This window comes from Bufo bufo, chromosome 1 (assembly GCF_905171765.1).
Source record: "Bufo bufo chromosome 1, aBufBuf1.1, whole genome shotgun sequence".
In the NCBI taxonomy this organism is placed as follows: domain Eukaryota; kingdom Metazoa; phylum Chordata; class Amphibia; order Anura; family Bufonidae; genus Bufo; species Bufo bufo.
In genome coordinates this window covers 295,765,351-296,918,783 of record NC_053389.1, presented here as the reverse complement: position 1 = coordinate 296,918,783, position 1,153,433 = coordinate 295,765,351, and the positions used below count along the sequence as shown (strand labels likewise).

The window sequence follows — 1,153,433 nt, the reverse complement described above, 5'->3', positions numbered from 1 at the left end:
TTCCCCTTATTATTTTAGTCGCTCTCCTCTGTATTTTTGCCAGCTGCAGTGCATCCTTTCTATGGACTGGTGCCCAGAACTGAACTGCATATTCCAGATGAGGCCGCACTAACGCTTTTTAAAGTGGTAATATATATTACATCCCTGCCCCGCGAGTCCATGCCTCATTTAATACATGACAATATCCTGGAGGCCTTAGAAGCAGCTGATTGATATTGTGTGCTGTAATCTACCATCCACAAGGACACCCAAATACTTCTCTATAAGTGACTCTCCCAGTGCTACATCACTTAGGACATATGAAGCACAGAGATTATTACTACCAAGATGCATAATTTTACATTTATCCACATTGAACCTCATTTGCCAAGTTGATGCCCAATCACTCAGAGTGTTCAAGTCAGCTTGTAATTTATCGAAAACTTCCATAGACTGCACAGTACTTACTACACAGCTTAGGCTACTTTCACATTAGCGTTTTTTGCGGATCCATCATGGATCTGCAAAAACGCTTCTGTTACAATAATACAACAGCATGCATCCGTCATGAACGGATCCGGTTGTATTATGTCTTCTATAGCCATGACGAATCCGTCTTGAACACCATTGAAAGTCAATGGGGGACAGATCTCTTTTCTATTGTGCCATATTGTGTCAGAGAAAATGTATTGTGTGTCAGGAGGGATCCTTCTGGCTCTGCACCACATCACGGACAGAAAAACGCTGCTTGCAGCGTTTTTCTGTCCGCGATGGGGACGCAACCAAACAGAACGGAATGCATTTTGGTGCATTCCATTTTGTTCAGTTCAGTTTTGTCCCCATTGACAATGAATTGGGACAAAACTGAAGCGTTTCCTATGACAGATCTCAATAGTGGAATTGAAAACGCTAATGTGAAAGTAGCCATAGAGTCATCTGCAAAAATAGAGATGGTGCTATTAATCCCGTCCTCGATATCATGAATAAATAAATTAAATAATACAGGACCCAGCACTGAACCTTTGGGTACATCACCTATAACTCGGGACCGCTCTGAATAAGAATCATTGACCACAACTCTGTGGACACGGTCCTTCAGCCAGTTTTAAATCCAATTACAAACTATACTTTCCAAGCCAATAGACCTTATTTTACCTATTAAACGTCTATGAGGGACAGCATCAAAAGCCTTTGCAAAATCCAAAAACACTACATCAACAGCCATCCCTCTGTCCAGGCTTCTACTTACCACCTCATAAAAACAAATCAGGTTAGTCTGACAACTTCTGTCCTTGGTAAACCCATGCTGGTTATCACTTATAATATTATTTATAGTCAAATACTCTTGGATATAGTCCCTTAAGAGTCCTTCAAACATTTTTCCCACAACAGAATTTAAACTAACTCGTCGATAATTACCTGTGGAGGACCTCGATTTTTTTTTTTAATATGGGCACCACATTTGCCTTGCGCCAATCACTTGGCACTGTACCAGTACCTAGAGAATCTTTACAAATTATAATCAGGGGCACAGCAATGACTGGTCTCAGCTCTTTAAGCACTCTTGGGTGTAATCCATCTGGACCTGGAGCTTTGTTCACGTTTACCTTTAATCTACAAGGGAAGAACACAGTAGGTGAGGGTAAAAGCTGCTAATTTTGTTGTATGGTGGCAGCACGCTCATTGCAGGTGGTAGGCTTACCTGAAGAGGCAGGTTTTCAAGTTACTTTTGAAGGTTTGGATGTTGGGGGAGAGTCTGATGTGCTGAGATAGTGAGTTCCAGAGTAGGGAAGAGGCACGTGAGAAATCTTGTAGTCGAATGTGTGAAGACCAGATGAGAGGAGAACTGCGGAGGAGGTCCTGTGAGAACAGGAAGTTACGTGTGGGGATGTATCTCGAAAGCAGGTCAGAGATGTAAGGAGGGGACTGGTTGTGAATGGCCTTATATGTAGTTGTCGGTATTTTAAAATGAATTTGCTAGGCAATGGTTAGGCAGTGAAGGGATTGGCAAAGGGGAGTAGCAGAGGAGAAATGAGGGGAGCGGTGGATTCATTGGGCACTGTTTGCACACATAGCTGTGGTTCACCTGATTAAAACAAGGTTTTTCTTTAGTTGATACAAGGCGCTTTTCCTGAGCTATGATACTTTTTCTTAATATGCAAATTAGGCATTTGATGCAATGAGGGCATCACCATTGCTCTTGTTACACCCAACCTCCTCCACTGTCTGTGACTAGCAACTCCCTCACTGCTTAGCCACTGCCTGGCCCTGTCAATCAAAGTAGCAAGGGAGGGGCTGGCCTCAGAAAAGAGTAGAGCTTGGGTGCAACTGTGATGCCCTCATTGCATCAAAGGCCTAATTTGCATACTAAGAAAAAGTACCATAACTTGAGCCTCAGATCAACAAAAGAGAAATAGCATTTTAATTAGGTGAACCATAGCTATGTGTCATTGCAAACAGTTGGATAGGTAGGTCCTGGTGACAGATTCCATTAAACATCTGCCTTTCCCTTTAAGATGTAGCTCAGTGGAGAGCCAGATGAGACAAGGAGAGGGACATCAACCACACAGGTGGGCACAGTGGCTGGCATCCCGTTATACCGTTTGTGGAGGAAACCTCTAAGGAAACATGGATGCTTTAGTGACCTCCCCTAATATAAGATTTACAAGACTAGGACTAATACGGAATATAAAAAAAAACTAAGTCCAAAGAACATTCACTTGTCTCACGTCCCTTATGGGATTAGAAGATGCTGGTCCAAGAATCCTTAACGGACATCAAACAATCATTTGAAGAAGAAATGATGACCTCCATCTAGGTGATGTAAAATCAGAAAAGAAAGTATTCCTCCAACGTGCACCAGTGACGTTCTGACCCACTCAGTGGTCTTTCAATTGAGAAAGACTCTCTGTTGGTCAAAAAGCCACCAGTGTATGTTAGAGAAATTCCATTTTCTATTTAAATTCTTTTCTGATTTTACCACCAATATGGATGCTGTCATTCCTAAATAAATTCTTCATAGTTCTAAAATCATTTTACATCAGGATTTTAATGGAGACCTAATACAGTTAAATAATGGTTAAGATAGTATATGCATCCACATAGCTATACAAGCTAACAAACAAATGAAAGAAAGAGGAGTTGAGAGAGGCTCACAGGTTGCCATTCTAGGGTGAAAGGGATCACGTAAGTGGCACCATAACTCTTACTCCTTACTGACGAGCCGGGGCTGTTTAACATACAGCAGGCCATCAGTTTAAATGAAGACCCAAAGCCAATTAAATTTTTGGATGTTTTCATTTAATAGGCTGCAGTACCTTACTTTAGGTTATAGGTGGCCTTGTATACATAAATCAAGCCTGTATAATAGTAGGAACAACTCTGTATCTCATGCATAGCTGTGAAATATAATTTAAAAATACACAGATTGATATTATATATTGGAATAGTAAAATGTGCCTACGTTCACCAGACAAATTATTCAACTCTTTTAAAATGACAGCACAATGTAGTTTATAGAGAGGATTTCTTTTATTCGTCACAAGGTTGCTATTGTGTTAGTATATACATATTTTTTTATACTGATTGACAGCATTAAGCCCAATGTATTTACACATTCAGTTCTCCAAAGGACCAAACAGATAAGAAGTGGAACTGCGCTATCTATAAAGGACACGTTTCAGCTTCCACACTGTGCTCAATTATCCAAACTGCTACTGCATTCGAGGAACATGTGTAAAAGATTTAATTCTTTGGGAAACGGCTTATTGCTGTGAATGATTTGCCGACTTCAAAAGTGAAAAGAAAAAAATTCTGAAATAATAATTGCTTTACCTCTACAAGTAAGACCAGAAATACTCCATTATATTCCAGAAGAAGGCCTTATATGTTCATTTCTTCATGTATTAAATGTCATGATAAGGAGTCCAATTAACCAAATGTAATTATGGGCCATAGAATTCTTGAGGGGGAAGGGGTGCCAATGACAACCAATATTTTTATTACTATATTGTACAGTATATCTATGCGCTTCTCATTTATGTTATAGCTTCACTATATTGAAACAATGTAATAAACCAGATATTTATCATTAAATTTTTTTGGGGGAATACATAGTTGAAGTCATAAGTGTACAAACATCTCAGCCGCATGTAGGGTGCATTCAAACGACCATATGTATTTTGCGGTCAGCAAAAAATACAGATGACGTCCATGTTGCATCCATATTTTTTTTGTAGACCCATTGTAACAATGCCTATTCTTATCCGCAAAATAGACAAGAATAGGTCATGTTCTATGTTTTTTGTGGGGCTGCAGAACAGACATAAAGATGCGGTCAGCAAATGGTACGCTGTCTGAATATTTTGCCGCCCCATTAAAATTAATGGGTCCCCATCCGTTGTGCAAAAAATGCAGATCAGAGGTGGAGCAAAAATACGGTCGTGTGAATGGGGCCAGTTGTTCACAATTCCTGACATTTAAACCTAGTACACATTTCTTCTCATAGGTCAGTTCACAAGGATCAGTTCTCATAGGATCACTAATATAGTTAAAGAAATTTTAGAAAAATACTACACAAATGTTTAAAAGAGATATAATTTTTTTTTTTTAGCATAAGTAGACTAGTAGAGGGTGTTATTGATAAGATTGTGAATGCATTGAGAAATGAACATCCCAGGTACCAGTGATGTATATCTATTACCAAAGATAGATAAAAATCAGGAGCATTCTGCCAGATGCTCAATTTACAACCTTCAGCATCTATATGTGGTGAAGAACGTGGGTGTTTGAGAGATACTAATGACTTTTTGGATCGTGCAGATAGAATGAGCAGTGAAAATGGGACTTATTCGTGTATGTTAGATGTACAGAGTTTATACATAAATATACCACAAAAAAATAAGAGGTTAAACTCTGTCTGTGAACAGTTGTGTCTCCTGCTCTTGATAATACAATGATATGTTTCCTGATGACACTCCTGGAATATGATATTGTCCAAATATTGGGCAGCATGGTGGCTCAGTGGTTAGCATTGGTTAGCACTGGTGTCTGGCAGTGCTGGGGTCCTAGATTCAAATCTGAAGGACAACATCTCCAAGTAGTGTGTATGTTCTCCTTGTGTTTGCATGGGTTCCTCCCACACTCCACAGACATACTTTGATATTGAATTTAGAATTTACACTGTGAACTCTATTGGGGACAGTGTGATGCTAATGTCTTTAAAGCGCTGCAGTTTATTTGTTGTTTTCATTAAATTGAATGCTCAAAAAATGTTTTGTCTCACTCTCATTTCTTCTTGTTGCATGTTGAAGCTCTACTTGGAACCTTGTTAAGATCCAGCCATGCTAAATATGATTTTATGCCATTTTTCAAGTGGTCTTAAACTTTTGATCAGGACTGTATCTACTTATAATAGACATGGTCCATTTATATTGTTTCAAAATATTGGAACTTACTAAGACAAGATCAAAAATATGGGCCCTCCTATAGAGAATCCCATATTTGCCTTTCGAAAAGGGAAATTCCTTGAAGCGAACCTGTCATCAATGCTGCACATACTAACGGCAGAATAAAGTAGAGACAGGTGAGTTGATTTCAGCGGTCTGTCATTTATAAGTTAAAAGTAAGTGGTTGCCGAGAACCAACATCACAATTATTGCAGACTGGGCCTGGAAAAGAGTCACGGCCACCTGAGAAGAGTCATGGTTATTCATGAATTCTTGCTCTCCTGCCCACCTGCTGATAATTGACATTGTTCTACCTAGTTTTCTCCCTATGTCTCTAGGAGAGAACTGCCAATCATCAGCAGAAGTTTGTGGGTGTGTGAGATGGGGAAACAGCTCTCCTTGTCTGAACACTATTGTGTGATTAAACTAAATGTTCTCGACTGACATTCTGCTGTTTGGTCACAAGATGTGAAGGTGAAGCTAAGTTGCTGTGTTAGCAGAGAGTCTGACGGCATCCAGGTGTGAGAGCAACCCTCAGATACCAGAGCTGCAGCTGAGTGAAGCTGATTGTGTCCAATACCCTGATCCTGTCCAGAGGAAGGAAGATTGCGCCCAGGAACGCTGATGAGAGCAGAGGAACAAAGAAACATACACTGTGGTACTGCATGCTTGTTGGAGAGATGCAGTGGATGCAAAGCAGACCCGGGTCGGTAAGATTGTGCACGCACCTCATCACGTGTTGGCGCCTAGAGACTGAGACCAGGCCTATAGTTAGTTAGTTAGGGTTTCTGTTTGTGTCAGGCCACAAGTGTTACTCCTGTTCAAGGACTTCATAACTTAAAGCGATATTTCACATTGGGAAGCTGATAAAATTCTCACAAACTCAAGCCAGGCTGGCATTTTCTTGCTCAGGAGGAATACTCAGGCACGTGCTACACGACCAGTTATGTGAGGGGGAATACTGTAGATCTGTGTAAGACTGTAAGCTGTTGTGCTGCACCGCAGGCTAGCCCGTACCACACACCAATACAGTGACTCCTGTTCTTTTAGGGTAATAACAGGTAAGGTGTGGCAGTTACATTGTGACCGCCAATAGGTAAATTACTGCATCAATCGCAGAGCGCACAAGGGTCTCAGCCTTTGGGCTGGCTGTATGTAAATTGATTGTATTTTCTCAGCATTTGTGGTTGTGTTTATTGCCACATGTAAGTAAAATTTTGTTTTGGCAAAAGCTGGTGTTGGGGTTTCTTTTCTCGTTCATGACTTCACTGTATCCTGCGGAGCTTACCCCGTTACACAGCTTACAGGTGTAATGTGAAGAAATGTGGAAAAGTTCAAGGGGTATGAATACTTCTTCAAAGCACTGTAACAGTGTTGCATATTAACATAATGCTATGCTAACTATAAATCTACTTTAAACAAGAGGACTAGTGTTGAAAGATACATTTACATCAGAGTTACCAGCCGTCTGTATATTAATGAGCAGTGTGTAGGACAAGAAATAAATTAGGCTATTAATTTTTGCTTGCACCATTTGCCTGATCTCAGGACTCCTAATTCTGAAAGAATATATCTACTTAGAAAAAAGCATAATTCAGCAGCTACTTCCAAAGTTCTTTGACTTCAGAAACAGAAGTCATTATGGAGTCCATCAAACTTTTAACAGGCTTCGGTGCACATTGATTGAAAGATGTGGCTACAATGGACCTTTCACTTCAGTGACTTGACTGAATGAGATACCACTTCAGGATCTTGCTTCTTCCATGTTTTACAACAACAAGAACCAAGATTAGTAGACTCATAGCTGTCAGTATATGCTATGTTGATGGACATGTCTTTGTGTCTGGAGCTAACCAAGTTGACAAGGTCTTATGAAATGTAATAGGACTGACAGATAACTGTGGAACATAGCGATGACGTGCAGTGAAGTATGATGCTTGTTTATATATTTTTTTTAAATAGGCTATGATTTTTAAAGGAGCTCCTGTAAAACAATGTTTAGTATTGTAATGTACAGTATGAAACGTTAGTAGCCACATTTACATATATATAAAAAAAAAATTTTTTTACACAATAAAAGCACAGAGAGCTATGGGGACTGGGTATTGTGATGTGCTAGCGGTGATCTAGCAGCCCAGGTCCTCAGCTCTATACCCAAAATCCAGGTTCCCTTTAAATTTGTCTCATTTAAAAAAATATGTTAATTTCAATAGGTCAGGAAGAGATAAGCAGATGTCAGACACCTTGTGGCACTTTCAAAGACGTAAAACAGCAAATGTTTTTTTTTCTTTTCACATTTTCCAATGAAAATACTTACACACCCAATCCCACTCAGCCCTCTTTGTATACCCAGTATACAGTAATAGTGCTTCTTTGTGCCCCTCACAGTAAAGGTGCCCAACTGCCCACAAATAGTATGGACACTCCTTTAGTGTCTCTCAAACAGTAATGAACCCTCCTCATTGCCCCCACATATTATAATGCCCTTTAAGTGTCCCTGACATAGTATGATACCCCTTTAGTGCTCTCACACAGTATGATTACCCTTTAGGCTGGGTTCAGACCTGAGCGTATTTGATATGCGCGTTTAATGCGCGTTTGTGTCGCACGTTTTTGTCGCACGTTTTTGTCCATAGTCAACGCGCGTATTACGCGCGTTTGTGTGATTAAAGAGGACCTTTCACCGATTCTTACCCTATGAACTAACTATACAGACATGTGGAGCGGCGCCCGGGGATCTCTCTGCACTTACTATTATCCCCGGTCGCCGCTCCGTTCTCCTGCTATGCCCTCCGGTATCTCCGTTCCCTAAGTTATGGTAGGCGGAGTCTGCCCTAGCGCTGGCCAATCGCATTGCAGAGCTCACAGCCTGGGAGAAAATAACCTCCCAGGCTGTGAGCTCTGCGCTGCGATTGGCCAGCGCTAGGGCAGACTCCGCCTACTATAACTTAGGGACTGGTATCTCCGCCTACTATAACTTAGTGAGCGGAGATACCGGAGGGCATAGCAGGAGAACGGAGCGGCGCCCGGGGATAATAGTAAGTGCAGTGAGATCCCCGGGCGCCGCTCTACATATCTGTATAGTAGGTTCATAGGGTAAGAATCGGTGAAAGGTCCTCTTTAACAGCAGTGTCCTATGGCTGCAAACGCGCGACAAAACGCCCCAAAGAAGCTCAAGAACTTTTTTGAGCGTAGGGCGTTTTTCAGCGCGTTCAAACGCGCTGTAAAACGCTCAAGTGAGAGCCAGGGCCATAGGGAAGCATTGGTTTTCATGTGTTGAGCGTTTTACAGCGCGTTTGAACGCGCTGTAAAACGCTCAGGTCTGAACCCAGCCTAACCCTCAGTTCAGACCTGAGCGTTTTACAGCGCGTTCCTACGCGCTGTAAAACGCTCAACAAGGAGAAACCAATGCTTCCCTATGGGAATGGTTCTCACCTGGGCGTTTTACAGCGCGTACGATCGCGCTCTAAAACGCCCGACGCTCAAACAAGTACATGAGCGTTTTTTTGGGCGTTTGTCGCGCGTTCCCGTACATAGACTTTCGGGAACGCGCGACAATGTGTGTTCACTTGTCTCTGTATGCGCGCTTGTAAACGCCCGTACAATCGCGCATACAGAGCGCTCCTTTCAGAACGCTCAGGTGTGAACCCAGCCTTAATGCCTTCTCCATCTGTATTATACTCCCATAGGGCCCAGATACAGTATAATGCCTTCTTAGGCTGGGTTCACACTTGAGCGTTTTACAGCGCGTTCAAACGCGCTGTAAAACGCTCAACACATGAAAACCAATGCTTCCCTATGGCCCTGAACGCGCTGAAAAACGCCCTACGCTCAAACAAGTTCTTGAGCTTCTTTGGGGCGTTTTGATGCGCGTTTGTGGTCATAGGACACTGCAGTCAATCACACAAACGCGCGTCAAACGCGCGTTTACTATTGCAAAAACCGTGCATAAAAACGCGCGACAAAAACGCGCGTTAAACGCGCATATCAAATACGCTCAGGTCTGAACCCAGCCTTAGGCTGGGTTCACACTTGAGCGTTTTACAGCGCGTTCAAATGCGCTGTAAAACGCTCAACACATGAAAACCAATGCTTCCCTATGGCCCTGGTTCTCACTTGAGCGTTTTACAGCGCTTTTGAACGCGCTGAAAAACGCCCTACGCTCAAAAAAGTTCTTGAGCTTCTTTGGGGCGATTTGTCGCGCGTTTGCAGCCATAGGACACTGCTGTTAATCACACAAACGCGCGTAATACGCGCGTTGACTATGGACAAAAACGCGCGACAAAAACGCGCGACACACGTTAAACACGCATATCAAATATGCTCAGGTCTGAACCCAGCCTTAGAGCCTGTCCACTCTGTATTATTCCCCTTTAGTACCCTATTAAGGATTATGTCCTCTTATTTCCCCAAAGGCAGTACGATGCCCCCTTAGTGCCTCCTTCCTCTGTATTATTTCTCTTTAGTTCCCCCCATGCAGTATTATGCTCCCTCCCTTGGGATGGTTGGAAGCAGGAATGTGGGTGTATGTATAGTGGCTCCAAAGCACTGAGCCATAACACTGATAGAAGAGCTTATTAAAGGGTATATTTTGGTGGCAGGGTCTGAATTCAGATGGTCCTCTTGTGATCAAGTAGACCTACTGTTGGTCTGGTAAAGTGGTGGTAGGCATGAGGCTTGCATGTTGAAGCTGCATCAGTAAGTTGGATGCCAGAGTGGGCTCATTCATTGTGGGAGCATCAGTGGTCTGGAGGCCAGAGCGGCTTGTTCATCGCAAAAGAGGTAGTGGGCTGCAGGCTGGATTATCTGATGTTGTGTAATGCCCCAGAGTGGCATTACCACTTCTGCACCCGGCTACTGTCTTTATTGGTTAACCTCATGTCATCATGTGTATTTATGTCAGGTCCTAAACACTGCATATTTATTTCTTGCAACTATTCTTGTTTATGTCATTTACCTGATTCACCAGAAGGTGGCAGCAAGCATGGCAGAGCTACAGTTAGAGAGAATGGAACCCTTCTTTCCATTCTAATTCTCTCTCCAGGGAAGGGAGGGGACTAGTTAGTTAGAGTTAGTCTAGCTTATCCCCTGCTTGGGGAAGGAAGCAAGGGCTGGGCACGTCGTCATTTGATGTGCCCACGCCAAGCTTTGTCTAAGCCAGCTGGAGCACCTTCAGCTTTGCTAGATATGGAGGCCACAGCTTGAAGCCTTTGAAGCCAGAAGGAGTTTTCCCTGGACAAATCTAGAGTCAGACTACTGAGAGAAGTTGCAGCAGACAGCTAAAGCCAAGTTATTCAGTCAACCTGTCAACACATCAGAGCCAGAGAGCACCAGACGTAGTAGAGTTTAGTTTGTTCGCCTGCCAGAGTTAATGCTAAAGCCTTCTGGGAACCAAGACAAAGCCTGAAACTGTTGGAGAAACATTTATTCAAGTAAAGCTGTTATTGAACTTCATCACAAGGTATAGACTCAATTTATTTCTTCAAATCCCTCAATTATTCACCCTATTTGCTCTGCTTCGGATGACAACGCCTGGGATCCAGCGTATCCAGGTAGGAGCACCATGACACGTGCACCAACATTAAGGGACATTATAGGCCACCCTATATCACGCGGCCATTACTACACCTGGGTACCACCAACACCATTTTTTAAAGGGACTCTGTCCCTTTGTTGCTTCACTGCAACTGGCGTCACAAAAAACATTTACTTTAAGGGACCCCTGGCTGTTGTCGGGCATTGCATTTGGGCCAGTGGAGATGGTGTACAATGGGTCATTGTTGAGCTCTTGGGAGAACCGTAAGTTAGTGGTGTCAAAGTAGTATCGCCTAGCAAAGTTTGGAGAATGTCCCTGAAAACTGACATTGAGTTCATCTTGGGAATCTCTGTCACTTAGTGTAGTGGGACTGAGAAATGTCTTAGCCAATAAAATGGACAGATTAAAGAGCTCCATGCAAAGTGTTGCTGAAGGGTATTGTCAACCTTGGGAACAGTCAGTTCAGGGGAGTCTGTTGGAACTGTGTGAAGTGTCAGCCTTGAAGTAGCAAAGGCAGGTGGTGCTAGAATAAAACCTGGAAGAAGCTGGAGGTAAGTCTGAGAGGGGCTATGTGCAATGTTAGCCTTCATAGAGTGGTAGGAATTGGCAATCAGCATTTAGCAGGAGATTGGCTGCTCTGAGGCCTGTGATAGGGCCTGGATGGTTAAGTCCTGTGGTGTAATGGCTTGAACATGGTCAGTTGGTAGTAGGAGTAGTAGGAGTGTTCAGCTGAAAAAAGGCCCTCAAGAATAGGGATGGAGTAGTAGTGACTCCCATTCTTTGTGGGAGAATATTTAACTGTGACAAGTTCTAGAGAATGGTGTGAAAGCAACACTGTTTTGGAGATCTATATGAAGGAAACCTTGTTTTGGAGGTCTATATTAACCCATTCCTGACCGCCTTACATATATATACGTCGGTGGGCGGGACTTTAAATTAAATATGGTGCTCGCTCGCATGTGCCATGTCTCATGTCTGTGACCAGTGGTAACACCGATTGTGGACTTTTAACATATCAGATACCATGGTCAAATGTGACGACTCATCTGGAGGCACAAAAAACCTGGAAGCGGTGTATTCCGAATCCCACCAGCGTAGATCAGTGGAGCCGGAGTTTGTGTGCAGGAGCCCCTGTCCTTGTGGCAGTGCTCCAAAGGAACATAGTGTAAGGCCTCATGCACACGACCGTATTTTTTTGCAGTCCGCAAAACGGGGTTCCGTTTTTCCGTGATCCGTGACCGTTTTTTCGTCCGTGGGTCTTCCTTGATTTTTGGAGGATCCACGGATATGAAAAAAAAGTCGTTTTGGTGTCCGCCTGGCCGTGCAGAGCCAAACGGATCCGTCCTGAATTACAATGCAAGTCAATGGGGACGGATCCGTTTGACGTTGACACAATATGGTGCAATTTCAATATGGTGCGGATCCGTCCCCCATTGACTTTCAATGTAAAGTCAGGAGTTAATATACCATCGGATCGGAGTTTTCTCCAATCCGATGGTATATTTTAACTTGAAGCGTCCCCATCACCATGGGAGCGCCTCTATGTTAGAATATACCGTCGGATTTGAGTTACATCGTGAAACTCAAATCCGACAGTATATTCTAACACAGAGGCGTTCCCATGGTGATGGGGACGCTTCAGGTTAGAATATACTAAAAGAACTGTGTACATGACTGCCCCCTGCTGCCTGGCAGCCCCCCCCCCCCCCGTAGTTAACTCATTGGTGGCCAGTTCCCTAGAGGAACTATAACAAAATTTAAAAAAAGAAAAAAAAAGTTTTAAAAAATATAAAAAAAGAATAAATATAAAAATTCAAATCACCTCCCTTTTACCAAGGGAGGTGTAAAAACCGAAAATGAAAACATTTTGAATTTCCTGGTCGTTAAAGGGGTTGTCTCACTTCAGCAAATGGCATTTATCATGTAGAGAAAGTTAATACAAGACACTTACTAATGTATTGTGATTGTCCATATTGTCTCGTTTGCTGGCTGGATTTATTTTCCCATCACATTATACACTGCTTGTTTCCATGCTTACGACCAACCTGCAATCCATCAGCGGTGGCTGTGCTTGCACGCTATAGGAAAAAGCACCAACCTATTTGCACTCCCAAGGTCCCGGCCACCAGAGAGGCTGGCACTTTTTCCTATAGTGTGCAAGCACAACCACCGGTGATTGATTGCAGGGTGGTTGTAACCATGGAAACAAGCAGTGTATAATGTGATGAAAAAATGAATCCAGCCAGCAAAGGAGGCAATATGGACAATCACAATACATTAGTAAGAGCCTTGTGTTAACTTTCTATACATGATAAATGCCTCTTACTGACGTTACACAACCCCTTTAAGGGGTTAAGACAACACTGATCTGCAGTCTCTGCTAAACTAACACTGATTAGAGTTATAATGGTTGTATTGTGCTTATTAGGCTGTGCTCTCCGTGGCCGTATTGCAGACCATGTTTGAGGATCCGCAATATACGGGCACCGTTCCGTGTGCATTCCAAATCACAGATGCGGACCTATGCACTTCAATGGGTCCGCAAATCCGGATATGGAAACACGGAACGGAACCCTACAGAAGCACTACGGAGTGCTTCCGTGGGGTTTCGTCCTGTAGTTCCATGCCGCAAAAAGATAGAACATGTCCTATCTTTTTGCGGAATGGCTGGATCGCGGACCCATTAAAGTGAATGGGTCCGCGATCCATGATCTGCTGCGGCTGCCCCACGGTGGGGGTTCGTGCATTGCGGCCTGCAATTTGCGGGCCTCAGCACGGCCATGGGGCGCACACGTTCGTGTGCAAGAGGCCTTAGGCCTCCTGCACACGGCCGGTTTTTTTTTCCCGTTTACTGGCCGTTTTTTGCGTTCCGTATACGGTCCGTATACGGTCCGTATACGGAACCATTAATTTCAATGGTTCCGCAAAAAAAACGAAATGTACTCTGTATGCATTCCGTTTCCGTTTTTCCGTTCAGTTTTAACATAGAACATGTCCTATTATTGCCCACAAATCACATTCAGTGGCTCCATTCAAGTCAATGGGTCCGCAAAAAAAACGGAACACATACGGAAATGCATCCGTATGTCTTGCGTTTCCGTTCCGTTTTTTGCTGAACCATCTATTAAAAATGTTATGCCCAGCCCAATTTTAACTATGTAATTACTGTATACTGTATATGCCATACGGAAAAACGGAAACACAACGGAAACAAAAAATGGAACAACGGATCCGTGAAAAACGGACCGCAAAACACTGAAAAAGCCATACGGTCGTGTGCAATAGGCCTTATATTGACAATATCTATTTGTGTTAATTAGCAGAGAAACACTGACCTGTGGTCTCTGTGAAAGTTATGTGGAAAAGAATGCTAAAGTGAAGTTCTAGAACAGGGATCAGCAACCTCTCCAGCTGCTATGAAACTACAACTCCCAGCATGCACACTTGGCTGTTCTTGTAACTCCCACAGAAGTGAAAGGAGAATTCTGGGAGTTGTAGTTTCAGAACAGCTGAAGTGCCGGAGGTTGCTGATCCCCGAGCTAGAGCAATGTACCATTTAGGCCCCATGTATATGACTGTAGTTTTGGTTCGCATTCACTTTAATGGTACTGCAAAAGATGCAGACGGCACACAGTGTGCTGTAAGGATCCATATGTCCATTCTGCGGCTCAGCAGAAAAAAAAACAATGTCCTATTCTTGTCTGTTTTGCGGGACTTGCGGAAGGGAAACTGCGGGATGCACACAGTCGGTAACCGTGTTTTCTCTGTTAAAGGAAACGGTCGTGCACATGAGGCTCTAATGCGTTTGCAACTATCGAGAAACATGCCACTATTGTGTGAAGAATGAAAAAGGAAAATAATATCTTCAACTGTTTTGATCATTTCTTTAGTTGGCATTCTGGTTAGATTAATCTATTCCCTATCCACGGGATACTATTAGATTGGTGGGGACCTTACCACTGGGACCCCCGGTAATTATAAGAACGGGTGCCCAGTACCCTCAAAAATGAATGGATCAACAGGTTGAGCACGTGCACTGATGTTAGAAAATACATGGCCAGAGGATAATACAGAGGGAAAGGAGGGGCGCAATTGTGATCTTTGTAGTGGGATCTCCTCTGCTTATGTGCATTACTGAGTACAAAAATGGTCAGCTTCCAAATAGCATTCTCCATCTGTGGTGGCCTTTCCGGAGCACTCAAAATGATTTTTACTTCTCATCTCCAGAAACTTCTCTTAAAGGACAAAAGTGGTCCGTGTTTTTGTTGCCTTATTCAATACATTACGAAGTTCACATTTTCTAGAGCGAACAAAATTTATTAGAAAGGATATCTTCAATCATCTGTTGATCATCTCAATCCAAATCCCAGAATGAATAATGTAAAAGCTGTAAAAAGACGTTCACATTCAACATTCACCGTTCATGTTCAGACACCGTACAATTCTGTCACATCTGACAAGACATCTTCATTCTCCATAAAAAATGATGCTCTTCAGGTCATTCCTTGTGTTAAAATAGATATTGATTACATTTACTGATGGACTGCACTATCCATGTACATTGACAGCATTCACAGCTGCATTATTGTATGCTGGAAGGCGTGAAGGGTCTCATTTTATGCTGATCTACCTGATAATTGAGTCCACAGAGGCTTTGGAAAGTGGCAACAGGTGTTAATATAGTTTCTTATGTGAATTGTTTGGATTATTTTATTAGACTGATAAATCATTTAGATAGACAGAGAGATAGATACGATGAGAACGCACGTGTCGGGACATTTGTAGGCAGGGATAGTATTAGGGACACTGCAGGGACTAGACAGGCCGTCCCTGACTGTGCACAGATCCTGATCCCTACCTTCTCAAGAACCATCTCAGTTAATCGTGAATAAAAAGGACCGGATACATGTTCATCCTATCTGCAAAGGTCCAGCAATAGTATTTATTTATCACATTTGTGTTATCTTGATTTATTATTGGGGTTCTGTTTTAACTCCTTAAGGACACAGCCTTATTTCACCTTAAAGGGACACTGACAGGCCAAATCAGCATATATAGTTAGATATATCACATTACAGGTCTTATACAGTCTTTTAAAAGCATATAACTATCCCCCCTGTCCACCTTATAAAGAGCGAAATATTAAGTTTTATAACCTGCTTCTGCGGTCAGCAATCTGCCCAAGGGGCGGCGTTTCATGTGAAAAAATGCGCCCAGCCAGCCTTCCCAACTGCCGTTCTTAAGCCCCGCCCAGCTCATCATTATTCACTTCGCTGGGTGGCGGCTAGAACTCTCCCCAGTCCCGATCCTGCGCCTGCGCAATTCAATCCTCCGGGCATCGTTCATGCCCAATCTTCTGCGCCTGCGCCCCGCCGTGCCGTCGGACGCACTATAATTAACCCCTTATATGATGTGAGTGAGCAGCGCTCTGAAGCGCTGCTCTGAACAGTGCATGGCTGAGGCTGCAGCTGCCTCGAAGACGCAGGCTGGTGTGTGTACGCAGGCGCGATCTAACGGCACGGCGGGGCGCAGGCGCAGAAGATTGGGCATGAACGATGCCGGGAGGATTGAATTGCGCAGGCGCAGGATCGGGACTGGGGAGAGTTCTAGCCGCCGCCCAGCGAAGTGAATAATGATGAGCTGGGCGGGGCTTAAGAACGGCAGTTGGGAAGGCTGGCTGGGCGCATTTTCACATGAAACGCCGCCCCTTGGGCAGATTGCTGACCGCAGAAGCAGGTTATAAAACTTTATATTTGGCTCTTTATAAGGTGGACAGGGGGGATAGTTATATGCTTTTAAAAGACTCTATAAGACCTGTAATGTGATATATCTAACTATATATGCTGATTTGGCCTGTCAGTGTCCCTTTAAGGACCAGGCCATTTTTTGCAAATCTGACCAGTGTCACTTTAAGTGGTGATAACTTTAAAACGCTTTCACTTATCCAGGCTTTTTTTCGTCACATAATGTACTTCATGACAGTGGTAAAATGGAGTTAAAATATAAATAAAAATTTTATAAAAAAATACCAAATTTGCAAAAAATTTTGAAAAATTTGCAAATTTCCAAGTTTCAATTTCTCTACTTCTATAATACATAGAAATACCTGCAAAAATAGTTATTACTTTACATTCCCCATATGTCTACTTCATGTTAGGATCATTTTGGGAATTACATTTTATTTTTGGGGGACGTTACAAGGCTTAGAAGTTTAGAAGTAAATCTTGAAATTTCTCAGTTCAGGTCTGAAGTCACTTTATGAGGCTTACATAATAGAAACCACCCAAAAATTACCCCATTCTAGAAACTACACCCCTCAAGGTATTCAAAACTGATTTTACAAACGTTGTTAACCCTTTAGGTGTTCCACAAGAATTAATGGAAAATAGAGATACAATTTCAAAATTTCACTTTTTTGGCAGATTTTCCATTTTAATATTTTTTTTCCAGTTACAAAGCAAGGGTTAACAGCCAAACAAAACTCAATATTTATGGCCCTGATTCTGTAGTTTACAGAAACACCCCATATGTGGTCGTAAACTGCGGTATGGGCACACGGCAGGGCGCAGAAGGAAAGGAATGCCATACGGTTTTTGGAAGGCAGATTTTGCTGGACTGTTTTTTTTTTTATACCATGTCCCATTTGAAGCCCCCCTGATGCACCCCAAGAGTAGAAACTCCAAAAATGTGACCCCATTTTAGAAACCATGGGATAGGGTGGAAGTTTTGTTGGTACTAGTTTAGGGTTCATATGATTTTTGGTTGCTCTATATTACACTTTTTGTGAGGCAAGGTAACAAGAAATAGCTGTTTTGGCACAGTTTTTTTTTTGTTATTTACAACATTCATCTGACCGGTTAGATCATGTGGTATTTTTATAGAGCAGGTTGTCACGGACGCGGTGATACCTAATATGTATCCAATTTTTTTATTTATGTAAATTTGTACACAATGATTTCATTTTTGAAACAAAAAAACAACAGTTTTTTCAGTTTTTGGGCGATTATCTTAGGTAGGGTCTCATTTTTTACGGGATGAGATGACGGTTTGATTGGCACTATTTTGGGGTGATTATGACTTTTTGATCGCTTGCTATTACTCTTTTTGTGATGTAAGATGACAAAAAATAGTTTTTTTTACACCGTTTTTATTTTTATTTTTTTACGGTGTTCATCTGAGGGGTTAGGTTATGTGATAGTTTTATAGAGTAACTTATTACGGACGCGGCGATACCTAATATGTATACTTTTTTTATTTATGTAAGTTTTACACAATGATTTCATTTTTGAAACAAAAAAATCATGTTTTAGTGTTTCCATAGTCTGAGTTCCATAGTTTTTTCAGTTTTTGGGCGATTATCTTAGGTAGGGTAAGATTTTTGCGGGATGAGATGACGGTTTGATTGGCACTATTTTCGGGTGCGTATGACTTTTTGATCGCTTGCTATTACACTTTTTGTGATGTAAGGTGACAAAAAATGGTTTATTTAGCACATTTTATTTTTTATTTTTTACGGTGTTCATCTGAGGGGTTAGGTCATGTGATATTTTTATACAGCCGGTCAATATGGACGCGGCGATACCAAATATGTTTTACACAGTAACAGCTTTTTTAAAACAAAAATGATGTTTTAGTGTCTCCATATTCTGAGCCATATTTTTTTTTATTTTTTGGGCGATACCTAATGTCTTTTTTTTTTTCCTATTTTTTACCAATACCAATTTTTCTTTACTTTATTTGGGGAAAATGAAGTTTTTCTTTATTTTTACTTGAAACTTTACATTTTTGGGTTGGAAAACTTTTTTTTTCACTTTATTTTTTGTCCCACTTCTGTATTGGAATGCATTGGCTGTATGAGTAATACAGTGAGTATTACTCATACAGCTTCCGGCCTGTGAGATCCAGCGATCGTCACCGGAAGGCAGTGCAGATGCCTCAGGAAAGCACCGAACTGCCTTCCATGCCATCGGGTCCCCCCCACAGCCCCATGCGGACCCAATGGCACCATCGCCGCAGCCGCCCGCACAATAAAAAGCCGCAAACCGCAGGTCTGAATTGACATGGGGGGGACCCCCCCGCGCATTTAGCCGAGATGCCTGCTCAATGATTTGAGCAGGCACCAGCTTCCGATCACCGCCCGCCGCGCGGCGGTGATCGGAAATACACAGGGCGTACAGGTATGCCCTGTGTCCTTAAGTACCAGGACATAAGGGCGTACCTGTATGCCCTGTGTCCTGAAGAGGTTAATGTATAAGAATAAAAGGTATATTTTAATAGAGAAGGGAGGTCTAATAGTTGTTGTTAAGATAAAGTGCAATCATTATTCATCATTTTTCATCATAATTCGTCGTAACAATAGTTATTTTCAAATTTCCTAATAAAATATGTTGCAAAAATGCATAAAATCACTTTCCCTACATGTTAACAAAACTATTTAAATGAGATACACTTTAAGCTTGTACTGAACCATACTTAATTTTTAAATTCCCCAATTACAGAACATTTCAAGCCACAACAATATTCAAGCCACAACAATATGGCCCTTCTCACACGGTGGTGTATTACAAGGATATATCACCAATGTCAGATAGATGCAGGTCCCGCCTCTGAGAACTGCACCTATTTCTAGAACGGGGAACCAAAGGGAACGAGGACGCATTGCACAAGCGCAGCCACCCTCCATTCACTTCTATGGGAGTGCTGAAACTGGGTGAATGGAGAGGTGGCCGTGTTTGCTCAGTGTGCTCACTCAGCTCTTTTTGAAACGCCCATTAAAGTGAAAGGAGAGCACACTGCATCTGTGTAATGTGCTCTCCTTCACTTTGTGGGCTCCATTCTAGTGATAGATACAGGTCCGAGAAGTGGACCCGCACCTATGTGACATTGGTAGCATATCCTAGAGATATGCCACCAATGTGTCAGATAGACCAACCTCTTAAACACTTTTCACAGCAGGTTCTCCCCTTGGCTGACAAAAATATGAACAAAATGGGCCTATGGTGTAATAAGTTGTAGACAGTTATTCCTATCTTTTAATATTCTAAATACTAGGGTTCAGGGCTTTTTTTCTCAGAGAAAAGGTGGTGGAACTCAGCCCCCCTCCCCTGGCCACGCCCCTACCCACACCTAGGACCGCCCCCTAAAACCGCCCCTTTAGAGAACAGGGATGCAAGTAAAATTTGGGGGGACTATAAAAGTCCAGCCCAGCAAAGAAACCCCCCAGATGGGGATGGCACTGTTAATGGGGGATCTGGGGATGGCATCCGCAGATCCCCCATCCTATAACAGTGCCATCCACAGACTATAACATCCTATAACAGTGCAATCCACAGACCCCCCCACCCCATAACAGTGCCATCCACAGACCCCCCCACCCCATAACAGTGCCATCCACAGACCCCCCCACCCCATAACAGTGCCATCCACAGACTCCCCTTAACAGTGCCATCCACAGACCCCCCATCCTATAACAGTGCAATCCACAGACCCCCCACCCCATAACAGTGCCATCCACAGACCCCCCCACCCCATAACAGTGCCATCTACAGACCCCCCCTTAACAGTGCAATCCACAGACCCCCCCCACCCCATAACAGTGCCATCCACAGACCCCCCCACCCCATAACAGTGCCATCCACAGAACCCCCCCACCCCATAACAGTGCCATCCACAGACCCCCCCTTAACAGTGCCATCCACAGACCCCCCCACCCCATAACAGTGCCATCCACAGACCCCCCACCCCATAACAGTGCCATCCACAAACCCCCCCCTTAACAGTGCCATCCACAGCCCCCACCCCATAACAGTGCCATCCACAGCCCCCCCCCCTTAACAGTGCCATCCACAGACCCCCCATAACACTGCCATCCACAGACCCCCCCCATTGCCGCTCCAGTACAGTTATAAAATGTGTAAAATTAATAATGATTCTATTCATGAGGCCCCCTCTGTAGTAGAACATTCAATACAGTATATTCCATCCTACTCACAGGGCTGTTATCGTAATCCAGGCCGGCCGGGCAGACGAGCGGCAGCGTCACTGACTGACGTCACGTGCCTCCGCCGCCTGCTTCATTCATAAAGTAGGCCGGGCAGGCACGTGACGTCAGTCAGTCACGCTGCCGCTCGTCTGCCCGGCTGGCCTGCATTACGATAACAGCCCTGTGAGTAGGATGGATATATTGAATGTTCTACTACAGAGGGGGCCTCATGAATAGAATCATTATTAATTTTACACATTCTATAACTGTACTGGAGCTGGGGGCCGGAGCACAGTGAACGCACCGGCCCCCAGCTCTTCCTCCCAGTCCCTCCCCGCTGATACATCGCAGCCTGAGATGCTGGAGCATGGCAGGCTGCGATGTCAAAAGGTGGCGGAACGCCGTTCCGGTGCGTTCCGCCAGAAAAAAAGCCCTGCTAGGGTTGAGCGAACCCAAACTGTAAAGTTCAGGTTCGTACCGAACTTTAGGAGTTTTGGGCCCCGAACACGAACATTTCAGTAAAAGTTCGGGTTCGGGGTTCGGCTATTTTATGGCGCTTTTTGAAAGGCTGCAGAGCAGCCAATCAACAAGCGTTTAACTCTGTGCCCTTAGAAGCCATCACAGCCATGCCTACTAATGGCATGGCTGTGATTGGCCAGTGCAGCATGTGACCCAGCCTCTGTAAGCTGGAGTCACATAGCGCTGCACATCATTCTGCTCTGATTAGTGTAGGGATAGGATGCTGCTGCTGTGAGTGAGAGAATAGGACAGAATCTTTAATCAGAAATGCTTGTTAACTCAGTGATCTACCTAGATTTTGTTTTGTGGGTTTAGTGCAAAATCTTTTTACCCTGCCCTGAGCCCAGTGACCCAGAAAAATAACTTTTATCCATCTGTTAGTTAGGTGGGCGGCGACAGCGGCCATTTTATGCAAGTTCTGTGCAACAGCACAGCATATGTGCATTTGTGACAGTCAAATAGAAGCTTGAAATACTGCAATTATATTCTGGGTTTAAAAAAATCACCCATTTTTGGCAAGACCCTACATCTGTGGCCTTTGCAGCATTTCTCTGTGTGCAATTTAAGCTAGAAATACAGCAATAATTTTCTGGGTTTTAAAAAACAACCTTTTGGGGTAAAATACCCAATTTTGCAGCCCTTGCTGCATCTGTACGTGTGAAATTCAAGCGTTATATACTGCTGTCATATTCTGTTATAAAAATAAAAAATACTTTTTGGGCAAAATACTTAATTTGCGCCTTGTCTGCATCTGTCAGTGTGAGATCCACGCTTTAGATACTGCTATGCTATTCTGGTATTAAAGAAACACCCACTTTGGGCAAAATACTTAATTTGCGGCCTTGTCTGCATCTGTCAGTGTGAAATTCAAACGTTATATACTGCTGTCATATTCTGTTATTAAAAAAAACACCCTTTTTGGGCAAAGTACTTAATATTCCAGCCTTTGCTACATCTCTGATTGTTGAAAACAAGCTTGAAATACTTCAATAATTTTCTGGGTTTTTAAAAACACCCATTTTTGGCAATATCCTCCATCTGGGCCCTCTGCCACCTTAGTCAGTGTGCAATTTAAGCTAGAAATACAGATGTAATTTTCTGGGTTTTAAAAAACACCCTTTTTGGGCAAAATACTAAATTTTACAGCCCTTGCTGCATCTGTACGTGTGAAATTCAAGCGTTATATACTGCTGTCATATTCTGTTATAAAAAAAACTAAATTTGCGGTCTTGTCTGCATCTGTCAGCGTGAGATACAATCTTGAAATACAGCAATAATACTCTGGGTTTAAAAAAACACTCATTTTGGGCAAAGTACTTAATATTGCAGCCCTCACTGCATTTGTGATTGTGAGATACACGCGTTAGATACTGGTGTTCTATTCTGTTATAAAAAAAACACCCATTTTGGGCCAAAATCTTAATTTGCAGCCGTTGCTGCATCTGTCAGTGTGAGATACATGCGTTAGATACTGCTGTTCTATTCTGTTATTAAAAAAACCCCACAAATTTTGGGCCGAAAACTAAATTTGTGGCCTTGTCTGCATCTGTCAGTGTGAGATACACCCTTTAGATATTGTTGTTCTATTCTGCTATTAAAAAAAACACCTATTTTGTAAAAAAATAAATACATTTTGCAGCCTTTGCTGCATCTGTCATTGTGAGATACACCCTTTAGATCAGGAATGCTCAACCTGCGGCCCTCCAGCTGTTGTAAAACTACAATTCCCACCATGCCCTGCTGTAGGCTGATAGCTGTAAGCTCTCCGGGCATGTTGGGAGTTGTAGTTTTACAACAGCTGGAGGGCCGCAGGTTGAGCATTCCTGCTTTAGATACTGTTGTTCTATTATGTTATTAAAAAAACACCCATTTTGGGCAAGATCCTAAATTTGAGAAATATGAGAAGAGCGTCAAATAAGGGACAGAACAGAGAGAGTAGGCAACAGAACCTTCAGCGGTATTTGGTCGGGCCTATGCGGCTCTACAAATGGTGAGGCCAGAACAAGTACAGGCGATAGTAGATTGGGTTGCTGACAGTGCCTCCAGTTCATTTACATTGTCTCCCACCCAGTCTCCTGCTGAAAGATCAGAGTTGGCACCTGCAGCCGATGTCCATCAGTCTTTCACCTCACCCCCTTGCAAATCAGCCAAGCAGTCTGAGCCCCAAGTCATGCAGCAGTCTCTTCTGCTTTTTGATGACTCTGCTAGCAGGGTTCCCAGGGCCATCCACCTAGCCCTACCCCAGAAGTGGAAGAGATTGAGTGCACCGATGCCCAACCACTTATGTTTCAATATGAGTACATAGGAGGACCATCGCAGCACGTCTCGGATGATGACGAAACACAGCTGCCAACTGCTGTGGCTTTTGAAAGTGTGTAGACCGACAAGAAGGGCAGGGGTGAAGACTGAATGGAAAATGATGTGGAGGACGATGAGGTCCTCGACCCCACATGGAATCAAGGTCATGCGAGTGACCTGTGTAGTTCGGAGGAAGAGGCGGTGGTCGCACAGAGCCACCAGCACAGCAGAAGAGGGAGCAGGGTGCAAAAGCGGAGCGGCCGTCCCCTAGACATTACGCCTGCTACTGCCCACCACAGCAAGGGACCAAGCACACCAAAGTCACCTCCAAGGAGTTCCCTGGCGTGGCAGTTCTTCAGAGAGTGTGCTGACGACAAGACACGAGTGTTTTGCACGCTGTGCAATCAGAGCCTGAAGCGAGGCATAAACGTTCTCAACCTGAGCACAACCTGCATGACCAGGCATCTAAGTGCAAAGCACGAGCTGCAGTAAAGTAGACATCTCAAAAACCAAGAAAGGTCTCTGGCTCCTCCTGCTTCCTCTTCTGCTGCAGTCTTGGCCTCTTCATCCACCTCTGGAGTGACAGTGGCACATGCCTCCCCGCAAACAGAGGATCTGCCAGCAACACCACCACCTGGGTCACCAAGCATCTCCACAATGTCCCATGGAAGCGTTCAGCTCTTCATCTCCCAAACACTGGAGTGGAAGAGGAAGTACCCCCCTACCCACCCGCGATCCCTGGCCCTGAATGCCAGCATTTCATAATTACTGTCCTTTGAAATGCTGTCATTCCGTCTGGTGGAGACGGAGAGTTTTAAAAGCCTTATGGCGGTGGCTGTCCCACAGTACGTCGTACCTAGCCACCACTACTTTTCCAGGGGTGCCATCCCTTCCCTGCACAACCAAGTGGGGGACAAAATCAGGTGTAACTACGGATATGTGGACCAGTAAGCACGGTCAGGGAGGTTATATCTCCATAACAGCACACTGGGTAAATGCAGTGGCGCTGGGCCTGAGGCGAATAGCAGTTTGGCGCATGTCCTTCCACCACCAAGGATTGCAGGGCGCTTCAGTTTGCCTCCTGTTGCTTCCTCCTCCTACTCCGCTTCCTCATCCTTTACCAGCTCATCATCCGGTCTCTGTAACATCTTCACCACCAACTTCAGCACAGCCAGGGGTAAACGACAGCAGGCAGTTTTAAAACTTATCTGTTTGGGGGACAAACCCCACACCGCATAGGAGCTGTGGACAGGCCTTGAACAACAGACCGATGAGTGGTTGGTGCCAGTAAGCCTCAAGCCCGGCCTGGTGGTGTGCGATAATGGGCGAAATCTCGTAGCAGCTCTGGGACTAGCCGAATTGATGCACATCCCTTGCCTGGCGCATGTGCTGAATTTTGTGGTGCAGAGGTTCCTTAAAAATTTCCCCGACATGTCAGAGCTGCTGCATAAAGTGCGGGCCGTCTGTGCGCGCTTTTGGCGTTCTCACCCTGCTGCTGCTCGCCTGTCAGTGTAACTTCGACCTTCCCGTTCACCGCCTCATATGCGACGTGCCCACAAGGTGGAACTCCACCTTGCACATGCTGGCCAGACTGTGCAAGCAGCAGCAGGCGATAGTGGAGTTTCAGCTGCAGCGCGCACGGGTGAGTCGCTCTGCGGAACACCACCACTTCACCACCAATGACTGGGCCTCCATGCGAGACCTGTGTTCCTTGTTGCACTGTTTCAAGTACTCCTCCAACATGGCCAGTGCCGATAACGCCGTTCTCAGCGTTACTATCCCACTTCTATGCCTCCTTGAAAAAATGCTGCTGGCAATGATGGAAGAGGATGTGGCACAGGAGGAGGAGGAGGAAGAGGGATCATTTCATAGGGTTTCCGGCCAGTCATTCACAAGTGGCTCCAAGGGTGGGTTCCTGTACCCACAAACGCCAGGTACACAATTGTCCAGCCAGGGCACAGTTCTAGGGGATGACGAGGTGGAGGATGAGATGGAGGAGGAGGAACCGTGTTCACAGCAGGGTGGCACCCAAATTAGCTCATGGCCATTAGTGATGGACGAACATCTGCCGGGACGTTTCGCAAAAGCAATCGCGCGAACACAATCAAATGTTCGCGAACCGCAAGTTCGCTGCGGGTCCCATTCATTTTAATGGCAGGCGAACCTGAAAAACCTTCAGCTCATATTTGCAGCCAAGAAATAATTACCAGAAGTGCACAAATAGTCCCACAACATGGACAGTGACATACCAGATGTATTATTCGAATTTGCGATCTCCATTCATAATTTTTTTCAATGCGAAATATCGGCAATATAATTTTCACATACGCGCATGCGCAAATACACTATACAGTGCCCAAATGCACTATAAAGAAAGTATATTGGTATATAACACCCCGCTTCAATCAGTTTTTTTGGGGGGCGACTGTTATATCACACCAGTAGAAATGATTTGTTCCAATAACGCTTGTCCCTCTATATACCTGCAGTATCGCAGCAGAACCGCACACAACTTCAGGCAAGCACCCGACTGTATAGGGAGGGTGCTTAGGGACTGATGGTCCTCACCATTCCCCCCCCCCCCTTTTCCCCCTAGGGCATTTAGGGAGCTGGCCCCGTCACGTTAATGGTTAAATAGGTGGCAGATTAGGGGGCCATTAAGGGTTAATTCTCTGGGGATCCTCCTTAGACAGGATGGGGGCGGTGCAGAAATCCTGAAGGTTACATATACCCCTCCCCTGTTCCGGTCACTTCCTCTTGCAAGTGGAAGCAAAATTAGAGAGGTATGTCCCCCCCTTTTGCTCTGTCCACTCCAAGTTTCCGCGGGAGATGAGGGCCTTCTGGCAAGTTTTCTTGTGGAGGGCGAGGGTTGGCTGGCTCATTTATGAGCATTATCGGCTCTCCCCTGGCACCCTCCCCCCCTGCTCCTCAGAACTGTCCGGGGAGCTGCCGCACCATGCGAGCAGCCCCTGCAATTAGGCGAAGGGTCGGCGGTCCCTCCCCTCCCCCCCGCTCCTATTCATGGAAATGGGCGGGAGCTGCCGCACCATGCGAGCAGCCCCAGCATTTAGGCGAAGGGCCGGCGGTCCTCCCCCCGCTCCTATTCACAGAAGTGTCCGGCGGTCCGCACGGTGCTCCCCCCATTTCCATTACCCCCCTGATGTTACCTGCGTTCCTCTCTTGAACGGCCTGCGGGTACTCGCAGTGCTGCGCTGTGGCTCCGCCCCTTCCTCTTGTAGCCCCTGCATGGCGCTTGTGTGGCTGGCAAGTCTGATCGGTGTGGTGGGGGCATAGGGAAGTTGTTCAGCCTCAACACCGGAGCATCCCCTAATGCCCCCACACCCCCACACCCCCCTTTTATCCATCCCAGCCTGTACTGTCCCAGATAGTGGGATCCATCCATGTGAGGGCTTTTTTCTGCTGCCCCTGTTCTACCTCCCAATGCCCTCCGGTGCTCTGGGAGCCGGCTGGGCATAATTTGGGGGCCACTCCGCACTCTCCATTCCAAACAGCATGACGGGGTCTCTGCTGCCCCCTAGTGTTCCACATATATAATATTGCCTTTAAAGTTGATTACTGGATTCCCCGTTTATTACTCCCTGCCCTTCTAATACCATGAGGCAATATAGTTCTCAGTTAATGCCTGCTAAGCTACCTCTTTCCCTCCCCTCCAAGCGCGCAGGAACAGGGTCTCTTTGTTTTTTCCTCCTTCTCGCAGGTGGCCAGGAGGCAATGCCGAAGTGGGTCCCGCAAGCGCCAGTCCCGTCGCCGTTCCAGGGTTTCCGGTAGAAGTAGGCACTCCAGTTCCTCCAGGCGGCGCTCACCATCGTCTTCGGATGTAATGTCGGGTGCGTCTGAGGAGTCTGGTCTGATGTTGCAATCAAAAACCGTAAGAGGCAGGTGCCTACCATCCATCCAGGGTTCTCAGCCTGGTCACTGTAGAGGCCTCTTCCGGATGAGGTTCCTGTACCTGCTACTTCGGTGGCGCCATCCCTGACTCCGCTACGCCTGGTGAGTACCAATGCACTGGGGCTTGGGGAGCGAGAGGTTCTTGTATAGAGGTGAAGTCATTACTATGGTACTCCTGGATAACAACCCCCCCCCCCCCCCCCCCAACTCCTATAATCTCCTTTTAGCTTGCTGCTTTATAGCTGCTTGGATCAGGTCACTGCCTCTAATGGGCAGGGTTGTGAGTTCATTATCCCTGTAGAAACTTTTAGTACTACTGTATATCAGCTCATAGATCTAGTACGCTATATACTCCTTCTATAGATGGTATGCTATAGGTTTTATGTTTGTGATATATAGTGTCGCCATATGTTTGTATCGTATTCCCATTTTAGAGATGGGACGCATCCGCGGTGGTGCGTATGGGTAGCTTCATAGTATGGTGTAGTTTAGTCCAGATTTGGTTGTATGGAAGTTTACCAGTTGTTTTACTTGTCATATACGGAAAGTTCAATTCCGAGTATTGTTAATCCACATGATCCGAAGAGTTGGGTTTTTATTTTAGTAGGAGTCTGGTGAGGTACAGCTATATCCATTGGTATAGTGCCCTCCTTGAGTATAGCCACCCCTGGTTCATGCCCAGGAGAGAGGTATATGTTTAAGAAAATAAATAAATAAATAAAATTATCCTAATAATAATAATAATAATAATAATAAATAAATAAATATGTATAAAAAATTACATAAGATGACTTGGTTATTTCACATATTGACGGAGGCCTGTGTTTTAAGAATTTAAAAAATAAATAAATTCATAAATAAATGAAATAAAATATAATAAACATAGGAGAGTATAAGGGAGTGGTATAGTCGGGTGCTTTCCTGTGTAAAGTAGTACTGCCTGTTGTGCTCCTACCTTGGGCACTAGGCCGTGTGTATGTCATACAAAAAAATAAAAATAATAATAATTTAAATTTGTTTTATTTGGCTAATAAAGTAAAAAAATATATATAAATTCAATACTGGCATATATGGCAGGGTTTGTTCATATATACGGGGGCTGGGCGCAGTGAACAAAAAAATATATATATAACTCTTATGTAGTGGTGATCATTCTTGCCTCTAGTATACAAGGTTGGGAGTTTGAATCCTGACAGAAACATTTCAGAAATAGAGATTAAATTTGTATATTTACCATTTATTAAGCTCTGGGCTATGATGCAGAAGCTGTGAGTTCGAATCCCGTCACAAACTTTTAGCTTGGTGGTATTTCAATTGCCTTAATGTCTAGTGTTACAGGAGTTACAGTTCGGTGTGATTCAGTAGGGACAAATCCAAGGGAGTTGTACTTGATGTAAGACTTTATTCTAGTACAGCTGGGTTGGTCGCCAGGAGGGTGGTATTGGGACGCAGAAGTCGCAAGGTTTGTTGCGCAGCTAGGCTGCCCCTAGTTGGGTGGATATTGCAGGATCAGTAGTCGCAGGTATAATCAGATGGTAAGCCAGAAGCGGATAGCCAGGGCCGTTCGTAGACTTTGCTCAGGGTAGAGCCTTAAAAAGATACAAACACAATTCATGAAATTATACTGTAATACTGCTGCCTTTCATTCCCCGTTCAGATCTAGGTTTTGAGGCGGGTCAGACACTCTGACAGGTCCTCTTGACAGGTCTTCACAGGTCGGTATGCTGCCTCTCTATTTTGCATGTATCGTTCCATTGTACGGTAGGCGATACGGCTGTAGTTAGGGAGTATTTACGTTGGAAAGTCATGTCTTGTCTCCTTCAGCCTTCTGTTCTGGCTGATTGATATTTCATCCGGGGTGTTTGTCTCTTCATTCGAGGCCGCACTGGTTGTGGGGTGTTATCTCCGGTTTTTGTACGGGGTAATAGTACTCTTGGGATTGGGGTCCGTCTATACATGACGATCCAGTAAATTTAAAGGGGTGTGTACCTCCCCTCCGCCCGGTTTCGGTTCGGTCTGGCCGGTTAGTTGGGTATTCGGTTATGACTTGCCTATGGTCGGGCTTCAATTCCTTTTCCCACAGCGTGGTTCCCCCTCTGTGGTTTTACTATTTACCTTGGTCTTTCAAAAAAAAAAAAAAAATATATAATCTTTTGGATGAAATATAGGTATTTTGTGGCTAGTTATACGATCCTCTGTGTGTTGCTTTTCGGGCTAATTTTTTCTTTCAGGTTCGTGGAGTTCAGCGGTTTGTTGGTTTGCTTTTCGTATATCTTATGTGCGGTTCGGAGAGAGAACCACAGGCGCGGTGGGCGTTTTTGTTTGTCGAGAGGTGGCAGTCTTTTGGAAAGGGATTCGGAAATTCAGGTGGTCATACCTTCTTCCGGTAGGTGGTTGGTATAGAGTTTCACCAGGGGCCAGGTGATGCTGGTGACCCACGCTGTTCTAATGCCCCTGGTCTATTCCAGAGCTCAGGACCTCATGTGTCCTTCCATATGATCATCCCTGTCTTTTTCAGGAAATTGGCGGTAATCTCCCAGGTGGGTTGTTCTGGGCCATATATGTTAAGGCGTTAGGAATACTATACGAAGGTATAGATAAAGGTGCGGTATTTCGTCACCGTTATCGGAAGTTGCAGCTATATAGTGTAGTGGTTACAGTCCTCTGGATAAAAAAAAAAAAAAGGCATGCTGGTAGCTCAGTGGTAATGATGTTGCCCCATGTCCAGGGTTTCTGTGTTCAAAACCCATGTCAGCCTATAAAAATGTTACATTTACAACGACCCATCTCTTGTAGCTATAGCCTGTACTATTGTTACACTTCAGAAATACATCCAGGCCCCTCTTGAATTTTTGGTGAACCCACCATCACCACCTCCTCAGGCAGAGATTCTCCGTAATCTCATTGCCCTTACCGTAAAGAATCCTCTTCTATGTTTGTGTACAAACCCTCTTTCCTCTATACGCAGGGGATGTCCTCTTGTCACGGTCTCAGTCATGGGGGCAGATTGATGGGAGAGATCTCTGTAATGACCCCTGATATTTATACATGGTATTTAGACCCCCCTCAGTCGTATATTTTTTAAGTGAATAATCCTACTTTTGATCATCTTTCAGGGTACTGTAGTTCCCTCATTCCAGTCATTACTTTAGTTGCCTTCTTCCGAACCCTCTCCAGCTCCGCTATGTCTGCTTGTTCACAGGAAACCAGAACTGTACACAGTCCTCCATTGTGGTCTGACTAGTATTTTTTAAATGGGGTTGGACTATGTTCTCATCACGAGTTTTACCCCCCTCCTTTTTTGATCAACCCCTTTTTCTTATTGTCATTGCTTTTTATTGGGACCTGATGGTGTCTTCCGGTTGTTAGTCAGGACAATTCCTTTTCCGGCCTGTAAAAAAGGTTTTAACAGACTCTGTTCTGCTGGGTGGGGGTTGGAGCCCCGTTGAGAGAATGGGTCTCCTCCGTGGCGGCATTTGAGTACAGCGGAGATATGGTGGAAGCAGATGGCGTACTTGCCCGCTGGGAGTCCAGCGGTGGGCATACCGCTCTGATGATTACGGTTTAACTTGCCCGCTGGGAGTCCAGCTTTTGGCATACTGCTCCGATATTATGGTTTATTAAGGTTTGCCGCTTTAATAAAGAAGCTGTGGCCGATCACCACCCAGCAATAAAGTGACACAGTTGTCGGTGTTGTTTGTTATGGGTCAAGGTTGGGTAAAGGGGCCAAGGGTGAGTAAAAGGTGTTACCCCTTCCCATGTTTCCCTGAATCACCATGTTAAAAGATCATGTGACGTACCATGTGATGACCGGAGTGACGTCATCACAGGTCCTTGAACTATAATTAATGCTCACCACAGGTCCTATTCAGTAAAGGGGACAGAAGCAGATGCCGGGCTACGCGATCAAGTGGACTAAGGTGAGTTAAATGATTTTTTATTTTTTTTTAACCCCTCCAGCGCTGTTTTACTATGCATTCTGTATTCAGAATGCTATTATTTTCCCTTATAACCAAGTTATAAGGGAAAATAATACAATCTACAGAACACCGATCCCAAGCCCGAACTTCTGTGAAGAAGTTCGGGTTTGGGTACCAAACATGTGCGATTTTTCTCACGCGAGTGCAAAACGCATTACAATGTTTTGCACTCGCGCTGAAAAATCGCGGGTGTTCCCGCAACGCACCCACACATTTTCCCGCAACGCCCGTGTGAAAGGGGCCTAAGTGTTCTGCACATCTGGAGCAGCGCTGGAGAAAACGTGTTTCAGGTGTGTGCCAGGGTTGCCGTGTTCTGTGTCGAGGGGGTCAGATTGATATTGGAGCAACTTCATCTAGGGTGGTTTTGAGGGTCTGGTTGTAATGATTGGCAGCCAAGTCTGGACAGGGGAGGGAAGTGATTGGGGTAATAACTAATTGTAGGGTGTTAATAAGTTGCTGGCAGTTAATGGTGTGTAGGTTTAAGTAAGTGTGAAAAGTAGAATTGTCATGAGAAAAGTGAGAGGTCTTTATGGTAAATGAAAGAAGATTGTGGTTAAAAAGTGGGAAGGATAAGTTACTAAAGTTTGAGACTGAGCAATGACGGAAGACGACTAGATCAAGTATATTGCCCTGTTCATGCGTGGCAGGGGAAGTAAGTTGTGATAGGCCAAGAGAGGAGGTTAAAGAAAGAAAGTGAGCGGCTTATGGGGAGATAGGATCATCAATGGGGATATTAAAATCACCCATAATAAGAGTTGGTGATTCAGAAGATAGGAAGTGAGGAAGCCAAGCTGCAAAGTGATCCAGAAATTGGTGGGGGGAGCCTGGGGGACGATAGACAACTGCAACTCTCAGGGGGAATAGATGGAAGAGTCTAATGGTGTGAACCTCAAAAGAGGGGAATGTGAGAGAGGTTACAGGGGGAATGACCTGAAATGTGCAAATCAAGTTTTGGTTCAATTTAATAATAAATATTTAATGAATTTACTAATAAAAATTACATGTTTCCTAAGACAGGAGAGAATCGTCCAGTCTTCTGTTTATTCAACGACAAGGTGTTGCGATGGAGAAAGCATGCCAAGAAAACAATTCCTCTCCACCTGGAGACGAATCCTGTCAAGATTGCTGGAAGTGCGGTATTGGCTGCTCATCGACCAAGATACTTCTGGGGGAAACCTGCCTGGCATGAACAGGCCTCCAGTAGCTACAGACAATGAGAAGACAAAGCTTCAAGATAGCTTGGAGCCCAGAAGAGTCACGAAGTTAGTCAAGATTCAAACCAACCAACCAGGCCCCAGTCTCTTCGTCCAGTGAAAACATCACGAGTTCCCAGTCATCATGGAAATGGAAAGGAGGGCATCCTGTGGTGCACGGAGATGGAGAGGGTCTTTGGATTTCCCCCACACTGTACGGACGTCTCAGAAATGAACCGCTGCTTCTGACAGCAGCTCCTTGGAAGGTCATGGAGCGTCCCGGCCATCCAGCATCTATTCGCCCCGCTGAAGGATTATTTTGAAAGTGTGTAGAAGCCACACAGGGCCCTCACACTGCAGATTTATCATGGAGACAGACAGATTTTACAATATTATATTATTATTTTGTGCTTTAGCAATACTGATGGATTATCGAGCAATTATTTTGTGGGTTATTGTTCTGACGGATCAGAGGAAGGGCAAAATAATCAGTGACGTCAACACAAACTTACTGCTGACACCCTCTCCACTATGTCGGGGGGCTCTACTTGTATAAGCATTTAATAGAACAGGTTCTGTACATCTATGTGGAATCAGCTGACGAGGGTGTAAAAGGAGTGCGCTTCTTCTGGGCGCTAACATCGACCTGTATGGCTGAATTAATACTTGAGTTATTTGATCAGTTTTGGCCCCGTGACTGCTCAAATAAGTGAAGTGCACAGTGATTCTAATAGAGACGCCTGTCATCTGCATGTTATACTGACTGACAGTATTATTTCACTACTGCGTCCGGTAAGAAGAAGGGAGGTGGAGTGTGTATTTATGTCAATAATGCTTGGTGTACCTCCACAGTCATTGCTGAACAATATTGCTTCGCTGATTTAGAACTTATGACACTTAAGTGTAGACCATTCTACTTACCGAGGGAATTCACAGTCGTGTATCTCATCGTAGTCTATATTCCTCCACAAGCTAATATTAAGCTGGCACTGTCCAAATTGCATGACATTACAGTCTGCAAAATATCCATTCAGATGGAGTGTTCATCTTAGGCTACTTTCACACCTGTGTTCTGTGCGGATCCGTCTTGTATCTGCACAGACGGATTGGCACCGATAATACAAACGTTTGTATCTATTCATAACGGATCCGTTTGCATTATTCATTTTAAAAAAAGTCTAAGTCAAAACGGATTTGTCTTGACTGACTTTGAAAATCAATGGGGGATGGATCCGTTTTCAATTGCACCATATTGTGTCAGTGAAAACGGATCCGTCCCCATTGACTTACATTGTAAGTCAGGACGGATCCGTTTGGCTCCGCATCGTAAGGCGGACACCAAAACACTGCAAGCTGCATTTTAGTGTCCGCCTTAAAAGCGGAATACAGGTGCAATGAAGACCAAACGCAGCCAAATTGATGCATTCTGAACGGATCCTTATCCTTTCAGAATGCATTGGGGCTGAACTGATCCATTTTGGGCCGCTTGTGAGAACCCTGAAACGGATCTTACAAGTTGACCCAGAAACGCCAGTGTGAAAGTAGCCTTAACGGGTGATTTTAACCAAGCCAATCTCAAAACTGTGCTCCCCAAATTTTACCAGTTTGTTAAATTCCCAACTAGGGGGAGAAATACATTGGACCGTGTTTAATGCAACATAGCAAATACTTATACAGCATCACCTGTTTTTGGCTCCAGCATACAAACCTCTTATCACCAGAATTAAGCCTACTTTGCATACAATCAGAGTTTGACCTGAAGAAGCCACAATGAGACTACAGGATTGCTTTGAGGACATAGATTGGGATTTGTTTAAACAGGCAGCTACAAAGGAAAATTACACAGACTTAAAGAGGACCTTTCATCGGTCCAAACATTGTAAGATAACTGGCTGTGTAGAGTGGCGCCCCGGGATCTCACTGCACTTACTATTATTCCGGGGCACTGCTCCATTCTCTCGCTATGTTCCCTGCCCCCATCTTGGCAGGTCGGATCACATTTCTTTGTTTTTCACCAGGATTAAGCCTACTTTGCATACAATCAGAGTTTGACCTGAAGAAGCCACAATGAGACTACAGGATTGCTTTGAGGACATAGATTGGGATTTGTTTAAACAGGCAGCTACAAAGGAAAATTACACAGACTTAAAGAGGACCTTTCATCGGTCCAAACATTGTAAGATAACTATCAGGCTGTGTAGAGCGGCGCCCCGGGATCTCACTGCACTTACTATTATTCCGGGGCGCCGCTCCGTTCTCCCGATATGTCCCCCGGTATTTTCGCTGACTTGGTAACACTGGGAGGAGCCTGCCCTTTTTCTCCTGGGCGTTCCTTCTCCCAGGCTGTAGTGCTGTCTAATCACAGTACAGAGCTCACAGCCTGGGAGATAAAAACCTCCCAGGCTGTGAGCTCTGCGCTGCGACTGGACATCGCTACAGCCTGGGAGAAGGAGACGTATATGCCTCCTCTGTCCTGTCCTATATTAAATTTTGCATGGACAATGTCACTGATACCAAAATCATCCGGACCTTCCCAAATAGGAAACCATGGATAAACAGAAATGTCAAAAACCTTTTGAAGGCACTAGACATTGGTTTCCGAAAGGGAGACCCAGAGGAGTACAAAACAGCCAGGTCCAATCTGAAGAGGGGCATTAAGGAGGCAAAGTACTGCTACAAAACAAAAATAGAACATTATTTTACAAGCTCCGTTTCCCGACGCATGTGGCAGGGTATCAAGTCCATTACGAATTATTATACACCTGTTCTATCAACACTGGAAATTGTTTCTCTCTTGATGACCTACTGTAAATATTTTTTTTGCACAATTTGACAAATACAATGAGCTGCCTATCATCTAATTAGCCCAGCAAGAGGCTCCATCATGTTCCCTGATGCTGAGAGCACATGAAGTAGAATGGGCCTTAAGCCACATTAATCCCCACAAAGCAGGTGGCCCTGATGAAGTTCCTGGAAAGGTCCTACAAAGCTGAAAACAGTGTTTACCAGTATATTTAACAGCTCACTAGAGCAGGCCATTGTCCCCGCTTGCATGAAGTCCTCCACAATTGCCCCAATTCCAAACCAGGCAGGGGTGAAGAATTTAAGGGATTATTGCCTGGTGGCTCTCACTCCTATTGTTATGAACTGCTTTGAACAACTTGTCCTCAGGCACATGAAGAGCAAGATCTGCACCTCCATGGACCAATACCAGTTTGCTTACAGAGCACATAGGTCAACTGAGGATGCTGTCTCACTTACCCTTCACACTGCGCTGTCACACCTGGAGCAGAGAGACAGCTATGTGCAGATACTGTATATTGATTACAGCTCTGCCTTTAACACAATCCCTCCCAACAAGTTGGCAACAAAACTGAACAACTTGGGTCTCAGCTCACACCTATGCAACTGGATACTGGACTTTCTTACAAAAAGACATCAAATCGTACGCATGGGCAAGCACTTCTCTTCATCCTTAACACCAAACACTGGGGTACCGCAAGGCTGTGTGTTGAGCCCTCACCTTTACTCCCTCTTCACAAATGACTGTAAACCTATTCACAATACCAATACCATTATAAAATTTGCAGATGACACAACCGTGATAGGCCTGATCTCCAACAATGATGAAACAGCCTATAGGAAAGAGGTTGAGAACCTAGAGAGATGGAGTAAGAACAACAACAACTCAATACCAAGAAAACAAAGGAGCTGATTCTGGATTTTAGAAAGAAGAAACTAAAAGGACACCATGGAAAAGTGGAGATAGTTCACAGTTTCAGATTCTTGGGAGTTCATATTAGTCAGGACCTGTCATGTATAAAAAACACATTTTCTGAAGAAAGCACAACTCCCAAAACAGATGCTAGTCAATTTTTACAGTTGCACCATAGAATCTGTCATCACATACTGCATTACAGTGTGGTACTCCGGCTGCTCTTCTGAGGACAAGAAGACCCTCAAGCGCATCATCAGAATGGCTGGCAGAATCACTGATACTCAGTTACCATCACTGGAGGACATCTTCACTGCTCGCTGCAGCAACAGGGCAAAGATTATCTGCGGGGATCCAACTCACCCCGGCCACATCCTTTTCATTCCCCTACCCTCTGGTAGGCGTCTTAGAGCCCTACATGCCCGCACCATTAGGCTGAATAACAACTTTTATCCCAAAGCAATCAGTCTCCTAAATGCTCAGAGACTATTGCCCCTTCCTAGGATAGAAACTACCACAGATTGAAAGTGACTGCTGCATTTGTGACCCCATGATGATCTCTTGTCTGCAGTGGTGTCTGAATTAGTTTGTATATATATATTCATAAGCACTTCCTACTTTGCTCTTGCTATATATATGCTGTGAACTGTGAATAGTAATGCTTTCTAGTGCAATGTGTTTCTTTTTTTCTATCATAATACTTTAATTTAAATGTCAGTTCTTTGTTCCTCTGTCCATGGCATCTCTGTACTGTGTATTGTGCCTTGTATTCATTATATTGTACAGTGACAATAAAGGCATCTTATCTTATCTTACCCCAGCACACTCCCTATGCATGTTACTGCAAGGCACAGTGTTCTACACCCATATAAAGGCTCTATGCAGCCCGGAAATAGCTGTTTTTTAATGCGATTAATCGCAAATGATTTCGCATCTAAGCTAATTTTTCCGGAAAATTCGGCGAACCGGTATCTCTATTTCTAACCCTGGCTGATACACAAGATTCCATTCCACCTGCAAGGGCTGCTGTTAGGTTCTTATCAGGGTGGCTGTTCCATTGTAGGCAGGGCCCTGTAGTAATAGGAGGGTCGCAGGGCAAGTTTCCCAGCCCTTGTTGAACCATGTAGCTAGCGCCAAGTCTTGCAGTGGGAGTGTGGTTTTCTGGATTTGTTACTTGTGTCCCATCAGTTTTGCTACTGAATAACTGTCCCAGAAAAAATCACTGTGGATCAACTTAACTGAGTAATTGATCAAATGCAAGACCTGCCTCAGCTTGTAACAGGACCTTGCAATTTGTTAACATGCACAGGAAGTTCAGACTCAGGGAACGCTGTTGCTCCCTCTAAACAAGAACCTAAGGTTACTCTCCCTGATAGGTTCTCTGGCAACCGTAAAGAATTTAGCACTTGTAGGGAGATCTGTAAGCTTTATTTTAGGCTTAGTCTGAGATCATTAGGTTCAGAGATTTAGAGGGTAGACATGGATAGTTCTTTCCCTCCTTCTGGGACACCCTCAAGCTTCAGTATGTTCTCTGTCCCCTTACTCTCATCAGCTGTCTTCTATGAGTGCCTTTTTCATGGCATTTGGCCTACCCTGACCATCCTGCAGTCAGTGGCATAACTAGAACTGACTGAGCCCCACAGCGAATTTTTTAATAGGCTTCCACCCAAGCAACCTCCTCCTTCCATGCAACCCTCACTCCTGCAGCTAGTCAAGATAGCTCCTTCAGACCAGGCAAGACAGCCACTCCATCAGTTTCCTAAATGCATATACTGTATGTCATGTTGTTGTATATACTGTCACTGTATATAATGTCATAGTATAATACTGTTGAGGGGGCCCTGACAATATACCTTTCAGTCCTCCACCCAGGTGGGCCCCTTTTGAGTTCGGCCCCATAGTAGCCGCTTCCCCTACTTCTGCTATAGCTATGCCCCTGCTTGCAGTAACAAAGAGCAAAATAATGTCTTTAAGACAGGGTAAACATCTGCCTTACAAATTCAGCACTGAGTTTAGATGGTGGCCCACTGAGTCCACATTGAACAACCCAGACCTCTGCTCTTCATGGAGGCTAATAAGGATGCAATGGTCCATCATCTTCTTGCTACCCTGGAGTCTGCCTTGACTCTGGTAATTTGACTGGATACTAGCCTACGTGACTGTCATTTGAAGCATTCTGCTACCCAACCTTCCTTGCCTAGTTTGGAATACCATCCTGTCCTCCACAGATGACCTTAGCATATGCAAATTAGAATCATGTAATCTGCCCGTGATAAGAGAATCCACTAGATAGAGCATGGACTATGTTTCTGCTTTGAGGATTATGGTTATCAACTCCTCTCCTGTTGCACCGCCGATTCCCCAATCTGGGCTGTGCTCATGTATGGCGTGACTAGTTGAACAGCTGAATATGATGACAGGAGCAGATCTGGTTGAAACATCAACAGAAAAGCCCACAGGCAGTCAAGCAGCCGCATGAGCACAGCTCAGTCTGCAGAGTTAGTGGCATGACATAACATAAAGTAGTGGTCAAATGATCTTTCTTCCACCGGTTGTCCGAAAACTGAAAACCCCTTTTAGTTAGACTTGATGTTCAAATCTGCTTACCACCTAGAATATAATGGACATATTGAAAATGTTAACCAAATGTTGGGACAGATTCTCTTCCTCTAGTCCAGATGCAATACCCCAGAATAGGTTACTTGCAAACTGTTCTTGTTATTTAATGTTATTTGATATGTTGATGCCTTGTAATGTACCGGAATAGTCTTGTATTGATTAGCCAGGGTTAATAATCCTGACTCTGCCCTTTTAGGAAGTTAGATCCAACCCTAGCTCACTTAGTAGTGTGCTAGTGGAGGAAGCAACATGTGCTCCCTCCTCAGTGTACAAGGCCTGGATTCCAGAGAACCATCTCTGAGAGATCCACAGGGAGAAATAGAATCAAGAAGTTCTGGGTCAAGCATTGGAGTCAGTCAGTAAGGTGTTTGCTGTTTAAGGCTGAGACTTTACTGCAGTTTGAGGGACATTGCCAAGACAAGTGTCATTGCCTGTATGGACAGTTAAAATAAAACTAAAATATCTTTATTCATAATATATATATAATGCAAAATCAATGGGCAAGCACCCTCTATTGTGCAAATAGAGACAGGGAAAAGTAGCTGATTGTTGCTAGGTCAGATGAGAAGGACTCTTAAATATATATTATGGAGTGTGTCATATCTGACCAGCAATTAGTCCCCACAAGAAAACAGTTTAGGCATTATAGAGCACACCTGATCATAGGGAGACTTAAAGTACTAATGCCTAAACGTGAGGCACATGCAAGGAGACGATATTGCTGAAGACGATATGGTACAAAGTAGCAAGCAGAAGCTATATGTAATGCACATAGAGGTGCATGTTGCACTGAGTCTCCAATATACAGTTGCAAGAAAAAGTATGTGAATCCTTTAGAATTATATAGATTTCTGCACAAATTGGTCATAAAATGTGATCTGATCTTCATCTAAGTCACAACAATAGACAATCACAGTGTGCTTAAACTAATAACACACAAATAATTAAATGTTACCATGTTTTTATTGAACACAACATGTAAACATTCACAGTGCAGGTGGAAAAAGTATGTGAACCCTTGGATTTAATAACTGGTTGAACCTCGTTTGGCAGCAATAACTTCAACCAAACGTTTCCTGTAGTTGCAGATCAGACATGTACAACGGTCAGGAGTAATTCTTGACCATTCCTCTTTACAGAACTGTTTCAGTTCAGCAATATTCTTGGGATGTCTGGTGTGAATCGCTTTCTTGAGGTCATGCCACAGCATCTCAATCGGGTTGAGGTCAGGACTCTGACTGGGCCACTCCAGAAGGCGTATTTTCTTCTGTTTAAGCCATTCTGTTGTTGATTTACTTCTATGCTTTGGGTCGTTGTCCTGTTGCAACACCCATCTTCTGCTGAGCTTCAGCTGGTGGAAAGATGGCCTTAAGTTCTCCTGCAAAATGTCTTGATAAACTTGGGAATTCATTTTTCCTTCGATGATAGCAATCCATCCAGGCCCTGAAGCAGCAAATCAGCCCCAAATCATGATGCCTCCACCACCATACTTCACAGTTGGGATGAGGTTTTAATGTTGGTGTGCTGTGCCTCTTTTTCTCCACACATAGTGTTGTGTTAAATCACCTGCGGTCTCTTGTGAAAGGGTACACTCCCACAGTATTAAAGATAACACAACAAGAAGAGGAGTGCATAACACACCACTATAAAATGGTAAAAAAGTAAAATTTTATTAATGTATCACTAAAATATGGACATGAACAACAATATATGTCACAAAAAATAAAAAATATTTTATGGACTTAATTTATAATCAATTGTCTTGGTATCAATTATGTTGCACTCGCACTTTCTTTGCACCTTGAATAACAGGTTGTTATGCTATTCTTAACTGATGACAATTCAATTGTTAGTTATGGAAGGGACCTTCATATTAAATGTATAAAGATATCATTGAGATGCATAGATTACTTCTCTGCATCTCACTATTGCTGCGATTCACCGAGGTCACTTGTGCGCATGTCCGCTCTGCCCGTGCGTCCACTTCCGCCCTCTCTCTCTAGTGTAGGTATGGTGACGGCGATCAGCATCATTTTTGCTCGACCGCCCTCTCCGTCATCGGCCTCAGGGGAAGGGCGGAAGTTGTTTGACGTGGCAGGTGCAGATTGGCCATGCGCCGCCATAGTGATGGGACATACCACATGATCCATATTGGGACTTCTGATTGGCAAGCGGCACTTCTTAAACCTGCCCCTCTCCCCCAGCCATTAACTCCTCCTGAGGAAGGGATACTATACGCGAAACGCGCGTCGAGGAGCATCTCCGCCCTGGCACCAGCCCCCTCCTTATACTGGTATGTTGCCCCACTATTTTATGCACCTCTTGGTCGGTAGACTTAATTGTTCAGGGCCTTAGTAGTGTTGCTGTATACTATAGGGGGCACGCTTGTATCTGTCCATTGTATAACCTTTGCCCTGATTGATCATTTTTCAATAGGATATTCCTTCCACTATGCATTGATTATCAGGGTTATACTCATTTCTACATTGGGATAGGGCTGCTAGCAGGGTGGTGCATGACTGTGTTTTGTCCCTGCTTATTTATTTTTTGTGACATATATTGTTGTTCATGTCCATATTTTAGTGATACATTAATAAAATTTGACTTTTTTACCATTCTATAGTGGTGTGTTATGCACTCCTCTTCTTGTTGTGTTATCATACATAGTGTTGTGTGTTTCTTCCAAACAACTAAACTTTGCTTTCATCTGTCCACAGAATATTTTGCCAGTACTGCTGTGGAACATCCAGGTGCTCTTGTGCAAACTGTAAACGTGCAGCAATGTTTTTTTTTGGACAGCAGTGGCTTCCTCTGTGATATCCTCCCATGAAATCCATTCTTGTTTAGTGTTTTACGTATCGTAGATTCGCTAACAGGGATGTTAGCATATGCCAGAGACTTTTGTAAGTCTTTAGCTGACACTCTAGGATTCTTCTTCACCTCATTGAGCAGTCTGCGCTGTGCTCTTGCAGTAATCTTTACAGGACGGCCACTCCTAGGGTCAGTAGCAGCAGTGCTGAACTTTCTCCATTTATAGACAATTTGTCTTACCATGGACTGATGAACAGCAAGGCTTTTGGAGATACTTTTATAACCCTTTCCAGCTTTATGCAAGTCAACAATTCTTAATTGTAGGTCTTCTGAGAGCTCTTTTGTGCGAGGCATCATTCACATCAGGCAATGATTCTTGTGAAAAGCAAACCCAGAACTGGTGTGTGTTTTTTTTATAGGGCAGGGCAGCTGTAACCAACACCTCTAATCTCATCTCATTGATTGGACTCCAGTTGGCTGACACCTCACTCCAATTAGCTCTTGGAGATGTCATTAGTCTAGGGGTTCACATACTTTTTCCACCTGCACTGTGAATGTTTACATGGTGTGTTCAATAAAAACATGGTAACATTTAATTCTTTGTGTGTTATTAGTTTAAGCAGACTGTTATTGTCTATTGTTGTGACTTAGATGAAGATCAGATCACATTTTATGACCAATTTGTGCAGAAATCCATATCATTCCAAAGGGTTCACATACTTTTTCTTGCAACTGTATCTCGTCCCCACATAGACCAAGCAAAGGAAAAAAGTGCTATTTGAGAGGGAAACTATCCTACTCCTGCTCTTTTATTTTAACCGTCCAATTACATGCAGTGACACTTTTGATTTTTTGAGACGGAAACATAGTTATCTGTAGGACCAACAAAATCCTGCAAACAATGATTCTGTATGGGGACAAGCAATGGCATTAGTGATCACTCCTCCCCATACTGTGCAAGAGATGTAAATGTAGCAGTTTCCTTCACTGACGAGCAGGCCACTGTCGGCAAGAAACGCTTCCTTCCCGGCAATCGTCTGCTCAGTTGAGCAATGTAAAGTGGTCTTTAAATGTGGTTCCAGAAATATGTTTATAAAGTATATAAGAGGATGAAGTCCACAGGCACCACAGTCTGTTTAGTCAGTATATCTTTTTCATCACTTCTGAACTTTACTCATTCATAAACACATTCCCACCATCCGCAGTAATCACTCCATAAAGCAAACATGGGGCCTGAATTCCCTGTTAAACAAAAAAAAATTGTATATGTAATAATATTACACCTTAGTAAAACATTCCTGAAACTGTTAGCATTTATACAATGGACTGCGCTGTCCCTGTGTCCCTAAAATGTTTTTTATTTTTTTAAAACATTTCACCAAGACATTAGGATGGAGATAACCAAGCAGAGCAGAACCCTCCCTCACGTATGACTGAAGGATTACCAGAACCTCTGATCACCTTATTATCTGCTTACAATATTAGAGTCTCCTTTGCACAAATAAAGTTTCTGTTTTGCTTTGCGTCTTTACACTTACCATTGTCTCTGATTACATTTTAAATGCTAAAATAGACAGAGCTAAATCAACTGCTACAAATAGTGGACATTTCAGTTGCTATGGTCAAAAGAAATGGATTCTCTAAGCCACAATCTGTTTGGCACTGGATAGACTGGGGTGTTCAAAGGAAATTTGCTGCAGGAACATTCCCTGGTCACAGTTCCCACTAAAGTCATGGATTGGCAGCAGTAGCACTGATGGGATAGTAGCATATCAATATTCAAAGCAATGGTACTGACCAAAGTATGATTTTCAGTTTAAAAAAGTTTTAATGTGCATAGTTGTATGCAGATATATTCAAGGTTAGTAAGGCATAAGGTTATATAAGTACAGTCCCAAATAAACCGGATGTTTCAATCCTTCAGGACCTTTCTCACAACAGTGAATATGTGTGGAGCCAATTTGGACCTCCAGCCTGTCGAGTCCTCATCTGGCATCACATCACTATCACAGAGTATCAACCTCATTTTTATAAACAAAATAGAAGCATAGTCAGAAACAGAGGCAAAGGTCATCAACAAGAGATCGGTGATCATGTGACAGGCCAAAGGTGACACGGGAGCGACCAGAGATTCAGGCAGGAGTAGAACAACAGTTAGCAGATAAACAGTCTGAAAGGTAAGGCTTGCCTGGTTTCCTGACTAGTACACCATATGCTGGCCATTGCACACAAGTCTTGCATTGAACCCATCAAAACACCTAACATCAAAGGCACCCCAGATACCATCAGGCAGGAGCCCCAGAATAAGGCTGTGCCTCTAAGAAAGAAAGGATGCCCTTCCTTTCACTGCATATCCCTAGGGAGCAATGGTGTGAAGACAGCTGCCATGATTAAGTCTGACAGCCAGAGCCACTACCACTGGATTTGATCATCTGTAGATTGTAGCAACACCTTCTATTTTTTCGATTGACATAACCTTTGATTTGCTTGTCCTTCTTTGTGTTTCAATTTCAGTGTTGAGGAGTGTATTTCAATTCTCCATGATGCCCAACCCTGCCACCTCCACTTCTGGCTTGCGTGTTTCCCGCATAGAGAGAATAGGGAGATGACTTACTTGGTCAAATGAACCAGTCAGCCAGCCCCCTTCAGACATAATACAGGCCTCATGCCAACACAGGAAATGCTGTCTTGTGCCAAGCATAAACTAGAAGTCACTGTGGATAATTTAAATATATTAGTTCTATAACATGCTTTTTGTTACATTTTAGAATAATTTGTTTCCCATTGGAACCCCCTTTTAAAGGAGTTTTACCATCCACAGCACATGCCACATCTGGAACCTTTGTAGTGTCCTGGAGCAGTGTTACTTTGAAGTCTAGACGTTTGCAGACATTTGCCTCTGTTTCCCCTATGCAAAGTCATCAACTCCTTAATTTATTTCACTTTAAAGAGTTAATTTGCACTGAATTATATTGTTTAATACCATGTAACTGCATTTTATATATTTGTTGTGATATATATCTTGTTTATTTGCACTGTGTTTGCAAGGCACTGTGTAATGAGTTAATGAATACTGAGAGACTTTCGGGACATTTTAGCTAATAATGAGCAGCTAGTAATTTTCCACAGTTACTATAAGGGTTAATTAAAAGTATGTTTCAGTGGGAAAAAGCTATACTTGTATACAACCAAAACCATACAGACTGACTTTTTGGATGTCTAGTTTAGCTATGTTATTATGTCTGAAGACAATTTTTTATCTAGAAAACTGCTTTGTGATTCACATTAGGTATTATTGATGTTCTAATGCAAGTCTATGAGAGCCGAAAATTGTAACATTGTATTTGCTTGAGTTGTGTTTCTCCACTCCACCCCTCCCACTAGAAGGTTCTAGTTCAGCTGGCAACTGTATATAAGGAGAGTAGTCGCGGCCCCTAGTGTTCTGCAGTAAGGTATCAGTGCTTAGATGAGATTCATGCCAGACTACATGGGTGATCAGAAAAAGATGCTGAAATGGTAATGCTGAACCACAGACCCTGGGTCACCAGCCCTGTGACCAAGGAGCCAGCCAGACTACTGAGCCACAGATCCTGGGCCTCAAGCGTTTTGCCAGGGTACCAGCCTTCACACACAGAGAGACTGACAGCTAGCTCAGGCCTTTCCTTAACGTGAACCTTTCTTCTGCCCTGGAGGAGACTGGAGAAGCCAGTCCAGTGCATTGCTTGTATTGCTTTGCACTTGAGTTCCTCCATTAAAAGACAAAAACATACAATGCGACAACTCACTGCAATATAGAGTACAAAATTGCATAATTACAAGTGCTACACTATAAGTGAGAGATACTTGGCAAATCGTTTTGTACAAAATTATTTGAGCCCGTCTGCCGCACGTCAAGGCGATCTCTGTTAGACGGGTTCCTACACTAAATTCTACCTGTTAGGTGCCATGACGGCTACCATACACTTTAGGGAGTGTAGGTTCCACAGCAGGCCCACTCCACAACACCACCGGCGCCAAATGGCTACCAAGGACTGCAGTGAGAGTCCACAAACTATCTCACTCCTGGTGCCATGGCTTCAGTGAGTGAGGGGGAGCAGGCCTGACTATGTGCTAACACTAATTAAAATCAGCCTATAGGACAGACAGGGTGGTCAGGAGTGCATGACTGAGGAGGCAATATTTGCCAGACTTTGTGGCTACCTGCCTTCTTTGGGTGCTGTGAATAGGGTCCCCACCCGTAATATTGGAAATGCAAAAATCACAGCAGAAGTGTTGTTTATCTTTTTCCGTGAGTTAATTTTTATTGGAAAAGAAGCGGCAACGTATATGCACAAACGTTTTCGGCACTAAAAAGTAATTTTGACAATATTCAGTCCCTATGTACATAATTAACAGTTTACATGTTATATTTGATATCATGTACATTCATTGTAACAAAATTGCCATCTTTTTCTTTTCCTTTATAGATAGAAGACAGTGCGTACCAGTAAATTTACTATGACATTCATATCTGTTAAATAGATTATAAGTAAAGTATTCACAATGTCTTTTGTGACTTTCTCAACTTATCCAGTGACAGCTCAACTTTTAGAATGATTGCACTCAAAAATAACAAGCTATCTGAAGTGTTCTTACATTATATAAAGACTAAGCCAGAAGGAATAATAAATATCTAAAGCTATTATGCCGTCTTACCTATGCCGCCAGAGGTGAGAAAGTAAGTGTAGATGGGAAGATGGAGCGCTTCAGCCGCCATACAGTACATCCGTATCTGTATCTCTGGTGTCCCGGTCCTGCTTTTTGACCTGTTTGCGGCACCGGAAGGACGGCCATCTCTGAAACAGGAAGTGCGGCCGGCGTGCGTTCCAAGAAAGCGGAAGCGAGCGGTGGAATGCAAGATGCGTTCCAAATGACAGGAAGTAGAGGCTATGTGCGCTCCAAAGACCGGAAATGACGCTGGTGAAGCGCACTGGGTAGCAGCTAGTATGAAGAAAACTATTATCTATAACGAAAGTACACAATTATGAAAAAAGGATACCTCCTGCGGCATGGTCCTAATGGATCTATCTAGGGTACCTGTGGGAATGGTGAAAAGTATAGAAATTAATATTTGGAAGAGAATGATAGATGGATAAACTATGGCCATATATAAGTTCTGACAGTGTGATGATTACTGACATGTTGAAATCCATATTTTGCATAAAATTTATAAATATTAGTTAAAAACGCCTGGTCATAAGTATCACAACTGTATTTGACATAGACTTATGATATATCTGAGACCGTTTTAACCAGTTTGGAAATCACATAAACGCATAAAGTTCATATTCTCTGTTCAGTCCTTTGGGAGCCAGGGTTTGTAGAGTATGAATCCAGAATGCCTCCCTGTATTTCAGCATCCTGGATCTGTCTCCCCCTCTTCTCGGGGGTAACACCTGTTCAATTATTTGAAATTTCAAATGTGATATATTATGATGGGCTTGGTCAAAATGATGTGGGAGTGGTAGTAGTAAGTTCTGACGGCGTATTGTGGACTTATGTTGACATATTCTGTCTCTGATTGTTTGTGTAGTTTCGCCTATGTACATTAGTCTGCAAGGGCATTTGATGGAGTACACTACATAGTCTGTCTCGCAAGTGAAGTAACCTTGAATTTAATATGGTTTGCCTGTATGTGGATGGGAAATAATTGAGCCTTTTTGCACATTACTGCATTGTGCGCAATGTAAACACGGAAAAGTACCAGTTTTTTGGGTTTGAAAAAATAATTGTCTTGGGTGTGATCTGGATGGGCCTATGTCTGCTCTGATAAGGAAATCTTTGATGTTTTTAGGTCGACGATTGCACGGGAGAATGCGGTTCCTGAATTTCTCAATATCCGGAAAAGCCTTACGTAGGAGGGGCCAGTGGGACTTAATTATGTTAATCACTTTTTGAGCATTGGGGTGAAACTTATGTACAAAGGCAACACGTTTGTCATTCGTAATGAGTTTGGTTTTCACTTTGGTCGGGGTATGTAGAGTTTGTGGAGGATAACCCCTCTCTCTGAAGCGGTTCTTCATCTTTATTTCCCGTTCCCTCCTAAGTAGGGGGTCAGTGACTATTGCCTGAACTCTTTTGAGCTGTGAGCCCGGCAGTGCTTTTTTGTTGTGGGGGGGGGGGGGGGGGGGAGTGAAAACTGGAAAAATGAAGCAAATTGTTTCTGTCTGTTGGTTTGCGGAAAAGATCGGTTGATAGTTTTCCTAATGAATCCTTGTGTACTCTAGTGTCCAGGAAACTAATGGATGTTTTGTCATAATGCATGGTAAAACGTAATTCGGGATAAATATTATTGAGGAATTGATGGAATTGTGTAAGTGTATCTATGGGTCCTAACCAAATGCAGAAGACATCGTCTATGTATCTTTTCCATAAACGGCTGTGTTGTTTAAAAAGTGAGTTTTGATAGATAAATGACTCCTCTACATCTGCCATGTAGCTGTTTGCGTATGGGGGGGCCACATTGGACCCCATTGCCGTTCCTTGTATCTGCATATAATATGTATCCTGAAAAAGGAAAAAAATTGTTGTGTAGTACAAGAGTTAATAGATCTATGCTGAGTGAAATGATGTCCTTGTCTATGTGGTTGTTCTGGAGTAGTTTCTGTACTGCGGAAATGCCTTTGGAGTGTTGGATTGACGTATACAAACTTGTTACGTCCCAGGTTACTACTAGAGTATCTGGAGAGAGTGTTTCTAAACTGTGTATAATTTGAAGGAAGGCTGTAGTATCCAATAAAAAGAACTTAGTGTTTCTGATCAACGGTGTGAGTAATTTTTCCAAAAATATGGCTAGAGGGGATAGTAGTAAATCTGTTGAGTCCACTATGGGTCGTCCTGGTGGGTTGGTCAGATCTTTGTGAATTTTTGGAAGTACGTAAAACACTGGAGTGATGGGATGAGATTTTGTTAGAAAAGTGACTGTTTTAGTATCAATGATGTTGTCGGTATGGTAGTGTTTTACGGAATCCTGTATTTTTCTGGTAATCTGAGAAGATGGGTTGCTATCTAGCACTTTGTAGACTGTGATGTCTTGGAGTTGACGATGTATTTTAGCAATGTACTTTGTCCTATCCATTACTACTAGTGCACCCCCTTTATCTGCAGGCTTGACTATTATTTGTTTTGTTTTCTGTAAGGTACTGAGTGCTTGTTTTTCCACGTTGCTGATGTTATTTTTATATTTGTACCTCCCTTTTCCGACGTCTTGTTTGAATGTTTCTACTTCTTTGTGCACTAATTCAATAAATGTTTCAATGGCGGAATGTGCCTTTGGAGGTACAAAGCTGCTCTTATTACGTAATCCTAGTTGGGCAATAGAGATTTTTGTAGGAACCTCTTGTGAAATTTGTGGCATAGTTTTTTAGAAATGCAAGTCCAGCTGAAAGGTGTCCAGATGATATGAAGGGCAGAAGGATAACCCTTTCTGCAATAGTTCCAGTTCAGCTGGACTTAATAATTCTGATGAGATGTTGATTACTAAAGAGTGTGTGTTCTTATCTAAGGTTACTACCTGTGATCTGGTGATCCTGGTGGTATTCGGAATCGCAGTGGCTTCTCCGCCTCTATATCCTTGGTTGGTACCTCGGGGTCTACGAAATCCGCGATTCGGTTGTCTTACTTGGTCGTTGCTAGAAGTGGACATCTGTGAATCTCTGGATGATGATCTGTCTCTCATGCGTTGCTTGCCTTCCGACCAGTTGTATACGTTGTTATTTCTATAGTCGTCAGAATCCCGTAGGAATTTCTTCCTTTTGGTGGTTTCGATTTCCTTCCTGGCTGTCATTAAAGTTTTTTAAATTCTTCCGGTGAAGAAATTGCTTGTAGTTGGAGTTCAATGGAATGGATCTTTGTTTGCGTATCTGTTATAGCTGTCTGTAGGTATTTGAGAGTAAGTGTCATTAAGTCAAATGAGCACTTGTTTAGGATTTGCTTGAATCTTATGCAATATTCCTTGTTCTCTCTGAAAAAGGTTGGTTGAATTCTCATCCTCAATCCCCTTGGGATTCGTTGTGTTTTGATGTATTCCGCGAAAGTTACGCTATGAAGTTCATAACTCTGGAGTCTCCTTGATTCTTTTTCAAGGTCTCTGGTCTGGAGGTCCACCACTGGGGTTTGGAGGAACTCATTTGACAGAGTTACTTGGGATAACACCGTGGATATCTCTTCCTCAGTGTACGACAAGGTATTCTCTGTCATGGTGTGGTCTTCAGCAGGAGCCTTCCAAATTGGGAAGAACAACAATATTTGCCAGACTTTGTGGCTACCTGCCTCTTTGGGTGCTGTGACTAGAGTCCCCACCCGTAATATTGGAAATGCAAAAATCATAGCAGAAGTGCTATCTTTTTCCGTGAGTTAATTTTTATTGGAAAAGAAGCGGCAACGTATATGCACAAAAAAGTTATCCTTTTTTCATAATTGTGTACTTTCCTTATAGATAATAGTTTTCTTCATACTAGCTGCTACCCAGTGCGCTTCACCGGCGTCATTTCCGGTCTATGGAGAGCACATAGCCTCTACTTCCTGTCATTTGGAACGCATCTTGCGTTCCACCGCTCGCTTCCGCTTTCTTGGAACGCACGCCGGCCGCACTTCCGGTGCCACAAACAGGTAAAAAAGCGGGACCGGGACACCAGAGATACAGATACGGATGTACTGTATGGCGGCCGGAGCGCTCTATCTTCCCATCTACACTTACTTTCTCACCTCTGGCGGCATAGGTAAGACGGCATAATAGCTTTAGATATTTATTATTCCTTCTGGCTTAGTCTTTATATAATGTAAGAACACTTCAGATAGCTTGTTATTTTTGAGTGCAATCATTCTAAAAGTTGAGCTGTCACTGGATAAGTTGAGAAAGTCACAAAAGATATTGTGGATACTTTCCTTATAATCTATTTAACAGATATGAATGTCATAGTAAATTTACTGGTACGCACTGTCTTCTATCTATAAAGGAAAAGAAAAAGATGGCAATTTTGTTACAATGAATGTACTTGATATCAAATATAACATGTAAACTGTTAATTATGTACATAGGGACTGAATATTGTCAAAATTACTTTTTAGTGCCTGACGAAGGCCTAATAAGGCCGAAAACGTTTGTGCATATACGTTGCCGCTTCGTTTCCAATAAAAATTAACTCACGGAAAAAGATAAACAACACTTCTGCTGTGATTTTTGCATTTCCAATATTACGGGTGGGGACCCTATTCACAGCACCCAAAGAGGCAGGTAGCCACAAAGTCTGGCAAATATTGTTGTTCTTCCCAATTTGGAAGGCTCCTGCTGAAGACCACACCATGACAGAGAATACCTTGTCGTACACTGAGGAAGAGATATCCACGGTGTTATACCAAGTAACTCTGTCAAATGAGTTCCTCCAAACCCCAGTGGTGGACCTCCAGACCAGAGACCTTGAAAAAGAATCAAGGAGACTCCAGAGTTATGAACTTCATAGCGTAACTTTCGTGGAATACATCAAAACACAACGAATCCCAAGGGGATTGAGGATGAGAATTCAACCAACCTTTTTCAGAGAGAACAAGGAATACTGCATAAGATTCGAGCAAATCCTAAACAAGTGCTCATTTGACTTAATGACACTTACTCTCAAATACCTACAGACAGCTATAACAGATACGCAAACAAAGATCCATTCCATTGAACTCCAACTACAAGCAATTTCTTCACCGGAAGAATTTAAAAAGCTTCAAGACAGAATTTCATAAACTTTAATGACAGCCAGGAAGGAAATCGAAACCACCAAAAGGAAGAAATTCCTACGGGATTCTGACGACTATAGAAATAACAACGTATACAACTGGTCGGAAGGCAAGCAACGCATGAGAGACAGATCATCATCCAGAGATTCACAGATGTCCACTTCTAGCAACGACCAAGTAAGACAACCGAATTGCGGATTTCGTAGACCCGAGGTAACAACCAAGGATATAGAGGCGGAGAAGCCACTGCGATTCCGAATACCACCAGGATCACCAGATCACAGGTAGTAACCTTAGATAAGAACACACACTCTTTAGTAATCAACATCTCATCAGAACTATTAAGTCCAGCTGAACTGGAACTATTGCAGAAAGGGTTATCCTTCTGCCCTTCATATCATCTGGACACCTTTCAGCTGGACTTGGACCTGGAACGCTTTTTTAGAAATGTGCGCCTCAAAGCGCATTTCTCAAAAACTATGCCACAAATTTCACAAGAGGTTCCTACAAAAATCTCTATTGCCCAACTAGGATTACGTAATAAGAGCAGCTTTGTACCTCCAAAGGCACATTCCGCCATTGAAACATTTATTGAATTAGTGCACAAAGTAGTAGAAACATTCAAACAAGATGTCCGAAAAGGAAGGTACAAATATAAAAATAACATCAGCAACGTGGAAAGACAAGCACTCAGTACCTTACAGAAAACAAAACAAATAATAGTCAAGCCTGCAGATAAAGGGGGTGCACTAGTAGTAATGGATAGGACAAAGTACATTGCTGAAATACATCGTCAACTCCAAGACATCACAGTCTACAAAGTGCTAGATAGCAACCCATCTTCTCAGATTACCAGAAAAATACAGGATTCCATAAAACACTACCATACCGACAAGATCATTGATACTAAAACAGTCACTTTTCTAACAATCTCATCCCATCACTCCAGTGTTTTACGTACTTCCAAAAATTCACAAAGATCTGACCAACCCACCAGGACGACCCATAGTGGACTCAACAGATTCACTACTATCCCCTCTAGCCATATTTTTGGAAAAATTACTCACACCGTTGATCAGAAACACTAAGTCCTTTTTATTGGATACTACAGCCTTCCTTCAAATTATACACAGTTTAGAAACACTCTCTCCAGATACTCTACTAGTAACCTGGGACGTAACAAGGTTGTATACGTCAATCCAACACTCCAAAGGCATTTCCGCAGTACAGAAACTACTCCAGAACAACCACATAGACAAGGACATCATTTTACTCAGCATAGATCTATTAACTCTTGTACTACACAACAATTTTTTCCTTTTTCAGGATACATATTATATGCAGATACAAGGAACGGCAATGGGGTCCAATGTGGCCCCCCCATACGCAAACAGCTACATGGCAGATGTAGAGGAGTCCTTTATCTATCAAAACTCACTTTTTAAACAACACAGCCGTTTATGGAAAAGATACATAGACGATGTCTTCTGCATTTGGTTAGGACCCATAGATACACTTACACAATTCCATCAATTCCTCAATAATATTTATCCCGAATTACGTTTTACCATGCATTATGACAAAACATCCATTAGTTTCCTGGACACTAGAGTACACAAGGATTCATTAGGAAAACTATCAACCGATCTTTTCCGCAAACCAACAGACAGAAACAATTTGCTTCATTTTTCCAGTTTTCACCCCCCCCCCCCCCCACAACAAAAAAAGCACTGCCGGGCTCACAGCTCAAAAGAGTTCAGGCAATAGTCACTGACCCCCTACTTAGGAGGGAACGGGAAATAGAGATGAAGAACCGCTTCAGAGAGAGGGGTTATCCTCCACAAACTCTACATACCCCGACCAAAGTGAAAACCAAACTCATTACGAATGACAAACGTGTTGCCTTTGTACATAAGTTTCACCCCAATGCTCAAAAAGTGATTAACATAATTAAGTCCCACTGGCCCCTCCTACGTAAGGCTTTTCCGGATATTGAGGAATTCAGGAACCCAATTCTCCCGTGCAATCGTCGACCTAAAAACATCAAAGATTTCCTTATCAGAGCAGACATAGGCCCATCCAGATCACACCCAAGACAATTATTTTTTCAAACCCAAAAAACTGGTACTTTTCCGTGTTTACATTGCGCACAATGCAGTAATGTGCAAAAAGGCTCAATTATTTCCCATCCACATACAGGCAAACCATATAAAATCCAAGGTTACTTCACTTGCGAGACAGACTATTTAGTGTACTCCATCAAATGCCCTTGCAGACTAATGTACATAGGCGAAACTACACAAACAATCAGAGACAGAATATGTCAACATAAGTCCACAATACGCCATCAGAACTTACTACTACCACTCCCACATCATTTTGACCAAGCCCATCATAATATATCACAATTGAAATTTTAAATAATTGAACAGGTGTTACCCCCGAGAAGAGGGGGAGACAGATCCAGGATGCTGAAATACAGGGAGGCATTCTGGATTCATACTCTACAAACCCTGGCTCCCAAAGGACTGAACAGAGAATATGAACTTTATGCGTTTATGTGATTTCCAAACTGGTTAAAACGGTCTCAGATATATCATAAGTCTATGTCAAATACAGTTGTGATACTTATGACCAGGCGTTTTTAACTAATATTTATAAATTTTATGCAAAATATTGATTTCAACATGTCAGTAATCATCACACTGTCAGAACTTATATATGGCCATAGTTTATCCATCTATCATTCTCTTCCAAATATTAATTTCTATACTTTTCACCATTCCCACAGGTACCCTAGATAGATCCATTAGGACTATGCCGCAGGAGGTATCCTTTTTTCATAATTGTGTACTTTCGTTATAGATAATAGTTTTCTTCATACTAGCTGCTACCCAGTGCGCTTCACCAGCGTCATTTCCGGTCTTTGGAGCGCACATAGCCTCTACTTCCTGTCATTTGGAACGCATCTTGCGTTCCACCGCTCGCTTCCGCTTTCTTGGAACGCACGCTGGCCGCACTTCCGGTTTCAGAGACGGCCGTCCTTCCGGTGCCGCAAACAGGTCAAAAAGCGGGACCGGGACACCAGAGATACAGATACGGATGTACTGTATGGCGGCCGGAGCGCTCCATCTTCCCATCTACACTTACTTTCTCACCTCTGGCGGCATAGGTAAGACGGCATAATAGCTTTAGATATTTATTATTCCTTCTGGCTTAGTCTTTATATAATGTAAGAACACTTCAGATAGCTTGTTATTTTTGAGTGCAATCATTCTAAAAGTTGAGCTGTCACTGGATAAGTTGTAAAAGGCACAAAAGACACCGTGGATACTTTCCTTATAATCTATTTAACAGATATAAATGTCATAGTAAATTTACTGGTACGCACGGTCTTCTATCTATAAAGGAAAAGAAAAAGATGGCAATTTTGTTACAATGAATGTACTTTATATCAAATATAACATGTAAACTGTTAATTATGTACATAGGGACTGAATATTGTCAAAATTACTTTTTAGTGCCTGACAAAGGCCTAATAAGGCCGAAAACGTTTGTGCATATACGTTGCCGCTTCTTTTCTAATAAAAATTAACTCACGGAAAAAGATAAACAACACTTCTGCTGTGATTTTTGCATTTCCAATATGACTGAGGAGGCAGCCACACCTCCAGTACAAACTGCAAAGAAAGACAAAAAAGGGGGTCAGTCATCGCTTACCAAACCGCAGGAGCACATTGTTATGGCAGGGAACAACATTAAAAGACAAAAACATACAATGCGACAACTCACTGCAATATAGAGTACAAAATTGCATAATAATTACAAGTGCTACACTATAAGTGAGAGATACTTGGCAAATCGTTTTGTACAAAATTATTTGAGCCCGTCTGCCGCACGTCAAGGCGATCTCTGTTAGACGGGTTCCTACACTAAATTCTACCTGTTAGGTGCCATGACGGCTACCATACACTTCAGGGAGTGTAGGTTCCACAGCAGGCCTACTCCACAACACCACCGGCGCCAAATGGCTACCAAGGACTGCAGTGAGAGTCCACAAACTATCTCACTCCTGGTGCCATGGCTTCAGTGAGTGAGGCGGAGCAGGCCTGACTGAGTTCCTCCAGTAAAGAAGCACACTTTTTAGCTGCAGACCCTGACTCTCTGGACTTATTTCTCATTGGGGTGCACCATGCCTTACCATCTCTTCTGGAGAGCAGCAACATGTGGTGACACCACGACAGTGTCCGAGGGACCCAGCGCAGCATTGGGGCCACCTTAAACCCAGCCACTGCACCTTCACCTAAGGTCTCATGCATGTGACCAAAACACAAATCAGTGAAGAGCGGATAGAGTCCATGTGCATTCTGTTTTTAATCACTCCCATCAATAGAAAAGTCAATTCTCATCTGCAAAATGGACAGGAATAACGCCTGCAGTGGCCCCACTAGAATATATTGGTCAGTGTGCTATCTGTTTTAAAAGCAAATTTCACACTGAAGAAAACTATGGTCATGTGCATGAACACTAATGAAAATGGAAGCTCAGTGGCTGGTAGCCAACTGCACACTAAATCGACAAGTGGTGGTGCAACTCCCTCTTTTGAAGTCTATGGGAATTACAAAAAGAAAGGCACTTGTGCTGTTACATTTTGGGATCTATTTTTTACATACCGGTACAGGTATGGTTTATATGAAGACATAGAAGGAGAGATTTTATTTCCCTGCTTGTAATAGATTTGCAGTTGCACCAATACTTTTTGCTTATATGTGACCTTATTATGTGAATCAGCAAATGCAAAATGATAACTGTTACAGTCTGCCCATGCCAGATAACATAATACCTGCACTGCACATTTTCATGCAGAACATACCACAGCGATATGTAATTATGGGGCATAATTGTTCTAACACATTCTGTATAGCAGCAGGTAATTCCACTATAATTATACATGCTCATGCAAATTACTGCATAGACAGCGTCCCTCATAATTATATCTGTATTGTCTGCTTTCTGTATGCGGAGACGAACAATTAATTCACTATGTAAAGACAATTATTCTACATTCAAACATCTTTTTTACAAGGATTCATCTGAATTAAGATCCTTTTCAAGTTCAATAGCTTTGTTGCCTTTTGACATTTTCATGATTCCTAAAGTAGCAATCGCCTACACCCCCTATTGTAAGCTGAAATACTGATATTTCAAGTAAGCAGAGATGTCAACCTGGGAGAGCCCTCACAGGGTGACACAGCAGGTGGCAGTGGAAGTGGCACTTTGAGGGGTGCAGCTTACATAAGAGTGCATGGAGGTTTATCTACTATTTAACATACAGTAGTAGCAATGACATACCAAGTTCCTTACATAAATACAACACCAGAATCAAGCACAGTACATATATACAGCTCAAGAAACAAGTAGGGTACATATACACTGCTCAAAAAAATAAAGGGAACACTTAAACAACACAATGTAACTCCAAGTCAATCACACTTCTGTGAAATCAAACTGTCCACTTAGGAAGCAACACTGAGTGACAATCAATTTCACATGCTGTTGTGCAAATGGGATAGACAACAGGTGGAAATTATAGTCAATTAGCAAGACACCCCCAATAAAGGAGTGGTTCTGCAGGTGGTGACCACAGACCTCTTCTCAGTTCCTATGCTTCCTGGCTGATGTTTTGGTCACTTTTGAATGCTGGCGGTGCTTTCACTCTAGTGGTAGCATGAGACGGAGTCTACAACCCACACAAGTGGCTCAAGTAGTGCAGCTTATCCAGGATGGCATATCAATGCGAGCTGTGGCAAGAAGGTTTGCTGTGTCTGTCAGCGTAGTGTCCAGAGCATGGAGGGGCTACCAGGAGACAGGCCAGTACATCAGGAGACGTGGAGGAGGCCGTAGGATGGCAACAACCCAGCAGCAGGACCGCTACCTCCGCCTTTGTGCAAGGAGGAACAGGAGGAGCACTGCCAGAGCCCTGCAAAATGACCTCCAGCAGGCCACAAATGTGCATGTGTCTGCTCAAACGGTCAGAAACAGACTCCATGAGGGTGATATGAGGGCCCGACGTCCACAGGTGGGGGTTGTGATTACAGCCCAACACCGTGCAGGACGTTTGGCATTTGCCAGAGAACACCAAGATTGGCAAATTCGCCACTGGCGCCCTGTGCTCTTCACAGATGAAAGCAGGTTTACACTGAGCACATGTGACAGACTTGACAGAGTCTTGAGACGCCGTGGAGAAAATTCTGCTGCCTGCAACATCCTCCAGCATGACCGGTTTGGCATTGGGTCAGTAATCGTATGGGGTGGCATTTCTTTGGAGGGCCGCACAACCCTCCATGTGCTCGCCAGAGGTAGCCTGACTGCCATTAGGTACCGAGATGAGATCCTCAGACCCCTTGTGAGACCATATGCTGGTGCGGTTGGCCCTGGGTTCCTCCTAATGCAAGACAATGCTAGACCTCATGTGGCTGGAGTGTGTCAGCAGTTCCTGCAAGGCGAAGGCATTGATGCTATGGACTGGCCTGCCCGTTCCCCAGACCTGAATCCAATTGAGCACATCTGGGACATCATGTCTCGCTCTATCCACCAACGTCACGTTGCACCACAGACTGTCCAGGAGTTGGCAGATGCTTTAGTCCACGTCTGGGAGGAGATCCCTCAGGAGACCGTCCGCCACCTCATCAGGAGCATGCACAGGCGTTGTAGGGAGGTCATACAGGCACGTGGAGGCCACACACACTACTGAGCCTCATTTTGACTTGTTTTAAGGACATTACATCAAAGTTGGATCAGCCTGTAGTGTGTTTTTCCACTTTAATTTTGAGTGTGACTCCAAATCCAGACCTCCATGGGTTGAAAAATTTGATTTCCATTTTTTAATTTTTGTGTGATTTTGTTGTCAGCACATTCAACTATGTAAAGAACAAAGTATTTCAGAAGAATATTTAATTAATTCAGAACTAGGATGTGTTATTTTTGTGTTCCCTTTATTTTTTTGAGCAGTGTATATAGCACCAGCTCAATACAGATTATCTTTTTATAGTCAGGTCAGCCCTTGCTGCATACATTTATACAGTATGAAGCTACAGTTCCCAGTATGACCTGAACAGTTGTAAAGGTATGCCACCAGACCACCATGTTGACTTCTCCTGGCCATGACTCATCTCAGCAGAGTTTGTCACCCAGATATCTTTAACTTATCAATTTACCAACACATACACATCTTTTATATAATAACACAAACTCCTCTTAGTGCCACACACTGTGCCCTGCAGTCATGAGTAAGGGCTAAATTGTATTCTGCCCGAAACGCGTAGACCTTGCATTCTGTACCTGGATGTTTTTACATTGAATATTGAATAAAGTGCTTTTGGATTACCATCAAGACGGGCAGAACAAATCTCTTTTCTTCACATTATCTTCGCCTGCTCCTAATCCGGGTGAAGGAGCTGTTCCGTGCCTCAGCATTGGAATCCTAGGCAGGTGAGAGCCGCTCATATAACTTTTACCTTTGAATAAAAATACAATATCCAATGTCTGAATACATATATTTTAAAGGTTGCAAGATAATACCTTATTTTACACAAAAAAAAAACTGCTTGAGGCCTCATGCACACGACCATTTTTAGCGCCAATGAAAGTCTATGGGGCTATTCACATGGCCGTTTTTTTAACGGCCAGTGAATAGCGTCCATAAAAAATAGGACATGCTCTATTTTTGGCCGTTTTCACGGTCAGACGGACCCATTGAAATCAATGGGACCATTTTTAACGGCCGATTGACAGGAGTTCACCCATCTAATGGCCGTTAAAAACGGGTACACTTTACCCAAGAGGGGTTAAAAAAAAAATCACCTCATCGACTTGCACGCATTGCAACAGTCTCTTCTCTCTTCATTTAGCAGGACCTGCGATGTGCATGGTGACATAACCACGTGGGAGCGAGCAGTGACGTCATCGCGCACCTTCAGCACGTCCCATTCAGTGAAAAGAGAAGAGACTGCTGCAGCGCGAGCAAGTGGATAAGTGGTGGACTACATTGGGGGCATTATTAAAGCTGGGGGCGGTAAAAAAAAATCATACACTATGGGGGACATTATTTTAGCTGGGTGCCTACCATCCTGTGGGTGTTCTCAGAAGGGTGGGTCTAGAAATAACTGCCAATCAAATTCTTTGAAAAACGGATGCAAAACGGACATTAAAAACGAACACATGGCAAGAAAATAAATGCACACACTGATGCAAAATGGCCATGAAAAACTGACAGTGTCCGTTTTTAGCAGACTTTTCGTGCGCATGTAGACTTAGAAATCTTGTTAAATAACTTCACTTTGTAGCAAAATAAAAACTCTGAAATTACATATAGACAAAAGACAAAATAGTGGTTTATTATGTGCCACCTATCGTGCCTCTTGTTTTGTGCCTCCTATAGTGCCTCTTGCCCTGTGCCCCTGTAGTGCTTTTTTATGTGCCCTTATAGTGTCTCTTGATCTGGGCCCCCTATAGAGCAACCTTGCTCATGGTCCCCTGTATTGCTTCTTGGTCTGTGCGCTTGTATAATAATACTCACCTGTCCCTGGTCCCATGATGTCATCCAGTGCGCCACCTGCAGGCAGTCACAGGTAGCACAATTACATCATTTCGCTCTCTGCATCACAAACAAGCATCAAATGGCAGGGCAGTGAAGCAATGGTTTCCTTGTCCTGCCAACACTGAAGCAGATGTTCAATTACAACCATTTGCAGATACAGATATGTAGATACAACTGAGTGCAGGAGGAACCCAGATGGCTCCCAGGAAAATTAGCATAGAGTAGTGATCTCACCCCACCAATTAGACATGGGTGGTGCTTCAGCGCAGTGCCCCGATCGTGATGCCACTTGGTGGCGATGCCCTAATACCAGCTTCTGGGGTATCCCTCCCTTAAGAGATTTCTACGAAATATGTCCCTCTTATAGAGCTAGTGATTGTGACGTCAGTTGCAGTTAAGCAACGAGGACATGGAGTCCCCTTTGTAGATGGTAGTGTTGGTACCCAAGGTAGGATTGCCAGTGTGGTGTAGAGTGGCCTACAATGTCCCTGTAGATGTTATAAGCACATATCACGGGGCTCCTACCTGGATATCCTTGGATCCCAGATGTGGTTGGACGAAGTAAGTGCAAAAAGGGATGAATAACTTGGATGATGAAGGAAATAGAATAAACGGAGTCCAGACTTTGTATTAACATTGAACAATAGCTTTAATTGGCATAAACTGTAATCCAAACTGTTTCCAGACTTTATCTTGGTCATCAGCAGGTATTGGCTTAACTCTGGCAGGCAAACACTTCTGCAACAATCTCAGCTCTGCTATACTGTAGCTTTCGCAGCGCTATGTTAGCTAGAATAAATAGGAACTTTTCCTCTTCTGCTGGAATTTAGCTTTCAGTAGTCTGTCTCTTACTTTAATCCTAGGAACTCCTTCCTGGCTTCAAGCTTACTTGGCTTGGCTTGTTAGGCAATGCAAGCCCAGGAGGGGACATGCAACCATGTATCACTTTCAGGCAGGACCTGCGGGCCCAGCAGAACAGACAGTGCTCTGCTGGCTGACAAAACCTCTCCCCTAGGAGGGTAGATTAGACTGACTCACTAACACTAAACTCTTTCCTCTCTAGAGAGGGCTGGAAGGACCTAGAGAGTTCCTCTCCAGGAAAAGTATTACTTTGCCAATGTTGCTACCACCTGCTGGTAAACCAGGCAATTGCATGAACATGAACAGTTTCATAGAGATAAATATGCACATTTTTCAGGGATGACACAAAATACATTCTGATTACATAAGTTAGCATATTGGAGACAGTAGCAAGGTGCAAAAGAGTGGTAATGGCACTCTGGGTCATTACATTCCCCCCTTACTTAAGAGTCAAGCCGCCCTCGGCTTGTGCTTAGGGTACAAATAAATATATGTATGTAGAAGCTCTGAAGGGTACCAAATGAATACAAAATGCTGCATGAAAATACTGACATATAAGACGGCTACCGAAAGGTCTCTCTTTGCCCTTGTGAGTAGGGTGTGCGCTTACAGTTTCCCTTTCAGGTATAACCAGAGGACCCCACGATGTACACAAAGCGCTCACTGCTGACTTTACTTTATGTACTGGACCACAAATACCAGAGAAAGCGCGGGGGTGTCTTTACCCTGTAGTCCCACCACTATGCAATGAAACGCCTGCAAACAGAAGGGTGGCTTTATCCTTTATTCCCTTCTAACAACAAGGCTTAATTATGCTTAATGATTCTTCACTTGATGATTATAACAAGCAGCTAAACATTTTCCTAAGCCAGTGCACTAGGACATACACAACCTTGGCTAAACACAAGGTGTAAACTAGGAGGATGAGTCACACTCAAAACTCTCTGATAAAGCTAGGAGGAGGAGCCTTTTCCCCTACCACTCCAATCACATACAATAGCAGTGGGTTACCCTTAACGGTGTTAGATCTGCTTGGCACATAACCACTCGGTTCCTTTAGAGATAAGGACCGTTCGTTTTTTAACTGTACTCAGAGGCAGTCCATAATGAGCAAGGTGATGTTAGAGCTGCTTGGAATGTACCAGACATCCTCAGAGGCAGTCCATAATACTAAGCAAATACTAAGAGTGCTGACCCTCTGGCTAACATTATAAAATGCATAGATAATATAATAAGTACATATTAAAACATATTGCGGCACCTGCAATAGAATGAATACAATAGGCACATTTTTCTTGAACGTTGCTGAAAAGGTAAACGTTAGTGCAAAATATTTAAGGTACATTTTTATTAATAAAATTAAATATTGCAATAATTGATCCAATTGAATAGTGCAATAAAGCATCTAATTCACATTTGAGTCTCTGTGTCACCGCCAGTTCTGTGAGAAGGTCTGGCAGACGTTCCTTTCTACCTCTTGCATGACGTTCTTTGTTTTGTTTTCACTTTGTCATCTCCTTTCCTTCTCCCAGGTGTCACCTATTTAGACTAATTGTCTCCCTTTATATTCCCTCCCATACTGCCTCACTTTGCGGTTTATACTACTTCCTGGATGAGGTGTTAACTGCTGGAAGCTGCTGCTGCTGTTTGCTAAGATAAGTCTTTTTCTTTATTTGTGTTTCCTTGCTGGCTTGATTCTAGGTGACCCTGACTCCGTCCGTATTAAGTGCAGGGAGCCGGTGGTCGTGTCCCCTCACTATTATAGGGTCTTCAGGTGTCACACAGTCTTAGGTACGTGGGCATGCAATCATCTACCATTCAGACCCTTGCATGGGCATAGCAGTCAGGGAGAGCTCTTAGGGTTTTATAGGGCTCACCCATATGCTCCTTAGTTTGGGATCAAGCTAGTCGGATGTTTATTTATAAGTTCCAGCTATCTGCAACATCATCTGTGACATTATAAACCGCCATAACCGTCTTAAGCATGGATCCGGTTTCAGCCTTGATTGACCGCATGCAAGGTCTTTCGCTGGAGGTAGCAGATCTCCGTAAAACTGTGTCTCAGTTTCAGGTGAAAGGTTCTGCTGGCGTTCATGGACTTTGTTCCGAGCCTAAGATCTCGCTTCCGGATACGTTGTCCGGGGGTAGTGAGAATTTTGTTCGCTTTAGAGAGGCTTGCAAACTCCATTTTCGCCTACTTCCCCATTCCTCTGGTGATGAGGAGCAGAGGGTGGGAATCATCATCTCGCTGCTCAGGGATAACGCTCAGTCTTGGGCCTTTTCGCTGCCGGTGGGGGCATGGCCCCTCCGATCGGTGGATGAATTTTTTGTAGCCCTGGGGCAGATATATGATGACCCGGATCGTATTGCTCTGGCTGAATCTAAACTGCGTCTTTTATGCCAGGGTAAACAGTCTGCAGAGATATATTGTTCTGAATTTCGGAGATGGGCAGCTGATACTGGTTGGAATGATGCTGTACTCCGAAGTCAATTTTGCCATGGTCTTTCGGAAAGATTGAAAGATGCATTTGCTTTTCATGAGAGACCAGCCTCGTTAGAGTCTGCCATGTCTCTAGCTGTTCGTATTGACAGGCGTCTTAGAGAGAGAGAGAGGAGACTACTCCTTCCTGTCATATTCAGTCCAAGGACAGTGGGGCTGTCTCATTCAGTCTGCAGGGGTCTCAGTCTCTCTCAATCCCCTCTGAGGAGGAGGCCATGCAGCTGGGATTGCTTGCCTCTGATAGTAGAAGATTCAGCTCTCAGAGGAGGGATTATTTCTGTTGTGGAGGTATAAATCATTTGGCTAATGTTTGCCCCTCTAGGAGATTAATGGAGTTTTCTGAGGGTAATAAAAAAAAAAAAAAAACTCTAAAAACGTTCCATTTGCTATTATTGGCAAAGTTGATGCGGAAATTGAAGGTTTGCCGTTTGCTTGTAGTTCCCGTTTTCTCCTACCTGCCAGGGTGGTGCTAGACAGCAAGAACATTGTTTGTGAGATTTTTGTAGATAGTGGAGCAGCTGTCAATCTCATTGATAATCAATTTGCAATAACGCATGGTTTCCAGGTATGCACTTTGGAAAAGAATATACCTGTTTTTGCTATCGATTCCGCTCCACTTTCTCAAAGATCGTTAAAGGGCATAGTTCATAATATCCGTTTTACTGTGGCTGACGCTCATGTTGAGGATATGTCGTGTTTCGTCCTAAGCGGATTACCTACTCCTCTAGTGTTGGGGCTACCCTGGCTCACTAAACATACCCCCAACATTGATTGGCAAGCAAGGCAAATAAATGGTTGGAGTGAGTTTTGCAGAGAGAATTGCCTCACGGCGTCTCTTTCAGAGGTTTCTACCAAGACTGTACCATCTTTTCTCTCTGAATTTTCGGATGGGTTTTCCGAGAGTGGCGTCCAGGAGTTGCCCCCTCACCGAGAGTACAACTGCCCTATTAATCTCATCCCAGGCGCCAAGCTGCCAAAATTACGATTATACAATCTCTCCCAACCTGAAAGAGTTGCTATGCGTACTTATATCTTTGAGAGCCTGAGAAAGGGACACATCCGACCCTCGAAGTCACCTGTTGCCGCTGGTTTTTTTTTTGTTAAGAAAAAAGATGGTTCTTTAAGACCTTGTCTGGATTTCAGGGAGCTGAACCATATCACAATTCGTGACCCATATCCGCTTCCTCTGATCCCGGACCTGTTTAACCAGATTGTTGGGGCTAAAGTTTTTTCTAAGTTGGATTTAAGAGGGGCATACAACCTAGTCAGGGTCAGGGAAGGGGACGAATGGAAGACGGCCTTCACTACCCCTGAGGGTTATTTCCAGAATTTGTTATGCCCTTTGGTTTGATGAATGCTCCGGCCGTCTTCCAACATTTTGTGAACAGCATTTTTTATCATTTAATGGGGAAATTTGTACTGGTGTATCTAGATGACATTTTGATTTTTTCTCCCAATTTCAAGACTCATCGGGACCACCTACGTCAGGTCTTGCTGATTCTCCGGGAGAATAAATTGTACGCTAAACTGGAAAAATGTGTGTTTGCAGTTCCGGAGATTCAATTTCTTGGTTTTCTTCTCTCCGCTTCTGGTTTTCGCATGCACCCTGAGAAGGTCCGCGCTGTGCTTGATTGGGAGCTTCCTGAGAATCAGAAGGCGCTGATGCGGTTTTTGGGTTTTGCCAGTTATTACAGAAAGTTCATTTTGAATTATTCCTCTGTTGTTAAGCCACTCACTGATATGACTAAAAAGGGGGTAGATTTTTCCTCGTAGTCGGTAGATGCGCTTAAAGCCTTTTCTAGTATCAAAGAGAGTTTTGCTTCCTCTCCCATTTTGGTACAACCTGATGTCTCTCTACCTTTTATTGTTGAGGTGGATGCTTCTGAGGTGGGTGTGGGTGAGGTCTTATCTCAGGGTCCCTCTCCTGCCAAATGGCGACAGTGTGCCTTTTTCTCAAGGAAATTCTCCTCTGCAGAGAGAAATTATGACGTGGGATATAGGGAGTTGTTGGCCATCAAATTAGCTTTTGAGGAATGGCGCCATTGGTTAGAGGGAGCCAGACACCCTATTACCGTGTTTACCGACCATAAGAATCTGGGCTACTTGGAATCGGCCAAGCGTCTGAACCCGAGACAGGCCAGATGGTCTTTGTTCTTTTCAAGGTTTAATTTTGTTGTCACGTTCCGCCCTGGGGTTAAAAATGGGAAGGCGGATGCCCTGTCACGTTGTTTTCCGGGAGGGGGGAACTTTGAAGACCCAGGTCCCATTTTGGCTAAAGGGGTGGTCGTCTCTGCTCTTTATCCTGATTTAGAGGCAGAGGTTCAGGCAGCCCAGGCAGAGGCTCCTGATCTTTGTCCTCCTGGGAGGTTGTTTGTGCTTCTCGCTTTACGACACAAGGTTTTTAAGGAGCATCACGATACGGTCCTTGCTGGACACCCGGGGAGTAGATCCACAGTGGATCTCATTGCTCGGAGATTCTGGTGGCCGGCTCTTCGTAAGACGGTTGAGGGTTTTGTGGCAGCTTGCGAGACCTGCGCTCGTGCCAAGGTCCCTCATTCACGGCCATCGGGTTCTCTCCTCCCGTTACCCATTCCTTCCCGTCCTTGGACGCATCTGTCCATGGACTTCATTATGGACCTGCCTCGATCCCTGGGGAAGACTGTGATTCTGGTGGTAGTGGACCGTTTTAGCAAAATGGCGCATTTCATTCCCTTTCCTGGGTTACCCAATGCTAAGACGTTGGTGCAAGCGTTTGTTGATCACATTGTTAAATTGCATGGCATTCCTTCAGACATCGTTTCTGATAGGGGCACGCAATTTGTTTCCAGATTCTGGAAGGCCTACTGTTCTCGCTTGGGGATTCGGTTGTCGTACTCTTCTGCTTTTCACCCCCAGTCGAATGGTCAGACCGAACGCATCAATCAGAATCGGGAGACATATCTGCACTGTTTTGTGGCGGAGAATCAGGAGGATTGGTATTCTTTTTTGTCCCTTGCTGAGTTTGCTTTAAATAACCGTCGCCAGGAGTCCTCTGATAAGTCACAATTTTTTGGTGCATATGGGTTTCATCCGCAGTTTGGGACATTCTCTGGAGAGGGGTCTTCTGGTTTACCTGATGAGGAGAGATTTTCCTCGTCTTTGTCATTTATTTGGCAAAAGATTCAGGGTAATCTGAAGAGGATGAGTGAAAGATATAAGCATGTGGCGGATAAGAGACGTGTGCCTGGTACGGACCTGAATGTGGGTGATCTGGTGTGGTTGTCTACAAAGAATATCAAACTGAAGGTTCCCTCCTGGAAGTTGGGTCCTAGGTTTATTGGGTCTTACAAGATCTTGTCCGTCATCAATCCCGTTGCCTTCCGTCTTGATCTTCCTCAGACTTGGAAGATCCATAATGTTTTTCACAGGTCCCTATTAAAACCTTATGTCCAACCCACTGTACCCTCCTCTTTGCCTCCTCCTCCGATTTTTGTTGATGGCAATCTTGAATTTCAGGTCTCTAGGATTGTGGATTCTCGCATTATCCGCGATTCTCTCCAGTACCTTGTTCATTGGGAGGGTTATGGTCCTGAGGAGAGGATGTGGGTCCCCGATGACATCTTCTATTTCGGTGATGTCATCGGCGCAGGCGCACTGAGGGAGTTCTGAGGAGGCGAGCCTCCTCATCTCAGAGCGCCTGCGCCGAATGAACACAGGCGCGCGATTTTTGAAATGCCCACAGGGCTGGCCGGAGGAGGAGATCCCGGCTGGCCCTGTCAATCAACACGATGAGGGGGCGGTTTTCTGCAGCTGCTACCAGCAAGTAGCCGCCCTACTTACTGGTAGAGACCTAATTTACATATTATAAAACTTCGTTTTTAGAAGAAACTGCTGAATCAAAGTAAGTAAGACCATTATATTTTCATATATCGCAATATAAGTAATTTAACTAGCCGGGAAAAAAAAAATGACTTTAGTGGGGTGACAGAAGCCCTTTAAGGCCACTCGTCTCATCAGGGCTTTCCATAGGTCTCATCCTGAGAAGGTGGCCTCTGAGTGTCAGGAGTCCACCCGTAGAGGGAGGGGTACTGTCACCGCCAGTTCTGTGAGAAGGTTCTACCTCTTTAATGACGTTCTTTGTTTTGGTTTCACTTTGTCATCTCCTTTCCTTCTCCCAGGTGTCACCTATTTAGACTAATTGTCCTCCTTTATATTCCCTCCCATACTGCCTCACTTTGCAGTTTATACTACTTCCTGGATGAGGTGTTCACTGCTGTAGGCTGCTGCTGCTGTTTGCTAAGATAAGTCTTTTTCTTTATTTGTGTTTCCTTGCTGGCTTGATTCTAGGTGACCCTGACTCCGTCCGTATTAAGTGCAGGGAGCCGGTGGTCGTGTCCCCTCACTATTATAGGGTCTTCAGGTGTCACACAGTCTTAGGTACGTGGGCATGCAATCGTCTACCATTCAGACCCTTGCATGGGCATAGCAGTCAGGGAGAGCTCTTAGGGTTTTATAGGGCTCACCCATATGCTCCTTAGTTTGGGATCAAGCCAGTCGGATGTTTATTTATAAGTTCCAGCTATCTGCAACATCATCCGTGACAGTTTGAGGTAAAGTGCATCAAATGGTAACTTTGAGTGCAACAAAGTCTCCTGAAGATAACAGAGTCCTTTGTAATCGATAGGAATCGATAGGAAAGACTAACAGTCATTTATTTGTAATCCAAAGTAATGGTAATGTCATTTTCAATGCAAAGGAGGAAATAATGGTATTTGTAATCCACATGGGTAGGAAAGTTTTTTGTTATCCACATGGGTATTAAATAGCAACACAGGCCATGAGAACCATTAGCAGAGGCTCCCAGATAACCTGAAAGGGGGGGGGGAAGGAAAATGTGGCACTGTCCAGTGCAACAGGGATTTAACTGATGATGGGGGGGGGGGGGCCTAACAAACATGACCATCAGGGTGAGGGCAAACCTGTAAAAGAAAACATATAAAACAATGCCAACAGGCCCTTACCCGTCAGGAACAGTCCACGATCTCGTCGTCCCATAGAAATCCAGAACCATGCTCCACAGAGAACCAGACCAAGGTTCCCACTCTCCTCACCAGCTTGGGATTATTCGGTCAGGGACGCTCCAACAGTCCTACAACTGACTTACGGTAGTCCCACGTAAAGGCCGTGACACTCTGGGGCACCACTGGGTTAAGGGTGTTGTAGGCCGGAGTCTTGCAGGGCGGCAGGAGTGAAAACTCCAACCACCTCTGCAGCACCTGCCAGCCGCTGGAACGCCCGTGGCCTGCCTGGTGAAGCTAGCCGCACCTGAGAGACGTAGACCTCTTCGGGCTCTTTGGCTTCAGGGTCCTCTCTGCTCCAGAACATGCCCCTGAGGAAGCCGCTGGTGCGCCATCTTGTCTTTACTGGTGTGAACACGGACAGGAAATGAGGGCGGAACTTCAGAGGCGGCGTTTATCCATTCCTATTTCATACAGTGAAGGGGTTCTTTGTAGGCAGGGATAGGTTTTCGCGCTTCCAGAGGGGGCGTTGCTGAACTTCAGCGCCTCTGGGCATAAAGAAGATGCTGCGCCATAGCAAGTAAAAATAGTGGATTAACTCTTTGGGTGACGGCACGCTGCGTTTTGCGCCGGTAGCTCTGCAACAAAATCATTCAAGTCATTTCTGAAGGCATATTTGTAAATCCAATAGGCTAATAAAGTTGGTAGGCACACAATTTTAACGTTACACAGTTCTTATCCTCTTTTAAAGGCACACACTGTTACAGATGGCCTTGCGGTTTGCACGGCGGTTGTTTCGCGATGAAATTTGCGCGTTCACGATTTGCCAAAAATGCGAACATATGGCAATGTCCGCTGACGCCATATTCTTTTGCATTGCGCTGAACTTTCTCATGACACATCCATCAGGTGTGACAACAGCTCAGCCAATTGAGATGTTTCAGCACATGGACACACCCTTACCCTATAAAAGAACTAGATTTGGCAGCCATTTTACATTCTGAGTTTTGCCACTGTAGGGAGAGGTTGCTTTGTGGAGCAGGGACGGGCTGTTAGAGACACCAAACACTAGCTAATAGGGCCACAAAAGTCCTTTTAAAGACTGGCTTAGGTGTGCTATTGATAGATATGATATACTGAGGGGTGTGATATACTTATAATATACTTTCTAACATAGAAAGTAAATTATAGTGCATTTCTATTGTGCAGCAGTTGTGCGATAGACCTGTTTCCCCAAATAAACAGGGTGGTGTGATATAACTGTTGTGTCAAAAAAAATAATCGAGGGGTGCGATATACCTGCTTCCACAAAATAATGATTATGGGGTTCTATATACCTGTTTCTACAAAATATTGATTGTGGCCTGCGATATACCTGCTTACACAAAATACAGATTAAGGGGTTCGATATACCTTTTTCCACCAAATATTGATTGAGGCCTGTGATATACCTGCTTCCACAAAATAATGATTAAGGGGTTTGATATGCCTGCTTCCATAAAATACTGATTGAGGGCTGCGATATACCTGCTTCTACAAAATACTGATTAAGGGGTTCGATATACCTGTTTCCACCAAATATTGATTGAGGCCTGCATTATACCTGCTTCCACAAAATACTGATTAAGGGGTTCAATATACCTGTTTCTACCAAATATAGATTGAGGCCTGCGATACACCTGCTTCCACAAAATACTGATTAAGGGGTTCGATATACCTGCTTCCACAAAATACTCATTGAGGGCTGCGATATACCTGCTTCCACAAAATACTGTCACGGCTGTGTCATTGTCTGGTATTGTGGACCATGACACTTTTGCCGTGAATGCTTGTTGCTGGTGGCAACATGCTGTTTTTGCATGTTTTGACACTTCCCCTATTAGTTGTGTGTCCCTTCCCATCCTGGTGTGCACGGGGTTAAGGTGTGTTTGCTAGGTGTGGTGGGTGTGACCTCAGGCCTCCTTATATGTTGGGGTGGTGGAACCTGAGGTCAGTTTGTTTTGCTTGTCAGTCTGTGTAGGAAATCTGCTCCCTGGCTGAATGTTGTAGTCTGTGTGAGCCACCCTTATTTGTTATATTGTTTCCCTTGCTCTGTCTGTGTGTCCCCTCCGGCGTGTTTCTGTTTTCTCTCTCCCACCTGGTGTATGTTGTTATGGTGTGGGCCATGTTTGGAGGTTATTGTGTTGTGGTGTGTTTCCTCCGAAAGGGGGTTGCTTTCCCGGAGGGGTTTAAGCAAACATCTAGACAGTGCGTTTCTGGTCCATCTTGTCGGCGGCAGGTAAGTTCTGGTAACCTAGGTTGTCTTTTGCCTTTTGTTACTTACCTGTCGTTCGGCTGTGAACCCTGTCTAGTTGGTGGCCAGCTGCTGGGCTTCTGGAGACACCATGCATCCATTGTGTAGGATGAATGGGTGGTCTCTAATCTGTGTTCAGGCTTAGGGCATAGCAGGGATACCTAGGGTTCTAGGTTGGTGAGCATGAGCCCCCTTACCTTCTGAGGCATCTCATGCATTAGGAGTTTAGGGAGATCTTCTGGGTCGCGTTAGGAGGTGACCTGCTCCCTGTTCCCTGCTATCCGGCGTAGCAGCGACTGATATTGTGTGGTGGGGGGTTTCCCCCACTCCCCATCGTGACAAATACTGATTAAGGGGTTCGATATACCTGTTTCCACCAAATATTGATTGAGGCCTGCGATATACCTGCTTCCACAAAATACTGATTAAGGGGTTTGATATACCTGCTTCCACAAAATACTAATTGAGGACTGCGATATACCTGCTTCAACAAAATACTGATTGAAGGGTTCGATATACCCGTTTCCACCAAATATTGATTGAGGGCTGCGATATACCTGCTTCCACAAAAAAATGATTAAGGGGTTCGATATACCTATTTCCACAAAATATTGATTGAGGCCTGTGATATACCTGCTTCCGCAAAATACTGATTGAGAGCTGCGATATACCTGCTTCCATAAAATATTGATTAAGGTGTTCAATATACCTGTTTCTACAAAATATTGATTGAGGCCTGCGATATACCTGATTCCACAAAATACAGATTAAGGGGTTTGATATACCTGTTTCTACCAAATATTGATTGAGGCCTGCGATTTACCTGCTTCCACAAAATACTGAGTGAGGAATTCAAGAGGGGCCTGGATGTATTTCTGGAGCGTAATAATATTACAGGCTATAGCTACTAGAGAGGGGTCGTTGATCCAGGGAGTTAGTCTGATTGCCTGATTGGAGTCGGGAAGGAATTTTTTATTCCCCTAAAGTGGGGAAAATTGGCTTCTACCTCACAGTTTTTTTTTTGCCTTCCTCTGTATCAACTTGCAGGATAACAGGCTGAACTGGATGGACAAATGTCTTTTTTCGGCCTTATGTACTATGTTACTATCTAAGGGGTTCAATATACCAGTTTCTACCAAATATTGATTGAGGGGTGCGATATACCTGCTTCCACAAAATACTGATTAATGGGTTTGATATACCTGTTTCTACCAAATATTGATTGAGGCCTGCGATTTACCTGCTTCCACAAATACTGCTCTTCTCTAGGGACTTAGGCACAGGGTAATTTTGAAAATGACAGGCAGATGAAGAGGCTGGCTGTTCCGCAGGGGTGGTAGGGGTTTGTGCAGGTGCACCAGGTCGGAGCCTAAGTGGGAAGTTAAAGAAGGCGCGTGCGATTACTTCAAAGGGCGCACCAGAGTTAGTTAAGTGGCTCACTAAGCCTTCCGCTTCTGCACCCTCCTCATCCTCTGTATGTGCACACTCCTCACTCTCTGCTGTGTGCACCCCCACATACACCACCACCACCATTGCCCTTCCACTCAAGTTAGAGGAATTATTTTCCAATACATTCCCAGACCTTACCGATGCGTAGCCATTCTTGACATCGGATGAGGAAGAGGAGGTAGCAATGGCAGCCACCCAGCGGTCTGACGACAGTACCCAGATCAGCCCAAGGAGGAAGGTCCCCGCTGTTGCTGCCTACTCAGAGATCTCAAATGTCAGTGGTGGTGAAGGTGACGATTATGACGTGTCGATGGACGTCACGTGGGTGCCCACAAGAGAGGAAGAGGAGGGGAGTTCAGAGGGAGAGATGGAGCAGTAGAGAGGGAGGAGAAGGAGGAGAAGCAGGTAGAGCTCGCAGAGCACAGGAGGCATAAAGCAGACTGCAAATGTATCTGGAGCGAGCCATACACCATGCACGGTCACTTCTGGTGCTCCCAGGACACCGGCACATGGATCCGCAGTTTAGGCTTTTTTTAACGTGTCAGCTGCTGACAATAGTGTTGCCATCTGCAGCCTGTGCTGTCAACGCATAAGTCGCGGTAAGCCCAATATTCACCTAGGGATGACCACCTTAAGAAGGCACCTGGCCTCCCATCACCGAGCCCAGAGGGAGCAACGCCGTCAGAACCCACAAAGTCAGACTCCCGGCGCTCCACGTGCTTTCTCTTCTCCTCCCATTTGTCCTCCACTTCATCTTCCACCGTGCCATTGTCGCGTTCATCTGGCAGAAGGCAGGCTTCCGGGGCCCAAATGTTCGAGCGCAAAAAGTTGATGACGCTGGATAACCCTCTTGCCCAACGGCTGACCGCTGGCTTGTCGGAACTGCTAGCCCGCCAACTACTGCCATTTAAACTGGTGGACTCGGAGGCCTTTAGAAAATTTGTGGCCATTGGCACACCGTAATGGAAGGTCCCCAGAAGGAAATATTTCTCCAAGAAAGGCATCCCAGAGCTATATGGCCACGTTCAGTGGCAAGTAAATATATCTCTGGCACACAGTGTCGGTGCCAAGATCCATCTGACCACAGACATGTGGTCTAGTAAACACGGGCAGGGAAGGTACATAACTTTTACTGCCCACTGGGTAAACATTCTGATGGCCGTCAAGCATGTAACCCGTGGCTCCCGTGTGGATTTGGTGTTATCGCCAAGGATTACATGCAGGCCTGCCTCTTCTTCTCCTCCTCTTACTCCATCCTCCGTCTCCTCCTCGGCTGACTCCTCCTTTTCTACTGCTACCGCCTCTTCCGCTGCACGCCTCAAGCTCCATAGAACCTATTCGACGTCCCAGGTAAGACGTTGCTATGTTGTGCTGCGCCTGTTGTGCCTGGATGCCAAGAGCCACACCGGTCCTGCACTGCTTTCGGCTCTGCGGTCCCAGGCCGATCAGTGGCTAACCCCGCTCAATTTGACAGTTGGTAAAGTGGTGTGCCACAATGGTGCCAATCTGCTGATTGCGCTGAAACAGGGCAAAATGACACACATACTGTGCATGGCACACGTCCTGAACTTAGTCGTGCAGCGATTCGTTGCCAAATACCCTGGGGTCCAGGACATCTTGCGGCAGGCCAGGAAAATCTCTGGCCATTTTAGATCTTATGTAGCCATGGCTCGCCTTGCTGATGTTCAGCGGCGACACCACTTGCCAGTCAGACGTCTGATTTGTGACAGCCTGAAGCGCTGGAACACCACCTTGTATATGCTTGATAGGCTGCTCCAGGAGCAACGTGCCGTTAACGAATATCTGTACGAATTCTGCAGCAGGACAGGTTCTGGGGACCTTGGTTTCTTTTCACCGCACCAGTGGCTGCTCATGCGCGATGCATGCAGACTTCTGCGGCCATTTGATGAGATCACCAAACTGGTCAGTCGCAGCCAGGGCGCCATCAGTGACATCGTACCTTACGCCTTCTTTCTGGAGCATGCATTGCATTGTGTCATTGATCAAGCCGTCGAGGAGCAGGAGCTGGAAGATGAGGAAGTTGCAATGCTGGGTGAATTCCCAGGGGGGGCTACTCCATCTGAGACAAGTCAGCAGGAGTCTGAGGAGTCGTCAGAGGAGGATGGTGGCTGGGGGGAAGAGGAGGAGGAGCAAGAAGGAGGGAGACTTTAAACTTTTTGGGATCCCTGGTGTTGTCCGTGGCTGGGGAGAGGAGACCGAGAACGACATTCTCCTGGGCGATAAGCAGGAGCCATGGCGCTCCACCACTTCCAATTTAGTGCAAATGGGGGCCTCATGCTCCAGTGTTTGACGAGGGACCCCGTATATAAAGCATAAAGGGCAAGTACCAGTACTGGGTGGCAACATACTTAGACCCCTGGTACAAACACAAAATGGCGGACATGTTACCAGCATCACAGAGGGCTGGCAGAATGCAGCATTTCCAGGCCTTGCTGTGAGAGATGCTACATTTTGCTTTTGCGGGCGCTGGCAGAGGAATTTCCCCCCATAGCGAAACAGGTGCGAGTACCAATCCTACCGCACCTGCAAGAAGAGGGTGGTTTGAAGATGTGTTGGTCACTTCGGATATGAGATCATTCTTGCAGCCAACCCATCGACAACTGCCCTCCGAATCCAGCCTCAGGGAATGTCTAGACCGACAGGTGTCCGACTACATCGGGTTAACGGCTGATATGGACGCTCTGAGAAGCGAGGAACCCCTGAACTACTGGATGTGCAGGCTTGACCTGTGGCCAGAACTGGCACAATTTGCCATGGAACTCTTGGCTTGCCCCTCGTCGAGTGTCCTGTCCGAAAGGACGTTCAGCGCAGCAGGGGGGATTGTGACCGAGGGGCGAACTTGCCTAGCTCACGACAGTGTGGACTACCTCACATTTCTAAAAATTAATCATGGATCTCGGAGGAATTCAACACCTATGACGACAATGTGTAATTGAAATTCCTCATGCCAGCCCACACATATCTGCCTCCACCCAGAACAAAGAATGGTCCTTGGCTTATCTATATACAGCCGCATAGAAGGCCTTTTCTGTCAGGTGAATGCCTAATTTTAGGAGCCTGTACTCCAGTGGCCTACAGTAAAAAATCTATTCAGTGACCGCCTAATGTACCTCCAGCCACATTATCACAAGTTCTTTTCTGTCAGGTTAATGCCTAATTTTTGAGGCCTGTACTGGCCGACAGTAAAAATTTTATCCAGTGACCACCAAATGTACCTCCAGCCACATAATCACAAGTTCTTTTCTGTGATGTAAATGCCTAATTTTTGGGGCCTGTACTCCAGTTGCCTACAGTAAAATTTTTATCCAGTGACCGCCTAATGTACCTATAGCCACATCATCACAAGTAATTTTCTGTGAGGTGAATATTTAATTTTTGGGGCTGTACTGGCCTACAGTAAAATTTTGATCTAGTGACTGCCTAATGTACCTCAAGCCACATAATCACAAGTTCTTTTCTGTCAGGTGAATGCCTAATTTTTGGGGCCTGTACTCCCGTGGCCTAAAATAAAAAATTTCTAGGCTCCAGCATGGCACATTTTTGAGAGTTTCCCTTTAAGACGCATAAAAATGGCCCCTGATTAAAATACATATTTTTGGTGGGTATTTTTGCCAATGATCTCCCTCTGGTATGTCACTGTCCATGTTGTGGGACTATTTGTGCACTTCTAGTAAGTATTTGATGGCTGCAAATATGACCCGAAGGTTTTTCAGGTTCGCATGCCATTAAAGTCAATGGGGCCAGCCGCGAACGCGTGGTTCGCGAACATTTGATCGCGAACATGCGTTTGCGAACCGTCCCGGCCGATGTTCATCCATCCTACACACTGTAACTTTGGTAAGGTTTAGGCTAGTATAGCACACAGATGGGTACTGTTCTCATCCAGTTCTTAATGGCACACAGTTTTTAAAGTTGCCTGAATTCTGTTTGTGACACCAATTGAATTGCAGCGCCCCGATCTTGATGCCCCAATCCCAGCATCTGGGGTATCCCTTGCCCCTTAGGAGGTTTCTACGAAATATGTCCCTCTTATAGAGCAAGTGGTCGTGAAGCCAGTTGCAGTTAAGCAACGAGGACATGGAGTCCCCTTTGTAGATGGTAGTGATGGTACCCAGGGTAAGATTGCCAGAGTGGTGTAGAGTAGCCTACAATCTCCCTGTAGATGTTATATGCACGTATCATGGTGCTCCTATCTGGATATCCTTGGATCCCAGACGTGGTTGGACAAAGCAAGTGCAAAAAGTACAGTTTCCAGCACCATGGTTGCCCTAAACAGCTGATCGGTGAGGTTGGCACACATTTAACCGTCAGATGCAACAGCTCCCCCTAGCAGAGATCGGGGGAGCCAGATAGAGTGTGCAGCAGCATGCAACATGGTGCAACAGCATCGGTCCTCCTGAATGATCCAAGGCTGTCACACATAAGTACCTATGGAGCCCCTGCCTGTGTCAGAGCTCCATAGGAACATAGCGTAAGTCTCTTAGACACCAATGCTAATGCATGATGTCTGTGAGAGAAGCAATCTAATGATTGCTTGTTATAGTTCCCTAGGGGAGCTATTATAAAGTGTAAAGAAAAAAATAAATGTTTTTCAAAAATATTAAAACATTTCAAAAATATAAAAATTCACATGACCCTCTTTCTCCAAAATCAAAATAGATAAACAATAAAAAATAAAAAAAACATCATGGGCATCACTACATGTGAAAATGACCATACTATTAAAATATTCACCAATTCGCCAGTTTTAGTTGCTTCACCTCCCAAAAAAAATAGAATAAAAAGTGATCAAAAAGACATACAACCCCCAAAATTATATCAATGAAAAGTACAGACCGCCCCACAAAAAATGAGCACTCACATAACTGCAAAAAAGTTATAGGGGGTCAAAATTGGGCAAATAATAAAAAAAAAAAAGTAAGTTTTTTTTCAATATTAAAACACAAGAAAAACTATATATGTGATATCGCCGTAATTGTACTGACCTGGAGAATGACGCTAACAGGTCAGTTTTACTGCATAGAGAACAGCATTGAACCCATAGAGAACAGCACCGAAATAAAACCCATAAAGCGGATACCGGATACCATCCCATTTGGATCTCCTCCTCCGGCTGGCCCTGTCTGCATTTCAAAAATCGCGTGCCTGTCTTGATTCAGCGCAGGCGCTCTGAGAGAAGGAGGCTCGCCTCCTCAGCACTCCCTCAGTGCGCCTGCGCCGATGACGTCTTCTCTTTCGGTGACGTCATCGGCGCAGGCGCACTGAGGGAGTGCTGAGGAGGCGAGCCTCCTTCTCTCAGAGCACCTGTGCCGAATGAAGACAGGCACGCGATTTTTGAAATGCTGACCGGAAGAGGAGAGCGCTCGCTGGCCCTGTCAATCAACAGGAGGAGGGGGCGGTTTTTTGCGGCTGCTACCAGCAAGTAGACGCCCTACTTGCTGGTAGACAGGTAATTAGCATATTATAAAAGTACGTTTTTTGCCTTATCTACAGAACGAAAATGATTAATAACATAATGTATAGATATATCGCAGTATAGGGATTATAAGTACCCCAAAAAAAAATGTTTAGTGGGGTGACAGAAGCCCTTTAAAGATAATACAAATGGATCCATTCTGAATGGATGCAGATGGTTGTATTATCTGAACGGATCCCTCTGTGCAGATCCATGACGGATCCGCACCAAACGCGAGTGTGAAAGTAGCCTAATACAGGAATCTATTATCATGAGTATAATATAAAATTTTAAAAAAAAATTGTTTTCAGTTTTAGTGTATACTTTCATATAATAATTGTCCTGTTATTAATTACAAATTCTCTAATTTAATTTATTTTTGTCTCATTTTTAATTGTTACTTATTACATATGGCTGTATATTATAGCAGATAACACACTTTGTTTTATTTAATTTCAGTCCATTTTATGCCATAACAAATTGCTAGTGTCTTAGAGTGAATTTATCTTGAAATTGTATGTCAATCTGTGGTACATATGGCGTCCTCTCGTCCCTCCGCTTTGGTTTTACAGCGAAAGTTGTTTTTTAAAGTCATTTGTGATTCTGTTTGTTAAATTGGTGTTTACCTGATGAAAGAGCGGGTGCGGCCACAAAAAACGTTGCAAGAGTTTCAATAAAGACTTTGAACTTACGTCTGTGTGAGCGAGGTAGCCCTGCTGTCAAGTCCCCTTCCTTCTTTTATTATTTGTTTACTTGATCTGGACCATTCCTGGGACTCGGTGGGGACTAGCAGCAGCATCTCAAGATCTAACTTCAGGCCTTCTAGGTTGTTGCATCCTGATTGCAACTGATTCAGGTGAGTGGCCTGTTGGTTGTTTCCCCCCTTCCTATTGTACCTAGAGTACTGTCTATCTCATGCTCGTCCTTACTTTCTTACATGTGGATGGACCATTTCTTGTTTTGGCAGACTTTCCCCCTTCCTCAAAGACCTTACCACAGAAGTGTCCCCTTGGTGTTCACTGGAGTCAGCGGTGCAATCCTTCCATGTTAGTTGGAGCAAGACATTCTCAGTGCCATAATGACAGGGCACACTGTATACATTGTCCTTTTAGCCCCAATGAGCCTATGGGCTCATGCACATGGCCGTTGCCCAGCCGTGGCCAAATTGTGGCCCGCATATGGCGGGCACCGGGTGTGTGCATCCCGCATCACGGATCACGGACCCATTCACTTCAATGGGTCCAAAATCCGGGAGATGCAGAACGGAGGCACGGATCAGAAGCCCACGGAAGCACTACCGAGTGCTTTTTCATGCAGTTTTTGAAGCTAAAATCAGGTGTGGATCACAGGAGGAAAGTATTAAAGGGGTTGTCCGGTCAAGTACCGGGTCCCTTCTGCAAAGCAAAGCCGCTTCTTCCGCTTCGCAGGGAGCCCGGTGACATCACCATCAGCTGCAGGCATTATGCAGAGCGTTCGGAGGGGCGGTTCCTCGGCGGCAACAGATCACGCTAAGCCACGCCCCTCCAGTCCGGTGAAGTCACCGGGCAGGGCGTGTTGTTCACAATGAAGGAGGCAAGTGAACTATGCGGAATATGATTCAAGGGGGGCGGATCTGTGGCAGGAGTCGGAATAACAATGAGGGGCGGAGGCACGGCGGAGATGAGAGTCGTCTGAAAGCACGTGATGCTGCGCTGGGACCCACAGTGCAGAGCGGCAGAAAGTTAGACAAAAATAAACAGAGATGTGAACAGTGCGTGGGGGACCGTCGGAGCCGCGTAGAAATGGCAAAAATACCTTAAAACATATGGGGGGACCTAGAATCACCTGTTAACAGTGAGTACACTTAAAAAAAAAAAAAAAAAATTTGATTCCGGACAACCCCTTTAAGGACCGATACAAATTCTCCACTTTAATCCACTCCTCGTTTTGGCTTCAAAAACTGCATAAAAAAACCTGAACGTCTTTCAGCACCCTCAGGCTACTGGCGTCAAGCTGGAGGGGTTAAAAATAAAAATAAAAAATTTAACTCACCTTAATCCACTTGTTCGCGCAGCCCGGCTTCTCTTCTGTCTTCTTTCTTCAGGACCTGGGTAAAGGACCTGTGATGACGTCACTACGCTCATCACATGGTCATTCACATGATCCATCACCATGGTGATGGATCATGTGACGGGCCATGTGATGAGCGCAGTGACGTCATCAAGGGTCCTTTACCCAGGTTCTGAAGAAAGAAGACAGAAGAGAAGCTGGGCTGCGCGAACAAGTGGATTAAGGTGAGTTAAATTATTTTAAAAAAATTTTAACCCCTCTAGCTCTATTGTACTATGCATTCTGTATTAAGAATGCTATTATTTTCCCTTATAACCATGTTATAAGGGAAAATAATAATGATCGGGTCTCCATCCCGATCGTCTCCTAGCAACCGTGTGTGAAAATCGCACCGCATCCGCACTTGCTTGTGGATGCTTGCGATTTTCACGCAGTCCCATTCACTTCTATGAAGAAACGCACAAAATAGAGCTTGCTGCGATTTTGACGCAACGCACAAGTGACACGTGAAAATCACCGCTCATGTGCACAGCCCCATAGAAATTAATGGGTCCGGATTCAGTGCGGGTGCAATGCGTTCACCTCACGCATTGCACCGGCGCGGAAAACTCGCCCGTGTGAAAGGGGCCTTAAAAGACCTTTCAAGACTGGCACCTGCTACTATAACGTTCCATTCTTTAGTTATGTACTTGCACAGGATAAATCTTGCTTATAAACTGACTCTAATAATGTGTATTTATTTGCTCTTACTTGGCCATGATGTTTTATAGGAAGAACCATCTCATTAAAATGAGTGCAAAACTACCAGACACAATATGTTTCATTTAGGCCTTGTGCACAGTTCACAGTTATTTGATCAGGTATTTCCATCAGTTTTTGTGAGCCAAAAAATGGGTGGAGGCTACACATTGATAAGGTATAATGAAAAGATCTGCACCTGTTCTGTGTTTATGACCCGCACCTGGTTTTGGCTCACAATAACTGATGGAAATAACTGATAAAAAAAACTGACATGTGAACAATCCAGCACAAGCAATTTGGTAATTATCCTTAATTACTCTGGTAAACATGCTTCCTATTTTAATAGAATTTGCATGATAAAAAGCAGAGTCTGTTCTCATTTGCAATAATTCTCAGTATTACTGATAAAGACCTATAATGCACACATATCCATTCTAGATATGTGTCGCCGTATCATATACGGTATTTGTTCAGCTTCAGTTATCTGATAGCTCAGAACAAGCATTTGTAATCGTATAAATGGATACATATTCATGAAGGCAGAAGGCCATCCATTCTGCGTCCTTTTCAGTGCACTTAACTCATCATGATATTTTGAAGTGCTGAATTAATGTAGCTGGGAGCTTTGAACTCTGGTCTGTTTTAGATATAAAACCTGGAAGAGTCTCCTGTAAACGGGCAAACTGGAAGGTCACCAGGGTACATTGTCATAGCGGGTCCTTAGAGTTAATCACCTTGTCCACAAATGTCATAAATTATTCCCAATCATGGTATTCTGCATCTGTAGGGAGACAGGAGTAGTTGGGTGGGCAGTTTTAACTTTCAGTATTTGTTTCCCTGCTCCAGAATTCACAGAATATTAACCCTTTCTTGATGTGACGATTTTCCATTTTTGGTTTTATTCATTTATTTTGCTCCCTCTCTTCCCAGAGCCATAACTTTTTTTTATCTTTCCGTTCACATAGCCGTATGAGGGATAGTTTTTTTGCGGGACAAGTTGTAAATACTAAATTCAAAAATTTAATATTGCATAGGATGTAGTGGGAAGTGGTAAAAAAAATTCCAAATGGTGTGGAACTGGAAAAAAAACACAATTCCGCCAGTTTTATGGATTTTTTTTTTTTTTTACGGCGTTCAATATGCTGTAAAACTGACTTGTGCTCATCATTCTCCAGGTCAGTATGAATATAGTATGTATAGTTTTTCTTGCATTTTAATACATAAAAAAAATTTGGGGAAAAAAAAGTTTTTTCTTTTCTTCGCCATATTCTGACCACCATAACTTTTTTTTTGTTATGTCTATGGAAATGTATGGGGGCTCATTTTTTGCGGGATGCTAATTTTTGATAATACCATTTCAAGGTTTGTATGACTTTTTTATCACTTTTAGGAATTGTAGGAACAAATGAAGAACGGAACCCTTTAAGGGGCATTCCATTTTGCTCCGTCCTAATACATTTCTATTGGAACAAATAACGGTTCAGTTTTGTTCCGTTATGTATTACAGAAAAAAAAAGTCTTGTTAACAGAACTTTTTTTTCCGTCATGGAAAAAACTGAACTGTTATTTGTGCCCATAGAAATGTACTGTATTAGGATGGAGCAAAACAGTATGCCTCTTAACCACCTCCGGACCGCCTAACGCAGATTCGCGTTCCGGAGGTGGCAGCGCTGCGCACAGTCACGCATATACGCGTCATCTCGCGAGACGCGAGATTTCGCTCCAAGCCGGCCCGCGCATGCGCATCGCGGGCCGGCAAAAGTTAAAGAACAAGTTCGTCACCAGCCTGCCAGCAACGATCATTGGCTGGCAGGCTGGCGATTTTTAAAAAATCCAATCACAAGCCATATAACAGATCATATTAGTAAATATGATCTGTTATATGGCTTCTCTGCTCCTGTGCTGGTCCTTTTCGTCGGTTGGATCCAGCACAGGAGCAGACTGAACTGTGAGTAGCACCAACACTACACCTTAGCCCCAGATCACCCCCCTGCACCCCAATTAACCCTTTGATCACCCCTTTGATCGCCCCTGTCAATCACCAGTGAAAGGAAAAAAAGTGATCAGTGTAAACTGTCACTTTTTTTTTTTCACTAGTATTGGCTGTTAGGTTTTAGGGATAGTTTAGGCCCCTTGGTTAGGTAGTTAGCGTCAGTTAGCGCCCACCCCACCGCACCGCAGTCACTTTTATTCGCTGAATAGCGTATCGCTAATCAGCATTTGTACTTTTATAGTATCTGTAAGTGATCAAAACTGATCACGGTCAGATCTATAATAGTATTAGTGTCACTTTAGTTCGCCCTCCACCCAAAACGCAGTGTTTGCCCGATCAGGCCTGATCGGTCGCCCACACGTGCGTTCACCCACGCCCGCCCCACCGCAGTGACAAAAAATATATATTTTTTGATCACTGCACATTCATTTTACACGCACTGCGGCGATAAAAAAATCTGTTTTGATATTTTTTATCAACCGCAGCGGCCTCCGGTACTTCGCTAGCCTCCCCTTTGTAAGACAGGCTTGCTTTTTTTCTTGGGTAGTCTCAGGGAATACCCCTAAATTTAGTAGTCCAAAATGTCAAACAGGGGGTATTCTTCTGAAGAGGCCTACAGGATTCTGACCCAGTCGGATGAGGAGTGGGAACCCTCATCTGACGAATCTAGCGGGTCAGAATATGAACCTGTAGAAAGCAGTGGCTCTCTGACCCAAAGTTCGGACGAGGAGGTGGAGGTCCCTGGCAGCACCAGGCGTACCCGGCCCCATGTCGCTAGACCACAGGTTATGCAGGATCCGCTTCAAGAGCAGCAGAGTGGGGCTGTCGCTGCCGGATCACGTGGTGAGGCATACACCAGCAGCGCAGCCCTCCCTGGACCTAGTACCAGCACTGCCGTACAACATGGTGACGTGGCGAGCACCAGAAGGGCAGTTGAAGCTGGTACGGTGGCACGTGCACTAGTTACCCCGTCGCAGCCACCGCAAAGACAGGCCCGTAGAGCCCCTAGAATCCCTGAGGTGCTGGCAAACCCTGATTGGCAGTCACCAACTTCAGCCGCACCTGTAGTTCCCCCTTTCACCGCCCAGTCTGGAGTTCGGGTTGAGACGGCTCAAATCGGTTCGGCCCTGGGATTTTTTGAGCTGTTCTTGACTGCGGAGCTCTTGGACTTAGTCGTGGCAGAGACCAACCAGTATGCCACACAATTTATATCCGCCAACCCGGGAAGCTTTTATGCCCAGCCTTTCCGGTGGAAACCAGTCCAAGTTTCCGAAATTAAAATTTTTTTGGGCCTTCTCCTCAACATGGGCCTGACAAAAAAGCATGAATTGCGGTCATATTGGTCAACGCACCCGATTCATCACATGCCCATGTTCTCTGCTGCTATGTCCAGGGCACGATTTGAGGCCATCCTCCGTTTCCTGCATTTTAGCGACAACACCACCTCCCGTCCCAGAGGCCACCCAGCTTTTGACCGGCTCCACAAAATTCGGCCCCTTATAGACCATTTCAACCAGAAATTTGCAGATTTGTATACCCCCGAGCAAAACATCTGCGTAGACGAGTCCCTAATACATTTTACCGGGCGCCTTGGCTTCAAACAGTACATCCCAAGCAAGCGTGCCCGGTATGGGGTCAAATTGTATAAGCTCTGTGAAAGGGCCACAGGCTATACCCACAAATTTCGTGTCTATGAGGGAAAAGATCAGACCCTGGAGCCGGTCGGTTGCCCTGACTACCTGGGGAGCAGTGGGAAGACAGTCTGGGACTTGGTGTCACCCTTATTCGGCAAGGGGTACCATCTTTATGTGGACAATTTTTACACAAGTGTGGCCCTCTTTAGGCATTTGTTTCTAGAACGGATTTGCGCCTGTGGCACCGCGCGAACTAGTCGCGTGGGCTTCCCCCAACGGCTTGTAACCACCCGTCTTGCAAGGGGGGAGAGGGCTGCCTTGTGTAACGAAGAACTGCTCGCGGTGAAATGGAGAGACAAGCGTGACGTTTACATGCTCTCCTCCATTCACGCAGACACGACAATCCAAATTGAGCGAGCAACCCGTGTCATTGAAAAGCCCCTCTGTGTCCACGACTATAATGCGCTCATGGGAGGGGTGGACTTCAATGACCAGATGTTGTCTCCGTATTTAGTTTCCCGCAGAACCAGACGCTGGTATAAGAAGGTGTCTGTATATTTAATTCAATTGGCGCTGTACAATAGTTTTGTTCTCTACAGTAAGGCTGGGAGAACACGATCTTTCCTCAAATTCCAGGAAGAGATCATCGAGAACCTCCTTTACCCAGGAGGTTCCGTGGCCCCATCCCCCAGTGTAGTTAGCCGTCTACACGAGCGACATTTCCCCAGTGTCGTTCCTGGTACCTCAACCCAACCGTCACCCCGAAAAATATGTCGTGTCTGTAGCAGGAGTGGAATAAGGCGTGACACCCGCTATTTCTGTCCTGACTGTGCTGACCACCCTGCCCTATGCTATGGAGAGTGTTTCCGGAAGTACCACACACAGGTACACCTAGCATAGGGATTGCATCTCACAGGACAGGCACACAGGGCTATTAGGGCCCTTTTACTCTCAGCTGCTGCAAACCTCTCCTTTCACCTGGGATAAAGTGCATAACGTACTTCGCCACATCTTTGGGCGATTTGCGCTTTGCACATTGTCCCATGGGGAAGGAGAGGTTTGTTCTATAAAGGTAAAAAAAACTAAACAAAAAAAAAATTACCGGTAAGTAAAAAAGTTTAAAAAGTTTAAAAAAGTTAATATGTTCTGTTCTAAAGTTAATAAAGTTATTGCTTTGCGGCCTGGTTTTTTCTTTTTTGTTTTGTTTTTTTTACCTTCCAGGTGGACCAACCGATCGACCAGCTGCAGCACTGATGTGCATTCGGACAGAAGCATTGTGCTGCTGTCAGATTACACGCAAGTCGGTGTATGCGGCGCTGCAAGACGAGATTTCTCCTCTGCAGTAAAAGATATGTTTGCCGAGGCATATGAGCTGAGGAGGTGGCGGTGTTCATATACTTTGGCAAACACTTTGTATATATAAAAAAAAAAATCCCGGCAATGATTTATTCATCCACATCGATTGATGTGAATGGAGAAATCTGGTTTGCCAGGGCATACGAGCTGAAGTGGGTATGGATGTTGGGCGGAGCTCCTATGTCCTGGCAGACGCCTTTCCCCTCCTTTTTCTTTTTTTGGCAGAGATTTTTTCATCCACATTGATCGATGCGAATGAAGAAATCTGTGCCGTTCATTTTTTTCTTTCAGCCCAGAGGCTGAACGGAAAAAAAAAATCTCATTACCCGTATGCTCAATATAAGGAGAATAGCAGAAACTCCTAATGCTGGGCATACATGTAATGATTGCGGAGACCCTCAAATGCCAGGGCAGTACAAACACCCCACAAATAACACCATTTTGGAAAGAAGACACCCCAAGGTATTCGCTGAGGGGCATATTGAGTCCATGAAAGATTGAAATTTTTGTCCCAAGTTAGCGGAAAGGGAGACTTTGTGAGAACAAAATCCAAAAAATCAATTTCCGCTAACTTGTGCCAAAAATTTTTTTTTTCAATGAACTCGCCATGCCCCTCATTGAATACCTTGGGGTGTCTTCTTTCCAAAATGGGGTCACATGTGGGGTATTTATACTGCCCTGGCATTTTAGGGGCCCCAAAGCGTGAGAAGAAGTCTGGTATCCAAATGTCTAAAAATGCCCTCCTAAAAGGAATTTGGGCCCCTTTGCCCACCTAGGCTGCAAAAAAGTGTCACACATGTGGTATCTCCGTATTCAGCAGAAGTTGGGGAATATGTTTTGGGGTGTCATTTTACATATACCCATGCTGGGTGAGATAAATATCTTGGTCAAATGCCAACTTTGTATAAAAAAAATGGGAAAAGTTGTCTTTTGCCAAGATATTTCTCTCACCCAGCATGGGTATATGTAAAATGACACCCCAAAACACATTCCTTACCTTCTCCTGAGTACGGAGATACCAGATGTGTGACACTTTTTTGCAGCCTAGCTGGGCAAAGGGGCACACATTCCAAAGAGCACCTTTCAGATTTCACAGGTCATTTACCTACTTACCAGACATTAGGGCCCCTGGAAAATGCCAGGGCAGTATAACTGCCCCACAAGTGACCCCATTTTGGAAAGAAGACACCCCAAGGTATTCCGTGAGGGGCATGGCAAGTTCCTAGAATTTTTTATTTTTTGTCACAAGTTAGTGGAAAATGATGATTTTTTTTTTTTTTTTTTTTTTTTTCATACAAAGTCTCCTATTCCACTAACTTGTGACAAAAAAAAAAAATTTCCATGAACTTACTATGCCCATCAGCGAATACCTTGGGGTCTCTTCTTTCCAAAATGGGGTCACTTGTGGGGTAGTTATACTGCCCTGGCATTCTAGGGGCCCAAATGTGTGGTAAGGAGTTTGAAATCAAATTCAGTAAAAAATGACCTGTGAAATCCGAAAGGTGCTCTTTGGAATATGGGCCCCTTTGCCCACCTAGGCTGCAAAAAAGTGTCACACATCTGGTATCTCCGTACTCAGGAGAAGGTGGGGAATGTGTTTTGGGGTGTCATTTTATATATACCCATGCTGGGTGAGAGAAATATCTTGGCAAAAGACAACTTTTCCCATTTTTTTATACAAAGTTGTCATTTGACCAAGATATTTATCTCACCCAGCATGGGTATATGTAAAAAGACACCCCAAAACACATTCCTCAACTTCTCCTGAGTACGGCAATACCACATGTGTGACACTTTTTTGCAGCCTAGGTGGGCAAAGGAGCCCATATTCCAAAGAGCACCTTTCGGATTTCACTCGTCATTTTTTACAGAATTTGATTTCAAACTCCTTACCACACATTTGGGCCCCTAGAATGCCAGGGCAGTATAACTACCCCACAAGTGACCCCATTTTGGAAAGAAGAGACCCCAAGGTATTCGCTGATGGGCATAGTGAGTTCATGGAAGTTTTTATTTTTTGTCACAAGTTAGTGAAATATGAGACTTTGTATGAAAAAAAAATCAAAAAAAAAAATCATCATTTTCCACTAACTTGTGACAAAAAATAAAAAATTCTAGGAACTCGCCATGCCCCTCACGGAATAGCTTGGGGTGTCTTCTTTCCAAAATGGGGTCACTTGTGGGGTAGTTATACTGCCCTGGCATTCTAGGGGCCCAAATGTGTGGTAAGGAGTTTGAAATCAAATTCTGTAAAAAATGACGAGTGAAATCCGAAAGGTGCTCTTTGGAATATGGGCCCCTTTGCCCACCTAGGCTGCAAAAAAGTGTCACACATCTGGTATCTCCGTACTCAGGAGAAGGTGGGGAATGTGTTTTGGGGTGTCATTTTATATATACCCATGCTGGGTGAGAGAAATATCTTGGCAAAAGACAACTTTTCCCATTTTTTTATACAAAGTTGTCATTTGACCAAGATATTTATCTCACCCAGCATGGGTATATGTAAAAAGACACCCCAAAACACATTCCTCAACTTCTCCTGAGTACGGGGATACCAGATGTGTGACACTTTTTTGCAGCCTAGGTGGGCAAAGGGGCCCATATTCCAAAGAGCACCTTTCGGATTTCACTCGTCATTTTTTACAGAATTTGATTTCAAACTCCTTACCACACATTTGGGCCCCTAGAATGCCAGGGCAGTATAACTACCCCACAAGTGACCCCATTTTGGAAAGAAGAGACCCCAAGGTATTCGCTGATGGGCATAGTGAGTTCATGGAAGTTTTTATTTTTTGTCACAAGTTAGTGGAATATGAGACTTTGTATGAAAAAAAAAAAAAAAAAAATCATCATTTTCCACTAACTTGTGACAAAAAATAAAAAATTCTAGGAACTCGCCATGCCCCTCACGGAATAGCTTGGGGTGTCTTCTTTCCAAAATGGGGTCACTTGTGGGGTAGTTATACTGCCCTGGAATTCTAGGGGCCCAAATGTGTGGTAAGGAGTTAGAAATCAAATTCTGTAAAAAATGATGAGTGAAATCCGAAAGGTGCTCTTTGGAATATGGGCCCCTTTGCCCACCTAGGCTGCAAAAAAGTGTCACACATCTGGTATCTCCGTACTCAGGAGAAGGTGGGGAATGTGTTTTGGGGTGTCATTTTATATATACCCATGCTGGGTGAGAGAAATATCTTGGCAAAAGACAACTTTCCCCATTTTTTTATACAAAGTTGTCATTTGACCAAGATATTTATCTCACCCAGCATGGGTATATGTAAAAAGACACCCCAAAACACATTCCTCAACTTCTTCTGAGTACGGGGATACCAGATGTGTGACACTTTTTTGCAGCCTAGGTGGGCAAAGGGGCCCATATTCCAAAGAGCACCTTTCGGATTTCACAGGTAATTTTTTACTGAATTTGATTTCAAACTCTTTACCACACATTTGGGCCCCTAGAATGCCAGGGCAGTATAACTACCCCACAAGTGACCCCATTTTGGAAAGAAGAGACCCCAAGGTATTCGCTGATGGGCATAGTGAGTTCATGGAAGTTTTTATTTTTTGTCACAAGTTAGTGGAATATGAGACTTTGTATGAAAAAAAAAAAAAAAAAAATCATCATTTTCCACTAACTTGTGACAAAAAATAAAAAATTCTAGGAACTCGCCATGCCCCTCACGGAATAGCTTGGGGTGTCTTCTTTCCAAAATGGGGTCACTTGTGGGGTAGTTATACTGCCCTGGAATTCTAGGGGCCCAAATGTGTGGTAAGGAGTTAGAAATCAAATTCTGTAAAAAATGATGAGTGAAATCCGAAAGGTGCTCTTTGGAATATGGGCCCCTTTGCCCACCTAGGCTGCAAAAAAGTGTCACACATCTGGTATCTCCGTACTCAGGAGAAGGTGGGGAATGTGTTTTGGGGTGTCATTTTATATATACCCATGCTGGGTGAGAGAAATATCTTGGCAAAAGACAACTTTTCCCATTTTTTTATACAAAGTTGTCATTTGACCAAGATATTTATCTCACCCAGCATGGGTATATGTAAAAAGACACCCAAAACACATTCCTCAACTTCTTCTGAGTACGGGGATACCAGATGTGTGACACTTTTTTGCAGCCTAGGTGGGCAAAGGGGCCCATATTCCAAAGAGCACCTTTCGGATTTCACAGGTAATTTTTTACTGAATTTGATTTCAAACTCTTTACCACACATTTGGGCCCCTAGAATGCCAGGGCAGTATAACTACCCCACAAGTGACCCCATTTTGGAAAGAAGAGACCCCAAGGTATTCGCTGATGGGCATAGTGAGTTCATAGAACTTTTTATTTTTTGTCACAAGTTAGTGGAATATGAGACTTTGTAAGAAAAAAAAAATAAAAAAAAAAAATCATCATTTTCCGCTAACTTGTGACAAAAAATAAAAAGTTCTATGAACTCACTATGCCCATCAGCGAATACCTTAGGGTGTGTACTTTCAGAAATGGGGTCATTTGTGGGGTGTTTGTACTGTCTGGGCATTGTAGAACCTCAGGAAACATGACAGGTGCTCAGAAAGTCAGAGCTGCTTCAAAAAGCGGAAATTCACATTTTTGTACCATAGTTTGTAAACGCTATAACTTTTACCCAAACCATTTTTTTTTTACCCAAACATTTTTTTTTTATCAAAGACATGTAGAACTATAAATTTAGAGCAAAATTTCTATATGGATGTCGTTTTTTTTGCAAAATTTTACAACTGAAAGTGAAAAATGTCATTTTTTTGCAAAAAAAATCGTTTAAATTTCGATTAATAACAAAAAAAGTAAAAATGTCAGCAGCAATGAAATACCACCAAATGAAAGCTCTATTAGTGAGAAGAAAAGGAGGTAAAATTCATTTGGGTGGTAAGTTGCATGACCGAGCAATAAACGGTGAAAGTAGTGTAGGTCAGAAGTGTAAAAAGTGGCCTGGTCTTTCAGGGTGTTTAAGCACTGGGGGCTGAGGTGGTTAAAGGGTTCAGTTTTGCATTCTGTCCTAAAATGCCATTATATTCCGTTATAACCCTGTTATAACGGAACACAATAACAGAATTACTAACGCTGATGCAAACCAGCCCTTATAATAAAGGATCATCATGTTCAAACTTGCAAAGACTTTGCACCCCTTATCACCTACAGTTTAGAGGGATTAGGAAACAAATCATCAATGCACAATTGAGCTTTTGAGTGAGGCAGCAAGATTTCTGTGTTATCACGTCGGGTGCCTTCACACACTGCAGATTTTGTTGCTGAATTTTCCAAACATCCATGTGCCTGCCACCCAATTTAAATGAATGGAACTGATTTTTAGTTGTGTAAAGTTGTGCAACAAAATCCGCAGGGTGTGAAGCAGTCATAAGCAGGGAGAGCCAGCCTCTGAACACCAGCTATTGTATCTGACACCATACATAAAGTCCTGCCGCTGCTTAGCATCTTAGCATCACAACCTTATACGTGCCGCTGCACAGAACATCCCAATGTTGGCTAAAGTCAGGACCTTATGTTGTGGCAGGAAGGCTTGCAGGAACCCCTGGCCTATAAGGCTTGGTCACAACTTTGAATATTGTGACCCCTATAGCTGCACCACTGGAAAAAAATTAATATAATGGTGTAGAGCAGTACAACAGATCGCCCTGTGCAGTAGCCATTACTGGTCCCATACAATGGAGATGATTGCTGCATGTAAATACAGCTCTCATCCCCACTAATGATCAAGAAACTATAGAGGACTTTACAAATCAGATTCATAACAAATTCTTCATCATTTTTCTTTCAAATTCATCCACAATTTTGGCGATTCACTTCAGACAGTATAACTGGGAAGCTCAGCGGCACAACCTCTCATCGTTTGGATAAGGTGTTCACCTCCAGGTCCCACCCTCAGGACCAAAATGAACACGTGAATACCAAAATACCTAATCCTGACTTGTACTTCTCAACAACATTGTCACTTACTTGTTTGGAGAGTTCCTTTGTCTTCATGGCAGTGTTTGGTTAGTAATGCCTCTTGCTTAGGTGTTGCAGCCTCTGGGGCCTTTCAAAAAAGGTGTGTATATGTAATAACAGATCATGTGACACTTAGATTGGTAATTGGTTGCACCAGAGCTTTTTATGGGCTTCCTAACAAAGGGGTTGAATATATACACACATGCCAATTTTTTGTTTTCTATTTCTGAAAAATAGTTTTATTTATATATTTTTCTCATTTCACTTCACCAACTTAGACTATTGTGTTCTGATCCATCACATAAAATTCAGATTAACAAAACATTGAACCTAAGGCTGTAATGTAACAAAATACACAAAAAGTCAAGGGGGTTAATACTTTTGCAAGGCATTGTGTATTAATTTTTGTGTATACTTAGAACCTACAAAAGTCCTAACAAGGCCTTACCAAAAATTAACAAATTTAAAAGTAGTCTTGAATAAAAAAAAACAACCATTTTGTGAACAGCACATATGTACTGTAGATCTATTTATATGGTTGCAGACTGCAAAGAAACAGTGTATGTGGTACAGTGGCGTAGCGTGGGGGGGGCCAGGGGGCGTTGCCCTGGGCTCCAAAATGTAGGGGGCGCCAGGCCTGAAGCCTATGAAGCAGTAGAATAGCGCAGGAGATCGCGATTACATCACCGTGACCTCCTGCGCCAGGTCTTGCGAGGTGAAGTGATGACGCGGCGCAGGAGGGCACGGTGATGTGTTCCTGACTGCCTGTGCCGGGATGCCCGAGCAAAGGCTACAAGAGGCGATGAAGAAAGGTGAGTATTATTTTTTTTTTTTATGTAAGTACTAAGGGCCATACTGGGGGGACTATGGAGGTGGGGGAAAGAATGGGGGCCATTACATATTATACAGAGGGGCCATTATATATTATACAGAGGGGCCATTATATATTATAATTATACAGAGGGGCCATTATATATTATAATTATACAGGGGGGGCATTATATATAATACAGAGGGGCCATTATATATTATAATTATACAGAAGGCCCATTAATAATGGCCCCTCTGTATAATATATATGTCACGGCCTTTGGTGTGTGCCGTGACACTTCCGCCGCGCATGCTGGTTGCCGGTGGCAACTTGTTGATATGCATGTGTGTGTGCTTTCCCTTTAAGGATGTTTCCTTTCCCTGCTTTGGTGTGCACGGGGTTAAGGTGTGCTTGGTAGGTGTGGTGGGTGTGACCTCAGGCCTCCTTATATGTTGGTGTGGTGGAGCCTGAAGGTCAGTTTGATTTTGCTTCAGTCTGTGTAGGAGCTTTGCTCCCTGACTGAATGATTATGTTTGTGTGAGCTATCCCTATTTGTTATTTTGTTTACCTTGCTTTGTCTGTTGTCCCTTCCGGTGTGTTTCTGTCATTCCTCCCCCCACCTGGTGTATGTAGTTATGGTGTGGGTTTTGCTTGGAGGTTTGATTGTGGTATGTGGCACCGGAAGGGGCGTGCTTTCCCGGAGGGGTTTAAGCGAAGACTAGACTGTGGGTTTTCCAGCTTGGAGCCTCCTTTCATCACGGCTGCGGCAGGTAAGTGTTGATAGCATTGTTATGTTGGTGTTACTTACCTGCTGTACTGTTTAGCCCATGGTCTTGCTTCCTGTTTGCTACTGGGCCTCTGGAGACACCATTCATTCATGGTGTAGGATGAATGGGTGGTCTCTGCCCTGTCATCAGGCCTAGGGCATAGCAGGGATAGCAGGGTCCAAGGTTGGTGAGCAGCTATCTGGCGTTGCAGCAACTGTCATTACACGGTGGAGGGTTTTCCCCACTCCCCATCATGACAATATAATGGTCCCCTGCATAATTATTATATATAATGGCCCTTCTGTATAATATACAATGGCGCCCCTGTAGAATTATTATATATAATGGCCCCTCTGTATAATATATAATGGCCCCCCTGTAAAAATATTATATATAATGGCCCCTCTGAATATATAATGGCCCCCCTGTATAAATATTATATATAACGGCCCCTCTGTATAATATATAATGGTCCCCCTGTATAATTATTATATATAATGCCCCCTCTGTATAATATATAATGCCCCCCTGTATAATTATTATATATAATGGCCCCTCTGTATACATTTTTATATATAATGACCCCTCTGTAATATTAGGATATATAATGGCCCCCTCTGTATTATTATTACATACAGTCAGGTCCATAAATATTGGGACACCACCACAATTCTAACATTTTTGGCTCTATACACCACTGCTTTAACTGCAGACTGTCAGCTTTAATTTGAGGGTATTTACATCCAAATCAGGTGAGCGGAGTAGGAATTACAACAGTTTGGATATGTGCCTCCCACTTGTTAAGGGACCAAAAGTAATGGGACAACTGGGTTCTCAGCTGTTCCATGGCCAGGTATGTGTTATTCCCTCATTATCCCAATTACAATGAGCAGATAAAAGGTCCAGAGTTCATTTCAAGTGTGCTATTTGGAATCTGTTGCTGTCAACTCTCAAGATGAGATCCAAAGAGCTGTCACTATCAGTGAAGCAAGCCATCATTAGGCTGAAAAAACAAAACAGACCCATCAGAGAGCTATCAAAAACATTAGGCGTGGCCAAAACAACTGTTTGGAACATTCTTAAAAAGAAGGAACGCACCGGTGAGCTCAGCAACACCAAAAGATCCGGAAGACCACGGAAAACAACTGTGGTGGATGACCGAAGAATTCTTTCCCTGGTGAAGAAAACACCCTTCACAACAGTTGGCCAGATCACGAACACTCTCCAGGAGGTAGGTGTATGTGTGTCAAAGTCAACAATCAAGAGAAGAATTCACCAGAGTGAATACAGAGGGTTCACCACAAGATGTAAATCATTGGTGAGCCTCAAAAACAGGAAGGCCAGATTAGAGTTTGCCAAACGACATCTAAAAAAGCCTTCACAGTTCTGGAACAACATCCTATGGACAGATGAGACCAAGATCAACCTGTACCAGAGTGATGGGAAGAGAAGAGTATGGAGAAGGAAAGGAACTGCTCATGATCTAAGCATACCACCTCATCAGTGAAGCATGGTGGTGGTAGTGCCATGGAGTAGGCATGTATGGCTGCCAATGGAACTGGTTCTCTTGTATTTATTGATGTGGCTGCTGACAAAAGCAGCAGGATGAATTCTGAAGTGTTTCGGGCAATATTATCTGCTCATATTCAGCCAAATGCTTCAGAACTCATTGGACGGCGCTTCACAGTGCAGATGGACAATGACCCAAAGCATACTGCAAAAGCAACCAAAGAGTTTTTTAAGGGAAAGAAGTGGAATGTTATACAATGGCCAAGTCAATCACCTGACCTGAATACGATTGAGCATGCATTTCACTTGCTGAAGACAAAACTGAAGGGAAAATGCCCCAAGAACAAGCAGGAACTGAAGACAGTTGCAGTAGAGGCCTGGCAGAGCATCACCAGGGATGAAACCCAGCGTCTGGTGATGTCTATATGTTCCAGACTTCAGACTGTAATTGAATGCAAAGGATTTGCAACCAAGTATTAAAAAGTGAAAGTTTGATTTATGATTATTATTCTGTCCCATTACTTTTGGTCCCTTAACAAGTGAGAGGCACTTATGCAAACTGTTGTAATTCCTACACCGTTCACCTGATTTGGATGTAAATATGCTCAAATTAAAGCTGGCAGTCTGCAGTTAAAGCACATCTTGTTTGTTTCATTTCAAACCATTGTGGTGGTGTATAGAGCCAAAAATGTTAGAATTGTGTCGATTCCCCAATATTTATGGACCAGACTGTATATTTAATGAGCCCTCTGTATAATTATTATATATAATGACCCCCCCACTATTTTTATAATATATAACGGCCCCCTCTGTATTATTAGGATATATAATGGCCCATAATATACAAACTACAAATTGGCGTGGTATTAAAAAGCAGGAAGTGCTCAACCCCATATGCAGTGGTGTATCTATACCGGGGGAACAGATCCTGCACTTGTGGTCCGCTGCTAATGGCAATCCCCAGCAAAAATGCATACAATGGAGGATGCCTGCAGTGGACCACAAGTACCACAATGGACATCCTTCACAAGATAGCAAATGTGTGGATGTGATAAACAGTATATATAATATAACAAAAACAAAGACAGGTGCACTCTGCGGTCTTACTAAGCCTTCAAACTGGTGTTAAAATTGAGAGATTAGCCAACATGTCCAATGTGAGGACATGTCTGAGCCCGAGCACCGCGCCAAGGTTTCTCAAGTAGCTCGGGACCTAACGCTAAACCTACCTGGGCCGTATGGGCAATACCAGGAGCCAGTGGGCGAATTACAGGAGCGCAAGGTCCGACTCAAAGCAATCTCCCAGTAACCTCCAGCATGTGACCATGCATACAATGGGAGGAGGCAGAGAGCTCTGAGCCCCACCCAAGACTGGCTGATATAGCCCTGGCCTCACACGTGCACCAGAATGCTGCCTGTGGATGGAAATAAAGGCACATTCAGACTAGGAGTTTCTACACCTCCAAAAAATTCTAAACACAAACTACAAATTGGCGTGGTATTAAAAAGCAGGAAGTGCTCAACCCCATATGCAGTGGTGCATCTATACCGGGGGTGCAGATCCTGCACTTGTGGTCCACTGCTAATGGCAATCAGCAGCAAAAATGCATACAATGGAGGATGCCTGCAGCGGACCACAAGTACCACAATGGACATCCTACACAGGATAGCAAATGTGTGGATGTGATAAACCGTATATATAATATAACAAAGACAGGTGCACTCTGCGGTCTTACTAAGCCCTCAAACTGGTGTTAAAATTGAGAGATTAGCCAACATGTCCTACGTGAGGACATGTCTGAGCCCGAGCACCGCGCCAAGGTTTCTCAAGTAGCTCGGGACCTAACGCTAAACCTACCTGGGCCGTATGGGCAATACCAGGAGCCAGTGGGCGAATTACAGGAGCGCAAGGTCCGACTCAAAGCAATCTCCCAGTAACCTCCAGCATGTGACCATGCATACAATGGGAGGAGGCAGAGAGCTCTTAGGTCCAGATAGGTCCCGAGCTACTTGAGAAACCTTGGCGCGGTGCTCGGGCTCAGACATGTCCTCACGTAGGATATGTTGGCTAATCTCTCAATTTTAACACCTGTTTGAGGGCTTAGTAAGACCGCAGAGTGCACCTGTCTTTGTTTTTGTTATATTATATGGCCCATAATATAACCTAATATTACAGAGGGGCCATTATATATTATACAGAGGGGGCCATTATATAATAATAATAATAATAATAACTAATAATAATTAAACTCTGCAGAGATGAGACGCAGCTGAAAGAAAGTGTCATGTCGGTCTTATCTCCGAATGAAGACGTTGAGGAAAGTCTACATCACAGGAGATGTCACAGGATGGATGAGGTATGTGGTGCTGTATTATACTGTATATTTTGTAGTAATGTATGTAATGTCCAAACACATATTTGTTTCACAGTAGGGTTGGGAGGTGGATTGAGAATATGGCCCACCCTGCCGCATCCTGGCCCCAGACTTTAGGTCACACTGTGTGTGTTCACACCCATCTACTACATTATCTGTACTCAGAGAATGATCACTATGTTTTCTGTGGTGTTACATAGGACTAATAGATTAGCTGTAAAAAGGGGTGTGTCCACAGGTTGGGGAGGGCGCAGTGCATGGCTTGCCCACGCTACGCCACTGATGTGGTATGATTCTCATTCTCCTTGTCCTCCATGCTGCTAACCAATGAATGGTAGTAGAGGTAACAGCTAGAATGGAGTATGACTACAGGATCAGATTAAACACAGGGGGCACATTTATCAATCTTGCTTGCTTTAGGCGTATTTGCTTTGCCCGTCTTTCTTTTGCCTACTATTCATTAAAAGTCTCACAACACTTCCTGAATTTGACTAGACATATTGCTATTAGTCTGACCTCTAGTGGTTCATTCTCAGTATGACAGGTTCATATGGAGACTGGTCTAAGTAGGTCAGAAAATAGGTCAGAAAATAGGTGCAAAAGTTCGAAAACTTCTGAATTAGTCTAAAAAAAAATCTAAATAGACAAGAGACCTAAATGCCTTTAAAGCAGGTGCATTTTTTGTAGTAAATAAAAGTACAAAAAAAATGAGACAGTCTAAAACAGCATTTTACGCCTAATGTAAGCAAAATTATTTGTCATAAAAATGGTGTTGGTGGCTGTACAGAAGGAAAGAAGAGCTTGGTATCTTTTATTTCCTTACAAACCAGTCTTGTGGGTAGTTTATGGAACTTTTTCTCATGCTGCTTATTCTGTTACAAGTGGCTAACATAAGAAAGTAAGGGCCATTTTACATAGGTTAGTAGTGAGGACAAGGATTGAGAATGAGAATTCATAGGAATGTTCATTCATAATCATGTCCCACTCATGTAGCTGAATTTACATGCAGCAGTGATCTCTGCTGTATAGGGGATGAATGATCGTTGCCATGAGCATTCATCCCAATACAGCTTTATTGTTTTTGGCAGTACACTGCCGTTTACACTGGACAATGAGCTGCTGACAATATGGCAATCATATTTTGTGCCACATAAACCATTAGATCAGCTGCCAATTGAGAATTTGCCTTTTGTCAGCTGTTTGCTGGCACAATTACAGGGGCCAATCATTGGAAACAAGCGTTCATACAAATGTTTGGTCCTGATCATTGGCCCGATCATTGGCCTATCTGAAAGAGCCTTAAGAAAGTACTTGCAAATGCATGCAATTAAAGGCATGACTAAAGTTACAAAGGTCCTCATGAGTTAAACATTGATATCCTATACTCAGGATAGGCTCTGAATGTTTGAACAGTGGTGGTATGAGCTCTTGGACCAATAAATGCTTTAGTGCCACAACCTTAAAGGGGTTGTGCCACAAAAAAAAACATGCTACCTTTTTCAAAACAGCACCTGGATCTGAATACTTTTCTAATTGCACGTCATTAAAAATTTAGTACAGCCACTGAGTTATTCAATAAAATGTATCTGTATAGCGTCACCTGCTGTTTGTTCATTTTCTTTTTTTTGTCCACTTCGCTGAGGAGGTTGCACATACTCAATTTAAACATGCAGTTTAAATCTCCAACTGTCACTACCTTCTGTTAGAACCTATGTCATTTACAGGGAAAGACCTACACAAGAAAGGACACAACCCATGAGAAAGGAAATGCCCCCTGAGCTGCCAGCCTGAAATAAATCTAGCAGAACAATTGGAGAAATGAATGAGGAGATCTGGATCCATGTGAGGTACAGGGCTGGTTCTAGCTTTTGTAGGGATTTGCTCTGGTAGGCAGGGTAAGCGGACGCAATACAGAAGCAAGACCACGGTTGAAAAGAAAAAGTTCAGTGTTTATTCACACAAAAAGCTAGAAAAGATAAACAATACTTTGCAGGGTCCTGGTGTTAATTCACAAAGCAAGAGTCCACAGAACAAAACATGTCACCTGGCAGTCCACAGCAGGCTTTATGGCGTCTGACTCCCAGCAGGCGGCTCTCATGCGGCTCTCAGCCTTGCAGCATGGCGGGACTCCTCAGCTCCCAAACACAGAGCTTCCACAGCTCCACTATCACCTGGAGTATCATTCCACACCCAGCTGAGCTGCTGGCTGGGTTTTAAATCCCAACCCAAAACCTGGCCTGGAACGTGGGGAACAGCCACCCACCCTGCTCTTTGGCTGCTCCCAATAAGACCCAGCCCGGATCGGCTTTACACCCACACTAAGTAAAAACAGTGTCAGCGAGCACTAGCTGCCGCTGATACACAAAATTACCGGTTCCTATCTCACCGAGGCCAGGAACCTCGTCCTCGGTGACACGTACCTTCCGTCAATGACGGACCCTTGCGCCTTCCTACATACCTCCCCCCTTTGTTCAACCCTGAGGGGGTGAACACACACCAGACAGTGTACTCGGGACAGGACATCCGCGTTTCCTTGTAACCGGCCATCCCTGTGTCCTACTGTAAACTTAAAGTTTTGTAGAGACAAGAACCACCTGGTGACCCGAGCATTCCTCTCCTTGGTCTGGCTCATCCACTTGAGAGGGGAGTGGTCAGTCACCAGACGGAACTTCCTCCCCAACAGATAATAGCGGAGAGACTCAAGTGCCCACTTGATGACCAGGCACTCTCTCTCCACTATACTGTACCGGGTCTCCGCTGGAGTGAGCTTACGGCTGAGGAAGACAACAGGATGCTCCTCCCGGTTGACTTTCTGAGACAGTACCGCACCGAGGCCTACTTCGGAGGCATCGGTCTGTACCACAAATTCCCTCTTGAAGTCGGGTGTCACCAAAACCGGGGACCTACACAAGGCCGACTTCAAAGTGGAGAAAGCCCCTTCCGCCTGGTTATTCCAGCGGACTATCACGGACTTCCACCCCTTTAAGAGCCCTGTCAACGGAGCCGCTAAAGTAGCAAAATGGGGGACAAACCTCATATAATAGCCCACCATTCCCAGGAACGACTTTACTTGTCTAGAGGTGGCAGGTCGGGGCCAATTCTGTATCGCCTCTATTTTGTTTACTTGGGGTTTGATGACTCTGCGCCCAATGACATACCCAAGGTATTTAGTCTCCTCTAACCCTATCACACATTTTTTTGGGGTTAGCTGTTAGTCCCGCCTTTCGAAAGGAGTCCACTACGGCTTGTACTTTGGGCAGGTGACTTTCCCAGTCGGTACTGTGAATGATAATATCGTCCAGGTAAGCCGAGGCGTACCGCCGATGTGGACAAAGTACAATATCAATTAGACGTTGAAAAGTGGCGGGGGCACCATGCAGGCCAAAGGGTAACACCTTATATTGGTACAGCCCCTCTGGTGTGATGAAGGCAGTTTTCTCTTTGGCAGCCTCCATCAAGGGTACCTGCCAGTACCCTTTGGAAAGGTCCAAAACAGAAAAATACCTGGCTTGGCCTAATTTCTCAATTAGTTCATCTACCCGAGGCATGGGATATGCATCGAACTTAGATATTTCGTTTAATTTCCAAAAATCGTTACAAAATCGTAACATCCCATCTGGCTTGGGAATTAGGACTATATATAAGACTATATATCCTATATAAGACTATAGGACTGGCCCACTCACTTTTAGACTCCTCAATGACATCAAGCCGCAACATGAGCTGCACTTCCTCCGAGATGGCTTTTCGCCGAGCCTCGGGTACCCGGTATGGCTTTAACCGGACTTTTGCCTGAGGCTCAGTGACAATGTCATGTTGGATTACAGAAGTGTGTCCAGGGAGGTCTGAGAACACATCCGTGTTCCAACTAACAAACTCCCTGGTTTCCTGAGCCTGTTTAGAGGAGAGGCTGTCAGCATTTTTTATTGTGGCAACTGCTTCCTTTGCATCAGACAGAGGAGCCGGAACCTCTTGTCCTAGAAAACCCGGCCGTGGGCTGTCTTCCGTACAGGTTTCCCTATCCTTCCAAGGTTTTAGTAAATTAACATGGTAAACCGCCTCCCTGGCTGGTGTGCCTTGTAATTTACCTCTCCAATTTTTTCACGTACCTCGTAGGGCCCCTGCCACCAGGCTAGAAACTTTCTGTCACAGTCAGCACCAGAACCAAAACCCAATCACCCGGGTTAAAGATCCGGACCCGAGCCTGTTGATTATAGATCTGACTCTGGGCTCGCTGAGCAGCATCCATATGCTCCCTGACAAGAGGCAAAACGGTCTCTATCCGCTGTTGCATCTTGGTAACATATTCAAGGAGGATTTTATGCGGAGTGGGTTGATGTTTACACGCCTCTTTGGCTACGTCCAACAAGCCACGAGGATGTCTGCCATATAGCAATTCGAAGGGCGAGAACCCACTAGAGGCCTGGGGCACATGAGATAGGGCAGAAGAAGGTCCCAATCCTTTCCATCTTTGGACACCTCCCTTTTTAACATGGTTTTTAGAGTTTTGTTAAACCTTTCAACCAGTCCGCCCGTTTGTGGATGGTTCATGGACGTCCGTAACTGTTTAATACTCAGCAACTTACAGAGTTCCCTCATGAACTTGGACATAAAAGGGGTCCACTGGTCAGTCAGGACCTCTTTAGATAGCCCCACTCTGGAGAACATCTCCATTAGCTCTTGGTGTCCCCTAGCGGACTTCGGTACTGGGTCTACTAGGTCCATAGCAATTCGCTCAAACGCTACCTCGATGATCGGGAGAGGTACCAAGGGACTGCGAAAAATGTGCTAGGGGCTAGTTGCCTGGCAGGTCGGGCAAGACTTACAGAACTCGTCCACCTCTTTAAAGACACTGGGCCAGTAAAACTGTTGTAGTATCCGGTCCTGTGTTTTCTGCATTCCCAGATGACCCCCGAGAACATGCTGGTGGGCTAACTCTAACACGAGTTTGCGATAAGCCTGGGGCACCACCAACTGTTCAATGGATTCACCTTGCAGCTGATTTACCCGATACAACATATCCTAATGAACCACAAAATGGGGGCACACCGACTCTGCCCCTGGTTGTTGTGGTTCACCATCTATTATTAGTACATTTTCCCAGGCTCGGGATAAGGTTGGATCCCGGTGTTGTGCAGTACCAAAATTATCCCCGGAGACATTGAGGTCTGCCAGCTCAGGCCCCGGCAGCAAGTCCTCCATGTCTTCCACCATTACACTTAGCGGGGTTGTTTCCCCCTCTTCCACCGAAGTGGCGGTCACCCCTACTGCTGGCCCTGTGGACTCAGGTTCCCAGGGTTCTGGTCTCCCCCCTGCAGACACCCACTCTGCTAGGGTTACCCCTCTCTCATGGGTGTCAATCACTCTCGTAACCGGCCACAGTGCCGGGAAGCCTGGGAAGTCTCTCCCTATTAAAAGTTCATAGTGTAGGTTGGTTGCGACAGCCACCTCGTAGGTCCACCTGCCGGAAACCGTGGACAGAGACACCATAGCAGTAGGGTAGTCTTTTAAGTCCTCATGTATACACATGACTCCAACCTTACGGCCGGTGTACTCAGCGGAGCGTATCAGGGAAGCCCTTACCAGGGTGACCAGACTCCCTGAGTCCAACAGAGCCTCCGCTGGAGTGTCTCCCACCTCCACCTGGCACAGGTGGTTCAGAGATTCCGGAGCACCCACTGCAAACAGTTTTCTGGCATACAATGATTAAAGGAAGCCATAGCTCGTGTGTAACGGGGCGCCGAAGGCGCACTCGTTCTCCCATCAGCCGCAGACCTGCTGCTTAGCTTCGGGAGCGAGGATCTGTGTTTGGCTTCGTTCCCAGGGCGGCTTTGCTAGCTGGAAGGCTCCCTGCTCCTAGGTCTGCCTTGAGCGCCGATAAGCAATGCGCCGCACAGACCTTTCACTTACCAGTAGGAGGAGCGCCCGGCCGGTCACAGACATCGCAGGTAAGTATAATGCTTCTAAAATTTCTAAGTAACCATGGCAGCCAGGACTGCAATAGCATCTTGGCTGCCATGGTAACCGATCGGAGCCCCAGTGATTAAACTGGGACTCCGATTGGAACTCTCCGCTGCCACCAATGATGGGGGGTCGGTAATTTTAATTAGGGGGGGGGAGAGGGGAGGCCGCACTGGCCACCAATGAGTTAAATACAGGGGAGGGAGGGGGGGCCGCACTGGCCACCAATGAGTTAAATACAGGGGAGGGAGGGGGGCCGCACTGGCCACCAATTAGTTAAATACAGGGGAGGGGGGCCGCACTGGCCACCAATGAGTTAAATACAGGGGAGGGAGGGGGGGGGTCTGGCCCCTGCTGCCTGGCAGCACCTGATCTCTTACAGGGGGCTATGATACGCACAATTAACCCCTCAGGTGTGGCACCTGAGGGGTTAATTGTGCGGATCACAGCCCCCTGTAAGAGATCAGGTGCTGCCAGGCAGCAGGGGGCAGTTATTACACAGTTCTAGGTATATTCTAACTTGAAGCGTCCCCATCACTATGGGAACGCCTCTGTGTTAGAATATACTGTCGGATCTGAGTTTCACGATCTAACTCAAATCCGATGGTATATTCTAACATAGAGGCGTTCCCATGGTGATGGGGACGCTTCAAGTTAAAATATACCATCGGATTGGAGAAAACTCTGATCTGATGGTATATTAATAGGGACTCCTAACTTTACATTGAAAGTCAATGGGGGACGGATCCGTTTGCAATTGCACCATATTGTGTCAACGGATCCGTCCGCATTGTAAGTCTGGACCGATCCGTTTGGCTCCGCACGGCCAGGCAGACAGCCGAACGCTGCAAGCTGCATTCGGGTGTCCGCCTGCTGAGCGGAACAGAGGCCAAACTGAGCCAAACTGATGCATTCTGAGCGGAATGCGTTCGGAGCCGCGTGTGAGAGCCTTCAAACGGAACTCACAAGCGGAACCCCGAACGCAAGTGTGAAAGTAGCCTGAGTTGTGCTAAGGATAGGCACAACTCTATTGAAGATATGAATGGAGTAAAATGAAAACTTTTACCTATACATTTCATTAAAAATAACCCATCATTCTATTTAAAATTGCTTCTGTCTCTGAGTGTTGTTTATTGGCCGCATCCATGGGCCGCGCCTGCGCACTGCATCGTCTGCAATCCTGCGGCCGGCCTGTTCAAGAACTTGTGAACGCGCACGTCTTTATCTGTTTCGGGCCGTCCGAACAGTTCGGGCGAGGCAGCGGAGTGTGCGGACGGACATCGGAGGACCTGGAGAGACTATTTCCTAATGTGTAAGTGTCATTTCTACTCGCCCCACTAAATCCACCAACGATTACTGAAGATGGAGGCACTTGAGGGGGCAGATGGAGGCACTTTTGGGGCTCTATGAGGCATATTTGGGCTTATGGGGGGCTATTTCAGGCTGATGGGGGGCTATTTCAGGCTGATAGGGGGCTATTTGAGGCTGATGGGGGGCTATTTGAGGCATATAGGGGCTGATGGGGGGCAATATTAGGCATATGGGGGCTGTATGAGGCTGATGGGGGCTGTATGAGGCTGATGGGGGCTGATGGAGGCTGTTTGAGGCTTATGGGGGCTATTTGAGGCTGATGGGGGGCTATTTGAGGCATATGGGGGCTGTATGAGGCTGATGGGGGGCTATTTCAGGCTGATGGGGGGCTATTTCAGGCTGATGGGGGCTGATACAGCCCCCATATTTGAGGCATATGGGGGCTGTATGAGGCTGATGGGGGGCTATTTCAGGCTGATGGGGGGCTATTTCAGGCTGATGGGGGGCTATTTCAGGCTGATGGGGGGCTATTTCAGGCAGATGGGGGCTGATGTATGAGGCTTATGGGGGGCTGTATGAGGCTGATGGGGGCTATTTGAGGCTAATGGGGGCTATTTGAGGCTGATGGGGGGCTATTTGAGGCATATAGGGGCTGATGGGGGGCAATATTAGGCATATGGGGGCTGTATGAGGCTGATGGGGGCTGTATGAGGCTGATGGGGGCTGATGGAGGCTGTTTGAGGCTTATGGGGGCTGTTTGAGGCTGATGGGGGGCTATTTGAGGCATATGGGGGCTGTATGAGGCTGATGGGGGGCTGTATGAGGCTGATGGGGGGCTATTTCAGGCTGATGGGGGGCTATTTCAGGCTGATGGGGGCTGATACAGCCCCCATATTTGAGGCATATGGGGGCTGTATGAGGCTGATGGGGGCTGTATGAGGCTGATGGGGGGCTATTTCAGGCTGATGGGGGGCTATTTCAGGCAGATGGGGGCTGATGTATGAGGCTTATGGGGGGCTGTATGAGGCTGATGGGGGGCTATTTGAGGCTGATGGGGGGCTATTTGAGGCTGATGGGGGGCTATTTGAGGCTGATGGGGGGCTGTTTGAGGCTGATGGGGGCTATTTGAGGCATATGGGGGCTGTATGAGGCTTATGGGGGGCTGTATGAGGCTGATGGGGGGCTATTTAAGGCTGATGGGGGGCTATTTGAGGATGATGGGGGGGCTGTTTGAGGCTGATGGGGGCTATTGTTTGAGGCTGATGGGGGGCTATTTGAGGCTGATGGGGGCTGTATGAGGCTGATGGGGGGCTATTTCAGGCTGATGGGGGGCTATTTCAGGCATATGGGGGCTGATGGGGGGCTATTTGAGGCTGATGGGGGGCTATTTCAGGCTGATGGGGGGCTATTTGAGGCTGATGAGGGAATATTTCAGGCATATGGGGCTGATGGGGGGCTATTTGAGGCATTTGGGGGGCAATTTAAGGCATATGGGGGGCTGTATGAGGCCTATGGGGGGCTGTATGAGGCTGATGGGGGCTATTTGAGGCTGATGGGGGCTATTTAAGGCTGATGGGGGGCTATTTAAGGCTGATGGGGGGCTGTTTGAGGCTGATGGGGGGGCTGTTTCAGGCTGATGGGGGCTATTTCAGGCTGATGGGGGCTATTTGAGGCTGCCGGGGGGGGTCTATTTGAGGCTGATGGGGGGCTATTTCAGGCTCATGGGGGGCTATTTGAGGCATATGGGGGCTGTATGAGGCTTATGGGGGGCTGTATGAGGCTGATGGAGGCTATTTGAGGCTGATGGGGGGCTATTTGAGGCTGATGGGGGAGTATTTCAGGCATATGGGGGCTGATCGGGGGCTGTATGAGGCTGATGGGGGGCTATTTGAGGCTGATGGGGAAATATTTGAGGCATATGGGGGCTGATGGGAGGCAATATGAGGCATATGGGGGCTGTATGAGGCATATGGGGGCTGTATGAGACTGATGGGGGGCTGTTCGAGGCATATGGGGGCTGATGGAGGCATATGGGGGCTGATGGATGTAGCAGGGCTGAATATGCTGCTATTCAGCCATAGTTCTAGTGGGGAAGGGAATAGACAGATGTAGCAGAGCTGTATATGTGTCGGGTCAGCATCAATGCTAGGGGAAGAGAGAAACTGATGTAGCAGAGCTGTATATGTTGCGGGCCAGCATCAATGCTAGGGGAAGAGAGAAACTGATGTAGCAGAGCTGTATATGTTGCGGGTCAGCATCAATGCTAGGGGAAGAGAGAAACTGATGTAGCAGGGCTGTATATGTTGCGGGTCAGCATCAATGCTGGTGGAAGAGAGAAACTGATGTAGCAGGGCTGTATATGTTGCGGGTCAGCATCAATGCTAGGGGAAGAGAGAAACTGATGTAGCAGAGCTGTATATGTTGCGGGTCAGCATCAATGCTAGTGGAAGAGAGAAACAGATGTAACAGAGCTGTATATGTTGCGGGTCAGCATCAATGCTGGTGGAAGAGAGAAACAGATGTAGCAGAGCTGTATATGTTGCGGGTCAGCATCAATGCTAGGGGAAGAGAGAAACTGATGTAGCAGTGCTGTATATGTTGCGGGTCAGCATCAATGCTAGGGGAAGAGAGAAACTGATGTAGCAGAGCTGTATATGTTGCGGGTCAGCATCAATGCTGGTGGAAGAGAGAAACTGATGTAGCAGGGCTGTATATGCGGCTGTACTGACACAGTGCTGGTTGAAGAGATAAACAGACAGATGTAGCAGAGCTGTATATGTAACTTTTCAGACCCAATGCTAGCGGGAGAGTAGAATAAAGATGTAGCAGGGCTGTATAGGAAGCCATTCAGCCAAAGTGATGTTAGGGGACTGGAGAAGACACATGTAGCTGAGCTATATATGCATCTATAAAGATACATAGTGTAAGGTTTATACACAACTGGAGTACAGCTGTAATGGAAACAAATCTGCATCAGTGCTGGTGGGTGGGGGTTGGTCATGCTTTTGAGCTAATGTGTAATATGGAATTATAGTTTTTGATGCACAGAATGGGTTTGTAAAAGATCAGACTGAGATTTTGTGTGTAAAACTGCAGAACAGCCACATGTTACTGTACAGTGAGCTCACTTCACATGGCTGTCTGATTCCCCAGCAGGGGGAGGGGCCTCACAGACACTGCAGGCTGCCAGACTGATGAGTCATACTATTCACATGAACTAGCACGCAGGACTCAGCTCTAAGTGTGATGTCATAAGGAGGTGTGGCCGGCCTAAGCCCGTCCAGCCTTAGCTGCAGAAAACCAGGAAGTGAACAGCTAGCTGGCAGCAATTGAGGATGAAGTAGCAAGATGAGAATACCCCTTTAAAGAAAGTGCATAGCCATGTAAACCATGCATTTCGGGGACTAATAGTTCCCCTTCACCTGATAAAGGGGAACTATTAGTCCCCGAAACGCGTTGTTTACATGGCTATGCACTTTCCTTAATAAAAAAAATGAATATCCATGTCGAAGTTTCATGTCCGTTTCCACCAGTGGATTTGCGCCATTGCAGTATCTTTTCTTCTCGACAGGTTTGAATCTAGCCGGTTTGATAAATGACATACAACCGCGTGCAAACCAAAAAATATTTTGGCGTTCACACCAGTCTCACTGCGCTTGCCCGCTCCAAGCCACCAATTCTAGGGCTTTGCTCTGGTAGGCAGGGTGAGTGGACGCAATACAGAGGCAAGACCATGGTTGAAAAGAAAAAGTTCAGTGTTTATTCACACAAAAAGGCAGAAAAGAAAAACAATACTTTGTAGGGTCCTGGTGTTAATTCACACAGCAAGAGTCCTGGTGTTAATTCACACAGCAAGAGTCCACAGAACAAAACATGTCATCTGGCAGTCCACAGCAGGCTTTAGGGCGTCTGACTCCCAGCAGGCGGCTCTCATGCGGCTCTCAGCCTTGCAGCATGGCGGGACTCCTCAGCTCCCAAACACAGAGCTTCCACAGCTACACTATAACATAGTAACATAGTACATAAGGCCGAAAAAAGACATTTGTCCATCCAATTCGGCCTGTGATCCTGCAAGTTGATCCAGAGGAAGGCAAAAAACCCTGTGAGGTAGAAGCCAATTTTCTCCACTTTAGGGGAATAAAAAATTCCTTCCCGACTCCAATCATGCAATCAGAATAACTCCCTGGATCAACGACCCCTCTCTAGTAGCTATAGCCTGTAATATTATTAAGCTCCAGAAATACGTCCAGGCCCCTCTTGAATTCCTTTATTGTACTCACCATCACCACCTCCTCAGGCAGAGAGTTCCATAGTCTCACTGCTCTTACCGTAAAGAATCGTCTTCTATGTTTGTGTACAAACCTTCTTTCCTCCAGACGCAGAGGATGTCCCCTCGTCACAGTCACAGTCCTGGGGATAAATAGCTGATGGGATAGATCTCTGTACTGACCCCTGATATATTTATACATATTAATTATATCTCCCCTCAGTCGTCTTTTTTCTAAAGTGAATAACCCTAATTTTGATAATCTTTCAGGGTACTGTAGTTGCCCCATTCCAGTTATTACTTTAGTTGCCCTCCTCTGAACCTTCTCCAGCTCTGCTATGTCTGCCTTGTTTACAGGAGCCCAGAACTGTACACAGTACTCCATGTGTGGTCTGACTAGCGATTTGTAAAGTGGTAGGACTATGTTCATATCACGGGAATCTATGCCCCTTCTGATGCAACCCATTATCTTGTTGGCCTTGGCAGCAGCTGCCTGACACTGGTTTTTGCTGCTTAGTTTGCTGTTTATTAAAATTCCTAGATCCTTTTCCATGTCAGTGTTACCGAGTGTTTTACCATTTAGTATGTACGGGTGACTTGCATTTTTCCTTCCCATGTGCATAACTTTACATTTATCAGTGTTAAACCTCATCTGCCACTTATCTGCCCAAGCCTCCAATCTATCCAGATCCCTCTGTAGTAGTATACTGTCCTCATCAGTGTAAATTACTTTACACAGTTTAGTGTCATCTGCGAAAATTGATACTTTACTATGCAAGCCTTCTACAAGATCATTAATAAATATATTGAAGAGAATAGGGCCCAATACTGACCCCTGAGGTACTCCACTAGTGACAGTGACCCAATCTGAGTGTGTACCGTTAATAACCACCCTCTGTTTTCTATCACTCAGCCAGTTACTTACCCACATACAGTTGTTTTCTCCCAGTCCGAGCATTCTCATTTTATATACTAACCTTTTATGTGGTACAGTGTCAAATGCTTTGGAGAAGTCCAGATATACGACATCCATTGATTCGCCGCTGTCAAGTCTAGAACTTACCTCCTCATAGAAACTGATTAAATTAGTCTGACATGACCGATCCCTCACGAAGCCATGCTGATATGGCGTTATTTGCTTATTTCCGTTGAGATGCTCTAATATAGCATCTCTCAGAAAACCTTCAAACAGTTTACCCACAACAGATGTTAAACTTACCGGCCTATAGTTTCCAGGCTCTGTTTTTGGCCCCTTTTTGAATATTGGCACCACATATGCCACGTGCCAATCCTGTGGGACATTCCCTGTCAGTATAGAGTCTGCAAATATCAGAAATAAGGGTCTGGCTATGACATTACTTAATTCCTTTAGGATACGGGGGTGTATGTCATCCGGTCCTGGCGATTTGTCTATTTTAATCTTTTTAAGTCGCTGATGTACTTCTTCCTGGGTCAGACAGGACACTTTTAATGGGGAATTTATTTTTGCATTCTGCATGTCATCTGACAATTTATTTTCCTCAGTGAATACATTGGAGAAAAAAATATTTAACAGCTTTGCTTTCTCCTCGTCGCTCTCTGCGACTCCCCCCTCATTACTCTTTAAAGGGCCAACACCTTCAGATTTATACTTTTTAACATTTATATAATTGAAGAACATTTTAGGGTTAGTTTTACTCTCTTTGGCAATTAATCTCTCGGTCTCTAGTTTGGCCGCTTTTATTAGTTTTTTACATGTTCTATTTTTTTCCTTATAGTTTTTCAGTGCTTCCGTGCTACCCTCCTGTTTTAGTGTTTTATATGCTTTCTTTTTGTCATTTATTGCTTTCTTTACAGTTCTATTTATCCACATTGGTTTCTTTTTGTTCCTTAACCTTTTATTACCATACGGTATGTACCTCTCACAATGAGTTTTTAGGATGTTTTTAAAGATATCCCATTTTGTGTCTGTATTTGTGAGGACTTTGTCCCAGTTAGTTTGGCCTATGGCCTCTCTTAGTTGGCTAAATTTAGCTTTTTTGAAGTTTGGTATTTTTGTTCCTCCCTGTAGAAACGCTCTTTTGAATGATAATTGGAAGGTTATTACTTTATGGTCACTATTTCCCAGGTGTCCCCCAACCTGCACGTCTGTTGTTCTTTCAGGTCTATTGGTTAATACTAAGTCCAGTATGGCCGTCCCTCTAGTCGGGTCCTGAACCAGTTGGGAGAGGTAATTGTCTTTGGTTATTGCCACGAACCTGTTTCCCTTATGAGATATACAAGTTTGAGTTTCCCAGTCTATATCTGGGTAGTTGAAGTCCCCCATAATAACCACCTCATTATGATTTGCCGCCTCGTCTATCTCGTTTAGTAGTAGATTTTCTGTGGACTCTGGTATATTAGGTGGTTTATAGTAAACTCCTATTAGTAATTTATTGTTGTTTTTAGCTCCATGTATCTCTACCCACAGTGACTCCACATGTTCATGTCCCTCACTTATATCTTCTCGCACTGTGGGCTTTAGACAGGACTTTATATAAAGGCAGACCCCTCCCCCTCTCCGGTTTTGACGATCCTTTCTAAACAGACTGTAACCTTGTACATTAACCGCTCAGTCATAGCTATCATCCAGCCATGTCTCAGTTATTCCCACTATGTCATAGTCCTCCTCACACATCACTAATTCCAGTTCACCAGTTTTATTAGTCAGGCTTCTGGCATTAGTATACATACATTTGAGAGGTTTATGTATATTTTTTACCCTACACCTTTCCTTCTGAACTGTTCTAGTCCCTCCTTCCATTCCTCCCCCATTCTTATTACCTTGCCCCCGGTCTCTATCTGCACTATCTTCCCCTCCTATAACGTAATTACCCTCCCCCCCAGTCCCTAGTTTAAACACTCCTCCAACCTTCTAGCCATCTTTCTCCCCAGCACAGCTGCCCCTTCCCCATTGAGGTGCAGCCCGTCCCTACGATAGAGCCTGTAGCCGATAGAAAAATCGGCCCAGTTCTCCAGGAACCCAAACCCCTCCTTCCTACACCAGTTCTTGAGCCACTTGGAGGATCATTCCACACCCAGCTGAGCTGCTGGCTGGGTTTTAAATCCCAGCCCAAAACCTGGCGAACAGCCACCCAACCTGCTCTTTGGCTGCTCCCAATAAGAACCAGCCCGGATTGGCTTTACACCCACACTAAGTAAAAACAGTGTCAGCGAGCACTAGCTGTCGCTGACACACAAAATTACAGGTTCCTATCTCACCGAGGCCAGGAATCTCGGTGACACGTACCTTCCGTCAATGACGGACCCTTGCGCCTTCCTACACTTTGTTAGAAATAGATTGTCATGCGCCATATGTCTGATTTTCATTTATGATGGCATAACCCTTTTAACTGTCTATACAGGCACAGCAGCTTTTGCATACAGACAGTACAACTCACTTCTATTACAGGGGTTGTCTTCAGGATAGGTCATTAATATCAGATTGGCGAGGGTCCGACTCCGCCGACGATCAACTGTTTTAAGAGAAGGCACTGCTCATATGAGTGCTGCATTCTCTGCTCTGTTTACCTGCTCACCGCGTGGTGAGTTGGTGTAATTACAATGGGATGTAATTCCCATGGTGTAATTCTATGGGATGTCTCCGTCTGTTTAAGTGAAAATTACAGAGCTGTCCCACAGAAGTGAATGGGGATGCCATACTTGTAATTACACCAACTCACCACACGGTGAGCAGGTAAACATATAAGAGCTTGTTCAGCGCTTGTATGAGAGCTGCCTTCATTTCAAACAGCTGATTAGCGGGGGAGCCGGGAGTCAGACACCCACTGATCTTATATTGATGACCTATCTTGAGGATAGGTCATCAATTGTAAAAATTGGACAACCTCCTTAAGACCTTTAAATAGGATAAACTGCAGTACCAGACAAAGCCAACCATATGGGTGATCCACTGTGTGCCAGTGCAAGCAATGAACAAGAAGCAGGTCCTCACTGAGATCTGATCCTCAGTAATAGACATCCTTGCTTATGTCCCAGAGAAACCTTGTAACCTTGACAATATGGTTGTCTGATTAAGAATAGATCAAGTAATAATCAAGATATCTGATAAGAAACATATATTACCTGTCCTATGGACAGACGACGCTTGTAAGTTTACAATAGTTTTATATTTATATGTTTCTCTCTTAATTGCTTAATTGTAATCAAATTTTGAGTTTTTTGTAGATAGTTTCAGATTCTTAGAAGATAGATCATCTCGGACAGGATATGCTGTTTCTACCCAAACTGATGTTGTCAAGTAAGAACCACTCCCTCCAGCAATGTTAGTGCAGGAGACGGAGCCGAAGACACTCGCTGAGGTTTGTAAGATGGCTAAGGGTAAGACTGCTATCATTAATATAGATTTCAGGTATGCCTTCGTTATCACTCATTATTATGGTCTAATCTGGTGGAGCACAGATTTTGTTTGATCCATGGGTAAGCCCATCAATAATACTGTAAGTGCTTAGTGTGTGAAAGATGTTTGATGCCCTGATGCTACCTGAGGAGGTAAAGGCTAAACTATTACCTGAAGCCTATGGTAAGTAGAAGTCTGAAGTCAAAAGTTTGAGTCTTTTCAGATGCAGGCTACAGAGGCTGAAGGGAAACATCAAAGGAAAAGGGTAGAAGTGATGATTGAGAACGGACTCTGGAAGGTTGGTAACTCTTCCTTAAGAGGGTACTCTACCCAAGAGGATGGATTTAGAACATGGGCAAATCAAGAGAGAATGTGTAATTGGGTTCTGTGGTGGATGGCTCCTGGGTTCAACAATGCTGCCACTAGGTTAGTACAAGGTGAATGATATGTGCTGTAATAATAATAGTAAAACTATGGGAGTTCCAGGAAGGTATATGCCCAGGTCATCTTTCCCATTTCAGAGACTGCAGATTGACTACATTCAGTTAATAAAGATAAAACAGTGTGAATATGTCCTTGTCTGTATCGATATCTTTCCAGGATATTCGGAGACTTGGCCTGTAGCAAAGGCTACAGCTAAAGATATTCACTGAGGTGAGAGTACCTACCCCTGGCGCTCTTCTCCATCCGGTGCATACCTAACCAGAAGATAGGCCTGAATCCTTATGAGACACTTTTTGGGAATGTCCCTAGATTAGGTTTCTATTTTCCACAACAGCTCCAGATGCAGCATAGTTTTTCAAATTATGTTGTCTGCTACACAAATTGATTGCCTAACGTGTATGTTAAGTTCATTCTTTACAACCAGGAGATTGGGTAGTGGTGAAACGAGACGCGTGCGGAAAGTCCTAGAGCCACAGTTTGAGAGTCCTTATCAAGTCCTATTAAACACCGCCACTGCTGTCAAATTGGAAGGAAGGCCTAATTGGATCCACACGTCACATTGCAATCAAGTGCCAGGACTACAAGGGCCATAATGCTTTTACATATCTTATTGCTTGTTTTTTATTGTACAAGGCAGAAAACACAGTTAAATTCCAACAGTATTATTTTATCAAGACAAGCCAGGAACTGAAAGTTTCACTTTTGCAGTATAGTGTACTGTAAGACAGATGACAGCTAGGACACTTGGCTTTGGTCTGATAAGTACATCTGTGTGACAGGAACTGACCCAGTCTATAGTATTTATGCTGTGTTTAGATATGACCATACCAACTGTGGACCATACCAACTGTGGGGATTAGTCCTAAGTGTTAGGGATATAAACCAGTGGAGGCTACTTCTAGAGTCAGTAAAGGTGAAAATTTATTACAAAGAATGACTTTCCTGAAGGGAACACCACCAAACAATTGTAAACATAATGAGTGTAATCCTCTGTTCCTGTCCATTAGAAATCCTATTCAACATGATTGGGGAATATATGTTTTAGGAGCATGGGTAAGTGGCAAAGACCCCCTAGGCAAATTTAGAATATTGATAAGGAAAAAAACTGAAAGCCCAATTTCACCTGTGGCTCCTACATCCCTACCTATATTGGCATTAAATATTTGGCCAATTTAAAGAGGACCTTTCATGCGATTTTATTAAGGGAGATATACAGTTGATATAAAAATTCTACACACCCCTGTTAAAATGTCAGGTTTCTGTTCTGTAAAAAAGACAAAGATAAATCATTTCAGAACTTTTTCCACCTTTAATGTGACCTCTAAACTGTACCACTCAATTGAAAAACAAACTGAAATCTTTTAGGTGGAGGGAAGAAAACAAAAAAAAAATAATAATAATGTGGTTGCATAAGTGTGCACACTCTCTCATAACTGGGGATGTAGCTGAGTTCAGAATTAAGCAATCACATTCAAAATCATGTTAAATAGGAGTCAGCATACATGCCATTATTTAAAGTGCCTCTGATTAACCCCAAATAAAGTTCAGCTGCTCTAGTTGGTCTTTCCTGAAATTTTCTTAGGATACTTTTACACTGGCGTTTTGGTTTCCGTTTGTGAGATCCATTCAGGGATCTCACAAGTGGTCCAAAACGGATCAGTTTTGCCCTTAATGCATTCTGAATGGATAAGGATCCGCTCAGAATGCATCAGTTTGGCTCAGTTTGGCTCCGTTCCGCCTCCATTCCGCTTTGGAGGCGGATACCAAAACTCTGCTTCAGCGTTTTGGTGTCCGTCTGACGAAACTGAGCCAAACGGATCTGTCCTGACACACAATGTAAGTCAATGGGGACGGATCCGTTTTTACTGACACAATATGGCACAATAGAAAACGGATTCGTCCCCCATTGACTGTCAATGGTTTTCAAGACAGATCAGAGGGATCTCATTGTTAAAAGGTATCAGTCAGGAGAAGAGTACAAACAAATTTCCAAGGCATTAGATATACCATGTAACACAGTGAAGACAGTCATCATCAAGTGGAGAAAATATGGCACAACAGTGATATTACCAAGAACTGGATGATCCTCCAAAATTCATGAAAAGACGACAAGCAAACTGGTCTGGGAGGCTACCAAGAGGCCTACAGCAACATTAAAGGAGCTGCAGGAATATCTGGCAAGTACTGGCTGTGTGGTACATGTGACAATCTCCCGTATTCTTCATATGTCTGGGCTATGGGGTAAAGTGGCAAGATAAAAGCCTTTTCTTACGAAGAAAAACATCCAAGCCAGGCTACATTTTGAAAAAAAACATCTGAAGTCTCCCAAAAGCATGTGGGGAAAGGTGTTATGGTCTGATGAAACCAAGGTTGAACTTTTTGGCCATAATTCCAAAAGATATGTTTGGCGCAAAAACCATACTGCACATCACCAAAAGAACACCATACCCACAGTGAAGCATGGTGGTGGCAGCATCATGCTTTGGGGCTGTTTTTCTTCAGCTGGAACTGGGGTCTTAGTTAAGATAGAGGGAATTATGAACAGTTCCAAATACCAGTCAATATTGGCACAAAACCTTCAGGCTTATGCTAAAAAGCTGAACATGAAGAGGAACTTCATCTTTCAGCATGACAACGACCCAAAGCATACATCCAAATCAACAAAGGAATGGCTTCACCAGAAGAAGATTAACGTTTTGGAATGGCCCAGCCAGAGCCCAGACCTGAATCCGATTTAAAATCTGTGGGGTGATCTGAAGAGGGCTGTGCACAGGAGATGCCCTTGCAATCTGACAGATTTGGAGTGTTTTTGCAAAGAAGAGTGGGCAAATCTTGCCAAGTCAAAATGTGCCATGCTGATAGACTCATACCCAAAAAGACTGAGTGCTGTAATAGAATCAAAAGGTGCTTCAACAAAGTATTAGTTTAAGGGTGTGCACACTTATGCAAACATATTATTTTATTTTTATATTTTTTTTCTTCCCTCTACCTAAAAGATTTCAGTTTGTTTTGCAATTGAGTTGTACAGTTTATAGGTCACATTAAAGGTGGAAAAAGTTCTTAAATGATTTATCTTTGTCTCATTTTTTTACATCACAGAAACCTGACATTTTAACAGGGGTGTGTAAACTTTTTATATCCACTGTATACCTGTACTTGCGGGGTACCTCCTGCTGATGCTGCCACCCTGCTTGATTTTTTAAAATATGCCTCCTATGCCCTGCTGTGCCCCACCGGATTTCTCCTGCTCAGTATGCTAATACTGAGCATCGGTGCAATGGGGAGGAGAGGCAGTCTTTCTCCGTGGGCGTCTCCTTCTCCCCTGGCTGTAGCGCATGTCCAATTGGGAGGTTTTTTCTCCCTGGCTGTGATGCTCTGCGCTTGGACAGCCCTACAGCTAGGGGAGAAAAAGACGTCCACGAAGAAAGACTGTGTCTCCTCCTCATTGCACCGATGCTCTGTATTAGCATACTGAGTGGGAGAAATCCGGCGGGGCACAGCGGGGCATAGGAGGCATATTTTAAAAAATCAAGCAGGGTCGCAGCATCAGTACAGGTATACATCTCCCTTAAAAAAAATCACATGAAAGGTCCTTTTTAGAATATGAAGACAAACTAGCCCTAGAAACAGGATTTTATAGAGGTAAGCCCCTTGGTGTTTTCCCTCCCGGATATTGTTCTTGCATAATCCAGCTAAATGAGACTAATAGTGACTCTGACGTTTATCAACCAAAATGATCAAAATGCAGATATCTGGTGGTTATGTGGAGACTTGAAACTCTAACCCAGAATGCAAATAGAATGGATTGGCCAATGTATCCTGATCAAAGTACTGATGCCATTTGTTCTATTTTCACCTCCTGAGTGGGGTCAAGACAGTTAGCAACACAAGGTCCATTCACTACTAAGGAGGTCACTACCTACATCTCACGTATACATTGATGCCATAGGAGTCCCTAGAAGAGTTCCTGATTAATTTAAGGCTAGAAATCAGATAGCTGCAGGATTCAAGTCATTAATTCCTATGAGTAGTATTAATAAAAAAAAGTAGATTAGATTAACATCTCTATTATCGTCAACAGAGATTTGTGAATTACACCTGTGATGCTGTAAAGTGAATAGCGGAACAACTGAGCTCTCCTTCGGTGAAGACTCTACAGAACCGACTGGTTCTCGACAGGATTTTAGCAGAAAAAGGAGGGGTCTAAAAAGATCTTTGGAAGTTCCTGATGCGCCTAAATTCCAAACAACACTGCCCCTGATGGAAGTATCACCAAGGCTTTGAAGGGACTGATGGTTTTATCAAATGAACTGGCGGAATATTCCGGAATTAATAATCATTCACCTCATGGCTAGAGTGGTTTGGGAGATGGTCCAGTGTGCTGGTCAATTTATTAATTACAGTAGTTTAACAATTGGCTTTAATTCCCTGTTTAAGGAAAATTGTTTTAAAAATATTTAATGTTTAAAACGTCCTTGCCCTCGAACATGCCCTATGTATATGCGCTGTGACCCTGTCAAAGACAAGGACTATTAGGAACAATTGTTTGAAGAATGCAATTCCATCCTGAAGCAAATAAAAATGTTGTTGATGGTTGCGGGGCAAATAGGACAAGGTGAAGGCAAACCAAAAGGGAGTTGGGGGACCTGGTGAAAAAATAAGGAAAGTCCGGCTCTTCGTCGTTTAGGGCGTTGGGAAAGTCTTAGTGTTGAGCGAGCATGCTCGGCCGAATACCTGTTCGGATCGAGCATCGCTATGCTCGGCACATGGCTGTACTCGGCCGTGTACCGCATGTGCTCGAGCGCCATGCTCGAGTCTCCTCCCCGCACGTTTTGTGGCTGCTAAGCAGCCAATAAACGTGCAGGTAAGTACTGCTATCACTGTAATTGCCATGTTGGCTAATGGAATTACAGTGATTGGCTGGCCGGAACGCATGATCGGGTGCTATATAGCACCCGATGACGTGGGTTCGGCTCATTGTGAGTCAGGGAGAGCTGCGCTTAGGAAGTGTAGGGAGTGTGATCGCAATATATTCAATAGAAAAATGTTTCAAAGACCCAAAAGTCCTATTAAGTACTTTGCAATACTTTTTCAATAGAGGGTGTCTGCAGTGACTTGTGACATCTGTGCTGCAATACCTTCTGTGTGTCAGGGCCAGATATTGGGAAAAATATAATTTAAAACAATTATATTTTTTCCATAATTTATCCACATTTTTCCTATAAACGGTCGATACAGTGAATTGTCACATCTGTGCTGCAATAGCATCTGTGTGTCAGGGCCAGATATTGGGAAAAATATTACTGACAACAAATATTTTTTTGCAGCATGCACAGGCGTTGTAGGGAGGTCATACAGGCACGTGGAGGCCACACACACTACTGAGCCTCATTTTGACTTGTTTTAAGGACATTACATCAAAGTTAGATCAGCCTGTAGTGTGTTTTTCCACTTTAATTTTGAGTGTGACTCCAAATCCAGACCTCCATGGGTTGAAAAATTTTATTTCCATTTTTTTATTTTTGTGTGATTTTGTTGTCAGCACATTCAACTATGTAAAGAACAAAGTATTTCAGAAGAATATTTAATTAATTCAGATCTAGGATGTGTTATTTTTGTGTTCCCTTTATTTTTTTGAGCAGTGTATTTTCCTTCTTCCATACTTTTACGTACTTTCTCTATTTACTGTGCTTGCTGTGAACTGTGACATCCGTGCCACATCTTGTGTGTCAAGCGTGCATATAACATTTAAAATGAAGAAGGCGAGCATTAAGGGACGGGGAAGTGGTCTCCTCCTCCTCCTATTCCGTCATATCAACATGCATTGCTTATTTGTCACATATAATGCCCTCGCATATATGGCCTTCGAATATAATTTTTTAGAGGGTCCGCTCACCAGCAGGCCCTCACATATAATTTTTTAGAGGGTCCGATCACCAGCTGGCCCTCACATCTAATTTTTTACAGAGTCCGCTCACCAGCAGGCCCTCACATATAGTTGTTTAGAGGGTCCGCTCACCAGCAGGCCCTCACATCTAATTTTTTACAGAGTCCGCTCACCAGCAGGCCCTCACATATAACTTTTTAGAGGGTCCGCTCACCTGCAGGCCCGCAACTCAAATCTTTTACAGGGTCAGTTCACCTGCAGGCCCGCAATGCAATGTGAATGAAGCCTTCCTTTATGTGATATACAGGTTGTATCGGAGTGCCTCTTCCTTGTAATTTTCGGCAGCACTTTGTAAATATACAGGAAAGAATGTTTTTAATAAATTTTTCCTATAAAATCGATATTTTACTTTGGTTTTGTGTGTAAAACCTTAATTAGATTGTGGGCCTGGTGATCAGTTTAAGGCCTTTTAAGCAGCATCAGCAGCAGCATGGTGATAAAAATGAGTGGCAAGGTGACATACTGTGGAGATGGCAGCATGAGGAGGACACATAGTGGCACAATGACAGAGTCTGGATAAAAGACCGAGGCCACAGATTGTTGAGAAAGATGCAGATGGAAACAAATCTGTAGAGCTGTATGACAGTCACCTGCAGATTAATGCAGCCATCAAAATCAAGTTGGGTTTGTCGGTTTCACCTCAGCTCACCAACAGGCCCGCAACTCAAATCTTTTACTGGGTCAGCTCACATGCAGGCCCACACCTAAAATCTTTTACTGGGTCAGCTCACATGCAGGCCCGCACCTAAAATCTTTTACTGGGTCAGCTCACATGCAGGCACGCAACTGAAATCTTTTACTGGGTCAGCTCACATGCAGGCCTGCACCTAAAATCTTTTAAAGGGTCAGCTCACCTGCAGGCCCGCAACTCAAATCTTTTACAGGGTTAGTTCACCTGCAGGCCCGCAACTCAAATGTTTTACTGGGTCAGCTCACATGCAGGCTGGCAACTCATGCTGCCTTGCTTTGAAGTAGTAGCCGTAGCCATTTATCAGGCTCCCTCTCCGAAATCGAACAATGATTCCCCGTTACTGTTGGTGACCATGTTAGGCGCATAAAAGAACATCGAAAGTTGATAGGGAAGATATCCAAATGGATCGTGGACGTCACGGGGACGTGCGATCAAGCAGAAGTTATCTAGAGTCAACAAAGCGGCAGCAGGACCTCTCCTGTATAACGTTTCCTTATCCAAAATACCGCAGTGTAATTTTTTATTACTCATTCCAATAACAGGACATCTTAAGAGTCCTGTATTGTTATTTATCGTCACTACCTCCACGAGTCGGGAGTGTGTGATTTACGCGCCACCAGCTTGCCTTCCTTGGAGGTGGTAGCCGTTTCTCAGGCTCCCTCTTCGGAATCAAACACTGATTCCCCGTTACCAGTAGTTTACAATGGTTTTGAGCTGACAATTACATCAAAAGTTGATAGGCCAGACATTCGAATGCATCATCGCCGTCACGGGGACGTGCCATCGGCCCCAGGTTAACTAGAGTCACCAAAGCGGCAGCAGGCCAGCGCCCATAATGTTTTAGATGGTCAGATCATCAGGCCCTTGCTCCTAATGTTTTTGAGGGTCACCAGCAGGCCATCAATCATAATTTTTAAAGGGTGTGTATGATGCCCTCTTTTATGTGTAACTAAGGGTGTATAGGAGTGCCTCTTCCTTGTAATTTTTGGCAGCACTTGCACTTTATATACAAGTAAATATTCAGGAAAGTTGTTTTCTATCAATTCTTCCTCTAAAATCGATTTTATTTCCTTGCTTTTGTGCATATTATTGTCATTATGTAAAAGTGGCGTACTATCCTCCCCATTCTGTTACAGAACCATTTCGGTGGTGTTACCAACAAATTCTGACATTTTCTTATGAACCAGGCACCCTCCCCTCTTCAGAGCAGGGGGTACCAGGTTTAATGCTCAGGTTCTCCCATTGACTTCCATTATTCTCGGGTACTCGGTCGAGCACCCGAATATCACTATGTGTTCGGCCCAAGCCCCCGAGCACTACAATGCTCGATCAACACTAGAAAGTACCTCACTTTGTTCACCTTGTGTCTATTTCTCGCAAAAAGGAAGGATTTGTGAGAGATAGGTTTTTATATATAATGTGTAAATCCTGTATTACTCATTCTTGACCATTAGAGGGCAGCTAATTAGCTATGTGAGCCACATGAACATTTTCTTTGTTGTAAGATCACTGTAGGGGGGAGGATGGAATGCTAGTTTGCACTTTTAAATGCACCTATAAACTCAGGGTTGAAGTTGGTAAACCACTCCCATCTAGTTAAGGAGCCAATTACCTTTTCTCAAGTACGACCCCTTTTGTCTACCTCATACCTAATATATTAGTGAATGTATCTTTAATAAAGTCTCTCTCTCAGGGCGGATGAGAAGTTCTTTCTATGAAACCAACTTGTTTCCTGGTTTCAGAGTGACAGCTGTATGAGCGCATATACTTAGGCCCCTTTCACACGGGCGAGTATTCTGCGCGGGTGCAATGCGTGAGGTGAACGTATTGCACCCGCACTGAATCCTGACCCATTCATTTCAATGGGGCTGTGAACATGAGCAATTTTTCACGCATCACTTGTGCGTTGTGTGAAAATCGCGGCATGTTCTATATTTTGCGTTTTTCATGCAACGCAGGCCCCATAGAAATGAATAGGGCTGCGTGAAAATCGAATAGCATCTGCAAGCAAGTGCGGATGCGATGCAATTTTCACGGATGGTTGCTAAGGAGACGAGGGATGAGCGACTCAGGATCCCATTTACTTTATTATTTTCCATTATAACATGATAGGATAGGATGCGGGTGCGTTCAGGGAAAATCGTTGCGTTCTTTAGTTTTTCCGCACGAGTGCAATGCATTTTGCACGCGAGTGATAAAAAAACAGAATGTTTGGTAGCCAGACCCGAACCCAGACTTCTTCACTAAAGTTCGGGTTTGGGTTTGGTGTTCTGTAGATTTTATTATTTTCCATTATAACATGGTTATAATGGAAAATAATAGCATTCTTTAATACAGAATGCAAAGTCAAATGTCAATTGAGGGTTAAAAAATTATAAAAACATTAATTACCCCATCCACTTGATCGCGCAGCCGGAATCCTCTTCTTTCAGCAGGACCTGCGCTGACGTCACCGCGCACACCACATGGTGAGCGCGATGATGTCAGCGAAGGTCCTTTTGCAGATCCTTCAAGAAGAACAAAGAAGATGATCCCGGCAGCGCGATCAAGTGGATGGGGTGAGTAATGTTTTTATTATTTTTTAACCCTCAATTGACATTTGACTTTGCATTCTGTATTAAAGAATGCTATTATATTCCATTATAACCATGTTATAATGGAAAATAATAAAATCTACAGAACACCGAACCCAAACCCAAACTTCAGTGAAGAAGTCCGGGTTTGGGTCTGGCTACCAAACATTCAGTTTTTTATCACGCACGTGCAAAACGCATTGCACTCGCGCGGAAAAACTGAAGAACGCAACGATTTTCCCTGAACGCACCCGCATCCTATCCTTCCCTCACCCGCTACGCCCGTGTGAAAGAGGCCTTATACTTCTAGTTGATTTGGCACCACACAAAGAAGATGAAAATCGCTAGAGTGGCGATGACAGCTACCATGGACCATAAGTTATGGTCCGTGGTAGCGGAATCCATAACGCAATTCTTAGATAACTCGAACCTTGTATGCCGAACTTGAACCACAAGTTCGTTCATCCCTACTGATAACCAATCCTAAGGATAAGCCATCAATGTCTATAGCTCTAAAAAAAACTTTAATAGAACCTATGATTTATGACAGGGCGAAGAAGATCAAATTGTGTTGTATCATTGAATTTTAACGCACAACGGAAAATGTGGGAAAGCCATGATGAAACACACATGATGGTTCTGTGATCAGCTCTGTGTGAACGTACCCTCAACATTAACAAAGTTTATTTCTCTATTTTCCCTCGAAGCGTCTGTCATTTGCCAGCTGGCACAAAGAAGTTCTCATTATTCTGAGTATAAAATTGTAATCAGCGGAACACTGATTATCTCTAATTGGTCAGCTGTTTTAAATTGACATTGTATACTCTATGTATTCCTGACTTTGGAGAATAAGTGATAAGCAGATGTTCTACTGATTTTCTGCTGATTGTAAAAAGTTTAGTCATTAAAATTTCACCTGTGTCAAAGCTTTTCTCTTCTTCCTTATGGCAAAAATTGTTCTCTTTTGATACCAAATATGTACCTTATTCTCGTAAAAAATTCCACACAGCAAGATGATTTACAAAACGATCCTCTTTAGGGGTCATTCACACGAACGTATGTGTCTTGTTCCGTGCACTGGGGCCGCAATTTGCGGTCCCCAATGCACGGAGAATGTTTGTGAGGCCTCCGGGATGGATCCAGACCCATTCAACTTGAATGGGTCTGCATCCCTCCGTTCCGCAAAAAGATAGCATATGTCCTATCTTTTTGCGGAACGGAACCCCACAGAAGCACTCCGTAGTGCTTCCGTGGAGTTCCGTTCCATGCTTCCAGTCCGTACCGCTCCACATCTCCGGATTTGCGGACCCATTCAAATAAATGCACACAGAACGGTGTCCGTTTATTGCGGACCTGCATATGCGGTCCACAATACGAAAACGGAACCCATACGTTCGTGTGAATGAGCCCTTAGGGAGAGTTAGGGCTCATGCACACAAACGTATTTTTTGTCCATGTCCGTTCCACTTTTTCTGTGGCCCGTATGCGGAACCATTGATTTCAATGGGGCCGCAAAAAAACTGAAATTAATCTGTGTGCATTCCGTGTCCGTATGTCTGCATGTCCGATCCACAAAAAAAAAAGAGTATGCCCTATTCTTGTCCAAAAACGGATGCAACACAGACGTCATCTGTGTTTTTCGGAATACATATGGTCTTGTGCATGAGCCCTTATGTGTAGAAAATGCGCATGAAATCTGCCCAAATACCATGCATAAATCCACAAGGCATGCACCTCGTCATAAATTAGGCGCATCTATGGCAGTCCTTGCGCCTGGCAAAGAAAAATACAGTAGCATGTAAATGTAAATAAATTTGCGAGTGCCAGAGTCCCAGTCTCGACACAGCCCCAACATTCCCCTGCTTTTGTCTAAGGGCCCTTTCACACTTGCGTTCTTTTCTTCCGGCATAGAGTTCCGTCGTCGGGGCTCTATGCCGGAAGAATCCTGATCAGTTTTATCCTAATGCATTCTGAATGGAGAGAAATCCGTTCAGGATGCATCAGGATGTCTTCAGTTCCGGAACGGAACGTTTTTTGGCCGGAAAAAATACCGCAGCATGCTGCGCTTTTTGCTCCGGCCAAAAATCCTGAACACTTGCCGCAAGGCCGGATCTGGAATTAATGCCCATTGAAAGGCATTAATCCGGATCCGGCCTTAAGCTAAACATCGTTTCGGCGCATTGCCGTATCCGACGTTTAGCTTTTTCTGAATGGTTACCATGGCTGCAAGGACGCTAAAGTCCTGGCAGCCATGGTCAAGTGTAGTGGGGAGCGGGGGAGCAGTATACTTACAGTCCGTGCGGCTCCCCGGGCCCTCCAGAGTGACGTCAGGGCGCCCCACGCGCATGGATGACGTGATCACATGGATCACATCATCCATGCGCATAGGGCGCTCTGACGTCATTCTGGAGCGCCCCGGGAGCCGCACAGACTGTAAGCAGTATAATCCTGGGGCTCCGATCGGTTACCATGGCAGCCAGGACACTGCTGAAGTCCTGGCTGCCATGGTAATCTCTCTGCTGCCGTGTGCACAAAGCAAGGGGCAGCAGGGAGAGTGTAAAGTCCTTTCACCCTAATAGAGCTCTATCAGGGTGAATAGGACAAGGGATTAAAATATCCCAGGTTCTAGCCCCTAAGGGGGAAATAGTTATTAAATAAACTGTAAAAAAAAAAAAAAAAAAGGGAAAGGGAAAGGAAAAAAAAAACAACACATCAAGTATAAATCACCCCCTTTACCAATTTTTTATATAAAATATATAAACTATAAATAAATAAGATATTACATATCGCCACGTCTGAAAAGTCCAAACTATTAAAAAATATCTCCTATGCGGTGAACGTCATAAAAGGAAAAAAATAAAAGAAAAACTACGCGATTCGCTATTTTTTTTAGTCACCTTGTCCCCCCAAAAATTAGGATAGGGCTGTTCGATTATGGGCCGGACGTTCCATAAAATGCGGAATGCACGCAGATTTTTTTGTGCATTTTTTTTTCGTGTGGTATCGAGTATCACAATACTTTTTTATGGTATCGAAACAGAATCAAAATTTTGGTATCGAAACAACCCTAGTAGAATTATACATACCGGTGACACTATAGGGGGCATATAAGTATTGGGGGCACTAGAGGGAGCATTTTAACTACTGGGAGCACTATAGGGGGTATTTAAACTACTACTGAGGGCACTGTAGGGGGAATATACCTGCAGGGGCACTATAGGGGGAATTATAACTACTAGATGTATTAGAGGGGGGTTTTATACCTATTGAGGCTAGTACAGTTGGCATTATAACTACTAGGGATACTATTATAACAACTGGGAGCCCTATAGAGGGCATTATAATCACTGGAGTCACTACAGGGGACCATTATAACTAGTGGGGGCACTACAGGAGGCCATTATAACCACTGGGGCACTACAGTGGCCATTATAATTATTGTGTGCTCTACAGGGTGGCCTTATTACCACTGGAGCACTTTAGGGGGTCTTATTACTACTGCGGGAACCTTAAGTGGCCTTATTACTACTAGTGGCACTTTAAGAGGCCTTATTACTACTAGGGGCACTTTAGGGGGTCTTTTTGAATCCAGAGGGAAAACAAACCAGGCTGGTGTAGTGAGCTACATTTATATTTATATAAGCAGATATATAACGCGAGTTTGACCGCGACGCTGATTGATTGATTGGTTGATTAAGTGTGTGGTTGCGTAAGTGTGTGACTTAAGATTAAGTGACTTTAGATTTAGGGACTTCAGTGGGGGACTGCAATTAGCCAGTTTCTTAGTACTACATTATATTGTATTTTTCGCTTTTGTGGTGTAATCCCCATTTAGTATGTGTTGCACAATTGACAACGCAGTCCAGTGCACATCTTGCATGATGTATGCAGTCCTGGAACAGCCATTCGAGGGTGTATATCTTTGTTCAAGATGTGAGAAAATTACCCGTTTGGAATCGCAAATTGAGTCTCTAAACGGGCAAGTTGCAACACTGAGAGGCATTGACAATTTGCAAAAAAGAGTTTGCTTCTCACCGAGCAAGCACTCTTTGGGGTAGATGAGGGGGAGGGTGACAGAGAGGAGGCTGAGGAAAGTGAGGTAGCTAGCTGGGTAACAGTTAGAAAGCGGGGTAGAGGGAAGAGTGCCAGGGAGGCTAGCCCTGATCTGACACACCCCAACAAGTTTGCACGTTTGGCAGATGAGGGGGATGTCAGTCCAGGGACTGCACTGCTGCAGCTGGACACTTCCTCTGTCAGTCAGGGGAATGTCAGCTCCAGTAAGCAGGGGACCAGGAGAGCAGGGCAGGCCAGACAGGTGCTGGTAGTGGGAGACTCCATTATTAGGGGAACAGATAGGGAAATCTGTCACAAAGACCGTGATCGCCGAACAGTGTGCTGTCTTCCTGGCGCTAGAGTTAGACACATCGCGGATCGGGTTGACATATTACTGGGAGGGGCTGGAGAAGATCCAGCGGTCATGGTCCATATCGGAACCAATGACAAAGTTAGAGGTAGGTGGAGAGTCCTTAAAAATGATTTCAGGGATTTAGGTCAAAAGCTTAGGGCAAGGACCTCAAAGGTAGTATTTTCCGAAATACTACCTGTACCACGGGCCACACAAGAAAGGCAGTGGGAGATTAGGGAGATTAACAAGTGGCTCAAGAACTGGTGTAGGAAGGAGGGGTTTGGGTTCCTGGAGAACTGGGCCGACTTCTCTATCGGCTACAGGCTCTATCGTAGGGATGGGCTGCACCTCAATGGGGAAGGAGATGGCTAGAAGGTTGGAGGAGTGTTTAAACTAGTGTTTAATAATGGGTTTATTTGATCCAGAGCAGTGACATACGGTGATGCAATACAGGAATGCAGTAGCAGAGTAGATGCTGTGATGTGGATGTCTTTCCTGAGGCTAACTGCTGGTCAAAAACTGATGCCTTCACAAGCCGAGATGTGTGTCTCCAGTCACAAAGGAATGCAGCACTGAAAATGGCTACAGGAAGTGACAAGGACCAAGGCTGCTAAAACCACGCCCAGAGAGAAAACTTTATTTAACAAGAACAAAGGCGTGCAGCATACGAATTCCGGCCAGCAGATGAACAATACATTGAAACAACATGGTAAAAGGAGATAATAATACAGTGCAGGAATTAAATTTGAAAAGAACAGCACACTCCCCGTCTGAAATTCACTTTGGGGATTTCACTATGACGAATGTCCATAAAATATAAACAACCTGTAAAAAGAACATGTTAGAATGCAAAACATAGATTAGTCCTGTTTTCAACTTGGAATGGAGAAGATCTGCGAAGCTAGATACAGTCCTGTTCCCCCAGCAGGGACGTTCTCGATGGGTAATATTAAAATGAGTTAGTTGATTGGTCTTGAGAACGTTTTAAGCTCGCCCTTCCTGAAGATCTTTAACTCCACCTTCCGGACCTTGCCATCCTTGCTAGGGAAAACCTTTGAAATTAGTCCGATAGGCCAGTCAATCCTTTCGGTTTGTTGCTCTTTCATCAATACAAGATCTCCTTCCTTCAAGTTTGGTTTGTGGTGTTGCCATTTTCTTCTTCCTTGAAGAATACTGAGGTACTCCTTTCGCCACCTGTTCCAGAAGTAATCTGCTAGGTATTGTACACGTTTCCAGTGTTTTTGGTAGATATTAGCAGGAGTAAATTCTCCACTAGGTATTAGCGTATTCTCAGTTTTTTGGGTAAGTAGAATAGCCGGAGTCAGTATGGCTGGTGTTTCAGGATCCATAGACACTGGCACAAGGGGTCTTGAGTTCATAATGGCTGAAACTTCAGCGAGAAGGGTGACTAGAGTCTCATGTGTGAGTCTAGACGAGTTTACATCCATCAACATAGAATTTAAGATGTTGCGTGAGATGCCAATCATTCTCTCCCAGGAGCCCCCCATGTGGGAACTATGAGGAGGGTTGAAAATCCAGGTGCAACCCTTTTTTCGCCAACTGATCTTGAATGGACTTTATCTGAAAACCGAAGGAGTCAGCCGAGAGATCCCATCTGAGGCCCAAGCTTCTCTGCACAGGTGGACTGTCCAGTCCCAAGTTAATGTCCTTGAATCCTGGTGCATGATTGCCTGATTCGAAGGCCCTCATAACGGCCAGGCTGTTTAAAGCAATTTTGTGTAGTCTAAGTTTAGCTTGGTACAACATACTTTGAGTCCTTTTGAGCAGATCGATAGCCGCTTCTTCAGTCGGTAGTGATTTGAGTCCATCGTCTATGTAGAAGTCCTTTTCTACAAAGTCTCCGGCGTCTTTACCGTACTCGGATTCTCCCTCTAATGCAGTTCGCCAAAGGCCGTAAGTTGCCACGGCAGGTGAAGGGCTGTTTCCAAATACGTGTACCCTCATTCGATATTCCGCCATCTCTGCGTTGGTGTCATTATTCTTGTACCACAGAAACCTGAGGAAATTCCGGTGGTCCTCTCTGACTACGAAACAGTGGAACATCTGTTCAATGTCAGCGGTGATAGCAACGAGCTCTTTTCTGAACCTCATCAGCACTCCAACTAGGTTATTCGTCAGATTAGGACCTGTGAGGAGGAAAACAACCCTAATTTGATTAGGTTTCCGTGGGTGATACACTCCAAATGAAGGCAAGTACCAGCACTCGTCGTTCTTCCCTAAGAATGGAGCTGGTTCTGCATGGTTGTTGTGGAATATTTTGTCGATATCGGCAACGATGTGTTCTCTCATCTCTGGCTTACTGTTTATGGTACGCTGAAGAGAGTTAAATCTAGACAGAGCTTGTTCCCTATTGTTCGGGAGTCTCACCCTGGTAGCTCGGAAGGGTAATGGAGAAACCCAGTGATTGGTTTCGTCTTTAAGGAGCTCATTGTCCATTATCTTGATAAATTCTCTGTCCTCTACTGACAAAGCTACTTTATCATCGTCCTTGCTTGTGTGAAAGACTAATCTTCCCAAGTTGTCAGCAAAGAAGCGAGGAATGTCGTCAGGTGGTTGTATGAGGTCTGGAGGCTTCTCTTTCACCTCATAGTGATGAGGGCAAGGCTTAATGCAAGTTGTGCATCCATCTCCACGCACGTAACGTTTTGAAAGAGAGGATTCTTGGTTGATCCAAGCATACATTTCCTATGACCACCCATCCCAAGTCCAGTCTCTGGGCGTATGGTGCATAGTCGGGACCATTACACTGTTGACGCACTTTGTATACCCTTAGATTGTCTCTGCCAAGCAGGAGTAGAATCTCGGCGTTGTTGTCCATAGGTGGGATAACGTTGGCTAGGTGCCTTAGGTGTGGATGGTGAAATGCAGCTTCCGGGGTAGGAATTTCATCCCTATGGTTAGGTATTTGATCGCATTCGATCAGCGTTGGTAGAGGTATTTCCGTATTTCCACTGAGGGAACAAGCGATGAATCCTTGTGCCCTCCTGCCGCTAGTCTCTATGCGACCCGAGCAGGTGTTTAAGATGTAGGGTTCTGACGGTCCCTTTATTCCAAAGGCTTCAAAGAATTTAGGTCCTGCTAGGGAGCGGTTGCTTTGGTCGTCAATGATGGCATACATTTTTACTGCCTTTTCGGTTAGCCCCTCCGGGTAGACCTTGATTAGGCATATGCGGGCACAACATTTCTCACTCTGGCCCTCCCCACATACGTCCAAGCATGAGCAGGAAACAGCAGTGGCTGTGTTAGCGTGGTTCTGGGGTTCCCCGCCATGACTTTGAGCAGGACTGGTGGTGACAGCAGCAGGTGAATCCCTTGTGAGTGGAGTTGGGTGCATAGCTGAGGCATGTCTTTCACTATGACACTCTTCACACTTGATAATGGATTTACAGTCCTTAGCCATGTGCTCCAATGAAGCGCAGCACCTGAAACATACCCCAAGCTCGGTAAGGACTTTCTTGCGCTCCTGTATGGTTTTGGATCTAAATCCTCTGCATTTGTTCAGTGAGTGTGTTTTTTTATGAATGGGACATTCACGGTTGAAGGCCTTGTCTCCTGATGAAGTAGTGTACTGTTTACCAGTGGGTACTGCAGATGATGGTAGGTTAGTCTTTCTAACATTCACGCTGTTCTTAAAATATCTGTGTTTATGCACAATACCTTCATACCTTGATGATGGTGTCACTGAAGCTGTAGTATTGAACTCCAGGAAGTCGAGGCTGGGGTCATTCCTCATCTGGGACTGTTCATCGATGAACCTACAGAAATGAATAAATGGGGGAAAAGTGACGTCATGCACTCTTTTGTACCTTGAGACTGATGCCGCCCACTTCTCTTGCAGGCTGAATGGTAACTTCACGACAATTGGGTTCACCCCATGGGCTGTATCCAGGTAGCACAGCCCGGACAGACGAGGGTCTCTTTTGGCGAGCTCCAGTTCCATGAGCAAATCACTTAAATCCTGAAGCTTATGGACATCCTTGAGACTGATCTTGGGGACGTTCTGCAGTCTCCTAAATAGTGCCTTCTCTATTGCTTCTGCACTGCCAAAGGTGCGTTCGAGTCTCTGCCAGGCTGCAGCGAGACCTGCTTCTGCTTGTCACACATAGACAGTTCTAAGGCTCTTGATGCGATTTGTGGAGCCTGGGCCCAGCCAGCTGATCAAGAGGTCGAGCTCCTGCTCTGCGGTTAGGTTGAGGTTGGCGATGGCGGCTTTGAAGGTTGCCTTCCAGGCTCTGTAGCTCTCCGCACGGTCATCAAATTTTGAGAGACTGGTGTTAATTAGCTCTCTGCTCACCATAAATAAACCTGGCAAACTCAGACATATCTGATTTCTCACTGCTTGTTGCCATGACAACTTGTGATGCCCCTGGGGCGTATAGGCTGCGTGGTGTGAAAGGGTGAGATGCTTCCGGGTAGAATGATGTTGCTGCAGGGTTGAGCTGTGGTCTAGCCTCTGTAGATTCTGATGACTGCTGCTTGAGCTGTGGAGGTAGGCCAGGAAACACCTGGTAGCCATCTTGCTGTAATAACTGCCCTTGAGAGGGCGCGTCTGGGCGACTGTTATTGAATTGCTCCGGTGCTGTGGTTATCGCTGGCACTGCAGGCAGAGCTGACTTGGAGGTTTCAGTGTTGTTGGCTTGGACAGTACTGCACACTGGGGGTGGTGCAGATAACTGTTTCAGTACATAGTCGCTGGTGCGATCAACTGGATCGTCTATCTCCTCTGGTTTGTAAGCAGACTGAATCAAGGTCTTGGCTCAATGCTTGCTCAAGTAGTCTTACTTTTGCTAATGCAATTTCCTCTTCCCTCTCTGATTCAAGGATCTTTATTCGAGCCTCTGCTTCTGCCCTCTTGGCTTCTGCTTCTGCCCTCTTGGCTTCTGCCTCCGCTTCTGCCCTCGCAAGGACTTCTTTTTCGGTGGAGTGGATTGCTCTGCATTTATGCGGGCCTCTAGTAATCTGTCGCTCAGGGCAGAGCTTCTAGAGCATGATGATCTGTAGGACCGCGAGGAATGTTTGGATGAATGCGATCTGTGTGATCTAGTTTCTTGCAAATGAGAGATGCGGAGTTCCATTTTATCTTTAGCATCCAGCACCATGGCGTCTCTTTGTCTGTCTATTCTGATGGGGCTTCTTCAATATTAGAGTCTTTTAGAAAGGTTATATACCTTGTGGACAGTCTCTTGTATCTTTCATGGGCTGCGTTCAGCCGCCAGACCGCAACTTGTAAACTGGCGGCATCGCCTGAGGAGGACTTAAGTCCTGATTTGAGGGAGGAAACTCGTTAATTTAGCTCTTCCTGGTTGTCACATACTCATCTTTCCTGGTGTGATAGTTTTCCGTGATCTTTATAGTTGGTTTAAGAGAGCGCCTTGGTCGCGTGACTTTGTCTGCTGGAAGTGTGGGTTCTACCTCCAGCTCTTAATAATGATCAGTATCAGGTTGCATTTGCTTTGTTTCATCACTGGGGAACTGTACGAGGTCCTTTTCGGCCATTTTGATTTAAGGTGCGCTGTGTCTTTAAGAAATTAAACTTTTGAATTGGGGGCTGAAAATTGCAGTGTGGCTCAGATGTTTTGAGTGAATTGCGGGGTTTTGGTTTGAGTGAGGCCCCGCGTGTGTGAACCGTTCTTATATCATGCGAGCAAGGGTTAATATAGGATGTAGAAAGTGGCTTGGCGAGTAGTGGAGGACTTCCAGGCGAGAGTATATCTACTGCGGACACGCCGTGCTTCCCCTTAGGCTTATGGGACGTGCACTGTTGCTGGGCAGATTTGCTGGGAGTGGGCCTGTTGCAGGGGAGGTTCCTGAGTGTGGCACTGGGCTCTGAGGGAACCTGTAGCAGGGCATTGGACATTCAGACGGATATTGACTGGGGTACAAGGCTTTAAGGCAGTTTTTGACTGTTCTGTCCCCACATGAAGGCGATTGAAGGTGTAACTGATAATGACTTTGTGACTGTCCTACCTTCGTATCCAAGCAGTGGAGCAGACCGGACCGGCAGATGCTCAGGTTAGATGGATCCAGAGATAGACATGAGGATGCAATCAAACGTGGGTTTATTTGATCCAGAGCAGTGACATACGGTGATACAATACAGGAATGCAGTAGATGCTGTCATGTGGATGTCTTTCCTGAGGCAACTGCTGAGGCAACTGCTGGTCAAAAACTGATGCCTTCACAAGCCGAGGTGTGTGTCTCCAGTCACACAGGAATGCAGCACTGAAAATGGGTACAGGAAGTGACAAGGACCAAGGCTGCTAAAACCACGCCCAGAGAGAAAACTTTATTTAACAAGAACAAAGGCGTGCAGCATACGATTTCCGGCCAGCAGATGGCAGCAGAGAACAATACATTGAAACAACATAGGTAAAACGAGATAATAATGTAGTGCAGGAATTAAATTTGAAAAGAACAGCACACAATCCACCAGATGAGCGGCCGCAGTGGAAAGATGGTATTTAAGACGTTATGAAAGAATAATTTTTAGCTGATGGCATCAAGCAGATAAGAACATTTACAATCAGCCCATGTCACGATCTCAGAGGAGAAATTCGGGATGGGGGTCGGCAGTCCACAGAATCAGCGCAACTGCCGCTCCTATGTCATATAGTATATATAGTAATCAGCCGCACGTGTGCAACTCGGCACCCGTGCAGCATATATACAACATGCACAAATATGATAATAAGGAATCAAAGTGTTGGGAGATCAAATAAAGCAACTATAGTTAAACTGCTCATTTAATCCTGATGGAGACATGGTTTGTAAGCGATAGGTCCACCAGGCCTCATGCTGTAATAAAATGCGGTCCCAGTCTCCACCACGTATAGGTGGATAAACCACCTCAATACATATGACTTTTATGCATTTAGGGTTACCCTGGTGACACTCATGTACGTGTCTGGACACTGCAGTATCTCTGCCATTAGCAATGTCTCCCAGGTGTTCCCCTATACTTCGACGAAACTCCATTTTTGTTTTCCCAATGTATTCCTTTTTACAGTCACAAGTGATCTTATAAATGACCCCCTTCGTCCTGCAATTAATGAAATGCTTAATTGTAAAGGATTTCTTTAGGTTAGTACTGTAAAAGGTTTTACTACATTGGATCGTGTTGTATGCAACACAGCTGCTGCATCTAAAACATCCTTTAGGTTCTCGATCCAACCATGTGCCCTTTTGTGGGGCAGGGGTGTAATGACTTTGGACCAAGAGATCCCGTAAGCTACTACCCTTCATGAAAGTGACTTGTGGATAGTCATGAATGACCTCCCTGATGTCGGGTGAGAACCAAGCCGCGATTTAGGATGGCGCTCCTTTTAAAAGACCGGTGGCCTTCATGGGTAAGTCAGGCTTTTCATCGCCTGTTTATACTAGGCCCCTAGTCAGGGTGGATTGTGGCTATTATCATATGCCACAACACGGCCCCTATCTTGCCTTTTGAGCTGACTTCATATCCAGACTCAGCTCTAACATTATTTGGGAACCAATGGTTTGGGGCCAGCTCATTACGGCCCATACCACGGCTCCCGGATTCCAACTATACTTGTGCTCAGCTCCCCATGTTTCCCCTGATGAGTCCTTCTTCTGAAGGTGAAACGTGCATATAGGGATAGATAGGAGCAGGGCGTACTAGGGCTATTTATTTCAGGGTAAGGTTCCTGCCAGGGTGCTCTGCTGTTAGGCTGCTATATACATTTAGCTATCAGGGCCAGAGCAGTATCAGGGCCAGAGCAGTACCCCCCACTTAGGGCGTAATTAGGGATATCTCCTTTTCCCTGTCTTTTGGTCATTACCACGTCATTGTACCCAGGGATAGCTCTTATTTCCCATCAAGCTTCCTTCCTGGGATCGTGGAGCATTGGAACCTTCTGGGTTGTGGTAGGACAACTGGTTATCCATAGGTGCCGCCGTGCACCAACTTTTTTCCTACTACATGTTCTATGTATTGTGTCATATCATATATTTTTAGGGATATCTTATATTAGCAATATGTATTAAAAGTTACGTTTTAGGCTTTACATACTCCATATGATTGCCTTCTCAGGTTGTTTGGTTAAATAATAGGTGATCTAACTCGTTTTTCATTAATATTCCTTAGTAAACAGTTTGAAGGTTTTCTGAGAGATGCTATGTTAGAGCATCTCAACGGAAATAAGCAAATAACGCCATATCAGCATGGCTTCATGAGGGATCGGTCATGCCAAACTAATTTAATCGGTTTCTATGAGGAGGTAAGTTCTAGACTTGACAGCGGCAAATCAATGGATGTCGTATATCTGGACTTCTCCAAAGCATTTGACACTGTACCACATAAAAGGTTAGTATATAAAATGAGAATGCTCGGACTGGGAGAAAACGTCTGTAAGTGGGTAAGTAACTGGCTGAGGGATAGAAAACAGAGGGTGGTTATTAATGGTACACACTCAGATTGGGTCACTGTCACTAGTGGGGTACCTCAGGGGTCAGAATTGGGCCCTATTCTCTTCAATATATTTATTAATGATCTTGTAGAAGGCTTGCATAGTAAAATATCAATTTTCGCAGATGACACTAAACTGTGTAAAGTAATTAACACTGAAGAGGACAGTATACTACTACAGAGCGATCTGGATAGACTGGAGGCTTGGGCAGATAAGTGGCAGATGAGGTTTAACACTGACAAATGTAAGGTTATGCACATGGGAAGGAATAATGCAGGTCACCCGTACATACCGTACTAAATGGTAAAACACTCGGTAACACTGACATGGAAAAGGATCTAGGAATTTTAATAAACAGCAAATTAAGCTGCAAAAACCAGTGTCAGGCAGCTGCTGCCAAGGCCAATAAGATAATGGGTTGCATCAAAAGGGGCATAGATGCCCGTGATGAGGACATTGTCCTACCACTTTACAAATCATTAGTCAGATCACACATGGAGTACTGTGTACATTTCTGGGCTCCTGTGAACAAGGAAGACATAGCAGAACTGGAGAGGGTCCAGAGGAGGGCAACTAAAGTAATAACTGGAATGGGGCAACTACAGTACCCTGAAAGATTATCAAAATTAGGATTATTCACTTTAGAAAAAAGACAACTGAGGGGAGATCTAACTACTATGTGTAAATATATCAGGGGTCAGTACAGAGATCTCTCCCATCATCTATTTATCCCCAGGACTGTGACGAGGGGACATCCTCTGCGTCTGGAGGAAAGAAGGTTTGTACACAAACATAGAAGAGGATTCTTTACGGTAAGAGCAGTGAGACTATGGAACTCTCTGCCTGAGGAGGTGGTGATGGTGAGTACAATAAAGGAATTCAAGAGGGGCCTGGATGAATTTCTGGAGTGTAATAATAATACAGGCGATATACTGTAGCTACTAGAGAGGGGTCGTTGATCCAGGGAGTTATTCTGATTGCCTGATCGGGAAGGAATTTTTTATTCCCCTAAAGTGAGGAAATCTGGCTTCTACCTCACAGGTTTTTTTTTTTTTTGCCTTCCTCTGGATCAACTTGCAGGATGACAGGCCGAATTGGATGGACAAATCTCTTTTTTCGGCCTTATGTACTATGTTACTATAAGTATTAGGGGCCCTATAGGCAGCACTATAACTACTGAGAGCTCTATAGGGGGCACAATAACTACTGGGGGCTCTACATGGGGGCTTTATTAATACTTCATGCACTTTGGGAGATTTATATCTATATGAGGACAAATTGTATTTTTATAGATACCATCTTAGGGTACATATTGATTAACTTTTTATCAACTTTTTGGGGGAGGTAATAGAAAATAAGCATTTCCAAAATAGTTTTTTGAACTTTAAATTTACAATGTTTACTGAGCAGCATAACTGGTGTGTTGCTTTTATTCTATAGGTCAGTATGATTAGAACAATAAATACTAAATATGTAAAGTTTTTTGTTTTTTTTACTACTTTTGCATAATAATAGCACATCTCTTGCAAAAAAACAAAAAAGGTATTAATTTTTAGTCTACTTTCACACTCTCGTTTTGGCTTTCCAGTTGTAAGATCCGTTCATGGCTCTCACAAGCAGTCCAAAACGGATCAGTTTGAATTCTAATGCATTCTGAATGGAAAAGGATCCGCTCAGAATGCATCAGTTTGCATCAGTTCAGTCTCCATTCTGCTTTGGAGACGGACATCAAAACGCTGCTTGAAGCGTTTTGGTGTCAGTCTGATGAAACTGAGCCAAACGTATCCATTCTGACACACAATGTAAGTCAATGGGGACTTATCCATTTTCACTGACACAATCTGGCACAATAGAAAACGGATCCGTCCTCCATTGACTTTCAATGATGTTCAAGACGAATCCGTCTTGGCTATGTTTAGATAATACAAACGGATCCATTCTGAATGGATGCAGACGGTTGCATTATATGAACGAATCCATCCATGACGGATCCGCACAAAATGCGAGTGTGAAAGCGGCCTTACAACGATGTAGACATACAGTCAGGTCCATAAATATTGGGACATCAACACAATTCTAACATTTTTGGCTCTATACACCACCACAATTGATTTGAAATGAATCGAACAAGATGTGCTTTTATTGCAGACTGCCAGCTTTAATTTGAGGGTATTTACATCCAAATCAGGTGAACGGTGTAGGAATTACATCAGTTTTCATATGTGCCTCCCACTTGTTAAGGGGTCAAAAATAATGGGACAATTGGCTTCTTAGCTGTTCCATGGTCAGGTGTGTGTTATTCCCTCATTATCCCAATTACAGTGAGCAGATAATAGGTCCAGAGTTCATTTCAAGTGTGCTATTTACATTTGGAATCTATTGCTGTCAACTCTCAAGATGAGATCCAAAGAGCTGTCACTATCATTGAAGCAAGCCATAATTAGGCTGAAAAAACAAAAAAACCATCAGATTAGGCGTGGCCAAAACAACTGTTTGGGTTATTCTTGAAAGAAGAAACGCAGCGGTAAGCTCAGCAACACCAAAAGACCTGGAAGACCACGGAAACCAACTGTGGTGGATGACCGAAGAATTCCTTCCCTGGAGAAGAAAACACCCTTCACAACAGTTGGCCAGATCAAGAACACTCTCCAGGAGGTAGGTGTATGTGTGTCAAAGTCAACAATCAAGAGAAGACTTCACCAGAGTGAATACAGAGGGTTCACCACAAGATGTAAACCATTGGTGAGCCTCAAAAACAAGAAGGCCAGATTAGAGTTTGCCAAACGACATCTAAAAAAGCCTTCACAGTTCTGGAACAACATCCTATGGACAGATGAGACCAAGATCAACTTGTACCAGAGTGATGGGAAGAGAAGAGTATGGAGAAGGAAAGGAACTGCTCATGATCCTAAGCATACCACCTCATCAGTGAAGCATGGTGGTGGTAGTGTCATGGCGTGGGCATGTATGGCTACCAATGGAACTGGTTCTGTTGTATTTATTGATGATGTGACTGCTGACAAAAGCAGCAGGATAAATTCTGAAGTGTTTCGGGCAATATTATCTGCTCATATTCAGCCAAATGCTTCAGAACTCATTAGACGGCGCTTCACAGTGCAGATGGACAATGACCCAAAGCATACTGCAAGAGCAACCAAAGAGTTTTTTAAGGGAAAGAAGTGGAATGTTATGCAATGGCCAAGTCAATCACCTGACCTGAATCCGATTGAGCCTGCTTTTTACTTGCTGAAGACAAAACTGAAGGGAAAATGCTCAAGAACAAGCAGGAACTGAAGACAGTTGCAGTAGAGGCCTGGCAGAGCATCACCAGGGATGAAACCCAGCATCTGGTGATGTCTATGCGTTCCAGACTTCAGGCTGTAATTGACTGCAAAGGATTTGCAACCAAGTATTAAAAAGTGAAAGTTTGATTTATGAATATTATTCTGTCCCATTACTTTTGGCCCCTTAACAAGTGGGAAGCACATATGCAAACTGTTGTAATTCCTACACCGTTCACCTGATTTGGATGTAAATACCCTCAAATTAAAGCTGACTGTCTGCAGTTAAAGCACACCTTGTTCATTTCATATCTGTTATGGTGGTGTATAGAGTCAAAAATGTTAGAATTGTGTCAATATCCCAATATTTATGGACCTGACTGGATGTGGGTTTGTTTTTTGCAGAATGAGATGGAGTTTTCATTGGTACTATTTTGGGGTTCTTGGGACTTATTGATTAATGTTTAATATTTTTCTGAGAGAGGAATGTTGAAAAAAAGCTATTCTTTTATGTTTTTGCAGGTTTTATTTATGTTGTTTACCAGGCAGATTAAACATAAAGATAAAACGCTATCTTTATTACATGGGTTGTGACGAATGCAGCGATGCCATATATCATTTTTTTTCCCAATTACTTCTACAAAATAAGATCAATATTATGCTAGCTGTTTTTTTTAATTAACTTTACTAACCTTAAATTATTATTTTTTTAGTCCTACTAGAGAACATTGCTACACTTGTTTGATAACTTTCATAATGCACTGGAATGCCTTTTATAGTAATTCATTATAACCTATTACTGTAAGACTGACAGGCTGTTTATTCATATCTCTTGCTTATATAGCGCTGACATATTCTGCAGCACTTTACAGCCATTGTCATCATTCACTGTCCCCAGTGGGCTCACAATCTAGCTATCTATTAGGCCTCCTGCACACGAACGTGTGCACCCCATGGCCGTGGGGCAGCCGCAGTGGATCGTGGACCCATTCACTTTAATGGGTCCGCGATCCGCCCGTTCCGCAAAAAGATAGGACATGTGCAATGGCCAGGATACGGGTACACCACTTTAATGCAGTGGCCGGGTCAGATGGATAATAGTTTGTAGTTTGTTTGTGACGCCAATTGCAGCATGCGCAGGGTACTATCCCAGGGCCCTTCCAAGGTGTTTTAACGCATGTCCCAAAAAAGGAATGCCAGAGTGGTGTAATGGCCGATAATGTCTCTATAGGGTAGTGGTAATTGTGTCAACAGTATCTCCTACCTGGGTATGGCTGGACTCCTGGCTCACTTGCAATAAATTTGAGTATAGTTATAGTAGGAGTAATGGAGGAATTTTGCAGCAGAAATTATGTCCAGACCTTTAGATGAAGTTCAAACGTTTCTTTACTGAAGATAACTTGTATCCAAGCAGTATACAGCTTTGGTCTCTTGGTCCCAGCAGGTTTTAGCAATGATTGGCAGGGATGAGTGGACAACTCTGGAGGTTGTCTGTAGTTTTCTGCTTTGTTCATCCAGCTGAGCTGCAGGTGCTCAGACTGGGAATATGATCAAGTCTCAGCCGAGACAAGATCCTTGCTGTCTTCCCTATGCAGGGGAACTCCTCACACACACACCCTAAGTCTAACTTCCTTCTCCACCCATTTTGCAGGATGTGGGAACAGCCCACTTCGCTCACAGAGGGGGAGCTAAGCTGGAATAATCCATTCTAGCCTAGACTCACTAAACTAAGACTTGTACTGACCAATGAGTTGCTGGCACCTGCTGGTGAACCTGGAAAATTACAAGAACAATGACATTTTACATGGTTTTATATGCACATTTGTGAAGACATAGTATAAATTGCATCAAATGACAATATAAAAGCTCTTAGAAGATAGTAGCGGGGTAGAGGAGTCTAGTAACACAACTCTGGGGTGTTACATTTCCCCTTACTTTGAATCAAGCAGTCCTCGGCTTGTGCTTTGGATAAGAGAAACAAGCTCTGGGTCCCCCAATTTAATACAAAGTGCTGCATGTTATACACATAAAGGCATATAAAGACAAACATATAACGGCTACCCTGAGGTTCCTGCCCACATGAGTAGGGTGTCCTAATTAACAGTTTCCCTCTCGGTATACCTAGTGAACCAACAGTCTGCAATAATTACTGACTGACTTTGAAGTATATTGGATCCTAATACCAAAGAAAGTCTTTACTCTGCAATCCCACCATGGTGTAATGAAATGCCCACAAATAGAAGGGTGGCTTTATCCTGTATTCCCTTCCCTGCACCAAAGTCAAAATATAAGGCTTATAGCACGATCACTATGGTGACTATGGGTAGCAAAAAGGCTCTAAGGTGGAGGCGCCATACCTTAGGCAAAGGCACAGAAGGGGGAGGTATCAGCTTCTCCATGCGCTTCTAGCAGTTACACGAGGATATATAATAATCCCATGAAACTCCTGGAAGACATACCAGGATGGGGGTTTAATAGTCCCATTACCAATCCTGGCACATATAACAAACAGGAAGGAGGGGTCACTTCTGTAGTTTCTGGACCTGCCTGGGACTTACCACTTGTCCTACCTGGGTACCCAGGATATATGACACCAGATGTAGGCCATTAGTATTAAATGTCCAAAGAGGCAGTCCGTTTAAAGAGAACAGAGCTATTAAGCAAGGTGACACAGAAGTAAGGTGCTACTGATCTGGCTAAAGGCAAAAGTTAAGAGCAATATCACAAAAAGTGCATAAATTCACTTTGCGGCATCTGTAAAAGAGTCCATACAATGGGCATAAGTAATTGAACGTTGCTCAACCTGTAAACATTAAGCAAAATTAGCGCAAGATTAGAGCAGTATAAGTCACAAAGAGCTCAGGTACACATTTGAGTCTTTTCTTTGGGTGCAAGCTTGTAACGTTGCATAACTTGTAACCATGTTGGGGAAAACAGTGCAAAAACATTATGCATTTATCAGTGCAATCAATATTCAATATTACGCTCAAATATGACTTGAGTCCTTTTACTTGAAGTGCTTTCAAAGTTGATATCCTCTGGAAACACACAAAAGTCAATAGTAATCCACGGAAAAAATAGAGTTAATTGTAATCCAATAGAAGGCATATTTGTAATCCAAGGAACAGTATAAAAGATTATAAAACGCATAAAAGAGTAGCAAAAGTGAGAACCATAGTTCCATGAGCCTCTCAAGTAACCTGAGAAAGGGGATAAAACAATGTACAAACTGGGGTATAAAAAGTTATTGAAGATGGGGGGAGTCCTTACAAACCATGTCCATCCTGGTGACGAACAAACGAGGGCAACACACACGGAACAAATGGCCAACAGATCTTCACCCATCAAGTGCCATCCATGTTGTGGCTCCCAGTAATCTTTATTTTTAAACATAAAGAAGGGACTTAGAGAAGGACTTGCAGGTCTTCCTCACTGCTTGAGCTTCCAAAGCTCATCAGGGGGCGCTCCTGTCTTTGGTAACTAAATGTCGCAGCTGTTGTGGTGCGCCACTGCCCTCTTGTAGTGTTTTTTGATAATGGCTGAGCAGTCAGCCTGGTGAATGCTGTGGTGACCTGCTGCAAGCCGAAATCCATAGCCGGTGCAGAGGTGTACAAAACCTTCGCTGAAGGGGTTCTGGAAGGCAAACTGGAGGTGCCTGTGGGAGCTTCCAGGGCAAAATGTACGGTTGCACCCTGGGGTTGAACGTTAGAACAGAACTGTTTATCTGACCCACCCGCAGTGTTGGGGGTGCAGCCAGGTCAGGGATGAGTGGCTCTGGTTCAAGCTGGACTTGCCATCTGGGGATTCTTGCAGGCATCTGACTTTCCCCGCAGCACCTGGTTCTTCCTGCCAGTCCTCTGGGGTTATAGCAGGGGATAGTGGCTTGGCCAAAAAGGTCACTCCTGCAGCAAAGGGGCCTTGAATGGACCACATTGGGGTATATTTAACCTGGTCTCTAACATACAGGTTGTGTCGGGCCTGAGGCAAGTAGTTCCTCTTAACGGAGAGAAGGCCCAAAACAGTTCCTCCCCACTGTGGCTATCTTGGAGGTACCCAACGCCTCTGTCTACTGAGAACCAGAGTACAGTTCCAGTGCGTCTGGTAAGTTTGGGGTACCCGGGGCCGGGGGTCATCCAGGACCTGTTTAACCCACTCTTCTACCGCCGTCTTATACTCCCACTGACTCTGAGCGTGGCAGGTAATCTTGAGGGGGACCTCGGGGTTGAGGTGATTTGGCCTGGGTTCAGTCCGGCTGGGCGGCGGAGTGCGGAGCGGGGCCTCTCTGGGCCTAGCAGAGGTGTTGGAGACCACCGGGCGCTGTGCAGGGGCAGCTACGGGCTGGATCGGGGCCTCAGGGAGTGGGATGGCTACAACCTGTTGTTGCGGCCGGGTGGCCGGTTCCTGTGCCTCCTGCTGGTGCTCGGCGGTGGTCGCGGCTGTCTCTGGAGCTGGGACATTGGTCGCTGGAGATGGGGTACTTGGCGGTGCAGACACTTCCAGTGTCTGGACAACTTGGCAGTCGCGGTCTTCCGCGGGAGCGGGCTTGAGTGCAGCGGCCATTTTGACGAACGTCTGGGCTGCTGGTTCGGCAGCCGCGGTGGGATCCATTGCCTCTGGGATCCGGACTGTAGTATAGATGTCATCTTCCGCGGGAGCAGATTCGAGAACGGCGGCCATCTTTACTTCAGCAGCGGCGGCCGTCTCGACACCAGTCAAGGAAATCAAGCCCTCCAAGGACACTCCGAAAGTGCTGGGGCCTGCTCTCCTCACAAGTTGGGAGACCCAGATGTCCGGTGGGTGAATCGCACACACTGTTTCTCCTTGCACAGACATTTGGTCCCACTTGGGTTGTGGGAGCGCCATCTTCCTCGGCTGCTTAGTCAGGATGAGTGCAGGAAGTGAGGGAGGAGCCCATGGGGAGGAGTCTGTCCCGGCATACATACATACATAATTCCTCTGGGTAGCCATCTTATATGCTTCTGGCATATGTAAAAAAAAAAAAAAAACGGTGAACTCTCATCTTCCTGAAGCCTAGGTAACCTATGATATAGATGGACACTTTTATTCCCACTACTCTGTGATGATAGGAACTGAACTTTGATGGGGTCATAAAACACTTGGAGGCCAATCCCTAGGCTTCACAGTCACTCTGTTGCCATTGGCTGACAGGAGTAAGTCTCCTGCCCATGGGAGAGTTCATAAAAATCTGTGCACAAGGACAGAGGAGAGAGACCCATGGAACATCACCAGACACTTAATTGGACATTGACGGCATATCCCTGTATCAGAAGAACTTTGAGGGTCTCCCCTGATACATACTGAACGGGGTTTGCAAGGATTCGAAAAGGACATATGAACGACCATCTGAAACCCTCCAGAGAAACTAAGTATTCTTTCATCTTTTTCCCTTTCATTTGAACTGTCGTGATTATTTATATTGTTATTATTATTCTGTAGATTTATAGTCATTTTCATTAGAATTGTATGCACTGCTTTTTACCTCTTATTAAAGATTATAAAATCTAAATGGCCAAGTCTTCCATATTCTAAGCTGCTGAACAACGTACCTTGCCTTTGAAGAGACGTTACCAGGTAGTTAGTTAAATTGCATTTAGGAATTGTAGCTGGGGGTGATTGACTGCGGTTGGTCGGTAAGTGATATCCGGTTCATCCACTGATCTGTGTGATAGTGAATGACCCGGATAGTCGGCTCGTGGACCGGGAACCCACGTGGTGGCAGTTACCATAGTGTAGTGGGGGGGGTGTTAGCCGGATGGTAATACCCCGGTCACGTGAGGTCTCTGTGTGTGCGCAGACTCCGTCACAGACCACTACGTCACAGCTGTGGGATCCGGACCGATCGGATCCATAGTTCGTGACATTTTCTGGTGGCAGCTTACGGGATTCTGTATGCTTAGAATATTAGTGCATGAAGTTATGTCTATAACTCTGTACTAAAGGATTGAAAAATTCTGGAAGACGAAGCACAGTGCATTAGTTTTGATAGAATAATAATTCACGACAGTACCCTCCCCTCTCTCTTGTTTTCTGTCCTATCTTTTATTTGGCAATAATGTCCGAATCCGTGAATTATGACGTCATGAGCGTGTCTGATATCACAGCTCTGTGTGAGCACTAAGGCATCCAAGTATATGGGAAAAATAAGACTGTCCTTATCCAGGAGTTATGTGCACGGAGGAGTCAAGAGTCATCCCTGCAGGATTCAGAGAATGGAGGACACTCAGGGGCCCCTGAGCCAAGTGACCCCTTCCAGAATGAGGATGATGAACTGGGAGGAGGACAGCCTGCTGGGGCTTGCAGTCCTCTAGCTGGACATAAATCTGTGGTCTGGACCAACTAATGCTCAGTAACCCGGACTTATATTTTCGGCTGCTGGAGGCACGTCGGGCAGAGCGCAAGGCTGAGCTCGAGGCTGCAGAGCGCAAGGCTGAGCGCAAGGCTGAGCGCGATCTGATGGTCCGAGAGCAGTTTGTCTCCAATTGCCCCACGGATGTGCAAAAATATGTATGTGAGCACAAGCCGAAGAGTGCGCGAGAGGCGGCCGAGCTAGCCGATGAATACGTCGCCATGCCCATCACTCGGGCATTCAAAGACACTCTGTCCCGCCTGGGAGGAACCTCTTCATCTGCTTCTTCCTCCCGGCCAGCTTTGTCGGTTCCTGTCCAGCGACCCTTTCACAGGCCTGCACAAAGACCCGAAGGAGTCAAGCCAGCACCGACAGACGTGCGCAAGTGCTATGCGTGCGGCAAGCCAGGACACCTCAGCCACTCGTGCCCGGAGAAGAAGGCAACACCCCCGGGCAAGCTTGCCCGCAACCCATCATCTGTGCTGTTGGTGAATGGAGCTGCAAGACACACCGCAGACAACCTACAGTCGGTTACTGTGGGCAACCGGTGCACCACAGGCTTCCGCGATACAGGAGCCGAAGTCACACTAGTTCGGCCTGAACTAGTGGATGACGCAGACCTTATTCCCGGCAAAAGCCTCACCATCACGGGAGTTGGGGGGGTGAGCCCTAATGTTCCCCTAGCTCGTGTTTTCCTTGATTGGGGGGCTGGGAGTCTCTGCGGAGATCCCCACAAATGTTTTATTAGGCACTGACCTATGACGATTGGTCTCGTGCTACGTGCCCCCTGGAAGCACACAGGACTCACCCGTCCCTATGGAGGTCCCTGGACATACCGAGGTACTGTGCAAGGATGTTTGCATAACATCAGATAACCTTGGGGATGGACCGTGGGAGGTGGGGTGTGTGGGAGCAGTTCTCCTACGACAGGAGATGTAGAGGGGATGGCGGGTGTATGTACACAGGTAGCGGACATGTGTTTAACTGATTCAAGTTGTGCAAATGTTAAATGTGATGACATTATTGTGCCTGTGTTGCCCGTCACTCGCAGGGCTGCAAAGGCCGCAGCGGAACGCTCCATTGGGGAAGAGCAAGTGGAAGTGTCCCCTTCCACCGGTTCGGACCCCGTGGACTTAACCGCGTCAGAGCCTCAGCCACTGTCCCTGTTCGCCACAGGACAGCTGGCTGGGACTTGTAGTGCCACCTTTGAGCCGGCCCTGCGAGATGACCCTACCTTGGAGCAGCTAAGAGGGTTAGCTGCCAGCCCTCCCACTGAGGGAGACAAATACCGAGTGTGTTGGGACAATGGGAAACTGAATAAGGAGGACATCTCCCACAGTGACAGTAGGGTGGGGCCACTCAAGAGGCAGCTCATTGTACCTGTGCAGTTCAGGGAACAATTACTGCAAGTGGCTCATGAGATCCCCTTAGCTGGTCACTTGGGAATAACCAAAACAAAGTCCCGGGTGATGCAGAATTTTTTCTGGCCTGCATCGGGGCAGATGTCGCCAATTACTGTAGGTCCTGCGACACCTGTCAGCGAGTTGGCAAAGCAGGAGACCGTCACCGAGCTCCATTGAATCCCTTACCGATAATTGATGAACCCTTCAGGAGGGTGGCCGTGGACATCATTGGTCCACTGGCCATCCCCAGCAGTTCGGGTAAACGGTTTATATTAACCCTGGTGGATTACGCGACGCGCTACCCGGAAGCAGTGGCGTTATCCTCCATTAGGGCGGACAAGGTTGCGGACGCCCTGCTGGGGATCTTCACGAGAGTGGGGTTCCCAGCTGAGCTTCTCAGCGACCAAGGACCTCAGTTCATGTCTGAACTAATGCAGGGGCTCTGTAGGAAAATACAGGTGAACCATATCGTAGCCAGCCTTTACCACCCACAAACAAACGGCCTCTGTGAGCGCTTCAACGGGACGTTGAAGCAGATGCTGAAGACGTTCGAGGAGGCGCAAGGGAAGGACTGGGAACGATATCTACCTCACCTGCTATTTGCCTACAGAGAGGTTCCCCAGGAGTCAACCGGGTTTTCGCCCTTCGAACTCCTGTATGGTCGACGAGTAAGAGGTCCCCTAGACCTAATCAGAGAGTCTTGGGAAGGCAAGGTTGCCGGAACGGAAGTCTCTGTAGTAGACTATGTCCTCAGGTTCCGAGACAAAATGGAGTCGCTTGTAGGTCTGGTACAGGAGAATATGGTGCAGGCCCAAAGCAAACAGAAGCAGTGGTATAACCGCACTGCCCGAGAGAGAATCTGCCAGGAGGGGCAGAAGGTCTATGTCCTGCTGCCGATGCGGCAAAACAAACTGCAAGCTGCATGGGAAGGGCCGTACCCCATTGTCAAACGTCTGAGTAAGATAAATTATGTGGTGGGCCTTGGAGAGGGAGGTAGGAGACAGAAGACGTTTCACGTCAACATGCTCAAGGAGCATCACGAGAGAACGCCACATGTTATGCCGGTTTGCAGCCTGCTAGCTGACACTCGAGAGTTGGAGGTGGACTTAACCCTCAACTCTCGTCCCAGCAGAGATCTCAGCTCTTAGAAGTGTTGACGGCTCACCGTGACACTTTTACAGGGAAACCCGGAAGAACACACACCTTGCAGTCCATCATGTGGACACAGGTACACATGCTCCCACAAAGCAGTCCGCCTACCGCGTCTCAATGGAGGTCCAGGCAGACTTCAGGAGGGAGATCGAGGAGATGAAGCAGCTCGGGGTCATTCAGAAATCCCACAGTGCTTGGGCCTCACCGGTGGTTCTGGTTCCGAAGAAAGATCAGACAACCAGGTTCTGTGTGGATTATCGGAAACTGAATGCCATCACAACCTCGGATGCTTACCCCATGCCCAGGATTGATGAACTGTTAGATAAGTTGGCAGGAGCCAGCTACCTGACAATCATGGACCTGAGCAGGGGGTATTGGCAGATTCCCCTGACCTCGGAGGCTCAGGAGAAGTCGGCCTTCATCACCCCTTTCGGCTTATACGAATTTACTGTAATGCCGTTTGGGATGAAGAATGCGCCAGCCACCTTTCAAAGGCTTGTGAATGACTTGCTGGAAGGACTAGAAGAATGTGCTGTCGCCTATTTAGACGACATTGCCGTGTATAGCCCCACGTGGAAGGAGCACCTGGTGCACCTGTCGCAAGTACTGGACAAACTTGCTGCGGCTGGACTAACTGTTAAGCCTAGCAAGTGCCAGCTGGGCATGAATGAGGTCACTTACATAGGCCATAGAGTAGGAGGAGGCACACTGAGGCCTGAAATAGAGAAGGTGGAAGCCATTACGAGATGGCCCACACCTCTCACCAAGAAACAGGTCATGTCTTTCTTGGGAACGGCCGGGTACTATAGAAAGTTCATCCCGAACTATAGCGCCCTGGCCAAGCCTCTGACAGACTTGACCAAGAAGAAGCTGCCCAGGATGGTGTCATGGACGTCGGAATGCGAGCAAGGCTTCCAGGCCCTGAAGGATGCACTAGCCAGTTCTCCTGTGCTTCAGGTCCCAGATTTCACTCGGAAGTTTGTGGTCCACACGGATGCTTCAGCCTTTGGTCTGGGTGCAGTCCTGAGTCAGGTGAACCAGGCCGGGGAGGAGCATCCTGTACTATACCTGAGCCGTAAGTTACTGGCCAGGGAGACCAGCTACTCCACAATAGAGAAGGAGTGTTTAGCTATTGTGTGGTCCCTGCAAAAGCTACAACACTACCTGTATGGACGCAGTTTCACAGTGATCACCGTTCACAATCCCCTCAGCTGGTTGGCACGTCTCGCAGGAGACAATGCGAAACTGCTGAGATGGAGCCTGATTTTGCAGCAGTACAACTTCACCGTGCAGCACAGAAAAGGTAGTTTACATGGAAATGCCGACGGGTTGTCGCGGCAGGGAGAATCGGCCGGAGACGGCTGGATTGCTGTGGAATAGGCTTGTGGCCATTTCCCCAGGCAATCTTTTAAAAGAGGGAGGTGTCCCGGCATACATACATACATAATTCCTCTGGGTAGCCATCTTATATGCTTCTGGCATATGTAAAAAAAACAAAAAAAAAAACTGTGAACTCTTATCTTCCTGAAGCCTGGGTCACCTATGATATAGATGGACACTTTTATTACCACTACTCTGTGAGGCCGGCTATAAAAGGTCATAAAGGCTATACCAGGCCCAGCTCATTCTGTCCTATAAGATAAAGATCAGCTCGCTGTCAAGCCTGGCTGGAGCGTGACGTCATTAATTTCCAGGTCTGGTTTGAGGAGAGCTAATAGCCCTTAATTAGCTCTGGGCATAAAACCAGTCCACTTTCATATTTAATTTATGAATCAACTTATGCCCTTTCTGACACCAGATCCAGGCTCTACAGAATATTGTGGTTAATTGGGTATCAAATATGACCAGAGGATGTGATTCTGTAGCTCACCTATGGGTGGTAGAAGAACTACAGGTCCCAGCATTACCGTGTGTGGTCTCATTCTGTATGTAAATAAATAAGGATCGCAAATATGTATTCTGTATAAAAATATGCCGATGTATCAGGGAGATACAGGCTTAAGTATAATCCTCATTGTAGGAACTGAACTTTGATGGGGTCATAAAACACTTGGAGGCCAATCCCTAGGCTTCACAGTCACTCTGTTGCCATTGGCTGACAGGAGTAAGTCTCCTGCCCATGGGAGAGTTCATAAAAATCTGTGCACAAGGACAGAGGAGAGAGACCCATGGAACATCACCAGACACTTAATTGGACATTGACGGCATATCCCTGTATCAGAAGAACTTTGAGGGTCTCCCCTGATACATACTGAACGGGGTTTGCAAGGATTCAAAAAGGACATAAGAACGACCATCTGAAACCCTCCAGAGAAACTAAGTATTCTTTCATCTTTTTCCCTTTCATTTGAACTGTCGTGATTATTTATATTGTTATTATTATTCTGTAGATTTATAGTCATTTTCATTAGATTTGTATGCACTGCTTTTTACCTCTTATTAAAGATTATAAAATCTAAATGGCCAAGTCTTCCATGTTCTAAGCTGCTGAACAACGTACCTTGCCTTTGAAGAGACGTTACCAGGTAGTTAGTTAAATTGCATTTAGGAATTGTAGCTGGGGGTGATTGACTGCGGTTGGTCAGTAAGTGATATCCGGTTCATCCACTGATCTGTGTGATAGTGAATGACCCGGATAGTCGGCTCGTGGATCGGGAACCCACGTGGTGGCAGTTACCAAAGTGTAGTGGGGGGGTGTTAGCCGGATGGTAATACCCCGGTCACGTGAGGTCTCTGTGTGTGCGCAGACTCCGTCACAGACCACTACGTCACAGCTGTGGGATCCGGACCGATCGGATCCATAGTTCGTGACAGAGTCTTCACTCCCTTGGCTCACATTGCAAAGTACTTGGTGGGCAGGCTTTAGTTTTCACGCTTCTAGGAGGGCGTAGTCATCATTTTCTTGTGTTTTCCCGCTTCCAAAGGGCATGAAGAAGCGGCGCCATTACAGAAATATAGCGAATAAACCCTTGGAGTGCTGGTGCGCACGGTTTAGCGCTGTCTGGCACCGCAATAAAAGCAATAAAGTCAGTTTTCAGGGTTTAAAGTTCCTAGGCCTTGTAGAAATGGTAGACACACAATCTGATCCTGTTGTAGCAGGGATAGGCACACAATCCGATCCTGTTCGTGACGCCACTTATGCAATGGCCAAAATACGGGTACGCTGACGCCACTTTAATGCAGTGGCCGGGTCAGGTGGATTTAGTCTGTAGTTTGTTCGGGACGCCAATTGCAGCATGGGCAGTGTACTAGACCACGGCCCTTCCAAGGTGTTATAACGCACGTCCCAGATTAGTAAAGCCAGAGTGGTGTAATGGCCTATAATGTCTCTATAGGATAGCGGTAATTGTGTCAACGGTGTCTCCTACCTGGGTATGGCTGGATTCCTGGCTCACTTGCAATAATTTTGAGTGTAGTTATAGTAGGAGTAATGGAGGAACGGGGTAGAGGAGTGTAGTAACACAACTCTGGGGTGTTACACATGTTCTATCTTTTTGAAGAACAGAAGTACGGGACGAAACCCCACAAAACTCTGTAGTGCTTCCGTGGGTTTCCGTTCCGTGCTTCCGCTCTGCATCTCTGGATTTGCGGACCCATTGAATTGAATGGGTCCGCATCCGTGATGCGGAATGCCCATGGAACGGCGCCCGGGTATTGCGGATCCGCAAAGGAGGTTCGCAATATGGCAACGGGCAGCACACGTTCGTGTGCAGGAGGCCTTAGGTTGACCCTGTAGCACTGCCTAATAGGCATACAGTCACAGCAGACGTTTGTTAGGCTCCAGCTGCCATAGTAGTGGATCAGTACTCTACGATTGCATTAGCTGAGAGCCCAGTGTGGACAGATGGAGCCCCCTCCTTTTGTCGAAATACCTTGATGCTGTAGTCGCTATTGACCACAGAAGCTAGGAGGTTAAAAAGCTAGGATCAGAGTTATCTCTGTTCTTGGCCGTTACAGCAGGAGCACAGCTTCAGTCAGGCTCCAGCAGTGTTTGTGAGGCCTGATATTAGCCCAGCCTACAGGGGTGGGGCTTATACCGATTGTATAAATGAGACTTTTATACTGATGACCTATTCTCTACATAGTTACATAGTTAATACGGATGAAAAAAGACATAAGTCCATCAAGTTCAACCAAAGGATAGGTGGGGACGCGAACCCCAGAAGGAAGTGAGACTCAGATTTCTACACATTTTCATAAGCATTAATGTTGTTTACTTTTAAGAATTCATCTAAACCCTTTTTAAAACTGTCACTTCAATGAATGTGACCGATGCATTTGCTATATTCCCTGTTGTTGTATATGGGCCTGAGACAGAGACTTCCATTTGTCCATCTGGGGAGGAATGGGTTGTCTCTGGTCCTAAACTTATTCCAGGGCCTTATTGGGAAATCAGGGCCTAGGTATACTGCATATGAATATTCCTACCTTCAAAGTCTATTCATATTGATAGGTATTTAGGGCCCGGATCAGGGTTGTCTAGGAGGTGACCTGTTACTTCCCTAATTTCCAGGCCCAGTTACTGTTCCCTTCCCTCCTGTGTTCAGTGTGGAGTTTCCCCCCCATACTGATCGTGACACAAGGTAAGTCAATGGGGACTGATCAGTTTTCCCTGACACAATAGAAAACAAATCCGTCCCCTATTGACTTTTAATGGTGTTCAATGATCCGTCATTGCTACGTTAAAGATAATACAACCGGATCGGTTCATAATAGATGCAGGCGGTTTTATTATTGGGACGAAAGTGTGTTTGCTACGCTGGTGTGAAAGTAGCCTTACCTATTGTATCTGTGCTCCATGCCAGAGCTTACTTCCTGCATGAGTCTTGTACTGTTGTTAGGGCTTGCATGGGCATGTCTCTCCTCCCTTGTGAGGCAGCATGTACACGCCCTCTATATCCCCAGCCTATGGCTGGATTGCAGGAGGTATTTAAAGGTGCTTCCTGCCCCAGGAAGGTGCCTGAGCAATCTTGGTCACTAGCTTGTCTAGTTCCTAGTATGAAGGTGTTATTGGAGTTTCTGCTTTTCCATGTGCCAGACCCTGCTTTTGGATTTAACGGATTTTGCTCCTCTGACCTTGGACTTCGTTTACGGACTTTGCTTGATCGCTGCCTGCCCTGACTTCCTAACCACGTCCTTCCCCTCGGTGCTTGCAGCGGTATCTCTGACCCCCTGATCAGCTGCCACTGATTCTGGGACTGCTCTGGAGTGGCACCTAGCAACTACAAGTGGTGTACCCACAATAGCGGCAGACCACGCAGCTGCTATGGGGCCCGTGAAGGTGAGGCGGAGTGGATGGAAGGCCCGCGCCTCTAATTACACTAACACAGCTGCTGTGGCTCCACTATCACTTCTCCCTATCTGGGGCTTCGACGGGACCTGCTTCCCCTGTGCTCAGGGCCCCCTTCCCCTTACATACTTTATCAATCTTCCTGCCGGCTCCTGTAGTGACAGACAGTTCCCAGCCAGCCTATGCCAGTGCGCTTTCCTCTGTCTATCTGCAGGGCGTTGGACTGGCTAATCAGAATTTAGCAGCGTTAATAGCCTGCTGCTGATTGGCTAGCCTAGCTCAGTAGACAGAGACAGGACTGAGCAGACGGGATGCTGGACTTGTCTTCCACCATGCTGCCTGCCCGGCTCAGTGAATTATAACCATCCGGAGTCTAACTCCAATCCCCAGAGACTGGTAATGTCTCCAGGGAGCGTGCCCTGCACAGCTACATACAAAGTAAGTGCTGTGAAGCTGTCCACTGTCAAAAGTAAAAAATAAATAAAAAGTTAATGGGGAAGGGGGGGGGTGCTAGTGTGAGGGGGGTAGCAGTAAGCACAGTTCGAGGGGAGGGGGGCCCACTGTCCTCTACATCTAAATCTTATAACATAGAGAACAGTGTGCCTCAAGCACTCCCCCCCCATGAACGCTGCTTGCTGTTGATGCTTATATAGACGACAATGCCCCAGCAGCCCCCCCCTTCCCAATAAAATCTGTCACATTAGCATTAAGAACAGTTCATGGAGGGGGGGTTCTGTGCTGAGTGGGCACAAGCAGGAGGAATGATGCTATGCGAGCTCCTGCCCTGCACTCCTTCAGCTCTGCTCGCATATAAATCGCTCTTCCTGCCTGTGCCCACTGTGCCAGGCTTTAGCAGACGAGCAGGGACAGTGATGTGTGCTCTACATCGCTAGCTGCAGCCCTATGGAAATCTGTACTTTTGTACACCACTGTCATATCACCGTTGTACGGTTTATTTAAGTGCTATAGGCACTTGAATTTCAGGTGTCTGTTTCTCATACAAAAAAAACATCTTAGAAAAAGTCATCTTAAGGCACTTATAATTGGTTCTAATAATTCTTATTAAATTTACGTGTACTTTAAGTTAGGGAAGTCCAACCTGCGTTCCTACAGCTCTTGCGTGATGGAAGTTGTCGTTTTGCAGTAGCTGGATGGCTGCAGGTTGGACATCCCTGCTTTAAAGGACTATTCAGGTTCTTTCAAGTTATTCCCTATCCACGAGAATGGAGGCCCTGTACCCCTGAAATGAACGGAGGGGCCAGTCGCACATGTGCGCAGCTGTTCCATCCATTTCTATGGGAATTCCGGAGATATCTGAGCAGTGTACACATCCAGTGGATAGGGAATAGTTTGAGACGAGAATACCCCTTTAAGGCCTCTTTCACACGGACGATGTGAGGGCCGGACAAAAAGCGGGTGCGTTGCGGGAAAATGCCAGATTTTTCAGCGCGAGTGCAAAGCATTTTAATGCGTTTTGCATGCGGGTGAGAAAAATCGTCATGTTTGGTACCCAAACCCGAACTTCTCCACAGAAGTTCGGGTTTGGGTTAGGTGTTGTGTAGATTTTATTATTTTCCCTTATAACATGGTTATAAGGGAAAATAATAGCATTCGTAATACAGAATGCTAAGTAAATTAGTCTTTGAGGACCTGGGAGGAAAAGGACCTTTGGTGACTTCACTGCGCTAATCACATGGTCCGTCACCATGGTGACGGACCATGTGATGAGTGCAGTGACGTCACCAAAGGTCCCTTTCCTCCCAGGTCCTCAAAGAAGAGGAAAGAAGACAAGCCGGGCTGCGTGAACAAGTGGATGAGGTGAGTTTATATATTTACTTTTTAACCCCTCTATCCCTAATTTACTTAGCATTCTGTATTAAGAATGCTATTATTTTCCCTTATAACCATGTTATAAGGGAAAATAATAAAGATCGGGTCCCATTCCCGATCGTCTCCTAGCAACCATGCGTGAAAATTGCACCGCATCCGCACTTGCTTGCGGATGATTGCGATTTTCACGCAGCCCCATTCACTTCTATGGGGCCTGCGTTGTGAAAAATATAGAGCTTGCTGCGATTTTCATGCAACGCACAAGTGATGCGTGAAAATCACCACTCATTTGCACAGTCCCATTGGAGTGAATGGGTCCGCATTCAGTGCGGGTGCAATACGTTCACCTCACGCATTGCACCCGAGCGGAATTCTCGCCCGTGTGAAAGGGGCCTAAGGCTTTATATGGTCAGTAGTAGGCTACATACGCATGGAACCATGTCTACTTAAATATACGTTCATAATTTCCATAACAAAAACTTACGGAAAAATTGTATTTTTTAGTTACTTTTTTAGTTATTTATTCCTAACGGTTTAATTAGTAGTATAATGGCCCTGGGTGGGTAGTGGGCTCGATTAAGGGAGCCCAATTCAGATTTTTGCTATGGGGCCCAATGATTTTTATGTACGCCCCTGGTAACTACCCTAACGGCCCAAACCTATCCTCACCATCAGAGGCTTTAGTGAAGACCAGGTAGTTGCTTAGTCACGTTCTGGCAGAACAGCCTGTCAAATTTCACCGGATCGGACATTGCCCGATTCCACCATTCACCGCCAGATCCCTATAGGCTATAATGGGGTTCGGACAGACTAAGTATGTTGCATGCCGGAACAGGCTACTGGAACAGCCTAACAGATGTCCGACCTCAACTGTGAACGTAACCTAAAAAATAATATGCAGAAGCAACCTTACGGCGCCTATGGCTATCGTATGTTCTTCATACGTCTATATGTTCACAAAACATGATGTTACACTTGGCGAGGCTGCTTGGGAGAAAAACTGCCATTGCAAAACCACCGCAAAATGGGCTGACTGCCTCTGCATTGCAAAGATTGAAAGCTGCAAGTAACACCTGCAACACACATTGACACCCTACAGATGGAAAACCCACAGCGCAAGTCAGTTCACAGCACCTTCGCACACAGCAGAATTTGTTGCAGAAAATGAGTTCTGTTCATCGGCCTGGGATTGTTGTGGCGGGAAGCACATGGATCTTTGCAAGCCCTATTCAGATGAATCAAACGGATTTTCTGAAGAACTTGCTCCGTGTGAAGGCACCTTAATACACTGCATTTACACCATGTGTGAACCTGGCCTTAAAGAGCACCTCTCTGCAGGATCAACTCTATGAACCATGCATAATGCCTGGTATGTTTGATCTTGTGGATTAAAATGATAACAGTTTTGTGAAAATCGGTAGTGGTGTTCCCGAGAAAAAAGACTTTGATTCCTTATGCAAATTAGGGCTTCAGTAAAGAGCACAGCCAGCATTGGAAAGCTGAGGTGCACTGTGAGGGTTAGGCAACACCCCTTGGTGCACTGAAGCTCCTTAAACAATTTTAATCAACAGGATCAGGCTCCTTAACCCCTTGATGACCAGCGCAGTACATGTACAGCGGAAGTCATCACATTAAATATGGCACCCGCTCGTAAGCGCAGACAGAACCATAGCTGCCGAATTGCACAGACATTTAACCTCTCATTAGCCACAGTAAAAGGTGGTGAAAATGTGGAAGCCGCACGCTCCTGCTCTGGTCAAAGCTTCCCCAGGCTGAGATCAGGTAAGCTGTTACCTTGGAGTTATAGACTGGAACTTGCTTTGACGCCCATCACTGGTATATTCCAATACAATCCAGCAGGTGGCAGCACTGCATTGGGCTATACTGAATTCTGTATTTTGTAATGATAATTTCACATCACCTTTTCCCCAGCATTAAAATAAAAATAAACAATAAAAAAAAAAATCATAGGCATCACCGCATCTAAAGACGCCTATACTAAAAATATTTACCCCATACAGCAAATAGTGTAACGGGAAAAAATGTTAAATGGCCAAATCGCCATTCTTTCTTCACTTCATCTCCGCCCAAAAAATTTAACAAAAAGTGATCAAAAAGACATACACACTCCATGGTATCAATGGGAAGTACTGATCGGGCTGCTAGAAATGAGCCCTCACACAGCTCCATAGATCCGAAGTCGATTCGTTTAAACACTTCATTTTAATGCTGCATGGCAGGGGTGCACAACCCATGGGCTGCATGCGGCCCTCAGAGCCAAGGTTTGCTGTCCTGCTGGGCAGAAATATAGCTGATCGTGCAATAAGCTGTGTTTGTGCCCAGCGCGCAGCACGACGCAGCATAGCAGTTCCTGCTCCTGCACTTTAGCAGGACAGGTCCTCAACTGTCAGTGACAGCGCGGAGCAGAGGAGAAGGCGTCTTGGGGGCAGAGGAGCCCCCCCATTTATATTTCTTCCTTTTTTTATTCACTTCTGATCTTAATAAAAAAATAAAAAAAACATGAAGTGTGAATGTGCCCTAAGGTCACGTGCACACATTGTGGAATACGTGCAGTTTTTCCGTGTGGATTCCCTTGCAGAAAAACAGAAACCGCAGCGTAGTACAGTACCAGGAAAGTGTATGAGATTACACTAATTTTTTCAGTGCGGAAATTGAACTGCATTGTGGTTTTCAAAGGGTTTCTACCACTAGAAATACTGTTATGTAGCTGACTGACATTAGCAATGCACTAATGCCTGCATCGCATCGCTGCCAAGGAGGTAAGTATAAGTGTTTATTTTTTTTTGTGTACAATACTGGTGGCTACTGGCACATAATGGGGGTCTCTGGCTACTGGCACATAATGGGGGTCTCTGGCCACTGGCACATAATGGGGGTCTCTTGCAAGTTATGGGGGACACTGAGGGCATCTACTGGGGCATTTTATACTGGTACATTATGGGGGGCACTAGGAGGAAGGGGGGAGAGGAGCACTATGGAGGCATTTACTGGGGGGCACTATATAGGGGTATTTTATACTGGCACATTATGGGGGCACTATGGGGACATTAGCTCAACTGGGGGCATTACAAGGGGGTATTTTTTGCACTGTCACACTATAAGGAGAAATATTTCTACTGGGGGGCATTATGGTGGGCTTTATTACTCCCCCATGATATGACCCCCTAGAAGCAGCACCAGCCTCTCCCTGCTCTGCTATCCCTCTGCCCCTTCTCCAAATCCTTATTATGAAATCTTTTTCATTAGGATAAAACACAACATCAGCTCTGCCGAGCCCCCGGCCAAGTGTTGAAGTGGTGTCCGAGATCCCCAAGGGCCAAGCCAAGCAATTGTAAGTTTTCATGTGAAAACACAATTTACAGTATACCTCTACACTGTGTAGTCTGTTCTATAAGCACCATTGTTTTGTGGCGGCGGACAGAAAATAATCTGGAAGTGCCCCTCCCGAGACCAGGCTCTGGATCCGCCACTGCACAGCTCATGCGTTATTATTCTTTTTGATAATGAATATGCCCCTCCCCTTCATTACATTCTCAGAAACAAGCAGAGCATGGATGTCAATAAAATTATGCCCCCCCCCCCCCCCTGGAAAAATGTCTGCGGACGCCCATGCAATGATGTTGCTACACAACACACGACGACTGCTATGTGACAGTTGCAAAAAATCCACACTTGACGGTTTTTGTGTCACAGGTTGCCAGTTGCATGTGGCTTTTACTCCATTGACTTTAATGTAAGTTGAGCGTGCCACATGACTTGCCTACAACTCGCTAACAAGTCTCACATTTATTCTTGTTGCGCGACTTTTTGGGCGACTTGCTGCCTAGTGACACGTCACCTCGTAGCCCCATCATTAAAATTATTCTCATATGGAAAACTGAAAAGAATGGTGCATGCTGCGAGTTCCTGGAGTGTGAATTGCACCCTGTACATTCGTGGGTGCACATTGGGGAACATTTACCAACGTCACTGTGCCAGTTTTTGGTGCAAAAAAAAGTTGCAAGACCCCATTTTTACATTGTCAGTGGCGAGAGAGTAGTGGGAACGGGACATCGGCCCCAGCAAATTTACTAACATATGCGCCTGGAGACAAGTCTAAAAGAGGAGTAAAGACGACTCCAGTCAGGGGCTGGCTCAGATTTGACTCCAGAAGCATGGACTGTCGGAGGTGCGCCTTGTCATAAATTAGACTCTTCTGGGGTCAGTTCTCAAAATTTTTAACAGCTCCGTTAGAAAATGAAAGGTAGAAGTTAATTGGTTGTTATGGGCAACTAAGCCAGTTCTACTTTACACCAGTTTGATAAATCACCCCATTCTTTCAGCAGTGCAGGGGCAATCATTGAATGCAATGTCATATTCTGTTCTTAATTTACAAATTAAGACCAATAATAGCCTTATTTTTACATTTGTCTTTTTTTGTGCATTATTTTAAGACATAACTTTTATTGTCTGCTATATAAAACAATAAACCAATTTTGTTATTAAGAATATCAGTGTTGTTGCATTCTGTGTCGGATTATGTTTAAATACATGAGCATGTTGCTTTCACATTACTCTATGATTTAGAGCAGGGGTCTCCAAACCCCGGCCCGCGGGCCACATCCGGCCCGATTGTGCGTTCGATCCGGCCCGCCCGCAGCTGGCAGGTTGCAGGAACCAAATCCGCACAACCGCCCATGCTGTCACGCTTGTGTTGTGTGTTCGATTCCGCGCCCGCCCGCAGCTGACAGGTTGCAGGAACGAAAGCCGCACAACCGCCCATGCTGTCACGCTGTGCTTTTTGATTGGCTGCTGGGACCGCCGATGTCCCGGCAACCAGTGACGTCACAGGTGCGGCACCTCCCCTCTTCCCGCCCGCTGTTTGAAATAACAAATCCACGTGTGTAGCAGCGGGCGGGAGTCGGGACTCAGGAGTCCAAGAAGAAAAAAAAAAGAAGAGGAGCAGAAGCCGGCTACAGCGGAGGCAAGTGTTGCACAACGCTGATGGGGACACAATGGGGAACGCTGACATTGCTGTGCTGCGCTGATGGGGACACAAGCTGCTGAGGACACATACTGATGGGGATATTGCTGTGCTGCTGGGGACACTGCTGATGGGGACTTTGCTGTGCTGATGGGGACATTGCTGTTCTGATGGGGACACCGTTGATGAGGACACGGGTGTCCCCATCAATGGTGTCCCCATCAGCACAGCAATGTCCCCATCAGAGGTGTCCCCATCAGCGATGATGGGCACACTGCTGATGGGGACAATTCTGTTCTGATGGGGACATTGCTGGGGACACCGCTGTTTGGCACACTGCTGATGGGGACATGGGTGTCCACATCAATGGTGTCCCCATCAGGATAGCAATGTCCCCATCAGCGGTAACCCCATAATCGATGTCCCCATCAGCACAGCAATGTCCCCATCAGAGGTGTCCCCATCAGCGGTGATGGGGACACATGCTGCTGGGGACACCGCTGACAGGGACATTGCTGTGCTGATGGGGATGTTGCGGTGGACACTGCTGATGGGGACATTGCTGTTCTGATGGGACATTGCTGGGGACACCGCTGATGGGGACATGGGTATCCCCATCAGCGGTGACCCATCATCGGTTTCCACATCAGCACAGCGGCGTCCCCATCAGCAATGATGGGGACGCTGCTAATGTGGAAACTGCTGATGTGAACATTGCTGTGCTGATGGGGACATTGCTGAGGACACCGCTGATTGGCACACTGCTGATGGGGACAAAGGTGTCCCCATCAATGGTGTCCCCATCAGTACAGCAATGTCCCCATCAGCGTCCCCATTCTGATGGGGACATTGCTGTTCTGATGGGGACACCACTGATAGGGACACGGGTGTCCCCATCAACCGCGTCCCCAAAGGCAGTGTCCCCATCAGTGGTGTCCCCATCAGCTGCTAATGGGGACTCCGCTGATGGGGACATTGCTGTTCTGATGGGGACATCATTAATGGGGACATTGCTGTGCTGATGCTGACATTGCTGTTCTGATGGGGACATTGCTGTGCTGATGGGGACACCGCTGATGGGGACATTGCTGTGCTGATGGGGACATTGCTGTGCTGATGGGGACATTGCTGTGCTGATGCTGACATTGCTGTGCTGATGCTGACATTGCTGTGCTGATGCTGACATTGCTGTGCTGATGGGGACATTGCTGTGCTGATGGGGACATTGCTGTGCTGATGGGGACATTGCTGTGCTGATGGGGACATTGCTGTGCTGATGGGGACATTGTTGTGCTGATGCTGACATTGCTGTGCTGATGGGGACATTGCTGTGCTGATGGGGACATTGCTGTGCTGATGGGGACATTGTTGTGCTGATGCTGACATTGCTGTGCTGATGCTGACATTGCTGTGCTGATGCGGACATTGCTGTGCTGATGGGGACATTGCTGTGCTGATGGGGACATTGCTGTGCTGATGGGGACATTGCTGTGCTGATGGGGACATTGCTGTGCTGATGCTGACATTGCTGTGCTGATGCTGACATTGCTGTGCTGATGCTGACATTGCTGTGCTGATGGGGACATTGCTGTGCTGATGGGGACATTGCTGTGCTGATGGGGACATTGCTGTGCTGATGGGGACATTGCTGTGCTGATGGGGACATTGTTGTGCTGATGCTGACATTGCTGTGCTGATGCTGACATTGCTGTGCTGATGGGGACATTGCTGTGCTGATGGGGACATTGCTGTGCTGATGGGGACATTGCTGTGCTGATGGGGACATTGTTGTGCTGATGCTGACATTGCTGTGCTGATGCTGACATTGCTGTGCTGATGGGGACATTGCTGTGCTGATGGGGACATTGCTGTGCTGATGGGGACATTGTTGTGCTGATGCTGACATTGCTGTGCTGATGCTGACATTGCTGTGCTGATGCTGACATTGCTGTGCTGATGCTGACATTTCTATGCTGATGGGGACATTGCTGTGCTGATGGGGACATTGCTGTGCTGATGGGGACATTGCTGTGCTGATGGGGACATTGCTGTGCTGATGGGGACATTGCTGTGCTGATGGGGACATTTTTGTGCTGATGGGGACACCGCTGATAGGGACATGGGTGTCTTTGCGTTGTTTTGCTAAAGTTTTTTCTCTTTTGTTCTCAGTCATATCATGCTGATTACAAAAACGATCCATGTAAAATATATACATTTAATTTAATACATAACTGATTTTTTTTTCCGGCCCCCGAATACTTGTAAAATCTTCAATGTGGCCCTCCTGTTGAAAAGTTTGGAGACCCCTTTTGTACAGACAGCTGGTCCCTGCGCGCTGGTTCCAGCTCTCTCTTATTCCGCTGTTAATTTCTACTATTCTACTCTATCTATCTTTCCTAGATTGCAACTCAACTGCCCAAGGGGCAGTGTTTGAGTGATTTTAGGCAGTGATATTCTTAATGACAAAATTGGTTTATTGTTTTATATAGCAGACAATAAAAGATGTCTTAAAATAATGCACAAAAAAGACAAATGTAAAAATAAGGCGATTATTGGTCTAAATGACTACTTGTAAATAAATTGTAAAAAAGCCTATACATTCGCCTAGGGTCCTTGAATCGCAAGGAAAATATTCTGTTCTCATCATAATTTTAACCAATTAAAGTTGCATGCGACTAACATTAGTAGAGATATGTCACACTGTGATCTACCGTTATTACAAATTCTGATAAATGTGACTAGTCGCAGAGCTGTATCTTTAAAAATATATACATGGAGGAGGTGAGACGTTGTCCCTTGATTATATTGGGGGTCATTTACCAAGACCAGCTTTTTACAGTCTTTTACTCCCTTTTTGGCTTTGGATGAAGCTGGAAGATGGAAGAGGAAGATGTGCCTAATTTACAGGGGTGGACTGGGAACTTGAAGTGTCCCTGGAAAAAAAAATTGTGGCCCCATTTTGTAGGCAGGTCCAAATTAACAGATGGCAGGGCAACACAAGTAGGCGGGGTCAACAATACCATAGTGCAAAATACTATCCCAGCAGAACCAAATAAAACAGTGCTGCACAATATACTGCCCCAAAAGCTGGACCTCTGTGTTGGCCATCAATAGCTACCATCGTCTGTCCTCCTCCTCCTTCAGTTGTCTATGGAGCAGGGGGCTTAGGAGGTGAGGTGAGGGCCAGAGCAGCTGAATTCAGGAGGTCATGTGCGGTCTCTGGCTGGGTATATGAGTACCTACCTGATTCTCACAGCGTTAATTACTTTTGAGACCTCATTATGTACCCGGTCAGTGGCAGAGAGGAGGACTTGCGTTGCCCCCTGGTTTATCGGCCCACCAGTAAATTTCCCTGTAGGGTCTATGGCCAATCTGCCCCTGCTAATTTATGACCAGACGTGTACCTCTTCATAAATTAGGCACACCTTCAGCAGTCTGTGCGCCTAGTGGAAAAACTATTCCAGCCCATGGATGGAGTAGTTTTTTGTCAACATTTATGTCTGTTTCCAGGCGTAAAGGTTGGTAACTTTGTTGGATTCTAAGTCCTGGGCCCCCTGTATGCCCCTACCACACCCTGGACACTCCAATATGTCGAACGCGGGGCACATTTATCAAGTAAAATAAGACTGGTGTATTTGAAATGCCTGTCTTTAAATTGCCTCAAATTTATGATCCTTTAATAATCAGCTTAAAGTGGTTATACATATCCCCTCCCCCCTCTTTCTCTATACACATATCATTTCATGCTCTGATTATCTCCCTTGCCCTGCGCTGAATCGATGATCCGGTGAAGCACCGAGCTCTCTATGGGGAAAGCTAGATGGAGGCTTCCGCCTAGCAGTAAGCCCGGTGACATCACAGGCACTAATGGGTGGGCTTTAGCGCTGCCCTAGCCTGTAAAATGGCTAGGGCAGAGCTAAAGCCTGCCCATTAGAGCCTGTGACGTCACCGGGAACACTGCTAGGCGGAGGCCTCCATCTAGCAGTGTAATAATATAAACAAAAGTGCCCTTGCCCTGCGCGATGTCAGGGAGGCTGGAGGGGTGAAAATGGGGATATGTCCGGGTTCAGCTCTGAACCCGGACAACCCCTTTAACCACCTCAGCCCCCAGTGCTTAAACACCCTGAAAGACCAGGCCACTTTTTACACTTCTGACCTACACTACTTTCACCGTTTATTGCTCGGTCATGCAACTTACCACCCAAATGAATTTTACCTCCTTTTCTTCTCACTAATAGAGCTTTCATTTGGTGGTATTTCATTGCTGCTGACATTTTTACTTTTTTTGTTATTAATTGAAATTTAACGATTTTTTTTGCAAAAAAATGACATTTTTCACTTTCAGTTGTAAAATTTTGCAAAAAAAACTACATCCATATATAAATTTTGCTCTAAATTTTTTGTTCTACATGTCTTTGATAAAAAAAAAATGTTTGGGTAAAAAAAAAATGGTTTGGGTAAAAGTTATAGCGTTTACAAACTATGGTACAAAAATGTGAATTTCCGCTTTTTGAAGCAGCTCTGACTTTCTGAGCACCTGTCATGTTTCCTGAGGTTCTACAATGGCCAGACAGTACAAACACCCCACAAATGACCCCATTTCGGAAAGTACACAGTCAAGGTATTCGCTGATGGGCATAGTGAGTTCATAGAACTTTTTATTTTTTGTCACAAGTTAGCGGAAAATGATGATTTTTTTTTTTTTTTTTTTTTTCTTACAAAGTCTCATATTCCACTAACTTGTGACAAAAAATAAAAACTTCTATGAACTCACTATGCCCATCACGAAATACCTTGGGGTCTCTTCTTTCCAAAATGGGGTCACTTGTGGGGTAGTTATACTGCCCTGGCATTCTAGGGGCCCAAATGTGTGGTAAGGAGTTTGAAATCAAATTCTGTAAAAAATGACGAGTGAAATCCGAAAGGTGCTCTTAGGAATATGGGCCCCTTTGCCCACCTAGGCTGCAAAAAAGTGTCACACATCTGGTATCTCTGTATTCAGGAGAAGTTGAGGAATGTGTTTTGGGGTGTCATTTTACATATACCGATGCTGGGTGAGATAAATATCTTGGTCAAATGCCAACTTTGTATAAAAAAATGGGAAAAGTTGTCTTTTGCCAAGATATTTCTCTCACCCAGCATGGGTATATGTAAAATGACACCCCAAAACACATTCCCCAACTTCTCCTGAGTACGGAGATACCAGATGTGTGACACTTTTTTGCAGCCTAGGTGGGCAAAGGGGCCCATATTCCAAAGAGCACCTTTCGGATTTCACAGGTCATTTTTTACAGAATTTGATTTCAAACTCCTTACCACACATTTGGGCCCCTAGAATGCCAGGGCAGTATAACTACCCCACACGTGACCCCATTTTGGAAAGAAGACACCCCAAGGTATTCCGTGAGGGGCATGGCAAGTTCCTAGAATTTTTTATTTTTTGTCACAAGTTAGTGGAAAATGCTGATTTTTCTTTTTTTTTTCTTTTTCATACAAAGTCTCATATTCCACTAACTTGTGACAAAAAATAAAAACTTCCATGAACTAACTATGCCCATCAGCGAATACCTTAGGGGCTCTTCTTTCCAAAATGTGGTCACTTGTGGGGTAGTTATACTGCCCTGGCATTCTAGGGGCCCAAATGTGTGGTAAGGAGTTTGAAATCAAATTCTGTAAAAAATGACCTGTGAAATCCGAAAGGTGCTCTTTGGAATATGGGCCCCTTTTCCCACCTAGGCTGCAAAAAAGTGTCGCACATCTGGTATCTCCGTACTCGGGAGAAGTTGAGGAATGTGTTTTGGGGTGTCTTTTTACATATACCCATGCTGGGTGAGATAAATATCTTGGTCAAATGCCAACTTTGTATAAAAAAATGGGAAAAGTTGTCTTTTGCCAAGATATTTCTCTCACCCAGCATGGGTATATGTAAAATGACACCCCAAAACACATTCCCCAACTTCTCCTGAGTACGGAGATACCAGATATGTGACACTTTTTTGCAGCCTAGGTGGGCAAAGGGGCCCATATTCCAAAGAGCACCTTTCGGATTTCACTGGTCATTTTTTACAGAACTTGATTTCAAACTCCTTACCACATATTTGGGCCCCTAGAATGCCAGGGCAGTATAACTACCCCACAAGTGACCCCATTTTGGAAAGAAGAGACCCCAAGGTATTCGCTGATGGGCATAGTGAGTTCATAGAAGTTTTTATTTTTTGTCACAAGTTAGTGGAATATGAGACTTTGTATGAAAAAAAAAAAAAAAAAAAAAAAAAAAAAAATCAGCATTTTCCACTAACTTGTGACAAAAAATAAAAATTTCTAGGAACTCGCCATGCCCCTCACGGAATACCTTGGGGTGTCTTCTTTCCAAAATGGGGTCACTTGTGGGGTAGTTATACTGCCCTGGCATTTTCCAGGGGCCCTAATGTGTGGTAAGTAGGTAAATGACCTGTGAAATCCTAAAGGTGCTCTTTGGAATATGGGCCCCTTTGCCCACCTAGGCTGCAAAAAAGTGTCACACATCTGGTATCCCCGTACTCAGGAGAAGGTGGGGAATGTGTTTTGGGGTGTCATTTTACATATACCCATGCTGGGTGAGAGAAATATCTTGGCAAAAGACAACTTTTCCCATTTTTTTATACAAAGTTGGCATTTGACCAAGATATTTCTCTCACCCAGCATGGGTATATGTAAAATTACACCCCAAAACACATTCCCCAACTTCTCCTGAGTACGGAGATACCAGATGTGTGACACTTTTTTGCAGCCTAGATGCGAAAAGGTGCCCAAAGTCCTTTTAGGAGGGCATTTTTAGACATTTGGATACCAGACTTCTTCTCACGCTTTGGGGCCCCTAGAATGCCAGGGCAGTATAAATACCCCACATGTGACCCCATTTTGGAAAGAAGACACCCCAAGGTATTCAATGAGGGGCATGGCGAGTTCATAGAATTTTTTTTTTTTTGGCACAAGTTAGCGGAAATTGATATTTTTAATTTTTTTCTCACAAAGTCTCCCGTTCCGCTAACTTGGGACAAAAATTTCAATCTTTCATGGACTCAATATGCCCCTCACGGAATACCTGGGGGTGTCTTCTTTCCGAAATAGGGTCACATGTGGGGTATTTATACTGCCCTGGTATTCTAGGGGCCCTAAAGCGTGAGAAGAAGTCTGGAATATAAATGTCTAAAAAAATTTACGCATTTGGATTCCGTGAGGGGTATGGTGAGTTCATGTGAGATTTTATTTTTTGACACAAGTTAGTGGAATATGAGACTTTGTAAGAAAAAAAATAATAATTCCGCTAACTTGGGCCAAAAAAATGTCTGAATGGAGCCTTACAGGGGGGTGATCAATGACAGGGGGGGTGATCAATGACAGGGGGGGTGATCAATGACAGGGGGGGTGATCAATGACAGGGGGGGTGATCAATGACAGGGGGGGTGATCAGGGAGTCTATATGGGGTGATAACCACAGTCATTGATCACGCCCCTGTAAGGCTTCATTCAAACGTCCGTATGCGTTTTGCGGATCCGATCCATCTATCAGTGCATCCGTAAAAATCATGCGGACATCTGAATGGAGCTTTACAGGGGGGTAATCAATGACAGGGGGGTGATCAATGACAGGGGGGTGATCAGGGAGTCTATATGGGGTGATAACCACAGTCATTGATCATGCCCCTGTAAGGCTTCATTCAGACGTCCGGATGCGTTTTGCGGATCCGATCCATCTATCAGTGCATCCGTAAAAATCATGCGGACATCTGAATGGAGCTTTACAGGGGGGTAATCAATGACAGGGGGGGTGATCAATGACAGGGGGGTGATCAATGACAGGGGTGTAATCAATGACAGGGGGGTGATCAGGGAGTCTATATGGGGTGATAACCACAGTCATTGATCACACCCCTGTAAGGCTTCATTCAGACGTCCGGATGCGTTTTGCGGATCCGATCCATCTATCAGTGGATCCGTAAAAATCATGCGGACGTCTGAATGGAGCTTTACAGGGGGGTAATCAATGACAGGGGTGTAATCAATGACAGGGGGGTGATCAGGGAGTCTATATGGGGTGATAACCACAGTCATTGATCATGCCCCTGTAAGGTTTCATTCAGACGTCCGGATGCGTTTTGCGGATCCGATCCATCTATCAGTGCATCCGTAAAAATCATGCGGACATCTGAATGGAGCTTTACAGGGGGGTAATCAATGACAGGGGGGTGATCAGGGAGTCTATATGGGGTGATAACCACAGTCATTGATCATGCCCCTGTAAGGCTTCATTCAGACGTCCGGATGCGTTTTGCGGATCCGATCCATCTATCAGTGGATCCGTAAAAATCATGCGGACATCTGAATGGAGCTTTACAGGGGGTTAATCAATGACAGGGGTGTAATCAATGACAGGGGGGTGATCAGGGAGTCTATATGGGGTGATAACCACAGTCATTGATCATGCCCCTGTAAGGCTTCATTCAGACGTCCGGATGCGTTTTGCGGATCCGATCCATCTATCAGTGCATCCGTAAAAATCATGCGGACATCTGAATGGAGCTTTACAGGGGGGTAATCAATGACAGGGGGGTGATCAGGGAGTCTATATGGGGTGATAACCACAGTCATTGATCATGCCCCTGTAAGGCTTCATTCAGACGTCCGGATGCTTTTTTGCGGATCCGATCCATCTATCAGTGGATCCGTAAAAATCATGCGGACGTCTGAATGGAGCTTTACAGGGGGGTAATCAATGACAGGGGTGTAATCAATGACAGGGGGGTGATCAGGGAGTCTATATGGGGTGATAACCACAGTCATTGATCATGCCCCTGTAAGGTTTCATTCAGACGTCCGGATGCGTTTTGCGGATCCGATCCATCTATCAGTGCATCCGTAAAAATCATGCGGACATCTGAATGGAGCTTTACAGGGGGGTAATCAATGACAGGGGGGTGATCAGGGAGTCTATATGGGGTGATAACCACAGTCATTGATCATGCCCCTGTAAGGCTTCATTCAGACGTCCGGATGCGTTTTGCGGATCCGATCCATCTATCAGTGAATCCGTAAAAATCATGCGGACGTCTTATGGAGCTTTACAGGGGGTTGATCAATGACAGGGGGGTAATCAATGACAGGGGGGTGATCAGGGAGTCTATATGGGGTGATCAGGGGTGATCAGGGGCTAATAAGGGGTTAATAAGTGACGGGGGGGGGGGGTGTAGTGTAGTGTAGTGGTGCTTGGTGGGACTTTACTGAGCTACCTGTGTCCTCTGGTGGTCGATCCAAACAAAGGGGACCACCAGAGGACCAGGTAGCAGGTATATTAGACGCTGTTATCAAAACAGCGTCTAATATACCTGTTAGGGGTTAAAAAAAACACATCTCCAGCCTGCCAGCGAACGATCGCCGCTGGCAGGCTGGAGATCAACTCTCTTACCTTCCGTTCCTGTGAGCGCGCGCGCCTGTGTGCGCGCGTTCACAGGAAATCTCGCGTCTCGCGAGATGACGCATATATGCGTGACTGTGCGCAGGGCTGCCACCTCCGGAACGCGATCCTGCGTTAGGCGGTCCGGAGGTGGTTAAAGGCAACCTGTCAACGGGATTTTGTGTATAGAGCTGAGGACATGGGTTGCTGGATGGCCGCTAGCACATCTGCAATATCCAGTCCCCATAGCTCTCTGTGCTTTTATTGTGTAAAAAAAAACGATGTTATACATATGCAAATGAACCTTAGATGAGTCCTGTCCCTGAGATGAGTCAAGCGTGAAGGAGCCCAGCACCGCCCCGCATACTCAGAATCTCCTCCTTGCTCCCCGACGTCAAAAAGCTAGAGCGCCGTAATCTCGCGTTGCACGAGCTAGCGCATGCGCAGTTTGTTCCCTGAGGCTGATGCCAGCACAGGGAAGGAACACTATGACAACACTGCGCATGCGAATAGCGAGATTACGGCGCTCTAGCTTTCTGACGTCGGGGAGCAAGGAGGAGATTCTGAGTATGCGGGGCGGTGCTGGGCTCCTTCACGCTGGACTCATCTCAGGGACAGGACTCATCTAAGGTTCATTTGCATATGTATCAAATCGTTTTTTTTACACAATAAAAGCACACAGAGCTATGGGGACTGGATATTGCAGATGTGCTAGCGGCCATCTAGCAACCCATGACCTCAGCTCTATACACAAAATCCGGTGAGAGGTTCCCTTTAACCGCCTCCGGACCGCCTAACGCAGGATCGCGTTCCGGAGGCGGCAGCCCTGCGCAGAGTCATGCATATATGCGTCATCTCGCGAGACGCGAGATTTCCTGTGAACGCGCGCACACAGGCGCGTGCGTTCACAGGATCGGAAGGAGGACACAGGCAGCTCAGTAATATGTAGCACCAAACACCACTACACTACACCCCCCCTGTCACTTATTAACCCCTGATCACCCCTGATCACCCCATATAGACTCCCTGATCACCCCCCTGTCATTGATCACCCACCTGTCATTGATCACCCCCTTGTAAGGCTCCATTCAGACGTCCGTATGGTTTTTACGGATCCACTGATACATGGATCGGATCCGCAAAACACATACGGACGTCTGAATGGAGCCTTACAGGGGGGTGATCAATGACAGGGGGTGATCACCCATTTAGACTCCCTGATCACCCCCCTGTCATTGATCACCCCCCTGTCATTGATCACTCCCCTGTAAGGCTCCATTCAGACGTCCGTATGTTTTTTACGGATCCACGGATACATGGATCGGATCCGCAAAACACATACAGACGTCTGAATGGAGCCTTACAGGGGGGTGATCACCCCATATAGACTCCCTGATCACCCCCCTGTCATTGATCACCCCCCTGTCATTGATCTACCCCTGTAAGGCTGCATTCAGATGTCCGTATGTTTTTTACGGATCCACGGATACATGGATCGGATCCGCAAAACACATACGGACATCTGAATGGAGCCTTATAGGGGGGTGATCAATGACAGGGGGGTGATCACCCCATATAGACTCCCTGATCACCCCCCTGTCATTGATCACCCCCCTGTAAGGCTGCATTCAGATGTCCGTATGTTTTTTACGGATCCACAGATACATGGATCGGATCCGCAAAACACATACGGACGTCTGAAAGGAGCCTTATAGGGGGGTGATCAATGACAGGGGGGTGATCACCCCATATAGACGGAATCCAAATGCGTAAAAAAAAATTGACATTTATATTCCAGACTTCTTCTCACGCTTTAGGGCCCCTAGAATGCCAGGGCAGTATAAATACCCCACATGTGACCCCATTTCGGAAAGAAGACACCCCAAGGTATTCCGTGAGGGGCATATTGAGTCAATGAAAGATTGAAATTTTTGTCCCAAGTTAGCGGAAAGGGAGACTTTGTGAAAAAAAATAAAAAAATCAATTTCCGCTAACTTGTGCCAAAAAAAAAAAATTCTATGAACTCGCCATGCCCCTCATTGAATACCTTGGGGTGTCTTCTTTCCAAAATGGGGTCACATGTGGGGTATTTATACTGCCCTGGCATTTTAGGGGCCCTAAAGCGTGAGAAGAAGTCTGGGATCCAAATGTCTAAAAATGCCCTCATAAAAGGAATGTGGGCCCCTTTGCGCATCTAGGCTGCAAAAAAGTGTCACACATCTGGTATTGCCGTACTCAGGAGAAGTTGGGCAATGTGTTTTACGGTGTCATTTTACATATACCCATGCTGGGTGAGATAAATATCTTGGTCAAATGCCAACTTTGTATAAAAAATGGGAAAAGTTGTCTTTTGCCGAGATATTTAACTCACCCAGCATGAGTATATGTAAAAAGACACCCCAAAACACATTGCCCAACTTCTCCTGAATACGGCGATACCACATGTGTGACACTTTTTTGCAGCCTAGGTGGGCAAAGGGGCCCACATTCCAAAGAGCACCTTTCGGATTTCACCGGCCTTTTTTTACAGATTTTGATTTCAAACCACTTCTCACGCATTCGGCCCCTAAAATGCCAGGGCAGTATAACTACCCTACAAGTGACCCCATTTTGGAAAGAAGACACCCCAAGGTATTTCGTGATGGGCATAGTGAGTTCATGGAGGTTTTTATTTTTTGTCACAAGTTAGTGGAATATGAGACTTTGTAAGGAAAAAATAAATTTTAAAATAATCATCATTTTCCGCTAACTTGTGACAAAAAATATAAAATTCTAGGAACTCGCCATGCCCCTCACGGAATACCTTGGGGTGTCTTCTTTCCAAAATGGGGTCACTTGTGGGGTAGTTATACTTCCCTGGCATTCTGGATTTCACAGGTCATTTACCTACTTACCACACATTAGGGCCCCTAGAATGCCAGGGCAGTATAACTACCCCACAAGTGACCCCATTTTGGAAAGAAGACACCCCAAGGTATTCCGTGAGGGGCATGGCGAGTTCCTAGATTTTTTTATTTTTTGTCACAAGTTAGCGGAAAATGATGTTTTGTTTTTTTTTCTTACAAAGTCTCATATTCTACTAACTTGTGACAAAAAATAAAAACCTCCAAGAACTCACTATGCTCATCACGAAATACCTGGGGGTGTCTTCTTTCCAAAATGGGGTCACTTGTGGGGTAGTTATACTGCCCTGGAATTTTAGGGGCCCCAATGCGTGAGAAGTGGTTTGAAATCAAAATCTGTAAAAAATGGCCGGTGAAATCTGAAAGGTGCTCTTTGGAATGTGGGCCCCTTTGCCCACCTAGGCTGCAAAAAGTGTCACACATCTGGTATCACCGTACTCAGGAGAAGTTGGGCAATGTGTTTTGGGGTGTCTTTTTACATATACCCATGCTGGGTGAGAGAAATATCTTGGCAAAAGACAACTTTTTTGCAGCCTAGGTGGGCAAAAAATAAAAAATTCTAGGAACTCGCCATGCCTCTCACGGAATACCTTGGGGTGTCTTCTTTCCAAAATGGGGTCACTTGTGGGGTAGTTATACTGCCCTGGCATTCTAGGGGCCCTAATGTGGGGTAAGTAGTTTGAAATCAAAATGTGTAAAAAATGACCTGTGAAATCCTAAAGGTGCTCTTTGGAATGTGGGCCCCTTTGCCCACCTAGGCTGCAAAAAAGTGTCACACATGTGGTATTGCCGTATTCAGGAGAAGTTGGGCAATGTGTTTTGGGGTGTCATTTTACATATACCCATGCTGGGTGAGATAAATATCTTGGTCAAATGCCAACTTTGTATAAAAAAATGGGAAAAGTTGTCTTTTGCCAAGATATTTCTCTCACCCAGCATGGGTATATGTAAAATGACACCCCAAAAAACATTGCCAACTTCTCCTGAGTATGGCAATACCACATGTGTGACACTTTTTTGCAGCCTAGGTGGGCAAAGGGGCCCACATTCCAAAGAGCACCTTTCGGATTTCACCGGCCATTTTTTACAGATTTTGATTTCAAACTACTTTGCACGCATTTGGGCTTCTAAAATGCCAGGGCAGTATAACTACCCCACAAGTGACCCCATTTTGGAAAGAAGACACCCCAAGGTATTTTGTGATGGGTATAGTGAGTTCATGGAAGTTTTTATTTTTTGTCACAAGTTAGTGGAATATGAGACTTTGTAAGAAAAAAAATTAAAATCATCATTTTCCGCTAACTTTTGACAAAAAATAAAAAGTTCTATGAACTCACTATGCCCATCAGCGAATACCTTAGGGTGTCTACTTTCCGAAATGGGGTCATTTGTGGGGTTTTTCTACTGTCTGGGCATTGTAGAACCTCAGGAATCATGACAGGTGCTCAGAAAGTCAGAGCTGCTTCAAAAAGCGGAAATTCACATTTTTGTACCATAGTTTGTAAACGCTATAACTTTTACCCAAACCATTTTTTATTTTTACCCAAACATTTTTTTTTAATCAAAGACATGTAGAACAATAAATTTAGAGAAAAATTTATATATGGATGTCGTTTTTTTTGCAAAATTTTACAACTGAAAGTGAAAAATTTAATTTTTTTGCAAAAAAATCGTTAAATTTCGATTAATAACAAAAAAAGTAAAAATGTCAGCAGCAATGAAATACCACCAAATGAAAGCTCTATTAGTGAGAAGAAAAGGAGGTAAAATTCATTTGGGTGGTGAAACGGTGAAAGTAGTGTAGGTCAGAAGTGTAAAAAGTGGTCTGGTCATTAAGGGTGTTTAAGCTAGGGGGGCTGAAGTGGTTAATCATGTTTGGTTTAAGTCTGACCTCTAGTGGTTGTTTTCTTGTAAGACAGGTTCATTATTCACTAAGACTTGTCTCATTGCTTTGCACATAAAAAAAATTGAGCAAATGACCAGAAAAAAAGTTCCACTCCCCAAAACAGGCGCAGACACTATAGTAAATGTGCCAAAGTGAGACAAAATATCGGTACACTAGTGTCACAAATGTCGTGTGACATTTCAAAGCCAAAAACCAGTATAAAAATGTTTGTAAATGACCCACCCAGTCACTTGAATGGGTCTGCAATCCTGAAGATATGGAGCAGAAGGTCACGTTAGCACCATGGAGCGCTTCTGTGGCATTTTGGTCTGTGCCACCGCATTGGGGGTCGGGGGAGATGGAGCTTGTTAGCAGCAGCCCCTGTCCTCCTGTGTGACAGGAGGCTGCTACTTAGTAATTTCTATGGAGCCCCTGCCTGTAGCAGGGCTTCACAGAAATACAGTAAAATCCTCATAGACCTCAATGCTAATGCATTGGAGTCTAGGAGAAAAGCAATTCAATTATTGCATATTATAGTTCACTATGGGAACTATAAAAAGAAGTGTAAGAAAAATTCAAATCACCCCCCTTCCCCCCCACTAAAAAAAAATAAAAAATAAAACATCATTGGTATCCTGACGTAAAAAAATTCCTGTACTATTAAAATATTAAAGAGGTTATCCAAGAGCTATAATGACCCCCCCATATGCCCATGCCCCTCACCCAGATTGTACTTACCTCACACCCCGCTTCTTATGCCTCCGCTACATCTAACCATCCCGTGGAACAAAACATCCCGCAATGCTAGGGAGACTTGTCCCGTCATGGCCTGCTTTTGGCTTCCTCCCATATGTTTTCATCTGCGCGACAGGGACATGCACCGGCGGCTGTGCCTGAATCAGAAGCGATGCAAGTGACGGGGAGTGAGGTAAGTACAATCTATGTGAGGGGCCTGGGCATATAGGGGGCACTATAGCTCTTGGATAACCCCTTTAATCCCATATGTAAAATGGCAAAACAGACAAAAAAGTCAAAAAATTAAAGTGATCAAAAAGTCGTACACGCCCCAAAATGGTATTACCGAAAAGTACAGATTGCCCAGCAAAAAATGAGTGTTCACATAGCTCTGTAATGGTCTGTGGGACCATAAATCCCTTTAGGGGTCCCTAACTAATGTTTAAAATCTTATCTTTATTGTTTCACTTCAAAAAAACATACAAGAAATATGGGGAGAAAAAATAACACAATTAAAATTTTCAGTTTTGCTACTGGTTGCTGACTACAACCAATAATCGCATAATAATGTCTGTGGAGTGCGGAGTGCATGGGGATGTTTATTCCGTATATAGTCGTGATATATTCACTTTTATTCTGTGAGGGTCACAGGTTAGTGTATTCCATCCAACTCGTCCTTTAACCACCTCAGCCCCTATAGCTTAAACACCCTTAATGACCAGGCCACTTTTTACACTTCTGACCTACAGTACTTTCACCGTTTATTGCTCGGTCATGCAACTTACAACCCAAATGAATTTTACCTCCTTTTCTTCTCACTAATAGAGCTTTCATTTGGTGGTATTTCATTGCTGCTGACATTTTTACTTTTTTTGTTATTAATCGAAATTTAACGATTTTTTTTAAAAAAAATGACATTTTTCACTTTCAGGTGTAAAATTTTGCAAAAAAAACGACATCCATATATAAATTTTTCTCTAAATTTATTGTTCTACATGTCTTTGATAAAAAAAAAATGTTTGGGTAAAAAAAAAATGGTTTGGGTAAAAGTTATAGCGTTTACAAACTATGGTACAAAAATGTGAATTTCCGCTTTTTGAAGCAGCTCTGACTTTCTGAGCACCTGTCATGTTTCCTGAGGTTCTACAATGGCCAGACAGTACAAACACCCCACAAATGACCCCATTTCGGGAAAGTAGACACCCTAATGTATTCGCTGATGGGCATAGTGAGTTCATAGAACTCACTATGCCCATCAGCGAATACGTTGTGGTGTCTTCTTTTCAAAATGGGGTCAGTTGTGGGGTAGTTATACTGCCCTGGCTTTCTAGGGGCCCAAATGTGTGGTAAGTAGTTTGAAATCAAAATGTGTAAAAAATGGCCGGTGAAATCCGAAAGGTGCTCTTTGGAATGTGGGCCCCTTTGCCCACCTAGGCTGCAAAAAAGTGTCACACATGTGGTATCTCCGTACTCAGGAGAAGTTGGGCAATGTGTTTTGAGGTGTCATTTTACATATACCCATGCTGGGTGAGATAAATATCTTGGTCAAATGCCAACTTTGTATAAAAAAATGGGAAAAGTTGTCTTTTGCCAAGATATTTCTCTCACCCAGCATGGGTATATGTAAAATGACACCCCAAAACACATTGCCCAACTTCTCCTGAGTACGGAGATACCACATGTGTGACACTTTTTTGCAGCCTAGGTGGGCAAAGGGGCCCACATTCCAAAGAGCACCTTTCGGATTTCACCGGCCATTTTTTACAGATTTTGATTTCAAACTACTTACCACATATTTGGGCCCCTAGAATGCCAGGGCAGTATAACTACCCCTCAAGTGACCCCATTTTGGAAAGAAGATACCCCAAGGTATTCCGTGAGGGGCATGGCGAGTTCCTAGAATTTTAGATTTTTTGTCACAAGTTAGCGGAAAATGATGATTTTTTTATTTATTTTTTTTCTTACAAAGTCTCATATTCCACTAACTTGTGACAAAAAATAAAAACTTCCATGAACTCACTATGCCCATCAGCGAATACCTTGGGGTGTCTTCTTTCCAAAATGGGGTCACTTGTGGGGTAGTTATACTGCCCTGGGATTCTAGGGGCCCTAATGTGTGGTAAGTAGTTTGAAATCAAAATCTGTAAAAAATGGCCGGTGAAATCCGAAAGGTGCTCTTTGGAATGTGGGCCCCTTTGCCCACCTAGGCTGCAAAAAAGTGTCACACATCTGGTATCCCCGTACTCAGGAGAAGTTGGGCAATGTGTTTTGGGGTGTCATTTTACATATACCCATGCTGGGTGAGATAAATATCTCGGTCAAATGCCAACTTTGTATAAAAAAATGGGAAAAGTTGTCTTTTGCCAAGATATTTCTCTCACCCAGCATGGGTATATGTAAAAAGACACCCCAAAACACATTGCCCAACTTCTCCTGAGTACGGGGATACCAGATGTGTGACACTTTTTTGCAGCCTAGGTGGGCAAAGGGGCCCACATTCCAAAGAGCACCTTTCGGATTTCACCGGCCATTTTTTACAGATTTTGATTTCAAACCACTTCTCACGCATTCGGCCCCTAAAATGCCAGGGCAGTATAACTACCCTACAAGTGACCCCATTTTGGAAAGAAGACACCCCAAGGTATTTCGTGATGGGCATAGTGAGTTCATGGAGGTTTTTATTTTTTGTCACAAGTTAGTGGAATATGAGACTTTGTAAGGAAAAAATAAATTTTAAAATAATCATCATTTTCCGCTAACTTGTGACAAAAAATATAAAATTCTAGGAACTCGCCATGCCCCTCACGGAATACCTTGGGGTGTCTTCTTTCCAAAATGGGGTCACTTGTGGGGTAGTTATACTTCCCTGGCATTCTAGGGGCCCTAATGTGTGGTAAGTAGGTAAATGACCTGTGAAATCCGAAAGGTGCTCTTTGGAATGTGGGCCCCTTTGCCCACCTAGGCTGCAAAAAAGTGTCACACATGTGGTATTGCCGTATTCAGGAGAAGTTGGGCAATATGTTTTGGGGTGTCTTTTTACATATGCTCATGCTGGGTGAGTTAAATATCTCGGCAAAAGATAACTTTTCCCATTTTTTATACAAAGTTGACATTTGACCAAGATATTTATCTCACCCAGCATGGGTATATGTAAAATGACAACCCAAAACACATTGCCCAACTTCTCCTGAGTACGGCGATACCAGTTGTGTGACACTTTTTTGCAGCCTAGATGCGCATTCCTTTTATGAGGGCATTTTCAGACATTTGGATCCCAGACTTCTTCTCACGCTTTAGGGCCCCTAGAATGCCAGGGCAGTATAAATACCCCACATGTGACCCCATTTTGGAAAGAAGACACCCCAAGGTATTCAATGAGGGGCATGGCGAGTTCATTGAAATTTTTTTTTTTTGGCACAAGTTAGCGGAAATTGATATATTTTTTTTCTCACAAATTCTCCCTTTCCGCTAACTTGGGACAAAAATTTCAATCTTTCATGGACTCAATATGCCCCTCACGGAATACCTTGGGGTGTCTTCTTTCCGAAATGGGGTCACATGTGGGGTATTTATACTGCCCTGGCATTCTAGGGGCCCTAAAGCGTGAGAAGAAGTCTGGAATATAAATGTCTAAAAAATTTTACGCATTTGGATTCCGTGAGGGGTATGGTAGTTCATGTGAGATTTTATTTTTTGACACAAATTAGTGGAATATGAGACTTTGTAAGAAAAAAAAAAAAAATTTCCGCTAACTTGGGCCAAAAAAATGTCTGAATGGAGCCTTACAGGGGGGTGATCAATGACAGGGGGGGTGATCAATGACAGGGGGGTGATCAGGGAGTCTATATGGGGTGATCACCCCCCTGTCATTGATCACCCCCCTGTAAGGCTCCATTCAGACATCCGTATGTGTTTTGCGGATCCGATCCATGTATCAGTGGATCCATAAAAATCATACGGACATCTGAATGCAGCCTTACAGGGGGGTGATCAATGACAGGGGGGTGATCAATGACAGGGGGGTGATCAGGGAGTCTATATGGGGTGATTACCCCCCTGTAAGGCTCCATTCAGATGTCCGTATGTGTTTTGCGGATCCGATCCATGTATCAGTGGATCCGTAAAAATCATACGGACATCTGAATGCAGCCTTACAGGGGGGTGATCAATGACAGGGGGGTGATCAATGACAGGGGGGTGATCAGGGAGTCTATATGGGGTGATCCCCACCCTGTAAGGCTCCATTCAGATGTCCGTATGTGTTTTGCGGATCCGATCCATGTATCAGTGGATCCGTAAAAATCATACGGACATCTGAATGTAGCCTTACAGGGGGGTGATCAATGACAGGGGGGTGATCAATGACAGGGGGGTGATCAATGACAGGGGGGTGATCAGGGAGTCTATATGGGGTGATCAGCCCCCTGTAAGGCTCCATTCAGACGTCCATATGCGTTTTGCGATCCGATCCATGTATCAGTGGATCCGTAAAAATCATACGGATATCTGAATGGAGCCTTACAGGGGGGTGATCAATGACAGGGGGGTGATCAATGACTGGGGGGTGATCAGGGAGTCTATATGGGGTGATCAGGGGTTCATAAGGGGTTAATAAGTGACAGGGGGGGTGTAGTGTAGTGGTGTTTGGTGCTACTTTACTGAGCTACCTGTGTCCTCTGGTGGTCGATCCAAACAAAAGGGACCACCAGAGGACCAGGTAGCAGGTATATTAGACGCTGTTATCAAAACAGCGTCTAATATACCTGTTAGGGGTTCAAAAAATCACATCTCCAGCCTGCCAGCGAACGATCGCCGCTGGCAGGCTGGAGATCCACTCTCTTACCTTCCGATCCTGTGAACGCGCGCGCCTGTGTGCGCGCGTTCACAGGAAATCTCGCGTCTCGCGAGATGATGTGTAGATGCGTGACTGTGCGCAGGGCTGCCGCCTCGGAACGCGATCCTGCGTTAGGCGGTCCGGAGGCGGTTAATTAGTATAAACACAGTATAAACACAGGTGTTGTAATTTCATTTGTGCACTATGGCGTATCCTAGTCTCAGAGTCACAATTCCATAGTAATTGTGTCAAAAATGCAGAGAGCTTCCACTGACTAGCCCCTATGCTGAGGGTAACAATTTTGTTGACAGTGTTGCCACCCCTTAGGGCTGACACTATTGTAGCAATCTGCAGATAGACACACTTTGCTTATGTGGTTATACTGTTATCTCCATTTGTATTTATGGAGGTCAGTATAACGCCACTCTGTATCCAATCCCTTATTGTATGCGGCTCTGTCTCACTATGCTGTTGTTGGAGCACTAGAGGTCAGTGTAACACCACTCTGTATTTGATCCCTCACTGTATTCAACTGTAACTCCCCACGCTACTCATAAAACATCCACTAGATTTTTCTCACTTGCTCTGTAACTGTCTAAAATGAATCGCACTATACCACCCCTCCCGACATGTTTCGCCACATGCTGCGGCTTCGTCAGGGGATGTGGGGTATGAATAGGCGCGCGCGCTCGTAAAGACCTCCCTTTATATTTATCTACGTCCCTCCCTCCTGTCTCTCCCAGCCAATCACTGACCGTTCACTTCGGTCAGTGCATATGTCCACTGACGTACATCCTCTGATCAGTGCATGTGTCACATCCTGTGCGCTCTCTTTGGATTGCATTTTTGATACAATTACTATGGAATTGTGACTCTGTGACTAGGATACGCCATAGTGCACAAATGAAATTACAACACCTGTGTTTATACTAATTAAAGGACGAGTTGGATGGAATACACTAACCTGTGACCCTCACAGAATAAAAGTGAATATATCACGACTATATACGGAATAAACATCCCCATGCACTCCGCACTCCACAGACATTAATATGCGATTATTGGTTGTAGTCAGCAACCAGTAGCAATAATAATTATCTCACATTTTACTGTTAACTGAAAATTTTAATTGTGTTCTTTTTTCTCCCCATATTTCTTGTATGTTTTTTTGAAGTGAAACAATAAAGATAAGATTTTAAACATTAGTTAGGGACCCCTAAAGGGATTTATGGTCCCACAGACCATTACAGTATAATTAAACAATATCCCGAGGGTCTCTAAAAGGGACCTTGTGAATAACGTCACATAGCTCTGCATACATAAATACAAAAAAGTTAGAGGTCAGAATATGGAGACTAAAATATAAAAATGTATTTTTTTTCATTTTATTTTTTTTCCCCAGTATAAAAACGCAATAAATATTATACATATGTGGCATTTCCGGATTCGTACTGGCCTGGAGAATAAAAGTAACTGGTCAGTTTTAGGATATTGGGAAGGCCGTAAAAAGAAACCCCAAAAAAACTGTTCTGGAATTGTGTTTTTTTCCAATTTCACCCCATTTATAATTTTTCCCCCGCTTCCCACCACATTGTATGCAACCGTCAATAGTGCTATTTGAAAGGGCATCTTGTCCTGCAGAAAACAAGACTTCATACAAGCAAAACTAAAACTAAAAAACAGAAAATTGCTTGGTCATGAAAGGGTTAAAGTCCAACCTGCACCAAACAATGAAGTTCTGATGTAATATACAGGTGGGAAAAATACAGACACTTTAGTAAGGAGCAATTTAGTAATGCACATTTATGCATTTATTTCGCAGGTCAAAAAGAGGGACATTTAAGGATCAAAGAGGGACTTGGGTCAAAAAAGAGGGACACTTGGGAGGCATGGGACTCCTTTTTATGATCCACTGTAAGGGATATGTGGCGTACTGCACCTTTAAGGCAGGGGATTCCCGGCAGTGCGGGTTGGCTGTGAGAGAAGCATCTGGCCGCGTGCCATCAGAGCCTGCCTTCTGCATGACTACGCCTGTTTATCTAAGTGTAAGTTTCGGTCACGTGACTTCAAAGAAGAGGCTGCCCAGAGCTACAGTGGATATAAAAAGTCTACCCCTGTTAAAATGTCAGGTTTCTGTGATGTAAAAAAAAAATGAGACAAAGATAAATCATTTCAGAACTTTTTCCACCTTTAATGTGACCTATAAACTGTACAACTCAATTGAAAAACAAACTGAAATCTTTTAGGTAGAGGGAAGAAAAAATATAAAAATTAAATAATATGGTTGCATAAGTGTGCACACCCTTAAACTAATACTTTGTTGAAGCACCTTTTGATTTTATTACAGCACTCAGTCTTTATGGGTAAGGATCTATCAGAATGAAACATTTTGACTTGGCAACATTTGCCCACTATTCTTTGCAAAAACACTCCAAATCTGTCAGATTACAAGGGCATCTCCTGTGCACAGCCCTCTTCAGATCACCCCACAGATTTTCAATCGGATTCAGGTCTGGGCTCTGGCTGGGCCATTCCAAAACTTTAATCTTCTTCTGGCGAAGCCATTCCTTTGTTGATTTGGATGTATACTTTGGGTTCTTGTCATACTGAAAGATGAAGTTCCTCTTCATGTTCAGCTTTCTAGCAGAAGCCTGAAGGTTTTGTGCCAATATTGACTGGTGTTTGGAACTGTTCATAATTCCCTCTAGCTTAACTAAGGCCCCAGTTCCAGCTGAAGTAAAACAGCCCCAAAGCATGATGCTGCCACCACCATGATTCAATGTGTGTATGGTGTTCTTTTGGTGATGTGCAGTGTTGTTTTTGCGCCAAACATATCTTTTGGAATTATAGCCAAAAAGTTCAACCTTGGTTTCATCAGACCATAACACCTTTTCCCACATGCTTTTGGGAGACTTCAGATGTGTTTCTGAAAAATGTAGCCTGGCTTGGATGTTTTTCTTTTGTAAGAAAAGGCTTTCGTCTTGCCACTCTACCCCATAGCCCAGACATATGAAGAATACGGGAGATTGTTGTCACATGTACCACACAGCCAGTACTTGCCAGATATTCCTGCAGCTCCTTTAAAGTTGCTGTAGGCCTTTTGGTAGCCTCCCAGACCAGTTTTCGTCTCGTCTTTTCATCAATTTTGGAGGGACGTCCAGTTCTTGGTAATGTCACTGTTGTGCCATATTTTCTCCACTTGATGATGACTGTGTTCACTGTGTTCCATGGTATATCTAATGCCTTGCAAATTCTTTTGTACCCTTCTGCTGACTGATACCTTTTAACAATGAGATCCCGCTGATGTTTTGGAAGCTCTCTGTGGACCATGGCTTTTGCTGTGGGATGCGACTAAGAAAATTACAGGAAAGACCAACTAGAGCAGCTGAACTTTATTTGGGGTTAATCAGAGGCACTTTATATGATGGCAGGTGTATGCTGACTCCTATTTAACATGATTTTGAATGTGATTGCTTAATTCTGAACACAGCTACATCCCCAGTTATAAGAGGGTCATATCACATGGTCCAATCACATGGTCCATCACCACGGTGATGGATCATGTGATTGGACCATGTGATATGACGTCACCACAGGTCCTTTAGCCAGCAGCTCATGATTAAAGAAGTAAGAAGAGACCGGCAGCTACGTGATCAAGAGGAGAAGGTGAGTTAATTATTTTTTATTTTTTAACCCTCAATTGACCACCTACTAAGCATTCTGTATTAAAGAATGCTATTATTTTCCCTTATAACCATGTTATAAGGGAAAATAATACAGTGAATAGACTGTCATCTTAGCAACCATGTGTGAAAATCGCACTGCATCCGCACTTGATTGCATATGGGGGGCACTATGTACTTCTATGGGGCCTGCGTTGCGTGATAAACGCACAATATAGAGCATGCTGCGATTTTCACGCAATGCATAAGTGATGCGTGAAAATCACAGCTCATGTGCACAGCCCCATAGAAATGAATGGGTCCAGATTCAGTGCGGGTCGGGTGCAATGTGTTCACCTTCCGCATTGCACCCACGGGGAAATCTCGCCCGTGTGAACTCAGCCTAAAAGATTTCAGTTTGTTTTTCAATTGAGTTGTACAGTTTATAGGTCACATTAAAGGTGGAAAAAGTTCTCAAATGATTTATCTTTGTCAAATTTTTTTACATCACAGAAACTGGTGAAGGCGAAAAGATTTTGCCGATTTTGGAAAGTTTTGCCACGTGCATTGCAAATCTGTGAAAAAAAGTGAAAATATTATCCACTTTATTTCTAACGTAATTAAAATGCTTTGAATTTTCCACTCCCAAATCTGGACGTAAAACCTGCAGCGCATCCGCTCTGTGTGAACGTAGCCTGACGTTTCTGAGCACTGGAGAGCGTCTAACGCTAGGCTTGATTTAGTAAGCGATGCGGCACAGTTATTAAGAGCTCTGGACGTCTTTGCACCGGTATCTGGAATCCGCGCCGGCTTTTAGATTTCAGGTATTTGGGTGGGTTCACATCACTTTTTTGCCATCCGTTTAAAGTATACGCTGGGAAAAAAAGGATACAAAAGCGTAGCACACCACACTTTTCCATCCTGCAGAGTCCAGTAAAAAAAAAAGTACACGTTAACATACGTTAATTTTTACGTACGTTTATTTTTTACAGTGGAACTCTATGGTATTCGTTAACGTATATATATTTTTTGTACACGTTAAACGTATAGCAAAAAAATAATGTGAACCCAGCCTTACTGGCATAAGTAACGATAAATGTCAGGCCGCACATATATACATCCCGCCCACAAGTTCCAAGTGTGTCGGGAAAGAGTTTCACACTTTTGCGTAAAGCAAGTCGTTTGCGATTTTTGGCAAAAAATTAATTTTGCCACAGGGGTATGATAAATCACCCCCACTGAATTATATACATTAGTCACCAATTTGAAAACTGGGGGGGGTCAAATACCGGCCTCGTCATAAATTAGGCGCACCTCTGGCAGTCCGTGCGCCTGGAGTGAAAACTACGCCAGCACCTGACTGGTGTTTTTACTCCTCCTGTTTCCAGGCGAAAATATTAGTACTTTTGCCAGGGTCGATGCTCTGGCTCAGCTCCCGCCACATCCCCAGCGCTCCCAAGTGGCGAGAACAGCGTAAAAACAAAACTAAATTTTGTTAAAAGTTGCAAAGCGGGTCTTGCGACTTTTTTAATGCCAAAAACATACAATAGGTTTCTTAATAGATGACCTACCACAGGGGCTTTTTGTTCATTTATATTGCGCTCGCTAGTGATGGACGAACATCTGCCCGGACGGTTCGTGAACGCGATCAAATGTTCGCGGCGGGTCCCATTCATTTTAATGGCAGGCGAATCTGAAAAACCTTCAGCTCCTATTTGCAGCCAAGAAATAATTACTAGAAGTGCACAAATAGTCCCACAACATGGACAGTGACATACCAGATGTATTATTCGAATTTGCGATCTCCATTTATAATTTTTTTAAATGCGAAATATCGGCAATATAATTTTCGCGTACACGCATGCGCAAATGCACTATACAGTACCCAAATGCACTATAAAGTATATTGGTATATAACACCCTGCTTCAATCCTTTTTTGGGGGGGGGGCGACTGGTATATCACACCAGTAGAAATTATTTGTTCCAATAACGCTTATCCCTCTATATACCTGCAGTATCGCAGCAGAACCACACACAACTGCCGCACAATACAAATGCACTATAATATACTTTCTAACATAGAAAGTATATTATAACATTGTACAAGGAAGGCAATCCATTAAAATATACATAAAGATAAAACGTAACCTTTAATAATGTTACTATGAGGGTCCATTCACACGTCCGTAAGTGTTTTGCGGATCCGAAAAACAAAGACACAGGGAATATGCATTCCGCAATTTGCAAACCGCACATCGCCGGCACTATAATAGAAAATGCCTGGGGGCGTGGCTTGGCCGTCCGGCAAGATGGCTGTGTAAGTGAGGAGCTCCGCTGCCCAGACGCCACATACGAGCCATATAAGCACGGTGTCCGGGTCCCATGGGGAAATCGCTACCCACCAGAAGAGCTAGAGGAAGCCCGGCACCCCATCTGAAGACCCAGGACATCGCAATCTTCCTGGACCGTCGCGCTGCTGTTCCTGCTGCTCTGGGAGGCTTGAGGCGCGAAACGGGAGCCATCACAGCAGAAGGAGGAAGTGAACCTCTCCTGCCACAGCGCGCTTCCAGCAGTGCCTCCGTACAAGTGAGTGGCTCTCCTCTGTCTCCGCTAGCAGAGGAGTTCACATATAAGCCGAGGGAGCAGAGGGGGACATTGGGGGCGGTGAGACAGCTGCAGGAAGCTGATTACAGCACTACTATGCCGCCTAAAATGGCGCCGAAGTGCATTAACCCCTCGGCCACTCCATCACAGCGCAGGAGGGACTGGGCAGACAGTTCTGAGGACCCTGACCACAATCAGGGTAAGGAGAAAAGTGGGGGAGAAGATATGCCCTGGGACTCACAGTCTGACATCATGGATGAGGTGGAAGATGGCGCTCTGCAATTGTCACAGGCTTCTGCCTCCCTAAGGCAGTCGCTGCAACATCTCCCTACTAAAGAGGACTTTAATAGCAGAAGTTAGGGACACGTTTAAAGCTGAAATATCATCCCTACGCCAGGATTTTCAACAAGTTACAGCCAGGGTGGATTCTCTGGAAATTGAGCATGACACTACGCGCAAATACATTGCTCATCTCCAATCTACTGTTGTGAAGTGCACCCAAGTGGTCCGAGATAACACTAGACACTTGGAAGACCTGGATAATAGAGGTCGCAGACATAATATTAGGGTGCGGGGTTTGCCTGAATCGGACTCTGAGGAGAACCTACATGAAGTTTTAAATGGGCTATTTAACTCTATTTTAGAGGCTCCGTCCACCCATGTCATCAAGATGGACCGTGCTCATAGGGCCCTGCGACCCAAAAATATGACAGCACAGCCCCGAGATGTCATTTGCCGTATCACAGATTTCCAGGTGAAAGAAGCCATAATGGCTAAAGCCCGGGCATTAAGGGTTATTGACTTCAAGGGGGTGCAAGTGCAACTATATCAAGACCTATCATGGCTTACCCTGCAAAAAAGGCGCCATCTCCAGCCTCTACTACTGTCCATGAGGCTGAAGAAAATTCCCTACCGTTGGGGATACCCATTCGCACTTATCGCTAATAAAAATGGGAAGGCCGTATCTATGCGTGCTCACGCGGACTTACCCCCCTTTTGTGCAACCTTGGGGGTCTCGGAACCTCCTATTGAGGATTGGGAGGTCCCCGACCCGATGCTGGCACCCTCCCCAATCTGGAGCCAGGTGAAAAGCAAGAACCGCAGGTCCCAACCGAGAGAAGATTCCAGGGGACTAAATATGAGAGATGAAATGACCTGATCTGCTGGGTCTAGAGCTATATATTGATGCTCGCTTCTTACAGTTTATACCGCTATGATGGGCGGCAGATGTTCCTCATATGTTTTTAGTGCTTAATTCTAGAAAAAACGTATTATAGGGCTTTTAAGGAGCTCAACTATTATGCATATTGTTCAAACAATGTTTGGTTATCTATATCGGGTGTGCTCTACCATGTCACCACAGGGGGGATTGATCCTACTTGCCCTCTTCCTTTCCTCGGCTCTCTATAGTGTTGGGGAGAAGAGATTGGGCTATATTATATGTCCTATGCTTTTTATGATTGCCCCCATCTGGACATCACAGTCCAATGTTTGGATATTTCCTGTTCATTTTGTCTTTATGTATTCGTCCTTTGTGTTCCCTTATACCCTCTTGTGTCACATATCATGTTACCTGTTTACTATATCTGATGATATCGATGATGTTTTTTTTCAGATTTTCTACTGGAAAATTCGGGATGCGATCTCCTGGGGGAATGATGCTTATTGCCAAAATAGCAAGTATATGGCGCAGCAAATTTTTAGGCCATGATCAAGTGTATGTCCTTGAACGTCAAGGGCTTGAACTCCAATGTTAAAAGGAGACTGGCCTTGACGGAATGTCGTGCCCAGAGAGCGGATGTAGTCTTCCTCCAGGAGACGCACTTCGATAACACAGGGTCATTTAAGTTTGCTAAAGGACTTTTCCCGAGAGCTTACTCGGCCTCTAGTGGGCAGAAAAAAGCCGGAGTGGCGATTCTTCTGTCTGCTAATTGTCCGCTTCAAGTGACTGACCAGATCTCTGACCCTCAGGGGCGTTATATAATTGTACAGGCCACCCTACATGGCACTCCTTTTGTGTTATGTAATCTTTATGCCCCAAATGCTAAGCAGATTCCTTTTCTCACCAAGGTGCTCACTAGAGTATCTCATTTGTTACCAGCAGCACTCATTGTGGGGGGTGACTTTAATGTCTCTTTTTCTGAAACATTTGACAGGCAGACACTGACAGGGAAACCCCCTTCTAGAGATCCGGCTAAGCTTTCGCGTCTTTTCAGGCGCCTAGTGAGACGATTTGGGTTATTTGACCTATGGCGAGTGAACTACCCCACATCCAAAACATATGCGTTCTATTCCCATCCGCATAGTAGGCACTCTCGCATTGATTACTTTTTGGGTAATGTTCCCACAATGCGTTTAATGGTAGATGCGGATATAGGAACTATCTCATGGTCAGACCATGCGCCAATTTTTTTAAAATTAAGTACTAAACACCCGGTAACTAAGATCTGTCACTGGCGGTTAAATGAAAGCCTACTTACTAACCCAGTATCTAGGCAGGAATTACAAGAGGGCCTATCGGAATATTTTAGTATAAACCAGCAGTCAGTTTCCTCGGTGACCACTCTATGGGAGGCACATAAAGCTGTCTTTAGGGGTAGCTGCATAGCCATTGGGTCCAAATTAAATAAAGACAGGAATATGCAATATTGCTCTATCAGGAAAGATTTAGACGACCTGGAGGGTCAACTGGGATCCCGTAGTTCCGGTCATCTTCTGAGGCATATAGTTATGTTGAGAGCTAAGCTGAGAGACTTGGCACTGGTAAAGACAGACAAGTTACTCTTATACTCCAGGCAGCGTTACTATGCCTGGGGTAATAAGTCACATACACTTTTGGCGAAACAATTACGGGACTCCACTTTAGTTAATACTCCAACGGCGTTGAGACAGGCTGATGGCACTATCACTTATGATCCAAATAAAATTATGTCTATCTTCCAGAAATATTATGAGAATTTATATTCCCTTCCTCTTCAGGTGGCAAGGGATCCTGTACAACAACATGACCAGTTCTCTGCTTTTCTTAAAAAGTGTAGGTTACCTAAATAGTCCAGCGATCTAGCGGCTACACTTAACACTCAAATTACTGCAGAAGAAATAGCCGGTGATCAATAGTCTGCCAAACCGTAAGTCACCGGGACCGGATGGTCTACTGTACCTTTATTATAAGACATATATAGACACTCTGCTTCCCCACATGGTTAGGGTTTTTGGTTCCTTCCTGGAGGGCTCCCCTATACCTGACACGATGCTGCAGTCTTTTATTACCCTTATACTTAAACCAGACAAAGATCATATGGACTGTGCGAATTATCATCCTATAGCCCTCCTTAATTCAGACTTGAAGATATTTACAAAGATCTTGGCGAACAGACTCGTCAGCTTGCTTCCAAGTCTGATTCACAAAGACCAGGTTGGTTTTGTGTTGCATCGCCAAGGTGGTGAGAACACAAGGAGAACTATAGATCTGATAGATGTTCTTAATAGAAAGAAACAACAAGCATTGGTTTTAGGCCTTGATGCGGAAAAGGCATTTGATCGCCTGAGTTGGCCTTTTATGTTTTCTGCGCTGAGATGTTTTGGTATAGGGGGGCCCTTCTTGAACGCTATTCGAGCCCTCTACACTCGCCCTACTGCCTTTGTGAAAATGACTCATGCCCAGTCGAAGCTGATACCCATCCACAATGGCACGAGGTAGGGTTGCCCATTGTCCCCATTGTTGTTCGTACTATGCATAGAGCCGCTGGCATGGCTAATACGGGCTCACCCGGACATTCAAGGGGTGGAAGTAAATAGAGTGGCTTTTAAATTGTCACTCTTTGCCGATGACATTCTTCTGACGCTTACAAATTTACATATCTCACTGCCGAATTTATTTCAGGTCATAGAAGAATACGGTAAGCTATCTGGGTACAAGGTCAATAAGTCTAAGACAGAGGCACTGCCTATTAATCTCCCTTCGGAAATATTGAGTAATTTAAAAAGTAATTACCATTTCAGATGGAATGATACCGCCCTTAAGTATTTAGGAGTGAAATTAACAAAAACATATGGTAACCTGTATACTCACAATTTTGTTCCGCTTTTTCAGGAACTTAATGCACTTATGACTAAGTAGATGCCCCTGCCTATCTCTTTTTTAGGGCGTATAGCAGCGGTCAAAATGACCATATTACCTAAGTTACTATACGTGATGGAGACTATTCCGGTCCTGATACCTAAAAAAGACCTAAGAGCGTTGCAATCTTCTATCCTTAGGTTTGTCTGGAATGGGAAGAGACATAGAATTGCATGTAGCACTCTCACTGCCCTTAAAACATAAGGTGGTCTGGGGCTTCCTGACATTACGAAATACTACTGGGCGACGCATTTACGTCGTATCCCGGCATGGTCCTCACTTCAGGCATTCTCTAGATGGATGGAGATTGAGAAGCTATAGCTAGCCCCTATTCACCCCAATGCCCTCTTGTGGTCGTCTTTACCGGAGGACTGTTCTGCTCAACTGCTGGGCCCTATGTTACATACATTTAACATTTGGAAATGTTGTAAGCGGAAATTTCCGTTAGCCTCAGATAAGCCCTCCTTGACCTCATTTTTATTTAATCCTGTGTTTCCAGCGGGACTGCAGGGTTCGTCTTTTAAGCCATGGTTTTCTAATAAGCTATTTAGATTTGCTGATATAGTGGAATATAGGACTCTGGAGATCATATCTTTTGACTTGCTCAAGGAGAGATATAGTCTGCCTGAGTCCTCTAGGTGGCAGCATTTGCAAATAAAACACCTGCTTAGTTCTATGTTTCAAGGCACGAAGGTATCTACTCCAACACAGTTTGAAAGACTATGTAAACTTTCGATCTCTACTAAGGGTCTTATATCGGATATTTACGTCCTCCTCTCAACTCCAGAATCACCTCAGGTCTTACGACATGCATATATGTCCAAATGGGAGAGATACCTTGAAAAAGACATCTCGCCAAGTGAATGGCAGCTTATTTGGCGTAGGGTCGCAATGTCATCCACTTGTGTGACCTTTAGGGAAAATTCGGATAAGATATTAATGTTTTGGTACCATACACCCCAGATGCTTAAACATCTGAACCCCACTGTTTCTGGTAATTGTTAGGGGTGTGATTCTGGTCAAGGGTCTTTGTTCCATATTTTTTGGGACTGCCCAGTTATTTTTCCATTGTGGAAGGAAGTCCAACACCTTTTATTGCAGATTTTTAATATTACCTTCTCACTGGATCCATACATGTTTTTATTGAACATGCCTCCAACGATACTAAAGAAGCCAGTGCTTTATTTGGTACTCTATGTTCTGTCGGCGGCAAAACGCCTTATTGCTAAGTTCTGGAAGAGGCGGGACATACCTACTAAATTAGAGCTGTTTAATAGTATTGCAGAGGTCAGAAGGATGGAGTACTTGACAGCAGTTACTAATAACGCAGTAGATAAGTTTAATACGGTCTGGCAGCCTTGGGATATTTTCTTTGATGTGAGCGACTAGGACCCCCTTCCTCTTTTCTTTTGTCTCTCCTCTCGTGTCTTGTCTTGTCTCTTTATTGTTTTCTCATACTATTCAATATCATAACAGAGTATGCGACTCATTTTCCCGGTTCTCGGGATTTCTCAGGATAAGATGTTATTTGCCTGGGTTTGATTTGAGCTGCATTTTTGATGCTGTATCTTAATGTCATTCCTGTTGTTCTCTCATTTGGAATGTCTGCTTGTCTAATGATCACATGAGAAATTGTACATGTATACTTTTATTATTGTACCTTTTTTCAATAAAAAAGACAATTAAACAAAAAAAAAAGAAAATGCCTAATCTTGTCTGCAATTGTGGACAAGAATAGGACATGTTCTATTTTTTTGTGGAAACGGAAGCACGGATGCGGAAGTGCGGAACGGATGCGGACCCATTTTGCGGACGTGTGAATGGAAAAGATATCCCTCAAAATGAAAATAAATTAAATTATTAAAGTTAGGCAAAAAGCATAGATGTGGTAGGAAATAACAAGTGCTCAGCGGCACTAAATCAGGTGCTCAGCAGCACCAAATCAGAAACCATATGTCCTACCACAATCGGGGGGGGGTTCCAGTGCACATCCATGAATCCCGGAGGGAAAGCAGAAAACATCTATCCCTGGGCTAGATGATGATGTGGTATTGAAGGCCAGGGTGGGCAAAGAACTGTCCCTGATATTGCCCTACAGGGGGGGTTCCAAACGGAACGGATGTTGTCGGTTGTATTAAATCAAACTGAAGCATTTTTCTCTGCCGGATCCCAAAATCCAAAAGCAAATAATGTATGTGAAAGTAGTCTTAAAGGCTATGTACACCTTTGGGGGCAATTTTTTATTTATTATTGCATTGTACTCATTTTGAGCTAAAAATATGATTTTAAATTGGTCTTTATTAAAAATATGGCGTCCTTTTTTCTGTACAGAGCTGACATGCTATAGTAGCACCCTTTGGATTTTCTGTCTTTTCTGTCAGACTAGTAGCTGACGGACTCCTTATCTCTGACATTATAAACACTCATTATAGCTTAATCCTTATCTTATCTTATAAGAATGTGGCTCAAATAAGTGCTTATGACCTCTTAGTAGTTTAGAGATAAGGTTTATCAGGGGACCAGCACAAAGTAAAAGTGAAAGTACCAGTCACACAGCTAGGATGACAGTTAACCTTTTGTGACAGAACAGCTCAATATTTTTAATAAAGGCCAACTGAAAAAATGATTTGTAGCCAAAAATGAGTAACATGCAATCATAAAAAAAAATTGCCTTCGAACGTGTACATAGCCTTTAAATGTTCAGCAGAGCGTCCAGTATTCCGTGGGTCCCCCCTTCCCCTGCTTGTGAATAAGGAATAAAATACCCCCTTTACTTGTATCAACTAAGGAGAGTCAGCAGATTCTGTCGGGAATCTGAGCCAAAATCCTTCCAGAATCCTAAACATTTGAACATGGTCTTAGGCTCTGTTTAAGATGTATACAGTCAGGTCCATAAATATTGGGACATCGACACAATTCTATCATTTTTGGCTCTATATACCACCACAATGGATTTGAAATGAAACAAACAAGATGTGCTTTAACTACAGACCGTCAGCTTTAATTTGAGGGTATTTACATACAAATCAGGTGAACGGTGTAGGAATTACAACAGTTTGCATATGTGCCTCCCACTTGTTAAGGGACCAAAAGTAATGGGACAATTGGCTTCTCAGCTGTTCCATGGCCAGGTGTGTGTTATTCCCTCATTATCCCAATTACAATGAGTAGATAAAAGGTCCAGAGTTCATTTCAAGTGTTCTATTTGCATTTGGAATCTGCTGGCTGAAAAAAACAAAACAAACCCATCAGAGAGATAGCAAAAACATTAGGTGTGGCCAAAACAACAGTTTCGAACATTCTTAAAAAGAAGGAACGCACAGGTGAGCTCAGCAACACCAAAAGACCCGGAAGACCGCGGAAATCAACTGTGGTGGATGATCAAAGAATTCTTTCCCTGGTGAAGAAAACACCCTTCACAACAGTTGGCCAGATCAAGAACACTCTCCAGGAGGTAGGTGTATGTGTGTCAAAGTCAACAATCAAGAGAAGACTTCACCAGAGTGAATACAGAGGGTTCACCACAAGATGTAAACCATTGGTGAGCCTCAAAAACAGGAAGGCCAGATTAGAGTTTGCCAAACAACATCTAAAAAAGCCTTCACAGTTCTGGAACAACATCCTATGGACAGATGAGACCAAGATCAACTTGTACCAGAGTGATGGGAAGAGAAGAGTATGGAGAAGGAAAGGAACTGCTCATGATCCTAAGCATACCACCTCATCAGTGAAGCGTGGTGGTAGTGTCATGGCGTGGGCATGTATGGCTGCCAATGGAAATGGTTCTCTTGTATTTTTTGATGATGTGACTGCTGACAAAAGGAGCAGGATGAATTCTGAAGTGTTTCGGGCAATATTATCTGCTCATATTCAGCCAAATGCTTCAGAACTCATTGGACGGCGCTTCACAGTGTAGATGGACAAAGACCCAAAGCATACTGCAAAAGAAACCAAAGAGTTTTTTAAGGGAAAGAAGTGGAATCACCTGACCTGAATCCGATTGAGCATGCATTTCACTTGCTGAAGACAAAACTGAAGGGAAAATGCCCCCAAAACAAGCAGGAACTGAAGACAGTTGCAGTAGAGACCTGGCAGAGTATCACCAGGGATGAAACCAAGCGTCTGGTGATGTCTATGCGTTCCAGACTTCAGGCTGTAATTGACTGCAAAGGATTTGCAACCAAGTATTAAAAAGTGAAAGTTTGATTTATGATTATTATTATTATGTCCCATTACTTTTGGTCCCTTAACAAGTGGGAGGCACATATGCAAACTGTTGTAATTCCTACACTGTTCACCTGATTGGGATGTAAATACCCTTAAATTAAAGCTGACTGTCTGCAGTTAAAGCACATCTTGTTCGTTTCATTTCAAATCCATTGTGGTGGTGTATAGAGCCAAAAATGTTAGAATTGTGTCGATGTCCCAATATTTATGTACCCGACTGTATATGCTGGTAAAACCAGCTAAGCAAGCTCCCAAATGCAAAACCAGCTCCGATATACAGTTAAATAACATAACATTGACATTGATTCCCATTGCATGAGCGTAACTATAGCCATAGCACGGGGTCACCAACCTTTTGTGTAAGGAGTGCCAATAAAAAGAAAAAATCAAAGGCTGAAGAGCTCAATGTGCTGTGCAATAGAGGAAAGTCATGTAAAAATCAGTAATTAGTTTAATGTACCATTCAGTGTGACCCTTCATACGAGGTGACTTTGAGCTGGACACAGGCCTCAGAGTGCTGCGTAGGGCTGTTTCGATACCAAAATTTTGTTTCGATTTCGATACCATAAAAAGTATTGCGATACTCGATACCATTCGATACCACGCAAAAAAAATTAAACACCAAAAAAGCAGCGTGCATTCCGCATTTTATGGAACGTCCGGCCCATAATTGAACAGTCAGATCCTATTTTTTGGGGGGACAAGGTGTCAAAAAAATGGCAAATTGCGCGGTTTTTATTTTTATTTTTACCTGTTACGGCGTTCACTGCTATTATATTTTAATAGTTCGCACTTTTTTGGGAGTGGCGATATGTAATATGTTTATTTATTGTTTATATATTTTATATGTAAAATTGGGAAAGGGGGTGATTTAAACTTAATATTTTGGGGTTTGTTTTTTTTAACTTTATTTTTACTTTTTATTTAATAACTATTAGGGGCTAGAACCTGGGATCTTTTCATCCCTTGTCCTGATCACCCTAATAGAGCTCTATTAGGGTGAATAGGACTTCACTCTGTCCCTGTTGCTCTGTGCATAGTACACACAGCAGCAGGGAGATTACCATGGCAGCCAGGGCTTCAATAGCATCCTGGCTGTTATAGTAACCGATCGGAGCACCAGGATTACACTGCTGGGGCTCCAATCAGAAGCTACCACTGCCCCACCAATGAATGAAGAGGAGGGGACCCTGTGGCCACTGCCACTAATGATTATAATACTGGGCGGGCGCACTGCGCCACCAATGTTTTCAGTACTGGGGGAAGGGGGGGGGGCGCACTGCGCCACCAATGAAGATAAGTAGCCTTTAAATACAAATACAGGACCTCTATGACAGGGCGCTGCGATCCGCACCTGAGGGGTTAACTGCCGCGGATCGCAGCTCCCTGTCACAGAGGTCGGGTGCCGGGTATGTGATTCTGCCGCTGGCACCCGCCGCTTATATTTGTATTAATGGGTGAGTTATCATCATTGTTAGCACAATGGCCACATCCCCTCCTCCGCCCCTCTCTCTTCTTATTGGCAGCAGCGGCACAGGGGGGATAAGGAGAGAGACTCCTTCTCCTCTGTGCTGCTGAGGAGAACATGGCGCACGCTGACAGTAGCGTGCACCATGTTCTCTGATACTAGGCTGCGCAGTAGCGCAGCCTAGTATCGGTAAATGTCAAATTCCAGTAACGAATCAATACCGATACAAAAGTATCGATTGAGTATCAATAATTCGATACCCACTACAACACTAGTCTGAAGTAGGCCTAACGGGCAGAAGATGGCGTCCAAACACATGAGAAGGGACTGTGTATTTTTTCTTGGCATGCTTCAAGTGATGTGTGAAGCATGTCACTACTCCTCCGAATTTGCCTGACAGACCAAGATATGGGGGACCCCCAACTAACTATACAGTTACTGACAGTGGTGGGGGGCGGCAGTGTATAGTTGGTGGGGCTCCTCCATATACTGGTGCCCTATACACTGGTCACCCCCCACAGTAATAACAACCACAGCTCACTCTCCATGCACCAATCATATCCATATCTCAACCCCCCTCCCCACAGAGTAATTACATTCAGGCTCACTATCCACAGGGGTCATAAATCTTGCTCCCATTGTCCCCTTCCCTCCCAAAAATAGTAAAAAAGCTTGTTCCCTATCTTCGACCACCCACAGAAATCACATGCTGGCTCACCATCCTCCCCCATCCCCCAAAGTTGTCAGAAGGTTGCTCCCCATCATCCCTCCAATAATCACATGTAGGCTCACTATCCCCCACTCTAAAATTAGTCACAGTGCTCCACAGTGCATGACCGTAGTGTTTTGCAGATCTAAGGACCGCACATGGCCGGCACTATTATAGAAAATGCCTATTCTTGCCCTCCATTTTGGACAAGAATAGGACATGCTCTCTTTTTTTGCAGGGCTGGGGAATGGGTAGCACAGTCTGGTGGCTGGCATGGAGGGCAGTGTGATGGCTGAGCCTAGCAGTTGCACCCTGGGTTCTTTCAGCAAAATATGTCCTGCGTAACATCTCAAGAGTTTGTGTATATGGAGCTCATGAAGCAGATTTGGGGGGTTGATGTACAATTGACTCCACTGCATTGTATCTTTCACTACATTCCTTAGGACACCAAAGGGGAAATAACTCAATCCACACACATCAAGGGCACTTACTTATTTTTATTAGTAGTAAAAAAAACAATATTAAGACATTGAATATACCCTACCATCCCTACACTGGAAGAAGCTGTGGGTATAATGAAACATGTTCTTTACATGGATAGGCTGGACGCAGAAAATAATAAAGAGAAGTCTACGAAGCCCTTTTTCTGCAAGTGGAGGGAGTTTATTAGCCATGCTCTGTCTCCTGTTGAAATCCAAGAGGTAATGAAGCCATTGCGCCACACTAAGTGGTACCTGGAAGAACAGATAAAGGGGACATTAGAAAAACTAGGAGTAGAGAACGAGTGTGTGAGTCTATAGTAACAGGTTATGAATATGAGGTGTTACCTGACTGTAAACAGATAAATAGACCAACCAGATATATTTGCGCAGACATCTTTGATGGAGAGTTTGTTCTTGACCGAAAGTTTGGTTCACAGTTGGGGGAATCAGTTGTTGGTGGGAGGAGGGGGGGGGGGGGGGGGGGGGGGGCGAGGAAATGAAAAATGGGAAATATGCCTGTTCTATGATCAAAGTGACACTTTAATGTAAATGTACTTGAGATGACATCTATATTCACTATGTGTAACCAACGGCTCTGTATGCTGCTTATTGGTATTTTCCCTGAATAAAAGTATATAAAAAAATAAAATAAAAGATTTTGTGTATAATGTGATGTGAAATCGGAATCAAGCCAGCAAAGGAGGCAATATGGACAATCACAATACATTAGTAAGTGCCTTGTATTAACATGTCTACATGATAAATGCCATTGCTGAAGTGACAGGACTCCTGTAAGGGAAATTCCAAGGCAAGCTAGAAAGTGCTGGGAGGGCTGTAGATGAGAAACGAAACCGAAAGTTAAGTGAGTAAGATAAAAGGCTTGCAGACGTAGCTAGTACCGGAGAGACCGCTGAACTCAGTCAGTGATAGCTTTTCACAGGTCTTACAAGGGCTGCAGGTTTATCCTTCTCCAGACCGTCTATAGGAGACCACGACATCTGCAGGAGCGCTTTGGAGGTAATCACATGGTTTAGATTTATTTCTGCTTGATTTTGATGTTCATTAGAGTTTTAGAAACAGTATATGTTCTGAAGTATTTTATTAGTACAGCAGATATGAGGCCGTATCTTAGGGCTACTTTGTATGATTATTTGGAACTCCAAGTATCATTTTGCTATGGCATTTCATTTTTGTCATAGCATCCAAAAGTAGCCGAGTACAGCGCTCGGCTATCTCTGAAAGTCCCATAGAAATTGAATGGAGCATCAGACATAATAGACCGCTGCACCATTCAAACAGGGCACAAGGGAGTCCCATTTTTGTGATTATTGGGGGTCCAACCAATGGCGGTTTATAATATGGGCAGTTTGCGTAGCCGCCAAGGTCCTAAGTCTCCCAGGGAGTACTTTGCTACCCAAACAACTTACCATCTTATAGGTGTTGGCCACTTTCTGGCTACTTCTGTTCAATGTGTATGTAGATTATGACACTATTAATATAGACTTTGTTGATATTCTGTGCCATTTGCTATATTTCATAAGCCATGTCCGCACAGAGGTCCTGTCCATAAATCATCTATTGTACTGCATTGAAACAGAGATCAGAACTTTAAAAGTTGAAGTCCTTTTGTGGGGCTAAAATAAAAAGTTAAAAAAGAAAATAAGAAAGTTTAATAAAATTATTTTTCAAGTTTAAAAAAAAATAAAGCCCCTTCCCCAAGCCATCTACCATTGTAAAAAATAGAAAAATATCACATAATCTACCCCGTCAGGTGAATGAAGAAATAAAAACTATAAGGCCTTGTGATAAATACCACACCTCGTGCCCGCTTGACGTCAACTACGTCGAGCTCACGAGACGTGGTATGGTCACGGGTCTACCAAAAACGTGAAGTTACGCCCTCCAGTGGAGCACGTAAGGTCAGGTTGGTATAGCTTACACACACCTCCTGTCCACGCGGGCACAGAGAGGCAACAAGCTGAGAGAGCCTTTTCACTGCCGCAGTGAAACAGCGACTCCTCAGCCTGGGTATCTGCCACCAGCTTCTCGTTTAATATAAGCCCGGTCCGCTAACGGGATTATATAGGGTCAGAAACAAACCCGCGGTAGTTTATAACTAGGCCAAAACATGGACGTGGGGATTCGTGATCGAGATACAAGATAGCACAAGATTAAATTATAGATTTAATCGCCGTATGGGCACACTAGATTAAACACAATATACACAGACAATATATACAGTGGTCTGAGGTTACAGATTACAGGTTATATGGTTACAACAGGGTTAAGCAGTGTAAAAGTCAGTTACCGGGTAAGATCAAAGTTCCTTTTGGTTGGGAGATGTTCTTTGCTGGAGTCCACATGAAGGGCCGTGATCTCAGCTATTTCCTGGGTCCCTCTAAACACATTTGTAGGATGTGACCCCTCTTCAGAGAAAGACACGCCTACTTGCTAGCACCAGACTTTTAACCTGTAGCCAGCCCCTCCCCTCCCGGCCTCAGGGAGGGGTCCACTCCGCCTCTTCTGGGCTGGCAGCAAATGACCCACAAAACCCTTTAGGGTTCATAGCTCCAGACCAGAGGGTCATAGGGAGATGGTTCTGGGACCAATGGACCTGCCTGGGTTCCGGCTACAAGTAGAGCCCAAACCTGGTACCGTTATGTGGTTTCTATGGGGAGATACGGATATCTCCCTACCCTGACCTTGTCCCATTAACCAAAGACCATGGGAACGTACCTCGTGGCCACCGGGACACAAATATGTATCCGGTTTGCGCCTGCGATGGCCAGGCGGTTCATAATTCCTTATGAAAGGTAGGTGCCAACATGTCTGGGAGGTCTCATTGATCCAGGGCAAGGGCGGATACCCCCTGCTGGGGGTTTTCCTGCAGGATTCAGTTGGCTCCAAACTGGTGGAGGTGAGGTGTGACCTTCTCCTTGAATCCTGGACCTCCCTGGGGGGGCTTTCTTCCTTGCCATCTGACACTCAGATGGCTGGGGGGTGGAAACTAATTTTGCATGTACACTGAACATGCCAAGAGGTGCATCGGAGGACAATCAGGCCTGGGGCTTTGAAGCAGGGCCCTCCTGTGGAGTTCACTACCTCCACTATCTGTCAGCAAATGGGGGTGTGAGGACATGGCTGACAGAAATATTAATCCATATTCCTCACAGGCCTCTTTCACACGGGCGAGTTTTCTGCGCGGGTGCAATGCGTGAGGTGAACGCATTGCACCCGCACTGAATACGGACCCATTCATTTCTATGGGGCTGTGCACATGAGCGGTGATTTTCACTCATCACTTGTAGGTTGCGTGAAAATCGCAGCATGCTCTATAGTGTGCGTTTTTCAGGCCCCATAGAAGTAAATAGGGCTGCGTGAAAATCGCAAGCATCCGCAAGCAAGTGAAAATGCGGTGCGATTTTCACGCATGGTTGCTAAGGAGACGATCGGGATGGGGACACGATCTTTATTATTTTGCCTTATAACATGGTTATAAGGGAAAATAATAGCATTCTTAATACAGAATGCTTAGTAAAATGTCCATTGAGGGGTTAAAAAATAATAAACATATTTAACTCACTCCATCCACTTGGTCGCGTAGCGGATCTCCTCTTCTTTCTTCAGGACCTGGGTAAAGGACCTTTGATGACGTCACTGCGCTCAATAGACATTTTACTAAGCATTCTGTATTAAGAATGCTATTATTTTCCCTTATAACCATGTTATAAGGGAAAATAATAAAATCTACAGAACACCTAACCCAAACCCGAACTTCTGTGAAGTCCGGGTACCAAACATGCCGATTTTTCTCACGCGCGTGCAAAACGCATTAAAACGCTTTGCACTCGTGCTGAAAAATCGCGCATTTTCCCACAACGCACCCGCATCCTGTCCGGCCCTCACACGCGACGCCCGTGTGAAAGAGGCCTAACATAACAAAACCCAAAAAGCAATGGCAGAATTGCTATCTTTTCTTTACCCTGCTTCCCAAAAAAAGAAATAAAAACTTATCAAAAATTAATATGTACCCCAAAATAGAACCAATGATAATGGCAACTCAACCCACAAAAAATAAGTCCCCACACAGCTCCATCGAGAGAAAAATTAAAAACATATGCTTGTCAGAAAATAGCTGTACTGGTACCTCAGAGGCTGTTTGAAAGGAATCTATCGAAATCTGAGCTGCAAAAGCCAAAAGGTAGTATTTCCCTTCTGAACCCTGCAGCATACCCAGACAGCAGTTTCCGTCCACATTTATGACATTTTCCTACCCAGTAGAACCCTCCTTACAATTTAAGGCATGGTGTGTCTCAGATGTCACAAGCTGGGCACAACACATTGGGCAGTGAAATGGCATATATGTGGAAAACTTGGAATTTTAATTGCTGTTTAATTACTGCAAAATACATGTGGTATCAAAATGTTTACTCCACCCCCTGATAAATCACCTGAGGGTGGTACTTTTCAGAATTTAGTCACTTACTGAGGATTTCCACTATACGGGTCCCTCAGGGTTTCTGCAAACCTGATGTAGCACCTGAAAACTATTCCAGCAAAATCCGTACTCCAAAAGCCTCATGACACTCCTTTCCTTCTTAGCCCTGCCATGCACCTGTACAGAAGCTGACGTTCTCATTTATGGCATATCTGTAGCCAGTAAAATGTGCCTATGAATTCAAGTAGTGGGGTGTGAGTCTCAGATGGCACCAGCTGGGCACAACGTATTGGGTACTGAAATGCTATATCTGTGGAAAAATGTCAATTTTTATTTTCCACAGTCTGCAACACATTAATTTCTGCAAAATACCTTAAGAGGGATGCAGTTGCCAAAATAGGGTCACTTCTCAGGGGTTCCATGTATTATTTCACCCCAGAACCTCTACAGTTGTCAGCATAAGCTGTGAAATTTACATTGGGCCTCAGATTGCTCTTATACTCCTGAGCTTCGTACGTTCAGGCAAAAGATTAGGGCAACATGTACAGTAGGGTGTTTATAAAACCAGGAAACACAGCATAAAACATATTGGGCACTGAATTGGCATATCTGTGTAAAAATTGCAATTTCACTTTTCACCATCTGCTGTGCATGAAAGGGGTTGTCCAGGTTCACAGCTGAACCCTGACATATCCTCCTTTTCACCCTTTCAGCCCCTCTGAGGTGAGCATCGGAGCATTTCATGCTCCAATGCTCTCTCTTGCCCTGGCTGTATAGCGCAGGGCAAGGGCTGTTTTGTTTACAGTTTACCCTGCTAAGCGGAGGCTTCCGCCTAGCAGTATTGCCGGTGACGTCACCGACACTAATGGGCGGGCTTTAGCGCTGAACTAGACTGTTTTAGAGATCACTGCATCTAGCAGAGACCTGGTCCGTCACCGGATCTAATGAAAAAGCCCATACCCCGGGCGATATAGCGCATGGCAAGGGAGAGCATCGGAGCATGAAATGCTCCAATGTTCATCTCCGAGCGGCCGGAGGGGTGAAAAGGAGGATATTTCCGGGTTCAGCTCTGAACCTGGACATCCCCTTTAAACCCTTCCTTCCCAGCATCGTACATGTATGGCGCAGGGCAGATCTTTAAAGATGGCATCTACTCGTGAGCGTAGCTGGTGGCTGTTGTTTTAAACATTTAACCCCTCAGATGTACCTGGGAGCGCAAAAAAACAGAAGCACAAGCTGTAGTGTGTGCGTCAGCTTCAGTCCTTCTGAATGATCCGAGGTTGCCACACATAGGTTCCTATGGAGACCCTAAAAAATATAAAAATTAAAATCACCCCCTTTTCCCCAAAAATAAATCACGGGCATTGCAGCGTGCAAAAATGCTCACATTTTTAAAGGGGTTTTCTGAAATTTTGATACTGATGACCTATCTTCAGGATAGGTCATCAGCATCTGATCAGTGGGGGTTCGATCAGCTGTTTGAGAAGGCATAAAAATGCTATACAATGTACTGTGCTGGGCCTGGTAAGCACAAAGAAAGCTGCGGAGCTCACAGGAACGTGGCTGCCTTCTCAAAACAGCTGATCGTCGGGGGTCCTGGGTGTCATACCCCCACCGATCAGATACTGATGACCTATCCTGAGGATAGCAAATGAAGAGAGGAAGCGGCAGCATCTCCGGTGAATCCTTTATTCGGACGGACTTTACAGAAAGTGTGCCATAAAAGTAAGCAACAACGTTTCGGCTGTATCCCAGCCTTGTCAAGCCTGGAATACAGCTGAAACGTTGCTGCTTAATTTTATGGCACACTTTCTGTAAAGTCCGTCCGAATAAAGGATTCAACGGAGATGCTGCCGCTTCCTCTCTTCATTTGCTATATGGTTGACTGCTGAGGATCTGCGGTAGTGGTTTGGCTTTTGCATTACCGGGGTGGCCGTTTGCATCCGTGGGTGCTGCTCTACAAACACTTCTGTTTACTATCCTGAGGATAGGTCAAACTCATCAGTATCAAAATCTCGGGAAATCTCTTTAAAATAAAAAAATATTTATCCCATACGGCAAATAGCAAAACAGAAAAAAAGTCTAAATGACCAATTTGCATTTTTTTTTCTTTGTCGCTTTACTACTCACAAAAAATTGTATAAAAAGTTATCAAAAAGTCATACCCAACCCAAAATAGTATCAATGAAAAGTACAGGTCACCCCGCAAAAAGGAGCCCTCACAAAAAGGAGCTTCATGAACATAACTACAAAAAGTTATAGGGGTCAAAATATGGAGATTAAAAGGAAAAACTGTTTTTTTTTCAAGGTTTTTATTTTTTTTCAGTGTTAAAAAACAATACAAACTTGTTATCATCGTAATCGTACTGACCTGAAGACAGTGGCGTACCTCCAATAGAGGCAGACCACGCAGCTGCTGTGGGGCCCGTGAGGAAAAGTGGCCCACAGTGGAGGATAGGCCCCACCCCCTAATTACACTCATTACGTCCAGCTCCATTATAGTATCCCTACCATCAGTGGAGAAAACTAAAGGACTTGTGATGATGTCATCACAGGTCCTGTACATCTAGTAAAGGAACTGCACAAAGAATGGTGTAGTTCTTAGGTTAGCTAGGAGCATCTGCTGGGACCTGTGATGACATAATCTTCAGCATCACAGGTCCTGTACATCTAGTAAAGGAACTGCACAGAGCATGGTGGGGCTAAGAATGGGGTATGGGGGCCCAATTTAGATTCTTGCTATGGGGCCCAGTGTCTTCTATGTATGCCCCTGCCTGGAGAATGAAAGTAACAGATCAGTTTTAACCACATACTGTAGGGAACGCTGTAAAAACAAAACCCATAAGAGCTCACGCACACGAACGTATTTTATTTCCGTTTCCGTTCCATTTTTTTACAGGTCCGTATGAGGAACCATTCACTTCAATGGGTCCGCAAAAAAAAAAACGGAAATTATTCCATGTGCATTTCGTTTCCATATGTCCGCATGTCCATTCCACAAAAAAATAAAACATGTCCTATTCTTGCCTGTTTTGCGGACAAGGACAGGCATTGTTAAAATGGATCCGCAAAAATAAAATAAATGCAATACGGATGTCATCAGGTTTTTTTTGTGGATCCGTGTTTTGCAGACCACAAAATACATACGGTCATGTGCATGAGCCCTAAGGCAAAATGCGGATCCAGAAAAAATACAGATGACGTCTGTGTGACATCTGCGTTTTTTGCGGATCCAATTGTAACAAGCCTATTCTTGTCCACAAAACGGACAAAAATAGGATATACTCTATATTTTTAGCAAGGCTACGGAACGGACATACGGATGCGGACAGCACACGTTTTGCTGTCCGCATTTTTTGCGGACTCATTAAAATGAATCCAATCCGCAAAAAAAAAACGGAACGGACACGGAAACAATATACATTCGTGTGAATGTAGCCTAAACCTGTGGTGGAGTTGTTTTTTTCCAATTCCACCCCATTTGAAATTTTTTTCCAGCTTCCTACTACATATGGGCCATTAGAGTGTACAACTTGTTCCGCAAAAAACAGGCCCTCATACAGCTACGTGAACGGAAAATAAAAAAAAACTCTGGAGGTGAAAGGGTTAATTTTTGTGTAGCAAGTGTGGGGTTAAAATGCTCAGCAGCAGTTTGCCCATACAGCACTTTATGACTACAAAGGGGGCACTGGTACATGGATTTGCAGGGGCACCAAGTCTGTCTGAATTATCAGTCTATGGCCAGGTAGTATCTGCTCTTTATTCCTCAACAGGGGTGCTTAGTATTGGGCACTATGGCACATTCCACCTTAGTAATTGCACAGTAGTAAACCAGTGTTAGTAAATGAGCCCGCTGTTCGGTTTTCTGCAGGTCATGATTAATCTAGCTGATAATAAATGTAAACTTTGTACTATAGATTCCACAAAACGCGCTGCCTCGGATGGTTTACTTTCTTTAGAAGATGAAGTGTTGGAATTGTGGCCATGAACCTCCTAAAGAAAAGGCCAGGTTCTGCAGTATGTGTAAAAAATCCATGCGACCACCGGCCCCTATCAGTACAGCAATCCAAGGTAAAACGCACTGTTTTTTTAGATTATTAATATTTAATTAAGGGTGCGTTCACTTGACATGGTCAAATTGGGGTTTCAGCAATGTGTAGATAAAAATCTGGATTTTGCCTCAATTTTGTTTAAGAACACAATTTGATCACAGAGTGTGAACACACCCTGATGTTATTGTGTCCTCGCTGGCTTGTAAAATGTAAAAAAAAAAACAACCTCCTTTTGTTACTTGCTAGGTGTTGTTTTTTTGTCCAAAGGCAATAACTTAAGTCACATTGTTTACACATGATTGAAGCACAACTTTCAGTTGTGGCCTTAGGCTGGTTTCATACGGGCGTTGCGGGAAAATGTGCGGGTGCGTTGCGGGAACACCCGCGATTTTTCCGCGCAAGTGCAAAGCATTGTAATGCGTTTTGCTCTCGCGTGAGAAAAATCACGCATGTTTGGTACCCAAATCCGAACTTCTTCACAGAAGTTCGGGCTTGGGTTAGGTGTTGTGTAGATGTTATTATTTTCCCTTATAACATGGTTATAAGGGAAAATAATAGCATTCTTAATACAGAATGCTTAGTAGGTGATCAATTGAGGGTTAAAAAAAATAAAAAAATTAACTCACCTTCTCCTCTTGTTCGCGTAGTTCCCGGTCTCTTCTTTACTTCTTTCATGATGAGCTGTGGGCTAAAGGACCTTTGGTGACGTCAGATCACATGCTCCAATCACATGGAGTTACAAAGAAGTTGCTGTGGGAGGGGGGGCTGTTCAAACATTTTCTGTGGTCCCGGTCATTTCTAGTTACGTCACTGCGATCGTTCATCCCTATAGGGCCCGTTTATCCCTATAGGGCAATAATTGGGAACTATCTTTCATACCAACACTCATTGGCCAGTGTAAATGGACCTTTACCTCTAAGTATGAGAAGTTGTTACAAGCTCTATGTGTTGAAGCATGTTTTCAGAAAAAAATTAAATGCTTCAAAAGTGTCTCAAAATTAAAATACAAATTGCAGTATTTTCCACTTTAAAGAGCACCTTTTCTGTAGAATATGCCAATATAATTAGACTTTTCGGTATTAAAGTTTAAAAAAACTTTTACTGGACTTGCTTAGATGTCCTACATTTCTGTGGCTCCATGCTTAGACAGCAGCATTGTACTGCCTGAGTATGCGCTACAGGTACTGATTGACTGACTGAGGCTTTCTTTCACCCCCAGTCAGTCTCTAGAGCCGGCTGACATGTCACTCTCTGACTGGCTGAAGGTGAAGGCTGCCACTCAGCTCACCTTAAAGGGGTTGTCTGCTTTTTTCTATTGATGACCTTTACTCGGGATGCGTCGTCCATATCAGATCGGCGGGGTTGATCAGCTGTTTGAAAGACCCCAGCGTCCGTACGAGCCCTGTCTTTTCTTCATTGTTTACCTGCTCCCTGTCAACACTGCAGCAGAGCGCAGGTGTAATTACAACTATAGCGTCCCATTTACTTCAATAGGACTGCTTCTTCTAGTCGAGGAAAGAGCCGTCCCATAGAAGGGAATGGGACGCTGTTTGTAATTACACCTGCTCACCGCTGCGATGCCGACGGCGAGCAGGTAAACAGGTGAATAGGAGGCAGTACTCATATGAGGGCTTCTTTCTCCTCATACAGCTAATCAGGAGGGGGTGCCGGGAGTTGGACCCCCGCCAATCTGATATTGAGGACCTGTCCCGAGGATAGGTCATCAATATAAATAAAGTGGACAACCCCTTTAGGGTCTATCCCTTTCTCTTGCCAGACATCTTTATTGGTAGAGGGGGCATGGCCTAATGACAGCGATACAGATGAATATAGAGAGATGAGCACTTCCACAATGGAAGCGCTCATCTAGCCCTGCTGCCGGTAAGAAGGGGCCCCCTCCTGCTCTGGGCCCCTGTGCAACCGAACTAGCTCATGCGGTATGTCCACCCCTGATCTTGGGAGTCGTAGTTTACCACAGCTGGAGTGCCGGAGGTTAGCCGTCACAGGCCTAGGAAGTTGTCCTATTTGGGGTTAAGCAAGTGGTCACCCTAGTCCCTCTTCTAGGCTGGGAAGCAGGATGCGTATATGCTGTCTATATCTATGGATTTGAAAGGTTGTGTTTCCATTAGCCCTATTAACAGTGACGGATTTTTTTTGGGATATTGCAACTAATAGCTTGTTCCTGGCACCTCTTTGATTGAAACTGACATCTGAACTTTGCCACGCTTGGATGAGTCTTTGCAGTTATGGATTACAGTCCTGTGTGCCTCTTAGGCCTCTTTCACACGGGCGTTGCGGGAAAAGGTGCGGGTCCGTTGCGGGAACATGCACGATTTTTCCGCGCGAGTGCAAAACATTGTAATGCGTTTTGCACTCGTGTGAGAAAAATCGGCATGTTTTTATTTCACTTGCTCGCGCAGCCCGGCTTCTCTTCTGTCTTCTTTTTTGCTGTGTGCAGGAAAAGGACCTGTGGTGACGTCACTCCGGTCATTCACATGATCCATCACCATGGTAAAAGATCATGTGACGGACCATGTGATGACCGGAGTGACGTCACCACAGGTCCTTTTCCTGCACACAGTAAAAAAGAAGACAGAAAAGAAGCCGGGCTGCGCGAGCAAGTGGATTAAGGTGAGTTAAATTTAATTTTATTTTTTTAACCCCTCCAGCGCTATTGTACTATGCATTCTGTATTAAGAATGCTATTATTTTCCCTTATAACCATGTTATAAGGGAAAATAATACAATTTACCCAGCACCTAACCCAAACCCGAACTTCTGTAAAGTACCAAACATGCCGATTTTTCTCACACGAGTGCAAAACGCATTACAATGTTTTGCACTCGCGTGGAAAAATCGCGCATTTTCCCGCAACGCACCCGCACCTTTTCCCGCAAAGCCCGTGTGAAAGAGGCCTAAGAGGCACACAGGACTGTAATCCATAACTGCAAAGACTCACCCAAGCGTGGCAAAGTTCAGATGTCAGTTTCAATCAAAGAGGTGCCAGGAACAAGCTATTAGTAGCAATATCCCAAAAAAATTCCATTCAGCTTTTTCAGACAGTCTCAGTCACTGTTAATAGGGCTAATGGAAACACCACCTTTCAAATCCATAGATATAGACAGCATATACGCATCCTGCTTCCCAGCCTAGAAGAGGGACTAGGGTGACCACTTGCTTAACCCCAAATAGGACAACATCCTAGGCCTGTGACGGCTAACCTCCGGCACTCCAGCTGTGGTAAACTACGACTCCCAAGGGGTGGACATACCGCATGAGCTAGTTCGGTTGCACAGGGGCCCAGAGCAGGAGGGGGTCCCTTCTTACCGGCAGCAGGGCTAGATGAGCGCTTCCATTGTGGAAGTGCTCATCTCTCTATATTCATCTGTTTGAAATCTCTTTTTATTAGACAAACAAAGATCATCAATTAGTATATAATACAATATAGTGTGTGTCACATCTCAATCAAATCTAGGCATAAATCATCAAAGGCATTGCCTAACAATACAGGCTAGGATGGGACAACCACTCATATAGGGCTAAGCTGTCCTTCAGGTGATTGATCTTACAACACAAATGTAAATAACATCAGTTACATACCAATAAGGGGGTAACAGCCCCAACAGTGTGTCAACCCAGGGTACAATCTGCATCCCGCTCAGGAACAGGAATGAAGCTAAGACTGCTCATATTATCTAAGACATGGTACGAACAGACTTTGACTGGATATCTCCAGAGGTGGTCTCAAGGAAGGGTCGGGGGAGGGTGGGGAAGAGGAGATGAAGGGTTCTACACATTCGTTAGAGGAAGTAGCTACCATCCCACATTCCTAATCAGATTCCCACTGCCGAGAGTTGAGAAGGCTTGCTCTATAGTTTAACCAGGGTTGCCAGAGCTGCAAAAATCTATCTCTGCTGTGATACGTCCAACCTATCAATTCCTCCATTTGGCACATCTGGTGAACCCTGTCCCGCCACATATCTAATGTTGGTGGATCAACTGATCTCCACTTTACTGGGATTAAGAGTTTTGCGGCCATAAGCAGGTGCGTGGCCAGATTATTTTTCCCCGGGCGAAAATCTGGGGTGGGTAACCAGAGTAGAACCAGCAGAGCTGAGAGCCTCAGGGTCGTTGCGCAGATCTTGTTCATAGCGCATTCAACATCTGCCCAGAAAGATCGGATGGCAGGACAGAACCACCAGATGTGAGACAGGGAACCATTGGCGGCCGCACACCTCCAGCAAAGATCAGTGGGGAGCAGCTTTATTTTAAAAAGGTACTCAGGAGTTCTGTACCATCGTAACGCTATCTTAACAGAGTTTTCTTGAATTTTTATGCATTTGGAGAAACCGTGCGAGGATTTTTGGATCCACTTACTGTCAGTGTCAAACTCAAGGTGGAGTTCTCTTTCCCACTCAGCAACCCATGGCGGCAAGTTAGAGTCTCCCCCACTGAGGATCTGTCTATAAATGAGGGTGGTACATTTATGGGGCAGGCTTGGCAATAAAACGTAATTCTCTAACCACGTCGGGTCAGGTAATGGGATGAACTTAGAGGTCATAAACTGCCTACAGATATTCTCAAAGTCATTCCTTTGAATGAAGTCCTTACCAGGAGCTGGATCACCTGAGAGGGCAGTATAGAAGCCGAAAGAGGCCTGGATCCCTTTAATATCTCCTAATTTGTGACGTGACAATGATAGCCAAATGCCCGATGGAGATTTAATTTGTGGGAACATTAGTGTGGGAATAACTGAAATAGGAGCCAAGGGAGAAATCTTGTCCTGAGTAGAGGTTAATACCATTGATTTGTGGCAGACATGAAGCATCCCTCTGGTAAGTTCGCTTTCTACTTTAGTCCCTTCTCCTGCCCTCTCAGGTATCCACAGCCTGTGAAACGATTCCTTGCCCAACAGGGCCAATTCTAAGTCTACATGCATACAGTGAATCTCTTGTCTGGTCAATCTAAGCCACCTTTCTAAACTACAGGGAGTGCAGAATTATTAGGCAAGTTGTATTTTTGAGGATTAATTTTATTATTGAACAACAACCATGTTCTCAATGAACCCAAAAAACTCATTAATATCAAAGCTAAATATTTTTGGAAGTAGTTTTTAGTTTGTTTTTAGTTTTAGCTATTTTAGGGGGATATCTGTGTGCGCAGGTGACTATTACTGTGCATAATTATTAGGCAACTTAACAAAAAACAAATATATACCCATTTAAATTATTTATTTTTACTAGTGAAACCAATATAACATCTCAACATTCACAAATATACATTTCTGACATTCAAAAACAAAACAAAAACCAATATAGCCACCTTTCTTTGCAAGGACACTCAAAAGCCTGCCATCCATGGATTCTGTCAGTGTTTTGATCTGTTCACCATCAACATTGCGTGCAGCAGCAACCACAGCCTCCCAGACACTGTTCAGAGAGGTGTACTGTTTTCCCTCCTTGTAAATCTCACATTTGATGATGGACCACAGGTTCTCAATGGGGTTCAGATCAGGTGAACAAGGAAGCCATGTCATTAGATTTTCTTCTTTTATACCCTTTCTTGCCAGCCACGCTGTGGAGTACTTGGACGCGTGTGATGGAGCATTGTCCTGCATGAAAATCATGTTTTTCTTGAAGGATGCAGACTTCTTCCTGTACCACTGCTTGAAGAAGGTGTCTTCCAGAAACTGGCAGTAGGACTGGGAGTTGAGCTTGACTCCATCCTCAACCCGAAAAGGCCCCACAAGCTCATCTTTGATGATACCAGCCCAAACCAGTACTCCACCTCCACCTTGCTGGCGTCTGAGTCGGACTGGAGCTCTCTGCCCTTTACCAATCCAGCCATGGGCCCATCCATCTGGCCCATCAAGACTCACTCTCATTTCATCAGTCCATAAAACCTTAGAAAAATCAGTCTTGAGATATTTCTTGGCCCAGTCTTGACGTTTCAGCTTGTGCGTCTTGTTCAGTGGTGGTCGTCTTTCAGCCTTTCTTACCTTGGCCATGTCTCTGAGTATTGCACACCTTGTGCTTTTGGGCACTCCAGTGATGTTGCAGCTCTGAAATATGGCCAAACTGGTGGCAAGTGGCATCTTGGCAGCTGCACGCTTGACTTTTCTCAGTTCATGGGCAGTTATTTTGCGCCTTGGTTTTTCCACACACTTCTTGCGACCCTGTTGACTATTTTGAATGAAACGCTTGATTGTTCGATGATCACGCTTCAGAAGCTTTGCAATTTTAAGAGTGCTGCATCCCTCTGCAAGATATCTCACTATTTTTGACTTTTCTGAGCCTGTCAAGTCCTTCTTTTGACCCATTTTGCCAAAGGAAAGGAAGTTGCCTACTAATTATGCACATCTGATATAGGGTGTTGATGTCATTAGACCACACCCCTTCTCATTACAGAGATGCACATCACCTAATATGCTTAATTGGTAGTAGGCTTTCGAGCCTATACAGCTTGGAGTAAGACAACATGCATAAAGAGGATGATGTGGTCAAAATACTCATTTGCCTAATAATTCTGCACACAGTGTAATGGCCTGTATGTAGGTCGATAAGTCCGGAAGGGAAATACCCCCATGTTTCTTCCTTCGGGAAAGAAGACGAAAGGACATTCTAGGGCGACCCTTATCCCATAAATATCTGCTCATGATGGATTGCAGTTTATTAATGAAACTAACTGGGACTAAAATGGGAAGGGCTCTTAAGGTGTACATTACCAGCTGCAGAATGTAAGTGTTGAGGACATTTTTTCTACCTAGCCAGGTAAGAAAAGGAGAGCCGCTCTTTGAGAGAATGGAAGTGACTTTGGATAGTAGCGGGGGGAAATTAAGACTAAACAGCAATTTGGGGTCCATCGGGATCAACACCCCCAAATATTTTATTGCTTGTATAGGCCATTTGAATGGTGTGAGGGCCTTAACCTTAGTACGTACGGCAGCCGGAAGGGAAATGCCCAAGGCCTCCGACTTATCAAAATTTATCTTAAAGTTTGATATGATCCCAAAAGATTCGAATACCTGCATAACCTCCGGCAGAGCCTCTTTAGGGTTTTTCATCAAGAGCAGTAAATCGTCCACGAAGGCAGCCATCTTGTGGGTGTAGCTACCTAATTTCACCCCTTTGATCATGGGGGATTGGCGAAACTTAAGTAGAAGCGTCTCTAGGGTGAGTACAAATAAGGTGGGGGACAATGGACATCACTGACGGGTACCATTATTAATTTGGAAGGCGTTCGATAGGGTGCCGTTGACCAGTACTCTCGCAGATGGTGCAGAGTACAAAGTGTAGATAGCTCTAATGAAGTCTTCGGGAAAGCCAAAGGCATTTAGTACTTTACTCATATAGGCCCAGCTGACCCTATCGAACGCCTTATCCACGTCTGTGCCTAAGAGCACAAGAGGGGACTTAGATTTGATGGCGTGGGTGATCGCATGTATCACTCTACTGATATTATGCCTGCCCTCTCTGCCTGCAACAAACCCTACTTGTTCTTCACCCACCCAGCCCAGAAAGCAACCTCGATATCCTACTATTAAGCAATTTAGCCCACCATTTCAGATCAGTATTCAGCAGCGAAATCGGCCTGTAACTTCCACAGGCCTCTTTATCCTTTCCTTCTTTATGGATAATTGTTATGTGTGCCTCCTGGGCTTGAGGGGTCAAAGAACCACCCATGAGGAGGAGGTTACATACTTCAACAAAATGGGGGATTAAAATGTCTTTGTACTTTTTGTAATAGGAGATTGGAAACCCATCAGGCCCGGGACTCTTGCCAGAAGGAATAGATACTAGAACCTTGTCTACCTCTTCTATTGTCAACGGCTGAAGCAGCTGGTGCATGTCATCCGCGGATAGTCTCGGGAAATTGATGGAGCTAAGAAACTCCGATGTGCGTTCATTGATTTGCTGTCTGGTGAGGGGTACTGGGAGGTTATACAAGGTCGAATAGAAGGAGCAAAACTCCTGAGCTATCGCTGGGGTATTAATAAGTCGGGGGCCCGAGGCTGATTTGATGGCTTGAATAAAGGACTTGTTCCTTTGGCCCTTAATAAGGTTGGAGACTAGTTTGGAGCCCCTATTCCCGTGAAGGTATTGTTTAAAACGCAAGGTCCTCCGTGCCCTAGCCGCTCGGATGTTCAAAAGGTCAGTGACCTTATGCCTCAAACACCGAAGTGACACCAAGACCTCATCTGTTCTTGTTTTCTTGTGAAGAATTTCAAGTGTGGAGATCTGCTGAAGGAGGGAGTCTAACTGTTTCTGTCTACGTCTCTTGGCACTAGAGCCTAGGCTGATAAGTTCCCCTCTGACCACAACCTTATGTGCCTCCCAGAGTGTTGTGCCATTAGCGAGATCCCCAGCATTCTCTTGAAAGTAGTTTAAGACATTGCTCAACGGCCTTCCTATGAGGTTCCTCTTCCAGGAGCGTCTCATTTAACCTCCAGACCCAGGATCTCGGAGGTAGGGCGTGGATTCTCACCCCCACACTCACCGGCGCATGGTCAGAAACGACTATGTTCCCTATTCTGGCCTCAGTAACCGAGGACAGCAGGTGGTTAGCAAAGAAAATATAATCCAGACGCTGATATGAATTATGCGTCCGTGAGTGGAAAGTGTAATCTTTTTCCTCAGGATGGAGGAGGCGCCAGACATCCGAGACCCCTAAGTCCCTGAGGGTGATAAGTAGAGTTGAGCGAACACCTGGATGTTCGGGTTCGAGAAGTTCGGCCGAACTTCCCGGAAATGTTCGGGTTCGGGATCCGAACCCGACCCGAACTTTGTCCCGAACCCGAACCCCATTGAAGTCAATGGGGACCCGAACTTTTGGGCACTAAAAAGGCTGTAAAACAGCCCAGGAAAGAGCTAGAGGGCTGCAAAAGGCAGCAACATGTAGGTAAATCCCCTGCAAACAAATGTGGATAGGGAAATGAATTAAAATAAAAATAAAAAAAATAAAAATTAACCAATATCAATTGGACATAGGTCCCATAGCAGAGAATCTGGCTTCACGTCAGCAGAGAATCAGTCTCTTCATGCCATAGCAAAGAATCTGGCTTCATGTCAGCAGAGAATCAGTCTCTTCATGCCATAGCAGAGAATCTGGCTTCATGTCAGCACAGAATCAGTCTTCATGTCATAGCAGAGAATCAGGCTTCACATCACCCACCACTGGAACAGGCCACTGTCACACATTTAGGCCCCGGCACCCAGACAGAGGAGAGAGGTCCCGTAACAGAGAATCTGGCCTTATGTCAGCACAGAATCTGTCTTCATGTCATAGCAGAGAATCAGGCTTCACGTCACCCACCACTGGAACAGGCCACTGTCACACATTTAGGCCCCGGCACCCAGGCAGAGGAGAGAGGTCCCGTAACAGAGAATCTGGCCTTATGTCAGCACAGAATCAGTCTTCATGTCATAGCAGAGAATCAGGCTTCACGTCACCCACCACTGGAACAGGCCACTGTCACACATTTAGGCGGAGAAGAAGAGAAAAAAAAGGAGGGGGGGTTAATCTCTATTCTTCCCAAGGGAAGTTTTGAGAGTTTCCAGCGGGGCGCCAGAGGAAGGATTTGAAAACTGTGTTTGTATTTGCCAAGGGCAAAGAGATGTTATATATTTCAGTATTTTTGATATTGGAGGGATATTAGGCAGCCAGGGGTAAACAAACCATCAGGGGAGGTCCCCTAATGGAGAGGATATAGGCACAGAAGGTAGAGCAAAACGTTTTTTACCCCTATGCACGGCGCCACCATCCCTTGGATCAGCAATATATACAGAAGATAAAAGCAATTTGTTTTATCAGATAAATTCTGAGTTTTTTTGTGTGTTTAAAATACAAATATCACTGGCATATATATTCTCATCGGTTCAGGTAGTGGTTATGATGTCATGTAAAATATATATTAGATATACTATATATATTAAAAATGCTGTATATATTAAAAACAATTTTCACACACTTCACCCAGGAGGTACCGGATGGGATAATCACAAAACACCCACCGGATCACCTCCTGCGCCTGGGTCGCCTATAAGATCCCACGGAATGACAGCAGTCCAGTCGAGCTTCTTGTCAATCGACTTTTATTCAAACCAGAGGGTAGGGTGAAGGTATCTTGCTCTACGCGTTTCGGGATATACAGGACCCCTTCATCAGGAGCATATGACATCATACATCTTTTGGGGGGTATAAATACACAAACTGTTTGTGGAAATTTCTGGTGCGTTCCAGGGTGAACCGCAAACCGGAAGTCACTTTAGAACCAGAATAGACATAGAAAATATATATGAAGAGAATATTCTAAATCGATAATTAACAAAATAAAATAAAAAACAACGAGAGGCCTGGTCATAGGGTCCTAGCAATCTTAACAAAACAAAAATAAAGATATATAGATATAAGAAAAGAGTTTCCCTATATATCGCCCGAATCGAGTCCTTTTGTATAAGGAGATCGTCACTTCCGGTGCGTTCCATGCTGGAACGCACACCGGAAGTGACGTTCCGATATCAGCCAATAGCTAAGATCCAGTACGGCTTGTGCCTAGTGTAACACAAATCGGAAGTGACGCCAAGGTCCCTGTACGGACGGCAAGACAAATTTCATGCTAAAATAACCAAAAACTGCATTCTACTACTACTAAAATTGCATTGTATTTTATTGCCTATATGTTGCGATCTGCATAGAACAATATGTGCATATATGAGAAGATGCCGCTCCCGGTTCGTTCCATGCTGGAACGCAAACCGGAAGTGACGTTTTCCAGCGCTTTTTGGCGCTCTTTTCCACAAACAGTTTGTGTATTTATACCCCCCAAAAGATGTATGATGTCATATGCTCCTGATGAAGGGGTCCTGTATACCCCGAAACGCGTAGAGCAAGATACCTTCACCCTACCCTGTGGTTTGAATAAAAGTCGATTGACAAGAAGCTCGACTGGACTGCTGTTATTCCGTGGGATCTTATAGGTGACCCAGGCGCAGGAGGTGATCCGGTGGGTGTTTTGTGATTATCCCATCCGGTACCTCCTGGGTGAAGTGAGTGAAAATTGTTTTTAATATATACAGCATTTTTAATATATATAGTATATCTAATATATATTTTACATGACATCATAACCACTACCTGAACCGATGAGAATATATATGCCAGTGACTTGTAATTTGTATTTTAAACACACAAAAAAACTCTGAATTTATCTGATAAAACAAATTGCTTTTATCTTCTGTATATATTGCTGATCCAAGGGATGGTGGCGCCGTGCATAGGGGTAAAAAACGTTTTGTTTTACCTTCTGTGCCTATACACATTTAGGCCCCGGCACCCAGACAGAGGAGAGGTTCATTCAACTTTGGGTTGCCCCGCAATATAATGGTAAAAAGAAATTAAAAATAGTATTGAATGAGGAAGTGCCCTGGAGTAGAATAATATATTGTTAAGGGGAGGTAGTTAATATCTAATCTGCACAAGGGATGGACAGGTCCTGTGGGATCCATGCCTGGTTCATTTTTATGAACGTCAGCTTGTCCACATTGGCTGTAGACAGGCGGCTGCGTTTGTCTGTAATGACGCCCCCTGCCGTGCTGAATACACGTTCAGACAAAACGCTGGCCGCCGGGCAGGCCAGCACCTCCAAGGCATAAAAGGCTAGCTCTGGCCACGTGGACAATTTGGAGACCTAGAAGTTGAATGGGGCCGAACCATCAGTCAGTACGTGGAGGGGTGTGCACAGGTACTGTTCCACCATGTTAGTGAAATGTTGCCTCCTGCTAACACGTTCCGTATCAGGTGGTGGTGCACTTAGCTGTGGCGTGTTGACAAAACTTTTCCACATCTCTGCCATGCTAACCCTGCCCTCAGAGGAGCTGGGCGTGACACAGCTGCGTTGGCGACCTCTTGCTCCTCCTCTGCCTTCGCCTTGGGCTTCCACTGGTTCCCCTGTGACATTTGGGAATGCTCTCAGTAGCGCGTCTACCAATGTGCGCTTGTACTCGCGCATCTTCCTATCACGCTCCAGTGTAGGAAGTAAGGTGGGCACATTGTCTTTGTACCGGGGATCCAGCAGGGTGGCAACCCAGTAGTCCGCACACGTTAAAATGTGGGCAACTCTGCTGTCGTTGCGCAGGCACTGCAGCATGTAGTCGCTCATGTGTGCCAGGCTGCCCAGAGGTAAGGACAAGCTGTCCTCTGTGGGAGGCGTATCGTCATCATCCTGTGTTTCCCCCCAGCCACGCACCAGTGATGGGCCCGAGCTGCTTTGGGTGCCACCCCGCTGTGAACATGCTTCATCCTCATCCTCCTCCACCTCCTCCTCATCCTCGTCCTCCTCGTCCTCCAGTAGTGGGCCCTGTCTGGCCACATTTGTACCTGGCCTCTGGTGTTGCAAAAAACCTCCCTCTGAGTCACTTCGAAGAGACTGGCCTGAAAGTGCTAAAAATGACCCCTCTTCCTCCTCTTCCTCCTGGGCCACCTCCTCTTCCATCATCGCCCTAAGTGTTTTCTCAAGGAGACATAGAAGTGGTATTGTAACGCTGATAACGGCGTCATCGCCACTGGCCATGTTGGTGGAGTACTCGAAACAGCGCAACAGGGCACACAGGTCTCGCATGGAGGCCCGGTCATTGGTGGTGAAGTGGGTCTGATCCGCAGTGCGACTGACCCGTGCGTGCTGCAGCTGAAACTCCACTATGGCCTGTTGCTGCTCGCACAGTCTGTCCAGCATATGCAAGGTGGAGTTCCACCTGGTGGGCACGTCGCATATGAGGCGGTGAGCGGGAAGGCCGAAGTTACGCTGTAGCGCAGACAGGCGAGCAGCGGCAGGGTGTGAACGCCGGAAGCGCGAACAGACGGCCCGCACTTTATGCAGCAGCTCTGACATGTCGGGGTAGTTGCGAATGAACTTCTGCACCACCAAATTCAGCACATGCGCCAGGCAAGGGATGTGCGTCAAACCGCCTAGTCCCAGAGCTGCAACGAGATTTTGCCCATTATCGCACACCACCAGGCCGGGCTTGAGGCTCACCGGCAGCAACCACTCGTCGGTCTGTTGTTCTATACCCCGCCACAACTCCTGTGCGGTGTGGGGCCTGTCCCCCAAACATATGAGTTTCAGAATGGCCTGCTGACGTTTACCCCGTGCTGTGCTGAAGTTGGTGGTGAAGGTGTGTGGCTGACTGGATGAGCAGGTGGAAGAAGAGGAGGAGGAAGCTGAGTAGGAGGAGGAGGAGACAGAAGGCAAAGAATGTTGCCCTGCGATCCTTGGCGGCGGAAGGACGTGCGCCAAACAGCTCTCCGCCTGGGGCCCAGCCGCCACAACATTTACCCAGTGTGCAGTTAGGGAGATATAGCGTCCCTGGCCTTGCTTACTGGTCCACGTATCTGTGGTTAGGTGGACCTTGCCACAGATGGCGTTGCGCAGTGCACACTTGATTTTATCGGACACTTGTTTGTGCAGGGAAGGCACGGCTCTCTTGGAGAAGTAGTGGCGGCTGGGAACAACATACTGTGGGACAGCAAGTGACATGAGCTGTTTGAAGCTGTGTGTGTCCACCAGCCTAAATGACAGCATTTCATAGGCCAGTAGTTTAGAAATGCTGGCATTCAGGGCCAGGGATCGAGGGTGGCTAGGTGAGAATTTACGCTTTCTCTCAAATGTTTGTGAGATGGAGAGCTGAACGCTGCCGTGTGACATGGTTGAGATGCTTGGTGACGCAGGTGGTGGTGTTGGTGGTACATCCCATGTTTGCTGGGCGGCAGGTGCCAACGTTCCTCCAGAGGCGGAGGAAGAGGCCGAGGCGGCGGCAGCAGCAGCAGAAGAGGCCGAGGCGGCAGCAGCAGAAGAGGTAGCAGGGGGAGCCTGAGTGACTTCCTTGTTTTTAAGGTGTTTACTCCACTGCAGTTCATGCTTTGCATGCAGGTGCCTGGTCATGCAGGTTGTGCTAAGGTTCAGAACGTTAATGCCTCGCTTCAGGCTCTGATGGCACAGCGTGCAAACCACTCGGGTCTTGTCGTCAGCACATTGTTTGAAGAAGTGCCATGCCAGGGAACTCCTTGAAGCTGCCTTTGGGGTGCTCGGTCCCAGATGGCGGCGGTCAGTAGCAGGCGGAGTCTCTTGGCGGCGGGTGTTCTGATTTTGCCCACTGCTCCCTCTTTTGCTACGCTGTTGGCTCGGTCTCACCACTGCCTCTTCCTCCGAACTGTGAAAGTCAGTGGCACGACCTTCATTCCATGTGGGGTCTAGGACCTCATCGTCCCCTGCATCGTCTTCCACCCAGTCTTGATCCCTGACCTCCTGTTCAGTCTGCACACTGCAGAAAGACGCAGCAGTTGGCACCTGTGTTTCGTCATCATCAGAGACGTGCTGAGGTGGTATTCCCATGTCCTCATCATCAGGAAAAATAAGCTGTTGTGCGTTAGTGCATTCTATCTCTTCCACCCCTGGCGAAGGGCTAGGTGGATGCCCTTGGGAAACCCTGGCAGCAGAGTCTTCAAACAGCATAAGAGACTGCTGCATAACTTGAGGCTCAGACTGTTTCCCTGATATGCATGGGGGTGATGTGACAGACCGATGGGCTTGGTTTTCATGCGCCATCTGTGCGCTTTCTGCAGAAGACTGGGTGGGAGATAATGTGAACGTGCTGGATCCACTGTCGGCCACCCAATTGACTAATGCCTGTACCTGCTCAGGCCTTACCATCCTTAGAACGGCATTGGGCCCCACCAAATATCGCTGTAAATTCTGCTGGCTACTGGGACCTGAGGTAGTTGGTTCACTAGGACGTGTGGCTGTGGCAGAACGGCCATGTCCTCTCCCAGCACCAGAGGGTCCACTAACACCACCACGACCATGTTCACGTCCGCGTCCGCGTCCCTTATTAGATGTTTTCCTCATTGTTCCTGTTCACCACAATTTTGAGAATGGCAAATTTGGGAATGCTTTTTCAACCCAGAACAAAAAGTCTGCTTTTACGGTCACTACAAATAACTTGACCAGCTAAAACTGTGCAGATTTGGTTGAATAGAGATGTGAGACCTGTTTTTTTTTGCGCTGTGTGACAGTTATAGGTTTAATCACAGAATGACACTTCTATCAGTACGCTAGCGTGTGTCTTAGGTTTTTCTGAATGACACTATCATTACCTTCAATGTATGATTTTCTTTTTGGGATAGATTTCAAGTAGGCCTCAAATACCACAAACTAGTTATTTTCAGAATGGCAAATTTGGGAATGCTTTTTCAACCCAGAACAAAAAGTCTGCTTTTACGGTCACTACAAATAACTTGACCAGCTAAAACTGTGCAGATTTGGTTGAATAGAGATGTGAGACCTGTTTTTTTTGCGCTGTGTGACAGTTATAGGTTTAATCACAGAATGACACTTCTATCAGCACGCTAGCGTGTGTCTTAGGTTTTTCTGAATGACACTATCAATACCTTCAATGTAAGATTTTCTTTTTGGGATAGATTTCAAGTAGGCCTCAAATACCACAAACTAGTTATTTTCAGAATGGCAAATTTGGGAATGCTTTTTCAACCCAGAACAAAAAGTCTGCTTTTACGGTCACTACAAATAACTTGACCAGCTAAAACTGTACAGATTTGGTTGAATAGAGATGTGAGACCTGTTTTTTTTTGCGCTGTGTGACAGTTATAGGTTTAATCACAGAATGACACTTCTATCAGCACGCTAGCGTGTGTCTTAGGTTTTTCTGAATGACACTATCAATACCTTCAATGTAAGATTTTCTTTTTGGGATAGATTTCAAGTAGGCCTCAAATACCACAAACTAGTTATTTTCAGAATGGCAAATTTGGGAATGCTTTTTCAACCCAGAACAAAAAGTCTGCTTTTACGGTCACTACAAATAAATTGACCAGCTAAAACTGTGCAGATTTGGTTGAATAGAGATGTGAGACCTGTTTTTTTTTGCGCTGTGTGACAGTTATAGGTTTAATCACAGAATGACACTTCTATCAGCACGCTAGCGTGTGTCTTAGGTTTTTCTGAATGACACTATCAATACCTTCAATGTAAGATTTTCTTTTTGGGATAGATTTCAAGTAGGCCTCAAATACCACAAACTAGTTATTTTCAGAATGGCAAATTTGGGAATGCTTTTTCAACCCAGAACAAAAAGTCTGCTTTTACGGTCACTACAAATAACTTGACCAGCTAAAACTGTGCAGATTTGGTTGAATAGAAATGTCAGGTCTATTTTTTAGGCGCTGGGTGACAGGCTCAACTTGCCCCTGATGTAATATATGGCCAAAAAATAACCACACTGTTGATGGTTAAATGCACTTGTGTGACACAGGCTCAGCCTGCACCAGATGTAGTATATGGCCAAAAAATAATCAGACTGTTGATGGTTAAATGCACTTGGGTGACACAGGCTCAGCCTGCACCAGATGTAGTATATGGCCAAAAAATAATCAGACTGTTGATGGTTAAATGCACTTGGGTGACACAGGCTCAGCCTGCAGCTGATGTAGGATATAGCACAAAATAACCACACTATCGATGGTTAAATACACTTGGGTGACACAGGCTCAGCCTGCAGCTGATGTAGTATATGGCCAAAAAATAATCAGACTGTTGATGGTTAAATGCACTTGGGTGACACAGGCTCAGCCTGCAGCTGATGTAGGATATAGCACAAAATAACCACACTATCGATGGTTAAATACACTTCGGTGACACAGGCTCAGCCTGCAGCTGATGTAGTATATGGCCAAAAAATAACCAGACTGCTGATGGTTAAATGCACTTCGGTGACACAGGCTCAGCCTGCAGCTGATGTAGGATATAGCACAAAATAACCACACTATCGATGGTTAAATACACTTGGTGATAGCTCGTGCTGGCGCACCACAAGTCACAAAATGGCCGCCGATCACCCCAGAAAAAAAGTGATCTAAAAACGCTCTGGGCAGCCTAAAAAAAGTGAGCAAGTCAATAATAGCACTTCAATGATCCACAGCTGCAGATCGATCACAGAATGAAGTCTTTTGGAGGAGTTAATCTGCCTAATCTCGCCCTAACGTCGCAGCTGCAACCTCTCCCTATACTGATCATAGCAGAGTGACGTGCGGCGCTACGTGACTCCAGCTTAAATAGAGGCTGGGTCACATGGTGCACTGGCCAATCACAGCCATGCCAATAGTAGGCATGGCTGTGATGGCCTCTTGGGCCAAGTAGTATGACGCTTGTTGATTGGCTGCTTTGCAGCCTTTCAAAAAGCGCCAAGAAAGCGCCGAACACCGAACCCGAACCTGGACTTTTACGAAAATGTTCGGGTTCGGGTCCGTGTCACGGACACCCCAAAATTCGATACTATACAGTTCGGGTTCGCTCATCCCTAGTGATAAGCAGTCTCCTCAGCTGTCTCCTAGAAGTAGGGCGACCTGTAGAGGTCGAGTCTGTGGAAGGGTCAAGTGTGAGGTTAAGGTCTCCCCCCATGATGAGGTATCCCTCCTTAAATGTTTTTAGGGTCTTCAAAGTGTGGAGCAGCCAATTGAACTGCCCACTGTTTGGAGCATACAGGTTCACCAGTGTAAACATAGTGTTTGCTACTTTACCTTTCAAAAATAGGAAGCGCCCATCAGGGTCAGCTAGTTTGGACGCCAAAGTAAAAAGAAAATTTTGTCCTAGGGCTATGGAAACTCCTCTGGCTGCTGAGGAATAGGAGGCATGATACCATACAGGAAAATGTTTGTTTACGGTTTTGGGTATGTGTAAGTGTCTAAAATGGGTCTCCTGCAAAAGCACTAAGTCAGCTCCCTCCTTTCGGAGCAAATGATAAATTTGACTCCTTTTCTGCGGAGTGTTCATACCATTCACATTAAAAGACAGTACTTTCAAGTCAGACATGTTAATAATGGGTGGTCCTGAGCAGATAGGCTAGAAGGCCAGGCGAGGGGGAGACACGGGGCAACAAATAAAACACGAAATATGAACATGACAGCTGATGAAGGTATTGAAGGCAGATACTGTATAGGTAATATCTACCTAGGGGGTCACAGACCCCGACAGGGGGGAATTAGTGTGTAAACACCCAAGAACCAGGTCCCACACACTAAGCCCAACGCAGGGAAACAGACCGTAGACATATGAAAGGCTATGTAGAGCAGGAGCGTGGTATATGAAACAAGCTCTCTGAAATACTGCATAGTGTCACCGCCGCAAGCGCAAATAAGACCAGGGTGACTGGACCCCATATGCGATCAACAAAAAGCGGTCAGGCGGCGCACACTATACTAAAGATAGCGGTCTGGTGATAAAACAAAAAATAGAGCAAGGGGGGAAGGAAAAGAAAGCAAAAAAGGAAGGGGGGGATGGAAAAGGGAGGAAAAAGCAAGTGGGGCTAAAATCAACAGCATGGAGATCAAGGAAATTAGACTAATATAACACACAAAGGGGGCAATGGAGGGGTAGTTAGGCAGGAGACATAGAACCTGAATCCTGCAAGGCTGAGACGCAGCAGCCGCTGCAATCCCAATGGCGGTGGGCCCCGGAGTCCCGAATCAGATAGATCTCAGAAAACTCCTGTGAGAAGCAAATTAGGGGATCCTTTTCTTCGGAAATCTCTTCTTTTGCGTAAAGCGCCAACCCTCCGTCTGCGGCAAACTTGGAAGGTCCGTTATCGGGTTGCAAGGAAGCCATGATTGAATGTCCAGGGCTTCTGATCCCAAGTCCTCCGGGAGTCTCGCCGTGTGCTGTTTTCCTCTTATGGAGGTGCTAAGGCCGAAAGGAAACAGCCATCTGACCGGTAATTTCTTATCTCTCAACAGCGTGGTTAATGGGCGCAGGTTCCTGCGCTTGGCTAACATGCTCGCCGCCAGGTCTTGAAACAAAAGCACCTTTTGGCCATCCAGGGAGACATCACCCTTCTCCCTAGCCGCTCTCAGAACGGCTGCAGTGTCCAAAAAGTTCATGAGGGCACAGACAACGTCTCTGGGCGGTTCACCCGCAGCCGGTTTGGGCCTAAGAGCTCTATGAGCTCTCTCAATGACAATGGCGGCGGCCTGCTCTTCACCTATTAGGGAGGCAAACAGACAGCGTACAGTATCGGTCAGGTCCTCCGCTTGTACCGTCTCAGGTATTCCTCTCAGGCGGAAGTTTTTTCTCCGTCCCCTATTTTCCTGGTCCTCCAGGTTCAGGAAAGCTGTGTTAATCATCTTGGACATAGCCGTCAGGTGATTTTCACGCAGCCCCATTCACTTCTATGGGGACTGCGTTGCGTCAAAAACGCACAATATAGAGCATGCTGCGATTTTCATGCAACGCATAAGTGATGCGTGAAAATCACAGCTCATGTGCACAGCCCCATAGAAATGAATGGGTCAGGATTCAGTGCGGGTGGAATGCGTTCACCTCACGCATTGCACCCGCGCGGAATACTCGCCCGTGTGAAAGGGGCCTTATTTACTAATGTACTGCTTGTATATAATGTTTGATGTGCAGTGATTTATATTATATGAGGTATATCTTAACTGTTTTATATATAATGCACTCTCTACAGAGGATACAAACAAGAATTCGATACTTCTGTCTGAGATTGAAATGGAGCCTGGGAAAGAACTGGTATTAGATGAAAGCAAAATACCTGCCTGTATCGAGCCAGCAAGTATAGCTGAGCGTGAGCCTCCATCACTGGGAGACACTGGTCCACCAAGCAAGAAAAGGAAGGTGAGTAACTTTATTTAGTATTTAACCACTCAAGGACCACAGGTTTATACCCCCCTAGTGACCAGGCCCTTTTTTTACAAATCGGCCCTTCACAACTTTAACGGTTTATTGCTCGGTCATGCAACATGGCACCCAAATGAATTTTACCTCCTTTTCTTCCCACAAATACAGCTTTCTTTTGGTGGTATTTGATTGCTGCTGAGATTTTTCGTTTTTCTGATATTAATCAAAATAGACCGCAATTTTCTCAAAAAAAGTGTATTTTTATCTTTCTCTGGTTAAATTGTTCAAATATAATTACATTTCTATACAAGTTTGTGTCGGAATTTATTGTGCTACATGTCTTTGATAAAAAAAAATCCAAGTGTATATTTATTGGGTTGCGCAAAAGTTATAGCGTTTACAAACTATGGTACAAAAATGTGAATTTCCGCATTTTGAAGCAGCTCCGACTTTCTGAGCACCTGTCATGTTTCTTGAGGTGCTAAAATGCCAGAATAGTATAAATACCCCCCAAATTACCCCATTTTAGAAAGAAGACACCCCAAAGTATTCCGTGAGGGGCATGGCGAGTTCATAGAAGATTTTTTTTTTTGGCACAAGTTAGCAGAAATTGATTTTAATTTTTTTTTCTTACAAAGTCTCATATTCCACTAACTTGTGACAAAAAATAAAATTTACATGAACTCGCCATGCCCCTCACTGAATACCTTGGGGTGTCTTCTTTCCAAAATGGGGTCACTTGTGGGGTATTTATACTGCCCTGCCATTTTAGGGGGCCCTAAAGCGTGAGAAGTAGTTTGGAATTCAAATGGGTAAAAATGCCCTGTGAAATCCTAAAGGTACTCATTGGAATTTGGGCCCCTTTGTGCACCTAGGCTGCAAAAAAGTGTCACATATGTGGCATCGTCGTACTCAGAAGAAGTAGAGCAATGTGTTTTGGCATGTATTTTTACATATACCCATACTGTGTGTGAGAAATATTTCTGTAAATGACAACTTAAAAAAAAAATATATATACAAAGTTGTCAATTTACAGAGATATTTCTCTCACCTGGCATGGGTATATGTAAAAATACACACCAAAACACATTGCCCTACTTCTTCTGAGTACGGCAATACCACATGTGTGACACTTTTTTGCAGCTTAGGTGCACAAAGGGGCCCAAATTTCAATGAGTACCTTTAGGATTTCACAGGGCATTTTTTACGCATTTGAATTCCAAACTACTTCTCACGCTTTAGGGCCCCTAAAATGCCAGGGCAGTATAAATACCACACAAGTGACCCCATTTTGGAAAGAAGACACCCCAAGGTATTCTGTGAGGGGCATGGCGAGTTCATGTAAAAAAAAAAAATTTGTCACAAGTTTGTGGAATATGAGACTTTGTAAGAAAAAAAAAAAAAAATCATTTTCCGCTAATTTGTGCCAAAACAAAAAAATCTATGAACTCGCCATGCCCCTCACGGGTCACTTGTGGGGTATTTATACTGCCCTGGCATTTTAGGGGCCCTAAAGCGTGAGAAGTAGTTTGGAATCCAAAGGCTGCAAAAAAGTGTCACATGTGGTATCGCCGTACTCAGAAGAAGTAGGGCAATGTGTTTTGGGGTGTATTTTTACATATACCCATGCTGGGTGAGAAATATCTCTGTAAATTGACAACTTTGTATAAAAAAAAATTAAAAAGTTGTCATTTACAGAGATATTTCTCACACACAGGATGGGTATGTGTGAAAAGACACCCCAAAACACATTGCCCTACTTCTCCCGAGTACGGCGATACCACATGTGTGACACTTTTTTGCAGCCTAGGTGCGCAAAGGGGCCCAAATTCCAATGAGTACCTTTTAGGAGGGCATTTTTAGACATTTGGATTCCAGACTTCTTCTCACGCTTTTGGGCCTTTAAAATGCCAGGGCAGTATAAATACAGAACAAATATTGGTAGAAGGACGTTAAAAGGGAGCAAAAATAATAATAAGTTTATTAGTGCTTTAATGGGGATAGGGGTGAAAACCTACAATAATCATAGGACATAGAATCAAAACCGTCTATCCAGATTGTACAACCTATTAATGTATTGGCAGGGATCCTCCCAACTATGGTGTGTTGGAGGCCCACTGATCTCTTCCTGGAATTTTAGGAAGGATCCCGTTCTCCCAGCCTTACTGTAGAGAACAAAACTCCTGAATTAAATAAAGACACCTTCTTATACCAGCGTCTGGTGCGGCGGGACACTAAATAGGGAGCCAACATCTGGTCATTGAAGTCCACCCCTCCCATGTGAAGGTTAGTCGTGGACAGAGGGGTTTCTCAATGACTCCAGTTGCCCTTTAAATTTGGACAGTCGTGTCTACGTGAATGGTGGACAGAAGGTAAACGTCCCTCTTGTCCCTCCACTTCACCGCGAGCAGTTCTTGGTCACACAAGGCAGCCCTCTCCCCCCGTGCAAGTCGGGTATTAACGAGCCATTGGGGTAAGCCCCGGCGACTAGGTCACGCGGTGCCACAGCATTGAATTCCGACTATATGTAAGTGCCGAAAGAGGGCCACGCTTGTGTAAAAATTGTCCATGTATAAGTGGTACCCCTTGTGGAGTAAGGGTGACACCAAGTCCCAGACAATCTTGCCACTGCTCCCCAGGTAGTCAGGGCATCCGACCGGCTCCAGTTTTGAGTCTTTTCCCTCATAGACCCTAAAACGATGTATAGCCTGTGGCCCTTTCACAGAGCTTATACAGTTTGACCCCATACCGGGCGCGCTTGCTGGGGATGTACTGTTTGATGCCAAGGCGCACGGTAAAATGTACAAGGGACTCGTCTATGCAAATGTTCTGATTGGGGGTATACACATCTGCAAACCTGGATGACAAACGGTCTATGAGGGCCGAATTTTGTGGAGCCGGTCATAAGCAGGGTGGCCTCTTGGATGACAGGTTTTATTGTCAGTAAACTGCATAAAGCGCATGATGCCCTCAAAACGTGCCCTGGACATAGCAGCAGAGAACATGGGCATGTAATGTATTGGGTCTTTAGACCAATAGGACCGCAATTCATTTTTTTTTTAGTTAGACCCATGCTGAGGATAAGGCCCAAAAATATTTTAAATTCGGAGACTGTGACTGGTTTCACCGGAAAGGCTGGGCATAGTTGGGATTGGCGGTTATATACTGTGTGGCGTATCGGTTGGTTTCTGCCACAACAAAGTCAGAGATCCACGGTGAAGAACAGCTAAAAAAACTCAAGGGCTGATCCTAAATGAGCTGTCTCCACGCGAACTCCAGACTGGGCGGTGAAAGGGAGCAATACGGGTGCAGCGGAAGCAGGGGATTGCCAATTTGGGTTTGCCAGCACCTCTGGGAGACTAAGGGCTCTATGGGCCTGTGAACGTGGTGGCTGCGACGGGGGAGTTACTGCACGTGCCACCGTAACAGCTTGAACTGTCCTTCTGGTGTTCGCCTCTTGACCAGGGAATACAGCAGTGCTGGTAGAAGGTCCAGAATGTGCTGCTCTGCTGGTGTATGCCGCACCATAAAAAAGATCAGCGCTAGCACCACTCTGCTGCAAATGAGGCTCTTCATGTGGGGTATGCAGAACACTGACATGGGGTCGGGTACGCCTGACCATAGCAGGGACCTCAACATCGTCATCTTCACTAGCGGTTAGAGTGCCACTGCTGTCTACAGGTTCATATTCTGAACCACTGGATTCAGCGGGTGAGGCGTCCCCATCGCTTTTATCCATCACGGCCAGAATCCTGTAGGCCTCTTCAGCGGAATACCCCTTTGACATTTTGGGCTAACTAAATTTAGGGGGTATTCGTCTGAGACTACCCAGGAAAAAGAGCACACCTGCCTAGTAAAAAGGAGTGCTTGCGAAGTAAAGCTGCGATGGCTAATAAAGATCCAGAAAGCTCATAAGTGATCTTTATAGCGCCACAGCGATTTTACAGTGTTTCAGGCCTGATCGGGGGAACACTGCGTTTTTTGTAGAGCCTAAGGTGACCCTAATGTACTGATATAGATCTGATTGCGATCAGTCTTGATCACTTACAGATACTATATAGTACTAGTGCTGATTAGCGACAGTGATGACGCTAATCAGCGACTAATCAGTGACTGCGGTGCGGTGGGCTGGGCGCTAACTACCTAACAAGTAGCTAAGTAACTGCCGGTGATAAGGGACGCTTACAGGGGGGTGATCAATGACAGGGGGGTGATCAGGGATTATATATGGGGTGATCAGGGGTTAATAAGTGACAGGGGGGGGGGTGTAATGTGTGTGTGTGGTGTTTGGTGCTACTTACAGAGCTGCCTGTGTCCTCTGGTGGTCGATCCAAGCAAAAGGGACCACCAGAGGAGCAGGTAGCAGGTATTTCAGACGCTATTTACAAAATAGCGTCTGATATACCTATTTGGTTGGTTATTTTAAAAATCTACAGCCTGCCAGCCAATGATCAGCACTGGCAGGCTGTAGTTCAACTTGTTTACTGTGCAATCCTGTGAACGCGCGCTCCTGTGAGCGCGCGTTCACAGGAAATCTCAGGTCTCACTAGATGACGCCAATAGGCGTTGCTGAGACCTGAGAGCGCTGCCGCCCGGACGCCTATCGGCGTTACAGTGGCGGCAAGCGGTTAAAATTGGGCTGTTGTATATAGAAACCACATTAGTGCTGATCACTGTATACACCAGGAGTGCACAACCTTTTTTGGTCTGGGGGCCGCATTGTCACATCGCACTACTTCAAGGGGCCGCAAAAAAAAAAGTTCATCAGCGCTCGTTTGCATCAGCCTATTACACAGCCTAATGCAAAGTGACTGGGGAGGAATGATCACTACCACAGTTATTCCTCCCTCATTCACCTCTATCGATTATTGGCAGCACATTCCTGATTACACAGGGAGATGTACTGACCAGAATTGTACATCTTTCATCCTGATAAAATATGCAAATCAGCCGACAAACGAGTGATTCCTTGTTTATCAGCGGCAAGATTCTACCGGCCAGATATCAGGAATGAGCGTTCCTATGAACACTTGTTCCCAGTAATTGTCCTGAATATCGTGCTGTGTAACAGGGGCTTAGAGATTTCTGGGTAAAAAATTATTTTTAACACGTTTCTGCAGCATGGGCCTGAAACAGAAGATTCATTCTTTCCTGCTCCCGCAGGTTACATCCGGCTGGCTATTGGCATAGTCACTTGTACCTCTCCAGCCAATGACTGGCTTCAGTGGTGATGTGGCCACAAGCAGCGTTTCACCGCTGTAGCCAGTCATTTGCTGGGGAGGTGCTCCAAGACAGGAGGATGGAGACAGCAAGAGATAACCGGAGCAGGAAAGTAGGAATCTTCTGTTTCAGGGACTATGCTGCAGGAACTTGTTAAAAATAATTTTAGCTGGGAAACCCCTTTAAATGGCGACGTTTCCTTCCTGCCTCCTATTCACAAATAACTTTCACACTTGCGTTCGGAGCGGATCCGTCTGGTGTCTGCACAGACGGATCCGCTCCTATAATGCAAACTCTTGCATCCGTTCAGAACGGATCCGTCTGCATAACTGTTTTTTTCAGATCAGATTTTTCACTTCGTGAAAACTCAGATCCGACAGTATATTCTAACAGAGGCGTTCCCATAGTGATGGGGACGCTTAGAGTTAGAATATACTAAAATAACTGTGTACATGACTGCCCCCTGCTGCCTGGCAGCACCAAATCTCTTACAGGGGGCTGTGATCCGCACAATTAACCCCTCAGTTGTCGCACCTGAGGGGTTAATTGTGCGTATCATAGCCCCCTGTAAGAGATCAGGTGCTGCCAGGCAGGAGGGGGCAGACCCCCCCTCCCTCCCCAGTTTTGTGGCCAGTGCGGCCCCCCCTCCCTCCCCAGTATTATATTCATTGGTGGCCAGTGCGGCCCCCCTCCCTCCCCAGTATTATATTCATTGGTGGCCAGTGCGGCCCCCCCTCCCTCCCCAGTATTATATTCATTGGTGGCCAGTGCGGCCCCCCCTCCCTCCCCAGTATTATATTCATTGGTGGCCAGTGCGGCCCCCCCTCCCTCCCTCCCTCCCCAGTATTATATTCATTGGTGGCCAGTGCGGCCTCCCCTTCCCCCCCTAATTAAAATCAACCCCCATCATTGGTGGCAGCGGAGAGTTCCGATCAGAGTCCCAGTTTAATCGCTGGGGCTCCGATCGAATCCCATGGCAGCCAAGACGCTACTGCAGTCCTGGCTGCCCTGGTTACTTAGCAATTGTAGAAGCATTATACTTACCTGCGATGTCTGTGACCGGCTGGGCGCTCCTCCTACTGGTAAGTGACAGGTCTGTGCTATAAGCAATGCGCCGCACAGACCTTTCACTTACCAGTAGGAGGAGCGCCCGGCCGGTCACAGACATCGCAGGTAAGTATAATGCTTCTACAATTGCTAAGTAACCGTGGCAGCCAGGACTGCAGTAGCGTCTTGGCTGCCATGGTAACTGATCGGAGCCCCAGCGATTAAACTGGGACTCCGATCGGAACTCTCCGCTGCCACCAATGATGGGTGGGTGATTTTAATTAGGGGGAGGGAGGGGGGCCACATTGGCCACCAATGAATATAATACTGGGGAGGGAGGGAGGGGGGCCGCACTGGCCATAGATGAATTTCAAACTGGGGAGGGAGGGGGGTCTGGCCTCTGCTGCCTGGCAGCACCTGATCTCTTACAGGGGGCTATGATACGCACAATTAACCCCTCAGGTGCGGCACCTGAGGGGTTAATTGTGCGGATCACAGCCCCCTGTAAGAGATCAGGTGCTGCCAGGCAGCAGGGGGCAGTTATTACACAGTTCTCAGTATATTCTAACTGGAAGTGTCCCCATCACTATGGGAACGCCTCTGTGTTAGAATATACTGTCGGATCTGAGTTTCACGATCTAACTCAAATCCGATGATATATTCTAACAGAGGCATTCCCATTGTGATGGGGACGCTTCAAGTTAAAATATACCATCAGATAAAGACTCCTGACTTTACATTGAAAGTCAATGAGGGACGGATCCGTTTGCAATTGCACCATATTGTGTCAACGTCAAACGGATCCGTCCCCATTGACTTGCATTGTAAGTCACGACGGATCCGTTTGGCTCCGCACGGCAAGGCGGACACCCGAACGCTGCAAGCTGCGTTCGGGTGTCCGCCTCCTGAGCGGAACGGAGGCCAAACGGTGCCATACTGATGCATTCTGAGCGGATCTGCATCCACTCAGAATGCATTGGGGCTGTACGGATCCGTTCAGGGCCGCTTGTGAGAGCCTTCAAACGGAACTCACAAGCGGAACCCCGAACGCAAGTGTGAAAGTAGCCTAAGCGCTTTCGTTCACTGCAGAGAACTGTGCTCACTGGTTCTTACCACCTTCTGCACCCACAGATATACTGTAGGGGCCCTGCAATAACCAGTAAGCATTTTCCCTGAAGGCTCACGCACACGGCCATTGTTTTAGTCCATGTCTGAGCTCCATGTGCTGTCCACATCCATTACTCCGTTCTGCAAAATGCAGAACACACATGGCTGGTGTCCTGCGGACCAAAAGAAAAGGTTCAGTCATGTGTATGAGGCCTTACTAGCCTGGGAAAGCACTTATTGGTTAACCCTTTAATGACCAGTCACTTTTGTGATTTAGCGCACGTGGTTCACACACTTGTAAATAACTTTTGCAGCTTTTTATTACATAACAGGGCTTTTTATTTAGGGGGAAACTGTACACAAGCTATAGCTCATTATTTAAATATGAAAATTATTATAATTAGTTCCCTATATGTGTTGGATCATTTTATTATACAAGATGTATAGTTTCACATGAATAATTGTAATGGTTTTGGTTGGTGTGGACGTTTTTTTCTTTTATGTATTTTACTATTTATTCTTTTTTTTAACTTATTTTTGTTTTATTATATTTCTGCTACAAAAAGACCTTTGGGGGACACTGACTTTTATTTTGCACATTTTCCTTTTTTTCCTTTTATTTGTATTTTATTTATTTAGTATTTTTTAATTTTATATAATCATTTTATTATTTATTTTAAATCCATATTTTTGCCACATAATATGACAGTGAACTATTTTATTTTGCACTTTTTTTCCTTTTTATACTTTTCTTTTACTTGTATTTTATTTATTAATTAATTTTACATCTTTTTGCTATAATTTTCTTTTCTTTTTTTAAGATATTTTTGCAGCACTTTTAAAGACCTCTGCACTTTTTTTTCCTTTTTATTTTTTTTATTGCGTTTTTTTATTTTTTTTTATTTTTAATATATATACTTGCCAAATAATTTGCCACCATAAGGTCCATCAAAGATCTTTGGGGACACATTTTTTTTGCTCTATTCCACAGTAACTGGAGCATCCAAAGGAGCCCCAGTTACAGGGAAAACCAGCCTCCTGGCGAGGCTTTGTACAAGGCAGAGCTGGTGAGGCTCTGCAGTCCTCTGCTCTTGACACCCGGCGATCATGTGATCACCGAGTCTAAACTGCACAGCGCGCTGCTCACCTGTGTGAGAAGAAGGCAGAAGCGCTGATACAATGCTTCTGCCTTCTTCTCGGCTTCCCCGCTGTCTCTGACAGCCGGGGACCCGTCCTGCTACAGTGCAGGAGCTGTAATCCTGCAATTGTGCGGTTCCGGGCAGAAACACAGCTGATCGCACGATCAGCTGTGTTTCTGCCCAGCAGGATGGAGGCCGCAAACCATGGCACTGGGAGCCGCATGCGGCCCACAGGGTGCAGGTTGTGCACCCCTGGTAATTACTTTACTATTGGAAAACTTTGTCACTTTTCTAACATTTAAAAATGTTTGGTCCAAAAGCTTACAGTCTACACAGTGCTTATTGATTTGCATTCATACTTTGTTGGTTAAAGAAACAGTTCTAGGAAATACTCCTAGAACTATGGTTTTTACACACAGTTTTTAATACTGCGCTTTTCACCACCAAAAAAATGCAGAATACAAATTGATGGCAAAATTCTGATGACCAGCCATTCACACTCCTAAACAGGAGAGGTTTGATGCTCAGTAATACAGTTGCACACCAATATGGTTTCTACGAGGTGCTAGTCTCATAACCCAACTGTTTTAATCTACACATTACATACATGCAGTACATCCTGAATGTCTTCGGACCCTTTAACATTTTTTCACATTTTGTGGCCTTGTGCTAAAATAAAAAATCAAGTTTATCCCCATCATTCTGCACTCAATGCCCCATAATGACAAAATGAAAACAGAAAACAATCTGCCAATTTATTGAAAAGGAAAAAACTAAAATATTGCATTGAAAAGTATTCAGACCCTTTAGTCAGTACTTAGTTGGAGCATGTTTTGGAAGTGATTACAGCCTCCAGTCTTCTTGGGTATGATGCCACAAGGTTTGCACATTTAGACTTGGGGATTTTATGCCATTCTTCTCTGCAGATCCTTCCCAGCTCTGTCAGGTTGGATGGGGACTGACAGACAGCCATCTTCAGGTCTCTTCAGATATGTTCAATTGAGTTTCAGTCAGGGCTGAGGCACTCAAGGACATTTACAGAGTTGTCCCTAAGCCACACCTCTGTTGTCTTGGCTGTGTGCCTGGGATCATTGTCTTGTTGGCAGGTGAACCTTCGGTCCAGTTTGAGGTCCAGAGCACATGGGATCAGGTTTTCATTAAGAATATGATTGTACTTTGTTCTATTCAGCTTTCCCTCAACCCTAACCAGCCTCCTTGTCCCAGCTGAAAAAATACTACTACAGCATGATGCTCCAACCACCATTCTTCATTGAACAGATGGTATTGGACTGTGCCTAGTTTCCTCCAAGCATGATGCTTAGAATTGAGGTAAAAAAAAGTTTAATCCTCATTTCATCAAACCATTGAATCTTGTTTCTCATAATCAGAGTCTTTAGGTGCTTTTCCTGAGCATCCAGAGTGACCATTGGGTTCTCAGTCATCTCTCTTACCAAAGCCCTTTCCCCAATTACTTAGTTTGGTGCGGTGGCCAGCTCTAGAAAATCTTCTATCTTTTAAACAGGTTTTCTGCGATTTTTTTTACTGATGACCTATCCTGTGGATAGGTCATCAGTATCTAATCGGTGGAGGTCCTACACCCAGGACCCCTGCCAATCAGCTGTTGGAGAAGGCATCGGTGCTCCTGTGAGCGCTGCAGCCTTCTCACAGCTCACCAAGCACAGTGCCGTAGATAGTATAGTGGCTGTGCTTGGTATCACAGCTCAGTTCCATTCACTTGAATGGGGCTGAGCTGCTCCTAGGCCACGTGACACATGAATGTGTCATCACGCGGCCTAGGAAAAGCAGAGAAGCCTGTGGCACTCACAGGAGCACCGCTGCCTCGGTGTCAGACAGGGTTGCCACCTTTTCTTCAAGCCAAACCCGAACACGGGTGGAACGCATCGGGACCGGAAGTTGCGTTCCACAGGCCGGAAGTGGGTCCAGCTGTGGAGCGCAAGCTGTAACTGAGGAACGGCGCCGCCCTGCGCTAGCATCACAGCTGATCGTCCCTACATAACATAAAGTTTTTTCTGGTGATGACAGATTCAGAAACCCGTTTAAACACTGTTACACTTCAAATGTTTTATATACCTTTTTAGAAGTGACTACTAGGACAGGACTTGGTCACAGAGGTTGAAAAACACTGCTGCCCTGTCTGCAGGCAGGCCACAGTGGGTACTGGGCTGTCTGGGCACTTGGGCAGGCACTGGCAGGCTGCTGGACTGGAGAATGATTTCTCCCACAGAGCTCCCTGCCTCTCTCTCTGATGTCACTTCCTGTTCCTGACTTCCTCGTATCAGAGAGAAGGAGGGAGGGACTGGGAGGCAGGGGAGGAGCAAGGGAGACTCTCAACTCTGAAGACAGCGCTCTGAGGCTGCGCTGGCGCCGCCCTGCGTTAGGCAGCTGCTAGCATCACTAGAGGGACTCGGGGAGCGCTCAGCTGATCACCCGGCCGTGGCCTGCCGCTGCCGCAGTGACAGCTGCTTATCGGCGTCTCGGACGTCCACAGTGCTCATCGCCCGCCGAGGCTCACCCTAACGCTTGCCGCTGCTCACCACCAGTGCCCAGCTGTCAGGTGAGACGGAGTCTCTGCAGTTTGAATGAATCCTGTGCCCGGGTCTAAGAAAGGCTTGTACCCGGGCACAGGATTACAAACCCGGACTGTCCGGGTCAATCCCGTACGGGTGGCAACCCTAGTGTCAGACCCTAAATGATCAGATACTGATGACCTATTCAGAGGATAGGTCATCAGTAAAAAAAGAAATCTTGGAAAATCCCTTGTAAGGGGTTTTCATGGAATTAAATATTGATGATGTATTCTCAGAGTAGGTCATGGCACTTATTTATTGATTATTCTCCCCTTCATTCACACTGTTATCAGTATGACCGCTTAGTAATGAGCAAAGTGTAACTATAATTTGCCAGTGTAAATAGGCCTTTAATGTTGCAAGTTTTTTTTTTTTTTATAAATTTGAAAAGGAAGGAAATTAGGAAATGGTGTTGAAAAGCGTCATTGGTGAAGAATTAAAGGAGTCCTTCATGACTGAGATATTGATGACTTATCCTTAGGATTGGTAATCAATTTAGAATTGGTGGGGGTCTGACTCCCAACGCCCCAGGTCAATCAGCTGTTTTGGAGTAGTTCTGGCTGAGGAAACAGGTACTGAAACTGCATACTGTAGCTCTGTCTACTGTTCAGTGTCCAGCGTTAGTTACTGCAGCGCTGTACCCAAAGCAGACATCTCCTCTTTTTTAAGCTTCTTAATAAAACAATAGATTTGACACCTGGGAAATAATGTCAGAAAGCAAAGTTAAAGGTTCATGGCCATCTTTACATTCCAATTATTGAGATAGGGGTGAGCCCCATCTCCTGTGGATATACCATAAATATCGAGTTGGTAATACCTCTTCGAGACACAAGACTTTTAAAAATCCCTTGCATCGGTTGCATTTGTTCAGATATCTTGAAATACAGTATAAGGCCTCATGCACACGGCCGTGTTCCGCGTCCGAGAGCGGTCCGTGGTAACCCGGCCGGGATTCCTTCTGACAGCAGGAGCGCACGGTGTCATTGGTTGCTATGACGCCGTGCGCTTTATGCCGCCGCTGCTGTACAGTGCATGAGGCCTAACTGTATTTTTGTACAGGAAAAAAACAAGAAGAAAAACGGAATGTCGGATCAAACTGAATTTACGTCTCTTCCTGCAACAATGAATGAAAGCCGAGACACTGATAGTCATAATGATGAAGATGAGTGTAAGAGCCTTGAGGTGTCTACTGAAAACAACACTTCTTTATCTACATCAGCAAAAGTCATTTCAGATAACAATGTCATGTCTGAATTTCACTCTGGTAACTCTGCCATGTTAGTCTACTTTCACACTGCCGTTTTGGTTTCTGTTTGTAAGATCCGTTCATGGCTCTCACAAGCGGTCCAAAACGGATCAGTTTTGCTCTAATGCATTCTGAATGGATAAGGATCCGCTCAGAATGCATCAGTTTGGCTCCGTTCCGCCTCCGTTCCGCTTTGGAGGCAGACACCAAAATGCTGCTTGCAGCGTTTTGGTGTCAGTCTGACGAAACTGAGCCAAACGGATCCGTTCTGACACACAATGTAAGTCAATGGGGACGGATCCGTTTTCACTGACACGATATGGCACAATGTAAAACGGATCCGTCCTCCATTGACTTTCAATGGTGTTCAAGACTGATCAGTTTTGACAATGTTAAAGATAATACAAACGGATCCGTTCTGAACGGATGCATGCGGTTATATTATCGGTGCGTATGAATGAAGGAGGGAATCCAGCTTCCAAACAACGTATATATTCTTTATTGAAAAGTGCTGAAATCCAGACATGTACATCAGGTCTACGCGTTTCAGATCACAAAATACCGATCCTTACTCATGACAACAAAGCAATGTGAGACACTGGCCTTAAATAAGGGGCAGGTCAAACATGTCAGGTGGACATAATCAGACACAGCTCCACCTCTGAGACATAAAAAACACATGTGCTAAAAGAAAGAGACTTCAAGAAACAATGTATCAGGGTCAATAGTGCAGGATGAAATCATGCCTGTGGTTAAAGGGAACCTGTCACCGGGATTTTGTGTATAGAGCTGAGGACATGGGTTGCTAGATGGCCGCTAGCACATCCGCAATACCCAGTCCCCATAGCTCTGTGTGCCTTCATTGTGTAAAAAAAAAGATTTGATACATATGCAAATTAACCTTAGAAGAGTCCTGTATATGAGATAAGTCAGGGACAGGACTCATCTCAGGTTAATTTGCATATGTATCAAATCGGTTATTTTACACAATAAAAGCACACAGAGCTATGGGGACTGGGTATTGGGGATGTGCTAGCGGCCATCTAGCAACCCATGTCCTCAGCTCCTATACACAAAATCCTGGTGACAGGTTCCCTTTAAAGGGATTCTGTCATGAGATTTGAGCCCTATAAGCTAAACATATGGCCAGGTCCATACTAATAACATGAATCCTAAACTGCCCTTATTAAACCTGCTTGTGGCTCTATTAGCCCAAAAAACTGGTTTTTATAAGCTGTCACTCACCTACCTAAGGTGCCTAAGGGGTTTTACGTTAACCCAGGGTGCCCGCCCGCATCCCTCGCTGTCTGGTGCCAGGCACCACCTTCCTCACCTCAGCCCCGCCTCCGCAATCCTCTCGTCCCTCTGCTAGATCCGGCGCCTGCGCACTAGGCTCAGCCTGATGCGCCGCGGACTCCTGGCAGCGGCTTCGTTGAGCGAAGTGCGTATGCGCATCAGGCCGGCGCATGCGCACTTCGCTCAACGAAGCCGCTGCCAGGAGTCCGTGACGCATCAGGCTGAGCCTAGTGCGCAGGCGCCGGATCTAGCAGAGGGACGGGAGGATTGCGGAGGCAGGGCTGAGGTGAGGAAGGCGGCGCTGGGCACCAGACGGCGAGGGGTGCGGGCGGGCACCCTGGGTTAACGTAAAACCCCTTGGGTACACAGGTATTCATAGGTAAAAATCCAATAAGATTCTCTATTTAAAAGAACTCTCCTATGGTCACTTCCACGCTTAGGCCTCATGCACACGACCGTTGTGTGCACCCGTGGCCGTTGTGCCGTTTTCCGTTTTTTTTCGCGGACCCATTGACTTTCAATGGGTCCGTGGAAAAATCGGAAAATGCACCGTTTGGCAGCCGCATCCGTGAGCCGTGTTTCCTGGCCGTGAAAAAAATATGACCTGTCCTATTTTTTTCACGGCCAACGGTTCACGGACCCATTCAAGTCAATGGGTCCGTGAAAGAACACGGATGCACACAAGATTGGCATCCGTGTCCGTGATCCGTGGCCGTAGGTTAGTTTTTATACAGACGGATCCGAAGATCCGTCTGCATAAAAGCTTTTTCAAAGCTGAGTTTTCACTTCGTGAAAACTCAGAACCGACAGTATATTCTAACACAGAAGCGTTCCCATGGTGATGGGGACGCTTCTAGTTAGAATACACTACAAACTGTGTAAAAGACTGCCCCCTGCTGCCTGGCAGCACCCGATCTCTTACAGGGGGCCGTGATCAGCACAATTAACCCCTTCAGGTGCGGCACCTGAAAGGGTTAATTGTACTATCATATCCCCCTGTAAAAGATCAGGGCTGCCAGGCAGCAGGGGGCAGACCTCCCCCCCTCCCCAGTTTGAATATCATTGATGGCCAGTGCGGCCTCCCCCCCCCCCCCCCTCTATTGTAATAATTCGTTGGTGGCTAGTGCGGCCCCCCCCCCTCCCTCTATTGTAATAATTCGTTGGTGGCACAGTGTGCGCCCCCCATCGGCCCCCCCTCCCTCTATAGCATTAGCAACATTGGTGGCCAGTGTGCGGCCTCCCATCTCCCCCCCCCCCCATCATTGGTGGCAGCGGAGTTCCGATCGGAGTCCCAGTTTAATCGCTGGGGCTCCGATCGGTAACCATGGCAACCGGGACGCTACTACAGTCCTGGTTGCCATGGTTACTTAGCAATAGTACAATAGTAGAAGATTCATACTTACCTGCTGCTGGCTGCTGCTGCGATGTTCGTGTCCGGCCGGGAGCTCCACCTACTGGTAAGTGACAGGGTCTGTGCGGCGCATTGCTAAATGAACTGTCACTTACCAGTAGGAGGAGCTCCCGGCCGGACACGAACATCGAGCTCACAGGTAAGTATGAATCTTTAACTATTGTACTATTGCTAGTAACCCGCTGCCACCAATGATCGGGGGGGGGGGGGGGGGGGGGGGGGGAGATGGGAGGCCGCACACTGGCCACCAATGTTGTTAATGCTATAGAGGGAGGGGGGGCCGCACACTGGCCACCAATGTTGTTAATGCTATAGAGGGAGGGGGGGCCGATGGGGGGCGCACACTGTGCCACCAACGATTTATTACAATAGAGGGAGGAAGGGGGGGGGGCGGGGGGGCGCACACTGTGCCACCAACGATTTATTACAATAGAGGGAGGAAGGGCGGGGGGGCGCACACTGTGCCACCAACGATTTATTACAATAGAGGGAGGAAGGGGGGGGGGGCGGGGGGGCGCACACTGTGCCACCAACGATTTATTACAATAGAGGGAGGAAGGGCGGGGGGGCGCACACTGTGCCACCAACGATTTATTACAATAGAGGGAGGAAGGGGGGGGGGCCGCACTGGCCACCAATGATATTCAAACTGGGGATGGGGGGGTCTGCCCCCTGCTGCCAGGCAGCCCTGATCTCTTACAGGGGGATATGATAGTACAATTAACCCCTTCAGGTGCGGCACTTGAGGGGTTAATTGTGCTGATCACGGCCCCCTGTAAGAGATCGGATGCTGCTAGGCAGCAGGGGGCAGTCATGTACACAGTTTGTAGTATATTCTAACTAGAAGCGTCCCCATCACCATGGGAACGCCTCTGTGTTAGAATATACTGTCGGAAATGAGGTTTCACGATCTAACTCATATCCGACAGTATATTCTAACATAGAGGCGTTCCCATGGTGATGGGGACGCTTCAAGTTAAAATATACCATCGGATTGGAGAAAACTCCCATCCTATGGTATATTAACTCCTGACTTTACATTGAAAGTCAATGGGGACGGATCCGTTTGAAATGGCACCATATTGTGTCAACGTCAAACGGATCCGTCCCCATTGACTTGCATTGTAATTCAGGACGGATCCGTTTGGCTCCGCACGGCCAGGCGGACACCAAAACGACTTTTTTTTCATGTCCGTGGATCCTCCAAAAATCAAGGAAGACCCACGGACGAAAAAACGGTCACGGATCACGGACCTACGGACCCTGTTTTTTCGGACCGTGAAAAAAAACGTTCGTGTGCATGAGGCCTTAGGATACTTAACTCGTTCAATCCCTTGAACAACGAGGCCACTTGTATCACCTGCATGACAAGCCGCAAAATGTGAACTGACTGCAGAAACATTTCTGGTCAGCGCATGAGGAATGTCCGAAATATGCCTGCGAATAAGTGTTTTAAGGCTATTGGAAGTACATCCTATATATTGTAGGAGGCATGTCGTGCAGGTGATACAGTACACCACAAAGTTGGTATTGCAGTTAATGTACTGTTTAAGGCCTAGTTCACACGAACGTTTTTTTGTGTTCGGGCCGTTTTTTTGTGTTCCGTATACGGTCCGTATACGGATCCATTCATTTCAATGGTTCCGCAAAAAAAACGGAATGTGTTCCGTATGCATTCCGTTTCCGTATTTCAGTTTTTCCGTTCCGTTGAAAGATAGAGCTTGTCCTATATTTGGCCGTAAATCACGGGTCGTGGCTCCATTCAAGTCAATGGGTCCGCAAAAAAAAACGGAACACATACGGAAATGCATCCGTATGTCTTCCGTTTCCGTTCCGTTTCCGTTCCGTTTTTTCTGAACCATCTATTGAAAATGTTATGGCCAGCCCAATTTTTTCTATGTAATTACTGTATACTGTACATGGCTTACAGAAAACTGGAACGGAAAAACGGAAAGGAAACGGAAACACAACGGGACTCAAAAACGGAACAACAGATCCGTGAAAAACGGACCGCAAAAAACAATAAAAGCCATACGGTCGTGTGAACTAGGCCTTAAAGGAAATTTTAAATGCGGGCACCGCATCTGCACTTGTTGCAATCACTTGCAAACGGGCCAAACTGTCACTTCTGCGTCCAAACAATAGTTTTTTCCTCTTAGGCCCCTTTCACACGAGCGAGTATTCCGCGCGGATGCGATGCGGGAGGTGAACGCATTGCACCCGCACTGAATACTGACCCATTCATTTCTATGGGGCTGTGCACACGAGCGGTGATTTTCACGCATCACTTGTGTGTTGCGTGAAAATCGCAGCATGCTCCTCTTTGTGCGTTTTTCACGCAACGCAGGCCCCATAGAAGTGAATGGGGTTGCGTGAAAATCGCAAGCATCCGCAAGCAAGTGCGGATGCGGTGCGATTTTCACGCATGGTTGCTAGGTGACAGTCTATAAACTGTATTATTTTCCCTTATAACATGGTTATAAGGGAAAATAATAGCATTCTGAATACAGAATGCATAGTAGGTGATCAATTGAGGGTTAAAAAAAATAAAAAAATTAACTCACCTTCTCCTCTTGTTCGCGTAGCTCCCGGTCTCCTTTACTTCTCAAAAGATGAACTATCGGCTAAAGAACCTTTGGTGACGTCAGATCACATGCTCCAATCACATGGTACATCACCGTGGTGATGGACCATGTGATTGGAGCATGTGATCTGACGTCACCACAGGTCCTAGCCGATAGTTCATCTTTTGAGAAGTAAAGAATAGACCGGGAGCTACGCCTAGTTCACGCCTAGTTCACACGACCGTATGGCTTTTATTGTTTTTTGCGGTCCATTTTTCACGGATCCGTTGTTCCGTTTTTGAGTTCCGTTGTGTTTCCGTTTCCTTTCCGTTTTTCCGTTCCGTTTTTCCGTATGCCATGTACAGTATACAGTAATTACATAGAAAAAATTGGGCTGGCCATAACATTTTCAATAGATGGTTCCGAAAAAACGGAACGGAAACGGAAGACATACGGATGCATTTCCGTATGTGTTCCGTTTTTTTTGCGGACCCATTGACTTGAATGGAGCCACGACCCGTGATTTACGGCCAAATATAGGACAAGCTCTATCTTTCAACGGAACGGAAAAACGGAAATGGAATGCATACGGAACACATTCCGTTTTTTTGCGGAACCATTGAAATGAATGGATCCGTATACGGACCGTATACGAAACACAAAAAAACCGCCCGTACACTCGCAAAAAAAACGTTCGTGTGAACTAGGCCTAAAGCGTAGCCAGTTCTGTTGCTTTTGGGGGTCATCCAAAAACAGACTAGGACTGACACGTTGGCCCAAAGTGCAGGACGAAGCGGTGGTTAAACATGAACACGTTATGTTTAAGCAAAAAATGTACGACATCACATATGAAATCTTGAAATTCCATGCTGAAATCAGCATAATTGTTCAAGAACCATCGCAAAGAGATGGCTGAAGCGTGGGGAATGACAGTATACAAGAATGTAACATCCGCAGTGATCCAGAAATATTCAGGCCTCCAAGAAAATTTATAAAAATACTGAACAGTTCTGGTGTCTAAAATGAAACCCGGAATAGTCTGGACCAGTGGTTGTAGCAAGCTGTCAACCCACGCAGACAGCCGCTCCGTGAAGGATCCAATTCCGCCCACAATGGGCCGCATGGATGGAGGGAAGCCCGCCTTGTGGATCTTTGGTAAAGAGTGGAATATTGGAATAATAGGATGTAAAACATATATGAAATCAGCTTGTCTTTGATCCATAAAACCACTCTTCACTCCCAAGGACAACAGAGAAAGCAAGTCACTTTGAAACTGGGGGGTTGGGCTCATGTGACATCTCCAGATATGTGTCCGAATCTCCTAACATTAGGAGATTTCGGGACGCATATATGGAGCGGCCCCTTTATCCGCCTGTTTAATAATGACATCATTCATGTTCTCAAGCTCTTTTAGAGTCGTTCTTTCCGCAGTGGTTAAATTACAATTGGTATGGAACCCAGCCACTGCCTGACATGTATCCCTAAGTACAAATAAGTCTCGCTCCACTGATTCCTGAAAGTGGTCAAGAGCCAGAGAGTGGGACTGTACGGGATAGAAATCACGGTTGTGAGTGACAAAATTATGAGAAAAATCATGAATAGGCAAAGAATTAGAGACATCGCGACATTCTTGAAGATGAGAAATGTGAGCAAGTTCCTGGAAGGACAATGGCATGTCATTAGAGATGGTCATCACAGGAGAAGTAGGAACAGGAACGGAACTGGTGGGAGCAGATTCTTCTGCGTATGTATGGGCAAAATGTTTCTTCAAGGTGAGGTCCCGAGCCAATTTATTAACGTCCAGTATGGTTTTGTAGATATCAAAGTGGCATGTTGGTGAAATGGATAATCCTTTAGATAAAGCTTCAATCCGTGCCTCCATTGCAACCTGGGACCAGGTGAGCCTCGGCTACTGCCTTTTCTGGATTTACTATTATCGGTGCAGATCCAGCTGTGCAGATCCATGACGGATCCGCACCAAACGGCAGTGTGAAAGTAGCCTTAGTTGAAAAGACAGTTTCAGAGGTAAAGGATTCTAACCTAATAACCAAAGAAATACAAGGATCAATGGAAACAAAAGATTATGAACTTCTACTGTGTAACAAGATGGAATATTCAGAGGACAAAGATGAAAATGAAGAGCCCAACAACAAGGAACTGATTCATAATGTGACCAAATCTACTGGCAACCAAGTGATATCAGATGATAGAACTACAATAGAAAAACTGAAGAAAAATGAAAGTGGCAACAAGAAAAAAACCAAATAATAAGATAACCACAGCGGAGGCGGAAAATTTGACTAATAGCCATAGTGTGGCACCAAGTGATGGTACCACAAGCAATGAAAGCTCCAGTAATAAGGACAAGGTCACTGATCAGGTCAGCGGACAGATGTCTAAACATCTGAATACTGGACCTGATAAAAAAAGGGATGATGTGAGCATGAGCTTAGACTCTGAAAGTAAGAACAAGGTCATCAATCAGAATGATGGAGAGAGATACACCATATCAAGTGAATCCAAGTCCAGACTGACATATACACGTATAAAGGAAATTTCCAAAGACAACAGTAATTCTGACCATCAAGGTATGGATGCAAACGATCCAAATACAGTAATAGTTCTAACAAAATGTCTGTTGTGGCACAAGAACCTGATAAACAAGGTAAAAAAGAAAATCAAAAAGGAAAAGTGACACATGGCACCAGTGCCAATGACAGTTATGAAGATGGCACGAATGAAAATGCTCCTAAAAATGCTTCAAGAAAAAACAAAGAACACAAGAGGGCAGGATAATAAAAATGATGGTGATCGTGAAAGAGATATAAATGAGCCAAAAACAAATCAACCAAATAAAAAAAGACATTGATGATAAGAAAAATGAGGATACTAAGAAAGTAGCAAAATGAAAGAAGGAAAAAACAAGAAAGGTGGAAATAAAGCACAGGAAAAACAAGAGTCGAAAAACTCTGAGGTAGGTTTCTATATTATAATGTGTGAATAATATTTGTTGTAGGGTATGTATTCCATGATATACCACCTTTACTTCACTTGTAACCTGCTTGTTTTCCAGCAAGTGAAGCCAATCACTTTTTCCCATACACAGATGGATCCAGAAGTATTTGGACAGGGAGCCAATTTTCATAATTTAGCCTCTGTTTATGAGATGTGGCTGCCCCCATGGATATTTGACATCTCTCTTTCTATACTGTGTATAGGATGAAAGCTACCAATCAAGAGTGGGTGTCAGAGAGAGCCGGGAGCTCTTAAAAAGCATCTGTACACAGGATCAATTCTACTAAACCAGGCATAATGCCTGGTAGGGTTGAACCTGCTGAGTTAAACATACCTCATTTATATTCCCATTGGGCAATAGAGCTCCTCCATTCTTCACTTAGACCACTCCCCCATCCCCTTTTTTACATTATTTAATTCTCATTTATGACAGATTGAGGAGATAAAAGGTTTTGAGTTGATTCCAAGCTTTGCATTTGCTAGCTTAACATTTGTCCAGAGTTGCCTCAATGCAGGTGAATGAGGCCATCATTAGGTTGAAACAAACACAGTAGAAACCTGACAGAGAGATAGCAGAAACTTTAGGCCAAATCACTCTCCCTGGAAACGAATGGATATATGCAACATGATGCAAGGCTAGTTACTGCATTGTGATGAACATATCTGTTATGAAGATCTCATGTGCACTGCTTACGGTTCCCACACGATTGATCAGCTATTACACAGCCAGGCTCCCAATGTAACTGCTGGAATCAGAACTAGCTTTGATCTCAGCAAGACACAAGATATTTCAAGACACAAGACTGTAGCTGGCCAGCTAAAACCTGTCCTAGGTTGCTAATATAGCTTATGTATTTATACAGCTAGACAAGCCAATAACCTTAATACAGTTCCTATGTTCATATGTTAGAGACAAAAGAAGAGTTATTTAAAGTGACTTTTGGATGTCATATAACTGTTATATACACTGCTCAAAAAAATAAAGGGAACACAAAAATAACACATCCTAGATCTGAGTTAAAGAGGACCTTTCACCTGTATAAACTATGGTAACTGAGTATGCTGACATGTAGAGCGGCGCCCGGGGATCTCACTGCACTTACTATTATCCCTGGGCGCCGCTCCGTTCTCCCGTTATAGGCTCCGGTACCTTTGCTTCTTAAGTTATAGTAGGCGGGTCTTCCCTTGTCCTGTGGGCGTCTCCTTCTCCTAGGCTGCAGCGCTGGCCAATCGCAGCGCACAGCTCACAGCCTGGGAGGTTTTTTTCTCCCAGGCTGTGAGCTGTGCGCTGCGATTGGCCAGCGCTGCAGCCTAGGAGAAGGAGACGCCCACAGGACAAGGGAAGACCCGCCTACTATAACTTAAGAAGCAAAGGTACCGGAGCCTATAACAGGAGAACGAAGCGGCGCCCGGGGATAATAGTAAGTGCAGTGAGATCCCCGGGCGCCGCTCTATATGGCAGCATACTCGGTTACCATAGTTTATACAGGTGAAAGGTCCTCTTTAATTAAATATTCTTCTGAAATACTTTGTTCTTTACATAGTTGAATGTGCTGACAACAAAATCACACAAAAATAAAAAAATGGAAATCAAATTTTTCAACCCATAGAGGTCTGGATTTGGAGTCACACTCAAAATTAAAGTGGAAAAACACACTACAGGCTGATCCAACTTTGATGTAATGTCCTTAAAGCAAGTCAAAATGAGGCTCAGTAGTGTGTGTGGCCTCCACGTGCCTGTATGACCTCCCTACAACGCCTGTGCATGCTCCTGATGAGGTGGCGGACGGTCTCCTGAGGGATCTCCTCTCAGACCTGGACTAAAGCATCTGCCAACTCCTGGACAGTCTGCGGTGCAACGTGACGTTGGTGGATAGAGCGAGACATGATGTCCCAGATGTGCTCAATTGGATTCAGGTCTGGGGAACGGGCGGGCCAGTCCATAGCATCAATGCCTTCATCTTGCAGGAACTGCTGACACACTCCAGCCACATGAGGTCTAGCATTGTCTTGCATTAGGAGGAACCCAGGGCCAACCGCACCAGCATATGGTCTCACAAGGGGTCTGAGGATCTCATCTCGGTACCTAATGGCAGTCAGGCTACCTCTGGCGAGCACATGGAGGGCTGTGCGGCCCTCCAAAGAAATGCCACCCCACACCATTACTGACCCAATGCCAAACCGGTCATGCTGGAGTATGTTGCAGGCAGCAGAACGTTCTCCACGGCGTCTCCAGACTCTGTCACGTCTGTCACATGTGCTCAGTGTGAACCTGCTTTCATCTGAAGAGCACAGGGCGCCAGTGGCGAATTTGCCAATCTTGGTGTTCTCTGGCAAATGCCAAACGTCCTGCACGGTGTTGGGCTGTAAGCACAACCCTTACCTGTGGACGTCGGGCCCTCATATCACCCTCATGGAGTCTGTTTCTGACCGTTTGAGCAGACACATGCACATTTGTGGCCTGCTGGAGGTCATTTTGCAGGGCTCTGGCAGTGCTCCTCCTGTTCCTCCTTGCACAAAGGCGGAGGTAGCGGTCCTGCTGCTGGGTTGTTGCCCTCCTATGGCCTCCTCCACGTCTCCTGATGTACTGGCCTGTCTCCTGGTAGCGACTCCATGCTCTGGACACTACGCTGACAGACACAGCAAACCTTCTTGCCACAGCTCGCATTGATGTGCCATCCTGGATAAGCTGCACTACCTGAGCCACTTGTGTGGGTTGTAGACTCCGTCTCATGCTACCACTAGAGTGAAAGCACCGCCAGCATTCAAAAGTGACCAAAACATCAGCCAGGAAGCATAGGAACTGAGAAGTGGTCTGTGGTCACCACTTGCAGAACCACTCCTTTATTGGGGGTGTCTTGCTAATTGCCTATAATTTCCACCTGTTGTCTATCCCATTTGCACAACAGCATGTGAAATTGATTGTCACTCAGTATGGCTTCCTAAGTGGACAGTTTGATTTCACAGAAGTGTGATTGACTTTAGTTACATTGTGTTGTTTAAGTGTTCCCTTTATTTTTTTGAGCAGTGTATATTGTGTTCACAGAAGCAGAAAAGATAATATGCCTTTAAGATTTATTATATGGATGTGAGGTAAGCTCACATCCAGCAGAAACAACAGAAAGCATATAGTTAAACTGTTGTTGCTGGGCAGGAGTCTAGACCAATAACAGCCAGCCTCGCACATAGCAGGAGTCTTGGCCAATCACAGCCAGCCTCACGCACAGCCTGTGTGGGAAATTCCCTAGCAGGAGCTGCTAGAAATTATTATTTACCAGAGAGAGAAGCTGAACAGACGTTCATTACACTAAGAGCTGTGTTTTATGGAAGCAGAGAGGCCAAAATAGGTATTTAAAACAGTTATATAATGTTCCTACTGTTAATATAGTGATTAGAACTGTATACTGAACCAGTTATATGTGTGTTTACTTACAGTTCCACCAATTGCAAATACCATACAATTGCAAACTACAAAGTTCACAATTAAATTTCCATATTGCAATCCAAATTACATACAACCATACCAGATCATACTCAACCAATCTGCAAATAGTTACTGCTAACTGCATATTGCAAATAGCAACCAAATTCAGCAAGTGAACTATTAGTTAGACCTCATATATACCTTTCAGAGAGATCATAAAGTGCTTACCGTATTTTTTGCCCTATAAGACGCACCAGCCCATAAGACGCACCTAGGTTTTTGAGGAGGAAAATAAAAAAATATATATTTTTAACCAAAAGGTGTGCTTTTGGTGGGTTTGAACTAATGGCGGTCTGTGCATGACACTATTATGGGGGATCTGTGGATAATGCACTGTTATGGGGTAGGGGATTTGTGGATGGCACTGTTATGGGGGGGATCTGTGGATGGCACTGTTATGTGGGGGATCTGTGGATGGCACTGTTATGTGGGGGAGCTGTGGATGGCATTATGATGGGGGGATCTGTGGATGGCATTATGATGGTGGGGGGGATCTGTGGATGGCATACTGATGGTGGAGGGGATCTGTGGATGGCATTATGATGGTGGGGGGGATCTGTGGATGGCATTATGATGGGGGGGATCTGTGGATGGCACTGTTATGGGGTGGCGGATCTGTGGATGACACTGCTATATGTGTCATCCACAGATCCCCCCATAACAGTCCCATCCACAGATCCCCCCATCATAATGCCATCCACAGATCCCCCCCATCATACTGCCATCCACAGACCCCCCCCATCATTATCCCATTCACAGATTCCTAGGGAGGGACTGTAGTAGGCGGGGAGAGCGGCGGGGCAGTGCAGGCACTGCACTTTGGCCCCGCAGCTCAGTATGTACTGTATTATACGTAGTGTTAATCATCAGATCTAAACTGAATAATGATGCGCTCCCCCTGCTCCCCATGTGCTTACCGGTACACATGTCACACTCCTGTAGTAAGCACTAGCAGGCAGGCCGGGCGGCCATGACTCACTGAGGTCACGTGCCTGCTCCGCCTACTTCATTCATAAAGTAGGCGGAGCAGGCACGTGACCTCCATGAGTTACGGCCGCCCGGCCTGCCAGCTAGCTGCTAATGCTTACTACAGGAGCGTGACATGTACCGGTAAGTACGGTACACATGGGGAGCAGGGGGAGTGCATCATTATTCAGTTTAGATCTGATGATTAACACTACATATAATACAGTACATACTGAGCTGCGGGGCCAGAGTACAGTGCCTGCACTGCCCGCCGCTCTCCCCGCCTACTACAGCCCCTCCTCCATCCTCACTAATACATCGCAGTCTGCGATGCTGCAGCATCGCAGACTGCGATGTAAATTGCCAGCATTCGCCCCATAAGACGCAGGGGCACTTTCCCCCCACTTTTGGGGGTGAAAAATACGGTAAATAACTTAAAGTGAGAGTACAGATACTCAAGAGAGAAATATATCCACCATTTTATATTGAATGACAAGATTGAACAGTTGAACCACCATCTTATGCATGCTGCCATTTTGTGATATCTTTTCAACACGTCTTACGGAGGCAACAGTGTTATATATGAAGAAAAGTTGAAGTTAATAAAGAAGTTATTTCAAGCATTTGGTGTACTTTTTAAACCTACTGTTTCCATAGAATGGTGCTAGAGGAATTACAGAGTAAGGCCTCATGCACACGGCCGTTGTTTTGGCAGCTCGTATGCGGACGCATTCACTTCAATGGGGCCGCAAAAGATGCGGACAGCACTCTGTGTGCTTTCCGCATCCGTTGCACCGTTCCGTGGCCCCGCAAAAAAAAAATATAGCATGTCTTATTTTTGGCCGTTTTGCGGACAAGAATAGGCATTTCTACAATGGGCCACCCGTTCCGTTCCGCAAATTGCGGAAGGCACACGGACGGCTTCCGTTTTTTGCGGATAGGATGCGGACCCATTTTAATGGGTCCGCTAAAAACACGGACAGCACACGGTGTGCTGTCTGCATCAGTATGTCCGTTCCATTGCCCCGCAAAAAAAAATTTGTGCATGTCCTATTTTTTTCTAGTTTGCGGACAAGGATAGGCATTATTACAATGAATCCGCAAAACAGATCAGCAAAAAAAAACGGATACCATACGGAATGTCATCCATTTTTTTTTGTTGCAAATCCGCAATTTGCGGACTGCAAAACACATACGGTTGTTTGCATGTAGCCTAAGGCTACATGCACACGATCGTGCTGTTTTTGTGCGGTCCGCAAACCGCGGATTCGCAAAAAACGGAAGCCGTCCGTGTGCCTTCCGCAATTTGAGGAACGGAACGGGCGGCCCATTGTAGAAATGCCTATTCTTGTCCACAAAACGGCCAAGAATAGGACATGCTATATTTTTTTTGCGGGGACACGGAACGGTGCAACAGATGCGGACAGCACACGGAGTGCTGTACGCATCTTTTGCGGCCCCACTGAAGTGAATGGGTCCGCACACGAGCCACAAAAAATGCGGCTCTGATGCGGACCACAAAAACGGTCGTGTGCATGAGGCTTAATAGACAGTTTGGTTAGACTAAAAGTCAGAGATAAAAAAATTATTCTAATGCCACAGCGTAAAAGGCACTTCATAGTCCTGCCACAAAGACTTTTAAAAATCCCATAGATGCCATGTTCTATATGGACCGCAGCATCTGAATGGTTGAGAGATAGGGGAGCCTGCCTCTGTCTATCCATTGTCACCCTGTGACGTGATTGTGGGGTACCAATGTGATACAATGGCAGCCAGCATACTAACCTAGCACCTGTATCTATTTTTTAAAATCATTAAAATATACATATTCTGTTCTGCTGCAATCATAATGACCCATAGAATAAAAAGTGTTTATTATTTATAGAACATTGGTAAAAAAAAAATGGAGGATTTGTCTTTTCTTTTAACCCCCCCACCAAAAATTTTTTTAAATGAGTCTATAATTTATATATGCCCCAAAATGGCAACAACTTGTCCCAGAAAAAAACACGGAAACCTAGAATGTGTCGGCAGATAAGAACCATTTGGCCCATCTAGTCTGCCCAATATACTGAATACTATGAATAGCCCTTGGCCCTATCTTATATGAAGGATGGCCTTATGCATATCCCATGCATGCTTAAACTCCTTCACTGTATTTGCAGCTACCACTTCTGCAGGAAGGCTATTCCATGCATCCACTACTCTCTCAGTAAAGTAATACCGTCACAACCTTAAAGCTTGTAAAAGAGCGGGATCTTGACATAGGGGCCACTTAATATGGTGGATTTTGTGATCTCTGTAATGGGAAACACCCTTTTGCTTGTTTTTCCTTCCTTTAAGGGATATCTGGCTTTCACTGTGTTGAAGACCCATAACTGGGGCTCCACAATTATTTTGCATATTACTGTTTCCCAGGGAGCTTTGCACTTTGGATTGCTGTGTCGAGACTCTTAAATGAGGCTCCACAGTGTTTTCTGTAGCTGGTCTCCCTAAGATCAGCCATTGTTTTGTTTGAGTAGTCTCCAAGGCATTGTTCCCGGTTAGCCAGAATCCTACCTACTCCACACTGATGAGGGGCAACACCCCGAAACAGCTGTCTGTGGATAGATAACTGGCTTAAGTCTTCCCCGTCACATCCTTAAAGCTTGTAAAAGAGCGGGATCTTGACATAGCGGCCACTTAATATGGTGGATTTGGTGATCTCTGTAATAGGGACACCCCTTTGCTCGTTTTTCCTTCCTTTAAAGGGATTCTGTCATCAGAATTTAGGCCTATAACCTAAACATATGGCGAGGTCCCTACTAATACACAGAATCCTAAAGTGACCTTATCAAATGCGCCTGTGGCTCTATAATCATATAAAACAGGTTTATATAACATGTCACTCACGTCAAAATGTGTCAAAGGGGACGTCTCACGATGCAGGGTGCCCGGCTGCAGCCATCTCCTTTCGGTGCCCAGCGCCGCCTTCTGAATTGAAATCTCCACCCTCCCTTCAATTAGAGCCGCCTATCTCAGTTCATCTTTCACTCCTGGCAGCGGCCTCGTTATGCGAAGTGCGCATGCGTCGGCCGGCGCACTTCGCTAGAACCTGCCTTGTCCCCCCGATTACAGGCTTTCTACTGGTAATGCCTACTGGTAATGCCTCTCCCTATACACCCAAGCATTCTGCTAGCATTTCCTGCTACTCTGACATTGTCTGTCTACCTTTAAGTCTTCTGAAATAATGACCCCTAAATCCCTTTCCTCAGATACTGAAGTTAGGACTGCATCACTGATTTTATATTCTGCTCTTGGGTTTTTACGCCCCAGGTGCATTATCTTGCACTTATCAACATTAAATTTTAGTTGCCAGATTTCTGACCATTCCTCTAGTTTTCCTAAATCCATTTCCATTTGGTGTATCCCTCCAGGAACATCAACCATGATACAAACCTTTATGTCATCAGCAAAAAGACACACCTTACCATCAAGGCCTGCTGCCATTTCGCTGATAAAGATATTAAACAATATGGGTCCCAGAACAGATCCCTGAGGCACCCCACTGGTAACAAGACCTTGGTCTGAATATACTCCATTGGCTACAACCCTCTGTTGTCTGTCCCTCAGCCACTGCCTAATCCATTCAACAATATGGGAGTCATTGGCAGTTTATTAATAAGCCTTCTATGTAAGACAGTATCAAAAGCCTTACTAAAGACTAGATAAGCGATGTCTACTGCACCTCCGCCATCTATTATTTTAGTCCCCCAATCAAAAAAAATCAATAAAATTAGTTTGACATAATCTCCCTAATCTCCCATGATCTCATGATGTTTTTAATCTTTCAATCCATGGGATTTTAGATGTTCCACAATCCTATCCTTAAGTATGTTTTCCATTAATTTCCCCACTATTGATGTCAGGCTTACTGGCCTATAGTTGCCCGATTCTTCTCTACTACCTTTCTTGTGAATGGGCACAACATTTGCTAATTTCCAATCTTTTGGGACGACTCCTGTTACCAGTGATTGGTTAAATAAATCTGTTAATGGTTTTGCTAGTACACCACTAAGCTCTTTTAATAGCTTTGGGTGTATCCCATCAGGCCCCTGTGACTTATTTGTATTAATTTTAGACAGCTGACTTAGAACTTCTTCCTCTGTAAAGACACATGCATCAAAAGATTCACTAGTCTTCCTCCCTAACTGAGGTATTCATTGAGGCAGTCAGCTAGTTCTTTATCTTCTTTCATATATCTTCCTTCTTTAAGTTTTTAACTTGGTAATTCCTTGTTTTAATTTCCTTTTTTCATTTATGCATCTGAAAAATGTTGTCACGGATGGTGTTGCATAAAGCTGGAACTTATAAATAAACATCCGACTGGCTTGATCCCAAACTAAGGAGCAAATGGGTGAGCCCTATAAAACCCCTAGAGCTCTTCCTGACTGCTATGCCCATGCAAAGGTCTTAATGGTAGACGGATGCATGCCCTCGTACCTTATACTATGGGACACCTGAAAACCCTACAATAGTGAGGGGACACGACCACCGGCTCCCTGCACTTAATACGGACGGAGTCAGGGTCACCTACAATCAAGCCAGCAAGAAAACACAAATAAAGGAAACAGACTTATCTGAGGAATCAGGAGAAGCAGCATCCAGCAGTGAACACAATCAAGGAAGAAGTATAAACCGCAAAGTGAGGCAGTATGGGAGGGAATATAAAGGGAGACAATCAGTGCAAATAGGTGACAGCTGGGAGAAGGAAAGGAGATTAGAAAGTGAAACCAAAACAAAGAACATCACACAACAGGTAGAGAAGAACATCTGCCAGAACTTCTCACAGAGCTGGCGGTGACAAATGTCTTATACCTTTTTTCATTGACTGAGCTAATTTCTCTTCTGTCTGTGCTTTAGAAGCTCTTATAACTTGCTTGGCCTCTCTCTGTCTAATCTTAAAAATGTTCCTGTCATCCTCTTTTTATTTATTTTTTTATAATTACTAAATGCTATCTTTTTGTTTTTAATGATTTTGGCCACTTCTGCTGAGTACCACAGTGGTCTCTTCCTTTTTTTGCTTTTACTGACAAGCCTAATGCAATTATCTGTTGCCTTCAATAGTGCCACTTTTAAGTAGTCCCATTTCTCCTGGACTCAATTGAAACTGTTCCAGTCTGATAGGGACTCGTATACCACTAATCTAATTTTAGAAAAGTCAGTTTTTCTAAACTCTAAAACTTTTGTTTTTGTGTGTTGTGACTCAGTCACTGTACTTATTGTAAACCACACTGACTGGTGATTACTAGATCCCAAGCTTTCCCCTACAGTAATATCAGATACCAAATTCCCATTTGTGAATACTAAATCTAAAATGGCCTTCTTCCGGGTTGGCTCCTCAACTACTTGCTGTAGAGATAATCCCAGTAGGGAATTTAGAATATCTGTACTCCTGGCAGAACTAGCAATTTTGGTTTTCCAGTTTAGATCAGGAAGATTAGTCTCCCATAATGATAACTTCCCCTTTCAATGTCATTTTAGCCATTTCATCAAGTAGTAGATCATCTAATTATTTGACTTGGCCAGGTGGTCTGTATATCACACCTACACGAGTTACCTTATGATTATCAAGCTGCAACGTAATCCAAACTGACTCTAAATTGGTCTTGCTAACTTGTATTAGATTTTATGCTATCTTTCACATACAGGGCCACCCCTCCCCCTTTCTTGCCTTCTCTGTCTTTCCTATATAGATAGAACCCTGGTATTGTTATATCCCAGTCATTACTCTCATTGAAATGGCAAATAACAATTGCAGAACTCCTGTTTTTTTTGCATTCCCTCCCAAAAATAAAAATTTATTCAAGTTTGGAATTAGGGTAATAAAGTTATATGAACTTCGAAATGGTACCATTGAAGAATACAACTCATCCCACAGAAAACAAGCCCTCATACAACTACATCGATGAAAAAGTTTAACTTCTTGGTCTTGAAATGCTACAATGAAATTAAAAAATAAAATGATTTACTTCTTTGCCACCCCTCACATAATAGTACATCAGAGGGATGTGAGAGGTCTATGGAGCAGGGCCATCAGCCAGCATCTTGCTGCAATGACTGGGATCAGAGATAACTGTGATCCTGGTTATTTAACCCCTCAGATGCCATGGTCAATAGTGACCACAGTATCCGAGCGGTTAGAAAGAGAGGACTCACAGTGAAACTGCCTCTTTCAATAAGACGGCCTGGAGCCTTGTGAAGGCTCCCAGGCCTGTCAAAGTGAGCTGCCTCAAAGTCTTTAGAAGATCGCATATTCAAGTCTCCTAAAGGGACTAAAAAGTACAGCAAATAAAAATGTCAAAATAAACAATAAAAAAAGTTAAAAATATACACATTGCAGCATTCGAAAATGTCCAAACTATTAATCCTTTCTACCCCGGAGGTTTTTTCATTTTTGCGTTTCCAGACCCGTAGTGTTTGTATTTTTCCGTTCACATAACCGTATTAGGGCTTGTTTTTTGTGGGACAAGTTGTACTTTCCAATGTCGCCATTTAATATTGCATATGATATAGTGGGAAGCAGAAAAGAAAATTCCAAATGGGTGTAATTGGAAAAAAAGCAATTCTCCCACAGTTTTACAGTTTTTTTTATTTACAGTGTTTGATATGCGATAAAACTGACCAGTTACAGCACTTTCATTCTCCAGGTCAGTACCAATCTGGTGATAGCTTATATGTGTCGTTTTTCTTGCGTTTTGATACTGATAAAATAATAAAACATTTAAAAAAAAATCTGTTTTATTTTTTTGTTGCCATATTCTGACCCCTATAACTTTTTTGTAGTAATGTGTTATGGAGCTGTGTGAGGGCTCATTTTTTGTGAAGCGATCTGTACTTTTCATTGATACTATTCTGGGTTGTGTACGACTTTTTTTTATCATATTTTAATACATTTTTTTGTGGGAATTGAAGCGACCCAAAACTGTGAATCAGCCATTTTGATGTTTTTTTTCCATTTAATTGTTTGCCATATGGGGAAAATATTTTTATAGTATGGGTGTTTTCCTACGTTGAGATACCGATAATTGTGTTTTTTTACTATTTTTATTTTGGGGAAAGGGGGTGATTTAGAATTTTAAGATTTTTTTTTTTACACTTTTTGATAATTCCCATAAGCATTAGATTGCTATTCTGATAGACTACAATGCATTAGCAATGGAGTCTATGAGAAATTTACTAGTTTCCTATGAAGCCCTTGTCTGTACCAGGGCTCTATAGGAAACACTATGCTGCAGCCTCTTGTCATTCTCAATGACAGGGGCTGCCGCATACATGCTCCGGCTCCTTCGATCGCCGCCAGGGGGACATGGAGCACACACTGTTTTCACACGCTCGGATGCCGTGGTCAGGATTAACCACGGCATCCAAAGGGTTAAATGTCTGTGGGTGTCTGCTGTATGAAACAGCAGGCACCCTGCAGCTAAGACGTCCGCTCCGGAGCGGGCGCCATCTTTAAACACCTGACCAGTGCCATACTAGTACTGCACTGGTCAGGAAGGGGTTAAAATATTCAAATGGTTTTCTGGCACAGTGTACGCTGTAACGGAAAAAAATATATATATAATTTGCCATATTTGGTCACCTTTTCCTTAAAGTGATCCAAAGTACCCAAAATGGTACCAATAACAACTACAGATCTCCCTGCAAAAAACAAGCCTTCAAACAGCTATGTAGACAAAAAGATAAAAAGTTGTCAGAATGTGGTGATGCAAATAAATTATTTTTTGTTTTTTCAAAGGCTTTTATATGTACATACCTCTGTGCAGCACACATACATAGTAAAGCTATTCCATACATAGCACCGCAGAAGTATATAGTGCTTATATATGATATACAGTGCTTACACACATACATGCACACATGTATACACATAACACAGATATATACACATTACACACAGATGCATACTGATACATATTCATACACATTACACATACAAGCCTACAGTATACACACACATGTATACGCATTACACAAATAACACATACATATAACAGCCAGTAAGAATCTCTGGCTGTTGTAACTTAAATGGGCAGGAGAATGACATGGAAGCCAGCACCCCTCTCCGCATTTCTACCTCACTGCACCTTGGGGAAGTGCCACTCCGCCAACTAATTACGCCTCTGCCCAGGGACTGAAAATTATGTTAACATATGTGTAGATGCATATCTCATTTTCATAAACTTGCCATCTTTAGGATAGGGCTAGCTAAAGACTTTGGTTGCATAATAGCTGTGATAGCAGGAGTGATTTGCTCTGCATGAATGAAGACTCCGCCAATAGTTTTTTCATGCTGTAAAAAAAGGTGTTCTTTTTCTCCTGCCCACTGAAATCAGCTTAATGTGAAATGTGTAACTTAACAATATTTTAGTTTTTATTGGGGAAAAATATGATATTTGATATGTTACATCTGCACATTATGAATATGCAGGAAACAGAGGATTATTGTCCAATGTACTGATATTCATAGTTTTGTTTTTTTAGCTTTTGTTTCTAAAAAAAGTAATAATAGATGCACCTCTCCTTACAAATAGAGTTGAGCGGACACTTGGATGTTCGGGTTCAACGGGTTCGGCCGAACTTCAGAAAAAAGTTTGAGTTCGGGACCCGAACTTGAACCGAACTTGACCCCGAACCCGAACCCCATTGAAGTCAATGGGAACCCGAACTTTTGAGGACTAAAATGGCTGTAATAATGTAATGGAAAGGGCTAGAGGGCTGCAAATGGCGTCAAAATGTGGTTAAGAGCATGGCAAGTGCTCTGCAAACAAATGTGGATAGGGAAATAACATAAAATATGTAAAAATAAAATAATAATCTTGATCTAGGAGGACCAGGTCCATATGGAGAAGGAGGCTGAGGAGGCGGTGGATGTGGCGGTGTAGGTGGAAGTGGTGGTGGAGGAGGAGGAGGTAGCCTACACTGCTTTTTGGTTTAAAATTTATTTTAATTTTTTTAAATTAGATACACCCCAAAACATTGGGAAATATAACCCTCCAGTCGTGCTAAACACACGTTTAGACAATACACCGGCTGCAGGGCCGGCCAGCACCTCCAAGGTCGTAAAGGGCAAGCTCAGGCCATGTGCCCAATTTGGAGACCCAGAAGTTGCAGGGGCTGACCCCTGTCAGTTAGTTTGTGTAGGCGTGTGCATACTTACTGTCCCACCCACCATGTCGCACGTCCCCGTGATGTTCACGATCCAATTTGATATCTGCTCTATCAACTTTCGATATTCTTTTATGCGCCTACCATGGCGAATATGGGTGGCGGGGAATCAGGGTTCCAGGCCGGAGAGGGAGCGTGAGAAAAAAAGACCACATTTAAGGGAGATAAATTTATTAAAAAAATTTGGGATCAAGAAGAAATATGGGAAAAGATATTGAGGTGCAAATGTGGGACAAATTACAGAAGCTTAAATGTGGGCCAAAAGAGTCAAGCGGAATTGTGAGAAAAGCTATTGAGGCGCAAATGTTGGCCAAAAGAGTATGGCGGAAATGTGGGACAAAGTATTAAAGCTTAAATGTGGTACAACTTGCTTAAGTTTAAGCATTGAATCAAAGGAGGTGGCGCGCATCAATTAAAGAAGCATTTCAGAAATTTTATTCCCTGTCACCTATGCAGAGCAGGGGTTTATTCACGTCTAAAATTGTATAATGTCAACCCAAGAATGTAACAGAAAAATTACAGAAATTAATTAACCTGTCTACTTGGTAGAGCAGGAGTCTATGCAGGGTCGTCTTTAATATTGATTGGACCCTGGGCAAAAATTTACTTGGGCCCCCTGGATCCCGCCTTCATACACCTTAGCAGGCAATCACACCCTCCACCACAACACACACAAAAAAAATCCACACATCTGGTAGAGTACAGTGACTGACTGTAAATACTTCCAGTTCTGAAGGCTCCAGCGGCTCAGGATCAGTGCTCTAGGCAGCTGGGCTCAGGCTGGAAGCGGGCACCACTCTGCAGGAAGGAGACCAGGGCTCGGCTCACCCTAGCGTTACAGTGCACCCCAGCACCCCACAGTATGCAGTATAGCACCCTATTGTATACAGCACCACACAGTATGCAGTATAGCACCCCACACTATACAGTACCCCACAGTATATAGTACAGTCGTGGCCAAAAGTTTTGAGAATTACACAAATATTAGTTTTCACAAAGTTTGCTGCTAAACTGCTTTTAGATCTTTGTTTCAGTTGTTTCTGTGATGTAGTGAAATATAATTCCACACACTTCATATGTTTCAAAGGCTTTTATCGACAATTACATGACATTTATGCAAAGAGACAGTATTTGCAGTGTTGGCCCTTCTTTTTCAGGACCTCTGCAATTCTACTGGGCATGCTCTCAATCAACTTCTGGGCCAATTCCTGACTGATAGCAACCCATTCTTTCATAATCACTTATTGGAGTTTGTCAGAATTAGTGGGTTTTTGTTTGTCCACCCGCCTCTTGAGGATTGACCACAAGTTCTCAATGGGATTAAGATCTGGGGAGTTTCCAGGCCATGGACCCAAAATGTCAACGTTTTGGTCCCCGAGCCACTTAGGCCTCTTTCACACTTGCGTTGTCCGGATCCGGCGTGTACTCCACTTGCCGGAATTACATGCCGGATCCGGAAAAACGCAAGTGAACTGAAAGCATTTGAAGACGGATCAGTCTTCAAAATGCTTTCAGTGTTACTATGGCACCCAGGACGCTATTAAAGTCCTGGTTGCCATAGTAGGAGCGGGGAGCGAGGGAGCGGTATACTTACAGTCCGTGCGGCTCCCCGGGCACTCCAGAATGACGTCAGAGCGCCCCATGCGCATGGATGACGTGCCATGCGATTACGTGATCCATGCGCTTGGGGCGCCCTGACGTCACTCTGAAGCGCCCCGGGAGCCGAACGGACGGTAAGTATGCTGCTCCCCCGCTCCCCGCTACACTTTACCATGGCTGCCAGGACTTTAGCGTCCCGGCAGCCCTGGTAACCATTCAGAAAAAGCTAAACGTCGGATCCGGCAATGCGCCGAAACGACGTTTAGCTTATCAATGCCTTTCAATGGGCATTAATTCCGGATCCGGCCTTGCGGTAAGTCTTCAGGATTTTTGGCCGGAGCAAAAAGCGCAGCATGCTGCGGTATTTTCTCCGGCCAAAAAACGTTCCAGTCCGGAACTGAAGACATCCTGATGCATCCTGAACGGATTTCTCTCCATTCAGAATGCATTAGGATAAAACTGATCAGGATTCTTCCGGCATAGAGCCCCGACGACGGAACTCTATGCCGGAAGAAAAGAACGCAGGTGTGAAAGAGCCCTTAGTTATCACATTTGCCTTATGGCACGGTGCTCCATCGTGCTGGAAAATGCATTGTTCTTCACCAAACTGTTGTTGGATTGTTGGAAGAAGTTGCTGTTGGAGGGTGTTTTGGTACCATTCTTTATTCATGGCTGTGTTTTTAGGCAAAATTGTGAGTGAGCCCACTCCCTTGGATGAGAAGCAACCCCACACATGAATGGTCTCAGGATGCTTTACTGTTGGCATGACACAGGACTGATGGTAGCGCTCACCTTTTCTTCTCCGGGCAAGCCTTTTTCCTAATGCTCCAAACAATTGGAAAGAGGCTTCATCGGAGAATATGACTTTGCCCCAGTCCTCAGCAGTCCATTCACAATATCTTCTGCAGAAGATCAATCTGTCCCTGATGTTTTTTTTGGAGAGAAGTGGCTTCATTGCTGCCCTTCTTGACACCAGGCCATCTTCCAAAAGTCTTCGTCTCACTGTGCGTGCAGATGCGCTCACACCTGCCTGCTGCCATTCCTGAGCAAGCTCTGCACTGGTGGCACTCCGATCCTGCAGCTGAATCATCTTTAGGAGACGATCCTGGCGCTTGCTGGACTTTCTTGGACGCCCTGAAGCCTTCTTAATAAGAATTGAACCTCTTTCCTTGAAGTTCTTGATGATCCTATACATTGTTGATTGAGGTGCAATCTTAGTAGCCACAATATCCTTGCCTGTGAAGCCATTTTTATGCAACACAATGATGGCTGCACACGTTTCTTTGCAGGTCACCATGGTTAACAATGGAAGAACAATGATTTCAAGCATCACCCTCCTTTTAACATGTCAAGTCTGCCATTTTAACCCAATCAGCCTGACATAATGATCTCCAGCCTTGTGCTCGTCAACATTCTCACCTGAGTTAACAAGACGATTACTGAAATGATCTCAGCAGTCAGCAGGTCCTTTAATGGCAGCAATGGAATGCAGTGGAAAGGTTTTTTGTGATTAAGTTAATTTTCATGGCAAAGAAGGACTATGCAATTCATCTGATCACTCTTCATAACATTCTGGAGTATATGCAAATTGCTATTATAAAAACTTAAGCAGCAACTTTTCCAATTTCCAATATTTATGTAATTCTCAAAACTTTTGGCCACGACTGTAGAGTAGTATAGCAGCCCACAGTCCACAACACCTCACAGTATACAGTAGAGCAGTATAGCACATCACCGTATACAGCACCCCAAACTATACACGATACAGCACCCCACACTATACAGTCCCCCACAGTATACAGTACAGCAGTATAGCACTCCAAAATATACAGCACCCACAGTATACAGCCCCCCACAGTATACAGTACAGCAGTATAGCACTCCACAATATACAGCACCCACAGTATAAAGTATACAGGCCCCAACACTATACAGCACCCCACTATACAGTAGTTTACAGTATATTAGCATAACAGCCCCTGTCAACTTTTTCTGATGTAATCTTCACAAAAAAAGCTCCACAGTTAAGGCAAACTTCTACAGCAACACTCTTAGTAGAAAGGACCTTGATGACCTCATAGCCATGTGACCAGTAATATTGCTAGGTTACCGGTCACATGGTGATGATGTCATCTAAGGTCCTAGAGAATCACAGCTCTCACAGTACGCTGCCTGGAGTGCCGGCAGGCATGGCAGCACCCCCTGTGTAGCTGACAACCTGACACCCGGGGCAGTGGCTAGCAGGGCTCAAGAGGCAGCTGCCTTGGGCCCCCCAGGAGCAACTGGACCCGGGAGAGCTGGCCCTTTTGCCCCTTGTTAAAGACGGCTCTGGGTCTATGACAGAAAACAATGGTTTATTGTCACCCAAAAATGTAAAATAAAAATTATTGAAATTTATTAAGCTGTCAACTAGGTAGAGGAGGGGTATATTACACCCAAAAATTGGTGAATTTGACCCTGAAATGTAACTGACAAATGTTGTTGTTTTTTTTTACCGGTCTACTAGGTATAGCAGTGGAACTTCACACCAAAAAATTGCTGAATTTCACTATAAAATGTAACTGACAATTTTATTTTTTTGTTAACCGGCCTACTAGGTATAGCAGTGGTACATCACACCCAAAAATTAGTGAATTTCACCATAAAATGTAAGAGACAATTTTTTTTTATTGTTTAACCCGTCTACTAGGTATAGCAGTGGTACTTCACACCCAAAAATTGTTGAATTTCAACTGAAAATGTAACTGACAAATATATTTTTTTTGTTAACCGGCCTACTAGGTATAGCAGTGGTACTATAAAACAAAATATGCAATGCAACAGCTTTCTGCAAACTAAATAAAGTACAAAAATGCATAATAATTGCTAGTGCTATACTTATAAATTAGAGATGCTTGGCAAATCATTTTGTACAAAATTATTTGAGCCCGTCTGCCGCATGTCAAGGCGATCTCTGTAAGACGGGTCCTAACACTAAATTCTACCTGTTATGTGCCATGACGGCTACCATACAATTCATGGAGTGTAGAGAGTCTCTAATTTATAAGTATAGCACTAGCAATTACTATGCATTTTTGTACTTTATTTGGTTTGCAGAGAGCTGTTGCATTGCATGTTTTGTTTTACAGTGTTGTTATCAGCCATAGCAACGTGCCCCTGCGCATTGGGATGTGCTGACTGACCCCCTTTTTCTTTGCAGTTAGCAGTGGTAATATACACCCAAAAATTGGTGAATTTCACCAGAAAATGTTAATGACAATTTATTTTCTTTTTTTTAACCGGCCTACTATGTATAGCAGTGGTACTATACACCCAAAAATTTGTTAATTTCACCCAAAAATGTTAATGACAATTTTATTTTTATTTTTTAACCGACCTGCTAGGTAGAGCAGTGGTACTATACACCCAAAAATTGGTGAATTCCACCAGAAAATGTAAATGACAAAGTAGTGAAATGATATAAAATAAAACACGTACAGAAAATAAATAAATGGATTTATGAGGTGGAGTTCCATATGGAGTAGGAGTTTAAGAAGGCGGTGGACATAGCGGAGTAGGTGGAAGCGGCAGTGGAGGAGGACGAGATAGCCAACACAGGTTTTTGGTTTTAATTTAATTTTGTAAAATTAGGGTACACTCCAAAAGAGTGTGAAATATCCAAAATACAAACATGAGCAATTGCGCTGCAGTATAACAATGGCTGCTTAGCTACAGACAAGTCCTGAGGTATCCATGCCTGGTTTATTTTAATAAACGTGAGCTTGTCCACATTGGCTGTGGACAGGCGGCTGCGCTTGTCTGGGATGACGCCCCCTGCCGTGCTAAACGCACGTTCAGATAATACACTGGCTGCAGGGCAGGCCAGCACCTCCAAGGCGTAAAGGGCAAGCTCAGGCCATCTGCCCAATTTGGAGACCCAGAAGTTGAAGGGGGCAGACCCGTCATTCAGTACGTGTAGGCGTGTGCACACATACTGCTCCACCATGTTGGTGAAATGCTGCCTCCTGCTAAGACGTTTCATATCAGCTGGTTGTGCTGGTTGTTGTGGCGTGCTGACATAGCTTTTCCACATTTCGGCCATGCAATCCCTGCCTTCTGAGGTGCTGGCGGTGCCCCAGCTGCGTTGGCGACCTCTTCCTCTGCCTTCGAGTTGTACTTCCACTGTGCCCCAACTGTCAGGTGGGAATGCCACCAGCAGCGCGTCTACCAGCGTGCGCTTGTACTCGCACATCTTACGATCACGTTCCAGTGAGGGATTTAAGGATGGTACGTTGTCCTTGTAACGGGAATCCAGCAGCGTGGCCACCCAGTAATCAGTACAAGTTAGAATGTGGGCAACTCGGCGGTCGTGGCGGAGACACTGCAGCATGTAATCGCTCATGTGTGCCAGGCTGCCCAGAGGCAACGAAAAGCTGTCCTCAGTGAGAGGTGTATCGTCTGTGTCCTCTGTATTCCCCCATCCATGCACCAGTGATGGCCATGAGCTGGTCTGGGTGCCACCCTGCTGTGAACATGGTTCCTCCTCCTCCTCCACCTCCTCATCCTCCAGAACTGTTCCCTGGCTGGAAAATTGTGTACCTTGGGTTTGTGGGTGCAGGAACCCACCCTCAGAGCCACTTGGGAATGACTGGCCGGAAACCCAACGAAATGATCCCTCTTCCTCCTCCTGTGCCACATACTCTTCCATCATCGCCAGGAGCGTTTTTTCAAGGAGGCATAGAAGTGGGATAGTAACGCTGAGAACGGCGTTATCGGCACTGGCCATGTTGGTGGAGTACTCGAAACAGCGCAACAAGAAACACAGGTCTCGCATGGAGGCCCAGTCATTGGTGGTGAAGTGGTGCTGTTCCGCCGAGCGACTCACCCGTGCGTGCTGCAGCTGAAACTCCACTATCGCCTGCTGTTGCTCGCACATTCTGGCCAGCATGTGCAAGGTGGAGTTCCACCTTGTGGGCACGTCGCATATGAGGCGGTGAGCGGGAAGGCCGAAATTACGCTGCAGCTCTGACAGGCGAGCAGCAGCAGGGTGAGAACGCCTAAAGCGCGCACAGACGGCCCGCACTTTATGCAGCAGCTCTGACATGTCGGGGTAATTTTTAAGGAATCTCTGCACCACCAAATTCAGCACATGCGCCAGGCAAGGGATGCGCGTCAAAAAGTCTAGTCCCAGAGCTGCTACGAGATTTCGGCCATTATCGCACACCACCAGGCCGGGCTTGAGGCTGACTGGCACAAACCACTCATCGGTCTGTTGTTCAAGGCCCATCCACATCTCCTGCGCGGTGTGTGATTTGTCCGCTAAACAGAAGTTTTAAAACTGCCTGCTGTCATTTACCCCTGGCTGTGCTGAAGTTGGTGGTGAAGGTGGTACGCTGACCGGATGAGGAGCTGGTAGAGGATGAGGAAGCAGAGTAGGAGGAGGAAGCAACAGGAGACAAACTGAAGCACCCTGCAATCCTCGGTGGTGGAAGGACATGCGCCAATCCGCTATCCGCCTCAGGCCCAACCGCCACTGCATTTACCCAGAGTGCTGTTATGGAGATATAACGGCCCTGACCGTGCATACTGGTGCACCTTGCCACAGATGGCGTTGCGCAGTGCACACCTGATTTTGTCCCCTACTTGGTTGTGCAGGGAAGGGATGGCTCGCCTTTAAAAGTAGTGGCAGCTGGGACAGCTACCGCCATAAGGCCTTTAAAACTATCCGTTTCCACCAGACAGAATGCCAGCATTTCAAATGCCAGTAATTTAGAAATGCTGGTATTCAGGGCTAGGGATCGCGGGTGGGTAGGGGGGTACTTCCTCTTCCTCTCCAGCGTTTGGGATATGGAGAGCTGAACGTTTGCGTGGGACATTGTGGAGATGCTTGGTGACCCAGGTGTTGGTGTTGCTGGCAGATCCTCTGTTTGCGGGGTGCCAGGTGGCACTGTCACTCCAGAGGTGGATGAAGAGGCCACGACTGCAGCAGAAGAGGAAGCAGGAGGAGCCAGAGACCTTTCTTGTTTTTTGAGGTGTCTACTCCACTGCAGCTCGTTCTTTGCACTTAAATGCCTGGTCATGCAGGTTGTGCTCAGGTTGAGAACGTTTATGCCTCGCTTCAGGCTCTGAATGCACAGCGTGCAAACCACTCGTGTCTTGTCGTCAGCACATTGTCTAAAGAACTGCCACACCAGGGAACTCCTTGGAGCTGGCTTTGGTGTGCTCGGTCCCTTGCTGCGGTGGGCAGTAGGAGGCGTACTGTCTAGAGGACGGCCGCTCCGCTTTTGCACCCTGCTCCCTCTTCTGCTGTGCTGGTGGCTCTGTGCGACCACCGCCTCTTCCTCCGAACTACATAGGTCACTCGCATGACCTTGATTCCATGTGGGGTCGAGGACCTCATCGTCCTCCACATCATCTTCCACCCAGTCTTCACCCCTGCCTTCCTTGTCGGTCTGCACACTTTCGAAAGCCCCAGCAGTTGACACCTGTGTTTCGTCATCATCCGAGACGTGCTGCGATGGTCCTCCCATGTACTCATCTTGAAAGATAAGTGGTTGGGCATCGGTGCTCTCAATCTGAGTCATCAAAAAGCAAAAGAGACTGGTGCATGACTTGGGGCTCAGACTGCTTGGCTGATTTGCAAGGGGGTGAGGTGAAACACTGATGGACATCGGCTGCAGGTGCCAACTGTGGTCTTTCAGCAGGACACTGGGTGGGAGACAATGTGAAGGAACTGGATCCACTGTCAGCAACCAAATCTACTATCGCCTGTACTTGTTCAGGCCTCACCATTCGTAGAGCAGCATTAGGCCTGACCAAATACCGCTGTAGGTTTTATCGCCTACTCGCACCTGAGGTAGGGGTTCCACTTGTGCCTGTAGCTGGTACAGATCGACCACGTCCTCTCCCTGCAACAGGAGCTCCACCAGCAGCACCACGACCTGGGCCACGTCCCTTATTTGACGCTCTCCTCATATTTTTTTTAAATTTAGGATCTTGCCCTAAATGGGTGTTTAATTAATAGTAGAATAGAACGACAGTATGTAAAGGGTGTATCTCACACGGCCTGAAACAGACTAGGCCTCAATAAAAGTTTTTTTTTGCCCAAAATGGCTGTATTTCAAATGCCTAATTCAAACCCCTGTATGTAGAGGAAGTATCTCACAGGGCCTGAACCAGTGTAGGCCAGCAGTAAATATATCTTTGCACAAAATGGCTGTATTTCAAATGGCTGTATTTCAAATGCCTAATTCAAACCCCTGTATGTAGAGGAAGTATCTCACAGGGCCTGAACCAGTGTAGACCTGCAGTAAATATATCTTTGCACAAAATGGCTGTATTTCAAATGCTTAATTCAAACCCCTGTATGTAGAGGTAGTATCTCAGAGGGCCTGAACCTCTGTAGGCCTAAAGTAAATATATCTTTACACAAAATGGCTGTATTTCAAATGGCTGTATTTCAAATGCCTGATTCAAACCCCTGTATGTAGGGGGGTATCGCACACGGTCTGAACCACTGTAGGCCTGAAGTAAATATATCTTTGCACAAAAAGGATGTATTTCAAATGACTGTATTTCAAATGCCTAATTCAAACCCCTGTATGTATAGTGGGGATCACAAACGCCATGAATCAGTGTAGGCCTGAAGTAAATATATCTTTGCACAAAAAGGCGGTATTTCAAATGGCTGTATTTCAAATGCCTGATTCAAACCCCTGTATGTAGGGGGGTATCTCACACGGTCTGAACCAGTGTAGGCCTGAAGTAAATATATCTTTGCACAAAAAAGATGTATTTCAAGTGACTGTATTTTAAATGGCTAATTCAAACCCCTGTATGTAGAGGTAGTGTCTCAGAGGGCCTGAACCTCTGTAGGCCTGAAGTAAATATATCTTTGCACAAAATGGCGGTATTTAAAATGGCTGTATTTCAAATGCCTAATTTAAACCCCTGTATGTAGAGGTAGAATCTCAGAGGGCCTGAACCTCTGTAAGCCTGAAGTAAATATATCTTTACACAAAATGGCTGTATTTCAAATGCCTGATTCAAACCCCTGTATGTAGGGGGGTATCTCACACGGTCTGAACCAGTGTAGGCCTGAAGTAAATATATCTTTGCACAAAAAGGCTGTATTTCGAATGGCTGTATTTCAAATGCCTAATTCAAACCCCTGTATGTAGAGGTGGTATCTCACAGGGCCTGAACCTCTGTACGCCTGAATTCAATATTGGTGAACCAAATGGCGGTATTTAAAATCTCTGAATGTAACCCAAATGTATTAAGGGTGTATCTCACAATGACATCTGCATCAAAGGCTGCCAACTAAATTTTTGGAGCCCAAACGACTGTTTGTTTAACAACTGAATTTGACAGCAATATATGAGCCTGTAATTTCACACGTGCTGATGCTGCAAGGCCTGAAAATAGTGTTTTTTGTCAAATAAGTGTGTTTTTCAAACCCCAGAAAATGATGGGTGTATTTCTACCTTAAATTGCACACTGACTAATCCAGATGTTGTAGTTTGCCCCCAAATAATTGTGATTTGCAATGTCCCAAAAGCTCAGATGCAGTGCTGGTGCACTGAGCATGCATAAAATGGCCGCCGCCACCCACCTAACTAACAGAATTCTAAAAGTTAGTATTTTTGGTCAATGAGCTCAGGGCAGGGTAAAACGATAGTGCCCTGCACCCACACAACTATTTGTTTGTAGATCGCTGAGTTAGATTCTCTCCTATGCTCTCCCTGAAATCACAAGTCCAGCAGCAACCTCTCCCTACACTTGTAACAGCAGAGTGACGTGCAGTGCTATGTGACTCCAGCTTATATAGAGGCTGGGTCACATGCTGCTCTGGCCAATCACAGCCATGCCATTAGTAGGCATGGCTGTGATGGCCTCTTGGGGCAAGTAGTATGATGCTTGTTGATTGGCTGGTTAGTGATTGGCAAGATAGTGGCTGGTTGAGAGGTTGGCCTTAACACTGACGTGTGTGAGGGTATGCATGTTTCCACATACATTGAACGTGAATCACATGGTGTATTGTATCCTGGATGAGTGATGTTATAATCAAACCGTTCCAGACATAGTCGTGTGGTGTGTGTGAGTGCCGTCTTTTGAAAGTAGGACGACTCTAGCAAAGTCTTTAGTGTGGAGCACTGGTTGTATCATAGACCAGACAATTATTGCCCAGTACAGTCAGTGTGGTTGATACAATATCGCCCCTCCAGCCAACAATCAGCTGACACAGCTGCATTGGTCAGTAACAATCTCAGAGGTTCACTCGCGGCACACCTGTGTCTATAAGTAGATTAGACTGTGTCCTGTTGTCCTGCTTGCAGTCTATTAGCAGCACTTTGCTAGCAAGCCAGGAATTTAGTCCAGACCTGTAACTGTGCAGAGGGTTATTCCTCAGTCCCTTTCTGCACTCTTCAAGTCATGTTGCCTGATGGTCACAGATTGTGACATATAGGTTTTTGCCCTCTTTTTAAACAGACTACAATAAAGTTTTGTTTTTTTTCTTTTAAGACGTTCATCAGGCTGTGATAATATATGGCAATAATATTACCTTAAAATAGACTTTAGGGGAGATTTATCAAACTGGTGTAACGGAAAACTGGCTTAGTTGCCCCTAGCAACCAATTAGAGGAGCTCTGAAAAATTAAAGGTGGAATCTGAGTGGTTGCTATGAGCAATTAGCCAGTTTTCCTTTACACCCGTTTTGATATAGCTCCCCCTTTGTATTTGAGTTCTTCTTTATTGGTAAGTTCGATATACAATATGTCCAAATGTGGGTCTTGTCTAGCAGTACAAGCCAGCATTTTTCTTTGGTGTAGGTCCCCACCGATCAGCTACCGATGGCCTATCCTGAGAATAGGCCTTTCGTTAAATAAGGCTGGGCAACTCCTTTAACCTCTTCCCAACCTATGACGTACTACTACGTCATGGGAACCACTGCGTTCCCGCAATATGACGTAATAGCAGGGGCCTGGCAGTCTGTGGTAGCAGGGCCCCTGCTGTATCTGCCGGCATCGCTGTAAAAGCCGATGCCGGTGGATTAACCCCTTCTATGCCGCGGTCCGCGCTGACCGCGACATAGAAGGGGTTTGTGTCGGGTAAGTGATCGCATCGAGTCCGCGCGCTGCTGTGGGGGGGACTCGATGTGTCACAAGGCAGCCCGATGCCATGCAGAGGCTGCCCAATGCCTTGCATGGCAACGGAAACTGCCTTCCACGGGTGCCGAGGAGATCCAGCCTCAGGCTGGGTCTCCTAGGCAACCTGTTTGTGTACTACTCACTGTAGTACACGATCAGTCAATGTATTACAATACAGATGTATTGTAATGCATTGCAGAGGGGTTCAGACCCCCAAAAGTGAACATCATAAATAAAGAAAAAAAATGTGTTTTTAATAAAATTAATAAAGTAGTAAAATTAATAAAGTAAAAAAGAAACAAAACGCCCCTTTCCCCTTATTTTATAATAAAAACAGAAAAAAAAAAAAATCCCACACATAGTAAGTATTGCCGCGTCCGTAATGACCAGCTCTATAAATATATCACATGATCCACCCTGTCTGATAAACACCATAAAAAAAATAAAAAAACGGTGTAAAATAAAAAGCCATTTTGGTCACCTTACATCACAAAAAGTGCAACACCAAGCGATCAAAAAGGCGTATGTCCCACAAAATGGTATCAATAAAGCTGTCACCTCAAAAAATTAGCTCCTAACTTAGACAATCGCTTAAAAAATAAATAAACTATAGCTCTCAGAACATGGAGACACTAAAACAATTTTTTTTTGTTTCAAAAATACTATTATTGTGCTAAAGTGAAATACATAAAAAATACATACATATTAGGTTTCGCTATGTCCGTAACAACCAGCTCTATAAAAATATCATATGACCTAACCCCTCAGGTGAACACCGTAATTATTTTTTTTTAAGTGTAAAAAAAAGACATTTTTGTCACATTGCATCACAAAAATTGGAACAGCAAGTGATCAAAAAGGTGTATGCCCCCTAAAATAGTACCAATCAGACCGTCACCTCATCCCGCAGAAAAATGAGACCTTACCTAAGAGAATCGGTCAAAAAATAAAAAAGCTATCACTCTCAGACTATGGATACACTAAAATATCATTATTTCGGTTTCAAAAATGCTATTATTGTGTAAAACCTAAATAAATAAGAAAAAGTAGACATATTAGGTATTGCCACATCCATAACGATCTGCTCTATAAAAAAGTCACATGACCTAGTCCCGCTGTAAAAATAAAAACGATGCCAATGCATCCATTTTTTCGTTAGCTTGCCTCACAAAAAACATAATATAGAGCAATTAAAAATCATATGTACCCCAAAATAGTACCAATAAAACTAGCACCTTATCCCGTAGTTTCAAAAATGTGGTCACTTTTTTGAGTTTCTACTGTAGGGGTGCATCAGGGGGGCTTCAAATGGGACATGGCATCTAAAAACCAGTTCAGCTAAATCTGCCTTCCAAAACCCATATGGCATTCTTTTCCTACTGCGCCCTGTCGTGTGCCTGTACAGCAGTTTACGATCACATGTGGGGTGTTTCTGCAAACTGCAGAATCAGGGTAATAAATATTGAGTTTTATTTGGCTGTTAACCCTTGCTTTGCTACTGGAAAAAATGGATTCAAATGTAAAATCTGCCAAAAAAGTGAAATTCTGAAATTTCATCTCCATTATCCATTAATTCTTGTGGAACACCTAAAGGGTTAACAAAGTTTGTAAAATCTAATTTGTATACCTTGAGGGGTGTAGTTTCTAAAATGGGGTCATTTTTGGGTGGTTTGGGTGGTTAATGTAAGCCTCACAAAGTGACTTTAGACCTGAACTGGTCCTTTAAAAGTGGGTTTTGGAAATTGTTACGAAAAATTTCAAGATTTGCTTCCAAACTTCTAAGCCTTCTAGCGTCCCAAAAAATTAAATGTTATTTTCAAAATGATCCAAACATGAAGTAGACATATGGGGAATGTAAAGTAATTACTATTTATGGAGGTATTACTATCTATTATAAAAGTAGAGAAATTGAAATTAGCAAATTTGCTAATTTTTTCAAATTTTTGGTAAATTTGGTATTTTTTTATGAATAAAAATGATTATTTTTTACTCATTTTTACCACTGTCATGAAGTACGATGTGACTAGAAAACAATCTTAAGTAAAAGTGTTTTAAAGTTATTACCACATAAAGTGACACAAAAAATGGCCTGGGCAGGAAGGTGAAAACAGGCTCGGGGGTTGAAGGGGTTAATGCCTTATTCACATCAGTGTTTTGGTCAGTGATTTCCATCAGTGATTGTGAGCCAAAACCAGGATTGGAGCCTCCAGAGACCTAAGGTATAAGGGAAAGATCTGCACCTGTTCTGTGTTTAGAGCCGCACCTGGTTTTGGCTCAAAAACAGTGACTAAATAAGGCCCCCTGCACACGAACGTGTGCACTCCGTGGTCATGCTGCGGCCCGCAAAATGCGTGCCGCAATGCACGAACACATTCAATGGGGCAGCCGCAGAGAATCGCGGACCCATTGACCTGAATGGGTCCGCGACCCGGCTGTTCCGTAAAAAGATAGGACATGTTCTATCTTTTGCGGAACGGAAGTAAGGGACGAAATCCCACGGAAGCACTCTGTAGTGCTTCCGTAGGGTTCCGTTCCGTGCTTCCGTTCCGCACCATTCCGCATCTCCGGATTTGCGGACCCATTCAAGTGAATGGGTCCGCATCCGTAATGCGGAATGCCCACGGAACGGCACCCGTGTATTGCGGATCCGCAAATGCGGTCCACAATACGGCAACGGGAAGCACACATTCGTGTGCAGGGGGCCTAACTGAAGTGTGAATGAGGATTAAGAAGTAGTAGCTATCTTTCTCCATCTCTGGTGTATTTTTGTTTTTGTTAGATGTGTCATTGGACTCAAAGGGTTGTGATTATTTATACCTTTTGAGATAAGTTTAGAATGATTTTTGTGAGAGGTAGAAATTACATAGTTCTGTTTTTCCAATTCCTGTAGCGGAAGTCAGTGGAAAAACCAGAGAACCAACAAAATGAAGATGGAATAAAGGCGTCAAGTTCTTCAACTAATGAAGTTCCGAATACATCTGCATCTGCAATGTAAGTTAAATGCTTTGTGGAATGATAGTATACTGCTTCTTAACTTAATGTTTAAGATTTTTCTTCTCATATATTACATTTATTCAAGTGAAGTGCCCATTGTGTATGAATGAGCAAAAAAGTAGAACGTATTCACATTTGTAGTCGACAAAGCAAAATGCTGAACACAGCAAATGAGTATTATCATTCCACTTATTAAAGAGGTGTACCCCTACCCTCCCTGTTACTTGATTGGACGGTGTCACAGCATGTAGGTACACGCTTCCATCTTGTAACGCACAGTTTTCAAATTATTAAGAAAATTGCTAGGAAGACTTTCAGAGGATAATCCAGTGTAGAGTTCTTCTTTTCCCCTACCTGAGTACCTTTACTCTACAAGAACAGTGGATGGGACCTTTGTGCGCAAACATAACTAGTGTTGAGTTAACTTCAGTTTTGTAAGTTCAGGTTCAGGTATGTGCTGAATTTCGATATGGATTCCATTACCACGGACCATAACGGAGTTCCATGATGGAATCCCTTTAGAGGCATTCTGTTATGCATTCTGTCATGGAATTGCGTTATAGTTCGTGGTAATGGAATCCATAACGCAATTCAGCACATACCTGAACCCGAACTTACAAAACTGAAGTTCGCTCAACACTAATTATAACCCTTTTACACAGGTATGTGTATGCTGTCCCCACATTTCCCCACACCTTCCAGTCTCATTTTCTGATTCAGGAAGGTTTCTTACAGTCCCTCCCTGCAAAACTCAAATTTTTAGAACTGGCTGCCATCCTTTTTTTCAGCCTCTTGCTGTTGTGCATGAGGTCTTTATTCCAGCCTGGATGGTAGAGGGTGCTGTCATTATCTCCTGGCACCTGGTCTATCTGCTTGAGTCTTATTTGTTATATATGATAAAGCGATGGCATATCGCAGGGATAGTCCATAATTTTCTGATCATTGGGAGCAAACCTTTGGAACTCCCATTGGTCCTGAGAATGAAGGGTCTACAACTCATGCATCGCAGACATAAGTCTGAAGCATACAGTACAGACCAAAAGTTTGGACACACCTTCTCATTCAAAGAGTTTTCTTTATTTTCATGACTATGAAGGCATCAAAACTATGAATTAACACATGTGGAATTATATACATAACAAACAAGTGTGAAAAAACTGAAAATATGTCATATTCTAGGTTCTTCAAAGTAGCCACCTTTTGCTTTGATTACTGCTTTGCACACTCTTGGCAGTCTCTTGATGAGCTTCAAGAGGTAGTCCCCTGAAATGGTCTTCGAACAGTCTTGAAGGAGTTCCCAGAGATGCTTAGCACTTGTTGGCCCTTTTGCCTTCACTCTGCGGTCCAGCTCACCCCAAACCATCTCGATTGGGTTCAGGTCCGGTGACTGTGGAGGCCAGGTCATCTGGCGCAGCACCCCATCACTCTCCTTCATGGTCAAATAGTCCTTACTTTCAAAGTTTTCCCAATTTTTCGGCTGACTGACTGACCTTCATTTCTTAAAGTAATGATGGCCACTTGTTTTTCTTTACTTAGCTGCTTTTTTCTTGCCATAATACAAATTCTAACAGTCTATTCAGTAGGACTATCAGCTGTGTATCCACCTGACTTCTCCTCAATGCCACTGATGGTCCCAACCCCATTTATAAGGCAAGAAATCCCACTTATTAAACCTGACAGGGGACACCTGTGAAGTGAAAACCATTTCAGGGGACTACCTCTTTGGAGCTCATCAAGAGAATGCCAAGAGTGTGCAAAGCAGTAATCAAAGCAAAAGGTGGCTACTTTGAAGAACCTAGAATATGACATATTTTCAGTTGTTTCACACTTGTTTGTTATGTATATAATTCCACATGTGTTAATTCATAGTTTTGATGCTTTCATAGTCATGAAAATAAAGAAAACTCTTTGAATGAGAAGGTGTGTCCAAACTTTTGGTCTGTACTGTATATGCCTAATTGTTAGCACTGGTGCCTTGCATCGAAGGGGTTCCCTCAGACACTCTAACAACATACTAAAAGGGAACTTAGATTATGAGCTCCACTGGGGACAGACTGATGATAATGTCTGCAATGCGCTGCAGAATATAGTAGCGTTATATAAGTGCATAAAATAAATGGAACCCCCAGATGACAGCATTCAAGGAAAATCTTCAATACTTTATTCCCCAAAAAAATCAACATGGTTACAATCTGGTATAACTTGCTGACCTGTTTTGATCAAACATGATCTTAGTCATAGCATATTAAATAGTGCATTCCATTGATTAGAGAATCTATTAGGGCTGAAACGATTACTCGATTGAATCAAGTAATTGGACACAAAAAAATCCTTGATGCAAATTTTTTGCATCAAGGATTCATTTGTGTCATGTGACCACGGAGCAGGAGTGAAGCGCTTGCTATTACTCAATGCTCTGTGGTCACCCGCCGGCCTGTACCGCGCTGCACTGTATCCTGACACATCGTCAGGTTATAGTGCACGTAAGGGCGCACTATGACCTGACGCTGTGTGACGTCAGGACGGCAGTGCAGCACGCAGAGAAGAAGATGGAGGAGCTGTGGAGTGGCGCCCCTATGGAAAAGGTAAGTACTAGCGCTGGGGACATGGCTAGGAGGGGGAGATGGTGGCATTGGGGGGCAGCTGGTAGCACCTGGGGGGGCAGCTGGTAGCACTTGGGGGGAAGCTGGTGGCACTGAGTAGGAAGCTGATGGGACTGGGGGAAGCCTGATGGCACTGGGGGGGCAGCTGATGGCACTGAGAAGGCAGCTGATGGCACTGAGGGGGGAACCTGATGGCATTGGGAAGCAGCTGATGGCACGGGGGGGGGCTGATGAATTTTTATAAAGAAAAACGTTCTTTTAATTCGTTTTTTGTTATTAGAGTACTCGATTAATCGTTGGATTAATCGATAGAATACTTGATTACAAGAATAGTCGATAGCTGCAGCCCTAGAATCAATATAAATTCAGTTAGAAAACACATTATCTGGATGCTGTTAACAGTAATTCTAGTATCCCTCATCTACATCTAAACATTTTTTCCGAATACCATAAATCCTAAGTAAATTTCTTTAAATGTACAGGCTTTTAGAGGCACACACTAGAGTTAATTCCATAAAAGAAAGCACTTGGGACAAAAAGCATTTTGGATATTTGCATTAGGTACACAATATCTATTGGGTCTCAAGTATAGACATGACCTGGTATATTATTAATAATATATGTGATATTTGACATCCATTCAGATCTACCTATGTGCATGTATACTATGTTTGTTTTTATTATTAGCATTTTCTATTTGTGTATTGTGCAGGCATGCTCAGACTGTGAATACTCCACATTGATTAATTAGGTAATGGGATGTATATTTAAAGGGCATCTGCATGTATACTTGGCAGCTGAAGGCATCTGTGTTGGTCCCATGTTCATATGTTCCCACATTGCTGAGAATAATTATGTTTTATTATATGGAATGAGCCTCTAGAAGCAACGAGGGCATTGTCATTACACCTAGAGTCTCTGCTCTCCCTGCAACTGCCGCACCCTCTGCACTTATTTTCCACTCCAAATGCAGTTTTTGTAGGAAAAAAGAATTAAAATCATATATACGAAAATTTCTACATGCATTGGACATTTATCAGCCCTTGATGATAATGTTGACAGACAAAGTAAAAAACAAAGTCAAAAACATGTATTTACACCATACATTCTAAAACTATTAGCTATATCTCAGGCTGTATAGCACCTAGAGGTTTAAGCCAAGGTTGAGAATCTAAACTTTAAAGCAAGACTGGATTGTGGTCCTAGCCAACATAAAGCAAAATGTGTGAGATCTGCAGGTATTACTTAGATTCTTATATTTAAAATATGACCTGGCTGATATCTTAAGATGCTATACAGCCTGAAGTATTCCAGCAGGGCAGTGTGGGGGGTGGCAGTGGGAGAATTGCTGACAGTCTTCAGGGACAGCAGGAGAGGAATAGATCCTATGTGCCTATGTATGAAGGGGTAAGGCAGGATTCACTTTGGTATTTTTATTTCTGTAGTTCTGCTCCATTATAGGAGCAGAACAACAAAAATAATGGAAGCAGCGTTTCCATGAAATTATGGAAATTAATGCCCACCCTATGGACTCCATTAACTTTAATGAGATCTGGAAAAAAACACAGCATATACTATTTTGACCCATATTTTTGACAGTATCTGCAATGGAGGTTGCTGACTAAGCCTCCTATGCAGATGTGAACTGCTAATCAATCCCCATCAATCAGAGAGCATACTTTTTCACGGATCGTCACATATGGGAGTGAGTGCACCTAATTAGGCTGTCTATTGATGCTCTCATATTTCTTACAGTTGGAAAAGGTTTCCATTAGTCAGAAAATACATTTTCTCTCAGTGTCGCCGTAGACCTTAGTTTTCATTTAGTTTTACAAAACAACCAGTATGCCAAACCTGGGCAAGCTGGGCTCCTACACAGGTTGCATTGTACAGGGGACATCACTGGAATAGGTGGAGGGGTGGATTTTTCCAGGCCTTGTGGTTATTTGCTTTTCCATAAGAGCGCATTCAGTTACTCCTGTTCACACTTGATGCCTTTGCATCAATTTTGGCTGCATTTCATTAAAAATGACAGGAAAAATTTTTTATAAAAAAAAAAAAAAAAGTTTACAGAATGGCTGTCCTTCTTTGTACAATCATTACCGTGAAGGAATAGTTATGTTTGGGCTTCCCTAATTTTGTTTCAGGTATATTATTCTCTGTTTCAGATAGATGCCTAACATTCAGAAGCAGGTCTCCCTTCTGTGGAATCCACCAGCACTGCTGCGACATCCTTCTTTTACTTCCCACTATATTCAGCTCTGGAGCTCATAGAACAGACAAGGAGGGGGAAATCACACTAAGGGCTCATGCACACGAACGTATATTCTTTCCGTCCGTTCCGTTTTTTTTCCCGGACCGTATACGGAACTATTCATTTCAAGGAGTCTGCAAAAAAAATGGAAGTTACTCCGTGTGCATTCCGTTTCCGTATGTCCGTATTTCCGTTCTGCAAAAAAATGGAACATGTCCTATTATTGTCCGCATTACGGACAAGGATAGTACTGTTCTATCAGGGGCTAGCTGTTCCGGTCCGCAAAATACGGAATGCACACGGATGTCATCCGTATTTTTTGAAGATCCATTTTTTGTGGCCCGCAAAATACATACGGTCGTATGCATGAGCCCTTAGGCCTCTTGCACACGACCGTATGACTATTTCTGTATTTTGCGTTCCGTTTTTCACAGATCCATTGTTCCGTTTTTTTGTTTCAGTGGTGTTTCTGTTTAGTTTTTCCGTTCCGTTTTTCCGTTTGTGATCTGTTTTTTGCGGATTGCGAGCGGCAACAGAAGCATACAATAATGTTTCAACAGTAAGTACATAAAAAAATTGAGCTGGGCATAAAATTTTGCCCCTTTGCCCCTCTAATTTAAAACTGTGTCCTCTTGTGGTAGTTTTTCTTCTTTTAAATATGCTCTCCTCCTTTACCGAGTTGATTCCCTTTATGTATTTAAAAGTTTCTATCATATCCCCTCTGTCTCTTCTTTCTTCCAAGCTATACATATTAAGGTCCTTTAACCTTTCCTGGTAAGTTTTATCCTGCAATCCATGTACTAGTTTAGTAGCTCTTCTCTGAACTCTTTCTAGAGTATCTATATCCTTCTGGAGATATGGCCTCCAGTACTGCGCACAATACTCCAAGTGAGGTCTCACCAGTGTTCTGTACAGCGGCATAAGCACTTCACTCTTTCTACTGCTTATACCTCTCCCTATACATCCAAGCATTCTGCTGGCATTTCGTGCTGCTCTATTACATTGTCTTCCCACCTTTAAGTCTTCTGAAATAATTACTCCTAAATCCCTTTCCTCAGATACTGAGGTCAGGACTGTGTCAAATATTCTATATTCTGCCCTTGGGTTTTTACGCCCCAGGTGCATTATCTTGCACTTATCCACATTAAATTTCAGTTGCCAGAGTTCTGACCATTCTTCTAGTTTTCCTAAATCCTTTTCCATTTGGCGTTTCCCTCCAGGAACATCAACCCTGTTACATATCTTTGTGTCATCAGCAAAAAGACAAACCTTACCATCGAGGCCTTTTGCAATATCACTTATGAAGATATTAAACAAAATTGGTCCCAGTACAGATCCCTGTGGAACCCCACTGGTAACATGACCTTGTTTTGAATGTTCTCCATTGACTACAACCCTCTGTCGTCTGTCACTCAGCCACTGCCTAATCCACTCAACAATATGGGAGTCCATGCTCAATGACTGCAGTTTATTGATAAGTCTTCTATGTGGAACAGTGTCAAAAGCCTTACTAAAATCTAGATATGCGATGTCTACTGCACCTCCACCGTCTATTATTTTAGTCACCCAGTCAAAAAAATCTATAAGATTTGTTTGACATGATCTCCCTGAAGTAAACCCATGTTGTTTTTCATCTTGCAATCCATGGGATTTTAGATGTTCCACAATCCTATGCTTTAATAGGGTTTCCATTAATTTGCCTACTATTGATGTCAGACTCACTGGTCTATAGTTGCTCGATTCCTCCCTACTACCTTTCTTGTAAATGGGCACGACATTTGCCAATTTCCAATCTTCCAGGACGACTCCTGTTACTAATGATTAGTTAAATAAATCTGTTAACGGTTTTGCCAGCTCACCACTAAGCTCTTTTAATAATTTTGGGTGTATATCTTCAGGCCCCTGTGACTTATTTGTCTTCACCTTAGACAGCAAACTTAGAACATCTTCCTCTGTAAAGATACATGCATCAAACGATTTATTAGTCATCCTTTCTAGTGGAGGTCCTTCTCCTTTTTCTTTTGTAAAAACTGAACAGAAGTATTCATTAAGGCAGTCGGCTAGCCCTTTATTCTCTTCTACATACCTTCCGTCCTTTGTTTTTAATTTAGTTATTCCTTGTTTTAATTTCCTTTTTCCATTTATATATCTGAAGAATGTCTTATCCCCTTTTTTCATAGACTGAGCTAGTTTTTCTTCTGCCTGCGCTTTAGAAGTTCTTATAACTTGCTTGGCCTCTCTCTGCCTAATCTTGTAGATTTCCTTATCTTCATTGCTCTGGGTTTTTTTTATAATTACAAAATGCTAGCTTTTTATTTTTAATGATTTGGGCCACTTCTGCTGAGTACCACAGTGGTCTCTTCCTTTTTTTGCTTTTACTGACAAGTCTAATGCAATTTTCTGTTGCCTTCAATAATGCACCTTTTAAGTAGTCCCATTTCTCCTGGACTCCATGTAATCCGTTCCAGTCTGATAAGGACTCATTTATGACTAATTTCATTTTTGAAAAGTCTGTTTTTCTAAAATCTAAAACTTTTGTTTTTGTGTGGTGGGACTCTTTCACAGTTCTTATATTAAACCACACTGACTGGTGATCACTAGATCCCAAGGTTTCGCCTACAATGACATCATATACCGAATCCCCATTTGTGAATACCAAATCCAAAATGGCCTCCCTCCGGGTTGGCTCCACAACCACTTGTTGTAGAGATAACCCCAGTAGGGAATTTAGAATATCTGTACTCCTGGTAGAACTTGCTATTTTGGTTTTCCAAGTTATATCTGGAAGATTGAAATCTCCCATAATGATAACTTCTCCTTTCATTGTCATTTTAGCTATTTCTTCAACTAGTAGATCATCTAGTTCTTTAACTTGACCAGGTGGTCTATATATCACACCTACACGAGTTACTGCATGGTTAGCAAACTGCAACGTAACCCAAACTGACTCTATGTTGGCCTCACCAACTTGTATTAGGTTAGATTCACATACAGGACCACTCCTCCTCCTTTCTTGCCTTCTCTGTCTCTTCAGTATAAAGAGTACCCTGGTATGGTTATGTCCCAGTCATTTCTTTCATTAAACCATGTCTCCGTAACAGCCACTAAATCTACATTCTCAGATGCCATTATTGACCCAAGTTCATTGATTTTTTTACCTAAACTGCGAGCATTTGTAGACAGGACTCTGAGCTTATCATTTCTTAACCTCTGTGCTTCTGACCTGTTCTGGCATTGTTTCGGGGGGCAATTGGACTCTTTTATTTTCACTCTTTTGCCCCCCCTTCCTAGTTTAAATACTCTTTCGCAAATTCTTGGAGTCGTTCACTAAGTACATTTGTTCCTTTGAGAGAAAGATGCAAACCATCTTTTTTGTACAGTTCCTTTCCATTCCAAGTAGAGCTATCATGAGAAACAAAGCCAAATCCTTGCTCTTGACACCATTTACCAAGCCATATGTTGAACTCCTTTATGCGCCTCTGCCTATCATTCTGAACATTATGCACAGGCAGAACTTCAGAAAATGAAATGGTGGATGCAAAATCCTGTACGTCATTACCAAGTGTGATAAAAGATTTTTTCACCTCTGACACTTCATTGCAAGCCAGGTCATTTGTCCCTAGATGGACAAGAACATCCACGTCCCCTTCCTGCTTTGCTTGCTTAACAATATTAATAATACGTCTTCTATCTCTTCTAGCAGTAGCCCCAGGGAGACATCTCACAAAACCATTTTCTTTAAGCTCCACACTTCTTATGATTGAATCACCCAGCAACAGCTGCTTCCTTTGAGACTTCACTTTATCTTTTTTGTTGCATACATTAGACATAGGAGTCGATGGTTTCTCACCCTCTGTGCTTGAGTCTATATCCATGTTGTCCTTACAGACAACTGAGAGTGCTGCAAATGAATTATGGAGAACCACCGACTGTGGGACATGTCTTCTTTCCACCACTCTAAGACTTCCAGAACCTACAGTAACCCATCTGCCATTTCTGGGGGTCCTCTGTGGCAGTGGCATTGCAGCAGTCCTAGCTGGAGTTTGTTTAACAGATAATTTAAATATTTCAGATTTCAAAAATGCAATTTCCTGCTGCAGTAAGGAGAACTGTCTACAGATCTGACAGCATCCGAATCTCCAAAGAGTGGAACATGAAATAAATGCACAACAATTCCTGCACTGAACCAAGTCTGCCATATATTTTTGAAAAACATATTGGCTCTTTATTAAGTTGTATGTATTTGGGGCAAATCACGCTATTTTGAATAAGGCTGTGCTGGAAATCCCTACAAAGCCAGTGGCCAAGAGCATCACTGTGCATGAAAACCAGAGCTGTAACTCCTTTAGGCCTCTTTCACACGACCGTATGGCTTTTTCAGTGTTTTGCGGGCAGTTTTTCCGGATCCGTTGTTCCGTTTTTTGTTTCCGTTGTGTTTCCGTTTCGGTTCCATTTTTCCGTTCCGTTTTTCCATATGGCCTATACAGTATACAGTAATTACATAGAAAAAATTGGGCTGGGCATAACATTTTCAATAGATGGTTCCGCAAAAAACGGAACGGATAAGGAAGACATACGGATGCATTTCCGTATGTGTTCCGTTTTCTTTGCGGACCCATTGACTTGAATGTAGCCACGGACCGTGATTTGCGGACAAGAATAGGACGAGACCCAAAATCTAGCGGAACGGAATTGCGGACATACGGAAACGGAATGCTCACGGAGTACATTCCGGTTTTTTTGCGGACCTATTGAAATGAATGTTTCCGTATACGGAACGCAAAAAATGTTCGCGTTAACGCCCTTACTCTGAGATGTGGTAGGATTCCCAGGTGGCTGACCCCAACTGATGGTAAAGAGATGGCAATACCAGTGAAAATGTCTGTTTCTGTCAGCATTATACCTAAACCACATGAATCATTTTAGTAGCATGATGAAAACAAGAGCAGACATAGCCCATATAAACCAATCAAATTTTTTTGATTGTAAAATATCATTTTTCACTAAACTGTGTAAAGTAATTAACACAGAAGAGGACAGTATACTGCTACAGATGGATCTGGATAGATTGGAGGCTTGGGCAGAGAAGTGGCAGATAAGGTTTAACACTGACAAATGTAAGGTTATGCACATGGGAAGGAATAATGCAAGTCACCCGTCCATACTAAATGATAAAACACTGGGTAAGGCCTCATGCACACGACCGTATTTTGTTTCAATGTCCGATCCGTTTTTTTTTTGCGGATAGGATGTGGACCCATTGATTTCAATGGGTCCGCAAAAAACGCGGACAGCACACCGTGTATGTCTATGTCCGTTCCATTGCTCCGCAAAAAAAATAGTGCATGTCCTATTTTTTTCTAGTTTGCGGACAAGGATAGGCATTATTACAATGGATCAGCAAAAAAAACAGATCCGCAAAAAAAACGGATGCCATATGGAACGTCATCCGTTTTTTTTGCAGATCCGCAATTTGCAGATCGCAAAACACATACAGTCGTGTGCATGTAGCCTAACACTGACATAGAAAAAGACCTAGGAATTTTAGTGACCAGCAAACTAAGGCTATATGCACACGACCGTATGTGTTTTGCGGTCCGCAAATTGCGAATCCACAAAAAAAGGATCACATTCCATATGGCATCCATTTTTTTGCGGATCCATTGTAATAATGCCTGTCCTTGTCCGCAAACTAGAAAAAAAATAGGACATGCACTATTTTTTTTGCGGGCGACGGAACGGACATACTGATAGGGACAGTACACTGTGTGCTGTCCGCGTTTTTTTGCGGACCTATTGAAATGAATGGGTCCGCATCCTATCCGTAAAAAAAAAACGGAACGGACACGGAAACAAACAACGTTCGTGTGCATGTAGCCTAAGCTGCAGAAACCAGTGTCAGGCAGCTGCTGCCAAGTCCAATAACATAATGGGTTGCATCAAAAGGGGCATAGATGCAGGTGATGAGTACGTAGTCCTACCACTTTACAAATCACTAGTCTGACCACACATGGAGTACTGTGTACAGTTCTGGGCTCCTGTAAACAAGGCAGACATAGCAGAGCTGGAGAGGGTTCAGAGGATAAAGTAATAACTGGAATGGGTGGACTATAATACGCAGAAAGATTATTAACATTAGGGTTATTAACTTTAGAAAAAAGACGACTAAGGGGAGATCTAATTACTATGCATAAATATATCAGGGGTCAGTACAGAGATCTCTCCCATCATCTATTTATCCCCAGGACTGTGACGAGGGGACATCCTCTGCGTCTGGAGGAAAGAAGGTTTGTACACAAACATAGAAGAGGATTCTTTACGGTAAGAGCAGTGAGACTATGGAACTCTCTGCCTGAGGAGGTGGTGATGGTGAGTTCACTAAAATAGTTCAAGAGGGCCCTGGATGTATTTCTGGAGTGTAATAATATTACAGGCTATAGCTACTAGAGAGGGGTCGTTGATCCAGGGAGTTATTCTGATTGCCTGATTGGAGTCGGGAAGGAATTTTTTTTCCCCCTAAAGTGAAGAAAATTGGCTTCCACCTCATGTTTTTTTTTGCCTTCCTCTGGATCAACTTGCAGGATAACAGGCCGAACTGGATGGACAAATGTCTTTTTTCAGCCTTATAAACTATGTTACTATGTTTAATTCTTTACTGTGCTAGTTTTCATACATGATGCAGTATGTTCCAATGGAAATGTTCTGTTTCAATAAAACCAGTGTACATTTTTCATGTGGTTATTTATTTTCTCTGCAGGGATCAGGATCTTGAAATATGCTTTCATGTTATTATATCTAAGGAATTTGGCCTCAAAGTGAATGAAGATAAAGTCATAGTTAAAGCAGAAAATATTACAGGATATGAAAATTGGAAAAGTGTTGTTTGTGAAATGCATTATACAAAGTAAGTTACATAGGTTATGCTTCCAGTAATATTGTGGATTAACTCCTTTGCATTACGTTTCACAGAGCAGGATAGATGAAGATTGTGTTCTTATTTATCCTCTTGCACACTGGACCTTCACAAACAGTATGTACTGTACACCTAAAAATTAGTGAATTTCACGAGAAAATGTAACTGACAAAGTAGTAAAGTGATATAAAATAAAATCCGTACAAATAAAAAAAAAAAAAAGATTTATGAGGTGGAGTTCCATATGGAGTAGGAGTTTGAGGAGGCGGTGGACGTAACAGTGTAGGTGGAAGCGGTGGTGGAGGAGGACGAGGTAGCCAACAAAGGTTTTTGGTTTTAATAATTTTTTTTTAAATTAGGGTGCACTCTAAAAGAGTATGAAATATCCAAAATACAAGAATGAGCAATCGCGCTGCAGTATAACAATGGCTGGTTAGTGCTGTTATACATGTCTAATCTGCACAAGTCCTGAGGGATCCATGCCTAGTTCATTTTAATGAACGTGAGCTTGTCCACATTGGCTGTGGACAGGCGGCTGCGCTTGTCTGTGATGACGCCCCCTGCCATGCTAAACACACGCTCAGATAATACACTGGCTGCAGGGCAGGCCAGCACCTCCAAGGCGTAAAGGGCAAGCTCGGGCCATGTGCCCAATTTGGAGACCCAGAAGTTGAAGGGGGCAGACCCGTCATTCAGTATGTGTAGGCGTGTGCACACATACTGCTCCACAGGGACGTGCACAGACATTTTGAAGGGCAGGGGCTTAAAAAAAAAAAAAAGGGCACTTGACAAAAATCGAAAAAGTGTTTGTACCACAAAGCTTAGTTGCTTTCTAAAAGTCTTTCCTTGTTCTCCATAAATGTATAGATACAGTAATAATGCATATTCCTTTATTTTTTGTCAATTCTTTTTATTTTATTTTTTGTATATGCAAAAAGAAAAAGGTACATACAGATATGAAATCACAATGTGCAGTCCAATACAATTGAGGCGACTCAGAGTATGCAAATATCACGGTCCAATATCGGCAGAAAAGAACAGCCTGAAAGTTCACAGAATATCGGTATCGGCAATAAAAAAAATCAATAGCGGTCGATCCCTATTGCAAACATCAAATACACATTCTTAGTGCCCCCGGTAGATGACCCCCATTACTGCTCTCCCCCTTTCCCATAGTACCAAGCAATGCAAGCATAGCGTGTCCCAGTATAAAATGCCATTGTACAGAACCCCCCATATAACATATACCCCTATTTTGTGGCCTCAGTAGATGCCCCTATATAGTGCCAGTGCCATAGTGGCAGTGGCAGGCAGCACAAGTAGCCAAAAAGCAGGGGTGCTGGCCTGCTGGGCCATAAAGGCATGATTGTAAACTGAAGCATGGGTGTGCTGGGCAGTGGGTGGGTTTTGCAGGCAGGTAGAGCATCTCCTCTCCTATACACCCTCCCCCCTCCCTGTTTTTTCCCGCCAGCCGCCACTAATGGCCTACTACCTCCATGACAGTGAGTGTGGCAGGCTCAGTCAGCAGGCCAGGCAGCAGCACAGTAGCCAGAGCACAGAGCGGGGGGCGATCACAGACAGACACATCACACTCACACACTCACACAGACAGTGACTCAGACCGACAGACAAGACAAACACAAGACAACAACCCAGTCACTCAGCACAAGCAAGCACACACAGGAGGAATTAAACTGAGTGAGCAGGGCAGGGCCGCAGGGCAGTGGTATGTCATCAATCATTTTATTTTTCTTCACTCACCCACACTTGAATCCGGATTCCTGACGGGATGGGCGGGCGGTGAGGCTCTGAGGCGGCTTGTCAGCAGGGGCAGGACGGGCGGGAGCACACACAGCCAGGCAGCTCTTCTTCTCTGCTCAGAAGACTGCCTGTGCGCGCCGCCCGTACCACGTGACTTGCCGGCGGGTCTGGTCTTGATAATTAACAAAGATTAATGCGCAGCGCACGTGACAGTGAGTGCCAGCATCTGCTCATTATGAAAAAAAAAAAAAGTTCCAATAAAATAAAATTTCTGTAAGAGCGGAGGGCATTTAAGGGGCCGGTGATGAAAAGGGCAGGGGCTCAAGCCCCCTTTCATCCCTATGTGTGCACGTCCCTGCTGCTCCACCATGTTGGAGAAATGCTGCCTCCTGCTAAGACGTTTCATATCAGCTGGTGGTGCTGGTTGTTGTGGCGTGCTGACAAAGCTTTTCCACATTTTGGCCATGCTAACCCTGCCTTCTGAGGTGCTGGCGGTGCCCCAGCTGCGTTGGCGACCTCTTCCTCGTCCTCTGCCTTCGCCTTGTGCTTCCACTGTGCCCCCACTGTCAGGTGGGAATGCCACCAGCAGCGCGTCTACCAGCGTGCGTTGTACTCGCGCATCTTACGATCACGCTCCAGTGAAGGAATTAAGGATGGTAGTTGTCCTTGTAACGGGGATCCAGCAGCGTGGCCACCCAATAATCAGCACAAGTTAGAATGTGGGCAACTCGGAGGTCGTGGCGGAGACACTGCAGCATGTAATCGCTCATGTGTGCCAGGCTGCCCAGAGGCAACGAAAAAGCTGTCCTCTGTGGGAGGTGTATCGTCTGTGTCCTCTGTATCCCCCCATCCACGCACCAGTGATGGCCATGAGCTGGTCTGGGCGCCACCCTGCTGTGAACATGGTTCCTCCTTCTCCATCTCCTCCTCCTCATCCTACACCTCGTCATCCTCCAAAACTGTGCCCTGGCTGGACAATTGTGTACCTTGGGTTTGTTGGTGCAGGAACCCACCCTCTGAGCCACTTGGGAATGACTGGCCGGAAACCCTACAAAATTATCCCTCTTCCTCCTCCTCCTGTGCCACATTTTCTTCCATTATCACCAGCAGCGTTTTTTCAAGGAGGCATAGAAGTGGGATAGTAACGCTGAGAACGGCGTTATCTGCACTGGCCATGTTGGTGGAGTACTCGAAACAGCGCAACAAGGAACACAGGTCTCGCATGGAGGCCCAGTCATTGGTGGTGAAGTGGTGCTGTTCCGCCGAGTGACTCACCCGTGCGTGCTGCAGCTGAAACTCTACTATCGCCTGCTGCTGCTCGCACAGTCTGGCCAGCATGTGCAAGGTGGAGTTCCACCTTGTGGGCACGTCGCATATGAGGCGGTGAGCGGGAAGGCCGAAGTTACGCTGCAGCGCTGACAGGCGAGCAGCAGCAGGGTGATAACGCCGAAAGCGCGCACAGACAGCCCGCACTTTATGCAGCAGCTCTGACATATCGGGGTAATTTTTAAGGAATCTCTGTGTAAGACCGTGTACCGGGGAGGGACCCCCAGGATACAGCGAAGTCATGGAATAAGGAAAGCGACACGGACACCAGCTCCTGATGCAAAAACAGTAACTTTACTGAACAGTAGTATTAACAGAAATAACAATAACACTAGTTACAGAGAGTATATATATATATATATATATATATACAGTACAGACCAAAAGTTTGGACACACCTTCTCATTCAAAGAGTTTTCTTTATTTTCATGACTATGAAGGCATCAAAACTATGAATTAACACATGTGGAATTATATACATAACAAACAAGTGTGAAACAACTGAAAATGTCATATTCTAGGTTCTTCAAAGTAGCCACCTTTTGCTTTGATTACTGCTTTGCACACTCTTGGCATTCTCTTGATGAGCTTCAAGAGGTAGTCCCCTGAAATAGTTTTCACTTCACAGGTGTGCCCTGTCAGGTTTAATAAGTGGGATTTCTTGCCTTATAAATGGGGTTGGGACCATCAGTTGCGTTGAGGAGAAGTCAGGTGGATACACAGCTGATAGTCGTACTGAATAGACTGTTAGAATTTGTATTATGGCAAATAAAAAGAAGCTAAGTAAAGAAAAACGAGTGGCCATCATTACTTTAAGAAATGAAGGTCAGTCAGTCAGCCGAAAAATTGGGAAAACGTTGAAAGTAAGGGCTATTTGACCATGAAGGAGAGTGATGGGCTGCTGCGCCAGATGACCTGGCCTCCACAGTCACCGGACCTGAACCCAATCGAGATGGTTTGGGGTGAGCTAGACCGCAGAGTGAAGGCAAAAGTGCTAAGCATCTCTGGGAACTCCTTCAAGACTGTTGGAAGACCATTTCAGGTGACTACCTCTTGAAGCTCATCAAGAGAATGCCAAGAGTGTGCAAAGCAAAAGGTGGCTACTTTGAAGAACCTAGAATATGACATATTTTCAGTTGTTTCACACTTGTTTGTTATGTATATAATTCCACATGTGTTAATTCATAGTTTTGATGCCTTCATAGTCATGAAAATAAAGAAAACTCTTTGAATGAGAAGGTGTGTCCAAACTTTTGGTCTGTACTGTATATATATATATATATATATATATATCAAACGAATGATGAGGCAGCACTTCCAGTATAGAGTGAACGGGTGAGGACCCCAAACTTTATTCAAGCGACGTTTCGGCCTGCTCAATGAGGCCTTTCTCAAGCTACATAACAGTGCATAAGACAAGGTATATATACCCACAGTTCAATACAAAACAATTACAATCTGTCGTTAGGCGTGTCTCCAATCTAGTCACATGATCATTAACCCTATCTTCACATGACATATGTGTATCATAAACATTCTCATATTGAGAGCATACAAAAATTACATAAGTGATCATAGAGTGTCAAAATAGCATGTAGAACATTACATTACTGTGCCTCCATTACATTTAAAGGGACTCTGTCACCACTTTCTAACCCCCCCTTTTAAAAGTATTGTTATCTCCATGGCGCCCCTGTGATTACAAAGGTGTTGTTAGAAGATAAATTCGCCGTCTCCTTTTGATAAAAAGAGCTTTTATCTAACCTGTCAATCTTCTTGATAAGGTGCCCAGGGCGTTTCTGTTGGTCTCAAGCTGCCGCCCGCCGCCGCCGCCGTTGGTGCCCAGCTCCTCCCCTGATGCTTTCAGCGCCGCCTGAATGTAATGAAATACGCCTCCGGCTCTCGCTGGCTGGCTGCAGTGCTCGTCTGATGAGGAGGTTGAGCGAAGTGCGCGCATGCGCACTTCGCTCAATGAGGCTGATTGTAAATGTCTGCACGGGCGCATCAAGCACAGGCCTGTGCGCACGCGCGGGATCTTTGAAAAGGAGGAGGGGGCACTGAGCGAGAGCCGGAGGCGTATTTCATTACATTCAGGTGGCGCTGAAAGCATCAGGGGAGGAGCTGGGCACCAACGGCGGCGGCGGCGGGCGGCAGCTTGAGACCAACAGAAACGCCCTGGGCACCTTATCAAGAAGATTGACAGGTTAGATAAAAGCTCTTTTTATCAAAAGGAGACGGCGAATTTATCTTCTAACAACACCTTTGTAATCACAGGGGCGCCATGGAGATAACAATACTTTTAAAAGGGGGGGTTAGAAAGTGGTGACAGAGTCCCTTTAAATAGAATCTATCTATTCAATACGTGATTACACATAATAAACACTGTGCAGAAAGTGTTGAGTGCATGGGGGGTTAAAAACATCTGTTATTGGTACAGCTGTACCTTATCAGAAGTTAAAAACAGCAGGACGGAGCTCACCACACTTAGACACTTGAAACCGGCCAGCATTGGCGTCCCCTCGTCGACAATGCGCATGCGCCGAGCCAGACGTCACTGGCCACGCCCCCGACACAGCCGCGCTCACACGTGACCGCTCCATGGACCGCAGCGTATCCATTGGAGCGCACCGTAAGAGAAACAGCTGTGAGGGAAGGGAGGCCAGAACATGTGACTCAGTGTCAGACGCACCGCACACGGGGGTGTGTTCAAGTAACCATGGTGATGTAAACAATAAGGAGACCTGCGGACATACGCTCTGACACCAGACAGTATAACTGTGCACACGATCCAAATAACATTGTGCCAACAGGTGCATAGAACTGGCCCAATGGGAAGGCAATTAAACTATAATGGCACCTACAGAGCGATTGATTAATCGACACTGGCTATCACTAATACACTTTGTGTGTTTGTGATTATGATAGAATACACCTCCCCTCTACCTACACCTATAGCACTGATGTGTGTATAACTCCACCAGCTCACAATATGTGGCAAGTGAAATCACACACATCATCTATACAGATTAAACAACTGTCATCCATCTATGAACATAGTGTGCATCATGCTACCAATCCAGGTCATCAGTCGCAATCCTGCAAGTCTCCACACAACGGTCACTCTCATGTTCAAGTATTCAAGGTCAATAGGCGGCTCAATCCAGTACATAGACAAAGGCTCATCACGTTCATCCAAAGTCATCTAGAATAAGTGAAATATGCATCAATATACATTGATTATCTTCTCAGAAGCATTAGCACTGTTAAATATCTCATACACCAGACAGAGTGGTCAAAGACCCCCACGTCGGCGAGCACTGCACACATCACCCACATAGTTCCCATCTACATTCCGCATTAAGGCCACCAGGCTTCAATGCCTGTAGCCTATGTATCCACATGATCTCACGTTGTTTAAGTAATCTTTCCCTGTTTCCTCCCCGTTTAAGTGGGGGAATGTGATCTATCACCCTAAATTTGAGATCCTTCTCTCCGTGCCCCGCCTCAACAAAGTGCTTAGGCACAGGTAGATCTCTCCTTTTTGGACGAATCGAGTATCTGTGATAGTTCATTCTAGTCTTGACCTCACAAATGGTCTCCCTACATAAAGGAGATTACAGGGGCAAGACAGAAGATAGATCACGAATGAACTGTCACAGGTTAGAAAATGTCGTATTTCAAATTGCGTCTACAATGTCGGGTGTGTGAATTTCTCCCCTTTTAGCATGTAACTACAATTAACGCAACTTAAACACGGGTAGCATCCGTATTGCCTGCGGCCAATATAGGTCTGAACTGGGGCCTTATATATATCACATATATATAAAATACAATAAAAACAACATGTCACATTCCTTTCTCTTGCCCCCAAATGACACTGTTCACGTGCCCTGAATACTCCCAGCCTGGACGCTGGAGTGGCCTTGGAGTGTAGCAACAACGAAGTGTCCAGAATACCCTATACCCCAGGCTCAGAGTCACGTGTAGTGTACGGGGACTGTAATGCCCGTCCCTACAAAAGGGTCACTTGTGTGCTGTCGTTCCCCCCTTATTTATGGGGAAGTTGGTATAAGTCATCTTTATAAACTGTAATGCTATGTATTTCCCTGTTACTGTGAAACTTGCATGTACAGGCCTGCTAGGGGTGTCATTCCAGCTCTGAGTCACTAGAGGGAGCTAGAGAGCCCTAGGTTATATAAGGCCCAGTCAGGGAAGGGAAAGTCAGTCTAAGGTTGAGAGTCTAGAGTCTAGAGTTGTAGTTGGAGTCTAGACAATGTCTGAGTCAAGTCCAGGCCTGAAGCCTGCAGACCAGGAGAGGGTATTGCAGTCCCTGTAACCGGGTTCCAGATTCAAAGAGAAGGTTCCCCTCCTGAGTTCACCTATGCAGAAGCAGGAACACCTCAATTAAAGAGCCTGAGGAAGCTGAGAGAGAGACAGAGGCAAAGCTCAGAAAAGCAAGAGGTACTCAAGACAACAGAGGAGGTACTTGATAAAGATAAAACCAAGGATATACGCCAGAGCTAGGGTATTGGGCCTTGGAGAAGAGTTTCTATGTTCCAGGATCAGTCAGGAATAGAGTGCAAGCTGCCTGTACTGCAAGTCCTGTGTTTAACACTCTGAAGTCACCTTGCTATATATATATTGCCTGCATCAAATGTACTGCAACCAACTGTCTGCAAAGGAACTGCGCTTCCATCTATGTCCATGCATGATGACTACTAAAGTTTGAGTACTGTTTTAACATCACGTGGTTCCTCAGTTATTCCTGCTATCAGCAAACGGCGTGCCACCGTTTAATTGGCACTGGCGTCACGAACATTACTTATCATCACCTGCCCTTGCAGAGAGTCAGCTGTCTCAGGTTAGTGTCTATTGCACTACAACACCCAGGAACATTTCTAAACCTAACTTGAGTACGCTGCACATCTCTTTTGGCGTCCACGAACAGGATACGCACGCTTTCTAGTGCAAGAAGCGTGAACTTTGTGCCTTATACAGTTGCCCTGTGACCAAAGTGACATATTGCCTGTTTTATTAAAGTGGACTTTGTGGACTGAAAAACATACCCAAAGTGTGCCAAAAATCTCCAAAAAGCGCTGTACAGTGTTGCGCTATCAAGAGGAAAGAAATCGCCACACCGGAGTGTGGTTTTGTGAACTTTTCATCATCCTGCTTGCTGTCAGTGAATAGACAGTGTTTCTACTAAAGATGACCGCTGAGACTACTGAAATAGCTGCTGCGTCATCTTCATCCCGAAAAAGCGGGAAAAATTGGCGCCTTTTTGAGGAAATAGCGGGAAGGAGTTCAAGGTCAGGCGCCACTGCTTATCTGGACATTTGCATGTCTGCCAGCATGGACTCCGCCTTCCCCATACTGGAATACCTGGGGGGCGGCCTCCCAGTGCAATGGGAGGAGCTGGCTGATCTTATTGGCGCCACCCTATCGCTCTCCAGAGAAGGATCGAGCATGTTGGAGAGTGAGCACCGCTTTGCTGCAACGTCCACGCCTGAAATACCAAAGATGACTGATACCGGTGTAGAGCCAGAGGACGCTCCACCGGCCTACTCTCCGGGACCGGAGAAACCCGCCTGCCCGCCACGGGAGAAAGAACCGGAGCCCTGCTATGGCTCCTGGAGAGACTTCTTTCAGCCCTCTTTCAAGTGGTCTTCACTAATGGCAGAGATCCGGGAGGCCGCTATAAAGCGGAATACAAAGACCAAAATCTATTATGAGGAACTGACCAAGACTATCCATGAACGACACACCAACACCCAACCCCGCCTGGAAAGGAGAAAGGGGTTGGTGGTGTCCTTTGACAAAGCCCGTGGCTACGGGTTCATACAAGATTACCTGACTGGCAGAGACCTATATGTTAACAGAAGATCTGTCAAGAGAGACTACCTCCCTTCCTTTCAGCACAGCCTCCGCGAGGGAGAGGAAGTGGAGTTCACCCCTGCCGAGAGCCTGAGAGGCCCTTATGCAACTGCTGTGACCCGTCCCAAGCGAGAACCTGAGGACTGGGAGGCAGAAGAAGAAGACTACTCTGGCTGCGAGCGGGAACCGGAACGCTCTCCAGAGCCGGCCCATCACGCCTTCCAGGAGCGGAGCTCCTTCTTTGGGCCTAATGTCTTCTGGCAGCCAACCGTGTTGGAAAAATGGGTGAGCCCCTATCCTTCCCCCGAGCTGCCTCGTCGGGAGAAGACCATACAAGATATGGAAAACTTAAAAGGACTTCGCAATACCTTTGAGAACATCCGGAGGGGTCGGAGACCCGATGCATCACCAGAACCTGCAGAGGCCGAGTCCGCGCCATCGTTGACTGTACCTGCGCCGGCGGCGCCAGCAGATGACAGCGACTCTGACACGGAGAGCATCGGTGAACAGATTGTCCGGCTGGAGGAGAAGTTGCGGGAGCTGCGCAAGATCGCGACCGCCAGGATCCAGACGCCGCCAAAGAAGGACGAGGTAAGGGTGCCTGTCACCACCCGTAAACCACCGTCTGCTAATGTTGCTCCGTCAAGGCCCCAAGGAAGACCCGTTATTCCTGTGAGTTGCTACACCGAGCCCACCGGACCGCTTGCGGCGGCGGTACCAACTGTCTTACATCCCACAATTATCATGCCGGGACCAGTACGGTCCACCCAAGGGTTTACCCCTAGGCCCATGGGGCCAATACCTATTAGGGGCCCCTTTACCTTGCAGCTGCCCCCTAACACCGTTATGTGGGCCCATCCTCCTGTAGAGGACTACTACAGGCCGTATTTGCCAGCAGAGCCGGGTAATGATGACATACCCCTGTGAATCAGCCTGCTAGGCCTTTGATTTATTTCACCAAAGAATGATGTTATTAACCCTTCCAGGACAGGAGTCCTATGTTTCCTGGTCGTTTGTTGCTGCTGCCAGTTCATCCACGGCTCAGTGGTAGGTGTTAACCACTGAAATCACAAGGTCAACAAAGCCAAGTTTGTTTCCAGGATCTCCTGCCTGCTTTTGCTATCCCACGCCAAGTTGTGCCTGTTCCTTTGTTGCACCTTTTACCTTAACCCCCTTTTCAGGTTGATCAGGGGTATTACAGCACTTGTTTTATATTGTGCAACTTGATACTAAGGAACTGTGCCCGGAGACAGACTCAAAAGAACCTGAGCCTCTGAGATTCTTACTCTTTTTAAAGGAAATGTGCCCAGAGATGGACTCCACCGCACGAGAGCCTCTGTGATTTAATAGGAAAATAACCTGGGTACGGACTCATGTTTGTTCTTTGAGCCTCCAAGAACTTTTATACTGTTTTATCTATTTTGCCGTTCTATTATAGACTTATTCATTGTCATGGACTATCCTGGTTATAATGTTATGCTGTGCCAGGTCAGCGCCCCAGTTCCATTCACTATCCTGAGAAGAAGAGAACGACGCCCCTTGTCACCACCCTTCACCTTGGCCAATTGGACCTGATATGAATGTAAATGCAGATGAATTACATATATGTATGCCTGCATGTCTCTTTTTCTGTTTCAGGTAGAGATTCCAGTTGGGCGAGCCCTGATGGAGTACGAGGTCGTACTCAGCTTAAAGCAGTGGGGTATGTAGTGTACGGGGACTGTAATGCCCGTCCCTACAAAAGGGTCACTTGTGTGCTGTCGTTCCCCCCTTATTTATGGGGAAGTTGGTATAAGTCATCTTTATAAACTGTAATGCTATGTATTTCCCTGTTACTGTGAAACTTGCATGTACAGGCCTGCTAGGGGTGTCATTCCAGCTCTGAGTCACTAGAGGGAGCTAGAGAGCCCTAGGTTATATAAGGCCCAGTCAGGGAAGGGAAAGTCAGTCTAAGGTTGAGAGTCTAGAGTCTAGAGTTGTAGTTGGAGACTAGACAATGTCTGAGTCAAGTCCAGGCCTGAAGCCTGCAGACCAGGAGAGGGTATTGCAGTCCCTGTAACCGGGTTCCAGATTCAAAGAGAAGGTTCCCCTCCTGAGTTCACCTATGCAGAAGCAGGAACACCTCAATTAAAGAGCCTGAGGAAGCTGAGAGAGAGACAGAGGCAAAGCTCAGAAAAGCAAGAGGTACTCAAGACAACAGAGGAGGTACTTGATAAAGATAAAACCAAGGATATACGCCAGAGCTAGGGTATTGGGCCTTGGAGAAGAGTTTCTATGTTCCAGGATCAGTCAGGAATAGAGTGCAAGCTGCCTGTACTGCAAGTCCTGTGTTTAACACTCTGAAGTCACCTTGCTATATATATATTGCCTGCATCAAATGTACTGCAACCAACTGTCTGCAAAGGAACTGCGCTTCCATCTATGTCCATGCATGATGACTACTAAAGTTTGAGTACTGTTTTAACATCACGTGGTTCCTCAGTTATTCCTGCTATCAGCAAACGGCGTGCCACCGTTTAATTGGCACTGGCGTCACGAACATTACTTATCATCACCTGCCCTTGCAGAGAGTCAGCTGTCTCAGGTTAGTGTCTATTGCACTACAACACCCAGGAACATTTCTAAACCTAACTTGAGTACGCTGCACACGGTACCAGCCCAAATGAAAAACCGTACCCAAAGCGGCGTACACAGCAGAGCCCGCAAGTCGATACTGTGCTACAGGGTAATGGACCTGACCGCTGGCGCACACGGCAGAGCCTGCAAGTCAATAACCGTGCCGCTAAGTCACTGACCTGGGTATGTCCTATGTTTACTGGTTGCTCCAGACAGACAGCAAGTCCCTGCCACAACATGTGACCCTGCAGAACCTGTACTCTTACCCTCTGTTCCAATCAGCTTCCAGACGCCGATACTCATTCATGCAAACAGAATCCGGATCTACACGGTTCTCTCATGCAGCTCACAAAATGGCGGACTAATTCTTCTCCAACAGTTCCACGGCTCTTCCAGCCTTCCAGGACCCAGATCTTCTCTCTCTCTCTCTCTCTGTCTCTGTCTGTCTCTCTCTCTGTCTCTCTGTCTCTCTCTCTCTCAGCGCTGACCCTGGCCTGGTCCTTATCCGATGGGGACTTACACGAACTCGCAGGTCCTTCCATCCACCATGAGGCCTCACAGGGTCTGTAACCACATTCCACAGTCCAACTGACCTTCCGGGAACCGATCCTTTCTCCCTTGGCAACATCTGCATTGCTGACAGGCATCAGTCACTTCTGACAGTCACTTTGACCGCTCCAAGTCTCACAGACCTGAGTATGGCACTGGATCTTGTATTCAGCCTTTGCACAAGCATGTCTCCTCATGCCACCATTTCCTGCTTAGTCTGGCACACAGCAGCATGAGTCATCATCTGTTTTGCATATCTAGATCCGGCAGTATCTTCGCTGTGTGGGGAAACAGCAGCCTCTTGTGGCAGAAAAACAGAATGACAGTCTCAGAAACAGCATTCAAGAATCAGTGGCTGTTTCTCCATCTTACATCTGCACCAACAAATTCAGCACATGCGCCAGGCAAGGGATGCGCGTCAAACTGGCTAGTCCCAGAGCTGCTACGAGATTTCGCCCATTATCGCAAACCACCAGGCCGGGCTTGAGGCTGACTGGCAAAAACCACTCATCGGTCGTTGTTCAAGGCCCGTCCACAGCTCCTGTGCGGTGTGGGGTTTGTCCCCAAAATCAGATAAGTTTTAAAACTGCCTGCTGTCGTTTACCCCTGGCTGTGCTGAAGTTTGTGGTAAAGGTGTTACGCTGACCGGATGAGGAGCTGGTAGAGGAGGAGAAAGCAGAGGAGGAGAAAGCAGAGTAGGAGGAGGAAGCAATAGGAGGCAAACTGAAGCGCCCTGCAATCCTTGGTAGTGGAAGGACATGCGCCAAACTGCTATCCGCCTCAGGCCCAGCCGCCACTGCATTTACCCAGTGTGCTGTTATGGAGATATAACGTCCTGGCCGTGCTTACTGGTCCACGTATCCGTAGTCAGGTGCACCTTGCCACAGATGGCGTTGCGCAGTGCACACCTGATTATGTCCCCTACTTGGTTGTGCAGGGAAGGAATGGCTCGCCTTGAAAAGTAGTGGCGGCTGGGCACGACGTACTGTGGGACAGCCAACGCCATAAGGCCTTTAAAACTATCCATCTCCACCAGACGGAATGACAGCATTTCAAAAGCCAGTAATTTAGAAATGATGGCTTTCAGGGCTAGGGATCGTGGGTGGGCAGGGGGGTACTTCCTCTTCCTCTCCAGCGTTTGGGAAATGGAGAGCTGAACGCTTCCATGGGACATTGTGGAGATGCTTGGTGACCCAGGTGTTGGTGTTGCTGGCAGATCCTCTGTTTGCGGGGAGGCAAGTGGCACTGTCACTCCAGAGATGGATGAAGAGGCTGAGACTGCAGCAGAAGAGGAAGCAGGAAAAGCCAGATACCTTTCTTGGTTTTTGAGGTGTCTACTCCACTGCAGCTCGTGATTTGCACTTAACTGCCTGGTCATGCAGGTTGTGCTTAGGTTGAGAACGTTTATGCCTCGCTTCAGGCTCAGATTGCACAGCGTGCAAACCACTCGTGTCTTGTCTAAAGAACTACCACGCCAGGGAACTCCTTGGAGCTGGCTTTGGTGTGCTCGGTCCCTTGCTGCGGTGGGCAGTAGCAGGCGTACTGTCTAGGGGACGGCCGCTCTGCTTTTGCACCCTGCTCCCTCTTCTGCTGTGCTGGTGGCTTTGTGTGACCACCGCCTCTTCCTCTGAACTACATAGGTCACTAGCATGAACTTGATTCCATGTGGGGTCGAGGACCTCATCCTCCTCCACATCATCTTCCACCCAGTCTTCACCCCTGCCTTCATCATCCAACGATGGTCCTCCCATGTACTCATCTTGAAACATAAGTGGTTGGGCATCGGTGCATTCAATCTCTTTCACTTCTCTGGCAGGGCTAGGTGAATGCCCTGGGAAACCCTGCTAACAGAGTCATCAAAAAGCAGAAGAGACTGCTTGGCTGATTTACAAGGGGGTGAGGTGAAAGACTGATGGACATCGGCTGCAGGTGCCAACTGTGGTCTTTCAGCAGGAGACTGGGTGGGAGACAATGTGAAGGAACTGGATCCACTGTCAGCAACCCAATCTACTATCGACTGTACTTGTTCAGGCCTCACCATTCGTAGAGCAGCATTAGGCGCGACCAAATACCGCTGCAGGTTTTGTCGCCTACTCTCACCTGAGGAAGGGGTTCCACTTGTGCGTGTAGCTGGCACAGATTGACCACGTCCTCTCGCTGCAACAGGAGCTCCACCAGCAGCACCATGACCTGGGCCACGTCCCTTCTTTGACGCTCTCCTCATATTTTTCTAATTAAGGATCTTGCCCTAAATGGGTGTTTAATTAATAGTAGAATAGAACGACAGTATGTAAAGGGTGTATCTCACACGGCCTGAACCAGACTAGGCCTCAATTAAATATTTCTTTGCCCAAAATGGCTGTATTTCAAATGGCTGTATTTCAAATGCCTGAATCAAACCCCTATATGTAGAATAGGTATCTCACAGGGCCTGAACCAGTGTAGGCCTGCAGTAAATATATCTTTGACCAAAATGGCTGTATTTAAAATACCTGTATTTCAAATGGCGGTATTTCAAATGCCTGAATCAAACCCTTGTATGTAGAAGGTGTATCTCACATGGTCTGAATCAGTGAAGGCCTGACTTAAATATTTCTTTGCCCAAAATGGCTGTATTTCAAATGCCTGTATCAAACCCTTGCATGTAGAGGGTGTATCTCACACGGCCTGAACCAGACTAGGCCTCAAATAAATATTTCTTTGCCCAAAATGGCTGTATTTCAAATGGCTGTATTTCAAATGCCTGAATCAAACCCCTGTATGTAGAATGGGTATCTCATAGGCCTGAACCAGTGTAGGCCTGCAGTAAATAAATCTTTGCCCAAAATGGCTGTATTTCAAATACCTGTATTTCGAATGGCGGTATTTCAAATGCCTGAATCAAACCCTTGTATGTAGAAGGTGTATCTCACACGGTCTGAATCAGTGAAGGCCTGACTTAAATATTTCTTTGCCCAAAATGGCTGTATTTCAAATGCCTGAATCAAACCCTTGTCAGTAGAGGGTGTATCTCACACGGCCTGAACATGTGTAAGCCTGAATTAAATATTTCTTTAAACAAAATGGCTGAATTTCAAATGACTGAATCAAACCCCTGTATGTAGAGGGTGTATCTCACACGGCCTGAACCAGTGTAGGCCTGAATTAAATATTTCTTTGCCCAAAATGGCTATATTTCAAATGCCTGAATCAAACCCCTGTATGTAGAGGGTGTATCTCACACGGCCTGAACCAGTGTAGGCTTGAATTCAATATTGGTGAACCAAATGGCTGTATTTCAAATGCGTGAATCAAACCCCTGTATGTAGAGGTTGTAACTCACACGGTCTGAACCAGTGTAGAACTGAATTAAATATTTCTTTGCCAAAAATGGCTGTATTTCAAATGGCTCTATTTCAAATGCCTGTATGAAACCCCTGTATGTAGAGGGTGTATCTCACACTGTCTGAACCAGTGTAGGACTGAATTCAATATTGGTGCACCAAATGGCTGTATTTCAAATGCCTATATCAAACCCCTGTATGTAGAGGGTGTATCTCACACTGTCTGAACCAGTGTAGGCCTGAATTAAAGATTTCTTTGCCCAAAATGGCTGTATTTCAAATGGCTGAATAAAACCCCTGTATGTAGAGGGTGTATCTCACACAGTCTGAACCAGTGTAGGCCTGAATTAAATATTTCTTTGCCCAAAATGGCTGTATTTCAAAAGCCTGAATCAAACCCCCGTATGTAGAGGGTGTATCTCACACGGCCTGAACCAGTGTAGGCCTGAATTAAAGAGTTATTTTCACAAAATGGCTGTATTTCAAATGCCTGAATCAAATCCCTGTATGTAGAGGGTGTATCTCACAAAACCTGAACCAGTGTAGGCCTGAAATAAATATTTATTTTTACAAAAAGGCTGTATTTCAAATGCCTGAATCAAATCCCTGTATGTAGAGGGTGTATCTCACACGGCCTGGACCAGTGTAGGCCTGAATTCAATATTGGTGCACCAAATGGCTGTATTTCAAATGCCTGAATCAAACCCCTGTATGTAGACGGTGTATCTCACATGGTCTGAACCAGTGTAGGCTTAAATTAAATATTTATTTGCCCAAAATGGCTGTATTTCAAATGGCTGTATTTCAAATACCTGAATCAAACCCCTGTATGTAGAGTGTGTATCTCACACGGTCTGAACCAGTGTAGGCCTATATTAAATATTTCTTTGCCCAAAATGGCTGTATTTCAAATGGCTGTATTTCAAATGCTTGAATCAAAGCCCTGTATGTAGAGGGTGTATCTCACACTGTCTGAACCAGTGTACGCCTGAATTAAAGATTGGTGCACCAAATGGCTGTATTTCAAATGCCTGAATCAAACCCCTGTATGTAGAGGGTGTATCTCACACTGTCTGAACCAGTGTACGCCTGAATTAAATATTTCTTTGCCCAAAATGGCTGTATTTTAAATACATGTATTTCATATGGCTGTATTTCAAATGCCTGAATCAAACCCCTGTATGTAGAGGGTGTATCTCACACGGCATGAACCGGTGTAGGCCTGAATTAAAGATTTCTTTACACAAAAATGGCTGTATTTCAAATGCCTGAATCAAACCCCTGTATGTAGAGGGTGTATCTCACACGGCCTGAACCAGTGTAGGCCTGAATTAAATATTTATTTTTACAAAAAGGCTGTATTTCAAATGCCTGAATCAAATCCCTGTATGAAGAGGGTGTATTTTACACGGCCTGAACCAGTGTAGGCCTGAATTCAATATTGGTGCACCAAATGGCTGTATTTCAAATGCCTGAATCAAACACCTATATGTAGACGGTGTATCTCACATGGTCTGAACCAGTGTAGGCTTAAATTAAATATTTATTTGCCCAAAATGGCTGTATTTCAAATGGCTGTATTTCAAATACCTGAATCAAACCCCTGTATGTAGAGGGTGTATCTCACACTGTCTAAACCAGTGTAGGCCTGAATTCAATATTGGTGAACCAAATGGCTGTATTTCAAATGCCTGAATCAAACCCCTGTATGTAGAGGGTGTATCTCACACGGTCTGAAACATTGTTGGCCTAAATTAAATATTTCTTTGCCCAAAATGGCTGTATTTCAAATGGCTGTATTTCAAATGCTTGAATCAAACCCCTGTATGTAGAGGGTGTATCTCACACTGTCTCAACCAGTGTAGGCCTGAATTAAAGATTGGTGCACCAAATGGCTGTATTTCAAATGCCTGAATCAAACCCCTGTATGTAAAGGGTGTATCTCACACTGTCTGAACCAGTGTACGCCTGAATTAAATATTTCTTTGCCCAAAATGGCTGTATTTTTAATACCTGTATTTCATATGGCTGTATTTCAAATGCCTGAATCAAACCCCTGTATGTAGAGGGTGTATCTCACACGGCCTGAACCAGTGTAGGCCTGAATTAAAGATTTCTTTGCACCAAATGGCTGTATTTCAAATGCCTGAATCAAACCCCTGTATATAGAGGGTGTATCTCACACTGTCTGAACCAGTGTAGGCCTGAATTCAATATTGGTGAACCTAATGGCTGTATTTCAAATGCCTGAATCAAACCTCTGTATGTAGAGGGTGTATCTCATACTGTCTGAACCAGTGTAGGCCTGTATTAAATATTTATTTGCCCAAATGGCTGTATTATAAATGTCTGAATTTCAAATGTCTGAATCAAACCTCTGTATATAGAGGGTGTATCTCACACTGTCTGAACCGGTGTAGGCCTGAATTCAATATTGGTGCACCAAATGGCTGTATTTCAAATGCCTGAATTAAACCCCTGTATGTAGAGGGTGTATCTCACACGGCCTGAACCAGTTTAGGCCTGAATTAAAGATTTATTTGCCCAAAATGGCTGTATTTTAAATGCCTGAATCAAACCCCTGTATGTAGAGGGTGTATCTCACACGGCCTGAACCAGTGTAGGCCCTAATTAAAGATTACTTTGAACAAAATTGCTGTATTTTAAATGCCTGAATCAAACCCCTGTATGTAGAGGGTGTATCTCACACTGTCTGTTCCAGTGTAGGACTAAATTCAATATTTGTTCACCAAATGGCTGTATTTCAAATGCCTGAATTAAACCCCTGTATGTAGAGGGTGTATCTCACATGGTATGAACCAGTGTAGGCCTGAATTAAAGATTTCTTATCACAAAATCATTGTATTTCAAATGCCTGAATCAAACCCCTTTATGTAGAGGGTGTATCTCACATGGCCTGAACCAGTGTAGGCCTGAATTCAATATTGGTGCACCAAATGGCTGTATTTCAAATGCCTGAATCAAACCCCTATATGTAGAGGGTGTATCTCACACGGCCTGAACCAATGTATGCCTGAATTAAAGATTTTTTTGCCCAAAATGGCTGTATTTCAAAAGCCTGAATCAAACTCCTGTATGTAGAGGGTGTATCTACCACGGCCGGAACCAGTGTAAGCCTAATTTCAATATTGGTGCACCAAATGGCTGTATTTCAAATGCCTGAATTAAACCCCTGTATGTAGAGGGTGTATCTCACACGGTATGAACCAGTGTAGGCCTGAATTAAATATTTCTTTGCCCAAAATGGCTGTATTTCAAATGGCTGTATTTCAAATGCCTGAATCAATCCTCTGTATGTAGAGGGTGTATCTCACACGGCCTGAACCAGTGTTGGCCTGAATTAAAGATTTCTTTCACAAAATGGCAGTATTTCAAATGCCTGAATCAAACCCCTGTATGTAGAGGTTGTATCTCACACGGTCTGAACCAGTGAAGACCTGAATTAAATTTTTCTTTGCCCAAAATGGCTGTATTTTAAATACCTGAATCAAACCCCTGTATGTAGAGGGTGTATCTCACACGGTCTGAACCAGTGTAGGCCTGAATTAAATATTTCATTGCCCAAAATGGCTGTATTTCAAATTACTCTATTTCAAATGCCTGAATCAAACCCCTGTATGTAGAGGGTGTATCTCACAGTGTCTGAACCAGTGTAGGCCTGAATTCAATATTGGTGTACCAAATGGCTGTATTTCAAATTCCTGAATCAAACCCCTGTATGTAGAGGTTGTATCTCACACGGTATGAACCAGTGTAGGCCTGAATTAAAGATTTCTTTGCCCAAAATGGCTGAATTTCAAATGCCTGAATCAAACCCCTGTATGTAGAGGGTGTATCTCACACGGCCTGAACCAGTGTAGGCCTAAATTAAAGTTTTCTTTTCACAAAATAGCTGTGTTTCAAATGCCTAAATCAAACCCCGGTATGTAGAGCGTGTATCTCACATGCCTGAACCAGTGTAGGCCTGAATTCAATATTGGTGCACCAAATGGCTGTATTTCAAATGCCTGAATCAAACCCCTGAATGTAGACGGTGTATCTCACATGGTCTGAACCAGTGTAGGCTTAAATTTAATATTTATTTGCCAAAAATGGCTGTATTTCAAATGGCTGTATTTCAAATACCTGAATCAAACCCCTGTATGTAGAGGGTGTATCTCACACTGTCTAAACCAGTGTAGGCCTGAATTCAATATTGGTAAACCAAATGGCTGTATTTCAAATGCCTGAATCAAACCCCTGTATGTAGAGGGTGTATCTCACACGGTCTGAACCAGTGTATGCCTAAATTAAATATTTCTTTGCCCAAAATGGCTGTATTTCAAATGGCTGTATTTCAAATGCTTGAATCAAACCCCTGTATGTAGAGGGTGTATCTCACACTGTCTCAACCAGTGTAGGCCTGAATTAAAGATTGGTGCACCAAATGGCTGTATTTCAAATGCCTGAATCAAACCCCTGTATGTAGAGGGTGTATCTCACACTGTCTGAACCAGTGTAGGCCTGAATTAAATATTTCTTTGCCCAAAATGGCTGTATTTTAAATACCTGTATTTCATATGGCTGTATTTCAAATGCCTGAATCAAACCCCTGTATGTAGAGGGTGTATCTCACACGGCCTGAACCAGTGTAGGCCTGAATTAAAGATTTCTTTACACAAAATGGCTGTATTTCAAATGCCTGAATCAAACCCCTGTATGTAGAGGGTGTATCTAACATGGTATGAACCAGTGTACGCCTGAATTAAATATTTCTTTGCCCAAAATGGCTGTATTTTAAATACCTGTATTTCATATGGCTGTATTTCAAATGCCTGAATCAAACCCCTGTATGTAGAGGGTGTATCTCACACGGCCTGAACCAGTGTAGGCCTGAATTAAAGATTTCTTTGCACCAAATGGCTGTATTTCAAATGCCTGAATCAAACCCCTGTATATAGAGGGTGTATCTCACACTGTCTGAACCAGTGTAGGCCTGAATTCAATATTGGTGAACCTAATGGCTGTATTTCAAATGCCTGAATCAAACCTCTGTATGTAGAGGGTGTATCTCATACTGTCTGAACCAGTGTAGGCATGTATTAAATATTTATTTGCCCAAATTGCTGTATTATAAATGTCTGAATTTCAAATGTCTGAATCAAACCTCTGTATATAGAGGGTGTATCTCACACTGTCTGAACCGGTGTAGGCCTGAATTCAATATTGGTGCACCAAATGGCTGTATTTCAAATGCCTGAATTAAACCCCTGTATGTAGAGGGTGTATCTCACACGGCCTGAACCAGTTTAGGCCTGAATTAAAGATTTATTTGCCCAAAATGGCTGTATTTTAAATGCCTGAATCAAACCCCTGTATGTAGAGGGTGTATCTCACACGGCCTGAACCAGTGTAGGCCCTAATTAAAGATTACTTTGAACAAAATTGCTGTATTTTAAATGCCTGAATCAAACCCCTGTATGTAGAGGGTGTATCTCACACTGTCTGTTCCAGTGTAGGCCTAAATTCAATATTTGTTCACCAAATGGCTGTATTTCAAATGCCTGAATTAAACCCCTGTATGTAGAGGGTGTATCTCACACGGTATGAACCAGTGTAGGCCTGAATTAAAGATTTCTTATCACACAATCATTGTATTTCAAATGCCTGAATCAAACCCCTTTATGTAGAGGGTGTATCTCACATGGCCTGAACCAGTGTAGGCCTGAATTCAATATTGGTGCACCAAATGGCTGTATTTCAAATGCCTGAATCAAACCCCTATATGTAGAGGGTGTATCTCACACGGCCTGAACCAATGTATGCCTGAATTAAAGATTTTTTTGCCCAAAATGGCTGTATTTCAAAAGCCTGAATCAAACTCCTGTATGTAGAGGGTGTATCTCACACGGCCTGAACCAGTGTAAGCCTAATTTCAATATTGGTGCACCAAATGGCTGTATTTCAAATGCCTGAATTAAACCCCTGTATGTAGAGGGTGTATCTCACACGGTATGAACCAGTGTAGGCCTGAATTAAATATTTCTTTGCCCAAAATGGCTGTATTTCAAATGGCTGTATTTCAAATGCCTGAATCAATCCTCTGTATGTAGAGGGTGTATCTCACACGGCCTGAACCAGTGTTGGCCTGAATTAAAGATTTCTTTCACAAAATGGCAGTATTTCAAATGCCTGAATCAAACCCCTGTATGTAGAGGGTGTATCTCACACGGCCTGAACCAGTGTAGGCCTGAATTAAATTTTTCTTTGCCCAAAATGGCTGTATTTTAAATACCTGAATCAAACCCCTGTATTTAGAGGGTGTATCTCACACGGTCTGAACCAGTGTAGACCTGAATTAAATATTTATTTGCCCAAGATGGCTGTATTTCAAATGGCTGTATTTCAAATACCTGAATCAAACCCCTGTATGTAGAGGTTGTATCTCTTACGGTCTGAACCAGTGTAGACCTGAATTAAATTTTTCTTTGCCCAAAATGGCTGTATTTTAAATACCTGAATCAAACCCCTGTATTTAGAGGGTGTATCTCACACAGTCTGAACCAGTGTAGGCCTGAAGTAAATATTTCATTGCCCAAAATGGCTGTATTTCAAATGGCTCTATTTCAAATGCCTGAATCAAACCCCTGTATGTAGAGGGTGTATCTCACAGTGTCTGAACCAGTGTAGGCCTGAATTCAATATTGGTGTACCAAATGGCTGTATTTCAAATGCCTGAATCAAACCCCTGTATGTAGAGGTTGTATCTCACAAGGTATAAACCAGTGTAGGCCTGAATTAAAGATTTCTTTGCCCAAAATGGCTGAATTTCAAATGCCTGAATCAAACCCTTGTATGTAGAGGGTGTATCTCACACGGCCTGAACCAGTGTAGGCCTGAATTAAAGTTTTCTTTTTTACAAAATAGCTGTGTTTCAAATGCCTAAATCAAACCCCTGTATGTAGAGCGTGTATCTCACACGGCCTGAACCAGTGTTGGCCTGAATTAAAGTTTTCTTTGCCCAAAATGGCTGTATTTCAAAAGCCTGAATCAAACCCCTGTATGTAGAGGGTGTATCTCACACGGCCTGAACCAGTGTAGGCCTGAAATAAATATTTATTTTTACAAAAAGGCTGTATTTCAAATGCCTGAATCAAATCCCTGTATGTAGAGGGTGTATCTCACATGGCCTGAACCAGTGTAGGCCTGAATTTAATATTGGTGCACCAAATGGCTGTATTTCATATGCCTGAATCAAACCCCTGTATGTAGAGGGTGTATCTCGCATAGTCTAAACCAGTGTAGGCTTAAATTAAATATTTATTTGCCCAAGATGGCTGTATTTCAAATGGCTGTATTTCAAATACCTGAATCAAACCCCTGTATGTAGAGGTTGTATCTCTTACGGTCTGAACCAGTGTAGACCTGAATTAAATTTTTCTTTGCCCAAAATGGCTGTATTTTAAATACATGAATCAAACCCCTGTATGTAGAGGGTGTATCTCACACGGTCTGAACCAGTGTAGGCCTGAATTAAATATTTCATTGCCCAAAATGGCTGTATTTCAAATGGCTCTATTTCAAATGTCTGAATCAAACCCCTGTATGTTGAGGGTGTATCTCACAGTGTCTGAACCAGTGTAGGCCTGAATTCAATATTGGTGTACCAAATGGCTGTATTTCAAATGCCTGAATCAAACCCCTGTATGTAGAGGTTGTATCTCACACGGTATGAACCAGTGTAGGCCTGAATTAAAGATTTCTTTGCCCAAAATGGCTGAATTTCAAATGCCTGAATCAAACCCCTGTATGTAGAGGGTGTATCTCACACGGCCTGAACCAGTGTAGGCCTGAATTAAAGTTTTCTTTTCACAAAATAACTGTGTTTCAAATGCCTAAATCAAACCCCTGTATGTAGAGCGTGTATCTCTCACGGCCTGAACCAGTGTTGGCCTGAATTAAAGATTTCTTTGCCCAAAATGGCTGTATTTCAAAAGCCTGAATCAAACCCCTGTATGTAGAGGGTGTATCTCACACGGCCTGAACCAGTGTAGGCCTGAAATAAATATTTATTTTTACAAAAAGGCTGTATTTCAAATGCCTGAATCAAATCCCTGTATGTAGAGGGTGTATCTCACACTGACTCAACCAGTGTAGGCCTGAATTAAAGATTGGTGCACCAAATGGCTGTATTTCAAATGCCTGAATCAAACCCCTATATGTAGAGGGTGTATCTCACACTGTCTGAACCAGTGTACGCCTGAATTAAATATTTCTTTGCCCAAAATGGCTGTATTTTAAATACATGTATTTCATATGGCTGTATTTCAAATGCCTGAATCAAACCCCTGTATGTAGCGGGTGTATCTCACACGGCCTGAACCAGTGTAGGCCTGAATTAAAGATTTCTTTACACAAAAATGGCTGTATTTCAAATGCCTGAATCAAACCCCTGTATGTAGAGGGTGTATCTCACACGGCCTGAACCAGTGTAGGCCTGAATTAAATATTTATTTTTACAAAAAGGCTGTATTTCAAATGCCTGAATCAAATCCCTGTATGTAGAGGGTGTATTTTACACGGCCTGAACCAGTGTAGGCCTGAATTCAATATTGGTGCACCAAATGGCTGTATTTCAAATGCCTGAATCAAACCCCTGTACGTAAACGGTGTATCTCACATGGTTTGAACCAGTGTAGGCTTAAATTAAATATTTATTTGCCCAAAATGGCTGTATTTCAAATGGCTGTATTTCAAATACCTGAATCAAACCCCTGTATGTAGAGGGTGTATCTCACACAATCTGAACCAGTGTAGGCCTATATTAAATATTTATTTGCCCAAAATGGCTGTATTTCAAATGGCTGTATTTCAAATACCTGAATCAAACCCCTGTATGTAGAGGGTGTATCTCACACGGTCTGAACCAGTGTAGGCCTATATTAAATATTTCTTTGCCCAAAATGGCTGTATTTCAAATGGCTGTATTTCAAATGCTTGAATCAAACCCCTGTATGTAGAGGGTGTATCTCACACTGTCTCAACCAGTGTAGGCCTGAATTAAAGATTGGTGCACCAAATGGCTGTATTTCAAATGCCTGAATCAAACCCCTGTATGTAGAGGGTGTATCTCACACTGTCTGAACCAGTGTACGCCTGAATTAAATATTTCTTTGCCCAAAATGGCTGTTTAAATACATGTATTTCATATGGCTGTATTTCAAATGCCTGAATCAAACCCCTATATGTAGAGGGTGTATCTCACACGGCCTGAACCAGTGTAGGCCTGAATTAAAGATTTCTTTACACAAAAATGGCTGTATTTCAAATGCCTGAATCAAACCCCTGTATGTAGAGGGTGTATCTCACACGGCCTGAACCAGTGTAGGCCTGAATTAAATATTTATTTTTACAAAAAGGCTGTATTTCAAATGCCTGAATCAAATCCCTGTATGTAGAGGGTGTATTTTACACGGCCTGAACCAGTGTAGGCCTGAATTCAATATTGGTGCACCAAATGGCTGTATTTCAAATGCCTGAATCAAAAACCCTGTATGTAGACGGTGTATCTCACATGGTCTGAACCAGTGTAGGCTTAAATTAAATATTTATTTGCCCAAAATGGCTGTATTTCAAATGGCTGTATTTCAAATACCTGAATCAAACCCCTGTATGTAGAGGGTGAATCTCACACTGTCTAAACCAGTGTAGGCCTGAATTCAATATTGGCGAACCAAATGGCTGTATTTCAAATGCCTGAATCAAACCCCTGTATGTAGAGGGTGTATCTCACACGGTCTGAACCAGTGTAGGCCTAAATTAAATATTTCTTTGCCCAAAATGGCTGTATTTCAAATGGCTGTATTTCAAATGCTTGAATCAAACCCCTGTATGTAGAGGGTGTATCTCACACTGTCTCAACCAGTGTAGGCCTGAATTAAAGATTGGTGCACCAAATGGCTGTATTTCAAATGCCTGAATCAAACCCCTGTATGTAAAGGGTGTATCTCACACTGTCTGAACCAGTGTACGCTTGAATTAAATATTTCTTTGCCCAAAATGGCTGTATTTTAAATACCTGTATTTCATATGGCTGTATTTCAAATGCCTGAATCAAACACCTGTATGTAGAGGGTATATCTTACATGGCCTGAACCAGTGTAAGCCTGAATTAAAGATTTCTTTGCACCAAATGGCTGTATTTCAAATGCCTGAATCAAACCCCTGTATATAGAGGGTGTATCTCACACTGTCTGAACCAGTGTAGGCCTGAATTCAATATTGGTGAACCTAATGGCTGTATTTCAAATGCCTGAATCAAACCTCTGTATGTAAAGGGTGTATCTCATACTGTCTGAACCAGTGTAGGCCTGTATTAAATATTTATTTGCCCTAATGGCTGTATTTCAAATGTCTGAATTTCAAATGTCTGAATCAAACCTCTGTATATAGAGGGTGTATCTCACACTGTCTGAACCGGTGTAGGCCTGAATTCAATATTGGTGCACCAAATGGCTGTATTTCAAATGCCTGAATTAAACCCCTGTATGTAGAGGGTGTATCTCACACGGCCTGAACCAGTGTAGGCCTGAATTAAAGATTTATTTGCCCAAAATGGCTGTATTTTAAATGCCTGAATCAAACCCCTGTATGTAGAGGGTGTATCTCACACGGCCTGAACCAGTGTAGGCCCTAATTAAAGATTACTTTGAACAAAATTGCTGTATTTTAAATGCCTGAATCAAACCCCTGTATGTAGAGGGTGTATCTCACACTGTCTTTACCAGTGTAGGCCTAAATTCAATATTTGTTCACCAAATGGCTGTATTTCAAATGCCTGAATTAAACCCCTGTATGTAGAGGGTGTATCTCACACGGTGTGAACAAGTGTAGGCCTGAATTAAAGATTTCTTATCACAAAATCATTGTATTTCAAATGCCTGAATCAAACCCCTTTATGTAGAGGGTGTATCTCACATGGCCTGAACCAGTGTAGGCCTGAATTCAATATTGGTGCACCAAATGGCTGTATTTCAAATGCCTGAATCAAACCCCTATATGTAGAGGGTGTATCTCACACGGCCTGAACCAATGTATGCCTGAATTAAAGATTTTTTGGCCCAAAATGGCTGTATTTCAAAAGCCTGAATCAAACTCCTGTATGTAGAGGGTGTATCTACCACGGCCGGAACCAGTGTAAGCCTAATTTCAATATTGGTGCACCAAATGGCTGTATTTCAAATGCCTGAATTAAACCCCTGTATGTAGAGGGTGTATCTCACACGGTATGAACCAGTGTAGGCCTGAATTAAATATTTCTTTGCCCAAAATGGCTGTATTTCAAATGGCTGTATTTCAAATGCCTGAATCAATCCTCTGTATGTAGAGGGTGTATCTCACACGGCCTGAACCAGTGTTGGCCTGAATTAAAGATTTCTTTGCCCAAAATGGCTGTATTTTAAAAACCTGAATCAAATCCCTGTATGTAGAGGGTGTATCTCACATGTTCTGAACCAGTGTAGGCCTGAATTAAATATTTCATTGCCCAAAATGGCTGTATTTCAAATGGCTCTATTTCAAATGCCTGAATCAAACCCCTGTATGTAGAGGGTGTATCTCACACGGTCTGAACCAGTGTAGGCCTGAATTCAATATTGGTGTACCAAATGGCTGTATTTCAAATTCCTGAATCAAACCCCTGTATGTAGAGGTTGTATCTCACACGGTATGAACCAGTGTAGGCCTGAATTAAAGATTTCTTTGCCCAAAATGGCTGAATTTCAAATGCCTGAATCAAACCCCTGTATGTAGAGGGTGTATCTCACACGGCATGAACCAGTGTAGGCCTGAATTAAAGTTTTCTTTTCACAAAATAGCTGTGTTTCAAATGCCTAAATCAAACCCCGGTATGTAGAGCGTGTATCTCACACGGCCTGAACCAGTGTAGGCCTGAATTCAATATTGGTGCACCAAATGGCTGTATTTCAAATGCCTGAATCAAACCCCTGAATGTAGACGGTGTATCTCACATGGTCTGAACCAGTGTAGGCTTAAATTAAATATTTATTTTCCCAAAATGGCTGTATTTCAAATGGCTGTATTTCAAATACCTGAATCAAACCCCTGTATGTAGAGGGTGTATCTCACACTGTCTAAACCAGTGTAGGCCTGAATTCAATATTGGTAAACCAAATGGCTGTATTTCAAATGCCTGAATCAAACCCCTGTATGTAGAGGGTGTATCTCACACGGTCTGAACCAGTGTATGCCTAAATTAAATATTTCTTTGCCCAAAATGGCTGTATTTCAAATGGCTGTATTTCAAATGCTTGAATCAAACCCCTGTATGTAGAGGGTGTATCTCACACTGTCTCAACCAGGGTAGGCCTGAATTAAAGATTGGTGCACCAAATGGCTGTATTTCAAATGCCTGAATCAAACCCCTGTATGTAGAGGGTGTATCTAACATGGTATGAACCAGTGTATGCCTATATTAAATATTTATTTGCCCAAAATGGCTGTATTTCAAATGGCTGTATTTCAAATACCTGAATCAAACCCCTGTATGTAGAGGGTGTATCTCACACGGTCTGAACCAGTGTAGGCCTATATTAAATATTTCTTTGCCCAAAATGGCTGTATTTCAAATGGCTGTATTTCAAATGCTTGAATCAAACCCCTGTATGTAGAGGGTGTATCTCACACTGACTCAACCAGTGTAGGCCTGAATTAAAGATTGGTGCACCAAATGGCTGTATTTCAAATGCCTGAATCAAACCCCTGTATGTAGAGGGTGTATCTCACACTGTCTGAACCAGTGTACGCCTGAATTAAATATTTCTTTGCCCAAAATGGCTGTATTTTAAATACATGTATTTCATATGGCAGTATTTCAAATGCCTGAATCAAACCCCTGTATGTAGAGGGTGTATCTCACACGGCCTGAACCAGTGTAGGCCTGAATTAAAGATTTCTTTACACAAAAATGGCTGTATTTCAAATGCCTGAATCAAACCCCTGTATGTAGAGGGTGTATCTCACACGGCCTGAACCAGTGTAGGCCTGAATTAAATATTTATTTTTACAAAAAGGCTGTATTTTAAATGCCTGAATCAAATCCCTGTATGTAGAGGGTGTATTTTACACGGCCTGAACCAGTGTAGGCCTGAATTCAATATTGGTGCACCAAATGGCTGTATTTCAAATGCCTGAATCAAACCCCTGTATGTAGACGGTGTATCTCACATGGTCTGAACCAGTGTAGGCTTAAATTAAATATTTATTTGCCCAAAATGGCTGTATTTCAAATGGCTGTATTTCAAATACCTGAATCAAACCCCTGTATGTAGAGGGTGAATCTCACACTGTCTAAACCAGTGTAGGCCTGAATTCAATATTGGTGAACCAAATGGCTGTATTTCAAATGCCTGAATCAAACCCCTGTATGTAGAGGGTGTATCTCACACGGTCTGAACCAGTGTAGGCCTAAATTAAATATTTCTTTGCCCAAAATGGCTGTATTTCAAATGGCTGTATTTCAAATGCTTGAATCAAACCCCTGTATGTAGAGGGTGTATCTCACACTGTCTCAACCAGTGTAGGCCTGAATTAAAGATTGGTGCACCAAATGGCTGTATTTCAAATGCCTGAATCAAACCCCTGTATGTAAAGGGTGTATCTCACACTGTCTGAACCAGTGTACACCTGAATTAAATATTTCTTTGACCAAAATGGCTGTATTTTAAATACCTGTATTTCATATGGCTGTATTTCAAATGCCTGAATCAAACACCTGTATGTAGAGGGTGTATCTCACACGGCCTGAACCAGTGTAGGCCTGAATTAAAGATTTCTTTGCACCAAATGGCTGTATTTCAAATGCCTGAATCAAACCCCTGTATATAGAGGGTGTATCTCACACTGTCTGAACCAGTGTAGGCCTGAATTCAATATTGGTGAACCTAATGGCTGTATTTCAAATGCCTGAATCAAACCTCTGTATGTAGAGGGTGTATCTCATACTGTCTGAACCAGTGTAGGCATGTATTAAATATTTATTTGCCCAAATTGCTGTATTATAAATGTCTCAATTTCAAATGTCTGAATCAAACCTCTGTATATAGAGGGTGTATCTCACACTGTCTGAACCGGTGTAGGCCTGAATTCAATATTGGTGCACCAAATGGCTGTATTTCAAATGCCTGAATTAAACCCCTGTATGTAGAGGGTGTATCTCACACGGCCTGAACCAGTTTAGGCCTGAATTAAAGATTTATTTGCCCAAAATGGCTGTATTTTAAATGCCTGAATCAAACCCCTGTATGTAGAGGGTGTATCTCACACGGCCTGAACCAGTGTAGGCCCTAATTAAAGATTACTTTGAACAAAATTGCTGTATTTTAAATGCCTGAATCAAACCCCTGTATGTAGAGGGTGTATCTCACACTGTCTGTTCCAGTGTAGGCCTAAATTCAATATTTGTTCACCAAATGGCTGTATTTCAAATGCCTGAATTAAACCCCTGTATGTAGAGGGTGTATCTCACACGGTATGAACCAGTGTAGGCCTGAATTAAAGATTTCTTATCACACAATCATTGTATTTCAAATGCCTGAATCAAACCCCTTTATGTAGAGGGTGTATCTCACATGGCCTGAACCAGTGTAGGCCTGAATTCAATATTGGTGCACCAAATGGCTGTATTTCAAATGCCTGAATCAAACCCCTATATGTAGAGGGTGTATCTCACACGGCCTGAACCAATGTATGCCTGAATTAAAGATTTTTTTGCCCAAAATGGCTGTATTTCAAAAGCCTGAATCAAACTCCTGTATGTAGAGGGTGTATCTCACACGGCCTGAACCAGTGTAAGCCTAATTTCAATATTGGTGCACCAAATGGCTGTATTTCAAATGCCTGAATTAAACCCCTGTATGTAGAGGGTGTATCTCACACGGTATGAACCAGTGTAGGCCTGAATTAAATATTTCTTTGCCCAAAATGGCTGTATTTCAAATGGCTGTATTTCAAATGCCTGAATCAATCCTCTGTATGTAGAGGGTGTATCTCACACGGCCTGAACCAGTGTTGGCCTGAATTAAAGATTTCTTTCACAAAATGGCAGTATTTCAAATGCCTGAATCAAACCCCTGTATGTAGAGGGTGTATCTCACACGGCCTGAACCAGTGTAGGCCTGAATTAAATTTTTCTTTGCCCAAAATGGCTGTATTTTAAATACCTGAATCAAACCCCTGTATTTAGAGGGTGTATCTCACACGGTCTGAACCAGTGTAGACCTGAATTAAATATTTATTTGCCCAAGATGGCTGTATTTCAAATGGCTGTATTTCAAATACCTGAATCAAACCCCTGTATGTAGAGGTTGTATCTCTTACGGTCTGAACCAGTGTAGACCTGAATTAAATTTTTCTTTGCCCAAAATGGCTGTATTTTAAATACCTGAATCAAACCCCTGTATTTAGAGGGTGTATCTCACACAGTCTGAACCAGTGTAGGCCTGAAGTAAATATTTCATTGCCCAAAATGGCTGTATTTCAAATGGCTCTATTTCAAATGCCTGAATCAAACCCCTGTATGTAGAGGGTGTATCTCACAGTGTCTGAACCAGTGTAGGCCTGAATTCAATATTGGTGTACCAAATGGCTGTATTTCAAATGCCTGAATCAAACCCCTGTATGTAGAGGTTGTATCTCACAAGGTATGAACCAGTGTAGGCCTGAATTAAAGATTTCTTTGCCCAAAATGGCTGAATTTCAAATGCCTGAATCAAACCCTTGTATGTAGAGGGTGTATCTCACACGGCCTGAACCAGTGTAGGCCTGAATTAAAGTTTTCTTTTTTACAAAATAGCTGTGTTTCAAATGCCTAAATCAAACCCCTGTATGTAGAGCGTGTATCTCACACGGCCTGAACCAGTGTTGGCCTGAATTAAAGTTTTCTTTGCCCAAAATGGCTGTATTTCAAAAGCCTGAATCAAACCCCTGTATGTAGAGGGTGTATCTCACACGGCCTGAACCAGTGTAGGCCTGAAATAAATATTTATTTTTACAAAAAGGCTGTATTTCAAATGCCTGAATCAAATCCCTGTATGTAGAGGGTGTATCTCACATGGCCTGAACCAGTGTAGGCATGAATTTAATATTGGTGCACCAAATGGCTGTATTTCATATGCCTGAATCAAACCCCTGTATGTAGAGGGTGTATCTCGCATAGTCTAAACCAGTGTAGGCTTAAATTAAATATTTATTTGCCCAAGATGGCTGTATTTCAAATGGCTGTATTTCAAATACCTGAATCAAACCCCTGTATGTAGAGGTTGTATCTCTTACGGTCTGAACCAGTGTAGACCTGAATTAAATTTTTCTTTGCCCAAAATGGCTGTATTTTAAATACATGAATCAAACCCCTGTATGTAGAGGGTGTATCTCACACGGCCTGAACCAGTGTAGGCCTGAATTAAAGTTTTCTTTTCACAAAATAACTGTGTTTCAAATGCCTAAATCAAACCCCTGTATGTAGAGCGTGTATCTCTCACGGCCTGAACCAGTGTTGGCCTGAATTAAAGATTTCTTTGCCCAAAATGGCTGTATTTCAAAAGCCTGAATCAAACCCCTGTATGTAGAGGGTGTATCTCACACGGCCTGAACCAGTGTAGGCCTGAAATAAATATTTATTTTTACAAAAAGGCTGTATTTCAAATGCCTGAATCAAATCCCTGTATGTAGAGGGTGTATCTCACACGGCCTGGACCAGTGTAGGCCTGAATTCAATATTGGTGCACCAAATGGCTGTATTTCAAATGCCTGAATCAAACCCCTGTATGTAGAGGGTGTATCTCACACTGTCTTTACCAGTGTAGGCCTAAATTCTATATTTGTTCACCAAATGGCTGTATTTCAAATGCCTGAATTAAACCCCTGTATGTAGAGGGTGTATCTCACACGGTGTGAACAAGTGTAGGCCTGAATTAAAGATTTCTTATCACAAAATCATTGTATTTCAAATGCCTGAATCAAACCCCTTTATGTAGAGGGTGTATCTCACATGGCCTGAACCAGTGTAGGCCTGAATTCAATATTGGTGCACCAAATGGCTGTATTTCAAATGCCTGAATCAAACCCCTATATGTAGAGGGTGTATCTCACACGGCCTGAACCAATGTATGCCTGAATTAAAGATTTTTTGGCCCAAAATGGCTGTATTTCAAAAGCCTGAATCAAACTCCTGTATGTAGAGGGTGTATCTACCACGGCCGGAACCAGTGTAAGCCTAATTTCAATATTGGTGCACCAAATGGCTGTATTTCAAATGCCTGAATTAAACCCCTGTATGTAGAGGGTGTATCTCACACGGTATGAACCAGTGTAGGCCTGAATTAAATATTTCTTTGCCCAAAATGGCTGTATTTCAAATGGCTGTATTTCAAATGCCTGAATCAATCCTCTGTATGTAGAGGGTGTATCTCACACGGCCTGAACCAGTGTTGGCCTGAATTAAAGATTTCTTTGCCCAAAATGGCTGTATTTTAAAAACCTGAATCAAACCCCTGTATGTAGAGGGTGTATCTCACACGGTCTGAACCAGTGTAGGCCTGAATTAAATATTTCATTGCCCAAAATGGCTGTATTTCAAATGGCTCTATTTCAAATGCCTGAATCAAACCCCTGTATGTAGAGGGTGTATCTCACACGGTCTGAACCAGTGTAGGCCTGAATTCAATATTGGTGTACCAAATGGCTGTATTTCAAATTCCTGAATCAAACCCCTGTATGTAGAGGTTGTATCTCACACGGTATGAACCAGTGTAGGCCTGAATTAAAGATTTCTTTGCCCAAAATGGCTGAATTTCAAATGCCTGAATCAAACCCCTGTATGTAGAGGGTGTATCTCACACGGCATGAACCAGTGTAGGCCTGAATTAAAGTTTTCTTTTCACAAAATAGCTGTGTTTCAAATGCCTAAATCAAACCCCGGTATGTAGAGCGTGTATCTCACACGGCCTGAACCAGTGTAGGCCTGAATTCAATATTGGTGCACCAAATGGCTGTATTTCAAATGCCTGAATCAAACCCCTGAATGTAGACGGTGTATCTCACATGGTCTGAACCAGTGTAGGCTTAAATTAAATATTTATTTTCCCAAAATGGCTGTATTTCAAATGGCTGTATTTCAAATACCTGAATCAAACCCCTGTATGTAGAGGGTGTATCTCACACTGTCTAAACCAGTGTAGGCCTGAATTCAATATTGGTAAACCAAATGGCTGTATTTCAAATGCCTGAATCAAACCCCTGTATGTAGAGGGTGTATCTCACACGGTCTGAACCAGTGTATGCCTAAATTAAATATTTCTTTGCCCAAAATGGCTGTATTTCAAATGGCTGTATTTCAAATGCTTGAATCAAACCCCTGTATGTAGAGGGTGTATCTCACACTGTCTCAACCAGGGTAGGCCTGAATTAAAGATTGGTGCACCAAATGGCTGTATTTCAAATGCCTGAATCAAACCCCTGTATGTAGAGGGTGTATCTAACATGGTATGAACCAGTGTATGCCTATATTAAATATTTATTTGCCCAAAATGGCTGTATTTCAAATGGCTGTATTTCAAATACCTGAATCAAACCCCTGTATGTAGAGGGTGTATCTCACACGGTCTGAACCAGTGTAGGCCTATATTAAATATTTCTTTGCCCAAAATGGCTGTATTTCAAATGGCTGTATTTCAAATGCTTGAATCAAACCCCTGTATGTAGAGGGTGTATCTCACACTGACTCAACCAGTGTAGGCCTGAATTAAAGATTGGTGCACCAAATGGCTGTATTTCAAATGCCTGAATCAAACCCCTGTATGTAGAGGGTGTATCTCACACTGTCTGAACCAGTGTACGCCTGAATTAAATATTTCTTTGCCCAAAATGGCTGTATTTTAAATACATGTATTTCATATGGCAGTATTTCAAATGCCTGAATCAAACCCCTGTATGTAGAGGGTGTATCTCACACGGCCTGAACCAGTGTAGGCCTGAATTAAAGATTTCTTTACACAAAAATGGCTGTATTTCAAATGCCTGAATCAAACCCCTGTATGTAGAGGGTGTATCTCACACGGCCTGAACCAGTGTAGGCCTGAATTAAATATTTATTTTTACAAAAAGGCTGTATTTTAAATGCCTGAATCAAATCCCTGTATGTAGAGGGTGTATTTTACACGGCCTGAACCAGTGTAGGCCTGAATTCAATATTGGTGCACCAAATGGCTGTATTTCAAATGCCTGAATCAAACCCCTGTATGTAGACGGTGTATCTCACATGGTCTGAACCAGTGTAGGCTTAAATTAAATATTTATTTGCCCAAAATGGCTGTATTTCAAATGGCTGTATTTCAAATACCTGAATCAAACCCCTGTATGTAGAGGGTGAATCTCACACTGTCTAAACCAGTGTAGGCCTGAATTCAATATTGGTGAACCAAATGGCTGTATTTCAAATGCCTGAATCAAACCCCTGTATGTAGAGGGTGTATCTCACACGGTCTGAACCAGTGTAGGCCTAAATTAAATATTTCTTTGCCCAAAATGGCTGTATTTCAAATGGCTGTATTTCAAATGCTTGAATCAAACCCCTGTATGTAGAGGGTGTATCTCACACTGTCTCAACCAGTGTAGGCCTGAATTAAAGATTGGTGCACCAAATGGCTGTATTTCAAATGCCTGAATCAAACCCCTGTATGTAAAGGGTGTATCTCACACTGTCTGAACCAGTGTACACCTGAATTAAATATTTCTTTGACCAAAATGGCTGTATTTTAAATACCTGTATTTCATATGGCTGTATTTCAAATGCCTGAATCAAACACCTGTATGTAGAGGGTGTATCTCACACGGCCTGAACCAGTGTAGGCCTGAATTAAAGATTTCTTTGCACCAAATGGCTGTATTTCAAATGCCTGAATCAAACCCCTGTATATAGAGGGTGTATCTCACACTGTCTGAACCAGTGTAGGCCTGAATTCAATATTGGTGAACCTAATGGCTGTATTTCAAATGCCTGAATCAAACCTCTGTATGTAGAGGGTGTATCTCATACTGTCTGAACCAGTGTAGGCATGTATTAAATATTTATTTGCCCAAATTGCTGTATTATAAATGTCTCAATTTCAAATGTCTGAATCAAACCTCTGTATATAGAGGGTGTATCTCACACTGTCTGAACCGGTGTAGGCCTGAATTCAATATTGGTGCACCAAATGGCTGTATTTCAAATGCCTGAATTAAACCCCTGTATGTAGAGGGTGTATCTCACACGGCCTGAACCAGTTTAGGCCTGAATTAAAGATTTATTTGCCCAAAATGGCTGTATTTTAAATGCCTGAATCAAACCCCTGTATGTAGAGGGTGTATCTCACACGGCCTGAACCAGTGTAGGCCCTAATTAAAGATTACTTTGAACAAAATTGCTGTATTTTAAATGCCTGAATCAAACCCCTGTATGTAGAGGGTGTATCTCACACTGTCTGTTCCAGTGTAGGCCTAAATTCAATATTTGTTCACCAAATGGCTGTATTTCAAATGCCTGAATTAAACCCCTGTATGTAGAGGGTGTATCTCACACGGTATGAACCAGTGTAGGCCTGAATTAAAGATTTCTTATCACACAATCATTGTATTTCAAATGCCTGAATCAAACCCCTTTATGTAGAGGGTGTATCTCACATGGCCTGAACCAGTGTAGGCCTGAATTCAATATTGGTGCACCAAATGGCTGTATTTCAAATGCCTGAATCAAACCCCTATATGTAGAGGGTGTATCTCACACGGCCTGAACCAATGTATGCCTGAATTAAAGATTTTTTTGCCCAAAATGGCTGTATTTCAAAAGCCTGAATCAAACTCCTGTATGTAGAGGGTGTATCTCACACGGCCTGAACCAGTGTAAGCCTAATTTCAATATTGGTGCACCAAATGGCTGTATTTCAAATGCCTGAATTAAACCCCTGTATGTAGAGGGTGTATCTCACACGGTATGAACCAGTGTAGGCCTGAATTAAATATTTCTTTGCCCAAAATGGCTGTATTTCAAATGGCTGTATTTCAAATGCCTGAATCAATCCTCTGTATGTAGAGGGTGTATCTCACACGGCCTGAACCAGTGTTGGCCTGAATTAAAGATTTCTTTCACAAAATGGCAGTATTTCAAATGCCTGAATCAAACCCCTGTATGTAGAGGGTGTATCTCACACGGCCTGAACCAGTGTAGGCCTGAATTAAATTTTTCTTTGCCCAAAATGGCTGTATTTTAAATACCTGAATCAAACCCCTGTATTTAGAGGGTGTATCTCACACGGTCTGAACCAGTGTAGACCTGAATTAAATATTTATTTGCCCAAGATGGCTGTATTTCAAATGGCTGTATTTCAAATACCTGAATCAAACCCCTGTATGTAGAGGTTGTATCTCTTACGGTCTGAACCAGTGTAGACCTGAATTAAATTTTTCTTTGCCCAAAATGGCTGTATTTTAAATACCTGAATCAAACCCCTGTATTTAGAGGGTGTATCTCACACAGTCTGAACCAGTGTAGGCCTGAAGTAAATATTTCATTGCCCAAAATGGCTGTATTTCAAATGGCTCTATTTCAAATGCCTGAATCAAACCCCTGTATGTAGAGGGTGTATCTCACAGTGTCTGAACCAGTGTAGGCCTGAATTCAATATTGGTGTACCAAATGGCTGTATTTCAAATGCCTGAATCAAACCCCTGTATGTAGAGGTTGTATCTCACAAGGTATGAACCAGTGTAGGCCTGAATTAAAGATTTCTTTGCCCAAAATGGCTGAATTTCAAATGCCTGAATCAAACCCTTGTATGTAGAGGGTGTATCTCACACGGCCTGAACCAGTGTAGGCCTGAATTAAAGTTTTCTTTTTTACAAAATAGCTGTGTTTCAAATGCCTAAATCAAACCCCTGTATGTAGAGCGTGTATCTCACACGGCCTGAACCAGTGTTGGCCTGAATTAAAGTTTTCTTTGCCCAAAATGGCTGTATTTCAAAAGCCTGAATCAAACCCCTGTATGTAGAGGGTGTATCTCACACGGCCTGAACCAGTGTAGGCCTGAAATAAATATTTATTTTTACAAAAAGGCTGTATTTCAAATGCCTGAATCAAATCCCTGTATGTAGAGGGTGTATCTCACATGGCCTGAACCAGTGTAGGCATGAATTTAATATTGGTGCACCAAATGGCTGTATTTCATATGCCTGAATCAAACCCCTGTATGTAGAGGGTGTATCTCGCATAGTCTAAACCAGTGTAGGCTTAAATTAAATATTTATTTGCCCAAGATGGCTGTATTTCAAATGGCTGTATTTCAAATACCTGAATCAAACCCCTGTATGTAGAGGTTGTATCTCTTACGGTCTGAACCAGTGTAGACCTGAATTAAATTTTTCTTTGCCCAAAATGGCTGTATTTTAAATACATGAATCAAACCCCTGTATGTAGAGGGTGTATCTCACACGGCCTGAACCAGTGTAGGCCTGAATTAAAGTTTTCTTTTCACAAAATAACTGTGTTTCAAATGCCTAAATCAAACCCCTGTATGTAGAGCGTGTATCTCTCACGGCCTGAACCAGTGTTGGCCTGAATTAAAGATTTCTTTGCCCAAAATGGCTGTATTTCAAAAGCCTGAATCAAACCCCTGTATGTAGAGGGTGTATCTCACACGGCCTGAACCAGTGTAGGCCTGAAATAAATATTTATTTTTACAAAAAGGCTGTATTTCAAATGCCTGAATCAAATCCCTGTATGTAGAGGGTGTATCTCACACGGCCTGGACCAGTGTAGGCCTGAATTCAATATTGGTGCACCAAATGGCTGTATTTCAAATGCCTGAATCAAACCCCTGTATGTAGACGGTGTATCTCACATGGTCTGAACCAGTGTAGGCTTAAATTAAATATTTATTTGCCCAAAATGGCTGTATTTCAAATGGCTGTATTTCAAATACCTGAATCATACCCCTGTATGTAGAGGGTGTATCTCACACGGTCTGAACCAGTGTAGGCCTATATAAAATATTTCTTTGCCCAAAATGGCTGTATTTCAAATGGCTGTATTTCAAATGCTTGAATCAAACCCCTGTATGTAGAGGGTGTATCTCACACTGTCTCAACCAGTGTAGGCCTGAATTAAAGATTGGTGCACCAAATGGCTGTATTTCAAATGCCTGAATCAAACCCCTATATGTAGAGGGTGTATCTCACACTGTCTGAACCAGTGTACGCCTGAATTAAATATTTCTTTGCCCAAAATGGCTGTATTTTAAATACATGTATTTCATATGGCTGTATTTCAAATGCCTGAATCAAACCCCTGTATGTAGCGGGTGTATCTCACACGGCCTAAACCAGTGTAGGCCTGAATTAAAGATTTCTTTACACAAAAATGGCTGTATTTCAAATGCCTGAATCAAACCCCTGTATGTAGAGGGTGTATCTCACACGGCCTGAACCAGTGTAGGCCTGAATTAAATATTTATTTTTACAAAAAGGCTGTATTTCAAATGCCTGAATCAAATCCCTGTATGTAGAGGGTGTATTTTACACGGCCTGAACCAGTGTAGGCCTGAATTCAATATTGGTGCACCAAATGGCTGTATTTCAAATGCCTGAATCAAACCCCTGTATGTAGACGGTGTATCTCACATGGTTTGAACCAGTGTAGGCTTAAAATAAATATTTATTTGCCCAAAATGGCTGTATTTCAAATGGCTGTATTTCAAATACCTGAATCAAACCCCTGTATGTAGAGGGTGTATCTCACACGGTCTGAACCAGTGTAGGCCTATATTAAATATTTATTTGCCCAAAATGGCTGTATTTCAAATGGCTGTATTTCAAATACCTGAATCAAACCCCTGTATGTAGAGGGTGTATCTCACACGGTCTGAACCAGTGTAGGCCTATATTAAATATTTCTTTGCCCAAAATGGCTGTATTTCAAATGGCTGTATTTCAAATGCTTGAATAAAACCCCTGTATGTAGAGGGTGTATCTCACACTGTCTCAACCAGTGTAGGCCTGAATTAAAGATTGGTGCACCAAATGGCTGTATTTCAAATGCCTGAATCAAACCCCTGTATGTAGAGGGTGTATCTCACACTGTCTGAACCAGTGTACGCCTGAATTAAATATTTCTTTGCCCAAAATGGCTGTATTTCAAATGGCTGTATTTCAAATGCTTGAATCAAACCCCTGTATGTAGAGGGTGTATCTCACACTGTCTCAACCAGTGTAGGCCTGAATTAAAGATTGGTGCACCAAATGGCTGTATTTCAAATGCCTGAATCAAACCCCTGTATGTAAAGGGTGTATCTCACACTGTCTGAACCAGTGTACGCTTGAATTAAATATTTCTTTGCCCAAAATGGCTGTATTTTAAATACCTGTATTTCATATGGCTGTATTTCAAATGCCTGAATCAAACACCTGTATGTAGAGGGTATATCTTACATGGCCTGAACCAGTGTAAGCCTGAATTAAAGATTTCTTTGCACCAAATGGCTGTATTTCAAATGCCTGAATCAAACCCCTGTATATAGAGGGTGTATCTCACACTGTCTGAACCAGTGTAGGCCTGAATTCAATATTGGTGAACCTAATGGCTGTATTTCAAATGCCTGAATCAAACCTCTGTATGTAAAGGGTGTATCTCATACTGTCTGAACCAGTGTAGGCCTGTATTAAATATTTATTTGCCCTAATGGCTGTATTTCAAATGTCTGAATTTCAAATGTCTGAATCAAACCTCTGTATATAGAGGGTGTATCTCACACTGTCTGAACCGGTGTAGGCCTGAATTCAATATTGGTGCACCAAATGGCTGTATTTCAAATGCCTGAATTAAACCTCTGTATGTAGAGGGTGTATCTCACACGGCCTGAACCAGTGTAGGCCTGAATTAAAGATTTATTTGCACAAAATGGCTGTATTTTAAATGCCCGAATCAAACCCCTGTATGTAGAGGGTGTATCTCACACGGCCTGAACCAGTGTAGGCCCTAATTAAAGATTACTTTGAACAAAATTGCTGTATTTTAAATGCCTGAATCAAACCCCTGTATGTAGAGGGTGTATCTCACACTGTCTTTACCAGTGTAGGCCTAAATTCAATATTTGTTCACCAAATGGCTGTATTTCAAATGCCTGAATTAAACCCCTGTATGTAGAGGGTGTATCTCACACGGTGTGAACAAGTGTAGGCCTGAATTAAAGATTTCTTATCACAAAATCATTGTATTTCAAATGCCTGAATCAAACCCCTTTATGTAGAGGGTGTATCTCACATGGCCTGAACCAGTGTAGGCCTGAATTCAATATTGGTGCACCAAATGGCTGTATTTCAAATGCCTGAATCAAACCCCTATATGTAGAGGGTGTATCTCACACGGCCTGAACCAATGTATGCCTGAATTAAAGATTTTTTGGCCCAAAATGGCTGTATTTCAAAAGCCTGAATCAAACTCCTGTATGTAGAGGGTGTATCTACCACGGCCGGAACCAGTGTAAGCCTAATTTCAATATTGGTGCACCAAATGGCTGTATTTCAAATGCCTGAATTAAACCCCTGTATGTAGAGGGTGTATCTCACACGGTATGAACCAGTGTAGGCCTGAATTAAATATTTCTTTGCCCAAAATGGCTGTATTTCAAATGGCTGTATTTCAAATGCCTGAATCAATCCTCTGTATGTAGAGGGTGTATCTCACACGGCCTGAACCAGTGTTGGCCTGAATTAAAGATTTCTTTGCCCAAAATGGCTGTATTTTAAAAACCTGAATCAAACCCCTGTATGTAGAGGGTGTATCTCACACGGTCTGAACCAGTGTAGGCCTGAATTAAATATTTCATTGCCCAAAATGGCTGTATTTCAAATGGCTCTATTTCAAATGCCTGAATCAAACCCCTGTATGTAGAGGGTGTATCTCACACGGTCTGAACCAGTGTAGGCCTGAATTCAATATTGGTGTACCAAATGGCTGTATTTCAAATTCCTGAATCAAACCCCTGTATGTAGAGGTTGTATCTCACACGGTATGAACCAGTGTAGGCCTGAATTAAAGATTTCTTTGCCCAAAATGGCTGAATTTCAAATGCCTGAATCAAACCCCTGTATGTAGAGGGTGTATCTCACACGGCATGAACCAGTGTAGGCCTGAATTAAAGTTTTCTTTTCACAAAATAGCTGTGTTTCAAATGCCTAAATCAAACCCCGGTATGTAGAGCGTGTATCTCACACGGCCTGAACCAGTGTAGGCCTGAATTCAATATTGGTGCACCAAATGGCTGTATTTCAAATGCCTGAATCAAACCCCTGAATGTAGACGGTGTATCTCACATGGTCTGAACCAGTGTAGGCTTAAATTAAATATTTATTTTCCCAAAATGGCTGTATTTCAAATGGCTGTATTTCAAATACCTGAATCAAACCCCTGTATGTAGAGGGTGTATCTCACACTGTCTAAACCAGTGTAGGCCTGAATTCAATATTGGTAAACCAAATGGCTGTATTTCAAATGCCTGAATCAAACCCCTGTATGTAGAGGGTGTATCTCACACGGTCTGAACCAGTGTATGCCTAAATTAAATATTTCTTTGCCCAAAATGGCTGTATTTCAAATGGCTGTATTTCAAATGCTTGAATCAAACCCCTGTATGTAGAGGGTGTATCTCACACTGTCTCAACCAGTGTAGGCCTGAATTAAAGATTGGTGCACCAAATGGCTGTATTTCAAATGCCTGAATCAAACCCCTGTATGTAGAGGGTGTATCTAACATGGTATGAACCAGTGTAGGCCTATATTAAATATTTATTTGCCCAAAATGGCTGTATTTCAAATGGCTGTATTTCAAATACCTGAATCAAACCCCTGTATGTAGAGGGTGTATCTCACACGGTCTGAACCAGTGTAGGCCTATATTAAATATTTCTTTGCCCAAAATGGCTGTATTTCAAATGGCTGTATTTCAAATGCTTGAATCAAACCCCTGTATGTAGAGGGTGTATCTCACACTGACTCAACCAGTGTAGGCCTGAATTAAAGATTGGTGCACCAAATGGCTGTATTTCAAATGCCTGAATCAAACCCCTGTATGTAGAGGGTGTATCTCACACTGTCTGAACCAGTGTACGCCTGAATTAAATATTTCTTTGCCCAAAATGGCTGTATTTTAAATACATGTATTTCATATGGCAGTATTTCAAATGCCTGAATCAAACCCCTGTATGTAGAGGGTGTATCTCACACGGCCTGAACCAGTGTAGGCCTGAATTAAAGATTTCTTTACACAAAAATGGCTGTATTTCAAATGCCTGAATCAAACCCCTGTATGTAGAGGGTGTATCTCACACGGCCTGAACCAGTGTAGGCCTGAATTAAATATTTATTTTTACAAAAAGGCTGTATTTTAAATGCCTGAATCAAATCCCTGTATGTAGAGGGTGTATTTTACACGGCCTGAACCAGTGTAGGCCTGAATTCAATATTGGTGCACCAAATGGCTGTATTTCAAATGCCTGAATCAAACCCCTGTATGTAGACGGTGTATCTCACATGGTCTGAACCAGTGTAGGCTTAAATTAAATATTTATTTGCCCAAAATGGCTGTATTTCAAATGGCTGTATTTCAAATACCTGAATCAAACCCCTGTATGTAGAGGGTGAATCTCACACTGTCTAAACCAGTGTAGGCCTGAATTCAATATTGGTGAACCAAATGGCTGTATTTCAAATGCCTGAATCAAACCCCTGTATGTAGAGGGTGTATCTCACACGGTCTGAACCAGTGTAGGCCTAAATTAAATATTTCTTTGCCCAAAATGGCTGTATTTCAAATGGCTGTATTTCAAATGCTTGAATCAAACCCCTGTATGTAGAGGGTGTATCTCACACTGTCTCAACCAGTGTAGGCCTGAATTAAAGATTGGTGCACCAAATGGCTGTATTTCAAATGCCTGAATCAAACCCCTGTATGTAAAGGGTGTATCTCACACTGTCTGAACCAGTGTACACCTGAATTAAATATTTCTTTGACCAAAATGGCTGTATTTTAAATACCTGTATTTCATATGGCTGTATTTCAAATGCCTGAATCAAACACCTGTATGTAGAGGGTGTATCTCACACGGCCTGAACCAGTGTAAGCCTGAATTAAAGATTTCTTTGCACCAAATGGCTGTATTTCAAATGCCTGAATCAAACCCCTGTATATAGAGGGTGTATCTCACACTGTCTGAACCAGTGTAGGCCTGAATTCAATATTGGTGAACCTAATGGCTGTATTTCAAATGCCTGAATCAAACCTCTGTATGTAGAGGGTGTATCTCATACTGTCTGAACCAGTGTAGGCCTGTATTAAATATTTATTTGCCCAAATGGCTGTATTTCAAATGTCTGAATTTCAAATGTCTGAATCAAACCTCTGTATATAGAGGGTGTATCTCACACTGTCTGAACCGGTGTAGGCCTGAATTCAATATTGGTGCACCAAATGGCTGTATTTCAAATGCCTGAATTAAACCCCTGTATGTAGAGGGTGTATCTCACACGGCCTGAACCAGTGTAGGCCTGAATTAAAGATTTATTTGCCCAAAATGGCTGTATTTTAAATGCCTGAATCAAACCCCTGTATGTAGAGGGTGTATCTCACACGGCCTGAACCAGTGTAGGCCCTAATTAAAGATTACTTTGAACAAAATTGCTGTATTTTAAATGCCTGAATCAAACCCCTGTATGTAGAGGGTGTATCTCACACTGTCTTTACCAGTGTAGGCCTAAATTCAATATTTGTTCACCAAATGGCTGTATTTCAAATGCCTGAATTAAACCCCTGTATGTAGAGGGTGTATCTCACACGGTATGAACAAGTGTAGGCCTGAATTAAAGATTTCTTATCACAAAATCATTGTATTTCAAATGCCTGAATCAAACCCCTTTATGTAGAGGGTGTATCTCACATGGCCTGAACCAGTGTAGGCCTGAATTCAATATTGGTGCACCAAATGGCTGTATTTCAAATGCCTGAATCAAACCCCTATATGTAGAGGGTGTATCTCACACGGCCTGAACCAATGTATGCCTGAATTAAAGATTTTTTTGCCCAAAATGGCTGTATTTCAAAAGCCTGAATCAAACTCCTGTATGTAGAGGGTGTATCTACCACGGCCGGAACCAGTGTAAGCCTAATTTCAATATTGGTGCACCAAATGGCTGTATTTCAAATGCCTGAATTAAACCCCTGTATGTAGAGGGTGTATCTCACACGGTATGAACCAGTGTAGGCCTGAATTAAATATTTCTTTGCCCAAAATGGCTGTATTTCAAATGGCTGTATTTCAAATGCCTGAATCAATCCTCTGTATGTAGAGGGTGTATCTCACACGGCCTGAACCAGTGTTGGCCTGAATTAAAGATTTCTTTGCCCAAAATGGCTGTATTTTAAAAACCTGAATCAAACCCCTGTATGTAGAGGGTGTATCTCACACGGTCTGAACCAGTGTAGGCCTGAATTAAATATTTCATTGCCCAAAATGGCTGTATTTCAAATGGCTCTATTTCAAATGCCTGAATCAAACCCCTGTATGTAGAGGGTGTATCTCACAGTGTCTGAACCAGTGTAGGCCTGAATTCAATATTGGTGTACCAAATGGCTGTATTTCAAATTCCTGAATCAAACCCCTGTATGTAGAGGTTGTATCTCACACGGTATGAACCAGTGTAGGCCTGAATTAAAGATTTCTTTGCCCAAAATGGCTGAATTTCAAATGCCTGAATCAAACCCCTGTATGTAGAGGGTGTATCTCACACGGCCTGAACCAGTGTAGGCCTGAATTAAAGTTTTCTTTTCACAAAATAGCTGTGTTTCAAATGCCTAAATCAAACCCCGGTATGTAGAGCGTGTAACTCACACGGCCTGAACCAGTGTAGGCCTGAATTCAATATTGGTGCACCAAATGGCTGTATTTTAAATGCCTGAATCAAACCCCTGAATGTAGACGGTGTATCTCACATGGTCTGAACCAGTGTAGGCTTAAATTAAATATTTATTTGCCCAAAATGGCTGTATTTCAAATGGCTGTATTTCAAATACCTGAATCAAACCCCTGTATGTAGAGGGTGTATCTCACACTGTCTAAACCAGTGTAGGCCTGAATTCAATATTGGTAAACCAAATGGCTGTATTTCAAATGCCTGAATCAAACCCCTGTATGTAGAGGGTGTATCTCACACGGTCTGAACCAGTGTATGCCTAAATTAAATATTTCTTTGCCCAAAATGGCTGTATTTCAAATGGCTGTATTTCAAATGCTTGAATCAAACCCCTGTATGTAGAGGGTGTATCTCACACTGTCTCAACCAGTGTAGGCCTGAATTAAAGATTGGTGCACCAAATGGCTGTATTTCAAATGCCTGAATCAAACCCCTGTATGTAGAGGGTGTATCTAACATGGTATGAACCAGTGTAGGCCTGAATTAAATATTTTTTTGCACAAAATGGCTGTATTTCAAATGGCTGTATTTCAAATGCCTGAATCAAACCTCTGTATGTAGAGGGTGTATCTCACACGGTCTGAACCAGTGTAGGCCTGAATTAAATATTTCTTTGCCCAAAATGGCTGTATTTCAAATGGCTGTATTCCAAATGCCTGAATCAAACCCCTGTATTTAGAGTTTGTATCTCACATGGCCTGAACCAGTGTAGGCCGGAATTAAAGATTACTCTTCACAAAATAGCTGTATTTCAAATGGCTGTATTTCAAATGCCTGAATCAAACCCCTGTATGTAGAGGGTGTATCTGACACAGCCTGAATCAGTGTAGGCCTGAATTAAATATTTCTTTGCACAAAATGGCTGTATTTCAAAATCTTTAATTGCGGCCTAGTCTGGATCTGTACGTGTGAGATACAACCTTTACATACTGTCATTCTTTTCTGCTATTAATTAAACACCCATTTAGGGCAAGATCCTAAACTTGAGAAATATGAGGAGAGCGTCAAATAAGGGACGTGGGCCAGGTCGTTGTGCTGCTGGTGGAGCTCCTGTTGCAGGGAGAGGACGTGGTCGATCTGTGCCAGCTACACGCACAAGTGAAGCCCCGTCCTCAGGTGCGAGTAGGCGACAGAACCTGCAGCGGTATTTGGTCGGGCCTAATGTGGCTCTACGAATGGTGAGGCCAGAACAAGTACAGGCGAAAGTAGATTGGGTTGCTGACAGTGCTTCCAGTTCCTTCACATTGTCTCCCACCCAGTCTCTTGCTGAAAGATCAGAATTGGCACCTGCAGCCGATCTCCATCAGTCTTTCACCTCACCCCCTTGCAAATCAGCCAAGCAGTCTGAGCCCCAAGTCATGCAGCAGTCTCTACTGCTTTTTGATGACTCTGTTAGCAGGGTTTCCCAGGGCCATCCACCTAGCCCTGCTCCAGAAGTGGAAGAGATGGAGTGCATCGATGCCCAACCACTTATGTTTCAAGATGAGTACATGGGAGGACCATCGCAGCACGTCTTGGATGATGACGAAACACAGGTGCCAACTGCTGGGGCTTTCAAAAGTGCAGACTGACAAGGAGGGAAGGGGTGAAGACTGGGTGGAAGATGATGTGGAGGACGATGAGGTCCTCGACCCCACATGGAATCACGGTCATGCGAGTGACCTATGTAGTTCGGAGGAAGAGGCGGTGGTCGCACAGAGGCACCAGCACAGCAGAAGAGGGAGCAGGGTGCAAAAGCGGAAGGGCGGCCGTCCCCTAGACAGTACGCCTGCTACTGCCCACCGCAGCAAGGGACCGTGCACACCAAAGCCAACTCCAAGGAGTTTCCTGGCGTGGCAGTTCTTCAGACAATGTGCTGACGACAAGACACAAGTGGTTTGCACGCTGTGCAATCAGAGCCTGAAGCGAGGCATAAACGTTCTCAACCTGACCACAACCTGCATGACCAGGCATTTAAAGAGGACCTTTCACTAGAATAAAACATCTAAACTAACTATACAGACATGGAGAGCAGCGCCCAGGGATCTCCCTGCACTTACTGTTATACCTGGGCGCCGCTCTGTTCTCCCGTTATAGCCTCCGGTATCTTCATAGTTAGGCACCACCCAGGGGAACCTGCCGGGGTCTCCTTCTCCCATGTTGTAGCGCTGGCCAATCGCAGCGCTCAGCTCATAGCCTGAGAGAAAAAAAAGCCTCTCAGGCTATGAGCTGAGCGCTGCGATTGGCCAGCGCTACAGCATGGGAGAATGAGACGCCGGCAGGTTCCCCTGGGTGGTGCCTAACTATGAAGATACCGGAGGCTATAACGGGAGAACGGAGCGGCACCCGGGGATAACAGTAAGTGCAGGGAGATCCCTGGGCGCCGCTCTCCATGTCTGTATAGTTAGTTTAGATGTTTTATTCTAGTGAAAGGTCCTCTTTAAGTGCAAAGCACGAGCTGCAGTGGAGTAGACACCTCAAAAACCAAGAAATGTCTCTGGCTCCTCCTGCTTCCTCTTCTGCTGCAGTCTCGGCCTCTTCATCCACTTCTGGAGTGACAGTGCCACCTGCTACTTCGCAAACAGAGGATCTGCCAGCAACACCACCAACCGGGTTGCCAAGCATCTCCACAATGTCCCACGGAAGCGTTCAGCTCTCCTTCTCCCAAATACTGGAGAGGAAGAGAAAGTACCCACCTACCCACCCACGATCCCTGGCCCGGAATGCCACCATTTCTAAATTACTGGCCTTTGAAATGCTGTCATTCCGTCTGGTGGAGATGGACAGCTTTAAAAGCCTTATGGCGGTGGCTGTCCCAAAGTACGTCGTGCCCAGCCGCCACTACTTTTCCAGGCGAGCCATCGCTTCCCTGCACAACCAAGTGGGGGACAAAATCAGGTGTGCACTGCGCAACGCCATCTGTGGCAAGGTGCACCTCACTACGGATACGTGGACCAGTAAGCACGGTCAGGGACGTTATATCTCCATAACAACACACTGGGTAAATGCAGTGGCGGCTGGACCTGAGGCGGATAGCAGTTTGATGCATGTCCATCCACCACCGAGGATTGCAGGGCGCTTCAGTTTGCCTCCTGTTGCTTCCTCCTCCTATTCCGCTTCTTCATTCTATACCGGCTTCTCATCCGGTCAGCGTAACACCTTCACCACAAACTTCAGCACAGCCAGGGGTAAACGACAGCAGGCAGTTTTAAAACTTATCTGTTTGGGGGACATTCAATATTGGTGTACCAAATGGCTGTATTTCAAATTCCTGAATCAAACCCCTGTATGTAGAGGTTGTATCTCAAACGGTATGAACCACTGTAGTCCTGAATTAAAGATTTTTTTGCCCAAAATGGCTGAATTTCAAATGCCTGAATCAAACCCCTGTATGTAGAGGGTGTATCTCACACGGCCTGAACCAGTGTCGGCCTGAATTAAAGTTTTCTTTTCACAAAATAGCTGTGTTTCAAATGCCTAAATCAAACCCCTGTATGTAGAGCGTGTATCTCACACGGCCTGAACCAGTGTTGGCCTGAATTAAATATTTCTTTGCCCAAAATGGCTGTATTTCAAAAGCCTAAATCAAACCCCTGTATGTAGAGGGTGTATCTCACACGGCCTGAACCAGTGTAGGCCTGAATTCTATATTGGTGCACCAAATGGCTGTATTTCAAATGCCTAAATCAAACCGCTGTATGTAGACGGTATATCTCACATGGTCTGAACCAGTGTAGGCTTAAATTAAATATTTATTTGCCCAAAATGGCTGTATTTCAAATGGCTGTATTTCAAATACCTGAATCAAACCCCTGTATGTAGAGGGTGTATCTCACACTGTCTAAACCAGTGTAGGCCTGAATTCAATATTGGTGAACCAAATGGCTGTATTTCAAATGCCTGAATCAAACCCCTGTATGTAGAGGGTGTATCTCACAATGTCTGAACCAGTGTAGGCCTGAATTAAATATTTCTTTGCCCAAAATGGCTGTATTTTAAATACCTGTATTTCATATGGCTGTATTTCAAATGCCTGAATCAAACCCCTGTATGTAGAGGGCGTATATCACACGGCCTGAACCAGTGTAGGCCTGAATTAAAGATTTCTTTACACAAAATGGCTGTATTTCAAATGCCTGAATCAAACCCCTGTATGTAGAGGGTGTATCTCACACGGCCTGAACCAGTGTAGGCCCGAATTAAATATTTATTTTTAAAAAAAGGCTGTATTTCAAATGCCTGAATCAAATCCCTGTATGTAGAGGGTATATCTCACACGGCCTGAACCAGTGTAGGCCTGAATTCAATATTGGTGCACCAAATGGCTGTATTTCAAATGCCTGAATCAAACCCCTGTATGTAGACGGTGTATCTCACATGGTCTGAACCAGTGTAGGCTTAAATTAAATATTTATTTGCCCAAAATGGCTGTATTTCGAATGGCTGTATTTCAAATACCTGAATCAAACCCCTGTATGTAGAGGGTGTATCTCACACGGTCTGAACCAGTGTAGGCATATATTAAATATTTCTTTGCCCAAAATGGTTGTATTTCAAATGGCTGTATTTCAAATGCTTGAATCAAACCACTGTATGTAGAGGGTGTATCCCACACTGTCTCAACCAGTGTAGGCCTGAATTAAAGATTGGTGCACCAAATGGCTGTATTTCAAATGCCTGAATTAAACCCCTGTATGTAGAGGGTGTATCTCACACTGTCTGAACCAGTGTACGCCTGAATTAAATATTTCTTTGCCCAAAATGGCTGTATTTTAAATACCTGTATTTCATATGGCTGTAGTTCAAATGCCTGAATCAAACCCCTGTATGTAGAGGGTGTATCTCACATGGCCTGAACCAGTGTAGGCCTGAATTAAAGATTTCTTTACACAAAAATGGCTGTATTTCAAATGCCTGAATCAAACCCCTGTATGTAGAGGGTGTATCTCACACGGCCTGAACCAGTGTAGGCCTGAATTAAATATTTATTTTTACAAAAAGGCTGTATTTCAAATGCCTGAATCAAATCCCTGTATGTAGAGGGTGTATCTCACACGGGCTGAACCAGTGTAGGCCTAAATTCAATATTGGTGCACCAAATGGATGTATTTCAAATGCCTGAATCAAACCCCTGTATGTAGACGGTGTATCTCACATGGTCTGAACCAGTGTAGGCCTAAATAAATTATTTCTTTGCCCAAAATGGCTGTATTTCAAATGCTTGAATCAAACCCCTGTATGTAGAGGGTGTATCTCACACTGTCTCAACCAGTGTAGGCCTGAATTAAAGATTGGTGCACCAAATGGCTGTATTTCAAATGCCTGAATCAAACCCCTGTATGTAGAGGGTGTATCTCACACTGTCTGAACCAGTGTACGCCTGAATTAAATATTTATTTGCCCAAAATGGCTGTATTTTAAATGGCTGTATTTCAAATACCTGAATAAAACCCCTGTATGTAGAGGGTGTATCTCACACGGTCTGAACCAGTGTAGGCCTATATTAAATATTTATTTGCCCAAAATGGCTGTATTTCAAATGGCTGTATTTCAAATACCTGAATCAAACCCCTGTATGTAGAGGGTGTATCTCACACGGTCTGAACCAGTGTAGGCCTATATTAAATATTTCTTTGCCCAAAATGGCTGTATTTCAAATGGCTGTATTTCAAATGCTTGAATCAAACCCCTGTATGTAGAGGGTGTATCTCACACTGTCTCAACCAGTGTAGGCCTGAATTAAAGATTGGTGCACCAAATGGCTGTATTTCAAATGCATGAATCAAACCCCTGTATGTAGAGGGTGTATCTCACACTGTCTGAACCAGTGTACGCCTGAATTAAATATTTCTTTGCCCAAAATGGCTGTATTTTAAATACATGTATTTCATATGGCAGTATTTCAAATGCCTGAATCAAACCCCTGTATGTAGAGGGTGTATCTCACACGACCTGAACCAGTGTAGGCCTGAATTAAAGATTTCTTTACACAAAAATGGCTGTATTTCAAATGCCTGAATCAAACCCCTGTATGTAGAGGGTGTATCTCACACGGCCTGAACCAGTGTAGGCCTGAATTAAATATTTATTTTTACAAAAAGGCTGTATTTTAAATGCCTGAATCAAATCCCTGTATGTAGAGGGTGTATTTTACACGGCCTGAACCAGTGTAGGCCTGAATTCAATATTGGTGCACCAAATGGCTGTATTTCAAATGCCTGAATCAAACCACTGTATGTAGACGGTGTATCTCACATGGTCTGAACCAGTGTAGGCTTAAATTAAATATTTATTTGCCCAAAATGGCTGTATTTCAAATGGCTGTATTTCAAATACCTGAATCAAACCCCTGTATGTAGAGGGTGAATCTCACACTGTCTAAACCAGTGTAGGCCTGAATTCAATATTGGTGAACCAAATGGCTGTATTTCAAATGCCTGAATCAAACCCCTGTATGTAGAGGGTGTATCTCACACGGTCTGAACCAGTGTAGGCCTAAATTAAATATTTCTTTGCCCAAAATGGCTGTATTTTAAATGGCTGTATTTCAAATGCTTGAATCAAACCCCTGTATGTAGAGGGTGTATCTCACACTGTCTCAACCAGTGTAGGCCTGAATTAAAGATTGGTGCACCAAATGGCTGTATTTCAAATGCCTGAATCAAACCCCTGTATGTAAAGGGTGTATCTCACACTGTCTGAACCAGTGTACACCTGAATTAAATATTTCTTTGCCCAAAATGGCTGTATTTTAAATACCTGTATTTCATATGGCTGTATTTCAAATGCCTGAATCAAACACCTGTATGTAGAGGGTGTATCTCACACGGCCTGAACCAGTGTAAGCCTGAATTAAAGATTTCTTTGCACCAAATGGCTGTATTTCAAATGCCTGAATCAAACCCCTGTATATAGAGGGTGTATCTCACACTGTCTGAACCAGTGTAGGCCTGAATTCAATATTGGTGAACCTAATGGCTGTATTTCAAATGCCTGAATCAAACCTCTGTATGTAGAGGGTGTATCTCATACTGTCTGAACCAGTGTAGGCCTGTATTAAATATTTATTTGCCCAAATGGCTGTATTTCAAATGTCTGAATTTCAAATGTCTGAATCAAACCTCTGTATATAGAGGGTGTATCTCACTATTCTGAATCGGCTGCAAAGGCTATGAATGTGGTTTTCAGTAGCACATGGAGCTCATTGCCCTGAAGAGATTATTCATCCCAAATCACCTTTCCAGATAGCTTACTCAGTCACAACTCACATGAAAGAAGATCTGGCGATGTTTATTCGTCGTATGATCCGTAGAATGCAAGTTACAACAGGTAAAAGAACGATTCTTCCATGCAGGTATAGAGAATAGACACAGGTCAGATGAATTACAGCAATAAAATGGCTGATACAGCAAAGAGGGGGAGGAGACTGAGCAGCATGCAAACTAAGGAATGCCACAAGAGACAAACTAGATAGGCATTAAAGAGACAGTACATAATAAAAATAATATCATGTAACATGACACTCCCCGCCTGAAATCTTTAGATTTCAAAGTCTATTACACATATAAAGATAAGTCCAACTTGAACCTGTAGGGGAAGAAACGTTAAAGGTAAAACTGGTGTGTAAACCATAGATACGAGATACCCGCAAACACAAGAAGGTATGCAGTAAATGAACAATGAAACATGACGTCCAAAAAACAGATGGCTTGAGTCCTGCGGTCTAACGTTTGTAATCGTGGGACTTCAACAGTAGCACAATCAATAGTGATAGTGATATTCTCCCCGCCATAACAGGTATAGCCGGAACTCCTGGCTAAGTCACTCACTTGGGAGAAGAAGCACCAATTCCGTGATTGGTCGTGAGAAAGTCCGAGCAGAACCTCCTTTGAAAACAATGGGCAATGTGTATCAAATAAGCAACGGTCCTAACAGCTGATGACCAGGTTGAGAAACGTTCAAAACGATGCGACTTTAGTTTTTGTTCTGAACTCGCAGAGGTACACAGTGTGGTGTACATAGACCTGATTTCTTTATCATCGTCAGGATGTACCAGTTCATAGGTAGTGTCCGTGGAAATTGAGTAGGAGTTTTCAGAAAGAAATCTTGGAGGCGACAGCCACAAGCAGTCGAGGAGAGCTACTGGAGATATAGCTCTTGTCCCACAATCGGCAGGATTAAGGTCAGTGGGAATATGGTGCCATTGCTTTGGCAAGGAGAACCTTCTGATACGTTCTACTCTATTGCTGACGTACACGTAAAATTGTTTAGTTTGGTTGTAAATGTAACCAAGCACTATCTTGCTGTCTGTGTATTGCATTGTTTATGGTATCGTTGCAAAGAGACGTGGGAAGATATGGTGCAGCAAGGGCATTCAGCTGAATTGTTGGGTGAAGGTCTGGAACAGTACTGTTAGCAGGAGGCTGGCGACTTGCTTGCGGATTAGTATGCCGTTTTGTGACATATGCGGGATCAGCATGACAGTCGGGAGCTGCACTGGGGTGGGTTTGCATGTAGGAAGTGGCTGGAACGGCTTTTACCTGATGATGTGGTGAAGTCCTTGCGTTGCCGTGAAACGTGGAGGTAATTGAGTGTTTACTGCTGTGGTTTAGAACATAGTTCTTAGTGCGTTCGAAAGGATCTTCTACATCTGCCTTGACGCTGACCCTTTCGCTAGCATTTTCATCTGCACCGATAGCTTGTTCCAAAACCTTTAGTTTTGCTGCAGCTGCCTCGTAGTTGCTCTGTTCCTTTAAAGCTTCAATTGCTGCCCTTTGACGTGCCGTTTGAGCTTCTATTGCTGCCTTTTGATGCGCTGCCTCGGCTTCCATTACTGCAACCTCGACCTCCATGTCTGCTCTCTTTTTTGCATATGCGGCCCGTACCTTGATAGCCTCTGCTTCGGCGCGGGCATTCATTAGCTGTTCACTAAGCGTTGAGTGCCTTGAACTTCGGGATCTAGAGGAACCTTTAGAACGTCTGGTGGATACAGATTTGTGAGATACAGTGTCCCGTGGCAGCATTAATTTTGCTTCTGCCTTTGCTTTAGTTCGCTGGATAAAGCTTTCTCTTTCCTCATTAAGAAGCTGGGCATTGTTAAGTTGCTCTAAGGACTCCTCAGTGTTGATGCTTTGCAGAATAGTTTTATATTTGTTGCTTGTAGTCTGGTACAGTTCGTATGAAGCAGAGAGATGCTTTATGGCGCCCTCTAGTTGCAGTACCTCATGGTTGGGACATGAAATCACATCAATGTGGGTGAGGATTTTATCCCAAATCTGCTTCAAACTGGTTGCTAGTTCAGTTCTCATGGATTCATAGTTCTCTTTAACCTTCCAAGTGGGTTTCACAGAGCGTTTGGTCAATGCAGTGAACTCTGGGTCCTCATCCTGACTTTCTCTGTGTGAAGCATGCTGTGGTGTTTCATCACACACTGAGCCCTTTCCACTCATGATGGCCTGCAGTACACAGGCTTGACTGTAGCAGTGAAGAGTGTCTGTATACTGTGAGGAGCTGTAACAAGCTGTGCTGGGGTTGTATGCAGAATTCTCATGCAATACACACAGTTACACTTCACTATGATCTGTCCTGTGACGCAGTTATCTCTGTGCAGGCTGCTGGATACGTTCTTTTACTATTCTGAATCGGCTGCAAAGGCTATGAATGTGGTTTTCAGTAGCACATGGAGCTCATTGCCCTGAAGAGATTATTCATCCCAAATCACCTTTCCAGATAGCTTACTCAGTCACAACTCACATGAAAGAAGATCTGGCGATGTTTATTCGTCGTATGATCCGTAGAATGCAAGTTACAACAGGTAAAAGAACGATTCTTCCATGCAGGTATAGAGAATAGACACAGGTCAGATGAATTACAGCAATAAAATGGCTGATACAGCAAAGAGGGGGAGGAGACTGAGCAGCATGCAAACTAAGGAATGCCACAAGAGACAAACTAGATAGGCATTAAAGAGACAGTACATAATAAAAATAATATCATGTAACATGACACTCACACTGTCTGAACCGGTGTAGGCCTGAATTCAATATTGGTGCACCAAATGGCTGTATTTCAAATGCCTGAATTAAACCCCTGTATGTAGAGGGTGTATCTCACACGGCCTGAACCAGTGTAGGCCTGAATTAAAGATTTATTTGCCCAAAATGGCTGTATTTTAAATGCCTGAATCAAACCCCTGTATGTAGAGGGTGTATCTCACACGGCCTGAACCAGTGTAGGCCCTAATTAAAGATTACTTTGAACAAAATTGCTGTATTTTAAATGCCTGAATCAAACCCCTGTATGTAGAGGGTGTATCTCACACTGTCTTTACCAGTGTAGGCCTAAATTCAATATTTGTTCACCAAATGGCTGTATTTCAAATGCCTGAATTAAACCCCTGTATGTAGAGGGTGTATCTCACACGGTATGAACAAGTGTAGGCCTGAATTAAAGATTTCTTATCACAAAATCATTGTATTTCAAATGCCTGAATCAAACCCCTTTATGTAGAGGGTGTATCTCACATGGCCTGAACCAGTGTAGGCCTGAATTCAATATTGGTGCACCAAATGGCTGTATTTCAAATGCCTGAATCAAACCCCTATATGTAGAGGGTGTATCTCACACGGCCTGAACCAATGTATGCCTGAATTAAAGATTTTTTTGCCCAAAATGGCTGTATTTCAAAAGCCTGAATCAAACTCCTGTATGTAGAGGGTGTATCTACCACGGCCGGAACCAGTGTAAGCCTAATTTCAATATTGGTGCACCAAATGGCTGTATTTCAAATGCCTGAATTAAACCCCTGTATGTAGAGGGTGTATCTCACACGGTATGAACCAGTGTAGGCCTGAATTAAATATTTCTTTGCCCAAAATGGCTGTATTTCAAATGGCTGTATTTCAAATGCCTGAATCAATCCTCTGTATGTAGAGGGTGTATCTCACACGGCCTGAACCAGTGTTGGCCTGAATTAAAGATTTCTTTGCCCAAAATGGCTGTATTTTAAAAACCTGAATCAAACCCCTGTATGTAGAGGGTGTATCTCACACGGTCTGAACCAGTGTAGGCCTGAATTAAATATTTCATTGCCCAAAATGGCTGTATTTCAAATGGCTCTATTTCAAATGCCTGAATCAAACCCCTGTATGTAGAGGGTGTATCTCACAGTGTCTGAACCAGTGTAGGCCTGAATTCAATATTGGTGTACCAAATGGCTGTATTTCAAATTCCTGAATCAAACCCCTGTATGTAGAGGTTGTATCTCACACGGTATGAACCAGTGTAGGCCTGAATTAAAGATTTCTTTGCCCAAAATGGCTGAATTTCAAATGCCTGAATCAAACCCCTGTATGTAGAGGGTGTATCTCACACGGCCTGAACCAGTGTAGGCCTGAATTAAAGTTTTCTTTTCACAAAATAGCTGTGTTTCAAATGCCTAAATCAAACCCCGGTATGTAGAGCGTGTATCTCACACGGCCTGAACCAGTGTAGGCCTGAATTCAATATTGGTGCACCAAATGGCTGTATTTTAAATGCCTGAATCAAACCCCTGAATGTAGACGGTGTATCTCACATGGTCTGAACCAGTGTAGGCTTAAATTAAATATTTATTTGCCCAAAATGGCTGTATTTCAAATGGCTGTATTTCAAATACCTGAATCAAACCCCTGTATGTAGAGGGTGTATCTCACACTGTCTAAACCAGTGTAGGCCTGAATTCAATATTGGTAAACCAAATGGCTGTATTTCAAATGCCTGAATCAAACCCCTGTATGTAGAGGGTGTATCTCACACGGTCTGAACCAGTGTATGCCTAAATTAAATATTTCTTTGCCCAAAATGGCTGTATTTCAAATGGCTGTATTTCAAATGCTTGAATCAAACCCCTGTATGTAGAGGGTGTATCTCACACTGTCTCAACCAGTGTAGGCCTGAATTAAAGATTGGTGCACCAAATGGCTGTATTTCAAATGCCTGAATCAAACCCCTGTATGTAGAGGGTGTATCTAACATGGTATGAACCAGTGTAGGCCTGAATTAAATATTTTTTTGCACAAAATGGCTGTATTTCAAATGGCTGTATTTCAAATGCCTGAATCAAACCTCTGTATGTAGAGGGTGTATCTCACACGGTCTGAACCAGTGTAGGCCTGAATTAAATATTTCTTTGCCCAAAATGGCTGTATTTCAAATGGCTGTATTCCAAATGCCTGAATCAAACCCCTGTATTTAGAGTTTGTATCTCACATGGCCTGAACCAGTGTAGGCCGGAATTAAAGATTACTCTTCACAAAATAGCTGTATTTCAAATGGCTGTATTTCAAATGCCTGAATCAAACCCCTGTATGTAGAGGGTGTATCTGACACAGCCTGAATCAGTGTAGGCCTGAATTAAATATTTCTTTGCACAAAATGGCTGTATTTCAAAATCTTTAATTGCGGCCTAGTCTGGATCTGTACGTGTGAGATACAACCTTTACATACTGTCATTCTTTTCTGCTATTAATTAAACACCCATTTAGGGCAAGATCCTAAACTTGAGAAATATGAGGAGAGCGTCAAATAAGGGACGTGGGCCAGGTCGTTGTGCTGCTGGTGGAGCTCCTGTTGCAGGGAGAGGACGTGGTCGATCTGTGCCAGCTACACGCACAAGTGAAGCCCCGTCCTCAGGTGCGAGTAGGCGACAGAACCTGCAGCGGTATTTGGTCGGGCCTAATGTGGCTCTACGAATGGTGAGGCCAGAACAAGTACAGGCGAAAGTAGATTGGGTTGCTGACAGTGCTTCCAGTTCCTTCACATTGTCTCCCACCCAGTCTCTTGCTGAAAGATCAGAATTGGCACCTGCAGCCGATCTCCATCAGTCTTTCACCTCACCCCCTTGCAAATCAGCCAAGCAGTCTGAGCCCCAAGTCATGCAGCAGTCTCTACTGCTTTTTGATGACTCTGTTAGCAGGGTTTCCCAGGGCCATCCACCTAGCCCTGCTCCAGAAGTGGAAGAGATGGAGTGCATCGATGCCCAACCACTTATGTTTCAAGATGAGTACATGGGAGGACCATCGCAGCACGTCTTGGATGATGACGAAACACAGGTGCCAACTGCTGGGGCTTTCAAAAGTGCAGACTGACAAGGAGGGAAGGGGTGAAGACTGGGTGGAAGATGATGTGGAGGACGATGAGGTCCTCGACCCCACATGGAATCACGGTCATGCGAGTGACCTATGTAGTTCGGAGGAAGAGGCGGTGGTCGCACAGAGGCACCAGCACAGCAGAAGAGGGAGCAGGGTGCAAAAGCGGAAGGGCGGCCGTCCCCTAGACAGTACGCCTGCTACTGCCCACCGCAGCAAGGGACCGTGCACACCAAAGCCAACTCCAAGGAGTTTCCTGGCGTGGCAGTTCTTCAGACAATGTGCTGACGACAAGACACAAGTGGTTTGCACGCTGTGCAATCAGAGCCTGAAGCGAGGCATAAACGTTCTCAACCTGACCACAACCTGCATGACCAGGCATTTAAAGAGGACCTTTCACTAGAATAAAACATCTAAACTAACTATACAGACATGGAGAGCAGCGCCCAGGGATCTCCCTGCACTTACTGTTATACCTGGGCGCCGCTCTGTTCTCCCGTTATAGCCTCCGGTATCTTCATAGTTAGGCACCACCCAGGGGAACCTGCCGGGGTCTCCTTCTCCCATGTTGTAGCGCTGGCCAATCGCAGCGCTCAGCTCATAGCCTGAGAGAAAAAAAAGCCTCTCAGGCTATGAGCTGAGCGCTGCGATTGGCCAGCGCTACAGCATGGGAGAATGAGACGCCGGCAGGTTCCCCTGGGTGGTGCCTAACTATGAAGATACCGGAGGCTATAACGGGAGAACGGAGCGGCACCCGGGGATAACAGTAAGTGCAGGGAGATCCCTGGGCGCCGCTCTCCATGTCTGTATAGTTAGTTTAGATGTTTTATTCTAGTGAAAGGTCCTCTTTAAGTGCAAAGCACGAGCTGCAGTGGAGTAGACACCTCAAAAACCAAGAAATGTCTCTGGCTCCTCCTGCTTCCTCTTCTGCTGCAGTCTCGGCCTCTTCATCCACTTCTGGAGTGACAGTGCCACCTGCTACTTCGCAAACAGAGGATCTGCCAGCAACACCACCAACCGGGTTGCCAAGCATCTCCACAATGTCCCACGGAAGCGTTCAGCTCTCCTTCTCCCAAATACTGGAGAGGAAGAGAAAGTACCCACCTACCCACCCACGATCCCTGGCCCGGAATGCCACCATTTCTAAATTACTGGCCTTTGAAATGCTGTCATTCCGTCTGGTGGAGATGGACAGCTTTAAAAGCCTTATGGCGGTGGCTGTCCCAAAGTACGTCGTGCCCAGCCGCCACTACTTTTCCAGGCGAGCCATCGCTTCCCTGCACAACCAAGTGGGGGACAAAATCAGGTGTGCACTGCGCAACGCCATCTGTGGCAAGGTGCACCTCACTACGGATACGTGGACCAGTAAGCACGGTCAGGGACGTTATATCTCCATAACAACACACTGGGTAAATGCAGTGGCGGCTGGACCTGAGGCGGATAGCAGTTTGATGCATGTCCATCCACCACCGAGGATTGCAGGGCGCTTCAGTTTGCCTCCTGTTGCTTCCTCCTCCTATTCCGCTTCTTCATTCTATACCGGCTTCTCATCCGGTCAGCGTAACACCTTCACCACAAACTTCAGCACAGCCAGGGGTAAACGACAGCAGGCAGTTTTAAAACTTATCTGTTTGGGGGACATTCAATATTGGTGTACCAAATGGCTGTATTTCAAATTCCTGAATCAAACCCCTGTATGTAGAGGTTGTATCTCAAACGGTATGAACCACTGTAGTCCTGAATTAAAGATTTTTTTGCCCAAAATGGCTGAATTTCAAATGCCTGAATCAAACCCCTGTATGTAGAGGGTGTATCTCACACGGCCTGAACCAGTGTAGGCCTGAATTAAAGTTTTCTTTTCACAAAATAGCTGTGTTTCAAATGCCTAAATCAAACCCCTGTATGTAGAGCGTGTATCTCACACGGCCTGAACCAGTGTTGGCCTGAATTAAATATTTCTTTGCCCAAAATGGCTGTATTTCAAAAGCCTAAATCAAACCCCTGTATGTAGAGGGTGTATCTCACACGGCCTGAACCAGTGTAGGCCTGAATTCTATATTGGTGCACCAAATGGCTGTATTTCAAATGCCTAAATCAAACCCCTGTATGTAGACGGTGTATCTCACATGGTCTGAACCAGTGTAGGCTTAAATTAAATATTTATTTGCCCAAAATGGCTGTATTTCAAATGGCTGTATTTCAAATACCTGAATCAAACCCCTGTATGTAGAGGGTGTATCTCACACTGTCTAAACCAGTGTAGGCCTGAATTCAATATTGGTGAACCAAATGGCTGTATTTCAAATGCCTGAATCAAACCCCTGTATGTAGAGGGTGTATCTCACACTGTCTGAACCAGTGTAGGCCTGAATTAAATATTTCTTTGCCCAAAATGGCTGTATTTTAAATACCTGTATTTCATATGGCTGTATTTCAAATGCCTGAATCAAACCCCTGTATGTAGAGGGCGTATATCACACGGCCTGAACCAGTGTAGGCCTGAATTAAAGATTTCTTTACACAAAATGGCTGTATTTCAAATGCCTGAATCAAACCCCTGTATGTAGAGGGTGTATCTCACACGGCCTGAACCAGTGTAGGCCCGAATTAAATATTTATTTTTAAAAAAAGGCTGTATTTCAAATGCCTGAATCAAATCCCTGTATGTAGAGGGTATATCTCACACGGCCTGAACCAGTGTAGGCCTGAATTCAATATTGGTGCACCAAATGGCTGTATTTCAAATGCCTGAATCAAACCCCTGTATGTAGACAGTGTATCTCACATGGTCTGAACCAGTGTAGGCTTAAATTAAATATTTATTTGCCCAAAATGGCTGTATTTCGAATGGCTGTATTTCAAATACCTGAATCAAACCCCTGTATGTAGAGGGTGTATCTCACACGGCCTGAACCAGTGTAGGCCCGAATTAAATATTTATTTTTAAAAAAAGGCTGTATTTCAAATGCCTGAATCAAATCCCTGTATGTAGAGGGTATATCTCACACGGCCTGAACCAGTGTAGGCCTGAATTCAATATTGGTGCACCAAATGGCTGTATTTCAAATGCCTGAATCAAACCCCTGTATGTAGACAGTGTATCTCACATGGTCTGAACCAGTGTAGGCTTAAATTAAATATTTATTTGCCCAAAATGGCTGTATTTCGAATGGCTGTATTTCAAATACCTGAATCAAACCCCTGTATGTAGAGGGTGTATCCCACACTGTCTCAACCAGTGTAGGCCTGAATTAAAGATTGGTGCACCAAATGGCTGTATTTCAAATGCCTGAATTAAATTCCTGTATGTAGAGGGTGTATCTCACACTGTCTGAACCAGTGTACGCCTGAATTAAATATTTCTTTGCCCAAAATGGCTGTATTTTAAATACCTGTATTTCATATGGCTGTAGTTCAAATGCCTGAATCAAACCCCTGTATGTAGAGGGTGTATCTCACATGGCCTGAACCAGTGTAGGCCTGAATTAAAGATTTCTTTACACAAAAATGGCTGTATTTCAAATGCCTGAATCAAACCCCTGTATGTAGAGGGTGTATCTCACACGGCCTGAACCAGTGTAGGCCTGAATTAAATATTTATTTTTACAAAAAGGCTGTATTTCAAATGCCTGAATCAAATCCCTGTATGTAGAGGGTGTATCTCACACGGGCTGAACCAGTGTAGGCCTAAATTCAATATTGGTGCACCAAATGGCTGTATTTCAAATGCCTGAATCAAACCCCTGTATGTAGACGGTGTATCTCACATGGTCTGAACCAGTGTAGGCCTAAATTAAATATTTCTTTGCCCAAAATGGCTGTATTTCAAATGGCTGTATTTCAAATGCTTGAATCAAACCCCTGTATGTAGAGGGTGTATCTCACACTGTCTCAACCAGTGTAGGCCTGAATTAAAGATTGGTGCACCAAATGGCTGTATTTCAAATGCCTGAATCAAACCCCTGTATGTAGAGGGTGTATCTCACACTGTCTGAACCAGTGTACGCCTGAATTAAATATTTATTTGCCCAAAATGGCTGTATTTTAAATACCTATATTTCATATGGCTATATTTCAAATGCCTGAATCATACCCCTGTATGTAGAGGGTGTATCTCACACGGCCTGAACAAGTGTAGGCCTGAATTAAAGATTTCTTTACACAAAAATGGCTGTATTACAAATGCCTGAATCAAACCCATGTATGTAGAGGGTGTATCTCACACGGCCTGAACCAGTGTAGGCCTGAATTAAATATTTATTTTTACAAAAAGGCTGTATTTCAAATGCCTGAATCAAATCCCTGTTTGTAGACGGTGTATCTCACATGGTCTGAACCAGTATAGGCTTAAATTAAATATTTATTTGCCCAAAATGGCTGTATTTCAAATGGCTGTATTTCAAATACCTGAATCAAACCCCTGTATGTAGAGGGTGTATCTCACACTATCTAAACCAGTGTAGGCCTGAATTCAATATTGTGGAACCAAATGGCTGTATTTCAAATGCCTGAATCAAACCCCTTTATGTAGAGGGTGTATCTCACACGGTCTGAACCAGTGTAGGCCTAAATTAAATATTTCTTTGCCCAAAATGGCTGTATTTCAAATGGCTGTATTTCAAATGCTTGAATCAAACTCCTGTATGTAGAGGGTGTATCTCACACTGTCTCAACCAGTGTAGGCCTGAATTAAAGATTGGTGCACCAAATGGCTGTATTTCAAATGCCTGAATCAAACCCCTGTATGTAGAGGGTGTATCTCACACTGTCTAAACCAGTGTACGCCTGAATTAAATATTTCTTTGCCCAAAATGGCTGTATTTTAAATACCTGTATTTCATATGGCTGTATTTCAAATGCCTGAATCAAACCCCTGTATGTTTGAGGGTGTATCTAACATGGTCTGAACCAGTGTAGGCCTGAATTAAAGATTTCTTTGCACCATATGGCTGTATTTCAAATGCCTGAATCAAACCCCTGTATACAGAGGGTGTATCTCACACTGTCTGAACCAGTGTAGGCCTGAATTCAATATTGGTGAACCAAATGGCTGTATTTCAAATGCCTGAATCAAACCTCTGTATGTAGAGGGTGTATCTCACACGGTCTGAACCAGTGTAGGCCTGAATTAAATATTTCTTTGCCCAAAATGGCTGTATTTCAAATGGCTGTATTTCAAATGCCTGAATCAAACCCCTGTATTTAGAGTGTGTATCTCACACGCCCTGAACCAGTGTTGGCCTGAATTAAAGATTTCTTTCACAAAATGGCAGTATTTAAAATGCCTGAATCAAACCCCTGTATGTAGAGGGTGTATCTCACATGGTATGAACCAGTGTAGGCTTAAATTTAATATTGGTGCACCAAATGGCTTTTTTCACATGCATAAATCTAACCCCTGTATATAGATGGTGTATCTCACACTGTGTGAACCAGTGTAGGCCTGAATTCAATATTGGTGAACCTAATGGCTGTATTTCAAATGCCTGAATCAAACCTCTGTATGTAGAGGGTGTATCTCATACTGTCTGAACCAGTGTAGGCCTGTATTAAATATTTATTTGCCCAAATGGCTGTATTTCAAATGGCTGAATTTCTAATGTCTGAATCAAACCTCTGTATATAGAGGGTGTATCTCACACTGTCTGAACCGGTGTAGGCCTGAATTCAATATTGGTGCACCAAATGGCTGTATTTCAAATGCCTGAATTAAACCCCTGTATGTAGAGGGTGTATCTCACACGGCCTGAACCAGTGTAGGCCTGAATTAAAGATTTATTTGCCCAAAATGGCTGTATTTTAAATGCCTGAATCAAATCCCTGTATGTAGAGGGTGTATCTCACACGGCCTGAACCAGTGTAGGCCCTAATTAAAGATTACTTTGAACAAAATTGCTGTATTTTAAATGCCTGAATCAAACCCCTGTATGTAGAGGGTGTATCTCACACTGTCTGTACCAGTGTAGGCCTAAATTCAATCTTTGTTCACCAAATGGCTGTATTTCAAATGCCTGAATTAAACCCCTGTATGTAGAGGGTGTATCTCACACGGTATGAACCATTGTAGGCCTGAATTAAAGATTTCTTATCACAAAATCATTGTATTTCATATGCCTGAATCAAACCCCTTTATGTAGAGGGTGTATCTCACATGGCCTGAACCAGTGTAGGCCTGAATTCAATATTGGTGCACCAAATGGCTGTATTTCAAATGCCTGAATCAAACCCCTATATGTAGAGGGTGTATCTCACACGGCCTGAACCAATGTATGCCTGAATTAAAGATTTTTTTGCCCAAAATGGCTGTATTTCGAAAGCCTGAATCAAACTCCTGTATGTAGAGGGTGTATCTCACACGGCCGGAATCAGTGTAAGCCTAATTTCAATATTGGTGCACCAAATGGCTGTATTTCAAATGCCTGAATTAAACTCCTGTATGTAGAGGGTGTATCTCACACGGTCTGAACCAGTGTAGGCCTGAATTAAATATTTCTTTGCCCAAAATGGCTGTATTTCAAATGGCTGTATTTCAAATGCCTGAATCAATCCTCTGTATGTAGAGGGTGTATCTCACACGGCCTGAACCAGTGTTGGCCTGAATTAAAGATTTCTTTCACAAAATGGCAGTATTTCAAATGCCTGAATCAAACCCCTGTATGTAGAGGTTGTATCTCACACGGTCTGAACCAGTGTAGACCTGAATTAAATTTTTCTTTGCCCAAAATGGCTGTATTTTAAATACCTGAATCAAACCCCTGTATGTAGAGGGTGTATCTCACACGGTCTGAACCAGTGTAGGCCTGAATTAAATATTTCATTGCCCAAAATGGCTGTATTTCAAATGGTTCTATTTCAAATGCCTGAATCAAACCCCTGTATGTAGAGGGTGTATCTCACAGTGTCTGAACCAGTGTAGGCCTGAATTCAATATTGGTGTACCAAATGGCTGTATTTCAAATTCCTGAATCAAACCCCTGTATGTAGAGGTTGTATCTCACACGGCCTGAACCAGTGTAGGCCTGAATTCAATATTGGTGCATGTTAAGGGGGCATATTAATCATCAATATTTATGCAAATATCGATAATTAATATTCATAAATGGGAGGAGCCGTCTATTGATGACTCCGCCCATTTATACCTAAATAAACATAAAACACTACTGATTACCTCTGATTGCCTATACACTACACTGAACTACACTACGTGCGACTTACTATCACTATACTACGGCGGCGACTAGTAAAAACACCATACACTGTATTATGAACAATAAGGAATATTTATTACACAATACAATTATACAAGTCTAACAATATGCTATATCTATATATATTCATAGATCAATGGATATGAATATATATACATACAGAAGTACACACCGCAGTATAGAAATGGTACTACAATAAACACAATACAAGCCTAACTACTCTACACAGCACAATCCCAAATTCCACCCCACACACTATCTATATAATACAATAATACATTCGTATCCACACAAATATCAGTAACACACCCGCCTGACTAATCACTGTCCCTATGGGGTACAAGGAGTTAAACACAATGGTGGCTATGCAGGGGTTATTACCTGCAGGCCAAGGGACACAGGGTTATGAGTTAACAGGACAGTGGTAGCAGGGATCAGGCATTGAAGAGGTTAATGGTCAGGACTCTGCAGGGACAGGGCAATGCAGAGGTTAATGTTCTGCAGGGATTTATTCACCCACTATATGTAGTCTAATATTTGCTTATAATTATATATATCTATATCAATGGAATAGATATATATATTTATAGCAGCACACAACAATATAAGTAACAATACACTATTTCAGTACTAACTACACTAACACATTCCCCAGTCCTCCCCAACATCTACCTACAATTGTACTAAACAGGGGATATGAGGGATCTACAATCCTGGGGGAACACAGGGGATATATGATTATAGGGGGACTCAGGGCAGGAGAGGTTAAGGGTAACCAAGGGTTACACAGCAGGGAGTGGGGGTAATCAGGGGTACTAATAGGGCCACAGGATCAGGGGTACAACAGGGGATACAATAAGGCAAGGGTTTGGGGGATCACAGGATCAGGGGTACAAACAAGGATACAATAAGGCAAGGGTTTGGGGGATCAGGGTGTCCAGTAACACGGAATCAGGGCCCAGGGTACACATCAGGGAAATATAGGGGTTACAGGACCAGGGGTGATACTTAGGCCTTATCCAGGTGGTCATCATGGAGCTCCACTCTCCCATGCGTCTCTGAATCTAGTCTGGTTGCAAGAGAGGGCACCTCTGTCCGGTTCGGGGTTTTATAGCCCAAAAGCAACCCCCTCCTCCTTCCTCAGGCATGTGACATCATAGTGTGCCTTAGTCCCCCCTCCTAGTCCCAAAAATGCTGGGAGTAATGGGCATGGCCATGGGGCAGAGGTGTGGAAAAACAGGTCCCCCTTTGATGTCTCTGATTAGAAGGTCCCCTCACAACGGTGCCACAGAGTCTGATTGCTTTGGGCCTGAACAAAAGGGGACTAGATGCTAATCAGCTGTTATCCTACAGGCTATCAGCACAAGTTTTTCTCTAAACAACTCTGTTGATAACAGTTGGAATTGCATATATGCATATATATATCCACAGATGCTTGGGGGCTCATCTATAAACACATACAAAACCGGGGGTACGAATGGGCAGCAATAAGCCCACATACATACTGTCATGCTGACATAAGTGTATATACATAGACACGTGTGCAAATACATACACACATATCTATATATACACACACCCTCGCATATATCTGGGGCATCACATACAGGGGACATATATAAGGGGGCACATATATATACTAATATAAGGGGGATTATAAGGGGGCACAGCTTCCAGGGACCACATATTTCCCACAGGGGCCACCATGAGCCCCTGGGGATCACCATGGGCATCACCCCATGATGCGGTGGTTAATGTATGCATATATATACCATACATGCTCGCACGTGTTTGCAGGCATGCATGGATATATATGCACACGTCTCAACCGTTCCTCAACAGTGCACCAAATGTCTGTATTTCAAATGCCTGAATCAAACCCCTGTATGTAGACGGTGTATCTCACATGGTCTGAACCAGTGTAGGCTTAAATTAAATATTTATTTGCCCAAAATGGCTGTATTTTAAATGGCTGTATTTCAAATACCTGAATCAAACCCCTGTATGTAGAGGGTGTATCTCACACTGTCTAAACCAGTGTAGGCCTGAATTTAATATTGGTAAACCAAATGGCTGTATTTCAAATGCCTGAATCAAACCCCTGTATGTAGAGGGTGTATCTCACACGGTCTGAACCAGTGTAGGCCTAAATTAAATATTTCTTTGCCCAAAATGGCTGTATTTCAAATGGCTGTATTTCAAATGTTTGAATCAAACCCCTGTATGTAGAGGGTGTATCTCACACTGTCTCAACCAGTGTAGGCCTGAATTAAAGATTGGTGCACCAAATGGCTGTATTTCAAATGCCTGAATCAAACCCCTGTATGTAGAGGGTGTATCTCACACTGTCTGAACCAGTGTAGGCCTGAATTAAATATTTCTTTGCCCAAAATGGCTGTATTTTAAATACCTGTATTTCATATGGCTGTATTTCAAATGCCTGAATCAAACCCCTGTATGTAGAGGGTGTATCTCACACAGCCTGAACCAGTGTAGGCCTGAATTAAAGATTTCTTTACACAAAATGGCTGTATTTCAAATGCCTGAATCAAACCCCTGTATGTAGAGGGTGTATCTAACATGGTATGAACCAGTGTAGGCCTGAATTAAATATTTATTTGCACAAAATGGCTGTATTTCAAATGGCTGTATTTCAAATGCCTGAATCAAACCTCTGTATGTAGAGGGTGTATCTCACACGGTCTGAACCAGTGTAGGCCTGAATTAAATATTTCTTTGCCCAAAATGGCTGTATTTCAAATGGCTGTATTTCAAATGCCTGAATCAAACCCCTGTATTTAGAGTGTGTATCTCACATGGCCTGAACCAGTGTAGGCCTGAATTAAAGATTACTCTTCACAAAATAGCTGTATTTCAAATGGCTGTATTTCAAATGCCTGAATCAAACCCCTGTATGTAGAGGGTGTATCGGACACAGCCTGAATCAGTGTAGGCCTGAATTAAATATTTCTTTGCACAAAATGGCTGTATTACAAAATCTTTAATTGCGGCCTAGTCTGGATCTGTACGTGTGAGATACACCCTTTACATACTGTCATTCTTTTCTGCTATTAATTAAACACCCATTTAGGGCAAGATCCAAATAAGGGACGTGGGCCAGGTCGTTGTGCTGCTGGTGGAGCTCCTGTTGCAGGAAGAGGACGTGGTCGATCTGTGCCAGCTACACGCACAAGTGAAGCCCCGTCCTCAGGTGCGAGTATGCGACAGAACCTGCAGCGGTATTTGGTCGGGCCTAATGCGGCTCTACGAATGGTGAGGCCAGAACAAGTACAGGCGAAAGTAGATTGGGTTGCTGACAGTGCTTCCAGTTCCTTCACATTGTCTCCCACCCAGTCTCTTGCTGAAAGATCAGAATTGGCACCTGCAGCCGATCTCCATCAGTCTTTCACCTCACCCCCTTGCAAATCAGCCAAGCAGTCTGAGCCCCAAGTCATGCAGCAGTCTCTACTGCTTTTTGATGACTCTGTTAGCAGGGTTTCCCAGGGCCATCCACCTAGCCCTGCTCCAGAAGTGGAAGAGATTGAGTGCATCGATGCCCAACCACTTATGTTTCAAGATGAGTACATGGGAGGACCATCGCAGCACGTCTTGGATGATGACGAAACACAGGTGCCAACTGCTGGGGCTTTCGAAAGTACAGACTGACAAGGAGGGAAGGGGTGAAGACTGGGTGGAAGATGATTTTTGGGTGTATAGTATCACTGCTATACCTAGTAGACAGAAAAATCACTAATTTGTCTGTTACATTTTCAGGTGAAATTCACCAATATTTTGGTGTAATATACCTCTCCTCTACTTAGTTGACAGCTTAATAATTTTCACAAATTTTTCGTTTACATCTTCCGGGGACATTAAACAATTTTTTTATGTCATAGACCCCTGCTCTACCAAGTAGACAGGTTAATACATTTCACTAATTTTTCTGTTACATTCTTAGGTTGACATTTTACAATTTTGGACATGAATAAACCCCTGCTCTGCATAGGTGCATTTCAGAAATTCTTCTTTAATATATGCGCGCCACCTCCTTTCATTCAATGCTTAACCCTTTAAGGACACATGACGTACCGGTACGTCATGTTTCCCGAGTCCTTAAGGACACATGACGTACCGGTACGTCATGTGTTGTTCCGATCACCACCGTCCGTACGGACCGCTGTATGGAAGAGCAGATGTTAACAGTCAGGGAGCTCCCTCCCTCTCCCATCGGGGGGCTGCTGTGCCTTTGTAGCCCCCAGACAGGATGGGGTCACAGAGGGAGGGAGCCCCCCTCCTTCCCCTTCCCCGTCTGCTCAGTTGTGGCAGACGGGGAAGGTTCCCATGGCAACAGGCCGCCTTCTCAGGCATCCTGCTGTCCATGGTGCTGAACAGATCTGAGCTAAAGGCATAGATCTGTTCAGACAAAGTGTAAGTAAAATACAGTACAATACACTATATAGTGTACTGTACTGTATTATACAGACATCAGACCCACTGGATCTTCAAGAACCAAGTGGGTCTGGGTCAAAAAAAAGTGAAAAAAAAGTGAAAAAAGTAAAGAGAAAAAAAAAAACACATTTATCACTGAATAAAAAAAACAAACACTACACATATTAGGTATCGCCGCGCCCGTAACGACCTGATCTAGAAAACAGTCATGTTACTTTCCCCGCACGGTGAACGCCATAAAAATAAAAAAATAAAAACCATGAGGAAATTGAAATTTTGCCCACCTTACTTCCCCAAAAAGGTAATAAGAATGATCAAAAAAGTCGCATGTACGCCAAAATAGTACCAATCAAACCGTCATCTCATCCTGCAAAAATCATACCCTACCCAAGATAATCGCCCAAAAACTGAAAAAACTATGGCTCTCTATGGAAACTATGGCTGACTATGGAAACACTAAAACATTATTTTTTTTGTTTCAAAAATGAAATCATTGTGTAAAACTTACATAAATAAAAAAAATTGTATACATATTAGGTATCGCCGCGTCAGTATCGACCGGCTCTATAAAAATATCACATGACCTAACCTCTCAGGTGACCACTGTAAAAAATAAAATAAAAACAGTGTAAAAAAAGCCATTTTTTGTCATCTTACGTCACAAAAAGTGTAATAGCAAGCGATCAAAAAGTCATATGCACCTTAAAATAGTGCCAATCAAACCGTCATCTCATCCCACAAAAAATGAGACCCTACCTAAGATAATCGCCCAAAAACTGAAAAAACTATGGCTCTCAGAATATGGAGACACTAAAACATGATTTTTTTTGTTTCGAAAATGAAATCATTGAGTAAAAAAAATTGTCTACATATTAGATATCGCCGCGTCCGTGACAACCAGCTCTATAAAAATACCACATGATCTAACCTGTCAGATGAATTTTGTAAATAACAAAAAAAAAAAACTGTGCCAAAAAAGCTATTTCTTGTTACCTTGCCACACAAAAAGTGTAATATAGAGCAACCAAAAATCATATGTACCCTAAACTAATACCAAGAAAACTGCCCATCTATCCCGTAGTTTCTAAAATGGGGTCAATTTTTTGGAGTTTCTACTCTAGGGGTGCATCAAGGGGGCTTCAAATGGGACATGGTGTCAAAAAAACCAGTCCAGCAAAATCTGCCTTCCAAAAACCGTATGGCATTCCTTTCCTTCTGTGCCCTGCCGTGTGCCTACACAGTAGTTTACGACCACATATGGGGTGTTTCTGTAAACTACAGAATCAGGGCCATAATTATTGAGTTTTGTTTGGCTGTTAACCCTTGCTTTGTAACTGGAAAAAAAATATTAAAATGGAAAATCTGCCCAAAAAGTTAAATTTTGAAATTGTATCTCTATTTTCCATTAAATCTTGTGCAACACCTAAAGGGTTAACAAAGTTTGTAAAATCAGTTTTGAATACCTTAAGGGGTGTAGTTTCTTAGATTGGGTCACTTTTATGGAGTTTCTACTCTAGGGGTGCATCAAATGGGACATGGTGTCAAAAAAAACAGTCCAGCAAAATCTGCCTTCCAAAAACCATACGGCGCACCTTTCCCTCTATGCCCTACTGTGTGCCCGTATAGTAGTTTACCGCAACATATGGGGTGTTTCTGCAAACTACAGAATCAGGGCAATAAATATAGCATTTTGTTTGGCTGTTAACCCTTGCTTTATTACTGGAAAAAATTGATTAAAATGGAAAATTTGCCAAAAAATCTAAATTCTGAAATGTTATCACCATTTGCCATTAACTCTTGTGGAACACCTAAAGGGTTAACGACGTTTGTAAAATCAGTTTTGAATACCTTGAGGGGTGTAGTTTCTAGAATGGGGTCATTTTGGGTGGTATCTATTATGTAAGCCTCACAAAGTGACTTTAGACCTGAACTGGTCCCTAAAAAGTGGGTTTTTGAAAATTTCTGAAAAATTTCAAGATTTTCTTCTAAACTTCTAAGCATTGTAACATCTTCCAAAAATAAAATATCATTCCCAAATTGATCCAAACATGAAGTAGACATATGGGGAATGTAAAGTAATAACTATTTTTGTAGGTATTACTATGTATTATAGAAGTAGAGAAATTGAAACTTGGAAATTTGCAATTTTTTGGTAAATTTAGTATTTTGTAATAAATAAAAATTATTATTTTTTACTTCATTTTACCAGTGTCATGAAGTACAATATGTGACGAAAAAACAATCTCAGAATGGCCTAGATAAGTCAAAGTGTTTTAAAGCTATCACCACTTAAAGTGACACTGGTCAGATTTGCAAAAAATGGCCTGGTCCTTAACCACCTCCCGTCCGCCCATAGGATATAAACATCCGGGAGGTGGATCTCTATTTCTGAATGGACGTTCCAGAACGTCCGTTCAGAAACTGCAGCTGCACGCTAATCGTGCAGCTGCTGATCGGGTTGTCCGCTGTCAGTGACAGCAGGGCAACCCAGAGAGAAGGCAGGGACAGTGCCCAGGTGTCCCTGCCTTCTGGATCGCTGCATACACAGCGCTCACCGAGCGCTGTGTATACAGAGCAGGAAGCGATATGCGCTTCCTCTTCCGGCCCGGCAGTCATGTGACCGCCGGGACCAGAGAGTGCAGGAGCTGTGTGAGGTCTTTCAGAGACCTCGATCAGCCCTGCACTGAGGCTGTACAGCACAGTATTATGCTGTACAGCCTCTCTGGGGGCTGCATTTCTCCTGTAACTGGGGCTACTATGTCAGCCCCAGTTACAGGAGAAATCAACAGTGAAAAAAAAAGAAAAAGTGAAGTAAATGTCCCCCAGAGGTCTTGTATGACCTTATGGTGGACGAAAAGTGTAAAATAAAAAATTAAAAATAAAGTGTTGAAAAAATAAAATAAAAAAAAGGTTTCACATGTAAAAAAAAAAATTCCCCAAGTAAGGAATAAAAAAAAAATGTTAAAAATAGAAAAAATATTATAAAATAGACATATTTGGTATTGCCGCGTCCATAAAAACCAGCTCTATAAAATATCACATGACCTAACCCCTCGCGTGAACACCGTAAAAAAAAAAAAAAACGGTGTCAAAACGAGCAATTTTTGTCACCTTACATCACAAAAAGTGCAACACCAAGTGATCAAAAATGCGTATGTCCCACAAAAGGGTACCAATAAAACCATCACCTCATCCCGCAAAAAATGAGCCCCTACATAAGAAAATCTCTCAAAAAATAAAAAAACTATAGCTCTTAGAACATGGAGACACTAAAACATCATTTTTTTGGTTTAAAAAATGCTATTATTGTGTTAAAGTGAAACAAATAAAAAAAGTATACATATTAGGTATTGCCGCGTCCGTAAAAATCAGCTCTATAAAAATATCACATGACCTAACCCCTTGGCTGAACACCGTAAAAAAAAAAAAAAACTGTGTCAAAACAAGCAATTTTTGTCACCTTACATCACAAAAAGTGCAACACCAAGTGATCAAAAACGCGTATGTCCCACAAAATTGTACCAATAAAACCGTCACCTCATCCCGCAAAAAATGAGCCCCTACATAAGAAAATCTCTCAAAAAATAAAAAAAACTATAGCTATCAGAAAATGGACACATAAAAACATAATTTTTTTTTTCAAAAATGCTATTATTGTGTAAAACTTTAATAAATAAGAAAAAGTATACATATTAGGTATCGCCACGTCCGTAACAATCTGCTCTATAAAAATGTCACTTGACTGAACCCCTCAGGTGAACGCTGTAAAAATAAATAAAAAGAAACTGTGCTAAAACAACCAATTTTTTGGTCACCTTGCTTGATCAAAAAATCATATGTACCGAAAAATAGTAGCAATTAAACTGGCACCTTATCCCCTAGTTTCCAAAATGGGATCACTTCTTGGGAGTTTCTACTGTAAGGGTGCATCAGGGGGCTTCAAATGGGACATGGCATCTAAAAACCATGTGGAGTTCCTTTTCTTCTGCGCCCTGCCGTGTGCCCATACAGCAGTTTATGACCACATGTGGGGTGTTTCTGTAAACTGCAGAATCTGGGTAATAAATATTAAGTTTTGTTTGGCTGTTAACCATGGATTTGTTAAAGAAAAAATTGGAATAAAATGGAAAATCTGCCAATAAAGTGAAATTTAAAAATTTGATCTCTTGTGGAACGCCTAAAGGGTTAACAAAGTTTGTAAAATCGGTTTTAAGTAACTTGAGGGGTGTAGTTTCTTCAATGGGGTCATTTATGGGGGTATCCACTATGTAGGCCCCACAAAGTGACTTCAGAATTGAACTGGTCCTTAAAAAGTGGGTTTTGGCAATTTTCTTAAAAATTTGAAGAATTGCTTCTAAACTTCTAAGCCTTCTAACGTCCTAAAAAAAATAAAATGACATTTCCAAAATGATGCCAACATAAAGTAGACATATGGGGAACGTTAAGTAATAAATATTTTATGAGGTATCACTTTCTGTTTTAAAAGCAGAGAAATTGAAATTTAGAAAATTGCAAATTTTTCAAAATTTTTGGTAAATTTGGGATTTTTTCATAAATAAAGGTGAAATATATTGACTCAAATTTATGACTATCATGAAGTACAATGTGTCACGAGAAAACAATCTCTGAATGACTTGGATAAGTAAAGGCGTTCCAAAGTTATTACCACATAAAGTGAGATATGTCAGTTTTGCAAAATTAGGCCTGGTCAGGAAGGGGGCAAATGGCCCAGATGGCAAGTAGTTAAGGTGAAATAAGGCTGTGTCCTTAAGGGGTTAAACTTTAACAAGTTGTCCCACATTTGCACTTCAATAATTTGTCCCACATTTGCACTTCAATAATTGTTCCCACATTTGCGCTTTAACAATTTGTCCCACATGTGCGCTTTAATAATTTGTCCCACATTTGCGCTTCAATAATTTGTCCCACATTTGCACTTCAATAATTTGTTCCACATTTGCGCTTCAATAACTTTTCCCATATTTACGCTCGATGAAAAAAAAAATGTAATCCATTTATCTCCCTTGGATGTGGTCTCTCTTTCTCGCGCTCCCTCTCCGGCGTGGAACCCTGATTCGCCGATAACCGTGATCAACATGGTAGGCTCAGAAAAGAGCATCGAAAGTTGATAGAGAAGATATCCAAATGGATCGTGGACGTCACTGGGGCATGCGATCAGGCAGAAGTTATCTAGAGTCAACAAAGCGGCAGCAGGGCCTCTTCTGGCTAATGTTTCCAAATCCAAAATACCAGAGTGACAGTCCCTATAATTTTGTATTAATCATTCCAATAACAGGGCATCTTTAGAGTACTGTATTGTTATTTATCGTCACTACCTCCCCGAGTCGGGAGTGGGTAATTGCTGCGCCCCCCCCCCGCCATCCTTTCCTTCAATTCTTCCTATTTATAAGCTTCTCCCACATTTTTGCTCGATCAAAATTTAATTTCATGTATTGATCTCCCTTAGATGTGGTCTCTCTTTCTCACGCTCCCTCTCCGGGGTGGAACCCTCATTCGCCGCTAACCGTGATCAACATGGTAGGCGCAGAAAAGAACATCGAAAGTTGATAGAGCAGATATCCAATTGGATTGTGAACATCACGGGGACGTGCGACATGGTGGGGCAGTATGTTTGCACACGCCTACACGAACTGACTGATGGGTCTGCCCCCTTCAACTTCTGGGTCTCCAAATTGGGCACATGGCCTGAGCTTTCCCTTTACGCCTTGGAGGTGCTGGCCTGCCCTGCAGCCAGTGTATTGTCTGAACGTGTGTTTAGCACGACTGGAGGGGCGTTATCACAGGTTATATTTCCCAATGTTTTGTGGTGTACCCGAATTTAAAAAAATAAAAATAAATGTAATACCAAAAAGCAGTGTAGGCTACCTCCGCCAGCGCCACTTCCACCTACACCGCCACACCCAGCGCCTCCTCAACCTCCTACTCCATATGGACCTCATCCTCTTAGATCAAGATGATTTGTTTACATTTTTATGTATTTTATGTTATTTGAAGTCATTTCCCTATCCACTTTTGTTTGCAGAGCACTTTCCATGCTCTTAAACACATTTTGCTGGCATTTGCAGCCCTCTAGCCCTTTTCATGACATTTTAGTGCTCAAAAGTTCGGGTCCCCATTGACTTCAATGGGGTTCTGGTTCGGGGTCAAGTTCGGGTCCCGAACTCAAACTTTTTTGTGAAGTTCAGCCGAACCCGAACATGCAGGTCTCCGCTCAACTCTATTTGTTATGTCATTTTTAGTGTACAGTGAATGTCGTAAAAACAAAATAAAAAAATCTTGGGGTAACTGCCATATACCTCATACGGTTGTGTGAACAAAAATTATGTATCTTGGAAAGCAGGGAAGGAAACCTAAAAGGAAAAAACAATAATAGGCTGTGTCCGGGCCAGGCTCACGATATATTGTGCCGTTTCATGTTTTAGTTTTTAAAATAGTTAAGTAAAAAATTTGCACTGTGAGCTTAGCCTAAAAGGGTTATCATGAGCAGTCATTTAGCAGTTTTTGGTATGTTATCCGTAAATTGAAAAGAAATTAAAAATGTAAACAGGATTGTTATAGAAATGTTATACAACCCTAAAATATGATTTGTTTATTTTGTTTTTATTTTAGGGAGCTCAAGGACTTTGGATTCTTGTATGAAGGATGCACTCATGTTTCCAAGAACAATCTGAACAAAAACATCCAGTACAAGTATGTTGTTTTACAGAGTAATGGACGTGAAGAATATGAGTACATTTACGGTGAAACGACAGACAAATTGCCCATTATCAACCGCTGCCTGTTCATGCCTTCAAACTATATCATTAAAGGAGGTGAGATTACTATAACTCAAAGGTCTTCTTTATGTTTTCATTAACTTTACTATCAAGACATTGAAATCTCACCTTATAGGACAGTGTCTGTTTTGTTGTTTTAATAACAATGACCTGTCCTTAGGATAGGTCATCAGTATCATATTGGTTGGGCTCTGAAAGGATCGCTTCCTTCTCTAAGACCACCTTGGTTTGAGTCTCACTCTGGATCCAGGGAGAGATATTTCTCAGTGTTGCATACAAATGACACGCACAAGAAGGTAGCTGAGAAATACTCTGGTTTATTGCACCTGAAGCATCGTCTTTCATAGACAGTTAAGACATATGTGGCTAAATTAGAACAAAAGACTCCATACCCTCCCCTATCATAAAAACAGGAATGTGGCTGTACACATTAGGACACAGATACGCAACTTATCTAGACAAGATAGATGCTGATTCATGCAAAAATGGAGAATCACAGTTTCCCTTCAATCCCCTCTTAGAACCATTAAATTATATGACATGGTTCTTTCTCAGCTTTTCTTTTTTTTTCTCTATACTTAGCAAGGTACTGCTGGTATCCTTCGAGGGAGTGTTCATCAGCGGTGTGGTCTGTGCTTTTAGAGGAGGGCATAAATGTTGATCAATGAAAAAATGACATGTTATTAACTCCTTTGGACAGTATTATGCGGAAACATGGTATAACACAGAGGACTATACCCCCTATGGTTATGAATTTAACTAAAATTACAATCCCGAGTTGTACTAAAGCTTGCTTCCAGTTAGTGACTGTGGCAAAACCAACCTCGCCACTGGGTTTTGGAGAGGCCTGTTTACCAGCCTCTTGCCTCAGGATTATGGCCCATACTAACTTTAAAGGAGAAGACAGACCGGCCGCACAGCTTAAATCTGTCTTTGGAATTGTATTTTGTTATGTGAGGGTACCCAGATAGCTAATTTTATTGTATTCGTGTATTCTGAGTGCCATTCACCTAATGATATGCACTCAGACTTGAGCTATCTTGGGATATGTTAAATGTCTGTGTTTGCTGTGGGGGTGTGACATTGTGTGTTTGGGTGATGATTTCTGTCCTGTTGTCTCCACATGTGTATTGGCGATTTCCCTTTGTCCTGAGAGATAATTGAATTCCTCCTCGGGTGTCTCCAGGGCAGAGAGGAGGAAACCATGATGCATTGTGGGGATGTTTTGTGTCTGTGTATCCTGAGTTGCTACGTATCTGTCCTGTGTCACAGTCTTCCTTCTGGTCCCCTAGGGGCGTGTCCACCAGATGGGGACCTGCATAAATACTGGCGGGTAGCCCTCAATAAAGTGTTCCTGTTTTACCCTTTATCATGTTGAGGCTGATGTTTGGGTAACTGATCGACGCTGGGGATTGCTATACGCTGAAGATTTTCTATACTCCCCTGGCTATAACTACTAGCTCTTGTAAGAGCTGTTCCTGCTCTCTGGACTTAGGAGAGGTTGACCCACTGGAGCCTGGAGCCTTGTCGTAGGTCCAGGGTGGGTAGGAGATGGTGAGACCTCAACCAAGCTTCGGCGGTTCGTGGGGTCTGAAGTGTGTACGGTGTCAAGTGGAGTGCTTGGAGTCCTCAGAAAGCACTAGGAGCATCTATCAACGGAGGTACCCGGTCGGGGTGCCAGGAGATCCGTTACAGTGACCCACCCGAAATATTGGTCCCAGGGATTTGAAATACCTGAATTTCTTTTCAGTTCCACCGATAGGTCTTCTAGTTTTTGTATTGCAATAGTGACTTTTCCATCGGGACCTGTGTTATTAGGTATGAAGGTGCAACATGAAGCGGGATCTGTGAGTACTTTACACACTCCTCCCTTTTCAGCAAGCATCATGTCTAATACCATTCTATTCTGGAAAGTCATAATAGAGTCTGCCTGTATTTGTTCTGCTACCCCCTGGAGGGCGTCTCTGGTATAGTTCACAAATCTCTGGTCATAATAGATGTAGTTAATCCAATCTACATTTTTGTTGATAGTGATCATTGGGATTATGGACTCGAAACCCGTTGCTACTTGATCCCTGGCCTTGAACTCATCTGGAACCCCTCTTGGGACCCCTATTGTGTCAATATACACATGTGGATCAAAGCTACCCTTTGGAAGGGAGCGACAGGTGCGTGTGTGGATATAAGTGGGTTCCATTTCTACCTCAGTGAAGATATGGAGGTTCATGATTGCTTTGGTGAGGGCACATTCTCCTTTCCAGGTTCCTTCTAACCTCGACCTAATTTTCCCATCTCCACATATTCGGCATATGTCCCCTAATGAGTGTACCTGTTGTTGGGTTTTATTAGTATTTATTTTGCTATAAGTATGACAGTATCCTTTACTAAAATTTCCCAAAAATCTTCCTGATTTGTCTCCCTTATAGCATGTGTAATTCCCTGGATATACGTGTATACCCTCTTCAGCCCTTGTGATCTTTGTAAGGATAGGGTACTTTGCTTTCCAGTGTTCCAAAAGCTCCAGCTGTGAAGTGTTGTTAGTAAAGAGCTCCAGAAAACATTTCTCTACATTAGTAGGGAGGTTTAATGGTACAGTCCCCAAGTGTGGTTTTGCTGCTCCGCAAATATAACAGTTTGATCTGTTCACAGATGCAGCGCTATACTTCATCCACTCTAGCCACAGATTAGTATCAGAGAACCCAGCCTCCATTGCTAGAGTATCCTTGTATGTGGGGTCTGCTACAGCCATCATGTCACTGAAGGTTTGTGTGTGAGGTTTCAAAATGTTAAAAGTTTCCTTTGGCTCTCCCATTCGGCCGACCCATACATATCTTTTATATATATAGGAGTCAGACGGGTATTGCCATTGCTTCGGAACCACCAACCCAAAATATACTTGCCCTCATCCATTTTGGAGGGGCTCTCAATATTCAAAACTAGAGGTAACCCTGTGCCCTTGGGTTTTGTCAGAGTCATTCTTTTCAGTAAAGACCTTCCCTTTGCATCCTTTCTGTCTAGTGCACTTTGTGGTCTATAGCCCCAATTTTCTCCAGTATTCCATCCCACAGATCCCCAATTTTTACAATTCTCCCCCCAGTAATCATCAGAAACACATAAAAATCCTTCTCCATATCCTGGATAGTACCAGTCTCTACTGGCTTCCACAAACCCAGTTTGCCATTGCTACTTTTCTTGATCCTTGGGACACCCTTTTATTTGGCAAAAGGTGAATTTATAGGTGGCAACCTGGGTGTCAGTGGAATTATACCAGAGGGTGTACCGATCGTCTTTTTTTTTGGTAATAGCTACTTCAGCATAATTGCCTGCAAGGAAAGTCAGTATAGTCAGTACTGCTCGTTGCTACCTCCTTTTCTTGGTCCCTTTTTCCGAGGTCAGGGCTGTCTGCCCCGTTAGTACCTCAGTATGAGCTTCTGGAGCGTGCTGGTATAGTTTGACTCTCGTAGCGTGTATCCAGGTCTAGCTACCTTCTGTCAGGATTGCTGTTCTGGTCACTGCTACAATCGTGGTGGGTGGTCCAAACGCGAAGTCGCCTGGTGCTTTTCCTTTCTTAAGGGTCTTAATCATCACCTTATCACTGGGTCTATAAGGGTGAGTAGCATCCTGTGGAAGAGAAGGAGACTTACAAGCAACTTTTTCCTCTATTTTATTCAAAGTGGTAATCAGCTGTCTGACGTACTCATCCCTGATGAGGTCAAGATCCCCTTCCTGAGTTATTAGGGGTTGTTTTATCCATGGGGTGGGAAAAGGCCTCCCCATTAGGATTTCAAACGGGGACATTCCTAGTTTCTTGTTAGGGGTCATTCTGATTTCAGCAAGTATTATTGGTAATACCTGTTTCCACCTTTCAAAGGTTCCTGAGGTAGCTTTCCTCAATTTGTCTTTTATTGTCCTATTCATTCTTTCCACAATGCCTGAGCTTTGTGGGTGGTAGGGAATATGAAATCTCCATTCTATTCTCAAACTCTTAACTAAATCCTTATTTACTCTAGATGTGAAAGCTGGTCCCTGATCAGATTCTATTCTCAATGGGAATCCCCAACGTGGGATGATCTCATAGGTGAGTATCTTGGCAACTGTCCTTGCGTCCTCTGCCTTGGTAGGGTATACTTCTGGCCACCTTGAGAACATGTCCACTACTACGAGTGCATACTCCTGTTTACCTTTTGTTCTAGGGATGTGTGGGAATTCTACCTGCAGGTGTGTGAAAGGTGTGGTGGGGTAGTCTAGATGTTGGTGTGTCACGTGTACATTGTTATTTGGATTATTCCTCAGACATGTAATGCATCTTTTCACATAATCCTTGACCATTTCGTCAGCATTGGTAATGTAAAAATTTTGCTTCAGTAGTGTGCACGTGGTTTGTATGCTGTTGTGTCCTACACCATGAAAGTGTGCAATAAAAAGGGGTGCACTGTGACGGGGAATGCATGGTCTCCCCTCTTTGCAGAGTAATCCGGATTTCGGATTCTTCTGTAATACTGGATAACACCAATCCTCCAACTCTGCCAGCGGAGCAGAGCTTTGGAGGTCCACTACCATCTGTGTCTCCTCAAGGGAAGGTGGTGCTAGGAGGGACAGTTGGAGGGTGTCTGGAGTCTGGAGGGCCGCATTCTTTGCTTCTGTATCTGCAAGTGCGTTACCTTTGGAAACATGATCCTTGCCCCCAGTGTGTGCCTTGCAATGTACTATGGCCAATTCTGAAGGTAGTTGGATGGCCTCAATCAATTCAGTGATTAGTTGTGAGTGTGAGATATGCTTGCCATCTGCTGCTGTGTATCCTCTTCGTTGCCAGATGACCCCATACTACCCCCTGGGCGTATCTACTGTCCGCGTATATTGTGACAGGTCTATCTTTGTGTAATTGGCAGGCACGGGTAAGGGCAATCAGTTCTGCTGCTTGTGCGGACTGATAGGGGATGGGTTTTGCCTCCAGTACAATATCAGGTAGCATGACAATGGCATAACCTGCATGAAAGGTATTGTCATTAGGTCTGCTGCAAGATCCATCAACAAAAACTTCAGGTGGTACGGATGAGAGATCTAACCTAGGTGAGGTCTCCTAAGTAATGAGTAAGTGCAGTCATGAGGTTCGGGTAATTTATCTTGTTCACTTTTGAGACCTAGGAGAGCGTTGAGAATGGGCGCGGGGCCTGCAGTCTGGGCTGCATAATGTATTTCAAGTGAAGGATTACTGAGAAGCAGGATCTCATATCCTGATAATCGCTGAGCAGTCATGTGTTGGGTGTGTACGCCTTTGAGGAGGCCCAAAACATCATGAGTTGTGTGTAATACGGTGTGGTGACCAAGGGTCAGAGTGGTGGCCATTTTTACAACCATTGCACATGCTGCCAGTGACCGAAGGCATACCGGCATTCCTTGTACGGTGACAGGCATCACCTTTGAGAAAAAAGCACATGGGCGCAGCTTACCTCCGTGGTACTGGGTCAGAACCCCCGCCATGGTTTTACAGTTGTCTCGTGCAAACACATGAAATGACAGTTTGTAGTCAGGGAGGCCTAGACCAGGACTTGACATTAAAGAACATTTCAAGTAATCAAATGCATTCAACATTTCAGTGGACCATCTTACAAGATCTGAACATTTCAGAATGTGTGGTTTGCCTAAGAATATTGTCATAGTAGGAGCAGTCAGGGATCCATTGTCTGCAGTAACCAATCATACCAAGGAAGGATAGCAGTTCCTTCTTGGTCTGCGGGGTGACCAGGCCCGCTACAGACTGGATTCTTCCTGGACTGATTCTCCTTTCCCCCTGTGTGAGGACAAAGTCCAAATATTCAACTTGCTTTTCACACCATTGCATTTTCTTTAGTGACACTTTGTGCCCACATAACAACAACCATTGTAGTAAAGACAATCCATCTGCTCTGTTGGCCTCCTCTGACATACTACATAGTAACAAATCATCCACGTATTGCAGGAGGACGGAACCTTGGGGAGGGTGCCATGGTTTTAAAGTGGCTTGGAGGACAATGCTGTACACAACAGGTGAATCAGCATACCCCTGGGGCATTCTGCACCAGGTCAACTGCCTCCCCTCAAAGGAAAAAGCAAAAAAGTAGTCTGGTCTGCTTGTCAACAGGAATGGAGAAGAAGGCATTTTTCAGGTCAATCACACTAAAAAAGGCAGCGTCTGCAGGTATGAATGAGAGGAGCTGTGTTATGTCTGGTACTATTGGTGCAATAGGTACAATGAGGTTATTAATGGCCCTAAGGTCCTGCACAAACCTGACAGTTCCATCTGTTTTGGCCACGGGGTTAATGGAGGTGCAGTATGGGGATACTGTCTCATTTAATATGCTCTTTTTTAGGAACTGTTCCACCATTGTTTTAATACCTTCCAGTTTCTCTTTGGACAACGGGTATTGTTTCTGATAGACTGGGGCTGCTCCTATCTTTAGAGTAGCCCGATATGGCGTACAGTCAATGAAACCAGTATTATAGTCACCTTGTGACCAGAGTTGTGGGTCTAACCGTGTCAATTCTGTGGGCGTGTTTGTAAGGCTCAACAAGAAATGAGATTTGGTGATTGGTATCATATCTGACCGGACGTGTAAGCCCTTCTGCGAGGCGAATACCTTGAGACGAAGTTTGCAAAACAAGTCACGTCCCAGAAGGCTCACAGGGCAGTCAGGTATAATGTGGAAAGCATGTTCAGTGATATAATCTCCATCTGGTGTTTGTAATGGTAAAGGATCTGTTTGGTAGGTTTTAGTGAGTATCCCATTTAGAGATCCCTTGTAGAGATCCCTACACAGATCACTTGTGGTAGCACCGCTATCTACCATAAACCCAACTTTTCGGCCCCCCACTCTCAGGACAATTATGGGTGATTCTTTCCAATGGTTCGTGAATCGTGATCTGTGTAAAAGTGGGAATACCGTCCTCCGGGCAACATCAATATTGCTGTTGTCGGTTCCAATCAATGGGGAACCTGGGCCCTTGAGGGCCTTGACTCTGGGTCTGGTTGGTTTGATTCTGTGGTGTTGGTTGGGACGGCCCTTGGGGCGATTTTACCCTTCTAGGATATGGGCATTGACGAGCCCAGTGCCCTTCCTGTCAACAATTATAGCAACTGTTTCTATCATTCCTGGGGGGGTTACCCTGTTGTTGGGGCTGATTTTGTTGTGGAGGCCTATTCTGTGTTTTCTGCCACTGTGAGGAATTATTCTGCCTTCTATTTGTGTTTCTCGCTCCCTGAAAATTATGTGTAGTGATTTTCTTTACTTCAAAACACCCTGCTGCTTCCTTTTCATATAGATGTCTCTCAAAGTCTGAAATGTTATCTGATGTCCAAGTGGAGATATTTTGTTTGACTGTGAGAATGAGACCGGGGAGGAGATTGTTGATAAACATAGAAATGAGCAAACTGTCATTGTTTACCAATTGGAGGCTGGCCTCTTGGCTCCAGCAGTCCTTGAACCTCTTCCAAAAATCAGGCACAGTCTCATTGACCTTTTGTTTGCATGCTACGGCTATCGGGAGGGATGATCTTTGTTTAAAAACCTCCAACATGTGTTGACTTAGTTCAGTCCACATTGCCTCTCTTCCTGCCTCTGTAATGAGGGCAGAAGTAGGGGCAGTGGCATTTTTTTGAATGTCATTTATAGCAGGTACTTTTGTCCAATCCCACTCTGAGTGTGTACCTATTATGCCATCTATAATCAGTTTCATATTCTCCTGCGTATAGTTTCTTCCCTTGCATGCTCTTTTTAAGTACATCAGCTTCCCTTGTGGCGCTATGTTGGGTTTAGGACAATGCTTAGCTATCCTGTTAATGTCTTCTACTTCTATGGGCTTTTTCATTAATTGATCACCTATAGTCATGAAAGGGAAGTGACTTGTTGTTGCTTCTTCCCTTTTCACCTCTTTCCCGCTCCTAAGGATTATAGGACCAAGATATATGGTTGATCCTGTAGCCCCTTCTCCTTCATCATTTAAGTGTGCATCGGGAAGAGTGGCACTGAGGGGGTTAACATAGTTGCTCTGGTCGGGTGCCAGAGTTGCTAAGGGTGACGTGGCTTGACCAGACGGCGGTCTCACCGTCGCCAGGGGGGAATGGAGGATTTAGAGGTGCTCTGACTTTACTTATTACATGATGGGCAGCCATAACTTCTATATCTTCTTCATTAAAGGATGGATACATCTTAGACTTTGGGTGGTTATCCCTGACATTTGGGGCTGTGGCCGCATGATAGGGCAGTGGTGGAAGGGGGGGTTCTTGGGGGTCTCCCTGTTTCCTGAGATACTGTTCTAATTTATATTTCTTTGTTTCATCAGGGAAACGTTTAGGTCTTTTAACACTCTTTCCCTTCCTGTCATACCAATGTGGGGCTATCCCTATCCATTGTTCTCCTCCCTTTTGCATGTATGACATATTCCACTGTGGATCGGGGTCAAAATATGGCCAGGTATCCTTATCGCCTAGGCACAATCCCTTAACCATATCCATATGAAATGGGCTATTATCCCCGTCCCTAGGAAATGGGCTACAGCTCTCCATGAACTCTGTCCACCCGGCTATATTGTTCACCCAAGGGTTTATCAGGTAGTAATTTGTGGGACTGACTCGGGCAACATATTCTTTACAGGTCTCTCCTACATTAGGAGGTGGATATTCAGCTTTAGAATTGCCGCCAGGCACGCCACCCATACTTCTTAATTCAGCAAAAACACAACACAACAATGAATCACTGTGATTTACTTACATACACTTACCACCCGGACAGTATCTTAACACAAACAGATATTCTTAGTGCTCTATAATATCTTATCTTCTAAAAGAGGGTCAACCCAAGGTAGGTCAAGTCTCCCTGAGACTATTTTATCCTTAGTACCCCTGGCACTATGTAATTTGTTGACAATTACTAACACAATGATCTCCCTGAGACCCCGTGACGTGTCCCTGACACGCGTAAGACTTATGGATCGAGACGTGGCCAGTGCCCTCGGTTCGGAAGATAGACAAACTGGTGTATATTCTTACCGGACACAAGGATGACCCTCTCGATCCCGGACCGATCCCCCAGCTGAAAGGATCGCTTCCTTCTCTAAGACCACCTTGGTTTGAGTTTCACTCTGGATCAGGAAGAGATATTTCTCAGTGTTGCATACAAATGACACGCACAAGAAGTTAGCTGAGAAATACTCTGGTTTATTGCACCTGAAGCATCGCCTTTCATAGACAGTTAAGACATACGTGGCTAAATTAGAACAGAAGACTCCATACCCTCCCCTATCATAAAAACAGGAATATGGCTGTACACATTAGGACACAGGTACATAACTTATCTAGACAAGATAGATGCTAAATTGATTCATGCAAAAATGGAGAATCACAGTTTCCCTTCAGGCTCTAACTCTTTGCACTCATATTAGGCTACTTTCACACTTGCGTTAGGAGCGGATCCGTCTGGTGTCTGTACAGACGGATCCGCTCCTATAATGCAAACGCTTGCAACCGTTCAGAACGGATCCGTCTGCATAACTGTTTTTTTTTTCAGATCTGATTTTTCACTTCGTGAAAATTTAGATCCGACAGTATATTCTAACACAGAGGCGTTCCCATGATGATGGGGACCCTGCAAGTTAGAATATACTAAAAGAACTGTGTACATGACTGCCCCCTGCTGCCTGGCAGGTGCTTCCAGGCAGCAGGGGGCAGACCCTCCCCCGTTCCCTGTATTTAACTCATTGGTGGCCAGTGCGGCCGCCCCCCCCTGCCTGGCAGCACTTACCTGCGATGTCTGTGACCTGCGATGTGACCTGCGATGTCTGTGACGTCTCTGTTGGACTAAATAATAAAAACACTATATGGCCCAATGTATGCCAAAAACTCTATACTGTATATACTTTAACTCTTTCACTACCGGAGGTTTTTTTGTTTTTGCATTTCATTTTTCTTCCCTATCTTCCTTGAAACATAACTTTTTAATATTTCCATTCACATAGCTGTATGGGAGCTTTTTTTTTGAGGGACAAGTTGTACTTTCTAATTCCACCATTAATTATGGCATAAAATGTAGTGGGAAGTGGTAAAAAAAATTCCAAATGGGGTGGAATTGGGAAAAAAACACAATTCCTCCACCCTTTTACGGGTTTTGTTTCCACAGCGTTTGTGGCAAAACTGGCCCATGCACTTCATTCTCTGTGTCAGTACGATTACAACTATACCCCATATGAATAGTTTTTTTATGTCTATAAAGTGTAAAAATAAATGAAAACTTTAAAAAACTAATTTTCTTTTACATCACCATATTCTGACCCGTATAACTTTTTTATACTTATGTCTACTGAGTTATATAGGGGCTATTTTTTGCGGGACAATCCGTAGATTTTTTTTTATACCATTTTCGAGTGTGTGTGACTTTTTGATCACATTTTATAAAAAATTTTGGGGTAACAGAAGCAATGAAAAAATGGCAAAGCGGACATTTTGACAGTTTTTTACATTACGCCATTCGTCGTATTGGAAATTATATATATTTTTTCATTTATTAGTACGGGCGTTTTCGGTCGCGGTGATACCCATGATGTTTATATTTATTGTTATTTAGGTATTTATTTATTTTATTATACGGAAAGGGGGGCGATGTAAACTTTTATGTTTTTTTATTTTTTTTTATATATTTGTTAACGTATTTCCTGCACTATAATATGCTCTGTACCATAAGATGCACCTCAGGTTTAGACACCAAAAAATGTCTTCTTATTAAAGGGGTTCTCGGGGCTTTTAATATTGATGACCTATCTTCGGGTCACTTGGCACTCCTGCTGAACAGCTGTATGAAGAGAAGGTGCATGTGTCTCTCTTCCTGCTCACTGCAGCTTTGCCTTAAACATAGCAGAAGCGAGCAGGAAGACAGATGGGAGACGGCACGTGCACACCGCCGTAGATTTCTGGCTTTATTTGCACAAAAAAAAAACGGTGTAAATGAAAATTAATTTGTCTCGTCTGCTGGCCACATCCCTTTCCCACCCTTGCCATGTCCACTTCTGGAAAATTGGGTAGGGCGACCTAAAAAGAGGCACGTATTTAAAAGCCACTTTCTGGTACAAGAGAGATGATAAATGTTAAGCGTTTAATGTCTTTTTTACTTGCTGTTTTGTGGCTTTTGTATTTTATGAAATATTGTAACTGCATTTTCTTCATTTGCCTCCTAAAAACAGAATTAAAAGTTGATTAAAAAAATTGTATGTACCCAAGAAACTATGCAAATTTCAGTATTGTTGTATTCTAAAAAGTCTTAGAATAAAGTTAACATGATGAGTTGATGACCATAAAAATAAATCCCAAAGAACAATGGCTCAGCCATTTACTAGTTGCATGGTAAATTGTCTCAGCCTGTGATTGGCAGAGCGCAATTTCCTATGTGTCAAGATGGGACCAGGAAGTAGAGGTGAATAAAAAGTTGCAGACCAGTAAAGTTCTTTTGGCATTCAAGTGAGCAATAATTCTATACTCACGACCATTTGTGGAAACCTTCCAGCAATATCTCCTTCCCAACCATGCACAGGAGGGGAGTATGGCATCTTTTATTTTATCTTCAACTCCCTCTGAGCCCTTTGCCAAAAATGTTTCCCTGTTTGAGAATTTGTCACTAAGGGATTATGCACTAAGGGGAAATGCACTTACTGTGTCTGATTTATGCACCAACTATGAATTCAGGAGTACAATAAAAGTCTCTTCCCATTACCTTAATTGCATTGGTACACAAATATTGTTGAGCAATTTCTCCTTCATCCCGCCCCTTGGAATCTATCAGTAGGAATTAAAACCATATGTCCTCTACAGGATTTATTCATGACTGTTTTGTTTGAAAACATATAAAAAAGGGCAAGTTTGTCTCCTGTTTACTTTAAAGCGGTTATCCAGGAATTGATAATGCTGACATGTCCATAGGATAGGTCATTACCGCACCAGCAGGGGTCCGAGTCCCAATCAGCTGTTTCAGGGAGCCACTGCACTCACTGGAGCTCTAGTGAGTGCATAGGGCTCCCGGCAGCTTTCCAAGCATAGCGCCGAACGTTGTATAGTGGTAGTACTTGGTATTGCAACTCAGCCCTATTGACTTGAATGGGACTGAGCTGCAACTAGGCCATGTGACCGATGTGCGGTGATGTCACATGGCATAGGAAGCAGCAGCAGGGCTCATGGAGCGCAGGCCTCTTCTAACAGCTGGTCTGCATGGGTCTTGTGTGTCGACTCCTCGCTGATCTAATATTGGTGACATATCCTGAGGATAACCCTTTTAATCATTCATTTCTAGATTTAAGGCTTTTTTTAAAGGGAACCTGTCACCGGGATTTTGTGTATAGAGCTGAGGACATGGGTTGCTAGATCGCCGCTAGCACATCCGCAATATCCAGTCCCCATAGCTCTGTGTGCTTTAATTGTGTCAAAAAAACTATTTGATCCATATGCAAATTAACCTGAGATGAGTCCTGTACGCGAGATGAGTCAGGGACAGGACTCATCTCAGGTTAATTTGCATATGTATCAAATCGTTTTTTTCACACAATAAAAGCACACAGAGCTATGAGGACTGGATATTGCGGATGTGCTAGCGGCCATCTAGCAACCCATGTCCTCAGCTCTATACCCAAAATCCCGGTGACAGGTTCCCTTTAAGTAATGTTTGTGAAAACTGCCAATTTTGCAAGGACCGTCTGACGATCTGTTGCTCGTAGGGTTGTCCAGACTCCCTGTTGGCACATGTCAGTGGGAAAGAAGAATAGGGCAAGTTAAATTTTAACACCAAATCCTTTTGTTCAAAAGGCAGAGAAGTCATTGCCAGAGGTGTCTGTCAGCAGCTTAAACGGGTTGTCCAAGTTGTGGAAAAAAACATAAACACTTTAAATCTGATCTTTCTGCAATATATACGTAAGATAAGCAAGTTTTAGGGGAAAAAAATTATATTTACTCATTTCCCTAGTTCTTTTCTGGCCCTTTGTCGATATGCATTTGCAGAGCTTGGGGGAGGGGGGGGGGGTGTATCAACAATCTGAATAATATTGCTGCCCTGTCTGCAGTCTGACTGCTGCGATACTCATGTTGTATGTGTGGGACCAGCTGTACAGTACAATGACATTGCTGATACACACAGGATCTTCCCCCTACCTGTTCTTGTGCAATGCTCTGCAGACACTTCTTCACAGCCAGTACAAGAGCTCAGAGGAGAGAACTTGTCAGCTCTGTGTTGGAGGGAGGATCCTGTGCACAGGATCCTATCTTCAGTGCTTGGAGAAGAGAAAACCCTGCAGCTGCACAGTACCTGAGTTAGAGCCTCCAATCCTGAGTGTGTGCTGCTGAAGAATCCAGTGGGAGGGAAGACACAGGTTCTCAGCCAGCAGATCAGGCAGTGCAGGGGGCGTCGCTTGTCGCTCCAACCAGCCCAGCCTTCACAGTGATGTTCCGTGCACAGAGGCAGACCTGCTCCCTCCTGCCCCCTCAGGGTTGTGGACAGAACGTTATCAGAGCAGAAAAGAAGCTGACATCACAGGTCATGAGACTCTCAGGGCCACTGTAAATGAAGTAAGTGAATTGAAAACTCCCTACATTTATATTTGCTTAGTTAGAACCATAGAAAGAACACAACAATATCTTGGACAACCCCTTTAATCTCATCTCACTATTTATTTGACAGCTATTTAAGGTATATGCCTACATTTGGTGTTCCTTTAAAGAGAACCTTTCATCACTACATGCAGGAAACATATTATAGAGCAGAAGGAGCTGAGCAGATAGTTTTATGGGAGAAGATTCATAAAAACTTCAGATGTTTCTGAGCTCAATTCAGACGCCATATTATCAGTGACTGAAAGCATTCTCTGTGCAAATGTGTATACAAAGTTCTAAGATAACTCCTGTGTACAACTGAAACCATCTTTTCTGTTACTCCATATTGTCTTGCAGCAGCGCAGTTATTATGTTCCATGGCAAAGTTTACAACTTTAAGTTTGAAACTGGCTTCATATTTCTTTCTTCTTGCTGGTAGAGCCATGATCTTGGATCTTGACTGTTAGCCATTTGTATACTGTACTGTATGTACTGGTGCTGTACTGTATGAACCGGTACAGATACTGGTGCTGTACTGTATCTACAGACACTGGTGCTGTACTGTATTCACCACCACATGTATCTGCTCCCCAGATAGACACTGTTTTTTCACCACAGATAAGATGCACACCAAACTTCATTAGAGATCCGCCGTTCCAAAATTAGAATTGGCTGAAGTGCAGATGCTCCTGCTTCCCCCTGCCTTCACTCAGAATCACCAATCCAACCCAGTATACAACAACCAGCCAATCACGGCAAGCAATGTACCGGTATTTTCTGTGCACACTGCATACAAAGCCTGCTTGGATTGGGTGGGTCAGCTCTCCCTGCCTGCCCAGCCCTCCCTCTCTTAAAGACAATCTGAGCGGTAGTACGCAATGTGATACTGCCGGCATGAGAAAACCACTGAGAGCAGGGAGAGGGGGCTGCTTCAGGAGCGGATGGCCGGGATGCAGCGCACGGTGGCTCAGCTAGCCTTCAGTCCGGCTAGGAAGTAAGTTTCAGCACGCCGTATACCGGCATATAAGACGACACCCAGCGTATAAGACGACCCCCGACTTTTGAGAAGATTTCCATGTGTTAAAAAGTAGTCTTATACGCAGGAAAATACAGTATTTGCTCAGCTCCTCATGCTCTATAAGATGCTGCCTGCTGATTGCACTGCATTTCATGGTGGCAGGTCCTCTTTAACCACCTCCGGACCGCTGTACGCACAGACGCGTCCTGGAGGTGGTTGTTTCATTCCGAGTGGACGCGCCGGCGCGTCCTCTCGCGAGACGCGAGATTTCGGTCTCAGCCGGCCCGCGCATGCGCATCGCGGGCCGGCAAAAGTTCGAGGAGAATTGCATCAGCAACCTGCCAGCCAATGATCGTCGCTGGCAGGTTGCTGATTTTTAAAAAATCGAATCACAAGCCAGATAACAGATCATATTAGTAAATATGATCTGTTATATGGCTTCTCTGCTCCTGTGCTGGTCCTTTTCGTCGGTTGGATCCAGCACAGGAGCAGACTGAACTGTGAGTACACCAAACACTACACCTTAGCCCCAGATCACCCCCCTGCACCCCAATTAACCCTTTGATCACCCCTTTGATCGCCCCTGTCAATCACTAGTGAAAGGAAAAAAAGTGATCAGTGTAAACTGTCACTTTTTTTTTTTCACTGGTATTGACTGATAGGTTTTAGGGATAGTTTAGGCCCCTTGGTCAGGTAGTTAGCGTCAGTTAGCGCCCACCCCACCGCACCGCAGTCACTTTTATTCGCTGATTAGCGTATCGCTAATCAGCATTTGTACTTTTATAGTATCTGTAAGTGATCAAAACTGATCACGGTCAGATCTATAATAGTATTAGTGTCACTTTAGTTCGCCCTCCACCCAAAACGCAGTGTTTGCCCGATCAGGCCTGATCGGTCGCCCACACGTGCGTTCACCCACACCCGCCCCACCGCAGTGACAAAAAATTATTATTTTTTGATCACTGCACATTCACTTTACACGCACTGCGGCGATAAAAAAATCAGTTTTGATATTTTTTATCAACCGCAGCGGCCTCCGGTACTTTGCTAGCCTCCCCTTTGTAAGACAGGTTTGCTTTTTTTCTTGGGTAGTCTCAGGGAATACCCCTAAATTTAGTAGTCCAAAATGTCAAACAGGGGGTATTCTTCTGAAGAGGCCTACAGGATTCTGACCCAGTCGGATGAGGAGTGGGAACCCTCATCTGACGAATCTAGCGGGTCAGAATATGAACCTGTGGAAAGCAGTGGCTCTCTGACCCAAAGTTCGGACGAGGAGGTGGAGGTCCCTGGCAGCACCAGGCGTACCCGGCCCCGTGTCGCTAGACCACAGGTTACGCAGGATCCGCTTCAAGAGCAGCAGAGTGGGGCTGTCGCTGCCGGATCACGTGGTGAGGCATACACCAGCAGCGCAGCCCTTCCTGGACCTAGTACCAGCACTGCCGTACAACATGGTGAAGTAGCGAGCACCAGAAGGGCAGTTGAAGCTGGTACGGTGGCACGTGCAGTAGTTACCCCGTCGCAGCCACCTCGCAGACAGGCCCGTAGACCCCCTAGAGTCCCTGAGGTGCTGGCAAACACTGATTGGCAGTCACCAACTTCAGCCGCACCTGTAGTTCCCCCTTTCACCGCCCAGTCTGGAGTTCGGGTTGAGACGGCTCAAATCGGTTCGGCCCTGGGATTTTTTGAGCTGTTCTTGACTGCGGAGCTCTTGGACTTAGTCGTGGCAGAGACCAACCAGTATGCCACACAATTTATAACCGCAAACCCGGAAAGCTATTATGCCCAGCCTTTCCGGTGGAAACCAGTCCAAGTTTCCGAACTTAAAATTTTTCTGGGCCTTCTCCTCAACATGGGCCTGACAAAAAAACATGAATTGCGGTCATATTGGTCCACGAACCCAATTCATCACATGCCCATGTTCTCTGCTGCTATGTCCAGGACACGATTTGAGACCATCCTGCGTTTTCTGCATTTTAGCGACAACACCACCTCCCGTCCCAGAGGCCACCCAGCTTTTGACCGGCTCCACAAAATTCGGCCCCTCATAGACCATTTCAACCAGAAATTTGCAGATTTGTATACCCCTGAGCAAAACATCTGCGTAGACGAGTCCCTAATACATTTTACCGGGCGCCTTGGCTTCAAACAATACATCCCAAGCAAGCGTGCCCGGTATAGGGTCAAATTGTATAAGCTCTGTGAAAGGGCCACAGGCTATACCCACAAATTTCGGATCTATGAGGGAAAAGATCAGACCCTGGAGCCGGTCGGTTGCCCTGACTACCTGGGGAGCAGTGGGAAGACAGTCTGGGACTTGGTGTCACCCTTATTCGGCAAGGGGTACCATCTTTATGTGGACAATTTTTACACAAGTGTGGCCCTCTTTAGGCATTTGTTTCTAGAACGGATTTGCGCCTGTGGCACCGCGCGAACTAGTCGCGTGGGCTTCCCCCAACGGCTTGTAACCACCCGTCTTGCAAGGGGGGAGAGGGCTGCCTTGTGTAACGAAGAACTGCTCGCGGTGAAATGGAGAGACAAGCGTGACGTTTACATGCTCTCCTCCATTCACGCAGACACGACAATCCAAATTGAAAGGGCAACCCGTGTCATTGAAAAGCCCCTCTCAGTCCACGACTATAATGCGCTCATGGGAGGGGTGGACTTCAATGACCAGATGTTGGCTCCCTATTTAGTTTCCCGCAGAACCAGACGCTGGTATAAGAAGGTGTCTGTATATTTAATTCAATTGGCGCTGTACAATAGTTTTGTTCTCTACAGTAAGGCTGGGAGAACAGGATCCTTCCTCAAATTCCAGGAAGAGATCATCGCGAACCTCCTTTACCCAGGAGGTTCCGTGGCCCCATCCACCAGTGTAGTTAGCCGTCTACACGAGCGACATTTCCCCAGTGTCGTTGCTGGTACCTCAACCCAACCGCCACCCCGAAAAAAAATGTCGTGTCTGTAGCAGGAGTGGAATAAGGCGTGACACCCGCTATTTCTGTCCTGACTGCCCTGACCACCCTGCCCTATGCTTAGGTGAGTGTTTCCGGAAGTACCACACACAGGTACACCTAGCATAGGGATTGCATCTCACAGGACAGGCACACAGGGCTATTAGGGCCCTTTTACTCACAGCTGCTGCAAACCTCTCCTTTCACCTGGGATAAAGTGCATAACGTACTTCGCCACATCTTTGGGCGATTTGCGCTTTGCACATTGTCCCATGGGGAAGGAGAGGTTTGTTCTATAAAGGTAAAAAAAACTAAACAAAAAAAAAATTACCGGTAAGTAAAAAAGTTTAAAAAGTTTAAAAAAAGTTAATATGTTCTGTTCTAAAGTTAATAAAGTTATTGCTTTGCGGCCTGGTTTTTTCTTTTTTGTTTTGTTTTTTTTACCTTCCAGGTGGACCAACCGATCGACTAGCTGCAGCACTGATGTGCATTCGGACAGAAGCATTGCGCTGCTGTCAGATTACACGCAAGTCGGTGTATGCGGCGCTGCAAGACGAGATTTCTCCTCTGCAGTAAAAGATATGTTTGCCGAGGCATATGAGCTGAGGAGGTGGCGGTGTTCATATACTTTGGCAAACACTTTGTATATATAAAAAAAAAATCCCGGCAATGATTTATTCATCCACATCGATTGATGTGAATGGAGAAATCGGGTTTGCCAGGGCATACGAGCTGAAGTGGGTATGGATGTTGGGCGGAGCTCCTATGTCCTGGCAGACGCCTTTCCCCTCCTTTTTCTTTTTTTGGCAGAGATTTTTTCATCCACATTGATCGATGCGAATGAAGAAATCTGTGCCGTTCATTTTTTTCTTTCAGCCCAGAGGCTGAACGGAAAAAAAAAATCTCATTACCTGTATGCTCAATATAAGGAGAATAGCAGAAACTCCTAATGCTGGGCATACATGTAATGATTGCGGAGACCCTCAAATGCCAGGGCAGTACAAACACCCCACAAATGACCCCATTTTGGAAAGAAGACACCCCAAGGTATTCGCTGAGGGGCATATTGAGTCCATGAAAGATTGAAATTTTTGTCCCAAGTTAGCGGAAAGGGAAACTTTGTGAGAACAAAATCGAAAAAAAATCAATTTCCGCTAACTTGTGCCAAATTTTTTTTTTTTCTATGAACTCGCCATGCCCCTCATTGAATACCTTGGGGTGTCTTCTTTCCAAAATGGGGTCACATGTGGGGTATTTATACTGCCCTGGCATTTTAGGGGCCCCAAAGTGTGAGAAGAAGTCTGATATCCAAATGTCTAAAAATGCCCTCCTAAAAGGAATTTGGGCACCTTTGCCCACCTAGGCTGCAAAAAAGTGTCACACATCTGGTATCTCTGTATTCAGGAGAAGTTGAGGAATGTGTTTTGGTGTGTCTTTTTACATATACCCATGCTGGGTGAGATAAATATCTTGGTCAAATGCCAACTTTGTATAAAAAAAATGGGAAAAGTTGTCTTTTGCCAAGATATTTCTCTCACCCAGCATGGGTATATGTAAAATGACACCACAAAACACATTCCCAACCTTCTCCCGAGTACGGAGATACCAGATGTGTGACACTTTTTTGCAGCCTAGGTGGGCAAAGGGGCCCATATTCCAAAGAGCACCTTTCGGATTTCACAGGTCATTTACCTACTTACCACACATTAGGGCCCCTGGAAAATGCCAGGGCAGTATAACTACCCCACAAGTGACCCCATTTTGGAAAGAAGACACCCCAAGGTATTCCGTGAGGGGCATGGCAAGTTCCTAGAATTTTTTATTTTTTGTCAGAAGTTAGTGGAAAATGATGATTTTTTTTTTTTTTTTTTTTTTCATACAAAGTCTCATATTCCACTAACTTGTGACAAAAAATAAAAACTTCCATGAACTCACTATGCCCATCAGCGAATACATTGGGGTCTCTTCTTTCCAAAATGGGGTCACTTGTGGGGTAGTTATACTGCCCTGGCATTCTAGGGGCCCAAATGTGTGGTAAGGAGTTTGAAATCAAATTCAGTAAAAAATGACCTGTGAAATCCGAAAGGTGCTCTTTGGAATATGGGCCCCTTTGCCCACCTAGGCTGCAAAAAAGTGTCACACATCTGGTATCTCCGTACTCAGGAGAAGGTGGGGAATGTGTTTTGGGGTGTCATTTTACATATACCCATGCTGGGTGAGAGAAATATCTTGGCAAAAGACAACTTTTCCCATTTTTTTATACAAAGTTGGCATTTGACCAAGATATTTATCTCACCCAGCATGGGTATATGTAAAAAGACACCCCAAAACACATTCCTCAACTTCTCCTGAATACAGAGATACCAGATGTGTGACACTTTTTTGCAGCCTAGGTGGGCAAAGGGGCCCATATTCCAAAGAGCACCTTTCGGATTTCACAGGTCATTTTTTACTGAATTTGATTTCAAACTCCTTACCACACATTTGGGCCCCTAGAATGCCAGGGCAGTATAACTACCCCACAAGTGACCCCATTTTGGAAAGAAGAGACCCCAAGGTATTCGCTGATGGGCATAGTGAGTTCATGGAAGTTTTTATTTTTTGTCACAAGTTAGTGGAATATGAGACTTTGTATGAGAAAAAAAAAAAAAAAAAAAAAATCATAATTTTCCACTAACTTGTGACAAAAAATAAAAAATTCTAGGAACTCGCCATGCCCCTCACGGAATACCTTGGGGTGTCTTCTTTCCAAAATGGGGTCACTTGTGGGGTAGTTATACTGCCCTGGCATTCTAGGGGCCCAAATGTGTGGTAAGGAGTTTGAAATCAAATTCAGTAAAAAATGACCTGTGAAATCCGAAAGGTGCTCTTTGGAATATGGGCCCCTTTGCCCACCTAGGCTGCAAAAAAGTGTCACACATCTGGTATCTCCGTACTCAGGAGAAGGTGGGGAATGTGTTTTGGGTTGTCATTTTACATATACCCATGCTGGGTGAGAGAAATATCTTGGCAAAAGACAACTTTGTATAAAAAAATGGGAAAAGTTGTCTTTTGCCAGGATATTTCTCTCACCCAGCATGGGTATATGTAAAATGACACCACAAAACACATTCCCAACCTTCTCCCGAGTACGGAGATACCAGATGTGTGACACTTTTTTGCAGCCTAGGTGGGCAAAGGGGCCCATATTCCAAAGAGCACCTTTCGGATTTCACAGGTCATTTACCTACTTACCACACATTAGGGCCCCTGGAAAATGCCAGGGCAGTATAACTACCCCACAAGTGACCCCATTTTGGAAAGAAGACACCCCAAGGTATTCCGTGAGGGGCATGGCAAGTTCCTAGAATTTTTTATTTTTTGTCACAAGTTAGTGGAAAATGATGATTTTTTATTTTTTTATTTTTTTCATACAAAGTCTCATATTCCACTAACTTGTGACAAAAAATAAAAACTTCCATGAACTCACTATGCCCATCAGCGAATACATTGGGGTCTCTTCTTTCCAAAATGGGGTCACTTGTGGGGTAGTTATACTGCCCTGGCATTCTAGGGGCCCAAATGTGTGGTAAGGAGTTTGAAATCAAATTCAGTAAAAAATGACCTGTGAAATCCGAAAGGTGCTCTTTGGAATATGGGCCCCTTTGCCCACCTAGGCTGCAAAAAAGTGTCACACATCTGGTATCTCCGTACTCAGGAGAAGGTGGGGAATGTGTTTTGGGGTGTCATTTTACATATACCCATGCTGGGTGAGAGAAATATCTTGGCAAAAGACAACTTTTCCCATTTTTTTATACAAAGTTGGCATTTGACCAAGATATTTATCTCACCCAGCATGGGTATATGTAAAAAGACACCCCAAAACACATTCCTCAACTTCTCCTGAATACAGAGATACCAGATGTGTGACACTTTTTTGCAGCCTAGGTGGGCAAAGGGGCCCATATTCCAAAGAGCACCTTTCGGATTTCACAGGTCATTTTTTACTGAATTTGATTTCAAACTCCTTACCACACATTTGGGCCCCTAGAATGCCAGGGCAGTATAACTACCCCACAAGTGACCCCATTTTGGAAAGAAGAGACCCCAAGGTATTCGCTGATGGGCATAGTGAGTTCATGGAAGTTTTTATTTTTTGTCACAAGTTAGTGGAATATGAGACTTTGTATGAGAAAAAAAAAAAAAAAAAAAAATTCATAATTTTCCACTAACTTGTGACAAAAAATAAAAAATTCTAGGAACTCGCCATGCCCCTCACGGAATACCTTGGGGTGTCTTCTTTCCAAAATGGGGTCACTTGTGGGGTAGTTATACTGCCCTGGCATTCTAGGGGCCCAAATGTGTGGTAAGGAGTTTGAAATCAAATTCAGTAAAAAATGACCTGTGAAATCCGAAAGGTGCTCTTTGGAATATGGGCCCCTTTGCCCACCTAGGCTGCAAAAAAGTGTCACACATCTGGTATCTCCGTACTCAGGAGAAGGTGGGGAATGTGTTTTGGGTTGTCATTTTACATATACCCATGCTGGGTGAGAGAAATATCTTGGCAAAAGACAACTTTGTATAAAAAAATGGGAAAAGTTGTCTTTTGCCAGGATATTTCTCTCACCCAGCATGGGTATATGTAAAATGACACCACAAAACACATTCCCAACCTTCTCCCGAGTACGGAGATACCAGATGTGTGACACTTTTTTGCAGCCTAGGTGGGCAAAGGGGCCCATATTCCAAAGAGCACCTTTCGGATTTCACAGGTCATTTACCTACTTACCACACATTAGGGCCCCTGGAAAATGCCAGGGCAGTATAACTACCCCACAAGTGACCCCATTTTTGAAAGAAGACACCCCAAGGTATTCCGTGAGGGGCATGGCAAGTTCCTAGAATTTTTTATTTTTTGTCACAAGTTAGTGGAAAATGATGATTTTTTATTTTTTTATTTTTTTCATACAAAGTCTCATATTCCACTAACTTGTGACAAAAAATAAAAACTTCCATGAACTCACTATGCCCATCAGCGAATACATTGGGGTCTCTTCTTTCCAAAATGGGGTCACTTGTGGGGTAGTTATACTGCCCTGGCATTCTAGGGGCCCAAATGTGTGGTAAGGAGTTTGAAATCAAATTCAGTAAAAAATGACCTGTGAAATCCGAAAGGTGCTCTTTGGAATATGGGCCCCTTTGCCCACCTAGGCTGCAAAAAAGTGTCACACATCTGGTATCTCCGTACTCAGGAGAAGGTGGGGAATGTGTTTTGGGGTGTCATTTTACATATACCCATGCTGGGTGAGAGAAATATCTTGGCAAAAGACAACTTTTCCCATTTTTTTATACAAAGTTGGCATTTGACCAAGATATTTATCTCACCCAGCATGGGTATATGTAAAAAGACACCCCAAAACACATTCCTCAACTTCTCCTGAATACAGAGATACCAGATGTGTGACACTTTTTTGCAGCCTAGGTGGGCAAAGGGGCCCATATTCCAAAGAGCACCTTTCGGATTTCACAGGTCATTTTTTACTGAATTTGATTTCAAACTCCTTACCACACATTTGGGCCCCTAGAATGCCAGGGCAGTATAACTACCCCACAAGTGACCCCATTTTGGAAAGAAGAGACCCCAAGGTATTCGCTGATGGGCATAGTGAGTTCATGGAAGTTTTTATTTTTTGTCACAAGTTAGTGGAATATGAGACTTTGTATGAGAAAAAAAAAAAAAAATCATAATTTTCCACTAACTTGTGACAAAAAATAAAAAATTCTAGGAACTCACTATGCCCATCAGCGAATACCTTAGGGTGTGTACTTTCCGAAATGGGGTCATTTGTGGGGTGTTTGTACTGTCTGGGCATTGTAGAACCTCAGGAAACATGACAGGTGCTCAGAAAGTCAGAGCTGCTTCAAAAAGCGGAAATTCACATTTTTGTACCATAGTTTGTAAACGCTATAACTTTTACCCAAACCATTTTTTTTTTACCCAAACATTTTTTTTTTATCAAAGACATGTAGAACAATAAATTTAGAGCAAAATTTATATATGGATGTCGTTTTTTTTGCAAAATTTTACAACTGAAAGTGAAAAATGTAATTTTTTTGCAAAAAAATCGTTAAATTTCGATTAATAACAAAAAAAGTAAAAATGTCAGCAGCAATGAAATACCACCAAATGAAAGCTTTATTAGTGAGAAGAAAAGGAGGTAAAATTCATTTGGGTGGTAAGTTGCATGACCGAGCAATAAACGGTGAACGTAGTGTAGGTCAGAAGTGTAAAAAGTGGCCTGGTCTTTCAGGGTGTTTAAGCACTGGGGGCTGAGGTGGTTAAAGGAACACATAGGAAACTTTAGTTTTGTGCGTAGTTTTCCTTTAGGTGTCTCAGCGGACATTGTTTAATGCAATAACAGTATTCTTTGTCCTTCTTAGAGTGGCATCAGTATGATGACGTGTGCCTTAAAAAGAATGAAGGTTTTCTGAAATCTCTGAAGAAATCTTTGGAAAATGTGTGGAAAAGTGAATATAAATCCATCTATGAAAAGAAAATGAAGGCGGGTGAAATCATGCTCAGCAGCATTTACACTATTCTGGAGACCTGCGATGAGATCAATTTGTCTGGCTTTTTTCAACAACTGCAGCAGTTTTATTATGTGGCGGCACGTTTTACTGTGGATAAAATAGTAGACTGGCATTCCCAGAAATATGACAAAGAAAAGGTATTTATAGTAGTCATTGATTGAACTATTAAACCTATTTGTGGCACATAAATAGTACACAGAAACAAACCAAAATATATAAAAGATATCTTCCAGTTTTATGTAAACAAAGCTTCCCTATCATTGCATGAAAATAATTATCACACACCATAGAATGATCTATATGTAGTGGCAGTAATACTTATTATTTTGGGTATCTTTCTTCTCTTCTGCTGTTGGTAATTGTATTGTATATAGCATGGTAGGGTTGATGACACTGACAAAAATGATACCTGGTGGTGGAGAAAAATGAACTTTTACAAATATACAAATGAAGTATTTGAGCACCAGGAGGCGGGATTATGCGTTTCTATACACGGGTGCGCAGGCGCAGGATCTCAGTGTTAGACAAGAGGGTCTAGCACTGTCAATCTAAAGGCAGGGGGTGTGAACTACAGCAGAGGGAGCACCATGGGTGTTGCTGGAGCGGTGCTCGAGCCACATAAGCTCGTCTCCTGGTGCTCAAATACTTCGTAGAGGTTTCGTTTTTGTTAGTGTCATCAACGCTATTAGGCTATACGCCTGGAAGGGTAAGGTTGATCCGGGTGACTGCTTTACTGCTCTAAACCATGTCAGATATTACCATTAAAGGAACCTGTCACCATAAAAATGCGAAGTAGGGCTACTTTCACACCTCCAGTGTAAAATCCCGGCATGTCTATTCCGGCAGAGAATCGGCCGGACACAAAACGCATCATGCAGAGTTTTGTGTCCGGCTGGTTCTCCGCTTGTCTGCTGGAATGCATACGTATCTCCACCGTATCACATTATGTGGTGTGAACATAGCCTAATCTGCATCCAGCATGTTATAGAACAGGAGGAGCTGAGCAGATTGATAGATAGTTTTGTGGGAAAAGACTTAGTAACATTAGTATTAGTATTTCATGCATTTAAATTCTTCGTTATTTTGGGTTTTGAAGTCAAGGAGACGGCCCTATCAGTGATTGACAACTGTGTGTGCACAGTCATAGAGGGAAGGCTGTCAATTACTGATAGGACCGCCTCCTTGACTTCACAGCCCAGAATGAGCAGAGTTATAAATGGATAAATTACAAGTTATACTAAATATTTTCCCATAAAACTCTATATCAATCTGCTCAGCTCCTCCTGCTTTATAACATGCTGCCTCCAGCTCAGATACCATGTTCAATGCGACAGGTTCCCTTTAACCCTTGAACACTCTGGGTTAACTCCCTAAACAACTGTAGACTACTGTCACGGCGGGGAGTGGGGAAAACCCACCCCCACCGTGCAACGGCTGAGGCTGCAATGTCAGATAGCAGGGAACAGGGAGCAGGTCACCTCCTAATGTAACCCTGAGCTCTCCCTAGACTCCTAGGTCATGAGCCACCTCAGAAGGTAAGGGGGCTCATGCTCACCAACCTAGGACCCTGCTATCCCTGCTATGCCCTAGGCCTGATGACAGGGCAGAGACCACCCATTCATCCTTCACCACGGATGAATGGTGTCTCCAGAGGCCCATTAGCAGACAGGATGCAAGACCATGGGATAAACAGTACGGCAGGTAAGTTACACAGCAACCTAACAATGCTATCCACACTTACCTGCCGCAGCCGAGATGGACGGAGGCTCCAGGCTGGGAAAACCACAGTCTTGCCTTCGCTTAACCTCTCCGGGAAAGCACGCCCCTTCCGGAGCCGTAACACAACCACAATCAAACCTCCAAGCAAAACCCACACCATAATTACATACACCAGGTGGGGGGAGGAATGACAAAAACACACCGGAGGGGACAACAGACACAGCAAAGGAAATAGAATAATAAATAAGGGTGACTCACACAGACATAATCACAAACAGCCCAGGAGCAGAGCTCCACACCAAGCTGACAACCAAGATCAAACTGACCTTCAGGGTCCACCACACCAACATATAAGGAGGCCTGAGGTCACACCCACCACACGTACCAGACACACCTTAACCCCGTGCATACCAAAATGGGGAAACACCACATCCAAGGAAAAGTGCCTCACATGCAAACCACGTTGCCAAAGGCATCCGCATGTGAAGACACAGAGTCACGACCTAACAACGGGTCGTGACAACTACCACAGATATTGGCTATTGACCTATAAATCACTCTAGACATCCAGTAATTGTACCAGGAACATCATCCCTAACCTCAGAATTATCATATATATATATATATATAAACATGTGACGTAGTGTATAAAAAGTTGACAAAGTGAGTTTCGGAAATGTTTCCATCATAAGCGGCAAGGTAACCAGGGTTTCTTAGTATTTTACAGTCTGCATTCAAATACCCTCCATTCTGTTGACAACTATTAGGTTAGGTTTTCATGTAATGGCAAACAAGTCTGTTGTGGACCTGTGGCAACATCCACGTTTTACAAGCAGATTTTCCGAGATTTCACCCTAGACATAGCAATGCACAGTGAAAATCGGCAAAAAATGTTTCACTTTCTGGATTTAAAATGTTTCCCGCATGTCAGTTTCCATGTGGATTTTCCAAAGAGCGTGAATGGTATTTAAAAAAAAATCATGTAAACATACCCTTAAAGGCATTCTCCGAGATATATATTATAAAAATGGCTGGACATTTATCAGATTAATAAAGAAAAATGTTATACTTACTGTCCTGAATCCTCTCCATCCCAACGCTGCCAATCTCTTCTCCCTGCCACTGCAGCCATGGCATAATGGTTTAACTGAAGTTGTGACATGCCCCTATACCGCATGTGACTGCTGCAGCCAATCACTAGCGTTACACAGCATACAGTGGTTACATGTTTTATATGGCCACGTCACTGCTGCAGTCAGAACAACATCCGCTCTGGATGGAACAGCGACCCTTGAATGCATTTTATATTAAATCTTTTTGATTCACATTTTGAAAAATAAGGAAAAATCGGTATCCTGGACAACCCCTTTTAATAGTAGTTGTACACACACTCTTTCCCTTTTGAGACACAGACTCTAATAAGGCCTTCACAGTTGCCATGGCCTGAATTTATATTTGAATTTTTTTTATGATATTTGTTATATTGCAGAAGATTTGGGAGCAAAAAAGACATGGTTTTTAGTGTTGAGCGAGCATGGAGTCAGAAGACTCACACTGCTGCGGACTCATGTGAGTCCACGGCTTAGGAGTCCCTGCTCTGACTCCATATATAGCTATATCCATATATGGAGTCAGTGCTTGGGGTCACCCAGTGTATTTAAATCTAATAGCCTGTATTTCAAAAGTTTCTGCTTGGATTCGAACCAATGACCTTCTGCATCGCAGCATGTTCTATATTCAGCGTTTTTCACACAACGCAGGCCCCATAGAAATGGGGCTGCGTGAAAATAGAATAGCATCCGCGAGCAGGTGCGGATGCAATGAGATTTTCACGCATGGTTGCTAGGAGATGATGTTGTTAAATTTATAAAAGTCAATTTACAGTATTTTTTTCCCTTAGACCATGGTTATAAAGGAAAATAATAGCATTCTTAATACAGAATGCTTACTAAAATGTTGCTTGAGGGGTTAAAAAAAATAAATAAAATTTACTTCCCTCATCCTCTTGTTTGCGCAGCCGGCATCGTCTTCTTTCTTCATCTTTAAAGACCTGCAAAAGGATCTTTGATGTAATCGCGCTTACCACGTGGTGAGCGCGGTGACGTCAGCGCATGTCCTGCTTAATTAAGGTAGAAGGATCTTCTATCTTCATTCAGCAGGACCTGCACTGACATCATCGCGCTCACCACGTGGTAAGCATGGTGACGTCAGCGCATGTCCTGCTTAATTAAGATAGAAGGATCTTCTATCTTCATTCAGCAGGACCTGCACTGACATCATCGCGCTCACCACGTGGTGAGCGCGATTACATCAAAGATCCTTTTGCAGGTCCTGAAAGATGAAGAAAGAAGACGATGCCGGCTGCACGAACAAGAGGATGAGGTGAGTACATTTTTTTACATTTTTTTTTAACCCCTCAAGCAACATTTTAGTAAGCATTCTGTATTAAGAATGCTATTATTTTCCTTTATAACCATGTTATAAGGGAAAATAATAAAATGAATAGAACACCTAACCCAAATCTGAACTTCAGTGAAGAAGTCTGGGTTCGGGTCTGGGTACCACATTCAGTTTTTTCTCACGCACGTGCAAAACGCATAGCAAAACTGAACACGCAACGCATTCGAAGCAAATCCGGGACGCCCGTGTAAAAGAGGCCTAATGGTTTTCAGTTCCCCGGAAAATGATTGGGTTGACTTCAATAATATGAGTATCTATCTGTCTTTACTATAGGCCCACTCTCACCAACTAAAGGCCATGGAGAGAATGCAGCTCCATATTGGAGCTCCAAATGAATTGGACTTATATACAGTAGCTCTGATACCTTTATTCTCCTTCATTACTTTAATAATTGTATTGGAAATTATGAATAAAAGGCTGTTTTAATGTGATGATACTAATAATGATTTTTACCCCATAGGTGAATTACTTGATGATGACGTTGCTCAATAAGATCTGTGACCCTTTCATTAATACAAATAAGCAGCAGGAAAGTAATGTGAGGCTGAACAGATTAATTGCAGGATTAATTTGCCTCTGGATTGCCCGTGGTTATGGCATTCATGGTAGTAAAGAGCATTTAACAAACATCTGCTGTATTCTCTGCTTGGATGAAATGCCACGAGAAAAGTTAATCGATGAGCTTAAGAATGCAAAGACTCTCTTCGGAAACTTTCCAGGGTAGGTTTTCTCACTTCTTGAATGGTTTGGTTATAAATGAGTGCTGTTTTTATTCCTATGTAGAAGTCCATAATGATGAGAGATTACTACAAAGCCAGATACTGAAACATATTCTGTTTTCTAATCAGTTTTTTGGTGATTGTAGGTCTTTATTTTATTTGATAGGACAGCCATCTTTCCGGAGCCACAGCTCTGCTCTGTTAACAGCAGTTAAAGGGGTTGTCCACTTTCTGGCTATTGTTGATCAATGTGTTTGTGAGATGATTATATGATACTTACTAATATAGTCCCAGTTAAAATTCTGCACCACTTTCTATATTTCATGAGGTATACTCCCTTGTTTTCAAATTCTTTCATGCTGTCCACACAGAGGTCCTGTCCATAAAATGGCTGCTGATGGAGGGTCATGTGACCAGGCAAATCACCTCCATGTGATGTATCTTCCATTCAAACACTCTGCACCTGCACTAAACTTCTAACAGAACAAGTAGAGATGGCAGGTGCAGTGTGCTTGAATGGAGGAGGCATTGCACGGAGGTGATTTGCCTTGTCAAATGACCCTCCATCAGCAGCCATCTTATAGACAGGAGCTCTGTGTGGACAGCATAAAAGACTTTGTAAGCAAGGGGCATACCTCATGAAATATAGAAAATGGTACAGGATTTCAATAGAGGCTTTATTAGTAAGTGTCATATAATCATCTCACAAACACATTGGTCAACTGTAACCAGAAAGTGGCCAACCCCTTTAAATGTATCCTTTACATTAGCCACATAGGGCATAGGGCACAACAGACAGGAGATGTTCTGTGGGAGAGTTTTCAAGACATGTTCTGTGACCTGTATAGAGGTCATTGTGCAGGGAGGGAGTAGATAAGTTGTGACCGTCACCTATTGTAATTGTGGATTCTGTGATACCTAGGTAATACTAATCCTATAATGATAATGAGATTATGGCTGCTGAAAAGTGATCTCTACAGAACAAAAAGTGATCAGTGTAAAATAAAATGCATTATGTTGTAATGTAAATAGCTATATGGTAAATGAGAAAAGAAAAACAATAGGATTGGAAATAAGTGATGTTTTTTTGTCAACCACTACTGCTGTTCAGAGAAAACATATGGTACGACCAATTGGCGTGGTCATGTAACAGCTGCGCCGTGGCTCTGCTGCAGTTGAGTACTTCATTCCCTTAATAGCCATGCGGTATTGAAGGTAAGCAGCCATTAACAATACAGACCCACTGAGGCTGGGTTCACACCTGAGCGTATTGGGTATGCGCATTTTATAGGCATTTTTATCAGGCGTTTTTGAGGCGTATTTTGGGGCATTTTGTATTTAGGAAACGCTCGTAATACGCGCGTTTGTGTGATTGACAACAGAGGCATTCAATGAAAAACTGTCTGTGGATGACGCTGTTATGTGGGGGATCTGTGGAGGACACTGTTATGGGGATCTGTGGAGGACAGTGTTATGGGGGATCTGTGGAGGACAGTGTTATGGGGGATCTGTGGAGGACAGTGTTATGGGGGATCTGTGGAGGACACTTATGGGGACCTGTGGATGACGCTGTTATGGGGTGGATCTGTGGATGGCACTGTTATAGGGAATGTGTGCTATGACACATAGGGCCATGAGGGGGGCCAGCATAAGACACACATATAGCATCTTATGCTGGTCCCCCTCATGGCCCTATGTGTCCCCTCATGTGTCCTAAACTGCGCACATAACTGGCTTTGTGTGTAAAGTATTTTACTACTGTCTGAATCAAGCTCTCTCCTATTGATAAAATGGCCAGCCTCTGTACTCACTTTCACTATGAATGCACTGCAGCGAGCGACAGCAAGCCGGCCGGCGCGTGACTGACGTCATTTAGTAACGCTCCTCCCACTTAATTCAGGAAGCAGGAGCAGGTGATAGGATCCAACTTGTCTTTACTTAGTGGTTTGCAGCTTTGATCCATACAGTTACAGCAATAGTCTAGGGTCCCAGCAGGTATTGGCAATATGTGGCAGGAATTTATATCTATTCTGCTTCTTGTACATACGCCTAGTAGAATCTGGCAGGTATCTATCTTCTGCTCTGTCTTTAGTTTGCTTAGTTTGGGTCTGACTAGCTGAAGAGGTATTTAGCTTCTCTTTGTCTTTGTATCTGTACTTACAGGACTGCTCGCAGCGTATGGTGTTGTCTTCCTGGAGATCTATAGTTCTGTAGATGGCTGCTTTCTTTGTCCACCAGCTGAGTTAGGTGACTCTGGCTGGGAAGGGTGATCTTGGGCCTCAGCCGAGGCTTGGATCCTAGGTTGGGATCCCTGTTTCTGGGAGCTCCTACTAACACAGCCTTTCCCAGCAGGGGGGCTGGTTACTCTGACTAGAACTTTCCTTCCTCCCCCTGAAGTAGGATGTGGGAACATTCCACTCCTCCTCAGAAAGAGGGGGGGGGGGGGGGTAGCCTGGAATGAACTATTCCAGTCTAGGTATACTAACTGGCTTGGGTCTGCTACATACTGCTGCCACCTGCTGGTGTACATTGCAATTACAGCAAATACATAATACAGGCCTAGCAAATACATATAATGGCAATGCACAGTTATATCACACAAGATGGAAATACACATGTACACCTAACATTATGAAGCAGGATGAAAGAAGTTTACTGACATACTTCAGGATTTTACACATGGCCACTAGAAAGTGGATCTGTGCTTCTGGCTCTCTTCTCAGTCCTGGGACTGCTGCTGATAGGTGTCAGATTCCCATCTATCTAATATTGATGATCTTTCCTAAAGGCTTTCTCCTATAGTCTGCAAGCACGGCCACGGCTGCTGGATTGCAGGGTGGTCATAACCATGGAAACTAGCAGTGTATAATGTGATGGAAAAATGAATCCAGCCAGCAAAGTAAGCAATATGGACAATCACAATACATTAATAGTGGCTTGTATTAACTTTCTCTACATAAACAAATGCTATTTGCTGAAGTGAGACAACCCCTTTAAGCATAGGTGACCAGTCCAGTAACCTGGAAAACACTTTAGCTATTAGATTTATGTATTTGATAACCTTCCCTTTTTCCTGTATGTGTGCCAATGTTTGATACCTTCACTTTCATTGTGTTGCAGAACATATCAAGCTTTGAAGCAGCTATGCCAGCAATGTATTGAGGAAAATGTAGAACACTGGGTATGGGTCTTACCAGTTCTCCATACGTTTTCTCATGTATCCAACACAGAGTCTTCAATGCCAATTCAAGAAGATGTATGGGCAGGTCTTGGAGGCCTAGCCTATTCTAAAAGGTAATAGTGATCATTTTTAATAATCTTTCTTGTGTAATATACCTTACAGAAGGCCCCTTTACACTACCCGATATTCTGGCAGATTATCTCTAACGAGCGTTCGTATAAGCGATAATCGACCTGTTTAAAGGTGCCGCCGATTACCTGATGAACAAGCAAAATGCTTTTTCATCGGGTAATAGATCTTTGGTGTAGTCACCTAAATTATCTTTTGTGGGCAGCAGATGATTCTGTATGGGGATGAGTGATGGCATTAGTGACCGCTCTTGCCCATACTGTTGAGGGGATCACCACAGGTAAAAGCAGTAGTGATGAGCGGCAGGGGCCATATTCGAATTTGCAATATTTCGCTAATATTTTGTAGAATATTCGTCATATATTTGAGAATTCGCTATTATTTTCTTGATTGCGAAAATCGGCAGTGTAATATTCGTGTAATGCGCGCGCAATACAGGCGTGGGTCACTATAGCTATATTTTTCAACCTGCTAGAAGTTTCCTGAAACTAGAGAAAATAGTTGGCACGGCAGAACATTACAATAGCTTTATAGGCAGATAGAGTGCTCCAATATATTCGCGATTGCGAAAATCGGCACTTATGATGCGAATATTTTGGCGCAATACATGCAACTTCACATTTTAACAGGTCTGACTACATATTACTGATTGGTGCACTAAGTATTGCTGTGAACTTGTGACATCACAGCACTATGTATGTAGCATGTATGTATGGACAGCAGAACCTATCAGCTACACTATATCACTATCTAACCTACACTGACTGTCTCCCACTAACTATCTGTATTATATATATATATATAAGCTAACTAACTAACTAACTATCTATCTAATGTAATGACACAGGAAAGCACAGAGCACAGCAATAACACTGCTGTCTCTCTCAGAACTGCAAAATACTGCATACAAGGGCTGCTGGGGAGGTTCTTATATAGTAAGGGGTAGGCAACTTTCCTATTGGTTGCTAGGGATGTTGCTAAGCTCAGACAAAGACATTGCAGCCTTCTCATTGGCCCAGAAGCAAGAACGGAGGTTATTGATGAAAAAAAAATCTAGAATATTCAAAATTACAATATATATCACTATATTCTAAATATTCACGAATTCTCGAAGTGCCGATATTCGCGATTAATATTTGCTATTCGAATATTCGCGCCCAAAACTAAAATGCAGCGGTCACTAACGAGCAGGAGATTATCGGGAAGGAATGCCTCCTTCCTGACAATCATCTGCATCATCGAGCAGTGTAAAGGGGCTTTAGATGTACATTAAAATTCGTTTGTCTATTCATTGAACCTACATACTAAATGAAATTCCCCAGTAGGCATTTCTTACTAAAAAGTTGCAGTGATATGATATCATCTTCACTGTGAATCTAGGTGCCTTTTGCCTAGTGATAGGGAAGGGTTCTGTTATCAGGAAGGTCTCACTTCTAAGGGGTGCATTTATGTTAATAAGTATATATCACTGAATTTGATGTCTATTAATTTGTCACCTAAATGTCTGTTAATACACTTAAAGGCTATGTACACCTTTGGGGTCAATTTTTTGGATGATTGCATTGTACTAATTTTGAGCTAAAAATATATTTTTTAAATTGGTCTTTATAAAAAAATTGGCGTCCTTTTTTCTGTACAGAGCTGACATGCTTATTTTTGGCTAAAAATCATATTTTCCATTGGCCTTTATTAAAAATATTGAGCTGTTCAGTCACAAAGGGTTAACTATTTTTCTAACTGTGTGACTGGCACTTTCACTTTCACTTTGGTCATCTAATTACCCTTATTTCTAAGGCTACTTTCACATTCGCGTTTGGTGCGGATCCGTCATGGATCTGCACAAAAGCATCCGTTCAGATAATACAACCGCATGCATCCGTTCAGAACGGATCTGTTTGTATTATCTTTAACATAGCCAAAACTGATCCATCTTGAACACCATTGAAAGTCAATGGAGGACGGATCCGTTTTCTATTGTGCCATATTGTGTCAGTGAAAATGGATCCGTCCCCATTGACTTACATTGTGTGTCAGGACGGATCCGTTTGGCTCAGTTTCGTCAAACGGACACCAAAACGCTGCAAGCAGCGTTTTGGTGTCCACCTCCAAAGCGGAATGGTGACTGATCGGAGCCAAACTGATGCATTCTGAGCGGATCCTTATCCATTCAGAATGCATTAGAGCAAAACTGATCCGTTTTGGACCGCTTGTGAGATCCCTGAACGGATCTCACAAACAGAAACCAAAACGCCATTGTGAAAGTAGCCTAAACTGCTAAGAGGTCATAAACACTTATTTAAGCCACATTCTTATCAGTAAGATAAGGATTGAGCTATAATGAGTGTTTATGATGTGAGAGACTACAGATAAGTCCATCTGCTCCTCAGATGACGGAAAGGACAAAATATCCACAGGCAGCTAGTAGAGCATGTCGGCTCTGTACAGAAAAAAAGGATTCCATATAGTTAAAAAAGACCAATTGAAAAAAAGATTTTTATCTCAAAATAAGGTGTACATAGGCTTTAAAGGGTTTTTCCAATCTTTTTAATTGGGGGCATATCGCAAGGATATGCCCCCAATGTCTGATAGGTGCGAGTGCCACCTCTGGAACCCGCACCTATACTTAGAACAGAGCCTGCAAAGTCCCGTACGGCGCACTGTGCATGTGAGGCTGCCCTCTATTCATTCGTATGGGAGTGCCAAAAATAGCTGAGCATTGGCTCATCTGTTTCCGTCAGCTCCATAGAAGTGAATGGAGTGGCCGCACTTGCACAATGTGCTTCCCATTCATTTCAATGGGACTGCCGAAAACAGGGGTCTGATGGCTTCCCCCCCTTCTGACCAAGTGGCTGCCGGGTCAGACAGAGGCCAGGACAGAGGTCCCCGGGGACTGATGGAGGACAAGGCAGTCTCGACTATTCTGGCCATGTCCAGTCAGGGATTTCAGGTGGCGTTAGCGACAAATGCCAGCCTAAGAGCTCTCAAGGAGCAGGCGGCACAGCCTCCCTCGGACTCAGACCGCAAGCGTGTGGTCTGGGACCAAGGATGGCTGTACTGGCTCGTGGTCCATCAGGGCTCACCGAAGGCGTGGCCTAGGGACCGGCAGTTAGTAGAACTGACAGGGGACGTGGCAGTCTCGTCTATTCTAGTCATGTCCTGTCAGGGATTTCAGGTGGCGTTAGTGGCTAACGCCAGCCTGAAAGCTCTCAAGGTGCAGGCGGCACAGCCTCCCTCAGACTCAGACCTCGAGTGGGTGGTCTGGGACCAAGAACAGCTGTGCCTGGTCACAGTCCAGCAGGGCTCACCGGAGGCGTGGCCTACGGACCGACAATTAGTGGTAATTCGTTTGGGATGGAGTTGTTGCGGGTTGCACATGGAATTCCGATGGTCAGAATTCTGCTAAGAAAGAGGCCTGGGCGGGGGATGTAGCCACACCTGGGGTGTTGGTTATTGAGTGTGTCATGCACTTCCAGGACAAGATGCAGGCCTTGTTGCGGTTGATGCACGACAATATGGTGCAGGCACAGGCCGACCAGAAGCGAGGGTACAACCAAAAAGCTTGTGAGAGGACCCACCAGGTGGGTCGGAATGCATGGGTACTTGTCCCGGTACCTCAAGAGAAGCTTCAGACAGCCTGAGAAGGCCCGTACCTCGTGCACCAGTGGCTCAATGCCAGGACGTACCTGGTCCACTGGGATGCCGTTCGGCATGGAGTATGCCCCTGCCACTTTTAAGTGGATGGTCAACAAGCTGCTTAAGAGACTCGAAGGGTACGCGGCCGCGTACCTGGAGGTCATTGCCGTCTTCGGTCCCACATGGGAGGATCCCCGAGAGCATCTGGCGTAGGTGCTTCGGCAGATCCGCCAGGTAGGCTTGACCATTACGCCAGAAAGGTGCCAGCCTGGCATAAGTGAGGGGCAATGGTTAGGCGGGGAAGCCTTGGAGTCCGGGAAAGTGGGTGCCAGCGCATCATGGCTCACCCTAATGGCCAAGAACCAGGTGATGTCCTTCCTGGGCACTGCCGGGTACTATCGGAGGTTTGCGCTCCACTATAGTAGCCTGGTGAGGCCCCTGACGGACCGCACCAGGAAGAAGCTGCCCTCCACAGTCGATTGGACAAACGATTGTGAGACGGCCTTCCAGGTGCTGAAGGCCACCCTTTCCAGCTTACCGGTATACAGGCAGCCGACTTCACGCGGCCGTTTATAGCACTGACCGACGCCAGTTTCTCCTCGGTGCCATGCTCAGTCAGGTCGACTCTATGGGTCAGAAATGAATGGGAGGTGGCTAGTATGATCTAATTCCAGCCATTTGCTGTCAGCTAGCAGAAGAAGCAGGGGTCCTGGCTTTTAAAACAAACCATATGTTTGGAGTTCACACCCCACTCAGCCACCCTGGTAACTCAACCTCTCTGGCAGGATGAATGCCAGTGGGGAAGGGAGACTGAGTTAGTCATCAGAATAAAAGAATCCATCCGACATCATGGAACCGGGGGTTCATAAGGAATTATGAATTGCCCGTCCATCCCAGCATAAACCAGTTACATATCTGCGACCCTAGGACCAAGACGGACATGCCCCTGGTCGCCGCTTGGGGGTCGGGTGCCAGAAAGGGGAGAAACAGAGACCTCCCAGTAGGAACCTAATAACAGCGCTATGTTTGGTCTCCACTTGTAGCCAGAACCCAGCCGGAAACGGTGTTGCCAGAATCATCTCCTCGTGATCTTCCGGTGAGGAGCTATGATCCATAATGGGTTTTTGGAGTCTGAGTTGCCTCACCGGACAAAGGAGAAATGAGGTCTTCCCGGGGGGGGGGGGGGGGGGAGTTGCCGACTACAGGTGAAAAGGCCCATGATGCAGGCCCGAGGCCAGTGTCTTTCTCTGAAGGGGGCCATATCGTGTAATGTTTTTGGGAGACCTGGAACTGCTGACATCACTGCCCCCATGTGACTACGGCTAAGGACTATAGCAACCAAGAATTCATCATCATAACCCAAAGGACTACTCATCCACCCAGTAAATTACTTTTGCTCTGTTTAACCCTGTTTGTACCACGTCATCTGTATTTGCACATCCGACCATTGTATATCTTCTGTGTGTATATAGTGTTATATCTAGTGCACTCTTAAGGCAATTAAATATATAATTTAATCTTGCGCTGTTCTTGTATCTCGATCACGATTCCCCACATCCATGTTTTGGCCTAGTTATATGCTACTTAGGGTTGGTTCCTGACCCGATATAATCCCGCTAGCGGACCGGGCTTATATCTAACAAGAACCTGGTGGAAGTCTATCGGGCTGACAGGGCGCTGTTTCACTGGAGCAGTGAAAAGGCCCTCTTAACTTGTCAGGATTGTGAGCGAGTGTGGAGTTATGTCAGAGGTAGCGTGGATCACCCTTCTCTCACTTCCCGGTCCTCCCTGTGCCTGCGTGGACAGGAGGTGTCTGTGTAAGCTGTGCCAAGCTGACCTTCCGTACTCCCAGGGAAGGCGTAACCAGTGACAAACCGTACCGCGTGAGCTCGATGTAGTTGACGTCAGGCGGGCTGCGAGGTGCGGTATTCGTCACCGTGGCCCATGAAAAAGTAGCTGCCTCCAGAGACAGTATGACAAGATGATTGAGCACGTGGATTTCTTTTTATTTTATTTTTTATTACCACAAGTCAAAAATGCTAAAAGTAGTTTCCGTTCACGTCTATGCATCCTTGGGCACGTCGGATTATCTTGGCTGATACTGCTTGCAGCTCTTCAACAGTGATGCTGCAGTAGATAAAATGTCCTTCTTTTTCCAACAAGATGGGGCAACATGCCACATCTCATGGACCTCACTGGCACAGGTTCATGAACTTTTTACAGAAGAGCGAACTGTGAGCAAGGAGTTATGGCCACCACATTCCCCAGACTTGTCCACATGTGATTTTTATCTGTGGGGAAATTTAAAAGTGTACACTAACAATCCACATCCCCTGGATGAACTCAAGGAAAACATTTCAAACACTATCCGCAGCATCACGAGCAGTATCAGCTAACATAATCTGATGTGCCCAAAGATGCATAGACGTGAATGAGGACCACTTTCAGCATCTTTTGTGACTTGTTGGTAATTAAAAAAAATAAAAAAATCCACTTGCTCGTTCATCTTGTCATACTATCACTGGAGGCGGACTACTTTTATCACGGGCCACCCTCTAGATTAAAAATTCTAGATAAGTGAAAGCTCCACGGCCATAAAGTGGCCTTGTAAAGTCATTGATATGAGGTTATGCTACAAAGATGTGCTTGTAGGTTTCAGATGATGCCACATGTCCATATTAATCCTCTAAGTTTGGAAGATGCTGATCTTGATTGAAATAAATTATGGGTACCCAAAAAAGCATCCCCTTACAACAGAAACCTTGTATTCAAGATGTCCAGAACTCAGGTTTCACAAGTTCATCAGGGATTTTCAGAGACATAGTAACATGGAGTGTTTAGTTATTGCTGTTACCTTGTCCCATGACACCTATCATATATCCTAGGACTGGTTTACAAAGCAAATTCAATCATCCTGATAAGGCAGCTCAATAAGAACATCATTTGAAGGATTGGTTGATGATTTGGAGGGTATCTAGATGTAAGACTAGATCTTGATGTAACAATTTAAAGATAAAGTCTAATATGTATATGCAAACAACCAATTTCCATCCAAAACAGCTATTTTTTGTTATCTTGCCTCACAAAAAGTGTAATATAGAGCAACCAAAAATCATATGTACCCTCTAGGGTTGCTTCAGGGGGTCTTCAAACATGACATGGCAACTTAAAATTATCCCAGTCAAATCTTCTCTTTAATTCTTGTGGAACACCTAAAGTTTTAACAAAGTCTCTAAAATCAGTTTTGAATACCTTGAGGAGTGTAGTTTCCAAAATGGGGTCACTTTTTTGGAGTTTTTACTCTAGGGGTGCATCAGGGGGGCTTCAAATGTGACATGGTAACTTAAAATTATCCCAGTAAAATCTGCCCTCCAAAAACCATATGGCATTCCTTTCCTTCTGCGCCCTGCCATGCACCCATACAGCAGTTTACAACCACAAATGGGGTGTTTCTGTAAACTACAGAATCAGGGTAATAAGTATTGAGTTTTGTTTGGCTGTTAACCCTTGCTTTGTTACTGGAAAAAATTTATTAAAATGGAAAATCTGCCAAAAAAGTGAAATTCAGAAATTTCATCTACATTTTCCTTTAAAGGGAGTCTTTCATGCCGATTGACCCTATTAACATATTAACACACTTATGTCCACGGCATCCCCCCTATTAAAACTGTTCTTACAGTTAGTTCCCTGCTAGCATCGTTCGTCCAAAAAACACTTTTATTCCGTATGCAAATGAGGCTGTGAAGGTGCCCAGGGGCGGCCTTACAACGGCCGGTGCCCAGGCCCCTGGGTCATTTTCATACCAATTCACTCCCCCTCCTCCGCTTCTGCCCGCCGCGTCTGCCCGCCCTTGGTCTCTTCCCCATCTTTCCTCCTACTGTCCGTAATCCCGCGCATGCGCCGTTGACCGCGATATCGGCGCGTGCGCATTGAATGACCACAGTCTGGCCGGGGCATCACAGTTTACCATGCGCATGCGCCGGCCCCTGCCTAACTTACGTTCTTGCCGTGATCACAGCATCACGGCAAGAATGTAAGTTAGGCCCGGGCCGGCGCATGCGCACAGTAAACTGTGATGCCCCGGCCAGACTGTGGTCATTCAATGCGCACGCGCTGATATCGCGGTCATCGGCGCATGCGCAGGATTACGGACAGTAGGAGGAAAGATAGAGAAGAGACCAAGGTCGGGCAGACGCGGCAGATGGGCGGGCAGAAGCGGAGGAGGGGGAGTGAATTGGTATGAAAATGACATTGTAAGGCCGCCCCTGGGCACCTTTACAGCCTCATTTGCATACGGAATAAAAGTGTTTTTTGGACGAACGATGCTAGCAGGGAACTAACGGTAAGAACAGTTTTAATAGGGGGGATACCGTGGACATAAGTGTGTTAATATGTTAATAGGGTCAATCGGCGTGAAAGACTCCCTTTAATTCTTGTGGAACACCTAAAGAGTTAACAAAGTTTGTAAAATCAGTTTTAAATACCTTGAGGGGTGTAGTTTATAAAATGGGGCCATTTATGGGTGGTTTATATTATGTAAGCCTCAAAGTGACTTCAGACCTGAACTGGTCCTTAAAAAGTGGGTTTTGTAAATTTTCGGAAAAATGTCAAGATTTGCTTCTAAACTTCTAAGCCTTTTAACGTCCTCAAAAAATAAAATGGCATTCACAAAATGATCCAAACATAAAGTAGGTATATGGGAAATGTAAAGTAATAACTATTATATGAGGTATCACTATCTGTTTTAAAAGCAGAGAATTGAATTTTGGAAAGTTGCAAATTTTTCCAATTTTTTGGTAAATGTGGGATTTAAAAAAAAAAATTAAAAATTAAAAATATTGACTGAAATTTACCACTGACATGAAGTACAATGTGTCACGAGAAAACAATCTCAGAATGGCTTGGATAAGTAAAAAGTGTTCCAAAGTTATCACCACATAAAATGACACATGTCAAATATCTAGAAAACTGCCTGGTCCTTAAGGTAAAAAATGGCAGGGTCCTGAAGGGGTTAAATACAGATTTTGAAATAGAAAATAAAAAATATCAACAATTCTTTAAAAATACTTTAAAGATAAATGTGATTTAAACAATAGGTCATTTTATGATGACATATTCCCTTTGAATAATAATTTTGAGGATTTACACACAGGATATCTGTGGTTGGATTGCTTGAATTGCTCTGAATTGTAACAAGAAACAGGGGAGTGCTGTATTGAATTTTAGGTCTTCTAGGAGACTACCAATCATGGGCTAGCCCTAAGTTAAGCACCAGTTTGGAGCAACTATGACTAAAATATACATTTTTTTTTCTTTATTAAGTTCCTGGGATGTTTTTGGAAAGATGGTTAAAAAAAAGTATTTACTTCAGTCACACCCAATGGTGATCCAATCATGGCTTTGTTTGATATCAGTCAACGAGATGGTGAAATTTTTAGATGAACTTCCAGTACCAATTGTGGCTGTTCTTAAAGCCTGTTACTTCAAAATTCCTGTTGTTGAATATTATCAACTTGAGGTTAGTAGACCGTTCAGTATTATGTTTTTACTATTCAGTATAATGTAATATTTTAGAGGGGTTATTACAGTATCATCTATTTTGAAATGGGTAAGGTGTGCTTAAAGGGGTTGTCCCATTTGGGACATTGATGGCATATCGCTATTATATGCCATCAGTGTCAAATAATTGTGGGTTCCACCTCTGGGACCCACTCCTATTTTCACAACAGGGTCCCTGAAGTGAGGGAGAGTGTTTGTGCCGCCAACCTCCATTCACCATTATGGAAGTTCCAAAAACAGCCAGCGCTGGGACAAGCCTGGCCACCTCTCCATTCACTGCTATGGGACTTCTGAAAATAGCTGGAGATAGGTGTGGGTCCCACCTCTGGGACACGCTCCTATCTAACATGATGGCATATCCTAGCGATATGCCATGAATATCCCAGATGGGACAACCCCTTTAACTGCATATATCGATTTGGTTAGGCTCTGTTCACACTAGCTAATGCTACGACTGTATTTTTGGTCCATGTCCACGACCCATTAATTTTTATTGGGTCTGCAAAAAATGCAGACAGCACACAGATGTCATCCATGTGCTATCCTCATACATATGGCCGTTCTGCAGATTATAGAACATATCCTATTCTTGTCACTTTTGAGTGTGAAAATTGTGGAATGCACATGGCCATTATTTGTGTTTTGCAATGACACAGTTTGTGGACTGCAAAATAGATATGGTTGTGTGTATGAAGCCTTACATACACAACACTTACCGTAATCACTGTGTGAATGAGATTTTCTACAAATGTCTTATATACCATAAAATACTTTGTGGTTCGATTCCTAGTAATGAAAACTACCACTGCACCTGGACCTGACATGGAACCAAATGGTCCTCTATCCAGTACCGGACCCATACCAAAGACTTCTACAGGATCCGGTAAGACCGTTCAGTTATACATTCTGAAGCATTAACACCTGTTACCAATAGGGTGAAAGATTCACTACCAGCATGGGGTGCCTTTTTCAGAATAATGTTCTGTCTCTATATATGTGGTGTTTTATTGCATACCTAGTAAAAGTTAAGCTTTGTTCCCCCACCACATTGTACAGTTGTCCTTCTCAGCTAGAAATTGGATACTGGAAGCTGCCCCCAGTCAGGCATTTTCCCTGCAGGACAAATTTTGTATTGCATGGTGGCCATTCAATTGCAGGTGGGCTTGAGTGAGAGAAGTCGCAAACAGGGGCACTGTGTCGTGACACCCAGGTACACTCCCAACTAGAAATATGCCTTCACAATGTGGAGGGGGAACAAAGCTTAACTTTTACTAGGTATACAATAAAACACCACATATATAGAGGCAGAACATTATTCTTAAAAAGGCACCCCATGCTGGTAGTGAATCTTTCACCCTATTGGTAACAGGTGTTAATGCTTCAGAATGTATAACTGAACGGTCTTACCGGATCCTGTAGAAGTCTTTGGTATGGGTCCGGTACTGGATAGAGGACCATTTGGTTCCATGTCAGGTCCAGGTGCAGTGGTAGTATTGATTGAACTGGGAGGATTCTATCCCTAGTATAACCCTAAAATGAGGGAGGGAGACAACTATTAAACCATACCTATACAGAGCACCCGCCCTGAAAAGGGTGACCCCGTCCGGATACCTGCCCCTATAAACGACAAATTACCCAAATGTAGTCCCTGATGCTCACTCCCGACATGACACGTTTCTGTCCAATTGACTCATCAGGGGAAAAAAGTCAGAGACTGAAACGTTGGTTATGAACCAAATATGATATCTTGGAAATTGCAAAGAATGGCGCCTCCTCAGTAACTGAGAGTGGCATGTCCCTTAATGATGCATACCTTCCAGTGGGATCGGGTGTGCAGGAAAATAGAAAATGCCTCTTAGGTTCTGGGGGTTCGCTTACCAGCAACAAGAAGTCATTAGTTGTGGCATTTAAATGCCTGCTTGAGGGCGCCTCCCAAATGGGTCTGCCTCCTCTGGCCACACCGCAGATGTGATGTCACACGCATGTCCTGTGATCATGTGAGACAGAACAACCAATGAAAGGTAGAGTGAGAATGCGCACGTGATGCAGTGTATCCAGGATACCAGGAGGCGTCCTGGATACCTGTGTGACGCGACTGACACTGCCCGTCAGTAACTACAAATCCTGCATCAGAGGAATAGGAAAAATGAGGCTTGATTGACTGTTAAATCTACCAGGCCACAGGAGCCTCTGCCTGTTGTAACATAATTAGCAAAAGACCTCGAACCATTTGGAGAGTCTAAAGGACATGATATAAAACATTAGATGAGTACAGTTGCTCTATCAATGAAAATTGCCCTAAAGGTGACATAGTGGGAAGTAATCCCCCCTCCCCCACCCCACACACACACTAATTGCGTACACATAACAATTAAACCAATAAAATGAAAACTGCCCAAGTAGGGGGCAGATACCCTGTAATGTATGTTGGTGTAATTTACACCATAATGAATTAAAATAAGCTTTGAATGGAGTATAGAATTGCTGGGGCAGGGGAATAATGGAGGTTGACACTTTTATAAATGTGATTACAAGAGGATAGTTATTACCAAGAAAAGCCTCGTTCCTTTCAGTACTGCTCCTATAATGTTTTGGTCTAAGGCTATCTTTAGCCCCAGACCAAGCATCATAAATAGGTGCTATAAGGCCTCATGCTCACGACTGTAAAAAACAGATCCGTAAAAAATACGCATGACTCCGTGTGCATTCCGTATTTTGCGCAACTATTTTGCGGAACTGGGAAAGCTGGGTAATAACTCAGTGATAAAATCTGACACTGTGAAAGCTGGGTAATAACTCGCGATCTACACTGAATTATTGCCCAGCTTTTCTAGTGTCAGATATTATCACTGACTTACTACATAATATTCGCTATATTGCTATATATTTGTTTTTTAGAATATTACGAATATTCTAAAAAACAAATATATAGCAATATAGCGAATATAATATAATAATTATGTAGTAAGTCAGTAATAATATCTGACACTGGAAAAGCTGGGTAATAACTCAGTGTAGATCGTGAGTTATTACCCAGCTTTCCCAGTGTCAGATATCATCCTAGAGTGTAGATCGTGAATATTCTAATCGTGAATTTTCCATGCAAAAGGCTACACTAATAAGCTTGCCATAAGACTCAGTCTAATATTCTTGTCAGAAGACTATGAAACCAAAAGATGGCGCTATTAAGGTATGAACAGCGCCCTCTATTGGTTTCATAGTCTTCTGACAAGAATATTTGTCTTGTCATAAGTCTGTGAAACCAATAAAGGGCGCTGTTCATAATTCAATAGCACCCTCTATTGGTTTCATAGTCTTCTGACAAGAATGTTTGTCTTGTCATAAGACTGTGAAACCAATAGAGGGCGCTGTTCATAACTCAATGGTGCCATCTATTGTTTTTCATAAACAAGGCAGATTCTGCTCATTTGCATGTCTTTCCCATATGCCCATGTTTATGCAAATTTGTTTTTACATGACAAAACTGTATACAAAGGTTATTAAATATTATGTTAGGACAATCGGAAAACTTTTTGTCACCCTAATGATATTGATCTAGGTGTGCAGGTCCACCCAAGCCATCCAACAGATGCAAAATAACTTTGAGGTTTACTGGTTCTCAGTCAGATGAGAGCTGGTTTGGAATATCTCATAGTGCACAAGACTGCCATTGTAAGATATGCTGGCTGTTATCTGTCTCATGGATAGGTGGATGGCTTGTACATACCTGGCTTTTGTTATATAGCCTTTGTGTGGTTGTTTATTGTATGTCGTACATAATAGGAGTCTAAAATGCATCCAGCTATCCTCTTAATGCTGTTGCCAAACCTTTTTGATGGGGTTTCCATCAATTTCTAACTTTTTTATGAACCAGACACCCTCTTCTCTTCCGAGCAAGGGGTGTCTGGGGTTCTCCCATTGACTTCCATTGTATTAAATTGTATTCGAGCACCCGAATTAAGGCTACTTTCACACTTGCATTTGGGGTTCCGCTTGTGAGCTCCGTTTGAAGGCTCTCACAAGCGGCCCCGAACGCATCCGTCCAGCCCCAATGCATTCTGAGTGGATGTGGATCCGCTCAGAATGCATCAGGATGGCTCTGCTTGGCCTCTGTTCCGCTCAGCAGGCGGACATCCAAACGCAGCTTGCAGCGTTCGGGTGTCCGCCTGGCCGTGCGGAGACAAACGGATCCGTCCAGACTTACAATGTAAGTCAATGGGGACGGATCCGTTTGAAGTTGACACAATATGGTGCAATTTCAAACGGATCCGTCCCCCATTGACTTTCAATGTAAAGTCTGGACGGATCCGTCTGAATAACTTTCACACTTAGAATTTTTTCTGAACTATAATGCAGACGGATCCGTTCTGAACGGATCCCAACGTCTGCATTATAGGAGCGGATCCGTCAGTGCAGACACCAGACGGATCCGCTCTGAATGCAAGTGTGAAAGTAGCCTTATTCGGCCGAGCACTCGGATCTGCCGAGCATATCGATGCTCGAGCTGAACAGCAGTTCGGCCGAGCATGCTCGCTCATTACTAACTGTATAATTTCTATGATTGTAACATTCTTGGTTGGATCATAGAAATGGTTACTTTATATCTAAGAAAGGTATTAGACGAGATAAATAATTTTGAGACCTAGTGGCATATAAGAAAATTTTACTTCTTATTTGTGTTTTTCTTTCAGGAAGTTAAAGATGTTTTGAAAAAAATACTACAAATTATGAAAGAACAAGTAAAGTAAGTAGATTCCATTTGACATTACCCCTTTCGCTGCCAGGAATGTTCGGATATGTTGCACCTCTTGTAGCCTGGACAATTTTCACAGTTTTGACATGCTCAAATAAAACCTATATTCCAAAATAAAAACAAATCATGCTAACCACCGTATTTTATGAAAGTAGAAACCTGGCACAGAATGCCACTCAGCACTTTATACAGACTTCATGCAACTTTGCGTCAAAGTGTCATTTTTTAAAAATATAAATTGCATAAAAGTTGATATTAGTGGGTAAAAGTGTGACCCAAGCAGAAAGTTTCAAACTTGAAAGAAAAAGGCAGCTCTCACCTGCTCCTCTTGTTATAAGCGCGGATTTCAGCCTGGACACGGCTGTCTTGAAAATGAAGAGAAGTATGGGATCCAGCTTTTTATAACAAAGGATTCTTTATTCCAAGCGGTAACAAATTCCAACAACAAATGCAAGATAGTCAGTCTACGCGTTTTGGACCCTTGTATTTAGGTCCTTACTCATTACACATATAACTAACATTAGCCATTTCCTATATACCCCCATTCCACCAATCCCTGAGGATTACGGTATCACATGATCGGAGTACAAAACTAATTTAAATCTGAACACATAATTCTCATAAATAAAAATTCCAAAAAATACATAATTAAAACATACAAGAAAAACCTTTTCACTTTATACAGCAAAAATCGTCAGTGATATTGCAAAATCAGGTCATGCCTTTTATTTAAGCCTGTGGGAAACAAGTTCCCAACTCAAACATCCAGAAAGCTTCTCTGTTGAGAAGCTTTCTCCTATGATCTCCACCCCTTATAGGCGCCGTAACCCTTTCAATTCCTTGTACCGCTAATGCTGATGTATCGCCTTTATGGACTAACGCAAAATGTAAACTGACTGCTGAAACATTACGAGTCTTATAATGTGGTACATCTTAAATGTGTTTGCGTATTCTAGTTTTTATTTGACTTGTGGTACAACTTACATATTGAAGCAAACACTCTTCACATGTAATGAGGTAAATGGAAAATTCTGTATTGCAGTTGAGGTATGTCTTGATCTCATAACTTTTGCCATTTGCCGTGGATTTAAAATTCTTATTCACCTTCATGTGGTGTAAGGGCTTACACTCTCAGGCAGGGCGGCGATAACAGATTCTCGTGCAGACCACAGGATTAAAGTCCAAACGTTGCTTTATTCTTTTATAACACTCCGGCAATACAGGCAAAACCAGTTATAACTCACTGGGTAAGGTGAAGTTCCAGCACCACAAAACATAAACCAAACCAAAATAAACACCTGCCCATCTGGGCTCTGGCTAATACAGTGAAGGTCCTAGCTCACCTATTGAACACAGGTCACACTGAGAATTTGGCTTCTCTAGCCAGCAGGGCAGCCAGTTTCCCAGACTTTCTCCAGGCATTACTCTCCCCAGACTGACAGCCTGGACTGTGCTTTATTTCCCCTTAACAATCCCAGCTGGCTTCAGCTGGTGATCCCTCAGGCTAGGGGAAAACCTGCCCTGCATTGGGGTGGACTGGGGAGGTCCCTCTACCAAGCCTACCTTCTGCCAGTCCAATAAAATCCAGCCCATAAACTTAACAAAACTGTCTCAGCAACCTACACATTGCTGAGACCATTTTAACCTTCTGGGTTTTATTTACCTCGCCCAGTTGAGGAAGCTGGGTGGGATATACACCCCTTCCAGGACTTTACCATACACTTTTCTGTTCACCTTACTACATATCCCCCCCCCCCTCTTCTCCAGACCGAAGGTCTGCATATTTTTAGCCAACAAACAGTGTATACTGGACAAAGCATCTGCGTTCCCCTGTAATTTCCCTGGCCTATGTTCAACCTTGAAATTAAAATTTTGCAGGGAGGGAAACCACCTGGTCACTCTTGCGTTTTTCTCCCTGTTTTGTTTCATCCAAGTTAAAGGAGCGTGATCTGTTACCAACAGAAATTTCCTACCCAGCAGGTAATATTTAAAGGGATTCTGTCACCAAGTTTTAGGCTATAGAGATACGGACATGCACGGCTAGATCGCCGCTAGCATGTCCGCAATATACCTGTCCTATAGGGCTGTGTGATTTTATTTCCTTTAAAAAAGGATTTTAGAGATATGTAATTTAGTCTTGTAGGTGCCCAAGGGGCTATACGAACCTTCCTGGTGCCCAGCCACGCCCGCCTGTGAAGGAGCCCTGCACCGCCTATGTCCTCTGAATCTCCTCCTTTCATCACCGATAGATTGCCGTAATCTCGCGATGCGCGAGCTCGCGCATGCACAGTGCCGGTATAGTGTTCCTTCCCTGTGCTGGCATCAGCCTCAGGGAAAGAACTGCGAGCTTGCGCATCGCGAGATTACGGCAATCTATCGTTGATGAAAGGAGGAGATTCGGAGGACATAGGCGGTGCTGGGCTCCTTCACAGGCGGGCATGGCTGGGCACCAGGAAGGTTCGTATAGCCCCTTGGGCACCTACAAGACTAAATTACATATCTCTAAAATGCTTTTTTAAAGGAAATAAAATCACACAGCCCTATAGGACAGGTATATTGCGGACATGCTAGCGGCGATCTAGCCGTGCATGTCCGCATCTCTATAGCCCAAAACTTGGTGACAGAATCCCTTTAAGTGACTCCAGACGCCATTTAATGGCCAGACATTCTCCACTATGGCATAATTTTTCTCTGCCGGGGTCAACTTCCTACTTGGGTACCTCAATGGGTGCTCCTCCCCATTTATCACTTGTGACAGGACCACTCCCAAGCCTGTCTCAGATGCATCAGTCTGTACCAGAAACTATTTTCCGCAATCCGGGGAAATGAGCACTGGCTGTTGAAAGAGAGCGGACTTTAGGCTTTGAAAGGCCTTTTCTGCCTCTGGGGTCCACTTCACCATTACTGACTTGGGGCCTTTCGTTATGTCAGTCAAGTGTGCTGCCATCGAGGCAAAATTCGGTATGAAGCGGCGGTAGTACCCTGTTATGCCAAGGAAGGCCCTGACTTGTTTTTTTTGTTAAGGGCCTAGGCCAGTCTTGTATCGCCTCTACTTTATTGATCTGGTTTAACCAGCCCTTTACCAATAATGTAGCCCAGATATTTTGCTTCCTCTAGACCCACTGCATATTTCTCAGGGTTTATGGTTAGGTCAGCCTCACTAATCGTGTCTATAATGGCCTGTACCTTCCAGAGGTGACTTCTCCAATCAGATGAAAAAATGAGCACATCATCAAGGTAAGCAGCAGCATAGTCACGGTATGGCCTCAAGATTAGGTCCATCAACGTCTGAGATGTAGCAGGGGCTCCATGTAACCCAAACGGCATCACCGTGTACTGGAACAGCCCCTCTGCAGTGGAGAATGCCGTCTTTTCTTTTGCATCATCTGATAATGGTATCTGCCAATACCCTTTTGTAAGGTCCAGGGTCGTGATATTCCTTGCTTTCCCAAGCCTCTCAATTAGTTAATCTACTCTGGGCATGGGGTACGCATCGAATTTTGACACCTCATTTAGCTTCCGGAAATCCTTACAAAATCTCCAAGTCCCATTGGGCTTCGGGATTAAGACAATAAGGCTTGACCACTCACTGGTAGATTCCTGACCTCAGAGGATACCGCTTTTCTGCATGCTTCTGGTATCCTGTAGGGCTTTACTGTGGGGCTCAGTTCTCATGGAATGTTTTATCAGGTGGGTACGGCCTGGTAGGTCAGAAAACCTTACTCTATTTTTCTGTAGAAACTCCTTTACTTCTTGTTTCTGGGGTACTGACAGTGCCCCACTATTTTTTACCGGAGGAATTGGTGGTGACACCTCCTTAATCACGGTCTGTGCGGCCACCAATGACTCCCAATCTTTCCATGGCTTGAACAGATTTACATGGTAAATCTGGAAGGGTCTTCTCCTTCCTGGTTGGTGCACCTTATAGTTCACCTCGCCCACTTTTTTCACAACCTCGTAGGGACACTGCCACTTTGCCAGAAACTTACTTTCTACAGTGGGAACTAGAATCAGGACCCTGTCCCCGGTATTAAAGTCCCTTACCTTGGCAGACCTGTTATAGATTCTGCTTTGAGCCTCCTCAACTCTTTGCAGATGTTCTTTAACAATGGGCATCACGGTCGCTATCCTGTCTTGCATGTCAGCCACATGTTCGATGACGCTCTTATAGGGAGTAGCCTCAGCCTCCCAGGTTTCTTTAGCTACATTGAGTAAACCCCTTGAGTGACGGCCATATAGTAACTCAAATGGCGAGAACCCTGTAGACGCCTGAGGCACCTCCCTAATAAAGAACATAAGGTATGGTAGGAGGCAGTCCCAGTCCCGACCATCCTTTTCTACCACTTTTTTAAACCTCTGTTTCAGGGTCTTGTTAAACCTCTCAACCAACCCATCTGTCTGGGGGTTATACAACGAGGTACGTATCTGGGTGATTTTGAACAACTTGCATAACTCTTTCATGACCTTCAACATAAAGGGGTTACCCTGGTCCGTGAGAATTTCCTTTAGGGATCCCTGTGCGGGAGAACATGAAAAATAATTCCCGGGCAATATTTTTGGACGCCATGTCTCGTAAGGGTACCGCTTCCAGGTATCGTGTGGCATAGTCCAACACAACCAAGATATACTGGTGTCCCCTAGCCGACTTGACAATGGGACCCACCAAGTACATGGCAATTCTTTCAAAAGGTACCTCAATGATGGGAAGAGGCACTAAGGGACTCCCGAAATGTGAGGTCGGGGCACTTATCTGGCAGGTGGGGCAGGACTCTCAGTATAATTCCACTTCCTTGTACACCTTAGGCCATAAAAATCGTTGTAGTACCCTCTCCTGTGTTTTGCTAACACCCAAATGATCCCCAAGTACGTGGTTATGTGCGAGATCTACAGGGTGGGCCATTTATATGGATACACCTTAATAAAATGGGAATGGTTGGTGATATTAACTTCCTGTTTGTGGCACATTAGTATACGTGAGGGGGGAAACTTTTCAAGATGGGTGGTGACCATGGCGGCCATTATGAAGTCGGCCATTTTGAATCCAACTTTTGTTTTTTCAATAGGAAGAGGGTCATTTGACACATCAAACTTATTGGAAATTTCACAAGAAAAACAATGGTGTGCTTGGTTTTAACGTAACTTTATTCTTTCATGAGTTATTTACAAGTTTCTGACCACTTACAAAATGTGTTCAATGTGCTGCCCATTGTGTTGGATTGTCAATGCAACCCTTTTCTCCCACTCTTCACACACTGATAGCAACACCGCAGGAGAAATGCTAGCACAGGCTTCCAGTATCCGTAGTTTCAGGTGCTGCACATCTCGTATCATCTGAAGGCAATCGTCAATGCTGTGAAGATACGAGATGTGCAGTACCTGAAACTACGGATACTGGATGCCTGTGCTAGCATTTCTCCTGCGGTGTTGCTATCAGTGTGTGAAGAGTGGGAGAAGAGGGTTGCATTGACAATCCAACACAATGGGCAGCACATTGAACACATTTTATAAGTGGTCAGAAACTTGTAAATAACTCATGAAAGAATAAAGTTACGTTGAAACCAAGAACACCATTGTTTTTCTTGTGAAATTCCCAATATGTTTGATGTGTCACATGACCCTCTTCCTATTGAAAAAACAAAAGTTGGATTCAAAATGGCCGACTTCAAAATGGCCGCCATGGTCACCACCCATCTTGAAAAGTTTCCCCCCTCACATATACTAATGTGCCACAAACAGGAAGTTAATATCACCAACCATTCCCATTTTATTAAGGTGTATCCATATAAATGGCCCACCCTGTAGTACCATACGTCTATAGGGTTTTGGCACCAGAAGCTGCTTCACAATTTCATTGTTGCATTTGTTAACTCGATGCAGCAGATTTCTATTCATGGCAAAATGCAGAAATTTCTGGTCAGCTTCTGGTACCTGTGGTACACCATCTATCACAGTAACATTTCCGTGAGCACTCATGAGAGTGGGCTCTCTCAATTGCTCTGTACCAAAGTTACCCCGAGACACCCCTAAGTCCAACACATTTTCCCCAGTTGGGGAAGCTTCATCTTCGCCAGCTAACACCTGCAATGGAAAAGTGTCATTATCAGGTACATCACATATCCCCACATTTTCACCAGACATTTCAGTTAACATGACATCTTCATTTTTCACCTTATCAGCACCATTGTATTCAATGGTCTCTTCCTTTAAACCATTGGATTCAATGGGACACTCATAGCAATGATTATTTAAAGGAGAAGGCACAGATTCTGCAGGAGTATTTTTCTTCTCCCACAACTTCCAAAACAAGGGGAAGTCCCGGGCCAATATCATATCATGCATAAGTCTTTTTATGACCCCAACTTCATAGGATACAGTCCCAGCCGGAGTCTCCAGCTTAACGCAAGCCACCGGGTATGATTTTGCATCCCCATGGATGCACAGTACATTTACTCTTTTGTCCGGCACATAATTCCCAGCCACGAAGAGGGCATGTACTAAGGTGACCAGACTACCGGAGTCCAACAAAGCTCTGACGGAGCAGTCATTTATCACCAAGGTACACATCTGCGGCTCAGTCTCTAGTCCTGGGGAGGCCGCACACACTGGCACCGCATTCAGCGACTGTCTCCGGCTACCTGCACACTCCATGGGCTCTGAGGGCAATAGGCAACAATGTGTTCCCACTCACGGCACCTCCAGCACTGGGGCGCCCCAGGTCTCCTAGGTGAGAAGACCTCTCCGGGTCCAAACTGCCCAGGAAAGTCAGACTTATGCCCACGCCCAACCACTAGAGCCTTACTCCCTCTTGCACCCTTCCACACACCCCCAACAGCCGGAACTCTCTTACCCACGGATGACACAGATCGGGTACTCCGGGGAGGTGTTGGTGTGGCAGGGACATCACGGAGGTAGTCCTCAGTCGCCAGGAACCTTTCCTCCAAGTTTACGAGCTGATCCGCAGTTTTGGGGTCTCTATGTCTGACCCACCGTTGCAACTCTGCCGGGAGGGCTCTGAAGTAGTGATCCACCACTTTCTCCACGATCTGGTCTGGTGTAGAAGACTCAGGTTCCAGCCACTTCCGTACAAGATGGAGGAGGTCAAACATCTGGGATCGGGCCGGCTTGTCCATGGTATAGCTCCACGTGTGTACCCTCCAGGCACAAACAGCTGGTGTGACGCCCAAACGAGCCAGGATCTCCATTTTTAATTTGGCATAGTCCCGGACATCCTGCTCCCTGAGGTCATAGTAGGCCTTTTGTGGTTCGCCGGACAAAAAGGGCGCAAGGACCTCTGCCCACTCTGCTACTGGCAGCCTTTCTCTCTCCGCCACCCTCTCAAATACGGTCAAGTAGGCCTTAATATCATCACCGGGTGTCAGTTTTTGCAAGGCCCGCTGCACAGCCCTCCTCACATTCAAAGTCTCTAGGGGGCTTACCTCCACATACGGGGTTGGAGCTACAACAGTCTCTCTCAATACCGCAATGTGCTCTAGCAGTAAACTATTTGTTTCCTGCTGCTGTGCCATGGCCTGTTGTTGTGCATTAGCCTTCAAAAACATCTTTATTATTTTCTCCATGGTATCCGATGAACTTTGTAACGCTGCAGCAGCTTTCACCCAGGACATTAAATCATCAACTATCACACCGTTGCCCTTATCAACCTGCTATTGCCCGCATTCTCCACCAATTGCAAGGGCTTACACTCTCAGGCAGGGTGGCGATGACAGATTCTCGTGCAGACCACAGGGTTAAAGTCCAAACGTTGCTTTATTCTTTTATAACACTTCGGCAATACAGGCAAACCCAGTTATAACTCACTGGGTAAGGTGAAGTTCCAGCACCACAAAACATAAACCAAACCAAAATAAACACCTGCCCATCTGGGCTCTGGCTAATACAGTGAAGGTCCTAGCTCACCTATTGAACACTGGTCACACAGAGAATTCGGCTTCTCTAGCAAGCAGGGCAGCCATCTTCCCAGACTTCCTCCAGGCATTACTCTCCCCAGATTGACAGCCTGGACTGTGCTTTATTTCCCCTTAACGATCCCAGCTGGCTTCAGCTGGGGATCCCTCAGGCTAGGGGAAAACCTGCCCCGGAATGGGGTGGACTGGGGAGGTCCCTTCTACCAAGCCTACCTTCTTCCAGTCCAATAAAATACAGCCCATAAACTTAACAAACCTGTCTCAGCAACCTACACATTGCCAAGACCATTTTAACCTTCTGGATCTTATTTACCTCACCCAGTTGAGGAAGCTGGGTGGGATATACACCCCTTCCAGGACTTTACCATACACTTTTCTGTTCACCTTACCACAGTGGTCACAGCATATCCACCTGCCGTGGCCACATTTGTAGCTGCCGTTGCAGGAGAGCCACACTGGTTTAGTTACAGAAATTTCTTGGAATAGACTTAGACTAATCATGTTTCCCAATGTCGGGGCTCTACATGCCACACTCCTAATTTCACTTGTTGCCAGATTAGTCCATTCCTTGTCATAACTTAGTACTAGGAAATGATTTTTTACTATTTTGCAAATTTGCCTATATTCATTACTGTACTTAGTAATGAACATAATCGCATTTTCTTTGGACATTTTTATATTGTTCTTACCCTTTGTATTAGATTTCTTTGGAAAAACAAAAAGTTTTTCTGTCCATTGACAATGCCAGATTCCTAGAATAAGTAGTTAACTGTGGGGCATATAATCTATGTTCCAACCTTTTGCCTACATTAACTGCTTCTTGAATAAACGTTTCCATGTCAGAACAATTACGCCTGGCAAGTATCATTTCCCTTTGGAGATATTGCGGACCACATGGGGAGGATGGCACGAAGTTGCAAAAAGTGTTGTATTACCCGCTGTATCTTTTCTGAAAGTAGAAGTACAAACCCTAGATTTTACATTATCACCCCTCAAACACAAATCCAAAATATTAATTAGCAGTGTGTCATAATGGAGATTAAAAGAAATGGTTTCCAGACACTGATTTAAATATGCAGAGAACAACGGTATGGCCGCCACATCGCCCAACCAAACAATAAGCAGGTGATCGATGTAGCGACCATACCATCGAATACTCTCAAAATAAGGGTGTGTATCGATGAAAAGGAAGCTCATCTCCCACCATGCCATAAAAAAATTGTCTATGGAGGGAGAGAACCTAGCCCCCATCTACACACCCGATACCTGCAAATAAAATGTATTATTAAACATAAAAAAATTATGTTTGAGGAGGAAATCCACCACTATTCCCATGTATTCCTGGAGTTCCAAAGTATAATCGCTATAAGTTTTTAAAAACCATTGCAAAGCCACTATCGCAAGGTTATGCAGTATATTGGTATATAAAGACACAACGTCAGCCGTAATCCAAGTGTATTTATCACACCACTTGAAATTAGCAAAAGTTTGCAAGACTGACCTGGTGTCATTAAGGTATCCAGGAATCAACGGGACAAGAGGTTGGAGGAGAATCGATCCATTCGGATAATCTCTCAGAGAACGATCTGATCCCTGCTATAATAGGTCTCATTGGCGGCGGAAAAGTGCCTTTTATGTACTTTCGGCAACTAATGAAATATGGAGATGACGGGACACTCAACATAAATATAATCTACTTGTTTTTTGCTTAATATTCCCAATTCTAGGCCCTTGGATAGGATCTGGAACATTTTAGTTTGGAACAAGGGGAGAGATTTGTCGCTCAATGGAGAGTAGATAGTAGTCTCATCTAACATATTCTGGACCTTTGTCTTGTAGACATAACTGTCCATCACTACAACCGCTCCCCCCTTGTCCGCCTCTTTAACTACCAGATCCTGCCTTCTCAATAATTCTTATAAAGCCCTGAATTCATTCAGAGACATATTTTTCTTCGATCTGTTGGTGTATATTGGGACTTTTTCATCATGTTTAGTGCCTGATTTTATTTGATCATATAACAAACAAAGATCCTTTTCTACCAAATCCTGGAAGCGAACCAGAGCAGGAGAACTAGACTGTAAAGAATAAAAATCCCTATTAGACGTTTTGAAATTCCTAGAGCTATTAGTCAGTACTAGATTCTCCTGCTCTGTTCGCATTTCCTGCAAATAACATATATGAGCCATCTCTTTAAAGTTCATATGGCTGCTTAAGATTTCATTCATGTCCGTAACTCTAGTGTCCAGACTGGAGACAGAGAGATTGAACTCACTACTTTGTGCTATAAAATCACAAACCGTATCTTTCTCCTTTTGGAAGTGTCTCTTTAAGGTTATATTACGTGCCAACCGATTAACATCCAAAATTGTTTGGTATAAATCGAAGTGGTGGGTAGGTGAAAAGGACAGTCCTTTTTTAAGAACAATCATCTGATCTTGTGACAGTATAGTAGATAATAAATTAATTACTTGTAAATCTTCTACTCCTTCTTGTAACGTGACGGGTACTACACCTACTAATAAACCTTCAGCATGTGCACAGCTCATGCATACCAATTAGGCCTAAATGTACATATCTTCATATAACCAAGCTGGAATTTTTTTTTTAAGTAACACAATCTATAAAATACAGGTATTTGAACTCCTTTAAAAGTAAGTGAGTGCACCCTCGAAACCTATATATTTCCCGAAAGCAGAAAATGTGATGGTTGCAGTTGCCTTCACGAACTGTTGACAACCATATCTACCTTTATGTAAATTTGTGCCAAATGGAAATATTTTAAAAATGAAATGCCTCAGATGAAACATTTTCCCCTTAAACTCACATACAAGCAGAAATTTACCTATAAAAATAATGTAAATGTAATATATACCACAACAAGAGCTAATGCCAATCGCAGTAATTAAAGCCTTTTAGATGCCGTGATCAAGTGAAATCATGGCATCTAAAGGGTGAAAAACCAGCTCTGCGGCCAATGATGATGCCGGTAATTGAATTCAATGCCCTAGGTCTTGCTGAAGAGACTAAGGGCTCTTTCACACGGGCGTCGCGTGTGAGTGCCGGATAGGATGTGGGTGCGTCGCGGGAAAATTGTGCGATTTTGTATGCGATTGCGTTGCGTTCTTCAGTTTTTTCCGCGCAAGTGCAATGCATTTTGCACGCACGTGAGAAAAAACTGAATGTGGTACCCACACCTGAACCCGAACTTCTTCACTGAAGTTCGGGTTTGGGTTAGGTATTCTGTAGATTTTTATATTTTCCCTTATAACATGGTTATAAGGGAAAATAATAGCATTCTTAATACAGAATGCTTAGTAAAATGTAGATTGAGGTGTTAAAAAATAAAAAAAATTAACTTACCTGTTCCACTTGATTGCGCAACCGGCATCGTCTTCTTGCTTCTTCTTTCAGGACCTGCAAAAGGACCTTTGGTGAAGTAATCTTCTATCTTTATTCAGAAGGACCTGCGCTGACGTCACTGCGCTCACCACGTGGTGAGCGCGGTGACGTCAGCGCAGGTCCTGCCGAATGAAGATAGAAGATTTCTATCTTCATTCAGCAGGACCTGTGCTGACGTCACCGCGCTCACCACGTGATGAGTGCGATTATGTCACCAAAGGTCCTTTTGCAGGTCCTGAAAGAAGAAGCAAGAAGAGGATGCCAGCTGCGCGATCAATTAATCAATAATTTATTTATATTTTTTTTAACACCTCAATCTACATTTTACTAAGCATTCTGTATTAAGAATGCTATTATTTTCCCTTATAACCATGTTATAAGGGAAAATAATACAGGGAATACACTTTAATGAGGTCCTGGGTTGCTTTCATCCCTATCATCTCCTAGCAACCATGCGTGAAAATCGCACCGCATACGCACTTGCTTGCGGATGCTTGCGATTTTCAGGGATACCCATTCATTTCTATGGGACCTGCGTTGCATGAAAAACGCAGAATATCGAACCTGCTGCGATTTTCGCACAACGCACAAATGATGCGTGAAAATCTCCGCTCATGTACACAGCCCCATTGAAGTGAATGGGTCCGGATTCAGTGCGGGTGTAATGCGTTCACCTCACGCATTGCACCCGCGTGGAATTCTCGCCCAAGTGAAAGGGTCCTAAGGGCATTGAAGCTGCAATTCTTATTTTGGCCAGCAGATGGCAGGACAACATAAGAAATTAGCAATTTGAACATTTAAATAGAAATAAAAAATCCATGAATGTTCAGAATTAAAAACAAACAATTGGATTTTGTAGGCTCAAATATGAGCTTCAAAATCATAACAAAAGTAAAAAAAAAAACATTTAAAAATTATATATAAAAAGAAAATGTCTAAATCTCTCCATATAATAAAAAATAAATAAATACATAAATAAATAACAAAAAATGTAAACATCATGGGTATCACCGTGACCAAAAAGGCCAGTACTATTAAAATATAAAAATGTTTTTCCAATATTCAATGTTTAAATTTATTTTTACACTAAGATATAAAAAAAAAACTATAAATATGTGGCATCGTTGTAATCGTACTGACCCAGGGAATGAAGGGCATGGATCAGTTTTGCCGCAAATGGAATAGCTTTATTTCCAATTTCAACCCATTTGGAATTTTCTTCCCATTTCCCACTACATTGTATGCCATAATAAATAGTGGCATTAGAAAGTACAACTTGTCCCGCAAAAAATAAGCCCTCAAACAGTTATGTGAACGAAAAAATAAAAAAGTTATGGCTTAAGGAAGATGGGGAAGAAAAATGAAAACGCAAAAAACAAAAAAAACCTCCGGTATCCTAGGGGTTAAAGTAGCTAGCAGTGTGTTTCTAATGATCATTTTCTTCCTGCAGTCAGATGCGGTAAAAGCATGAAAACTTTATTTTATCCCCTGCACACGCTATTTTCCAGTCATGCTTGAAGTCAAGGGGGCAGCGGCCTCCTTGCTTCAAGTCAAGGTAACCGCACCCCCTTCCCTCCCCCTTCGCCTGTGACTGACAGCACTTATGCACTAGAGTTTGGCCGCTGCCCCCTTGACTTCAAGCATGATTGGGAAATAGCGCATGCAGGGGATAAAATAAAGTTTTTCATGCTTTTAATGCATCTGACTGCAGGAAGATAATGATCGTTAGAAACACACTGCTGGCTACTTTAACCCCTTAAGGACCCATGACGTACCGGACCAGAGAAGTACATGTACGTCATGGTGATCGGGCAGGTGTAGGAGCTGAGCCCGCCCGATCAGCAGCAGGGGTCTGGCAGTCACTGATAGCTGGACCCCTGCTGCATGCGCCGGCAACGGTGAAATCACCGATGCCGGCGCATTAACCCCTGCACAGCCGCGGTCAGCGCTGACCACAGCACGTGTGATGTCCATGCAGGGAGAAAGCAGCCATCGGGTCCCCGTGCTGCTGTGACAGGACCCGATGGCATGGAAGGCAGCACGATGCCTTTCTTAGGCATTGTGGCTGCCTTCTGGGAGAGCCTGTGAGATCCAGCCCCCTGAATCTCACAGGCAGGAAGGCTGTAAATGTAGACACTTACAGCCAATGCATGACAATACAGAAGTATTGTCATGCATTGTAAAGGGGATCAGACCCCCAAAAGTAGAAGTCCCAGAGTGGGACAAAAAATATAGTGAAAAATAAAGTAAAAAAAAACAACATTTTCCATAATAAAAAATAAAGTTTCAAGTAAAAATAAATAAAAATAATTATTATTTTTTTAAATGGGAAAAAAAAAGAAGAAAAGTACACATGTTAGGTATTGACGCGTCCGTATCGACCGGCTCTAGAAAACTATCACATGACCTAACCCCTCAGGTGAAAAGCGTCAAAAAAATTAAATAAAAACTGTGCTAAATAAACAATTTTTTGGTCACCCTACATTACTAAAATTGCTACACCAAGCGATCAAAAAGGTGTATACCCCCCAAAATAGTACCAATCTAATCGTCACCTCATCCCGCAAAAAATTAGCCCCTACCTAAGACAATCGCCCAAAAAATAAAAAAAACTATGGCTCAGAATGTGGAGACACTAAAACATATTTTTTTTGTTAAAAAAAATGCTGATATTGTGTAAAACTTAAGTAAATAAAAAAAGTATACGTATTGGGTATTGCTGCGTCCATAACAACCTTCTCTATAAAAATACCACATGACCTAACCCCTTAGGTGACCACTGTAAAAAAAATTTAATAAAAAACCATTTTTTGTCACCTTACATCACAAAAAGTGGAATAGCAAGCGATCAAAAAGTCATATGCACCCCAAAATAGTGCCAATCAAACAGTCATTTCATCCCGCAAAAATGATATCCTACCTAAGACAGTCACCCAAAAACTGAAAAAACTATGGCTCTCAGACTATGGAGACACTAAAACATGATTTTTTTTTTTGTTTCAAAAATGATATTATTGTGTAAAACTTGCATAAATAAAAAAAAGTTTACATATTAGGTATCGCAGCGCCCGTAATAACCTGCTCTATAAAAATATAACATGAACTAATCCCTAAGGCGAATACCGTAAAAACAATTAAATAAAAACTGTGTCACCTTACATCACAAAAAGTTATGTTTCTTAAAGTGTAACTGTCATAAATTTTTTCTAACCTGTCAGATGAATGTTGTAAATAACAAAAAATAAAAACGGTGCCAAAACAGCTATTTCTTGTTACCTTGCCTCAAAAAAAGTGTAATATAGAGCAACCAAAAATCATATGTACCCTAAAATAGTACAAACAAAACTGCCACCTTATCCCGTAGTTACCAAAATGGGGCCACTTTTTTGGAGTTTCTACTCTAGGGGTGCATCAGGGGGGCTTCAAATGGGACATGTCAAAAAATCAGTCCAGAAAAATCTGCCTTCCAAAAACCATATGGACGACAGAATCAGGGCCATAAATATTGAGTTTTGTTTGGCTGTTAACCCTTGCTTTGTAACTGGAAAAAATGGATTAAAATGGAAAATCTGCCAAAAAAGTTAAATTCTGAAATTTCATCTCTATTTTCCATTAATTATTGTGGAACACCTAAAGGGTTAACAAAGTTTGTAAAATCAGTTTTGTATACCTTGAGGGGTGTAGTTTCTAAAATGGGGTAATTTTTTGGTGGTTTCTAATATGTAAGCCTTACAAAGTGACTTCAGACCTGAACTGGTCCTTAAAAAGTAGGTAAACTTGTAAGCCTTCTAACGTCCCCAAAAAATAAAATGGCATTCACAAAATTATCCAAACATGTAGTAGACAAATGGGAAATGTAAAGTAATAATTTTTTTGGGAGGTATTACTATTAGGGTTGAGCGAACCCGAACTGTAAAGTTCGGGTTCATACTGAACTTTAGGATTTTTGGACCCGGGACCCGAACATTTCAGTAAAAGTTCAGGTTCGGTGTTTGGCTATTTTATTGCGCTTTTTGAAAGGCTGCAGAGCAGCCAATCAACAAGCGTTTAACTCTGTGCCCTTAGAATCCATCACAGCCATGCCTACTAATGGCATGGCTGTGATTGGCCAGTGCAGCATGTGACCCAGCCTCTACTCTGATTAGTGTAGGGATAGGATGCTGCTGCTCTGAGGGAGAGAATAGGACAGAATCTTTAATCAGAAGTGCTTGATAACTCAGCGATCTACCTAGATTTCGTTTTGTAGGTGCAGTGCACAATCTTTTTACCCTGCCCTGAGCCCAGTGACCAAGAAAAATAACTTTTATCCGTCTGTTAGTTAGGTGGGCAACGGCGGCCATTTTATGCAAGTTCTGTGCAACAGCATAGCATATGTGCATTTGTGACAGTCAAATAGAAGCTTGAACTACTGCATTTATATTCTGGGTTTAAAAAAAATCACCCATTTTTGGCAAGACCCTGGCAAAATCTGTGGCCTTTGCAGCATTAGTCAGTGTGCAATTTAAGCTAGAAATACAGCAATAATTTTCTGGGTTTTAAAAAACATTTGCGGCCTTGTCTGCATCTGTCAGTGTGAGATACACGCTTTAGATACTGCTGTGCTATTCTGGTATTAAAAAAACACCCATTTTGGGCAAAGTACTTAATATTGCAGCCTTTGCTGCATCTGTGATTGTTAAAGGGTTTCTACCACTTCGTTTTCACATAATTAGCTTTCAGACACTAGCGATCCGCTAGTGTCTGCTCTACCAAACAATCCTAATATAATAGCTTTTTGTGCATCCGTTTCGCTAAAAAAACAAACTTATATTGATATGCTAATGAGCCTCTAGGTGCTATGCGGGCGTCTTTTCAGCACCTAGAGGCTCGGTCTACCTTCACAAAATGCCGCCCAGCGTGTCCCTCCAGCCCGCCCATCTCCTCCGGAATGCGATCCTCCCTGTGAGCCAGCGGACGAATTCTCGCGCATGCGCCGTGTGCGTCTGTATTCGGCGCATGCGCAGTGAATGTCTGACCGCTCCCTGCTCAGACATCTCCACTGCGCCTGCGCCGATGACGTCATAGTGCTCCGAGGAACAGGCGCAGTGGAGATGTCTGTGCAGAAAGCGGTCAGACATTAACTGCGGTCAGACATTAACTGCCTGCGTCGAAGACAGACGCGCAGGGCGCATGCGCAAGAATTCGTCCGCTGGCTCACAGGGAAGATCGCATTCCGGAGGAGATGGGCGGGCTGGAGGGACGCGCTGGGCGGCATTTTGTGAAGGTAGACCGAGCCTCTAGGTGCTGAAAAGACGCCCGCATAGCACCTAGATGCTCATTAGCATATCAATATAAGTTAGTTTTTTAGCGAAACGGCTGCACAAAAAGCTATTATATTAGGATTGTTTGGTAGAGCAGACACTAGCGGATCGCTAGTGTCTGAAAGCTAATTATGTGAAAACGAAGTGGTAGAAACCCTTTAAAAGCAAGCTTGAAATACTTCAGTAATTTTCTGGGTTTTAAAAAACACCCATTTTTGGCAATACCCTCCATCTGGGCCCTCTGCCGCTTTAGTCAGTGTGTAATTTAAGCTAGAAATACAGCAATAATTTTCTGGGTTTTAAAAAAACACCCTTTTTGGGCAAAATACTCAATTTTACATTCCTTGCTGCATCTGTACGTGTGAAATTTAAGCATTATATACTGCTGTCATATTCTGTTATTTAAAAAAAAAACACCCTTTTTGGGCAAAATACTTAATTTGCGGCCTTGTCTGCAACTGTCAGTGTGAGATAGACGCTTTAGATACTGTTGTTCAATTCTGCTATTGAAAAAAATCCTATTTTGGCCAAAAAACATAATTTTGCAGCCTTTGTTGCATCTGTCATTGTGAGATACACCCTTTAGATACTGTTGTTCTATTCTGTTATTAAAAAAACACACATTTTGGGAAAGATCCTAAATTTGAGAAATATGAGAGCGTCAAATAAGGGACATGGTCCCGGTCGTGGTGCTGCTGGTGGAGCTCCTGTTGCAGGGAGAGGACGTGGTCGTTCTGTGCTAGCTACACACACTAGTGAAACACCTTCCTCTGGTGCGAGTAGGCGACAGAACCTTCAGCGGTATTTGGTCGGGCCTAATGCGGCTCTACGAATGGTGAGGCCAGAACAAGTACAGGCGATAGTAGATTGGGTTGCTGACAGTGCCTCCAGTTCCTTTACATTGTCTCCCACCCAGTCTCCTGCTGAAAGATCAGAGTGGGCACCTGCAGCCGATGTCTATCAGTCTTTCACCTCACCCCCTTGCAAATCAGCCAAGCAGTCTGAGCCCCAAGTCATGCAGCAGTCTCTTCTGCTTTTTGATGACTCTGCTAGCAGGGTTTCCCAGGGCCATCCACCTAGCCCTGCCCCAGAAGTGGAAGAGATTGAGTGCACCGATGCCCAACCACTTATGTTTCAAGATGAGTACATGGGAGGACCACCGCAGCATGTCTCGGATCATGACGAAACACAGGTGCCAACTGCTTTGGCTTTCAAAAGTGTGCAGACCGACAAGGAGGGCAGGGGTGAAGACTGGGTGGAAGATGATGTGGAGGACGATGAGGTCCTCAACCCCACATGGAATCAAGGTCATGTGAGTTACCTGTGTAGTTCGGAGGAAGAGGCCGTGGTCGCACAGAGCCACCAGCACAGCAGAAGAGGGAGCAGGGTGAAAATGTGGAGGCCGTCCCCTTGACAGTACGCCTGCTTCTGCCCACCGCAGCAAGGGACCGAGCACACCAAAGCCAGCTCCAAGGAGTTCCCTGGTGTGGCAATTCTTCAGACAATGTGCTGAGGACAAGACACGAGTGGTTTGCATGCTGTGCAATCAGAGCCTGAAGCGAGGCATAAACGTTCTCAACCTGAGCACAACCTGCATGACCAGGCATCTAAGTGCAAAGCACGACCTGCAGTGGAGTATACACCTCAAAAACCAAGAAAGGTCTCTGCTTCATCTTCTGCTGCAGTCTCTGCCTCTTCATCCACCTTTGGAGTGACAGTGGCACCTGCCACTCCGCAAACAGAGGATCTCCCAGCAACACCACCACCTGGTGTCACGACCGCTATCCCAGCAGCAGTCGTGTCGCACCAGACGGAGGGGAAGGGGGACCCTTATCTACGGATGGGAAATAGAATGGCCACCGCTGACTAACCCTACGCTGGCACCTGTCTGCCCTGATACCCTAGACGGGGTGTGAACCCGTGCGGCGAGCAGGATGCCTAAACCTTCAGTCACCCTAACAAGACTAGACTGGGGAAAGGCCGATGGGAGCACTAGTCACCATCACTCACGTCTAGGAGAACAACAGGGGAAGACAGCAACAAACAAACAATCTATAGCAGAGATAGACTTATCCAGTCACGAGCAGAGAAGGCGATCCCAATCACGACAGTCCACGCCGGACAAGAGCTCCACAGCAATACCGTCAAACGATCTCCTTCAAAGATCAGAATAGCACTGGAAGTAAGGACTATATCTGGCAATGACTGCAAGTGAAACTGAAACTAATATAGTAGCTGGGAGTGGCAGACAGGACTCACCTGAGAAGGATGCCTACAAACTCCCAGTCAGGACAAAAAGGTTCACAAGGCAAAACCCGGATGACATACCCTGAACCACGGAGCAAACTCACAAGCTATCGCGAGTAGCAAGTCGCTGCGACCTTCTCCTCCCAGACCTGTCTGGATCAGTCACAGTCGTGACAGTACCCCCCTTTCTACGAGGGGCCCCCGGACCCTCAAGACCAGGCCTCTCCGGATGGGAGCTATGAAAAGCCCGAATGAGTCTGTTCACTTTTATCTCTGATGCTGGAACCTACATTCTCTCTTCGGAACCATAACCTCTCCAGTGCACCAGGTACTGAAGAGAGCGGCAAACATATCGTGAATCAACAATTTTTTCTACCTGAAACTCAAGACTGCCATCAACAACCACCGGTGGAGGCGGTAGTGGCAATGGTTCAGGAGGTTCTACATATCTCTTAAGCAGAGATCTGTGGAAGACATTATGGATCCTTAGAGTCTGAGGTAGATCCAGACGAAAAGCCACCTGGTTAATGATCTTAATAACCCTATAAGGACCAATAAATCTCGGACCTAATTTCCACGAGGGAACCTTCAACTTGATATTTCTGGTAGACAACCACACCAAGTCATTCACCCCAAGGTCCGGACCTTCAGAGCGCTTGCTATCAGCCACACGTTTGTATCTACCACCAATTCTCTTCAAACTTTCTAGCACACTCTGCCACACTGAAGAAAGTGAAGACGCAAATCGCTCCTCCTCGGGAATCCCAGACGGCCCCCCCTCACTAAACGTACAAAACTGAGGATGGAAACCATACGCACCAAAAAATGGTGACTTATCGGTGGATTCTTGACGACGATTATTAATGGCAAACTCGGCTAACGGTAAATAAGATGACCATTCCTCCTGATTTTCGGAAAGAAAGCATCTCAAATATGTCTCTAGGTTTTGATTGGTACGTTCAGTCTGACCGTTGGACTGTGGATGGAAAGATGAAGAAAATGACAGATGAACCCCTAAACGAGAACAAAAAGCTTTCCAAAATTTAGAAACAAATTGGGTACCACGATCCGAAACAATATCGGAAGGGACCCCGTGAAGCTTCACGATGTGGTCAATAAAAACCTGAGCCAGTGTGTTAGCATTAGGCAATGCGGCTGTCACGGGGTTCCGAAGGTGCACTCGGTCCCCCATTGCCCGCTTAGCTTTTGGAATGAGGTTCTGTGTTTGACCTCATTCCCAGGGCGGCTTTACTAGCTGGGTGGCTCCCTGCTCCTAGTCTGCCTTGAGCGCCGAGCTGATCACTCGGTGCTCGACTGGTTGGTCTGTCGGTCATGTGACGCTGGCCACGTCACATGACCCTCACTCCCCACTATAAATACAGGCAGCCTGCTGGCTACAGGTTGCCTGTTAATTTCTAGGTTCCTGGCTATTTGTTGGACTGCTGAATACTTACCTGATCCTGTTCCCTGACCATCCTTTTGCCTGCTCCTCCTGTACTGCGCTTCCGTCCTGGTATTGTGACCTCGGCTCCCACCTGACTACTCTCTTAGGACTCCTCTTGTACTTCTCTGCTCTCCTGGTATTTATGACCCCGACTTCTCCTGACAATTCTCTGCTTGCTCCATTTGTACTTTGCAGCTTTCCTGGTATTGACTCGGTCCGTTCACGTCCCGTTGTTTGTCTGTCTGTCATCCCTGCACTTACTCCAAGTTAGGGATTGCCGTCCAGTTGTCCCCTGTCATTAGGACTCGCGAGGCAAGTAGGCAGGGCCAGGGGTAAGGGTGGAGCGCAGTGGTCACTTCCCTCCCCCCTGTGTGTGTGTGTACGCAACCGTTACAGCGGCAAGAGCAATAAAGTGCACCATTTTACTGAACCTGTCAACAACTACAAGAATAACAGTCTTCCCCGCTGATACTGGTAGATCCGTAATGAAATCCATTGATAGGTGCGTCCAAGGCCTGTTGGGGATGGCCAGAGGTAAAAGACGCCCTGCCGGACAAGTATGATCTACCATAGAACGAGCACAGGTAGCACATGCAGACACAAAATTCAACACCTCCTGGCGCCACTTAGGCCACCAGAACTGACGAGACACTAATTCAGAGGTTGCCCTACTACCTGGGTGTCCTGCCAGTGTGGAGTTATGGTGTTCTTTTAGTATCTCCAGGCGTAAATTTTCTGGCACAAACAGTTTACCCGAGGGGCAGGAGGCCGGGGCGTCCCCCTGAGCTTCCAACACCCTCCCCTCCAAACCTGAGTGTAATGCAGAGACCACCACTCCCTTTTGCAAAATGGTCTCTGGTACATCAACATCACCCCCTCCAGGAAAACTTAGGGACAATGCATCCGCCTTAGAATTTTTTGCCCCCGGGCGATAGGTTATTACAAAATTAAACCTAGTAAAAAATAACGACCACCAAGCCTGTCTAGGGGTGAGACGTTTAGCAGACTCCAGATATAATAAGTTTTTGTGATCAGTAATCACTGTGACGGGATGAACCGCCCCCTCCAAAAAATGACGCCACTCCTCAAAGGCCAACTTAATAGCCAGAAGTTTCCTGTTGCCAATATCATAGTTCCTTTCTGCAGTAGACAATTTCTTCGAAAAGAAAGCACACGGACGCCATTCACCAGGGGACGGGCCCTGAGATAGTACCGCTCCCACCCCCACCTCTAATGCGTCAACCTCTACGATAAAAGGAAGCGAGACATCTGGCTGTATGAGAATAGGGGCCGAGGTGAATCTCTCCTTCAGAGATGTAAAGGCAGTTTTGGCTGCATGTGACCATTTGGAAAAATCGGATCCCTTTCGGGTCATGTCCGTCAGTGGTTTGACCACCAAGGAATAGTTCTTTATAAACTTTCTATAAAAATTGGCAAACCCCAGGAAGTGTTGCAATGCCTTCAGGTTCTCAGGCAGATCCCAGTCCATAATCGCCCGGACTTTCGCTGGATCGATGCGGAAACCTGAATCTGACAACACATACCCCAGAAATGGCAGTTCTTTTACGGCGAACACACATTTCTCTAATTTAGCAAACAATTTGTTGGCCCTTAATATCTGCAGCACTTGTCTCACATGGATCTTATGTGTATCCAGATCCGGGGAATAGACCAGGATGTCATCAAGATATATCACAACAAATCTCCCGATAAGGTGACTAAAAATATCGTTGACAAAATGTTGGAACACTGCAGGCGCATTAGTAAGACCAAATGGCATGACCAGATTTTCATAATGCCCTTCCGGAGTATTAAAAGCCGTTTTCCACTCATCCCCCTCTTTGATGCGAACCAGGTTATAGGCTCCTCTGAGATCCATTTTGGAGAACCATTTAGCACCAGCAACCTGATTAAAGAGGTCGGGAATGAGAGGAAGAGGATAGGGATCTCGGATAGTTATCCGGTTTAATTCCCGGAAATCCAGGCAAGGACGCAGGCCCCCATCTTTCTTTTTAACGAAAAAGAACTCTGCAGCCACGGGTGAAGAAGAGGGTCTGATGTGTCCCTTAGCCAAACTCTCCGAAATATAATCTTGCATAGCCTTCCTCTCCGGGCCGGAAAGATTGTATAATCGGGTTTTAGGTAGTTTTGCCCCAGGTAATAGATTAATCGGGCAATCATATGGATGATGAGGTGGTAACCCCTGACAACCCTTCTCAGAGAACACATCCATAAAATCTGACAGAAAGGCAGGTAAAGATGTTATAGAGTGTAGAGCACCTACTACTCAAGCAGTTGTCCTTACAATGTTCACTCCACTCCACAATCTCCCCGGCCTGCCAATCCACCACTGGATTGTGAGTCACCAGCCAGGGAAGCCCCAATACCATAGGAGCCGGAAGACCGTCCAGGACATAACAAGAGATATGCTCTTTATGGAGGTCCCCTACCTGCAGATGGATATTATGGATGATCTGAGTTAACTCTCTCTGAGTAAGAGGGGAGGAGTCGATGGCAAAAACAGGAATAGTTCTGCGTACCGGTTCCGGAGTAAAACCCAGAACCTGAGCAAACCGTGAATCCACCAAACTGACCCCCGCCCCACTGTCCAAAAAGCCAGAACAGATCTCAGTCTTATTGCCCGCCTCAACGGTAGCGGACAACAAAAACTGAGACATGCGTATGGAGGAGTCGAATACACCCAGACTGTTATCCTCCGCACAATCTGGGGACTCTAGTTTTCCGGCGGCTCCTTTGTTTGGGGTCTCTTGGGTTCTGAGGGACAAACCTTTACAAAATGACCCCTCCCCCCACAACGAAAACAAACCTCTGACCTACGGCGGAACTTAGGAGGATTCACCCGTCTAGTGGCGCCCCCTATTTGCATTGGTTCGACTGTTTCATAACAAATCGATCCCTGACCTATAGAGGCCTCCGTAAAATTTAATAGTCTCTCCCTGAGTCGTCTGTCGATTCTTATGGACAGAGACATAGCAGCCTCAAGAGACCCAGGGACCTCGTATACCGCCAGCGCGTCTTTTAATTTTTCAGACAACCCCTGGCAGAACTGACTCCTAAGGGCCGAGTCGTTCCATAATGTCTCAGTTGTCCACCTACGGAATTCGGAACAATATAGTTCAGCAGACCGGTTCTCTTGCCGAAGTCTACGTAGCTTAGACTCAACCAGTGAGACCCTGTCCGGGTCATCATATACGAGACCCAGGGCTTCAAAAAACTCCTCCACTGATCGTAAGGCCGGAGAGTCTGATGGTAGGGAGAAAGCCCAAGCCTGCGGATCTCCTTGCATTAGAGAAATTACAATGCCCACCTGTTGTTCCTCACCGCCGGAGGATCTAGGGCGTAACCTGAAGAACAATTTGCAAGCTTCTCTGAAGGTTACAAATTGGTCTCTCCCTCCTGAGAACCTATCAGGTAAAGCAACTTTTGGCTCAGGAGTACCTTGGTTTCCCGTAGCAACGGTGGAACCCAAGGATTGCTGCTGCTTCTGCAGCACTGTTGCTTTTAATCCTGCCACTTCAAGGGATAACCCCTGTAATTGTTTCGCCAAAACTGTAACCGGATCCATAGTGGAACAGAAAAATACAAAGCAAAACAGCAAGCAAAAAAAAGAAATGTCACTTTTTTCTTTTTTTTCTTTTAAAAGGCCAGATATACTGTCACGACCGCTATCCCAGCAGCAGTCGTGTCGCACCAGACGGAGGGGAAGGGGGACCCTTATCTACGGATGGGAAATAGAATGGCCACCCCTGACTAACCCTAAGCTGGCACCTGTCTGCCCTGATACCCTAGACGGGGTGTAAACGAGTGCGGCGAGCAGGATGCCTAAACCCTCAGTCACCCTAACAAGACTAGACTGGGGAAAGGCCGATGGGAGCACTAGTCACCATCACTCACGTCTAGGAGAACAACAGGGGAAGACAGCAACGCGACCTTCTCCTCCCAGACCTGTCTGGATCAGTCACAGTCGTGACACCTGGGTCACCAAGCATTTCCACAATGTCCAACTGAAGCGTTCAGCTCTCCATCTCCCAAACACTGGAGTGAAAGAGAAAGTACCCTCCTACCCACCCGCGATCCCTAGCCCTGAATGCCAGCATTTCAAAATTACTGTCCTTTAAAATGCTGGAGAGTTTTAAAAGCCTTATGGCAGTGGCTGTCCCACAGTACGTCGTGCCCAGCCACCACTACTTTTCCAGGTGTGCCACCCCTTCCCTGCACAACCAAGTGGGGGACAAAATCAGGTGTGCACTTCGCAACGTCATCTGTGGCAAGGTCCACCTAACTACGGATACGTGGACCAGTAAGCACGGTCAGGGATGTTATATCTCCATAACAGCACACTGGGTAAATGCAGTGGTGGCTGGGCCTGAGGCGGATAGCAGTTTGGCGCATGTCCTTCCACCACCGAGGATTGCAGGGCGCTTCAGTTTGCCTCCTGTTGTTTCCTCCTCCTACTCCGCTTCCTCATTCTCTACCGGCACCTCATCCGGTCAGCGTAACACCTTCACCACCAACTTCAGCACAGCCAGGGGTAAACGACAGCAGGCAGTTTTAAAACTCATCTGTTTGGGGGAAAAACCCCACACCACACAGGAGCTGTGGACAGGCCTTGAACAACAGACCGATGAGTGGTTGGTGCCAGTGAGCCTCAAGCCCAGCCTGGTGGTGTGCGATAATGGGCGAAATCTCGTAGCAGCTCTGGGACTAGCCGGTTTGACGCACATCCCTTGCCTGGCGCATGTGCTGAATTTGGTGGTGCCGAGGTGCAAATTACCCCGATATGTCAGAGCTTCTGCATAAAGTGCGGGCCGTCTGTGAACGCTTTCGGCGTTCTCACCCTGCAGCTGCTCGCCTGTCAGTGCTGCAGCGTAACTTCAATTTTCCCGCTCACCGCCTTATATGCGACGTGCCCACAAGGTGGAACTCCACCTTGCACATGCCAGACTGTGCGCGCAGCAGCAGGCGATAGTGGAGTCTCAGCTGCAGCACGCACGGGTGATTCGCTCTGCGTAACAACACCACTTCACCACCAATGACTGGGCCTCCATGCGAGACCTGTGTTCCTTGTTGCGCTGTTTCGAGTACTCCACCAACATGGCCAGTGCCAATAACGCCGTTCTCATCGTTACTATCCCACTTCTATGCCTCCTTAAAAAAATGCTGCTGGCGATGATGTAGGAGGATGTGGCACAGGAGGAGGAGGAGGAAGAGGGATCATTTCATAGGGTTTTCGGCCAGTCATTCACAAGTGGCTCTAAGGGTGGGTTCCTGCACCCACAAACGCCAGGTACACAATTGTCCAGCCAGGGCACAGTTCTGGAGGATGACAAGGTGGAGGAGGAGGAGGAGATGGAGGAGAAGGAACTGTATTCACAGCAGGGTGGCACCCAAACCAGCTCATGGCCATCACTGGTGCGTGGGTGGGGGGATACAGAGGACACAGACGATACACCTCCCACAGAGGACAGCTTTTCGTTGCCTCTGGGCAGCCTGGCACACATGAGCGATTACATGCTGCAGTGTCTCCGCAAAGACCGCCGAGTTGCCCACATTCTAACTTGTGCTGATTACTGGGTGGCCACGCTGCTGAATCCCCGTTACAAGGACAACATACCGTCCTTAATTCCGTCACTGGAGCGTGATCGTAAGATGCGCGAGTACAAGCGCCCGCTGGTAGACGCACTGCTGGTGGCATTCCCACCTGACAGCGGGGTCACAGTGGAAGCGAAGGCAGAGGAGGAAGAAAAGGTCGCCAACACAGCTGGGGCACCACCAGCACCTCAGAAGGCAGTGTTAGCATTGCCGAAATGTGGAAAAGCTTTGTCAGCATGCCACAACTACCAGCACCACCAGCTGATATGGAATGTCTTAGCAGGAGGCAGCATTTCACCAACATGGTGGAGCAGTATGTGTGCACACGTCTACACATACTGAATGACAGGTCTGCCTACTTCAAATTCTGGGTCTCCAAATTGGGCACATGGCCTTAGCTTGCCCTGTACGCCTTGGCGGTGCTGGCCTGCCCTGCAGCCAGTGTATTGTCTGAACGTGTGTTTAGCACAGCAGGGGGCGTAATCACAGACAAGCGCAGCCGCCTGTCCACAGCCAATGTGGACAAGCTCACGTTCATTAAAGTGAACCAGGCATGGATCCCACAGGACTTGTCCGTACCTTGTGCAGAATAGACATGTATACCGGCCTTAACCAGCCATTGTTATACTACAGCGCAATTGGTCATTGTTGTATTTTGGATATTTCACACTCTTTTGGAGTGTACCCTAATTTAAAAAATAAATAAATAAATAATTAAAACCAAAAACCAGTGTTGGCTACCTCGTCCTCCTCCACCACCGCTTCCACCTACACCACTACGTCCACTGCCTCCTCAAACTCCTGCTCCAGATGGACCTCCACCTCATAAATAAAAAAAAATTAATTTTATTTGTACGTATTTTATTTTATGTCATTTCACTCATTTGTCTGTTACATTTTCTGGTGAAATTCACCAATTGTTGGGTGTGATATACCACTGCTATACCTAGTAGACAGGTAAAAAAAATCATTAATTTGTCTGTTACATATTCGGGTGAAATTCACCAATTTTTGGGTGTGATATACCCCTGCTCTAACTAGTAGACAGGTAACATTTCACTAATTTTTCTGTTACATTCTTGGGTGACATTTGACCATTTTTGCCGTGATTAAACCCCTGCTCTGCATAGGTGATAGGGACATAAATAAAAAAAAAATCGCCTGTTACAAGGTGACATTTTACCAATTTTGCCGTATACAAAACCCGGCTCTGCATAGGGGACAGGGAATTCAATTTCAAAAATTCTTCTTTAATTGATGCACGCCCCCTCCTTTCATTCAATGCTTAAACTTTAACAACTTGTCCCACATTTGCGCTTCAATAATTTGTCCTACTTTTCCGCTCGATCATATTTAATTTTAAAAATGTAACCTCCCTTGGATGTGGTCTCTCTTTCTGACGCTCCCTCTCCAGCGTGGAACCCTGATTCGCCGATAACCGTGATCAACATGGTAGGCTCAGAAAAGAACATCGAAAGTTAATAGAGAAGATATCCAAATGGATCGTGGACGTCATGGTGACGTGCGATCAGGCAGAAGTTATCTAGAGTCAACAAAGCGGCAGCAGGACCTCTGTTTCCAAATCCGAAATACCCCAGTGACATTCCCTATAATTTTTTATTGATCATTCCAATAACAGGGCATCTTAAGAGTCCTGTATTGTTATTTATCGTCACTACCTCCCCAAGTCGGGAGTGGGTAATTGCCGCACACCCCCTCCTTTCCATCGATTCTTCAGTTTTAATAAGTTTTCCCACATTTCCGCTCGATCACAATTAAATTTCATCCATTGATCTCCCTTGGATGTGGTTTCTCTTTTTTCACGCTCCCTCTCCGGCGTGGAACCCTGATTCGCCGCTAACCGTGATCAACATGGTATGCGCAGAAAAGAACATCGAAAGTTGATAGAGCAGATATCCAATTGTATCGTGAACATCACGGGGACGTGCGACATGGTGGGGCTGCACAAACTGACTGATGGGTCTGGCCCTGCAACTTCTGGGTCTCCAAATTGGGCACATGGCCTGAGCTTGCCCTTTACGCCTTGGAGGTGCTGGCCTTCCCTGCAGCCAGTGTATTGTGAACGTGTGTTTAGCACGACTGGAGGGGGTTACCACAGTTTATATTTCCCAATGTTTTGGGGTGTACCCTAATTTAAAAAAATAATAAAAACTTTAAACCAAAAAGCAGTGTAGGCTACCTCCTCCTCCACCGCCGTTCTCACCTACACCGCCACATCCACTGCCTCCTCAACCTCCTACTCCATATGGACCTCGTCCTCCTAGATCAAGATTATTATTTTTACGTATTTTATGTTATTTAAAGTCATTTCCCTATCCACATTTGTTTGCAGAGCACTTGCCATGCTCTTAACCACATTTTGATGCCATTTGCAGCCCTCTAGCCCTTTCCATGACATTTTTAGAGCCATTTTAGTGCTCAAAAGTTTGGGTCCCCATTGACTTTAATGGGGTTCGGGTTCAAGTTCGAGTCCCGAACTCAAACTTTTTTGTGAAGTTCGGCCGAATCCGTCGAACCTGAACATCCAGGTGTCCGATCAACTCTAATTACTATCTATTAATCTATCTAAAGTAGAGAAATAGAAATTTGGAAATTTTTCCAAATTTTTGGTAAATTTGGTCTTTTTTTTATAAATAACAATATATTTTTTTGACTCAATTTTAACACTGTCATGAAGTGCAATATGTGATGAGAATAAAAATCTCAGAATGGCCTGGATAAGTTAAAGCATTTTAAAGTTATAACCACATGAAGTGACACATGTCAGATTTGCAAAAAATGGCCTGGTCCTTAAGGCGAAACATGAAAGGGTCCTTAAGGGGTTAAGGTACTGCTTGCGGTTTAGGATGGTTCCCTTTAACAACACTGAAATAGAAGCCATGGAATTTAGCTGTAATCCACATGTTAAAAATATATAATATATACAGCAAACAGCTGTCATGTTACCAAAATCTACATTTTCAGAGAATGTACAGGATACTTTGGAAAAAGCATCTGTTAATCACTGCACACAACAGCCTTCATGCAACTTTGCAACAAGCAGGGATTATTAATTGGACAAAAATTTTAATTTGAGACAAAAATGCATAACCCCTACAGAGTCCTTATGCACATAATATTTTGCAAAAACTGTAATATTTGAGGAGTTCATACATGTCACAAATGTCTAAACTTAATGATGCATGTGTTGCATAAATTGCAATAATGCAGCAACCAACTTCTGCATGCAAGAAAATTATTAGTAGTATATAATAATATCCTGTGGATAGGGGACGACTTCAAACAACCGGAATACCCCTTTAAAGCGTCATAACTCCAGTTCTGATGAACTGTTGGCGAGCCAGGTGTTGCATCCATTATATGGGCACAAAAAGTCCCCTATATAACACCCCTCTAAAAAGTTGCTGAATACAGTTTTTTTCTTTAAACTGGGTACCGTATTTTTTGCCCCCATAACACATAAGACGCATTTTTTTCTCCCAAAGTGTGTCTTATGGGGCGAATACTAATGAGCGCTTCCATTATGGAAGCGCTCATTAGTACCGGAGGAGCTGGAAGCAGTAAAGGCTCTGTACTCACCGCTTCCTGGTCCTCTGCTTACGGCTGTGCTGTGGCTGCGCACAGCATAAGGGCGCTCTGTGACCTCACGCTGTGCGCGTCTGGTCACAGCACATCCGCAGCAAGAATAAGACAGAGCGCACTTGAGGTGAGGAGCGTCCAGAGCAGTAGAGGTAAGTGGATTTTTTTATTTAATTTGCTCTGAGGCTGGGGGCTGACATGAGGCCGATGGCTGGGGGCGGACATGAGGCCGGTGGCTGGGGGCGGACATGAGGCCGATGGCTGGGGGCGGACATGAGGCCGATGGCTGGGGGCGGACATGAGGCCGATGGCTGGGGGCAGACATGAGGCTGATGGCTGGGGGCTGATATATGGCTGGGGCTGCTCTGAGGTATGGGGGATGCTGATCTGAGGTCTGAATGGGGAAGGGGTCTTATTTATATTGGGGCTATTAGCTGAGGTCTTATTGGGGGTCATTCACATTGGGGTCTGAGCTGAGGTCTGATTGTGGGTCTGATCTGAGGTCGTATTGGGGTCCTAATAACATTGGGAGTCTTATCTGAGGTCTGATTGAGAGTCTTATTAACATTGGGGGTCTGATTGGGGCTGTGAGCTGAGGTCTGATTAACATTGGCGGTCTGATTGCTGGTCTGATCTGAGGTTTAATGAAAAATATTTTTTTCTTATTGTCCTCCTCTAAAACCTTGGTGCATCTTATGGGCCGGTGCGTCTTATAGGGCGAAAAATACTGTAAATAAAAATGGTAGTTTATGGCAGGAGTCAGGGGGCGAAAATTATTTTCTGACTCATGAAAATCTTTTACATCTGTCAGAAGATAGTTTTTCCCCTCCTGTGATAATCATCGCTATTACTGCAGCTGTAACTCAGTAGAGAACTGATCTGTACTGTATATTTTACTGTATAGATCATGTATGGACAGGGTAGGGATAGTGTAAATTGTAAACTTTATTGATGCTTGTATGATTGGTGTGCTTGGTGCAACTACTTTGGCGCTGTGATACGGAAGCTTGTAAATGTCTAGGACATAGTATCAATAATTGGCCTAATTAGGCTCAGAGAGGTGATTCGATGAGCAGGTGCACATCTTCACATTCCTTTTCTGAAAAAAAAACCACATGTGACAGCAAGCATGCTCTCTGATGGGGGAAGGCAGTTTATTACATGCACAGAAGGCCATGTACAGTTACACAGGGAGAGAGAATCTACAGTATGTCTCTATGGCTGATTTATCCTAGAATATCCCAGGCTTTGGTATAGTAAGAGATGTAAGCCTGTCTTATTTCAAAGCTGGCAATATAGAAGTCAAGTATCCAATGAATAAAGATAAATGGCGGCACTCACCTAATGTTGCAAAATGTCCTTTTATTTCAGCAGAGGGGAGGGATACAAAACATGATACAATCGCAGGTTACATGGCGACGGCCGTTTCACGTTGTCCACGCTTCATCTGGCCACGTTTGATTTATCTTTATTCATTGGATATTTGCATCTTTACCTACATGGTTGAGCACCACTTGTTGCTGCTTTTCAGTGATCACCCGAACATATTTATGTCTCAGATCCAGTTCCAGGAACTCTGGGATTTGTAGTGCCACCACTATTCTGTCTGAATTTGCAATGTTTGAATATACAGTCGGGTCCATAAATATTGGGACATCAACACAATTCTAACATTTTTGGCTCTATACACCACCACAATGGATTTGAAATGAAACAAACAAGATGTGCTTTAACTGCAGACTGTCAGCTTTAATTTGAGGGTATTTACATCCAAATCAGGTGAACTGTGTAGGAATTACAACAGTTTGCATATGTGCCTCCTACTTGTTAAGGGACCAAAACTAATAGGACAGAATAATAATCATAAATCAAACTTTCACTTTTTAAGACTTGGTTGCAAATCCTTTGCAGTCAATTACAGCCTGAAGTCTGGAACGCAGAGACATCACCAAACACTGGGTTTCATTCCTGGTGATGCTCTGCCAGGCCTCTACTGCAACTGTCTTCAGTTCCTGCTTGTTCCTGGACATTTTCCCTTCAGCAAGTGAAATGCATGCTCAATCGGATTCAGGTCAGGTGGTTGACTTGCCCATTGCATGACATTCCACTTCTTTCCCTTAAAAAACTCTTTGGTTTCTTTTGCAGTATGCATTGGGTTATTGTCCATCTGCACTGTAAAGCGCTGTTCAATGAGTTCTGAAGCATTTGGCTGAATATGAGCAGATAATATTGCCCGAAACACTTCAGAATTCATCCTGCTGCTTTTGTCAGCAGTCACATCATCAATAAATACAAGAGAACCAGTTCCATTGGCAGCCATACATGCCCTTGCCATGACACTACCACCACCATGCTTCACTGATGAGGTGGTATGCTTAATATTGTTAGCAGTTCCTTTCCTTCTCCATACTCTTCTCTTTCCATCACTCTGGTACAAGTTGATCTTGGTCTAATCTGTCCATAGAATCTTGTTCCAGAACTGTGAAGGCTATTTTAGATGTCATTTGGCAAACTCTAATCTGGCCTTCCTGTTTTTGAGGCTCACCAATGGTTTACATCTTGTGGGGAACCCTCTGTATTCACTCTGGTGAAGTCTTTTCTTGATTGTTGACTTTGACACACATACACCTACCTCGTGGAGAGTGTTCTTGATCTGGCCAACTGTTGTGAAGGGTGTTTTCTTCACCAGGGAAAGAATTCTTCGGTCATCCACCACAGTTGTTTTCCGTGATCTTCCGGGTCTTTTGGTGTTGCTGAGCTCATCGGTGTGTTCCTTCTTTTTAAGAATGTTCCAAACAGTTGTTTTGGCCACGCCTAATGTTTTTGCAATCTCTCTGATGGGTTTGTTTTGTTTTTTCAGCCTAATGATGGCTTGCTTCACTGATAGTGACAGCTCTTTGGATCTCATCTTTAAAGTTGATAGCAACAGATTTTAAATGCAAATAGCACACTTGAAATTAACTCTGGACCTTTTATCATTGTAATTGGGATAATGAGGGAATAACACACACCTGGCAATGGAACAGCTGAAAAGCCAATTGTCCCATTACTTTTGGTCCCTTAACAAGTGGGAGGCACATATGCAAACTGTTGTAATTCCTACACCGTTCACCTGATTTGGATGTAAATACCCTCAAATTAAAGCTGACAGTCTGCAGTTAAAGCACTTCTTGTTCGTTTCATTTCTAAACCATTGTGGTGGTGTATAGGGACAACAATTTTAGAATTGTGTTGAAGTCCCAATATTTATGAACCTGACTGTAGAAGTCAAAGATCACTATTCTCTCGGTTCCACATCAGGAGATAGAACCTTTAAAATAGGATCTGGAGTTAGAGCTACAGGTATATGCAGCTTTCACTGAGACCAATTTCTAAGGGATGTAACTCATGATGTATTGTATGTAGTTCTGTGGTCATGTTTTAATGCTTAGATTGTCAGCTTTAAAACAAGACTTGGCTTACATCTCTATCTGCTGCACAGCCAGAGATCCAGCCATCAGTAGTAAGGATGTGTGAGATACGTCCTTGACTACTGAAGTGCCACACTGCAAGGCAGACTTTTTTATTTTTATTTTTTCATTTTTGTATTTTACTTAGGCCTCCTGCACACGACCGTTGTGTGCACCCGTGGCCGTTGTGCCGTTTTCCGTTTTTTTTCACGGACCCATTGACTTTCAATGGGTCCGTGTAAAAAACGGAAAATGCACCGTTTTGCAGCCGCATCCGTGATCCGTGTTTCCTGGCCGTGAAAAAAATATGACCTGTCCTATTTTTTTCACGGCCAACGGTTCACGGACCCATTCAAGTCAATGGGATGCACACAAGATTGGCATCCGTGTCCGTGATCCGTGGCCGTAGGTTAGTTTTTATACAGACGGATCCGAAGATCCGTCTGCATAAAAGCTTTTTCAAAGCTGAGTTTTCACTTCGTGAAAACTCAGAACCGACAGTATATTCTAACACAGAAACGTTCCCATGGTGATGGGGACGCTTCTAGTTAGAATACACTACAAACTGTGTACAAGACTGCCCCCTGCTGCCTGGCAGCACCCGATCTCTTACAGGGGGCCGTGATCAGCACAATTAACCACTTCAGGTGCGGCACCTGAAGGGGTTAATTGTGCTGATCACGGCCTGTAAGAGATCAGGGCTGCCAGGCAGCAGGGGGCAGACCCTCCCCCCCTCCCCAGTTTGAATATCATTGGTGGCCAGTGCGGCCCCCCCCCCTCTATTGTAATAATAGGTTGGTGGCACAGTGTGCGCCCCCCCCTCCCTCCCTCTATTGTAATAATTCGTTGGTGGCACAGTGTGCGCCCCCCATCGCCCCCCCCTCCCTCTATAGCATTAACAACATTGGTGGCCAGTGTGCGGCCTCCCATCTCCCCCCCCCCCCCATCATTGGTGGCAGCGGAATTCCGATCGGAGTCCCAGTTTAATCGCTGGGGCTCCGATCGGTAACCATGGCAACCAGGACGCTACTACAGTCCCGGTTGCCATGGTTACTTAGCAATAGTACAATAGTAGAAGATTCATACTTACCGGCTGCTGCGATGTTCGTGTCCTGCCGGGAGCTCCACCTACTGTTAAGTGACAGGTCTGTGCGGCGCATTGCTAAATGAACTGTCACTTACCAGTAGGAGGAGCTCCCGGCCGGACACAGACATCGCAGCTCCCAGGTAAGTATGAATCTTTTACTATTGTACTATTGCTAGTAACCCGCTGCCACCAATGATCGGGGGGGGGGGAAGGGTAGATGGGAGGCCGCACACTGGCCACCAATGTTGTTAATGCTATAGAGGGAGGGGGGCCAATGGGGGGCGCACACTGTGCCACCAACGATTTATTACAATAGAGGGAGGACGGGGGGGGGGGCGCACACTGTGCCACCAACGAATTATTACAATAGAGGGAGGAAGGGGGGGCGGGGGGGGCACACTGTGCCACCAACGATTTATTACAATAGCGGGAGGAAGGGGGGGGGCCCACTGGCCACCAATGATATTCAAACTGGGGAGGGGGGGGGTCTGCCCCCTGCTGCCTAGCAGCCCTGATCTCTTACAGGGGGATATGATAGTACAATTAACCCCTTCAGGTGCGGCACCTGAGGGGTTAATTGTGCTGATCACGGCCCCTGTAAGAGATCGGATGCTGCTAGGCAGCAGGGGGCAGTCATGTACACAGTTTGTAGTATATTCTAACTAGAAGCGTCCCCATCACCATGGGAACGCCTCTGTGTTAGAATATACTGTCGGAAATGAGGTTTCACGATCTAACTCATATCCGACAGTATATTCTAACATAGAGGCGTTCCCATGGTGATGGGGACGCTTCAAGTTAAAATATACCATCGGATTGGAGAAAACTCTGATCCGATGGTATAAAAGGGACTCCAGACTTTACATTGAAAGTCAATGGGGACGGATCCGTTTGAAATGGCACCATATTGTGTCAACGTCAAACGGATACGTCCCCATTGACTTGCATTGTAATTCAGGACGGATCCGTTTGGCTCCGCACGGCCAGGCGGACACCAAAACGACTTTTTTTTCATGTCCGTGGATCCTCCAAAAATCAAGGAAGACCCATGGACGAAAAAACGGTCACGGATCACGGGAAAACGGGACCCGTTTTTGCGGACCGCAAAAAAATACGTTCGTGTGCAGGAGGCCTTATTTTGAACTGAAGATCATTTTTCCAGTTGGCACTTACTAAAATGTTAAAAAAAAAAAAATCCTCTACAGCTCTGTTTTAGTGCATCTGCAGACTGTTGTTTCTCATTAAAAAATATGAGAGCTGTTTGGACATTTAAATAGGTTATCCCACCACTGCATGTCATATTTATGTTATAAATTGTACAAAAATAAGAGTATTTGCCATTTTCATGCAGTTACAAATGATTCAGTGAAGAATTATGACATTTACTTCCATACTATGTTGCCACTAGTAGTAAAGTGTATAGCAATGTGCATGTCCATTAATGAGCTGAGTGCTGCTGGTCACACATGCTCAGTCACTCTCCCCTCAGCCAGATCTCTGGATAGCAATCCTCTATTCAGTGCAGTGCATGTAATACAAATAAACTTCTCCAAGGAAGAGAGACTTTTTTTTAAACTCATTTGCAGTGAACACTGACGATAGAGATGCGTGCAGAGAGGAAACAGGACAGTACAGCCTGAGCAATGCTGGAGTTGGAGAAGTGAATAACCGGTAAACCTTTCACTGCCCTCCAACAGAAACTATAAAGTTTATACTTTGACTGCCCTAGACCACCTGGAATCCTTAGGGCTGTTTCACATGAGCGAGTCAATTGCGGGAATCACGCTCCGTGTGTGAGTGTGATCCTCCGCTCTGGATTGCAGGAGCGCACGGCATTATCATGATTTATAATGCTATGTGTCTCTGCATGGCCTTTTTTCCACAGAATCATAGTGACATAAAACTGTCAGTATGATTCTGTAGAAATAAGGTCAAGCAGAGGCACATAGCATTATAAATCATGATAATGTCATGCGCCCCTGCAATCCAGAGCGGAGGATCACACTCACACACGGAGCGTGATTCCCGCAATGAACTCGCTCGTGTGAAACAGCCTTTACACTAACCCAGTCACTTCCCTAGACCACCAAGGATCCTGAAATTAACCCTTTTACTCCCCTAAGCTGCCAGAGATTCTGCCACTAACCCCTTAACTGCTAGACCACCAGGGATGCTTACATTAACCCCATCCCCATTGCTGTAGACCACCAGGCATATTGCTATTAACTCCCTCACTGGCACTGTTTAAAAGGCATACAACTCCTTCACTGCCCTGGACCACCACAGGAACAGACATTACCCCTTCTATCGTCCTAGATTACTAAAGATGTAGACAGTAGCCTTCACCGCACTAGTTCTGGATGCTGTTTAATACAGATACTGTGTGGCCCCTGCATTTCTAGCTGCTTTATAGGGTGCTGTGTGTTGATATTTGTTTGATGCATTTTATAGGCGGCTACAGTGCCCGGGTCCCTAACTGTCCCACTCACAAAGGCTTAGAAGGAACAAATCTAGCGATACAGTTTAAAGCGCGGCCCAAAGCTGGCGACCGTGAAAATAAGTTGTGCGGGGGGAGGGGGGCCCAAGTTGAACTGTTGCCCCATTGCTCATGAGCCTTTAGTTATGCACCTTCTAGAGCAGTGATGGTGAACCTTTTAGAGACTGAGTGCCCAAACTGCAACCGAAAACCCACTTATTTATCGCAGAGTGCCAACACAGCAATTTAATCTGAATCCTACAGTCCAGTATAACGTATCTTCCATGTACTTTATCATTTAGCTATAATGGATGCCTACATTCAGTGCGCTGCCTGTGCTGTTCATAGTGCGCCATGCGCTGCTGAATGGCAGTAAAAGTCTAAGTATTGGTACACCATAGACTTTTTCCAGGGCATAGATGCCTACAGAGAGGGCTCTGAGTGCCGCCTCTGGCACCTGTGCCATAGGTTCACCACCACTGTTCTAGGGTATGTTCGCATTCAGCAGATTTGCCACCACTGAGTTGCATGCAGCAAATCCACAACACTTTACAGTACCAGCAAAGTTGATGAGATTTAAGAAATCTTAGCCACATGCTGTGAAACAAATTCACAGTGTAAATTATTCTGTGGTGCGGATTTTAAGGCAACATCCACAGTTACTGAAATGCTGTAAATCTGCCATCACAGATTTTCGTGTTGTAAATCTGCAGCATTGTACAGGACCAGCAAAGTGAATGAGTCTGTAGCAATTCTCATCCATACAGTGTGGAACAAATCTGCTGCAGACATTGACTTGTGCAGATTTTAAATCTTCAGTTTGTCAAATTCTGCTCCAGATTTTATCCTTTTCAGTGCATGGAGGGAAATCTGAGTCATGGCAGCAGCATTTCAGCATTGAAATCTACAACAGAAAAGTCAACGTCAGGGGCGTTGCTAGGGTCTGAAGACATCCGGGGCATGAGCCCACGTGAAGCCACACCCCCACCCCATGAAGCCACGCCCTTATCGCCATCGGGGGCCTTCACAGTAGTTATTAACCCCTTTCAGCAGTCATCCCTTCAGTGAATGGGGGACTGCTGAAAGGGGTTAATAACTACAGTGAAGGGCCTAGCCATCTGGGCAACCCCACAGATCATCTTAACCTATGGTCAGCCTAATTTAAAATGAAGCAAACCCCCCAACTATAAACTAATCACAGAAGTTGGAACCCATCAACCCCCCTTGCACTTGTTCCGCTACTTGCAGGCTGCGCGGGCATGAGTTCAGCACTTCGGACCAAAGTGACTGAAGTTTTGAACTCATGCCCGTGCAACCTGCAAGTAGCAGAACAAGTACAAGGGGGGTTGGGGGATGATCTGTGGGATTGCCCAGACGGCTAGGAATAGCCTAATAAATAAAAAAATCCCACCAGCATAGGCGTGCGCAGCCTATTGCATTAGGGTGTGCACCCTAAAGCACAAACACACACACGCCGCACGTGTATGTATGTATATATTATATACATATATGTATATATATATACTTCCCAAAGAACGAGGCAGCACTTCCAGATTTCGGTGACAGGGTGAAGACCCCAAACTTTATTCCCCAGCAACATTTCGGCCTACTCAATGAGGCCTTTGTCAAGCTATATACAGTGATACCTCGGTTCACGAACTTAATTCGTGAACTGACTCTGGTCGCGAACCGAATTGGTCGCGAACCGATTCACATTTTCCCATAGGGTTAAATGTAAATCCGGTTAATCCGTGCTGACCTTTTTTTGGAGTTTTACTACTGCTCTGCACTTTCTTTTTGCCACCATGCTTGCGCTGCACATTCTTGTCACCTGCATTTCCACTTTGCACATTGTCACTTGCATTTCCACTTTGCACATTGTCACTTGCATTTCCACTTTGCACATTGTCACTTGCATTATCACTTTGCACATTGTCACCTGCATTGCTGTTCTTGTCACCTTCATTGCTGTTTCGCACTTTCGTCTTTCCACTATGCTTCTTGGGAGCCATATTGCGTGTCCAGTGAACTGTACAGTACTGTATGTGCTAAAAAGCACACCAAAAATCAAAAAATCACTTAAAATGTTTGCAGAGTACTCACAGTACTTCTTTCTGTGTCTCTTCTTCTCTCCACGGTCTTCCTACAGGAAGTCACGACCATGTGACAGCCTGGAAATAGCATTAAAATGGCCGCGGCTCCTGTTCGTGAACCGAGGCGGAGTTCGTGAACCGGAGCATATTTTTATGAACTTTTCTGTTCGTGAACCGAGTTGTTCGTGAACAGAAGCGTTCGTGAACCGAGGTATCACTGTATATATATATCCAGAAAATGGCAGGGCAGCACTCCTTGCTTCAAGTAGTTCAGGTGCCAGCGTTCTCCCCTTGGTCCTGGGGTCCAAACACAATCCAAATAAATGTAACGCAGCACTCCTTGGGTAAAAAGTGAAAAATGTGATATTTATTCAACACATGTTAATAAAGGCAACGTTTCAGCTCTCTCACAGAGCCATTCTCAAGCCAAGATAATGGCTTGATAGTGGCTCTGTGAGAGAGCTGAAACGTTGCCTGTATTAACATGTGTTGAATAAATATCACATTTTTCACGGACCCCCATGTTTGGAGTACAGACTTAGATCTTCAATCGATTTAGGAGGAGAACAATCCATTACTTTAACGATCCTGAGAACGCCAGCTGCAGGAGGTTATTGCTGGATAAGGGAAGTTTACCTTCAGCAAACCTGCGTGGACCTCCGGCGGTGGCGTGGGATCCTTTCGAAAAACAACAGCCCTCGGGACCGGAGCACCAACACATACAGTAGGCGCACCGAGATGAGGGTAGGAGATTCTGTCGAAGACCCTCCGGGTAAGATCGAACTGTCTACGATAATTAAGCGATCACTTTTCGAAAATTACAGCGGGACGCCGCTGTCTCAGGCCAAGGAGCGGGACGCTGCTCTGTGTATAGCTACCATTAATCGAGACCTGAGATTGGAGTCCAAGTGTTTTAAACATTAATTTAACTTTATTTGTGGATACCCAGAGCTTTTTTTAAATCTTTTGATATTCTTGGAGGCAAAGTTTTTATTGATGGACTACTAAGTGTATTTTACTCTAAGATTTATTCAAGATGTCATTTTAGTATGCACACTTTTACCATTTATTCTATTTTATATATATATATATATATATATATATATATGTGTAATTATTATTGGGAATTAAACTACCAACTGTGAACGACGTATTTTAGATATATTAATAATAAAAACTTTATGCATCAATATCCACTGTTCCCATTGCTTTAGAGAGTGCCCCACTGTTATTTATTTTTTACTACAACCCTTTCAGATTTGGTGATCTGTTAGTGGGTGCACCTCACGTTGTTTCCTGATCACTCTAGTGCGACACGTTGTTCCCTGATCACTCTAGTGCGACATATACTTTTTATATTTTTTCTGTATTAACATGTGTTGAATAAATATCAAATTTTTCACTTTTTACCCAAGGAGTGCTGCGTTACATTTATTTGGATTATATATATATATACAGTATATACACAAATACACTCTGCATACATACATACATACAGACCCGCACTATCAATATAATGAAGGGAGAAGAAATCATTTTTAAACTTACCCGTATTTTTTGCCCTTTAACACGCTCCGGCCCATAAGACGCACCTAGGTTTTAGAGAGGGACAATAAGAAAAAAAATATTTTTCATTACACCTGGGGTCAGACCACCAATCAGACCCCCAATGTTAATCAGACCTCAGCTGACAGCCCCAATAGGACCCCCAATGTTAATAAGACCCCAATAAGACCTCAGATCAGACCCCATTGTGAATGACCCCCAATCAGACCTCAGATAAGAGCCCCGGTGCCCCTTTTCAGCCCCCAGTGCCCCTCTTCAGCCCCCCAGTGCCCCTCTTCAGCCCCCCAGTGTCCCTCTTCAGCCCCCAGTTGCTCATATCAGCCCCCCAGTGCCTCATATCAGCCCCCAGTGCCTCACAGCAGCTCCCCAGTGCCTCATATCAGCCCCCCAGCAGCCTCTCTTCAGCCCCCCAGTGCCTCACATCAGCCCCCCAATGCCCCTCTTCAGCCTCCCAGTGCCTCAGATCAGCCCCCCAGTGCCCCATATCAGCCCCCCAGTGCCTCATATCAGCTCCGAAGTGCCCCATATCAGCCCCCCAGTGCCTCATATCAGCCCCCCAGTGCCTCATATCAGCCCCCCAGCAGCCTCTTTTCAGCCCCCAGTGCCCCTCTTCATCCCCCATAGAGTTCAGCGAACCCGAACTGTAAAGTTCGGGTTCGTACCGAACTTTAGGGTTTTCGGCACCCGGACCCAAACCCGAACATTTACGTCATACTACTTTCCCCAAAAGGCCATCACAGCCATGCCTACTATTGGCATGGCTGTGATTGGCGAACTGCAGCATGTGACCCAGCCTCTATTCAAGCTGGAGTCACGTAGCGCCGCCCGTCACTCTGCCCGGATTAGTGTAGGGAGAGGCTGCAGCTGCTGTGAGGGAGAGATCAGGGAGAAATCTTATCAAGAACTGTTTTTTGTACTCAGCGATCTACAGAAAAAGTGTTTTGTGGGTGCAGTGCACAATTTTTTTAAGCCTCCCCTGAGCCAACTACTGCTGAAAACGAACTTTGTTTTCTTCAGTTAGTCAATATCAATACATGATTGGCAGCTATTTTATGCAACGATAGTGCACTAGCACAGGCTATCTGCAAGTCCAGAAATACAGCTTTGGCATACTGGGGTGAAAAAAGCCTCTGATATACTGCACATCTGGGATTACACGTGCATAAGTGACTGCCACATTTAGGCCATAAATACGGCTTTGGCATACTGGGGTGAAAAAAGCCTCTCATATACTGCACATCTGGGATTACATGTGCATAAGTGACTGTCACATTTAGGACAGAAATACAGCTTTTTGGTTAGGGTAAAAAAAACAACTTTAATATACTGCACATCTGGGATTAAACAAGCATAAGTGACTGTCACATTTAGGCCATAAATACAGCTTTTTGGTTACTGGGGTGAAAAAAGCCTCTAATATATAGCACATCTGGGATTACATGTGCATAAGTGACTGTCACATTTAGGCCATAAATAGGGCTTTTTGGTTACTGGGGTGAAAAAAGCCTCTAATATACTGCACATCTGGGATTACACATGCATAAGTGACTGTCACATTTAGGCCATAAATACGGCTTTGGCATACTGGGGTGAAAAAAGCCTCTCCTATACTGCACATCTGGGATTACACATGCATAAGTGACTGTCACATTTAGACCATAAATACAGCTTTGGCATACTGGGGTGAAAAAAGCCTCTGATATACTGCACATCTGGGATTAGATGAGCATAAGTGACTGTCACATTTAGGCCAAAAAAACGCTTTTTGGCTACTGAGGTAAAAAAAGCCTCTAATATATTGCACATCTGGGATTACACGTGAATAAGTGACTGTCACATTTAGGACAGAAATACAGCTTTTTGGTTAGGGTGAAAAAACTCTCTAATATACTGCACATCTGGGATTAGACAAGCATATGTGACTGTCACATTTAGGACAGTGTTGAGGAAGGGTTGAGACGTGTGCATATATATCCATACGTTCATGCAAACACGTGCATGCATGTATGGTATATATGCATACATGTCATGGGATGAGGTGCGCAGATGTGCCCAGCATCTGCGCACATCTGCCCATAGTATATGGCTGTGCCCCCTTATATATATATATATATATATATATAGCTGTGCCCCCTTAGTATATATATATATATATATATATATATATAGCTGTGCCCCCTTAGTATATATATATAGCTGTGCCCCTTAGTATAAATATATAGCTGTGCCCCCTTAGTATAAATATATAGCTGTGCCCCCTTAGTATAAATATATAGCTGTACCCCCTTAGTATAAATATATAGCTGTGCCCCCTTAGTATAAATATATAGCTGTGCCCCCTTAGTATAAATATATAGCTGTGCCTGTGCCCCCTTAGTATAAATATACAGTTGTGCCCCCTTAGTATAAATATATAGCTGTGCCCCCTTAGGATATATACATATATCTATGAGATATCCCCCATATACCTGAAACCAGGTGCATCAGTGTGAATGTGCCCCAAGCATTCACACTGATGCAATCTGGTTGATTGCATCAGAATGATCGGACAAAGGTCCGGTCATCCTGATGACTACAAAGGACTCAGATTCAACAGAATCTGAGTCCTTTGTTGTAATTATCTCCAGTGCTGCTGGAGATAATTATGCAGGATAGAGGGAAGGGAGAAACTTCCCCTCCTTCTATTATGCGCATTCCGGCAGCGCGATTACCATCACGCTGCCCGGAATGCAAAATGCTACAGGCGGAAGATCAAAGGCTTCTCCCGCCTGTTAGCATATGGCGCGGCCCCGATGTGCTCGTTCGGGGATGCGCGGGCTGGCACAGTGACGTCATATCACTGCGCCAGCCCACGTGTCCCTGATGGTGGCGCGCGCGCGCCACTGTGTGGGCGGTGCGGCAGTGCGGGCCGCCGGACATAAATATCCGGCGGTCCCTGCACTGGGAGAGAAGATCAGGGCCGCCCCCACAAGAAGACGACCCCTCGACGAATGAGCAACCCCCTAGACGAACGAGCAACAATGCTGAGTATCTCCCCCCTTATTAACCCTTCTACCGCTACCCCACCAACGATTTCCCCTACCACTATCCCACCAACGATTTCCCCCTTATTAACCCTTACACCCCTGATCCCCTACCACTATCCCACCATCGATTATCCCCACTAAATAACCCCTGATTCCCCTGATTAACCCCTGTTCTATTCCCCTGATTATACCTACCCACATTATCCCTGATCACCCCCACTATTTGTACCTTATCCCTACCCACTACCAACCCACAACCTGCCCATATATACCCCCTCGCTGTACCTCTATCATTTGCAGGGTATTAACCCTTGCATTACTGTATCCTACCCTTGCATTACTGTCCGCTATCCGTTTGCGTCTGTGGTCTGCATTCGCCCCTGCAGTGCCACCGTCAACCCTCGTCGTTCCCTTAGGGACAGGAATAGGACCAGATGGGTTGGGCTGCTAATATATGTGTGTGTGTACTGTATTAGATAGCTTTGTGGGTGGAACTTGGGATTGTGTAGTGTAGTTTAGTACTGTATTGTTAGTGTTGTATTGTTAGTACTGTATTGTTAGTGTATTGCTTGCGTAGTGTACTAGATATTAATAAATATCCTGTTTTACTTGTAACTATCTGTGTAACGTGTGGTTATTGGCGATAGTTAGTTCAGTAAGGCGCATGCAGCTAGTTTAGTGATTAGCGTAAAGTATAGTAAAGTATTGTGTTTACAATACTAATATAAAGGTATAAATAGGCGGAGTCATCAATAGACGGCTCCTCCTATTTATGAATATTAACTATTAATATTTGCATAAATATTAGTAATTAATATTCCCCCTTTACAGACAGAAATACAGCTTTTTGGATAGGGTGAAAAAACCCTCTAATATACTGCCCATCTGGGATTAGACAAGCATAAGTGACTGTCACATTTAGGACAGAAATACAGCTTTTTGGTTAGGGTGAAAAAACCCTCTAATGCACTGACGCACAACCACTTATGTTTACTGATGAGGACATGGGAATACCACCTCAGCACATCTCTGATGATGACGAAACACAGGTGCTAACTGCTGTGTCTTTCTGCAGTGTGCAGACCGAAAAGGAGGTCAGGGAGGAAGACTGGGTGGAAGACGATGCAGGGGACGATGAGGTCCTAGACCCCACATGGAATGAAGGTCGTGCCACTGACTTTCAGAGTTCGAAGGAAGAGGCAGTGGTGAGACCGAGCCAACAGTGTAGCAAAAGCGGGAACAGGGTGCAAAAGCAGAGCAGCCGTCGCCAAAACAGTTTGCCTGCTAGTGGCCACCGTGAACAGGGACCGAGGACACCAAAGGCAGCTTCAAGGAGTTCCCTGGCATGGCACTTCTTCACACAATGTGCTGACGACAAGACCCGAGTGGTTTGCACGCTGTGCCATCAGAGCCTGAAGCGAGGCATTAACGTTCTTAACCTTAGCACAACCTGCATGACCAGGCATCTACATGTGAGACACGGGCTGCAGTGGAGTAAGCACCTTCAAAACGAAGAAAGGGCTCCTGCTCCCCCTTCTGCTGCTGCCTCGGCCTCTTCCTCCGCCTCTGGAGGAACGTTGGCACCTGCCGCCCTGCAAACAGAGTATGTGCCACCAACAACACAACCTCCATCACCAAGCATCTCCACCATGTCACACGGAAGCGTTCAGCTGAGAGAAAGCGTAAATTCCCACCTAGCCACCCTCGATCCCTGGCCCTGAATGCCAGCATTTCTAAACTGCTGGCCTTTGAAATGCTGTTATTCAGGCTGGTGAAGACGGACAGCTTTAAACAGCTCAAGTCGCTTGCTGTCCCACAGTACGTCGTTCCCAGCCGCCACTACTTCTCCAGGAGAGCCGTAACCCTCCCTGCACAACCAAGTATCGGATAAAATCAAGTGTGCATTGTGCAACGCCATCTGTGGCAAGGTCCACCCAACCACAGATACGTGGACCAGTAAGCATGGCCAGGGACGCTATATCTCCCTAACTGCACACTGGGTAAATGTAGTGGCGGCTGGACCCCAGGCGGAGAGCTGTTTGGCGCACGTCCTTCCACCGCCAAGGATCGCAGGGCATCATTCTTTGCCTCCTGTTGCCTCCTCTTCCTACTCTGCTTCCTCCTCCTCTTCTACCACCTCCTCATCCGGTCAGCGACAGACCTTCACCACCAACTTCAGTACAGCCAGGGGTAAACGTCAGCACGCCATTCTGAAACTGATGTGTTTGGGGGACAGGCCCCACACCGCGCAGGAGTTGTGGCGGGGTATAGAACAGCAGACTGACGAGTGGTTGCTGCCAGTGGGCCTCAAGCCCGGCCTGGTGGTGTGCGATAATGGGCGAATTCTCATTGCAGCTCTGGGACTAGCCGTTTTGACGCACGTCCCTTGCCTGGCGCATGTGCTGAATTTGGTGGTGCAGAAATTCATTCACAACTACCCCGGCATGTCAGAGCTGCTGCATAAAGTCTGTGCGCGCTTCCGGCGTTCTCATCCTGCCGCCGCTCGGCTGTCTGCTCTACAGCGTAACTTCGGCCCTCCCGCTCACCGTCTCATATGCAACATGCCCACCAGGTGGAACTCCACCTTGCACATGCTGGACAGACTGTGCGAGCAGCAGCAGGGCACGCACGGGTGAGTCGCACTGCGGAACAGCACTACTTCACCACCAATGACTGGGCCTCCATGCGAGACCTGTGTGCCCTAATGCGCTGTTTCGAGTACTCCACCAACATGGTCAGTGGCGATGACGCTGTTATCAGCGTTACAATACCACTTCTATGTCTCCTTGAGAAAACACTTAGGGCGATGATGGAAGAGGATGTGGCCCAGGACGAGGAGGAAAAGGGGTCATCTCTAACACTTTCAGCCCAATTTTTTAGAAGTGGCTCAGAAAGAGGATTTTTGCAACAGCAGAGGCCAGGTACAAATTTGGCCAGCCAGGGCCCACTACTGGAGGACGAGGAGGATGAGGATAAGGAGGAGGATGGGGATGAAGCATGTTCACAGCGGGGTGGTATCCAACGCAGCTCGGGCCCATCACTGGTGCGTGGCTGGGGGGATACGGAGGACGCAGACGATACGCCTCCCACAGAGGACAGCTTGTCCTTACCTCTGGGCAGTCTGGCACACATGAGCGACTACATGCTGCAGTGCCTGCGCAACGACAGCAGAGTTGCCCACATTTTAACGTGTGCTGACTACTGGGTGGCCACCCTGCTGGATCCCCGTTACAAAGACAATGTGCCGTCCTTAATTCCCTCACTGGAGTGTGATTGGAAGATGCGCAACTACAGGTGCATGCTGGTTGACGCGCTCCTGAGAGCATTCCGACTGACGCCGGGGGACAAGTGGAAGCACAAGGCAAAGACAGGGTAGGAGGAAGAGGTCGCCAACGCAGCTGGGGCACCGCCAGCACCTCAGAAGGCAGGGTTAGCATGGCCAACATGTGGAAAAGCTTTGTCACCTCGCCGCGACAACCGGCCCCAACTGCTGATATGCAGCGTGTTAGCAGGAGGCAGCATTTGAACAACATGGTGGAACAGTACCTGTGCACACGCCTGCCCCATTCAACTTCTGGGTCTCCAAATTGTCCACATGGCCAGAGCTTGCCCTGTATGCCTTGGAGGTGCTGGCCTGCCCTGCAGCCAATGTACTCTCTGAACGTGTATTTAGCACGGCAGGAGGCGTCATTACAGACAGACGCAGCCGCCTGTCCACAGCCAACGTGGACAAGCTCACGTTCATTAAAATGAACCAGGCTTGGATCCCACAAGACTTGTCTGTACCTTGTGCAGAATAGACATTTATACCACCATCAAACATACATTCTTGTACTCAAGTCAAGTGCAATGATTAATTGTTTTCTTTTTTTATTTGTCCCAATATTTTGGGGGCTACCTACCCCAATAAAAAAATAAAAAAAAACATTGTTGGCTACCTCCTCCTCCTCCATTGCTGCCTCCACCTACAACACCACATTCACCGTCTCCTCAACCTCTGACTTCATATCCACCTCCTTCTCTGAGTTGCAGGTTAATAATTTGTAATTTTTAGTTATTTTATTTCATTTTAAGTTATTTCCCTATCCACATTTGTTTGCAGAGCAGTTGCCATGCTCTTAAGCACTTTTTACTGCCTTTTAGATCCCTCTAGCATTTTCAAGGACTATTTTAGAGCCATTTTAATTTAAAAAAGTGCCAACTTTAGTGCCCTAAATTGAAAAAATTCTTATTTTCAATTGTCGGGTGACATTTTACCATTTTTGGCGTATACAAACCCCTGCTGTGCCTGGGTGACAGGGGCCTAAATCTCTCAAAATCCTGTGTTCTATTGCTGGGTGACATTAACCCCCTTTTTGCCGTGAATGAACCCCTGCTGTGCCTGGGTGACAGGGGCCTAAATCTCTCAAAATCCTCTGTTCTATTGCTGGGTGACAAGAACCCCCTTTTGCCGTGAATGAACCCCTGCTGTGCCTGGGTGACAGGGGCCTAAATCTCTCAAAATCCTCTGTTGTATTGCTGGGTGACATGAACCCCCTTTTGCCGTGAATGAACCCCTGCTGTGCCTGGATGACAGGGGCCTAAATCTCTCAAAATCCTCTGTTCTATTGCTGGGTGACATGAACCCTTCTTTGCCGTGAATGAACCCCTGCTGTGCCTGGGTGACAGGGGCCTAAATCTCTCAAAATCCTCTGTTGTATTGCTGGGTGACAAGAAACCCCCTTTTGCCGTGAATGAACCCCTGCTGTGCCTGGGTGACAGGGGCCTAAATCTCTCAAAATCCTCTGTTCTATTGCTTGGTGACATGAACCCCCTTTTGCCGTGAATGAACCCCTGCTCTGCATTGCTGACAGGGAACTAAATTTAGTGAAACCATCTGTTACTGATCGGAAGATGCGCGACTACAAGAGCACGCTGATGATAGCATTCCCACCTGTCAGCGGGGGCACAGTGGAAGCACAAGGCGAAGGCAGAGGAGGAGGAAGAGGTCGCCAACGCAGCTGGGGCACCGCCAGTACCTGAGAAGGCAGGGTTAGCATGGCCAAAATGTGGAAAAGCTTTGTCAGCCTTGGAGGTGCTGACCTGCCCTGCAGCCAGTGTATAGTGTGAACGTGTGTTTAGCACGGCAGAGAGCATTATCACAGGCCACAGCCAATGTGGACAAGCTTACGTTTATTAAAATGAACCAGGCATGGATTCCACAGGACTTGTCCGTACTTTGTGCAGAATAGACATTTATAGCAGCCTCAACCATCCATTCTTGTACTCAAGTGCACTTATTCTTTGTTTTATTTTTTTTATTTTGTTATATGTCCCAATAAAAATAAAAAATAACACAAATCAGTGTTGGCTACCTATTAGGAATGAGCGAACCCGAACTGTACCCGAACATTTTTGTAAATGTCTGGGTTTGGGTTCGGTGTTCGGCGCTTTCTTGGCGCTTTTTGAAAGGCTGCAAAGCAGCCAGTCAACAAGCGTCATACTACTTGCCCCAAGAGGCCTTGCCTACTATTGGCATGGCTGTGATTGGCCAGTGCAGCATGTGACCCAGCCTCTATATAAGCTTGGGTCACGTAGCGCTGCACGTCACTCTGCTGATACAAGCGTAGGGAGAGGTTGCTGCTGCGAAGTTAGGGCGAGATTAGGCAGATTAACTCCTCCAATAGACTTAATTCAGTGATCGATCTCCAGCTGTGGATCATTGAAGTGCTGATATTAAATTGCTCACTTTTTTTAGGCTGCCCAGAGCGTTTTTATATCACTTTTTTCTGGGGTGATCGGCGGCCATTTTGTGGCTTGTGGTGTGCCAGCACAAGCTACCACCAAGTGCATTTAACCATCAATAGTGCGGTTATTTTTTGCTAAATCCTACATCAAGTGCAGGCTGAGCCTGTGTCACCCAAGTGCATTTAACCATCAATAGTGTGTTGGTTTTTTTGGCCATATACTACATCAGGTGCAGGCTGAGCCTGTGTCACCCAAGTGCATTTAACCATCAATAGTGTAATTATTTTTTGCTATATCCTACATCAGGGTCAAGCTTTCATCAAGTGCATTTAACCATCAATAGTGTGGTTATTTTTTGGCCATATACTACATCAGGTGCAGGCTGAGCTTGTGTCACCCAAGTGCATTTAACCATCAATAGTGTGGTTATTTTTTGGCCATATACTACATCAGGGGCAAGTTGAGCCTGTCACCCAGCGCCTAAAAAATAGGCCTGACATTTATATTCCTCCAAATCAGTACTGTTTTAGCTGGTCAAATTATTTGTAGTGACCGTAAAAGCACAGTTTTTGTTCTGGGTTGAAAAACTATTCCCAAATTTGCCATTCTCAAAATTAGTAGTTTCTGCTATATCAGGCCTACTTTAAATCTATCCCAAAAAGGGTATATTAGATTCAAGGTGCTGATAGTGTCATTCTGAAAAACTTAACACACACGCTACAGTGCAGATACAAGTCTAATTCTGTGATTAAAGGTATACCTGTCACACAGCGCCTAAAAAATAGGCCTGACATTTATATTCCTCCAAATCAGTACTGTTTTAGCTGGTCAAATTATTTGTAGTGACCGTAAAAGCACAGTTTTTGTTCTGGGTTGAAAAACTATTCCCAAATTTGCCATTCTCAAAATTAGTAGTTTCTGCTATATCAGGCCTACTTTAAATCTATCCCAAAAAGGGTATATTAGATTCAAGGTGCTGATAGTGTCATTCTGAAATACTTAACACACACGCTACAGTGCAGATACAAGTCTAATTCTGTGATTAAAGGTATATCTGTCACACAGCGCCTAAAAAATAGGCCTGACATTTATATTCCTCCAAATCAGTACTGTTTTAGCTGGTCAAATTATTTGTAGTGACCGTAAAAGCACAGTTTTTGTTCTGGGTTGAAAAACTATTCCCAAATTTGCCATTCTCAAAATTAGTAGTTTCTGCTATATCAGGCCTACTTTAAATCTATCCCAAAAAGGGTATATTAGATTCAAGGTGCTGATAGTGTCATTCTGAAAAACTTAACACACACGCTACAGTGCAGATACAAGTCTAATTCTGTGATTAAAGGTATACCTGTCACACAGCGCCTAAAAAATAGGCCTGACATTTATATTCCTCCAAATCAGTACTGTTTTAGCTGGTCAAATTATTTGTAGTGACCGTAAAAGCACAGTTTTTGTTCTGGGTTGAAAAACAATTCCCAAATTTGCCATTCTCAAAATTAGTAGTTTCTGCTATATCAGGCCTACTTTAAATCTATCCCAAAAAGGGTATATTAGATTCAAGGTGCTGATAGTGTCATTCTGAAAAACTTAACACACACGCTACAGTGCAGATACAAGTCTAATTCTGTGATTAAAGGTATATCTGTCACACAGCGCCTAAAAAATAGGCCTGACATTTATATTCAGCTAAATCTGTCATTATTAGTGTGCCTGTATTAGTGTAATACGGTACCTAAATAGATAGTCAGATAGTGTTAGGTGTCTGTAAAAAAAGGCCTGAATTTTAATTCAATACATTGGCCCGAATAATATTTTTCTTATTGTGGTGAACGGTAACAATGAGGAAAACATCTAGTAAGGGACGCGGACGTGGACATGGTCATGGTGGTGTTAGTGGACCCTCTGGTGCTGGGAGAGGACGTGGCCGTTCTGCCACAGCCACACGTCCTAGTGTACCAACTACCTCAGATCCCAGTAGCCGCCAGAATTTACAGGGATATTTGGTGGGGCTCAATGCCGTTCTAAGGATGGTTAGGCATGAGCAGGTACAGGCATTAGTCAATTGGGTGGCCGACAGTGCATCCAGCACGTTCACATTATCTCCCGCCCAGTCTTCTGCAGAAAGCGCACAGATGGCGCATGAAAACCAAGCCCATCAGTCTGTCACATCACCCCCATGCATATCAGGGAAACTGTCTGAGCCTCAAGTTATGTAGCAGTCTCTTATGCTGTTTAAAGACTCTGCTGCCAGGGTTTCCCAAGGGCATCCACCTAGCCCTTCCCCAGGGGTGGAAGAGATAGAATGCACTAACGCACAACCACTTATGTTTCCTGATGATGAGGACATGGGAATACCACCTCAGCACGTCTCTGATGATGACAAAACACAGGTGCCAACTGCTGCGTCTTTCTGCAGTGTGCAGACTGAACAGGAGGTCAGGGATCAAGACTGGGTGGAAGACGATGCAGGGGACGATGAGGTCCTAGACCCCACATGGAATGAAGGTCGTGCCACTGACTTTCACAGTTCGGAGGAAGAGGCAGTGGTGAGACCGAGCCAACAGCGTAGCAAAAGACAAAGAGGGAGCAGTGGGCAAAATCAGAACACCCGCCGCCAAGAGACTTCGCCTGCTACTAACCGCCGCCATCTGGGACCGAGCACCCCAAAGGCAGCTTCAAGGAGTTCCCTGGCATGGCACTTCTTCAAACAATGTGCTGACGACAAGACCCGAGTGGTTTGCACGCTGTGCCATCAGAGCCTGAAGCGAGGCATTAACGTTCTGAACCTTAGCACAACCTGCATGACCAGGCACCTGCATGCAAAGCATGAACTGCAGTGGAGTAAACACCTTAAAAACAAGGAAGTCACTCAGGCTCCCCCTGCTACCTCTTCTGCTGCTGCCGCCTCGGCCTCTTCTGCTGCTGCCGCCTCGGCCTCTTCCTCCGCCTCTGGAGGAACGTTGGCACCTGCCGCCCAGCAAACATGGGATGTACCACCAACACCACCACCTGCGTCATCAAGCATCTCAACCATTTCACACGGCAGCGTTCAGCTCTCCATCTCACAAACATTTGAGAGAAAGCGTAAATTCCCACCTAGCCACCCTTGATCCCTGGCCCTGAATGCCAGCATTTCTAAACTACTGGCCTATGAAATGCTGTCATTTAGGCTGGTGGACACAGACAGCTTCAAACAGCTCATGTCGCTTGCTGTCCCACAGTATGTTGTTTCCAGCCGCCACTACTTCTCTAAGAGAGCCGTGCCTTCCCTGCACAACCAAGTGTCCGATAAAATCAAGTGTGCACTGCGCAACGGCATCTGTGGCAAGGTCCACCTAACCACAGATACGTGGACCAGTAAGCACGGCCAGGGACGCTATATCTCCCTAACTGCACACTGGGTAAATGTAGTGGCGGCTGGGCCCCAGGCGGAGAGCTGTTTGGCGCACGTCCTTCCGCCGCCAAGGATCGCAGGGCAACATTCTTTGCTCCTGTCTCCTCCTCCTTCTACTCAGTTTCCTCCTCCTCTTCTTCCACCTGCTCATCCAGTCAGCCACACACCTTCACCACCAACTTCAGCAAAGCTCGGGGTAAACGTCATCAGGCCGTTCTGAAACTCATATGTTTGGGGGACAGGCCCCACACCGCACAGGAGTTGTGGCGGGGTATAGAACAACAGACCGACGAGTGGTTGCTGCCGGTGAGCCTCAAGCCCGGCCTGGTGGTGTGCGATAATGGGCAAATCTCGTTGCAGCTCTGGGACTAGCCGGTTTGACGCACATCCCTTGCCTGGCGCATGCGCTGAATTTGGTGGTGCAGAAGTTCATTCGCAACTACCCCGACATGTCAGAGCTGCTGCATAAAGTGCGGGCCGTCTGTTCGCGCTTCCGGCGTTCACACCCTGCCGCTGCTCGCCTGTCTGCGCTACAGCGTAACTTCGGCCTTCCCGCTCACCGCCTCATATGCGACGTGCCCACCAGGTGGACAAGCTGACGTTCATAAAAATTAACCAGGCATGGATCCCACAGGACCTGTCCATCCCTTGTGCAGATTAGACATTAACTACCTCCCCTTAACCATATATTATTGTACTCCAGGGCACTTCCTCATTCAATCCTATTTTTATTTTCATTTTACCATTATATTGCGGGGCAACCCAAAGTTGAATGAACCACTCCTCTGTCTGGGTGCCGGGGCCTAAATATGTGACAGTGGCCTGTTCCAGTGGTGGGTGACATGAAGCCTGATTCTCTGCTATAACATGAAGACTGATTCTGTGCTGACATGAAGCCAGATTCTCTGTTACGGGACCTCTCTCCTCTGTCTGGGTGCCGGGGCCTAAATATGTGACAGTGGCCTGTTCCAGTGGTGGGTGACGTGAAGCCTGATTCTCTGCTATGACATGAAGACTGATTCTGTGCTGACATGAAGCCAGATTCTCTGTTACGGGACCTCTCTCCTCTGTCTGGTTGCCAGGGCCTAAATATGTGACAGTGGCCTGTTCCAGTGGTGGGTGACGTGAAGCCTGATTCTCTGCTATGACATGAAGACTGATTCTGTGCTGACATGAAGCCAGATTCTCTGTTACGGGACCTCTCGCCTCTGTCTGGTTGCCAGGGCCTAAATATGTGACAGTGGCCTCTTCCAGTGGTGGGTGACGTGAAGCCTGATTCTCGGCTATGACATGAAGACTGATTCTGTGCTGACATGAAGCCAGATTCTCTGTTACGGGACCTCTCTCCTCTGTCTGGGTGCCAGGGCCTAAATGTGTGACAGTGGCCTCTTCCAGTGGTGGGTGACGTGAAGCCTGATTCTCTGCTATGACATGAAGACTGATTCTGTGCTGACATGAAGCCAGATTCTCTGTTACGGGACCTCTCTCCTCTGTCTGGGTGCCAGGGCCTAAATGTGTGACAGTGGCCTCTTCCAGTGGTGGGTGACGTGAAGCCTGATTCTCTGCTATGACATGAAGACTGATTCTGTGCTGACATGAAGCCAGATTCTCTGTTACGGGACCTCTCTCCTCTGTCTGGGTTCCGGGGCCTAAATATGTGACAGTGGCCTGTTCCAGTGGTGGGTGACGTGAAGCCTGATTCTCTGCTATGACATGAAGACTGATTCTCTGCTAACATGAAGCCAGATTCTCTGCTATGGCATGAAGAGACTGATTCTCTGCTGACATGAAGCCAGATTCTCTGCTATGGCATGAAGAGACTGATTCTCTGCTGACGTGAAGCCAGATTCTCTGCTATGGGACCTCTGTCCAATTGATATTAGTTAATTTAAATTTTTTAAATTTTTATTTTAATTCATTTCCCTATCCACATTTGTTTGCAGGGGATTTACCTACATGTTGCTGCCTTTTGCAGCCCTCTAGCTCTTTCCTGGGCTGTTTTACAGCCTTTTTAGTGCCGAAAAGTTCGGGTCCCCATTGACTTCAATGTTGTTCGGGTTCGGGACGAAGTTCGGGTCGGGTTCGGATCCCGAACCCGAACATTTCCGGGATGTTCGGTCGAACTTCTCGAACCCGAACATCCAGGTGTTCGCTCAACTCTATTACCTATTCCTCCTTCACCGCCGCTTCCACCTACACCGCCACGTAAACCTACACCGCCACATCCACCCATCCACCGCCTCCTCAACCTCCTACTCCTAAATCCAGATTGTTATTTTTAATTTTTCTGTATTTTATGTTATTTCAAGTCATTTCCCTATCAACATTTGTTTGCAGAACAGTTGTCATGCTCTTAAGCACATTTTGATGCCTTTTGCAGCCCTCTAGCCCTTTCCAGGACTATTTTAGAGCCATTTTAGTGCCCAAAAGTTCGGGTCCCCATTGACTTCAATGGGGTTCGGGTTTGGGGTCGAGTTCGGGTCCCGAACCCGAACTTTTTTTTCAAGTTTGGCCGAACCTGCCGAACCCGAACATCCAGGTGTCCACTCAACTCTAATCACCCGGTGCCTCTATAAGCCCCTAAATAAATAAAAATTAAAAACATTTACTGTTCCTGCTTCGGATGCTGCCGCTCTTCACCACTCAATAATCTTCTTGTATAGCCTTCTGTGTGGGCTCGCACAGTGTGAGGTCGCATTGCGGCCTCACACTGTGCGCAGCCTTCACAGTGGAGCACCGAGGACCAGGATGGAAAAGGTGAGTATAGCTCTTCTCGGCCAGCATAAACATTCGGGGCACTGGACAAAACATTCGGGGCTCCAGCCCCAAATGTTTTGACCTAACGACGCCCCTGGTCAACGTTTCAGTCACACGTGGACATACCCTTAGCTGTGGATTTCACCCTCTGCCGCACTGAAATCCACAACAAATCAACATATAACACAGTTGTAAACTTGTAGCTGTGGCTTGCTTTACACCTAGAAATAACTGTCATATGGATGAGGAAGTTCTCCATTTTGGGCTAACTTTTCACAACATTGTATCTTTTTTTGTAGAATTCCCCTTGTTATCATGTCCTTTAGGCCAGAGCTACATGTGGCAGTTGAAAAAAAATCTGAGTCGGATTTTTTGTAATTGTCGCCGTATTAGCATATTGCATTGTGACATCATTGGAATACATAACATGAAATGTTGCAAGACTTTCTTAGCATATAGCAAATGTTGCAGTGTAGCTGTACCCTTTTTTCTGTCTCGCCACACATGTCGCTGTGTAGCCTCAGTCTTATGTTTATTCTACAGTGGATATAGAATGTGATGAACTGAAGCAGTCAAAAAACAGTAATGTTCCCATCTTGTTAATGATACGTAGAGCTCTATATTTACTGTTATTTTCTCCTTTTTGTGACCATTTTCAGACCTTTGGATCCAGAGTCATTTGAGAAGTGTTGTAAAGCCAGCCTTGGCCTGCACTATGAAATCCTCAATAATAAATTGCTGCAAATTTATTCTGAGCTAGCAGCTCTGTCTGCAGAGATCATCTTAACCTTTTTAACAGGCTTGTCGGTACGTGTGCATTTCAGTTTCATGTATAAGTGATACATCATATGTTTTCACTGTTTAAGCGAATAAACCATTTTGTTTGCTTTCACTGTTTGTTTTTTATTTTTTTATTTTTTTTTGTGCCTTAGAACGGAGGTGATGAAACGAAATCATTACAACCTGAAATAGAGAAAGTGTTTGACAGCACAATGTCACTAACAATAAAATGGCTCAAAGATGTGTATGGGCAAAAATTTACTTTTGAGTACTACACGCCAAAAAGATTTCCTCTTGAAATGCAGGTAACTTCCCAATTTTAATGTTAAAGGTGTCCTACTAGAAAGTAAATGTATAGAAAGATTGTTTATTGTACTTTGTGTTGTTAAGGGTTATTATTAATATTTCTTATATAGTGAGATGTGACTGTATTAAGTTACAGGTCCGAAGCGTCACTGCTGAGAAATTCTGATGACATGTCCTGTAGTGATGGATGAACGTTGGCCGGGTCGGTTCGCGAACGCGCGTTCGCGATCAAATGTTTGCATACCGCACGTTCGCAGCGGGCCCCATTGACTTTAATGGCAGGCGAACCTGAAAAACCTTCAGGTCATATTTGCAGCCACCAAATACTTACTAGAAGTGCACAAATAGTCCAACAACATTGACAATGACATACCAGAGGGGGATCATTTGCAAAAAATCCCACAAAAAATATGTATTTTAATCAGGTGTCACTGCCTGCCCTGTGAGAGGTCTGAGAAGATCAGATAGACTTGCAGCACGTGAGTCTATCTGACAGGTTTTTCTGTTTTTCCTTGATGTCTGTTGTTGTGGGCAGGATCTCACCACTCCACAGGTTCTGCACATTTGCTGTTTAGTGGCTCTATTTAAGCCCGCCTCTTACTGCAGACCTTGTGGTTGTTATTTCCTTCTGGAGTTCTGGTTGTTAGAGTTTCTCCTGCTTCTTACTCATCTCAAGCTAAGTCCTCCTGTTTCTACTTTGTGTGTGTGTTGTGTCTAGGTCTCAGGGAGACGCTGGTCCCTTCACGGTGGAAGGTCCTGGCAGTCTCATCCCCGCTCCCTAATTTAGGGTTTGTGACAGTTTCAGCAGGTCTTAGGTTCCGGTGTATGAGTTTCTTCCACCATTAGGATTTGCTCATACTGTCAGCAGTCAGGGAGAGGCTCAGGAATAACTAGGAGGTTACCATCCCCCCTCCTCACTAGCTTTGGTGCCTAGTCTGTGTTACTGTTGTAGTTAGTTTAATTGGTGTTCTTCCTTTCCCCACTTACCCTGACATCAGGGGCCATTTTTATGCGTCTTAAAGCGACACTCTCAAAAATGGGCCCTGCTGGAGCCTAGAAAAAATTTATTTTAGGCCACGGGAGTACAGTACCCAAAAATTAGGCATTCACCTGACAGAAAATAACTTGTGATTATGTGGCTGGAGGTACATTAGGCGGTGACAAGCTAAAAATTTTACTGTAGGCCAATACAGGCCCCAAAAATTAGGCATTCACCTGACAGAAAAAAACTTGTGATTATGTGGCTGGAGGTACATTAGGCATTCACTGGATAAAAATTTTACTGTAGGCCACTGGAGTAGAAGCCCCAAAAATTAGGCATTCAACTGAAAGAAAAGGCCTTTTATGGCGCTGTATATACATAAGACAAGGAATATTCTATGTTATGTGTGGTGGCGGATATGTGTGGGCTGGCATGAGGAAATTCAATTACACGTGGTCGTCACAGGTGTTGAATTCCTCCGAGATCCATGCCTCATAAATTTTTAGAAATGTGAGGTACTCCACACTGTCGTGAGCTAGGCGAGTGCGCTTATCGGTCACTTTCCCTCCCTGCTGCGCTGAACATCATTTTGGATAGGACACTCGAGGAGGGGCAAGCCAAGAGTTCCAGGGCAAATTGTGCCAGCTCTGGCCACAGGTCAAATCTGCACACCCAGTAGTCCCTCGCTTCTCAGAGCGTCCACATCAGCCGTTTACCCGATGTAGTCGGACACCTGTCGGTCTAGGCGTTCCCTGAGGCTGGATCCGGAGGGTGGCTGTCAATGGGTTGGCTGCAAGAATGATCTCTTATCTGAAGTTACAAACACATCTTCAAACCGCCCTCTTCTTGCAGGCGCGGTAGGATTGGTACCCGTACCTGTTTCGCTGTGGGTGGAAATTCCTCTGCCAGCGCCCACAACAGCAGAATGCAGCATCTCTCGCAACAAGGCCTGGAAATGCTGCATTCTGCCAGCCCTCTGTGATGCTGGTAACATGTCTGCCATTTTGTGTTTCTACCGGGGGTCTAAGTACGTTGCCACCCAGTACTGGTCCTTGCCCTTCATGCTTTTTATACGGGGTCTCTTCGAACACTGGAGCATGAAGGCTGCCATTTGCACTAAATTGGAAGCGGTGGAGCGCCCTGGCTCCTGCTCATCGCCCAGGAGGATGTTGACCTCGGTCTCCTCCCCCCAGCCACGGACAACACCAGGGATCCCTGAAAAGTTTAAAGTCTCCCTCAAAGCCTGCTCTTCTTGCTCCTCCTTCTCCCAGCCACCATCCTCCTCTGACTCCTCTTCAGACTCCTGCTGACTTGTCTCAGATGGAGTAGCCCCCACTGAGAATTCATTCAGCATTGTGACTTCCTCATCTTCCAGCTCCTGCTCCTCGTCGGCTTGATCAATGACACGACGCAATGCACACTGCAGAAAAAAGGTGTGAGGTACGATGTCACTGATGGCGCCCTGGCTGTGACTGACCAGTTTGGTGATCTCATCAAGTCTGCATGTGTCGCGCATAAGCAGCCACTGGCAGGGTGAAAAGAAACCAAGCTGATGGCTGTCAGAAGGTTCACCCAGTAGACAGTAAAAGTTATGTACCTTCCCTGCCCGTGTTTTCTAGACTACGTGTCTGTGGTCAGATGTATCTTGGCACCGACACTGTGTGCCAGAGATATATTCACTTGCCGCTGAACGTGGCCATGTAGCTCTGGGATGCCCTGCTGGGAGAAATATTTCCTTCCGGGGACCTTCCAGTACTAATGGCCTCAAATTTTCTAAAGGCCTCCGGGTCCACCAATTTATATGGCAGTAGTTGGCGGGCTAGCAGTTCCGACAAGCCATCGGTCAGCCGTTGGGCAAGAGGATTATCCAGCATCATAATTTTTTTATTCTCGAACATTTGAGCCACGGAAGCCAGCCTTCTGCCAGATGAACACGACGACGGTACGGTGGAAGGTGGAGTGGAGGACAAATGGGAGGAGAAGGAGAAGAGGCAGGACGTGGAGCATCAGGAGTGTGGCTTTGTGGGTTCTGACGGCGTTGCTCCCACTGGGCTCGGTGATGGGAGGCCAGGTGCCTTCTTAAGGCGGTCGTCCCTCAGTGAGTGTTGGGCTTACCGCGACTTATGCGTTGACAGCACAGGCTGCAGATGGCAACACTATTGTCAGCAGCTGACACGTTAAAAAAAGCCCACACTGCAGAGCCATGTTCTGGCGTCCTGGGAGCGCCAGAATTGACCGTGCATGGTGGATGGCTTTCTCCAGATACATTAGCAGTCTGATTTTTGCCTCCTGCGCCCTGCGAGCTCTGCCTGCTAATCCTCCTTCTTCTCACTCTCTGCTGCTCCATCTCTCCCTCTGAATTCCCCTCCTCTTCCTCTCTTGTGGGCACCCACGTGACGTTCATCGACACGTCATCATCGTCACCTTCACCACCACTGACGTTTGAGATCTCGGAGTAGGCAGCAACAGCGGGGACCTCCCTCCTTGGGCTGATCTGGGTACTGTCTTCAGACCGCTGGGTGGCGGCCATTGCTAGATCCTCTTCCTCATCCAATGTCAAGAATGGCTGTGCATCGGAAAGCTCTGGGAATAGATGGGAAAATTACTCCTCTGACTCGAGTGGAGGGTCTATGGTGGTGGTGGTGTATTTGGGGGTGCACACAGCAGAGAGTGAAGAGGGTGCAGATACAGAGGATGAGGAGGGTGCAGAAGCGGAAGGGTGAGTGAGCCACTCAACCAACTCTGGTGCACCCTTTGAAGTAATCGAACGCGCATTCTCCAACTTCCCACTTAGACTCCGGCCTGGTGCAGCTGCCCGACCCCTACCACCCCTGCGGAACGGCCTGCTACTTCCTCTGCCTGTCATTTTCAAAATTATCCTGTACCTAAGTCCCTAGAGAAGAGCAGTATTTGTGGAAGCAGATATATCGCAGGCCTCAATCAATATTTGGTGGAAACAGGTATATCGAACCCCTTAATCGGTATTTTGCGGAAGCAGGTATATCGCAGGCCTCAATCAATATTTGGTGGAAACAGGTATATCAAACCCCTTAATCAGTATTTTGTGGAGGCAGATATATTGTAGGCCTTAATCAATATTTGGTGGAAACAGATTTTGAACCCCTTAATCTGTATTTTGTGGAAGCAGGTATATCGCAGTCCTCAATCAGTATTTTGTGGAAGCAGGTTTATCAAACCCCTTAATCAATATTTGGTGGAAGCAGGTATATCAAAACCTTTAATCTGAATTTTATGGAAGTATGTATATCGCATCCCTCTATCAATATTTGGTGTAAACAGGTATATAGAACCCCTTAATCGGTATTTTGTGGAAGCAGGTATATCGGAGGCCTCAATCATTATTTGGTAGAAACAGGTATATTGAACCCCTTAATCAGTATTTTGTGGAAGCAGGTATATCGAACCCCTCATAGTAACATAGTATACAAAGCCGAAAAAAGACATTTGTCCATCCAGTTGGGCCTGTTATCCTGCAAGTTGATCCAGAGGAAGGCAAAAAAAAAACTGAGGTAGAAGCCAATTTTCCCCACTTAAGGGGGGAAAAATTCCTTCCCGACTCCAGAATAACTCCCTGGATTAACGACCCCTCTCTAGTAGCTATAGCCTGTAATATTATTAAACTCCAGAAATTCATCCAAGCCCCTCTTGAATTATTTTATTGTACTCACCATCATTACCTCTTCAGGCAGAGAGTTCCATATTCTCACTGGTCTTACCGTAAAGAATCCTTTTCTATGTTTGTGTACAAACCTTCTTTCCTCCAGACGCAGAGGGTGTCCACTCATCACAGTCACAGTCCTGGGGATAAATAGATGATGGGAGAGATCTCTGTACTGTCTTCTGATATATTTATACATAGTAATTAGATATCCCCTCAGTCGTCTTTTTTCTAAAGTGAATAAGCCTAATGTTGATAATCTTTCAGGGTACTGTAGTTGCCCCATTCCAGTTATTTCTTTAGTTGCCCTCCTCTGAACCCTCTCCAGCTCTGCTATGTCTGCCTTGTTCACAGGAGCCCAGAACTGTACACAGAACTCCATGTGTGGTCTGACTAGTGATTTGTAAAGTGGCAGGACTATATTCTCATCATGGGCATCTATCCCCCTTTTGATGCAACCCATTATCTTATTAGCCTTGGCAGCAGCTGCCTGACACTGGTTTCTACAGCTTAGTTTGCTGTTCACTAAAACTCCTCAGTCCTTTTCCATGTCAGTGTTACCCAGTGTTTTACCACTTAGTATGTACTGGCGACATGTATTTTTCGTTCTCATGTGTATAACCTGACATTTGTCAGTGTTAAACCTCATCTGCCACTTCTCTGCCCAAGCCTCTAATCTATCCAGATCCATCTGTAGCAGTATATTGTCCTCTTCAGTGTTAATTACTTTACACAGTTTAGTGTCATCTGCAAAAATGTATATTTTACTGTGCAAGCCTTCTACAAGAACATTAATAAATATTTTGAAGAGAATAGGGCCCAATACTGACCCCTGAAGTATTCCACTAGTGACAATGACCCAATCTGAGTGTGTACCATTAATAACCACCCTCTGTTTTCTATCATTGAGCCAGTTACTTACCCACATACAGACATTTTCTCCCAGTCCGAGCATTCTCATTTTATACCTCAATCAATATTTGGGGGAAATAGGTATAATGAACCCCTTAATCTGTATTTTTTGGAAGCAGGTATATCGCAGGCCTCAATTATTATTTGGTGGAAACAGGTATATAGAACCCCTTAATCAGTATTTTGTAGAAGCAGGTATATCGCAGGCCTCAGTCAATATTTGGTGGAATCAGGTATATCAAACCCCTTAATCAGTATTTTGTGGAAGCAGGTATATCGCACCCCTCTCTCAATATTTGTTGGAAACAGGTATATTGAACCCCTTAATCAGTATTTTGTGGAAGCAGGTATATTGCAGGCCTCAATCAATATTTGGTAGAAACAGGTACAGTCATGGCCGTAAATGTTGGCACCCCTGACATTTTTCAAGAAAATTTTAGTATTTTTCACAGAAAAGTATTGCAGTAACACATGTTTTGCTATACACATGCTCCCTTTGTGTGTATTGGAACAAAACCAAAAAAGGGAGGAAAAAAAGCAAATTGGACATAATGTCACACCAAACTCCAAAAATGGGCTGGACAAAATTATTGGCACCCTTTCAAAATTGTGGATAAATAAGATTGTTTCAAGCATGTGATGCTCCTTTAAACTCACCTGGGGCAAGTAACAGGTGTGGGCAATATAAAAATCACACTGAAAGCAGATAAAATAGAGAGAAGTTCACTTAGTCTTTGCATTGTGTGTCTGTGTGCGCCACACTAAGCATGGACAACAGAAAGAGGAGAAGGGAACTGTCTGAGGACTTGAGAAACAAAATTGTGGAAAAATATCAACAATCTCAAGGTTACAAGTCCATCTGCAGAGATCTAGATTTGCCTTTGTCCACAGTGCGCAACATTATCAAGAAGTTTGCAACCCATGGCACTGTAGCTAATCTCCCTGGGCGTGGACGGAAGAGAAAAATTTATAAAGGTGTCAACGCAGGATAGTCCAGATGGTGGATAAGCAGCCCTAAACAAGTTCCAAAGATATTCAAGCTGTCCTGCAGGCTCAGGGAGCATCAGTGTCAGCACAAAATATCAGTTGACATTTAAATTAAATGAAATGCTATGGCAGGAGACCCAGGAGGACCCCACTGCTGACACAGAGACATAAAAAAGCAAGACTACATTTTGCAGAAATGAACTTGAGTAAGCCAAAATCCTTCTGGGAAAACATCTTGTGGACAGATGAGACCAAGATAGAGCTTTTTGGTAAAGCACATCATTCTACTGTTTACCGAAAATGGAATGAGGCCTACAAAGGAAAGAACACAGTACCTACAGTAAAATATGGTGGAGGTTCATTGATATTTTGGGGTTGTTTTGCTGACACTGGGTGCCTTGAATGTGTGCAAGGCATCATGAAATCTGAGGATTACCAATGGATTTTGGGTTGCACTGTAGAGCCCAGTGTCAGTAAGCTGGGTTTGCGTACGAGATCTTGGGTCTTCCATCAGGACAATGACCCCAAACATACGTCAAAAGCACCCAGAAATGGATGGCAACAAACCGCTGGAGAGTTCCGAAGTGGCCAGCAATGAGTCCAGATCTAAATCCCATTGAACACCTGTGGAGAAATCTTAAAATTGCTGTTGGGAAAAGGTGCCCTTCCAATAAGACAGACCTGGAGCAGTTTGCTAAGGAAGAGTGGTCAAAAATTCTGGGTAAGAGGTGTCAGAAGCTTATTGATGGTTAGAGGAAGCAAATGATTTCAGTTATTTTTTCCAAAGGATGTGCAACCAAATATTAAGCTAAGGGTGCCAATAATTTTGTCCAGCTCATTTTTGGAGTTTGGTGTGACATTATGTCCAATTTGGTTTTTTTCCTCCCTTTTTTGGTTTTGGTCCAATACACACAAAGGGAATAAACATGTGTATAGCAAAACATGTGTTACTGCAATACTTTTTTGTGATAAATACTTCATTTTCTTGAAAAATTTCAGGGGTGCCAACATTTACAGCCGTGACTGTATATCGAACCCCTTAATCAGTGTTTTGTGGAAGCAGGTATATCGCAGCCCTCAATCAGTATTTTGTGGAAGCAGGTATATCACAGGCCTCAATCAATAATTGGTGGAAGCAGGTATATCAAACCCCTTAATCAGTATTTTGTGGAAGCAGGTATATCACAGGCCTCAATCCATATTTGGTGGAAACAGGTATATCGAACCCCTTAATCTGTATTTTGTGGAGGCAAGTATATCGCAGGCCTCAATCAATATTTGGTAGAAACAGGTATATAGAACCCCTTAATCAGTTGTTTGTGGAAGAAGGTATATTACACCCCTCAATTTTTTTTTTGCCACAACAGCTATATCACACCATCCTGTTTATTTGGGGCAACAGGTATATCACAGCCCTCAATCAGTATTTTGTGGAGGAAGGTATATCACACCCTTCAATCCGTTTTTTTTGCGGTAACAGGTATACACCCGTTGCAAATAGTTGTTCCAATAGCGCTTGTCCCTCTATATAGCTGCGGTATCGCAGCAGAACTGCACACAACTGCTGCACATGTCATGAAGAAGGGTTGGAAATGTCTCTGATAGCCGAAACATGTAGACAAGACAAGACTGCTAAATTTTGTATTTCTTGGATGAGTTTTTAACCGCAAGCTGAATAAACACAATTCCTTTAAAGTGGAGCTGGATTTTTCTCAACTTCTTTCTGCAATACAAATGCACTATATACTTTCTATGTTGGAAAGTATATTATAGGTATATCACGCCCCCCAATCAGTGTTTTTGGGGGCAACAGGTATATCACACCCATTGCAATTAGTTGTTACAATAGCGTTTGTCCCTCTTTTTCTAGCTGCGGTATCGCAGCAGAACCGCACACAACTGCTGCACAATACAAATTCACTATAATATACTTTCTATGTTAGGAAGTATATTATAAGTATATCACACCCCTCAGTATATCACACCTATACCTGTCCTTAAAAGGACTTTTGTGGCCCTATTAGCTAGCGTTTGGTGTCCCTAACAGCCTTTCCCTGCTCCACAAAGCAACCTCTTCTTACACTGGCAAAACACAGAATGTAAAATGGCTGCCAGATCGGGTTCTTTTATAGGGTGGTGGTGTGTCCATGTGCTAAAACGTCTCAAGTGGCTGTCCTGTCACACCTGATGGATGTGTCGTGGGTCAAAGTTCGGCGCAATGCAAAAGAATATGGCGCCGGTGGACATCGCCATATGTTTGCATGTTCGGCGAATCACGAACGCGCAAAGTTCGCCACGAAACGACCACCGGGTGAACCACAAGGCCATCTCTAATGTCCTGTTCTGATTTCTGTCAGGCGCAGTGGACAATGGAATATTTGTATTAAAACTACACATGTTTAGTGGGTTCTAACCAAACTACTAGATACAACAATATTGAAAACCTAATTTCTCACAGCTATCTAACAGTAGTCTTATTGCTCATAGCAAACAGAGTTCAGCTTGTGTTCTTTACAGTTTTTTTCCCCATAATAGCAGCAGGATTGTACAGTTTTGAAAAAATTCGATTTAACATGTCTGTTTCAGTAACTAATTCAGTAACATATAAAATGACAATTCTGGCACAACTCTATGTTGTGCCGTTCTTCTGTTATGCCTGATAGACCTTTATACATAGAGGTACAGATGAGTGTTACCAGTTTGGGGTGTGTCCCTGCACAGTCTGACATTGTCCAATTAGTGCTGCCAGTGCAGGCTGCACAGGGACACGCCACAAAGCAAGGGTTAACAGCCAAACAAAACTCAATATTTATTGCCCTGATTCTTTAGTTTACAGAAACACCCCATATGTGGTCTTAAACCTCTGTACGGGCACATGCAGGGCGCAGAAGGAAAGGAATGCCATATGGATTTTGGAAGGCAGTTTTTGCTGGACTTGTTTTTTGACACTATGTCCCATTTGAAGCCCCCCTGATGCACTCCTAGAGTGGAAACTCCAAAAAGTGACCCCATTTAAGAAACTACACCCCTCAAGGTATTCAAAACAGATTTTACAAACTTTGTTAACCCTTTAAGTGTTCCACAAGAGTCAATGGCAAATGGAGATGAAATTTCAGAATTTCCATTTTTTGTTACTTTGGTTCACAAAAAGTGTAATATAGAGCAACCAAAAATCATATTTACCCTAAAATAGTACCAAAAAAACTGCCACCTTATCCCGTAGTTTCCAAAATGGGGTCACGTTTTTGGAGTTTCTACTCTAGGGGTGCCTCAGAGGGCTTCAAATGGGACATGGTGTAAATAAACCAGTCCAGCGAAATCTGCCTTCCAAAAACCACACGGCGTTCCTTTCCCTCTATGCCCTGACATGGGGCCGTACAGTGGTGTACGACCACATATCAGTTTTTTCTGTAAACCGCAGTCAGGGCAATAAATATAGAGTTTTGTTTGGCTGTTAACCCTTGCTTTGTTAGTGGAAAAAATGGATTAAAATTGAAAATTTGGCAAAAAATTTAAATTCTGAAATTTTATCTCCATTTGCCATCAACTCTTGGGGAACACCTAAAGGGTTAATAATGTTTGGAAAATCAGTTTTGAATACCTTGAGGGGTGTAGTTTCTAGAATGGGGGTCACTTTTGGGTGGTTTCTATTATGTAAGCCTCACAAAGTGACTTCAGACCTGAACTGGTCCCTAAAAAGTGGGTTTTTGAAAATTTCTGAAAATTTTCAAGATTTGCATCTAAACTTCTAAGCTTTGTAACGTCCCCAAAAAATAAAATGGCATTCCCAAAATGATCCAAACATGAAGAAGACATATGGGGAATGTAAACTAATAGCTATTTTTGGAGGTATTACTATGTATTCTGTAAGTAGAGAAATTCAAACTTGGAAATTTGCAAATCTTTGCAAAATTTTGGTAAATTTGGTATTTTTTTTATAAATAAAAATGATTATTTTTTACTCTATTTTACCAGTGTTATGAAGTACAATATGTGATGAAAAAGCAATCTCAGAATGGCCTGGATAAGTAAAAGCTTTTTAAAGTTATCAACACATAAAGTGACACTGGTCAGATTTGCAAAAAATGGCCAAGTGCTTAAGGTGAAATCCTGAGTCCTTAGGGGTTAATAAATAAAAAATATTTTTTTTTTGCATATTCTGCTTCTCCCCCCCCCCCCCCCCCACAATTTTTTTTTTTGTCTACGGAGTTGAGGTCTCATTTTTTTGTGCGAGAATCTGTAGTTTTTATTCATAGTATTTGGAATGTGTATGCCATTTTAATCACTTTTTATAGATTTTTTTTGTGGGGAAGTAAATTGGCAAATTGGACATTTTTTTTTCTTTCCATTACGCCATTTACAGTATGGGGTAAATATTTTTATATTTTATTAGGGCAGGCATTTTGGGACACAATAATTTCTATGATTTTTTTTATATTATTTATTTAAATTTTGGGGAAAGGAGGATGATTTGAATTTGTATTTATTTTTATTTTATATATATATATATATATATATATATATATATATATATATTTTTTTTTGGTTAGCTTTCCTTGGGGACATGAACTTGCAATAATCAGATTGCCTTTTCTACACTCTAAAGTAATTTAATACAGTGTGTTGGAAATTCAGTATATGCCAATGCAGTGCTGCTACCTGCTGGCCTGCATTGGAATATACCTGTAATAAGCCCTGGGAGTGCAGAGCTCCAGGGTTTTCCACACTGAGTTGCTGTGGTCACATTTGACCACAGCACATGAGGGGTTAAATGTCTGCGTTCTGCATTATCGCTGATCGCAGACTTTAGCCCGGGTGTCTGCTGTGTGAAACATCGTACAACCAGAAGATGTGGTACTAGCTCTCCTCCAGAGTGGACACCATATTTAAAGAGATGCCCTGTGGATGTCATCAAAGGATTAAAAGTTCGACCATTGACTTACAGGAAATTGTAGAATCACAACTAAAAATTTTGTTTTACATCCAGGATGCTATTGCATGTGATCTGTCATTTTTCCTTTATAAATGAAACTATCTTGAGTTAATTCACCAAATAGTTTACATTCTTTCATCCTAGGCTTGGAATCTGATTCTGAAGGCTGGTGAAAATGCAACTCAGAAGTGGAAAGATTCTCTCCTATCGCTGTTGTGCAATAAAATTAAGCAGGTATGTAGCACAATGTACAGCATTAAAGCTCATGCACACAGCCGTAGCTAATAGAACAGTTCTATCCTTGTCTGTAATGTGGACAAGAATAGGACATGTAATATAATTTTGCAGGTGGCACGGAACGGACATATGGATGCTGACAGCACACGGAGTGCTGTCCACATCTTTTACAGCCCAACTGAAGTGAATGGGTCCACATCTGACCTGCAAAAAATGTGGATCGGATGCGGACCCAAACCACGGTCGTATACATGAGCCCTTATTGTTAAGGTGGTGGCTGAGCAAAGACTGCCCCTTTTTAAATACAGGCCATCATGATAATCAGCCGATTACCTGGCTAGGGCAGACCTGTGATTCGGGGAAGTCATGCCTAGCTGTAATGTATATTACTGCCCCTTTTATTTAAATAGAACCATTTATTTAAACTGTGCACATATCATGCCCCACTTCCCTGTGTATGCTGTCTCTGTGCATGTGTTTGTCACAGAGTGCTGTGCTCATTGATGATAATGAAGCACAGCACAACCTAACTTAGCCAATGGGAGCTGTGATTCATTTTTAAACGTTTTCTCCAGGAATGATTTAAAATGGCCACCAGCAACCTGTCCTAGAATGTGAACAGCACTGGTGGTCTCCACTTGCTGTGGCAGGCGCAGCACTAGGAAGTGCCTTTTGCTCTGTGGCATTAGAAGAATTTTGGTATCTCTGACTTTTATTCTAACCAGACTGTCTATTACTCTGTAATTCCTCTGGCGCTGTTCTATGGAAATAGTAGGTTTAAAGAGCACACCAAATGCTTGAAGTAACTTCTTTATTAACTTGCTTCAACAAAGAGAATCGGTACAACGTGTTTACCTAATAAAATAGAATTTTTATTGTGACATAAAACTAACATACAAACATACATGTAGAGCCCATACAGTGTGCCTCTAGAGGCAGTTCACAATGCATTCACTGGTAACAGATCTAAATTGTTTAAATGCCTGCATTCACCTGGAGGGTGTTGTGAGTGCAGGGCCTGGATCAGCATATATTATTTGAAGCTATATCCAGCCCTGTAATCATTCCTTTCTCCAATCAAGACAGGCATAGGTATGGATGCAGGCAGGCATAGGTTGCATGTATATACTGAGATCGTGACTGTTCAAATCATTAATCATCAGGCACTGAAGCCCATGTATCAAGCCGATCTAAATCCTTCACCTACCCGATATCTGGTGGCATGCGTGTGAGCTGTCTCTGTGCGGCGTCTCCTCGACGTACGTTTCGCTTATTGCTTCTTCAGGAGGATTTCTTTCTAATGGCTACGGAGGTTCTTTAAAGTGGCTAGTAGCCTATGGCTGACTGTTCCTGCGTCATGTGGTTAGGCTAATGGCGATTCCTATTACGGCGCATCCCATACTCGCCGGGTAAGGATGTTCTTGGAGCTTCCGCCCTTCCGTCAGCGCGATCCGAGCGAGGGCAGACCACGTCTGACGTCACTCCGATCACACGCGTCGGAACGGCGGAAGTCCTCCCACCCCCGATCCGGGATGCGCACAGGAGTCATGAGGTGATTTATCTATAAGCTTGTCTACCATATAGGAGTATCTATCTACTTGATCTCAATATCGATTATTTCTTACTTTTATATATCCCTAGATATATTCTATTGAGGTCCGCCCACCACGTCACCAGATATAGTTACGTGAAGGACTCAGATCGTGTCTCTATCAGCTATAAGTTTTTCCTCCCCTTTCATTACTCCTGCACAGAATCATTTTTATATCAATTTATATTAACATGTTATTACATCCAGAAACTAGTTATGACAGTAATGTTGTTTTCATACAAAAAATACAAATAAAAATAAGGAGATGCATATAGCACTCCAATATACTCAACAAGAAAACTGGTGACATGAGTCCTACCATAATTTACCCCCTAAAAGTGGATCTACAGGAAGAATATACGACCATGTGCATAGGTGTTGGGGGTATCGGTATCCTCCCATACTCAGATAGAAGCATGTAGATGCGCGTGTGCACCAAATAGTTTATATTTTTTTTATATATACGTCAGTTCCGTACATACATTTACATTGCACATACATGCATCACAAGCCTCTCACCGAGAATCTATATTTATCATCAAACTCTAATGGTGAAACTATTCAATACACATATTAGCATATTCATCCTTTCCATCCAAACCATGCATGAATGAGGGATATCTCCAATTTATGGATTCATCCCATACATTCATGAATGTACCATCTAATACATATATTAAATATACCAAAGTGCCACGTGCAGAAAAGTGCTTTTTATTTGTCATCATATGTAAAAGAATATATAATCTCTAAAATTAGACCTACTTCAAGATTATATATATTTAAAGTGCCGTGCATATTATTTACTTGTCAATTTCTAATGTGTTTCATGATCATATATATTTAAAGTGCCGTGCATATTATTTGCTTATCAATTTCTGATGTGTATCCAATAATATTGATACATTATATATCTATATTCATGTATCTACAAAAGTGCCATGCTTTAAACAATCTCACTATCTACATCTAATATGTGAGTAATAGTATTGTCAGGTTGCTTACAATCTTCTCCTTAGCTTAATTCCCACATAAGATGCTCCCACATTCTATTATAGTGCATTATTATCAATTCATTCTCTATATCGAGAGGTACGTGAAAAGCCCAGACGAATGTCTATTGCTCTTCACAGCCTTAGTCACCGCCTCAATCTCTGTTGCTCTATATTGACCCTTATGCAATTATATATTGAATATATAATTGCATAAGGGTCAATATAGAGCAACAGAGATTGAGGCGGTGACTAAGGCTGTGAAGAGCAATAGACATTCGTCTGGGCTTTTCACGTACCTCTCGATATAGAGAATGAATTGATAATAATGCACTATAATAGAATGTGGGAGCATCTTATGTGGGAATTAAGCTAAGGAGAAGATTGTAAGCAACCTGACAATACTATTACTCACATATTAGATATTGAATAGTTTCACCATTAGAGTTTGATGATAAATATAGATTCTCGGTGAGAGGCTTGTGATGCATGTATGTGCAATGTAAATGTATGTACGGAACTGACGTATATATAAAAAAAATATAAACTATTTGGTGCACACGCGCATCTACATGCTTCTATCTGAGTATGGGAGGATACCGATACCCCCAACACCTATGCACATGGTCGTATATTCTTCCTGTAGATCCACTTTTAGGGGGTAAATTATGGTAGGACTCATGTCACCAGTTTTCTTGTTGAGTATATTGGAGTGCTATATGCATCTCCTTATTTTTATTTGTATTTTTTGTATGAAAACAACATTACTGTCATAACTAGTTTCTGGATGTAATAACATGTTAATATAAATTGATATAAAAATGATTCTGTGCAGGAGTAATGAAAGGGGAGGAAAAACTTATAGCTGATAGAGACACGATCTGAGTCCTTCACGTAACTATATCTGGTGACGTGGTGGGCGGACCTCAATAGAATATATCTAGGGATATATAAAAGTAAGAAATAATCGATATTGAGATCAAGTAGATAGATACTCCTATATGGTAGACAAGCTTATAGATAAATCACCTCATGACTCCTGTGCGCATCCCGGATCGGGGGTGGGAGGACTTCCGCCGTTCCGACGCGCGTGATCGGAGTAACGTCAGACGTGGTCTGCCCTCGCTCGGATCGCGCTGACGGAAGGGCGGAAGCTCCAAGAACATCCTTACCCGGCGAGTATGGGATGCGCCGTAATAGGAATCGCCATTAGCCTAACCACATGACGCAGGAACAGTCAGCCATAGGCTACTAGCCACTTTAAAGAACCTCCGTAGCCATTAGAAAGAAATCCTCCTGAAGAAGCAATAAGCGAAACGTACGTCGAGGAGACGCCGCACAGAGACAGCTCACACGCATGCCACCAGATATCGGGTAGGTGAAGGATTTAGATCGGCTTGATACATGGGCTTCAGTGCCTGATGATTAATGATTTGAACAGTCACGATCTCAGTATATACATGCAACCTATGCCTGCCTGCATCCATACCTATGCCTGTCTTGATTGGAGAAAGGAATGATTACAGGGCTGGATATAGCTTCAAATAATATATGCTGATCCAGGCCCTGCACTCACAACACCCTCCAGGTGAATGCAGGCATTTAAACAATTTAGATCTGTTACCAGTGAATGCATTGTGAACTGCCTCTAGAGGCACACTGTATGGGCTCTACATGTATGTTTGTATGTTAGTTTTATGTCACAATAAAAATTCTATTTTATTAGGTAAACACGTTGTACCGATTCTCTTTGTTGAAGCATATTAAGGAGGTACACCCTTGTTAACGCAAGGCTGTTTCGATCCAGTTGAAATATTCTTTATTAACTTTAACTTTTCTTCATATATAACACTGCCGCCTCCGCAGCAGATAGTCAATGTACAAAACACGTGTTGAAAAGATATCACAAAATGGCGGTATGCATAAGATGGTGGTTCAACTGTTCAATCTTGTCATTCAACATAAAATAGTGGATATATTTCTCTCTTGAGTATCTATACTCTCACTTTAAGTTATTTAAGCACTTTATGATCTCTCTGAGAGGTATATCTGAGGTCTAACTAATAGTTCACTTGCTGAATTTGTTTGCAATTTGCAATATGCAGTTAGCAGTAACTATTTGCAGATTGGTTGAGTATGATCTGGTATGGTTGTATGCAATTTGGATTGCAATATGGAATTTGAATTTGAATTGTGAACTTTGTAATTTTCAATTGGTGGAACTGTAGATAAACACACATATAACTGGTTCAGTATACAGTTCTAATCACTATATTAACAGTAGGAACATTATATAACTGTTTTAAATACCTATTTTGTCCTCTCTGCTTCCATAAAACACAGCTCTTAGTGAAGTGAATGTCTGTTCAGCTTCTCTCTCTGGTGAATAATAATTTCTAGCAGCTCCTGCTAGGGAATTTCCCACACAGGCTGTGTGTGAGGCTGGCTGTGATTGGCCAAGACACCTGCTGTGTGTGAGGCTGGATGTGATTGGTCTAGACTCCTGCTTAGCATAAACAGTTTAACTCTATGCTCCTGTTGTTTCTGCTGTGTCATTGAGCTTACCTCACATCCATGTAATGAATCTTAAAGGCATATTATCTTTTATGCTTCTGTGAACACAATATATATAACAGTTATATGACATCCAAACATGAACACACAAACATAGGAACTGTATTAAGGTTATTGGCAGGTCTAGCTGTATAAAAATATAAGCTATGTTATTAACCAGCTACACTCCCACCCAAAATACCTATAATTCTATGTTCTCAGTAGTAAGACTTAAACATGAATTTGATGAATTTCCCATCATGTTCTCAACTTCCAGGTGTCTTTTATCACTCTCAAGTAAAACAACCATCTTCTGTATAAGACGTTCCAACTTGAGTGGAGTAGTGAGACGTTTTCCCTTTTTGTCAAGTTTTGAGTTTCCTATTTGTAACAACACTCTTCTTACTAGTCTCTCTTCAACCTTTTAAACTTCTAGAACTTTGGCCAATTTCCATTGACTTCTAGGTAAATCTTCTTCTTTCACTAACACTATATCACCAACTTGGACATTTCTTCTGGGTGTTTGCCATTTACTTCTTAGCATAAGATTGGCTAAGAACTCTTTTCTCCATCTATTCCAAAACTGTTCTGATAGATATTGAACTCTTCGCCATCTCCTTTTAGCATATAAATTCTCTTTGGTGAACTTGCCAGGTGATGACTGTATGTAACCAGACTTAAGGTGAAGTAGATGGTTGGGAGTTAAAGGGTCCAAACTTGTTGGATCGTTGATATTATCAACTGTAAGTGGACGACTGTTAGCAATAGACATTACTTCATAGAATAGGGTCCTAAGTGAAGTATCATCTATTCTTCCGGCGTTCGTTTTCAACACAGAACTTAACACATTTCTTACAGTTCTGATTTGTCTTTCCCAAACTCCTCCTGTATGGCTTGCATGTGAAGTAATCATATGAAAATCACACTCTTTCTCTAACAAATACTCAGTTACTTTTTCTTTATCAATCTCTTTTACAGCTTTCTTCAATTCATTCTTTGCTCTGACAAAATTAGATCCTTGGTCAGATCTAAACTCTCTGACAGTCCCTCTAATGGTGTTGATGAATGCGTCAGTTGACATATCCTCAAACATTTCCAGGTGAACTGCTCTGGAGCTCAGACATGTAAATATTAGTCCATATCTCTTGTACTCCTTGCGGTTCTGTTTGGTGATGAATGGGCCAAAACAATCCATTCTGCTATAAAGAAATGGTGGTGAAGGGTTTACACGATCTGCCGGTAAATCTGCCATTCTTTGTTCTTTGGTAGGTCTATGTGTCTTTCTGCAGACTATAAATTTACTTATATACTTTTATATAACTTTGCTTCCTTTCACAATCCAGTAACCACCTTCTCTCAAACAGCTTTCGGTAAAGCTTCTTCCTTGATGCAAGGATTTTTTGTGGTAGTGATCAATAATCAATCTTGTGAAGGTAGAGTTTTTGGGTAGAATTGCTGGATGCTTCACTCTGCTAGGTAACAATGCATTTTCCAGTCTCCATCACACCTTCAGTATATCATCCTGCAGAACAAGATTAAGCTTGTACAATGGGTGGTTGTTTGGAAGCCTTTTAGGTTCTTGACTAAATCTCTTTAACTCTTCACTGTATAATCTCTGTTGAATGAGTCTTATGACTGTTTCTTCAGCTTTCATTTTTTTCTTCTACATTCAATGATTCCTTCTCTCTGATTCCCTTTGCCAAACGTTGAATTCGAGCAACTACATTTATGACTGTATTCCATTTTGAACATCTGGCTAGTCTTTCAAATATGTCATCTTGACACTTGGCAGCAGTGCTCAATGTTTGTACAACTTTTACTTCTGAATCACCCATAGACAATTCTGTGTAACCTTTACTGGGCGTGATTTCCTTTTCCCAAAGGAACTCTGGGCCGGTAAACCAGTTAGAATTTTTCAATTCTGTCACATTCAGGCCTCTTGAAGCATGATCTGCTGGGTTATGCTTTGTGTCACTGTGATGTCAATGTTCCGGATTTATTTAGAATTTTCTCAACTCTGTTGGCGACAAAGATATGGAATCTTCGAGCTTCATTGTTTATGTATCCTAAGACAACTTGTATGTCTGTCCAAAAATATTCTTCATCTATTTTCAATTCCAATTCTTCTCTCAGAAACTTGCTTACTGAAGCTGAAACTACAGCTGCTGTCAGTTCAAGTCTTGGTATTGTCTGAATACTGGTAGGTGCAACTCTGTCCTTCCCCATAACCAGGGCACAGTGTATATTTTCTTCTCCTATCACTCTGATGTAGGAGCACTGACCATAGCCATAACTACTGGCATCTGAGAAGTGATGAAGTTCTATTTTCTTGTACTTTCCGAAATCATGAGGCACAAAACGTCTGGGTATCCGAACGTCATTCAAGTTTTGCAAGTCTCTTATCCAACTCTCCCACCTTGGCCTCAAATTTTCAGGTATGGGCTCGTCCTATCCCAACTTCTTTCTGCATAATTCTTGTAGTATTTATTTTGCTCTGAGGATAACTGGGGCCAAGAATCCCAATGGATCAAATATAGAAGCCACTGCAGAAAGAATGGTACGTCTAGTTGCAACTTTCTCTTCAATAGATACTTCAAAGAAGAACTTGTCATTCTCTACATTCCATCCCAATCCAAGTATGTTTTGAACTGGAAGATGATCATAATTGAGATCTACATTCTTCATTGTTGCTGCACGTTCAGAGTCACTGATGAATTCCAGTACCTCTCTGTTGTTTGAGATTAATTTATGAAGGCGCAGGTTTCCTCTTGCGCATAACTTTTGTCCTTCTTTCACTAGTTTGATTGCAGATTCTGTGGACTCTAGACTTATAAGACCATCATCTACATAAAAGTTTTTCTTCTGAAAATTTGCTGCTGATGGGCAATCCTTTTCATTCTGATTGGCCAGGTATTTCATACCATAATTGGCGCAACCTGGAGATGATGCTACTCCAAACAAGTGTACTTTCATTCTGTATACTGCTGGCTCTGTATCTGTATCTCCGTTCTCCCACCATAGAAACTTTAGGAAGTCTCTATCTTCATTCTTCACATGAAACTGGTGGAACATCTTTTCAATGTCACACATGAGCGCTATGGGATACTTTCTGAATCTACAGAGTACTCCAGTTTGTAAGATCTGGTGTTTGTAAGATCTGGTCCTTTTAGTAGATGATCATTCAATGCAACACTATCGTACTTTGCTGAGCAATCAAATATTACTCTAATCGTATCTGTTTTTTTTTAGTGGTAAACACCTTGATGTGGGATGTACCACACTTCTCCTTCTTTAGGTTGGTTATTAACTTTCTCTGCATGACCTTCTTCAAGGATGCCTTCCATGAATTTCAAATAATCATTCTTGAGTTTGGGATCTCTTCCCATCCTTTTCATTAAACATTTCAATCTTGCTAGGGCAAGATTTCTGTTATTTGGAATACAAGGTCGTTCTCTAAAAGGTATGGGCATTTCAAGATGTTGAATACTTTCTTCTAGAGTGTGTATGAACTTTATGTCTTCTTGGGATACACTCTTTTCTTTAGAACTTATGTCTGCAAAGTTGGATTCAAGGATCTTGATTACTTTTGCTGGACTTACAGTTGGCAACTCTTGGACAGATATTCGATTACACAATCCTGTCACCTGTCTTGAGTTTGCGATCTGTTGTTTTCCTCCAACAACACCCTAGATCAGTTTGAACATCGTAGGGTTCACCCTTTCCTCCTGTGATTACCTTTCGTGGTACCAAGGCTTTGGGACAATCGTAACCTATCAACAGTCCAACACCAAACTCCTTCAGCTGGGACATTACATCAGATATGACAGATAGGTGCTCCCATTTATTGGCTGTTTCACAGGTAGGTATGCGATCTCGATCTAAAGGTATATCGTCTTTTGTATAAGCTGAAGGTAGATCTAATGTGAAGTTTGAATGAAGTCCTCTAACTCTCAGTCCTTTGACCCTTTAACTATTCACTAATGTGTCTTTCTCCGTCATAGTGGTGAGTTTGAGCTGCACTGATTCTGTATCCACTTGTAATTTCTTGCAGATTTCTTACTTGATGTTACTGGATTACATGCTATCCGTGCTTCCTTATTGATGAACTCAGAGAACTCTTTAAAACTCGGGAAGTTCTTGCATAGATCTAACTGTTCAGTCACATAGCGATTCCATCTAGAAGCCACTTCTTCAGGTAGCTTGGCTAGCATTCTGTGGTTTTTTAGATAGTCGTTTAGTACTTCTAGATCTTGAACATATGAGATCGCATTGATGCATGCTTGCAAGAAGTCACCATACTCTTGGAGTCTGAAGTTTTCTTTATGACCTATTTTAGGCCTTCAAGGTTATTAAATTTCTCCCTAAAAGCTCTTTGTACTAAGAAAGGATGACCATATCTTGCATTCAATTTTTCTTAAGCTTGCTTGTAGGCTTCTTCCTCTTTTCTATAGAAGTTGCCTTCAAGAACTTTCTTTGCTTCCCCACCAACATATCTCTGAAGGTAGAATAACCTGTCGGCTGGACTGAAGCAATGATGCTCAATGATCATTTCAAAACTTGCCTTCCACTCTATGAACTTCAGTACGTCTCCTGAAAATGCAGTAGGTTCCGGAACGGGAAGTCCAGTTAGGACTGTTCTTTGTGGTCTTGCTGCGACAATGGTTGTAACATTCTCCTGAGCATTGCCGTGGCATCTAGGAATAGAATCATCTGGTTCTATTTTCTCACTTAGTTCTGAATTAGGTGGGTCCCTTTCTTCTTCCTTTCCAGCAGAGATACAGGGTAAATCCACACACCTTTTTCCTAACACTGGACTAGGCCTCTCTTTGTCTTTCTGAGCAGGGATGGAAGGATAATGACTTATTTCCTCACTAAGTGCTGGAGATTTCCTTCCATTCTCCTTGGAGTATGTAGGAAAGTAGGAGTCTGATTCTTCACTTAGTACAGATTTGATCCTATGACTACTCTGACTCATATCGTCTTCATGTACTCTGAATCTGGCTTCTATGATCTTAACTTCTTTTTGCCTTTCCAGACTTTTCAATTCAGCTTTCATTTGATGGCGCTGTGCCTCCATTTCAGCTTCCATTTGATGGCGCTGTGCCACCATTTCAGTTTCCATTTGATGGCGCTGTGCTTCCATTTGACAGCGCTGTGCCTCGATGGCAGCTTCCACTTCAATTTCTGCTCTTTTGACAGCAAGTTGTTCAGCTAATTCCTTTCTTTTGGAAGTATTTGAGGACTCTTATATATGGGTGGCACTTCTGCTAGCGAAGTCACACTCGAGATTGTGGTTTCCCCTAAGGACCTAGCATAGTCTCTCATTAAAAGCTCATTCATTCTACTTCTTGCTTTAACTTTATCATAATTAGCTGCAGATGAAAGTTCTCTCATGAGCTTTACCAAATCTTTAGTGACCGCAGTATATGTGTCCATGTTCCTTACAATATAGGTGTCGTAGATGACCGCAGGTTGACATATGCTGCCATAAGCTCTGATTTAGATTGTTCTACCGTTCCCATTTATACTTTCTTGCTTTAGATTTTTACGAATGTCTTTAATGTATAATTTTCACTTGTCATACACTCTGGCAAACTTTTTTCCTTTCAGTGCTGCTTCTTGCTCCAAGTTTTCCAGCATCTTTGGGGTCGGTTTTCTGGCATGTGATGAATGTCTTAGTTCATCTGCTTGGGCTATATTTGTTTGAGGCAAGACTAATGCTGCATCAGACTCTTCTACCTCAGACAGTTTCCCTTGCTCTTCAACTTCTATCCTATCTATCTTTGTATCCTCTAACAATGGTATGGTAATACTAGGCTCAGACATTTTTACTTTAAATGCTATACCAATCAATACGAATATTAAAGGTCCTGTCACTTTAAATGCAATATTGACAAATGCAGAAATAAATGACTTTCACTTTAAATGCAATAGCAATAGATGCAGGCAATAAATGACTTTCACTTTAAATACTTTTGAGTCCATATACTGCAAACTGTTCTTTGTTTTTACTTTAAAGTCTCTAATTCCTGAACACGAAAATGTCTCTTTATGCCAAAACCTATGTGCAATGATAAGTAATAAAAGGAAAGCTCTGACCTTATTCTGAAGAGCAGGATACTGCGATCTGAAGGTTGCTGGAACAAATGTCAGTCTTAAAGGAGACGTGTCATTTCTTGATGTGATATGATGCTCTGCGCTGTCTTCCGATGCTCTGCGATGACTTGCGATGCTCTGTTCAGACTTGCGATGCTCTGTGCAGACTTGCGATGCTCTGTGATGACTTGCGATGCTTTGTGCAGACTTGCGATGTGTTGGCTTGGATACGCTGCTGCAGGCTTTGGGCCTAGTGGCGGGAAACTAGCTGACTGCAGTACGTGGCCTCATTGTGGCTAGCGGTGCGGGCACTCTAGCTCTGGACTTTGGCCTCTCACCATGCGTCTCTTTCTCTCTCTAGAAATCGCAGGAGGGTTGGCGCTCTTTCTCTGACTATTTTGCCTTTGCCGTTCTGCCAGTTTGACTAATGCACTCGTTCTATGGCCTCTATGGTAGCTCCGCTGAGGTGTCTTTGCTTGCTCACTCAGGGAACAGTTGCTGCGCGGCGGTATATGCTGGAGCTCCGCTTCTCTAATGCGCTCTGTGGCGAAACCAACCTCGACACTGGGTTTCGGAGGGGCCTGGCTACCAGCCTCTTGCCTCAGGATTATGGCCCATACTAACTTTAAAGGAGCAGACAGACCGGCCACACAGCTTAAATCTGTCTTTGGAATTGTATTTTATGTTATGTGAGGGTACCCAGATAGCTAATTTTATTGTATTCGTGTAGTCTGAGTGCCATTCACCTAATACACTGCTCAAAAAAATAAAGGGAACACTTAAACAACACAATGTAACTCCAAATCAATCACACTTCTGTGAAATCAAACTGTCCACTTAGGAAGCAACACTGAGTGACAATCAATTTCACATGCTGTTGTGCAAATGGAATAGACAACAGGTGAAAATTATAGGCAATTAGCAAGACACCCCCAATAAAGGAGTGGTTCTGCAGGTGGTGACCACAGACTACTTCTCAGTTCCTATGCTTCCTGGCTGATGTTTTGGTCACTTTTGAATGCTGGCGGTGCTTTCACTCTAGTGGTAGCATGAGACGGAGTCTACAACCCACACAAGTGGCTCAGGTAGTGCAGCTTATCCAGGATGGCACATCAATGCAAGCTGTGGCAAGAAGGTTTGCTGTGTCTGTCAGCGTAGTGTCCAGAGCATGGAGGCGCTACCAGGAGACAGGCCAGTACATCAGGAGACGTGGAGGAGGCCATAGGAGGGCAACAACCCAGCAGCAGGACCGCTACCTCCGCCTTTGTGCAAGGAGGAACAGGAGGAGCACTGCCAGAGCCCTGCAAAATGACCTCCAGCAGGCCACAAATGTGCATGTGTCTGCTCAAACGGTCAGAAACAGACTCCATGAGGGTGATATGAGGGCCCGACGTCCACAGCTGGGGGTTGTGCTTACAGCCCAACACCGTGCAGGACGTTTGGCATTTGCCAGAGAACACCAAGATTGGCCAATTCGCCATTGGCGCCCTGTGCTCTTCACAGATGAAAGCAGGTTCACACTGAGCACATGTGACAGAAGTGACAGAGTCTTGAGACGCCGTGAAGAACGTTCTGCTGCCTGCAACATCCTCCAGCATGACCGGTTTGGCATTGGGTCAGTAATGGTGTGGGGGGCATTTCTTTGGAGGGCCGCACAGCCCTCCATGTGCTCGCCAGAGGTAGCCTGACTGCCATTAGGTACCGAGATGAGATCTTTAGACCCCTTGTGAGACCATATGCTGGTGCGGTTGGCCCTGGGTTCCTCCTAATGCAAGACAATGCTAGACCTCATGTGGCTGGAGTGTGTCAGCAGTTCCTGCAAGACGAAGGCATTGATGCTATGGACTGGCCCGCCCGTTCCCCAGACCTGAATCCAATTGAGCACATCTGGGACATCATGTCTCGCTCTATCCACCAACGTCACGTTGCACCACAGACTGTCCAGGAGTTGGCAGATGCTTTAGTCCAGGTCTGGGAGGAGATCCCTCAGGAGACCGTCCGCCACCTCATCAGGAGCATGCACAGGCGTTGTATGGAGGTCATACAGGCACGCGGAGGCCACACACACTACTGAGCCTCATTTTGACTTGTTTTAAGGACATTACATCAAAGTTGGATCAGCCTGTAGTGTGTTTTTCCACTTTAATTTTGAGTGTGACTCCAAATCCAGACCTCCATGGGTTGAAAAATTTGATTTCCATTTTTTAATTTTTGTGTGATTTTGTTGTCAGCACATTCAACTATGTAAAGAACAAAGTATTTCAGAAGAATATTTAATTAATTCAGATCTAGGATGTAAAATAAAGTCTCTGTTGAAAATACTTGTCCTCTCTAGCGCTGCAAATCCAAAGACAATGTGGGAAAAGTCCGCTGTATAAAGATATATGGAAGGATTGCGCTGCAGGAGAGAAATCTTTTATGTGAATAAAAGTTCCTTTTATAGATCTTCAACTAATGTGATCACATGCCAACCTCACAATCCGACACTGGTATGGAAACCTGTAATGTAACGAAAAAGCGCACTATGGTGTAGCAAATTCCAAGCACTTAACGCACCGTGTGAATAGATTATACTCACAGGATTTCTAGTTAGTAAATGCGTGTAGAAAACTGGATGGTATCTTCAATAGGACTCTGCTAAAAGAAGAGAACTATAGCGTAGTATGTAATAACACTTTACACGCCTGCAAAAAGATGGTACTCACAGAACTTCACTGGTAAGGTGCATGGAAAAATTCTCTGCGAAATCTTCACAGACAGCTGGGCAAATGGAACAGGCAAGGATCAGGACGCTTCGGCATGAGAAATCCCAGATACCGATCCGACAGATGAAACACTTCTACACCTGGATGGAAATGAACCACAGCTTCCAAGAGAGACTGGCAAGTAGGACGGATGCGCACCGAAGGGTCAGATAAAAGTTATTTAATAAAAGCAAAAATTACAGCTAAAAAACATATATTAAAAATCTCTGTAATGCCCGACCCGGGTTTCGCCGTGATGCTTCGTCTGGGGCGTTGATTGGTAATTGAATTCCACAGAGTTTAAATTAGCAGGAGAACCTCCCCTATACCACGTCATAGACACATCCACAGAAATACAAGGTAAGAACAAATACATACAAGCAGATAAAAATAGATCGAGAATGGTAAAATATAATAAAAGGCTAATTAACTAGTGGCGAATATGTTAAAATAAGCAAGCATTAACGTCACACTCAATATTTAACCCTTGAGGCTGAATGGTTCCCAAAAGGAACATCCATTCAACCTCTTTTTTATTTTTTAAGGAAATGAAATCCCCTCCACGGGTAGGTGTATGCACCAGTTCCAATCCAAAAAATCGCAGACCTCTAGGATTTTTATTGTGATGGATTTTAAAATGTACCGAGACACTATGGGTCTCGAGACCTTTTCTGATATTACGTATGTGCTCCTGCACCCGAGTCTTCAGACTCCGTGTAGTCCTACCGACATATTGGAGGCCACAAGGGCACTCCAAAAGATATATTACGCCGACATTGTTGCAGGAAAATTGGCCCCTAATTTTCAGGGTGGTGTCCTTTGTTTTATTGGTTGTGATTGTATCCACAAACCTTTCTCGGTCTTTTAGGATACGGTTTTTGCAAGGTAAGCAAAAGGCGCACCATGTGAGTGAACCTGCCTTTATGTGTGATGACACGTTTTTTACTAGTAGCGAGACTAGCACTACGGACCAATTTATTGGTAAGATTGTCGGCTCTTTTGAAGACTACAGGAGGCCTAACTGGCAGATCTTTGCTAAGTACAGGATCATTCTGAAGGATATGCCAATTTTTACGGATCATATTTTTGATGCAGCCCATCTTGCTGTTATATTGGGTCAAGAATGTGTATCTAAAATCCTTCTTATATTCTTTACTATTGTTAGTTGTCTGTGATATAGTATCAGTGTGTTTTTGTTCTATTTCATCCTTGCAGTGATCTAAAAATTCTTTTTCATATCCTTTTTCCAAGAATCTATTTTTGACCATCTGCCCTTGTTCTCTATAGTCTTCTAACTTACTACAATTTTTTGAGATACGTTGGAATTGGTTTTTGGGGATGTTTTTGAGCCATGATGGATGGTGACAACTGTTGAGCTCAATATACGTGTTCACATCAACCGTTTTGAAGAAGGTCTTAGTTCTGAGTCTCCCATCTTCCACAAATACAACCAAATCAAGGAAATCTACAGAAATCGCACTGATATGACTAGTGAATTTTAGATTAAAATTGTTTACGTTAATGTCCGCTATGAAGGTATCCAGACCCTCCCTCTCACCTAACCAGATGAGGAGGCAGTCGTCTATATACCTTCGCCACACTAATAACTGTCCCCCTCCCAAATCTTTTTTGAGGATCTGGTCAATATTCTCCCTCTCCCACATTGTCATAAAAAGGTTGGTGAGGCTTGGGGCGAATTTCGCCCCCATCGCCACGCCAGAGTGCTGAAGATAAAAATTGTCTTTATAAAGAAAATAATTATGAGTGAGGCAAAAAGCAACACATTCCAGAATAAAGGTTTTTTGATCTAACCCCATATTTGGATCGGTATCTAATGCTTCCTGGACCCCCCTAATACCTAAATTCTGAGGAATGCAGGTATAGAGGGAGGAAACATCAACTGTGGCTAACCACAGGGATCCATGAATTTCTCCAATGTCATTGACTAAATCAATGACACTGGTGGAGTTCTTGACATAGGAGGGGGCCACTGTCACATATTTCTGCAGAAAGAAATCAATGTATTCAGAGACTCTACTGTTCAGGGAATTTATCCCTGATACAATAGGTCTCCCCGGTGGATTGATGGGATCCTTATGAATCTTCGGCAAAAAATATATGACAGGGGTAACAGGGCATTTTTAAAAAAGGTAATCAAATTCCTTTTTATTCAGCACCTCCTTCTCCAAGCCCTTCTTCAGAATAACCTCCAATTGCCCCTTGAAAGCAACAAGTGGATTATTCTTTAAAACTAAATAGGTATCTCTATCCAAAAGCAGCCTATCCATTTCCATAGTGTATTGCTCAACATCCATTATAACGACTCGTCCCCCCTTGTCGGCCGGTTTTATGACTATCATATCATTTTTCCCCAGCTGTTTTAGTGCCTCCTTTTCCCCTTTAGAAAGATTCTGTTTTTTGGGGTTATGATCCATCTTCTCTAATTCATTTAAGAGGCTCCTTTTGAAAGCATCAATACATTCATTATTTTTATTTTTTGGACAGAATTTGGATCTGTTTCGGAGGTCAGTATGTAAGACCCCAGTAGTGGTCACAGTGTTGGCCGGCAAGGATGGTTGTGTGTTCAAATAGTACTTGGCTATATTTAATTTTCTGATATATCTATGAATATCAAGAAATAAGCTAAATTTATTAATACCATTACTAGGTGCGAATTTTAGTCCCTTTTGTAGAACCAATTTTTCTTCTTTAGATAACGGATGTCTGCTAAGGTTGAAGATTCCTATTGGATTTCCGTCCCCCACCTCTATGTCCTCTATGTAACTTCTTTTTTGGGGCGTTCTTATTGTCTCTACGATTGTCCTTTCCTGGGGGGGGGTCCCTCTGAACCCCCCGCATACTCTGATGAGGAAAATTCTGACTCAGATCTCTCTCGTGTATATCTGCCATAGTCAATAGCTTTTCTTTACCGTCCTTTGTGCCTATCTGTTCAAGGGTCATCTGCTGTACAATATTGTTCCCCCCAGTGGGTTTGGGAAGGATGACTGTGTCTGTTTTAATAGTATCTCCTCCACTTTTCTTTTTGGCTATAAATGGACTCTTACAGTTATTTAGTCTGAGTTGTTCCCGAGTAGGATATGTCGGGACATGCCCAGATCTAGATGAATGATGTTGTTCTACAGTATTGTATGGACGCTGTCTATATCTTTTATTGTTATAATTATTGTAATTATTACCCTGATGATGATAGGGTGTATAGTAATCTCTATATCCATTAGGGCAGGGGTGGCCAACCTTACAGACACAAAGAGCCAGAAAAAAAAATCGTATGACTGCCAGGAGCCTCAAGCTATACATTTACACAAATATGTGTGCACACGACAGTATTACTGCAATTGAGTTATCAAACATTTAAAAGTGCATTTAAACCACCTTTCCTACCTGTAGTGTAGACAGCTTTAGTGAGACTTCTGGCAATCTTTGTTTTTCACAATGTGTTTCAAGATTTCTCAGATGACACCCTTATGCTCAGATGACCGCCCATGCTCAGATGACGCCCCATGCTCAGATGACACCCCATGCTCAGATGACACCCCATGCTCAGATGACCGCCCTATGCTCAGATGATGCCCCATGCTCAGATGACCACCCCATGCTCAGATGACCGCCTTATTATCAGATGACGCCCCATGCTCAAATGACGCCCCATGCTTAGATGACGCCCCATGCTTAGATGACGCCCCATGCTTAGATGACGCCCCATGCTTAGATGACGCCCCATGCTCAGATGACACCCCATGCTCAGATGACACCCCATGCTCATCTCAGATGACACCCCATGCTCAGATGACACCCCATGCTCAGATGACACCCCATGGTCAGATGACCGCCCTATGCTCAGATGACCGCCTTATTATCAGATGACGCCCCATGCTCAGATGACGCCCCATGCTCAGATGACACCCCATGCTCAGATGACACCCCATGCTCAGATGACCGCCCTATGCTCAGATGATGCCCCATGCTCAGATGACCACCCCATGCTCAGATGACCGCCTTATTATCAGATGACGCCCCATGCTCAGATGACACCCCATGCTCAGATGACACCCCATGCTCAGATGACACCCCATGCTCAGATGACCGCCCTATGTTAAGATGACCGCCTTATTATCAGATGACACCCCATGCTCAGATGACGCCCCATGCTCAGATGACCGCGCTATGCTCAGATGATGCCCCATGCTCAGATGACCACCCCATGCTCAGATGACCGCCTTATTATCAGATGACGCCCCATGCTCAGATGACGCCCCATGCTCAGATGACACCCCATGCTCAGATGACACCCCATGCTCAGATGACCGCCCTATGTTAAGATGACCACCCTATTATCAGATGACACCCCATGCTCAGATGACGCCCCATGCTCAGATGACGCCCCATGCTCAGATGACACCCCATGCTCAGATGACGCCCCATGCTCAGATGACCGCCTTATTATCAGATGACGCCCCATGCTCAGATGACCACCCTATGCTCAGATGACCGCCTTATTATCAGATGACGCCCCATGCTCAGATGACCGCCCCATGCTCAGATGACACCCCATGCTCAGATGACGCCCCATGCTCAGATGACCGCCCCATGCTCAGATGACACCCCATGCTCAGATGATGCCCCATGCTCAGATGACCGCCTTATTATCAGATGACCGCCCCATGCTCAGAGGCTATTTGACATAGGGGAGATGTGAGCATGGGGTGTCAGATTTTTAGTGTCTTATGTGAGCACTGGGGAGACTTATTTTGTGGGTTTGATGAGGATTTGGGGGTCTTATCTGAGCTCATACTACCCCCATGTCAGATAAGACCCCCAGATCAGTACTTTAATAAAATAAAACTGTGTAGGAGGCTTATCCTACCTCTGCTGCCGCTGCTCTGAAGACTGGCGACCTCTCCACAGTGACCTGACGTGCACAGCGTCAGGTCAGAGCGCGGGCCTGCATGTATTAACGGGGGGGGGGGGGGGCCACTGCGCCACCAATGACAACCTTTAATACAGATACAGGAGGCGGGTGCCGGCAGAATCACATAGCCGACACCTGGCCTCTATGCTGCGTTCCCCGGCACTTAACCCCTCAGGTGCGGGCTATATGATTCTGCAGCCAGAACCCGCCTCCTGTATTTGAATAAATGAGTGAGATAACTTCATTGGTGGCAGTGGAAACAGCCCCTCCCCTCCTCTTCCCCTCTGCATTCTCATTGGTGGCAGCGGCAGCAGCACAGGGGGAGGAGGGGACTGCTTTCTTCTTCCTTCTCCCCTGTGCTGCTAATATTTTGAAACCTGCGACATCCCTGGCCCGCTCCCCTCTGCGAGCCGCATATGTAGAGCGGTCTGCGCTCCTCTGAGAGCCGCAAGTAAAGGTCCGATGAGCCGCATGCGGCTCGCGAGCCGCGGGTTGGCCACCCCTGCATTAGGGGTATAGTATGGGTAGTCTCTATGACCATTAGAATTATAGCCTTGGTCCTGATGTTGTTCAACAAATCTTCTATTACTGTAATAGTCCCTATTTTCATAAGGTTGTGGTGGATGCTGTGAATTGATCCCAATATTATCTGTTATTATCTGTTCTCTATTCATTACCTGTGTAACAGATATATCCATACCCCTATCTTTCAATCCCCTGTGGTCCACATTAGTTGATGACTTCCATTTGTACACCCTATTTTTCTGATAGTCCTCACAGACCTTTAGGAACTTCTTACACTTTTTTGTTTTGACTTCCGTTTCTACTTTCATGATATTCGTTTGACATTGTTTAGAAAATCTTAAATATTCAGTAGTTTCCTTGTGCGGTGTCAGCAAAGCCTGCAGTCTCTCTATATTAGAATTGATCTTTTTAAGCTTTTGTTTCCTTTTACAAATAATGAATGTAATAGCCCTAAAGCTACAATCATTCATTAAAAGCTCCCACTCTTCTTTATCCTCCTTAACCTCAGAATTTAAGGGTAGTTGCCATCTGGGATCATTTTTTCAGAGAGATATTTTTCCAAGGATACCACATCCCACATTGTTCTAATCTCCCTGGAAAAATCCCTCTCTAAATCCAAAAAGAGACTCTCTAAAGCAAACTTTTCATTAATGACACCCTCACTAGGAAAAACTGTATCGATATCACAAACTAAATTAGCGCGAAAGTCAAAAAGATCCATAATGATAAAGTGTAAAAACAGAGACAACCCACAACAACAATTCAGAAATAAAATAAAATAAAGTCTCTGTTGAAAATACTTGTCCTCTCTAGCGCTGCAAATCCAAAGACAATGTGGGAAAAGTCCGCTGTATAAAGATATATGGAAGGATTGCGATGCAGGAGAGAAATTTTTTATGTGAAAATTGGCATATCCTTCAGAATGATCCTGTACTTAGCAAAGATCTGCCAGTTAGGCCTCCTGTAGTCTTCAAAAGAGCCGACAATCTTACCAATAAATTGGTCCGTAGTGCTAGTCTCGCTACTAGTAAAAAACGTGTCATCACACATAAAGGCAGGTTCACATGGTGCGGCTTTTGCTTACCTTGCAAAAACCGTATCCTAAAAGACCGAGAAAGGTTTGTGGATACAATCACAACCAATAAAACAAAGGACACCACCCTGAAAATTAGGGGCCAATTTTCCTGCAACAATGTCGGCGTAATATATCTTTTGGAGTGCCCTTGTGGCCTCCAATATGTCGGTAGGACTACACGGAGTCTGAAGACTCGGGTGCAGGAGCACATACGTAATATCAGAAAAGGTCTCGAGACCCATAGTGTCTCGTTACATTTTAAAATCCATCACAATAAAAATCCTAGAGGTCTGCGATTTTTTGGATTGGGACTGGTGCATACACCTACCCGTGGAGGGGGTTTCATTTCCTTAATAAATAAAAAAGAGGTTGAATGGATGTTCCTTTTGGGAACCATTCAGCCTCAAGGGTTAAATATTGAGTGTGACGTTAATGCTTGCTTATTTTAACATATTCTCCACTAGTTAATTAGCCTTTTATTATATTTTACCATTCTCGATCTATTTTTATCTGCTTGTATGTATTTGTTCTTACCTTGTATTTCTGTGGATGTGTCTATGACGTGGTATAGGGGAGGTTCTCCTGCTAATTTAAACTCTGTGGAATTCAATTACCAATCAACGCCCCAGACGAAGCATCACGGCGAAACCCGGGTCGGGCATTACAGAGATTTTTAATATATGTTTTTTAGCTGTAATTTTTGCTTTTATTAAATAACTTTTATCTGACCCTTCGGTGCGCATCCGTCCTACTTGCCAGTCTCTCTTGGAAGCTGTGGTTCATTTCCATCCAGGTGTAGAAGTGTTTCATCTGTCGGATTGGTATCTGGGATTTCTCATGCCGAAGCGTCCTGATCCTTGCCTGTTCCATTTGCCCAGCTGTCTGTGAAGATTTCGCAGAGAATTTTTCCATGCACCTTACCAGTGAAGTTCTGTGAGTACCATCTTTTTGCAGGCGTGTAAAGTGTTATTACATACTACGCTATAGTTCTCTTCTTTTAGCAGAGTCCTATTGAAGATACCATCCAGTTTTCTACACGCATTTACTAACTAGAAATCCTGTGAGTATAATCTATTCACACAGTGCGTTAAGTGCTTGGAATTTGCTACACCATAGTGCGCTTTTTCGTTACATTACAGGTTTCCATACCAGTGTCGGATTGTGAGGTTGGCATGTGATCACATTAGTTGAAGATCTTTAAAAGGAACTTTTATTCACATAAAATATTTCTCTCCTGCAGCGCAATCCTTCCATATATCCAGATCTAGGATGTGTTATTTTTGTGTTCCCTTTATTTTTTTGAGCAGTGTAATATGCACTCAGACTTGAGCTATCTGGGGATATGTTAAATGTCTGTGTTTACTGTAAGGGTTGTGACATTGCATGTTTAAATGGTGATTTATGTCCTGTTGCCCCCACATGTGTATTGGCGATTTCCCTTTGTCTTGAGAGATAATTGGATTACTCCTCGGGTGTCTCCAGGGCAGAGAGGAGGAAACCATGATGCATTGTGGGGATGTATTGTGTCTGTGTATCCTGAATTGCTGCATATCTGTCCTGTGTCACAGTCTTCCTTCTGGTCCCCTAGGGGCGTGTCCACCAGATGGGGACCTGCATAAATACGGGCGGGTAGCCCTCAATAGAGTTCCTGTTTTATCCTTCATCATGTTGAGGCTGGTGTTTGGGTAACTGATCGACACTGGGGGATTGCTATACGCTGGGATATTTGCTATACTCCCCTGGCTTTACTACTAGCTCTTGTAAGAGCTGTTCCTACTCTCTGGTTTTAGGAGAGGTTCACCCACTGGAGCCTGGAGCCTTGTCGTAGGTCCAGGGTGGGTAGGAGATGGTGAGACCTCAACCAAGCTTTGGCGGATCGTGGGGTTTGCAGTGCGTACGGTGTCAAGTGGAGTGCTTGGAGTCCTCGGAAAGCACTAGGAGCATCTATCAACGGAGGTACCTGGTCGGGGTGCTAGGTGTTCCGTTCATGGATTTACTAAATTGAGGGCAACGCTAGTATCCGTACAGCGCCCCTGGCTACAGCAGGATGGAATCGGCTAGTCTTCGGACAGCATTCTATGACGAGGAGGAGGAGGCAGCCGCAGACTACAGGTATGCAGACAGAAAGGAAGTCTGGTATGATGCCCTGGAAAATGCCCAGCGGCAGCGAGGTGAGAGTCTCCCCAGTTATGAGCAGCGGCTACAGAAGCGTGTGGCGATGCGGATGGGTCTCCTGGGAGAGCAGCCCCTGGATGACTGGGTAACAGAGCTCCAGAACCTGGTATGTAAGGAGCTTTGGCTAGAGGACGCTTACCAGGCCTTAAGGTGGCATGTCATTCAACATTCCCCCTGGATGGCTGAGCACGACAGACCCGAGGGTGAGGATTATGATGGACCTGGGTTACTATGGGATGCCTTGGAGGAGGACATTGATCTTGGCAGCACGGAGGAGTCTAGGTTTTGGGACATCTACGACTACCGGATGGGCATGCATGTTTATGCTGACGGAAGGGAGGTGAGCAAAGACATGACCCACCTGATAACAAGGGAGTGGGAGCTGGAGCAGACCTACCAACACCTGCTCAGCTCAATTCATCCCCAACCTACTCGACAAGCAGAGCCAGATCTGCCCTCCTACAACTGGGAAGACTTGCCGACGATACCCCCTGCTTCCCTACCAACTCCCAAAGTAGGGAACTTCATCGACTGGTTTTGGGAAGACCTCCCGATGGCAGGTGGAGATGGGACCGAGGTCTCTCCACCGGCCCTACAGAGATGCTGGACAGTCGGCCCAGATCCCAAATGGCAGCCGGAGTTTCAGGGAGTTGAGACAGTTGGTCTGATTCCCCAGCAGCAGTGTGTTGTAAAGAGAGAAGAGACAACCGATCTCTCTCCCCAACCACAGGGGGACAGCACCCCTAACTCCGATGGTGCAGATGGGACCGCGGTCTCTGCACCAGGCCTACCGGGATGCTGGACGGCCGGTTCAGATCCCCCACCAACCCTGCAGGAATGCCAGGAGGAGGAGGTAAGTGATTCCTCCTCTCCACAGCCGATCTGCAACAAGGTCCTGGGGATAGGATTCCCTGACCACATCCCAGCGGAAGAGCTGGCATCTGGGCAGAGCGCAGTCGGCCTCTGGCCTCCCCTATCCTCTTATCCAGAGCCTGACTCCCCACAGGCTACCACAGCAGAAGAGCTGGCATCTGGGCAGAGCGCAGTCAGCCTCTGCCCTCCCCTATCCTCTTATCCAGAGCCGGACATCCCACAGGCTACACCAGCGGAAGAGCTGGCATCTGGGCAGAGCGCAGTTGTCCTCTGCCCTCCTCTATCCTCTTCTCCAGAGGCTGACTTTCCACAGGCTACCCCAGCGGAAGCACTGGAATCTGGGCAGAGTGCAGTCGGCCTCTGCCCTCCCCTATCCTCTTCTCCAGAGCCGGACTTCCCACAGGCTACCTTAGCGGAAGAGCTGGCATCGGGGCAGAGCGCAGTCGGCCTCTGCCCACCAAGTACCTACAGCTCCAAGCTAGAGAGCAACAAGTAAGCAAGGAGTAGCAGATGCCCTCTCAACAGCTGGGGACATACAGAACAGAGCCAGGCCCCAAAATTCAAATAGGTCCAGTATTGGGTTGTGGGTGGACTGCCAGACTAACTCAGATACCGACCGGCATGAGGTCAGGTATCTGGTTAGTCTTCCCTGGGAGGGGGAGATGTGTGGCGAAACCAACCTCGCCACTGGGTTTCGGAGGGGCCTGGCTACCAGCCTCTTGCCTCAGGATTATGGCCCATACTAACTTTAAAGGAGCAGACAGACCGGCCGCACAGCTTAAATCTGTCTTTGGAATTGTATTTTATGTTATGTGAGGGTACCCAGATAGCTAATTTTATTGTATTCGTGTAGTCTGAGTGCTAATCACCTAATAATATGCACTCAGACTTGAGCTATCTGGGGATATGTTAAATGTCTGTGTTTACTGTAAGGGTTGTGACATTGCATGTTTAAATGGTGATTTCTGTCCTGTTGTCCCCACATGTGTATTGGTGATTTCCCTTTGTCTTGAGAGATAATTGGATTACTCCTCGGGTGTCTCCAGGGCAGAGAGGAGGAAACCATGATGCATTGTGGGGATGTATTGTGTCTGTGTATCCTGAATTGCTGCATATCTGTCCTGTGTCACAGTCTTCCTTCTGGTCCCCTAGGGGCGTGTCCACCAGATGGGGACCTGCATAAATACGGGCGGGTAGCCCTCAATAGAGTTCCTGTTTTATCCTTCATCATGTTGAGGCTGGTGTTTGGGTAACTGATCGACACTGGGAGATTGCTATACGGTGGGATATTTTCTATACTCCCCTGGCTTTACTACTAGCTCTTGTAAGAGCTGTTCTTGCTCTCTGGTTTTAGGAGAGGTTCACCCACTGGAGCCTGGAGCCTTGTCGTAGGTCCAGGGTGGGTAGGAGACGGTGAGACCTCAACCAAGCTTCTGCGGTTCGTGGGGTCTGCAGTGCGTACAGTGTCAAGTGGAGTGCTTGGAGTCCTCGGAAAGCACTAGGAGCATCTATCAACGGAGGTACCCGGTCAGGGTGCTAGGCGTTCCGTTACACGCTCTTTACTGTGCAAGTTGAGGAGCGCTATCACTTCTCCCTCTGAGGGTAATAGTTCCACTGTGGCAGGCACAGCACTATGAAGTGCCTTTTGCACTGTGGCATTAGAAGAATTCTGATATCTCTGACTTTTAGTCTAACCATACTGTCTGTTACTCTGTAATTCCTCTAGCGCGATTCTATGGAAACAGTAGGTTTTAAGAGCACACCAAATGCTTGAAATAACTTCTTTATTAACTTCAACTTTCCTTCATATATAACACTGCCGCCTCCGCAGCAGATAGTCCAAAACACGTGTTGCATAATGATTCATAAAATGTCGGTATGCATAAGATGGTGGTTCAACTGTTTAATCTTGTCATTCAACATAAAATGGTGGATATATTTCTCTCTTCAGTATCTGTACTCTCACTTTAAGTTATTTAAGCACCTTATGATCTCTCTGAGAGGTATATCTGAGGTCTAACTAATAGTTCTTCTTGCTGAATTTGGTCACAATTTGCAGTATGCAGTTAGCAGTAACTATTTGCAGATTGGTTGTGTATGATCTGGTGTGGTTGTATGCAATTTGGATTGCAATGTGGAATTTGAATTTGTATGTGAACTTTGTAGTTTGCAATTGGTGGAACTGTAAGTAAACACACATATAACTGGTTCAGTATACAGTTATAATCACTATATTAACAGTAAGAACATTATATAACTGTTTTAAATACCTATTTTGTCCTCTCTGCTTCCATAAAACACAGCTCTTAGTGGAGTGAATGTCTTTTCAGCTTCTCTCCTCTGGTGTAATGATTCTAGCAGCTCTGGCTAGGGGGATTTCCCACACAGGCTGTGTCTGGGGCTGGCTGTGATTGGTCAAAAATCCTGCTGTGTGTGAGGCTGGCTGTGAACACAATATATAACAGTTATATGACATCCAAACATGAAGTCACTGTAAATACAGATGTAGCAGGGTTAGCACTCAAACGCTTAACTCAAATTTCTTAAATCATTCTGTTATCTTGAAACAAAAGCCATTGAAAAGCAATTGAAGGTGTTTGCTTAGTTTAGATAACACGTCTCAGAAATCTCAGAAAGCATGAATGTTAACTCTACTACATCAGTAACTCTGCTTTTGTCTTTAACACACAAACATAGGAACTGTATTAAGGTTATTGGCAGGTCTATCTGTATAAACATATAAGCTATACTAGCAACCTAGGACAGATCTTAGCTGACCAGCTACGCAAAAAAAAAAAAAATTAAAAGAGAGCTTTTCTTTTATAAAAACTCATCAGCTTCCCCCCCATGCCATCAGCTGCCCCCCCCCCCCCCGCCCCCATGCCATCGGGTTCCTCCCTTGTGCCATCAGTTGCCCCCTCACTGCCATCAGATTCCCCACAGTGCCATCAGATTTCCCCCAGTGCCATCAGCTTCCTCCTTAGTGCCATCAGCTGCCCCCTACAGCCATCAGCTACTCCCCTAATGCCATCAGCTGCTCCCCTAGTGCCATCAGCTGCTCCCTGTGCCATCAGCTGCCCCCTGTGCCATCAGCTGCCCCCTGTGCCATCAGCTGCCCCCCTAGTGCCATCAGCTGCCCCTCCTAGTGCCATTAGCTGCCCCTAGTGCCACCAGCTTGCCCCCTAGTGCCACCAACTGCCCCCAGTGCCATCATCTTACCCCCCAGTGCCACCAGCTTGCCCCCCAGTATCACCATCTCCCCTCCTAGCCATGTCCCTAGCACCAGTACTTACATTTACTGTAGGGGCGCCGCTCCACAGCTCCTCCATCTTCTCCACGCGCTGCACTGTCATCCTGGTGTCACACAGCTTCGGGTCATAGTACGCGCTTACGCGCACTATGACCTGACGATGTGTCAGGATACAGTGCAGCGCGGTACGGGCTGGCGGGTGACCATGGAGTGGTGAGTAATAGGAAGAGCTTCACTCCTGCTCCATGGTCACATGACACAAATGAATCCTCGATGCAAAAAATTTGATTAGATTCAATCAAGTAATCGTTTCAACCCTAGCCGGATTCATTGGCCTGCACCTCCATATTTATATTTGGCCTGATGTGTGCCATTGTTATAGATGTTTATATATATATATATTGTAGGAAAGCGCAAGGGGCCGACATTGACGGAAGATATGTGTCACCGAGGTTCCTTGCCTCGGTGAGGTAAGAGCCGGTAGTTTTAAGTGTCAACGGCAGCTAGTGCTGACTGACACTATTGATTATTTAGTGTGGCTGTAAAGCCGATCTGGGCCGGCTCTAACTGGGAGCAGCCAAAGTGCAGAGTGGGTGGCTGTTCCCCACGTTCCAGGCCGGGTCTTGGGAGGCTTATAAAAAAACAGCCAGGACTGTCAGGTGGTGTGATTACCTCCCTCTGACAGTGGAGCTGTGGAGATCTCTGCGCTGAGGTCTGAAGACCGTGTGTCAGGCGAGCAGGCCGCCTTAAAGCCTGCAAGTGGACTTTCTGAGGCTGAGCATTCAGCCAGGTGTGAACTGTCACCCAGGATACCAGGTGAACGTTATTTAGTTTTTTCTGTGTGTGAACAAGCACCAAGCCTGAAAAGGGACTGTTGTGTTATGATATGAGTGTAAATAAACACTGAAGATTGATTTACAACCTGGTCCGTTGCCTCTATACTGCCTCTGCTAACCTGCCTACCAGAGCGAATCCCCACAATATATATATATATGCAGCAGGCTGAATTCAGCCTGCTTTTGTGGGAGGGGCATAGGGGGCTTCTTAAGCCCCGCCGCCCAGCACACCTGGTGCTCGTCCTCTCTCGCCTTTCTTTGGTAGGAGGAGTTGCACCGGTCATTTGTTCACTTCCGGCCAAGCTGCCCGCACGTGCGGCGATTCTGTGCGCCAGAACCCGCTGCTTCTTAGGTAAGTTGCCCCCTCCGGTTTCCTTTTCACCCCCCCTCCAGGTTCCGTCCTGTCCACCCCGCAGCCGTTACCTCCGCACCCGGCCAGTCCTCTGCTTCTCCCGCCGCTTCCACCTGCCGTCATGTGACCGCCGCGCGGCGAGCCGGAAGTCGGCGGGGGCCGACAGCACGGTCCGGCTGTGCTCCCTGTACCCTGGAGCCATTGAAGTCCAATTCCCCCGGGTCCCCAGCTTCGTCCCCCATAGATCCCCCATCTGACGTGACATGCATGATGCTGTGATGTTTATGATATATCGTTATTGTGATGATTCCCGGTGGCGCCAGAGCCGCCTCACGCTGGGCTGCCCGCATCCAGTTCCCTAATAGACATCTGCAAACCATGTCTCCACTATGCTCCTACGGCTTCTGTGTAGTGGATATATCCTCACACAGAAGCAGCAGCGGGCTCGGCACTGGGGTGATGACACCGGGGGCACCCCCCCCTGATGTAGCAGAGCTGGGTGTTCCACACACAGCTCTGCTATGTCCAGCAGCTTAAACTGTCAGCTGCACCAGCCTGCATCCATCCATGGTGCCCCATCTGCCGGGTTGTCTGGGGTCGTGGGTGCCGGCAGCTCCTCGGGGGCCCACGCTCGTCCATAACTTGCACTTGTCCTGCAGCCGCTCCGCCTGCACCGCATGCGACCCGTGGACTGTCACGGCTAGCGTCCGCATGGCTGCTGTCACTCATTCCGGCCGAGTGGTGGCCGCAATCCTTCTGTGACAGGGGGAAGTCTAGCGGCTTGAAGGTTCCGCCACGGCCGCCCGCAATAAGTTCACCCTGTCTCCTTAACCAATGCAGCAGTCCTGTCAGTGCTCCGCACCATATCTGTCCTTCCGGAATGTTCATGCGCAGAGTGCCTGCCATGAACACTCTGGTCCCAGTCCGGCCAGCACTGCCGATCAGCAGCTTCCAACCGCATGTGGAATTCTAGCACAGCAGACCTCTCAAAAAAAAAAAAAAAAAGGTTTTCAACACATCCTTCTTCCATACTCTCCTGTCCGCCTTCTTCACATTACTTTCCTCTCACTTTCTCGTACGTCATCCCACCTGCCTGCATCGCTCAGGTGCCACCCCCCTGCCCCATTTGTCAGGGGTCTTTCCCTCGTCTCACCACAGGTACGCCCTGTATTCCCTCCTTTCCATTTGTCGTTTCTATTTCCGGTGTCCTATCCCTCTCTCTTTGTCTTTTCTTCGGGTCACGCAACCCATGTCGTTTCACGCTGGTGCGCCGCATCACGCATTCTCACACCAACCTCCTGGCCTGGTACGCCCAGGCCCTACGTTTCCCAACAGTCATCCTTACCAGGTATGCCCTGGACCATTTCTTGGCCTTGTTCACATATTTTCTGGCTCCGGCCCCCAGGATCGCCCTGGTACACGTTTCACTTAGCAGACCCCGTGTTGCTAGTCTTTCCATTCTGCGCATTCCACAAGCCGTGCCTGCCTCCGCAGCCGTCACACGTTCGTTTCTGGCACCAGTACTATCATACCCCATGAACATCTGGTCATGTCCCAGTCACGGTTCATGAATTCAACATGTACGTTCTTGTTCTTTCTGGTGCTAAGCTAACCCGTGGGTATCCGTTAGAATTTATTCATCTTGTTCAAGGTAAGTAGAAGGCACGTTTCGTTATTTCGGCCTTCCGACATAACCAATCGTGGCAACATATACCGTTCTTTTCAGGTGAAGCCCCTTTAAATCTCGGCACAAACGGCTCCGGTGAATTAAGGTAAGTTGACAATCACGCCTAGCAAGGGGACTACGCGCCCCCTGGTCGCCGGCCAGATATAAGACCCCCCCACATTGCTGCGAGTGTTCTCCGGCAGCACCGCCCGCGCTCATTCCCCAATCATCCCCCTCCAGCTTCCCTCATGTCCCTCTTCGTTTTTCAGCTCAAAAAACATGTCTCACGTTTCCGACCTCGAGGACGCTCTGTCAACCGTAGAGTCCACGATGTCGGAGCGAGCAAGCCGTTCATCCTACCGGACTTGGACAATCCCCAAGATGATCGCCGAGCTGAACAAATGAGAGATCTGCCATTCGGCCACAGCCCGTAAGGCCGAACTATATAGCCTTTTGTTTCCGGAGCCATCCACGGGGTCCACGGAGCAAGTCTCCATGTCGACCATCCAGTTGTCCCTCACGCAACTGCACGCCACCATCAATAACCTGTCCAGTTCCATCTGCAACATAAATACCAGACTCCAGGCAGTCGAAAGCAGGGACGCGTCACCTTCCGCTCCCTCCAGTCTCTCCCCAGGTCCTTCCACTTCCCAGCCTTCTTCCCCAGGTAGGTTTTCCGGGGCCCCCGAGATTGCTCCTTCCTTTTTTGTTCCCGAAAAACTTGCGCAGGGATATACTTGCAGGCAAGGATGTCAATTTGGCGGCGGTCCTCATTTCCACTCATGACACCGTGGAAAACCGGACCATCGCATGCGGCGATGTGTCTGTGGTACTGAAGGCCAAAGACACTCGCCTCAACAAAAAACTCTCAATCCCAGAGTTTGTGCTTGCGTTCAGCCTGTATAGGGACATTATCTGCTCGGCGCAGCCAGCCAGAAGGGAGGAGCTTGACTCATACCTATACAGGGTCATGGAACTCGGGTACAAATACGGAGGATTCACCTATTACGACTACCATCGGTCATTCTCGGCGAAGGCAGCCGCAACCCTCGCCCAGTTCCAGCATGTCACCAATTGGGCATCCTTAGACATGGAGCTTTTCTGCAGCCATTTTGCCGGTCTCAGGTCCCCGTATTGCTCCAACTGCCAGTCAGTACTGCATGCGTCCGACTGGTGCCCAAACTCGCACGTCACCTCCCAGCCCAAACAGCAGCCCAGCACTTCAGCTCCCCAAAAGCTAGGTCCGCTCCTGGATAAATTAGGTCGCCCCATTGTATTCCTAGGGAAAAATCAATTGTGCAACAATCACAATGCTATCTTCTATAATTACAACAAGTGTAAGGCGCTCCACATCTGTTCCACCTGCTTTCGGGCCCATCCTCAATCCTCCTGCTCCCAGCGCGCGCCAAAAAGCTGACTAGCCGACATCAATGTCCCCCTTCTTGTCTCCCTCCTCAAAACCCACCACAACCCCGGCTTCGCCAAATTCCTGCAGTCCGGGTTTTCCATAGGCTTCCACACCGGTCTCGTCACCTTGCCCCGGGGAGGCCCCCAACCTAGTGTCAGCCATGGAGGACCCGGCCTCGGTGGATTCTCTTCTGCAGGCCGAGTTGCAGAAGGGATTCATCATAGGCCCCTTTTCCCAACCTCCTTTTCAGGTCTATAGGGTAAGCCCCATCGGTCTGGTCAGCAAAAGAAACACCAATAAAAAGCGTTTGATTTACGATTTGTCAGCGCCTCATGCATCCAGTGTCCCGAGTCTCAACTCTTTGATCCCGTCTGAAGAGTATTCGATGCACTACTGAAGCCATCCAACTGATCTTACAAGTGGGGGTGGGCGCTTGGCTTTCAAAGGCGGATATCTCGGACGCCTTCAAGCTGTTGCCAATCCAACCTCATCTTTGGAGGTTTCACGGAATCAAATGGAGGGACCAGTACTATTTCGCCACCCGCCTCACGTTCGGGTCAAAGAGCAGCCCCTGGCTCTTTGATCAGTTCGCCCTGGCCCTCCATTGGATTCTGGTAAACCACGGCAACTGTCCCAGAGTAATCCATTACCTGGACGACTTCCTACTGGTCGAGAACCCCAACCATGTGCCCGACAGGTTGGAAAGTCTCCTCAGCATTTTCTCCGCTTTACGGGTCCCAGTGGCGCCATCGAAGGTCGATGGCCCTTCCACGGTCATCACTTTCTTAGGCATCTCTTTAGACACCCGCAGAATGGAGGCCAGACTCCCAGAGGACAAATTAGTCAGGCTCCAAACGTCCATTTCCACTCACGTAGGATCCAGGACCATGTCAAAGGGCGACCTACAGTCGTTGTTGGGCTCCCTCAATTTCGCCACCCGTATCATGCCACAGGGCCGATCCTTCACGTCAAGACTCCTCCAATTGTTGCCTACAGCCACAACGCAAGACTCACTAATTCAGCTGGACCGAGAAGCCCATGGCCGACCTAGCCATGTGGAGGGTCTTCCTATCAGAATGGAATGGCATCTCCCTTTTCGTCCCCCACTGGAGTCCCACCTGTCTGACCATGTATTCCGATGCGGCCGCATCCGTCGGGTTCGGTGCCTTATTCGGCCACCAGTGGTTCGCGGACTCCTGGCCCTCCCAAATCCACTCGGACCCTCAGGCCATTCAGTCCTCTACTCTCCTAGCGTTATATCCCATCGTGGCGGCCTCGCAAGTCTGGGGCAAAGAATGGAGCAACATGCCGGTATCCTTCATCACTGACAACCGCAAGGTTATGCTCTTCCTACGTAAACTCACTTGGCTAGCTCTAAAATACAACTTCCACATCTCTTGTGCCCACATCCAGGGCATCAGGAACGTTGCAGCAGATGCCTTGTCTCGCCTAAATCTAAACCTTTTTTTCCAGGTCATGCCGCAAGCTGAAAGAGTCGGGATAACCCCCCCGGATTTCGGCTCCCTGATCTTGGACTAGACGGGCACATATCAGTGGCTCAGTCTCTCATCCGCAAGTCCCTGTCCGAGAACTCCACCAGGAACTACCAGTCAGGTTGGAAGGCTTTCAAGGTTTTTTCTCACCTTCATCCTAGGGGCAACGCGAGCGAAGTCACATTCACCATGGCTTTCCTGGCATACTGCCACAAAGACCTACACCTTTCGTACAGTACCATCAGGTTGTATCTGTCGGGGGTCCAGCATCACCTCATGATCAGTCATCCGGACAGCAACTCCATTTTTTCCTCCCATGCCATAAAAGCCACATTGCGGGGTATTCAGAAGAGCTCAAACAAGTCCGAACCCTCCAGGCGACCCGTCTCAGGGGACTTGTTCAGGAAAATCTCATCCTCCCTAGACGGCAGTCCTTTTGGCCCATTCAGAAGCAGCATTCTCAAAGTTGCCCTCTATCTAAGTTTCTACGGCTTTCTCCGGCCTGGGGAATTCACCAGCACCTCCCCTCACAATGCAGGCCCCATACTAAGCCAACTCACCCGCAGACACGAGCATTTCATCTTCACCTTACCCATTTCCAAAACCTCGCAAATAGGGCCCCCTGTATGCATTGAATATTTCCCTACTACCAACCCTTGGTGCCCTGTGACCGTCCTCAACAGGTTACTAACTACCCTGGGTGACCGGGCTCCAGCCAGACCTCTCCTCCCTTTCCCTTCACGGCCACTTTCGTCCTCGTAGTTCATCAAACACATGCGCAGCCTCGTATCAGGTTTAGGGTTCGACCCCCGGGCCATCTCGGGCCATTCATTCCGGATTGGAGCCGCCTCCGCCGCATCCAAACACGGGGTCCCGGCTCACATCATATGCAAAATTGGTCGATGGAAGTCATCTTGTTTCTCACAGTACATCCCGCATCCAAAAGCTGAAATCGCCAGAGCTTTCTCCGACTTAGTACTGTAATGCTACTATCTACAATAAAAGGGTTGTATCATAACCATTTCCTACTCGCATTTTTTGCCCCCTTTATTTGGCCTACCCTCGTCACGTGGCTAAGGGCACACCACTAGCCACCTAGTTAGATTAGGTTCAGACTCACATACCAGGCTTCGCGCCGTAGCCAGGACCACAAATATATATATATATATATATATATATATATATATACAGGGCTTTTTTTCTCAGAGAAAAGGTGGTGGAACTCACCCCCTCTCCCCTGGCCACGCCCTTACCCACCCCTAGGACCGCCCCCTAAATCAGCCCCTTTAGAGAACAGGGATGCAAGTAAAATAGCCAGTGACGGTCGTGACAGCCAGGCTGCCAGTGCCCGCGGCCGCCGCCGCCCTAGTCCACATATGGGCAGCGCAGCCTGGCCTGGCCCCTTCCTTCCCTGTTCCTGTTTCCCTAATTGGCCAATTCAATCATTTTTAATTTAAAAATGAAATAAATGAAAAATTACCTTTTTCCTTTTGTTTCCTTTTCCTGCCTGGTGCCGCTCTGCCTCCTGCCGACACCCACGACACTAAACTGCCGCCCGCACCTCCAGCAGCCGCCCTGCCTGCTGGGCGGGCCTGTCAGTGGAGCCGGAGGCGGGGGGGTCCCGGGTCTGGGGCCGCAGACAGCAATGGAGTCGGCCTGGGGGCAGGGTTTGTGACCACAGAATCGGCGTCTCCTCTCTCACTCTCCGCCGCTGTCAGTGGTGGGCGGGAGCTGGGCGGGAGCTGGGCGGGCCTGAGCCAGTGGAGAGCCGGATGTGCCGGAGGCTGCAGGGACTGAGCAATAATGTAAACTGTAAGTAAGCAGCCTAAGCAGCGGGCCGGCTGGGCCCGGTAACTAAAGGGGGGCGGGGCGAGTCGGCAGAAAATAGGTTGTGGAACGCCGTTTCGGGGCGTTCAGCCAGAAAAAAAGGCCTGTATATATATATATATATATATATATATATTAGGGTTATTCCTGCAGAATATAAATCTTATTGCTAAATAATTGCTACAGGTAATTGTGCATTGTGTGTGTGTATACACTCACCTAAAGAATTATTAGGAACACCTGTTCTATTTCTCATTAATGCAATTATCTAGTCAACCAATCACATGGCAGTTGCTTCAATGCATTTAGGGGTGTGGTCCTGGTCAAGACAATCTCCTGAACTCCAAACTGAATGTCAGAATGGGAAAGAAAGGTGATTTAAGCAATTTTAAGCGATGCATGGTTGTTGGTGCCAGACGGGCCGGTCTGAGTATTGCACAATCTGCTCAGTTGCTGGGATTTTCACGCACAACCATTTCTAGGGTTTACAAAGAATGGTGTGAAAAGGGAAAAACATCCAGCATGCGGCAGTCCTGTGGGCAAAAATGCCTTGTGGATGCTAGAGGTCAGAGGAGAATGGGCCGACTGATTCAAGCTGATAGAAGAGCAACGTTGACTGAAATAACCACTCGTTACAACCGAGGTATGCAGCAAAGCATTTGTGAAGCCACAACACGCACAACCTTGAGGCGGATGGGCTACAACAGCAGAAGACCCCACCGGGTACCACTCATCTCCACTACAAATAGGAAAAAGAGGCTACAATTTGCACGAGCTCACCAAAATTGGACTGTTGAAGACTGGAAAAATGTTGCCTGGTCTGATGAGTCTCGATTTCTGTTGAGACATTCAAATGGTAGAGTCCGAATTTGGCGTAAACAGAATGAGAACATTTATCCATCCTCTGATGGCTACTTCCAGCAGGATAATGCACCATGTCACAAAGCTCGAATCATTTCAAATTGGTTTCTTGAACATGACCATGAGTTCACTGTATTAAAATGGCCCCCACAGTCACCAGATCTCAACCCAATAGAGCATCTTTGGGATGTGGTGGAACGGGAGCTTCGTGCCCTGGATGTGCATCCCTCAAATCTCCATCAACTGCAAGATGCTATCCTATCAATATGGGCCAACATTTCTAAAGAATGCTATCAGCACCTTGTTGAATCAATGCCACGTAGAATTAAGGCAGTTCTGAAGGCAAAAGGGGGTCCAACACCGTATTAGTATGGTGCTCCTAATAATTCTTTAGGTGAGTGTATATATTACTCTTTTTGTGAGGCAAGGTAACATAACAATGGCTGTTCTGGCACAGTTTTTATTTTTTGTGTTTTACAATGTTCACCTGACAGGGTAGATAATGTGATATTATGATAGAGCAGGCCGTAACGACGCAATGATACCTACTATGTCTATTTCTTTTATTTTAGTTTGGATTTACACAATATTTTTGTATCTCCATTTTCTGAAAGCCATAATTTTTATATTTTTTGGACGATTGTGGGATGAGATGGTGGTTCGATTGGTACCATTTTGGGGCACATATTGATCGCTTGGTATTACACTTTTTGTGATGTAAGGTGATGAAAAATGGCTTTTTTGGCACATTTTTTATTTGTATTTTTTACGGTGTTTACCAGACAGGTTGGATCACATGCTATTTTTATAGAGCAGGATGTTATGGTCACAGCGATGCCTAATATGTGCATTTTTAAAGGATAACTGTCATTTTTTTTTTTTATTTGCTAGTTTATTAGAACTAGGCATGTATACCTGAGTTAGTTTTTCAATGATTGCCAAAAGATCTATAATAACCTTATAATAACAGCCTTCATTAATGTCTCCTGTCCCTTTCCACTGCTCCCTTAAAAAACTGTTGCTATGGCTTGTCTGTCTCCGGCTAATCATAAACAGAAGACAGAGGGGCGGTCCTTCACACTGCATGCCTGTATTAGGCTTCAGAGTGAGGAGGCGTGTCTCTCAGTAATCCAATCTGATTGGCTGGCAGGAAGCTGCTGGCTACAGCAAGTTTGTATTTGACATGAGGGAATGCATTTTTGGCCTCAGAGAACTGGCAGAGGAGCCATCTTGAGAAGATCCTCATAATGTAGGATTCAAAACAACCGTAACTAAGGGGAAAACTCAAGGAAAACATTGGTAAGTGAAGAAACTAAAGATTGCTTTATGCATAATGCTGCTGCAGCAGTAACATATGCTAAAATTGATTTTTTGATTGAAAATATGACAGTTATCCTTTAAAATTGTATTTTACACAATAAAAGCATTTAAAAAAAAATATATGTTTTTGTGTTTCCATTTTCTGAAAGCCATATTTTTTATATTTTTGGGCGACTGTCGTAGGTAGGGGCTAATTTTTTGCAGAATGAAGTGACAGTTTGAGTGGTTCATTTTTTTTTTACACTTTTTTGACCCAGACCCACTTGGTTCTCTCAGATCCAGTGGGTCTGATGGCTCTATAATACACTGCAGTACACTGTATAGTGTACTGCAGTGTATTTTCAATTACACTTAGCCTTTAGCAGGAGCCTGATCCGGCTCAGATATACCATGGCAAACAGGATGCCTGTGAAGGCGTTCGGTTGCAATGATAACCATAGGGACGCTGCCACAGCAGTGCAGCGGCCTGATGGATAGCCCCTTCCATACAGTGGGCCCTAAGGACCGCGGCATGAAAGGGGTTAAATGGCCGACATGGGTGCCAGCACCGCGCTGTCCTGAAAGGGGGGGGGGGACTTGCACAGCTCACCGCCTGGCCATTCTGTACTGGGAAGGGGGGGGTTATGTGTCCATACTGAACAGGGGGGATGGGGTTGGGGCCATGTTCCCTACATTAAATCATTAACCATTCAAGCATCGGGCCACTGCCACAGCAGAGCAGCAGCAAGATGGTTAGCCCCTTCCATACTGAGGTCCCAAAGGACCAAGGCATGGAACGGGTTATGTCTGCAGTTTGAAGCAGACTGTCAGCTGTATGTTACAGCTGACAATCTGCTGCACTGCTCTGCCATCCTGAAAAGGCTGGGGGGGGTAGAGGAGGGAGAGAGACAGTGCACGCTCCCGTGTGGAGCCAGGAGGAGTTACAGAGAATCTGTCAGATGACGGATTCTCTGTAAATTCACAGAAAGCAGCCTGCTGTGCATAGGAAGCACAGCAGGCTGTAGAACAAAAATGAAAATAAATAAATAAATACAACCAATTGGAGAAATGATTTTCTTCACAAAATAAATTGGTGTAAAAATGTTTTTTTTTTTTACAAAGGTGTCTCGGCCGAATACTTGTTCGGCTCGAGCATCGCTATGCTCGGCACATGGCGGTACTCAGCCGAGTACCACATGTGCTCGAGCGCCATGCTCGAGTCTCCTCCCCGCACGTTTCGCGGCTGCTAAGCAGCCAATAAAAGTGCAGGTAAGTACTGCTATCACTGTTATGCCAGTAGCCAGGTTGGCTGCTGGCATTACAGCGATTGGCTGGCCGGAACGCATCATCGGGTGCTATATAGCACCCGATGACGCGGGTTTGGCTCATTGCAAGGGAGAGCTGCACTTAGGAAGGGACAGATAGTGTAGGGAGTTTGTGATCGTATTTTATTCAAGTGAATAACGTTTCAGAGACCCAAAAGTCCTTTTAAGGACTATTGTGTGTGGTTGGCAGCAATTTATTTTAGCAATGTAGTGCTCAAATTTTTTTTTACATACTTTGCAAAATAGTGATTCTTTTTCTATATAGAGAAAACTAGAGTTGAGCGAACACCTGGATGTTCGGGTTCGAGAAGTTCGGCCGAACTTCCCGGAAATGTTCGGGTTCGGGATCCGAACCCGACCCGAACTTCGTCCCGAACCCCATTGAAGTCAATGGGGACCCGAACTTTTTGGCACTAAAAAGGCTGTAAAACAGCCCAGGAAAGGGCTAGAGGGCTGCAAAAGGCAGCAAAATGTAGTTAAATCCCCTGCAAACAAATGTGGATAGGGAAATGAATTAAAATAAAAATAAAATAAATAAAAATTAACCAATATTAATTGGAGAGAGGTCCCATAGCAGAGAATCAGGCTTCATGTCAGCAGAGAATCAGTCTTCATGTCATAGCAGAGAATCAGGCTTCACGTCACCCAAAACTAGAACAGTCCATTGTCATATATTTAGGCCCCGGCACCCAGACAGAGGAGAGAGGTCCCATAGCAGAGAATCTGGCTTCATGTCAGCATAGAATCAGTCTTCATGTCATAGCAGAGAATCAGGCTTCACGTCACCCACCACTGGAACAGTCCATTGTCACATATTTAGGCCCAGGCACCCAGGCAGAGGAGAGAGGTCCCATAGCAGAGAATCTGGCTTCATGTCAGCAGAGAATCAGTCTTCATGTCATAGCAGAGAATCAGGCTTCACGTCACCCAAAACTGGGACAGTCCATTGTAATATATTTAGGCCCCGGCACCCAGACAGAGGAGAGAGGTCCCATAGCAGAGAATCTGGCTTCATGTCAGCAGAGAATCAGTCTTCATTTCATAGCAGAGAATCAGGCTTCACGTCACCCACCACTGGAACAGTCCATTGTCACATATTTAGGCCCAGGCACCCAGGCAGAGGAGAGAGGTCCCATAGCAGAGAATCAGGCTTCACATCACCCACCACTGGAACAGTCCATTGTCACATATTTAGGCCCAGGCACCCAGGCAGAGGAGAGAGGTCCCATAGCAGAGAATCTGGCTTCATGTCAGCACAGAATCAGTCTTCATGTCATAGCAGAGAATCCGGCTTCATGTCACCCACCACTGGAACAGGCCACTGTCAGATATTTTTAGGCCCCGGCACCCAGACAGAGGAGAGGTTCATTCAACTTTGGGTTGCCCCGCAATATAATGGTAAAATGAAAATAAAAATAGGATTGAATGAGGAAGTGCCCTCGAGTATAATAATATATGGTTAAGGGGAGGTAGTTAATGTCTAATCTGCACAAGGGATGGACAGGTCCTGTGGGATCCATGCCTGGTTCATTTTTATGAATGTCAGCTTGTCCACATTGGCTGTAGACAGGCGGCTGCGTTTGTCTGTAATGACGCCCCCTGCTGTGCTGAATACACGTTCAGACAAAACGCTGGCCGCCGGGCAGGCCAGCACCTCCAAGGCATAAAAGGCTAGCTCTGGCCACGTGGACAATTTAGAGACCCAGAAGTTGAATGGGGCCGAACCATCAGTCAGTACGTGGAGGGGTGTGCACACGTACTGCTCCACCATGTTAGTGAAATGTTGCCTCCTGCTAACACGTTCCGTATCAGGTGGTGGTGCAGTTAGCTGTGGCGTGGTGACAAAACTTTTCCACATCTCTGCCATGCTAACCCTGCCCTCAGAGGAGCTGGCCGTGACACAGCTGCGTTGGCGACCTCTTGCTCCTCCTCTGCCTTGGGCTTCCACTTGTTCCCCTGTGACATTTGGGAATGCTCTCAGTAGCGCGTCTACCAATGTGCGCTTGTACTCGCGCATCTTACTATCACGCTCCAGTGCATGAAGTAAGGTGGGCACATTGTCTTTGTACCGTGGATCCAGCAGGGTGGCAACCCAGTAGTCCGCACACGTTAAAATGTGGGCAACTCTGCTGTCATTGCGCAGGCACTGCAGCATGTAGTCGCTCATGTGTGCCAGGCTGCCCAGAGGTAAGGACAAGCTGTCCTCTGTGGGAGGCGTATCGTCATCGTCCTGCGTTTCCCCCCAGCCACGCACCAGTGATGGGCCCGAGCTGCGTTGGGTGCCACCCCGCTGTGAACATGCTTCATCCTCATCCTCCTCCACCTCCTCCTCATCCTCGTCCTCCTCGTCCTCCAGTAGTGGGCCCTGTCTGGCCACATTTGTACCTGGCCTCTGGTGTTGCAAAAAACCTCCCTCTGAGTCACTTCGAAGAGACTGGCCTGAAAGTGCTAAAAATGACCCCTCTTCCTCCTCCTCCTCCTGGGCCACCTCCTCTTTCATCATCGCCCTAAGTGTTTTCTCAAGGAGACATTGAAGTGGTATTGTAACGCTGATAACGGCGTCATCGCCACTGGCCATGTTGGTGGAGTACTCGAAACAGCGCAACAGGGCACACAGGTCTCGCATGGAGGCCCAGTCATTGGTGGTGAAGTGGTGCTGTTCCGCAGTGCGACTGACCCGTGCGTGCTGCAGCTGAAACTCCACTATGGCCTGTTGCTCGCACAGTCTGTCCAGCATGTGCAAGGTGGAGTTCCACCTGGTGGGCACGTCGCATATGAGGCGGTGAGCGGGAAGGCCGAAGTTACGCTGTAGCGCAGACAGGCGAGCAGCGGCAGGATGTGAACGCCGGAAGCGCGAACAGACGGCCCGCACTTTATGCAGCAGCTCTGACATGTCAGGGTAGTTGTGAATGAACTTCTGCACCACCAAATTCAGCACATGCGCCAGGCAAGGGATGTGCGGCAAACCGGCTAGTCCCAGAGCTGCAACGAGATTTCGCCCATTATCGCACACCACCAGGCCGGGCTTGAGGCTCACCGGCAGCAACCACTCGTCGGTCTGTTGTTCTATACCCCCCCACAACTCCTGTGCGGTGTGGGGCCTGTCCCCCAAACAAATGAGTTTCAGAAAGGCCTGCTGACGTTTACCCCGGGCTGTGCTGAAGTTGGTGTTGAAGGTGTGTGGCTGACTGGATGAGCAGGTGGAAAAAGAGGAGGAGGAAGCTGAGTAGTAGGAGGAGGAGACAGGAGGCAAAGAATGTTGCCCTGCGATCCTTGGCGGCGGAAGGATGTGCGCCAAACAGCTCTCCATCTGGGGCCCAGCCGCCACTACATTTACCCAGTGTGCAGTTAGGGAGATATAGCGTCCCTGGCCGTGCTTACTGGTCCACGTATCTGTGGTTAGGTGGACCTTGCCACCAGTGGCGTACCTCTAATAGAGGCAGACCACGCAACTGCTATGGGGCCCGTAAGGGAAGAGGGCCCGACTGTGGAGGAAAGACCCCGCCCACTTATTACAATTAGCACAACAACTCAGTCCAGAGTCCTTGCCAGGGCCTCTGGCTCAGCCTTTCAGCTCTCCTCACTGTTTCTCCTCTGCACGATGTGCCCCAGCAAGGGCTCGATCCTACCATGAGGAGATGCCTCCAGGCATCAGTCAGCAGCCTGCACATGCCCTCAGGGGCTGCACTGCTGAGGAGAGGTTGTTTTTCAGAAGCTACAGCAAGATGTGCTGCTGCCATCAGAAGCCTCCCTAGTGCTCCCCTCCCCCACTCTGCTCCTCCTCCCTGTCCTGGCACACTGCAGAGCCCTCCTCTGCTGGTATGTAATCCTTGTATAGCAGTCGGGACAGAGGAAGTGGGGAAGAGAGCCTGCTGCACTGCCCTGCTGAGGAGAAGATGTCCTCCCATCAATCCTGACTGTTTACCCTGGAGACCTGCTCAGAAGGTAAGTGTGTGCCAGTGTAATATGTGTGTGTTTACATACTTGTACTTATGCCTGTGTAGTGTACTGTATTATGTACATATGTATGTGATATATGTGTGTGTAATTGTCTAATGTATATGTGAATGACTGAGTAAAAGTATATATGTGTGTGTGTACTATATGTACAGTATATATGATGTGTGTGTGTGTGTATATATATATATACACAGATGTAACACACCCTTGATGAGTTTTCACATTTAGTTAATGCGTTATGAGTAGTGTTGAGCGAACTGGTGTCGTTATAGATTCCGGTACCACGGACCACAACGGAATTCTATGACGGCATCTACCACGGAAGCCTATAAGAGGCTTTCCGTATTGCATTCAGTCATAATAGAAGTCTATGCTGACCATGCTATGCCATCATAGAATTCTACTATGGTCCGTGGTAGCAGAATCCATAACGGAATTCTTAGATAACCCGAACCTTGTACTCCAAACTTGAAAATACAAGTTCACTCAATACTAGTTATGGCTGTGGCTGTTAGGCTCAGTTCACACCTGAGCGTTCTGAAAGGAGCGCTCTGTATGCGCGATTGTACGGGCGTTTACAAGCGCGCATACAGAGACAAGTGTGCACACAGTGTCGCGCGTTCCCGAAAGTCTATGTACGGGAACGCGCGACAAGCGCCCAAAAAAACGCTCCTGTACTTGTGTGAGCGTCGGGCGTTTTACAGCGCGATCGTACGCGCTGTAAAACGCCCAGGTGAGAACCATTCCCATAGGGAAGCATTGGTTTCTCCTTGTTGAGCGTTTTACAGCGCGTAGGAACGCGCTGTAAAACGCTCAGGTGTGAACTGAGCCTTAGGCTACTTTCACACCTGCGTTCGGTGCGGATCCGTCTTGTATCTGCACAGACGGATCCGCACCGATAATGCAAACACTTGTATCCGTTCATAACAGATCCGTTTGCATTATTCATTAAAAAAAAAGTTTGTCAAAACGGATTCGTCTTGACTTACATTGAAAGTCAATGGGGGACAGATCCGTTTTCAATTGCACCATATTGTGTCAGTGAAAAACGGATCTGTCCCCATTGACTTACATTGTAAGTCAGGACGGATCCGTTTGGCTCCGCATGGTCAGACGGTCACCAAAACGCTGCAAGCTGCGTTTTAGTGATCGTCTAAAAAACGCAACGGAGACCAAACACAGCCAAATTGATGCATTCTGAACGGATCCTTATCCATTCAGAATGCATTGGGGCTGAACTGATCCATTTTGGGCCGCTTGTGAGAGCCTTGAAACGGATCTTACAAGCAGACCCAGAAATGCCAGTGTGAAAGTAGCCTTAAAGGGTTTGTCATATTCACTTCTTCCCCCACTCAGCCCCTCTGATATGAGCACCGGTAACATTTCATGCTCCAATGCTCTCCCTTGCCCTGCGCTGAATTGCACAGGGCAAGGGCTTTTACTGCAGATCCCGTGACGTCACTGAATCTCCAGAAAAATTCTCTAGATTCAGCGCAGGGCAAGGGAAATGCTCCGACGCTCATGTCACAGGGGCTGAGTGGGGGAAGAAGGGGTTATGTCCGGGGTTCAGCTCTGAACCTGGACAAAATAAAGCCATCTGATCGCTGCATTTCCTTCACATCTCTGGTGATCGGCATCTGGTAGAGCAGGGGTCGGCAACCTTCGGCACTCCAGGTGTGGTGAAACTGCATCTCCCAGCATGCACACTTGCTTGGCTGTTCTCAGACAGAAGTGAGTGAAGCATGCTGGGAGTTGTAGATTCACAATAGCTGGAGTACTGGAGGTTTCTGATCCCTGTGGTAGAGAACATCCTGCCGGAGTTCACTAATCCACCACTGCTGGTTTCTGCCCTTCACCAATAGAACACCCTGGTAGTAGTCTGCCATAGTCTATGGCAGGAAAGCTCAACCTGCAGCCCTTCAGCATGCCCTAATAGCTTTAGGTTGTCCAGGCATGCTGGGAGTTGTAGTATTACAACAGCTGGAGGGTGCTGGTTGGGCATCAATGGTGAACAGCAGAATCTAGCAATGCTGGATATAGTCACCTGAGATATGAATGAAGCCTTAGGCCGGATTCACATCACTGTTCCGTTTTCCGTTCTTCTGATCCGTCAGAAGAAAAGATAAATACAGATCCTGTATTTTAATCATCCGTTATGCTCAGTTACGCACATTTTGCATCCTCTTTAGCCATTTCAGTATGATATGTGTTTTTTTTTATGTAAAAAAAAAGTTCTACACAAAGTATTTTTTTTTCTTACCGACTAAAATAACGTATCTCAGATGCAAATGGCTAAAATGGATGCAAAATGTGCATAAATGAGCATAATGGATGCTTAAAATACAGAATCCATTTTATTGCTTTTTTTTAATCTTCTGACTGATCAGAAGAACGGAAAACTAACAGTAATGTGAACGTGGGCTTGGACGGTAATGCTATATAGTACATTATACCTACTAATGTCACCCCTTGTGTACATGTTGTTTCATAAGCAACCCCCAGGTTATCAAAAACAGTAATAAAGTAGCACCAATGTACCTACAGTTCACTAATGTACCTACAGTTGGGTGAGGGAGGGGAGGGCCTGGGGTAGAAGGTTTAGAAGGTTGGAGGGACCAGAGATGGGTAGTCAGCGGGGCTTGGAAAGGACCATGGGGGCCCAATTCAGATTCCTGCTATGGGGCCCAATGAATTCTATGTACGCCCCTGCTTGCCACAGATGGCGTTGCGCAGTGCACACTTGATTTTATCGGATACTTGGTTGTGCAGGGAAGGCACGGCTCTCTTGGAGAAGTAGTGGCGGCTGGGAAGAACATACTGTGGGACAGCAAGCGACATGAGCTGTTTGAAGCTGTTTGTGTCCACCAGCCTAAATGACAGCATTTCATAGGCCAGTAGTTTAGAAATGCTGGCATTCAGGGCCAGGGATCGAGGGTGGCTAGGTGGGAATTTACGCTTTCTCTCAAATGTTTGTGAGATGGAGAGCTGAACGCTGACGTGTGACATGGTTGAGATGCTTGGTGACGCAGGTGGTGGTGTTGGTGGTACATCCCATGTTTGCTGAGGCGGAGGAAGAGGCCGAGGCGGCAGCAGCAGAAGAGGTAGCAGAGGGAGCCTGAGTGAGTGAGCCTGAGTGACTTCCTTGTTTTCAAGGTGTTTACTCCACTGCAGTTCATGCTTTGCATGCAGGTGCCTGGTCATGCAGGTTGTGCTAAGGTTCAGAACGTTAATGCCTCGCTTCAGGCTCTGATGGCACAGCGTGCAAACCACTCGGGTCTTGTCGTCAGCACATTGTTTGAAGAAGTGCCATGCCAGGGAACTCCTTGAAGCTGCCTTTGGGGTGCTCGGTCCCAGATGGCAGCGGTCAGTAGCAGGCGGAGTCTCTTGGCGGCGGGTGTTCTGCTTTTGCCCACTGCTCCCTCTTTGTCTTTTGCTACGCTGTTGGCTCGGTCTCACCGCTGCCTCTTCCTCCGAACTGTGAATGTCAGTGGCACGACCTTCATTCCATGTGGGGTCTAGGACCTCATCGTCCCCTGCATCGTCTTCATCCCTGACCTCCTGTTCAGTCTGCACACTGCAGAAAGACGCAGCAGTTGGCACCTGTGTTTCGTCATCATCAGAGACGTGCTGAGGTGGTATTCCCATGTCCTCATCATCAGGAAACATAAGTGGTTGTGCGTTAGTGCATTCTATGTCTTCCACCGCTGGGGAAGGGCTAGGTGGATGCCCTTGGGAAACCCTGCCAGCAGAGTCTTTAAACAGCATAAGAGACTGCTGCATAACTTGAGGCTCAGACAGTTACCCTGATATGCATGGGGGTGATGTGACAGACTGAAGGGCTTGGTTTTCATGCGCCATCTGTGCGCTTTCTGCAGAAGACTGGGTGGGAGATAATGTGAACGTGCTGGATCCACTGTCGGCCACCCAATTGACTAATGCCTGTACCTGCTCAGGCCTTACCATCCTTAGAACGGCATTGGGCCCCACAAAATATCGCTGTAAATTCTGCTGGCTACTGGGACCTGAGGTAGTTGGTTCACTAGGACGTGTGGCTGTGGCAGAACGGCCACGTCCTCTCCCAGCACCAGAGGGTCCACTAACACCACCACGACCATGTCCGTGTCCGCGTCCCTTACTAGATGTTTTCCTCATTGTTACCGTTCACCACAATAAGAAAAATATTATTTGGCCCAATGTATTGAATTCAAATTCAGGCCTTTTTTTACAGACACCTAACACTATCTGGCTATCTATTTAGCTACCGTATTACACTAATACAGGCACACCAGTAATGACAGATTTAGCTGAATATAAATTTGAGGCCTATTATTTAGGCGCTGCGTGACAGGTATACGTTTACGGACAGAATTAGACTTGGATCTGCACAGTAGCGTGTGTGTGAAGTTCTTGAGAATTACCCTATCAGCACCTTGAATCTAATATACCCTTTTAGGGATAGATTTAAAGTAGGCCTGATACAGCAGAAACCACTAATTTTGAGAATTGCAAAATTGGGAATTGTATTTCAACCCAGAACAAAAACTGTGCTTTGACGGACACTAAATAACTTGACCAGCTAAAGCAGTAATGACAGATTTGGATGAATATAAATGTTAGGGCTATTTTTTAGGCGCTGGGTGACAGGTATACGTTTAATCACAGAATTAGACTTGGATCTGCACTGTAGCGTGTGTGTGAAGTTCTTGAGAATTACCCTATCAGCACCTTGAATCTAATATACCCTTTTAGGGATAGATTTAAAGTAGGCCTGATACAGCAGAAACCACTAATTTTGAGAATTGCAAAATTGGGAATTGTATTTCAACCCAGAACAAAAACTGTGCTTTGACGGACACTAAATAACTTGACCAGCTAAAGCAGTAATGACAGATTTGGATGAATATAAATGTTAGGGCTATTTTTTAGGCGCTGGGTGACAGGTATACGTTTAATCACAGAATTAGACTTGGATCTGCACTGTAGCGTGTGTGTGAAGTTCTTGAGAATTACCCTATCAGCACCTTGAATCTAATATACCCTTTTAGGGATAGATTTAAAGTAGGCCTGATACAGCAGAAACCACTAATTTTGAGAATTGCAAAATTGGGAATTGTATTTCAACCCAGAACAAAAACTGTGCTTTGACGGACACTAAATAACTTGACCAGCTAAAGCAGTAATGACAGATTTGGATGAATATAAATGTGAGGCCTATTTTTTAGGCGCTGGGTGACAGGTATACGTTTAATCACAGAATTAGACTTGGATCTGCACTGTAGCGTGTGTGTGAAGTTCTTGAGAATTACCCCATCAGCACCTTGAATCTAATATACCCTTTTAGGGATAGATTTAAAGTAGGCCTGATACAGCAGAAACCACTAATTTTGAGAATTGCAAAATTGGGAATTGTATTTCAACCCAGAACAAAAACTGTGCTTTGACGGACACTAAATAACTTGACCAGCTAAAGCAGTAATGGCAGATTTGGATGAATATAAATGTGGGGCCTATTTTTTAGGCGCTGGGTGACAGGCTCAACTTGCCCCTGATGTAGTATATGGCCAAAAAATAACCACACTATTGATGGTTAAATGCACTTGGTGACAGGCTCAACTTACCCCTGATGTAGTATATAGCCAAAAAATAACCACACTATTGATGGTTAAATGCACTTGATGACAGCTTGACCCTGATGTAGGATATAGCAAAAAATAACCACACTATTGATGGTTAAATGCACTTGGTGACACAGGCTCAGCCTGCACCTGATGTAGTATATGGCCAAAAAATAACCACACTATTGATGGTTAAATGCACTTGATGACAGCTTGACCCTGATGTAGGATATAGCAAAAAATAACCACACTATTGATGGTTAAATGCACTTGGGTGACACAGGCTCAGCCTGCACCTGATGTAGTATATGGCCAAAAAATAACCACACTATTGATGGTTAAATACACTCGATGAAAGCTTGACCCTGATGTAGGATATAGCAAAAAATAACCACACTATTAATGGTTAAATAGACTTGGTGATAGCTTGTGCTGGCGCACCACAAGCCACAAAATGGCCGCCGATCACCCCAGAAAAAAGTGACTGAAAAACGCTCTGGGCAGCCTAAAAATAGTGAGCAATTAAATATCAGCACTTCAATGATCCACAGCTGTAGATCGATCACAGAATGAAGTCTTTTGGAGGAGTTAATCACTGCCTAATCTCGCCCTAACGTCGCAGCAGCAACCTCTCCCTACTCTTGAATCAGCAGAGTGACGTGCAGCGCTACGTGACCCAAGCTTATATAGAGGCTGGGTCACATGCTGCACTGGCCAATCACAGCAATGCCAATAGTAGGCAAGGCTGTGATGGCCTCTTGGGGCAAGTAGTATGACGCTTGTTGATTGGCTGCTTTGCAGCCTTTCAAAAAGCGCCAAGAAAGCGCCGAACACCGAACCCGAACCCGGACTTTTACTATACAGTTCGGGTTCGCTCATCCCTAGAGAAAACACTATTTCCAATAATCTGGGCCTATACTGTCCTGCCAACCTAAAATATTTTAGCTAGCAAGTGAAATAATATGTGTGTTGATAAATAGAAAACCTATAAAGTCTCACACATATATAGTAAATCAATCTTTATTAATTAAAAGAGAAAGATAAAGTAGTACAAAAATGCGATTACATATAGTGGTAAAAAATGCAGGAGGATAATGTGACAAATACACAGAGCCACCATCAATCTTCAAGCTGTAAATACAGGTGGTACATAAGGGCTGAATAAAAAGGTTGCATGTCTATACTCATGTGATGAATAGTAGCAATACATATAAGTAACCACACAGGAGAAAAGCAACTATGTTGAACACCACATGTCAAAGAGCAAATACAAATATTGCAGTAATGTTGCAAGGAGGTCAGCACAGGGTGTGTTCACACCACTGTGTCCAAGTACTGACCCACCTGCATCAAGCAATACAAGGATATAAAGTCTGACAGTGGAGCAGCCCGTACTAACCAGGAGAGGAATTGGAGATGATGGCTCCTAGCCCAACACGCGTTTTGCCTCGCTTCTTCAGGGGGCGTGCATCAGAACAGTTTCTTTAGGGTAAATTCCAAAAACCTGGTCCTAATCTAGTGTCCATATTCTGTGTGTTTCTGTGACATATACTGTCCTGCATCAGAAAACTGTTTCTTTAGGGCAAATTCCAAAAATCTGGGCCTAATCTAGTGTCCATATTCTGTGTGTTTCTGTGACATATACTGTTCTGCATCAGAAAACAGTGTCTTTAGCATACTGTAAAACAATCTGCACCACATCTAGTGACAAAACAATTAAAATGAAGAAGGCGAGCACTAAGAGACGGGGAAGTGGGCGTGATGCTGATGGTGCATGCAGAAGCCGTGTCCCTGGGCGCAATGAAACTGTACCTGCTGCCAGTGAACCAGAAAAAAATGAAAACATCCACTTTACCCAGCTTCATGTCCAACATAGCTGGGCGGCGCAGGACAACATGGTCCAAGTCAGACCAGTGCGAATAGTTGGTCGGTTGGATTGCTGAAGATAATGCTTCCAGTGGGTTAAGCAGCACCCTCTCTTTCACCAAGTCCAGTCTCTGTAGCCAAGAGTCTGGTCAACCCAATCCTCTCTCTGATCATCCTTCCTCCCACCATGGAGAGGCTTGCCAAACGAGTGATCCCACACTCGGATATTCCGAGGAGCTCTATCCAGCGCCACTATAACATTTGGCCCTCACGCCCAGCACGCTTGAAGAGGGACCTAAGATATTGTGCCCTGATTCCCAACCTCTTGAGCCTTCACAGTCTCAAGAAGATGACGGTGGTGAATCATTCGTTCACGAGGTGGATGATGATGAGACACTGTTGTCAATCACTGAGGTTGTGGTTAGGTCAAGTCAGGAGGATGAGCATAGTGAGGAAGTGGAAAAGGAGGTGCTTGACGATAAGGTCACTGACCCAAAATGGGAAGGTAAAAAGCCGAGTGAGGACAGCAGTACAGAGGGGGAGGGATCCGCAGCACCGCAACAGGCTGGAAGAGGCAGTGGGGTTGCAAAAGGGTGAAGTCGGCCCAAACCAAACAGGCCCACAACCGTTACACCGAGCACCCCCATGCGTAAATCTACCTTGCCAAAGGGTAGGTGTTCCGCAATATGGCGCTTTTTTGAGGAAAGTGCAGATGACAAAAGAGTGGTAGTTTGCAACCTGTTCCGTACCAAAATAAGCCGGGGCGTGAACACTAGCAACCTCACCACCACCAGCATGATCCACCACATGACATCAAAGCACCCTAAGAAGTGGGCCGAACGCCTGGGTCCACAATCTGGGTCTGTGGTTCATACCACTGTCTCCTCTTCCCCTGTGTTACGCACTGCTGGCCAATCCCCTGTTGAAGGCGCAGGCCCAGATGCCCCTCCCCCTGCACCTGGACCTTTGCATGAACCATCAGTAACAACATCCACTTTCCTGTCCCAGCGCAGTGTCTAAATGTCCATAACAGTAATTTGAACGCAATCGCAAATATCCACCCACAGGCCATAGCACTAAATGCGCAACTTTCGAAATTACTGGCCCTTGAAATTGCCATTTAGGCTTGTGGACACTGAGGCCTTCCGCAGCCTGATGTTGGCGGCCGTCCCTCGGTACACAGTCCCCAGCCGCCACAATTTTTCACGGTGTGCCGTGCCCGCCTTACACCAGCATGTGTCCCAGAACATCACCCGTGCCCTGACCAACGCAGTTACCTGGAAGGTCCACTTCACCACGGACACATGGACAAGTGCTGGTGGCCAGGGACGCTACATTTCCCTGACCGCACACTGGGTGAATGTTGTGGAAGCCGGGAGGGAGTCGTACCCTGGGATGGCACAGGTGCTACCCACGCCCAGGATTGCGGGCCCTATGTCCATCAGGGTCTCCGCCAGCAGCTATATTACTGGCTCCAACACCCATTTCTCCTCCTCCGCCGCCTCCTCCTCCAATTCCACCTCCAGCAGCAGTCAGCCATCAGTCGCTATCTGGAAGCAGTGTAGCACTGCTGTGTGTAAGCGCCAACAACCGTGCTGAAGTTGATATGTTTAGGGGACAAACAGCACACCTCCGCAGAGCTGTGGCAGGGTAAAAGGGACCAAACTGAGCTGTGGCTCTTGCCAGGCATGGATGTGTCTGACCGTAACTTGGTGGCGGCTTTGGAGCTCGGAAACGTGACACATATCCCATTCCTAGCCCACGTCTTAAACTTAGTGGTTCAGCGGTTTATCAAAACCTACCCCAATTTGCCAGAGCTACTAGTGAAGGTGCACTGCGTGTGTGCCCATTTCCGCAAGTCGTCCACAGCTTCAGCCGGTCTGTCAACGCTGCAGCAGCGCTTGCGGTTTCCAGCTCACCGACTGTTGTGCGACGTGAGCACGCGCTGGAACTCTACGTTCCACATGTTGGCCAGGCTTTGTGAGTAGCAGAGGGCAGTTGTGGAATACCAGCTGCAACATGGTCGTCGCCTGTCTAGTCAACTGCCACTATTTACAAACGAGGAGTGGGCATTGATGTCAGACCTCTGTGAGGTTTTAAAAAACGTTGATGATTCCACACAGATGGTTAGTGGAGATAACGCTATTATCAGCGTAACCATCCCACTGCTGTGTCTACTCAAATGATCGCTGCTCACAATTAAGGACGACGCTCTGAATGTGGCAGACGAGGAAATGGGGGAGGACATTACACAGGGTGATAGCCAGCCCACCCTCAGTTCGTCTTCTCAGCACAAATTGAGCCATGAAGAGGAGGAGCTGGAGACAGTTGCCTCTGCTACAGAGGGTAGTACCCATGGAACTTTAATTCCATCTGTTCAGCATAGATGGGCAGAAGAGGAGGAGGAGGAGATGGAGAGTCATCCTGATGTCGACATCGACGTCTTGCCTGTTGGTATTTTGGCACACATGGCTGACTTCATGTTAGGCTGCCTTTCCAGCAACCCTCTTGTTATACGCATTTTAGATAACACGGATTACTGGGTGTTCACCCTTCTCGACCCCCGCTATAAAGAGAACTTCTCATCTCTCATTCCTGTGGTGGAGAGGATAAGCAAAATGGTGCAATACCAGAAGATCCTTGTTGGAAAATTGCTCCAAAACTTTCCATCTGACAACGCGGCCGGCAGAGTCCGTACTTCCTTAGGCAACCGAGGAAGGGAGACAAGGGGAACACACAGCAGTTCCAACAAAGGCAGGGCAACACTCTCCAAGGCATGGGACACTTTCATGACACCCCGCCAGCAATCTCACCCTGAAGCGCGGCCTAGTGGTACAAGGAGGAAAAAGTTTTGGAAGATGGTGAAGGAATACATAGCAGACCGTGTCAGCGTCCTAAATGATCCCTCAGTGCCTTACAACTACTGGGTGTCCAAGCTGGACATGTGGCACAAACTTGTGCTCTACGCCTTGGAGGTGCTGGCCTGCCCTGCCGCCAACTATTTGTCTGAGCGTGTATTTATTGCTGTTGGTGGCATTTTAACAGATAAGCTTATCGGCTTGTCCACTAGCAATGCTGACAAGTAGGGATGAGCGAACCCGAACTGTATAGTTCGGAATCGTACCGAATTTTGGGGTGTTCGTGACCCGAACCCGAACATTTTCGTAAAAGTCCGGGTTCGGGTTCGGTGTTCGGCGCTTTCTTGGCGCTTTTTGAAAGGCTGCAAAGCAGCCAATCAACAAGCGTCATACTACTTGCCCCAAGAGGCCATCACAGCCATGCCTACTATTGCAGCATGTGACCCAGCCTCTATTTAAGCTGGAGTCACGTAGCGCCGCACGTCACTCTGCTCTGATCAGTGCAGGGATAGAATGCAGCTGCTGCTGTTAGGGCCAGATTAGGCAGTGATTTACTCTTCAAAAACACTTACTGAAGTGATCGATGTACAGCTGTGTATCATTCAACCTCTGCTATTTAATTGCTCACTGTTTTTAGGCTGCCCAGAGCGTTTTTCTGTCACTTTTTTCTGGGGTGATCGGCGGCCATTTTGTGCTTGTGGTGCGCCAGCACAAGCTGCCACCAAATCCATTTAACCATCAATAGTGTTTTTTTTTTTTTTTTGCTATATCCTACATCAGGGGCTTGGCTGTGATTGCTATTTTATTGAGGGGTGAAATACAATTGCCAAAATAGCAGTACCCTAAATCTGGTGTTTCAGCTGTGGCTAGCCAATTGTAATACTGTCTGCTGTCTGGCAAAGGATATATTTTTTTCTGGGTTGAAATACAATTCCCAAATTAGCAATTCCCTAAATCAGTGGTTTCTGCTGTAGCAGGCCAAGTTTAAATCTATCCATAAAAGGGTATATTACATTGAAGTTACTGATAGGGTCATTCTCAATAACTTCACACGCTACCGTGCATCTCCAAGTCTAATTCTGTCCGTAAACGTACAGGGAGTGCAGAATTATTAGGCAAGTTGTATTTTTGAGGATTAATTTTATTATTGAACAACAACCATGTTCTCAATGAACCCAAAAAACTCATTAATATCAAAGCTGAATATTTTTGGAAGTAGTTTTTAGTTTGTTTTTAGTTTTAGCTATTTTAGGGGGATATCTGTGTGTGCAGGTGACTATTACTGTGCATAATTATTAGGCAACTTAACAAAAAACTAATATATACCCATTTCAATTATTTATTTTTACCAGTGAAACCAATATAACATCTCAACATTCACAAATATACATTTCTGACATTAAAAAACAAAACAAAAACAAATCAGTGACCAATATAGCCACCTTTCTTTGCAAGGACACTCAAAAGCCTGCCATCCATGGATTCTGTCAGTGTTTTGATCTGTTCACCATCAACATTGCGTGCAGCAGCAACCACAGCCTCCCAGACACTGTTCAGAGAGGTGTACTGTTTTCCCTCCTTGTAAATCTCACATTTGATGATGGACCACAGGTTCTCAATGGGGTTCAGATCAGGAGAACAAGGAGGCCATGTCATTAGATTTTCTTCTTTTATACCCTTTCTTGCCAGCCACGCTGTGGAGTACTTGGACGCGTGTGATGGAGCATTGTCCTGCATGAAAATCATGTTTTTCTTGAAGGATGCAGACTTCTTCCTGTACCACTGCTTGAAGAAGGTGTCTTCCAGAAACTGGCAGTAGGACTGGGATTTGAGCTTGACTCCATCCTCAACCCGAAAAGGCCCCACAAGCTCATCTTTGATGATACCAGCCCAAACCAGTACTCCACCTCCACCTTGCTGGCGTCTGAGTCGGACTGGAGCTCTCTGCCCTTTACCAATCCAGCCACGGGCCCATCCATCTGGCCCATCAAGACTCACTCTCATTTCATCAGTCCATAAAACCTTAGAAAAATCAGTCTTGAGATATTTCTTGGCCCAGTCTTGACGTTTCAGCTTGTGTGTCTTGTTCAGTGGTGGTCGTCTTTCAGCCTTTCTTACCTTGGCCATGTCTCTGAGTATTGCACACCTTGTGCTTTTGGGCACTCCAGTGATGTTGCAGCTCTGAAATATGGCCAAACTGGTGGCAAGTGGCATCTTGGCAGCTGCACGCTTGACTTTTCTCAGTTCATGGGCAGTTATTTTGCGCCTTGGTTTTTCCACACACTTCTTGCGACCCTGTTGACTATTTTGAATGAAACGCTTGATTGTTCGATGATCACGCTTCAGAAGCTTTGCAATTTTAAGAGTGCTGCATCCCTCTGCAAGATATCTCACTATTTTTGACTTTTCTGAGCCTGTCAAGTCCTTCTTTTGACCCATTTTGCAAAAGGAAAGTTGCCTAATAATTATGCACACAAATTTTGGGTGTTGATGTCATTAGACCACACCCCTTCTCATTACAGAGATGCACATCACCTAATATGCTTAATTGGTAGTAGGCTTTCGAGCCTATACAGCTTGGATTAAGACAACATGCATAAAGAGGATGATGTGGTCAAAATACTCATTTGCCTAATAATTCTGCACGCAGTGTATACCTGTCATCCAGCGCCTAAATAATAGGCCTACAATTTATATTAAGCTAAATCTGTGGTTACTGCTGTGGCTGGTCAAGTTATTTAGTGTCCGTCAAAGCACAGTTTTTGTTCTGGGTTGAATTTCAATTCCCAAATTAGCAATTCCATAAATCAGTGGTTTCTTCTGTAGCAGGCCAAGTTTTAATCTATCCATAAAAGGGTATATTACATTGAAGGTGCTAATGGGGTCATTCTCAATAACTTCACACGCTACCGTGCATCTCCAAGTGTAATTCTGTCCGTAAAGGGATACCTGTCATCCATCAAGGGCCTAAATACTAGGCCTACAATTTATATTCAGCTAAATCCGAGGTTACTGCTGTGGCTGGTCAAGTTATTTAGTGTCCGTCAAAGCACAGTTTTTGTTCTGGGTTGAATTTAAATTCGCAAATTAGCAATTCCATAAATCAGTGGTTTCTGCTGTAGCAGGCCAAGTTTAAATCTATCCATAAAAGGGTATATTACATTGAAGGTGCTGATAGGGTCATTCTCAATAACTTCACATGCTACCGTGCATTTCCAAGTCTAATTCTGTCCGTAAAAGGGATACCTGTCATCCAGGGCCTAAATACTAGGCCTACAATTTATATTCAGCTAAATCTGTGGTTACTGCTGTGGCTGGTCAAGTTATTTAGTGTCCGTCAAAGCACAGTTTTTGTTCTGGGTTGAATTTCAATTCCCAAATTAGCAATTCCATAAATCAGTGGTTTCTTCTGTAGCAGGCCAAGTTTTAATCTATCCATAAAAGGGTATATTACATTGAAGGTGCTAATGGGGTCATTCTCAATAACTTCACACGCTACCGTGCATCTCCAAGTGTAATTCTGTCCGTAAAGGGATACCTGTCATCCATCAAGGGCCTAAATACTAGGCCTACAATTTATATTCAGCTAAATCCGAGGTTACTGCTGTGCCTGTATTAGTGTAATACGGTACCTAAATAGATAGCCAGATAGTGTAAGGTGCCTGTAAAAAAAGGCTTGAATTTGAATTCAATACATTGGGCCAAATAATTTTTTTCTTATTGTGGTGAACGGTAACAATGAGGAAAACATCTAGTAAGGGACGCGGACATGGTCGTGGTGGTGTTAGTTGACCCTCTGGTGCTGGGAGAGGACGTTGCCGTTCTGCCACACGTCCTAGTGTACCAACTACCTCAGGTCCCAGTAGACGCCAGAATTTACAGCGATATTTGGTGGGGCCCAATGCTGTTCTAAGGATGGTAAGGCCTGAGCAGGTACAGGCATTAGTCAATTGGGTGGCCGACAGTGGATCCAGCACGTTCACATTATCTCCCACCCAGTCTTCTGCAGAAAGCGCACAGATGGCGCCTGAAAACCAAGCCCTTCAGTCTGTCACATCACCCCCATGCATATCAGGGAAACTGTCTGAGCCTCAAGTTATGCAGCAGTCTCTTATGCTGTTTCAAGACTCTGCTGGCAGGGTTTCCCAAGGGCATCTACCTAGCCCTTCCCCAGCGGTGGAAGACATAGAATGCACTGACGCACAACCACTTATGTTTCCTGATGATGAGGACATGGGAATACCACCTCAGCACGTCTCTGATGATGAAACACAGGTGCCAACTGCTGCGTCTTTCTGCAGTGTGCAGACTGAACAGGAGGTCAGGGAGGAAGACTGGGTGGAAGAAGATGCACGGGACGATGAGGTCCTAGACCCCACATGGAATGAAGGTCGTGCCACTGATTTTCAGAGTTCGGAGGAAGAGGCAGTGGTGAGACCGAGCCAACAGCGTAGCAAAAAAGGGAGCAGTGGGCAAAAGCAGAACACCCGCCGCCAAGAGAGTCCGCCTGCTACTGGCCACCGCCATCTGGGACCGAGCACCCCAAAGGCAGCTTCAAGGAGTTCCTTGGCGTGGCAGTTCTTCAAACAATGTGCTGACGACAAGACCCAAGTGGTTTGCACGCTGTGCCATCAGAGCGAGAAGCGAGGCATTAACGTTCTGAACCTTAGCACAACCTGCATGACCAGGCACCTGCATGCAAAGCATGAACTGCAGTGGAGTAAACACTTTAAAAACAAGGAACTCACTCAGGCTCCCCCTGCTACCTCTTCTGCTGCTGCCTCTGCCTCTTCCTCCGCCTCTGGAGGAATGTTGGCACCTGCCGCCCAGCAAACATGGGATGTACCACCAACACCACCACCTCCGTCACCAAGCATCTCAACCATGTCACACGGCAGCGTTCAGCTCTCCATCTAACAAACATTTGAGAGAAAGCGTAAATTCCCTCCTAGCCACCCTCGATCCCTGGCCCTTAATGCCAGCATTTCTAAACTACTGGCCTCTGAAATGCTGTCATTCAGGCTGGTGGACACAGACAGCTTCAAACAGCTCATGTCGCTTGCTGTCCCACAGTATGTTGTTCCCAGCCACCACTACTTCTCCAAGAGAGCCGTGCCTTTCCTGCACAACCATGTATCCGATAAAATCAAGTGTGCACTGCGCAACGCCATCTGTGGCAAGGTCCACCTAACCACAGATATGTGGACCAGTAAGCACGGCCAGGGACGCTATATCTCCCTAACTGCACACTGGGTAAATGTAGTGGCGGCTGGGCCCCAGGCGGAGAGCTCTTTGGCGCACGTCCTTCCGCCGCCAAGGATCGCAGGGCAACATTCTTTGCCTCCTGTAGCCTCCTCCTCCTACTCTGCTTCCTCCTCCTCTTCTTCCACCTGCTCATCCAGTCAGCCACACACCTTCACCACCAACTTCAGCACAGCCCGGGGTAAACGTCAGCAGGCCATTCTGAAACTCATATTTTTGGGGGACAGGCCCCACACCGCGCAGGAGTTGTGGCGGGGTATTGAACAACAGACCGACGAGTGGTTGCTGCCGGTGAGCCTCAAGCCCGGCCTGGTGGTGTGCGATAATGGGCAAAATCTCGTCGCAGATCTGGGACTAGCCGGTTTGACGCACATCCCTTGCCTGGCGCATGTGCTGAATTTGGTGGTGCAGAAGTTCATTCACAACTACTCCGACATGTCAGAGCTGCTGCATAAAGTGCGGGCCGTCTGTGCGCGCTTCCGGCGTTCACATCCTGCCGCTGCTCGCCTGTCTGCGCTACAGCGTAACTTCGACCTTCCCGCTCACCGCCTCATATGCGACGTGCCCACCAGGTGGAACTCCAACTTGCACATGCTGGACAGACTGTGCGAGCAGCAGCAGGCCATAGTGGAGTTTCAGCTGCAGCACGCACGGGTCAGTCGCACTGCGGAACAGCACCACTTCACCACCAATGACTGGGCCTCCATGCGAGACCTGTGTGCCCTGTTGCGCTGTTTCGAGTACTCCACAAACATGGCCAGTGGCGATGACGCCGTTATCAGCGTTACAATACCACTTCTATGTCTCCTTGAGAAAACACTTAGGGCGATGATGGAAGAGGAGGTGGCCCAGGAGGAGGAGGAAGAGGGGTCATTTTTAGCACTTTCAGGCCAGTCTCTTCGAAGTGACTCAGAGGGAGGTTTTTTGCAACAGCAGAGGCCAGGTACAAATGTGGCCAGACAGGGCCCACTACTGGAGGACGAGGAGGACGAGGATGAGGAGGAGGTGGAGGAGGATGAGGATGAAGCATGTTCACAGCGGGGTGGCACCCAACTCAGCTCGGGCCCATCACTGGTGCGTGGCTGGGGGGAAACGCAGGACGATGACGATACGCCTCCCACAGAGGACAGCTTGTCCTTACCTCTGGGCAGCCTGGTACACATGAACAACTACATGCTGCAGTGCCTGCGCAATGACAGCAGAATTGCCCACATTTTAACGTGTGCCGACTACTGGGTTGCCACCCTGCTGGATCCCCGGTACAAAGACAATGTGCCCACCTTACTTCCTGCACTGGAGCGTGATAGGAAGATGCGCAATTACAAGCGCACGTTGGTAGACGCGCTACTGAGAGCATTCCCAAATGTCACAGGGGAACAAGTGGAAGCCCAAGGTGAAGGCAGAGGAGGAGCAAGAGGTCGCCAACGGAGCTGTGTCACGGCCAGCTCCTCTGAGGGCAGGGTTAGCATGGCAGAGATGTGGAAAAGTTTTGTCACCACGCCACAGCTAACTGCACCACCACCTGATACGGAACGTGTTAGCAGGAGGCAGCATTTCACTAACATGGTGGAACAGTACGTGTGCACACCCCTCCACGTACAGACTAATGGTTCGGCCCCATTCAACTTCTGGGTCTCCAAATTGTCCACATGGCCAGAGCTAGCCTTTTATGCCTTGGAGGTGCTGGCCTGCCCGGCGGCCAGCGTTTTGTCTGAACGTGTATTCAGCACGGCAGGGGGCGTCATTACAGACAAACGCAGCGCCTATCCACAGCCAATGTGGACAAGCTGACGTTCATAAAAAAAGAAACAGGCATGGATCCCACAGGACCTGTCCATCCCTTGTGCAGATTAGACATTTATAACTACCTCCCCTTAACAATATATTCTTGTACTCCAGGGCACTTCATTCAATCCTCTTTTTTTAATTTTACCATTATATTGCGGGGCAACCCAAAGTTGAATGAACCTCTCCTCTGTCTGGGTGCCAGGGCCTAAATATCTGACAGTGGCCTGTTCCAGTGGTTGGTGACATGAAGCCTGATTCTCTGCAATGGGACCTCTCTCCTCTGTCTGGGTGCCGGGGCCTAAATATCTGACAATGGCCTGTTCCAGTGGTGGGTGACGTGAAGCCTGATTCTCTGCTATGACATGAAGCCTCATTCTCTGCAATGGGACCTCTCTCCTCTGTCTGGGTGCCGGGGCCTAAATATCTGACAGTGGCCTGTTCCAGTGGTGGGTGACATGAAGCCTGATTCTCTGCTATGACATGAAGCCTGATTCTCTGCTATGACATGAAGCCTGATTCTCTGCTATGGGACCTCTCTCCTCTGTCTGGGTGTCGGGGCCTAAATATCTGACAATGGCCTGTTCCAGTGGTGGGTGACGTGAAGCCTGATTCTCTGCTATGACATGAAGCCTGATTCTCTGCAATGGGACCTCTCTCCTCTGTCTGGGTGCCGGGGCCTAAATATCTGACAGTGGCCTGTTCCAGTGGTGGGTGACGTGAAGCCTGATTCTCTGCTATGACATGAAGCCTGATTCTCTGCTATGGGACCTCTCTCCTCTGTCTGGGTGCCGGGGCCTAAATATCTGACAGTGGCCTGTTCCAGTGGTGGGTGACATGAAGCCTGATTCTCTGCTATGACATGAAGTCTGATTCTCTGCTATGACATGAAGCCTGATTCTCTGCAATGGGACCTCTCTCCTCTGTCTGGGCGCCGGGGTCTAAATATCTGCCAGTGGCCTGTTCCAGTGGTGGGTGACATGAAGCCTGATTCTCTGCTATGGGACCTCTCTCCTCTGTCTAGGTGCTGGGGCCTAAATATCTGACAGTGGCCTTTTCCAGTGGTGGGTGACATGAAGCCTGATTCTCTGCTATGGGACCTCTCTCCAATTGATATTGGTTAATTTTTATTTATTTTATTTTTATTTTTATTCATTTCCCTATCCACATTTGTTTGCAGGGGATTTACCTACATTTTGCTGCCTTTTGCAGCCCTCTAGCCCTTTCCTGGGCTGTTTTACAGCCTTTTTAGTGTCGAAAAGTTTGGGTCCCCATTGACTTCAATAGAGTTCGGGGCGAAGTTCGGGTCGAGTTCGGATTCCGAACCCGAACATTTCCGGGAAGTTCGGCCGAACTTCTCGAACCCGAACATCCAGGTGTTCGCTCAACTCTACTGACAAGTTGACTTAGATAAAAATCAACAAGGCCTGGATTGCCCCTGACTTCTCAACTCCACCAGAGGAGAGCTGAGCTGATGATGAACATAAAGGCAATTTCAATCTATCATTTATAATGTACTCAATCTACTGTAGTGTATTCCCATGCACCTTTTCCACCACAAAAAAAAAGAGTATATGGTTGAATCTTGTTTTCTCGTTCTTCTTCTCCTCATCCAGATTGTATATATTCCCTCCACTCCAATTTTTTTAATAGGGTCACCTCAACTGCAGGCCCTCGCCTCTAATGTTTTAGGGGGTCAGCTCAGCAGGCCCTCGCCCCTAATGTTTTAGAGGGTCAGCTCAGCAGCAGTCCCTCACCCCTAATGTTTTAGAGGGTCAGCTCAGCAGCAGGCCCTCGTCCCTAATGTTTTAGAGGGTCATTTCACCAGCAGGCCCTCGCCCATAATGTTTTAGAGGGTCAGCTCAGCAGCAGGCCATTGCATATAATGTTTTAGAGCGTCAGCTCAGCAGCAGGCCCTCGCCCCAAATGTTTTAGAGGGTCAGTTCAGCAGCAGGCCCTCAAATATAATGTTTTACAGGGTCAGCTCACCAGCAGGCCCACACCTAAAATCTTTTACTTGATCAGCTCACCTGCAGGCCCGCAACTCAATGTGAATGAGGCCCTCCTTTATGTGATATACAGTTTGTATCGGAATTAGAGATGTCCTGAACTATTCGCCGGCGAATAGTTCCCGGCGAACATCGCTTGTTCGTGTTCGCTGCGGCGTTCGATCCGCCCCCTATTCGTCATAATTGTGTAAACTTTGACCCTGTACCTTACAGTCAGCAGACACATTCCAGCTAATCAGCATCATACCCTCCCTCCCAGACCCTCCCACCTCCTGGACAGCATCCATTTTAGATTCATTCGGAAGCTGCAGTGTCACAAATTTGACTACAGGTTTAATACAGGTTATATTAATCGCATTGCGAATTCAACTTAAAGCTGGGTTCCTAATGGTTGTTGTATTGCTAGAATATAACGAAGATTGAGAATATAGTGCTATTACATTCGTTATATTCGTCAATTCTAGCAATACAACCATTAGGAACTCAGATCTAAGTTGTAATCGCAATGCGATTAATACAGGTTATATTAATCGCATTGCGATTTCAACTTAGAGCTGGGTTCCTAATGACCCTGTACCTCACAGTCAGCAGACACATTCCAGCCAATCAGCAGCAGACCCTCCCTCCCAGACCCTCCCACCTCCTGGACAGCATCCATTTTAGATTCATTCGGAACCTGCATTCTTAGGCCTCATGCACACGACCGTTTTTTTTTGCGGTCCGCAAAAACGGGTTCTGTAGTTCCGTGATCCGTGTCCGTTTTTTCTTCCGTGGGTCTTCCTTGATTTTTGGAGAATCCACGGACATGAAGGAAAGTTAAAAAAAAAGTCGTTTTGGTGTCCGCCTGGCCGTGCGGAGCCAAACGGATCCGTCCTGACTTACAATGCAAGTCAATGGGGACGGATCCGTTTGACATTGACATAATATGGTGCAATTGCAAACGGATCCGTCCCCCATTGACTTTCAATGTAAATTATAACATCGGATCGAAGTTTTCTCCAATCCGATGGTATATTTTAACTTGAAGCGTCCCCATCACCATGGGAACGCCTCTATGATAAAATATACCATCGGATTTGAGTTATATCGTGAAAACTCAGATCCGACAGTATATTCTAACACAGAGGCGTTCCCATAGTGATGGGGACGCTTCAAGTTAGAATATACTAAGAACTGTGTACATGACTGCCCCCTGCTGCCTGGCAGCACCCGATCTCTTACAGGGGGCTGTGATCCGCACAATTAACCCCTCAGGTGCCGCACCTGAGGGGTTAATTGTGTGTATCATAGCCCCCTGTAAGAGATCAGGTGCTGCCAGGCAGGAGGGGGCAGACCCCCCTCCCTCCCCAATTTTAAATTCATTGGTGGCCAGTGCGGCCCCCCCTCCCTCCCTCCCCTGTATTTAATTGATTGGTGGCCAGTGCGGCCCCCCTCCCTCCCTCCCCTGTATTTAATTAATTGGTGGCCAGTGCGGCCCCCCTCCCTCCCTCCCCTGTATTTAATTCATTGGTGGCCAGTGCGGCCCCCCCTTCCTCCCTTCCCAGTATTTAATTCATTGGTGGCCAGTGCAGCCTCCCCTCCTCCCCCCCTCCTAATTAAAATCACCCCCCCCCATCATTTGTGGCAGTGGAGAGTTCCGATCGGAGTCCCAGTTTAATCGCTGGGACTCCGATCGGTAACCATGGCAACCAGGACGCTACTGCAGTCCTGGCTGCCAAGGTTACTTAGCAATTTTAGAAGCATTATACTTACCTGCGCTGTCTGTGACCGACCGGGCGCTCCTCCTACTGGTAAGTGAAAGGTCTGTGCGGCGCATTGCTTATAGCACAGACCTGTCACTTACCAGTAGGAGGAGCGCCCGGCCGGTCACAGACATCACAGGTAAGTATAATGCTTCTAAAAATTGCTAAGTAACCATGGCAACCAGGACTGCAGTAGTGTCCTGGTTGCCATGGTTACCGATCGGAGTCCCAGCGATTAAACTGGGACTCCGATTGGAACTCTCCGCTGCCACCAATGATGGGGGGGGATTTTAATTAGGAGGGGGAGAGAGGGGAGGCCGCACTGGCCACCAATGAATTAAATATTGGGGAGGGAGGGAGGGGGGCTGCACTGGCCACCAATGAATTAAATACTGGGGAGGGAGGGGGGGCCGCACTGGCCATCAATGAATTAAATACAAGGGAGGGAGGGAGGGAGGGGGGCCACACTGGCCACCAATTAATTAAATACAGGGGAGGGAGGGAGGGGGGGCCGCACTGGCCACCAATGAATGTAATACTGGGGAGGGAGGGGGGTCTGCCCCCTCCTGCCTGGCAGCACCTGATCTCTTACAGGGGGCTATGATACGCACAATTAACCCCTCAGGTGCGGCACCTGAGGGGTTAATTGTGCTGATCACAGCCCCCTGTAAGAGATCAGGTGCTGCCAGGCAGCAGGGGGCAGTCATGTACACAGTTCGTAGTATATTCTAACTTGAAGCGTCCCCATCACTCTGGGAACGCCTCTGTGTTAGAATATACTGTCGGATCTGAGTTTTCACGAAGTGAAAACTCAGATCTGAAAAGCTTTTATGCAGACGGATCTGCGGATCTGTCTGTGTGAAAGTAGCCACGGACACGGATCATGGACGCGGATGACAATCTTGTGTGCATCCGTGTATTTTCAAGGACCCATTGACTTGAATGGGTCCGTGAACCGTTGTCCGTCAAAAAAATAGGACAGGTCCTATTTTTTTGACGGACAGGAAACACGGATCACGGACGCGGATGAACAACTGTGCATTTTCCGAGTTTTCAACGGACCCATTGAAGTCAATGGGTCCGCAGAAAATCACGGAAAACGGAACAACGGACACGGATGCACACAACGGTCGTGTGCATGAGGCCTTAGTGAGAGGAGGGACAGTGTAGCTGCTGCTGATTTAATAGGGAAATCGATAGTTAGGCCAGTGTATTCAGTGTCCACTCCAGTCCTGAAAGACTCAAAGACTCATCTGATCTCTGCTGTAAGGACAGCACCCCAAAAAGCCCTTTTTAGGGCTAGAACATCAGTCTGCTTTTTTTTTTCCCCTGTGTAATCTAATTGCAGTTGCCTGCCTGCCAGCGTGTGTGTCAGGCTCACAGCGTATACTGTGCCCACTTGCCCAGTGCCACCACTCATATCTGGTGTCACAGTAGCTTGCATTTAAAAAAAATAAATAATTTTTTTGACGGTAATATAATAGCAGTCAGTTGCCGGCACGCGCGTGTGTTTCATGCCCTGCAAGTGCACAGTGTCACCAGCGCAACTCATATCTGGTGTCACATTCGATTCCATTTAAAGAAAAACAACAATTTTGACTGTGAATAAATAGCAGTCAGTTGAACACACGTGTTTGTGTGTTTAAGGCCCAGCTGCAAGTCCATAGTGTCACTTTAGCGCAACTCATATCTGGTGTCACATTCGATTCCATTTAAAGAAAAACAACAATTTTGACTGTGAATAAATAGCAGTCAGTTGCACACACGTGTTTGTGTGTTTAAGGCCCAGCTGCAAGCGCATAGTGTCACTTCAGTGCAACTCATATCTGGTGTCACATTTGATTCCATTTAAAGAAAAACAACAATTTTGACTGTGAATAAATAGAAGTCAGTTGCACACACGTGTTTGTGTGTTTAAGGCCCAGCTGCAAGTGCATAGTGTCACCAGTGCAACTCATATCTGGTGTCACAGTAGCTTGCAAGCATAGTACAACTTAACGAATAACAAAAAAAATGACAGGCAGAGGCAGGCCACCCTGCAGGGGCCGTCGTGGTCATGGTGCTGTGATTCCCTTTGGCCCTAGAATAATGCCCAGTGTTCAGAGGCCACGTACCCTGAACTCGAAAAGTTCTGAGGACATAGTTGACTGGCTAAAACATGACACCCAATCTTCTACAGCTTCCGCTTGGAACCTTGACGCACCATCCTTCTCCAGCTCAGCTTCGGGCACCTCTCAAGTTACCACTCGCCCGCCTGCCGCCACCACCAACACTAGCACCACAGCCGCTTCACTTGATCTGTCAGAGGAGTTATTTACACATAAGTTGGAAGAAATGAGTGATGCGCAACCATTATTGCCAGAGGATGTAGATAACAGGGGTATGTCTCAGTCAGGCAGCATTACACACATGGACGTACGGTGTGATGATGATGATGTTGTACCCGCTGCTGCTTCCTTTGCTGAGTTGTCAGATACAAGTGAAGCGGTTGATGATGACGATGTGTCCGTGGATGTCACGTGGGTGTCCGCTCGAAGAGAAGAAGAACAGGGGGAAAGTTCTGATGGGGAACAGAGAGGAGGAGGAGACGAGTTGGAAGCAGGGGGAGGTCGTCGCAAGGAGCTAGTGGCACAGTCAGACAGCATGCATCGGCACCCGGGGTCAGCCAGACAGCACGCCAATCAACGCATGCTGTTGCCACCACCAGAATGCCGTCATTGCAGAGCTCAGCAGTGTGGCATTTTTTAGTGTGTCTGCCTCTGACAACAGCGATGCCATTTGCAACCTGTGCCAAAAGAAACTGAGTCGTGGGAAGTCCAACACCCACCTAGGTACAACTGCTTTGCGAAGGCACATGATCGCACATCACAAACGCCTATGGGATCAACACATGAGTACAAGCAGCACACAAACTCAAAGCCGCCATCCTCCTCCTGGTCCAGCATCTTCAGCCACGTCAACCACTGCTGTCCTCCTTGCCCCCTCTCAACCATTCGCCACTCCGTCTCTCGCCTTGAGCAGTTCCTGCTCATCTGCCCACAGTCAGGTGTCTTTCAAGGACATGTTTGTGCGTAAGAAGCCAATGTCACAAAGTCACCCCCTTGCCCGGCGTCTGACAGCTGGCTTGTCTGAACTCTTAGCCCACCAGCTTTTACCATACAAGCTGGTGGAGTCTGAGGCGTTCCAAAAATTTTTAGCTATTGGGACACCGCAGTGGAAGGTACCCGGCCGAAATTTTTTTGCACAAAAGGCAATCCCCAACCTGTACTCGATTGTGCAAAAGGAAGTAATGGAATGTCTGGCACACAGTGTTGGGGCAAGGGTCCATCTGACCACTGATACCTGGTCTGCAAAGCACGGTCAGGGCAGGTATATCACCTACACTGCGTATTGGGTAAACCTGCTGACGGCTGCCAAGCATGGAATGCCTGGCTCTGCAGAGGAGTTGGTGACACCGCCACGACTTGCAGGCAGGCCTGCTGCCACCTCCTCTACTCCTCCTACTCCATCCTCTTCCATAACCTCCTCGGCTGAGTCCTCTTCTGCTGCTGCGTCTTGCTCCACATCAACGGCACCCCCCCAGCTCCCCAGGGGCTATTCCCCATCCCGGATATGGCAGTGTCACGCCGTCTTGGGGTTGACTTGCCTGAAAGCAGAGAGTCACATCGGACGAGCACTCCTGTCCGCCCTGAACGCACAGGTGGATCAGTGGCTGACTCCGCACCAACTGGAGATCGGCAAAGTGGTCTGTGACAACGGAAGCAATTTGTTGGGCAAGTTGACACATGTGCCGTGCATGGCACATGTGTGTAATCTGATAATACAACGCTTTGTGCATAAGTACCCAGGCTTACAGGACGTCCTGAAGCAGGCCAAGAATGTGTGTGGCCATTTCAGGCGTTCCTACACGGCCATGGCGCACTTTTCCGATATTCAGCGGCGAAACAACCTGCCATTGAGGCGCTTGATTTGCGACAGCCCGACACGTTGGAATTCAACACTCCTAATGTTCGACCGCCTGCTCCAACAAGAAAAAGCCGTCAACGAGTATTTGTATGACCGGGGTGCTAGGACAGCCTCTGCGGAGCTGGGAATTTTTTTGCCACGTTACTGGACGCTCATGGCCAATGCCTGTAGGCTCATGTGTCCTTTTGAGGGGGTGACAAACCTAGTCAGTCGCACCGAAGGTACCATCAGCGGCATCATCCCATTTGTTTTTTTCCTGGAGCGTGCCCTGCGAAGAGTGCTGGATCAGGCCGTAGATAAGCGTGAAGAGGAAGAGTTGTGGTCACCATCACCACCAAAAACAGCCTTATCAGCATCGCTTGCTGGACCTGCGGCAACGCTGGAAGAGGATTGTAAGGAAGAGGAGTCAGAGGAGGAATGTGGCTTTGAGGAGGAGGAGGAGGAAGACCAACCACAACAGGCATCCCAGGGTGCTTGTTGTCACCTATCTGGTACCCGTGGTGTTGTACGTGGCTGGGGGGAAGAACATACCTTCAGTGAGATCACTGAGGACCAGGAACGGGACATGAGTAGCTCGGCATCCAACCTTGTGCAAATGGGGTCTTTCATGCTGTCGTGCCTGTTGAGGGACCCTCGTATAAAAAGGATGAAGGAGAACGACCTGTACTGGGTGTCCACGCTACTAGACCCCCGGTATAAGCAGAAAGTGCCTGAAATGTTACCGAATTACCGCAAGTCGGAAAGGATGCAGCAGTTCCAAAATAAATTAAAAAGTATGCTTTACACAGCGTATAAGGGTGATGTCACAGCACAACGGGAATCTTAACAGGGGAAGAGGTGAAAGTAATCCTCCTCCTGCCACGACCACGCCGGCAAGGACAGGGCGCTTTACAGACGTGTTGTTGATGGAGGACATGCAGAGCTTTTTAAGTCCTACGCATCGCCACAGCCCTTCGGGGTCCACCCTCAGAGAACGACTCGACCGACAGGTAGCAGACTACCTCGCCTTAACTGCAGATATCGACACTCTGAGGAGCAATGAACCCCTTGACTACTGGGTGTGCAGGCTTGACATGTGGCCTGAGCTATCCCAATTTGCGATAGAACTTCTGGCCTGCCCCGCTTCAAGTGTCCTGTCAGAAAGGACCTTCAGTGCAGCAGGAGGTATTGTCACTGAGAAGAGAAGTCGCCTAGGTCAAAAAAGTCTAGATTACCTCACCTTTATTAAGATGAATGAGGGATGGATCCCGAAGGGACTGACAGTGGGCGATACATTAGACTAAAAAAGGCCTGATGAGATGAGCTGCCTTGGGCTAAAAATGGTCCACACGCTGCTGTATTTTATCTCTGAATGGCGGATGAGTTGCGTGACTTAACCGCCACCAACTAGGGTTCAAGCCGCAATGTTTTATGGCACTTTCTGCCTGGGAAACAAACACCAATTTTTCTGGCCGCTGCTACAGCAGCGGCTGCAACAATACCTAATTTTTCAGGCATGTGTACATGCCTAATTTTTCTGGCCTCTGGTGCTGCACTGTGGCTTCAAAAACCCCAAAAAAAAAGTACATACATGTGTCAAGACTCAGTTCCCCTTCGTGATCGTTACCTTGTTGTGGTGAAGGGGCTTGCGTATCACAATGAAGCGACCACCTCTATGAGTGTGTTGGCAATGGCAATGTTGGCACGCCCCAGATGATAAGGTTGTTGCTTCATTGTGAACAGACCAAAAGCGATCGGCTGGATAATTTTGCATAGAAAAAACATTAATTTTCTTTGTGATCATCTAAGGTGATCATTAAAGCCTACTAGGCCAACAATGGGCCCACACTGCAGAATCATTGTTTTCTGGGTCACTTAACTGTCACTGAACTACCTCAGTCAGCACGACCATAGACTTTGAAAAAACCCCATCGCCTGCAATCTCCCAAACGTGCGCACAAGCACAGTCATCACTACACCAAGATTGACGCATAGAGGTATAAAATTTATGTCATGAGTGTGTCAACTATTGACAACTCTTTGCGGTTGTCTAAAATCTATTCCATATACACGTCCCCTGATAGGGGATGTAACAGTGATTAAACTGATAGGAATAGTACTACTTAACACACTACTCATATCTGGTGGCACATTAGATTGCACGCGCAGTGCCCCAAATTTGAAGTAGGAGGACCGACCAAGCATCTTTTTCCATCTCCCGGTTCCCTGATAGGGGACGTAACAGGGATTAAACTGATAGGAATAGTACTAGTTAACACACCTTATAATAATAATAATACTAGTGAACGTAACAGGGATTAAACTGATAGGAATAGCACTACTTAACACACCACACATATTGGGATTGCACAGTACACTACACAGCGCACGCGCAGTGCTCCAGATTGGAATTAAGAGGACCGACCAAGCATCATTTTCCATCTCCCGGTTCCTAAAATCGATTTCATATACACGTCCCCTGATAGGGGACGTAACAGGGATTAAACTGATAGGAATAGTACTACTTAACACACCTTATAATAACGCAGAGAGAGGCAACACAGAGAGAGGAGTCTGAAGAAGAGGAGTCAGAGGAGGAAGGTGGCTTTGAGGAGGTGGAAGACCAAACACAGCAGGTGTCCCAGGGGGCTTGTTGTCACCTTTCGGGGACCCTTGGTGTTGTACGTGGCTTGGTGGAGGAAGAGACCTTCAATGACATCAGTGAGGACAAGGAACGGGACATGGCTAGCTTGGTATCCAACCTTGTGCAAATGGGGAGTTTGCGGTTGTGCAAATGGACTGTTTGCGGTTGTTTGCGGTGCGTTAAACAGGGAGTTTGGTCTGTCACTGTGAAGCGGGCATAACCGTTACACTACCTGATCGATACAACATCATACCTGATGTTTTAAAGCACGTTATTCCAAACAATTTAGGAATGTTATGTGATTTATGCCCTTTATGGATTAAAACCCGACTCTGCGTCAACTACGTAATTTTCCATTGGAGTTTTGCCATGGATCCCCCTCCGGCATGCCACAGTCCAGGTGTTAGACCCCTTGAAACAACTTTTCCATCACTATTGTGGCCAGAAAGAGTCCCTGTGGGTTTTAAAATTTGCCTGCCCATTGAAGTCTATGGCGGTTCGCCCCTTCGCGAACATTTGCGAAAATTCGCGTTCGCCGTTCGCAAACGGAAAAATTTATGTTTGCGACATCTCTAATCAGAATGCCTCTTCATTGTAATTTTTGGCAGGACTTGCACTTTATATACAAATAAATATAAAGGAAAGAATGTTTTCAATCAATTTTTCCTATAAAATCAATTTTTTTACTTTGGTTTTGTGCGTAAAACCTTAATTAGATTGTGGGCCTGGTGATCAGTTTAAGGCCTTTTAAGCAGCAGCATGGTGATAAAAATGAGTGGCAAGGTGACATGGTGTGGAGATGGCAGCATGAGGAGGCCACATAGTGGCATAATGGATAAAAGACTGACGCCACAGATTGCTTAGAAAGAGGCAGATGGAATCAATCTGTGGAGCTGTATTACCGTCACCTGCAGATTAATGCCATCAAATTCAAGTTGGGTTTGTCGGTTCCACCTCAGCTCACCAGCAGGCCTGCACCTAAAATCTTTTACTGGTTCAGATAACATGCAGGCCTGCACCTAAAATATTTTACAGGGTCAGCTCAACTTCAGGCCCGCAACTCATGCTGCCTTGCTTTGAAGTAGTAGCCGTAGCTGTTTATCAGGCTCCCTCTCCGAAATCGAACTATGATTCCCCATTATCAGTGATCACCATGGTAGGCGCATAATAGAATATCGAAAGTTGATAGGGAAGATATCTAAATGGATCGTGGACGTTACGGGGAAGTGCGATCAGGCAGAAGTTATCTAGGGTCAACAAAGCGGCAGCAGGGCCTCTCCTGTATAACGTTTTCTCATCCAAAATACTGCAGTGACATTCCTTGTGATTTTGTATTACTCATTCCAATAACAGGGCATCTTAATAGTCCTGTATTGTTATTGATTGTCACTACCTCCCCGAGACGGGAGTGGGTAATTGCTGCGCGCCTGCTGCCTTCCCTTGGATGTGGTATCCCTTTCTCAAGCTCCCTCTCTGGCATCAAACCCTGATTCCCTGTTACTCGTGATCACCATGGTAGGCGCAGAAAAGAACATTGAAAGCTGATAGGCAGACATCCAAATGGATCGTCGCCGTCACGGGGACGTGCAATCGACCAGAGGTTATCTAGAGTCACCAATGCGGCAGCAGGCCCTCGTTCCTAAGGTTTTAGATGGTCAGATCAGCAGGCCCTTGCTCCAAATGTTTTTGAGGGTCACCAGCAAGCCATCAATCATAATTTTTCAAGGGTGTGTATTATGCCCTCCTTTATGTGTAGCAAAGGGTGTTTTGGAGTGCCGGTTCCTTGTAATTTTTGGCAGCCCTTTCACTTAGTGCATAGGCTTTATGAGTGTAGGAGTCTCACTACCTGAACAATTGTACCACAATGTGAATGAGGCCCTACTTTATGTGATATACAGGTTGTATCGGAGTGCCTCTTGCTTGTAATTTTTTGCAGCACTTGCACTTTATATACAATTGAAAATACAGGAAAGAATGTTTCCTAACAATTTATCCTGTAAAATTGATTTTTTTAGGGGGTTTTGTGCATATTTTTGTCAGTCTGTAAAAGTGGCGTACAACTCAGGCAACATGGTTCCCAGCAGCGACCTGGGAGTCCAAGATGCATCCAGACATCGTCCCCATGGTGTTCCCGATCTATTTCGGTGGTGTTTCGTCACTTTCTGACTTTTTCCAATGGACCAGGCAATCTCCCCTCTTCAGAGCAGGGGGTGCCTGGTTGTCTCCCATTGACTTCCATTATACTCTGGTGCTCAGCCGAGCACACGAATATAGTAATGTGTTCGGGCCGAACACCCGAATACTTTGGTGCTCGATCATCACTAGTCTATATACTTTTAGGTTGTATTTCTATAGTGAATGGCCAACCAGTGCAGTGAATGAGACAGGGCAGAGGGTGGACAGATTGATGAACCTGACTGCTGCATTCAGGAATGATAGGAGAGGGCAGAATTTAGTGAAAGGAAGACTGATTTGTAATGAGTTACACCAATTAAGTTGAGAATCTTTGCATTACCCTTTCAACAGTAAGGCTACTTTCACACTAGCAAATCGTATACAAACGGATATCCTTGTTTTCCTGATCCCTTAGACTCATCCGGTGAAATACCAGATCTGTATCATCCGGAATAACGGATCCGGTATTAAAAAATTTTCAAAGATCAAAGGCGAAAATCGCTTCTCCTATATACCAGCGCATGCGCAGACCTGAAAACCGGATCCGGCGATGCGGCAATTTCAAGAACAAGATCCGACATTAATACATCTCTATGGAAATTAATGCCGGATTCCGCAAGTGCTGTATTGTTCCGGGATTTTGTCCGGAAAAAAAAACGCAGCATGCTGCAGTATTTTGTCTGGTCAAATACCGTAAAAGGGATGGAACGGAAGACATCCTGATGCATACTGAACGGATTGCTTTCCATTCAGAATGCATTAGGACAAAACTGATGCGTTTTTTCCGGTATTGAGACCCTTTAACGGATTTCAATACCGGAAAAGAATAACGCTAGTGTGAAAGTACCCTAATATAGTCATATATAATAGCTTTGATAATTCATGTTTAATATTGCTTTTCTGTTATAGGAGGACTCTGTTAAACAGATTGTGATCTACTGCAAAGAGCAGCGTCTATTTCAAGAACTTCACCCATCAATTCATAAATGTTTTGAGGACTGCGCTATTGAAGCAGTGCATTCTGCTTGTCAGGTACGTAATTGTTGACAAGAGGGGCATTCTGTGAAAAAAAATAATCTGCAGATTTGATTTTACCCATTACAATACACACTGTGTAGGCTGCAATTTCTCCACACAATTTAACAAATTTCAATTTGTTTACAAAATCCCATTGACTTGCCTTAACTGAACTTCACCAAAAATGTTTCACATGTAAACATACAAAAAAGCTGAGCAGATTGATATATATTTTTGTGGGAAAAGATTCAGTAAATACCTATAATTTATACATTTATATATTTGCTTTTTTTGCCTCCTATGAATACAGCTACATTAGGGAGAAGTTATCAGTGACTGACAGCTATGTCTTATGCAGACTTATGCACACAATGCTGTCAATCACGGATAACCCCTCCCTCCTGTACCAATAGCTCTTCACAGGAAGTGAAAAAGGCAGAGATATAAATGTATAAATGACAGGTTTTACTGAATGTTTTCCAACAAAAATATATATCAATTATCTTAGCTTGTGACATGCTGCCTGCAGATTGCATTTCATTTTATCATGGCAGGTCCTAAAGAAGTTGTTTAGTTCTGAATTACACAGACGACCGATTTTGAAAAGGGAAATGTATAATCCTTAACCCCTTCGCTACCAGCACTGTACATGTACGGCGCTGGAGCAATGGGCAAACATGGCGCCCGCTCGTGCGTGCAGCAGGCGTCATGGCCAGCGGGTCTCCACTGTTGTAAACAGCAGAGATCCACCGCTAGTGACTGCAATCTGCAATAATGTCAGTCGCGGTCATTAAAGCCTTTAAATGCAGTGATCAAGTGGGATCACGGCATCTAAAGGGTGATAAACTTATTGGCATCCTCTGCGGCCAATGAAAATGCCAGTAATTGAATTCAATGCCCTAGGTCTCACTGAAGAGACCAAGTGTATTGAAGCTGCAATTATTTTTGCCCAGCAGGTGGCAGGCCAACATAAGAAATGAGCAATTTTAAGCAATAAATAGATGTAAAAAAATCCATGATTGTTCAGAATTTTTTTTTAAATTGGATTTTGTAGGCTCAAATACTAGCTACAAACTTATAACAAAAAAGTAAAAAAAAAACTTTAAAAATATATAAAAAAATAAGAAAATATATAAACATTTAAATCAACCCCCTTTCCGTAGAATAAAGAAATAAATCCATAAATAACAAAAAATCTAAACATCATAGGTATCACAGCGACTGAAAATGCCCGTACTATTAAAATATTAAAATATTTTTCCAATATGGCAAAAGAAAAGTTATAAAATGTGATCAAAACATCACACACACTCCAAAATGGTATTAATAAAAAAAACTACAGATTGTCCCGCGAAAAATAGGGCCCCACACAGATCAGTAGATATAACTATAAAAAAGTTATGGGGGTCAGAATATGTTGATGTATAAAAGAAAAAAAAATGTATTTTTACACTATATAAGACATAAAAACCTATAAATATGTAGTATCATTGTAATCATACTGACCCAGAGAATTAAGGGCACAAGTCAGTTTTGCCGCAAACGGAATGCCGTGGGAACAAAACCCGTAAAACTGTGGAGGAATTGCGTTTTTTTTCCAATTCCACCCCGTTTTGATTTTTTTTTTCCCCCGCTTCCCACTACATTGTATGCCATATTAAATGGCAAAAAAGGCAAAAAGATATGGCTCAAGGAAGATAGGGAAGAAAAATGAAAACAAAAAAACCTCCGGAATCCTAAGGATTAACCCCTTAAAGGGCTTCTGTCACCCCACTAAAGTCTTTTTTTTTTTTGGGCTAGTTAAATTACTTATATTGCGATATATGAAAATATAATGGTCTTACTTACTTTGATTCAGCAGTTTCTTCTAAAAACGAAGTTTTATAATATGTAAATTAGGTCTCTACCAGCAAGTAGGGCGGCTACTTGCTGGTAGCAGCTGCAGAAAACCGCCCCCTCGTCGTGTTGATTGACAGGGCCAGCCGGGATCTCCTCCTCCGGCCAGCCCTGTCGGCATTTCAAAAATCGCGCGCCTGTGTTCAATCGGCGCAGGCGCTCTGAGATGAGGAGGCTCGCCTCCTCAGAACTCCCTCAGTGCGCCTGCGCTGATGACGTCTTCTATTTCGGTGATGTCATCGGCGCAGGCGCACTGAGGGAGTTCTGAGGGGGCGAGCCTCCTCATCTCAGAGCGCCTGCGCCGAATGAACACAGGCGCGCGATTTTTGAAATGCCGACAGGGCTGGCCGGAGGAGGAGATCCCGGCTGGCCCTGTCAATCAACACGACGAGGAGGCGGTTTTCTGCAGCTGCTACCAGCAAGTAGCCGCCCTACTTGCTGGTAGAGACCGAATTTACATATTATAAAACTTCGTTTTTAGAAGAAACTGCTGAATCAAAGTAAGACCATTATATTTTCATATATCGCAATATAAGTAATTTAACTAGCCCAAAAAAAAAAAATGACTTTAGTAGGGTGACAGACGCCCTTTAAGGAGCCCAATTTCACCTTAAGGACTTGTCCATTTTTTGCAAATCTGACCAGTGTCACTTTAAGTGCTGATAACTTTAAAACGCTTTGACTTATCCAGGCCATTCTTGTTTTTTAGTCACATATTGTACTTCATGGCACTGGTAAAATGAAGTCTAAAAAATTCATTTTTATTTATAAAAAAATAGCAAATTTTCCTTTTTTTTTTTTTTATTGCACATTTCCAAGTTTCAATTTCTCTACTTCTATAATACATAGTAATACTTCCAAAAATAGTTATTACTTTACATTCCCCATATGTCTACTTCATGTTTGGATAATTTTGGGAATGATATTTAATTTTTTGGGGAGGTTACAAGGCTTAGAAGTTTAGAAGCAAATCATGAAATTTTTCTGAAATTTTTAAAAACCCAATTTTTAGGGACCAGTTCAGGTCTGAAGTCACTTTGCGAGGCTTACATAATAGAAACCACCCAAAAAATGACCCCATTCTATAAACTACACCCCTCAAGGTATTCAAAACTGATTTTACAAACGTCGTTAACCCTTTAGGTATTCCACAAGAATTAATGGAAAATAGAGATACAATTTCAAAATTTCACTTTTTTGGCAGATTTTCCATTTTAATAATTTTTTTCCAGTTACAAAGCAAGGGTTAACAGCCAAAACAAACTTAATATTTATGGCCCTGATTCTGTAGTTAACAGAAACACCCCATATGTGGTCGTAAACCGCTGTACGGGCACACGGCAAGGCGCAGAAGGAAAGGAATGCCATACAGTTTTTAGAAGGCAGGTTTTGCTGGACTGTTTTTTTTTACACCATGTCCCATTTGAAGCCCCCCTGATGCACCCCTAGAGTAGAAAATCCATAAAAGTGACCCCATCTAAGAAACTACACCCCTCAAGGTATTCAAAACAGATTTTACAAACGTTGTTAACCATTTAGGTGTTCCACAAGAATTAATGGAAAATAAAGATACAATTTCAAAATTTTAATTTTTTGGCAGATTTTCCATTTTAATAATTTTTTTCCAGTTACAAAGCAAGGGTTAACAGCCAAAACAAACTCAATATTTATGGCCCTGATTCTGTAGTTAACAGAAACACCCCATATGTGGTCATAAACTGCTGTATGGGCACACAGCAGGGCGCAGAAGGAAAGGTATGCCATACGGTTTTTGGAAGGCAGGTTTTGCTGGACTGATTTTTTTGACACCATGTCCAATTTGAAGCCCCCCTGATGCACCCCTAGAGTAGAAACTCCATAAAAGTGACCCCATCTAAGAAACTACACCCTCAAGGTAATCAAAACAGATTTTACAAACATCGTTAACCCTTTAGGTGTTCCACAAGAGTTATTGGCAAATGGAGAAGAAATTTCAGAATTTCAATTTTTTGCCAAGTTTTCCATTTTAATCCATTTTTCCTAGTAACAAAGCAAGGGATAACAGCCAAACAAAACTCAATATTTATGGCCCTGATTCTGTAGTTTACAGAAACACCCCATATATGGTCGTAAACTGCTGTACGGGCACACAGAAGGGCGCAGAAGGAAAGGAATGCCATACGGTTTTTGGAAGGCAGATTTTGCTGGACTGATTTTTTTGTCACCATGTCCCATTTGAAGCCCCCCTGATGCACCCTTAGAGTAGAAACTCCAAAAAAGTGACCCCATTTTAGAAACTACGGGATAGGGTGGCAGTATTGTTGGTACTAGTTTAGGGTACATATGATTTTTGGTTGCTCTATATTACACTTTTTGTGAGGCAAGGTAACAAGAAATAGCTGTTTTGGCACCGTTTTTATTTTTAGTTATTTACAACATTCATCTGACAGGTTAGATCATGTAATATTTATATAGACCAGGTTGTCACGGATGCGGCGATACCTAATATGTATACTTATTTTTTTATTTATGTTTTACACAATGATTTCTTTTTTGAAACAAAAAAAATCATGTTTTAGTGTTTCCATAGTCTGAGAGCCATAATTCTTTCAGTTTTTGGGCGATTACCTTGGGTAGGGTATGATTTTTGCAGGATAAGATGACGGTTTTATTAGCACTATTTTGGTGTGTGTGTGACTTTTTGATCGCTTGCTATTACACTTTTAGTGATGTAAGGTGACAAAAAATGGCTTTTTTTACACCGTTTTTATTTTTATTTTTTTGCGGTATTCACCTCAGGGGTTAGGTCATGTGATATTTTATAGAGCAAGTTATTACAGATGCTGCGATACCTAATATGTATACTTTTTTTATTTATGTAAGTTTTACACAATTATTTCATTTTTGAAGCAAAAAAAAACATGTTTTAGTGTTTCCATAGTCTGAGAGCTATAATATTTTCAGTTTTTGGGCGATTACCTTGGGTAGGGTATGATTTTTGCGGGATGAGATGACGGTTTTATTGGCACTATTTTGGGGTGCGTGTGACTTTTGGATCGCTTGCTATTACACTTTTTGTGATGAAAGGTGACAAAAAATGGTTTATTTAGCACAGTTTTTATTTAATTTTTTTTTACGGTGTTCATCTGAGGGGTTAGGTCATGTGATATTTTTATAGAGCCGATCGATACGAATGTGGTGATACCTAATATGTATACTTTTTTTTATTTATGTAAGTTTTACACAATAATATCATTTTTGAAACAAAAAAAAAATCATGTTTTAGTGTCTCCGTATTCTGAGACCCATAGTTTTTTCAGTTTTTGGGCAATTGTCTCAGGTAGGGGCTCATTTTTTGCAGGGATAAGGTGATGGTTAGATTGGTACTATTTTGGTGGGCAAACGCCTTTTTGATCGCTTGCGGTTGTACTTTTTGTGATGTAAGGTGACAAAAAAAATGTTTATTTAGCACAGTTTTTATTTTTTATTTTTTACGGTGTTCATCTGAGGGGTTAAGTCATGTGATATGTTTATAGAGCCGGTCGATATGGAAACAGCGATACCTAATATGTATACTCCCCCCCCCCCCCTTTATTTTTTACCAATTTTTTTTTACTTTATTTGGGGAAAATGACATTTTTGTTTATTTTTTGGGGTAAAACTTTATTTTTTCAACTTTTTTTTCACTTTATTTTTTGTCCCACTTTGGGACTTGAACTTTTGGGGGTCTAATCCTTTACAATGCATTCCAATACTTCTGTATTGGAATGCATTGGCTGTATGAGTAATACTCTGTGTATGACTCATACAGCTTCCGGCCTGTGAGATCAAGGGGGCTGGATCTCACAGGCTCGTCCCCGGAAGGCAGCGCGATTCCTTCCTTAGGCATCGCGCTGCCTTTTATGCCATCGGGTCCCCCCTACAGCCGCATGGGGACCCGATGGCACCGCCACACGCCGCCGCAAACCGCAGGTAAAGCCGCAAACCGCAGGTCTGAATTGACCTGCGGTTTGCGGCGATCGCCGACACGGGGGGGTCACGGGACCCCCCCGGAGTTGTGACAGGATGCCCGCTGAATGATTTCAGCGGACATCCTGTTCCTATTAACCCCAGCTGCGCCGCAATTTAGTTTTAAAGTTATGAAGTACCGGTACATCATGGGCCCTTAAGGACTCAAGGGAAACATGCCGTACCGGTACGTCATAAGTCCTTAAGGGGTTAAAGCATACCTGAGTTTTCAAAAAATGTTTTCATAATGGCTGTGATTCACTGAAGAATCATAACTGCGAAGAAGCAGGTCTTTTTTGGGCTTCCCTAATGTCTTCATCAGCCATATTATTCCATGTTTAACTTGCAAAGCTAGATGCATTTCTCTAATAAGCAGGGGGTGTCTTCCTCTTGTGCAGTCTGCAGTGACTGTGTGCAGTGACCTCACTTCCCACTGTGTTTGCCTTCTTCTAGGGAGTTCAGAAAGCTTATAAGGAGGGGGAGGTCAGACTTACAGACACACAGGAGCTTCACTGCTCTTTAGAAGCAGTGTAGAGGCAGTACTATCAGACCCAAGCGCTCAGCTAGTTCTGGCACGCTCCCTTTTCCTGTGGACAGTCTTCTATGTCTCTGTTACTAGAGACAGATCTAGCCTAACAGGCAGTGAACTGCAAGTTAGGTGGAAGTGAGACCCCTAGTGGCCATGACTTTATAGCTTTTTTCAGATGGATGCAGGCAAAATTTTTAAATGAAGTGATTTAGAAATGTGCTAATTACACCATTCTCTATTAAATGAAACTACATTGAAAGTACATTGACTCTTATTATTTAGTGTAGCTAAAAATTCTATCAATTTTTTTAAACTGTTAAAAATACCCTAATAGTTTTTGTAATATATTTTATTTATTGGTTTTGTTTTTCTGTCAAAACAGACACTCTGAAGAAGCCATGTATGCAATGTAAAGATTCTTATTGCTACAGTATGCGCTGTATACGCGGGATACGCTACACCAATGTTCTGTGGAAGGCTTTAGCAGAGTGAGGACAGGCAGGAACAGCTGTTTGTGCTCTTGCCAGTACTGTGCTCAATGCAGCACATACTGTAGCAATCAGAATCCGTACACCACATACATGGTTACAATGTACGGATTCTGTATGTGCTGTATGTGGTCCTGCTGGATTCCCTGTACATGACCACTCTATAGTGGTCACTATTTTGAATGTCTTTTATGCAAAAATACAGTAGTCTAAATGTATTCTTCAAAGGGCTTCTGTCAGCAGAGTTCTACCTATGACACTGGCTGACCTGTTACATGTGCGCTTGGCAGCTGAAGCCATCTGTGTTGGTCCAGTGTTCATGTGTTCCTGCACTGCTTGGAAAAATGAGGTTTTACTATATGTAAATGATCCTCTAGGAGCAACAGGGACATTGCTCTTTTCTCCTAGAGGCTCATTTGCATATAATAAAACCTCATTTTTCTCAGCAATGTGGACACAGATGAACACGGGACCAACACAGATGCCTTTAGCTGCCAAGCGCACATGTAACAGGTCAGCCAGTGTCATAGGTACAAATCTGCTGACAGATGCTCTTTAATGAATGTGTTACAAAGTTTATGCAAATATTAAGTTCTTGCAATGTGCAGAAAGGTCTGAATGATTGGATTGTCCAATAAGTGACATGCAGGGACAGAACAACTGGCGTGAACATATATTCTCAACTTATATACAGTACACACAGTCACTGGTGTATTCACCTACGTTAGGTGAATCTGCCACATTTGTTGGGATCAGACAATTGCCAGTGCAGCATCTGTGTAGAATATTGCAGTTACAGCCCATTCATTTGAATCTAATGGAGTTGCAATACCCTGCACCAATGCTACAAAGTAAACAGCTTGCAGGCGAAGAGGCCACAGCACTCACACTGCCGCTAGTGCTTCTTCGCGCAGCTGATCAGTGTGATTACCAAGAGTCGGACCCGCACTGATCAGATATTGTTGAATCATCATGAGAATAGGCCATCAGTACCCTGATCCTGGAAAACCTCTATAACCCTGGTACATTATACAATGTGGTTGTCTTCACTGTTTGTTTTTTCTCAACTTTCTTTTATAGTCAGAGAATAATATTCTCCGTCAGTTGGATACATATAACTTGGCAAATTTTGAGCACTTGGTGTCCAGTGTTATACTGAATTCTTGGCCAAAAGATGACCATGGAAAATGTGTACAAGACAATGATAGAATTCTACAGCACTTGTTACAGTGGGATGATGCTACATATATATTTAAACTTTATGGTAAGTTTTGGGGTTTTGTTTTTATTGCTAGCCACCGTAAGCCCCTCCACCTTGTATACTACTTTCTTTACTAGCTCCTCTAGTGCCATCTTTGCTCCACCTTGTCTTCCTACTTATTTTACCTGCTTCATATTACCCATAAATTATACACCCCAACTACATTTAAACACCTATCAAACATGGGTTGCAGTGACCCTCCTTATGACCGAATTCCCCACATTCGTCACTTTTTAGTAGCTGTTGTAATGGGACAAATCACTGTGTGAAAGTGACTGGCAGGGGGCATTCACTTGCACTGCACTGTACTTGTTCTGGATTTTTAGTATGGAATCCACACTGAAAATTAGGAACAAATACATCGAATTTTCACTATAGGGTATTGGTATTTGGGGGGCACTGACACTTTATCTGTATGGGGCCTAGGAATTTCAGATTTTGGCTTGGGAATGTGTTACTATACTGCAGTCCTACATCATTATCATTTTGCATTATCCTTTTTATCACTTTTATTAGTAGTATTAAACTACTATTTGATGCACTGATGAGAACAGGGACCAACTATAAAGCAGAACAGAAAGTAGATAGATAAATTAGTATTTTGCGGTCAGCAAAAAATAAATCCGCAAAGAACACGGCTGACGTCCGTGTGCATTCCGTATTTTGCGGAACGGAACAGCTGGCCCCTAAGAGAACAGTACTATCCTTGTCCGTAATGCGGACAATGATAGGACATGTTCTATTTTTTTGCGGAGCGGACATACAGAAACGGAACTGAGTAACTTCAATTTTTTGGGCGGACCCATTGAAATGAATGGTTCCGCATATGGTCCGCAAAACAAACGGAACAGACACGGAAAGAAAAAACGTTTTTGTGCATGAGCCCTTAGGATAACTGGCACAAAAGATGGGGAGAGGGTCATACAGAAACAGGATGTGAACTGTATCTTACAATGCAGAATGCAAATTGGGCAGTGTTACTGTGTTAGGCTCTGTTCACACGTCCATCAAGAGATTCCAATTTGAGAGGAAGAATAGCTTAGCAGGCAGTGGTGTTCTTCCCATCAAAATAACAAACACTTTGTGGAACCTGACTGATCCCATTATAAGTCAGTTGGGTCCACCAGGTGCCTAATGGTGTCCGTCATATGACATATCTGTCACTTTGGAAGAGAAAAATGGATGGCTTGAACAGAGCCTTAATATTATTAGAATAGTGAGGTCTCGCTCGCTGTTTGGTGGGCCTAGGCAGCAATACAAAGTACAGCAACTATACAGTGTAAGGTGCTGTGCTTGGTATGCGGTGAGGAGGCCACTTCAAACAGCTGCTCAGCGGGAACCGTACCCCAACCAGTCCAGAGCATGCAGATGCAGCTTAGCTAAACTTGATGGTTAATTTATCATGTAGGGAAAGTTATACAAGCCACATACTAATATATTGTTGTCTGGTGGCCGGGACCTTGGGAGCTCACATAGGCTAGTGCTTTTTCATATTGCTTCCTTTGCTGGCTGGATGCAGTCCATCAGTGGTGGTCGTGCTTGCACACTATAGGAGAAAGCGTCAGCCTCTCTGGTGGCCGGGACCGTGGGAGCTCACATAGGCTAGTGCTTTTTCATATTGCTTCCTTTGCTGGCTGGATGCAGTCCATCAGTGGTGGTCGTGCTTGCACACTATAGGAGAAAGCGTCAGCCTCTGGTGGCCGGGACCGTGGGAGCACACATAGGCTAGTGTTTTATATTGTGCAAGCACGACCACCACTGATGGATTGCAGGGTGGTCTGTAACCATGGAAACGAGCAGTGTAAAATGTGAAGGAAAAATGAATCCAGCCAGCAAAGGAGGTAATATGGACAATCACAATACATTAGTAAGTGCCTTGTATTAACTTTCTCTACATGATAACGGCCTCTTACTGAAGTGAGACAACCCCTTTAAGTAAAGAATGTCAAGAAAAAGTTAACTCCATTTTCAATGGATTTTAAAGGCTTTTGTCACGAGATAACCGAGATTACACTGTGACATGTGTTATCAGAGTCCTTTTTTGTTTGGTTTTGTAGGAACAGACTCTAGAATCATTGAGCATATTAATGAGGAAATTCAGGAGCTGGTGGCCATCTCAGACTCTGTGTTTCTAGAAGCCAGAAAAAGTGTCATCGATGGAACTGTGCCGATTAAACATTTGGAATATATTTTGAAGAGCAAAAAAAAGTTTCTGGACATTTGTAGACTTAGTAAGTTCATTGATCCAAACTACTAAAATTTAGAGAATGCCAATAGCAACTTAATATAATTGACTGATTTTTGTTTTTTAGAAGCAGAAAAAAGAGAGAACATCTCGGTGGCTGACATCAGACAAGTGCTGGAGTGGAGGGGGAAAGAGTTAAAAACTATAAAGACAGAACGGGAGTGGGTGGGCAGTCTCCTAAACATGATCAACAGAATTGCTCGGAGTGTAAAAGGTAATGCTTACGGTAGATAGATGAGTCAAAAATATTAGATCTGGTCATTTATTTATTGAAACAAATGATCCAATATCACATGTCTGTGTGTGGCAAAAGAGTGTGAACCTTTAGGATTAGCAGATAATTTTAGGGTGAAATAAGAGTGAGATGTTTTCAATGGGATGACAATCGAGTAATGTCGGACTGGGGTGCCAGGTGCCCACCAGTAGAATTCATTCTGGGGACCTACTGTACAGCTACATGCAAATATTACTTTACCCTACTCACAAATCCCTAAAACTGCATTAATACACATTTACTTTTATTTGTAGCCTGTGCTTCTGACTGTCTTGGAGACCCTGTCAGTATCCTGGCTCTTGCCTTGAACACATGTTCACAGAGCTGCAAGATAACTCATTATGGAGGTCTCCTTAGCAACTTTGACGCTGGACCTGATCATTTAGCCCCTCAGATGCCGCAGATTCCAGCATCTGTGGATCTAGGCACAGGGAGGGTCCTATGCTCATATGTGCCTGTATTGTTGAGAAAAATTATGTTTTAATATATGCAAATGAGCCTCAGGGGCGTTGCAATTACACTTAGAGGCTCAGCTCTCTCTGCAACTGCCACGCCCTCTCCATTTCATTCACAGGACCAGACAGTAAAAAGGCCATCATTCTTGCCGCTGTCAATCAAAGTGGAGAGGGTGTGGCAGCTGCAGAGAGGGCAGAGCCTCTAGGTATAACAACAATGATTCTGCTGCTCCTAGAGGCTCATTTGTATATATTAAAACATCATGTTTCTCAGCAGTGCAGGCACATATGAAAATGGGACCAACACAGATGCCTTCAGCTGCCAAGCGCACATGTAACAGGTCAGCCAGTGTCACAGGTACAAATCTTCAAACTCCCTTTAAACACTTTGGTGTCTGGATTACCCCCTTCCTTATAGCAGCCATACAGTTATGGCGTGCTGATCGGCTGGGTGCAGGAGCTATGCCCGCTCTATCAGCGGCAGGGATCCAGCTGTTCCTGACAGCCGATCCCCTGCTGTATACACCACCATCAGTGAGATTAACCCTTTGTATACCGCGATCAATGCTGACCGCGGCATACACAGAGTTTGTTGAGGGGGGGTGGGATCCCTCTCGGACTCTATCGGGTCCCCGCACTGCAGTGACAGGGACCTGATGACTGGGAAGCCATACTGATGTCTTCCACAGGCATCGGGGCTTACCTCCTACAGAAGCCTGTGAGACCCAACCCCCGTTCACCGTTCATTAAAAAAAAATTTTTTTAATAGTTCAGACATTTTCAGACGCGGCGATATCTAATATGTTTATTTTATTGTTTATATATATGTTATATGTGAAAGGGGTGTGATTTAAATTGTAATATATTGGTGTTTTTTTTTTTTTTTTTACTATTAGCCCCCTTAGGGGCCTAGTACATGGGATATTTTGATCCCCTCTCCTATCTCCCTAATAGATCACTATTAGGGTGAATAGGATTTTCACACTCTCCATTCTGAGCTATGCAATGGCAGGCCTGGATCGCTTCAGCAGCATCTAGGCTGCCATGGCAACTGATCGGAGCCCCGCGATTTCACTGCTGGGTTAAACCTGTCCGTTGGTTTTTTTTTTTCAGATGAAACTTTTAAATCTACAAATCTTTATTTAAAAAAAGAGAGGACCTTTCACTGGTCCTGACATTACAATATTAGCACCTGGCAGTTTAGGGCATGACCAGTAGATGTCCGTGCTGTAATTTTTTTTTCAGATCAGCTGCTCCGTTGGGGCACCTCGAAGCCAGGGAGAAAAAACAGCTCACCTTCTCCCTGGGCTGTGACACGCTGTGATTGGGCAGCTCACAGCCAGGTAGAAGGAGACGCCCCTTGAGAAAGGGGCTGTCTCCTCCTCCCTGTACTGATGTTATTAATTAGCATACAAGGCAGAAAAAGAGAATGAGGGGCACAGCGCCCCAATGGAGCAGCCAATCTGATTATGCCCTACACTGCCAGGTACTAATAGTGTTATGTCAGGACCAATGAAAGGTCCTCTTTAACAACATTTTAGAAACTTATACATTAGGATAGATAACCACAAAATTGCATACTTTTGTGTACGTTTTTTTTTTTTTTACTGTATGTCTAAACATATACAGCAAAAATGAGACATGAATTACACACAATGGTGTATAAATTGTCCGGGAGGAGGATACTTGGATATGTCAAGAAACTTTGATAAACTTTCTAAGCTAGTTTCTGTTAATTTTGAGTTCAATGTACTGAAATTGAATTGTTGTCCCTAATTTTTGAATCGTGTTACAAGATTTAATGCCTACAGAGAGATATAAAGTCCAATGGCTAATATTGCATATATAATCACAAATGCGATTCATTTCTTCTTCTCTCTCATTATTTAATATAATCACAAATTGTTTCCTGTAACTTATTGCCTTTTCTGAAGTATGTCGGTTGTTCAGAATGTAATAGAAGAAGTGTTTTAGCTTTACCTACTGTTTTCTTTTCCTTAATTTGCAGTAAATGTTTCTGAGGTTCGGAGGAAATATTCAGCAAATCTGGAACCCCAAAAACTGAATGATTTAACCCCTGTAAAGATTCTTGGTGAAAGTATCCAAGGAGACTCTGTGTCCTACTACCAACTGTCTTCTGACCTAATGGACATGGCTCACTATGTACATACTTTAACAAACAGTCACGTTTTCATTACTTGCTGGGGACAACAAGGGCACTTACTTGCAAACAGCATTGAAGATTCATTCGAAAGTCAGGTCAGTGACAAAAGTCAAGATGAAGAAGATGTGGAAATAACATTAGTGGAATTAAAGGATAGACTCTTTACCCCCTGCCTTGAACATTGTAAAATCATTTATGAAAATTTAAAGACGGGAGAAATCACGTTTGAAGTTGCTGATGACTTTTTGGAGGATTTCAGAAATAGATCTGAACAGTTAAAAGAAGAATTTCGAGCCTTGTGTTGTTTGGGAGATAAGGACAGTGGTCGATGGATCTCTAAACGTGTGATGCAGATTAAGCAGTATCACCAGCTTGACGTAGCGTTCCGTTCAGCAAAAGTCATATATGACGTGAAATGTTTGCTGAACCTATCTGGAAATTTTCAAACCTTAACAACACTGCAGGAATTTGTAAGTATTGTTTAATCACGAATTACAGTAAGAAATATGCTTGTCTGTTTACTTTCATTAGTACAATGAATGAGTACAGTATATATCACATTTACTTACCAGTCAGAAATCAGTATTACACTGATGGGCATAATACACTGAAGTATTGCATTGTATTATCAAGAGATTGCATGGCCGAGTCCCTATTAGCTAAGAAATAAAAGTTAAAAAAAAAAGCTCAAAAAAAACCCCACCAAAACCTTTCTTCTTTTAAAAGGGTTTTCCTTATTATCTGAAATCTTCCCTAATTCCCCTAAATGTGATAAAAGAACATATAATTACCACGTAGACCTCCACCATTCCAGTGCTACTGCTCCAGTCCTTGCCTGTCCTGTTTACAGGCAGTAGTGACGTAGCTGTATTAAGCAAATGGTATTGGGTATCTGGTATGACTAATATCACTACATCAGTAACATCCTGAACTATACAATGATCATGTTATTTAACCTACACGGTGAACACAATTGCTGTTTTTGTTCATTACACCCCTCAAAAGGACAGAAAGCAATGTAAAGTTGTATGCATAGTTGCCAACAGTCCCGAATTTGCAGGGACTGCATCTACATTTCAGAGACAGTTCCAGGAAATGTGTATTGTTCTGAGACAAAAATGGGTGGGTCTTGTGTAAGCTCCACCCATAAGTGGGTGCTCCACGATGTTTTAAGGCATCCCTAGAACATGGCTTACATGCCCTAAATTTACCAACTAAGGCTACTTTCACATTAGCGTTTTTAATTCCGCTATTGAGATCCGCCATAGGATCTCAATAGCGGAAGAAAACGCTTCAGTTTTGTCCCCATTTATTGTCAATAGGGACAAAACTGAACGAAATGCTCCAAAATGCATTCCGTTCTGTTTGGTTGTGTCCCCATCGCGGACAGTATAAAGCTGCAAGCAGCGTTTTTCTGTCTGCAATGTGGTGGGGAGCAAGACGGATCTGTCATGACACACAATGTAAGGCAATGGGTACGGATCCGTTTTCTCTGACACAATAGAATACGGATCCGTCCCCCATTGACTTTCAATGGAGTTCAAGACGTATCCGTAATGGCTATAGAAGACATAATATAACCGGATCCGTTCATGACGGATGCATGCGGTTGTATTATTGCAGGGGTGGCCAACCCGCGGTTCGCGAGCCGCATGCGGCTCCTCGCACCTTCACTTGCAGCTCTCAGAGGAGCGCGCTCTCCTCTACATATGCGGCTCGCAGGGGAGCGGGCCAGGGATGTTGCAGGTATCGAAATATTAGCAGCACAGGGGAGAAGGAAGAAGAATGCAGAGGGGAAGTGGAGGGGAGGGGCTGTGCCCACAGCCACCAATGAAGTTAACTCACTCATTTATTCAAATACAGGAGCCGGGTGCTGGCTGCAAAATCATATAGCCCGCACCCGACCTCTATGAGAGGTAGCTGAGATCCACGGCAGTTAACCCGTAAGGTGCCGCAACTGAGGGGTTAACTGCCGGGGATCGCAGCGTTGTCATAGAGGCCAGGTGTCGGCTATGTGATTCTGCCGGCACCCGCCTCCTGTATCTGTATTAAAGGTTAATTGCCATTGGTGGCGCAGTGCCATCCCCCCCCCCTTAATACGTGGAGGCCCGCGCTCTGACCTGACGCTGTGCACGTCAGGTCACTGTGAAGAGAGCGCCACAGTCTCCAGAGCAGCGGCAGCAGAGGTAGGATGAGCCCCCTACACAGTTTTATTTTATTAAAGTACTGATCATGGGGGTCTTATCTGACATGGGGCTACTATGAGCTCAGATAAGACCCCCAAATCCTCATCAGACCCACTAAATTTGCCTCCCCAGTGCTCACATAAGACACCAAAAATCAGACATCCCATGCTCACATCTCCCCTATGTCAAATCACCCCCCCACACATGATTTCAGAATGGGGGTGGGGGAGTCATCTGAGCATGGGGCATCATCTGAGCATGGGCGGTCATCATCTGAGCATGGGGCGGTCATCTGAGCATAGAGCGGTCATTTGAGCATGGGGCGGTCATCTGAGCATGGGGCGGTCATCTGAGTGCAGTAAGCCGGATTGGAATAATGCACTCTGACGCTATAATATGCAGTGACTGGGTCAGGTGTAAATGATAGTTAGTAGTTTTTGTTTGTGACGCCAATTGCAGCGTGCGCAGAGTACAGTCTCAGGGCCCTTTAAGGTGTTGCAACTCACGTACCAGGTGAGGAATGCCAGAGTGGTGTAATGTCTCTGTGTGGTAGTAGTGTCAACGGTGTCTCCTACCTTGGTATGGCTGGACTCCTGGATCCTGGCTCACTTGCAATAAATGAGTGTGTTGCTAGTAGGAGTAATTGAGGAATTTGGCAGCAATGAATGAGATCCAGACTTGGAATATAATTCGAACTGGTCTTTACTGGAAGCAGCATTAATGCATATGAGATACAGCAATAGTCTTTGGTCCCAGCAGGTATTGGCAATGTATGGCAGGAATCTGTCTTCTACTTCTATCATGTGCTCTCTTGCAGGATAAGTCGTCTGCTTGTGGCTCTGTAATATGGCAGGAATCTATATCTTCTGCTCTGTCTATCTTCTGCTGTATTGGGGACTGACTAGCTGAGGAGGAATTTGGCTTCTCCTGGTCTCTGGACGGTACTCACAGTTATGCTCACAGGGTATGGTTCTTTCTGGAGTTCTGGAGGTGGCTGCTTGCTTGTCACCAGCTGAGGCTGAAGGGCTCAGACTGGGAATGGTGATCTTTGGTCTCAGCCGAGACTAGATCCTGGTTTGGGATCCCTAGAACTGGGAGCTCCTACCAGCACAGCCTTCCCCTAGCCGGGGTGGCTGGCACACTAACACTAACTTCCTTTCCTCCCCATGAGGCAGGATATGGGAACAAAAAGGGGGGAGCTCAAAGAGGGGGGAGCTAAACTGGAATGAACTATTCCAGTCTAGATATGCTAAACTGAACTAAGTTCCTGCTGAAACATTGAAATTACAGCAATATATGATTTACAAGGCTTTCAATGCACATTAGTGAGGAATATTAAATAAAATCACATTAGATGACAAGGCACATGTTACCAACAAATAGTAGCGGGGAAAAAGAGTTTAGTAACATAACTCTGGGATGTTACATGAGCATGGGCGGTCATCTGAGCATGGGCGGTCATCTGAGCATGGGCGGTCATCTGAGCATGGGGCAGTCATCTGAGCATGGGGCAGTCATCTGAGCATGGGGCAGTCATCTGAGCATGGGCGGTCATCTAAGCATAAGGCGGTCATCTGAGCATAAGGCCTCTTTCACACGGGCGTTGCGGGAAAAGGTGCGGGTGTGTTGCGGGAACATGCATGATTTTTCCGCGCGAGTGCAAAACATTGTAATGCGTTTTGCACGCGCGTGAGAAAAATCGGCATGTTTGGTACCATGGTGATGGATCATGTGATGACCGGAGTGACGTCACCACAGGTTCTTTTTCTGCACAGCAAAGAAGAAGACAGAAGAAACATAGAATGTGTCGGCAGATAAGAACCATTTGGCCCATCTAGTCTGCCCAATATACTGAATACTATGGATAGCCCCCGGCCCTATCTTATATGAAGGATGGCCTTATGCCTATCCCATGCATGCTTAAACCCCTTCACTGTATTTGCAGCTACCACTTCTGCAGGAAGGCTATTCCATGCATCCACTACTCTCTCAGTAAAGTAATACTTACTTATATTACTTTTAAACCTTTGCCCATCAAATTTAAAACTGTGTCCTCTTGTGGTAGCCGGGCTGCGCGATCAAGTGGATTAAGGTGAGTTAAATTATTATTTATTTATTTTTTAACCCCTCCAGTGCAATTGTACTATGCATTCTGTATTCAGAATGCTATTATTTTCCCTTATAACCATGTTATAAGGGAAAATAATAATGATTGGGTCTCCATCCTAGCAACCGTGCATGAAAATCGCACCGCATCCGCACTTGCTTGCGGATGCTTGCGATTTTCATGCAGCCCCATTCACTTCTATGGGGCCTGCGTTGCGTGAAAAACGCACAAAATAGAGCTTGCTGCAATTTTCACGCAACGCACAAGTGATGCGTGAAAATCACCGCTCATGTGAACAGCCCCATAGAAATGAATGGGTCCTGATTCAGTGTGGGTGCAATGCGTTCAACTCACGCATTGCACCCGCGCAGAAAACTCGCCCGTGTGAAAGGGGCCTAAGGGTGTCATCTGTGCATGGGGTGTTATCTGAGCATGGGCGGTCATCTGAGCATAAGGGTGTCATCTGAGCATGGGGCTGTCAACTGAGCATAAGGCGGTCATCTGTGCATGGGGTGTCATCTGAGAAATCTTGAAACACATTGTGAAAAACAAAGATTACCAGAAGTCTCACTAAAGCTGTCTACACTACAGGTAGGAAAGGTGGTTTAAATGCACTTTTAAATGTTTGATAACTCAATTGCAGTAATACTGTCGTGTGCACGCATATTTGTGTGAACGGATAGCTTGTGGCTCCTGGCAGTCATACGATTTTTTTTTCTGTCTCTTTGTGTCTGTCAGGTTGGCCACCCCTGTATTATTGTAACAGAGGCGTTTTTGCTGATCCATGACGGATCTGCAAAAAACACTAGTGTGAAAGTAGCCTAAATTGTTGGTAAGTACTGTATGTGTATGTACAGTACAGACCAAAAGTTTGGACACACCTTCTCATTTAAAGAGTTTTCTTTATTTTCATGACTATGAAAATTGTAGATTCACACTGAAGGCATCAAAACTATGAATTAACACATGTGGAATTATATACATAACAAACAAGTGTGAAACAACTGAAAATATGTCATATTCTAGGTTCTTCAAAGTAGCCACCTTTTGCTTTGATTACTGCTTTGCACACTCTTGGTATTCTCTTGATGAGCTTCAAGAGGTAGTCCCCTGAAATGGTTTTCACTTCACAGGTGTGCCCTGTCAGGTTTAATAAGTGGGATTTCTTGCCTTATAAATGGGGTTGGGACTATCAGTTGCGTTGAGGAGAAGTCAGGTGGATACACAGCTGATAGTCCTACTGAATAGACTGTTAGAATTTGTATTATGGCAAGAAAAAAGCAGCTAAGTAAAGAAAAACGAGTGGCCATCATTACTTTAAGAAATGAAGGTCAGTCAGTCAGCCGAAAAATTGGGAACACTTTGAAAGTAAGGGCTATTTGACCATAAAGGAGAGTGATGGAGTGCTGCGCCAGATGACCTGGCCTCCACAGTCACCGGACCTGAACCCAATCGAGATGGTTTGGGGTGAGCTGGACCGCAGATTGAAGGCAAAAGGGCCAACAAGTGCTAAGCATCTCTGGGAACTCCTTCAAGACTGTTGGAAGACCATTTCAGGGGACTACCTCTTGAAACTCATCAAGAGAATGCCAAGAGTGTGCAAAGCAGTAATCAAAGCAAAAGGTGGCTACTTTGAAGAACCTAGAATATGACATATTTTCAGTTGTTTCACACTTGTTTGTTATGTATATAATTCCACATGTGTTAATTCATAGTTTTGATGCCTTCATAGTCATGAAAATAAAGAAAACTCTTTGAATGGGAAGGTGTGTCCAAACTTTTGGTCTGTACTGTACCTCAAAATGGTACCACGAAAAATAAGGCTACATTCACACTTATGTTTTTGCTGGATCCGGCAGTGTTCAGCAAAAACGCTTCCGTTACTGATAATACAACCGGCTGCATCCGTTATGAACTGATCCAGTTGTATTATTTTTAACATTGCCAAGACGGGTCCGTCATGAAGTCCATTGAAAGTCAATGGGTGACGGATCCGTTTTCTATTGTGTCAGAGAAAACGGATCCGTCACCATTGACTTGAATTGTGGGTCATGACAGATTCGTCTTGCTCCACATCCCAGGACAGAAAGCAAACCGCAGCTTGCTGCAGTTTGCTCTCCGGCATGAGAACGCAACCAAACGGAACGGAATGCATTTTGGAGCATTCCTTTCTGTCCAGTTACGTTTTATCCCCATTGACAATGAATGGGGACAAAACGGAAGCATTTTTTTCCGTTATTGAGACCCTATGACGGATCTCAATACCGGAAAATATCAACCCTAGTGTGAAAGTAGCCTATAAGAAAGTTTCAGCTCTCAACATATGGTGACACAAAATCAAATGATTTTTTTTTTAAATGATTATTTTTGTGCAAAAGTAGGAAAATATAAAAAAAAACTATATAAATTTTCCCTAATCATGCTTAACCACAGAATCAATGTAAAGGTAATTTAAACTGCACAGTGAACGCTGTAAAAACAAAACCCCAAAAATTGCTGAATGGATGGGGTTTTTTTTTTCATTCCTCTCCCAAAAAAATATTAAAGTTTTCAATAAAATGTATACACTAAAAAATTGTGCCATCAAAAAATACAACTCATCCCGCAAAAAACTTGTACGGCAACAGAAACAAAAAAACAGGTATGACTCGAAGGTCAGGGATGAAGAAATTTTCACATCTTGAAGACAAAAAGTCCTTCAGGGTTAAATCGCCATTGAGACCCATCAAGATTGCCATCATTTTAAGGCCTCATGCACACGACAGTATTTTTTCACGGTCCGCAAAATGGGGTTCCGTTGGTCCGTGATCCATAACCGTTTTTTCGTACGTGGGTCTTCCTTGATTTTTGGAGGATCCACGGACATGAAAAGTGAAAAAAAAAAATAAGTCAAGTTTGCATTGAAAATGATAGGGAAAACGGACACGGATCACGGACACGGATCACGGACGCGGATGACAATCTTGTGTGCATCCGTGATTTTTCACGGCCCCATTGACTTGAATGGGTCCACGAACCGTTGACCGTGAAAAAAATAGGACAGGTCATATTTTTTTCACGGCCAGGAAACACGGATCACGGATGCGGCTGCCAAACGGTGCATTTTCCAATTTTTCTACTGACCCATTGAAAGTCAATGGAGCCGCGAAAATAAACGTAAAACGGAACCACGGACGCGGATGCACACAACGGTCGTGTGCATTAGGTCTAAAGAGGACCTTTCACCAGTTTTTACTTTATAATAGCGATACCTCACACTGTAGCCCATGTTCCCTAGATATCATATCGCTAATTTTTTTCATTATATGCTCCTCCGTTGCGCCGCTGTGCCCCTCGTTCTGTTTAGGCGCCCTTGTATGCTAATTAATAGCATCGTTACAGGAAGGAGGAGACATCAGCTTTTCTCAGTGGGCGTCTCCTTCTACCTGCCTGTGAGCTGTCCAATCACAGCGGAGCGCGTCACAGCCATTGAGAAAAAACAGCTCATCTTCTTCCTGGCTGTGACGCGCTCCGCTGTGATTGGACAGCTCACAGGCAGGTAGAAGGAGATGACCCTTGAGAAACGGAGCCGTCTCCTCCTCCCTGTACCAATGTTATTAATTAGCATACAAGGTGGAAAAAGAGAATAAGGGGCACAGCGGCGGAACTGAGGAGCATATCATGAAAAAAATTAGCGATATCACATCTAGGGAACATGGGCTACAGTGTGAGGTATCACTTTTATAAAGTAAAAACTGGTGAAAGGTCCTCTTTAAAGTCTCCAATGACCTCCCAGTCATACTCATGAATTTTGATTCATATATTGTTTTTTACTGACTTTATGTTGAAAAATGCTAATTCATCTATTTCTCATTGAAAATGGGTACATTTCAAAATATGTACTGTATTCACAGGTGCTGGTGAAAATCTCAATGTTTCAATCTCCGTAATGTGTTTCTGCTGTTACTCTTATGGGTACACCACAGACATGAGATCGTCAGCAGATCTCCCAATCATTCCAACATTCCGTCTATTACTTTATTCATATCCATCAGATATTTTTCCTGTCATAATAATGGACATTTTGACAACATCTTGAAGCCAACAGACCCTGTCATAACTCATTTGGGTCCTTTGGTGTCATTGGTATCTGTCAAAACAATGGACTTCACAAAGGAACCCAACAGACTCAATTATAAGTCAGTGGGTTTGTCAGGCACCAGTAGTATTCTCAGTACAATGGTTCCAGCACTGTGTCATTGAGGCCTCTTGCACACGATGGTATGTCTTTTTCAGTGTTTTGCGGGCCATTTTTCCCGGATCCGTTTTTCAGTATTTTTTTTCAGTACTGTTTCTGGTTCCGTTCCGTTTTTTCGTTTGGTTTACGTTTTTTGCGGCTCGCAAATGGCAACGGAAGCATGGCATATATAATATACAGTAATTACATAGAAAAATTGGGCTGGGCATACAATTTTCAATAGATGGTTCAGTAAAAACGGAATGGATACGGAAGACATACGGATGCATTCCGTATGTGTTCCGTTTTTTTTGCGGACCCATTGACTTGAATAGAGCCACGGAACGGAATGCATACGGAGTACATTAATTATTATTTTTGCGGAACCATTGAAATGAATGGTTTAGTATACGGACCGTATACAGAACGCAAAAAACGGTCCGCAAACAGAAAAAAAAAAATGTTTGTGTGCAAGAGGCCTGATTCTGTTACAAATAGAAACCACTATGCAGATAACATGACTCTGAGACATGATTAAATTATTTGACATGATATTTTTTTACATAATTTTGTGGTGCTGAACATCAAAATGACATTGGATATGCAAGATTAGTTCTTGTTTGGAAGTTACTGGCTGACTGGATCTTATTAGACCTAGATCACCTCTGCAGTGAGATTGTACAAGCGTGTACAACCTCTCTGGGGGCTGTATTCCCCCTGTAACTGGGGCTAATATGTCAGCCCCAGTTACAGGAGAGATCATCAATAAAAAAATATAAAGTTAAATGTCCCCCAAAAGTCACGGGGGAACCTAATGGGGGGCACAGTTTAAAATAACAAAAAAAAAGTAAAAAACTCTACAATGAAGCTTCTAGCTAGGCCCCTGGCGACCATAACCCATACATCAAAATATATCAAAATTACTGTTATGGAACGGGAAAATAATAAACTGAACAAATAATAATAATAAATAAAACAAATGTCAATAACAGACGATTTTCCTTAAATTTTTTTTACATAAAAAAAAATAAAAAAAATAAAATAAAGAAGGCAAAAGTAAAATCCTATGTGTCACCAAAAAAGCACAGATATGATTTACATAACTGAATGGAAAAAAGGTGATGGGCAGCTTTCAAAGGTGCATGTGTTAAAAGTAACAGAAAATGCACCTGGTCAGGAAGAGGGGCAAATGGCCCAGTCAGGAAGTGGTTAATTGTGATGCACCGAGTGACGACCATAGGGAGCATTTTCATCAGGATATTGCAGTCATTGGGAAGTGCTCAGACCCGGCTCTACAATAAGGCAGACCAAGCGGCTGCCTTAGGGCGCAGAGACGCCGAGCCAAGGGGGGGGGGGGGGGGGGGGCGAAAGAATGAAACTTTATTTTCTTAAATAAATCACTTGCGTGCCACCTGCCGCCCGCCCATGGCTGTTCTCCTCCGCTGAGCCAATCACTAGCCTGACACGTGACACAGCTGCGGCCACTGATTGGCTGAGTGGGAAAGGTCCTCAAACTTGTCGGGAGCCCAGAGAGAAGATACCAGAACCAAACAGAGGAGAAGTGGAGCTGCTGCTGATGGGTCCAAGGCCAGGTGAGCATAATGTTTTTACACAACATTAATAGAGGGGGGTGACATGGGAGGGAGGAAATGTGCCATGGAGGGGTAGAAATGTGACATGAGGGGTGAAAAGTGACGTTGAGGGGGTGAAATGTGACATGGAGGGGGAGAAATGTGACATGGAGGGGGAGAAATGTGACATGGAGGGGGAGAAATGTGACATGCAGGGGGTAAAATGTGACATGCAGGGGGTAAAATGTGACATGCAGGGGGAGAAATGTGACATGGATGGGGAGAAATGTGACATGGAGGGGGAGAAATGTTACATGGAGGGGGAAGAAATGTGACATGAGGGGAGAAATGTGACATTGAGTGGAGGAAATGTAACATGGAGGGGGAGAAATGTGACATGGAGTGGGATGTGACATGGAGGGGGTGAAATGTGACATGCAGGGGGTAAAATGTGACATGCAGGGGGAGAAATGTGACATGGATGGGGAGAAATGTGACATGGAGGGGGAAGAAATGTGACATGAGGGGTGAAAAGTGACGTTGAGGGGGTGAAATGTGACATAGAGGGGGAGAAATGTGACATGGAGGGGGAGAAATGTGACATGGAGGGGGAGAAATGTGACATGCAGGGGGAGAAATGTGACATGGAGGGGGAGAAATGTGACATGCAGGGGGTAAAATGTGACATGCAGGGGGTAAAATGTGACATGCAGGGGGAGAAATGTGACATGGATGGGGAGAAATGTGACATGGAGGGGGAGAAATGTTACATGGAGGGGGAAGAAATGTGACATGAGGGGAGAAATGTGACATTGAGTGGAGGAAATGTAACATGGAGGGGGAGAAATGTGACATGGAGTGGGATGTGACATGGAGGGGGTGAAATGTGACATGCAGGGGGTAAAATGTGACATGCAGGGGGAGAAATGTGACATGGATGGGGAGAAATGTGACATGGAGGGGGAAGAAATGTGACATGAGGGGAGAAATGTGACATTGAGTGGAGGATTTGTAACATGGAGGGGGAGAAATGTGACATGGAGAGGGAGAAAAGTGGCATGGGGGAGAAATGTGACATGGAGGGGGGAGAAATGTGACATGAAGAAATGTGATATGGAGGGGGAGAAATGTGATATGGAGGGGGAAAAATGTGACATGGAGTGGGATGTGACATGGAGGGGGAGAAATGTGACATGGAGGGGGAGAAATGTCACATTTCTCCCTCCTCCATGTCACATTTTCCCCCCTCCATGTCACATTTCTCCCTCCTCCATGTCACATTTCTCCCCCTCCATGTCACATCACCCCCTCCTTTTTACATCACCCCCACCGAGTTCAGGGGGGGGGGGGCGCCAAATTGTAGCTTCGCTTGTGTTGGCAAAAATCCTTGCACCGACCCTACATGCGCTACAAAGATGCATGGAGCCCTGCAATGTTGGTACATTACTCCTGGATGTATGTGCATTTTCTATCTAATGAAAAAAAATCTCATTATATTCAGTGGGGGAGATTTATCACGACTGGAGTTCCCATACAAAAAAGATGATATACCATGGCACTCTCGTGTCTTCATCATCATTCCAACGTTTAATCACCAAATCACAGCGACGTTTCGACCGGTGTGGTCTTTTTCAAGCAGTGTACATAATGAATGAGGTGCAACATTTATACCATCCAATACTAATCACATGATGCAGTTGAGCTCCTCCCCCAACATCAGTCTCTCTCATCAAATCTTATATACATATCAGGGGCGTAACTAGAAGTGACTAGGCCCCACAGCAAATTTTTGTATGGGGCCCCCTCCCCCCCCAAGAAAACTACTGATCGTTACACAAAAACAAGCCCTCACATAGACCGAAATATAGAAAAGTAATTTTTTAAAGTAATTAAACCAAATAAAAACTATACAAGTTTTGTATTGTATTGAGCCGCAGAATAAAGACGTCATTTTTAGTGAACGCCGTGATGTCAAAACCTCAAAAACCTTGGCGGAATTGTGTGTGTTTTTTGTTTTATTTTTTTTAACCCACAAAGAATTTATTTTTTTCCTGCTTTCTGATACAAGACATGGTAAATTAAGTGGCGACATTTAAAAAATGCATCTTGTCCCACACAAAAAAAGCCCTCATATGACTATGTGAATGGAAAAATAAAAAGGTTATGGCTAATATAAAAATGAAAATGGGCCCGGTCTTTAAGGGGTAAAAGGTATCAAACTACAATGTTTTATATTGCTTGCTCTTTTTGAGAGCATCAGGGTTTTTGCACATTTTACATACACAGCTTTGCTACACACACAGCTCTGAGTGGCACATTATATATCACTGTGTTACACATTTTACATACACAGTACTGCGTGGCACATTATATATCACTGTGTTACACATTTTACATACACAGCTCTACTACACACACAGCTCTGAGTGGCACATTATATATCACTGTGTTGCACATTTTACATACACAGCTCTGCTATACACACAGCTCTGAGGGGCACATTATATATCACTGTGTTGCACATTTTACATACACAGCTCTGCTACACACACAGCTCTGAGTGGCACATTATATATCACTGTGTTGCACATTTTACATACACAGCTTTGCTACACACACAGCTCTGAGTGGCACATCATATATCACTGTGTTGCACATTTTACATACACAGCTCTGTGTGCACATTATACATCCCTGTGTCGCATACAGCTCTGCTACATACACCACATACACTACTGTGCTGGATTCACACTATACACCTATCCAGGGCCGGTAGCGAATCTACATTTGGGCAAATTTAACATTTCTGCCCCTCATGATTCATCCATTTCTTGCCCCCCCCATGTGCCAATATCATAGTGCCATCCTCTCCCCCTGCCCCCTAATGTGCCAGTATCAAGTGCCTCTCTCCTCCCCCCTCCATGTGCCAGTAACATGGCGCCAATAGCCCCCCCCCCCTTCCCTGTGGCAGTAAAGTAACAGTCCGGTATTTAAAAAAAAACACTTTTCTACTTACCTCCATGTCAGCGATGCAGGCCTCTTCCTCTTCCTGTGTTCCCAGCAGCCTCTAGTGTTGAAGATTTGGTGCTCGTGTTCCTATTTAGCCTGTCTTTCAGAAAAGTGTAAGATGGGATTCGAACCCATGACCTTCTGTATCAGAGGCAAAGCACCTAACTATGACAGCTGTACAGCTAGTTACTTAAAAAAAAAATATATATATATATAAGACTTCTACTGTAGATAACTTTGATACTTAGTGTACAACCATACACATGACAGTTGCCCCAACACACCCAGCTCTGCTACATCCATACACAGTGTGCTGGGGCAGCTGTCATGTGTATGTACACTAGGTATCAAAGTTACCTACAGAAGTCTTATTTTATTATTTTTTTTTTTAAGTAACTGGTAATACAGCTTTCATAGCTGTGTGGGTAAATGCCTTGCCTCTGATGTGAAAGGTCGAGAGTTTGAATCCCAGGAGAAACTTTTCTGAAAGACATGTTAAATGAGATTTAAATACAAGGGTCTCGTAGCTCAGAGCGTGTGCCTCAGCCTGTCAGCTCTGCAGGGATAGACAGGACGCGCTGTCGGGTGCCGGGGGCTGGGCCCCCTGTCAGCCCGGGCCCCGAAGCAGTCGCTTCCCCTGCTTCCCCGGTAGTTACGCCACTGATACATATACAATCACCATATACAGTTGCAAGAAAAAGTATGTGAACCCTTTGGAATGATATGGATTTATGCACAAATTGGTCATAAAATGTGATCTGATCTTCATCTAAGTCACAACAATAGACAATCACAGTCTGCTTAAACTAATAACACACAAAGAATTAAACGTTACCATGTTTTTATTGAATACACCATATAAACATTCACAGTGCAGGTGGAAAAAGTATGTGAACCCTTGGATTTAATAACTGGTTGAACCTCCTTTGGCAGCAATAACTTCAACCAAACGTTTCCTGTAGTTGCAGATCAGACGTGCACAAGGGTCACGAGTAATTCTTGACCATTCCTCTTTGCAGAACTGTTTCAGTTCAGCAATATTCTTGGGATGTCTGGTGTGAATCGCTTTCTTGAGGTCATGCCACAGCATCTCAATCGGGTTGAGGTCAGGACTCTGACTGGGCCACTCCAGAAGGCGTATTTCCTTCTGTTTAAGCCATTCTGTTGTTGATTTACTTCTATGCTTTGGGTCGTTGTCCTGTTGCAACACCCATCTTCTGTTGAGCTTCAGCTGGTGGACAGAAGGCCTTAAGTTCTCCTGCAAAATGTCTTGATAAACTTGGAAATTCATTTTTCCTTCAATGATAGCAATCCGTCCAGGCCCTGACGCAGCAAAGCAGACCCAAACCATGATGCCCCCACCACCATACTTCACAGTTGGGATGAGGTTTTGATGGTGGTGTGCTGTGCCTCTTTTTCTCCACACATAGTTGTCATGGTCTTACCTGCTTGCTGCTCTCCTTCGTTTGACATGTGCTGGCGGCCATCTTGGTTTCTGGGTTTCTTGTAGCCTTCCACCCTGCGGCTCCTCCTTCCCCTGGGAGGAGCTGGATGCCTAGCTCATATATATAGGAGGTCTGTGGCTTCAGTTCCTTGCTTGGTCCTCTTGTGTTCACATGCTTCTAAGACTGCTGCTGCTTCTGGTTCCTGATCCTGGCTTCGTCTGACTACCCTGCTGGTTCCTGATCCTGGCTTCGTCTGACTACCCTTCTGGTTCCTGATCCTGGCTTCGTCTGACTACCCTGCTGGTTCCTGATCCTGGCTTCGTCTGACTACCCTGCTGGTTCCTGATCCTGGCTTCGTCTGACTACCCTTCTGGTTCCTGACCTCTGGCTTCGCAAAGACTCTGCTCGGTTTCACCATCCGTTTGGACTTTTGCTTTACAGCTTTATTTTCAATAAAGCCTTCTTATTTTCACTTATCTCTTGTTGTACGTCTGGTTCATGGTTCCGTGACATTAGGACCAAGCCATGAATTCTGACGGTACAGGGCCATCCTCGCTACCCACGCTGGTTGCCAGACTTGATCAGCAGGATCACCTGTTGGGTCGGTTCGCTGTGGCGTTGCAAACCCTGCTTGAACGCACGGCTCATTTCACTCCCGTTGCCGATGGGTCGGTTGTCGCTCCTGGGCTCGCTCCTACTGCCGCTCCGGTTGTTGCGCCAGAGTCTACCCCGACACCTGTTGTTGCGCCTGCGGTGTTTCGGGGTATGACCGGTTCTGCCCCTCTTCCACAGCGCTTTGGGGGAGAGCCAACTCAGTGCCGAGGTTTCCTTAACCAGGTGGGCATTTATTTCGAGTTGCTGCCACATGCCTTTCCTACTGAGAGATCAAAGGTGGGCTTCTTGATCTCGCTGCTCTCGGACAAGGCCTTGGCCTGGGCCAGCCCTTTATGGGAGAACAACAATCCGGTGGTTGCCGAGTTTTCCGGTTTTGTTGCTTCTCTTCGGAAGGTATTCGATGTGCCGGCTCGTGCTGCCTCTGCTGCGAAGCTCCTTATGTCCATCAGACAGGGTTCACGATCCGTAGCTGAATACGCCATTGAGTTTCGTACCCTGGCAGCAGAGATGGGCTGGAATAATGAGGCTCTGGTCGCTGCTTTCTCTCATGGTCTCTCGGATGCCTTGAAGGATGAGGTTGCAGCTAAGGACCTACCAGTTGAGCTCGAGTCTCTTATTTCTTTCCTGATTTTGATTGACACCAGACTCAGGGAGAGACCTTCCTTTAAAGAGAACCTGCGGAGGTCTTCTAACAGATTGGTGCCTACGTTTGCTGTCCCACCCGTGCCTCCCTCTCCTCCCACGCCTCCTGGGGATGACTTGTCTGGGGGTGAACCCATGCAGCTGGGGTTTGCTCGCCTGTCCGAGGGGGAGAGGGCACTCCGGAGACGCGAGGGCCGATGCATGTACTGTGGTCTCGGTGGGCATTTTCGGTTGGCATGTCCGAACGGTCCGGGAAACGCTCGTACCCTGAGATCCTGTCGGGGGCAGATCTTGGGTGGAGTCTCCTCGTCCCCGGTTTCCCGTGTTGACAAACCACTGATCACTGTTGTCCTCTCCTGGGTCGGGGGCTCGGTGACGACCCAGGCGTTGGTGGACTCTGGTGCTGGTGGTTTGTTCATTGATAGTGTGTTCGCTGCCGCCAATTCCATTCCTCTGCAGGCTCGAGGTTCCCCACTGGCTCTTGAGGCGATAGACGGCAGACCCCTTCTGCCGCCACACGTGACTCATGAGACCCTTCCAGTGGGGATAGCCATTGGTGCCGTTCACAGAGAGTCGGTCTGCCTCCAGGTTATTTCGTCTCCACACTACTCGGTGGTCTTGGGGTACCCCTGGCTCCAGAAGCATAATCCGACTTTCGATTGGAGATCGGTCGAGATCCTCTCGTGGTCACCGCAGTGTGGGGCTAGTTGCATCCATGGGTCTGTCAAGTTGCTGTGTACTTCCTCGGACTCTCTGTTGCCTCCTGAATACGAGGAGTACCGGGATGTATTCGATAAGGTGCGCGCGGTTGCCCTACCTCCGCACCGCCCATACGATTGTGCCATAGAGTTACAATCTGGTGCCGTTCCTCCTCGTGGCAAAGTCTATCCACTGTCGGTAGCGGAGAATGAGGCCATGGAGGAGTACGTGAGGGAGGCGCTTTCACGCGGACACATTCGCAAATCTTCGTCCCCGGCAGGGGCTGGATTTTTCTTTGTGAAAAAGAAGGGCGGTGAGTTGAGGCCTTGCATCGATTACAGGGGTCTCAATCGCATCACGATCAAGAACGCTTACCCGATACCCTTGATTTCCGAGCTGTTCGATCGCCTTAAAGGGGCCACGGTCTTTACCAAACTCGACCTGAGGGCGGCATATAACCTGGTAAGGATCAAGGCGGGCGATGAGTGGAAGACCGCGTTTAACACCAGGACCGGTCATTACGAATCCTTGGTTATGCCCTTTGGGTTGTGCAATGCGCCCGCAGTCTTTCAGGAATTCATCAACGATGTTTTCCGTGACCTGTTGCAGCAGTGTGTGGTAGTCTATTTGGATGACATCTTGGTATATTCTGAATCCATGGAGGCCCACATTCTGGATGTCAGACGAGTGTTGCAACGGTTACGAGAGAACAAGCTGTTCGGTAAGCTTGAGAAATGCGAATTTCACCGATCCCAGGTAACCTTCTTAGGTTACATCATTTCCGCTGAGGGGTTCTCCATGGATCCTGAGAAGGTTTCGGCTGTCTTACAGTGGCCCCAGCCCAGTGGTCTTCGTTCCCTGCAGCGCTTTTTGGGCTTCGCCAATTATTATCGGAAGTTCATCAGGGACTTTTCCATGCTGGCCAAGCCTCTCACGGATCTGACCAGGAAGGGCAGTAATTCCCAGGTCTGGCCGCTCGAGGCCATCCGAGCTTTTGAGGCCCTAAAGTCCGCCTTTGTGTCAGCTCCGATTCTGTCGCATCCCAACCCTGGGTTGCCCTTTGTCCTCGAGGTGGACGCGTCTGAGACGGGAGTAGGCGCCCTTCTGTCTCAGCGTAGAACACCAGAGGGTCCTCTGCTTCCTTGTGGGTTTTACTCCCGGAAACTGTCTTCCGCGGAGTGCAACTATCAGATTGGTGACAGGGAGTTATTGGCCATCGTGCAGGCCCTTAAAGAATGGAGGCACTTGCTCGAGGGTTCGGTGGTTCCGGTTCTCATCCTGACGGACCACAAGAATCTGACCTATCTTTCTGAGGCCAAGAGATTGACACCACATCAGGCCAGATGGGCTCTGTTCTTGTCACGTTTTAATTACGTGGTCTCCTACCTACCCGGTTCCAAGAACATCAGGGCGGATGCCTTATCACGGCAGTACTCCGAGCTGTCCAGGGAGGAGTCGATTCCGACTTCGGTCATACCTCCGAATCAGATCCTGGCCGCCATTCGCACCAGCCTGACCTCTCCCCTGGGTGAGCAGATTTTGGCGGCTCAATCTGGTGCTCCCTCTGGGAGACCCAACGGCAGATGTTTTGTGCCTGAGGAGTTGCGCACTCGGTTGTTGCGAACCTACCATAACTCCAAGACCGCGGGGCATCCTGGAAAGAATCAGCTGTCCTGGGCTGTTTCACGTCTGTTCTGGTGGCCTTCCCTACGTTCCGACATCGCCGCATATGTAGCGGCATGCTCCGTTTGTGCCCAGAGTAAGTCCCCTCGGCACCTTACGTTGGGCCTTCTGCAACCCATAGCCACCGGGGAGCGCCCATGGTCACACCTGGGGATGGATTTCATTGTGAACCTCCCTGCATCCCGAGGCCATACGGTCATTCTCATGATTGTGGATCGGTTTTCCAAAATGTGCCACTGTGTTCCTCTCAAGAAGTTACCCTCTGCACAAGAGTTGGCCACGATTTTTGCCAGGGAGGTCTTCCGGTTGCACGGTTTGCCTAAGGAGATTGTGTCGGATCGGGGGAGTCAGTTTGTGTCCAGGTTCTGGCGCGCCTTTTGCTCCCAGTTGGGGATTCATCTCTCCTTCTCCTCGGCCTACCACCCTCAGTCCAATGGGGCCGCAGAACGATCCAATCAGGCCTTGGAGCAATTCCTTCGTTGCTATGTCTCCGATCACCAAGACAATTGGGTTGACCTCCTGCCTTGGGCTGAGTTTGCCAGGAACACGGCGGTGAACTCTTCCTCTGGGACGTCTCCCTTCATGGCCAATTATGGGTTCCAACCTGCCGTGTTACCGGAGGTATTCTCTCCCCAGGATATTCCGGCTGTGGAGGATCACCTTTCCGTCCTACGTGCTTCTTGGGTACAGATCCAGAAGTCCCTTGAGGTCTCTGCGCAGCGCCAGAGACTCCAGGCTGATCGCAGACGAGCGCCTGCTCCTTCCTACCAGGTCGGAGACCGTGTATGGTTGTCCACCCGCAACCTCAACCTTCGAGTGCCCACTTCCAAGCTGGCGCCTCGCTTTGTTGGTCCCTTCCGAGTGCTTCGCAGGGTAAACCCGGTAGCCTATGCCCTTGCGCTTCCTCCTGGCATGCGGATCTCCAACGTGTTTCATGTCTCCCTGTTGAAGCCACTGGTGTGTAATCGTTTCACTTCCTCGGTTCCTCGGCCTCGTCCGGTCCAAGTGGGCAATCGTGAGGAATATGAGGTGAGCAATATCCTGGACTCACGCCTGGTCCGCGGTCGGTTGCAGTTTTTGGTCCATTGGCGTGGTTATGGTCCAGAGGAGCGTTCCTGGGTTCCCTCCGCAGATGTCCATGCTCCTGCCTTGCTCCGAGCCTTCCACGCACGCTTCCCTCAGAAACCGTTTTGTGCTCCGCGGAGGAGGGGTCCTTGAGGGGGAGGTACTGTCATGGTCTTACCTGCTTGCTGCTCTCCTTCGTTTGACATGTGCTGGCGGCCATCTTGGTTTCTGGGTTTCTTGTAGCCTTCCACCCTGCGGCTCCTCCTTCCCCTGGGAGGAGCTGGATGCCTAGCTCATATATATAGGAGGTCTGTGGCTTCAGTTCCTTGCTTGGTCCTCTTGTGTTCACATGCTTCTAAGACTGCTGCTGCTTCTGGTTCCTGATCCTGGCTTCGTCTGACTACCCTGCTGGTTCCTGATCCTGGCTTCGTCTGACTACCCTTCTGGTTCCTGATCCTGGCTTCGTCTGACTACCCTGCTGGTTCCTGATCCTGGCTTCGTCTGACTACCCTGCTGGTTCCTGATCCTGGCTTCGTCTGACTACCCTTCTGGTTCCTGACCTCTGGCTTCGCAAAGACTCTGCTCGGTTTCACCATCCGTTTGGACTTTTGCTTTACAGCTTTATTTTCAATAAAGCCTTCTTATTTTCACTTATCTCTTGTTGTACGTCTGGTTCATGGTTCCGTGACAATAGTGTTGTGTGTTTCTTCCAAACAACTCAACTTTGGTTTCATCTGTCCACAGAATATTTTGCCAATACTGCTGTGGAACATCCCGGTGCTCTTGTGCAAACTGTAAACGTGCAGCAATGTTTTTTTTGGACAGCAGTGGCTTCCTCCGTGGTATCCTCCCATGAAATCCATTCTTGTTTAGTGTTTTACATATCGTAGATTCGCTAACAGGGATTTTAGCATATGCCAGAGACTTTTGTAAGTCTTTAGCTGACACTCTAGGATTCTTCTTCACCTCATTGAGCAGTCTGCGCTGTGCTCTTGTAGTCATCTTTACAGGACGGCCACTCCTAGGGAGAGTAGCAGCAGTGCTGAACTTTCTCCATTTATAGACAATTTGTCTTACCGTGGACTGATGAACAGCAAGACTTTTGGAGATACTTTTATAACCCTTTCCAGCTTTATGCAAGTCAACAATTCTTAATTGTAGGTCTTCTGAGAGCTCTTTTGTGCGAGGCATCATTCACATCAGGCAATGCTTCTTGTGAAAAGCAAACCCAGAACTGGTGTGTGTTTTTTATAGGGCAGGGCAGCTGTAACCAACACCTCCAATCTCATCTCATTGATTGGACTCCAGTTGGCTGACACCTCACTCCAATTAGCTCTTGGAGATGTCATTAGTATAGGGATTCACATATTTTTTCCACCTCCACTGTGAATGTTTACATGGTGTGTTCAATAAAAACATGGTAACATTTAATTCTTTGTGTGTTATTAGTTTAAGCAGACTGTGATTGTCTATTGTTGTGACTTAGATGAAGATCAGATCAAATTTTATGACCAATTTGTGCAGAAATCCATATCATTCCAAAGGGTTCACATACTTTTTCTTGCAACTGTATATGTGCTTACATTAATTAGGAAACCTGGTGGGCATAATTCTCCTCCTGTGGTTCCGATCTTTTCTGCGCTCCCGCAGCGAGCGTGCCTTCAGATCCAGTGCGCAAGCGCGCCGGGCACATGTGTATACATAACACTTCGTCTCTATGGAAACTATGCGCCTATGCAGTCGCTCGTTCAGCGGCGACTAGTATTCAGGGAATTGCCCACACCGTTCCTGCACATGCTCTGCCTATCGCTGACTCTGCAGCAATACCATCAATCACTTCCTATTTATACTGCTCAAAATCCATTTTTACCATGGTGCTGGGCTCACACACCAGATGTTAGTGGTAGATCTATTCCAAAACCATTTTATATAGAAAGTTTAACTATTTCCAGAGCAGTGCTTCCGTTGTTAATCCACACCTATTGGCATTATAAGGGAAAACTTTACATTCATCTTACTTATACTGCTCCAGGTCATATACTATAACCAGTGGTCGGGGCTCCATTATTCAAACACACAATACATGGGGGTACTCCCTCTTCTCATATTTAAAGGAGACGTCCCCAAACCATACAGGGAGTGCAGAATTATTAGGCAAGTTGTATTTTTGAGGATTAATTTTATTATTGAACAACAACCATGTTCTCAATGAACCCAAAAAACTCATTAATATCAAAGCTGAATATTTTTGGAAGTAGTTTTTAGTTTGTTTTTAGTTTTAGCTATTTTAGGGGGATATCTGTGTGTGCAGGTGACTATTACTGTGCATAATTATTAGGCAACTTAACTAAAAACAAATATATACCCATTTCAATTATTTATTTTTACCAGTGAAACCAATATAACATCTCAACATTCACAAATATACATTTCTGACATTCAAAAACAAAACAAAAACAAATCAGTGACCAATATAGCCACCTTTCTTTGCAAGGACACTCAAAAGCCTGCCATCCATGGATTCTGTCAGTGTTTTGATCTGTTCACCATCAACATTGCGTGCAGCAGCAACCACAGCCTCCCAGACACTGTTCAGAGAGGTGTACTGTTTTCCCTCCTTGTAAATCTCACATTTGATGATGGACCACAGGTTCTCAATGGGGTTCAGATCAGGTGAACAAGGAGGCCATGTCATTAGATTTTCTTCTTTTATACTCTTTCTTGCCAGCCACGCTGTGGAATACTTGGACGCGTGTGATGGAGCATTGTCCTGCATGAAAATCATGTTTTTCTTGAAGGATGCAGACTTCTTCCTGTACCACTGCTTGAAGAAGGTGTCTTCCAGAAACTGGCAGTAGGACTGGGAGTTGAGCTTGACTCCATCCTCAACCCGAAAAGGCCCCACAAGCTCATCTTTGATGATACCAGCCCAAACCAGTACTCCACCTCCACCTTGCTGGCATCTGAGTCGGACTGGAGCTCTCTGCCCTTTACCAATCCAGCCACGGGCCCATCCATCTGGCCCATCAAGACTCACTCTCATTTCATCAGTCCATAAAACCTTAGAAAAATCAGTCTTGAGATATTTCTTGGCCCAGTCTTGACGTTTCAGCTTGTGTGTCTTGTTCAGTGGTGGTCGTCTTTCAGCCTTTCTTACCTTGGCCATGTCTCTGAGTATTGCACACCATGTGCTTTTGGGCACTCCAGTGATGTTGCAGCTCTGAAATATGGCCAAACTAGTGGCAAGTGGCATCTTGGCAGCTGCACGCTTGACTTTTCTCAGTTCATGGGCAGTTATTTTGCGCCTTGGTTTTTCCACACGCTATTTGCGACCCTGTTGACTATTTTGAATGAAACGCTTGATTGTTCGATGATCACGCTTCAGAAGCTTTGCAATTTTAAGAGTGCTGCATCCCTCTGCAAGATATCTCACTATTTTTGACTTTTCTGAGCCTGTCAAGTCCTTCTTTTGACCCATTTTGCCAAAGGAAAGGAAGTTGCCTAATTATTATGCACACCTAATATAGGGTATTGATGTCATTAGACCACACCCCTTCTCATTACAGAGATGCACATCACCTAATATGCATAATTGGTAGTAGGCTTTCGAGCCTATACAGCTTGGAGTAAGACAACATGCATAAAGAGGATGATGTGGTCAAAATACTCATTTGCCTAATAATTCTGCATGCAGTGTATATCACAACCCTTCAGATAGAGGTGTGACAACTCCCTTAAAAAGGGAGAACCGCACTCTCCTTCCTAGAGGGTACCACCCATATCAATGGTGGGAGGCACATCCTACAACTGCAAGAAACACCCCCGACCCTTTTATGTCAAACAGTCATGATGGTCGCAATAAGGTGCATTTTGCCACCTATTACCATCTCTCATACCATAGCTCTACGCAACCACTGTAAGCAGTATAGGTGGGAGAATAGAAACTCCTTTTTTTCAAGGTAGAAACAACAAAGGGCACGCTAGGTGGCTCAATCAACGAAATCTAGCTACATACCACTTAGTCCCCGCCCATCCTGTGAGTTCCTTGTACCCTGAGAAAAATGGGTTGATGATTTATAGCTGCTACTTTATCGGCAGTCCAGAAAGGATCCACTCCACAGAATATGCCACCAGGTTCCTCAAATAGTGAATTCCACCTATAAAGAGATAAGAACAATCACAACCAATTAGGCTGGGCACTATACTTAAATAAAAACAATCTAGGTATAACTTACACATCTAGTGAGGAAGTAAAAACAATACTGTCTGACTCAATAGAGTGAGCTTATCCTGAAGTCCCTATTAAGGCCCTTTGGTTCAAGTGTTTGCAATTCAAAGATCCATCTTAACTCCAGTATCTTAAGGAGTCTTTCTCTGTTATCTCCTTTCCTTTGTGGGGGAACACCATCTATTATGCAAAACCTAAGTTGGGAGACATTATGTCTGTGTTTCAGAAAATGTTCTGGTACCGGTAACTCTGTTTTTGAAAAACTCTCCTTTTTATCCCCCGAGTCATTTAACCTACATATAATGATCCACACGGGCATTGTAACACATAGATGACATATTCTGATTTACATGTGAAAAAAACTTTTATCTGGTACTTTTTGCCTGTCCTAGGGTGTGTAAAAAAAACTGCCTTTCAGCATGCTATTGCAATTGCAACAGCCTAGACATGGAAAACACCCCTTCTTTTTCACCTCAGGCATCCCCTGTCTTCCCACATCAGCATGTATTAACCTGTCGCTCAAATTACGTGATCGTCTATAAGACATTAAAGAGGGAGCCCGGAATTCCTCTATATTGGGGAAAGACTGTGCAAGTATGTGCCAATTGGTTTTTAAGACCTGTGCTATCCGTCTACTCAGGGTAGAATAAATTGAAACCACCACTAAAAAAATCAGTACGTTTTAGTTTGCCTACCCTATGCCTATGTCTCTGTACCATGTCTTTAGGATAGCCTCGTCGATAAAATCTATTGCACATCTCCTCTAATCTCTCATCCAGTCTCTCCTCATCTGAAACTATCCATTTTACTCACGAGCTGACTATATGGAAGCGATTCTTTCATGAATTTTGGATGATCACTATTAAAAGTCAACATGTTATTTCGGTCCGTGGGCTTTATAAATCTGTACATAAAGTACCTTCCACACTGTACACTGTCATGTCTAGAAACTGTAGTGCTGTCTGTGAATACACTAAGATAAATTGTAGTTCACTATAGATGGAATTAACGTACTGTTTGAACTCAAGGAGTTTATCCAATGTGCCTGTCCAGACAAAGAAGATATCGTCTATATACCGCATCCAACCCCCCACAAAATTGTAGAGGTTGGATGCGTATATAAACGATTCCTCGAACCTATTCATGTACAAATTAGCATAAGTTGGGGCCACATTGGACCCCATTGCGGTCCCCTGCTGCAAATAAAATGTGTCTTCAAAAAGGAAATAGTTGCTTGTTAGTATTATTTCCAACAAGGAGAGGATAAATCGTGCCTGTCTGTTTTCCACACCATTTTTGTTTAAAGTCCATTCTATGGCTTGTAGGCCTTTCTCATGCTCTATACTCGTGTAGAGGCTTACCACGTCAAAAGATGCAATATAATCACCCTTGTGATACTCCAATGCCTGTAACTTATTAAGAAAATCAGTGGTATCCTTTACAAAAGATTTAGCTGACATGACATAACCTCTGAGGAACCTGTCTAGGAAAGTTGCTGCTGGTGAGAATACAGAGTCAATGCCTGACACTATAGGACGCCCTGGGGGATTTTTAAGGTTTTTGTGTATCTTCGGTAGTATGTACAGTATAGGTGTCACTGGATGTTCAACTAATAAGTACTTGTGTAATTTTTCATCTATCAGGTCTGCAGCAAAGGCGTCATCAATAAGTAATTTGAGTCTCCCCATAAAAGCAAATTTAGGGTCCGCGTCCAAAGGTCGATATACATCGGCATCGCTCAGCTGTCTTTTAATCTCTGCCATGTACTTGGTGGTGTCCATTACAACTATGGCCCCACCTTTATCAGCCTTTTTGATTGTAATCTCCTTTCTCTTACTTAGTTCTTTCAATGCCCTGATGTCTCCCTGACTCATATAATTTTTTTAAATCTTTTTAAGGGAGTTGTCGCACCTCTATCTGAAGGGTTGTGATATATGGTTTGGGGACGTCTCCTTTAAATATGAGAAGAGGGAGTACCCCCATGTATTGTGTTTGAATAATGGAGCCCCGACCACTGGTTATAGTATATGACCTGGAGCAGTATGAGTAAGATTAATGTAAAGTTTTCCCTTATAATGCCAATAGGTGTGGATTAACAACGGAAGCACTGCTCTGGAAATAGTTAAACTTTCTATATAAAATGGTTTTGGAATAGATCTACCACTAACATCTGGTCTGTGAGCCCAGCACCATGGTAAAAATGGATTTTGAGCAGTATAAATAGGAAGTGATTGATGGTATTTCTGCAGAGTCAGCGATAGGCAGAGCATGCGCAGGAACGGTGTGGGCAATTCCCTGAATACTAGTCACCTCTGAATGAGCGACTGCGCAGGCGCATAGTTTCCATAGAGACGCGGTGTTATGTATACACACGCGCCCGGCGCGCCTGCGCACTGGATCTGAAGGCACGCCGAAGTAAGCGCGCTCGATACGGGAGCGCAGAAGAGATCGGAACCACAGGAGGAGAATTATGCCCACCAGGTTTCCTAATTAATGTAAGCACATATATATGGTGATTGTATATGTATATAAGATTTGATGAGCGTTCACTATGAGTTGAGATGATGATATTTACTGATGTTGGGGGAGGAGCTCAACTGCATCATGTGATTAGTATTGGATGGTATAAATGTTGCACCTCATTTATTATGTACACTGCTTGAAAAAGACCACACCGGTCGAAACGTCGCTGTGATTTGGTGATTAAACGTTGGAATGATGACGACACGAGAGTGCCGTGGTATATCTTCTTTTTTGTATTTGCTGTGACGGGGTGCTACGGACTGGCACCTGACACCGCGGGCACCACCACTGAAGGATCCAACTGTTGTGCTGCTACATCTCCCTTTCTGGAGTTCCCATACGCCATTCTTGATCCCCTGTACAGTGTAGTGGGCTGTGCCTAATTTATTACGAGGTACATAATTCTACCAGTAACTCAAATCCATACCAGCTAGGATCTGGTGTAAACTTGAGCCATAACTTACGGTATGCCAGTTTCTGGTGTAAGTTATAGTAAATATGGTAGGCCACAGTAGGCTCTGGCCTGTCCCACTAAGCTTCGCCCCTTTTTTCCACCATTTTAGTAAAGTAGCAAAAAGCTCAAAAAGGCACAAATTATGGAGCGTGCCATAATTTGTGACTTTTTAACGTCACAATAGTCCTGTAAATTGGCTTGATAAATGCAATTCAGTGTTCTTTCCTTTTTCATTCTGTTACTTCCAATCAAGAACCAATCTCACTTTTTTTCAGCGTCATTTTCGTGTTTAGCAGCTAAAAATTATATAAGGTCAGTTAATTATGTCTCCTTTACAAAACCTGTGTTGAACGGTATAATTACAGCTTAATTATTACTCTAAAATGTGGGGAAAAACAAGAAGATCGATGTGGTCAAGTTTTTAAATGGTTCTGTAGATATCAGTGTTTAGTGTATCTAATACTTACCAGTGTGTTTTAATATTATTAGAATTATATATTACATAGTCTTTATTTTTTAGCCAGATTTGCATTGTTTTTTATTTTAGGCTGACGACTTTGAAAACTGTAAACAAAAGTCTCTTTCTTGCATAAATGATGAAGTGATGAAAACAAGAAAGCTTTTATCAGAAATAAAAGATGAACATATCGAATGCCTTAAGGAGCTTTTATCAGCAAAGGACTTTTTACAGTGGGTGAGAGAAGAATTGGAAGGTACTGTACACTTTAAATTTCTTGGTAATTTAGTAATTATTTTCACAGTTTTCAATAGTATTATTGACTGCTGGCAGTTTTGCATTGACAATCCATATCATTTTCTATTTTGTTTTAGATGTCAATGAATTAAAAGTGTTTGTTGACTTGGCCTCAATCTCTGCTGGTGAGAATGATATGGATGTAGATCGCGTTGCCTGTTTTCATGATGCAGTTCTGGGTTATTCATCTTTACTATACGAACTTAATTCAAATTCTGGTTTTGATGACTTAATGGCATGTTTGCAAAAACTGTGGAAGGCTTTAAAAAGTGACCGAAACCTCTCCAAAAAGTTGGTAAGTGTATCATACTTGTTTATAGAATAGTGGTGTGTGAGTCTGAGAGAACAAGATGAATGGTTCAGATAATAGGTGAATAAGCTGTTGCTATGCCAATATAAGTTTAATGGGTTTCTGTTGTTTCGTAACACTTTAGACAACTTTAGCCCCTGTATTGCAGAGAGAGTAGAAGTCTCAGCACCCAATAAAGGCAAATGACAGGTGCACTTTACAGAAAATCTCCCTAAAAAAATATTAACTTTCTTATGTTTCGCTTGACATTATTAGGGATCATTTACCTACAGAATTGAACATGTTTGAATGGGTCTGAATCTAATCTGAAAAAAAATGCGGACCAAAACTATGGTCGTATGTGCATGAGGCCTAATAGTGAAGTTTAAGGTGTACTGATTTATATAGCTGTTATTTAACAGTCTACTAAAAGCGTGACAACTCGCAAAATTTTATCTGACAAATACTGCCAGAACTGTGAATAGGACATGTTGTCTCTATAATGATGACATGTTACCTGAAGGTGTCCTCCTGTGGCTGTAGGCTCCTATAATGTTCCGTGCAGTGACAAGGGTTTAACATCCTGTAGCCACTGTATGATGATTGTGTGATCATCCCTCGGGTAATCAGCGGCACTTGTACAAGGGCAGATCATACTAATGAGCATTCCTACGGATGCTTGTTAGTGATAACATGGCTGACCCTCTCCAGGTCTAATATGGCCTGAACTTTATGAAGATAGTAACTGATATCTAAGGGTCCCAGCAGAGGGGCACCCTGCAATTAACTCATTGGGCAACCCTTCTAACAAAAAAGTTTTTGTGATACAGTTTAACAACTGACTAAATGTTTCTAATTCTATTTGTGTAGAGAGACTCTGCTCGCCACATAGAGTGGTTGAAAACTGTGAAGGAAAGTCACGGATCAGTGGAATTGTCCTCGCTGTCATTAGCAACTACAATAAACAAAAGAGGGATATACGTAATCCAAGCACCCAAAGACAACCAAAAGGTGATTATTCCGAAACTAAATGATTAGCATGACTTCACATTTCAACCATATTAACCTGTCATGAAATGCAGGATATTTAACTGTACTTCACTTTACATTTAGTCAGTAGGTTAGTTTCCAGACAATATCACAATCAGGAGTCAAAATCTTGTGACACGTCTGGTCAGTTAAGGTTTTATTACTTTATATGTTAAATTACTAATATTACAATACGTTCTACAATTGTACAGATTACCCCAGACAGTGTGATGCAATTGAATCTCCAAGAAGAAGGAGACAGCAGGATAAATGAACGTAGTTACAACCTAGAGGAGTTGAAGGAATTACTGAATAAACTTATGCTTATGTCTGCGAAAGGAGACCAGAGCAATCAGGAGGTTGAAAAGTTTTCAGAGGTAAGATAACAAAAACATGAATGCTAGTTAAGGCTGCACAATGCAGCTTTTTTCCTGCAACTTTTTGAAACATTGGCGCACAACTTACAAAGGATTTGCAGTGGATTTTTCTTTTCAAAAAATCAGGTGAAAGCAATAGAAGAATTGCTAGTTATGCAAAATCATTTTGTTGTCTTGTTTTTACAATGGGGAGGAGGTTAGTATGAATTTTAACAAATTATCCCTGGTGGTCTTTTATGTTTTTTGTGATGGTGGGTTTCCCTTACAGACTTACTTGTTGATGCCACAACAAGATTTTTAATAGAAGCCAGTTTATGGATATTTAAAAATATATATATATATACATAAAAGGGGTTGTTCGGGCTTTTAATATTGATGACGTATCCTCAGGATAGGTCACCAATATCAGATTGGCGGGGGTCCGACACCCGGCACCCACGCCGATCAGCTGTATGAGGAGACTGTATGTGCCGTCTTTCTTCCTGTTCACCGCTGCTGTCTATGGCAAAGCAGCAGCAGAGTAGGAAGAGAGAAGGGAGATGGCATGAGCACACTGCGCACGCCTTCCCTTCATACATATGATCAGCAGGGGAGGGGGCGGGTGTCGTATCCCTGCCGATCTGATATTTTTGACCAATCCTGAAGATAGGTCATCCATATTAACAGCCCAGACAACCCCTTTTAAGGGGTTGGCCACTTCCTGGTTACTGTTGACCAATGTGTTTGTAAGATGACTATATGGCACTTACTAATACAGTGATCCTCAAAATACAATGGACTCAGGATATAATATTTTCAACATACTGTACAATAGTCTTTCCTGAGCTATCGTAAGTTGAAACTAGACTTAACATAAAATGCCACTAGTTGTCTAGTTGTTCCTCTGTGCAATACAGTGTGGTACTATATGTTCTGTACTGCCCTCTGTCTGTGCCAGGATGAGCTGTTCCTTTGGATGCCAAGTGAGGGTGGCTCTATATTATTTTTCTGGTGCACAGTGTGCATACAGGAACTTGAAAAAGCTTAATCTGTCTTAAATATTTGCTTATTTTCTTAAATATTCATTTTCTCTTTTGGGTTTTGGAACCAATTACTAGTTTTCCCTAGGCTCAAGTTAAAATTAGTGTTGAGCGAATCAAAGCATCTGAAGTTTAGGAAAAATTCACTTTGCAACTAATCCGAATTTCCTCACGCTTCGTGGTAACAAATCATTTTTTTTCCAAAAATGGCGGCTACACGTGTTACAAAGTAAAAGTAAGAAACTCGGGAATGCAAGATCACCCATAATGCCATGCAGACAGACAATCAGCAGCAAGCCAAGCCCCTGTGATGTCACAGCCCTTTAAAAGTCTCATCCCGCATGGTCTCCGCCATTTGATTGTGAGCTGAGCATAGGGAGAGATGTGACAAGCGCTGGGGACAGTGTTGATAAAAGCTTTCAATTGAAGAATATTGGATAGGGAGAGTGCAGGGACAGTGTAGGGAGATTGTAGGGAAACTTTTTACAAAATTTAGGGAGAGCATAGGGAGACTGTAATGACTGTAATCTGAAGCTGAAGGGATCCACAGGAGACAATGCAGTTTTCCTCAATCCCTGTGTAGAGCACAGAGCTATCTAATTGAACAGTGTCCTCCTTGTTTAATAAGGCCTTGATTCTCAAATTGGGGTGAATAAGCTGTCTAGTTCTACTGTTATTGGGGTATACACCTTGTTTAATAGATAAGCAATTCTATTAGGCATTGATTCTCAAATAGGGGTAAAAAAGCTTTCTAATTTTACTGTTATTGGGATATCCACCTTGTTTAATAGATAAGCAATTGTGTTACACCTTGATTCTCAAATTGGGGTGAATAAGCTTTCTAATATTACTGTTATTGGGGTGTCCACCTTGTTTAATAGATAAGCAATTCTATTAGGCTCTGAATCTCAAATATGGGTACATAACCTGTATACTACTACTGTTAGTGGGGTGTCCACATTGTTCAAGAGATAAAAAATTCTATTACACCTTGATTCTCACATTGGGGTGAATAACCTGTCTTGTTCTACTGTTATTGGGGTGTCCACCTTGTTTAATAGATAATTCTATTAGGCCTTGATTCTCAAATTAAGGCGAATAACCTGTCTTGTTCTGCTTTTATTGGGGTGTCCACCTTGTTTACTACATAAGCAATTCTATTAGACCTTGATTCTCAAATTGGGGTGAATAAGCTGTCTAACTCTACTGTTATTGGGGTGTCCACCTGCCTGTCACAGTAACTGTTCACCACTAGGAATGAGAGAACCCGAACTGTATAGTTCGGGTTCGTACCGAATTTTGGGGTGTCCGTGACACAGACCCGAACCCAAACATTTTCGTAAAAGTCTGGGTTCGGGTTCGGTGTTCGGCGCTTTCTTGGCGCTTTTTGAAAGGCTGCAAAGCAGCCAATCAACAAGCGTCATACTACTTGCCCCAAGAGGCCATCACAGCCATGACTACTATTGGCATGGCTGTGATTGGCCAGTGCAGCATGTGACCCAGCCTCTATTTAAGCTGGAGTCACGTAGCGCCGCACGTCACTCTGCTCTGATCAGTGTAGGGATAGGATGCAGCTGCTGCTGTTAGGGCGAGATTAGGCAGTGATTTACTTACTGAAGTGATCGATATACAGCTGTGTATCATACAACCTCTGCTATTCAATTGCTCACTGTTTTAAGGCTGCCCAGAGCGTTTTTCAGTCACTTTTTTCTGGGGTGATCGGCGGCCATTTTGTGTCTTGTGGTGCGCCAGCACAAGCTGCCACCAAGTCCATTTTTAACCATCAATAGTGTGTTTTTTTTTTGCTATATCCTACATCAGGGGCTTGGCTGTGCTTGCTATTTTATTGAGGGGTAAAATACAATTGCCAAAATAGCAGTACCCTAAATCTGGTGTTTCAGCTGTGGCTAGCCAATTCTAATACTGTCTGCTGTCTGCCGAAGCACAGTTTTTGTTCTGGGTTGAATACAATTCCCAACTTAGCAATTCCCTAAATAATTGTTTTCTGCTGTATCAGGCCAAGTTTAAATCTATCCATAAAAGGGTATATTACATTGAAGGTGCTGATAGGATCATCCTCAATAACTTCACACGCTACCGTGTATTTCCAAGTCTAATTCTGTCCGTAAAAGGGATACCTGTCATCCAGGGCTAAATACTAGGCATACAATTCATATTCAGCTAAATCTGTCGTTACTGCTGTGCCTGTATTAGTGTAATACGGTACCTAAATAGATAGCCAGATAGTGTTAGGTCCCTGTAAAAAAAGGCCTGAATTTGAATTCAATACATTGGGCCAAATAATTTTTTTATTATTGTGGTGAACGGTAACAATGAGGAAAACATCTAGTAAGGGACGCGGACGCGGACATGGTTGTGGTGGTGTTAGTGGACCCTCTGGTGCTGGGAGAGGACGTGGCCGTTCTGCCACAGCCACACGTCCTAGTGAACCAACTACCTCAGGTCCCAGTAGCCGCCAGAATTTACAGCGATATTTGGTGGGGCCCAAGGCCGTTCTAAGGATGGTAAGGCCTGAGCAGGTACAGGCATTAGTCAATTGGGTGGCCGACAGTGGATCCAGCACGTTCACATTATCTCCCACCCAGTCTTCTGCAGAAAGCGCACAGATGGCGCATGAAAACCAAGCCCATCAGTCTGTCACATCACCCCTATGCATATCAGGGAAACTGTCTGAGCCTCAAGTTATGCAGCAGTCTCTTATGCTGTTTGAAGACTCTGCTGGCAGGGTTTCCCAAGGGCATCCACCTAGCCCTTCCCCAGCGGTGGAAGACATAGAATGCACTGACGCACAACCACTTATGTTTCCTGATGATGAGGACATGGGAATACCACCTCAGCACGTCTCTGATGATGACGAAACACAGGTGCCAACTGCTTCGTCTTTCTGCAGTGTGCAGACTGAACAGGAGGTCAGGGAGGAAGACTGGGTGGAAGACGATGCAGGGGACGATGAGGTCCTAGACCCCACATGGAATGAAGGTCGTGCCACTGACTTTCAGAATTCGGAGGAAGAGGCAGTGGTGAGACCGAGCCAACAGCGTAGCAAAAAAGGGAGCAGTGGGCAAAAGCAGAACACCCGCCGCCAAGAGAGTCCGTCTGCTACTGGCCACCGACATCTAGGACCGAGCACCCCAAAGGCAGCTTCAAGGAGTTCCCTGGCGTGGCAGTTCTTCAAACAATGTGCTGACGACAAGACCCGAGTGGTTTGCACGCTGTGCCATCAGAGCCTGAAGCGAGGCATTAACGTTCTGAACCTTAGCACAACCTGCATGACCAGGCACCTGCATGCAAAGCATGAACTGCAGTGGAGTAAACACCTTAAAAACAAGGAACTCACTCAGGCTCCCCCTGCTACCTCTTCTGCTGCTGCCGCCTCGGCCTCTTCCTCCGCCTCTGGAGTAACGTTGGCACCTGCCGCCCAGCAAACAGAGGATGTACCACCAACACCACCACCTCAGTCACCAAGCATCTCAACCATGTCACACGGCAGCGTTCAGCTCTCCATCTCACAAACATTTGAGAGAAAGCGTAAATTCCCACCTAGCCACCCTCGATCCCTGGCCCTGAATGCCAGCATTTCTAAACTACTGGACTATGAAATGCTGTCATTCAGGCTGGTGGACACAGACAGCTTCAAACAGCTCATGTCGCTTGCTGTCCCACAGTATGTTGTTCCCAGCCGCCACTACTTCTCCAAGAGAGCCGTGCCTTCCCTGCACAACCAAGTGTCCGATAAAAACAAGTGTGCACTGCGCAGCGCCATCTGTGGCAAGGTCCACCTAACCACAGATACGTGGACCAGTAAGCACGGCCAGGGACGCTATATCTCCCTAACTGCACACTGGGTAAATGTAGTGGCGGCTGGGCCCCAGGCGAAGAGCTGTTTGGCGCACGTCCTTCCGCCGCCTAGGATCGCAGGGCAACATTCTTTGCCTCCTGTTGCCTCCTCCTCCTACTCGGTTTCCTCCTCCTCTTCTTCCACCTGCTCATCCAGTCAGCCACACACCTTCACCAACTTCAGCACAGCCCGGGGTAAACGTCAGCAGGCCACTCTGAAACTCATATGTTTGGGGGACAGGCCCCACACCGCACAGGAGTTGTGGCGGGGTATAGAACAACAGACCAACGAGTGGATGCTGCCCGTGAGCCTCAAGCCCCGCCTGGTGGTGTGCGATAATGTGCGAAATCTCATCGCAGCTCTGGGACTAGCCGGTTTGACGCACATCCCTTGCCTGGCGCATGTGCTGAATTTGGTGGTGCAGAAGTTCATTAACAACTACCCCGACATGTCAGAGCTGCTGCATAAAGTGCGGGCCGTCTGTGCGCTCTTCCGGCGTTCACATCCTGCCGTTACTCGCCTGTCTGCGCTACAGCGTAACTTCGGCCTTCCCGCTCACCGCCTCATATGCAACGTGCCCACCAGGTGGAACCCCACCTTGCACATGCTGGACAGACTGTGCGAGCAGCAGCAGGCCATAGTGGAGTTTCAGCTGCAGCATGCACGGGTCAGTCGCACTGTGGAACAGCACCACTTCACCACCAATGACTGGGCCTCCATGCGAGACCTGTGTGCCCTGTTGCGCTGTTTCGAGTACTCCACCAACATGGCCAGTGGCGATGACGCCGTTATCAGCGTTACAATACCACTTCTATGTCTCCTTGAGAAAACACTTAGGGCGATGATGGAAGAGGAGGTGGCCCAGGAGGAGGAGGAAGAGGGGTCATTTTTAGCACTTTCAGGCCAGTCTCTTCGAAGTGACTCAGAGGGAGGTTTTTTGCAACAGCAGAGGCCAGGTACAAATGTGGCCAGCCAGGGCCCACTACTGGAGGATGAGGAGGAGGTGGAGGAGGATGAGGATGAAGCATGTTCACAGCGGGGTGGCACCCAACTCAGCTCGGGCCCATCACTGGTGCGTGGCTGGGGGGAAACGCAGGACGATGACGATACGCCTCCCACAGAGGACAGCTTGTCCTTACCTCTGGGCAGCCTGGCACACATGAGCGACTACATGCTGCAGTGCCTGCGCAACGACAGCAGAGTTGCCCACATTTTAACGTGTGCGGACTACTGGGTTGCCACCCTGCTGGATCCCCGGTACAAAGACAATGTGCCCACCTTACTTCCTGCACTGGAGCGTGATAGGAAGATGCGCGAGTACAAGCGCACGTTGTTAGACGCGCTACTGAGAGCATTCCCAAATGTCACAGGGGAACAAGTGGAAGCCCAAGGCGAAGGCAAAGGAGGAGCAAGAGGTCGCCAACGCAGCTGTGTCACGGCCAGCTCCTCTGAGGGCAGGGTTAGCATGGCAGAGATGTGGAAAAGTTTTGTCACCACGCCACAGCTAACTGCACCACCACCTGATACGGAACGTGTTAGCAGGAGGCAACATTTCACTAACATGGTGGAACAGTACGTGTGGAACAGTACGATGGTTCGGCCCCATTCAACTTCTGGGTCTCCAAATTGTCCACGTGGCCAGAGCTAGCCTTTTATGCCTTGGAGGTGCTGGCCTGCCCGGCGGCCAGCGTTTTGTCTGAACGTGTATTCAGCACGGCAGGGGGCGTCATTACAGACAAACGCTGCCGCCTGTCTACAGCCAATGTGGACAAGCTGACGTTCATAAAAATGAACCAAGCATGGATCCCACAGGACCTGTCCATCCCTTGTGCAGATTAGACATTAACTACCTCCCCTTAACCATATATTATTGTACTCCAGGGCACTTCCTCATTCAATACTTTTTTTATTTTCATTTTACCATTATATTGCGGGGCAACCCAAAGTTAAATGAACCTCTCCTCTGTCTGGGTGCCGGGGCCTAAAAATATCTGACAGTGGCCTGTTCCAGTGTTGGGTGACATGAAGCATGATTCTCTGCTATGACATGAAGCCTGATTCTCTGCTATGGGACCTCTCTCCTCTGTCTGGGTGCCGGGGCCTAAAAATATCTGACAATGGCCTGTTCCAGTGTTGGGTGACATGAAGCCTGATTCTCTGCTATGACATGAAGCCTCATTCTCTGCTATGGGACCTCTCTCCTCTGTCTGGGTGCCGGGGCCTAAAAATATCTGACAATGGCCTGTTCCAGTGTTGGGTGACATGAAGCCTGATTCTCTGCTATGACATGAAGCCTGATTCTCTGCTATGGGACCTCTCTCCTCTGTCTGGGTGCCGGGGCCTAAATATCTGACAATGGCCTGTTCCAGTGGTGGGTGACGTGAAGCCTGATTCTCTGCTATGACATGAAGCCTGATTCTCTGCTATGACTTGAAGCCTGATTCTCTGCTATGACATGAAGCCTGATTCTCTGCTATGGGACCTCTCTCCTCTGTCTGGGTGCCGGGGCCTAAAAATATCTGACAATGGCCTGTTCCAGTGGTGGGTGACATGAAGCCTGATTCTCTGCTATGGGACCTCTCTCCTCTGTCTGGGTGCCGGGGCCTAAATATCTGACAATGCCCTGTTCCAGTGGTGGGTGACGTGAAGCCTGATTCTCTGCTATGACTTGAAGCCTGATTCTCTGCTATGACATGAATCCTGCTTCTCTGCTATGGGACCTCTCTCCTCTGTCTGGGTGCCGGGGCCTAAATATCTGACAATGGCCTGTTCCAGTGGTGGGTGACGTGAAGCCTGATTCTCTGCTATGACATGAAGCCTGATTATCTGCCATGAGACCTCTCTCCAATTGATATTGGTTAATTTTAATTTATTTTATTTTTATTTTAATTCATTTCCCTATCCACATTTGTTTGCAGGGGATTTACCTACATTTTGCTGCCTTTTGCAGCCCTCTAGCCCTTTCCTGGGCTATTTTACAGCCTTTTTAGTGCCGAAAAGTTCGGGTCCCCTTTGACTTCAATGGGGTTCGGGTTCGGGGCGAAGTTCGGGTCGAGTTCGGATCCCGAACCCGAACATTTCCGGGAAGTTCGGCCGAACTTCTCGAACCCGAACATCCAGGTGTTCGCTCAACTCTATTCACCACCAGAAAGGACTAGCTATTCATGCTGCTGCAATGCACAGTGATGCACACCAAGATACACTCTCCCTGCAGGTAGGAATATAGCTGATCTAACATGCTTCGTGACTAATTAATTGAGGTGAATTTCTTGAAAACATTTGGTGCAGCGCAGTGGCGGATCCAGAGCCTGGTCTCGGGAGGGGCACTTCCAGATTATTTTCTGTCCGCCGCCACAAAACAATGGTGCTTATAGAACAGACTACACAGTGTAGAGGTATACTGTAAATTGTGTGGCACAGTGTATGCTATATGTGTATAACAAACATATTTCACATGAAAACTTACAATTACTTGGCTTGGCCCTTGGGGATCTCGGACACCACTTCAACACTTGGCTGGGGGGCTCGGTGGAGCTGATGTTGTGTTTTATCCTAATGAGAAAGGTTTCATAATAAGGATTTGGAGAAGGGGCAGAGGGATAGCAGAGCAGGGAGAGGCTGGTGCTGCTACTAGGGAGATCATACCATGGGGGAGTAATAAAGCCCCCCCTAGTAGAAATAATTCTCCTTATAATGTGACAGTGCAAAAAATACCCCCTTGTAATGCCCCCAGTTGAGCTAATGTCCCCATAGTGCCCCCATAATGTGCCAGTATAAAATACCCCAATATAATGCCCCCAGTAAATGCCTCCATAGTGCTCCTCTCCCCCTTCCTCCTAGTGCCCCCCATAATGTACCAGTATAAAATGCCCCAGTAGATGCCCTCAGTCCCCCCCATAATTTGCAAGTATAAAATACCCCTTCTTAGTGCCCCCGTAGATGACCCCATAGTACTCCTCTCCCCCCTTCCCCATAGTACCCAACATAATGTGTCCCAGTATAAAATTCTACTGTACAAAGCCCCCCATATAAAATACCCCTTCTTTGTGGCCTGAGTAGATGCCCCTATAGTGCCCCCAATCATGTGCCAGTAATAAAAGCACTCCCACCCAATCATGTGCCAGTAATAAAAGCACTTCCCCAATCATGTGCCAGTAATAAAAGCACTCCCCCCAATCATGTGCCAGTAATAAAAGCACTCCCCCCAATCATGTGCCAGTAATAACAGCCCCCCGAATCATGTGCCAGTAATAAAAGCCCCCCAATCATGTGCCAGTAATAACAGCCCCCATTATGTGCCAGTAATAGCCCCACATTATGTGCTAGTAATAACAGCCCCCCATTATGTGCCAGTAATTACAGTCCCCCCCATTATGTGTCAGTAATAACAGCCCCCCCATTCTGTGCCAGTAATAACAGCCCCCCATTATGTGCCAGTAATAACAGCCCCCCCCCATTATGTGCCAGTAATAACAGCATCCCCCCATTATGTGCCAGTAATAACAGTCCCCCCATTATGTGCCAGTAATAACAGCCCCCCCCATTATGTGCCAGTAATAAGAGCCCCCCATTATGTGCCAGTAATAACAGCCCTCCCATTATGTGCCAGTAATAACAGCCCTCCAGGGGCATAGCTAAAGTCTCATGGGCCCTGGTGCAAAAGTTCAGCTTGGGCCCCCCTTCCTCATTGCTTTGTGGCAAGGGGTAGAGAAGCACATAGTCTTCATGCTGCGCACTCCCACTCCCCTCCAGCCAGAGGTGTAACTTGACCAGTATGCATTTTCTATAATACTGGTGTCTTCTTATGCACCACAACGGTCTTTGAGCCCCCTCAGGCTCCGGGGCCCGGTAGCGACTGCTACCTCTGCACCCCCTATAGCTACACCCCTGACTATGTGATTATCAATATAGGCATGCAAGCAAAGGGCCAGTCCGAGTCTGTGTAGGCGGATCCAACTTGACAGAAGGCAAGGGCAAAACAGGTAGTCAGGGGCCAGTGATACCACAGTGCAGCACAAAATACTGCCGCCCCCACTGCAGTAGAATTCAGGAAGGCACCTGGTGCTCCTAGCATTAAATAATGCTGACAGCACCAGAGTGTTATGTACCCATCCAACGGCTGTGAGGAGGGCTTGGGCGGCCCCCAGGGGTAGGCAACCTCCGGCACTCCAGCTGTTGTGAAACTACAACTCCCAGGAGTCATAATTGCTCTGCTCTTAGAACTGCTGGGAATTGAAGTTCGACAACAGCTGGGGTGCCGAAGGTGGCTGACCCCTGATGTAGGGTCTGTGACAGGTCTGCCCCTCCCCCCCCCCCCCCCCCCAACGAGTTCTAACCAGGAGCATGATATGATGGCGGTTAGGGCTCATGCACACAGCTTTCAAATATATATAATGAAAGCGATAATTGGGAGGAATATGCGGTGACAGGCCATTGCTGAAATACATGAAGCCCATGGGGGCACTCGGGAAAGCGGCATTTGATATTTGCCATTCGGTGTTCTTGGAAAGGAGGGTGACCACTTTTTTGCGCGCAGTAATGGCGGACATATTGCTTAAGACTCATAGTCATTGGTTATTATTTTTTAACTTTTATTTTTGAAGAAAATTTTCCACAGCTCACAGATAGAACATTTTCCCTCAGAGCCTATGTTCATTTTTGAGGGCTATTTTCCCTCAGCACAGTTCAGTCATTAATCCCAATTCATCCCTGTTTACTAAAACTTCCCCCGACGTTAGTCTCCACACCTCCCCATTGACTGCGACCTTCATCTGTATTATAAAGTACTGTAGAGGGCCCAGCCAGAGGCTTTCAAAACTCACCTCGCGCCGCAAGTCCGCACAGTCACTGCCGCCTGCTGCTTCTGAGTGTCTGACTGGGAGGGATCCGGAGATGCACGGAAACCACGCCTCCGGGCGGCTCCTCCTCACTCTCCTCTGACACACGTGAGCTGCCTACTGCGCTCCCGGCACTATTAGATCACATTTTGAATAGGAGGCGGTGGGGGGGGCCGTGGGCCCCCCTGGCTCAGGGGCCCGGTCGCAATTGCGACCGCTGCGACCCCTGTAGCTATGCCACTGCAGCCCTCCCATTATGTGCCAGTAATAACAGCCCTCCCATTATGTGCCAGTAATAACAGCCCTCCCATTATGTGCCAGTAATAACAGCCCTCCCATTATGTGCCAGTAATAACAGCCCTCCCATTATGTGCCAGTAATAACAGCCCCCCCATTATGTGCCAGTAATAACAGCCCTCCCATTATGTGCCAGTAATAACAGCCCTCCCATTATGTGCCAGTAATAACAGCCCTCCCATTATGTGCCAGTAATAACAGCCCTCCCATTATGTGCCAGTAATAACAGCCCCCCCATTATGTGCCAGTAATAACAGCCCCCACCCATTATGTGCCAGTAATAACAGCCCCCACCCATTATGTGCCAGTAATAACAGCCCCCACCCATTATGTGCCAGTAAGAACAGCCCCCCCCATTATGTGCCAGTAAAAGTATTTTATATATATAAAAAATATATACTTGCCTCCTTGGCAGCGATGCGATGCAGGCCTCTCCCGGCCTGTGTCCCGTGCTGTACGGCTTAGGCGGCGTGATGACATCATCGCACCGCCTGCGCCGGCCTCTGATAGGCTGCCGGCCTAGTGCCGGCAGCCTATCAGAAGAACAGGGAAGGGACACACCTCTCCCCTGCTCCTCCGCACAGCCTTCTGTATCGCTGTCCTGAGGACGGCGATACAGATGACTATGGAGATGAGCGCTTCCACAATGGAAGCGCTCATCTCCCTGTGCCCCGCCACCTCCACCTCTGAGCAGCTCGGAACCGCCACTGGTGCAGCGTCCTAGTCAAATTTTTGAAAACTTTGCTCATCTCTAGTTACAATGGTTTTAGATTACAATGGTCATCCCTGAACCAGTTAATATTGTAACTTGAAGGACCCCTTTTGTTGAAATTCTGTGCCATGTTGTAAATTTCATAAGGTATGGCCCCTTGTTGGCCAAGTATTTTGGTCTTGTCCATAAAATGGCTGCTGATGGAAGGACATGTGACCAGGCAAATCATATGATGTCTCCTCCATTCAAATACATTGCAACTGCGATCTCCACTTGGACTGTTGGGAGTTTAGTGCAGGTTGTATGTGAGTGTATGCGACTAAGTGTGACACCACAGAAGACTTGCCTAACAATGGTGCATACCTTGTTGATATTCTGTACCATTTCCTATATTTCAAAAAGTTTATATTAGTAAATGCTATATAGTCATCTTATATACACACTGGTAAACAGTTGCCAGAAAGTGGCCAATTCTTTTAATATTCAGCTTCTTATACATTACAGGCCCCTTTACACTGCCTGCCATTGGGGCAGATAGTCACTAATGAGCATTCGTATGAACGCTCGTTAGTGATAATCATCTGGTGTAAAGGTGTGGCCACACGTTCAGGTTTTTGCATGCAGTTTTGAAAGACAAATTCAGGAGTGAATCATAAAAGGAGAGAAAGTATAAAGGACAGATATGGCTTCTCCTGTTCTTAGAAGTCACTCCTGGTTTTATCTTCCAAAATTGCATCAGGAAACCTGATTGTGTGGCTGTACCCTAAAGGTGCCACCGATTACGGTACCTGATGAACGAGCGAAAGGGAGACTGCATGCATGCTGAAAACATAGTTAAAATATAAGCAGGCAATAAAGAGATGAATCCACGGTGCAGTTTTTTTCTGTCCTGCTCGGCTTGTGTGACAGGTCTCTCCCTATACACAGTGAGATTTGTCAATGAAGCCGTGCAGGGCACACCACGACGTGAGTAAAACATTACTCTCTGTTGTGAGCCAGCATATTAAACATGGTTTTGGCAGCATCAACCTGTCGAGAAATATATGTATTGATTTCTTTTTTTTCTTTTTTTTACCAGATTTTTTCCAATGTGCAGAGGCTGTCCAGATCATTTATTTACCTATATTTAGCTGGAAATATGTTATTTAGAACTTGGAAGGCAGAAATTTACTGTTCAGATGATGCTCCAACTGGAATTTGCATGAGATTTGATGTTAATGGTATTGACAAACTGGAAGAACATGGACCTCCTACGAGTCTACTTCCAGATATCTGCAGCACAATGGAGAACTTGTTAGAAAAGTGGTTGGAATTCATGAACCAGAAGAGGTCTCAGCTTTACTACCTAAACTATTACACAGCTGAACAGTTGGTTTTCCTGTGCCAGGAATTTCAGAGAAGAGATATCAGCGAGGAGGCACTTGTAATGTTGTCTTTTATTAAACCCCAGTGTCAAAAAATTTACACAAAGTCCTGTTACACAGAGACTGGATCTACTGGGGTTTGTCTAAACAGATTGAGTTTTGCATTAAAATTTGCAAACTGTGCCAACGTGTTGGAGAAGCTTGAAATAGTTTGGGAGCATTCTATGAACTATATGAATTCACTCTTCCCAGGGTGCTTAGATTTAGATGTTCTAGGTAAATGCTTGTCCTCTTTAGCAAAACAAAATGATAAGTGGGTTTTGCGCAAGTTTCATCCCAGTTTACGTGAAGGTTGTCCCAATTTGGTTTTATGTCCCTCATCCCAGATCTTGTCCTGTGCTCTGGCAATCTATATGTACAGCTTTACTGAGACTTTACCAACTTATGATGAAGTGTTACTGTGCACACCTCAGACTTCATTTGAAGAAGTTGCCTTGTTTTTTAGAAGGTGTCTAACACCAGGTTACAATGGCAAGAAGATTTACAGTTTAATCTATGCAGATGAACTTAACTATGATACAGCATACAAATCAGAGCAGCTATTCCAGCAGCTGCAGGCACGAAGTAATGATCATTACCATCTAGTGATCATATGTAATTCGGATCGAGAGCATTGCTATATTCCCTCTGTCTTCAGCCAGAACAAGGTGCACATGATTCCTCATGCACCCCTTGATAACATACAGCGTTATCTACATACTCATTTTGCTGTTGATCGTACAGCTGTTTCCGCTGCTCACGTATTTCAGAATGGACTTAATGCTGGAATTGTGTCATCCAAACGAGCAGGAGTGGGTAAGTGGAATTTGGATTTTGTATTAATCATCTATTGCTGGGGTGCTTCTTTAAAATTTAGCGCTGATGTGGCTAAGGTGCCCTCCGTATACTGTGCAAAATTCATGGTGCCCCCTCGCAGAGCGGGATTTATCTATTGTAAATTTTTCCATTGCGATCTAGTAATGATTGTAGTTATTTGCTAATTTTCTGTTTCTTCCAGGAAAATCTCTGTATGTAAAAAGGCTTTATCAAAAGCTTGTGTCAAGCATCACCACTGAGAGGCCAGTTCTTAAAACAATCCGGCTTATTAACCCTGAGGTGGATGAAAATAAAGTATTAAACACTTTGCTGCCTTTTCTTGACGTCAGATTGAAGAATTGTCCTATTATATTCCACATTGATGTTACATCTTCTGTAAGTACTTTCACCTTTATAGGAATACTAGCAGCAGGACCCGGCTTCGCACGGGTATATTTCATTTATTTCATTTAATGTTTGTGTGTGTCATTAAAAGATATCGACAGTATCCCCCATAACAGTGACCTCTACAGCACCCCGCCCCTTAACAGTGACCTGCACAGCCCCCCACCCCTTAACACTAACCCCCCCACAGTGCCCCACCTCCTTATAATGTGACCTCCATAGCAGCCCACCCCCTTAACTTTGACCTTCACAGCAGCCCACTCCTTTAACAGTGACCTCCACAACACATCACCCGCTCCCCTAACAAAGACCTCCACAGCATGACATTATTGTTTTTAATTAACCGTATATAAAACCCCACAGAATTAGTATACACTTAAGGTCATGTGAGTTACATCAGCCTCTACAACAACGTTGGATAAGCGTCACAATCAAAATCATATTAACGCACACATAAGCTGACTTAGGGTACTTTCACACTTGCGGCAGAGGAATCCGGCAGGCAGTTCTGTCGCCGAAACTGCCTGCTGGATGCGTCAAAACGTATGCAAACTGATGGCATTTTAAGACTGATCAGGATCCTGATCCGTCTTACAAATGCGATGAAATGCCGGATCCGTCTTTCCGGTGTCATCCGGAAAAATGGATCCGGCATTTATGTTTTTCACATTTTTTTCGGTCTGCGCATTGTGGTATTTTGAATGCCGGCACTAATACATTCCTATGTAAAAAAAATTCCGGATCCGTCATTCCGGCAAGTGTTCCGGATTTTTGGCCGGAGATAAAACCGTAGCATGCTGCGGTATTATCTCCGTCCTGAACAGTCAAAAAGACTGAACTGAAGATATCCTGATGCATCCTGAATAAATTGCTCTACATTCAGAATGCACGGGGATAAAACTGATCAGTTATTTTCCGGTATAGAGCCCCTAGGACGGAACTCTATGCCGGAAAAGAAAAACGCTAGTGTTAAAGTACCCTTATACCAAGAATGTCCTTCGTTGCATATAGCAACCAATCAGAGCTCATATTAATGACCTGTAGCAAAATAGAAGCTAAGCTGTGATTGGTTGCTATATGCAACCTGATGAATATCCAGGCTAACTGCCACAACAGACAACAGACAATGGCTCCTGTAGTTTGGCAGTTAGGTTACTAAGCATATTTTTTTTACAAATAATTGGAAAGCGCGGGGTGAAAATTTCCACAAAAAAAATAGAAACATAGTCTATGACGTTCCCCGAGTCACAGGAGGTGGCTGTGCAAAATTTTATGATTGTAAATGCGACTGTGTGGTATCCCTTTAGTGGACATGCATACATACACTCAGCCTTATATATTAGACTAACAGAAGAACCCGGCTTTGCACGGGTATATTTCATTTAATGTTTGTGTGTGTCGTTAAAAGATATCGACAGTATCCACTATAACAGTGACATCTACAGTACCCCGCCCCCTTAACAGGGACCCCCACAGCAGCCTGTCCCCTTACTTTTGACCTTTACAGCAGCCTGCCCCTTTAACAGTTAGTTCCACAGCACCCCACCCCCTTGACAGTGACCTCCACAAGGGCCTGCTCCCTTAACAGTGACCTCTACAGCACCCGTCCCTTAACACTGACCATAGGTTACAATCCACTTAGCTGACCCCCACCATTCCCGGCCCCCTTAACAGAGACCGCCACAGGGACTGCCCCTTTAACAGTGACTGCCACAATACCCCTCTCCCTTAATGTCACGGCTGAGGATGGGGGAAATCCTCAGCCGTGCGATGCCAGAAGATGTAAAGCGGCTCGGCCAGGACAACAGGATTAGGGAGCAGGTCACCTCCTAACACATCCCTAACCTGACCCTAACTCCTAGCTGCATGGGCCGACCTTGAAGGTAGGAGAGCCCATGCTCAGGAACCTCGGATCCCTAACTCACCCTCCGTCCGGTCCCTGAACTAGGAGTCAGGGTAAGACAGCCTGTTCCTTCTGAACACGGAGGAACAGGGGTCTCACTGGCCAAGCTGCAAGGAATGGGGGAACACATACAACATACAGATATGACAGGCAAACTAAACAAGTTCCACACGTACCTGTCACAGCCACACTGACTGGAACCCATGCATGCACTACTCATGTCCACAGAACACAAAGGGACATAGCACACATAACACACAGGTAACCAGGAAATCCATAGTTGCACAAAACAGGAAACAAAGGGAAACATCAACTGAACATCATGCAATAAAGTTCACAGATAAAGCTATGACCACAAGGGTGGCCCCCACTGGCAGGTGATATACACAGGAGGCTGCTCCAGCTACACATGGCTGAAGCAACCCACTGAGACATGCCAAACACTGAGGCTTTATAGGCCTAAGAGGCCACACCCACACAGACACACCCAGTGTCTCACACACACAGAAAGGGAGTTAACCCTTCCAACACCAGGGAAGGGAAAACACCACTTAAAGGGTCCAAACGAAGGTCACACTGTGGCTGTTGCCGCAGGCAACGACATGGGTGGCTACCATGTCCTGGGAGTCAGCCCGAAGGCCGGGACACTGCCACCACATGTACACACTAACCAAACGTTGCCACGGGCAGCCACAGTGAAGGGAAGAGTCCTAGTGCACACACAACATTAACAAAGTGCACACAGACATACAACGTGCATAACATACACACAATAAAACTAATACAGAACAGGAGAAAGAAAAGAAAGAAAATGCTTTTTAAAATGTAAAGGTGCTGTGATGATACTATCGGCAGTAAACTGGGATATGATTCCCATAAGTGCGTCCTGAATTGCTTTGGGATGATTCCCTCTAACGCCACCTAAAATATCACTGCTGCCACATAGAGTGTTCAGGGATAACCTTATATATATCGCTGGGGAAGGAGTCCCTATTTTCGCCACTCTGAGTGCAGCCGCTGCCGCTAGTGCGTCCAAGTATAGTGAGTCTGCAGATCTCACTACTCAGACGCAGTATCTATCATACACCTGATTTAAAAAATCAAGCTAGAGCTCCCCCAACATGTTTCGCCACTAGATGTGGCTTCATCAGGGGATGGAGCTACTGTCAACACGAGTGCTTCGTAAGTAGATGCTTATAACTGCTAGGGGTGGGCTGTTAGGCATCCTCTGCCCAATCCCTGCTCAGAACTCGTGTGGCAGCATGATCATCCTATCCGGTACCTTAGAAGCTTCTCTTCCATCATATATTCGCGTCCCCCCTTCAAGTGCGCATGCGTCAGAACTTAGAAGATTTTTCCTCCCTTATTCCTCCATATACCTTTTGCGCATGCGTCAATACTTCTATTCGAGTCCTATTCGGCAACATCTACTGCGCATGCCCCCATACTTAGAGATTTTTTTGTGTGTCTCTTGCTCTCCGGTATAGTTCCAGATGTCTATTGGGCATGTGTGAATACTCTACCTCCGGTTCTTTTTCTTAGGTCACTAGTGCGCATGTCTTGGGACATAGATTATTAACATTGCCTTTGCAGTTCGTCCCACATTCTTTGACATACCCTCTCTGTGTGTAAGGTTGCGCATGCTCTCTGCTTTTTAATCTAGGTAGGGTATCCACGCATGCGCCGGCACTTTGAAATTTATATCTCTGTTATATTTGCAGCTCGACTTGCCTGGCAATTTGAGTTTTGCCACCTTGTTCTTCTTCATATATCCCTGTTTATTTTAAAGATGCACGGTCAAGGTGTAATAGAACTTTATATGCATACTATTTATGATATTCTTCATGTATAGCTATACATCTTTTATATGGATTATTTTTACACAATAGATTCTACAACATTTCTAGTGCTGAATCGGGTCACAATTCACGGGTACCACTATATATGCTCCAAGAGCCTGTATTGATGTCAAGTTATATCTAATAGTACCTTGATAGGGACACAATGTTATGGCTTGTCTGCTGTCCATATATATATAGGGGCTTAGTTCTTACATAACTTTAGTTGTGCAATTTAATATCTTCTTATTATTCATTTTCTCCTCAATTTTTACCAGGAAGGGAGAAGCGTTTTTTACAAGATACCGGAAAGGATTGATTTCCTCCTTCGTTTTCTCCAGGTAAGTTAACCTTATATTTTTATTTTTCCTATTCTTTAATTATTTATATCAATATTCATTCCAATATTTCTACATTCAAGAAATAAATTGTCCCTATAGTTTCATTGGCTAATAGCGTTATTATATTAACTAAGGGATTATTTTGAGGTCTTTTGTTGGTATACTCTTTCCTTTTTCCTGCTTTTGCAGAGAAAAAAGGGAGGAAAACATCTATTTCCTATTTTTATTTTTATAGTCAGATAAAAGCCGTAAAGGAGAACCCTTCATTTAGTCCTTGTGGACTCATTGTGTCCAATCTGTGTATCCACCTAGCCTCGCTCTGCAACAGTTTTTTATCAAGGCTACCTCCTCTTGGTCCTAGAAATATTTTCTCTATACCCCAGAAGCGCAGTACTGTACTCTTGTTGTTATGAAAGTACTTAATGTGTCTTGCTATTGCTGTGTCTTTACCTGTTTCTATGGTACTTAGGTGGCCCGATATTCGACGTCGCAACTCCTGTGTGGTCTTGCCCACATAGAGTTTTGGACAAGGGCAAGAAGCTAGGTAGATCACTCCTTGTGTTTTGCAGGTGATCAGTTGCCTTATCTCATACTCCTTTTTATCCACAGGGTTAACATATTTCTTGATGCGTGGAACAAACCTGCAAAAGGAACAGTCCCCGCATGGAGCTGATCCACGGTATTTCTCAACTCTTCTGCCGGATTTGGCTCCTTCTTCCATGAGGTGGCTATGGACCAGTTGGTCCTTAAGATTGGGACCTCGTCTGTATGTAACTGACGGATTAATGGTAAGTACCATATTAAGGTCTCTGTCTGATCTTATTATATGCCAATGTTTTTTTAGAATACTGTAGATTTCATTATTGTATCCATCGAAGGTCCCTATGCATCTGATGGTGTCATTTCTTTTAGATGGTGTATCTTTTAAAAGATCTTCTCTCTTTGTTTTATTAGCTCGATTATATGCATTTTTCAAAGATCTTTTGGGGTAACCCCTTTTGCTGAACCTTTGAAGCAGTTGTTGACTCTCCCGGGAAAAGGAGGCTTCATCCGAGCAGTTACGACGTGCTCTCAAGTATTGGCCTATAGGGATCCCTTTCTTCAGGGAAACTGGATGCCAACTGTTCCAATGCAGGTAACTGTTTGTCGATGTTGGTTTCCTAAAGACCTCTGTCACCAACTGCCCTCCCTCTGTTTTTCTTATTTTTAAGTCCAGAAACACTATCTCATGATCTTGAATTTCATGTGTATATTTCATACCTATATTATTTCGGTTTAACGTCTGGACAAATTCCTGAAACAGTGTACGGTCACCATCCCACAGGATCAAGATGTCGTCTATATATCTGCCCCAAAAAATAATTTGGCAGATATACGACGACATCTCCTCCGTAAAGACGTGACAATTCTCCCACCACCCTAAAAATAAATTTGCGTAGGTTGGGGCGCAAGACCTTGAAACCCAGATCAAAAATTACACCACAATTTACACAATTCCAAGAAATAGAGACCTTTGTACAGCTGGTCACGCAAGACATCAAATCATTACAGATGAGGAAGGAACATATCGAACCAAATTTGAACACTCAGGAACAAGAAGCCCTAGCAACCCTAAAAAAGAATGAGAGGATCATAATTAAACCCAGTGATAAAGGGGGCAATATAGTTATTCAAGACCGAAATGACTATATAGATATGGTATTAAAACTCTTAGGAGACAAGCAGACGTATCAACTTCTGCCCAATGACCCCACAAGGGAATATTTGAATGACTTGAAAAATCTATTACAGGAAGCCCTCCAGACTAACGTAATAACCAAGGAAGAATATCAATACCTTTTTAATAAAAACCCTATGATCTCTACCTTCTACTCACTACCGAAGGTGCATAAGAACAGAAAACCAGTACCAGGTAGACCCATTGTGTCTGGCAATGACAACTTAACACAAGCCTTAAGTGAATATATCGATCAAATCCTACGACCTTTTGTTACCACCTTACCCTCTTATATAAGAGATACCAAAGACCTCCTTCTTAAAATAAACGACATCACAATTACAGAAGGCACTTTTTTAGCCAGTCTTGATGTCAAATCACTTTATAGCAACATTCAACACTCACTGGGGATACACGCAGCTGAATATTATTTGAGCACCCGTAGTCAAAACTTTAATAGGCACAATAATTTTGTATTATTATCACTTAAATTTATATTAGAGCACAATTATTTTGTCTTTCAAGGACAATATTATAAACAAATTAATGGCACTGCGATGGGGACGTCTTGCGCCCCAACCTACGCAAATTTATTTTTAGGGTGGTGGGAGAATTGTCACGTCTTTACGGAGGAGATGTCGTCGTATATCTGCCACATTATTTTTTGGGGCAGATATATAGACGACATCTTGATCCTGTGGGATGGTGACCGTACACTGTTTCAGGAATTTGTCCAGACGTTAAACCGAAATAATATAGGTATGAAATATACACATGAAATTCAAGATCATGAGATAGTGTTTCTGGACTTAAAAATAAAAAAAACAGAGGGAGGGCAGTTGGTGACAGAGGTCTTTAGGAAACCAACATCGACAAACAGTTACCTGCATTGGAACAGTTGGCATCCAGTTTCCCTGAAGAAAGGGATCCCTATAGGCCAATACTTGAGAGCACGTCGTAACTGCTCGGATGAAGCCTCCTTTTCCCGGGAGAGTCAACAACTGCTTCAAAGGTTCAGCAAAAGGGGTTACCCCAAAAGATCTTTGAAAAATGCATATAATCGAGCTAATAAAACAAAGAGAGAAGATCTTTTAAAAGATACATCATCTAAAAGAAATGACACCATCAGATGCATAGGGACCTTCGATGGATACAATAATGAAATCTACAGTATTCTAAAAAAACATTGGCATATAATAAGATCAGACAGAGACCTTAATATGGTACTTACCATTAATCCGTCAGTTACATACAGACGAGGTCCCAATCTTAAGGACCAACTGGTCCATAGCCACCTCATGGAAGAAGGAGCCAAATCCGGCAGAAGAGTTGAGAAATACCGTGGATCAGCTCCATGCGGGGACTGTTCCTTTTGCAGGTTTGTTCCACGCATCAAGAAATATGTTAACCCTGTGGATAAAAAGGAGTATGAGATAAGGCAACTGATCACCTGCAAAACACAAGGAGTGATCTACCTAGCTTCTTGCCCTTGTCCAAAACTCTATGTGGGCAAGACCACACAGGAGTTGCGACGTCGAATATCGGGCCACCTAAGTACCATAGAAACAGGTAAAGACACAGCAATAGCAAGACACATTAAGTACTTTCATAACAACAAGAGTACAGTACTGCGCTTCTGGGGTATAGAGAAAATATTTCTAGGACCAAGAGGAGGTAGCCTTGATAAAAAACTGTTGCAGAGCGAGGCTAGGTGGATACACAGATTGGACACAATGAGTCCACAAGGACTAAATGAAGGGTTCTCCTTTACGGCTTTTATCTGACTATAAAAATAAAAATAGGAAATAGATGTTTTCCTCCCTTTTTTCTCTGCAAAAGCAGGAAAAAGGAAAGAGTATACCAACAAAAGACCTCAAAATAATCCCTTAGTTAATATAATAACGCTATTAGCCAATGAAACTATAGGGACAATTTATTTCTTGAATGTAGAAATATTGGAATGAATATTGATATAAATAATTAAAGAATAGGAAAAATAAAAATATAAGGTTAACTTACCTGGAGAAAACGAAGGAGGAAATCAATCCTTTCCGGTATCTTGTAAAAAACGCTTCTCCCTTCCTGGTAAAAATTGAGGAGAAAATGAATAATAAGAAGATATTAAATTGCACAACTAAAGTTATGTAAGAACTAAGCCCCTATATATATATGGACAGCAGACAAGCCATAACATTGTGTCCCTATCAAGGTACTATTAGATATAACTTGACATCAATACAGGCTCTTGGAGCATATATAGTGGTACCCGTGAATTGTGACCCGATTCAGCACTAGAAATGTTGTAGAATCTATTGTGTAAAAATAATCCATATAAAAGATGTATAGCTATACATGAAGAATATCATAAATAGTATGCATATAAAGTTCTATTACACCTTGACCGTGCATCTTTAAAATAAACAGGGATATATGAAGAAGAACAAGGTGGCAAAACTCAAATTGCCAGGCAAGTCGAGCTGCAAATATAACAGAGATATAAATTTCAAAGTGCCGGCGCATGCGTGGATACCCTACCTAGATTAAAAAGCAGAGAGCATGCGCAACCTTACACACAGAGAGGGTATGTCAAAGAATGTGGGACGAACTGCAAAGGCAATGTTAATAATCTATGTCCCAAGACATGCGCACTAGTGACCTAAGAAAAAGAACCGGAGGTAGAGTATTCACACATGCCCAATAGACATCTGGAACTATACCGGAGAGCAAGAGACACACAAAAAAATCTCTAAGTATGGGGGCATGCGCAGTAGATGTTGCCGAATAGGACTCGAATAGAAGTATTGACGCATGCGCAAAAGGTATATGGAGGAATAAGGGAGGAAAAATCTTCTAAGTTCTGACGCATGCGCACTTGAAGGGGGGACGCGAATATATGATGGAAGAGAAGCTTCTAAGGTACCGGATAGGATGATCATGCTGCCACACGAGTTCTGAGCAGGGATTGGGCAGAGGATGCCTAACAGCCCACCCCTAGCAGTTATAAGCATCTACTTACGAAGCACTCGTGTTGACAGTAGCTCCATCCCCTGATGAAGCCACATCTAGTGGCGAAACATGTTGGGGGAGCTCTAGCTTGATTTTTTAAATCAGGTGTATGATAGATACTGCGTCTGAGTAGTGAGATCTGCAGACTCACTATACTTGGACGCACTAGCGGCAGCGGCTGCACTCAGAGTGGCGAAAATAGGGACTCCTTCCCCAGCGATATATATAAGGTTATCCCTGAACACTCTATGTGGCAGCAGTGATATTTTAGGTGGCGTTAGAGGGAATCATCCCAAAGCAATTCAGGACGCACTTATGGGAATCATATCCCAGTTTACTGCCGATAGTATCATCACAGCACCTTTACATTTTAAAAAGCATTTTCTTTCTTTTCTTTCTCCTGTTCTGTATTAGTTTTATTGATAGAAATAAACGTTACGTTTTACCTGACCAGAAACAGGAGCTTTGTAGCCTCAGGCTATCTGAACCATATAATTTCAAAATCCTGGGTCCAAAAGGGTCTATGAAAAAGAATAACATACACACACACACACACACACCTGACAAAGGAAGTCAGGTGAGACCGCATGCCAAAGCAGCAAGCTGCCTAGCACCGCTCAGGCTGCTCTGCTGACAATAACAGAACACAACTAGTTGCCCGCGGCAACCACAAGTGAGGCCACACACAGCGACCCTCACCTGTGGTTGAACACACAAACTAAACCGCAGGCAACCGCATGCGGTAAGGAGTCACGGCCATAGCCATGGCCGTGACACTTAACAATTACCTCCACTGTACCCCGCTCCCTTAACAGTGACCACACAGTACCCCGCTGCCCCTTTAATAGTGACCTCCACAGTCCCCTCCTCCCTTTACAGTGACCTCCACAGCACCCTCCCCTTTAAAAGTGACCTCCACAGCGGCCGCCCCTTTATTAGTAACCTCCACAGTACCCAGTCTCATTAATAGTGATTTCCACAATAACCCACCCCCTAAACAGTGAACTCCACAGAGCTCCGTTCCCTTAAAATGTGACTTCCACAACACCATGCCCCCTTAAAAGTCACCTGTACCCGGCCCTTAAAACTGACCTCCATAGCGGACCGCCCCCTTAACTGTGACCTCCACCGTTCCCTGCTCCCTTAACAGAGACCTCCACAGTGCACGCCCCTTTAACAGTGACCTCCACAGCATCCCGCCCATTTAACAGTGACCTCCACAGTGGCCGCCCCTTTATTAGTGACCTCCACAATACCCCATCTCATTAATTGTGATTTTCACCACACCCCGCCTCCTTAACAGTGGCCTCTACAGCAATCTGCCCCTTAACACTGACCTCCATAGCGGACCGTCCCCTTAACTGTGACCTCCACAGCAGCCTGCCCTATGGTGGCCAGAGGTCCAGTTGTAGGCCAGACAGTCCTGCTTTCAGACTCCCTGTCCTCCAACCGGCGCAGGGCCTGGACAGACACAGGGATGTCTTTTTAAAAAGCTCACTCTGAGACAGCAGCACTGTGCTGTCTGAGCGTGAGCTGCAGGGAGAAAGTCACCCTCCCTCTTACCCCAGCAGCTGACAGAAGTTGATTTTAACCTTCATTTTTTCAATCCCCGGCGGTGGCGGAGTGAGAGGGGGCGTGACCTAATCGGTCAGGGCGTGGTTTAGCGGGACCTGGGGACTTTTGAGGGTGGCCTGAATGGCCACCCTACCTGCCCCCTTAACTGTGACCTCCACAGCACTTTGCTCCCTTACCAGTGTCATTCACAGCACCCTGCCCCTTTAAAGCTGACCTACAGCAGTGAAGAAAAATGGCTGGGTTGTTATGGAAACCTGGTGTAAAACTATGTGTATGTGATGACTAAGGGCCTGCGAGCTTCTATTGGCTGATAAGGGTCATGTGACCAGGTTTATATTGGCTAAGGCTTTTTTTGGGAATATCTCAGGAACGGTACATGCTAGAGAGCTGAGACCAGGTCTAAAACCTTCCCAGACACCTGATGTACCTGAGTGCCAAAGATTGTAAATGCGATGGTGCGGATTCCTTTAGCGGACATACAGGGAGTGCAGAATTATTAGGCAAGTTGTATTTTTGAGGATTAATTTTATTATTGAACAACAACCATGTTCTCAATGAACCCAAAAAACTCATTAATATCAAAGCTGAATATTTTTGGAAGTAGTTTTTAGTTTGTTTTTAGTTTTAGCTATTTTAGGGGGATATCTGTGTGTGCAGGTGACTATTACTGTGCATAATTATTAGGCAACTTAACAAAAAACAAATATATACCCATTTCAATTATTTATTTTTACCAGTGAAACCAATATAACATCTCAACATTCACAAATATACATTTCTGACATTCAAAAACAAAACAAAAACAAATCAGTGACCAATATAGCCACCTTTCTTTGCAAGGACACTCAAAAGCCTGCCATCCATGGATTCTGTCAGTGTTTTGATCTGTTCACCATCATCATTGCGTGCAGCAGCAACCACAGCCTCCCAGACACTGTTCAGAGAGGTGTACTGTTTTCCCTCCTTGTAATTCTCACATTTGATGATGGACCACAGGTTCTCAATGGGGTTCAGATCAGGTGAACAAGGAGGCCATGTCATTAGATTTTCTTCTTTTATACCCTTTCTTGCCAGCCACGCTGTGGAGTACTTGGACGCGTGTGATGGAGCATTGTCCTGCATGAAAATCATGTTTTTCTTGAAGGATGCAGACTTCTTCCTGTACCACTGCTTGAAGAAGGTGTCTTCCAGAAACTGGCAGTAGGACTGGGAGTTGAGCTTGACTCCATCCTCAACCCGAAAAGGTCCCACAAGCTCATCTTTGATGATACCAGCCCAAAGCAGTACTCCACCTCCACCTTGCTGGCGTCTGAGTCGGACTGGAGCTCTCTGCCCTTTACCAATCCAGTCACGGGCCCATCCATCTGGCCCATCAAGACTCACTCTCATTTCATCAGTCCATAAAACCTTAGAAAAATCAGTCTTGAGATATTTCTTGGCCCAGTCTTGACGTTTCAGCTTGTGTGTCTTGTTCAGTGGTGGTCGTCTTTCAGCCTTTCTTACCTTGGCCATGTCTCTGAGTATTGCACACCATGTGCTTTTGGGCACTCCAGTGATGTTGCAGCTCTGAAATATGGCCAAACTGGTGGCAAGTGGCATCTTGGCAGCTGCACGCTTGACTTTTCTCAGTTCATGGGCAGTTATTTTGCACCTTGGTTTTTCCACACGCTTCTTGCGACCCTGTTGACTATTTTGAATGAAACGCTTGATTGTTCGATGATCACGCTTCAGAAGCTTTGCAATTTTAAGAGTGCTGCATCCCTCTGCAAGATATCTCACTATTTTTGACTTTTCTGAGCCTGTCAAGTCCTTCTTTTGACCCATTTTGCCAAAGGAAAGGAAGTTGCCTAATAATTATGCACACCTGATATAGGGTGTTGATGTCATTAGACCACCTTCTCATTACAGAGATGCACATCACCTAATATGCTTAATTGGTAGTAGGCTTTCGAGCCTATACAGCTTGGAGTAAGACAACATGCATAAAGAGGATGATGTGGTCAAAATACTCATTTGCCTAATAATTCTGCACGTAGTGTACACACATACACTCAGCTTTATATATGAGATAGCTATGGCACACATGTTCTTTGGTACATGTCTAATATTTCTGCTTGACAAATGTAACGCCGCACAGGCAGAATTTGTACTGTCTCATATGTTACTTTCTTATGTTGCAGGTGAACAAGGGGATTTCAGAATTCCTGTTTAAGCTTTTTGTTCTGCAATATCTCATGAATTCAGAAGGTAGAATATGGAAGCGCTTGACAAATCACTTGTACATTGTCGAGATTTTGGAATCCTCAAACACAACGTTTGCCAAGCAGATTCAATCCGTAAGAAGTTGTTGATTTATTTAAATGTTACTGGTTGATTGCTTGTCTTATGGCTTAAAAGGGTGGTGTGAGATTAGGAAAACATGGCTGTGTTGTTACAGACACTCTTGTCCATGGGGTGTATCAGCTAATGTAGCGCAGTCCTATTTTCTTGAATGGGGCTGAGCAGCAATGCTAGACCCAACTAATGGACAAAAGTACTATATTTTCAGGATTAAAGCAGCCGTTTTATTCTAAAATCATACAAGCTGTTAAGGATCTCATTAGCCACCTATGTCTTTTTAATTATGGTCTTTGGGTCTGACAGTAATTATGGGACATGTCCATCTTTTAGCTTATGGCCACATTGCAGTTGTTCAGTGGAGAAAGCCTTTGGATAATGCACCTGTTTTTACTGTGGAGTCACTCAGAAACTCTTGTGGAGCCTGCTGGCATTTATATATAGTGAGTAGTGATGATTGAGCACCAAAGTATTCGTGTGTTCGTGTGTTCGGCCCGAACACATTGCTATATTCGTGTGCTCGGCCGATCACCCGAATATAATGGAAGTCAATGGGAGACAACCAGGCACCTCCTGCTCTGAAGAGGGGAGGGTGCCTGTTCCATTGGAAAAGGTCAGAAACACCACCAAAATGGATCGGAAACAGCATGGGGACGATGTCTGGATGTATCTTGGACTCCCAGGTCGCTGCCGGGAACCATGTTGTTCGAGTTGTACGCCACTTTTACAGACAAAAATACGCACAAAACCCCCCCAAAAAAATCTATTTTACAGGAAAAATTGTTAGGAAACATTCTTTCCTCCTGTATATTCAATTGTATATAAAGTGCAAGTGCTGCAAAAAATTACAAGCAAGAGGCACTCCGACAACCTGTATATCACATAAACGAGGGCCTAATTCACATTGTAGTACAATTGTTCAGGTAGTGGGGCACTCCAAAACACCCTTTGTTACACATAAAGGAGGGCATCATACACACCCTTGAAAAATTATGATTGATGGCCTGCTGGTGACCCTCAAAAACATTTGGAGCAAGGGCCTGCTGATCTGACCATCTAAAACCTTAGGAGCGAGAGCCTGCTGCCACATTGGTGACTCTAGATGACCTCTGGGCAATTGCACGTCCCCGTGACTGCCACGATCCATTTGGATGTCTGCCCTATCAACTTTCCATGTTCTTTTCTGCGCCTACCATGGGTAACGGAGAATCAGGGTTCGATGCCGGAGAGGGAGCTTGAGAAAGGGATACCACATCCAAGGGAGGTCTATGGCTGAAATCTGATTGGCTGTTGTTTCCTTGCCCCTTTTTTTTCCTAATTGTGAACCACCCAGAGAGGGTGGGTCAAGTTAGTAAAGCACAAGAATCCAAGGAAGGCAGCAGGCGCACGGCAATTACCCACTCCCAACTCGGGGAGGTAGTCACGATAAATAACAATACAGCACTCCTAAGCGGCCCTGTTATTGGAATGAGTACACTTTCCGTTAACGAGGATCTATTGAAGGGCAAGTCTTGTGCCAGCAGCCAACTAGCTCCCGGCCTCCACAACGTTCACCCAGTGTGCTAATTATGGTGAGGATTGTGTGTACCAGACTCTTGGCTACTGAGACTGGACTTGTAGGTGAGGGCCTGCTGCTGCTTTGTTGACTCTAGATAACTTCTAGGCAATCGCACGTCCCTGTGACGGTGACAATCCATTTAGATGTCTGCCCAATCAACTTTGGAGCAATTTTTCAACAAGGACCTTCTGGTATAGCACCGTTTTGCTTGTCCTCTCCACCAGAGGAATGAGAGATGACAAGTTATCTTTGTAGTGGGGGTCAAGAAGGGTGAACAACCAGTAATCCATGTTGTCTAAAATGTGTATAACGCTCGGGTCATGGGAAAGGCAGCCTAACATGAAGTCAGCCATGTCTGCCAGAGTACCAACAGGCAAAACTTCGCTGTCGTCATCAGAAGGTGAGCTGACCCTGTAAAAGATTGTAGGTGAGGGCCTGCAGTTGAGCGGACCCTGTAAAATATTATATGTGAGGGCCTGCAGTAGAGCTGACCCTCTAAAACATTATATGCGAATATATGTGAGGGCCTGCAGTTGAGCTGACCCTGTAAAACATTATATGCAAGGGCCTGCAGTTGAGCTGACCCTATAAAACATTATATGCGAGGGCCTGCAGTTGAGCTGACCCAGTAAAACATTATATGCGAGGGCCTGCAATTAAGCTGACCCTGTAAAACATTATATGCGAGGGCCTGCAGTTGAGCTGACCCTCTAAAACATTAGACCTGCTGGTGAGCTAACCCTCTAAAACATTAGGGGCGAGGGCCTGCTGGTGAGCTGACGCTTTAAAACATTATATGCGAATGCCTGCTGGTGAGCTGACGCTGTAAAACATTATATGCGAGTGCCTGCAGGTGAGCTAATGCTCTAAAACATTATATGCGAATGCATGCTGTTCAAATGACGCTCTAAAACATTATATGCAAGTGCATGCTGTACAGCTGACACTCTAAAACATAATTTTCAAGTGCATGTTGTTTAGCTGACGCTCTAAAACATTATTTGAGTTGAGGGCCTGCAGTTGAGCTGACCCTATTAAAATAATGAGAGTGGAGGGAATATATACAATCTGGATGAGGAGAAGGAGAAAACAAGACTCAACCATATACTCTTTTTTTTTGTGGTGGAAAAGGTGCATGGGAATACACTACAGTAGATTGAGTACATTATAAATGATAGATTGAAATTGCCTTTATGTTCATTATCAGCTCAGCTCTACTCTGGTGGAGTTGAGAAGCCAGGGGCAATCCAGGCCATTTTTATCTGAGTCAACCTGTCAGCATTGCCAGTGGACAAGCGGATACGCTTATCTGTTATAATTCCACCAGTAGCACTAAATACACGCTCAGACAACCACTGGCGGCAGGGCAGGCCAGCAACTCCAAGCCGTAGAGCGCAAGTTCGTGCCACGTGTCCAGCTTGCACACCCAGTAGTTGTAAGGCACTGAGGGATCATTTAGGACGCTGACACGGTCTGCTATGTATTCCTTCACCATCTTCCAAAACTTGTCACTCCTTGAACCACTAGGCCGCGCTTCAGGGTGAGGTTACTGGCAGGGTGTCATGAAAGTGTCCCATGCCTTTTTTGAAACTGCTGTGTGTTCCCCTTGTCTCCCTTCCTCAGTTGCCTAAGGAAGTACGGACTCTGCCGGCTGCGTTGTCAGATGGAAAATTTTGGAGCAATCTCTCAACAAGTACCTTCTTGTATTGCACCGTTTTACTCGTCCTCTCCACCAAAATAATTAGAGATGAGAAGTTCTGTTTGTAGCGGGGGTCGAGAAGGGTGAACACAGTAATCCGTGTTATCTAAAATGCAAATAACGCGAGGGTTGCGGGAAAGGCAGCCTAACATGAAGTCAGCCATGTGTGCCAGAGTACCAACAGGCAAGACGTCGATGTCGACATCAGGATGACTCTCCATCTCCTCATCCTCCTTCTCCTCCTCCTCTTCTGCCCATCCACGCTGAACAGATGGCATTAAAGTTCCATTGCTGTAGCAGAGGCAACTGTCTCCAGCTCCTCCTCCTCTTCATGGTCCAATTTGCGCTGAGAAGACGAACTGTGGGTGGTTTGGCTATCACCCTGTGTAATGTCCTCCCCCATTTCCTCGTCTGTCACATTCAGAGCGTCGTCCTTAATTGTGAGCAGCGATCGTTTGAGTAGACACAGCAGTTGGATGGTTACACTGATAATAGCGTTATCGCAACTAACCATCTGTGTGGATTCATCAAAGTTTTCTAAAACCTCACTGACATCATCCTCGCTTGTGAATAGTGGCAGTTGACTCGAAAGGCGACGACCATGTTGCAGCTGGTATTCCACAACTGCCCTCTGCTGCTCACAAAGCCTGACCAACATGTGGAATGTAGAGTTCCAGCGCGTGCTCACATCGCACAACAGTCAGTGAGCTGGAAGCCGCAAGCGCTGCTACAGCGTTGACAAACCGGCTGAAGCTGTGGACGACTTGCGGAAATGGGTACACACGCGGCGCGTCTTCACTAGTAGCTCTGGCAAATTGGGGTAGGTTTTTAAAAACGGCTGAACCACTAAGTTTAAGACGTGGGCTAGGCATGGGATGTGTGTCAGGTTGCCGAGTTCCAAAGCCGCCACCAAGTTACGGCCATTGTCGGACACAACCATGCCTGGTTGTAGGTTGAGTGGCGAGAGCCACAGCTCAGTCTGGTCTCTTATACTCTGCCACAGCTCTGCGGCGGTGTGCTGTTTGTCCCCTAAGCAGATCAACTTCACTACGGCCTGTTGACGCTTACCCACAGAAGTGCTACACTGCTTCCAGCTACCGACTGATGGCTGACTGCTGCTGGAGGTGGAAGTGGAGGAGGAGGCGGCGGAGGATGAGAAGTGGGGGTTGGAGCCAGTAACCTATCTGCTGGCGGAGACCCTGATGGACGTAGGGCCCGCAATCCTGGGTACGACTCACTCCCGGCCTCCACTACATTCACCCAGTGTGCGCACAGGGAAATGTAGCGTCCCTGGCCACTAGCACTTGTCCATGTGTCCGTGGTTAAGTGGACCTTCCCAGTAACTGCATTGGTCAGGGCACGGGTGATGTTCTGGGACACATGCTGGTGTAAGACGGGCATGGCACACCGTGAAAAATAGTGGCGGCTAGGGACTGCATACCGAGGGACGGCCGCCGACATAAGGCTGTGGAAGGCCTCAGGGTCCACAATGATGGCAACATTTCAAGGGCCAGTAATTTAGAAAGTTGCGCATTTAGTGCTATGGCCTGTGGGTGGGTGGGTATTTGCGCTTGCATTCAAATGATTGTGTTATGGACATTTGGACGCTGCGCTGGGACAGGCAAGTGGATGTTGTTGCTGATGGTTCATGCAAAGGTCCAGATGCAGGACGAGGGGCATCCGGGCCTGCGCCTTCGACAGGGGATTAGCCAGCAGTGAATAACACATGGGAAGAGGAGGCAGTGCTATGACCCGCAGACGCAGATTGTGGACCCAGGCATTCAGCCCACTTGTTAGGGTGCTTGGATGCCATGTGGCAGATCATGCTGTGGTGAGGTTGCTAGTGTTTACGCCCCGGCTCATTTTGGTACGGCACAGGTTGCAAACTACTACTCTTTTGTCGTCTGCACTTTCCTCAAAAAAGCGCCAGAGTGCGGAACACCTACTCCTTGGCAGGGTAGATTTACGCATAGGAGTGCTCGGTGGAACGGTTGTGGGCCTGTTTGGTGTGGGCCGACTTCTCCCTTTTGCAACCCCACTGACTCTTCCAGCCTGTTGCGGTGCTGTGGATCCCTCCCCCTCTGTACTGCTGTCCTCGCTCGGCTCGTGAACGAATGATTGCCATTTACCACCGTCATCTTCTTGAGACTGTGAAGGATCAAGAGGTTGGGAATCAGGGCACAATATCTCAGGTCCCTCTTCAAGCGTGCTGGGCGCGAGGGCCAAATCTAATAGTGGCGCTGGAAAGAGCTCCTCGGAATATCCGAGTGTGGGAATCACTCGTTTGGCAAGCCTCTCCATGGTGGGAGGAAGGATGATCAGAGTGAGGATTCGGTTGACCAGACTCTTGGCTACAGAGACTGGACTTGGTGGAAGAGAGGATGGTGCTTAACCGACTGGAAGCATCATCTTCAGCAATCCAACCGACCAACTGTTTGCACTTTTTCAACTTGGACAGTGTTGTCTTGCGCCGCCCAGTTAAGTTGGACATAAAGCTGGGTATGGTGGATGCTTTTTATTTTCTGGTGCACTGGCAGCAGGCACAGTTTCATTGCGCCCAGGGCCACGGCCTCTGAATGCACCATCAGCATCACGCCCGCTTCCCCGTCCCTTAGTGCTCGCCTTCTTCATATTATTGATTTCATCAATAGATGTGGCGCAGATTGTTTTACAGTCCGCTAAAGACACAGTTTTCTCATGCTGGACAGTATGTCACTGAAACCCACAGAATATGGACACTATATTAGGCCCAGATTAGTTAAATTTGCCATAAAGAAACAGTTTTCGGAGGGCGTACTGTAAATGTCACAGAAAGCCACACACTATGGGCACTAGATTAGGCCCCTGATTATTTAAATTTATGCTAAAGAAACAGTTTTCGGATGGAGTACTGTATATGTCACGGATGTGTATTACACGCACACACTACAGAGACAGTAGATGAGGGCTGGCCCCTGATTATTTAAATTTACTCTAAAGAAACAGTTTTCGGATGGCGTACTGTATATGTCACAGAAAGCCAAACACTATGGACACTAGATTAGGCCCAGATTAGTTAAATTTGCCCTAAAGAAACAGTTTTCGGATGGTGTACTGTATATGTCACAGAAAACAACACACTATGGACACTAGATTAGGCCCAGATTATTTAAATTTATGCTAAAGAAACAGTTTTCGGATGGAGTACTGTATATGTCACAGAAAACAACAGCTTTCATATTCATATTGACCAACAAAAAAAAAACTTTTATAATTCTGTTAGTTAGGTGGGTGGCGGCGGCGGCCATTTTATGCAAGCTCAGTGAATTAGCACTGCATCTGAGCTTTTGGGACATTGCAAGTCACCTTTTTTTTTTTGGCAAACTACAACATCTGGATTAGTGAGTGTGCAATTTAAGGTAGAAATACACCCATCATTTTCTGGGGTTTTAAAAACACACTGCAAGTGTTAAATTCAAGTTTAATCTGTACAGCTTTCATATTCTGTTACTAAAAAAACACTTTTTTGGCAATCTACAACATCTGGATTAGTCAGTGTGCAATTTAAGCTAGAAATACAAACATCATTTTCTGGGGTTTGAAAAACACACTTTTTTGACAAAAAACACAATTTTCAGGCCTCGCAGCATCAGCACGTGTGAAATTACAGGCTTATATATGCAGTCAAATTCAGTTGTTAAATAAACACTCGTTTGGGCACAAAAATTTAGTTGGCAGCCTTTGATGCAAATGTCATTGTGAGATACACCCTTAATACATTTGGGTTACATTCAGAGATTTTAAATACTGCCATTTGGTGCACCAATATTGAATTCAGGCCTACACTGGTTCAGACCGTGTGAGATACCCCCTCTACATACAGGGGTTTTAACCTCCTCAGGACCGCCGTACGCAGGATTGCGTCTTTGCGGCGGCCCTGCTCTTCTGGGTGGACGCGCCGGCGCGTCCTCTCGCGAGACGCGAGATTTCCTGTGAACGCGCGCACACAGGCGCGCGCGTTCACAGGAACGGAAGGTAAGAGAGTGGATCTCCAGCCTGCCAGCGGCGATCGTTCGCTGGCAGGCTGGAGATGTGTTTTTTTTAACCCCTAACAGGTATATTAGACGCTGTTTTGATAACAGCGTCTAATATACCTGCTACCTGGTCCTCTGGTGGTCCCCTTTGTTTGGATCGACCACCAGAGGACACAGGTAGCTCAGTAAATATGTTGCACCAAGCACCACTACACTACACCCCCCCCTGTCACTTATTAACCCCTTATTCACCCTTGATCACCCCTGATCACCCCATATAGACTCCCTGATCACCCCCCTGTCATTGATTACCTCCCTGTCATTGATCAACCCCCTGTATAGCTCCATTCAGATGTCCGCATGATTTTTACGGATCCACTGATAGATGGATCGGATCCGCAAAACGCATACGGACGTCTAAATGAAGCCTTACAGGGGCGTGATCAATGACTGTGGTGATCACCCATATAGACTCCCTGATCACCCCCCTGTCATTGATTACACCCCTGTCATTGATCAACCCCCTGTAAAGCTTCATTCAGATGTCCGCATGATTTTTACGGATCCACTGATAAATGGATCGGATCCGCAAAACGCATACGGACGTCTGAATGAAGCCTTACAGGGGCATGATCAATGACTGTGGTGATTACCCCATATAGACTCCCTGATGACCCCCCTGTCATTGATTACACCCCTGTCATTGATCAACCCCCTGTAAAGCTCCATTCAGATGTCCACATGATTTTTACGGATCCACTGATAGATGGATCGGATCTGCAAAACGCATACGGACGTCTGAATGAAGCCTTACAGGGGCGTGATCAATGACTGTGGTGATCACCCCATATAGACTCCCTGATCACCCCCCTGTCATTGATTACACCCCTGTCATTGATCAACCCCCTGTAAAGCTTCATTCAGATGTCCGCATGATTTTTACGGATCCACTGATAAATGGATCGGATCCGCAAAACGCATACGGACGTCTAAATGAAGCCTTACAGGGGCGTGATCAATGACTGTGGTGATCACCCATATAGACTCCCTGATCACCCCCCTGTCATTGATTACACCCCTGTCATTGATCAACCCCCTGTAAAGCTTCATTCAGATGTCCGCATGATTTTTACGGATCCACTGATAAATGGATCGGATCCGCAAAACGCATACGGACGTCTGAATGAAGCCTTACAGGGGCATGATCAATGACTGTGGTGATCACCCCATATAGACTCCCTGATCACCCCCCTGTCATTGATTACACCCCTGTCATTGATCAACCCCCTGTAAAGCTCCATTCAGATGTCCACATGATTTTTACGGATCCACTGATAGATGGATCGGATCTGCAAAACGCATACGGACGTCTGAATGAAGCCTTACAGGGGCGTGATCAATGACTGTGGTGATCACCCCATATAGACTCCCTGATCACCCCCCTGTCATTGATTACACCCCTGTCATTGATCAACCCCCTGTAAAGCTTCATTCAGATGTCCGCATGATTTTTACGGATCCACTGATAAATGGATCGGATCCGCAAAACGCATACGGACGTCTGAATGAAGCCTTACAGGGGCATGATCAATGACTGTGGTGATCACCCCATATAGACTCCCTGATCACCCCCCTGTCATTGATTACACCCCTGTCATTGATCAACCCCCTGTAAAGCTCCATTCAGATGTCCGCATGATTTTTACGGATCCACTGATAGATGGATCGGATCCGCAAAACGCATACGGGCGTCTGAATGAAGCCTTACAGGGGCGTGATCAATGACTGTGGTGATCACCCCATATAGACTCCCTGATCACCCCCCTGTCATTGATTACACCCCTGTCATTGATCAACCCCCTGTAAAGCTCCATTCAGATGTCCGCATGATTTTTACGGATCCACTGATAAATGGATCGGATCCGCAAAACGCATACGGGCGTCTGAATGAAGCCTTACAGGGGCGTGATCAATGACTGTGGTGATCACCCCATATAGACTCCCTGATCACCCCCCTGTCATTGATTACACCCCTGTCATTGATCAACCCCCTGTAAAGCTCCATTCAGATGTCCGCATGATTTTTACGGATCCACTGATAAATGGATCGGATCCGCAAACTGCATACGACGTCTGAATGAAGCCTTACAGGGGCGTGATCAATGACTGTGGTTATCACCCCATATAGACTCCCTGATCACCCCCCTGTCATTGATTACACCCCTGTCATTGATCAACCCCCTGTAAAGCTCCATTCAGATGTCCGCATGATTTTTACGGATCCACTGATAGATGGATCGGATCCGCAAAACACATACAGGCGTCTCCCTGGAGCCTTCCAGGGGGGGTGATCACCCCATATAGACTCCCTGATCATCCCCCTGTCATTGATCTCACCCCCCTGTCATGCTGCATTCAGATGTCCGTATGATTTTTACGGATCCACGGATACATGGATCGGATCCGCAAAACACATACGGACATCTGAATGGAGCCTTACAGGGGGGTGATCAATGACAGGGGGGTGATCACCCCATAAAGACTCTCTGATCACCCCCCTGTCATTGATCACCCCCCCTGTCATTGATCACCCCTCTGTAAGGCTCCATTCAGACATTTTTTTGGCCCAAGTTAGCGGAAATTATTTATTTTTTTCTTACAAAGTCTCATATTCCACTAACTTGTGTCAAAAAATAAAATCTCACATGAACTCACCATACCCCTCACGGAATCCAAATGCGTAAAATTTTTTAGACATTTATATTCCAGACTTCTTCTCACACTTTAGGGCCCCTAGAATGCCAGGGCAGTATAAATACCCCACATGTGACCCCATTTCGGAAAGAAGACACCCCCAGGTATTCCGTGAGGGGCATATTGAGTCCATGAAAGATTGAAATTTTTGTCCCAAGTTAGCGGAAAGGGAGACTTTGTGAGAAAAAAAAATAAATATCAATTTCTGCTAACTTGTGCCAAAAAAAAAAAAATTTCTATGAACTCGTCATGCCCCTCATTGAATACCTTGGGGTGTCTTCTTTCCAAAATGGGGTCACATGTGGGGTATTTATACTGCCCTGGCATTCTAGGGGTCCTAAAGCGTGAGAAGTCTGGGATCCAAATGTCTAAAAATGCCCTCATAAAATGAATGTGGGCCCCTTTGCGCATCTAGGCTGCAAAAAAGTGTCACACATGTGGTATCGCCGTACTCAGGAGAAGTTGGGCAATGTGTTTTGGGGTGTCATTTTACATATACCCATGCTGGGTGAGATAAATATCTTGGTCAAATGCCAACTTTGTATAAAAAAATGGGAAAAGTTGTCTTTTGCCGAGATATTTCTTTCACCCAGCATGGGTATATGTAAAAAGACACCCCAAAACACATTGCCCAACTTCTCCCGAGTACGGCGATACCACATGTGTGACACTTTTTTGCAGCCTAGGTGGGCAAAGGGGCCCACATTCCAAAGAGCACCTTTAGGATTTCACAGGTCATTTACCTACTTACCACACATTAGGGCCCCTGGAAAATGCCAGGGCAGTATAACTACCCCACAAGTGACCCCATTTTGGAAAGAAGACACCCCAAGGTATTCCGTGAGGGGCATGGCGAGTTCCTAGAATTTTTTATTTTTTGTCACAAGTTAGTGGAAAATGATGATTTTTTTTTTTTTTTTTTCATACAAAGTCTCATATTCCACTAACTTGTGACAAAAAATAAAAACTTCCATGAACTCACTATGCCCATCAGCGAATACCTTGGGGTCTCTTCTTTCCAAAATGGGGTCACTTGTGGGGTAGTTATACTGCCCTGGCATTCTAGGGGCCCAAATGTGTGGTAAGGAGTTTGAAATCAAATTCTGTAAAAAATGACCAGTGAAATCCGAAAGGTGCTCTTTGGAATATGGGCCCCTTTGCCCACATAGGCTGCAAAAAAGTGTCACACATCTGGTATCTCCGTACTCAGGAGAAGTTGGGGAATGTGTTTTGGGGTGTCATTTTACATATACCCATGCTGGGTGAGAGAAATATCTTGGCAAAAGACAACTTTTCCCATTTTTTTATACAAAGTTGGCATTTGACCAAGATATTTATCTCACCCAGCATGGGCATATGTAAAAAGACACCCCAAAACACATTCCTCAACTTCTCCTGAATACAGAGATACCAGATGTGTGACACTTTTTTGCAGCCTAGGTGGGCAAAGGGGCCCATATTCCAAAGAGCACCTTTCGGATTTCACAGGTCATTTTTTACAGAATTTGATTTCAAACTCCTTACCACACATTTGGGCCCCTAGAATGCCAGGGCAGTATAACTACCCCACAAGTGACCCCATTTTGGAAAGAAGAGACCCCAAGGTATTCGCTGATGGGCATAGTGAGTTCATGGAAGTTTTTATTTTTTGTCACAAGTTAGTGGAATATGAGACTTTGTATGAAAAAAAAAAAATCATCATTTTCCACTAACTTGTGACAAAAAATAAAAAATTCGAGGAACTCGCCATGCCCCTCACGGAATACCTTGTTGTGTCTTCTTTCCAAAATGGGGTCACTTGTGGGGTAGTTATACTTCCCTGGCATTCTAGGGGCCCAAATGTGTGGTAAGGAGTTTGAAATCAAATTCTGTAAAAAATGACCTGTGAAATCCTAAAGGTGCTCTTTGGAATATGGGCCCCTTTGCCCACCTAGGCTGCAAAAAAGTGTCACACATCTGGTATCTCCGTACTCAGGAGAAGGTGGGGAATGTGTTTTGGGGGGTCATTTTACATATACCCATGCTGGGTGAGAGAAATATCTTGGCAAAAGACAACTTTTCCCATTTTTTTATACAAAGTTGGCATTTGACCAAGATATTTATCTCACCCAGCATGGGTATATGTAAAACGACACCCCAAAACACATTCCTCAACTTCTCCTGAATACAGAGATACCAGATGTGTGACACTTTTTTGCAGCCTAGGTGGGCAAAGGGGCCCATATTCCAAAGAGCACCTTTCGGATTTCACTGGTCATTTTTTACAGAATTTGATTTCAAACTCCTTACCACACATTTGGACCCCTAGAATGCCAGGGCAGTATAACTACCCCACAAGTGACCCCATTTTGGAAAGAAGAGACCCCAAGGTATTTCGTGATGGGCATAGTGAGTTCATAGAACTTTTTATTTTTTGTCACAAGTTAGTGGAATATGAGACTTTGTAAGAAAAAAAATTAAAATAAAAATCATAATTTTCCGCTAACTTGTGACAAAAAATAAAAAGTTCTATGAACTCACTATGCCCATCAGCGAATACCTTAGGGTGTGTACTTTCCGAAATGGGGTCATTTGTGGGGTGTTTGTACTGTCTGGGCATTGTAGAACCTCAGGAAACATGACAGGTGCTCAGAAAGTCAGAGCTGCTTCAAAAAGCGGAAATTCACATTTTTGTACCATAGTTTGTAAACGCTATAACTTTTACCCAAACCATTTTTTTTTCTACCCAAACATTTTTTTTTTATCAAAGACATGTAGAACAATAAATTTAGAGCAAAATTTCTATATGGATCTCGTTTTTTTCGCAAAATTTTACAACTGAAAGTGAAAAATGTCATTTTTTTGCAAAAAAATCGTTAAATTTCGATTGTCAGCAGCAATGAAATACCACCAAATGAAAGCTCTATTAGTGAGAAGAAAAGGAGGTAAAATTCATTTGGGTGGTAAGTTGCATGACCGAGCAATAAACGGTGAAAGTAGTGTAGGTCAGAAGTGTAAAAAGTGGCCTGGTCTTTCAGGGTGTTTAAGCACTGGGGGCTGAGGTGGTTAATCAGGCATTTGAAATACAGGCATTTGAAATACAGCCATTTTGGGCAAAGAAATATTTACTTCAGGCCTACACTGGTTCAGAAGGTGTGAGATACCCCCTCTACATACAGGGATTTGATTCAGGGATTTGAAATACAGCCATTTGAAATACAGCCATTTTGGGCAAAGAAATATTTACTTCAGGCCTACACTGGTTCAGACCCTGTGAGATACTCCCTCTACATACAGGGTTTGATTCAGGTATTTAAAATACAGCCATTTGAAATACAGCCGTTTTGGGCAAAGAAATATTTACTTCAGGCCTACACTGGTTCAGACCGTGTGAGATACCCCCTCTACATACAGGGGTTTGAATCAGGCATTTGAAATACAGCCATTTGAAATACAGCCATTTGAAATACAGCCATTTTGGGCAAATAAATATTTACTTCAGGCCTACACTGGTTTAGACCGTGTTTGATACCCCCTCTACATTTAGGGGTTTGATGCAGGCATTTGAAATACAGCCATTTCAAATACAGCCATTTTGGGCAAAGAAATATTTACTTCAGGCCTACACTGGTTCAGACCGTGTGAGATACCCCCTCTACATGCAGGGGTTTGATTCAGGGATTTGAAATACAGCCATTTTGGGGAAAGAAATATTTACTTCAGGCCTACACTGGTTCAGGCCCTGTGAGATACTCCCTCTACATACAGGGGTTTGATTCAGGGATTTGAAATACAGCAATTTAAAATACAGCCATTTTGGGCAAAGAAATATTTACTTCAGGCCTACACTGGTTCAGACCGTGGGAGATACCCCCTCTACATACAGGGGTTTGAATCAGGCATTTGAAATACAGCCATTTTGGCCAAATAAATATTTACTTCAGGCCTACACTGTGGGAATATTTATGCTGTCTCCGATTGACAGTCTATATTATTTATGTGAATAAATTAAAATCTGTAATAAAGGAGATTCTAATTTATTATCATAAATATCAAGCTAAAAAAAGCTTGTGATCTGCGTTGAATTGAAGACAAAACCCAGTTACAGACAAAATATATATGTAAATTATTAATACAATTTTTAGTACAAAATAATATATAATAAAATTGGTGACAATTGAAATTCAATCAATGATATGCAAAATAGTGAGAAAGTCAAAAATAATTGAGAATGTGTGTATATATATATACACAATCATGCCTTCTTATAATGATACCCCTTTATTATATTTTAAATCAATTTAATATTTGATTTCTCTCAGCCAACAAATGTCCGATTAAACCCAAATCTGGTTTATCTTTTATCTATACAGATATTTATATATATATAATCAACCGTACCGGTCTAGAACTGAATTCAATTCCTTGGAGATAATACCGTGTTTTCACCAGTATATTTTCAATCTCCCTGTATTGGATTAATTTTCAGGATGATGCTGCAGATACACCCCAATCTTATTCCAAAACAGATACTATACACAAGGTGTGGTTAATTGAATATATATATATATATATATATATATCCAGAAAAAGGACGGCACTCCAGCAGGATGAAGGTGAAAAATTTATTTTAATCAACCATACGGTGCAACGTTTCGGCTCAACTGAGCCTTTCTCAAGCAAAGGTACAAATCAGATGAAGGCAAGTGGGCGTGTTACAAAAGTGACAATTACAAAAACATAATACAATGCATAATACAAGTGTCAGGTAAGGCAAATGAAAAAATTACATGTATCAAGTATTAGCACACCTGGCTATAAATACATCAATCCAACATACATGTATAACATTTGCATACATACGTGAAAGGGCGGACCCACAGATCAGACACATTAAAAATGTAAACAGTCTGTGGATGCGTCCAGTGAATATAAAAACAGACAGAGGGAGGAGCGAAGGGATGATCCGGAAGGTACATATTGACGGCGAGGGGCCCAAGCTATGCGATCATTGAACACTGTACACATACCACTGAACTGGAGCGGCGTAGCATCAATCAGGGGGCAGTAGCAGCTGGAGGACGCCGAGCATCATCAGAAACGGCCTCCGCTCTTGCGTCACTACAGCGCCACACAGATCAGCCTTGGTGCGTTGCGGCGCATGCCCAGTATGCATCCAGTCTCAGGACGCCATCTTGGAGACTGGAAAAATGCCATTACCCTGTATTCCGACACCAGACCTGTTGTAATCCGGGTATTGCGACTCAGACCAGTACAGACGGCCCTGGAACCAGATCGTCCACATACTGTATCATGACCAAAGCCCACCAGCATCATGGGAACCACGATGTAGAGGACAATGCCAGTCAAAAGTGTCTGGTTGCGCTCATACCCAAGAGGGTTCTCCTCCAGCAGGTCCCCAGGTGTCACAGGGAGCAGATCTATAATGGGGATAGAAAAATAGCACCAGCACCGTAACGGCCCAAAACAATCCCCCAATGCACACCGTATCCAGTAGGAAAAATACATATGTAAAACAACACAATTAAAAAAAATTCAAAAAAACCGCATAGTTATTGGAAATGTCACCCTCCCGTGTAGAATAATGCATCCGCTTCATCCATAAGTTCCATCCCTCAGAATAATGAGTGCAAGTGAACTGTGAAAAAAAGAGAAAGAGACAATAAAATTACTGTTGGCAAAAACAGAAATTAAAATGAGTACATACTCAGTGTGTACACAGAAAACACCGCAGCACAACTTGCTAAACACAGGAGGCAAGCCAGCCCTCACACAATCTCCCCAAAGTTGAATTCTACGTTCAATCCATTTGGTCTGAGGCTATTAAGCCTATGGATCCAACCTAGTTCCCTACGCTTGAGTATCCTGGACCTATCCCCGCCGCGTCTGAGCTGCGGCACATGGTCGATGATCTAAACTTTCAGATCACCTTCCCTGTGCCCAGCCTCAGAGAAATGCTTAGAAACCGGTAGATCGAGGCGTTTCTTCCGGATACTCAAGCGATGGTTGTTCAGGCGGGTCTTGAAGTCGGTCGTCGTCTCACCCACATAGAGTAGATTACACTGACAGGAAAGTACATAAATGACGTAGCTAGAGTTACAAGTCAAATGAAACAAAATATTATGGGGTTCACCCGTGAGGGGATGAATAAATATTTTCCCCTTCCGGATGTATCTGCAGTTGACGCACCCCAGGCAGGGAAAACAACCCAAGCCTGGCTGCGTCAGTGCAGTCTGTCTGGATGGCCCCTTGGAGCCAATGTCGGCCTTGATTAACTGGTCACGGAGATTTCTTGAACGACGGTAGGAGAATAGCGGTGGACATTGAAACTCTGGTATCTCCTTGAAACAAGTTCCAAGGAGACCCCAGTGCTTCCTAATAACCTTATTGATAGAGGAGCTAAGTTCGCTATAGATGGACACAAACGGAATCCTAGCTGTTTTCTGCACGGTCTTGCGCTGGGACAACAAAGCATCCCTATCAAAACCACGTGCCCTGACCATGTGTTGATCCAATAATTGTTTCGGGTACCCCCTATCACGAAATCTCTTCGCCATGGACTCCAGGGTCGCGTTGGACTCCTGTTCATCGGAGACGACACGTTTAACCCTCAGGAACTGTGAGAAAGGAAGTGACTGAACCATGCTCCTTGGGTGAGAGCTGTTATAGCACAGGAAGGTATTGGTATCTGTGGGTTTAGTGTATAAATAAACGAGGGTGAACTGTAAATTTGAGTCATGACTGTTCAAAAAAGCATGAAACTCAACCAGTTCCACTGGTTGAGTTTCATGCTTTTTTGAACAGTCATGACTCAAATTTACAGTTCACCCTCGTTTATTCCAAAACGGACGTTCAGTTCTTGGATACCAGGGTTGAGTTCAATGAAGGTGTGTTGTATACTCAATTATACACTAAACCCACAGATACCAATACCTTCCTGTGCTATAACAGCTCTCACCCAAGGAGCATGGTTCAGTCACTTCCTTTCTCACAGTTCCTGAGGGTTAAACGTGTCGTCTCCGATGAACAGGAGTCCAACGCGACCCTGGAGTCCATGGCGAAGAGATTTCGTGATAGGGGGTACCCGAAACAATTATTGGATCAACACATGGTCAGGGCACGTGGTTTTGATAGGGATGCTTTGTTGTCCCAGCGCAAGACCGTGCAGAAAACAGCTAGGATTCCGTTTGTGTCCATCTATAGCGAACTTAGCTCCTCTATCAATAAGGTTATTAGGAAGCACTGGGGTCTCCTTGGAACTTGTTTCAAGGAGATACCAGAGTTTCAATGTGCACCGCTATTCTCCTACCGTCGTTTAAGAAATCTCCGTGACTAGTTGGTCAAGGCCGACATTGGCTCCAAGGGGCCATCCAGACAGACTGCACTGACGCAGCCAGGCTTGGGTTGTTTTCCCTGCCTGGGGTGCGTCAACTGCAGATACATCCGGAAGGGGAAAATATTTATTCATCCCCTCACGGGTGAACCCCATAATATTTTGTTTCATTTGACTTGTAACTCTAGCTACGTCATTTATGTACTTTCCTGTCCGTGTAATCTACTCTATGTGGGTGAGACGACGACCGACTTCAAGACCCGCCTGAACAACCATCGCTTGAGTATCCGGAAGAAACGCCTCGATCTACCGGTTTCTAAGTATTTCTCTGAGGCTGGGCACAGGGAAGGTGATCTGAAAGTTTGGATCATCGACCATGTGCCGCAGCCCAGACGCGGCGGGGATAGGTCCAGGATACTCAAGCGTAGGGAACTAGGTTGGATCCATAGGCTTAATAGCCTCAGACCAAATGGATTGAACGTAGAATTCAACTTTGGGGAGATTGTGTGAGGGCTGGCTTGCCTCCTGTGTTTAGCAAGTTGTGCTGCGGTGTTTTCTGTGTACACACTGAGAGTATGTACTCATTTTAATTTCTGTTTTGCCAACAGTAATTTTATTGTCTCTTTCTCTTTTTTTCACAGTTCACTTGCACTCATTATTCTGAGGGATGGAACTTATGGATGAAGCGGATGCATTATTCTACACGGGAGGGTGACATTTCCAATAACTATGCGTTTTTTTTGAATTTTTTTGAATTGTGTTGTTTTACATATGTATTTTTCCTACTGGATACGGTGTGCATTGGGGGATTGTTTTGGGCCGTTACGGTGCTGGTGCTATTTTTCTATCCCCATTATAGATCTGCTCCCTGTGACACCTGGGGACCTGCTGGAGAAGAACCCTCTTGGGTATGAGCGCAACCAGACACTTTTGACTGGCATTGTCCTCTACATCGTGGTTCCCATGATGCTGGTGGGCTTTGGTCATGATACAGTATGTGGACGATCTGGTTCCAGGGCCGTCTGTACTGGTCTGAGTCGCAATACCCGGATTACAACAGGTCTGGTGTCGGAATACAGGGTAATGGCATTTTTCCAGTCTCCAAGATGGCGTCCTGAGACTGGATGCATACTGGGCATGCGCCGCAACGTACCAAGGCTGATCTGTGTGGCGCTGTAGTGACGCAAGAGCGGAGGCCGTTTCTGATGATGCTCGGCGTCCTCCAGATGCTACTGCCCCCTGATTGATGCTACGCCGCTCCAGTTCAGTGGTATGTGTACAGTGTTCAATGATCGCATAGCTTGGGCCCCTCGCCGTCAATATGTACCTTCCGGATCATCCCTTCGCTCCTCCCTCTGTCTGTTTTTATATTCACTGGACGCATCCACAGACTGTTTACATTTTTAATGTGTCTGATCTGTGGGTCCGCCCTTTCACGTATGTATGCAAATGTTATACATGTATGTTGGATTGATGTATTTATAGCCAGGTGTGCTAATACTTGATACATGTAATTTTTTCATTTGCCTTACCTGACACTTGTATTATGCATTGTATTATGTTTTTGTAATTGTCACTTTTGTAACACGCCCACTGGGTGTGGTGAGATCACATAATTTGATTCAGTCTCCATATATTTGCCTTCATTTGATTTGTACCTTTGCTTGAGAAAGGCTCAGTTGAGCCGAAACGTTGCACCGTATGGTTGATTAAAATAAATTCTTCACCTTCATCCTGCTGGAGTGCCGTCCTTTTTCTGGATATATTGGTTGGGGTAAGAGGTCGATTCCCCAGGAGCGTGCACCTGTTTTTTTCCTATTGTACTCAGTGCCGCCATTTTTCCTCTGTATATATATATATATATATATATATATATATATATATGTATTATATTAATTAATTATCCTATAAAATATAGGTAAGGTTATACTATACCAAAATGTCAGCCTAGCAAAAATCAGTTTCAATGGTTCTAAGATGGCTGCCTCCAATGACTGAAAAGGTGGTCAGGGCTGGATCTGGTCTTCTCCCTTTTGATGGTTTCCTGATGATCGTCCCTTGATGATAGTTAGAGAGAGAGCTCTAGAGATTTAGAGAGCTCCAGAGAGATCCTTTCTGTCAGCCCATACCATATTTTTATCCTATCTTAGAAAGGGCTTGGCCAAGTTTTATCATTAACTAGTGACCTCACTTTATAATTAATAGAACCTCCCTCTAGGGAAAATACACCCTAAATCTTTGTTACCCTAACACTAGATGGCACTAGTACTCCATACAAAAGTCGAGGCACTCACTTATTTCTCTTATTTATTTACTAGCAATAAATTTTAACTAAGGTTTCAGATTCAGACAAAACCTTGAGGAGATCTTGAATAGACAATGACTTTTGTATTTAGTCAAACACCTCGCATATCCCTTAATCTTTTGACCAGACCTAATTAAATCAAGATACACATGACCATACTCAAGTCATTGTTCTGGGGGAAAAGACAGGGTTTGTTTATGATCACCTGTGTCCACATTTCTCCATTCAAGAAAACCTTAATGAAAGAAATAATCAACTTGTGTTTTACACTGAGAGAGATTCTAAAAATGACAGAGGAATCTGTACCTCATTTCTAACCTTAAAACTGAATATATCTATAAGGACCACACTCTTATATATACTATATATACAGCACCCGTATTTAAATTGATGATATAAAAATCAATTTACTCATATGTTGCGTAATATAAAAACCCCAAAGAAAGATTAGAGTCTTTCTATACACTGAAAATCATCAAAACTCAGCACTTGTCTAATACATTGTCTTATCTAGGCAATTATTTTTCATTAGACCTTGGGACGTCTCCTTCTCACAAAAACAGACTTGGGTAAACACTTTGGTACATATTGTAAATGAACATGAACCTTTCCCAACAAGAAATACAAGCTATAAAGGAACTGCAGAAATATCTTGAGGTCACAATACGCCCAGCCAATAAAGGAGGGGTGATTGTGATCCTAGACACTGAAACATACAAAAAAGAATGCTTGAGACAGCTGTCTGATACCATAACTTACACCCAACTATGTGAGGACCCTCTAGTCCCATATTTCCGAAAATTAACATCACTGTGTAATAGAGCAAGAGAAAGAGGTATTCTAAATGAGACTGAATGCAATTTTATTTTGGGTACACAGAAAAGATTACCCATATTCTATTGTATCCCTAAGATACATAAGGATTCGGTTAACCCTCCTGGAAGACCGATTGTCTCTGGCATAGGGTCACTAACATCTAATCTGTCTCAGTACTTGGACAGGTTTTTGCAGCCCTATGTCAGAGACATTCCTTCGTATCTTGGGGATACTTCAGCAGTGGTCGCACTGTTGGAAAATATGTACTGTCATCCAAATTGGATACTCGCTGTATACGAGTATTAATCACAGTCAGGGCATAGAAGCAGTATCCAATATTCTGTCTCAGAAAGGCAATTTAGCCACAGAATAACTCCAGTTCATACTGGATGGGATTAATTTTGTTCTCAGCCACAACTATTTCCATTTTGATTCCAGTTATTATTTACAGATCACTGGCACCGCCATGGGTACCAGGTTCGCCCCGAGCTACGCCAATTTATTTATGGCAGCATTGGAGCAGGATGTCATCACCCCGAGGCTTGGGGCGGACCTGGTCCTATGGCGGCGCTATATTGATGATGTTCTGTTAATTTGGGGAGGATCATATGTAACACTCTTACAGTTCATAGATGATATCAATGATAATGGGCTTAGTTTGAAATTTACAGCAAATATTGATCTACAAACAGTGGAATTTTTAGATCTCTGTATAGAGAAGAAACAGGAAACCTTTGTCTGTAGCAAGTACCAAAAGGATGTAGCCAAGAATAGCTTCATCCTGAGCACAAGTTGCCACCTTTCAAGGTGGCTTTTAAATGTTCCCTTTAGCCAGTTAAGGCGTTTAAAACGAAATTGCACTGAACAAGAACAATTTGAGGTAGAGGCACAAAATATGAAAATGCAATTTTTGACGAAAGAGTACCCTAACGGACTACTTGAGGATTCAATACAAAGGGTGAGACAATTGGACAGAGCCTCTTTCTTTAAATCCAAGGAAGGATTTAACATTACCCAAGAAGAAGATATGACAGCTAAAATAATTTTGCCATTCAATAAAGATTATAGGATGCTAAATAACATTGTTCATAAACATTGGCATCTACTAAAGGATGACAAAATCCTGGGTCCTATACTTCCGGCTCATCCTCCAATTGTCTATACCCGAGCCCCTAATCAAGTCACATCATGCAGGTGATCCCAGCAAAATGAAATTTTTGGCCATACAATCGGTCAAGCAAGACTGGAGAGGAGGCGACTTTGTAGCTAAAATGTCCAGACAAGAATCAAAAAAGATTTTTGAGTTTGGATCTCTGATGCCTTTAGGACTGAACTCGGAGATGGAAATCTTTGGTTTTCTATTGGAGAGGTGGGTTGGATTACATGGGTAGTCAATGCCGGGCTGTCTAGCAGCGCATTGACTTCCCCTGCATTCTTCCCCCCTCTCCCTCCTCCGCTAAAAGCAGCTAGTTCCTGAACTTGCGACGTAACCACAGTATTCATATTACTATTTTTGCAATTTTGTATTTTATAACATTTAATTTTCGTACTATTTTCGCATTATTTTTGCATTATTATTTTCGCAATATTATATTCGCAATTTTGCATTTTGTATTTTATACTGATATTTTTATATTTTATATTGCTATGATCTACGAACTATTATGTTATCATTACTTATTATGTATTTGAAGCTCTGGTACCGTTATAGAAACAGATTGGTTGAGTGCAATCTGCAAATCAATTGCGGCTGCACGATCCAGAATCTAGACCAGATATTATATCAAAAACAAAAAGCCCAATGAGGGTATATAAAGACATGTTCAGCAGGTCATTATTCAGCATTTCACATTTGTCTACTGAGGAAGGAACTGTTGTTTTCCGAAACGTGTCTAGTGTGTGAACCTGACCCAATCATTGGTGCGCTATTTTCTATTTTGCAAAAAGAAAAAGGACTTTTTCGATTACCACATCGCACTTATCCCAAAAAGGGGAGAATCTGATATTAGCTCTAAGTGGTGCCAGCTGCGAATTAACATCATAGCGGATTAACCTATGGTGACTGGTTCAACATAGTGCAACAATCTGGCTAACTAAAACAGAACTTTACATCGACCGAACTCTGCTTTATCGATTTCCGCCATCTCGGCCAGTTCAAACAAACGACATCATCAACTAAACACCATCTTCCGGGCTAATCACGTGAGACGCCACGGTGAAAGAGTCGAGAGACTACTCCGCAAGAGGTGGTAGTAAATCAACAGATGTTGAAAGCGGCTAACCATCACTGGCAAGCAGTGTTCGTGCACAAAGGTTTTACTTGCCAGCGACCACAGAGAGGACATCTTTTGAACCATCCAGGTTCCAACCACTGGTAAATCAGTATATCATTATACGAGACATTCGAGTGGTATAATCGAATGATTTTTTGCGAATAGACGCCCATATTAGCAAACCTAGAGGTCTCATTTATTTGGAGTACTCCTATTATATAGATGTATGCGTGAGCTCCGCATTGTATTTATCTATATATTTATGCTGATAATATGACATGCAATTAGGTTATGTCTAAACATTTTTATATTTTAGTTGAAAATAAATTATATGTATGCAAAAATACTGTGAGCCAGCCTGATTGATTCATTAATTATTGTAATTCTTAGGTTAGTAATTCAGAGTTAAAATCCTGAACTCACTCTGCACTTTTAAAATAAGACAAAATGGTTGTCCTTTAGGCCCATGTCCATACATCTTATATAGGCCTTATACTTATGGACTTTATTTATACCCAATAGTTCTGACAACACTGGTTCAGACCGTGTGAGATACCCCCTCTACATACAGGGATTTGAATCAGGCATTTGAAATACAGCCATTTGAAATACAGCCATTTTGGGCAAAGAAATATTTACTTCAGGCCTACACTGGTTTAGACCGTGTTTGATACCCCCTCTACATACAGGGGTTTGATTCAGGCATTTGAAATACAGCCATTTTGTGCAAAGAAATATTTAATTTAGGACTACACTGGTTCAGACCATGTGAGATACTCCCTCTACATACAGGGGTTTGATTCAGGGATTTGAAATACAGCCATTTGAAATACAGCCATTTTGGGCAAAGAAATATTTACTTCAGGCCTACACTGGTTCAGACCGTGTGAGATACCCCCTCTACATACAGGGGTTTGAATCAGGCATTTGAAATAAAACCATTTTGTGCAAAGAAATAATTAATTTAGGCCTACACTGGTTCAGACCGTGTGAGATACTCCCTCTACATAGAGGAATTTGATTCAGGGTATTGAAATACAGCCATTTGAAATACAGCCATTTTTGGGCAAAGAAATATTTACTTCAGGCCTACACTGGTTCAGACCGTGTGAGATACCCCCTCTACATACAGGGGTTTGAATCAGGCATTTGAAATACAGCCATTTGAAATACAGCCATTTTGGGCAAAGAAATATTTACTTCAGGCCTACACTGGTTTAGACCGTGTTTGATACCCCCCCTACATACAGGGGTTTAATGCAGGCATTTGAAATAAAGCCATTTTGTGCAAAGAAATATTTACTTCAGGCCTACACTGGTTCAGACCGTGTGAGATACCCCCTCTACATACAGGGGTTTGAATCAGGCATTTGAAATACAGCCATTTGAAATACAGCCATTTTGGACAAAGAAATATTTACTTCAGGCCTACACTGGTTCAGACCGTGTGAGATACCCCCTCTACATACAGGGGTTTGAATCATGCATTTGAAATACAGCCATTTGAAATACAGCCATTTTGTGCAAATAAATATTTAATTTAGGCCTACACTGGTTCAGGCCCTGTGAGATAACCCCTCTACAAACAGGGGTTTGATTCAGGGATTTCAAATACAGCCATTTGAAATACAGCCATTTTGGGCAAAGAAATACTTAATTTAGGCCTACACTGGTTCAGACCGTGTGAGATACACCCTTTACATACTGTTGTTCTATTCTACTATTAATTAAACACCCATTTAGGGCAAGATCCTAAATTTGAAAAATATGAGGAGAGCGTCAAATAAGGGACGTGGCCCAGGTCGTGGTGCTGCTGCAGGGAGAGGACGTGGTCAATCTGTGCCAGCTACACGCACAAGTCGAACCTCTTCCTCAGGTGCGAGTAGGTGACAAAACCTGCAGCGGTATTTGGTCGGGCCTAATGCTGCTCTACAAATAGTGAGGCCTGAACAAGTACAGGCGATAGTAGATTGGGTTGCTGACAGTGGATCCAGTTCCTTCACATTGTCTCCCACCCAGAAAGACAACAGTTGGCACCTGCAGCCGATGTCCATCAGTCTTTCACCTCACCCCCTTGCAAATCAGCCAAGCAGTCTGAGCCCCAAGTCATGCAGCAGTCTCTTCTGCTTTTTGATGACTCTGTTAGCAGGGTTTCCCAGGGTCATCCAACTAGCCGTGCCCCAGAAGTGGAAGAGATTGAGTGCACCAATGCCCAACCACTTATCTTTCAAGATGAGTACATGGGAGGACCATCGCAGCATGTCTCGGATGATGACGAAACACAGGTGCTAACTGCTGGGGCTTTCGAAAGTGTGCAGACCGACAAGGAAGTCAGGGGTGAATACAGGGTGAAAGATGATGTGGAGGACTATGAGGTCCTCGACCCCACATGGAATCAAGGTCATGCGAGTGACCTATGTAGTTCGGAGGAAGAGGCGGTGGTCGCACAGAGCCACCAGCACAGCAGAAGAGGGAGCAGGGTGCAAAAGCGGAGCGGCCGTCCTCTAGACAGTACGCCTCCTACTGCCCACCGCAGCAAGGGACCGAGCACACCAAAGCAAGCTCCAAGGAGTTCCCTGGCGTGGCAGTTCTTCAGACAATGTGCTGATGGCAAGACACGAGTGGTTTGCACGCTGTGCAATCAGAGCCTGAAGCGAGGCATAAACGTTCTCAACTTGAGCACAACCTGCATGACCAGGCATTTAAGTGCAAAGCACGAGCTGCAGTTGAGTAGACACTTCAAAAACCAAGAAAGGTCTCTGGCTCCTCCTGCTTCCTCTTCTGCTGCAGTCGCGGCCTCTTCATCCACCTCTGGAATGACAGTGCCACCTGGCACCCCTTAAACAGAGGATCTGCCAGCAACACCAACACCTGGGTCACCAAGCATCTCCACAATGTCCCACGGAAGCGTTCAGCTCTCCATATCCCAAACGCTGGAGAGGAAGAGGAAGTACCCCCCTACCCACCCGCCGCAATCCCTAGCCCTGAATGCCAGCATTTCTAAATTACTGGCCTTTGAAATGCTGTCATTCCGTCTGGTGGAGACGGATAGTTTTAAAGGCCTTATGGCGGTGGCTGTCCCACAGTACGTCGTGCCCAGCCGCCACTACTTTTCAAGGCGAGCCATCCCTTCCCTTCACAACCAAGTAGGGGACAAAATCAGGTATGCACTGCGCAACGCCATCTGTGGCAAGGTGCACCTGACTACGGATACGTGGACCAGTAAGCACGGTCAGGGCCGTTATATCTTCATAACAGCACACTGGGTAAATGCAGAGCCGGCTGGGCCTGAGGCGGATAGCAGTTTGGCGCATGTCCTTCCACCACCGAGGATTGCAGGGCGCTTCAGTTTGCCTCCTGTTGCTTCCTCCTCCTACTCTGCTTCCTCATCCTCTACCAGCTCCTCATCCGGTTAGCGTAACACCATCACCACCAACTTCAGCACAGCCAGGGGTAAATGACAGCAGGCAGTTTTAAAACTTATCTGTTTGGGGGACAAACCGCGCAGGAGCTGTGGACGGGCCTTGAGCAACAGACCGATGAGTGGTTTGTGCCAGTCAGCCTCAATCCCGGCCTGGTGGTGTGCGATAATGGGCGAAATCTCGTAGCAGCTCTGGGACTAGCCGGTTTGACGCACATCCCTTGCCTGGTGCATGTGCTGAATTTGGTGGTGCAAAGATTCCTTAAAACTTACCCCGATATGTCAGAACTGCTGCATAAAGTGCGGGCCGTCTGTGCGCGCTTTCTGTGTTCTCACCCTGCTGCTGCTCGCCTGTTAGTGCTGCAGCATAACTTCGGCCTTCCCGCTTACCGCCTCATGTGTGACGTGCCCACAAGGTGGAACTTCACCTTGCACATACTGGCCAGACTGTGCGAGCAGCAGCAGGCGATAGTGGAGTTTCAGCTGCAGCACGCACGGGTGAGTCGCTCGACGGAACAGCACCACTTCACCACCAATGACTGGGCCTCCATGCAAGACCTGTGTTCTTTGTTGCGCTGTTTCGAGTACTCCACCAACATGGCCAGTGCCGATAACGCCGTTCTCAGCGTTACTATCCCACTTATATGCCTCCTTGAAAAAACACTCCTGGCGATGATGGAAGAGGATGTGGCACAGGAGGAGGAGGAGGATGAAGGATCATTTCGTAGGGTTTACGGCCAGTCATTCCCAAGTGGCTCTGATGGTGGGTTCCTGCACCCACAAACCCAAGGTACACAATTGTCCAGGACACAGACGATACACCTCCCACAGAGGACAGCTTTTCGTTGCCTATGGGCAACCTGGCACACATGAGCGATTACATGCTGCAGTGTCTCTGCAACGACTGCCGAGTTGCCCACATTCTAACTTGTGCTGATTACTGGGTGGTCATGCTGCTGGATTCCCGTTACAAGGACTATGTACCGTCCTTAATTCCCTCACTGGAATGTGATCGTAAGATGCGCGAGTACAAGCGCACGCTGGTAGACGCGCTGCTGGTGTCATTCCCACCTGACAGCGGGGGCACAGTGGAAGCACAAGGCGAAGGCAGAGGAAGAGGTCACCAACGCAGCTGGGGCACTGCCAGCACCTCAGAAGGCAGGGTTAGCATGGCCGAAATGTGGAAAAGCTTTGTCAGCACGCCACAACAACCAGCACCACCAGCTGATATGGAACGTCTTAGCAGGAGGCAGCATTTCACCAACATGGTGGAGCAGTATGTGTGCACACGCCTACACGTACTGAATGACGGGTCTGCCCCCCTCAACTTCTGGGTCTCCAAATTTGGCACATGGCCTGAGCTTGCCCTTTACGCCTTGGAGGTGCTGGCCTGCCCTGCAGCCAGTGTATTATCTAAACGTGTGTTTGACACGGCAGGGGGCATCATCACAGACAAGCGCAGCCGCCTGTCCACAGCCAATGTGGACAAGCTCACGTTCATTAAAATGAACCAGGCATGTATCCCACAGGACTTGTCCGTACCTTGTGCAGAATAGACATGTATACCGGCACTAAGCAGCCATTGTTATACTGCAGCGCAATTGCTCATGTTTGTATTTTGGATATTTCACACTCTTTTGGAGTGTACCTTAATTTTACAAAATTAAATTAAAACCAAAAACCTGTGTTGGCTATCTCGTCCTCCTCCGCCGCCGCTTCCATTAACATTTTCAGTTGAAATTCAACAATTTTTGGGTGTGAAGTACCACTGCTATACCTAGTAGATAGGTTAAACAACAAAAAATATTTGTCATTAACATTTTCTGGTGAAATTCAGCAATTTTTTGGTGTGAAGTACCACTGCTATACCTATTAGACCGGTAAAAAAAAAAAACATTTGTCAGTTACATTTTATGGTCAAATTCACCAATTTTATGGTGTGATGTACCACTGCTATACCTATTAGACCGGTAAAAAAATAAAAATAACATTTGTCAGTTACATTTTAGGGTCAAATTCACAAATTTTTGTGTGTAATATACCCCTCCTCTACCTAGTTGACAGCTTAATAAATTTCAATAATTTTTATTTTACATTTTAGGGTGACAATAAACAATTGTTTTCTGTCATAGACCCCTGCTCTACCAAGTAGACAGGTTAATTAATTTCTGTAATTTTTCTGTTACATTCTTGGGTTGACATTATACAATTTTAGACGGGAATAAACCCCTGCTCTGCATAGGTGACAGGGAATAAAATTTCTGAAATACTTCTTTAATTGATGCGCGCCACCTCCTTTGATTCAATGCTTAAACTTAAACAAGCTGTACCACATTTAAGCTTCAATACTTGGTCCCACATTTCCGCTATACTCTTTTGGCCAACATTTGCGCCTCAATAGCTTTTCCTACAATTCCGCTTGACTCTTTTGGCCCACATTTGGGCCTCTATAATTTGTCCCACATTATCGCCTCAATAGCTTTTCCCACATTTCTTCTCGATCCCAAATTTTTTAAATAAATTTATCTCCCTTAAATTTGGTCTCTTTTTCTCTAGCTCCCTCTCCGGCCTGGAACCCTGATTCCCCGCCACCCGTAATCACCATGGTAGGCGCATAAAAGAACATCGAAAGTTGATAGAGCAGATATAAAATTGGATCGTGAACATCACGGGGATGTGCGACATGGTGGGGCAGTAAGTATGCACATGCCTACACAAACTAACTGACAGGGGTCAGCCCCTGCAACTTCTGGGTCTCTAAATTGGGCACATGGCCTAAGCTTGCCCTTTACGCCTTGGAGGTGCTGGCCTGCCCTGCAGCTGATGTATTGTCTGAACGTGTGTTTAGCACGACTGGAGTGTTATATTTCCCAATGTTTTGGGGTGTACCCTAATTTTAAAAAATATAAATAAATTTTAAAACAAAAAGCAGTGTAGGCTACCTCCTCCACCGCCACTTCCACCTACACCGCCACATCCACCGCCTCCTCAACCTCCTACTCCATATGGACCTGGTCCTCCTAGATCAAGATTATTATTTATTATTTTTACGTATTTTATGTTATTTAAAGTAATTTCCCTATCCACATTTGTTTGCAGGCCACTTGCCATGTTCTTAACCACATTTTAACGACATTTGCAGCCCTCTAGCCCTTTCCATGACATTTTTACAGCCATTTTAGTGCTCAAAAGTTCGGGTCCCCATTGACTTCAATGGGGTTCGGGTTCGGGGTCAAGTTCGGGTCAAGTTTGGGTCCCGAACTCGAACTTTATTCCGAAGTTCGGCCAAACCCATCGAACCCGAACATCCAGGTGTCCGCTCAACTCCTACTTACATCCTTTGGTATAGCTGCTGCCACTAGGAGGCAGACACTATGTTAAAAAAAAATTGCTCAGTGTCCTTAGGAGTTAGTCCTACTTGCTTGGCAGGGCGATATACTTCCCTTTTTACTTTGAATTTCTTCCTTTTTTGGATGAGAATACAGCGTTGACTTGATCACTCTGTTTAACCAAACTTCTGGCCCTTCTAGGCTGCATTTTATATTTATAACAGTGAAACAGGGGAAGTTCCTGTCTTCTGTGAATACCAAAGTTGCATACCTGCACATCCCCATCTGTATGTTCCAGAGCAAGATTTTCCTTCCACAGCACAAACAATCCCTACAACAGATCATTTGGGCTCTCCAGGGGAACATTCAAGTTTTTATCCAACACTGTATTCAGCCTCATTGTATCCTTCATAAAAGTGATCCTATTTGCATCCTCCTTGCCCACAGTGGCCATTCTAGTTTGATGGGACAGATCCAAAGGTCTGGACAACATGATTCTTCTGCCACTCTCAATCAGTTGCTCTTTAGTTTGATGTCTATTGTCTACCAAGCCCCAAACTGGCAATAGCCCATTACTTTCTACCCTCCATTTGTTGGTCCTGATGAGAGACACCACTCTACTCCAACGGTGAAGCGTCTTCCAGAACTCAACAGTTGAGGGAGTATGCCCCCTTCAGGAGCCCACCTTTTCAGTCAATGGGACTACACGAGAACAGCCACCTATCTAAACCACCAAGGCAGGACCACAGCTCTACCGCAAACCACCTTGCCTCCCAAGAAACACATGTTCCAGCTTTTTCAACAGTCCACATTCCTTAGGTGAACAAATGGATTGCTGACTTTCTCAGCCAAGAAAGAATTGACCCAGGAATGTGGGCCTTCATCCCGAGGTCTTCAAAGAGATCTGTTGAAAATGGAGTCAGCCATATGTAAACCTCATGGCATCCAGATTGAATCTCAAAATGCTCTCCTTTGTGTCTTGAGCACAAGATCCTCTGGACACACACTGGTTATCTCCTGACATCCGTTTGTTTTCCCCAACATCTTGCAACCTCTTCTAATTCTGCCTCAGGTTCTCAAGAAATTCAAAGCAGAAGGTGTCCCAGTGGTTCTCCCTGTGCTGATCTGGTCACCCTGTGGACACCCCTTAGCATCTTACTCTCCAGGGAGAACTTCTCTGTCTGAGGGATCACTGTTTAACCATAGTTTAGCTACTCCTTTTTTTTAGTTCATAGTTCCTACCATATTAAGGACACATGGTTCTTCAAACAAATGGTCCAAATCACACTTACTGCCAGAAAACCATCTTTGTTTTCAATCTGTCATAGAACATTAAACTTTTTTTTTTTTCTAATGGTACTGAGACACATTGCACTTTCCCCTTTCTGTCCTGCTCTCCTAACTTCAGGTATGGACCTTAGCAGACTCAATGGTTAGGAATCGGCCCTTTCTGTTCTCCTCTAGCACTCTTTGGCAACCAAATTAGCTGTTCATACTACAGTATTTTGCAACGAGTGGCCCATGGCGTGCCTCCTTACCATCTGCCAACAGCCACAGGGGTAATTGGTTCTTGATGCATTGTATGATTCATTTGAATCTCTGGACAACAATTCCCTCAATTTCCTTTCCTTGGAGGCAATCCCCTACATTCAGGTCATCTCAGAACCATGGTACTCCACTCTCTAGTCATTTCTACTTAAAGGGGTTGTGCAGCCGTTAATATTGATTACCTATCGTCAGGATAGGTTATCAATATCTCATCAGTGGGGGTCCAACACCTGGCCCCCGCGCCAATCAGGCACTCCATGCAAGCGCTGCTTCCTCTTTATTACACTACACTTCGTCTCAAGTATTGCTCTATTCAAGTGAATGGAGTGAGTACTTGCAATTACACTATGTCACTGCTCCACTGGAGACAAGACGTAGTGTGAAGATCAGGAAGCAGCGCTCTCATGGAGCGTCGCCTCCTGGTCTCACAGCTGATCGTGGGGGGTGCCTAGTGTCGGAACCACGCTGATCAGATATTGATGACCTATCCTGAAAATAGGTGATCATCCCCTTTAAGGTGGTTTCAGGCTTTTTATATTAATGAGAATATTATCTCTCCTTCTGTCCTTCCCACATTTACAAACAAACCCTCCCAAAATTTACCTTTCAATTCTTTTCTTGTCAGACTCTCTTTTTTTTTTTTGTTATTCCATAAGGTCCTAGACAGGGTCTGGTGGCAACCAGTGTTACCACAGCCTGCTGGATTTTGTCCACTGTTGGTTAGTAGCCCCCCATTTGGAAATGACCCATTGCACTAAAGCAGTAGGTGATTTGTGAGCTTTCAGCATAGAACTTTGACATTCAGAATAGAATTTTGACATTTACCTTTTTCTCCAGTTTTTTTTATTGGGTACATACCTTTGCCTACCTATCACAGGGTTTGCCAATCAGCAATGTTCTGTGATCACACTAGGAATTGCTTTGGAATGTCTCAAGTCTATAATCTGTGTCCTCTAATGATACAGACTAGAAAATGTTATTTTTATTACTCACCGTAAAATCCTTTTCTTGTCGCATTCACTTGGGAACACAGCAAGGCACTGCGAATATTTTGCCTTGTAAGGAAGAGTGTCCCAACTAGGCTCCCGTAGCCACGAGAAGATTGGTGTTTGTATGAGAAACACTGTGGCATACAAAAGTAGATTTCATTGACAATCAAGATCCCAGGGCACTAATTCCTGGAGTTGGTGAGCTTGAGCGGTCTTGTAGCTGCAGTAGACTCATAGTATACCGCCAAGTAATTTTTGTTAACTGATGCATATGAACAACCTCAGTGGACAATATATGAACATATTGAATTGCCAGTTAAGCACACTTATATGGATTGGTCTCACTTGAACATTGCCACAGTAGTTGCTACAGCTTTATTGAAAAAAATTAATTGTTTGCTAACTGATGTGCTTTGGTAAACTGTATATGAACACACTTTTATATGAGCACACTGAATTGCTAGTCAAGTGGATAAATGTGAATAGGTTTGACTTGAACATTATGGCATTTAGTTTCTGCAATGTTAATTATCTTTAGAGCTATTGAAACACAGTACTTGCCCAATGTTTTCCTTTTAGGTATTATGATTAGAGTTGAGCGGACACCTGGATGTTCGGGTTCGACGGGTTAGGGCGAACTTCACAAAAAAGTTCATGTTCGGGACCCGAAATTGACCCCGAACCCGAACCCAATTGAAGTCAATGGGGACCCGAACTTTTGAGGACTAAAATGGCTGTAAAAATGTCATGGAAAGGGCTAGAGGGCTGCAAATTGCATCAAAATGTGGTTTAGAGCATGGCAAGTGCTCTGCAAACAAATTACTTTAAATAACATAAAATACGTAAAAATAAAAAATAATAATCTTGATCTAGGAGGACCAGGTCCATGTGGAGTAGGAGGTTGAGGATGCGGTGGATGTGACGGTGTAGGTGGAAGTGGCGGTGGAGGAGGAGGAGGTAGCCTACACTGCTTTTTGTTTTAAAATTTATTTATATTTTTTTAAATTAGGGTACACCCCAAAACATTGGGAAAAATAACCCTCCAGTCATGCTAAACACACGTTCAGACAATACACTGGCTGCAGGGCAGGCCAGCACCTCCAAGGCGTAAAGGGCAAGCTCAGGCCATGTGCCCAATTTGGAGACCCAGATGTTGCAGGGGCTGACCCCTGTCAGTTAGTTCGTGTAGGCATATGCATACTTACTGCCCCACCATGTTGCACGTCCCCATGTCAACTTTTGATGTTCTTTTAAGCGCCTACCATGGTGATCACGGGTGGCGGGGAATCAGGGTTCCAGGCCGGAGAGGGAGCGTGAGAAAAAGAGACCAAATTTAAGGGAGATAAATTTATTTTTAAAAATTGGGATCTAGCAGAAATGTGGGAAAAGTTATTTAGGCGATAATGTGGGACAAATTACAGAAGCCCAAATGTGGGCCAAAAGAGTCAAGCAGAAATGTGGGAAAAGCTATTAAGGCGCAAATGTACATATTACAGAAGCCCAAATGTAGGCCAAAAGAGTATAGCGGAAATGTGGGACAAATTATTGAAGTGCAAATGTGGTACAACTTGTTTAAGTTTAAGCATTGAATCAAAGGAGGTGGCGCGCATCAATTTCAGAAATTTTATTCCCTGTCACCTATGCAGAGCAGGGGTTTATTCACGTCTAAAATTGTATAATGTCAACCCAAGAATGTAACAGAAAAATTACAGAAATTAATTAACCTGTCTACTTGGTAGAGCAGGGGTCTACAACAGAAAACAATTGTTTATTGTCACCCGAAAATGTAAAATAAAAAATTATTGAAATTTATTAAGCTGTCAACTAGGTAGAGGAGGGGTATATTACACCAAAAAATTTATGAATTTGACCCTAAAATGTAACTGACAAATGTTAGTTGTTTTTTTTAACGGTCTACTAGGTATAGCACTGGTACTTCACACCCAAAAATTGTTGAATTTCAACTGAAAATGTAACAGGCAAATTATAGAATTTTTTTTACATGTCTACTAGGTATAGCAGTGGTACTATACACCCAAAAATTGGTGAATTTCACCCTAAAATGTAACTGACAATTTTTTTAATTTTTTTTTACCGGTCTACTAGGTATAGCAGTGGTACTATACACCCAAAAATTGTTGAATTTCACCAGAAAATGTAACTGACAATTTTTTATTTTTTTTTAACGGTCTACTAGGTATAGCAGTGGTACTATACACCCAAAAATTAGTAGTGAAATGATATAAAATAAAATACGTACAAATAAAAAATATATATTTGATTTATGAGGTGGAGTTCCATATGGAGTAGGAGTTTGAGGAGGGGGTGGACGTAGCGGTGTAGGTGGAAGCGGCGGTGGAGAAGGGGGAGGTAGCCAACACAGGTTTTTGGTTTTAATTTAATTTTTTTAAATTAGGGTACACGCTAAAAGAGTGTGAAATATCCAAAATACAAGAATGAGCAATTGCGCTGCAGTATAACAATTGCTGGTTAGTGCCGGTATACATGTCTATTCTGCACAAAGTACGGACAAGTCCTGAGGGATCCATGCCTGGTTCATTTTAATGAACGTGAGCTTGTCCACATTGGCTGTGGACAGGCGGCTGCGCTTGTCTGTGATGACGCCCCCTTCCATGCTAAACATATGTTCAGATAATACACTGGCTGCAGGGCAGGCCAGCACCTCCAAGGCGTAAAGGGCAAGCTCAGGCCATGTGCCCAATTTGGAGACCCAGAAGTTGAAGGGGGCAGACCCGTCATTCAGTACGTGTAGGCGTGTGCACACATACTGCTCCACCATGTTGGTGAAATGCTGCCTCCTGCTAAGACGTTCCATATCAGCTGGTGGTGCTGGTTGTTGTGGCATGCTGACAAAGCTTTTCCACATTTCGGCCATGCTAACCCTGCCTTCTGAGGTGCTGGCGGTGCCCCAGCTGCGTTGGCGACCTCTTCCTCGTCCTCTGCCTTCGCCTTGTGCTTCCACAGCAGCGCGTCTACCAGCGTGCGCTTGTACTCGCGCATCTTATGATCACGCTCCAGTGATGGAATTATGGACGGTACGTTGTCCTTGTAACAAGGATCCAGCAGCGTGGCCACCCAGTAATTAGCACAAGTTAGAATGTGGGCAACTCAGCGGTCGTTGCGGAGACACTGCAGCATGTAATCGCTCATGTGTGCCAGGCTGCCCAGAGGCAACGAAAAGCTGTCCTCTGTGGGAGGTGTATCATCTGTGTCCTCTGTATCCCCCCAGCCACGCACCAGTGATGGCCATGAGCTGGTCTGGGTGCCACCCTGCTATGAACATGGTTCCTCAACCTCCACCTCGTCATCCTCCAGAACTGTGCCCTGGCTGGACAATTGTGTACCTTGGGTTTGTGGGTGCAGGAACCCACTCTCGGTTCCACTTGGGAATGACTGGCCGGAAACCCTATGAAATGATCCCTCTTCCTCCTCCTCCTCCTGTGGCACATCCTCTTCCATCATCGCCAGGAGCATTTTTTCAAGGAGGCATAGAAGTGGGATAGTAACGCTGAGAACTGCGTTATTGGCACTGGCCATGTTGGTGGAGTACTCGAAACAGCGCAACAAGGAACACAGATCTTGCATGGAGGCCCAGTCTGCAGCTGAAACTCCACTATCGCCTGCTGCTGCTCGCACAGTCTGGCCAGCATGTGCAAGGTGGAGTTCTACCTTGTGGACACGTTGCATATGAGGAGGTGAGCGGGAAGGCCGAAGTTACGCTGCAGCGCTGACAGGCGAGCAGCAGCAGGGTGAGAACGCCGAAAGCGCGCACAGACGGCCCACACTTTATGCAGCAGCTCTGACATATCGTGGTAAGTTTTAAGGAATCTCTGCACCACCAAATTCAGCACATGCGCCAGGCAAGGGATGTGCGTCAAACCGGCTAGTCCCAGAGCTGCTACGAGATTTCGCCCATTATCGCACACCACCAGGCCGAGCTTGAGGCTGACTGGTACAAACTACTCATCGGTCTGTTGTTCAAGGCCCGTCCACAGCTCCTGCGTGGTGTGGGGTTTGTCCCCCAAACAGATAAGTTTTAAAACTGCCTGCTGTCGTTTACCGTTGGCTGTGCTGAAGTTGGTGGTGAAGGTGTTACGCTGACCGGATGAGGAGCTGGAAGAGGATGAGGAAGCAGACTAGGAGGAGGAAGCAACAGGAGGCAAACTGAAACGTCCTGCAATCCTTGGTGGTGGAAGGACATGCACCAAACAATGCAATACATAAATACATAAATACATAACTACTTAAAGGGAATCAACAAGGTAAAAGAGGAGAGAATATTTAAAAAAAGAAAAACTGCTACAAGAGGACATAGTTTTAAATTAGAGGGGCAAAGGTTTAAAAGTAATATCAGGAAGTATTACTTTACTGAGAGAGTATTGGATGCATGGAATAGCCTTCCTGCAGAAGTGGTAGCTGCAAATACAGTGAAGGAGATTAAGCATGCATGGGATAGGCATAAGGCCATATTCATAAAAGATAGGGCCAGGGGCTATTCATAGTATTCAGTATATTGGGCAGACTAGATGGGCCAAATGGTTCTTATCTGCCGACACATTCTATGTTTCTATGTTAAACTACTATTCGCCTCAGGCCCAGCCGTCACTGCATTTATCCAGTGTGCTGTTATGGAGATATAACATCCCTGACCGTGCTTACTGGTCCACGTATCCGAAGTGAGGTGCACCTTGCCACAGATGGCGTTACGCAGTGCACACCTGATTTTGTCCCCTACTTGGTTGTGCAGGGAAGGGATGGCTCTCCTGGAAAAGTAGTGGCGGCTGGGCACGACGTACTGTGGGACAGCCACCGCCATAAGGCTTTTAAAACTATCCGTCTCAACCAGACGGAATGACAGCATTTCAAAGGTCAGTAATTTGGAAATGCTGGCATTCAGGGCTAGGGTGGGTAGGGGGGTACTTCCTCTTCCTCTCCAGCTTTTGGAAGATGCAGAGCTGAACTCTTCCGTGGGACATTGTGGAGATGCTTGGTGACCCAGATGTTGGTGTTGCTGGCAGATCCTCTGTTTGCGGGGTGGCAGGTGGCACTGTCATTTCAGAGGTGGATGAAGAGGCCGAGACTGCAGCACAAGAGGAAGCAGGAGGAGCCAGAGACCTTTCTAGGTTTGTGAGGTGTCTACTCCACTGCAGCACTTGCTTTGCACTTAAATGCCTGGTCATGCAGGTTGTGCTCAGGTTGAGAATGTTTATGCCTTGCTTCAGGCTCTGATTGCACAGCGTGCAAACCACTAGTGTCTTGTCCTCAGCACATTGTCTGAAGAACTGCCACGCCAGGGAACTCCTTGAAGCTGGCTTTGGTGTGCTCGGTCCCTTGCTGCGGTGGGCAGTAGCAGGCGTACTGTCTAGAGAATGGCCGCTCCGCTTTTGCACCCTGCTCCCTCTTCTGCTGTGCTGGTGGCTCTGTACGACCACCCACTCTTCCTCCGAACTACATAGGTCACTCGCATGACCTTGATTCCATGTGGGGTCGAGGACCTCATCGTCCTCCACATCATCTTCCATCCAGTCTTCATCCCTGCCTTCCTTGTCGGTCTGCACACTTTCGAAAGCCCCAGCAGTTGGCACCTGTGTTTCGTCATCATCCGAGACGTGCTGCGATGCAGGTGCCAACTGTGGTCTTTCAGCAGGAGACTGGGTGGGAGACAATGTGAAGGAACTGGATCCACTGTCAGCAACCCAATCTACTATCGCCTGTACTTGTTCAGGCCTCACCATTCGTAGAGCCTCATTAGGCCCGACCAAATACCGCTGCAGGTTCTGTCGCCTACTCGCACCTGAGGAAGGATTTTCACTTGTGCGTGTAGCTGGCACAGATCGACCACGTCCTCTCCCTGCAACAGAAGCTCCACCAGCAGCACCACGTCCTGGAACACGTCCCTTATTTGACGCTCTCCTCATATTTCTCGAATTTAGGATCTTGCCCTAAATTGGTGTTTAATTAATAGTAGAATATAACGACTGTATGTAAAGGGTGTATCTCACACGGCCTGACCCACAGTAGGCCTCAATTAAAGATTTGTTTGCCCAAAATGGCTGTATTTCAAATACCTGAATCAAACCGCTGTATTTAAAGGATTTATCTCACACGGCCTGACCCACAGTAGGCCTCAATTAAAGATTTGTTTGCCCAAAATGGCTATATTTCTAATACCTTAATCAAACCCCTGTATTTAAAGGGTGTATCTCACACGGCCTGACCCACAGTAGGCCTGAATTAAAGATTTGTGCACCAAATGGTGGTATTTCAAATATCTGAATATAACCCAAATCTATAAAGGGTGTATCTCACAATGACATATGCAGCAAAGGCTGTTAAATAAACTTTTTTGTCCAAACGGGTGTTTGTTTAATAACTCAATATGGCAGCAGTATATAACCCAGGAATTTCAAACGTCAAGATGCTGCAAGGTCAGAAATATTGTGTATTTTGCCCCAAAAAGGGTGTTTTATTAATGAAAGAATATAAGCCCTGTATATACAGGGTGTATCTCACACAGCCTGACCCACAGTAGGCTTGAATTACAGATTTGTGCACCAAATGGCGGTATTTCAAATATCTGAATATAACCCAAATGTATAAAGGGTGTATCTCACAATGACATATGCAGCAAAGGCTGCCAAATTACCTTTTTTTGCCCAAACGGGTGTTTGTTTAATAACTCAATATGGCAGCAGTATATAACCCAGGAATTTCAAACGTCAAGATGCTACAAGGCCTGAAATATTGTGTATTTTGCCCCAAAAAGGGTGTTTTATTAATGAAAGAATATAAGCCCTGTATATACAGGGTGTATCTCACATGGCCTGACCCACAGTAGGCCTGAATTAAAAATTTGTGCACCAAATGGCGGTATTTCAAATATCTGAATATAACCCAAATGTATAAAGGGTGTATCTCACAATGACATCTGCATCAAAGTGTCACGGCTGAGGATGGGGAATACCCTCAGCCATGCGGTATCAGCAGATGGAGTGGTCGCTGCGCGGCCAGGACAACAGGATTAGGGAGCTGGTGACCGCCTAATCGCATCCCTAACCTGACCCTGACTCCTAGCTACATGAGCCGACCTTGATGGTAGGAGGGCTCATGCTCCGGAACCTTGAAGTCCCTGCTAGCCCTCAAGATGGCCCTAAACTAGGAGCTGGGTAGACAGCCCATTCCTCCTGGACACAGAGGAACAGGAGTCTAAAGTGGCCAAGCAACACAGACAGGGGAACATAAACAGACATATGGCAGTGACAGGTAAGTGAGCCTAGTACCACACTTACCTGCCACAGACACACAACCTGGAACCCAAGTGCTGCTGTCCACAAACACCAGAGACAGAGCACACCACACACATCACAGGAAACCAGGAAACCATATACTGCAATAAGAAAAGACCAACAACCATCTAGCAAACACCATACATGGAGTAAACACACATCTTCATAAACATAGTGAATCACAATTTATGACCACAAGGGTGGCCCTCAGTGGTAGATGGAAATGTGACCAGGAGAGTTCTTCCAGCTTACAACAAGGCTGGAGTACCCCTCCGACATCAGGTGTAAAAACTGAGGCTTTATAGCCCCTGCAGCCACACCCACAAACGGACACACCCAGTGCACACACACACTAGGAAGGAGGTTAACCCTTCCAACACCAGGGAAGGGAAAACACCACTTAAAGGGGACGTGCACACAATAACATAAAACACAGTGCACACATACACACAAAACCGCATGCACAACATAGCAAGCTGCAATGGCACAGCTCAGACTGCTACGCTGCCACATATATACTGTTGCCAGCGGCAACCACAGGTGAGGCAAATACCACAGCCCTCACCTGTGATTGACAACCAAAATAAACCGCTGACAACCGCATGCGGTTCAGGAGTCACGGTCATAGCCATGGCCGTGACACTCCCACCCCTCAAAGCCCCCCCACCAAAAAAAAGGAAACTGGTGAGAGACTTGCACAAGGGGATAGGAGAAGGGAACGTCCACTCTCAGGACATGGTTTCCAGGAAGTCGCTGTCAGCTGCATCCTCTCCCAGCACACAACACAGCCAGTCCGACGAGGCCTGCAGCCCGCACCAGTGACACGGGAATGGAACCACTGAGAGTGGACGAGGGGACTCTCCACTGACGTCCCCAATCCAGTCGCTGCCAGCAGACACTCCTAACCAGCACGCAGCCGGACCACTTACGGAGTGCTGCCAGCAAACGACCAGAGATGGGAACATGGAGAGGGACGAGGGATCACCAACACGGACACGGAAGGTAAGGTGGCGGGGAATAAGCCACCAACCGTGCCGTAAACGGAGATCCCCCAGGAACGCTCTCCCTCCGGAGAACGCGCATGCAGGCCACAAGCAGATGGCACTGCATGCTGCACCCTCTTTCGAAGGTGTGAAAAACGCACACCAAACAAACACCACGTGCCATAAAAATATCAGGGGACGACAGAGCACGGTGAAGGAATGGCGGGGAATGCCACTCACCGCGCCATCAGAGGCGAAACCCCCAGAACGCTCTTCCTCCGAAGAGCGCGCATGTACGCCTACGTAGACGGCGGTACATGCTTCACCCTCTTTCGAGGGATTGCATACTCCCACCCCTTAAAGCCCCTCCCAACAACAAAAGGGGAAAGTTGGTGAGGCATAAAAAACAATGGGAGGGGGGGAGGGGAAAGACAGACAAAAGGGGACACCAACACGGACAACGGTGAGCAAGGAATGGTGGGGAATGCTACTCACCGCGCCGTAAATGGTGAAAGCCCCATAACGCTCTCCCTCCGGAGAACGCGCATGCACCCCATCCGCAGATAGCGGTGCATGCTTTACCCTCTTTCGAGGGACAACCACGTGAGGAGCCTTTGTGGTCATACTGTCACGGCTGAGGATGGGGAATACCCTCAGCCGTGCGGTATCAGCAGATGGAGTGGTCGCTGCGCGGCCAGGACAACAGGATTAGGGAGCCGGTGACCGCCTAATCGCATCCCTAACCTGACCCTGACTCCTAGCTACATGAGCCGACCTTGATGGTAGGAGGGCTCATGCTCCGGAACCTTGAAGTCCCTGCTAGCCCTCAAGATGGCCCTAAACTAGGAGCTGGGTAGACAGCCCATTCCTCCTGGACACGGAGGAACAGGAGTCTAAAGTGGCCAAGCAACACAGACAGGGGAACATAAACAGACATATGGCAGTGACAGGTAAGTGAGCCTAGTACCTCACTTACCTGTCACTGCCATATCCTCAGCCGTGACACAAAGGCTGCCAACTATATTTTTTTTGCCCAAACGGGTGTTTGTTTAATAACTGAATTTGACAGCATATAAGCCTGTAATTTCACACGTGCTGATGCTGCAAAAACTGAAAATAGTGTTTTTTGGCAAAAAAGTGTGTTTTTAAAACCACAGAAAATGATGGCTGTATTTCTAGCTTCAATTGCACACTGATTAATCCAGATGCTGTATATTGGCAAAAATGTGTTTTTTTGGTAACAGAATATGAAAGCTGTATAGATTAAACTTGAATTTAACACTTGCAGATCAGGAAAATAGTGTTTTTTGGCAAAAAAAAAGTGTGTTTTTAAAACCACAGAAAATGATGGCTGTATTTCTAGCTTAAATTGCACACTGACTAATCCAGATGTTGTAAATTGCCAAAAAAATTGGGATTTTTAATGTCCCAAAAGCTCAGATGCAGTACTGGTGCACTGAGCTTGCATAAAATGGCGGCCACCCCCCTCCTAACTAACTTATTAAAGTTATTTTTTTTCGGTCACTGGGCTCAGGGCAGGATAAAAAAAATTATGCCCTGCACCAACAAAACACAATGTATGTAGATCGCTGAGTTAGATTCAGATTTTTAGCAAAGACTCTCTCCCATTCTCTCCCTGAAATCACTAGCAGCATCCTCTCCCTACACTAAGCACAGCAGAGTGACGTGCAGCGCTACGTGACTTCAGCTTATATAGAGGCTGGGTCACATGCTACACTGGCCAATCACAGCCATGCCCTTAGTAGGCATGGTTGTGATGGCTTCTAAGGTCAGACAGGTAATCGCTTGTTGATTGGCTGCTTTGCAGCCTTCCAAAAAGCGCCAAGAAAGCGCCGAACACCGAACCCGGTGAAATGTTCGGTTCTGGTCCGGGGTCCAAAAATCCTAAAGTTCGGTACGAACGCGAACTTTACAGTTCGGGTTCGCTCAACCCTAATTATGATGCTTTCTTTGGCGTCAGTTCTCTCTGCTTCTCTTTCTGCTTAGGTAAAATATAATGCTGGTGATCCATGTTCATCATTATCTCTCCCCTTATGGTCACAGCCACCGGAGTACTCACTGCTCCTGTTGCACTGCGATCCATGCCACCTTCTCCTTCTTTCTGCTCTTGCTTGTACACACACTCTTCCTGGTTCTTAAATAGCTAGCATGTGCACAGACTAATCTGTCCTGAGCCTATGACAGCATTCCTGGATGTATATATCCCCTTACTCTATAAGAAGATGCCTGAGCAATAAGGTTTCTAGCTTGTCTAGCTCCTGCAAAGGTTTTACGATATTGTGTGTTCTGATCTCCTATACCTGATCTCTGCCTTTTAAGCATATTGACCCTGTCCTACCTGTCCTGACCTCTGCCTGATTACTGTACTGACCCTGTACTGCCTCCCCTGACCTATTGCCTGTTTTACAGTATTGCATAAACTCTGCTTATCTTGATAGTGGCTAGCCTTCCGATCACTCTTCTGCCTGTCCCCCATCAAAGTCCAGATATCCATATGGGAGTGAAAAGGTGAATACGCAGTACCCTCAGCCGTTGCCCCAAGTCAAATCTGTTCAGTGGAACAGTGGGTTCACAACTGCTGCATTACAGTTTTCTCAGGCCATTGACCCCACTGTAGTCCCCAAGCTTAGGATATTGAATCTGTATGAGGAGCTGTCTAGTCAGCAAAACCAGAAGGATAATTTGCTCCAGTATATGAATACCACTTCTGCAAGTCTGGACACCCTGCTTGCCTTTATCCCATCTTCCCTTCCTCCAAGCTGCAGCTCATTCACCTTAGCCACAGTCTGCCCCTCATGCCAGTTGTACAGGATTACACCTGCCATAGCCGCCTCATTATGAGGAGGGCCCCAAGACTTGCTGTGGCTTTCTAATTCAGTGTACCATACACTTTGAATTTCAAGCCCACTAGTTCTCTATGGATCATGCCAAGTCGGCCTGCTTTGCATTTCTTCTGTCTTTTGAAGCATTGGCTTGGCCAATGTGGAGAATTCCTTACAACTTGCAAGAGTTCCTAACTACCGTCCAAAGACTCCTGGTCAGACTCCTTCAGCTGCATCTCTACTGCTACATCTGTACCTCCAATTCTGCACTCTGTCTTCTGAGTTATTCTAGAATAACGAAGCAGCCTTGTAGGAGGGTCTGACAAGCTTTTCACCTACTCTGGATGAATCTGTTACTCGGACTACTTGTATCAACTTTCGCTTCAGAGAACATCTCAGAGAGTCTACTCATGAGAGAAGAAATCTGCGTCTGGTACAATTGTTCCAGAAGCCATTACTCCCCTCCTCGTTTGCCACTATAGATGAACATATGCAAGTGAAATAAATCAAGCTCTCTGAGGAGCTGAGCACAGACTCCGTAACAATTTGTGTGTCTACATTGGTGGCAAGGCTAACTTTGTAAGGAATTGCCCTCTTAAGTCAGGTGTTATGAGGACCTGCCATCAATTCGCTTCCAGAGAGATTGGCCTCCACAGCACTCACCTTCCATACCTGCTAAGCTCCTCCTGTTCCCTTGATATCTTTTTATAAGGGTTAAAGGGTGAAGACCAAGGGGCCACTGAGAAAACGATCTCAGGAGTAGTTTCAAGTTAAATCAGTTGAGTAGACAGAGTAGATTAAAAATCCGCTATGTTCAGTCCATAGATCCAGCTGGCCTACCCAATTTGGAATTACCTGAAGTATACAAGGAGCTGACTGATCAGCGCAGTCATCAAGAGCAACTCCACTCACATGGATTCTTTGATGGTTTCCACTATGGCTCGGTCTCAATAGTCTGCCATGTCTGCTCCGAAACCACAGTCAACTTCCTCCTCCAGAGTTTCTGGTCTGCATCTACCTCTGCCACCACGCTATGAAGGGGATTCCCAAGACATGTCATGTATTCCTGAACCAGTGCTTCATCCACTTGGAATTGCAAGCTCATCAGTTTCCAACCAACTAGTCCAAGGTCGCCTTCCTGGGTGTTCCTTCTATCTGATGAAGATTTATCTTGGGTCACTCCTTTCTGGGGACACAGTAACCCCCTGACTGATAATTTATAGAACTTTCTGTCAATCTTCCATGAGGTCTTTAAAATGCCTGGCTGGACAGCCTCAGTAGCCTCTTCTATATTGGGACAATATGCTATGCTGTTCCATACTCTCTCTTTGGAACTGACCTAGAACAACTAAGCCATATTGGATGCCTTCTGGGAGAGTCTGTCAGGGTGCATCAAGGATGAACCAACAGGTCAGGGTTTATCAACTAACCTGGATGATCTGCTTGCACATTCTACCCACATAAATCTCAGGTTCAGGGAGTGTCTCTAAGAATCTGCTCAGGAAAGGAGAATTCTACAACTGCCTTGTTCCAGAAGCCGTTGTCGCCCTCTTCTTTGGCCACTGCCGAGAAACCCATGCAGCTTGACAGATTTAAGTTATCCGAGGAAGACATCACAGACACAGCAGTAATTTGTGCTTCGACTGTGGTGGCAAGCGTTATTATGTGCAGCCTTGCCCACTCAAGCCGGGAAACTCCAGTGCTTAGGGTTATTTGGAGTGATAATCTTAGGTGAAGATGCTCTCTCTACAAAAATGACAATTCCTGTTATCTCCTCTGGTAGCATCTGGTTCACCAAACAGGCCTTCCCGGACTCCTGTTTTGCTGGCAATTTCTTGCACTAGCCCTAGTGATCCTGTACCACATACCTACAGTACGTTTGGAAAAGTCCTTGTCTGTAGAATCTGTCAATGGGATGCCACAGCCAGAACCAAACCTCTATGCTACAATGCCTAGGGATCTTCAGGTGGGAGTCATGCATACAGATAAGATCTACTTCTATGTCCTGTCCATCAGTTCTCTGCTGCTTAGATTATCCTGACTGAAGAACCAGTATTCCCAGCTCCAGATCCCTGAGCTCTTTGATAGCATCCATGGGGCAAGGGTATTCATGAAATTGGATAGTCAATGGTCCTACAACCTGACTCACATTCAAGAGGGCAATGAGTTGCAGACCGATTTCAATACTCATGACTGTCATTACAAGTATCTTGTCATTCCCTTCAGCCTCGTTGTCTTGCAAGAATTTATCAGTGATATCTTCTGAGACCTACGTTATGTCTTTGTGGTGGTCTTTCTTGAATATATCCTAGCTTACTCGTCAGACTTGACATCACATCAGAGACATGTTTGTAACGCCTTCCAACATGTGCAGGAGAACAGACTGTACTCTTAATTTGAGAAATGCCTTTTCAAGAAAAAACTCTTTTACCTTCCTGGGTTATGTAATTTCTGAATGTGGTATACAAATGGACCCAAAGAAGCTGTCTGCAATCATAGACTGGACTTATCCTGCAGGCTTGCATGCCATACTACCAACAATTAATTTATCATTTTTCTATTCTTACCACCCTGTCACAGCTCTTACTAGGAAATGGGTGAACACAAGGGAGTGGTCATCTAATGCAGAATCCACCTTTCTGTCCCGCAAGCAGGCTTTCTCGTTGGCTTTGATTTTTCATTGCATTGATGTCTCTAAACAGTTCTTTTTGGAGGTAGTTATGTCCTCCATGGGTTCCAGAGCTATCCTTATCCTTAAAGGTTCCACTGACAAGTTGGTCTCCTGTGGCTTTTTTTTTCTAAGTCTTTCTATCTTGCAGAGAGAGCACCTGCCACCCAGTCATCATTTCGCAATATTACTGTTATCCAACACTCTCCCAGGATGAACCAAAATTATGTCGCCACTTAGGCTTAGAATAAATCCCCTGTGGGTTTGCTCCTCCTGTTGACTACATGGGAGGCTATGTGTCAACATGTTGGGATAGATTTAATCACTGACTTACCGCCATCTTCTGGATGTACAGGTTAGGGTGGTTTGTTTTTCAAACATGGCTCATTTTGACCATTTATCTTGTCTACATTCTGCAGTTCAACTGGATAACTTGTTCATGATGCACGTGTTTCATTTGCATGGACTCACTAAACATATTGTGTTGGACAGAGGTGTTCATTAGGGATGAGCGAATCGACTCGGATGAAACATCCGAAGTCGATTCACATAAAACTTTGTTTCAATACTATACGGAGGGAGCGCTCCGTACAGTATTAGAATGTATTGGCTCTGATGAGCCAAAGTTATTACTTTGCGAAGTCTCGCGAGACTTCGCATAATAACTTTAAAAATTGATTTATACTGTAAAAAAACATTTCTCGAACTCGGGTTCGGTTCCAAGTGGTACCTTGAAACAAAGTTTTATGCGAATCGACTTCGGATGTTTCATCCGATGTCGATTCGCTCATCCCTAGTGTTCATTGTAGGTCAAGATTCTAGAGGACTCTCTTTCAATTACTTGACATTAATCTGTACTTTTCCTCTGCCTACCACCCTCAGTCTAAGGCCTCATGCACACGACCGTTGTGTGCATTCGTGGCCGTTGTTCTGTTTTCCGTGATTTTCTGCAGACTCATTGACTTTCAATGGGTCCGTTGAAAACTCGGAAAATGCACCGTTGTTCACCCATTCAAGTCAATGGGACCGTGAAAAAACACGGATGCACACAAGATTGACATCCACGTCCGTGGCCGTAGGCTACTTTCACACAGATGGATCCGCAGATCCGTCTGCATAAAAGCTTTTTCAGAGCTGAGTGAAAACTCAGATCCGACTGCATATTCTAACACAGAGGCGTTCCCATAGTGATGGGGACGCTTCAAGTTAAAATATACTACGAACTGTGTACATGACTGCTGCCTGGCAGCACCCGATCTCTTACAGGGGGCTGTGATCCGCACAATTAACCCCTCAGGTGCCGCATCCTGATGGGTTAATTGTGTGTATCATAGCCCCTGTAAGAGATCAGGTGCTGCCAGGCAGGAGGGGGCACACCCCCCTCCCTCCCCTGTATTACATTCATTGGTGGCCAGTGCGGCCTCCCCTCTCCCCCCCCCCTCCTAATTAAAATCCCCCCCTCCTTCTTGGTTAGTTTACTAGCGGTCTGCAACCAGTGCAGGATAAATGTCTGGATTTATCCTGCATATAAATGTATATATGTATATTGTTTGATACCTCCATTTGCAATATAACACGAAAAAACCTAACATGAGCAAAAGCTGTTCCCTTAGACAAAATACTGTCAAAAACAAATATTGACTCAGCATCATATCTTCTTAAATATCTCCGTGTCTCACTATCTACACACCGCGCACGTCTGACCTGGACATTTAAAATCTTCACAAAAAAAAATATATGTATATTTTACCTGTATATAAGCTTATGCTGTTGCTATTTCTCATTGTATATGTACATATATCTCAGCAAGCATGCGCTGACTTCTGTATGGCCTTTAAGTCTGGGCCGGCACCAGGTGTAGATGCCCATCATTGGTGGCAGCGGAGAGTTTCGATCGGAGTCCCAGTTTAATCGCTGGGGCTCCGATCGGTAACCATGGCAACCAGGACGCTACTGCAGTCCTGATTGCCATGGTTACTTAGCAATTTTTAGAAGCATTATACTTACCTGCAATGTCTCTGACCGGCCGGGCGCTCCTCCTACTGGTAAGTGACAGGTCTGTGCTATAAGCAATGCGCCGCACAGACCTTTCACTTACCAGTAGGAGGAGCGCTCGGCCGGTCACAGACAGCAAAGGTAAGTATAATGCTTCTAAAATTGCTAAGTAACCATGGCAACCAGGACTGCAGTAGCGTCCTGGTTGCCATGGTTACCGATCAGAGTCCCAGCAATTAAACTGGGACTCCGATCGGAACTCTTCACTGCCACCAATGATGGGGGGGGGGATTTTAATTAGGAGGGGGAGGGAGGGGGGGCACACTGGCCACCAATGAATGTACAGTAATACAGGGGAGGCCGCACTGGCAACCAATGAATGTACAGTAATACAGGGGAGGGAGGGGGGCCGCACTGGCCACCAATGAATGTACAGTAATACAGGGGAGGGAGGGGGGGCCGCACTGGCCACCAATGAATGTACAGTAATACAGGGGAGGGAGGGAGGGCCGCATTGGCCACCAATGAATGTACAGTAATACAGGGGAGGGAGGGGGGGCCACACTGGCCACCAATGAATTTAAAACTGGGGAGGGAGGTGCGGTGATGCTGCCCCCTCCTGCCTGGCAGCACCTGATAACTTACAGGGGGCTATGATACGCACAATTAACCTCTCAGGTGCGGCACCTGAGGGGTTAATTGTGCTGATCACAGCCCCCTGTAAGAGATCGGGTGCTGCCAGGCAGCAGGGGGCAGTCATGTACACAGTTCGTAGTATATTCTAACTCTGTGTTAGAATATACTGTCAGGTATGAGTTTTCACGATCTAACTCAAATCCGATGGTATATTCTAACATAGAGGCGTTCCCATGGTGATGGGGACGCTTCAAGTTAAAATATACCATCGGATTGGAGAAAACGCCGATCCGATGGTATAATAGGGACTCCTGACTTTACATTGAAAGTTAATGGGGGACGGATCCGTTTGCAATTGCACCATATTGTGTCAACGTCAAACGGATCCGTCCCCATTGACTTGCATTGTAAGTCAGGACGGATCCGTTCGGCTCCGCACGGCCAGGCGGACACCAAAACGACTTTTTCCTCATGTCCGTGGATCCTCCAAAAATCAAGGAAGACCCACGGAAGAAAAAACGGTCACGGTTCACGGACCTACGGACCTCGTTTTTTGCGGACGGTTGTGTGCATGAGGCCTAATGGACAGGTTGAGCAAATTAATCAGATTTTGAAGAACTATCTTCATTACTTAATTTCTTCTAAACAAGATAATTGGGAGTCCTTGTTTCCATGGGCCGAGTTCTCCTATAATTATTACTATACCATCTTTTCGCATTTTTGTTTCTGGTGAGGTAACTGCTGCTGATACTACCCTCAAGTATTTTTCTTCGGTTTGGTGGGAACTAAAACTAGACAAAGCATCTGCTATTAAGAAATCCACGTACAAGAAATGCACAGTGCCTCCACTTTTCTGTCCTGGAGACAGTCTGGTTATCCTGTAAGAACATTTGCTTTTGGCCTCATGCACACGACCGTATTTTTTCACGGTCCGCAAAACGAGGTTCTGTTGGTGCGTGATCCGTGACCGTTTTTTCGTCCAGGGGTCTTCCTTGATTTTTGGAGGATCCACGGACATGAAAAAAAAGTTGTGAATTACAATGCAAGTCAATGGGGACAGATCCGTTTGACGTTGACTCAATATGGTGCAATTTCAAACGGATCCGTCCCCCATTGACTTTCAATGTAAAGTCAGGAGTTAATATACCATAGGATCTGAGTTTTCTCCAATCCGATGGTATATTTTAACTTGAAGCGTCCCCATCACCATGGGAACGCCTCTATGTTAGAATATACCATCGGATTTGAGTTACATCATGAAACTCAGATCCGACAGTATATTCTAACACAGAGGCGTTCCCATAGTGATGGGGACGCTTCTAGTTAGAATATACTACGAACTGTGTACATGACTGCCCCCTGCTGCCTGGCAGCACCCGATCTTTTACAGGGGGCTGTGATCAGCACAATTAACCCTTCAGGTGCCGCACCTGAAGGGGTTAATTGTGCGTATCATAGCCCCCTTGTAAGAGATCAGGGGCTGCCAGGCAGCAGGGGGCAGACCCCCCTCCCTCCCCAGTTTGAATATCATTGGTGGCCAGTGTGCGGCCCCCCCCGACCCCCCCTCTATTGTAATATCATTGCTGGCCAATGTGCGGCCTCCGTCGGCCCCCCCTCCCTCCCTTTATTGTAATATCATTGGTGGCCAGCGTGCGGCCTCCGTCGGCCCCCCCTCCCTCCCTTTATTGTAATATCATTGGTGGCCAGTGTGCGGCCTCCGTCGCCCCCCCTCTTTCTATTGTAATATCATTGGTGGCCAGTGTGCGGCCTCCCCTCTCCCCCCTTCCTGCCCGATCATTGGTGGCAGCGGAGAGTTCCGATCAGAGTCCCAGTTTAATCGTGGGGCTCCGTCGGTAACCATGGCAACCAGGACGCTACTGCAGGCCTGGTTGCCATGGTTACTTAGCAATATTACAATATTAGAAGCATCATACTTACCTGCTGCGCTGTCTGTGACCGGCCGGGAGCTCCTCCTACTGGTAAGTGACAGGTCTGTGCGGCGCATTGCTTAATGATCTGTCACTTACCAGTAGGAGGAGCTCCTGGCCGGGCACAGACAGCGCAGCAGGTAAGTATGATGCTTCTAATATTGTAATATTGCTAAGTAATCTGCCTGCAGTAGCATCCTGGTTGCCATGGTTACCGATCGGAACCCCAGCGATTAAACTGGGACTCCGATCGGAACTCTCCACTGCCACCAATGATCGGGCAGGGGGGGGGAGAGGGGAGGCCGCACACTGGCCACCAATGATATTATAATAGAGGGAGGGGGGGCGCACGCTGGCCACCAATGATATTACAATAAAGGGAGGGAGGGGGGGCCGACGGAGGCCGCACACTGGCCACCATTGATATTACAATAGAGGGAGGGAGGGGGGGCCGGGGGAGGCCGCACACTGGCCACCAATGATATTACAATAGAGGGAGGGAAGGGGGGGCGGGGGGGGCCGCACACTGGCCACCAATGATATTCAAACTGGGGAGGGAGGGGGGTCTGCCCCCTGCTGCCTGGAAACCCCTGATCTCTTATAGGGGGCTATGATATGCACAATTAACCCCTCAGGTGCTGCCAGGCAGCAGGGGGCAGTCATGTACACAGTTCGTAGTATATTCTAACTAGAAGCGTCCCCATCACTATGGGAACGCCTCTGTGTTAGAATATACTGTCGGATATGAGTTTTCACAAAGTGAAAACTCATCTCTGAAAAAGCTTTTATGCAGACGGATCTTCGGACCGTCTGTATGAAAGTAACCTACGGCCACGGATCACGCACGCGGATGCCAATCTTGTGTGCATCCGTGTTCTTTCACAGACCCATTGACTTGAATGGGTCCGTGAACCATTGTCCGTCAAAAAAATAGGACAGGTCATATTTTTTTGACGGACAGGAAACACGGATCATGGATGCGGCTGCAAAACGGTGCATTTTCCGATTTTTCCACGGACCCATTGAAAGTCAATGGGTCCGCGAAAAAAAATGGAAAACGGCACAACGGCCACGGGTGCACACAACGGTCGTGTACATGAGGCCTTAGGGTACTCTTCTACAAATTTGCTCCTTGTTTGTTTGGGTTCATTTGAAGTGTTGAGACAGATCAACCCTGTTTGTTAAAGCTGTGAATGCCACCATCTCTGCATTCCTAACTCCTTTCTGTAGCTTGTCAAGTTGGATTTCTCTTTAGCATAACACTCTCAGTCGAATGGTAGTAACCAGATTCAGAAGAATTATCTGCGCCATGTCATCTCTTTTCACCATGATGACTGGGTGTGGGTGCCTTTACTTTCCTGCACGGAATTCTCTTATAACAAGCTCTTCAGCGAGTCTACTAGCAGTGCTCCTTTCTACATTGTCTATGGACGTTTGCAGATTTCATTTACTGTTTCTGTTACCTCTCAGGTGCCAGCTGCTGATTCTCCCCTCAATGAATTTCTCTAGATCTGACAGGAGACTAAATCTTCCCCGTTTCAGGCAAATGCTCTTCTGAAGAGATCTACTTACCGGAGACACAGGTTACCACCACATTTCTACTCAGTAGACAAAGTCTGACTGTTCTCTAAAAACATGTGTTTTAGAGTACCCTCCTGCACTTTTACTTTCCTTGATTTTTTTGGTCCTTTTGAGGTTTTGACCTTTCCTGCCTTGGCGTCAGCCTGCCCTCTCACCCCTCTTCTACCTGTTGTCTTGGTTCCACACACCAGTGTTACTTGTCTGCCTGGGTCAGCAGGCTCTGAATTGAGAGTACCCTTAACAGCCTGGTGGCTTCTGAAGTGAAGTCAGATCCCCATTTGGGAGTGAAAGGGTGAATATCTGGGGACCTCCTTGATAATGCCCTCATGGGTAGTCCCAAGTCAAATCAGATAAGTGGCACAGCGAGTTCACATCCACTGCATTACCTACAAATTTTACTAATTGGTTAACTCATTGTCTGCAGGAGGGTTATAGCATGTCTGGTTCCTTGTGGCAGCATCTGTACACAAAGTTATAATTTTTGTTCCCTAATAAAGGTCATCATAGTATATGGTCTATTTTTGTGATTATTGCAGGGGCAAGGCTGACCATTTAATGTGTATAGGACTGTCCCGACTCTTTACTTTGAGGAAAGAAGAGTCAGGCATGTTGGTTTTCAACATTTCTAGTCTGAACCACCAGAGGTATCTGTATGTGGACTCTTCCCATCTCCCTATTCGGCCAAGCATGCAATTGTACTTATAGGGTCTGGGGTTGAAAAAAATTGCTGTTGGTTGGGGTGTGAGTAATTTAAAATGTGATTTAGAATACCTTCTAACTCTATTGGTCATGTTCTGACACTATTTGCATTGATTGTATCATACAGTACAGACCAAAAGTTTGGACACACCTTCTCATTCAAAGAGTTTTCTTTATTTTCATGACTATGAAGGCATCAAAACTATAAATTAACACATGTGGAATTATATACATAACAAACAAGTGTGAAACAACTGAAAATATGTCATATTCTAGGTTCTTCAAAGTAGCCACCTTTTGCTTTGATTACTGCTGTGCACACTCTTGGCATTCTCTTGATGAGCTTCAAGAGGTAGTCCCCTGAAATGGTCTTCCAACAGTCTTGAAGGAGTTCCCAGAGATGCTTAGCACTTGTTGGCCCTTTTGCCTTCACTCTGCGGTCCAGCTCACCCCAAACCATCTCGATTGGGTTCAGGTCCGGTGACTGTGGAGGCCAGGTCATCTGGCGCAGCACCCCATCACTCTCCTTCATCGTCAAATAGCCCTTACTTTCAAAGTTTTCCCAATTTTTCGGCTGACTGACTGACCTTCATTTCTTAAAGTAATGATGGCCACTCGTTTTTCTTTACTTAGCTGCTTTTTTCTTGCCATAATACCAATTCTAACAGTCTATTCAGTAGGACTATCAGCTGTGTATCCACCTGACTTCTCCTCAACGCAACTGATGGTCCCAACCCCATTTATAAGGCAAGAAGTCCCACTTATTAAATCTGACAGGGCACACCTGTGAAGTGAAAACCATTTCAGGGGACTACCTCTTGAAGCTCATCAAGAGAATGCCAAGAGTGTGCAAAGCAGTAATCAAAGCAAAAGGTGGCTACTTTGAAGAACCTAGAATATGACATATTTTCAGTTGTTTCACACTTGTTTGTTATGTATATAATTCCACATGTGTTAATTCATAGTTTTGATGCCTTCAGCGTAAATCTACAATTTTCATAGTCATGAAAATAAAGAAAACTCTTTGAATGAGAAGGTGTGTCCAAACTTTTGGTCTGTACTGTATGCAAATGATTTTCTCAATAGAAATTATTCTGTTTTCTTCCATACAGTTTTATATGGGTTGCCCGACACCTAGAAAAAAAATTACAGGGGGGCAGGAGTGCTGTAAAAAAAAAAGACTCATCTGGTTAGAGTGTCCCGGTTACACTGTGAACCGGAAGTGTTATGTACTGTCTACAGAAGCATCATTACTGCTGGTCAATAATTGTCCACAACAGTCATGTGATATTTCCAATAGGTTCCTGTTCCATTCCCGCTTGCGTGACATGGTGACTGAGCATACTATTTTCAGAATTTTTAAAGAAATGAGTGGAGAAATTTGATGTCACCACTCCATCCACAGCAGCCGTGAAACTGGGGTCACGGGAGAAGAAGTGGGATCTGCACCACTAGGACATTTAGGATATATAATGTGAATATACCATAAATGTGCAGATGGGAATAGAGGACCTTTCATGTTTTTTTATTACTTGAGATAAATACCTTTACTTGCGGGGTACCCCCCGCTAATGCTGCCACCCCGCCTGATTTTTTTAAATATCGCTCCTACGCCCCGCTGTGCACTCCTGTAGTTTTCACGCTCAGTATGCTAATACTGAGCATTGGTACAGGGAGGAGGCATCTCCTCCTCCCTGTACTGATGCTCAATATAAGCATACTGAGCATGAAAACTACAGGGGTGCACAGCGGGGCGTAGGAGCGATATTTTAAAAAAATCAGGCAGGGTGGCAGCATCAGCGGGGGGTACTCTGCAAGTAAAGCTATTTATCTCAAGTAATAAAAAAACATGAAAGGTCCTCTTTAAATAGGGATGGTTTAAGCTGGCGCCTCTTCCCTAAGTTGAATCTAGTTGCATCTAGGCATGGCGTAGATCTTTGTTTCCCTAATGCATGCTAACCTACTTAAAGTTAAAAACTTAAAAAACTGAACTACAAATTCACTTTTTAAAGATGGTAAATGATTTTATCTAGATCATAAAATTAAGATTTATTATTTAGCTGTGTTCATTTAAATGTATTTTTTAAAACTTTCTTCAACCTTCAGTTTTCATGCATTAAACATAAATGTCATATTTCATTGGTTTTTAAAGTAATAGAGCAGTTTTGATTTTGCAGTTCACTTACATAAATATATTTGTTTTTTGTATGCAGGTTCCTCAAGCGCTACAGCACAATTTATTTGACTTCTTTCCCAAAATATCATGCTGTTCACCAAAAGAAGTCCTAAGAAAATACACAGAAGATGTGGCAGATGACTGTGGGGATCCAGGAATGGATGTTGCGGAATTCCAAAGTGAATGTTTCCAGAGACCATACCAGTATTTAATACGTTTTGACAAAGGACAGAATCTAGACACATTTACATACAAACATGACAGTGTAGAAGGGGATCCAGCAGAGTGTCTGCAGATATTCCTTTTGCATTGCGGAATTATTGATCCTTCTTGGTCTGAACTCAGAAACTTTGCCTGGTTTTTAAATCTCCAACTTAAAGATTGTGAATCTTCGTTTTTTTGTAAAGTTGAACTTGTTGGAGATTTATTGCCAGGATTTAAGCATTTTGTGGTTGATTTTATGATAATCATGGCAAAAGACTTTGCTACACCATCTTTGGATATTGTAGATCAAAGTCCAGGAAGGCGAATCATTAACTTTCATGGACGTGAGGAAAGGGACCTGGCTCCTTTTTTGTTGCGTAAAAAGTGGGAGTCTGAACCACATCCCTATATCTTCTTTAATAATGATCATGTGTCCATGACATTTATTGGATTCCACTTAAAGCCAAATAATGCAGGAGGTATAGATGCCATCAATCCCAGAGATAAAACTGTAATTAAACAAAATGTTATGACCATGCAGCTTTATAATGGATTGGATATTCAAAAAGTGCCATTCAATATTGACTTTGACAATTTATCCAGGCATGAGAAAATAAGCATATTATGTATGGTCCTAGGAATCCAACAGCCATTTGATCCAGATGAAACATATGAGCTCACTATGGACAATATTCTCAAGATTCTGGCCATTAAGATGAGATTCCAATGTGGAATTCCAGTTGTCATCATGGGAGAAACTGGTTGTGGAAAAACACGACTAATAAAGTTCTTATGTCTTTTGTGCAAGGGATTTGTTAAAACAGAAAATTTGAAGCTTGTGAAAGTTCATGGAGGTACCACGGCTGAGATGATTTCCCAGAAAATAATGGAGGCACAGGAAATTGCAAAGTTTAACAAAGACAATGGATTTGATACTGTGTTGTTCTTTGATGAAGCAAATACAACTGAGGCCATAAATAGTATCAAAGAAGCTTTGTGTGATCACACCGTAGAAGGAGAACCATTAGAAGAGAATTCTGGGTTACACATTATTGCAGCCTGCAACCCATATAGAAAGCACACTGATGAAATGATTAAACGCTTAGAGTCTGCTGGTCTGGGTTACAGGGTAACCGCGGATGAGACCAAGGACAGACTAGGGTCCATCCCATTAAGACAGCTTGTTTACCGCGTACATGCTTTGCCTCCTAGCATGATGCCACTTGTATGGGACTTTGGACAACTAAATAATGAAACCGAGAAGAAATACATACAACAAATCATTCAGAGATTAGCAAAAGAGATTGAGCTGTCTACTAGTAATGTACAGTTATTAACGAATGTGCTTTCAGCTTCTCAGAGTTACATGAGGTTAAAAAATGATGAATGCAGCTTTGTCAGCCTAAGAGATGTTGAACGTTGTGTAGAGGTCTTCAAGTGGTTCTATAACCATCATACAAAGCTGCTAAAGAATCAGAAAAGCATGTTAAAGAATAAAAGAAATGTCACTTATCAAAAAGATAAAGTAGCTTGGTCTCTTGTGCTAGCTGTTGGTGTATGCTACCATGCCTCTTTAGAAACTAAGGAATCATACAGAGAGGCCATATGTAGACATTTCCATTCGCCATACAGAGACCAAACTGCTATTTTGGATGAAATTAATATCATTCAAGATCTCTTTTTATCAGGTGTACACTTAAGAAACACCATTGCAAGAAACCTGGCCTTGAAGGAAAACTTATTTATGATGGTCATCTGTATTGAACTTAAAATCCCTTTATTTCTTGTTGGAAAACCAGGAAGCTCAAAGTCACTAGCAAAGACTATTGTTGCAGATGCCATGCAAGGTCAGGCAGCTCATACTGAACTGTATAAAGACCTTAAACAGATTCACTTGGTATCTTTTCAGTGTAGCCCTCACTCAACTCCAGAAGGCATAATTAGCACATTTAAGCATTGTGCTCGCTTCCAGGAAGGGAAAAATTTAAAAGAGTATGTGTCTGTGGTGGTTCTTGATGAAATCGGTCTTGCTGAAGACTCTGCCAAAATGCCTTTAAAGACACTTCATCCTTTGCTGGAGGATGGTTGCATTGATGATGAGCCATTGCCACACAAAAAGGTTGGATTTATTGGAATCTCTAACTGGGCCTTAGATCCTGCAAAAATGAATAGAGGAATATTTGTATCTCGGGGTGATCCTGATAAGCAAGAACTTATTGAAAGTGCTGAGGGAATCTGCTCATCTGATAACCTCATTCTTACAAAAGTCACAAACTATTTCCAATACTTTGCAGATGCTTATCAGCAAGTTTGTGAGACTCAAAAAGAACAGAAAAAAGAATTCTTCGGTTTACGTGATTTTTACAGTCTGATAAAAATGGTGTTTGCTTTTACCAAACAGTCAGTCTTGACAGAGCGTGAAATTGCTCGCGCAGTCCTCCGGAATTTCAGTGGGAAAGATGATTTAAATGCATTGGACATTTTTTTGGGAGACGAAAATAAAAATCTAGGCGAGGCTTATAATACGATAGATCTGGTGATGGAAAATATTAAAAGTGACAGTGAGGACTGTGAATCTCGTTACCTTTTAATATTGACCAAAAACTATGCAGCACTTCAGATACTTCAACAAGCATTTATTAAGGAGAAACAGCAACCTGAAATCATATTTGGATCCAGCTTCCCAAAGGACCAAGAATACACTCAGATTTGCCGAAATATCAACCGTGTTAAGATCTGTATGGAAACTGGCCAGATGGTCATTCTCCTTAATCTCCAAAACTTGTATGAAAGCCTCTATGATGCATTAAATCAATATTATGTTTACCTAGCTGGCCAAAAGTATGTAGACTTGGGCCTTGGTACCCATCGTGTAAAATGCAGGGTTCACCCAAAATTCAGACTGATAGTCATTGAAGAAAAAGATATTGTATACAAAGACTTTCCAATCCCACTGATCAACAGATTAGAAAAACATTATCTGGATATTAGCACATTTTTGAAAAAAGAAGACAAAATTCTTGTTGAACAGCTTGAGGCTTGGGTACAAAGTTTCACCAGTCCAAAAGTAAACCACTTCATGGTAAAAGATCATGAATACAGTCCTTCTGATGTTTTTATTGGCTACCACTCAGACACATGTGCTTCAGTTGTTCTTCAAGTATCAGAGAATATGAATCAAGCACAACATGATACCGAAGATATTAAAAAGGAGAAGAATAAGGCTGCACAAAATGTTTTGCTTAAATGTGCTACACCAGATTCTGTCATCAGGTTAGACCACCAAGAATTAATTGATGAGTACTTCAAAATACAACATCATGGCTCCTTGGTAGACTTCCTCCATTCACATATAACATCTGCATTTCACAACAGCACCATTTTCACTGAGGTAATACAATTATATTTTCTTTATTGATTTACTGTTCTGTCTTCACTAGTACTATCTACTTGCTATATTATATTTAAGCAAATGTTAGACACAAAATAGCAGAAGATATACTGTAAGCCTTGAGTAGTATAGAAAATAGGTGTGTACACCCAAGCCTTTATATTACAGAAGCAACCTATCAACCAAAATAAATTCTAAGACACCATAGTATCATATATGTGCCTGTATTAATTACAATGTGTATTAATATAAGGGTTGAGTCCTACAGCAAGAAACAGAATGGTATCAACAAGCCATTTCATATGACAACTAATTGACATGTATAAGTAACTCCATATGTCTGTTATAACTAATAAAATGTGCTGTGCAGTAGAAATAAAGGGGCAGTCAGGACTGGATTTAGAACTCCAAACCCACAAAACTTATTTTTCCAGCCAGACTTTTGATCTCCAAACTGGATCTCTCAGGGTAAGGCCACTTTCACATAGTCTGTGTTTGGTCAGTGTTCAATCTGTGATTGTGAGCCAAAACCAGGAATGGCTACTACATAAAGATAAGGTATAATGGAAAGATTTACACATGTTCTGTGTTTTTGACACACTCCTCGTTTTGGCTTGAAATCACTAATGTAAATCACTGAGCAAACACTGACTGCGTGAAAGCGGCCTAAATTGACCAGTCTAGAATGGATTCATGTATAGCACAATGTATACTGCATATAACATCATCCGTGCCAGCATTGCATGACGCATGTCATGTCCAACATGCATGTCTCATGATCTCGAAATGCCCGTGCATCACTACCTGAATAATTTCATTAGAATTAAGCAATTAAACATTTTATATATCACTTACGGAATGAATTGCAAGTGTTTTAGGGCAATTCCACAGATGACACCCACACTTTATCCAAGGTATCACAGCAGCGTGGCAAAAACCTGGCTTGGAGTTTTGCTAGTTTTGGAATTCTTGTTCACTTCTTTTTAGAAGTAAAAATGGCTGCTAGATGTGACCTTTCCTTTACCATAGATTAATATTTTTCCTTTATACAACTCTGACCCTGACATTTAACAATATTAAAGTATGATTCAATTTAAACTCTTCATGTTTAGATCACAACATTTTCACGCCTTCTTACTTCTGCGGACAAAAAGATTTTAGAAGTTGAATTACAAAACAATATCAGCAACATTGAAATTTTGTCCCTTCAACAATTTGACACAGAATTCTCATTTTTGAAGAAAATTCGGTAAGTTGTGACATATCTATATGATCGGCCGTATGTGTTATTTAGGACACAGCATTTCTGACTCGGAGATGATGCAGTTTTAGTTCATTCACTTAAGACTCTTTTGTCAGAATCTGGAGTTGCCTCTTGAAATCTATTGTATTTCAGTATATTGGTGTGGTTTCTCTTCATAAGTGATAATAATGCAAACTATACAAGCGTGCAAATAATTGAGACGGTCCAATCTATGTGTCAGATATGTTTGTGTGGCTTACTACCCTTGAACTATAATAATCTTTATATAGCGGCAACATATTCTGCTAATTTGTTTCAGTGCTATATATATTCAGTTCCATTAGGTCTAAATACACTCTGAATAAAAGTATTGGGACACCTACTCTACACATTACACCTACCAGATCCTTTACAACATCCCATTCTAAATCCATAGTTCACCATATTGTAATGGAATTAAAGGCTCCTGGCTATTATATTTCTTCATCGATAGTTACCTATACCTCATCACTCAGCGACCCTGCTCATTGTGGCTGAGTTGCTGTGCATCCACTTTACAATAATACTACTCACAGTTGATGGTGAAATATCTAGGAGTAACGAGGTTTCTCAAACTGACTTGTTACAACAGTGACATCCTATTACAGTACTCACTGAGGACTTTAGAACAAGCCATTCTTTCACAAATGTTTGTAAAGGCAGACTGCATGGATAGGTGCTGGATTTTATACACCTGTGGCAATGGGACTGAATGAAACACCTGAATTCAGTGATTAAGACATTGGTCCCAATACTTTTTTCCATATAGTTTATATTTTTTATTTTGTTACTTTGTTTTAATCCTTGTACGGTATTTAAAAGTTTTAATTCATGTGCACGTATGGTAGGGAAATTCACAAAACTTGTACTACAATGTCAGCAGTGGGAATGGGATTGTGCCTAAATTTTTTATTTTTTTTAAAACTACTTACAATGATATAACACGAGGAATAATACTTACCTAACTAAAACCCTGCTGCTCATATACCAATGCTTCACTGGTCCATCTCCGGTCTCTGTTTACCAGGCTATAGCGATGACCTGGCATTTCACCATGTGCTCTCACCAGCCACTTACTAGACGTAGAGGTGACCTGTCATTGCCACTGAAGTCACTACTGCAATTAGTGTTTGGTTGCAGTAGTGTCATGTGTTGACACATCAGCACTGGGGCATGGTAAACTGAGACCCTTGGGGCACCAGGGAAGCAATATCACAGGAGTGACAATGGATTGGTGGGATATTCTTTAGTTATTTTAACATTTTATTACATATCCTCCTTGATTGGTAAGAGAGTCACTGGAGACTGTACAAGGGGAGACATGACAGCAGTGAAATAACAGGTTGTGATCTTTCTTCCAAATATCACTAAAATGATCTGGCAGGCTGTTCCGGTAGAGGATCAGCCTGTTGGAGTTCATTGCATCAGGCATAGCCAGAAGGGGCCAGATCACCTCCAGGCGCCATTAAATATAATAGGACCCGGCGGGAAACCTGCCTGTTTCCAGCATTAGTGCAGAGATTCAGCCAGGCAGATACCACTGCAAGCAGCTTTTTTTGTCTGGCAGTATCCTGGAACTAATGCGGAAACAGCCCGGGTCCTGTTATAGTCAATGGGCTCCAGTGGGGAAAGCTAGTATCCAGCAATGCCGGATACGATGAACTCCTTAACGCTGTTCCTCTACCGGAACAGCCTGACAGATCATTTTAGCATTAGTTTGAAAGTAGCCTAAGGCTACTTTCACACTAGCGGTTCTATTTTCCGGTATTGAGATCCGTCATAGGGTCTCAATATCCGGAAAAAAACGCTTCCGTTTTGTCACTATTCATTGTCAATGGGGACAAAACGTAACTGAACAGAACTCATACACAATAGAAAACGGATCCGTCCCCCATTGACTTGCATTGAGAATCATGACGGATCCGTCTTGGCTATGTTAAAGATAATACAACCGGATCCAGCAAAAACGCCAGTGTGAAAGTAGTCGTACGGACACACACAAAGTGTGTAAAGCGTTTCGTTCTGCTTCCCAACTTTACTTTGCCCAAATATCAAACCCTGGATTAATGAGTTTGAAAACTGGTATCATATGAAGATTTTGGGCTTTAATATGATATCAACACCAAGAAGCGGGCATTTAGAATCAGAGTTAATTCTTTGTGATTTTGGTAGCTTTCTTATTGTATGTTTTTGTTCCCACTTAGGCATTTTCTAGAATCTGCCTCTGGCAATCTGATACTAATTATACAGACTGATTTTGAAGAAGGGTCTCGAGGAGCAAATCTTGTTGCGTCAGCAAAGTAAGTTTATACAATATGTGTTACTGTTCACCAATGTGTTTGTGAGATGATTATATGGCACTTACTAATATAGCCTTTGTTGAAATTCTGCGCCATTTTCTATATTTCATAAGATATATGGCCCCTTGTTGGCCAAGTCTCTTGTGGTGTCCACACAGAGGTCCTGCCCGTAAAATGGCTGATGATGGAGGGGCATGTGACCACGCAAACCACTTCAATGGGACGTCTTCTCTGCCATCTGCACTTGAACTGTAGGGAATTAGTGCAGGTTCAGTATGTTAGAATGGAGAAGGCTGAGTGATGTGTCTGGTCACATGACCATCCATCAGCAGCCATCTTATGGACAGGAACTCTTTCTGGATAGCACAGAAGATTTGCCTGTGGCATGGCTTATGAAATATAGCAAATGGCAAAGAATATGAACAAAGGCTACATTAGTAAGTGTCCTATAGTCATCTTACATATACATTGGTCACAAGTAGCCATAAAGTGACCAACCCCTTTAACCCCTTAAGGATACGGCCATATTTCACCTTAAGGACCAGGCCATTTTTTGCAAATCTGACCAGTGTCACTTTATGTGTGAATAACTTTAAAACGCTTTTACTTATCCATGACATTCTGAGACAGTTTTTTCGACACATATTGTACTTCATGACACTGGTAAAAAGGAGTCAAAAAAATTCATTTTTATTTATAAAAAAATACCAGATTTTACCAAAACTTGTAAAAATTAGAAAATTTTCAAGTTTCAATTTCTTTACTTCTATAATACATAGTAATACCTCCAAAAATAGTTATTACTTTACATTCCCCATATGTCTACTTTATGTTTGGATCATTTTGGGAATGCAATTTTATTTTTTGGGGATGTTACAAGGCTTAGAAGCTTAGAAGCAAATCTTGAAATTTTTCAGAAATTTTCAAAAACCCACTTTTTAAGGACTAGTTCTGAAATTTCTAGAATGACCCCATTCTAGAAACTACACCCCTCAAGGTATTCAAAACTGATTTTACAAACATCATTAACCCTTTAGGTGTTCCACAAGAATTATTGGCAAATGGAGATTAAATTTAAGAATTTCCATTTTTTGCCAAATATTCCATTAGAATCAATTTTTTTCCAGTAACAAAGCGAGGGTTAACAGCCAAACAAAACTCAATATTTATTGCCCTGATTCTGTAGTTTGCAGAAACACCCCATATGTGGCCGTAAACTACTGTATGACCAAACAGCAGGGCGTAGAGGGAAAGGAGCGCTGTGTGGTTTTTGGAAGGCAGATTTTGCTGGACTGGTTTATTTACACCATGTCCCTTTGAAGCCCCCCTGATGCACCCCTAGAGTAGAAACTCCATAAAAGTGACCCCATTTTGGAAACTACGGGATAAGGTGGCAGTTCTGTTGGGACAATTTTTGGGTACATATGATTTTTGGTTGCTCTATATTACATTTTTGTGAGGCAAGGTTACCAGAAATTGAAATTCTGAAATTCCATCCCCATTTGCCATAAACTGTTGAGGAACAGCTAAAGGGTTAATAAAGTTTGTAAAATCAGTTTTGAATACCTTGAGGGGTGTAGTTTAATAGATGTGGGTCACTTTTATGGAGTTTCTACTCTAGGGGTGCATCAGGGGTTCTTCAAATGGGACATGGTGCAAAAAGAAGGCCATCAAAATCTGCCTTCCAGAAACCATATGGTGTTCCTTTCCTTCTGCCCCCTGCTGTTTGGTTATACAGCAGTTTACGACCACATATGGGGCGTTTCTGTAAACTGCAGAATCAGGGTAATAAATATTATGTTTTGTTTGGCTGTTAACCCTTGCTTTGTTACTGGAAAAAATGGATTAAAATGGAAAATTTGCAAAAAAATTGCTGTTTTGGCGCAGTTTTTACTTTATTTTTTTGACCGTGTTCATCTGAGGGGTAAGCTCATGGGGTATTTTTATAGAGCAGATTCTTATGGATGCGGCGATACCTAATATGTCTACTTTTTTAAATGTATTTAGGTTTTACACTATATTATCCTTTTTTAAACAAAAAAAAGCATTTTAGTATCTCCATAGTCTAAGAGTCAGTTTGTTTTTAGTTTTTAGCCGATTGTCTTAGGTAGGGGCTAATTTTTTGTGGGATGAGAGGACGGTTTTATTGGCACTAATTTGGGGGGCATATGACTTTTTGATCGCTTGCTATTACACTTTTTGTGATGTAAGGTGACAAAAAATACCTTTTTTTGCACCGTTTTTATTTGATTTTTTTGACCATGTTCATCTGAGTAGTTAGGTCATGGGGTATTTTTATAGAGCAGATTCTTACGGATGTGGTGCTACCTCTACTTTTTTTATTTATTTTAGTTTTACAAAATAATATTTTTGAAAAAAAAAAGATTTTTGTTTTAGTGTCTCAAGTCTGAGAACCATCGTTTTTTTTCCATTGTCAGTGGCTAAATGGAATTAAAATTGGGGAAGGGGATTATAAATTTAGTACTCCATGGAAGTGTGGTACTCCCTGAAGCAACCGTCAATGCAGAGGCCCGGATAATCGGGGCACGTGTCACACTGAGTGGTGGTGTCCTTCCGTATCCCCCTCCTGTTACACGCTCTTTTTTTTGGGACCGTCCCTTCTTTCCAGTATGGGGGACACCTGGAAAGTGTTGGCCAGGGACGATCCGGGTGCCTCCAGTTCCCGAGGTACTCCGGCTTGCTCTTTCTTAATCAGAAAAGATCAGGTCCTTGAGGACTGCCTCATAGAACTGAAGGAATTTCCCTGTGTTGCCAGCGCTCTGGGACAGCACAAAATAGTTGTACAAGGCATCCTGTACCAAGTAGACCGCAACTTTTTTGTACCATGCCCGGGTTTTGCGCATGGCGTTATATGGCTTGAGGACTTGATCAGAGAGATCAACTCCTCCCATATACCGATTGTAGTCGACGATACAATCGGGCTTGAGGACCGTTGCCGCAGTACCTCGCACAGGGACAGGGGTGATGCCGTTACCATGAATTGTGGACAGTACAAGGACATCCCTCTTGTCCTTATATCTGACCAGCATCAGGTTTCCACTGGTAAGGGCACGGGTCTCACCCCTGGGGATAGGTACCTGGAGGGGGTAGGTAGGGAGCCTGCGTTGATTTTTTCGCACGGTCCCACAAGCGGATGTGGATCTGGCGGCGAGGGACTGGAACAAGGGGATAATAGTATAAAAGTTATCAATGTACAGGTGGTAACCCTTATCTAGCAGTGGGTGCATAAGGTCCCACACAAGTTTACCGCTAACACCCAGAGTGGTGGACATTCTGGGGGTTCAATACGGTAATCTCGCCCCTCGTACACACGAAACTTGTAAGTGTACCCTGAGGTACTCTCACAAAGTTTGTACAGCTTCACACCATACCTCACCTGCTTAGAGGGAACATACTGGCAGAAAATGAGTCACCCCTTGAAAGCAATGAGAAACTCATCAACCGCGACCTCCCTTCCAGGTAAATAGGCCTCCAAAAATTTGGCCCCGAAGTGATCAATGACGGGCCTGATTTTGTACAGGCGGTCATAGGCAAAATCACCTTGGGGGGGACATGCTGCATTATCTGCATAATGCAGGCATTTCCGAATGGCCTCAAACCGGGTACGTGTCATGGCCGCACTGTAAAGTGGGGTCTGGTAGAAGACGTCCCCACTGCAGTAATGCTTGACACTGGGTTTTTTGACTAGGCCCATGTGCAGCACGAGGCCCCAAAACGTCCTCATCTCGGCTGCACTGACCAGAGTCCAGCCACCGGCCCTAGCCAAAAAGGAGCCCGGGTGTTGAGCAATAAACTGTTGGGCGAACAAGTTCGTTTGCTCCACCATCAGATTCACAAAGTAGTCACTGAAAAAAAGACATATTCAGTGAAGCTCACTGTGCGAATCTGGATTCTTGGTTGACCAACAAAATCAGGAATCTCAGGCTCAAAATCCTCTGTGGTACACCATGCAAGTTCACCGGTAGGGGGCTCAGGTGGACTTATCTGGTGGGCCAGAAAACTAGTACGAGCCCCAGAGCTGCTCGTACTAGTGTGGGCCACAGCGTCCCTGGCATGGTGGTCCCCTTGGGACATAGGGGAGTGTGTGTGCGTGCGCGGAAAGCTTTATTTAGTGTGCGTGTGTGGGGGGACGGGTGTTCACATACTTTGCCCTACACCTAAAAAAAAAAAAAAAAGAACTAAAAAAATTGAAAGCCCCAAAAAGTGTAAAAAAAAACAAAACCATTCAAACGCGCTGATCAGCGGTACAAAGCTGATCAGCGGTGGGGTGGGCGATGCGCTAACAGTGGCTGGACGCTAAGAGTGCTGGTCACAGTCAGCGCATGCAAAAAAAAAAACACTTGCGCCCCAAAAAATGTGGGGGTGGGGGGCAAGCTGAATTGACCTGCGGTTTGCTGCTATCGTCGCCACGGGGGGAGGGGGCCGTCACAGGATCCCCCTGGGCATTGTACCAAGGTGCCTGCTGAATGATTTGAGCAGGCACCTTGTTCCGATCACCGCCTGCCGCGCGGCGGTGATCGGAACTACACAGGGTGTACAGGTACGCCCTCTGTCCTTAAATACCAGGACATCAGGGCGTACCTGTATGCCCTGTGTCCGTAAGAGGTTAGGGCTGTTTCACATGAGCGCTGTTTATATCCGATGTTCTGCTCTGTTATAGAAGCAGAGCAACAAAAATAATGGAAGAGCAGGATTTGGCACATAACTAACAGGAATGGAGGCAAACAGTTCCCATTGACTATAATGGGATCTGTTTCCGTTCAATTTCCATTCGGAAGAGTGCTTTTTTAGGGAAGGGAAAATACTTTTTTCTCCGATATTTTTGACAATATTTGTGATGGAGCCCCCGAACAGAGCCTCCAACATAGAGGTGAACATGCCCTAAGAAAGAAATACATAATGTCAGATTGTTTGATTTGTTCTGTTTGATTCCTTATCCTTAGGTACTCTGCTGTGAATGAAATAAACAAGTTAAATTTCAGCACAAAATGTGTCTTTGTCTACTTTATAACTAAGCTCCCGAGAATCAAAGGTGGAACATCATATGTGGGCTTTCGTGGAGGTAAGACATATTTAAATGTTTTCTCACAAACTACAGGGACTTCCTAAAATGTACTATGTTTAAAGAGCATCTGTCAGCAGGATCAACCCTGTTAAACCAGAGAGTCGATCTGCCTGATCAAACTGATACCTGTATTGCCGCTCTTGAAAAGATAACATTTATTTCATATGCAAGTTAGAGCTTCAGTGCACCAAGGGGCTGGCCCTAGTCCTCCAGTGCACCACGGCTCCTACTTTCCAGCATTTTCCACTCCTCCCTCCCCTTGACTGACAATTCCTGGCATCATCATTGCCCTCTTGCTTGGCCCTGTAACCCCATACATGTGCTGCAGATACTTCTACTGTGCATGTGCCAGTAGATCTCCTTTGGCTTTCTGAGCTACATGTGCCAACTGAAGAATCTGTAGTGCATGCAAGGAATTACAGGGCCAGGAAAAAAGACAATTATGTCAACCAAGAAGTGGGGGAGCTGAGATGCACCTAAGGGCTCAGCCTATTAATTTGCATATGGAATAAAAGTAATTTTTTTCGGAATGGGGCAAATGTTTTAACAATATCATTTATAAATAAATGGTTGCCATTCCCCTTGTAATAAGGGTGTGTCCCTACAAATTCTAAGGCAGGTATTACTCCTGGTGGCACGCTTCTTTTTTTTTTTTTGCTGCATTTTTTTTAAATTGCAGTAAAAACGCACTATAACTTGTCCACAACTTAATACCACAGCTTTATATCGTCAGTATTACTTACTGTGAAATTAATACACCCCAACTGGTAACACCCAGTTGTCAATTTAGCATTAAATTTGTAGGAGGAATAAAAGAGGAGTGGTACAAGAGAGAGTTATAAGAAAATATTCCCCAGAATTGTTACTACATGAGGAATACAAGCATTTCCTTAGGAGAACTGATGGATCCTCTTTAACAGGGGTATTATAGTTTTGACAAATAAAGCTTATTAATTGTATAATAAAAAGCTAAACACTTCTCCAATACACCTTCTGTAGGCCTATTGCACACGACCGTATGGCTTTTTCAGTGTTTTGCGGTCCGTTGTTCACGGATCCGTTGTTCCGTTTTTTGTTTCCGTTGTGTTTCCGTTTCTGTTCCGTTTTTCCGTTCCGTTTTTCCGTATGGCATATACAGTATACAGTAATTACATAGATAAAATTGGGCTGGGCATAAAATTTTCAATAGATGGTTCAGCAAAAAACGGAACGGAAACGGAAGACATACGGATGCATTTCCGTATGTGTTCCGTTTTTTTTGCGGACCCATTGACTTGAATGGAGCCACGGAACGTGATTTGCGGGCAATAATAGGACATGTTCTATGTTAGAACGGAACGGAAAAACAGAAATACGGAAACGGAATGCATACGGAGTACATTCCGTTTTTTTTCCGGAACCATTGAAATGAATTGTTCCTTATACGGACCGTATACGGAACGCAAAAAACGGCCAGTAAACGGGGGGAAAAAACGGCCGTGTGCAGGGGGCCGTAGCCTATAATCATGTTTTTCAAGAATCATTTTGCTGACATGTTATAGAAACCTTAATTCTTTACTTCCCAGGAAAAATAATCTATTAGTACCTGCCTTATAGGGTGCTTGCAGATTAAATGTTGTTTTATGATTTTTTTTTATTGGTTCGATACAATGTTTCTTTTATGAAACATGACTTGTATATTACACTGTGTGCAGTCGGCTCATAGATACCATAAAGCAGATGTCCTTATCTTTTTCTGTTAGGTTTGTGGCAATCTGTGCACATTGATGATTTGAGGAAATCTAAAGATATGGTGACCGATGTAACAGCACTTCTGAAGTTCACCATTAGTCAGTTGTTCTATACTGCAGGTAAGCCTGACTACTTTGACAAGATGTCAACTTTTCAAACATTAAAAAAAAATTCTAAGTCAATAACTAATGGTGTGCTCTACCTTTACTCTTGCCTTGGAAAAATCTGACGCCTACTTTTTGGCTGACCTGTTTCTTTTTGCAGCCTCTCAGAGGCAAAATTTTAGCATGATCTTAATTACAAAAATGAGAGCACTTTAAGGGATTAATTTATCAAGATGATTTTTTAAACTGAAGCCACCAGAGCTGTCAGCTGATTGCCCAGTGCCCATTTCAGAAACTCCTGATGATTTTCTACAGTATGTCAGTAAGGGCTCATGCACACAAACATATTTTATGTCCACATTCAATCCGCATTTATTGTGGGTGTGATGCAGTCCCATTCACCTTAATGCACACCGTGTGCTGTCTGCGTCTGTATGTCCATTCCGTGGCATCCACAAAAATATAGAACATGTCTTAGGGTCCATTCAGATGTCCGTAGTGCATTGCGGATCCACAATACACCAGGCACCGCCATAGAACTGTCTATTCTTGTCCGCAATTGCGGACAAGAATAGGACATGTTCTATTTTTTTCCAGATCTGCGGATCGGAAGATTGGGGGCGCGCTCCAGAAATGTGGATGCAGAGAGCATCCACACGCTCTCCGCATCCATTTCGTCCCCATAGAGAATGAATGGGTCCGCACCCGTTCCGCAATTAGCAGAACGGATGCGGACCCATTATACGGACATGTGAATGGTGCCTTCTTCTTGTCCGCATTATGGACAAGGACATGACTGTTCTATTATGGGCCTCAAAATGCGGAACGCACAAGGCCGGTATCCGAGTTTTGTGGGCCACAAAAATGGCTACGGCTGTGTGCATGAGCCCTAAGAAGCCGCAGCTGCCCATACAGGTGCTTTGATACAGCTTATATGTAAAGCTGTTCACATCTCCTTCACGATTTCTCCTTACAATTGAGGATGGTCTGGTTCCACCAAGTTTTGCGTAATTTGACAAGGAAATCTTCTGCGGTATTGAATTTATCTTGGGCCAAAATCATTTTTCCTAATGGCCTTTATTAAAAGTGTTCAACCCTTTTTCCTTCAGCTTTCACTGCTCTGTAGACTGTTCCTTCAGCTTTTCAGTCAAATCCACGAGAGAGCTGCTCTGACAGTTTGATGTGTGGCTCTTATCTCTTCACTGCTGACAACTCATAAACACCCATATAAGCAAGAAGTCCACCCGAACGAGAGCGCGCCGCACATTCATTGCTATGGGAGTTTCAAAAATAGCAGTATGAGAGCTCTTGGCTGTTTTTGGAACTCCCTAAGTGGTGGATGATGAGCACGTCGCACAAGTACAGTCGCCTCTCCATGCACTGCTGTGGGACTGCGAGAAATAACTGGAGCTCAACTATTTGTGGAACTCCCACAGCAGTGAATGAAGGGTTGGCCGTGCATGTGCAGCTGCTCTTCATTCACTTTGGAAGCCATCTTCTGGAGATAGGAGGGGTTCCCCGAGGTGAGACCTGCACTTATTATGGAATATCCTTGTGATGTACCATCAATGTCCAAGATGGGCCTACCCCTTTAAATAAGTGTTTTGAAGCAGTTCGGAAAATAAAGATTAGGGCTACAGATTCAGCTGTTGACAGCTCTCTGAGCAAAATCAGTGAAAAGCTGAAAGAACAGTCTGCACAGAGAGTGAAAGCTTAAGGTTGTAAAGGAACAATAATTTTTAGCCCAAGATACTGTACATAGAATGCGATGGTAAAAAAAAAAGCCCCCACAGGTGTGCATAGCCTGCATCAGGGAGTATAAAAATACCCTAAGATGCTCGATTGTTGGCTGATCAGATATGTATAACAGATATGGTCTATGAGCAGGCACGTCACTTCCGCCACCCAAACGAGGGAGGTGCTGTGGATGCGTTCAGAACTATTCATCTCTCTTGTGCGCATACTCCTGAATCCACCTCATCTGTGCATTTACCAGGGAGGAGATACAGTGCCTTGCAAAAGTATTCACCCCCCTTGACTTTATTTTTTGTTTTGGTGCCTCGGAACCAGGAATTAACAAGGATTGTTTGAGGATATGCATCATTTAATTTACAGAACATGCCCACAACTTTGAAGATTTTTTATTTTTTTTATTGTGAAGCAAACAACAAATAGGACAAAATAACAAGTCAATGTGCATAACTATTCACCCCCCTAAAGTCAATACTTTGTAGAGCCACCTTTTGCGTCAATCACAGCTCCAAGTCACTTAGGATAAGTCTCTATGAGCTCGCCACATCTTACCACTGGGATTTTTGCCCATTCCTCCTTGCAAAACTGCTCCAGCTCCTTCAAGTTGGATGGTTTGAGCTTGTGAACAGCAATCTTTCAGTCTGACCACAGATTTTCTATTGGATTGAGATCGGGGCTTTGAATAGGCCATTCCAACACATTTACATGTTTCCTCTTAAACCACTTGCTTTAGCAGTGTGTTTGGGGTCATTGTCCTGCTGGAAGGTGAACCTCCGTCCTAGCCTCAAATCACGCAAAGTGGTACAGGTTTTTCTCAAAAATATCCCTGTATTTAGCACCATCCATCTTTCCCTCAACTCTGACCAGTTTCCTAGTCCCGGCTGCTGAAAAACATCCCCACAGCATGATGCTGCCACCACTATGTTTCACTGTGGGGATGGTGTTCTTTGGGAGATGTGATGTGTTGGGTTTGCGCCAGACATAGCGTTTTCTTTGATGGCCTAAAAGTTACATTTTAGTCTCATCAGACTATAGCACCTTCCTCCGTACATTTTGGGAGTCTCCCACATGCCTTTTCGCAAACTCACAACGTTTCTTTGTTTTTTGCTGAAAGCAATGGCTTTCTTCTGGCCACTCTGCCATCAAGCCCAACTCTATGGAGCGTACGGCTTATTGTCGTCCTATGTACAGATACTCCAGTCTCTGCTGTGGAACTCTGCATCTCTTCCAGGGTTAGCTTAGGTCTCTGTGCTGCCTCTCTGATTAATGCCCTCCTTGCCCGGTCCATGACTTTTGGTGGGCGGCCGTCTCTTGGCAGGTCTGCTGTTGTGCCATTTTCTTTCCATTTGGTTATGATATATTTGATGGTGCTCCTGGGGATCATCAAAGATTTGGATATTTTTTTATACTGTAACCCTGACTTGTACTTCTCAACAACATTGTTCCTTACTTGTTTGGAGAGTTCCTTGGTCTTCATGGCTGTGTTTGGTTAGTGATGCCTCCTGCTTAGGTGTTGCAGCCTCTGTGGCCTTTCAAAAAGGTGAGTATATGTAATGACAGATCATGTGACACTTAGATTGCACACAGGTGGACATCATTTCACTAATTATGTGACTTCTGAAGGTAATTGTTTGCACCAGAGCTTTTTATGGGCTTCCTAACAAATGGGGTGAATACATAGGCACATGCCAATTTTATGTTTTCTATTTCTAAACAATAGTTAGACTATTGTGTTCTGGTTCAACAAAACATTGAACTTAAGGCTGTAATGTAACAAAACACGAAAAAAGTCAAAAGGGGGGGGGTGAATACTTTTGTAAGGCACTGTAGTTCTGGCCCCATCCACAGAACTTTCACCTTCCTGGGCTGCAGAAGTGATGTGCTGTCCATAGGTCAGACCAAAAACTTACATGCTTTAAACTGCATGAAGGCTAAACATTCTCAGTTTAGGGAGTTGTCCAAATATTCTTCTTATTTCCAACTGCTAACTATATAAACCCGAATCCTGATGTCTGACGTTTTCAGATCCTGAAACAAAAGTTATAAACAATGAGACTCAAAAACTGGCCAAAGAAACAGCAATGGAAGTGGAAGACTGTGCATCCCATGGCAATGAAGTAAATGCAAGCAATCATTATGAGGAGGCCAGCTTAATGGAGATAGATCAAGATGTCAGTAAGGAGACAGACATGCAACCAGTCTCTTTTGAGAATGTATGAGTACTTTTTTTATCTCTTCTATTTCTCTCAGAAAAGACCATCTAGTCTGCCATTGCTTTCTTTACATTTTTATCTTCTGACATATATATTTATCCCAGACATGTTTAACTCCAGATAATTTTTCAACTTCTTCTGCTGGAAGTATTTTCTAAGCATCTATGACTGTTTCAGTAAAGTGATATTTAAAATCTGTGAGAACCCATCATCCATTTCATGCAGACCTGCTCCAGATTTATCACAAGGCCTTAGGCTGAGTGATAACTGTGGTGCAGCGATAGACACTTTTCACTGCCTCTATACCAATTGTTTCGCTTACTTTGAGGCAGATTTGTACACCAGAATTGTGCTGAAATGTTCATCATAGGCCCCACCCCTTTCCTACAGAGCTCCAACTGCTTTACACTAAACCCCACCCCTTGTTGAGTCCTTGTAGAAACCCTAGAGGAGCCAAATTGTGCAAATTTGTTAAACTTTTTAGACATATTTTTGGCCCTGACTCATTAGTTAATCAGGGCTATTGTCCGCTTCTCCTCACCCTGCTTAGCTGAATTGACAGATTGCTTACTATAAAGTTTAGTATATGCTATACTTAAAAAGGGAGAGACCCATCTATCCAGTCAAGCAGGGCAAGAAAAAGCCACACATTGGATTGTTCTTCCTGTGCCTAGACTTTGAAAAATGTCGAGTTTTCGTCTTGCCTTTGGTTTGGGCATGAAATGGATGGTAAGTTCCCTTTAAGGAATGACTGGCTGTTTAAAACTCCTAAGAACAATAAAGAACAATAGGAATGTAACATGGACAATGAATGATTTAGGTTTGGAAAGGAAGTTACAACTGTTACAAGTTATTCCCTATGCACAGGATATGGGGATAACTATTAGATCATTGGGAGTCCTACCGCTGGAACCCTCACTGATCATGAGAACGGGGACCCCATACCATATGGAGCCCCTCGTAAGGAACGGAGCGACAAGTCGAGCATGTGTAATGCTGCTCTCTGAACTCCCATAGAGATGAATGGAGCGGCAGTTCACATGCCTGACTTAAAGGTGTCTTCATTTGGGGGACTAGGAGGGGTACAAGGTTCCTGTTATGGTGATTGTGGGGGTCCCAGCGGTAGGCCCCCAACCTATCTAATAGTTATCCCCTATACTGTGGATGAGGGATAACTTGTAACAACCAGAATACCTCTTTAAGATTTGTCAATGGCAACGTGTCATTAGTTAAGAACATAATAAATATTCTTAGTCACTTGTATTCATGAATATCGTAATATCAGCTAATAGAACTTTTACTTTGTTAAACTTTTCCACATATTTGCAGATACTGGATACCACCATTCTAATTCGAAGTTGTGTCCAGAATGCTATAGGCTTGTTAAGAGATGAGAATATTGACAGTCGTAGCACCAGAAGGATTGAAATCCTGATAAACCTGTTGAGTACAGAGAATGAAATGAAAGGTATGGTTATTCAAGCTCACTGAGCCATTGAAGAAATCAGTGGCACGTTACTTTCTATTACTGATATTTTGCATGTATCAAGGAGAACTGCACCAGCCCCACATCCCTTTCCGTGTCAGAATGTTGACACAGAAGAAAATCTATCCCAAAAGAGGTCCAAGTGCTCACATGAGTGAGGGGCACCCTTCTAAGGGTACTTTCACACTAGCGTTTTCTTTTCCGGCATTGAGTTCCGTCCTAGGGGCTCTATACCGGAAAAGAACTGATCAGTTTTATCCCCATGCATTCTGAATGGAGAGTAATCCGTTCAGGATGCATCAGGATGTCTTCAGTTCAGTCATTTTGACTGATCAGGCAAAAGATTAAACCGCTGCATGGTACGGTTTTATCTCCGGAGAAAAAAAGGAAGACTTGCCTGAGTGCCGGATCCAGCATTTTTTTCTATAGGAATGTATTAGTGCCGGATCCAGCATTCAAAATACCGGAAAAAAGGTATTCATTCAATAGACCGAAAAAAAGGTGAAAAAAATTAATGCCGGATCCGTTTTGCCGGATGACACCGGAAAGACTGATCCGGCATTTCAATGCATTTTTCAGAATCCTGATCAGTCTTACTAATGCCATCAGTTGGCATACGTTTTGCCGGATCACTCTGCCGCAAGTGTGAAAGTAGCCTTAGCTTGAATTAGGTAGACTTTAACTCTTTCAAATAACGTATCTAGCTGCTAACCTGTCTTACTATAGCAGCAATATGTCGCATCTACACTCACCTAAAGAATTATTAGGAACACCTGTTCTATTTCTCATTAATGCAATTATCTAGTCAACCAATCACATGGCAGTTGCTTCAATGCATTTAGGGGGTGGTCCTGGTCAAGACAATCTCCTGAACTCCAAACTGAATGTCAGAATGGGAAAGAAAGGGGATTTAAGCAATTTTGAGCGTGGCATGGTTGTTGGTGCCAGACAGGCCGGTCTGAGTATTCCACAATCTGCTCAGTTACTGGGATTTTCACGCACAACCATTTCTAGGGTTTACAAAGAATGGTGTGAAAAGGGAAAAACATCCAGCATGCGGCAGTCCTGTGGGCGAAAATGCCTTGCGGATGCTAGAGGTCAGAGGAGAATGGGCCGACTGATTCAAGCTGATAGAAGAGCAACGTTGACTGAAATAACCACTTGTTACAACCGAGGTATGCAGCAAAGCATTTGTGAAGCCACAACATGCACAACCTTGAGGCGGATGGGCTACAACAGCAGAAGACCCCACCGGGTACCACTCATCTCCACTACAAATAGGAAAAAGAGGCTACAATTTGCACAAGCTCACCAAAATTGCACTGTTGAAGACTGGAAAAATGTTGCCTGGTCTGATGAGTCTCAATTTCTGTTGAGACATTCAAATGGTAGAGTCCGAATTTGGCGTAAACAGAATGAGAACATGTATCCATCCTCTGATGGCTACTTCCAGCAGGATAATGCACCATGTCACAAAGCTCGAATCATTTCAAATTGGTTTCTTGAACATGACATGACAATGAGTTCACTGTACTAAAATGGCCCCCACAGTCACCAGATCTCAACCCAATAGAGCATCTTTGGGATGTGGTGGAACGGGAGCTTCATGCCCTGGATGTGCATCCCTCAAATCTCCATCAATGCAAGATGCTATCCTATCAATATGGGCCAACATTTCTAAAGAATGCTATCAGCACCTTGTTGAATCAATGCCACGTAGAATTAAGGTAGTTCTGAAGGCAAAAGGGGGTCCAACACCATATTAGTATGGTGTTCCTAATAATTCTTTAGGTGAGTGTATATCATTCCATCCTAGTGCAGTCCAAAAGTGGGTGACACCAATAGGATTGGAGAATAGTAAGGAGAGGTGTAAGAAACATAGATTACTTTAGGATGGGTAGTTTCATAGAGTTGAACGAATGGTTTTAGATGGACAGATCTAACTTCTTATGAAGCTCAATAAAATCTAGAGATGTCTAGTCAGTAGGTATACCGATAGTAGTGAAGCATGATGCAGAAGAAGATGCATAATGTGGTATTTGAATGATATTTTTCAAAAATCTTGTTTCCTTAAAAAAATATTTGTTTGATGCTTAAAGGGGTTTTCCAACACCCGACACCACTGCCAATCAACTGGCCTGTGTAGCTCCGTTGTCAGAAGTCAGTGGTGGAGCTACACAGCACCATTGACATTGTAGCAGCAGGAGCTCACTACTACAGGACTGCTCCCGCCACTACAATGTGTTGCTGGTGCTGTGTAGCTCCAGCATTGACAGAGCTACACAGACCAGATAATTAGTGGGGGTGCGATGTGATGGCCGATCCTGAGGATCCTGAGCCATCAATTAAAAAACCCTGGACAATCCCATTAACTTTTATATTGTCTTTATTTTTGTAGATTCCTTCTTGAAATATCTAAAACACCGTCTACATAACATGTTGAAGACTCAGGAAGTAAATTTGTATCATGCTGAAGATTGGGTTGTACGAGAAGCTGCAAATCTAGATGCACTGCAGGAAGCAGGAACTTTCAGGTTAGAAAGACAAATGGCTGCTTGTTTGTTTGTGCATTTAATATAACCATTGCATACACACTTTACAGGGAACCTTGATATAAATTTATTTTCATTCTCCCAGTTTACTAAAAAAAAACTGTGGGATTACCATTTTTATATGTACTGACCTTCTTTTCTCCCTCCTAGGGAAGCATGTGGGAGTTCATCCACCAGGCACACATGGCTAAAAAATTGGCTCAAGGGCTTCATAAATTTGCCATTACATAGATGCAACTATTATGTCCACTAAATGTGTTTCCCTGTGCTTTTCAGCAGAGATAATGGTTCACATTGATTCTTTGGGTTGTTTTAATTGTATTTAATAACATTTATATGTTTTACAATTAAAATGACACTACAAGTGTCAGACTTGGGGAGAAGTATTTGCTGGGCAGCTTCCCTCATCCTTCTCCCTATCCAACTGAGATTATTGACAGGTCTCTCGCCCACTTCCCTCCCTTGCCCTTCCCCCTTTTTGGGAAAGCGTAAGGCCTGCTGAATAATGGCACATTTTTAAGGTCCATGTGTAACCGTAATAGTTAATAGTACTAATAAAACAACTTTATATGCAGGCAAACCCTTTGGAGACGTATTCAAAAAGCTGTGACACACTTTTTATCCCAAATTTTATCCATCATTGACTGCAATGGCAACCTGGAAATTCTTGTGAACGACCATGTGGAGGACTTTATAAAATCCCTATGGATGTTCATTTATTCGGATGAAAAACTTCTACTTGTTCCCAGCAACTTCAGGTATTCTTTGGTTTAAGAAATGCATTGTTTTATTCAGTTTCCTGGTTCCACTGCATGCATTCATCATAGATTGTGCATCTCTAACATTCCATTCCTAACTTACGGTGAAAAGAAAATACAGTGTGTGAGGATTCGCTCTGGTAGGCAGGGTAAGCGGACGCAGAACAGAGGCTGTAGCGGAGGGGTAGCACGATCCACAAGGTCTCCGCTGGTAGACAGGAAAAGCAGGCAATGATCCAAATAGGCCGGTACAGCATACAATCCTTCCCTCCCAAGAACTGTAACGGAACGCCTAGCACCCCGACCGGGTACATCCGTCGATAGGTGCTCCTAGTGCTTCCGGAGGACTCCAAGCACTCCACTTGACCCCGTCAGCACTGCAGACCCCACAAACCGCCGAAGCTTGGTGGAGGTCTCGCCGTCTCCTACCCACCCTGGACCTATGACAAGGCTCCAGTGGGTGAACCTCTCCTAAATCCAGAGACAGGAACCAGGAGCAAGCTCTTACAAGAGCTAGGAGTAATAGCCAGGGGAGTATACACGTATAGCAATTCCCACACACATGAGACGAGGCTCTATGTTGAGTGTAAAACAGGAACACTTTATTGAGGGCTACCCGCCCGTATTTATGCAGCTCTCCATCTGGTGGACACGCCCCTAGTGGACCAGAAGGAAGACTGCGACACAGGACAGATATGCAGCAACTCAGGACACACAGACACAACACATCCCCACAATGCATCATGGTTTCCTCCTCTCTGCCCTGGAGACACCCGAGGAGTAATCCAATTATCTCTCAGGACAAAGGGAAATCGCCAATACACATGTGGGAACAACAGGACAGGAATCCCCACCCAAACACACAATGTCACACCCTCTCAGCAAACACAGACAATTAACATATTCCCAGATAGCTCAAGTCTGAGGGCATATCATTAGGTGAATGCCGCTCAGAATACACAAATACAATAAAATTAGCTATCTGGGTGCCCTCACATAACAACATACAATTGCATGAATGCTGGCGGTTTTCATGCAGCCAGCATAAGAACGTTACAGCCCACCTGAACCATATTACACAAAACATATATACGCTTGGTTCTTTAAAGTGGCATACACATATGCAATAACATCGTACATACAGGAATGACAATATACAGTGGCTGGGTTTGCCACAGAGGCAAAAGAAACAGTTTGTAAAACAAAACTTCAGTGTTTATTCACACAGGAGAAAAAAAACAAAGCAACATTTTTCAGTCTCAGTGTTCGTTCACACAAAGGAAAGTCCAAAGAACAAAACAGTCACCTTGTTATCAGTTTTTTTTAGGGGGCCTGTTTCTCGCAATCGGCTCTCAGCCCTCTAGCACAGCACCATGCCTCAGATACCAAAACAGAGACTCAGATTCTGAGCCCAGCTGCCTATTTAAAGGACAGCCAGGTGCTGCCAAAACCCGGACCTGCACTTAAACTCTGGTCAGGTATTTGATCCCACCTGGCTTGAAATGAGCCCAGCCTCCCATGTTGGGAGGAAAATACCTTCCTTCCCAAACAAAACCCCTTGCTATGTCACAAGTGTTATATTTATTAATTTCAAGGGGTCATCTCATCACAGACAACCATTTTAATCTGAAAGCTGCCTTAAGACCCCCGTCAAAGGATCATATGGGGGAAGGTAGTATTAGATGGCGGCCATTCAGGTAAATGGCCATACATGGACTGCTCAAGCCTTCCAGAGAGGTAGCAGCCATTTGTCAGAGGCTGTATGGAATGATTTACAAAGAGAGTCTTGAGTATGAGACCCCCTCTATGATGTCCATATGCTTTTTTTTAACATTTACAAAAAAACATATTAGTATCACTAATACAATATCAAGAGAAGAAAAAAATCACCTTACACATTTGTGTAAACCATCTACTCCACTGTGTATAAATGTTGGTAATGTCATTGTGTGTATATACCATATGTTAATGTCAGTATGTATATGTTAATTGTGTGTATATACAGTACTGTATGTTAATATGTCATTGTGTGTATATACAGTACCGTGTGTTAATGCCAGTGTATATAAGTACTGTATGTTAATATGTCATTGTGTGTATATATACTGAATGTTAATATGTCATTGTGTATATATACAGTATGTTAATATGTCATTGTGTGTATATACAGTACTGTGTGTTAATATGTCATTGTGTGTATATACAGTACTGTATGTTTATGTCATTGTGTGTATATACCATGTGTTAATATGTCATTGTGTGTATATACATTATGTTAATATGTCATTGTGTGTATATACAGTACTGTGTGTTAATATGTCATTGTGTGTATATACAGTACTGTATATTTATGTCATTGTATGTATATATACTGTATGTTAATATGTCATTGTGTGTACATACAGTACTGTATGTTAATATGTCATTGTGTGTACATACAGTACTGTATGTTAAGCCCTTAGCGCAGAACGCCATACATGTACGGCAAGGGATGCATTGCCAGAATGCATTCCGCCGTACATGCACTGCGGGATGATCGGGTGGGCATCGGAGCGGTCATCGCCTGATCACTGCAGGGGTCTGGCAGTCCCTGGTAGCCGGGCCCCTGCTGTATCCGCCAGCATCGCTGTTTACAGCAATGCCGGCGTATTAACCCCTTCTATGCCGCGGTCCGCGCTGACCGCGACATACAGGTGGTTTGCGGCAGGTGAGTGATCGCATCGAGTCCCCGAGCTGCTGTGCCGGGACCCGATGTGTGACAAGGCAGCCAGATGCCGTGCAGAGGCTGCCCAATGCCCTGCACGGCATCGGGAACTGCCTTCTACAGGAGCCGAAGAGATCCAGCCTGAGGCTGGGTCTCCTAGGCAACCTGTTAGTGTATGACTCAGTGTCATACAGATGTATTGTAATGCATTGGAGGGGGGATCAGACCCCCAAAAGAGTTGCTCAAAAATATATATTTTTTTTTTTTTAAAGTAAAAAAAAGTGTTTTGAATAAAAAAATTGTTTCAAGTAAAAAAATAAAAAACACGCCCCATTCCCCTGATTTTCTAATAAAAACGGCTCTATAAATAAATCACATGATCCACCCATCCGATAGACACCATAAAAAATAAAAAATAAAAACTGTGTAAAAAAAAGCCATTTTTGTCAACTTACATCACTAAAAGTGCAACACCAAGCGATCAAAAAGGCATATGCCCCCAAAAATAGTAACAATCTAACCGTCACCTCATCCTGCAAAAAATGAGCCCCTACATAGGACAATCGCCCCCAAACTGTAAAAACTATGGCTCTAAGAATATGGAGACACTAAAACATGATTTTTTTTTTTGTTTCAAAAATGATATTATTGTGTAAAACTTACATAAATAAAAAAAAAGTATACATATTAGGTATTGCCGCGTCTGTAATAACCTGCTCTATAAAAATATCACATGACCTAACCCCTCAGGTGAATACCATTAAAATAAATGGTGTAAAAAAAGCTATTTTTTGTCACCTTACATCACAAAAAGTGTAATAGCAAGTGATCAAAAAGTCATATGCACCCTAAAATAGTACCAATCAAACCATCATGTCATCCTGCAAAAATCATGTCCTACCCAAGAAAATCGCCCAAAAACTGAAAAAACTATGGCTCTCAGACTATAGAGACACTAAAACATGATTTTTTTTGTTTAAAAAATGAAATCATTGTGTAAAACTTACATAAATAAAAAAATGTATATATATTAGGTATCGCCGCGTCCGTAATAAACTGATTTATAAAAATATCACATGACCTAACCCCTCAGGTAAATACCGTAAAAAATAAAAAATAAAAACTGTGTAAAAAAAGCAACTTTTTGTCACCTTACATCACAAAAAGTGTGATAGCAAGCGATCAAAAAGTCATACGCACCCCAAAATAGTGCTAATCAAACCGTCATCTCATCCCGCAAAAAATGAGACCCTACCTAAGATAATCGCCCGAAAACTGAAAAAAATATGTCTCTCAGACTATGGAGACACTATAACATGATTTTTTTTGTTTTAAAAATGAAATCATTGTGTAAAACTTACATAAATAAAAAAAAGTATACATATTAGGTATCTCCGCATCAGTAATAACCTGCTCTATAAAAATATTACATGACCTAACCCCTCAGGTGAATACCATAAAAAATTAAAACTGTGTAAAAAAAGCTATTTTTTGTCACCTTACATCACAAAAAGTGTAATAGCAAGCGATCAAAAAGTCATACGCACCCCAAAATAGTGCCAATCAAACTGTCATCTCATCCCAAAAAAAATTAGCCCCTACTGTACGTTAATATGTCATTGTATGTATATACCGTGTGTTGTTAATATGTCATTTTATGTCTGTAAGTAAACCTCTTCTTTCCTATACAGCTCACAGACTGGAACAATTCTGGTGAAGAACACCATGAATATTGCTGCTTTTGGAGAAAATTGCTTGCCTTTCAGCTGGCGGATTAAAGATTATCTAGAAGAGATTTGGACTCAGGCTCAGCACATTCATTGCATGGAAGGTAACATTTCCCCTGCATGTGTGAATATAGTTGTTCAATTTCTGTGATTTTCTGTGGAAACTGTTTTCACAAATGACTCCAGTGTCTCCTAATGGGGAAAAAGGCAAAAGTATCTGTATCAGATTTTTGCAATGGTTGGAAGCTCGCGTTCATCATTCTTTCTCATAGGCCTGCTGCACACGAACGTGTGTGCCCCGTGGTTGTGCTGCGGGCCGCAATGCACAAACACCGTCCGTGGGGCAGCCGCAGCGGATTGCGGACCCATTCATTTTAATGGGTCCGTGATCCGGCCGTTCCGCAACGATAGGATATGTTCTATCTTTTTGAGGAACGGAAGTATGGGACGAAACCCCACGGAAGCACTCCGTAGTGCTTCCATAGGGTTCCGTTCCATGCTTCCGTCCCGCGCCATTCCGCATCTCCGGATTTGCGGACCGATTGACGTGAATGGGTCCGCATCCGTGATGCAGAATGCACACGGAACGGCACCCGTGTATTGCGGATTAGAGATGGCCCGAATAGTTCACCGGCGAATAGTTCCCTGCGAACATAGCTTGTTCACGTTCGCCGCGGCGGGCGAACATATGCGATGTTCGGTCCGCCCCCTATACATCATTATTGAGTAAACTTTGACCCTGTACCTCACAGTCAGCAGACACATTCCAGCCAATCAGCAGCAGACCCTCCCTCCCAGACCCTCCCACATCCTGGACAGCATCCATTTTAGATTCATTCGGAATCTGCATTCTCAGTGAGAGGAGGGACAGTGCTGCTGCTGCTGCTGATTCAATAGGGAAAGCATTAGCTAGGGCAGTGTTCTGTGTCCACAGACTCATCTGCTGTAAGGACAGCGTCCTGACAGCACCCCAAAAAGCCCTTTTCAGGGCTGGTACATCAGTCTGCTTTTTTTTTTATTTTTATATATACATATATTGCAGTTGCCTGCCCGTGTGTGAGAGGAGGGACAGTGCTGCTGCTGCTGATTCAATAGGGAAAGCGTTAGCTAGGGCAGTGTTCTGTGTCCACAGACTCATCTGCTGTAAGGACAGCGTGGGATTAGGGTGGGACTAGTGATTTACAGTTATTGTTATATGCCATCTTTATGAGTAGTATTGCACTGTCCAATTACACCCTACAGCATCCATTGCTTGGACGCTGTGAATAAGAGCTAGGTAGTTGTTCAACACTAGGGGACAGCAATTGCACCCGCAACTACTCCAATATTCACAGCTTCTGTTAATTGTCTGTTACCTGATGTATATGGTCACATTATCCCCCATTGTGATTCTCCACATTGCAAAGCCCTTTTGTGGCCCAGTCTCCATGTTCTGTCCCTTTTGAGTCTCACCTGTAATGTTCATGTGATTTATAATTAATAAAATGAGAATTTTGTTTTTACCTTGTTAAATCCTTGCTCTTTTTTTTTTTGTAAGGACAGCGTCCTGACAGCACCCCAAAAAGCCCTTTTCAGGGCTGGTACATCAGTCTGCTTTTTTTATTTTATTTTATATATATATATATATATATATATTGCAGTTGCCTGCCCGTGTGTGAGAGGCTGCAGGCTCAGTCACAGACAGTACTGTGTGCACACCACTCATACAGGGTGTGACAGAAAATACCTCGCAGATAAAAAAAAATTCTATTTAATATTTTTCTGTGATATAATCACATTTGCAAGCCCGTGTGTGTCAGGCCCACACAGACTGTAGTGTGGCCACTGGCTAGTGGCTAGACCTCCACTTATACTGTTACAGGGTGTCATTCACTCACAAATACCTCGCAGATAAAAAAAATTCTATTTAATATTTTTCTGTGATATAATCACAGTTGCAAGACCGTGTGTGTCAGGCCCACACAGACTGTAGTGTGGCCACTGGCTAGTGGCTAGACCTCCACTTATACCGTTACAGGGTGTCACTCACTCACAAATACCTCGCAGATAAAAAAAATTATATTTAATATTTTTCTGTGATCTAATCACAGTTGCAAGCCCGTGTGTGTCAGGCCCACACAGACTGTATTGTGTCCACTGGCTAGTGGCTAGACTTTCACTTATACTGTTACGGGGTGTCACTCACTCACAAATACCTCGCAGATAAAAAAAATTATATTTAATATTTTTCTGTGATATAATCACAGTTGCAAGCCAGTGTGTGTCAGGCCCACACAGACTGTACTGTGCCCACTGGCCACCACTTATATAGGGTGGCACAGTACCTTGCACGCATAGTAACACTTATCTAATAAAAAATGACAGGCAGAGGCAGGCCACGCCGCAGGGGCCGTCGTGTTCGTGGTGCTGTGATTTCCACTGGCCCTGGAATAATGCCCAGTGTTCAGAGGCCACGTACCCTGAACCCAAAAAATTCAGAGAAAATAGTTGACTGGCTTACACAGGACACCCAATCTTCAACAGCTTCCGCTAAGAACCTTGACGCACCATCCTCCTCCAGCTCAGCTTTGGTCACCTGCTCTCAAGTTACCACTCTCCCGCCCGCCGCCACCACCACCACTACCACCACAGCCACCACAGCCGCTTCACTTGATCCGTCAGAGGAGTTATTTACACATCATTTGGATGAAATTAGTGATGCGCAACCATTATTGCCAGAGGATGGAGATAACAGGGTTATGTCTCAGTCAGGCAGCATTACACACATGGACGTACAGTGTGATGATGATGATGATGATGTTGTACCCGCTGCTGCTTCCTTTGCTGAGGTGTCAGATACAAGTGAAGTGGTTGATGATGACGATGTGTCCGTGGATGCCACGTGGGTGCCTGCTCGAAGAGAAGAAGAAGAGGGGGAAAGTTCAGAAGGGGAGACAGAGAGAAGGAGGAGACGAGTTGGAAGCAGGGGGAGGTCGTCGCAAGGAGCTAGTGGCACAGTCAGACAGCATGTATCGGCACCCGGGGTCAGCCAGACAGCACGCCAATCAACACATGCTGCTGCCACCACCAGAATGCCGTCATTGCAAAGCTCAGCAGTGTGCCATTTTTTTTGTGTGTCTGCCTCTGACAACAGCGATGCCATTTGCAACCTGTGCCAAAAGAAACTGAGTCGTGGGAAATCCAACAACCACCTAGGTACAACTGCTTTGCGAAGGCACTTGATCGCACATCACAAACGCCTATGGGATCAACACATGATGACAAGTAGAAGCAGCACACAAGCTCAAAGCCACCATCCTCCTCCTGGTCCAGCATCTTCAGCCACGTCAACCACTGCTGTCCTCCTTGCCCCCTCTCAACCACCCGCCACTCCGCCTCTCACCTTCAGCAGTTCCATCTCATCTGCCCACAGTCAGGTGTCTGTAAAGGAAATGTTTGAGCGTAGGAAGCCAATGTCCCAGAGTCACCCCCTTGCCCGGCGTCTGACAGCTGGCTTGACGGAACTCTTAGCCCGCCAGATTTTACCATACCAGCTGGTGGAGTCTGAGGCCTTCAAAAAATTTGTCGCTATTGGGACACCACAGTGGAAGGTACCCGGCCAAATTTAAAAAAAAAAAAAAGGCAATCCCAAACCTCTACTCAGTGATTGAAAAAGAAGTCATGGCATCTCTGGCATACAGCGTTGGGGCAAGGGTCCATCTGACCACTGATACCTGGTCTTCAAAGCACGGTCAGGGCAGGTATATCACCTACACTGTGCATTGGGTCAACCTGCTGACGGCTGACAAGCATGGAATGCGTGGCTCTGCAGAGGAGTTGGTGACACCGCCACGACTTGCAGGCAGGCCTACTGCCACCTCCTCTACTCAACTGAATCTCCCCAGCTCCCCAGGGGCTATTCCACATCCCGGATACGACAGTGTCATGCTGTCTTGGGGTTGACTTGCCTGAAAGCAGAGAGCCACACCGACCAGCACTCCTGTCCGCCCTGAACGTACAGGTGGATCAGTGGCTGACCCCGCACCAACTGGAGATAGGAAAAGTGGTGTGTGACAATGGAAGCAATTTGTTAGCGGCATTGAATTTGGGCAAGTGACATGTGCCGTGCATGGCACATGTGTTGAATCTCATCGTACAACGCTTTGTGTCTAAGTACCCAGGCTTACAGGATGTCCTCAAGCAGGCCAGGAAGGTGTGTGGCCATTTCAGGCGTTCCTACACGGCCATGGTGCACTTTTCAGACATTCAGCGCCGAAACAACATGCCAGTGAGGCGCTTAATTTGCGACAGCCCGACACGTTGGAATTCAACACTCCTAATGTTCGACCGCCTGCTCCAACAAGAAAAAGCCGTCAACGAGTATTTGTATGACCGGGGTGCTAGGACAGCCTCTGCGGAGCTGGGAATTTTTTTGCCACGTTACTGGACGCTCATGCGCAATGCCTGTAGGCTCATGCGTCCTTCTGAGGAGGTGACAAACCTAGTCAGTCGCACCGAAGGCACCATCAGCGACCTCATCCCATTTGTTTTCTTCCTGGAGCGTGCCCTGCGAAGAGTGCTGGATCAGGCTGTGGATGAGCGTGAAGAGGAAGAGTTGTGGACACCATCACCACCAGAAACAGCCTTGTCATCATCGCTTGCCAGACCTGCGGCAACGCTGCAAGAGGAGTATGAGGAAGAGAAGTCAGAGTAGGAATGTGGCTTTGAGGAGGAGGATGACCAACCACAGCAGGCATCCCAGGGTGCTCGTTGTTGTCACCTATCTGGGACCCGTGGTGTTGTACGTGGCTGGGGTGAAGAACAGACCGTCAATTACATCAGTGAGGACGAGGAACGGGAAATAAGTAGCTCGGGATCCAACCTTGGGCAAATGGGGTCTTTCATGCTGTCATGTCTGTTGAGGGAGCCTCGTATAAAAAGGATGAAGGAGAATGACCTGTACTGGGTGGCCACGCTACTAGACCCCCGGTATAAGCAGAAAGTGGCGGAAATGTTACCAACTTACCGAAAGTCAGAAAGGATGCAGCAGTTCAAAACAAAACTAAAAAATATGCTTTACACAGCTTATAAGGGGGATGTCACAGCACAACGGGAATCTAACAGGGGAAGAGGTGAAAGTATTCCTCCTCCTACCACGACCACGGCGGCAAGGACAGGACGCTTTACAGATGTGTTGTTGATGGAGGACATGCAGAGCTTTTTCAGTCCTAAACATCGCCACAGCCCTTCGGGATCCAGCCTTAGAGAACGACTCGACCGACAGGTAGCAGACTACCTCGCCTTAACTGCAGATATCGACACTCTGAGGAGTGATGAACCCCTTGACTACTAGGTGTGCAGGCTTGACCTGTGGCCTGAGCTATCCCAGTTTGCGATAGAACTTCTGGCCTGCCCCGCTTCAAGTGTCCTGTCAGAAAGAACCTTCAGTGCAGCAGGAGGCATTGTCACTGACAAAAGAAGTCGCCTCGGTCAAAAAAGTGTTGATTACCTCACCTTCATTAAGATGAATGAGGCATGGATCCCGAAGGGACTGACAGTGGGGGATACGTTTGACTAACAAAGAGCCTGATGACATGCCTTGGCCTCAAAATGGTCCCCACGCTGCTGTATTTAATGTCTGCATACCGGATGACTTTCGTGAATTCTCCGCCACCAACTAGGGTTCAAGCCGCAATGTTTTAGTCACCTTTCTGCCTTGAAAACATCAATTTTTCCGGCCGCTGCTACAACAGCGGCTGCAACAATAACATTATTTTTCAGGCATGTGTACATGCCTAATTTTTCTGGCCTCTAGTGCTGCACTATGGCTGCAAAAACAAAACAAAAAAAAGGCACATACAAGTGTCAATTCCCCTTCGTGATCGTTACCTTGTTGTGGTGAAGGGGCTTGCATATCACAATGAAGCAATCATCACCTCTATGAGTGTGTTGGCAATGTTGCCACACCCCAGATGATAAGGCCGTTGCTTCATTATGATCAGACCAAAAGCGATTGGCTGGATAATTTTTCATAGAAAAACCTTACATTTTTTTATATATTTTTTTAAAGTTGTATGGGTGGGTTTTTAATACATAAAATAAAAAAATCATAATAAAGTCTCTTAATAGTTTATTAGAAATAATGCAGACAATTTTAAAAATCCCCATCAATTCCAATACAAAGCAAGTACAAAGCTCAGAACTAAATTATTCCAGGATGTCGTAATGGTTCGTTAATTCGACAATGGTTAATCAATTCGACACACGTCCCCGGATAGGGGACGTAACAGGGATTAAACTGATAGGAATAGTACTAGTTAAGACACCACTCATATAGGGTGTCACAGCACATTGCTCCGTGCACGCGCAGTGCCCCAACTTGGGAGTAAGAGGACCGACTAAGCTGCTTTTTCCATCTCCCGGTTCCTAAAATCAATTCAGTTTGGTCTATCAGAGTTTGGTCTGTCACTGTGAAGGCAGTCGAAGGTACCCGGCCTAAATTTTTTTTCACAAAAGGCTATCCCACCCTGATATGGGACGTAACAGGGATTAAACTGATGAGAATAGTACTACAGAAAATAGCACTCATATCGGGTGTGACAGTAAATTGCACGGCGCAGACGCTATGACCGTGGCGTGGATTCAAACAAAGGGGAGGGAGCCAGCATTTTTTTAACCATGTCCCCGTTCGAAAAATCAATTTAATAAATGGACCCCAGATTGGGGACGTAACAGGGATTAAACTGATGAGAAGAGAGAACTACAGAAAATAGCACTCATATCGGGTGGGGCAGTAAATTGCACGGCGCGGACGCAGTGACCGTGGCGTGGATTCAAACAAAGGGGAGGGAGCCAGCATTTTTTTAACCATGTCCCCGTTCGAAAAATCAATTTAATAAATGGACCCCAGATTGGGGACGTAACAGGGATTAAACTGATGAGAAGAGAGAACTACAGAAAATACCACTCATATCGGGTGGGGCAGTAAATTGCACGGTGCAGACGCAGTGACCGTGGCGTGGATTCAAACAAAGGGGAGGGAGCCAGCGTTTTTTTAACCATCTCCCCGTTCGAAAAACAATTCAATTCACCTTTCCGGGACTCTTAGTGTTGTACGTGGCTGGGTGGAGGAAGAAACCTTCAATGACATCAACGGGACATGGCTAGCTTGGTATCCAACCTTGTACAAATGGGGAGTTTGCGGTTGGGCAAATGGACTGTTTGCAGTTGTTTGCGGTGCATTAAAAGGGGAGTTTGGTCTGTCAATGTCTGTGAAGCGGGCGTAACCCTTACACTACCTGATCGATACAACATCATACCTGATCGTATACACACACTGGATGTTTTAAAGCACGTTGTTCAAAAAATTTTTGGATTGTTAGGTGATTTATACCCTTTATGGATTAAAATCCAACTCTGCGTCAACTACATAATTTTCCATGGGAGTTTTGCCATGGATCCCCCTCCGGCATGCCACAGTCCAGGTGTTAGTCCCCTTGAAACAACTTTTCCATCACTACTGTGGCTAGAAAGAGTCCCTGTGGGTTTTAAAATTCGCCTGCCTATTGAAGTCTATGGCGGTTCGCCGGGTTCGCCCGTTCGCGAACATTTGCAGAAATTCGCTTTCGGCGTTCGCGAACGGAAAATTTTATGTTCGCGACATCACTATTGCGGATACGCAAATGCAGTACGCAATACGGCAACGGGAAGCACACGTTCGTGTGCAGGAGGCCATAGGGAAACATTGGAGTCACAGAATGAAAACTGGTAGTGCTGCAAATTTACAGTTAATCAGAACTTGCCCAAACTTTAAACACACAGATTTTCCCTTTCACACAAAGATGTCCATGTCAAACATGTCTGGTATATGGAACATTTCTCTCCTGTGTTTTGCCTCACAAATTCCTCTTGTCTTCCTTTCTTTCAAGATTGGAAAGCTTTTCTCTGTGGCAAAGGAATATCTGCAGTCACTCAACAATTAAAAAAAATATATTGATTAATAATAATAAAAAAATTTATTTCTATAGCTCCAACATATGTCACATTGCTTTACAATCCAGACGGTTAGGCTAGTTTCACATCTGCGCTAAGGTAGCAGGCAGGCTGTTCCAGCAGAGGAACAGTTTGCTGGAGTTCATCGCATACGGCCTAGCTGGATACTGCCGTTCACCGCTGGAGCCCATTAACTATAGTGCAGGGAGAAACTGGCCAAATTCCTGCTGGATCTCATTACAGTCAATGGGGGTCTTCCAGTGCTAGGTCCTATCCAGCTGTGCTATGGATACAGTGAACTCCCACACGCTGTTCCGCTGCCGGAACAGCCTGCCGGATACCATTAGCACTTAGCACATATGAAAGTAGTTTACATGTACAAATAAAATAGTAACAAACCAACGAGTGGACAAAATACAGCATCAATTTTATATATATATATATATATATATATATATACACTGCTCAAAAAAATAAAGGGAACACAAAAATAACACATCCTAGATATGAGTTAATTAAATATTCTTCTGAAATACTTTGTTCTTTACATAGTTGAATGTGGAAAAACACACTACAGGCTGATCCAACTTTGATGTAATGTCCTTAAAACAAGTCAAAATGAGGCTCAGTAGTGTGTGTGGCCTCCACGTGCCTGTATGACCTCCCTACAACGCCTGTGCATGCTCCTGATGAGGTGGCGGACGGTCTCCTGAGGGATCTTCTCCCAGACCTGGACTAAAGCATCTGCTAACTCCTGGACAGTTTGTGGTGCAACGTGACGTTGGTGGATCGAGCGAGACATGATGTCCCAGATGTGCTCAATTGGATTCAGGTCTGGGGAACGGGCGGGCCAGTCCATAGCATCAATGCCTTCGTCTTGCAGGAACTGCTGACACACTCCAGCCACATGAGGTCTAGCATTGTCTTGCATTAGGAGGAACCCAGGGCCAACCGCACCAGCATATGGTCTCACAAGGGGTCTGAGGATCTCATCTCGGTACCTAATGGCAGTCAGGCTACCTCTGGCGAGCACATGGAGGGCTGTGCAGCCCTCCAATGAAATGCCACCCCACACCATTACTGACCCAATGCCAAACCGGTCATGCTGGAGGATGTTGCAGGCAGCAGAACGTTCTCCACGGCGTCTCCAGACTCTGTCACGTCTGTCACATGTGCTCAGTGTGAACCTGCTTTCATCTGTGAAGAGCACAGGGCGCCAGTGGCGAATTTGCCAATCTTGGTGTTCTCTGGCAAATGCCAAACGTCCTGCATGGTGTTGGGCTGTAAGCACAACCCCCACCTGTGGACGTCGGGCCCTCATATCACCCTCATGGAGTCTGTTTCTGACCGTTTGAGCAGACACATGCACATTTGTGGCCTACTGGAGGTCATTTTGCAGGGCTCTGGCAGTGCTCCTCCTGTTCCTCCTTGCACAAAGGCGGAGGTAGCGGTCCTGCTGCTGGGTTGTTGCCCTCTTACGGCCTCCTCCACGTCTCCTGATGTATTGGCCTATCTCCTGGTAGAGCCTCCATGCTCTGGACACTACGCTGACAGACACAGAAAACCTTCTTGCCACAGCTCGCATTGATGTGCCATCCTGAATAAGCTGCACTACCTGAGCCACTTGTGTGGGTTGTAGACTCCGTCTCATGCTACCACTAGAGTGAAAGCACCGCCAGCATTCAAAAGTGACCAAAACATCAGCCAGGAAGCATAGGAACTGAGAAGTGGTCTGTGGTCACCACCTGCAGAACCACTCCTTTATTGGGGGTGTCTTGTTAATTGCCTATAATTTCCACCTGTTGTCTATCCCATTTGCACAACAGCATGTGAAATTGATTGTCACTCAGTGTTGCTTCCTAAGTGGACAGTTTGATTTCACAGAAGTGTGATTGACTTGGAGTTACATTGTGTTGTTTAAGTGTTCCCTTTATTTTTTTGAGCAGTGTATGTATATATATATATATATATATATATATATATAATCAGTTAGTTGTTACTGTGACATACTAAATACCATGCACTCTTCCTTATATGCAAAGCACCAACAATTAAGTGGTTAACTAATTTTATCCCTTTTTCTTTCTGGTACAGTATTTTTGTGCCCAAGTATTGGCTGATAGGTTATTTATAAATGTATGCTTTTTGTCTTGTGTTATTCAACACAACAAAAGTAATACACTAGTAATAGAGAAATGAGGGGCACTCCGGATAAGGGAACAAAAGGTGGTAATCAAGATAAAATATTTAACAATTAAAATTTATTACATATAACACACATCACATCCAATTGTCATGCATAAAAACATCAAATCAATAGCAATGAAGATAAAAGGGTGGGATCCTGAAAAAACTGTTGCACATGAAAGTACAAAAGTTCATGGGACACTGCCCACAATGAGAATGAGTCCCAGCAGATAATGCAGTTCCAGGAGCATGTGGATAAATGATACCAAATGGAGATAAATTGCCACACAATGTCCAGCCTCAAAAACCTCCAGGGCAGGAAAATAGATGGTTAGACCAAGTCCTGGAGATAATCACTTTGCAGATATAGCACAAATGTAGCAGATTGTAGCGCTTTTCAAATGTAGCAAAAATGATAGCAGTGAATGCTTCTTACCATATGCGTTCAGTGTGCTTGTTATGGTAAAGCGAGGTAACAGCCAAACACAGCTGAACGCGGCGTCCCACGTAGTATAGAGTCAGAGCGTGACGTCTCACGTGACTCACCAGCTGAAGCTGTAGTGGCGTATCTTGTTATGCTTGCAAACACCTCAATACGAGACTGGCTCTGCAGATCACCCCAACCGACGTAGTCACCGCTCGGTCACTTGCGATACTTGGGGAGAGAGAAGGCTCACTGTCCTGACTTGCCCAAACGCGTTTCAGGGTATACACCCCTTCCTCAGTATACACCCCTTCCTCAGAGCTTCCTGCCTGGACATCTATACTGACCCACTGGAGTGGTTAATCCTGGTTGTCGTTCCTGAGTGCTACCCTCCGGATCCCTGTTGGGCTTATTGTTGTCTCCTGTTGTCGCCCACCTGGGAATATATGTTGAGTCTGTGTTGTCTGTCCTCCCCTTGGTGTTTTCCCTTAGAGTTAGTGGTGCGGACTAGTGTTCTCATCGCCCTGTTCACTACCTAGGGCTCAGCTCAGGGAAAGCCAGGGCTTTAGGCACGTGATCGGCGTACGGGTGAGGAACCCGTCTAGGGACGTCAGGGCAGCCAGGTGCCAGCCGCCAGGTGAGTCAGGGGTCACCATCTTCCCTCTCACTTGGGCAGGGCCTTCCTCGTTCCCTCCCTCTGTGTCACGTATGTGATAGCCACGCCGACCGTGATACTGAGGTAGCAGAACACTGACATATGCACCCAAACTCTCAATGTAACCCCTGGACTTCTATTTAATTGTAGTACTGTATTGACTGATGATAATGATGGTTGATTGAAGTAAAATAAGTGCTTTTACAAACTATGTTAACCCTTTAGGTGTTCCACAAGAATTAAAGGAAAATGGAGGTGAAATTTTCAGTTTTTGTGCAGATTTTTAATTTTAATCCAATTTTTCCTATAACACAGCAAGGGTTAACAGCAAAATGAACCTCAATATTTATTACCCTGATTCTGCAGTTTACAGAAACACCCCATTTATGTTCGTAAACAGCTGTATGGGCACACAGTAGGGTTCAGAAGGAAAGGAGCAACATATGGTGTTTGGAGAGCAGATATTGCTGGAATGGCTAAGGCACCCCTACAGTAAAAACCCCACAAAAGTGACTCCATTTTGAAAACTACACCACTCAAATAACTCATTGAGGGGTTTACTGACCACTTTTACATCAGAGACATTTTATAATATTTAGAAACACATGGCTGTTAAAATGAAAAATTATATTTTTTACAAGAAAAGTCACCAAAAAGCCCAAGTTCTTCACTTTAACAAGGGATAACAGGAGAAAATGCATCCCATAATTTGTTACCCATATTCTCCTGAATACGTCAACATCCCATATGTGGTTTTAAACTGCTTTATGGGAAGGTGCAGAAATCAAAAGGAAAGGAGCGGCATCTGCATTTTCTAACATGGAATTTGCTGAAATGGATTTTAAGGGCCATAACTTTTTTATTTTTGTTGTTGACTGAGCTGTGTGGGGGCTCATTTTTGCGGGATGGGCTTTAGTTTTTAATGGTACCATTTTCGGGTACATATGACTTTTTGATAACTTTTTATTACATTTTTTATGAGGTGAAATGGGCTACTTGTCACGGTGGGGAGTGGGGGAAACCCCCCACCGTACAATGTAAGGTATAATAGGGAAGCAGCTAGGCCAGGATGCCCGGATCATGGAGCAGGTCACCTCCTACAGCGTCCCTAATCCTCACCCTAACTCCTCACCGTATGAGCGGACCTGGATGGTAGGATGGCTCATACCCAGGATACCTTTGGCCCTGAGTCGCCCTGATAATCCCTCACAAAGGAGCAGGGGGGAGACGACCTGTTCTTCCCAGACACGGATGAACAGGAGTCTCAAATGGCCTAGCATCAGGGAAAGGAAGCCAAGTGGAATGACAGATAAACACCACACCAAGGTAAACTGGAACCCATACAAACGTACTGCAATCCAAACACCAAGCGGATGCAGTACGTACTGACACACAGGAACCAGCATTCCAGGAAAAGCACCCAGACTTGGCTTCTGGTTCACCCCTCCGGGAAACCATGGAGGCCCCTTCCGGAGGCACAACTAACAGGGTACGACTTGCATACATGCTGGACATAAAACGCCAACTACCAGACATGTAACAACAACAAGACGAGACACCAAACCCTGAACATAAACCCACACCAAACATCCACACAGGTAAGGTAGGGGAACATGGAGGATAGAATGGGAAGACATTGCTGGAGACATCGATGTCCCACTAGGTGGCCCTCACACTGGAAGATGGAACAACCAGACAAGGAGCATAACTCCAGCACACACAAAGGCTGGAGTACAACAGACTCCTGACCTTAAGCCACAGGTATAAGAAGCACCTAGTGACCACACCCAGCAAGGTAGTTAACCCTTACTGCACCAGACAGGGGAAGGTTACAACTTAAAGGGGAAGTGCACACACCAGCCACAACGTTGCCACCGGCAGCAGCAAGCATGGCACCAGTGTCACGGCACACACAGCAAAAGCCATGACACTAATATTGCAATTCTGCCTGTGTTTTTTTATTTTTATTTTTTATGGGATTCTCCATGTGGTATACTTGATAAGATGATTGTATTCTGTGTGTTGATACTATTTTGAGATACCAAATTTATATTGTTTTATTCATGTTCTACTATAAAATCACTTTTTATTAAACTTTTTTTTTTTTTTTTCACCAAATCGAAGATCCATAACTTTTTGATTTTGAGAGCTTGTTTTTTTGCAGGGCGGTCTGAAATTTTTATTGGTACAATTTTGGGGTCTATATGGCTTTTTGAGCACTTTTTATTAAATTTTTTAGGCGGCGAAGAGGGCCCAAATTGCATTTCTGTCAGTGTTTTTGGCAGGCGGGCCCAGTTGCCGACACAGACAGCGCGCGGCCTGCAAATTTGGAGGCAGGGGGCACAGATCGGGGCACACATATTGGGGGCACACAGCAGCCAGTGCCTGATTTCAGGCTCTGAAATGCAGAGTGCAGATTGGAGCCTGAAACCGACACTTTTACACTGCAGCGATCCGATTGGTTAGTCTGCAGAGACTAACCAATTGGAGCGATCGCTGGCAAGGGACCTCTTTGATTGGTCCCTTGCCGACATTGCCGGACTCTACACTGTCCGTGACATCGGCAGTGCAGGGGCAGAAGCTGTGATAACGTTTATATACGTGCTATCTGCATGTGGTATGTGAAGATAGGACGTATATAGCCGTATGGCAGTCATGAAGGGGTTAAAAAGGTTTTCTTGATGTTTTATTGTAAAAAAGTGCCAGGGGGCCTGGTAAATGAATAAAACAAATTTACCTTCCCTCTGATCCAGTTCCACTGCTCTATTCTCTTCCTTGGGGAGGTGTTATCAGAGATTGATGGCATACTCTGTATAAGTGTGTATACATAGATAGATGTCAGTCAGTAATGATTGTACACAGGGGAGGTGTTATCATTGATTGATAGCATTCTCTGTGTATGGATGTGTACAGAAAGTCAGTCGCTAATAGTTGTACATGGGGAGGTGTTATCATTGATTGATAGCATTCTCTGTATAAGTGTGTATACAGAGATACCTGACAGTCAATAATAGCTGTACATGGGGAGGTGTTATCAGTGATTGATAGCATTCTCTGTGAAAGTATGTATTCATAGATATCTGTCAGTCACTAATAGTTGTACACGGTGGACGTGTTATCAGTGATTGATATTCTCTGGGTAAGTGTATATACATAGATAGCTGTCAGTCACTGATAGTTGTACATGGGGGAGATCAGTGATGGCATTCTCTGTTTTAGTGTGTATACTGTGGTGATGTGTACAGTGCTGGAAGGCGTGTATATCCCACCCAGGTACCTCAGCTGGGTGAGATAAAGAAAATCCAGGAAGCTGCCGGGGTTTCAGCAAAGCTTAGTTTGCTGAGACAGTTTTGTTTACGTTTTGGTCTGGGCTGGATTTTATTTTGACTGGTGGATAGGTTTGGTAGTGGGATCTGCCAGTCCACACCCTTCCAGTACGGGTGTTGTCTTTTACCTGAGGTCACCGCAGGTGAGGCCTGCTGTAATCAAGGAGGGTTAAAACCAACCCTCTGTGTGTTAGTCTGGGGAGAAAAAACTTGGAAACAGAGGCCTACAGAGGCTCTGGGTGGTATCAGCCAGGAGGGCTGAGGGGCCACGAGGCTACATGTAGCCAGATCTCTTCCCTATCAGGATTTGTGTTTGATGACCGGATCTGGTAAGGGTTGGAGCTTGAGACCCTGTGGATAAGCTATGCTTAGAGTCAGGGAAAGAACTTTGCATTAGTTAGAGCCCAAACGGGCAGGTGTTTATTTTGATGCTTATGTTTGTACGGGTGCCGAAGTGCCACAATAAAACACCAGTTTGGATATTAGATCCTGTTGTCTGTGAAGAAGTTTGTGATTGCGACCCCCTGAGAGAGTGCGATCCCTTACAATACATAGATAGCTATTAGTCAGTAGTCAGGGAGGTGTTATCCGTGATTAATAATTTACGTGCACGGAAGAAAATAACTATGACACACACACTGGAGTCAATGCAAATTATTCATTTAATACAGGAAGTACAGCAGTTTATAAAGTCATCAGAGGGGCATTGTTACTAATATATCAAAATAAGAAAAGAGATAACACTTGGTATCTGCGCATTGTGCGTTGTTTTACTAACTGTGGTATGTGAACTATGTAAATATCTAGCTATAGCCGCCATCTTGTAATGGAGTTCTCTAACAGCAGAAAAAGCATATATGACGTAGCAAGGAGGCGTATTCTTTTGGGTAGGATGGAACCTTTGTGCTCTGGAGGAGATAAGGTGTTGCCTGCGAGCTAAAGTATGTGAGAGCTTTCTTAGCTGAATCAAAGAATGTAGTCCACATCTCTATCAGTCTCCCCTTGGACCTCTTTCTTTCCCTAAAGAAAGCCTAGCACATCTGTCCCCATGGTTCGAATCCTCTTCACCAACTTCCATGACAACCTAGCCTAGTGTATAGACTCCCATGACACTGGACTTAGCATGGGAAAGTCAGATGTTAGTCCCTATGGTCGATGATCTCCAGGTGGCGTCGTAAGCAGGGGGGGGGGGGAACCAACAGAGCTGAGTGGACTTTGTCTCCCATTCTCATGGAATTCTCTCATGATCATCTCCAGGGTAGCCTCAGCTACGGCTTTGAGCAGAAGCCTCCTAATGCAGGGGATGACACAACAAACAATTACTGCAAGGATAAATAACACCATGATTATAACCATTCCAATTTGTAACAAGGTCTGTTTCCAATTCTTAATCCAGTTTTCGAACCAATTTTTCCATGAACTATCCACCCCAGAATTTCTCTTTAACTCTTCTGAAAGAGAAGTAAGTTCTTTCTGGGCATTCATGACCTGACCATTTGGTCCTAAGTTATCAGGAATTACAGTACAGCAGGTTTCACCAATCATTTTGCGCACACACAACCTTTTTCTGCTAGTAGCATGTCCAGGACCATTCTATTTTGGAATGCCATAACACTAGTGGGCCCCAACTGCTCCACTATACCCTTTAACCCCTTCACGCAACATCACGTACATGTACGTGGGGGAATGTGGTGCCTCACCGCATCCCCACGTGCATGTACGTGATCGGCTTTCACTGTCAGCGCAGGGAGCGAAGCGCTGAAGCTCCAGTGAAGCCGGCGTGCTGGGGTTGCTAGGCAACGAGAGAAGCCGGCAGGAGCTGTATTGGAGCTCTGACCCGCCCACGATCGCTGTGATTGGTCCATTACTGCAGAGGGACCAATCGCAGCGCATCGGGGCAGGTAAGGGGGGGTTAGGGAGGGACTATGTGCTTCTCCTTCTCTGATCGCCCCAATTCCTGTCAGGGAAGCGATCAGAGAAGGAGAAAGTGTGAAAATATTCCCGACCTATGACGAGTATACTCGTCATGGCGCACTGCTACTTAGCGCGCCATGATGAGTATACACGTCATGGCATAAACTGTCACCATGTCTGCAGACATGGTGACAGCGCTGAGATCCCGGCTGTCACACACAGCCAGGCACCTTGGGTCAATGCCGAGGGGGGTCCTGTGACCCCCCTATCGGCGATCGCTGCAAACCGCAGGTCAATTCAGACCTGCGGTTTGTAGCGCTTTCTGCGGTTTCTGATCCCCGCGGTCCCTGACCGCGGGGATCAGAAACTTTAGTATGTCCAAAATAAAGATGTTTCACCCGCCCTGCACCCCTGAATGATGATATGTGGGCGGGTGGTGCAGGGGGGGTGTCGCAGGCGGTGCGGAGGTGCGGTAAGGTGCGGGAGGCGGGCGGTGCGGCAGGCGATCCCCCGCCCGCCTCCCTTTCAATGATCGTTGGCGTCTAGTGGGTATACCAGGGTGCCAGCACATTGCTGGCACCCTGGTATAAACGGCTGACATCTGCGATGCGATGTCAGCCGTTTAACCCTTTCCATACAGCGGTCCGTACGGACCGCTGTATGGAAAAGGTTAACAGCGCAGGGAGCTCCCTCCCTCTCCCATCGGGGGGCTGCAGTGCCTTTGCAGCCCCCCGATGGGAGAGGGAGAGAGCCCCCAGAGAGCCCCCCTCAGCCCTGTGCTTACCCTTCCCCGTCTGCGCAGTTCTGACCAGTACTGAGCAGACGGGGAAGGTTCCCATGGCAACAGGACGCCTCTCAGGCGTCCTGCTGTCCATGGTGCTGAACAGATCTATGCTAAAAGGCATAGATCTGTTCAGACAAGTGTAAAATACAGTACAATACAATATATATTGTTCTGTACTGTATTATACAGACATCAGACCCACTGGATCTTCAAGAACCAAGTGGGTCTGGGTAAAAAAAAGTTTAAAAAAGTTAAAAAAGTAAAGTTTCAAAAAAACACATTTATCACTGAATAAAAATAAAAAAAATAAAATACACTACACATATTAGGTATCGCCGCGTCCGTAACGACCTGATCTATAAAACAGCCATGTTACTTTCCCTGCACGGTGAACGCCATAAAAATAAAAAAATAAAAACTATGAGGAAATTGAAATTTTGCCCACCTTACTTCCCAAAAAAGGTAATAAAAGTGATCAAAAAAGTCGCATGTACGCCAAAAAAGTACCAATCAAACCGTCACCTCATCCCGCAAAAAATGAGCCCTTACATGAGACAATGGCCCAAAAAATAAAAAAAACTATGGGTCTCAGACTATGGAGATACTAAAACATGATTTTTTTTTGTTTCAAAAATGATATTATTGTGTAAAACCCTGATAAATTATAAAAAGGTAGACATATTAGGTATTGCTATGTCCGTAAGAACCTGATCTATAAAAATACCACATGACCTAACCCCTCAGGTGAACACTGTAAAAAAAAAAAAAAAAAAAACGGTGTCAAAAAAGCTATTTTTTTGTTACCTTACATCACAAAAAGTGTAATAGCAAGCGATCAAAAAGTCATATGCACCCCAAAATAGTGCCAATCAAACCGTCATCTCATCCCGCAAAAATGATACCCAAACTGAGACAATCGCCAAAAAACTGAAAAAACTATGGCTCTCAGACAATGGAGACACTAAAACATGTTTTTTTTTGTGTCAAAAATGATATTATTGTGTAAAACCTAAATAAATAAAAAAGTATACATATTAGGTATCGTCACGTCCGTAAGAACCTGCTCTATAAAAATAGCACATGATGTAACCTGTCAGATGAACGTTGTAAATAATAAAAAATAAAAACAGTGCCAAAACAGCTATTTTTTGGCAAATTTTCCATTTTAATTAATTTTTTCCCATAACAAAGCAAGGGTTAACAGCCAAACAAAACTCAATATTTATTGCCCTGATTCTTTAGTTTATAGAAATGCCCCATATGTGTTCGTAAACTGCTGTATGGCACACGGCAGGGCGCAGAAGGAAAGGAATGCCATATGGTTTTTGGAAGGCAGTTTTTGCTGGACTGGTTTTTTGACACCATGTCCCATTTGAAGCCCCCCTGATGCACCCCTAGAGTATAAACTCCAAAAAATGACCCCATTTTGGAAACTACACCCATCAAGGTATTAAAAACTGATTTTACAAACTTTGTTAACCCTTTAAGTGTTCCACAAGAGTTAATGGCAAATGAAGATGAAATTTCAGAATTTCTATTTTTTGTTACTTTGCCTCACAAAAAGTGTAATATAGAGCAACCAAAAATCATATGTACCCTAAAATAGTACCAACAAAACTGCCACCTTATCCCGTAGTTTCCAAAATGGGGTCACTTTTTTGGAGTTTCTAACCTAGGGGTGCATCAGGGGGGCTTCAAATGGGACATGGTGTCTAAAAACAATCCAGCAAAATCTGCCTTCCAGAAACCATATGGTGTTCCTTTCCTTCTACGCCCTGCCGTGTGCCCGTACAGCAGTTTACAACCACATATGGGGTGTTTCTGTAAACAACAGAATCAGGGCCATAAATAAAGAGTTTTGTTTGGCTGTTAACCCTTGCTTTGTTACTGGAAAAAAATATTAAAATCGAAAATTTGCCGAAAAAGTGAAATTTTGAAATTGAATCTCTATTTTCCATTAACTCTTGTGGAACACCTAAAGGGTTAACAACTTTTGTAAAATCAGTTTTGAATACCTTGAGGGGTGTAGTTTCTTAGATGGGGTCACTTTTATGGAGTTTCTACTCTAGAGGTGCATCAGGGGGGCTTCAAATGGGACATGGTGTAAAAAAAACAGTCCAGCAAAATTAGCCCTCCAAAAACCAAACGGCGCACCTTTCACTCGACGCCCCGCTGTGTGGCCGTACAGTAGTTTACGGCCACATATGGGGTGTTTCTGTGAACAGCAGAGTCAGGGCAATAAAGATACAGTCTTGTTTGGCTGTTAACCCTTGCTTTGTTAGTGGAAAAAATGGGTTAAAATTGAAAATTAGGCAAAAAAATAAAATTCTCAAATTTCATCTCCATTTGCCAATAACTCTTGTGCAACACCTAAAGGGTTAATGACGTATGTAAAATCAGTTTTGAATACCTTGAGGGGTGTAGTTTCTTAGATGGGGTCACTTTTATGGAGTTTCTACTCTAGGGGTGCATCAGGGGGGCTTCAAATGGGACATGGTGTAAATAAACCAGTCCATAAAAATCAGCCTTCCAAAAACCAAACGGCGCACCTTTCACTCTACGCCCCGCTGTGTGGCCGTACAGTAGTTTACGGCCACATATTGGGTGTTTCTGTAAACGGCAGAGTCAGGGCAATAAAGATACAGTCTTGTTTGGCTGTTAACCCTTGCTTTGTTAGTGGAAAAAATGGGTTAAAAGGAAAAATTAGACAAAAAAAATGAAGTTCTCAAATTTCCTCCCCGTTTGCCAATAACTCTTGTGCAACACCTAAAGGGTTAACAATGTATGCAAAATCAGTTTTGAATACCTTGAGGGGTGTAGTTACTTAGATGGGGTCATTTTTGGGTGGTTTCTATTATGTAAGCCTCGCAAAGTGACTTCAGACCTGAACTGGTCCCTAAAAATTGAGTTTTTGTAAATTTCGGAAAAATTTCAAGATTTGCTTCTAAACTTCTAAGCCTTATAACATCCCCAAAAAATAAAATATCATTCCCAAAATAATTCAAGCATGAAGTAGACATATGGGGAATGTAAAGTCATCACAATTTTTGGGGGTATTACTATGTATTACAGAAGTAGAGAAACTGAAACTTTTAAAAAACAATCTCAGAATGGCCTGGATAAGTCAAAGCGTTTTAAAGTTATTAGCACTTAAAGTGACACTGGTCAGATTTCCAAAAAATGGCCTGGTCCTTAAGGTGAAAATGAGCCCGGTCCTGAAGGGGTTAATGCATCTCTGGTGTAATTCACAAATCTCTGCTGATTGTAATAGATGTATTTGATCCAACCCACATTTTTGTTTATAGTAACTATAAGGATTAAAGATTCAAACCCTGCTGCCACTTGACTTCTGGCTTTGAACTCATCTGGGACCCCCCTGAGGACTCCTATAGCATCTATATACAAGTGGGAATCTAGGCTGCCTCCTGGGCTGGTATCCCGCCTTCTCCTCACCACTGTCTCTGCTTGGGCATAACCAAATCCTAACCAAGGGCTTCTTATTTTCTCAATGGTTTTCTCCAAGTCAATGGGATTAAATACATGGAAGGGCATCAACACTAGGGTTAACCCCTTAAGGACACATGACGTACCGGTACGGCATGTTTCCCGAGTCCTTAAGGACACATGACGTACCGGTACATCATGGCTTTAAATCACGATTGCGGTGCCGCGGGGGTTAATCGGAACAGGATGACCGCTGAAATCCTTCAGCGGGCATCCTGTAACAACGCCGGGGTGGGTCATTTGACCCCCCATATCGGCGATCGCAGAAAACCGCAGGTCAATTCAGACCTGCGGTTTGCTGCGTTTCCGGTCCATTCGGGTCTCCGGTGACCCGATGAACCGGAAAAAGACTGCGATCGGTGGCGTGATTACACACCACCAATCGCAGTACGAAGATTTGAAGAGGCGGTGCTGGCCCTGGTGCTGAATGCTGCTGTCCAGGGTGCTGATTGGTGCAGGGGAGAGAGGCGCGAGATTCAAACTTCCTGCGCTCCTCTCTCCCCTCCTCTTCCTGTTCTGCACGAGCACCCTGCATCACCGTCCAGCACCAGCTCCTGAGTCCCTCCTAATCGTCATCCATCACCCTCCTGCACCCATCGCCCTCCAGGTAGGTTAGGGTCAGTGAGGGAGAGGCACCGTTAGGCAGGGATAGAAGGGAAAAGTTAGTTAGGAAGAAAAAAAAAAAAAAGCACTTTTATCTAAACTTTTTTTTGTTTCAGCTTTCAGACCCTAGACCCCCCCTGCCACTTGCCCCTGTCCCTGTGCGAGGTACCGCGGCAACAGTCCTCAAGCCCGATTGTATCGTCGACTACAATCGGTATATGGGAGGAGTTGATCTCTCTGATCAAGTCCTCAAGCCATATAACGCCATGCGCAAAAGCCGGGCATGGTACAAAAAAGTTGCGGTCTACTTGGTACAGGTTGCCATGTACAACTCTTCTGTACTATCCCGAAGCGCTGGCAGCACAGGGACATTCCTCCAATTCTATGAGGCAGTCCTCAAGGACCTGATCTTTTCAGACTGGGAAAGAGCAGGCCGGAGTACCTCGGGAATTGGAGGCGCCCGGATCGTCCCTGGCCAACATTTTCCAGGTGTGGTCCCCCATACTGGAAAGAAGGGACGAACCCCAAAAAGATGCAGAGTGTGTCACAAGAGGGGGATACGGAAGGACACCACCACTCAATGTGACACTTACCCCGATCATTCGGGCCTCTGCGTTATCGATTGCTTCAGGGAGTATCAAACTTCCATGGAGTACAAAATTTTTATAATCCCCAACAGTCCCCTAGAGAACATAAAAAACTATATCTCTTAGACTTTGGAGACACGGAAACAATTTTTATTTTTTCCAAAAATATTAGTTTTAGTGCAGGCATCCTCAAACTGCGGCCCTCCAGATGTTATAAAACTATAACTCCCAGCATGCCCAGACAACCTACAGCCATCAGCAGGGCATGGTGGGAATTGTAGTTTTACAACATCTGGAGGGCCGCAGTTTTAGGATGCCTGCTTATTGTTTCCAAAGTCTGAGAGCCATACATATTGGGCATCGCCGCGTCCGTAAAAATCTTCTCTATAAAAGTAACATGTAACCCAACCCCCCCCGGATGAACAGTGTTAAAAAAAAACGTGTAAAAAAAAAGCCATTTTTAGACACCTAACATCACAAAAAGTGTAATAGCGAGCGATCAAAATGTCATATGCACCCCGAATTAGTGCCAATAAAACCGCCATCTCATCCCGCAAAAAAATGAGCCCCTACATTAGATAGTCGCCCAACTAAAAAAAAAAAATAATTAGCTCCCAGGCTATGGAGATACAAAAATAATTTTTTTTGGTTCCTAAAATGATAATATAGTGTAAAATCCAAATAAAATCTAAAATGTAGACATATTAGGTATCGCCGCTTCCATAAGAATCTGCCCTATAAAAATAACATTTGAAAAAAAACCTCGGATGAACAGCATTAAAAATATAAAATAAAAACCGTGCCAAAACACCCATTTTTGGTTCAAAATTTCCATTTGAATCCTTTTTTTCCGGTAATAAAGCAAGGGTTAACAGCCAAACAAAACTAAATATTTAAAGCCCTGATTCTGTAGTTTGCAGAAACACCCCATATATGGTCGTAAATTGCTATATAGCCACACGGCAGGGCGTAGAACGAAGGGAACACCATATGGTTTCTGGAAGGCAGATTTTGATGGACTGTTTTTTTTGACACCATGTCCCATTAGAAGCCCCCCTGATGTAGCCTAGACTAGAAACTCCAAAAAAGTGACCCCATCTAAGAAACTACACCCCTCAAGGTATTCAAAAGTTACTTTACAAACTTTGTTAACCCTTTCGATGTTCCACAAAACTAAATAGCGAATGTAGAAACAATTTTAGAATTTACATTTTTTGTTACCTTGCCTCAAAAAAGTGTAATATAGAGCAACCAAAAATCATATTTACCCCTAAAATAGTCCAAAAACAACAACCACCTTATCCCATAGTTTCCTAGATGGAGTCACTTTTATGGAGTTTCTACTCTAGGGGTGCATCAGGGGGCTTGAAAGGGTACATGGTGTAAATAAACCAGTCCAGCAAAATCTGCCTTCCAAAAACCATATGGCGTTCCCCTTCTTCTATGTCCTGCCGTTTAGCCAAATAGTAGTTTACGACCACATATGGGGTGTTTCTGCAAACTACAGAATCAGGGCAACCCATATTGAGTTTTGTTTGGCTGTTAACCCATTTTTTCCAGTAATTAAATAAGGGTTAAAATGGAAAATGTTCCAAAAAATAGAAATTCCAAAATTGTTTCTCCATCTGCCATTAACTCTTGTGGAACACCTAAAGGGTTAAAAAAGTTTTTAAACCCAGTTTTGAATACCTTGAGGGGTGTACTTTCTTAGATGGAGTCACTTTTTTGGAATTTCTATTCTAGGGGTGCAAGGAGGCGGGGCTTGAAATGGGACATGGTATAAACAAAACCAGTCCTGCAAAATCTGCCTTCCAAAACCCATATGGCGTTCCCCTCTTTCTATGTCCTCCTGTTTGGCCAAACAGTAGTTTACGACCACATGTGGGGTGTTTTTGCAAACTACAGAATCAGGGCAACCCATATTGAGTTTTGTTTGGCTGTTAACCCTTACTTTATTGCTGGAAAAAATGGGTTAAAATGGAAAATTTTCCAAAAAATAGAAATTTCTAAATTGTTTTTTACCTGGAAAAAATTTATTATATTGGAAAATTTTCCAAAAAATCTAAATTCCTCGTGCTGCATATGGGTCTAGTGCAAAAACCCAGTGTCAGGCTATACTGGAGTGGCGACATCCTCTACCAGACGACCCCACTCTACAGTATGGCCATGACACGCTCCCGGTTTGAGGCCATCCGGAAATGTCTGCATTATTCAGATAATGCAGCATGTCCCCCCAGAGGTGATCCTCCTATGACCGTCTGTATAAGATACGGCCGGTCATCGATCACTTTGGGGCCAAATTTGAGCAGGTCTACGAAGATATAAAACTGAGGACAAAGTTGACAATTGTCTGGCATGGGCAATGTGCCTTAAGCCCTTAAGGACACAGCCCTATTTCACCTAAAGGACCAGGCCATTTTTTGCAAATCTGACCAGTATCACTTTAAGTGCTGATAACTTTAAAACGCTTTGAGTTACCCAGGCCGTTCTGAGAATGTTTTTTCGTCACATATTGTACTTCATGACACTGCTAAAATTTGGTCAAAAAAGTTAATTTTTTTGCATAAAAAAATGCCAAATTTAACAAAAATTAGGAAAAATTTGCAAATTTCAAAGTATCAGTTTCTCTACTTCTGTAATTACATAGTAATACCCCCAAAATTGTGATGACTTTACATTCCCAATATGTCTACTTCATGTTTGTATCATTTTGGGAATGATATTTAATTTTTTGGGGATGTTACATAGCTTAGAAGTTTAGAAGCAAATTTTAAAATTTTTCAGAAATCTTCTAAATCCCACTTTTTATGGACCAATTCAGGTTTGAAGTCACTTTGTGAGGCTTACATAATAGAAACCATCCAAAAATGACCCCATTCTAGAAACTACACCCCTCAAGGTGTTCAAAACTGTTTTTACAAACTTTGTTAACCCTTTAGGTCTTCCACAAGACTTCATGGCAAATGGACAAAGAATTTAGATTTTTTGGAAAATTTTCCAATATAATAAATTTTTTCCAGGTAAAAAACAATTTAGAAATTTCTATTTTTTGGAAAATTTTCCATTTTAACCCATTTTTTCCAGCAATAAAGTAAGGGTTAACAGCCAAACAAAACTCAATATGGGTTGCCCTGATTCTGTAGTTTGCAAAAACACCCCATATGTGGTCGTAAACTACTGTTTGGCCAAACAGGAGGACATAGAAAGAGGGGAACGCCATATGGGTTTTGGAAGGCAGATTTTGCAGGACTGGTTTTGTTTATACCATGTCCCATTTCAAGCCCCCCGTTGCACTCCTAGAATAGAAATTCCAAAAAAGTGACTCCATCTAAGAAAGTACACCCCTTAAGGTATTCAAAACTGGGTTTACAAACTTTGTTAACCCTTTAGGTGTTCCACAAGAGTTAATGGCAGATGGAGAACCAATTTAGACATTTCTATTTTTTTGAAAATTTTTCATTTTAACCCATTTTTTCCAGCAATAAAGTAAGGGTAACAGCCAAACAAAACTCAATATGGGTTGCCCTGATTCTGTAGTTTGGCCAAACAGTAGTTTACGACCACATATGGGGTGTTTTTGCAAATGGGAGGACATAGAAAGAGAGGAACGCCATATGGGTTTTGGAAGGCAGATTTTGCAGGATTGGTTTTGTTTATACCATGTCCCATTTCAAGCCCCCCCCTTGCACCCCTAGAATAGAAATTCCAAAAAAGTGACTCCATCTAAGAAAGTACACCCCTCAAGGTATTCAAAACTGGGTTTAAAAACTTTTTTAACCCTTTAGGTGTTCCACAAGAGTTAATGGCAGATGGAGAAACAATTTTGGAATTTCTCACTTTTTTGGAATTTCTATTCTAGGGGTGCAAGGAGGCGGGGCTTGAAATGGGACATGGTATAAACAAAACCAGTCCTGCAAAATCTGCCTTCCAAAACCCATATGGCGTTCCCCTCTTTCTATGTCCTCCTGTTTGGCCAAACAGTAGTTTACGACCACATGTGGGGTGTTTTTGCAAACTACAGAATCAGGGCAACCCATATTGAGTTTTGTTTGGCTGTTAACCCTTACTTTATTGCTGGAAAAAATGGGTTAAAATGGAAAATTTTCCAAAAAATAGAAATTTCTAAATTGTTTTTTACCTGGAAAAAATTTATTATATTGGAAAATTTTCCAAAAAATCTAAATTCCTCGTGCTGCATATGGGTCTAGTGCAAAAACCCAGTGTCAGGCTATACTGGAGTGGCGACATCCTCTACCAGACGACCCCACTCTACAGTATGGCCATGACACGCTCCCGGTTTGAGGCCATCCGGAAATGTCTGCATTATTCAGATAATGCAGCATGTCCCCCCAGAGGTGATCCTCCTATGACCGTCTGTATAAGATACGGCCGGTCATCGATCACTTTGGGGCCAAATTTGAGCAGGTCTACGTACCTGGAAGGGAGGTCGCGGTTGATGAGTCTCTCGTTGCGTTCAAGGGGAGACTCAGTTTCCGCCAATACATTCCCACTAAGCGGGTGAGGTATGGCGTGAAGCTATACAAAATTTGTGAGAGTGCCTCAGGGTACACTTAAAAATTTTGTGTGTACGAGGGGCGAGATTCCCGTATTCAAAGCCCCCAGAATGTCCCCCCACTCTGGGTGTTAGCGGGAAACTCGTGTGGGACCTTATGTAGCCACTGCTAAATAAGGGTTACCACTTGTACGTGGACAACTTTTATACTAGTATTCCCTTGTTCAGGTCCCTTGCCGCTAGATCCACGTTCGCTTGTGTGACCGTGCGGAAAAATCAGCGCGGCCTCCCTGCCCACCCCCTCCAGGTACCTATCCCCAGGGGTGAGACCCGTGCACTTACCAGTGGAAACCTGTTGCTGGTCAGGTATAAGGACAAAAGGGATGTCCTTATGCTGTCCACAATCCACGGTAATGGCATCACCCCTGTCCCTGTGCGAGGTACCGCGGCAACAGTCCTCAAGCCCGATTGTATCGTCGACTACAATCGGTATATGGGAGGAGTTGATCTCTCTGATCAAGTCCTCAAGCCATATAACGCCATGCGCAAAAGCCGGGCATGGTACAAAAAAGTTGCGGTCTACTTGGTACAGGTTGCCATGTACAACTCTTCTGTACTATCCCGAAGCGCTGGCAGCACAGGGACATTCCTCCAATTCTATGAGGCAGTCCTCAAGGACCTGATCTTTTCAGACTGGGAAAGAGCAGGCCGGAGTACCTCGGGAATTGGAGGCGCCCGGATCGTCCCTGGCCAACATTTTCCAGGTGTGGTCCCCCATACTGGAAAGAAGGGACGAACCCCAAAAAGATGCAGAGTGTGTCACAAGAGGGGGATACGGAAGGACACCACCACTCAATGTGACACTTACCCCGATCATCCGGGCTTCTGCGTTATCGATTGCTTCAGGGAGTATCAAACTTCCATGGAGTACTAAATTTTTATAATCCCCAACAGTCCCCTAGAGAACATAAAAAACTATATCTCTTAGACTTTGGAGACACGGAAACAATTTTTATTTTTTCCAAAAATATTAGTTTTAGTGCAGGCATCCTCAAACTGCGGCCCTCCAGATGTTATAAAACTATAACTCCCAGCATGCCCAGACAACCTACAGCCATCAGCAGGGCATGGTGGGAATTGTAGTTTTACAACATCTGGAGGGCCGCAGTTTTAGGATGCCTGCTTATTGTTTCCAAAGTCTGAGAGCCATACATATTGGGCATCGCCGCGTCCGTAAAAATCTTCTCTATAAAAGTAACATGTAACCCAACCCCCCCCCCCCCCCCCCCCGGATGAACAGTGTTAAAAAAAAAAACGTGTAAAAAAAAAAGCCATTTTTAGACACCTAACATCACAAAAAGTGTAATAGCGAGCGATCAAAATGTCATATGCACCCCGAATTAGTGCCAATAAAACCGCCATCTCATCCCGCAAAAAAATGAGCCCCTACATTAGATAGTCGCCCAACTAAAAAAAAAAAAAAATTAGCTCCCAGGCTATGGAGATACAAAAATAATTTTTTTTGGTTCCTAAAATGATAATATAGTGTAAAATCCAAATAAAATCTAAAATGTAGACATATTAGGTATCGCCGCTTCCGTAAGAATCTGCCCTATAAAAATAACATTTGAAAAAAAAACTCGGATGAACAGCGTTAAAAATATAAAATAAAAACCGTGCCAAAACACCCATTTTTGGGCAAAATTTCCATTTGAATCCTTTTTTTTCGGTAATAAAGCAAGGGTTAACAGCCAAACAAAACTAAATATTTAAAGCCCTGATTCTGTAGTTTGCAGAAACACCCCATATATGGTCGTAAATTGCTATATAGCCACACGGCAGGGCGTAGAACGAAGGGAACACCATATGGTTTCTGGAAGGCAGATTTTGATGGACTGGTTTTTTTGACACCATGTCCCATTAGAAGCCCCCCTGATGTAGCCTAGACTAGAAACTCCAAAAAAAGTGACCCCATCTAAGAAACTACACCCCTCAAGGTATTCAAAAGTTACTTTACAAACTTTGTTAACCCTTTCGATGTTCCACAAAACTAAATAGCGAATGTAGAAACAATTTTAGAATTTACATTTTTTGTTACCTTGCCTAAAAAAAGTGTAATATAGAGCAACCAAAAATCATATTTACCCCTAAAATAGTCCAAAAACAACAACCACCTTATCCCATAGTTTCCTAGATGGGGTCACTTTTATGGAGTTTCTACTCTAGGGGTGCATCAGGGGGCTTGAAAGGGTACATGGTGTAAATAAACCAGTCCAGCAAAATCTGCCTTCCAAAAACCATATGGCGTTCCCCTTCTTCTATGTCCTGCCGTTTAGCCAAATAGTAGTTTACGACCACATATGGGGTGTTTCTGCAAACTACAGAATCAGGGCAACCCATATTGAGTTTTGTTTGGCTGTTAACCCATTTTTTCCAGTAATTAAATAAGGGTTAAAATGGAAAATGTTCCAAAAAATAGAAATTCCAAAATTGTTTCTCCATCTGCCATTAACTCTTGTGGAACACCTAAAGGGTTAAAAAAGTTTTTAAACCCAGTTTTGAATACCTTGAGGGGTGTACTTTCTTAGATGGAGTCACTTTTTTGGAATTTCTATTCTAGGGGTGCAAGGGGGGGGCTTGAAATGGGACATGGTATAAACAAAACCAATCCTGCAAAATCTGCCTTCCAAAACCCATATGGCGTTCCTCTCTTTCTATGTCCTCCCGTTTGCAAAAACACCCCATATGTGGTCGTAAACTACTGTTTGGCCAAACTACAGAATCAGGGCAACCCATATTGAGTTTTGTTTGGCTGTTACCCTTACTTTATTGCTGGAAAAAATGGGTTAAAATGAAAAATTTTCAAAAAAATAGAAATGTCTAAATTGGTTCTCCATCTGCCATTAACTCTTGTGGAACACCTAAAGGGTTAACAAAGTTTGTAAACCCAGTTTTGAATACCTTAAGGGGTGTACTTTCTTAGATGGAGTCACTTTTTTGGAATTTCTATTCTAGGAGTGCAACGGGGGGCTTGAAATGGGACATGGTATAAACAAAACCAGTCCTGCAAAATCTGCCTTCCAAAACCCATATGGCGTTCCCCTCTTTCTATGTCCTCCTGTTTGGCCAAACAGTAGTTTACGACCACATATGGGGTGTTTTTGCAAACTACAGAATCAGGGCAACCCATATTGAGTTTTGTTTGGCTGTTAACCCTTACTTTATTGCTGGAAAAAATGGGTTAAAATGGAAAATTTTCCAAAAAATAGAAATTTCAAAATTGTTTTTTACCTGGAAAAAATTTATTATATTGGAAAATTTTCCAAAAAATCTAAATTCTTTGTCCATTTGCCATGAAGTCTTGTGGAAGACCTAAAGGGTTAACAAAGTTTGTAAAAACAGTTTTGAACACCTTGAGGGGTGTAGTTTCTAGAATGGGGTCATTTTTGGATGGTTTCTATTATGTAAGCCTCACAAAGTGACTTCAAACCTGAATTGGTCCATAAAAAGTGGGATTTAGAAGATTTCTGAAAAATTTTAAAATTTGCTTCTAAACTTCTAAGCTATGTAACATCCCCAAAAAATTAAATATCATTCCCAAAATGATACAAACATGAAGTAGACATATTGGGAATGTAAAGTCATCACAATTTTGGGGGTATTACTATGTAATTACAGAAGTAGAGAAACTGATACTTTGAAATTTGCAAATTTTTCCTAATTTTTGTTAAATTTGGCATTTTTTTATGCAAAAAAATTAACTTTTTTGACCAAATTTTAGCAGTGTCATGAAGTACAATATGTGACGAAAAAACATTCTCAGAACGGCCTGGGTAACTCAAAGCGTTTTAAAGTTATCAGCACTTAAAGTGATACTGGTCAGATTTGCAAAAAATGGCCTGGTCCTTTAGGTGAAATAGGGCTGTGTCCTTAAGGGCTTAAGGCACATTGCCCATGCCAGACAATTGTCAACTTTGTCCTCAGTTTTATATCTGCACACAACCAGATCACATCCCCTAATGCTTGAGTCTGGTTCATCAAATGACTGTGATAGCTTTCACCGGTGGTATTCACCACAGTTCCACAATATCCTTCAAGAAACCTGCCCATGTTTTTCCTATGTTTGATCTCTACCTCAAAACAGGTGTAATTCCCTTTGTATATGGTTATCCCTCCCCCAGGTTCAGGGGTTTCTCTCAAGATTGGGAACTTCTCTTTCCAAACCTTGCATTCAGTCATGTTGGCAGTCTGATTCACATACATGCTGGTAAATGAATATTGGCTGAGACTTAGGTGAAGGGGTACAGTTCCTAAATGTGGTCTGGCTGTGGCACAGATGATACACCCAGATCTGTTTACCTGTGATGCCGTGTACTTCATCCATTCCAACCAAAAATTACGGTCAGAAAATCCTGTTTCCACTGCCAATGTCTCCTCTACAGTAAAGAGGGGTCTAGCTACTTTCCCTGGTAACAAGGGGTTGGGCTCTTGTATTGGCAGTGACGTAGGGGTGGGATTTGGGACAGGCCTGTCTGCGATGTCCTTAAGGTGGAACTATCCCCAAGGCCCATATTTATCAGATGGATATTTCCTCAAAACGTACATTCCCAAGTCTGTTGGTTGGGGGGGATTCTATTGTCAGTATCAATGGATGACAACCCAGAGGTTTTCCCCTTTTATCCTTTCTTTGCATCCCCTCAGCTGGTTTGTATCCCCAGCTGACTCCTGTATTAGTGAGTACATCGGACCAGGCTGCACAGTACTCATTAATGGTCCTGGTGACACATACATAGTATTGCAGGGAAGCAAAATCAAACATTGAACTGTCATGCCATCTGCAATCAGCAACATCACAGAAGTCAAATTCAAAGACCTGTATTGGCTCTGTCGTATTTACCCAGAAGACCCATGTGCCACTCGAGGCATCTAAGGCTCAATATGAACATTGGGCCATATACGCTCCCACAAGACCCACACCCCCAACCAACAGGAATAACAGAAAGGACATCATTCTCAGCAGGCCTCCGGGTGGGGGGCTGGAACCTTCTTTCAGTGTGAAGCGTGTATCCAGGATGTCTTCCCCTCGAGTTTCACTGACATAGGAGTAGTTAGCAGAACCTGGAATGGGCCATCAAATCTGGGCTCCAGAGTCTTTCTGATATGCCTTTTCACCACAACCCAATCTCCTGGCTGAAGGGTATGACTTCCAGGAATCTGGCTGGGATCTGGAAGTGAAGAGAATACTTGAAAATGTAGGTCAGTCAGAGCAGATACATAGGGAGGCAAGCAATCATATTGCAAAGCAAGTTCTTGGGGAAAATACTGTCCTAACTTCAGGGCACTCCTAAACAAAATCTCAGCTTTTCCTTCCCCCTAGGGGTATGTCTGACACTGGATAGGACAATTATAAGAGTCTCTGGCCATGGTCTACCAGTCTCTTGAGCCATTTTCAGCATTTTTAGTTTCAATGTGCTGTTCAGTCCTTCAACTTTGCCACTACTTTGTGGTCTGTACGCGGTATCAAAGGCAAGGTGAGTCCCCAGTGCGGCCCATATCTCCTGGGCCACTTCAGCTGTGAAGGCAGTTCCTTGATCACTCTCTATCACTTCAGGTACCCCAAATCTGCACACAGCCTCATTTAACAGCTTCTTCACTGTTGTCTTCGCTGTCTGATTCTTCACGGGCTAGGCTTCAGGCCATCTAGAGAACATGTCTATGACCACTGGAGCATACTGGAATCACTGTGCAGGGGGCATCTGTATGTGGTCAATCTGGATCCTTTGAAAGCGGTAGAGAGGTTTTGGTGAACACTTGACAGGGACTTTTTCCATTTTTCCAGGGATGCATCTGGCACAGACCATGCAGCTGCTTGCACATTGGGCCGTGTACATGGAGATGGCTGGAGCCAAGAAGATGGAGGATATGAGGTTATTCATGGCTTCCTTCCCGAGATGAGTAGGGCCATGTGCCTACGGCACAGTCACAGGGGAAAGACTTTGGGGTAGGCATATTAGATGCCCAAGCTTCCACATGTAATCATCATCTGAGTCTGGTCACGCTCCCTTTCTACTCCATTCAGACACTTCTTCATCTGATGCTTCATTCTGTCTGTCTATCAGGCACCATTTGTCTCCATAGACTCCTTTACGAAGTCCTTCAGAAGTCTTCTCCACCTTCTTGGGGCATGGACCTTCTCTTTGGTAGGGTGGGACCCATGTGGCATCTGAGTCTCATCTCTGATCTCTCTCATCTCACCTTTGACCATGTCTGGGCTACCATTATCTTCACCTCCTTCCTTCTCCTCATTGCACCTTCCTTTGCTGCTCTGTCAGCTCTGGCATTTCCTTGGGTCTCTGGAGTATCTGGTTTTGAGTGTGCCCTGACCTTAAGTATGGCCACTTGCTTAGGGAGTGTCAGGGCCTCCCATGAGCGCTTGCACAACTTCAGCATGTTTTACAGGAATCCCACTGGCAGTGATGAAATTGCGGCTCCTCCAGATGGGGCCAAAATCATGAGCTACTCCAAAAGCGTATTTGGAATCCGTGTATATGTTGGCAGTCTTCCCCTCAGCCATCTTGCAGGCCTCAGTGAGGGCTATCAGTTCAGCCTCCTGGGCAGACTTGTCCGGAGAAAGAGGAGAGGCTTGTAGCACATCATTTAAGGAGGTAATTGCATATTCAGTATGATATCTGCCTTGTTCATCTGCATATCGAGATCCATCCACAAACAGATTGAGATCAGGATTGTCTAGTAGTGTTTCAGTCACGTTCGGGAGAAGCTCAGTTTCTTGCTTAATCAACTCCAGGCAATCATGGCAATCTCCAGAGTAAAAAGCATCATCAGAATAAACATCTCCCTCCTCAACAATCCCTGCTTGAGGAGAAGGAAGGAGAGAAGCAGGGTTAAGGACATGACACCTAGAGATAGTCACAGTATCTGGAAGAAGAAGAAGAGAACACTGCATACGAAGGTGTCTAGCAGCTGAAAGATGTTTGTGTTGTGTTTGCTGGAGAATTGCAGAAATGTCATGGGGGCCAAAATCTGCAAAGGGTGACCCAGGACAATATCAGAAGTCTTGTCCAGAAAAAGATGCAGGCGTGAATAGCATGTATGCAGGAAGAGGTCCCCCGATCAACTGGATCCAAGCGGGCTGAGTAGTAGCCCAGAGGCCTGTTTCTGCCCCCGTGGCTTTGGGTAAGGACCCCTGTGGCATGCCCCTGACGTTCCATGACATACAGTCTGAAAGGCAGGCTGTAATTAGGCAGTTCTAAGGCAGGAGAGGAAGAAGCCGCTGCCTTCAACTGATTAAAACAGAGTTTAGCATCCTCTGTCAGGTAGAATGGAGTGTGCGGTATGCAGTCATACAGCGGTTGCATGAGGATAGAAGCATCTATGATCCAAGCACGGCAGTATGAGATGAGACCTAGAAAGGCCTGCAACTGTTTTGAGGTAGTTGGTTCTTGGATCTGCAAGATAGCCTTTTTTCTCTCTTTTGTGATATGTTTTGCACCAGGACTGAGGCAGTGCCCGAGAAACACTACTTTTGATTGACACCACTGGATTTTGTCTTTGGAAACCTTGAATCCCTGATCTGACAGGAAAAGGAGCAAGGAAAGCGAGGCATCTGAACACACACAGGTGTCCTGCGCACAGACTTAAAGATCATCCACATACTGGAGCAGGACAACATCATCATGAACTTGCTTCCAATCTTCCAAGATTGAAGACATGGCTTTACTAAACTGGGATGGGCTATTTTGAGCACCTTGCGGCATAACTGTCCAGGTATACTGTGATCCTGCATGGGTGAAGGCAAAAAGGTATGGACATTCGGGGTGTAAAGGTATAAAGAAAAAGGCATTAGCCAGGTCAATGACTGTAAAGGCTGCTGCATCCGGTGGTACAGCAGAGAGCAGAGTGTGGGGGTTTGGTACAATCGGAGTTTCCAAGACAGTTGCTTCACAGGTCATGAACCATCCTATAAGTGTCAGGCTGTCCTTTTTTACCTTTCTTCCTCACTGGGAAAAGGGGTGTGTTACAAGGCGAGGTGGTGTGAATTATGGCACCAGCTTTTAAGAAAGCCTGTAACTGCTGAGTGACAGCGTCCATCTGCGCTACAGACAGAGGATACTGCAGTTTGCGAGGGAGAACAGCACCTGGTTTCAGGTGTACCATCACAGGCTGCACCCGAAGCCTGCCTACATCCTGTGGTCCTTTTACCCACAGTGTCTCAGGTATGACAGAGAAAACAGCAGCTGGAAGTGAACCTTCAGGCAGACAGTCTTCTAGGGACATAAGAGCGGCCAACAGGACTGTCTCTTCTGGCGGAAGGGGAGTGGAAAGGGTGACTGTACCATCGGGCTGAAACTGTATGGTGGCTTTCATTTTCTGTAACAGATCTGCACCCAAAAGGTTAAGTGGACACGTGGAGGAGACTACAAACTGTGAAAGCACTTCATTGGATGGCTGCTGTCCAAAAGAAACACTGAGCAGTTTTGTTAAGGGAGAGGATCGTGCACGGCCGTCAATGCTGATGCACTGCACAGTAATGTTGTCCAGCAAGGAGGGGTCGGGTATCTCATCACGTTGGATTACACTTCTGGCTGCACCAGTATCCACAAGAAAAGTGTGTATGTCTCCCCCTATCTGCAGCTGCACTGTAGGTGCAGGTCCACAGTGGGGAGGGAGGAGGGCCATGGTGGGGTTGGCTCCTCCGACATGTGGATCTGGCTTGCCCCTGTCCTAGGGGGAGTGGTACTCCTCCCCTCCCTGTTGCGGTGGAGAAGGAGGGGGAGCAGGAGGAGCCCATATAGACACATGGGGCGGCCCCCTTCTTCCTCGCTGAGGGGGGTTGTGCGGGCACTTTCTTCTGAAATGTCCGGGCTGGCCACACCCGTAGCAGGGACGAGCAGGTCTGGTATCTCCCCCTCGACTGAGAGCATTACGCTAGCCATGGGAGCTGCCTCTATGCCCTTAGCCACCAAGGTTAACGTATCAAGAGAAACTGTACGATGTTCTGGGCGAGCAGTCTTTAGAGATTTTTGGATATGAGGTTTTAATCCATCAGCAAAGGCACTAGACAGCATTCTGTTTTGCACAGGGTCCACTTTAGAGAACCCCAGGTCCTTAAACATTTGTTCCATTTGGTTTACAAATTTTTTTCACTAACTCTATCTTAGCTTGTTTCATATCCTGAATTTGGATAGCCTGATCGGCTAGTCTGGTCCTAGCCAAGTCTGTAATAATTCACAGAAATGCTCTCCAGATTGATAGGTTTTTAGGTATTCTTCCTCCCTATGGTTCGGGGCTGGCAGCTTCTTAGACATAGTTGGCCAAAAAGAATCCCCTGCCTTAATTTGAGTAAGTCCAGAGAGGTCTCGCCATGTGGCAGAACGCGTTTTTTTGATCTGTTCTAATGCCCTATAGAAGGGCATGGGATGTTGTTCGGGGTCGGGGAGAGAGTTCACCAGATTGGTGGCCTGTGTGGGGTTGAAAGTCAAGTATCTCCCCTGATGGCTCATTTCAGGGGGAGGCTTAGGGGTCTGAGCTTGTCTGGTCAGGACCTCTATTTGCCCAGCTAACCTGGCCACCTCCAGGTCTCTTTCTCTCTCTCTACATCCATCCTCCCTCTCTGCACTCCACACCGCCCCTGCCTCTCCCCCAACCCCATCCGCTGCTTCTCCTGGCAGGTGCATGAAGGAAGGGGGGCTAACAGGAGTGCTGACTGCTGGGTCTTGAGAAGGTTTCGTCTCTTCCTCCTCCTGCTGCTCTTTCTGTCCCCTCGTCTCCACTCCCATCATGATGGGCACATTCAAGGGATTTAGGGGTGCAGTAGAATAGGCAACCTGAACCCCTGGCATGTAATATGTGCCATCTGGATTCAGCACAGGATACAAGGGAGTTATTGGCTGCAGCATTGTCCCTGTAGTCTGTCTGGCTGTGTCTTCACAGTGCTGCACTGTCTCGTCAAATGTTATCAACGGAGGGTCGGGGCAACTCGGAGTGGCCTGTCTGTCACCCTGCAGTGGGGACTGTACAGGGCAGAGGACCGTCTTAACAGGGGAGGTTGTATCTACGGACCGGAGCTGGGTCGTCACAGAGGCCCTCCCATTTCTGGAAGGATGGGGTCGGGAGGCACCACAAGCAAGACACGTATCTCGGGCATCAGGATTCTGCTGACCACAATGTATGCACGTCCATCCTGCTGGTCCCCGCATTGTCACCCGAGTGCAAATCACCAGATACTGCTCCTCCACCGGTACCATTATAGGGCGGCGGCACCCTACTTTGTGGCATATACACATACATTTTCAGACCTTCATCCCTTCTCTCTGATCCTCCGTTAGCAGCCAGGTGGTCTGATGTTTGCTGCCAAGCTTGCGCAGCACTCAGTAAGCCTTCATCACACAATTTTCCACGGCACTGAGCAAAAACTTTCCTCCACATTACGGAGTTTAACTCTCCATTTTCATGTCCACCAGCTATCTTCATCAGTTTTTTGTAATGTTTGACATGCTTACTCCCCTCTTCTTGGGCTACTAGCTGATGAGCTGTATACTTGCCCTCGGGCAGTGACCGCGACTGCCCCATGGATTTAACACTTACAACAGACAAAGCAGGCACCTTCTTTTTCACACTCCCAAGCAGGGCTCACCCCTTGTGCAGGTTATTAACTGTGAATTCCCTGGTTACCACGTCTGGTCAGTCAGTCCAGGACTAACCCTCCGCCACTCCAGGCAGATAATTTATAGTCCTCCCGTGACTCCCCGGGGCCACACCCTCCGTCACTAGGATAATTTAGTGGCCCCTAATTTGAGTCCCACCCGGGGTCACACCCCCCTTCACTAGGACAGATAAATCAGTAACCTCTAAATCAAGCCCCGTCGCAGAGCATCCCGGGGCTTCACCCTCTGTCTGAACTGGACAGATAATTTAGTAGCCCCTAATGTGGCTCCACCCCCCTGACAGGGGAAATCTCTTGCTCTGCTTAACCGTTAACTGTGAAGGTGCCTGACACAAACCACACAGACAAAACACAAACACAAGAGAGCAAACTCAAAATATGGATTCTAGGAACTCAGGATTTTACATCAACCGAAGTTGCTACTACGTAAGTTAGCTCAATAGCAGAACAGATTACCAGAGCACAGTGGAGCACAGCAAAAGGCAGATGAGGTAACCAAATTTTCTCACCTTGTCTCTGAGGCTGCAGTCCTCCTCCTCAAGCGTGGTCTGGGCTAGCGACGTTACTTCTCCCAAGCCCCACGTTGGGAGCCAACTGATAAAGATGCCCCTAATCAGGGCCGATCACGTTTGCTCTACTGCTCCAAATTAGTAGTAACCCAAGGGTTTTACATGCACAGAAGAAAATAACTATGACACACACACTGGAGTCAAAGCAATTAAATGCTCATTTAATACAGGAAGTACAGCAGTTTATAAAGTCATCAGAGGGGCATTCCCCTTGAGGCATGTGGCATTGTTACATTGGCTAATATATCAAAATAAGAAAAGAGATAACACTTGGCATCTGCGCATTGTGCATTGTTTTACTAACTGTGGTATGTGAACTATGTAAATATCTACAAGTGTCTGGGGATCACTGCAGCTAGACAATAAGGAACAGGTGCTCTTGGTCTTTGTGACCCACCCAGCCACAAGAAAGTAGTCAATAAATAGAAGGATAGACCAGGCACTCAAAATATGTAGTCAGAACTAAGATATTAGTTGAAAGGTATTTAATTATTAAGTTAAAAATATATCATAGCAGCATAAGAAATACCCACAACATAAGTGATAGCAATAATACATGTATCAGCGTAAAAACAAATAGCATAAAAAACAATTAGCATAAAACACAAATTAGCAGCGATGGATGCTCAGCAAAAGTGCATTGGTGCAATCAATAGCAGCGATGATTGTTAAGGTCCAGCTATGGACAACCGCAATCCATATATAGGTCTTTGTATATAATATGCCTCCTATATTTCTATCAGGTCCAAATGTTCTTAAATGTTCCCAATTCCATATAGTGTTACTACTGACTTTCTGCAACCGCTATGACAGCGCATACACGTATATCACCAGTCTTTTCAGTGAAACAGGGAGGACCAAAAGACACGGTACGGTAACTTCAAGTACAGACCAAAAGTTCACTTACAGTACAGACCAAAAGTTTGGACACACCTTCTCATTCAAAGAGTTTTCTTTATTTTCATGACTATGAAGGCATCAAAACTATGAATTAACACATGTGGAATTATATACAAAACAAACAAGTGTGAAACAACTGAAAATATGTCATATTCTAGGTTCTTCAAAGTAGCCACCTTTTGCTTTGATTACTGCTTTGCACTTGGCATTCTCTTGATGAGCTTCAAGAGGTAGTCCCCTGAAATGGTCTTCCAACAGTCTTGAAGGAGTTCCCAGAGATGCTTAGCACTTGTTGGCCCTTTTGCCTTCACTCTGCGGTCCAGCTCATCCCAAACCATCTCGATTGGGTTCAAGTCCGGTGACTGTGGAGGCCAGGTCATCTGGCGCAGCACCCCATCACTCTCCTTCATGGTCAAATAGCCCTTACTTTCAAAGTTTTCCCAATTTTTCGGCTGACTGACTGACCTTCATTTCTTAAAGTAATGATGGCCACTCGTTTTTCTTTACTTAGCTGCTTTTTTCTTGCCATAATACAAATTCTAACAGTCTATTCAGTAGGACTATCAGCTGTGTATCCACCTGACTTCTCCTCAACGCAACTGATGGTGCCAACCCCATTTATAAGGCAAGAAATACCACTTATTAAACCTGACAGGGCACACCTGTGAAGTGAAAACCATTTCAGGGGACTACCTCTTGAAGCTCATCAAGAGAATGCCAAGAGTGTGCAAAGCAGTAATCAAAGCAAAAGGTGGCTACTTTGAAGAACCTAGAATATGACATATTTTCAGTTGTTTCACACTTGTTTGTTATGTATATAATTCCACATGTGTTAATTCATAGTTTTGATGCCTTCAGTGTGAATCTACAATTTTCATAGTCATGAAAATAAAGAAAACTCTTTGAATGAGAAGGTGTGTCCAAACTTTTGGTCTGTACTGTATGTTGTGGGTATTTCTTTTGCTGCTATGATATATTTTTTACTTAATAATTAAATACCTTTCAACTAATATCTTAGTTCTGACTACATATTTTGAGTGCCTGGTCTATCCTTCTATTTATGTAAATATCTAGCTATAGGCGCCATCTTGTAATGGAGTTCTCTAACAGCAGAAAAAGCATATATGACGTAGCAAGGAGGCGTGTTCTTTTGGGTTGGATGGAACCTTTGTGCTTTGGAGAAGATAAGGTGTTGCCTGAGAGCTAAAGTTTGTGGGAGCTTTCTTAGCTGAATCAAAGAATAAAGTCCACATCTCTATCAATGGTATTCTCTGTGTAAGTGTGTATACGGAAATAGCTGTCAGTCACTGTTACAGTAGTTGTACTCAGGGAGGAGTTATCAATGATTTGAAAGCATGCTCTGAATAAGTGTGTATACAGAGATAGCGTCAGTCACTGATAGTTGTGCATGGGGGAGGTGTTATCAGTTATTGATAGCATTCTCTGTGTAAGTGTGTATACTATTGATAGTTGTCAGTCATTGATGGCTGTTCATGAGGAGGTGTTATCAGAGATTGATATCATTCTCCGTGTAAGTGTATATACATAACTGTCAGTCATTGATAGCTGTATACGGGAAAGGTGTTTTCAGTGATTGATAGCATTCTTTGTGTAAGTGTGTATACATTGATAGCTCTCCTTCACTGATAGTTATACATAGAGTGATTTTATCAGTGACTGACAGCTATATATGCATACATACTTACGCATCATGCACATGACCGTATCCGTTTTGCTGTCGACAAAACACCTATACCAGCCATGTTCACCCTGCTCTTTCCCTTTCCACATGTCCTGCACTGTTGCAGAAATGCTTATTCTTGTCAGCAAAACGGATAATAATAGAACATGTTTTATATTTTTTGTGGAGCCACAGGGAGGACATACGGATGCTGACAGCACATGCTGTGCTGTCCTCATCATTTCCGGACCCATAGAAATTAATGGGACCTACAGAATATAATCCAATCCACAAAACTTGCAGTTCATAGCAATAGACTGAGTTGCATGGAATTTTGGGGACAGTAGCTCTCACTTGGCAACTGAAATTATGACTGCATCAAGTCTTCACGGTAAACAAGGATAAAAGCAACACACTGTCTATAACGGTCCTTTTATCAGTGCAATTTCAGCACAGTCGGCAATATACAAGGCGATCAGCACTTGTTTTTACCTAACCTAATGCATGCTGAATGGAGGGTGAACAAAGATTTTTGGAGCTGCCTAAAAGATGCAATCGCTTGACAAGCAAACACTTGCTCATTTGTTGGGTGATCAGTGGCATGATTACACAGGGCAATGTTTAGGAATGTTTTTTTCCATTCCTGGTAGACCCTTGTAAAATCACCCTAAGGCCTCTCATGCACACGGCCGTTGTTTTGGTCCGCATCCGAGCCGCATCCGTTGCTCCGTTCCGTGGTCCGCAAAAAAAATATAACCTGTCCTATTCTTGTCCGCGCTTTGCGGACAAGAATAGGCAGTTATAGTAAAGGTCCGTGCCGTTCTGCAAATTGCGGAACGGACGCCATCCGCGATTTGCGGACCGCAAAAAAAACACAACTGTCGTGTGCATGTAGCCTAAGGCTCGGTTTACGTTGTGTATGTAGTGCACATTTGCTAAAAAAGCGAGTCCAAGACTATTCATTAAAGATATAGTATAACCCTAAGGTATGCAACTGTACTGCAGTCAACCATGCAACAAAAAGTCTCTGTGAGGCCCAGGACGTAAGTTATTCAGTTCCTTCATGGGTGCTGGTGTTTCCTGAACAGTTCTGTGGTCGGCCAGCCACTGCTGTGCACTCTGGGAGATTGAGTTGCGTTATATGCGTGGATGCCTGGCACTTGTGAATCACAGTAGAGTAGCCAGGTATATGTGATGGTGTATTTGAAACATTGATACATTTTAAATTACTTTTTACTTTCCTTATATTAGGTCCTGAAGTGAAGTTTTTGAATATCTTCTCACAGACCCCTCTAGGAAATTACATTTCCTCCAAAGAAATAAGTGAACAGCAGGATCTGTTCTTAAATTATCAGCGAGACTTCATCCTTATGTCTATGACTATATCTTCTCCCAAAGAGCTGAAGGTGGGATCAGCTTCTTGTACAGAATGTCAGTAATACTGTATATCACTTAATGCTGCCCCTTTAACCACATTCCATGCTCTCTTGTAGGTAATGGAATATGCTCTTTCAACATGTGTTGAGGAAGTAAGAATGAATATAGGCAGCGACCAGCTGACTCTTCCATTGGTGCATATTGGATACAATACATTTCAGCACAGACTGCAAAACTTATGCAGGATTTTTGCACTCAGTCCTTCAGTGCTTGATTCTCTTGGAAAAAAAATTGAGGACTCTGATGCAGTAATTAGAGGTCAAATGGTAAGTATTGGTCTTTCTTAAAAAGTGCATAGAATTTTGGATCTCAAACAGCATGCCAGATTGCTTGATTTGACATCCATGTATCCGTCATTCCATCTGCTGCACTAGCTTTTCTCTGACTTTTTTGCAATAGTAAAGTGGATTCAGGAAACAAAGTGTGTTCGTTGTGGGTTCATTTATGCACACACTTCTGCTTGCACTCCCAAATGGATGAATCTTCAATATAGACCAGTAGGCACACACAGATACAATGCAGCCCACTATTGACCTGCAGTTCCTAATTGGAGTGTGGCTCTCTATCAGCCCTGTTGACCAGTGGCTTCATAAGAGCAAACCCTTTTCGCTATATGAATATGAGTAAACACCACAAAATGCACAGTCACCCATCGGGCAGTCAATTTTATTCTTTGTTTTGGAGGGTGCCACCGGCCGGGGCAGATCTAGTGACCAGAGGCGCTTTGTGTACATGCATTCACTGTGAAGAGGAACACTTACAAACAGAAGGGACGCAGCATAGATCTAGAGATCGAGAGCATTTTGTGGTGTTTACTCATTTATCCTGCATATAATAAAGGGCTGGTAGAGAGGCACACTCCTATCAGGAACTGCAGCCAATAATGGTCTGAATTGTATCTATAGGTGCCTACTGGTCTATATTGAAGATACATCTATTTATTTATTTGTTTGGATTCAGGAAACAAATAAAAAATGAATTGAAATACACTTTTTTGGCACAGACTTCGGCCAGCCATCCTCATGTTCTGTCTGAGTCTGCAGTAGTGTGGCTTGCCCCAACTAACACTTTAAAATCATTTTAACACTCCAAGTCCATCAGTTCTTGTATGTATTCTATACTGTAATAATGGTTCTGTGTTATATTTCCAGGTCCTAGATGTTTTTGCTGCTATTGCGTGTTTGGAAATATTAAAAGACAGTGTGACAGACCTACACCCAGGAGCATGGATGTGCCAAGTAAAAAACCTACAAATGCCTATAGAACTAATATGTTCAGAAGAGTATTTAAATGGCTTCAGTTCTAGGTGTAAACCTGGAATTGACCAAATCAGGTAAATTTTCCTGTAGCCTAAAAAAGGATGTTTATGTACAGTGACCTGTACTTTAGGAGTAAGGCTGCATTTACTGGTCACAGTTATGAAAAATTGCTGCAAGCGTGAATGGACATTTATAATATTACAATGATAGCACATATGCTGCCATTTTTGTAAACTCAAATTAAATTGTGGGCACATTGTACATTAATAGAAAAAGTTGTACAAACGCAATGTGCTTCACAAATGAGAAGGATAATCTATGTTTTAACAGTCAATTTTAATCAGTGATAAATAGTAGTTTTATTGTGTGGTGCTTTTAAGATTAAAAACTACCAGTACTAATGCCATCATATCCCTGCTAGTAAGGCAAAGTGCTTACTGGTTATCACATGGCGCCTTTTTACTGGATTGGCAGGAGGTGGTAATAACCAGTAATCGTTGTCCTCTGCACTGAAGAAAAGCACGGATTTATGAAAAGGAGGCAGGATGGAAGGAAATGTCGCAACTTTCCCGGTAAAAAAATATTTTTTTAACAAGTTCCTGCCGCATGGCCACTGAAACAGAAGATTCATACTTACCTGCCCCACGCCGCTCTGGTCCTCTGCGCTGCCCCCTCTGCCTCCATCTTCCGGTTCCTCTGCTGTTTACACCTGTCAGTGCATGGGCATGGTCACATACACTGCTCCAGTCAATAACTGGCTTCAGCGATGACAAGCTGCTTGTGGCCACATTACCGCTGAAGCCAGTCATTGGCTGGAGAAGTGCATGTGACCATAACCATGCACTGCCAGGTTTAAACAGTGCGGGGACTGGAAGGTGGGAGCAGTGCGGACGACCAGATCGGTGGGGAGCAGATAGGTATAACTCTTCGGTTTCAGGGGCTGCAGCATGATATTCAGGACAATTACTGGGAACAAATGTTCATAGGAACACTCATATCTTATATTGTGTAGCTGATCAGCCGATAAACTTAGGAACATAGTGAATCTCCCGTATACTGCAATGATAATTCATTGCAGTGTATAGAAGAAGCAATCTAAAGAGCACATATTCAAGTCTGGGGGGACTGGGGGAGGAATGAAAGGAGGGACTAGAACAGTTCAGAAGGTAAGGTGTAGTGTAAAAAATATACATAAACCTCTTAATTGTATGTATACTAATGCCAGAAGCCTGACTAATAAAACTGGGGAACTGGAATTAGTGATGTGTGAGGAGGACTATGACATAGTAGGAATAACTAAGACATGGCTGGATGATGGCTATAACTGGGCAGTTAATGTACAGGGATACAGTCTGCTTAGAAAGGATCGCCAAAACCGGAAAGGGGTAGGGGGTCTCCCTTTATGTAAACTCCTGTCTAAAGCCCACAGTCCTAGAAGATATAAGTCAGGGACATGAACATGTTGAGTCACTGTGGGTCGAAATACATGGAGGCAAAATTAATAATAAATTACTAATAGGAGTTTATTATAAACCACCTAATATACCAGAGTCCACAGAAAATCTACTACTAAACGAGATAGACGAGGCGGCAAATCATAATGAGGTGGTTATTATGGGTGACTTCAACTACCCAGATCTAGACTGGGAAACTGAAAGCTGTACATTTCATAAAGGAAACAGGTTCTTGGCAATAACCAAAGACAATTACCCTTCCCAACTGGTTCAGAACCCGACTAGAGGGACAGCCATGCTGGACTTAGTATTAACCAATAGACCTGACAGAACAACAGATGTGCAGGTTGGGGAACACCTGGGAAATATTGACCATAAAGTAATAACCTTCCAAATATTCTTCAAACGAGCGTTTCTACAGGGAGGAAAAAAATACCAAACTTCAAAAAAGCTAAATTTAGCCAACTAAGAGAGGCCATAGGCGTAACTAACTGGGACAAAGTCCTCAAAAATAAAAATACCGCCACAAAATGGGATATTTTTAAAAGCATCCTAAAATCCAATTGTGAGAGGAATAAAGGGTTAAGGAACAAAAAGAAACCAATGTGGATAAATAGAACTGTAAAGAAAGCAATAAATGACAAAAAGAAAGCATTTAAATCACTAAAACAGGACGGTAGCGAGGAAGCACTGAAAAACTATAAGGAAAAAAATAGAATATGTAAAGAAACAAATAAAAACTGCCAAACTAGAGACCGAGAGATTAATTGCCAAAGAGAGCAAAACTAACCCTAAAATGTTCTTCAATTATATAAATGGTAAAAAGTATAAATCTGAAGGTGTCGGCCTTCTACAGAGCATTGAGGGGGAAGTTGCAGAGAGCGACGAGGAGAAAGTAAAGCTATAAAATATTTTTTTCTCCACTGTATTCACTGAGGAAAATAAACTGTCCGATAAAATGCAGAATGTAAAAGTAAATTCCCCTTTAGAAGTGCCCTGTCTGACCCAGGAAGAAGTACAACAGCGACTTAAAAAGATTAAAATAGACAAATCACCAGGACCAGATGGCATACACCCCTGTATCCTAAGAGAATTAAGTAATGTCATAGCCAGACCCTTATTTGTGATATTTACAAACTCTTTACTGACAGGGAGTGTTCCACAGGTTTGCGCATAGCAAATGTGGTGCCAATATTCAAAAAGGGTGCAAAAACAGACCCCGGAAACTATAGGCCAGTAAGTTTAACATCTGTTGTGGGTAAACTGTTCAAAGGTTTTCTAAGTGATGCTATCTTGGAGGATCTCAATAAAAACAAGCAAATAACATCATATCAGCATGGCTTCATGAGGGATCGGTCATGTCAAACTAATTTAATCAGTTTCTATAAGGAGGTAAGTTCTAGACTTGACAGTGGTGAATCAATGGATGTCATATATCTGGACTTCTCCAAAGCATTTGACACTGTACCACATAAAAGGTTAGTATATAAAATGAGAAAATGTCTGTATGTGGGTAAGTAACTGGCTCAATGATAGAAAATAGAGGGTGGTTATTAATGGTACACACTCAGATTGGGTCACTGTCACTAGCGGAGTACCTCAGCGGTCAGTACTGGGCCCTATTCTCTTCAATATATTTATTAATGATCTTGTAGAAGGATTGCACAGTAAAATATCCATTTTTGCAGATGACACTAAACTGTGCAAAGTAATTAACACTGGAGAGGACAATATACTGCTACAGATGGATCTGGATAGATTAGAGGCTTGGGCAGAGAAGTGGCAGATGAGGTTTAACACTGACAAATTTAAGTTATGCACATGGGTAGGAATAATGCAAATCACCCGTACATACTAAACGGTAAAACACTCGGTAACACTGACATGGAAAAGGACCTAGGAATTTCCATAAACAGCAAACTAAGCAGTAAAAATCAGTTTCAGGCAGCTGCTGCCAAGGCCATTAAGATAATGGGTTGCATCAAAAGGGGCATAGATGCCCGTGATGAGAACATAGTCCTACCACTTTACAAATCACTAGTCAGACAACACATGGAGTGTTTCTAAAATGGGGTCACTTTTTTGTACTCTAGGGGTGCATCAGGGGGGCTTCAAATGGGACAAGGTGTCAAAAAAAACAGTCTAGCAAAATCTGCCTTCCAAAAACCGTATGGAATTACTTTCCTTCTGCGCCCTGCCGTGTGCCCATACAGCAGTTTACGACCACATATGGGGTGTTTCTGTAAACTACAGAATCAGGGCCATAAATATTGAGCTTTGTTTGGCTGTTAACCCTTGCTTTGTAACTGGAAAAAAAATATTAAAGGGTTTCTACCACCTGGTTTTGAGAAATTTAGCTGTCAGACACTAGCGATCCGCTAGTGTCTGCTCTACCAAACAATGCTATTATAATAGCTTTTTGTGCAGCCGTTTCCATAAAAAACGAACTTTTATCGATATGCTAATGAGCCTCTAGGTGCTATGCGGGCGTCTTTTCAACACCTAGAGGCTCGGTCTACCTTCACAAAATGCCGCCCAGCGCGTCCCTCCAGCCCGCCTATCTCCTCTGGAATGCGACCCTCCCTCTGAGTCAGCGGACGAATTCTCGCGCATGCACCGTGCGCGTCTGTCTTCGGCGCAGGCGCAGTTAATGTCTGACCGCTTTCTGCACAGACATCTCCACTGCGCCTGTTCCTCGGAGCACTATGACGTCATCGGCGCAGGCGCAGTGGAGATGTCTGTGCAGAAAGTGTTCAGACATTAACTGCGCCTGCGCCGAAGACAGACGGGCACGGTGCATGCGCGAGAATTTATCCGCTGACTCAGAGGGAGGATCGCATTCCAGAGGAGATGGGCGGGCTGGAGGGACGCGCTGGGCGGCATTTTGTGAAGGTAGACCGAGCCTCTAGGTGCTGAAAAGATGCCCGCATAGCACCTAGAGGCTCATTAGCATATCGATAAAAGTTTGTTTTTTATGGAAACGGCTGCACAAAAAGCTCTTATAATAGCATTGTTTGGTAGAGCAGACACTAGCGGATCGCTAGTGTCTGACAGCTAAATTTCTCAAAACCAGGTGGTAGAAACCCTTCAAAATGGAAAATCTGCCAAAAAAGTGAAATTTTTAAATTATATCTCTATTTTCCATTAATTCTTGTGGAACACCTAAAAGGTTAACGACGTTTGTAAAATCAATTTTGATTACCTTGAGGAATGTAGTTTCTTAGATGGGGTCACTTTTATGGAGTTTCTACTCTAGGGGTGCATCAGGGGGGCTTCAAATGGGACATGGTGTCAAATAAACCAGTCTAGCAAAATCTGCCTTCCAAAAACCGTATGGCATTCCTTTCCTTCTGTGCCCTGCCGTGTGCCCGTACAGCAGTTTACGACCACATATTGGGTGTTTCTGTAAACTACAGAATCAGGGCCATAAATATTGAGTTTTGTTTGGCTGTTAACCCTTGCTTTGTAACTGGAAAAAAATATTAAAATGGAAAATCTGCCAAAAAAGTAAAATTTTGAAATTGTATCTCTATTTTCCATTAATTCTTGTGGAACACCTAAATGGTTAACGACGTTTATAAAATCAATCTTGAATACCTTGAGGGGTGTAGTTTCTTAGATGGGGTCACTTTTATGGAGTTTCTACTCTAGGGGTGCATCAGGGGGGCTTCAAATGGGACATGGTGTCAAATAAACCAGTCTAGCAAAATCTGCCTTCCAAAAACCGTATGGCATTACTTTCCTTCTGCGCCCTGCCGTGTGCCCGTACAGCAGTTTACGACCACATGTGGGGTGTTTCTGTAAACTACAGAATCAGGGACATAAATATTGAGTTTTGTTTGGCTGTTAACCCTTGCTTTGTAACTGGAAAAAAAATATTAAAATGGAAAATCTGCCAAAAAAGTGACATTTTTAAATTGTATCTCTAATTTTCCATTAATTCTTGTGGAACACCTAAAGGGTTAACGACGTTTGTAAAATCAGTTTTGAATACCTCGAGGGGTGTAGTTTCTAGGGTGTTTTCTATTATGTAAGCTTCACAAAGTGACTTCAGACCTGAACTGGTCCTTAAAAAGTTGGTTTTTGAAAATTTCTGAGAAATTTCAAGATTTACTTCTAAACTTCTAAGCCTTGTAACATCCCCCAAAAATAAAATGTGATTCCCAAAATGATCCTAACATGAAGTAGACATATGGGAAATGTAAAGTAATAACTATTTTTATAGGTATTAATATGCATTATAGAAGTAGAGAATTCGAAACTTGGAAATTTGCTAATTTTTCCAAATTTCTGGCAAATTTGGTATTTTTTTATAAATAAAAATGAATTTTTTGGACTCCATTTTACCAGTGTCATGAAGTACAATATGTGACGAAAAAACAATCTCAGAATGGCCTGGATAAGTCAAAGCGTTTTAAAGTTATCACCACATAAAGTGACACTGGTCAGATTTGCAAAAAATGGCCTGGTCCTGAAGGTGAAAATGAGCCCTTAAGGGGTTAAAAATATAAAAATTCAAATCACCACCTTCCCCCATAATAAAAATAAACAATAAAAACATAAAGATCATTTGCACTGCTGTGTCCTAAAATAGCCATACTATTAAAATGTATTTTGTATGGTGAATGCTGGAATGGGGAGAAAAAATTGGCCAATTCGACATTATATTGTTGCTTCACCTCCCAAAAAATTGAAATAAAAATTATCAAAAAGTCTTACAGACTCCAAAATGGTTTCGATAAAAACTACAGACTGCCCTGCAAAAAATATGCCCTCACTCAACTCCGTAAATATAACTATAAAAAGTTGAGTGGGTCAGAATATGGTGATGCAAATTAAAAAAATAGTTTTCAAAGTTTTTAATTTATTTTTTTAAAGTATTAAAATACAGTAAAAACAATATAAATGTGTTATTGATATAATCTAAGTGACCCGAAGAATGAATGTAGTCGGTTTTACTGCATAGGACCCCATAAAAACTAAACCCATAAAACGAATTGCCTTCTTTTTTTTTTCTTCTGTGGTAGTGAAACAGTACTGTGGTGAAACAGTACTGTGAGTCAGTATGACACACAGATGACAGGCATCACACTTAGAATCACTTCACACTTTACTTATTTGATCAGTTACGGGGCCAAAACTGACCAAATAACTCAAGTTTGAACTCAGCCTTACTGGTCAGTCTTAGTGCCAGGTATGAAGAACCGTGCAGTGGCCTAAGATTCTACTATAGAAGGAAAGAGGGCACTCATTTTACATCGTCATCAGCTGATTCCACATAGATTTCTACAGAACCTGTTCTATTAAACGCTGATATGTTGCCCTTCTTCTCATCCGTCATAAGAACAACCCCATTTTCCCACCACCACTCCATGCTGGCTGCCGCTGCCCCTGTGAACCCCTGCACCGCTACTTCTTTCCAGACAGGTAGGCTCCTGCGTAGCAAGCGGTCTACCCCGGGCACGTGTGGCTCCAGATCTCGCACTGCTGCCACCCTGCTGACTCACGGCCATGCTACCACCCTGCTGGCTCAGCCGCTGCCTTACGCGCAAGTTGCCAACCTCTTCTCCAGATGATGATGAAGCCCCCTCTTCACCTGGCTCCGACGTGCAATCGGCTACATCATCATCCACTACTGTCTGCACGTCACTCAAGTCACCCTCACCAGTCTCAGGGCCGCGTACCTGACTGCCCGCAACACAGGCTCCCACGCGACTCTCAACGTCGCTACTTGCCCGCCTACCGGAGGAAGCAGTGGATCTCTCATCCTCACCTGTCTGTCGGACATACTGTACTGTAACATTAATTGCAAGGGTAAAAGAGCAATAGTGTCAGGCCACAATTTTGCGGCAACTCCGCAACTATTGATTGACGCATCGAATTAAGTGTAAAAGAATTTGAGCACCCTAGAATGTGTGTACTATCATGTCGTAATTTCACACCAACTCCTGAACTAGGGATAGACGCATTGAATTTAGTGTAAAAGAACTTGAACGTCCTAGAATGTGTAGTATCAGGCCGCAGTTTCACACCAACTCCTGAACTAGGGATAGACGCATCAAATTAAGTATAAAATAATTTGAAAAAGAATGTGTAGTATCAAACCAGGTTTTGGTCAAAAACACAGAACAGGTGCAGATCTTTCCATTACACCTTATCTCTGTTGAGGCTTCACTACTGGTTTTGGCTTACAAAAATGGTGGAAATAACTGACCAAATAACTGAAGTGTTAACTCACTCTAAGGCCTCCTGCACACGACCATATGGCTTTTTCAGTGTTTTGCGGTCCGTTTTTCACGGATCCAATGTTCCGTTTTTTGTATCCGTTTCTGTTCCGTTTTTCCGTATGGCATATACAGTAAACAGTAATTACATAGATAAAATTGGGCTGGGCATAACATTTTCAATAGATGGTTCCGCAAAAAACGGAACGGAAACGGAAGACATACAGATGCATTTCCGTATGTGTTCCGTTTTTTTGCGGACCCATTGACTTGAATGGAGCCACGGAACGTGATTTGGGGGCAATAATAAGACATGTTCTATCTTTAACCTCTTAAGGACATAGGGCGTACAGGTACGCCCTTGTGCCCTGGTACTTAAGGACACAGGGCGTACATGTACGCCCTGTGTATTTTCGATCACCGCCGCGCGGCGGGCGGTGATCGGAACCCAGTGATTACTCAAATCATTGAGCAGGCACTTGGGGCAAATGCGCCGGGGGGTCCAGTGACCCCCCCATGTATGCGATCGCAGAAAACCGCAGGTCAATTCAGACCTGCGGTTTTCTGCGTTTCCGGGTTGTTCGGGTCTCTGAAGACCCGATAACCCGGAACAGGATGGTGATGGTGGTGTGATTTCACCCCACCAATCACCATCCAGCGATCCTGAGTGGTGATGGTGACATCACCACTCAGGATCGCTTCCTGATTGGTCTGTGGGCGGTCCGGCGGCAAATTCAAAAGAGGCAGGCGCTCCTCTCTTCCTCCTTTTGTGTTCCGGAGCCGGAGGAGAGAGGAGCTGCCTGCACGTGTGTCTGCCAGCACCCCCAGGACCCGATCTGTGCCCCCAGGACCCGATCTGTGCCCCAGCACCCCCCATCAGGTACATAGGGACAGCATAGGGAAAGTTTGGTTTAGGCAGGGAAAAAAAAGGGAAAGTTAGTTTTTGAACTTTTCTAACTTTTATTGCATCACCCTAAGTTAGGGTGTCTGGGGTCCACAGCACAGCTGTGTGACCCTAGACCCCCCAGGGGTGCTGCCACTTGCCCCCCCCTGCCCCCCCCCCACCTTTTTTGGGGTCCATTTTTTTTTTTGTGTACGCTGATTGTGGCCGGCACTTAGTGTCCGGCCACTGTTAGCGCATCGCACACCCCACCGCTGATCAACTTCGGACGGTTGATCAGCGGTTTTGATTTTTTTTCCCCACATTTTTTGCATTTTTTTTAGTTAGTTTATTATTTTTTTTTTTCTGTTAGTTTTAGGGTGAGTTCGTGAACACCCGTGCCCCCACACACACGCACACAAAATAAAGAGTTACACACACGCACATATACACGCAGACACACACTCCCCTATGGCCCGCCGGACGTTCTCGGCCGAGGAGGCATACGCCCAGCTTGCCTCCGACTCCGAGAGTCCCAGTGAGGATGAGGATGACCCCACATTCCTGTTGTCATCCGCATCCTCCTCATCATCTTGCGATGATGATGAGCCCCCAAGGCGGCGGAGACGCCGCCAGGCGGAGCAAGGGGACCGCCATGTTAGGGACCCTGTGGCCCACACTAGTACGAGCAGCTCTGGGGCTCGTACTGGTTTCCCGGCCCACCAGTTAAATCCACCGGAGCCCCCTGCCGGTGAACTTGTCTGGTGTAGCCCAGAGCGATACGAGCCTGTGATTCCTGATTTTGTAGGCCAATCAGGAATCCAGATTTCCACAGTGGGCTACACTGAATATGACTTTTTTTGTCATTTTTTCAGTGACCCACTGGTAAATCTGAAGGTGGAGCAGACGAATCTGTACGCCCAACAGTTCGTCGCTCAACACCCGGGCTCCTTTTTGGCCAGGCCCGGTGGCTGGACGCCGGTCAGTGCAGCCGAAGTGAGGACATTTTGGGGCCTCGTGCTGCATATGGGCCTGGTCAAAAAACCCAGTGTCAGGCTGTACTGGAATGGGGACGTCCTATACCAGGCCCCACTTTACAGTACAGCCATGACACGCTCCCGGTTTGAGGCCATCCGGAAATGTCTGCATTATTCCGATAATGCAGCATGTCCCCCCCGAGGTGATCCTGCCCATGACCGTCTGTATAAGATACGGCCGGTCATCGATCACTTTGGGGCCAAATTCATGGAGGCCTATGTACTTGGAAGGGAGGTCGCGGTTGATGAGTCTCTCATTGCGTTCAAGGGGAGACTCATTTTCCGCCAGTATGTGCCCTCCAAGCGGGCGAGGTATGGCGTAAAGCTATACAAAATTTGTGAGAGTACCTCAGGGTACACTTACAAATTTCGTGTGTACGAGGGGCGAGATTCCCGGATTCAACCCCCAGAATGTCCCCCCACTCTGGGTGTTACCGGGAAACTTGTGTGGGACCTTATGTACCCACTGCTGGATAAGGGTTACCACCTTTACGTGGATAACTTTTATACCAGTATCCCCTTGTTCCAGTCCCTTGCCGCCAGATCCACGTCCGCTTGTGGGACCGTGCGGAAAAATCAACGCGGCCTCCCTGCCCACCCCCTCCAGGTACCTATCCCCAGGGGTGAGACCCGTGCCCTTACCACTGGAAACCTGTTGCTGGTCAGGTATAAGGACAAGAGGGATGTCCTTATGCTGTCCACAATTCATGGTAACGGCATCACCCCTGTCCCTGTGCGAGGTACCGCGGCAACGGTCCTCAAGCCCGATTGTATCGTCGCCTACAATCGGTATATGGGAGGAGTTGATCTCTCTGATCAAGTCCTCAAGCCATATAATGCCATGCGCAAAACCCGGGCATGGTACAAAAAAGTTGCGGTCTACTTGGTGCAGGTTGCCATGTACAACTCTTTTGTACTATCCCGAAGCGCTGGCAGCACAGGGACATTCCTCCAGTTCTATGAGGCAGTCCTCAAGGCCCTGATCTTTTCGGACCGGGAAAGAGCAGGCCGGAGTACCTCGGGAACAGTAGGTGCCCGGATCGTCCCTGGCCAACACTTTCCAGGTGTGGTCCCCCATACTGGAAAGAAGGGACGAACCCAAAAAAAGTGCAGAGTGTGTCGCAGGAGGGGGATACGGAAGGACACGACTACTCAGTGCGACACGTGCCCCGATCATCCGGGCCTCTGCATTGACGGTTGCTTCAGGGAGTATCACACTTCCATGGAGTACTAAATTTATATCCCAATTTAGCACTGACATCGGATAAAAAAAAATGGTTCTCAGACCTGAGACACCCAAAAAAACTAAAATAATTTATTAAAAGTAGACATATTAGGTATCGCCGCGTCGGTAATAATCTCCTCTATAAAACTACCCCATGACCAACCCCCCCAGATTAACACGGTCAAGAAAAAAAAAAAAAAAAAGGTGCAAAAAAAGTTTTTTTTTGTCACCTTACATAATAAAAAGTTTAATAGCAAGCGATCAAAAAGTCATATAGCCCCCAAAATAGTGCCAATAAAACCGTCCGCTCATCCCGCAAAAAATGAGCCCCCACATGAGATAATTGGATAAAAAATTTTTTTTAAAAATGACCCTTAGACTTTAGAGATACCCAAAAAATAATTTGTATCAAAAAAGATAATATAGTCTAAAACCTAAATAATTGTAAAAAAAGTAGACTTATTAGGTATTGCCGCGTCCGTAAGAATCTCCTCTATAAAAATACCCCATTACCCAACCCCCCAGATTAACATGGTCAAAAAATAAAAATTAAATAGGTGCAAAAAAAGAATTTTTTTGTCACCTTACATAACAAAAAGTTTAATAGCAAGCGAAAAAAAAGTCATATAGCCCCCAAAATAGTGCCAATAAAACCGTCCGCTCATCCCGCAAAAAATGAGCCCCCACATGAGATAATTGGATAAAAAAAAAATTAAAAAAATGACCCTTAGACTTTAGAGATACCCAAAAAAAAGATTTGTATCAAAAAAGATAATATAGTCAAAAACCTAAATAATTGTAAAAAAAAAGTAGACTTATTAGGTATTGCCGCGTCCGTAAGAATCTCCTCTATAAAAATATCCCATTACCTAACCCCCCAGATTAACACGGTTAAAAAAAAAAAAAAAACTGTGCCAAAACCGCTATTTTTGGCACTTTTCCATTTCAATCCGTTTTTTCCGGTAACAAAACAAGGGTTAACAACCAAACAAAACTTAATATTTATTACCCTGATACTGCAGTTTACAGAAAAACCACATTTGTGGTCGTAAACTGCTGTATCAGTAAAAGGGAGGCCGCAAAAGGAAAGGACTGACATGGTTTCTGGAAGGCCGATTTTGATTGCCTTTTTTATTGACACCATGTCCCTTTTGAAGCCCCCCTGATGCACTCTAGAGTAAAAACTCCCCAAAACTGACCCCATCTAAGAAACTACACCCCTCAAGGTATTCAAAACTGATTATACAAACTTTATTAACCCTTTAGGTGTTCCTCAACAGTTAATGGCAAATGGAGATGAAATTTCAGAATTTAAATTTTTGGTAACCTTGCCTCACAAAAATGTAATATAGAGCAACCAAAAATCATATTTACCCTAAAAATAGTCCCCAAAAAAATGCCACCTTATCCCGTAGTTTCCAAAATGGGGTCACTTTTAGGGAGTTTCTACTCCAGGGGTGCATCAGAGGGGTTGAAACAGGACACGGTGTAAATAAACCGGTCCATAAAAATCAGCCCTCCAAAAACCAAACGGCGCACCTTTCACTCTACGCCCCGCTGTGTGGCCGTACATTAGTTTACGGCCACATATTGGGTGTTTCTGTAAACGGCAGAGTCAGGGCAATAAAGATACAGTCTTGTTTGGCTGTTAACCCTTGCTTTGTTAGTGGAAAAAATGGGTTAAAATGGAAAATAAGGCAAAAAAATGAAATTTTCAAATTTCATCCCCATTTGCCAATAACTCTTGTGCAACACCTAAAGGGTTAACGACGTATGTAAAATCAGTTTTGAATACCTTGAGGGGTGTAGTTTCTTAGATGGGGTCACTTTTAGGGAGTTTCTACTCTAGTGGTGCATCAGGGGGCTTCAAATGGGACATGGTGTAAATAAACCAGTCCATAAAAATCAGCCCTCCAAAAACCAAACGGCGCACCTTTCCCTCTACGCCCCGCTGTGTGGCCGTACAGTAGTTTACGGCCACATATTGGGTGTTTCTGTAAACGGCAGAGTCAGGGCAATAAAGATACAGTCTTGTTTGGCTGTTAACCCTTGCTTTGTTAGTGGAAAAAATGGGTTAAAATGGAAAATTAGACAAAAAAATGAAATTCTCAAATTTCATCCCCATTTGCCAATAACTCTTGTGCAACACCTAAAGGGTTAACGACGTATGTAAAATCAGTTTTGAATACCTTGAGGGGTGTAGTTTCTTAGATGGGGTCACTTTTAGGGAGTTTCTACTCTAGGGGTGCATCAGGGGGCTTCAAATGGGACATGGTGTAAATAAACCAGTCCATAAAAATCAGCCCTCCAAAAACCAAACGGCGCACCTTTCCCTCTACGCCCCGCTGTGTGGCCGTACAGTAGTTTACGGCCACATATTGGGTGTTTCTGTAAACGGCAGAGTCAGGGCAATAAAGATACAGTCTTGTTTGGCTGTTAACCCTTGCTTTGTTAGTGGAAAAAATGGGTTAAAATGGAAAATAAGGCAAAAAAATGAAATTTTCAAATTTCATCCCCATTTGCCAATAACTCTTGTGCAACACCTAAAGGGTTAACGACGTATGTAAAATCAGTTTTGAATACCTTGAGGGGTGTAGTTTCTTAGATGGGGTCACTTTTAGGGAGTTTCTACTCTAGGGGTGCATCAGGGGGCTTCAAATGGGACATGGTGTAAATAAACCAGTCCATAAAAATCAGCCCTCCAAAAACCAAACGGCGCACCTTTCCCTCTACGCCCCGCTGTGTGGCCGTACAGTAGTTTACGGCCACATATTGGGTGTTTCTGTAAACGGCAGAGTCAGGGCAATAAAGATACAGTCTTGTTTGGCTGTTAACCCTTGCTTTGTTAGTGGAAAAAATGGGTTAAAATGGAAAATTAGACAAAAAAATGAAATTCTCAAATTTCATCCCCATTTGCCAATAACTCTTGTGCAACACCTAAAGGGTTAACGACGTATGTAAAATCAGTTTTGAATACCTTGAGGGGTGTAGTTTCTTAGATGGGGTCATTTTTGTGTGGTTTCTATTATGTAAGCCTCGCAAAGTGACTTCAGACCTGAACTGGTCCCTAAAAATTTAGTTTTTGTAAATTTCTGAAAAATTTCAAGATTTGCTTCTAAACTTCTAAGCCTTATAAAATCCCCAAAAAATAAAATATCATTCCCAAAACAATTCAAACATGAAGTAGACATATGGGGAATGTAAAGTCATCACAATTTTAGGGGGTATTACTATGTATTACAGAAGTAGAGAAACTGAAACTTTGAAATTTGCTACATTTTTCCAAATTTTTGTTAAATTAGGTATTTTTTGGTGCAAAAAAAAAAAAATTTTTTTACTTCATTTTACCAGTGTCATGAAGTACAATATGTGACGAAAAAACAATCTCAGAACGGCCTGGATAAGTCAAAGCGTTTTAAAGTTATCAGCACTTAAAGGGACTCTGGTCAGATTTGCAAAAAATGGCCTGGTCCTAAGGTGTAAAAAGGCTGTGTCCTTAAGGGGTTAAACGGAACGGAAAACGGAACGGAAACGGAAGACATACGGATGCACTTCCGTATGTGTTTAGTTTTTTTGCGAACCCATTGACTTGAATGGAGCCACGGAACGTGATTTGCGGGCAATAATAGGACATGTTCCATTTTTAAACGGAACGGAAAAACGGAAATACGGAAACGGAATGCATACGGAGTACATTCAATTTTTTTTTTACGGAACCATTGAAATGAATGGTTCCGTTTACGGACCGTATATGGAACGCAAAAAACGGCCAGTAAACGGGGAAAAAAAACGGTTGTGTGCAGGAGGCCTAAAGAGTGTTTTATCAGGCCTCTATTTCACACCAACTCCGTAACTACTGATTGACGCATCGAATTAGGTGTAAAAGAATTTGACCACCCTAAAAGTGTGTAGAGAAGTGTTCTGCTTCAGCGAACGGCGGCGAACCCTTTTCGGGTTATCTGTTCTTGGCCTTTATGGTGTGATCACCTGTAGTATCTTTTCTTTTCTTTTTTCTTTTTTTGTAAGCCTGAGGAGCAAAATCATGCAGCATGCCACACATCACTTTCATCCTAGAAGCAAGGATGAATGGATGTACTTATATATAAACTGAATACACCCCAAAACTGGTTGTATCAGACCGCACTTTCATCCCAGAAGCAAGGATGGATGGATGTACTTATATATAAACTAAATACACCTCAAAACTGTTTGTATCAGAGGAGGAATGGATGTACTTATATCTCTACTACCATATTTTTCATTTTATTAGACGCACTTTTTATTGACACAAATTAGATGACTCAGGAGCTCTCAATAACAGCTCCTGAGCCTGCCATTAAACTGTTGGGCGGGCTGACGGCTTCACTGAAGGCTTCTGCCGCCAGCCCGCGCTTCCTTAACAAGTCCGCACTAAGGGCTGGTGGCTTCACTTACTGTCCTACACTGCCGAAAGCCGGCACATTTATCTTACCAAGGAGCTCCTGAGGCCACGTTTAGGCAGGCTGGCGGCTTCACTTACTGCGCTCTGCTGCCGCCAGCCCACGCCGTTCAGCTGATAGATGGTGAGTGCATCCTGCTACCCACACCTCCACCAATCAGCCTCCTTCCTATCTCCTGCTGTACCAGCACTGCTCCTGCTGTGTATTGTGGTTTTTGTAGATCTAGTCCCTGGGTTAGTCGAGCTCAGGGGCTATAAATGTGTGTCATAAATTACTATAACCCCCCTCATCCATAGGTATTTACTCATATACTGCAGTATATGAGTGGATTCCTATGGATGAGGGGGGGTTTAGTCATATTTAATATAAACACTGTCCAGGCACTGTTCTGTAATTATCACGTGTTTATATTAAACAAGACTATAACCCCCCTCATCCATAGGAATCCACTCATATACTGCAGTACATGGGTGGATTTCTATGGATGAGGGGGATTATAGTCATATGCCAATTACAGAACAGTCCCTGGACTGTGTTTATATTAAATATGACTATAACTCCACTCATCCTTAAGAATACACCAATGTACAGTACCTACAGTACATCAGTGTATTCTTTAGGATGATGGGCGTTATATTTAATATAACAGTGTCATCCACAGTTCCCTCATAAAAGTGCGTCATCCAAAGATCCCCATAACAGTGTCATCCACAGATCCCCCATAACAGTGTGTCATCCACAGATCCCCCATAACAGTGTCATCCACAGCTCCCCCCATATCAGTGTGTCATCCACAGATCCCCCATAACAGTGTCATTCACGGATCCCCCATACCAATGCATCATCCACAGATGCCCCCATAACAGTGCTTCCTCCACAGATGCCTCCTTAACAGTGCGTCCTCCACAGATCCCCTCCATAACAGTGTCAACCACAGATCCCCCATAATAGTGTCATCCACAGACCACCATTAGTTCAAAACCCACCAAAAGCACACCTTTTGGTTCAAAATATTTTTTTTCTTATTTTCCTCCTCAAAAACCTAGGTGAGTCTTATAAAGTAAAAAATATGGTAAATACACCCCAAAACTGGTTGTATCAGACTGCAATTTCACCCCAGAATCAAGGATGAATGGAAGTACTTATTTATAGAATAAATACATCCCAAAACTGTTTGTAACAGAATGCAATTTCACCCTAGAATCAAGGATGAATGGAAGTACTTATATAGCAAATAAATACATCCCAAGACTGTTTGTAACAAAACTGAATTTCACCCCAGAATCAAAAGGTGTGCTTTTAGTGGGTTTTGAACTAATGGTGGTCTCTGCCTGACACTATTATGGGTAATCTGTGGATGATGCACTGTTATGGAGGGGATCTGTGGATGGCGCTGTTATGGGGGGAATCTGTGGATGGCACTGTTATGGGGAGGATCTGTGGATGGCAATGGGGGGATCTGTCTATGGCACTTTTGTGGGGACGGGCATCTGTGGATGGCACTGTTATGGGGTGAGGGATCTGTGGATGGCACTTTTGTGGGGTGGAGGATCTGTGGATGACACTGTTATGGGGGAGATCTGTGGATGACACTGCTATATATGGGTCATCCACAGATCCCCCCCCCCATAACAGTGTCCCCCCACCGCTCACAGCAGTATTTCTAGTAATCACTACTCTAGTAACAGTAATCCTTAACCTCTCAATAAATTTAACTAAAGTTGGACTCTCCCCTGTATCAGCACTTACTAACAAGCGTCCGGAACAGGCAGAGCGTCTGGCAGCGTTACGCCACTCACTGACGTTGCGCACCTGCTCATTTTGCTTCATTCATAAAGTGGGAGGAGCAGGCGCGCGACGTCAGTGAGTGACGTAACGCTGCCAGCTGCTCTGCCTGCTCCGGCTGCTTGTTAGTAAGTGCTGATAAAGGGGAGAGCGCAACTTTAGTTACATTTATTAAGAGGCTAAGAATTACTGTTACCAGAGTAGTGATTACTAGAAATACTGCTGTGAGCAGCGGGGGCCCGATGTAAGAGTACAGTGACTGCACCGGGCCCCGCCGCAAGTTCCCGAACTCCAGCCCCTCCTCCTTCCCTGCGGATACATAGCAGACTGCGATGTAAAATGGCAGCATTCGCCCCATAAGATGCAGGGGCATTCCTCCCCACACTTTTTTTTTTTTGGGGGGGGTGCGTCTTATGGGGCAAAACATACGGTACTTGTATATCAACTAAATACAAAGAAAAACTGGTTGTATCAGACCGCAGTTTCACCCCAATAACAGAAGCAAGGATTACTGGAATTACTGATGTATCAAAGAATGCAAACAACCTAAAATCAGTAGTATTAGAGCACTTTGTAACCCCAATTAGTGCAGTAAGGTGTAATACTGTAGAATAGCATCTATAACCCAGCTTTTACAGTCTCCTATTGGTCCATGCTCTCTCCCTTACAGTGTGGATAATACTTCCCTATCCTTTCCCTGAACTGCTCAATAATTTTTTTATATAATAAAAATTGTTTCCTAGGACTGTCCCTAGCGCTTGTCACGTGTCTGCCTGCACTAAGTTCAGGGCCGTCTTTAATATTGATTGGACCCTGGGCAAGAATTTTCTTGGGCCCCCTGGATCCCACCTTTCAACACCCTGGCATGCAATCACGCCCTCCACCACAACAGACACACACAAAAAAAAGTACACACACCTCGTAGAGTAGTAAACTTTGATAATGGTGAGTGGCCACTAGAGGTGTTCCTTGGGAGTAATGTAAATACTGGCTTTTTTTCTGAAAATACAGTGTTTACATTAAAAAGCTTGCAGAGACATGCTATAGACACCAGAACTACTACGTTTAGCTGTTGTGGTTCTGGTGACTATAGTGTCTCTTAATATATAGAGAAAAAAAGAATACACACAAAAGTATCAAATAAAATGGCTGTATCATTATTCTAAAAATTAAAAAAGCACAACTTCTGACACAAATATATAGTATTTTGCAGATTACTTTTTTTTTTACATTGTGCAGATAGTACTGTACTACTAATCCCTCCATCCACCCCTACATACAGGGTAATCCAGCGCCCTATACCTCTTACATCCTGTGACGTCTCCTTTGATGTAGATGTTATCTTTCCTCATCTTCTCCTTTCAGACCTTCAGACCAGACCACCATTTTTCAGCCATTTCTCATCTCTGCAGTTTGACAAACAAAATCTTAGTTTACTACTTTTGCATTATCCTCCCTGGACAAATCATTCTACCACCCCCATACTGTGCCGCTGTGCACCCCAATACTATACTGCAGAAACAGATAAACCCCCTGCTAATAGTAGTATCATACAGATAGTGCCCTTCAATAATTATTGGCACACAGTGCCCTAAAATAACTGCGCCCAGCACTAATAGTGCCCCTGACACTAATAGTGTAAACATAACGTTCCCCAAAAATAATTGTGGTAAGCTGATACTGTGCCAAGGTGTCCACACAGTAAAAGTGCTCCCAAAAGTCCCACCAATAGGAATAATTCTCTGCTAGAGCACACATGGTAGTAATAGTGATCCTACAGTGCCCCTAACATCTCCCCACTGTGCCCCAGACGTAATAATGCTCCCATAGTGCCCATACTAGTAATCATGCTCCCCATAGACCCCCAGTAGTAATAAAGCCCATCGTAATGCCCCCCAGTAGTAACAATTTTCCTTATAATGTGCCAATGCAAAAAATACCCCTTTTTAATTCCCCCAGTTGAGCTAATGTCCCCATAGTGCCCCCATAATGTGCCAGTAAGAAGTGCCCACATAGATGCCCCCAATCATGTGCCAGTAACAAGTGCACCCATAGATGCCCCCTAATAATGTGCCAATAACAAGTGCCCCCATAGATGCCCCCGTAGGTAAAGTTCAAACTGGTCTTTACTGGTTGCAACTTTCATCCAAGCGAGATACAGCAATAGTCTTTGGTCCCAGCAGGTATTGGCAATGTGTGGCAGGGAATTATCTTCTGCTCTATCATGTACCTGGAGCTTTTGCAGGAAAAGGACATTTTCTTGTTGCTCTAAACTGTGGCAGGAATTTGGCTTCTGCACTGGCTATCTTCTGCTGTCTGGGGACTGACTTGCTGAGGAGGAAATATGGCTTCTCCTAGTCTCTGGGCTTTACTCACAGCTATTGTCTCAGGGTATGCTTCTTCCTGGAACTGGAGTTGTCTGCTTGCTTTCTTCCAGCTGAGGCTGCAAGGCTCAGGCTGGGGATGATGATCAATTGTCTCAGCCGAGACAAGATCCTGGCTTTGGATCCCTATATCTGGGAGCTCCTACATGCACACCCTACCCCTAGCAGGGGGTGGGTTACACTAACTTAACTTCCCTCTCCACCCATGAGGCAGTATGTGGGAACATTCCACACCTCCTCACAGAGGGGGGAGCTAAACTGGAATGTACTATTCCAGCCTAGAATTACTAAACTGTAGCTATGTCCTTGCCAGAACACATTGCTGCCAACGGCTGGTGAACATGAAGAATGACAACAAAGGACATTTACAAGGCTTAGAATGCACATATGTGAGAAAATAATGTTAAATTACACAGGATGACAATGTTAATGCTCCTAACAGATTGTAGCGGGGTAAAAGAGTTTCGCAACACAACTCTGGGGTGTTACATTCGCATGACCTTGATTCCATGTGGGGTCGAGGACCTTATCGTCCTCCACATCATCTTCCACCCAGTCTTCACCCCTGCCCTCCTTGTCGGTCTGCACACTTTCGAAAGCCCCAGCAGTTGGCACCTGTGTTTCGTCATCATCCGAGACTTGCTGCGATGGTCCTCCCATGTACTCATCTTGAAACATAAGTGGTTGGGCATCGGAGCACTCAATCTCTTCCACTTCTGGGGCAGGGCTAGGTGGATGGCCCTGGGAAACCCTGCTAACAGAGTCATCAAAAAGCAGAAGAGACTGCTGCATGACTTGGGGCTCAGACTGCTTGGCTGATTTGCAAGGGGGTGAGGTGAAAGACTGATGGACATCGGCTGCAGGTGCCAACTCTGATCTTTCAGCAGGAGACTGGGTGGGAGACAATGTGAAGGAACTGGAGGCACTGTCAGCAACCCAATCTACTATCGCCTGTACTTGTTCTGGCCTCACCATTCGTAGAGCCGCATTAGGCCCGACCAAATACCGCTGCAGGATCTGTCGCCTACTCGCACCTGAGGAAGGTTTTTCACTTGTGCGTGTAGCTGGCACAGATCGACCACGTCCTCTCCCTGCAACAGGAGCTCCACCAGCAGCACCACGACCTGGGCCTTGTCCCTTATTTGACGCTCTCCTCATATTTCTCAAATTTAGGATCTTGCTCTAAATGGGTGTTTTATTAATAGCAGAATAGAACGACAGTATCTAAAGGGTGTATCTCACACGTACAGATGTAGACTAGGCCGCAATTAAAGATTTTTGCCCAAAATGGTTGTTTTATTAATAGCAGAATAGAACCACAGTATCTAAAGTGTGTATCTCACAATTACATATTCAGCAAAGGCTGCAAAATATTTTTTTTTGCCTAAAATGGGTGTTTTTTTAATAACATAATATAACAGCAGTATATAACGCTTGAATTTCACACGTGTGCAGCAAGGGCTGTAAAATTGTGTATTTTGCCCAAAAACGGTGTTTTTTAAAACCCAGAAAATTATAGCTCTATTTCTAGCTTAAATTGCACACTGGCTAATGTAGCAGAGGCCCAAGATGGAGGTTATTGCCAAAAATGGGTGTTTTTTCAAAGCCAGAAAATTATTGAAGTATTTCAAACTTGTTTTTAACAATAACAGATGCAGCAAGGGCTGCAATATTAAGTATTTTGCCCAAAAAGGGTGTTTTTTTGAATAACAGAATATGACAGCTGTATATGACGCTTGAATTTCACACGTGCAGATGCAGCAAGGGCTGTAAAATTGTGTATTTTGCCCAAAAAGGGTGTTTTTTAAAACCCAGAAAATTATAGCTGTTTTTCTAGCTTAAATTGCACAATGACTAATGCTGCAAAGGCACCAGATGTAGGATATTGCCAAAAAAGGGTGTTTAAAAAAAAATAAGATTATTATTGCAGTATTTCAAGCTTGGATTTGAATGTCTCAAAAGCACAGATGCAGTGCTGGTGCACTGAGCTAGCATAAAATAGCCACCGCTTCCCCCTTAACTAACAGACGGATAAAAGTTATTTTTCTCTGTCACTGGGCTCAGGGCAGGGTAAAAAGATTGTGCACTGCACCCACACAACTAAATCTATGTAGATCAATTGGAGTTCTGATTAAAGATTCTGTCCTATTCTCTCCCTCACAGCAGCAGCATCCTCTCCCTACACTAAGCACAGCAGAGTGACGTGCAGCGCTACGTGACTCCAGATTATATAGAGGCTGGGTCACATGCTGCACTGGACAATCACAGACATGCCATTAGTAGGCATGGCTGTGATGGCTTCTAAGGTCACAATTTAAACGCTTGTTGATTGGCTGCTGTGCAGCCTTTCAAAAAGCGCAAAAAAATTGCCGAAGACCGAACCCAAACCCGAACTTTTACTGAAATGTTCGGGTTCGGGTCTGGGGTCCAAAAATCCTAAAGTTCGGTACAAACCCGAACTTTACAGTTCGGGTTCGCTTAACCCTAGTCAGAACATCTCTGTGTGAGCTGAATCTCAAGAGAATATGGGTCATGCAGTGGACAGTGACCCTAAGCATACAAGCTGTTCTACTAAAGAATGGTTAAAGAAGAATAAAGTTAATGTTTTGGAATAGCGAAGTCAAAGTTCTGACCTTAATCTAATATAAATGTTGTGGAAGGACCTGAAGCGAGCAGTTCATGGAAGGAACCTCACCAGCATAACAGAGTTAAAGCTGCTTTGTATGGAGGAATGAGTTAACATTCCTCCAAGCCAATGTGCAGGACTAATCTACAATTACTGGAAATGTTTAGTTGCAGTTATTGCTGCACAAGGGGGTCACACCCGATATTGAAGGCAGAGGTTCACATATTTTTGCCACTCACAGACATGTGATATTAGATCATTTTCCTCAATAAATAAATTACCAAGTCTAATATTTTAACTCATTTGATTGCTTTGGTTATGTTTATCTCCTTTGAGAACTTTTGTGAAACCAAGGTAATTTTAGGCCAAATGTATGCAGAAATAGGATTCACAAATGTTTAGGCACCACTATATATAAATGTAAAGAGAAAGCTGAGCTCCCATAGCAAACTCCGCAGGAGAAGAGTAACTGCACAGTGTCTGTCAGTACAAAGGAGAAGAGATCTGTCGTTAGCTGTAGGAGGTGAAAGCAGTGCAGGAATGAAGCTATGCTGATACAGTATGTGAATTGTTCCTCTTTAGTACATTAATTGTCAGACTTCAAAATCAGTTTATTCTTACTGAGATGACTTATTGGTATTGAGTAACACTAGTGTGCGCAGACATTACAAAATCTGTCCTTTGGTGGATGAAGTCTGCACATAACTCTAGGTCTGAATTAGTAAGCCTAACCATTTATTCATTTGTACCAATAACAGGTCCTACTGGAATTGTGTGTTTTCTATGGCACTTTTTATGGAACATATGCTAGTGGATGTCTATTTTCAGGATCCAGAGATGTGGAAAATCATTTTAGGACATACATACATTATCGGAAAGGTAAAACATTTTTTTTCCTATAACAATTCTGCCATTACCCATGATTTCTATGAATGCACAAACAGATCTGATGACCACCATTACCATTTTATGAAAACCTGGTGACTAATTATCTAAATATATATCTAAATAACTAAAGTGGTGGCGAGCAGAAAAGCATGCCTTCTTCCTCAGTTCTGGTAGGACAGGGGATGGGGTGACCAAACTGTTGAAATGCTGGACAATTCCTTTCAACTACAGTAAATATAGTGGTATTCAAATAAAAAATTTAAAAGTTCAGGGGCACAAGATGTATGTTTATCTTCAGCCACCATGCATCTCTGCAAAGTTCTTATCTTGCTGCCAACCCTAATAATATGCTCCCACACATTAATAGTGTACCATGTTCTGCTTTACACAATACTGCTGCCCTCTTTTGTGTCCCACAAAATAATAGTGCCTCCATAAAGTAATTATTACCTCTTTGAGCTGAAAGAAAACCGAGGGCTGGGCCCACAGATTCAGAGGGTACACGATGCCACGCAGACACAGAAAGCGGTTCTTTACAACTCTTGCGCTTACTGAACAGTATTTGTGAACAAGTAACTGAGCATACATAAACAGAATGGTAACAGAGCATAAACACACAGTAAGGATAATACTGCCTAACACTAAACCAGCTATTGCGAAATGTCCACCAAAGTCCATAAAGCAGCGTAGCTGTGCCTGAATGTTCCTGAGCGATCTTCTCTTTGGGGTGCACCCTAAGTATTGCTCAATATTATTTGTAATCCAAAGGAAAGTGGAGTATGTGTCTTGTAGCTTTCTGGTATATGCAAAATGTCACTGGTAACGTGTGGTGTGATGTGACGCAGCAAAACAGCACTTACAGTTCTTGGCAGTCTCTTGATGTTTTTTCCTGATCCACTGGTCCACTCCCGAACTGGACCATACAGTAACGTGATTCCCAGAATCGTTGCTGCAAATATTACCTTGGTTCTGTGGCCAGACTCAACAGTGAGCCGTAAATCCTCTTCCAGGCTCCATAGAGGTTCTCTCCTGACGTCCTCAGCATTCCCCAGGCAGCCTCCGTCCGGTCCCTTCCTGCTCTGCCGTTCACTATAGTTCACTATCACCCTTCTGAGGGCCTTACTAAGCTCCTAAATTAGCATTATTTGAACTTTGAAAGGTAAAACATATATAAACTTTTCTATACTGAACAACTCCATTGTAACTTTATATGTACTTTGTTGCCATCTACTGGCAGAAGAGAGACATTGCAGGCATAATACACTTTACATTCAATAGCATTGGTGAATAATGCTTACACCCTTACATGCCACCCCATTAAAACATTGGCATCCCGACAGCCTTACCAAACAAATTCGTCTGCGGCAAAGCGCTAAGGGGGAATACCTGCCGTGGAGTGCTCTGACCTGCGAAGGCCTGAATTCTCTGTAGTTGGTATAGTAACATGACCCGACCCCTCCCGGGGTGCTTGCACATCTTCAGGAACAGTGTCTGGTACTGTACAATTGTGTGTGGACGACTCGTCAGTTTGTAAAGACAGCGTAGCGAGCAGCCACCACTCTGTCTCTTGGACTCCCAGACTTCGATTGTCCCTTCTGAGCATCTCCAGAATTATTGGCTGTGGGGCGACTCTCTGAGAGACAAGGTCTGAGCATGTTACGGTGTAATCTCCGAGTGGGCCTATCAGAGTTTTCCCGTTGGACATGGTAGACTGGGCCTTCCGGAAAGACCTGCTGTTTCACAATATATGGCTGCGGTTCCCAGCAATCATCCAATTTATCTGCGGGCCGTTTACCACACACCAATACTCTTGTCACCCGGCGGAAAGGGTGTACCTGCATCGGTTGGTAATCCCTAGGAATTTGCTGTTGCAACTTCTCGTTGACCAGCCGACGAACAGTCCTCAGTTTGTCTCGGTGCTCCTGCACCCATGAGTCAGCTGTCCTGGGGAACTCTTCCGACAGAGGTCCAAGGTTTATTTCAGCAACTTCTTGCCCTGGAAGACTGAACAGCAGCATGTGTGGAGTATAGCCGGTAGTGTTATGAACAAGATTGTTATACGCCCAGAGTAGTTCAGGCAAATACTCAGGCCAGCGCAGCTTACGTTTCTTTTCCAGAGTACGGAGCATCTGTAAAAGCGTCCTGTTGAATCTTTCACAGGCCTCATTGCCCTGTGGGTGGTACGGCGTCTTCCTTGACTTCTCAGTCCCATACAACCGACACAGCTCTCCAATGAACTTTCCTTGGGAGCAAGCTCCTTGATCAGAATGAGTATTCTTCAGTCATCTGTACACCTGGATGAAGTGTTGGCACACTGCACGGGCAGCTGTCTTCACCGTCTGATCATGGGTAGGTACTGCCACAGAGAACTTTGTAAAGTGATCAGTGATAACAAGGCAATATTGGTGGCCACTCAGTGACTGGCCGATCAAGATGTAATCGATCATTAGGATTTCCAGTGGCGCAGACGTTTAAATCACTTGTATTGAAGCTCTCTGTTCAGGAGGCTTCGCCAGCTCACATGCTCGACACTTCTCGCACACTTCACGGGCAATCTGCTCCAACTGCGGACAGTATACGAATTTCTGTATCCACGTGTATGTTTTTTCCGCTCCAAAGTGGGCACCCTTTTCATGTCCCTCGAGAGCCACTCTACGGGCCAGGCTACTGGGTATCACTATTTGCCACCTTTCTTCAAGATCAGTAGGTAGAAACACCCTCCAGTGCATGATTCCATTTTTGATTCATAGCCGATCCCACTGCTGCAGCAGCTTCCATCCATCTGAGGACAAGCGACTTCTCTCTTCAATCTTGGGCCATAGCCCAGTCTTCACCCAATGTTTGATCTTCTTTAAGTCAGGATCATCATCTTGCACTTGAGCCCATTCTTCCTCAGTCTTCCCCAGCAACACCGTGTTAACGGTGGCTACCTCACTTGAGCTGGCCATGGGTGACTGCTAAGGCACACAAGATCGGGTATCTCAATCCCTTCATCCTCTTCGTCCACCTCACCTGCTGGGACCTCCCAGGTGACTCTGGACAGTGCCTCTGCATTTGCGTTGTCCTTACCAGCACGTTATTTGATGATATAATCAAACTTCGCCAGTCTTGCCATCCATCTCTGTTCCAAGGCGCCCAGCTTTGCATTCTGCAGGTGAGCCAATGGGTTATTGTCTGTCCTTACTAGGACTTGTGCTCTGGTGAGATACCCTGAGAACTTTTCAGTCATTGCCCAGACCAACGCCAACAACTCAAGTTTAAAGGAGCTATAATTTCCCGGATTGCGCTCAGAGTCCCGTAGGGATCGACTAGCATACACAATGACTCGTTCCTGCCCATCTTTTTCTTCGGCTAGTACTGCTCCCAATCCATGAAGACTTCCATCTGTGTAGAGTATAAATGGTCTGTCATACTGAGCATATGCCAGGATGGGGGCACTAATCAGGGCTTTCTTCAACTCGTCAAACGCTTGCTGCTGAGGCAGTCCCCATGATATGGGTCGTGTCTTTGGACCCTGGACGGTCCCTCTCAAGAGTTTGTGTAGTGGTCCGGCGATCTTCGCAAAACTTTTTATAAATTTTCGATAATACCCAGCCAATCCTAGGAATGCTTTCACTTCTCAAAGTGTCTTAGGTTGCAGCCACTTACTCACTGCCTCTATCTTACTCTCCGCAGGACGAACGCCCTCAGCTGATATGACGTGTCCCAGATACTCTAGGCTTGTTTGAAAGAGAGGACACTTCCTCGGTTTGATCTTAAGACCATGAGCACGGAGCCTACTTAACACTTGCCGTAATCTTCTCAAATGTTCTTCAAACGTAGGGGCATGGACTACTACATCATCCAGGTAGATCAGAATCGACTCAAAGTTCAGTTCACCCAGGCAGTGTTCCATTAAGCGTTGGAATGTGCCTGGAACATTCGTCAGCCCGAAGGGCATTCTGTTGAACTCAGACAGCCTCATGGGTAGGATAAAGGCTGTCTTCTGTCTATCCTTCTCTGCCACAGGTACTTGCCAGTATCCGCTCGCCAAGTCTAGAGTGGAGAAGTACTTGGCCCGCTGTAATGTCGTCAATGACTCTTCAATCCTGGGCAGGGGGAAAGCGTCCTTTACTGTGACAGCGTTTAACTTCCAATAATCCACACTGAATCGCAAGGACCCATCCTTTTTCCGCACCAAGACCACTCGGGCGGTACACGGGCTTTGGCTCTCTTTTACCACTCCACTGTCTAACGTCTGTGGCAGCATAGTTTTAACTACTTGGTAGAGAGTAGGTGGGATCTGCGAGTACCTTTCTCGAATTGGAGGAGTATCCCCAGTCGGCATTTCGTGTTCGATAGCCGTTGTGCACCCGAAGTCCTCCTCACATCGTGAAAAGGCGGATTGAAACTCCCATAGCACTGCTTCAATCTTCTCCATCTGACCGGCGGTGAACTGGTTCACATCAATCTTCATATGTTCCAAGATCCACTGGCTATTCCACTCAGGCATGGGTTCCTCCACCGAGTTCTGGTCCACTGCCAAGGTCCAGGTGTCATTTTCAACAGCCTGTGGGGCAAATTGGCTACCTGTGAGTGGTTATCCTTGCAGCACATACAACTCAGCCACTTTTTCCCCAGCACAAAAGGTAACTTCATGGTCGTGTATGTTGACACACCGGACTAGCACATGGCCGTCCATTACTGTCACAATGGTCCTGGTGGCCACTGGGCTCTGTCCGGCTTCCGACACACCTAAAGGCTCTATCAGCATCCCTATCCCATTCAGTTTCCGCCAGCTTACGACAGGCATTCTCCATATGGGGCATACACTGCTCCCACCGTTTTATCTTCAGGGGTGCTTTTGCAGATACCGCACGTCTGGATCAACCTCTGGAATGCTCTCTGAGTAGGCTTGTGGGAAGTCGTTTTTTTTCAGTAGCTCGGGCCCTCCTTTGTAAACATGAGCTGGTCCAGTTCCCACAGGACGTTCATCGGGAGCTCCTCACCGAGCCGGTTTCTCTACAAGCACCACCCCCTTCTTGCCGATAGCTTGTCTGCATAGCTTCATTCTCATCCATGCCACTCCAAACACAGGTAAAACGGTCTGATTTTCTGCCGTCAGCTTGATCACAGTGCCCTTGTCAGGCCTCATCAAGTGGCCGAAGTGTCTTTCAAAGAACTCCACTGGCATCGTGGTTACTTCTGACCCTGTGTCTATAAGACATCCCACCATATGTTCTTCAATCTGCACTTTTAGGTAAGGGCTTTCGGTCACCAGGTCCCAGGGGTCGTTAGGGGTACCCTGGCAACTGGCCTTCCCCAACATCCCACCATATGTTCTTCAATCTGCACTTTTAGGTAAGGGCTTTCGGTCACCAGGTCCCAGGGGTTGTTAGGGGTACCCTGGCAACTGGCCTTCCCCGAATTGTGCCCCACTACAGCAAGGGGTTCCCGTTTAACGGCGGCTGTTCTTGATGCAGGACCCTTTGTGGGCATTGACGGGAGATATGTCCTCTTTCTCGGCAAACCCAACACTGCGGCCCCCTCGTTTTCAGGTCCCTTGGAGGACCACACAACTGTGCCTCCGTGGGTGCCAGGCCATTCCAGTACATGGTAAAGTCTCTCACTCCAGCCCCTTGAGTTGATCGATAAAGAGGGGGACCCATGGGGGCTGCACTCCTTTGCCAGTAATCAGGCTGAACTGGGGCCATTGATGGAGCCCGTAACTGTACCAACTGTCTCTGAATTTCTCCCAGGGATGCACTAAGTGCCTTCACTGTCTCTCGCAGATCCCCCCATCAGAGGGAGTACTTTGACTTCCTGCAGCCTGCATCCTCACGGTGTAAGCTCCATACGCCACTTCTTTGTCTCGGGCCGCAGCCTCAGCTTGTATCTTCTGAAACTGCAACGTAGCATCCACCAGGATACATTCCTTGAGAGCCTGGCGAAGAGAAGGGCTGTGCAATCCAAGGACGAACTGATCCCGGAGGATTTGATCTCCATTTCCAAGCACGCTAGCACCACTGGCCTCTCTCTTCTGTATATGGGCCCAGATCTCTTGGAGAGCGTTAGCAAACTGGGGAATAGTCTCATCCTCACGCAGGAAGCGAATGAAGAAGCAGGACCTAAGGGTGCCAGTGCCGGCCGTTTCTCCGTAAATAGACTCGAGAATAATAATAATAATAAAATTTATTTATATAGCGCCACAATATTCCGCAGCGCTTTACAAGTTCATAGGGTTCATATACAAAACAAAAATAACTGGATAGTATGCAACTGAAACACTAGGAGTCAGGGCCCTGCTTGCAAGAGCTTACAATCTATGAGGAATTGGGGGTGACACATAAGGTAGTTGATTGTGATAAGTAGGATTTGAGCCATTATTGAACTGACAGGAGTGGTGCCAACCGATCTGCTTCGGGTTTGGGACTACTAGAGGATCGAGTTTAGGCCAGAGGAGTTGGTGGGGGAAGGTTTAGTCAGGGAATAGTCAGTTAAGGTAGCTTGATAAGCCTGCCTGAAAAGATGTGTTTTTAAGGCACGTTTGAAGGTGGAGAAGTTGTGGATTGACCTAGTATTCCGGGGCAGAGTATTCCAGAGAGTAGGTGCAGCTTGAGAAAAGTCTTGAAGACGGGAGTGAGAGGTACGAATTATGGAAGTTAATAATCTTAGGTCGCTAACAGAACGGAGAGCACGAGTAGGGTGGTAGATGGAGATAAGGGAGAAGATGTATGGGGGTGCAGCACTGTGGAGAGCTTTGTGGGTGAGGGTGAGAAGTTTGAACTGTATTCTGTGGTGGATGGGCAACCAGTGAAATGACTGGCACAGGCTAGTAGCATCAGTGTAGCAGTTGGATTGATAGATGAGCCTGGCTGCAGCATTTTGAACAGACTGAACGGGGGAGAGTTTAGTGAGAGGGAGACCGATTAGTAATGCGTTGCAGTAGTCAAGACGAGAATGAATCAAGGCAACAACAAGAGTTTTTGCAGTTTCCACCGTAAGAATATATAGAGAATAGAGAATATATCATCTAGTGTCTCCCTTTCCCCTTCTGGACGTAGCATTACAGTGCGTCTAGCACCCCCTTCCATGGCGTTAAGCGCCACCTCCGAATGTAGATCCAGAGCCAAGTTGTACAATTAAGCGTGGTCTTAAGGTATGCAGCCCAGTCTTCTAACAGCATATTTTGTCCATCAAACCACACTAGTTGATTCAATAGTTGATTGCCCTGCGGGCAAACACGTGGTCGGAGCTACTCCCATGACGATAGGGGCCACGGCCGGAGCCGCCTCGGAATCGGTTGCGTTCTGCATGGCGATCAATGCACCCTGCTCGCAGCGCCAAATGAAAGAAAACCGAAGGCTGGGCCCACAGATTCAGACAGCGGTTCTTTTACAACCCTTGCGTTTACTGAACAGTATTTGTGAACAAGTAGCTTAGCATACATAAACAGAATGGTAACAGAGCATAAACACACAGTAAGGATAATACTGCCTAACACTAACCCAGTACTTGCGTAATTTTGGTAACAGAGCATAAACACACAGTAAGGATAATACTGCCTAACACTAACCCAGTACTTGCGTAAATTTGGTAACAGAGCATAAAAACTCAGTAAGGAGAATACTGCCTAACACTAAACCAGTACTTGCGTAATTTTGGTAACAGAGCATAAACACACAGTAAGAATAATACTGCCCAACACTAAACCAGCTATTGTGAACTGTCTCCCAAAGTCCATAAAGCAGCATAGTTGCGCCTGAATGTTCCTGAGCGATCTTCTCGTTGGGGTGCACCCTAAGTATTGCGCAATACTAGTTGTAATCCAAAGGAAAGTGGAGTATGTGTCTTGTAGCTTTCTGGTATATCCAAAATGTCACTGGTAACGTGTGGTGCGATGTGACAAGGCAAAACCGCACTTACAGTTATTGGCAGTCTCTTGATGTTTTTTCCTGATCCACTCCCGAACTGGACCGTACAGTCACGTGATTCCCGGAATCGTTGCTGCGAATATTCCCTTGGTGCTGTGGCCAGACTCCACTGTGAGCCGTAAATCCTCTTCCAGGCTCCACAGAGGTTCTCTCATGACGTGACGTCCTCAGCATTCCCCAGGCAGCCTCCGTCCGGTCCCTTCCTGCTCTGCCAGGAAACCCCTCCCCTACACAGGGAGACTGTGATGCAGCAAGTCATTTTCTAAGTGCAGCCTCAAACCTGCCTTTACAGTTCACTATCACCCTTCTAAGCTCCTAAATTAGCATTATTTGAACTTTGAAAGGTAAAACATATATAAACTTTTCTATACTGAACAACTCCATTGTAACTTTATATGTACTTTGTTGCCATCTACTGGCAGAAGAGAGACATTGCAGGCATAATACATTATACATTCAATAGCATTGGTGAAAAATGCTTACACCCTTACAGTGCTTCACAGTAACATTTGCTTCCTTCGTGTTTCCATGCTGTAATAATATCCTCATTTAATCCCCACAAAGTAATCCCTTTTGTGACACAGTAATAGTCCCCTTTTCTGTTCTCCCTCTTTGTGTCCGCTGGCGCTGCCCGCGCCAGGACAAAACATCTTGTATGTGGCTCTGATGTGCAGTAGGTGACAGGACTAAAGTGTCCTGATGCCTACTAAACTGAATAGTGGGGCAAGGAGCTAACGGTTCCCTGCTCCACCATAGTATACAATTATATTTACATCCTGAAGAGGTGTATACAGTTCAATGTGACAGTTGTCCAGGGATCTAGGCCATGCCCTCCTGATGCCCAATGCTAGCATTGGAATGGTTAGTAATATTAATGGTCAAAGTTTGCGTGTACAGCATAAACATCCTAATATTTGCAAGGTGCTGCTTCTTCATTTCGTTTGCAAAGTCTGTTTCAGTAAGATTGTATGAATATATTCAGCCATCAGCCAACCCAATGAACAATCATTTCTCTAAAGATAAACCTTCTGTTTCTGCTCTACCGTCTGCACTGACATAAACGTTCATGCTCCGGCGCCACAGATGTACATGTGTATTGAAAGATATTTCACCAGTCTGACTGACTCATCACCATCTATGTGTCTGTCTATATATGTGTATGGAAACAATAGTGAATATACTGTAACATAATCATGGTGCTTTTCTACTCAGCGCCTGGAGAACTTCAAGGATATAAAGTCTATCAGGCCATTCCTGGCGGTGGTGGATGTCCTTCATAAGTGTAGAGATGCAGTTTCCAAATCAGTTTCAAGGTATTTCAATATGCAACAATACTGTATGCTGTAGTTAGTACTGTACTTCCAATCTACAGGAAAAAAAAATGTGGGCACAGATCCCTCAGAAGTACAGATCCACGAAAGACAAAGTACATTCTGTAATCTAAACCAGAGAGAAAACATGCATGTACAAATAATCAGCAACTCCAAATACAGTGAAAAATCTATTATTGAGGGCCTGTTTTTATGGAATTAGTTGTATTTTTATGGCATAATTCTGGGTGGGGTACAGTCAATATATTGTATAACTTTAAAAACAAATTGGGTGACAGTGGGAAAAAAACAGCAATTCCACCATTATTTTTAGTTTTTTTTTTTATGGGGTTCATTGTATTGACACTCAACATTTATATTTTTCTGCTGATAGAGCTGATACCATTTTTGAGATATATGTGACCTTTGGATACATTTTTATTCAGTTTTTTGGGGGGAGACAATGTGACCAAAAAATAAAATAAAATTTAAATTCTGCCATTTTTACTGTGTTCACTGCATATGATATATAACATTATAATATATTAATATTTCCGACATTTTTAGATCATAAAGATGCCAATTATATTTAGCTTTTGTATCTTTTTTTTTTACACAGTGTATATGAGAAATGGTAAAAGTATTTTTGTAAACCGTTTTTTTTTTAACAAGTTTACTTAGTGGACTTGAATTTGTGATTGTTTGGTTTCACACTCCACATTGTAATACTTCTGTATTAGGCCTCATGCACACGGCCATTGCCCGGGCGTGCCAGTATTGCGGCCCGGAAACAGTGGGTCAGCAATATACAGGCACCTGCCGTATGCACACCGCATCACGGATACGGACCCATTCACTTGAACATGTTCTATTTTTTTGGCGATGCGGACAGACCCATTTAAGTCTAATGGGTTTGCATCCATCTGCGGCAACCACACGGATGGTCCCCAATGTACATAACAGCCGACACACATTTCTGTGCATGAGGCCTTACAATGTATAGGGATTATTACAGGTAGTCCATTACATCCGGCCAGAGGCAGCGTGTAATGGAGATGGTAAGATAACAGGCCTGGGAGCCTTCAAAAGATGCCCCAGCTACCATGGCAACTGCTTGGCAAACCGCAATTGCATTCATAGGGGGCCAGTCAGAGGGGCGACAGAGCCCCTTCCTCTCTCTAACTTCTTAGATGCTGCAGTTGCTTAATGTTAACACCAAAAATTCTCCCGCACAGAGCGATGCCAAATATGTTTACATTGAGTGGCGGATGACGTCGCTTAGCATACCTCTGCAGAGGGATGTTAATCATCCAACTGCAAAACTTTTTTAGTGAAGTCACAGCAGCACTGTATATAGAGCCGAGTAGAACAGTGTGTCCGCCCCTGGATCCCCCATGTAACGACTTCTAAAGAAGCCTCAATAAAGACATCGTCTACATCCTGGTGAGTGCCGCAACTTTGTTACTCTCTCCTTCCTGCATTGTGAATCTCATCTGACGCTCTCTACTGCTGAGCACCACCTATTGGATATCTCCACACCACATGCAAAAAAAGCTGACGCTATTAGCGGTCGCATCAGTGGGGGCAGTGCCGCCTCGTTTTCTCTTCTCTCTCCTTGCAAAAAATTGTGGCCACAAGTAATTATTGTATGTTAAGAGTAAAGTACCTTCTGCTTAATCGGAATTTATGATGCCTGAACAATGGACATCAGTCCAGAAGGATTGTTGTAGGTGAGTTAGTTGTTATCTCATTTTTTTTTATATAATTATTTTTACAGTTTACCACTACTATATTTATAAATTTATATATTTTGCACTATTGGGACACAGGTTAACAGGAAACACAGATTGTATTTTATCTGCGAGCTCACAACCCCCCTTTCCCCTGTGCACAGGTAATTCCTGTGATGTCATTAACTTCTCCTCCCTCTCAATGTGACAGCTTAAGGCCTCTTTCAGATGGGCGTTGCGGGAACACGCGCAATTTTTCCGCGCGAGTGCAAAACATTGTAATGCGTTTTGCACTCGCGTGAGAAGAATCGCGCATGTTTGGTACCCAAACCCGAACTTCTTCACAGAAGTTCGGGCTTGGGATCGGGGTTGTGTAGATTGTATTATTTTCCCTTATAACATGGTTACAAGGGAAAATAATAGCATTCTGAATACAGAATGCATAGTAAAATAGCACTTGAGGGGTTAAAAAAATATATATATGTAACTCACCTTAGTCCACTTGATCGCGCTGCCCGGCATCTCCTTCTGTCTCCTTTGCTGAACAGGACCTGTGGTGACGTCACTCCGGTCATCACATGATCCATCACATGATCCATCACATGATCCATAACCATGGTAAAAGATCATGTGATGACCGGAGTGACGTGACCACAGGTCTTGTTCAGCAAAGGAGACAGAAGGAGATGCCGGGCAGCGCGAGCAAGTGGACTAAGGTGAGTTACTTTTTTTTTTTAACCCCTCCAGTGCTATTTTACTATGCATTCTGTATTCAGAATGCTATTATTTTCCCTTATAACCATGTTATAAGGGAAAATAATAATGATCGGGTCTCCATCCCGTTCGTCTCCTAGCAACGTGTGCGTTAAAATCGCACCGCATCCGCACTTGCTTGCGGATGCTTGCGATTTTCACGCAACCCCATTCACTTCTATGGGGCCTGCGTTGCGTGAAAAACGCTCAATATAGAGCTTGCTGCGATTTTCACGCAACGCACAAGTGATGCGTGAAAATCACCGCTCATGTGAACAGCCCCATAGAAATAAATGGGTCGGTATTCAGTGCGGATGCAATGCATTCAACTCACGCATCGCATCCACGCGGAATACTCGCCCGTGTGAAAGGGGCCTAAGGCTTATTGCACACGAACGTGGGAGCTCCGTGGCCGTATTGCGGACCGCATTTGCGGATCCGCAATACACGGGCACCGTTCCGTGTGCATTCCGCATCACGGATGCGGACCCATTTACTTCAATGTTCTATTTATTTTTTTACAGTGTGGACGGATCACGGACCCATTCAAGTTGCATGGGTCTCGATCCATCCCAGTCACCTCACGGACGTTGCCCGTGCATTGGGGACCGCAAATTGCAGTCAATAATGCACGGAACAGCCGCACAACCAGGGCCGTCTTTAATATTGATTGGATCCTGGGCAAGAATTTACTTGGGCCCCCTGGATCCCGCACCCCCCCCCCCCCGCACTTTGCTGTACTTGCTATACAGCAGCACTTACCTGTCACATCCAGGGCCTCCCAGGTGACATCTTCTCTCTGTCATCATCTTCTCTGTAGATCTTCTCTCTCATCATCTTCTCCACTCGGTCTGGACAACTTCTCTCAGCCGCCTCGTCTCTGCAGAGTGTGACACACAGACATCTTAGCTTCCTCACATTCTATCATTATCCCCCAACTGGAGTCCCCACAGTGTTATCCTGCTGCTTGCTGTGCCCCCCCCCCCCCCAGGTGTGTAGCTATAGGGGGTGCACAGGTAGCAGTCGCTACCGGTCCCAGGAGCATGAAGGGGCCCAAAGACACTTGTGCCGCATAAGAAGACACACAAAGCACTGAGGGAAGGGGGCCCAAGCTCAACTCTTGCACCGGAGCCCATGAGCCTTTAGTTACACCCCTGCCCCCCCCCAATACCCCCAAATACTATCCTGAAGAAACATTACTGCCCCCAATAGTAATAGTGCTCCTCATAGTCCCACCAATAGTAATTCCCTTCTAGAATGCCCTCATTAGTAACACTGCCCCATCCGTGATAATGCTCCTCAACAATGCCCCCATTATTAGAAGAGCCCTCCCATATTAATAATACCCTCACAGAGTCCCCAGTAGAAATAAGGCCCCCTATTGTTCCCCCAGTTGTAATAAAGCTCCCTACAGACCCCTCAGTAGTAATAAGGCCCCCATAGTGCGCTTAGTAGAAAAAAGGCGGATCTATAAGACCCTGCTATAGAGCCCCCAGTAGTAATAAGACCGCCTATAATGTCCCCTGGATCTGCAGTGCCCCCTGCAGTTATAATTCTCCCTCCACCATACAGTCCCATGTAAATAACATCACCTCCTCCCCAGCCGCCTCCAACGCACAATCCCATGTAAACATCACCCCCTAAGGCTACTTTCACACTTGCGTTCGTGCGGATCTGTCCTGTACTTGTACAGGACGGATCCGCACCGATAATACAAACGAATGCATCCGTTTAGGACCGATTCGTTTGTATTAGATTTGAATTTCTAAGTCCCAATACGGATCCGTCCTGACTTACATTGAAAGTCAATGGGGGACGGATCCGTTTACAATTGCACCATTTTGTGTCAATGCAAAGGGATCCGTCCCCATTTACTTACATTGTAAGTCAGGACGGATCCGTTTGGCTCCGCAAGGTCATGCGGACACAAAAACGCTGCTTGCAGCATTTTGGGGTCCGCCTCCAAAACGGAACAGGGGGCTGTACAGAGCCGAACGAATGCATTCTGAATGGATCCGCATCCATTCAGAATGCATTGGGGTTAAACTGATGCATTTGGGGCTGCTTGTGAGAGCCTTGAAACGGATCTCACAAGCGGATCCCCAAACCCAAGTGTGAACGTAGCCTAAACATTAAGTCCCATGTACATAAACATCATTCCCCCCACCATCCACTTTCAACATACAGTCCCATGTAAATAACATCACTCCCTCCCCCAGCCACCTCAAGCACACAGTTCCATGTCAATAACATCCCTCCCTTCAGCCCTAACATACATCCTAGTTAAATAACTACAACTCCCAGCATTGCTCTGTCTCTCCCTTAACTTACCTCTCCTCATGTACAGACATCACCATTAGGCTCCTTCTCCTCTGCACTCCGGTCCAATCCTGCACTGGTCACATGATGGTGACATCATCCAGGTTATCCCATCACAGCCTGTTTTGCTGATCACATGACCTGTGATGTCACCACAGGTCCTTCACCTCTTCCCAGTCAGATTCAATTGTATTGCCATTCTGTGTACGGCAATACAGTTGTATCTAGCAGGCAGGCAGGACATTCGGGGCCTGGGCCAAAACATCAGGGGCCCAGCCGCAGTGGCGTAACTACCGAGGAAGCAGCTGCTTCGGGGGGGCCCGGCGCCCCGGCAGCGTGTGTGACAGTTTATTTTCAAGTTAGTTAAATATCGATTTTTGTCTTACTGTTCAGGGCCCCTTCACAGCAGCATCGGCTGACCAGGCCCCCTCGCTAATGTGATCTAATCTTACTGTCTCTCCTAAAGTCTCCTGATGTGTCTGGGATTCGAACCCACAACCTCCAATGTATCAGTGTATCAGAGGCAAAGCATTTACCCTCACAGTCATAAAGTCTGCATTACAACTGATTGAAAAAATATGAGACTTCTACTGTTATAGCTGGCTAAGTGTACATCTATACACATGACAGCTGCCCCAACACACCTAGCACTGCTATATCTCTATATGACAGCTGTCCCAGCATACTCAGCTCTTCTATATCTCTATATGTATAGATGTACACTTAGCCAGCTATAACAGTAGAAGTCTCATATTTTCTCAGTCAGCAGCAAGGCAACTCTTATGGTCTTGTGATTAAGTGCTTTGCCTCTGATACAGAAGGTCATGGGTTTGAACCCCAGCAGAAACTTTTCTGAAATACAAGCACTGACTCCATATATGGACATACAGGGCGGGACACAGGAAGAGGCTGCATCGCATCGCTGACACGGAGGTAAGTGTTTATTTTTTTTAATACCCGACTGTTACTGCCATGGGGAGCGGGAGGCACTTGATACTGGCACATGGGAGGGGGGGGGGGTTGGCACCTGATACTGGCACATGGGGGGGGAGAGAGAGGCACCTGATACTGATACATGGGGGGGAGAGGGGTTGGCACCTGATACTGGCACCTGGGGAGGGGTTGGCACCTGATACTGGCACATGGGGGGAGAGGCACCTGATACTGGCACATGGGGGGGAGAGAGGCACTTGATACTGGCACTTTTTTGTGGGGGGGGGGATGGCACTATGATACTGGGACATGGGGGGGGGAGAGGCACTTGATACTGACACCTGGGGGGGAGGGGATTGGCACCTGATACTGGCACATGGGGGGAGGGGGGTTGGCACTTGATACTGGCACCTGGGGGGGAGGGGGGTTGGCACCTGATACTGGCACATGGGGGGGGAGAGGCACCTGATACTGGCACATGGAGGTGAGAGGGGTTGGCACCTGATACTGGCACATGGGGGGGGAGGCACTTGATACTGGCACTTTTTTTGTGGGGGGGGGAGATGGCACTATGATACTGGGACATGGGGGGGAGGAGAGAGGCACTTGATACTGGCACGTGGGGGGGGGTTGGAACTTGATACTGGCACATGGGTGGGTTTGGCACTATGATACTGGCACATGGGGTGGAGAGGGGCTTGATACTGCCGCTACACTGTGCCACACAATATACAGTATACCTCTACACTGTGCCACACAATATACAGTATACCTCTACACTGTGCCACACAATATACAGTATACCTCTACACTGTGCCCCACAATATACAGTATACCGCTACACTGTGCCACACAATATACAGTATACCGCTACACTGTGCCCCACAATATACAGTATACCTCTACACTGCGCCCCACAATATACAGTATACCTCTACACTGTGCACACAATATACAGTATACCGCTACACTGTGCCACACAATATACAGTATACCTCTACACTGTGCCCCACAATATACAGTATTCCTCTACACTGTGCCCCACAATATACAGTATACCTCTACACTGTGCCACACAATATACAGTATACCTCTACACTGTGCCACACAATATACAGTATACCTCTACACTGTGCCACACAATATACAGTATACCTCTACACTGTGCCCCACAATATACAGTATACCGCTACACTGTGCCCCACAATATACAGTATACCGCTACACTGTGCCACACAATATACAGTATACCACTACACTGTGCCAAAGGAGTGGGGTTTACACAGGAGGAGGGAGGTGCGAAGCGCGCTGGAGGGGCCCTTACAAATATTTGCTGTGGGGCCCAGTCACTTCTAGTTACACCCCTGGGCCCAGGCCCCGAATGTTTTAACCTAGCGACGCAGTCACTAGTGAATGGGAGTCGGGAAATGGAGCTCCCTTGGGCCCCCAGGAGCAACTGGGCCCGGGGCAGCTGCCCCTTTTGCCCTGCGGCAAAGACGGCCCTGCGCACAACGGCCATGTGCATTAGCCCTTAGGCCACTTTCACACGGGCGAGAATTCCGCGCGGGTGCAATGCATGAGGTGAACGCATTGCACCCGCACTGAATCCGGACCCATTCACTTCAATGGGGCTGTGTACATGAGCGGTGATTTTCACGCATCACTTGCATTGCGTGAAAATCGCAGCAAGCTCTACATTGTGCGTTTTTCACCATGTTATAACCATGTTATAAGGGAAAATAATAAAATCTACATAACACCTAACCAGGTTTGGGTCTGGGTACCACATTCAGTTTTTTCTCACGCGCGTGCAAAATGCATTGCACTCGCGCAGAAAAAACTGAAGAACACAACTCAATCGCATACAAAACTCACCCCACTCGCAGGCAAAATCGCACGATTTTCCCGCGACGTACCCGCATCCTATCCGGCCCTCACACGTGACGCCCGTGTGAAAGAGGCCTTAGGGTCCATTCACACGTCCGTATGTGTTTTGTGGATCCACAAATTGCGGACACCGGCAATGTGCGTTCCGCATTTTATGGACCGCACATCGCCGACACTCTCATAGAAAATGCATTTTCTTGTCCGCAATTGTTCCAAATTGTTCCAAAATTGGGTCGTGTGAATTGACCCTTAGGCCTCTTTCACACTACAGTATTTTGCGTTCAGTATACTGGACGTTTTTTGAGTTCAGTATACGGAACAGATACTGAACCATTCATTTCAATGGTTCAGCAAAAAATACTGAAGTGTCTCCGTGTGCATTCCGTTTCAGTATTTCAGTATTTCCGTGCCGTGGAAAGATAGAACATGTCCTATGTTTGTCCGCAAATTACGGTCCGTGGCTCCATTAAAGTCAATGGGTCCGCAAAAAAACGGAATGCATACGGAAGGCATCCGTATGTCATCCGTATGTCATCCGTTTTTTGCGGATCTGTCATTAACAAATGCTAGGCCCAGCCCACTGTGGCCATGTGTTTCTTGTTGCCAAACTTTGGCTGAGCACAAATACAGGTGGCTTCCGTTTTTGATCCGTGAAAAACGGACCGTATACGGGAACCATACGGAAACCATACTGAAACGTTTTTGCGGACATACTGAACGGAAACGGAGACACAACGGAACCCAAAAACGGGACAACGGATCCGTGAAAAACGGAACGCAAAACACTGAAATGGACATACTGTAGTGTGAAAGAGGCCTTATAGTGAGGGCAGCAGCTGCAAAGTGAAAAGGTGTTTCTTTCCAAAAAACTGTTCCAATTTTGCTACTATTTAAAATTGCACAATGCAAAACATTTTATTGTGTCAATATACTAGTTTGATTCAAAACATTTTACTGCATCAATATAGCAGTTTAATTCAATGCATTTTACTGAGTTAATGCAGCAGTTTAACCCTTTAATGACCGGGCCCAAAAAATACCTGAATGTCCAGGCAACTTTTTGTGATTTTGTGCACGTGGTGGTTTAGTGACCCTAGATTTTTTATTTGTTTGACTACCAAAATAATTTTTACTTGACACTTTTTATTAGAATGTTATTTTTTTGAGATTTTATTTTCCTTTTTTTAGGTTTAATTTGGAGGAAAACAGCTAATTAGTATTAAAAAGTATTTTTTTTAATTACAGCTTTTTATTTCTTAAATATTAAAACTGACGCAAAATTTAATTATTGCAATGGGTTCCCTGTTTTGTGATGATCGTTTTCATATATAACATGTATAGGTTTGAGCGAACGGGACGACTATGGTGACTGTTGCTGTTAGCAACTGCATTTAACTTTTTTTTTTCTACATTTATTTTTTATTTATTTACTTTTTTTACCTTTTTTTTTACTGTTTCTACTGTAACTGGGGCATCCACAAGAGCCCCAGTTATAGGGAAAAACAGCCCCCCTGTGGGGGCATGGCACACAGGGAGAGCTGATCAGGGTCTCCTTAGACCCTGCAGCTCTGCCCCTGCCCGACACCCCTGGCGGTCACATGACCACCGGGACTAACAAAGGAAGCTTCCTGCTCTCCCCCATGCGCTCATGCAGTGCTGTCCTCCCGACACAGGAGAAGGCAAAAGCAGTAATAAACCTCTCCTGTCTTCTCCTCAGGGTCCCCGCTGGGACCCGACCTACTCCTGCTAGATTGCAGGAGCTTTAATCCCAGCGCTGATCAGCATGTGCAGACGGGGCATGTGCAGCTAGGACATATATACCCAGTGGGAAGTCGGGAATCTAACCTCAATCTAACCTGGGGAGAGTAGTACTTACCAGTATCAGCAGCAGCGTTTCCTGGATCCTCTTTACGGCCGCAACCTCTGGCTGGCTTCCTACTGGCTGTCAATTTTGGGGCCATTGTGGATGACACTTGTGGGCACTGTGGGCTGTGGCTGTCTCTTGGGGGGGGCGCTGTGAATGTCACTTGTCCTTTTAGTAGTGCCACCTCTGTTAATAAAATAAACTAAATACTCATCTAGGCATTCCCTTGTTGATCGGAGCACATCCTGCGCTCCCCAGCAGGCACAATGTGGTCAGACACACATGGCGCTTGCTAGGTTGTGTAAGAGGAGCACATGCCGATTCCTGGGACCGCGCACTCCTCCTACGCAGCGCAGCAGTGCAATGTGTGACCGGTACTCCAAAATATAGGCCTCCAGTCAGATAAGTAATTGACTGTATCGGGAGATGCGGCCAATACATGGACCGTTTTCCAGGGCTGATGTGCATGAGCCCTTAGATACAGAAGCTTATCAGATGGTATCACACAATTTTTGCGAGCCCCGTTGTCAAAATTCCTATTCTTGGAAAATGGACAAGATTAGGACATGTTCTATAATTTGCAGCATCCATGTTCTGTCCACATTCTATTACAGACCCAATCACTTCAGTGGGCCTGCGGTCCGTATTTTGCAGACCAAAATAGACCAGAAGTCAATGGGTCCGCAAAAAAATGTGGATCACACACGGACGGTATCCTTATTTTGCAGATCCGCAATTTGCAGACCGCAAAACAGATATGGTCTTGTGCCTGAGACCTTACATACACACTTCAGTAGACAAAACACAAAATATTTGATAAAGGATCATTAGACTGTATTGCACATGATTGAATATAGAAGCACAACAGACAGTATCTGAGATGACAAGCTTAGATACACACCACACCAGACAGTATTTCACATGATAGTCTTAGATACACACCACACTAGGCAGTATTACACACAACAGGCAATGTTACAGCCACAGAAGGCTGTATCGTACATGATAGGATTATATACAGATAGTAGTAGGAGGCCACACTTCTCCTTTGTTTTTGGTAGGTACTAGAAAGTTAGATTATTATTGAGGACAAATAGGATGACCTTGTGGACTAAATGTCTCACTCCTCCTCTCGGTCACAGCAGGTTGATACCGATGTAACATCTGATTCTGACACTGCATTTTATCCAAGGGTCATAGCCTTTCTCTTGGTCCTCCTCCTTTCGGGCCCAGAGAAGCCTATCACTTGCATCTCTGTCTTTACTGACCCCTCCTAGTGGTGCCTTCTTTTTTTCTAAGAAGAGGCAAAAACACCCCATGTGCTGTGTAATGTACTCAAAACAGTCTTCCTGTTGATGAGCTGTCTGAAAAGTGTCAGCGTCAGTGTTTGGATTGCCATGAGAAGGAGGTGGGCGGGGGGCCCAATGCATAGATGTGTTGGTGATAGTGGCAGTTGTAGCCACGGTGGTGGCGGTAGATGCAGTGGTAACTGAGTTTTCTTCTCTATGGCAGTATTACTTTTGGCTGGCTGTCCGTAAAAATTCTCTCTTTTTAAAAATGTTACACAGTTCCTCACCTCACCCAAATTGTATTCTTCTATGTGGCAGTAGTACTTCTGACCAGTTGTCTGTAAAGATTCTCTCATTTTAGATATGTCACAAAGTTCTGCTCCAATTTTTAGGCATCTGCCCCCAATAAGGGACAATTTATGGAACAGTTGTTTATTTTACAAAAGCATAACAAATGTGACGGCACAAATGTGACTGTTTTAAACTGGATGTTCACAGCATTAACCATGCGTTTATCCATATATTTATATATATGTTAGTGTCACTTATTATTTGCTATCCTTGCATTAAAAAAACTGGGCGGGGCAGGGGAGTCTTTTGAGTGAAAAATAAAGAGTTCTAGGAGACCTCAGTATGCCATATATCATTTGAAGGCCATTTGGAGCACTATTGATTGGCGTAGAATTGATTAGGACTCCAATTTTTGGGTTGATTTGTTAAAATCCGACCCAAAACTAATTTCAACAACTTTCTACACTCTAACATATTACAGCCAAGCGGATAAAACCAGTAAAATTATGTTAATACAATAATAAAAATATATCCTAAATGCAGTGGTTAAAATGATATTGGTATTTGGTTTTTCTTCTTCATTTATTTCTTCCTTTCCTACTATTTCTACCTCCTTTTGCTATGTTTTTTTATAGGTTTGGAATGCAAACCTGTGCAGTCTGCCACAGTGATCCAAACGAGCCAGTATGCCTTCCCTGCAACCATATTTTCTGCAGTGCTTGTTTGAGCAAGTGGTTGCAAACTGTAAATAATAATACATGTCCACTGTGTAAAGCACCGCTACCAGACGGCTTCGCTGTTGTTGTGTCTAATGAAATCAGGTAATTGTACTTTTCATATCTTCATATTTAAAGTTTAGTTTCACTATTAGAGTACCTCCACATGGGATGTAATTGGATTTACATGTGGATGTGCCACGGATTTTTTTGCAGACTTGCTCCAGATTTCACCTTGTACATTTCAAAATGCTAAATTTGTGGTGGAAATCGGAGCATAAATCAGTTTATACTGCAGGTTGTTTTTTGCAACATGTGGATGAGGAGATTTCTTAAAATCTCATCTTGATTACTAGTACTGTAAAACACTGTAGATTTGACACAAGCAAATCTATGGCAGCAAATTTTCAGCATTTCAGCCACATACAAATGTATCTTTGTCATTTACAGTACATTTATACAATGCTGAGCAATGTTACTTTTATTATACTGATTGTTATAGTCCATTGCCATCACAATTTTGCCAGCCCTCAAGCTTAAAGGGGTTGTCCGGGTTCAGGGTTGAACCCGGATACAGGGCTGCCCTTAGGTGTTCAGGCGCCCTGTGCGAGCTAATCTTGTGGCGCCCCCGTCCCCGGTTCACCTAAACATACACAAAGAGGAAAACAATCTTTGTAACAAATAGTTTTTCACACAATCTCGGGCCGGCCTGCTGTAAGAGACCGACTGCGAGCTGTGTCCAGTGGCGGATCCAGAGCCGGGTCATGGGAGGGGCACTTCCAGATTATTTTCTGTCCGCTGCCACAAAACAGTGGTGCTTATAGAACAGACTACACAGTGTAGAGGTATACTGTAAATTGTGTGGCACAGTGTATGCTATATGTGTATAACAAACATATTTCACATGAAAACGTACAATTACTTGGCTTGGCCCTTGGGGATCTCGGACACCGCTTGAACACTTGGCTGGGGGGCTCGGTGCAGCTGATGTTGTGTTTTATCCTAATGAGAAAGATTTCATAATTAGGATTTGGAGAAAGGGCAGAGGGATAGCAGAACAGGGAGAGGCTGGTGCTGCTACTAGGGGGTCATACCATGGGGGAGTAATAAAGCCCACCATAATGCCCCCCAGTAGAAATAATTCTCCTTATAATGTGACAGTGCAAAAAATACCCCCTTGTAATGCCCCCAGTTGAGCTAATTTCCCCATAGTGCCCCCATAATGTGCCAGTATAAAATACCCCTATACAGTGCCCCCATAGTGCTCCTCTCCCCCTTCCTTCCAGTGCCCCCCATAATGTACCAGTATAAAATGCCCCAGTAGATGCCCTCAGTGTCCCCCTTAATTTGCAAGTATAAAATACCCCTTCTTAGTGCCCCCTATAGATGACCCCATAGTACTCCTCTCCCCCTTCCCCATAGTACCCACCATAATGTGTCCCAGTATAAAATTCTACTGTACAGAGCCCCCATATAAAATACCCCTTCTATGGGGCCTCAGTAGATGCCCCTATAGTGCCCCCAATAATGTGCCAGTAACAAGAGCAACCCCCCCAATCATGTGCCAGTAATAACAGCCCCCCATCATGTGCCAGTAATAACAGCCCCCCCATCATGTGCCAGTAATAACAGCCCCCCCATCATGTGCCAGTAATAACAGCCCCCCCATCATGTGCCAGTAATAACAGTCCCCCCATCATGTGCCAGTAATAACAGCCCCCCCAATGTGCCAGTAATAACAGCCCCCCCAATGTGCCAGTAATAACAGCCCCCCCAATGTGCCAGTAATAACAGCCCCCCCAATGTGCCAGTAATAACAGCCCCCCCAATGTGCCAGTAATAACAGCCCCCCCAATGTGCCAGTAATAACAGCCCCCCCAATGTGCCAGTAATAGCCCCCAAATTTGGCAGTAATAACAGCCCCCCAAATGTGCCAGTAATAGCCCCCCAATGTGCCAGTAATAACAGCCCCCCAATGTGCCAGTAATAACAGCCCCCCAATGTGCCAGTAAAAGTATTGCATATATAAAAAAAAACAAAAAAACACTTATACTTACCTCAGTGTCAGCAATGCGATGCAGGCCTCTGTCCCACGCTGTACGGCTCAGGCTGCGCAATGACGTCATTGCACCGCCTGCACAGGCCTCTGATAGGCTGCCGGCCTAGTGCCTGCAGCCTATCAGAGGAAGGGAAAGGGACACGCCTCTCCCTCCCCTGCCTCAGCACAGCCATCTGTATCGCTGTCCTGAGGACGGCGATACAGATGACTACGGAGATGAGCGCTTCGACAATGGAAGCGTTCATCTCCAGGTGCCCCCCCGCCGCCGCCGCCGCCCCCTACCGCGCCCCTGGATCCGCCAGTGGCTGTGTCGGCTGCCGGGCGCCCCTGTTGCCATGGCGCCCTGTGTGGCTGCACAGCGCGCACACCCCTAAGGTCGGCCCTGCCCGGATATATCCCCATTTTCATCCAGGCAGGCCCTCTGACATGAGCGCTGGAACATTTTTATGATCCAATGCTTTTCCTTGCCCTGCCTTGCAGGGCAAGGACTGTTTGTTTATATGTTTTACACTGCTAAGTGGAGGATTCCACCTAGCAGTGTTCCCGGTGACGTCACCGGCACTGATGGGCTGGCTTTAGCGCTACCCTAGTCATTTACAAGCTCAGGCTGCACTATAGCCTGTCCATTAGTTTAGGTGACATCACCAGGCTAACTGCTAGGTGGATGCCTCTGTCTAGCTTTACCCGTGGAGAGCCCGGTACATCACCATATCTCCTGAATAAGCCATTTCATGTTCTGATGCTTTTTTTCTGGAGATCCGGTAACATACTGGGCTCCCTATGGTTAAGCCAGCAAATGGTGGCGAAAAATAGAGAAAGGCGCTCATAGGGTGAGTATGTTCAATAAAAGATAAATTCTACTATAGGAGGTGGTTTGCTCACCTATTGGGGTTGCACCAATTTTGGCGCAGCCACAATGAAGGCCGAAAGCAGAGAATTGCAACGGTTGGTGCAGCCTAGATTCGTCCGATCGCCTTGGGAAGGTGCCACCCTGCCACTCGGGTAACGGTAGAAGAAACGGGACGCTGGACTTTACGTCGAGCGTGTGGACCTTAGGGGGCGCACTAACACAACCGGTCGTAGACAATATTTAGGTTTCAGCTATTTTTTGCTTTATTCATAGACAACGCGTTTCGGGGTACTGGGGACCCCTTTATCAAGTCTGAGTCGGATCAGCAGAGCGGGTGCCGCGGCTGAATCCGAATGACACGAGGAGGACGCTCGTCCTCCTCGTGTCATTCGGATTCAGCCACGGCACCCTCTCTGCTGATCCGACTCAGACTTGATAAAGGGGTCCCCAGTACCCCGAAACGCGTTGTCTATGAATAAAGCGAAAAATACGGTAGCTGAAACCTAAATATTGTCTATGACCGGTTGTGTTATGGCGCCCCCTAAGATCCACACGCTCGACGTAAAGTCCAGCGTCCTGTTTCTTCTATGGTTAAGCCAGGCAGAGGCTTCTGCCTAGCAGTTAGCCCGGTGACATCACTGGCACTAACACCTGTAAAACGGCTAGGGCGGCACTATAGCCCACCCATCAGTGCTGGTGACATCACCGGGAAAACTGAAAGGCAGAAGCCTCCACCTAACAGTGCAAAATTTTAACAAAAAAGCCCTTGCCCTGCGCGATACAGCGCAGGGCAAGGGAGAGCATCGAAGCATGAAATGCTCTGATGCTCATATCAGAGGGCCTACCTGGGTGAAGAAGGGGCTTGTCTGAACCCGGACAACCCCTTTAAATCTCCCAGAGACCCCTGATTTGTCCACTGTCTGTACATAATTTGCTTTTGTGATTTAGTTTCCAAGAAGATACAGTTTAGGGTACTTTCATACTTGCGGCAGAGGAATCCGGCAGGCAGTTCCGTCACCGGAACTGGCTGCTGGATCCGTCAAAACGTATGCCAACTGATGGCATTTGTAAGACTGATCAGGATCCTGATCAGTCTTACAAATGCATTGAAATGTCGGATCCGTCTTTCTGGTGTCATCCGGAAAAACGGACCTGGCATTTATTTTTTTCACATTTTTTTCGGTCTGCGCATGGAAGGACAGATCCGGCATTCCGATGTAAAAAAATGCCGGATCCGTCATTCCGGCAAGTGTTCCGGATTTTTGGCCGAAGAAAAAACCGTACCATGCTGCGGTATTATCTCCATCCTGAACAGTCAAAAAGACTGAACTGAAGACATCCTGATGTCAGAATACATGGGGATAAAACTGATCAGTTCTTTTCCAGTGTAGAGCCCATAGGACAGAACTCAATGCCGGAAATGAAAAACGCTAGTGTGAATAAAGTAACCTTAATATTCTTGCCATTTAGCCTTGTCTATAGTCTGTTGACAAAGGTAAGAAAGCTACACAAAAATTAAAGCTCCTTGGACAGTTTTGAAGCAAATTTGGGAAGTCATCCACACAAAATATTACATAACAGCTCTATGAACAACCTTCTGATATAGAATAAATGATAATTGTTTGCTAACGTCTCCATTATTTAAAGGGATTCCATACAGAAAAATATCCAGTTTCGAAAACAATGTAACGAATTCTTTGTTGATATCATATGTACCATGTGCTTCAAAGACGATACTCCACCAGACAAGGAGGTCATTGACCATCTTATCTCTCTACTTTTTGCCAGCGTTGGTAAGTGTTTATTTTCTCTTTGGTTTTCATTAAAGGCAGATTTTAACATTTAACCAATAATCATTTTTGTAATCTCAGAGCAAAAGTCTTGCACAAGATCGCTTTCCCCATTTGAAGATGCAGTTGATAAAACACCGGTGCTTCGCTCAGTCATACTGAAGCTGCTATTGAAATACAGGTAACGAGTGTGATGAATGTAGACTTAGCATTTTTCTTTACTCTGCATACTCACAAAGTGTGGAGTGTCACATGATTAATATAATATATGTTTACAAACTCATTATTTCAGTTTTAGGGATATAATGGGGTATGCCCAGGAGTATTTTAGCAAGGTGGAGAGAAACAACCTTCTTACTGTGCTGGACACCACAGAAGTCTACCTGCTGTTTGTAAACTGCCTAGAGGTAATGTACACATATGGCCTTTCAGACTATAATATGGAATTCCCATGATGTGCTACAAGTAGACTGACACACCCTGGAGAAGTTTAGGGTGTATTCACACATAGCAGGTTTGTTGCAGAAAACGGTCATTTTTCCAGTCTTCTGAATGAGGTTTTCAGATATGCAGTATACAGATGTAGCAGTTCTGATCACATTTTCTCATTTCCCAGTCTATTATTTTCCACATTGTGAGACAAATAAAAGTGATATGATAATGTGCTATCTGGGTTTTTACCTAGATCAGTGGTGCCAAAGGTGGCACTCAGAGCCCTCTCTGTGGGCACCTGCACCCTTGAAAAAGTCTATGGTGTACAAATATGCCTTAGACTTTTCCTTCTATTCATCAGTGCAGGCAGCGCACTGAATGTAGGCAGCTATTATAGCTAAATGATAAAGTACATGGAAGATACGTTATACTGGATTCAGGTTAAATCGCCGTGTTAGCACTTTGCGATAAATAAGTGGGTTTTGGGTTGCAGTTTGAGCACTCGATCTCTAAAAGGTTCACCATCACTGAACAAACCACCATCAAAATAATGGGAATTTTTTTTACTGTGGGAGCAGTGAGACTATGGGTTTCTCTGCCAGAAGGGATTTTGATAGATAGTTCATTGAACAAGTTCAAGAGCGGCTTGGCTGCCTTTCTTGAATATAATAACACTAGTAATCGGTATTAGATTTCTGGAGATGATAATGTTTATCCAGGGATTTATTCTGATTTGGAGCAGAGATAATTTTTCCTGTAATATAGGGATAAACATAGAAGGGTAATAGGTTGGACTAGATGGGCCTGTGTATCAACTATGTAGATGTAGGCAAATCCCACCAATGATCTTTATTGTTTTTCGCCAGTCTGGATATCTACATGCACAAACCTTTGATTACCAGTATGCATATGTATTGAAGATTTTGAGGAGTTTGCTGTTGGCCAATTGCAAGTTTGATTAATGAAATTGTGTGGGCACAAGTGCATTGAATTTATTTAGATGAGTTCCTTCATCATTACACTTTTATAACAAAAGACCCAACTCTTTCTTGGACCTAGGTCTATCAGATATACTAAATCTAGGTAAGAGCCAGCTTTTTTTTTTTCTGTTCTGGTTAAAAGCTGCTTTTAACAGATGGAAGTAATAACTATGGACCAGAATTCAACTCACAACAGAAAGCCATGTGCAGACATTGAGACAGCAATGCATTCTAGGATAATTCAACTCTGAAGTCAACTGAACAAAAGAAGTAATATAATCAGGTATCTCAAACAAGAAAAAATAAGCCCAAACTCTTTCTCAAATAGGAAAGGGGTTCAAATGGGTTTTTCTACCCTTTAGATATTGATGATTTATCCTCCAGGTAGGTCATTAATATCAGATTAGTGGGGGATCAAACACCCAGTACCCCTTTTGATTCTGGCTCCAGTGCCAGCTGCTGCTGAAAACAGTTGATTGGTGTGGGTGCTGGATGTTGGACCCCCACTGATCTGATATTGCTCACCTATCTGACGAATAGGTCAATATCTAAAATCTGTAAAACGCCACTGTATGCCAAAATTGCACCAGAATTTTGGGGAATTCAGAAGACTGTCTAAATCTTGGACATGGCTGGTAAATCTGCTCCATCATTTTGTAAAGTTACTGACATGGCATAAGGATTGTTGTTTTGGTGCCCATGTGTCATGCTCTGTCCGCTTAGGCCCTGCAATGTATTGGGAAAAAAGCAGTTCCTCCACGTTTTACAAGTTTTATCCCTACAGCGTTCCCTTTGTGGCAAAACTGACCGGTGCCCTTCATTCTCTGGGTCAGTATGATTACAACAATACCATATATAATAGGTTTTAGGGTACTTTCACACTAGCGTTTTTCTTTTCCGGCGCTGAGTTCCGTCCTAGGGGCTCAAATCCGGAAAAGAACTGATCAGTTTTATCCTAATGCATTCTGAATGGAGAGAAATCCGTTCAGGATGCATCAGGATGTCTTCAGTTCAGTCTTTTTGACTGATCAGGCTTTTCAGAAAACCGTAGCATGTTGTATTTTTATCTCCAGCCAAAAATCCTGAACACTTTGACTGAACGCCGGATCCGGCCTTTTTCCCATTGACTTGCATTAACGCCGGATCCGTCTTTTGCATGTTAAACCCGAAAAATGTGAAAAAAAAGTTAAAGTCCATAAATGGCTGATCCGTTTTTTCCAATGCATTTTTTATTGTGATCAAATGTAATCCGTTTTCACACGTTTTTACGGATCCGGCGGGCAGTTCCGGTGTCGGAATTGAACGCCGGATTCAAACAACGCTAGTGTGAAAGTAGCCTTATATGTCTACTTTTTTCTGTTCTGCCATTTGCCGTATTGGAAAAATATTTTTATATTTTAATAGTATGGGCATTTTCAGATTCAGTGATGCCTATGATGTTTATTATTTATTTTTTTATTCTAAGGAAAGGGGGTGATTTAGGCTCTAATGACCACGATTGGCATTATTGTTGGTCGTGGTTATAAGCCACGGGCCTCTGCTGTTTGGAACAGCAGAGACCTGCCAGCCATTGCGTCCGCTGCTCGTGCAATGGGAACCATGTTTACAAAACGCTACATGTACAAGACTGGTAGCGAAAGGGTTAAAGAGAATCTGTGATCAGTTTTCATGCTACTTATCTGACAGAGACCCTGATTAAAATAAAAGGTAAGGGCCCATTCACACGACCGTATTTATGGGTCCGCATCTGTTCCACAATTTTGCAGAACAGATGCGGACCCATTCATTTCAGTGGGGTCGCCAAAGATGTGGACAGCACCCCATGTGCTGTCCACATCCATACTTTTGTTCCGCTGCCCTGCAAAAAACATACTGTAGAGCATGTCCTATACTTGTCCGCAATAGACATTTCTACCATAGGCCTGGCTGTGTGCATTCTGCAAAATGCAAAAAGCTCATGGGCTGGTATCTGTGTTTTGCGGATATGCAATTTGCGGACCGCAAAACACATACGGTCGTCTAAATGGTCCCGAACTTACTTGAACTTACCTAGTCATTTTCATAAAATCAGCACAAGCTGAGTACTAGAGTCAATACACTGCACAAGCTCGGGAGTTCTCATATTCATGAGCTCCCGTCTCTCCCCACCCCATGCAGATGATTGACAGATCTCTTCTTATAGCAATCAGTGGTGAGGGTTAGGGAGAGCCGGGGCTATTGAATATGTGGACGTCTGAGCTTGTTCACTGTATTAAGCGGACCCCAGCACTGCAGCTCAGTAATGATTTTAGCTAAATGACTGGGTAAACTCGAGTAAGTAAACGAACCCTCAGAGCAACATACTTTAATGGATTTTGATGCTTCATAATCATTTTAATTTCATAAATGCATCAATTATTAAAAGAAAATTTTATTTACAAACTGACATCCATGCATGGCTTGCCTAAAAGGAGTCTGTCACCACCACATTTACCATATCCCAGACATATCTTTTTGTATATATATATATATATATATATATATATATATACAGTGAGGAACAGAAGTATTTGAACACCCTATTGAAAGTTCTCCCACTTCAAAATCATGGAGGGGTCTGAAATTCACATTGTAGGTGCATTCCCACTCTGAGAGACAGAATAAAAAAAATAAAAAAATAAGGGAATCACATTGTATGATTTTTAAAGAACGTATTTTTCTTGCACTGCTGCACATAAGTATTTGAACACCTGAGAATCAGCAAGAATTCTGGCTCTCAAAGACTTGTTACTGTGCCTTAAAAAGGCCACCTCTACTCCACTCATTAATCTAACTTAGTAGCACTTGTCTGGGCTCTTTAAAGACACCTGTCCACCCCACAGTCAGTCAGACGCCAACTACTACCATGGGCAAGACAAAAGAGCTATCAAAAGACACCAGAGACAAAATTGTGGACCTCCACAAGGCTGGAAAGGGCTACAGGGCAATTGCCAAGCAGCTTGGTGAAAATAGTTTAACTGTTGGAGCAATTGTTAGAAAATGGAAGAGGCTAAAGACAACAGTCTCCCTTGGACTGGGGCTCCATGCAAGATCTCACCTTGTGGGGTATCACTGATAAGAAAGGTGAGGAATCAGCCCAGAACTACAAGGGAGGAGCTGATCAATGACATGAAGAGAGCTGGGACCACAGTTTCAAAGGTAACTGTCGGTAGAACACGACCCGAAGCACACAGCCAGAATAACCAAGAAGTGGCTCCGTAAGAAGCATATCAAGGTTCTGGAGTGGCCTAGCCAGTCTGCAGACCTAAATCCAATAGAACATCTTTGGAGGGAGTGGAAACTCTGTGTTGCTCAGCAACATCCCAGAAACCTGACAGATCTAGAGGAGATCTGTGTGGAGGAGTGGGCCAAAATCCCTGTTGCAGTGTGTGCAAACCTGGTCAAGAACTACAGGAAACGTTTGACCTCTGTAATTGCAAACAAAGGCTTCTGTACCAAATATTAACACTGATTTTCTCAGGTGTTTAAATACTTGTGTGCAGCAGTGCAAGACAAAAAAAATCCTTAAAAATCATACAATGTGATTTTCTGATTTTTAATTTTTTTTATTCTGTCTCTGAGTGGGAATGCACGTACAATGTGAATTTCAGACCCCTCCATGATTTATAAGTGGGAGAACTTACAAAATCGCAGGGTGTTTAAATACTTCTGTTCCTCACTGTATATTCAAAAATGTATTTGTTTCCCCACAAAAAGATCTTTATTCCAATAAGCAAATGAGTTGAAAAGAGCTACTCCCGTTAGAATCAAGGTCTACTGCTCCAATCTTCATCTTCTCTACACTTCCCTCTGCTCCTGACGTCAGAAACCCAGGGCTTGAAATCTCGTACAGGCACATATCAACCACCTGTTTGCCCCTGCACCGTCTTCTCCCTTGTGTTGGCATTGGCGTCATCAGCTCTTCTAGTGCATGCATACCCCATTTGATGACTCCAATGCCCACAGAAGGGAGTAGATAGCGCAGGCGCATGTCATATAGTGAATGAAGCAAATTGTTATATGTTGCTTTAACATTCTGAAATTGTATTGTAGGACTCATTGTTTGAAAAAGGACAAAAAATCCAATGTGCATCTGACAAAGAAAAGTACCTTAATGATGAAGGGTCATTTCTGGAGCAATATACACATGGTAGAGAAAAACCAGATAAGACTGTACAGTTTCTTCAGGATTTGGCAAGAATTAGACTGGCACTTAACAAAGCGGCAGAATTGTTTTCTGTCAAGTCCAAAGGTAAATTGTAAATGTGATAAACCTGGGTAAAAAGCCACATTATTCAACCATGTATTGTAAAAGGAATGTCTGCCTTATTTTACTGCTAAATAGGCACTATCCCGAGAAAGAAGTTTCTATTGCATCAGCATTGCAAGCTTGCAAAACAAAGAGCTGGATCTTTTTCATCCCATCTGCACCAGAAAACTGGCGCCAATAAAGTTATGAAGTGTGGTGCACAGTCTGCACAAAATATTTAGGCATCGCGCACCACAATTCAAAGTAGCAAGTGGTGTGGGGTTGGCATAGGTATTTTATTTTCAAATGTTTTTATTTCAGGTTGACATAATAAAGGAGTATATACAGTGTGATATAAGTAGTACTTTACAGCATCATTTACAGCAAGTCTTTGGTAAAAGCCCCAACATAGACAATCAGAGTAGTATATAGGAGCTTTTACGTCAAACTTCCGATACCAGTCGGTTTTTAGAAGGGGGGTGAAGGGGAAAGAAGAGGGGAATAGGAAAGGATGAGTTATGGGGGATTAGTAGTACAGAAACCATACCTTGACTCCTTGCAAACCGCAAGGTGAATAGAACATAACAGTAGCCCTACATGTTCACCTCTCCTCCGCAGTTAGTGGAGTTAGAATCCAAGCAAGCACGCGGCGCGCAGGGACCACCGCTGAGCCTTCAAGTAGGATCATATCCCTGTGGCATATGCATTTTACAAAGATACACAAGGAAACTGACTATAGCAAATATCTACACCAGCTCCCTTGGTTGTGTAGGTCTCTGTTTTGGGGAATGTATTTGTGGAGGTGCGTCATAAATATTAGGAGGAGCATGCACCTCTTAATAATTGTGTTGCATCTGATTCAAGCAGGGGAGAGATTAATACTGCCGTGTAAAACTCTGATCTTGATCAATTTCCAACGTAGTCTTGTAATTCACTCCAGATTTGACACAGATATACATCTGGTTTGATCTGAAGTTTGTGAGAACAGTAAGGAGGAGGGGATTATGACAAGGGCACAAAAAAGAGAAAGATGTTATAGAAAATGTTTTTTGTATTTATTTAGCGGACCCAGCAATTGTGCCCATGTAGTTCTCTGCATTAGGGAAGCTGTAACTGGCAGATAAACCCTTTTATCAACAGCCAGGACTGGAAATACCTGGCCATTTAACCCTTAAACAGATATTCCTGAAGTGACAACTTATCACTTATCCACACGATAAGTGATTTGTCTCATTGGTGACTGTCAGACTACTGGGACACCACTAGTCCATCCCTTCTTTGAATAAAGCAGTGATTGAGCATGCGTATGCACATTGCTACTCCATTCAAAGTCTATAGGATTGTTGAAGAAAGCAAGTACAGCATTTGGCTAGCTTCATCAGTCTCAAAGAGTTCATGTTCGACCACTGCTTCCTTCAAATAGAGGACATGGAACCCTCATTCTCACGATTGATGGTCAGATCCCCACCAATCAGACATTTATCACCAATCCTGTAGATAGTTGATAAGTTGAGACATCTTTGGGATTCCTCACTTTTCCAGCACCGGTACCTGTTGCTGCCTCATCTGTCTATATTACTGTACCTGCTGTGTGACACAGTTCCCCTAAATATTGTACTTAATAGTTTCATGCCTATAATTCTGACCCCCCCCTAAAAAAATATATAAATGCCCTAGAATGCAATAGTGCCCCCTTTTGCCCCTAGACAGTAATAATGTCCAGTGTATGCCCAATTTGAAAATAATAATGTGCCTGAGTTCACCCTAAAAACTATTGCCCCTGTGTGCCACCCAAAAAGTTATAATGCCCCATGTGCCTCCATAATACTTAAACGGGTTCTCAGGGTGGATTTGGTTTAAATCAAATGGATTTAAATCACGATTTAAATCACTAGTCAGTAAGGCTTGATTTAAATCATAGTTTTCTACATAAAGACTAATTCTTGCTGGTATAACTTATAATATGCAAGTAGATGAAGATTTTTAGAATAACAACTTTTCATATTAGTTTGATTAGGTTGATTCTTTATTCATAGGTTTGTAGAAGTTAGGATTAAGGTCTTTTTCTCAACTCTGTAGGTTGTAGGCTTAAAGTAAAGTGGCCTGCAACCTACAAGACAGAAAATGGTAGAGCAAGGTGGCTATGACGCCATGCTGTACCACTGGCTTCAACTGTATTAGCATCCAGCACTGATACAGTTAAGAGTGGTGTGCCTCATCATGCCAGTGGTCCTGGAGCTTCTGTCACCCCATGTGTACCCCTGCTAGCTATGCCTCTGGAAAAGAGGGACCATGAAATAGAGTCCAGCAGGAAGCCTTAGAACAGGAGTAGTGGAGGAGCTTGAGGTGAGTATAATTTCTCTTGTGTTTTGTGCCATTTTTAACTTTTTTTTTTTTTTTTTTTTTTTTTTTTTCCACTTTCTGTGTGGAAACCCCCTTTAAATTGCTGAAGAAATGAAGCATAAATTATATTATAACCCCATCACCCATTATCACGTAAAGGTACGTGAGGGAATGCGGCTTCTTGCCGCATTCTCACGTGCATGTACGTGATGCGATCGGGTGCGTGCGGGAGCTGCACCTGCCTGATCCATAGCACGGGCCCTGCTGCATCCGCCGGCATCACTGTATGCGTTGATGCCGGCGGATTAACCCTTTCACATGCCACGGTCAGCGCTGCCCGCGGCACGTGCAGGGTTTGCAGAGGGAGGGGGCTCCTTCCGACTCCATCGGCCCCACGCGCTGCGGTGACGGGGGCCGATGGTTGCCATGGCAGCCCCGATGCCTTACACGGGCATCAGGGTCTGCCGACTATGAAAGCCCAGGAGATTCAGCCTGCAGGCTGGGTCTCCAAGGCAACTGTCAGCGTCTTACTGTGTAAGATGCTGACAGTTCAATTTAGTGCAATACATAATGTATTGTACTGAATAGAAACAGGGATCAAACCCTGAAAAGGTGAAGTCCCACAGTGGGACAAAAATAAAAAGTAAACAAAAAAAGAGAAAAAAGTGTTTTCATTGTCTCCATTTTCTGAAAGCCATGTATTTTTTTACCTTTTGAGTGATTGTCTTATGTAGGGGCTAATTTTTTGCACGAAGAAATGACGGTTTGATTGGTACTATTTTGGGGTACATATTTTTGATCGCTTGGAATTACACTTTTTGTGATGTAAGGTAACAAAAAAAGGCATTTTTTGCTCAGATTTTTATTTTTTTACTGCGTTCACCTGATGTAGTAAATTATGGGTCCTTTTTATAGAACACGTTGTTACGGATGTGGCGATACCTAATATGTCTGGGTTTTTTATGGTGAGGGTGCTTTTTTTTTTTTTTATTTGAAACTTACTTTTTTTAAATTAGAAAAACATGTTTTTTTTTCCCGTCAAAAATGCTTTTATAGTGTAAAGCTGAAATCAATTTTAAAAAAGTTGACATATTAGGTATTGCCAGGTCCGTAACAACCAGCTCTATAAAAATATCACATGACCTAACCCTTAAGGTGAACACCATGAAAAAGTAAAAAAAAAAAATGTGCAAAAAATTCAATTTTTGGTCACCTTTCATCACAAAATCAAACAGTCATCTCTTCCCGCAAAAAATGGGTCCCTACATAGGACAATCGTCCAAACTATACAAAAAAATATGACTTTCAGAAAATTGATACAATAAAACATGATTTTTTTTTTCTTCAAAAATGCTTTTATAGTGTAAAACTGAAATAAATTAAAAAAAAGTAGACATATTAGGTATCTCCACGTCCGTAATGACCTGTTATATAAAAATATTATATGACTTACCCCCTAAGGTGAACATAAAAAATAAAAACTGTGCAAAAATTTCCATTTTTTTGTCACCTTTCATCACAAAAAGTGTAATAACAAGCGATCAAAAAGCCATATGCAACCCAAAATAGTACCAATCAAACGGTCGTATCCCCCTGCAAAAAATTAGCACCTACATAAGACAATCACCCAAAAAAAAATATAATAATATGGCTTTCAGAAAATGGAGATGCTAAAACATGATTTTTTTTGCATAAATGCTTTTATTGTGTAAAACTGAAATATATATAAAAAAGTGGACATATTAGGTATCACCACGTCTGTAACAACCTACTCTATAAAAATATCACATGATCTACCCCCTCAGTTGAACGCTGTTATAAAAAAAAATTGTGCCAAAATAGCAATTTTTTGGTCACCTTGCCCCAAAAAAGTGTCATAATGAATGATCAAAAGATCATATGTACCTAAAAATTGTACCAATAAAAAATGACTCCATCTGTGCAGACTAAGGCCTCATGCACACAACCGTTTTTGTGGTCCGCATCCGAGCCGCATTTTTTGCGGCTCGGGTGCGGACCCATTCACTTCAATGGGGCTGCAAAAGATGCAGACAGCATTCCGTGTGCTGTCTGCATCCGTTGCACCGTTCCGTGGCCCCGCAAAAAAAATATAGCACGTTTTGCGGACAAGAATAGGCATTTCTACAATGGGCCACCCGTTCCGTTCCGCAAATTGCGGAAGGCACACGGACGGCTTCCGTTTTTTGCGGATCCGCAGTTTGTGGACCGCAAAAAACGGCACGGTCGTGTGCATGTAGCCTAACCAATCGGATTGTGGCAGTGTAAAGGTGCTGGTTTCAGGCTCTGATCTGCACTCTGCAGATCAAAGCCTGAAATCAGGTATTATATGCTCAGTCCCCCTAATCTGTGCTCCCAATATGTAAGCCCCCTGCCCGGATCTGTGCCCCCTGCCTCCATCTTTGCCTGCTGTGCACTATGTATGTGCCAGCAACTGTCCGGCCCCCATCAATGTCCCCTGCCCCCATTCCTGTCACTTGCCCTCATCAATGTCCCCTGCCCCCATTCCTGTCCCCTGCCCTCATCAGTGTCCCCTGTCTCATATTTTCCCCCTTGTGCTGTAGCGGCATCCAAGGGGTTAACAGAGGGAGGGGGCTCCCTCTCTCAACCATCGGGCTGCGATGGCAGCGGCCCTATGTTTGCCATGACAACCGGACACCTTGCAAAGGCGTCCAGGGTTGCCATCTATCAGTGTAAAACTGATAGTATTATACTTTGCAATTCAAGAGCATTGCAAAGTATAGTACAGCTATCAGCCCCACTGGATCTTCAAGATCCAAGTGGGACTTGATAAAAAAAATGTGAAAATAAAAAAAGTCTAAAAAATAAAAAAAAATTAAATTAAAAATTAAATGAATAGCTTTTTCCTATCTGCTCATTTATAAGAGATTAAAAAATGAAAGAAAACTGTCAAAAAAAACATTTTTGTCACCTTAGATCACAAAAAGTGCAACACCAAGCGATCAAAAAAGCGTATGTCCCACAAAATGGTACCAATAAAACCGTCACCTCTTCCCGCAAATAAATTTGCCCCTACATAAGAAAATTGCTCAAAAAATGTAAAAAAAATATAGCTCTCAGAACATGGAGACACTAAAACATAATTTTTTTTGTTTCAAATAAGCTATTATTGTGTTAAAGTGAAATACATTTTTAAAAGTAAACATATTAGGTATTGCCGCGTCCGTAACAACCAGCTCTATAAAAATATCACATTACCTAACCCCTCAAGTGAACAACGTCAAAATAATAAAATAAAAACAGTGTCAAAAAAGCCATTTTTTGTCACCTTACATCACAATAATTGCACCAAGCGATCAAAAAGGCGTATGCCCCCCAAAATAGTACTAATCAAACTGTCATCTCATCCCGCAAAAAATGAGCCCCTACATAAGACAATCAGTCAAAAAATAAAAAAAGCTATGGAGACACTAAAACATCATGTTTTTGGTTTCAAAAATACTATTATTGTGTAAAACTTAAATAAATTAGAAAAAGTATACATATTAGGTATTGCCACATCAGTAATGATTTACTCTATAAAGATGAACGCTGTAAAAATAAATAAAAACGGTTCCAAAACAACCAATTTTTTGGTCATGTTGCCCCATAAAGTGTAATAATGAATGTTCAAAAATCATATGTACCCAAAAATGGTACCAATAAAAACATCAACTCTTTCTGCAAAAAACGAGCCCCTGCACAAGACGATCAGCAGAAATAAAAAAAGGCGTTCAGAAAATGGAGACACAAAAGCATTTATTACACAAAATGCTTTATTATGTAAAAATGAAACAAACAAACAAACAAAGCAGACATATTTGATATCATTGTGTCCGTAACAACCTGATCTATAAAAAATAGCACATGATTTAACCTGTCAGATGAATCTTATAAAAAATTAAAACGGTGCCAAAACAGGCATTTTTTGGTTACCTTGCCTCACAAATATTAAAAATCATATGTAATAAAAAATAAATAAAAAAATAGATCGGCACTCAATATCCTTCTTTCACGCTGAATGCATTTTAATAATCGATAAAACAATGGTAATAAGATTCAATAAATATATATCTTTATATACAGATCTATTTTAAAAATCATATGTACCCCAAAATAGTACCAATAAAACTGTCACCTTATCCCCTAGTTTCCAAAATGGGGTCACTTTTTGGGAATTTCTACTGTAGGGGTGCATCAGGGGGGCTTTAAATGGGACATGGCATCTAATAATCAGTCCAGCAAAATCTGCCTTCAGAAAAACCATATGGCGCTTCTTTTCTTCTGCGCCCTGCCGTGTGCCCTTACATCAGTTTACGACCACATGTGGGGTGTTTCTGTAAACCGCAGAATCAGGGTAATAAATATTGAGTTTTGTTTGGCTGTTAACCCTCGATGTGTTAAGGAGAAAAATGGATTAAAATGGAAAATCTGGCAAAAAGTGAAATTTTGAAATTTCAGCTCCATTTTCCTTTAATTCTTGTGGAACACCTAAAGGGTTAACAAAGTTTGTAAAATCAGTTTTGAGTAACTTGAGGAGTGTAGGTTCTACAGTGGGGTCATTTATGGGGGTATCCACTATGTAGGCCCCACAAAGTGACTTCAGACCTGAACTGATCCTTAAAAAGTGGGTTTTGGCAATTTTCTTAAAAATTTTAAGAATTGCTTCTAAAATTCTAAGCCTTCTAACGTCCTAAAAAAAAAAATTACATTTACAAAATGATGCCAACATAAAGTAGACATATGGGGAATGTTAAGTAATAACAATTATATGAGGTATTACTTTCTGTTTTAAAAGCAGAGAAATAGAAATTTTGAAAATTGCTAATATTTCCAAAATTTTTGGTGAATTTTTTATTTTTTCATAAATAAAGGTGAAATATATTGACTCAAATTTATGACTATCATGAAGTACAATGCGTCATGAGAAAAACTATTTTAGAATGGCTTGGAGAAGTAAAAGCCTTCCAAAGTTATTAACACATAAAGTGACACAAGTCAGATTTGCAAAATTAGACGTGGTCACGGGGGCATCAATGACCCTTGGTCATGAAAGGGTTAATGGCCTATCTTGAAGATAGATCATCAATATAATAGAACTGCACAAACCCTCTGCTGCCTGCAGATTCCACTTTATTTTCATGGTGACAGGTTCCCGTTAAATATTTAAAAATGTCTACATGTCTTCTATTACATTTGTAGTAATAAAGGACCCTGAACATGATTTGGTTTCTTTATTCAGGATTATGATTTTTTTTAGCTGCTTTATGCTTTTTCCATCTGCAAAAGTGTGATCGTTTATAGATTATTGTACATATTACAATGGCCTGAAAGTTGATTCTTCCTTTTCTGTGTTTCAGGAGGTGCCAATGAGTATTACTTGCAGTGTGTTAAAACTTTTTGCTCGTTGTCTGGCAATGACTGGTATAGAATTTATTTAATTCGAAAGCTAGCAAATTTGGATGGTATAGACTCTGTCCAAAAGCTTTTTAAAGATCCGGACTATAAGTGGCTTTTTCCTAAAGTAATGCTACAGAATAAGGTAAATCTATCTATCTATTTATCTCTATCTAATCTATTGTGGCATGCAAAGGTTTGGGCACCCCTGGTCAAAATTACTGTAACTGTGAACAGTTAAAGGGGTTCTCCGGGAATTAACAAAATTAAAATACTTAAATATTACTTTATTATAAATATATCCCCAAATACCTTTCATTAGTTATTATAGCTCATTTTGTCTGGGGAGCAATCTTTAGAAGTAATAAAATGGCCGCCGTCCTATTAGTACACACAATACCTGTCCTAATCACATAGCAGGGCATGTTACTTTAGAGCACTGAGCTAAAGAGATGCCTCATCCTCCTCTCTGCTCTGCTCGTCAGGGATTATGGTCCTGAATACTCCATAACAGTCACAATCAAGGTAGTCTTTCATCATGAAATTCAGTGTTAAACCAGGCACAATACCTTGTAGGACTAGCTCAATTGAATGTAATGGTACCTTTCAATAAGCCATCTGTTGCTTTATACTGGAGAATAAGTACTTTGAATCCATTTGCAAATGAGAAGTTAGGTGCACTGAGGGCAGGTCCAAGCCACTGTGTGCGTCCTTGCTCCTTCTGTTTTATCTGACAGCTCCTCAATCTCCCTCTTGATTGACGGTGTACAGTCATCTGGCCTGGCCCTGTCGATCAAGAAGTAGATAAAATCTTTAGCCAAATCTGTGTGGGAATGGAGTTCATGTGGAGACATGAAGTACAGAGAGGATGGTCAGGACAGACTGTGGTAATGCAGACTGCATACCGGAGCTGCTGCTCATCAGCCACATCCCCACCCTCCGCTCTGTACTTCATGTCTCCTCATGAACTCCATTCCTACAGATTCATTTTATTAGCTCTATTTAGGACCATAATCTCTGACAAGCAGAGCAGAGAGGAGAATGAGGCAGCTCTTTATCTCAGTGCTATGAAGTAACTTGTCCTGCTGTGTGATTAGGACAGGTTTTGTGTGCACTAATAGAACAGCGGCCATTTTATTTCTCCTAATGATTGCTTCCCAGACAAAACGAACCATTATAACTAATGAAAGGTATTTGGGAATATACACTGCTCAAAAAAATGAAGGAAACACTTAAACAACACAATGTTACTCCAAGTCAATCACACTTCTGTGAAATCAAACTGTCCACTTAGGAAGCAACACTGAGTGACAATCAATTTCACATGCTGTTGTGCAAATGGGATAGACAACAGGTGGAAATTATAGGCAATTAGCAAGACACCCCCAATAAAGGAGTGGTTCTGCAGGTGGTGACCACAGACCACTTCTCAGTTCCTATGCTTTCTGGCGGATGTTTTGGTCACTTTTGAATGCTGGCGGTGCTTTCACTCTAGTGGTAGCATGAGACTGAGTCTACAACCCACACAAGTGGCTCAGGTAGTGCAGCTCATCCAGGATGGCACATCAATGCGAGCTGTGGCAAGAAGGTTTGCTGTGTCTGTCAGCGTAGTGTCCAGAGCATGGAGGCGCTACCAGGAGACAGGCCAGTACATCAGGAGACGTGGAGGAGGCCGTAGGAGGGCAACAACCCAGCAGCAGGACCGCTACCTCAGCCTTTGTGCAAGGAGGAACAGGAGGAGCACTGCCAGAGCCCTGCAAAATGACCTCCAGCAGGCCACAAATGTGCATGTGTCTGCTCAAATGGTCAGAAACAGAATCCATGAGGGTGATATAAGTGCCCGACATCCACAGGTGGGGGTTGTGCTTACAGCCCAACACCGTGCAGGACGTTTGGCATTTGCCAGAGAACACCAAGATTGGCAAATTCGCCATTGGCGCCCTGTGCTCTTCACAGATGAAAGCAGGTTCACACTGAGCACATGTGACAGACGTGACAGAGTCTTGAGACGCCGTGGAAAACGTTCTGCTGCCTGCAACATCCTCCAGCATGACAGGTTTGGCATTGGCAGAAAATATGGGTGGACAGCACTCCTAAGTAGTAATGTGTCGGGTGCTCGTCTCCAGGAGGGGTGGTAAAAAGCCCCCAGTAAAGCAACTTGTAGAAATCCAGAAAAATAAAAAAATGGAGACAGCACGTCCAAAAAGGGTGCAAAAAGTGGAGTTTATTCCGGATGCAACGTTTCGGCTATGTTGGCCTTTTTCAAGCATGCATATACATCCAAATGGTGGGGATTATATACCCACATACAAATACATGTGAGGGGGAGTGACCTGTGGTGCAATTAATTTCATTGACATCAGCAGTTTGTGATAACATACCTTGTACCATAATGTGCATGTGAGGTTGGGCGGGTAGCCTGTAGTATTGGAGCCGTTCATCTCACCATGAGGGACGCCAACGGAAGTTTGATGCAGGTGGAACGCATCTGCGTGTCAAAAGCGGGCTGCCGGAGTCGTCACTTCCGGTATCGAGCCCTCGTGGAACGCATTTGCGTTCCATAGCGGCACATCCGGTCAGGTGACTTCCGGATGTGGGTGCCGGTCATGTGTGGACCGCATTTGCGTTCCACCTGACTCTTCCGGTTGCGTAAGATACAGAATCAGTAGTGTGCTCTGCAGTATACCGAGATGAGATCCTCAGACCCCTTGTGAGACCATATGCTGGTGCGGTTGGCCCTGGGTTCCTCCTAATGCAAGACAATGCTAGACCTCATGTGGCTGGAGTGTGTCAGCAGTTCCTGCAAGGCGAAGGCATTAATGCTATGGACTGGCCCGCCCGTTCCCCAGACCTGAATCCAATTGAGCACATCTGGGACATCATGTCTCGCTCTATCCACCAACGTCACGTTGCACCACAGACTGTCCAGGAGTTGGCAGATGCTTTAGTCCAGGTCTGGGAGGAGATCCCTCAGGAGACCGTCCGCCACCTCATCAGGACCATGCACAGGCGTTGTAGGGAGGTCATACAGGCACGTGGAGGCCACACACACTACTGAGCCTCATTTTGACTTGTTTTAAGGACATTACATCAAAGTTGGATCAGCCTGTAGTGTGTTTTTCCACTTTAATTTTGAGTGTGACTCCAAATCCAGACCTCCATGGGTTGAAAAATTTGATTTCCATTTTTTGTGATTTTGTTGTCAGCACATTCAACTATGTAAAGAACAAAGTATTTCAGAAGAATATTTAATTAATTCAGATCTAGGATGTGTTATTTTTGTGTTCCCTTTATTTTTTTGAGCAGTGTATTTATCATAAATTAATATTTAAGTATTTTAATTTTCTTAATTCCCAGAGAATCCCTTTAAGCAAGTTAAATATTAAATGATCTCCAAAAGGCATAAAGTTAAAGATGACACATTCCCTTTGTATTTTAAGCAAAAACTATTTTTTATTGTTATCTTTTACATTTTCAAAATAACAAAAAAGGAAAAGGGCCTGAAGCAAAAGTCTGGGCACCCTACACGGTTAGTAACTAGTAGCACCCCCTTTGGCAAGTATCACAGCTTGTAAACGCTTTTTGTAGCCAGCCAAGAGTCTTTCAATTCTTGTTTGAGGGCTTTTTGTCCATTCTTCTTTGCAAAAGTTTTCCAGTTCTATGAAATTCCCAGGCTGTCTTGCATGAACGACTCTTTTGAGGTCTATCCACAGATTTTCAATGATGTTCAGATGAGGGGATTGTGAGGGCCATGGTAAAACCTACAGCTTGCGCCTTTTGAGGTAGTCTATTGTGGATTTTGAGATGTGTTTAGTATCATTATTCATTTGTAAAGCCATCCTTTTATCAACTTCAGCTTTTTTACAGTTGGTGGTATGATTGATTCCAGAATTTGCTGTAATTGCATTGAATCCATTGTTCCCTCTACCTGTGAAATGCAGGAACTTTCCATATTGCTTAAATTAAAAATGACCATACAAGTTTGTAATACAGCTCCATGTAGACCTATGTGTCTTCATGATTACTGGACTGGTTACAAAGAAATTCTGAGGACTCTTCTCCTGCAGCCATACTGTCTTTCTTCTTTCTTATGAAGATGTATTGTATAAGTCAGTATAATTGCTGTAAACAGAAAATGTTAGAAGGTTTTAATTGAGGCAGTTTATTTTTTTTAAAGTTTTTTCATTTAGAATTTTAGTTGCATTAAAATTTTGGTTGTTAAGATGAGCATTGTATAAAGCACTTTCCAGACCAAATATAGGTGAAAATAATGATATGTGCTTTCCTTTCCTTTACCCCTCTTCTTTCATGGTTTCTTGGTTTCAACTGCCCCCACCCCTTCCAGGCCAGTCTTTGTAAACTTTGCTACGGAGATGACATGTTAACATCAATGACATCATTACTGCACCTTGCCAAGATAACATGTCATTGCTGAAAACACAAAAGCAAAGATTATCAATGGTGGAAGTTCTAAAAAGTGCTGCTGTTTGTTACTTTAATACAAGTTGGTCTTCACTATTGATCCATATAACAATGGGCAGTACCTCTGCAATTATGTTTTCCATTGCCATATGTTTAATTTACTTACTTATATAGCACCAACATATTCTGACGCTCTTTACATACATTATCATCATTTGCTGTCCCCAGTGGGACTCAATCTAAGTTCCCTATCAGTATGTCTTTGGAGTGTGGGAGGAAGCTCCATGTTGATGTTGTCCTTGGTCAGAATTAAACCTAGGACCCCAGCACTGCAGGGCACCAATGCTAACCACTGAGCCATATGTAACTTACCAGAAATTAGCCTGCTTGGACCAGGAAAAGTCTGCCATCATTATGTAACCCCACCTCCAGGTCCCAGCTATGTCTGCAGTGTGATGCCCTGCCTGTAATCAGGTTCTCACAATTAATTTGCTTAAACAGCCTGATATGCTTGCATGATGCACAAATGCTGACAATAATATGCATTAACCTTTTGATGTTATTTATCTGTTTATTATTTTTTTTGCAGGACTCTCAAGAAAGTCAAATTGATCAGTTCCTGGTGTGGGGCAACAGCTACAAAGTTCTCAGAGATGGTATTGGTAGAGCGATGATGGAGGGAAAAGAAGAAAGTATTGTAAAAGCCATAGAGGTAACCATTAACTGCATTTTACAACTGATTACTTACACATGAAACATTTTTATTTTCTACTATACACCTACTTTTGTTCCACCTTTGTTAACTCCATAACAGTCACAATAAAGGTAGTCTTTCATCATGAAATTCAGTGTTAAACCAGGCATAATGCCTTGTAGGACTTGCTCAATTGAATGTAATGATACCTTTCAATAAGCCATCTGTTGCTTTATTCTGGAGAATAAGTACTTTGAATCAATTTGCAAATGAGTAGTTATGTGCACCGAGGGTAGGTCCAAGCCACTGTGTGTGTCCTTGCTCCTTCTGTTTCCTCTGCCAGCTCCTCGCTCTCCCTCTTGATTGACGGTGCACAGTCATCTGCCCTGGCCCTGTCGATCAATAAGTAGAGGGAGGGGCTGGTATCAGAAGCAGGAGGAGCAAGGGTGCACAGAGTGGCTTGGGTTCACCCTCTGTGTGCCTTAAGCGAACCTTTCACCAGGATTTCACCTAATAAACTATTAACAGTACCTTATAGATTATGCTCATTCTGTTTAAATGCATTCTTGTCCCGCTTTCCTGGGATGTATATTGATGAAAAAAACGACTTATAAAGTCCTTGTCTCCAGCTCCTGCAGTCACGGTGGAAGTCAAGGGGGTAGCCCTTCCCTCACTCCGGGCTGTAACTCCCCTGCCCTAACCCCTCCTCTAACTAGTGTAACTGACACCCGGCTCAGTCGCCGGGACCGCGCTTGTACTGGCGGCGCATGCGCCGTTGGTCTCAGTAGCAGCGCGATCCCGTCTAGGCGCGGACTGAAGCCCGATCCTGTGAGTGAATTGCGCATGCGCGGTCCGTCCCCGATGCCTCCCTGTCTTCTATTCAGGCGCGCGCCTGAAGAACAGAAGACAGGGAGGCATCGGGGACGGACGGCGCATGCGCAATACACTCACAGGATCGCGCTTCAGTCCGCGCCTAGACGGGATCGCGCTGCTACTGAGACCAACGGCGCATGCGCCGCCAGTACAAGCGCGGTCCCGGCGACTGAGCCGGGTGTCAGTTTCACTAGTTAGAGGAGGGGTTAGGGCAGGGGAGGTACAGCCCGGAGTGAGGGAAGGGCTACCCCCTTGACTTCCACCGTGACTGCAGGAGCTGGAGACAAGGACTTTATAAGTCGTTTTTTTCATGAATATACATCCCAGGAAAGCGGGACAAGAATGCATTTAAACAGAATGAGCATAATCTATAAGGTACTGTTAATAGTTTATTAGGTGAAATCCTGGTGAAAGGTTCGCTTTAACTGCATATTTACATGTACTTTTTCTCCACAATGAATCTGTGGATCGGAAAGGGAAATGTTTTATTACATTCACCTGAGCTAGTCCTACAATGTAATGTGCTGCATTTAACAATGAATTTCCTGGTGACAGATTCCCTTTCCGTGCCAAGGACATATCTCAGCAGCAGCTGCATCTCAGGTTGTATGGCAGCTAGTATCTATGTACCTATGGTGTGCAACTTGCAGCCCCTATTCAGCTCACTGTGATCTTTACCAATTTGAGGAAGAGATGGGACAGTGGGGAATGTGACAATAGGCTGCAGTCAGAAGAGGAGAGAATTACCATATTGTTCACCCTATAAGACACACTCTTTCCCCCCAAAGTGGGGGGGGGGGATGTCTGTACCTTATGGGACGAAAACCAGTGAGCGCTTCTATTATGGAAGCATTCATTAGTACAGGAGGACCCGGAAGCGGTAAATGCAGCGCTCCCTGGTCCTCGGATGCTTGATGTGCTATGACTGTGCACAGCGTGAGGACATAGCCACACTGTGACACATTGGGTCACAGCACAGTGCGCTTCAGAAAGAGCAGGAACTGGATCCCTGGAGTGGCGACATCCATGGCAGAAGAGGTAAGTTGATTTATTGTTCTTCTCTGATCTGAGGTCTGAATGGGGGTCTTAACATTGGGGGTCTGATCTGAGTGTCTGAAAAGGGGTCTTATAGACATACCAGTCTGATCTGAATGTCTTAAAAAGGGGTCTTGTTAACATGGTGGTCTGATTGAGGGTCTTAATAACATTGAGAGTCAGATCTGAAGTTTTATTGGGGGTCTTATTAACATTGAGGGTCTGATCTGAGGTCTAATGGGGGGTCCTCTAAAATGTATTTTTTATTTTATTATTATGTATTACACTGCCTGTCCCAAAAAAAAGTTGCCTCCTGGATTTAACTAAGCAAATAGTTATGAGCCTCCTATTGGATAATTACTGCAGGGGCAATTATCTTTCAGCTGGCAAGAAGTTATCTAACCCCAACTGGTGCAATGAGTTGTTTCTCATTTCTTAAACAATTATGTCGAAAGACACATCTCGTGGTCGTGGAAAAGCTGTTAGTCTGTTTGAGAAGGGTCAAATCATTGGCATGCATCAAGCAGAGGAAACATCTAAGGAGATTGCAGAAACTACTAAAATTGGGTTAAGAACTGTCCAACGCATTATTAAAAACTGGAAGGATAGTGGGGACGAATCGTATTCGAGGAAGAAATGTGGCGGGGAAAAAATCCTGAATGATCGTGATCGGTGATCACTTAAACGTTTGGTGAAATCAAATCGAAGAAAAACAACAGTAGAACTCAGGGCTACGTTTAATAGTGAAAGTAAGAGCATTTCCACGCGCACAATGCAAAGGGATTGGGACTGAACAACTGTGTAGCTGTAAGAAATAAGAAAACCATTAATCAGTGAGTGAAACCAGAAAAAAAAGGCTTCAATTTGCTAGGGAGCATAAAGATTGGACTGTGGAGCAATGGAAGAAGGTCATGTGGTCTGATGAGTCAAGATTTACCCTGTTCCAGAGTGATGGGCGCATCAGGATAAGAAGAGAGGCAGATGAAGTGATGCACCCATCATGCCTAGTGCCTACTGTACAAGCCTGTGGGGGCAGTGCTATGATCTGGGGTTGCTGCAGTTGGTCAGGTCTAGGTTCAGCAACAGTATGTGCTCCAAGAAAGAGGTCAGCTGACTACCTGAACATACTGAATGACCAGGTTATTCCATCAATGGATTTTTTCTTTCCTGATGGCACGGGCTTATTCCAAGATGACAATGCCAGGATTCATTGGGCTCAAATTGTGAAAGAGTGGTTCAGGGAACATGAGACATCATTTTGACACATGGATTGGCCACCACAGAGTCCAGAACTTAACCCCATTGAGAATCTTTGGGATGACCTGGAGAAGGCTTTGCACAGCAGTCAGACTCTACTATCATCAATGCAAGATCTTGGTGAAAAATTAATGCAACACCGCTTTGAGTCGGCCTGTGTTGGGTCCCCATTTTTGGTGGCGCCCGACTTCAAAGCGGAGAAAGCCTCTTTCGCCTGGTCATTCCAGCGGACTATCACGGACTTCCGTCCCTTTAAGAGCCCTGTCAACGGAGCCGCTAAAGTGGCAAAATGGGGGACAAACCTCATGTAATAGCCCACCATTCCCAGAAATGACTTTACTTGTTTAGAGGTGGCAGGTTGGGGCCAATTCCGTATCGCCTCTATTTTGCTTACTTGGGGTTTGATGACTCCGCGCCCAATGACATACCCAAGATATTTAGTCTCCTCTAACCCTATCGTACATTTCTTTGGGTTAGCTGTTAGTCCCGCCTTTCAAAGGGAGTTCACTACGGCCTGTACTTTGGGAAGGTGACTTTCCCAGTCGGTACTGTGAATGATAATATCGTCCAGGTAAGCCGAGGCGTACCGCCGATGTGGACGAAGTACAATATCCATTAGACGTTGGAAAGTGGCGGGGGCCCAATGCAGGCCAAAGGGTAACACCTTATATTGGTACAGCCCCTCTAGTGTAACAAAGGCAGTTTTCACCTTGGCAGCCTCCATCAAGGAGGCCTTTGACGAGGTCCAAAACAGAAAAATACCTGGCTTGGCCTAACCTCTCAATAGGTTCATCTACCCGAGGCATGGGATATGCATCGAACTTGGATATTTTGTTTAATTTCCAAAAATCGTTACAAAATCGTAACGTCCCATCTAGCTTGGGAATTAAGACTATAGGACTGGCCCACTCACTTTTAGACTCCTCAATGACATTAAGCCGCAACATGAGCTGCACTTTCTCCGAGATGGCTTTTCGCCGAGCCTCGGGTACCCGGTATGGCTTTGCCTGAGGCTCAGTGACAATGTCATGTTGGATTACGGAAGTGCGTCCAGGGAGGTCTGAGAACACATCCGTGTTCTGACTAATGAACTCCCTGGTTTCCTGAGCCTGTTTAGAGGAGAGGCTGTCAGCAATTTTTATTGTGGCAACTGCTTCCTTTGCATCAGACAGAGGAGCCGGAACCTCTTGCCCTTCTTGCCCTAGAAAGCCCGGCACCGCGCTGTCTTCCGTACAGGTATTCCTATCCTTCCAAGGTTTTTGTAAATTAACATGATAAACCTGCTCCGGCTTTCACCTCCCCGGCTGGTGTACCTTGTAATTTACCTCTCCAATTTTTTCACGTACCCCGTAGGGCCCCTGCCACCTGGCTAGGAGCTTACTGTCCACGGTCAGCACCAGAACCAAAACCCGATCACCCAGGATAAAGATCCGGACTCGAGCCTGCCGATTATAGATCCGACTCTGGGCTTGCTGAGCGGCCTCCATATGCTCCCTGACAAGAGGCAAAACGGTCTCTAGCCGCTGTTGCATCTTGGTAACATATTCAAGGACGCTTTTATGCGGAGTGGGTTGTTGTTCCCATGCCTCTTTGGCTACGTCCAACAAGCCACGAGGATGTCTGCCATATAACAATTCGAAGTGCGAGAACCCAGTAGAGGCCTGGGGCACCTCTCGCACTGCGAACATGAGATAGGGCAGAAGAAGGTCCCAATCCTTTCCATCTTTGGATACCACCCTTTTTAACATGGTTTTTAGTGTTTTGTTAAACCTTTCAACCAGTCCGTCAGTTTGTGGATGGTACACGTATGTCCGTAACTGTTTAATGTGCAGCAACTTACAGAGTTCCCTCATGATCTTGGACATAAAAGGGGTCCCCTGGTCAGTCAGGACCTCTTTAGGTAGCCCCACTCGGGAGAACATCTCCGTTAGCTCTTTAGCTATAAGTTTTGCCGATATATGTCGCAGTTGCACTGCCTCCGGGTACCGAGTGGCATAATCAAGGACAACCAACATGTGTTGGTGTCCCCTAGCGGACTTTGGTACTGGGCCTACTAGGTCCATGGCGATTCACTCAAACGGTACCTCGATGATCGGGAGAGGTACCAAGGGACTGCGAAAAAAGTGCTGGGGGCTAGTTGCCTGGCAGGTCGGACAAGACTTACAGAACTTATCCACTTCTTTAAACACACTGGGCCAGTAAAACCGTTGTAGTATCCGGTCCTGTGTTTTCTGCATTCGCAGATGACCCCCGAGAACATGCTGGTGGGCTAACTCTAACACGAGTTTGCGATAAGCCTGGGGCACCACCAACTGTTTAATGGATTCACCTCACAGCTGATTTACCCGATACAACATATGCTGACGAACCACAAAACGGGGGAACACCGACTCTGCCCCTGGTTGTTGTGGTTCACCATCTATTATTAGTACATTTTACCAGGCTCGGGATAAGGTTGGATCCCGGTCTTGTGCAGTACCAAAATTATCCCCGGAGACATTGAGGTCTGCCAGCTCAGGCCCCGGCTGCAAGTCCTCCATCTTCCACCGAAGTGGCGGTCACCCCTACCGCTGGCCCTTCGGACTCAGGTTCCCAGGGTTCTGGTCTCCCCCCTGAGCCAGGCCACTCTGCTAGGGTTACTCCTGTCTCATGGGTATCAGTCACTCTCGTAACCGGCCACAGTGTCGGGAAGCCCGGGAGGTCTCTCCCTATTATAAGTTTATAGTGTAGGTTAGTTGCGACAGCCATCTCATGGGTTCACATGCAAGAAACCGTGGACAGAGACACCATAGCAGTTGGGTAGTCTTTTAAGTCCCCATGTATACACATGACTCCGACCTTGCAGCCGGTGTACTCAGCGGAGCGTACCAGGGAAGCCCTTACCAGGGTCACCAGACTCCCTGATACCAACAGAGCCTCCGCTGGAGTGTCTCCCACCTCCACCTGGCACAGGTGGTTCAGAGAGTCCGGAGCACCCACTGCACACAGTTTCCTGGCATACAATGATTGACGGAAACCATAGTTCGTGTCCATGTTTTCCCCCTGATGTGGACAGTCAGCTCGAACATGGCCAGGCTCCCGACACCGCCAGCAGATTATTGGAGCGGGGTCCACAGGGGTTACATCCCAGGAAGGTTTGGTGGGCACCAGTCGCCAGGTCCACGGTGGAGAGTTACGGGATTTGACTGCCAAAAGAACCCTCCTGCAAGTTCTGGGTCGCCTCATAGTGCTCCACCAAGTCAACCATCTTAAGCGCATTACCTGGAGAGACCTGGCCAATGCATTGCTGGAGAGGGGGTGGCAAAGCCCTCCAGAACCTGTCTGCTAACAATCGGTCCATCATAGCAGTGGGGCTCAGCACGTCAGGTTGTAGCCACTTTTGTAATAGGTTGAGCAGGTTCGGGCTCAGCTAGGTTGAACTCCCACTGATGCACCCGCTGGGCGCAGACCAGCACATTAACCCCTAGTCTTGCCAAAATCCCCCCCTTTACCTTTGGATCGTCCGGCAAATCGATATACACCTGCTGAGATTCTGATGCCAGGAAAGGAGCAACAACCTCAGTCCACTGGTCTTTGGGCAGCCTTTCCCTGGTGGCCACTTTTTCATGCATCGCCAGGTAGGTTTCGATGTCATCTGTGAGTGTCATCTTAGGGATTGCTGCACGGACTGCTTTCCGGGCATCGTAGACGCTTGGGGTTGCTCCTGCTGTTTTTCAAAGCCATCATGTGTTGTAGCAGCAACTGGTTGGTCTCTTGCTTCTGCTTATTAGCCTCGCGTTGCTACAGGTTGGTCTCTCGCTGCTGCACATTAGCCTCCATGAGGGCCTTCAGAACAGCCTCCATTTTGTCACGTGTCACAGGTTTAAATCTAGCAGGTTTGATAAATGACATACGCCCGTGTGCAAACCAAAAATATTTTGGCGTTCACGCCAGCCTCACTGCGCGTGCGCGCATCCTCCTCCAGTTGTAGGGATTTGCTCTGGTAGGCAGGGTAAGTGGACGCAATACAGAGGCAAGACCACGGTTGAAAAACAAAAGCCCAGTGTTTATTCACACAGCAAAGAAAAACAATGCTTTAAAGGGTCCTGGTGTTAATTCACACAGCAAGAGTCCCCAGAACAACATAAATCACCTATCGGACCACAGCAGACTTTAGGGCGCCTGACTCCCAGCAGGCGGCTCTCATGCGGCTTTCAGCCTTACAGCATGGCAGATTTCCTCAGCTCCCAAAAACACAGCGCTTCCACAGCTCCACTATCACTTGGAGGATCATACCACACCCAGCTGAGCTGCTGGCTGGGTTTTTTAAACCCAGCCCAAAACCTGGCCTGGACGTGGGGAACAGCCACCCACCCTGCTCTTTGGCTTCTCCCAATAAGAACCGGCCCGGATTAGCTTTACAGCCACACTAAGTAAAACAGTGTCAGCGAGCACTAGCTGCCGCTGACACACAAAATTACCGGTTCCTATCTCACCGAGGCCAGGAACCTCGGTGATACGTACCTTCCGTCAATGACGGACCCTTGTGCCTTCCTACACTTCCTATATATTCAGCTAGAAGATCAAGATAATCACGGTAGGAGAAATAACTTAAGACTGAAAGGCTTCCTGAAAGCATGCAAGTGGATGCCATTGTGCAAGTGCAACAGGACTTTTTTGCAGATCTCCTGGGCGCAGATATAGCATCAGAAGTCAAACTAGAAAGAGCGCCACAGAACAGCCGAGGGATATAATATGCAAGCTTTCAAGCTTCCAAATCAAGGAAAAGATCCTAAAGGCAACCAGATCCTCAACTCAAGTAATGTACACAAACACTGCCATATCTATCATTCAAGACTTGTCCCCAATGACATTACAGAAAAGAAGGTTCATAAAAACCACTATTAGATGTGCTGAGAGACAGAAGGATTAACTACCGGTGGCTATTTCCTTTCAGCTTACTTGTGAACGCGCCAGAGAGAAAAATGGTGGTGAGAGCACACAATGATCTTAAGAGGTTGTATGAACACCTAGGCGTTGCTGATCCTCAAATTGCTGACTGGAATCCAGTGCATGAACTAACAGAACTTCCAGTCCTACCAATAATTATACCTTGGATGTCGTTGGGAACAGGGAGACAACAAAGGCACAAAAGAAAATCAGGAAGATTTACACCACAAACGATCTCCCTGGAACCAGCATGAGCCTTTGTGTGTCGCCCACATATTCATAACATAATGTGTTCTGGGAAGGTTGAGATATTGGCTTAAAACTCATAATGTTAGTCTAAGTTACTCCTCCTCAAACCCTTTCCTTTTTTCCTGTCCTCACATACCACATCTCTTTTAACCCAACTTATCCAGGTAGATTACTTAACTATCTAGATGGGGTATGTCCATGTAGGGAAGCAGCCCGCTCATCATACTAGATCCTTTAGGTGGCAGTCTACACCCAGCAAAATTACTAACACTATTGTGGCTAAGTTACAGCTCCTGATAGGGGCCCAGTTTAGTGTTGGTTTAATTACTGTTATTTTCAGTGCATATGTAATGTCACTCAATTGCCAGAATCATACATCTGTCAATATAACTTGCAAGAGAGGTGTACTAGGCATGAGATGCTTGTTTAAATATCTACTCAGATGTTCATTAACTGTTTATGTACCAGCTGAGTCAGGGAAGGACTTTGAGAAAGGAGGAGACCTGAGAGGTAGTAGGTTGAGGAAATAATTTCTCATCCATCACATGTGTCCAGAAATGCATTCAAATGTCATAGATTATTACAATGATGGCTGCGATTAGGATATGTTACTTTAATGTGAGGGGCATGAATGCACCCGCCAAGAGGAGCCAAATATGCAATATGCTAAACAAACAGAAGGTGGACATCTTTTTATTACAGGAGACCCACTTTCGGGCAAAACATGTTCCACCTCTGGATCATCTTATTTATACTCACTGGTATCACAGTACAAATCCAGACTCAGCGTCAAAAGGAGTTAGCATCGCAGTCTATAGAAAACTCCCTTGGACGGTGAGTTCAACACTTGTGGATGAGGAAGGCAGGTATATCTTCATCAAAGGGACTCTGGGAACGCAAATATACAGTCGTGGCCAAAAGTTTTGAGAATTACATAAATATTGGAAATTGGAAAAGTTGCTGCTTAAGTTTTTATAATAGCAATTTGCATATACTCCAGAATGTTATGAAGATTGATCATATGAATTGCATAGTCCTTCTTTGCCATGAAAATTAACTTAATCCCAAAAAAAACCTTTCCACTGCATTTCATTGCTGTCATTAAAGGACCTGCTGAGATCATTTCAGTAATCGTCTTGTTAACTCAGGTGAGAATGTTGACGAGCAAAAGGCTGGAGATCATTATGTCAGGCTGATTGGGAAAAAATGGCAGACTTGACATGTTAAAAGGAGGGTGATGCTTGAAATCATTGTTCTTCCATTGTTAACCATGGTGACCTGCAAAGAAACGCGTGCAGCCATCATTGCGTTGCATAAAAATGGCTTCACAGGCAAGGATATTGTAGCTACTAAGATTGCATAGGATCATCAAGAACTTCAAGGAAAGAGGTTCAATTCTTGTTTAAGAAGGCTTCAGGGCGTCCAAGAAAGTCCAGCAAGCGCCAGGATCGTCTCCTAAAGAGGATTCAGCTGCGGGATCGGAGTGCCACCAGTGCAGAGCTTGCTCAGGAATAGCAGCAGGCAGGTGTGAGCGTATCTGCACACACAGTGAGGCAAAGACTTTTGGAAGATGGCCTGGTGTCAAGAGGGGCAGCAAAGAAGCCACTTCTCTCCAAAAAAAACATCAGGGACAGATTTATCTTCTGCAGAAAGTATGGTGAATGGACTGCTGAGGACTGGGGCAAAGTCATATTCTCCGATGAAGCCTCTTTCCGATTGTTTGGGGCATCTGGAAAAAGGCTTGTCCGAAGAAGAAAAGGTGAGTGCTACCATCAGTCCTGTGTCATGCCAACAGTAAAGCATCCTGAGACCATTCATGTGTGGGGTTGCTTCTCATCCAAGGGAGTGGGCTCACTCATAATTTTGCCCAAAAACACAGCCATGAATAAAGAATGGTACCAAAACACCCTCCAACAGCAACTTCTTCCAACAATCCAACAACAGTTTGGTGAAGAACAATGCATTTTCCAGCACGATGGAGCACAGTGCCATAAGGCTAAAGTGATAACTAAGTGGCTCGGGGACCAAAACGTTGACATTTTGGGTCCATGGCCTGGAAACTCTCCAGATCTTAATCCAATTGAGAACTTGTGGTCAATCCTCAAGAGGCGGGTGGACAAACAAAAACCCACTAATTCTGACAAACTCCAAGAAGTGATTATGAAAGAAAGGGTTGCTATCAGTCAGGAATTGGCCCAGAAGTTGATTGAGAGCATGCCCAGTCGAATTGCAGAGGTCCTGAAAAAGAAGGGCCAACACTGCAAATACTGACTCTTTGCATAAATGTCATGTAATTGTCGATAAAAGCCTTTGAAACGTATGAAGTGCGTGTAATTATATTTCACTACATCACAGAAACAACTGAAACAAAGATCTAAAAGCAGTTTAGCAGCAAACTTTGTGAAAACTAATATTTGTGTCATTCTCAAAACTTTTGGCCACGACTGTACACATTTGGCAACATATACGCGCCTAACTCTTCACAAGCAAAATGGTTAAGAGCAACCCTGGATGCATTCCACAGATTTGCAGAAGCATTAATTGTACTGTCAGGAGACCTAAATGTTACACTCTTCTCTGACATAGACACATCTACGGGTACCTCCTCCCAACCGCAAACCACACTTAGACATATCCGTAATAGTATCGCTGGAGCTGGCTTGGTGGACAGTTAGAGAACATTACACCCAGACGAGAAAGAATTTACATTTTACTCGCCAGCACACTCCTCATATCAGAGGTTAGACTATATCTTTGTGTCCCCCTCACTTTTACCTCATTGTAGAAAAGTGTCAATTGGGTCAATAGTACTATCAGACCATGCCCCTGTCTATCTACAATTCTCTCTAGCGACTGCCCCCAAAAGAGAAATGGTATGGAGACTGAATGAGATACTCCTACATAATCCTGAAAATGTAAAGCATATAGAGAAAATAATGTAGGATTATTTTGCAATTAATCAGTTTCATAGCATTTCTCCAAATGTGGTATGGGAGGCACAAAAAGCTGTAGTAAGGGGACACTTCATATCACTAGGAGCATATCACAAAAAGAGAAGAGAGGCAGAAGTCTTAAATCTGCAAACCCAGATACAAAGGCTGGAATCTATACACAAAAGACAACAAACGTCAGACATATTAAGCCAATTAGACCTCCTTAGGTCCAAGTTAAAGAACATACTCAGTGAAAAAACAGCTAAGATATATCTATCAGCTAAATTCCGCTACTATGCACATGGAGACAAATTTATACTCTCACAACTGAAAAAGAGAAAGGTCCATTCATATATACATAATATTCAATCATCCACGGCGCAACCACTCCTTCATACGGAACAAATATCCAGTAGGTTCACTGAATATTACTCACAGCTTTACAACATTAGGCTGTCACTAAATGAGCAAGAGGTAAAGGTTAGAATGCCTAAAATAGACGCATGGCTTAGCTCCCTTCACCTACCAAAATTATGTAAAGAACAATCAGAGATATTGACTAGACCATTTACGCTAGCAGAATAAAAAAAAATCAGTTAAATCAACGCGACTACATAAGAGCACAGGTCCAGATGGTCTATGAAATACTACGATTCCTTCAAAAATGTATTATTGCCCAAGTTATTACAAATATGTAACCTAATCAGAGAAGGGAAACCACTATACCCACAAATGTCAGCGGCTAAAATCACTATAAATACCAAAAGAGGGCAAAGACCCGTCCTTATGCTTCAATTATCGACCAATCTCATTACTTAATAATGATTTGAAATTGGTGGCGACAGTACTAGCCCTGAGGCTACCACCTCTCCTTCCCAGGCTGAATAATGCAGAGCAGGTAGGATTTATAAGTGGTTGAGAGGGTAGGATGAACACGAGTAGGATTATTAACCTTGTAGTTTTGCAACAGCTGGAGGGCCGCAGGTTGAGCATGCCTGCTCTAGACCCACAAACACAGGAAACACTTGAGAGGTGTACGCCATTTAAATGGGCTTTGGGTAGTATCCCCTTTATAGGCATTTACCTTACTCCCCAACCCTCCAAACTATATCAGGAAAATTATAAAAATGTACCACACACTATAGACACTCTCTTAAAAAACGTGGGATATCTCATTTACCTCCTGGTTTGGGTGCAGAGCTCTAATCAAAACAATCATCCATCCAAAAATACTATACTATCTGCAGGTACTACCTATTCCCCTACCCAAGACCTTCTTTGCACAAATGAAGAGGATGCTTACTCAGTTCCTTTGGAGTGGGACTGGTACTTTCACACTTGCGGCAGAGGATTCCGGCAGGCAGTTCCATCAGTCCGGACGCAAACTTATGGCATTTGTCAAACAGATCCGGATGCGGATCCGTCTGACAAATGCATTGAAATACTGGATCCGTCTCTCCGGTGTCATTCGGAAAAAAGGATCCGGTATTATTTGTTTTGCATTTTTAAAAATTGTGCGCATGCGCAGGCCGGAAAGCCGGATCCGTTTTGCCAGAACACTTAATGCGATCTGCCACTAATACACTTCAATGTAAATCAATGCCAGATCTGGCATTTCGGCAAGTGTTCAGTATTTTTGGCCGGAGAGAAAACTGCAGCATGCTGCAGTATTTTCTCTGTCCAAAAAACGTAAGAGGGACTGAACTGATGCATCCTGAACGGAATGCTCTCCATTCAGAATGCATTAGGATAAAAATTATCCGTTTTTTTCCGGTATTGAGCTCCTGTGACGGAACTCAATACCGGAAACAAAAACGCTAGTGTGAAAGTACCCAAACATTCTCAAGTAATCAAAGCAAATAAAGAGGGAGGTATGGGAGTTCCATATTTCCACATATACTATAGAGCGGTTCAGAGTCTAAGAGTCTTGGAATGGATACGTAATCCACCAGATAGATTGAATCTATCTGCTGAACAAGATATGTCGAAAGTCCCCCTGCGGTCACTAGCCTTGGCCAAAAATCACAAGTTGGACCTCCTTAGAACTATACTAAACCCATTGACATTTAACACCGTTACATTATGGCAAATCTAATTATTTGCTTACAAACCCCCTAACATCCCTTCTCCAGATTACAGACGTAATGTGGGACTCCACTTCAGAATTTAGATCCACATTAACAGATACGTGTAAAAACAATGCAACAGCAATCTGGGATTGGATATATTGAGACAGTACAGCACTAAGGCCTCATGCACACGACCGTTGTGTGCATCCGTGGCGGTTGTGCCGTTTTCCGTTTTTTTTCGCGGACCCATTGACTTTCAATGGGTCCGTGGAAAAATCGGAAAATGCACCGTTTTGCAGCCGAGACCGTGATCCGTGTATCCTGTCCGTCAAAAAAATATGACCTGTCCTATTTTTTTGACAGACAACGGTTCACGGACCCATTCAAGTCAATGGGTCCGTGAAAGAACACGGATGCACACAAGATTGGCATTCGTGTCCGTGATCCGTGGCGGTAGGTTACTTTAATACAGACGGATCCAACAGTGTGCGCCCCCCCCCTCCCTCCCTCTATTGTAATAATTCGTTGGTGGCACAGTGTGCGCCCCCCATCGCCCCCCCTCCCTCTATAGCATTAACAACATTGGTGGCCAGTGTGCAGCCTCCCATCTCTCCCCCCCCCCCCCCATCATTGGTGGCAGCGGAGTTCCGATCGGAGTCCCAGTTTAATCGCTGGGGCTCTGATCGGTAACCATGGCAACCAGGACGCTACTACAGTCCTGGTTGCCATGGTTACTTAGCAATAGTACAATAGTAGAAGATTCATACTTACCTGCTCCTGGCTGCTGCGATGTTCGTGTCCGGCCGGGAGCTTCACCTACTGGTAAGTGACAGGTCTGTGCGGCGCATTGCTAAATGAACTGTCACTTACCAGTAGGAGGAGCTCCCGGCTGGACACAGACATCACAGCTCCCAGGTAAGTATGAATCTTTTACTATTGTACTATTGCTAGTAACCCGCTGCCACCAATGATCGGGGGGGGGAGAGATGGGAGGCCGCACACTGGCCACCAATGTTGTTAATGCTATAGAGGGAGGGGGGGCCGATGGGGGGCGCACACTGTGCCACCAACGATTTATTACAATAGAGGGAGGAAGGGGGGGCGCACACTGTGCCACCAACGATTTATTACAATAGAGGGAGGAAGTGGGGGGGTTCACACACTGTGCCACCAACGATTTATTACAATAGAGGGAGGAAGGGGGGGTGCACACTGTGCCACCAACGAATTATTACAATAGAGGGAGGAAGGGGGGGCGGGGGGGCGCACACTGTGCCACCAACGAATTATTACAATAGAGGGAGGAAGGGGGGGGGGCCGCACTGGCCACCAATGATATTCAAACTGGGGAGGGGGGGGGGTCTGCCCCCTGCTGCCTGGCAGCCCTGATCTCTTACAGGGGGATATGATAGTACAATTAACCCCTTCAGGTGCGGCACCTGAGGGGTTAATTGTGCTGATCATTGCCCCCTGTAAGAGATCGGATGCTGCTAGGCAGCAGGGGGCAGTAAACAGTTTGTAGTATATTCTAACTAGAAGCGTCCCCATCACCATGGGAACGCCTCTGTGTTAGAATATACTGTCGGAAATGAGGTTTCACGATCTAACTCATATCCGACAGTATATTCTAACATAGAGGCGTTCCCATGGTGATGGGGACGCTTCAAGTTAAAATATACCATCGGATTGGAGAAAACTCCGATCCGATGGTATAAAAGGGACTCCAGACTTTACATTGAAAGTCAATGGGGACAGATCCGTTTGAAATGGCACCATATTGTGTCAACGTCAAACGGATCCGTCCCCATTGACTTGCATTGTAATTCAGGACGGATCCGTTTGGCTCCGCACGGCCAGGCGGACACCAAAACGACTTTTTTTTATGTCCGTGGATCCTCCAAAAATCAAGGAAGACCCACGGACGAAAAAACGGTCACGGATCACGGACCTACGGACCCCGTTTTTGCGGACCGTGAAAGAAAACGTCCGTGTGCATGAGGCCTAACTCAGATACGATCACTGAAGAACAGCGGTACTCAAACCTTGCAGGTTTTCATAGGTTACACCTCCTCCAATTTATCAAAAAATCTCATACCCCAAGCGAAACTAGCCCTACGTGCTTTGAGCAGATGGCTATGGGTACGAAAGACCCCCTCAAGAAAATATCTAATCCAAAATAGGGAAAAAATAACACAACAAACGCCAAAGATATGCCTTTTGGGAATGATGCCACTAACTTCCTACAACAAACGAGAGAAGAGTTTGTGCCAACACCTCTTAGCGGTAGCAAGATTGCTAATAGCTGCAAATTGAAAGGATACGTCTTCCCCAGAGATATCACTGTGGTTAAATAAATGTGATCAAATATATTGATTGGAACAGTTAGCTCACTGGGAATCCAACACCTATTACCAGTTTGAAAGCATTTAGGGCCCCTGGAAGGTATATAGAAACCTCCTCTAAGTACTCAACAATAAAACTCAGACCTTTCTAGTCTGCATCCCTTTGATACTCAGTTACGGCAATTGTTATTGTTAAATCGTTTAGTTACATTCACTGAAGCAAATACTCAAGAAAGTTTAATACAAAAATAGGAAAATTGCTTTATTATTATATAATACAACATAGAATTGAAATGTCAACATATATGTCACAAATATGTAATGAATGGCCAAAGCTCTGTTACTGTACAACTGTGATCTTGATTTATTCTGTGTTACCTAATTGGAAAACCAATAAAATATTTTTTTAAAATAAAAATGATACCCTACCTAAGACAATCGCCCCAAAAAAAACCAAAAAACTATGGCTCTCAGACTATGGAGACCCTAAAACATGATTTTTTTTTTGTTTCAAAAATGATATTATTGTGTAAAACCTAAATAAATAAAAGTATACATATTAGGTATTGCCACGTCCGTAACAACCTGCTCTATAAAAATATCACATTACCTAACTCCTCAGGTGAACATCGTAAAAATAAAATAAAAACTGTGTCAAAAAAGCCTTGTTTTTGTCACCTTACGCCACAAAAAGTGTAATAGAAAGCGATCAAAAAGTCCTACACACCCCAAAATCATACAAATCAAACAGTCATCTCATCCCGCAAAAAATAAGAACCTACCTAAGAAAATCGCCCCAAAAATGTTATTATTGTGTTAAATGTAAAAAAATTTAATAAATAAGTTGACATATTAGGTATTGCCGCGTCCACAAAAACCTGCTCTATAAAATAACAAAAAAATACCACATGACCTAACCCCTCAGATGAACAACGTAACACCGTAAAAAAAAAATAGAAACAGTGTCAAAAAAGCCATTTTTTGTCACCTTACATCACAAAATCAAAAACTGTAATACCAAGCGATCAAAAAGTCATATGCACCTTAAAATAGTACCAAACAGTCATCTCATATTGAAAAAAATGAGCCCCTATATAAGACAGCCGCAAAAAAAAAATCTGATTTGGTATTGTCACGTCCGTAACAACCTGCTCTATGAAAATAACACATGATCTAACCTGTCAGATGAACCTTGTAAATAAAAAAAATAAAAACGGCGCCAAAACAGCTATTTTTTTGTTACCTTGCCTCACAAAAAATGTAATACAGCGAACCAAAAATCATATGTACCCTAAAATAGTAGCAATAAAACTGCCACATTATCCTGTAGTTTCCAAAATGGGGTCATTTTTTTGGAGTTTCTACTGTAGGGTGCATCAGGGGGGCTTTAAATGTGACATTGTGTCAAAAAACAAGTCCAGCAAAATCTGCCTTCCAAAAACCACATGGCGTTGCTTTCCTTCTGCCCCCTGCATATACAGCAGTCTACGATCACATACGGGGTATTTCTGTAAACTACAGAATCAGGGCAATAAATATTGAGTTTTGTTTGTCTGTTAACCCTTCCTTTGTTACTGGAAAAAATGGATTAAAATGAAAAACCTGCCAAAAAAGTGAAATTCAGAAATCTCAACTCCATTTTCCATTAATTCTTGTGGAACACTTAAAGGGTTAACAAAGATTGTAAAATCAATTTTGAATACCTTTATGGGTGTAATTTCCAAAATGTTGGGTGGTTTTTATTATGTAAGCCTCACAAAGTGACTTGAGACCTGAACTGATCTTTAACCACTTAAGGACCACAGGTTTATACCCCCCTAGTGACCAGGCCCTTTTTTACAAATCGGCACTCCACAACTTTAGCGGTTTATTGCTCGGTCATGCAACTTACCACCCAAATGAATTTTACCTCCTTTTCTTCTCACTAATAGAGCTTTCATTTGGTGGTATTTCATTGCTGCTGACATTTTTACTTTTTTTGTTATTAATCGAAATTTACAGATTTTTTTGCAAAAAAATTACATTTTACACTTTCAGTTGTAAAATTTTGCAAAAAAAAAACGACATCCATATATAAATTTTTCTCTAAATTTATTGTTCTACATGTCTTTGATTAAAAAAAAATGTTTGGGTAAAAAAAAAAAATGGTTTGGGTAAAAGCTATAGTGTTTACAAACTATGGTACAAAAATGTGAATTTCCGCTTTTTGAAGCAGCTCTGACTTTCTGAGCACCTGTCATGTTTCCTGAGGTTCTACAATGCCCAGACAGTACAAACACCCCACAAATGACCCCATTTCGGAAAGTAGACACCCTAAGGTATTCGCTGATGGGCATAGTGAGTTCATAGAACTTTTTATTTTTTGTCACAAGTTAGCAGAAAATGATGATTTTTTTTTTTTCCTTACAAAGTCTCATATTCCACTAACTTGTGACAAAAAATAAAAACTTCCATGAACTCACTATGCCCATCACAAAATACCTTGGGGTGTCTTCTTTCCAAAATGGGGTCACTTGTGGGGTAGTTATACTGCCCTGGCATTCTAGGGGCCCAAATGTGTGGTAAGTAGTTTGAAATCAAAATCTGTAAAAAATGGCCGGTGAAATCCTAAAGGTGCTCTTTGGAATGTGGGCCCCTTTGCCCACCTAGGCTGCAAAAAAGTGTCACACATCTGGTATCGCCGTACTCAGGAGAAGTTGGGCAATGTGTTTTGGGGTGTCTTTTTACATATACCCATGCTGGGTGAGATAAATATCTCGGCAAAAGACAACTTTTCCCATTTTTTTATACAAAGTTGGCATTTGACCAAGATATTTATCTCACCCAGCATGGGTATATGTAAAATTACACCCCAAAACACATTCCCCCACTTCTTCTGAGTACGGCGATACCACATGTGTGACACTTTTTCTGCAGCCTAGGTGGGCAAAGGGGCCCACATTCCAAAGAGCACCTTTAGGATTTCAACGGCCATTTTTTACACATTTTGATTTCAAACTACTTCGCACGCATTTGGGCCCCTAAAATGCCAGGGCAGTATAACTACCCCACAAGTGACCCCATTTTGGAAAGAAGACACCCCAAGGTATTCCGTGAGGGGCATGGCGAGTTCCTAGAATTTTTTATTTTTTGTCACAAAGCGTGAGAAGAAGTCTGGAATATAAATGTCTAAAAAAATTTACGCATTTGGATTCCGTGAGGGTTATGGTGAGTTCATGTGAGATTTTATTTTTTGACACAAGTTAGTGGAATATGAGACTTTGTAGGAAAAAAAAAAATTCCGCTAACTTGGGCCAAATAAATGTCTGAATGGAGCCTTACAGGGGGGTGATCAATGACAGGGGGGTGATCAGGGAGTCTTTATGGGGTGATCACCCCCCTGTCATTGATCACCCCCCTGTAAGGCTCCATTCAGACGTCCGTATGTTTTTTACGGATCCACGGATACATGGATCGGATCCGAAAAACACATACGGACATCTGAATGGAGCCTTACAGGGGGGTGATCAATGACAGGGGGGTGATCAATGACAGGGGGGTGATCAATGACAAGGGGTTGATCAGGGAGTCTATATGGGGTGATCACCCCCCTGTCATTGATCACCCCCCCTGTAAGGCTCCATTCAGACGTCCGTATGTTTTTTACGGATCCACGGATATATGGATCGGATCCGCAAAACACATACGGACATCTGAATGGAGCCTGACAGGGGGGTGATCAATGACAGGGGGGGTGATCAATGATAGGGGGGGTTATCAGGGAGTCTATATGGGGTGATCACCCCTGTCATTGATCACCCCCCTGTAAGGCTCCATTCAGATGTCCGTATGTGTTTTGCGGATCCGATCCATGTATCAGTGGATCCGTAAAAATCATACGGACGTCTGAATGGAGCCTTACAGGGGGGTGATCAATGACAGGGGGGTGATCAATTACAGGGGGGTTATCAGGGAGTCTATATGGGGTGATCACCCCTGTCATTGATCACCCCCCTGTAAGGCTCCATTCAGACGTCTGTATGTGTTTTGCGGATCCTATCCATGTATCAGTGGATCCGTAAAAATCATACAGACGTCTGAATGGAGCCTTACAGGGGGGTGATCAATGACAGGGGGGTGATCAGGGAGTCTATATGGGGTGATCACCCCCGTCATATATCACCCCCCTGTAAGGCTCCATTCAGACGTCCGTATGTGTTTTGCGGATCCGATCAATGTATCAGTGGATCCGTAAAAATCATACGGACGTCTGAATGGAGCCTTACAGGGGGGTGATCAATGACAGGGGGTGATCAATGACAGGGGGGTGATCAGGGAGTCTATATGGGGTGATCACCCCCGTCATTGATCACCCCCCTGTAAGGCTCCATTCAGACGTCTGTATGTGTTTTGCGGATCCGATCCATGTATCAGTGGATCCGTAAAAATCATACGGACGTCTGAATGGAGCCTTACAAGGGGGTGATCAATGACAGGGGGGTGATCAATGACAGGGGGTTGATCAGGGAGTCTATATGGGGTGATCACCCCCGTCATTGATCACCCCCCTGTAAGGCTTCATTCAGACGTCCGTATGTGTTTTGCGGATCCGATCTATATATCAGTGGATCCGTAAAAATCATACGGACGTCTGAATGGAGCCTTACAAGGGGGTGATCAATGACAGGGGGGTGATCAATAACAGGGGGGTGATCAGGGAGTCTATATAGGGTGATCAGGGGTTATCAGGGGTTAATAAGTGGTTAATAAGTGACAGGGGGGGGTGTAGTGTAGTGGTGTTTGGTGCTACTTATTACTGAGCTGCCTGTGTCCTCTGGTGGTTGATCCAAACAAAAGGGACCACCAGAGGACCAGGTAGCAGGTATATTAGACGCTGTTATCAAAACAGCGTCTAATATACCTGTTAGGGGTTAAAAAAATCTAATCTCCAGCCTGCCAGCGAACGATCGCCGCTGGCAGGCTGAAGATCCACTCGCTTACCTTCCGATCCTGTGAACGCGCGCGCCAGTGTGCGCGCGTTCACAGGAAATCTCGTCTCACGCGAGATGACGCCAATCGGCGTTAGTGTAGCCTGGGAGAGCCGCCGCAATGACACCTTTCGGCGTTACGTGTGCGGCAAGAGGTTAAAAAGTGGGTTTTGGAAATTTTCAGAATAATTTCAAGATTTGCTTCTAAACTTCTAAGCCTTCTAACGTCCCCCAAAAATAAAATAGCATTCACAAAATGATCCAAACATGAAGTAGACATATGGGTAATGTAAAGTAATAACTATTTTTGGAGTTATTACTATCTATTATAAAAGTAGAGAAATTGAAATGTTGAAATTTGCAAATTTTTCTAAATCTTTGGTAAATTTGGTATTTTTTTTATAAATAAAAATGAAATATTTTGACTCAATTTTACCACTGTCATGAAGTACAATATGTGACGAAAAAAAACTGGCTGAAGATCCACTCGCTTACCTTCCGATCCTGTGAACGCGCGCGCCTGTGTGCGCGCGTTCACAGGAAATCTCGTCTCACGCGAGATGACGCCAATCGGCGTTAGTGTAGCCTGGGAGAGCCGCCGCAATGACGCCTTTCGGCATTACGTGTGCGGCAAGAGGTTAAAAAGTGGGTTTTGGAAATTTTCAGAATAATTTCAAGATTTGCTTTTAAACTTCTAAGCCTTCTAACGTCCCCCAAAATTAAAATAGCATTCACAAAATGATCCAAACATGAAGTAGACATATGGGTAATGTAAAGTAATAACTATTTTTGGAGTTATTACTATCTATTATAAAAGTAGAGAAATTGAAATGTGGAAATTTGCAAATTTTTCTAAATCTTTGGTAAATTTGGTATTTTTTTTATAAATAAAAATGAAATATTTTGACTCAATTTTACCACTGTCATGAAGTACAATATGTGACGAAAAAAAACTGGCTGAAGATCCACTCGCTTACCTTCCGATCCTGTGAACGCGCGCGCCTGTGTGCGCGCGTTCACAGGAAATCTCGTCTCACGCGAGATGACGCCAATCGGCGTTAGTGTAGCCTGGGAGAGCCGCCGCAATGACACCTTTCGGCGTTACGTGTGCGGCAAGAGGTTAAAAAGTGGGTTTTGGAAATTTTCAGAATAATTTCAAGATTTGCTTCTAAACTTCTAAGCCTTCTAACGTCCCCCAAAAATAAAATAGCATTCACAAAATGATCCAAACATGAAGTAGACATATGGGTAATGTAAAGTAATAACTATTTTTGGAGTTATTACTATCTATTATAAAAGTAGAGAAATTGAAATGTTGAAATTTGCAAATTTTTCTAAATCTTTGGTAAATTTGGTATTTTTTTTATAAATAAAAATGAAATATTTTGACTCAATTTTACCACTGTCATGAAGTACAATATGTGACGAAAAAAAACTGGCTGAAGATCCACTCGCTTACCTTCCGATCCTGTGAACGCGCGCGCCTGTGTGCGCGCGTTCACAGGAAATCTCGTCTCACGCGAGATGACGCCAATCGGCGTTAGTGTAGCCTGGGAGAGCCGCCGCAATGACGCCTTTCGGCATTACGTGTGCGGCAAGAGGTTAAAAAGTGGGTTTTGGAAATTTTCAGAATAATTTCAAGATTTGCTTCTAAACTTCTAAGCCTTCTAACGTCCCCCAAAAATAAAATAGCATTCACAAAATGATCCAAACATGAAGTAGACATATGGGTAATGTAAAGTAATAACTATTTTTGGAGTTATTACTATCTATTATAAAAGTAGAGAAATTGAAATGTGGAAATTTGCTAATTTTTCTAAATCTTTGGTAAATTTGGTATTTTTTTTATAAATAAAAATGAAATATTTTGACTCAATTTTACCACTGTCATGAAGTACAATATGTGACGAAAAAAAACTGGCTGAAGATCCACTCGCTTACCTTCCGATCCTGTGAACGCGCGCGCCTGTGTGCGCGCGTTCACAGGAAATCTCGTCTCACGCGAGATGACGCCAATCGGCGTTAGTGTAGCCTGGGAAAGCCGCCGCAATGACGCCTTTCGGCATTACGTGTGCGGCAAGAGGTTAAAAAGTGGGTTTTGGAAATTTTCAGAATAATTTCAAGATTTGCTTCTAAACTTCTAAGCCTTCTAACGTCCCCCAAAAATAAAATAGCATTCACAAAATGATCCAAACATGAAGTAGACATATGGGTAATGTAAAGTAATAACTATTTTTGGAGTTATTACTATCTATTATAAAAGTAGAGAAATTGAAATGTGGAAATTTGCAAATTTTTCTAAATCTTTGGTAAATTTGGTATTTTTTTTATAAATAAAAATGAAATATTTTGACTTAATTTTACCACTGTCATGAAGTACAATATGTGACGGAAAAAAAACATTTCAGAATGGCCTGTAAAAGTGTTTTAAAGTTATTCACACATAAAAGGTACACATGTCAGATTTGCTAAAAATGGCCTGGTCCTTAAGGTGAAAAATGACTGGGTCCTTAAGGGGTTAACAATGAGTTTTACCTTTTATGCTTTGTAAACATTTTGCTGTTTAGTTAACTTTCAGTAATCGTATTCTTCCTTCCTAAGGAGTGTAAAATCCCCGACCATGAACTAGCTGTCTGCATACTCCTTGCTGTGTTCCGTGAAATAACCATGTATTATGGGACCCAAAATAATCCAGATCGTGGGGCGGTGACTGTAAGTATTTCACGAATGTTGTTTAACTCACAGAAATAGTTGCTGTATCTGTATATCTAGACGTGTTGAATATTGTAGTTACCTGTCAAATACTGTATATTTACTGATGTGTTCAAAATAGGAACATAAAGCCGTGAATTTTATCAAGAACATCAAAGTTCTCCAAGAAGGAGCAAGGAGACGCTTTGTGGAGACATTGCTCAGCAACAGCCGGCCAATACTTCGTGTTGTTCCTGGTACGAGAAGCTCACACGTCACTGTTTTCGGACTGGCTATACATTTGGGTGTTGTACTTCTCAATCAGAATAATCAACTTCTTTCACCACTAAGAAATTTGTCTTTTGTTCCATCAAGAATGCAGGTATTAAATTCCAACCGATTGTTTCTGACAGTCCTTTATAACATTCATTTAAATAGCTATACCTATACAAGATATATATTTCATAATTTCTAGAATTCGTATTTGCCAACAATGCCAGAAGATTTGATTGTCTATGCAAGAGTTGCTATGCGTGAACAGCTGCATTGGTACCGTAAGTGGAACACATGAATATTTCAGAAGTATGTAATGGTAATATGAACATTCCTCACAATGGTTGAAGGGGTTTTCCGAGACTTTAATACTGATGACCTATCCTCAGGATTTTCCAATGATCAGCTGTTTGAAAAGGCAGCAGCGCACGCAGCCTTCTAGCTTTTCCTAGGCCAGTGACAACACCTTCATCTGTCATGTGACCTAGGCGCAGCTCAGCCCCATAGAAGTGAATGGGGCTGAGCACAGTACTAGACACAGCCGCTGTACAATGTACAGTGCTTTGATTGGTAAGTACGGAGAAGGCCACCGCACTCACAGGTACACCGGTGGCTTTTTCAAACAGGTAATTGCCGGGAGTCTTGAGGATAGGTCATCAGTGTTAAAGTCTTTGAAAACCTTTGAAGGATTACATGTGTAAAGCAATTGTAAGACTGTGTTCACATCATGTTTCTGATGTCTGGATAGCTGCCGATGTACAAGCTAAAAACGGCCATAAGATTAAATTAGCATGGTGGAAGCCAAAAGAGTGTCTTTTTGGCCATCATTTGGGTGGTATTCCATGCAGTGGTAGCTAGTAAAAATAAGTTATACTGTATGCTATATGTATGCTTTTACAGTGGGACTCTGTGTGGTAGAAGCAACTGTACAATATATGGAGCCCATAAACGTGATGTGAACACAGTAACATGGTTAGGCCTTGATCTTTTTTAAACATGAGCCTATAATTATGTTTTTTTATTTCCAATAGGTTGTCCTAATGGTCACTACTGTACTGTTGGTGAGGTAGGTTTTTATAACTATACTGATTTTAAAGGGAATATTACCAAAAATGACAGTGCTACATATTTTACAAAGTTTCTTTTGATAGGGGAGACCAGGTTAAATTTTTGCTTCACTCTAGGGTGCCCCTGCCTCTAACCTGTTTAGAGTGACACTGTACTTTGGGAAAAATTTTGATATGTCATAGTATCATATCAAAGGTTTTGATTGGTGGAGGTCTGAGTGCTGAGACACCGGTCATCACTAGAATAAGGAGAAAGTGCTCACATAGCACTCTGTCTCTCCTCGCTGCAGGAGACAAAATCAGAATGGGCCCATAGACTTTTTATTTCTTCCATCGCCTGCAGTGAGGAGAGAGAGCACACTATGTGAGCACTTCTCTTTCCTAATTTTAGTGATCAGCGGGGGTATCAGCACTTAGACACCCAGCAATCAAAACTTTTGATATATCACAACATTTCTATGTGATGTTGAATATTTTTGCATTCATAAATACAAAAGTATCATGGGAGTGATGCCTTTATTGGCTAACTCCAAAAGTTTTCCCAAAGTACAATGCCGCTTAAAGGGGTTGGCCACTATTGGTTATTATTGACCAATGACTATGTAAGGTGTCTATATGCAACTTACTAATATAGTCTTTGTTGAAATTCTGCACCATTTTCTATATTTCATGAGGTATGTCCCCTTTACAAAGTCTTTCATGCTGTCCACACAGAGGTCCTGCCCATAAAATAGTTGCTAATGGAGGGTCATGTGACCAGACAAATCACCTCCATGTGATGTCTCCTCCATTCAAATACACTGCACTTGCCATCTGGACTTGTTCTCTTGAAGGTTTAGTACAGGTGCAGTGTGGTTGAATGGAGGACACAACACATGGAGGTGATTTTCCTGGTCACATGAGCTTCCATCAGCAACTATTTTATGGGCAGGACCTCTGTTTAAACAGCACAAAAGACTCTGCAAACAAGGGAGTATACCTTATGAAATATAGAAAGTGGCACAGAATTTCAACAAAGGCTTTATTAGTAAGTGCCATATAATCACCTCACAAACACATTGGTCAACAATAACCAGAAAGTGGCCAACCCCTTTAAGGTAACAGGACCACGTGTTGTACAAATGTGGTGGGTGGTTAAAGGCTCATGCACAGGGCATGTGTATATGGCAATGCACAGAGGCCGTAAGGAGCCACACAGTCTCTATGTGATGCCACAGAGGCTTCATCTGGTGCAGCATGGATGTGTTCTGCCCTGGAGACAGTGCAGACAGTGGGAGTAGTACATCTCTACATGGCTTGCCACATTTTTATGTATAAAAGCAACAGAAGACAGTCCTGCTCACCTTGCTTGGCTGCACATGTGCACAGACCTGCCAAACGAAAGGCTTCCATGTAGATCCCAGTAAGAAGTTGTCTATGCCAGTCAGACAGTAACGATTATGTTTTTTAAATACTTCTATCGATGAATAAGGACATTAGTGTCTGAAACATGTAAGCGTTACTGTCAGATGAGCAAGATGTTGGATGTATTTTATGCACTGAAATAAAATAGGACTTTATCAGACTCTGCTGCGACTGTTGGACAACTTCTTATTTGTATCTACATTTCTTTTAGGAAGCTTACTATACAGAACTCCTAGGAAAGTTGTTCCTAAATTTTTTGGGGAATGCAGTAAACATGTCAGGAGAGTAGACAGTTCCTCATTAAAGGGGTTCTCCAGGAATTTATAAAATAAAATTACTTAAATACTTAAATATTACTTTATTATAAATATATTCTCAAATACCTTTCATAGTTTTAATATCAAATTTTGTCCATGATCCCTGACAAGCAGAGCAGAGAAGAGAATGAGGCAGCTTGTCCTCCAGTGTGATTAGAACAGATTGTGTGTACTAATAGGATGGCGGCCATTTTATTTCCCCTGATGATTGCTCCCCAGACAAAATGAGCCATTATAACTAATAAAAGGTATTTGGGAACATATATAATATAATAAAGTAATATTTAAAGGGGTTGTCCTGGTTCAACGCTGAACCCAGACATATCCCCTCCTTCCCCTCCCTGTTATGATCATCTGAGCATTTCATGTATCGCGCAGGGCAAAGGCATTTTCTGGAGATCCGGTGAGATACCAGGCTCACCATGGGTAAAGCTAGGCAGAAGCTTCCACCTAGCAGTGAGCTCGGTGACGTCACCGACACTAATGTGTGAGCTTTAGCACTGCCCTAGCCTGTAAAATGACTAGGGCAGCGCTAAAGCCCGCCCATCAGAGTGGGATCACCTGGAACACTGCTTAGCAGTGCAAAAATGCCCTTGCCCTGTGCTATCCAGTGCAGGGCAAGGGAGAGCATCGGAGTATAAAATGCTCCAATGCTCATATCAGGGGGGTTGAGTAGGGGGAGATGGAGACATGTCCGGGTTCTTCTCTGAACCCGGACAACCCCTTTAAAGTGTAACTGCTGTTTCATTTTTTCTTTTTTTTTGTGTAGGGACAGTGACAGGGAACATTTTTGTAATATACTTTATTTAAGCAAAACGTTTGTTTGTGGTAGAAAACTGGGGCTGAAATGTCCCTTAGCGGCTCTCTCAAATGAGCGTTGCTAAGGAACATCCGTAGCATAAGAGAGATGGGCTGTGTGGTTGCTGCGGGCCTCTGCCTGTCCTTCTTCCTCATGATGTTGGGAGCGAATATTCGAATTGCAAATATTAATCACGAATATCGACACTTCGAGAATCCGCAAATATTTAGAATATAGTGATATATATTCGTAATTTTGAATATTCTAGATTTTTTTTTCATCAGTAACCTCCCTTCTTGCTTCTGGGCCAATGAGAAGGCTGCAATGTCTTTGTCTGAGCTTAGCAACATCCTTAGCAACCAATAGGAAAGTGTTAGCATTGTTATTGCTGTGCTCTGTGCTTCCCTGTGTCATTACATTAGATAGTTAGTTAGTTAGTTAGTTAGTTAGTTAGTTAGCTTATATATAAAATACAGATAGTTAGTGGGAGATGTAGGTTAGATAGTGATAAAGTGTAGCTTCTGCTGTCCATACATACATGCTGCATACATAGTGCTGGGATGTCACAAGTTCACAACAATACTTAGTGCACCAATCACTAATATGTAGTCAGACCTGTTAAAATGTGAAGTTGCACGTATTGCGCTAAAATATTTGCATCAATAGTGCCGATTTTCTCAATCGCAAATATATTGGAGCACTCTATCTGCATATAATGCAAATATATGACGAATATTCTACAAATTATTCGCGAAATATCGCAAATTTGATTATGGCCCCTGCTGCTTATCACTGCTCCCTCACAGCCTGGTGGGCACAGGAGCCTTATGTGTTACATATACATAGTATAATATATACATTGCCCCTTGTATTAAATATAATCTTCTACAGTATGATTATACTCACTGACCGGTGTGGGCAGCACTGTCAGTGAGCTTTCCCCCTGCACTCCCGGCAGTGCTGACTAATGAACCGGCTGCCGGGAGCGATGCCTGTGTGAGCGGTAAGCGCTCACTACAGGCAGTGCAGAGAGACAGGGGGAAGCTGCTATACAGTATATAAGGACAGTTATGTTAGAAGATTGATGACCCTCATTTGAGAGAGTGCTGTTAAGGGACATTTCAACCCCAGTTTTCTACCATAAATAAATGTTTTTCCTAAATAAAGTATATTACAAAAATGTTCCCCGTCACTGCCCCTACACATTAGCAAAAAAAAATATGTAACAGCAGTTACTCTTTAATTTCAGTAATGTTATTTTCTTTAAATGTATGATTGCTTATTTAGTTGTTCAGATTCCAAATATTTTCCTATTTTTTTCAGTGTGGTCAACCAATGGTAACGGGTCGATGTTTAGACTGCGGAGCTAATGTTGGCGGGCAAAATCATATACCTCATCCAGGATTCCAGAGAATTCAGTATGCTTCTATTTCACTTTCTTTTTTTAGATTAGAATTGCAAGGATATTTCCACACGATACCCTACATGATTTGCACATTTTGATTTATTATTTAGAAACACTTTTCTTACCGTTACATGGAAGTTTTTTGGGGGGTGCTTTAGAAATTGATGACCAATCCATAGGATAGCAGAAATTTTCGTATGAGAGCAGCACAAATGACCACGAGTCTTGCTTCAGGAATGCAACAGCTCGTCCTTTGACCACAGATCCACACGGTCAATAGAATAGCACAAAGATAAAGGTTGACGGCAGCATATCCAAGCAGCAGGGGCGTTGTTAGGTCAAAACATTCGGGGCTTGAGCCCCGGATGTTTTGTCCAGTGCCCTGAATGTTATGCTGGATTGCTGGTAGCATTTTTTTGGCTATTCCAGGGGCCTTTTATATTTATTGGACCTGGGCAACCCCACAGATCATCCCCCACCCCCTTGTACTTGTTCCGCTACTTTCCTGCTGCACCGGCATGAGTTCAGTCACTTCGGTGGCATCGGTGCTCAATCCCATCCTGCGGTGGGTAATCCTGTGAGACCTGCCGAGGGAGGTCACGGGTCTCGCGGAATCACGCGCTGCAGGTCGGGATTGAGCACCGATGCCACCGAAGTGACTGAACTCATTCCGGCGCAGCAGATAAGTAACGGAACAAGTACAAAGGAGGTGGGGGGGATGATCTGTGGGGTTGCCCAGATGGCTAGACCCTTCACAGTAGTTATTAATCCCTTTCAGCAGTCCCCCATTCACTGAATGGGGACTGCTGAAAGGGGTTAATAACTACTGTGAATGGGGGACTGCTGAAAGGGGTTAATAACTACTGTGAAGGGGGACTGCTGAAAGGCGTTAAAGTACAAGGGGGGGGGTCGGGGGATGATCTGTGGGGTTGCCCAGATGGCTCACAGTAGTTATTAACCCCTTTCAGAAGTCCCCCATTCACTGAATGGGGGACTGCTGAAAGTGGTTAATAACTACTGTCAAGGGGGACTGCTGAAAGGGGTTAATAACTACTGTGAAGGCCCCCCTGATGGGGGCATGTCTTCATGGGGTGGGGCGTGGCTTCACAGGGGGCGTGGTACAGTGGGCTTGTGCCCTGGATGTTTTCAGACCCTAGCAACGCCCCTGCCAAGCAGATTTATTTTATTCACAATGGGTCCATAAAAAGTGTGTATATAAACACCAGAATAAAGTGCAACGTTTAGACTACGCAGTAGTCTTTCTCAAGCATAATATGGAGTGTATCATAAGGGTTCATATAGTGCACATACCACCCCCTCTCACTAAATCAAATCAATTAATCATGCTAACTCATCATGTCACCGCCTTCACCTTACTATAAACCAATCACAATATCCAACAATATGATTATCAGTGGCACTTACTAGGGATGAGCGAACCCGAACTGTATAGTTCGCGTTCGTACCGAATTTTGGGGTGTCCGTGACACGGACCCGAACCCGAACATTTTCGTAAAAGTCCGGGTTCGGGTTCGGTGTTCGGTGCTTTCTTGGCGCTTTTTGAAAGGCTGCAAAGCAGCCAATCAAAAAGCGTCATACTACTTGCCCCAAGAGGCCATCACAGCCTTGCCTACTATTGGCATGGCTGTGATTGGCCAGTGCAGCATGTGACCCAGCCTCTATATAAGCTTCACTCTGCTGATACAAGCGTAGGGAGAGGTTGCTGCTGCGACGTTAGGGCGATATTAGGCAGATTAACTCCTCTAAAAGACTTAATTCAGTGATCGATCTCCAGCTGTGGATCATTGAAGTGCTGATATTGAATTGCTCACTTTTTTTAGGCTGCCCAGAGCATTTTTATATCACTTTTTTCTGGGGTGATCGGCGGCCATTTTGTGGCTTGTGGTGCGCCAGCACAAGCTACCACCAAGTGCATTTAACCATCAATAGTGTGGTTATTTTTTGCTATATCCTACATCAGGTGCAGGCTGAGCCTGTGTCACCCAAGTGCATTTAACCATCAATAGTGTGGTTATTTTTTGGCCATATACTACATCAGGTGCAGGCTGAGCCTGTGTCACCCAAGTGCATTTAACCATTAATAGTGTGGTTATTTTTTGCGATATCCTACATCAGGGTCAAGCTTTCATCAAGTGCATTTAACCATCAATAGTGTGGTTATTTTTTGGCCATATACTACATCAGGTGCAGGCTGAGCCTGTGTCACCCAAGTGCATTTAACCATCAATAGTGTGTTTATTTTTGGCCATATACTACATCAGGGGCAAGTTGAGCCTGTCACCCAGCGCCTAAAAAATAGGCCTGACATTTCTATTCCTCCAAATCAGTACTGTTTTAGCTGGTCAAATTATTTGTAGTGACCGTAAAAGCACAGTTTTTGTTCTGGGTTGAAAAACTATTCCCAAATTTGCCATTCTCAAAATTAGTAGTTTCTGCTATATCAGGCCTACTTTAAATCTATCCCAAAAAGGGTATATTAGATTCAAGGTGCTGATAGTGTCCTTCTGAAAAACTTAACACACACGCTACAGTGCAGATACAAGTCTAATTCTGTGATTAAAGGTATACCTGTCACACAGCGCCTAAAAAATAGGCCTGACATTTATATTCCTCCAAATCAGTACTGTTTTAGCTGGTCAAATTATTTGTAGTGACCGTAAAAGCACAGTTTTTGTTCTGGGTTGAAAAACAATTCCCAAATTTGCCATTCTCAAAATAACTAGTTTCTGCTATATCAGGCCTACTTTAAATCTATCCCAAAAAGGATATCTTAGATTCAAGGTGCTGATAGTGTCATTCTGAAAAACTTAACACACACGCTACCATGCAGATACAAGTCTAATTCTGTGATTAAAGGTATATCTGTCACACAGCGCGTAAAAAATAGGCCTGACATTTATATTCAACCAAATCTGTACTGTTTTAGCTGGTCAAATTATTTGTAGTGACCGTAAAAGCACAGTTTTTGTTCTGGGTTGAAAAACTATTCCCAAATTTGCCATTCTCATAAATAAGTAGTTTCTGCTATATCAGGCCTACTTTAACCCCTTCACGCAACATCACGTACATGTACGTGGGGGAATGTGGTGCCTCACCGCATTCCCACGTGCATGTACGTGATCGGCTTTCACTGTCAGCGCAGGGAGCGAAGCGCTGAAGCTCCAGTGAAGCCGGCGTGCTGGGGTTGCTAGGCAACCAGAGAAGCCGGCAGGAGCTGTATTGTAGCTCTGACCCGCCCGCGATCGCTGTGATTGGTCCATTACTGCAGAGGGACCAATCACAGCGCATCGGGGCAGGTAAGAGGGGGTTAGGGAGGGACTATGTGCTTCTCCTTCTCTGATCGCCCCAATTCCTGTCAGGGAAGCGATCAGAGAAGGAGATAGTGTGAAAATATTCCCCACCTATGACGAGTATACTCGTCATGGCGCACTGCTACTTAGCGCGCCATGATGAGTATACACGTCATGGCATAAACTGTCACCATGTCTGCAGACATGGTGACAGCGCTGAGATCCCGGCTGTCACACACAGCCGGGCACCTTAGGTCAATGCCGAGGGGGGTCCTGTGACCCCCCCATGTCGGCGATCGCTGCAAACCGCAGGTCAATTCAGACCTGCGGTTTGTAGCGGTTTCTGATCGCCGCGGTCCCTGACCGCGGGGATCAGAAACTTTACTATGCCCAAAATAAAGCTTTTTCACCCCCCCTGCACCCCTGAATGATGATATGTGGGCGGGTGGTGCAGGGGGGGTGTCGCAGGCGGTGGGGAGGTGCGGTAAGCTGCGGGAGGCGGGCGGTGCGGCAGGCGGGATCGCGATCCCCCGCCCGCCTCCCTTTCAATGATCGTTGGCTTCTAGTGGGGATACCAGGGTGCCAGCACATTGCTGGCACCCTGGTATAAACGGCTGACATCTGCGATGCGATGTCAGCCGTTTAACCCTTTCCATACAGCGGTCCGTACGGACCGCTGTATGGAAAAGGTTAACAGCGCAGGGAGCTCTCTCCCTCTCTCATCGGGGGGCTGCTGTGCCTTTGCAGCCCCCCGATGGGAGAGGGAGAGAGCCCCCAGAGAGCCCCCCTCAGCCCTGTACTTACCCTTCCCCGTCTGCGCAGTTCTGACCAGTACTGAGCAGACGGGGAAGGTTCCCATGGCAACAGGACGCCTCTCAGGCGTCCTGCTGTCCATGGTGCTGAACAGATCTGTGCTGAAAGCATAGATCTGTTCAGACAAGTGTAAAATACAGTACAGAACAATATATATTGTTCTGTACTGTATTATACAGACATCAGACCCACTGGATCTTCAAGAACCAAGTGGGTCTGGGTCAAAAAAAAAGTAAAAAAAAGTGAAAAAAGTAAAGTTTCAAAAAAACACATTTATCACTGAATAAAAAATAAAATAAAAAAATACACTACACATATTAGGTATCGCCGCGTCCGTAACGACCTGATCTATAAAACGGTCATGTTACTTTCCCCGCACGGTGAACGCCATAAAAATAAAAAAATAAAAACTATGAGGAAATTGAAATTTTGCCCACCTTACTTCCCAAAAAAGGTAATAAAAGTGATCAAAAAAGTCGCATGTACGCCAAAAAAGTACCAATCAAACCGTCACCTCATCCCGCAAAAAATGAGCCCTTACATGAGACAATGGCCCAAAAAATAAAAAAACTATGGGTCTCAGACTATGGAGATACTAAAACATGATTTTTTTTTTGTTTCAAAAATATTATTGTGTAAAACCCTGATAAATTATAAAAAGGTAGACATATTAGGTATTGCCATGTCCGTAAGAACCTGATCTATAAAAATACCACATGACCTAACCCCTCAGGTGAACACTGTAAAAAAAATAAAAAAAAAACGGTGTCAAAAAAGCTATTTTTTTGTTACCTTACATCACAAAAAGTGTAATAGCAAGCGATCAAAAAGTCATGTGCACCCCAAAATAGTACCAATCTAACCGTCATCTCATCCCGCAAAAATGATACCCAACCTGAGACAATCGCCAAAAAACTGAAAAAACTATGGCTCTCAGACTATGGAGACACTAAAACATGTTTTTTTTTTGTGTCAAAAATGATATTATTGTGTAAAACCTAAATAAATAAAAAAGTATACATATTAGGTATCGTCACGTCCGTAAGAACCTGCTCTATAAAAATAGCACATGATCTAACCTGTCAGATGAACGTTGTAAATATTAAAAAATAAAAACAGTGCCAAAACAGCTATTTTTTGGCAAATTTTCCATTTTAATTCATTTTTTCCCATAACAAAGCAAGGGTTAACAGCCAAACAAAACTCAATATTTATTGCCCTGATTCTTTAGTTTATAGAAATGCCCCATATGTGGTCGTAAACTGCTGTATGGCCACACGGCAGGGCGCAGAAGGAAAGGAGCGCCATATGGTTTTTGGAAGGCAGTTTTTGCTGGACTGGTTTTTTGACACCATGTCCCATTTGAAGCCCCCCCGATGCACCCCTAGAGTATAAACTCCAAAAAATTACCCCATTTTGGAAACTACACCCCTCAAGGTATTCAAAACTGATTTTACAAACTTTGTTAACCCTTTAAGTGTTCCACAAGAGTTAATGGCAAATGGAGATGAAATTTCTGAATTTCTATTTTTTGTTACTTTGCCTCACAAAAAAGTGTAATATAGAGCAACCAAAAATCATATGTTCCCTAAACTAGTACCAACAAAACTTCCACCGTATCCCGTAGTTTCCAAAATGGGGCCACTTTTTTGGAGTTTCTACTCTAGGGGTGCATCAGGGGGCTTTAAATGGGACATGGTGTCTAAAAACAATCCAGCAAAACCTGCCTTCCAGAAACCATATGGCATTCCTTTCCTTCTGCACCCTGCCGCGTGCCCATACAGCAGTTTACGACCACATATGGGGTGTTTCTGTAAACTACAGAATCAGGGCCATAAATAAAGAGTTTTGTTTGGCTGTTAACCCTTGCTTTGTTACTGGAAAAAAAATATTAAAATGGAAAATCTGCCGAAAAAGTGAAATTTTGAAATTTAATCTCTATTTTCCATTTATTCTTGTGGAACACCTAAAGGGTTAACAGCGTTTGTAAAATCAGTTTTGAATACCTTGAGGGGTGTAGTTTCTTAGATGGCGTCACTTTTATGGAGTTTCTACTCTAGGGGTGCATCAGGGGGGCTTCAAATGGGACATGGTGTCAAAAAAAACAGTCCAGCAAAACCTGCCTTCCAAAAACCGTATGGCATTCCTTTCCTTCTGCGCCCTGCCGTGTGCCCGTACAGCGGTTTACGACCACATATGGGGTGCTTCTGTAAACTACAGAATCAGGGCCATAAATAATGAGTTTTGTTTGGCTGTTAACCCTTGCTTTGTAACTGTAAAAAAAATATTAAAATGGAAAATCTGCCAAAAATGTGAAATTTTGAAATTGTGTCTCTATTTTCCATTAAATCTTGTGCAACACCTAAAGGGTTAACAAAGTTTGTAAAATCAGTTTTGAATACCTTGAGGGGTGTAGTTTCTTAGATGGGGTCACTTTTATGGAGTTTCTACTCTAGGGGTGCATCAGGGGGGCTTCAAATGGGACATGGTGTCAAAAAAACTGTCCAGCAAAATTAGCCCTCCAGAAACCAAACGGCGCACCTTTCACTCTACGCCCCGCTGTGTGGCCATACAGTAGTTTACGGCCACATATGGGGTGTTTCTGTGAACATCAGAGTCAGGGCAATAAAGATACAGTCTTGTTTGGCTGTTAACCCTTGCTTTGTTAGTGGAAAAAATGGGTTAAAATTGAAAATTAGGCAAAAAATGAAATTCTCAAATTTCATCTCCATTTGCCAATAACTCTTGTGCAACACCTAAAGGGTTAATGACGTATGTAAAATCAGTTTTGAATACCTTGAGGGGTGTAGTTTCTTAGATGGGGTCACTTTTATGGAGTTTCTACTCTAGGGGTGCATCAGGGGGCTTCAAATGGGACATGGTGTAAATAAACCAGTCCATAAAAATCAGCCTTCCAAAAACCAAACGGCGCACCTTTCACTCTACGCCCCGCTGTGTGGCCGTACAGTAGTTTACGGCCACATATTGGGTGTTTCTGTAAACGGCAGAGTCAGGGCAATAAAGATACAGTCTTGTTTGGCTGTTAACCCTTGCTTTGTTAGTGGAAAAAATGGGTTAAAATGAAAAATTAGACAAAAAAATGAAATTCTCAAATTTCCTCCCCATTTGCCAATAACTCTTGTGCAACACCTAAAGGGTTAACAATGTATGCAAAATCAGTTTTGAATACCTTGAGGGGTGTAGTTTCTTAGATGGGGTCATTTTTGGGTGGTTTCTATTATGTAAGCCTCGCAAAGTGACTTCAGACCTGAACTGGTCCCTAAAAATTGAGTTTTTGTAAATTTCGGAAAAATTTCAAGATTTGCTTCTAAACTTCTAAGCCTTATAACATCCCCAAAAAATAAAATATCATTCCCAAAACAATTCAAGCATGAAGTAGACATATGGGGAATGTAAAGTCATCACAATTTTTTGGGGTATTACTATGTATTACAGAAGTAGAGAAACTGAAACTTTGAAATTTGCAAATTTTTCCAAATTTTTGGTAAATTAGGTATTTTTTTGTGCAAAAAAAATAATTTTTTTGACTTCATTTTACCAGTGTTATGAAGTACAATATGTGACGAAAAAACAATCTCAGAATGGCCTAGATAAGTCAAAGCGTTTTAAAGTTATTAGCACTTAAAGTGACACTGGTCAGATTTCCAAAAAATGGCCTGGTCCTTAAGGTGAAAATGAGCCCGGTCCTGAAGGGGTTAAATCTATCCCAAAAAGGATATCTTAGATTCAAGGTGCTGATAGTGTCATTCTGAAAAACTTAACACACACGCTACCGTGCAGATACAAGTCTAATTCTGTGATTAAAGGTATATCTGTCACACAGCGCGTAAAAAATAGGCCTGACATTTATATTCAACCAAATCTGTACTGTTTTAGCTGGTCAAATTATTTGTAGTGACCTTAAAAGCACAGTTTTTGTTCTGGGTTGAAAAACTATTCCCAAATTTGCCATTCTCATAAATAAGTAGTTTCTGCTATATCAGGCCTACTTTAAATCTATCCCAAAAAGGATATCTTAGATTCAAGGTGCTGATAGTGTCATTCTGAAAAACTTAACACACATGCTACCGTGCAGATACAAGTCTAATTCTGTGATTAAAGGTATATCTGTCACACAGCGCGTAAAAAATAGGCCTGACATTTATATTCAACCAAATCTGTCATTACTTGTGTGCCTGTATTAGTGTAATACGGTACCTAAATAGATAGCCAGACAGTGTTAGGTGTCTGTAAAAAAAAAAAGGCCTGAATTTTAATTCAATACATTGGCCCGAATAATATTTTTCTTATTGTGGTGAACGGTAACAATGAGGAAAACAACTAGTAAGGGACGCGGACGTGGACATGGTCGTGGTGATGATAGTGGACCCTCTGGTGCTGGGAGAGGACGTGGCCGTTCTGCCACAGCCACACGTCCTAGTGTACCAACTACCTCAGGTCCCAGTAGCCGCCAGAATTTACAGGGATATTTGGTGGGGCCCAATGCCGTTCTAAGGATGGTAAGGCCTGAGCAGGTACAGGCATTAGTCAATTGGGTGGCCGACAGTGCATCCAGCACGTTCACATTATCTCCCACCCAGTCTTCTGCAGAAAGCGCAGAGATGGCGCATGAAAACCAAGCCCATCAGTCTGTCACATCACCCCCATGCAGATCAGGGAAACTGTCTGAGCCTCAAGTTATGCAGCAGTCTCTTATGCTGTTTGAAGACTCTGCTGCCAGGGTTTCCCAAGGGCATCCACCTAGCCCTTCCCCAGGGGTGGAAGAGATAGAATGCACTAACGCACAACCACTTATGTTTCCTGATGATGAGGACATGGGAATACCACCTCAGCACGTCTCTGATGATGACGAAACACAGGTGCCAACTGCTGCGTCTTTCTGCAGTGTGCAGACTGAACAGGAGGTCAGGGATCAAGACTGGGTGGAAGACGATGCAGGGGACGATGAGGTCCTAGACCCCACATGGAATGAAGGTCGTGCCACTGACTTTCACAGTTCGGAGGAAGAGGCAGTGGTGAGACCGAGCCAACAGCGTAGCAAAAGAGGGAGCAGTGGGCAAAATCAGAACACCCGCCGCCAAGAGACTCCGCCTGCTACTGACCGCCGCCATCTGGGACCGAGCACCCCAAAGGCAGCTTCAAGGAGTTCCCTGGCATGGCACTTCTTTAAACAATGTGCTGACGACAAGACCCGAGTGGTTTGCACGCTGTGCCATCAGAGCCTGAAGCGAGGCATTAACGTTCTAAACCTTAGCACAACCTGCATGACCAGGCACCTACATGCAAAGCATGAACTGCAGTGGAGTAAACACCTTAAAAACAAAGAAGCCACTCAGGCTCCCCCTGCTACCTCTTCTGCTGCTGCCGCCTCGGCCTCTTCTGCTGCTGCCGCCGCCTCGGCCTCTTCCTCCGCCTCTGGAGGAACGTTGGCACTTGACGCCCAGCAAACATGGGATGTACCACCAACACCACCACCTGCGTCACCAAGCATCTCAACCATGTCACACGGCAGCGTTCAGCTCTCCATCTCACAAACATTTGAGAGAAAGCGTAAATTCCCACCTAGCCACCCTCGATCCCTGGCCCTGAATGCCAGCATTTCTAAACTACTGGCCTATGAAATGCTGTAATTTAGGCTGGTGGACACAGACAGCTTCAAACAGCTCATGTCGCTTGCTGTCCCACAGTATGTTGTTCCCAGCCGGCACTACTTCTCCAAGAGAGCCGTGCCTTCCCTGCACAACCAAGTGTCCGATAAAATCAAGTGTGCACTGCGCAACGCCATCTGTGGCAAGGTCCACCTAACCACAGATACGTGGACCAGTAAGCACGGCCAGGGACGCTATATCTCCCTAACTGCACACTGGGTAAATGTAGTGGCGGCCGGGCCCCAGGCGGAGAGCTGTTTGGCGCACGTCCTTCCGCCGCCAAGGATCGCAGGGCAACATTCTTTGCCTCCTGTCTCCTCCTCCTCCTACTCAGCTTCCTCCTCCTCTTCTTCCACCTGCTCATCCAGTCAGCCACACACCTTCACCACCAACTTCAGCACAGCCCGGGGTAAACGTCAGCTGGCCGTTCTGAAACTCATATGTTTGGGGGACAGGCCCCACACCGCACAGGAGTTGTGGCGGGGTATAGAACAACAGACTGACGAGTGGTTGCTGCCGATGAGCCTCAAGCCCGGCCTGGTGGTGTGCGATAATGGGCGAAATCTCGTTGCAGCTATGGGACTAGCCGGTTTGACGCACATCCCTTGCCTGGCGCATGTGCTGAATTTGGTGGTGCAGAAGTTCATTCGCAACTACCCCGACATGTCAGAGCTGCTGCATAAAGTGCAGGCCGTCTGTTCGCGCTTCCGGCGTTCACACCCTGCTGCTGCACGCCTGTCTGCGCTACAGCGTAACTTCGGCCTTCCCGCTCACCACCTCAGATGCGATGTGCCCACCAGGTGGAACTCCACCTTGCACATGCTGGACAGACTGTGCGAGCAGCAGCAGGCCATAGTGGAGTTTCAGCTGCAGCACGCACGGGTCAGTCGCACTGCGGAACAGCACCACTTCACCACCAATGACTGGGCCTCCATGCGAGACCTGTGTGCCCTGTTGCGCTGTTTCGAGTACTCCACCAACATGGCCAGTGGCGATGACGCCGTTATCAGCGTTACAATACCACTTCTATGTCTCCTTGAGAAAACACTTAGGGCGATGATGGAAGAGGAGGTGGCCCAGGAGGAAGAGGAGGAAGAGGGGTAATTTTTAGCACTTTCAGGCCAGTCTCTTCGAAGTGACTCAGAGGGAGGTTTTTTGCAACACCAGAGGCCAGGTACAAATGTGGCCAGACAGGGCCCACTACTGGAGGACGAGGAGGACGAGGATGAGATGGAGGAGGATAAGGATGAAGCATGTTCACAGCGGGGTGGCACCCAAAGCAGCTCGGGCCCATCACTGGTGCGTGGCTGGGGGGAAACACAGGACGATGACGATACGCCTCCCACAGAGGACAGCTTGTCTTTACCTCTGGGCAGCCTGGCACACATGAGCGACTCTGCCTGGGTGCCTGGGCCTAAATATGTGACAGTGGCCTGTTCCAGTGGTGGGTGACGTGAAGCCTGATTCTCTGCTATGACATGAAGACTGATTCTGTGCTGACATGAAGCAAGATTCTCTGTTACATGACCTCTCTCCTCTGCCTGGGTGCCTGGGCCTAAATATGTGACAGTGGCCTGTTCCAGTGGCGGGTGTTGTGAAGCCTGATTCTCTGCTATGACATGAAGACTGATTCTGTGCTGACATGAAGCCAGATTCTCTGTTACGGGACCTCTCTCCTCTGTCTGGGTGCCGGGGCCTAAATATGTGACAGTGGCCTGTTCCAGTGGTGGGTGACGTGAAGCCTGATTCTCTGCTATGACAGGAAGACTGATTCTCTGCTGACATGAAGCCTGAATCTCTGTTATGGGACCTCTCTCCTCTGCCTGGGTGCCTGGGCCTAAATATGTGACAGTGGCCTGTTCCAGTGGTGGGTGACGTAAAGCCTAATTCTCTGCTATGACATGAAGACTGATTCTCTGCTGACATGAAGCCTGAATCTCTGTTATGGGACCTCTCTCCTCTGCCTGGGTGCCTGGGCCTAAATATGTGACAGTGGCCTGTTCCAGTGGTGGGTGACGTGAAGCCTGATTCTCTGCTCTGACATGAAGACTGATTCTGTGCTGACATGAAACCAGATTCTCTGTTACGGGACCTCTCTCCTCTGCCTGGGTGCCTGGGCCTAAATATGTGACAGTGGCCTGTTCCAGTGGTGGGTGACGTGAAGCTTGATTCTCTGCTATGACATGAAGACTGATTCTCTGCTGACATGAAGCCTGAATCTCTGTTATGGGACCTCTCTCCTCTGCCTGGGTGCCTGGGCCTAAATATGTGACAGTGGCCTGTTCCAGTGGTGGGTGACGTGAAGCCTGATTCTCTGCTATGACATGCAGACTGATTCTCTGCTGACATGAAGCCAGATTCTCTGTTACGGGACCTCTCTCCTCTGCCTGGGTGCCTGGGCCTAAATATCTGACAATGGACTGTTCCAGTGTTGGGTGACGTAAAGCCTGATTCTCTGCTATGACATGCAGACTGATTCTCTGCTGACATGAAGCCAGATTCTCTGTTTCGGGACCTCTCTCCTCTGCCTGGGTGCCTGGGCCTAAATATGTGACAGTGGCCTGTTCCAGTGGTGGGTGACGTGAAGCCTGATTCTCTGCTATGACATGAAGACTGATTCTCTGCTGACATGAAGCCTGAATCTCTGTTATGCGACCTCTCTCCTCTGCCTGGGTGCCTGGGCCTAAATATGTGACAGTGGCCTGTTCCAGTGGTGGGTGACGTGAAGCCTGATTCTCTGCTATGACATGAAGACTGATTCTCTGCTGACATGAAGCCTAAATCTCTGTTATGGGACCTCTCTCCTCTGCCTGGGTGCCTGGGCCTAAATATGTGACAGTGGCCTGTTCCAGTGGTGGGTGACGTGAAGCCTGATTCTCTGCTATGACATGAAGACTGATTCTCTGCTGACATGAAGCCTGAATCTCTGTTATGGGACCTCTCTCCTCTGCCTGGGTGCCTGGGCCTAAATATGTGACAGTGGCCTGTTCCAGTGGTGGGTGACGTGAAGCCTGATTCTCTGCTATGACATGCAGACTGATTCTCTGCTGACATGAAGCCAGATTCTCTGTTACGGGACCTCTCTCCTCTGCCTGGGTGCCTGGGCCTAAATATCTGACAATGGACTGTTCCAGTGTTGGGTGACGTAAAGCCTGATTCTCTGCTATGACAGGAAGACTGATTCTCTGCTGACATGAAGCCTGAATCTCTGTTATGGGACCTCTCTCCTCTGCCTGGGTGCCTGGGCCTAAATATGTGACAGTGGCCTGTTCCAGTGGTGGGTGACGTAAAGCCTAATTCTCTGCTATGACATGAAGACTGATTCTCTGCTGACATGAAGCCTGAATCTCTGTTATGGGACCTCTCTCCTCTGCCTGGGTGCCTGGGCCTAAATATGTGACAGTGGCCTGTTCCAGTGGTGGGTGACGTGAAGCCTGATTCTCTGCTCTGACATGAAGACTGATTCTGTGCTGACATGAAGCCAGTTTCTCTGTTACGGGACCTCTCTCCTCTGCCTGGGTGCCTGGGCCTAAATATGTGACAGTGGCCTGTTCCAGTGGTGGGTGACGTGAAGCTTGATTCTCTGCTATGACATGAAGACTGATTCTCTGCTGACATGAAGCCTGAATCTCTGTTATGGGACCTCTCTCCTCTGCCTGGGTGCCTGGGCCTAAATATGTGACAGTGGCCTGTTCCAGTGGTGGGTGACGTGAAGCCTGATTCTCTGCTATGACATGCAGACTGATTCTCTGCTGACATGAAGCCAGATTCTCTGTTACGGGACCTCTCTCCTCTGCCTGGGTGCCTGGGCCTAAATATCTGACAATGGACTGTTCCAGTGTTGGGTGACGTAAAGCCTGATTCTCTGCTATGACATGCAGACTGATTCTCTGCTGACATGAAGCCAGATTCTCTGTTTCGGGACCTCTCTCCTCTGCCTGGGTGCCTGGGCCTAAATATGTGACAGTGGCCTGTTCCAGTGGTGGGTGACGTGAAGCCTGATTCTCTGCTATGACATGAAGACTGATTCTCTGCTGACATGAAGCCTGAATCTCTGTTATGCGACCTCTCTCCTCTGCCTGGGTGCCTGGGCCTAAATATGTGACAGTGGCCTGTTCCAGTGGTGGGTGACGTGAAGCCTGATTCTCTGCTATGACATGAAGACTGATTCTCTGCTGACATGAAGCCTAAATCTCTGCTATGGGACCTCTCTCCTCTGCCTGGGTGCCTGGGCCTAAATATGTGACAGTGGCCTGTTCCAGTGGTGGGTGACGTGAAGCCTGATTCTCTGCTATGACATGAAGACTGATTCTCTGCTGACATGAAGCCTGAATCTCTGTTATGGGACCTCTCTCCTCTGCCTGGGTGCCTGGGCCTAAATATGTGACAGTGGCCTGTTCCAGTGGTGGGTGACGTGAAGCCTGATTCTCTGCTATGACATGCAGACTGATTCTCTGCTGACATGAAGCCAGATTCTCTGTTACGGGACCTCTCTCCTCTGCCTGGGTGCCTGGGCCTAAATATCTGACAATGGACTGTTCCAGTGTTGGGTGACGTAAAGCCTGATTCTCTGCTATGACATGCAGACTGATTCTGTGCTGACATGAAGCCAGATTCTCTGTTATGGGACCTCTCTCCTCTGCCTGGGTGCCGGGGCCTAAATATATGACAATGGACTGTTACAGTGGTGGGTGACGTGAAGCCAGATTCTCTGCTATGGCATGAAGACTGATTCTCTGCTGACATGAAGCCTGAATCTCTGTTATGGGACCTCTCTCCTCTGCCTGGGTGCCTGGGCCTAAATATGTGACAGTGGCCTGTTCCAGTGGTGTGTGACGTGAAGCCTGATTCTCTGCTATGACATGAAGACTGATTCTGTGCTGACATGAAGCCAGATTCTCTGTTACGGGACCTCTCTCCTCTGCCTGGGTGCCTGGGCCTAAATATGTGACAGTGGCCTGTTCCAGTGGTGGGTGACGTGAAGCTTGATTCTCTGCTATGACATGAAGACTGATTCTCTGCTGACATGAAGCCTGAATCTCTGTTATGGGACCTCTCTCCTCTGCCTGGGTGCCTGGGCCTAAATATGTGACAGTGGCCTGTTCCAGTGGTGGGTGACGTGAAGCCTGATTCTCTGCTATGACATGCAGACTGATTCTGTGCTGACATGAAGCCAGATTCTCTGTTACGGGACCTCTCTCCTCTGCCTGGGTGCCTGGGCCTAAATATGTGACAGTGGCCTGTTCCAGTGGTGGGTGACGTGAAGCCTGATTCTCTGCTATGACATGAAGACTGATTCTCTGCTGACATGAAGCCTGAATCTCTGTTATGCGACCTCTCTCCTCTGCCTGGGTGCCTGGGCCTAAATATGTGACAGTGGCCTGTTCCAGTGGTGGGTGACGTGAAGCCTGATTCTCTGCTATGACATGAAGACTGATTCTCTGCTGACATGAAGCCTGAATCTCTGTTATGGGACCTCTCTCCTCTGCCTGGGTGCCTGGGCCTAAATATGTGACAGTGGCCTGTTCCAGTGGTGGGTGACCTGAAGCCTGATTCTCTGCTATGACATGAAGACTGATTCTCTGCTGACATGAAGCCTGAATCTCTGTTATGGGACCTCTCTCCTCTGCCTGGGTGCCTGGGCCTAAATATGTGACAGTGGCCTGTTTCAGTGGTGGGTGACGTGAAGCCTGATTCTCTGCTATGACATGCAGACTGATTCTCTGCTGACATGAAACCAGATTCTCTGTTACGGGACCTCTCTCCTCTGCCTGGGTGCCTGGGCCTAAATATGTGACAGTGGCCTGTTCCAGTGGTGGGTGACGTGAAGCCTGATTCTCTGCTATGACATGCAGACTGATTCTCTGCTGACATGAAGCCAGATTCTCTGTTACGGGACCTCTCTCCTCTGCCTGGGTGCCTGGGCCTAAATATCTGACAATGGACTGTTCCAGTGTTGGGTGACGTAAAGCCTGATTCTCTGCTATGACATGCAGACTGATTCTGTGCTGACATGAAGCCAGATTCTCTGTTATGGGACCTCTCTCCTCTGCCTGGGTGCCTGGGCCTAAATATGTGACAGTGGCCTGTTCCAGTGGTGTGTGACGTGAAGCCTGATTCTCTGCTATGACATGAAGACTGATTCTGTGCTGACATGAAGCCAGATTCTCTGTTACGGGACCTCTCTCCTCTGCCTGGGTGCCTGGGCCTAAATATGTGACAGTGGCCTGTTCCAGTGGTGGGTGACGTGAAGCTTGATTCTCTGCTATGACATGAAGACTGATTCTCTGCTGACATGAAGCCTGAATCTCTGTTATGGGACCTCTCTCCTCTGCCTGGGTGCCTGGGCCTAAATATGTGACAGTGGCCTGTTCCAGTGGTGGGTGACGTGAAGCCTGAATCTCTGCTATGACATGCAGACTGATTCTCTGCTGACATGAAGCCAGATTCTCTGTTACGGGACCTCTCTCCTCTGCCTGGGTGCCTGGGCCTAAATATCTGACAATGGACTATTCCAGTGTTGGGTGACGTAAAGCCTGATTCTCTGCTATGACATGCAGACTGATTCTCTGCTGACATGAATCCAGATTCTCTGTTACGGGACCTCTCTCCTCTGCCTGGGTGCCTGGGCCTAAATATGTGACAGTGGCCTGTTCCAGTGGTGGGTGACGTGAAGCCTGATTCTCTGCTATGACATGAAGACTGATTCTCTGCTGACATGAAGCCTGAATCTCTGTTATGGGACCTCTCTCCTCTGCCTGGGTGCCTGGGCCTAAATATGTGACAGTGGCCTGTTCCAGTGGTGGGTGACGTGAAGCCTGATTCTCTGCTATGACATGAAGACTGATTCTCTGCTGACATGAAGCTTGAATCTCTGTTATGGGACCTCTCTCCTCTGCCTTGGTGCCTGGGTCTAAATATGTGACAGTGGCCTGTTCCAGTGGTGGGTGACGTGAAGCCTGATTCTCTGCTATGACATGAAGACTGATTCTTTGCTGACATGAAGCCTGAATCTCCTTTATGGGACCTCTCTCCTCTGCCTGGGTGCCTGGGCCTAAATATGTGACAGTGGCCTGTTCCAGTGGTGGGTGACGTGAAGCCTGATTCTCTGCTATGACATGCAGACTGATTCTCTGCTGACATGAAGCCAGATTCTCTGTTACGGGACCTCTCTCCTCTGCCTGGGTGCCTGGGCCTAAATATCTGACAATGGACTGTTCCAGTGTTGGGTGACGTAAAGCCTGATTCTCTGCTATGACATGCAGACTGATTCTGTGCTGACATGAAGCCAGATTCTCTGTTACGGGACCTCTCTCCTCTGCCTGGGTGCCTGGGCCTAAATATGTGACAGTGGCCTGTTCCAGTGGTGGGTGACGTGAAGCTTGATTCTCGGCTATGACATGAAGACTGATTCTCTGCTGACATGAAGCCTGAATCTCTGTTATGGGACCTCTCTCCTCTGCCTGGGTGCCTGGGCCTAAATATGTGACAGTGGCCTGTTCCAGTGGTGGGTGACGTGAAGCCTGATTCTCTGCTATGACATGCAGACTGATTCTCTGCTGACATTAAGCCAGATTCTCTGTTACGGGACCTCTCTCCTCTGCCTGGGTGCCTGGGCCTAAAATTCTGACAATGGACTGTTCCAGTGTTGGGTGACGTAAAGCCTGATTCTCTGCTATGACATGCAGACTGATTCTGTGCTGACATGAAGCCAGATTCTCTGTTACGGGACCTCTCTCCTCTGCCTGGGTGCCTGGGCCTAAATATGTGACAGTGGCCTGTTCCAGTGGTGGGTGACGTGAAGCCTGATTCTCTGCTATGACATGAAGACTGATTCTCTGCTGACATGAAGCCTGAATCTCTGTTATGCGACCTCTCTCCTCTGCCTGGGTGCCTGGGCCTAAATATGTGACAGTGGCCTGTTCCAGTGGTGGGTGACGTGATGCCTGATTCTCTGCTATGACATGAAGACTGATTCTCTGCTGACATGAAGCCTGAATCTCTGTTATGGGACCTCTCTCCTCTGCCTGGGTGCCTGGGCCTAAATATGTGACAGTGGCCTGTTCCAGTGGTGGGTGACGTGAAGCCTGATTCTCTGCTATGACATGAAGACTGATTCTCTGCTGACATGAAGCCTGAATCTCTGTTATGGGACCTCTCTCCTCTGCCTGGGTGCCTGGGCCTAAATATGTGACAGTGGCCTGTTCCAGTGGTGGGTGACGTGAAGCCTGATTCTCTGCTATGACATGCAGACTGATTCTCTGCTGACATGAAACCAGATTCTCTGTTACGGGACCTCTCTCCTCTGCCTGGGTGCCTGGGCCTAAATATGTGACAGTGGCCTGTTCCAGTGGTGGGTGACGTGAAGCCTGATTCTCTGCTATGACATGCAGACTGATTCTCTGCTGACATGAAGCCAGATTCTCTGTTACGGGACCTCTCTCCTCTGCCTGGGTGCCTGGGCCTAAATATCTGACAATGGACTGTTCCAGTGTTGGGTGACGTAAAGCCTGATTCTCTGCTATGACATGCAGACTGATTCTGTGCTGACATGAAGCCAGATTCTCTGTTACGGGACCTCTCTCCTCTGCCTGGGTGCCGGGGCCTAAATATATGACAATGGACTGTTCCAGTGTTGGGTGACGTAAAGCCTGATTCTCTGCTATGACATGCAGACTGATTCTCTGCTGACATGAAGCCTGAATCTCTGTTATGGGACCTCTCTCCTCTGCCTGGGTGCCTGGGCCTAAATATGTGACAGTGGCCTGTTCCAGTGGTGGATGACGTGAAGCCTGATTCTCTGCTATGACATGAAGACTGATTCTCTGCTGAAATGAAGCCTGAATCTCTGTTATGGGACCTCTCTCCTCTGCCTGGGTGCCTGGGCCTAAATATGTGACAGTGGCCTGTTCCAGTGGTGGGTGACGTGAAGCCTGATTCTCTGCTATGACATGCAGACTGATTCTCTGCTGACATGAAGCCAGATTCTCTGTTACGGGACCTCTCTCCTCTGCCTGGGTGCCTGGGCCTAAATATCTGACAATGGACTGTTCCAGTGTTGGGTGACGTAAAGCCTGATTCTCTGCTATGACATGCAGACTGATTCTGTGCTGACATGAAGCCAGATTCTCTGTTACGGGACCTCTCTCCTCTGCCTGGGTGCCTGGGCCTAAATATGTGACAGTGGCCGGTTCCAGTGGTGGGTGACGTGAAGCTTGATTCTCTGCTATGACATGAAGACTGATTCTCTGCTGACATGAAGCCTGAATCTCTGTTATGGGACCTCTCTCCTCTGCCTGGGTGCCTGGGCCTAAATATGTGACAGTGGCCTGTTCCAGTGGTGGGTGACGTGAAGCCTGATTCTCTGCTATGACATGCAGACTGATTCTCTGCTGACATGAAGCCAGATTCTCTGTTACGGGACCTCTCTCCTCTGCCTGGGTGCCTGGGCCTAAATATCTGACAATGGACTGTTCCAGTGTTGGGTGACGTAAAGCCTAATTCTCTGCTATGACATGCAGACTGATTCTCTGCTGACATGAAGCCAGATTCTCTGTTACGGGACCTCTCTCCTCTGCCTGGGTGCCTGGGCCTAAATATGTGACAGTGGCCTGTTCCAGTGGTGGGTGACGTGAAGCCTGATTCTCTGCTATGACATGAAGACTGATTCTCTGCTGACATGAAGCCTGAATCTCTGTTATGCGACCTCTCTCCTCTGCCTGGGTGCCTGGGCCTAAATATGTGACAGTGGCCTGTTCCAGTGGTGGGTGACGTGAAGCCTGATTCTCTGCTATGACATGAAGACTGATTCTCTGCTGACATGAAGCCTGAATCTCTGTTATGGGACATCTCTCCTCTGCCTGGGTGCCTGGGCCTAAATATGTGACAGTGGCCTGTTCCAGTGGTGGGTGACGTGAAGCCTGATTCTCTGGTATGACATGCAGACTGATTCTCTGCTGACATGAAGCCAGATTCTCTGTTACGGGACCTCTCTCCTCTGCCTGGGTGCCTGGGCCTAAATATGTGACAGTGGCCTGTTCCAGTGGTGGGTGACGTGAAGCCTGATTCTCTGCTATGACATGCAGACTGATTCTCTGCTGACATGAAGCCTGATTCTCTGTTACGGGACCTCTCTCCTCTGCCTGGGTGCCTGGGCCTAAATATCTGACAATGGACTGTTCCAGTGTTGGGTGACGTAAAGCCTGATTCTCTGCTATGACATGCAGACTGATTCTGTGCTGACATGAAGCCAGATTCTCTGTTACGGGACCTCTCTCCTCTGCCTGGGTGCCGGGGCCTAAATATATGACAATGGACTGTTACAGTGGTGGGTGACGTGAAGCCAGATTCTCTGCTATGGCATGAAGACTGATTCTCTGCTGACATGAAGCCTGAATCTCTGTTATGGGACCTCTCTCCTCTGCCTGGGTGCCTGGGCCTAAATATGTGACAGTGGCCTGTTCCAGTGGTGGGTGACGTGAAGCCTGATTCTCTGCTATGACATGAAGACTGATTCTCTGCTGACATGAAGCCTGAATCTCTGTTATGGGACCTCTCTCCTCTGCCTGGGTGCCTGGGCCTAAATATGTGACAGTGGCCTGTTCCAGTGGTGGGTGACGTGAAGCCTGAATCTCTGCTATGACATGCAGACTGATTCTCTGCTGACATGAAGCCAGATTCTCTGTTACGGGACCTCTCTCCTCTGCCTGGGTGCCTGGGCCTAAATATCTGACAATGGACTGTTCCAGTGTTGGGTGACGTAAAGCCTGATTCTCTGCTATGACATGCAGACTGATTCTGTGCTGACATGAAGCCAGATTCTCTGTTACGGGACCTCTCTCCTCTGCCTGGGTGCCTGGGCCTAAATATGTGACAGTGGCCTGTTCCAGTGGTGGGTGACGTGAAGCTTGATTCTCTGCTATGACATGAAGACTGATTTTCTGCTGACATAAAGCCTGAATCTCTGTTATGCGACCTCTCTCCTCTGCCTGGGTGCCTGGGCCTAAATATGTGACAGTGGCCTTTTCCAGTGGTGGGTGACGTGAAGCCTGATTCTCTGCTATGACATGAAGACTGATTCTCTGCTGACATGAAGCCTGAATCTCTGTTATGGGACCTCTCTCCTCTGCCTGGGTGCCTGGGCCTAAATATGTGACAGTGGCCTGTTCCAGTGGTGGGTGACGTGAAGCCTGATTCTCTGCTATGACATGAAGACTGATTCTCTGCTGACATGAAGCCTGAATCTCTGTTATGGGACCTCTCTCCTCTGCCTGGGTGCCTGGGCCTAAATATGTGACAGTGGCCTGTTCCAGTGGTGGGTGACGTGAAGCCTGATTCTCTGCTATGACATGAAGACTGATTCTCTGCTGACATGAAGCCTGAATCTCTGTTATGGGACCTCTCTCCTCTGCCTGGGTGCCTGGGCCTAAATATGTGACAGTGGCCTGTTCCAGTGGTGGGTGACGTGAAGCCTGAATCTCTGCTATGACATGCAGACTGATTCTCTGCTGACATGAAGCCAGATTCTCTGTTACGGGACCTCTCTCCTCTGCCTGGGTGCCTGGGCCTAAATATCTGACAATGGACTGTTCCAGTGTTGGGTGACGTAAAGCCTGATTCTCTGCTATGACATGCAGACTGATTCTGTGCTGACATGAAGCCAGATTCTCTGTTACGGGACCTCTCTCCTCTGCCTGGGTGCCTGGGCCTAAATATGTGACAGTGGCCTGTTCCAGTGGTGGGTGACGTGAAGCTTGATTCTCTGCTATGACATGAAGACTGATTCTCTGCTGACATAAAGCCTGAATCTCTGTTATGCGACCTCTCTCCTCTGCCTGGGTGCCTGGGCCTAAATATGTGACAGTGGCCTTTTCCAGTGGTGGGTGACGTGAAGCCTGATTCTCTGCTATGACATGAAGACTGATTCTCTGCTGACATGAAGCCTGAATCTCTGTTATGGGACCTCTCTCCTCTGCCTGGGTGCCTGGGCCTAAATATGTGACAGTGGCCTGTTCCAGTGGTGGGTGACGTGAAGCCTGATTCTCTGGTATGACATGCAGACTGATTCTCTGCTGACATGAAGCCAGATTCTCTGTTACGGGACCTCTCTCCTCTGCCTGGGTGCCTGGGCCTAAATATGTGACAGTGGCCTGTTCCAGTGGTGGGTGACGTGAAGCCTGATTCTCTGCTATGACATGCAGACTGATTCTCTGCTGACATGAAGCCTGATTCTCTGTTACGGGACCTCTCTCCTCTGCCTGGGTGCCTGGGCCTAAATATCTGACAATGGACTGTTCCAGTGTTGGGTGACGTAAAGCCTGATTCTCTGCTATGACATGCAGACTGATTCTGTGCTGACATGAAGCCAGATTCTCTGTTACGGGACCTCTCTCCTCTGCCTGGGTGCCGGGGCCTAAATATATGACAATGGACTGTTACAGTGGTGGGTGACGTGAAGCCAGATTCTCTGCTATGGCATGAAGACTGATTCTCTGCTGACATGAAGCCTGAATCTCTGTTATGGGACCTCTCTCCTCTGCCTGGGTGCCTGGGCCTAAATATGTGACAGTGGCCTGTTCCAGTGGTGGGTGACGTGAAGCCTGATTCTCTGGTATGACATGCAGACTGATTCTCTGCTGACATGAAGCCAGATTCTCTGTTACGGGACCTCTCTCCTCTGCCTGGGTGCCTGGGCCTAAATATGTGACAGTGGCCTGTTCCAGTGGTGGGTGACGTGAAGCCTGATTCTCTGCTATGACATGCAGACTGATTCTCTGCTGACATGAAGCCTGATTCTCTGTTACGGGACCTCTCTCCTCTGCCTGGGTGCCTGGGCCTAAATATCTGACAATGGACTGTTCCAGTGTTGGGTGACGTAAAGCCTGATTCTCTGCTATGACATGCAGACTGATTCTGTGCTGACATGAAGCCAGATTCTCTGTTACGGGACCTCTCTCCTCTGCCTGGGTGCCGGGGCCTAAATATATGACAATGGACTGTTACAGTGGTGGGTGACGTGAAGCCAGATTCTCTGCTATGGCATGAAGACTGATTCTCTGCTGACATGAAGCCTGAATCTCTGTTATGGGACCTCTCTCCTCTGCCTGGGTGCCTGGGCCTAAATATGTGACAGTGGCCTGTTCCAGTGGTGGGTGACGTGAAGCCTGATTCTCTGCTATGACATGAAGACTGATTCTCTGCTGACATGAAGCCTGAATCTCTGTTATGGGACCTCTCTCCTCTGCCTGGGTGCCTGGGCCTAAATATGTGACAGTGGCCTGTTCCAGTGGTGGGTGACGTGAAGCCTGAATCTCTGCTATGACATGCAGACTGATTCTCTGCTGACATGAAGCCAGATTCTCTGTTACGGGACCTCTCTCCTCTGCCTGGGTGCCTGGGCCTAAATATCTGACAATGGACTGTTCCAGTGTTGGGTGACGTAAAGCCTGATTCTCTGCTATGACATGCAGACTGATTCTGTGCTGACATGAAGCCAGATTCTCTGTTACGGGACCTCTCTCCTCTGCCTGGGTGCCTGGGCCTAAATATGTGACAGTGGCCTGTTCCAGTGGTGGGTGACGTGAAGCTTGATTCTCTGCTATGACATGAAGACTGATTCTCTGCTGACATAAAGCCTGAATCTCTGTTATGCGACCTCTCTCCTCTGCCTGGGTGCCTGGGCCTAAATATGTGACAGTGGCCTTTTCCAGTGGTGGGTGACGTGAAGCCTGATTCTCTGCTATGACATGAAGACTGATTCTCTGCTGACATGAAGCCTGAATCTCTGTTATGGGACCTCTCTCCTCTGCCTGGGTGCCTGGGCCTAAATATGTGACAGTGGCCTGTTCCAGTGGTGGGTGACGTGAAGCCTGATTCTCTGCTATGACATGAAGACTGATTCTCTGCTGACATGAAGCCTGAATCTCTGTTATGGGACCTCTCTCCTCTGCCTGGGTGCCTGGGCCTAAATATGTGACAGTGGCCTGTTCCAGTGGTGGGTGACGTGAAGCCTGATTCTCTGCTATGACATGAAGACTGATTCTCTGCTGACATGAAGCCTGAATCTCTGTTATGGGACCTCTCTCCTCTGCCTGGGTGCCTGGGCCTAAATATGTGACAGTGGCCTGTTCCAGTGGTGGGTGACGTGAAGCCTGAATCTCTGCTATGACATGCAGACTGATTCTCTGCTGACATGAAGCCAGATTCTCTGTTACGGGACCTCTCTCCTCTGCCTGGGTGCCTGGGCCTAAATATCTGACAATGGACTGTTCCAGTGTTGGGTGACGTAAAGCCTGATTCTCTGCTATGACATGCAGACTGATTCTGTGCTGACATGAAGCCAGATTCTCTGTTACGGGACCTCTCTCCTCTGCCTGGGTGCCTGGGCCTAAATATGTGACAGTGGCCTGTTCCAGTGGTGGGTGACGTGAAGCTTGATTCTCTGCTATGACATGAAGACTGATTCTCTGCTGACATAAAGCCTGAATCTCTGTTATGCGACCTCTCTCCTCTGCCTGGGTGCCTGGGCCTAAATATGTGACAGTGGCCTTTTCCAGTGGTGGGTGACGTGAAGCCTGATTCTCTGCTATGACATGAAGACTGATTCTCTGCTGACATGAAGCCTGAATCTCTGTTATGGGACCTCTCTCCTCTGCCTGGGTGCCTGGGCCTAAATATGTGACAGTGGCCTGTTCCAGTGGTGGGTGACGTGAAGCCTGATTCTCTGCTATGACATGAAGACTGATTCTCTGCTGACATGAAGCCTGAATCTCTGTTATGGGACCTCTCTCCTCTGCCTGGGTGCCTGGACCTAAATATGTGACAGTGGCCTGTTCCAGTGGTGGGTGACGTGAAGCCTGATTCTCTGCTATGACATGAAGACTGATTCTCTGCTGACATGAAGCCTGAATCTCTGTTATGGGACCTCTCTCCTCTGCCTGGGTGCCTGGGCCTAAATATGTGACAGTGGCCTGTTCCAGTGGTGGGTGACGTGAAGCCTGATTCTCTGCTATGACATGCAGACTGATTCTCTGCTGACATGAAGCCAGATTCTCTGTTACGGGACCTCTCTCCTCTGCCTGGGTGCCTGGGCCTAAATATCTGACAATGGACTGTTCCAGTGTTGGGTGACGTAAAGCCTGATTCTCTGCTATGACATGCAGACTGATTCTGTGCTGACATGAAGCCAGATTCTCTTTTACGGGACCTCTCTCCTCTGCCTGGGTGCCTGGGCCTAAATATATGACAATGGACTGTTACAGTGGTGGGTGACGTGAAGCCAGATTCTCTGCTATGGCATGAAGACTGATTCTCTGCTGACATGAAGCCTGAATCTCTGTTATGGGACCTCTCTCCTCTGCCTGGGTGCCTGGGCCTAAATATGTGACAGTGGCCTGTTCCAGTGGTGTGTGACGTGAAGCCTGATTCTCTGCTATGACATGAAGACTGATTCTGTGCTGACATGAAGCCAGATTCTCTGTTACGGGACCTCTCTCCTCTGCCTGGGTGCCTGGGCCTAAATATGTGACAGTGGCCTGTTCCAGTGGTGGGTGACGTGAAGCTTGATTCTCTGCTATGACATGAAGACTGATTCTCTGCTGACATGAAGCCTGAATCTCTGTTATGGGACCTCTCTCCTCTGCCTGGGTGCCTGGGCCTAAATATGTGACAGTGGCCTGTTCCAGTGGTGGGTGACGTGAAGCCTGATTCTCTGCTATGACATGCAGACTGATTCTCTGCTGACATGAAGCCAGATTCTCTGTTACGGGACCTCTCTCCTCTGCCTGGGTGCCTGGGCCTAAATATCTGACAATGGACTGTTCCAGTGTTGGGTGACGTAAAGCCTGATTCTCTGCTATGACATGCAGACTGATTCTCTGCTGACATGAAGCCAGATTCTCTGTTATGGGACCTCTCTCCTCTGCCTGGGTGCCTGGGCCTAAATATGTGACAGTGGCCTGTTCCAGTGGTGGGTGACGTGAAGCCTGATTCTCTGCTATGACATGAAGACTGATTCTCTGCTGACATAAAGCCTGAATCTCTGTTATGGGACCTCTCTCCTCTGCCTGGGTGCCTGGGCCTAAATATGTGACAGTGGCCTGTTCCAGTGGTGGGTGACCTGAAGCCTGATTCTCTGCTATGACATGAAGACTGATTCTCTGCTGACATGAAGCCTGAATCTCTGTTATGGGACCTCTCTCCTCTGCCTGGGTGCCTGGGCCTAAATATGTGACAGTGGCCTGTTCCAGTGGTGGGTGACGGGAAGCCTGATTCTCTGCTATGACATGCAGACTGATTCTCTGCTGACATGAAGCCAGATTCTCTGTTACGGGACCTCTCTCCTCTGCCTGGGTGCCTGGGCCTAAATATCTGACAATGGACTGTTCCAGTGTTGCGTGACGTAAAGCCTGATTCTCTGCTATGACATGCAGACTGATTCTGAGCTTACATGAAGCCAGATTCTGTGTTACGGGACCTCTCTCCTCTGCCTGGGTGCCTGGGCCTAAATATGTGACAGTGGCCTGTTCCAGTGGTGGGTGACGTGAAGCTTGATTCTCTGCTATGACATGAAGACTGATTCTCTGCTGACATGAAGCCTGAATCTCTGTTATGGGACCTCTCTCCTCTGCCTGGGTGCCTGGGCCTAAATATGTGACAGTGGCCTGTTCCAGTGGTGGGTGACGTGAAGCCTGATTCTCTGCTATGACATGCAGACTGATTCTCTGCTGACATGAAGCCAGATTCTCTGTTACGGGACCTCTCTCCTCTGCCTGGGTGCCTGGGCCTAAATATCTGACAATGGACTGTTCCAGTGTTGGGTGACGTAAAGCCTGATTCTCTGCTATGACATGCAGACTGATTCTCTGCTGACATGAAGCCAGATTCTCTGTTACGGGACCTCTCTCCTCTGCCTGGGTGCCTGGGCCTAAATATGTGACAGTGGCCTGTTCCAGTGGTGGGTGACGTGAAGCCTGATTCTCTGCTATGACATAAAGACTGATTCTCTGCTGACATGAAGCCTGAATCTCTGTTATGGGACCTCTCTCCTCTGCCTGGGTGCCTGGGCCTAAATATGTGACAGTGGCCTGTTCCAGTGGTGGGTGATGTGAAGCCTGATTCTCTGCTATGACATGCAGACTGATTCTCTGCTGACATGAAGCCAGATTCTCTGTTACGGGACCTCTCTCCTCTGCCTGGGTGCCTGGGCCTAAATATCTGACAATGGACTGTTCCAGTGTTGGGTGACGTAAAGCCTGATTCTCTGCTATGACATGCAGACTGATTCTGTGCTGACATGAAGCCAGATTCTCTGTTACGGGACCTCTCTCCTCTGCCTGGGTGCCGGGGCCTAAATATATGACAATGGACCGTTACAGTGGTGGGTGACGTGAAGCCAGATTCTCTGCTATGGCATGAAGACTGATTCTCTGCTGACGTGAAGCCAGATTCTCTGCTATGGGACCTCTCTCCAATTGATATTGGTTTATTTTTATATATTTTATTTTTATTTTAATTAATTTCCCTATCCACATTTGTTTGCAGGGGATTTACCTACATGTTGCTGCCTTTTGCAGCCCTCTAGCTCTTTCCTGGGCTGTTTTACAGCCTTTTTAGTGCCGAAAAGTTCGGGTCCCCATTGACTTCAATGGGGTTCGGGTTCGGGACGAAGTTCGGGTCGGGTTCGGATCCCGAACCCGAACATTTCCGGGAAGTTCGGCCGAACTTCTCGAACCCGAACATCCAGGTGTTCGCTCAACTCTAGTTATGATGAATAATAACTGCACAAATTTGCATTTATTTTCAACTATGATTTATTAATAATAATCATTTAGAAAAAAAGGATTAGAATGTAAATCACTCATGACAGTGTGTATTTGCAGTGATAGCCCTAAAGACAGTTCTTGTCATCTGAAAAACAGAGACTGACATTGCACTTGCTGCACAGTGTGCTGGTATATCCTTCATCACAGTGTCTGCAGCTTCCTTGCGTGGTTTTCACTGGGAAATGTGCAATCATGTCCTTACACACATCTGGTGGGGGATGAGAAAATGACATTTTGGCTGAAATCACATTTGATGAACTCCCATCACCTGAAAATGGTCTCTTCTGTGCATTTAAAGGGCTCCTTGATGTTACTGGGCTCTCACTGCTTAGGTTTGTTGGGAGCTACATTTATCAATATGAGTTCTGCCTGAAATGTCTCCTGTTCAAAATCTCCTTTTTAGGAATGCCGAGAGTTTCGCAGTTTCGTTTGTAGAGGAGCCAGGCATTGATCACGGCAAGGATTATGGTATGCCAAGAGATGTATATGTACCAGCAGCATGCTTTTATAGGGAACTTATATTTGGCTGCAAATGACTCCAACAAATCCACACCTCCCATGTATTTATTGTAGATACCCACAATGTAAGGCCTGTAAATTTCAATGTAGGTTTTTTGTGGCTTTGTCCCAGCGTTGAAACTTATGCACAGGCTCTGGGCCTGCAAAGGTTGACACAAGCGTGACCACCCTGTTGTCATACCATTTGACAGCACAGATGTTGTGGTTCCCTTCCACTCTATCAAAGCTTCCTCTAGTGTGGAGCACGAATATTCGAATTACGAATATTTATCTCGAATATTGCAACTTAGAGAATTCCCGAATATTTCGAATATAGTGCTATATATTCGCCATATCGAATATTTGTAATTTTTTTTACATCTGAAAACATGATTCCTCCCTGCTTCTTGCTTGTGGGCCAATGAGTCATTGGCCCACAAGCAACTTAAGCAGAGAGGAAGCAAGACTTTAGATGGGAAAAATGATGAATATTCTAAAAAACGAATATATAGCACTATATTGAATATATTTATTTTTTTGAATATTTGTAATATTCTAAAACAAGAATATATAGCAATATAGTGAATATTCGAAATAAAAAGGAATGTATAGCAATGTAGCTAATATAGTGCTATAATCTTTTTTTTTTACATTTGTAATTTTTTTCCAATCTGGACTTCAGATGAGAAAAAAAATTACAACTATTAGACAAAGAAGATTGTAGTGCTATATTAGTTAAATTGCTCTATATTCCTTTTTTTTTTTTTCGCTATATTGCTATATATTCTTGTTTTAGAATATTCCGAATATTCGAAAAAAATTAATATTAGTTTGTTAGAATATTCAAACATTAAAAAAGCGCCCCCCCCCCCTTAACCCCTTAAGGACTCAGCCCTATTTCACCTTAAGGACTTGGCCATTTTTTGCAAATCTGACCAGTGTCACTTTAAGTGCTGATAACTTTAAAACGCTTTGACTTACCCAGGCCGTTCTGAGATTGTTTTTTCGTCACATATTGTACTTCATGACACTGCTAAAATTGGGTCAAAAAAGTTAATTTTTTAACATAAAAAAATACCATATTTACCCAAAATTTTAAAAAATTTGCAAATTTCAAAGTTTCAGTTTCTCTACTTCTGTAATACATAGTAATATCCCCAAAAATTGTGATGACTTTACATTCCCCATATGTCTACTTCATGTTTGTAGCGTTTTGTGAATGATATTTTATTTTTTGGGGATGTTACAAGGCTTAGAAGTTTAGAAGCAAATCTTGAAATGTTTCAGAAATTTACAAAAACCCAATTTTTAGGGACCACTACAGGTCTGAAGTCACTTTGCGAGGCTTACATAATAGAAACCGCCCAAAAATGACCCCATTCTATAAACTACACCCCTTAAGGTATTCAAAACTGATTTTACAAACTTCGTTAACCCTTTAGGTGTTGCACAAGAGTTATTGGCAAATGGAGATGAAATTTGAGAATTTCATTTTTTTGTCTAATTTTCCATTTTAACACATTTTTTCCACTAACAAAGCAAGGGTTAACAGCCAAGAAAGACTGTATCTTTATTGCCCTGACTCTGCCGTTTACAGAAACACCCCATATGTGGCCGTAAACCACTGTACGGGCACACAGTAGGGCGTAGAGGGAAAGTTGCGCCGTATGGTTTTTGGAAGCCAGATTTTGCTGGACTGGTTTTTTTACACCATGTCCCATTTGAAGTCCCCCTGAGGCACCCCTAGAGTAGAAACTCCATAAAAGTGACCCCATCTAAGAAACTACACCCCTCAAGGTATTCAAAACTGATTTTACAAACTTTGTTAACCCTTTAGGTGTTGCACAAGATTTAATGGAAAATAGAGATACAATTTCAAAATTTAACTTTTTTGGCAGATTTTCCATTTTAATATTTTTTCCCAGTTACAAAGCAAGGGTTAACAGCCAAACAAAACTCATTATTTATGGCCCTGATTCTGTAGTTTACAGAAACACCCCATATGTGGCCGTAAACTGCTGTACGGGCACACAGTAGGGCGCAGAGTGAAAGGTGCGCCGTATGGTTTTTGGAAGCCAGATTTTGCTGGACTGGTTTTTTGACACCATGTCCCATTTGAAGCCCCCCTGATGCACCCCTAGAGTAGAAACTCCATAAAAGTGACCCCATCTAAGAAACTACACCCCTCAAGGTATTCAAAACTGATTTTACAAACTTTGTTAACCCTTTAGGTGTTGCACAAGATTTAATGGAAAATAGAGATACAATTTCAAAATTTCACTTTTTTGGCAGATTTTCCATTTTAATATTTTTTTTCCAATTACAAAGCAAGGGTTAACAGCCAAACAAAACTCATTATTTATGGCCCTGATTCTGTAGTTTACAGAAACACCCCATATGTGGTCGTAAACCGATGTACAGGCACGCGGCAGGGTGCAGAAAGAAAGGAATGCCATACGGTTTTTGGAAGGCAGATTTTGCTGGACTGTTTTTTTTGACACCATGTCCCATTTGAAGCCCCCCTGATGCACCCCCAGAGTAGAAACTCCAAAAAAGTGACCCCATTTTAGAAACTACGGGATAGGGTGGCAGTTTTGTTGGTACTAGTTTAGGGTTCATCTGATTTTTGGTTGCTCTATATTACACTTTTTTGTGCGGCAAGGTAACAAGAAATATATTTTTTGGCACTTTTTTTTTGTTATTTACAACATTCATCTGACAGGTTAGATCATGTGGTAATTTTATAGAGCAGGTTGTCACGGACACGGCGATACCTAATATGTATACAATTTTTTTTATTTATGTAAGTTTTACACAATGATTTCATTTTTAAAACAAAAAAAATGTTTTAGTGTCTCCATAGTCTAAGAGCCATAGTTTTTTCAGTTTTTGGACGATTATCTTAAGTAGGGTCTCATTTTTTGCGGGATGAGATGACGGTTTGATTGGCACTATTTTGGGGTGCATATGACTTTTTGATCGCTTGCTATTACACTTTTTGTGACGTAAGATGACAGAAAATGGCTTTTTTTACACCGTTTTTATTTTAATTTTTTTACGGTGGTCATCTGAGGGGTTAGGTCATGTGATATTTTTATAGAGCCGGTCGATATGGACGCGGTGATACCTAATATGTATACTTTTATTTATTTATTTAAGTTTTACACAATGATTTCATTTTTGAAACAAAAAAAATCATGTTTTAGTGTTTCCATAGTCTGAGAACCATAGTTTTTTCAGTTTTTGGGCGATTATCTTGGGTAGGGTATGATTTTTGCAGGATGAGATGACGGTTTCATTGGTACTATTTTGGCGTACATGCAACTTTTTTGATCACTTTTATTACCTTTTTTTGGGAAGTAAGGTGGGCAAAATTTCAATTTTCTCATAGTTTTTATTTTTTTATTTTTATGGCGTTCACCGTGCGGGGAAAGTAACATGACCGTTTTATAGATCAGGTCGTTACGGACGCGGCGATACCAAACATGTGTAGGTAATTTTATTTTTTTCATTTTTATTTAGTGATAAATGTGTTTTTTGATTTTTACTTTTTTTTCACTTTTTTTTACTTTTTTTTTGACCCAGACCCACTTGGTTCTTGAAGATCCAGTGGGTCTGATGTCTGTATAATACAGTACAGTACAATATATATTGTACTGTACTGTATTTTACTTACACTTTGTCTGAACAGATCTCTGCCTTTAGCACAGATCTGTTCAGCACCATGGACAGCAGGATGCCTGAGACGGCGTCCTGTTGCCATGGGAACCTTCCCCGTCTGCTCAGTACTGGTCAGAACTTCGCAGACGGGGAAGGGTAAGGACGGGGCTGTCGGGGGGCTGTCGGGGGGCTCTCTCCCTCTCCATCGGGGGGCTGCAAAGGCACAGCAGTCCCCCGATGGGAGAGGGAGGGAGCTCCCTCTTACTGTTAACTTTTTCCATACAGCGGTCCGTACGGACCGCTGTATGGAAAGGGTTAAACGGCTGATATCGCATCACAGATGTCAGCCGTTTATACCAGGGTGCCAGCAATGTGCTGGCACCCTGGTATACCCACTAACCACCAACGAATTTTCAAGGGGAGGCGGGCGTGGGATCGCGATCCCGCCTGCCGCACCGCCCGCCTCCCGCACCGCCCCCACCGCCCGCAACTCCCCCCCTGCACCACCCGCCGGCAAAAAATCATGCAGGGGAAAATCGATGTTTGAGGGACACTAAAGTTTCTGATCAGAAACTGCAAAAAGCGCAGCAAACCGCAGGTCTGAATTGACCTGCGGTTTGCGGCGATCGCCGATAGGGGGGGTCACATGACCCCCCCTGGCATTGTGACAGGATGCCGGCTGAATGATTTCAGCCGGCATCCCGTTCCCATTAAAGGGGTTGTCCCACTTCATTAATTGTGTTTAACTCAATTTACTATCCCCAATGAACATTTATTCCTATCTATGTGATTAAAAAAAATGCTTTGCTCTTCTGCAAACAGCTTCTATTAGAAGCTGTTGTTTACCTTGGTGTCCCATGGATACGGCCGGCTTTTCGCCGGCCGCATCGTTTCGCCGCGCCTGCGCACTACAGGCAGAGAAATAAGCGGCCGGCCTCTCCATTACATGAACGCGCACGACCGCGCATGCGCAGTATATCCACCGCGTCTTAGATAGAGCTGCGCATGCGCGGCCATCCGAACAGTTCGGGCGAGACAGCAGAGTGAGCGGACGGACGTCGGAGGAACGGGATACTGTAAGTATAATATCTAATGGCCCACTAATCGACCAACGATTATTGAACTCTGCAATAGAGGGGGTTCATAGTGAATTCAATGGGGGCATATTTATATATAGAACTTTGGGCAACTATATTATGTCTATTCACACTGGGGGCAACTATATCAATTTTATGCACAATGGGGGCAACTATATTATAACTATGGACACTGGGGGCAACTATATTATAACTATGGACACTGGCGGCAACTATATTGATTATATGCACAATGGGGGCAACTATATTTATTATATGCACAATGGGGGCAACTATATTATATCTATGTAAACTGGGGGCAACTATATTATATCGATGGGCACTGGCGGCAACTATATTATATTTATGTAAACTGGGGGCTACTATATTATAGCTATGGACACTGGGGGCAACTATATTATATTTATTGAAACTGGGGGCTACTATATTATATCTATGGACACTGGGGGCAACTATATTATATCTATGTAAACTGGGGGCAACTATATTATATCTATGTAAACTGGGGGCAACTATATTATATCTATGGGCACTGGGGGCAACTATATTATATCTGGGGGCAACTATATTATATCTATGGGCACTGGGGGCAACTATATTATATCTATGGGAAACTGGGGGCAACTATATTATATCTATGGGCACTGGGGGCAACTATATTATAGCTCTGGGCACTGGGGGCAACTATATTATATTTATGTAAACTGGGGGCTACTATATTATATCTATGGGAAACTGGGGGCAACTATATTATATCTATGGGCACTGGGGGCAACTATATTATATCTATGGGCACTGGGGGCAACTATATGAATTTTATGCACAATGGGGGCAACTATATTATATCTATGGACACTGGGGGCAACTATATTATATGTATGTACACTGGGGGCAACTATATTATGGGGGCGGATGGAGGAGGCACTTATGTGGGCGGATGGAGGAGGTACTTATGGGGGCAGATATGCAGAGATGTGTATGTGGCGGTTTAGAATCAATGCTGGTGAAAGAGAAACAGATGAAGCAGAGCTGAATATGCGGCTGTTCTGACACAGTGCTGGTTGAATAGAAAAACAGATGTAGCAGCTCTGTATATGTGGTAGGTCCCAGAGGGGAAGCAAACCAGGCTGGTGCAGTGAGCTGCATTTATATTAATATAAGCAGATATATAACGCGAGTTTGACCGCGACGCGTGGTTGATTAAGTGTGGTTGTGTAAGTGTGTGACTTTAGATTCAGGGACTTCTGTGGGGGACTGCAATTAGCCTGTATCTTATTACTACATTGTATTGTATTTTTTGCTTTTGTGGTGTAATCCCCATTTAGTATGTGTTGCACAATTGACAACGCAGTCCAGTGCACATCTTGCATGATGTATGCAGTCCTGGAACAGCCGTTCCAGGGTGAATTTCTTTGTTCAAGATGTGAGCAAATTACCCGTTTGGAATCGCTAATCGAGTCTCTAAATGGGCAAGTTGCAACACTGAGAGGCATTGACAATTTGCAAAAAAGTTTGCTTCTCACCGAGCAAGCACTCTTTGGGGTAGATGAGGGAGAGGGTGACAGAGAGGAGGCTGAGGAAAGTGAGGTAGCTAGCTGGGTAACATTTAGAAAGCGGGGTAGAGGGAAGAGTGCCAGGGAGGCTAGCCCTGATCTGACACACCCCAACAAGTTTGCACGTTTGGCAGATGAGGGGGATATCAGTCCAGGGACGGCACTGCCGCAGCCGGACACTTCCTCTGCCAGTCAGGGGAATGTCAGCTCCGATAAGCAGGGGACCAGGAGAGCAGGGCAGGCCAGACAGGTGCTGGTAGTGGGAGACTCAATTATTAGGGGAACAGATAGGGAAATCTGTCACAAAGACCGTGATCGCCGAACAGTGTGCTGTCTTCCTGGCGCTAGAGTTCGACATATCGCGGATCGGGTTGACAGATTACTGGGAGGGGCTGGAGAAGATCCAGCGGTCATGGTCCATATCGGAACCAATGACAAAGTTAGGGGTAGGTGGAGAGTCCTTAAAAATGATTTCAGGGATTTAGGGCAAAAGCTTAGGGCAAGGACCTCAAAGGTAGTATTTTCCGAAATACTACCGGTACCACGGGCCACACAAGAAAGGCAGCGGGAGATTAGGGAAATTAACAAGTGGCTCAAGAACTGGTGTAGGATGGAGGGGTTTGGGTTCCTGGAGAACTGGGCCGACTTCTCTGTCGGCTACAGCCTCTATCGTAGGGACGGGCTGCACCTCAATGGGGAAGGAGCAGCTGTGTTGGGGAAGAAGATGGCTAGAAGGTTGGAGGAGTGTTTAAACTAGGGACTGGGGGGGAGGGTAATTACACTATAGAAGGGGAAGATAGGGCAGATAGAGACCGGGGGCAAGGTAGTGGGACTGGGGGAGAAATGGAAGGAGGGACAAGAACAGTTCAGAAGGAAAGGTGTAGGGTAAAAAATATACATAAACCTCTCATATGTATGTATACTAATGCCAGAAGCCTGACTAATAAAACTGGTGAACTGGAATTAGTGATGTGTGAGGAGGACTATGACATAGTGGGAATAACTGAGACATGGCTGGATGATAGCTATGACTGGGCAGTTAATGTACAAGGTTACAGTCTGTTCAGAAAGGATCGTCAAAACCGGAGAGGTGGAGGGGTCTGCCTTTATGTAAAATCTTGTCTAAAGCCCACACTCCGTGAAGATATAAGTGAGGGACATGAACATGTGGAGTCACTATGGGTAGAGATACATGGAGCTAAAAACAACAATAAATTACTAATAGGAGTCTACTATAAACCACCTAATATACCAGAGTCCACAGAAAATCTACTACTAAACGAGATAGACAAGGCGGCAAATCATAATGAGGTGGTTATTATGGGGGACTTCAACTACCCAGATATAGACTGGGAAACTGAAACTTGTATATCTCATAAAGGAAACAGATTCTTGGCAATAACCAAAGACAATTATCTCTCCCAACTGGTTCAGGACCCGACTAGAGGGACGGCCATACTGGACTTAATATTAACCAATAGACCTGACAGAACAACAGACGTGCAGGTTGGGGGACACCTGGGAAATAGTGACCATAAAGTAATAACCTTCCAATTATCATTCAAAAGAGCGTTTCTACAGGGAGAAACAAAAATACCAAACTTCAAAAAAGCTAAATTTAGCCAACTAAGAGAGGCCATAGGCCTAACTAACTGGGACAAAGTCCTCAAAAATAAAAATACAGCCAAAAAATGGGATATCTTTAAAAACATCCTAAAATCTCATTGTGAGAGGTACATACCGTATGGGAATAAAAGGTTAAGGAACAAAAAGAAACCAATGTGGATAAACAGAACTGTAAAGAAAGCAATAAATGACAAAAAGAAAGCATATAAAACCCTAAAACAGGAGGGTAGCACGGAAGCACTGAAAAACTATAAGGAAAAAAACAGAACATGTAAAAAACAAATAAAAGCGGCCAAACTAGAGACCGAGAGATTAATTGCCAAAGAGAGTAAAACTAACCCTAAAATGTTCTTCAATTATATAAATGTTAAAAAGTATAAATCTGAAGGTGTCGGCCCTTTAAAGAGTAATGAGGGGGGATTCGCAGAGAGCGACGAGGAGAAAGCAAAGCTGTTAAATATTTTTTTCTCCAATGTATTCACTGAGGAAAATAAACTGTCAGATGAAATGCTGAATGCTGAAATAAATTCGCCATTAAAAGTGTCCTGTCTGACCCAGGAAGAAGTACAACAGCGACTTAAAAAAATCAAAATAGACAAATCGCCAGGACCGGATGGCATACACCCCCGTATCCTAAGGGAATTAAGTAATGTCATAGCCAGACCCTTATTTCTGATATTTGCGGACTCTGTACTGACAGGGAATGTCCCACAGGATTGGCGCATGGCAAATGTGGTGCCAATATTCAAAAAGGGTCCAAAAACAGAGCCTGGAAACTATAGGCCGGTAAGTTTAACATCTGTTGTGGGTAAACTGTTTGAAGGTTTTCTGAGAGATGCTATGTTAGAGCATCTTATGGGAAATAAGCAAATAACGCCATATCAGCATGGCTTCGTGAGGGATCGGTCATGTCAAACTAATTTAATCAGTTTCTATGAGGAGGTAAGTACTAGACTTGACAGCGGCGAATCAATGGATGTCGTGTATCTGGACTTCTCCAAAGCATTTGACACTGTACCTCATAAAAGGTTAGTATATAAAATGAGAATGCTCGGACTCGGAGAAAACGTCTGTAAGTGGGTAAGTAACTGGCTCAATGATAGAAAACAGAGGGTGGTTATTAACGGTACATACTCAGATTGGGTCACTGTCACTAGTGGAGTACCTCAGGGGTCAGTATTGGGCCCTATTCTCTTCAATATATTTATTAATGATCTTGTAGAAGGCTTGCATAGTAAAATATCAATTTTCGCAGATGACACTAAACTGTGTAAAGTAATTAACACTGAAGAGGATAGTATACTACTACAGAGGGATCTGGATAGATTGGAGGCTTGGGCAGATAAGTGGCAGATGAGGTTTAACACTGAGAAATGTAAAGTTATGCACATGGGAAGGAATAATGCAAGTCACCCATACATACTAAATGGTAAAACACTCGGTAACACTGACATGGAAAAGGATCTAGGAATTTTAATAAACAGCAAACTAAGCTGCAAAAAACAGTGTCAGGCAGCGGCTGCCAAGGCCAATAAGATAATGGGTTGCATCAAAAGGGGCATAGATGCCCGTGATGAGAACATATTCCTACTACTTTACAAATCACTGGTCAGACCACACATGGAGTACTGTGTACAGTTCTGGGCTCCTGTAAACAAGGCAGACATAGCAGAGCTGGAGAGGGTCCAGAGGAGGGCAACTAAAGTAATAACTGGAATGGGGCAACTACAGTACCCTGAAAGATTATCAAAATTAGGGTTATTCACGTTAGAAAAAAGACGACTGAGGGGAGATCTAATTACTATGTATAAATATATCAGGGGGCAGTACAGAGATCTATCCCATCATCTATTTATCCCCAGGACTGTGACTGTGACGAGGGGACATCCTCTGCGTTTGGAGGAAAGAAGGTTTGTACACAAACATAGAAAAGGGTTCTTTACGGTAAGAGCAGTGAGACTATGGAACTCTCTGCCTGAGGAGGTGGTGATGGTGAGTACAATAAAGGAATTCAAGAGGGGCCTGGATGTATTTCTGGAGTGTAATAATATTACAGGCTATAGCTACTAGAGAGGGGTCGTTGATCCAGGGAGTTATTCTGATTGCCTGATTGGAGTCGGGAAGGAATTTTTTATTCCCCTAAAGTGAGGAAAATTGGCTTCTACCTCACAGGGTTTTTTTGCCTTCCTCTGGATCAACTTGTAGGATGACAGGCCGAACTGGATGGACAAATGTCTTTTTTCGGCCTTATGTACTATGTTACTATGTTAAAAGAGAAACAGATGTAGTAGAGCTGAATATGCGGCTGTTCTGACACAGTGCTGGTTGAAGAGATAAAACGACAGATGTAGCAGAGCTGAATATGCGGGTGTTCTGACACAGTGCTGTTTGAAGAGAGAAACAGATGTAGTAGAGCTGAATATGCTGCTGTTCTGACACAGTGCTGGTTGAAGAGATAAAAGGACAGATGTAGCAGAGCTGAATATGCGGGTGTTCTGACAGTGCTGTTTGAAGAGAGAAACAGATGTAGTAGAGCTGAATATGCTGCTGTTCTGATACAGTGCTGGTTGAAGAACAGTCAGTCAGATGTAGCAGAGCTGTATATGCATCTATAAAGATACATAGTGTGAGGTTTATACACAACTGGAGTACAGCTGTAATGGAAACAAATCTGCATCAGTGCTGGGGGGTGGGGGTCGGTCAAGCTTTTGGGCTAATGTATAATATGGAATTATAGTTTTTGATGCACAGAATGGGTTTGTAAAAGATCAGACAGAGATTTTATGTGTAAAACTGTACACTGAGCTCACTTCACATGGCTCTGAGTGACCATTCCCCTCACAGACACTGCATACTGATGAGTCATACTCTTCACATGAACGAGCAGTGCTCAGTGTGATGTCATAAGGAGGTGTGGCCGGCCTTCACTCTAGCTGCCTAAGCCCGCCCAGCCTTAGCTGCAGAAAACCAGGAAGTACCAGCAGAGCTGGCTGCAGGTGAAGCTGATTTAGCAAAGTGGGAAAACCCCTTTAACCCCCGCGGCGCCGGAATCTGCATTTAAAGTTAGGACGTACCGGTACGCCCTGAGTCCTTAAGGACTCGGGAAATAGGGCGTACCGGTACGCCCTGCGTCCTTAAGGGGTTAAAGGGGTTGTCTCACTTTAGTAAGTTGCATTTATTATGTAGAGAAAGTTAATACTAGCCACTTACTAATATACTGTTATTATCGATATTGCTTCCTTTGCTGGCCTGATTCATTTTTCCATCACATTATACACTGCTCGTTTCCATGGTTACAGACCACCCTGCAATTCATCAGTGGTGGTCGTACTTGCACACTATAGGAAAAAGCATCAGCCTCTTTGGTGACCGAGACCATGGGAGCGCACATAGGCTGGTGCTTTTTGCTATATTGTGCAAGCACGACCACCACTGATAGATTGCAGGGTAGTCTGTAACCATGGAAACGAGCCGTGTATAATGTGATGGAAAAATGAATCCAGCCAGCAAAGGAAGCAATATGGAAAACAACAATAGATTAGTAAGTGGCTTGTATTAACTTTCTCTACATGATAAATGCCACTTACTGAAGTGAGACAACCCCTTTAAGGGCTCATGCACACGAACGTGTGCCCGCCGCAAACAGCGGGTCCACAGTATACGGGCCCCAGCCGTTTGTGCACCGCATCACGAATAAAAGGTGTGGTGCAGAACGGAGGCACAGAACCCCACAGAAGAACTATGGAGTGCTTCCGTGTGGTTTCTCACCGTGCTTCCACACCATAAAAAAATAAAACACGTTCAGATATTTTGTGGTGTGGATGGATCAGTCAGTGGAAACCGCACGCAAATTATGGTCCGAATGAATGGAACGACTGGTCAACAAAATTTTATTAAGCAAATAGTTATGAGCCTCCTATTGGATAATTACTGCATGGACGATTAGCTTTCAGCTGGCAACAAGTTATTTAACCCCAACAGGTGCAATGAGTTGCTTCTCATTTCTTTTTTTTTTTTTTAAGACATTCTTTATTATTTTTCATATAAATTATCGTTTACATTTAATTTATCCATTTTACAGTACTTTTCAAACATTTATTTTGTTTTCCCTGCATTGGACAACATATCCATAAATGTACATAAATATGTATTCCCACCCTCCCCGCTGCTTGTATGACAAAAAGAAAAAAAAGAAAAGAAAGGGTCTCTCTCTCCTCCCCATCCCCACCCCTCCCCCTCCGACCTCTCATCTCAAGTCACTTTAACCATTTCTGCCAGAGTTCTTCGAATCTAGCTTTTTTTTTCTAGATACTAGATGAAATTTTTCTCTTGCAAGCGAGGTTCTGACCTGGTTCTCCCACTCTCTGACCTCAGGGACTGCGCTATCTCTCTAATGTGCTACGATGCATCTCCTAGCTTGGAATAAAAGTTTGGCCGCTATCTCCTGATACTTAGCGGAGCCTATCCCATCCAGCCTCCCCAATATACAAGTTTCAAATTCCCAGGGGACTCTAAACCCATGTTCTTCTATTGTTTCGTACACCTTCCACCAGAATTCTCTAATCTTCGTACATGTCCATAATATATGGACATCATCCACCCCTAACTGCCCACATTTTTTGCAGCTAAACTCCTTGGTTTAATAATATTGCATTAGCTTTTTAGGGGAGTAATATAGGCTATATATTATATTAAATTGCGTAATCCTATGGGAGAAATTATTTGAGACCCCATTTTTTGGCCCTCATCACCCCTTCCCAGAATTCCTCCCGTTGAGGCTCCAAAGCATCCTGCCATTTATGCCTTAGGCAGTTAACTGCACTTTTTTTTGTTTTTTGATATAACAGACTGCCATATATCTTAGACACCAATTTCTTTCCTGTTTTTAATTTAGAGATATTGGCTGGGGGGGGGGGGGGGGGGTGGGAGTGTAAGAAACAGTCATGTAATGTCTCTAAGTTTCATTATCCTGGTAAACTGATTTAAGATTTAATGTAAAATGCCTGCAGTATTTGTTTGGTCAGTAGATGGCAGCATAGGACCAATTTGCATTGGAGGTTACCATAGAGAAAGTGTATTAATGTGATACTGGTCCTTTAAGGCAGCAGCTAAGTGTTGAAGTGACACGCCCCTTATGATGTCACCCTGCCTCAATATGAGCAGAAAGAAGGAGGAAGAGAGGACTTGAACTGCAGCTGCCATATTGGCAAGATAGAAACCAAGTTCTGTGTTGTGTAAGACGTGTGTGGAGATACTAAAGGACATTCCTGTACAGCCAAGCTGTGTGAACTTCAGTCTAGAGACAGATGGAGTACAAACAGACCGTGAATTTAGTGAAGCCAAGTTAAAAGGACTGTGTGCAGCAACTAACCTGTGGAGCCGACATTGGGCTGTGTGGATTGCCCCAAACAGTAAAGAGACTCACAGTGCTGTCGAGGTACCGGACAGTAACTGTAATAATCCTGGATTATATTCAACTGGTTTTCCGGCCTGCTGAGGAGGACTTCTTTGTTGCGGATCCTGCGCTGATTAAAGAAAAGGACGACATCGGGCCCCACCGTGCACTTCCACAAACTGTAAGCGGTCCACTTAGACCACTGGGATAAGGGGGGTGCGCATCCGCTTGAAAGTTAGGGTCAGTTAGGATAGTTTCTGGGACTATTCTTTCTTAGTGTCCGCACTGCAAATACGGACACAGCAAAGGTGAATATTGTTGCAGTGTTTAACTTGTATCGTTTATACTGTTTTGAAGATTTTGCTTGTCTTTACCTTTGTAACTGCATTGTTAACCTGCTTTTATTAATTTTATAGTAATTGCAATTTTATTAATCTTGACTTCTGCATACGCACTCTTTTCTGGTTGCGGAGTCAAACCACCTGCCTTTCTCTCGGTTCACAAATTGGCGTAGTCGGCAGGATCCGCCTACCAGAATGGACGGCGACGCACCCGTTAGGAGTGATGGTGCTGGAGGAAGAATGCCAGCAGGGGCTGTAATGAGTCAGTTAGCAAAGTTTGATGGCACTAATGTGTCTGAGTGTGTGGGCAGAGCAGATACGAATGGTACAGCGCATGTACCAGACCGCACCAGAAGTACTAGTAGAGCTAGCCATATTGACGTTACAAGGAGATGCTAAGACTACAGTGATATTGCGGCCATTTGAACAAAGACAGACATTTGAGCAAGTGGTCCAGATTCTAGAAACTATCTAGGGAGAAACCGCATTGCTGGGGTCCCTGCAGGCACGGTTCTTCCAGAGGGTATAAAAGGAGAATGAAACTCTCCCTCAGTATGCAAATGCCCTACAAGAACTGCTCCGAGATATTCAAGGGAAGGAAAGAGGGGGCTCACCAGCCTTCTGTACACTGATCAGACACTCCGTGACCAGTTTATTCTGGGGATTCGTGATGGCAGTTTGACTGTTGCTATGCAGGACTTTATACGACGGGAGACTGATGCTAAATTTAATGACATACAGGTAGAGGCCATCTCACGTGCCAATAGTATGGTTCAGAAGTCTCAGACCGCAGTTGGAGTTACATTGTCGCAGGGGGCTAGCTCTGGCCCAGAAACAGTGGAAAAAGGGACAGTTAAAGAGATACTTACAGTAATGCAGAAATTGCAAGAGCGAATGGAACACCTATAAACCAGTTGTAATGAGAATTCTATGAGAATTGCAGACCTCCAGACAACTAGAGACGAAGGGGTGGGCCGTTCACACCAAGAAGGTCAGAATCACCCACAACTCCGATGGAGGGATGAGGATAGGACCTACCGAAGGGGTCCCAATAATGTAGTACAGCTCTCAGGAGAGACCGATGGGGCTTACCGGGGGCCCAAACCGATGGCCAGAGCGACGGGAAATACGCTGCTGGGAGTGTGGACGCGTGGGCCACATTGCTGCTAGATGTCCAGAGCAGCGACAAGCTTATGAGGGACTGCCGTTAAAACTGAAATCCCCTGCTGCAAGTCCCATCATACAGATGGAATTGGAAGGTATTCCGGTTGCCGGGATGATTGACACGGGTTCCCAAGTAACGACCCTGAGTAGAGACTGTTACGAACTGTACTTTCAGCAACATGTGAAATATGATCCCCATACATTCACACGAGTGGTTGCAGCTAATCAGTTACCAGTACCGGTGGTGGGAGTGGCCTGGATGAATGTCAGATTATGTGGCCAAGATCTAGGCAAGAAAGGCATTGTGGTGGTACAGGAGTCACATGAAGTAAAGGTCCCTGTCATCTTGGGGATGAATGTGTTAAAAGAATTGGATCAGATTCTCTTTGAAAAGAAAGGTCACGGTTATTGGAGAGAAACCACTAGCCATCGGCCTACTCAAACGGCCTTCCAGCGGCTGGTCCGAACATGTGGTTTAGAAAAGTTCAGATGCAATCTCCTCTTGCTCGAGTTTCGGTCCCTCTGCATACAAAAGTTACGTTGCCAACCAGACGGGAGATGATAGTGTCCATGCCTGTAGGCACCTGTAGGAAACTAGAGGGCATAGCTGTGTTGATAGAGCCACTGCCGACAGCCGGAAGAAGTGTTGATCCACTAGTAGCCCGTTCCTTGGCAGTAGTCCGCAATGGGAGAGTACCCCTCCGATGTGTGAACACCCAGGATCAGAGTGTAGACCTAGACACAGGAAGGCTGCTGGCTAACCTCTATGTGACTCCGGAGGAAGTGAGGAAAGCGACCCCGATGCAGTTGAGGCCGGCTGAACGAGGTGAATGGACCGTAACCGTGTCTATGGGGGAAGGCGAGAACCCCACCCCTAAATGGAATGGTGGTGCAATTCGAGAACAGATGAAGATAGAGACTTCTTCATGTTCTCTGGAACAGATCCGGAAGGTAGATGAACTGTTATGGGAAAACCACACAACCTTTGCACGTCATGCTGAAGATTTTGGATGTACAACAGGGATCTACCATGAGATTCCCACAGGAGACACCCCTCCAATCAGAGAACGCTACCGACAAATTCCTCCACAGATGTATCAGGAGATGAAAGAACTGTTGACCCAGATGCTGCAGAGTGGGATCATTCAAGAAAGCCAAAGTCTCTGGGCAGCTCCAGTGGTACTAGTAATGAAGAAAGATGGGTCCATTCGGTTTTGCGCAGACTATCGAAAGTTGAATACCTGCACCGTACGAGATTCCTACCCCTTACCTCGGATTGAGGAGTCCCTTTCGGCACTAGGAAGAGCCCGGTACTTCTCCTCGCTAGACCTGGCTAGTGGGTATTGGCAGGTGCCAATGGCTGAGAAAGATAAGGAAAAGACAGCCTTTATCTTGCCCATGGGAATATACAAATTTAACCGGATGCCCTTTGGGTTGACAAATGCACCTGGAACGTTTCAACGATTGATGGAGAAATGTCTTGGTGACTTCAACTTTGAGTTCACTCTCATCTACTTGGATGACATTATAGTGTACTCTGCAACCTTTGAGAACCATCTCCACCAGTTGGGACAAGTATTTTAACGATTGCAGGAACATGGGCTCAAACTGAGCCCAGTAAATGTTGGTTGTTCCAATCTAAAATTGATTACTTGGGTCATTGTGTATCAGGAGAAGGGGTAAGGCCATCGAGGGACAAGATAGCGGCTGTTCAAGATTGGCCGACACCGACTACCCTGCGAGAGGTGAGAGCGTTCCTGGGAGTAGCCGGCTACTATCGACGGTTTATTAAGGACTTTGCTAGAGTAGCAGCACCACTTAATGCTCTCCTACGAGGCACCTCCGGGGGTCCGAAGAACCGGTCCGTGAAATGGGGCCATGAACAGGAACACGCCTTCCAGGCATTGAAGGATGCTCTTACAACGGCCCCAATCCTGGCGTATGCTGATTACCACTTGCCCTTCCAGCTATATACGGATGCAAGCCTGTATGGTCTCGGAGCAGTGCTCTCTCAGTTCCAGGATGGTCGAGAGCATGTCATAGCGTATGCCAGCCGATCTTTGCGAGATTCTGAAAACCCTGACAATTATAGTTCATTTAAGTTAGAACTGTTGGCACTGGTATGGGCCATGACTGAGAAATTCTCTGAGTATTTGACCGGAGCTGAAGTCTTAGTACTGACTGACAACAACCCATTAGCTCACCTAGAGAATGCCAAGCTCGGGGCTTTGGAGCAGAGGTGGATAGCCCGAATGTCTAAGTTCAATTACCGCATTAGGTATTGGTCCAAGACAGAGAACCAAAATGCCGATGGACTCTCTAGGGTAACTACCCAGGCCCCCAGCGGAGACGTGGATCATGAGTTAGAGCATGTGGAGGTGCCTGACTTCAGCAGATTTTCACAAGCCTTGGTCATTGCTATGCAGTGTGCAGTGGAAGGGACCGAAATGGCTCCTTTCTTTGGCCCCTCACGACAGGAATGGGTGCAAATACAGCAGGCCCATGAGGGGCTGGCGAAAATGATCAAGTGAGTTGAGAAAGGCAAGAAGCCCTGTAAAGAGGAAAGAGAACGACTGACACGTGAAATGCTATCAGTCCTGAGTCAGTGGGAAAAGTTAGAGATGAAAAATGGAGTGTTATGCCAAAAAGTATATCTACCTTCTGAAATCGACATTAGTTACCAAATCGTAGTGCCTAGTGAACTGGCTCAATCATTGGCTCTTGAGGCTCATAATAAGAATGGACATTTTGGTCATGAGAAGACCTTTCCTAGGCTACAGCGACTGATTTACTGCCCAGGCCTCCGTCAAATGGTCGAAGAAGTATGTCATAGATGTCGAACTTGTGAGATCCATAAGGCGATAGAACAAAGAGCTCCCCTGCAAACCATAGTGACCCAGGAACCTTTGGAGATCGTCATGATAGACTACCTAATGGTGGGCCCATCCAACAGTGGGCACCAGTACTGCCTCGTAATGGTGGACCACTTCACCAAATTTGCGGTGGTGACCGCCAGGGCCGTCTTTACCGCAGGGCAAAAGGGGCAGCTGCCCCGGGCCCAGTTGCTCCTGGGGGGCCCAAGCAGCAATTTACTTGGATTTTACTTGGGCCCCCTATATTTTGTTGCCGCCCGCCGGCCATCTAACAGCACAAAGTCACGGTCCGGTCTACAGAAATAGACTGAGTGAGGAGGGGGCGTGGGGGCTGCGGCCGCTCTGCGCTCCGCTCTGCTGCCTGGCCTCCTGTCTCTTTAACAGAGCAGACCAGTGGCTGCTGGAGCGTGACGCATTTGAGCTGCCGCACAGGCAGAGAGAGAGGAAGGAGGCGGAGTCCGAGCCAGCAGCCCCAACACACAGCCTGAGCCAAGCAACTGAAAGAACTTACAGGTATTTGGTAGCCCGGGGGGGGGGGGGGTGTCTGTCCCTTTGTGTGTGTGTGTGTGTGTGTGTGTCTCTGTCCCTTTGTGTGTGTGTGTGTCTGTCCCTTTGTGTGTGTGTGTGTGTGTCTGTCCCTTTGTGTGTGTGTGTGTGTCTGTCCCTTTGTGTGTGTGTGTGTCTGTCCCTTTGTGTGTGTGTGTGTGTGTCTGTCCCTTTGTGTGTGTGTGTGTGTCTGTCCCTTTGTGTGTGTGTGTGTGTCTGTCCCTGTGTGTGTGTGTGTGTGTGTCTCTGTCCCTTTGTGTGTGTGTCTGTCCCTTTGTGTGTGTGTGTGTCTGTCCCTTTGTGTGTGTGTGTGTCTGTCCCTTTGTGTGTGTGTGTGTGTCTGTCCCTTTGTGTGTGTGTGTGTGTCTGTCCCTTTGTGTGTGTGTGTCCGTCCCTGTGTGTGTCACCATGCCCACAGTGTTCCTATGTCTTGACGCAGCTGCTTCAGAACGTTCTGTGCGGGGCAAGAGGAAGAAGATGGAAGAGGAGGCAGCGCCAGCATGGAGTCCGTGCGATAGACACAGGGAGGCACACTAAGGACGAAGGTAACACTTCCACATGATCTACACTAGTGTTATCTGTGGTTTTACATAGGACTGCAGGTAACACTACTACATTATTTAGCACTAGTGTTATCTGTGGTTTTACATAGGACTGCAGGTAACACTACCACAAGGTTAGCTTACACAGGGCGCCTGAACACCTAAGGCCGGCCCTGGCCGCGCACCCCAGCGCCAAGGGATGACGTCACTGATGTAATATGCCTCTTATATGTGGAGAGCGGTGATGTCACTGATGTAATATATTACTTATAAGTGATCTATTACATCAGTGACATCACCACTCTCCACACATAAGTAATATATTACATCAGTGACATCACTGCTGTCCACATATACCGGTAAGTAATATATTACATCAGTGACATCACCGCCCATCACATATATGTGGACAGCGGTGATGTCACTGATGTAAAATATCACTTATATGTGGACAGCGGTGATGTCACTGATGTAATATAACATTATATGTGGAGAGTGTTCATGTCACTGATGCAATACAGCGCTCCAGATGGCGACCAAAATGGTCGCCAATGCGCCTTAAAATTTGCAGATGGCGACAAGACTTGTCATAGGCTACAGGCCTGAGGTCTATTTGGTAGTGAAATCCCAGCGCAGGCAGGCGTGATGATGTCATCACGCCCGCCTGTGCCAGGACGCGGTAAGGTGTGCGCGTCTGCGTTGCACCATCCCTCGCCGTACCAGCAGCTAGTGAGCGCCAGTGAAAGGACACAGGTGAGTATAAGATTTTCGCTTTTTTTTAAGGTGTGGGAAGGCGGGATCCAGGGGGCCCAAGTAAATTCTTGCCCAGGGTCCAATCAATATTAAAGACGGCCCTGGTGACCGCCACCAAGGACCAGACCGCTGAGTCGGCAGCTCGAGCCCTATGCCAAGATTTCATCCGAGTGTACGGGTGTCCACAACGCATCCACTCTGACCAAGGGGCTTGCTTTGAAGGACATGTAATGAAAGAAGTTCAACGTATCTACGGGATAAAGAAGTCGCACACGACTCCATACCATCCCCAAGGAAACGGAGCCTGCGAACGATTCAATAGAACACTGCTACAGATGGTGCGGACTTTGGAGGAGGACAAAAAGTTACAGTGTAAAAGAAATTAGTCACCAGTCCGCAACAAAGCTGTGCTGCAGGTCCGAAAAGTGTTGTGGGATCAATCACGTTTAAACAGGTAAAAATATAGAGTTCGGACCGCGCATATCATCAAGGTCAGTATGCAAACAATTTTTCTTTCTTCCTTCTCCCTTTTGACAGAGAACCAAGGGCTGCAAATACCCTTTTGTATGGATATCCTGCAACTAATAAAAGTTTAAAATAGTGTAAGTCCGTATGATTAGGTGACCTGCACTGCACAGATTATACTTACACAGCGCTATGTCAACCAAGGCGTGTATATAATCCCTCCGTAGCTTGCTGCTCTTATTTTAGCGGAGATCCACGTTCTCATGCAATACCGCAGGATCTGCACACGGACTTAATTCAGATATACCCCAGGTGAATCTGCTGTGTTTTCTTTCGATTTCTTTTCCTAGAGATTTCTGTGAATAAAAGTGGCTTCTGCAATAGTGAAGCTCCGTTGGTGTTTGATTAAAAATTTTTATTTGCACATACTCACAAACACGCTCTTTAAAATTGGCATTTAAAAATCCCAGCGTCTTAAACTTTTGCCCGACCCGGGTTTCACTCCTTGAGCTTCGTCAGGGGCACACTTCATCTATCCCTCCCCCTTCTTTTTATTTGATAGGCTGGAGTTAATCAAGCATCAGATGTGCTACTCCAGACAACTTGCCTAGTGCTACTTTAACCCTATACTTATATCACCTAATCCTCAGGAGAAAAAACGGATGCTATTAGGTCCCAATTCACATGGACATAATTTTACTGTCAGTTTTATATTCTAATTTAGCACAGCTTGCAGGTCAAAGTCTACATTCAGACCTCCTGGTTGTAATGTACCTAAATCATATATCCACTTACTCTCTTTTTTTGTTAATTTTTTCCAAAAAGCTTCCTCCCCTCCAGTGGTTTTGTACAGATTCTAACCCCATAAACTTTAGACCTTCTGGATTTTTTTGATGATATTTTTTATAATGAGCCGATACACCATGACTTTCAAGTCCTTTTTTGATGTTTCTTATGTGCTCCTGCACACGGACCTTGAGAGGTCTAATTGTCCGTCCTACATACTGGAGGCCACAAAGACACTCCAGTACATATACAACCCCTTTACTGTAGCATGTCATCTCACCCACTGGTTCTAACTGTTTCTTTTTGCTGGTGCTCATGATTATAGTGCTCTTTTGTAACCTATCAGTTTTTTTCCTGTTTTTGCAAGCAATACAAAAACCGCACCAGTTAAAACTGTTTTTTGTTTTTTTATTTTTATTTTTATTTTTATCTTCCAATTGGTTGGCACTGTGTACTAATTCATTTTGTAAATTGGGTGCTTTTTTATAGATGACTAATGGTTGTTCAGGAATCACCGGTCCCAGTACTGGGTCATTTTTTAAAATCGACCATTTTTTTTTAATTGCGTTTTTCAATTCCCCAGAGCACTGTGTGAACTGGGTTATAAATGAAAAACGAAAATCCATGGTTCTTTTAGATGTTTTTGGTTTATTAGGGGTTCCCTCTCGTTGTTTGATTACATCTTTTATACATCTGTCTAAATTGTCGTTCTCATAACCTTTCTCCAAAAACCGTTCTTTTATTACATTACTCTGCTTTTTGAAAATAGCTAGATCAGTACAGTTTCGGTGGATTCTCTGGACCTGTCCCTTCGGTATATTGTGCAACCAAGGGGCATAGTGGCAGCTCGTTAGATCTATATACCCGTTAACATCTGTGGGTTTGAAAAAGGTCTTAGTTTTGAGCTGTCCCTCTTCAACATATATAGTGAGGTCCAAAAAATCCACAGAGACCGCACTGACCGTACTAGTGAAACTCAGGTTCCATTCCTCATTATCCAATCCTGCGATAAAGGCCTCCAGCTGATTTTTTTCACCTTCCCATATCACCAAGCAATCGTCTATATACCTTTTCCAGGTTTTTAGAGTCCCACTTTTTTTGGATTTTTTGATCTCGGGGTCAATATATTGTTTCTCCCACATGGTCATAAAAATATTCGCAAAACTGGGGGCGAATTTCGTCCCCATCGCCGTTCCAACCTTCTGTAGGTAATATTGGCCCTTAAACCAAAAATAGTTGTGTTCTAAGCAGAACTCAACACAGCGTACTATAAAGTCAGCTTGCGTCTTAGTCATGTCAGGGTCATTGTACAGGGTTTCTCGTATTGCTTGTAGTCCTAATATTTTTGGTATAATAGTATACAGGGAGGACACATCGATGGTAGCCATCCATGTGTTCTCCCCAATCCCCTGCATTTATTTTATTATTTTAACCACACTACCGCTGTCCTTCAAATAAGAAGGTGCCAGTGGTACATATTTTTGTAAAAAATTATCTATATACTCCGTAGTTCTACTAGTGAGGGAATTAATCCCTGACACTATAGGTCTACCGGGGGGATTTGTAGCACTCTTGTGAATTTTCGGCAGTATATAGATAATTGGGGTCATCGGTTCTTTTATGTTCAAATACTCCATTTCTTTTTTATTAAGTATGCAAGCAATACGAGAAACCCTGTACAATGACCCTGACATGACTAAGACGCAAGCTGACTTTATAGTACGCTGTGTTGAGTTCTGCTTAGAACACAACTATTTTTGGTTTAAGGGCCAATATTACCTACAGAAGGTTGGAACGGCGACCATGTGGGAGAAACAATATATTGACCCCGAGATCAAAAAATCCAAAAAAAGTGGGACTCTAAAAACCTGGAAAAGGTATATAGACGATTGCTTGGTGATATGGGAATGTGAAAAAAATCAGCTGGAGGCCTTTATCGCAGGATTGGATAATGAGGGATGGAACCTGAGTTTCACTAGTACAGTCAGTGCGGTCTCTGTGGATTTTTTGGACCTCACTATATATGTTGAAGAGGGACAGCTCAAAACTAAGACCTTTTTCAAACCCACAGATGTTAACGGGTATATAGATCTAACGAGCTGCCACTATGCCCCTTGGTTGCACAATATACCGAAGGGACAGGACCAGAAAATCCCCCGAAACTGCACTGATCTAGCTATTTTCAAAAAGCAGAGTAATGTAATAAAAGAACGTTTTTTGGAAAAAGGTTATGAGAACGACAATTTAGACAGATGTATGAAAGATGTAATCAAACAACGAGAGGGAACCCCTAATAAACCAAAAACATCTAAAAGAACCATGGATTTTCGTTTTTCATTTATAACCCAGTTCACACAGTGCTCTGGGGAATTGAAAAACGCAATTAAAAAAAACTGGTCGATTTTAAAAAATGACCCAGTACTGGGACCGGTGATTCCTGAACAACCATTAGTCATCTATAAAAAAGCACCCAATTTACAAAATAAATTAGTACACAGTGCCAACCAATTGGAAGATAAAAATAAAAATAAAAAAACAAAAACAGTTTTAACTGGTGCGGTTTTTGTATTGCTTGCAAAAACAGAAAAAAACAGATAGGTTACAAAAGAGCACTATAATCATGAGCACCAGCAAAAAGAAACAGTTAGAACCAGTGGGTGAGATGACATGCTACAGTAAAGGGGTTGTATATGTACTGGAGTGTCTTTGTGGCCTCCAGTATGTAGGACGGACAATTAGACCTCTCAAGGTCCGTGTGCAGGAGCACATAAGAAACATCAAAAAAGGACTTGAAAGTCATGGTGTATCGGCTCATTATAAAAAATATCATCAAAAAAATCCAGAAGGTCTAAAGTTTATGGGGGTAGAATCTGTACAAAACCACTGGAGGGGAGGAAGCTTTTTGAAAAAATTAACAAAAAAGAGAGTAAGTGGATATATGATTTAGGTATATTACAACCAGGAGGTCTGAATGTAGACTTTGACCTGCAAGCTGTGCTAAATTAGAATATAAAACTGACAGTAAAATTATGTCCATGTGAATTGGGACCTAATAGCATCCGTTTTGTCTCCTCAGGATTAGGTGATATAAGTATAGGGTTAAAGTAGCACTAGGCAAGTTGTCTGGAGTAGCACATCTGAGGCTTGATTAACTCCAGCCTATCAAATAAAAAGAAGGGGGAGGGATAGATGAAGTGTGCCCCTGATGAAGCTCAAGGAGTGAAACCCGGGTCGGGCAAAAGTTTAAGACGCTGGGATTTTTAAATGCCAATTTTAAAGAGCGTGTTTGTGAGTATGTGCAAATAAATTTTTTTAATCAAACATCAACGGAGCTTCACTATTGCAGAAGCCACTTTTATTCACAGAAATCTCTAGGAAAAGAAATCGAAAGAAAACACAGCAGATTCACCTGGGGTATATCTGAATTAAGTCCGTGTGCAGATCCTGCGGTATTGCATGAGAACGTGGATCTCCGCTAAAATAAGAGCAGCAAGCTACGGAGGGATTATATACACGCCTTGGTTGACATAGCGCTGTGTAAGTATAATCTGTGCAGTGCAGGTCACCTAATCATACGGACTTACACTATTTTAAACTTTTATTAGTTGCAGGATATCCATACAAAAGGGTATTTGCAGCCCTTGGTTCTCTGTCAAAAGGGAGAAGGAAGAAAGAAAAATTGTTTGCATACTGACCTCGATGATATGCGCGGTCCGAACTCTATATTTTTACCTGTTTAAAAAGTTACAGTGGCCTCAGTTCTTGTCTGAGATGGTGTGGGCCTATAACAATCAGGTCCATTCTACAACAGGGTATTCTCCTTATACTCTCCTCTTTGGACGGTCTGGGCGAAGTGTCGGAGAGTTACAGTTAAATTATGTGGATGGGTTCCCTCCAAGAGATCCAGCCTCCTGGGTGCGGGCACACCGGCAGAGACTTGAGACAGTTCATCGATTGGTGCGGCAGCGTCTGCAAGAAAATTCTCATCCTGATAAGACCCCGGTGCAAAGGGCACCATTGCAGCCAGGTGACCTGGTGCTGGTACGTGTCAAGAAGCCTCAAGGAAAATTGGAAAGCAGGTGGGAGACTGTGCCGTATCGTGTAGTTGCCCGCAAGTATGCAAATGGGCCAGTGTACGAAGTCCAGAAGGAAGGAACTGATTGTGTCCGATTACTTCACAGAAATATGTTGCGCCTGTGTCAATCTGAAGAAGCAAATTGTGATAAAACTGATAATGTTAACAAGCTCCCACAGTCAGAGACTGGTGGTGTGGAATGGGTTTACGATGATGAGGATGATTGTTGGCCAATCCCTACTCCTGAGGATGTTCCACCTGTGACTACTGTGCCCCCAGACTGTGCCCCCTCTGGAGCGGAGTCTGCTGGTCCTTCTCAGCCTATGGCTACAGCACCCCAGAGTATACCAGTGGTTCTCAGACGAACCACTAGACAAAATGCTGGCAATCCCCCTGTTCGGTATGCGCAAGATGAGTTTATTTGGCCTGCCATACAACGGTACATTACCACTCTACGTATAAGAGTACAGCCCTCTGGATATTCAGTCATTGGCAAGGACTGCCAATCTTAAAGTGGGGGGGAATATGTAAGAAACAGTCATGTAATGTCTCTAAGTTTCATTATCCTGGTAAACTGTGTTAAGATTTAATGTAAAATGCCTGCAGTATTTGTTTGGTCAGTAGATGGCAGCATAGGGCCAATTTGCATTAGAGGTTACCATAGAGAAAGTGTATTAATGTGATACTGGTCCTTTAAGGCAACAGCTAAGTGTTGAAGTGACACGCCCCTTATGATGTCACCCTGCCTCAGTGTGAGCAGAAAGAAGGAGGAATAGAGGACTTGAAATGCAGCTGCCATATTGGCAAGATAGAAAACAAGTTCTGTGTTGTGTAAGACGTGTGTGGAGATACTAAAGGACATTCCTGTACAGCCAAGCTGTGTGAACTTCGGTCTAGAGACGGATGGAGTACAAAGAGACCGTGAATTTAGTGAAGCCAAGTTAAAAGGACTGTGTGCAGCAACTAACCTGTGGAGCCGACATTGGGCTGTGTGGATTGCCCCAAACAGTAAAGAGACTCACAGTGCTGTCGAGGTACCGGACAGTAACTGTAATAATCCTGGATTATATTCAACTGGTTTTCCGGCCTGCTGAGGAGGACTTCTTTGTTGCGGATCCTGCGCTGATTAAAGAAAAGGACGACATCGGGCCCCACCGTGCACTTCCACAAACTGTAAGCGGTCTACTTAGTCCACTGGGATAAGGGGGGTGTGCACCCGCTTGAAAGTTAGGGTCAGTTAGGGATAGTTTCTGGGACTATTCTTTCTTAGTGTCCGCACTGCAAATACGGACACAGCAAAGGTGAAAATTGTTGCAGTGTTTAACTTGTATCGTTTATACTGTTTTGAAGGTTTTGCTTGTCTTTACCTTTGTAACTGCATTGTTAACCTGCTTTTATTAATTTATAGTAATTGCAATTTTATCAATCTTGACTTCTGCGTATGCACTCTTTTCTGGTTGCGGAGTCAAACCACCTGCCTTGCTCTCGGTTCACAGGAGGGTATCAATTTGTGTTTCCCTACCTAACGACACTCGTAGAGCTTGTTTCAGTTGTAAGTAGAAGAAATTCAGGTCCTTGTTTCCAAACCCGACTTCATTTTTAAGATTTAGTTATGTAACTATATCTCCCTCCCGCCATACCTGCCCCAATCTAAAAATTCCATAATTCCACCAAATTTTCTGTTCAATTGATTTCAGTTCTGTGAGAAGTATGTTATCCCATAATAAGGTGTCTGTATGTAATCTAGTCTGAGGCCACAGTTCTCTTACCTCTTTATAAATTTTAGTCCATAGCCCAGATAGCGATATTTTACTGATTTGCTGCTGTGACAAAATATCAGCTTCCACTATTTGAAAAATGCTGCATTTATGCAGTTTTTATTAATACCTGCCACCATGTTCTTATATCTTTGTGAGTTGTTCCATATTATCATATTTCTAATGTGGCCAGAAAGAAAGTATAGTTCCACATCCGGGGCTGATAATCCTCCCTCCTTCTCTCGAGTCTGCAATATTTGTGCTCTTATTCGCGTTTTTTTGCCCCGCCATATTAAATCCGCCAGTAAGGAAGCTATTTTTTGGAAAATCTTTTTTGGGATTATTATCGGCGCATTCCATAATATATAGTTCATGGAGGGTAAAATGCACATTTTCACTAGTGAAATTCGGCCCGCCATTGAAACATAGAATTTTTCCCATACTTCTATTTTCTTCCTAATTTCTTGTATTTTAGGTATTACATTTAACTGAACATAATCTTTGGAGTTAGGCATTATTTGGATCCCTAGATATTTTACTGGTTCATCTACTCTCTTAATTTCCAATTGACCCGGTTTTAACCCATTCAAGGGATCAATCGGAATGCACGCCGACTTTATATCGACCAATTTATATTGAGTCCAGCATATTCGCTGTACTCTTCAAAGATCTCGAAAATCCTGGTAAGTGATCCATGGGAGCCCACAAACAGCATAATATCGTCTGCATACAGAGCAATTTTTTCTTCATGAGATCCATACCTAAAGCCTTCGATGTCTTTATCTTGCCTAATCAAATCTGCCAAAGGTTCCATAGCTATAGCAAATAGAAGGGGGGAGAGGGGGCAACCCTGTCTAACCCCCCTGCGAATGGGTATGCCTTCGGAGTGTTCTCCATTCAAGATCACCCTCAATGTTATATCGGTATATAATAGTTTTATCCAAGAGACAAATATTTCACAAAATCCCATTTTCTTCAGGGTTGCCATTAAAAAGGGCCACTCTATAGTGTCGAAGGCTTTTGAAGCGTCTATAGTTAAGATCATTCTCTCTCCACTGTTTGTGGGCTCCATTTGGATATTCATAAAATACCTCATATTTTCAGTTGTAGTTCTGCCCGGCATGAATCCCGCCTAGTCCTCATGCACAAGTCCTTGCATTACCCCCCTGAGCATAGCTGCCAAAATCTTTGCTAGTATTTTATTATCTGTATTAATCAGTGAAATAGGGCGATATGAGTCTGGTAGCATTGGATCTTTCCCGGGCTTTAAAATAAGTGTGATTAAGGCTTCCCTCAGTGAGTCTGGCAATTTACCCGACTCTCTCGATGCTGTCCACATCTTTAATAATTTCGGAGTCAATATTTCTCTATATTGGGCGTACACTTCGAACGGGATGCCATCTATCCCTGGCGTCTTATTTTTTGTTTTCTTTGATAGTATTTTATCTACTTCTTCGGGGTCTATTGGGGTTTCCAGGATTCCCCTTTGTTCTGGGGTTATTGTGGTGATAGTAATTTTATCCAGAAACTGCTGTATTTGAGTTGCTTCTCATTTCTTAAACAACCATGTCGAAAGACACATCTCGTGGTCGTGGAAAAGATTTTAGTCTGTTTGAGAAGGGTCAAATCATTGGCATGCATCAAGCAGAGAAAATATCTAAGGAGATTGCAGAAACTACAAAAATTGGGTTAAGAACTGTCCAACGCATTATTAAAAACTGGAAGGATAGTGGGGACCCATCATATTCGAGGAAGAAATGTGGCGGGGAAAAAATCCTGAATGATCGTGAACGGCGATCACTTAAACGTTTAATGAAATTAAATTGAAGAAAAACAGTAAAACTCAGGGCTATGTTTAATAGTGAACGTAAGAGCATTTACACACGCATAATGTGAAGGGAACTCAAGGGATTGGGACTGAACAGCTGTATAGCCGTAAGAAAACCGCTAATCAGTGAGGCAAACCAGAAAAAAAGGTATCAATTTGCTAGGGAGTATAAAGATTGGACTCTGGAGCAATGGAAGAAGGTCATGTGGTCTGATGAGTCAAGATTTGCCCTTTTCCAGACTAATGGACGCATAAGGGTAAGAAGATAGAGGCAGATGAAGTGATGCACCCATCATGCCTAGTGCCTACTGTACAAGCCTTTGGGGGCAGTGCTATGATTTGGGGTTGCTGCAGTTGGTCAAGTCTAGGTTCAGCAACAGTATGTGCTCCAAGAATGAAGTCAGCTGACTACCTGAACATACTGAATGACCAGGTTATTCCATCAATGGATTTTTTCTTACCTGGTGGCACAGGCTTATTCCAAAATGACAATGCCAGGATTCATTGAGCTCAAATTGTAAAACAGTGTTTCAGGGAGCATACGACATCATTTTCACACATGGATTGGCCACCACTGAGTCCAGACCTTAACCCCATTGAGAATCTTTGGGATGTGCTAGAGAAGGCTTTGCACAGCAGTCAGACTCTACCATCATCAATGCAAGATCTTGGTGAAAAATGTATGCAACACTGGATGGAAATAAATCAGAAGCTTATCGAAACAATGCCAATAGCGAATGCGTGCCATAATCAAAGCTAAAGGCGGTCCAATGAAATATTAGAGTGTGTGACCTTTTTTTTTTGGTGGCGACTTTTTTTTTTGGACAGGCAGTGTATATATATATATATATATATATATATATATATAAGTAATGAAAAAAAGGGCAGCACTCCAATAGATAAAAATGAAAAAATAACTTTATTTACCCATAAGGCTGTTGCGACGTTTCGGCTCTTACACAGGAGCCTTCCTCAAGCAGTGTGTACAAACCAAACTCTAGACATATATAGTGTTATAGCTGACCATAACCAATTACATGTCAAGTGAACATAATTAATAAATAATCCAAATACATGATACATTGTAAATATAGAAACAAATAAAACCAACCATGCAGCATTATCAGATCGTGATGCACATAATTATACAAAAATTATTTCCGTGATTGTGGAGATTAGCTGTACAAATGGTAGGCAGTCGGCAGGATTGGATGCAACATAAGGGTTTTATTGGAAAAAACACAACTCAAATTTGGTCCAACAGGATGGCTTGGCTTCAGCCCATCAAAGTTCAGTCACATAAAGCACTTATCTTCAGCCCTCATGTGTCCGATAACAGTTCAATTGTTAAACAGGCAAAATACAGGAGTCACCTTTGTGCAGAATCTTGTCTTTTCCCTTCTCAGGAACACTGTGGAGAGGAATGCTCCTAAGTCCTCTGCAGACCAACACCAAACACATACTGACAGTGTGTCTTTTAAATTAGCTTCCAGCTGGGTGAGGTGGTAACACAGGAGATGGAGTATGGGAGTGACCTTCCCACCCAAACTCTTCAGTCACTCCTAAATCCCGGACCCAAGTTCCAGTTACCACAAACTCAGCAATCTAACATCACTGGTTGTCATTTACCTCCGGGATTTACATAACTGAGAGCAGCAGCCTCAGTGACACATACTTACCATCAATAACCTCACCCTTTAGATGCTTACATATTCCCCCCCCCTCTGCCCAAGGCCAGGGGACTGGGCACTTGACCCTGATAGACAGTAAATCCTTGACAAGGCATCAGCATTAACATGAAGCTTCCCTGCCCTGTGCTCTACCACAAAATTAAAGTCCTGCAACTCCAGGAACCACCGTGTTACCCTTGCATTGTTTCCTTTATTTCGGCACATCCATTTTAAAGGGGCATGGTCAGATACCAAGCGGAACTTCCTACCTGCCAAATAGTACCTCAAAGCCACGAGGGCCCACTTTATTGCCAAACACTCCCTCTCCACTATTGAGTAGTTTCTCTCACAGGAGGTGAGTTTTCTACTCAAATATATGATGGGGTGTTCTTCCCCATTTACCTCTTGTGACATTACTGCCCCTAAACCAACCTCTGAGGCATCGGTCTGGACAATAAACTCTTTTGAGAAGTCTGGTGCGATCAGCACAGGCTGACTGCATAGGGCTTTTTTAAGGTCCTGAAACGCCTTTTCTGTCTCTTGAGACCACTGGACCATTACTGACTTTCTCCCTTTCGTGAGGTCTGTTAATGGTGCTGCAATGGAGGCAAAGTTCGGGACAAATCTGCGGTAATAGCCAACAATCCCCAAGAACGCCTTCACCTGTTTTTTTGTCCGAGGCTGTGGCCACTTCTGAATTGCCTCCACTTTCTTTACCTGTGGTCCTATTGTGCCCTTACCTACAATATACCCCAGATAGCGAGCCTCCTCTAACCCAATAGCGCACTTCTCCGGGTTAGCAGTAAAGCCAGCTTTCCTGAGGGAATCCAGTACGGCCTGTACCTTACCTAGATGGGATTCCCAGTCCGTGCTAAAGACCACGATATCGTCTAAGTATGCTGCTGCGTACCTTTTATGGGGGCCCAAGACCCTGTCCATCGCTCTCTGGAAAGTGGCGGGTGCCCCTTGTAACCCAAAGGGCATCCTGGTATATTGAAAGAGCCCGTCTGGGGTGGAGAAGGCAGTCTTTTCCTTTGCCTCCTCTGATAGGGGAATCTGCCAGTACCCCTTGGTGAGGTCAAGTGTGGTAATATACCTAGCTGGTCCCAACCTTTCAATTAATTCATCCACCCGGGGCATAGGATAGGAATCGCATTTAGAGACTTCATTTAGACGGCGGAAGTCATTGCAGAACCGCCAGGTCCCATTTGGCTTAGGCACTAATACAATGGGGCTGGACCACCCGCTTTTGGATTCCTCAATAACCTGCAGAGCTAACATACGCTTTACCTCCTCAGAGACCGCTTGTCTCTGAGCCTCAGGGATTCTGTATGGTTTAAGGTTTATCGTTACCTCGGGGTAAGTGACTATATCATGCTGAATGACATCTGTAGTGCCTGGCAGGTCCGTAAAAATATCCCTGTTCTGCTGTAGAAACTCCCTGGTTTCTTGTTTTTGGGGTTTGGACAGGGTGTCACCTATTGCAACCTTTTCAATATCTGTGCGACAATCCATTTGGGGTTTTGTGGCCGCTACCAGGGACTCTCTATCCTTCCAAGGTTTTATTAAATTGACGTGATAGAGTTGGATGGGCTTTCTTTTCCCAGGCTGATGTATTTTATAATTGACTTCTCCAACCCTTTCTACTATTTCAAAAGGACCCTGCCACTTGGCCAGAAATTTGCTTTCTACCGTGGGAACCAGCACTAGTACCCTGTCCCCAGGGTTGAACTGTCTCACCCGGGCCGCTCTATTGTACACCCTGCTCTGGGACTCTTGGGCCTTCTGCATGTGTTCCCTCACGATGGGCATAATACTGCTGATGCGATCTTGCATTTGGGCCACGTGTTCTATCACACTTCTGTAAGGGGTAGCCTCACTCTCCCAAGTCTCCTTGGCAATATCCAGCAATCCCCTGGGATGTCTCCCATATAATAACTCAAATGGAGAGAAGCCAGTGGAGGACTGGGGGACCTCTTGGATGGAGAACATGAGATATGGCAACAGACAATCCCAGTCCCTCCCATCCTTTTCTACCACCCTTCTCAACATCCCCTTTAAGGTTTTATTGAACCTCTCTACGAGGCCATCTGTTTGGGGATGATATACAGAGGTTCTTAGCTGCTTAATTTTCAGCAGGTTGCAAAGCTCCTTCATAACTTTTGACATGAAAGGTGTACCCTGGTCAGTCAGTATTTCTTTTGGTAGGCCAGTTCTGGAAAATATATGAACCAACTCCCGAGCAATGCACTTGGAGGAGGTATTCCGCAACGGAATGGCTTCAGGATACCTGGTGGCATAGTCCAGCACTACCAAAATATACTGGTGGCCTCGGGCAGACCTAACTAACGGCCCCACCAAATCCATAGCTATTCTGTCAAATGGAATCTCAATTATTGGCAGGGGAACCAAGGGGCTCCGAAAGTGACTCACAGGAGCCGTTACTTGGCAGGTAGGGCAGGACCGACAAAACCTTTCAACCTCTTGGTAACAACCTGGCCAATAGAACCTTTGCAGGATTCTTTCCTTTGTTTTGTCAGTCCCCAGATGACCCCCAAGTAAATGGGTGTGGGCCATATCAAGGACCATCCTTCTATAAGGTATGGGTACCACCAATTGCTGCACAATTTCATTACGCATCTTAGTAACACGATACAGTAAGTTATCACTGACAGCAAAATGAGGAAACCTTTGATCAGCATTAGGCTCCTGAGGTACCTCATTCAGTACAGTTACATTTTTCCATGCATGTTTCAGGGTGGAGTCTCGTAACTGAGCAGTCCAAAAGTTCTCCCGTGACACTTCCAAGTCCGGTACATTCTGCTCAGGGTTAGACTCCTCACCCTCATCCCCAGCCAATACTTCAAGGGGAAAACTGTCTGATACCTCATTGGTCACCCCTACAGCATCTGTTTGGGCTTCTTCCCCTAAAGGAATTGGGCTGAAAGAAGGTGAACATGCAACAGGCGTATCATTACCTTCAGGCCTCAGACAGGTCTCGGTAGTCGTAAACCGCTCCACAAGTGAAACCAATTGATCCAGGGTTTTGGGGTCTCCCTGAGCAACCCAGCGGTGAATGTCCCAAGGAAGTCCACTCACATAGCGGTCGAGCACGATTAGTTCGACCATGTCTGCTGTACTCAGTGTCTCGGGTTGTAGCCACTTGCGCACAATGTGTAACAAATCAAACATTTGAGAGCGGGGCAGTTTTTTCTCTTCAAACCGCCATTCATGGACTCTGCGAGCGCGCACAGATAAGGTGACTCCCAGCCTGGCCATGATTTCTGCTTTAAGGATATCATAGTCTTTGGCCTGTTCTGCTGTTAAATCAAAATATGCTTTTTGCGGCTCTCCAGTCAAATAAGGCGCCAGAACCTCAGTCCATTCAGCCACAGGGAGTTTCTCCCTTTCCACAATCCTTTCAAACACCGCCAGATAGGCCTCTATGTCGTCATCTGGGGTCATTTTTTGCAAGGCGCGGTGCACTGCTTTTTTTTCATTCACAGTCCCAGCTAATTCCTCTATATTCCTTGGCTGAGCTGACACACTCTCTCTCAGGACTGTGATCTGTTCCAGCAACAGACGGTTGGTTTCCTGCTGGGCAGCACTGACCTGCACAAACTGCTTAACCAGCTCATCCATGGCAGGAGTCTCACTGGGCAACAATGTAGCAGCCTTTATCCAGGACATAAGCAGGTTACAGAGTCCAAAAAAAAATATTATGCAGCCGTTACCCTTAGCAACCACTTGCCCGCATCCTCCACCATATGTGGAGATTAGCTGTACAAATGGTAGGCAGTCGGCAGGATTGGATGCAACATAAGGGTTTTATTGGAAAAAACACAACTCAAATTTGGTCCAACAGGATGGCTTGGCTTCAGCCCATCAAAGTTCAGTCACATAAAGCACTTATCTTCAGCCCTCATGTGTCCGATAACAGTTCAATTGTTAAACAGGCAAAATACAGGAGTCACCTTTGTGCAGAATCTTGTCTTTTCCCTTCTCAGGAACACTGTGGAGAGGAATGCTCCTAAGTCCTCTGCAGACCAACACCAAACACATACTGACAGTGTGTCTTTTAAATTAGCTTCCAGCTGGGTGAGGTGGTAACACAGGAGATGGAGTATGGGAGTGACCTTCCCACCCAAACTCTTCAGTCACTCCTAAATCCCGGACCCAAGTTCCAGTTACCACAAACTCAGCAATCTAACATCACTGGTTGTCATTTACCTCCGGGATTTACATAACTGAGAGCAGCAGCCTCAGTGACACATACTTACCATCAATAACCTCACCCTTTAGATGCTTACAAGATACATAATTAATAATATTATTGGTGCCAACTGTAGACAATTAAACAAAGTGCTAAGTGCTTACTCATACAAGTGATATGTGCAGAGAATGCAGGAGGGAGGACGGCTGTCATCCATGTTGACATGTGCGATCCGGCGTACCCGAATCACCACTGCGCATGTCCCTATGACGTGTAATGCGTGTTTCCGTCTTGCACTAACCTCATCACATGGCGCATGCGCTCTCAAGCCACAGCATTAAATCGGCCATTTTGGATAGGGGCAAAAACAGCCCATTATATTGCGCAAACGTTCACAATGACAGTTAAGCCCGGTACAATGCAGGATCAGGATGGCAATGGCATAAAGAGATGCCGGAGTATCACAGTGGCCAAGTGGGCTCGGGTGAGGGCTACACCTACATATGGAAGTGGAACCGCCAGCCGTGACCAAAGAGCGGCTGCGCATCTGCATGTGAATGCAGGGTCGCACCGCTACAGTGATCAAAACCCACCTATCACCACCCTACTCTGAGGGTTATCCTCATAACACCCCGCCATGCATGTAGCGGACAATAAAGAAAGAACCAAAAAATTTTTTGAGAAAACACCAAAGTACAAAAGCCATATTCTGCATGGACAATGGTATCCAAATATCGTGATCGCACAGCCCACATGAATGAAATACCGCTTCTCCTCACCCCAGACTCGGCAGCATACCATCTGAAAAAACAATAAAATGTGGATATAATTAGTACAAAAGAATAAGTCAAAAACAAACATTTAAAAAAAAAAGACTTTTAGAATAAACGGAGATCTATGTTTTATACACACAAATCACATAATTTACACTGGAGCAATCGACATTAGAATGCACGAATAGAGGGCAAACCACGTAGCTAGCCAACCCCAACCTTGTAGTCCACATTTAGACCATGCGGTTGGAGGGAGTTTAGTGTGTAAATCCATTTTAGCTCTCTCTTTTTTAAGAGGCCAATCCTGTTACCGCATCTCCTGGGCATTGGTACATAGTCAATAATACAACACCTCAGATCTTTCTCAGTGTGCTTCTGGTTGGCAAAGTGTTTAGACACTGGTAAATCCAGTCATTTTTTCCTGACACTAAGTCGATGATTATTAAATCGTGTCTTAAAATCAGTTGTCGTTTCTCCAACGTACAACAGATTACATGGACAAACAATCACATACACAACATAGCTGGAATCACAAGTCAGATAATGCCTTATCTGATGTGCAGCCCCAGTTTGTGGGTGTATGAAGGACCTACCCTTAAGAATATATTTGCAGTTTACGCAGGATAAGCAAGGAAAACAGCCGACACTGGCACCTGTCAATGTCAGCTGTCTTGCCATTTTCAAAGTTCCCACGTCGGCCCTTACCAGTTGGTCCTTAAGACTCTTGGAACCTGACGTAAGACATGATGGGAGGAGAATGGAATTCCTTAACTGTATTAAGGCAACCACCCAGTATGTTCCAGTGGCGTCGAATGATGTTACCTATATCAACGCTTTGTTCACAATGGGTAGAGATAAAAGGGATCCTAGTCATCTGTGTTTGTTGTGTTTTTCTTTTTAGAATGTCATCCCTATTGAGTTGACTAACCAATTTCTTTTTCTCTTGTAATAATTTGGTTGGATAACCCCGTTTCTCAAATTTGTGCAACAATGTGTCTAGCGTGTTATTGGCTACCACAGGGTCTGAGACAATGCGTTTGGCCCTCAAAAACTGAGAATATGGAAGGGATTTTACCATAGATCTAGGGTGGTTACTGTTGTATGTCAGTAGCGTGTTTCTGTCGGTTGGTTTAGTAAACAGTTCTGTCTGTAGTTTACCAGCCGACAGGATCACGCGAGTGTCCAGAAATTGCATTTCCACATGGGAGTGCACCAAGGTGAACTGCAATGCATTATCAATTCCATTAAGGAATCTGTGAAAATCAAAAAGTTGCTCAGCATCACCAGTCCAGATGAGGAAGATGTCGTCTATGTACCGCCACCACGCCCTAACATATTGGAAGTGGTGGCTTCCATAGACGACATCCTCCTCAAATCGACGCATAAAGATATTGGCGTAAGTTGGGGCCACGTTGGACCCCATCGCCACCCCCTGTTCCTGTATGTAGTACGAATCTTGGAATAAAAAATAATTGTACCTGAGCACAATTTCCAACAGAGATAAAACAAACGGTTGGGAACAATCAGTGAGTGTGGATTTCTCCAGCATCAAAGAAACCGCAGCTAGTCCCTTTTGATGATCTATTGATGTATAAAGTGAGGTTACATCAAATGATGCTAGTATCACACCAGGTACATCAACAAGGTGAACCTCCTGCAGTTTAAGCAAAAAATCGCTAGTATCACGGATATATGAGCTGCCCCCACATGCAAAACTACACAAAACCTTATCAAGGAAGATGGCAACATGACTGAAGATTGAGTCAGAGCCCGAAACAATGGGGCGGCCAGGTAGATCGACGAGGGACTTGTGGATCTTAGGCAACACATAAAGCACCAGAGTGACAGGATGTGCTACTGTAAGAAAATCCACAAGCCCCTCGTCAACGACCCCCGCATGTAAAGCCTCAGTCAATACGCTGTCAATCAACCCAGCAATTTTAAACCTTGGGTCAAAATCAATGTGTCTATAGATGGTATTGTCACCCAATTGCCGCATGATTTCGGCAATGTATTTATGGGTGTCTAGCACGACCACCGCACCGCCTTTGTCTGCGGCCTTAATAGTAAGTTCGTGGTCAAGTTTTAATTCTTTGAGGGCAACCATCTCATCAGTTGTCACATTGGGATGACTAAAAGGTTGTATAGAATGTGTCATTTTTAATCTCTGGATATCAGATTTAACAGCAGCCATATACGCCTCAACTGCAGGATCATTGATGACTGGGCTAAAACTGCTTCTAGGTGAGAGATCGAACATGCCAAGAGAGAATTCACTCATCTTGGCATGCTCGATCCGCTCCCTATTGTGAAACCAAATCCTCAATTTAATGGCACGAAAAAAAGTATGCAAATCAAAGTCAAGTTCGAACCAGTCTGCAGTGGTTCTAGGGCAGAAAGAAAGCCCCTTACTAAGCACACTCACTTGGGCATCGGTCAAGTTCTTAGAGGAAAGATTCACTACGGTCACTTCTTCCTGGACGGCATGTTCCTGCCAGGAAGTCGGGGCTTGTTGTTGCGCTGCTTTTTGGTGTCTCCGGTGTCTACGGCCTCCACGCCGGATAGAAACATAGAAACATAGAATGTGTCGGCAGATAAGAACCATTTGGCCCATCTAGTCTGCCCAATATACTGAATACTATGGATAGCCCCCGGCCCTATCTTATATGAAGGATGGCCTTATGCCTATCCCATGCATGCTTAAACCCCTTCACTGTATTTGCAGCTACCACTTCTGCAGGAAGGCTATTCCATGCATCCACTACTCTCTCAGTAAAGTAATACTTCCTTATATTACTTTTAAACCTTTGCCCCTCTAATTTAAAACTGTGTCCTCTTGTGGTAGTTTTTCTTCTTTTAAATATGCTCTCTTCCTTTACCGAGTTGATTCCCTTTATGTATTTAAAAGTTTCTATCATATCCCCTCTGTCTCTTCTTTCTTCCAAGCTATACATATTAAGGTCCTTTAACCTTTCCTGGTAAGTTTTATCCTGCAATCCATGTACTAGTTTAGTAGCTCTTCTCTGAACTCTCTCTAGAGCAGTGGTTCTCAACCTTTCTAAAGCCGTGACCCCTTAATACAGTTCCTCATGTTGTGGTGACCCCCAACCATTACATTTTCCCATATGAGCCGCTGACGCGGCTGGGTATGACACAGTTATGGGGGATCTCGTGTCCTAAACTGCGCACATAACTGTCTTTGCGTGTAAAGTATGTTACTCCTGTGTGAAACAATCTCCTATTTGTAGATCTATACTACCCTACCTCGTGAGATTTCCCTACCTCCTGACTTCCTGTCGCACTGCTAATGACGTGAGGAGGGGTTCCTGAGTTTTGACGATCTGTGCATGCGCAAACCGACAGTTTATGGAAAATCTCAGTGGAGTTCAGCTTTTCACCGGGACACTGCGCATGCGCAGGAGAGCCTTAGTAGGGAAATATTACGGCCCAGTGCGCAAGCGCGGCTAACTCCGGCCGGCGCATGCGCAGTGTCCCGGTGTGAAGCTGAACTCCGCTGAGATTTTCCTTAAACTGTCGGTTTGCGCATGCGCAGATCGTCAAAACTCAGGAACGCCTCCTCACGTCATTAGCAGTGCGACGGGAAGTCAGGAGGTAGGGAAATCTCACGAAGTAGGGTAATGTAACGCTACAATCGTGCAGCCCTAATAGGAAGCCTCAGGCGACCCCCCGGAAAGGGCCGATCGACCCCCAAAGGGGTCGCGACCCCTAGGTTGAGAACCGCTGCTCTAGAGTATCTATATCCTTCTGGAGATATGGCCTCCAGTACTGCGCACAATACTCCAAGTGAGGTCTCACCAGTGTTCTGTACAGCGGCATAAGCACTTCACTCTTTCTACTGCTTATACCTCTCCCTATACAGCCAAGCATTCTGCTGGCATTTCGTGCTGCTCTCTTACATTGTCTTCCCACCTTTAAGTCTTCTGAAATAATTACTCCTAAATCCCTTTCCTCAGATACTGAGGTCAGGACTGTGTCAAATATTCTATATTCTGCCCTTGGGTTTTTACGCCCCAGGTGCATTATCTTGCACTTATCCACATTAAATTTCAGTTGCCAGAGTTCTGACCATTCTTCTAGTTTTCCTAAATCCTTTTCCATTTGGCGTTTCCCTCCAGGAACATCAACCCTGTTACCTATCTTTGTGTCATCAGCAAAAAGACAAATCTTACCAGCGAGGCCTTTTGCAATATCACTTATGAAGATATTAAACAAAATCGGTCCCAGTACAGATCCCTGTGGAACCCCACTGGTAACATGACCTTGTTTTGAATGTTCTCCATTGACTACCACCCTCTGTTGTCTGTCACTCAGCCACTGCCTAATCCACTCAACAATATGGGAGTCCATGCTCAATGACTGCAGTTTATTGATAAGTCTTCTATGTGGGACAGTGTCAAAAGCCTTACTAAAATCTAGATATGCGATGTCTATTGCACCTCCACCGTCTATTATTTTATTCACCCAGTCAAAAAAATCTATAAGATTTGTTTGACATGATCTCCCTGAAGTAAACCCATGTTGTTTTTCATCTTGCAATCCATGGGATTTTAGATGTTCCACAATCCTATCCTTTAATAGGGTTTCCATTAATTTGCCTACTATTGATGTCAGACTCACTGGTCTATAGTTGCTCGATTCCTCCCTACTACCTTTCTTGTGAATGGGCACGACATTAGCCAATTTCCAATCTTCCGGGACGACTCCTGTTACTAATGATTGGTTAAATAAATCTGTTAACGGTTTTGCCAGCTCACCACTAAGCTCTTTTAATAATTTTGGGTGTATCTCATCAGGCCCCTGTGACTTATTTGTCTTCACCTTAGACAGCAAACTTAGAACATCTTCCTCTGTAAAGATACATGCATCAAACGATTTATTAGTCATTCTTTCTAGTGGAGGTCCTTCTCCTTTTTCTTTTGTAAAAACTGAACAGAAGTATTCATTAAGGCAGTCGGCTAGCCCTTTATTCTCTTCTACATACCTTCCGTCCTTTGTTTTTAATTTAGTTATTCCTTGTTTTAATTTCCTTTTTTCCGGACAATTCTGTCTCCCTTAACCCTAAAAAAGCCTGATCCACAGAGAACGCATCCTGAGTGGGTTTATGCTTCTTTTTCCATACATCCTTATTTGTGTGGACACTCTTGTCACTGGATTGCCAGGAATAGATGTTTCCCTTTTTATAGTCGTCAGAGTCCCGATTCCACTTAAAGCGTTTGCCTTCCTCCATATCCACACGAAAAATCTGAAGCTGAGTGGAGAATGTGTCGTTGTATGTCCCAAATTCCTCAGCTGAGGATAAATTAATCAACTGTTGTTCCACACTTGCTAGTTCAAGCGTAACATTAGACAGTTCGCCCTGTAAAAATTTGATGTTAAGCAATATAAAGTCCAGTGCATACCGGTTTGAGAGGTTTTCAAATTTTAAAAAAAACAGTGGACAGCCAGAGAACAAATTAGGGCGTAAATTAGATCTCATCCCTCTTGGAACACGCTGTGCCTTGAAATATTCTCCAAGGGTGGTCATGTGGAGACGCAAAGAAATAGACCTCTTTGATAGGAATTCATATTTCCTTTTTAGCTCTTTGGCTGTTGGAGTAGTAAGGAACGTGGCATCTCCCTCAATCATGCATAAAATCCTGTCGACTGCATCCTGTGTATATGTGAAGCCTCCGGGTGCAATTTGGTCGCTGGTAGACATACTCAAAATAATAAGTCCGTATAAAAAGACATGCAAATGCCAAACAACGGCTGTATACAAAAAAAATAAAAAATGGCAACACCGTCACAGTTGAAAAAAATGGATGAAGGGTGCAAAAGCCCAATATGGATATAAGCCAATCCAGTTGAATACGAGTAATGAAAAAAAGGGTAGCACTCCAATAGATAAAAATGAAAAAATAACTTTATTTACTCATAAGGCTGTTGCGACGTTTCGGCTCTTACACAGGAGCCTTCCTCAAGCAGTGTGTACAAACCAAACTCTAGACATATATAGTGTTATAGCTGACCATAACCAATTACATGTCAAGTGAACATGCCGTCCAGGAAGAAGTGACCGTAGTGAATCTTTCCTCTAAGAACTTGACCGATGCCCAAGTGAGTGTGCTTAGTAAGGGGCTTTCTTTCTGCCCTAGAACCACTGCAGACTGGTTCGAACTTGACTTTGATTTGCATACTTTTTTTCGTGCCATTAAATTGAGGATTTGGTTTCACAATAGAGAGCGGATCGAGCATGCCAAGATGAGTGAATTCTCTCTTGGCATGTTCGATCTCTCACCTAGAAGCAGTTTTAGCTCAGTCATCAATGAGCCTGCAGTTGAGGCGTATATGGCTGCTGTTAAATCTGATATCCAGAGATTAAAAACGACACATTCTATACAACCTTTTAGTCATCCCAATGTGACAACTGATGAGATGGTTGCCCTCAAAGAATTAAAACTTGACCACGAACTTACTATTAAGGCCGCAGACAAAGGCTAGACACCCATAAATACATTGCCGAAATCATGCGGCAATTGGGTGACAATACCATCTATAGACACATTGATTTTGACCCAAGGTTTAAAATTGCTGGGTTGATTGACAGCGTATTGACTGAGGCTTTACATGCGGGGGTCGTTGACGAGGGGCTTGTGGATTTTCTTACAGTAGCACATCCTGTCACTCCGGTGCTTTATGTGTTGCCTAAGATCCACAAGTCCCTCGTCGATCTACCTGGCCGCCCCATTGTTTCGGGCTCTGACTCAATCTTCAGTCATGTTGCCATCTTACTTGATAAGGTTTTGTGTAGTTTTGCATGTGGGGGCAGCTCATATATCCGTGATACTAGCGATTTTTTGCTTAAACTGCAGGAGGTTCACCTTGTTGATGTACCTGGTGTGATACTAGCATCATTTGATGTAACCTCACTTTATACATCAATAGATCATCAAAAGGGACTAGCTGCGGTTTCTTTGATGCTGGAGAAATCCACACTCACTGATTGTTCCCAACAGTTTGTTTTATCTCTGTTGGAAATTGTGCTCAGGTACAATTATTTTTTATTCCAAGATTCGTACTACGTACAGGAACAGGGCGTGGCGATGGGGTCCAACGTGGCCCCAACTTATGCCAATATCTTTATGCGTCGATTTGAGGAGGATGTCGTCTATGGAAGCCACCACTTCCAATATGTTAGGGCGTGGTGGCGGTACATAGACGACATCTTCCTCATCTGGACTGGTGATGCTGAGCAACTTTTTGATTTTCACAGATTCCTTAATGGAATTGATAATGCATTGCAGTTCACCTTGGTGCACTCCCATGTGGAAATGCAATTTCTGGACACTCGCGTGATCCTGTCGGCTGGTAAACTACAGACAGAACTGTTTACTAAACCAACCGACAGGAACACGCTACTGACATACAACAGTAACCACCCTAGATCTATGGTAAAATCCCTTCCATATTCTCAGTTTTTGAGGGCCAAACGCATTGTCTCAGACCCTGTGGTAGCCAATAACACACTAGACACATTGTTGCACAAATTTGAGAAACGGGGTTATCCAACCAAATTATTACAAGAGAAAAAGAAATTGTTTAGTCAACTCAATAGGGATGACATTCTAAAAAGAAAAACACAACAAACACAGATGACTAGGATCCCTTTTATCTCTACCCATTGTGAACAAAGCGTTGATATAGGTAACATCATTCGATGCACTGGAACATACTGGGTGGTTGCCTTAATACAGTTAAGGAATTCCATTCTCCTCCCATCATGTCCTACCGTAGGTCCAAGAGTCTTAAGGACCAACTGGTAAGGGCCGACGTGGGAACTTTGAAAACGGCAAGACAGCTGACATTGACAGGTGCCAGTGTGGGCTGTTTTCCTTGCTTATCCTGCGTAAACTGCAAATATATTCTTAAGGGTAGGTCCTTCATACACCCACAAACTGGGGCTGCACATCAGATAAGGCATTATCTGACTTGTGATTCCAGCTATGTTGTGTATGTGATTGTTTGTCCATGTAATCTGTTGTACGTTGGAGAAACGACAACTGATTTTAAGACACGATTTAATAATCATCGACTTAGTGTCAGGAAAAAACGACTGGATTTACCAGTGTCTAAACACTTTGCCAACCAGAAGCACACTGAGAAAGATCTGAGGTGTTGTATTATTGACTATGTACCAATGCCCAGGAGAGGCGGTAACAGGATTGGCCTCTTAAAAAAGAGAGAGCTAAAATGGATTTACACACTAGACTCCCTCCAACCGCATGGTCTAAATGTGGACTACAAGGTTGGGGTTGGCTAGCTACGTGGTTTGCCCTCTATTCGTGCATTCTAATGTCGATTGCTCCAGTGTAAATTATGTGATTTATGTGTATAAAACATAGATCTCCGTTTATTCGAAAAGTCTTTTTTTTTTTAATTTTTGTTTTTGACTTATTCTTTGGTACTAATTATATCCACATTTTATTGTTTTTTCAGATGGTATGCTGCCGAGTCTGGGGTGAGGAGAAGCGGTATTGCATTCATGTGGGCTGTGCGATCACGATATTTGGATACCATTGTCCATGCAGAATACGGCTTTTGTACTTTGGTGTTTTCTCAAAAAATTGTTTTGGTTCTTTCTTTATTGTCCGCTACATGCATGGCGGGGTGTTATGAGGATAACCCTCAGAGTAGGGTGGTGATAGGTGGGTTTTGATCGCTGTAGCGGTGTGAACCTGCATTCACATGCAGATGCGCAGCCGCTCTTTGGTCACGGCTGGCGGTTCCACTTCCATATGTAGGTGTAGCCCTCACCCGAGCCCACTTGGCCACCGTGATACTCCGGCATCTCTTTATGCCATTGCCATCCTGATCCTGCATTGTACCGGGCTTAACTGTCATTGTGAACGTTTGCGCAATATAATGGGCTGTTTTTGCCCCTATCCAAAAAGGCCGATTTAATGCTGTGGCTTGAGAGCGCATGCGCCATGTGATGAGGTTAGTGCAAGACGGAAACACGCATTACACGTCATAGGGACATGCACAGTGGTGATTCGGGTACGCCGGATTGCACATGTCAACATGGATGACAGCCGTCCTCCCTCCTGCATTCTCTGCACACATCACCTGTATGAGTAAGCACTTAGCACTTTGTTTAATTGTCTACAGTTGGCACCAATAATATTATTAATTATGTATCTGTATAGATAGTCTACTATACCCTATATTCACGGAAATAATTTTTGTATAATTATGTGCATCACGATCTGATAATGCAGCATGGTTGGTTTTATTTGTTTCTATATTTACAATGTATCATGTATTTGGATTATTTATTAATTATGTTCACTTGACATGTAATTGGTTATGGTCAGCTATAACACTATATATGTCTAGAGTTTGGTTTGTACACACTGCTTGAGGAAGGCTCCTGTGTAAGAGCCGAAACGTCGCAACAGCCTTATGGGTAAATAAAGTTATTTTTTCATTTTTATCTATTGGAGTGCTGCCCTTTTTTTCATTACTCGTATTCAACTGGATTGGCTTATATCCATATTGGGCTTTTGCACCCTTCATCCATTTTTTTCAACTGTGACGGTGCTGCCTTTTTTTTCTTTTTCTTTTTATATATATATATATATATATATATATATATATCCAGAAAAAGGACGGCACTCCAGCAGGATGAAGGTGAAAAATTTCCTTTAATCAACCATACGGTGCAACGTTTCGGCTCAACTGAGCCTTTCTCAAGCAAAAGTACAAATCAAGTGAAGGCAAATATATAGGAGACGGAATCAAATCATGTGATCTCGCCACACCCAGTGGGCGTGTTACAAAAGTGATAATTACAAAAACATAATACAATGCATAATACAGGTGTCAAGTAAGGCAAATGAAAAAATTAAATGTATCCAATATTAGCACACTTGGCTATAAAAACATCAATCCAACATACATGTATAACATTTGCATACATACGTGAAAGGGCGGACCCATAGATCAGATACATTAAAAATGTAAACAATCTATGGATGCGTCCAGTGGATATAAAAACAGACAGAGGGATGAGCGAAGGGATGATCCGGAAGGTACATATTGACGGCGAGGGGCCCAAGCTATGCGATCATTAAACACTGTACACAGTCCACTGGACTGGAGCGGCGTAGCATCAATCAGGGGGCAGTGGCAGCTGGAGGACGCCGAGCATCATCAGAAACGGCCTCCGCTCTTGCGTCACTACAGCGCCACACAGATCAGCCTAGGTGCGTCGCGGCGCATGCCCAGTGTGCATCCAATCCCAGGACGCCATCTTAGAGACTGGAAAGATGCCATTACCCTGTGTTCAGACACCAGACCTGTTGTAATCCGGGTATTGCGTGATTACAACAGGTCTGGTGTCTGAACACAGGGTAATGGCATCTTTCCAGTCTCCAAGATGGCGTCCTGGGATTGGATGCACACTGGGCATGCGCCGCGACGCACCTAGGCTGATCTGTGTGGCGCTGTAGTGACGCAAGAGAGGAGGCCGTTTCTGATGATGCTCGGCGTCCTCCAGCTGCCACTGCCCCCTGATTGATGCTACGCCGCTCCAGTCCATCGGTATGTGTACAGTGTCTAATGATCGCATAGCTTGGGCCCCTCGCCGTCAATATGTACCTTCCGGATCATCCCTTCGCTCCTCCCTCTGTCTGTTTTTATATCCACTGGACGCATCCATAGATTGTTTACATTTTTAATGTATCTGATCTATGGGTCCGCCCTTTCACGTATGTATGCAAATGTTCAGGGGCGTACATAGAATTCATTGGGCCCCATAGCAGGAATCTGAATTGGGCCCCCATGGTCCTTTCCAAGCCCCGCTGACTACCCATCTCTGGTCCCTCCAACCTTCTCAACCTTCTACCCCAGGCCCTCCCCTCCCTCACCCAACTGTAGGTACATTGGTGAACTGTAGGTACATTGGTGCTACTTTACTACTGTTTTTGATAACCTGGGGGTTGCTTATGAAACAACATGTACACAAGGGGTGACATTAGTAGGTATAATGTACTATATAGCATTACCGTCCAAGCCCACGTTCACATTACTGTTAGTTTTCCGTTCTTCTGATCAGTCAGAAGATTAAAAAAAAGCAATAAAACGGATTCTGTATTTTAAGCATCCATTATGCTCATTTATGCACATTTTGCATCCATTTTAGCCATTTGCATCTGAGATACGTTATTTTAGTCGGTAAGAAAAAAAAATACTTTGTGTAGAACTTTTTTTTTACATAAAAAAAAACACATATCATACTGAAATGGCTAAAGAGGATGCAAAATGTGCGTAACTGAGCATAACGGATGCTTAAAATACAGGATCTGTATTTATCTTTTCTTCTGACGGATCAGAAGAACGGAAAACGGAACAGTGATGTGAATCCGGCCTAAGGCTTCATTCATATCTCAGGTGACTATATCCAGCATTGCTAGATTCTGCTGTTCACCATTGATGCCCAACCAGCACCCTCTAGCTGTTGTAATACTACAACTCCCAGCATGCCTGGACAACCTAAAGCTATTAGGGCATGCTGAAGGGCTGCAGGTTGAGCTTTCCTGCCATAGACTATGGCAGACTACTACCAGGGTGTTCTATTGGTGAAGGGCAGAAACCAGCAGTGGTGGATTAGTGAACTCCGGCAGGATGTTCTCTACCACAGGGATCAGAAACCTCCAGTACTCCAGCTATTGTGAATCTACAACTCCCAGCATGCTTCACTCACTTCTGTCTGAGAACAGCCAAGCAAGTGTGCATGCTGGGAGATGCAGTTTCACCACACCTGGAGTGCCGAAGGTTGCCGACCCCTGCTCTACCAGATGCCGATCACCAGAGATGTGAAGGAAATGCAGCGATCAGATGGCTTTATTTTGTCCAGGTTCAGAGCTGAACCCTGAACATAACCCCTTCTTCCCCCACTCAGCCCCTGTGACATGAGCGTCGGAGCATTTCCCTTGCCCTGCGCTGAATCTAGAGAATTTTTCTGGAGATTCAGTGACGTCACGGGATCTGCAGTAAAAGCCCTTGCCCTGTGCAATTCAGCGCAGGGCAAGGGAGAGCATTGGAGCATGAAATGTTACCGGTGCTCATATCAGAGGGGCTGAGTGGGGGAAGAAGTGAATATGACAAACCCTTTAAGGCTACTTTCACACTGGCATTTCTGGGTCTGCTTGTAAGATCCGTTTCAAGGCTCTCACAAGCGGCCCAAAATGGATCAGTTCAGCCCCAATGCATTCTGAATGGATAAGGATCCGTTCAGAATGCATCAATTTGGCTGTGTTTGGTCTCCGTTGCGTTTTTTAGACGATCACTAAAACGCAGCTTGCAGCGTTTTGGTGACCGTCTGACCATGCGGAGCCAAACGGATCCGTCCTGACTTACAATGTAAGTCAATGGGGACAGATCCGTTTTTCACTGACACAATATGGTGCAATTGAAAACGGATCTGTCCCCCATTGACTTTCAATGTAAGTCAAGACGAATCCGTTTTGACAAACTTTTTTTTAAATGAATAATGCAAACGGATCTGTTATGAACGGATACAAGTGTTTGCATTATCGGTGCGGATCCGTCTGTGCAGATACAAGACGGATCCGCACTGAACGCAGGTGTGAAAGTAGCCTAACAGCCACAGCCATAACTAGTATTGAGTGAACTTGTATTTTCAAGTTTGGAGTACAAGGTTCGGGTTATCTAAGAATTCCGTTATGGATTCTGCTACCACGGACCATAGTAGAATTCTATGATGGCATAGCATGGTCAGCATAGACTTCTATTATGACTGAATGCAATACGGAAAGCCTCTTATAGGCTTCCGTGGTAGATGCCGTCATAGAATTCCGTTGTGGTCCGTGGTACCGGAATCTATAACGACACCAGTTCGCTCAACACTACTCATAACGCATTAACTAAATGTGAAAACTCATCAAGGGTGTGTTACATCTGTGTATATATATATATACACACACACACACATCATATATACTGTACATATAGTACACACACACATATATACTTTTACTCAGTCATTCACATATACATTAGACAATTACACACACATATATCACATACATATGTACATAATACAGTACACTACACAGGCATAAGTACAAGTATGTAAACACACACATATTACACTGGCACACACTTACCTTCTGAGCAGGTCTCCAGGGTAAACAGTCAGGATTGATGGGAGGACATCTTCTCCTCAGCAGGGCAGTGCAGCAGGCTCTCTTCCCCACTTCCTCTGTCCCGACTGCTATACAAGGATTACATACCAGCAGAGGAGGGCTCTGCAGTGTGCCAGGACAGGGAGGAGGAGCAGAGTGGGGGAGGGGAGCACTAGGGAGGCTTCTGATGGCAGCAGCACATCTTGCTGTAGCTTCTGAAAAACAACCTCTCCTCAGCAGTGCAGCCCCTGAGGGCATGTGCAGGCTGCTGACTGATGCCTGGAGGCATCTCCTCATGGTAGGATCGAGCCCTTGCTGGGGCACATCCTGCAGAGGAGAAACAGTGAGGAGAGCTGAAAGGCTGAGCCAGAGGCCCTGGCAAGGACTCTGGACTGAGTTGTTGTGCTAATTGTAATAAGTGGGCGGGGTCTTTCCTCCACAGTCGGGCCCTCTTCCCTTACGGGCCCCATAGCAGTTGCGTGGTCTGCCTCTATTAGAGGTACGCCACTGCAAATGTTATACATGTATGTTGGATTGATGTTTTTATAGCCAGGTGTGCTAATATTGGATACATGTAATTTTTTCATTTGCCTTACTTGACACCTGTATTATGCATTGTATTATGTTTTTGTAATTATCACTTTTGTAACATGCCCACTGGGTGTGGCGAGATCACATGATTTGATACAGTCTCCTATATATTTGCCTTCACTTGATTTGTACTTTTGCTTGAGAAAGGCTCAGTTGAGCCGAAACGTTGCACCGTACGGTTGATTAAAGGAAATTTTTCACCTTCATCCTGCTGGAGTGCCGTCCTTTTTCTGGATATATTGGTTGGGGTAAGAGGTCGATTCCCCAGGAGCGTGCACCCGTTTTTTCCTATTGTAGTCAGTGCCGCCATTTTTCTTTTGTATATATATATATATATATATATATATATATATACATATACACAGTACAGACCAAAAATTTGGACACATCTTCTCATTCTAAGAGTTTTCTTTATTTTCATGACTGTGAAGGCATCAAAACTATGAATTAACACATGTGGAATTATATACATAACAAACAAGTGTGAAACAACTGAAAATATGTCATATTCTAGGTTCTTCAAAGTAGCCACCTTTTGCTTTGATTACTGCTTTGCACACTCTTGGCATTCTCTTGATGAGCTTCAAAAGGTAGTCCCCTGAAATGGTCTTCCAACAGTCTTGAAGGAGTTCCCAGAGATGCTTAGCACTTGTTGGCCCTTTTGCCTTCACTCTGCGGTCCAGCTCACTCCAAACCATCTCGATTGGGTTCAGGTCCGGTGACTGTGGAGGCCAGGTCATCTGACGCAGCACCCCATCACTCTCCTTCATGGTCAAATAGCCCTTACATTCAAAGTTTTCCCAATTTTCCGGCTGACTGACTGACCTTCATTTCTTAAAGTAATGATAGCCACTCGTTTTTCTTTACTTAGCTGCTTTTTTCTTGCCATAATACATATTCTAACAGTCTATTCAGTAGAACTATCAGCTGTGTATCCACCTGACTTCTCCTCAACGCAACTGATGGTCCCAACCCCATTTATAAGGCAAGAAATCCCACTTATTAAACCTGACAGGGCACACCTGTGAAGTGAAAACCATTTCAGGGGACTACCTCTTAAAGCTCATCAAGAGAATGCCAAGAGTGTGCAAAGCAGTAATCAAAACAAAAGGTGGCTACTTTGAAGAACCTAGAATATGACATTTTTTCAGTTGTTCCACACTTGTTTGTTATGTATATAATTCCACATGTGTTAATTCATAGTTTTGATGCCTTCAGTGTGAATGTACAATTTTTATAGTCATGAAAATAAAGAAAACTCTTTGAATGAGAAGGTGTGTCCAAACTTTTGGTCTGTACTGTATACAATTAAGAATTATAAACATCAAATACTTATACAGTCTCATCCCTTTTGTTATATACAGTATATTCACATGTGGAGCTCTTGAACATGTGTTGACAAAAATTGTCGGCTTGTGTGACCTTTATCCCACATTCCTGCATTTAATCATCTCCTATAAACTGTGGCAATGCGTCACCCTAATATTGGTGTGATTTATCTGCAGGCTCCTGTATATTCTAATAGTTCACACTTTTATTCATGCGAATAGCATCGCAATCTTTTGTATCAGTCAGATTTGCTTTCGGCGTTGTGCTGTAGCGATGTTGTAACACGATCCAATTTAACTGTCCAATATTCCAGATTGTACCGTTCTTATATTATTATAGATTGAAAACTGGGCATTTCTTACCAGGCTCAGCAGACCTCCTGCGCTCATCGCGCTTGTTTTAATGAACCGGCCGGGATATCTTTGCGCATGAGCCTTTTCATCTTATCCACGCCGGACTACTTTGTTACCATACTCAGAGTGTTATAGGAAAGTTTTTTAAATACAATCCGTCACTGAAGCCGTCCTCGCCAGACACGTTTCAGAACCCTTGTTTCTTCCTCAGTGGCATTAAAAAGATCATGATCCTTTATAAAAACATGGACCGTAAGACTATTTCAATTGTCGGTTTTCTATCATTCTTCCATTTTATTTCACAATCGCTTCCTTGGTCATATTTTTTATATTTTCATTTTTATTTCTAATTACCCATTATTACATGATAATATGGATTGAAATAGTTCAAATCCAACAAAATATTATATTGCAAGAAATGGATCAATATAAATAAAAATTCAAATATGCCATGCATATATTAAATGAATACTAGACCAATGGTAAGCACATAATATTTTTTAATTCGTTATACATCACAATAAACATTTTACCATAAAAATATACAAAATAAAAAATAGACAATAGAAAAAATACAAAATATTAAAAAGTAATCAGGAATACTCAAAAATAAAAAATACAAAAAAATAAAATTAAAATAAAAACACAAATCAATGAGCTACATAGCTATGTAGCTGTCACGAATGTACCGAGACATACGGACCTCCCGGCGACAGTGAATGGCAGGAGATCTGTGAGACTGGCAACATGTGGTTCGATCTGACAGGTTTTCCTTATGGATCAATAGGTGTCTGTGTTGTTTCTGGTAATGGCCACACCCCTTGCCTCCAGGTTTTGCTTATGTGGTCATTTAACCTTCCTCATTTATAGTTGCTTCTTCCACTATGCTGTGCGGTTAATAGCTTCTGTGCCTGTGGATTGTTTGTTTTGGATCTCGTCTGAGTTCCTGGTGCTTCCATAGTCTCTTTGAAGTTAAGTCTTTCCTTTCCCTTTTTGTATTTTGTTTGGGTTCTGTGTGTTGCATTTCCCTATTATTTGTATTAGGCCTGAAGGAAACTCCTGTTCGTCCTTCCTTTTGGAGGAACAGGTAGTCTAGTCCCTGCCATTAGTACCAGGGTCCTATAGGGCTAGAAAGGACTCTAGGTATTTAGGTATTGCTGCATATGAACTCACCTACCTTTGGGGTCTGTTCATACTGGTAGTCAGTCAGGATTTTGGTTAGGGTTTTCACTAGGAGGTGTCTATCTTCCTTCCCTAGTTCCTCAGGCCTGATTCCCTGTTCCCCCTTTCCCTCCTATGCTCGGTGTGGTGTCCCCTCCCCCCCACACACACACACACCGAAGTGTGACAGTAGCTCATTGATTTATGTTTTTATTTTTATTTAATTTTAGAGTATTTTTTATATTTGAGTTTTTCTGATCACTTTTTATTATTTTATATTTTTGTATTGTCTATTTTTTATTTTGTATATTTTTATAGTAAAATGTTTATTGCGATGCATATAGAGAAAATTCTAAAATAGACATGTGGGGACTAGTGGCAGGTCCTCTTTAAGAATTATAACATTGGAAATGTATCAGGACCTTTCTTAGAAAGTTATATTTTATAAATGGGTGGTACAGTATACAGATAAAGAAAAGCCCTTTCTGTATCTTGTATACTGTGTATGAGATTGCTGAGATGTTGGAAATCTTTCTCAGATGGGATGGCACCCTTGCCACCAAGGGTTTAGAACTCCAGAAAATCAGGGGTCTGTTACTTAAGAGATTTTGTTTTAATGAGATAAAAGTGGTCCTATAGTTGTAATAGGCAAGTAGTAGTAGCAGCAGCAGGTTTGGTGACATTGGACCAGTACTGATAGGAGTGGTAGTCCATTCAGTTACAACAGCATATGGTTCTCTGGTTCTGGTGATTGACTGGCTGCTCCAGCAGTGCAACACACACAACATGACAATGCGGTCCATCTTTATATGACTTGTAGGTGTTTGCAGAGCAGTAGTATAAGGAAAAACGTCACTAATTGATTGTTGTGGTGCTTTGATGTGCTAAATGCCCCCACCATGGTGCCATGCTGGCAGTTACCATGTGGCAAGATTTTTAATGTTTTACTGCAAATTGCTATGTGTGTGTGTGTGTGTGTGTGTGTGGTTTCTACAGGTGAAACAGGTTGAAAGAACTTGTAGATTTGAGGGGTGGGGGGGGAGAGGGCCAGTTCACAGAAGTAGATTTCAAGTGATTGTACTGTAAAAATGTGTTGATGAAGGTTCTTTAATAATTGAATGTTGTCTTTTTATATATTTTTATATTTATATTATATTGTATTTTTCTGTCTTATTCCTCTATGTAGTGTTGAGGCTCTGGGAAAGCATGGGTCACACTATTGCAGAGTCAGTTAAGGGGGTGTGTTTTAATGCCACCAGTGATGAGAGTAGGCGTTATATATAGCGTTTGCATTTACACTTCATTTTCGGAGTGTTATAATTCCCTGTGTCAGGATGAGTGGCTTCACATGAATTAACGGGCTTGCTTTACATGAGACTGAAAAAAATATCTGCACAGCGCCAAGTAATATGCTAAAATACGGTAAGTAATTATATAGACTGGCTGGAGAAATGTTCATATGTACTTCTATATGTAAACAGGCAGGACGAGGACCGCACCCAGACTGGACATGTGTTAGGAGGTCCTGAACGGCAAGGAACAGTTATAGCTCCAGACAGAGATCTACCTACTCCTGCATTCATTTTACTGAGGCTGCTGACACATCTATCAATGCTCCTGGGATCAGAAGAGGATTTGCAGGTACAAATGTGCCAATGAAATGGGTGCTAGCAGAGAATTGTTTAAATGTTGTAGGTCAGAAGAGCTTGGAAAGTATATTTCTCGCTTGTATCATTGGGGGACACAGGACCGTGGGTATAGCTGCTGCTGCCGCTAGGAGGTGACACTAGGCTAAATAGTGTTAGCTCCTCCCGCCGGCTATACTCCTTCCAGCCTGGAGAGAGCATCTCAGTTTTTAGTTTAGTGTTGTAGGAGGCAGACCTCCCTTTGCAGGGTCAATTCTGCATTTATTTTTTATTTCCCTTTTATAACAGGTAGGGGGAACAGAGTCGCCTAGCCTCCCTGTTCCCCTGGGGAGAATGGCCTGGGTCGGTTTCCCTCCCTGTCCAGCCTCTCCCAAGAAGAAAAAGCAGATCAGGGCAGCCTCGCTCTCCTGCATCCCCCCAGCTGAAGGGTCACCTGGGTCCGACCCTCCCTCCATGCCAGCTCCCTGCCACTTCGGTGCCAGCAACTGAAGAGGTGACCCTGCTGGTCCACCGAGGAAGAAGAGGAAGAAGATGGGGTGAGTACTCTGGATTAGGTGAGTATTGGTTGCCCCTCTTTAACTAAGGGTCCCCTCCCTCCTTCCCTGGGGCCCACCTGTTACCCCTGGGGCACCATTATTACTCCAGGGCCTTAGGTTGACTCTGGTTTGGGGGTCTAGGTGCCACCTTCGGCACTCCTCCTGGCAGCCGCCTGGAAGCGCCTTTCGAGGCCAGCCATCCGTCTAAATTTAGAACCCGGCCTCGGGTCAGGCCTACCCCTCTCTGTGGCCTTCCCAGTCTCCGAGCTCCTCCGGCTCTTGGCTTCACCTCCGGCAGGCTCTCTGACGTGTGCCCGTGCTTTCGGACGGCTCACGCTCCTCATGCTCCGCCCTCGTTTTTCATGGCCGACCGGAAGTGCTTCGCGGCAAGCCGCGGCAATCTATTTTAGTCCCTGGTCTCGGAGGCCTGCTAGGCCGCAATTCCTCTAGGCCCTCCCTTTTTCCTCTACACTTAGGGGGTGGGACCCTCTTCCACCAGACACTCCTGGGAGCGCTGAGCTCGCTCTTTTTTCCTTCGCTGGCCCTGTGAGGAAGCCGTCTCTCTTTCCTCTCTTATCTGTCGGCAGGTGCCTTCACTGAGGGATTTCAGGACTAGTGATGTCCGTTTGGGAACGCCAAACGCGAATTTCTGTAAATGTTCGCGAACGGGCGAACCGCCATAGACTTCAATAGGCAGGCTAATTTTAAAACCCACAGGGACTCTTTCTAGCCACAGTAGTGATAGAAACGTTGTTTCAAGGGGACTAACACCTGGACTGTGGCATGCCGGAGGAGGATCCATGGCAAAACTCCCATGGAAAATTATGTAGTTGACGCAGAGTTGGATTTTTATCCATAAAGGGCATAAATCACCTAACAATCCAATTTTTTTTTTAACAACGTGGTTTAAAACATCCAGTGTGTGTATACGATCAGGTGAGATGTTGTATCGATCAGGTAGTGTAAGGGTTACGCCCGCTTCACAGACATTGACAGACCAAACTCCCCTTTTAAAGCACCGCAAACAACCGCAAACAGTCCATTTGCCCAACCGCAAACTCCCCATTTGTTCAAGGTTGGATACCAAGCTAGCCATGTCCCGTTGATGTCATTGAAGGTTTCTTCCTCCACCCAGCCACGTACAACACCAAGGGTCCCCGAAAGGTGAATTTAATTGATTTTTCGAAGGGGGAGATGGTTAAAAAAACGCTGGCTCCCTCCCCTTTGTTTGAATCCACGGTCACTGCGTCTGTGCCGTGCAATTTACTGCCCCACCCGATATGAGTGGTATTTTCTGTAGTTCTCTCTTCTCATCAGTTTAATCCCTGTTACGTCCCCAATCTGGGGTCAATTTATTAAATAGATTTTTCGAACGGGGAGATGGTTAAAAAAAATGCTGGCTCCCTCCCCTTTGTTTGAATCCACGCCACGGTCACTGCGTCTGCACCGTGCAATTTACTGCCCCACCGGAAATGAGTGGTATTTTCTGTAGTACTATTCTCATCAGTTTAATCCCTGTTATGTCCCCAATCTGGGGTCAAATTATTAAATAGATTTTTCGAACGGGGAGATGGTTAAAAAAATGCTGGCTCCCTCCCCTTTGTTTGAATCCACGCCACGGTCACTGCGTCTGCACCGTGCAATTTACTGCCCCACCGGATATGAGTGGTATTTTCTGTAGTACTATTCTCATCAATTTAATCCCTGTTATGTCCCCAATCTGGGGTCAAATTGATAAATAGATTTTTCGAACGGGGAGATGGTTAAAAAAAATGCTGGCTCCCTCCCCTTTGTTTGAATCCACGCCACGGTCACTGCGTCTGCTCCGTGCAATTTACTGCCCCACCCGATATGAGTGGTATTTTCTGTAGTACTATTCTCATCAGTTTAATCCCTGTTACGTCCCATATCAGGGTGGGATTGCCTTTTGTGAAAAAAAATTTAGGCCGGGTACCTTCGACTGCCTTCACAGTGACAGACCAAACTCTGATACACCAAAATGAATTGATTTTAGGAACCGGGAGATGGAAAAAGCAGCTTGGTCGGTCCTCTTACTCAGTCCCAAGTTGGGGCACTGTGCTTGCACGGAGCAATGTGCTGTGACACCCTATATGAGTGGTGTCTTAACTAGTACTATTCCTATCAGTTTAATCCCTGTTACGTCCCCTATCCGGGGACGTGTGTCGAATTGATTAACCATTGTCGAATTAACGAACCATTACGACATCCTGGAATAATTTAGTTCTGAGCTTTGTACTTGCTTTGTATTGGAATTGATGGGGATTTTTTAAATTGTCTGGATTATTTCTAATAAACTATTAAGAGACTTTATTATGATTTTTTTATTTTATGTATTAAAAACCCACCCATAAAACTTTTAAAAAATATATTAAAAAAATTATGTTTTTTCTATGAAAAATTAACCAGCCAACACTTTTGGTCTGATCATAATGAAGCAACGACCTTATCATCTGGGGTGTGGCAACATTGCCAACACACTCATAGAGGTGATAATCGCTTCATTGTGATATGCAAGCCCCTTCACCACAACAAGGTAACGATCACGAAGGGGAATTGACACTTGTATGTGCCTTTTTTTTTTGTTTTGTTTTTGCAGCCACAGTGCAGCACCAGAGGCCAGAAAAATTAGGCATGTACACATGCCTGAAAAATAATGTTATTGTTGCAGCCGCTGTTGTAGCAGCGGCCGGAAAAATTGATGTTTTCCAAGCAGAAAGGTGACTAAAACATTGCGGCTTGAACCCTAGTTGGTGGCGGAGAATTCACGAAAGTCATCCGGTATGCAGACATTAAATACAGCAGCGTGGGGACCATTTTGAGGCCAAGGCATGTCATCAGGCTCTTTGTTAGTCAAACGTATCCCCCACTGTCAGTCCCTTCGGGATCCATGCCTCATTCATCTTAATGAAGGTAAGGTAATCAACACTTTTTTGACCGAGGCGACTTCTTTTGTCAGTGACAATGCCTCCTGCTGCGCTGAAGGTCCTTTCTGACAGGACACTTGAAGCGGGGCAGGCCAGAAGTTCTATCGCAAACTGGGATAGCTCAGGCCACAGGTCAAGCATGCACACCCAGTAGTCAAGGGGTTCATCGCTCCTCAGAGTGTCGATATCTGCAGTTAAGGCGAGGTAGTGTGCTACCTGTCGGTCGAGTCGTTCTCTAAGGCTGGATCCCGAAGGGCTGTGGCGATGTGTAGGACTGAAAAAGCTCTGCATGTCCTCCATCAACAACACATCTGTAAAGCGTCCTGTCCTTGCCGCCATGGTCGTGGTAGGAGGAGGATTACTTTCACCTCTTCCCCTGTTAGATTCCCGTTGTGCTGTGACATCCCCCTTATAAGCTGTGTAAAGCATATTTTTTAGTTTTGTTTTGAACTGCTGCATCCTTTCTGACTTTCGGTAATTTGGTAACATTTCTGCCACTTTCTGCTTATACCAGGGGTCTAGTAGCGTGGCCACCCAGTACAGGTCGTTGTCTTTCATCCTTTTTATACGAGGGTCCCTCAACAGACATGACAGCATGAAAGACCCCATTTGCACAAGGTTGGATGCCGAGCTACTTATTTCCCGTTCCTCGTCCTCACTGATGTCATTGACGGTCTGTTCTTCACCCCAGCCACGTACAACACCACGGGTCCCAGATAGGTGACAACAACGAGCACCCTGGGATGCCTGCTGTGGTTGGTCTTCCTCCTCCTCAAAGCCACATTCCTCCTCTGACTCCTCTTCCTCACACTCCTCTTCCAGCGTTGCCGCAGGTCCAGCAAGCGATGATGACAAGGCTGTTTCTGGTGGTGATGGTGACCACAACTCTTCCTCTTCACGCTCATCTACAGCCTGATCCAGCACTCTTCGCAGGGCATGCTCCAGGAAGAAAACAAATGGAATGAGGTCGCGGATGGTGCCTTCGGTGTGACTGACTAGGTTTGTCACCTCCTCAAAAGGACGCATGAGCCTACAGGCATTGCGCATGAGCGTCCAGTAACGTGGCAAAAATATTCCCAGCTCCGCAGAGGCTGTCCTAGCACCCCGGTCATACAAATACTCGTTGACGGCTTTTTCTTGTTGGAGCAGGCGGTCGAACATTAGGAGTGTTGAATTCCAATGTGTCGGGCTGTTGCAAATCAAGCGCCTCACTGGCATGTTGTTTCGGCGCTGAATGTCTGAAAAGTGCGCCATGGCCGTGTAGGAACGCCTGAAATGGCCACACACCTTCCTGGCCTGCTTGAGGACATCCTGTAAGCCTGGGTACTTAGACACAAAGCGTTGTACGATGAGATTTAACATGTGTGCCATGCACGGCACATGTGACAACCTGCCCAAATTCAATGCCGCCCCCAAATTGCTTCCATTGTCACACACCACTTTGCCGATCTCCAGTTGGTGCGGGGTCAGCCACTGATCAACCTGTGCGTTCAGGGCGGACAGGAGTGCTGGTCCGGTGTGGCTCTCTGCTTTCAGGCAAGTCAACCCCAAGACAGAGTGACACTGTCGTATCCGGGATGTGGAATAGCCCCTGGGGAGCTGGGGGGATTCAGTTGATGTGCAGCCAGACGCCGCAGCAGAAGAGGACTCAGCCGAGGAGGTTATGGAAGAGGAAGGAGTAGGAGGAGTAGAGGAGGTGGCAGTAGGCCTGCCTGAAAGTCGTGGCGGTGTCACCAACTCCGCTGCAGAGACACGCATTCCATGCTTGTCAGCCGTCAGCAGGTTGACCCAATGCGCAGTGTAGGTGATATACCTGCCCTGACCGTGCTTTGAAGACCAGGTATCAGTGGTCAGATGGACCCTTGCCCCAACACTGTATGCCAGAGATGCCATGACTTCCTTTTCAATCACTGAGTAGAGGTTTGGGATTGCCTTTTTTGAAAAAAAAATTCGTCCAGGTATCTTCCACTGTGGTGTCCCAATAGCGACAAATTTTTTGAAGGCCTCAGACTCCACCAGCTGGTATGGTAAAAGCTGGCGGGCTTAGAGTTCCGTCAAGCCAGCTGTCAGACGCCGGGCAAGAGGGTGACTCTGGGAAATTGGCTTCCTACGCTTAAACATTTCCTTTACAGACACCTGACTGTGGGCAGATGAGATGGAACTGCTGAAGGCGGAGTGGCGGGTGGTTGAGAGGGGGCAAGGAGGACAGCAGTGGTTGACGTGGCTGAAGATGCTGGACCAGGAGGAGGATGGTGGCTTTGAGCTTGTGTGCTGCTTCTACTCGTCATCATGTGTTGATCCCATAGGCGTTTGTGATGTGCGATCATGTGCCTTCGCAAAGCAGTTGTACCTAGGTGGGTGTTGGATTTCCCACCACTCAGTTTCTTTTGGCACAGGTTGCAACTGGCATTGCTGTTGTCAGAGGCAGACACACAAAAAAATGCCACACTGCTGAGCTTTGCAATGACGGCATTCTGGTGGTGGCAGCTGCATGTGTTGATTGGCGTGCTGTCTGGCTGACCCCGGGTGCCGATACATGCTGTCTGACTGTGCCACTAGCTCCTTGCGACGACCTCCCCCTGCTTCCAACTCATCTCCTCCTTCTCTCTGTCTCCCCTTCTGAACTTTTCCCCTCTTCTTCTTCTCTTCGAGCAGGCACCCACGTGGCCTACACGGACACATCGTCATCATCAACCACTTCACTTGTGTCTGACACCTCAGCAAAGGAAGCAGCAGCGGGTACAACATCATCATCATCATCATCATCACACTGTACGTCCATGTGTGTAATGCTGCCTGACTGAGACATACCCCTGTTATCTCCATCGTCTGGCAATAATGGTTGCGCATCACTAATTTCATCCAAATGATGTGTAAATAACTCCTCTGATGGATCAAGTGAAGCGGCTGTGGTGGCTGTGGTGGTAGTGGTGGTGGTGGCGGCGGGCGGGAGAGTGGTAACTTGAGAGCAGGTGACCAAAGCTGAGCTGGAGGAGGATGGTGCGTCAAGGTTCTTAGCGGAAGCTGTTGAAGATTGGGTGTCCTGTGTAAGCCAGTCAACTATTTTCTCAGAATTTTTTGGGTTCAGGGTACGTGGCCTCTGAACACTGGGCATTATTCCAGGGCCAGTGGAAATCACAGCACTACGAACACGACGGCCCCTACGGCGTGGCCTGATAGATGTTACTATGCGTGCAAGGTACTGTGCCACCCTATATAAGTGGTGGGCAGTGGGCACAGTACAGTCTGTTTGGGCCTGACACATACTGGCTTGCTAATGGGATTAGATCACAGAAAAAAATTAAATCAATTTTTTTTTTATCTGCGAGGTATTTGTGAGTAAATGACACCCTGTAACGGTATAAGTGGAGGTCCAGCCACTAGCCAGTGGCCACAATACAGTCTGTGTGGGCCTGACACACACGGGCTTGCAAATGGGTTTAGATCACAGAAAATAATTAAATAGAATTTTTTTTTATCTGCGAGGTATTTGTGAGTAAATGACACCCTGTAACGGTATAAGTGGAGGTCTAGCCACCAGCCAGTGGCCACAATACAGTCTGTGTGGGCCTGACACACACGGGCTTGCAAATGGGTTTAGATCACAGAAAAAAATTAAATAGAATTTTTTTTTATCTGCGAGGTATTTGTGAGTAAATGACACCCTGTAACGGTATAAGTGGAGGTCTAGCCAGTGGCCACAATACAGTCTGTGTGGGCCTGACACACACGGGCTTGCAAATGGGTTTAGATCACAAAAAAAAATTAAATAGAATTTTTTTTGTATCTGCGAGGTATTTGTGAGTAAATGACACCCTGTAACGGTATAAGTGGAGGTCTAGCCTCTAGCCAGTGGCCACAATACAGTCTGTGTGGGCCTGACACACACGGGCTTGCAAATGGGATTAGATCACAGAAAAAAATTAAATAGAATTTTTTTTTATCTGTGAGGTATTTGTGAGTAAATGACACCCTGTAACGGTATAAGTGGAGGTCTAGCCACTAGCCAGTGGCCACAATACAGTCTGTGTGGGCCTGACACACACGGGCTTGCAAATGGGTTTAGATCACAGAAAAAAATTAAATATAATTTTTTTTTGATCTGCGAGGTATTTGTGAGTAAATGACACCCTGTAACGGTATAAGTGGAGGTCTAGCCAATAGCCAGTGGCCACAATACAGTCTGTGTGGGCCTGACACACACGGGCTTGCAAATGGGATTAGATCACAGAAAAAAATTAAATAGAATTTTTTTTTATCTGTGAGGTATTTGTGAGTAAATGACACCCTGTAACGGTATAAGTGGAGGTCTAGCCACTAGCCAGTGGCCACAATACAGTCTGTGTGGGCCTGACACACACGGGCTTGCAAATGGGTTTAGATCACAGAAAAAAATTAAATATAATTTTTTTTTGATCTGCGAGGTATTTGTGAGTAAATGACACCCTGTAACGGTATAAGTGGAGGTCTAGCCAATAGCCAGTGGCCACAATACAGTCTGTGTGGGCCTGACACACACGGGCTTGCAAATGGGATTAGATCACAGAAAAAAATTTAATATAATTTTTTTTTATCTGCAAGGTATTTGTGAGTAAATGACACCCTGTAACGTTATAAGTGGAGGTCTAGCCACTAGCCAGTGGACACAATACAGTCTATGTGGGCTTGCAAATGGGATTAGATCACAGAAAAAAAAAATATATAATTTTTTTATCTGCAAGGTATATTCTGTCACATCCTGTATGAATGGTGTGCACACAGTACTGTCTGTGACTGAGCCTGCAGCCTCTCACTCACGGGCAGGCAACTGCAATATATGTATATATATAAAAAATAAAAATAAAAGCAGACTGATGTACCAGCCCTGAAAAGGGCTTTTTGGGATGCTGTCAGGACGCTGTCCTTACAGCAGATGAGTCTGTGGACACAGAATAATGCCCTAGCTAACGCTTTCCCTATTGAATCAGCAGCAGCAGCACTTTCCCTCCTCTCACTGAGAATGCAGCTTCCGAATGAATCTAAAATGGATGCTGTCCAGGAGGTGGGAGGGTCTGGGAGGGAGGGTCTGCTGCTGATTGGCTGGAATGTGTCTGCTGACTGTGAGGTACAGGGTCAAAGTTTACTCAATGATGATGTATAGGGGGCGGACCGAACATCGCATATGTCGCCCGCCGCGGCGAACGCGAACAAGCTATGTTCGCCGGTAACTATTCGCCGGCGAACTATTCGCCGGCGAACTATTGGGCCATCTCTATTCAGGACCTGGTTCCACCTGCAGCTTGTCTGGTAGGACTACCCTATATCCCTCCAGCCCTGGGACCAGCTCTTAGAGCCATGTCCGAACCCACAACTGATGCTCGCCTGCCACCAACCCCCACCCACTAAGCTCAAGTTTCCTTGCGGCCAGTCAGACTCCCTGTACCGCGTGCCGTGCGCCCAGACCAGCCCTAGCCATCCTGCCCAAGCAACCGCACTGCCCCCCTGGCCTTGTGGAACCGGATTAGGCCCGCGCCCTGTCCCGGGCTGTAGAGTTTCCCAATCCACCCTTTCTCTCATGGGACGATTGGTTGACCAGTCCTCACCTGCGCATCTCGTGCCTTCCACGGGCGACCAACCCAGGGGCAGACCTTTGCACAAGTGGCTCGTAACAGGACGCTATTCCTCTTCTGATGCCTCGGTGTCTCCACCTCTCCCAAGGCCACGCTCGGTTATGTCCTCCCTCCCAGGCGAGACACTGTCCGAAGGGGAGGTACTTGATTCAGACTCGGATCTGGATCAGGAACAATCTTCTAAGATTGCTTCCATGGTAGATCGCCTGGTCGTGGCTGTCCGGGACACCTTCCAGGTTCAGGATGACTCTCCTTTGTCTAGCTGCCAGGGAGTCTCTTTTGTCCACTCGAGACAAGCCCCTAAGGCCTTTCCCTTTCCCACAATTTTTCTGTCGTCATTGCCAATGGATGGGACCTTCCAGATCGTCATTTCAGCGCTTCTAAGAGCCTGAATCTGCTATACCCCTTTCCGCCAGACTTGGTTGCAAAATAGGCGTCCCCGCCACTCGTGCGCTTCACTAAGCATACTGCTATCCCCGTGGCCAATGGCACATCTCTTTAGGACCCTGTGGCTCACCGCCTGGAGTCTTTTACTAAGTCCGCCTTTGCGGCGGATGGCTCTGCGCTTCGTCCCATTTTTGCCTAAGCGTGGGTAGTTAAGGCAGTCTCTGAATGGGCCCTTTGACTGCATCAGGACATCGCGGCTGATCCTCTCCCCGATGGTTTTCGGTCGGTTCGTCTTCTCCTCCAGCGCAGACGTCCGTCGATCTGGTTTTGCATGTGAGTGTTAGGTATGATGCCCGTTCCCCTGAAGACGCCAAGTTATTTGGCGAAACATGTCGGGGGGCAGTGTCCTGTAAAGTGTTCGTTTTAAACAGCATCAGCTTGTAAAGCTCCATAACTATGTCCACCAGTTAGGCAGTCATATAGGGGACAGTGAGGAGGAGAGCACGCCAGCTACCAGTTAGTAATAGATAGGAGGGAGAGTTAGCCAACTCCTGTGACGGACCACAAAATAGTGGTATAACAGAGATGGAGCAGCACAGCACGAGCAGGGGCTGCTAAATATAAAGCAGTCAAAGCAGAGCTTTTATATATATACTATAATATTAGATAGCTGGCAGCACCTCCAAGAGGTACCCCCAAGACGCTAAAAATTAATAACTGTGAAGTTTACTTAAAACAAAAAACATCATACAGATTACAAGCTGAGCTGATAATTTTAATTGTGAGTGTTATGTTAAGCATTTTATCAATTAATACAATAAATGTTACGTTTTATTTTAAACACATCATCACACTTGTCAATTTAGAGACAGCCATTGATCCTAGAGATCATTTGAAAAATTCAAAAAAATTGTGTCTCAACACGTTGTGAAGGATCATTCTAAAAGTAATTAGGTATGATGGTCTCTTCCATCGAGGAGCTCCCATTTGCGCAATTTCACACCCGTCCTCTCCAGCGGGCAATCTTATCATCCTGGGATAAGACGCCGAGTTCCTTGGACCATATCATCTCCCTTCCCCTGCAGGTGCGGTCGGCTCTCAGGTGGTGGCTCTCAACTCCAACCTTGGATTCCGGTAAATTTTTTCTTCCGGTCTCATGGTTGGTAATCACCACCGATGGCAGCCTCCTTGGATGGGACGGAATCTTCTCACCTCGAACTGTCCAAGGCAAATATTCTCCGTTGGAGTCTAGACTGCCCATCAACATCCTGGAACTTCGGGCCATCCAACTGTCCCTGTAACATTGGACTCCTCTCCTGAGGGGCCTGCCGGTCCGGATCCAGTTGGACAATGCCACAGCGGTGGCATACATCAATTATCAGGGGGGAACCCGCAGTCAGGCAGCAATGGCGGAGTTGGCCAAGATTCTAAGGTGGGCAGAGGAACAAGTACCAGCTCTTTTGACGGTCTGCATTCCAGGAGTGCAGAATTGGACGGCGGACTTCCTCAGCCGGAGGACCGTAGACCTAGGCGAGTGGTCTTTGCACCCAGAGTTGTTCAACTACATCTGTCTCCATTGGAGCCGTCCAGATAGGAATCTGATGGCATCCAGGATCAACCACAGGCTTCCCACCTTCATCTCGCAGACAAGAGATCCCCGGGCATGCGCAGTAGATGCACTGGTGGCCCCAAGGGACGGCGTTTCCATTCTGTACATCTTCCACCTCTTCCTCTCCTACCCCAGGTCCTTCGCAGAATCAAGAGGGAGGGCATCCAGACGATTCTCATTGCCTCTGATTGGCCGAACCGAGCCTGGTACACCGATCTCATACTTCTTCTAGGAGATGCTCCGTGGCCTCTTCCACTTAGGAACGACCTTCTCTCTCAAGGACCTGTCTTCCACCAGCATTTAGAATCGCTATGTTTGATGGCGTGGCTATTGAGACCGCCATTCTGAAGTGGCATGGTTTCTCCGTTGGAGTAATTCACACCATGATTAAGGCCAGGAAGACAGCATCGTCCAAGATATATTACAGGACATGGAAATCTTTCCTGCACTTCTGTGCGGAACATCTCCACCCTCCGCTCCGTTTTTTCCTTCCCACAATCCTCACCTTTTTGCAAATGGGGCTGGATTTGGATCTTGGTCTTAGTTCTCTAAAGGGGCAGGTGTCAGCGCTTTTAAACTTTTTCCCGCGACCTCTGGTGCAAAAGGCCCCGGTTAAGACCTTTCTTCAAGGGGTGGCTCACACTGTCCCTCCTTATCGCCCGCCTTTACCCTCTTTGGATTTTAAACTTGTGCTTGGTTCTCTCCAATCAGCTCCCTTCAAGCCTCTTGACACAGTTTCTCTATGCCTTCTTTCCTGGAACGTGGCCTTTCTGGTGGTGCTAACCTCCATCAGATGCGTGTCGGAATTGGCGGTGCTCTCCTGTATGGAGCCTTTTCTTATTCTGCACCAAGATAAGGCGGTGCTTTGCCCCGTGGCTTCCTTTCTTCCGAAGGTAGTCTCCACCTTACATGTCAAAAAGGACATCGTTCTCCCCTCATTTTGTCCCTCGCCTCAACATACTAGGCAACGGGCCCTCCACCAGCTGGAAGTGGTTCGTGCCCTGCGGATTTATTTATCTGCTTCAGAGTCGTTTCGCCGTACCGACTCACTGTTCATTATTCCTGAGGGTCCTTGCAAGGGTTTGGCATCCTCCAAAAGAAACAATTGCCAGGTGGATCCGCTATCCCGGGGCAAGGCTCCGCTCCTCCGTATAACGGCTCATTCGACCAGGGCGTTAGGCGCTTCTTGGGCCCGTTTCCACCAGGCTTCTGCTTTACAGTTGTGTAAAGCGGCAACCTGGTCTTCCTTGCACACGTTCACCAAGTTCTACCAGGTGCATATCTTTGCTTTGGCAGACGCTGCTCTGGGCCGCAAGGTCTTATGGGCTGTGGTGTCTTAGACTCTTGCAGCTGTGACTTCCATGGGCGTGTGGTTTCTCCCTCTCCGTGGACTGCTTTGGGATGTCCCACGGTCCTGTGTCCGCCAATGATACAAGTGAGAAAACAAGATTTTTGTGGACTCATCTGTAAAATCTTTCTCGCTGAGTTCATTGGGGGATACAGCTCCCACCCTTTGACGGCGGTTTAACTGGCAGGGTCCTCAGTTTTGGGTTCGGACCCACTGGTTATTGTTATGTTATTCCATTTCTGATTTCTTTTCCTCATCCTTCTTGTGCACAAATTGGGATGCTCTCTCCAGGCTGGAGGGGGTATAGCCGGCGGGAGGAGCTAACACTTTTTAGCCTAGTGTCGCCTCCTAGTGGCAGCAGCAGCTATACCCACAGTCCTGTGTCCCCTAATGAATATAGCGAGAAAGAGATTTTACAGGTCCAAAAAGTCCCAAAAAATCTTGTTTTTTGTTTGTGAAGGAGGCAGGTTATGTTCCAAAGACCTTACCGCATCATGTAGAAAGAATCCACTCTTCTCTTCTGTAACAGAGTCTAAGCCACATTCTGAAGCCACCTGTTCCAGATGTTAGAAGTTTCCTTTTCCAACACATAGAAAAAGATCTAGAACATCTGGGAAACACTCTTGGAAAAAGTGCAGATGACACCACCATCATTGTACATCTTGTACTTTGTCAAATGCTGAATCCCGATCAGCGCGGACAGTGTAAGTTCACATTTTGATGTATGTTACCTTACAGTGTCCAGGGACATTTTTCACACACAAATGCATAACTTCTACAGCCCTAATTCTAAGTATCCATCAATGTTATTATATACCATCAGGGCCTGTTCACTTTGATGAAGTGTGGTCAACAAAAGACATGAGAAACAGCTGGGAGAAACACTTTGCATTAATGGTCATTGGACCTGTGCTGAAGGTAAAAGCCTTTATTAAATATGCTGCCAGTTTATGACTAAGAGCCCATTTACATGGCTGGATTCACAGGGCAATGACTGGGAATGAACCATTTGTTCCCAGTCATTTCCAGCTCTTTCAGTTGCATTTACATGCAGGAAATCCCTATGTATGGGGATGAATGATCACTACTACGATTGGTCATCCTCATCCAGATTCATTCTTTACACATCCCTGTTTGTCAGCAGCACACCGCTCTGTGTAAACTAAGATTTTACTTGCCGCATAAACGCTCCAAGTCACCCGACAAGCAAGCATATTGCTCGTTTATCGGGTAATCAATGACACATTTACTTTTGATAATTAGTAATAATTATAAGTAATAATGGTTATCTTTTTTGTACACACAGCGCCTAAATGAGGATCTGGTGGCTGTGAACAATTACATCAGAACAGATGAGCGAATAAGTTCAAACCCCATAGTAAGGATTGTGTATGGCGACCCATTGGCTAGTGGAGGAAAACTGGAACTGCCGTGGAACAGTCATGTTCATTGTTCCAAAATATGGAGCTGCAGAGAAAGGGTCTCCATAGAATATTTAATGCATATTGTTCAGCAGAAAGAAGGAAAGGATGCTCTGCCGTTATTATGGAAGTTCTTGGAGAAGGTAAGTTCATTGTGAAAGTACTGTAGGTCAGTCTTAGGGTGCTTTCACACAGTTGTTTTTCTGGCATTTTTTTGCACCAGAACCAAATTCATGTGTATTTTTATTTTTTTTTACAATAATGTTTGTTTCTGTATGAATGTAAGTTCACATATGAGCTGCCATCTTTAGCTTTCAGATATTTACAAGTCTTAGGGCTCTTTAACACGAGCGGATCCCGTGTGTGGAATCCACTGCGTGAAAGAGTGCCAAGCCCCATTCCGGATAGCAGAGACACGGAGCAGTAACATGATTGATAATGCTCTTTGCATCTCTGTGATCTTTTACTATAAAATCACGGTGACCACTTTATCTCACTGTGATTTTGTAGTAAAAAGATCACAGAGAGGCATGGAGCATTATTAATCATGTTAATGCTCCGTGTCTCTGCTGTCCGGAATGGGGCATGGCACTCTTTCACGCAGCAGATTACCCGCACAGCATCCGCTCGTGTGAAAGAGCCCTTTTATTTATATATATATATATACACACACACGTGAAACTCGAAAAATTTGAATAACGTGCAAAGTTCATTTATTTCAGTAATGTAACTTAAAAGGTAAAACTAATATATGAGATAGGCTCATTAGATGCAAAGCGAGATAGTTAAAGCCTTTATTTGTTTAATTTGGATGATTACAGCTTATGAAACCCCAAAGTCTCAATTTTGAGGTACATTTTGCTCAGGGGATATTTATTAATTAGCTGACTAGAGTGTGACACTTTGAGCCTAGAATATTGAACCTTTTCGCAAAATTCTAATTTTAAGCTGCATTAATGCAATTCCTTTTAAAGGGGTTCTGCACTTTCATTTAACTGATGATCTATCCTCTGGATAGATCATCAGCTTCTGATCGGCGGGGGTCCGACACCCGGGACCCCCACCGATCAGCTGTTTGAGAAGGCAGCGGCGCTCCAGCAGCGGCGCTCCAGCAGCGCCGCGGCCTTCTCACTGTTTACCGCCGGGCCGCCGGCCCACTGACGTCACAACTAGTATCAACTAGCGTTGGCGGGGCTAAGCTCTGTTCACTTGAATGGAGCTTAGCTGCGCCCCACACTAGTTGATTCTAGTCGTGACGTCAGTGGGCTGACTAAGCTCTGTTCACTTGAATGGAGCTTAGCCGCGCCCACGCTAGTTGATACTAGTCGTGACGCCAGTGGGCCGGCCTCCCGGCGGTAAACAGTGAGAAGGCAGCGGCGCTGCTGGAGCGCCGCTGCCTTCTCAAACAGCTGATCGGCGGGGGTCCCGGGTGTCGGACCCCCGCCGACCAGAAGCTGATAATCTATCCAGAGGATAGATCATCAGTTAAATGAAAGTACAGAACCTCTTTAAGTTGCATTACTGAAATAAATGGACTTTTACACAATATTCAAATTTTTTGAGTTTCACCTGTATATATAATCAAATGTTCCCATGTGATATCATGGCAGAACATACTTGTACACTGCGTGCAGAATTATTAGGCAAATGAGTATTTTGACCACATCATCCTCTTTATGCATGTTGTCTTACTCCAAGCTGTATAGGCTCAAAAGCCTACTACCAATTAAGCATATTAGGTGATGTGCATCTCTGTAATGAGAAGGGGTGTGGTCTAATGACATCAACACCCTATATTAGGTGTGCATAATTATTAGGCAACTTCCTTTCCTTTGGCAAAATGGGTCAAAAGAAGGACTTGACAGGCTCAGAAAAGTCTAAAATAGTGAGATATCTTGCAGAGGGATGCAGCACTCTTAAAATTGCAAAGCTTCTGAAGCGTGATCATCGAACAATCAAGCGTTTCATTCAAAATAGTCAACAGGGTCGCAAGAAGCGTGTGGAAAAACCAAGGCGCAAAATAACTGCCCATGAACTGAGAAAAGTCAAGCGTGCAGCTGCCAAGATGCCACTTGCCACCAGTTTGGCCATATTTCAGAGCTGCAACATCACTGGAGTGCCCAAAAGCACAAGGTGTGCAATACTCAGAGACATGGCCAAGGTAAGAAAGGCTGAAAGACGACCACCACTGAACAAGACACACAAGCTGAAACGTCAAGACTGGGCCAAGAAATATCTCAAGACTGATTTTTCTAAGGTTTTATGGACTGATGAAATGAGAGTGAGTCTTGATGGGCCAGATGGATGGGCCCGTGGCTGGATTGGTAAAGGGCAGAGAGCTCCAGTCCGACTCAGACGCCAGCAAGGTGGAGGTGGAGTACTGGTTTGGGCTGGTATCATCAAAGATGAGCTTGTGGGGCCTTTTCGGGTTGAGGATGGAGTCAAGCTCAACTCCCAGTCCTACTGCCAGTTTCTGGAAGACACCTTCTTCAAGCAGTGGTACAGGAAGAAGTCTGCATCCTTCAAGAAAAACATGATTTTCATGCAGGACAATGCTCCATCACACGCGTCCAAGTACTCCACAGCGTGGCTGGCAAGAAAGGGTATAAAAGAAGAAAATCTAATGACATGGCCTCCTTGTTCACCTGATCTGAACCCCATTGAGAACCTGTGGTCCATCATCAAATGTGAGATTTACAAGGAGGGAAAACAGTACACCTCTCTGAACAGTGTCTGGGAGGCTTTGCTTGCTGCTGAACGCAATGTTGATGGTGAACAGATCAAAATACTGACAGAATCCATGGATGGCAGGCTTTTGAGTGTCCTTGCAAAGAAAGGTGGCTATATTGGTCACTGATTTGTTTTTGTTTTGTTTTTGAATGTCAGAAATGTATATTTGTGAATGTTGAGATGTTATATTGGTTTCACTGGTAAAAATAAATAATTGAAATGGGTATATATTTGTTTTTTGTTAAGTTGCCTAATAATTATGCACAGTAATAGTCACCTGCACACACAGATATCCCCCTAAAATAGCTAAAACTAAAAACAAACTAAAAACTACTTCCAAAAATATTCAGCTTTGATATTAATGAGTTTTTTGGGTTCATTGAGAACATGGTTGTTGTTCAATAATAAAATTAATCCTCAAAAATACAACTTGCCTAATAATTCTGCACTCCCTGTATTGCGTTATTCTGTTTAACCCAGGGCTATATATTGTCCTTTATTAACTACTACAGGCTGAGAAAACTAAATTCCTAATGATGCCTACTGTCAGATAAAGATGGTAGGCCCACATCTCATTACTTTATGAGATTACAAATAAACATATTGTGCTTTAACCCCTTAACCTCTTTAGGACACAGGGCATACAGGTACGCCTTGATGTCCTGGTACTTAAGGACACAGGCAGTGATCGGAACAAGGTGCAGGCACCTTGGCTAAATGCGCAGGGGGGTCCCCCCGTGTCAGCGATCGCCGCAAACCGCAGGTCAATTCAGACCTGCGGTTTGCGGCTTTTCATGTTGCGGGCGGCGGTGCCATCGGGTGCCCGTGGGGCTGTACGGGGGATCCGATGGCATGGAAGGCAGCTCGATGCCTTCCTGAGGCATCGGCGCTGCCTTCCTGTGACGTGACTGAGATCCAGCCACCTGGATCTCACAGGCTGGAAGCTGTATGATTAATACTCACTATATTACTCATACAGCTAATGCATTCCAATACAGAAGTATTGGAATGCATTGTAAAGGATTAGACCCCCAAAAGTTGAAGTCCCAAAGTGGGATAAAAAATAAAGTGAAAAAAAGTTGAAAAAATTTTGTTTTCCCCCCCAAAAATTAAAAGTTTCAAGTAAAATAAACAAAAACATAATTTTCCCCAAATAAAGTAAGACATATTAGGTATCGCCGCGTCCATATAGACCGGCTCTATAAACATATCACATGACTTAACCCCTCATATGAACACCATAAAAAAAAAAAACTGCGCTAAATAAACAATTTTTGTGTCACCTTACATCACAAAAAGTACAACAGCAAGCGATCAAAAAGGTGTACGCCCATCAAAATAGTACCAATCTAACCATCACGTCATACCGCAAAAAATGAGCCTCTACCTGAGCCAATCGCCAAAAAAAAAAAAAAACTATGGCTCAGAATATGGAGACACTAAAACAATTTTTTTGGGTTTTATAAAAGCTGTTATTGTGTAAAACTTACATAAATAAAAAAAAAGTATACCTATTAGGTATCGCCGCATCCGTATCGACCGGCTCTATAGAAATATCACATGACCTAACCCCTCAGGTGAACACTGTAAAAAAATAAAAATAAAAACGGTGTAAAAAAAGCCATTTTTTGTGACCTTACATCACAAAAAGTGTAATAGCAAGTGATCAAAAAGTCATACGCACCCCAAAATAGTGCCAATCAAACCGTCATCTCATCCAGCAAATATCATACCCTACCCAAGATAATCGCCCAAAAACTGAAAAAACTATGGCTCTCAGACTAATGAAACACTAAAACATGATTTTTTTTTGTTTAAAAAATGATATTGTGTAAAACTTACATAAATAAAAAAAAGTATACATATTAGGTATCACCGCATCTGTATCGACCGGCTCTATAAAAATGTCACATGACGGTGAACACTGTAAAAAAAAAAAAAAAACGGTGTAAAAAAAGCTATTTTTTGTCATCTTACATCATAAAAAGTGTAATAGCAAGCGATTAAAAAGTCATAGGCACCCCAAAATAGTGCCAATCAAACCTTCATATCATCCCTCAATAAATTAGACCCTACCTAAGATAATCACCCAAAAACTGAAAAAAATATGGCTCTCAGACTATGAAATCATTGTTTAAAACTTACATAAATAAAAAAAATTATACATATTAGGTATCGCCGCGTTTATGACAAAACCACATGATCTAACCTGTCAGATTAATGTTGTAAATAGCAAAAAAAAGAAACGGTGCCAAAACAGCTATTTCATGTTACCTTGCCTCACAAAAAGTGTAATATAGAGCAACCAAAAATCATATGTACCCTAAACTAGTACCAACAAAACTTCCACCCTACCCGTAGTTTCTAAACTTTTTTGGAGTTTCTACTCTAGGGGTACATCAGGGGGGCTTCAAATGGTGTCAAAAAACCAGTCCAGCAAAATCTGCCTTCCAAAAACCGTATGGCATTCCTTTCCTTCTGCGCCCTGCCGTGTGCCCGTACAGCAGTTTACGATCACATATGGGGTGTTTCTGTAAATTACAGACTCAGGGCCATAAATATTGAGTTTTTTTTGGCTGTTAACCCTTGCTTTGTAAATGGAAAAAAATATTAATATGGAAAATATGCCAAAAAAGTGAAATTTTGAAACTGTATCTCTATTTTGCATTAATTCTTGTGGAACACCTAAAGGGTTAACTATGTTTGTAAAATCAGTTTTGAATACCTTAAGGGGTGTAGTTTCTACAATGGGGTCATTTTTGGGTGGTTTCTATTATGTAAGCCTCACAAAGTGACTTCAGACCTGAACTGGTCCTTAAAAAGTTGTATTTACTTCTAAACTTCTAAACCTTGTAACATCCCTCAAAAATAAAATGTCATTCCTAAAAGGATCCTAACATGAAGTAGACATATGGGAAATGTAAAGTAATAACTATTTTTGTAGGTATTAATATGTATTATAGAAGTAGAGAAATTGAAACTTGGAAATTTGCTAATTTTTCAAAAATTTGGGCAAATTTTGCATTTTTTTATAAATAAAAATGAATTTTTTTGACTAAATTTTACCAGTGTCATGAAGTACAATATGTAATGAAAAAACGATCTCAGAATGGCCTGGATAAGTCAAAGCATTTTAAAGTTATCACCACTTAAAGTGACACTGGTCAGATTAGCAAAAAATGGCCTGGTCCTTAAGGTGAAATATGGCTGTGTCCTTAAGGAATTAAGGACCCATGCCATACATGTACGACGCATCTGGACGTGACTTAAGGACCAGCGCCATACATGTATGGCGCAAGGTCCGCCGGGTGCTGGGGCAGGATCGCGTGGGAATTGGGACACCATGGCTGCTCTTACCGGCAAGCATCCATGCCAGGTAAGGGCAGCATGGTGTCTTTCCACCCCCTGCAGCTCCATACGCTGCGATTGGCCAGTCAATGAAGACGGCACATTGCAGCGCCAGAAGCTGCGGGGCAGGGGGGTTATGGTCATGGGGAGGTGACCGGTGCTGAACTAGTCAGCATCGGTCTCCTCCGAGGCCAGGCAGGGGACTCCAGTGTTTGGCGTTCCCCTGCCAGCGCTGCAATTGGCTGGAACAACGCTATAGCTGCACAGCAAAGGGCTGAACCTCCCTACATGCAAACATTCTAGCTGGTGACTGCATGCAGAGAGGTTTTGTGCTTCTCTGTGCTGCTTGTTGGCTTGCTGGGACTTGTTGTGCATTTTAAAGTTATCACCACTTAAAGTGACACTGGTCAGATTAGCAAAAAATGGCCTGGTCCTTAAGGTGAAATATGGCTGTGTCCTTAAGGAATTAAGGACCCATGCCATACATGTACGACGCAGTGTTTGGCGTCCCCTGCCAGCGCTGCAATTAGCTGGAACAACGCTATAGCTGCACAGCAAAGGGCTGAACCTCCCTGCATGCAAACATTCTAGCTGGTGACTGCATGCAGAGAGGTTTTGTGCTTCTCTGTGCTGCTTGTTGGCTTGCTGGGACTTGTTGTGCACCACCACTGTGATTTGAGCTTTTCCTACTGAAAGAACAAAAAAAATAAGAACAACATCTGGGATTGCTGCACTGATTATTTTTTTCATTTGCAGCTGTTCTAGATCCCTAAATAACCCTCCATCCCTGTCCCTGAACCTTCCCTCCCCCCCACAACCCCCGTCCTTTTTTTATTGACACTTTTTGGTCCGTGCACTTTTCTGGTAATTATTTTTATTTTTTTTTACAATTTTCAAGTAGATTTTTAGATAGTCTTCTTTTTTTTGTATCTGCAGTAAATTTTTATACTGCAGTGTCTGCACGGACGCACCAAACGTCAGCTTGCGTGCGTTCTGCTGCCCTGAGCACCAATAAGTACCATTTTTTTTTTACTGGTAACTTTTTTGGTGTAAAAAATACATTTAGTGTTAAATAGAAATCAATTTTAGGTAGTGTTAGTGTAGATGTTTGCATGCACATAATATCTGTGTGCGTGCGTATGTTTTGCAACTGCTGAGCGCTGATCAGAAACATTTTTCTGATCGGTCTGCTCAGTTTACTGTGCAGATTTTTTATTTTTATTTTTTCGTGTAGATATATACAGTACAGACAAAAGTTTGGACACACCTTCTCATTCAAAGAGTTTTCTTTATTTTAATGACTATGAAAATTGTAGATTCACACTGGAGGCATCAAAACTATGAATTAACACAGGTGGAATTAAATACATAACAAACAAGTGTGAAACAACTGAAAATATGTCATATTCTAGGTCCTTCAAAGTAGCCACCTTTTGCTTTGATTACTGCTTTACACACTCTTGGCATTCTCTTGATGAGCTTCAAGAGGTAGACCCCTGAAATGGTTTTCACTTCACAGGTGTGCCCTGTCAGGTTTAATAAGTGGGATTTATTGCCTTATAAATGGGGTTGGGATCATCAGTTGCGTTGAGGAGAAGTCAGGTGGATACACAGCTGATAGTCCTACTGAATAGACTGTTAGAATTTGTATTATGGCAAGAAAAAAGCAGCTAAGTAAAGAAAAACGAGTGGCCATCATTACTTTAAGAAATGAAGGTCAGTCAGTCAGCCGAAAAATTGGGAAAACTTTGAAAGTAAGGGCTATTTGACCATGAAGGAGAGTGATGGGGTGCTGCGCCAGATGACTTGGCCTCCACAGTCACCGGACCTGAACCCAATCGAGATGGTTTGGGGTGAGCTGGACCGCAGAGTGAAGGCAAAAGGGCCAACAAGTGCTAAGCATCTCTGGGAACTCCTTCAAGACTGTTGGAAGACCATTTCAGGGGACTACCTCTTGAAGCTCATCAAGAGAATGCCAAGAGTGTGCAAAGCAGTAATCAAAGCAAATGGTGGCTACTTTGAAGAACCTAGAATATGACATATTTTCAGTTGTTTCACACTTGTTTGTTATGTATATAATTCCACATGTGTTAATTCATAGTTTTGATGCCTTCATAGTCATGAAAATAAAGAAAACTCTTTGAATGAGAAGGTGTGTCCAAACTTTTGGTCTGTACTGTATATATGTTGGTAAGGCTGAAGTTCAGCCTGCATTTGTGGGAGGGGCTTGAGCCTTTATAAACCCCCTCTTCCCTCACCTTAGTAGGCGTTCCGGTTCATGGATATTTCGTTTTCGATTGTGACGTGTGACTCCTTGTTCCTCCGGCCACCTCACGCAACATCTTCACTTCAAGTGGGTAAGTGGGAGTCAGTATTACGGAGCAGAGGACAGCGGCAGTCCAGCTCCTTACCGACGCTTCATTCGGCGGGTGCGTTCCAGCATGGAACGCACGCGCTTCCTGTTCCTGGTCGCCGGCCGATCTCCTTACCTTCCTGGCGGCTGGCGGCACGGCGGCGGCGTGCATTCCACGGTGGAGCGCACGCGGCCTTCGCTACACTGGGGGTGGGGGGCCGTGGTTGGCCAGCTCCTTCTGGCACGGGGACAGCGCATGGAGGCATGCGTTCCAGGGTGGAGCGCACGTGCCTTCCGGCGCATAAGGGATGTGTCACTTACCCCCTTGCCGGGCTCCGTGGCGGCTTGCGTTCCACGGTAGAGCGCAGGCGCACAGGCAGCCAGGCCTAAGCGAGGGGGGGGTTAGCTGGCACAGGTCGGTGGTTCTTCTGTAAATCTTGCTCCTCATACATTTTACATAGGTCACTATTCCACCAATGGGTCCACTTCTTCCACTTGTTAAACCGCACAAGCTAGTAGCCAGACTGCTGCCACACATCAATTCATAGGGGACATGGGATCTCCAGGTCACTGCGCGGCCCTGGCCTTCGCTAGTGGTGGGCCCCCTGGGTGTTTCTCTATCGTGCACCACTTCTAATACCGTTCCGTCATCACCCTCTATTTATTTATTTTTTCACCCTTTATTTGTCACGCCTTTTGTTTTCAAACAGCGCTGCTATGTCTCAAGCTTCGGATATGGATGACAGCCTGTCTGTCTCCGGGTCGGTCATGTCAGGCCAGATGGGTCCATCATCCCTTCGGAGTTGGACCATACCAAAGCTATTGGCAGAGCTGAACCGAAGAGGCATCCCGCACCCGGCCACCGCAAGGAAGGCAGAGCTGTACAAGCTTCTCATGACCAACTCCAGCACTTCGGCAGTGCAGCAGGAGACGTCCTTCATCCAGTTATCACTGGTACAGCTACAATCGACCCTAAACTCCTTGGTCGACTCGGTAGCAGACGTCCGGGCAAGGGTATCGGAGCTGGAATCCCGGCCACCCATGGCGCCCCCGGCACCCGTCCTGCTGATTACACCGTCCACATCGGGTTGGCTGGCTCCAGGTACGCCCAGACCCATTCCCCAGGTGTGTCCCTCACACTTCATTCCCGACAACCTCAAGAGGGACATCCTGGCAGGGAAGGATGTTAATCTGGCGTCGATCCTCATTGCCGCTCAAGATGTGCCCGAGAACAGGGTCATCAACTGTGGGGATGTGTCTGTGGTCCTTAGGGCCAAGGACTCGCGGCTTAACCGCAAGTTGACGATCCCCGATTTTGTCTTGGCTTTCAGCCTCTTCAGAGTCATTATCTGCACCGCACAGCCAGAGAGGAGAGAAGAGCTGGACAGCTACTTATACCTGGTCACTGACCTGGGTCACAAGTATGGTGGTTCGGCCTTCTACGACTACCATCGTTTCTGTTCGGCTAAGGCGGCGGCAGCGTTGGCACAGTTCCAGCATGTCACCAGCTGGTCCTCAATTGACACGGAGCTCTTCTGTCGTCACTTCGCTGGCCTCAGGGCACCCAACTGTGCGACGTGTCAATCCATTTTCCACTCATCTGAATGGTGCCCGAATAGCGCCCACCGGTCTCAGGACAGGGCCCTCCCGGGAACCTCTGGGTCTCTACCGTCTAACCCCTCCACTGACAAACTGGGCAGACCCATTGTCTACTTGGGAAGAAGCCAGGTCTGCAATAATTTCAACTCAGGAGGGTGCTCTTATGCCAGCTGCAGATCCCTCCACGTCTGCTCCCTGTGCTTCAGGGCCCATCCGCGGTCCGCCTGCCCCAAAAAGTCTGCTAAAGGGTCCTGACTAGCCGACGTCAACGTGGACCTCTTGGCGGCTCTCCTTCAGGATCACCATGATCAGGACTTCGTGGCGTTCCTGTTGGCAGGCTTCCGGCAGGGGTTCCACACAGGGCTCATCACGCTGCCACAGGTTCCCTGGGAAGGCAGGAATCTGCTGTCCGCCACCCTGGACCCTCCAGCAACTAGCGAGTTGCTCCAGTCTGAGGTGGCTCAAGGGTTTCTCATAGGCCCTTTCCCACTCATCCCGTTTGCTTCATGGCGCATCAATCCCATCGGCTTAGTATCCCAAAAAAATACCAATAAAAAAAGGTTGATTTTTTGACCTGTCCGCCCCTCATGTTTCCGGAATTCCTAGCCTCAATTCCCTGATTCCCTCGGAGGAATTTTCCATGCGTTACTCCTCAGTGGACGACGCAATTCAGGCCAACCTGTTGCATGGTAGGGGCGCTTGTTTGGCAAAGGTTGACAACGCCGATGCGTTCAAGCTCCTTCCCATCCAACCTCAGTTGTGGCAGTTCTACGGCATTGAGTGGGCCGGTCAGTATTTTTTCGCCAACAGACTCACGTTTGGATCCAAGAGTAGCCCCTGGTTTTTCGACCAACTGGCCAAAGCGCTACATTGGATCTTGGTCCATCACGGTGGCCTCCGGTCAGTCATCCACTACCTCGATGACTTTCTGGTCGTGGAAGACCCGCAGGGCGGGTCTGGCATTCTCACCGCCCTCCTGGAGATGTTCGCCAGTCTGGCTGTTCCGGTCGCGGAGTAAAAGACGGAGGGTCCCGCCACGAGGGTCTCATTTCTGGGCATCGTCCTGGATTCGGTTCTATTGCAGGCCAGCCTCCCGGAAGAGAAACTCGCTCAGTGTCGGGAGGTCATTTCCCAGGCGGCTTCCTCGGGGTGCCTCACTAGAGTCGAGTTGCAATCTCTTCTGGGCCGGCTCAATTTTGCCTCTAGGATCATGCCCCAGGGGAGGACTTTCGTGTTGAGGCTGCTCCAGCTTCTTCCCTCAGGGCCCGAGCAGGACAGCGTCATCCGGTTGGACGGCCAGGCCATGGCAGACCTGGCCATGTGGGAATTGTTCCTGTCCCGATGGAACGGCGTCTCCTTCTTTGTGTCTCTGTGGTCACCCTCCTGCCCGACTATTTTTTCAGACGACGCTGCATCCTGCGGTTACGCGGCCATTTGGGGTCCCCGTTGGCTAGCTGACCGTTGGCCAATTTCAGTCCTAGAGGATGCTGAGTCCATCCGCACCTCCTCCCTGTTGGAGTTGTACCCCATTGTCGCAGCTGCTCAGGCATGGGGTCACCTCTGGGCTAACTTGCCGGTGATGTTCGTGACGGACAATCAGGCCTTGGTTGACATCTTAGCCAAGGGCAGGGCCAAGTCCCCCAAAATCATGGCACTATTGCGCCAGCTGGTTTGGCTGGCCCTGTCACACAACTTTCATGTGCATTGTAGTCACGGTCCGGGTCAGCAAAATGTGGCAGCTGACGCACTATCCCGGTTTAATTTCACCCTCTTTTTTCAGGTCATGCCGGAGGCCGAGCCGCTCAGATATCCCACCCCGGCTTTCAGTTCCCTGACAATCGACTAGGCATGCTCGTCTCTTCGGCAACAGACCTGGCGCAGCAGTCCCTCGCCCCCAATACGGCCAGGAACTATCTTTCAGTCCTAAGAACCTTCCAGGAGTTTTTGCGTCTGCACCCGCAGGGTGGCCTGGTGGACATTCCTTACATCATGGCCTTCATTGCCCATTGTCATCACCAGTTACATCTCTCCTACAATACCATTAAGTTGTACCTGGCGGGCGTCCAACACCACACCATGCTCCGCAACCCAGGGGGTGGCTCCATTTTTTCTGCGCACGCGATTAAGGCCACCTTGCGAGGGGTCCAGAAGGGTAGGGCCAATCCCCCGTCCCGTAGACAGGGCGTCACTGGGGAGATGTTCCGGAGGTTGTCTTCAGCCCTGGATGGTGCTCCTTTTGGGCCGTTCTCCAGCTCGGTCTTTAAAGCAGCTATGTATTTGGGCTTTTACGGCTTCCTTAGGCCAGGCGAGTTCACTTGCAGTACGGCAGGACGGTGCAGTCTGCACAGAAAACAGCTGGTGCGGAATCAAGACCATTACACGCTGAAGTTAATTTCCACCAAAACTAGCCAAACAGGTCCCCCGGTGGAGGTTGAGTTTTTTCCGACTGGTAATAGATGGTGCCCGGTACAGGTGTTTGGCCAGCTCATGCTCGCCATCCAGGATGCTCCCCCTCACAGCCCTCTACTACCACATCTAGGCCATTCCTTCCGCATTGGAGCGGCTTCCGCGGCTTCCCGGCATGGGGTCCCCGCCCATGTCATCCGAGAAAGATGGGAAGGTGGCGTTTGTCTTGCTTCACCAGATACATACCTAACCCCCAGGTGGAGATTTCACAGGCGTTTCGGTCACTGGTATTATAAGGTAATAAAGTCTTGTACTTAACTATCTTGGTTTCCTTTTTGCCCCCTTTTAGGCTGCTCTCGTACCCGGCTCCAGGCACACCCCAGCCGGTTTAGGTTCAAGGCAGGCACACTGCCTGCCCAAGTTCGTATTTTAGCCACGACCACAAGTTGGTAAGGCTGAAGTTCAGCCTGCATTTGTGGGAGGGGCTTGAGACTTTATAAGCCCCCTCTTCCCTCACCTTAGTAGGCGTTCCGGTTCATGGACCCACCCACCCATTCCCTTTATTCCAAGGGTCCTCCTTTAGGGCAGCCCCCTTTTAGGCTGCTCTCATACCCGGCTCCAGGCACACCCCAGCCGGTTTAGGTTCAAGGCAGGCACACTGCCCAAGTTCGTATTTTAGCCACGACCACAAATATATATATATATATATATATATACATATATAATTCAATTTTAGTGAGGTAGTGTTAGATTTTTGCACGCACGCAACATCTTTGTGCGTGCATCCTGCAATTTTTTTTTATTACAACTTTTTTTCTCTACTCCTTTTCTCAATATTTCTAATTCATTACAAGCCCCTTTATGTGTGAAAACACAACATACACACCCCTCACACTAAATAAAGGTTTACACATTTCACACCCCAATAAAATAAAAATGGCCCGTCCACCCCAACGAGTATACTCAGCTGAAGAGGCATACTCCATGCTTGCCTCCGATACTGAGTCTGCCAGTGAGGGAGAAGAGGATGCCATTTTCCTCTACTCCTATACTCATAATCATCATCCGCTGATGAGGGACCCTCTAGAAGGCGCCCCAGAACAACAGCTGAGGCAGTCCCCCAGAGTGAACCCTTATGGACCCCACCCCCTTACGATTATCAGCCCCGAATTCTGGATTTTGAGGGCAGCTCCGGAATACAGATAGACTGTGCGGACTTCACTGAACTAGATTTTTTCAAAATATTCTTCTCTGAAGATTTTGTAAATTTAATGGTGGCCCAAAGCAATTTATATGCACAACATTTCATTGATCAGAACTCTACATTGGCATACGCTAGACCCCTAGGTTGGACCCCAGTAAGTGCAGCAAAGACAATGACTCGTGCTGCATATGGGCTTTGTAAAGAAGCCAAACGTTAGACAATATTGGAGTTCATTGACCACTTTAACACCAAGTTTGCTGAGGTGTACAACCCAGAAAAAAATGTCTGTGTAGATGAGTCCCTATTACTTTTCAAAGGAAGGATTAGATTCCGCCAGTACCTATCTAGCAAACGGGCAAGGTATGGCATAAAGATATACAAACTTTGTGAGAGTAGCTCTGGGTACACCCACAAGTTCCACATTTACGAAGGAAAAGATTCCCGGATAGAGGATAGAACCCCCAGAATGCCCCCCTCCCCATCCTAGGGGTTAGTGGGAAGATCGTGTGGGACTTACTGCACCCACTGCTGGATAAGGGTTACCACCTCAGTGTGGATAATTATTATACCAGCATACCCCTATTCATGTCCCTAACTGCCAGAGGTACTGTGGCTTGCGGCACAGTGCGCAAAAATCAGAGAGGCCTCCCTCGATCCCTGGTAGGGTAACCACTGAGAACATGCTGGTGGTTAAGTACAAGGACAAGAGGGACGTCCTTGTACTGACCACCATTCACACTCCTCTGCTCCTGTACGAGGTACCACAACCACTACCCCCAAACCAGTTTGTATCCTGGACTACAACAGGCACATGGGAGGGGTGGATCTTTCAGATCAACTTCTGAAGCACTACAGTGCCACACTAAAAATGAAAGTGTGGTACAAAAAGGTGGCCGTACACATTGTACAGATGGCAATGTGCAATGCGTACTTGCTTTTCCAATCTGAAGGCCACACAGGAACTTTCCTTCAGTTCCAAGAGGTGGTTATCAAGGCCCTAATTATTCAAAGCTAGGCCGGGGAGGGTCCCAATACTTCAGGAAGTCATGGTGCCCGTGTTGTACCAGGGCAACATTTTCCAGTCAAGTCCCCCAGACAGCAAGGAAGGGAAGGACCCAAAAAAGATGCAGGGTGTGTTTAAAAAGGGGGATAAGGAAAGACACCATTTACCACTGCGAAACCTGTCCTGAAAAACCTGGCCTGTGCATGCAGGATTGTTTCAAAATCTACCACTCATCCATGGAGTATTAATTTAATTTCATCCTTGATGTACCCTGTAGTTTTACCACCTTATATCTCTGATTTAGTCTGCATAGCTTACAGATCCACTTTTCACCAACCACTACATATCCATTTCTGTGAAACATCTGTTAGCTCAAAAGTACCCTTTCCACCACTTAAAATGTTCGTACGGAGGTGCTCTTTGCAAAATGGGGTCACTTCTTGGGGTTTTTAATTTCTGGGGTCCTCAGGAATCTTTTAAATGCGACATGGCACCTAAAATCCATGTCTGCCAATTTAGGTCAGCAAAATCCATATTTTGCTGTTTGACTCTAGAGCCCTGCTGTGCGCCCATACATCATTTGTTGAGCACATATGGTGTGTTGCCATATTTAGGGGGAAATGGGGAACAAAATGTGGGATCCATTTTGTCCTGTTACTCATTTGGAAACTGAAAAATGTGGGTGTAAACCAACTTTTTTGTTAAAAAAAAAAATATATATTATTTTTACTGCCAAGTGTTTCTTAATTCTAGGAAACACCTTTGAGGTCAAAGTGCTCACTACACACCTTGAAAGTTTCCTTGAGGGGTGTAGTTTCCAAAATGGGGGCACATTTTGGGGGTTTCCCCTGTAGGGCCACCTCAGGGTGTCTTCAAATGCGACATCGCTCCCAATTACCATTCCAGCTAAATCCGCTCTCCTAAAGCCATATGGTGCTCCTTCCACTCTGAAGCCCGCTGTGCGCCCATACATCATTTTTTGAGCACATATGGAGTGTTTCTGTAAACTCCAGATTCAGGGTAATAGATTTTAAGTTTTGTTTGGCTGTTAACCCTTGATGTGTTGCAGAAAAAATAGATTAAAATGTAAAATCTGCAATTGAAATTTTGACATTTCATTCCCATTTTCCTTTAATTCTTGTGGGGCACCTCAAGGGTTAACAAAGTTTGTAAAATCATCTTTGAATAGCTTGAGGGTGTCGTTTGTAAAATGGGGTGATAAATGGGTGGTTTCTAATATGTAAGCCCCACAAAGTGACTTCATAACTGAACTGGTCCTTAAAAATTGGGTTTTGGAAATTTTCTTGAAAATTTTAAGATTTGCTTCTAAACTTCTAAGCCTTCCAACGTCCCAAAAAAATAAAATGTCATTTTCAAAATGATCCAAACATGAAGGAGACATATTGGGAATGTAAAGTAATAACTATTTTGGAGGTATTGTGAAATATTATGATACTGCGCTTAGGACATATTATGCTATATTATGGTGTACAGGTATTGCAGATATAGATTGCTGGCGCACAAAAGTATATCAATATATAGGTACTAAGTTAGTTTTAGACAATGTACCTGGAATGAAAACTTCTATTTGTGTGCTCCTATCGGCGTCCCCGTACTCGGTGTAGAAAGGTTTTCTTCTTTATTGTTGTTTCTGTGCTTGGTCTTTCTTCATGCTATGGATCAGGAAAAATCCAGGTGTAGTGTGGTTTGGCGTGCTGCCTCGTGCCCCGGCCGGTGGCGCGCTGCTGCCGCAAATGGAGGTATACAGAGGAGTGGTTAGCGCTCGCTTAGAGCTTGTGAGTGACGTCACTAAACAGCGGTCATCAATGACCACCAGTGCCAAGTGTCTCTTACACTTGGCACCGGTGGTCATTGATGACCGCTGTTTAGTGACGTCAATCACAAGCTCTAAGCCGTGTTTCCCGAGTCCTTAAGGACCCATGACGTACCGATACGTCATGAGTTTAAATCGAGATTGCGGGGTTAATCAGAACAGGATGCCCGCTGAAATCATTCAGCGGGCATCCTGTCGCAACGCCGGGGGAAGGGGTGTCATATGACCCCCCCCTCGCATCGGCGATCGCAGCAAACCACAAGTCAATTCATACCTGCGGTTTGCTGCGCTTTCTGACGATTCTGATCCCCGCGGTCCCTGACCACAGGGATCAAACTTTAAAATGCCCCAAATAAAGTTTTTTTTCACCCCCCTGCACCCCTGAATCATTTTATGGCGGCGGGTGGTGCAGGAGGGGTATTGCAGGCGGTGCGGGTGGTGCAGGAGGCGGGCGGTGCGGCAGGCGGGATCGCGATCCCCCGCCCGCCTCCTCTTGAATATTCATTGGCGTCCATTGCTGACACTCTGATATAAACGGCTGACATCTGTGCTGGGATGTACGGACCGCTGTATGGAAAAGGTTAACAGTAAGAGGGGGCTCCCTCCCTCTCCCATCGGGGGGCTGCTGTGCCTTTGCAGCCCCCCAACAGGATGGGGTCACAGAGATCTGTTCAGACAAAGTGTAAGTAAAATACAGTACAATACACTATATAGTGTACTGTACTGTATTATACAGACATCAGACCCACTGGATCTTTAAGAACCAAGTGGGTCTGGGTCAAAAAATAATAAAAAAAAGTGAAAAAAGTTAAGATAAAAAAAACACATTTATCACTGAATAAAAATTAAAAAAATAAAATACACTACACATATTAGGTATCGCCGCGTCCGTAACAACCTGATCTATAAAACCGTCATGTTACTTTCCCCGCACGGTGAACGCCATAAAAATAAAAAAATAAAAACTATGAGGAAATTGAAATTTTGCCCACCTTACTTCCCAAAAAAGGTAATAAAAGTGATCAAAAAAGTTGCATGTACGCCAAAATAGTACCAATTAAACCGTCATCTCATCCCGCAAAAATCATACCCTACCCAAGATAATCGCCGAAAAACTGAAAAAACTATGGCTTTTAGAGTATGGAAACACTAAAACATGATTCTTTTTTGTTTAAAAAATGAAATCATTGTGTAAAACTTACATAAATAAATAAAAAGTATACATATTAGGTATCTCCGCGTCCGTATAGACCGGCTCTATAAAAATATCACATGACCTAACCCCTCAGATGAACACCGTAAAAAAATAAAAATAAAAACGGTGTAAAAAAGCAATTTTTTGTCATCTTATGTCACAAAAAGTGTAATAGCAAGTGATCAAAAAGTCATATGCACTCCAAAATAGTGCCAATCAAACCGTCATCTCATCCCACAAAAAATGAGACCCTACCTAAGATAATCGCCCAAAAACTGAAAAAACTATGGCTCTCAGAATATGGAGACACTAAAACATGATTTTTTTTGTTTCAAAAATTAAATCATTGTGTAAAACTTACATAAATAAAAAAATTGTATACATATTAGGTATCGCCGCGTCCGTGACAACCTGCTCTATAAAAATACCACATGATCTAACTTGTCAGATAAATGTTGTAAATGACAATAACAAAAAAACGGTGCCAAAAAAGCTATTTCTTGTTACCTTGCCTCACAAAAAGTGTCATATAGAGCAACCAAAAATCATATGTACCCTAAACTAGTACCAACAAAACTTCCAGCCTATCCCGTAGTTTTTAAAATGGGGTCACTTTTTTGGAGTTTCTACTCTAGGGGTGCATCAGGGGGGCTTCAAATAGGACATGGTGTTCAAAAAAACTGTCTAGCAAAATCTGCCTTCCAAAAACCGTATTGCATTCCTTTCCTTCTGCGCCCTGCCGTGTGCCCGTACAGCAGTTTACGACCACATATGGGGTGTTTCTGTAAACTACAGAATCAGGGCCATAAATAATCAGTTTTGTTTGGCTGTTAACCCTTGCTTTGTAACTGGAAAAAAAATATTGAAATGGAAAATCTGCCAAAAAAAGTGAAATTTTGAAATTGTATCTCTATTTTCCATTAAATCTTGTGCAACACCTAAAGGGTTAACAAAGTTTGTAAAATCAGTTTTGAATACCTTAAAGGGTGTAGTTCCTTAGATGGGGTCACTTTTATGGAGTTTCTACTCTAGGGGTGCATCAGGGGGTCTTCAAATGGGACATGGTGTCAAAAAAAACAGTCCAGCAAAATCTGCCTTCCAAAAACCATACGGCGCACCTTTCCCTCTACGCCCTACTGTGTGCCCCTACAGTAGTTTACGGCCACATATGGGGTGTTTCTGCAAACTACAGAATCGGGGCAATAAATATAGCATTTTGTTTGGCTTTTAACCCTTGCTTTGTTACTGGAAAAAATGGATTAAAATGGAAAATTTGCCAAAAAATTGAAATTCTCAAATTTTATCTCCATTTGCCAATAACTCTTGTGCAACACCTAAAGGGTTAACAAAGTTTGTAATACCTTGAGGGGTGTAGTTTCTAGAATGGGGTTATTTTTGGTTTTTTCTATTATGTAAGCCTCACAAAGTGACTTCAGACCTGAACTGGTCCCTAAAAAGTGGGTTTTTGAAAATTTCTAAAATATTTCAAGATTTTCTTCTAAACTTCTAAGCCTTGTAACATCCCCCAAAAATAAAATATCATTCCCAAATTGATCCAAACATAAAGTAGACATATGGGGAATGTAAAATAATAACTATTTTTGGAGGTATTACTATGTATTATAAAAGTAGAGAAATTGAAACTTGGAAATTTGCAATTTTTTACATTAAAATTTTTCGTAAATTTGGTATTTTTTTATAACTAGAAAATGATTTTTTTTTTACTTCATTTTACCAGTGTCATGAAGTACAATATGTGATGAAAAAACAATCTCAGAATGGCCTGGATAAGTCAAAACGTTTTAAAGTTATCAGCACTTAAAGTGACACTGGTCAGATTTGCAAAAAATTGCCAAGTCCTTAAGGTGAAATAGTGGCCAAGTCCTTAAGGGGTTAAAAAGTGGGTTTTGAAAATTTTCGGAAAAATTTCAAGATTTGCTTCTAAACTTCTAAGCCTTCTAGCGTCCCCAAAAAATGGCATTCACTAAATGAACCAAACATGAAGCAGACAGATGGGAAATGTAAAGTAATAACTATTTTTGGAGTTATTACTATTCTAAAAGTAGAGAAATTGAAATTTGCTAATTTGTTAATTTTTCCAAATTTTATGGTACATTTTGGTAATTTTTTATAAATAAAAATAAAATATTTTGACTCAATTTTACCACTGTCATGAAGTACAATATGTGTTGAGAAAACAATCTCAGAATGGCCTAGATAAGTAAAAGCGTTTTAAAGTTATTACCACATAGTGACACATGTCAGATTTGCTAAAAATGGCCTGGTCCTTAAAGTGGTTCTCCGGGAATTAACAAAATGAAAATACTTAAATATTACTTTATTATAAATATATTCCCAAATACCTTTCACTAGTTATATTGTCTCGTTTTGTCCGGGGAGCAATCATTAGGAGAAATAAAATGGCGGTCGTCCTATTAGTACGCAAAAAAATCTGTCCTAATTACACAGTAGGACAAGTTACTTTACAACACTGAGCTAAAGAGCTGCCTCATCCTCCTCTCTTCTTTACTTGTCAGGGATTAAGATCCGGAATACAGTTAAGTAAGATCTTCAGCTGAATCTCTGTAGGAATGAAGGAGGCATGAAGTACAGAAAAGAGGGTGGGAATGTGGCAGCAGCACTTGTATGCAGTCTCCATTATCACAGCCCCACATTACCAGAGTCTGTCCTGTCTATCCTTTCTGTACTTCATGTCTCGTCATGAACTTCATTCCCACAGAGTTTCAGATAAAGTTTTTATCAGCTGTATTTATAATCCCTGACAAGCAGAGCAGAAATGAGGATGAGGCAGCTCTGTATCTCAGTGTTGTGAAAAACTTGCCCACCTGTGTGATTAGGACAGGTTTTGTGTGCACTAATAGGACGGCGACTGGTTTATTTCTCCTGATAATTGTCCCCTAGACATACGAGCCATTATAACTAATGAAAGGTATTTGGGAATATACACTCATCTAAAGAATTATTAGGAACACCTGTTCTATTTCTCATTAATGCGATTATCTAGTCAACCAATCACATGGCAGTTGCTTCAATGCATGTAGGGTTGTGGTCCTGGTCAAGACAATCTCCTGAACTCCAAACTGAATGTCAGAATGGGAAAGAAAGGTGGGCTACAACAGCAGAAGACCCCACCGGGTACCACTCATCTCCACTACAAATAGGAAAAAGAGGCTACAATTTGCACGAGCTCACCAAAATTGGACTGTTCAAGACTGGAAAAATGTTGCCTGGTCTGATGAGTCTCGATTTCTGTTGAGACATTCAAATGGTAGAGTCCGAATTTGGCGTAAACAGAATAAGAACATGTATCCATCATGCCTTGTTACCACTGTGCAGGCTGGTGGTGGTGGTGTAATGGTGTGGGGGATGTTTTCTGGGCACACTTTAGGCCCCTTAGTGCCAATTGGCTATCGTTTAAATGCCACGGGCTACCTGAGCATTGTTTCTGACCATGTCCATCCCTTCAAGACCACCATGTACCCATCCTCTGATGGCTACTTCCAGCAGGATAATGCACCATGTCACAAAGCTCGAATCATTGCAAATTGGTTTCTTGAACATGACAATGAGTTCATTGTACTAAAATGGCCCCCACAGTCACCAGATCTCAACCCAATAGAGCATCTTTGGGATGTGGTGGAACGGGAGCTTCGTGCCCTGGATGTGCATTCCTCAAATCTCCATCAACTGTAAGATGCTATCCTATCAATATGGGCCAAAATTTCTAAAGAGTGCTATCAGCACCTTGTTGAATCAATGCCACGTAGAATTAAGGCAGTTCTGAAGGCAAAAGGGGGTCCAACAATGTATTAGTATGGTGTTCCTAATAATTCTTTAGGTGAGTGTATTTATAATGGAGTAATATTTAAGTATTTTCATTTTCTTAATTCTCGGAGAACCCCATTAAGTTGAAAAATGGCAGGGTCCTGAAGGGTTTAAGGAGCTTGTCTCACCATTGCCATCCGTGGTGTTATTGTCAATGGCCAGCCTATGGCACAGCATGCCCGGTATGAAGTGGCACAAGACTTTCATTTTGCCACTGCCACCTTGTTCTAATGATAAGCTTCCAATGTCTATGATGAGAGGAGAATCTACAATTTTTAGGTTGAGAAACTAGTAAGCATTGGAAGATTTCATGATGTATGCACTAATGCACTCTTTCATCATGTTGCCTTTTGCTTATACAGGCCACGTCCCATATCTTTAAAAAAAAATGTACTAGACCAGTTTATTTGAATGGTACTGTGGTGTGATGCCATGAACTGGCGGGCGGCCACAGGGGAAGGGGCCACAGTGCGTCACCAGTGCTGCAGCCTCTTCATGTGCCGGATCAGTGGTGGTCCCATAGGTCAGACCACCATTTCCAGAATGCCCCCATGGTTACTGGAAAATGAAGTTTTAAAATCTTAAAAAAACGTAAACAACAATAAGTAAAGACCAAATTGCATTATTTGTTTCAGCATTGTATTCCTTCTGTTACATCTGCTTAATGTGTTTTATAGGAAACAGAACTAAAGATGGTGAAATTCCTGCCAGGAATCCTAAATCTTCAAAAAAGGCTGGTAAAAAGGTTCCAGAATTGCAGAGATATTACACATGAGACCATACAAGACTTTTTAAACTCCATACCCTCTGGTATGTTTCAGGCATGTGTATACATTGTATGTATAGTAAGACTGTTTGTCAGCATTTGTTTACTTAGGCCCCATAAGCCTGCCCCATTAGAGATCAATTCTGCAGCATCTTTTATACAGCTTGTTGCATTGTGACTTTCCTCTGTTATTCTTCCTAGAAATGTGGATCCAAGTATGGATAACTTCACAAATTGGCATTCATATGCTCCTTCTCAGTGGGGTATATCCCCAAGGGTTGTGTCAGTTTTTCAGTTTTTTGTGTAGTGTTTTGAGCCAAAGCAAGAAGTGTATCCAGCAGGAAGGAGAAATAGGAATCCATCCATTCCCTTTCAACCCACTTCTTGCGTTGGGTCAAAAAAACGGCGTCAGAACCTGCCACAAAAAGCCTTAATACTCTGACACTGTCCAATCAGTGCTGACAGTGTCGTACTGTGTAGGAGCATACCCAATAGTGGTAGTGCCAAGTTGACACTTTATTCATACGTTTCCAGAAGGAATAACAGAGGAACAGAACAACACAGAGTTCTAAGAACAGTGGGCTAAGACACTGTCATGATGGTGAATGCAAAACAGACAAATACCAACAGGTCCTCTTTAACCCCTTAATGACAGGCCTAAAAAAGGCTTTAATGACCAGCCATTTTTTATTTTTTTTTCATATTTTTCCTCTCTAGATTTCATCTGCCATAACTTTGTTTTATCTTTTTCACTGACATGGCTGTCTGAGGCCTTGTTGTATGCAGGAGAAATGTTGTACAGGGGTACATATTAATTACAGTACAATGTAATTTATATAATCATTTTGCTGTGAAAATGTAGAAAAAAAGGCAATTTTTTGTGTCATTTTTTTATTTAACTTTTTTTTACCACTCATGTTACACACAAAATAACCTGATGTATAAATTCTTTGGCTTATTATGGTCGTGTATATACCTAATATGTGTATTTTTTTATTTTTATTTAATTTGTGCACAGTAAAATATAAATTACACTAAATAATAACCGTTTTTTTGGGGGGGTTCCTTTTTATTATTATTTTTTATTATTTTTCACATAAAAAAAAGAAATCCCATTATAGCATTCTTATTTTGTAACTTTATTTCAGAATTATATTAGCATACTCCTGTATGCTAATGCATATACACTGTGACACAGGCTGCTGTTGGGTCGACACTAGTGTAACAGTAACAGCAGAGGCTGTACAGACAGTTCTGGGGTCCTTCATAGGTCCTTCACAGGGCTAACTTCAGATCACTCCACCAGTCGCTAATTTACTGGAAAACCTGGGAAGCCCCCTTTGATCATGCCACGATATGTTCTATGGCATAGTGAAAGGGTTAACAGCTGGGATCGGAGCTGTTATATCCAGTTCTTAGCGCAGGAGCACTTCAGCAGCCCTTAGCCCCCCTCAACTGCAGGGACATGTTTAGACTAAGGACCTGCACTGTCCCCCAATAAAACCCAGTGCGGTCATTAAGGGGTTAAAATATGTTGATGAATTAGTGGTTGTTAACTGATTCCTGTGTTTCTGCAGTCACCGTGAAGAGGATGGAGGGAACGCTTTCCTCACAAATACACCTAAGTAAGAGAGTGGACCTGACCTCATACTATCCTACTCTTACATAGGGCAGCAAAGTCTCATGACAAATCTGCTTTAAAGGGGTCATCTCCTGAAGACAGCCCCTGTTCATATGCACAATTAGGGGCCCCCTTAACAATGGGATATCCGTTTTAAGCTGCTCATAAAATGGTTGTCAACCCAGTGCTTGTTTGGATGACTGCATTTTTGTCCTGAAGTGACAAGTACCTTCAGTAGGGTAAAGGGGCATAAGCTACTGCCAGAACCCACTGGAAATGGCCGATCTCCCATGGGAACCAAGGATTAGGTATATTGAAATTCAATCTGTTACTACTTCGCCCAACATCTCTCTTCAGAGTAGAGTTGGGAGATCCACGTTCACAGCAGCCCATATTGGTGATAGAGTTGGACATCAAATTAGTCATAATTGAAATGTCATTGCATTGTTTCATGATACAGATGGTGCTCAACATTTAATGAAAAAGTGGACAGAGGATTTTCTCTCAACGTGGAATCATTTGCGGCATTCCCTTCTTACTAATGGTGAGTGGTTTGAGACAAAATAAATCTATCTGTTTAATCTATATAGAATCCATTGATTATAAAAATTCCAATTTCTCATCCGTATCATTGGGGGACGCAGTCTTGACCTTGGGTATAGCTATTGCCACTAGGAGGCTACACTAAGCACTCAAAGTGTAAGCTCCTCCCTCTTCAGCTATATCCCTCCTGCAGATACTAAGTTTTAGCTTAGTGTCTGAAGGAGGCAGACCTCCCTGCTTTGCAGGTCTGCTAATTTTTTTCCTTTTTTGATTTTTCATTTCTTCTAGCGGGAGTTTCAGGCAGTCCGTAAAACTGCCTGCACTCCCACCCAGGAGATGGGAGACCAGGGGGTCACCCGAAGCTCCCGCTCCTTCCCGTGCTCCAGAAGCAAAGGAGGACCAGAGGTTCCTGTAAAAACCTCTGCATCCCGCCAGCCTTCGGATCACCACAGCCACCCACCGCAAGTCCCATCTGTTTCCGGTGTAGCGTCCCTCCCCAAGGGGCCGCACACCGAAAGTGGTGATCCGGTTGGAGCCAGGGGGGCAAAAAATGCAGGCGGGTGAGTATTTCCCCAAAAGCCTTCCTGTGGCTTACCTCTTTTGGCTTCCCTATTCGGCAGGGGCGGTCGCATGCCTGTGCCCCTCTGGGAGAGGTGCCTTGTATGTGCAGGGGATAATCAGCTCGGCTGGGCATGCTGCTCCTGCACTGCCACCTTCCCTGGATCACTAGGGGTGTGATCCATATGCACACTGCTGAGGTGTGGTTGCCTGTCTTTAGATGTGTATTTGGTCGCTGTGTGGCGCGACATCTAGGGGGCTTCTCCATGCCCTTACTACAGCAGCTGGCAGGAGAAGTGACCCACCCTTAACCCTTCGCTGGGTTTGAAAGCTGGATGCCTGCAAGGCCTGGGCGCTGCATTGGATTGGCAGACTTGTGTATTAAAAAAGGCTGTGTCATGGAGGAATCGCTCTCCCCCAGCCCCATCGTCTTCCCCCAGGCCCTGCAAACAGTGGGTTCCCGGCAGGCGCTGACCTTCTTGGGCGCCAGCGGCCTTTCTCCGCCGGGCATCATTTTGCCGTTCCGGCCCCTTCTGTTTGGCACTCCGCTCACTCCCTGCATTGGCGTCCAGCCGGAAGCTATTCCGGTCGGCCCCACCTGTACGCGAGGCCCCGGCTTTGTGGCCTACTAGGCCGCATTTTCCAGAGGGTTAAGGGAGCAGGACCTGTGCTTTCTGGTCCCCGTTCCACCAGTGGCTCTCTGAGCTCTGCCCCAACACTCGGCTTAACCCTGTCAGAGCGGGAGCATTGTGTAAGTACATGGCAGCCACTCTGTACTTAGTGGACCAGAAGTCTGAAGGTTTCAACAGTGTTGTATCGCTCTCTAGGGGGCATTACTGTGATTTCTGCTGTAGCCATAGAGGGTCTTGGTTCTGTGTCCGAGGCACCGCCCTCACAGCTCTGCTTGAGTAGTCCCTCTTGATAGTTTGTAGGAGACCGGGACCGTATGATTGTTAACCCTTTGAGCTTCTGGTCCTCTGGGCCTAGTTCCCATCACCCTATACTTGCCTGGCAGGGGAGATACCATAATCACGAGGTGTTTCTCCTAGGGTGAGGTTCATCCCTTACAAGGGCTCAGTGTAATTTTATCAGCTGGTAACAGTTCCAGTCCTATTTTCAGCCAGTGGAGCAATGGATAGGCGGTGTTCTTGCACTGCCGCTAGCCACATACATCCTGTAGCATTGGCCTCTTTTCTTTAACGGCATTACCCCCCTTCAAAGGATACCGTACAGCCTGTAGCATTACCCTCCTTCCATAAAAGGCAGAGTAATTGCACTTTCTCTAGATGCTGTACGGGCCTGTAGCTTACCCTCCTTCCAGAAAAGGCAGAGTAATTGCAATTGCACTGGATACCGTACAGCCTGGAGCATTACCCTTCTTCCATAAAAGGCTGAGTAATTGCACTTCCAATGGATACTGTACATTCTGTAGCATTACCCTCCTTCCATAAAAAAATGCGGAGTAATTGCACTTCAAATGGATATTGAACATTCTGTAGCATTACCTTGCTTCCATAAAAAAGGAGGAGTAATTGCACTTCCAATGGATACAGTACATCCTGTAGCATTACCCTCCTTCCATAAAAAAGGCGGAGTAATTGCACATCCAATGGATACTGTACATTCTGTAGAATTACCCTCCTTCCATAAAAAAGGCTGAGTAATTGCACTTCCAATGGATACTGTACAATCTGTAGCATTACCCTCCTTCCATAAAAAAGGCAGAGTCATTGCACTTCCAATGGATACTGTACATCATGTAGCATTACCCTGCTTTCATTAAAAAACGGCAGAGTAATTGCACTTCCAATGGATACTGTACATTCTGTAGCATTACCCTCGTTCCATAAAAAAAAGACGGAGTAATTGCACTTCCAATGGATACTGAACATTCTGTAGCATTACCCTCCTTCCATAAAAAAGGCGGAGTAATTGCACTTCCAATGGATACAGTACATCCTGTAGCATTACCCTCCTTCCATAAAAAAGGCGGAGTAATTGCACTTCCAATAGATACTGTACATCCTGTAGCATTACCCTCCTTCCATAAAAAAGGCAGAGTAATTGCACTTCCAATGGATACTGTACAATCTGTAGCATTACCCTCCTTCCATAAAAAAGGCAGAGTAATTGCACTTCCCATGGATACTGTACATCCTGTAGCATTACCCTTCTTCCATAAAAAAGGAGTAATTGCACTTCCACTGGATTATACTGCCTGTAGCATTACCCTCCTTCCCTAGGCGGAGTAATTACACTTACACTGGATGCTGTACTGCCTGTAGCATTACCCTCCTTACATAAAAGGCAGAATAATTGCACTTGCGCTGGATACCGTGCAGCCTGTAGCATTACCCTCCATCCGTAGGCAGAGAGTAATTGCACTTACACTGGATACTGTACTACCTGTAGCATTACCCTCTTTCCATAGGCGAGGTAATTGCACTTGCGCTGGATCGCGTACAGCCTGTAGCATTACCCTCCTTACATAGGCAGAGTAATTCCACTTGCACTGGATGCTGTACTGCCTGTGGCATTGCCCTCCTTCTTTAGGCGGAGTACTTGCACTTCCACTGGGTACACTATAGCCAGTACCATTACCCTTCTTCCATAGAAAGTGGGTACCGTACAGTCCGTACCATTATTCTCTTTTCATGGGCAGAATATTAGCTCCACTATTGGATTCGGTGCAGCTTGTAGCATTGCCCTCCTTTATTAAATGACGGAATGTGTGCTCATTTTTTAGGCAGAGTATTGACACCTCCTGTGGGCTCCTGTACATCTTTCCATAGGTGGACTATTTACACCACCACTAGATACCGAAAGACCTGTGGCATTACCCTCCTTCCATATGCGGAGTAGTTGCACTATCACTGGATCCTATGCTTCTGATAGCATTCCTCTCCTTCCGGGAGTATTGTGTTCATCGTCCCCCTTCTAGGGGGGGGCCTTCTCGATTGTGATTGTGCCTACATTTCCTTTTCACAGGTGGCATTGTGCTCATGTTCTGCCATCACCGGGTGCGATAGATCCTCCAGGCCTTATATGTATTGTGTTCCTGAGGCGCTGGCTGACAGGTACTCTTATTCCCTATAGTGCTGTCATCTACCCATACCATGACATGCTGCAGCTGGTGGGTTGGCTCACTTCTCGTGAGTATTATTTCGGTTTTCTGTGTATGGTATGACCTGCCGATTCTATGTCGCTGGCTTCGCGCCTTCACATGTAGTGCATTGCCTCTACCTTCTACTATGGTACAGCTTCAGCATGGCCTCCTTGTGGTTTTGGGTATGCACTTATTCAGTTTGCATATGAGTATTGTTTGCATGACTCCCCTCCCCGGGTAGAGCGGTTGTATTGTCCTTGTTGTCATCCCTACATGCTGGTTCTCTACTGAACCACATCAGCCTTTTCTACTTCTCCCCTTTAGTAGGGTGAGTAGTTGCTCTTTCTCCACATACTGTTACTGCCTACTCGGCCAGTGTTCATAGCCATTGGGTTCTCATAGGCCCCCTTTCGGCTGTGGGGTGCCTGTGCGGGGGGGGGGGGGGGTGGTTCTGTTACCAGATTTTTTCTGGGGCTTGGTGGCTTTCGGTGTCCACACTCCCTTCATGGCGTAGTATTTTTCCCATACGCTTACACCCCAATTTTTTTGTCAGTTTTGGGTCGGTTCCACTGCCTTGTTCCCTTTGGGTCTCTTCACTCGCTCAAGAATTTTTCTTGTGGGCCATTCCCATGCCTCACTTCCAGGTTCTCTAGCCCTGACTTCTTCGTCATGCCCCGTGTTTTTCTCTTCTGGCAGTCCGGTAGGGTGTGTGGGGCCTGCAGTTCTTTGGCCCTTGATATCCAGACACCAGTCTTTTTCAGTGGAATTTGGCTTCCCTTTCTGTGGTTTTGCGCCCCCTTACTGGCTTCCGTTGAATCCTTGGGACCTTACTCTGGTGCTCAGTGTTCTTTGTTTGAGCCTTTGCAGCAGGTGTCCCTTCGCATCCTGTCCTACAAGGTGGCCTCTTGGGCAGTACATCATGGGGCTTTGGCCTTTCAGGGGTGCAGGGCGGCTACCTGGTCTTCGTGCACACCTTGTCCAAGTTTTACAGAGTGCACACCGTTGCATCTTGTGACACTTCTCTGGTCGTAAAGTTTTGCAGAAAGCGGTCCTCGGATTGGCCGGATGGCTTCTTCGTTTATGACCCACCCCGGGGACTGCTCTGGAACGTCCCAAGGACAAGACTGTGTCCCCCAATGATACGGATGAGAAGACTAGATTTTTGTAATTACCGTAAAATCTGTTTCTCTTCCGTTCATTGGGTGACACAGCTGCCAACCTGTATGTACATTACTGGTTCGCCTAGATGGGTCCTTCTGGTTCTTGAGGTTGACCCATCTCCGATTTTCTTCCTTTTTATAATTTCTGTTGGCTTCTCCTGGCTGCTCCTACTGCTTTTGTACAAACTGATTAGCTCAGTATCTGCAGGAGGGATATAGCTGAAGAGGGAGGAGCTTACAATATAAGTGCTTAGTGTCGCCTCCTAGTGGCAATAGCTATAGCCAAGGTTAAGACTGTGTCCCCCAATGAACGGAAGAGAAACAGATTTTATGGTAAATACAAAAATCTAGTTTTTTTTGGTTGCCAATACTTATTAGGCTGCTTGAAGAGACTATCCAGTGCGTCATGTGGTTGCCTTACCCAGGATCTGGGCAGCATATGGACTGTGTCTTCTGCGCAGCCTGGATCCCCGGACAAGGCAGCCACTTATCTGTCATCACTACCCTATCACAGCAAGCAATACACCTAACTAAGCATGTGAATAAGCAGAACCTAGAAATATAACAGAATATAAGCGCAGATGGATAATACTATCTAAAGTACTTTTCATAATGAAACGGTCTTTCTGGTCCGGTTTTAGGTGAAATAAAGCTGCCAAATGATGTGAATGATCTCGTCCTTACTATGGATAGTAAACTCAGCTATCTTCTTCCACGTCGGCAAGGGGATGGCTTATGTGCAACTGCCCTGGTCAGCTACCTCATTACTCTGCACAACAGCTTTATATACGCCCTGAAAGAATACACCACCAGTAGTCAGAAGTAGGTTACATGTTCATTTTGTGTGCGTTATGACTGTGAGCGGAGGTTAGTCATCTCATTTTATAACCATTATGCTCAGGTATTCCATTAGGTGCTCGGAAATAACACATCTGCATGTCATCACCTATGAAATGGAAAAGGATTTGGTGCCTATAATCCTTTCCAATTGCCAATACACCCTGGAGAGTGGGAAAGAGACCTTGCAAGAATTTGATCTTCCAAAAATCCAGCATCAAATTGCCAGTCGATTTTTTCAAGGAAAACCTCTTCTCACCATGGCTGTAAGTAGCAGGATAAACATTTATGGGATCATTATCACACATTTTATTGTTTATAGGGGCAGCGCTAAACCTTTGATTTGTCTTTATGAATATGTCAAAGTTATAATTCTTCTATTACATCCCTCAATTCTGCCTATTTATTTTATGTACAGTAAGGAAAACTAAGCAGTTAACCAGGAACCCCACTGTTAAACCAGGCACAATGCCTTGCAGGGCTGCCTCAGCTGAATGTAATGATACTTTACACTTAGCGATCCATTGCTTCATTCTGGAGAAAAAGTACTTTTAATCCAAAAGCAAATGACCAGTTAAGTGCACTAGGGACAGGCCCCTCCTGCTTCCTCTACCCAGACTCCCCCTCTGTCTTGAATGATAAGGTAAAATGACTGTGCAGGACCAGGCCCTGTCAATCAAGAAGGAGAGGGAGGATCTGGCAGAGGAAGCAGAAGTGACTTGTGCCTGACCTTGGTGCGTTTAACTGGTTTTGGATTGAAAGTACTGTTTCTCCAGAATGAAGCAGTGGATCACCAAGTGAAAGGTATCATAACAATGAGCTGAGCTAGCCCTAAGAGGCATTGTGCCTGGTTTAACAATGAATTTCCTGGTGACAGATTCTATTTCAAGCTATTTTATTGTTGCATTTATCATTTATACTTCTTAGAAGTCAGGGTTTATATCACTGTCACTTTAGGATCCCTCAAATTTCCAATGTGTGATTTCAGCCTTTACCCCCCCCCCCCCCCCCCCCCCCCCCCCCCCCCCCCCCCCCCCCCCCCCTCACAATTACAGTCAGAATACAAGCAGTCACAGCAAAGCAACTCCTTTTACACTTTGAAGGCATCAATATTCACTTAAGGCTTTGTTGACATTGTGTTTGGTCAGAGGTAGACATCAGGAGTACATACTGTTGTATACTTTAGCCATTGGCCACAATGCAAAAGAAAAAGTATACCATGTAATATAAATTTTTTGAGGTGACCAACAGTATAGAAAAATGCAGTCTACTGCACTTTTCTACACAGTAAAAAAAAATCAGGTGCATACCATCTTAGTGGAGGCCAAAAAGGACTCTCTTATGGCCACCATCAGTGGAGTGGAACCTATGACTTCTTTAAATGTCATTATTCACAGTAGGCACAGCATGCAGCACTCATGAGAGCCATCACTAGAAAAAAAAAAAGGCAGACGGCAATGTGTTAAAAAATAAAGTAAAACCATAGTCACCTCTTAAAATGCCCTCTGCCCTCAGCAGTAATGTGATGTTCTTGTACACATGACCGCTGAGGCAATTGATTAACTGTAGCAGTCTCATGACCAAGAACCATTCATCTCCTGTCCAGAAAGGACTGCCGGGATCTGCGGTGATGGAACAGATGTCATTTTTTAAAGAAGAGTATGGTTTTGTTTTTTTGTTTAGTTTTTTATGCACTGCTGCCTGCCATTTGTTTTTCAATTATGCAAGACAAGCCCTTTAATTCAGAATTCCCTAAGGGAGTGTATGAAAATGTTTTTCAAAAATGGGTTTTCTAAACTGACCGACCACATCACATACACCACTTGCATTAATTCATATTCAGTACATCTGAAAGATATCTGAAGCTTTTTTTTTTTTACTGGAGTTTACTTCTAATATGGTTGATTTCTATATATTATATTGCTGTCTCCACCCCCATGTTAGTGACATAGCTAGGACAAGATTTCATGATGCTATTAAGTCATAGGAACCACCATTACTGTAGTATAAAGTGTGTGGATCTTGTGGTTCCAAAACCCAGTATTAAAATAACACCAAGGAATTTTGTCTATTAGATTTTGATACTTTTTGCCACATGAATTGGTATATTTTATTAATGTCATACAAATAAAATATTTGCCAGAACTGTGTCTTATTTGCTATTGATATTGTAGGGTCTTCCAACAATGATATCTTCCCAAGATCGGAACTACGAAAACCTATTTATGGATATACGGAAAAAGCTTGGACAGGTATGGTATTATGCAAGATAAAACGCAACAATGAAAATCAAGAAATAAATGTCCTCTGAAAATAATATATCTGTCTTCTTAGATTCCATTACCAAACTCAACTATAGATTTTATAAGCAAAGACCTGAATACGTTCAGTGATGTCTGTGAGGCCATAAACCTTGTTGATGTCATGTTGGGATTCCTGTCAATGTCCGGAGGAGATCCAGAACTTCCTATTACAAAGTACATTGAGGATATCTTACAAATGAAAGACCAGAGCAGCATCCATGTCCTTGAGGTAAGTTGTGTGATACATATCAATACTACTTGTGTCATCCTACCCCCAGTGGGATATACCTACACATCTGGCTTCAGTGATGACCCACAACCATACTGGTAATTCTGGAAGACCAAAAGCAGAAAGGTAGTTTTGAGATAGGATCCAATGCACAGAAGCTGCCCTGTGGTTGTTAAGATACTGTATATATTCTGTTAATTGCTAGCACTGCATATGTGCATACATAGCAGCATCAAGTGGCAGCAGGGGCATCACTAGGGTCTTAAAGGGGTTCTCCATGAATAATAAAAAATGGCCAATAGCAACCTGTCCAAGAATGTAAGTATTACTGGTTGCCTTCACTAGCAGAGCTGCCAGGGGTGGGGGGGTATAATGATGGTAATGATGTGATGCTGCCTATGATATACCATCATAGCTGAGAAGCCTGACAGGTAAACTCACCAATATATAGTGTATGCAGGTGCCAGAGCATAATATTTAGTGAGCTCTGCAAGTGTGAGGCAACCAGTCCTGCTGACATTCTAGGACAGGTTGCTAGGGGTCACTTAAAATAATTCCCAGAGAACCCCTTTAAAAGGTCAGGGACACAGACATATAACAAAGAAAACCTTTATAACAGGATAGGCTGCGATACACTAGCTTAGTAGTAAACAGTTCCTAGTTATTACATTAACAGCAGAGACCCGGGGCGAATGTATGCGATCAGCCATAAGGGTGATCGCTTACATTTAAGGGGGTTATCCAATATGTTAAACTGCCCCCCCATGTGCCGGGCCCCTCATAGGGAATATACTTACCTTGCTCCCCTGCTCCCTGCGCCGCCCCTGGTCCCCGCACTGCCTCTGCTGCCGAAGCAGCAGCGGCACTGCGGGGACCAGGAGAGGCTTGGGCTGCGGGGTAAGTATAGTCCCTGTGAGGGGCCCGGCACATGGGGCGGGGCAGTTTATGATATTGGATAACCCCTTTAACCTCTCAGATGCCATGATCAAATGTGACCACGACATCTGAGTTGTGCAGATATAGGAGCCACACACTCCTGCGCCCGTAACAGCGTTCCCTGGCTGAGATCGTGGAATCTGTAATATCCCACTGATGGCACGGAACCTCAAGCAGGCTTCTATTCCCATCACTGGTATATACATACATATATATAGTCACCTAGGGTTAAAAAAAAAAAAAAATGTATTTTTTTAAATACAAAAAAAATCTAACAAATATAAAAGTGAAATCACCCCCTTTTCCCCAAAATAAAAATAAACAATAAAAAAAAATGATATGCCTTGCTGTGCAAGAAAAACTATACAAGTGTGGTATCACTGTAATCATACTGACCTGGAGAATGAAGGTAACAGTTCCGTTTTAAAGCCTGGGGAACTCCGTAAAGAAAACCTCATAAAACTGGCAGAATTGCGTTTTTTTTATTCCACACTATTTGGATTTTTTTTCTAGCTCCCCACTACATCATCTGCAATAATAAATAGTGCCATTATAAAATAAAAATTTTCCCACAAAAAAGAAGCCCTCATAAGGCTATGTAAATGTAAAAAACAAAAAAGTTGTGGCTCTGGGAAGGCGGGAGTGAAAAATGAAAATGGAAAATCACAAGGTCCTCTAAGGGTTAAAGATGTTTTCCGGGATTACTGTTATTTCAAACATATGCTTATCCTTACCCATTTTCACCAAGTAAAAAAATTATTGTTTACATCCTGTTGCTTATCCAACCAAACCCATGATGTACTTCTCCTTTCTCTGCCACACCTCCAGCACAATGCACGGTTAGGGCTCTTTCACACTTGCGTTCTTTTCTTCCGGCATAGAGTTCCGTCGTCGGGCCTCTATACCGGAAGAATCCTGATCAGTTTTATCCTAATGCATTCTGAATGGAGAGAAATCCAAAGGATGCATCAGGATGTCTTCAGTTCCGGACCGGAACGTTTTTTGGCCGGAGAAAATACAGCAGCATGCTGCGCTTTTTGCTCCGGCCAAAAATCCTGAACACTTGACGCAAGGCCGGATCCGGAATTAATGCCCATTGAAAGGCATTAATCCGGATCCGGCCTTAAGCTAAACATCGTTTCGGCGCATTGCCGTATCCGACGTTTAGCTTTTTCTGAATGGTTACCATGGCTGCCAAGACGCTAAAGTCCTGGCAGCCATGGTAAAGTGTAGTGGGGAGCGGGGGAGCAGTATACTTACCGTCCGTGCGGCTCCCCGGGCGCTCCAGAGTGACGTCAGGACGCCCCACGCGCATGGATGACGTGATCACATGGATCACGTCATCCATGCGCATGGGGAGCTCTGACGTCATTCTGGAGCGCACCAGGAGCCGCACGGACTGTAAGTATACTGCTCCCCCGCTCCCCACTACTACTATGGCAACCAGGACTTTAATAGCGTCCTGGCTGCGATACTAACACTGAACGCATTTTGAAGACGGATCCGTCTTCAAATGCTTTCAGTTCACTTGCGTTTTTCCGGATCCGGCGTGTAATTCCGGCAAATGGAGTACACGCCGGATCCGGACAAAGCAAGTGTGAAAGAGCCCTACGTTTATAGACCCTTCCACCCAGCTATTTACATAGGCACTCCCCGACCACTGCCCCTGTTGCTTTGACACGCCCATGGACATAACATCACAGGAAAAAAGGAGCTGCATGGACATGGTCATGTGACCACAGGCGAGAATGGAGGACAGGGACAATAAATGTAAAAGAAATACATTACAAGATGACAGCTACCTTCATGAATAATTATTTTAAAGGATGTTGATGCAAGGCAGAATACCCCTGTAAAGGGTTTCTGTCACCACAATTATCCCTATTAAACAGGCTGACATCATACATCTGCAAATGTGGTGTGGTCCTATAATTGTGGTTATAGAAACCCTTTAAAAAATGAAAATCGGTTATGTGGGGTCTGAAACCTGTATCTATAGTAGACCTGCACCAAATAATTTGCTCTCTAATAAAAAAACGAATCCATATAAGTGAATACAGTCAAGTCAAATCCATTCACAGATGACACCTTCTCTGAATAGATATAGTTGAATGCAGCCGTTGCCCAGGGACGCCTGATGCTAGCAATACCACCATCTCCTAAGCTGGAAAAATCAAAACCGGTACTTATAAATGATACCTCATAAGCTGGGTTAACATAAGCATGAGGGATTTATGCATATTAAGGTTATCCCAACTTCATCATCACTGGTGAGTAGTGTTCGGCACATCGCTGTGTTCAGCCGAATATCGCGTGTGCTCGAGCGCTGTGACAGGCGCAGCACTATGAAGTGCCTTTTGCGCTGTGGCATTAGAAGAATTTTTATATCTCTGACTTTTAGTATAACCAGACTGTCTATTACTCTGTAATTCCTCTAGCGCCGTTCTATGGAAACAGTAGGTTTAAAGAGCACACCAAATGCTTGAAATAACTTCTTTATTAACTTCAACTTTTCTTCATATAACACTGCCACCTCCGCAGCAGATATTCCATGTACAAAACACGTGTTGAAAAGATATCACAAAATGATGGTATGCATACAATGGTGGTTAAACTGTTCGATCTTGTCATTCAACATAAAATGGTGGATATAATTCTCTCTTGAGTATCTGTACTGTCACTTTAAGTTATTTAAGCACTTTATGATCTCTCTGAGAGGTATATCTGAGGTCTAACTAATAGTTCACTAACTGAATATGGTCGCAATTTGCAGTATGCTGTTAGCAGTAACTATTTGCAGATTGGTTGAGTATGATCTGGTATGGTTGTATGCAATTTGGATTGCAATACGGAATTATGAATTTGGATTGTGAACTTTGTAGTTTGCAATTGTACGGTATTTGCAATTGTATGGTTTTTGCAATTGTATGGTATTTGCAATTGTATGGTATTTGCAATTGGTGGAACTGTAAGTAAACACATATATAACTAGTTTAGTATACAGCTCTAATCACTATATTAACAGTAGGAACATTATATAACTGTTTTAAATACCTATTTTGGCCTCTCTGCTTCCATAAAACACAGTTCTTAGTGGAGTGTGTGTCTGTTCAGCTCTTCTCTCTAGTGAATAATGATTCCAGCAGCTTCTGCTAGGGGAATTTCCCACACAAGTTGTGTGTGAGGCTGGCTGTAATTGGTCAAAACTCCTGGGCTGTGTGAGGCTAGCTAGGATTGGTCTAGACTCCAGCTCAATAACAACAGTTTAACCCTAAGATTTCTGTTGTTTCTGCTGTGTCATTGAGCTTACCTTACATTATATAATGAATCTTAAAGGCACATTATCTTTTCTGCTTCTATGGACACAAAATATAACTATTAAATGACATCCAAACATGAAGTCACTGTAAATAACTCTGTTTTTGTCTTTAACACACAAACATAGGAACTGTATTATGGCTATTGGCAGGTTTAGCTGTATAAACATATAAGCTATATTAGCAACCTAGGACAGGTCTTAGCTGGCCAGCTACAAGCGCGATTCTCGAGTCACTGTATTTAAATCTAATTTAGCCTGTATTTCTGAAAAGTTTCAGGCGGGATTTGAACTCAAAAACCTTCTAAATTACATCCAAGAATGTTAACCACTACACTATAGAGCTGCATGGCCAGTTACTTAACCCCTTAGTGACCGGGCTCATTTTCACCTTAAGGACCAGTCCATTTTTTGCAAATCTGACCAGTGTCACTTTTTGTGTGAATAACTTTAAAACTCTTTTACTTATCAAGGCCATTCTGAGACAGTTTTTTCGTCACAAATTGCACTTCCTGACACTGGTAAAATGGAGTAAAAAAAAACCATTTTTATTTATAAAAAAAATATTAAATTTACCCCAAATTTTTAAAAATTAGCAAATTTCCAAATTTCTATTTCTGTTCTTTTATAATAGATAGTAATACCTCCAAAAATAGTTATTTTACATTCCCCATATGTCTACTTCATGTTTGGATTTTAAGAATGACATTTTATTTTTTGGGGACGTTACAAGGCTTAGAAGATTAGAAGCAAATCTTGAAATTTTTCAGAAATTTTCAAAAACCCACTTTTTAAGGACCAGTTCAGGTCTGAAGTCACTTTGTGTGGCTTACATAATAGAAACCACCCAAAAATGACCCCATTCTAGAAACTACACCCCTCAAGGTATTCAAAACTGATTTTACAAACGTTGTTAACCCTTTAGGTGTTCCACAGGAGTTAGTGGCAAATAGAGATAAAATTTTAGAATTTAGATTTTTTTTTGGGCAAATTTTCCATTTTAATCCATTTTTTCCAGTAAGAAAGCAAGGGTTAACAGCCAAACAAAACTCAATATTTATTGCACCGATTCTGTAGTTTGTAGAAACACCCCATATGTGGCCGTAAACTACTGTACGGGCACACGGTAGGGCGTAGAGGGAAAGGTGCGCCGTGTGGTTTTTGGAAGGCAGATTTTGCTGGACTGGTTTATTTACACCATGTCCCATTTGAAGCCCCCCTGATGCACCCCAAGAGGAGAAACTCCATAAAAGTGACCCAATTTTGGAAAACTACGGGATAAGGTGGCAGTTTTGTTGGGACTATTTTTACGGTACATATAATTTTTGGTTGCTCTATATTACATTTTTGTGAGGCAAGGTTACCAAAAATAGAAATTCTGAAATTTCATCTCCATAAACTGTTGAGGAACACCTATAGGGTTAATAAAGTTTGTAAAATCAGTTTTGAATACCTTGAGGGTGTAGTTTCTTAGATGGGGTCACTTTTATTAACCGCCTCACGTCCGCCCATAGGATATAAACGTCCTATGGGTGGACGTCTATTTCTGACAGCACGTTTTAAAACGTCCTGTCAGAAATAGCAGCTGCACGCTAATCGTGCAGCTGCTGATCGGGTTGCCCGCTGTCAGTGACAGCAGGGCAACCCAGAGAGGAGGCAGGGACAGTGCTCAGGTGTCCCTGCCTTCACGATCGCTGCAGACACAGCGCTCACCGAGCGCTGTGTCTGCAGAGCAGGAAGCGCTGTGCGCTTCCTGTTCCGGCCCGGCGGTCATGTGACCGCCGTGACCGGAGTGTGCAGGAGCTGTGTGAGGTCTCTCAGAGACCTCGATCAGCCCTGCACTGAGGCTGTACAGCGCAGGATTGCTGCTGTACAGCCTCTATAGGGGTGCATTTGTCCTGTAACTGGGGCTACTATGTCAGCCCCAGTTACAGGAGAAATCAACAGTGTAAAAAAAAATAAAAAGTGAAGTAAATGTCCCCCAGAGGTCTTGTATGACCTTATGGGGGACGAAAAGTGTAAAATAAAATAAAAATAAAATAAAGGGTTGAAAAAATAAAATAAAAAAAAGTTTCACATGTAAAAAAAAAAAAAATCCCAAGTAAGGAATAAAAAAAAAAATTAAAAATAGAAAAAATAAAATAAAATAGACATATTTAGTATTGCCGCGTCCGTAAAAAACAGACATATGGGGAATGTTAAATAATAAATATTTTATGAGGTATCACTTTCTGTTTTAAAAGCAGAGAAATTGAAATTTAGAAAATTGCGAATTTTTCAAATTTTGGGGTAAATTTGGGATTTTTTCATAAATAAAGGTGAAATATTTTGACTCAAATTTATGACTATCATGAAGTACAATGTGTCACGAGAAAACAATCTCTGAATGACTTGGATAAATAAAGGCGTTCCAAAGTTATTACCACATAAAGTGAGATATGTCAGTTTTGCAAAATTTGGCCTGGTCAGGAAGGGGGCAAAGGGCCCAGATGGGAAGTGGTTAAGTTTATACTCTAGGGGTGCATCAGGGGTTCTTCAAATGGGACATGGTGCCAAAAAAAAAGGCCATCAAAATGCCGATGTTAATTTCCTTCTGCGCCCTGCCGTTTGGTCATACAGCAGTTTACGACCACATATGGGGTGTTTCTGTAAACTACAGAATCAGAGTAATAAATATTACGTTTTGTTTGGCTATTAAAACTTGCTTTGTTAGTGGAAAAAAAACGGTTTAAAATGGAAAATTTGCCAAAAAATAGCTGTTTTGGCACCGTTTTTTTTTTTTTTTTGACCGTGTTCATCTGAGGGGTTAGGTCATGGGGTATTTTTATAAATCAGATTCTTATGGACGAGGCAATACCTAATATGTCTACTTTTTTTTATTTAATTAGGTTTTACACTATATTATCCTTTTATAAAAAATAAAAAAAACATTTTAACCACTTCCCATCCGGGCCATTTGCCCCCTTCCTGACCAGGCCAAATTTTGCAAAACGGACATATCTCACTTTATGTGGTAATAACTTTGGAACGCCTTTATTTATCCAAGTCATTCAGAGATTGTTTTCTCGTGACACATTGTGCTTCATGATAATCATAAATTTGAGTCAAAATATTTCACCTTTATTTATGAAAAAATCCCAAATTTACCCAAAAATTCAAAAAATTCGCAATTTTCTAAATTTCAATTTCTCTGCTTTTAAAACAGAAAGTGATACCTCATAAAATATTTATTATTTAACATTCCCCATATGTCTACTTTATGTTGGCATCATTTTGAAAATGTCATTTTATTTTTTTAGGACGTTAGAAGGCTTAGAAGTTTAGAAGCAATTCTTCAAATTTATAAGAAAATTGCCAAAACCCACTTTATAAGGACCAGTTCAGGTCTGAAGTCACATTGTGGGGCCTACATAGTGGATACCCCCATAAATGACCCCATTGTAGAAACTACACCCCTCAAGGTATTCAAAACCGATTTTACAAACTTTGTTAACCCTTTAGGCGTTCCACAAGAATTAAAGGAAAATGGAGATCAAATTTTTAAATTTCACTTTTTTGGCAGATTTTCCATTTTAATCAATTTTTTTCTTTAACACATCGATGGTTAACAGCCAAACAAAACTCAATATTTATTACCCAGATTCTGCGGTTTACAGAAACACCCCACATGTGGTCATAACCTGCTGTATGGGCACACGGCAGGGCGCAGAAGAAAAGGAACTCCACATGGTTTTTAGATGCCATGTCCCATTTGAAGCCCCCTAATGCACCCTTACAGTAGAAACTCCCAAGAAGTGACCCCATTTTGGAAACTAGGGGATAAGGTGCCAGTTTTATTAGTACTATTTTTGGGTACATATGATTTTTTGATCATTCATTATAACACTTTATGGGGCAAGGTGACCAAAAAATTGGTTGTTTTAGCACAGTTTCTATTTATTTATTTTTACAGCGTTCACCTGAGGGGTTCAGTCAAGTGACATTTTTATAGAGCAGATTGTTATGGACGTGGCGATACCTAATATGTATACTTTTTCTCATTTATTAAAGTTTTACACAATAATATCATTTTTGAAACAAAAAATTTATGTTTTAATGTGTCCATGTTCAGAGAGCTATAGTTTTTTTATTTTTTGAGAGATTTTCTTATGTAGGGGCTCATTTTTTGCAGGATGAGGTGACGGTTTTATTGGTACCATTTTGTGGGACATACGCGTTTTTGATTACTTGGTGTTGCACCTTTTGTGATGCAAGGTGACAAAAATTGCTTGTTTTGACACAGTTTTTTTTTTTTTTTTTTTACGGTGTTCACCCGAGGGGTTAGGTCATGTGATATTTTTATAGAGCTGGTTTTTACGGACGCGGCAATACCTAATATGTATACTTTTTTTTATTTGTTTCACTTTAACACAATAATAGCATTTTTGAAACCAAAAAAATGATGTTTTAGTGTCTCCATGTTCTAAGAGCTATAGTTTTTTTATTTTTTGAGAGATTTTCTTATGTAGGGGCTCATTTTTTGCGGGATGAGGTGACGGTTTTATTGGTACTATTTTGTGGGACATATGCGTTTTTGATCACTTGGTGTTGCACTTTTTGTGATGCAAGGTGACAAAAATTGCTTGTTTTGACAGTTTTTTTTTTTTACGGTGTTCATCCGAGGGTTTAGGTCATGTGATATTTTTATAGAGCTGGTTTTTACGGACGCGGCAATACCTAATATGTATACTTTTTTTATTTTTTCTATTTTAAATATTTTTTTTTTCATTCCTTACTTGGGGACTCTTTTTTTTTTACATGTGAAACTTTTTTTTATTTTTTTATTTTCAACCTTTTATTTTTATTTTTTTTATTTTACACTTTTCGTCCCCCATAAGGTCATACAAGACCTCTGGGGGACATTTACTTCACTTTTTTTTTTTTTTTTCACAGTTGATTTCTCCTGTAACTGGGGCTGACTTAGTAGCCCCAGTTACAGGACAAATGCACCCCTATAGAGGCTGTACAGCAGCAATCCAGCGCTGTACAGCCTCACAGCAGGGCTGATCGAGGTCTCTGAGAGACCTCACACAGCTCCTGCACACTCCGGTCACGGCGGTCACATGACCGCCGGGCCGGAACAGGAAGCGCACAACGCTTCCTTCTCTGCAGACACAGCGCTCGGTGAGCGCTGTGTCTGCAGCGATCTAGAAGGCAGGGACACCTGGGCACTGTCCCTGCCTTGTCTAAGGGTGTCCCTGCTGTCACTGACAGCGGGCAACCCGATCAGCAGCTGCACGATTAGCGTGCAGCTGCACTTTCTGAAAAGACGTTCTGGAACGTCCGTTCAGAAATAGACGTCCACCCATAGGACGTTTATATCCTATGGGCGGACGTTAAGCGGTTAATATCTCCATAGTCTAAGAGTCATTTTTTTTTAAATTTTTAGCCGATTATCTTAGGTAGGGGCTAATTTTCTGCGGGATGAGAGGACGGTTTTATTGGCACTATTTTGGGGGGCATATGACTTTTTGATCGCTTGCTATTACACTATTTGTGATGTAAGGTGACAAAAAAATAGCTTTTTTTGCACCATTTTTATTTTATTTTTTTGACTGTGTTCATCTGAGGGGTTAGGTCATGGGGTATTTTTATAGAGCAGATTCTTATGGACGCGGTGATACCTAATATGTCTACTTTTTTATTTATTTTAGTTTTACAAAATAATATTTTTGAAAAAAAAAATTTGGTTTTAGTGTCTCAAGTCTGAGAACCATAGTTTTTTTTTCCTATTGTCAGTGGCTAAATGGAATTAAAATTGGGGAAGTGGATTATAAATTTTGTATTCCATGGAAGTGTGGTACTCCCTGAATCAACCAATAATGCAGAGGCCCGGATGATTAGGGGAATGTGTCACACTGAGTGGTGGTGTCCATCCGTATCCCCCTACTGTGACACACACTGCACCTTTTTTGGGTCCGTCTCTTCTTTCCAGTATGGAAAGTGTTGGCCAGGGATGAACCTGGTGCCTCCAGTTCCCGAGGTACTCAGGCTTGCTCTTTCCTGGTCAGAAAAGATCAGGGCCTTGAGGACTGCCTCATAGAACTGGAGGAATTTCCCTGTGTTGCCAGCGCTCTGGGACAGCACAAAAGAGTTGTACAAGGCAACCTGTACCAAGTAGAGCACAACTTTTTTTTACCATGCCCGGGTTTTGCGCATGGCATTATATGGCTTGAGGACTTGATCAGAGAGATCAACTCCTCCCATATATTGATTGTAGTCGACGATACAATCAGGCTCCCGGAGACAGAAAGGAGGAGGAGAGAAGTGCTGCAATAATTTGAACCTCCCACCCGCCCTGCACCCAATCAGAAGCGATCCTGAGAGGTGATGTCACCATCACCTCTTAGGATCTCAGGATGGTGATTGGTGGTGTATTATCACACCACTGATCACCATCCTGTTCCCGGTTATCGGCTCCCCAGACACCCAAATAACCCGGAAACGCAGCAGACCGCAGGCGCGGCGGTGATCGGAACTTCACATGACGTACTGGTACGTCATGTGTCCTTAAGTACCGGGACATCCTGACGTACCGGTACGTCATGTGTCCCCAAGAGGTTAAAAAAATTATAAAAATATAAGACTTCTGCTGTATAGGAATACTTAGTAGTAGTAAGTGTTCCTATTCAGCAGAAGACTTATTTTATATTTCTGTGCATGATAACATGTACCTCTATAATGTAGTGGTTAACATCCTTGCCTCTAATGTACGAAGTTGGCAGTTCGAATCCTGGCAGAAACATTTCAGAAATAGAGATTAAATTTATATATTTTATATTTTTTTTGTAATTGTAAAAAATGTGTATATATATATATATATATATATATATATATATATATATATATATATACAGTCGTGGCCAAAAGTTTTGAGAATTACATAAATATTGGAAATTGGAAAAGTTGCTGCTTAAGTTTTTATAATAGCAATTTGCATATACTCCAGAATGTTATGAAGAGTGATCAGATGAATTGCATAGTCCTTCTTTGCCATGAAAATGTACTTAATCCCAAAAAAAACTTTCCACTGCATTTCATTGCTGTTATTAAAGGACCTGCTGAGATCATTTCAGTAATCGTCTTGTTAACTCAGGTGAGAATGTTGAGGAGCACAAGGCTGGAGATCATTATGTCAGGCTGATTGGGTTAAAATGACAGACTTGACATGTTAAAAGGAGGGTGATGCTTGAAATCATTGTTCTTCCATTGTTAACCATGGTGACCTGCAAAGAAACGCGTGCAGCCATCATTGCGTTGCATAAAAATGGCTTAACAGGCAAGGATATTGTGGCTACTAAGATTGCACCTCAATCAACAATTTAAAGGGTCATCAAAAACTTTAGGGAAAGAGGTTCAATTCTTGTTAAGAAGGCTTCAGGGCGTCCAAGAAAGTCCAGCAAGCGCCAGGATCGTCTCCTAAAGATGATTCAGCTGCAGGATCGGAGTGCCACCAGTGCAGAGCTTGCTCAGGAATGGCAGCATGCAGGTGTGAGCGCATCTGCACGAAGACTTTTGGAAGATGGCCTGGTGTCAAGAAGGGCAACAAAGAAGCCACTTCTCTCCAAAAAAAACCATCAGGGACAGATTGATCTTCTGCAGAAAGTATGGTGAAGGGACTGCTGAGGACTGGGGCAAAGTCATATTCTCCGATGAAGCCTCTTTCCGATTGTTTGGGGCATCTGGAAAAAGGCTTGTCCGGAGAAGAAAAGGTGAGCGCTACCATCAGTCCTGTGTCATGCCAACAGTAAAGCATCCTGAGACCATTCATGTGTGGGGTTGCTTCTCATCCAAGGGAGTGGGCTCACTCACAATTTTGCCCAAAAACACAGCCATGAATAAAGAATGGTACCAAAACACCCTCCAACAGCAACTTCTTCCAACAATCCAACAACAGTTTGGTGAAGAACAATGCATTTTCCAGCACGATGGAGCACCGTGCCATAAGGCAAAAGTGATAACTAAGTGGCTCGGGGACCAAAACGTTGACATTTTGGGTCCATGGCCTGGAAACTCCCCAGATCTTAATCCCATTGAGAACTTGTGGTCAATCCTCAAGAGGCGGGTGGACAAACAAAAACCCACTAATTCTGACAAACTCCAAGAAGTGATTATGAAAGAATGGGTTGCTATCAGTCAGGAATTGGCCCAGAAGTTGATTGAGAGCATGCCCAGTCGAATTGCAGAGGTCCTGAAAAAGAAGGGCCAACACTGCAAATACTGACTCTTTGCATAAATGTCATGTAATTGTTGATAAAAGCCTTTGAAACGTATGAAGTGCGTGTAATTATATTTCACTACATCACAGAAACAACTGAAACAAAGATCTAAAAGCAGTTTAGCAGCAAACTTTGTGAAAACTAATATTTTTGTCATTCTCAAACCTTTTGGCCACGACTGTATATATATATATAGATATAGATAAAATCATACTTCTGATATATATGAATGCATAATATGTGGGAAACTACTACTGATGTTTTTAGCTATAATATATTTACATATATTATAATATATTCTAAATATATAATAATATATGTAAATATATTATGGCTAAAAACGGATATATATGTTTAAATTCAATTTAGCCTCTATTTCTGACGGGATTCGAACTTACAAGCTTCTACATTAGAGCCCAGAATGTTAACCACTACACTATAGAGCTGCATGGCCAGTTACTGCAAAAAAAAAAAAAAAAACACCTATGAGACTTCTGCCGTATAGGAACACTTACTACTAGAGTTGAGCGAACACCTGGATGTTCGGGTTCGAGAAGTTCGGCCGAACTTCCCGGAGATGTTCGGGATCCGAACCCGACCCGAACTTTGTCCCGAACCCGAACCCCATTGAAGTCAATGGGGACCCGAACTTTTCGGCACTAAAAAGGCTGTAAAACAGCCCAGGATAGAGCTAGAGGGCTGCAAAAGGCAGCAACATCTAGGTAAATCCCCTGCAAACAAATGTGGATAGGGAAATGAATTAAAATAAAAATAAAAAAATTAACCAATATCAATTGGACAGAGGTCCCATAGCAGAGAATCTGGCTTCACATCAGCAGAGAATCAGTCTCTTCATGCCATAGCAGAGAATCTGGCTTCATGTCAGCAGAGAATCAGTCTTCATGTCATAGCAGAGAATCAGGCTTCACGTCACCCACCACTGGAACAGGCCACTGTCACATATTTAGGCCCAGGCACCCAGGCAGAGGAGAGAGGTCCCATAACAGAGAATCTGGCTTCATGTCAGCAGAGAATCAGTCTTCATGATATAGCAGAGAATCAGGCTTCATGTCACCCACCACTGGAACAGGCCACTGTCACATATTTAGGCCCCGGCACCCAGACAGAGGAGAGAGGTCCCGTAACAGAGAATCTGGCTTCATGTCAGCAGAGAATCAGTCTTCATGTCATAGCAGAGAATCAGGCTTCACGTCACCCACCACTGGAACAGGCCACTGTCACATATTTAGGCCCAGGCACCCAGGCAGAGGAGAGAGGTCCCGTAAAAGAGAATCTGGCTTCATGTCAGCAGAGAATCAGGCTTCACGTCACCCACCACTGGAACAGGCCACTGTCACATATTTAGGCCCCGGCACCCAGACAGAGGAAAGAGGTCCCATAACAGAGAATCTGGCTTCATGTTAGCAGAAAATCAGTCTTCATGTCATAGCAGAGAATCAGGCTTCACGTCACCCACCACTGGAACAGGCCACTGTCGCATATTTAGGCCCCGGAACCCAGACAGAGGAGAGAGGTCCCGTAACAGAGAATCTGGCTTCATGTCAGCAGAGAATCAGTCTTCATGTCATAGCAGAGAATCAGGCTTCACGTCACCCACCACTGGAACAGGCCACTGTCACATATTTAGGCCCAGGCACCCAGGCAGAGGAGAGAGGTCCCGTAACAGAGAATCTGGCTTCATGTCAGCACAGAATCAGTCTTCATGTTATAGCAGAGAATCAGGCTTCACGTCACCCACCACTGGAACAGGCCACTGTCACATATTTAGGTTCAGGCACCCAGGCAGAGGAGAGAGGTCCCGTAACAGAGAATCTGGCTTCATGTCAGCAGAGAATCAGTCTTCATGTCATAGCAGAGAATCAGGCTTCACGTCACCCACCACTGGAACAGGCCACTGTCACATATTTAGGCCCCGGCACCCAGACAGAGGAGAGAGGTCCCGTAACAGAGAATCTGGCTTCATGTCAGCAGAGAATCAGTCTTCATGTCATAGCAGAGAATCAGGCTTCACGTCACCCACCACTGGAACAGGCCACTGTCACATATTTAGGCCCCGGCACCCAGACAGAGGAGAGAGGTCCCGTAACAGAGAATCTGGCTTCATGTCAGCAGAGAATCAGTCTTCATGTCATAGCAGAGAATCAGGCTTCACGTCACCCACCACTGGAACAGGCCACTGTCACATATTTAGGCCCAGGCACCCAGGCAGAGGAGAGAGGTCCCGTAACAGAGAATCTGGCTTCATGTCAGCACAGAATAAGTCTTCATGTTATAGCAGAGAATCAGGCTTCACGTCACCCACCACTGGAACAGGCCACTGTCACATATTTAGGCCCAGGCACCCAGGCAGAGGAGAGAGGTCCCGTAACAGAGAATCTGGCTTCATGTCAGCACAGAATCAGTCTTCATGTCATAGCAGAGAATCAGGCTTCACGTCACCCACCACTGGAACAGGCCACTGTCACATATTTAGGCCCAGGCACCCAGGCAGAGGAGAGAGATCCCGTAACAGAGAATCTGGCTTCATGTCAGCAGAGAATCAGTCTTCATGTCATAGCAGAGAATCAGGCTTCACGTCACCCACCACTGGAACAGTCCATTGTCAGATATTTAGGCCCAGGCACCCAGGCAGAGGAGAGAGGTCCCATAGCAGAGAATCTGGCTTCATGTCAGCAGAGAATCAGTCTTCATGTCATAGCAGAGAATCAGGCTTCACGTCACCCACCACTGGAACAGGCCACTGTCACATATTTAGGCCCAGGCACCCAGGCAGAGGAGAGAGGTCCCGTAACAGAGAATCTGGCTTCATGTCAGCAGAGAATCAGTCTTCATGTCATAGCAGAGAATCAGGCTTCACGTCACCCACCACTGGAACTGGCCACTGTCACATATTTAGGCCCCGGCACCCAGACAGAGGAGAGAGGTCCCGTAACAGAGAATCTGGCTTCATGTCAGCAGAGAATCAGGCTTCACGTCACCCACCACTGGAACAGGCCACTGTCACATATTTAGGCCCCAGGACCCAGACAGAGGAGAGAGGTCCCGTAACAGAGAATCTGGCTTCATGTCAGCAGAGAATCAGTCTTCATGTCATAGCAGAGAATCAGGCTTCACGTCACCCACCACTGGAACAGGCCACTGTCACATATTTAGGCCCTGGCACCCAGATAGAGGAGAGGTTCATTCAACTTTGGGTTGCCCCGCAATATAATGGTAAAATTAAAATAAAAATAGGATTGAATGAGGAAGTGCCCTGGAGTACAATAATATATTGTTAAGGGGATGTAGTTAATGTCTAATCTGCACAAGGGATGGACAGGTCCTGTGGGATCCATGCCTGGTTCATTTTTATGAACGTCAGCTTGTCCACATTGGCTGTAGACAGGTGGCTGCGTTTGTCTGTAATGGCGCCCCCTGCCGTGCTGAATACACGTTCAGACAAAACGCTGGCCGCCGGGCAGGCCAGCACCTCCAAGGCATAAAAGGCTAGCTCTGGCCACGTGGACAATTTGGAGACCCAGAAGTTGAATGGGGCCGAACCATCAGTAAGTACGTGGAGGGGTGTGCACAGGTACTGTTCCACCATGTTATTGAAATGTTGCCTCCTGCTAACACGTTCCGTATCAGGTGATGGTGCAGTTAGCTGTGGCGTGGTGACAAAACTTTTCCACATCTCTGCCATGCTAACCCTGCCCTCAGAGGAGCTGGCCGTGACACAGCTGCGTTGGCGACCTCTTGCTCCTCCTCTGCCTTGGGCTTCCACTGGTTCCCCTGTGACATTTGGGAATGCTCTCAGTAGCGTGTCTACCAACGTGCGCTTGTACTCGCGCATCTTCCTATCAGGCTCCAGTGTAGGAAGTAAGGTGGGCACATTGTCTTTGTACCGGGGATCCAGCAGGGTGGCAACCCAGTAGTCCGCACACGTTAAAATGTGGGCAACTCTGCTGTCGTTGCGCAGGCACTGCAGCATGTAGTCGCTCATGTGTGCCAGGCTGCCCAGAGGTAATGACAAGCTGTCCTCTGTGGGAGGCGTATCGTCATCGTCCTGTGTTTCCCCCCAGCCACGCACCAGTGATGGGCCCGAGCTGCATTGGGTGCCACCCCGCTGTGAACATGCTTCATCCTCATCCTCCTCCTCCTCATCCTCCTTGTCCTCCAGTAGTGGGCCCTGTCTGGCCACATTTGTACCTGGCCTCTGCTGTTGCAAAAAACCTCCCTCTGAGTCACTTCGAAGAGACTGGCCTGAAAGTGCTAAAAATGACCCCTCTTCCTCATGGGCCACCTCCTCTTCTATCATCGCCCTAAGTGTTTTCTCAAGGAGACATAGAAGTGGTATTGTAACGCTGATAACGGCGTCATCGCCACTGGCCATGTTGGTGGTGTACTCGAAACAGCGCAACAGGGCACACAGGTCTCGCATGGAGGCCCAGTCATTGGTGGTGAAGTGGGGCTGATCCGCAGTGCGACTGACCCGTGCGTGCTGCAGCTGAAACTCCACTATGTGCAAGGTGGAGTTCCACCTGGTGGGCACGTCGCATATGAGGCGGTGAGCGGGAAGGCCGAAGTTACGCTGTAGCGCATACAGGCGAGCAGCGGCAGGGTGTGAACGCCGGAAGCTCAAACAGACGGCCCGCACTTTATGCAGCAGCTCTGACATGTCGGGGTAGTTGTGAATGAACTTCTGCACCACCAAATTCAGCACATGCGCCAGGCAAGGGATGTGGGTCAAACCGGCTAGTCCCAGAGCTGCAACGAGATTTCGCCCATTATCGCACACCACCAGGCCGGGCTTGAGGCTCACCGGCAGCAACCACTCGTCGGTCTGTTGTTCTATACCCCGCCACAACTCCTGTGCGGTGTGGGGCCTGTCCCCCAAACATATGAGTTTCAGAACGGCCTGCTGACGTTTACCCCGGGCTGTGCTGAAGTTGGTGGTGAAGGTGTGTGGCTGACTGGATGAGCAGGTGGAAGAAGAGGAGGAGGAAGCTGAGTAGGAGGAGGAGGAGGAGACAGGAGGCAAAGAATGTTGCCCTGCGATCCTTGGCGGCGGAAGGACGTGCGCCAAACAGCTCTCCGCCTGGGGCCCAGCCGCCACTACATTTAGGGAGATATAGCGTCCCTGGCCGTGCTTACTGGTCCAGGTATTTGTGGTTAGGTGGACCTTGCCACAGATGGCGTTGCGCAGTGCACACTTGATTTTATCGGATACTTGGTTGTGCAGGGAAGGCACGGCTCTCTTGGAGAAGTAGTGCCGGCTGGGAACAACATACTGTGGGACAGCAAGCGACATGAGCTGTTTGAAGCTGTCTGTCTCCACTAGCCTAAATGACAGCATTTCATAGGCCAGTAGTTTAGAAATGCTGGCATTGGGGGCCAGGGATCGAGGGTGGCTAGGTGGGAATTTACGCTTTCTCTCAAATGTTTGTGAGATGGAGAGCTGAACGCTGCCGTGTGACATGGTTGAGATGCTTGGTGACGCAGGTGGTGGTGTTGGTGGTACATCCCATGTTCGCTGGGCGGCAAGTGCCAACGTCCCTCAAGAGGCGGAGGAAGAGGCCGAGGCGGCAGCAGCAGAAGAGGTAGCAGGGGGAGCCTGAGCGACTTCCTTGTTTTTAAGGTGTTTTGTAACAGTCCTGTACTGAGGCTCACCTGAGTCAGAGGACCGCTGGCTGGAGGTAGGAGTGGAGCCCAGTGGCAAGGACCGCAGGCAGGTAGTAGGTGCAGGAAGTCTGGCAGAGGCGTAGTCGGTAGGCAGGCAGTGGGTCAGGGCAGGCGGCAGTAAGCGTAGTCAGACAATCCGGATGGCAACGGTGGTAGCAGTTCAGTAGGTAGGGTCAAGCAGAAGAGTAGTCGGTAGGCAGGCGGTGGGTCAGGGCAGGCGGCAGTAAGCGTAGTCAGACAATCCGGATGGCAACGGTGGTAGCAGTCCAGTAGGTAGGGTCAAGCAGAAGAGTAGTCGGTAGGCAATTCCTGGTCAGCAGTGGTCTTCCAGTTGTAGCAGGAGCAGCGGATGAGGAGAAGCTTGATCAAGGCTCAGGAGCTCAATAATCAGCAAACTGGAGTGCAAGGGGCTGGACTTAAATAGGGAAGTACCAGGTGTGGGGAATCAAGGGTAATGAGCAAGGCTTGGCAAGACTGAGGTTAACTAATAGGCTTCAGGGAGGAATGTCCAGAGAGAACGGTAGCCTAGTAAGCAGGGCTACCGCCTGGGATGTGGCTGGTCACGGGTTCGAATCCCGACAGTACTCCCCCCCTTCCAAGGTGACCTCCGGGCACCGCAGGGGCAGGCTTACCGGGGTGCCGTTGGTGGAACTCTTTTACCAGTCTGGGGGCGTGGACATTTTCTTCTCGCTCCCAGGAGTTATCCTCAGGAGGGTAACCCTTCCACCCAATTAGGTATTGTAGTCTTCCCCGGTGGATCCTGGAGTCGAGAATCTTTGCGACAACATATTCTTCTTCACCCTGTACCCTCACGGGTGGTGGAGGGGGAGAGTGGCGGCCTGTGAAGGTGTTCTCCACGTATGGCTTGAGGAGAGAGCAATGGAAGACAGGGTGCACCCTAATGGAGTCCGGAAGGTCGAGACGGAAAGTGACCTCGTTGATTTGTGCAGTGATCCGGAACGGACCCATGTATCTTTGGGCAAATTTTTTGGAGGGGACCTTCAATCTGAGGTTCCTGGTGGACAGCCACACCTTGTCTCCCACATGGAAGCCCGGGGTGGGTTTGCGACGTCTGTCTGCTCCCTGTTTAAAGCGCCTCTGGGCAAGCTGGAGGTTGTCAATAATGTTCTTTTGTGCCTCCTGTAGGGTTGTTAGGCGTTCGGCCACAGCTGGGAGGGTGGAGGCGACGGGTAGGTGGGGAATGAACACCGGGTGCGAGCCTGTGTTAGCAAAGAAGGGGCTGTGCTTGGTTGAGCTGTGCTCAGCATTGTTGTAGGCGAACTCGGCCGTGGGGAGATGATCCAGCCAGTCATCCTGCAGGTGGGAGCTGAAACAGCGTAGGTATTGCTCTAGGGTCTGATTAGTTCTCTCCGTCTGCCCGTTTGACTGAGGGTGGAAAGCAGAGGACAGGTTCACTTTAACCCCGAGCGCCAGGCAGAAGTTCTTCCAGAACTTTGAGGCAAATTGTACGCCTCGGTCGGAGACCACGTCGTCCGGGATCCCATGCAGCCTGAAGATCTCTCTGAGAATAAGATCGGCCGTCTGTTTGGCTGTGGGTAGGCCTTTGTAGGGAATGAAATGGGCCATCTTGGTGAGACGGTCGACCACGACCAGGATAGTGTTCATCCCTTTTGAAGGAGGAAGGTCTACCACAAAGTCCATGGAGATCGAGCCCCAGGGGCGGGAGGGAATAGGGAGGGGTTGTAACAGACCCACAGGGGAGGAACGAAGAGTCTTATTGCGGGCACAGACCGCGCACGAGGAGATGTACCTCTTGATGTCCTCCTTGTATGTTGGCCACCAGAAGGAGCGGGAGAGAAGCTCCTGGGTCTTTTTTATGCCAAAATGGCCGGCCAGCTTGGAGTCATGGTTGAATTTGAGCACTTCGAGCCGTGCGATTTCTGGTACATATAGTTGTAGGTCCTGATGAAACCAATGACCGTTCTTAAACGTAAGGCTGATATTCCTTGTGGGGTGGGCGAGGAAGGGGTCATTTTCGTATCCTTCTTTGATTGTGCCCAGGAGTTCTTTAGAGTAGGTGGCCCCTACGACCCTTCTCTCGGGTAAGATGTTATTTTGGCCCTTGTTACTCTGTGAGGGCTCGGAAAACATTCTGGAGAGGGCGTCAGCCTTGCCGTTTTTTGATCCAGGGCGATAGGTGATGAGATAGTTGAAGCGGGAAAAGAATAGGCTCCATCTGGCCTGTCTGGCTGAGAGTCTCTTAGCGCTGCGGATGAACTCGAGGTTCTTGTGGTCAGTTAGTACAATTATGGGGTTGGTGGCTCCCTCCAGCAGGTGTCTCCACTCGGAGAAGGCATCCTTGATCGCCAGCAGTTCTTTGTTCCCGATGTCATAGTTCTTCTCGGAGGGGGACATCTGGCGGGAGAAATATGCGCACGGGTGTAATAGCATCCTCTCTCCTGTTCGTTGTGACAAAACTGCCCCCACCGCAGAGTCTGATGCATCCACTTCAACTGTAAATGGGAGCTCGGGGTTCGGGTGGATTAGGATTGGGGCAGAAGTGAAGAGGAGTTTCAACTTGGTGAAGGCCTCCTGGGCCTCGGGTGTCCAGGAGAAGGGGACTGCCTTCTTGGTGAGTTGGGTGATTGGTGATATGACCTTGGAGAAGTTCCGGATAAACTTCCGATAGAAGTTGGCGAAGCCAATGAATCTTTGTATCTCCTTCTCGTTTTTCGGAATGGGCCAGTTCATCACAGCTTGGACCTTCCCCGGGTCCATACTTAGGCCCTCTGGGGAGATGATGTATCCGAGGAACTGAGTGGTGGTTCGCTCAAACTCGCATTTCTCTAGCTTGATATAGAGAGAGTTCTGTCTGAGTCTCTGCAGTACCCTGCGGACGTGTTCGCGGTGCTGCTCGAGGTCTTCAGAGAAGATCAAGATGTCGTCCAGGTAAACGACTACAAACAGATCCAGCATGTCCCTGAGGACGTCGTTAATGAAGTGCTGGAAGGTGGCGGGAGCATTGCAGAGTCCGAAAGGCATGACCAGGTACTCGAAATGACCATAACGTGTCCGGAAGGCGGTCTTCCATTCGTCCCCAGGGCGGATTCGGACGAGGTTGTAGGCCCCTCGAAGGTCGAGTTTGGTGAAGATCTTCGCTTCCCGGAGTCTCTCAAGGAGTTCGGAAATCAGTGGGAGTGGGTACCGGTTTTTTACGGTTATGTCATTAAGCTTTCTGTAGTCTATGCAGGGACGCAGGGAGGAGTCTTTTTTCTCTACGAAGAAAAAGGGGGCTCCCGCGGGGGAGGTGGAGGGCCGGATGAACCCCTTCCTCAGGTCCTCGTCCAGGTACTCTTTCAGGGCCTTGAGTTCAGGCTCTGAGAGGGAGTAGATACTGCCAAAGGGTATTTCGGCCCCGGGCAACAGTTCTATAGGGCAGTCATAGGGTCGGTGTGGTGGCAGCTTGTCTGCGTTTTTCTTGTCGCAGACATCCTGGAACTCACGGTATTGAGGGGGTAGCAGATCCTTGACGGATAGTTTTGAGATGGTGGTGTCTTCGGGTGGAAGGACGGGTTTGTGGGAGCAATTTAGCGTGCAGAACTCGGATGGGAATCGTATGCAGCGGGTTTCCCAGTCCACCGAGGGGTTGTGGGTGGTCAACCATGGGATGCCCAAGATCACTGGGAACTTCGGGGAGGCGATCAGAGAGAAGTGGATCTTTTCACGGTGATCAGGTTCAATGAGGAGTTGTAGTTCGGTGGTCTCGTGAGTGGCCGGCCCCGAGGAGAGTGGGGATCCGTCGACGGTTTCCAGGTCAACGGGGGCTGCCTTGATTGTCAGTGGAATGTTCTTTTCGCGGGCGAAGGTTAGGTCCATGAAGTTGCCTCCCGCCCCGGAGTCTAACATCGCTGAACAGGGGAGTTGTCGCCCCTCAATGTCGATGAGGATGGGGACGATGAAGTGGGATCCATGAGCCGCCGTGTTGTTATTTTCCGGGGCTGCTGGCGGGGTTGGAGTCTGTGGTTGCTCCTTTAGCTCCGTGACGGCAATAGTCTTTCGGATCTTATGAGGACATTTGATGGCAAAATGACCCGGCTCACCACAGTAGAGGCAGAGGTTTTCGGCCAGCCTTCTCTCCTTCTCAGCTGTGGATAGAGACCTACGTAGAGCGTCAACCTGCATAGGTTCAGTTACTGACTGGGGGTCGCGCTGGGCGGTGGAAGAGAAGGAGTAAGTGGGTCTGTGGTCCGAGGACCAGAGTCTTTCTTTCTTCCTCTCGGAGAGTCTTTGATCTATCCGGATGCATAACTGAATGAAGTCATCCAGATCGTCCGGGGCCTCAACTCTGGCGAGTTCGTCCTTTATTAATTCTGACAGGCCTCGCCGGAATTGGCTTCTCTGTGCCGCTGGGTTCCAGGTGGTGTCCGTGACCCAACGGCGAAACTCGGCGGTGTATTCGGCGACGGAGCGTCTCCCTTGCCGCAGACCATGTAGTCGCGCCTCGGCTGTCGCACAGCGGTTGGGGTCATCGAAGACTTGGCTCATGGCGGTGATAAAGTTGTTTAGGTTGTCCAGGAGCTGACTGTTAGTCTCCACGTATGGTGATGCCCATGCTAATGCTTCATCCGTCAGGAGATTGACCACGAATAGCACCTTCTTTTTCTCAGTGGTGAAGGGGGCCGGGTACATCTGAAAATAGATGCGGCATTGGTTTAGAAACCCCCGATACTGGCGTCTGTCGCCGCTGAATCTTGATGGGAGTGGCATGCGGGTGTCTGCGGGCGCGCCGCGAACGTCCAGGAGTTGCCTCTGTAGTTCAATAATCTCCCTCTGTTGGCTTTGGACTACGCCTTGAAGCTGGGCAAATTTCTCCTGAAATGTAGTACCAAAATCTTGAAGTTCGGAGACCTGCTTACGCAGAGTGGCCATTGCGGACTCCATAGTGTGGCTGATTATTCTGTAACAGTCCTGTACTGAGGCTCACCTGAGTCAGAGGACCGCTGGCTGGAGGTAGGAGTGGAGCCCAGTGGCAAGGACCGCAGGCAGGTAGTAGGTGCAGGAAGTCTGGCAGAGGCGTAGTCGGTAGGCAGGCAGTGGGTCAGGGCAGGCGGCAGTAAGCGTAGTCAGACAATCCGGATGGCAACGGTGGTAGCAGTTCAGTAGGTAGGGTCAAGCAGAAGAGTAGTCGGTAGGCAGGCGGTGGGTCAGGGCAGGCGGCAGTAAGCGTAGTCAGACAATCCGGATGGCAACGGTGGTAGCAGTCCAGTAGGTAGGGTCAAGCAGAAGAGTAGTCGGTAGGCAATTCCTGGTCAGCAGTGGTCTTCCAGTTGTAGCAGGAGCAGCGGATGAGGAGAAGCTTGATCAAGGCTCAGGAGCTCAATAATCAGCAAACTGGAGTGCAAGGGGCTGGACTTAAATAGGGAAGTACCAGGTGTGGGGAATCAAGGGTAATGAGCAAGGCTTGGCAAGACTGAGGTTAACTAATAGGCTTCAGGGAGGAATGTCCAGAGAGGACGGTAGCCTAGTAAGCAGGGCTACCGCCTGGGATGTGGCTGGTCACAGGTTCGAATCCCGACATGTTTACTCCACTGCAGTTCATGCTTTGCATGCAGGTGCCTGGTCATGCAGGTTGTGCTAAGGTTCAGAACGTTAATGCCTCGCTTCAGGCTTTGATGGCACAGCGTGCAAACCACTCGGGTCTTGTCGTCAGCACATTGTTTGAAGAAGTGCCATGCCAGGGAACTCCTTGAAGCTGCCTTTGGGGTGCTCGGTCCCAGATGGCGGCGCTCAGTAGCAGGCGGAGTCTCTTGGCGGCGGGTCTTCTGATTTTGCCCACTGCTCCCTCTTTGTCTTTTGCTACGCTGTTGGCTCGGTCTCACCACTGCCTCTTCCTCTGAACTGTGAAAGTCAGTGGCACGACCTTCATTTCATGTGGGGTCTAGGACCTCATCGTCCCCTGCATCGTCTTCCACCCAGTCTTGATCCCTGACCTCCTGTTCAGTCTGCACACTGCAGAAAGACGCAGCAGTTGGCACCTGTGTTTCGTCATCATCAGAGACGTGCTGAGGTGGTATTCCCATGTCCTCATCATCAGGAAACATAAGTGGTTGTGCGTTAGTGCATTCTATCTCTTCCACCCCTGGGGAAGGGCTAGGTGGATGCCCTTGGGAAACCCTGGAAGCAGAGTCTTCAAACAGCATAAGAGACTGCTGCATAACTTGAGGCTCAGACAGTTTCCCTGATCTGCATGGGGGTGATGTGACAGACTGATGGGCTTGGTTTTCATGCGCCATCTGTGCGCTTTCTTCAGAAGACTGGGTGGGAGATAATGTGAACGTGCTGGATGCACTGTCGGCCACCCAATTGACTAATGCCTGTACCTGCTCAGGCCTTACCATCCTTAGAACGGCATTGGGCCCCACCAAATATCCCTGTAAATTCTGGCGGCTACTGGGACCTGAGGTAGTTGGTACACTAGGACGTGTGGCTGTGGCAGAACGGCCACGTCCTCTCCCAGCACCAGAGGGTCCACTAACACCACCACGACCATGTCCACGTCCGCGTCCCTTACTAGATGTTTTCCTCATTGTTACCGTTCACCAAAATAAGAAAAATATTATTCGGGCCAATGTATTGAATTAAAATTCAGGCCTTTTTTTACAGACACCTAAGGGCTCTTTCACACCTGCTTTCTTTTCTTCTGGCATAGAGTTCCGTCGTCGGGGCTCTATGCCTGAAGAATCCTGATCAGTTTTATCCTAATGCATTCTGAATGGAGAGAAATCCATTCAGGATGCATCAGGATGTCTTCAGTTCCGGAACGGAACGTTTTTTGGCCGGAGAAAATACTGCAGCATGCTGCGCTTTTTGCTCCGGCCAAAAATCCTGAACACTTGCCGCAAGGCCGGATCCGGAATTAATGCCCATTGAAAGGCATTGATCCGGATCCGGCCTTAAGCTAAACGTCGTTTCGGCGCATTGCCGGACCCGACATTTAGCTTTTTCAGAGTGGTTACCATGGCTGCCGGGACGCTAAAGTCCTGGCAGCCATGGTAAAGTGTAGCGGGGAGCGGGGGAGCAGTATACTTACCGTCCGTGCGGCTCACCGGGCGCTCCAGAGTGACGTCAGGGCGCCCCAAGCGCATGGATCACGTGATCACATGGATCACGTCATCCATGCGCATGGGGCGCTCTGACGTCATTCTGGAGCGCCCCGGGAGCCGCACAGACTGTAAGTATACCGCTCCCCCGCTCCCCGCTCCTATTATGGCAACCAGGACTTTAATAGCGTCCTGGGTGCCATAGTAACACTGAAAGCATTTTGAAGACGGCTCCGTCTTCAAATGCTTTCAGTACACTTGCGTTTTTTTCGGATCCGGCGGGCACCTCCGGCAACGGAAGTGCACGCCGGATCCCAACAACGCAAGTGTGAAAGAGGCCTAACACTGTCTGGCTATCTATTTAGGTACCGTATTACACTAATACAGGCACACCAGTAATGACAGATTTAGCTGAATATAAATGTCAGGCCTATTTTTTAGGCGCTGTGTGACAGGTATACGTTTAATCACAGAATTAGACTTGTATCTGCACTGTAGCGTGTGTGTTAAGTTTTTCAGAATGACCCTATCAGCACCTTGAATCTAATATACCCTTTTAGGGATAGATTTAAAGTAGGTCTGATACAGCAGAAACCACTAATTTTGAGAATTGCAAATTTGGGAATTGTTTTTCAACCCAGAACAAAAACTGTGCTTTTACGGTCACTAAAAATAACTTGACCAGCTAAAACAGTACTGATTTGGAGGAATATAAATGTGAGGCCTATTTTTTAGGCGCTGTGTGACAGGTATACATTTAATCACAGAATTAGACTTGTATCTGCACTGTAGCGTGTGTGTTAAGTTTTTCAGAATGACCCTATCAGCACCTTGAATCTAATATACCCTTTTAGGGATAGATTTAAAGTAGGCCTGATACAGCAGAAACCACTAATTTTGAGAATTGCAAATTTGGGAATTGTTTTTCAACCCAGAACAAAAACTGTGCTTTTACGGTCACTAAAAATAACTTGACCAGCTAAAACAGTACTGATTTGGATGAATATACTGTAAATGTCAGGCCTATTTTTTAGGCGCTGGGTGACAGGCTCAACTTGCCCCTGATGTAGTATATGGCCAAAAAATAACCACACTGTTTATGGTTAAATGCACTTGGGTGACACAGGCTCAGCCTGCACCTGATGTAGTATATGGCCAAAAAATAACCACACTATTGATGGTTAAATGCACTTGATGAAAGCTTGACCCTGATGTAGGATATAGCAAAAAATAACCACACTATTGATGGTTAAATGCACTTGGGTGACACAGGCTCAGCCTGCACCTGATGTAGTATATGGCCAAAAAATAACCACACTATTGATGGTTAAATGCACTTGATGAAAGCTTGACCCTGATGTTGGATATAGCAAAAAATAACCACACTATTGATGGTTAAATGCACTTGGTGGTAGCTTCTGCTGGCGCACCACAAGCCACAATATGGCCGCCGATCACCCCAGAAAAAAGTGACTGAAAAACGCTCTGGGCAGCCTAAAAACACTGAGCAATTGAATAGAAGCAGTTCAATGATCCACAGTTGTAGATCGATCACTGAATGAAGTCTTTTGGAGGAGTTAATCTGCCTAATCTCGCCCTAACGTCGCAGCTGCAACCTCTCCCTACGCTTGTATCAGCAGAGTGACGTGCAGCGCTACGTGACCCAAGCTTATATAGAGGCTGGGTCACATGCTGCACTGGCCAATCACAGCCATGCCAATAGTAGGCATGGCTGGGATGGCCTCTTGGGGCTAGTAGTATGACGCTTGTTGATTTGCAGCCTTTCAAAAAGCGCCAAGAAAGCGCCGAACACCGAACCCGAACCCGGACTTTTACGAAAATGTTCGGGTCCGTGCCACGGACACCCCAAAATTCGGTACGAACCCGAACTATACAGTTCGGATTCGCTCATCCCTACTTACTACTAATATGTATTCCTATACAGCAGAAGTCTCTTCTTTTTTTTTTAAAGCAACTGGCCATGCAGCTCTATAGTGTAGTGGTTAATATTCTGGGCTGTAATGTAGAAGATTGTGAGTTTGAATCCTGTCAGAAATGAAGGCTAAATTTAATTTAAACATATATTTTTAGCCATAATATATTTACATATATTATTATATATTTAGAATATATAATGTGAGAAAAAGATGGAAAGGTCCAGCTCTTAAAATCCAATTCTTTATTCCAGTGGTTAAAATTTTTCCATACACAGGACAGTAATACACAATCTACGCGTTTCGGACTCACAGATTACAGTCCTTAGTCATGCAACTTTTGTATGTTCTATATATCTATTTAGAATATATAATATATTATAATATATGTAAATTATATTATGGCTAAAAACATCAGTAGTAGTTTCCCACATATTATGCATTCATATATATCAGAAGTATGATTTTATCTATATATATATATATATATATATATAGATATAGATATAGATATATACACACACACAAAATACAAATAGAGCAGCAGCACAGTTAGACAAATGTAGACAGGGTGCAATTCCTCATGGAAGTTAGGCAACTTTTCCACTGTTCAATAATTCCAAAAAGCGAGGCAGCACTCCGACATCAAGTGAAAAGGTGGTGACCCAATTTATTTCCCAGACAATGTTTCTGCCAACTCAATGAGGCATTTGTCAAGGCTTAACAAAGGCCTCATTGAGTGGGCTGAAATGTTGCCTGGGAAATAAATTGGGTCACCACCTTTTCACTTGAGTGCTGCCTTGTTTTATATATATATATATATTTTTTTTTTGTAATTACACATTTATTTTGTGCCATACATTTTTTACAATTACAAAAAAATATATAAAATATATAAATGTAATCTCTATTTCTAAAATGTTTCTGCCAGGATTCAAACTCACAACCTTGTACATTACAGGCAAGGATGTTAACCACTACACTATAGAGTTACATGTTAACCTACACAGAAATATAAAATAAGTGTTCTGCTGAAAAGGAATACTAATTACATCAGAAACTACTATGAGGTTTTTCTGACACAGTTTAGCAGTTTAGTGGATAAGGTCCTTGCCTCTAATATACAACGTCGGCAGAAACTTTTCAGAAATCAGATTTAAATACACTGGGGTGTCCCGAAGCATTGACTCCATATATGGATATAGCTTTATATGGAGTCAGAGCAGGGACTCCTAAGCTGAGCTAGAGTCCCGACACCCTCGCCTCTTCAGAGCAGGAGGTGCCTAGGTTTTTCCCATTGACTTCCATTGTGCTCGGTAGAACACCCGAGCATCGCAAAGTGTTCTACTCGAGCACACGAGCACTTTGGTGCTCGATCAACACTACTGATGAGCAGGCTCGAACTGGCCTACAGGGGAACAGGTAAATCCCCTGGTAGGACCCTTAAAAAAAGGCAGCCCCTATTTCCCCACCCCCTGCACAATTGGCACATGGCAAAGTAGAGTGACTGCACTATATACAAATAGGCAGCTTCCAGCATCTCAAGCAGCCAATGTCTCCAAATAAAGAACTAGGTGGATTATCTAACAAACTACCTAATTTATTATTTTAGACTCTTATCATAGCTAAGATAACTTCTATGCAATGAGGCAGGCCATACAGTATCCTCTTTCTTCTTGAAGTTGCTTCAGGGACCCCCATAATCAATATGGACATAATCAATCAGGACATAGTCATCATATAGTCATATATAAACAGGGGCAGACTGGGAATGTAAAGTGGCCCGGGGGGGGGGGGGGGGTAAAGTAGCCGCATGTTGTAGGCATGTCCAAACTGAAAGAAGGTGAGCTAACACAAGTAGGCAGGGACAACATGTAGGCGGGCCAACAATACCGTAGTGCAGCACAAAATACTGCCCCGGAAGAACCAAATACCACAGTGCAGCAAATAATATTGCCTCTGCAAAACCAAATACCACAGTGCAGCACAAAACACTGCTGCCCCCACTGCATGACGGTCCTGAGGACTTGAATTCTGGAGGGCACCTGCGGCCACTGGCCAGGTACACAAGTACCTGTTGCTCCTACATTAATTAATGCTGAGAGCATCAGATCTTTACATAACTGGCCAGCAGAGTGAGAGGGGCTTGTATGGCCCCTCCCTGGGCATTTCCCTGTAGAGTCTATGGCTAGTCCACCCATGCATATAAATCATGTGATGCTGTTTGTCTAGATGTCAGGACTTGAACCCAGGGACTCCTGTGTCCCATGCGGCAGCTCTTCCAACCGAGCTATTAAGCTTTCTGGACAGCTCCTGTGCTGAACTGAAGCCTAGTTCTTTGTGCCTCTAGTTTCAGTTCCCGCCTTCCTGGTTTGCTCCACCCTGTTCCCTGATTAAACATCCTATTTAAACCCAGCCTTGTACTTCCTGCCTTATGAGATTATTGTGCTCTCAGCCTGTAGTCAAGCTAGTCTTTCCTTCTCTGCTGCGAATACTGACGCTCATCTTGTGCATCGACCAATGGCTTCGTCCTGACTACGGTATTTGCCTACTCCTCTAATACTGACGCTCATCTTGTGCATCGACCACTGGCTTCCTCCTGACTACGTTTTCAGCCTTGCAATTACCCTAAGTAGTTGCAATAAAAGACTCTGAACCACACCGGACCATTACACTCAATTTTTACTGCTTTATTGCTAAGGATTCAGCTGTGACCTGGAAGGGCAGGGACCAATACCGTATACTGGCACCATTCAGGTAAAATAATCTTTGGGGCTTGTAGAGCTCCATAACTTTAGCAAAAAGCTGCATATTTATTTAATTGCCAGGTGTGAACCTTTTTGAGCATGTGATAGGTGGAGACTTTCTTTTAATGATTGTATTGTTGGAAGCAAAATGTAATTCTAATATAAAAAAGCAAAGTATCTTGCATATAATCTTCTGTATTGTTTGCAGGCATTGAAGCGCTGTTTTCTGAAGAACACCATTGCACTCTGGCAGTTACTCACCGCTCTGAAGTCTGCACATCTTCTACACCTTAAAAGAGTAAGATGTAACTTTGTGCTAAGATTGTGTTGAAGTGTTCATTACACTAGCAGATTTTGTTCCTTAGTGCATCCTAATGAATGTAGGAGACTCAATCATCCTTACTGCTGTATTTTTAGGACCCATTTGTTGATGTTGACCAAGCTTATAAGATGGAAGTGGGAAAGGAAGGGCGGCAACAACTCAATATCTTCCTGGAGCAAAATGGAACAAATGTCTTTTTGTTTGAATTGCATGAGATGATCACCATAAAACTAAGGAAGCCGCACAGCGCGGATCATTTCAAACCTGACTGGCTGTAAGTAACATTTCAAAGGCTTTTCTGGGTTCATAATAATGATGGCCAAGAAAAAAAAAAAAAAAAAAAAATGCATGAGTATATTGAGCAGGAGACTTATTTTAAAGTATCCCTCTGTACAGTACAGCGAAGCAGGATATGTGTTCCTATACAGGGAAGAAAAATGAAGGCGCAACAACACCTAGCACATGCCAAAAGGACATTTTTGGGTATATGTTGAATGCATGGAGCCTTTTAAATTTGTTCTGCTTATGTGCCAGGACCTTTACCGTTGCATACATCGAATGTATTCAAATAACGCATGCAAATATATATGTTTTTTTTTGCTGATCTGCAATTTGCGGACCGCAAAACACATATGGTTGTGTGCATGTAGCCTAAATTAAATTTTTGGGAAGGAAAGCAGCAGGGGAGCCAGTGATTGTAATGAATCTAAAAGGTGATCCCAAGTAACCTAAAAATAATAAATTGCAGCACTCACTAGTCGGCCATCTCTCTGGAATTTAACCAGCAAATATATTAGATTTCTTAGCACTTAGAGGGACTTGCAGCTGATTTTTAGGAGAAGAATGTTAGGGTTTCTTTGTTCAATCTGACTGTTGGATCCCTAATTAAACTGTCAGAAATTCTTGATTGCAGCCTAAGAGACGTACTCGGACCTCTTCTTGATGAAAAATATGTCTCTTTCCCTGAAATGGAAGAACGCTTTCCGGAGCAGATTGCACTTTGTCACTGCATCGATGCCTGGAAGATTACTGCCTCTAAGAAATGGGATCGTCTGTGAAGTTATGCTGCCGAAAAGTATTTTGCTTCCCTGGATTAAGAGACTTTAGAGTGTGTTTACATGGTTGATACCGCATCAGAACTGCACGGAAAAAAGCGTAAGGGTACCAGGCCGTGCCCACCTGCGGCATCCAATGGTTGCATAATGTAGCAGTAAAGTAGTGCAGCCATTGGCTGCAGCAGGTGGGAGTGTCACGCAGTTCTTTGATGCACTTACGATGTTTACATAATAAATAAGCAAACCTTAACTGCTCCGTGTGAACATACCCTAACGCTGCACACTTAGGGTTTTATACTTTTTTATTATTGAGGAAGTCTTATTGAGGAGTCTACATAAGGTAACTTGGCTGATACTTACCGGTAGTTTGTAGGCATCACATCTTCTCCATTCATAGCAATCACTGCTTTCAAAGCTTTGCTGGCCAGTCTTGGAAACAGACATTGAGATGTTTCTAATCCACTGTTACAGATGGGGCCTAAAATATATAGTTATTTTCTGAGCTATGAAACTGCACTACCATAAGTCCAGCACAATGCTGAATTTAGCTTTAGTCTTGAACTGAAAGCAAAACATGCAAGAAATGAATAGTAAATAAAGTTACGAGACGTTACAAGACGTTATATGTATATTTTGTCTACCTATGATACTGGATTGCTCAGGTATAACATTCTTGAAGCAGCTTGTTAAATCTGCACTACATTTATAATTTACATGGGACCAAAACAATTTAGGTGAAAATCTCAAAATACAGACCAGAAGCTCAGATCAGGCTGTTCAGATGAGACCATACAACATAGACACCATGCAATATACAGACAATTTTTGTGAGACTATTGCAATCTGAAAATGTCTTTGCTTACAATAAAATAGCATTAAAAGTGATGTGTTGTGGATTTTATACCTCAGAATGAAATTCATTTGTATTCACAAGTGTATCCTGGCCGTGGATTCTAAAGTCATATTGTGTACAATGAAGACGTACTGAGCTCTTCCACATACACAACCTGCCATCTAGTCCTGCAGCATGTGGGCAGGGGACATCAGACAGGTTCTCAGGTGCTATTACTCAAGGATTGGCATTTATTAGGACTGGCATTTCTCACACCAGTTTTCTAGTTTTCACTGGAGTGAGATGTGTTCTGTTAAAATCTGTTAAAAAGGGCAGGACTCTTAATAAGGCTTCATCCGCATGCAATTACTTTGTCTTTGATGGATCCTATTACCACCAGCTCAGGGGCACTGCGATGGGGAGTCCTTGTGCCCCATTGTATGCAAATTAGTTCCTGGGCTGGTGGGAAAGGGAGGTGGTGTTCACTAACCCCCGCTAGCCCACTCACCGTATCTGTGGTGATGTGGGCCAGATATATTGATGACATCTTTATTATCTGGTGGGGGTCGGTGAGCACCTTCTCATATCTGGTGGAGACCCTCAATGTGAACAATATGGGTTTGCGATTTACACATGAGACATCTATACAGTCCCTGCCTTTCCTTGACATCCGGATTGATAAAGGACCTGAGGGTGAAATTTGCACGGAAACCATTAGAAAACCGACGGCCACTAACTCCCTTCTTGAGTGGGATAGTTACCATCCAGGGCCACTAAAACGAGGGATCCCCAAAGGACAATACCTTCGGATGAGAAGGAATTGTTCTACCATCCGGCAGTTCAAGGAACAGGCAGGGGACCTTCGTCAGAGATTTCTGGCAAAGGGATTCCCGGACCATGTGCTGAGAAAGGAGTACCAAAGAGCACTCACTTCTGATCGCACGGGCCTATTGCATCCACATGGATCCTAGTAGCGAGAAGAAGGTGATACGCTTGATTGGTACATACGATATGGGGGTGGAAGAGATCAAAAAAATTCTGACGAGGCACTGGGGAACCCTTCTGCTCGACTCAGATATCGCCAAAATGGTGACCCTCAAGTAACCTACCGTAGAGGACGTAATATACGGGATTATGTGGTACACAGCCACTACTCGAGCACAACCATGGCGCCAACCACGTGGCTGAGACCACTGCGGGGATCATATCACTGCAGTGGATGTGTCGCATGCCCGTATATTAGGCAGGGACATACATTCAAGAGCCATGTGACTAACAAAACGTATGACATTAAACAATTTGTGAATTGTCGCACAAGAGGGGTGATATACCGGGCGTAATGTGGTTGTGGCCTTGAATACATTGGCAAAACGAGACGGGAGCTGCGCAGGAGGATAGGAGAACATCTGGGGGATTTACGTCAAGGAAGAGATACCCCCCTGGTGCGCCATGTGACATCTGTCCATGGTGGAGATTATTCACAGGTCCGATTTATAGGCATTGAGGTTGTCCTACCCCCACCTAGGGGGGGCGACTGGGACCAAAAGATCCTGCAAAGTGAGACCTGGTGGATCTTTGAATTAAAAAGCTCTCATTTGGTTGCTTCATTTGAACTAACCCCATGCCTCCTGCGCAGCTACCTGTATAGGCTTATTCCATTTTGCCTATTTCTACTATGGAGATATATTCCCGCTGGGAAATATCTTGAGATGATTGAATGCATCAGCTTTACCCCTATGTAATAGGTAGGGGACAATGTGAATGAATTGAGTTCTTAGCCTTGTTCATCTCCACTGGCACTTAAATACTCTGGGCAACGCTGTTGGCACCATTGGGTGAGGCACAGCGGCGCCCCTAATATGGATTTGAATTCCTAACACAATATTAAGGTGCGGGGACACGCCGCCCGTCAAGTGAATCCTGGCCTAATAACGACCGCTCCTTTCCCACGGGGGTTAATAATTAACACCTCCGTGTGAGACCCCTGTATATGGGAGAGGCAAGCGTGGCTCGATTATCTCTAGCATTCCCCTCACTTTGATTGCCTCCCCATACACTCTACTCCGATGCAGTGTGGTCGCAGGACCTGCGATCACATAGTGTCCCACGTGACCATGACGTTGTGGTCACGTGATGGATCATGTGATCGGATGGATGGGCGATCCTCTGACAGCGCAGGCGGCTTTAAATAGTGCAGCTGTGCCGGCTGTCGGAGCAGTACTGCCATACGTGGGATCCAGCTGTCAGGCCAGCAGGGAACAGGAAGCAGGCCTGGAATCTTGGGAACAAGTCCACTGATTGTTTTCTCCCAAAGGTAAGTAACCTCTTTGTCCAGACCCCCCTATGTAGTTGTGGCACACTGCCATTGGGAGGTTGTGAAGTTTGATTAACATTGAAACTGTTTTCGCTATTGATTACTGCCTGGTTTGTTGTGAAGTCTATACTGACCCGCCTCCACCAGAGGGTGAGTCGAGTATATTGGTGCTGACATTAATGTGTTAAGGCCCATGATGAACTGATAAATACCAGAGAAACGCGTCGGGCTGCCATATGGTGTCTTGTGTAGCATTATTTTCAGCAGTAATCTCACAGTATGTTTGCCGGGTGTTTCACGGACCGTGACACCTGAACAGTTTGTTATGCAGGACGCAGGGTTTCACTATCCAAGCGCTGCATAGACTAGTTGTGTCCCAGGGACCTGGGAGCACAACTTTTTGTGTAGATAGGTTGGTGAATTAGAGATCCCTCCCCTCTCTTCCCTTCCCCTTCAGGACGAAGCTGGGCAGTCAGTGCACTGTCTAGGGAAGGATATAGGGACGGCATAGGAGGTGTGCGGTTGACTAGGATAAGGGCTCTTTAACTAGGGTGTGTAGTAGGGGCAGAGACCCAGCATCCCCTGCCCCCCCCTTACCTTACCCCTCCCTAGAAACACCACTTACCTACCCCACATCGGGGTGCATATACATCCCGCTCATTTAATTGCACTTTGGGCATTTATTTTACAAATATATCATTAAAAGTTATATTTTAAAGGTAACCCACATTTCGCTTTAGTTTTCGTGACTCAATTTCAGGGTACCTCATACTGATATCATAGAACATCAGCTTCATCCACATTTTTTTGCAAAGTAAATGGGTCCGTGGTCTGCATTTTGCAGCCAAGTATAGGACATGTTCTATCTTTTTGCGGAATGAACACACGGGCGCAGGCAGCACATCCATAGAAATGCGGACCCATAAAAATGAATGGGTCTGTGTGCAATCTGCAAAAAATGTGTATCGAACAGGGATACAAAATAGCCTTAGGCTACATTCACAAGACCGTGGTGCTGCCATGCTCGTGTTGTGGACTACAGACCGCGGGTCCGGAAAACACGGGCACTGGCTGTGTGCACTCCACATGGCGGTGCAGATCCACTAAATTCAAGAGGCAGCAAAAGATAGGATATGTTCTATCTTTTGCGGTGCGGAGGGACGGACCCGGATGTCCGTGGGAGCTTCCGGGTCTGTGCTCCACACCACAAAAGATAGGACATGTCCTATGCAGCGTACTCAAGTTGTGTGTAATAGAGTTTCTGGGTGTAGTAGTGCAATGACACTAACCTGAGACGGCTGACTCTCTGCAAGGGCAGGTGATGGTAGAAAATGTTCGTGACGCCAGTGCCAATTAAACGGTGGCACGCCGTTTGCTGATAGCAGGAATAAATGAGGAACACCGTGATGTTAAAACAGAACTCCAACTTTAGTAGTTTTCATAGAGACATTAACGGAAGCACAGTTCCTTTGCATACAGTTGATTTTTCAATACGGTCGATGCAGGCAATACAGATTGAGCAAGGTGACTACAGAGTGTTAAACACACAGGACTTGCAGTACAGGAGCTTGCACTCTATCTCTGACTGATCCTGGAACATAGCAAATCTTCTCCAAGGCCCAATACCTTAACTCTGGCGTATATCCTTGGTTTTAGCTTTATAAAGTACCTCCTCTGTTATCTTGAGTACCTCTTGCTTCTCTGCGCTTTGCCTCTGTCTCCCTCTCAGCTTCCTCAGGCTCTAGAAGTTTCTGAACAGTGGTCTTCCTGCTTCTGCATATATATATATTCAGGAGGGGAACCTTCTCCTTGGATTCGGAACCCGGTTACAGGGACTGCAATACCCTCTCCTGGTCCGCAGGCTTCAGGCCTGGACTTGTCTCTGACATAGTCTAAGCTCCAGCTTCAGACTACAGGCTGCAGCTTTAGACAGACACTTAGACTAGACTCCCTTTCACTTCCCTGACTGGGCCTTATATAAACTAGGGCTCTCTAGCTCCCTCTAGTGACTAGAAGCTGGAATGACACCCCTAGCAGGCCTGTACATGCAAGTTTCATAGTAACAGGGAAATACATAGCATTGCATTACACGACAATTTATAAAAATGAAATATACTAACTTCCCCATAATTAAGGAGGGACGACAGAACACCAAGTGACACTTTTGTAGTGACGGGCATTACAGTCCCCGTACACTACATACCCCACTGCTTTAAGCTGAGTACGACCTCGTACTCCATCAGGGCTCGCCCAACTGGAATCTCTACCTGAAACAGAAAAAAGAGACATGCAGGCATACATACATGTAATTCATCTGCATTTACATTCATATTAGGTCCAATTGGCAAAGGTGAAGGGTAGTGACAAGGGGCGTCGTTCTCTTCTCTTCAGGAAAGTGAATGGAACTGGGGCGCTGACCTGGCACAGCGTAACATTATAACCAGGATAGTCCATGACAATGAATAAGTCCATAATAGAACAGCAAAATAGATAAAACAGTATAAAAACGGAACTACCCAGGAGTTTCCTGTGGGTGTATCACAGGCAAGGGCTCACGTGGAGGAGTCCATTCTTGCGCACAAATGTCAAGTAAGGTATTGCCAGTGGCAACTGTTTGGGAGGAGACACCACCAGAATAATCAAAGTCCCCTAAACGGACTGGCGGGCGTCCCCTGGTCATCCGGGTAGACCTTCTCAAAACAGGGGTCTCCTCTTCCCTTAGCAACAAGGTGGAAGAGAGAGGAGCAACAGGAGGGTCTCCATCAGGGAGATCTTGGTCAGGAACAACTGGAACAACTGGAACAATTAGATCCACTAGAGGGGGAACTGGATCCGGGGCATCTTGAACCAGCTCTTCTGGAGGTGAAGATACAGTAGGTGCTGGAGCGGGCACCAACAAGTTCAGCCACGGTGTCAGAAGCCAATGCATGGGATCAGCGTCATATCTTAGATTACTGACAGCCTGCATAGGATCCTCGGGCTGCATTGCTGACTCTGACACAGGATATTCAGATCCAGAACTCTCGGCACTGGGTTCTGGTGTCAGGCAGAGCTTTAACCGGTTTCGGTGTACAATTTGGGATCCCTTGCCTTCCCGGGTGATCTCATAAGTGTGAGTTCCAACATTTGGGATTGCAGTGACAACATAGGGACTTCGCTCCCATTTACTGTCCAGTTTACTGGTACGGCGGTTATTCTTTAACCATACCACGGCCCCTATTGTCAAGGGTTCTGCATGGACTGCTTGATCATAGTCTCTCTATTGTCGGTCCCTAGCATAGTCCATACGCTCCTGAACAATGGCTTTGGCTGTATTCAATCGCCTTTGATGTTCAGCAACCCAGCCGGTGTTAGGTAATGGGTTAATGCAATCAGGTACGTGTATGTCCAATGAATGATCAGCAGGCAATGTCCCTTGGCGCCCAAACATCAAGTAAAAAGGGGTATACCCGGTGGAACAATGTATGGTATGATTGTATGTGAACATGAGCTGTGGCAACAGACTGGGCCAATCTCCTCTGTTCTCAGGAGGCACGGCCCTCAGCATCTCTATCAAGGTCTGATTCATTTTTTCACATAATCCGTTACCTTGAGGATGGTAGGCCGTGGTCCGGATCTTCTTACAGTTGTGTAAGCGGCACAGTTCATGGAACAGATGGGACTCAAAGGCAGGTCCTTGATCGGTGAGGATCTTTTCTGGACATCCATAAGGCAGGAGGAAGTGTTTCCAGAACATTTCGGCTGTAGTCTTGGCTGTCTGGTCTCTCACAGGCACTGCTACAACAAACTTTGTGAAATGATCAATAATAGTCATGGCATAAGCATACCCTGAGCGACTAGGCTCCAGTTTCACATGGTCGATGGCGACAAGTTCAAGAGGACGGGTACTTACAATGGGTCTCAGTGGTGCCCTCTGATCATGGTGCTCACTTCGTCTTAAGGCACAGGCTACACACTCCCGACACCACTTCTCCATGTCTTCTCTCATGCCCACCCAGTAAAACCGCTGGCGGATAGTAGCTTCAGTCTTTTGGACCCCAAAGTCACCAGATTGATTGTGGTACATCTCCAACACCATACCTGCATCTCGTCGGGGTATGAGAATCTGGTGCACTCTCTCGTTGGACACTGGGTCTAGGCTTCTCCGTAGCAATAGGCCCTTTTGTAGGAAGAGTTGATGGCGCTGTCTCCACAGTTTGATGAGCTCAGGATCTGCACTCTTACGCCGAATCCTCTCAGGGGCTCTGCCACTAGTAATGAAGTCCAACAACTCACCCAGCACTCTACTTTCAGACTGTAGTTTCACCCACCTTTCTTCTTTAGGATCAGGCCTACTGGAGGGTGAAGGAACTGCAGCTCTGTTATTGGTAGCTCGAGCTTGATCCTGTTGAGCAAATTTGTTATAGAAAGCCGGCATCTCTACATCTTCCCAAGCATCTCGCACATCATCAGGAGCTGTCTCTGTGGGAAGCCTGGATAAAGCATCAGCATTATCATTAGTACGTCCAGCACGATACTTTACAGAGAAATTATAGTTGGCAAGGCGAGAGGCCCATCTCTGCTCCAAGGCCCCCAATTTAGCTGTATTTAGATGTGCCAGAGGGTTATTGTCAGTGAATGCAATGAACGGGGTGGCGGCTAGATAATCCTTGAATTTTTCTGTCACCGCCCACACTAATGCCAGGAACTCTAGTTTGAAGGAACTATAATTCTGGTCATTTTTCTCAGCTCCTTTCAGGGAGCGGCTTGCATAAGCGATCACTCTCTCTTTTCCCTCTTGGATCTGGGCCAACACAGCTCCCAGGCCTCGCTTGCTAGCATCGGTATAAAGATGGAAAGGCTTGCTATAATCTGGGTAACCTAACACGGGAGGCTCGGTCAGTTTCTTTTTTAGCAATTGGAACGCTATCTCTCTTTCCTCATTCCACTCAATGGGCACAGGAGTTCTAGGACTCTTTTTGGGTTGCCCCCTCAAGAGTTCCTGGATAGGATCAGCTATTTGAGCAAAATGGGGGATAAAACGTCTATAGTAGCCGGCAAAACCAAGGAAACTCCTCACCTCTTTGACGGTAGTAGGAACCGGCCAATTACGGACAGCTGCTAATTTATCAGGGTCAGGGTACACTCCCTCTCCGCTGACCACATGCCCCAGGTATCTTACTGCAGGTTTGAGCAGGTGACACTTGGATGGCTTTACTTTCAAGCCATATTTGATAAGGATTTCAAATACTTCTGCCAAATGTTTTAGATGGTCTTCATATGTTTTTGAGTACACAATGACGTCATCTAGATACAGCAGCACTGTTTCGAAGTTTTTGTGACCCAAACACCGCTCCATTAGTCTCTGGAAAGTTCCTGGGGCATTACATAGCCCGAACGGCATACAATTGAATTCAAACAGGCCCATGGGAGTAGTGAAAGCAGTCTTTTCCCTATCTGCAGGGGCCATGGGTACTTGCCAGTAGCCACTGGTCAAGTCCAATGTGGAGAAATAGGCAGAGGAGCCCAGAGCAGTTAGTGACTCCTCAATGCGGGGCAGTGGGTATGCATCTTTGTGGGTTATTTGATTAATTTTCCTATAATCCACACAGAAACGGATACCACCGTCCTTCTTCTTTACAAGGACATGGGGTGCAGCCCACGGACTACGGCTGTCCCGGATTACATTAGAGTCTTTCATCTCTTGGATCATTTCTTTTACAGTCTGATATGAAGTAGGTGGTAAGGGTCTGTATCTCTCCTTGATAGGAGGATGAGAGCCAGTAGGTATGGTGTGTTGTATGGCACTCACCTCCCCATAATCAGTAGCATGCTTACTGAACGCCTGGTGGTACTCTTTGACCAGCTGTAGGATCCCTTCTTGTTGATGTTGGGGGGTAGTCTCGTCCCCCACATGGAGCTCTTCCCACCAGGGCACTTGTGGCTGGGTCACCGGCGAACATCCGCTGTCTGCAGCTGGCGGCTTCTCTGTCACTGGAAGACGAATGATGTCTTGGAAGGACACCTGGGACAGCTGGGCAACACGGCAATGCTTAGTAAGCGCAACAGGATGATTGCTCAGGTTAATCAGACGGACAGGTACTTTACCTTGGGAGACGTTCACCAGGCACTTGGCAGCTCTCACATAAGGGTAATCCTCCATCTGTATTGGTTCCACCAGAGCTGGATAATCTTGGCCTTGGACTCCCAGGACAGCACGACACCATAAAAGAGTTTGAGAATTAGGAGGCAAAGTCACAGGCTTAATATCACTAATCCTGGCAGTACAAATTTCTCCTTTCCCATTAGCAAACCTCTGTTGGGCACTTAACACAGTAATAGTCTTTTGAATCACCCTCCTGGATGCAGAGGAAGCAGTGGGCAAAGTCTGATGTAATACAGCAAGTATTTCTGAATAACAGTTTTTGAAGACATTGGTGCCTAGAATGACAGGATGTCCTCCTCTGTCACCGGCCTGTACTACGATCACTCCCTGTTGAGGCAGGGTTACTTCTCCCACCTGCAGGGTGGGTTCCCAGTATCCATGAATCTTTACTGGTTTGCCATTGCTGGCGATAATTTCCACCCAGGATTCAGGCGGTTGGGTCAACTGGTTGGTGTCCCAGAACTTTTCAAATGCAGGCAGCTGAATAGTAGTGACCTGAGACCCAGTATCTAATAGGGCTTCAAAGGGGACCCCGTTGATCTCTATATTGATTTTAGGATGGGATCCTACATAACGTGGCATCCAATTTGGATCCTCTGGACCTAGTGTTCTACCTCCCGAGGGGTGGTCCTCAGCCTCAGGGGTTGCCCGTTTAACTGCCAGCAACTGGATTCTGTGTGTCCCAGCTTTTTGCAGTATGTACACACGGGCCGCTTGCGATCTCTATTACGCCTCCCAGGATCCCTGGGGTGAGTCTCTTGGTAAGGAGGTGGGAACGGCCTAGGAGGTGACAGGAATTCTTCATCTAGCATTATGGGTTTTTCCCATTCCTCTATTTTTCTGCACACTTTCTCTAGACTTTTAGTGAGGTGATTTACTTGCTCTGTCAGCATGGCAATAGTATCGGTAGCTGACACTTGAACAGCTTGGCCGGCCTGAGCTTGGTTAGAGATAAGCGGTTTCACCCTGCAGGCTGATGACTCAGGTGGGGTGCTCAACTCCGTAGATACTGCTGACCCCAGAATTTTTATAGCCAGTTCTTTAAAGTCCAGAAAGGCACTGTTAGGGTGCTGGGCGGACAGCATCTTTAATCGGGTCCTTATTTGCTCACTAGACACCCCGTTGATAAATTGTTCCCTCAGGGTCTGGTCCTGATTATCAGCCTCTTTGGGATCTATCTGGATTACAGCCCCTAAAGCCTCCTGAAGTGATAGGGCGAAGTCACGGAGGGACTCACCGGACTTCTGTTTCTTGCCAAAGAAGTGCATCTTTATCTCTGAGGCAGTCCTAGTTTCAAAAGTGGCCCTGAGGCGGGTGAATATCTGTTCTAGAGTACTCCGCTCAGTAGCAGGCCAGGATAATACCTCCCTCCGTGCAGCTCCCTCCAGCTGCGCTAGCAGGATTTCCATTTGCTGGTCGGCATTTATGGGGTACAGTTTGAATAATGCCAGCAACTTTTCTTTAAAGTCCCTTAGGGTATGGGTCTCTCCTCTGTAGCGGGGGAACCATGGGGCCCCGAAATAGTAAGGCATGGTAAAGGGCATCATGCTGGGGGCTGTTGGATGATTAGGAGCCGCGAACTCTCCCGGGGCCGGCTGCTCAGGCACTCCTGGCTCTGACATGGTAGTCTATTGAGAGGTGGCCACTGGCGACTAAAGGGGCCGGAACACTCCCCTTCCCTCCGGTTACAAGTGCTTACCGGTATCGCCGGGCTTGCGCAGGCCAAGTCTCGCGAGATTCCGGACGTCCTGAGCACCCGATGACGTAGAAGAAGCAGGGCCGCGGCGGTGCGATGATGAAGAGGGGCGGGATTCTCTGTGTCCTTGCAGGGATCCGCCCACGAAGGTCCTCAGCAGCACGGGAAACTTTACTCCAGGCGGCCGGTGGCCATCTTTAGCAAAACGCTGTCCATTCACTGACAGCAAGCAGGATTGTAAAAAGTCCACAAAACCACACTCCAATGTGGCGATTTTCTTCCTCTTGATAGCGCAACACTGCACAGCGCTTTTTGGAGGTTTTTGACACACTTTGGGTATGTTTTTCAGTCCACAAAGTCCACTTTAATAAAACAGGCAATATGTCACTTTGGTCACAGGGCAACTGTATAAGGCACAAAGTTCACGCTTCTTGCACTAGAAAGCGTGCGTATCCTGTTCGTGACGCCAAAAGAGAGGTGCAGCGTACTCAAGTTGTGTGTAATAGAGTTTCTGGGTGTAGTAGTGCAATGACACTAACCTGAGACGGCTGACTCTCTGCAAGGGCAGGTGATGGTAGAAAATGTTCGTGACGCCAGTGCCAATTAAACGGTGGCACGCCGTTTGCTGATAGCAGGAATAAATGAGGAACACCGTGATGTTAAAACAGAACTCCAACTTTAGTAGTTTTCATAGAGACATTAACGGAAGCACAGTTCCTTTGCATACAGTTGATTTTTCAATACGGTCGATGCAGGCAATACAGATTGAGCAAGGTGACTACAGAGTGTTAAACACACAGGACTTGCAGTACAGGAGCTTGCACTCTATCTCTGACTGATCCTGGAACATAGCAAATCTTCTCCAAGGCCCAATACCTTAACTCTGGCGTATATCCTTGGTTTTAGCTTTATAAAGTACCTCCTCTGTTATCTTGAGTACCTCTTGCTTCTCTGCGCTTTGCCTCTGTCTCCCTCTCAGCTTCCTCAGGCTCTAGAAGTTTCTGAACAGTGGTCTTCCTGCTTCTGCATATATATATATTCAGGAGGGGAACCTTCTCCTTGGATTCGGAACCCGGTTACAGGGACTGCAATACCCTCTCCTGGTCCGCAGGCTTCAGGCCTGGACTTGTCTCTGACATAGTCTAAGCTCCAGCTTCAGACTACAGGCTGCAGCTTTAGACAGACACTTAGACTAGACTCCCTTTCACTTCCCTGACTGGGCCTTATATAAACTAGGGCTCTCTAGCTCCCTCTAGTGACTAGAAGCTGGAATGACACCCCTAGCAGGCCTGTACATGCAAGTTTCATAGTAACAGGGAAATACATAGCATTGCATTACACGACAATTTATAAAAATGACATATACTAACTTCCCCATAATTAAGGAGGGACGACAGCACACCAAGTGACACTTTTGTAGTGACGGGCATTACAGTCCCCGTACACTACACCTACATTTCACTGCATCTTGCGGATCGCAGACCCTCTGAAGTCAATAGGTCCACATCTCGATTTGGAATGCACACAGCTGGTGCCCATGTTTTTGGACCCCCGATTTGCAGTTCATGGGCACGGAGGACCCACGGTCGTGTGAATGCAGGATAAGGTCAATATCTGGCCGTCGAATCTACATCAGCTCAGCTATGAGTTGGAGTAATTTTAAATGGGTTGTCCGGGTTCAGAGCTGAACCCGGACATATCCCCTTCTTCACCTAGGCAGCCTTTCTGAGATTAGAATCAGAGCATTTAATGCTCTGATGTTCTCCCTTGCTGTGTGCTGAATCGCGGCTTACACCTAGCAGTGTTCCCGGTGACAATACCGGCACTAATGCTCATCTCAGAGGGGCTGCATGGGTGAAGAAGGGGATATGTCCGGGTTCAGTTCTGAACCCGGACAACCCCTTTAAGCTATAATCTACTCCAGTTTCTGGTATAAATTATAGTAAATTTGTAAGATTTGGAAAAGCCAGGCTAATATGTCCTGCCCATGCCACTTTTCAAAAAGATAGCAAGCGTGGAGTAAAATTCCAAAAGTCCCAATTTTATTATATTTTTTCACAAATTGTGCTTGCCCAAAAATGTTTTTTTATGCCATTTTTCTTATACATTGTTTTATTGTAAAATGGTGGTTTTGTAATGTGTTTCACAATACATTTGAAAAAACTGCATTTAAAATTGCATGGGTGTTTTCATGCATGTTTTCAAATGTGTTTTGAAATGCATTTTAAGCAGGGTGCTGAATTTCCTTAAAGATACCAGACCTGTATGGAGACTTACTGGAAGTACGCCATGGTATGAAGGCTTTTCTCCATGGGAAACAATTATGTAAAGAGGTATTTGCCAAAAAATAGAACCATAGGTGGCGCTAGCGAAATGGTCTTCTTTTTTGGGAGCTACCTCTTTACAAAAACACATTTTAAAAACACTATGGTTGTGGGGTTGATTGTGTCTGTGTTTGTTGGGGGGGAGGGATTTAATATTCCCTTTGCACCAGAATTCTAGCAGAATTGTAATTTTTTTTAGATTTCTACGCCACTGTTGGCAATTTTAAATGGTGGGCGTGGTTAGCTATGTTAATTAGGGGGAGGTGTTATCAGTGATTGATAGCATTCGCTGTGTAATTGTGTATACAGAAATAGCTGTCAGTCATTGATAGCTGTACACAGGGGAGGTGTTATAAGTGATTGATAGCATTCTCTGTGTAAGCCTGTATACATAGATAGCTGTCAGTCGCTAATAGCTGTACACAGGGGAGATGTTATCAGTGATTGATAGCATTCCCTGTGTAAGTGTGTTTACATAGATAGCTGTCAGTTACTCATAGTTGTACACGGGGAAGGTGTTATCAGTGATTGATAGCCTTCTCTGTGTAAGTGTGTATACAGAGATAGCTATCAGTCACGAATATTTGTACATAGGGTAGGTTTTATCAGTGATTCATAGCATTCTCTGTAAGTGTGTACATGCAGATAGCTGTCAGTCACTGATAGCTGTACTTGGGAGAGGTGTTATCCGTGATTGTGTCACGGACGTACCGAGACATACGGATGTCCCCGCGACAGTGAATGGCAGGAGATCTTTGAGACTGGCAACATTTGGTTTGATTTGATATGTCTACCTTGTGGATCAATAGGCGTTGGTTGTTTCTGGTACTGGCCACACCCTTAACCTCCAGGTGTTGCTATTTTGGTCATTGAATTTACCCTTTTTATAGTTGTTTGTCCCACAATGCTGTGCGATTTATAGCTTCAGTTGGACCTGTGGATAGCTGGTGTTTGGATCTCGGCTGAGTTCCTAGTGCTGCCATAGCTTCTTGGAAGTGTTATCTTTCCCTTTGTATTTTGGCTTTTCTGTGTGTTGCATTTCCTTGACGTTTTGTATTAGGCCTTAGGGAGACTTCCGTTCATCCTTCCTTTTGAAGGAACAGGTTGTTTCATTCCTGTCATTAGTATCATAGTAACATAGTACATAAGGCCGAAAAAGACATTTGTCCATCCAGTTCGGCCTGTCATCCTGCAAGTTGATCCAGAGGAAGGCAAAAAAAAAACTGTCAGGTAGAAGCCAATTTTCCTGACTTTAGGGGAATAAAAAATTCCTTCCCGACTCCAATCAGGCAATCAGAATAACTCCCTGGATCAACGACCCCTCTCTAGTAGCTATAGCCTGTAATATTATTACACTCCAGAAATACATCCATGCCCCTCTTGAATTCCTTTATTGTACTCACCATCACCACCTCCTCAGGCAGAGAGTTCCATAGTCTCACTGCTCTTACCGTAAAGAATCCTTTTCTATGTTTGTGTACAAACCTTCTTTCCTCCAGACGCAGAGGATGTCCCCTCGTCACAGTTACAGTCCTGGGGATAAATAGATGATGGGATAGATCTCTGTACTGACCCCTGATATATTTATACATAGTAATTAGATCTCCCCTCGGTCGTCTTTTTTCTAACGTGAATAACCCTAATTTTGATAATCTTTCAGGGTACTGTAGTTTCCCCATTCCAGTTATTACTTTAGTTGCCCTCCTCTGGACCCTCTCCAGCTCTGCTATGTCTGCCTTGTTCACTGGAGCCCAGAACTGTACACAGTACTCCATGTGTGGTCTGACTAATGATTTGTAAAGTAGTAGGAATATGCTCTCATCACGGGCATCTATGCCCCTTTTGATGCAACCCATTATCTTATTGGCCTTTTGCAGCTTAGTTTGCTGTTTATTAAAATTCCTAGATCCTTTTCCATGTCAGTGTTACCGAGTGTTTTACCATTTAGTATGTACGGGCGACTTGCATTATTCCTTCCTATGTGCATAACTTTACATTTGTCAGTGTTAAACCTCATCTGCCACTTATCTGCCCAAGCCTGCAATCTATCCAGATCCCTCTGTAGTAGTATACTGTCCTCTTCAGTGTTAATTACTTTACACAGTTTAGTATCATCTGCGAAAATTTATATTTTACTATGCAAGCCTTCTACGAGATCATTAATATATTGTAGAGAATAGGGCCCAATACTGACCCCTGAGGTACTCCACTAGTGACAGTGACCCAATCTGAGTATGTACCGTTAATAACCACCGTCTGTTTTCTATCATTGAGCCAGTTACTTACCCACTTACAGACGTTTTCTCCCAGTCCGAGCATTCTCATTTTATATACTAACCTTTTATGTGGTACAGTGTCAAATGCTTTGGAGAAGTCCAGATACATGACATCCATTGATTCGCCGCTGTCAAATCTAGAACTTACCTCCTCATAGAAACTGATTAAATTACTGTATATTCCGGCGTATAAGACGACTTTCTTTCTTTTTAAAATCTGTTTATTGATTTTATATTCACATAAAAGAAAGAAATAGGAAACAAAGTTACAGGATCACAACTGGAGAATACATCCACATTACATTGGCATAAGAGTGCACATATTAAGAGTAAATCCGGCACAGTGGAACATTACAGTAACTCTACAGCACCTATCGCAAGATAACATATCCGAAGAACCATAATATGTGTGATAAGACCAGGCCGGAATGAATGCATCACTTTACAATAAGAGCCATAGAGTGAAGAGAAAGAGCACAAAGACAATTACCACAAGACTGACAGCATGAGTGTATCCTGAAATAACATATACTATTCGGATAAAACAGTGCAAAATATGCATTTTGGGCATAAAGTACAATATTCAAAGATTTCCGAATCTAGACAAATTTGTGAACATACAACTCTGTAAAACTAAGGACAGAAGGAAGGGGGGGAGAAGGGTGGGAAGGGAAAAGGAGGGGAGTAGGGAGTAGGACAAGACAACGGGGGGGGGGGGGGGGTAAGCTGATGATGAGGTACATATCTAACGCACCAGCGAAGGACTCAATTATAGGATTAAAACCAACGTACTTGAGTCCAGCATCAAGGTCAAGGTAATACATAGGTCGGGTGAAGCGAAGATGAGATCCAAATATGTATATGGATATATGAGTCCAAATAGTGAGGCTGTAGACATTTAGACAAAGATAAAGTGTAGTTGTATGGGAGAGAAAAGGGGAAAAACCTCAGATGTCTAAGTTGCTCTTACTCTAAATCTCTAATCTGATGAGGGACAACCAAATTCTTCCCGACCGTCCAGGGTAACCATATTTTTGAATATTTGTGGTGGGATCGAAGTTCCCAATGTGATAATTCCTCTAATCTTGCTAGAGCTTCCATCTTCATTCTCCACTGAGAGATGGTAGGAGGGACTGTCAATTTCCAGTTAGAAGCAATTAATATTCTGGCTGCCGCTAACATTATTCTCAGAAGAGACATCTTTGAGGCATTTATATTATTAGGAAATAGAGACAGCAAGGCAGTTTCCGGGCGGCAGGGAAGTGAATTTGCATTTAGCTTGAGAATGTCCCTCACCAGGTCAAAGATCTGCCCCCAAAATATTTTTATTTTAGGGCATTCCCACCAGATGTGCAAAAAGGAGCCTTTTTCCTTTAGACATCTCCAGCACACGTTGGAGACGTTCCCATACATCAGGCCTAACCTCGCAGGGGTTAAATACCATCTAGTGAGGACTTTGTAAGCATTTTCCTGAACTACTACACATCTAGAGATATATTTTGGGGCATTTAGGATAATCTGAGTTTCTTTGTCTGAAATTTTTTTATTCAAATCTCTCTCCCACTCCCTTAAAAAGTAGAGTGAGGGAGGAACTTCCAGAGAGACTAAATGTCTATTCACAGTAGAGATGATTTTTGATGGGTAAAGAGACTGTGAAACCAGTTTCTCAAACCAGTTTGGCGAAGAATTTGCTTGTGACTTTTTAATAATGGGCTCTACAGTAGATTTTATACAGGAATATTGCATCTGGTTTAACTTCATGAGATTAAATGTATTTGTTAAAGAGGTGAGGTCCAGAAAAGTGCCATCTGAGTCTAATAGCTCATGTATAGGAAGAATAGAATTTCTTATTTGGGTAGGTAAGATACTGCAACTGTTTGTGTCGAGACCAACACAGTCCCCAACAGTCAGGAGTGTTGAGGGGAAGGTTAAGCAGGTTCCTCTCACAGCCGGATCTTTCCAGAGTGCCAAAGAGATTGAGTACAAAGGTGTCCCTGTTGTCGGAAGAGAGGCATCAATCGATTCTGCAAGTAGCAAGGATCTAATAGGACGACCCAATAGTTTCTCCTCTAGGGGGATCCAGATTTTGTGAACCGGACCTCTCAACAGGTCAATGATTCTGTTTATATGAACAGCTCTATAATATCTTTTTATAGATGGGAAGCCAATTCCACCTTTTTGGAAAGGAAGAAGTAGAATCTTATTGGAAATTCTGGGTTTTATATTGCCACAAATGTAAGAGGAACACAACCTCCGAAATGACTCAAAGAAACTGTTCGGCAGTTTTACAGGAAGGGCTTGTAGTAGATAGGTGATTTTTGGGACTATTAAGGAGTTAAAAACGTTACGTCTGCCTATCCAGAAAATGAAGGTAGGAGACCAAGAGTTTAAGATAGCAGGTATGGATTTTAATAGGGGGGGGGGAATTTGCTTCATATAGTTTGTTTAGATCAGAAGTAATGTTAATTCCCAGGAATTTTATATGGGAACGTGCCCATTCAAATGGGGATTCTTTTTTAAGTATCTGAAGGACTTTAGGTGGGTGATTTATATTCAAAGCCTCTGATTTGGCCAAATTTATTTTGAAGTTTGAGATAAAGCCAAAAGTCGTGAAGGTCTTAATGATAGCGGGGAAAGCAATTTTTGGGTTGGAGATCATTAGTAGTAAGTCGTCAGCATAAGCTGCTAGTTTTATCTCTAAATGGCCGCAAGTCAGGCCTTTAATTGCTTCAGCTTGTCTGACATTTTGTAAAAGGGGTTCAATTGTGATGATGAATAAAATAGGTGATAAGGGACAACCCTGTCTTGTGCCATTATTTATCTGCACAGGTTGAGAAAGCACATCATTAATCTTAATGTTTGCGCTAGGAAGTGCGTACATGGAGAAGATGGCCTCTATGAAAGGGGTAGGGAAACCTAGTCTGGACAAGGAATTTTTTATAAAGGACCAGGACACTCTGTCGAATGCTTTTTCAGCATCTGTCCCCAATACCACAAAAGGAGTTCCCGTCTTCTTTGCATTAGCTATGGTATTTATAACTTTATAAGTGTTGTCTTTACCTTCCCGGCCAGGAATGAATCCTGTCTGGTCTGGAAGTATAAGGTCTTTTAGTAGAGGTTTTATTCTATTAGCTAATAGGTTCGCATATATTTTAACGTCTAAGTTTAGTAGAGAGATAGGCCTATAGCTGGAGCATAAATTGGGGTCCTTTTGTGGCTTGGGGATCAGAGTGATATGAGCATTAACCGTTTGTGGCAGAAAAGCGTTACCTGACATTGCCTCATTAAAGGAGTTAAGTAAGTGTGGGAGTAACATCTCTCTGAAGGACAGATAATATAACATTGGAAGACCATCCGGACCCGGAGACTTTCCTTTAGCCATCTTCTTCAACACAGCAGTTATCTCATGGAGTTTAATTGGGGAACATAGGTTCTTAGCTTGTTCAGGGACTAAAGTTGGAAGATGTAATTTACTCAGGAACTCTTTCGTAATGGCCAACTTCTCTCCTTAAAGGGGAATTGTATCTGACTTATCAATGTTATATAAATCAGAGTAAAACTTATGGAAGGCCTCTGCTATATCAAAGTCATTTTTGACTAATTTCTTATCCTCCGTTAATATGGCAGAGATTCTGGCTTTCCTTTTACGTTGTTTTAATAATGCTAACATGAACTTAGTGGGTTTATTACCGTGCGCATAAAATTTATGATTTGATGCAAGATATAATTTGGCAGACTGTTTATTGAGAACTTCTTTAAGTTCATCTTTGGCTATGGAAAGTTCCAATAATTGCTGAATGTTATGTGAACTTTTTTGAAGGGCTTCCAACCTGGAATTTTTTTTATATAAATCAGTTACTTTGGACCGTCTTTGTTTATTCACATAGGAGGCTATCGAGATGAATTCACCTCTAATAACCGTTTTATGGGCTTCCCACAATATATGTGGCGATACTGACTTTGAATCATTCAGTAGGAAAAATTCTCTCAGTTTAGCATATATTTTCTCCTTCACTTGAGAATTATCTAACAGAGTCTCGTTGAGTCTCCATATATATGTTCTAGGGGGCGAATCTGGCATTTTAAGAGTAAGAAATACGGGGGCATGGTCAGAGTGTACTATATTACCTATATGTGTCTCGGTGCAACAGTGGATCTGGGCAATAGTGATAAGTATGTAGTAAATTCTATGGTATGTGTTATGTGGGTGGGAAAAAAAGGAATAGTCTCTATCCCCTGGATTGTAGGTTCTCCAAGCATCAATTAAGCTGCTATTATGTATTAGCTTTTTGATTGTTTTGATCGAGTTTAAGGGGACAGAGGATCTACCAGAGGAAGTGTCCAGAAGGGGGTTAAGGGCGACATTAAAGTCTCCAGCAACAATAGCAAAACCCTCTCTAAATTCTTCAAATATCTGCCAAACAGTCTTGAACCACCTATTTTGACCAGCGTTAGGAGCATAAAAGTTAGCAAAGGTGTACAACTTGGTGTTTATAGTCCCTTTTACTAACAGATATCTTCCCAAGGGGTCAGATTTTAAACCTGTCATAATGAAATCCGTGTTCTTATGAAAACCAATACTGACACCCAACCTATTAGAATACTCTGAAGTGCCATGGTACCAGAGATTGTAATAGGCTCTCGTCATATTAGGAGTCTTTCTATTTTTGAAGTGTGTTTCCTGTAGGAAAATCACATTGGTTTTCTCTTTATGCAGGAAATGGAGAATCTGGCTCCTTTTAGCAGGGTTTTTAAAGCCTCTAACATTATATGTAGATATATGTACAGGGAGTGCAGAATTATTAGGCAAGTTGTATTTTTGAGGATTAATTTTATTATTGAACAACAACCATGTTCTCAATGAACCCAAAAAACTCATTAATATCAAAGCTGAATATTTTTGGAAGTAGTTTTTAGTTTGTTTTTAGTTTTAGCTATTTTAGGGGGATATCTGTGTGTGCAGGTGACTATTACTGTGCATAATTATTAGGCAACTTAACAAAAAACAAATATATACCCATTTCAATTATTTATTTTTACCAGTGAAACCAATATAACATCTCAACATTCACAAATATACATTTCTGACATTCAAAAACAAAACAAAAACAAATCAGTGACCAATATAGCCACCTTTCTTTGCAAGGACACTCAAAAGCCTGCCATCCATGGATTCTGTCAGTGTTTTGATCTGTTCACCATCAACATTGCGTGCAGCAGCAACCACAGCCACCCAGACACTGTTCAGAGAGGTGTACTGTTTTCCCTCCTTGTAAATCTCACATTTGATGATGGACCACAGGTTCTCAATGGGGTTCAGATCAGGTGAACAAGGAGGCCATGTCATTAGATTTTCTTCTTTTATACCCTTTCTTGCCAGCCACGCTGTGGAGTACTTGGACGCGTGTGATGGAGCATTGTCCTGCATGAAAATCATGTTTTTCTTGAAGGATGCAGACTTCTTCCTGTACCACTGCTTGAAGAAGGTGTCTTCCAGAAACTGGCAGTAGGACTGGGAGTTGAGCTTGACTCCATCCTCAACCCGAAAAGGCCCCACAAGCTCATCTTTGATGATACCAGCCCAAACCAGTACTCCACCTCCACCTTGCTGGCGTCTGAGTCGGACTGGAGCTCTCTGCCCTTTACCAATCCAGCCACGGGCCCATCCATCTGGCCCATCAAGACTCACTCTCATTTCATCAGTCCATAAAACCTTAGAAAAATCAGTCTTGAGATATTTCTTGGCCCAGTCTTGACGTTTCAGCTTGTGTCTTGTTCAGTGGTGGTCCTCTTTCAGCCTTTCTTACCTTGGCCATGTCTCTGAGTATTGCACACCTTGTGCTTTTGGGCACTCCAGTGATGTTGCAGCTCTGAAATATGGCCAAACTGGTGGCAAGTGGCATCTTGGCAGCTGCACGCTTGACTTTTCTCAGTTCATGGGCAGTTATTTTGCGCCTTGGTTTTTCCACACGCTTCTTGCGACCCTGTTGACTATTTTGAATGAAACGCTTGATTGTTCGATGATCACGCTTCAGAAGCTTTGCAATTTTAAGAGTGCTGCATCCCTCTGCAAGATATCTTACTATTTTTGACTTTTCTGAGCCTGTCAAGTCCTTCTTTTGACCCATTTTGCCAATTTTGCCTAATAATTATGCACACCTGATATAGGGTGTTGATGTCATTAGACCACACCCCTTCTCATTACAGAGATGCACATCACCTAATATGCTTAATTGGTAGTAGGCTTTCGAGCCTATACAGCTTGGAGTAAGACAACATGCATAAAGAGGATGATGTGGTCAAAATACTCATTTGCCTAATAATTCTGCACTCCCTGTAGATCTGTCATGGAGTATCTTGTGGGTGTAGAGAGGTGTACTTACATAACCTTGGACCTTTGAGAATATAGCATGGATTACTTGACTCAGGAAAAGTAGTTGGAGACGTTGGTGAGTAGATTGTGTGTATAGGGGGGGGGGGGGGGTGGGAAAGAGCTAAAAGGTAAGAAAAATAACGTTAACAATAGGAAAGGGTTGAACAATAACAATATCCCAGTAATGGACCACATTTGGTCAGAACCCCTAACTGCAGGTCAGAGGCTGCAAAAATAACAGGCCTAGACTGACTCAAATTTAGAGCTAGTCTGTAGGCAAGAGGCATTACTCTTCACTATAGAAATCAAGAAAATTCAGAAAGTTTAGAAAATTCAGAAGAGAGCAACATCAACGACGAGACATATAATAATAACCCATCAGTAATGTTGAGACTTAAACTTAGGAAATGTAGTGACTCAACACCAGACACTAATTAGGCCCAGGCTGCCAGTCATACAATCCCCCCAACCCACCCGCAAAGAGCAATAAGAAACTCCAAGCGAGCCACCCAGAGGGAGTAAAGAAGGTTGGAGGGACCGTACAAGTCCACAGCCATGAGCTAACCTCCTTTGGACTGACTTATAGATATAGCATAAGGAACATTAGAAAACAAAAAGTATGATCAGTCTTCATCTGTGATAATACGCCTGGGGGTAAGTCTACCCTGTTTCTTCTTTGACTTTAACCCCTTACCACTACTCACAGTTTCCCATGGAGTGGGAGGGGTAATGTCCTGTGGGATCAGAACGTCATTTGTGGCAGACCAATCGGAGATGTCTATATCTTGTATATCTAGGGCATCAAGGATCTCTGGAAGGTCTTTGTATTTTCTCAAGACATATTTCTTCTCCTTGTTTGTGATTAACATCCCGAATGGAAATAACCATCTAAAGGCAATGCGCTTCTGTCTCAGGTGATCAGTAAGGGGTTTTAAAGCACGTCTTTTATTAAGGGTAGCAGGGGCCAGGTCCTGGAATAATTGGATTTGAGCACCTTCATATCTGATGATCTCACTTTCTCTGGCCTTCTTCATCACCAGGTCTTTTTGGGCAAAATTCAAGAGCTTGCAAATGATGTCCCTTGGGGGGTCACCAGGTTTTGGTCTGGGACGTAGGGCTCGGTGAGCTCTTTCTATTATGATGGGGTCAGGATAATCTTCTCCCAGCAAGGATAAGCAAATTTCTTTAGTAGCAGATGGAATTGCTTCAGCAGCGACAGTCTCTGGGACTCCTCTAATACGAATATTATTCCTTCTGCCTCTATTATCCTGATCCTCCATATATTCGTACAGATGATTGATGTGTTGTTGGTAGGCAACTAAAGCTAAGGAATTTTTACTTGTATAATCTGCTACTATTGACTGGTTAGATTCTAAAGCTTCAACTCTCTGGCCAATTTGCTTTACTTCTCTTTTAATCTCAGAAAGTTCTTCTAGAACAGGGTTTAGTGCCTTCGAAAGGGCTTGAGAGATAAAGGTTCTGGATACTGGTAGGTCTGAGGATGAGTCAAACTGTTCTTCTTCATCGCTTTCCCTGTCCTGGTGAGAAGAGGCTTGGCGTTGGGTACTACTTTTCGGGGTAGTCTGGGACGCCCCATGTGAGTGTGCGTTTTTTTTCATCATAAACCTGTCCAGGTCCGATTGTGCTAGAGTGGGAGCTTTAGTTTGATTGCTGGAGTCCTGTTCAGCCCCCCTGTACCTCCCTACTTTCACCATAGATGCGGATGTTCTGTCTCAGTATTTGACAACTCACTTCTTCATCAGATGCGTAGGTGAAGGGTCATATCGTTTATTACATAAGTAAATTGAGCCTATATTTAAACATCTGCAGCCTCCTGTGAGTAGGGTTAGGCTTATTCTGCCATAATATACTGCTTGCAGAAAGAGGTTACTGTCTCTTTAAAACAGAGGGCTTAGAGGGAGCGATCTCCAAGCACCCCTGAGTCTCACATGAGCTATAGGGCTGTGGTAGGATCAGTGTAGCAAAAGGAGAGGGGTCCTACGGATCAGCATAAACTGCACACTGTGAAGAGGGATTGCCGTCAGTTTAATGTGCTGTGGTTGTAAAAGTCTGTCTATATGATTTAAACTTTAATTTTACTGGTCTCTTACCAGAGCTTCTTATCGGTCGCTTTCCTACAAAGCTGCACCCCGTTCAGGGGAGTCGCGTCAGCTTCTGGGGATCACGATCCACGGGCCGAGCTTAAAATGGCGCCCGCGCCGTGGCGGTTCCTCCGGTACAGTCCTGTATCCTCCGGAGCTGCAGGACTGAGGAGGGCACACTTACAGCGATGGGATTACCTTTCCCCAGTTATGCGGTGGTAATTTCCTGTTGGTCCGTACAGCAGATGGTTCCGGAGCGGCCTCTTGCTGCCTCCACGCTAGGCTGAGGATTCTGCTCCTACTAGGCCGCAGCCCAGAACTCCGGAGTGGAGCGGTTTTAAGAACTCCAAAGGGTCTCAAAAGTTGGCAGCTTTTGAGTAGGGACGTCTACGGTGCTCAGAGAGGGTTGTAGCCTTTACAAACTATGCAGATAATTGTAGATGAAATCTCCATAGACGGAGCTGCTGCATTAGACTTCTTTCCTGGTCCGCAGCTAGCCACGCCCCCATAAGACGACTTTCTAACACTAAAAATTATTTTCAAAAGTCGGGGGTCGTCTTATACGCCGGATATACTCAGATCCAATGGTATATTCTAACCCCCAGGCGTTCCCGTGGGGACGGGGACGCTTGCCTGGGGGTTAGAATACACAGGGCCCCGCCGCTCAGAGGAGTATACATTTATTAACTGTAATCTGTAACTTTAACTTTAAATGAGCGCTCTCAGCTCCGCTAACAGGCAGTGCGGGCGGCGCTCACTCACTGACGTTACGTGCCTGCTCCTCCCACTAGGCGGCGCAGGCGCGTGACGTCAGTGAGTGAGCGCCGCCCGCACTGCCTATTACCAGAGCTGAGAGTAAGGTACCCTAGTAAAGAGATGAGCGCTCATTTAAAGTTAAAGTTACAGATTACAGTTAATAAATGTATACTCCTCTGAGCGTCGGGGAGGGGGATATGTGGATGGCACTGTCATGGCGGGGTGGGGGGATCTGTGGATGGCACTGTTATGGGGAGGGGGATCTGTGGATGGCACTGTTATGGGAGGGGGATCTGTGGATGGCACTGTTATGGGAGGGGGATCTGTGGATGGCACTGTCATGGGGGGGGATCTGTGGATGACACTGTTATGGGAGGGAGATCTGTGGATGGCACTGTTTGTGCAGCACGCCAGACCTGCAGGGTATTGCGATAGTGAGGTCACGGTTATGGGCAATCGAGGGTTGCTCACTGTATTGGAGAACCCTGGGCAGGCATGCGGCAGTGAAGGAGAGGTAGACACAGTTCCTCTGGGGCACACTCGGTATGTAGGGACCAGGCCTGATGGTGGATGAGGTGCCCTGGATGTTACAGGTATTTTGAGTGCCTGAAGCAAGGTCCCTTTTGGATTCGTGACGCCAGTGCCTGTAACGGTGGCACACCGATTTATAGTTGGAATAAGTGAGGTACACAGGTGGTATAGTGAACCAAACGTTGCTTTACTTAAACAGTTCAACTTTGTACATCAAGATAGTAATGCAGTCCTTTATATCACAAGCTTCACAAGCAGGCTTATTTCACAAGATGGCAGGTATTGATCATGCAAGATACTCAGAGGGTAAATCCACAACACACTCAGAATCAGGTTGTACCTTTCCTCAGAAGTAGTGTACACTGTTCTTTTAGAACTCCTGTCTGGTTTCAATCCCAAGGCCCGGATGCCTAAATGCTGGCTTAAATCCTTGGTAAATATATATCTTCCTCCCGTATTAATCCTTGCTTTGCTTTATAGTTCCTCTGCCTATTAGTGTACTTATCTTGGCGGGAAATATCCTTACTTGGCTTGAGAATGACTGCAGGTTTCTCCCAGGAGGTTCTGTCCTGCTACTGGGGTGACTCAACTGAGCTAATCCTAGCCTCAGGATCTTCTGGTAGACGAGTGACTCCTCTAGTCCCCTGGAATGCACTAACTTCCCCTGTCTGGGCCTACCTATATATAACCAGGGCTCTCTGGCTCCCTCTAACGCCCGGGAGGCTAAACTGCACCCTGACAGGCCTGACACCCAGTTAACACAGGGAAAATGCATACACATGACATTAAATGCAATTAAGACACATTAACCCCTTTTGTGCAGTGCCCACCTTCACCTAGTGGGACACTACATACACCCACGCTATAACGTTGCCCGTCCTCGGCGCAACATGGAGGGGCCCTGCTCAGCTGGATACTGCAGCCTGAAAGACAAAATAGAGAACTGGCATACATGGCAATTATCACAGCAACAATACAAAGATTAACAAACATTGTAACTGAAGGAATGGTGAAAAGGGGCGTCGTTCTCTTCTCTCAGGATAATGTAAGGGAACAGGGGCGCTGACCTGGTGCAGCGTATCAATAAACCAGGATAGTCCATAAAAATGTAAGCAAACATAAGTCCTTGGAGGCTCAAAGGATCGCATGAGTCCGTACCCAGGCTGGCAAAAGGGTTAAACAGGGGTTTCCCGTGAGGGGCTACCTGGGCCCATGATGTTGTCCCCAAACCTCACAGGTGGGTGTCCCCTGGTAGAACGAGTGGACCTCCTTAGTGGCAGGGATTCTTCCTGCCTGGACTCAGGAAGGTCAGGGGAGCTCACCGCCTCTGGAACTACTTCAGGAGCTCTCTGGGGTAAGATGTCCTGAGACGGAGGACTAACAGGAACGGGAGCAGGAACCAGTAAATTCAACCAAGGCGTGAGGGCCCAGTGGAGCGGCTCTTTATCATGGATCAAGTTCTCCACAGCCTGCATAGGGTCCATAGGTGGAGCCAGAAACTCTTCCTCAGAAGGCTCAGGCTCCATCTCTTCTGCCGCTGGTTCTCCTTCTATACAGGGCTTGAGGCGGTTCCTGTGAACGACTTGGGGACCTTTTCCTTCTCTGGAGACCTGGTAAATGTGGGCTGCAGCATTGGGTATGGCAGTAATAATGTAGGGAATCCTTTCCCATTTGCTGTCCAACTTGCTGGTCCGGTGGTTGTTTTTCAACCATACTTTGTCTCCAAGAGCCAGGGGTCCCGCATGGGCAGTCTGATCATAGTCTTTTTGCTGGCGTTCCCGGACATTCTCCATGCGTTCTTGCACGATCTCCTTGGCATTAAGAAGACGCCTCTGGTGCTCCACTACCCAATCAGTCCTGGGCAGTGGGTTGATCACATCCGGCACTTGTACCCCCAGGGAGTGATCCGCAGGTAATCTCCCTTGTCGCCCAAACATCAGATAGAACGGGGTGTAACCGGTGGAACAATGGATGGTGTTGTTATAAGTGTACATAAGTTGTGGCAACAGAGTAGGCCAATCACCCCTCGTATCAGGGGGTACTGCTCGCAGCATTTCAATGAGAGTCTTATTCATTTTTTCACAGAGTCCGTTACCTTGCGGATGATAGGCGGTGGTCCGGACTTTCTGGCAGTTGTGCAGCAGACACATCTCATGGAACAGCTGTGACTCAAACGCAGACCCTTGGTCGGTGAGGATCCTTTCTGGGCAGCCGTAGGGCAACAGGAAATGCTTCCAGAATGCCTCCGCTGTGGTCTTGGCTGTCAGGTCTTTCACAGGCACTGCTACGACAAACTTGGTGAAGTGATCAATTATAGTCATGGCATATGTATACCCAGAGCGACTCGGCTCCAACTTCACATGATCAATCGCGACAAGTTCTAAAGGAGCTGTACTTACAATAGGATGGAGAGGCGCCCTCTGGTCATGGCGTTCAGTCCGCCCCACAGCACAGGCAGTGCATTCTCGGCACCATTTTTCGATATCCTCTCTCATCCCAATCCAATAGAATCTTCTCCGTATGGTAGCCTCAGTCTTTTGCACACCGAAGTGTCCGGACTGGTTGTGGTACATGTCCAGTACCAGGCTGGCATCCCGACGTGACAGGAGAATTTGGTAAACTCTATCACAGGACACTGGATCCAGACTCCTTCTGAGCAACAGGCCTCTTTGAAGGAATAATTGGTGGCGATGTCTCAACAGTCTCACTAGTTCTGGGTCTGCACTCTTCCTGCGGATTCTCTCAGGGATTTTCCCACTGGTAAGGAAGTCGAGCAGTTCACCGAGGACTCTACTTTCGGACTGGAGCTTAATCCACCTTTCTTGATCGCCTCTGGACTCAGGATCATCTGAGGAGGGAGGATCAGCAGCAGGGAGATTTTCAGTACGGATATTATCCTGCTGGGCAAATTTTTTGTAGAACGCGGGCATTTCCACTTCTTCCCAGGCATCTTTTAGCTCATCTGGGGCCTCTGTAGTGGGAAGCCGCGACAGAGCATCGGCGTTATCGTTGGAGCGGCCTGCCCGGTACTTCACAGTAAAGTCATAGTTGGCAAGGTGGGAACCCCATCTTTGCTCCAGTGCCCCTAATTTGGCTGTATTCAGATGTGCCAGGGGATTATTGTCCGTGAAGGCAACAAATGGTGTGGCAGCGAGATAGTCTTTAAACTTTTCGGTCACAGCCCACACTAAGGCAAGAAACTCCAGCTTGAAAGAACTGTAATTCTGGTCATTCTTTTCAGCTCCCTTCAGGGATCTGCTGGCATAGGCAATCACCCTTTCTTTGTTATCTTGCACTTGAGCCAACACGGCCCCCAGGCCTCTTTTACTGGCATCTGTGTAGAGGAGGAATGGCTTCTGATAATCTGGGTAACCCAGAACAGGGGGTTCAGTCAACTTCTTCTTTAGGAGTTGAAAAGCAATTTCTCGTTCTTGGTTCCATTCAACAGGAATAGGAATTTTCAGGCTCTTCTTTGGATGCCCCCTCAAAAGTTCCTGGATGGGATCCGCAATTTGTGCGAAATGCGGGATGAAACGCCTGTAGTACCCCGCAAAACTGAGAAAGCTTCTCACCTCTTTCACGGTCGTCGGAGTAGGCCAGTTGCGGACAGCAGCAAGTTTATCAGGATCAGGCTGTACTCCTTCGGCACTGACAATGTGCCCAAGGTATTTGACCGCTGGTTTCAGCAGGTGGCACTTAGATGGCTTGATTTTGAGGCCATATTTAGCAAGAACTTGAAACACCTCACCCAGGTGCTTTAAATGGTCCTCATACGTCTTGGAGTATACAATGACTTCATCCAGATATAAGAGTACAGTCTCAAAATTCCTATAGCCTAAACAACGTTCCATCAGCCTCTGGAACGTTCCTGGAGCATTACACAGTCCAAACGGCATATAATTGAATTCAAACAGGCCCATAGGTGTAGTGAAAGCAGTCTTTTCGCGATCTTCTGGGGCCATGGGTACTTGCCAGTACCCACTGGTTAAGTCCAAGGTGGAGAAATAGGCTGATGACCCCAGGGCATTTAAGGACTCTTCAATGCGTGGCAATGGATATGCATCTTTGTGGGTGATTTGATTAATTTTTCTGTAATCCACGCAGAACCTTATGCTGCCATCTTTTTTTCGGACAAGTACTAGGGGCGCAGCCCAGGGACTATGACTGTCCCGGATTATATTAGAGTCTTTCATCTCTTGTATCATCTCTTTCACAGACTGATAGGTAGTAGGCGGTATGGGTCTGTGCCTCTCCTTAATAGGAGGATGAGAGCCAGTGGGTATGGTGTGTTTGATTACACTGACCTCTCCGTAGTCTGTGGAGTGTTTGCTGAAAGCCTGGTGGTGCTCCTTCACCAGCTTCAGGACTCCCTCTATCTGCTCCTTTGGGGTGGATTCGGCCCCCACATGTAGTTCTTCCCACCAGGATACTGTATAGGCGCTGACAGGGGCGCTGCTGCTCTGTGCGGTCTGGAATGCCTCCGTGGCAGGCAGACGGATCACATCCTGGAAAGACACTTGAAAAAGCTGAGCAACGGGGCAGTGTTTAAGGAGAGTAACGGGATGATCACCAAAGTTAATTAAGCGGACAGGCACTTTACCTTGAGACACGGTCACCAGGCTCTTGGCTGTCCGTACGAAGGGATGATTTTCAAAGGGAATAGGTTCCACTAGGGCTTGATAGTCCTGGCCCTGGATCCCTAACACCGCACGGCACCACAGGGTGATCTGGGAATTTGGAGGCAGAGTTACCGGCCGGTTATCCCGGATCCGGACAGTGCAAATTTCTCCTTTCTTGTTGGCGAACTTTTGTCGAGCACACAGCACACTAATAGTCTTTTGAATAACTCTTCTGGAAGCAAGTGAGGCTGAAGATATAGTTTGATTTAATGCGTCAAGCACTTCAGAGTAACAATTTTTTAGAACGTTAGTCCCTAATATCACAGGGTGTCCTCCTTTATCTCCTGCTTGTACCACAATCACGCCTTGCTGTGGCAGGGTGGCTTCTCCCACCTGAAGGGTAGGTTCCCAATACCCATGCACTTTCACTGGCTTACCGTTGCTGGCAATGATATCTAGCCAGGACTCTGGTGGCTGGGTGAGGAGACTTGGATCCCAGAACTTGTCAAAGGCAGGCCGTTGAATGGTGGTGACCTGTGACCCAGTGTCCAACAGGGCTTCAAAGGGTATCCCGTTGATACATATATTGACTTTTGGACGGGATCCTACATACTTAGGCATCCAGCTTGGATCCTTTGGACCTACTGTTCTACCTCCCGAGGGGCGGTCTTCTGCCTCAGGGGTTGCCCGTTTAACTGCCAGCACATTGATTCAGTATGTCCATATTTCTTGCAGTGGTGGCAGACAGGCTGTTTTCTACTTCTGGGCCGGTACCTCGGTTGCCCATCAGGCTCTTTTGGGTATACATCTCCATATGCAGGTGGGAGCCTTGGAGGAAAAGGACCTTCATCTTCTAGTAACAATGGTCTCTCCCACTCCTCTATCTTCTTGCACACCTTCTCTAGACTTAGAGTAAGATGGTTCACTTGCTCCATGAGGGCTGCCACTACATCTGTGACTGGAGCTTGGGTGGCCTGACTGACCCCTGCAGACCCAACATTCACAGTCTTGGGCTGACAAGCCTGGGGTTCATAGGAGGCTGCTGGCCCTGGAGCAGGGTTCTGGCCTAATATACTGATGGCCAATTCCTTAAAGTCCAGAAATGCACAGTGGGGGTGTTGAGCTGACAACATGCGTAGCTGGCCCTTTAAATGCTCATTACTTACGCCCGCAATGAATTGCTCTCTAAGAGTCCGGTCCTGGTCCTCAGCTTCTTTAGGATCCACTTGGACTACAGCTCTCAGTGTCTCTTGTAAGGACAGGGCAAAATCGCGGAGCGACTCTCCAGGCTGCTGCTTTCTGCTGAAGAAACGCATTTTAACTTCTGACACCGTTCTGGCCTCAAATGTGGTGCCCAAGCGATCAAAGATCTGTTCCAGGCTACTTTTCTCAGAGCGGGGCCACGACATGACTTCCCTGCGGACGGCCCCTTCCAACTGAGCTAGGAGGATCTCCATTTGCTGTTCAGCAGTTATGGGATAAAGCCGGAACAAGGCCAGTATCTGCTCCCTAAAGTCCTTTAACTTATGGGCCTCCCCTGAATAACGTGGAAACCAGGGGGCCCCAAAATAGTACGGCATAGTTAGCGGCATCAGGCTTGGCGGTGCCGCGGCAGCAGGGGCCCTAGGGTCGGCTGGGGATACTTCAGAAGGCACGACTGGGGCCACCTGTCCGATTTCCTCAGGTGTAGACATGGCGTTGCTAGGTGGGTATGGCCCTTTAAATGTAACGGAGCGGACCGGAGTGGCAATGGTAACAACTTTTTTTTTTCTTTCACAGTAAAGTCTCTGGTTACTAACAGGGGTCCCTCCAGTGCCCTGGCAGGGGTCGGGAAGATTCCGGTAAGGTGATCGGGGGAGCCGGCAAAAGTTTTAAGTCTGTACTTACTCCGGTGGTGCTCGCTCCAGGTCTCGCGAGATGCGTGGCTACGGGCGTTGAGCGTCTTGCGTACAGCGTCAGCAGGTGGGCGCGGCCTCTCGTAGCTCCGGGACTCAGGTAGGCGGCACCTTTTCTTCCAGACAGGGCGGCATTCCGCGCCAAAGTCCTCTTTTTCGCGCCAAACGGTTCACCAGGCGCACTTGCAATCCACCTCAGGTTTAAGTGGCAAAATCGCTGTCTATTCACTGACAGCAAGCGGTGGCTCAAATAAGCAGCAAACAGTCCAGAAATTATTATCTTCACACCGCTAATTATTACAGTTCTTTGGCCCAGCACTTTTTAATAAAACAATAGGGCTTGGTCACTTTAAGGCAATTTTCAGCACACAGTTTTATATCCGCAATGGCGCAGGAATGTTCGTTATCCTGTTCGTGACGCCAATTTATGCAGCACGCCAGACCTGCAGGGTATTGCGATAGTGAGGTCACGGTTATGGGCAATCGAGGGTTGCTCACTGTATTGGAGAACCCTGGGCAGGCATGCGGCAGTGAAGGAGAGGTAGACACAGTTCCTCTGGGGCACACTCGGTATGTAGGGACCAGGCCTGATGGTGGATGAGGTGCCCTGGATGTTACAGGTATTTTGAGTGCCTGAAGCAAGGTCCCTTTTGGATTCGTGACGCCAGTGCCTGTAACGGTGGCACACCGATTTATAGTTGGAATAAGTGAGGTACACAGGTGGTATAGTGAACCAAACGTTGCTTTACTTAAACAGTTCAACTTTGTACATCAAGATAGTAATGCAGTCCTTTATATCACAAGCTTCACAAGCAGGCTTATTTCACAAGATGGCAGGTATTGATCATGCAAGATACTCAGAGGGTAAATCCACAACAGACTCAGAATCAGGTTGTACCTTTCCTCAGAAGTAGTGTACACTGTTCTTTTAGAACTCCTGTCTGGTTTCAATCCCAAGGCCCGGATGCCTAAATGCTGGCTTAAATCCTTGGTAAATATATATCTTCCTCCCGTATTAATCCTTGCTTTGCTTTATAGTTCCTCTGCCTATTAGTGTACTTATCTTGGCGGGAAATATCCTTACTTGGCTTGAGAATGACTGCAGGTTTCTCCCAGGAGGTTCTGTCCTGCTACTGGGGTGACTCAACTGAGCTAATCCTAGCCTCAGGAGCTTCAGGTAGATGAGTGACTCCTCTAGTCCCCTGGAATGCACTAACTTCCCCTGTCTGGGCCTACCTATATATAACCAGGGCTCTCTGGCTCCCTCTAACGCCCGGGAGGCTAAACTGCACCCTGACAGGCCTGACACCCAGTTAACACAGGGAAAATGCATACACATGACATTAAATGCAATTAAGACACTTAACCCCTTTTGTGCAGTGCCCACCTTCCCCTAGTGGGACACTACATTTGGAGGAGGATCTGTGGATGGCACTGTTATGGGGAGGGGGATATGTGGATAGCACTGTTTAAGGGGGATCTGTGGATGGCACTGTTATGGGGAGCGGGAATCTGTGGATGACACTGTCATGGGGTGGATCTGTGGATGACACATATAGCATAAGATGCTATATAGTGTCATCCATAGATCCTCCCATAGCAGTGTCATCCACGGATCCCCCTCCCCATAGCAGTGTCATCCACTGATCCCCCTCCCCATATCAGTGCCATCCACAGATCCCAGTCAGTTCCCTGGACTGGAGAAGATCGTCTTGAAGACAGGGAGGGCTGGGCATTCAGGGGTAGTCTTATACGGCAAGTATAGCCCAAACCCTATATTTTAAATAGAAAAGTTGGGGGTCGTCTTATACGCCCAGTCGTCTTATACGCCGAAATATACGGTAATTTGACATGACCGATCCCTCACGAAGCCATGCTGATATGGCGTTATATGCTTATTTCCGTTAAGATGCTCTAACATAGCATCTCTCAGAAAACCTTCAAACAGTTTACCCACAACAGATGTTAAACTTACCGGCCTATAGTTTCCAGGCTCTGTTTTTGGACCCTTTTTGAATATGGGCACCACATTTGCCATGCGCCAATCCTGTGGGACATTCCCTGTCAGTATAGAATCTGCAAATATCAGAAATAAGGGTCTGGCTATGACATTACTTAATTCCCTTAGGATACGGGGGTGTATGCCATCCGGTCCTGGCGATTTGTCTATTTTAATCTTTTTAAGTCGCTGTTGTACTTCTTCCTGGGTCAGACAGGACACTTTTAATGGGGAATTTATTTCAACATTCAGCATGTCATCTGACAGTTTATTTTCCTCAGTGAATACATTGGAGAAAAAAATATTTAACAGCTTTGCTTTCTCCGCGTCGCTCTCTGCGACTCCCCCCTCATTACTCTTTAAAGGGCCGACACCTTCAGATTTATACTTTTTAACATTTATATAATTGAAGAACATTTTAGGGTTAGTTTTACTCTCTTTGGCAATTAATCTCTCGGTCTCTAGTTTGGCCGCTTTTATTAGATTTTTACATGTTCTATTTATTTCCTTATAGTTTTTCAGCGCATCCGCGCTACCCTCCTGTTTTAGTGTTTTATATCCTTTTTTTTTTGTCATTTATTGCTTTCTTTACAGTTCTGTTTATCCACATTGGTTTCTTTTTGTTCCTTAACCTTTTATTCCCATACGGTATGTACCTCTCACAATGAGATTTTAGGATGCTTTTAAAGATATCCCATTTTGTGGCTGCATTTTTATTTGTGAGCACTTTATCCCATTTAGTTAGGCCTATGGCCTCTCTTAGTTGGCTAAATTTAGCTTTTTTGATGTTTGGTATTTTTGTTCCTCCCTGTAGAAACGCTCTTTTGAATGATAATTGGAAGGTTATTACTTTATGGTCACTATTTCCCAGGTGTCCCCCAACCTGCACGTCTGTTGTTCTGTCAGGTCTATTGGTTAATACTAAGTCCAGTATGGCCGTCCCTCTAGTCGGGTCCTGAACCATTTGGGAGAGGTAATTGTCTTTGGTTATTGCCAAGAACCTGTTTCCTTTATGAGATATACAAGTTTCCGTTTCCCAGTCTATAACTGGGTAGTTGAAGTCCCCCATAATAACCACCTCATTATGATTTGCCGCCTTGTCTATCTCATTTAGTAGTAGATTTTCTGTGGACTCTGGTATATTAGGTGGTTTATAGTAAACTCTGATTAGTAAATTATTGTTGTTTTTAGCTCCATGTATCTCTACCCACAGTGACTCCACATGTTCATGTCCCTCACTTATATCTTCAAGGGTCCTTTTGGGTTAGATAGGACTTTAGGTATTCCTGTGTATAAACTCACCTACCTCTGGGGTCTGTTCATACTGGGAGTCAGTCAGGGAGTCAGGGCTTTGATTACGGTTTTCACTAGAAGGTGTCCATCTTCCTTCCCTAGTTTTCAGGCCTTATTTCCTTTCCCTCCTATGTTCGATGTGGGGTTTCCCTCCCACACTAGAGCATGACAGATTGATAGCATTCTCTATGTAAGGATGTATACAGAAAGTCAGTCACTGATAGTTTACTCAAGGGTTGTCTTAAAGAGGACATTTCACCACTCCTGACATGCCTGTTTTAATAGCTTTATGCATTCCCCATGTAATAACGATTCTGGAACATCTATTCTTATGGCTCTATGTTGTGCCATTCCTTTATTATTGCTACTAAACGTTATATATGTGGGGTGGTAACCAGTTGGGGTTGTGTACCTGCACAGTCTGAAAATGGCAGCACTGACTGGATAGAGTGAGCCTGTTCAGGTACAAACCCCTAACTTGTTACCACCCCTCTGTACCCTTACTGCAAACTGCTAGCAATTCACTCAACTTCAAGTAGAAATAAGAAATAAAGGAATGGCACAACATAGAGGCATAATAATAGATTCTCCAGAATTGTTATTACATGGGAAATACATCAAGCTATTAAACTTGGCATGTCAGAAATAGTGAAAGGAGATATAAATGTATAAATTACAAGTTTTATTGAATCTTTTCTCACTATGTATTAATCTGCTCACCTTCTTCTGCTCTATAACATTTTGCTTGCAGATCTCACTGCATTTTGTGGTAACAAGTCCTCTTTAAAGGGACTCCTAAGAGCAGCATAAACTATTGACAGTAGTTCCCCTTGGTGAGTCACTTTCTTTAATTGACCTTGCCATTTTGCTAAAAATCTTGTACTGAACAGCTCCAGTAAATGGCTCCTGATTTTCATGAGGATCTGTCTCTTCCCACCACCAGCTGTGGCAGGCGCAGCACTATGAAATGCCTTTTGCGCTGTGGCATTAGAAGAATTTTGGTATCTCTGACTGTCTATTACTCTGTAATTCCTCTAGCGCCGTTCTATGGAAACAGTAGGTTTAAAGAGCACACCAAATGCTTCAAATAACTTCTTTATTAACTTCAACTTTTCTTCATATATAACACTGCCGCCTCTGCAGCAGATAGTCCATGTACAAAACACGTGTTAAAAAGATATCACAAAATGGCGGTATGCATAAGATCGTGGTTCAACTGTTCAATCTTGTCATTCAACATAAAATGGTGGATATATTTCTCTCCTCAGTATCTGTACTGTCACTAAGTTATTTTAGCACTTTATGATCTCTCTGAGAGGTGCAGTCAGGTCCATAAATATTGGGACATGGACACAATTCTAAAATTTTTGGCTCTATATACCACCACAATGGATTTGAAATGAAACAAACAAGATGTGCTTTAACTGCAGACTGTCAGCTTTAATTTGAGGGTATTGACAGCCAAATCAGGTGAACGGTGTAGGAATTACAACAGTTTGCATATGTGCCTCCCACTTGTTGAGGAGCCAAAAGTAATGGGACAATTGCCTTCTCAGCTGTCCCATGGCCAGGTGTTTGTTATTCCCTCATTATCCCAATTACAATGAGCCGATAAAAGGTCCAGAGTTCATTTCAAGTGTGCTATTTGCATTTGGAATCTGTTGCTGTCAACTCTCAAGATGAGATCCAAAGAGCTGTCACTATCAGTGAAGCAAGCCATAATTAGGCTGAAAAAACACAACAAACCCATCAGAGAGATAGCAAAAACATTAGCAGTGGCCAAAACAACTGTTTGGAACATTCTTAAAAAGAAGGAATGCACCGGTGATCTCAGCAAAACCAAAAGACCCGGAAGACCACGGCAAAACAACTGTGGTGGATGACTGAAGAATTCTTTCCCTGGTGAAGAAAACCCCCTTCACAACAGTTGGCCAGATCAAGAACACTCTCCAGGAGGTAGGTGTATGTGTGTCAAAGTCATCAATCAAGAAAAGACTTCACCAGAGTGAATACAGAGGGTTCACCACAAGATGTAAACCATTGGTGAGCCTCAAAAACAGGAAGGCCAGATTAGAGTTTGCCAAACAACATCTAAAAAAGCCTTCACAGTTCTGGAACAACATCCTTTGGACAGATGAGACCAAGATCAACTTGTACCAGAGTGATGGGAAGAAAAGAGTATAGAGAAGGAAAGGAACTGCTCATGATCCTAAGAATACTACCTCATCAGTGAAGCATGGTGGTGGTAGTGTCATGGCATGGGCATGTATGGCTGCCAATGGAACTGGTTCTCTTGTATTTATTGATGATGTTACTGCTGACAAAAGCAGTAGGATGAATTCTGAAGTGTTTCGGGCAATATTATCTGCTCATATTCAGCCAAATGCTTCAGAACTCATTGGACGGCGCTTCACAGTGCAGATGGACAAAGACCCAAAGCATACTGCAAAAGCAACCAAAGAGTTTTTTAAGGGAAAGAAGTGGAATGTTCTGCAATGACCAAGTCAATCACCTGACCTGAATCCGAGCATGCATTTCACTTGCTGAAGACAAAACTGAAGGGAAAATCCTCCAAGAACAAGCAGGAACTGAAGACAGTTGCAGTAGAGGCCTGGCAGAGCATCACCAGGGATGAAACCCAGCGTCTGGTGATGTCTATGCGTTCCAGACTTCAGGCTGTAATTGACTGCAAAGGATTTGCAACAAAGTATTAAAAAGTGAAAGTTTGATTTATGATTATTATTCTGTGCCATCACTTTTGGTCCCTTCACAAGTGGGAGGCACATATGCAAACTGTTGTAATTCCTGCACCGTTCCCCTGATTTGGATGTAAATGCCCTCAAATTAAAGCTGACAGTCTGCAGTTAAAGCACATCTTGTTTGTTTCATTTCAAATCCATTGTGGTGGTGTATAGAGCCAAAAATGTTAGAATTGTTCCGATGTCCCAATATTTATGGACCTGACTATATATCTGAGATTTAACAGTTCTACTGGCTAAACTTCGTTTGCAGTATGCAGTTAGCAATAACTATTTGCAGATTGGTTGAGTATGATCTGGTATGGTTGCAATTGGTGGAACTGTAAGTAAACACATATATATCTAGTTCAGTATACAGTTCTAAACATAATACTAACAATATGAACATTATATAACTGTTTTAACTGCCTATTTTGGCTCTCAGCTCTCAGTGGAGTGAATGTCTCTTCAGCTCTGGTCTCTGGTGAATAATGATTCTAGCAGCAGGAGCTGGGGGAATTCCCAGACAGGTTGTGTGAGAAGCTGGCTGTGATTGGTCTAGACTTCTGCCCAGCAACAACACTATGCTTTCTGTTGTTTCTGCTGTGTCACTGAGCTTACCGTACATTACAAAATATAACAGTGATATGACATCCAAAACATGATGTCACAGTAAATAACTCTGCTTTTCTCTTTAACAAATAAACATAGGAACTGTATCAAGGTTATTAGCAGGTCCAGCTGTATACACATATAAGCTATACTAGCAACCTAGGACAGGTCTTAGCTGGTCAGCTACACCAGCCAATGATTTACATATTACTGTATGTCCTACTGCACTCAGTGGCAGGGAGTGCTTCTATCTCTGTCTTTCAGAAAAATTGCATGGTGTGAGAGGTAAGGTTAGTGTCACACCTGTGTTTCTAAATTCTACAGGCTGCCCCAGCAGCAGATTTCACTTTATCTGGCATAGTCAGATACTGCACTAACACAATAGATTATAAATGTACTAAGCCCTCTTTCTGATATGATAAAATCTGAAACTCTCACCCACTATATTTTGATCAAAACACATCTGTGTCTACCTACCAGCCACAAGGTGATCTCAGTCATGCAGGACCTACTCTAAAACCTATCGCTATTCCATTGGGCATTTACATTTCGGAGAGCAGACCCTGCACATATAGTTTACTGCTTCTTGTTACCTCTGTTTACAATCAAGCAACCAATGAGAGGAAGAGCATGCACATGTACCACCTAAACAAGGTAGTCTATGGGATAGATGGGGCAAAAGTGCAGGGCTATTCCCAAGAAAAAATGAAAACAAATTCACACTTGAAGGTGCTACTCCTTCAGTGTATACACTTGAAGGAGTGGCCAGCATGCTGGGGGACAGAGGGAGCTCCCTCCTTATGTCTTAATCACTCAGATGCTGGAGCTGGCATCTGAGTAGAGATGGCCTGAATAGTTCGCAGGTGAATAGTTCCCGGCGAACATAGGCGATGTTCGGTCCGCCCTCTATACATCATCATTGAGTAAACTTTGACCCTGTACGGCGCAAACGCAGTGACCGTGGCGTGGATTCAAACAAAGGGGAGGGAGCCAGCGTTTTTTTAACCATCTCCCCGTTCGAAAAATCAATTTAATAAATGGACCCCAGATTGGGGACGTAACAGGGATTAAACTGATGAGAAGAAAGAACTACAGAAAATACCACTCATATCGGGTGTGAGAGTAAATTGCACGGCGCAGACGCAGTGACCGTGGCGTGGATTCAAACAAGGGGGAGGGAGCCAGCGTTTTTTTAACAATCTCCCCGTTCGAAAAATCTATTTAATAAATGGACCCCAGATTGGGGACGTAACAGGGATTAAACTGATGAGAAGAGAGAACTACAGAAAATACCACTCATATCGGGTGTGAGAGTAAATTGCACGGCGCAGACGTAGTGACCGTGGCATGGATTCAAACAAAGGGGAGGGAGACAGTGTTTTTTTAACCCCACCGCTCAGCCCTTTATCTTTTCCTTAACCCATTTTCCCACCGCCTTTGCTGTCTCAAAGAACCACAATTTACTTTCCCACTCAATTCTCAGCTTAGCCGGAAACATCATTGAATATTTAACATTCTTTGACCGCAATATTTTTTTCACATCCATAAACCGGCTTCTTTCATTTACCGTTTATTTTGCATAGTCGGGAAATATAACTGTTGTACCCGCATAGTCCAGCCTCCCTTTCCTTCTTGCACTGCGCAATATCTCCTCCCTGTCCCTGACCGAGAGCAGATTCAAAATTATTACCCTCGGTCTTGTACCTGGAGGAGGTATCTTTGCCGGCACTCTGTAAGCACTGTAAGCTCTGTTTGCCGGCACTCTGTAAGCACAAAGCTTTTTTATTCAGAAATATCCTGACCCAGTTGTTCCCTCAGCCAACCTTGTATGAAAAGACGAGGGTCCTGCCTTTCTGCTCCCTCTGGGAACCCCAGGCATCTCAAAGTTGACCTCCTGGCCCTATTTTCCAACTGTGTTAGTTTATATTTTATTTCCTTATTTTTTACCATTAACATGTTTTTCTCTTTAACCACTGTCTGCGCTATATCCTCCACTTCTGATATTCTTTTCTCTAATCCTGTCAGTCTATCTTTATCATTTTGTAGATCCGCCCTGAGGAGTCCGACCGATTCCCTGATATTTCCAGTCTGGAGAGAGAGGTCCCATATTGCCGTGTTACATTTTCTTATTTCCTCAAATATATTTTGGAGGCTAGGAGCCTGTTCCAAAGTGGCTCCTTTTCTTTTGGCCTCATCAGGCTGACCAACCCCTCTCTCTCCAGACTGGAAGCCTTCCCCTACCAACACCGATTCCGAGTTTCCCTCCAATAGCAGTTCCCCCTCCTGGTCTAATAACCCATCCTCTTTTATTTTTCTTTGCAGGGCTATGTACGCGCATACTGGTCAGGAGTAATTGTTTAGATTTCTCATTTCTTTTAGGCACTGGAGAAACCGTGGTGTTTAGCTCCAATTGCCCCTTTGCCTTTTTCCCTGTGCCCTGTCTCTCCATTGCCCTACTTCACCCCCGACCACCTTTTCCTCCTCCCCAGACTAAACAAAACAATCTAACAATATAGAACAACAGAGGGGGATAATTCACATGTAACAGTATAAATATCGCCTGCACGTAAATCAGCAATTTGCATATATTCACGGTCAGTTATCAGTTAACAGTACTTCTTTACTATTAGTAGTATAGTAACAGTTAGTTAATTAGAAATTGTACAATTAATAACGTCGGCAGTTAGTATAGCAGTAACTCTACCGCCTATACTCAAGTCAGCAAATTTTCTTATAGCCACAGGCAATTATGCATTAACCGTCTATCTTTAGTTGATAGTAATGTAGTGCGGTTAACTAAACAAGAGCTCCGCAGTTAGTAGCAGCAACAGTTCCAGGTTGTTGGTTCATAAAGGTTAGAAACAGTCACTTGGTTATTTATGTTATTTGGATTAGTTTCTGCTTGCTCACATTTGCCAGTCCCCATACTTTCTCATATGGTTAGGTTACCCTGGTGGTACTAGCATGCCGCACCGGTTTCAAGTTCCATACCGTGCTAGCCATGGACAGATAACGGACAGATTAACGTTCTCTCCTTTATAGAACATCGGCTAGTCAGTTAGAGGTTCAGGCCGCTTCAGCATTTTTTAATGCCTACAAATAGGGATTTTCTATAAAGATGCTGTTGGTAATATAAACATTCCCTGCTCAAGTCCGCCAGGTATTTTCTTCCTGGTCAAAGGCCTCTGCGCCCGTTGCCCCCCCTCTAACTGACTTTTATAGCCCAATTCTCCACCTCTGTCGTGGTCTAGCACCTGAGTGTCGACCTGACTTTAGGGGGGGAGGGGGGCCACACAGATTCCACCTGCATTCTTTAGAACCCGTTGTTATCACCCCTACTATCCCTCCAACCCGCTCTACCACCCCCTTGCTGTCAAATCCAGTTGGGGTATCACAGTTCCAGTACGGATATGGCAGGGGCACCAGATCACAAAGCCAAACCCGGGTTTCCAGGGGGGGAAAGAGGAATGCTCCCGTACCTCCAACCGACCCCCCACTTTCACACCTCCGTCCAATGGATTTACCAAGAGGGTCCCTCGGGTGCTTACCACCCACAACAGTGGGTTGTCGACCTTCCGGCAGCAGGACCTCAGCGTGGGGCAGTTAGTGGATGGCCAGCAGGTAAGTAAACCGAAAAGCGGGCAGGCGGTATCCAGCACGGCATCAGGCACCCTCAGCTGTCTTCACAACCGGCACCATTACGGGAGATGGAGTAAAGCGGTTTACCCGGCAGCCTTAGAGTGAAGATCGCGGTGGCATCAGGGCTTCACCTGGAGCTGGATCGCATCGGGCTGGGAGCTCAGACGCCGACGGAGGTGCACACGTCATCAGCGTGCATCCGCACGCATGCTCCTCCTGCCCACTTCCTCTCCTCCTTAACCCCTTGTCTCTTCCACTACCTTCTAAGGTTCCCATTTCATACTCCTACTTCATAGACTCTATGGGCCAGATTTATCATTACTCTGACAGCTCACTCCACTTTCACATATGGCTAAAGTCAGTTTTAGCCAAGTCAGATTTATGATCGGCCCTTTAAGACTGTAATAAATGTGGTTTGACGGTAGCAGTTTATCCGTCAGTAAGCAGCTTTACAAAAGTCGCACATCTTTACGAAAAAGTCGCACGTTTTATGAAAAAGTTGCATGTTCTATTAAAAAGTCTCATAAGATAAGCATGGTCCTCACTGGAGTGAAATTGCGACTTTTTTGCGACTTTTTAAATAATCCCAATAGTAAATCTATCTAGAGATTCATTTACATAAGAAAACACGCCCACTTTCAGAAAACTGGCGAGCATAGTGCAGAGCAGAAAAAAGACGCAAATTTGTGCGCAGTTTTAGCGTTTGGGATTTTTTTTGGGACTTTTTCACTCCATTATTCTGACCTGAGCTAATGATAAATCTGGCCCTATGTCTCTAAGGAATTAAATATAACAGAAATGCGCACTACTTAATATCGAAAAACTTTAATTGTACAAAATAAAATAAAAGTAGCATAGATATGTGTATATTATAATTAGTAAAAAAAAAAAAAAAACTGGCCTCCTCATCATTCCCCTTGATAGCCAGCCACACCTCTCCCAATCTCCTCATCGGTCATAACAACACTGTTACGAACGAGAGGAAATCAGACTAACATTAAGTGCAACAATTAACATAATCGGCAATCTCTGAATTAAAATCAATAATTTGGACTTCTTTCATGATTAATAAGAAGCCATCATGCAATGACTTTTATTGTATATGCCCATGACTGCAGCACATGCTGCTGCTATCAAGGGACTAAATAAATCTATTACTGGTAAGTACATTTTTTTTTTTTTATTTCTAATTATTGTATACACATATCTGTTTCTAACACTATAGATTTTAAATTGATTCTGACAGCTAATGACTTTATTGCTTACTTACTCCATAATACCTAAACTAAAACAAAAAATCATTGAGGGTCATTTATCATAGTACATACAACACTACAGCGGCGGTAAAAAGTCACAAGTGATGGTGCTCACCATATTCATGCATAACTTGTGACTTTTTGAGCTTCCCATCAATATTTTTAAAATGGTAAGGAACAAGAGGCACTTAGAGGGAGAGGGCAGGGCCCATCGCAGCCCCCTGAGTTTACTATAACATACGCCAGGAACTGGAATAAGTTATACCTCAAGTCTTTGCCAGCACCTAGCTGACATAGACTGTAATTTCTGCAGCACAGAGTGCCAGAGATGCACCAGATTTAAAAAAAGGCATCTGCCTCTTAATAAATTAGGCACATCTTACTCCAGAGCACAGGGAGATCAAGATTGGTGTATGGAAACACCAGTGTTGATAAATGCCCCTCAATGAGTTCCAAAACTAATAAACATTGAATGCTGTCCTCTCTTATTCTACTTTATATACCTCCTAACCCTTCTTAGTTTCTAAATCCTCCTTTCTCATCCTTCACCTCAGCCTCAATTACCTCCCTCTTCATTCTCCTACTCAGCCTTTAACTCCTCTTCTCTCATCCACCTATTACTTCCTCTCCTCCTTAACCCCTTGTCTCTTCCACTACCTTCTAAGCTTCCCATCTCATACTCCTACTTCTTAGACTCTATGTCTCTAAGGAATTAAATATAACAGAAATGCGCACTACTTAATACCGAAAAACTTTACTTATACAAAATAAAATAAAAGTAGCATAGATATGTGTATATTATAATTAGGAAAAAAAAAACTGGCCTCCTCATCATTCCCATTGATAGCCAGCCACACCTCTCCCAATCTCCTCATCGGTCATAACACTGTTACGAACGAGAGGAAATCAGACAAACATTAAGTGTAACAATTAACATAATCGGCAATCTCTGAATTAAAATCACAAATTTGGACTTCTTTCATGTTTAATAAGAAGCCATCATGCAATGACTTTCATTGTATATGCCCATGACTGCAGCACATGCTGCTGCTATCAAGGGACTAAATAAATCTATTACTGAAAAGTAAATATATTTTTTTCATTTCTAATTATTTTATACACATATCTGTTTCTAACACTATAGATTTTAAATTGATTCTGACAGCTAATGACTCTATTGCTTACTTACTCCTTAATACCTAAACTAAAACAAAAAATCATTGAGGGTCATTTATCATAGTACATACAACACTACAGCGGCGGTAAAAAGTCACAAGTGATGGTGCTCACCATATTCATGCATAACTTGTGACTTTTTGAGCTTCCCACCAATATTTTTAAAATGGTGAGGAACAAGAGGCACTTAGAGGGAGAGGGCAGGGCCCATCGCAGCCCTCTGAGTTTACTATAACATACGCCAGGAACTGGAATAAGTTATACCTAAAGTCTTTGCCAGCACCTAGCTGGCATAGACTGTAATTTCTGCCGCACAGAGTGCCAAAGATGCACCAGATTTAATAAAAAGGCATCTGCGTCTTAATAAATTAGGCACATCTTACTCCAGAGCACAGGGAGATCAAGATTGGTATATGGAAACACCAGTGTTGATAAATACCCCTCAATGAGTTCCAAAACTAATAAACATTAAATGCTGTCCTCTCTTATTCTACTTTATATACCTTCTACCCCTTCTTAGTTTCTAAATCCAGCTTTCTCAGCATTCACCTCAGCCTTAATTACCTCCCTCTTCATTCTCCTACTCAGCCTTCAACTCCTCTTCTCTCATCCACCTATTACTTCCTCTCCTCCTTAACCCCTTGTCTCTTCCACTACCTTCTAAGCTTCCCATCTCATACTCCTACTTCTTAGACTCTATGTCTCTAAGGAATTAAATATAACAGAAATGCGCACTACTTAATACCGAAAAAGTTAACTTATACAAAATAAAATAAAAATAGCATAGATATGTGTATATTATAATTAGGAAAAAAAAAACTGGCCTCCTCATCATTCCCATTGATAGCCAGCCACACCTCTCCCAATCTCCTCATCGGTCATAACACTGTTACGAACGAGAGGAAATCAGACTAACATTAAGTGTAACAATTAACATAATCGGCAATCTCTGAATTAAAATCACAAATTTGGACTTCTTTCATGATTAATAAGAAGCCATCATGCAATGACTTTCATTGTATATGCCCATGACTGCAGCACATGCTGCTGCTATCAAGGGACTAAATAAATCTATTACTGAAAAGTAAATATATTTTTTTCATTTCTAATTATTTTATACACATATCTGTTTCTAACACTATAGATTTTAAATTGATTCTGACAGCTAATGACTCTATTGCTTACTTACTCCTTAATACCTAAACTAAAACAAAAAATCATTGAAGGTCATTTATCATAGTACATACAACACTACAGCGGCAGTAAAAAGTCACAAGTGATGGTGCTCACCATATTCATGCATAACTTGTGACTTTTTGAGCTTCCCACCAATATTTTTAAAATGGTGAGGAACAAGAGGCACTTAGAGGGAGAGGGCAGGGCCCATCGCAGCCCTCTGAGTTTACTATAACATACGCCAGGAACTGGAATAAGTTATACCTCAAGTCTTTGCCAGCACCTAGCTGGCATAGACTGTAATTTTTGCCGCACAGAGTGCCAAAGATGCACCAGATTTAATAAAAAGGCATCTGCCTCTTAATAAATTAGGCATATCTTACTCCAGAGCACAGGGAGATCAAGATTGGTATATGGAAACACCAGTGTTGATAAATGCCCCTCAATGAGTTCCAAAACTAATAAACATTAAATGCTGTCCTCTCTTATTCTACTTTATATACCTTCTACCCCTTCTTAGTTTCTAAATCCAGCTTTCTCAGCATTCACCTCAGCCTTAATTACCTCCCTCTTCATTCTCCTACTCAGCCTTCAACTCCTCTTCTCTCATCCACCTATTACTTCCTCTCCTCCTTAACCCCTTGTCTCTTCCACTACCTTCTAAGCTTCCCATCTCATACTCCTACTTCTTAGACTCTATGTCTCTAAGGAATTAAATATAACAGAAATGCGCACTACTTAATACCGAAAAAGTTAACTTATACAAAATAAAATAAAAGTAGCATAGATATGTGTATATTATAATTAGTTAAAAAAAAACAAAAAACTGGCCTCCTCATCATTCCCCTTGATAGCCAGCCACACCTCTCCCAATCTCCTCATCGGTCATAACAACACTGTTACAAACGAGAGGAAATCAGACTAACATTAAGTGTAACAATTAACATAATCGGCAATCTCTGAATTAAAATCACTAATTTGGACTTCTTTCATGATTAATAAGAAGCCATCATGCAATGACTTTTATTGTATATGCCCATGACTGCAGCACATGCTGCTGCTATCAAGGGACTAAATAAATCTATTACTGGTAAGTAAATATTTTTTTTTTCATTTCTAATTATTTTATACACATATCTGTTTCTAACACTATAGATTTTAAATTGATTCTGACAGCTAATGACTCTATTGCTTACTTACTCCTTAATACCTAAACTAAAACAAAAAATCATTAAGGGTCATTTATCATAGTACATACAACACTACAGCGGCGGTCAAAAGTCACAAGTGATGGTGCTCACCATATTCATGCATAACTTGTGACTTTTTGAGCTTCCCACCAATATTTTTAAAATGGTGAGGAACAAGAGGCACTTAGAGGGAAAGGGCAGGGCCCATCGCAGCCCTCTGAGTTTACTATAACATACGCCAGGAACTGGAATAAGTTATACCTAAAGTCTTTGCCAGCACCTAGCTGGCATAGACTGTAATTTTTGCCGCACAGAGTGCCAAAGATGCACCAGATTTAATAAAAAGGCATCTGCCTCTTAATAAATTAGGCATATCTTACTCCAGAGCACAGGGAGATCAAGATTGGTATATGGAAACACCAGTGTTGATAAATGCCCCTCAATGAGTTCCAAAACTAATAAACATTAAATGCTGTCCTCTCTTATTCTACTTTATATACCTTCTACCCCTTCTTAGTTTCTAAATCCAGCTTTCTCAGCATTCACCTCAGCCTTAATTACCTCCCTCTTCATTCTCCTACTCAGCCTTCAACTCCTCTTCTCTCATCTACCTATTACTTCCTCTCCTCCTTAACCCCTTGTCTCTTCCACTACCTTCTAAGCTTCCCATCTCATACTCCTACTTCTTAGACTCTATGTCTCTAAGGAATTAAATATAACAGAAATGCGCACTACTTAATACCGAAAAAGTTAACTTATACAAAATAAAATAAAAGTAGCATAGATATGTGTATATTATAATTAGTAAAAAAAAAACTGGCCTCCTCATCATTCCCCTTGATAGCCAGCCACACCTCTCCCAATCTCCTCATCGGTCATAACAACACTGTTACAAACGAGAGGAAATCAGACTAACATTAGGTGTAACAATTAACATAATCGGCAATCTCTGAATTAAAATCACTAATTTGGACTTCTTTCATGATTAATAAGAAGCCATCATGCAATGACTTTTATTGTATATGCCCATTACTGCAGCACATGCTGCTGCTATCAAGGGACTAAATAAATCTATTACTGGTAAGTAAATATTTTTTTTATCATTTCTAATTATTTTATACACATATCTGTTTCTAACACTATAGATTTTAAATTAATTCTGACAGCTAATGACTCTATTGCTTACTTACTCCTTAATACCTAAATTAAAACAAAAAATCATTGAGGGTCATTTATCATAGTACATACAACACTACAACGGCGGTAAAAAGTCACAAGTGATGGTGCTCACCATATTCATGCATAACTTGTGACTTTTTGAGCTTCCCACCAATATTTTTAAAATGGTAAGGAACAAGAGGCACTTAGAGGGAGAGGGCAGGGCCCATCGCAGCCCTCTGAGTTTACTATAACATACGCCAGGAAATGGAATAAGTTATACCTCAAGTCTTTGCCAGCACCTAGCTGGCATAGACTGTAATTTCTGCCGCACAGAGTGCCAGAGATGCACCAGATTTTAAAAAAGGCATCTGCCTCTTAATAAATTAGGCACATCTTACTCCAGAGCACAGGGAGATCAAGATTGGTGTATGGAAACACCAGTGTTGATAAATGCCCCTCAATGAGTTCCAAAACTAATAAACATTGAATGCTGTCCTCGCTTATTCTACTTTATATACCTCCTAACCCTTCTTAGTTTCTAAATCCTCCTTTCTCATCCTTCACCTCAGCCTCAATTACCTCCCTCTTCATTCTCCTACTCAGCCTTCAACTCCTCTTCTCTCATCCACCTATTACTTCCTCTCCTCCTTAACCCCTTGTCTCTTCCACTACCTTCTAAGCTTCCCATCTCATACTCCTACTTCTTAGACTCTATGTCTCTAAGGAATTAAATATAACAGAAATGCGCACTACTTAATACCGAAAAACTTTACTTATACAAAATAAAATAAAAGTAGCATAGATATGTGTATATTATAATTAGGAAAAAAAAAAAAACTGGCCTCCTCATCATTCCCATTGATAGCCAGCCACACCTCTCCCAATCTCCTCATCGGTCATAACACTGTTACGAACGAGAGGAAATCAGACTAACATTAAGTGTAACAATTAACATAATCGGCAATCTCTAAATTAAAATCACAAATTTGGACTTCTTTCATGATTAATAAGAAGCCATCATGCAATGACTTTTATTGTATATGCCCATGACTGCAGCACATGCTGCTGCTATCAAGGGACTAAATAAATCTATTACTGGTAAGTAAATATATATTTTTTCATTTCTAATTATTTTATACACATATCTGTTTCTAACTATAGATTTTAAACTGATTCTGACAGCTAATGACTCTATTGCTTACTTACTCCTTAATACCTAAACTAAAACAAAAAATCATTGAGGGTCATTTATCATAGTACATACAACACTACACTGGCGGTAAAAAGTCACAAGTGATGGTGCTCACCATATTCATGCATAACTTGTGACTTTTTGAGCTTCCCACCAATATTTTTAAAATGGTGAGGAACAAGAGGCACTTAGAGGGAGAGGGCAGGGCCCATCGCTGCCCTCTGAGTTTACTATAACATACGCCAGGAACTAGAATAAGTTATACCTCAAGTCTTTGCCAGCACCTAGCTGGCATAGACTGTAATTTCTGCCGCACAGAGTGCCAGAGATGCACCAGATTTAATAAAAAGGCATCTGCCTCTTAATAAATTAGGCACATCTTACTCCAGAGCACAGAGAGATCAAGATTGGTGTATGGAAACACCAGTGTTGATAAATGCCCCTCAATGAGCTTCAAAACTTATAAACATTGAATGCTGTCCTCTCTTATTCTACTTTATATACCTCCTACCCCTTCTTAGTTTCTAAATCCTCCTTTCTCATCCTTCACCTCAGCCTCAATTACCTCCCTCTTCATTCTCCTACTCAGCCTTTAACTCCTCTTCTCTCATCCACCTATTACTTCCTCTCCTCCTTAACCCCTTGTCTCTTCGACTACCTTCTAAGCTTCCCATCTCATACTCCTACTTCTTAGACTCTATGTCTCTAAGGAATTAAATATAACAGAAATGCGCACTACTTAATACCGAAAAACTTTACTTATACAAAATATAATAAAAGTAGCATAGATATGTGTATTATAATTAGAAGAAAAAAAACTGGCCTTCTCATCATTCCCCTTGATAGCCAGCCACACCTCTCCCAATCTCCTCATCTGTCATAACAACACTGTTACGAACGAGAGGAAATCAGACTAACATTAAGTGTAACAATTAACATAATCGTCAATCTCTGAATTAAAATCACTAATTTGGATTTCTTTTATAATTAATAAGAAGCCATCATTCAATTACTTTTATGGTGTATGGCCATGACTGCAGCACATGCTGCTGCTATTGAGGGACTAAGTAAATGTATTACTTGTAAGTAAAAAATGTTTTTTTATTTTTATTTATTATTTTATATACATATCTGTTTCTAACACAATAGATTTTAAACTGATTATAACAGCTAATGACTCTATATTGATTACTTACCCCTTAATACCTAAACTAAAACTAAAAAGTAATTAAGGGGTATTTATCAAAGTTCTTACAACACTACTGCGGCGGTAAAAAGTCACAGCTTCTGAGCTGTCCTACATTTACACATTTTCTACACATAAAACAGGCATAGAAAATGGTGAATGAGACTAGTCTGCAGACCCATCCCCTTCCCTGCCCTTCGATTTTAGACCTGGCGTTAGCAGGGCGAAGTCGCAGACAGTGGCACAACGGTTACACCTGAAATATGCCTAATTTAGTTATATTTCAGAATAATAAATTACCCCCTATATTTTTACATTTATTACCTTGGAGCCTGCAGCGATCTAGTGTTGTTGATGTGACGTCACCCCTGCAGCAGGGAAACCAAAAGAACCTGAGGGCCAGCGCTGAATATGTCAGGGAATGCTCAGTTCTTAATTGTAGTCCTTGGGTGGGAAATTTTTAACAACAGGTTCCCCATTCAATAGGGAAAGGCAGACATGCAGCGTCATGACACATATGTAAGAAGTCATAAATAAAAATACATCATATACTGTATATGGTCTTCACACATAAACATAAAAAAAAAGAGAAATCCTTGTCACTTAACACATTGCAGGTAATACAAAGGAGACAAACACATGTAGATTGGCCTTGAGAAAGCGTCAGAGGACACAAAACAGCCATTGGCTGATCTACATGTGTTTGCTTCCCAAGTGTTACCTGCAATAAAGCACAAAAATAAAGTTAGTGGCTATTGTTAATGGTGAGCGCCATGGAATATTAATTTATTTTATATGACAGTTTAGCACTGATTGATGACATGTAGCACCATAATTTACTGGCAGTGTAGCACTTTTATAATGTAGAAGTTTGTGTTACAGTGCACACAGTCATTTTAAAGGCCCTTATAGTGCTCCCAGTAGTCATAATACCCCTTAGGCCTCTTTCACAGGAATGATACGGATTGGCTCAGGATGCGTTCAGCGTGTTCAGTGAAACTCGCACCATTTGGCAAGCAAGTTCAGTCAGTTTTGTCTGAGATTGTGTTCAGTTGTTCGTTTCTTTCTCAGCGGATGCGATGCATTTTGATTTGTTTTTTCACGGGTGTGAAAAAAACCTGAAGGTTTACATACCGTACAGCATCTCCAAGCAACCAACTGTGAAAAACACACTGAAGCCCCATTCACTTCTATGGGGCCAGGGCTGCGTGAAAAATGCAGAATATAGAACATGCTGTGATTCTCACACAACGCAGAACAGATGCAATGCTCATGTATGCAGACACACATAAATTAATGGTTCAGGATTCAGTGGGGGTGCTATGCGTTCACTTCACGCATCGCACCCACGCAGAAAACTTGCTCGTGTATAAGGGGCCTTATAGTGCCCCCAGGAGTTATAATGCCCCTTACAGTGTCCCCAGTTGTTATAATGCCCCCTATAGTGTCCCCTGTAGTTATTGCATCATTTACAATGTCTCCAGTAGTTATAACCCCCCTATATTGCCTCGGTAGTTATATTGCCACCTACAGTGCTCCCAGTAATTATATTGCCCCTACAGTACCCAGTAATGAAAAAATGCCCCTTTTGGGTGTGAGTAGTTATAATCCCCCTATATTGCCACCAGTAGTTATAGCATCACCCATAGCATCTCCGGTACTGCCCACTACAGTTATATTACCCCCCATAGAGCCCTCAGTAGTTATCATGCTCCCTATAGTGTCACCAGTAGTTATACTGCCCTCAGTAGTTATATTGCCCCCTATAGTGCTCCCAGTAGTTATAATGCCTCCTATAGTGCCCCATAGTAGTAATAATAGCCCATATACAGTAGTCCCCCCAATAGTTATAATGCCTACTATAGTGCCTCCAGTAGTTAAAATATTCCTCATAGTGCCACCAGTAGTTATGTCTTCTATAGTGTACCCAGTAGTTATAATACAACCTATAGTGCTCCCAGTAATTATAATGCCTCCTATGGTGTTTACATTAGATATAATGCCCCATACAGTCCCCCCAATAGTTATAATGCCCCCTTTAGTGCCCCCAGTAGTTATAATACAACCTATAGTGCACTCAGTAGTTATTATAGTGCCCCCCTCTGGTGACTCCTGCTCCATGCTTAAAACCGTTCTCTGCAGGCCTCAGCATGAGTTGGCATACCCTGTATGAGGCTTGTAGCCTATGAGAGTGTACATGGGAGCTAATTGCTCATGTGCCCTACAGCAGTATTCAACTGTATCACCATTCTGAGTATGGTAAAACAGTTGTCTGCAACAGTTGTCTCATTTCAGCAAGTGGCATTTGTGGCGAGGCCTGTTTATCCGCCTCTTGCCCCAGGATTATGGGCCATATACTAACTTTTAAACCCCTGAACCTATTCAAGTGAATTTTGGATAGGGTTGTCCCCAAGTTATACTGTTTAAATTGATGTAAGTTATATGTATGGCCAATGTAAACTCACAAAGTTGTAACAATTTATAATAAGTGTAACTTGTCAGCTTGGGAGGAAAATGCTGGGTGTGTTTCTATTGTGCCATTGTCCCATTGTGTGTTTAAATGGTGATGTCTGTCCTGTTGTCCTCACATGTGTATTGGTGATTTCCCTTTGTCCTCAAAGATAATTGGATTGCTCCTCAGGTTGTCTCCGGGACAGAGAGGAGGAGACCATGATGCATTGTGGGGATATGTTGTATCTGTCCTATGTCACAGTCTTCATTCTGGTCCTCTGGGGGTGTGAACGATTGGTTGCTGTAGTTACATTGTATGTGTTGTAAATTACTGATTGGTTGTATTTCAAACCCCTGTGGGCAGTACTATGTTTGTGGTTTATGAATAAAAGAGGCTGTACTTGAAGTACAGTCAGACCACTGCTTGACCCTCAACATGGAGCCTTGTCTCATTATTGGGGGGATCCGCTGTATGCTGTTAGAGACTGATTGCCAGGAGTGTAAGCTGATTCCTGTTCGTCTGCTAGCAGCTATTTGTGAGGTTCCAGCTTGGAGTGCTACTTTGTATCCAGTTCGGGAGTTTGGTGTATCCTGCAGTAGCTGTGCCTGTCTCTCAGAAAAGGGGCATATCGCCTAAACGGATTTTAACCCCTTGTCTGCTGAAACGGTCCGTTACATTGGTGGCAAGCAGCGGGATCGTTCCTATAGCCAGAAGGACAGCTACAGGAGACACCATTTCTGTGGATTCTACAATTTAAAGGCAACGCATGTCCCAGTACAGCGACCCTAAAAGCACCAGGATGGAACCAGCAGTGTTATACGAGGAGGAGGACCTGGATGGCCGGGATGCATTAAGGAAAGGCATCTGGTACCAGGCCCTGGGTAATGTACAATACCAGCGGGGTGACAGTCTCCCCAGTGAAGAGCAGCGGTTGCAGAAGCAAGTGGCCCTGCGGATGCCCTTCCTGGGAGAGCAGCCCCTGGAGGAATGGGTGAAGGAACTAGAGCACCGGGTATGGCAGGAGCTATGGCTGGAGGATGCCTACCAGGCGCTTTGGTGGTATATGGCACAGTATATACCCTGGACAGCCGAACATGACAAGCCAGAGGGAGAGGAGTTTGATGGTCCTGGCTTGTTATAGGAGTCCTTTGCAGAGCCTGACTTTGGGAGCCCTGCACAGTCCAGACTTCAGGACATTTTCTATGAGAGGGAGGCTAGGCATGAGTGGGATGACCCCCATGAAGTAGAGCAAGAACTGGCTCACCTAGCAACCCTGGAGTGAGAACTGGAGCAGGACTACCGAGATCTCCTCCACTCCATTGGGAAGGCTCAGCAGGACGGTAAGGTGACAGACCCAGATCCAGAACCATTCAGCTGGGCAGATATTGTAGAGTGTTACTGGGAAGGACCCCAGGTGGCCGGTAGAGATGGGACTGAGGTCTCTCCACCGGTCCTTCAGGGAATTGGGAGCTCAGTCTCCATTCCCCAGTGGCAGTGTGAAGTGCAGGGAGAGGAGAGCAGCGTCCTCCCTCCCCAGCGGCAGGCTGAGGTACAGGGGGCAGAGGTAGTTGTTCCTGCCCCCCAGCAGCAGAGTGATATGCCGGGAAGGCAGTGTGAAGTGCAGGGAGAGGAGAGCAGCGTCCTCCTTCCCCAGCGGCAGGCTGAGGTACAGGGGGCAGAGGTAGTTGTTCCTGCCCCCCAGCAGCAGAGTGATTTTTTGGGAATTGGGAGCCCAGTCTCCATTCCCCAGCGGCAGAGTGTCCAGCAGGGAATAGAGAGCCCAGTCTCCTTTCCCCAGCAGCAAGACACTGTATTGGGAGCGGAGACGGTCGGTCGCCCTCCCCAGCGGCTGGAAGTATGTATGGGAGAGGAGCTCGTTACCCCCTCTCCCCAGCGGCAGCTTAACGCACCAGGGGGAGACAGTAAGCCCCACAACAGTGCAGATGGGACCGTGGTCTCTGCACCTACAGCACAGGGGGTAGAGACAGTCGGTCTCCCCCTCCAACAACCAGACTCTAAGCCAGGGATCAACACAGAGACCGGGAGTACCAGCTTCCAACATAACCTTGGTGGACTCACTGGACAGAGACAGGCTACCAAATGCAACAGGTCCAGTATTGGGTTGTGGGTGGGCTGCCAGACTAACTCAGGTACCGACCGGCGTGAGGTCAGGTATCTGGTTAGTCTTCCCTGGGGGGGGGGAGATGTGTGGCGAAACCAACCTTGCCACGGTGTTTTGGAGAGGCCTGTTTATCCGCCTCTTGCCCCAGGATTATGGGCCATATACTAACTTTTAAACCCCTGAACCTATTCAAGTGAATTTTGGATAGGTTTGTCCCCAAGTTATACTGTTTAAATTGATGTAAGTTATATGTATGGCCAATGTAAACTCACAAAGTTGTAACAATTTATAATAAGTATAAATAACTTGTCAGCTTGGGAGGAAAATGCTGGGTGTGTTTCTATTGTGCCATTGTCCCATTGTGTGTTTAAATGGTGATGTCTGTCCTGTTGTCCTCACATGTGTATTGGTGATTTCCCTTTGTCCTCAGAGATAATTGGATTGCTCCTCAGGTTGTCTCCGGGACAGAGAGGAGGAGACCATGATGCATTGTGGGGATATGTTGTATCTGTCCTATGTCACAGTCTTCATTGATTGGTCCTCTGGGGGTGTGAACGATTGGTTGCTGTAGTTACATTGTATGTGTTGTAAATTACTGATTGGTTGTATTTCAAACCCCTGTGGGAAGTACTATGTTTGTGGTTTATGAATAAAAGAGGCTGTACTTGAAGTACAGTCAGACCACTGCTTGACCCTCAACACGGAGCCTTGTCTCGTTATTGGGGGGATCCGCTGTATGCTGTTAGGGACTGATTGCCAGGAGTGTAAGCTGATTCCTGTTCGTCTGCTAGCAGCTATTCGTGAGGTTCCAGTTTGGAGTGCTACTTTGTATCCAGTTCGGGAGTTTGGTGTATCCTGCAGTAGCTGTGCCTGTCTTTCAGAAAGGGGCTTATCGCCTAAACGGATTTTAACCCCTTGTCTGCTGAAACGGTCTGTTACAGCATTTATCATGTAGAGAAAGTTAATACAAGCCACTTACTAATGTATGGTTATTACCAATATTGCTTCCTTGATTTATTTTCTATCACATTATACACTGCTCGTTTCCATTGTTACGACCGCCCTGCAACCCAGCAACAGTGGGCGTGCTTGCACACTATAGGAAAAAAAATGCCGGCCTCTCTGGTGGCTGGGACCATGGGAGTGCACAAAGGCTGGTGCTTTTCTATAGTTTGCAAGCACGACCACTGTTGATGGATTGTACGATGGTCATAACCATGGAAACGAGCAGTGTATATTGTGATAGAAAAATGAATCCAGACAGTAAAGGAAGCAATATGGATAATAACAATACATTAGTAAGTGGCTTGTATTAACTTTCTCTACATAATAAATGCTATTTGCTGAAGTGGCATAAACCCTTTAAGAGAAGGGGCTCTGAACTACTGTCAACATGAGAATGGGGTTCAGCCAATTCGGTTGTAATTTTAAAAACTGGATCTGGAGAACTGGTCAAATACCTCCCCAGTTGCAGGCTATTCCCCAGTGTTGGTTTCTTACTGAAGCCAGTCAATCCCTTTAAAGAGTATAGTATATTCAGATTTTACTGTAATTTATGCAATTGAAGATTATTTCCATAGACTTGAATAGGGTGGTTCTCAAAGAAGAATGGTACAGTCGTCAAAATGTGTGCAACAAATCTGCCATGTGTGAATATACTGAAAATGAAAGAAGTAAACTGAAAGTATGAAGCAGCACTGTGGCCAAAGCAGGAGATGGGTGCTGATTCAGCTCTTACCAGTCCATAACCAACGAGCGGAGGCAACTCTCCAGTCCAGAGCTGTCTGACACTGGGGGAATAAACATCCCTACTGCACTGGGTGCTGCTTCTTCTCCTTTGTTTCTGAAAATAAAAGATTCATTCTTCAGTTTTATAGTCACATTTTTTCTGATAAAGATCTTGAAATCCATTATATAAATATCTGCAACCAATTCTTTGTTTTAGGACCCTTTACATATGTCGATGATCAGGAACAAAAACCATTGATCCCGACCATTGTCCTGTGTAGAAGTGCCGCCAGTCCCATCTTTGTCAGGTGATTGCATCTTTCATCAGCAGTATATTGAATGGGGATTCCAAAAATAGGGAAGTAGGTGTGTTCGGCCATAGCATTGAATAGAGAGAGCTGAACCTCCTTGCCATTCCCAGTGGAGGGCAACGGGTCCCTGTTCTTGAGATGGCAGACTAGACATTTATGGCATACTGTGTGGTTATGTTTAACTGGTGTAAAGGAAAATGGGCTTAGTTGCCCATAACAACCAATCAGATTCCGCAATTTTTCAGAGCTCATTTGGACAATGAAAGGTGGAAGCTGATAGGTTGCTAGGGGCAACTAAGACAGTTTTCCTTTACACCAGATAAATCTCCCTCTAAGTGCCTGGGTGGGAAAACCCAGTTAAAAATGAAGCTATCCATTAGTTCAGCTCCAATGCAGACCTATGCATCCACACAGCAATAGATAGAAAATAACCCCATGTAGCCTGATCGGGCAGCTGTACTTTACTACACAGAGTTTGTTGTCTCTTACTATGGATAGCCAAAGGTTTGCACAGGAGGTGTACTAATAAATATACAGAATGAAGACCTATTATAGAGCAGGCAGAGCTGAGCAATTTGATATACAGTTACGTGGGAAAAGACTTAGTAAAATTAGTATTTTATTAATTTACCTTATTTTTCGCCCCATAAGACGCACTACCCCCCCCCCCCCCCAAAGTGGGAAAAAAATGCCCTTGCGTCTTATGGGGCGAATGCTGCCATTGTACATTGCAGTCTGCAATGCTGCAGCATCGTAGACTGCGATGTATCAGCTGGACGGGGGAGGGAGGAGGGGCCGGTGTCATGCAAATGAGCCGGGGCCGGTGCGGTCACTGTACTCCGGCCCCACCGCTCACTCACTTCCTTAATGCCTAAACCTTTTATAATAATAGCTTTCAACGAAGTTCCGATCCCCAGCCCCATCTGTACTACTTACTAAGTGACTGATAGCTATCTACGTATACACACTTACACAGAGAATGCTATCAATCACTGATATCACCTCCCCTGTGTACAACTATCAGTGACTGATAGCTATCTATGCATACACATTTAGACAGAGAATGTTATCAATCACTGATAACACCTTCTATGTGTACAACTATCAGTGACTGACAGCTATCTATGTATACACACTTACACAGACAATGCTATCAGTCACTGATATCACCTCCCCTGTGTACAACTATCACTGACTGACAGCTATCTATGTATACACACTTACACAAAGAATGCTATTGATCACTGATAACACCTCCCCCGTGTATAACTATCACTGACTGACAACTATGTATGTATACACACACAGAGAATGCTATCAATCACTGATAACACCCCCTTTGTGTACAACTATCACTGACTGACAGCTATCTATACATACACACTTAGACAGAGAATGCTATCAATTCCTGATATCACCTCCTCTGTGTACAACTATCAGTGATTGATAGTTATCTATGTATACAAACTTACACAGAGAATGCCATTGATCACAGATAACACCTCCCCCGTGTATAACTATCACTGACTGACAACTATATATGTATACACACTTACACACAGAATGCTATCATTCACTGATAACACCTCCCCCGTGTACAACTATCAGTGACTGACAGCTATCTACGTATACACACCTACACAGAGAATGCTATCAATCACTGATATCACCTCCCCTGTGATCAATGAGGATAGAAACAGTAGAGATTTACATTAAAGGGGTTGTCGGGGATTGGGGACATTTGTCTATTAGTAATCTAATAACATAAACATTACAAACATGCATGTGATACCTTTAGAATATATTGCTGAAGCCCTGTTTTCCTGCTTTCAATTCATGCCCGGAAGTGAGTGTTTTCTTATCTTCAGTGACGTACCGGGTCCCTAGCAAGCGAGCATAGCTTCCTCTTCCTCTGCCAGGGAGCCCGGTGACGTGTCACGAGGGTGTCAAGAGCCACTCCTGACTCCGTTATACCCGGGGTCAGGAAGTCGCAGCGAGTGGCTGCGCGCTCTATGTAGAAAGATAGGGCTGTTTATTAATGGTAGCTTTCTGGGTTTGCCTTGCAATCCTTTTTGGCTCACTCAGGGATCAGTAGATTCTCCTCCTCAGCTGTTTCTTGTCCAGCAATCCCAACCTCCTTATATTCCCATCTCTCACTTCTCTGGTTGCCAGATATAGAGCTTCCTGCCTGGACTTCTATACTGACCCACTGGAGCTGTGTAGCTGTGTTCCCTGGTTGTTGTTCCAGAAAGTTACCCTCCGGATCCCTGTTGGGCCTTGGTGGTCTGCTGTTGTCGCCCACCTGGGATTATATGTTTGTCTGTATTGTCTGTCCTCTCCTTGGTGTTTTCCTCTTAGTGTCAGTGGTGCGGACTAGTGATCCCACCGCCCCGTTCACTACATAGGGGTCATCATAGGGAAAGCCAGGGTTTAGGCACGTGATCGGCGTACGGGTGAGGAACCCGTCTAGGGACGTCAGGGCAGTCAGGTGCCAGCTGCAAGATGAGTCAGGGGTCACCATCTTTCCCTCTCCCTTGGACAGGGCCTTCCCATTTCCCTCCCTTTGCATGATGCCGGTCATTACATTATATCTGGCCCTTATTTTGTGTAGGTAAAAAAAAAAAAAAAAAATTAACTTTTTCTTTCTACCTACTTAGAATCCAGTATGGATCCAATTGCTGCTTTGTCAAAGCAACTTCAAAGCCTGTCTTTGGAGGTGGCAGGATTGAAGGCGTCGGTCCTCCAGCAACAGCAGCAATTGCTACAGACCGCAAGCCCAGCGGTTGCTACAGGTAACCAGGTTGTTGCGGAACCCAAGGTTGCTCTTCCTGACAGATTTTCTGGGGAAAGGGACAAATTTGTGACGTTCCGCGAGGCCTGTAAATTATATTTTAAACTGCGCCCTTACTCCTATGGTAATGAAGAACAGCTGGTGGGGGTTGTTATTTCCCTGCTTCAGGGGGATCCGCAATCCTGGGCGTTCTCTTTACCTACTGATTCCCAGGCTCTCCGGTCAGTGGAGGAATTTTTTGGGGCCTTGGGTCTCATATATGATGACCCTGACCGAATCGCACTGGCTGAATCAAAATTACGGAGACTCCTACAGGGAGAGCGGCCAGTAGAGGAGTATTGCTCAGAGTTCCGTAGGTGGGCTACGGATACCCAGTGGAACGACCCGGCTCTCAGGAGTCAGTTCTGCTCTGGGTTATCAGAAAGGATTAAGGATGCGCTTGCGCTGTATGAGACTCCCTTTTCCCTTGATGCGGTTATGTCCCTTTCTATCAGGATAGATAGACGTCTTAGGGACAGATTGAAAAATCCGGAGCAACTGGTAACCCCTCCCAAGCAGCAGTTAGTCTGTATGGACTTAGACGAGCCTATGCAGCTAGGAGGAACTGTTACGCTGAGCGCTCCGGGTCCCCTGCTGGCCTCGGAGCGCTCACAGGGTATGCCCCCAGGCAGCACTCCAGCGTCTCGGCGTGTGCGTCCCCGCTCTCTAGGGCGCGCGCGCGCCGGGACTCTTAGATTCAAAGGACCAGTGCACCAGTGATTGGTGCCTGGTCCAAAGGGGTTATTAAGGGTTAAGGTTGTGAGAGGCAGTGCTGACTTAATTAGGCTGCACCTGTGCACTGCCCATTTATACCTTCTCCTCCCACAGCTTTCTGCCGGATCTTTGTGCCTTGTGCCTCAGAGAAGCGTTCCCTACGATGTTAGTTTGCCTTACCTGTTGCCGTACCCGTTGCTACCGTCCACTCGCCTTTGAACCTTTGCCGCCTGCCCTGACCGCTGCTACGTCCGACTACGCTCTTACCTTCTCCCTGTGTACCACGCCTTATCAGCTGCCAGAGAGGTTGAGTTGTTACTAGGGGACACGACCTGGTAGTTACCGCCGCGCCAAATCAATCCCGCCTTGCGGCGGGCTCTGGTGAAGACCAGTAACTGCTTAGAACCGGTCCTCTAGTACAACCCGCGCCATCGCCTCTCTGGTCCAGAGGATTCACTACCTGTCCTGCCGGTTCGTGACAGTAAGATCCGGCCATGAATCCCGCTGATGTTCACCTGCCAAGCCTGGGGGACCTCACCACCATTGTGGCCCAGCAGGGTCAACAGCTGGCCCAGTTGACCGCTATGTTGCAGCAGCTCCTGCCTTCTCTGCAACAGCCAGCTCCTCCGTCTGCTCCTGCTGCATCACCTCCGCCTGCAGTTACCACCGATTCCAGAATCCATTTGTCCTTACCAGACAAATATGACGGAGATCCTAAGCAGTGCCGTGGGTTCTTGTCGCAGTGCTCTCTCCACCTCGAGCTTCTGTCCGACCAGTTTCCTTCTGAGCGAGCCAAGGTAGCCTTTATTCTCAGTTTACTGTCCGGGAAGGCCCTGGCCTGGGCTACACCACTATGGGACCGCGCAGATCCTGCCACTGCTTCCGTCCAGAGCTTCTGCCTAGAGTTCCGGAATGTTTTTGAGGAGCCTGCCCGGGTTACCTCAGCAGAGACTGCCTTACTAAATTTGACCCAAGGAGGTTCTTCCGTGGGTGACTATGCCATTCAGTTCCGCACCCTGGCCTCTGAGCTGAACTGGAACAATGAAGCCCTTTGCGCCACCTTCAAGAAAGGACTTAACAGTGAAGTAAAGGACGTTCTGGCTGCACGTGAGCTTCCTTCCACTCTTAGTGACCTCATCTTGCTGGCCACTAGGATAGACAAACGTTTCGCCGAAAGACAAGAGGAACTCCTCCTTGAAAAGGAAAAAGCTCGTCCTAGACGCTTTCCTCGTCTGGCTCCCGTTTTTCCGCATCCACCTCAACCCGCTACTGGGTTTTCCGCCGTGGAAGCCATGCAGGTGGATCGGTCATGCTTGACTCTGCAAGAACGAAGCCGCCGCAGAAACGAGAACCTGTGTCTGTACTGTGCCAGTACCGAGCACTTCCTTAGAGATTGTCCTCTCCGTCCACCGCGTTCGGGAAACGCTCGCACCTAGTAAGCGTGGGAGAGGCGTTGCTAGGTGTGGATTCTTCCTCTCCACATCTCATCATACCCGTGCAGTTGATCATCTCTTCCAAGTCCTCTTTCTCCGCAGCCGCCTTCTTGTATTCCGGTTCAGCTGGCAACTTCATTCACGCCTCCTTGGTTGACAAGTACCGTATTCCAGTAATCCATCTACCCAAGCCGTTTTTCATCTCTACTGTTAACGGTGAGAGACTCTCAGCCACCGTGCAGTTCCGTACCCAGCCTCTGCAGATGGACATCGGAATATTTCATACCGAGACTTTAGAGTTCTTTGTCCTTCCCTTCTGTTCCTCCGAACTCCTCCTGGGTCTGCCGTGGCTTCAACGTCATAGCCCTGTCCTGAATTGGTCCACCGGTGAGATCCTGCGTTGGGGCTCCTCCTGTTCGGACCGCTGTCTCAAGCCTGCTCTGGTCAAACAGAACCCGCAAGTTTCTCCGCCTTCTGGGCTGCCCAAGCCATACCATTCCTTCACGGATGTCTTCTGCAAGAAACAAGCTGAGGTTCTTCCTCCTCACCGATCCTATGATTGCCCGATCGACCTGATACTCGGTTCTACTCCACCTCGGGGCAGAATTTATCCTCTCTCACCTCCTGAGACTCTTGCCATGTCCGACTATATACGTGAGAACCTACAGAGAGGATTCATAAGAAAATCTTCTTCTCCTGATGGGGCCGGTTTTTTCTTTGTGACTAAAAAAGACGGCTCCCTCCGCCCCTGCATTGACTACAGAGGTCTTAATAAAATTACCATCAAGAACCGTTACCCTCTGCCTCTAATCTCTGAGCTATTTGATCGTCTCCGAGGGGCTAAGATCTTCACTAAATTGGACCTTCGAGGGGTCTATAATCTGATCCGTATCCGTGAGGGAGACGAATGGAAGACCGCCTTTAACACAAGGGACGGCCATTTCGAGTATTTGGTGATGCCCTTCGGCCTCTACAACGCACCTGCTGTCTTCCAGGAATTCGTCAATGATATTTTCAGGGACTTACTTTACACCTGCGTGGTCGTATACCTGGATGATATCCTCATCTTTTCCTCCAATTTGGATCAACACCGGGTCCATGTGCAACAAGTTCTTACTCGTCTTAGGAGAAATCGCCTGTACGCTAAACTTGAAAAATTTCTTTTTGAACGGACCTCCCTGCCTTTCCTGGGATACATTATCTCAGCCCAAGGACTTCAAATGGACCCAGCCAAACTCTCGGCGGTTCTAGATTGGCCACGTCCCTCTGGTCTCCGAGCCATACAAATATTTCTGGGCTTTGCGAATTACTACAGGCAATTCATCCCTCACTATTCCACTCTGGTAGCTCCTATCGTGGCCCTCACTAGAAAAGGAGCTAACCCCAAATCCTGGCCTTCCCAAGCCGAGGAAGCCTTCCAGTCCCTGAAATCCGCCTTTGCCTCTGCACCCGTTCTCTCTAGACCAGATTCCACCAAGCCCTTCTCTCTTGAAGTGGATGCCTCCTCGGTGGGAGCCGGAGCTGTCCTCACCCTGAAGTCTTCCCGGGGCAAGACTTCAACTTGTGGCTTCTTTTCTAAAACATTCTCTTCCGCAGAGAGAAATTACTCCATTGGGGACAGGGAACTGCTAGCTATTAAATTGGCACTGGAGGAATGGAGACATTTACTCGAGGGCGCCACACATCCTGTGTACATCTTCACGGACCACAAGAACCTGGCTTATCTCCAGTCTGCTCAGAGATTAAATCCCCGTCAGGCTCGTTGGTCTCTGTTCTTCGCCCGCTTTAACTTTGAGATCCATTTCCGTCCGGCTTGTAAGAACATTAGGGCAGATGCTCTGTCTCGCTCCTCTGATGTGGTGGGCGACGAGTTAACACCTCGATATATTATCCCTCCAGAACGCCTTATTACAGTTGCTCCCGTGGACCTGCGCCTTCTTCCTCCTGGCAAATCCTACGTACCTCCACGTCAGCGGCTGCAAATTCTCAAGTGGGGCCACGCCTCCCCTTTTGCCGGTCATCCAGGGGTGCTAAAGTCTCTCCAACTAATCTCCCAAAGGTACTGGTGGTCTTCTCTGGAGAAAGATGTCTCGGACTTTGTCCAGGCCTGTACGATTTGCGCCCGGGATAAATCGCCTCGCCAGAAACCAGCGGGTCTCCTCTTGCCTCTACCTGTTCCTGAAGTTCCCTGGTCTCACATCGCCATGGACTTTATTACAGATCTTCCCTCCTCCCATGGAAAGTCCGTTATTTGGGTCGTGGTGGATCGCTTCTCCAAGATGGCTCACTTTGTACCCCTGCCCGGTCTACCCTCTGCACCTATGTTGGCCAAACTATTTTTCCAACACATCTTCCGTCTCCATGGCCTTCCCAAACATATTGTCTCGGATCGTGGGGTAAAATTCGTCTCCAAATTCTGGAGGGCTCTATGTGCTCAGCTCGGGATCAAATTGGACTTTTCTTCTTCGTACCATCCTCAGTCTAACGGCCAAGTAGAACGGGTGAACCAGATTTTGGGTGACTATCTGCGTCACTTTGTATCCTCACGCCATGACGACTGGGCTGATCTACTTCCCTGGGCGGAGTTCTCCTACAACTACAAACAATCCTCTGCCTCTAACAAGTCTCCTTTCCTTGTAGTTTTTGCCCGTCATCCTCTTCCACCTCTGCCGCAGTCTCCCACTCCTTCTTCTGTACCTGCCGTTGACAGTCTTGTACAGGATTTTTCCTCCATCTGGCGAGAAACCCACGCTGCTCTCCTCAGGGCTTCCGAGGTTCCGAGGTTCAAGCTGACAAGAGACGCAGATCTCCACCGGAATTTTGTCCGGGTGACAAGGTGTGGCTCTCCTCTAGGTACATCCGATTTAGGGTCCCAAGTTACAAGTTGGGCCCTCGTTTCTTGGGACCCTATAAAATCAAGAGTCGTATCAATCAAGTTTCTTATCAGCTCCATCTTCCTCCCTCCCTCCGAATCCATAACTCCTTCCATGTCTCCCTTCTTAAACCTGCTGTCTTTAACCGTTTTTCTCCCAAGCTTGTTTCTCCCACCCCTGTCGCCGGTACCTCCGATATATTCTCTGTCAAGGAGATCTTGGCGACCAAGATCTCCCGGGGGAAAAGATTTTTTTGGTCGACTGGGAGGGCTGCGGTCCTGAGGAGAGGTCATGGGAGCCGGAGGAGAACATCCTGGACCGCAGTCTCATCCGCAAGTTCTTCAGTACCAAAAAGGGAGGGAGACCAAAGGGGGGGGGGTACTGTTACGCTGAGCGCTCCGGGTCCCCTGCTGGCCACGGAGCGCTCACAGTGTATGCCCCCAGGCAGCACTCCAGCGTCTCGGCGTGTGCGTCCTCGCTCTCTAGGGCGCGCGCACGCCGGGACTCTTAGATTCAAAGGACCAGTGCACCAGTGATTGGTGCCTGGTCCAAAGGGGTTATTAAGGGTTAAGGTTGTGAGAGGCAGTGCTGACTTAATTAGGCTGCACCTGTGCACTGCCCATTTATACCTTCTCCTCCCACAGCTTTCTGCCGGATCTTTGTGCCTTGTGCCTCAGAGAAGCGTTCCCTACGATGTTAGTTTGCCTTACCTGTTGCCGTACCCGTTGCTACCGTCCACTCGCCTTTGAACCTTTGCCGCCTGCCCTGACCGCTGCTACGTCCGACTACGCTCTTACCTTCTCCCTGTGTACCACGCCTTATCAGCTGCCAGAGAGGTTGAGTTGTTACTAGGGGACACGACCTGGTAGTTACCGCCGCGGCAAATCGATCCCGCCTTGCGGCGGGCTCTGGTGAAGACCAGTAACTGCTTAGAACCGGTCCTCTAGTACAACCCGCGCCATCGCCTCTCTGGTCCAGAGGATTCACTACCTGTCCTGCCGGTTCGTGACAGCAACTACTTGTCAGGTCCGTCCTCCTGAGGCTCGCCGTAGGCATGGGGTTTGTTTTTTCTGTGGGGAGAGGGGTCATTTTATTAATGTCTGTCCTTCCTTTCTCAAAAACAAAAGACCGTCGGAAAACTACTAACCCCAGGCTGTGTGGAGGATGTCAGCCGGGGGTATACGTTTCCTCCATACGAACATCGCAATTTGTGTTGCCAGCGGTTGTTGTTTTTGGCGTTAAGACGGAGACTATTTCTTTTTTCCTAGACAGTGGAGCAGGAGTAAATTTGATAGATGCCCATTTTGCCCACACTATGGGTTTGTCTCTCTGTACGCTACAGAGACCTATTCCCATATTCGCTATTGATTCTGCTCCTCTGTCTCAGAGAAACCTCACTCACATTGTCCATAACTTACACCTTCGGGTAGGGGACCACCATAACGAGTTGCTTTCATGCTATGTTCTGGAGGGGCTCCCCACTCCGGTGGTGTTGGGTCTTCCCTGGTTGGTAGCGCACAATCCAGTGGTGGATTGGCAGGCCAGGGAGATATTGGAGTGGAGTGAGCAGTGCAGAGAAAATTGCTTAAATAGCAATTGCTTAGTCGCCTCCATAGCTACCCTACCTACATTTGTTTCGGACTTTGAGGACGTTTTTTTCTGAAAAGGGATGTCAGAAGTTACCACCTCACTGTCCTTATGATTGCCCGGTTAACCTGATTCCCGGTGCAAAATTACCCAAGACCAGGTTATATAATCTTTCGGGTCCCGAGAGACAAGCCATGAAAAATGATATCTCCGAGAGCTTGGCTAAGGGACACATCAGACCCTCTTATTCACCCGTGGCTGCAGGGTTTTTCTTCGTTAAAAAGAAAGATGGGGGCCTGCGTCCTTGCCTAGACTTTCGCGAACTAAACCGGATAACCATCCGAGACCCATACCCTCTTCCTCTCATTCCTGACCTCTTTAATCAGATTGCGGGTGCTAGGTGGTTCTCCAAACTTGTTCTTAGGGGGGCCTACAATCTGATTAGTATCAAGGAAGGGGATGAGTGGAAGACAGCTTTTAACACCCCTGAGGGGCATTATGAAAATCTAGTCATGCCTTTCGGTCTGAACAATGCTCCTGCTGTCTTCCAACATTTCGTTAATGACATTTTTAGTCATCTTATCGGCAGGTTTGTGGTGATATACCTAGATGATATTTTAATTTATTCGTCTGATCTGAAAACACATGAGGTGCATGTCAGACAGGTACTGCAGGTCCTACGGACGAATAAATTATATGCTAAAATTGAAAAGTGTGTCTTCGCCGTTCAGGAAATACAGTTACTAGGTTATTTATTATCTGCTTCAGGTTTCCGTATGGATCCTAGGAAGGTCCAGGCAATTTTAGATTGGGATCTTCCTGAGAACCTCAAAGCACTGCAACGGTTCTTGGGCTTCGCAAATTTCTATAGAAAGTTCATTAAAAATTATTCGGTGATTGTAAAACCCCTTACTGACATGACTAGGAAGGGGACTGATTTTTCTAAATGGTCTGACGCCGCTAAAATTGCTTTTTCCTCTCTAAAAGAGAGGTTTACCTCGGCACCTGTACTAATCCAACCTGATGTCTCCCAGCCTTTTATTGTTGAAGTAGATGCGTCAGAGGTGGGAGTGGGGGCTGTGCTGTCTCAGGGTCCGTCTCCTGGCAAATGGCGTCCTTGTGTGTTCTTTTCTAAAAAACTATCTGCAGCAGAGAAGAACTATGATATTGGCAATAGGGAACTATTAGCTATTAAACTAGCGTTTGAAGAATGGCGTCACTTTTTAGAGGGGGAAATCCACCCCGTCACTGTGATTACGGACCACAAAAACCTTCTGTACCTCGAATCAGCTAAGCGTCTTACCCCTAGACAAGCTAGGTGGTCGCTATTTTTTACCAGGTTTAATTTTGTGATTACCTATCGTCCTGGGGCAAAAATTACCAAGGCAGATGCACTATCTCATTGTTTCCCTGGAGGGGGTAATGTGAGTGATCCGGTACCCATTCTACAAAGAGGAGTGGTTGTCTCTGCGGTACACTCTGTTCTAGAGGGGAAGGTGTTAGAGGCCCAGGGGGACGCCCCGGTCTCTTGCCCCTCAGAGAAATTGTTTGTACCGTTAAACCTGCTTCTCGAATTATTAAAGGAACATCATAATTCGGCACTTGCTGGGCACCCGGGTAGTAAAGCAACCTTGGAGCTATTGTCTCGTCATTTTTGGTGGCCAAGGTTGCGTCAGGATGTAATGGATTTTGTGTCTTCCTGTTCTACTTGTGCGCGCGCGAAAGTCTCTCATACACGTCCTGCAGGGTCTTTATTGCCACTTGTCATTCCCAATAGGCCATGAACACATCTGTCAATGGATTTTATCACTGACTTACCTTTGTCTGCGGGTAAAACAGTTATCTTGGTAGTAGTAGACAGGTTTAGCAAAATGGTACACTTCATTGCGTTACCCGCACTACCTAATGATAAGACTCTTGCTCAGGTATTCATCAGTGAAATCGTGAAGCTTCACGGGGTCCCTTCCGATGTTGTTTCGGATCGGGGAACCAAGTTTATTTCTATATTTTGGAAAGCTTTTTATTCCCGTTTGGGGATACACTTGTCCTTTTCCTCGGCTTTCCATCCTCAGTCGAATGGACAGACTGAGCGTACCAACCAAAACCTTGAGACATATCTAAGGTGTTTTGTGTCTGAAAACCAAGAGGTGTGGTCATCATATTTACCGTTAGCCGAGTTTGCCATAAATAATCGCCGTCAGGAATCTACTGGCAAGTCACCATTTCTTGGTGCATATGGTTTTCATCCCCAATTCTGTACTTTCAAAGAGGGGGGGGGTCTTCTGGGGTTCCCGAAGAGGAACGGTTTTCGTCATCTCTCTCTTCTGTATGGCAGAAAGTGCAAGCTAATTTGAAAAATATGGGAGGTAAATATAAATGCATGGCTGATAAAAAACGGTCGCCAGGTCCGGACCTAGGAGTGAATGACTATGTGTGGTTATCTACTAGGAATATTAAATTAAAGGTTCCCTCTTGGAAACTGGGTCCTAGGTTCATTGGCCCTTACAAAATAGTAGCCATCATTAACCCCGTGGCTTTTCGCCTGGAGCTACCTCAGACTTTTAAAATCCATAACGTCTTCCATAAGTTGTTACTCAAGAAGTATGTTCCACCTCTAGAACCGTCACCGCTGCCACCTCCCCCTGTTGTTGTGGATGGTAATCTAGAGTTTCAAATATCCAAAATTGGTGATTCTCGTCGGGTCCGCCGCTCTCTTCAATATCTGGTGCATTGGAGGGGTTACGGTCCCGAGTAACGAATGTGGGTTCCAGCGTCTGAGGTAAACGCCGACAGGTTAGTTCGGGCTTTTCATGCCTCTCATCCTGAGAGACCTAGTCCTGAGTGTCCGGGGGCCCCTCGTAGAGAGGGGGGTACTGTCACGAGGTTGTCAAGAGCCACTCCTGACTCCGTTATACCCGGGGTCAGGAAGTCGCAGCGGGTGGCTGAGCGCTCTATGTAGAAAGATAGGGCTGTTTATTAATGGTAGCTTTCTGGGTTTGCCTTGCAATCCTTTTTGGCTCACTCAGGGATCAGTAGATTCTCCTCCTCAGCTGTTTCTTGTCCAGCAATCCCAACCTTCTTATATTCCCATCTCTCACTTCTCTGGTTGCCAGATATAGAGCTTCCTGCCTGGACTTCTATACTGACCCACTGGAGCTGTGTAGCTGTGTTCCCTGGTTGTTGTTCCAGAAAGTTACCCTCCGGATCCCTGTTGGGCCTTGGTGGTCTGCTGTTGTCGCCCACCTGGGATTATATGTTTGTCTGTATTGTCTGTCCTCTCCTTGGTGTTTTCCTCTTAGTGTCAGTGGTGCGGACTAGTGATCCCACCGCCCCGTTCACTACATAGGGGTCATCATAGGGAAAGCCAAGGTTTAGGCACGTGATCGGCGTACGGGTGAGGAACCCGTCTAGGGACGTCAGGGCAGTCAGGTGCCAGCTGCAAGGTGAGTCGGGGGTCACCATCTTTCCCTCTCCCTTGGACAGGGCCTTCCCATTTCCCTCCCTTTGCGTGACGCCGGTCATTACATGACGTCACTGGCAGTCTAGATAATTATGCAGAGAGGTTGGAGGGGCTGTAACTTGTCCGGCCGGCATCGTGCTAAGCCCCGCCCCCAGTCGGTGACATCACCGGGCCTTCAGCATTACAATGAATAGAGGAGGATTACTATGCTTGTTAGCATAGAAAACTCCTCCCATCAGAATTACTAGCTAATGGGGCAGAAGGCTTTAGAAAGGAGGAACTCCTTTCACCACAGGATTACATGGCCATGCTAATTGCATATATTGCATTTAGACAATGGCATGTTGATTGTGTAAAAAAAAAAAAGATATTAAAACAATGGCTCAGTTGAAAGAAAAGGTAATAATAGTGTAATCAGTCTGCTTTTTTCTTTTGTTGATTGGAAATAAACGGATAATCCTATTTATGTAATGAGGCTGCTTTTGTCTAGTTTAAAATAATTTTTTTAGCCCTGTACTTGTGTTTTGGAATGAATCTTTTTTGCACATTCTACTTTTGGAGTTGCAGTGTGTGCATTTCACTTTCCTGTGGTTATACATCGGTTTCAACTGATTGCCAGGTCAGTATATAAGGTTTACCTTGAAATATATATATATATATATATATATATATATAGATGGGAGCGTGCCCCTTATAGTGACTGTGTCCGGTATGTTTATGGATGCATGTGGGAGCGTGCCCCTTACAGTGTGACTGTGTCCGATTGTCTCTAAGCTCTGCAAACACTGAGCACATGACAGATGCCAGAGATAGAGCAAGGAGAAGTTTATGGGTGTACATATGGGGGAGGAATATAAGCCAGGAGGATGAATATGTATGAGGGGGCGGATCGAAGGAGGAGTGGAGGCTGTTCAGAATGCATGAATATGTATGAGGGGGGCGGGTGCAGGAACACGATGTTAGACAGGAGAAATCAGCAGATGCCGCCCTGGACTGGGAACCACAATGCAGTGTGGCAGGAAGTGAAGGAACAGATAAACAGATATGCAATGTGTTCAGGGCTGTAGGAGCCATGCTCCAGTGTAAATGTTACCTCAAACCACCTTGGGAACATAGACTTGGCTACTAAAGGTGAGTAAGATGTTTTAAAAAAAATAAGTTTGATCCCGGACAACCCCTTTAACAAATGTCAAGTTCATTGAATTTTTCAACACAACTTTCCCTCTTCTCTAAAACATACTGTCTGCAGATTGCACTGCATTTTTTGGTGACAAGTCCTCTTTAAAGGGGTTATTCGAGATAGGGCATCTGTATCTGATCGGTAGGCCTGTTTTTACTAGGCGGAGTGACAACATGTTCGTGTGTCATGTGGCCTAGGCGCAGCTGAGCCCTATTCAAGTGAAAGGGGCTGAGCGCTATACCAAGCACAGCCGCTATACAATGTTCAGAGCTGTGCTTGGTGAGCAGGGAGAAGACTGCGGCACTCACAGGAGCGCGGGTGCATTCTCAAAACAGCTGATCGGTGGGGGTCCCGGGTGTCGGACCCCCACAGATCAGATACTGATGACCTATCCAAAGGATAGGTCATCAGTGAAAAAATCTCTGAAGAGCATCCGTCACCATGATAAATCCTAATAAACCAGGCATACTGCCTGGTAAGGTTGAATACGGTGGATAAAAAGGGATGTGGTCTTGCAGCATAATTATTACGTTTATTTTTATATAAATGGGGTGATTGGAGCACTGGATGTGGGTCTAGAGCCTCGGAGCACCGCTTCACCTCCTCCTGTCAGTCCGGATGCCACCTGTATATAGTCAGACAAAAGCAGTGCTCCAAATGCATCATACTGCATGTGCCACTTGTTGCATCTTTAGAAGGTCTTGTCCCCCAGTGTGTTCTGAGCCATCAGGTACAATGGGACTGCTGTAAGTCAGTGCTTTGAAGCCAGTAGATACAAGGGTTTTCCCATCTCAACTTCTGTGGCATATCTCTAGGATATGTCACAAATGTCAGATAGCTGCAGGTACCACCTCTGGGACCCGCTTCTATCTGTACAACGGGTGAAGTGAAGGATTGCACACTGCACATATGCAGTCACCTCTCTATTCACCACTATGGGAGCACCAGAAATTGCTGAGCCACCAGGGCTATTTTCAGAACTCCTATAGCGGTCAATAGAGAGTGGCTACTCCTTCCAGTTCGGGGGCCCCACTTTGGAGATAGGACCCATACCTATTTGTCTTTTGTGGCATATCCTACTGACATGCCACAAATGCTGAGAGTGGAGAACCCTGTAAAGAAAAAGAGGCAGGAAAGCTATAAGAATTACCACCCTGAACCCCCTCTGTTCCTGCACCACCTGCTTTGTTTTCCTGAATGCATCCGTGATGTGCCTAGTAATTCTGCACGTGACCGCTGCAGCCAATCACTGGTCTCAGCAATCTTGTGCAAGTGATGTGCTGCAGCAGTCACATGCGGTATACAGACAATTCATTGCTGCAGTCAAAAAAACAAAGCCTGACGGGTCAGCCGGAACAGAGGGGCTTTTAAAAGGGAAAGTAAGTAAAATATATTTTAATCTTTTATTTTTTGCAATGTACTCTAATACCTTCCCTGCCTTTTTTCAGTTAACTCAGACGATCCCTTTAAGGGTTTTGTACCACCCCTTTTATAAATGCAGACCTGATGACAATGCACAGCACCTCTATAGCGTTACATGGAAGGCGGCATCCACATCATGACTATTATTTCAGTTTATCTGTTCTGCTACAGGAACAGAGAAACAGAAAATGCCTCATCCAAGCACATGAGCAGCACCAACAGAGCCGACTGACCAGAATGGGGGCAGGCGGCAGCACAGGGGTGCACCTAGCCTTTCTGCTGCCTGAGGCAAAAAACTGAAATGGCACCCCTCCCTCCCCAATGCCAATTTCTTACCTTAACCCCTAACCTTCAGCCCATGGCCCTTCAGCTGCCCATCTCTTGCCCTGGGGCGATCGCCTCACCTCTCTGTCATGTTAGGGTCATGAACGCGGCCGCAATATGGGCACAGCCGGGCAACGGGCGTGTGCATGAGCCCTTACTATCATAAACAGCAGGGCATGCTCTGCATTGGAGGCTTCTAAAAGACACAGCCTAAGCTGCACAGCCTCCTGTGGGTACCAGGTAAACATTCAGAAGGATCGCATATAAAATGAATAACTGCCACTAGATGGAGCCATTCTCCTGATGTCATCATCCTCGGCTGTACAACGGTTACCTCCTTGGCTTCCTGCAGCTCCGCGCCTGCGGCCATCCTCCTGATGTCGTCATCCTTGTTCCTCCGCTTCCTGCAGCTCCGCGCCTGGGGCCATCCTCCTGATGTCGTCATCCTTGTTCTTCCTCCTGGCAGCTCCGCGCCTGAGGCCATCCTCCCATGGGCGTCCGCAGGGAGGGGCAAGGGGGGGCAAGTGCCCCCCCCTGGCCCGCCGCAAACTAACCCTACTACTTACTAGTACTACTATTTTGTTGCGGTCGGCCGCCGGCTGACTAACAGCGCTGAGTGAAAGCGCACGCCCGGCCTGAAAGAGTGAGGAGGGGGCGGGGCCCGCAGCCTCTCTGAGCTCCGCTGCCTGGCCTGTCTAGACTCTGCAGTGGCTGCTGGAGCGTGCCGCAGGCCCGCAGCTGCCGCACAGGCACGTCTTCACGTGACGTTGCCACTGAGCCTGAGCTCCTCCCCCAGAGAGAAGGAGCGACGAGCGAGCGCGGCGCATCAAGGGTCAAGGGCCTGCCTGCCTGTCACAGTCACTCCCTGAGCCAAGTTCGGTTCCAACTTCCAAGTTTCCTATTCCAACAGTCACAGAAGTAATGTTATTACAGGTATTTATATTTGGTACAAAGAAAAAGAAAGATAACAACAAGTGGATGGATCATGGTGGATCCCATGTATGCCACTGGCCCATGAGATGGTCTGGAGTGGGAGAAATGTGCCGGGGGGGGGGGGATGGGGAGAGATGTGCTGCTGCCAGCCCACTGGCCCATGGATTGGAGTGGGAGAAATGTGCCGGGGGAAGGGGGGGAGCGACAGAAGGAGAGATGTGCTGCTGCCATATGGCACTGGCCCATGGAGGGGAGAAATGTGCCATGGGGCTTGGGGGGGGGGGGGGGGGGAGAGAGATGTGCTGCTGCCAAGTGCCACTGGCCCATGGAGTGGTAGAAATGTGCTATGTGGGGGGGGGGGGAGAGATGTGCTGCTGCCACTGGCCCATGGAGGGGGATAAATGTGCCATTCAAGGGGGGGGTGGAGGGTGGTGTGCTGCCATGATGGAGGGGGGGAGAAATAATGTGACGCGAAGGGGGTGATGTAAAAAGAAGGGGGTGACGTGACATGGAGGGGGAGAAATGTGACATTAAGGCCGGGGCCCGGGGGGGCATCATAGGGGGCACTTTTTACTGGCACATTATTAGATTGCACTATGGGGTCACTTCTTACTGGCACATTTTTAGGGGGCACTATGGGGGCACTTCTTGCCAACACATTATTGGTGGGCACTATAGGGGCATCTACTGAGGGCGAGGCAACAAAGAAGTGGTATGTTATATGGAGGGCTCTGTACAGTAGTATTTTATACTGGGACACATTATGGTGGGTACTATGGGGAAGGGGGAGAGGAATACTATGGGGTCATCTACGGGGGGCACTAAGAAGAGTATTTTATGCTTGCAAATTATGGGGGACACTGAGGGCATCTACTGGGGCACTATATAGGGGCATTTTATACTGGTACATTATGGGGGCACTAGGAGGAAGGGGGGAGAGGAGCACTATGCAGCATTTACTGGGGGCACTATATAGGGGTATTTTATACTGGTACATTATGGTGGCACTATGGGAACATTAGCTCAATTGGGGGCATTACAATGGGGTATTTTTTGCACTGTCACATTATAAGGTGAATTAGTTCTACTGGGGAGGCATTATGATGGGCTTTATTACTCCCCCATGGTATGACCCCCTAGTACCAGCACCAGCCTCTCCCTGCTCTGCTATACCTCTGCCCTTCTCCAAATCCTTATTATGAAATCTTTCTCATTAGGATAAAACCCATCAGCTCCACGAGCCCCCGACCAAGTGTGGAAGTGGCGTCCGAGATCCCCAAGGGCCAAGCCAAGTAATTGTAAGTTTTCATGTAAAATATATTTATGTTATACACATATAGCCTACACCAGTGGTGGCGAACCTATGGCACGGCTGCCAGAGGTGGCACTCAGAGCCCTCTCTGTGGGCACCCACCCCCTGGAAAAAGTCTATGGTGAACCAATATGCCTTAGACTTTTCCTGCCATTCATCAGCGCAGGGCGCACTATGAACAGCACAGGCAGCACATTGAATGTAGGCAGGGTATTATAGCTAAATGATAAAGTACATCGAAGATATACTATATTGCTATTCAGGTTAAATTGCCATGTTGGCACTTGGTGATAAATAAGTGAGCTTTAGGATGCAGTTTGGGCACTCGATCTCTAAAAGGTTCACCATCACTGGCCTACACCGTGCCCCACAATATACAGTTTCTTCTGTATGAACATCCACAAATTAAATCTCCAAACTGATTGATGAACCAGATGTGTGGGCCAGCCACGATTAAACCTATTATTGTTTTTATTGATGAGAGTACTCCCTGAGTGTTAGGTGTGGGGTGACCAGGCGGTATATGAAGGGGCAAAACTGGTATTATATGGACAGCAGATATGGCATCCTCTGGGCAGTACTGTCTATGGTCAATTCATCCTTCACAAGCACCCTGACTGCCACCTGCTTAGCTATCAGTGAGTGACAGTCAGTCAGTGTCACAGTCCCTGACCCTGAGTGTTAGCTGTGGGGTGAGTCACTGATAGCCAAGCAGCAGGCAGTGAAGTGCCATGAGAGCCAGGCCAAGCAGGTGGCAGTCAGGGTGCTGGAGAAGGAGGACCATAGACAGTACTGCCCAGAGGATGCCATCTCTGCTGTCCATATACCAGCCAGTATTCCCCCTTCAATCATATTCCGCCTGCCCGTCTGGTCAGGGTGACCAGGCAGGCAGGCGGTAATACTGGTGGTAGGCCTGGTATTCTGCAGACCATCGGCTTGTAAGTTACATATGACAAAAGCCTGGAAGCGTTCAGGTACAGAACACAACATTTCATTTGTTGGCGACAAAATGCAAATTAACATATTGCTGAATGCTGAGACTATAACAAAGGGTGCAAAAATAATATAGAATTAATAGACATTCAAGTGAAATAAGAAGAATTGGTCTTTCCTTTTGTGGTGGCTTCCTATTTTAAAGTTTAGTCCCTGTACACAAACGTGGTTCCGTTCCACCCTCTTATATCTGCAGTTAGGCTTCATACACAAGCACGTTTCAATGTCAATAAAATGATGCCCCCCCCCCTGGAAAAATTTCTGCGGACGCCCATGCATCCTCCTGATGTCGTCATCCTTGTTCCTCCTCCGCTTCCTGCAGCTCCGCACCCTTCATGAACCCTGCCTCCTCTTGGATCCCATCCCTCGCTGTTCCGCTGCAAAGAAGCCGTTAGGTTACTATGACAATGATCGGTTACTATGACAATGATCACTATTGCAATACACTGTTGTTAGGTGGTTTCTGATAGGTCAACAGTTCACTGCCCACGTGATTGCAATAGACTAATGAAATTTTCACATTATCAATGGCGCAAGCCTCTAGTCCCACTGTGTACTAGTGTCTCTACCAGGCTTATGCAGGGCTGGCCTTAGGGATGTGCGACCTCTGACATCGCACAGGGCGCATCACTCCTGGCTGTGAAGGGGGCGCCACAGCACATGTGCTTGCTGCAGGCAGGAGGCTGTAAGGTGAGAGATGAGATCAATGTTCTCTAGCCAAGCAGAGCACAGGGGAAGGACTAAACTGGTGTGACTAGGGTAAGGGTCATCTATATGGTGTGTAAATAGGGTGTCATCTAAATAGAGTAAGGTATGTATAGGGTGTCATATAGAGTGAGGTATGTGTGTGTGTATAGGGTGTCATCTATATAGAGTGAGGTATGTGTGTGTGTGTGTATATAGGGTGTCATCTATATAGAGTGAGGTATGTGTGTGTGTGTATATAGGGTGTCATCTATATAGAGTGAGGTATGTGTGTGTGTGTGTATAGGGTGTCATCTATACAGAGTGAGGTATGTGTGTGTGTATAGGGTGTCATCTATACAGAGTGAGGTATGTGTGTGTGTGTATAGGGTGTCATCTACATACTGTGAGGTATGTTTGTGTATAGGGTGTCATCTATATAGAGTGAGGTATGTGTGTGTGTATAGGGTTTCATCTATATACAGTGAGGTATGTGTGTGTGTGTGTGTGTGTATAGGGTGTCATCTATATAGAGTGAGGTATGTGTGTGTATAGGGTGTCATCTATATACAGTGAGGTATGTGTGTGTGTATAGGGTGTCATCTTTAACCACCTCCGGACCGCCTAACGCAGGATCGCGTTCCGGAGGCGGCAGCGCTGCGCAGAGTCACGCATATACGCGTCATCTCGCGAGACGCGAGATTTCGCTCAAAGCCGGCCCGCGCATGCGCATCGCGGGCCGGCAAAAGTTAAAGAACAATTTCGTCACCAGCCTGCCAGCAACGATCATTGGCTGGCAGGCTGGCGATTTTCAAAAAAACAAATCACAAGCCATATAACAGATCATATTAGTAAATATGATGTGTTAAATGGCTTGTCTGCTCCTCTGCTGGTCCTTTTCGTCGGTTGGATCCAGCAGAGGAGCAGACTTCACAGTGAGTAGCACCAACACCACACTTTAGCCCCAGATCACCCCCTGCACCCCAATTAACCCTTTGATCACCCCTTTGATCGCCCCTGTCAATCACTTAGTGAAAGACAAAAAGTGATCAGTGTAAACTGTCACTTTTTTTTTTCACTAGTATTGGCTGTTAGGTTTTAGGATAGTTTAGGCCCCTTGGTTAGGTAGTTAGCGATCGGTTAGCGCCCAGCCCACCACACCGCAGTCACTGATTCGCTGATTAGCGTATCGCTAATCAGCATTTGTACTTTTATAGTATCTGTAAGTGATCAAAACTGATCACAGTCAGATCTATAATAGTATTAGTGTCACTTTAGTTCGCCCTCCACCCAAAATGCAGTGTTTGCCCGATCAGGCCTGATCGGTCGCCCACACGTGCGTTCACCCACGCCAGCCCCACCGCAGTGACAAAAAAAATATATTTTTTGATCACTGCACATTCACTTTACACGCTCTGCGGCGATAAAAAAAATCAGTTTTGATATTTTTTATCAACCGCAGCGGCCTCCGGTACTTCGCTAGCCTCCCCTTTGTAAGACAGGCTTGCTTTTTTTCTTGGGTAGTCTCAGGGAATACCCCTAAATTTAGTAGTCCAAAATGTCAAACAGGGGGTATTCTTCTGAAGAGGCCTACAGGATTCTGACCCAGTCGGATGAGGAATGGGAACCCTCATCTGACGAATCTAGCGGGTCAGAATATGAACCTATAGAAAGCAGTGGCTCTCTGACCCAAAGTTCGGACGAGGAGGTGGAGGTCTGTGTGTGTGTATAGGGTGTCATCTATATAGAGTGAGGTATGTGTGTGTGTATAGGGTGTCATCTATATACAGTGAGGTATGTGTGTGTGTGTGTGTGTGTGTGTATAGGGTGTCATCTATATACAGTGAGGTATGTGTGTGTATAGGGTGTCATCTATATAGAGTGAGGTATGTGTGTGTATTGGGTGTCATCTATATACAGTGAGGTATGTGTGTGTATAGGGTGTCCTCTATACAGAGTGAGGTATGTGTGTGTATAGGGTGTCATCTATATAGAGTGAGGTATGTGTGTGTATAGGGTGTCATCTATATAGAGTGAGGTATGTGTGTGTATAGGGTGTCATCTATATAAAGCAGTGTTTCTCAAATAGTGGGGCGCCAGGCTCCGTAAAGGGGGGCTCATTCAGGGCCGGCCTTTGGGGTGTGCAGGCTGTGCGGCCGCACAGGGCGCCATAGCAACAGGGGCGCCGGGCGGCCGACAGATCGCAGTGTAATATGCGGCAGGGAGATGAGCGCTTCCATTGTGGAAGCGCTCATCTCCCGTCTGATCAGAGGCCGACGCAGGCGCTGGACGCGATGTACGGAGCGGGGGCCGGGGGAGGGACTGGGAGGAGGAGCTGGGGGCCAGCAATAGCGGTGGAGCGGTGCGGTCACTGTACTATAGCCCCGCCCCACCGCTCCCTCCGGTATACTAATATAAAATGTATTATTGAATTAAAAGTTATTAAACATGCCCCCCTCACTCCTAATAGTACTGTATATCCGAATTTCTTCTGTATAATGCCGGCAGGCAGGCCGGGCGGCCGGCGCGTCCCTCAGTGATGTCACGTGCCTGCGCCGCCTGCTTTATGAATGAAGCAGGCGGCGCAGACAAGTGACATCACTGAGGAACGTGCCGGCCGCCCGGCCCGCCTGCCGGCATTATACAGAAGAAATTCGGATATACGGTACTATTAGGAGTGAGGGGGGCATGTTTAATAACTTTAAACGGCGGTGGCGGGCACACGGAATCTGTGGATGGCACAGTTAAGGGGTGGGGGTCTGTGGATGGCACTGTTATGGGCTGGGGGGGGCACTGTGGATGGCACTGTTATGGGGTGGGGGGTCTGTGGATGGCACATATATAACAGTGCCAGCCACAGATCCCCCCCATAAGTGTCCGTCATCCACAGATCCCACCATAAGTGGCCGTCATCCACAGATCCCCCCATAAGTGTCCGTCATCCACAGATCCCCCCATAAGTGTCCGTCATCCACAGATCCCCCCATAAGTGGGTGTACGATCCACATTTCTTTCTTTTTTTATTCTCTTATACTTTAATAAGGATACAGTGTTATGCAGAGGTGTACTTATAACAATTTTATAGACAAATGATACTATTTACAGTCGCACGGGGGGCGCGAAATGTTTTCTTCTTCCTAGGGGGGGCATGACAGAAAATAATTGAGAAGCACTGATATAGAGTGAGGTATGTTTGTGTGTATAGGGTGTCATCTACATACAGTGAGGTATGTTTGTGTGTATAGGGTGTCATCTATATACACTGCGTGCAGAATTATTAGGCAAATGAGTATTTTGACCACATCATCCTCTTTATGCATGTTGTCTTACTCCAAGCTGTATAGGCTCGAAAGCCTACTACCAATTAAGCATATTAGGTGATGTGCATCTCTGTAATGAGAAGGGGTGTGGTCTAATGACATCAACACCCTATATCAGGTGTGCATAATTATTAGGTAACTTCCTTTCCTTTGGCAAAATGGGTCAAAAGAAGGACTTGACAGGCTCAGAAAAGTCAAAAATAGTGAGATATCTTGCAGAGGGATGCAGCACTCTTAAAATTGCAAAGCTTCTGAAGCGTGATCATCGAACAATCAAGCGTTTCATTCAAAATAGTCAACAGGGTCGCAAGAAGCGTGTGGAAAAACCAAGGCGCAAAATAACTGCCCATGAACTGAGAAAAGTCAAGCGTGCAGCTGCCAAGATGCCACTTGCCACCAGTTTGGCCATATTTCAGAGCTGCAACATCACTGGAGTGCCCAAAAGCACAAGGTGTGCAATACTCAGAGACATGGCCAAGGTAAGAAAGGCTGAAAGACGACCACCACTGAACAAGACACACAAGCTGAAACGTCAAGACTGATTTTTCTAAGGTTTTATGGACTGATGAAATGAAAGTGAGTCTTGATGGGCCAGATGGATGGGCCAGTGGCTGGATTGGTAAAGGGCAGAGAGCTCCAGTCCGACTCAGACGCCAGCAAGGTGGAGGTGGAGTACTGGTTTGGGCTGGTATCATCAAAGATGAGCTTGTGGGGCCTTTTCGGGTTGAGGATGGAGTCAAGCTCAACTCCCAGTCCTACTGCCAGTTTCTGGAAGACACCTTCTTCAAGCAGTGGTACAGGAAGAAGTCTGCATCCTTCAAGAAAAACATGATTTTCATGCAGGGCAATGCTCCATCACACACGTCCAAGTACTCCACAGCGTGGCTGGCAAGAAAGGGTATAAAAGAAGAAAATCTAATGACATGGCCTCCTTGTTCACCTGATCTGAACCCCATTGAGAACCTGTGGTCCATCATCAAATGTGAGATTTACAAGGAGGGAAAACAGTACACCTCTCTGAACAGTGTCTGGGAGGCTGTGGTTGCTGCTGCACGCAATGTTGATGGTGAACAGATCAAAACACTGACAGAATCCATGGATGGCAGGCTTTTGAGTGTCCTTGCAAAGAAAGGTGGCTATATTGGTCACTGATTTGTTTTTGTTTTGTTTTTGAATGTCAGAAATGTATATTTGTGAATGTTGAGATGTTATATTGGTTTCACTGGTAAAAATAAATAATTGAAATGGGTATATATTTGTTTTTTGTTAAGTTGCCTAATAATCATGCACAGTAATAGTCACCTGCACACACAGATATCCCCCTAAAATAGCTAAAACTAAAAACTACTTCCAAAAATATTCAGCTTTGATATTAATGAGTTTTTTGGGTTCATTGAGAACATGGTTGTTGTTCAATAATAAAATTAATCCTCAAAAATACAACTTGCCTAATAATTCTGCGCTCCCTGTAGAGTGAGGTATGTGTGTGTATAGAGTGTCATCTATATAGAGTGAGGTATGTGTGTGTATAGCAGTGATGGCGAACCTATGGCACGGGTGCCAGAAGTGGCACTCAGAGCCCTCTATGTGGGCACCCACGCCCTTAAAAAAGCCTATGGCATAGCAATATGCTTTAGACTTTTCCTTCCATTCATCATCCCCAGGACACACTATAAACAGCACAGGCAGCGCATTAAATGTAGGCTATTAATCTATTATAGATAAATGATAAAGGACATGAAACATATATTATATTGGTATTTAGGTTAAATTGCCGTGTCGGCACTTTGCGATAAATAAGTGGGTATTTGGTTGCAGTTTTGGGCACTCGGTCTCTAAAAGGTCGACCATCAATGGTATAGGGCAGTGGTCGGCAAAGTGCGGCTCGCGAGCCACAAGCGGCTCTTTTGATCCTTCAATGCGGCTCTTTGGTGCGGGCTGGCGGGTGGGCGGCCGCGCAGCCATATCGCGCCGCTCAAGCTGATTGTACAATGTCCGTTATGCGCCTGCTGCCCCGTCTGTCTGCTCCTTCCACTTTATGAATGAAGCAGGCAAGCGGGGCAGGAGGCGCATGACGGAGGGAGAGATGTCACGCTGCGCACAGCAGCAGAAGGGCGGGCAGCGGCGCTCTAGTTCGGCTGCCCACTGCCGGCCATGTGACGAGTGGTGAAGAGGCCGCCGCTCAGGAGGAATGAAATGTCCTGCAGCAGAAAGGTAGGAGCTGCCCCCGGTGTGTGCACTGCATCGGCCCCGCCGCAAGTGTCCCTGCCTCCTTCCTTCCCCCCACTAATACATTACTTACTGGAAGGCACTTATGGGGGATATCTGTGGATGGCTCACTTATGGGGGATATCTGTGGAGGGCACTTATGGGGGATATCTGTGGATGACACAAATATAGCATCTTATGCTATATATGTGTCATCCACAGATATCCCCCATAAGTGCGTTATCCACAGATATCCCCCATAAGTGCGTCATCCACAGATATCCCCCATAAGTGCGTCATCCACAGAAATCCCCCATAAGTGCGTCATCCACAGATATCCCCCATAAGTGCGTCATCCACAGATATCCCTCATAAGTGCGTCATCCACAGATATCCCCCATAAGTGCGTCATCCACAGATATCCCCCATAAGTGCGGCATCCACAGATATCCCCCATAAGTGCGGCATCCACAGATATCCCCCATAAGTGCGGCATCCACAGATATCCCCCATAAGTGCGGCATCCACAGATATCCCCCATAAGTGCGGCATCCACAGATATCCCCCATAAGTGCGGCATCCACAGATATCCCCCATAAGTGCGTCATCCACAGATATCCCCCATAAGTGCGTCATCCACAGTTATCCCCCATAAGTGCGTCATCCACAGAAATCCCCCATAAGTGCGTCATCCACAGAAATCCCCCATAAGTGCGTCATCCACAGATATCCCCCATAACTGCGTCATCCACAGATATCCCCCATAACTGCGTCATCCACAGATATCCCCCATAAGTGCGTCATCCACAGATATCCCCCATAACTGCGTCATCCACAGATATCCCCCATAACTGCGTCATCCACAGATATCCCCCATAACTGCGTCATCCACAGATATCCCCCATAACTGCGTCATCCACATTACATCCACATCTGCAGACAAGTTTAATAAAAGTAAAAAATGATAAAGATAAAATGAAATAATAATCAACATCCAAATAAAAGAAAGTACATATAAAAGTATGTAAAAACACATTCTGGGCTCATGCCCACGAATGTAAGGGCGCCGTGCCTGTGCTGCGGACCGCAAATAGCAGTCCGCAATGCACGGACACAGACCATGGGGCAGCTGCATGAGGATCGCGGACCCATTCACTTGAATGGGGTTCGCGATTCGCATCCGACTGCCCGCACCGCAATAAAGTAGCGCATGAGCTTGTGGGGCCTTTTCGGGTTGAGGATGGAGTCAAGCTCAACTCCCAGTCCTACTGCCAGTTTCTGGAAGACACCTTCTTCAAGCAGTGGTACAGGAAGAAGTCTGCATCCTTCAAGAAAAACATGATTTTCATGCAGGGCAATGCTCCATCACACGCGTCCAAGTACTCCACAGCGTGGCTGGCAAGAAAGGGTATAAAAGAAGAAAATCTAATGACATGGCCTCCTTGTTCACCTGATCTGAACCCCATTGAGAACCTGTGGTCCATCATCAAATGTGAGATTTACAAGGAGGGAAAACAGTACACCTCTCTGAACAGTGTCTGGGAGGCTGTGGTTGCTGCTGCACGCAATGTTGATGGTGAACAGATCAAAACACTGACAGAATCCATGGATGGCAGGCTTTTGAGTGTCCTTGCAAAGAAAGGTGGCTATATTGGTCACTGATTTGTTTTTGTTTTGTTTTTGAATGTCAGAAATGTATATTTGTGAATGTTGAGATGTTATATTGGTTTCACTGGTAAAAATAAATAATTGAAATGGGTATATATTTGTTTTTTGTTAAGTTGCCTAATAATCATGCACAGTAATAGTCACCTGCACACACAGATATCCCCCTAAAATAGCTAAAACTAAAAACTACTTCCAAAAATATTCAGCTTTGATATTAATGAGTTTTTTGGGTTCATTGAGAACATGGTTGTTGTTCAATAATAAAATTAATCCTCAAAAATACAACTTGCCTAATAATTCTGCGCTCCCTGTAGAGTGAGGTATGTGTGTGTATAGAGTGTCATCTATATAGAGTGAGGTATGTGTGTGTATAGCAGTGATGGCGAACCTATGGCACGGGTGCCAGAAGTGGCACTCAGAGCCCTCTATGTGGGCACCCACGCCCTTAAAAAAGCCTATGGCATAGCAATATGCTTTAGACTTTTCCTTCCATTCATCATCCCCAGGACACACTATAAACAGCACAGGCAGCGCATTAAATGTAGGCTATTAATCTATTATAGATAAATGATAAAGGACATGAAACATATATTATATTGGTATTTAGGTTAAATTGCCGTGTCGGCACTTTGCGATAAATAAGTGGGTATTTGGTTGCAGTTTTGGGCACTCGGTCTCTAAAAGGTCGACCATCAATGGTATAGGGCAGTGGTCGGCAAAGTGCGGCTCGCGAGCCACAAGCGGCTCTTTTGATCCTTCAATGCGGCTCTTTGGTGCGGGCTGGCGGGTGGGCGGCCGCGCAGCCATATCGCGCCGCTCAAGCTGATTGTACAATGTCCGTTATGCGCCTGCTGCCCCGTCTGTCTGCTCCTTCCACTTTATGAATGAAGCAGGCAAGCGGGGCAGGAGGCGCATGACGGAGGGAGAGATGTCACGCTGCGCACAGCAGCAGAAGGGCGGGCAGCGGCGCTCTAGTTCGGCTGCCCACTGCCGGCCATGTGACGAGTGGTGAAGAGGCCGCCGCTCAGGAGGAATGAAATGTCCTGCAGCAGAAAGGTAGGAGCTGCCCCCGGTGTGTGCACTGCATCGGCCCCGCCGCAAGTGTCCCTGCCTCCTTCCTTCCCCCCACTAATACATTACTTACTGGAAGGCACTTATGGGGGATATCTGTGGATGGCTCACTTATGGGGGATATCTGTGGAGGGCACTTATGGGGGATATCTGTGGATGACACAAATATAGCATCTTATGCTATATATGTGTCATCCACAGATATCCCCCATAAGTGCGTTATCCACAGATATCCCCCATAAGTGCGTCATCCACAGATATCCCCCATAAGTGCGTCATCCACAGAAATCCCCCATAAGTGCGTCATCCACAGATATCCCCCATAAGTGCGTCATCCACAGATATCCCTCATAAGTGCGTCATCCACAGATATCCCCCATAAGTGCGTCATCCACAGATATCCCCCATAAGTGCGGCATCCACAGATATCCCCCATAAGTGCGGCATCCACAGATATCCCCCATAAGTGCGGCATCCACAGATATCCCCCATAAGTGCGGCATCCACAGATATCCCCCATAAGTGCGGCATCCACAGATATCCCCCATAAGTGCGGCATCCACAGATATCCCCCATAAGTGCGTCATCCACAGATATCCCCCATAAGTGCGTCATCCACAGATATCCCCCATAAGTGCGTCATCCACAGAAATCCCCCATAAGTGCGTCATCCACAGAAATCCCCCATAAGTGCGTCATCCACAGATATCCCCCATAACTGCGTCATCCACAGATATCCCCCATAACTGCGTCATCCACAGATATCCCCCATAAGTGCGTCATCCACAGATATCCCCCATAACTGCGTCATCCACAGATATCCCCCATAACTGCGTCATCCACAGATATCCCCCATAACTGCGTCATCCACAGATATCCCCCATAACTGCGTCATCCACATTACATCCACATCTGCAGACAAGTTTAATAAAAGTAAAAAATGATAAAGATAAAATGAAATAATAATCAACATCCAAATAAAAGAAAGTACATATAAAAGTATGTAAAAACACATTCTGGGCTCATGCCCACGAATGTAAGGGCGCCGTGCCTGTGCTGCGGACCGCAAATAGCAGTCCGCAATGCACGGACACAGACCATGGGGCAGCTGCATGAGGATCGCGGACCCATTCACTTGAATGGGGTTCGCGATTCGCATCCGACTGCCCGCACCGCAATAAAGTAGCGCATGCTGAAGTGAATGGGTCCAGGATCCGGGATATGAGTGCTACAGTGTGCTTCCGTGGTGCTTCTGGCTGTGCCTCCGCACCGCAAAAAAGTAGTGCATGTGCTACTTTTTTGCAGTGCGGAGGCACAGCCAGAAGCACCACGGAAGCACACTGTAGCACTCATATGCCCGGATCCTGGACCCATTGAAGTGAATGGGTCCTTGATGCGGGCTGCACACGGCCGTGTGCAGCCCGCATCATGGACCCATTCACTTCAGCATGCGCTACTTTTTTGCGGGCACACCGTCGTGTGCATGAGCCTAATAGTCCTCACTGGTACTGTTGACGCAATATTTTAGGTTTTAAAAATGTGGCTCTCAAAAGAAGTTCCAATCGTGGTTTTGGCGATATTTGGCTCAGTTGACAAAAAAGTTTGCCCACCACTGGTATAGGGTGTCATCTATATAGAGTGAGGTTTGTGTGTGTGTGTATAGGGTATCATCTATATAGAGTGAGGTGTGTGTATAGGGTATCATCTATATATAGTAAGGTATGTGTATAGCGTAGGGATCGACCGATATTATTTTTTTAGGGCCGATACCGATAATTTGTGAACTTTCAGGCCGATAGCCGATAATTTATACCGATATTCTGGGAATTTTCATTTTTAAAAAAAATAAAATTCCTACACAAATCTGCTGAAAATTAATATGTTTATTGTTAACGTGTATTTTTATTTTTTTTGTAAATCTTTATTTTTCATTTATACTTAATATTTATTTATTTTTTTTACTAACCTTTAGCCTCCTTAGGGACTAGAACCCTTGTCCTATTCACCCTGATAGAGCTCTATCAGGGTGAATAGGATCTCGCACTGTCCCTGCTGCTCTCTGCTTTGTGTACACAGCAGCATGGAGCTTACCATGGCAGCCAGGGCTTCAATAGCGTCCTGGCTGCCATGGTAACTGATCGGAGCCCCAGGATTACACAGCTGGGGCTTCGATCGGAGGAGAAGGGGAGAGGGGATCCTGTGGCCACTGCCACCAATAATTAATACTGGGGGGGGCTTGGGTGGGGGGCGCACTGCGCCACCAATGTTTTTAATGCTGGGGTGGGGGGCGCACTGCGCCACCAATGATTAATACTGGGGGGCGCACTGCGCCACCAATGAAGAAAAATCTCTCATTAATTCATATACAGGAGGCGGGAGCTGGCTGCAGAATCACATAGCCGGCTCCCGACCTCTATGAGCGGTAGCTGCGATCCGCGGCACCTAAGGGGTTAACTACCGCAGATCGCAGCTACAGCTCATAGAGGCCGGGAGCCGGCTATGTGATTCTGCAGCCAGCTCCTGCCTCCTGTATATGAATTAATGAAAGACTTATCTTCATTGGTGGAGCGGTTGCCACAGCCCCTCCCCTTCTTTTGTCCTCTCTCCTCTAATTGGCGGCAGCGGCAGCAGCATCACAGGGGGAGGGAGACCCTGCTTCCTTCTCCCCTGTGCTGCTGAGGAAACACAGAGCGCTGAGAGCAGCGCGTTCTGTGTTCCCAATACGTTATCGGTATATCGGCAAAATAGATGCCGATACCGATAAGGTCAAAATCCTGAATATCGGCCGATAATATCGGTAAAACCGATAATCGGTCGATCCCTAGTATAGGGTGTCATTTATATAGAGTGAGGTATGTGTGTGTATAGGGTGTCATCTATATACAGTGAGAAATGTGTGTGTATAGGGTGCCATCTATATAGAGTGAGGTGTGTGTGTATAGGGTATCATCTATATAGAGTGAGGTATGTGTGTGTATAGGGTGTCATCTATATAGAGTGAGGTATGTGTGTGTATAGGGTGTCATCTATATAGAGTGAGGTATGTGTGTGTATAGGGTGTCATCTATATAGAGTGAGGTATGTGTGTGTATAGGGTGTCATCTATATAGAGTGAGGTATGTGTGTGTGTATAGGGTGTCATCTATATAGAGTGAGGTATGTGTGTGTGTAGGATGTCATATAGAGTGAGGTATGTGTGTGTATAGGGTGTCATCTATATAGAGTGAGGTATGTGTGTGTGTGTATAGGGTGTCATCTAAATAGAGTGAGGTATGTGTGTGTATAGGGTGTCATCTATATAGAGTGAGGTGTGTGTGTTTATAGGGTGTCATCAATATAGAGTGAGTTGTGTGTGTGTGTATAGGGTTTCATCTATATAGAGTGAGGTATGTGTGTGTATAGGGTAGGGTGTCATCTATATAGAGTGAGGTATGTGTGTGTGTGTGTGTGGATAGGGTGTCATCTATATACAGTGAGGTATGTGTGTGTATAGGGTGTCATCTATATACAGTGAGGTATGTGTGTGTATAGGGTGTCATCTATATAGAGTAAGGTATGTGTGTGTATAGGGTGTCATCTATATAGAGTGAGGTATGTGTGTGTGTATAGGGTGTCATCTATATAGAGTGAGGTATGTGTGTATATAGGGTGTCATCTATATAGAGTGAGGTGTGTGTGTGTGTGTGTGTGTGTAGGGTGTCATCTATATAGAGTGAGGTATGTGTGTGTATAGGGTGTCATCTATATAGAGTGAGGTGTGTGTGTGTGTGTGTGTGTGTGTATAGGGTGTCATCTATATAGAGTGAGGTGTGTGTAGGGTGTCATCTATATAGAGTGAGGTATGTGTGTGTGTATTTGGTGTCATCTATATAGAGTGAGGTATGTGTGTGTATAGGGTGTCATCTATATAGAGTGAGGTGTGTGTGTATAGGGTGTCATCTATATAGAGGGAGGTATGTGTGTGTATAGGGTGTTATCTATATAGAGTGAGGTATGTGTGTGTGTGTATAGGGTGTCATCTATATAGAGTAAGGCATGTGTGTGTCTATAGGGTGTCATCTATATAGAGTGAGGTATGTGTGTGTATAGGGTGTCATCTATATAGAGTGAGGTATGTGTGTGTATAGGGCAGTGATGGCGAACCTTTTAGAGACCGAGTGCCCAAACCGCAACCCCAAAACCCCCTTATTTATCGCAAAGTGCCAACGTGGCAAGTTATCCTGAATCCTACAGTCCAATATAGTATATCTTTTATGTACTTTATCATGTAGTAGCTATAATAGCCTGTCTACATTCAGTGCGCTGCCTGTGCTGTTCATTGTGCGTCCTGCACTGATGAATGGCAGGAAAGGTCTAAGGCATATTGGTACACTCAGACTTTTTCCAGGGTGTGGGTGCCCACAGGAAGGGCTCTGAGTGCCGCTTCTGGCACCCGTGCCATAGGTTCGCCACCACTGGTATAGGGTGTCATCTATATAGAGTGAGGTATGTGTGTGTGTGTATAGGGTGTCATCTATATAGAGTGAGGCATGTGTGTGTCTATAGGGTGTCATCTATATAGAGTGAGGTATGTGTGTGTATAGGGTGTCATCTATATAGAGTGAGGTGTGTGTGTATAGGATGTCATCTATATAGAGTGAGGTATGTGTGTGTATAGGGTGTCATCTATATAGAGTGAGGTATGTGTGTGAATAGGGTATATATTTTGTGCATAAGGGTAGTGATGTCTATATGGTGTGTGTACAGGGAAAGAGTGCATTCACACGACTGTAATTCTAGGTCCGCATCTACGGGTGCAGACCCATTCATATTAATGGGGCCGCAGAAGATGTGGACAGCACATTGCAATCGTGGACAAGAACAGGCATTTTCTATATAGCGCCAGCATTGTGTGGTCTGCAAAATGTGGAGTGCACAAGGCCGGTATCCTTGTTTTGCGGATCAGCAATTTGCGGACCGCAAAACACTTCTGGTTGTGTGAATGAGCCCTAAGTGTTGTGTATGTAGTGTGTGCATAACAGACTAAGGTAACTTTCACACTGGCGTTCGGGGTTCCGCTTGTGAGATCCGTTTGAAGGCTCTCACAAGCGGCCCCGTAAGGAATCCGTACAGCCCCAATGCATTCTGAGTGGATGCGGATCCGCTCAGAATGCATCAGTTTGGCACCGTTTGGCCTCCGTTCCGCTCAGCAGGCGGACACCCGAACGCAGCTTGCAGCATTCGGGTGTCCGCCTGGCCATGCGGAGCCAAACGGATCCGTCCAGACTTACAATGCAAGTCAATGGGGACGGATCCGTTTGACGTTGACACAATATGGTGCAATTGCAAACGGATCCGTCCCCCATTGACTTTCAATGTAAAGTCAGGAGTCCCTAATAATATACCATCAGATCGGAGTTTTCTCCAATCCGATGGTATATTTTAATTTGAAGCGTCCCCATCACCATGGGAACGCCTCTATGTTAGAATATACCATCGGATTTGAGTTAGATCGTGAAACTCAGATCCGACAGTATATTCTAACACAGAGGCGTTCCCATAGTGATGGGGTAGCTTCAAGTTAGAATATACTGAGAACTGTGTAATAACTGCCCCCTGCTGCCTGGCAGCACCTGACCTCCTACAGGGGCCTGTGATCCGCACAATGCGGCACCTGAGGGGTTAATTGTGCGTATCATAGCCCCCTGTAAGAGATCAGGTGCTGCCAAGCAGCAGGGGCCAGACCCCCCCCCTCCCCAGTTTTAAAATCCTTGGTGGCCAGTGCGGCCCCCCTCCCTCCCCTGTATTTAACTCATTGGTGGCCAGTGCGGCCCCCCTCCCTCCCCTGTATTTAACTCATTGGTGGCCAGTGCGGTCCCCCCTCCCTCCCTCCCCTGTATTTAACTCATTGGTGGCCAGTGCGGCCTCCCCTCTCCCCCCCCCTAATTAAAATGACCGACCCCCCATCATTGGTGGCAGCGGAGAGTTCCGATCGGAGTCCCAGTTTAATCGCTGGGGCTCCGATCGGTTACCATGGCAGCCAAGATGCTATTCCAGTCCTGGCTGCCATGGTTACTTAGCAATTTTAGAAGCATTATGTAGTGTACGGGGACTGTAATGCCCGTCACTACAAAAGTGTCACTTGGTGTGCTGTCGTCCCTCCTTAATTATGGGGAAGTTGGTATATGTCATCTTTATAAATTGTCATATAATGTAATGCTAGGTATTTCCCTGTTACTGTGAAACTTGCATGTACAGGCCTGCTAGGGGTGTCATTCCAGCTCTTAGTCACTAGAGGGAGCTAGGGAGCCCTAGTTTATATAAGGCCCAGTCAGGGAAAGGAAAGTCAGTCTAGAGTTGGAGTTGGAGACTAGACAATGTCTGAGTCAAGTCCAGGCCTGAAGCCTGCGGACCAGGAGAGGGTATTGCAGTCCCTGTAACCGGGTTCCAGATCCAAAGAGAAGGTTCCCCTCCTGAATTTATATATGCAGAAGCAGGAAGACCACTGTTAAACAGCCTGGAAGTCAGAAGTTTCTAGAGTGTGCTGAAGTTTCTAGAGGCTGAGGAAGCTGAGGGAGAGACAGAGGCATGTCAAGGAAAGCAAGAGGTACTCAAGATAACAGAGGAGGTACTTTATAAAGAGAGAACCAAGGATATACGCCAGAGTTAAGGTATTGGGCCTTGGAGAAGATTTTCTATGTCCCAGGATCAGTCAGGAATAGAGTGCAAGCTCCTGTACTGCAAGTCCTGTGTTTCACACTCTGAAGTCACCTTGCTTAATCTGTATTGCCTGCATCGACCGTATTGAAAAATCAACTGTATGCAAAGGAACTGTGCTTCCGTTAATGTCTCTATATGGAAACTACTAAAGTTGGAGTTTTGTTTTAACATCACGTGGTTCCTCAGTTATTCCTGCTATCAGCAAACGGCGTGCCACCGTTTAATTGGCACTGGCGTCACGAACATTTTCCTACTATCACCTGCCTATGCAGAGAGTCAGCCGTCTCAGGTTAGTGTCTATTGCACTACTACACCCAGGAACACATTTCTACACACAACTTGAGTACGCTGCACCTCTCTTTTGGCGTCACGAACAGGATGCGCACGCTTTCTGGTGCAAGGAGCGTGAACTTTGTGCCTTATACAGTTGCCCTGTGACCAAAGTGTCAAATTTCATGTTTATTTGAGGTGGACTTTGTGAACTGAAAATCATACCAAAGGTGCGCCTAAAACCTCCAAAAAGCGCTGTGTAGTGTTGCGCTACCAAGAGGAAAGAAATCGCCACACCGGAGTGTGATTTTGTGGACTTTTCATCATCCTGCTTGATGTCAGTGAATAGACAGCGTTTCTTGCTAAAGATGGCCGCTGAGCTTGCTGAATTTACTGCTGCGTCATCTTCGTCCCGAAAAGGCGGGAAAAATTGGCGCCTTTCTGAGGAAATAGCGGGAAGGAGTTCAAGGTCAGGCGCCACTGCTTATCTGGACATTTGCATGTCTGCCAGCATGGACACCGCCTTCCATATACTGGAATACCTGGGGGGCGGCCTCCCAGTGCGAGGGGAGGAGCTGGCTGATTTAATTGACGCGACCCTATCGCTCTCCAGAGAAGGATCGAGCATGTTGGAAAGTGAACAGAGCGTTGCTGCAGCGTCCGCGCCTGAGATCCCAAAAATGGATGATATTGGTGTAGAGCCAGAGGAGGCTCCACCGGCCTACTCTCCGGGACCGGAGAAACCCGCCTGCCGCCCACGGGAGAAAGAACCAGAGCCCTGCTATGGCTCATGGAAAGACTTCTTTCAACCCTCTTTCAAGTGGTCGTCACTTATGGCAGAGATCCGGGAGGCCGCTATAAAGCGGAATACAAAGACCAAGATCTATTATGAAGAGTTGACCAAGACAATCCATGAAAGACACACCAACACCCAACCCCGCCTGGAAAGGAGAAAGGGAGTGGTGGTGTCCTTTGACAAAACCCGTGGCTACGGGTTCATACAAGATTACCTGACTGGCAGAGACTTATATGTTAATAGAAGGTCTGTCAAGAGAGACTACCTCCCTTCCTATCAGCACAGCCTCCGCGAGGGAGAGGAAGTGGAGTTCACCCCTGCCGAGAGCCTGAGAGGCCCTTATGCCACTGCCGTGACCCGTCCCAAGCGAGAACCTGAGGACTGGGAGACAGAAGAAGAAGACTACTCTGGCTGCGAGCGGGAACCGGAACGCTCTCCAGAGCCAGCCCATCACGCCTTCCAGGAGCGGAGCTCCTTCATTGGGCCTAACGTCTTCTGGCAGCCAACCGTGTTGGAAAAATGGGTGAGCCCTTACCCTTCCCCCGAGCTGCCTCGTCGGGAGAAGACCATGCAAGAGATGGAAAATCTAAAGGGACTTCGAAATACCTTTGAGAACATCCGGAGGGGTCGGAGACCCGATGCATCACCAGAACCTGCAGAGGCCGAGTCCGTGCCATCGGTGACAGTACCTGCGCCGGCGGCGCCAGCAGAGGACCGCGACTCTGACACGGAGAGCATCGGTGAGCAGATTGTCTGGCTGGAGGAGAAGTTGCGGGAGCTGCGCAAGATCGCGACCGCCAGGATCCAGACGCCGCCGAAGAAGGACGAGGTAAGGGTGCCTGTCACCACCCATAGACTACCTTCTGCTGCCACCGCTCCGCCAGTGCCCCAAAGAAGACCCCCTGTTGCTGTGAGTTGCTGCACAGAGCCCACCGGACCACTTGCGGCGGCGGTATCCACTCCACTTCATCCCACAATTATCATGCCGGGACCGGTACGGTCCACCCAAAGGCTTACCCCTAGGCCCATGGGGCCAATACCTATTAGGGGTCCCTTCACGTTGCAGCTTCCCCCTAACACTGTTATGTGGGCACATCCTCCTGTAGAGGACTACTACAGGCCGTACTTGCTAGCAGAGCCGGGTAATGATGACATACCCCTGTGAATCAGCCTGCTAGGCCTTTGATTTATTGCACCAACGAAAAATGCTGTTAACCCTTCCAGGACAGGAGTCCTATGTTCCCTGGTTGTTTGTTGCTGCTGCCAGTTTATCCACGGCTCAGTGGTGGGTGTTGACCACTGAAGTATTAAAGTCAACAAAGCCAAGTTTGTTTCCAGGATCTCCTGCCTGCTTTTGCTATCCCACGCCAAGTTGTGCCTGTTCCTGAGTTGCACCTTTTACCCTTATCCCCCTTTTCAGGTTGATCAGGGGTATTACAGCACTTGTCTTTGCTGTCATTTTATTGTGCAACTTGATACTAAGGAACCGTGCCCGGAGACAGACTCAAAAGAACCTGAGCCTCTGAGATTTTTGCTCTTTTAAAAGGAAATGTGCCCAGAGATGGACTCCACCGCACGAGAGCCTCTGTGATTTATTAGGAAAATAACCTGGGTACGGACTCATGTTTGTTCTTTGAGCCTCCAAGAACTTTTATACTGTTTTATCTATTTTGCTGTTCTATTATGGACTTATTCATTGTCATGGACTATCCTGGTTATAATGTTACGCTGTGCCAGGTCAGAGCCCCAGTTCCATTCACTATCCTGAGAGAAGAGAACGACGCCCCTTGTCATCACCTTTCGCCTTTGCCAATTGGACCTGATATGAATGTAAATGCAGATGAATTACATGTATGTATGCCTGCATGTCTCTTTTTTCTGTTTCAGGTAGAGATTCCAGTTGGGCGAGCCCTGATGGAGTACGAGGTCGTACTCAGCTTAAAGCAGTGGGGTATGTAGTGTACGGGGACTGTAATGCCCGTCACTACAAAAGTGTCACTTGGTGTGCTGTCGTCCCTCCTTAATTATGGGGAAGTTGGTATATGTCATCTTTATAAATTGTCATATAATGTAATGCTAGGTATTTCCCTGTTACTGTGAAACTTGCATGTACAGGCCTGCTAGGGGTGTCATTCCAGCTCTTAGTCACTAGAGGGAGCTAGGGAGCCCTAGTTTATATAAGGCCCAGTCAGGGAAAGGAAAGTCAGTCTAGAGTTGGAGTTGGAGACTAGACAATGTCTGAGTCAAGTCCAGGCCTGAAGCCTGCGGACCAGGAGAGGGTATTGCAGTCCCTGTAACCGGGTTCCAGATCCAAAGAGAAGGTTCCCCTCCTGAATTTATATATGCAGAAGCAGGAAGACCACTGTTAAACAGCCTGGAAGTCAGAAGTTTCTAGAGTGTGCTGAAGTTTCTAGAGGCTGAGGAAGCTGAGGGAGAGACAGAGGCATGTCAAGGAAAGCAAGAGGTACTCAAGATAACAGAGGAGGTACTTTATAAAGAGAGAACCAAGGATATACGCCAGAGTTAAGGTATTGGGCCTTGGAGAAGATTTTCTATGTCCCAGGATCAGTCAGGAATAGAGTGCAAGCTCCTGTACTGCAAGTCCTGTGTTTCACACTCTGAAGTCACCTTGCTTAATCTGTATTGCCTGCATCGACCGTATTGAAAAATCAACTGTTTGCAAAGGAACTGTGCTTCCGTTAATGTCTCTATATGGAAACTACTAAAGTTGGAGTTTTGTTTTAACATCACGTGGTTCCTCAGTTATTCCTGCTATCAGCAAACGGCGTGCCACCGTTTAATTGGCACTGGCGTCACGAACATTTTCCTACTATCACCTGCCTATGCAGAGAGTCAGCCGTCTCAGGTTAGTGTCTATTGCACTACTACACACAGGAACACATTTCTACACACAACTTGAGTACGCTGCAATTATACTTACCTGCGATGTCTGTGACCGGCCGGGCGCTCCTCCTACTGGTAAGTGAAAGGTCTGTGCGGCGCATTGCTTATAGACACCAGTGTGAAAGTAGCCTTAGTCCGCCCTCCAGGTGCTTCTCCCACTGCCATCATCAGCATGCCTCTGACGCTGGGCCCCATACCTCCCCCTGCCCCAGGACATAGGCTTCAGGCAAGAAGAGGCCTGCGGCCTGCATCACAGACAGTGGTGGGGAACAGGACTACGACAGGGAACGGTCAGTGGGAATGGACATTACTGGGGCAGTGGAGATGGACGTTGTTGGGGGCACTGGGAGGTTATTATTATTACCAGAGACACTATTGGGAGCATAAGTATTTCTTAGGGGAACTGTGGGCCCCTTATTATTATTGGAGGCATAATAGGGGGTATTATTATGATCAGGGGTATTATTACCAAGAACACTATAAGTACAATTATTATTACAAGGGGCACTATATGTGTTATTATTGCTTGAGGAAGTATTGTGAACATTATTTTAACTGGGGCACAATAGGGAGCATTATTATTATAGGGGGAACTATTAGGCCATTATTATTACGGAGTGCATTATTAATACTGGCAGAAGTATAGGTCTGGGCACCAGGGTCAGGAAGATGATGGGAAAGTGAGGATTGTAAGATGTTGGTGTGGTAAACTCTGCAGAAACAAGACAAGGCTGAAAGAAGTCATCATGGCAGAATGGAGAAGATGAGGAAATAGAACGTCTACATGAGATGTTTGGTCTGAATGAAGAAGATGAGGAAAAAGAGAATTTCTGCATCAGAGGAGACATCACTGGATGTACAGTAAGAGATATGTAGTGCTGACTTCTCCTGTATGTATGGTAGCTGATGGTGGGGCTGGCTCTGTGCTGTTGTCTGCGTCTTATGTCCTCACCCCTATCCTCCATATTTTAATTAGAGACAATCGAAGGAGAAGGAAGACAGAACATGGCAGCTGGCACTGGCCACCACAGAGGGGCAGCTTCTTGACAGGTATTTTGTGTAAATGGGGCACTACATCGTGCACTTTGATATTTGGGTCTGCTGCAGACCAAATACTAATGTGCAGCACAATATATAATCTCTGCAGAAGGTCTGCTGTGACAGTATATTGTGCTGCACTGTGGGATTTGTTTCTGCTGGGGCGGTATAATGTACTGCAGTGTGGTATATAGTGCTGCACTGTGGTATCTGGTTCTGCTTGGGCAGTATATTGTGCTGCACTATGGTATTTGGTTCTCCCGGGGCAGTATTTAGTGCTGCACTGTGGTATTTGGTTCTCCTAGCCTAGGAGAAGTATATTGGCTGCACCTCCTGTAAATCTGGGTCTGCCTACTACCACATTTAGTTTTATTTCCAGGGCCTCTTTAAATTGTAGTCTATATAGCTTGTGTATAGGGTATGTGTAGTATATATAGTGTGTATATAGGGTAAATGAGTGCTGTGTAATTGTAGTCTATTCTGTGTGTGTGTGTTTAGGGTAATTATAATTTCTATAGTGTGTGTAGAGTAATTTCAGTCTATACAGTATGTATATAGGGTGTGTAGAGTGTGTGCGGTATGTGCAGTCTCTATAGTGTGTATATAGGGTAACGGTAGGTATACAGTGATTTTTCTCTTATCATTGGGGGGGGGGCACCTAAAAAAAATTCCGCACAGGGTGTCATTTATCCTAAGGCTGCACCTGGGCTTATGTGTGGTGCACAGTTAGGCCCCTGTGGGCAACGCGTGAGAAGAAAAACCGCATAAACACACTATACTAAAAACTGCCACTAGATGGAGCTGTATTACCTCAGCTGTGCTGCTAACCTGCTTTCCCTCCGCCTACTATTAACCCCACCCACAGACCAGGTTGCGCTGCTGCTCCTATGTCGAAATTGTTTTTTCTGGCCGAGCCAGTTCTGGTACAGCAGCGAGGGGCTAGTCTATTACTTGGTAAATTCTATTACAGTGTGAAAGAAATGTTTGGTTATCATAGTAGTGGAACAGTCTGGGACTCTACCCAAAGCCCCGATGTTTGGGGTGCCAGGCTGTTCGCTACTGAAGTCCTGGCAGCTACTTCAATTTGACTCCTCCTCCCAGTGGCAGCCCTGGAACATGCCGCCATGGCCCTGTAGCCTGCATAACTCCTCTGCCCAGGCCGCACACAATTATAACAGGAGCATTTGGGTCGACAGCCCCGGACCTGGCATCTCTGGGGGCCCAAGGCCAGCCCAAACACCCACATACTGCAGTGGTGCATGCAGCGCATAGTTCCCTGCCCCGCTGCCACCATAGGTTTCAGGCATAGTAGGCCTGAGGCCTATGCGGTAGTACAATCCCAGCGAAGGCAGGCATGGTCACGTCATCATGCGCCTGTGCCAGACCCCTGCACAGTGACGTGTGCACGCCTGCCTCAATATCCCGACCCGTACCATATGCAAGCGAGCGCCTTGACACAGGTATTAGCTTTTCAGATTTTTTTATGTGCGTGTGTGCCAATTTTGGGGGACATTACTGGGGAGCCCAGGAGGACATATTACTGAAGGGACAGTGGGGGCAAATTACTACATGGGCGGCAGTGTGTGGGCAAACTACTACATGGGGGGCAGTGTGTGGGCAAATTACTATATGGGGACTGCATGGGGGTAAATTACTATGGGGGAATTACTATGTGGAGGCAGTGTGGGGTAATTTTTCTGTGTGGGGGAAAATTACTATATGGAGGCAGTGTGGGGGACACTGTAGGGTCATTTCTATTACAGGGATATATTAGGGAACATTTTTTTGGGGACACTATACAGCCATTATTACCTGGAGCACAATATATAGTAGGGTGTTAATATGATTAATGGGGGGATCTCTAGGGGGCATTATAATTGCTGTAGACACTATAGGGACATTTGGGGTCATTTATCAAACTGGTGTAAAGTAGAACTGGCTTAGTTGCCCATAGCAACCAATCGGATTCCCCCTTTCATTTCTGACAGCTCCTTTGGAAAATGAAAGGTGGAATCTGATCCAGTTCTGCTTTACACCAGTTTGATAAATGACCCCAATTATATCTACTGGGTACACTATTGTTACAGCAGTATAGTACCTGGGGCATTGGGGAACACAACGGGCACAGTATTGGGAGTGGCAGCAGGATGACATAGTCGGGACACCAGGATGGGGAGGTTGATGGAAAAATTGAGAAATCTAACATGTCTGTGTAACACACTCTGTAGAGACGAGATGCGGCTGAAAGAATTATTCATGGCGGTCTGGGTCAAACGGAGGAGAAGAGGAAAGAGAAGGTCTACATGACAGGAGATGTCACTGTATGTAAGAGGTATATGGTGCTGTATTCTCCTATATATAGTGCTGGCTCACTACTGTGATCAGCGTCTCATCTTCTGCTCCAAGTCTTTTTTATTATAATTATATGTATTTTAAATTTGGCAAATCTGGCTCCTACATTTTTCAGTTTAGGAGCCAATGGCTCCTGGGTACTTTTTTTTTTTTTTTTTTAGTCTGGAGGACTGTGTGCTGCTGTGTCCTAGCCAGAAGAGGAAGAGGTTGGAGAACAGCGCGGCAAGAATGACGAGGGCGCTCCAGCTTTCAGCAGCTCAGACTGCAGGTACCACATAGTGTTACATAGGACTGCAGGTACCATCTACTACATTATCTGCACACAAAAAGTTATCACTGTTATCTGGCGTGTTACATAGGACTGCTGGTGACATCTGAGTACAGATAATGTAGTAGATATTCCATGCAGTCCAATGTAACACTCCACATAACACAGTGATAACTTTTTGGGTACAGATAATGTAAAAGATGTTCCCTGCTGACCTATGTAACACCCCACATAACACAATAATTTACTGTGTTATGTGGGGTATTACATAGGACTGCAGGTAACATCTACTACATTCTCTTTTTTCAGCGTTTTCGCCGTGTTACCTGTGGTGTTCCATAGAGACTCTGAGTACAAATAATGTAGTAGATGTCACCTGCAGTCCTATGTAACACCCCAGATAGCAGTAATAACTTCCCGTCTGCAAATAATGTAGTAGATCATGTACCTGCAGTCATATGTAACACTACAGATAACATAAGGTAAATGGATTCTCTGGGATTTACATATTGGTGGCCTATCCTCAGGATAGGTCATCAATATGAGATTGGTGGGAGTCCCGACTCCTGGCACCCCCGCCAATCAGCTGTTTGAGGATACCGCGATGTTCCAGTGAGCGCCGTAGCCTCTTTGCTCCTTACCAAGCACAGCACTGTCCATTTGATAGCACTGTGATTGGTATTGCAGCTCAGCCCCAATCACTCGAAAGGGACTGAGCTCCACCTAGGCCACGTGAACGATGAATGTGATGTCATATGGCCTAGGAAGAGACTGTGTCACTCACGAAGCACCGCAGCCTCTTCATACAGAAAAATATCTATATAGAGTGAGGTATGTGTGTGTATAGGGTGTCATCTATATACAGTGAGGTATGTTTGTGTGTATAGGGTGTCATCTATATAGAGTGAGGTATGTGTGTGTATAGGGTGTCATCTATATAGAGTGAGGTATGTGTGTGTATAGGGTGTCATCTAAATAGAGTGAGGTGTGTGTATCTATATAGAGTGAGGTATGCGTGTGTATAGGGTGTCATCTATATACAGTGAGGTATGTGTGTGTATAGGGTGTCATCTATATACAGTGAGGTATGTGTGTGTATAGGGTGTAATCTATATAGAGTGAGGTATGCGTGTGTATAGGGTGTCATCTATATATAGTGAGGTATGTGTGTGTATAGGGTGTCATCTATATAGAGTGAGGTATGTGTGTGGATAGGGTGTCATCTATATAGAGTGAGGTATGTGTATAGGGTGTCATCTATATAGAGTGAGGTGTGTGTATCTATATAGAGTGAGGTATGTGTGTGTGTATACTATAGGGTGTCATCTATATAGAGTGAGGTATGTGTGTGTATAGGGTGTCATCTATATAGAGTGAGGTATGTGTATAGGGTGTCATCTATAAAGAGTGAGGTGTGTGTATCTATATAGAGTGAGGTATGCGTATGTTTAGGGTGTCATCTATATACAGTGAGGTACGTGTGTGTGTGTATAGGGTGTCATCTATATAGAGTGAGGTATGTGTGTGTGTATAGGGTGTCATCTATATAGAGTGAGGTGTGTGTATCTACACTGCGTGCAGAATTATTAGGCAAATGAGTATTTTGATCACATCATCCTCTTTATGCATGTTGTCTTACTCCAAGCTGTATAGGCTTGAAAGCCTACTACCAATTTAGCATATTAGGTGATGTGCATCTCTGTAATGAGAAGGGGTGTGGTCTAATGACATCAACACCCTATATTAGGTGTGCATAATTATTAGGCAACTTCCTTTCCTTTGGCAAAATGGGTCAAAAGAAGGACTTGACAGGCTCAGAAAAGTCAAAAATAGTGAGATATCTTGCAGAGGGATGCAGCACTCTTAAAATTGCAAAGCTTCTGAAGTGTGATCATCGAACAATCAAGCTTTTCATTCAAAATAGTCAACAGGGTCGCAAGAAGCGTGTGGAAAAACCAAGGCGCAAAATAACTGCCCATGAACTGAGAAAAGTCAAGCGTGCAGCTGCCAAGATGCCACTTGCCACCAGTTTGGCCATATTTCAGAGCTGCAACATCACTGGAGTGCCCAAAAGCACAAGGTGTGCAATACTCAGAGACATGGCCAAGGTAAGAAAGGCTGAAAGACGACTACCACTGAACAAGACACACAAGCTGAAACGTCAAGACTGGGCCAAGAAATATCTCAAGACTGATTTTTCTAAGGTTTTATGCACTGATGAAATGAGAGTGAGTCTTGATGGGCCAGATGGATGGGCCAGTGGCTGGATTGGTAAAGGGCAGATAGCTCCAGTCCGACTCAGACGCCAGCAAGGTGGAGGTGGAGTACTGGTTTGGGCTGGTATCATCAAAGATGAGCTTGTGGGGCCTTTTCGGGTTGAGGATGGAGTCAAGCTCAACTCCCAGTCCTACTGCCAGTTTCTGGAAGACACCTTCTTCAAGCAGTGGTACAGGAAGAAGTCTGCATCCTTCAAGAAAAACATGATTTTCATGCAGGACAATGCTCCATCACACGCGTCCAAGTACTCCACAGCGTGGTTGGCAAGAAAGGGTATAAAAGAAGAAAATCTAATGACATGGCCTCCTTGTTCACCTGATCTGAACCCCATTGAGAACCTGTGGTCCATCATCAAATGTGAGATTTACAAGGAGGGAAAACAGTACACCTCTCTGAACAGTGTCTGGGAGGCTGTGGTTGCTGCTGCACGCAATGTTGATGGTGAACAGATCAAAACACTGACAGAATCCATGGATGGCAGGCTTTTGAGTGTCCTTGCAAAGAAAGGTGGCTATATTGGTCACTGATTTGTTTTTGTTTTGTTTTTGAATGTCAGAAATGTATATTTGTGAATGTTGAGATGTTATATTGGTTTCACTGGTAAAAATAAATAATTGAAATGGGTATATATTTGTTTTTTGTTAAGTTGCCTAATAATTATGCACAGTAATAGTCACCTGCACACACAGATATCCCCCTAAAATAGCTAAAACTAAAAACAAACTAAAAAGTACTTCCAAAAATATTCAGCTTTGATATTAATGAGTTTTTTGGGTTCATTGCGAACATGGTTGTTGTTCAATAATAAAATTAATCCTCAAAAATACAACTTGCCTAATAATTCTGCACTCCCTGTATATAGAGTGAGGTATGCGTGTGTATAGGGTTTCATCTATATACAGTGAGGTATGTGTGTGTATAGGGTGTCATCTATATACAGTGAGGTATGTGTGTGTATAGGGTGTCATCTATATAGAGTGAGGTATGTGTGTGAATAGGGTATATAGTGTGTGCATAGGGTTAGTAATGTCTATATGGTGTGTGTACAGGGAAAGAGTGCATTCACACGACTGTAATTCTAGGTCCGCATCCACGGGTGCAGACCCATTCATTTCAATGGGGCCGCAGAAGATGTGGACAGCACATTGCAATCGCGGACAAGAACAGGCATTTTCTATATAGCGCCAGCATTGTGTGGTCTGCAAAATGTGGAGTGCACAAGGCCGGTATCCTTGTTTTGCGGATCAGCAATTTACGGACCGCAAAACACATGGTTGTGTGAATGAGCCCTAAGTGTTGTGTATGTAGTGTGTGCATAACAGACTTACTTACTAGTCCGCCCTCTAGGTGCTTCTCCCACTGCCATCATCAGCATGCCTCTGACGCTGTGCCCCATGCCTCCCCGTGCCCCAGGACATAGGCTTCAGGCAAGAAGAGCAGGCATGGGATTCAGCCGGTTCGCTCCAGTTCTACAGATCCGGTTGTTAAAATTACAGCCGGATCAGAGAATCGTCTGAATCCCCATCCGGTCGGACGGGAGATGAGCACTTGCATTGTAGAAGCGCTCATCTCCCTACATTTATCTGTCTTACCGTCCTCAGGATGTCGATGCAGATGAACACTGCAGCAGGGCAAGGGAGAGGCGTCTCCCTTCCCTGTTCCTCTGATAGGCTGCTGGCCTTATGCCAGCAGCCTATCAGAGGCTGGTGCAGGCGGCGCGATGACGTAATCGCGCCGCCTGAGCCGTAGCAGCGCGGGACACGGGCCGGAAGAGGCCTGCATCGCATCGCTGACAGGGTGGAGGTAAGTGGTTTTTTTTGTTGCTTTTCTGTGGCGAAACTGGGGGCATTGTTTGCACATATGCAACATTATGGGAGTATCTACTGGCTGCATGGCTAACACATGGGGGACACTATGGGGGTATCTACTGGGGGCATTGCTGGCATATGGGGGACAATATGGAAGCATCTACTGGGGGCATGGCTGGAACAAATGGAACACTATGGAGGCATTGCTGACACATGGGGACATTATGGGGGGCATCTACTGGGGGCATTGCTGGCACATGGGGACACTATGAGGGCAACTACTGGGGACATTGCTGGCACATGGGGACACTATGGGGGAATCTACTGGCACATCATTGGGGACACTATGGGGGCATCTACTGGGGACATTGCTAGCAAATGTGGACACTATGGAGGCATCTACTAGGGACATTGCTGGCACATGTGGACACTATGGGGGCATCTACTGGGGGCATTGCTGGCACATGGGGGACACTATGGGGGCATCTACTGGGGGCATTGCTGACACATGGGGAAACTATGAGGGCATCTACTGGGGACATTACTGGCACATGGGGGCATCTACTGGGGACATTGCTGGCACATGGGGGACACTATGGGGGCATTGCTGGCACATGGGGACACTATGAAGGCATCTACTGGGGACATTGCTGGCACATGGGGACACTATGGGGGCATCTACTGGCACATCATTGGGGACACTATGGGGGGCATCTACTGGGGACATTGCTAGCAAATGTGGACACTATGGGGGCATCTACTGGGGACATTGCTGGCACATGTGGACACTATGGGGGCATCTAATGGGGGCATTGCTGGCACATGGGGGACACTATGGGGGGCATCTACTGGGGGCATTGCTGGCACATGGGGACACTATGAGGGCATCTACTGGAGACATTGCTGGCACATGAGGACACTATGGGGGCATCTACTGGCACATCATTGGGGACACTATGGGGGCATCTACTGGGGACATTGCTGGCACATGGGGGCATCTACTGGGGACATTGCTGGCACATGGGGGACACTATGGGGGGCATTGCTGGCACATGGGGACACTATGAGGGCATCTACTGGGGACATTGCTGGCACATGGGGACACTATGGGGGCATCTACTGGCACATCATTGGGGACACTATGGGGGCATCTACTGGGGACATTGCTGGCACATGTGGACACTGTGGGGGCATCTTCTGGGGACATTGCTGGCACATGTGGACACTATGGGGGCATCTACTGGGGGAATTGCTGGCACATGGGGGACACTATGGAGGGCATCTACTGGGGGCATTGCTGGCACATGGGGACACTATGGAGGCATCTACCAGCACATCATTGGGGACACTATGGGGGCATCTACTGGGGACATTGCTGGCACATGTGGACACTATGGTGGCATCTACTGGGGGCATTGCTGGCACATGGGGGGCATCTACTGGGGACATTGCTGGCACATGGGGACACTATGAGGGCATCTACTGGGGAAATTGCTGGCACATGGGGACACTATGGGGGCATCTACTGGCACATCATTGGGGACACTATGGGGGGCATCTACTGGGGGCATTGCTGGCACATGGGGGACACTATGGAGGGCATTGCTGGCACATGGGGACACTATGGGGGCATCTACCAGCACATCATTGAGGACACTATGGGGGGCATCTACTGGGGACATTGCTGGCACATGTGGACACTATGGGGGCATCTACTGGGGGCATTGCTGGCACATGGGGGACACTATGGGGGGCATCTACTGGGGGCATTGCTGGCACATGGGGACACTGAGGGCATCTACTGGGGACGTAATCGCGCCACCTGAGCCGTAGCAGCGCGGGACACGGGCCGGAAGAGGCCTGCATCGCATCGCTGACAGGGTGGAGGTAAGTGTTTTTTTTTCTTTTTTTTCCCTTTTCTGTGGTGAAACTGGGGGCATTGTTTGCACATATGCAACATTATTGGAGCATCTACTGGGGGCATGGCTGGCACAAAGGGAACACTATGGAGGCATTGCTGACACATGGGGACATTATGGGGGGCATCTACTGGGGGCATTGCTGGCACATGGGGACACTATGGGACATCTACTGGGGGCATTGCTGGCACATGGGGAAACTATGAGGGCATCTACTGGCACATCATTGGGGACACTATGAGGGCATCTACTGGGGACAATGCTGGCACATGGGGGCATCTACTGGGGACATTGCTGGCACATGGGGGACACTATGGGGGCATTGCTGGCACATGGGGACACTATGAGGGCATCTACTGGGGACATTGCTGGCACATGGGGACACTATGGGGGCATCTACTGACACATCATTGGGGACACTATGGGGGCATCTACTGGGGACATTGCTGGCACATGTGGACACTATGGGGGCATCTACTGGGGGCATTGCTGGCACATGGAGACACTATGGGGGCATCTACCAGCACAGCATTGGGGACACTATGAGGGCATCTACTGGGGAAATTGCTGGCACATGGGGACACTATGGGGGCATCTACTGGCACATCATTGGGGACACTATGGGGGGCATCTACTGGGGGCATTGCTGGCACATGGGGGACACTATGGGGGGTATCTACTGGGGGCATTGCTGGCACATGGGGACACTATGAGGGCATCTACTGGGGAAATTGCTGGCACATGGGGACACTATGGGGGCATCTACTGGCACATCATTGGGGACACTATGGGGGGCATCTACTGGGGGCATTGCTGGCACATGGGGGACACTATGGAGGGCATCTACTGGGGACATTGCTGGCAAATGTGGACACTATGGGGGCATCTACTGGGGACATTGCTGGCACATGTGGACACTATGGGGGCATCTACTGGGGGCATTGCTGGCACATGGGGGACACTATGGAGGGCATCTACTGGGGGCATTGCTGGCACATGGGGACACTATGGGGGCATCTACCAGCACATCATTGGGGACACTATGGGGGGCATCTACTGGGGACATTGCTGGCACATGTGGACACTATGGGGGCATCTACTGGGGGCATTGCTGGCACATGGGGGGCATCTACTGGGGGCATTGCTGGCACATGGGGACACTATGAGGGCATCTACTGGGGAAATTGCTGGCACATGGGGACACTATGGGGGCATCTACTGGCACATCATTGGGGACACTATGGGGGGCATCTACTGGGGGCATTGCTGGCACATGGGGGACACTATGGAGGGCATCTACTGGGGGCATTGCTGGCACATGGGGACACTATGGGGGCATCTACCAGCACATCATTGGGGACACTATGGGGGGCATCTACTGGGGGCATTGCTGGTACATGTGGACACTATGGGGGCATCTACTGGGGGCATTGCTGGCACATGGGGGACACTATGGGGGGCATATACTGGGGGCATTGCTGGCACATGGGGACACTGAGGGCATCTACTGGGGACGTAATCGCGCCGCCTGAGCCGTAGCAGCGCGGGACACGGGCCGGAAGAGGCCTGCATCGCATCGCTGACAGGGTGGAGGTAAATGTTTTTTTTATTTATTTTTTTGCTTTTCTGTGGTGAAACTGGGGGCATTGTTTGCACATATGCAACATTATTGGAGCATCTACTGGGGGCATGGCTGGCACAAAGGGAACACTATGGAGGCATTGCTGACACATGGGGACATTATGGGGGGCATCTACTGGGGGCATTGCTGGCACATGGGGACACTATGGGGGCATCTACTGGGGGCATTGGTGGCACATAGGGAAACTATGAGGGCATCTACTGGCACATCATTGGGGACACTATGGGGGCATCTACTGGGGACAATGCTGGCACATGGGGGCATCTACTGGGGACATTGCTGGCACATGGGGACACTATGGGGGGCATTGCTGGCACATGGGGACACTATGAGGGCATCTACTGGGGACATTGCTGGCACATGGGGACACTATGGGGGCATCTACTTGGGGCATTGCTGGCACATGGGGGGCATCTACTGGGGGCATTGCTGGCACATGGGGACATTGAGTGCATCTACTGGGGACGTAATCCAGCGTGGGACACGGGCTGGAAGAGGCCTGCATCGCATCGCTGACAGGGTGGAGGTAAGTGTTTTTTTTGTTTTTTTGCTTTTCTGTGGCGAAACTGGGGGCATTGTTTGCACACATGCAACATTATGGGAGTATTTACTGGCTGCATGGCTAACACATGGGGAACACTATGGGGGGTATCTACTGGGGGCATTGCTGGCATATGGGGGACACTATGGAAGCATCTACTGGGGGCATGGCTGGCACAAAGGGAACACTATGGGGGCATTGCTGGCACATGGGGACACTATGGAGGGCATCTACTGACACATCATTGGGGACACTATGGGGTCATCTACTAGGGACATTGCTGGCACATGTGGACACTGGGGGCATCTACTGGGGACATTGCTGGCACATGTGGACACTATGGGGGCATCTACTGGAGGCATTGCTGGCACATGGGGACACTATGGGGGCATCTACTGGGGGCATTGCTGGCACATGGGGGACACTATGGGGGGTATCTACTGGGGGCATTGCTGGCACATGGGGACACTATGAGGGCATCTACTGGTGAAATTGCTGGCACATGGGGACATCTACTGGCACATCATTGGGGACACTATGGGGGGCATCTACTGGGGGCATTGCTGGCACATGGAGGACACTATGGAGGGCATCTACTGGGGGCATTGCTGGCACATGGGGACACTATGGGGGCATCTACCAGCACAGCATTGGGGACACTATGTATGGGATCTACTGGGGACATTGCTGGCACATGTGGACACTATGGGGGCATCTACTTGGGGCATTGCTGACACATGGGGGACACGATGGGGGGCATCTACTGGGGGCATTGCTGGCACATGGGGACACTGAGGGCATCTACTGGGGACGTAATTGCGCCGCCTGAGCCGTAGCAGCGCGGGACAAGGGTCGGAAGTGGCCTGCATCGCATCGCTGACAGGGTGGAGGTAAGTGTTTTTTTTGTTTTTCTGTGGCGAAACTGGGGGCATTGTTTGCACATATGCAACATTATTGGAGTATCTACTGGCTGCATGGCTAACACATTGGGAACACTATGGGGGGTATATACTGGGGGCATTGCTGGCATATGGGGGACACTATGGAAGCATCTACTGGGGGCATGGCTGGCACAAAGGAAACACTATGGGGGCATTACTGGCACATGGGGACACTATGGGGGGCATCTACTGGGGGCATTTCTGGGACTATGGTGTGGGGGCATCTACTGGCACATCATTGGGGACACTATGGGGGGCATCTACTGGGGACATTGCTAGCAAATGTGTACACTATGGGGGCATCTACTGGGGACATTGCTGGCACATGTGGACACTATGGGGGCATCTACAGGGGGCATTGCTGGCACATGGGGGACACTATGGGGGCATTGCTGGCACATGGGGACACTATGAGGGCATCTACTGGGGACATTGCTGGCACATGGGGACACTATGAGGGCATCTACTGGGGACATTGCTGTCACATGGGGACACTATGGGGGCATCTACTGGGGACATTGCTGGCACATGGGGGACACTATGGGGGGCATTGCTGGCACATGGGGACACTATGAAGGTATCTACTGGGGACATTGCTGGCACATGGGGACACTATGGGGGCATCTACAGTCACATCATTGGGGGCCTATTCTCAGGATAGGCCATCAATATGAGATTGGTGGGAGTCCCGACTTTTGGCACCCCCGCCAATCAGTTGTTTGAGGAGACCGCAATGTTCCAGTGAGCGCCGTAGCCTCTTTGCTCCTTACCAAGCACAGCACTGTCCATTTAATAGCACTGTGCTTGGTATTGCAGCTCAGCCCCAATCACTCGAAAGGGACTGAGCTCCACCTAAGCCACGTGAACGATGAATGTGATGTCATATGGCCTAGGAAGAGACTGTGTCACTCGCGAAGCACCGCAGCCTCTTCATACAGAAAAAAAATCTAAACTAAAATGGAGGGAGGAGCCCGATTGCACCTACCCCTCTACAGTAATGCTGGCCACTGTCCAGCGGCGGGCCGTTTTGTGTGGGTGGCGCTAATGTCCACGCTCTCAGCTGCACTTCTTCCAGCCTCTAAGGCCAATATTTCGGAGCATGGACTACAGGAATGTATGGAGCTTCCTTCAGCTGCTGGACTGCACTCATGTGCCCACTCTCGCCCAATCACCTGGCTTGCTCCTTCAGCTGATAACCACCATTCTAGGTCTGATAAGTATTATTTTGAAATGCAGCAGAAGACATTACAATAGTATATGGGGGCAACACGGACACATTATACTGTGTCTCCTTGTAGTCTCCATACAGTATAATATCTCCTTGTAGCCGCCATACAGTATAATGTCTTCTTGTAGTCGCCATACAGTATAATGTCTCCTTGTTGCCCCCATACAGTATAATGTCTCCTTGTTGCCCCCATACAGTATAATATCTCCTTGTTGGCCGATACAGTATGATGTCCCCTTGTAGCCCCCATACAGTATAATTATACTGTATGGGAGCTACAAGGAGAGGTTAATCTCTTCTTGTGGCACCCTTACAGTATAATGTCTCCTTGTGGCCCTCATACAGTATTAATGTCTTGTTGTAGCCCCATACAGTGTAATGTCTCCTTGTGGCCCCCATACATTATAATGTCTTGTGGTTTCCTCCATACAGTATAAGGTCTCCTTGTTGCCCTCATACAGTATAGTGTCTCCTTGTTACCCTCATACAGTATAATTTTTCCTTGTTTCCTCCATAGAGTATAATATCTACTTGTTGCCCTCATACAGTATTATGTCTCCTTGTTTCCTCCATACAGTATAGTGTCTCCTTGTTGCCCTCATACAGTATAATATCTCCTTGTGGCCCCCTTACAGTATAATGTCTCCTTGTTTCCTCCATACAGTATAGTGTCTCCTTGTTGCCCTCATACAGCATTATATCTCCTTGTGGCCCCCTTACAGTATAATGTCTACTTGTTTCCTCCATACAGTAATATATCTCCTTGTTGGCCGATACAGTAAAATATCTCCTTCTTGCCATCATGCAATATAATGTCCACTTGTAGCTCCCATACAGTATAATGTCCCCTTGTAGCCCCCATACAGTATAATGTTCCCTTGTAGCCCCCATACAGTATAATGTCTCCTTGTGGCCCTCATTCAGTATTGTCTCCTTGTAGCCCCATACAGTATAATGTCTTGTTGTGGCCCCCATACAGTATAATGTTTTCTGGTTTCCTCCATTCAGTTTAATGTATCCTTGTTTCCTTCATACAGTATAATGTCTCCTTGTTGACCTCATACAGTATAGTGTCTCCTTGTTTCCTCCATGCAGTATAATGTCTCCTTGTTTCCTCTATACAGTATAGTGTCTCCATGTTGCCCTCATACAGTATAATGTATTCTGCTTTCCTCCATACAGTATAATATCTCCTTGTTGCCCCTATACAGTATAATATCTCCTTGTTGCCCCTATACAGTATAATGTCTCATTGTTTCCTCCGTATAGTATAATGTCTCCTTGTAGCCCCCATACAGTATAGTGTCTCCTTGTGGCCACCATACAGTATAATATCTCCTTGTTTCCTCCATACAGTATAATGTCTCCTTGTTGCCGTCATACAGTATAATGTCTCCTTGTTGCCCTCATACAGTATAATGTCTCCTTGTTTTCTCTATACAGTATAATGTCTCCTTGTTTCCTCCATACAGAATCACATCTCCTTGTTTCCTCCATACAGGATAGTGTCTCCTTGCAGCCCCATACAGTATAATGTATCCTTGTTTCCTCCATACAGTATAATGTCTCCTTGTATCTTCCATACAGTATAATCTCTCCTTGTAGCCCCATACAGTATAATGTCTCCTTTTTGCCCCATACAGTATAATGTCTCCTTGTTTCCTCCATACAGTATAATGTCTCCTTGTAGCCCCATGCAGTATAATGTCTCCCTGTTGCCCCCATACAGTATAATGTCTCCTTGTAGCCCCATACAGTATAATGTATCCTTGTTGCCCTCATACAGTATCATGTCTCCTTGTAGCCCCATACAATATATTCTCTCCTTGTAGCCCAATACAGTATAATGTCTTCTTGTTGCCCTCATACAGTATAATGTCTCCTTGTTGCCCTCATACAGTATAATGTCTCCTTGTTTCCTCCATACAGTATTATGTCTCCTTGTTTCCTCCATACAGTATAGTGTCATCTTGCAGCCACATACAGTATAATATATCCTTGTTTCCACCATACAGTATAAAGTCTCCTTGTATCCTCCATACAGTATAATCTCTCCTTTTTGCCCCATACAGTATAATCTCTCCTTTTTGCCCCATACAGTATAATGTCTCCTTTTTGCCCCATACAGTATAATGTCTCCTTGAGAACAGCTCCGGAAGCACTCTGTTTCTCCACAAAGGCAAATATGGCGACCAAGTAATATCATTCTCATCAGGGTTACATTTCTGTACTGCAGCAGCCATCGATTGGGTGTAGTGTACTGTAGACCTAGCCCACGTCCTATATGCCAAGTTCGTAAGTGCCTCATAGGACCCCAATAAAGCTGCCTCCAACACTACCGCCGGGTTACCTGAGTCAGCCCGTACCCACCACGCCACATAGCTCAGCTGCACCGCTACATAGTACATGTACAGGTTTGGCAAGGCAAGACCCCCCCGCAGGTAAGACGCCTGGAGGGTGGATCTCGCTATTCTGGGAGAAGACTTATTCCATAGAAAGGGAGCGATTATCCTATCCAAAGTAGCAAAATGTCTCTTGGGGAGTAACACTGGGGCAGCCCTATATAAGTATAGCAATTTTGGGAGAAGAATCATTTTTACCACATTGATACGCCCAACCAGAGTTAAAGGAAGGTTTTCCCAAGCCTCTAGCTTTCGAGTAATGGATTGCATTGTAGGAGCAACATTCAAATCATAAAATCTTGCCACTTCTTTATGAACAATAATCCCCAAATATGTAAATTGCTCCACAATCTGAAGCTTATTGTTCACCGAAATGCGAGCTGGGTCAACATCATCAACCAGACATAGACTAGACTTAGCCCAGTTCACACGGAGACCCGAGAAACCCCCAAATTGATCAACAACACCTAAAAGGGTATCCAAGGATTTCCCTGAATCTGCTAGGTAAACCAGCATGTCATCAGCATATAATGAAAGCTTTTCTGATATTCCAGCTATTTCCCAACCTTCTATACCTGAGTTAGAGGATATGAGTATCGACAAAGGTTCCATGATTAATGCAAATAACAGGGGGGAGAGAGGGCAGCCCTGTCTAGTGCCTCTACCCAAGGGGAAGGAGTCCGATGTGTACCCATTCACCCTGACTCTCGCCGAAGGGGATCTATAAAGCATTTGTAACCAGCACAAAAAATTCTCCGGAAAGCCCATTTGAGTCAGCACTGCCCACATAAACTCCCATTCTACTGAATCAAATGCTTTTTCATTGTCTAAGGACGCAAGAGCCCTCATACCTCTGTTATCATGTTTGACCTGAAGATTAGTGAACAATCGCCTTAAATTAATATCTGTGGTTTTCCCTGGCATAAAACCCGATTGATCTACCCCAACCAAGGAGAGAATTACCCCCCGCAATCTTAACGCCAGTACCTTCGCAAAGATTTTGACGTCAAGATTCAGAAGTGAGATAGGTCGATAAGAGCTACACTGGTCAGATGGCTTCCCCGACTTGTGAATCACTACTATCGTTGCCTCCAGAAAGGACGGTGGCAACGAACCACTTTACAGTGCATACCTCAACAGCTTCCCAAATCTACTAACCAGGTCTTTAGAAAATCGCTTATACCATTCAGCAGGGTCCCGGGGTTTTCTTGGTTGCTAAGGAACTAATGTCCGTTTCAATCTCTAGGTCAGATATGTCTGCCGCCAGGGCCCCCCTGTCATCTCTGTCCAAAGAAGGGATATTAATACCTGCTAAGAAATTGACAATTTCCTCCGAAGTACACGTGATCTTGGGGGCATACAATGTCTCATAATAGGAGGCAAACTGTCGGCAGACATCTCTGGGCTCCCTCAATAAGAGCCCCTGATCATTCAGAATTCCCGCCACCACCGTTTGTTGAGTCTCAGATCTAGTCAAGTACGCCAAGGCCCTGCCACACTTATCACCATCTGAAAAAATAGTTTGCCTCTGATTTAAAAGTTTCTTCTCAGTATATTCAGTTAAATGCGCCTCAAGCCACAGAGTCTGTTTCTCAGGGCACGGATCTAGTATATATAACCTCTCCTTATCAGCTAGTTCCGTCTCTAGTTTTATCCGTTTGATATTCAGTTCCTTTCTATGAGTTGCAATAGCAGCAATCAATGCCCCCCTCATTACTGACTTGAAAGCATCCCATTCTACCAGAGGATTCGTAGACCCTTCATTTTCTGCCCAGAAATTCCCCATTGCATCTAGACTCTCGCTCACCACAGGTAATACCTCGAGCCACATAGGGTTTAACCGCCACTGCTTATCAGTCGAAGCCAGCGGCTGTGACAGTATCAGAAGGAGGGGGGCATGGTCTGAAACTCCTCTCGGTAAATAATCACTGGACTTGATATAGGGGGATAAATCTCTGCTGACAAAGGCAAGATCTATACGAGAGAGTGAGCCAGTAGAAGCTGAATAGCAAGAGAATTGTGCATCTGTGGGGTGGAAATAGCGCCACGTCTCTACTAAATCATAAGTATTAGCCCAATGTGATAGGACATTGTTGTGTGAGGCCTGGGGAACCCTTCTGTCCCGTATAGGATCTAAAGTGGCATTATAGTCACCCATAATAATATAAGGCATTGCTGGAAATCCTGCTATTTTAGCTGTAATTAAGTCTAGGACCTCTTTGCGGAATGGCGGAGGGATATATAATCCCACAAATAGGTACTGCAGGCCTCTGACACAAGCATGTAAAATCACATACCTACCATAAGGGTCCAGCTGTACAGACAGTATTTGAAACGGAAGACTTTTAGCAATTAAAATAGACACGCCTCTAGCGTGATTTGAGTAAACCGCATGATATGTGGGGCCTATCCATGGGCGCCGCAAAGCTAGTACTTTCTGGCCCTGCAGGTGCGTTTCTTGCAATAACATTATGTCAGGGTTATACCTCTTCAGATAATTGAACACTAAAGACCGTTTAATCTTATCATTCAGACCCCGAACATTCCACGAGAGTAGCTTAATTACCGCCATTTATTCTTCCAAAGATAACATCTCCATAATCTCTGACCAATGAAGGCACATTCACGCACACATACAATCCACATCAAAGAACCCCTCAACAGAGAAACCCTCTCCAACCCACCCGCTCCCAACCCACCCTGCCCAAACCTTCCTAACATGGTTGAGCCTGACACCCCAAACTAGTAACTCCTGGGTACAATAACCTACCCTAACTCATTAGAACATATATACCATATAGGTACGTTGGTGATAGGAAGCAAGTATATACGTCTACACACAACAGTGCATAGTCATACAGGGTGTTGCCACCCAGCATACCAATATGGGGTTAAACATCTGATCAATAGACAAATTCAAAGAACAGGGATTCTAACAGGAGTAATAATGGTGCATTTAAACCAGATACTCCCCCCCTCCCCCAACCATCTTGTCAGCAAAACAATTTAACATTTAATCATGTATTATTTGCTCCAGCTGCCAACACTATAGTATAGACCATCAGCGGTGAGGCCTTGCATTTAGATTTCTCTCAATCCATTCATTAGCCTCTTCAGGAGTACTAAAAAAACGGACTGTTTCACCATCTTGCACCCTCAAGCGAGAAGGGTAGATCATGGCATATTTCACATTTTTGTCCCTCAGCCGCGCTCAGACCTCAGTGAACTGCTTCCTTTTCTTCTGGACCTCTGCAGTAAAGTCCGGGTAAAAGGACAAACGGACATTCTCATAGCTGACATTTCCCTTCTGTCGAGCAGCTAGCAAAATAGCGTCTCTGTCCCTGTAGTTCAGGATCTTCATGATGAAAGGTCTAGCAGGGGATCCCGGCGGTAAGGGCCTGGTTGGAATCCGATGCGCCCTTTCTATAACAAAGCAACTGGAAAGTGAGATGGGATGTAACACTTCTTTTATGAGCTGTTCCGCAAAAATTTCTGGGGTAGACCCTTCTGCTCGCTCCGGTAAGCCCAGGATACGGACGTTGTTACGTCTATTGCGGTTCTCAGCGTCCTCCGCCCTGGCTTGCAGCATCTGTACCTGTTGCAGCAGCTGCCTGGTGTCATTTCCAGCTGCTCTGGACGCATCTTCCACATCACTCACTCTTTGCTCCACTGCAGATGTTCTTTCACGTATTTTGTCAAAATCGTGTCGCAAACAGCTAAGGTCAGACTGTAAATGGTCTATCTTTGATGTAAGAGCAGCTTGACAATCAGCTATAGCTTTCATAATTTGAGAGGCTTCAGCAGAGGCACCAGGGACAGGAGACCCCTCACTTTCCTGTTCAGTTTGACTCATGGCATCCATGAATCGTTTAACAGATGATGGAGCCACAGAAGAAGTTTTGCGGCCCATAGAAATAGTCCACAGACACTTTAAAGATCTGGTGGGGTTTGTCACTCATGCAGCAAAACAAGATAAGGCTTTGTAAAATTCAGCAAGTCCTTCCACACAGCCAAGTAGACTGCCAGATATCTTTACATTCCTCAGGGGGGAGGGGGATAAGTACACCAGCACCACCATTAAACTTTCATATAAACTGCGGTGAACTCTGCAGCTTTCATATATAAGGGCTCCTAAGAGGATTACCACTGCAGGACCTCACTCCACACTCTCCTCAGTTTGCGTCCCTCCGCTCCTCTCCCTCAATCGGTCGGCATCCACAGCGCCACAGCCAAAACTCAGCAATCCAGCATCGGGCAGAGTGTCCCCTAGTATGAAGGGATCCAACATATAATGAATGAGCTCAAGAAACCCCGATTATGCCAGGTGTATAAAGGATATTTCAAAGGATTTTGTAGGAGCACTGCAATCCTGCTTCCTCACTCCATGCTGGCTCGGCCACGCCCCCTATAATGTCTCCTTGTTGACCTCATACAGTATAGTGTCTCCTTGTTTCCTTCATGCAGTATAATGTCTCCTTTCCTCTATACAGTATAGTGTCTCCTTGTTGCCCTCATACAGTATTATGTATTCTGGTTTCCTCCATACAGTATAATGTTTCATTTTTGCCCTCATACAGTATAATGTCTCCTTGTTTCCTCCATACAGTTTAATGTCTCCTTGTTTCCTCCATACAATATAATATCTCCTTGTTGCTCTCATATAGTATAATGTCTTCTGGTTTCCTCCATACAGTATAATGTCTCCTTGTTGCCCCCATACAGTATAATGTATCCTTGTTTCCTTCATACAGTATAATGTCTCCTTGTTGACCTCATACAGTATAGTGTCTCCTTGTTTCCTTCATGCAGTATAAGGTCTCCTTCTTTCCTCCATACAGTATAGTGTCTCCTTGTTGCCCTCATACAGTATAATGTATTCTGGTTTCCTCCATACAGTATAATGTCTCCTTTTTGCCCTCATACAGTATAATGTCTCCTTGTTTCCTCCATACAGTATAATGTCTCCTTGTAGCCCCATACAGTATAGTGTCTCCTTGTGGCCCCATACAGTATGATGTCTCCTTGTGGCCCCCTTACAGTATAATGTCTCCTTCTTTCCTCCATGCAGTATAATGTCTCCTTGTTGCCCTCATACAGTATAATATCTCCTTGCTGTCCCCATACAGTATAATGTCTCCTTGTTGCCCCATACAGTATAATGTCTCCTTGCTGTCCCCATATAGTACAATGTCTCCTTGTTTCTCCCATATATTATAATTTCTCCTTGTAGACTTTATAGGACAGCACGGCTGGGCCAGAGGTCCCTGTGGTACCTGAGGACCAGACAGGACAGTGGAAGTCTCCATTTTCCGGTACAGGATATGTAAATACTGTTTTAATCACATCATTTTTATGAGTTTTCTCCTTTTTTTCTATCACATCATGTATCTTCACATATATTTACATATATGCATATATCTTTATAATATCAAAGAAGACACAAAAAATTACTTCATACATTTTCCCATCCTATCCCAAACTCCCTAGAGACATTTGATCAAAGAACCATTAATACTATGTATCATGTGTTTCCTAAAATAAAATGCTTCTACTAATGTATTCCGCTAATGTAAAATAGTTTAAGTAAATTTGATCCAGTAGCAGGCAATTCATTTTCTTGCCTGATAAAGCATTCTTTGTGTTTCACGATATGCTCGATCACCCGTCTCTATATCATCAAAAATACCCAAGAAACATGATTTAGGAGTAAAGAGACTTTGAATATCCTAAGAATGAGGGAGAGTATTGAGTCCCAAAACCCTTTCATTCTCCCACATCACATGCATCAGATCTGCTCCAGGACTCCCACATTTGGACACTTATAATTTGTCCTAACTCCAATTTTATAGAGAAACACAGAAGTACGATACACTCTATAAATCAAAAACAATTGTATATAAATCCTTTATTTACTGTTGAACTAGACACCGCATCTATCAAAACACCTGAATGAATCGTGAGGTCAGTTTCTCTAGTCTGTGCATATATTGCATGCCTAAGCTGGAGGTATTGATAAAAAACATTATTGGGTATATTGAATTCCTCTCTAAGGCTATCATACCTTAAGTGTTTAACTGACCCTCCACCAAAATCTGAGCAAGTGTAAATTCCCGCTTTCCTCCAAATGGGAAAATCCCCTAACTTAACTATTTCATCCAGTGTTTTATTATTCCAAAGTGAGGCAAATTGCAACATTTTTGATTTCTCACTTTTTTTTACTTTAGAACATACCTTGATCATTAAATCAACAGTAGGCGAGACCTCTGGTGATCTGTTTTGAGCACTCAGTTCTAATAAATATAAAAGGAGGGTGATCACCGGTCAAAATTTTTGTTCTGTGATGCAACTAGGTTTTCTCACCCCCTCAAATGTTGGAACTGCGATGCAAGAAAATATAACCACGGATTAGGAACTGCCAAACCACCATTGTCTTTACCCCTCTGCAATACCTCAAGGCGAATTCTGGCTTGTTAGCCATTCCATATCAAAGACCTGAAAAGTCGTTGCATAATAATAAAATACTTCACGTGTAGCCAAATAGGGGACTTGTGTAGAACATATAGATATTGTGGCATCAACATCATCTTTACCAAGTTTGAATGACCAAAAACTGTTAAGGATAATTTGTTCCATATTGAGATGTTTTGTTTACTACAGTTTATCAATGGAAATAGACATCATTTGGTCTATTGGATATTGCAATGCCGAAATATCTAAATGTCTCCACAATTGGAATAGCTGGCACGATAGTTACAGGAAGATTGTATGGTCGTCTTCATGGCATTAAGGCGGATTTATCCCAGTTAATCTTAAGTCCCAAGTATACCCCAAAATCAGGAATAGTAACATGTCATCTGCGTATAACACAATCCGCTCATCCACAGATGAGCACCCTTGTCTCGTGCCTCTCTCCAAGTCAAATGGAGAAGATCATTCTCCATTCACCCGGATACATGCAACTGGTGAATTATACAATAAACGTATTCATGATATATACTGAGGCCCGAAACCCATTCTCCCCAGTACAGCCCAAAGATATGTCCACTTGACGCTGTCAAAAGCTTTGGCAGCGTCAAGTGAAAGCACCCCACGTGCCAGGCCCTCACCCTCCCCAAATTTAGTCTTTAGATTAATAGCTATGGCTTTACCCAGAATGAATCCTGTCTGTACCGGATGCACGAGTTCTAAAACATATTTCTGTTAGCAAGTACTTTAGCAAACAATTTCACGTCATTACACAACACCAATATTGGCCTATACAAGTCTGCACTAACGGGATCCTATCTGGGTTTTGGAATTACAACTATAATAGCCTGTCGCATAGAATCCGGGAGTTTCCCTTCCACTATCGAAGCCTCAAACATACCTAACAGTTCTGGTAATAGGATTTCCTGATATTTTTTAAAGAAATTCACCAGAGCTGTAGATAGGCACTCACCCCCTACCGTCCCATGCGACTCCGTAGTGTCCAGGACTGGGTGTAATACAGTGCCCTGTTCAGCTCCCACAGCAAACTTGCGAATGTCATAAGGTTCTTTCGATACCAAAATTTTGATTCGGTTTCGATACCATAAAAAAGTATTGTGATACTCGATACCATTCAATACCACGCGAAAAAAAAAAATGGCAAAAAAAGCTGTGTGCATTCTGCATTTTATGGAACGTCCGGCCCATAATCGAACAGTCTTATCCTTTTTTTGGGGGGAACAAGGTGACAAAAAAAATGCTGAATTGCGCGGTTTTTCTTTTACGGCGTTCACCGCATAGGAGTTTTTTTTTTTATATTTTAATAGTTTGGACGTTGCGATATGTAATATGTTTATATATTTTATATGTAAAATTGGGAAAGGGTGTGATTTATACTTAATATTTTGGTGGTTTTTTTTTTTTTTTTTTGTTTTTATTTAATAACTATTTCCCCCCTTAGGGGCTAGAACCTGGGATCTTTTAATCCCTTGTCCTATTCACCCTAATAGATCTCTATTAGGGTGAATAGGATCCTACACTCTCCCTGCTGCCCTGTGTATAGTGCACACAGCAGCAGGGAGCTGACCATGGCAGCCAGGGCTTCAGTAGCCAAAGGATGAAAAGGATGATCCCACGGCGCAAAGAACCAGCCTTTGTTGTCAAACAGGAGACAGATTTATTCTTTGTAGCAGATGGTACAACGCGTTTCGGGGTGTTAGAACCCCTTCAGGTACAGACTGCTTGTAATTAAAATGCACAGCACACACATTTATATGCATAAAAAAGGCACCAAAACAACACAAAATGGAGTATAGGGGGAGGGGCTAAGGTATGCCCACATGTCACCTCAGTGTATTTAGTGAATAATGTAACTGTACTATTCGCTGGTACATAGGGGGTGATTGCCCATGTAAGATAAGGGAGGATTATTTTAGAAATGAAGTTTTAAAAAGTGCCTAAGTTCAGCTGAAGAGAGGGGCCGGGTTTGAACTGGGAGCTAAGGGCTGTGATGCCGTGCTTCCATGTCACATGTGCGGTCATGTGATCGGGAGGAACGATCACATGACCGTCTGTTGCCTGGGTGACTTGTTGCTGGGAGCGATGATGCCATACTTCCAAGTAACCAAGCGGCGGTCACGTGATCGCTCGGCACTATAGTAACCAGGCCGTACAAGAGACACCGCGGTCGCTGTAGGGTGCTGTAGTAACAAGATGCTTAGTGGGCGGGCAGTGGTAACGCATCGGCCACAGCTGTATAGGGATCGCTCCAAGCGCTGGAGGGAGCCAAATGAGAGACTAGAGGAAGATAGAATGTAAATATGATAATACAAGGTGATTGATAGGTAAAGACGTTTAGCAATAAAAATATAATCAAATGATAAAATGGATTGAATTATTAGTAATATAATGGATGATGAGTGGGTATGGGGGAGGGGTAATATGGTGGTTAAAAAGGGGGGGATGATGATGGTATGTTGAGGTGGGATTGGGATATGATTGGAAGTAGAGTTGAATGCGATAATGACACAGGTTGGCAGAGGAGGGGGAGAAAGGGGGGGGCTGGGCAAATGGGGGATGTGGGTGATATGCAAAAGAGATGAAGGGGCACAAGGTCTGAAAAAACGTGGGTCAAGGGATTTATGGAATAAGGGGGATGGTGCGAGGAAAATGATTGTGGGACTGAAACACCTTGGTTGAAAGGAGATGACGATTAGTGGAGAAATCCAATTGGTGGGTAGGGATTTAAATCGGTGGTCTGAAGACAAAAGAGATTGGTCACTCCAATGGAAGGACAGGGGCGTAAGCCTTAGAGGGGCATGGATCTTACAGATTGATCTCAAAAGCCTTGTTTAGTCCACATGGGTTCAAGCTGTTTAACTTATATAATTAGAACATGTCGCGTTTGCACAAGATATTGATGGTGTTGTAGCCGTCAGGTTTGATTCTCTCGATAGGGATGATGGTGAACCCATTAAACGAACCAAAATGGTGATTTGTGGCGTGTCTTGAAACACTGTGCTGCATACATTTCTTTTTCGCATTAGATCTATGCTTATTCAGTCTATTCCGTAGGGTCTGGATTGTTCTCCCTATATATTGGAGGCCGCACGGGCACCGAAGCAGATAAATGATGTTTGTCGAGCCACAGTTCAAATGTTCCTTGATGGTAAACATTTCACCGTTATAGTTGTGAAAAGAGGTGACGGTTTTTATGCACTTGCATCAAAGGCACTTTGGTTGGTTGCATTTAAAACTTCCTGTTGGAGTGTGTTTGGCTGGGTGTGCATCTTGGCCTGGGGGTTGTTTCAGCCTACTAGGTGCTAGCAGATTTTTCAGGGTCTGTGCTCTTCTGAATGTGAGTTGTGGTTTATCTGGCAGGATCTTAGTTAGAATAGGATCAGGCTTCAGAATAGACCAATGTTTCGAAAGGACTTTCTTGATCAATGTATGGTTACTGTTAAACGTGGTTAAGAAGTTTGTGCTGTGGTGTTCCTCTTCTTCTTAATGATTGGATCCTTTGTTTTTGGTAGACAATCTTCTTGCGTTAGTCTGTTGGCTCTGTCAAAAGCTGCCTCTATTAGCCCAGGAGGAAAACCCTTTTATAAGAATCTGGCTCAAATTACTTCGCTTTGAGTGATAAAATCTTTATCTTCAGAGCAGTTCCGTCTTATACGTTTAAATTGACAAAAGGGAATGTTTATTTTCCACTTTTTGTAGTGATTACTGGAAAAGTCTAAGTAACTGTTGCAGTCCACTTTAAAAAAAAAAAGATACGGGTGGTAATCCTTCAGTTCTCACTATTTAACTCCAGATCCAGATATTCCGCAATGGAATCTGAAAGCGAGATTCTCCAGTTGTTGCTACTAAGGTATTTTGTGAATCTATCAATGGATGGGATGTCGCCATCCTATATAAAAATCTAATCGTCGATGTATCGACGGTAAAAAACTATATTGTTAGTCCAGTACTCAGAGTTATAGATGTAGACGTCTTCAAATGCCCCCATGAACAGATTGTCGAAACTGGGCGCGTGTCACGGCCATGGCTATGACCGTGACTCCTGAACCGCATGCGGTTGTCAGCGGTTTAGTTTGGTTGTCAATCACAGGTGAGGGCTGTGGTATTTGCCTCACCTGTGGTTGCCGCTGGCAACAGTATGTATGTGGCTGCATAGCAGTCTGAGCTGTGTCATGGCAGCTTGCTATGTTGTGCATGCGGTTTCGTGTGATGTGAGTATGTGTGCACTTGGTTTTATGTTATTGTGTGCACTTCCCCTTTAAGTGGTGTTTTCCCTTCCCTGGTGTTCAAAGGGTTAACCTCCTTCCTAGTGTGTGTGTGCACTGGGTGTGTCTGACTGTGGGTGTGGCTACTTGGCTCTATAAAGCCTCAGTGGAAGACAGTAGTCAGAGGGTGCTTCAGCCATGCTGCTGGAGACATCCTCCTGCTGGTTACCATCCTTCCAGTAAGGGCCACCCTTCCGGTCATAAAATCCTTATCCCTGATGTTTAGTTTATGTCCTATGCTTTTGGTTGTTATTGCAGCTATGAATGTCCTGGTTCCTTTGTGTTCTTATGTGTGTGCTGTTTGTGTGGACAGCGTTCCTGAGCACAGGTTCCAGTCAGCAAGGCTGTGGCAGGTTAGTGTGGAACAGTTAGGTTCACCTGTCATATTCATAGGCTGTTCTTGTTCCCTTCTCCCTGCTGCTTGGCCAGTGAGACCCCTGTTCCTCCGTGCCTAGGAGGAATAGGTAGTCTTACCCTCCTCCTAGTTCAGGGCCGTCCTGAGGGCTTCCAGGGACTATTAGGTTCCAGAGTATGAGTCCTCCCACCATCAGGGTCGGCTCATGCGGACAGGAGACAGGGTCAGTGCTAGGGACGCAATAGGAGGTGACCTGCTCCCTAATACTGTTGCCCTGGCCGAGTAGCGACCGGACATTTCTGAGCATCGCATGGCTGAGGGTTTTCCCCATCCTCAGCCGTGACAGCGCGAAGCGCGTACCCATAGGGGTCTCTTTTTGCTGCAGGAACAGTTGGTCTTCAAATTTAAAGACATTATGAGTCAAGATGAACTGGATGCAACTAAGGATAAAAGATCTTTGTTCTTCTGGCATAGATTTGTCATTATCCAGAAAGCGTTTGGTACAGGTGATGCCTAAGTCATGCTGGATGTTTGAGGGCTTCAGTAGCGTCCTGGCTGCCATGGTAACCGATCGGAGCCCCAGGATCACGCTGCTGGGGCTCCGATCAGAAGCTGCCACTGCTCCACCAATGAGAGGAGGTGAGGGGACTCATAATACTGGGGGATGGGGTGGAGGGGGCGCACTGTGCCACCAATGATTTTAATACTGGAGGGGGGAGGGCGCACTACACCACCAATGATTTTAATACTGGGGGGGCTGCACTGCGCTACCAATTATAATTAACGTTTATTACAAATACAGCCAGCGGCAGAAACACATTGCTGGCACCCTACCTCTGACAGGGAGCTGCGCTCAGCGGCAGTTAACCCCTCAGGTGCGATACCTGAGGGGTTAATTGCCGCGGATCGCAGAGCCCTGTCAGAGGTCGGGTGCCGGCAATGTGTTTCTGCCGCCTGTATTTGTAATGTATTAAACGTTAGTTATCAAGTCCTCTTCGTTCCCATTGGTGGCAGCAGCAGCACAGGGGAGAAGGGAGAGGCTGCTGAGGGAACATGGTCGCGCTGAGAGCAGCGCGGCCATGTTCTCATGTTCTCATTTGTCTGGTATTGACCCCGGTATCGAGGTCAATACCAGACAAAAGTATCGATTGGGTATCAAAAATTCAATACCCGAAACAACCCTAGAATGTCAATAGTATGCTTCTAAAGCTGCTTTGGTGTAACGGGAGCAGCGTCTCCTCCACTCTCCTTTTCCTTAGCCACAACACTTAATGGCAGAGATCTCAAACAGAGATAACCAGAGACACCGTAACAGGTACTGGGCAGGATGGAGCTGATTCCTGAAGGATTATTTTGAGGAGTTTGGCAGGAGCTCTTTCCAGACACATCCACTCACATCCTGTTTCAAACCCTGCCCTGTATTGCAGGATTTGTGCAGTAAATAATTTTTTTTCTTTAAATCTTATGCCTTCTTGTAATAGGAGTAATTTTAGAATGTTTTATACTGTACAATTAAAGACCTTAAACACAAGTTCATTCTTTGAGTGTTTTCTTCTAAATGGGTATTTATCTCGATAAATTTCTTAATATTGTTATCATGCTATCGTTATATTTTTGATATCACCCAACTCAATATCAGATACTGTATTAAAAAGGTAAGAAAACACCATTAAAGAGAATGCTATTTTTAAAATTTTTACAGTAATTTTTACAATTGAATATTATTTCCATACATTTTAATGGGGTTGTTGTCAAAGACGACTTGGACAGTCGTCAAAATGTATGCAACAAATCTGCCATGTGTGATTTAACTGAAAAGGAAAGATTAATTCTTTATTTTTCTTTACAATATTTTTAAAGCAGTCAGATTTTTACGATAAAGATCTTGAAATTCACTATATAAATATTTGCAACCAATTCTTTGTTTGGGCCCTTTTAAATATGTCAATAATTAGGAAAAAAAATCTTTGTCCTGTGTACAAGTGCCTCCAGTGCCATGTTTGTCAGGTGATTGTCTCCTTTGTCAGCAGTACATGGCATAGGGCTTCCAAAAATAGGGAAGTAAGCGTGTTCTTGCCATTGCCTGTGGTGTGCAGTGTAATTTCTGGGGCCCCAATTGTACCATTAAAGAGGTTGTGCACCTTTTGGGTGGTTTTTGGCACACCCATCTTCTTGGGCAGACCTGCAAAGGGAAGCATAGTTACTTGGTTCCCGGCACTAGCTCCCATGACCATTTCACATGACGAGGGGAGCAGGTCACCTCTTTGGCCAGGTGTAAAGGGGGAATAATAATCACCAATATTTATGCAAATATCAAAAATTAACATTCATAAATGGGAGGAGCCGTCTATAGATGACTCCGCCCATTTATACCTTTATATAACAATAATACAATACTTTCACTATACTTTACCTTACGCTAATCACTAAGCTAGCTGCATGCGCCTTACTAAACTATCGCTAATAACCACACATTACACAGATAGTTATATATAAAACATAGTATTTATTAATACCAACAATACACTACGCACGCAATACACTAACAATACAGTACTATAAATACAGCACTAAACTACACTACACAGTTCCCAAGTTCCACCCACAAACTAACTATACAATACACACATACACACACGTATTAGCAGCCCACCCCACCTGTCTAATTCTATCCCTAAGAGTACGACGAAGGGTTATTGGTGGCACTGCAGGGGTGAATGCAGTCCACAGACATTGGGTAGGGGTCCAGCAATGCAAGGGTTAATGCCTTGCAAGTATAGTAGGATTAGGGTAAGGGGAACTAAAGGGTAGGGATCCAGCAATGCAAGGGTTGGATACAGCAATACAAGGGTTAATACCTTGCAAGTGATAACAGGGATGCTCCTGTTAGGATACAACAATGCAAGTGTTAATACCTTGCAAGTGATAACAGGGAACAGGAATGCTCCTGTTAGGTGGTTAGGGATTCAGCAATGCCAGGGTTAATACCTTGCAAGTGACTGCTGAGGTACAGGGCAATGGTAGGAGTGGATGACAGGGAGAGGGATCATAGGGTGGTGCAAGGGGTTGTAGGGGGTATGGGTATAGTTATAGGGATTGAAATGGGATGTGTTGGTGGCAGGGAAGGGACTATTATTGGGGATATAGGGGGTAGGTGAGGGGTAGGTAGGGGCTAGACAGGTAGATACTTAATCCTTCCAGAGTTAGTAGGCCGGCCTTCTCCAGGTGCCCGTCATGGAGCTGCTCTCTCCCATGTGTCTCTGATTCTAGTCCAGTTGCAAGAGACCGCACCTCTGTCCAGTTTGGGTTTTAATAGCCCAAAAACAGCCCCCTCCTCCTTCCTCAGGCATGTGACATCATAGTGTGCCTTCCTACAATCCCAAGAGTCCTCCCCCCTAGTCCCAAAAATGCTGGGAGTAGGGGCATGGAGTTTAGCCATGGGCAGAGGTGTGGAAAACAGGTATTTGATGTCTCTGGTTAGAAAGTCCCCTCACAAACGGTGCCAGAGAGTCTGATTGTTTGGGGCCTGAACAAAAGGGGACTAGATGCTAATCAGCTGTTATCCTACAGGCTATCAGCACAAGTTTTTCTCTAAACAACTCTGTTGATAAGAGTTGGAATTGCATATATTCATAGTACATATTACATATATATATCCACAGATGCTTGGGGCACATCTATAAACACATACACATACAAAACCGGGGGTATGAATGGGCAGCAATAAGCCCACATACATACTGTCATGCTGACATAAGTGTATATACATAGACACGTGTTCAAATACATACACACATATCTATATATACACACACCCTCGCATATATCTGGGGCATCACATACAGGGGACATGCATATGTCCCTACTTGCCATACAGGGCCAATATATACACGGTCATACAGGAAATATATACTAACTATAAGGGGACACATATAAGGGGGTACATGTATATATATATATATATATATATATATATATATATATATATGAAAGGGACATAAAGGGGGCATATTTTCCCCACAGGGGCCACATATTTCCCACAGGGGCCACCATGAGCCCCTGTGGGCCACTAAGGGCAGATGTGCGCAGATGCTGGGCCCATCCGCGCACATCATCCTATGAAGTGACCATTAATGCATGTATATATATATCATACATGCATGCACGTGTTTGCATGCATATATGTATATATATGCATGCATCTCAACCCTTCCTCAACACCAGGGATTGGCTGCCGCCACTTTAAAATGAATGATTACATTGTAGGAGCACAGCAGAGCAGCTAGGGAGAGAAGGAGCAGGGAGCCAGTGCTGGTAAGTAGACTTTGCAGATCCCCCCGCCTGAAAGGTGCACAACCTCTTTAACCCCTTATGGACCGGGCTCATTTTCACCTTAAGGACCAGCCAATTTTTTGCAAATCTGACCAGTGTCACTTTATAAAACGCTTTTACTTATCCAGGCCATTCTGAAATTTGTTTATTTGTCACATATTGTACTTCACGACACTGGTAAATGGAGTCAAAAAAATTCATATTTTTTTTTAAATACCAAATTTTGCAAATTTCCAAGTTTCAATTTCTCTACTTCTATAATACATAGTGTGGGGGGTTAAGCTCGGGATCGCCTTTACTGGGGTCAAAGGACACTTGTCTGTTTCATACAATTCCAACCAGCCACCAAGGTATAAGTTTTCAGCTGGCCTGGAGCCAGGTTTATTGAGCAGGTTGCATAAATAAAATAAAACAACAAAAGAAAATCTTGCCTGTCCGGCACTTACTAAACAAAGATTCCTATCTATCCGCTGGAGGGCTTCTCCCAGCCAGCTCACAAAACAAGGTTTCAGCAACCTAGTACTCATGGTTTGCTCACTCACACAGACATGCTTTCTGTGTCCCCAGGCAGAGAGAGAGAGACTGACCTCCTGGCTCTTTATATCCCCACCCTCAGTGCTGCTACATTAATTAGCTCACAGGTGAGAGTCTTTCATCTGCTACTTCACATAGGAGAGGAATCTTGGGGAAATATACCTCCCTTCCCCTACCAATCCAGCATTGTTGTCACAATAGTAATTCCTCGGGTACCTCCGTCGATGGATGCTCCTAGTACTTCCCGAGAACTCCAAGCACTCCACTCAACACCATAACCGCCACAGACCCCACGAACTGCCGAAGCTTGGTTGAGGTCTCGCCGTCTCCTACCCACCCTGGACCTACGACAAGGCTCCAGGCTCCAGTGGGTGAACCTCTCCTAAATCCAGAGAGCAGGAACAGCTCTTACAAGAGCTGTAGTTATAGCCAGGGGAGTATAGCAAATCTTCAGCGTATAGCAAACCCCATTGTCGATCAGTTACCCAAACATCAGCCTCGACATGATGAAGGGTAAAACAGGAACTCCCTTTATTGAAGATCAACTCAGTATATATACAGTTCAAGAAGTCTAAAAACAACACAATCAACCATTAACAACATGCAAGCAGACATCTTCACCCCCTCCATAATGAATGAATAGGAAGAGAGGAGACACATGTGATGGGATTACCTCCTGAGTGTATCATAGGGTGATCTACTCCTCTAGGAGTCGGCTGCTATTATAATCAACTATCATAATCCCATCACTAACAAAAACAGTGGGAGTCTCAGTGCAGAGTTAACCCTTTTTGTGTTGCTGAATCCACACCATGCCTTTTTAATGGTCAATAGGAAATATGTGGCATATAAATTACACACATAAATCAGGGTTCATAGTTTCTTGTAACCCCAAAAGGTCTTAGGGGGTCTCCATAGTTCTCGGTTCATAGTCTGTAGGAAGTAGGCTGGCCCTCAGGCTTCTCCAGCAGCCCCAGTGACGGTTCAGTCCATCACAGTTATTACTTTGCATTCCCCATATGTCTACTTCATGTTTGGATCATTTTGGGAATGCCATTTTATTTTTTGGGGACGTTACAAGGCTTAGAAGTTTAGAAGCAAATCTTGAATTTTTTCCAAAATTTTCCAAAACCCACTTTTTAAGGACCAGTTCAGGTCTGAAGTCACTTTGTGAGGCTTACATAATAGAAACCACCCAAAAATGACCCCAATTTGGAAATTACACCCCTCAAGGTATTCAAAACTGATTTTACAAACTTTGTTAACCCTTTAGGTGTCCCACAAGAGTTATTGGCAAATGGAGATGAAATTTCAGAATTAAAATTTTTGGGCAAATTTTCAATTTTAATCCATTTTTTCCAGTAACAAAGCAAGGGTTAACAGCCAAATAAAACTAAATATTTATTGCCCTGATTCTGTATTTTATAGAAACACCCCATATGTGGTCGTAAACTACTGTACGGGCACACGGCAGGGCGCAGAAGGAAAGGAACACCATATGGTTTCTGGAAGGCAGATTTTGCTGGTTGGTTTATAAACACCATGTCCCATTTGAAGCCCCCTGATGCACCCCTAGAGTAGAAACTCCAAAAAAGTGACCCCATTTTGGAAACTACAGGATAAGGTGGCAGTTTTGTTGATACTATTTTAGGGTACCTATGATTTTTGGTTGCTCTATATTACACTTTTTGTGAGGCAAAGTAACAAAAAATGGAAATTCTGAAATTTCATCTCCATTTGCCATTAACTCTTGTGGAACACTTAAAGGGTTAAAAAAGTTTTTTAAATCAGTTCTGAATACCTTGAGACTGTACCGGGAAGCAGAGCAAGTGCTGTGCCAATTGTTGATGTACTGTAGCACATGGTGGAGATCATCTGTTTGCTCCACCACTGACTGATTCTTGAGCGTGCCCTAAATGAAGAGTTAGAAATATTGTTCCCCGGTCTCTTGAGGAGACCACCTCCCCTGAACTCAAAGAATGTAGAAGTGTACTTTCTGACCAGAGTTATTGTAATAGCCAGAATAATCTACCTCGTTCATTATTTCGCGGAAGAAGCCATCAAGATAGGTCTTCCCGAGTTTCTGGCTTGATCACAAGACTTACCAGATTTGATAAACATTGGTTTCTTCCTGAGACAATGCTGGTTTGCAATGTGCACTAATGCCCGTGTTAAGGCTTCTATAGAAGAGGTCAGATTCCCTAGAATTCCCTTAGGAGAACTGACAGGGGCATAGCTATAGGGGAAAGCGGCTGCTTTGGAGCCCAAACTTGGAAGGGGCCCATCAGGACTAAAGGATTTTATTGTCAAAGCCACCTCAAGGGTAATATACAGTGACATGACATAGTATATATGAGTAGGAAACTATATATGTGTAGACAGAGCGGCTGCTGGGCCTGGTCTGAGAGAGCGATCTTGACTAGCCATGGGAGGGGGTTGCAAAGAAATTGCTGGGGAGAGCCCTATTCAAATATCTGCTGTTATTTCACTGGGTTCTGACTGGCACTTGGTAATCGGACATTAGACCTCACCTCCACTTTGATTTCTGGATCTTCTCCTGTGAGAGCATAAGCAACCAGTTTCTGGAGTCTAATTGGAAGCTAAGGGCTGCAGTTAGTGCCACAACTAACTTAGTAAACATTCCAGGAGATCCAGGCGATAATGATAATCCAAAGGAAAGTCAAGTCGCATATGAATTTCTTCCAAGCAGGAATTTGTTTAGACACGTCAGATCTAGCCTCCATCTTAGGCTACTTTCACATTAGCATTTTCAATTCCGCTATTGAGATCCGTCATAGGATCTCAATAGCGGAAGAAAACGCTTCAGTTCTGTCCCCATTCATTGTCAATGGGGACAAAACTGAACGAAACGGAATGCACCAAAATGCATTCCGTGCCGTTTGGTTGCGCTCAAGGTGCAGAGCAAGACGGATCCGTTCTGGCACACAATGTAAATCAATGGGGACGGATACATTTTCTCTGACACAATAGAAAATGAATCTGTCCCTCATTGCCTTTCCATGGAGTTCATGACGGATCCATCATGGCTATAAAAGACATAATATAAACAGATCCGTTCATGACGGATGCATACGCTTGTATTATGGTAACGGAAGCGTTTTTGAAGATCCATGACGGATCTGCAAAAAACGCTACACATAGACGCATACACATAGCACAGGATGTTCTAAAGCGCAAATGCAGAAAACGCACGTCGGCATCCGCGTCCTATGGATCCGCAAATTGTGGTCCGCAAAATCGGATATGGTTCTGTGAATGGACCCCAATCTTAAAAACCAAGATAAACTTCATGGGGAAGCTATCCCTATGTCTTAGAAAACTGAAGCTTAAGACTCTTTGCCATAAACAATGAATTACTATGTTTAGCAGGGAAAAAAATATTTCTGACTAGAAATTCCCTGACTGCCAGAAAAAAAGTCTTCCCAGACAGACTTTAGGTCTCATTCACACATACGTGGATTTGAGTGCACAGGAACACAGCATCATTGGTTGCTATGACGCCGCGCACTTCATACCGCCGCCACTGTACAGTAATACACTTGTATAGATCATATGAGCAGTGTCAGACTGGGGTACATCGGGCCCACTAGTAACATTTATTTTGGGGGCCCACCGGATGGATACATTCAAATATAATAAATAATCTAACAAGTTTTTGAGGTGCAGTACATTGAATATATACACTCACCTAAAGAATTATTAGGAACACCATACTAATACAGTGTTGGACCCCCTTTTGCCTTCAGAACTGCCTTAATTCTACGTGGCATTGATTCAACAAGGTGCTGATAGCATTCTTTAGAAATGTTGGCCCATATTGATAGGATAGCATCTTGCAGTTGATGGAGATTTGAGGGATGCACATCCAGGGCACGAAGCTCCCGTTCCAAGACATCCCAAAGATGTTCTAATGGGTTGAGATCTGGTGACTGTGGGGGCCATTTTAGTACAGTGAACTCATTGTCATGTTCAAGAAACCAATTTGAAATGATTCGAGCTTTGTGACATGGTGCATTATCCTGCTGGAAGTAGCCATCAAAAGATGGATACATGTTCTCATTCTGTTTACGCCAAATTCGGACTCTAGCATTTGAATGTCTCAACAGAAATCAAGACTCATCAGACCAGGCAACATTTTTCCAGTCTTCAACAGTCCAATTTTGGTGAGCTGGTGCAAATTGTAGCCTCTTTTTCCTATTTGTAGTGGAGATGAGTGGTACCCGGTGGGGTCTTCTGCTGTTGTAGCCCATCCGCCTCAAGGTTGTGGGTGTTGTGGCTTCACAAATGCTTTGCTGCATACCTCGGTTGTAACGAGTGGTTATTACCTTTTGCTTTGATTACTGCTTTGCAAACTCTTGGCATTCTCTTGATGAGCTTCAAGAGGTAGTCCCCTGAAATGGTCTTCCAACAGTCTTGAAGGAGTTCCCAGAGATGCTTAGCACTTGTTGGCCCTTTTGCCTTCACTCTGCGGTCCAGCTCACCCCAAACCATCTCGAATGGGTTCAGGTCCGGTGACTGTGGAGGCCAGGTCATCTGACGCAGCACCCCATCACTCTCCTTCATGGTCAAATAGCCCTTACTTTCAAAGTTTTACCAATTTTTCGGCTGACTGACTGACCTTCATTTCTTAAAGTAATGATAGCCACTCGTTTTTCTTTACTTAGCTGCTTTTTTCTTGCCATAATACAAATTCTAACAGTCTATTCAGTAGGACTATCAGCTGTGTATCCACCTGACTTCTCCTCAACGCAACTGATGGTCCCAACCCCATTTATAAGGCAAGAAATCCCACTTATTAAACCTGACAGGGCACACCTGTGAAGTAAAAACCATTTCAGGGGACTACCTCTTGAAGCTCATGAAGAGAATGCCAAAAGTGTGCAAAGCAGTAATCAAAGCAAAAGGTGGCTACTTTGAAGAACCTAGAATATGACATATATTCAGTTGTTTCACACTTGTTTGTTATGTATATAATTCCACATGTGTTAATTCATAGTTTTGATGCCTTCAGTGTGAATCTACAATTTTCATAGTCATGAAAATAAAGAAAGCTCTTTGAATGAGAAGGTGTGTCCAAACTTTTGGTCTGTACTGTATGTAGTGCACTAAATCTAATGTGTTATGTGCCACTTATGCAGGGAATAGGAGACTAGGGGCCCACCTTGCTAAGGGGCCCACCGGGGGATTCCCCTGTACCCCTGTGGGGCAGTCCGAGCCTGGGCCCAGACAGGAAAGGGTAGTGCAGTATAGTCCAGTAGGCTAGTGAGTGCAGTCTAGCCTGCCTGAGGTTCCTGAGCAAAAGAAGCTCAGAAGTTGCCATCCAAGGGAAGAGTTTGCCTCCTGAGAAATCCCAGTTCCTGTAAAAGTACAGTGCAGAGCCAAGTTTATTCCAGCCAAACAGAGAGCTGAAGGGCAGAAGGATATATTTATAGCAAGGAGACATATACCAGAGGAAGGTTTCTCTACCCAAGGATAAAGTCAGCAATAGGGCATACGGGCCTTAGTGAAAGCCAGACAGGATCTGAGGAAAAGTGCAGCCTGATCTGTAAGTGTTTATTCCCTCTGAGTATCTTGCAAGGACTTTGCCTGCCGTTTTATATAAAGCCTGCCTGTTACAACATTTTACATGTGGAACTGACTAAAGACTGTAAATAGTTAAACTGTTTCAATAAACAGAAGTTTTGGTTCACTGCAACTTGTGTTCCTCCATTATTACTACAATAAATCGGTGTGCCACCGTTACCGTCACTGGCATCACGAACTTAAAGGGATCTTGCCACCGGCACATTAAACCTACAACACCCATGGCACCTCACCTACCACCTGGCCTGGTCCCTATACACCAAAGAGTGCCAGCCTCTCCATCACTGCTGTACGCCTGCCCAGGGAATATGAAAAACTGAGTACCAAAGACACCCTCGGTTAGTAACTACCCCTGTGACCTTACTATCGCTCACCGTGCAGGGCTGCGTACTGCATATTTTGGCGTCACGAACAGGATGTGAATATTCCTACGCCATTGTGGAATCTGAACTGTGTGCCATTATCGTCTATCAAGTAATAAATGCCCTATCCGTTTATTTGAAAATTGTTGGGCCAAAGAACTGAGAAAAACTGCGGTGTGAAAACTGTATTTTTGTGGACTGTTTGCTGTGTCCTAAGTCACCGCTTGCTGTCAGTGAACGGACAGCCTTATGCTTAAAGATGGCCACTTAAGCTGACTGGAATAATCGTTGCGCCATCGCTGTGTCCCGCTGGCGCGAAAAAGAAGGAAAGGTACCGCCCTGTCTGTAAAGAAGATACCGCCTACCTTGAATCCCGGAGCTCAGAGAGGCCGCGCCTATCTCCTGACGCTGCGCGTGGGACCTCCGCACGATGTAATCTCGTGCCTCGCGAGACCTGGACTGCGCATCACCGGAGTAAGTAAACTTTCGGTACTAACCGATTCCTTTATATTCGAGCACCGGGTGAATTCCGATCCTTGCTAGAAAGCTGGGGGGAGGTCCCTCGTTAGTAATAAGAGACTTAATCCAGGGGAGAACACATCCAATTCGGATCTTGGCCTGCTCCGCCGCTCCTTAAAGGGCCATACCCACTCCGTAGTCACCCTTAGCAACGCTTGAGCAAGCGAAACCCAGCGTGTGTCTGCCTCCAGAGACCACGCCATGTCCGCACCTGAAAAAAAGGAGCGTGTGGCCCCCGATGTACCTTCTGAAATGCACGCAGCTGATAACATGGCACCTGCCGCTGCGGCAACATCTGGCCTGATGCCACTGACCATGTCATATTATTTCGGGGCCCCCTGGTTCCCGCGATATTCCGGGGAAGCCCACAAATTGAAAGACTTTAGAGACTAGATCCTGGCCTTGTTCCGGCTTTACCCCATCTCCACTGAGCAACGAATGGAGATCCTCTTAGCACAGCTAGAAGGGGCCGCCCGCAGGGAAGTCATGTCATGGCCCAGCTCTGAAAAGAATAGCCTGGAACAGATCTTTGATCGCCTCGGCACCACGTTTGAGGCCAGAACGGTGTCAGAAGTTAAGATGCAATATTTTTTAGCAGGAAGCAACAGCCTGGTGAGTCACTCCGTGATTTTGCTTTGTCCCTGCAAGGGACCCTGAGGGCTGTGGTCCAGGTGGACCCCCGGGAGGCTGAGGACCAGGACCGGACTCTAAGAGAGCAGTTCATTGCGGGTATAAACACTGAGCACTTAAAGAGGACCTTTCACCAGAATAAAGTATGTAAACTGACTATACAGACGTGTAGAGCGGCGCCCAGGGATCCCCCTGCACTTACTATTATCCCCGGGCGCCGCTCCGTTCTCCGGTTATAGCCTCCGGTATAGTCATAGTTAGGCTCCACCCAGTGGAACCTGCAACGGTCTCCTTCTGCTGAGCTGTAGTAGACACCGTAAGGTATTCGCTGATGGGCATAGTGAGTTCATAGAACTTTTTATTATTTGTCACAAGTTAGCGGAAAATTATGATTTTTTTTTTTTTTCTTACAAAGTCTCATATTCCACTAACTTGTGACAAAAAATAAAAACTTCCATGAACTCACTATACCCATCAGCGAAAACCTTGGGGTGTCTTCTTTCCAAAATGGGGTCACTTGTGGGGTAGTTATACTGCCCTGGCATTCTAGGGGCCCAAATGCGTGCAAAGTAGTTTGAAATCAAAATCTGTAAAAAATGGCCGGTGAAATCCAAAAGGTGCTCTTTGGAATGTGGGCCCCTTTGCCCACCTAGGCTGCAAAAAAGTGTCACACATCTGGTATTGCCGTACTCAGGAGAAGTTGGGCAATGTGTTTTGGGGTGTCATTTTACATATACCCATGCTGGGTGAGATAAATATCTCGGTAAAATGCCAACTTTGTATAAAAAAATGGGAAAAGTTTTCTTTTGCCAAGATATTTATCTCACCCAGCATGGGTATATGTAAAATGACACCCCAAAACACATTGCCCAACTTCTCCTGAGTATGGGGATACCAAATGTGTGACACTTTTTTGCAGCCTAGGTGGGCAAAGGGGCCCACATTCCTTTTATGAGGGCATTTTTAGACATTTGGATCCCAGACGTCTTCTCAGGCTTTACGGCCCCTAAAATGCCAGGGCAGTATAAATACCCCACATGTGACCCCATTTTGGAAAGAAGACACCCCAAGGTATTCAATGAGGGGCATGGCGAGTTCATAGAATTTTTTTTTTTTGGCACAAGTTAGCGGAAATTGATTTATTATTTTTTTTCTCACAAAGTCTCCCTTTCCGCTAACTTGGGACAAAAATTTCAATCTTTCATGGACTCAATATGCCCCTCAGCGAATACCTTGGGGTGTCTTCTTTCCGAAATGGGGTCACATGTGGGGTATTTATACTGCCCTGGCATTCTAGGGGCCCTAAAGCGTGAGAAGAAGTCTGGAATATAAATGTCTAAAAAATTTTACGCATTTGGATTCCGTGAGGGGTATGGTGAGTTCATGTGAGATTTTATTTTTTGACACAAGTTAGTGGAATATGAGACTTTGTAAGAAAAAAAAAATAATTTCCGCTAACTTGGGCCAAAAAAATGTCTGAATGGAGCCTTACAGGGGGGTGATCAATGACAGGGGGGTGATCAATGACAGGGGGGGTGATCACCCCCCTGTCATTGATCACCCCCCTATAAGGCTCCATTCAGATGTCCGTATGTGTTTTGCGGATCCGATCCATGTATCCATAAAAAAAAAAATACGGACAGGGGGGTGATCAATGACAGGGGGGTGATCAATGACAGGGGGGTGATCAGGGAGTCTATAGGGGGCTCCATTCAGATGTCCGTATGTGTTTTGCGGATCCGATCCATGTATCCGTGGATCCGTAAAAAAACATACGGACATCTGAATGCAACCTTACAGGGGGGTGATCAATGACAGGGGGTGATCAGGGAGTCTATATGGGGTGATCACCCCCCTGTCATTGATCACCCCCCTATAAGGCTCCATTCAGATGTCCGTATGTGTTTTGCGGATCCGATCCATGTATCCGTGGATCCGTAAAAAATATACGGACATCTGAATGCAGCCTTACAGGGGGGTGATCAATGACAGGGGGGTGATCAAGGAGTCTATATGGGGTGATCACCCCCCTGTCATTGATCACCCCCCTATAAGGCTCCATTCAGATGTCCGTATGTGTTTTGCGGATCCGATCCATGTATCCGTGGATCCGTAAAAAACATACGGACATCTGAATGCAGCCTTACAGGGGGGTGATCAATGACAGGGGGGTGATCAATGACAGGGGGTGATCAGGGAGTCTATATGGGGTGATCACCCCCCTATAAGGCTCCATTCAGATGTCCGTATGTGTTTTGCGGATCCGATCCATGTATCCGTAAAAAACATACGGACATCTGAATGCAGCCTTACAGGGGGGTGATCAATGACGGGGGGTGATCAGGGAGTCTATATGGGGTGATCACCCCCCAATAAGGCTCCATTCAGATGTCCGTATGTGTTTTGCGGATCCGATCCATGTATCCGTAAAAAACATATGGACGTCTGAATGGAGCCTTACAGGGGAGTGATCAATGACAGGGGGGTGATCAATGACAGGGGGGTGATCAGGGAGTCTATATGGGGTGATCACCTCCGTCATTGATCACCCCCCTGTAAGGCTCCATTCAGATGTCCGTACGTGTTTTGCGGATCCGATCCATGTATCAGTGGATCCGTAAAAATCATACGGACATCTGAATAGAGCCTTACAGGGGGGTGATCAATGACAGGGTGGTGATAAATGACAGGGGGGTGATCAGGGAGTCTATATGGGGTGATCAGGGGTGATCAGTGGTTCATAAGGGGTTAATAAGTGACGGGGGGGTGTAGTGTAGTGTAGTGGTGTTTGGTGCTACTTTACTGAGCTGCCTGTGTCCTCTGGTGGTCGATCCAAACAAAAGGGACCACCAGAGGACCAGGTAGCAGGTATATTAGACGCTGTTATCATAACAGCGTCTAATATACCTGTTAGGGGTTAAAAAAAAAATCACATCTCCAGCCTGCCAGCGAACGATCGCCGCTGGCAGGCTGGAGATCCACTCGCTTACCCTCCGTTCCTGTGAGCGCGCGCGCCTGTGTGCGCGCGTTCACAGGAAATCTCGCGTCTCGTGAGATGACGCACGGATGCGTCCATGAGGAATGAATCAACCACCTTCCGGTGGGCCAGCTGAGGATGCTGTCAGCCCAACACCCCAATTGTGCGTTTTTGGACTTTAAAGAGCTGGCCATCAGTATCCTAGGTCAAAACTCGTCCACGGGGCCAGCGGCCTCCCTTGAACCTCAGGCCTGCCAGTCAAAAACTATTAATGTGAGACCGTCCGGAGCCAGTCAAGCCACTCAGGCTCCAGTAACAGATGTGGTGGTGGCATTAATGGAGCAAGTTAACCCTCTCACTAAGAGTCTAGAAAAGGTGTAGAGGAAAATAGAGGAATGGGAAAGACCATTGTTATTGGAAGACGAGAGCCCCCTACCTCAACGTCTCCTCCTGCCTGCATATAAAGAGGTATACCCCAAAGAACCTGATGGACGACCGAGTTACCGGTCTAAAAATCGCAAGCAGTCTGTCTGCCACTATTGTAAAAAATATGGACATACTGAATCAACGTGTTGGCAGTTAAACGGGCCACCCCCGAGGCCGAGGACCGCCCCTCTGGAGGTAGAATAGTAGGTCCAAAGGATCCAAGTTGGATGCCCAGATACGTAGGATCTCGTCCAAAAATGAACATATGCATCAATTGGATACCTCTTGAAGCCCTGCTGGATACTGGGTCTCAGGTCACCACCATTCAATGACCCACCTTTGACAAATTCTGGGACTCAAGTCTCCTCACCCAGCCACCGGAATCCTGGCTGGATATCATTGCTAGCAATGGCAAGCCGGTGAAAGTCCGTGGCTACTGGGAACCTACCCTTCAGGTGGGAGAAGCCACCTTACCACAGCAAGGTGTGATCGTGGTGCAGGCCGGAGATAAAGGGGGACTCCACGTAATCTTAGAGACTAATGTCTTTAAAAATTGTTACTCCGAGGTGCTTGAGGCATTGAACCAATCCATGCCTTCAGCTTCAGTGTGCTGTGTGCTCAGCAAATATTTGCAAATGGAAAAGGAGAAATCTGTACTGCCCGGATCCGGGATAACCGGCCGGTAATCCTGCCACCGAATTCCCAAATCATCCTGTGGTGCCATGCTGTGCTAGGGATTCAGGGCCAATACTATCAAGCCCTAGTGAAGCCTATCCAAATTGAGAATCATACTTTTGTGCGAGCAGCCAAGAGCCTGGTGACTTTATCTCAAGGTAAAGTGCCTGTCCGTTTGATTAATTTCGGTGATCACCCTGTTACCCTCTCTAAGCACTGCCCTGTTGCTCAGCTTTTCCAGGTATCCTTCCAGGATGTTATCAGTCTGCCTGCCACGGCGACGTCTCAAACTGCACAGAGCAGCAGCGCCCCTGCTAGCGCCTCTTCAGTATCCTGGTGGGAGGAACTTTATGTGGGGAACGAATCCACCCCGAAGGAGCAAATCGAGGGAGTCCTGAATCTGGTGAAAGAACACCACAAGGCCTTTAGTAAGCACTCCACAAACTATGGAGAGGTCAGTGTAATCAAACACACCATACCAACTGGCTCTCATCCTCCTATCAAGTAGAGATACAGACCCATACCACCTACTACCTATCAGTCCGTAAAAGAGATGATACAGGAAATTAAGGACTTTAATATAATCCGGGACAGTCACAGTACCTGGGCTGTGCCCCTAGTTCTTGTTCGTAAAAAGATGGCAGCATCAGGTTCTGCGTGGACTATAGAAAAATCTATCAAATCACCCACACAGACGCTTATCCGTTGCCACGCATTGAAGAGTCTTTGACTACCCTGGGGTCATCAGCCTACTTCTCCTTTGGAAGACCGGGAAAAGACCGCTTTCACTACGCCTATGGGCCTGTTTGAATTTAATTACATGCCTATCAGACTGTGTAACGCTCCAGGGATGTTTCAGCGGTTGATGGAGCGTTGTTTAGGCCATAAGAACTTTGAGACTGTATTGCTATACTTGGATGACGTCATTATCTACTCCAAGACATATGAAGATCATTTAAAACATCTGGCCGAAGTTTTTCAAGTCCTCGCTAAATATGGCCTTAAAATCAAGCCGTCCAAGTGCCATCTGCTGAAACCAGCAGTACAGTACCTAGGGCACGTTGTTAGTGCAGAAGGAGTCCAGCCTGATCCTGAAAAAAACTTGCTAATGTCCGTAATTGGCCTACTCCTACCACCGTGAAGGAGGTGAGAAGTTTCCTCAGCTTTTCAGGATGTTACAGACGCTTCATCCCGCATTTTGCACAGATTGCGGATCTGATCCAGGAACTCCTAAGGGGGCATCCCAAAAAGAGTCCAGACTCCTATCCCTGTTGAATGGAATGAAGAACGGGAGATTGCCTTCCAGCTCCTAAAGAAGAAGCTGACTGAACCCCCTGTCCTGGGTTACCCGGATTATCAGAAGCTGTTTCACCTCTATACGGATGCCAGTAAAAGAGGCCTGGGAGCCGTGTTGGCTCAGGTGCAAGACAACAAAGAGAGGGTGATTGCCTACGCCAGCAGATCCCTGAGGGGAGCTGAGAAAAATGATCAGAATTATAGTTCCTTCAAGCTGGAGTTCTTTGCTTTAGTGTGGGCTGTGACTGAAAAATTCAAGGACTACCTTGCTGCCACTCCGTTTGTTGCCTTCACTGACAACAATCCCCTGGCGCATCTGAATACAGCCAAGTTGGGGGCTCTGGAGCAAAGATGGGCCTCCCGCCTTGCCAACTATGACTTCGCTGTGAAATACAGGGCAGGCCGCTCCAATGATAATGCTGATGCCCTGTCTCGGCTTCCCACTACAGACACCCCAGACGAACCAAAGGATGCCTGGGAAGAAGTGGAGATGCTGGCGTTTTACAACAAATTTGCTCAGCAAGATAATGTTCGCACTGAAAATAACTCAGCTGCTGATCCCTCTCCATCAAATACTCCTGAGTCCAGGGGCGAACAAGAAAGGTGGATTAAGCTCCAGTCAGAAAGTAGAGTCCTCGGTGAACTGCTCAACTTCCTTACTAGTGGGAGAACTACTGAGAGAGTCCGCAGGAAGAGTGCAGACCCACAACTACTGAAACTGTGGAGACATCGCCACCAACTCTTCCTTCAAAAAAGCCTGTTGCTTAGAAGGAGCCTGGATCCAGTGTCCTGCGATAGGGTGTATCAGATCCTCATACCACGTTGAGACGCAAGTCTGGTGTTAGAGATGTATTATCACGATCGGCGTGACTATCACATACGTGACACAGAGGGAGGGAACGAGGAAGGCCCTGCCCAAGTGAGAGGGAAGGTGGTGACCCCTGACTCACCTTGCGGCTGGCACCTGGCTGCCCTGACGTCCCTAGACGGGTTCCTCACCCGTACGCCGATCACGTGCCTAAAACCCTGGCTTTCCCTGAGCTGAGCCCTAGATAGTGAACAGGGCGGTGGGAACACTAGTCCGCACCACTAGCTCTAAAGGAAAACACCAAGGGGAGGACAAACAATACAGACTCAACATATAATCCCAGGTGGGCGACAACAGGAGACAACAAGAAGCCCAACAGGGATCCGGAGGGTAGCACTCTGGAACGACAACCAGGATTCACAACTCCAGTGGGTCAGTATAGATGTCCAGGCAGGAAGCTCTATAACTGGCAACTAGAGAAGTGTGAGGGGAGAATATAAGGAGGTTGGGAGTGGCAGACAAGAAACAGCTGAGGAGGAGAAGCTACAGATCCCTGAGTGAGACAAAAAGGATAGCAAGGCAAACACAGAAAACAATCACTAAGAAACAACGTGATCTTTAGATATAGAGCGCGCAGCCACCCGCTGCGACTTCCTGACCCCGGGTATAACGGAGTCAGACGTGGCTCTTGATACCCTCGTGACAGTACCCCCCCTTTCACGAGGGGCCTCCGGACACTCAGGACCAGGTCTCTCCGGATGAGAGGCATGGAAAGCCTGAATCAACCTGTTGGCGTTTACCTCTGACGCTGGAACCCACATTCTTTCCTCGGGACCGTAACCCCTCCAATGCACCAGATACTGAAGAGAGCGGCGGACCCGACGAGAATCAACAATTCTGGCTATTTGAAACTCCAGATTACCATCCACAATAACAGGAGGAGGTGGCAGCGGTGATGGTTCTAGAGGTGGAACATACTTCTTGAGTAACGCTTTATGGAAGACGTTATGGATCTTAAAAGTCTGAGGTAGCTCCAGGTGAAAAGCCACAGGGTTAATGACGGCTACTATTTTATAAGGACCAATGAACCTAGGGCCCAGTTTCCAAGAGGGAACCTTCAACTTAATATTCCTAGTAGACAACCACACATAGTCATTCACTCCTAGGTCCGGACCTGGCGACCGTCTCTTATCGGCCATGCATTTATATTTACCACTCATCTTTTTCAAGTTAGCTTGCACCTTCTGCCATACCGATGAAAGAGATGAAGAAAACCTTTCCTCTTCGGGAACCCCAGAAGACCCCCCCTCTTTGAAAGTACAAAATTGGGGATGAAAACCGTATGCACCAAGGAAAGGTGACTTGCCAGTGGACTCCTGATAATGATTATTTATGGCAAACTCAGCTAACGGTAAATATGATGACCACAACTCTTGGTTTTCAGACACAAAACACCTTAAATATGTTTCTAGGTTTTGGTTGGTACGCTCAGTCTGTCCATTCGACTGAGGATGGAAAGCTGAGGAAAAGGACAAGTGTACCCCCAAACGGGAACAAAAAGCTTTCCAAAACTTAGAAATAAACTGGGTTCCCCGATCCGAAACCACATCGGAAGGGACCCCGTGAAGCTTCACGATTTCACTGATAAACACCTGAGCAAGAGTTTTAGCATTAGGAAGTGCGGGTAGCGCAATAAAGTGTACCATTTTGCTAAACCTGTCTACTACTACCAAAATAACTGTTTTACCCGCAGACAACGGTAAGTCAGTAATGAAATCCATTGACAGATGAGTCCATGGCCTATTGGGGATGAAAAGTGGCAATAAAGACCCTGCTGGACGTGTATGAGAGACTTTCGCGCGTGCACAAGTAGAGCAAGTAGACACGAAATCCATAACATCCTGACGCAACCTTGGCCACCAAAAACGACGAGATAATAGCTCCAAGGTTGCTTTACTACCCGGGTGCCCAGCAAGTGCTGAATTATGATGTTCTTTTAATAATTCAAGACGCAGGTTTAACGGTACAAACAATTTCTCTGAGGGGCAAGAGGCCGGGGCGTCCCCCTGGGCCTCTAACACCTTTCCCTCTAGAACAGAGTGTACAGCAAAGACAACCACTCCTCTTTGTAAAATAGGTACTGGATCACTAGCATTACCCCCTCCAGGGAAACTACGAGATAACGCGTCTGCCTTGGTATTTTTTGCCCCAGGACGATAGGTGATTACAAAGTTAAATCTGGTAAAGAATAGCGACCACCTAGCTTGTCTAGGGGTGAGACGCTTAGCCGATTCTAGGTACAGAAGGTTTTTGTGATCCGTAATCACCGTGACGGGGTGGATTGCTCCCTCTAAGAAGTGACGCCACTCTTCAAGCGCCAGTTTAATCGCCAACAGTTCCCTATTTCCAATATCATAGTTCTTCTCTGCAGAAGATAATTTTTTGGAAAAGAAAGCGCAAGGACGCCATTTGCCAGGAGACGGACCCTGAGACAATACAGCCCCCACTCCCACCTCTGACGCATCTACTTCAACAATAAAAGGCTGGGAGACATCAGGTTGAATTAGAACAGGTGCCGAGGTAAACCTCTCTTTTAGAGAGGAAAATGCATTTTTAGCGGCGTCAGACCATTTGGAAAAATCAGTCCCCTTCCTAGTCATGTCGGTAAGGGGTTTAACGATCACTGAATAATTTTTAATGAACTTTCTATAGAAATTTGCGAAACCCAAAAACCGTTGTAGGGCTTTAAGGTTCTCAGGAAGATCCCAATCTAAGATTGCCTGGACCTTCCCAGGATCCATACGGAAACCTGAAGCAGATAATAGATATCCCAGGAACTGTATTTCCTGAACGGCGAAGACACATTTTTCAATTTTCGCATATAATTTATTCGTCCGTAGGACCTGCAGTACTTGCCTGACATGCACCTCATGTGTTTTCAGATCAGCCGAATAAATTAAGATATCATCTAGGTATATGACTACAAACCTGCCGATGAGATGACTAAAAATATCATTAACGAAATGTTGGAAGACAGCAGGGGCATTGGTCAGACCGAAAGGCATAACTAGATTTTCATAATACCCCTCAGGGGTGTTAAAGGCTGTCTTCCACTCATCCCCTTCCTTGATACGAATCAGATTGTAGGCCCCCCTAAGATCAAGTTTGGAGAACCACCTAGCACCCGCAATCTGATTAAAAAGGTCAGGAATGAGAGGAAGAGGGTATGGGTCTCGGATGGTTATCTGGTTTAGCTCACGGAAAAAAAACCTGCAGCCACGGGTGAAGAAGAGGGTCTGATGTGTCCCTTAGCCAGACTCTCGGAGATATAATCTTTCATGGCTTGTCTCTCGGGACCCGAAAGATTATACAACCTGGACTTGGGTAATTTTGCACCGGGAATCAGGTTAACCGGGCAATCATAAGGATGATGAGGTGGTAGCTTCTGACAACCCTTTTCAGAAAAAACGTCCTCAAAGTCCGAAATAAATGTAGGTAGGGAAGCTATGGAGGCGATTAAGCAATTGTTATTTAAGCAATTCTCTCTGCAATGCTCACTCCACTCCAATATCTCCCTGGCCTGCCAATCCACCACTGGATTGTGCGCTACCAACCAGGGAAGACCCAATACCACAGGAGAGGGAAGGCCCTCCAGAACGTAACATGAAAGACACTCATTATGGTGGTCCCCTACCCGAAGGTGTAAATTATGAACAATGTGGGTGAGGTTTCTCTGAGACAGAGGAGCAGAATCTATAGCGAATACGGGAATAGGTCTCTGCAGCGTACGGAGAGACAAACCCATAGTGCGGGCAAAATGGGCATCTATCAAATTTACCCCTGCTCCACTGTCTAGAAAAAAAGAAATAGACTCAGTCTTAACACCAAAAACAGTAACCGCTGGTAACACAAATTGAGATGTTCGTATGGAGGAAACGTATACCCCCCGGCTGACATCCTCCACACAGCCTGGGGTTAGTAGTTTTCCGACGGTCTTTTGTTTTTGAGAAAGGAGGGACAGACATTAATGAAATGACCCTTCCCCCCACAGAAAAAACAAGCCCCCCCCCTACGGCGAACCTCAGGAGGACGGACCTGACGAGAAGTTCCGCCTAGCTGCATAGGCTCATCTAAGTCAGTACAGACTAACTGTTGCTTGGGAGGGGTAACCAATTGCTCAGTAATTTTCGATCTCTCCCTAAGACGTCTATCTATTCTGATAGAGAGGGACATAACAGCATCAAGGGAAAGGGGGGTCTCATACAGCGCCAGTGCATCCTTAACCCTTTCAGATAACCCAGAGCAGAATTGACTCCTGAGAGCCGGGTCGTTCCACTGAGTATCCGTAGCCCACCTACGGAACTCTGAGCAATATTCCTCTGCTGACCGATCGCCCTGTAAGAGTCTCCGTAACTTCGACTCAGCTAGGGCGACTCGGTCAGGGTCATCATATATGAGACCCAAAGCCCCAAAAAATCCCTCCACTGACCGGAGAGCCTGGGAACCAGGGGGCAACGAGAACGCCCATGATTGCGGGTCCCCCTGAAGCAGGGAAATGACAATCCCTACCCGCTGTTCTTCATTACCTGAGGAGTAAGGGCGCAACTTAAAATATAATTTGCAGGCCTCATGGAACGTCGCAAATTTGTCCCTTCCCCCAGAAAATCTGTCAGGAAGAACAACCTTGGGTTCTGTAACAACCTGGTTACCCATAGCAACCGCTGGGCTTGCGGTCTGCTGCATTTGCTGCTGTTGTTGGAGGACAGACGCCTTTAATCCTGCCACCTCCAAAGACAGGCCTTGAAGTTGTTTTGCCAAGGCAGCAATAGGATCCATATTGGATTCTAAGTAGAGAAAAAAAAACAACAAAAAAAAATTATTATTATTTTTATTTTTTTTCTCAAAAAGTAAGGGCCAGTTATAATATCACGATCGGCGTGACTATCACATACGTGACACAGAGGGAGCGAACGAGGAAGGCCCTGCCCAAGTGAGAGGGAAGGTGGTGACCCCTGACTCACCTTGCGGCTGGCACCTGGCTGCCCTGACGTCCCTAGACGGGTTCCTCACCCGTACGCCGATCACGTGCCTAAAACCCTGGCTTTCCCTGAGCTGAGCCCTAGATAGTGAACAGGGCGGTGGGAACACTAGTCCGCACCACTAGCTCTAAAGGAAAACACCAAGGGGAGGACAAACAATACAGACTCAACATATAATCCCAGGTGGGCGACAACAGGAGACAACAAGAAGCCCAACAGGGATCCGGAGGGTAGCACTCTGGAACGACAACCAGGATTCACAACTCCAGTGGGTCAGTATAGATGTCCAGGCAGGAAGCTCTATAACTGGCAACTAGAGAAGTGTGAGGGGAGAATATAAGGAGGTTGGGAGTGGCAGACAAGAAACAGCTGAGGAGGAGAAGCTACGGATCCCTGAGTGAGACAAAAAGGATAGCAAAGCAAACACAGAAAACAATCACTAAGAAACAACGTGATCTTTAGATATAGAGCGCGCAGCCACCCGCTGCGACTTCCTGACCCCGGGTATAACGGAGTCAGACGTGGCTCTTGATACCCTCGTGACATGTATCATAACCAGTCCGGACACTTCGGTGTACAGAGAACAGGCCACCATTCGCAGGAGGTTCTATTGGATCGGGATGAGAGAAGACGTTGAAAAATGGTGCCGGGAATGTGCTGCCTGTGCCGTCGGGAGAAGTGAACGCCATGACCAGAGAGCGCCTCTCCATCCTATCGTGAGTGATAGAACTTGTTGCCATTGATCATGTGAAGTTGGTGCCAAGTTGCTCAGGGTATACTTATGCCATGACCATTATTGATCACTTCACTAAGTTTGTCGTAGCAGTGCCTGTGAAAGACCTGACAGCCAAGACTGCAGCGGAGGCGTTCTGTAAGCATTTCCTCCTGCCCTACGGCTGCCCAGAGAGGATCCTCACCGACCAGGGGTCTGCGTTTGAATCACAGTTGTTCCAGGAGATGTGCCTGCTACATAATTGCCAGAAGGTCCGGACCACAGCCTATCATCCGCAAGGTAATGAACTCTGTGAAAAGATGAATCAAACTCTCATTGAAATGTTGAGAGCAGTACCTCCTGAGACCAGGGGTAATTGGCCTACTCTGCTGCCACAACTTATGTATACGTATAACAATACGATTCACTGCTCCACTAGTTACACGCCCTTCTATTTGATGTTCGGTTGTCAAGGGAGGCTGCCTGCTGACCACTCCCTGGATGTACAAGTGCCTGAAGTCATCAACCCACTACCAAAGACTGATTGGGTGGTAGAGCATCAAAGACGTCTCCTTAATGCCAAAGAGATTGTTCAGGAGCGCATGGAAAGTGCCCGAGAGCGACAGCAGAGAGACTATGACCTGACTGCTCATGCAGAACCTCTAGCTTTAGGAGACATGGTGTGGCTGAAAAATAACAACCGAACCAGTAAACTGGACAGTAAGTGGGAAAGGAATCCCTACATCATAACTGCTATTCCTAATGCTGAGGCCCACATTTATCAAATTTCAAGGGAAGGTAAAGGCTCCCAAATTGTACACAGGAAACGTTTAAAACCCTGCATAGAAGAAGAAATTGCAGCAGGGGACATTGAGCCAGAGTCTTCTGAGCCCGAGTTGCCAGCCCAACCTGTTGATCCTATGCAGGCTGTTGAGAACCTGATACATGACAAAGAGCCACTTCATTGGTTCCTCACACCCTGGTTGAACTTGGTGGTACCAGCTCCAGTTCCTGTTAGTCCTCAACCCCAGGATGACCTGTCCCAGGGTGTACCTGAAAGGGTCCCAGAGCCTGTGGATTCCTCTGGCACCCCTGAACCAAGCCAGGAGGAGCCTCTGCCAGTAAGAAGGTCCACGCGGCCTACTAAGGGGCACCCACCTGTGAGATTCAGAGACTACATTGTGGACCAGAGTAGCTCCTCCTGGGAAACCCCTGTTTAACTGTCTACAAGACCCGGGTACGGACTCATTTTGTTCTTTTGAGCATCCAGGAACTTATGTTATTGTTGCATTTTCTTATTATGGACTATCCTGGTAATTCCTGATACGCTGTACCAGGTCAGCGCCCCTGTTCTATCCTGTATGAAGAGAACGACGCCCCTTTTAATCCTTTGTTCTTATCTCAGAAGTGACTGATCCTTACGGCCACACGTAAAGTAATAGCCCGCCACTGGAAGCAAGGCATCAAACCCCCTATCACATAGGTCCAACAACCAGCATAAACCAGCATATGCAGCATGAAATAATGTACTCACCTGATCTACAATCCAGAACTAAGGCCCTCAATCAATGGTTGTCCTGGCTCTCGAGTTCCCATGCTACACCTCTGCCAGACGCTATGTTATGATAGCTTACTGTATGCTCTCCGGATTCCTAGATCCCCTTTTCCCAAATCCTCTACCCCTTTCCCCCCCTACCTCCTCACTACTCCACATATGGATAGGCTAATATACTACGCATGATTTCCTTATACCTGTGCTATGGTTTGTGTTGGTTATTTTTTACTTATGTACTGTTGTTTTTGTGCACGCGACTACATTTGTGTACATTACCGCTATCTGCGGATAATCACATTCGATAATGAATGAGATACGCTCTATGTCTTTTGTTATTTCACATTTGATTGTAATGCACAAAATAGAAGTACCAGGTAGGCAGCACCCGAGCAGGTGCCCTGGTGCTCAAGCATATTACAGCATATCACTGCATAATTTATGTACTACTTTGTACCCTGCACATGCATTGTATGTGCTTTCATGTGGCTGCGTCCACATCATTTGTTTGTTTTATTTACATAAAACACTCAATAAAAATCTATTGCAACTAAATACACTGCTTTTACATCATGTGTGAACCTGCCCTTAAAGAGCACCTGTCTGCAGGATCAACTCTATGAACCATGCATAATGCCTGGTATGTTTGATCTTGTGGATTAAAATGATACCAGTTTTGTGAAAATCGGTAGTGGTGTTCTCGAGAAAAAAGACTTTTATTCCTTATGCAAATTAGGGCTTCAGTAAAGAGCACAGCCAGCATTGGAAAGCTGAGGTGCACTGTGAGGGTTAGGCAACACCCCTCGGTGCACTGAAGCTCCTTAAACAATTTTAAATCCACAGGATCAGGCTCTTTAACCCCTTGATGACCAGCGCAGTACATGTACAGCGGAAGTCATCACAATAAATATGGCACCCGCTCGTAAGCGCAGACAGAGCCATAGCTGCCGAATTGCACAGACATTTAACCTCTCATTAGGGATCCACCGATATTGATTTTTTAGGGCCGATACCGATAATTTGTGAGCTTTTAGGCCGATAGCCGATAATTTATACCGATATTCTGGGAATTTTCATTTTTGAGAAAAAAAAAAATTCCTACACAAATCTGCTGAAAATTAATATGTTTGTTGTTAACGTGTATTTTTAATTTTTTTTGTAAATCTTTTTCATTTATACTTAATTTTTTTGTGTTTTTTTTTGTTGTTTTTTTTTTACTAACTTTTAGCCCCCTTAGGGACTAGAGCCCTTGTCCTATTCACCCTAATAGATCTCTATCAGGGTGAATAGGAGCTCACACTGTCCATGCTGCTCTGTGCTTTGTGCACACAGCAGCATGGAGCTGAACAAGGGCAGCCAGGGCTTCAATAGCGTCCTGGCTGCCATGGTAACCGATCGGAGCCCCAGGATTACACTGCTGGGGCTCCGATTGGAGGAGGAGGGGAGAGGGGATCCTGTGGCCACTGCCACCAATGATTAATACTGGGTGGGGGGGGGCGCACTGCGCCACCAATGTTTTTACTATTGGGATGGGAGTGGGGGGTGGGGGGCGCACTGCGCCACCAATGATTAAAACTGGGGGGCTTGGGGGGGGGGCGCACTGCGCTACCAATGAAGATAAGTCTCTCATTCATTCATATACAGGAGGCGGGAGCTGGCTGCATAATCACATAGCTGGCTCCCGACCTCTATGAGCGGTAGCTGCGATCCGCGGCACCTGAGGGGTTAACTACCGCAGATCGCAGCTACAGCTCATAGAGGTCGGGAGCCGGCTATGTGATTCTGCAGCCAGTTCCCGCCTCCTATATATTAATTAATTAAAGACTTATCTTCATTGGTGGCGCAGCGGCCACAGCCCCTCCCCTCCTCTTGTCTTCTCTCCTCTCATTGGCGGCAGCAGCAGCAGCACAGGGGGAGGGAGACACTGCTTCCTTCTCCCCTGTGCTGCGGAGGGAACACAGAGAGCGCTGAGAGCAGCCCGATCTGTGTTCCCAATACGTTATCGGTATATCGGCAAAATAGATGCCGATACCGATAACGTTCAAAATCCTGAATATCGGCCGATAATATCGGTAAAACCGATAATCGGTCGATCCCTACTTCTCATTAGCCACAGTAAAAGGTGGTGAAAATGTGGAAGCCGCTCCTGCTCTGGTCAAAGCTTCCCCAGGCTGAGATCAGGTAAGCTGTTACCTTGGAGTTATAGACTGGAACTTGCTTTGACGCCCATCACTGGTATATTCCAATACAATCCAGCAGCACTGCATTGGGCTATACTGAATTCTGTATTTTGTAATGATAATTTCACATCACCTTTTCCCCAGCATTAAAATAAAAATAAACAATAAAAAAAAAAATCATAGGCATCACCGCATCTAAAGAGGCCTATACTAAAAATATTTACCCCATACAGCAAATAGTGTAACGGGAAAAAATGTTAAATGGCCAAATCGCCATTCTTTCTTCACTTCATCTCCGCCCAAAAAATTTAACAAAAAGTGATCAAAAAGACATACACACTCCATGGTATCAATGGGAAGTACTGATCGGGCTGCTAGAAATGAGCCCTCACACAGCTCCATAGACATAAATATATAGATCCGAAGTCGATTCGTTCAAACACTTCATTTTAATGCTGCATGGCAGGGGTGCACAACCCACGGGCTGCATGCGGCCCTCAGAGCCAAGGTTTGCTGTCCTGCTGGGCAGAAATATAGCTGATCGTGCGATAAGCTGTGTTTGTGCCCAGCGCGCAGCACGACGCAGCATAGCAGTTCCTGCTCCTGCACTTTAGCAGGACAGGTCCTCAACTGTCAGTGACAGCGCGGAGCAGAGGAGAAGGCAGAAGCAGTTTATCAGTGCTTCTCCTCAGATAGGTGGCATAGCTCTAAATGAGTGCTATGCAATTTCAACCTGGCGATCACATGATCGCCAGGCGTCTTGGGGGCAGAGGAGCCCCCCCTTTTATATTTCTACTTTTTTTTATCCACTTCTGATCTTAATAAAAAAAATAAAACAAACATGAAGTGTGAATGTGCCCTAAGGTCACGTGCACACATTGTGGAATACGTGCAGTTTTTCCGTGTGGATTCCCATGCAGAAAAACGGAAACCGCAGCGTAGTACAGTACCAGGAAAGTGTATGAGATTACACAAATTTTTTCAGTGCAGAAATTGACCTGCATTGTGGTTTTCAATTTAATAGCACGTCAATTATGTTTGCAGTTTTACTGGAAGGTTGAGACCTGCAGTAAAACCACGGCCTAAGGGTACAGCCATATGTGACAGGTCTGCTGCAGATTTTCCACTGAATAATATCCACAGCGTATGCGCTGGATATCAGCAACAGCAAAATCCACACCAAATTTGTGGCGGAAATGCTGCGGGTTTGGCGCAGACTTCACCTTCTGCATTGCAATAGGTGAAATCTGCAGCAGAAATCAGCAATACAAGTTGATGGGAATAGACAATTTTTGGCACTCCCACAAGAATGAATAGAGCGCAGCCACGCATGCGCAGTGCACCCCCCGGGACTTTGCTGGCTCCGTTCTAAGTATGGGTGCAGGTCCCAGGGGTGGGACCCGCACCTATCAGACATTGGGGACATATCCTAGCGATATGCCCCCAATGTCTAAGATGGCACAACCCTTTTAAGGCTAGGGCTACACGGCGCGACACCAGATCCAAATGTTGACAATGGTGTTGCTGCACAACACACGACGACTGCTATGTGACAGTTGCAAAAAATCCACACTTGACGGTTTTTGTGTCACAGGTTGCCAGTTGCATGTGGCTTTTACTCCATTGACTTTAATGTAAGTTGAGCGTGCCACATGACTTGCCTACAACTCGCTGACAAGTCTCACATTTATTCTTGTTGCGCGACTTTTTGGGCGACTTGCTGCCTAGTGACACGTCACCTCGTAGCCCCATCATTAAAATTATTCTCATATGGAAAACTGAAAAGAATGGTGCATGCTGCGAGTTCCTGGAGTGTGAATTGCACCCTGTACATTCGTGGGTGCACATTGGGGAACATTTACCAACGTCACTGTGCCATTTTTTGGTGCAAAAAAAAGTTGCAAGATGCCATTTTTACATTGTCAGTGGCGAGAGAGTAGTGGGGACGGGACATCGGCCCCAGCAAATTTACTAACATATGCGCCTGGAGACAAGTCTAAAAGAGGAGTAAAGACGACTCCAGTCAGGGGCTGGCTCAGATTTGACTCCAGAAGCATGGACTGTCGGAGGTGCGCCTTGTCATAAATTAGACTCTTCTTGGGTCAGTTATCAAAATTTTTGACAGCTCCTTTAGAAAATGAAAGGAGGAATCTGATTGGCTGCTATGGGCAACTAAGCCAGTTCTACTTTACACCAGTTTGATAAATGACCCCATTCCATCAGCAGTGTCATATTCTGTTCTCATCATAATTTTAACCAATGAAAGTTGCATGCGACTAACATTAGTAGAGATATGTCACACTGTGATCTACCAGTTATAACCTACAACAACCCAAATGCAATGCCCAACTCCTCAGTCTACTACAAACTATACAAAAAAAGAGCAAAGGATGTATCACGATAAAAAATCTCATTTTATTCAATTCAAATGACATAATCAATACAGGTGAGAGCAAAAGAGGGACAGGACATGAAGACTGAGCCTGGAGGGCTCTGCAATGTGGAGAATCACATTCGGGGGTGAGGGTAACCATAAACAGCAGATCACATAGAATTGTGCAGGACTATAGGCACAGGAGTGGTTGTGGATGCAGTATGCTGTTCCCTAGTAAATGACAACTGTTCTGGTTCTGGCCAAGCTGCCAGTTCGGTTGATGTACTGCTCCAAATTAATTAATGTACGTGCACGGAGAGATCAAACTGAGACAACACACAGCTCGGAGTTATAACAGGATCTCTGGTTTATTTGAGGAACAGCAGACAGTATATAGGACGGAAAGGAATGGGGGGTGTAAGGTGGTGTGTATCTTTTCTATTGGCTATAAACTCTTAACTTTTCTGTAACATTGATGACAAGAGGAAGTCCCCCCCCCCCTTGCTGGTGAGTGAAACCGTTACTTCTTCTTTCTTTGAAACTGCTTGCTTGAGCTGAACGGAAACAGTCTTGTGACACATGATAAAGCAAAGAGCAAGATTCTTATTATAGGCATTGGCTGGGTACCTGGCCGCCATTTTAAC

The 1,153,433-nt window shown here is 44.7% G+C and overlaps 2 protein-coding genes across 2 annotated transcripts; both read left to right on the top strand.

Moving 5' to 3' along the window:
- Window positions 1–197,841: 197,841 nt before the first annotated feature.
- Window positions 197,842–605,480, top strand: LOC121005804 (E3 ubiquitin-protein ligase RNF213-like). Its single transcript, XM_040438594.1, has 25 exons — window positions 197,842–197,943; window positions 205,282–205,435; window positions 224,946–225,112; window positions 274,028–274,128; window positions 285,746–285,892; window positions 362,814–363,016; window positions 386,967–387,253; window positions 391,756–392,015; window positions 395,135–395,308; window positions 404,280–404,475; window positions 409,208–409,260; window positions 465,035–465,182; window positions 465,308–465,460; window positions 477,099–477,188; window positions 549,833–549,955; window positions 557,921–558,104; window positions 560,159–560,332; window positions 560,414–560,560; window positions 563,084–563,709; window positions 590,230–590,395; window positions 590,514–590,731; window positions 591,596–591,736; window positions 591,967–592,131; window positions 604,934–605,428; window positions 605,472–605,480. Exons 2-25 carry the CDS (start codon window positions 205,327–205,329, stop codon window positions 605,478–605,480), a joined length of 4,536 nt encoding a protein of 1,511 aa, XP_040294528.1. The 5' UTR covers window positions 197,842–197,943; window positions 205,282–205,326.
- Window positions 605,481–606,055: 575 nt separating this feature from the next.
- On the top strand, window positions 606,056–999,953 carry LOC121008305 (E3 ubiquitin-protein ligase RNF213-like). Its single transcript, XM_040440760.1, has 43 exons — window positions 606,056–606,074; window positions 606,277–606,470; window positions 619,040–619,195; window positions 674,088–677,645; window positions 678,758–678,894; window positions 681,132–681,227; window positions 686,192–686,310; window positions 688,056–688,163; window positions 691,926–692,113; window positions 693,443–693,581; window positions 695,998–696,133; window positions 696,727–696,909; window positions 701,305–701,444; window positions 742,894–743,048; window positions 743,136–743,345; window positions 744,231–744,412; window positions 767,151–767,271; window positions 776,406–776,506; window positions 788,205–788,390; window positions 792,842–792,987; window positions 793,066–793,165; window positions 793,277–793,391; window positions 798,468–798,666; window positions 806,385–806,566; window positions 811,433–811,555; window positions 834,793–834,903; window positions 835,025–835,264; window positions 835,358–835,436; window positions 836,187–836,221; window positions 840,066–840,160; window positions 921,501–921,660; window positions 934,629–934,803; window positions 934,923–935,017; window positions 935,406–935,663; window positions 957,716–957,848; window positions 959,886–959,969; window positions 965,434–965,614; window positions 965,694–965,895; window positions 967,804–967,881; window positions 967,964–968,161; window positions 998,304–998,393; window positions 998,513–998,691; window positions 999,331–999,953. The coding sequence occupies exons 3-43, from the start codon at window positions 619,094–619,096 to the stop codon at window positions 999,473–999,475; spliced, it is 9,264 nt and encodes a 3,087-aa protein (XP_040296694.1). The 5' UTR covers window positions 606,056–606,074; window positions 606,277–606,470; window positions 619,040–619,093; the 3' UTR covers window positions 999,476–999,953.
- Window positions 999,954–1,153,433: the final 153,480 nt, after the last annotated feature.

Coding starts and splice junctions, on each gene's coding strand:
- LOC121005804 (XM_040438594.1), top strand. CDS start 205,327: ATGAAGTGTTGGAATTGTGGCCATGAACCTCCTAAAGAAAAGGCCAGG. Junction 465,461..477,098: donor GATTTCCTCTTGAAATGCAG/GTAACTTCCCAA, acceptor CTTTCATCCTAG/GCTTGGAATCTGATTCTGAA. Junction 591,737..591,966: donor CACCCAAAGACAACCAAAAG/GTGATTATTCCG, acceptor ACAATTGTACAG/ATTACCCCAGACAGTGTGAT.
- LOC121008305 (XM_040440760.1), top strand. CDS start 619,094: ATGAATTCAGAAGGTAGAATATGGAAGCGCTTGACAAATCACTTGTAC. Junction 743,346..744,230: donor CAGTAATTAGAGGTCAAATG/GTAAGTATTGGT, acceptor TTATATTTCCAG/GTCCTAGATGTTTTTGCTGC. Junction 998,394..998,512: donor ATCTTCTACACCTTAAAAGA/GTAAGATGTAAC, acceptor CTGTATTTTTAG/GACCCATTTGTTGATGTTGA.